The sequence below is a fragment of the Podarcis muralis genome, chromosome 3 (assembly GCF_964188315.1).
Source record: "Podarcis muralis chromosome 3, rPodMur119.hap1.1, whole genome shotgun sequence".
Taxonomy (NCBI): domain Eukaryota; kingdom Metazoa; phylum Chordata; class Lepidosauria; order Squamata; family Lacertidae; genus Podarcis; species Podarcis muralis.
Window position 1 is genome coordinate 45,463,530 of NC_135657.1, and position 1,105,305 is coordinate 46,568,834.

Consider the following 1,105,305-nt stretch of genomic DNA (forward strand, 5'->3'; position numbering starts at 1 on the left):
GCAGGGCTGGTAAGTGGTGTGGAAAGTCCCAAGGACAAGATATCTCACATCCCTGGTTTAAACTAATGTGCAAAGCGGGCCTAATTCAGTTTCATGTCCTGTGCATATCTACTGTAAGATGCATGACAACTCAAGCAGGCCTCTTGTTTGTATTTTATATTTAAGTCAACACAATCTCTTAATAAATTAAGTAAGTTTGCTGGAAGGCTGTCATTGGATGAGTAGCAAATTGATAGAGTCATTAGCTCTAAGAGAAGGACAATGAGCCAGTGTGGTGCAGTGGTTAAGAGCGGTAGTCTCATAATCTGGGGAACCTGGTTCGCGTCTCCGCTCCTCCACATGCAGCTGCTGGGTGACCTTGGGCCAGTCACACTTCTTTGAAGTCTCTCAGCCCCACTCACCTCACAGAGTGTTTGTTGTGGGGGAGGAAGGGAAAGGAGAATGTTAGCCGCTTTGAGACTCCTTAAAGGGAGTGAAAGGCGGGATATCAAATCCAAACTCTTCTTCTCTTCTTCTCTCCCATGTAAAATCTTGGCTTCTTGCATTCACTGTGAACTTGTATCATGGTTCTGGTTAACCTATCTGTTAATTATGAAAGTATCAAGTTGTTATTTACTCTGAAGAGCAATATCTTTCTTGGCACACACCCCCAGACCTCACTCCAGATCACTGAGGCACAACCTACCATATGGGCAGTTTTTGAGAATAAGGGGTAACTGTTCCACAGAAACTCATTTTGTATGTGAATCTCATGTTACTGAGTAATCAGCTACTTGGCAGTGGCTTACAGCTTAAGTAAAGCTTCACAGGTTTCATGACCTGATCTTTGTCACTGATAAGGGTGCATATATTTGAAGCTATTTGAAATACTTCTTGATCAATGGGTGGGAGTTTTCACTTACTGGGAGCAAGTCAAACTAAAATTATTACAGGTAGGTAGCTGTGTTGGTCTGACGCAGTCAATATATATATATATATAAATAACAAAATTGTCCAGTAGCACCTTAGAGACCAATTAAGTTTGTTCTTGGTATAAGCTTTCATGTGCATGCACACTTCTTCAGATACGAAGGGGAGATACGGGGAGAGGTATCTGAATAAGTGTACATGCACACGAAAGCTTATACCATATATATATATATATATATATATATATATATATATATATATATTTGCTTTCGTAGATTTTCACGGGTACAGGAATGCAGGTTTTGGTGTCCTCGGGTATCTTCCCGTGTAAAAGTTGGGGTGTCTAGGCGACGTTTCGACGAGGTCTCACTCGTCATCTTCAGGCTGGTGCTTTCGGCTTCTTGTTACTGGAACAGAGCTCTGTTCCAGTAACAAGAAGCCGAAAGCACCAGCCTGAAGATGACTAGTGAGACCTCGTCGAAACGTCGCCTAGACACCCCAACTTTTACACGGGAAGATACCCGAGGACACCAAAACCTGCATATATATATATATATATATATATATATATATATATATATATATAAAATTACATTTATATCTGTTATAATGATTCCATATTCTAATGATATACACACAACACACACACATGTATTTGCAAGTTTGGGCCTTTGATGATACAGAAAATAACAATATATTAAAACACTTTGCTAAGTTTAAATACTAAGGAACTCTCCCTAAATAGTATTGGTATTTGATAACCAAAGATTATTCACCTACAAAACCATTTATATCTGTTATGAGTTTTGGGGAGAGGGATCCAGCAAGTGTTAAAATGTAAGCCAAGCTAACTTTCTGTGTTGAGGTGATAGCCTGGGTGATGAGGCATTAAGGGAACAAAGGAAGTGGATATGTGTAAGATGACTGTCTACTGGCTGGTAGTTAGAAAAAGGCAAAGGCAAAGGTTGCGAGGTAATGGTATGACCTAGAAGTAGAGCAGCAAGCTTGGGGGAGAGAGTCCGAGCAATGCTTGAGAGCAATGTTTTATTCCTGTTGGATCCAAGGCTGTGGCTATGACAGAAACAAGACTGTTTTCTGATGTCCATGCTGGGAGCCCCTCCATCGCAGACTCAGATTGCATATATGTAAATAAACCATATATCATAAAGACACCACAATCTCTGCTGTGACTAATTAACCCAGAGTAAGGATTTGGGAATAAATACCTACAAAACTGACATGGACTGGAGATGGATGACTCTGTCCATCCCTAGATATAACCCTTAGGCAGGTAATATTTTATGATGCTCTAGAGATCATAGGGACGCGGGTGGCGCTGTGGGTAAAACCTCAGCGCCTAGGACTTGCCGATCGCATGGTCGGCGGTTCGAATCCCCGCTGCGGGGTGCGCTCCCGTTGCTCGGTCCCAGCGCCTGCCAACCTAGCAGTTCGAAAGCACCCCCGGGTGCAAGTAGATAAATAGGGACCGCTTACTAGCGGGAAGGTAAACGGCGTTTCCGTGTGCGGCTCTGGCTCGCCAGAGTAGCTTCGTCACGCTGGCCACGTGACCCGGAAGTGTCTGTAGACAGCGCTGGCTCCCGGCCTATAGAGTGAGATGAGCGCACAACCCTAGAGTCTGTCAAGACTGGCCCGTACGGGCAGGGGTACCTTTACCTTTACCTTTTAAGTGCCTGGAACCCCCAGAATTTCACACTGTTCAGAGACTGGGGTGGCATGCAACATATCTAAATAAGAGAAGGACAAACAACAGGAGACCTTGGAGTAGATAAATATTCTCTTTCAATAAAGGCTCGAGGTTTTCCATTTATTTAGATTCCAAAAGAAATTGTATTAAAGAAAGCACTCAAATCTAATTTATTTCTCTGACTGTGATTTTTAAATATAGTAAACTTACAATCTCCAAAACATAAAAACAAGGCCAGAAAGATTAAAAATATGGGAGGGGCTCTTTGATTTTTCTCTGCCCCTTAATTTACCACCGCATCTCCTTCCCCTTGCCTTTTATTCTCAGCTGTCTCAGAAGCTGAACATAAGTCTAGGTGAAAGAGAAAAAGGCCTAGAGGAGAGAAAGAATCAGCGTGTGGCAGACTGGTTGAGCATTCTTCTCCTGTCTTCTCATTCGCCTTTGCAGACGTCCTCCCCAGGCAAGTTGAAAGTTATGTCAAAGGAAATATGTGTGTTCGCTGGCATCCTATGTAGTTTTACAGTAAAAAATATGCAAGACACAGCAAGACGATGAGCATCCCATTGCAGGAGAGAGCGCAGCATTAAATCTCTGCTTGTGTTTTTAGTGTAGAACACCAGCTGTCATTTGCCCTGCAGTCTTCTTTGGGGATTAGAAATCTCCTTCATGGATCAGAAATCACATGTCAAAGGCCATTTTCTGTTGGTGTTGGCAGGCTTGTTACTGTTGGGTGAGGATGCTGGATGGCTCAATCACCCTGTGGGAATAATTCCAGAAGAGGGAGGCAGGGAGGCAAAGATCACCTCAGGGCTTGCTCTCTGGCCAGACTTTTATCTCCCCACCCTGAGTGATCTACCATCAACTGCTCTGGGGAAAGGATTTTTAGTATGTTAAAATTGCTTATTGTGTTTTTAAAATATGCAACTTAATTATAATCTGCCTTGGAAGAATTTGTATCCTGAAAGATGGGATAGAAATAATTGTAACAAATGAATAGAAAATGGAAGATCAGTTTGGCAATGCATTCTTCAGGGGGGTAGTTTTTAAAACAAGACAAAACTATCATGGTTTCTGGAGCAATCCTTAGCTCTGAGTAGCTCGCTAGAGTGATGTGGAATGGACAATTTTCCAGTGCTTTATTTTTCCGTGGAAACTCTTCCTTAAGTTCATCAGGAAAGACGACTGGATGCCAATTGCATATACAGTATTAGACAAGTTTCAACATTTTTAGCTTCATTAACTAAATACAAGTAAAATAAACTTGCTATATTAGATAACTGTCTAGAGCAGGGGAGTCACACCCAAGGGCCACACACGACCCTCAATGCCTCTTTTGGCGGCCCTCAGCAACATTTGACACCCCTCCAGCCCTTGCAATGCCTTCTGAAAGCTGAGTAAGCAAGGCGCTAGCCTTTGGGAAGGAGGAAGGAGGGCTCTGACAGGATCCTAGAGTCCTTCCACCTTTCCAAAGCCTGGTTAGCACTTTCCCAACTTTGGGGAGGAGGTGGGAGGGTTCTAGGACCCTGCCAGGGCCTCACAACACCTTCTCAAAACCCGGCGCCTCCCTTAGCCAGCTTTGGGAAGGCAACCCTATTCCAGAAAAACCACAACACTAACTCATTATTATGTTATGAGGTTGAACTGTCTTTGTGATAACACACCCAAGCATTTATGCTTATATGCAGTTGGACAATTCAATTTTTATGGGCTTAAAAGTTACCAGTTATACACCTGCAAAATGGGAGCCAAATTGATCTTTGTGTCAAGGCTGGGCTGTTATATGCAAATAGTTCATTCTGTAGAGCTCCACATATTCCTTTGCAATGGAGGCTGGTGACACTAAATGCAGGTGGTGTGGACAGGGCCCAAAACCTTTTCAAGGGCTGTTGTAATGACCAACCTGTGTCTGCAGGAGGTCTTAAAGGGGAGCTCAAATCCATCCACTCTATGGTGATAATTTTGATTGACTAAGGGCTGGCTCTCACAAAGTAATTGCCACCATGTAATGGATAGTGGTGGACCTGCCACTATGCCATTCTCTGATGGAGACTCTGTGTGTGTAAACTGGCACCTCTGTGTGGTGATCTTTCAAGCAGTGCCAGTTTATACAGAACCAACTTTACCTCACAGGTATTTATGTGGGAACATTTGTCAAATGTGAATAAGTCATCAATATAGTGTGGTTAAAGAGCATATAGTATTTGCCATTGACTGCATATTCAACATGATTCCAAAGATATAGCCTGAACAGAATAATAATAGGCATAGCGTGGTTGAACTTGATGTATTTTAACAAATATACTGTCTTCCCAGTAGCTACAAATAAAAAAACCCTACCCCACGGCATTCTTTATAGATGGAGTATTGAGGATGAACTGGAGGCATTTTATTCTAAGCTGAGTGTGAAGAATTTCCTTCTGATAACTGCAGACACCTGTACACTTAGATTGTGTTTGAAACGCAAACAGGTGCACCATATCATGTGTGTAACAGATGCTAGACTTGGGGTCCTCAGATACCTCTCTTGGCACCCTCCACCCTGCCCTTTTAAACATTTTTAATATGTCAATGAGAGTTTTTTCCAAATGTGCCCCAACTTCCCAAAACGCAGGAGACCATGTGCTGCTTCATGCTAAAAACAATGTGTAGGGTCTACCCAACTCTCCTGAGTCAACACCTTTGTTGAGAAGGAGTTTGCCACCACTCCTTATGGTCAAATTATTACTTATAAGCATAGTTAACATTTTCTATGTAAAAGAAATAAAAGGTGGTCAAGTGGCTTGCTAAGTAGAGTTCTCCAAAGGAAATCAACTAAATTGGGAGAAAAATTGGGGAAAGACACCAAGTATATCTAGTTGTGCATTGTTTTGAAGGTATACTGAATGAATCTCCACAACTAAATCCATTTTAAGGTTTGAAAAGCAGGCTTTATTTAACAGGCACATTTTAAGAATACAGGGCTGTATGGTGTTCTTTGCCATTTGCTGATACTTCTAAGTGCTTGCATTGCATCCCCCCCATGACTGCTTCAAGTAAAAAAGTTTATTGCTCTATATAGGCTTCTAAGATGACAAATGGTTACTAATAACCTGCCATACAATTGCTGTACTAAGGTAAAAAAAAAAAACTGACATTGAGCATTAATCAAGAACAAATGCAGCAGAACAATGAACACAGCATAAAGCAAAACAGTTTAACACAAACATGTTGAGCTTCTTTATATTATCCTGTTAATTTTGTGCCCTTTCAGCTGCCCAGGTAAAAGCCAGGTATTAGGTGATAACCAATATTAGTCATACTCAAGAGCAGAGCCATTGAAATAAACGGACTTCCGTAGCTTGTCTGCTGATTTTAATGGCTGTGCTCTGAATATGACTTCGCTGAATATACGTAATCTATTGCTTTTAAGGTTAAGGCTATAACTTATCATCCATCTATTGACATAGAACTCCTGAGGCTCTGTGACTTTTATGCCAACAGAAAGCCAAACCAAAATTAAAAACAGAGTTACACATTAAAATAAATTAATTAATGAGAGTTCCGTATGATATTAGGTAGTATGTTCTTGGTTTGATTCATTTCCCTGTTTCTCTCGTATATGCAACTCTCCCTGCAGAAGCGTGCCAAATCTGGTCTCCACAGATGAGAGCACTACTTCAGCATGAAAGTAAAAAAACAGGAACCTGGAGGGAGACTGTGAAAGACTCGCATAAAACGTGGATAATTCTTAAGGAAAACATTTCATGAATTTTAATGGGTTAAACTTTCAAAAGGTTTCGATATTTTATCTTTTTCCTGAGGCTTCCTAACTTGACACTGAGAGAAATACTTCCTACAGGCTTTGTTTTTTTACTTTAAATTACAACCAAGTAGGGCGTTAGGCAGTGGGTAACTATATAAGGCTGACAAACTACATATGAACGATGTAAAAAACTATCAATGCTGCACACTTTATTTGATATACTGGTTACTCACTGAATGTACCTGCTAAACTTATTTTGAAGTCAGCTTGCCACACTTTTCAATGGGCAAACTGGAGGGTAATACATATATATTCACTTAACATGCCTAAGGTGACCGCTGCTCGTTACAGGTCACTTTCGCCATACAATGCTGATGAAAATGAGGTATAATCCAGAGCTCCAGGAACACCACCTGGACCTTTGTAGGCTGGCATTCTCTTGATGCAGTACTGAGCTTGTTCGGGTGGCAGCTCTCGAAGCAGCTCCTCAGCAAGAATATAAGGCTGCAAAGATTTATAAAAGGGAATTTCTTCAGAGGTTTTCCTGTAACTTCTCAACATCAGAAAAAAAAAATATATGAAATATTTATTGTTTGTACCCTACAGTGGCAATTCTATAAGGGCTGGTCAGAAGCCCAGGGCAACTGTGGTATGCCATAAATATATCATACTGCATTCTCATAGCTTTTCCTACCAGTTACGCTAGGGCATTTCTACATATTTTACAGGCCTCTGATACAATTGATTCACACAAGCCACATGACACCCATGTGTAGCTCCTCTGATCCTTGGCATTTTTCACTGCAAGCTAGGATTGTGCAGCAACCTGCCTGGCCAAAGTGTCCTTTCCTCATTAGAAAATTTGAGCTTGCGTGTACTTTTTAATTTCAGCTGCAGAATTTGGGGCCTGTAGAATTTGTAAAATTTAGGTCAAGTTTCTTTAGAATTGCCACGAGGACTTGTCACTCTGGTTTGCCAAAACCATACTGCTGCTATCCTTTATTTAAGCCATGTGAATATTATTTAACCTGCTGTTTTTAACCTAGGTTATAGAACGTTTTGTTCAGCTTTTCTAGCATTTGGATATCCTGCATGAGCTGAGGGAAATGGAAAATCCCACCATCTGCAGACAAAAACACTGACCTTATCTGAAGCCAGGATCTTGAAAGAAGCAATAACTTGTTCAGCAGTGTCAGTGTCTGCAGTCTCTCTGGTCATGAAGTCAATAAAAGATTGGAAGGAGACTGTTCCCTGACCGTTGGGATCAACTAAGGACATGATTCGGGCAAACTCAGCTTCACCCTTGGATAGGATTCAAAATCAGTCATGGTAGAGGGAAAAATCAGAAAGAATTATATAAGCAAATATATACAACCTCACAGTTTTGCTTTTTAAAATACAAAATTCACTTGTGTGTCCAAATTGTCATTATTTTTATGTACGCAAAAAATTATTTTAAGTATTTTCAGATAGGAAGGGGTTATTTCATAGCAATGGGTCACAAAGAGAGGTAAGCAGGCTTAAGCCCACTGAAATCTGGTGCTTTATTCAACTGTGGTCTTGAAGCATAGCACAAATACCAAAGCTAAGCATAATAAACCAGATGTGGAATCAAAAATTGTGCTATTACGATAGTTTGGTCAGCACAAGCGTTTCTGCTTGCCATATGGAACAATCTCCCCTCTTCTGGGGGTTCTCCTGACCACCCAAAGCAGGTGGGGGCATGTAGAGGAGGAGACCGGGGAAGTCTCATTGCAACTCACTGTGCTGGCTCCTGTTCACACAAATGTTCAGTTGAATCAGGTCTCATGAAATTTTAAACAATCAGTTTATGGAGCTGCTTGGTTTTATTAAAAAAATTAATTAAAGGATTTACTTTATCCAGAAAAGAAATAGAATATATTCTGGTGTATTTGTATGCCTCTGTGAACATAAAATTTATCTGTGGATAAATAATGTTTAAGTTAATGTCTATGTCCACAAAGGCATACAGATACATTTGTACATGGCTATAGGGGTGAAGAAACAAGTTTCGTAAACTAAGATTTTGAGTAACTTGAGTTTGGCTGTGGGTGTTCTATGAAAGCATCCATAATTCTGCTAGGGCACCTGTAGTGTAAAATGCTGTATCTGTAGCACATGGAACACTTTAACAAATCAACTATATCTTAAAATTCATACCAGATCATAGCCCATGGAAATTAAGCAGGCTCTGAAGTCATCATGGTCCATAAGCCCATTCTTCTTCTGTTGATGGGAAGAAGTACATAGAACATAGCAAGAAAGGTGTCACAAATCACAAGCAAAAAGTTCATCAGGATCCCCATGAAGTTAAAATAACCCCACCATCAATTGCATGATACACAGCGTGTTTTTTTGACGGACCAGTCCAACCATCAGTTGAAGGGAGGAAGAAGTAGATTACATGAAAGCAAACATCACCAAAAATGTCAGAAAAAGGCCAATGAAATGCAGCAAACAGAATAAAAGAAGACAAAGTGGCAATGGGAAAGGAAAGTTTAACACTGGAGTGGTATACATTTAATTGTTTTTAACATTAGTGCTGTAACATCTGTCAAGAATTACAGTGCTTTTAAAGAATGTAATATAGGCATTGTTGGCATGTTCCCCCAAAACTGATTTTTTGAGCAGAAAGTACTTATTTGTGGGACTTGGAATTATTTTATAGTTTTATTTGTTGGAGTGATGGTTTGCTTTGCATCCAATTATTGGATTCCTTTGCCTGGGATCAGGATAAGTGGAATTAAAAGGTTGCATGTTTTACCCTGTGGTGGTTTTTTTAAGCTCCACTGGAAGGCAATTAGATTAATTAAAGTAAGACTATTAACTGCCGAGATCTAACTTTTAAATGAGACATTGATGTGGAGGTTACTTGAACTGATTGCCATAGTTTATTTTACTATTTAGTTTGTTTTCCTGTATTCTTTCCACCTTTCCTAAACTGCAGAAGCAAGCTTTATTCCATGGGAGGGGTAGTAGTAGTAGTAGTAGTAATATTTACATCCCACCCATCTGGCTGGGTTTCCCCAGCCACTTTGGGCAGCTTCCAACAAAATATTAAAATACAGCAATCATCAAAGCTTCCCTAAACAGGGTACCTATGACCTCCAGGTCTTGTTGGACTACAGCTTCTAACATCCCTGACCGTTGGCCAAGTTAGCTGGGGCTGAGTTCAACAACATCTGGAAAGACCCAAATCTCTCATATTTGCTTTAACTGCACTGGTACCCAAACTGCCAGATTGTCACGTCATGCAGAGGAACCACAGAAGAGAAGAAGGTACACAAAAAATTAATTTGGGTTATTAAATCAGACCACTGATCTATCTAGCTCAGTACTATCAACACTGACTTTCAACAGTGTTTCAGATGCGACATTCCCAGCCCTATCTGAAGATGCCAGGGATTGAACCTGGGACGTTCTGCATGCAAAATGATCCCCTGCCACTGAACTACAGGCCTTCCTTTACTGACCCAGAGAGCAGTGAGAGCGGTTAACGTTTTCTGCTTTACCAACAGAAATCACTTGCCTCCCCCATCACTTGTCCTCCAGAAGGACAAACCTGGGTACCATATAGATAGATGACGATAGGGGAAGAGGTGTTCCTTGAATTGGTAGTTATGCTAAGGGCCAGATGGAACACCTGCGGAAGTTCCATCAGGGAAGGACTGAGGTCTCTGACCACTAGTTGCTTATCCCTATCAAATATAAACATGTAACAAAAATGAACTCATAACAACTCTACTCTCCAATAGTAGGGTCCAATGGCATCTAGGGAATGGGGAGTTCTGATGCTCATTGCTTCGTGTTACAAGCAATCTATTCCAAAGGGGCTCAAAAAACACAAACAACTTTCCACAAGGTAATTTCAGTTGTAATGGCTGTTGTATGTGGGGAAGAATTAGATTTCTATCCAAATTAGATAGAACTTATTTAACAATCATTAAATTATACACCAATGTCAAAATTGTTGCCATAAGAAAAGGTATTTGGACAAATTACTAGCTAACAAAAGCACATTTATTGTCTGGATAAACAATGGTGTGAAAAGGTCTGTTCTCTCTGACATACACACATGCATCCCTTCCAGCTATTACCACCTAATTTAAATGGAATAATCCCTAGAAAATCAGATCAAAGACATTAATAATTGGATCCAATATGCACAAGCGTTTAAACCATATTTATCAGGCAGGATCTTAATTTTATGGATCTTTACTGATTGTTCTTCACTGAATTAAACACAGCATTTCCTTTTATTTTTCTGCTTAAGTACATCATCCAATCAAAAGCACTTTTAGAAACAACAGAATTAATTAGCTCGAAAGCAATTTTCTTTTGCAGCTGTTTCTAAACAGGAAGAGTAATACATTCTAGGAGCTGCTTTTTTTTTTTTGCCAGGCATGAATAAGCACATGCATAAGAATGTCATAGAACTATGTCTGAGAGATGTGAGCCAGCTAGCCAAACACCACTTAATAATCTAACCCAGTGGTTTTCAACCAGTTTGTCATGGCACCCTGGGGTGCCTTGAAGGATGGTCAGGGGTGTGCAAGCAACACTGGCCTCTGTTCCTCTTCCCTCCCTCTTCTGATGCCCTCTCATGTCTCTGCCTCCCAAAGGCTTGTGTGGCTGTTTGTTGCAGCAGCCCTGGCTACAAGCTCCCCAGGTGAATGGTGCCTCTGGGGATGGCCAGGGAGTGCTGGTTGCCAGGAGCTGAGGTGGCCTCAGAGTAAGCAAGCAAGGAGGCAAGGGAGCCCAGCCAGCCAGTCCACCAGCCCTTCCTGTTGGGAATGGATAGACAAGTGGGAGGCTGGGCAGGCAGGCAGATGCTGCACTGGCCTTTCTTGTGCTTGCTGTGTGCAAGGCCTGCTCCACTGAAGGGGAGCCTTTCCACCATGCACGCCCGACAGTGCTCCTTGCTGACACTGCTGCCTCCTAAGGTAAGGACTCACGTTGACCTTTGGCCACTCTCCGTTGGAGGCCACTCTCCTCTTCCCAGGCCCTTGTGGGGCAATGTGAGGAGGCACCTCTTTTGGGGGCAGTGGGTGGGAGTTCAGAGAACAGGGGCAGTGGCAGTGGCTGCCTGGAGGACTCCCAAGAAGAGCAGCTGTTGGAACACTCCACAAGAAAGGGTGTTCAAGAAAGGGTGAGAGGCTGCTAGCTATGCAGGCAAGGGGTGACATAACTGGGTTCCTGAGCCCCACAGGCGTGTTGCAGAAAGAATGGTGGTCGGTCAAGGGAGCCATGGACTCAAAAAGGTTGAAAACCTCTGATCTAACCTATTAATCTGTGCTATTTCTGCTTGATTGGCCTTAGAAACAGGTGTCAACTACTTCAACCATCAATCAATCCCTTGGCGTATTTCACATTATGCTTTGTGCACCACCTAAACACATGGTTGGTGGAAAATACAAATGAAGTCGTCGAAAAAGTAATAGGGTGCTGTCTGAGATTATGGATGAGTTCTGGGGGTAGTTGTTGGTGAGTTGTTGGAAGGTATTTAGCAGTTCAGGAAGCTGGTATGGAACACTAGAACAGGAAGTACAGGAAATCGATACAGAGAAGATGACCTTTAATTCAACTGGATTACAGACCCAGACTGAGCACTTCAGGGATGGGAATGGATGCTTAGATTATGTCAGACAGATGTCTAATATCTGGAAATACCTGCTAACCTCTGCAGCTGAAATCTAAACAGTCTATATTATTGAGGTCACTAGTATTTAGATTAGTTGGAAACTTGGAGTGAAAGTTACTTCCAGTTTCAAAGCCTGCAGAGGACTGGGGCTCTTTTTCAAATACCAATACCAACATCGTTGTTCCCTGCACTTTTCCTCTGCCTCCCTGACTCAATTTGTATACATCTTACCAATTTATGCTTCAACATTTCAGCCTTCACTTCTTGATAAGGGAGTATAGGATCACACACACAGAGTATTTATCCTCATCCCAAAATACTGAGATATAAAGTGGATTTCTTCAATGATCCTGACTAAACCACATCATACACACCCCTCATGCTTTGGAAGTATGTTTGAAGGTTTTGTGGGGTTATGCTGCATAGACCTGCCCCTGCAGCCACCACATTCTCCAGCCATGTTCTGGCCAAGATCATGTGGAAGAACACTATGTACATACATATGTTGGTCTGCATATAGAACCCAGGCCCACCCAAAATACACCTGGAGGGATCCCTTCCAGTCGGGATTCAGGCCTCATCATGGGACTGAAACTGCCTTGGTCGCACTGGTTGATGATCTCCGGCGGGCTAGGGACAAAGGTGAGAGCTGTTTCCTAGTTCTGCTGGATCTCTCAGCAGCGTTTGATACCATCGACCATAACATCCTTCTGGACCGTCTTGAGGGGCTGGGAGCTGGGGGCACTATCATACAGTGGTTCTGCTCCTTCCTCCTGGGCCGTATTCAGAAAGTGGTGGTGGGGGATGAGTGTTCAGACCCCTGGGCTTTCACTTGTGGGGTGCCTCAGGGTTCTGTCCTCTCCCCCATGCTTTTCAACATTTACATGCAGCCACTGGGAGAGATCATCAGGAGGTTTGGGCTGGGTGTTCATCAGTATGCGGATGATACCCAGCTCTACCTCTCTTTTAAGTCAGAACCAGTGAAGGCAGTGAAGGTCCTGTGTGAGTGTCTGGAGGCGGTTGGAGGATGGATGGCGGCTAACAGATTGAGGGTGAATCCTGACAAGTACTGTTTTTGGGGGACAGGAGGCGGGCAGGTGTGGAGGATTCCCTGGTCCTGAATGGGGTAACTGTGCCCCTGAAGGACCAGGTGCGCAGCCTGGGAGTCATTTTGGACTCACAGCTGTCCATGGAGGCACAGGTCAAATCTGTATCCAGGGCAGCTGTTTACCAGCTCCATCTGGTACGTAGGCTGAGACCCTATCTGCCTGCAGACTGTTTCGCCAGAGTGGTGCATGCTTTGGTTATCTCCCGCTTGGACTACTGCAATGCGCTCTACGTGGGGCTACCTTTGAAGGTGACTGGAAACTACAACTAATCCAGAATGCGGCCGCCGAGACCATATAACACCGGTCTTGAAAGACCTACATTGGCTCCCAGTACGTTTCCGAGCACAATTCAAAGTGTTGGTGCTGGCCTTTAAAGCCCTAAATGGCCTTGGTCCAGTATATCTGAAGAAGCGTCTCCTCCCCCATTGTTCTGCCCGGACACTGAGGTCCAGTTCCGAGGGCCTTCTGGCGGTTCCCTCACTGCGAGAGGCCAAGTTACAGGGAACCAGGCAGAGGGCCTTCTCGGTAGTGGCGCCCGCCCTGTGGAACGCCCTCCCATCAGATGTCAAAGCGATAAACAATTATCTGACATTCAGAAGACATCTGAAGGCAGCCCTGTTCAGGGAAGTTTTTAATATGTGACATTTTTGTGTATTTTTCATCTTTGTTGGAAGCCGCCCAGAGTGGCTGGGGAAACCCAGCCAGATGGGCAGGGTACAAATAAATTATGATTATTATTATGATGATGATTATTATGATTATTATTATTATTATTATTATTATTATGACTGGCATGAGCAGAGCAGTCCCACTCACACATTATTTTGATGCACACAGGGGATTTGAATTAAGCTTTTTTCACAGAAATGGGGATGAGTGGGGTGGAGAAAGAAGACAGTGACTTGAGTACAAGGACAGGAATACTGCCAGGAAATAGGAGAGACGAGAACTATATCAAGGCTGTGTGGAGACATTTCTGGAATGTTTATGCTTCTCTGGATGAGAAGCTCTGGTTGGCCAGGAGTAAGGTAAAGGTAAAGGGACCCCTGACCATTAGGTCCAGTTGTGACCGACTCTAGGGTTGCGGCACTCATCTCGCTTTATTGGCCGAGGGAGCTGGCGTACAGCTTCCGGGTCATGTGGCCAGGAGTAAGACATTCCAAATAGATTTGGGGTTGCCCTGAGTGGGCACTTCTTGGGTAGAAAAGATTTGAATTGCAGGTAGGGGCTTAGGGGAGGACTAAAGGAAGGCTTAATAAACAAACATTAAGACAGTAGCAGAGAAGCACACACATGCTTTCTGGCACACCAGTTTCAGGTTAAAAAAAGAAAGGAAATGGGCTACTGTACCCTGTCAAAGTGATTAAACGATGCTCTGAATTCATTCATTTGTTGCTGGGTGATTCCTTTGGCATCTCTTGTAAGAATCTGATTCTCAACTTCATTGATCGTTCGGGCAATGGTGGTCAGTAACAGCTCCCATCCAACACGAATATGCTGTGGCAGAGAAACCGGGATGCTTTAAAGACAGCCCAAGAGAAAACCGACTGGCAGATTGATTGAAACTATTGATAAGTAGAACTGCTACCAAATACATAAAAGAATGATAGGTCAGAGGAAACCTACTCACTTAAACCAATTTGTGTTCTGGTTTTCTATTTAGCTGCATTGTTCAATTAGCAACTGAATTTCAGACGATGTTTTGACAAGCTTATTTATAAACACCAGTTACTGGCTAATAAATATTGTAGAAATATTGCCGTAAACAACATTTCAGGATGAGGACTAACCTGGCAGATTCAGAAAGGCTATGATGGGTGACTGCTGGAGAGATCCACTGCTAGGAATATTTGGGTTTGACTGTGAATAGACCCGCCTACTATTGTGGTCTAGCAAAAGTGACACAATCCCTAGATTATATGATCAGAGGTGGAGTCAACAGCGGGGCTGGGGCACTACAACAGTAACACAGTGACCAAGGCTAATCATGGGGGTATATAAAGTGAGATTCAGCATTTTATAGTACAGGGTGTGCCTCAGGTAAGCAAATTCTCAGCTACTACAAGCCTATCCCCGACTTTATTATCGGTGAAATACAAGCCAGGTGTGCTCTTCCTATGTCTTATTTTCAGATGTAAGATGGAGGTTGAGGACAGGAGGGTGGGGACAAAGAGGAGGGTGGGAGTCAGAAGTGAAAACAGGCTTGTGTGTGTGTTAAGTGTATGTGTGTTTCTGGTGTGTGCACTGAGGGTGTGTGAGGGTGTGCTGTGGGTGTTCATGTGATGTGTGTGTGCGCACAAGAGAGTATGGGTTACCACAATCATTTGTTTTGGCCACACCCACTTTTGCTTTGGCCACACATCCCACAAACACGTGGAGGACTGGCCAAGGGACAATGTAGCCCTCAAGCCCTAGTCTAGAAGGAATGGGGCACCATCCCTGCATTTTTCCAGATCATGGGCAATGCTAGGGACTACTTTTCACAACTTCATTTGGTAAGGAAGCTATGCCTCAGGTTTGGATATAGCAAATGCCATTCCTCCCATCGCAACTTTTGATATTCAGTCTTGCAGTGTGCCTGAGGTTTTCTAGAAGATGGGATATGGTACCCAGCTTGGTGCTCATCTACATGATGGAGAAGAGTCTCTGGAAGCAAGTATAGCAGTACTCTAGCATCTGCACTGGTTTCATGCAGCTTTTAGGGAACAATTTAAGAGAACTGGGCGTCCTCCAAATGACTGCTAAGGGGAGAAAGAAAGTATTCTTGATGGCTGCCTATTTCTCAGCTCTGCTACTGCCTTCCTCTGGGAGTCTGACAAAACAGTAGCATCTTCTGAAGGCAGCTAAGCCTATTCTATTTTGCAAGCATTTAGTGGAGATAAATAGAGGGTTATTTTAGTTGTTATTTTTCTACAAGACACAATCTTTTACAATCCCATTTCATAAATCCTGTTTTATTGTTGTTGTTTCCCGACGTGAGCCCTGAGGGATATTGGGTGAGATATAAATCAAATAAACAAATGATTTGTTGGGCTGTCTTTCTATTGTGAAATGCAAGAGCAAGTTCATGGTTCATTTTTTAAAATGCCACCCATTTAAAGAGTGAAGGGGTGAATGCATTCCATTGCTATTTTTCCTGTGCAACTATCTACATTTAAGATCAGAAGCTGCCAAGGTACACAGCAACTTAATCTTCTTAAGCGGCTTGCAATAGGACAGATGTCTTATAGCAGAATTTAAAAAACGTAAGGGGCTTTCTATAGCAGAAAGCATTCCATAGCTGAACCAGCTTTAGAACTGAGGCAGCAAAAAAGCTTCATGTTAAAGCTATGAGACAGGCATTTGCCATGAACTGACAAGATGGGCTTAGGCTAGGCACACTTCAGTCTCAGGTGTGCAGGATGGTGACAGAGTTGAGCATTTAAATGTAGATCTGCCTCAATTACCAAAAGAGCGGCAGGTGCCTGTTTTTAATAGGGACATGAGTTTGAGAAAAAGGACTGGGGAATAGTAAAGAGGCTGAGAGTTCTTCTCTGGGAGCCCGCTCTGGGCTTAGTATGCTGTGTGAACCAAGCCACTATCTGTGAAGCTCATTGAACAGTCTAAAACATTATATAAACACTAAGTATTGTTATATTGCAATGCACATTTTCCTGTTCTAGAACTGAATGAAAACACCCTTGATTTCTCATTTGAATTCACACAAGAATGCGCCATAAAGTTGTGACTATCACCTTGAAAATCATGCCAACAGCAGCGGTGCTGCAGATAGGATACATAACTAAAGAATGTGCTATATAACTAAATGACATAGAAAGAACTCAGTGGCTACCTCCATTGTATAATTGGTGTGCTTATTATCGAACACCAGGGCTTCTTGAATCAGTTGATGGTCTCCTTCTAGTTTGTCAATATTAAGTTTGTAATTTATGATATTGTGCTCAAACTGCTTTAATTGGTTCATCTGGTCCTCTAATGGCCCTGCTATGTCAACAGAGCTCCGGGCAATTTCCTGCCAAAGGGGGAGAGTGAGAGAGAGAGGAAAAAATGTTAGTTTGCAAAATATATTTCTTAATGGTAAATACATTTTAAAGCAGCAGTAAACTTAATTTGCAAAATTCGCAAAGGGAGGTAGGAACACTCATATTTGTGCATTGGCATAGATAGGTATCTGTATATAATAATCAGATGTGTGGGGAAATTTTGGTCCTCCAGATGTCATTGGGCGATAGGCCATGCTAGGTGGGCTGATGGGAGTTGGAGTCCAACAACATCTGGAGAGCCACAGGTGCCCCACCCTTGATCGTGACGCTTATGGTTGTTACAGAAGATGGCTTACTGCCTAGTTCCTATTAGCTGAAAACCATACTGTCCAACTCAAAGAGTGGAAAGGAGTGCCTCCAGGAAGGATTTGACACTGTGGTCATGGTCCTGCTCACCCACTCTAGTAGCAATCAGCATGGAGATCACCCACAGATCTGGAACACAGAACACTTGCAAAACCCTCCATCTGGAAACACCCCAAATTGTGCGTGCTCTACTTAGAAAGCAATTCCAAAACGTTTCTCCGCCTGCACCACCTTCTTTGATGGTATGAAAGTGTTCACTTTTTTTTTACTGTGAGGATGAGTCGTAACACTGTTATGACCTCAAGCGGCGTGTAAAACATATATAGACCTTTCTGCCTCTGTTTGCGCTCCACATCTTCTCTTATGTATCTTGTCATTGTCTCTGTTCTGCATGTCACATCCCCCTTGGTCTCCTTCTTTCACTCCTGTCTCCATGGTCACATCCACACCATGCATTTAAAGCACTCTAAAACCATTTAAACAGGCATGGTTTCCCTCAAAGAATCCTGAATAGGGTGATTGTAATTGTAGCTCTACAAAGGGTTGCCTAACAACTTTCAGGACCCTAAACAAACTACAGTTCCCAGAATTCTTTGAGGGAAGCCACAACTATGTTTGGAACTGTATCCCCACCATTCAGTTGGGCTATGTACCTTTCCTTATGGAGGCGCTCCTCAGTAGCAAAATTGCTCTGCATCAACCACACTAGTATCTTCTTCGGTGGACCTCCAGTACAACAAGATTCTCCCCATAATGCCATTGTCAAATTCCCAGTTTTCTTGCTTTACCCCTCTGACTTACATTGCCAGACTCACCCACCCCTGACAAGGAGTGTCCATTTTCTGTTGTGTATTTTCTGGCACTTAAAAAAAGATAGTAAGATATAACTGATAGCGAGATAAAGTAACTGTTCGTTAGTTTAGCACCTGTGGAGTGATGGAGCCTTTGACATTCTGCACACACCTCTAAGGAAACAGTAAAAGCTGCACATCTTAGTCAGAATTACCTCCATCTTGGTTTGGATCCAGGGTCCAATGACATTGGCCTGAGCAGCAAACTGGCGACGCAGGCGTTCATTTGCGTGCTGGCGGGCCAGCTCCTCTTGCAGTGATTGATCCCTTACTGGGACAAGCTGTTTTACCTGCCAATGTGCAAAATTGAGTTGGTATGTAGGAAGTCAGATGCTGAAACATAAGAGGATTGGGGGCAGCAGGAGGCTACAAATGCATGTGGCTGATCGTATTGAAATCGCTGACCTCGCTAAAACCGTATCAATGTCAACCCTGAAATCCTCTTGGTGCTACCCTTTGATCAGTGGTTCCCAACCTGTTTTTGGCCATGCCCCACCCAAGCGTCTCTAAAATCCTGATGCCCCCCACCCCCCGTGACATATAATTCTTATTTTTCAAAAAGTGAACTCCTGTTCACGGGGAGGAAGCCTAAAAGGCCATTAACTGTTAACAACTCACAATCGAATTGCCCCCCCCCCCGTGGGGCGTGTGCCCCACATTGGGAACCACAGCCTTAGATATTTTCACACATGAAGAAAGTAGTTTTAAGAAAGAACGGCCCTTTCCACCCTTTCTTTCTTTTTTTTAATGTCATACAGAGAAAAAGGGAAATGGGATTTCTGGAATCTGCTGCCTAAACTGACAGGCTTCACCTTGTCTTATCACTTTCACTCCTCCCACTGAATGCTTTGCACCAACTGCAGCCATAGTAGGTGTGGTGGCAGCAGCCTATCGTTGAGGACCATTTAGCACAGTCGGTTTTTAATTAAATAAATGCTTCTAGCATCTGTTATCCAAGTCCAGAAGTCTGGCTTTCACATTTTGCTACAGTAGCCCAAATGTAATATTTTACTTCAAGGAAAAAATTTCTACCGTGAGCATATTGCCATTACCATGTGAAATGCAGGTGCAAACAAATATTGGCTTGCATCTAGGATATTTTTGGTGACAGCAGTACAACCTCTCTCACTATCACTGCTGTTTTGTGAATTCTTACTTTTAATTCCCCCCCCCCCCCATTAAATTTCCTTAGTGTGTTATTCTCTCAGTATTAGGGGTTTTTTTAAGTTTTGAAAAGCAGCAAGAGCAGTCTTTGCTCCGATACTTCCCTGCCATTTCAAGCCCTTTTCTTGAAATGTTCTTAAAACCAATATCAGAAACACTAATCGTAATCTGGCTGTGGGTCTCACTGCTGTCCCTCCTTACCTGAAAAGCCATCCCCACAACAGACACCCACAATTATTTAAAAGAGCAAACAGCTTCATACATAGCTATAACAACCAACTCCAATCCTTTTTACTAGCTTCAGACCAACACTAAAAGTACAATATTCCATTTTCAGGGTGGAATATAACCCCACCTGTATGGAACCGTTTGTAAAGTGTTAAGAATAATGTCAAATTCTGGAAAGGACGCATTTTCACTACACTTCCATTAACTATAAACTAAATTATTTTTCTGCTTACAGTACCTTATCCCATTTGGTACGGATCTCATCCAGAGTGACAGTGGAGTAAGGGTTGTTAGGACTTATCCTGAGGCTGTAACTGTTAATCACTTTTTCCACTTCATTATGGATTGATACAATAGCTTGCCTTTCACCATCTGCCTCAGGCAAAGTGGCCTTAAACTGTTCGTGGGCAGTGATCAAACTCTGAAATCAGAAACAGAGGAGTAAATGAAAGGATACATACAGTTGCATTGCCAGCTATATGGCCCTGTGTCACATTCCCTCTCCCATCTTAGTATGTATGCAAATATAAGCAAGGTTGCATAGCTGACAAATTCCACAGACTCAATGTAAAGCCACCACTTCATCATTATTGGTAGACAGACAAGAGGCCCAGAGCTGAACACTGAGGGGTTAACTACATGTTACACAGAAATGCATGTAACAGAGTCCTGATTTCTCCCTTGTAAGAGGAAAAGCAGCTTGGAGGAGATTCTGGGTAGAGTTGTTTAAAACACATGTTCTGAACCTTCCAATGTGAAAATAATTATTGGGAAACTACCTGAAGTAAAAACAAACAACAACAACAAAACAGCAGGCAGGGAAAGTGTTAAGAATCCCTGAAATTGGGAGCACTTGTGTTGAATAGGGTTGTCATATTTCAAACAGTAAAAATCCATACAGAAAAGTTGAGCTTTTCTTAGTTTTGCCCAAATTTGGCAAATTGGCATGTTGTTGAGCTATTTTTAAAGAAAACCACCAAAGACATTGCGATACATCTGGATTTTCCCATATTCTGGCTATGTCTGGGAAACACGTTTGTGCATAACATTTAATTAGCACATCAGTACACTGGTGTATGGAAACTACTGTATGGGCATGAATTTAAGAGAGTTACTTGTGGCCATGATGGTTTGTTCTAAGCTGTTCATCTCAAACTAAGTTCTGCAGAAAATATTTTCAAGGGAAGGTTAACTGACCTACCCAGAGCTCTCATAAAGATAGACCTAGTAATTATTAAAAAAAAAAAAAATCACATGATGTGGTGTTTGCCCATTCTTTGGGGATATGTTTGTATTGGAGGAGAGAAAGGGTTAATAGGCTGACCAATAAGAAAGCCCGTAGGCGGAGCCTCCCTGATTTTGAGGCTCAGCTCAGAGGTTTTGACAGTTGGTTCGGGTGGTTCTTTTTTGGGGGGGGGGGAGAGATAGAGGAGTCAGAGTGAGTTAGAGACAGGGACAAGACTGAGAGGGATTAGAGTGACGGCATTTCGAATATATTTTAAAACTTGTTTGTGTTTGAAATAAACTTTAATCTTCATTTTTAACTCTACCTGACTGAGACTCAATACTTCACCAGGGAACCCAGGTTTTTTTTGACAAAATTGGTGGCAGCGGAAGAATAAAGTAGTGGTATACAGGTCAATAGAGGGACGCGGGTGGCGCTGTGGGTAAAACCTCAGCGCCTAGGACTTGCCGATCGCATGGTCGGCGGTTCGAATCCCCGCGGCGGGGTGCGCTCCCGTCGTTCGGTCCCAGCGCCTGCCAACCTAGCAGTTCGAAAGCACCTCCAGGTGCAAGTAGATAAATAGGGACCGCTTACCAGCGGGAAGGTAAACGGCATTTCCGTGTGCGGCTCTGGCTCGCCAGAGTAGCGATGTCACGCTGGCCACGTGACCCGGAAGTGTCTCCGGACAGCGCTGGCCCCTGGCCTCTTGAGTGAGATGGGCGCACAACCCTAGAGTCTGTCAAGACTGGCCCGTATGGGCAGGGGTACCTTTACCTTTACCTTTATACAGGTCAATAGTCCGTGAAACGACTGGGGGCTCTGTACGAACGCCACACATATCCATTACTGGTAATGGGGGTGGCCTTGTCAGGAAGCTGTAACACCCCACACCCCAGCAGAGGGACCACTGAGCCCCAAGAGCCTCTTTCTCCTTGCATGCTGCTTGTGAGCATGCAAGCGGTGGCAAGAATGAGGAGATGGAGCAGTGTCCCACACTGTTCCTCTGAGCATTTGTGTGGATTAGGCCAAAGGGAGAGGGTCAAAAAATGTACAGTGGATGCAGTTTCATTCAGAGAGGGAGGCCGGCTGACGCCCAAAAATCTGGAGCTGGTGTTAGACGGAGTTCTCTCCCAAACGCCGAAAGGCCAGCCAAATGGCACACTTAGCTGATGATTAGGTCTGTGCTGATCTCACAGTCTGTGCTGGCTCCATGCACAGAAGAAAAGAGGACGTCCTGTACTAAACATTATACTGAGGCTTGCCTGATTGCAGAAGCGCTGCATTTACAAATTTGGAAATGGTCCCTCCACTCAGTTACAATGTCCTCCCCCTGGGCAGAGAAGGATGGGGATATATCTGTGCAACATGGGAAATAATGAAATGAGCAGGACTGAATTCAAGTCTCCCTGATCCAAGTCTGGCAGTCTAGCCATTACAAAATAGTAGCTCTTGCCTCTCTGCATCCCATCACCACCATAAGATCCTGAAGATACACGTGTCAGGATGAATGTGCCTAGTCTTTGCACATTTATAAAATTCATGACTCAGGATTTTTTTCTTCTTCTAACACACAAATAAGGACAAGCAATATTTGAAGCGTCTTTTAATACGGCTGCAATAGTATAGGCGCTTTCTTCACAGTGAAAAAGAGGAAGAGTTTGGATTTGATATCCTGCTTTATCACTACCCTATGGCGTCTCAAAGCGGCTAACATTCTCCTTTCCCTTCCTCCCCCACAACAAACACTCTGTGAGGTGAGTGGGGCTGAGAGACTTCAAAGAAGTGTGACTAGCCCAAGAAGCTGCATGTGGAGGAGCGCAGACGCGAACCCGGTTCCCCAGATCACGAATCTACTGCTCTTAACCACTACACCACACTGGCTCTCAGGGAACATCTTCACTTCTCTAGGCTCACAATGAAAAATAAGAATAATATTATTACCTGGATCTCCTCTATGCTATGAACAATAAACATGTCTTGCAAGTCTTCCATTGCACCTTCCATCCAGTTGTTGAACGGAGCAGCTCTCTTAGCAAACTCCAGGTGAAGCTGGTCAATTGTTTCCAACAATTTCTCTGTCCTCTGTGAAGTAAACATACAGAAACGGACAAAGTGAGCCTTGCTTTTAGAAGCGTACACTCACTTTGGCTTAGGTTCTGCAACCCTTTAAAAAACGCTACCAAAGTTAAAGGAAGTTCCGAGTGTACACAGGTAAAGGAAAGCAAAAGGGATTCCGGGGGACAGGCACTTGGGAGGACATTGCTGGCTGTGTCACCACCAGTGCTACTGGATTTGGCTGCGCTGTGTGCTGTGATTCAGACTTTTGCACTGGAAGCATGTTCACATCATTCTGAGTTCACTGACTCCTTCCACGTATCAGCATTGCCACTTGCCCTTCTCCTCACTGGTGACCTTGGCTATGTTCCCAGAGATGCTGGAGGCATGTCTCTTTCTTTTTAAGGTTTTCTTTTTGTTTGTGTGTTGTGTGCTTTCTCCTCCGTTCCCATGCTGAGTAGGCATGGATGTGGCAGCCATTCCCCCACTCCCCCAGCCCAAGGGGCATATAGGATTGGGAAAAGCCATAGCTCAGCGGCAGAATACATGTTCTGCTTTGCATGCAAACGGATCCAGTTTCAATCCCCAGCATCTCCTGGTCGGACTGGAAATGGCCCTCTTCTGAAAACCCAGAGAACCACTGTGAGTCAGTGCAGAGAATACAGAGCAAGATGCACCAATTGTCTGACTCGATATATTGAATCACTGAATTTTAGTGTTGGAAGGTACCATATGGGTCATGTAGTCCAACCCCCTGAAATATGGGGATCTTTTGCCCAACGTGGGGTTCAAACCTACAACCCTGATGTTAATGTTCTCAGGCTCTATCAACTGAGTGGTGACAGCTGCCTGCATTCCTGTACTAATATGCAGTTGATTTTTGAGGCGTGTTGATTCTATGTTTTCATTGTACTCTGAAAATTATCATTAGCAGCTTTGTGATCCAGAAATGGCGGGGGAAAGGATACAGATTAGTTAAACTAACTCAGTCGTGAATTGTAAAAAGAAATTCGCACCATGCCATGCACCAGCTTTCCAAAGGGTGGTGCTAGAAGCATCCCCTCAACTCTAACATCCACTTGCGTAATTTCTTTTGGCAGTAATGCGGGGACAAGTCTTTTATAAGCAAGTCAGCCTTTTTTTTTTTTTACACACACACACATACACAACCAAAGAAGAAGAAGTTAAGGGTAATGCATCACCATAGAAAGTGTTCACTCCGCATCACTCAGCAGTCTACCACAATCTGTTAAAAACCCTCAGCCAGCCTGAGAAATTCGAGCTGCTCCTTGATGTCAGGTTTACCTCCAATGCTTCTCTCCTCTTCTGAGTGAGTGTTCCCAGCCTGTCCCACTGATCACATATCTTCTGGCACCGATCGTTGACACTTGCAGCATCATGGTAGTCCAGTTCACTAAAAGAAAAGGACCGCCGTCATTAAGAACCAACAAAAGGAGGGAATGTGATGGTGGTGACCACGCACCAAGACATGACCACACATTCTTCTTCTTATTCTTACTACTACTACTACAGTGATACCTTGGTTTACAACCATAATCCATTCCAGAGGTCTGGTTGTAAACCAAAACAGGTTGTAACCCAAGGTGCGCTATCACCAATGGGGCCTCCTAAAAAAAATTGGTTGTAATCCAAAAAAAGGGACACACACTTCAGGGTTTGACGTGGTTGTAATCCAAAACGGTTGCAAACCAAGGAACCACTGTACTAATGACTAGATTGATACCCTGCACTTTCCTCCAAAGAAACCCTTGGTGCCATGACATACCACCTGCCACAAGCTTCCACAGAAGCAGTGGCCGCAGATGTATAACATGTTACATTTACTTTTCTGGTTTTTCACAGTACGGAAAACTGGATCAAAGGGGGGGGGGAACCTGGCATGGGTTGACACTGTAATGATGACATTAACGTCCAGCGGACGTTGCAAAAAACTTGTGAGCATGAGCAGCACCAGTTCCACCATCATCTCCCATCTAGAATAGTGCTTTGAAACCCGTTTGCCTTGGAGGTCTGTCGTTTGAGAAAGTGGGGGAAGAGTCTAAAGCCCCTGGAGCTCATGGAATGAGTTTCATGGTTCCTTGGATCCGACCCCTGATTTCTGAAGTTTGAGACAAGACTTTATCTAGACCAGTTTTCTGCCAGATTAGCTGAGCGATTCTAGTGAGAGCCAAGACATGCACTTTATCCTCAAGCTAGTTGACTTTTATGACTGGCTCCTCATATGCTGCATTTAGCTTTTGGCTGCTACCAGCATGCTCTCTGCATGCCATTATCTAACACAGACATTGTTATGGTGTGAGTACATCCATACCAATTTGAAATTTAATCTAACAGGAGAACACCCTTTAAAATCCAGACAAGGAAAGGGGTGTTTGATTTCCTACACCTGAAAGGGGGAATTCTTAAGCTATATTACAATGAGCTTTAAGTCAGGGCAAAGAGTTTCATGTGAATAAACAATAAAAACAAGAACGGGCTGGACTTCTGTTTGTGCAATGGGACTTCACCTTCCTCTCCTACCTCTGTCAGCTCCCCCAAAACTGTGAACCCAAAAAACTTTCTCTGGAAGGTTCCTCAGCCACTTGGATCATATTTTGACGGTGCACAGAGGGCTGCAGAAGGGGGGAGGGTATAAAGTCCATTGCATGAGCAGAAGTCTAGTCTGCTCATATAAACATAGCATTTGAAACAACCCATTGTGCCTTGCATTGATTATTACTGGCATCTTAAAGGGACAGAACTTGTTAAAATAGGTCACTGATTCCCAGTATCATTAATCAAATGAAAGAAGCCACTATTTCATCTGTGTTAAACACACTAATGGAAGACACTACTAGTAGGGGTCAAAGCAAACATTTACCTTCTCTATATGAGAACATTGGACCAGTATAATTTTATTTCTATGTGAGTGGAAAGAGATGTCCTAGTAGTATTCAGAATATGATAAATGTGTAAGCAAGTACTATATGAGATAAATTCCAAAGGGAGCATATGCAAACCCTTACAACAAATAAGCAGTGCTTAGGACTATGAGTCAATTGGCTATTAGTATTCAATGTATGAGTATTCAATTGGTTTAGGTTATAAATGGGGAATCCATTGCTTCATCCCTTCACGATTTTGAATGGCTTTGCATCTGAAGTCTTGTCACTCACACACTGTCTACTATTTCTGGGACTATACACTCTGGCAGTCAATAGCGGTTGTGAGTTGAAGCAGTCTTGCTCACATACACATGCATGCAGGATGTAGCCAGACACCCATCGGTCAACAAGCCTTTAAGAACTTTAACCTTTATGCTCTTAGCAGCTCTCAGCTGCTAAGAGAAAATGGTCGAGCTGACACTGAACTGCAACCAGTGTAGCTCAAGGTCACACACTCCAATTGTTCTCCAAAAATAGCAACCCTGCACTGCCAAGAGATGAAGACCAGAAAATATGGAGCTATGCCGACCCAGAAAGCAGAAAGGGAATAATTATCTCTCCAAAGGCCTGATTCAGTAACCAGCAGAGCTAACTGAAAAGCTATAATCAACATCATGTCCCAAGTTTCTTAGACAACCCATCTTTCTAAGGACCATTTCCAGAGAGGAAGACTTACTTTTTACAGTATATCTCTAATCTGCTATTCTGTGGAAACTGTTTTGGGAAATGATAAAAAGGCTAGTTTAAGTGGAACTAAATTCTTGTAGCAATGACTGATTTGCCACTGATATTTAGTACTGTTCAACTTACCATCACATGGGGAAAGAAGCGCTAATTCAGGTTGCAATATCATATTCACTTACTTGAAATTAAGACCCACTGAAATCAGCAGCAATGATTAACTCTGATGAATTGTGCTATTCTTCCCAAGTACTATTTGTCTGTTTGTCTATATGCAGATGAATGAATAAACGATTGAATGGTAACAGGAACCATGGCACAATTCAAAACAACTGTAATGAAACATCCTTGAAAAGCATTCAGAATCTTCAATTAGTGCAAAATGCCGGAGCTAGGAGCTTGATGTTTTGAATTCATCGTGATGATTCTACTTGATTTGCACTGGCTGCCAATTAGTTTCCAGGCTCAATTCAAGGTGTTGGTCTTAAGCTTTAAAACCCTTACTGGTTTAGGACCTGGCTATGTTAGGATCTGTCTTTTCCTATATTTTTCTCCCCACACCATCTTATAATCTTGGGCCCTGCCCCAAATCCTCTGACCATCTTCAGTTTCCTTGGAGAAATAGTTGATGCAGACATTTTTAAAATAAAAAAGTGAATTCAACCTTTCTAAGTCCCAGTGACCTTTGAAATCAGAATGTGTTAAAAAATGTTTCTTGTTGAAATCAATGGGGCATAACACAAGTGTAACAAGCGATGAAAAAGAGCAAACGAACACAAAAATAAAAATTAATATGCACAACCTGTATTAATGATCAACAAGACCAAAAAAAAATAAAAAAAAAATACATGTCCTAATCAGAGAACTCCATTATTCATGTACATAGGTTTGCAGATTGACATTGTAGGTGGAATTCAACTTAGATTTGCTCACAATAGACCACTTTAATTTAATGGACCTCCTGTAGTCATGGTCATTATTTTAAATAGGTGTACTCTGAGTAAAATTAAGTTGAATACTTCTCCGTGCTTTTCTGATGACCTTATGTATTTACAACTCCCTATATCACATCCAAAGTGGCATTTTATATTTGTGCAAGCTTGACTATGACATAGGAGAGAGAAATTTGGGAATGCCAGGGCCATGGCATTAAAAAGGGCATTGATTATGTCGACAAACCTATCTGACAGCAAGGGATCTCTTTGCAAACAAGACATTATTTTTAAATGTGTATATCTATATTTAACATTGCTACACGCACATAAAGCAACGAACCTCTTTCAAACTTCTGTATGGCTCTTTCTCCCCTTGGCATCCCTCAAGCAAAACATGTAAAATCAGAAATGACATCTCACATGTCAGAATTACTGATGAGGAAGAGGACAGAAAAGAAGGTTTGTTATTAGCCTTTGCCCTGCAAAGGCTCTTTTATTTTTAGTTTGGGAAGAAATAAGAAAGGTTTTCAACGAGGAGGCCAAGATAATAACACTTACAAAGCTATCTGTGGAATTCATACATTGTACCTATGACACTATCGAATTTATTGGAAAGAGTTTATCGGGTAAATGTCAGCAGCTGCGTGCCTCTAAATGGAACATACTTCAGCTCTTGGGCTATGGCAGCGATCTGTTCCACTCTGTCCTGGTGAGCAGCCAAGTCACTCTCAAAAGCCTCATGTTTCCTCAACAAAGCACGGATCTCTGTCAGAGTCGCAGCTTCATAATCCTTTTGCTGCAGAATCTGCTCTTTGCCTGGCAGGAGGAGAGAAAATCCAAAACCATTTATGTTTCTCATTAGGAAAGCTGATTGCTAATGGCTCAAGTACACAGAGAAGCAGACCTTTGAAATCTGCTCTACTTTGAATTTTGCAATGCAGTTTTCCAACCAAATAAAGTGTAAATAATGTATACATTATGGGGAAGCTTGCATAAAAATGCATAGATTGCTGAAAATAGCATTAAAAATACATTATATGGTTTGTAAAAATGTGTAATTTAGGGAAAATTGTACATAAATCTTCATGAGGGCCTTTTCGTTAAAAAATAAATAAATCACAGGCTGATGCAGAAATGTGGAAAACCTAAGAGAAGGAGGAATGAGAAATTTAAGAGAATCCCAAACTGATAGATTTCTCCATCTCTCTATGTCTTGTGAATGATCCAACTGAACACATCTCATCAGTCATGTTTGAATAGGTGCTTGATAAACCTTCTGTTTCTCTGCCTTCTACAAAAATCAGGAGGAGTATCAAACCAAATACATGCCTAGCAGGCTGCACCCCACCCCCCTTGACAGGTCAAAGTTTTCACAGGCCACACACACATGGAAATGTTGCCTCACCAGCACTTTTAACATCTTCCATCCTTAGTTTGGTAGTAACAACTTGCAAAAGTGGGTACTTTCTGCAGACTTGTAAAAGAGCTCTTGCTCTCTACGACTGCTTTGAACATGCAGTATACGGAAAAACTGGGGGCTTTGGATAATGTCACTGTCTGTCTAGGGAAAGGTGGGAACAGGTAAAAATGCCTGAATTTCAAAGCACACTATTCCAGGATAAGAACATTCACAGTATGAAATTTTCCTGTCCTCTCCCCCACGTCATACAGAAAAGCCTCTCCAAAGGGTTAGCTGAACAATGTGTAAAGGGACACTAGGAACCTGTTGAGTGAGGAGGAAATCAGGCAAAACCAGGAGATCTGTCTAATTCTGGGTGTTTCTTAGCTCCCCAGGTTCCAGGTATTCCACACAGGATAAAAATGAGAATAATAGCATAATAACATTTTTTTAAAAACTGGATTTCTTCTTGTTGCACTTACAAATTATATTTAATTGAAAGGTTTCTTTCAGTGCCTATGGGGGCCATATAAATCTCTCTGGCTCATTTAACCATGTTTTTGACACCTCCTACCAAAAAAAGTTTTAAAACGTTGTAAAACTTATTCCTTCTCAGCAGGGCTATATATATATATATAGGCCAGTGTGGTGTAGTGGTTAGAGTGTTGGACTAGGACCTGGAAGACCAGGGTTCTAATCTCCACTTGGCCATAAAACTCACTGGGTGTCCTTGGGCCAGTCACTACCTCTCAGCCTAACCTACCTCACAGGGTTGTTGTGTGGCTTTATTGGGAGAGAAGGGAGAAAACCACGTATGCCACCTTGAGCTCCTTGGAGAAAAAGGTGGTATATAAATGCAATGAAGAAACAAACAAATGAGAAGAGGAGGAGGAGGAGGAGTTTGGATTTGATATCCTGCTTTATCACTACCCTAAGGAGACTCAAAGCGGCTAACATTCCCCTTTCCCTTCCTCCCCCACAATAAACACTCTTTGAGGTGAGTGAGGCTGAGAGACTTCAAAGAAGTGTGACTAGCCTAGGGTCACCCAGCAGCTGCATGTGGAGGAGCGGGGAAGTGAACCCAGTTCACCAGATTACGAGACTACAGCTCTTAACCACTACACCGCACTGGCTCTCAGCAGGCGGCCTACTTTAGACCAGCAATCCATCTAGTCCAGCATCCTTTTCCCCACAGTGGGCAAGCAGCTGCTTCTACAAAACCCACCAACCAGAGCCTGAAGGCAGCCACCCCCCTCCCTTCTCTAGGAAACAATTCAGAAGCATAAAAGCTTTCAAAACCAGAAATTCCATACAGCCATCGTAACAAGAGGATGTGAAATTGGGTGGATATTGTAGCTAACAACAGGCTTCAAGCTTACCATAAGCCCAGGTTTCATGCGAAGAAGCCTTTTGCCTAAATTTGGCAGCCAAATGTTCAAGTCGCTCAAGCCTTCGAATTTCATTCAGCAACCATTCCTCGTAGCCCTTCTCTGCCTGCTCAAGTCTTTGCCAAGCGCTAGCAATGTCCTAGGAGAGGAATGCAAACAGAACATCTTTAATTGTTTAAATTGTGTGTCTCAAGATTTCCGGGTCTTCTGTGCATATAATCAGCATCTCTCTTGACTCTACTATAATTCCCAGTGTAAAAATTTGGATTGTGATATGCTTGGGTCAATCACCTATCTTGTTTGCTATCTTAACTCTGTAAATCACCATGCATATGCTGTTTCCAGGCTTAATGAACCATTCTAGAACCAACAAGGAAGATTCATAGGCCCCTTTACTTACTGAAACCATCTTCCCTTCTGATGGCATGAAAGCTGGCCTATTGCTGATCCTCAGTTTTGTCTGCAATGTATTGAAATTGATCTCCAGCTGACATTTTTCTTGGACTTTGGGAGGCTTGTGTTTACGGCGATAATCTCTGAAGTCCTCTAACTTCTTCTGCATAGCTGCCATAGTATTCTCTGGGGTCCTGTTTTCCAGCCAAGGAGTTGTGCGACGAATCCATTCTAAAAGCTGTTTTGCACGTACATAAAATTACAAACAAACGATAAAAAAGATAATTAGAAGTGGCTTCTTCTTCTTTGCGTGCTATAGAGAAACATACTGTACTCCCATAGCTTCTGAAATTAGTGCTATTGGAACCCAACAGACAAAGAAGAGTGATTTCTTGATGCCTGAAACAGAATGAAATATTGTTAGCAGGGCTGAGGCTACCTTTAGCTGCAGTTGAGCCAATCTTGGCTTCCACCTATAGTCTGCATGGAGAGGAACAAACCCCATGCCAGGTTCATGCAATACAACAAGTCAGAGTCTAGCTCATTTCTGACTTGTTTCCTCCATGTATGGAACAGTTGGGAGCAGGAGAAGAGCAAAGCACTTGTGTGTGTTTATCCATAGATTACTTTAAACCAGACTTCCTCAACCTCGGCCCTCCAGATGTTTTGAGACTACAATTCCCATCATCCCTGACCACTGGTCCTTCAAGCTAGGGTTCATGGGAGTTGTAGGCCAGAAATATCTGGAGGGCTGAGGTTGAGGAAGCCTGCTTTAAACTATGTTTTATCATGCTGTCATGAATCCTATTGAGGTGTCTCAGAGGAACCAGCAGGCTCATGAGGAGGAATGGGAGGAACTCAGGTAGTTCCTAGCAAAATGTGGGTGAGTGGAACTGGGATCCCAGAGAGGAGACCAGTAGTCTAGGGACTGGAGAGCTGGATCCAGAGGAAGGACCAAGCAAATTGGCAGAGCAGTATTCTGCTCCTGTGACACAGGACACGCCTAGGGACACCTCCTGCTGTGGAACCACCCAGCGCCATCTCCTGCCAGTGTGAAGCCTTCTCTGAAGCAGGTAAAGGTAATGGAAAGTAATGTATATGCTGACCCAGCACCAACCTCACCTCCAACTCCAGGCACACAGAGACGTCAGTGTGAACAAACATCACAAGCCCAACACACTTGAAAGAGTGCCCATTTGCTTGCCCAGTCCCAAGACTTGCTAGGTGAAGTGCTATGGCCACCCTGTCCTTCAAAAGGATGGTGAAAGAGATAGGTCACATACTGAATCAGCATTTGAGCTTATACTTAGCTACGAATCTATACCTCCTATGAATCTGATGTACCTTGTAAGCTGCAGCTTGCCTTTGTACTGCTCTGAATTATGGGTATTAAAAACCAGCGGAAACCAAACTGGGAATTCAAGTTCTTCATCCAGCAGCGAGGGGCAGAACAGCTGCAGACAAACCAGGCCATTATCTCCTAGTGGTCTTGATCCTCGAACAGTGTGATGCTGGCTGGCCAGTGGACAGGACATGCTGGAGCAGACTAAATACTGCTTCATTTTGGCCTGCCTCTCAGCCCCTCCACAGATCTAGCTGTGGCCTCTCAGAAGTGATGCCCAAGAGCTATCACTTCCCCAAGAACTCTGAAGTTGTGCTTGGTGGTTTTCCATATGTGAGTGGGATTGCTTGGGATCCCATCACTACCTCAGGCAAGAAATAAAGGCTGTCTTGCCTATATCACTTCCCTATGACTGCAAGAACTCCCTCTCTGTTTGGCCTAGAAACCAAAGCCAAGCCTAGCCTCGTAGTCTGTATCTGCAAATTATTATAATTTAGGAATCATCAGTGTGAGTGACTGAAATCCTAAAGTTCATTCACGATGCGGTAGCAATTGTATATGGAAGCTGCAATCAAGGAAGAACTTCTAGTCCAAATTAAGCTGCAAGCATAGGAAATCTCCACTGCATTTAACATCAAGAACATGCACTTTACAACACTGGATAAAAAGGCAGCAAATATATTTTCAATTAAAATACAGATCATGTTAAATGAAATGGAGCTTTCCTCTCCTCATTTAATGACTATGTTTGAATAAAAAGAGCCTCAGCTGTAGATAACAGCTTTGGGTAAATATTCTTATTAAATTGCTTATTCAAGCCATCCATGCTTTATTATCAGAATAATTATTTCACTATTGTGTCGGTTTCCTTTACCTCACTTGCTAGCCTTTCATATTCTTCCATCAACTTTTCATTTTCTTGGTTCACAGCAAGTACCTTACAAATCCGATTAGCTGCTGTTTCCGCCTGAAAAACACAGGACATAAACAGTGTGGATATATCAATGCATTCTTAGACTGACGCAAACTAAAGAATGACCATATATTGGCTTCTGAAAAGTAAAGAGTGGGCATGCCCACTGAAAGGGCTTCAGCCAGAATTGTCATACTGGTTTCAATAAGGGTTAACATAAGGCAAGCTCTGCTGGATCAGGTCCAGTGGGCAACCAGATGCCTGTGATTACTTACTCTCTAGTAGGTGTATTTACTATTGTAACCTTCAGCTTATACACACTTTCCTTGGAATAAGATCATATAACTCATTGGGACTCACTTCTTACATAGGCTTGCACTGTGAATTTATTAATCTTAAAGGTGCCTTAGGACTCTCCACACTCCCACCCCCTTTATATTAACTTGCTTTTTAACTAATTTATCTTAAACATTAGCAAAAGACTTGTGGGGAACTTGTGGAGTCATTACCCACAACGACACTGCAATATATTTGATGAATTACTCATTTTCTGTAAGGGCTATTTTGGTTTTCATCTGTGTCAAAGTCAATATAGATGATATGTTGGCTCAGCATGCTGTGATAGTCCGACAAGATGATGCTAACTCAAGGTAACTCTAATGATGCTACCATCTGGGCACTGTCAGAAAAACAGTGAAAGGTAAGGGAGGGGGATGCAAAAAATAACATATTTTATTTAAAAAAGCAAAACGATAGCACAGCGCCAAATTTTTACCTAGGAAAATTTCAGAATAGAAGGGACATAGTGGGGGGGGGGGTTAATGACGGCCCACTTTTAAACTTTTTTGTGCAGTTTTAAGCTGCTCTCTCCCAGTTCCAATCTGCAACTTTAGTGTTGTGACTTGTTTTGTTTTTTAAAAAACAGCTTCTTCCTGAGGAAACCCTAGTCAGGAATCACTTAGGCAGCCTGACGATATGATGTCATCAAATGTCAGTCTGATTTGGCTGCCTAATGATATCAGAAGCCGAATCAGGATGCCCTTCATCTGGTCAGACTTCATGTTGATACCACATAACCAATTAGATGGGACAATGCGATGCCATCGCGAAGCCAAAATACAGTGAGGCTAACATTTCTTACCATCTTATCTTCACCAGTCAGGGTCAACTGTCCTGTTTCACAGTTCCCCATACATTTACTGAAATAGAGGTTTATTTCATGCAGAGCAAAGTTCTTCCTAAATGCCCACCATTTCAATCCAACCCTTCAAAAGAGATTTCATTGCTATAGTGTTGTTACCTTCCATCTTTCCACAAATAGACACATCGTTCAATACCATACAGAACAATAATTTAAGTAGCTACATTTAAGTTTATTCCTTCAGTTGTCCCTACCATTTAAGGGAGAGGGGGATCAACCTGTTTCTCTGCCATTTAATAGACGTTTGCAGGCAAAATATGAGATTTTTCCTGGTATAAAGTGGTATAAGAACTTCACCTACTTACTTTCTAGGTGTCAACTTGCTTTTAAGAATATTAAGACTGGGATAGCGTCAATCTGACAACCTCAGTCCATACTGATTTCAATAGTGCAGTATCCTTTAAACCCAAGTGGTCTCTTAATCAGTTTTTCAAAATGTTTATGTTCAGGGAATTCATTTCCTGTCTAAATTGCCTGCCAATTAACTCCTGTACATATGCCAGGGAACCGCTGCACATTTCAGAGGATCCTGGATGTCAGTCACTGCCATAGCTACAGGGGAGATAGCCAAGGTTTTTGCCCTGGGTGAAGCCTCCAGAGGGAGGCCATTGAGGCTCCCAACCTGTGTGTGTGGTTGTACGCAAATGTGTGTAGGGGTGGTGCCAAACTGGGTCTTTGACACAGGTAAAATTCACCCCTGCAGTCGGTTCACACAAGGTGCTGGACACAAGCCTGCTAGGCTCCCATGAACACCCTGTACAACACCACAAACACTCCCTTATTGCTACACATTTGCAAGACATTTTGCAGCAAGGGGACATTTTGCAGTCTTTCAGGGAAGCTTGTTTGCCATCACAGCTTTTATCATTTAAGAAGCCCTGGTAAGCTTCGAAAGGGACCCCAAGGTTTCCTGGAACATAGTAGTGGCTGTTGTCCATTGGGCCTGGTGGGGTGGAACAGAGAGAAGCCAGCAGTAGGTAGAGCTAGAGCCAATGAGAGCAGAGCCAATGAATTCTAGTTTTTGTCTCCATCCTCATCCCTGCTGAGTTGTACACAGGCAGTGCTTTTTTCCTGGGGGTACGCAGACCCCTAAACATTTTGTGAATCTAAGTTTGGCCTCTTTGAGGGGCAGTATATCAACATGAGTAGGAAAATGACAGTTACAGATAGGTAGCCGTGTTGGTCTGCCATAGTCAAAACAAAAAAAATTCCTTCCAATAGCACCTTAAAGACCAACTAAGTTAGTTCTTGGTATGAGCTTTCGTGTGCATGCACACTTCTTCAGATACCAGATATCTGAAGAAGTGTGCATGCACACGAAAGCTCATACCAAGAACTAACTTAGTTGGTCTTTAAGGTGCTACTGGAAGGAAAATGACAGTACCCCTAAACATTTTTTTAAAGAAAAAAAGCACTGTACACAGGTAAGGCCGAGAAGGAAGAAGCTGACAGCCAGTGTCATTCTCTGGACTGGTTGTAAAAAAGAAGGCAGGCAGGTGGGAGATATCAGAGAGGAAATGGAGGATGATGAGGCAGAGCCCCATCTGCTCTTATGGAGCAGGCTTGACCACAGTTTGAAAAATACTGCCATACACAACATCTGTATGGAGCCTGACCCTCTCATAAGACCCTATTAGAGCAGGTGGAATAATATTTTGTTCACTTCCCTGAAAACTATCATTTTAGGTCAGATAATGTTGCTTCTCATTATAAAGGGTTGTGGTGAGGAAATGCAGCCTTTCTAAAATGGATTGAATGCTCAGTGCAGTTATATTTATTTACGTAATAGGAACTAAAGATTACTGCAGTGCCTGTAATGCCAACAGAGTCAAAAGCAGATTCTGATTAAAACACACAGACCGAGCACGCTCACTTAACATATATTTGTCCATGTTAATTAAAGAACAAAGAAACTGCAGGGCAAATGATAAACCCAATGGGAACCTGAAACACACAGAGCAACATTCAGAACTGCAGTCCGAAGGGGACAGATGATGAATACCTGCTCTGCTCCAGCAAAAGCATGGTAGAAGCAGGAAACATAAGTCATGATAGCTCTCTCATCAGGCTTGGGGGTGTTCACAATATCTGCAAGGGAAGAAGAAACAAAACAAACACAAGGAGTGGGAAACTGCTGCCACCCTGCTTTGCTTTCTGTACGCAAGGCAGGTGCTGGTCTGCCAGGCTTCAAGAAGCTGAAATTAATCATCTGCTATGTTAATACATGCCGGCTGGAAAGGCAAAATATTGAAACTCAAACTGAGATCCTGGGGCACAGAGGGGACTTGGAACAATTCCACTGCTTTTATGAATAATGTTTGCAAGGAAACATAATCACTGCTCATTGGAGCAATCCCTGATTCAAGGCAAGCCATCTTTACCTATACAGTAAGATGGCTTAAATGAGTAATGTTTGCATGAGTGATCCATCATGCATGAGGTTCAAATGAAGCACATCTCAAAATGTGTATGTGTAACTTTCCATCTGACAAAGGTCTTCCCTGAAAAAGGCTGTGCTTAATATCTTCACAGTGTTGTGTAATTTTAAAAAACGAGATAGCACATTTTGAAGTGCTCTCTTAGTAGCACTTGTATTGTTCTTTTTCTTTTATTATAAAATCATCTTCCTGGAATACATATCCAAATGTCAATGCTATTATGTTTTATTACCACATCATGGAGGTTTCTCAGTATTGACACAACTACAAATAGCAATTAAAATGTAGGTTTTTTATATATATATAGGAGATCTATACTATATACTATGAAACTAAACAGAACATGCTGTTGCATTTTTAAGGAAGTATTGAAAACTACTGGTGCATGTTCTCCAGGAGAAAATTCAATCCTCTAAAATGTTCCCAAAATAGTCATATAAGATCAGACTGGGAGGAAAGCTACAAAATATCATGGAAAGTAAAGAGCAAAAATTAAGCTCAGAACTTTACCTTCTGAGCACCAGCTAATACATGGTAATAAGAGGAAGCATAAATCATAAAAACTATTGAATTGGATCTGGCAGCTTGAAGCTGCTATTTAAATCAAGCAACTTGGAGCTGCTATTTAAATTTCTTACAATTTCCCAGAACAATTCCCTATGGTGGGGGAGCATTGTGGGAAATGAAAATGGTGGCTCCCAGATCCAGCTGCCTAATACGGGACTTCAGAGCAGGATCCAATACAGTAGTCAGTCATGTCAGGCTGTTGTGTTGCCAACAGCGGAGGAGACTGAAGGACAAAGTTCAGAATGACTGCTCCCCACATCAAGGGGGGGCACCTTTTGCGTGGTCACGCGCAGCCCCCCGGGTCCCAGTGCAGCTCCCGGTAGTACGGGCTGGCTTCGCCCTCCCCAGCTCCCCAGGCTGGTTACCTGAAGGTCTCCACCTACCTCAGCCAATCGCCCAATCCTGCCTGGCTAGGTGTTGCCAGGGGATCGGCCAGGTAGGGGGAGGGACCGCCCTGCCCACACAACAGAAGGTGAATCCTACCTGCGAAGCATCAATTGGCTCCAGAGCTTCTCCCACCCTGCCCTCCCTCAGTTAGGCCTTCTTTTGCAGGTTAACCTCTTTTCCACAGGTACGCGAGCGCTGCTACGTCATGGTCGCTGTTGAAGGGCCGGAAAGGAATTTTCCTGCATTGGCAGGTTTTGCCTTTCCTGTAGCAAAATGTCACAACTTTGGCAGTTTCAGGCCTTGGGCGGAATCCTTTAGTCTACCTTCCCTAAATGGGTGGGAAGGGGCGTGAAGTGGTGACCCACGCCCCACTTGCGGAGGTGATCCCAGGGTTCTCCATTAAAGGGGTCTTGAGGGGAGGCATTGACCATACGCCAAAAGGTTGTCATTGCTCTCCGCTGTGACAGTCGTGGCAGGCTCTTTGCTTGAACATATGTTCTCCAGAGCCAGCCGAATCCCCACACATTCTGGATAACCCTGATGTCCCCCAGATCCCCGTCTGGGGACTGGGAAGGATAAACGCCCAATGGCTGAGCCAAGGTCTCCCTACATCTGAAACTTAATAAAGTTGTGGCCAATTTTAATCCCATACCACATTATTAAAGTTGTGGCCAGTTTTAATCCCATAGCACATTGTCTTGAGTCATTATTCCACTTGGGAGTCAACTGGGGTTGGGGGGACTCCGCCTGTCCACGCAAATGCCTGGCTCAGGACTTCCCAAACTATGTGCTGAGGCAAACCACTCATAGCCTGTGATGTGAATATTAGTTAAATCAAAATATATTTTGCATATGCCAGTATATATAGGACCTGACAACTGAAGTACTGTTTCATAGACAACTATGTGAAAAGCTATCCTTTTGAATTCATGTATGGAAACAAAAGATGTTGAAAGGTTACTCAGTCCACTGCTTCTTAAAAAGATGTTAGCTCCCACCTTCTGCGTCCAACATCTTTGGGATATCCAAATGCTTTTCAGCAACTTCCATGGCAAGATTTATATTCCGCAGTGGGTCATCCTGCATGAAAGAAGAGCACAAATTATAATTAATCATGAATAAATCTATGAAGCATTATACAATCAGAACCAAAGGACAGGATATTTGAGATTGTTGGGGTTTTTTTTACTGAAAGGTAGCAAATAAGTTTTTTAAAGTTGCCACAAACTTCCAACTGTAGTTTCAAAGCAAATCCTACATAAATATCAACAGCCTGCCACTTTTTTTTTACTCACAAGAAAGTGACACATGGTTCAATGGAACTTAATCCAAAATAAGTGCATCGCAGGATTGAAACTCTAGCATTACTAGGGAACTATTTCAAATTACTGATGATGATTTTGCAGTTATCATTTGACATAATAAAGGCACCATGAGATTTACTTACCACGTGAGCAGATTTATGGTCAGACAAATGCCAGAAGCCATCACACGGAGGCATATTCACCATAAATATTCAACTTATTACTACAGCACAGAAAAATCATCATGTGATGACCATACCATATTTAAATCAGACCTCATAGAACAGCAATGGAAATCGCCATAGGAGGTACAGAATATAAAATAAACTGACCACATTGATTATAGTCCAATTCCTAGACTATTCAAATTTGATTTAGTGCCACTGAATTCAGGGGGATTAAATCAACTTAAATCCTATGGCTGCAATCCTATGCACACATTTTGCTTTAATGATCGTATGGTTTACCGTTTCAGACCAAACCAGTTCAAAACCATTTTGAGGGTCCCTTTTGATGAAAAGGTTGTGTGTGTGCGCGCATATACATTTATATTCATATTCATTCATTCATACCATTGAAGTCAATGTGATTTACTTCTGAATAAACATGTATAGAATTGCACAGTATTCAGTTTAACTGGGCTTTGAATTGGATTGTTATTCAGAGCTTTGCTTGTTAAAGTCACAATGACCCATTCACACATCACATTAGACCATAGTTTAAAACAAATAAGGTAAGTCAAGAACAAACTTTGGTTACTCCTTGAGATTTGTTTGGCAAAAACAAACCACAAGCCTTGGTTCAGGTGGCACAACAACACAGACTCTAGCTTGTTTTATTCATGGCGCAGAAGGAGCAAAGGAACTTCTGAGCAGCGTGCACAAGCACACAGCTTGTTCAAATTCATCCACAGTTTTAAACTATGGTTCAGTGTAAAGTTTGAATCAGGTCAGTGTTTCCAACATAGAATATTCAAAGCTGCAGATCTCCTGCAGAGATACACAGTTAAAGTGTCGTAAGGAAAACCGGCCATGCCAACTGGTGTTGAAGAATTTTAATGGCAAGGCTATTATTCCTGGTGCAACACAAAAGCCAGGAAAGGCATGCAGGAAGTAAAACCACACAACACACTCAAAAAGGACACAACAAAACGTTTGTCAAGAGATTCAAAAAACAAAAGAGGAAAACAGAAAGAAAGCATCTGTTGTGTTCAACGCATGGTTAATATGTTAACCACCCTGGGATCTTCGGATACAGGATGGTATATAGATTGATTGATTGATTGATTGATTGATTGATTGAATAAATAAAGAAATATGTTGTTATTGATCATCAGAAGTGGTATGTCCTATTTCACTGCTGGAGGCAAAATGGGAAGTGCTGCCCCACCCTGCCGCTGCTGCCGCCGCCATCACCACCACCACCACACCTTTCACTGCTGCTCCTGCACTACCACCTCTGGCATCAGTACTGATTTTGGGAAAGATCTCGCCAATTTTCCAAAGCCAGCAGAAGGCAGTGGCTTTGGAACGCCTGTTGATTCCTGCAGCTCCTTACAAAGCTCTCAGGTAGCTTTAAACATGTTTCACACACACAGCCCAGCAAATTTTCAGCTGTGACTAAAGCCCCCTGAAATCAGTGGGACTTTAAGAGGGTGGAGAAAGAGTTTGCACTGGGCTTTCCTGTGAAAAGAGCGGTATAAACTGGCAGATGCCTCCAAATGGTGGTATATTTTCGTGGCACACTTCGGCTCCCATCATGGCGCACATTTGGGAATCATTGGTGTGATGAGACTATATATACATAAGCAGCCTGAAACACAGCAAGGTTCCCTCATCCTGCCCTACATTTCAAGTCACGCTTGCTGTATACAACTGAGGGAGGAGCAGACGTCTTCATCCGAAGCACATTACCTGATTTTATTTCCCGTGCCTGCAACCCTTTCCCACAAAAACCTATTCAAAGAAGTTGTCATCTGTGCATGCACAATGGTTGTCTGAACTGTACAAACCTCATCTTAACTACAACTTGCATTTTCAAAACGGATGGAAGTTAGTTTGAAAGAAAACGATAAAACAGCAGTATTTCTTTAAAAACTACAGGATGCACATGGATTGTGGCTGACGTAATGTGTACAGTGGTACCTCTAGTTACGAACTTAATTCGTTCCGGAGGTCCGTTCTTAACCTGAAACTGTTCTTAACTAGAGGCGTGCTTTTGCTAATGGGGCGTCTTGCTGCCGCCGGCACATGATTTCTGTTCTCATCCGGGGGCAAAGTTCTCAACTTGAGGTAACTCTTCCAGGTTAGCGGAGTTTGTAACCTGAAGCATTTGTAACCTGAGGCATTTGTAACTCGAGGTACCACTGTATTCAGCTTCCAACACCAGCAGTGGGAACACATTGGGGCCGGAGTAAATGGTGTACACAGCCTAACTTAGGATCATGTATTGCCTCATCTATATTTGTTGGGCAGGAGCCAGGAAGGAAAGCCACTTCGTATTACTAAACATACCCCAGTTTACCATTAAGGAGACATGCTTAGCATGCAGGAAGTGAGCCAAATCACTACAAATCACCATGCTCTTTCACGCAGATGGATGACCTTAGATAGCTTGGAGTAGTCAATAAGATCAGGTCGATGTCTATGGATAAGCGCACAGAGGGCAAGGCCGTCTTTCCAGCTTCACAACAAGCAACCAAAAATAAAATGAAAAGATGTTAATGAAATAATGACAACTGATCCTAGCAGCTCAAGGTCTGAAAACATGCAGAAGCTACACAATGTACCCAGTAATTATGTCATCGTCAAATTTGCTACAATTCCAGCGCTTGCTGTGTTTTGTTTTGCAAAACCTCATTTAATGCTCAAAAGCACATTGAGAAGATCAAAGCATGAATTTGTGAATCTGGTAATCAAATGGGGTTTATTCTGCTTTTGGCGCATAGTGAAAATGCCCAAATATTTTGAATATTTCAGATCTACTTTGGGACTCTGGGATGTATCAGACTAAGTCATACTCAGCGCAGACCCATTGTAATTAATAGATATGGCTAACCTAGGTCCATTCATTTCAATGGGTAGAGTAGAACTTAGTTAGGTACACTCCATTGATTTTAATGGGTCTACTCGAAATATGACTTAGTACAACCTCATATTATAGAAGACCAGTTTCCTAAACAGTGGCCACTTCTGTGTAGGAAGGAACCTAGATAAATTGCATGCATTACGAATGATGAATGGATATGTGTTTAACTTTGGCAAGAAGCTCTAATTGGTAGTAGTAAGACACTTGGCTGAATGGACTGTTGCCTTTACCCTGCAATTTGTCTGTCTTTAGATGTATGTGGTACTCTTAAGGTGGCTCAGAAAACTATACCAATGCTAAAAGATTAAACCAGCAATAAGAGAACAGAATACTGACACTTCTTCTTGGTATGTACCAGTAACTTGAAGAATTGGAGTGAATCGTGTATACAAGCATTCATTGCTTTTGAAACACAATACAGTGTTTAAAATCAACACTGAAAACTATTCATTACAACTGTCTGTAAAAACCTAACTAAAAATGCTAGATATTTGATAAAATGAAAATATTTTCAGTCACCTGAAATCCACTTTGTAAATAGTTTGTTATCCATAATGCATATGTTTTCTGCTCTGTTAATGGTCTATTACTAGCAATGCAGATTTTTCAGTCCCTTGAATCTTAATTTGCTATCTCTATATCCAGAATTCTGCTGCATTTCCATTCTATCTCATCAAGAGTTCTGTGAAGTTTGAAAGCTTGCGTACTCAACCTAATTAAATAACCTACTGTATTAAAGTACAACAAAAAAATCTAAGTTGCCTATCCTATGGACATTTACCAGGGAGAAAACCTCACTGAACACACTAGGTCTTGCTTCTGGGTAAACATACATAGGATTGTACAACACAGCAAGCACTGGAGGGGGGGGATCATTAATTGTTCCACAAATGCTCCCATTTTATCCTGTTTATGCTATGGTACCTCTGCAACTGTAATGAGCCTCTGCAGCGAATCTTAGTTCCAGTGTTTATGGGAGCGTTGCCATGAAGTTCATGCTGGCAATGCTAATTAATTTACGAGAATCCACATACTGTATATTCATTTCATGCAGACTGGGGCCATGATAAGAAAGAAATATGAAGAGAGCCTTGGGGTTGATTCTTACATTGTAAGAGCAGTGCGGCTGCCAGTTCCCTTTGGCTCCGCCCTATGTTACAATATGGAGTGCTGGCATGTGAGTGAACACATAGTTGGCCCCTCCCAACAATGGTCTTGCTGTCTTAATGGCCAGAGTAATGTGGGAAGTATGGAGAGGAATAACAATCATGCCACCCCTGAAAGTTAAGAACCAGCCCTTTCATCAAACTGCAAGGACCAAGGGATGCTCTCCATTCCATCGTTGAAATGGATGGCATAACTCAGGCACAAAATGGCTGTTACCTCAGATGGAAGTTCTGAATGTTCACATTTCTGTACGGTGCTGTTTTCCTCTGGCACCACAGCAGTAGTCCTTCTTTGGCAGATGTCTCTGGAAAGGAGATGTATGAGATAATGCAGAGATAATGCAGCTTCGGGTCAAGATCACTTTATGGTGGTTTTTAAGTGAGTTTTGTTGAAACTGTTTAGAAGCCTCTCCAAGACTGGGAATCTTGTGCTTAGAAGTCCCCTTCTGACCTTGCCATTCCATGCAGGAAGGTCAGGGTGGGGTGGAGCCAGAACATTCACAGATATGGACTTGCACTCTTAAATCACCCCTGCATGAGTTGTTTGAACACAGAATAACACCTGACTGTTTTGTGTTTGATATAACTGAATCTCTGTTTCAAAACATTGTGGTGTATTTCTATGAATGGGGGGATGACTGAGAGATTCTGATCACGTAAATTCAGGGAGACTTCCCTCATCATGTAAGTATCCATGATTTATTCTTCTAATATTTATATTTGTCTTCATTAGCTCAACACAGGTTTCTAGGGCTGAATATATACTGGATGCACAGACATCCCCCTTCTATGCTGCTTTGGGAATGAGATTTTAGTGGAACTGTGACTTTAAGCACCAAACCGTCAAGCCTCTAGGTTTGTGCCTTCTAATATTTACTGATCAATGTTCTCTCTTGGAAACCTGCAAAAGCATAATTCATATTCAGAGAGGATAGATCAGAAATGCTTGATAGATTTCTTTTCCACTGTATGGTTTAATTGCTACAGTACAATCAAGGTAAAATAAATTTGTCAAGAATAATTATTCTCTAAATCAACAAATGAGGTGGAGGAAACAGTTAATTTGTTACATATTGTACTGCATAATGAAGGACATCTGCTTGCTCAAGCAAACAGTGCATAGCTGGAAATGAATCTACAACTGCCCGAGTTCTTCATTTAAATATTTTATAAGTTGTTCTTTTTTATATATATAAAAAACACTTGTTGCTAAGAGGCAAAAAAAAATCTTTAAAATGTAATAGAGTCTGCAACAGAAATCGTTCAAGAAATAACTTTCTGATTTCAACACCTAATGCTTACATATCCTATTTTTTCCAAACAATTGACAGTTTTAAATTGTTTAATTTGATCAAAACAGGTACTTGCAAGGCTCGACAGCCCAACAGCAAGTGCTTTTCTGTTTCAGTGAATGTAAATCTCAACCAAATGCAAAAGGTTTCTTAGGATTTTATCAGTGTCCCTTCTGAACATTCCTTTTCATGTGCACCTGATGCTTCCTATTATGCTTACAAGATGGCTGGTCATCCATTAGGAAATAGAAAGCCCATTCCAGGCATTGTCAAACTATCTGACTGGCTGAGCTACATACCAAATTCTTAAGTTTCAGAGGTGCCTTAGAACTGTTAACGCTTCTAATTTGTCTGAATGGAGATTTTAATCTATCTATCTATCTATCTATCTATCTATCTATCTACCTATCTATCTATAGCTATCATCTATCTATATCATTTATTTTTATACTGCCCTTCATTCATCGATCTCAGGGCAGTTCACAACATAAAAATGTTTGTAGGTATAGAAACCTCTAATTTTTGTACAGCTGGAATGTAGTCAGCTGTAGAAAGGTATGAGAAAATGTATCTATTGAGGAGGTATTCCATCATGAAATCCCCTGTCTTCGTTCTGAAGTGAAACTGTTCCAGGAGGGTTGTATCACACAAGTCTTCTTAATGTTTTTGAATGGGTGGTGATATTGAATATAAAGAGAACACAGATCTGAGGCTTCAGAGTAGTTAGTTCCTTTACCCTTCCCATCAATAAACAGTTGCCATTTAAGTTCACATTTTTTAAAAAAATATATCCTCTGTCTGTTTCTGATGAGAGCTTCCCCTTGCCACAGGGCAGTACTGTGGAGCATAGTCTTACCTTCTACTGAAATATCTTGAATTGCAAAACGAAGGATGATTGTCCAGATCATGCCCAGGGTCATTTTCACATTGCCATCTACAATTTCTGGTGTGAAACAGAATTGAAATTTTAAGCGATATGCTGTGATCAAAGAGTACATGCCTGCTATGATTTAAGTTTTGTGATTTTATTCATTCAGTACGTGTTTATTTCCCAGCAGTTGCTTCCAAATTGTTCCTTCTGAAGATGTCTTAAACCAGTCTCACCTAACATGTTATTAAAGGACACAGCAGCAAAGAATTGCTTTTGATGGTTCCGTAGTCTTGTTCACTCCTTGAAATGCCCATAATTCATTTTTATTAATGCTGTTGTCTCACAACTTTCACAGAATTCTGCAAATAGTTATACCTAAGGTATAGAAACTAATCATAACTGTATTGAATGAACTGAACATGAATATGAACTGAACATCCAAAGATGTTGTTGATAAAAGAAACAAATTTGGAACACACAAATGCACGCACGCGCACGTGCACACACACAGTATTGGTCCTGATTTCCTAGTTGAGTTTATATGGCGGTTCCATATAAACCTTTATTTCCACCTTCATTGCTCTTTCCCATCCACAGCAGACAATCTCCCCTTTAGGTTTGTTTCCCAATTTTTATTAAAATTGTTGAACTGATTCATGTTCCCTAAATGACCAAACTCCAAGACCTGAATTAAACATGGTTCCAGGCTTGTTTAAAAATACTACAACCAATCCCAAATTTATTCACAGAGTGTTCTATGCAGCTGCCTGTTGTTTAAACCAGAGCTCTTTGCCTATGTATGAAACATTAATAAGCACACAACTGAACCGTGAGCTGATGGCCCAGTTCACAAAATGCCTCACAGGTAAAGTCCTTGTTGTTACATGATCTGCATCACATTTAAAGCTAACTTAAGCCCAAACTCTGTGTTTTCCTACCTTTTTCTTTCCAACATCAAGTTTTATGCAGCTGATCACAGAGAGGAAATTATAACTAGTGCAGAGGCTATGCTGTGAGTTTTCTTTTAGGTGAAACGTATTAAATTCACAACCGTGGCTGATAAGGTGTAAAATAGTCAGTCTGACATGGAGTGGTGACAGTTTGAGAGAAGACAGAAATGAATGTTCCAAAATGCCCTTTGCCATATACTGAATCAAACCAGCTCTCAGAACTGTAATACATCATGGCTGAAAGCCAAGCCTTGTTGTTGCTATCTTCTACATACCTTCTGCACCAATTGAGACAAGTTTGACACCTTTGCTAGCTATAAAATCCAGGGCTTTGTTGACATTTGCAATTTTATGGAAACGCATCTTTCCTCTGTCTGGCTTTGGAAGTCTTTCTCCTGCAGGGAAGCAAATCAGATATATTTATTGACATTGACATGTGGCTCCAGGCACAGGCTAGCGACTAGACTGGTGAAGGGAGCATGCTGTCGCTGTAAACTATCTAAAACCATACACCAACCCACATTACAGGTCTGTCTTATCTCCCAAGCCCATTCTCCCCTCCCTAAAGGCAAGTATAAAAGCGACTCAGTTTGGAGATTTTTTTGTGTGTAACAGCAAAAATCCCCAGGCCAAATTGTTTTATCTGTCCAAAATATGTCAAATAAACTGTGTGCTCCCTTTTCAGCTTATTTTTTGAGTTACAGATAGGTAGCCGTGTTGGTCTGCCATGGTCAAAACAAAAAAAATTCCTTCCAGTAGCACCTTAAAGACCAACTAAGTTAGTTCTTGGTATGAGCTTTCGTGTGCATGCACACTTCGTTAAGAGTCGTCAACAGGCTCATCACAGCTATCTGCCAATCACCCATTCCCACCACCCTTCTGAGTAATACCCCTCCCCACCTTCTCACTATATAGAAGGATCTGGCAACTTCTGTTTCAGTGTATCTGAAGAAGTGTGCATGCACACGAAAGCTCATACCAAGAACTAACTTACGGTAGTTGGTCTTTAAGGTGCTACTGGAAGGAATTTTTTTAGCTTATTTTTTGTTAGCACTTCAGCGTTTGGACGTGTTTTACTATTAATAATAAAGCACTGAAGTCCTAATTCACAGCTCATCCTATCATTGTGCTCTAAGGATCCAGAAGGGCATCAAGCCCATCCTGGCTACACCATTCTAAGGAATAAGAACAGAGCTATGCTGGATCATGCCCAAGCCCCATCGAGTTCAGCATTCTGTTCCCATGGTAGCCAACCAGATGGCTATTTGAAACCCACAAGCCAAGGCTCACTGGCAACTGATATTCACAGTTATATTGCCTCTGTCCTGTAGGTTAGATATACCCAAAACGCGTAGTAACCTTTGATAGCCTTATTCTCCATTAATTTATCCTGCCCCTTTTTAAAAATCCAGGTATGCAGCTTTTAAAGCCATTTTTTGTCTTGCAATTTTTGTCATTACATGAAATGGTTCAATAAAAAGTGGGCCAACTCTTTGCCTGTCTATCTCTCTACACACACAATAGACATATGCAAATAAACAAAACAAAGTTAAAAAATAGGAACAAAACTCAACAGCGTCTTTAGTTTAAATTACTCTTTCAGTTCATAGTATCAGTATAGTATCAGACAGACCCTTTAAAAAATGTATTCTTCTCCAGCCAAGTAACATGTACAAAAATGCATATACTAATGTACAGCCAGCACAAAACACATATATTGGTGAAAATAACATAACAATGCATGACATTAGGGAAAGTTGCTTTGTGTCACAACTCACAGGCTAACTGCCTAGTGAAATCAGAGATGTAGAGAGCTTCTTCCAGTTACTTTATTTAAATTAACAGAATACACAGAGAGACCATGAATTATGCTCCCCACATCCTCAAGATGTGGCTCATAGTACCTGCTCTACCCACCTCCTTGTGATACTTCCTAGCTTCCAAACCCCTCCTTGCTGCCTACAGTAGCAGGCAATGGAATCTTTCTGTCTCTGTTCAGCCTTCTGCTCTAAGGTGCAAAGGAATCACTTGATCCTCAGAGAAGGAGGAGGTTCTACCAGGCTTTCAAGTGACGTAGTGTCCACTGGCTGCTGTACTGTTTCTCCCATTTCTGAGTCCTGTCTCTGTTCAGGTCTAGAGCATCTGCTAGCTTTCTCCTGCTCCTCATCCTCCATTATTTCCCAGCTCTTTGCTTCTTCTTCTAGAGCGTGTCCTGTTCGCCACCACCAAGAACTTGGGTCCATACTATCATCATCTTCCTCCTGCCTAGAAGTCTCTTGGGGTGGAAGTCTCCACCAATGCTCCTCATCTGCCCAGACACTTTGCTAAAATGTGTGTCTTGGGCAAAAGTGCATTAAGCAATGGGCATATGATGAGAAATTCACAGTAAAATACTGGTGAATTTTCATGACAACTTTTAAGAACACACATGCACATGCCATAAACTGATGTGGAAATGTGAAGAACTGAATTTAATACTGGGAAACATGGGAAAATGGGAGAAACTAAAAGGAATAGATTCACCTGCCTCTAAAGCGATGGCGAAATACGTTTTGACAAGACACATATCATTTGCTGCCTTCTAAAACGAACCTGAAATGACCTCCAAGAGCAACATCAGTTTAAGGCCATTCCTGAAATCCTCTTCAATGTTCTCGATCTGCGTGCCCGCTTTCCGTAGGTGGGAATTGCACCATGCTGTAAATGTCTGCAATCACAGATTAAGTGTGTTAGGAAAAGATGGTAAACAGCTATTAACAGGAAATGTTAGAGCCTTCGATAAATTTTTTTAGGAAACTTAAGTTTCAAAGCAATGCTACAGCTTAAGTGAAGATGCTAACATCCCTGAATGTTTAGCTTTGCTGTTGACAAATGCATGAAAGATATGTTTTGTGCATTTATCAATAGCAAGGCCATTTATGGTATTTTACCATTCTTATGTGCATATTAAGCATCACGACACACATTATGCTGTGTGTCTCCATTGGATACCTTGTATTGCCCTCATAGCACACATATGAAATCAACACACATTATCTGCCTCACCTGTTACGGTACATCCTATAGATTACATGTGGTGTACACACTAGTGGCACAACAATGTCTAGTTGGAATTAAGTCCCATGGATTTCGTTGGGGCTTACAGCAAAGAAAGCATGTATAGAATTGCACCCTAAATTTGTGACATGTGAAGTGGCCTTAAAGCGGGCCAACAGAGGCCTGGTGATGTGGTGAGATGCTTATAATGGGAAGGGTCTCCTTCCACTGAGAGACCTCAAAAACCACAACAGGGTGGAACAGAAGTGGTTTGCATGGTGGGGCAGAGCCGCTATGGTAGCTTCCTGGGAGGAGGGTCACTATTGCTTACCAGGAGGGACAGTGGGAGGGGCAATGCAGTGCAAGCCAATTCTGTGATGGGAGTTTGAAAAGAGTAGGCTATCAAGTGATACTTTTAGTCACCTAGTGCCATAAGAATCAGTGCTGCTATTAAAAGCAGGGCAGACCCCAAATACTGTGCATGTATTAGCAAAAATGATGAACACAAATGTATTACATTTGGAGAAATTGCCTGGCAGGGATGTGTAATTAGGGGGAGGGAACACACTAAAATGCTGAGGAGTTTACATGAGGACTTAAAAAAAAATTCTGGAAACATGGGAAATGAAGTTCGTAAAAGGCCCAACAAGCCAAATGTGCAGAACTGAGGAAATTCCATTGCCTTTTGTGCTATGTAGTCCTCTTTCTTGAGCCTTTCATAGAATCATAGAGTTGTAGAGTTGGAAGCGACCACAAGAGTCATCTAGTTCAACCCCCTGCAATGCAGGAATCTTTTGTCCAACATGGGGCTCAAACCCACAACCCTGAGATTAAGACCTTCATACTCTACCAACTGAGCTATCTCTTTATTCTGTTTCCATGTGCTGGGACTGGGAGCATGAGCTGCTGTCTCTGACTAATCTATTCTATTAATAGTCATTGCACAACTATTCAAAATATGCTCAGGTCTTAGCGATCAAGCTGTGGCCAACATCTAGCACTGTGCCTTGCACATTTTTAATCCTTTAGGATTTGAAAAGGTATTGCATTAATTAGACAGAACAAATGCCCCTCCCTCACTGCTCAACACATAGAAGCAGAGCAGGGTATCAGATGGAAGTGAAACACCAGGTGGAACTTGGAAGTGGATGTAGCAACCATGCTGCAAGCAAATACAAGCAAATATAAGGAAAACTCAATTTTTGCGCTTAGTCTCACAAAGATCCCCTCCATTCAAGCTAAACACACCTGAGCACATCTTTAAAAGTGTGGCACCAACGGAAGGCACAGGAAAAGCCAAAGCCTTTCTAGGATATCAGGATACACCACAACAGTTTTAAGTTTCTTTTCTTTTCTTTTTTCAGTCTAAGGGCCACATCCCTTGTGAGAAACCTTTTAGGGGCCGCATACATGCCAGAACAAAAGGTACAGCTCTTACGTTCTAGAGTAAGATATGATGCAGTCATACAAATGTCAGAGCTGTCCAAAGGCATACACATCTCTCCAATCAGGCAAGCGAAATTCATTATCATAGCATATATTCCACCAAGGAGGGGGGACACCCCAAGAGGGTTTGGAGCAGGGCCAGAAAGGTGTGTGGCTTGGTGAGGGGATGTGGCCTATTAAATACCCGGAGGGCCAGATAAAGAAGATTGCAGGGCCACATTCAGCCCTGGGCCTGAGGTCTCGCACCTTTGACTTGGGGGCTAAGATCCCCTCTTTTTCACCACCAAACAATGAGTATGGCTTATGACCCTCCAATACAAGCCAGCACAACCAGTAACACAGCCCAAATAACCAAGTGTTATTCCTCCCAGGGGCTTGTCAAGCCATCTCTTTTAGCACCCAGGCAGCAAAAAAAGAGGCTTATCTAACCCCTAGCAGGCAACAACACATGCCTGGATCACAAGTTGTGCAGGGCTGTTCTGTTAGAAACACAGTGTCTGGTCTAATACTGACTTTTTTAACAGGTTCGATTGTAAAGGAAAAGTGCCAGCAAAATACAAACAATCCACAGAGAAGTAAAGTAAAATGAAATACAATATTGACTTGACATATCAGGAATGGTTTGCTTATTCTGTCCCCCCCCCCCCATACTACAGAATCCACAGGTGTGATGCTTTATTAGAATTTAGAGAGCAAAAATAAAAGAAAAAACTTGATTTCTTTTCTCATCTGCAAACAGACTACTTGTATACAGATGAGGACACTTCACACAGAATCTAGTAACGTTTGTGCCCAATTTCTACTTTCTATTTTTAATCTGTCACAAAGATTCACCCTTCATTTAGTATCATGAACTTCCTGGGTTGTTTTTTAGTGTCTTTGTTTTGCTGTCTGTTTTGGGGTGTATGCAGGTGTTTTGCTTGTGGCTTGGGGGTTCTAAGCATTGTCACTTTTCCTTCTGTGAAATGAGTACAGAGGTACCTCTACTTAAGAACTTAATTCATTCTGGAGGTCCGTTCTTAACCTGAAACTGTTCTTAACCTGAGGTACCACTTTAGTTAATGGGGCCTCCCACTGCCGCCACGCGATTTCTGTTCTCATCCTGAGGTAAAGTTCTTAACCCGAGGTACTACTTCCGGGTTAGTGGAGTCTGTAACCTGAAGCATTTGTAACCCAAAGCATTTGTAACCCGAAGTACCACTGTATTTTGAGATGCCCACACCACTTTTTTAGATTTCCGAATGTGTTTGAAGGCCTAAAAAAGTATGGGACCCCTGCACTAGAAAGCAGTCTGTGGCTCCATTTATGCAAAAAAGTGGTCCAAACACGTAAACTCTCAGTGTGTTTGTAAACTATTAATAGACTATTCTATACATTCCCAATGCTCAGAAGCCATAGCACTGCAAGCACAACTGGAATTCCCTGGAAAAGGATCAGATTCAGGCAGCTGCTGCTGACAGAAGCTTTGCAGAAGGGATAGTGATCTTGTAACCAAGGGGACCCGGCCTAAACCCTTACTGGTGGATGTACCAGGGCAAGAGTGCCTGCTTGAAAAGAGAACTGCTTAAAAAAAGAGGATGAAAAACTACCGCTCAGTTGCAGATACACCCTTTGGGCAGACTTCTTCTTGCACACTAGAACTTCCCCTTCCTCTCCTTCCCCTGGCAGCCTCTTCTGCTCACTGAATCTACTCTGGACCAGATTCTGCAGGTGGTTGCAAGCTGCAGGGAGGAGGCGGAGGAGGCCTGTTGTGCAAACAAAAGTTCAACCCACTCACATACAGGCACTATTGGATTTCACCCATATAAATTAGTACATGCAATATTGTGCAAATCTGCATCCTTTGCAAAAAATAAAATAAAATTGCAATGTCTAAGTGGCCACACTAGCATCTTTAGTGCAGCTGAATGCACATTTGGAGCTGTGTTGATTTGCACTTGCAGTTCCCAGTAAACATATTCTGACACATGATAAGCTGGTGGTGTGAATCAACCCTATGGATGAATTAAAATAAATCACTGTATTAAAGAGTGGCTGAATCTAACTTTAATTGATCTGATTTTCATTAACTTGTTTTATACATTAAACAATGTCTTTCATATACAGGGACGGTTTTATTAAATCTGCCATCATTCTTAACTTTAGTTTCTTTCTGTTTCCCACCCATTCCCCTGACACCCTATGCAGTGCCCTACATGCACACCACATTTATAGAAACACCACATTTATAGAAAACTTTGAAACTGAGAATTCCCCACCACAGGGTCTGAATTATTGCAGACCATGAGACCCTATGAGATGGAGTTATAATTAGGCGTCACGTCCATTGTAATCCTAAGGACGTCATCATGTGTAACCAGCAACTGTTGACAGATCTCATACCATGCATATCCTGAAATGGCAAGTCTGGAGAGTGCAGCCCACAATAGAAACAATGGCATTTATTTTTGTCCTGTTCCAAGATTGTCTCATAGAACATGTATGCTAGCCAACTGCCAGGCTTGCTTGAAGATCCCCGTTCAATATTATATTACTCGTTTGAACAAAGCTCAACAACCAGGCAGCTACAGTCTTCTCGTCGTATATACGGACACCAGGAATGTACTTTGTGGAGCTTATTTTAGCACTATGGAGAAGAGTCTGACACCCTCAGAACTTTTCAAATCCATCAATCCTACTGAGAGAGGATGTTGTTCAGACTGATCTCCAAACCATGGAAAAAAGAATGCCTTCTATCAGATACTATTTATAGACATGTGCATCCATTTAACATTTGTTTCAAAGGTTCAGGACAATAGAAAGTAATAATGGTTGCAATCCACTAGCACTACTGCTGCACAGCCTCCATTCACATCTGTGGGACTTGCCAAGATAGGGTTGCCATATTTAAAAAATCAGGACAGAAAAGTTGTTGAGGGTTTGTTTTTTTTTTGCAAAATCACAAAGAAATTGGGCATTTTAAAGCTTTTTTTTAAAAGGAAAATCAGCAAAAATGACACTGCTGACATCAGTTGCTATACGTCCGAATTTTCCCAGACATTTAACTGATTTCTCCCAGGACACTGCTTTCGGATACAGTATTCCATGTATGTCCAGGATATTCCAGACATATGGCAAACCTAGAATATGTTCCCTTGAAATTAATGGGTGGCTTCTTCAACTGCATCCTGAAATATTGTCTAATTATTGGTGTTAAAACCACAATGTTTTCACAAAATGTTAGGATTATAAAAGCAAATGACATGTTCCCTTGGGCCAATAGCATCTTTTCATGCTATTGAATTTTTTTTGGATCACGCAAGTAGGTTGTGTGTGTTTTTTTAAAAAAATCCTTGCTTCATTTTCAGAAAATCAAAATAATAAATAAGTGTAAATTATTCTGCTGGGAATTCAGGTAGATAAGTCTGCAATCCAAAGAAAATCAGCCATGCTTTACACTACTGAAACAAATGGGAAATTTATTTAGGCATGACAAACTTTATTGTGGGCCAATAAATGTTTGTATTCAAAGTCTGAAGCAAAAGTTTCAGAAAAACTTGCCATTTGTTTTCTTTTATGGGGCCACACAACCTTCAGTTTCAGGTGAGAAGACCATTTGTTTAAGAAGTTTTATTGTTGCAAATCAACTGTATGATCAGAACCAACCCTTGATTAGTCCAGATTATAATAATTTCTCATTCCTATAAGAGGGAACCAATAGATTTCACAACAAATTTGTCACACTGCTTTTGAAAATATTTTATATCCTATCAGCTTGCTAGCCTTATACAGATTAAGATATTTTTAGTCTTTGACTGGAAGCATGTAAATTCAAATATTGTCTCTTGAAAGATCAATGGGGCAGGTAGGAACCGGGCTTTGGAATGCCCTCCCTAAAATGATATGCCTAGTGCTGGCTTAGCCATCCTTTAGCATCAGGTTAAGAGACTTTTATTTACTCAGGAATTTTAATGTGTATAGTTCCTGCATCTGCCTAGTACTTTTTAATTATTATTTTTCTTTCTTTGATGGTGGTAGCCTTTTGCTAGCATTTCACTGCATTTTGTATTACCTTTGAATCAATTTGTTATCTATCTATATTGTTGTTTTGATGAAGGGAGCAGGGGTGTAGAGAAACATTTCAAAAATAAAAATAAAATCTGGCTCAAATTCATGTTAGGAAATGGTCAACACCATGGAAGGCAACGGATGAGTTCAAAAATGCTGAAAGTATTTTTTGTAGCTGAAAGCATTTTCAAACAAAATTGGGGTAAGGATGAATTATGCACGAGTAAATTATTCCATGGAAATCCAGTGAAAATGAAAAGGTAGCTAAACAAGAGCTACTTCTTTGCTCTTGTGATGTTTTCATTTATTTCCATGGGGTTTTTGCAAGAGAACTTCCTTGGGAAATTATAGTCAAGTGTGTTGTGCAATAGATTACAAGGCTAGGACTGAAAGACCCAGGTTCAAATTTCAATTCAGCCATGAAGTTCACTGGGTGACTATGGACCAGTCACTATCTCACATCCTAACCTACCTCACAGGGTTTTTATGAGGATAAAAAGGGGCTGGTGAGAACCATGTATTCTGCTTTGATCTCCTTGTATGAAAGAAAATATATAAATTAAATTAAAAACAAACACACAAAACCCCCCACTACATCAACCTTCCCCAACATGGCACTGACCAAATGTTTGGACTACAACTCCCATCAGGTGCTAATGGGAGCTGTAGCCCAAAGCATTTGAAGGGTGCCAGGTTGGAAATGCCGGTAGAGTGGTACCTCGGGTTACAGACGCTTCAGGTTACAGACTCTGCTAACCCAGAAATAGTACCTCGGGTTAAGAACTTTGCTTCAGGATGAGAACAGAAATCGCACGGCGGCAGCAGGAAGCCCCATTAGCTAAAGTGGTACCTCAGGTTAAGAACAGTTTCAGGTTAAGAATGGACGTCCAGAATGAATTAAGTTCTTAACCCGAAGTACCACTCTACTACTTTTTACATTAAAAATGTAATTGTGTTTAATAAGACTCTTTTGTTCTATTTGGTTGGCATCCAACTCATGAGTTTCATCAGAGGAAGCCTGCACAAGGAATTCTGCTTGTACAATAGAACTTCCCCCCTTTTCTCCTCCTGTGTGCCCCCTGAAACTGGCTTGGGGACAGGGAGGGACCACGAACCCCTCCCCAAACAGCACACACGCAGGGGGAATCATTCCATCAGGCAAGCCAAAATGCTTGCCCTGGTGGAACGATCACCTTAGCATGACATTGAATTCCTCCCTTTATTTCATTTCATTTAAACAATGCTACAGTAGGCATTCTCAAGTTTGTGATTTTGCTGTTATCGACACCAATTGTAACTTCCCTCCCACAGCAAATTGTTCTCCAGGCACCATCCACAGTGCCAATCCTGAGCACTCCTTCCTCACGGCTGCCATTTAAAACAACACAATGGAATAGAATCATATACGGTAATCAAAGTGTAGAGTTGGAAGGGACTACAAGGATCATCTAGTCCAACCCCCTGCAAAGCAGGAATATTTTGCCCAACATGGGGCTCAAACCCACAACCCTGAGATTAAGAGTCTCATGCTCTACCAACTGAGCTATCCCTCATCACCCATTGAACAAAACATGCACAAAAGTGTACAGGCTCCTTGAACAAGTGAAGATGGAACTTCACCCGTTTGGTGTCTCTGGGGACCAGTTTACATTTCTCAGTTTAACCTACCTCACAGGGTTGTTGTGAGTATATAATTAGGAAGGGGAAGAATCACCACACTTAGTTCCTTGGAAGAAAGATGGGATATACTGTAAATCCAGTGAATAAGTAAAGAATCTTTCCTGACCTTTCTTTGCTGTTTCTCCCATGCAGGGTCCAGGAGCAGGTCCCTGTCCCATTCTTCCTCTTGGTTCATATACTCGTCCTCTTCATACTCATAGTTATAATGTATGCTTGTGTCTATTTGGGTTGTCATGTTGTTTTAAGAATCAGATGGCTTTTCACACTTGCAGAGGTTTCTTGGCTCTTAATAAGAAGTTCTCAAAAATAAATTGATCTGGCAGGCAATTCTGTCTTCTTTTATTTTCTTTCTTCTGCAGGAAAGTCTTGCTGGTGTGTGAGAGAGGGAAGTTTTCAGGTTGCAGGTTAAGAGCTTGCCTTCACTTTCTTCCTGTCTTTCTTTCTTTCTGCCCCTGGACTGCTGCTGTGATTCTCCGAAAGGAAGCCTGGCTCGTGCCGAAGGCTGATTCCGATTCTGCCTCTTATCCCCTTCCCTTGTCACGTGTCTCTGCACTGCCTCCCACATCCATCCCCCTCCCCTCTTTTCCCAAGTCCCTCCTTAGATGCTCGCAAGCCGGATTTCAACAGGCTGAACAACACACACACACACCCCGCGCCTTAAAAAGTGGATAAAATAGACGTGTGTACTTTCAATCTTAGAAAAAGGACGATAGGCCTGCCATGCCCTATTGTCCTTTTTCTAAGGATCTTCAGGAGAGAGAGTTGCAAGAGGAGAGAGGATGCTTTAGAGATAAAGTCTCTGAACCTCTGGGTTTCTCCACTCAAGAGCGCTGGATTTAGGAAGGCAGTTTCCCTTGGATTCTACCTTCTAGCTCACACACCTCAACTCTGGCCTTTGTCTTTCTAACAGACAGTTGAGAGAGGGGTGCCACCCATTTGCTTTCTAGCACAGAACCACTTCCTTAGTTACCTTAATGACTCATACATAGGCCGTTACAAAGAAACTTGCCTGGCTATTCCAGCAATCAAATCCTTGTCGGATCCAGGCATACAGTCTACTGCCCACCCCCCAAACTCACAGCAATACAGATGCTAAGTATCAGGAAAAGGCTTAGTTGGAAAATATGGGAAGTTCAAAAAACAACACGCCTCTACAATGAAATTAGATTTATCCATAATTAGTACAGTAATGTATTTTGAAATGTTAATTTCTACATAGAAAAGCTTGGAAATAAACATGTGATTTGTACCAAAAAAAAACAAAAAACAAACAAACACGTGGGGGAATTATTCACAGGTGACCAACACCCTAAATTGTAAACATACTCTTTGAAATAATCATTTTCATTTCAATGGAGCTAATTTTCATGCAAGCACATTTAGCATTGCTGCCTTATTCTGGCAGTCTTATTAAATTTTTAAAAGGTTACCCCAAAATGATCTGTGAATCAATCTTTCTCCCTGTCTGTTAAGGCACTAGAACTGAAGAAACACCATCCAGGCTTACAATGTAATACACACGGTGACAGGTGGAAAACTACAAATAGTGCTGGCATAAGGTTGGAAAAAATGGTGCGACACATCCAGGATTTTAAAAATGGTTCTACAAAGGGAATGCAAGGGGAGGGAGTGTGGAGCAGAGAGGGAGAGAAAGGGAGGGCAGGACTTGGGGTTTAGAATAACCTATGACAGGCTTTTAGACAGTCATGTGCACTCAGCTGCATTTCTTATTTCACATTAGCTCGTGAAATTCCCAGAATAATAAGCAAAGGGCCAAAAAACTGGATTTCTAGTGCCAGTCTGAAGTCTAAAATATATACAGTAGTTAGTAAAATCTCTCCCCCCCCCCCCCCCGCAGTGCTTTCACTATTTTGAAATATGTGCCACACTCTTCAACACTGCTTTAGACTCAATCTCTACAGTACAAATTTAGCAGACTGGATAGTTGCTGACTCCATCACATTGACATCCCTACTGAACCCATCCTGCCCAACCCCACCTAGACTTCACACTACCTGTTCCAAAAGATGCTGTGCCCTTACCTGGCATCTTTATCAGAAGCACCAGCTGGCCACAAAAGGGTTCTCGCCCTCAGCCCTGGTATCCTTGTCCAGAAGAGGGGTTGGCTCAAGACAGCAGCCAGGAATCTTGAAGCCAACCATGATGCTGACATGAATCACAATCTGCTTCAGTATTTTAACTTCCTGTGTGTTTTAACGTATTGTAATTGTAGTTATTGCCTTATTTTACAGTTTTATCTTTTTGTAAAGTGATGGCTATAATTTTCATGAAATATAAATAAGTAAATAAATAAATGTCCCCCTACCCCTAGGAAAACAAGCTGGTTAGGCCTCATCTGGATCTAAAACAAGGGTGAGGAACTTTTATCTTTCCCCCATCCTGACAGACCTGCTTTGAGAGGTCGGCAGAACCATCCAAGCAGAACTGAATGATCTGCACTTTGGCTGGGCTTAGATGTCCCTCAGGGTCCCTTCCCACTCTATAAATCTGTGATTCTATTAGTTCCAGCCTGCTTCCTGCAGTCACATCTCTACCTGCCCCACAGCTTACAATAAATAAGTCGTCAGGTGTGTGTGGTTCGGGGAAACGGCTCCACAGGCCAAATGAGGAGGTGTGGTGTGCCAAGTTTGGCCCAAGGACTATAGGTTCCCAACCCCTGATCTAGTGAGTCCAATCAGGGCCTAGTCAGTCTGAGAAGTTGATGCCAGTAAATTACACCACCGTTTGACCATGTGGCCAAAACTGGAATCCATTTGTTGGCTTTGTTTATAGCAATCTCTCATTTAAATACAGTACATTCAAATAATTTATGCAGGATAGTATCCCAAAGGTTGTTCACTGAGGACTGTATTCAGCTAAATAATGGTGCCAAGTGAGAAGACTTCTACTTACCCAATGGGACTTTCTCCCCTCCTTGAGTCATCCCTAGATCTGCTTCAGAGGATGGGGGGATCCCTAGAGCATATTTAAGGGACACAGGACAGGAGGAGAGGGGCAGGATGTTTCACTGTGCAAGGAGAAAATGGAACTTTGCACTATGTTGAATTCTATCCTGAAGCATTTTCAGGGCTTACTTTCCAATGCAGCCCCACATGTGCTCAAAGGAGGGACCTTTGAGGACTGTGAGCCCCTCTGAAGTAATATTCACTGTATCACTGGGATGCAGCTAGAAGGGGAAATCTGTGGAGGTAGAAAACAGATCTGACCCACAGGCGCCTAGATTCGCCAGCGGGAGAACTTAGCAGAGTTAAAAACACTTTCAGGATTAACTAGTAGTATAGCATGGAATATATGTTGTTAAACCCAGTGCTTTTTTCTGGGGACGACGACGCAGGAGTACACATACCCCTAAACATTTTGTGAATCTAAGTTTGGCCTCATTGAGGGGCAGTATTTCAATGTGAGTAGGAAAATGAGAGGACCCCTAAACATTTTTTTGGGGGGGGGAAGCACTGGTTAAACCTTTTTGCATATCCCATTTAGTCTATCTTAAAAGCACTTGCCCCTCTCTAGTGATGAACAGACCACACACAGCAGTATTTTTAGGAGCACCAGTGAAGTGGTCTGTGATCCTAGGATTCTGTATCCTAGGATTTGGAGAGGAACCACAGCTCAGTGGCAGAGTACATGCTTTGCATACAGGTTTAATCCGTGCTATCTCTAGTTAAAAGGAGCAAGCGTCTGGTAATGAGAAAAGATATCTGCCTGAAATGGTAGCTGCTGCCAGTCAGAGTGGGCCATAATGAACTAAAGGAAAAAAATTTGGCACAGGGCAGTTTCTTATGTTTCCATTATCATTAGCAATGTTGCAGAGAATGCTGGAATGTCACTCATGGACACATGATACAACCACTTAATGTGGGCAGAATGATGTGGGCTCGTCTCCTTGTCTTCTGTGCACTGCAGTATCCTGCCTTCCATTACAGCTTCATTCTGGTGAAATCCTCACCTAGGAATCTCTGCTCTCTCATTTATCACTTTTTCCTATTATCCAGCGCTCACCGTTCCCTTCATCTAGAATTTCTTCACGGAACACAGAAAATGTGTCACCTCTGTCTCTTAAATTTACAAGCCATGCATTTTCACAGTAAATTACATTTAAAATGATCAGGCGGCAGCCTTGTTCTATTCAGAAAAAGATGCACAATAATATAGATGTGTTGTTAGGAAGTGTGTTGATGTGCTGTGTTGTTGGCGTCACAGCATGCAAAATGATTTATGGGGTAATCCCAAGGTTAAAACAAGTGGGAGGCACAGTGTGAATTACCCTCTAAATCATCGCAGCAATACAAGCCAACATCTCTGCCTGGGGATTCAATGCTTCTCATTCTTCCTGTGAAAGATGGCACATAAGTTTAATTTGTATTTTAATAATGCCTCCTTCCTTGCAGTACTGTGCAAACATAAGATCCAATCCTTCCCTAGGTGGGTTGAGTGAATGTGATGGAAGAATCTCCGTAAGGTGTAAAGAGCCCTTTTTCCTTCTCTCCCCCAGTTCAAGCATGCATGAGTTCACATGGGAAATGGGAGGCATCTGATTCCCATATCCATCCCCCCTTATTCCACTTGGTTAGGGAGCACATGCTGAGTGCGAGAGATTGGATGTGGATGCAAGAAGTGTGCATAGGACTGCCATTTTCTATAATTGCCTAATGAAGTGACCTGCATGTGTGCTCATGGCAAGGAGGAGAGCAAGTAGCTGTTATGGGGATCTCTCTCTATGAGTGGAGAAAACCAAATTGCGCAGTTTTCCCGTTTCTTTGAGTTTAATCTGGCAATCCTGCAATCCTATGGGTTTTTACTAAACTATGTCCTACAGTTCAGTGGAGCTTATTCCCTAGTTCAGAGATGGCTAGTCCCTTGTTCCGGGGCCTAATCCGGCCCCTCAAGTAGTTTTTTAACCCTTCCTCAAAAAAAACCCACCCTTTTTTGGCAGCAAAAAGAATAAAAATGACAGTAGGCAAAGCACGGTGGTGGGCTAAGCCCAGCAACTCTGATAGGTTTTACCGACTGAAGCAAATGAGCTGTTTCAAAAACACACACATACAAAAAAAAGTTCCTCTGCCAAATGAAAACGGTATACTGTACCAATGTTGTCTTTCAGATTTCACGTTAACTATGGATAATAAATAAATAAGCAAGCGGAGTCCCCAAACAAAGCTGAATTTATTGCGCATCCCCTTGATTAATTCCTCCCTTCTCAGTAGCGTCAGTCGGCCACGTGGCGGCCGGACGCCTCGCGGGGGCAGCAGAGAGCAAAGACCGGGTGGGAGGAAGGGAAAGACGCCGGCTCCGTTACCCTTGCCATTACCCTCTAACGACGGAAGCGGAAGCACGCTTCCCCCGCTCTCGCTTCCGGGTCATAGGTGAAACACCTGGTGGACCTTCCCACGTGGAGGGAAAAGAAAAAGAAGCACCGTGGGAACCGGCAGCATCCCAGGTTAGTCCTTTCCGCTCGAGATCTTGCCTTCTCTCAGCGCGAAGCTCTGTCGGAACAGGCAGCGGCTTCAGAAACCGTGAAGAGTTGAGCTCCTTTCTTCCCGGGTCTCTTATTGCCTTTCGAGGCTCAGCTGCTCGTGCAGCACTGCAACATTTGATCAGTTGCTGAAGAGTTACGACTGAGTCTTGATTCATTATGTTAACTGCAGGCCCACTTTCATTATTGACTATGGAATATTTGTCATTCATTTGCATTTTGCTGTGCTCTTAGTATCTGCCATTTTTCACGGCCAGTTTTTTCTTTGCAGTCCATCTTTCTCAAGCCCCAACTCTGGCTTCATAGCATAGGAAGAAGGGGTTGGGGAGAAGGTTGCAATACATATGGACAGAGAGCGTGTCCTTTTAGTGGTTATAGGTCATGTAAGGGGCATGGGTGGCGCTGTGGTCTAAGTCACTGAGCCTCTTGGGCTTGCTGATCAGAAGGTCGGTGGTTCAAATCACCGAGATGGGGGGAGCTCCTGTTGCTCTGTCCCAGCTCCTGCCAAGCTAGCAGTTCAAAAGCACGCCAGTGCAAGTAGATAAATAGGTACTGCTGCGGTGGGAAGATAAATGGTGTTTCTGTGTGCTCTGGTTTCCGTCACAGTGTTCTGTTGCACCAGAAGTGGTTTAGTCATGCTGGCCGCATGACCCAGAAAGCTGTCTGTGGACAAACGCCAGCTCCCTCAGCCTGAAAGCGAGATGAGCGCTGCAACCCCACAGTCGCCTTTGATTGGACTTAACCGTCCAGGGGTCCTTTACCTTATAGGTCATGTACAGAGCGTAGCCGATGGTTGTAGGTCTGGAAAGGTGTGAACACCGCAGACTGTGGTGGAAGGTATAGCCTGGTCCTATGCTTGTTTAGCTTGAATTAAGAGCTGAAGGTGGTGTTCAATAGGGCTTGATTCCTTGTAAGTGCAGGATGGGGAGGTTCACAAACACAATTTGTGCATGACTACCCATCAAGTGATGTTTCCTCACTCAGGAAGGAAGCTAGACTTGTAAGCTGTCCCCATTTTAAAGTATTGTACAGTAATTGTGTTCCTATATCACATATCCCCGTGATGACAATCTCGTGTGCGTATAACCGATGAACATGTATGTATGAGTTCATACTTAGTGGCAATGTGCATGGCAATAAGGATAGAGAATCTCTTGTTGGGAGGCCTCGTGCCATCAGCTGTAGCCAGCATGGCTGATGATCAGGGATGATGGATGCTGTAGTCCAAGAAACATCAGAAGAGCCACAATTTCCATGTACCTGGTTTAGCTAACCTTGACCATTATCTCAGTAATATTTGCAATAATGCTGCAAGGTAAGTTGGAAGTGCCTTTATTACAAATATGGAAACAGAGTGAGGTGACGGAAATGGAGAGTTAGTGTCTTGCTGAAATCACCCAGTGAGTTAATGACTGAGCCAAGGTTTGAATATTTTGACAACTTCAATTCATGACAGGTGTTCTTAACTCCTATGCTGCTTCACTGTTGTTGTTGTTTAGCAGGCTCCTATGCCCTTCTGTAGCTAGCTATTAATGTAGATTTCATGGTGGCTTTTAGCATCGGCCAAAATTGGTGCAACCTACTTATGATTTTGCTAGGAGGCAAATTGGTACAAAACTATAGATTCTTTTGATAGATTTTGGTTTATCTAATACTTCCTAGATCTGTTAAAACCTTTGATTTCCCTCCCCACAGGGTTAAAAAATGACATCCCTCGCTCACCAGCTGAAGCGCCTTGCGCTCCCTCAGAATGATCCCAGTCTCTTGTCTCGAAGTGAAGTAGCATCACTACTGTTTGACTGTAAGGAAGCTGCCAATATTGACAGGGATACATTTTTTGCAATAGGTAAGTGAGGGGCTTAAGAACACAGTCTTGTATGATGCCTGAGGGGTCAATAAATTTGGCTGGCCTATGCAACCAGCCAAAATTTGTGGTTACTGCTAACTGTCTTCACTTACGGAGAAAGAAGATATTGTCTCTCATGCTGGCTTAAGTTTTGGAGTTATCAGAAACAGGGGTCAGGCATCGTTTCTCCAAAATAGAGCATGAAATCAGAAATGCACCTTTCAGTTTGGACTCAGTGAAAGACCATATGTCTGCTTAGCACAGAATATGCTCACCACTGGTGAATGCATTTGTGGACTCTGAACAAGGTTAATTGCTTGCAGTTGTGAGAAGAAAATAAACATTATTTCGATAGCTGTTTAATTCAGGTTGTATGTTTAATAACAAATTAGGGGCATTCTGTATTACACTCCTGTTATATCTGACACTCCTGCCAACCTAGCAGTTTGAAAGGACGTCAAAGTGCAAGTAGATAAATAGGTACCACTCCGGCGGGAAGGTAAATGGCGTTTCCATGCACTGCCCTGGTTTGCCAGAAGTGGCTTAGTCATGCTGGCCACATGACCCGGAAGCTGTACGCCGGCTCCCTTGGCCAGTAAAGCGAGATGAGCGCTGCAACCCCAGAGTTGTCTGCGACTGGACCTAATGGTCAGGGGTCCCTTTACCTTTATATCTGACACAATAGTGAAAGCCCATCCCCAGCACACCCCCCCCCATATAAGCAACAGCCTTACGGTCCTTGCTAATTCTAGCCAGTATCATTACCCATTTTTGCACTGTGTAAGGAGAAACCTACAAGAAACTTGTGTTGCATAAATCTTGTGAGAGATTGCAATTTAGTTGGTTCTGGGGTGATAAAAAGAACAATGCAATGTAGTAGAAACCAAGTTCACTTATAAAGAAGAATGTAAATATAATAAATACAATTGTGTTGCTTGTACCTTGAGCCTGTGCAGATATCAGTAAATTGCTCCATGGCTCTACACTGCATCTGTGTGGAGAAAGTAACACCCGGTTTATGATTCTGGCCAATGTGAATTAGCTGTATGTGTGCATTTGCTGGATCAAGCATTATTTGCCCCATGTGGCTTCATCGCCAGGGATCCTTTGCATAGAATGATTTGTCACTGACTGGACAGGTTCGTAAAACTGTGTGATGTACTGAAAGTATTCCAATATCTTTCCTAGGGTGCACTGGGCTAGATGAGCTGATGGGGATTGATCCTTCCTTTGAGATTTTTCAGCCGACACTTTTCAGTCAAAAGTCCAAAGGTTTGGAACGCAGTGTCCAAACAAAGGCAGTAAACCAGCAGCTGGATGAAAATATTTCATTGTTCCTGATTCACTTGTCTCCTTACTTCATGCTCAAACCAGCGCAGAAGTGCCTGGAGTGGCTGATTCACAGGTAATCCATTCATGCACCTCTAAACCTTGTTTATAGTAAACTGCCCACATCTTCGGGACAGTTACAACAAGCATTGTCCCAAGAGGGCAATATTCCAGGGGATTCAGGGAACAGAGGTTATAGCATTTAGTCGAGATGTGTAATCAACTTTCACTTTATATTGTGTGAGGCTGGAACTTGTGTTCTGCAATTTGCAAATCAGTCTCAAGCACTGCCCCATGCTAGACGGGCAATACTGTGATTGGTAGGAGGTATTGTGAAATAAATTTATTTGACACAGAAACTCCTATGTCTCATCATGTGGTTGTGTTATGTCTGTTTGTTAGGTTTCATATCCATCTGTACAACCAGGACAGTTTGATTGGCTGTGTATTGCCCTATCATGAGACGAAGTTGTTTGTGCGAGTTATCCAGCTTCTGAAAATTAGTGACCCAACTCAAAGGTGGCATTGGCTGTATCCGATTCAGGTGAAGTAGCAAAAGATAAATATATGTGGTTGTATTTCTAATACTGTTACAGTGGAAACTCTACACATGACCACAATCCGTTCTGGAGACCCATCCTTATGGTGAAACGGGTCGCTGGGAGAGGCGCCATTGTGCACAGGTGGCAATTGCCCACTTCTTCACATGTGCAAATGGCGATCGCCACTTCTGCACAGGTGTGAATGGCGATCGCCGCTCCAGCACAAACCTGCTGATTACTTCCGGGTTTGCCGTGGTTGCAACTTGGAACGTCTGCGAGTGGAGGCGTTTGTAAGTAGAGGTTCTACTGTATTATCCCTGGTTGTCTGCAGCATAACCTCATCAGTGGTTTTGACACTTGGAACTTCATGGGGAGCTCATACCTTTGTTTATCTGTCTTCTTTGCTTGTTGGTTGTGGGCCTGGTCAGAGTCGACTTACTAAATTGAATGGCTTGCTTTTTTGGCCCCATACTTACAGTTCCCTTTTGACTATGTTCATTTTTCTCTGTATGCCACGGACTGGGAAGCTGTGGCCTGCAGATATTATTGGACTCAAAATCCAATCAAGCCTAGCCAGCATGGGTAATGGACGAAATATGATATCTGATGTCCCAGCCAGCGTGTTTGGTGGTCTGGGATTATGGGAGTTGTAGTCCAACAACACCCCTAGTGCCACAGATTACCTATTTCTGCTGTATACTTTCACTGCTTTTTAAGTTTTGCTTTTTTCATATTGTTGACTATACCTTTCAAGACATTAAACAGAATAAACCAGGATTTTTATTATGCCTGTTCAGTCTTCCACTGATTTACGTATTTGTCACTAGCAACACAATTTCATGTATGTCTACAGGGAAGTGTAGGCTGCAGTCTTGTACAAAATTACTTGAAAATAATTCCTATTGAATTGCATGGAGTAAACATCGTATTAATTTATAATATATTTCCCCATCTTTCCTCCAAGGAGCTCAGAACAGCTTACATAATCACTCACCTTCCGCCCTGCCCCCCCCCCCAATTTATAATCACAACAAACTTTTGTGGTAGTTTAGAATGAAAGGGATTGGTCCAGCAACACTGCTGGGAGTTCCCTGATGCATAGCCATCCAGCGTGCTGGGGCAATCCAGTCAAATGAGTGGCATATAAATAATAAAATTATTATTATAGGTTTAACCCCATGGCTGCACACATATAACTAGTGGCATGTTCACAAAATACCATGGGCATCAGTGGTCCATAGATTCATGTAACTAGATACAGGATTATTCTCTATGATGTAGAGTGCCTTGAATTTATGATAATGGGAACTCCTTATTGTTTTCTATATTTTCTGTCTGAATTTTAATTAACAATTTTTTGTCTTTTTCTTCTGATCCTTTCTTTTTTGCCTCAATTGCAGAAACCAGGAGTCCCTCTTGCAAGGGGAACTTTGATCACACACTGCTACAAAGACCTGGGTTTCATGGATTTCATATGCAGTCTAGTGACAAAATCTTTAAAGGTTGGTGTGCTGTTCCAGGGCAGTGTCAATTTGATGTTCTCCACATTTGTTTAAATACCACTTCAGTGAAACACTGAAAGGAAAGGAAAATTGTTTAGAAATGCTAAATAGCAGTTATTGTGTTGCAGCCCACTAATGCTGGGCAGACCTGAACAATGGCTGTGTCTACCAAATATCACACTATAAAATTATTGGATCTATTTAGTTGATCCTTCATGATTTATTTATTTTTCTTCTAATGAAGGATATTTCCCTGGCAAATGCGTTCTTTTAAATAGGAGTTTAACATTCCTCAATGGGAAATAACTATTATCTTGCTAGGCAATTGGAATTTCCTGGGATCCATTTGCATGCTTACCAACTGGGGATCTGGTACATGTGCTTGAGGGTGGTGAGCTTCTCCCTGTTTGGAAGGAATCCCAGGGGTCATCTAGTCCACCCCCGGCAATCCTGGAATGTCGGCTAAAACATGTGTGACTTGTATAGGATCTCTGTCTGGCAAGTACGTGAGCTAGCCCAACCTTTCTTAATATGGTATGGAAAGCAAATGATGCCATACAAGTGTTGTTTTTGCCTTTGTTTTATCATCATCCTAAATACACTTCTCACTTCTCTCTCTAGGCTTTTTCACTATATCCAGGGAACTTATCACAATTGAGAGTCCTGTTTACTTTTTATGCCTCTACAATTGTGTCTGCTCTTGGGGCTGCAGCAAATATAACAGACTCTCTAGTTTCCAGGCTGCTTCCTTATATCCAAAAGGTACAGTTTTCCAGAAGTGATTAATTTTGCTCTATCAATTTACAGTTTTGGTTTGTGGGCATGTATTTTGCAGTAGATAAACAGAGACTTCCTTTTTTTAACTAGCCGCATTTTGAATGCTGGCTTTGAAGGGAAAGCCTGTTGATGTTGCACCAGCATTATATGAAAATGATACTTAATGATTCTCGTTCTCTCAGCTATTACTTTTTCCACCTGCATTTGAATTGTACAGTATTATAAATTGGGGTGGGTGTATTGTTATCACCTGAGAGCACAAGGCTGTTTATAATCCTCGTCCCTGGTGTTTCCAGGTCACCAATGGGACTTCAGTGTTAAATCAATTTCAGTGTTGTAGCCCCTGGTAGTGAGAAATTTTACTGTATGTATTGGCAATAGCCCAGTTCTGGGATTGCTTTTCAGAAGCAGCAGCTGCCTTGCTTGTGAAGTGGATATTATTTAATTTATGGAGTAAGGCATTAAAGTTTTTGTAGATGTGTGTCTTCCAAAATACTTTGTTAAATACTCCTCCCAAAGACCTGCCCTGTTTCTCTGTCAAATTGTCAAAAATATTTTGGATTGCTTTTCTCACCCTAGGGTTTGAAGTCGACCTTGGTGGATTACAGAGCAGCAACTTACATGATCATAAGCCAGTTGGCTGTGAAGATGACAATGGAAGTGTCTCTGGTTCGTTCCTTGGCGTTGCAAATCAGCAAGACTTTGACCAAAACGCCCTCTCTTATCAAAGAGGGTTTAGGCTGCGTCATCATCCTGCTACAGAGTCAGAAGGAGGAAGGGCTTGGGAAAAAGTAAGTTGAGCTCTCTGTTTCCAGGAGGCCCCAACATACAAGATGCACTGATCAAATAGTTAAGAGGAGTGGCTAGAATAGCATTGCCCAGCTGGTAAGCGAAGTTGTAAGAATTGGACAGAGCAGGACAGTCAAATGGGACTGCCTACCAGCAAGCGGCCAGGCTGCTTGCATGCTGTTGCGTATCTCCCAGGATTTTGCAAATAAGTGGCAACTGCAAGCTGATCAGAGCAATCCAGTTTAACTACTTGGCCTGAGTGAATGCTTCCTACCGTGTGCAGAAGAACAAGAGCAGCTAATTTCCTGGCTCATCAAAGATAACCAGCTGCCCTGAGTCCACAGCTTAGTCACCTTAATAACAAGTGACTGACAGATGAAACCTCTTCAAACTGTTCAGAGCGCACACATGTTTATGGTTGCTTTTGGTGTTTTCTCTTTTGTGCAGGCCGTTTACCTATCTGTGTAATGTTCCCAATGTGATTGCCATCCTTCATGAGATTTCAGCAGCTCACGATGTCAGTCCAATTTTGCATTACCTCTTGCCACACCTAGTTCAATCGGTTATTTATGGAAAAACAGGTATGTAAATGGATTCCTGGTGGTTGCTTTTGTGAATGAGATACAGGAACTCAGGTGTTTGATTTCCCCTTAGAAGCATAATTATTTTGGGGTCAGCCAGCCTCGCAGTGATGGCCAAACTTGGCCCTTCAGCTGTTTTGGGACTACAATTCCCATCACCCCTGACCACTGGTCCTGTTAGCTAGGGATGATGGGAGTTGTAGTCCCAAAAAAGCTGGAGAGCCAAGTTTGGCCATCATTGCAAAACAAGATATTTCTTACAGGGGCATGAAACCAACATAGGACAGAAAATACTGCATTCTGCTGTACTGCAGAATTTTATTTGTGCTCCAGTACAGTTTAAGCATAGGGAACTTTTCAATGTAAATGTATTTCTTTCTAAAAAAAATAGTTACAATGTATTTATCCTATCTACCTTTTTCAGAAATGGAAGAGAAATCTGACTTGGTTGGTTATGAAACCTCCATAAAACATCTAGAAGCTATAGTTACAAGTATACCTTTAGAAAAAGATTTGGATCGTTTATTGGCCTGGTAAGCTAGCCTCTGTTGAGTGAGTTTATTTCTTGTCCTTGGTGATCTGGAGAGCATCAGGTGGATTTTGACTCATTTTCATCTTTCAGTGTGGCTTTCTAGAATAGATTGCCTATTCTAGACACAAGCAGAGATCCATAACTTGGAAAATGAAAACATTCATATTTTAAGTTCCATTGCATTTATGTGAATAAAAATAACTGTATAATGCATTCAGGTTTGGCACTGAGAGAGAAAAGTCCCTTTGCATGTAGGCTTGCTATTAAAACGAAGAAGCTCACAAGGGAAATAAAATCTAATTACTAGCTTTTGAAATGAATTGAGAACTGTCAAAATGTAAATGGCTTGTTATATTTCTGTAAGGTGATAATTTATTCATTTTCTTACCGCTTCAGTAAATTTCTGGAAGGGTATATTTCATATGGTGTAGAGAGTGACTCTGATCCTGGCAAAATGGCTGAGATGAATAAGCAGCTGCTTCCTCTAATCAGGCTTTTTGAAAGAAAGTAAGTGGAGAGAGATGTGTTACCTGTTAAAATCAATATGTCTGTTGTCAGTATTCTGGGGTCATAGGGCAGTGAAGGTCAATGTGCTCCCCTCCAGATGTTCTTGGACTTTACAACTCCCATCATCCCTAGCCAGTGTGGCCAACAGCCAGGAATGATTGGTCCAATATCTGGAGGGGACACCAGATTGGTTGCTGCTGTCATGGGGCATGGAAAGTATACATGAGCCTTGAATTTGTAACCTAAATGTGTGGGTACTTTACATTTTATGCCCTTGTGCACTCTCACAAATGTTAGGGGGAGGTTCATTGTCCCAAATCTCTCCTCAACAGGAAGGTTTTAGCTACCCTATGTATAAGGCTTCAAGGTGGATGCAAAACAATGCTCCTTTGGGAGAGAATTTAAAAGCCTAGGTGCGGCCACTGAGTACATTCTAATGCTCTAAAAGTATTAGGGACTTAATAGCTCGATAACAGATTAGTTTCTGATTTACAGTAAGCATCTCTTCGGTGTTTTAGATGTATATAACTTATTGCCCTAAATTAAGTGTTTAATACAGGATAATAGATGGTATCCAATGCACCCGTTCCATTAGCACAAGGATTTTCCCCCCTCCACGCATCCCACAGCATTCCCCAATTTGCTTTGGGTGACTGGGGGAACCCCTGGAGCAGAGGAGAGGGAGAGGAAGTTCTGTTGGCAGCCAAAAGTCCTTACGCTGAGGGATCAAGTTTGTTGAATACTGCTCGGTGTCTTTATAATAGCTTGAAAATAATTTTTACCTTCCCTGAAACTCAGGAGAATAGACTGCCCTAAAATGCTCTCTGGAAAACTTTTTCTTCTTTTTCTTCTTCTGCCTGTGGCAGATATTCTGCAACACTAGATTTGGTACTGGAGGAATATCTGAAAGATGTTAGAAATCAGAAGGAGCAGGATCTCTTCCACCAGTTTATTTCTCTTTCCATGAGTGGTGGTAAATACCAGGTAAGTCAAAGATCCTCGAGATTTCTTCTTTTTAAATGTGTTTCCATACCAGCATTATAATCAGTGAGTGTGGTAAAAAAAAATCCTTGTAAAATGAAAGATGACTGCATTGTTATGGCATCTTATCAGTATTGATGAAATCAAGGCATTTTCAGAATTATTATGAATAATATATACATTGTTAACACAGTAACCACTCAATCCTTTGTATGTCTACACAGAAGTAGATCCCATTGAGTTCAGTGGGCCTTACTTGTTGTTAAGTGGGTACAGGATTGCAGCTCAAGTAACCTTCATTTGTATCTCTAGTTTCTAGAAGATTCCGATACGTCTCTGCTGCTTAGCCTGAATCATCCGCAGCCAGCGGTCAGAGTTCTGGCTGTTCAGCAATTGAAAGAAATCATTCAAGCATCAAAGGTTTGTTTGCCTTTTGGGTCCCCCCCCCCCTTTGTTGCACTTTTAAAAATTAGGATGTGAACAGATTTAGCAAGCAGTGTGCCGGTGGCAACAGAAAAATGTACCTTTACAGTAACCAAAGGTAAATTCCCAGTATTTATATCTCATTGACTCTTCATTTTATCTGTTAACATTAAGGGACAGTCAAATCTCTGTTTTCTTCATGTCAGTAAAAAGGTGAAACTGGCTTAATTGGATCCAGAGTGTCCATTTCACAAACAAAAGGGCTCTATTCCTTCACAGAAGGGACTATGATGCAAGGGGAGCTTGAGGAAATTCATAGACTCATAGAATTGTAGATGACCTGAAGGGTCATCTAGTCCAACCCCCTGCAATGCAGGAATCTCCATGACAGATGGCCATCCAACCTCTGCTTAAAAACCTCCAGTTCTGTGGGAGGCAATTTTCACTGATCTCTTTCTCCTGAAGCCACCTGTGCCACCTGTCCTACTGCTCCATATGGTTCCCCAACCCCTGAAGCAAATCTTCATGGCACTGCATTAGGAAGGAGGGGTCATTGACATTCATTCTCCCATCCTACCTTCCTCTTCTGAGTGCAAGCCTGGATCCAACCTATCATTGTCAACAACTACTGGGATGGGTGATTAGAACATAAGAAGCTGCTTTATGCTGTGTCAGACTATTGGTCCATCCAGCTCAGTATTGTCTATGCTGACCAGAAACAGCCCTCCCAGGTTTCAGGCAGCATCCTCTGAAGACATACCTGGAGATTTCAGGGATTGAACCTGCATGTTTGCAATCCACACTGCGGGCTGCGATTCGGCGCTTATGCGCAAAGCGTGATTTAGTGCTTCTGCGCATGCGCAACCACCGAAACCCCGAAGTATCCGGTTCCGGTACTTCCGTGTTTCGGCGGTCCGTAACCTGAAAAAACACAACCTGAAGCAGCTGTAACCCAAGGTATGACTGTATAGCTCTTCCCCAATCAGACTTCTTCCTTCTTTTGTTATTGTTTTACAAGCTACTTCCTAATTTAGCCTCTGAACATGAGCAGTCAACTGTTCTCTCACCACTCCTCCTGGGCCTAGTATTTTGGAGAGGGGCAGAGTTTCTATTATGATTTACTCTTTCCGATTATTGTGTGTTGAGCATGATGTACAGTCAACACTGCGAGGCTGATCATGGGAATACAGAAAAGCCTTTGGCTAATTATAGTTTGTGATTATGTCATTAGACACAGTCTGTTGCCATATGAATTCTACAACTGTGATTCTATAGACCATCTGTCTTGCAGCTTACTGTCATAAGTAATGTGTAATTATCTAAATAATATTGTGTCTGCTTCTGAACTGGAATTGGCGTTTTACTGAAAGTATTAGTCCACGTCTTTTGAATGTAATTGAATTGTATGATGATTTCTCGCCCTTCCTCTCTTTTCAGGAAGGCTTTGACGACTCCTTTATAGAAGAAGCAATTTTAGCACGCCTTAAGGATGATAATCTAGATGTGATTATGTCATCTCTTGGTACATTGGAGGTAAGCCTTCATCTCTTCAAGGGCCCAGAAATTCTTGGTATTTATTATCATTTGTGATTGCCTGGCTTACGATGGCATGCGTTTCTGGAAAAGCATTCTTTTTTCGGTATCGGCCATGCAGTAAGATAAATATCATACTAAAGTATGTTTGATAGTTCTCAGTTTCATCGCTTATTCTTAGGTTGCAGTCCTATCACAATGCATTTGAGAGAGAACGTAGGCAGTTCTTACGCTCAGGAGTTAAAGTCTTTAGATAATTATTCCAGGTTGTGGGTGTAGATATCCTCTTAATATGTTATGGCTTTGTTCACTTAGTTTTAGTGGAGACCCATGTTCTGTCTTGCCACTAAATTAACATGAAAATTCAAGAGATTTCCTTTTCTCTCCCTTGAAAGAGAGGAGTTTAATAACAATATTCACAGAGCAATCTAGAAAATCCCTAGGTTTTTTCTTCAAAAGCAGTTTCCCGTGAATATAAAATGCACTTCTTGAAAAATATTTTTAGTAAATCTGAAATTTTGCTTTAGACCGACACAATTGCTTCTAGTTTTTGTCCATGCATATGTGGGGGTTTTTATACTGGTTCCTTTTTTCTAGACCTGGTTGCTTAATTCAAAGACTTTTGATGAACAAATTGGCTTCAGTCTGTTGTGTCTTTTTGAAAGAGCTGACCTCTCAAAGGATGAAAAATGGTAAGTGTTTATTTCTACAGCTCCCTTTTGGATTCTTTAAAGGCAACCTTTGCTAAGGGTCTCTTCATGCCTTCTCAGAATTTTAGTTATTTTACAAATTTCATTTAATTTCTTGTCTGCGGATCAAGTTATACAATACACTTTGCTGATTTAGTGGCATATTGTTACTTCCTTATTCTGGAATCATTGTGTGTTGAAGGAATATGAATTAACTGGTTCCCATCCGACAGAGACTTCTTCTGGCATTTGCTGATTTCCCCCTTCCCTCTGCAGCATCTGCTTCAGAGGGAAAGTCCAGAATAGTGTGGCAGGTGGCACTGGGGAATTGACAAATACCTCCTCCCCCTTTCTTCCACTGGATTGGAGCCAAGGATTCAGTCACTCAAAAAGAGGCAGTGGCAGGTTTCCTAGCAATAAACAAAGGGTTAAATATATAGCATCTTCCATATCTTCAAGCATATAATACAAGAAACTGGGATTTGTGTTTTAGAGCATAACGTTTCTCCAAACAATACAAAACTTGTGTTAATAAGCTCTGCTAGTAGATGCTCTTCAGCAATGCAGTCATCAGCTTCCATCATATTAAATAACATGCCAATATGAAAATATTTTAGGAAGGGGAACTGTGTTGCAAAAGTTGATTTTGGAGATGTGATCTAAAAATACCCATTGTTCTTCCTTCCATGTGTGTGCTAGGTGCAAGATCCTGGAGGCTGCAATACACCTTTTAATCAAAGAAGAGATTCTTAAAGAGAATAAAGAGCTCTTAAACCAATTAGTCCTAAAGGCGCTGCCATTTATAGTCATAACCAGCAGTAATTCTAACTCTGCCAAATGGAAAGTGGCACGTTGTGTAGCAGATTCTGGTCTTTGCTCCCTACATCCTTTGCTGAAAGGCTGGCCAGAAGGTAAGCCGTTAAAAATAAAAAGATGGGTTCCTAAAATAAGTGACACAGTTTTTTTGGTAGCATTATTCACAGTGGTAGCATTATTCACAAGATAACAAACTTACATTTTTCTTTTAAAAATGCCCGAAAAATGTGGCTCCAAAAGAAGCAAGATGTTTTCGTTTTAGTTATTTTTTTATTGTTCAGAAACATTTTATCGGTAAAAACTTAGGTTATAGTCAAACAAAATTTACAATAGCATTTTCTGCATTCAGGGAATATAAAATTTTATTTTTAAAGTGTGCATGATACAAAGAAGAAAGGCTTTGGCAATGTGGAATAACTTCCTACAGTAAGAAAAAGGCAGGGATAAATGTACAGTTGATATGACTTTAGAAAAACATCAATGACATTGCATTTTTGAACATGAAGTGACGAAGACTATGCAAAAGGCAAAGGTTTTGCAGAATTTAGGCAGTCTGCCATTGTCTTTAACCATATTGTTTTTGATGTTGTGTCTAATATATTAATGCTATTTTTTGCTTTTTGGTGAAATAGCTTTCAAAAAGGTGGTTAAAGATTCTAAGTTAGGAGACGTGATAGCTGCATCTAATGCAAAACTGATCAGCCTCTTGTCAGAGAACCTAAATTCAGAGGATTCTTCCTTCACTTTACAAATGGTATGTGTGTAATTGACAATATTCTTTTAAATAAAAAGCTGTTATTTAAGTTGTATGACCAGTAGATATAAAAGATGCTTGATTACAGGCATTATCACAATGAAGCAACTCATAGATCGGGAAGATGCAAACTGTAGTTTTTGAAACCCAGATTAAATGATGGACACAGAATGCTTACTTTGCACAATTTGCACTGCCTCACATTGAAGGAAATATGCAGAATGAGCATATACGAAGCTCCCTTGAGCAAAATTATTGTCCCTGATATGGTCTGTTCTGACCAGCAGCAACACCCCATGGTCCCTCGGGCCATTTATTTATTTTAAAAAATTATACCAGCTCCTATTTTAAAAGCTCTAAGCAGTTTCTGCAAAAACAAAAGCAACAAAAATCCAACAATGTTCAGTAACATTTCCTTAAGAAAGCAAAATGCCAGTTGTATCTCACAAATAAAATTGAGCAGTGTACAAAGACATGTTAAAAATTAAAGAGTTACATTCCAGGGAAACTTTGTAAACAGATACCTTTTTAAGAGAGCTTATCACTGTTTGCCTCATGAATTACCCAAGAGAGCATGTTCCGGAGATTGGTTACTAATGGTATGAGCGATGGCCACCAACTTGGAGGACTTTAAAAGAGAATTAGACAAATTGATGGAGGGGAAAGGATACTAGCCATCATAGCTGTGCTCTGCGTCCGTAGTCAGAGACAGTAACACTTCTGAGCACCAGTAGCTGAGAACCTCAAGAGAGGAGAGTGATTAGGTCCTGCTTGCCACAGGCATCTGTGAGAACAGGATGCTGGGACACTGGCCTGATCCAGCAGGCTATTCTTTATGCTCTTAAAACACCTTCCTATCTGTAGCTCAGTTTATATGTTAAAACCAGGTTCTGTATATGGCATGTGGGTAGGGGAAATACACAGAGAAGCCAAAACGCAGATATCGGCCAACCTTCTTTCTACAGAACTAATGTTTCTCTCTCTCTCTCTCTCTCTCTCTCTATATATATATATATATGAATGAAAATGTACCTGTGTTTTCATTCCCTTTCAAGGTGGAAGGTCTCATCAGTATTGCTGAGGAGTCTCATTCAGGGCTACAGAAGATAACCGCTCACATTATCAGCTCTGTTCTTGTCCAGACCTGCTGCAGTTGTTCGCAAGCAGAAGAGCATCGTTTGCCACTGGCTTTGAAGGTCTTCTATCTTTTGAGGAGAAAAGTACAAAAATTTGAAGATACTTACCATGCGGAGGTGAGGACTCCTGAGTTTGTAAGCTTGACTGAAAGAAACTGAGAATTAGGCAGGAAACAGAAGGGATGTTAGTTCTGTGGTAGATACTTCTAAAATCTGTTGTATAGTACAGTGGTACCTCGCAAGACGAATGCCTCACAAGACAAAAAACTCGCTAGACAAAAGGGTTTTTTGTTTTTTGAGCTGCTTCGCAAGACGAATTTCCCTATGGGCTTGCTTCGCAAGACGGAAACGTCTTGCAAGTTTGTTTCCTTTTTCTTAACACCGTTAATACAGTTGCGACTTGACTTCGAGGAGCAACTCATTGAATGCGGTGTGGTAGCCTTTTTTGAGGTTTTTAAAGACTTTGGTGATTTTTGAAGCTTTTCCAAAACTTTCCCGACACCATGCTTCGCAAGACGAAAAAAATCGCAAGACGACAAAACTCGCGGAACGAATTAATTTCGTCTTGCGAGGCACCACTGTAGTAGGCAGCTTCATTAAGACTTACCTGTATCACTTCAGCTTGCAATCAGAAGTGTTTTTGCTTTCTTTCCAGTACAAACTTGCACCTGGTGTATGGTTATGATGCTTGAAACTAATCTAAAACAACCAGGTTTTGGCCAGGTGCTCCTTGGGCAGTGAGAAGGAAGACCTGTGCCTAGCAAAAAGGGGAAGGGGAAATTGTAGGGTTAGAGGAGCATACCGAGGTCCTTTCCTGAAAGTCAGATGTTGCATGTTCAGGGAGAGAAGCACACAGTGGAATTGGAACCAGGCTGCCAGACAGGAATAGAAATGGATAAAGCAAATGGAAGGCATTGGTGAGCTTCACATGCTTTCCATAAAGCCAGGTAAGGCAGTGACCAGTCATAGTGGGAATGGGTGGAGCAAAGCATAGATCAAGTGAAGCTATTAGCACCCCAGGAAGCCTATGGTTTTTTTCAGATGCAGTCGCTCGGGGACTAGTATTCCAGCCCATCCCCTCCTTCACTAGGCATTGCAATCCCCAGACATGCATTAAATTTTTAGGAGAACTAACTCGAGGTTTATTTTGAATAGCAACATTCATTTGGGGCTTCTGAATTTAAAGACAGGTGTTTGTGGTATGCATTGGTCTTTAAAAAAAATGAAGGCAGAGGGAGAACTGCTACATATAAAGAGTGGTGTTTTCATTTTCAGGCATTTCTCTGCGATTTCACGTCTCACAGTGACCTGCTCTTAGAGGCATTAACAACATATATACAAAAGTTAAATGCTGGAGAAGCTGTGGCTGTAGAAGATTCTGTCTTGCTCATCGTTTGGCTCAGAAGCTTTATTCAAGGCCTGCTGCCTCCAGATTCCTTTTTGAAAGGTGACTTTTCGGTTGCAAAATGATACTTTCTTAAAAGTCCTGTTGTAATTACTATGCTCATTGCAGCACTGCACATCGTTTTCTAAAGAATGTGGATCGTGGAATGGTGACCAGTGCTAGATTTGTGGCCTGCAGAAAGCCTTGTTCTGTTCTGATCAGTCTTTGCTCTCTTTTTCTGTGCATTCATACAGAGTTGTGGTGGAACCCTGAAACTTTAAGTGAAGCGAGCAAAAACTACTTACACCTGCTGTTGGAGCTCTTTGACATTCTGGTCCGTGGAGCCAGTGAGGGAATCTATGCTGATCATTTTCGTGCAATGATGAAACTTCTGTTTGAGGTACCTTGTCCCTTCCTCCACCACCCACACCCTCCCAGCTGATTTAAATCCATATATCTTAGAACTTTTTCCTGGTTTTAATCTAATTCATGCACTTTTAAAACATTTATTTAAAATGCTCATTTGGTCGAAGTTTTACTGTAAGTTCGTTCCAGTAAAATGAAATGTAGGTGTTTGCCCGGTCAAAACCAGAAGAAAGCAACAAACGACTGATGGGTTTCTGTGTGCGCACACACACCTGCGCACATTCAGGACTTTCTTTTTTTAATTTGAAGGTACATTTGAAAAATCGAGATCATGAATTCAGATTCCTCTCAGTCTTATGGACGTACAGTTACAACCTTTCAAATCAGCTGAACGTTGTGATGGATGCAGTGCAACAGACTCGGGCTTTGTACATCGGGCACGCCATGCTTGCATCGCAGTCTGTGCAGAGGAAAAGACAACTGACATCAGCAGACTCCCCAGGTACTGCGCGCTGGTCTTTTTGTCATATTTTGCAAGACTTCCTTCCCTGTTAGGTGGGTGGTTTAGGGGGACAAACATGGCACATAGAAACAGAGGGAACCTGGAAGGTGGGCATTGACAAGGAGATGTAAATTAGTCTGTGGAGGACAATTATCTGCAAGGACCTTCATGCAAACCTAGCTTGCGCACTTAATTCAGTAAATGTGCTGACTCTAAAATCCTGAACAAAGGCAACACCCTTGTGTTACTTGCCTATTTACAACTGTTCATCAGGATGCTCACAGAAAGATGGGGGTAGAATGTTTCTGAAATGCAGCAAATGGCTAGACAAATGAGATTTCTAATGGAAAGTTTGTTAGCAAGTTGTTGTTGTTGTTTTAACAATTGTTAACCATCATTTTTTAAACTGTTTCCTTTTCTCCCTTTCCAGTGGTCATAGCTTTGCTGATCAATTTGGGAAGTCCTGTGAGAGAAGTACGAAGAGCTGCTGTAAACTGCCTTCATTCCTTAAGTGGAGTAAAAGAATCTGTATTTCATCAAATCATTCATAATTTAGTGCAGAAAGCTGAGGAGATAATATCTGACCAAAATTACATAAACCAGGTAAGCCTTGGTGGCAAAATACTGTGTTACCTGTTTTGAATCGGACTTTCACCATACTTGTTTGTCTCCCAGTGATTCTGGCACTGGATGATATTGCCATCTTCAGGAGACAAGTTTTTCAAGAAAACTTCGGACAAGGGTTTGACTAGGAGGCACCACCCAACTTCCTCTCTAGAGCCATCCTTTTTCCTGTGTTGGTTAGAGAAGGTTATAGATGACAGTAGCCACATTTGAATGATCAAATGTCAGCTTAATAAGATGAGACATGTGTGAGGTTTTTTGCATCCACATTTGGGCCTCTTGCTTCTGCTATGAGAGTCAAGCCAGGAAGCTGCAGCTAGCCATAGGTGACAGTTGCATCCAAAATAGGAAACTACAGTTATTGGCTTTCAAACAGCTAGAATAAGAAGTGATGGTCTAAAGTTGGCTACCACTTTGTGCTTAAGAAGTGGAAACAATGGTTAACAGGAGCTTCCTCACTTCCTCACATGAAGGGAGGAGTGAAGTGGGAGTAACGGGATTGCATTGAGGGTTCATAAAGATGGTACATGTCTCAGCTTATTAAGCTAAGATTTGATTGTCCAAGTAATGTGAGTAGTGTCTGACTTTCTCATTGGGGAGTTTAATGCTTTTATCCAGCATTCCTACAGAGGCACTGGTCTCTGAGCCCCCAATGAGCTCCATCTAGTTGCTGACCCAGATCAGCTCACTGGTATCCTGAGGAACTGAGGATGATGAAATGGCAAAGTAGGCATCTAGGGTTCAGATGGCAGAAAACACATAATGACTCACTGAACGCTGGTGTGAGCCCATTTGCAGTCTTATTCTGTGGCAGCATTGTCAGCTACAACAATATACTTCTCTATCACCATTCCATCTGCTCAGTCGCATCTGACGGTGAAGGGGTCTTGGGAAAAGTGCTTCCCGGTCTCATACATTCCATTTGGGGGCAAGGGGGTGGTGTCCAGACTACTCAGAACTGTGTTGGATGATACTGATTATACAGCTATTGTGCTGAATAGCTCCTGAATGCCTCCCCCCCCTTTTTGTTTTATAATTTAGTGCCTTCATAATTTTTTTGAAGTACAACAAACTCAACACAAGCAAAAGACGCAGCAGCAGAAGTTATCAGGAGCACTGGAAGCATTACTTAAGTGTGTGCAAACCACCAAATGTCCTTCATACGTTGCAAGGAACCTGATGAAAATTCTTCATGAAGTCAACGGCCAGGTGTGTGGAACGCATTATGTCAAGCTTTTGAAAATGTGCTTGCCCATCTGGAAGCATTTTGTTGTGGAGTGGGACCTTGCTGTTCCTAAACTAAATCATGCCTTAGATTATTTTGTTCCACAAAGCCAATTTAGATGTGCACATTTCAGCTACAGTCAAACCTTGGTTCCCAAATGGCTCCATTTTCGAACGTTTCGGCTCCCTAACGCCGAAAACCCGGAAGTAAATGCTCCAGTTTTCGAATGTTTTTCGGGAGCCAAATGTCCAACATGGCTTCCGCTTGAGTGCAGGAAGCTCTTGCAACCAATCGGAAGCTGCACCTCGGTTGTGGAACGTTTTGGGAGCTGAACAGACTTCCGGAACGGATTGTGTTCAACAACCAGGGTTTGACTGTAAATGCAAATTTTGCATTCTAAACTAAGATGTAGAAATATGGGGAGGCGGGGAGCTAAGATTTGTTCTGTCTGTTCCTGCAACTGCTGTATTACTACCTTAAATCACTGTGTGGCAAATTGTGATGCTTCTTTGGAGGTGCCCTTTACATTGCAAATTAAAATCCAAAGTATGGAAATTAGGCTCTGTGTGTGTGCTTCTAATTTTTCCAACAGTTTGCCAGATATGCCAAACTGAAGCATATGTAGCAAGGGAACAACACATGTGTGACTCCTTTGGGATCAGCCAACCTTGACCCTCTTCTGAACTTTTCTCTTAGGAGTCTACATTTGGGGTCACCAGCATGGCACCCCTGGACCCATATGTGAACTCAGATACTTCTCTTATGCCCACAGGGTCCCCTCCACCTGCTGAAATAAGCCTTGAAAGAAACATTATTTTGTTGCCAATATAATAGGTTGAGTGGGGTGGGTGAAAAGGTGTCCATGGCAGTTTCTTAATTTTGAAGATGTTTCCATGGGCCCCAAAGGGTTGGTGACCCATAAATATTTTGAATATTTTGCCTTTCGGGTACTTCTGTTGCATGACTCTATGCCCTTCGAATGTAAAATATATATTTCTGGATGCTTGTTAAAGAGAGAGTTGATCTTGAACACCTTTTCTACTTTCAGGTGGTGCTTTCTCACCTGCTGCCTGTCCTGGATCGATTATTGGAGAAAGCTCTTAAGGGGTCGGAGGGGATGTTAAAAGATGAAGCTCTTCTTCTGCATCTCATCCTTGGGAAGTACAATGAGCATTCTGCTGCCCTCCTTTGCACAAATCAGCGCTGTCTGGATTTGTTCATCAAAGCTCTGCACGTCTCACAGGAAGTCTACAAAGGATTGACTTTCCAGATTAGAGCTCTTGGGCAGGTGAGAGAGGGGCCGATTGAGGGTCCCTGTAGTTCTTCCCAGTGGAATTCAGTATGTTGAACCTTTAAAAAAGGGAAAGTTCCTCTTCACCCACCCCCATTTACCAGCAAAAGGTACCCGCATCTGTAAAGCGGGAATAGCACTGATCCTTTTCTTTCAGGATGTGAATACAAAGGAATTTTTACACAAATTATGCTCTTTTTGTCATTTCTAGATTACAAAACCATTCTTTGCCGCGTTGCCAGATGGGAAGGTTCAGCAAAAGATATTGGGAATTTTGTTTGATTTACTGCTAAATTGCAAAAATCCACTTTGTGCACAGACCATCGGCAGTGTTTTTAAAGGGGTAAGGTGGTCTTAATCTCTTGGGATGATGAGAGTATCCTCTTGCTATTTGGAATTAGTCTATATACAGTCATGATAGGATGGTTGTGTTTACACTGTATAAATTGCATATTGCGTTGCTCTCAACTTGGTGCTCCATGAAAACTAACTAATGCATGAGTGCTAAATTATGAGATTAAAAGCATGGAACAGTTATTAGAACGATAGTCCATAGAATCATAGAATCATAGAGTTGGAATAGACCACAAGGGCCATCGAGTCCAACCCCCTGCCAAGCAGGAAACACCATCAGAGCACTCCTGACATATGGTTATCAAGCCTCTGCTTAAAGACCTCCAAAGAAGGAGACTCCACCACACTCCTTGGCAGCAAATTCCACTGTCGAACAGCTCTTACTGTCAGGAAATTCTTCCTAATGTTTAGGTGGAATCTTCTTTCTTGTAGTTTGGATCCATTGCTCCGTGTCTGCTTCTCTGGAGCAGAAATAGTCTTGCATATTTGAGTGTGTCATTGTAAAGCAAAAAATAATATTGCGGGGAAGTTTTTCATAGCAGTTTCTCCTTTCAAAGCAAATGAATATAAATGTATTGAACAAAGTTGCTGTTTCCATATAAATATGGCGTTCTTTGGTTGTCTTTGAGTTGTGCTCAAAGAGCAAATCTTTTTTCCTTTTTTTAAAAAAAACATGCTTTTAACAAATTTTCAAAAAGAACATAAAAATATATTCCCCACCTCTATAACAAGTGCCTTCCTCCCTGCCTCCCTCCCCCAAAATGCAAAGTCTTACAGGGGAAGATTATTCTAAAGTTGTAAGTTTGAGTCCAGTGGATGCCACTGTACTTTGTGTTCTGTTGAGTATGTGATGAAGGGATACCATGTCTCTATAAAATCATCCAAATATTTCTTTTTTGTATAATATTTAGATTTCAGTTGATGCTGAGCAAGTTAGTGTGGAATTGGAACCTTTACCGAAAATTAAGAATGTGGCTACTGTTCACCAGACAAGAAGGCAGAAGATGCAGCAGCAGAGGTACAAGGCAATAGAACACGTAAAAGACATTTGCAAATCTGTGTGGATTCATGAATTAACATGATTAATATTAAGAATAATTTATTAATCACCTTCTACACAGTTATCTCAAGGCAGTGTGCGATACAAGCAGCAAAAAAAAGCTAAACTAAAACAAAATAGACCCTCATGGCAATGATCCATTTATCTAGCAAGGAAAGCCCATTGGAACAAAAATGTCTTCTCTTGTTTCTGGAAACAGGCAGTAGGTGCCTCCCAAATCTCAGCAGGATTGGGGACATTGGGCCAAGATTGATAGAAATCCTACTCATTGAGGTGGTCCTTGTATTGATTCTGAGGCTGCTCTGTGTCTTGCCTCTCCTATCGAAATAGCCCCATCAAAACAGCTGCTGCTAACTCCATGCAAGCGGGACAGTCCTAAAACTGAAAAATAGCACATATATCCAGGGATATTTATGCAGCCAATCGGAAGCCACGCTTTGGTTTCCAAATGTTTTGGAAGTCAAACGGACTTCCAGAACGTATTCTGTTTGAGAATCAAGTAACGACTGTACATTTAACCGGCAATATTGTCCAGTTGCCTTTCTTCCCATTTGTGACCCATCTACTTTTTGAGATTATTGACATTGCTCACTGTAGTGTCCCCAACCTAATAGGACCGATTAACAATTTTAAGATACTGTGAACACTTTTGTATCATGCAGGCATCCAGTCCAGTCTCGATTACAAAGAAGTTTCGCTTTGGTGTGCTAGTTCTTCATAGACCATTATTGTATTTTATGTGGGTTTTTATTCAGAGAAACAGTTTCTTTTAGAATTGATGGGCTAAGCTTCTATAAATGGAATTAAATCTCTTCTTTTTCTCCATCCTTCAGAAAAGTTCAGGACCAGGAATGTGGACAAGAAGAAAGCAGTCTGAACTGGCACAGAGTCACACTTATCCTGGAATTGCTGCAACACAAGAAGAAGCTCAAACACCCACAAGCACTGATACCTACTCTCTTCAGCTTGCTGGCTAGGTAATGATGTTTTACTTTAGAGGGTGGCAGAACCATAATGGGGGACCATCCAGCCCTTACATGTGAGGGCCTCATAGCACCAGAGCATCCCTGTGGAGACTGGTCAGAAAAATAAAGGGACCTGATGGAGATTCTCTACCTCGCCCCCCCTGTCATGGATGTGTCCCAAACCCGTATATATGTACCTGGTGACTCAGCAGTTGCCAAATAGCCACCTTCTGATCACTACCCTACAAAGACTGTTTTTCTCCAGCATTGCTTTTTAACTGTCTTTCTGAATTACCAGATGCCTGGAACCTTCTGCAGAACATGAAAATCTGGAATACACAAAGCAACTAGTACTTGGTGGTCTGTTGAACATTTGCCAGAAACTGTCCCCAGATGGTACCAGGATAAAAGCAGGTAAAGAAAAAAAAATGTTTAGTTTTGGATCCCATGTATGAAAGCTTGCCCCAGGCTTTATGCCTTTAAAAAATAAAAAAGGTGGTTAGTATGAAAACAGCATATATTGGCATGCGAATATAACAAGGCTTGTTTCTAATATTGAATTAAGCCTGGTTGTGCTTTCAGTCTTTGCTTTGCTTTTCGAGGTATCCTTGATGAAGAGAAGTTCAATGTCGAGCTGGTAGTCCAGTGCATCCGGGTTTCAGAGATGCCTCAGACCCATCACCACGCTTTGCTCTTGCTGGGTGCAGCTGCAGGGATGTTTCCCGTGAGTACAGGCTCTGCCTTTTCCCTCCTCCTCCTCATGGCTGTTATCAGGGAATGGAATTGAAACTGGTTTCTAAGAAGAAGCAAGACTCTCACCCCTCCACTCCCCTTTTTTTTTTTTAAAAAGATAGTCTTCTGGTGTTCCTTTGTGCATTGATTCTAAATCTGATCTCTTTCCTGAGCCATTCCTACGCTTGAAACAGCTTCCCATTTTTGCTTTTCAAGTTGCCTCCTTCAAATCCGATGATGTCACTGTCACAGCCTTCTTTGGACCACTCTGACCCCCCCCCCCCAAACCTCACTCTCCTCTACCCCCGTACTCCATCAATCCCTGAATTCTCCCAGAACCATTGTTTTTGTTTCTGGACACAGACTTGTCACTTCTCTGTTCTGAATGGCACTTGCCTCCTAACGATGCAGTGTTGAAGAGCTACTTTTGCTTTCTTCTGCTTCATAAGAAATGCTGTCCTCCTCTCACAGCAGCAAGAAACTCAGCAAGCCTTGTATTGGTAGATGGGAGGGCCTATCTCTATGCCACATATTTCTGTGTTTACCCAGCAGGACCTATGGTGTTTTTAAAAAAAAGAAATGCAGAGACTTTTGCTGCCAAGATAGGTTCACTGTCTTGCTATGGGGTTAGAGTGTGATGGATTGTAGGAAAAGATGGCTAGTTCTCATAAAGCCATTTGGAACCACTCACTTAATTTTTCAGTAGAAAGGAAGGAGTATCGGGTCATGTAAAGATAAAGGTAAAAGTACCCCTGCCCGTACGGGCCAGTCTTGACAGACTCTGGGGTTGTGCGCCCATCTCACTTAAGAGGCCAGGGTCCAGCGCTGTCAGGAGACACTTCCGGGTCACGTGGCCAGCGTGACAAAGCTGCATCTGGTGAGCCAGCGCAGCACACGGAAACGGCGTTTACCTTCCCGCCAGTACTTGCACCTGGGGGTGCTTTCGAACTGCTAGGTTGGCAGGCGCTAGGACCAAACGACGGAAACGCACCCCGCCGCGGGGATTCGAACCGCCAACCTTTAGATCGGCAAGCCCTAGGCGCTGAGGCTTTTACCCACAGCGCCACCCGCGTCCCTTTTATCGGGTCAAGAGAAGGGGTTAATTTCCTTCATGAGCATAAATCACCCATGGATGAGCTAATCGCAGGTGCAAGGTCAGTTGGTCTAGTTGCTATGGTAAATAGCCTAGTGCCCTGACTTTATCTGTGATTAATGTATGTCAGCTCAGTAGTGTTCGTTGCTGTGAGTTGGAGTCTGTTTCTTGTTATGTCTTGAGTTGCTGGGGTTTATTTGGAGCAAGTGATACTTTGTACTTGTATATATCTGCATCTGTGAAAGCCCACAAACTGTATATGGCTACATCCATAACTGGTTTACTTAGCCTTATCTTCCTCAACAGTAAACTATCTCAACCTTTCTCTCCTTTCATGTGCTGACTGGTACCGGGAGCAACTTCCACTGCCTGTCTCTCTCACCTAAGATTCCCACAAAAGTGCATTGCAGGATTGAATACTTGAAAAAACAACACCAAATTCTAATGTGTTGTGTGAGTGACTGATTTCTCTTCTCCAGGGTAAAGTGCTGCACAACATCATGCCCATTTTCACCTTCATGGGGGCAAATGTCATGCGACTGGATGATGCTTACAGTTTCCAAGTGATTAATAAGACAGTGAAGATGGTCATTCCTGCTCTTATACAGGTGAGCTAATTCAAATCTGGGAATGGGTCACTGAAAAATACCTTAAGAAATACCTTGCTGGCTAACTTTCCATTAAAAATTATTTAGTGCAGTTTTCCATATTTGATAGAGACCCCCCCAACCCATTTTTGATAGAATCAGTAAAAAAATATATGGTGCTGAATGGACTTTTCGTGTTTAAGTTTTCTATGGTAGTCAACCCAGAATAAAATTTTACATGGTACAATTATTGTACATGGTACAAGAATGGAGGAGGGTAGAGGGTAGATTATTCTTGATAAAAAGGATAGTGGTGGTTAAGTAGCACAGGGCAAGTAACTTCAGGAAAACAATACATTGCAGTGTTCATATTAGAACTTTCTTTCCAGTGATTCTTTCTATGTCTTTAAGTGACTACCTAGTCTAACTTAATCCAAACATCTTGCAAAAGTGGAACTCAAAAAATAACTGTTACTAGAAAACCATCTTCTGGCTTGAAATTGTACTGAGCCTTATGCCCTGCAAGTCCTCTCTGAAGGTTCTGTATTTTCCCAGTGCAAGATAAACATTAGGGGGAGTCAATGTGGTGCCCTGTGGGTGTTGTGAGTGGTCAGGGATGATGGGAATTGTAGACCAACTGATCTGGAGGGCAAGACCAAGTTGGCTAGGCCTGTACAGTCAAGTGCACCTGGGTATTCAACAAGTTACGCTGTTCTCTCGAGTCTTGGATCAGGCCTGACTTTCCTTCTCCTACGGGCTTCTTGCCTCCGGGACTCACCATTAGCACACACAAGCACACTGATGCCTTTTTAAAATGGATAATCCCTACTCCAGGTCTTTTTGAACATGATCATATATTGACGTATTCCTGCTGCAATTGCAACTTGGGGTTTTCCTTTGTGTTTGGGGAAGGCCTGTTTTTTCTATGGCCTACAGCAAAATGCTGTTCAGGTTGCAGTTTGTACGTACAACATGTTAATTCTTTAAATGTTTCCTTTGTAGGCCGAGGAGGATGGCGGTTCTTCAGAAACTCCAGGGAATGTGGAAGGGGTGGTGGTTAAAATAATCCGCGTGTTTGTGGATGCTTTGCCTCATGTGCCTGAGCATCGGCGCCTCCCAATCCTAGAGCAGCTGATAAGCACTTTGGGAGGGGAGCGCTTTCTCTGGATTCTTCTCGTGTTGCTGTTCGAACAGCATGTGACAAAATCTGTGGCTGCAGTAGCCAATGGGGAGAAGGTAAGAGGTGTCTTCTGTTGCACATTCCTTGTTTAAAACCTTGATCGTCTGAAGGGGTGGTACTGGTGGCCCCTTGTGCTGAGCCTTTAGTGTGACAGTCTCTTCCCTGTGGAACTCCTTGCCAGTAGAAATCTGGCAGCAGGTCATCCCTGCTTTCTTTTAGACATTGTGCAATTCTGCTGTTCCGAACAGGCCTTCAGAACTTAGGGGGGGGGGGAATATAAGCCAGTTTTGTTGATATGCTATTGATGCTTTTGCTGATATGATTATTGTAGAAGGGTTATGTTTTTGTGCTGTATATACTGTGTGGGGGTTTTTTTAGTGAAAGTGTGGTGTGGGTGGCTAATTCCTTCTTTGAAATAATGCAAGTTTCTCCCTTACTAATCATCTCCTACCCAAAATTTTCTTACTTACACAGGACGCTGTTTTGGAGACTGATACGGAATTCTGGATTTCCGTATGCTGCGAATTTAGCGTAATCCAACAGTTACAGAGTTTGATGAAAGTCCTGGGCTATTTAACAAAGCTGCCAGAGAACAAAGAAGGTAATTGCGGGGGTGGGGCACCTTCCACGCCTCTTGCCTAAATACAATCCCGTTGGGCAGAACCATTGGATTGAAACCAGATGCAAGTATTCCTACTGACACTGTTCATAATCATAAACTCACAGTGCAGTCTTATGGAGTGGTGAGATTGACTCTGTTGTCCACCACATCCAAAGCCCTGTCTGCTCATACTGCTGCCGCCACCCTGTACTTTACAAAGAACCCTCACCGTTCCAGTGTACACCCAGATAAGAGTTAAGCAAATAAAACATACGTACCTCAATTTTCAGAATTAATTCATTTTACAAAACAGCTTTTCAAGTTGCGCATCTCCCCCCGCCCCCAAAAGTGTAAGACTCTATGCCCTGCCTCCTAGTGAGATCTTTTAATCTAGAATTTATAGGGATATTAAAACTCATTGTCTTGTTTTGGAAAATCAATGCTATTTGCTGGATACTTTCACAGAGGACCCTGGGCAAAAGAAATCAAGGCTCCCCAAGAAAAAACCACAGAGGCAGGAAACGGAGCTCTTTGATGTGGAGTCTCACTCTGGCAAACAGCTGAGGCACTTCAAATTCCTGTCCATCTCCTTCATGTCACAGCTCCTGGCTTCACACAGTTTTGTGAAAATGGTAAGGCATGCAGATCTTTCGAAGGGCTTTCTTTGGTTCCTTTTCCAGTTGTGGATTTGCATGTAATCAATATCATTTTCTGTGAAACGCACAGAAATGTTTTCCCCCTCTTGACTGCAGCTTCAAATTCAGCGTTTGCTGGTAGGAACTGGAAGTGTACCTTGGACATTGTGCACAAAATAAATTCAGTAGTTATGCCTTACTTGGCTGTAAGCAAGGACAGCCAACCTAGCAGTTCAAAAGCACGTCAAAATACAAGTAGATAAATAGGTACCACTCCGGCGGGAAGGTAAACGGCGTTTCCGTGCACTGCTCTGGTTTGCCAGAAGCGGCTTAGTCATGCTGGCCACATGACACGGAAAGCTGTATGCTGGCTCCCTCAGCCAATAAAGCGAGATGAGCGCCGCAACCCCAGAGTCGGTCGCAACCGGACCTAATGGTCAGGGGTCCCTTTACCTTTACCTAAGGACTGCTTACATAAACAGAAAACTACAATAATAGGGGGGTTTCTGGCTGGGTGTCTTGGGAAGGGAGGTCAGGAACCCAAGCAAGGCATATACAGAGGGGAAGAATTCAATGTAGCACTATGGCAGTTGTTCCATTGCATTTCAGCTTGCTAGATGAAACAATCCCCCTTCTTCCCCACTCCCAACAAGCTGTTCTAGAGGTTCTGCAGACACACATCCTGACCAATTTGGGGAGCGTGCAGAGAGGAGACATCCTTGCACAGGTTTCTGCTAGCAGGACTCATTTATTGATTCTGGCCCAGTGGTCTTCCCCTCTGATTTTATATTGTGAAATAGCTCAAAGGGAACCTCATTATAATGGCTTGCGCAGCAGATCTGTTTTATTTCCACTAGCATGTTGATAATTTTCCTCCCTTCTTTATCACCTAGGTGGTTGAATGTGAAGACGCTGAGGAGTTAAAGGTCTTTGAGCAAAGGTACATTTTGTTTTCCCTTTGGGTGCAAATATAACCCCAGATGTATAAAAGTAGGCAACTCTTAAGTGAGTTTTTGACTGTGATACGGTTAACATTACTATCTCTAGGCCTACTCCTTTCCCAGGCCCATATATGCATCTACTAAATGACCTGAAACTATAGTTGGTTGGGTAATGGAACATGGAATGACTCTTGTGCCACAGTTAGGAGAATAATAAATATGGAAATTTTATTTTTAATGTTGTGTAATGAGTACATTTTAAAAAAACTGTTAGCATGGTATTCAACTTTTTCTCTTCGGCCATGAAGGACTGGAAGCTTAAAAAAAATATGCTGTGATTGTCCTTTGGTTTTCATAGTATATATAATAAACCACCATAATTCAGTTCTGCTGCCTTTCTCCTATAAGGGGAGCTGAAACAGCAAAAGCCCCAGCTGAATTTCCTTCCTCCAAATGAAGAGATTGCATTTGCTCATGGTGGTCACTGTTGTTGTTTATCCAGATTGTTGGAAGAAGTTCTTTGCTACATCAATGCTGTGGCACAATCAGTGGAAAAAAATGCCGACACGCAAACAGCAAAATTCTGGAGGGCTCTGCTCAATAAGTCCTATGATGTACTGGATAAGGTAAGTTTCTTTGGTTGACAATGATGCTGATGTGAGCTGTCATGCAGACCAAGCAAACATCATCACACTGCGTGCCTATCTGATTCCTCTGTCTGTTGATCTCAGGGTGGCTGGTTCTGCAGCACTTAAAAAGTAAGGAGGAACCCTGTTTTTCCTAGTTTTTTTCCATAAGGAAAGCAGTCCCGACACCTGTGGGAACCTCTCTTTTTTGGGCATGGTACATTTCACTGCTACTTTCTTTCCAGGTCAATGCCTTGATGCCAACGGAAACCTTCATCCCCGTCATCCAAGGCCTGATGGCCAACCCGCTGCCTTCTGTGAGACGTAAAGCCATGGACCTCTTGAACAATAAGCTGCAACAACGCACACAGTGGCAGCAATCACAAGTAACCCCATTCTTCTCACTGATTCTTTTCCCGCTTACCATAGGAATTTGCTGTCTCAAATAACCAAATCCGCTCCCTACCCCTGTGCTTTTAAAAATGGCACAAAGGGGAAGAGGGTCAAGGATTCTGAGAAAAGCATTTCACAGGCCTTGTAAGGGAAAGAAAATACGTTTATGCATAGCGTGACTTTGTGTTCGGCTTTGAAAATGGGATGTTTACATTGCCAGTCCACCCTTTATTTGTTCCTTTGGAGCAATGATACATTACGTGGCACTGAAATCCTAGTCAATATTGATTTGCCTGCCTAATTCTGTTTTTCAGGTTGAGTTGCTGTTAGAATTGGTTCCCCATCTCCTCGCAGTTGTGTGCCATGATACAAGTGAGGCCAGCGGGGAGCCAGAGCAGGCCATCAACAGGCAGACGGCATTGTTCAGCCTGAAGCTGCTCTGCAAGTGTTTTGGCCCAGAAAGGCATGAGCCATTTGTGCCTGTGCTGAAAACTGCCATTGATGTGATTTCTTCAGAAAGGAAAGAAAGAAACCTTGCAGGAAGTGCTTTGCTCTGCGCAGCTGAGGTCACCTGTGTGCTTAAAGCACAGGCCATACCTCACCTACCAAGGTAGCACTTTGAACTTGTACAGTAAATAATGCATCTAGTGTTTACATAGGACTTTAGAATATTCAAAGGGACGCGGGTGGCGCTGTGGGTTAAACCACAGAGCCTAGGACTTGCCGATCAGAAGGTCGCCGGTTCGAATCCCCGTGACGGGGTGAGCTCCCGTTGCTCGGTCCCTGCTCCTGCCAACTTAGCAGTTCGAAAGCACGTCAAAGTGCAAGTAGATAAATAGGTACCGCTCCGGCGGGAAGGTAAACGGCGTTTCCATGCGCTGCTCTGGTTCGCCAGAAGTGGCTTAGTCATGCTGGCCACATGACCCGGAAACTGTATGATGGCTCCCTCGGCCAATAAAGCGAGATGAGCGCCGCAACCCCAGAGTCAGTCATGACTGGACCTAATGGTCAGGGGTCCCTTTACCTTTACCTTTACCTTAGAATATTCAAAGCATATTATGTCCATTGTTTCAGTAATATTTGAAGGAGCCCTGCAAGGTAGGCCATGGAATAACTCTGCTTTTAAAACAGCCTGTGGAGAAATATATTTGAGCTGAAAACTGTAGAAAGATAGTAAACATTTTTCAGGAGAGCGACCTGTTTGGAAATGAGTGAATTAATCTTCTCTATATGTTACTTACAGGCTAATGCCAGCATTGCTGAAAATACTAAAACACAAAAAGGAGTTGGTTGCCAGTGAAATTTACTTGCTTAGCTCAGTGACAGCTCTATTGAAGGTTGTAGAAACCTTGCCATGCTTTCTCAGTCCGTATCTCCAGGATATTTTGCTGCAGGTGGGTCTTATGTCTTTCTTCAGTTTATGATTAATTATGAACTGCTCAAGCAACATCATCTGTGCTGCTTCTCTGGCAGCTAATTAGATCTGCACCTTTGCTGCCTTTTAGGTGGTTCGTTTGGAAAGAATTGCCGTTGAAATGGGCCCTTCATCTCCTGTTAATCTACGTGTGACGTCTCTGAAAAACACCCTGGCAACGACCCTTCCACCGAGAGTTCTTCTGCCAGCAGTTACGAAATGCTATGATGAAATTGCAATTGTTTCTAAGGTTAGATGTGTTCTGCTTCTTCACTTAAGTAAATGGTGGTGGTGGTGATTTATTAAATTTGTATGCCCCTTCATCCGTAGATCTCAGGGCAGTTCACAACATAAAACTTACAAACGTAGACATATTTTATATTAAACCAAAAAACTGTTTTATAGTGGTTTTGAAACCAAGTGACTTCATGTTTAAGGAGGGGAAATTCTATCTGCGAAGATCTGGTTTTACTTTCCAGAGGCTCTAGCTGTAATTTATATATTTCACTTGTGCTCTAACACTCTCTCATATTTGGCAAGTGGTTCCTGGTTGTTGCTTTTAAATGCCAACTTAAAGGACTATGAAAGCAGATGGACCACCATTCTCTTGAATAAGGGCAAACATTTCATAATTGCTAGCCGCCTAAGAAGCCTCTGGTTCTAACATTTTCATACTGAATGCTTCTATACTGATGAAACCATGTTCCAGAAAGAAAATGCCTTTTCCATGTTTGTTTATTTCTATTATCTTAGAAAATAGGTTTTGTCCTGATTTAAATATTTGTCTATCATATACTTGTTTTGTTTTGTTTTCTAGAACAATCTAGGTGCACTTATGGATATTCTGAAGGAGCATATCGTAATTCTAGAAAAAGACTCACTAGCTGCCCATCAGTCTGAGCTAACAGCGTTTTTCTTGAAGGCCTTGGACTTCAGAGCTGAGCATTCTCAGGTGGTGTATGGAAGGTCTTTGGAGAACATGCAAAACTATAATAATTGCCCGTTACATGATGTATTCAGCTTATTTTTTTATTGCTCTGGCCACAGTTCTGCACCCAGGCTGAGTAACTGACTAATTTAAGAAGCCAAACTGTGTGCAGGATTGCACCCACTGATTCTCCATTTTTAGAGATGGTCACATATTGGCCAATTATTGCTATTGGTTGTTTTTTTTTAAAGTGTGTACTTAATATTAAGTATAGTAAAGACACAAGATGAGATCCAGTTGTAGCAGTCTGCTTGCACAATGGAAATTCATTTAAGCAACAGGCCTTGTTGTCCCTTCCAGCCTCCTGAGCTGATCCAGAGGGTCCTGCAACTCTCTGGTAAAGATTTGGTAATTTTTTGGAGGTGGGGAGCAGAGAAAAGATAAGCCCTGTTGCATGATTGGTAGCCCACACTCACTATGTTGTATCTCACCAATAGACTATTAAGTGAGTATTGTAGTGTTGATTGGTACTGTCGGTTTTCATCTAGGACGACCTGGAGAACATTGGGAAGACGGAGGCTCATATTATTAAGTGCTTAATCAGCATGGTTATGAAGCTTTCTGAAATGTCTTTTAGACCATTCTTCTTCAAGGTGGGTGTTCTGTCCTATTTCTATCTTAGCCATTTACAAGCTGCCCAGGCTATTATTATTTTTATTATTATACAGAAACTAAAATTCCTCTCTCTGTTTCAGCTCTTTGACTGGGCCAAAACGGAGGGTGCCTCCCGGGAGAGGCAGCTGACTTTCTGCCGACTGGCAGATTGCATTGCAGAGCAGCTAAAAGGACTCTTCACTCTCTTTGCTGGCCATTTAGTGAAGCCATTTGCTGACACACTGAACCAGATCAATACTTCCCAAACAGGTAGGAAGAAGACACTCTGGAATGCAGTAAATAAAAAACCGCTCATTTTAATTCGTTTTTGCATTTCTCTCTTCTTCTTTTTTGCTGCGCTCACACTCAGTAGTTTTTTGCAAGTTGAAAACCAGGATTTCTCAGCCTGGAAAGTCAAAATTATTGAAGCAGAATACATCACAGGAATTACAAAAGCTATGCAAGTGTTAGATGATCGGCCTTGTATTTGGCAGTGCCACTTCTACTATTTTAAACACCTTGTCATAATTTTCATATATATCACTGGAATGAAACTCACAAGATATTGCCAAATGGTCTAGAAAGATATTACTTAGGACTAGGATCTGTAGGGATGGATAGGAAGCTGTGGAGAATTGAATATTCCTTTCCTAGCCGTTCCCCAACCTACTCAGTCTTTAGGAGACCTTGCTCTCTAAAGCCAGCCTTAAGCACTAGAAACGTGTGCATTTTCGAAAGTAATGCTTATGCTCAAAAGGAAGAGAAGACCACATCTGCTTTGAGCAAAGGCAGAAAGAACTAGAAGAGAGAGAGCACATTTAAATCATATCTACCTGCCGTGGTTGAATCAGAGGATACAGTCCCTCTAAGTAGATGTCTCCTGTCCCATGGCAACCTGAGAAGTGTGCTTTTTCTAAGTTACTGTTGTAATTTCCAGGAACTTGATGCACTGGATAATATACTAGAAGCTAGCTACAACACTGGCACGCTGTATCACGCACTGTGGGTCACAGTATTTTTGCCATAACAAGTCATCAGCTAATGTCATGTGATGTTCTCCTAATGTGGCTTGTGCAAATTGTAGCCCCTGCAAGCGTTACTTTGGTAGTTAAGCAATGCCAATGGTGCCTCATTTCGGTCTCTTGTTATTTTTTGCAGATGCAGAGGAAGCTTTCTTTGACTCTGAGAACAACACTGAAAAGAGCTGTTTATTGCTACAGTTTATCCTTGATTGTCTCCACAAAATCTTCCTCTTTGATTCCCATCATTTTGTGAGCAAAGAGAGAGCAGAAACATTGATGATGCCTTTGGTCAATCAGGTATTGATAAACGTATTTTCGCTTAACTGTTGGGTACTGCAGACATTTTTGTTGGGTACCTTTAAATGTCTTCCCTTTTATACATCATACATTTCATTATTGTTCAACTAACAGACGTATGGACATGAAGGAGGGGGGGGACCTTGGCTGCTTCATAATTTTCCATTGTTGTCAAAGCACTATACCAAGTTTAAGCCATGCCCATAGCATCCATCACAAGAATTTGCCGGTCAGTAATCACAGAGGGACGTGGATGGCTCTGTGGGGTGAGCTCCCATTGCTCGATCCCAGCTCCTGCCAACCTAGCAGTTCGAAAGCACGTCAAAGTGCAAGTAGGTAAATAGGTACCGCTCCGGCGGGAAGGTAAACGGCGTTTCCTTGCACTGCTCTGGTTCACCAGAAGCGGCTTAGTCATGCTGGCCACATGACCCGGAAGCTGTACACCGGCTCCCTCGGCCAATAAAGCGAGATGAGCGCCGCAACCCCAGAGTCGGTCACGACTGGACCTAATGGTCAGGGGTCCCTTTACCTTTACCTAATCACACAGTTCAGAGATGGCGTTAACTCTTTATTATCAAAAACACAACCTCCACAGACTTGGTTGTGTCATGCCTAATGAGCAGAGCAACTCATTCCCGGTAGTCTTCCTCCATGAAGATAAGTTGCTGAGACTGAAAGTCCCCACCTCCTCACCAGAGCTTTCCCTAAGCAATCAGAGACTGTGCCTGCGTGTAGCCAAACTTTTCTGCACCCTTTTCATGCCTCCTCTGGTTCTGGTTACAGCAGCGGTCTGTGCCTCTTCACCAACTGGACTCATCTCTGCCTCTTAGCCTCCCCCATCCCACTCTCCCACTTCAGCTTCTGCCTCCAATTCGGGACTTCTCTCTGCCACAAACTCCCAGCTCACTAAGCCATTACCCCGTCAGTTTCTGACACCTCCTCTTCCCAGTCCTCTCCCTCTGTCCACTCATTGTTGTCCAACCACCACTCCCCCCCCCCCGCCTCTGAGCCCTCTTCCCTTGGGGGTTCCCCAGCTGGTTCCTCCCACCATTCCTCTGCGTTCAACCAATCCATGACAGCGTTCTTGCTTAGTCCCCTTTTTTTCTTCCTATTAAATGCAGCCAGGGGTGGTGCATTAGTGGACACAGATTTCAAGGAAGAGGTTTCAAAGGATTCTAGAAACTGTCTGTGACTGGCAAGGAATCTAGGGAAGCTAGCGATCACAATATTGTTACTGTCTGAAACAAAAAAGGAAATATATTTCACTTTCATGTGCATGTGATTTGTTTTCTCTAAATAGCTGGAAAATATGCTTGGGGGAGAAGAGAGGTTCCAGGAGAGAGTGACAACTCACTTGATCCCGTGCATAGCTCAGTTTGCAGTTGCAATGGCAGATGACTCTCTGTGGAAGCCACTGAACTACCAGATTTTGCTGAAGATGAGGCATGCATCACCCAAGGTATGTGGCGGAGTTGGGTCATAAAATAATATCCCATTTAAGTCACCCTGATGTGACTAAGGTGGCAGATGACTGTCAGTGGTATGCAACTGTTATGTAACCTGATTTCGGACAGTTCCCTGCTTGCACTGCAGCGCCATGCAACAGTTTACACAGTCTGTAGATGCCTTTCATGTGGCAAGACTTAAGGGCATGTAGAGGGAAGTATTGCTATTGCAAACTGCTTTCTGCTGCATCTTGCACAACCATTAAGATACAACTTTGTAGGTTTAACTTGAACTGCCAGTGGGACACATTTACTAAAACATGTGACTAAAGTAAGGAAGCAGACTGGTGGATGATAACTTCAGCAAAGCTGTGATTCTGAGTTTGTGCACAGAAACTTGTTATGCTTAGCATTTCCTCTTGAGAAGTTTAGTGTCTGAATGCAGTAACATGTCCCACTGTGATACTACAGGCTGCTCTCTTTTTCCTTTAGGTTCGATTTGCTGCCTTGTTAACTTTGCTAGAACTTGCACAAAAAATAAGAGAGAACTACATGGTGCTACTTCCCGAGTCTATTCCTTTCTTGGCAGAGCTTATGGAAGGTAACGTAGCATATATTATTGTTACTGTGAGAATTTCTACTTGGGAGTCTACTTTAAATGAAGCCGTTGCTGCACTTTTCACACCCTTCCTCAGTAGGGTTCCAGATAGTCCATATGCCCTAATAGAAAATGCTCAAGTCTTTTACACACTGAGGTTCCACAAGCACTTCCACAGTGGTTTGTGCCATGACTTGGTGGCCTGTTTTCCTTCACCTCACTAATGCTAGGAATAAATGAACCGCAATCCCTGGCTTAGCATTCGTCAACTTGTGCACATCTAACTTGCCAAGCGCATGAAGTTTTCATTGTGTAACTGGCCAGCTGCAGTTGCATAAATTAAACACACCCTTAACAGGCTTCCAGAACCTCTTTCATTGGGGAGGGAAGTTAATGGCTCCCAATTCCCATCTGCCCCAACCAACATGGCCAATGGTCAGGAATGATAGAAGTAGCAGTCCAACAGCACTTGGGAGGGCCAGAGATAGCTGCTCACTCCTGTTTTAATGTTTCATAGTGGATGAAACTACTGAGTTCCTTTTTGCCAGTGACTTCATAGTTACCATGTTGTTGTTTGTCCCCCCTCCTCCCCAGATGAATGTGAAGAAGTGGAACACCAGTGCCAGAAGACAATTCAGCAGCTTGAGGTCATTCTTGGAGAACCATTGCAGAGTTACTTCTAAGACTATCCATGGTCTTTTTCTTTTCATCATTCTCAATAATATTTAAACATAAACGGTGAACTTTTTTTAATGTTAAACAAGAATTTTAATTGTATACATTTTTTCCACTCTGAATTGTGATATTAAAAAACACTCATTTATAAACGGTTGGGACACTTGGCATTTATCCTTTCTCTGGCTTGCGTAAACTGGATGCGTTCTTCACATTAGGAAAGTGTGAGGTAAAAACACATCACCCAACTTTGTGCCTGAAGCAAAAACTCTTCTGTATCAGCTGATACTTCATCTAAATTCTGCAGTAAATCTAGTTCTTGCCTCAACCCCCATGAGGAAACTAACACTGTCCTGGCCTAGCTGTTTAAATAAAATCTTCTGCCAACTTGGTGGAGCTGAAGAGGAAACTTCATTCACTACTTGGACTTCTCTCTCAGTGACGTAATCTCTGCTGGTGGAATTGTTAAATAAAAGGTTTCAGGTAGACCAGGGAAGGGGCACCCATGGGCCTCCACTTGCTTGACTATACCTCCTCATTCCTATTGGCCATGCTGCCTTGAGATGAAGTCCAAGAACAGCTGGGAGGGCCCCAGTTTCCCTGCTACTGCAGCAGGTCATTATTGTTCATTTTTTAAAAAGATAAAGAATTTTGGAAGTCATTGCATCTAATTTTCTCTACATAGCTTCACAGAAGTAAAATTTTAATTCTGCGCCCTTCAGAGCTATTCAGCTTAGAGAGAGAAAATGGACCCTTTGTCTCTAATGACTAGCCCTAAACCCCAAACACTTATCTGGTACAAGAAAATAGGAACTTCTCCATTTTAGTCATGTTTTTGTGAAGAAAGACACCTCTAACAATTGAGACTACTAATGGTGCCCTCCATGAGAATATGTATTTTCCAGTACAGTGCAACCAGTTGAGAGAATATACTGGTTATAATTTCTAGAAATGTTCTAAAAGCATGAGAAAGGTAAGAACATAAGAGTTCTTTTGAATCTGCCGTACCTTCCATTACCAGCAGCAGAGTTAGCTTAACAATATAGTCTTCAAATTCACTAGTTGAATTTAGCATACACAATTTTAGTAACAGCAGCTGGTAACTATTTATAACTTAATATTACACTGTGGATCAACAGTATGTTTATTCTGCAAGCTATGGTTAGTTTTTAGATATTATGTCAGTTGATTTCCATGGACAAATACAGAAAGGTTTTTGTAAGCAATCTGCATCCAGTATATATGCATTTTTTGCTGCGGTAGATGGATCAAGTTTAATGCTGCTCAGTGTCCTCAAGATTAGAGGAAGGGATTCAAGGAGACCTTTCTAAAATCACTTTGAGAGTAACACACAAGTACTGCATCACAGTTACCAGCTCCTCACATCCAGCAGTCGAAGGTCCCCATGGATTTCCAGGATGCTGATCTTTCCAAGTTGTTTGAACCGGTGTTTGTACTCTATGGCATGCACACCGTTGATCGCAACGTTGTAGTGATGGGCCTTGCAGAGTATTATCAACTGAAAGTTAAAGACATTTGACATCCTTAGTTAAATTAAAACCATTCAAAGTTATGGGGTGCGTAAGATAGGAGCATCTGCAAGGGGAAGACTACAACCTACCCAACAACTAAGGATGGCCATGTTTGAGGAATCGTTTACAAGGTAGGATAGTTCGCAACCGTAATATTCAAATAGTTTTGGAACATGTTTAGAAATAGAAACTTTTAAGATTAACTTTATAGGATGCTGTGTGCTGAAGCTACAACCTCTCCTTGTGCTGCACCTGTGAGCTACCTAGCAGCCTTGCAGGCAAGAGGAAGGGAATATGTGACAAAGGTCCTATCTACCACACTGCTTCAACTGCTGTGACGTAAACAGCTGTTTGTGCTGTATGAAGTTGATGCATAGACTGAGGCTGGCAGAAATCGGTGGTGAGAGTCTAGTCATCCCATCATAGGTCCTTACAAAAATATTCCATGATCCAGGCAAAGGAGGTATAGATTCCAAAACATCACCATTCTTGCCTGAGCCACTGGGCATAGTGTATTTCTACTTAAATCATCCTGCAACGTCAAACATGTCCCTGCCATCTATGATAATCAGCTACCAAAATCTGCATGTCCATGGTACATGCTCCAGAGAAATAAATATGGCAGAAAGTACTCATAACTGTCTAGAACTGTTGGGATTCCAGCTCCCATCAGCCGCCACCAACAGGATGGTCACTGATGATGGGAGTTTAAATCCAAAAACATTTTGGAGGGCCACAGTTTAGTCTCTGTAGGAGAACTAATGTTACACCATATTCTCCTCTACCCAGTCCAACACTATTTTTTCATCCCCTGCAAACATCTGCATTGCACATATTGCGGCAGATCACTACTGGTCTCCAATTTGTTTAATTAGTTACCTCAAAGTACATTCCTGGAGAGAAAGGGAAATGAGGGATCTGCTTTTCTTCTTCTCCCCAGCTGCCTTCCAGGTAGGAATTTCTCACAAAAGCTTTATCTCTTATTCGGGGATTCAGATGCAGAGCAATGTCATCTGAGTCACTGGCTTTAAGGTTAATGGCAAAGCTGCGAAAAAATAGTAATGTTAAACTACTGCATTATCGCTATCATACTGGACAGTGGTGGGAATTACTGAAAGAAGTCAGAAAGTACCACTATTATGGTTTACAACAATTGGTGACAACAAAGGTTCTGATTAGAACTTGCAATTTTTTTTAATGACTTCTTTTATTTACACACACCAACAAAAACATTTTCGAAAGCAAAATAAATCAGAAATACAGTGGAAGGGTTCCAAGGCGGTTGCTATGTTTTATCCAGAGCACGTAGGTTTCTGATTGTTAATACTTCCGAGAAGAACTTAGTCACGATACTTTGGATTATGCGATTAATGTATTCTAAATACACACAGAGAAAGAGACTAAAAACAGCAGCATGTTAAAACAGCCTAAGAAAAATGACAAATGCCACTCTGATTTTACTAACCCATTTGCTTTTTCGTTAATTTCTCCTTTTACGACAATTGTTCGCCCAGGCTCAAGAGGAGAATGAAGTCGTGCAATGTAAGGAACTACCTGAAAATGTAACCACACTTAGAATTATTATTCCAAAATTAATGGACTGAAACGTTTCTCTCGAAACATGAATCCTGTGATCAGTTAGTTTTTACACCTGCCTCACTGTTCATTCCTTTTTTGGATGACAAGCAAACATAAAACAGGTATAGAAATCATTTGGACTTCCCCTCTTTATTTTGACAATACATTTATCCTTTTACTAATTCCTCAGCTTTCCCTCTCATTACCTGTTATATACTGCTTAGTATACAAAACCCTCCAACTGGTTTACACCAAACCTTACGTTCACTGGTGTTTTTAATGAGGTACTCTCCTACAAGATTTATTCAAACTTTAAGTGGCAATCACAATTCCATCAGGTGCAACTGTAGCTCCCACAGTAAACATGGGAAGAGGAATGTAGAGTGGGAAATTGCAGCCAAACAGTGCTTCCCATCACAGTGAGAAAGACACACATATTGCATGTTTACTGCAGGAAATCAACTGGGGTAGCCATGGAAAAACACAGTTGCATAACATGGCTTGAAGAATAAGGATAAATTTATCAAGTGTACACTCTCTCATTAATACCCTAGCAAATAGTGAAGGGATGAAGAGACAAGACTTTACCTTACAAAAATTATTTCAAAATGAATGGCCACTTAAGCAAGAATGAGGCTACACAATTCTGCATCAAGGGGTCATGTGAAAAAGCTCATCCGTGCCCACTCCCTAATAACTCTTGCATTGTGTTTCAAATGTGGTTTACATGCCAACTGATACTTACAAACTGTGACGCATCAGGGACTTCTTCCTGCTGGAAAGAGAAAGAGAGACTTTGCTATAACCTAAGAAGAACAAAGCTGTGAACCTAGCCAGATAAGAAGAATACCTACATTTCCTGCGTTTGTCTTTGTTGCCCCTAGCAAGGATGGCTGAGAGCCTTGCAAAGACTGCAGAGAAAAGACAGGTTGAGAGATCAACACTCACAGGTCACAGAAAACTCACATAATGAACTGCCATCTCTGAATATCTTTCTAACTGCGAATGTTTCATCAGCAAGCTGTTGAAGAAGGGATGGTTTTCCATTGCTGTAAAACCAGGGTGGGAACCTGCGACCCTCTAGAAGTTGTTGGATTAAACCTCCTACATCCCTGACCACCGGCCATGCTGGCTGGGGCTGACGGGAGCTGGAGTTCAGCAATATCTAGATCAGGCAGAGGCAAACTCGGCCCTCCAGATGTTTTTTCAGACTACAACTCCCATCATCCCTGACCACTCGTCCTGTTAGCTAGGGATTATGGGAGTTGTAGTCCCAAAACATCTGGAGGGCCGAGTTTGCCTATGCCTGACCTATAGGGTCACAGATTTCCCACCCCTGCTTTATTAAGATGGTCCTCAAACACATTAGCAAGGCAGTGATGATCCAGCAGGGGCAGATCGCACAACTTCTTCTATAGAAGGTCACCACAGAGGCACAAAGTCAAATGAGGTAGACTGACTAATGCATTGCAAGGATATCTGCCACTTCAGTGATACACCAATTTGTGTGGAGAGAATGTGGAATCACTTCCTTAAAAGCAAAACAGGCTCTTCATTATTTCTGTACTCTCCATAGACAATATGAGGACATCATGCCGACACATTAGGCCCCAAACTGTTCATGTTAGTTATATAAATACTGTGCTCAGGGTACAATATTTCTCACTGCCCAAGTCACTGGGCAATTCTTCTGTCAAAAATCACACGCTGCTGCTGCAGGCAATATTTTCTCCCCTTCCTAGCTGGGAGTGAAGCACACCATCAGATCTATTCTGACCTATCCATAGCTGCTCTTTATGTGTTCCACCGCAGCATGAAATTGTAAGCAGCAGAAAAATGTCTGTAATATAGACCGGCAATGTGGAGCCACTTTGATGCAGTGGTTAGAGTATTGGAGTGAATTTGGGGAGACTCATTTTCAGATGCACACTTGGCCATGAAGCTCACCAAATAACATTAGGCCAATCACTAGCTTTCAATCCAACCTACTTAACAGAGTTGTGACGAGGAAAAATGGGGGTGGTAAATAAATAATATATATCACCTTGGAGGAAGGATAAGATAAGCTTAATACTATCTATCTATCTATCTATCTATCTATCTATCTATCTATGCATGCAATCCCTAAATAAGTTGCTGCGTTATTTAATAACTTACCGCATTTGACACAAATCCTATCATACTGACTTGCACATTTCCATATATTCCAATTGTATCTATTTTTTCAAGGTTAAGCCTATGCTTGTAGATCAACAAGTGCTTTCCATTTACAGATACCTAGGAAAAAATAGAAACAAAAACACACAGCTATTTCTCACAGTTGTGGTGAAAATATGCTATCATCCAAACTTTATATTTATTCATGCAAATGCATCTTAGTTTGAAGTTCTGTGTTGGCAGTTTCTCATTTTTACATTTCTGAAAACAAATAAGGTGCCTAGATGCAACTTTTCACAATATTCTCTGATTCAACTGTCTCAAAATGCTTGGTCTGCGTGCTCTGGAAGCCCAGCATGTAAGTTATTGAGCTGTCAGCAGTGAGTCCCAAGGACAACACAAACCCAAAAGCTGGAAGGACAATCTGTCTTCTAAAACTGTGTCCGCACACAACTAGTATCTTTCCATATACTAACTGCACAAGGTGGAAGCGCAATAAATCAGCACTGTATCCCCGGTTTTGAGCTTCGCGTCCTGGTTTTGTCATGGAATGACATCTATCTTACTGCAGCTCTGCAAAGGTTTGCTATTATTTTCAGCTAACAAAAATTGTCCATTGCTCTTTTTGGCTGCTTCCTTTGCTATTGGCATTTTTCTCTTTCTTTGTAATCCCCACTCCAGCTTGAGAATATCACCACTGCTCCCATTCACCCAAACAGCTTATGAATTACAGCTGCCAGCAAAAGCTAAAATCCTGGTTACTTTAAGAAACTCAGACAATACAGACACTTTATCATCTTCACATTTTCTCCCTCTCTTTTGGCAGCATACTGCATCCAATTTATCAGGCAGATGTATGGGCGCCATTGCAGCATTTGTTAATGTTAAAAAACAAAACAAAAAAACCCCTGATCATTCAGTTTTTAAGAGAAGGAATTATGTGTTCATGAAAAATGCGTGAACAATTTCTTCAACACTGCCTTTAAAATAAAAAAGTGACAGGTGTGCTGGTAAGAAGACAGCTAATGGCAAATTGTGAGAATAGGAGACACATTCTGAGCAGAAATATTTGTCATTAGTTGTATTCAGCTCCAAATGTAGTTTTTTGATGCCTGAATACAATCTTACTAGCAAGTGTTGGTTCATTAACCATTGCTGCCTCCCACTTCTTGTCTCTCTGGTTTACTGGAACCTATGCACTACTATTAAACCAGTAGTTTTCTACATGTAAGACGGGAAAGAGTGGATCCTTGCAGGAAATGGAAAACCTCTTCCTCCTAGCTGCATGCTTCTTAGACCAACAGGTAAGAGTGTCATCCTGACCTATTCTGTACCATGCAACTAGTCTGCATGGCTTACCCCTTGTCAAGAAACAATGATACCATCCTCTTTTTCTATTATGTTTTACAACTCTATAATTCACCATGACAGTATGTTTTATTCACATCAACACAACTTCATCCAGAAGCAAAACAAAAACAAAAATTAAACCCTGAAGTGGCTATAAAGAACACTGATCCACTCAAGTTGTTTGAAATGGAGCAATTCAGGCAAAATTAAGCACTTCTTAAGTTCTACTAATTTCAGTGGGAGAATTAAGCTCTTAAATCCTGTTGAAACCAGTGTGACGTCAATGCCTGATTTTGGCTGGATTGCACCCTCTGTGCTTTTGGGCATGACAGATTGGCTAAGTAAGTAAGTAAGTAATCAGCTTCTAATAACTCACCTGGAATTTATCATGCAGAACCATAAAAACAATCTCAAATGGCTTTCCTTTTCCAAAAGGCATTGCGTGAGTTATCTCTTCCCAGCCCCATCTTTCATTCTGTAGGGTATTGCAAACGATGCAACCAGATTTTTTGAAGCGGGGGTTGAAATGAAAGGCTACATCAGCCCGAGGTTTTGTGCTATTGCCACACTGGAAGTCTATCTGGAACCTAGCAGTAAATTGAAACACACCGGTCAATTCAACCCTCCCATAAGCAACATGCAGCAACTCTCTAAGGCAGGAGAGGTCAACTGCATAATTGCTACCTGTGAGAATAGGATGCTTGCTCTATATTCCATGTCTGCTATATGAATCCAGAAAATTGCGCTGGATAATAGGAGCACCTAACTCTTAGTTTGGCTCATGCTCATGGCAACACAGTCACATTGGCAGAGGGCTTAGCCATAGCTTGGTCACTGGACGCACAGCTGAAGATACCAAACTACTCTCAGCAAGATGAGACCACAAGCATCAGTTCCACTTTTCAACTTCTGATACTAAAGATGGTGTATGAAACACAGAAAGGCTCTTCGTAGTCTATATATGTCCATGCCATAGATGTAATGAAAGCCACTATTATTATTATTTTTTAAGTGGGTATGTTCATGGCTATGGCACAGGTCACTAGCAATTCCAGTGGTACCTCTAGATACGAACGGGATCCGTTCCGGAGCCCCGTTCGCACCTAGAATTAAACGTAACTAGTGATGGTGCTAGTTAAACTGATTGGTTCAAAATTGGGAAAGGAGTACGACAAGGCTGTATATTGTCCCCCTGCTTATTTAACTTATATGCAGAATTCATCATGCGAAAGGCTGGGCTGGATGAATCCCAAGCCAGAATTAAGATCGCTGGAAGAAATATCAACAACCTCAGATATGCAGATGACACAACCTTGATGGCAGAAAGTGAGGAGGAATTAAAGAACCTTTTAATGAGGGTGAAAGAGGAGAGCGCAAAATATGGTCTGAAGCTCAACATCAAAAAAACGAAGATCATGGCCACTGGTCCCATCACCTGATCTCCATGATCACTGCAGATGGTGACAGCAGTCACGAAATTAAAAGACGCCTGCTCCTTGGGAGAAAGGCGATGGCAAATCTAGACAACATCTTAAAAAGTAGAGACATCACCTTACCAACAAAGGTCCGTATAGTTAAAGCCATGGTTTTCCCAGTAGTGATGTGTGGAAGTGAGAGCTGGACCATAAAGAAGGCTGATCGCCGAAGAATTGATGCTTTTGAATTATGGTGCTGGAGGAGACTCTTGAGAGTCCCATGGACTGCAAGAAGATCAAACGCATCCATTCTTAAGGAAATCAGCCCTGAGTGCTCACTGAAAGGACAGATCGTGAAGTTGAGGCTCCAATACTTTGGCCACCTCATGAGAAGAGAAGACTCCCTGGAAAAGACCCTGATGTTGGGAAAGATGGAGGGCACAAGGAGAAGGGGACGACAGAGGACGAGATGGTTGGATAGTGTTCTCGAAGCTACAAACATGAGCCTGACCAAACTGCGGGAGGCGGTGGAAGACAGGAGTGCCTGGCGCGCTCTGGTCCATGGGGTCACGAAGAGTCGGACACGACTAAACGACTAAACAACAACAACAGTGATGGTGCGTCTGCGCACACGCGCGTCGCTTTTCGCCGCTTCTGCGCATGCGCGTGGCGTCATTTTGAGCGTCTGCACATGCGCAAACGGCGAAACCCAGAAGTAACGCGCTCCGTTACTTCCGGGTTGCTGAGGAGCACAACTTGAACGTGCTCAACTCGAAGCGTATTCAACCAGAGGTATGACTGTACCAGAAATACTCCCCCCATGCCCCCAAAATCTAGTGAACATTTTAAAACATTATTTAATATACGCATACATTTCAGTCATTGCATAAGCCAGACTTCTTGCATATTCACTTTATCATGACCTTCATTTAATGTTCAGATCTTAGGAGCAGAAGCCAATTACTTTCCCAAGCCGTGCATTATTTGAAATTATTTCTGGGGAGTAATTTCACAACACTATCGCTTCCACCAGAAAACCTATGATGCGGAAGCAGCAAGTGCTTCCAGCAATTTGTAACACTTCTCAAAAGCTTTAATTTCATACGGATTTGCTGCAACCATTTCAATATGTGAGGGAACGTGTTCTGCTGTCATCTCTTTGTGTGCTTGCCTTCAACCATCACCTACCAGAGGACTATTTATAAATATCTTATTTGAACACTTACCTTTCTGCACCTTCTGGGACAGACCCACGTATGACCACAAGCTCTCCAGGCAAAAGACCCCCAATAATAGTCCCAGCATATGGAATACTCTATAAAAAGAAGAGGGAAATGGAATTATTATGCTTCAGGCTTGAGAAGAATAAAAATGAAATTTATACATAGTTTATTTACATTATTAACCTTTCCTGTATTTCACTAACTAGGACTCAACAAAAGCAAGTTTTGAACAGTTTTTATTTGGAGGGGGGGACGGGGATGGGGGTCAAAATTAGCAAGATCTACTAGTTTTGCCAGCCGGGATGCGGGTGGCACTGTGGGTAAAACCTCAGCGCCTAGGACTTGCCGATCACATGGTCGGCGGTTCGAATCCCCGTGGCAGGGTGCGCTCCCATTGCTCGGTCCCAGCGCCTGCCAACCTAGCAGTTCGAAAACACCCCTGGGTGCAAGTAGATAAATAGGGACCGCTTAACAGCGGAAAGGTAAACGGTGTTTCCGTGTGCTGCTCTTGCTCGCCAGAGCAGCTTCGTCACGCTGGCCACGTGACCCGGAAGTGTCTGCGGACAGCGCTGGCTCCCGGCCTCTAGAGTGAGATGAGCGCACAACCCTAGAGTCTGTCAAGACTGGCCCGTACGGGCAGGGGTACCTTTACCTTTACTAGCTCTGCCAATTCAGAGAAACTCTTTGCTGGGACACAGTCTAAGGCGGCTGGCATACTTATTTATTTGAACTGACCGGTGTAAAACAAGAAATCACTTCTAGGAACTGGTGGGTGCATTATCCATATACAACAGGGGAGGCCAACTCCCAAGAGTCTGTGATCTGCTCACAGTATTAAAATCTGGCAGTGATCAACCCCCTTTTTGGGAGTTCAGCTACAACTTGTTGAGCTTTTTTTAGGTAGGAAGAAAGCACAGATTTTTGTGAATTCAATCCTAAATTCATGGGAGAAAGAGTTTACTTGCTGAGTAATCTCCGTCTTCCGTTCTGCAGATCATGCAACAATAGAGGGTGGGACCGGATTCTATTTTACCAACACTAGGGAAAGGGAAGGGACCCAGTGATTGACCAAGATCTACCAAGACCTCCCAGGGATCTACCAATAGATCACAATCGACCTGTTGGACATCTCTGATATACAACATGGGCTTGGGACCTACAGCAGCCCCAGGACAAAGAGGTGCCATCAAATTAATTTGGACTAGATTCCTAATCCTCACCTATGTGCCTTTATTCTCCAAAAAGATAGATGTACACACAGAGCTCCGAGTACTACTTGTCCACACTCCTCCAGCTGCTTCTCTCAGGCTGCAAGCCTAAATACTAGGAAGTAACTTTGAACCCATGGGGCTTCCTTCTAATTAAACTCACTGCTATCAGACTTCCCCCACACCCTGGCCATTAGCTTCTCCTCTCAGCCCACAATCACATGGGACACTATACTTCTGCCAGCCCTTCTTTCTCTTCATCCACTTTGTCTTTGGCCTAGTTCTCTAAATTTTCGCTTCACTTTTACTGTAAAACAAGCTTTCTTTAAGGTGAAATGACAAAATCTACAGGCATCAAAAGGAAGGAAGATGAACAGGAGATAGTTACCGGGTTCTGGATTGTCTTTTGAAAATTGTCCAGGGACATCATTTTTTCGTCCTCTAATCGAAGGAAGTCTTCAGGCTCTGTAGGACCCACTGTGTGGGTCTTGAATGGCAATAAACAGCTCCTGAAACTAAAACCATAGAGCTTTGGTATAACTGAACACAAGTTAAGAGAAAAATGGGTGCAAAAAGAATATTTTTGGAGATAGCATTTCATAATTGGAGCACCATAACAGAAAAGGCCCTGTACTCTCTTGAACATGGGAGGTACGAGGATAAGGTCTCAGCTGTCAATCTCAGTATGTGCACAGGTTATAGGGTAGTAGGCCATCCTTCAGAGGCCTGAAATGCCCAGTAACCAGGGGTATCTTATTGATCCAGCACAAGGATTCAGATGTGTTCAGGAGAAATCCCATGCCTATTTAAATCAACAAGCTTCTGAATGGCTACCATGGTCAACTGTCTAAATAGAGGAATGACCAACATTCCATTGTGTACGTATATTGCACAATGTCCTATGTGCACCATATTACCCTTTTATATATGTTCCTTAAATACAATATAGTACAGTGGTACCTCGGGTTACATATGCTTCAGGTTACATACGCTTCAGGTTACAGACTCCGCTAACCCAGAAATAGTGCTTCAGGTTAAGAAGTTTGCTTCAGGATGAGAACAGAAATCATGCTCCGGGGAGGGTGGAACACCCATTAGCTAAAGTGGTGCTTCAGGTTAAGAACAGTTTCAGGTCAAGAACGGACCTCCAGAATGAATTAAATACTTAACCCGAGGTACCACTGTACTTTTCATACTTTGGGTCTTTCTGATGTCTATATAGGGACCGTCACTGAAGTCTGTACTCTCCCTAATGGCCATTTCACACATTACATAGAGAATGTTTGGCTATGAAACAGCGAAGCAGTATATATCATTCCAGTGGAAACAGCAGAAGCCGTTTTAGGAAGTAATGGTAGGAAGTAACATATCACAAGGCATGCACATCATTCTCAGGGAAAGCAGATGAAAGGTCAAAGTCCAACTCGCGAATATTGAGAAGGGGAGTTCAGGGCAGAGCCATTCCAACCTTTAGCGGGGCAAGTGAGGTGGCCTAATCATCCTTTGCTAATTGCAGCCTCCAGTTGTGGGTGTCTTTGGCTACATAGTATATAGTACAACAAACTGCATCCAATAATAGCTTTCTGACAAGTATGCCTGTATAATGCACATTTGCAAATCCTTATTTATCTTATTCACACCATCAGTTTTAAGCAAACACTCTGAAATGCAGAGGTAGCCCAAACACAAATATATCTTTATTGTACTTCTGCATCTTTTCTGGAAGAGGATTACCAGGATGGGAAAACATAATGTAGCTCAAGTCATGGATGAGCAGTCTAATACTGTATCTTGTTACCAGCAAAAGTTCTCCTTTAGCTTGAACAGATCAAATCAGCACAGTTACACAGAAAAACATTTATTCAGAATTAGGCTTCACTGAAATCAATAATTGTAATGAGGATACTAAAATAGTGTAAAGTCAACCATCCAATGGCAGAAATTCTACCACAGCATTTATGAGTGGCTTTTGAATTGCACCCTATCAACTCTATCCTGAATCTCCTCGGAAGAAAGTTCAACATATTTCAATGGAGCTTTTATCAACAAATGTGTATTTAAAATCTAGAAGCTTCAGATAAAACAACAGGGTTTCGGCTTGAGAAATATATTGGAGAGTAACTGCAAAAGTAATGTGTAACTGAACTCCTTAGAAGAAAAAAGTAAATAAATTGCAGCACTTCCTAGAGACACGGATTTAACTTTTGCTGGATTTTAGGTACTCTTTTAAAGCACGCACTCATGTTGATAGAAACACACAAAACTCTCCCACCAAAAAATATAATAATATCTCGTTTCCACAACACTACGCGCAGCTCTATAATGTTTGGATGGAATACTCTCAGTTTCCTCACTTTACTTGGGATTATGTGCATCTTCCTCTTACCTTTATAAACCCGTATCCATCGGAAGCGCCCGGCTCTTGATGTTGTTCACGCCATTGAAACTCCTCGCACTGTTTAAAATGGTTCCTCGGGATTCTTCTATTTCCTGGATCACATACACCAGCATAATGACGTCAGCCACTTAGCTCCTCCTTCCCTTAAAGGACCATCGCCTCATTAAACTTCGGGGGGGGGGGGGGCAGTGGGCTTCTCTGTTTTGACCCGGAGTGGTCGAATGATTAGAGAGGGTCTTTAACTAAATCCCCAAGACTCCCGACTCTCACCCGCTTTTAGCCAATCGTGTCATCCCTTATATTCAGGCATGGCCAAACTTGGCCCTCCAGCTGTTTTCTAATCTTCTACTACGACTAGTTATAGGGACTGTTAGAAAAGTGTGGCTGCACCTCTCCGCCTTCCCCAAATTCCCCCCCCCCCCGACAGCAATTCCAGCACGGTTGATTTCCTTCAGTTGACTACCATCAGGCTAATATTTGTGTATTATTGACTTTGTTTTCATGCCTGTCTGTGTCGTATTAATGACGGTGCGACGGGAGAAGGGGGAGGGTGGAACACGCCCTAAACTGCATCTACTAGATTTCAGTTCTTGGAGGAAAAAATATTATAACTTCTTATATGACTGTATTTTCATCCCATTCAAGCTCCTGTTCCGTTTTAATGGGATTATGTAGGAAAAGTCACTCGTGGGTTGTTTCCAACAGTACTACGATCTCTCTCTCTCCATTTCTACAAAGAGGAGCATTGCCAATCTCCAGTTCTGTCTATTGACCTAGAATAAGTCTTCACTTTTTTTGGTCCCTTCCTCTCTCTGGCAAACCACTGTTTAGCTTTTTGGAGAAAATTTTGCGTTTTGCTTTTTTTGCAGGCAATGCAAACAGGTGCACTTCGCATCCCCTCAATTACCTACCCAGTTAGTAAACATTGCTGAATGTGTTTGAGTTACGGTTATTACGATCGGCTCCACTGAGGTTAAAGTGCGTTATGGTCTTTTGGGGGTCCGGTTAAGACTTTTCCCACCACCACCGCCCCACCACCACCTCCCCGCCCCAGTCCGTCCTCTCGAACAGCACAGGCAGGTTCACTAGGGCAAAAGGGACACTGGCCCTCACCTCAGTCTGCAAACCCCCCCCCCCCCACAACGCTTCATCAAAAGATCACAAGGTGATTCACCAAAATACACACCATAAGGAAACGAAAACAATAACACTCCCCCCGACCCATACAGTTTAAAAGGTAATACTGTATATTGTTTAAATAACCAAAGTCCTGGGAGAAGAGGAATGCTGCATTTTATAATTTTATTTTTGGGGACCTACCCAGAGAATATATTTTAACTACAAATGTAATCAATCAATAAAATACATAATATTATATATACCGTATATACTTACTTTGTTTTTAAGGCAATAAAGCCGGTCTGGCTACTGAAGAACATTCGATATGCAATGGGTGGAGGCAGGGTAGAGGTCACATCCTCAGGCCATGATCTTTGGTGTGAGAGTTGTCTGAAATGTTGGACGGGTTTAGTATTCAGAGGTTATAACTGGAACCTGCAGTTTCTGATGTGGAAGCTTTGCACTCAGTCCTTCAGGGTGGCAGGGATGGTTTTTACTATTATATACAGTGACTGCCTCAGGTAGCAAATGTGGGGGGGCTAGAATAGCCTATAAGCTGCCCCTCTCCTCATCCTACCACAGACACATACCCCCATCCATCTACACACACATTTCCCCCTTCTATTTACACTCTCCAGCCCTATACACACCGTCCACAAGCATGCACAAAATCCCCTCTGATCCATATACAAACTACATAGCCACCTGCGAGCACCACTGTGATGGAGGCTATGATGAACGGCTGGGTCTTCCCTTCAGTCCAGCTACTAATGGCAAGGCCATGTGCTAGAAACATGATGTTAAAAAACAAAAATGGAACACAAATTAGGCTTTTCAGATCAGGGAATTCTGCTTCCCCTACTATGGATTACTACTGTTTCCTCTGCAACCAGTGCACTCCTATTGCTGGTTAAGGAAGCAGTAAGCATACATCATTAGCCACAAATCTAGTTCTATCCTTTATTGGGACCGACCCCGAGAATATATGTTAACTACATTCAACAATATACAATGGGTGGGGCTGGAGAGAGGTCACATCCTCAGGCATGTATTATAGAATGCTGTGTTTTCATGCATTTCCCCCCCAAGCCAGCTTTGACCTGAATTGAGAAAAAGAATGGCCTAGCTGTGTTTTAAACCATTACTGTGTTTAAAGACAATATTTACAATGCATTGAGGTTGTTCTTTGGATCAAAAAAATTGGATCAAAGTTTGTTGGAGGCGGGGAACACATCTAATCACAGTCTATGTACATATTACTTCTAACTCTGACTACAGTGCGCTCCCACCATTGATTATTCAAGACATGTACACATGTTATTTGCCACAGTCCATCTCAGTCCTGTATCTTGAGAAATACGCTGCTTCCCTCGAACCAGCTTCCCTCTGATTTGACAGATATGGATTGCGAACACCACATCATCATGTGTATATCATGTGTACACCACTTCCCAAACCAGCAGATGCAGAGTAAATAGGAGTACGCAGCCTAAATGTCACTCTTGAAACCTGGAATCAGAAAACACACAAGGCCTTGACTTTAATCTAGAATTGTGTGTATGAGTACAAGAGTACCAACCAAACAATTGTCACCCCACATTTTCCTATCTCATTATATTTCCAAACACCAAAGATTAAATTATTGCAATACTACAGTTCATCAGTAGATGGGGTGAGTCTTCTTCATTTTGAGGCTTCTCGCCCAAGCCGATGCTTGTTTACTTTGAAGTACAGTATATCTAATTGAGTTCAGTGGGTTTTGCCACCAAGTAAACATTCTTAGCATGGCAACTCTATTAGAAAACACATCACTTGAGACAGAATAAAATTTTCTTAGAACACATAAGCCAATACCTAAAACAGGCATAATTATTTTGTTTTACATTTTAAAGCATAAAAACATATATATTAAAGCAACTCATTTACCACTAAATCAGAACACTAGGTAAGCTCCTTCTGCCAGTATAGACTCTTCACCTCTTTAATTTCCCACCAGCCATTCTGATTTCATAGATACAGTACTGTTTGTTTGTTTGTTTGTTTAGAATAATATTTAAATACCGCTGTATCATAAAAATATATCACTGTGGTTAACAAGGTAAAAATATAAAACTAAGCAATAAAATCACAAAAAGCTAAAAGCAAAAAGGAAATTAAAATTTTGAGGAGCACATGATAGGGTGAAATAGAAGCCACTAAAAAGTGTTGTATTTTTGTTGCTTTCTACTAAACGATGGAAGACATTATACGTTTTATTGGATTAGCTTGTTCTTCACACTAAACTGGGACTTCAGTGGGAGAGGAAGGAGATTAAAATAGTCACCCCTGTGCAAACAGCCAACCTGCCTACATGCACGACAGACCACAGAATACGGTGTGACTCAGTGCTCAATCACAACACACTAACGGTAGTAGATTAACCCAACAGGGAGACCATATTTCAGATAACAGGGTGTGCTGGCCCTGTGTCTTGTACACTTAGTGATTGCAAGGGGGATTTCAGTGAGGAGAAGGGCACTGTGCACTTCCTGCGAGAGCCCACCTGTGTAGTTTGGTGCTCGGTTTATCTGAAATGTGGGTGCCATCACTTGCACAGTCCCTGACATGCATGTTGTGGAGGTGTTTTAGGGACACAGTGTGCATGCCTGACGTTTTCCCACCATTTTTGTCTTGTTTTAGCTGGGTCATTTTCTTCTCTCCAGCTGGGATGAGCACAGTGTAGTGACTGTTCCCCCAGCATAGCACTAACATATCTCTAGCCCCCACATAATGTGGGTATAGGATTGCTGCGTCTGTGCTTCAAACCTTCGTGCTCAACAATTAAGCAGATGTTCCCTCATATTATTGCTTGGATTTTTAGCTTAGTGTGAAGCTGGCTCAGTTAAATTTAAAGTTATCAACCTACCCTACAGTCCCAATCACATCGGTCCAACATGGCAGAAGTGAATGAAACGGCAGTACATATAACAGCTTAAACGTATAATACAAAGTGCCTTAAAAAATGTAAGAAAGGATGAGAGAAACCCATGTTGCATTGCACTTCACATATAAGATAACTAAGCAATGCTCTTGTGGGATGGGCTTGTGGGTTTGTGCCAAGAACCTAATTAGAGCTTGAATTGCTTGTCGGAGATAAAAATAGGCCTCACAGCTGAACTTTTGTATGTAATCTTAGCACAAATTAAGCCCAAGACAAAAAGGAGAGTAGGGGGAAGAGGAACATAAATAGGTTGGCATTTGATAGCTATAATTTTATCCTCTCAGAGTAGCTGTATGTTCCATACAAACACATAGGTAGGCAAATGGAAGGAGAGTCAGTGGTGTGATGCAAAGAAGACTCTTTCTTCCTACCATGGTGCTCAGTGGCATCTTATAATGCCTTTTGACATTTTTCCTTTCCTTTCCTTTCCTTTCGCTGTGAACAATCTCAATTCAGTGTCCCTAAATCTGAAACATCCAGAACATATATTCAGAAAATATTAAAATTTGAAGCATGGATTCCATCTAACGTTTGATAAATGTTGAAGATGCAAGAAACTGCATGAAGACTCCTTGTATAGTTTTTGAAAATGCTCCTCCGGGAAACCCTTTAGTTGGTTTATCTTTTGGGACAGACTACAGTTATTACTCAAGACCTGAACGTGTCTGCTGCTTGGTTGTTTACAGAATATAGGGAATAATAGAGATCTAGAAATTGTTTGTTAATTTTTAATAATCTTTTTATAAAACGAGATCAATTCTCCACTCTATCAGTCTCATTTTACAATATATTGGATATCACTGGACTGATAAAACAAGGACATTCTGTGAGCGTTCTTGGAGATAAACAAATGCACAGTCAATTCATAAGAGGCCATGATCAATGGTTGCAATTAATTGGAATTATAAATTTCACAAAAATGGCTCGGTTCACAGCTCAATCTAAGCCAAAGGCGGGGAACCTGTGGCCTGCAGGCCAGACTTGGAGCACCAACAGGCCTCCCCATTTAGCCCACACTCTTATTGTTGACAATTACAGGAAGGGCAAGATTTCCGAGACTGATGAAATCCTTTCCTCTAATGGGAGGCCTGTGCACACATGGTGCTCTCATCATTGGCTTTCTAGGGTGGCATCTAATGAATCACCCCCCAAAAAAGTCAAAACACAGATCTGAAAAAAGAACAAAAAATGCACATGTTGATTTAAGAAAAATAGTAACTGTAATTTAAATGGAAATACAATGTACCTCACCTTAGTGGGGAAGAATGTGACCAGGCGAGCTGTGTACCTGCTGTCTAGGTGGTAGTTGTTGATGGGAAACTTCTGGGCTCCTGCTCTCCCTTTTAATGGTTGTTGGGGTTTTTTACCAGACTTCGGCCAGATAGTCCTTCAAGTACAGGACAGCCCTTTAAATGGAGAACTCTCTCTGTGTAAAGTAGGACACATGGCCACGCCAAGGTATTCACCCATTGTCTTCTAAATTAAGGCTGTTGAGTTTACACATCTTCCATTCATTTGATGGAAATGTTTGCCTTAAATAATTACAGCAACAGTAGTTTAGGGGGGGAAACCAGCAGTGCACTCAGTCAAAATCTAATAAACAGGATTGATTTCTTCTACTAATGTTAGAAACCAAGGTATAACACAAACATGTAACAGAGACTGGTTATATATACAGTAGAGACTATGTAAACACAGATCCATTACAGTAAAAAAAAATACTTAGCAATTCTTAAAAATTCAGCATATTATTATGTGAGCAAAAGGAGTAAACACACTGCGGCTGAGGTTTCACTCAACATTCAAAGCTAACTTGCCTCATCTGTTCTTGAAGGCAGCAGCTCCGAAAGCTATTCAGAAGAATTTTCAAGAGCTTAGCATGTCTGAAAAAGGCTTCAGTCAGAAGCATACCTACTTGGAAGTAAGTCCCATTCAATTTAAACGAATTGCTGCTAAGCATGCATGCTTAGGGCTATAGCTCAACATTTTATTTTATATTAAAATAAAATGGTTTAGCCCTTCATTCTTTAAATACAGATCTTGATCCTATGGTTTCTCATTATCTCTGTTCCGATTCATATGTGTAACAAATGATCCCTTTTTCTATTCACATATGTAGCAAATGATTCATTTTTTCTACAGCATACCCTTCACATTTGTAATGTATTCAAAGTGTCTGACTTTTACCTCTGAATTGGCCCTCTGCCCACCATTGTGTCATGCTATGTAAGATATAAACCAATGCATATTCAAGTGACTGTAATTAATCTGAAAGTTAATTTCTGAGACTATTTCTTTCAATAGTTTACTAATAGATCTCTCTATAATTGTTATGATAATATTGTAGAGATAAATGCTTTGTAACAGCCTCTAATACTAGTTCTCAAACTGTCTCTGAAAACATGTTGGAACAAATCTACTAACCACAGGGAATGAGCAATTCCAATTAATGGAATCACTCCAAAAATATTTCAATATATTGCCACATTTGAGATTTAACCACTTTAATTCAAAGAAGCTAAAAGATCTAAAACTACAGAGACACTACAGTGAACTTGAATAATCTGAAACAAGCTAGAGCTACTGGCTCTTGACAATTCTCTGTGAACTAAATACTGTATGCAATTTATTTTACTTGCAATACAGGATTGCACACCCTAAAGGTATTGCTTTATTTAAACACAAATTTATATAATGACTATGTTGTTTATAATACTTGCCCAAAATTAATTTATTAAAGCAGAGTATCTAAACAGCACACGATTCCAAATACAAAGCTGTTCCAAACATAAAATGTTCAGAGTTTATTTTCGTTATGCAGGTTAGAACTTGAAAGATCTGGATGACATCTAATACTCAAGAATACAGATGGGGGGCGGGGAAGAGAAACCAACCTTAAGTCAAGGGAATGCAATTGCTGATCATAGCTTTCAGAAGCAACAGCAAAGGGAAGCGGCCACAATTTTCTATGTCACCCACTCATAGTCCAGGACCTTTAATTGTAGCAGTAAAACTGTATTGAAACAAACATAAGGCAAAGAGGACTACATACTCCCACTGTCAGCTCCAGGTTTTGGAAGACCCTCAGCTAGATGCCTTCAGGAACCCCACTTCAAATAGTCCCACGTCCTTCTTATTACTGTTGACATTGCCCATCCATTTGTCCTGTCCTTTAGGCCTAATCCACACCCTAAGGAGAGGGTGAGTGCTGGTCCATTTCTTCCTTGCTCCTTTCACTGCCAGCTCACTCAGGGCTGCTAGATGGGTAGCGGCAGGATGAGGGGGCTCTGGAGGTTGTCAGGGCCCAAGGAAGCCAACCTTGGGTGCCCCTAGACTGCTTTCTTCAGAAGCACATGCCTTACTTCTGTACAGTTCACATATATCTTTAGAAGTACAAAAATATATCCCCACAGGAATTAGCGGGCTAGGTTAAATAAATGAGGATATTCCAGTGCTGGTATGGTCTGCTTTCTTCTCTCTATGGCTGAGGCAACTACGGTGGGGTGGAACAGGCCCCAGCAGTACAGGTATGGGCCCTTTAAAGAGGAGTCCAGACCCTTTTCCTTCTTCACTTTCATTATTTTCTCCGTGAAAATGGGAATTAATTATAGTTCAGTTTGTTTGAAGGAAGTAACTGTGAAGTCAGCCCAAATAGTGTATTGTGGTTGTCATTCTTCTTTTGCTGCATTGAGCTGATGCATATTTAAAGATCACCCGTGTCTTGTTGCAAAGGCTAGGTACACAGATACAGTAAACATTTTATGTTGCAAAAATGAATGTGGTTCCTTTCACTAACAAAGGAAAGCTACACATGCACACTTAGCAAACTGAACAGAGTTACGTTACTCTTTCAATTTTACACCATGGAAGTAATGTGGACTGGACATTTTCTTTCACTTAGTAGTTGTTCTGATAGGTTCCATGCCGTCTCTTTGGCCATTCTTTTTCCACCCACTTCAGCAGCATTTTCTCAATATCAACTCTTTGATATAATTTACAGAGATCAATCAGCTGCTCCACAGTTCTGTCACTATTGCGTAGCAAAAACTCCAAGGTGGGACTCTGTGGTTTCTGTTCCAGGAAACACAATTCATCGTAGGTCATTCCCCATTTGCTTGCAAAGTTTCTCCAGTTTTTCACTGTAGGGTGGGCAGGATCCAACTTTATCCTCATCATATACAGCAAGTCCTCATCATTGAGCAGGTCACTGATGGTTGGCTGGCGAGACAAACATAAGGAGCAGGTGCCATTTTCTGTACATGACTTCTTCAGAGCTAGAAGTACAATTATATTGGAGTTATTATATTGGAGTTATTCCTTAGCTTTGTGGCACATAAAACTCAATGGCCTCATTCAGCTGTACTGATCAATGAATTGTAGTTTATCAAACTGGGAATGAGCCATTTACCTATGTGCTCCCTCCTTCCCCTCTCCCCTCCACTGTGCGGATTCAACAAAACTTTATTGGTTTCTTAAGCCAAAGTTTCATGACACCAGAGCCAGGAAACTGAGATTTAAGAGTTTTCTTCAAGATATAGAGCTGTATTCTGGATACAAAGCCATGGCTTATCAAACCCATCTGAATTGGGCCAATACTTGCAATTCTGAAAAATAATATGCTTCACAAACTAGGGTTGACATATCTTGAAGAGCAAATAAGGGTGCCCGCTTGCTTCTTTCCCCAGCTCAGGCTAGCAGTGGCTGCGGTGTGCAGAGCAGCCCGAGCCGCCCAAGCCCTCAAAACTCAGACATTTCCTTTAAAATGTAAAAATCTGCCCGGATGGGCATGTTGGCCCCCCCAAAAGAGGACATGTCTGGGGTTTCCCAGACATATGGGAACCCTACACAAACTGTTTCTGAAATAAATGAGCATATCTATGGTTTTCTTATGCACTACACAGAGAACATAGAAAGCATACAGACACAGAAAGCAGCCGTCTACTGAGATCATTAACCCATCTAGATTGGCATTGTCCATTCTCACTGGCAGTGGCTTCCCAAAATCTCAGACTACTTCTGTGAGATCTTATTAACTGGAGACAGCAGAAGCATCATGTGTGCAACCCATGTGCTCTACTGCTGAGCTCTGACTAGCTAAATCCAACAGAGCTGATTATGCTACCATACTACCATGATACCCGATGAAGTGGCCTGGACATGCTGCTACTCATGCAAGTTATCTGGACAAACAAGTTCAATATTAATATTAATTTTCTGCATGTCTCCACCTTACAGGATCACTTTTAAAAGACACCTTGAGCAACCACTAAACATTTTGTTAAAGTCTGATCTAAGTAACTATGCTATAATAGAGCACAGTTGTGTAAGATAAAAGTGTTTGGTTTTTTTTTAACAATCAACGTAATAAAGATAATTCCCTTTGTTTGCTGGCGGTTCTAAATTCAATCCAGGCACTAAGTTCATTTGGCTAGGGGCACTGCATTACCTGTAGGTGATTCACCAGTACTACTTTGGCTGTCATCATCTTCTTCTGGCTGCAAAAAAAAGTAATGTTGATTTAAAATCTTGTTCCAGGGAAAGGAACTTTAATTTATCAACCTATGAGGCCTGAATCTAGAGAAATACGTAAGTAGCTATTGCTTTGGGGGGGGGGGGGAGATGAGCGGGTGAGATTAACCATTTTATGCAAGGCTTTAAATGATTTGGACAAACATTTCTCAGCAGTAAGGTTAGGCCAAGAAGGACCCTGGCGATGGCAACAGATCAGCAGCAACAGCTTGTACTATTACGAAAAGGCTATAAACCCAGATGAAGAAAACCCTTTCCCTGTTTATTTTAGGTTTTAAAGATTAGAGCAACGAGGGGCTTTCCCTTTGAGGTATCTTCAGGAAAATACAGTTGCCTTTTGTATAGCTTCATTCACCCAAGAGTATCAGAAAACACTCTGGATCAGATCGTAAGTTGTGCATGCAAATACAGGTAAACTATGTAGTTATATAAGACACTGTAACCAGACACCTTGCCCACCTACGCTTAACTGCATCAGTAAATCCATTCCAAATAAGCTACATAGATAATGTATGTGCTACGGCCATGGCAACTATGCACACAATGCCTAATGTGTCTTCTGGGGATAATCAGAATCCGCAGAAGGGGCAGGCAGAATCCTACACATTTTTATCTCCGTTGAAAGTCAGTGTTCCCTGCACCATTCTCTCTGGTGAAATGTTACATGCTAATGAGAGAGTTGTAGTCATAATCAAGAGGCTTCTCCCTCACTGGATTTCTCTTTTCCAGTACTAAATAACTTTTATTTATATTGTCAGATTTGCATAAACCCTAGACACCAGTCGACTAAGGATTTCTCACTGAAATCTTTGGAAATGTTGCTCAGCTGATATCTGTATCCCAGGGCTGGGGCAGGGCAGGGGGAAAATTTACTACAGTCGTACCTCGGAAGTCAAATGGAATATGTTCCAGAAGTCCGTTTGACTTCCAAAATGTTCAGAAACCAAGGTGCGGCTGTCGATTGGCTGCAGGAAGCTCCTGCAGCCAATCGGAGGCCACAGAAGCCATGTTGAGCATCCGGGTTCCAAAGAATGTTCGCAAACTGGAACACTCCCTTCCAGGTTTGTGGTGTTTGGGAGCCAAAATGTTCAACTCGCAAGGTGTTCAGGATCCAAAGTATGACTGTACTGCCATTACTGTGGTTTTTCCCAGCTCTCCTAAAGTTTTGGCATAGAACTGTAGAGCTGGAAGGGACCACGAGGGTCATCTAGTCCAAGTCCCTGCAATGCAGAAATATTTTGGGAATATTAAGAGTCCCATGCTTTACCGGCTGAGCTATTAAGAGCTATTTAAAACGAAGAAAACAAGACAGGATATGATAGTGTGTGTTGCTTCTGGTTGCTGAGACGCTGGTGGACTTTCTCCAGAATAGAGATAGCAGGAACTGATAGAAACATGACCAGAACTGTAACTTTGTAGGGAGAAATACTGGCAATCGATTTAAGGGAATGGACAGAGAGAAAAGACAATGCCATGTGTTAAGAGAGTCAGAACTTCGGTGGAGAGTCAGCACTGCAATATCAATCCTTCTATTTCCAATGTCCAGGCATGAGTGCTACTGCTCATTGTACCCAAAATGGCAGCACCCGTGCACAAAAGGGAGGTGTCAGCAGACTTGGGGAAACTCCAAGCACAAAAAGTATTTAGGAAGAATCCTAAGTAGGGGACCCTGCCCCACCACCCCAAAATAGCCCAATGGGAACTCAGCGTGCCTGGTAGTCACAGAATGCTAACTGACCATTGTAGGTAGGAGAATGGAATAGAATATCCTGGAGGCAGGGCATGGCTGACTGTGAATGGCAACCCTGCAACAGTTTGCTGCTGGTCCCAGTTGTAGTCTAGAATGCTGTCTGGAACGTTTAAGAGGATTGTGTCCTGAGGATTGTCTGATAATCCCAGAGGCCTGGAGGCATGCCCTACAGCCATCGGTTCTTTACTAAGGACATAAGGACCACCCTTCTGGTTCAGAACAAGGATCCATCTAGTCCAGCAGTATGTTTTCCAACACCAGTCAGATGCCTTTGGAAAGAGCTAGACACTAAATATCAAGTATCTCCCACGGTGACCAAGGAAGACAACTAGATATCAATCCTGTAGCAGATGAATAAATCCAAGATGAAACTCTAAATGGGTAATCTAATGTGAAAGGGGATGGCAACACCTAGTAGAGCATAGTGGGATGTACCCCTCTGTTTTCCAAAGTCAAGTGAATCATTGGCTCATGCTGTTCAACCCTGCTGAAAACTATGGCACCCCAAATTAACCTCTTTGTGTTCAAATGGAATTGACCTACCAGAGTCTTTGAATCGTATCAACAAGAACACTTTACAGGAAGAATGAAGCTAAAGCAGGATAAAATTAGTATACTGTGTGCCAGATTGGCATTTCAGAGCAAACTGCAAAAGCAGGATAAAATATTGCTTTGTTTGGATTTATATTAAAACACCCAATTTTGCATAATATCTAAGAATTCTCGCTAAACCCAAGGTGGCCCCCCACCTTGACAACAAGACAACAACATGAGATCCTCCCATTACAGTGTGTGCTGCCATACATATACAGCCCCCTGTCCCTTGTGGTAGTTTAGCTTTGTGTCTTGTGAGCCAGACAAGCAGGCTGCAGTTCAATGCCAGAGTGGTAGGTAGGAGCTCAGCTGTTCCTGTCAAGACATGCCACAAACTCCACCAATTCAATAAAAGATTAATTCACATGCAATTACTTCTAAATCAACTTCAAATACAGTTGTGTCCATTTTGGTGCATGTTAGTCAGTGTATGTTTATACTGTAAGAGAAGTAACCAGCTATTAAAACATTGCCATTTAACAAGATCATTTTTATTGCCTATTAATAAATTGCAAGACCAGACAGAACTACAAATTTGCCTTCCATGAGTTGGAAGATGAGAAAAACCAGTACACCCTAAAGGCAAAATGTAGCTTCTGCAAATACACTGAGACATTTGTAAAGGGAAATCAGTTTCACTGCTTTAAAACACACACACACATACACACTTCAACTGAAGTCAGAAGCCAGTTTAATATGATGTGTTGCTTTTGACGAAGACCTTTTGTTCCCTAAGGGTACAATCCTGTACTCAAGTTCAGCCAGCTGAGGGGCTATAGGATTTGGTGGAAGCACTACTGCATTGAAGAACTTGAGACACATTAGCACAAAAAGTACATCAGTGAAACCACACAGAATATGCTAATAGAACATTCTACTGGTGAAAGTACAGGAGCAAAACAGCCAAAATGGGATGTAGTCATGGGGGTGGGGCACAGAGGAGGAGCACACTTGCATCAAATCCTCCAAACCACGACCACATCCCCACGGAGAGCACCACTTCACACCAGTCCCAAACCTAACACCAAAAAATGGCCTCTGGTTTACTTCCATGAGAAGTGGGTGAGGTTATGCATTAATGAGCGCCTCACCCACACTGCCATAACAGAGCCCAGAATAGGGTGTGACCCAGCACCTAATCGGACCAGTAGCTAGACCTCAGCATACAGGCTTCATAGTGACATCTAGTGATGCTTTCCTTTGAAGCCTTGATGGTTGGGACTTCAAAGAAAACTGGGGTTTTCAAACAGCCCCTTGCAAACATCTTCTCATGAAGATGTTTACAAAGGAGCTTTCAGACCCCCTTTCCCTCATGCATTTCTTCTTCAAATGAGGGGATTGAAGGCATGCTCCCCTCCACCCATTAACTAAATAATTGGTGGGAGCACACCTCGTCGGATCAAAGGAACAACTGGAAACTTTACACTTATGTACACCTTTGAGGACCCACCATTACCCAGACCATACCTGACATCATATAGGTAAGGCAAAGATAAAGGGCCCCTGGACGGTTAAGTCCAGTCAAAGGCGACTATGGGGTGTGGTGCTCATCTCACTTTTCAGGCTGAGGAAGCTGGTGTTCGTCCACAGACAGCTTTCCGGGCGACATGGCCAGCATGACTAAACTGCTTCTGGTGCAACGGGACACTGTGATGGAAGCCAGAGTGCACAGAAATGCTGTTTACCTTCCCACCACAGGGGTACTTATTTATCTACTTGCACTGGTATGTTTTCGGACTGCTAGGCTGGCAGAAGCTGGGACAGAGTATGTCAGGGGTGGGGCAGATGGGCATGGCTTCCTGAAAAGGGCCTTGTGGGCCAAATGGGCAGGCCTGGAGGACCATGTTTGGTCCACAGGCCAGGAGTTCCCTACCCCTGCTACAGAGCCTCCAACAGTGTGGGAGTTTCTTTGAGAGCTGCTTGCTGCCATATGATCCTGACCACCTGTTAAGATCTTAACTGGAGACCCAAGGTGCCCATGCTTCAAATATGAGATAGATGTTGACCTGGGATTGCCTGGGGGTTGAGGGCTTTTCCATGGCTTTGTGTCATCTCTTTCCCCTTTTTATCTTTTGAACACCAGACTAAAACAAGACTTCTGTTGAACTAGTAGTAAGCTGTTGGGACACAAAAAATGTTAATTAAGCTTTATGTATCAGCAAAACATGCTAGATTAACATCTTACCTGTTGTATGAGACCCGAATCAGATGTCAGGCTCCTAATGTTAACAGATGCTATTTCCAACGTCACTTTTTCTGTTTGGTATTCATCGTCTAAAAAGGCAAATTCTGAAGTGTTAGACACATTCAGCTCTCACCATCTTTGCTTACTAAAATTCAGCTAGATTATGACGACAATTTATATATCAGGGCAAGAAGCCAGCTGTGCAGTTCCACACATACTAGCAAAACCAGCAATGGCTTGCCAAGAGCTCTACATATTGCAAAAGAGGCAATTTATACCAGGGGGCACAACATCCGGTTCACTGGCTCCCCACAACATGGAGGCCATGGATTAAAAACAACAATAACAGCATCCCACTCTGTGCATGTGCATTATGAGTGAAGAATCACCACCATTCGTTATGCTAAACACCTCTCCCAAAACACCTGTCTTACTCTTATTGCATTTAAAGTTGCATTTAAATACCCAGTCCCATTTGATTTGCAAAAAAATGCTCTATCTATCAATCTTGTCCAACTTTACACAGGATTTGGCAGGGAACGGGACTTTGTACTATTAATGCTATTAACTCCAGTCTTGTCTACTCAATTTTAAGATGCTGGGCTTGACACGATGAGAGACAGAGGAGAAACAGAAGGCACAGGCCACAACTGCAATAGAATAATAAAATGTTCTATGGTGTTGCTGAGGCACAGCACTCATTCTGCAGCAATTAATCTGATGGGCCAGCTAACAGGCACTTTGAACTATGTAAATCACAGTTGCCAGGGAGCAGGATTGTGCCTCTGCAGGTGGGCAGTTTAACTACCAACAGAAGCTTTCTTCTCAATTCAAACAGGAGCATGGTGGGGACATTTTTTGGTCTGCACCACTGCATGTCCTGCTGTGGCCACAATCCTGCTCCCCATGCCTACTATTTGCACTAGAAAAAAACTCAAGCATTTTCATTGAATTCCTGTACCTAATGTTACACTTGGTTAAAGTTACAGCAAAAGTGACACCAATGTTGCAATTCTAATCACATTTACTAGGAAGTAATGAAGCTCTTTTGGCATGCATTTAGAATGTGTCAAACCCACCTTTCAGGGCATAACCCTTCCAAGACAGTTTACATGGTTTTTCTAAAACAAAATCACATAAAACAAAATTTCCAAACAACCCTCTAATTAATGATAACTTTTATTGGATATCAAATTAAACATTCTTGAATGAGGTCTCTTGACGCCCCAGGCTGTCTGGAGTGGTGGGAGGCCTGGTTGGGACTTGCCTGTATTGTGAGCTGTTAATGGTGCTGTTCCCACCGAAGTTCCAGACTCTCTACTGCTCAATGGGATTCACCTCTGAATACTTAAGACATGCTTAAGCCTAAACTGTCTATTGCCCTTAAAATATAATGCTGCTCCCTTCTGCTGGTGATGGGGAGAGGGCAAAAAATTGATGTACATGTGTTGCAAAAGGCAAACAGGAGCGAGCCATGCATGCATGATTATTTTTTTAAAAAAAGATGTTCACAATGTCTGGTGGCACAGAAGAAGGTTGGGGCCGCTGGAGTGAAGAACAGGAGAAAAGGCAGGGCAGGGCAGGTCACCTAGCAGCAGGGTGACTGGGGAAAAGGTGCAGTCAGAGATCATAATAGGCATAACACACTTTACACAGAGGCAAACTTTTTGCACAAACACGCAAGAGTTTAGGTGGTGCAATAGCTGTGGGGGAGAGCATGGTGAGGAGCTGGGGGTGGAGGGAACAGAGTGATTAGAGCAGGGGTAGGCAACCTAAGGCCCGGGGGCCGGATGCGGACAAATCGCCTTCTCAATCTGGCCTGTGGACGGTCCAGGAACCAGTGTGTTTTTACATGAGTAGAATGTGTCCTTTTATACCTCTGGGTTATTTGCGGGGCATAGGAATTCATTCATCCCCCCCCCCCAAATATAGTCTGGCCCGCCACATGGTCTAAGGGACAGTGGACCAGTCCACGGCTGAAAAAGGTTGCTGACCCCTGGATTAGAGGGTGGAAGGGAAAGAAAGGGAGGCATGGGGAAGGGGAGAAAGAGCTTAAGGGCTGGGAGCACAAGAAATATCGAGCTCAGAGTGGGAGGTGGAAGGAAAGCAAGGGTAGCAATGGGGATGGGGCAGAAATAGCAAGGCTAAGGGGTGGAGAGAGATATTTTAGGTGCTGCAAGAAAGGAAGCCATCTTTCTCCCAAGTGCAGCAAACGAGAAGAGAGGTCACTCCCTGGTTCCTGCTTTAAACCAAGGCAACCTGCCTGCTCCTTCTGCTGCTTTCATCCAAAAGTCCAAAGTGATGTGTTGTCTAAGCTCCTCTCAAACATTCCCAGCTCTACTGGGGATGGAAGCTGGGACCTTCTGCATTCAAAGCAGTTGCTCCACTGCCGAGCTACAGTCCATTCCTCTGTGTGAAGGCACTTTTGCACACAGATTGAGGGACTGCCAATTTCACTTCCAACAATATCCCCATAGATTTCCCTGAGTTCCACTCCCGCTCCCAAGCAGCATCTTGGGCAGGACTGCAATGAGAAGGGATAACCTGAATAACCCCATGTGATGTTCCATGTGTGGTCACTTGGTATGCAGACAGTAATTAAGTGTTTTAAAAACAAACTTTTCTACATTGGCTTTAGAGACATTTCAATGTATATTTTCCACATCAAGTGACAACCACACTTATTTTGCATAGTTTAGGAAAGTTTTAGATAATTACAAATATATAGCTACTACAATTTTCTGCACTTACCTTTTGGTAGTGCTGTGTCTTGAACAGGGTACTTGTTTGTCTGTTCAAAAGATGGGGAGACAAAATATGCCATCAGATATATTTTGACAAACTTAATTGTTGTTGCCTTGTAAAACTGTCTTTTTCCATTCCTCTACATCAGGCCTACCAAACTGAACAGAGTGTGAATTGCCATGTATGGCAGCTTGCTAGGTACTCCACAATCCTCCTGTTTCTGCAGTCCAAGACAGGAAGGAACACGGAAGAAACAAACGGAGCTTTGTTAAACCCTTTAGTGGGCTTCAGAAGCTAGGAAGCTATCTTACACCAAGTCAGACAATTGGTCCATCCAGCTCAGTATTGTCTACACTGACTGGCAGTGGCTCTCCAGGGTTTTAGACAAAAGGGGGCTTGGCTTGGACCTTCTGAATGCAAGGCAGATGCTCTACCACTGACCCACCATCCTTTTCTCCATGGTGGTGGTCTGAAAGCTTCGATAACAGATATAGAAATTGTAGAATCACAGATGTCATGGAGCTGCCACTGAAAACAGCATCCCTCTCTCCTTTTGATACTTGTAATGCAACTTGCCCCATACCTTGGCTTAATTATTCTAAGTGTTTCCCTCTCTGTCCCATTTCACATCATATGAGAAGGTATCATACATAGGAAGGTAATAGAATTAGCTGAGTTATGCATTGTGGTGGGAGAAGGGAGGATCTCAGTGGCCTGGTTCACATGTCACAGTAAGCCAAACTATGGCTTCTGAGAACAATGTGAATGTGTAGGTTCCCCAAACCCAGGAATAAGGTTCAAGTCTGTCCACCTTAATCATGACCGGTAACCGTAGATCAGACCTCAGTTATGGCTCAAGGTTTAAGAGGAGAGACCTTAAGCACAGTATCAGGTCCAGATTACACGCCTTGGCTTAGCTGCCATGCTTCACTGTGCTGAAAGTGGGTATGAACAGCAACTTCAAACTTCCAGACCCAACAACGTTCCCATGGTCCCAGTAAGCTATAATATGTGAACTGGGCTTCTGTGTGGTGCTTGGTTTTGGTGGCAGCCCCCTATATTTTAGGATGTCTGGTTCTATTCTGAATTAATCCATTGCATAGTTGGTACAGAAACATTTCACCAAATGTCCTGAAATACCAGGGACTTATGAACCTGTTCTGCCAGTATTAAAAACTATAAAATGGTAACCAACATTTACAATAATTGAATTAACGGTTACATTTCATTACAATACATTCAGGAAATTACATACTTCTTCTGAGGATAAAGTGCTAGGGTCTGTATCTTCTACTGGCTCTTTCATTGCCTGATCTGCTGGAAACAAATAAAGGAAAGTTTTAATTTGTGTTTCTCAACATCTCCAGTCTACTTTAATTGCCTCCATTGTATATATAGGCAAGTGTTAGTTTGTAACACAAAGGAATGTTTCACATTCTGGTTTTAAAATTGTTATTCTAGCAGAATAAATAATCATAAATCATAAGCACTTTCATTTTTCTATAACTTTAATGAAAAATTATCATCTGCCACAAGCAGTTTTTGCCAAGAGTAACACAAGTGCATTTTAGATAGAATAAACCTATTCTGATAAGCCACATTTACCATGTTTGTCAGATGAGAAAGATGACATGTACCTGCACACTTCCTCCTTGCACCTCCCATTCTCTTCTCCTATTTTTTTAAAACCAGAGTTTCCTGTGACATCTGAACTGCCAAACTTTGCTTATGATATTTCTTATATCATTTTGAATCATCTATGTATTTTTTGTGTTGTCATTTTTATTTATCAGCTAAGCAATCTTATATTCTAGTTAAACCAAGAGTGCGAACAAGCCGCTGCTATGCCATGAATAGGGCCAGGGCGCAGCCAGAAGGGAACAACAGACCACATTCTATCTAGGGTAGTTCCAGACCACAGGCTGAATTTCCAAACAAATAGGTCACTGGCAATGCTTTAAAAAACAACAACAAAACATCGTATTTCCCCTGGAAAGGGTAAATCTGGATTAAATGGGGAGCGGGGATATGGGCTGCAATTTTAATGACAACATGTGAATGCTGCAAAATACCTGCACGCATGAGGAGCACCAATGTCACTTGCCACTATCAGAAAAGCTGCAGCTCAAACGGAGCGGCAGAAAAAAGAGTAAGGAGGGGTGGCTGGAAAGAAAGTCTCCCCCTTCCACTTCCTGGCCATCAAATTTCTTGGGCCTGTCACTTTCTCTCAGCCTGCCTCAAAGGATTGTTATGATGACAAAAGATTATATGTACTGTACTTTCCTGTGAGGACCGTACTGTGTGCCTTGTTTGCTATTTAAATTGGATCCAAGACCAGGCCTAAGTGCCAAGGGAAGTAAGGAAGAGTCAGGTATTACTTTGGCAAACAGCCCAATCCTGTGCATATGAACTTCAAATGAAGTCCCCTGAGGTTTGAGATGTTTTATTCCCGCATAGATTATCTGGAACACCAGAATCTTTAGAAATGGATTTCTGCTATATGTTGTGATTTAGTTTCTGTTCATTAGCAACATCCCTTTGTACTGTATAACCGTTTTGAAGTTGAAGCAATTGAGAGCTTGGATCAAAGAAATTCCATGCTCATCATCCTATCAAACTAATTATAAAGTTCTGAAAGCCAGCCTGAAAAAGATAAGCAAGAATAGATAAGTATCACTCAAAGCTAGAAGTACTGGATACTTTTCCAGTCCTCAGTTCACCTCTAATTTCCTGGTGCACTACTAAGCTTAAATATGGCTCCAGCTCAGCCGTATCAAAACAAGCAGCGGAGCAAGAATTATCTTTACTCTGATACTTTCGGATGAGGTTCTCAAACAGGGGAAGAAGCATCCAGGAGGTGGGCTGTTCTGAATGGTGGGGTTGCACTCCTAGAAGAAGCAGGTTTTGTAGCTTGAGTGTGGCTTTAGTAGCTTATTTAGTAGCCTTATTTCCTGCTCTGCTTGGTTCCCCAGCTTCTGGCCTCTTCTGGACACAGATGACTAGGCCACAGTACTCCATGCTCTGTTAACTTCTAGATTGGATTACTGCAATGCAATCTATGTGGGGCTGCCCTTGAGGATGACTCCAAAACTTCAGCTAGTCAGATTATTATTGGCTGTGGTTTCCATTCAAACTCATATACTGTAAACCCTGTTCTAAAACAGCTGCGTTGGTTGCCAGTCTGTTTACAGAATTAATGAAAGGTGCCCTAAACAAGTTAGGCCCCAGATATCTGAGAGACTACCCTTCCCTACAAACCCTTTTGAGTGTTTGGATCAGAGCCCTCTTGGTAGCTTCACTGCCCTTCGTGGTTTTGTTTTTTTGCAGGGCGGGTATCTGCAGTAGCCCTTAAATTGTAGATTTCCCACCGCAGAGCATGGCTCTGGCACCTTCTGAAGAGATTTTGGCAAATGCTGGACACACTTCTTTTAGGCCCTATGTTGTCCAACAGCATACAGTGGCACCTCAGGTTAAGTACTTAATTTGTTCCGGAGGTCCGTACTTCACCTGAAACTGTTCTTAACCTGAAGCACCACTTTAGCTAATGGGGCCTCCTGCTGCTGCCGCGCCGCCGGAGCACGATTTCTGTTCTTATCCTGAAGCAAAGTTCTTAACCTGAAGCACTATTTCTGGGTTAGCGGAGTCTGTAACCTGAAGCGTCACTGTATTCTTAAAATAAAGTTCCCCGTTAAAAAAAAGTGTGTGTGTGTGTGTGCTGGTCACTTGTGCCTCAAGTGTGTGACCTGTACAACTGCATTCTCTTTCTCACTTAACTTGAAAAGCGTTTATAAACTAAATTACGCTCGGGACAGGTAGAAATTTGTTCTTGCTGAAGGATATAGGGAGCAATTCTCAAAAGTTACAGGATAAGGCAATTTTTTGCAACAATTTTGTGCACTTCAGAGGGATGCTGCAGGGCTTAATTTCGTTCGTGCATGAGTGAATGATTCATCAAGTCCTTTGAGGGTGAGGTGCTACAGAAAGGGCTTTTTAAGCATTGCTCCCGGTGCACGAAAAGTACAGGAGGAAGGAAAGCCTCGGACACACGCTCTCTTTCTCTCCACGCAGCACTGCGCGTGCAATGATTTCTGCAATGGGTTTGCGGGAGTCGGGGCTACCAAGACCTGTCGGCGATCTGCGGCATGAATAAGACCAAAGTGAGGCCAGAGGCGGAGAAGGGCTCGAGCTATGGCTGCCTCCGCCTCTCGCCTCGGAGCTGCAAGCGGAGTGGCTTCGCAGCGGGGCGAGGGGAGGAGGATCAGTGTCCACCCAGCGAGTCCGCCCTCCGGCCCGCCCCAGCGGCCACTCCAGGACCCCGCCTCCCTCCCCTTGCCCAGCCCAGCCCCACTTCTCGGCGGCAGAGCCCGCAGGCTCCCGGCCACAAAAGACGCCCAGCCCCTAGCCCCTTTCCCACCAGACGCAGCAGGCAGATCCCAAAGCAGGCGCCCTTTACCTTCGGGCAGAGGAGGGTCCCCGGGAGAAGCCATTGAGGAAGGGGAGGGAGAAGCTCCAGGGGAACGTGGGCCCTTGCGACCGGGCAAGCCCCTCGATCCAGGCTCCCTCGCGGTGCTTCCTTCCCCACTTCCTGGTCTGGTCCTGATCGAAGCCCTCGCTGGCTTGCTCGCTCTCCCTGCTGTACGCGAGGAGTCTCCGAAGGGAGCGGAAGCTGCAGGTAAAAGCCCAAACTTAGCAGGGGAAGAGCCATGTGCGGGGCGGGGGGAGAGGTGCTCTCCCCACCCCCAAGCTGCACTTCATGCTAAACAGTCCTCTCTCCGGATTCACCTTCGTCTGCCTTTTTTTTCCCTTTTAAAAAGCACCTCCTGGCTAGATGGGGATGCGGATTATAATAATAACTTTGGGGAAAGTGTGTTGCACCTTAAGAACTGAGACGCCTTCGCATCCGCTGAGAGAGGCAGCGGGAGGAGTCATCAATTAACTTTAAATCTCCGCTTGAGGAAACATGTTGATGCCTTAGTAGTAAACTTTACTTCCATAAACTACTCCGCTAATGAGGAACAACCCCAGATGTGATATTAGTACATAGAAAGGTAGTACCGATCAGTGGCGTAGCTTGGGGGGTGCAGGGGGGCCCGGCTGCACCGGGCGCAACATCTGGGGTTAGGGCAAATCCACAGGTTAGGGGGCGCAAATCCACGGGTTAGGGGGCGCAAATCCATGGGTTAGGGGGCGCAAATTACTTGCCTTGCCCCGGGTGCTGACAACCCACGCTACGCCACTGGTACCGATTTCCGTAAAGATGGCTTCAGGTAAATTTAGTTACGGTATTTGAAGCTGGGGGGGGGGAGCGGAATCAAAGGGTTCCATAAGCACCCTATTAGGTTACACAAATATTGACCAACTTGCATTTATTTTTGGCACAAATCCCATCCTACAAGCACATGAGTGGTCAGATTTTATTTTCAAGTCAGTTATATTAGAAAATGGGTTCTTTAATTCTACTCCAGTGACCTGGGGGCAGTAATTGGAAGGAAACCAAAGTGTGGGTGAGTGAGTGTTTTGTAGGCACTGTCACTTTCCTGTGACTGCTTTTTATGTTACCCAGGATCCTTGCTATGCAAGTCCTGCCTTTCTTTCATGCTACCCCACTCATTATAATGAAGTGTTCTTGTAAAACCCAAGTTCCTATCAGGAGTTTTACACTGAATAGTTGAGGACTGAACTTGAATGTTATGCTCTGAAGTTCCCTTCCAGTCCCCCTAACTATTCTTTATTCTTCTCCCTCAGAATTTGCCTTACACTTAGATGGAAATGGAAGATTCTGAAGATGAAGAGGTTTTCACAAAGAAAAACTTTCTCGTCTTGGGGAGGATAACCTTGATGATACTCTACTAGATTATGATTTTTTTAGGCCCTCCCTTGACAGCAGGAAAGTTTGAATAATTGCAAACAAAGGATAGTAGTTTACTGGCCAGCCAGGATGCTGCCCCTGATGTTTAAGCAAAAGCTGAGGAGGCATCAGACCCACTGCTAATGAAAGAGTTTGTCCCTCTGACTCCTGTCCCAGGGATTCAGGGAAGTGTTCTGCATCACAACTCTCCCATTCACTGTTTATTTACATTGCATTTACACCCCACCTTTTTCCTCCAAGGAACTTAACTTACCGTACATGGTGCTGCCTCATTTCATCCCTGCAACAACCCTGTGAGGTAGGTTAGGCTGAGAGGCAGCAACAGGCCCAAGGGTACACAATGAGCTTGAACCCTGGTCTTCCAAATCCTAGTCTGACATTCTAACCACTACACCACATTGCCTCTCCTAATTCCACAGTTGTTAAGTAGAATGATGCTATGATTCCAGTACTGAAGTTCAGTGTTGAAGGCTCAGAAGATAAAGCAAAAGGAGAACTCCCACATCATTTCAGGGGAGTTTTTAGATTTAACTCGTGCTGAAATGATGACAATATGTTGTTGGCATCCATCTGTCTCAAGAGACAGTGGAGTGAGTCTCTGGGGGTCAAGTCAAACTGCTGTGTTAGCAGCACCAAAGTGACTTCCCTGGGTTGCAAGCCTTGGCAGTGTTTATGAAAGGTCTTTGGGATAAGACAGGCTTCCTCAACCTTGGCCCTCCAGATGTTTTGAGACTACAGTCCCCATCATCCCTGACCACTGGTCCTGCTAGCTAGGGATCTTGGGAGTTGTAGGCCAAAAACATCTGGAGAGCCAAGGTTGAGGAAGCCTGGGATAAGGCCTCCCTCTCGGCCTTGCTGATGTGGTCCAAAGGAAAACGGAGCAATACATTTGGCACTAGCTTGGCTGCAGGAGTTGTTAGAAGGGGGCGTGCAAGGTTCCATCCAACCATATTACGGACTCCAGATTTGTGTAGGGTTTACTCCTTAGCCTTTTCTTCACCCGAAGATATCCCATACAGATCATATACAAACCAATTAACCTAACATCTACTGATAAAACACAAATATTTCTAAGCCCTAACTTGCATCCTCCTAAAACTTCCAGCAATCCAAACTAGTTAAAAGCTTAGTGTTTATTTTTTTTGGCCATATAGCAATCTAATCCAAAATTGCCTTATAGCTAACAAGTGCTTTATAGCTAACAATCCAAGCAGGAATTTTGAAACTGCCTTCTGTAGGCTCTGAGGAGAAGCTGCCGAACATGAATCCAGCGTATAGGATCCAGAATGGTACTAATGGGAAATAAGTTCACGTAAAAATAGGGGGAAATGTTTTAAATTGGAATAGTAAAGTCTGAGCTTCACAAGGGAATAAACAGAATAAACTAAAATTAAAAGGATTTTTGGAAGGAACAAAATGATATAAAAACTGCATATAGTCAAAACCATGCACGCACCAGACGTCTAGACCCCAAAAGACTAGCTCAGAATTAATTGCTAAAGTAGCTTCTAAAGCTAGAGGAAGGACATGCTCAAAACAAGAAACCCCTTCTCTCCGAGAGAAGGCAAAAAGGCAAGCTGGGCTCCAAAGACCTCAACAAGCAGAAATGTATTAGAAAGCAAAAATAAAATCAAGCAATGTGAGCTCTAGCATGGAGGTAATCTCTTTCTGATCTCTCTGCACCTCTTCATTTTCCTGTCTTCTGATTCACTCTTTTCTTACTAAATTTCAGTTCTGTATTAGTAAATGACACCAGAAGCAAACTCCTGTAGAACAAGTGTTTTGTTTTTATTTAATTGTTTGGTTGGACTAACATATTCTTGAACCTTACTGGGGTACAAGGAACCTCATGAAGGCCGTTCAAAACTGCCAACAAGTCGTCTTCATCCTGGGGCATGATCTCAGCTTGACTAAAGCCTTGCCAGCCTAGTGCTGCTGGCTGTGGGGAGTAGAACACCTTATATCTTCTTTGTGATCTCAGCTTGTCTAAAGCATTGCCAAGCTTTCCATTTCTCATGATCCAGCAGGGTCCAGGCAGACACAGACATTTCTGCCTTTAAAGCAGATGTTCAGGCATGCTTAAACGATGAGCCAGAGTCTTCTTGACCAAGGTTTACTTCAATTCCATTCCACAGCTTCTGAAAATATCGCCTTCACCAGACACGTAGATTGGCCCACCAAACTGAGAAGAGCAACAATATTCAATACATTTGCGGCCTGCATAGATGACCAAGCAACTCTTGGGTGCAACTGCGTAGCAAATTATGTGCTAAAATGATCATCAGTATCTGCCTGTAGGTTTGCAGCCTCTTGGAAGTTGTAGCCCAATAACATCTAGAGGGCCACAGCTTCCCAATTCATTGGTCTAGGCAGATGTTGGGCTGCCTCTTCTAGTTCCCTGTTGCCTTCTGGATACAATTCAGTATCTTGCCTTCAGCATTAAAAAGCCGCTCGTGTCTTGGTACTACCATAAACATTAAGATCAACTGTCAGCATCTTATTGCTTGCATCATCCTGTACCAATGGTATGCTCTTGGTGGTTGCCCCATATTTGTAGAACTACTGTTCTGTAGTAGAGATCTGTCAAAATCTGAGCTTTTCTGAATATTTCCTGGAATAACTATTTTGACTGGTATTCTAGCTGCCAGAGTTAATATAGCAAATGATTAGTTTAATTTACTTTAATAAAAAAAATACACTCACTTGAAACAACACAATTTTGTTCTAAGACATGGTGTTTGTATATTTGATTTTTATTACATGTATTTATTTTATTTTAGAAAAGGTGGGCTAAAAATGAACCGGAATGATCCAGTCAGTGTTAAAAATAAAAAATCCTATGATTTTAATGGGAGAGTTTAAGCACATGTTTAAGCATTCCCCACTGGAATAACTGTGATGAAGAACTGCATCACTCTGATTCCTGCTCTAATTAAGCAAATTGTTTTTGCTTGTCTTTAACCTTCACTGTAGAGACTTTTTACTGTTTGAATGTTCCCAACCCTCTGGCTAGGCATCCTCTGCATAGGATGCATGGTTGGGAGAGCTTTCCTTCTGAAAACCTCTTTCTGTTCACACTTCTTAGGATCCAAGACACAGACTCCTTCTTCAATGAATGGTCAATCCTGTTTGGCTGATGGTGCAACTCTAAGCATGTATACTCAGAAGTTCAATGGGACTTATTCCCATGAAACTATGGACAGGATTGCAGCCTAAATGAACTTGCTTGAAAGATCAATGTAGAAAAAAACCTTATTGTAGAATGATATAAAGAGACCTTTGTATCATTGTGCAACAACATTGTTTGCCCTTGGCCTCAGGGCTTGATGGATGACAAGTAAAAGGAATAAATAAACTACAGATTCCTATCACAAATCCTACATTTTATAAATTTCTTGATGTTCCCTTAGAACTACCAAGCTGCTCGTTGATCCTTGTAATATCCACTTGATGTTTGAAGTACATATCCATAAAACACAGACTTTCATGATCAAATCCTTCAGGGTTTAACCAGAAATAAGTTGGCTCTACATTCAGTTTATTTAGAATGATGACTTGTGCCTACTGAGCTGTGAAAACTTGATTTAGAAAAATCACATGCTAGAGGCCTCTTGGGACTCAACCATTTCTGAATACACATAGGGAATGATGCCACTGGGAATAGTTACCCCTCAAAAAATAAAATATATCTCTGTTGACAAAAACCCAACTTCTCTGAAGCTGTCAGTTGCTCAAGAAATATTGTATTTCTGGCAGCCCCCGTTTTTAATGTTGGCATTCTGTGTCTTGTGGCTTTCACTACAGCTAATTGTTGATAACGAGTTTATGTTTCAATATGACAATTCTTAGACAATAATTTAATACACCCACCTGTAAGCTTCTATTGACTATCCAGAACAGAAATCTGAGGTATACATTTGACTCCCAAGGTGACCCATCTGCTGAACAGGTATATCTGGAGGGACAGGAAAGTACCTTGAGTAGCTGAAGAGACATGGTAAAATTTTAATAGAAATGAGCAAAATAATTAAAGATGAAGGAAACCCCGGGCAGTATGCAGAAGACAAAGCAACTGACAGCAAGAAGAACATAAGAGCCCTGCTGGATCAGATTTAGGCCAACACACAGCCTCTGAACCTGGATGTAGGATATAATTGCCTAACTAGTAGCAAGTCATAGCCTTAGCCTCCATAAATTTGTTTAATCTGCCTTTTAAAATGGAAATGTGGATGGCAACCACTACAGATTGTGGCACTGAATTTTTGAGAATGTGCTCTGTGAAGAAGTACAGTCTGATGTTCTCTGAAAAATTAATGAACCTTACCTATAATTCCAGATGCACTAAATACTTACATGAGCATTTTCTCAGGTACCAGTTATGACTGAAATGACATACAGAATTATGTTGATTTGTAACTATGCATCTCATTTCTTTTTTTCCATTTTTCATACTAGTTATTAAATGTGGCTTATATGCTGGCCACAAATGGCATCTTTCAGAAGATATCCCAGTTTCCAGATAGATTCAGTGTACTGTACTTGATAGTCAAACAGTCCTGCATAGTATAAATATACCACAAAACTAATAATAAAGCAATTCCCCCACCTCTGCCTGCCCATAGGTTCCTTTTACAGCTGTTCAGAAAAAGAAACAGTGCCCTCTGGTGATTCCCACCCTAATAATGTTGCTGCCAAATATAAAATGTAAATGGGAACATTTTGCTTTGCTCTCAAAATGTCCCTTTCATGATTGACTATTAAAAATAAAATTGATCAAGCCACTATTAACACTATGTGATTTTGTTTCTTTTCTATATAGCATTTTGTATTGTTAATAATTAATAATAGTAAGGGAGGTAATTAAGATAATTAAAAGAAAAAAGCAAAATTCCAAAGAATTCCTAAACTCAATTGTAGCTTTGTGAGAACTCTATTTAAAATGAATGTGGTTTTCTAAAAAACAATTGAGTAAACTCAAATAAAAGTTAAGCCCCATTTGTTCTAATGGGAGAAAGTTGAGCACCTGCTTTACTTTCTTACTGAAATGACACAAAAAAATGCAGGTTGCTTTGTTGGTCCACTAGGAAAAGAAATGGAAAGGTTACACCAGATAATATCTTTATTAGGGCCAACTAAAATGTCACTTTAAGGCTTGGTCACTGCAGTGTGACCTTTTAGTTGGATAGTCTACTGTTCCTGACCTCAGTAAAAGTTTTAAAATGGTTACTTTGGCTAGATTGTGCCTACTGTGGAAAGGAAAAGGAGTATTGTAGGACTAAAAAAACATTTTCAAACACAGCATATATTGGCAGCCACAACCCCGCCCTACGTTTCAAAACACCAAACTGGCAAAAATGCGTGTAATTTTCAGCTCCTAGTCATCTATATAGATCACAGTGACTATAAAAGCTGCCTCAAAAATAGCATTCAAAATATTAACTGTCACTTGCTACTATGTTAATTAACAAGTCAACAAAACCAGCAATTAGAGGGCAGAACTCTAAATCTGATAGTATCTTACAAAGTAAACACTGGAAGGTAGTTTCACTGTGTAATACATCCTTAAACAATGCAGCAATTTGTCTACTCTCATCATTACAGCTTAGTATATAGTAGTTCTAGTTCTGCATTACTAAAACTGCAATATTAAAAACCTACTGGAGGCCGTCCTACTGAACTCAATTAAACTTCGGAATAAGTATCTTTCTGATTATGCACTATTTATGGGACAAAGTGGCAACTCTAGGCTTCTTTGATAGCTAGTGTCTGGGGATAATTTAATAAAGATAGATTGAATAAATACTGTATGTACAAATCAGAAAGGCCAAAATATTGAATGATAACCCTGTGAGTGGAAGAAAAACACTATTATTTGCACCCAGAATTTAGTTTCTCTCCATCAGGACTTGGAATTGGCTGGCTTGCTATAACCAGAAACAACATTTATCTTTCCAGTGCCATCTTCAGGAAGGTTGTGGCTGCATACACATTATATTTTTAAGCACCTTTCCCCTCTCAAAGAATTGTAGGCATTGTAGCTTACTCCTCAGAGAGTCACAATTCCAAGCAACCTTTAAAGAATGACAGTGCCCAGAATTGTTTGAGAGGGCAATGTGCTTCAAATGTGCTTTGAAGGTATGGCGTATACATAAGACAGCAGTCCAAAGCTGGCCAATACATTTGCTAGGGGCAGCCAGAAATGTCACAAAGAGTTGCAAACTTTTCAGTACTTCAGAACACTTCATCAGGCAAGATGTTATACAGGGAAGTGGGGTAGTGGAGGAGGAGGATTTAAGAAAAAATACAAAAAGATTGAATGGGAGTAGCCATAAAGTCAGCTTGTAGGTTACACAGGGAGCTACCTTGTACTGAGTCAGACCATTGGGTCCATCTAGCTCAATATACACTAGGGATGGCCCACCCATGAGGCAAGGTGAGGTGACCGCCTCAGGTGGCAGGAGCCACAGGGACAGCCGATCCAGCCTCCAAGGAACACACTGACCACTACCGCAGCTGCAATGCCAGCCGCAACTACAGCACCCACTCTCATGCTGCCTTGATAGCATCTCCCACCCTTGTTCCTGATGTAGATATTCCTCCCTTGTTCCTGATGTAAATCTTCACTCCCCTCTTCTTCCCTGGCAGAGAGGTGGGTGTCATTTTGTGGTTCATCTCAGATGCTAAAATATCTTGAGCCAGCCCTGGTCTACCCTGACTGGCAGTTGCTCTCCAAAATTTCAGGTAGTGTTTTATCCCACCTTTACTTGGGGAAGCCAGGGATTGAACCTGGGAACTTCTGCAAACAAAGCAGATGCTCTCCACTGTACAATGGCCCTTCCTGCAAAGATGGGGATTGTAGGCTGAATAAATCTCTGCTAGGTGCAATAAGTAATATGATTTACAGTGAGTTATAGCCATTCAAAACTCGGAGGTCTGTACACCCACACATCTGTCCATCCTCCAACCAGACAAGCAAGAGGTATCCCATTTCAACGACACATTCCAGCCATGGAACTCAAGTACACCTGTATAGGACTGCACTGTAATAATTGTGTCAACACATAGCTGTTTCTGTTTTGTGAATTGTATTCTTTGGGATTATTTTTAGTTGCCATTTTAATTGAACTTGCGTAAGGTGACTTTTTATATATGATCATAAGGAATGTATTGATAACCAAATAAATGCATTCATCACCCTGGGGTTGGAACTCTCTTGCTAATGTTAGTTTGGAAGAAGAGGTAGATCTCAAAATTTATTTTCTTATGGTCCAAAGGCCTGTTATGGGGCAGGGGAGTAGCAGAAGCACAGGACAGTGCTCTGAGAACAGCTGCATGTCTCTGATCCAGAGGTGTCCCAGGAATATTGAACCTGGGAGTAGGCTCCTGACTGGGCCCTTTGCCTTTGAAAATGTTGAGAGGGTATACTAGTTGTGGAAGCAGAAACAGTGAGTAGAACAGCAGAAACAGCTGTTAACTGAAGGCAGCCATTCCAATAACTCAGATGTTCAGAGATGCACGTAGTAAGATTTCCCCAGCTTGGCCTTTTGCTGTGTTCCAATCTGGCACTACAAACTGTACTAATAAAGAAGCCTGTGTATTCTCCATATGGTAAAATTTGGAGATAATCTGTTTATATCCATAGACCTAACTATTGTCTCAGAACCATTATGAATGCTTCTAAAAAAATAAAGTTAATTTTTAGTGCATGATTATTCATTTGAGATATTAATAGCTCTTTGTACTTTTTTTAAAAGCTTTACTTTCTCTCTTCCCTCCTCTTCTAAATCTGATCTTATCTCTTCCATTAACTGCATGACTTCTTGTTTCCTGCTCAATATCTTTTTCTCTTTCAGAATATATTTGTGTGTGGTATATATTTTGTTAAGTTGTGGGTGAACATATCAGACGACACAGCGATTCTTCAAACAGCTCTTGTTTATTCACAGGCCAGAACAGAACTGAACTGAAGGGTTCAGCCAGCCTGCTTATATGTTGTAGAGCTCCACTACAACACAACTGTAACAACTTTCTGTAACTATCCAATCACTAAACGTCACTTTCAATCCCTTATTTGCATATGTGGACCTGAGTGAAAACTATCTACAATATCCCCCTGCTGGCCCAGGGTGAGAACTTCAGTACATAACATATTTTTAAGCTCCTCCTTCATCAGGCGGTTAAAAATCATAATTGAAGACAGCAGGACGTCTTCAAATAGTACATATTATTGCTTAATACTTAACAATCGTCATACTCCCACTAACGATTTATTAGCCTGAAAGTAACATACTTCTTCCCATTGTTTACTACTAACTTTAAAGCTAAAGAATTCAAATACTGATTTTAAACCTCTTTTAAAGTTTAAGGAGCGAAAGTTTTCAAAGCTGGCAAACTTTTCAAAGCGTCCAACAACAATTACCAGAATCTGGCAAAACTTAACTTTTTTTGAAAGTGAAATTGATATGATTTAAAAAATACTAGTTTACACATAATAATTCAGGGCCAGGTATATCTGGGAATGAAAACAATTAACTCATTAACAGTTTCAACTAAAGTGTAGATGCAATATTGAGACATTATCACCCCAAACCTGGAATGTTTTTGGGAGTGGGGAGCAAGAAAAGGCCATGCCCAATAAAATCCTTATCCATTGACAAGGTGTAAAGAATTGGTAGAGAAGTGGCTTAACATACACAACCATTCACACTTTTTCAGGTTTCATTGCACTTCAATCTCATGCTTCTCACAAGTGCAGCTGTGAATTCAGATAGAATGTGCACTGTTCAAATTCTCCGGCATAGTGGAACTAAATGAGTGCAGTTACACTTGGAGACTTTCATACCCAGAAAGAATAAAAGCATAGGACACTACTATATTTTGCACATACTGCACTGATTATGAGTAAATTAGGATTGTTCTGTTCCAAGGAAAATAGATACCGGTATGTCTGCATCTCTGTACTAATTCACTTTAATTTTTCCTATTAAAATTTAATTATTTAGTTATGTAAACTGCACCCCTCAAACAGCATTAAACATATACAGTGGTACCTTGGGTTAAGAACTTAATTCGTTCTGGAGGTCCGTTCTTAACCTGAAACTGTTCTTAACCTGAGGTACCACTTTAGCTAATGGGGCCTCCTGCTGCTGTCGCCGCATGATTTCTGTTCTCATCCTGAAGCAAAGTTCTTAACCTGAGGTACTATTTCTGGGTTAGCGGAGTCTGTAACCTGAAGTGTCTGTAACCTGAAGCATCTGTAACCCGAGGTACCACTGTATATTCTAAAATTATCCAGGAAAAATGCAGTTATCTGTGTGTATTTAGCTTTATTGTTTTGCTTCTGTAACTTGCATCATGTGACAGTGCTTGTGTCCTCAAAGACATAAAACAGGAAATCAAACCATCCTAAGGATTTATTTTAATATATTTTCTATTATTACCAAAATAGTTTGTATTACATGAATTAGAGGCAAGTGATTCTTGGAAATATTGTTTTATTTTTATTTTTTTAAACACCATAACTAGTTTGACAACTTGTACTTTGTGTTTGTACCTTAGAAAAGTTGAATCCTGATCTCACTATAATTAACAGACAGTTTTCTATTGAGCTGGCAGCAACAGCAGCACCTGAAACTGTTCCCAGCTAATTAGTATAAAGCTCTGCTGAGTTTCAGTCCTGGGCATAATGCAATTATATAGCAATTTAAACAGTTGCATGATTCAAGAGTTATTAAAAATATTCTAGTCATTTGTCATAAAGGCACTCTAGAGCCTTCACTTGGAAAAAGCACCAAATCCTTTATAACAGAAATATATCAACCCCCACCCTATCCTCCACATTTGATTGCAATGCAATTCAGAGCCAAATATATTAAAAATATCCACATGGGAGAGCTCCTGGAATTGTACCACTTGATTGTTGGTGCATAATTATTCAGTCTGACTAATACTCACAGACTAGCAGCACAATCCTGTGCATACTGTTGTGAGTTTTTGCAAGGAGAGGTGGGAAGCTGTATGCCTGAGTCCCTTCTAATTCCTGGATCCAAAAGAATTCCTTTGCTGGAACAGTTAGTTAGAAAGACAAAGGCCAGAGTTGAGCTAGAAGCTGAAAGCAGGCTGGGTAGCTGAGAGACAGAGTCATGCTTGATTTTTACTTGAATCCAAGGCTGCGACTATGGGATAAACAATACCTTTTTGGGGTGTTAATGGTAGATATGTGTAATTAAACCATATATCATAAAGACACCACAGTCTCCACTGTCTTTCATTCTGAGGAAGCAAACCCTGGGTAAGCAGCTGGACTCTTGCACTGCTCAGATTGGGGTGGCATGCAGCAGTATATATACAGAAGGCGCTTCAGTAGGGTTCCACAGCAAGAGCTACAAGAAGATTCAGCAACTGTCAGACTCCAAGCATACACAGAGACTGCACAATACAAAGGAAAGGGAGGGCATATATTTCAATATAGCACCTAAAGAGTAGACGAGTGAACATGGATTCAAGATTACCCCAGATAGGGAAAGGGAAGAACTAGGACAGGCAATAAGGGAAACCACATATAACTTCTTACAGGAGCACCTAGATACAGGACATCAGTTTAAGCCCCACCACGGGAAATAACAAGGCACAACTACCTTATTGTAAGATAAAGGTAAAGGACCCCTGGATGGTTAAGTCCAGTCAAAGGCAACTATGGGGTGTAGTGCTCATCTCGCTTTTCAGGTGGGGAGGTGGTGTTTGTCCACAGACAGCTTTCTGGGTCATGTGGCCAGCATGACTTAACCGCTTCTGGCACAACAGGACACCATGACGAATACCAGAGTGCATGGAAATGCCGTTTACCTTCTTCCCACAGCGGTCCCTATTTATCTACTTGCACTGGTATGCTTTCAAACTGTTAGGTTGGCAGAAGCTGGGACAGAGCAACAGGAGCTCACCCTGTCGCACAGATTCAAACTGCCGGCCTTCCAATCAGCAAACCCAAGAGGCTCAGTAGTTCAGACCACAGAGCCACCCATGTCCCCTACAACTTGCTTTTTGTATGCCTAGACAGCAGGCAAAAGAGAGTGCTGTCATGGCACAAATCTACACTGTATACTCCACAGAGTAGCTCCCTAGACAGCCAACCAGCCATTTTAAATCATTGTAATTTAATCAGATTTTTAAATAATAAAGCTTTATAATTTTTCTTCAGTATTTCATATCTGTAAGTCAGAAATAGTGGTTTAGCCTCACATGTCTATGATGTTTTAGATCTAAACTCTCAAAGGGCTTAAACAAACAGTCATTATTTGGACCACACCTGTGAAGTGTGTAATTGAGATTGTTCTATAGTTATAGAAGTAACACAGGGAAGGAACATTGAACAAAACTGCATACTTGAGGGAATTTTCAATGTAATGAGTTAGGCATCAGGGACTACAACTGTTTTGGATAACAAGGAGATGCAGGTAACTGAAGCTTATATACAGATGGTATCCCAGAATATACTGCTTCATAATGAAAGCTTCAGGTCCAAAGCAACTGACCACCACCATAAAGATTAGAGAAAGAATGTAGTATTGCAAACAGGTAAGGATCAGTCCCACCACCAGTCCCAGACCCTTACAGATGCATCACAGGAAAACATCCAAGTCTGAACAAAGCTATAATTTCTCCCAGATCTTTAATCTGTTAGAATAATTCTCATCATATACCCACAAATGGAACCTTAACATTATTTTTCAGTTTTGCAACTATTGGACCCCTGTGCCATTTAGATGAAGCTACAGGTGCATGCCTGCATGCCATGTAGGCACCAGAATCAGAAATGGGCAAAAACAACAGAAGTGGAACACCACCACAAATAGAGAAACACAGCAGTATTCTTTATTTCTTCCTGCTGTGTAAAAATGAAGGAACAACATATTACTAATAAGGACAGTACAATGGAGATGTGTGCTTTTTTTTGTATGGCTGCAAAATGAGGTATTCCATCATAAAGTTAATCTTTAGAAGAAGGAAACATAGTGACCTATCAGTTCAAGCAGCACAAAAGCTACGATTTCTATTTGCTTCAGGCAAAGCTAAGAAAGGTTTCTAAACAGATCAGAGCCACAGTTTGTTTCATTCTTGTCAGCCTTTAGCAAAACACTAAAATTAAGTATATGATCCCATTTTTCTCTGTGACAGATGATCAATCATCATCAACAATTTCAGCATGTTTTACTGCAAATAAATTTTGAATCCTCTTGTTGTAAGTTGAATCTTGAAATAAACTTGCATTTTGGCTCCCAGTGATCTATAGGACACACCAATATATACAGTACATCAGTATTCACGGAGAGCTTTCCAGGAGCCTTAGAATCATAGAATCATAGAGTTGGAAGAGACCACAAGGGCCATCGAGTCCAACCCCCTGCCAAGCAGGAAACACCATCAGAGCACTCCTGACATATGGTTGTCAAGCCTCTGCTTAAAGACCTCCAAAGACGGAGACTCCACCACACTCCTTGGCAGCAAATTCCACTGTCGAACAGCTCTTACTGTCAGGAAGTTCTTCCTAATGTTTAGGTGGAATCTTCTTTCTTGTAGTTTGGATCCATTGCTCCGTGTCCACTTCTCTGGAGCAGCAGAAAACAACCTTTCTCCCTCCTCTATATGACATCCTTTTATATATTTGAACATGGCTATCATATCACCCCTTAACCTCCTCTTCTCCAGGCTAAACATGCCCAGCTCCCTTAGCCGTTCCTCATAAGGCATCGTTTCCAGGCCTTTGACCATTTTGGTTGCCCTCCTCTGGACACGTTCCAGTTTGTCAGTGTCCTTCTTGAACTGTGGTGCCCAGAACTGGACACAGTACTCCAGGTGAGGTCTGACCAGAGCAGAATACAGTGGCACTATTACTTCCCTTGATGCTATACTCCTATTGATGCAGCCCAGAATTGCACTGGCTTTTTTAGCTGCCGCGTCACACTGTTGGCTCATGTCAAGTTTGTGGTCAACCAAGACTCCTAGATCCTTTTCACATGTACTGCTCTCAAGCCAGGTGTCCCCCATCTTGTATTTGTGCCTCTCCTTTTTTTTTGCCCAAGTGCAATACTTTACATTTCTCCCTGTTAAAGTTCATCTTGTTTGTTTTGGCCCAGTTCTCTAATCTGTCAAGGTTGTTTTGAAGTGTGATCCTGTCCTCTGGGGTGTTAGCCACCCCTCCCAGTTTGGTGTCATCTGCAAATTTGATCAGGATGCCCTTGAGTCCATCATCCAAGTCGTTATCATACCTAAAGTGCCTGGTTATGCTTTTGTGAAGATTTTAGTAATAACTATTATGCTTTTCCAGTCAAAATGTGATTTAGTAGTCTGTACCCAGCAGATATAACTTATATCCTTTCCAAGTCTCATCCTGATAAAAAAGGAACATTACTGAAAGAACCTACTGCAGACAAATGGGTTAAAATTAAAAAAAAACAAGCTGCCATCTGCTCTATGATAAAGCATTTAGCCTGGTTACATGAGTAGAGCCAATAATCTCCACATAGCAATATATTATTTATCAAGTGCACACATGGCAAATTCCTCTGAAATATAATATGGCAGGTGAACTTTTTCCCTATAACCTATTCAGGGAGGCAAAACTAAGAAACTGATTCCTAAGTAGCTCATTTATTTGGGAGAGCAGTCACTCACATACCTTTTCTCATATGGAACCCTGCACAAGTCACCTCCACTAGGATACCATAAATTAATCCACCAAAGGCCAAATTATACTTCTGATACCAGTGCTGTGTACCAGCATTCAAGTCCAGCTTGCAGGCTTCCCATAGACATTGCTTCCCATGGGCCACTGGGAGAACAGGATGCAGGACTAAGTGGGCCTTCGGACTGATCCAGCAAGTCTTATTACGAGAACTATATGCAATTATGGTTGATCTGAGTGTCGAGGTGCATAACTGCCTCTGTCACAGTGCAGAAATCCAATTTTAAAAGCGAAGGGGTAAGTTGATGAAGCCTCCAGAGCAACTGACTTCACTGAAATCGGTGGGCACTGGTTTCAGAAATTTGGCTGAGAAAATGGCTTGAGCTTCCATGGGTCTCTCACACACAAACACATACAATGCAAGGCAGCAAGGAAGATTACGGTAATGATATTGTGACTGGAACGGTTTCCTTAAGCACAATGAGGAAGGAAGCAGGAACACCCTTGTCACAGCCCCCACAAAACCCTGAACATTGCCTCAGTATATTTACAAGAAATGTACTGATTTCATGATTACATTCCTTCGACAGAAAATCAGATTCCTAAAAAAACTGTGGCGTTCCTTTTTTTTTTTTGAGTGCTACAATTTCCTTTAATTATTATCTTATAAAAAATAATATTCCTCTTCCCCAACATGACACATCAGCTCATTGTCAAGGGCCTGGGTTCTTAAGGCTACAAAGTGAAAGACATCCCTCCTCCCGCTTATTCAGGAGGCGGATATGTGCACAGAGACAAAAATATATACATTAAATGCTGCTTCAGGGAATTTGAGCGTGACGGGTTTGCAACGCAGGAGGGGGCGAGCAACACACCTCTACATATTAACACTAAGTGCAATTGTGCGAGCAAAATGGAGTTACGAAGCCTTTCTCAAGTGATGCTGTTGCATCACTTTTTTTTTAACGCCTTGCCCCTTCCTCCCCTCACTGCGCGCGGGCGCCACACATCAGCCCCTCGAGCGCCAACCCCCGCCCCGCGGGACCTTCCCCTCCTCGTGACAGTTACAAACTGCCTCCTCTTGTTTTGAAGGGGCGCGTGGTCCTTCCTCATTGGCTGCGGCCTTCGTCCCTCCCCTTTCGCCGCCCGCCTCTGAGGCAAGAGAAATGCAAGAGCGAAGGGTGACGGCCTCGCACTACACTTCCCGAAACGCTTTGCGCGGCAGCCGAGAGGGCAGCCTCCGCTGTCGCCCCTGCTCCTGTGGTAAAAGGGAAAGTGTCTCGCTGGGGCGTGCGCTCTCCCTCACTCCTTCCCCGTGCACAACAAGAGCGGCGTGGGGGCTGCGAGGAATAGGAGGAGGAAGAGCAGCAGCAGAGCGAGCGCTGAGGAGGTTGAGGTGAGCGCGGCGCATCCGGCCGGCCGCCTATCCGCTCGCCCGCCCGCCCGGCAGGCTCCTCTTTCCCAGCGTCGGTGGCAACCTCGGGGAGAAGGGAGGCATCCTCCGGTGCTCGGGGCTGCCCTGAGGCGGCGGCGAGGGGCGCCCTCCGCCCCGGGGCGAGCGGGGAGAGGGTTCTGCAGCATGAGCATCAGCAGAGTTGCCCGGAGAACTGCAGCGGAGGCGGCGGCGCAGCTCCTGCTGGCGGCGGCCACCGTGGGCTGCCTCTGGTGCGCGGCAGAGGCCCAGGTGAGAAGGGCTGGCATCATGGGGAGCGAGAGGCGGCGACGGCTGGGTGGCTCGGTGGGAATCTGCCCGTGGGCTTGTCAGCTAACACTTTCCATGCCTCCATAGCAGGGGTTGCCACCGTCTTGCCCTCCAGATGTGGCCGGACTATAACTCCCATCGTCCCTCCTGACGGTTGGCCATGCTGGCCAGAGCCGACGGGCATTGCAGCCCCACGTTCGGAGGGCACCGTGTTGGCTACCCCTGATGGACCGCATCTGGGACGGCAGAGCTGAAGGGATGCTCTCTCTGGCCTCCGAAACATAGGGCCACTCGAGGGCTGCACCCTTTCCCCACCTCTCAGGAAGATTGCCAGGGCAAGGGGGAGGTCAACTTGGCCCCATCCTTAGGGATTCCAGGGCTTGATTTTCTCTTCCCTCCTTCCTGTTTAGTAGACTGTGACCCTGGACGCAAGGATTGTGCTTTTTTTACAGCGCTGAGAAAATTTCGGGCGCTTTATGAAGCGTTTATTAATATGTCCAGTTCTCTGGATGGCCTTCCAGCAGGTGTGGGCCTGATCCTGCCTGTTCAGTGGCTCCTCTTTTTAGCTGTGAGAGTAGAGATGCAAGCAGCTTTAGTGAATCAGAGACAACAGCAGCATCTTTAATAAGGGTTTCCAAATCCTTCCTTTCCTCCATAAGATACAGTTGAGGTCTTCCTTGGGGAGATGCAATCAGTTGTGTTTGCTCTGCCTTGGCTTGGCAGATGTTTGATGCTAATTTGTAATTGAGCCAAGAGTGTGTCAAATGGGATTATATTATATCAGGGGAAAGAACATGTGTATAGAGATGCTTTTTGCTAGTAGGAAGAAGCTATGTGGTCTTTATAGTGTATTTCAAGGTAAATAAGATGGAAATTTTTCCTAGCATGAGAAGGAATGCTTTGCATAACGGGCATATTTCCCCCCCCTTACTGTTAAGAGTTACATGCAAGCTCTAGGTTGATTTGTCATGGGAAACAATATTTCAGTTTGGTTTTCTTTGAAATTATACAAAAGGTTGAATGGTATCAATTGTGTAGAGTACACCTGCACTAGAAGATCAGAAGCAAACAACTGTTAAAATAATTGTGGATTTGGTCTACTCTTCAGATTTGGGTATGAAAGTAATACTTGCTTTTTGCTGATTATGATGTTCGTTGTTATTGTAGCTTTTGACGTTTCATAACCATACTCTGTAGTATTTCAGACCACAATGTTTAACTTAAATGTTTCCAGCCCATTTTCTCTCCACCCCCTCCCTGTGAAACAACATTCTGTAGCTGAAGTGTCCTTTTGGTTTTCCTTGTAATAGTTAAGTGCCACTTCTGGTTTTGAAGATGTGCACTGCTCCTTATCGGTTGCCCTTCTAGATGATCCTTAAATTGTACCTCAGATTGTCCACAAAATGAGCAGGTCTAGGAAAAAGAAATATTCCAGGAGCCAATTTCAAGTTGTTATGTGCTGTCTGTTCACAAAGTGGCATGGATTTAAAGTTCTTGGGCAGTGACACGTACTCCTAAATTCTAGGTGTCCAGTCATTCAGCCTCCTGATACGGATCCCAAAGGCAGTTGCACTGGAAATGGAAAACCTTTATTACAGAGCATAGTCTCACTTTCCTTCCAAATGTTATTCATGTGATTAGTGGAGATGGTGGTAATTCTTTTTAAATGTTCCCATTCTTATGGGAGATACAGTGGTGCCTTGGGTTAAGTACTTAATTCGTTCCGGAGGTCTGTTCTTAACCTGAAACTGTTCTTAACCTGAAGCACCACTTTAGCTAATGGGGCCTCCCGCTGCTGCTGCGCCGGCCGGAGCACGATTTCGGTTCTCAACCTGAAGCAAAGTTCTTAACCTGAAGCACTATTTCTGGGTTAGCAGAGTCTGTAACCTGAAGTGTATGTAACCTGAAGCATATGTAACCCGAGGTACCACTGTACTATTTTCGTGTAACTTGCTCACCTCCTGGGATTTCCAAATAACTACTGACTATTTTGCATGCCTACATACAAGAACAGGAGAAAATTTCCAAGCGACTTTGTCATTTTGCTGTTTACCTGATATAATATTTGATTGAATTATTTTATTACACTTTGTATTATAATCTTACTAATAAGGATAACCAGTGTTAGATCACCAGTATTTTAAATGTGCTTGATTTATTTTTTAAAAATACAAAACTTAAAACTGGACTTCATTCCATGTACAGTATCTCTAATATAGTTCTTTTAGGGGGAAAAGTAAAGTGGATTTTTAATGCATAATTAAAACAAAGTTTTATTTTGAAAGACTTATTCTCATCTTAAAAGCATTATAAAAAGCATGAATAATTGTTGGCCTCCTTATAGAATCCTCTTTTATAGATTTAAGCTTTATAGTCTAGGAGTTAAATGAGGCTTAATCGTAAGTGTATATGTGTTTGTAGCCTACAAGTTACAATATATACTGTTCTGACCTCCTTGAAAAATGCACTGCTGCTTTTTAGTATTGGCAGCTATAGAAATAAAATGAATAGTTCTAAAGCCTAGACTGAAATTCTGAATATAAACCTATCCATCAGATTTAATGAAAAGAATTCCCAAAGTGAATATAATTCAAGTACACTTCCAATCTCAGCAGTCTTATATGATGGGAGGAAGCTCCTTTCAGTTTCACAATGCTTTGAATTTTTTTCACTTTCATAATAAATAAATATTGCAGTGTTTTTGGTCGCCCTCTAAGGAAATGCAGTGCATTCTTAAAATATAGTGTTGAATACTCACAATGATAACCTGTTTATACAATGACCTGGTTTTCACATAATGCTAAGCCAAACTATGGGTAATTGCAAATTTTCAGGTGTCCAGAGAAGCTTGGCTGCTTTTCTCCTCCTCCAGTCCTGCTGCTGTGAGCTAAAATGTGAGATGTAAGCCATAGAACAAACATTGACTACAGCTCATGGTGTGCCTAAACTAGAGCAAGATAAACCAGAAGCTTGGGTTCATACATAACACAACACGACACAACATGCCAAACCATCACATGGCTCACAGCAGCATGACCAAAGCAGCCATTGTCTTATCTTGGAGCTTGCATGTTTGCTCCCATAGTTTGACTTGGCATTATGTGCAAACTGGGCAACTGAAAATGATTGCTGAATTCCAATGGCACACTGCAAACAAAACAAAACATAGGGGTGTGCTTATTGTCTAATTTAACATTCTGCTAAAGAGTGATAAAGGATTCCCTGCACAGAATTTAATTAAAATCTAAGTTAATAAAAGCAAATTCTATCAATATTTTTCTTGGGCTCCATGATCACTGCAGATGGTGACAGCAGCCACGAAATTAAAAGACGCCTCCTTCTTGGGAGAAGGGCAATGACAGGCCTAGACAGCATCTTGAGAAGTAGAGACGTCACCTTGCCAACAAAGGTCCGTATAGTTAAAGCCATGGTTTTCCCAGTAGTGATGTATGGAAGTGAGAGCTGGACCATAAAGAAGGCTGATCGCCGAAGAATTGATGCTTTTGAATTATGGTGCTGGAGAAGACTCTTGAGAGTCCCATGGACTGCAAGAAGATCAAACGCATCCATTCTTAAGGAAATCAGCCCTGAGTGCTCACTGGAAGGACAGATCGTGAAGCTGAGGCTCCAGTACTTTGGCCACCTCATGAGAAGAGAAGACTCCCTGGAGAAGACACTGATGCTGGGAAAGATGGAGGGCACAAGGAGAAGGGGGCGACAGAGGACGAGATGGTTGGATAGTGTTTTCGAGGTTACCAGCATGAGTCTGACCAAACTGCGGGAAGTAGTGGAGGACAGAGGTGCCTGGCGTGCTCTGGTCCATGGGGTCACGAAGAGTCGGACACGACTAAACGACTAAACAACAACAACAACAACAACATCAATATTTTAGATAGATTAAGGAAGGATGGTAAATGTACTCTGCATACTATTAATAAGTCTGCCAGCTTTGTCCCACTGCATTCAAGAATAAGCTACTGAAGACTTACCCCACACACCACCCCACTACTGCACAGGTGACATTTCCACATAGAGAGTCACATGAAATGTGCATAGATTGTGTATCACAAATGCGAATGCTTGTTTTGCTATAAGTTAAAAAAAAGTGTTACCTTGCCCATATGTGTGTGGGTTTCATGTAAATTCCTGCAAGCAAATGCCATTTGCATTGCTCTTTATGATGATTTCTCTCTAATTGTCTTCTTTCTCAATCAAAAACTTTTAGCTACTGTATAAGTAGTATTGCCATTCAGTCTTTTTGTTTTGTTTTTGTAGTTATCAGGACTGCTTGATGACTGCTTATGCGACATAGAAAGCATTGATGACTTCAACAATGTTAAGATCTTTCCCCAAATACAGAAACTTCTAGAACGCGACTATTTCAGATACTACAAGGTAGAGTAAAAAATGGCCTATTACTATATACTTTAGTGCAGACATTCTCAGACTCTCTGCTCCTTGGTCCATGTGAGTGAGCTGAAAAAAACTACTGAGGCCCACCATTTACAAACTGGTGCTGATATTTTCTGTTGATACCTAACCTCTCTTTGGAAATTACTAAATTCTATGCCATAGTAGTTTTCTTGTGGAAAGGAGTTCCATCATTCAGACTTTTATCTGGGGGTTATTTGCCAATACAAGGCTCTAAATGGAGAAGGCTTTTTATTTTATATCCACCCCAGCATTTCTCTTTAATGTCTGTTTACTCTATCTGCTGTCACTTTTTCTCTTTTCCTTCTTAACCTAGCCCGAAAGTGTTAGTTTCTTTCATCCCTGCTCTTTTACGTTTACTTCTCCCTCCTTTAACAACTTTCTTCTCGTAACTCTTTCCCCTCTCTTACCACTTTGTTCTATTTTTTAAAATAATGTTTTATCTCTTTTTAAATTCCTATGGGAAGCAAGACCTCTCATCTCTCTCTTTCTGTTTCCCTCCTTCTGCTCCCAGCTTCTGTCCCACAGTCACCTTTACTTAGTATGCAGGGAATTGGCATCCATCCAACCAAAAGGCTACAGTATGATCAGGGATAGGGTGGGCAAGGGAGGATGCACTGCATTGGCAGTGGAAAGAGGATTAAGTCCCACTGGTGGTCCTGGCTTATCGCTTGAGAAACACTGGCTTAGTGAAATCGATTTTTCTTTCTCTGTTCTCCTACGAAGTAAAAGAAATACAGGGGTTGTAGTAAAACTGTACTAAAAATGAAACCTACTTCAAAGCTTCAAGTTAGTGTGAAAAGGAAATACACTGTGGGTTGGAAGAGCAGCACTGTACTCTGAAACACTATATACCGTTGTTGGATTTCTTACCTGCCCATTACCATAAGGTCCCAGAATAGGTCACGACAGTATAAAAATACAAAATTGAAATTAGTTAAAACCTTTTACAACTACAAAACATAAACTCAATATGTTCTGGTAGTTTTTTTGGGAAAAACACCCTCATTTTGATGTAACTGCTGTCTTTAGAACCTGGAATTGGCTTCAAATAAGTTGGTTAGCCTTTTCATTCTTAATGGAATTGGTTAAAAACAGTACCTGAAGAATTAAATGAAAACCTTATCAGGTACTTGAGCAAACAATGATGACCAAATATAGCTAACGTCCTTCGGCATTGTTTGATCCAAGGTGTACTATAGTGAAAGTAAACTAATGTTAGATAAAAGCTGTCTTCTGTGAATGTGAAGCAGATACAGTCTACACCTGATGGTTTTGGAATTTGCTCTTGATAAGCTGTATAACTGAAGGTTATAACATTTAATGTGGTCATTTTTGTTTCATACAGTGCTGTATCAAAATAGTTGTAAATTTATCATCCACCCTCTCCCCTCTAATCTCTCCCCCTCTCTCCGGATACCATATTGTCTTACATTGAACCTAAACAAAAGACTTTATAATCTGAAAAATAATAACAACAAAAGATATTGTATGTTCTTTTGTAGTTCATGAATATCTGTAATATTTTTTTAAAAAAGAAAAGAAAAAATGTTACCCTTTGTAAAGTATTTTGTAGTCTAGCTACCAACTTCATTGGAAATTGTGCTAGAAACTTTGTTAACACTTAGGATTTTCTGTTTTATTGTTCACTGCATCTTCATATATAATCTTTTGTTCCACCTGTCCTCTTCCCACTTACAGAATGGCCAAAGATAAGCATTTTTATTTATTTTATTTTTGCAACCATGTTGCAAAAAAAAAAAAAAAGTGTTTTAAAAAGGGACTTCCTCTTGTGCAGGGCAAGTTCCCTGAATTCTATCCATCTTTCACCATCCCTTGTAGGCCTCTGAGTCCCATCTCATTTTATTACAAGGATCATTGGTGGGATCCAGAAAGCCCTAGCACACAAGTAGGGGTCATGCCTCGCTGGATCCAACCCTGTATTTTTAATAGTAGCTGTGTAGTCATTATGAACAACTGGCTTAGTCAGAAGGTGCCTATTAGAAAATGTAATGTTTCTCCCCAGTTGCCTCTTTGACTCCATCCCACCCCAAAAAGTGTGATATGAATTACTTCAATTCGACTAAAAAGATTTTAACTTCTTTATCTTGCTTATGACATTTTTTGTATCCAGCAGCAGTTGATAAAAATGTTGCATAAGCTATATGAGTCATTTGTTGGATTACTGTGTGAACTCTACACATTTAAAAGTAGTTTAGGTTTAATTGGGAAGGATTTGTTCTAATTAAAAATTTGAAACAATATTCTAAACTTTCTGAAATTGCATGTGGGATACGTGTACTGTAGCAGCTGTAGCTCACTTTTTTGCAAAATTTGAGGCCTGTGTATATTAAAGGAAACTGAAACTTTTCAGATTATCAAAGTGTGGAATAGAAATGAACTATTTTAAATGTAAGATGCCAACAGACCAGGTTTGATTTAAGTTATGCTGTAATCTTTTAAAGAATATCTAAGTGGTGCATATCAGCTGTGGCTGCAATTGTATGTTAGATAAGTCCTTGTCCTATGGTTGAAAGAGGATTAAGAATATTTGATCTTGGAAACTGTCTTCCTTTGCACTGATACCATTAATACTGTTGATGTAACTTGAAGTGGGGGCTTGCATTTTAAAGCTTAAGCTTCCTGGAAGACGTGTGATTCCTGTTTAATCTGGATGTGCTGGATCTGCTTGATTGCAAACAACACTTGTGAGGTTATTCTGTGGAAATCTTTGGCTGGATCTTTTTTATATTAAATATATTACAATAAAATTGCACAAACAAATCTCTTGCACATCAATAAAACAAAACAAAACACAAGCAATAAGGAACATTTTCAACATAGGTTCATGCAACTATATTCACTGCAAGACATCAACATTTGACAAGTAAATTATTCGATTATGGGTGTCCCTATTTTCATTACCTTGAAAAAATTAGAAGATTTAGCTGTGTTAAAAAGTATAATATTAGTTCTTTCTTAGCAATAGGTACATAAGAATTTTCAAAAGACAATGGATAGGATTGTTTTGTTCTTTCAGCCCATTTTATTTAACTGTTTGTAAAGCTTTATTGGCACATCACTGCGGCTTCCCACTTCCCCCTTTGATGAATTGAGTAACTGGCAGTATTCAGGTTCAGCAACTTCTCTGATCAAGAACTTTTACAAAATAGGTCAAGTAACATCAATCACATTTTGTACTGATCATTCATGTGAGGCCAGAGGAGAAGGCACAAAAAAGCACTGGACTGTATTTTGTGCTGTGGTATTGAGTTGTTGTTAATGCAATAAAAGCAAATCAGATCAAATTATTCCCAGAAGAAAACTTCAGAAATTGCTTGTGTGGGCACCCCCACCCCATGCTTGTACCTGGCTCATATTTTTAAGTCAGCCAAATAAATGAAAACTCTAGATATTTGTTTGCAGCGCCCTAATCTTTCACTTTTTTTAATAAGAAAGCTTATTCTATTGAAGGGAAGTTTCCCTATTTCGTTCAAAATTAATTGACTGACAGCATGTATATGTTTCTTGGTTTTAAGGTTAATCTGAAGAGACCATGTCCTTTTTGGGCTGACGATGGCCATTGTTCTATCAGAGATTGCCATGTAGAGCCTTGTCCTGAGGTAAGTTTGCAAATAAAGGAAGAAACCAGAATAGTATTGCCATTGTTGAACAGAATAATATGGAACTTTACTTACTGCCATTTTTGCAAGAGTTTGCATAACACTGATATGACTCTGTGTTGATGGGAGTGGGGTTAACATACTTTAGAGTTGCAGGAAGTTTGACAGCTTTTACTGGCACCGCATTGACTGCTGTTGGAAAGCTACTTTGCTAGTGAAATTTTAGTTTTGTGTAAAGATAGGCAACTGTAGTTAAGTTTAAATAGCAGATAAGATAACTTTGGAGCTCAAAGGGTACTATCTTTCAGTGCTATTAATGACAGTAATACGACAGGGGCTTAAAGAGTGTTTAGATTTTTGGCCATCATATTATATAGGGACGCGGGTGGCGCTGTGGGTAAAACCTCAGCGCCTAGGACTTGCCGATCGCATGGTCGGCGGTTCGAATCCCCGCGGCGGGGTGAGCTCCCGTCGTTCGGTCCCAGCTCCTGCCCACCTAGCAGTTCGAAAGCACCCTTAAGTGCAAGTAGATAAATAGGTACCGCTTTATAGCGGGAAGGTAAACGGCGTTTCTGTGTGCTGCTCTGGTGCCGGTTCGCTAGAGCAGCTTCGTCATGCTGGCCACGTGACCCGGAAGTGTCTACGGACAGCGCTGGCTCCCGGCCTCTAGAGTGAGATGAGTGCACAACCCTAGAGTCTGTGAAGACTGGCCCGTACGGGCAGGGGTACCTTTACCTTTACCTTTACCTATTATGAACAGTTCTGATTGAAATGCTAACTCATCCTAAGCTTTTCATAGAGAAGTCCCACTCAACTTTTTTCAATGAGCTTGCTTACTAGTAAATGTGCATAGGGTACCCATATTAAAAATGGTCAAATCATAAATGAAATGGAACTGTATCCCAGCGTGGAGCATTGATGCTCAAACAGTTTCTTGCTGGCGTGGCTCATTGATTTAGCAATCTTTAGTTAGTTAGTGTTGAGAATGAGTGGGTTGTGAATGCAAAGGTTGAATAATCATGTAACTTATTTGCTTCTTCTAGAGTAAAGTACCAGTTGGAATTAAAGCTGGGAGTGCTAACAAAGTGAGTAAGCTCTTCTGAAATAAAAAAGATGGACTTTTCTGCCCCCCACTGCACTGGGAAAACATCTGACTGGCATGTTGCATTTGCCTCAGATGCAAGAGATAGCTATCCACTCCTGCTGCTTTAGCAGCTAACATAGCATTGTGCTATGTTTACCCAGTGGTGAAGCATGATGGTGCATTCTAGGTGCTGTTTGTATAGGAGTGCATTTCCCCTCCTCCTATGAGAGAGAATTGAAGCTGGCAACAGTGCTAGGAAGTCCCACTGTGTTTCCTTGCCATGGATACAGTTGATGAGGCTCTCTGGGCTCCCCCCTCCCAACCTTGTTTTCCAAGGTGAGCAGAAGCTAAGTGGGCCAAACCTGGTAGCATGGGCAGCTGGTCAGGAGGCTTTTATAATGTAGCTTCCTGTTAAACAATCACTTGTGAAATTGCCTCTGGGGGAAAATGTTAAGCAAACACTGAAAATGCTTCTCCTTAATGCATACTTAAATCCCAGATATGCATATATAAATAAAAATTAGTGATAGTAGAATTTATGGCCTGCAGTACCAGAAATGTGCATAAGAATAGAAGCTTCTGTCTCTGGTCCAGAGAATGGTAATACTTGGAAATATTAAGTGCATTTAATGCTTGTGAGGTGTTACCTCACTTGTCAGTCATGGCTGCATTGGATAAGTGACAGGCAAATGCCCTAAAGATTTAAAACGAAAAATATATTCGTTGGTGATACTAAATATCATATACTCTGCCTTGCAGTATTCAAAGAAAGCAAACCATACCAAAGAACTCGAAGACTGTGAACAAGCTAACAAACTAGGAGCAATTAATAGTACATTAAGGTAAGCCCTTTTTTCATTGTTAACTGGAGTGGCAAGGCTTGATATATTTAGCTCTTTTTGGACTTTTCTCCATACATACTATTCTTGTAAGTTCTGTGGTAAAGAGAACATGCCAGTGTTAGATTTCACTTACACAAAACAATATTTATTTGTAGCTGTTGGTCCAAACATACTTTTAGCAGTTGAACTAAAAAGACTAACATGATGAATACAAAAGGAGGAAGCAAGCTGTTCCAGATATTGATGCCTAGTTTTCAGAACTGTTTCTCTGCTGGTAGTACTGTACGTAGGCATTAATTTTGAAATTCACTTGCAGACTGTGCTGAACTTTTCCTCCGTTTTCTTTCAACCAAGTTCTGTGTGCTAATACTGGATAAGGAGTAAGGATTAAAAAGTGATACAGCAGCATATAAACATGTTTGTTAGTATGATGGTCTCAAGGATAGCTATCTAAATAAACTAGTGCTATGTATCTGGGCTGGATATACAATTCTAGTGTTAATTATAAACTAGTGCTGTATGAAAGCATGGCAGTTGATTACTTGTCGTGTTACTTTATGAGAAATTAGTTGCACTTTATGCTCTTACGACAGTTTCATGTAGTCAATGTTAGTTTCATAAGATTACTTTTATCTAAAAAAAACCTTTTCATTTTTATGAGCTTCCTTGAAGGTCCTTTTGGGATGATGTTGGTAGCAATCTCTGTTTTTAAAAGTGATGGGAAAACATAAAAATGAGAAATGAGACTATATTATGTCCATTTACCACTAGTCTATTTTTTCTCCTTTCCACAGCAACCAAAGTAAAGAGGCTTTCATTGACTGGGCCAGATATGATGATTCACAGGACCATTTTTGTGAACTGGATGGTAAATTTGTTCATTCTTTTGAACTATATTTTATAAGGCAATGTGTAGCTAAGTCAATTGAAAATCATCTTCATGTGCTTCACAAAAGAGAAAGTGTGCCAAAATATTTATACTTTGCTCTTAAAAAACAGCCTCAATTCTGATCTTCCAAACCAAAAGGAACCATGGGCTCATGCAATCCCCGTCTCTTAGTTTTAGCACTAAACATAGTTTGCTGTGAAGAGTAACCCTATTAAAGATCAACACCTCCAATTGTGGATCCTGATATAGCCAAGACAGTAGCACCTGTGAACAAGAGGAAGGGTATCAGCAGGATCCAAAGAACCTAACTCTTTTCAGAAGCAGAAATATTTCTGGGAGAAGAAAAAAGATAGTCCACTGAGGAGTGAGCACATTCGGTGGCAATGAAATGCTGACTTAAGGGTGGTGGAAATGATGACACAAATCCAGATGTGAGGGACAAGCATATGGAGTATCCTCGAAGATGGCTTGGCTGGCTGGAATCCTGAATAGGCATCCTCTACATTGCCACATTTGGTTGCAGGTCCCACTTGTACAGTCCAAATCTTCAAATACTGTTAATAATTTTAAACCAGAATAAGCTTAATTTAAAGAAGAAAACTAAGCCAGGATAAGAAACCCTCTTCAAGGCGTACTTCTGATTGTGATTTGGAGTGCAAACACTGATAATTATTTACCAATCTGGACATAATTGCAAGTTACTGTGAACATTTTATGGGAAACGGAGAATGGGGCACTTATTCAATAATTTTTTCTAAAGGCGAGAAAGAGCTAAATCTCTTCTTGTTCATAATCTACCAACCTATGATTTGCAAGATCATCTGACCTGTACCCTAGTTTTGTGCTTGGAAAGTTTTGGATCAGCTAGTGTCCAAAGGCCTCAAGTTGCAAAAGCAAAAGCCCTAATAAAATGTTGCATTCAAAGTTAAAGAGAGGATGAAGGACACACAACATCAAAAATGCTGAAAACAGCTCTTACAATAAATATTCATTCCAGTTATAAGCCCATGTATACAGCTGCCTTGTCTCCTATATCTGGGTTTTCTCCTTTTTATGTGGTTATAATTAGTATTAGATAAACAAGTTAAATTAAGAAAGTTAAAATGTGTTCCCCATAACTGGAAATTAGGCTCCTTTAATAAAATACGCTACTCACATGTGCAATTGTGCATGTTTGTAGTGTAAGTAATGAGTAACTTGGTACTCCTGTTCTATCTAGTTTCCCAGCATTTTGCAAATAATGAAGAGGGAAGTAGCAGTAGGCTACCTGCTGAAGCATTTTACTTTGTCTAAATAAGTCTCCTGTTCCAAGTGTAGATAATAAAGGGCAAGATGTAAATAAGGTGGGGGAATTTGCCATCTGTACAAGCATCTATGTAATGTGATCAGTAGTAATAATGCATTTGACTTTTTACATTAGCCAAACTGTTTTGTCTTCCTGTATATATGTGTGTGTGTGTAAATGCACACACAATTGTACAATTAATGCATAATTAACATCTCTATTTCTTCTTTAGATGAGAGATCTCCTGATGCTCAGTATGTGGATTTGCTGCTGAATCCAGAGCGTTACACTGGATACAAAGGGCCCTCTGCATGGAGAGTATGGAACAGTATCTATGAAGAAAATTGCTTCAAGTAACTGGGAAGGGCGGGCAGAATTTATTTTGAAACATTTGAGATTGTTTGGATTACAAAAACATATTTCTAATCTCTTTTCCTTTAGGCCACGATCAGTGTATCGTCCACTAAACCCTCTGGCACCCAGCAAGGGTGGGTCACTAAATACTTTGTAATTATAAGAATGGTTTTGAAGGTTCAATATAGCCATGCCATTTAGGAAACCAGCAAGGATTTAATGAATGGAGATGGCCCACTTAATTAGACTTGCTAATGTTCCCTCCCCAAGCATTAGTGTTTATTTATATATTCATAAGATGCATATCTTGCATTTTGATAAGTGCCCTCAAGGTGGCTTGCAAAACAAATCATCATCATTAATGCTACGTTTACTAGTTAAATGTATTAGTTGTCTACAGCCACTGCCTCTAGGCTACATACAATAAAATGTTAATGGGCCAATATTCAATACAACTATTACTCCACTATTGCTAATATAACTATTACTCTCCTGACTGAATTGAGCTTCTGATTCAGCACACTCACTGCCCCTCCTGCTTGAGTGGACAAGGGGAAATAGAGTTGTGTGTCATCCGCATATTGGTAATAATGCCCTCTAAAATGTAATAATATATGAAATAAAGACACCAGCAAAAACTTGCAAATAACATGCAAGCAGCAAGAGAAAAACAGTAAAGACTCAATGCCGTTCAGAGCCTGTCTAAAAGATAGCAGTGAAAAAAACAGGCCAAATGTCTGTCACAATCTCTTTGGTAGCCACCTACCTAATATCTGCAGATGAGGGGGCGCACAGAAGGACTAAAGAGGTCAGGTCAGCACTTTGAATTGGGTCCTGAAACGTTGCAACAATATACTTACAGTATTCCATACCAGTTAACAATCTGGCCACTTCATTCTGCATCACATGAAGTTACCAGGACTGACATACAACTCATAAAAGTAAATTAGTGTTGATGGTACCACAGCATTGATAATTATGGCTATCTCTCCAAGACGGGATGCTGCTAGCACCTTAACTATACTTTTCAAAAGGCACCATGAGTTATGTATGCCACTTGTGCATCCATCAGCAACGCTGGTTCCAAAAAATAATTTGTTCTGGTTGTAATTACATTTCCCCTTAAATAACTGATCAAATGCAACTTACGTTTTATTTGAAACTATTTGCCAGGAATAAGAAAGCAAAGTTACAATTTGAAAAGAAAAAAAAAGGTGTATGAAACTGAGAGCCCTGTACAACTCAGAAAAGTAGAATTGCTTTTCAAAATATCAGTAAAATTAGCAAATGCTGCAATGTTATTTGAGTTTGTTGATTCTCTATATTGCATTTAAATATTTATCCGTATTGTACAGTGTAAGATCATTATTTTAGTACATAGATATTTGTGCCTGAACTAAATAACTGATGGGGTGAATCACAAATCAAAAAGTTTATATATTTTAAAAATAACAGACGTGTGTTTGATTTTTGGTAGAGACATAAGAGGGGGGAAATTGTTCTCATCTTCTGCAACTTTCTTTTTTTTTTCAGGAGAGGATGATGGTGAGTCTTAATAATATTCTTTACAAGTTCACTTTTACCCTTAATGTCAACTAAATACATTCAGTATGCTGGATATACAGTATTTTTCCGTGTATAAAACTAGGTTTCCCCCCCTTAAAAAGAATGTCAAAAATTTGGAAAAATATGGTACATCTTTAAAATACCTCAATACTGAATACTTTTGCTGAATTACAATAGAGGGTGAGGGAGCAAAAAGTGGGCAGGGAGGGAGAAAGAGAATAAAAACATACAGAACAAGACTTAGTTAGGATTTGGAACACAAATACTTGTCCATCCTTTTTTGTGGGGGGGCGGTACTTGCAAAAATGGTGCTACTCTGATGTGTGATGTTGAAACTTGCCCCTCAAAATAGAAAAACCAATGCTTCACAATTTAAATTGTGTGAAGGTGACAGATGGAGAATCAAGTCTTTAACAGATTCAGGTTTTCCTTAAATCATATGCCCTGTGTTTTGGTTTCTGTCTAGTGTGTTTTAAAAATCTGGAATTTTGTTGAAGCTACTAATGTGAATTTATTTCTGTGCTTGCAGGAGAATCTTTCTATACATGGCTAGAAGGTGAGCAAAATACATTGTTCATTAGCATTTCTATACCTCCAAAATAGAGGATAGCTATGTTAGTCCAGCTATGCAGCTATGAAAGTTCATTTCACAGTACCTCCATTAGTCTCCAAAGGTACTACAGGACTAGAGAGTCCTGTAGTACCTTTGGAGACTAATGAACTTACTGTGAAATGAACTTTCATAGGCTAGAGATAAAAATGCTGTAGCCCATGAAAGTTCATGCTACAGTTAGCTTGTTAATCTTTAAGGTTCCACATTACTTTCTGATTTTTACCTCCAGATAGACTGTAATGCATCTGTACAGCTAACACTGCAGTCTCATTAAAATAAAGTGTTTATAAAAGTATTTGGAACAGATTATTTCCCCAAGTTTACCTCTCATCCCATAATATGCTCAAATATGCTCTCCATTAGTGCCTTTCACCAGTCTATCCTTTCCCACACCCTCCTTGCCACTTCTGCAGATTCAGATCCTACCTAGTTCAGACACAGTGAGAAATTGTGGGTTTCTACTACACAAATGAATCACAATGAGCCTCAAGTTTGGCTTCTGCCCTCTTCTTCTGGTACACAGTGAAAAGGAGAGAACCACTTCCCATTTTAAACAAATCACACTTTGATGTCCAAACTTGTGGGCCTGGTTATTGAGGAATAGTTGAGTTTGGAAATCATGCCTTTATTATGGCCATAGGCAACTGTGGTTTGTTTACAATCCAACTCGAAAGCTTCAGATTTCCTTATGAGCTGGAAGAGTGGGGGGATGTTAGCCCAAGCCTCACTGTAGCCCATTACTTAGCAGAAATGCTTTCATGAGTTCGCTTTTTAACAATGCTTATTCTACCTAGGTCTCTGTCTTGAGAAACGTGTATTCTATAAGCTCATTTCTGGACTTCATGCTAGTATCAACATACATCTTTGTGCAAATTATCTACTTGAAGGTATTTTATATTTTTCAGTTTAAGTTAATTGTTAACTCTGTGCAAGCATAATTCAGTTTGTCTAAAATTGTTTTTCTCTGATTAGAAACTTGGGGGAGACCTCGTTGGGGATCCAATGTGAAAGAATTTATCCATCGCTTTGACTCCAGTGAAACAAAAAGCGAAGGTCCAAGAAGGCTAAAAAATTTATATTTCTTATATTTGGTGGAACTGCGCGCATTGTCAAAAGTCGCATCGTACTTCGAGCGTTCAATTGTAGATCTTTACACTGGAAATTCCCAAGAGGATACAGAGACAAAGTCCCTCTTGTTAGAAATCTTCAGGGACACAAAGTAAGTGTGCCTTCCCATCCCCAAATTTAATGTGCAACTAGATACAGCTGCTTGAACAATATTGGATTAAAAGAAACTACAAGAAATTGCATCAAAGGGATATCTGGAGTGTAAAATATAACAGGAACATTTCTTAACCTTTCCGAAAAGAAAAGCAAGCACTGGAAAATGGAAAAGCCTCCTCCACTTAGCTTTTGTCACAGTTATTGTGGACAAGAGGAAGTTTCCCTTGTTTGTACAAATGGGGGGGGGGCACGTAGCCTTTTGAATTTGGCCTATTTCCTGTCCTACTTCTTTCTTCAGTCTCTTAGCCAATAATTTTGCACTCATGAGATCTAAGCAGACAAAATTCCTTGCAGAATTGCTGGAACATAAATATAAGTCACCTATTATGTATAAAGTCATTTAATGAAACATGAATAAAATGAAATTCTAAACTTTTTTATACAGTTTAAAAATAAAGGGTCTCGTGTTTGTCGATTATTCCAGTGCCTTTGTATCCATTGACCCAACACTGGAAGACGTGAGCAAGTTCACTGCATAGTGAACAATTGAATAGAATCCTGCCCATACCCATCTTTTATAGCTCTACAAGTAAAAGCTTGAAAATTCAGGAAGGGAACCAGGACTATTGCAGGAGGTGGGGCAGAGAGGTCTTTGCCAAGCCTGCCTTTGGATGTATCCTTGTCTCCTCCTGCTGTTTCTGTTTCTTCTTTAAACTCTTTGTCAATTGGGACTCCCTGATTCCCTTGCTGCAAGTTGTCTTCTCTCTCAAAGCACCTCCTTTCCCAGACCACTCTCTTCACCAGTCCTGTTCCATGCCCTCCTTAAGTGCTTTTGCTTGGCTGGAATGTGTTTTTGAACGGCGCTGAAATGTATTTTGTTTGTCTGGATAGAGGGAGATTTGTATGTAAAAAGGCCTGACTGAGTCCTATGCATTTCCATGGCCCCTGGGAGGTTCTCCATGAGGGAATGTGCCTTTCAGGCTCCTCCCCCCTGCTGTGGAGGGCATGTAAAGGAAGATCTGACTCAGTCTCAGATCACAGGGAGAATGCCTTAAGTCAAGTGTTCTGCCATCCTGTGCTGTGACTTACGATTTGCCACTGAGATATTATTGAGAAATTGTACAACGTAGATCCCTTTCACTTCATTCTAAGCAGTAGACTGAGAGTTTTTAGATTATTTTTGATCATTGACATATTTCATTCACTTAGGTCGTTCCCTATGCACTTTGATGAAAAATCCATGTTTGCTGGAGACAAAAAAGGGGCAAAATCTTTAAAGGTAAATACAATAATGCCAGTGAAATGTTTACATAAGCTATGCGAACAAGGCAAAAAGTCTTACTTAAAAACTAGGAGTTAATCTTGGGGTGGGGGAGTCTATAGGTGTTTTGGGGACAGATGAAATTGGTTTGGTTAGAATATGATTCAGAATAGAGAACTGCTTAGTCTTGACTGTGGCTTCAGCATGAGTACTTCTCTAATTTCATTTGAGTAAGACTCTTCACCAAACCATAACCTACTTCTAAATTCTCACACATTTATGAAGCACTTAAGCAAATTACTAGAAACATATTCCACTGACCATAAAACTCTGGTACATTGTTGCTAATGGGCTGCATCACTGAACGCGCCCTGTTGGTTTTTTGTTTTAGACGTGGGACGCGGGTGGCGCTGTGGGTAAAAGCCTCAGCGCCTAGGGCTTGCCGATTGAAAGGTCGGCGGTTCGAATCCCCGCGGCGGGGTGCGCTCCCATTGCTCGGTCCCAGCGCCTGCCAACCTAGCAGTTCGAAAGCACTCCCGGGTGCAAGTAGATAAATAGGGACCGCTTACTAGCGGGAAGGTAAATGGCGTTCCGTGTGTGGCTCTGGCTCGCCAGAGCAGCGATGTCACGCTGGCCACGTGACCCGGAAGTGTCTCCAGACAGCGCTGGCCCCCGGCCTCTTGAGTGAGATGGGCGCACAACCCTAGAGTCTGTCAAGACTGGCCCGTACGGGCAGGGGTACCTTTACCTTTACCTTTACCTTTAGTCATGGTATTCACTTGCCTAATTTTAGCACCATCACATTACATTTGGAGGTCACATACAATGGTTCTTTCATTTACCTTAATATGTTGCTGTTTTGCAAAACAGTACAGTGGTACCTCGGTTTACGAACTTAATCCGTTCCGGAAGTCCGTTCTTAAACCAAAACCGTTCTTAAACCGAGGTGCGCTTTCCCTAATGAGGCCTCCCGCCACTGGTGCCCTTCCACCGTTTGGATTCCGTTCTTAGACCAAGGTAAAGTTCTCAAACCAAGACACTATTTCTGGTTTTGCGGAGTTTGTAAACCAAATCGTTCTTAAACCAAGGTACCACTGTATTAAACATGGTTTATTATTAAAGCAAATCAGAATATTTCCTATAATAACTGTATGGTTATGTAATACTGCCCTATCCTAGCCATGATTAGAGGGTTTGGAGTTCCCAGCTGGCTTTATAGTCTCCTAACCTTTCATGTGCAAATTAACCTTTTCCTTTTCAGAGCTGACAGTGGTTAGTGTAGAAAGTACAGTAACCAGTTTGCAGGCCTTGGTTAGAAGGGGGTTTGTGAACTGCAGTTTGAGCTAGTGAGAGCACCGGTGTAGATTTAACACCACCTGGTGGTTAGTACTGAAAAGAGAAGATGAATTCATACACATGGATGGGGGTTGAGGGGCGAATCCACACTTTTTATTGTATCTTTAAAAATTATGTTTTGTTTTTATTGGTAGGAAGAATTCAGGTTACATTTCAAGAACATATCCCGCATAATGGACTGTGTTGGATGTGATAAGTGCAGGTTATGGGGCAAATTGCAGGTATGTGATCTTTTTTGTGAGTTAACATGCTCTGGGGCTGTGAAATGGTCTCCCATGCAAAACCTTCTAGCACATTCTTCTGATGCCAGGAGTTTGGGGATCTTGCCTTGCAACAGGCCCAGAACCCTAGGGTTGGGACTCTGCCTTTTGTGGCTGGTTCATATCAGCACAGTGGTGCATGTTACTACAAAGCCCATATTTATTAGCCTTAGTATGCACTCACATAATTTCAGTCTTTGTTTATACAAAGACTTGTGCCTTGAATTCCAGCTGCATAAACTGTACTTTGTTGTTGCTTTGAGTACAGTACATAGTCTTACAATGATAGGAATATTTTTAGTAATTATAAAATATAAATCATACCTTGTTGAGACTTTTATTCTTTGCACTGCAGTTATATATTCAACAAGAATAATGGAAAAAAGCTGGAAAAAAAGGGTTTTATTATTTTATTGAGAATTGTTTTATTAATATGAACTGAAAATAAAATGGTGAAGGACTAGGAGACTGCATGTATTACTTTGTGTAAGGTTGGTGGCAGAAAGGCTTTAATTGCTGCATGATAGCTATATAAAACCTTTCTGTTATCAGTTGGGGGTTTGGGACTAGGAGGTCTGTATTCTTGCTGTTTTACTGTGTTCTTTTAGACTCAAGGTTTAGGAACTGCTTTGAAGATCTTATTCTCGGAAAAGGAAATAAAAAATCTTCCTGAAAACAGCCCATCAAAAGGTTTTCAACTGACACGACAAGAAATAGTTGCTCTTCTAAATGCATTTGGAAGGCAAGTTATATTTTTACACTTAATTCTTTTATAGCTATGTAGTTATAGGCTATGTATTTTAATTCTTCTGCACGCCCCCCCATATCAGTTTGCTACTGGGATCCAACAGAAACCCTTAAAATCCTAGCTTAAAATAAAGCTGTAATTTGATTTCAGAATAACTCCAGTTCAACATTAAATATTGGGCTTATAACAGAAGAGAAAACATTAACAAATGAAAGATCTAGGTGAAATACTAGGCTCATAGTGAATGATGGAAGGGGTCCAATGTATTCCAATAGCTGAATGCAGTGGCAGCGGGGGGGGGGGGGGGGAATCTGTTTACCAAAGGACAGTAAGTTTACATTGTGAAAGTGTCAACATAAAGATAATTTGGAGCAGAATTAACCCCCTAAAGTCAAATTACTCCTGGAGTCCAATGGACCTCTTCAGTGCTTTGTAATTACGTTTTCCCCCCTACACACAAGAATATAAGGGGGGAGTTATAAAAAACACCAGTGCTCTAAGTGCTACAACCTAAAAAATAAGCAAAAAATATGTGATACAGGCCAGATACCAATGAGGTTGCGCAACATTTAAGCAATCAGAATTCTTACTTCCCTTCCTAAACCAGCTATAGCATATTTGAGGGAGAACAGGAACTACTGTTGCACAAGCAGAAGTCCACTCTGATTGCAGATGGGTATATTTGAATATTGCCCTCATTTTTTCTTCTCTATTTAGAGCAGTTACTGGGACCCCAGTTATAGTGGGGTCGCAATTTCACTTTCCCATTCATTTTAAGAGTAGTATTTTAGATTCCTGATAGCTTCATTAAGTTACATGAAGCAGCACATGTTGATCGTTGACCCGATGATTGCTGAAGAGTACATGGAATAGGAAATGGTTCAGGTTTGCCTTTAAAAATCTACACATATTTCAAACAGCTGCTACGGTTGAATCCACAGCAACCACACTGTTACAAAGGTCTCTCCTAATACATTATCAAAAAGCACATTTTTATTTTGATCAAGATACTAAATATATACTAGCCACGTACATGAGACCTGCAGTTTCCGCACTGAGAATAGAAGTTCCAGTGTTCTGGATTTCATCTTCAGTTGCACAGGACACTAATCCTGTTTTATAGCAAAGTATTGATTAACACAAACATTTCAGGCGAAAAAGTAATAATGAAGTTACTTTTTTTCTTCAGCATTTTTGGTGAAATGAACTTTTTTGAAAGAACATTGTGCTGTAATATTGGCAGTCATTGTGTCATGAAAAAGGTACTGGATTGTGAGGAATGAATTAATTTCCAGTGCCCTCAAGGCAGAGACTCTCAAACTAGGGAGTTTAGTGTTTCTAACTTGAGATTGATTACAATGTGCAATCTTTTTATTCTCAATCTTCTTTTTTCCTGCTGCATCACAGGCTTTCCACAAGTATACGAGAACTTCAGAATTTCAAAGCTTTATTACAACAGAGAAGTTAACGAAGGCTTTTCTACTTAGTGGTGGAAGCATCCATTAATTTGACATTGGGAAAAACAAAATCAATCTTTATACAAACTGTTCTAAGGGGGGGGGAATATAATACCAACTTGAATATTTAAGGTAGGAAAGGTTAGTCATTGGACAAAATATTTAAGTATGAAGTACCTAACTTTAAACATGTAAATTATGTTCATCCTTCCACTGTTCAGTGTGTTTATCTTTGTACATCTCTTGAACCATCATTTGTTATGAACTTTTATTATTTTGTCTATTCAGAGACTCTTGTTTTACATCAAACTGCACTTACTAAGTCAGGTGATATGGAAACCTTGCAGTGTTGCTCAAAAATAGCTGGTGGTCATATTTTTAACGTTTCTTTGTATCTGAAGGACCAGGTGCTGTTAAAAGATTTTCTGTGTTTTGATGTCTGTTAACAGTAGCTGAAATGGCCAGTAAATTTTTACTAAAATAAGCCCCTTGGCACCCAGGGGAGACCAGCATTCTTTAATCACATTTTGTTTTATTTTTGTACTTGCTTCCTTTCCTCCTCCTTAATTTTCTGTTTCTCCATATCACTGTTGCCTTCTCTGTGAGGAGACAAGACTGGGTTAACTGTACTCCAGAGTCCCTCAATTCCTGTTATGCGTGTCCACTGAAGGGGCCTTTAGAGTGAAGTGCTGCTAGCTTGAAATGCTTTGCTCAAGCCTGCTGTTGGCTCTTTACCTTGTAGCCAAAACTTCTCTCTCAAATTCTAGAGAGCTAAGGAAATTTTAATTATACCACTTTCAATCTTTCAAGATTGACACCCATTCTCCCTGTTCTGGTAAGCCCTGTAATATTTTTGTGAGACTAAGAGCAAAATCCTCCTAAACAAACACTTTAAAAGTAGTGTCAGTTCTCGGAATTCAGTACTGCATATCCTGCCTATGCAATCTCCCATTTGTACCTTACAAAAAGATACACAATGTCTGTACTAAAACGGGTATGCTCTGGAGAAATTTGATTCTCAATCATTACTTGCAAAGGGGACTTTCATTTAGTCACTGCAGAACAATAGCAGAAAACAAGTAATTTTTAAAATTTTAAATACAAAGGAAGAGAAGTTCTGTAACATGCGATGGAGCAGCTGACTTAGAAGCTGTCTGTGATGTAATATTTGTATTTAGTGAGGGATGTTTGAGTACAGCATGAATGTCAATGTTGGTACAGTATATAGATTTGTACATAAGTTTTGCTTTGATAAGTAAAATAATCTGAATTAAAATGAATTAAAAGTGCTCTTAAATACTTCTAAGTAATCTTTACTGTGGTTTGCGTTTATACAGTTATGTTGCTAGCTTTGTTTTACACCACTCCATAACTTTGCAGTTGAAAATGTGGGAAGGAACATGAGAGTGGATGGTTATAGCACTATTTTTGCTCAAAACATTTATATTTTGCTTATAATGAAAGTGCTTTCACAGGAGGCTTTTAATATATAGTTGCTGTGCCTCATTCGTGCATTTTATAGGGTCCCAGACAATGTCACAAGCCAATGGTAATCCTCTCATATTTTCCCATTGCTTTATCCATCTTTTTTTCTTATAGCAGAAAATCCCTATACCCACAGGTCTCAGGACTTTTCACAGAATAAAATCAGAATATAAAACCACAAAATATATAATGAAAAGAAAAACAACAACCCAATAGCACCCCCCCAAAAAAACCCCCTCACATTTTAAAAGGGCATAGGAGGTCAATCAAATCAACCAAAGGCCTGGTTAAAAAGGAACGTTTTAACAAGAGTATCAAGCAGAGTAGGTCACACCAGCAAGTTTTCTAACCAGGTTGTGAAACTGACCCGATCACCTTGTCTGATTAGATCTTGTTGTAGACATGTGTGTGGTTTGAGGTCCCCCCCCCTAGCTTTTGAAGCAGCACAACTCCAAAATCAAAAATAAACTCAAAGGCAAGTGAGTTTCAAATATTCAGGATTGTAGAAGAATCTTGAAAATGTTTGTGATCATGGAAACCAGTAGTGAGGCTTCATTTTTCTGGTTAAGACTAGTGAAATACTGACCTGCTAGTAATAAGGTTTGCTGCATTTTGTTTGAGGTGCACCCAGAAATTCTGAAGCCAACCTTCAAGTTGCATAATTTCTGCATCCTAATTTACAATGTTACTGTGCTGTCATGGAATACATACTGGTCTGCCCACAATCCTTGTATCTTCAGCTCTTTCTTCGTGCATGTTTGTTGGAACCTAACCTATCATGGGCATGAAAATACTTAAATGCTTGATTGCAAACAGTTCCTTGCAAAACAAGGTCAAATAAAATGGTGCTCTGTTGGCAGGAGTGGCTTAAATAGACAAGGGTCAAATGTAAGTTCTCCAAATTCAAGTTCAAATAAATGTCACTTCTTCCCACTTATGCTACTTTGACTATGGAAAAAGTTGGGGGGTTACATCGGGTAATTTATTGTCTTTTTGCAAGGAGGTATAATGCTGAATCCAAAAAATGATTGTAGTCATTATAAGGCTGAATTGGAAAGTCACTTATGTACTGCTAAGATCACAAAGGCTTCTATTGGATTAACTGGTGGTGAACATAGGAAGTATGAGTAGCGAACAGGTTTAAGGGTCATGTAGGGAGAAGAGATGAGCAAGGAGAACTCCTCGTGCTGATGGAACAATTTGCTTAGTGCTATGTTGAACACTACCCCATTGTCCACCACCCAAAATTGGGAGTGGATATAGAATCAGTTGGGTGCATATAAGCAATTGCTGAATGAAGGTTACACAGCTGCATCAATACACAAGTTGCTGGGCCCCAAAGAGCTAAAACACAGGTTAATATTTTCATTGCAAGCTTGTAGTGTGATAAGCTGGCAAAAATAGGACCTGGAGGACACTGTGCTGTCTGACACTCATATTTTCACTTTGCATATGTAATCACCCAGAAGGGTTTTTAATATCTGCACAGGCTTAGCAGAGAGGCAAAACTGACAAGTGCCTTTGGTGCACTTGAAAAAATAGCTGTTGCGCTGCAACCGTAAGAGGGAGAATCTGAAAACTGTTTTAACTGCATCAGCAGGACAAAGTACTCTGACCCTCCTTTGTCTGCTTTACATTGTTTGAGAACGGTGGGGGGGGGGGGAAGAAATTTTAGACTGGCTCATAAACTATTCAAAATGCCCCACCATCACATTTAGCCCTACATTTAGCTATAGATCTAACATCAGTTTGGCCATTGTATCATAATGGCAGGGTGAGGAATTCAACCTCAGATCTCCCCCTCCGATATCAGAGTTCTACCTTTAGGCTGGAGAGGGAGAAATGATTTAGGCTTTGTACACATTACAGACTTTAACTGCAGGTAGGTCATTCTTTGTCTCAGTTCTGATCAAATTTACTTTGGTGGGAAATGCAGCATTTCATAAGAAACGACAGGATAGATATGGCTTGAGGCTTATGTGATGGGAACCAGTGATGGAAATGCACTGGATGCAGTCTCAATGGGAGTGTGTACACAGCCTTCTATGTGCCCCTGGGACTGCTTTTCTAGGGCCATAGGATTACAGTCTTAATTTAATGAATGTGAGGGGAAGAAAGGGCTGTTGTAAAAAAACACCAAGTTAGTGGTTTTTATTTGTAGGGCAAATGAGAAGTTTATACAAAAATTGTACTGAATAGTATGGCACACTTGATTGATAAATGCAATGAGAGTCAGGCTTTTATAGCTTCTAGCCCAGGAAGGCCTCTAAGCTTCCTAGTTTTACTGTCTGCCTTGTAGGCTATCATTGGTGACTTTTGGCACCATGTTTGTTTGCCTGTTGCAAGTCCTGCAGGCATGGTCTAGATGGAGGCGAAGGCAAAGTGAGAGAACAGGCACTTCATGTGACTGTTCTGAGTGGGCTGCAAACATACTGTTCTTTCTTTGCTAATGAATGTCTCAAGTAATTGACTTCAAAAATGAAGTTCCAAATATGCGTGGGCAGCAATTCAGCAATTCGATGCACACTTAACTGGAAAATAAACTCATTAAATAGTAGCTAGGTTTGGAAACTCAGTAAACACCAGATTCTGCCAGATATACCCCAGTCTACCTGGTTTGGTTCTGGTCTTATTGTGGGGCCCCGTGTGACTGAAATCAGAACTTGACAGTCCTACTGGGCTAAAGCAGGTCTTTCAATAGTTCCCGACTATTGCCTGAAGCAAAACAAATTCTGCAAAAAGAGCAAATTTGTATAATTTAGATCATAAGAATCATCTTTCCTTGGTGCAGCTTCTTTTGTATGTGAGGATAGCGTAGCTATAACCTTGATATTCTTATTTATAGCTGGGCAAAAGCAGGCTCCTATATTGTACCTATTGAGCTTAGTCAACCAGGCCATTTTCACCCACTTGCTTCATTTTTTTCAGTTGCTGTGGTATACAGGCTACCTATTTGGTCTGCATTCTACTCACTAGATCAAATGAGTAATACTTGAAGTAGATATTAATGAACGAAGTGGTAACATTTTCTTTAAGACTGCATCCTGCTAGGAACAATAATTCCCTTGTTAATACATCTGTTTACTCATTTACAAAACATTCTCCCAAATGAGGCACAAAGATTACCCCACCCCATTTGCCCTCTCTTCTCAAAAATGGGCCTTGCACTTTTCATATGCTGTCTAAAAGTGTCATTGTACAGATATACAATGTAGTTTGCACCAATGTACCTGCAACTTTGAACAGAAAATGTAAATGAAGCCTGGATTACCAATAAAAGGCAAAGAACTGAATTTGGCACCTGATCTTTAGATGATCACTTGGTGTTCAGCTGACTCATGAAAAATATTGTCAGAGCCATGGCTAGTAATTGGAAATGACAAACACAAGTAATAATGTTGGACAGATATCTTATACTGGTAAAAAATGGACTCTGGACTATATACAGTGATAAATACTAATAAAACTTTTGGTTTTCTATTAAGACTTGGACAGTGTTTATTCTTAAGCTTACGTACAGATCTATTGTTTGCTTATATCAAATGATGAACTCCTATCAAATGCTGAGCTCACAGGTATCGTGGAAGCTTTTTATTTTATGTCTATTCTTTCCTCATGGTAGGATCCCAAGAAACTGAATATAAAATTAGCAGTTTCTCATTAATCACAATTGGCAATACTTATTTGTCATCCATTCCATACATGCATCAAGTAATATTAGACTTTTTATAATGAACGTTTTGTTGGAACTAGGAGTGTTTTAAAAATGTTTTTATATCAACATTGCCAAAATAGTTTGTATGATGGTCACAACTCATCATCATCATCATCATATCCTACTGAATGCATTACAACATGAGACACAAAACTATTTCTGTACATATAAACAGTGACAATATAAGAAAAGGGCTATAAATTTATAGCAGTAGTTTTCCAACATAAAAATAGATAATACAGAATACAAATATTTTCTCTTAAGCTGCAGTCTTGTAATAACACCTCTGTATTTTGTCTTCATTATAAAAGGAGACACAGTGACTTCAGTAGGAGTGCTCCTATGTATAATTAAAGTACATGTGCAAATCTTTGCAAGATCACATCCTAAGCAAGGCATATTGGAATGAAAATATAACTGGTAAACCTGTATGGTTTAACTAAGCAAACCTATAGCTTGTTTTTACTCCTATGTTTTTCCATGGGCCATGCTATGCCCCTGTAACTTGTGCCTTATTACTGATGTTGATTTTTTAAAATCAACATTGGTTTGGTGCTACATAGGGCTTGGTCGTTCTATCACTGTTGTATAATCCTGCTGCACGGATCCAATGTGAGGTATAAAGCTGTTGGTTTGATGTCCCCAGTCATAGTAATCGGGGGAGAAACTAGAAAACAAAATTAAAGAGAAATTAACTTGGTAAAATATAGGCGATAAAACAATACTTCAGGTCATGTGTTCCTGTGAAGTTCTAAGCAGGCACTAGACAGCCTTTGATTCAAGGAATTGTGCAGACATGTTTGCTGCAATCCTGTGGTTCCTGGAATGAATTCCTGCTGCAGCTGGAAAGGAATTTGCTAGAGGGACATAGGATCACACAAGAACAGAACACTGTGGCTTGGCTTAAATTTTATACTTAGCTGTTAATCCAGGTCATCAAGAGTTCTATGCTGACAATCCCCATTTGTACTGGAAACTAAATCTGAGTACAACTTTCATTTACACGCAACATATTTTGATGAGACACATTAATAAAGATTCCAACAATAACTTATCTGCATGTTTGTGGCATTTATAACCTGTTTAGCTGGTTGTCTTCCCAGCTTTGTGTAGAATAATGAATTGTAGGAAGTAATTCCTGTTCTTCTGGTGTCTCCCAGTCCTGTACAATTTAATAATGCGGGGCATTGGGGAATGAAACTCAAATTTTCATGGAGTGTACAGAAAGAGGTTGGAATCACACATAAACCTGAGTGATAGAAGCTAGGCGTCACAGAAGCGTGGCAGAATACTGTAAAGAATAAATTGTTACTGTGGCAAAATACTGGGCATAATACAGCCAAGTAGAACATTTGAAATTAATAGGTCCCCCTTGAAATTAATGGGTGTTGTACAATTGTGTTTCTCTGCTGACAGAAGGCTCTTTAAAGTAGCCTAGGCTAATTACTCCTTCCCTCTGTAAGTCCTTGGGCCCCTCCTCTCTGTTCTAGGAGGACCCTAGGAGGGACTGCAGGAGAAAGGGGGAAATTCTGAAAATTACCTCTGCTCCAGTCACAGAAGCTACCAAAGCTAGAATTCTGCCACAACTGGGCACAATTCCCTTTGGCTCTGTTCATCAGTTTGCCTCACCTGCCATGTATACTGTGCGGTGATATACTCCATGCCAGATCATCATCGCTGTCGTATCTGCGAGGATTGTCAAAGAAATAAGATCTTGGACTGAACGCATGAGTTGGTACTATTCCTGGGTTTGTCTAGGGATGAAAGAGAAGTTATTTCGCATTGCACCAATTTCCCGTTGCTGTGTTTTGTGATTTGGCATCTGTCTTTAAAGAGAAATGCAGAGAATTCTAATCACTTTTCTCCTATCCTGTCTCACATTTCTGTGCACTCATTTACATGCTGGCCTTCTGGTAAACGTTTCTGAATATAGCCTCTGTTCCTTCTCCTTTTGCTTGGAGGGAAATGATGGGAGTGAACAGGAACAGACAATATAAAGTTAAGTCTTGCAAGGTTTCCAAAGCATAATGAGAGTATCATTAGTAAGCAAATGATCTGGCTTATCTGTTCTAATTTACACTCTGATTTAACAAGCCACCCATTCTACATTGAGACAAACCCAAATTACCTCGTCTTTTGTTATCAGATTTGACATTGAATCTTTGCAATTTCTTTTTGAACTCTAATGTCCCTAACTAAATACAGGGGCCCAAATTAATAGAATCAGAGAATTGTAGGGTTGGAAGAGACCACAAGAGTCATCTAGTCCAACCACCTGAAATGCAGGAATCTTTTGCTCAATGTTGCACAATCCCAAGATTAACAGTTGCATGCTCTACCAACTGAACTATCTTCTAGTCAACAGCTATTATTAGGTTGCTCACGATACCAGTAAGGTCATTTTTTTTATTAAAAAAAAGGCATACTAAAATGGCCACAAAATTATATTTGCTCATTGTTATCGTGAAGAAACTGGCTTAGCTTGGCATTATTTTGTCATCTTAGATTTGAGAGGAAACTTTTTCACCCAGTGTCTCACATTGTGAAACGTATAGTGTCATGAGAGAAAAAATAATTAAATTATGAGGATCGTCTTTAAATAAGATATAAAGTACAGTAATACAAACTTAGTCAAAGGAGTCTCTATTGCAATTTAAACTGTCATTTAATTCCCTGTTAACAAAGCTCTGCTATGTACTTATATACATACCGGTATATAGTACAGTGTACTGTATTACTATTTTTTTGGCTATTACTCCCCTCTAGTGGCTAATTTCCAGAATATCCAATTCCAAAATCCATATTTGGGAGATACTGTGGTTGGCCCAAAAAGTATCACAAAACAGTATGCAAGCTTTAGAATTCTCCATAATGCTTCATCAGGCTCAATGATAAACAAAGCAAGGGGTGCATCTTGTAAGAGCCTTAAGGTGGAAGGAGGTAGCTGGCATTCTAATATGGTTATGCAGGCTAATCTTTAGGATTTGAATTGAAGATGAGAAAATGATCCCCCCCCCCGCCCAGTTTTATCTTAATTTTTAAAGAACCTTTGATTTTAAAGACAAATGTTTTTGTGTATTTCTCTAATTTTCCAGCCTGGGGAAATACCAAAAAGTAAAAATAATAATAATATGCTACATCAGTTACATACAAAGATTTTGGAACACAAGTATGCAAAACAAGAATCTGGTTTAAATAAAGTGAAGCACTATACACTGATCTGTCCCCTCTCCTTTATAACATTTTGCAAACTTCTGCTTTAAATGTAACTTTAAAAAGATGAATTCTTAAGTGATTTCATAGTGAGTCACAATAAATCGAGAATGAGGCAAGCAAATCCTTCCTTATCATAAATATTTGCAATCCAGATATTTTGAGCCAACAACCCTGTGCCACCTTCCCCCCAAGCTCAGAGTCCCTAACATCAGGAAATAATTGCCTTTAATGACTCTAGAGCAGAATGGGCTGAGCAGAAGACTAATTATGCAAAAACAAAGGGTGGTGTCTGTATTGATCAATAAATGTGTGCACTCAGATTTTAGAAGGGACATGTGACATTGCTAGGACATGAGAGGAATTTCCTTTAAAAATATATATATATCAAGAAGTGGGCATATGTTGAATGTGGGGAAAATATAACTTACTAGGTCTTTTGTAGGGTTTCGGACACGGAAGAAGAACACCACTAAGGATGTGGGCAGAAGTTCCCATACAAACAGGATTACTCCAAATACAACATATCCAGCATCACCCAACTGACATTTCAAATCTGCCTGTTGCAAAATTAAAGTTCAATATGTATTAGATGTACAACTAGATTCAGCATTTGCTAGCAACCCCACAACCTCCGTCAATTGCAGAATGCATAAGGAAAACACTTCTGCATGCAGAAATGCAACTCTTTCACCACTCTCTGTGAAAATCAACTGCATAAAATACATCTCTGGGCATCAGAGATTGCCTAGATGCATCTACAATTTTCTTGGCCTAAATAAAATGAGAACCAGCATCTATGAAAGGCAGGCAGGTTTCAGAAGGATTTTCTGACCAGCAGATCCCACTAGTCAGGATGCCATGACAAGCTGTTTTGGGGATGTACTTATAACATGAGAGACACAGTGTGCAATTTTGGCCTAGTTCTTAGTCACGCTGGAAGGGTTATACCCATGAGTCACTCGTGGATAAACTGACCTGGTTCTGGAGTTCTCGGAATGAATCACAATTGGGGCTACATGTGATACTAAATGTGTCACTTGAAAGCCTGCCAGTTGTTTTGTTAAAAAAAAAAGTGCAAGGGGCATACAAGTGCAGCTCTTCCTTTTCTGCCTATGAGCCAAATGAACCTTGCACCATGCTGCTGCTGCTACTACTTGGTTGTGCATCCTGTGATGATTTAATTACAAGAGTAGCTTCAGTGAAATCTGTAAAATCCAAAGCCCAATTGGACTTAAGACTTGCTGGCAGATAAAGCTTCTTATAACCTAAAAGGAATGCTTTCTTAAGGCTTTTCCATGGGCTATTTTTAATAATAATAATAATAATAATAATAATAATAATAATAATAATAATAATTTATTTGTACCCCGCCCATCTGGCTGGGTTTCCCCAGCCACTCTGGGTGGCTTCCACAAAGACCAAAAATACACTAATACACTAATATGTCATACATTAAAAACTTCCCTGAATAGGGCTGCCTTAAGATGTCTTCTGAATGTCAGGAAGTTGTTTGTCTCTTTGGCATCTGATGGGAGGGCATTCCATAGGGTGGGCGCCACTACCGAGAAGGCCCTCTGCCTGGTTCCCTGTAGCTTTGCTTCTTGCAATGAGGGAACCGCCAGAAGGCCCTTGGCCATCATGCCAAAACCAGGCAGATGCACATGGTAGGTTTCCTCAAGATAAGTTCATTATTTTTCTGCAGGACAAAGTGGTTATACTGCCTTACTCTCCTCCTTATATCACATTCCTCGACTACAAAATGCATATAAATGAGTCCTACATATAAATGGCTCTCCAGCTAAGCTTCTGTAGCCTCTTTTTTTTTTAAGGCTAAAAACTTGGATATCTAAAAGCTTACATATAGCTCTGCACAAAAATTTCTTGCCTTGCAGACTGAGCAGAACCTTTTGTGGCAAATTATTATTAATTGCAATGCATGTCGGATAAATGGGTGGAGAGGGTCGTTCCTTTTATGCAGTCAAATATCAGTGCAAGAATGATTTAATCTTGATATCACAGGAAAGTACTGTACTTGCCTGATCAGATACATTGTACCAGTCGTAATCAAAAGAATTCTTGTTTTGAGAAAACGATAAAATGAACAAGTTGTAACAGGCTCTTGATGTATAAAGCAGTATAACAATCACTCCTACAGTAGTTAACTGGCATACAGATGAACCCTAAAGGAGAGATTAAATACACACATCTTAGTATACTTGAATTTGGGCTTGGAAAGTGAGCACTGAAATGCCATGATTCTAGGAGAATAGCATAGCTGGACATCAAGTTACCGGTACTTAGGACCATCCCAGATGATGTTTTGTTTAAATCTACAGTTTCTTTTAGCACTGTCAGATGAACAGTGCTCATACTTACCCACATTCTGCAGCTGAGTTCTCGTAATATTTCAGTGCCATACTATGCATTGTTATTAAGTAAGAAGTCCTATCATGTTCAGTGGAATTCAGTCCCAAGAAAGTGTGCACAGGATCACAGCCTCTCTTATAGACCAACTTTTCTTGTTTGTTTATATGTTGGGTTGGATCTAAGATGATATATCTTTCTAGTATTTGAGATTTTATTCCCATCTAGTCTAATTTCCAAGATTTAAGCACATTTTTAAAAGCTGTCTGTCTGAACCAAGAACATTTAAAAATAGGCACATGACACTTTGCTGATCCAAGGGCTTGTGGCATTATTAAAGGAACTGAAATCAAGAAGTGTAGGAAAAAGGATCACGAAAGCTGTGGTGGGACAGTTTACACACAGCAGACGACACTTAAAAGAGGAAATCATTGCTATGTACATATTTGCATTAGAGATAAAACGTTGCTATGGTAGTCTGGGAGGAACAAGCTGAAATAAAACTTCCCATCCTATTACAACCAAGTCTAAAAATGGAACTATATAGCTGGCGTTTTCAGTATGGTATTCCCCCAAATTAACCAATTGAGACAGAGCAGTTTTATGTGGCCTTTTACACTGCAGTTTCTCTAACCTAATAAACACCCATGCTTCCCAAGATTTGGATTTGGATTTGAGTCCTCGTTCAGCTCATGAAGCTCTCTGGACAGCCGTGGCCCAGACATGCACAGCCTTACCTACCTCACTCACAATGTTGTTGGGAAGGGTGTAGCCCTCACCCATGAACCCAGCCCTAAGCCCCATGGAGGAAAGGTGTATGTGTCAGTCCCTGTGCAGCCAGTTCATTGATTGCTGTAGATTTCTGTGTCATAACTGAAGGAATAAAACCAAACAGAAATCCCGTAAAAAAAGGATCATTGCTCTGTTGTGCTTCTGCTGAAGTAATATCCAAAATATCACTTTCCAAACTGCATGTGTGCAAGAGCGAACACTGTATATTCGAAATATCCGACAGATTTACCACTTGTGGTGTTATGACCAAAAATCCCTGATTTGTTACTTTTTGTGCTGAAATGCATTGATGTGATACCAGGACATTTGAGTATGGTGGTGGATTATTTCAACCAGCTGCAGTGCCACTCTGAATTATTTATACAGGAGTGCTGACAAATAATATGTATGCAAAATAGAACCCAATAAAGCAGTGAACCTATTTAAATGTGGCAGTAATTGTTTAAAGAAAAGATATACATTGTAATATCACTAAACATATATTTCTTATCCTTAACTACCCAACCATAACTCACTCATGCTAAGGCATGAGTAGGCAAGCTAAGGCCCGGGGGCCGGATCCAGCCCAATTGCCTTCTAAATCCGGCCTGCGGACGGTCCGGGAATCAACATGTTTTTACATGAGTCGAATGTGTCCTTTTATTTAAAATGCATCTCTGGGTTATTTGTGGGGCATAGGAATTCGTTCATTTTTTTTCTTCAAAATATAGTCCGGCCCCCCCAGAAGGTCTGAGGGACAGTGGACCAGGCCCCTGCTGAAAAAGTTTGCTGACCCCTGGGCTAAGGTTTTTGGAAGAGGAAATTAACTATCTGTGAATCTGTTTTTCACTTTGATTATTCATATTTTTTTCTTTTCGAATTATATCCTGCCTTTCTTCCATCATGGAACCCAAGATACTCTCCTGATCAGGCACTTAACATACCCAAACTTGTTTAGCTTCTGCAAGATGCAGGCCTTATGCACCTCAAAACATGTCCTGGGACCGTACTGTTTGTCCTTATAAAAACAGGCAGAAGCAATGAGAGGAGGGAATGGAAATGTGCATTGGAAAAGAGTGTGCTGTGCCCAAGTCACCACAGGGTGGTTTCATGAGGTAATTCATTTTCACAGACAAGCCCCACCCTTATTTCCCAGAAGTCACAGCAAAGCAGTAACATCTATGCTGAAGATTTGCAATCCAGTGCACACTTTCCTAGGAAAAAACCGATAGTACTTATTCCTGATCAAAAATGTATAGGATTGCACAGTATCAAATCAATCCTAGCAAGCAATGTTTACTTCAAAGGAAGCCCCACTGTGATCAATTGGGGTTATTAAAGGGAGACTAAGCACATTAAATAATTACATAAAATTCTTTAAAATAACCAAATTACCATAGGAAACTAAATCGGCATGAAGGACTAGCACCAACATAGAACAAGAAGTCAGCTTGTGGCATTTGTCTGGCAGAACAAGAGACATTTTTCTAAAAGTTCCCAAATATGAGTCTTGGTGGGTCTTGATCAGGAAGGAAAGCAGGTATGCTCATCAGACTATTAAATACCCGTGGGATGGAATGCCGACATCTGAATAAAAAGAGACAAGTGGGAACACTGAAAGAAGAGAGGGGAAATGAAGAGAAGGAAGGAAGGGAGACAGCTGCCCATAACCTTTGCTACGGCAATGAACTGAGAAGAATTATATTATGAATTTTGTTTTTCTGAATCCCTATCACTTTCCCCAACTAACGGGGGAAAGGGCAAGAATTGAGGTAAAAACATAAGCACTCAAGGACAATGTCGTTTCTGAGCCTAATTCCGCTGTTGCAAAAGGGAAAGCAAGTAGCCTTCTTCTACCATTAGGCAATGAGGGGAGTGGCATCAGAGAGAAGTAAGGCCCCCTGCATTCAATGGCACTTACTCCCTGGTATGTGTGCAAAGGACTGCAGCCTAAAGCTAATAAAATGAACATAAATTCATATTGACTTAATAGAAACAAACAGTGGGTGGGCCACCTTTTTCTCTCATGAGTCACATACTGTGGGGACAGAACTAGAGATACTTCCTTGGGGAAAACCATGTCTGTTTGAAGTGATAGGATACTGCTTTAAATGTATGGGGCCTTGTTCTTCAACATATACCACTCACTTTTCCTCACAGAGATACAATTCCCCCAGAAGTTGTACAAATGTCTGAAGTTGTACTTTACCTTGGATTCCAAGTAAATATTTGCTAAGGACATCTTGGAAATCTTGTAGAGACAAATGGAGAGCGAGATGGCACACAGCACAAACAACGAGTCGTTTATAGCAACCCGGATCAATACAATGATCTTCCTTTCTGAATTCTCTATTCTCACAAGTATGGCACACGTTAGATTCACCAGGAGGAAAAGTAGACTGACAACAAATGACACGAGGTAAAGAGGCAACCTAAATGGGGAGAAGAAAACCATTGCTTTTTAAATGATTACCTTTTTAGCAAGTGTTAATAAAATGCACAGGGTTATCCAAGAATATATACCCTCCACTACAATTTCTAGAGGAGTAGCCGTGTTATTCTGTCACACATAAGCAATGAAGAGTTTTATGGCACCTATCAAATGTCATTTTATAGGATTGGGGTGGTGGTGGTGTAGATGGCATCTGGGACAGGGTCTCCTCAGTGGTGGTTCCTCATTTATACACTGCTGTCCCTCCTAAGTTGAGAAAGGTGTATCTCTCTCATTGACTTTCAGAGGTTGTTTGTTTGGTATACCACCCTATACTGAATGTATACTTAAATACATTCCTCTTTACCCAGGCATTTGATAGCTGAGTAAAACTGGCCATAGCAAGCTTGAAATTAGTAACTGGGAGGTACGTTCTAAATGATTTTACATGTTTTTAGATGGTTTTTCTTTTTCTTTTTTAAATTAATTGTATTTTATTTTAATTGCATAGTTTTAACTTTTTGATGTTTGCTGCCCCGGGTTTTTTGAGAGGGGCAGGACAGACATAATAATAAATGATATTTGGGTCCTCACCAAGCCTGCGGTTCTGTATCTGTAAGATGGGATTCTGTAGAAGTGGTCAAACCAGTTTCTTTGTTAATGGCCACAGGCAAGTCTGTTAAGCATCTTTTTGCTCGACTAAAAAGAGTTGGCCAAATACAGGTGTGCTGCCATAGAAATGACTAGGTAATGATGTTTCCAAAAGTAGGGAACAGGCCTCCCACCCTCACTTGGCAGGTGGCGATATCATCCTGGGTGTAGTTGAAGAGTAGGCCAGGAGCCAGTCTGTTCTAGTCACCTTTGGAGCTGGAAACACACAGAGACTTCACTGTGTGAAGATCTGTTGGAGAGTTAAGGCTGTGAGCTCTCCCATCTTATGCTCAGTGTAAATAAAAGACATGTTAGTCTCCAATGATCTTCGTTCCAAGGAAACCCAACTCAAAGGATGATCTGCACCCTTGAAATCTCTCTCCGCTCAGAGATTGGGCTGTACATAACAGTGTAAATGGCAAGCTTTTGTGGACTACAGTCTACTTCATCAGATGCATGAAATTTTATCCCGAGTTATAGGAATACTGTATAGGCACATAGCTTAGTGGGATGGGGATTGTAAACATTGAGGCCAGAAGGAAATTAAATGCAGAAAGTACAGGTGGTGATAGTTATGTTATTAACAGCTACCAGTGACAAAGCAATTGTTAAAAACACAGACATCCTGGCATTGGTAAACTAATTAATTCATGCTGTGTGATTTTCTTTTTTAAAATTCAGGCCACAAGTGATAGCAATGAATCTTTTGGTAGATTCATTGTAATTCAATGGTTTCATGATGTAATCTTGCTTTGAAGCTCCCTTTTTCAACAATTATTTTCCTTCTGATCTTACAATCTGTAACTCTCCTCTTCTCCACCCCCCACGTATACCCCTGTAACTCAAGATAAAACTTGTCATGTCTGATGAAGGGAACCGGAGACCTGAAAGCTATGCCATAAATAAATTTGCTAGTCTTTAAGGTGCTATGAAACTCTTCATTGTTTCTCCATGACAAAATAGTTCCTTAGCTTAAGGCAAACACCATACCTTTGAAGCACACTCTTTCTCACAAATAATTCTGGGCACTGTAGCTTACACCTCACAGAGTTTCAATTCTCAGCAACCCTTAACAAGTTACAATACTCAGAATTATTTGAGGAGGCAAATGTGCTTTAAAGGTTTGAATACAACTTGGTTTAATACATTTTGCTGCCTGAGGCAAAGGAGAAGATTGCCCACCCCCCCCCACCAAAACACACAATTCCATGTACAGAAGCTAACCAAATTGGCAGTGGAATCCCACTGCAACACTGGTGATGGGACCAAGTTCTCCATTTTACTTGAGGACAGCAGTCTAGAAGTACAGGCCACGCAGCACACAGGACTCTTGTGTTCAACATCTCACTGTCATTCACCCACCAGGTGCCTGCTCACTCCCCACTGCAAATGCTGCCATGTGTCCAGTACATGATCAGCCATTATTAAAGTTTCTGCACAACGACGTTTGGTAAAGTAGTAGTATTTAGCAACTGACATTATTGCCATTTATAAATGTCACTTGATCACCACAGATTCAAATTACCCACAGAGAGCCAAAGGTTGTTGGAGTGGGAAGTTACCTTGAAGGCAATCCAGTCCAACACCCTACAGAACCAGTGTGGTGGTGTGCTTATAGCTGTGCCAAATTTAGGGTGTTGCAGGAGGTTTCCCTGCACAGGATGCTGAGCCAAGGGGGCACATAGTAACAACAACAACAACAACAACAACAACAACAACAACAACAACAACAACAATATGGGTAGCTAATTAAAGTACTCAAAAGTAATTATTGTGAAAATAATAAATATTTGGAGCGGGGCGCACCAAATTTTGACCTCACTCAGGGTGCCATATTACCAAAGTCTACCCCTGGTTAGTGTGTTGGACTGGGACCCAGGAGACCAGGGTTCAAAGCTCCACTCAGCCATGAAGCTTATGAATCGCAAGCCTATCACTTACTCTCAGCCTTACCTACCTCACAGGGTTGCTGTGAAGATAAATTTGGTGGTGGGGAGACCTACCTATGCCACCTTGCACTCATCAGAAGGTGAGATATAGAAATAAAAACAGCAATCTGTTTTAAATGTACTAAAAAAGTGGCATCCTTTGCTGAAACTGATACCGAACAGACTGCAGCATTTGTACTTCGGAAAGTAAGTAGTTAAATTGTTGCAAATTAACCACAGCCTGTGAACTTGTTCCATGGAAATCTGATTAAGCATCGCACACTTTCAAAACTCTGGTAGGGAGAGGCAGAGTGTACAACATGTGTTTGTGAACACATCCAAACAATATGCTTAAGCCATGAATTAAAAACACTCCTGTCAAATACAGAAACGGAAGGTTTTCTTACTTTACCATGTTTGCTCAGAGAAATAGAACCACAGTTGCCTCTCATGAAGGAAAGTCAAGGCAACCTCTACCCGTTGATATTTTCAAGTTGGAAAACACTTTACACCTTTCATGTTTCATACCTATGTAACCTATGTTTAACAAATGCACACATATCTATTTTGCTACATGCATGCACTGTAGTCCAACAACAAATCAAGGGCTACAGGTACCCTATCCCACCTCCAAGGGGGTTGTTCACTTGGAGAGGTAAACTTGGAGGGCGTTAACTGCAGCTTCAATGCAAGCAACTTCTTGGTTCCCTCCTGTCTTTCTTGAGTCTTAATAACTGCATATGACCAGATGATATGTGTAAAAGCTCTCCTCCCCAGGCTCTCAGCTTCTACTAGGATCCTCCCTAATGAATCCTGGCACAGGGTGAGAAAACTGGCATGACATGGAAAAGCAAGGCATCCTGATTCTGAGGCAAGGCTTGTGGTAGCCTAAAAATTCCTTAGGGTGGGCATTTCAGGGCCTTCAAGACTTAACTCCAGTCCTCTCATGTTCATTGCGGTTCCTTGCACATACTATGCATAAAGAAAACCCCAACACTTATTTCAAAGCACGGTAGGCTAAAGTGTTACCTGCTGCGTTGCAGGATCCCTTCGGGAGAAGAGAAGGCTAAGAAACAAACCCTACACAATTCAGGAGTGGAGTCCCTAAGATGGAGGGATGGCGTCTTGCACACCTTCTTCCAGCAACTCCTGCATTTAAGCTGGTGCCAAACGTATTGCTCTGCTTTCCTTTGGACCACATCAGTGAGGCCAAGATGGAGGTCTTGTCATCTGGGCAAAACAGGACCTCCATACACACTGCCCAGGCTTGTGCTACCTTGGTGCGACTAACACAGCAAAAACAGTGCAGGAGAAAGCAGTTACAAGTTACCATTCTCTGGAGCCACAACAGGCACTGTGAATCTCTAGTGCTTTAACTTCATCCCCAGAGGTGCACTCCATGGTCTCTCGAGACAGATGAATGCCAACAATAAACAGACTAAAGTGTGCCTCAGAATCACTAAAACTCTCAAGAAAATATTGCAATGTAATTATTACTTCTTTTAGCAGGTGAATACAGTTCCTATGGAGATGTATTACAATATGGCCCAGCCAGCAATGAACGGTTGTTTTTCCTTTTATTCCTTACAGGAAAGGTGTTTCTTACCTGTATTTAAGTAGTTCTGGTGAGTATTTTGATTTAGCTTTGAAAATCACCTGTAATAAAAATGAAAGTGCATATTATACTTACACAATTAAAGGTTCAAATATTGTGAGCACTCTCTTGTCCCTTTAATAGAGATGGGCCCTTGCTGAGCAGGCTTGGCTTATTCATTGAAGTTTGCTGGGCTGTGGGACTGAGAACACTGTCGTTTAATGTGGATACTAAGCTTCCTGTATCTCCATTGTCTATATCATGTTCTCCAAATCACTGCTTTCCCACACTTTCCAGTCCCTTTGTCTGGATTTTCCAATACCTGAGATCCCCCAAAAAGGAGAACAAAGAGCAGAATGTCATATGGAAGCACATGAAGCTCACTTGACACATTAAATGATGGTATGGATGAGCCCTCTATCACATCCCAAGTAAGTTGATTTCCCATTGCTCAGCTGCTTTTACAGAACATAGGTATTTCCTGATGACCAATTTCAGCCTGCTTGGCTGAAACCCAGTTGCTTATTGTCCTTTTTCTAGGCTGTTTTACACATAAAAGTAGAAAAAGCAAGTGCCTGATATATATTTCAGAAGTGGAAATAAGTCGTTGTACAGCTTAGCTAGAGCGGATCTAAAGAGAGGTATCCGTGTAGCAAAGGAGGCGTATAGACAGCGGCTGGAGAATCATCTACAAAGTAACAACACCAGGCAGGTGTGGCAAGGTGTACAAGAATTAACAGGGTATAAATCCAAGGATTCCCTGGCAGACGAGGGAGGGGCATCCCTCGCAGAGGATTTGAATGCCTTTTTTGCCCGTTTTGAAGTAACATCTGCAGCAACACCTGCTGAGGCTTTACCACCACCACCACCACCACTCCCTGTGAAGGCTTTGCCATCATCACCACCATCACCATCATCAGTACAAAGGAATGTGGTAGTCTCTGTGGAAAAAGAAGAGATGAGGAAGGTGTTGAAGGGAATCAACCCAAGGAAGGCCACAGGGCCAGATGGGGTAGCTGGAAGGGTATTGAGAGACTGTGCAGATCAACTAGCAGGAGTTTTCACTGGGATCTTAAATCGATCCCTAGCCCAGGCTATTGTTCCATCCTGCCTAAAGTCCTCTACTATCGTTCCAATAGCAAAAAAATCTAACCCGGAAGATCTGAATGACTTTCGTCCAGTAGCACTCACACCTATAATCATGAAGTGCTTTGAAAAGCTGGTACGAAATTATGTCATTGCCTGCCTACCAGAGGGACTGGACACATTCCAATTTGCTTATAAAACGAAAAGATTGACAGAGGACGCTGTGGCGATTGCCCTCCATGCCGTTCTTGCACATTTGGAGCAGCGGGGGGGGGGGGGGGTTATGCCAGACTGCTTTTTTTAGATTTCAGCTCGGCATTTAATACCATTCTACCACAACGTCTGATGTCCAAACTGGAAGATCTGGGGCTTCCGTTATCACTTTGTGGGTGGATATTGGACTTTTTGTCAGACTGCCCCCAGAGGGTTTGGTTGGGCCCTTATACCTCTAGTATGCTTAAGACTAACACAGGAACACCACAGGGATGCGTACTCAGTCCGCTCCTTTATATTCTCTACACGTACGATTGTGTCGCTGCTCACCCTAGTAATAGGGTTGTCAAATTTGCAGATGACACAACCGTGATTGGGCTCATCTCTGAAAGGGAGGGTGAAACGGACTATAGAGAGGAGGTGGAGCGTCTGACAGAGTGGTGCAGAGCTAACAACTTGCTCATAAATACAAGGAAGACAAAGGAGCTTGTGGTGGACTTCAGGAGACAGAAGAGCAATGTCCAGCCACTTTTGATTGATGGGGTCTGTGTGGAGAGGGTAACAACGTTCAGATTTTTGGGCATTGAATTACAAGAGGATCTGTCCTGGAGTGTCAACACAAGGGGGCTTGTGAAGAAGGCGCAGCAGAGACTGTACTTTTTGAGAATTCTAAGGAAAAACCATCTTCCGCAGAAACTGCTGCTTGCCTTCTATCACTGTGCCATTGAGAGCGTGCTCACTTATGGCTTATGTGTGTGGTATGGAAGCTGTACTACCCAGGACAGGATGGGGTTGTGCAGAGTTGTTAAGGCAGCAGAGAGCATTGTTGGCTGCCCACTCTCCACCTTAGAGCAGATTTATGCCACAAGGTGCCATAGGAAGGCACTGGACATAGTAAAAGATCCATCGCATCCTGGTCACTGTCTCTTCGAGCTCCTGCCGTCGGGACGGAGATACAGGACGATGAAGACAAGAACGAGCCGTCTTAAGAACAGCTTCTTCTCCAGAGCGATCTCGGCCCTGAATGGGAAGCCTGGACTTTGAAAGTCATCTAATCTTCCTTGCTGTATTATACTGTATTGTTTTAATTAGTGTTTTTATAGTTGTTTTGATTTTGTGTGGAGTGCCCTACCTGGGTGGATGGAGCAGCCAAGTAATTTCGTTGTCCCCGAGAGGGGGCAATGACAATAAATATATTATTATTATTATTATTATTATTATTATTATTATTATTATTATTATTATTATTATTTAGCATGTGCCCACTTTCACACTGTAACAGGTGAAATGATTAAACATCTTTCTTGTTAACTTTGTGTAAACTGCAGATATGAAGAAGCAGCTGAGATCACTGTGGTTCCCCTCAGTCTGTGTCTCCACACCAGGTGGACACATGGTAGAAAATAGTGGAGTCAGGGTTAAAGTAAGATAAAGGTAAAGGGACCCATGACCATTAGGTCCAGTCGTGACCGACTCTGGGGTTGTGGCACTCATCTCGCTGTATTGACCGAGGGAGCCAGCCTACAGCTTCTGGGTCATGTGGCCAGCATGACTAAGCCGCTTCTGGCGAACCAGAGCAGCGCACGGAAACGCCGTTTACCTTCCCGCCGGAGCGGTACCTATTTATCTACTTGCACTTGGACGTGCTTTCGAACTGCAAGGTTGGCAGGAGCAGGGTCTGAGCAACAGGAGCTCACCCCATCGCAGGGATTCGAACCGCCGACCTTCTGATCAGCAACTCATAGGCTCTGTGGTTTAACCCATAGTGCCACCCGCGTCCCTGTGATCGCCACCCGATCACTGTGGTTCCCCTCAGTCTGTGTTCTCCACACCAGGTGGACACATGGTAGAAAATAGTGGAGTCAGGGTTAAAGTAGGTACCTACTAAATACTTAACACAGCAGGAGTAGCCAATGTGGTATCCATCAGGCAATGGTTAGGAGTGATGGGGACAGGAGTCAAACAACTGTATTGGAATTATATAGTACATATCTATCCTCTTCTATTGTAATGTGTGAACATCCCTAAGGAGCCCTAGTAGAAAAGCACTTAATATAAACCAGGGGTGGGGAACCTCCAGATGTTGTTGGATCCCATCTCCCATCAGTCTACCATAGTCCAATGATCAGAGATTATGGGAGCTGCAGTCCAGGAGACGGGTTCCCTTCCGCTGTTCGAAATAGAAGCCTTTAACAGTGCAGTTCTATGCAAGTCAGAAGCAAGTCCCAGCTTATTCACTAGGGCTTACTCCCCAGAAAGTGTGTTTAAAGACCTGGATGCATAAAGACCTGAGAACTGGCACATTCCCCATTTTTTTTCTGATCTAAATATATTCTGTGCCACTTCCTCTTAACCTTTCCACATGCTTCAAACTTGCTAATACGTTCCAAACTTGTTACTCATATTCATCACTATCCTCTAATTCATCTCCATTTTGTTTTCATCCTTGTAAAAATGTGGTGCTCACAGCTAATCTCAATAGTCCATGCCTAAGCACACCTGCAAAAAGAGCGTGGCTCTCCAATGTTAAACCGGGAGGCAGGAAGGAGAATAAGCAAACACTTGGAAAAGTACGTATGTCTTCTCTTGCACTCATATGGTGATGTAAACACCAAACAATGGGCATTGATACTTATAACTGCCCCATTTTGTGTAGATACACAATATGCTATTTGCTTAGGCTCCAAAACATAAAGGGTGTCTTTCCCCTATTTTATCCCTGTGAGGCAGGCCAGGCTGAGAAATAGTGGGTGGCAGGATGGCACAAGCCTGATGTGAAAGACAAGATGGTGGTTCCTCTATTCCACATATAAAAGCTGACCAGACTGACAGCTGAATCTGATTTTAAAACACTGGTGACAGGATAGCACCCTCCACCATATCCTAGGGCAGCAAACTAGCCTTCAGTTTCTTCGTACCAAAATGAAAAGCAGGGTTTGCAGTCCCATAAAGTACGCTTAAATATGGCTGGCACAAACAATCAAATTGCTTAAAGTTGTAAAGATTTTCAGCTCCATCTGGTAGATTACATCTTAACAATGAGTCTTTTCAGCATCAAATACCAGTATGTGTTGCCCATGGTATAAACATGTGTTAGGAATACTTACAGAAAGAATTTTCCTGAACCAATTTGCATTCTTATTTCTTGTTTCTAGGCATGTCTTTGAAATACCTTTGCTAACTTCTCTTTGAGGATAAGCATTGAAAAGTCAAAGATGTGATTACCCTGATGGAATCATCATAATTCCAAGTGTTGCAAACACAACTGATAAGAATACACAGACGGCTTGTTTACTCTATTCAACGTTTTTTTCTTTCCCCCTGTGAAGATCACTGAACTAATCAGGATGTGGAAACAACACTTCACATACCTATGTCACAAGAACACAACTGACAATAAAATGAAAGTGATCAGTGAATGTAAACCTGTGCAAGGAAAGGTGCATACAATACAGAATTACAAAACACAACTTAAACAAACTGTGGCCACTGTATATACAAATAATACAGATAGAATTGACAAGATATCCAGGATTGTATCTTGTTTCATATTCCTTCTGAAATGAATTGGAGAATTATTCATGGGTGGGAATCATTAATCCCCTTATAGCTTCAAACTTTTCTCTCAAAAGGGTGTTTTGATACACAAGGCTTAACATAAATGATATATAATCCGAATGTAAAAACAACATAGACGAGAATGTTCATTTACATTACAAATGTCTCTCTTTCACTCTTGCTTCTGCATTGACTTTCCAATGGCATTTGCATGTGAGGGAGCTACAGAGGCCATTCATACTTCATATATGAAAGCACCCTTTGTGCTGAGTATCGGCCACATTCCGTATTAACTACGTGTAAAACACAGCCTGAAAGCAGATACATTTTGAGAGCCAAGAGGAAAAGCTACACATGACAAGAGAAGACAGAGAAATCTCAGGATCACTAAAGGTAAAGGGACCCCTGACCATTAGGTTCAGTCGTGGACAACTCTGGGGTTGTGGCGCTCATCTCGCTTTATTGGCCTAGGGAGCCGGCGTACAGCTTCCGGGTCATGTGGCCAGCATGACTAAGCAAGCCGCTTCTTTTTTTTTTTAATATTTTTTATTGAGTTTCTTTTCTTAGAGTCATAGACACAAAGTTAAAGTAAGAAAATACAAGAAACAAAAACAAACAAAAAAAATGATAAAAAGATTGTTACAATCCAACTTTCAATAGTTTTTCCAATATTCCAAATGGACTTCCCCACATCCTCACGACTCTGCGTTCTTTGCAATAAAAGTTTCAGCAATTTGTTACCTTGTTTCTTAACTTGCTGTATCTTTCAGTTATTATGTTTCTAATTTCACACTATTGTATCCCAACTTTGTACATTTAAAGTTAAGCAAGCTGCTTCTGGCGAACCAGAGCAGCGCACGGAAACACCGTTTACCTTCCCGCCGGAGCGGTACCTATTTATCTACTTGCACTTGACGTGCTTTCGAACTGCTAGGTGGGCAGGAGCTGGGACTGAACAACGGGAGCTCATCCCGTCGTGGGGATTCGAACCGCTGACCTTCTAATCATGTCCCTGGCCTCACGATCACTAGCCAAGCTGAAAGAGACTAAACGCTGAGCAGGAAACAAAAACCATTCACTTCGAAATCAGCAGCCTTTAGTGCACTGCTCCAGTTAGGGTACCCTTTATTGCATATCTAAGACCCAATAAAATGTACACTGGGTGAACAGGAAGAATGTAACTCAAGCATTATTGCATACACCCGGTGTTGCATTTAAACTGGGCTCTGACCCATTAGCATGGCAACATAGGACCTGCCTACACTACAGAGCCCTCTGTTGCATGTGTAGTGGGTGAGGAGGATCAGATTAAAAGGAATTGCCTGGCATGTGCTGCACCACGTGGGCAAGTTCCTCCTCTCCAGGTGTATAATATTTAAATCAGGCCTAGTTGTGGCAATTCTGGATATCACAAAGATAGGTTAACAAACACACACACACACACTTCTCTCTCTCTCTCTCTCTCTCTCTCTCTCTCTCTCTCTCTCTCTCTCTCCATGTGTGAGACAGACAGACAGACAATTTCCTTACGCTAGTAGACCAAAACAAAGCCATGGGGGGATGAATCAAAAGGCCTCCCTATGCCCCATACTTTGCTCCTTCATCTTAGACTATTTAAGGATAAAATCCTTAGACGGGTTATGCAATTTTGTTTTGTTCTTAATTAGAAAGATGTATTATGCAGTGAATCTCGCCCAATGGATCAAGATAACTGTTCCTTTGATAATAAATCCAGTGTTTTGTATGGGAGTGACTTGTTGAAGCACTATGACTCAGAGTGGAAAGGCATATTACGCAGCAAAAATGGAGTTCCATTCCATTTGTAAACCTAATATGGGGGTGAAACAGGGAATTTACAGGAGAGAAGTAGCAGGCAGGAGTGAGTTTTCATCTCTTCCAGCTTTTCTCTCTCACCCCCCCCCAGCACCCCCCAAGCTCTTAACCCAGCCCAATGGCTCCAAAACTATAAATATAATTATTTGGGGAGGGGGAGCCATGGAGGCTGGGGTTGCAAGGAAAAATGAGAAGGACAGAAAGTTCCAAACCCTCCCTACCAACAAAGACACATAATTGGAAAACATCTGGTTCCATCCTGAAAAGTTTGCAAGAAGAGACTCTGAAGGATTTGCACTAGAGCCGTGTTTCCCAGCTTGTGGACCCACAAGTAAAGTAAAACCAAAATAATTATTACTTTAATCCTTAACTGGTATGATGAATTCCTCTTACAACTTTTTGTTTTGTTGGCATATCACTGTTGCCACCCTGATCTCTGAGCAGTGCAAGATTCCAGGGGTTCGAGGCGCTTAAGCAGGGTCTGTGTTTCCTTTTGGAAATGAGGCACAGTGGAGACTGTGGTGTCTTTATAGAATCACAGAGTTGGAAGGGACCAGGAGGGTCATCTAGTCTAACCCCCTGCAATGCTGGAATGTTAGCTAGATCATACATAACAGGTGTACATTCCACCTCTGCTTTAAAACCTCCAGGGAAGGAGAGCCTACCACCTCTTGTGGGAGCACATCCAGTTCCTCCTGCTGCACCCCTTCTTCCCCCTTGCCTTCAGCTATTGACTGCTTGCAGTCCTGCCCATCCACACTCTGGATCTCTTTGGCCACCCCTTCCATCTGTGTGCTCCTGGGTCACTTTCAACCCCATGTAGAGTCTCATCTGGCAGGGCCCTCACCTCGCATGGAGTCACACTTTCCTTTCCACAGAGCCTTCTCACCCACTCTGCTTGCCGCTGCCCCATCCTGGTCTCGCTGCTGGATAATTTGCTCAAGCTGCTGGCTCTGCTGCTCCACCTGTTGCTAGATTTGCTGCCAGAGCATCAACCTGAACAGCTCCAGGAATGCTGCTGTTCCTCCATCCATCTTGACTCAAGACACCTCCTCCAGAAAACACGTATCCAGACTTTTGACACCAGTGTTGCACGCCACCCCAACCTCTGAATGTTGCGAGATTCCAGGGGGTCCAAGCACTTACCCAGGGTTCATGTTTCTTTTTGGAAATGAAGTGCAGTAGATACTTTGTGATATATGGTTCATTTACACATATACACAACCTGAGCCTATGATGGAGAGGTCCACAGCATCAACACCCAAAAAGGCTATTATTTCTCCCATAGCTGCAGCCTTGGATTGCAGCAGAAATCCGGCATGGCTCTCTTTCTCTGCTTGCTTCTGGTCCACATCACTGCTAACTCTCAACTCTGGCTTTTGTCCTTCCCACTATCTGTGATTGTTAGGAGAGCCTTAGTCCTCTCACAGGGTTTCCTGTTAAACCACTCTGGGAACTGTTGCTCTGCAAGGGACACAGGGGTCTCGTAATAACTCTCAATGCCCTTAACAAACGGCACACTTACGTCATCATATGTGTTCAGAATGATTTTTTTATAGCTTGTGAAGCAATATCCTTTAATCAGATGGTTGTTATTCTTACATTCCCATAAGCACAACAGTGAATAACTATGTAAGCACTATAAACATTCTAACAAATTCCACATTAATAGGGATTTATGGTAAAATTCTTCTTGGATGGCTTAAGTAATGGTTATGAAATCGGCAAACTTTAAAATGCACAAAACGAATGGCTGCCAAAAACCTACGGTCCAAAATTCATGTGATAATAAATCTATGGCTAATCATACCAAGTAAATTTGGACTAGTGGGCTGCTGTACCAAAAAGGTAAAGGTAAAGGACTTCTGACACTTAAGTCCAGTCGCAGACGACTCTGGGGTTGCAGCGCTCATCTTGACTTACAGGCTGAGGGTGCTGACGTTTGACTGCTCCGCAGACAGTTTTTCTGGGTCAAGTGGCCAGCATGACTAAGCTGCTTCTGGCACAAAGGAACACTGAAACCAGAGCAGCACATGGAAACACCGTTTATCTTCCCACAGGAGTGGTACCTATGAATCTACTTGCACTTTTGGGTGTGCTTTCGAACTGCTAGGTTGGCAGGAGCTGGGACCGAGCAACGGGAGCTCACCCCGTTGTGGGGATTTGAACAGCCGACCTTCTGATTGGCAAGCCCAAGAGGCTCAGTGATTTAGACCACAGCACTACCTGTGTACTAAAGGAGCTCATAATTACAACCCCCATAACAGAGCCACACCCACAAGAGAGCCCCAAAATGCAGGCAAGTATGCGAATCCATTTTTTTTATTGCAATGTCTCAAAGAGCAGAAATACCCATTGGATTAGAATCCTATGAACATGAAAAGCCCTGTTGGAGCACACCAAAGATGTAATTTGTCCAGCATCCTTTTTTCACAGTAGCCAAAAAGATGCCTCTGGAAGCCTTGAGCACAACAATACTAGCCCCACCTATGATTTCCCAGCGCCTGATATTAGGAGGCATACTACTCCAACATACCGTAGAACAGTGTTCCCCAACCTTGGGCCTCCAGCTGTTTTTGGACTACAACTCCCATCATCCCTCGCTAGCAAGACCAGTGGTCAAGGATGATGGGAATTGTAGTCCAAAAACAGCTGGAAGCCCAAGGTTGGGGAACACTGCCGTAGAAAATAGTATGTAACCTTTCTGGCTAGTAGCTGCTGACAGCCTTAACCCTCCATGAAATCATCCAAACACTTGAAAAAATCATCCTAGATTACGTCTTGTGGCATCAAATTCCATAGTTGGACTTTGGCTGGAGAGACCTTGGTTCAAGTCCATAAAGTTAACCAGGTAACCTTGGGCCAGTCACTGTTTGAACCCAGCCCAGCTATCCAAGCAATTATGTGACAGACCAGACCTGTCCTCCATTTCCCCAAGTTTACAATGCTGGCAAATACTGATAAAACAGATGGCACCATCTCTCCTACTTTGAAAAAAGCACCAAAAAGTGGAGGAGGTTTCAGCTCCTCAGCTTGCGGTTGCTGTTAACATGCTACTAACATGCCAACCTGCTGCCCTCCACCTGTTGTGGACATTGGCATCAACCCCAGCCAGCCTGGATGGGAGTTGTAGCCCAAAACAACTGGCAGGCTGGCAAAAGCTGTACTATGAGGTCCAAGATAGCCTCTTGTTTTGCCGATGCTTTGTACATGTTAGTTTACTGGCATAATTTCAACCTAATGTATTTCTCCTGCTCAGCTATCCTAATTAATATTATGGGCTTTCTCTTTACAACATGTCCAACTACAAACTTATATTTTTTTGCTAGTATTCAGTAACTTTCCTTCACACCCAAGAGGCTGGGTGTTATGCGTGGTGAGGCATAACCAATCTGAAGCCTTTCTTATTTTTATTTGGGTGAAAGTTGCCTCTGGACAGAGTGATCTCTTCTCCTCCCTTTCCACACTTGCCCTTGCTTGTCTTCTGTGACAACGTAGATGTGATTTTAACAGGGCACCCTTTGACAACATGCTGAATTACAAGCCAAACTTGCCACCTCCTGTATAGAATCTGAAGCATCCACTCAAATAGGGTATTGTTTCCTCAGAATCAACCCCTATTGTATTTAGTGGAGATTACTTTCAATTAAGTGTGTGCACAGGATTGCAGCCTGTGTGTGATTTATTATCATGGATCTTGCAATTCTTTTATGTAGTTCTTCTTCAAAGGTTGACCTGTTTTCTCAACTCTTCTTTTATGAGTATTATTGGGGGCTTTTCTGTACAAGCAAAATCTGCCACAAATTTATTGTTATGATATTGGGGTGCTAAGCTGTAGGCCAGACTCCTCAGATTCCTGCATCTAGCAAGTGTTAAAAGCTAATCAAACAGTCTAAATTCTGGAGATAGCAAAGCTAGCTTCCTGGTGAGCTGATGGGAGATTAAGGGGATCAGGCTGCAAATGGGTGGGAGCCCCTCCCTCAACAGGCAAAGGCAGAGTTATGGCAGAGTGTTGCAGAAGAAAAGCAACAAGCTGGAGAAAGAGCCATGCCTGATTTCTGCTGGAATCCAAGGCTGCGGTTATGGCAGAAACAATGCCCTTTCAGGGCATGAATCCTATGAACCCCTCCATCATAGGCTCAGGTTGTATATACCATATGTGTTATATACCACAGTCTCTACTGTTCTTCATTCCTAAAGGAAACACAGACCCTTGATAAGTGCCTGGAACCCCTGGAAACTCGCACTGCTCAGAGATTGGGGTGGTGTGCAACAGTGTTTTAGCTTTTGTGTGCTACTTTCTTTAAGTTTGTCGGTATAATACCTCATCTGCATTTAACAAAAGACTTGCAGGCTTATTCTGTTTTTCAAAAATGTACTTTTATTTTACTTATAATCTTCTTTGGAAGGATTTGCTTCCTGGAAGGAGGTATTTAAATAACTGCAATTAAAAAATAAGTAATGCTACATTATATTATACATAACATATAATATAAAGTTTTGGTCCTATGCACATATGTTGGAAATAAGCTCCACTGAAGTCAGCGGGGTTTTGTTCTAAGCAAGCATGTAAAGGAGCACTGCACAAGCCATTCAGTGAGTTCCTCAGTCCTGTATACCTGAAGGAGCGTCTCCACCCCCATCATTCAGCCCGGACACTGAGATCCAGCACCGAGGGCCTTCTGGCGGTTCCATCTTTGCAAGGAGTGAGGTTACAGGGAAGCATGCAGAGGGCCTTCTCGGTAGTGGCGCCCACCCTGTGGAATGCCCTCCCATCAGATGTCAAGGAAATAAGCAGCTATCCTATTTTTAAAAGACATCTGAAGGCAGCCCTGTTTAGGGAAGTTTTTAATATTTAATGCTGTATTGTTTTTAACGCTTGATTGGGAACCACACAGAGTGGCTGGGGAAACTCAGCCAGATGGGCGGGGTATAAATAATAAACAAACAAACAAACAAACAAACAAATAATATCCCAAATGAGTTGAGATTTCAAAGCCTGTAGAAACTTTGCATTGTATGGCATTTTTAATAAAATATTGCAACTGCTCTGCCCAGTTTCTTTAAAAGGCTGATAATTTTATATTTCCTGCTTGTGTTTGTATATAAAGAAAAAAGAAAAAAAGGAAGTAAAATATTGTTTAGTACTAAATATTTGGTCCAAATTATCAAATTGCTCAATGGTATTAAGTAATGATGCTTAGCATCAGTGCATTTCAAGTATTTAAAGCTCACTTCACATGCATTTCTTTCACTAGCCCTAAACAACAGTCCTGCAAAATAGGCCAGAAGGTGAAGTGAGGTTGAGAAAACAGTGAGAGGTTTGCCTAAGGCCATCTAGCAAGTTCCTGGCTGAGGTAAAAAAAGAGCAGGCTTATTGCTTCCATTCTTAACCCTTGCGCCACACCAGTTCTCTGAAAGAATTTTCCTGAACATACTTTTGCATAACTTTTTGCTTGACAGGACTGAAATCAAAACAAAAATAACTCTTGCAATCAATATAAATGGCCAGAGAGATTTGGATCTCTTGATAGCTAGCTTTATTAATACTAACCCATCTCTTTGGCAGTGAGATCACAGAACTGAGATCCAGACGCTTTGCTGAACAGACAACATGAGTGAGTTGCAAAACCTTACTTTGTTTTGTTGGTAAAAATCAGATGACCTGCTTAGTTTGATGAGGAAGCAGTTTCCCTCCCTCCTTTTTCGTTTCCTTATCAGTATCTATTTGAGGATGGGCTTAAGCATTTCATGTTGGGTTTTTAAAGTATCCCCCACCTCTCCAATACAAGGACAACTTCTACTGACTACTACAAGTGTGCAACAAAGGTTTGTGTAAAAGTAACATGGTTCTTGGTGAATGAAAAAGCACGACAAGTTGAACTATAGTTTATACTAACCAAACAAGGATGTCTTATGGTATTTCATTCAGTGCTAAGCTCTTATGCATGAGGAATGCTATCTTTGCTTGTCCCCCTCCCTGAGATTCAGAGACAACAGAGAAACTCTCTTTTTGTGCTCTGGTGGGATTCGACTACCTTTTACTCAGAGTAGGCCCACTTAAATTAATAACTTAGTCATGTCCATCCATTTCAAAGCGAAGACTTTCTGAATGATTTCTGCATGTACAACTTAGCTGAATGCCACCCTCAAAAAAACAACAATCCTGGCACAATCCAGACCTGGCCATTTCCTTACCTGAGTGAAGTAAAGATTCATCAGTGTCAGTGTAAAAAACTGGAGGCACACGGGGAAGCAGTAAAGCAGCCAGAAGGCGAAAGGGCTGAGAGAATTGGCCATGACAAAGTCTCTGAAGTAAAAGGAAAAGAGCACCGTCCGAAGCGACGCCCAGAGCAGGCAGAGGAAGAGAAAGACCGTCTGGTAGCTGAGCCTCTTGTGCCGGTAGTGGAGGACCAGCCAGAGCTGGATGTAGATGAAGACGAAGAGGAGGGAATAAAAGACCGTGTAGGCAATGGTCAGCCCCAGCTTCACATAGGGAGGCACGGCGGGGCTCAGAGTGGAGGGGAAGGTGTCGTTGCCCAGGGAGCTCCTCCACTCGAGGGCCTCCATCCCCGGCTAACTTGGCCTCCTGCTTCGCCTGCCTCCTCCTCCTCCTCTCATCTTCCTACAGCAGAGGAACTCCCAGCAAGAAAACAAGCCGCACTTCCTCTTTGGCGGCTCACCGAGGGCTTGCAGCACATGATCGCAATCCGGAGTGATTCATGAGGACTGCCTCTGTCAGCATTTGACAAGCAGCCACTCAGAAAAGCAGATCTCGGCGGGCCCTCAATTGAAACCGCCTCCTGCCCATTCGCCGGCGTTCCGCCCGGAGTTGCTCTTTAAACGACGCTCTCTCTTTAAAAAATAAAGAACAAATGCTTAAAACAAACCGGGCTCTAAATTTTGATTTGTGCAACTCCCCTCCCTAGTTGTTGTTTTTTTGTCCTGAAGTTACAGGCATCTGTGTTGTGTTGTCTGCTTTGGCCCAAGCTAAGTTAGGGAAAGCTGGGAGTTTTAGCATCCTTGTGTATGGCAAAAAGGAGAGTTTCTGGGGTGGGAGAACGGAGGGCAAAACAGCAGTCTGCCCTCTAGTTTCGTCAACAGAATCTGATCCTTATGGCAGCTGCCTGGATGATCATACTCCCCTTGTGACCAGCTTGGTTGCAATTGCTGGCCATGACAACTGGAAGCTATGAAAATGCATTCCAATATATTCAGTATACATATATCCTAAGTATTTGCATACAGAATGGGAAAATAATGAGATCTAGTGCTGACATTTCCTAAGTCTTAAAGTCTAATAGTCTAATGCATGGCTACTTAGAAGTAATCACATGAAATATAAAATTGCACTCCTTCATTCCTCAATTTATGACCAGTTCTCAGCTCCTCTGGTGGTCTGCAGGGAGGCGAGGATGTGGGGAGTGCTTCAAAGAGCAGATAGCAGGTTGGGATGTTGGGAGAAAACTCAAAGGCTGCTCCACATACAACTCAATGTAACATGGTTTAGAGGCAATTGGGAGTGTTATGCTGCAAAATGACAGGGTTAGGGTGTATGAGATGCATATTTCAGGGTGCAAACTCAGCCTATTCTACCTCCCAGGGTTTATGCCTTTTTGTTGTATCATTGTAGTTGCAGGATTTTTCTTCTTGGTTTTTGGTGTCTGTAAAAGCTTGCAGATAAACATTCAGAAGTGCCCATGAGGTTACGTTATGTATGTCTTTGCATTTTGTTTGTCTGTGCATGCTTAAGTAGAAGAGAGATGAAAAGTGAAACCTAATAGTGGTTTTAACTCCAACTATGAAAGCTGCAAAACTGTTTTCATATCCCCATTTCCTGTGTAAATCCAAGTCACAGAAGATACACTGTGGACACTTATGAGAACTACAAAGCTGAGAGCTAATGTGCTCTGTGGGATTTCTTTCCTATTGTAACATGAAGATTACATAAGCATGTCCCCCAAATGACATGGCTGCCAATGCAAAACAAGTCACTAGTAGGTGCGATTCCAGGAGGCACTGTTTCTCTGAGACCTCCATTCATTTCAGTATTTGGTAGATGACTCCTTACGTTTCAGCTTCCCATTCTTGAACGAGATCTTACATGTAGACCAGAAGGGGCTGTTCTAATAACTACAGTTAGTTTACTGCAATGCCATTAGCTGACGACAGGAGAAAAGTAACACACAAGCAAGAATCATTATAAAATTACACATTTATTATTTGTTTGTTATTTCATTTACTATATTTATTAGTTGCACTATAATGCCCCAAACCACAGAAATTCAGCAAAAACTGAACAGCACACTATACAACTCAGCCATAAATAATAATGCAGATATTAAAACAAATTCAGCCATAATCATAAAATCAAAACAAGGGAGAGACACAAAATAGCTTATGGAGCTAAAATATATCATGATGACACCATTGTACATAGAAGCGCAGGAAGCTGCTCCTGAGTATTGCCCACACTGACTGGCAGCAGTTCTTTAGGATCTCTCCCAGCCCTACCTGGAGAAGCTGGAGATTGAGCCCTGGGACCTTTACATGCAAAGTAGGAACCTGGTGGGTCCACAACCGGGAGGCAACTGCTGAAAAGACTTCTTCTATCAATGGAAATGATAAGGTATTGGTGTGATGTGCTTGTACAGTGGTACCTCAGGTTACATATGCTTCAGGTTACATACGCTTCAGGTTACAGACTCCACTAACCCAGAAATAGTGCTTCAGGTTAAGAACTTTGATTCAGGATGAGAACAGAAATCGTGCTCCGGCGGCGCAGTAGCAGTGGGAGGCCCCATTAGCTAAAGTGGTGTTTCAGGTTAAGAACCGTTTCAGGTTAAGTACGGACCTCCAGAACGAATTAAGTACTTAACCTGAGGTACCACTGTAATGTCTAAGTTAGAATTATTAGCTTCATATTACGTTGCAGAACTGTCTTCAATGGCAGCCCATTTGGCACCACAGAAATTATTTGTGTTTGTAAGGACAATTATGGATCCAAGAGCACCCCTGGGTTATGAACTTGATCCTTGTTTAAGGGGAGTTCAATCCCCTCCAGAACAGGTTGAACAATGGAAATCGGAAAAGAGCCATCCACTAAAATGGTCTCTGTCTTTCCTGGACTGAGGCTCAATGGGCGGGCCTTTACTCAGTGCATTTCTCCAATGAAAATAGGGACATCCCATTCTTTAATGATAATTTTACTATTTCTTTCCCACACATCTTTCTGGGTTGCCCCAGCCACTCTGGGCAGCTTCCAACATATTAAAAAATCATAATAAAACATTAAACATTAAAAAAACCTTCCCTATACAGGATTGCCTTCAGACGGCTCCGGGGTTGAATAACTCCATACCCTCCAACACTTCTCCAATGAAAATAGGGACATCCTAAGCAAAAGTGGGATCTGGGATCAAATCGTGAAACTTGCCTAGAACAATGGGAGTTTCAAATGCTGGTGGCTACTTACACGCCATACATCTGAAGCACCAAAGGGGGGGGGAGGAATCATGGGAACTATAGTTTGCCCCCCACAGGGCTATAATTTCTAGCACCTTTCACACATTACAGTTCCCAGGATTATTGGAGGATGAGCGGAGGTAACTGTGCTTTATTTATTATTATTATTTATGCATTTTCCAGTTTCTATTTAGATATCATATTTTTTTTATCATACATTGTTTCTGTACAGACTTCCCAACCCATCACTCCATGGCATTCTAAGTATACCTTGTTTTGCTGCATATCCGTTAGTTTTCCCACCCTATTTTCCTCCCATCCATTTCCTTGTTTTGTCAGTTGTTGCTCAAAGTATTACCCCCCTACTTGTAGAAAAGATTTAGTGTTATATCTTTTTACGTATTCTCTGAAATATTCCCACTCGCCACTTTTTTGTTTCTCATCCTGAATCCTTATTTTGGCTGTCGTATTTGCTAGTTCTGCAAAGGGGGTAACTGTGCTTTAAATGTATGATGTGTATGCAGCAACAGACTCTGTTTAAACTGCTGCATTTGTTGCCCCTCTGATTTTTTAAATTTTTGTCTCTGTTGCATTTTTTATTCCTGTCAAGTCAGCCCAAAGAATATCTGGGCCTGCCCTGAAGGTGCTTTTACACCCCACACAACATTTCCTAAATTAATCATACCATCTTCACTCATACCCTCTGCATGGAAAGTGTAATGCTGGTGGTAAACAAAAAGGGTTTAAAGACTCTCTCAGTGCAAATCTTAAAAAATGTAGTATAAACACCGACAATTGGGAAACACTGGCCTGCAACCACTCCAGCTGGAGAACAGCCTATACCAAAGGTTCCATGGACTTTGAAGATGCTTGAACTCAGGACAAAAGGGATAAATGTGCTAAGAGGGAGGCACGCTTGGCAAATCCACACCGTGATCAACTCCTGCCTGGGAACCAATGTCCCCACTGTGGAAGGGCGTGTGGATCCAAAATTGGCCTCCACAGTCACTTACGGACTCACTGCTAAGACCATATTCAGGGAATCTCACTAGGCTACAAGTGATTGCCAAAGAAGAAGAAGAAGAACATTGTCCAGTAGATGTCGCCATAGTTTCTTTTTATGCACTGAAACATGGGGGAGGAGAATCCCTCATGTTTAGGGACTGTGTGCATTTGCAATAAATAGTTTTTATGCTGAACAGAAATTAACAAATGAATAGCATTTATTTCCTGAAAATTCTTTTTAAAGTTGCTGACCCTGGGAAAAATTGTGTAGCGATAGCACAATTGAGTTGATGCAGCAGGTCTCAGTGAAGTATCAGATGTTACCTAGCTGCAAAATAACAGGATGAGTCCATCTTCCCTATGCTTCTGCAACAACATGCCACCTTGGAAATCTGCAAGCTTATGAGTCCTTGATAAGACTAATTCAAATATATACTACAGTGTAGTAATTACACGGTTGGTCAGCAAAAGTGAAAATATGGGAACCTTTTAGTAAACAGGTTTTTCCTCAATGAAATACAACAGATTAAACTGTTATTGTTGGGAAAAGGGACTTAATTGGTTTCCTTGTCTCGAGGTAGACATGCTGAATTTGATGAGTTTGCCCCTGTTCTCCAACCTGTGGCAATCTGATCTGCAATAGGACTCATTCTGATAATCAGTTGACCCTGCTTTTGACTTACCTAACAGCCCAGCAGCTGGAACACGAATAAGGAACTTGTGGCCCTTTAAATGTTGTTGGACTCCAACTCCCATCAACTCCAGCTACTGTGGCCAATTGCCAAGGAACTGTAGTCTTGTAATTTGAAGCCATTGGCTTGAGTCCTACCCGCCAGAGCAGGAGAGAACAAGCTTGTTCCATCTTCCATGTGACAGCCCTTAAGAAAGTATGGAAGATGCTTTCTTGACAAGACTATACAACCAAGTGGTTTCTGCTTGGAAAGGGGAGACAGAAGCAAATATTATCTGCTCTTCAAATGTCCAATGGAAACTTTCTCCCCCTAAGCCTCATAGTTACATAGAATGTGTGTGTGTGTGTGGGGGGGTTGTCTGGATCACAACCTGCCCCCTCCCTCTGCTCCAAACAGTCGCAGTTGAAATTGGAGGTCCTATTGTCTGCAAAAAGCCACAATAAATGCATCCCTTCTGCTCACTACATATTTAGTGCAATGTGTAGATTGGCCCTTAAAAGCTTGTGTTTTGCAAAGTTTTCATTTTGTCTCCGTTTCAGCTTCTCTCATCATTCAGATAAGGAACAGAAAACATAAGGGACATTGTAGCGTCAGAGTCACTCCCTGCAAAACCTTGTGTTTCCTAGGAGTCGGTTACTGAGTAACTGTTGTATGGAGCTGGCAGATTTTCATGTTTGACTATTGCCTTATGACAAATGCACAGTGTGTATAGTCTATGGGAGAATGCTAATCCAAATTTTGGAAGACATGCGTGGGTGTTTATGTTGATTTGTGGCTTCTAAAAGGAATGAACTGCTTTATATCTGAGAAGAAGACTGGGGTCAGGAAGGATAAATAGATGTAATTCATGGAATTATTGGCTCATTTTTTAGGTCTGGACAACATCATGCTAAAGGAAATACCACAAGCTTTTTTTTGTTTTAAAGCAAGCTCTAATTGAAGGGCCATTGTTAAAATCAGCGTAGTCAATGACACTGTCTCGACTAAATTGTATATGACAGATGGCCATCCAATCTCTGCTTAAAAACCTCCATGACCTGTAAACTCTCTAGGCAGGAATTATGCCTCTTTTGTTATGTATACCATCTAACATATTACAATAACTATATTATTATAAATTAATAGCAGATGTAGCAGAAGGCACTACTGAATAACTAACATGGGAGGTTCAGACCATGGCCACAAATTTAGCTTTATATATATTTGGCAATAATTATATCATTGTCAATCTGTACTGTGCATCCTTGAAATGAAAACAGCATCTTTTCCAAGTTCTAAACCCAATTCCAGACCTGATGTTATGACTCAGCTGAAGGGTTCCTCAGCAGAAGGTGACCTGGAGCCCCTGGTATTTAGTGAAGCCTGTGAGCTGTCTAGATCGGGGGGGGGGGGGCACAGGTGAATCAGGACAAGGCTGCCAGAGGACTGCACACATTGCAGAAGAGTGTGACTTTGGAGGCCAATACTGAACAGATCCTGAGCCTGCAAGACCGACCACACCTTAAACATCCTTTTGACAACAGCCAGTGGAATTCCATTGTATCTTGGATGTGGTTCCAGCAGCTCCAACCCTAAAGCTTCCAAACCAGGCCAGAAGACCTGCTGGAAGAGAACAATACCTTCCCATACCCTTGATAGCTCTGATATCTGGAAGTTCTCTGTGACCCAGGGCCCAGGAGGGACAGGAAAGCTTACCTGCTTCCAATACTGTATTAAATCAATTCACTCTTTGCTGGTGCCAGCCATATGCTACATTCCTTCAAGGGGGGTGTTGGTTCCCTTACTGCATCACCACCCATGACGGAAAACTGTGAGTGATCAAGATTATCTCCCCCTTTTCCTTCTCCATTTGACACTTCCTTGTGCAAACAGTAGAGTTAGTTTACCATAAAGGAAATGCACGTCAGAGGAAACCTGGAACTCTGGAAGCAAAATCCAAACAAGTTAATGGTAAAGCTATCTAGACCAGAGACCAACATGAGGCATACAGATAACCATACTGCAAGATATTATTACTGTACTACTCTTAGCCTTCCCAACAACGACAAACAATGACAAACAATTGGAGATGTTTGCTTCAATTAAGCTTTAAAGAGTGGGTTTTGTGGGGAAAGCTCTGGAGCAAACAAAAAGGGGGGGGGGAGCATTCAGACACAGAGCTTTAAAGTGCAGACTGTGCCTGGAAAGAGCAGAAGACAGGTAAGTGTGGATAAGGCCAAAGAGTTAAAACCCATTCTTAAAGCTGCAAATAATAGCCGTAGAGGGAAAGAGTTCAGATTTCTGAACTTCTGTGGTGCTAAAGCTTCTAGCATTCAACTCAGTGGATGTGCTCACATGTAATGGGAAGCTATGGTTTAGTGTTATTATGACATGGCATAGTGACTTGGGCTCATGTATTCTTCTCAGTCTCCTCTTCCAGAATGCTCAGAAGCTTTCACTTGACTAGCCACAGTAGAGTGTTGCATCAGAACCCTAAACTGTGGTTCACTTTATCTATGGTTTATTGAAAGAAGTCACCTTTAACCCACGGTTTGAAGTTGGCCTGTTTTGATCAAGCATAAATCAGATTAATCATAGTTTCCTAGGTCTGGATGACCTAGGAATCTGTGGTTAATCTAAAACAGAAGCGACTCCTGTGTCAGAGGAGGCGGTGGCTCCAAGACTCACCTTATCTTGTTCTCATAATACTATGGTTTAGTATTACATCCAATCAGTCCAATGTATTTATTATTAATCTGACTCTAGATACATGATAATCTGATGATAGCACTATTCCAGTGGACATATCCAGTAGCACATAATTAACATACCTGTGCTTGAGAGCTTTGTTGAATCATGTTAAAAACTATTATGTCGGTATAAACCGGAGAACAGAATTATGTATTGCAGCCGACCTGTGTAATTTGTGACTTACCAAGTGGAACGCAGTTTGAGAAGTTGGAACTAGATGGCCCAAGGGAGCGTCTGGGTGGGATGTGGGAGGTGAAATCAGGACCCCAATAAGTGTTTCCCCCCGCAGCCCAGTTAGGGGGTTTATCAAGCCCCTCAATGAGCTGCTGTACGCAGTTAGTTGGTAGGTTTCACTCAGCTTGTTGGGTCAGCAAATTGTGCAGGTTTATGCACAAGTGCCTCTTTTCAAAATCTGGCAGTCAAACATGACTTTTTAAAAAACCTGCCACTGTCTACATATTTTACTTTAAATCGAACGGCTTCTTGATCTTTATGCAAAAAGTTTTAAGTGTTGAGTTGATGCATACTTCAGATAACAAAAGTAACCAGTCCAAGACACAGCAGGAAACACATGTATCCTCTTGGTCTTGTAATCTTTTTGAGTGTAGCCAACACTCAAGTGCAGACCCAGGCAAACAAGCTGCAGAAAATACCCTCTTCCCCACCCTCCACTAACATAGCGTTAGATGTATATTTTTCTGTTGATACAAGCTGATACAGTGGTACCTCGGGTTACATATGCTTCAAGTTACATACGCTTCAAATTACAGACTCTGCTAACCCAGAAATAGTGCTTCAGGTCAAGAACTTTGCTTCAGGATGAGAACAGAAATCGTTCTCCGGAGGCACGGCAGCAGCAGGAGGCCCCATTAGCTAAAGTGGTGCTTCAGGTTAAGAACAGTTTCAGGTTGAGAACGGACCTCCGGAACAAATTAAGTACTTAACCCAAGGTACCACTGTACTTGTTTTCAGTTCTACATACTCCAAACCTCATTGCAGATTCCAATAAAATCTAAACCTGATTTCCACTTGTGGGTTAAATTGTAACCCAATTGAAAAGATATGTCAGGAAAGCATTTTACACCATCTTTACATCTTTGGAGAAATTCTATGGCATGTTCTATTCCTCCCTCGCTCTCTTCCTTGCTTTAACTGTATTTCCCAATACAGTGGTACCTCGGGTTACAACCGCTTCAGGTTACAGATGCTTCAGGTTACAGACTCTGCTAACCCAGAAATAGAACCTCGGGTTAAAAACTTTGCTTCAGGATGAGAACAGAAATCGCACAGCGGCGGCACAGCAGCAGCAGCAGCGGGAGGCCCCATTAGCTAAAGTGGTGCTTCAGGTTAAGAACAGTTTCAGGTTAAGAATGGACCTCCGGAATGAATTAAGTTCTTAACCCGAGGTACCACTGTACTCTTTTATTAAGAGTGTGATCTACTGATTGCTGCTTTGCTACAGATAGAGGGGCTTGTGTTCCTCCCAGGCCATCTGGATGCTTCAAGGGTTTGAAAGTGCAGAGACACGACAAAATTATTACAGAAGCGGATCCTGTCTGGAAACCATATATATTTATTGGGATTGGTGATAGAGACGGATGGAATCAATTGTGAAGCACTTAATTCGGTGCTTAATTATCTGTTCTGTTTCATAACTAATTCAGAAAATAATATGAACTTCAAATTAATTACAAATGCCTTCTAATGCATGTTAATGATGTCATTGGCATAGCCCAGCAAGTAAAGGACAAGATGGGGCCTCATTGCATCTGTGTACAGAAGCAAACCAGCCTGGTAGTTGTGGCACTGGTGATGTGGCAGGATTCTCTACTGTACTCTAGGACAGCAAGCTAGCTTTCGGGAGAGAGCAGGGCAGGTTGCAAGATGGCACACATATCTTTGCCTGCTCACTACCCCTCAATATCTGCTGCCTGCGGGGTCTGGCACATTTTGCCTAATAGTAAAGCTGGTCCTGTACCAGAGACCTTTTTTAATGGAATCAGAGGAGCGGTCTGCATTTATGAAGTGGTTTGATTTGTGTCTTCATTGTCAAAAGGGGGCTGTAGAAGTAGTTACAGAGTCTGGGTGAGATCAGGAGAATATCTAATCCTGGGTATTCTCAGCATCCACACAAATCCCAGGATAAAATATTCAGACTATAAAGAAGTGAAATAGAATGCGTTGTTCTCTGGCTAAACTTGTATTTTAAAAAACAACAACAATTGGCTTGCTCATAAACTCCCCACAAAACCATGCAGTAGTAGAGTGGGAGCAGTTTCCAAAGGAATTTGCCATCCTAAAGGAATATTGCCCCAAGAGACCTGCAGTTTTTCCCATTCTGCTCAGTTTTTCCAGTAATCAGTTACTGGATATATTTGCAACCCTACTCCAAAGGCAAAGAAAAATTAGCATGTAATAGTGTGCTTGTCCCCACCCCTTCTACTCAGAGCATCATATGATAAAAGGTCATTAATCTGAGGCTTCCATAGACAGGCAGGTGTGAGCTTCTCAGGTCTTGGTCTTCTAGCAATGCCTCTTTAATGGTTTCCTGCTTGGAATATGGTCCAGGCTTGTAACCACTGAACTCATAAGAGCAAATGGAATGCTGCCATTGTTCCTGTGGCTGTGTGTTATGAGCAGGAAGATCCTTGCATCAAATCACCAGTCAGCTGGTGCCCAGTTGGTCACAGGGGCTCTTTATAGTTGGCAAAGCAGCCACATTTTATTCAAGTAAATTAGAGCCAAGGCCCATTTTTGTCTGTAACAAGATACATTTTTGTAGCATTTCTTACATATTTTCAACCAGCTGAGAAATAAGTGCATTTCTATCCTCAGAATAACTGTAAATAATAAAGCTTCCGTTGTTGAGCAGCAGAGACCACTTGATGAGAATTGCAGATGTACTTAGCCATTCTTAAGTGATACAGTATAGTCTGGTTGTTTATTCTTTTTAAAACAAATTGATCCTTAAAAAAAAGAAGAAGCCAAAAATATGAATTTTACTTGAAAAGATCTCCCACCAATGTTGGAGGCAGATTAAAGGTAGGATAACCCAGAAGCAGTGTAATTTATTCAGAGCAGCTTTTAAAAAGAAAACTCCACTACAAAGTTTGAGAGCTGTGCGTATGGAGGGAGGGAGGGAGGGTCATCTGGCTAAATTTAAAAGCCATGAGTAGTTAGGAGACAGAATCCTTTCCTAATCACCCACCCACCACAGAATTCCCAGAATTTCCCTGTGATTATCTGATAAAGAGGAAACTGGAGTCAAAGGAGAATACAAAAGTAAGTAGATAAGAATTAACCCTTAACTGGAAGAGCATATTTGGATGCAAAATCTCCCAGATCAAAGTTACGTCTAATGATGTAATCAGTGACAAAACTGTGTGTATATACCCATATACCTTGTTCACTATAGAATTAACATTGGATCTTACAGTCTTATAGCACACTATTTATTTATTTATTACCGCGATGTACTCTGCTCTCGGCATTTCTCCTGAAGCTGCTGCAGTGAGAAAATCATGTAAACTGTTGGCCTCTGAGCTCTAAAGCCCTGTCAGTGAGTAACTTTAAACAATCTGTTCAGGAACTACAGGCACTAAGGCTTTCTCCACAGTACTGAGCAGGGAGATTCCACAGTAGTTGTTACAGTCATGGCGGTCAGCTACATTCTTGTAGAGGGTCACAATGCTGTAGTCCTGCATGTCTTGTGGCAAGAGGCAGGACGGGGTCTCAAACAAAGCTGGGTGCTCCCAAGCCCACAAGCCCAGCATGTTCACACCATGTCCCAGTGACTTCTACGCTATCTTGGTCATGTCCACAGAATGGAAGATATCAGGGTCCCCAAGGATGTGCTCTACGGGGAGCTGGCTTCAGTCACTAGACCCGTCGACAGACTAATTCTACATTATAAAGATGTCTGCAAACGTGACATGAAGGCTGGCACCATTAACTCAGCAGTATGGGAATCCATTGCAAATGATCACAGTGCCTGGAGACAGACAGCTTGGTTTTGTGTCCACAGCAGTGACCAGAGGAGGAATGGCTGCTGGGAGGAGAAGAAACGCTGTTGTGCATCTGCAGCAGCACAACCGGACCCCTTCTTCTGCCCCAGTTGCACGTATTGGTCTCTATAGCCACAGCAGGCGTGGCAACTCTCCAGCGGTTTGACTTCACCTTCAAAGGTGCACTCCTGCAGTGTCTACCAAGACAGACAGATGCCAACAATATGTCACCTTTTCCTCCAAGGAGTTCAAGGTGATGAACAATTGTACATGGTTCTCCGCTTCCTATTTTATCCTCACAACCTCGCCAGGTAGGTTAGGCTGAGATACATGACTGGCCTTAGGTTAACGTTACCAGATTTTTTTCAATGAATCCAGGGACACTTTTCAACTTCCTAGGAATGCTGTGGGTTGAACCACAGAGCCTAGGACTTGCCGATCAGAAGGTCGGCGGTTCGAATCCCCACAACAGGGTGAGCTCAGTTGCCCGGTCCCTGCTCCTGCCAACCTAGCAGTTCGAAAGCACCTCAAAGTGCAAGTAGATAAATAGGTACTACTCTGGCGGGAAGGTAAACGGCATTTCCATGCGCTGCTCTGGTTTGCCAGAAGCAGCTTAGTCATGCTGGCCACATGACCCAGAAGCTGTACGCCGGCTCCCTTGGCCAATAAAGCAAGATGAGCGCCGCAACCCCAGAGTCGGCCACGACTGGACCTAATGGTCAGGGGTCCCTTTACCTTTACTAAATAGATGGATTTTGTCAGGGGGTTGATTTGTAAATCTGGGGACTGTCCCTGGGAAACAGGGACGTCTGGTAACCTTACCTTAGGTCACCCAGTGAGCTTCATGCTCGAGTGGGGATTTTAACCCTGGCCTCCAGTTACTTTAACCAGGGCACCAGTACTTAACTCTCTAGTCTATGTAGCTAAAGGGGTGTATCAATGAATACCCCCCCACACACTTTCCCACTTTACTGGGTATATTTTCTTTATTTGTACTTGCAAACGCTAATGAGTATGAGGGGGGTAGAGCCAAGCTTTCACAGAATGCAATTGTGGGTAACTGTACTGCGAAGGGCGGGAAACGCCTCTGGCTCCTGGTGGCTTGAGATTGGGTAAGCAAAGCTCAAGTTTTCTCTGCTGGGATTTTTGGATGGCTTTGCAAAGGATGCAAAAGGAGGAAGGTGGGGGGGGGGGGACAGAAGCCCGTCCTCTGATGGTGATAGGGCGTCTTTCTTTGAACTCTCCGCGGATTGGTTGGCTTCAAACCCTCTCCTCGCTTTCCCTCGGCCTCCCCCTCCCCTCTTTTCCACCGCAGCCCCGGCGGGGTTTAAAACTTGAGGGCTCGCCGCTCTCAAGGCTCGTCTGCGCCGCTCGGACGTCGACGAGGAGAGAGAGCATGGCCAGCCTGCGGGGCTTGAGCTTGTGGGCGCTGCTGGCGGCGCTGGCGGCACCCGGGAGTGGCTTCCCTCACGGGGGGCTCCTCTTCCCTTTCGGCTCGGAGCGAGGCGACGCCGAGCTGGAGGCTGGGGACGACGAGCATTCCCCGCCTCTGGAGCTCAGCACCGCGCTGCGCTTCTACGGCTCCAGCGTCGACTCCCTCTATGTGAGTGCGGGTGGGGGCCGGGCAGCGGGGAGAGGGGACCCCCAGGGGCGGGCGAATGAGTGAGTCCGGGGGAGAGGGGGCAGTGGCCTGGGAAAGGGCTGAGGCGAAGGCCCCCTCAGCTGAGGCGAGGTTGCTGTCACTGCTGTGGGGCAATGGCGGGGGCGGAGGGTCTGCTGCCCAGGCTATTGGCCAAGTGGGGCCAAAGGCGGTGCGGGGTAAAGGGCTTCCTGTGGCGGGAGGTTGCTTAATTCCTAAGAGGGGGAATTGCTGGGTCTGAAGACTTCGAGCCCTTTCCTCTCCTTTCCCAATGTGGCTACTGTGCCTTCCCCGACAAGAGGGGCGCCTTCTGCCTATGCTCAGAGGCGCCGCCGCCCCTCCGCGTGACTCCTTTGTAATTCAGACCTCTCCGGGTTGAGCCTCATGACTGCAAAAGCGACGCCAGGGGGAAAGACCAAGCGCAGATTAAGCCTGGCATGTAGGTTTCCCCATAAAAGTTCTTAAGACAAAAGGCATTTCCCTCCACTCATGCCTATAAATTCTCTTGCAGCGGGGCGCTTTTCAAGCCCAGGAATTCCCCGCGTGGTGTTGCCGCCGGAGGGATGTTGAGATCGATCTAAGCCGAGTTGAGCCCCTATTGAAAACGGGGGGCAGCTGGCTACTCCTGACAAACGGTTTATTTCAGGAGGAGGAGGAGCAGTTGTGCAGGAGCAGGTCACGGAGAGGGTTGCTGGGTGGGAAGGGGAGGAACTGTCCAGAACCATTTTGGCAACTCGACTAGATTTTTGCTAATTCCAAACAAAATAGAAAGCAGATGGGATTTGTCCTTTCCAGGACTTGCCGTCCCTGCTCAATGAGGGGTTGTTGCCTGGTTTCAGCAGTTTATTCCACTGAACTATAGGTCATGCAAATAAAATTGTGGCCCTATAGCTGAGTACAAAGGGTCAGATTCTGTTCTAAGTAAACTGGCATTCTTTCTGTCAGCCAAGGATTTAGTGCATGGTGGTTCTGTTCTGCTGAATTCTGAAATGGTTTGTTTTCTTACTCCTTACTTTACTCTTTTTCAGTCAGTAGAGGCTGCTTTCCTTATATTCTTCCAGAATTGTGAGGTATTTCAGTATGTTTTCATCTTAATTTGGCTTATTTAAAAGGCCAAACACACTGAAATGCTTTGAATAGTGTGGCTGTGGTGAAGTACAATGCCAAACCAGAGTTGACACAAGAACAGTTAGGCACAAATTTCCTCCTCTTACATGTAGCAGTTAGTAAATTCTGGTCCTTGTTTGCTAGTTAGTCTGAACAGGCAGACCATTATTTGTGTTTGCCTGCAAACCAGACTGACTGTAATCGAGTTTGCTGGAAAGTGCAAGCCATAGTTTTTTTGCCTGGTCTGACAATCTGGCAATGTAGTGGAACTGTTGGAAATGAACATTAACAGAAAAGCGGTTTTGATTTTTGTGGACGCGGAGAAAGCCTTTGACAATATTTGTTGGAGTTTTATGAAAAAGAATCTCCAAGGGATGGGGGTAGGCTAAGGTTTTGAAAATGGTATAGGTGCAATTTATTCTGAGCAGAAGGCAAAGTTAATTGTGAATAATGTGGTAACGGAAGAGATAGCTATAGAGAAAGGAACACGACAGGGATGCCCTATTTCCCCCCTACTTTTTATACTGGTTCTGGAGGTTTTGTTAAATATGATTAGAAAGGACCAGTTGGTTAAAGGAATTCAGGTCGGAGTGAGAGAGTATAAATTAAGGGCATTTGCAGATGACCTAGTTTTGACTTTGCAACAGCCAATCACTAGCACAAAAAGAGTTTTAGAACTGATCGAGATATTTGGTCAAGTTGCAGGATTTAAGTTGAACAAACAAAAAACTAAAGTCTTGGAAAAAAACCTAACAAATGAAGAAAAAGAGACATTCCAGAATGAAACAGGTTTGGAGATAGCAAAAAAAGTGAAGTACCTGGGGGTGAATTTGACATCGAAAAATGTGAATCTTTTTAAAGACAATTATGATAAATGTTGGACAGAAGTTAAGAAAGATTTAGACATATGGTCAAGGCTGAAACTTTCCTTGTTAGGCAGAATTGCTGTTATCAAAATGAATGTATTGCCTAGAATGTTATTTCTGTTTCAGACATTACAAATAATAGACAAGATGGACTGTTTCAAGAGGTGGCAGAAAGACATATCGAAATTTGTTTGGCAGGGCAAAAAGCCAAGAATAAAATTTAAGACATTAACAGATGCGAAAGATAGAGGGGGTTTTGCCCTGCCGGACTTAAGACTTTACTATGAATCAGCAGCGTTTTGCTGGTTGAAAGATTGGCTGCTCCTCGAGAATACAGACATTTTGGATCTTGAAGGATTTGACAACAGATTTGGTTGGCATGCATATATATGGTATGACAAGGTAAAATTGCATAAAGGTTTTAAGAACCATATGGTGAGGAAAGCTCTGTATAATGTTTGGATTAAGTATAAAGACCTGTTTGAAAGTAGAACCCCCAGGTGGTTGTCACCAATGGAAGCAAAAGAGGTGAAAAAATTGAATATGGGTTCTAATTGGCCTAAATATTGTGAAATTATAGAACAAGATGGTGAAAATGTAAAATTGCAGAGTTTTGAGAAACTGAAGTTTAAGGTGAGAGATTGGTTACATTATCGACAGATAAATGAAGTATTCAAACAGGACAGAAAGAAAGGCTTCCAAGTGGAGAAGTCAAAATTAGAAACAGAACTGTTAGAACCCAATACTAAAAATTTGTCAAGAATGTACAACTTGCTGTTGAAATGGAATACTCAAGATGAAATGGTGAAATCTAATATGATTAAATGGGCACAGGATATTGGGCATGACATTGAACTTGCTGACTGGGAGCAGTTATGGACCACTGGTGTTAAATTTACGGCATGCAATGCCTTAAAAGAAAACATTATGAAAATGATCTACAGGTGGTACATGACTCCTGCTAAGTTAGCAAAGATCTATCATTTGCCCAACAACAAGTGTTGGAAGTGTAGTGAAACGGAGGGAACCTTCTATCACCTTTGGTGGACCTGCCCGAAGATTAAGGCTTTCTGGGAAATGATCTATAATGAAATAAAAAAAGTTCTGAAGAGAACGTTTGTTAAAAAACCAGAGGCCTTTCTCTTGGGTATGGTGGGCCAAATGGTGCCAAAGAAGGATAGGACATTTTTTATGTATGCCACTACAGCAGCAAGAATTCTTCTAGCAAAGTATTGGAAGACGCAAGATTTACCCACGTTGGAAGAATGGCAGACGAAGGTGATCGACTATATGGGACTGGCAGAGATGACTGGCAGAATTCGAGACCGGGGGAAAGAGGCGGTGGATGAAGATTGGAACAAATTTAAAGTTTATCTTAAAAACTGTTGTAATTTGGAAAATTAGGGGCTCAGAGTTACAAGAGATAAAGAACTACAGTTGTATTAATAACTAACTGAAGTTAAATACATGAAATATATTTAAGTTATGTTCAGAGGGTTGCTGAAAAATCTTGAAACAAGAATGCAGAAAAGGGGTGGTATGGGGAAGTCGTGTTTTTGTTTGTTTATGTTTATGTTTTTGTTTTGTCTCTTCTTTATTCATGGAAAACTAATAAAAATTTATTATAAAAAAAAAAGACAATCTGGCAATGTATCATTTGTTGAAAATAAGATCAGCACTTAACTGTGCAAGGGAAGAAGATGGGGGAAAGTAGAAATGCATGAGCATAAAATTCATGTCTGTACATCCTTGAAATGCTGTGCCATCTGAATGCACATTATTTTTTATTGGTACACTATAGGCTGGTGCTTACCTTTTAAAGCTCTGTGTGGTTTAGGATCCAGGTACTTGAAAAACCATCTTCCCCATATCAACATGCCTGATATTAAGGTCAGTGTCACAGGTCCTTCTCTGAGTCTGGATATCCCTGCCAAGTGAAGTGAGCCAGGGGTGACTGGACCCAGGGCTTTTTTGGTTGTGTCACCCTGCTTGAAGAATTCCCACCCCACAGTGGCTTGCCTAGCGCCTGCACTGCTATCTGTTGGGTGATGCCACGTGAATACACTTCTGTTTTACATCACAGCTCTAAAGTTTGATGGTGCCCTTAAGCATTGCTTTATTGTTCGTTATTTTACTCATTATTGTGTACAGATTCAATTTCATGAACTGCCCTGAAAAATTCAAATTGTAGGGCAGTATATCAGTCTATTAGATAAAGAAGAATTGTATTCTAAGAACTGGAATACAAAATCATACTATGCAGCACCATGCCAGTATAGCTACCAATATTTCTATCATAGTAGCAAGCAGCTTTGGAAATAACCCCATAAATTTTATTAGCTTGTTTTTTTACACATGAGATGCATTGGTGTAGGAAGGATCAGGGCAGGCCCACCCATGAAGTGGAATGAAGCAGCTGCCACCACCTCTGCCACTGGTGGAGAAGCAGCGCTATCATTGGCACCAATTTGAGGTCTTACTGGAAATCAGCTCCAATGTCGGTGGCAGGTGGGGCAGCGGCGGTGCCAGTATATGGCATGGTGATGGTGTCAGCAGAGTTGAGTGGCACAGGTGGAGGTGGCATGGCAGGCAGCATGGCAGAGTGGGGTGGCACATCCCATTTTGCCTCAAGCCACAAAATGGGACTGGGAGGAATGACATGTTCCGTCCCTCTTTTGCCACTTCTTCCTATAAGTAAGAACCAAAGTGGTCTGGCAGAAGAGAAACAGAACATTTGGTGTCCCCTCTGGCAGCCTGTTCACTTCACTGGATGCAGTTCCTTGTTGCTTGTGGTGACCAGGCAATAGTTTAACTGCAAGGATGCTATCAGATATAATACATTGCAGTATGTGGGATAATAATATTTAGTATGGCTTTCTGCTACTTTCAGTGAAATTAACTCTACACCAATCTGATTTGAGAAGAAGGCTTGTGAAACATGTTCTTCTCCTGAGGCTGTCTTATTTAGAAAATGGTTTCAAGGAAATTGTAATCTGCTCTGTGCTTTTGGGATTGGGTGGGACAAAATAAAAACCCAAGCAAATGAACACAAACTATAATTTTATTTATTTATTTATTTATTTATTTATTTAGCATGTATATATACTGTCTTCTTGCAAAATTTCAGGGCGGTGTACTACAATGTTAAAACATTTAAAAGCAACAGAGGTCAATCATTAAAATGACAAGTTACTCCAGGGGCATTTTTAAACAACTGTCGTTGTCTTTGGCGATCACTTGTAGCTGAGTAAGATTGTCTTCCATAAATATGGTGTTAACAGTGTGTCCGTAAGTGACTGTAGAGGCCAATTCTGGATCCGCACATCCATTCACAGTGGGGACATAGGTTTCTGGGTGGGAGTTGATCATGGTGAGGATTTGCCAAACATGCCTTCCTCTTAGCTTATAGGTCTCTAAAAGTCTTTGTGGGCTATGCAAGTCTCTGAAATAAGCAATGGGTCAGATTCTTATCTGGTGAAAACAAGCCATAAAGCTTTGTTTTATGACGTCCAACGCTGCCGAAGTGGTCTGCAAACAGACGTAGTGAACAGTGATTTCGGATATACCCACTGTTGTGGAATTCTTCTAAAGCACAGCAGAAGGATACAGAAATGCTTCAAAAACCCATCTATATAGTGAATGGAATTGTATAACAACAATTGCTATGGAGCAGTGGTCATAAAGACTTTCAGAGACCTGTAAGACTTGTTTATTTGGTTCTATGTTTTTAAGAGAATCCATGAAGAGTGCATAATTTGTGACTTTCAGAGATTTAGAAGATTTCTGTTTATTTGGTTTTGAAGAGAGTGCATATTTCATATTGTTCAATGTTCTGTATAGATTATATAAAGAGTTTATATTGACATTGCATTGTTGGACTTGGTCATTGTGTTGCATTTGGATATTATTGATATTTGTTTGCAACACAGGGGTTTAATTGTTTGGTTACTTCTTCCAGTACACTGACATTTGTTCACCAGTCTTCCCCAAGTGATATTATTATTATTATTATTAGTAGTAGTAGTAGCAGTAGTAGTAGTAAAAATTTTTGGAGACCCCGTTGGTGGAATCTTTTGAGGAGTTGGTGTTTATAAGTGGTCCATGTTGGCATTTTAAAAAAAGGTTTTCAAGAGGCACCTGAAAGTCAAATGTAAGCATGCCTGCTGAATCTCTGTTGAAAGAGTGTTCCACAGCATGGGACTAGGGATACTATATGCTCAACATAGTATTATGCCATGTATGCCTCATATAGTATGAGGCTATTTGAGGCCAGTCCAGTCTCAATTAAAATGAATTGTCAGGGTACGGAAAATTCCTATTAAATTAAAAACCATTTGCCTAGGTATGTCAATAGTACTGATTCTCAATGATATTTCATAAGGTGGGGACAGTAATAACATTTAAATGCCTCTTTAAAATGTGTAGGCTTACCCAAGCTTTCTTTGATGCTTGACTCTTAATTTTTAACTTTGTTTTGCACACTGTTCTGTTTTATTTGTGATTTACAGTTCTGTTTTGTCATAATCTTGTTATTTGTAAAAATTATTGAATAAGGTTGTATTTTTATGTAAACAACTTAGAGATTTCTATGATAACTGAGCTGTGTAACAATTCTATGGCCTCCAGATATTAATTACATGCATCTCAAGCATGCATTAGTTAATCATAGAATTATAGAATTGGAAGGGATCTGGAGGTTATCTATTCCTACCCCCTGAAATGCAGAAATCCTCATCCAATTTGAAACCATACCAAACCTTACTTAGCTTTGCAAATGTGTTTGTGGTTTTATTGCTGAGCCACTATGTGAAGTGACAAGAATTCTCAACGTTGGACTGCTTTCTCTCAAACCACAGAATTGTTTAGCTGCGTTCCCTTCCTTCCTGTTTCCTGCTCCTCCTTCTGTCTTTCATAAATTTCCTTAGCTGATAGAGGCAGAACTATGTATAAAGTGTGTGGCATGTTTTCTTAACATCCCATAAATGTAACTTAGCCATCTATGCAATTCAGAGGTACTGAATCCTAAAAATATATCGCAAGGTTGTGTGTCCTGTCAGATTAAATGGTGTAATACCTTAAAAGGAAATGGTGCATTCTACAGCTGTTATTGTCTCCAGACAATTAGTGATGTTCCGTTTCCCCCTTCATATAAATATGCTTCTCTAATAATATGCAGTCTGACTATAATGTGAATATCTAGGTTTGGGCTGGCAGTTTTATTTGTATTTAAATTCATGTTCACTCATACTACTTGAAAAGATGCATGCACACTTAACCAGACCTTAAATTCATTTCCTTACTTGGGCTAAGCTGGTAGAGTAATTATTCTTCTCCTACTGGGGTGCTTTCAGATGTGAGTTTATTATGGAATTAGTGCTGCTCATGCAAACAAGCCCTCCACCAGTAGCCACATAATGTTATCACCATCAAAATATCAGCCAATGCTTGTTTTACATTTAATCTGTATTTTCCTTTACTGTGGGAAATCTGATAGCTAAAAGTAATTCATTATACATTTGCAGAACTGCTGGTGTGGAAGCTTGCTAGTGCATTTCTTTCCCCTTTTTTTGGTGCGCAGTTTGTCACATGCGTGGTGACGTGGTGGTGAATGGTTTCTGTTGCCATATTCCCCACTTCCATTTGCCTCACCTGGACACAACCAATACATTCTGTTTGTGGCAGCCTCCTTTGTTGGCATCTGTCTACAGAGACAATGGAGTGTGCCTCCAGGGGTGAACTCAAACCTCCGAGTTAGCAGCACTGAAATGACTTCCCTGGGGCGCAAACCTGGGAAGTGTATATGGAGCTCCTGGACTGCCCAGATGCAAAGACCCCACCCTCTCTGCCTTATTGTTGCTGGAAGGAGGCATACAAAGTGCCACCCAACTATCTTAGGGATTTGTGTAGTGTTTACCCACAAGGTAGCTGAGGTTTATGGTCTGAGTTTTCCTTCTCCTAGATGGGCTACCTTCTCAGGTTGATGAGTCCCACCTGCCCCTTACTTCCCTCTACAGCACATCCAGAAACTGCCTTCTTGACAGTTGGCCCCACTATTGGTTTCATTTGCTCAATCCACTGCAACCTGTCTTCACATGCAGAGGAAATCCCTTACTCACCAAGAGTTTGAGACCCATCGGCTACCCTCCTCTGATTTAGCTGGCCAGTCAAAGGCATTCCTGGGGTGTAACAGGTGTCCCATGCCACAGGTGAGCGCTAAGTGCTGGGTAGGGACCAAAGGTGGACCAACTACCCCAGAAGGAGCATGATGTGTTCCTCACCAGAGGTACTACCCCTCCCCTAGACCCCATACACCTCTGGCAGCCTCAAATACCAAAGAAAACACATCTATTCCTACTTATTGTTGTGTGCTGAAGGCTTGCCTAGTTCAGTTCAAAACTAAAGCAGCCCAGCTATGGCAAGGGGAGATGCCTGATGTTCTTTTTACATGCTTCCCTCCTGGATTCTTTCATATTGAGCACTGGTAGATGGCCTTGTTGCATCTGGGTTTTGCTTGCTTACCTTTCTCTCTTGGTTGATGCTGCTGCTATGTGCTAATGACATTGACCTGAAAGCAATTCACTGTATTCCAGGGGTGCCAACTTTAATAAGATATTGGGAGAGGGCCAGGTAAGCCCCGCATAATCGATCACATGATGTGGTGCACACACACACACACACACACACACACACACACACCATTTGAATAGCAATGCCCATCAACTTTGGGGGGGCCTGTCCCCTCAAACCCCTCGGCCCCTAGGAGGTGACTGCTATGTTGTATTCTGCCCAACATCACATTGATAGACTTAAAGAAGTATATCAATGGAAGTGCAGAAAACAAAGATTCCCTCATGGTTGAACTGCATATTCATTTATTAGAATAAGAAAGGAGTTTTATTATTTGCTGTCCCTTAGAATGCTAAATGAAATAGGTCTCTTAAGAGAGCAGCTGCTTCACGTTTTAGTCTGGATGCATGTCATATGTACCCAAGATTTCATAAATTGTAAGAAACAATGGTTTATTTTGCAAATTTAATTTATAATAAGAAGATTCTGATTCTGTTCACTAATGAATATATAACTTTTCATTTAAGTTGCAAAAAGTTCAACTTACTGGTTATTTTCTTCCTTGGGCTTGTTCTTCACAGCACAATCATAGCCATGTCTACTTAGAAGTAAGCTGTGCTAAATTCAAGGGGGCTTACTCCTAGGTAGGTAAGTGTGGTTAGGATTATAGCTGTAGCCACTCATTATTCTAGTGTCCCATTGTTTCAAAAACAAGTCCTTTTTGGCAGGCTCTTTCACTCATTCTCAGAACATATTGAAATACTCTAATAGAACCAATCATGCTGAAAATGTAACTTACTTATTTCATTTATATCCCATTGATCCTCCCATGTGTTTGGCATCATACATGAGGGTTATCCCATTATATTCTCACAATAAGTTAGGCTGAGAAAGATTTATTGTTTTATTTTGATCAAATATCATCTTAAAGCAGTTTGGAAAAGATTATAGCAGAACAATACAATATGTGGGCAGTCTCTGCTCAAGCCATTGAAGTGGGTGAATAAATGGTTAGTGGTTTGGAATAAGGCTTCAGCATTCTTCCTAGACCTTCCTGTGACTAGCAAAGCCAAAAGAAGTTGTACAAATATAGAAAAATGCAGAACAGGTAATGCAAACAAGAGAAATGTTGTGAATTTGCTTGATTTACATTTTAAAAAATTGTTTTTATTAAAGATTAGCTTGGGTTGCATATTTATACAAGTACAGAATTTGGCTGTTTGTTGGCACATAACTTGGTTTGCTGCTTCAGTGCTACTTGAAACTGATTTTTTGGGTGATAACAACAACAACAACAACAACAACAACAACAACAACAACAACAACAACAATTTATTCCCCGCCCATCTGGCTGGGTTTCCCCAGCCACTCTGGGTGGCTTCCCCCCCCCCCCAAGATTAAAATACAATAATTCATCAAACATTAAAAACTTCCATAAACAGGGCTGCCTTCAGCTGTCTTCTAAAAGTCAGATAGTTGTTTATTTCTTTGACATCTGATGGGAGGGTGTTCCACATGGTAGGTGCCACTACCAGGTCAGATGCTAGTGTAACTTTTAATCTGTAACAGTTCGGACAGCATGGGTCCAATTTCAGGCCCAATGGCTGTGCCAGCTCCTTGCTGATGCAGCTGCCTGCCTGCCTCTGCTCCATGCCGGGTGCCACACATAGAATGTACATGCAGCAGTGTCCTTGCTGCTCCATAAAGCCTCAGCCAGGCTTGGGGAAGAGGATTAGGCTGACTCTCTTAGACAACTTTATTAGGTATCATGAAAGGATTCATTTAAAACTTGGAGACAATGATAGGAATTCAAATGATGTGTTTGTGTATGCACACCCACACCCACCCCATTTGAATTCCTATTATTGTCTACTACTCTAACCTTAACTTACAAACTACACTCTAGAGTAAGTCCTGAATATTCAGTGTTCGCAAAATGTATGAAAATTGTATTTGGAGGCATGGTGCTCTGTTGAACTGTAAATGGCTGAAGCAGCTACTCCAAGGCTGGAAGAATTTGCCGTGTGTCATATCTCCAGTCTATACTAGGAAAGTCATGATCAATGCTCTATATCTTATGTACGAGTCATTTCCTATCACAGATTTACATGCCAGCTACCTGCAATGTCAGATATTCCTATTTGCCAAAGTTCTCCACTCATTGATACAAAAGTTTCCTATGCCATTTTTGCAAACGTCTTTGCATCAGAGCTTTGGGCAGCTTGGATTTTTTAGTAATGTTTATCTCACCAGAAAGTGTGTCTGTTGTATCTGTCGTTTTGGCATCCTGTAGATATTCTGGAGAACAGCACAGCTGTCTCTGTTTGAGAAGAGCCTGGAATGACTACACTGGTGATCTTATTTTGATAAGGAAATGCCAAGGATGCAATAATGTAATCAGCGAAAGATGCAAAGTATAGAGTTTTTTCTTCTTGACATCTTAAGTGGTCTATGTAACATTGCAACATAGCAGAGACCACAGGCCGTGGCAGATAAGGAGGCTCCGTAACCTGGTCTAATTGTGAAGCAGGAAGTCGCTGCTGGTAGGAATCGGGGATAAATTAGGTTTGGTTAGCATTTTTAATACAAAACTACCTAGTTCCCGAGGGACGCAGGTGCTGCTGTGGTCTAAACCAGTGTTCCCAAACCTTGGGCCTCCAGCTGTTTTTGGACTACAATTCCCATCATCCTTCACCACTGGTCTTGCTAGCGAGGGATGATGGGAGTTGTAGTCCAAAAACAGCTGGAGGCCCAAGGTTGGGGAACACTGGTCTAAACCACAGAGCCTAGGGCTTGCTGATCAGAAGGTTGGCCGTTCAAATCCCCGCCACGGGGTGAGCTCCCATTGCTCGGTCCCTGCTCCTGCTAACCTAGAATGGCGATCACACAGGGTCCCCGGACATTACACCGTCTATTGATCCCTGTGCCACCACTTTATTTCTCGCTGCCACCATCCAGGCCCTACCTGGTACAATACTGAGTCCAGTCAGGGCTAAATTGGAACATAAACTTCTGTTTATTTATTGCAGTTTAACAAGCGTGTGGTTTCATAAACGGTATTGGTCAATTACAATCATAGGGTGCCTATCCAGACCTATAACTTCCGCTACCTGCTCTCGCTCACTAAACCACCTCTCAGATATTTACTTGTCTTCCTAGCTCCTAACTATTCCTGACTCAGCTTATTTCTCTACACTAACTCAACCTACCCACAGACTCTATCCCAATTCACTCCCACTCCAACCAACCACCCAACTCCCAACAAACTCCTCCCTTCGCCCCTCCCAGAGCTGGTTTTATAGTCCCTCTGACTCCACCCCCCCGGGTTCTGATTGGGTATGAGCAGGTCCCGGGGGGAGGTTACTGTGAGGCGTGGTCAGAGTCCGGTCCTGGGTCGAGGGTCTGGAGACTGTCCAGCAAGGGTGAAGCGGGGTCCAAAGCAAGAAGCCGGGCGTGGACGGGAACTCTGGAAGAACAGGTCTGGGTGCTGGCAGAAACAGGTTTCCAACGACGTTGCTCCCACCACCTGGGACTGGGCTGACTGGCCTTTATTTCCTCTGAGGCCAGGGGCGGTCCCGGCCCACAGGTGACCCGCCTCTCCTGGCCTTAAGGCGAGCACTCCTCCTCAGAGAACTTAGTTCCCTCCGCCTCTCTGCCCTGAGCCTCTGCAGCTCAGGAGAGGCTGGAGGGTTATTGGACCCAGGGGCAGCTTCACCTTCCCCTGACAGAGCTGGGAGAGGCGGACCTGCAGGCAATGGGCCCTCAATCACCTCCGGAGCCAGAGTGGATACATCTGGTGTCTGCTCCTGAGGATCCGGCACAGGTGCAGGCCCTTCAGATTCAAGCCCCTGCCCCGGCTCAGCCGGCCCTGGAGGCGGGGACTCCTGTGCAGGCTGGGACTCCTCAGGTTCAGATTCTGAATCAGATTCCCAGGCCATCACAGGGTAACTTGTTTAACTATTTCACCTCCAGCACTCTCATATGTTAACGTCATACATACCTAGCAGTTCGAAAGCACGTCAAAGTGCAAGTAGATAAATAGGTACCGCTCCGGCAGGAAGGTAAACTGCGTTTCCGTGCACTTCTCTGGTTCGCCAGAAGTGGCTTAGTCATGCTGGCCACATGACCCAGAAGCTGTACGCCGGCTCCCTCGGCCAATAAAGCAAGATGAGCACCACAACCCCAGAGTCGGCCACGACTGGACCTAACAGGGGTCCCTCTACCTTTTTACCTAGTTCCCGCTTCCTGAAACAATGCACAAATAGAAATGCACTTGAAGTCTGCACTTCCCTGAATTTTGTGATACAGTTTTCCAACCCCAAATGCTGCGTTTGTGAAAATTGAATGTGTTATGCTAGGGGAAATTGCTGGCAAAAATGCATATGAGAAACGTACACTAAAATGTTGACAAATCGTTGTGAGGACTCCCCCCCCCCCCCTTTTCAAGAAGTTTGAAAACTGATGGGAAATGTGAAGAACTGAGCTTAAAACTGGGGGGGGGGGTGTGAGAAGGTGAAAGAAACCAAATAGACAGATTTGTCCATCCATCCCTGCCTGCCTATATCTAGCATGTATTCACTGTTTGTAACATTTTCCTAATTGTTTTTCTAGGTTCTTACTAATGGCATCATTGCTGTAAGTGAGCCATCAAGGGACGAAGATAACCCTGGTCAGCTTCCAGTCAGTTTTGGAGGTATCGCTCCCTTTTATGCTGATTTGGATACTACAGGCGGACATGGGAAAGTGTACTACAGGGAAGATTCATCCCCAGATGTCCTCCAGCTTGCTGCTCATTATATTAAAAGGGGCTTTCCAGAGTCTGCCTTTGATCCAAGCAATGTTGTCATTGTTACCTGGGATTCTGTGGCTCCTTATGCAGGACCTGGAGAAGATGTCGCTCTACAAGTGAAGGTGAGCTTACGACAGCATAGCAATAGACAAATGAGAAGTACCTGGACGATATGCAAACTAAGTGAAACTGCAGTCTTATGTATCTTTGCTAGGAGCTTACCCCCTAGTAAATGGATGTAGCTTGCAGCCTAGGAATGGCAAAGGCTTTTTGGAAAAGAGAGCTGCAGGTTGTAAATTTATCTTGGTTATGCAGATTCAGAACTTCAGATTTAATATGTCAAATGAATGCTTTGGATCCGCAGTCGGACTTCTTCCTTTTATGAATTACAAAGTTCTGTGATGTTTAGTGTTCAAAACAATATCTGTTTTTGGAAGAATAGTTTTGAGGATACTCCTAAAGATAATAAATCCTTGATTCCATATTCTGTTATCACTGAATCAACTCAGCTTGTATTTGAAGGGCTTGTCCACATATGAGTCCACATATTTAGCTTTTAATCAACATTCTTCCCCATTCAAATTACATCAAAGTAGTCCACACCCATACTTTGAATCTGTATTTGTATATTAAGAGCAAATGTCTTCTTTCCCCCTCATACCAGTAGGTACTGTATTCACATTTGTGTTTGTCCCTGCCTTCTTTTATTCTAATGTGTCAATTAAGTAGTGACAGGACATGCACACAGCTGTCTGCATGCACACACTTTGTTTTTTAAAAAAAATCCCTGCCCAGGAAGTGTGCAAAAGCACACAGTGAAGCAATTGTAAATTTTTAATGGGGTTTGCTTGTGCAGTTTTCTGGCTTTGTGCGAATCTGAGGGATCAAATGTATATATGGCTATGTTACGAGAATAGCTGAAAAAGAAATAGAAGCAACAAGAAAGTAGGGAATATGGGATGGGGAGTTGCACAAAGTGATAACTGACCCACCCAAAAACAATAAAGCCAATTTTCTATGACCCCAAGTGGAGCAGTTTGGAGCCTAATTTCCACCAATTTACTGGATTATCCTTGTATCAGATAAACTTGAATTTACAAGGGGAAAGCATTACGATTGGTGTTGGGTGATGTCATGTGTTCTGTGCAAATTGATTGGGAATGCAAACAGCTGAAAGCAGACAGTGAACTCCAGTGTGCACAAACCCAGAGTCTCGTCTTTATGTCTAATCTTGCAATTTTTTTCTACAAATAAATAAAATTTAAATCTTCTCCACAGAGAAACACATTCCAGGCTGTTTTAGCGTCTTCTGATTCGAGTTCCTATGCTGTTTTCCTTTATCCAGAGGATGGTGTGCAGTTCCATAGTACACATACTAAAAACAATAAGGAAATTATCCCTGCTGTTGTTGGCTTCAGTCAACCCTCTACAAATTACTTCTTATGGGTAAAACCTGGAATATACAATATAATTGCTAATGAAGAAGAGTTCATTGGAAATCTGCACAAGTATGCTTTTTAATTTTTTTAAAAAAAACCTGTATTTCCTATAAGTCTTTTTGATACGTAAATGATGTTAGTAATCTTCTATATCACAAAATGCAATTAATCTTCATAAACTTGAAAAGGGTTTTTCATATTCATTTCTAAATCAGCATTCTTATTTTATTTGCGGATAAGGGATCAGAAATGTTAAAAGTTTTCTCCACCTGTGTACCTGTTATATGTACCTGTTATAGTCACTGATGAAGCACCATCGGTGTGCATGTCACTTTACATTTTCATATTCTAAAAGTCAGTTTCAAGTTTGACATTCTAAATAGACAACAAAGATCTAAAATGCAATTTGGCCCCCAAATCAAACAAATTTTGAAACAAATATACTCTGAAGCTTTCATCACAGTAAGAATAAACAATATAAATTCATCACTGGTGGGGATTTGATGGGGAACAAAGTAAGGCTGTCCACTCTCTCCTTTTTTGTTCATTAGCTATCAGTGGGGATGTGATTTTGGTGATAAACTCGACCCAAGTCAGTGGAACAGACTTTGGTCAAAATACCTTTCAAGTCTATTTGGCAATCAACAGAGAATTAACTCTAAAACTCACCTATAGATGGTACCTAACTGCTAGGAAGCTGGCAGTAATCCACCCTGGTGCCTCACCATGTTGCAGGAGGGGCTGCCCCACACTTGGTACATATCTCCACATGTGCTGGGAATGTACAAAAATCCAGGCTTTCTGAAATTCAGTATTCCAAGGAATTAATAAATAACAAAACAACAATTGCAAGTAAGACTAGAATTAGCTTTATTAAATATTCCAAGACAACAATCTGGATTTACATAATAAAGAATTAATAAGCCATTTATTAGAAGCAGCGAGAGACAACATAACCAGATACGTACTGGAAAGACCTTTCTAGCACAATCATATACCGGTACATGTAGTAAGAAAATAGTTTGGGAAACAGCCCTCCTTGAGAGATTAACAAATAAACTACAAATGACATGTGAACAAATCAAGAAAGATGGCTTTACCACAGTGTGGTTAATTTCATAGCATATGCCAGCAGTGGCGGAGCTTCATGCTCTGGCACCGGGGGGGTGGAGAGCAGGTGGGGGCATGGCTGATGCGTGTCCTGGGGGTGCGTCGTGCATCCTGGGGGCGTGGCACGCTGCCCGCAGGGGCGTGGCGTCGAGCGTGGGCAGGGGGCAGCTGCGATGGCTCCCTATCGGGATTGTGCTGCAGGGGGCGGTACACTCCCCCTGCGCCCCTCTTCCTCCGCCACTGTATGCCAGTATTGCAGAAATTGAATACACACACCCCTAATCAGCATTTGGCTCCATCTGCTTGATATAAATTTAAATTTAAACATATTTTTTTATATTTGACTTTGAACCCCTCTCCCACATTCATCAATATACCACCACATTATATTGTTTCATTGAGCAAAAATGACCATTACTCATACTTAATCTAAACACAACCACAAGGGCTTCCGATTAGGCATTTAGCTATGCAGCGTTGAATGTTATCTGTTAACTCTGTTCTATCCTGTTTCCTCTTTGTTTTTGTTTAAACCAGTTCATGAACTAAGAACTTATACATTAACCACTAAAAATGAACCATATGTTGCAGATATTACTGCAAATCTATTATGCTATTTTTGTGATAAACAAATTACATGAGACTAGGTCTATTTATTTGTATGATTTTTTTATTTCTATTATCCTTGTTTATGAAACCCAATAATTTTTTTTTACAAATAAATAAAAACAGACAATAAAGGAAGAAGGTGGTGGTGGTGGTGGTGGAAGAGCCATTACAGTGTGAATGTATGTTCATGATAGGCTGAACAAATGAGTTGCTCACACATTAAGGCCCAACTTAGGTGGCATGAAAGCTACTGAAAAATCAATACAATGTGGGTACCAATTTCCTTGGGAAGTGGTTTGCATGGAGTGGTGTGCAACTTAAGTCTGATTTTGAGCAAATGTGTTAGCATCGTGGTTGTGGCAATCAAATCATAGATAAAATTAACTTAAAAAAATTTAAAGTGTACAGTTCTTGCTTTAATATACAGTTGGAGATTTCTTTTATTTTAGGAGCAGCAATATGGGAAAACAAGGAGTCTGGGCATTTGAGATTGGTGGCTCAGATAGTATCCTGCCAGCCAAAGTCACTGAGACTGCTACCAGTGCAGAGTATAGTGATTATGACCAGTTTCAGGAAGTGGCTACAGAACCGTCCATATCAGAGCAAGGTTCCATTGAAATAAACCAGCCGGAAGTATCCGAAGATATTTCTAGCAGAGGAGATCAGCTGCACATTAGCTACAACTTACCTCAGCCAGCAGAAGCAGATGGCTTTCAGCCTCCTTATCAAGCTTTAACAGAGCATCCTCCAGCTGTGAATCCGTTCCCAACAGGGAAAAGCCCGCCTCTCCAGTTTCCAAACCAGCAATTTCCCAGGCACCACACTCAGATTATTGATGTAGAAGAAGATGATGAAACTGGAATTGGTAAGGTCATTCGGTATTTGAATGGTCATTTCAGGAACCACAGAATTGACTAGCATCATGATCTGATCAAAACCCAGTAGCCTGTTTGAATAATGTGTACATATACCATCTATGAGTCCTGTTTCTCTTTCCCAGAGAGGCCAGATTCTCTCAGAGCTTATATATCAAGAGAGAGAGAGAAAGAGGGGGGGGGGGGAGAGAGAGGGGGAGAGAATTGGACACAGATCCTCCAGAGCCTATTTCCTTCACCACTATGCCATTGAGAGCTAAGGGCACAAGTCTGCAGTAGGAAACCCAGCCAGATGGGCGGGGGTATAAATAATAAATTGTTGTTGTTGTTGTTCTCTGCAGCCAATATTCACTGGCATCATGAGAACAGTGTGTGTGCAGCCCTCAAATTCAGCCAGTTGGTAGGGGTTAACAGGATTTTCTTGCATGCCCTGGGAGTCCCTGCTAGGCTATAAAGATCTATACTGTACTATCACTCCTCAGATGTGATATCTCAGTTGCCACATCCATTACTTCAGAGGGAGGGAAGTGAAGTACAGCCACTCCTATCTGGCTGCAGCCAGGCTATAGCAAAGGAAGAAAAGGAAGCAAGGCCACTTGGATGGCTCTGCTGAGAGACCTATTCCTTTTGGCTCTTCCTGTCCCTGAACTGTTTCCAGTCTAGCTGGACAGTATAAGAACTTCATTACTTAAAAATGGATGCCTGAGTTTGCTTGTTGTCCTCCTTCCTCCTCATATTGTTACCCTTTTCCTTATAACTTTTAGAGTGTAAGTCTGAGGTCAGGTTTCCTGTTTTTATTGATCTGTAAGCCACTGGGAATATTTGTGTGAATGTATGTGGGAGGGCCTTTTAGACTGAACACTGAGGTAAAATAGTTATTTAAAGAAAGGCAATACTTTGTCAAGTCAAGAACAGCCCTTTGAAATGAGCAAACCGTAATGCTTACAGTGGTACCTCAGGTTGCATATGCTTCAGGTTACATACACTTCAGGTTACAGACCCTGCTAACCCAGAAATATTACCTCGGGTTAAGAACTTTGCTTCAGGATGAGAACAAAAATCGTGCTCTGGCGGCGCGGCGGCAGCTGGAGACCCAATTAGCTAAAGCGGTGCTTCAGGTTAAGAACAGTTTCAGGTTAAGTACGGACCTCCGGAACGAATTAAGTACTTAACCCGAGGTACTACTGTACATGTAGCACAATAAGTGCTCTTATGTTAATTTGTGTTCCCTAATATAATTGTTCAAAAGCAAAATATAAATACCTGTGATAGAAATCCTGTTTCACAACTATCTTAGAATTGTAGAGTTGGAAGGGACCCTGAGGATCATCTAGTCCAACTCCCTGCAGTGGAGGAATATGCAGCTGTCCCATACGGGGGTCGAACCTGCAACCTTGGTGTTAATCCGCACCACACTCTAATCTACTGAGCTAGGAAGGAGAGTGCTGTGAATCAAAACGTTGGTTGACTCGTTGTGACTGTGTTGGAAATCAGCATAGTCCTGCTTGTACAGTCTATAGGGACCCATAGATTTGTCCCCTGTGTAAGCTGTAATTACTTCCCCATGGACCAAATGCCTGCTAATGGCCAATGCCATTCTGAAGGCTGCTTTATATGTCACAAAGCAGGCATTTACAGCATGTCCGTTACATGTCCCTGCAGTGGACAATGTATTTTAAGGTGCTTCTCATGTTTCAAAATACAGGCCAGCAAATCCATGCCCAGGAACACTTGGCAAAGTCCTCCTGTATGTCTGTTGTGTACATGCAGGCATGTATCTTCCCTTCAGATTATTTTTTTAATTTATTACCTTCCACACACATCTCAAGCTTCAAACAGCTTTTAAAAAAAGCAAAAGCAAAACAGAAAATAACTAGAATTCTGTTTCATAAATCTAGATTTCTGTTACATAACCAGAGGGCTATGCATCAGTGCTAGTGCAGGAGGCAACACTCCTGCAGCAGGAATAGGATCTCCTGTTGTCTCCCAGTGGTGGTATATTTTGCTGTCCTGCCAGATGACTATTTATTTCACAGCTGCCAAGCAAAGTGCCCGGGAAAATAAAACTCACCATGTGTGGGTTAAGATGCTTTATGGCTAGGACAGGGGCAACATTTCTGACCCCTCTCTGAAATGCATTATGCTGAGAACTTTCCTTTTTTACTCTCTCTGCAGTGTTTCGTTACAGTACAGATGTCCAGCAAAGCTGTGCAAACAACCGTCGTCAGTGTTCAGTTCATGCTGTTTGCACAGACTATCCAAATGGCTTTTGTTGCAGTTGTAGTGCTGGCTACAAAGGAAATGGCAGGCAGTGTGTAGCAGAAGGTAATTTAAAAATTGTTTCAAAAATCATTACTCTAATATATACTACACATATGCATTTTAATGATCAATTTTTTTCCTACTGAATGCAATTATTTCCATCATATCTCCAGCAATGCAAAGCATAGGGATTGAACATGCTGCAGCGATAAAAGGAAGGTGCTGTCACCTACCACCCTTTTAGATTAATAAAGGTAAAGGTAAAGGTACCCCTGCCCGTACGGGCCAGTCTTGACAGACTCTAGGGTTGTGCGCCCATCTCACTCAAGAGGCCGGGGGCCAGCGCTGTCCGCAGACACTTCCGGGTCACGTGGCCAGCGTGACATCGCTGCTCTGGCGAGCCAGAGCCGCACACGGAAACGCCGTTTACCTTCCCGCTAGTAAGCGGTCCCTATTTATCTACTTGCACCCGGGAGTGCTTTCAAACTGCTAGGTTGGCAGGCGCTGGGACCGAGCAGCGGGAGCGCACCCCGCCGCGGGGATTCGAACCGCCGACCTTTCGATCGGCAAGCCCTAGGCGCTGAGGCTTTTACCCACAGCGCCACCGCGTCCCTAGCTTTAGATTAATACTTGGATACCCAAGTATTTAGATTAATACTTGGAGATAAAAGACTTGGTTAACCAAACTGATAAATGGGTTACATTTTATGCTTGTGTTTAAACCTCTTACTGAAGAAAGGTTCAGGAAAACTAGAGATCTGCAACACTAGAGGAGCTTGGTTTGTGAAACTCATTAAATTGTCAGAAGAAACTACATTATGTAATATTACATTGGATGATCAAATTATGCAGTTCAATTTTTTATTGAACTTTAGAAGCAAATAAACAGATAGTGCACTTTTATTCCAAATTAGGAAACTAGTTGAAATTAGAACTGATTCTCAGCATATAAAGGAGTTCAGAAGTTTACAAACAGAGATTAAAGATGTATGGATGAACATAGCAAATATATTCTATGTAAATATCAACATATATATGTAAGTGGTTCATTTGTCTAAAGTGAAGTGCCTAGTCTCTGATTATTGTGATCTGTTATTCTTTTACACTGTTATAAACAAACAAAAGTTTACAACACAGACCAGTGTTTTTAAGTGTGGTGCTTCAAAGCTTTTAATATATAATGGCTATGCTATATAACCTGGCTACTTTGGTTTTGTTATAATAAGGTTCTCCTCAGCGAGTCAATGGAAAAGTAAAAGGGCGGATCTTCGTGGGAAACAATCCAGTCCCAATTGTATTTGAAAACACTGACCTCCACTCTTACGTCGTGATGAACCATGGACGGGCGTACACTGCCATCAGCACAATTCCAGAAGCTTTGGGTTTCTCCTTGCTTCCTCTTGCCTCTATCGGAGGTATCATTGGGTGGATGTTTGCTGTGGAGCAACAAGGATATAAAAATGGATTCAGCATTACTGGTAAATTTTTACCTTTGCTTTTTAAAAGTTGCATGCATCTGTTTTGTAGACAATTCACAGGGACTCTGTTGTAAAATAAAGAAGTTCGTTGTTTCCAATCTGCTTCAAAGGACATGACTCAGAAACATATTATATTCCTCCACAGACCATTTTTGTAACGTTACACAAACCTCTCTTAATTTCTGTAAGACGGGGACACTTAATTTAGAGAAACAAGTGGCAGCAAAGAGTCATCAGGCACAGGTATAAAAGTCCATATTGTTTGCTGCCCATCCCAGTAGTGACCTTACTTCTGGGCTGCTAGCAAGTGGTGAGAGGTAAAGAATTGGTGGTTTGGTCCAGGGTGTTGCGGACTGCCTAGACCAAGGAAAGGAAATGAGATGGAGGGAGAGTTGGGTCACAGAAGAAGCTAGTAACAAGAGCCGTCTGCAGCAATACATATTTTTAAATGTAGTTTTGGATTTTATTAGTTATTGTGTTGTATGTTGTTGTTGTTAAAATTTCTATGCTGTCCTTCATCTGAGGATCACTGGGTGGTTTACAATATAAAAATACATACAATAGTAACAATCAAAAACAACAACACCTCCACACACTGTGTAGCCCCAGTTTTCCTACAGTGAAACCAGAGAAAAATCGGAAGCTTCAAGGACAACTAATCAGAGAGGAGCAAGAAAAGTGTTCAATATGTGGTTTTGATACTTAAGGAGAGAAACAAAAAGGACAGTTGGGGGGGGGGGGAGCTTGAATACTGGAACAGTAATAACTCAGACTGCAGGGAAGAGGGGGATACAGGTGTATCTGTTTTCTGAACTGCCCTGTGATCTAAAGTTACATCTGGGTGGCTGTGTAAATTCAGTAAGTATAATAAAATTAATGGCACAGCAATTTGTGCAGGTGGAAAAGGTGCTGTAAACCGAGCTCCCACTGAAATCTCTTCCTTTTGACTGGTTGAATAATAAATGTAGGCAAAGGACATTCATCAGAACACAACCACCAGTTTATCATACTACCTGCCTATGGGGGAGTGAAACAACCTCCTTTCCCCTTTATGTAGTTTTGGTATTGCTCCAAAGCTTAAAAAGTGATCAGTAGAAAGCAAGCAGACAGGAAACTCTCTTGAGCAAAGGGCAACTTCAGGCTTTTCTTGAATTTCATTGTTTACATTTTTTGCTTCAAAACAGCTGCTCCCCACTGATATTACTTCAAATATGTCTTTTGTTTGAAAGGTCATAGGGGAGAAAGTTCACTCGTTTCAAAAATTACATTTAGCTGATACCTATGAAGATAACAGCATTTACCATGCTGTTTTAGGAAAATTAAGCTGGGAGAAATTATTCTGAAATCTGTACTATTCCCCCCACCCCATTGAAACCAGTACTGTTAGTCAGCTTATGTGTGTGAAAGCATGTTTTGTTGTTGTTAGTATTGAATTAGTAGGATCTGAATATAGTGCTAACGACACAGCCTGTAGTTCCAATGCAATGCATAACCAGAAGGAATAACTGTACAGTGGTACCTTGGGTTACAAACACTTCGGGTTACAGACTCCGCTAACCCGGAAGTAGTACCTCGGGTTAAGAACTTTACCTCAGGATGAGAACAGAAATTGTGTGGTGACGGCACTGCAGAAGCGGGAGGCCCCATTAGCTAAAGTGGTACATCAGGTTTACCTAAAGTGGTACCTCAGGCTAAGAACAGTTTCAGGTTAAGAACAGACCTCCAGAATGAATTAAGTTTGTAACCAGAGGTACCACTGTACCTCTGCTCAGAAATTAAGCCTTTAAAAACTGGACACCCATGTAAAAATCACTCATCCTACTATTGCTGCTCCACTTGGGAAGGGGAAATTGTTCTTCTCTCAATTGGAGTTCCCACCTGCTGCTGTTTGGGGAACTTCATCAACCCGCTCGATTCCCCAATAAAGCTCCTGTGCTACTCTTGCCACTGTTCTATGGATGGAGAAGGCAAACGTAGGTGAAATGGATAAGGGGGTTGTTAATTTCAACTCATTTTTAGAGAGTTTAAGGGGCTGGTGCCTTGTCCATTTCACTTATTTACCCTTCAAAAATAGGATGCAAATACCAGCACTTGGGCATACAACATATTTTAATGTTAAAAATTTAAATCAAAGTTTCCGTCTTCATCTCTGCAATCACAGTATAGATCACACTTGAAAATGACACATACATTGACAATTCCATCTCAGATTTTGCTGGTATCAGTTCTGGAAGCTCCCATCACCTAGGGATGCCTTTTTTAGAGTAGGCTGTGGTCAAGTTGTGTCCAGGAAATGGAGAGAAGTGAGTTTACACACTGTCACCAAATGAATCACAAGCCAGTCTGCAAGCCAGGTGAGAATAGTGCTTTGTCAGTCCACATCTGAAAAGACTGTCCCACATTCTCCTCAAGGTTGTTCAAATTCTGTAAAGGATGATTGCAAAAACGTAGATAGAATTGAGACAAATACTGGGATATTAATCCATTCCTTATCAGAAGTAATGCTGGAGAACCCTTCAGTCATTTCAGTCTTTGGTAATGTATATATTTCTCTTTAACTAGGAAAAAGAAGGCCATCAATTATAACCAGATCCCATAGTGTAGTTTTGACAGCACGTGCAGTTTAAGGAGACTGTGGTCTCAACTATATATGCGTTTCAGCACATGGTGAATGTTTATTTAAAAACAGAAATAAAAAGTTTCATTAATCTTCTAGGTGGTGAGTTTACAAGACAAGCTGAAGTTACATTCCTCAACAACAATGAAAGGGTGACCATTAAACAGAAATTCAGTGGAATTGATGAACATGGACATCTTACAATCAGCACAGAACTTGAAGGCAAAGTGCCTGAGATCCCATTTGGTTCTTCAGTTCATATAGAGCCCTACACTGAGCTCTATCATTCTTCTAGCTCAGGTGAGTTGAATAGCTGTGAAACCTTGCTACTTCCATTTCATTTTAACAAGTTGTCTAAGCCTGTGACAAGAATGAGCACTGCAAGAGGAATCTTCCGTTTTGTCTTACATTTGTCAAGAAGCTTTTCACTGTAACATCTGAAGAACTTTTAGAGTAATATTTTCATCGAATTTGGCTCCTATACAAATTTTTAATACACAAATTAAAATTTCTAGCTGTATATAAAGTAACAATCATAGCTTTGGGTTTTTTTAATACACTCATATGTGAGTACCAAAGATTGAATGAATTTACTCAATATTTTAATTCCCTTCTTATTTATATAAGATTCTTTCCTTGTTTCAGTTATCACATCGTCATCTACTAGAGAGTATACAGTGACAGAACCAGAAAGGGATGGAGTGTCTCCATCTTACACAGTTCCATACCAATGGCGGCAGACAATCACGTTTGAGGAGTGCATTCACGATGACTCTCACCATCCAGTTTCAGCAACTCAGCAGCTATCAGTGGACAGTGTCTTTGTCTTGTATAACAGAGATGAACAAATTTTACGATATGCCATGAGCAATTCGATTGGTCCAATTGGTATGTTCAGTGAATTTTTTTTCTGGTTTGTTTCCATTGTACTGTTTTAAGGTTCATTAGATTCCTGTCTCTTTTACCCTGTGGGCTGTCAAACGGAAGAGATTATTTGTAAGAATGGTCCCAAAGGATCTGACTAAAGGTAGATCTATTCCAACTCTTGCTTCCCACAGAAGCCAGCCAGGTATCTCTGAGAAGAGCACAAACAGAAGTTGTCCACCTTTGCTCCCAATTGATTGGCATACAGCTTGCAGAAGAGTGCACAAAAGTATATGGAATGTTCCACATTCATAGCAGATGCAAAGCCACAGCCATTATTCTGGGACATGTGGCATGTGATGAACTTTTTGTGTCATGATTCAGGAATGGGGAACCATGCAGGGGCAATTTTTTTTCTTGGGGCAGGAGAGAGAAGGGGTAGGTCTGCCCACTACTGGCTCTGGCCTCACCCTCTTTTTGGCTTTTCTCCTACCCACAGCCCTGGCCAACCCCAGTATGTGACTCCTGAGAAACTACCAAAGAGGGATTGCATCCCTTAAACATAGAAATTGTTCTCTTCCCCTTCCATAGCTACTACTGATTGAGAGTTCCTCTCTGTATATAATGAATAAACTTAGAAATGTTTAAGATAATGGCTTTGGACTATTAGTGACACATCTTTAGCATTCATTACTGTTATAGCCATGGTATTTGAAGGTTGTGTTTGTTTGTTTGTTTGTTTGTTTGTTTGTTTGTTTGAAGGAATCAGTTCTAGTGTCAAACTAGAGAAGTGTGTTTGAAAGCAATTGACCATGGAGAGTCTAAGCTTTATGAGAAATGTTCTCCCAAGCCCATGTATTACGTGTCTGAAGGCCAGTCCTTGTAAATGTATAGTAGTATAGTAGAATAGCAGTAGCAGTATTGAGATTCTCATTTTAGTATCTTCTGTGGCTTCTTGACAGATGGTACAGGTGATAAAAGTCGCAATCCCTGCTACACAGGGACCCACCAATGTGACACAAATGCAGTTTGTCGTCCAGGAACAGGCAATCAGTTCACCTGTGAATGTTCTGTGGGCTTCCGAGGAAACGGACGTACATGTTATGGTATGAAAATATATCTCTTTAGGAAAAAATAAACTGACTTCCATAGAGTTTTCAAACAGCTGAACTCAAAGATGCTACAAGTGAATTCAGTTGGATATTTTCTTGGAACTTTGAGTTCAGCTGCTTGATACCAACATCACTATGGATCCACTAAAACATATCCATAGGACATCTTCCTAAGTGACTTATTATCTTTCCCTGAAACAGCGTCTAGCACTCTGTAGCTTTCCTAACTGTGTGTCGCGACACGTTAGTATGTTGGCTGCAGTGTGTAGGTGTGTCACATGAACGCTCCCTGCACTCCTCCTGGGGCTGGAAAGGGGTTAGTTTAACCTCTGGTTGCTAGTAAAACTGAATTACTGCATTGCGAAATGATGCAAAACTGAATTATTGTGTCGTGAAATGATGCATGTCCCAAAAGTTACCAACTTGAAAAGTTTGGAAAGCTCTGGTCTAGCAGAAAGACACACAAATTAATGAGAGCGCCTGAGCCCCACTTCAACAGACTTAAAGGAGGACTTGCCCATCTTTGAGGGAAAAGGAGGTGGGAGTGGTTTTGAGCAGAAAAATAGCTAGAGAGGAAATAATATGGTAAAGGTAAAGGTACCCCTGACCGTTAAGTCCAGTCACGGAAGACTATGGGGTTGCGCGCTCATCTCACTCTGTAGGCCAAGGGAGCTGGCGTTTGTCCGCAGGCAGCTTCCGGGTCATGTGGCCAGCATGACTAAGCCGCTTCTGGCGAACCAGAGCAGTGCACGGAAATGTTGTTTACCTTTCCGCCAGAGTGGTACCTGTTTATCTACTTGCACTTGATGTGCTTTCGAACTGCTAGGTGGGCAGGAGCTGGGACCGAACAACGGGAGCTCACCCCATCGTGGGGATTCGAACTGCTGACCTTCTGATCGGCAAGCCCTAGGCTTTGTGGTTTAGACCACAGCGCCACCCACGTCCCTCAATAAAGTATTCCTCCACAGTTCCTCCCCTCAAGTTCACAGCATCCTGAGGCTACTTTATTAGAAATCAATTCAAATCAGGGGAATTTTTATCTACAACTGTGCATTGAATCTAGGTTGGACCATGTTGTTTCAATTCTAAATTACTGTACCAAGCTCTTAGGAATCAGGCAGGTACAAATGAATCAACATACCAAATGGCAGAGTAAGACACTGTGCACTTTATCACTTGTGCCTTGACATGTTACTTGTCAAATACTTTGAATCCTGCAATCAGAGGAGATTCAGTTATTTTTATCTAGGCATTGGACTGCAGTCACATACAATAGCTTTTTAAACAGGCTTTCAATATATAACTTTACTTCAGCTAAAATAGATGCCTAAGTTATACATATGTCATGGCCTGCCCTTCAGGAATTATATTAGTGACCTCTGTATAATAACATTGCCTCTTTTTGTAGATATAGATGAATGCCAGGAGCAACCAACAGTGTGCGGTGACAATGCAGACTGTATTAATCAGCCAGGGACTTTCCGATGTGAGTGTCTAGAGGGATATCAATTCTCAGCTGATGGGCGAACGTGTGTGGGTGAGTTTTAATTTTGGAAACTTTCTGTTATTGTTACTAGGAAACTGAGATCTGATGGAGAACATATCAAACAGAGATTATTTTTTAATACCTCCCTTAATTTGTTGGTTGTTTTTGTAAAAAAAAAAAGTTTGTTTATTTTATTTGAAAAATATCAGAAATGTAAAGAATGCTGTTCCTTGATTTGGGGAAGGCAATATTTAGGTTTTGTAAAGGATTATTACGGATAGGCACTGCAGGCTTGGTCTGCTTTGGACATCATCCAAAGCATGCATCTGGTTTAAGCTAAGCCAGGGCCCTTTTTAACTCATGCAAAGTACTTGTTCTCCCCCTCAGTAGGGATGCCAGGTCCTGACCTAAAGACTGCATGCTGTTCCAGGTCAGAAAGTTAGCATCCTGGAACGGGCTCTCCCACTTTTGATCTGCATCACTGCAGCAGTCCATTCTCTCATCCACAACTTGCTATGGGTCAGAGATGTATCCTGCTTGCAATAGCAAACTGTAGAGGAGGATGGGATGATTAGGGTCTAGTTGTACAGAAATTGAAGATACCATTCCTAAATGCTTTTTCTGAATGTTATTCAGAAGCATTAAAGCAAGAGTCAACAGACTAGAGTCAGGAGCAGGCTACCCCACTTCTCCCTTGAATCACCAGGCAACTTTAAAAAAGTGAGCAATGAAGTACCATATTTTTCACCCCATAGGACGCACCAGCCCATAGGACGCACCTAGTTTTTTTGGGGGGGAAATAAAGAAAAAAAATTATTTCCCCCCCAGGTGCAGGGCTGGGGCGGGGGAAGCCCAAGCTTCCCCCAACCCCAGCCCCCAGAACAGGCTGCTACCCGCAAGCCGTGGGAGAGCTGCGCGAAGTCGCACAGCTCTCCCACGGCTAGTGTAGAGCTGCGCGAAGCCCAAAGCTTGGGGCGTGCTGAGCTCAGCGCGCCCCAAGCTTCTGGGTGCCGGCAAGCTCTCTGCTAGCCGTGGGAGAGCTGCGCGACTTTGTGCGGCTCTCTCACGGCTAGCGGAGGACTGCGCGAAGCCCGAAGCTTGGGGCGTGCTGAGCTCAGCGCACCCCAAGCTTCTGGGTGCCGGCAAGCTCTCCGCTAGCCTTGGGAGCGCTGCGCGAAGCCCGAAGCTTGGGGCATGCTGAGCTCAGCACGCCCCAAGCTTCTGGGTGCCGACAAGCTCTCCGCTAGCTGTGGGAGAGCTGCGCGACTTTGCGCGGCTCTCCCACGGCTAGCGGAGGGCTGCGCGAAGCCCGAAGCTTGGGGCATGCTGAGCTCAGCACGCCCCAAGCTTCTGGGTGCCGGCAAGCTCTCCGCTAGCTGTGGGAGAGCTGCGTGACTTTGCGCGGCTCTCCCACGGCTAGCGGAGGGCTGCGCGAAGCCCGAAGCTTGGGGCGTGCTGAGCTCAGCGCGCCCCAAGCTTCTGGGTGCAGGCAAGCTCTCCGCTAGCCATGGGAGAGCTGCGTCTCCCACGGCTAGCGGACAGCTTCCTGAAGCCTGGAGAGCGAGAGGGGTCGGTGAGCACTGACCCCCCTCGCTCTCCAGGCTTCAGCGAAAGCCTGCATTCGCCCCATAGGATGCACACAAATTTCCCCTTCATTTTTGGAGGGGGAAAAGTGTGTCCTATAGGGTGAAAAATGCGGTATATGTAAACAAAACAAAACAACTCCCCCATGTGTGACATCACTTATAGTCAGGGCTGTCTTGCCCATAGGTGCTAGGGGTGTGGGGCACCTGGGCGCCAGGCTCTCAGGGATGCCTGAGAGTTGAGTCCGGGGAGGAGCCCGCCCATCGGTCGGAGTGCTGTGATGGGCTCTTCTGCTGCAGGCGGCTCTGCGCCATTAGTTCGGGGGCAACTGAGCCAGCGAGACACTGAGGTGGCTGGCCGGCTCTGCCCTCCTCTGGGACTGGGCAACCTGGGGGGGGGGGCGTGCTGGGTGAATCTTTGCACCCCGGCTCCGCATTTGCTTAAGACAGCCCTCCTTATAGTTCATATTTGAATACTGTGTTCTTTGCAACTGAGATTTCAAACATACATATTTGTATATATAAATGTATATTCATTTAAATCCGAAACCTGATTAAATCAATACCATTAAGATTTTTTTAAAAAAAACTTTTGGGCTGAGGGGAATATGTTCTACAAGCCTGAGATAGCTATGCTGTCTTTTCCATTAATAGCATCCATTAATAGCATCCTATGTAAATAGTTTTGGTAAGGAGTACTGAGGGGAAGATGAAAGACTTGTAAGTGCAGCTGATCCAATAATAAATGTCTTTAATATATGAAGACTGATGAAATACATGGCAAAGTTATGTAACGTGAGAGGATTTGTGGAAGCTTTACACAGACAGCTTTGTAGGATGTGCCAAACAACTGTATCAAATCTTTCCTTTCTTGCATTTAGTTGTTTAAACATCTGTTTGAAGGAAATTTGAGCTTGAGACTACAGCAAAGCATTTCCTGAATGGTTTACTTTCTTTCTCTTTCCCCCAGAAGTAATTGGTTAGCTCACTCTTTTGCCAAAGATAGTGGATAACCGTCTAATAGTCTGATTCTGTGCATGGAAGAAAATTCACTTCTGCCTCTATGGTTAGGCAAAGTGAGGTGAGTGCCTCAGGCAGCAGATGTTGGGAGCAGAAGTAGCAAACTCTCTGCCTGTTCCCCCTAAGCCCCATGACCATTTATCTCTTTTGGAGGACAGAGCTATACATGCGGGATGGCATGTCTTGCCCCCTATTAAACTAGCCTGCAGCTTTACGGTGTGGTGGAGAGGACACTTACTTCACCTTTAGTGTTGAAGTAAGATTTAGCTGCCAATTCTAGGACTGGCTTTACTATTAGACAGAATGAAGCAGCTGCCTCGAGCAGCACATAAAGCAAGGTGCAGAGCAGCAGTGAGGTGTAAAACAGAGCTGTGTGTGCCTTAAAGGCAGATACTCTGAGGGTTTAGTCCTCAGAAGAACAGCTTTCATGGTAGAAACAGTGAGGACAGGCTATGTGTTCTGTAGGATGCTCCATGGAGCAAGCTGTGAAGGCTACTTTAGGCATTATTAGCAATTTTTAAAAAATCAGAATCAAACAAGGCTCCCCTTTTCAGTAAAAATGAAATTTTAATTTAAAAATTTACATGAATTTTAGATTTAAGAATGGTAGAAATATTTTTATTTCTAACATGTTTTGAATACAGAGTATAGAGTTATCTTAAATCCCAGATGTCAAAACCTAGCAGTGACTTGTTCAGTTTGGTATTGTTTTGTATTTGTTTAGAACTCATGCATCTGCCAATGTTTTTATATCTTACTGAGCTCCTGATGCGATTGCCAAATTACAATCTTTGGTCATCTTTGGCTTAGTTTTTAGTAAGATAGTAAATCATTCTCTGTGTGAGCAGCATTTGCGAGAGGCCTCCAGTGTTTTATTATCCTTGCAAATGTTGTCATTGTAGATCATTTCATTTCACAGCCCCAGGCTCGGTTTGAGGGGAGAGGGAGGGAGGGAAGTGCTGATATTAAGGTATTCAAACCTCTTGATTAGATACCTCGCCAGCCTGCCAGCCAGAATGAGGAGATGACAGTGCTTATCCCAGTAGCTTTTGAGATCATCGACCTTCTGGCTGTTCCATTGGGATTTGGAGGAATTGTGTTGCAGTGACTTCAGTCTTTCCTGGAGGTTCAGGTTCAGATGGTGGTGCTTGGTCGTTTGTTTCATCCCTTAGCCATTGGCCTATGGGGCGCCTTAGAGTGTTATCTTGTCCCTCATGCTGTTAAACTGGGGAGGAACTTGTTTCATTTAAATTACTCCCTAGTCCTTAAATGTATTTTAGAGGAAGGCTTGGCAGGCTCTGGCTTTCCGCATTCTACTCAGGGTGGCCACAGTAAGAAAGGTAGCCCTGCCCAGAATCTTGTTTCTCTTTCAGGTCCTTCCCCTTTCAGTTTTGTGTAATATCCTTACCTCTTGGTAATGCCTTCTTAATAGGTTTATGTTTTTGCTCTAAATGGCCCAGGTTAACCTCCTTGTTGTAATATAAAGCCAGCTTGGATTTATAGTGGTCCCTCACTTACCTACATATTTTGATGCCTTTCAGCTTCAGCAAATGTCAGTAGGCTCTTCTGGTTTGCATGAGGCTAAACAATCTGAAGCTTAATCCAGATAAGATGGAAGCATTGTGGATAGGGAAACCCAACAATCTTGGATAGTAGAATTCAACCAATCATTGATGGGGAGGTCAGACCTTACTATGGTCATTCAGGCATTAACAACTTCCAAAAGTGACTACTGCAATTTTCTCTCTTTGGGATGCCTTTGAAGGCAGCTCAGAAACCACAGTTGGTGCAGAATACATCTGGCTTGTTTTTGGCCTGGCCAATTAGATTATATCATGCTGATACTTCAGCAGTTGCCAGTACAATTCGAAGACAAGTTAAAGTACTAGTGAAAACCTTTAAAGCTCTAAATGGTTTGGGATCAGGTTAGAGTCCACTTGCACCCATACCAGCCCTACTCATATCCTAAGACCTATAAAAGAAGGCATGTTGAGATGCCCAACAGTAAAAGCTATTTGGCTGGTGGGCATAAGGAACAGGGCCTTTCCTGCAGAGGCCTCCCATTTATAAAACTCAATTCCACAAGAAATCAGGAAGGCCCCCATCACTGAACTCTTTTTTAAAAAAGAGCTCTAAAGACATACTTCTTTAGAATGGTCTTTGGGAATGAAAATGTCAAGTTGGCACCTCAGTTAGACTGGCTGGACCAGGTGTACAATGCTGGCTTTATGATACTTTAGTCTATGTTTGTAACCAGTCTCTTATTGTAATCAGAACCAGTAGTCTTACTACTGTATTTTAATTATCGTTGTTGATGTATTTTAGTGATTGTAAAATGCTTTGTGAGATGATGGTTCTGAAGAGCAGTATATAATAAAATCAATTGCCCACCCTGGGCCCCTTTGGGAGAAAGCATGGGATATAAATTAAACTAAATAATTTAAAATAATAATAGCAACTATAACAGTAATAATAATAATACAGTATTGCACTATGAAAATGTATGCTCTATTTCTGGATTTGATTATTTTTTCTACTGAACCATATGGAGTAGATTAAACTTCCAGAATCTAAATTTTGCGCACAATGGGCAATACTTGTAGTATTCATTTTCTTCCTGAGAAATTCTGAAGCATTGCTGTCTAGTTCAAACAATGGAGGGAAGTAAAAAAAACTAATAAGGGTTTGAAGAAGTGGGGTTGGTGGAGGGATTGTGGGGAAAATTTGACTCAAGAGAAAGCACAATGGAAGAAAACACAGATTTAATAATGAGAGAATGGTTAGCTGATAAGCTCATGTAGAGTGAGGGGAAAACATAAAAAATGAATAAGGGGAGCTGAGTGAAGAGATCAGCTGAAGAACAGGACTTGCATCTTGAAGGTTGTGTAATTAACAAACTGAAGGGGCTATGAGGAAGAAAGGCCAGCAATTAGAAGTTTATTCATGTCCCCATACATCAAGGAAAGTGCAATTTTTGTTGCCACTGAAGAGCAAAAAAACAAGAGAAAGGAGTAATCTTCCCTGTCTCCTAGGCATGTAGTTTGGAGAACAGGCCTTTTCCTTTGTGTATAATGATCTGTTCCTCACCGCATGCCCAGGAGACAGGGAGGATAACTTGTACCGTTAACAAGGATGGATGGAAGAGAGCTGTTAGGTGAAAATAATAATATTTATGGCTTTGCAACAGAAGTATTAGTGGGGAAGACATTAAGGAGGAATGATTATATATAGGATAGCACAGAAGTGTAACCTTATGTAGAATTGAGAGCAAGCCTTATAAAAAGGTGGTCACTGAACAGCTGCATGTGACTGAACACACTAAAAGAAAGTTTGAGAAATCCATGGCTTAAGGGGAGTGAAAGAAATGACAAGGAAAAGTAACTGGCGGAGTAGGACCGCCAGATGACTAACAAACCCAAAGACCCAAGTGAGAAAGCGTTGAAACTGTAATAGATTTGAAGGACAAAATGCAATTTAACTACTGGTGGCAATAGGATTGTCTGGGAAAACCCCAAACAGCTTTCAAGTAATGCTTGGGCTGTTCACAATTAGTGTGATTTCCACACCCAGTTTTCAGTGTGCTGTAATGTAAAATGTTATCTCTTCTTAGTGTAGTGTTAGTTTTTATGCTAGAACTAACTGAAAATGTTAGTTCTAGTTTTATTTTTGTTTCATTCGCGTTTCCCTCTGTTAAAAATTATTAAAGTGAGTGTTCCTACCTTGCAGCTATTGAACGTGTCGTCAATCATTGTGTGACGGGAACACACACTTGTGACATCCCTCAGCGTGCCCGCTGCATATACTCTGGTGGCTCTTCTTATATCTGTGCATGTCTACCAGGCTTCTCTGGGGATGGACGTTCCTGCGAGGGTAAGTGGCACCATGAACCCCCCCCCCTTCTGTCTTGTCCTTTGAGGCCTTTGTAGCGCTTGGTTATCTGATCCTCAATAATTTGTTTTGGCTTTTTTGCTTTCTGTAACAATTTTTTGAGTTGGGAATCTAAAACCAGAATAAAGCAGAGTTTCCACACTGTCTTCGCTACACACATTTTCTCCACATTTTAATCTTTTCTAAAAACCTCTTTTTACTAGTGTTGTTTGCTGGCATTCATATGGAAGTGTTGTTATTGCGTGTCGAGGTCCCCAAGCCACCCCCCAGATAACTCACAACGCACACTTAATTTTTGTTTAAGGTTTTTGGCATAATTTTGGCCACAACTTTATTTAAATACAAAACCGTGAGTGGTTGTTTAGGCATTGGTTAAGCCTATCTGTCCCCCCGCCTGGGGACAGAACTGACTTCCGGGCACCACCGAAAGACAGTGCGGGAAAACAAGTCGGGGAGAAATGGAGCTGAGTCACAGACCCTCAATTCTCATCCGCATGCTCCCCGAAGGCTTGCCAGCCCTAGTCCCATTCCAGGGATTGGACGTAAAGATGGCAAGCCCCAGGATTCCTTTAACGGAATTCCCTTTCCGCAGCAATGGTGGAGGGGCAGGTCCAGCCTATCCTAACCCCTCCTCCACTAATTTATAACCAATGCCTAACCGCAACCTTACAAGTTGTGACGATTTGCTACGCAGTAGGCAAAAACCAAATGGCCCAGCCAATCAGCCAGATGGACAAAATTCCTACCAGGCCCCTGCCCCAACGGCAGATGACCCCATGACAGGCATAGCAAGGTCAATGCAACAACCCCTTACTCAAGGGTGGGTGGGTGGGTGATCCGTTACACGCAGCAAAGAGAAAGCTCCAGGCTGTGTGCAGAGTATTTAAACATTTTACCCCTCCCACCAAAATTGCAACATAACTTTTACCCCAGCAACCCAGTGAACCAATCACTGCCCCAGGCCATCTTTAGAGACCCTGCCTGGTAACAGAGGGGTGGCTCAGCAGACCCCACCGCAACACGTGCTCTCCATGAAGGAGAACACGCTTTCCCAAATGCATGTGACTATCCTAAATCACAGAAATAAACAAATCGATAGCGATAATATCCATGTTTACGAGATGCATCTTAAATTGTCAGCATCCTCATTTGCATATCAACAGTTAAAAGATTTCTGATCTTTAGTGTACCATTTATAAAGCTCATCTGACTGCACATATCATAAAGTAATCTTTTAGTGGAAATGCACCGCAATGCACAGTGTTGTTTTCCCAAGCTACCCATGTCACATTGAGTCCTTTCCTCTCATAACATGGTTGTCCTAGTTTAGGTTACCCTAGTTTAGTACATGGTATGCTATGTCCAATAGATTATCTCCTTGTCTTTTTGGCAGTCTGGTTGGCTTGCTGTGATTCTATGCTTTGGAACCAACTGCCCAAGCTACAATCTGTTCATGTATAAAACATTGCTTATGTAACTCAAAACATCAGTTATTTGAATGGTGTGTCAATGGACACTTAAACTCGTTAGATCATTAAACATTGACCAATGTGCGTGGTCATAGCTGCCCAACATCTTGGCTGAATGAGATGTTTGTCTCATGGTAGCGTATGAAAAAGGATGCAGGTCCAGATCCTTGTAACAGAGGACCTAAGGCTGGCCTACATGCATATTTTTCAGTTCCTTAAAAGGAGTGCAGCTTATAATATGGTCTTTCTTTTCTTTTATAGATGAAGATGAATGTAAGCTGAGCCGCTGTCATCCGGATGCTTACTGCTATAACACACAAGGGTCCTTCAGCTGCCAGTGTAAGGCAGGTTATCGTGGGGATGGTTTCCAGTGTGTGACAGGAGGTAAATAAATGTTATTTTCTAAAAATCCTAGCAGAAGCAAACTGTTGACAGACAGCATGGTGGAATGCCCTTAAATGAACAGAAGTTGTTTAACAACTGTGTACTCTGATTTTAAAAAAACCTGAATTATTTGATCAAGCAGTGATTCTTTAATATGGCGCTTTCCATAGTTTATCAAGATTCCCTTTTTACTTTAAGACTTTTTACAGTTAAATCCTTTATATGTCAACTCAGAAATAAGGCCTATTGAATTTAATGAGATATATTCTGAAGTGAGTATAGGATTTCAGTTGGGAATCACATGTTTTTGAAAATTAAGCCTTGCATAAATTCTGGCTTTTTTCCTGAGTTAAATATCTCCTTTGTCAGCTTATGATTTTAGCTAATACATACTGAAATTTTGTGTAAGGAGCACTAAGAGCTATGTAATCTAATCTGATCAGTTGGTGCTATAGAAAATATTCCATGCTACTTATAAGACTATCACATTCACTCCAGAAAGATTCTCTCTTCCATTTTGCTATTTGTTTTGCTGAAAAATGCTATCTTTCCTCTACTGTGAACCTGTTTGGAAGTAATGCTGTAATTTTGCTTTGCATTGTTTTGCTAATTATGTTAGATTTCCTTTTGGGTTATAATTTCATTATTTTGAATTAAGATTGTGTTATCATATGGATTTCCTTTTCTGAATGAGGAACCATGGGCATAAATCAGAATAGGGCATTAGGTTTTGGTTTTGTTTGCATTGTGTTGTGCATATTTATAATTGGTCTGCAAATCAATAAATCAATAAATAAAGCACATCACTGCTCGAAGGATCATGCCTGGAACATGGGGTGCTGGATGTTGAATTTTGGAGAAAGAGACAATGTCCTTTTTCATGTGAGAGGTAAGTACAGATAGAAAGGAAGGAGGTGATTTCAAGGGAAGAGAGAGGATGCTTTCCCCCCTAATTCCTATCCCTTTCTGACAGATGAAAGTTGTGATATGTAGTGGTAGACAAATAGCCTGCAGCATGTGTGTAATAATAATCTAGCAGAGCAATCCATACACCCATAATAGGTATGTTATTTCTTGGTCCAATAGAAGGATACAAAGTTGGCCATAAGTAATTAGGTTTGAGGGATTCAGATAAAATTAGGTTCTATTCTTAGTTACGCAAATTTTCACTTCTTTGCAATGTCAACAGCAGTCTTATAAACAGACAGTCCTATACTAGAGTACCTAGGATCAGATATAAGTTGATTTCTACAGGTGGAATGCAACAGCTGGTATGTTGCCAGTGCCCAAATTAAGCTTGAACATGGCACTGTCACAGAATCAGTCCTATGGAGTACTCCGTTGGTAAGAATTTCTGTCAGCTGCTCATTGATGCTCTGGACGCTGAGGATGGGAAAGAGAGAGGCCCTGTATGGCCCTATTTTCACAGCAGCCTAACAGCTTTTCTGTCCCAGTAGAAGAAAGAAAACCTGTTCCTGTCTCTTTCAACATGTTTGGGTTTTGTAGTTAAGGAATAGAACATAGTGTTTCATCTGGGAAGAGCCATCCAACTTCGCCTTGCTAACTATTTACTACAGTGTTACCTCTGGTTAAAAACTTAATTCGTTCCGGAGGTCCATTCTTAACCTGAAACTGTTCTTAACCTGAGGTACCACTTTAGCTAATGGGGCCTCCCACCACTGCTGCACTGCCACCGTGCAATTTCTGTTCTCATCCTGAAGCATAGTTCTTAACCCGAGGGACTATTTCTGGGTTAGTGCAGTCTGTAACCTAAAGCGTCTGTAACCTGAAGCATCTGTAACCCGAGGTACCACTGTATTTTGCTACAGTCATAAATGTCACTGAAGCTATTGTGGGCCTATGAGACTATATGTTCTACAGCGTCTGTGTTGTCAACACACACACACACACACACACACACACACACACACACACACCATATATTCAGGTACCACTTTCAGCATCTCTAAATTTAAGCTAGGGAATTTTATTCTGCAAATACAGTACTGCAATAGTTTTTACACAGCAAATCTGCTCCTTAAAGTAGCTGTGGAAGTTGCCTGCAATTTTACATACGTTCATCACATAGCCGGCTTGTTAGCAATAGAGTTCCTGGTGTAAGCAGCGGCATTCCAGCAGCTATGAAGAATGTCTGTACTTCATTATTCCCTCACGCTCCATTGTTTCATTACAAAAAGAAACAGATGTCCAAAACTTGTCACCCCTTCATCTCCCGTAGATTGTGTTTACCAAACAGAAACAAACCCAGACTCTCTGGCTAGGGACCATGACCAATAAAAATAATTCACCGAAATTGTTAATGTGGGTAATCTAGTTCACATGGGAAATGTACTGGTGGCAAACGTCCGTATCCTGTTTGTAGCACTCCATGACCGAAGCAGCATTAAATGGATTTCACTAACAGCCTCATAATGGTGAGGTGTTAATCTGCCTTTCTTTGAAACCACATAGGAGCATCACCTAAAACACAAAAGACTTTTTGGGGTAACCTTCAGCTACCTGATCACAGGTGGTGGTGGGGAATAGACTGGATTGGTGCACACATTGTGGACATTGTGTGTAGCATATGGTGGCTGAACTTGGGAGTTGTGCCCATACCATAGCAAAATATAAACAGTAAAATCCCGTGGTAGCATTAAAGTTGTCCTGTATACATGGCAAGTCACTTCAGAGAACCTGCTCACCATGTGATGACAGCTAGAGAATGGAGTGTTTTTTAAATGCCATCTGTGTAGTGGTTGTTGCATGTCCCTGTCCCACTGTTTGTTTAAAACATTTGCTACAACCTTAGTAAATGCATTGTGGCTTAGATTTTGGCTTGCTTAAACAATGGGATTAATCCTGCCCCTCCAGCTCCAGCAGCTTCTAAGATCAGTCCTCTGACGGTTTACTTTCTAGCACCATTTCAACTGCTACTGATTATTCGATAACAAAGCTGGAGCTTTTCCAGTTCACAAGGCCTGCAGTAACCCAAGAAACCACATTAACGGATACAGCACATTTTAGGAGCCCTTTCTACGGCTCTGAAGTGCTTCTGGGCTGCCCTTGTGCTTGCTCTAACATTCTACAGAGGGTCACACCAGGCTCATTTCTGCTAAACCATTGGCGGTACAAAGGGCAAGAATTGAAAATGTCATTGGGTGTGCAACTTGTCTTACTGACACTTAGGATTTGATGCAAGGGGACAGAGAGGGTATACGCTGTGCTGGTGCAGGTTAGCTGCACATTTGCAAATGTCTGCATAACTGTGGTTGCAGAAAAGCAGCATTTGCAGCTGAGTCTTCATTGCCTGACTTTGTTATCCAGACAGCTGTGTTATGTAAAGTTTCTGTGCGCCTACAGTGCTTGCACAGTATTAAGTGAGAAACCACCTCCCACAACTTATTGAAAATGGATAGGAGTTCATCTCCCTGCACCTGATCACTTCAAAGTTCTGGCCAGCTGTTGGCGAACCATCTTAACTGCCATTTCTAATGCAACCTGTATGAGCTTCACTCCACCTTTCAGAACTCAGGGGCAGCAAATTTGGCTAATATATGTTGGCTAGAAGAATCACTTGTATGTAGAACATCATAGAAATGAGATGTAAGATTCACCTTTTTTTCTTTTTGTTTTGTTTCTTATTTACAGAACAAGAAAAGACAAAATGTCAGCGTGAACAAGAACAAAGTGTGGCTTTTGGTCCAAGAGGAGCCAGGCCAGTTGGCTTCTTTGTTCCTCAGTGTGATGTCTATGGGAATTATTTGCCAACTCAATGCCACTCCAGCACTGGATATTGCTGGTGTGTAGACCGAGATGGGAATGAGATTGATGGTACCAGAAGTGGTCCAGGGATTCGACCTCCATGTAAGTTACGCTGCACCTAAGCCATTAAGCTACTGCAACAATTTTCCTCATTCAGATGCTGTTTTATTGGGCTCATAATTCAGACATATGCCTCTCATACAGTTGTGTTCCATTGTTTCATATGTGCTTATGCTGATATGCTGTTCTTGCTATTAAGCCATGTTCAAAGTGGTGACATAATGAAGCAAGCAATAGCTCTTATAGCCTTCTAAATAAATAAAAAAAATGTTTCTAGCCTGCTTGCCCACAGTATGACTCTGTTAGTCATGTTGGTTCCCCCCTGCCCCCCCCCAAAAAAGGGCAGCAAGCCAGAGCTATCGGCAGTGACTTGCAAATTATATGGTGATATTCATAAGCAGAAAGGATGTTTATACAATTAATAGTGTGGCATTCCTGTAATGTGTTCCATATGGAGGCACCTTTTAGAGAGTACCCAAACTACAACTGATCCACTGTACAGTTGTACAATATTATCACTGGCTTCCAGGCCCAGTGGTCCTCAAATTATGCTGACACTGGGCCTGTCCTTTCGGGTTTTATTAATATGTAAGTTAGAACCATGGACAATAAGGGAAATAATTTCAATATTTGGTGGTGTAACATGAGCAGCAGGAAGGAGACGCAGCCCTAAAGGAAAGTAATATAGAAGTCTCTGCCTTATAATTGGTTGTTCTTTATACCCATAAAACATGATCCTGGTAAGGCTAAGCACTTCTAAAACCTCATTTGTTTCATTGAAAGAGAAGTGCGGTATAATTCTGTGCACCTTTATTCATAAGCAAGTGCATAGATGTCAGTGCGTTTCAGGGCTGGCCCAATATATTTTGGCACCTGAGGCAAACCATAAAATGACACCTCCCCACGAGAGATGCATCCCTTGGAGGCCAGATCTGATGCCCCTTTGGATCCTGCAGCCTGAGGCAGCTGCCTTGCCTTGCCTCATGAGTGGGCTGGCCCTGGTGAGTCCTAAGCAATGTTGCATAGGATTGCCATCTCAAGCATGTGCTTAACATCATTTGAAATATGTAGCACTTAAATGTGCTAAGCGTTGGCTGGATTGTATCCAGTTTATATTAGCGTAATCTTGCCTTGCAGATGCAGTTTGACCTTATTGTGTTTGCGCAATCTTGACTGCCTGTGTTTTCTATCATTTGTCAACAAGGTCTGGGCACAGTTGCTCCTCCTGTTACAGTTGGACCCTCTGTAAAACCAGATACCATTCCTCTGCCTCCAGGAACACACTTACTCATTGCTCAGAGTGGAAAGATTGACCATGTCCCCCTGGATGGGAATGACATGAGGAAATCAGATGCAAAAGCTTTGCTGTATGTGCCAGTAAGTATCCCCTGAAGTTGATGTAATAATTTGCATTAGTGAAAACTGAGGATTTTAGCTGAAGAGTTATACTACAGAAAAAAATAACACTTCAAATCAATATCAGGAACAGGCACATGGCTTAGTATCCTTTGGGTTTTGCTGCTGATTTTCCTTTCTTACTGATGCTTTGTTTTTATTTTTTAGATTAGGCTGCAGCTGCTGAGAAAGGTGGGGGGGGGGAATAAAGATTCTTGAAGCTGGGGTCACAATTCTTTTCGTATTAACAAGGAGAGGTCCCCAAAGAAATGTGTGTTCCTGTTGCACAATATTTTTACAGCCTTCCCCGCTTCAGTGATAGCGTCTCAGGACTATTATAAACAAACTTGTACTGTATTTATAGCAAATTTTATTGGCTTTCTAAGCAAGTCAAAACTCCCATCAAACTTTCCAGTGTTTTAAACATTGTTCGGCATTCTTAAATTTTAGTTGCTCATCCTGGCTGGCTATAATAGTTTATGTGGGTTTTAAACATTCTCCACTGAGCTCCCCCTTCCTGTCCTTGATATTCTCTTCTTCCTTCTGCTGTAGATTTTATAATATATCCTAATAACTCCCTGTGCTCTGGTCAGGCTTCTATACTCTTCCATCTGTTTCTTTTCCAGCTGTTTCCTTATGCCTGACACCAGTGGGCAAGTAAGTCTCTTTCCCACTTTCCACCTTCTCTTACTGTTGAATGAAGCCCTTTGCTATGCAGTGTCTAATTTTGCCACTTGTCTTTTGATTCTTGCACTTTTTTTATCCATAGTGATTTCAGACTGCACACGTCCCCTGTTCATTCTCAGTATTCTAATTAGATATTCTAGTTGTATTTGTGGGTATTTCTCCCATCCTGTTGTGGGAGTTGCATATGAGAGTAGCCAAAAGATGCAAGGAAACATAGTGGAGGTTGGTGTGGTTGAATGATGCAAAGTTGTAACAGTGACAAGTTTGGATATGTAAGGACAGGAAATGACAACTGTAATCACAATGAAATCTGGGGAGGGGGAAAATCTCTATAACATTAGAATTCCTACAAGCAAAACTGAGGATAGTGAAACTAAAATAAGTTTATGCCATTATAAACATGTGCACATGATTCTGTTTGACGTTTGTGGATGCTTTAAAAGTAAACCTGTCAGTGTCTGCCTACCGCTTGTAATTTGTGCTTATAAATCACTCAAGGTATTGACCCATCTATCCCTTATGGCAGTGGTGCCGTGGCACCCTGGAGTGCCTTGGATGATGGTCAGGGGTGCCGTGGGCAACACTGGTCCCTCTCTCCTTCCCTCCCTCCTCTGATGCCCTCTTGTGTCTCTGCCTCCCAAAGGCTTGGACAGCTGCTCGTTGCAACAGCCCTGGCTACAAGCTCCCCAAGCAAATGATGCCTCTGGGGCTGGCCAGGGGGTGCTTCCCAGGCCCCTGTGGGGGCACCTCTCTTTGGGGCAAGGGTGGCAGCTGCAGCTGCCCAGAGGACTCTCAAGGAGAGTGAAGAGGAGAGGAGGCTGAGGGAACACTCCACAAGGGAGGGTGTTTGAAAAAGGGTGAGAGGCTGCCAGCTCTGCAAGCAAGGAGTGTGGTCCTGAGTCCCACAGGGGTGCTGCAGAAAGAAGGGAGCCGTGGACTCAAAAAGTTTGAAAACCTCTGCCTTATGGTATACAGTGGACACTCGGGTTGCGAACGTGATCCATGCAGGATGCATGTTCGCAACCTGCAGTGTTTGCAAACCACAACTGCGCGTCTGCGCACGCGCGAATTGCACTTTGGCACATGCGCAAAGCGTGATTTAGCGCTTCTGCACATGCACGACCCCCGAAACCTAGAAGTAACCTGTTCTGGTACTTCCGGGGTTCGGCGGGTCCGTAACCTGAAAAAATGCAACCTGAAGTGTCCGTAACCCAAGATACGACTATACTCTTAACCAGCAGCTGCTCTTGAAAGCCTCAGTCAGAGGCAACTTTCCCATCCCCGTGACCTGAGATCCTTTTTAACTAGAGACTGAACCATGAAAAGCGTGCATTCTGTCACTGAATCACAGTCCTTCCTGTACCACTTGAAAAAATACCAATATTCATAACATGCTAGGTGAAAACACATTATTTTGGATCCAAAGTATAGAGCTTGATCCAAGGAACTGAGTAGAAGGGAAATAGTTTTTAGTGCTGTTCTGCAGATGCTTGCAAGAGATTTCACCCAGTGCTGTAACAGGCTAGTTCTGTACCAATTCTCTTGTTTCTGCTTGTTTAAGACCTTGCACAAGTTGTGGCATAAACCTTCCAATGTCTTTGGATTTAGCTTTCCTTTTCCAGTGCAGCACCCTGGCGCAGCAGCAGCTAACTTGGGGCCGTGGACATTCTGTTGGACTCAAACTCTCAACCAGAATGGCCAGTGGTCACAGATGTTGGGGAGTTGTAATCCAATGTCTGGAGGGTTGCAGATTGTTCATCACTGCTGTGCTGTGTCCATGAGCAGAAGGCTACACTTGGCTCCAGTACACAGATTATTATTTGAAGCAATCATTCTCTGTTGCTGCTTCAGATTATTTGCTACCTGCACTGAAGGTGTGCCTGAACCATTAAATGAGATGCCCTCCCCTTTTCCATCTGCTATGATGCTCTTAGCTTTTGCTGCTTTTCTGATACCTTCTTATACTGTACCTTGAGTTTTGCCATCTTACGTTGAATCCTTTAGGTTTGTTTTATCACTAGGATTTAACATGCACCCTTTCCCTAAATACAATGTGCTATAATCTAGGTGTTTTGACTGATCTAATGCCTAACCATTTCTTCTAAAGAATTGGAAACATGATATATTTTGAGACTTGTAATAGTTTCACCAACTTGCAGGATAAAGTTGTTATTGGAGTCGCTTACGACTGCTTGGAGAAGATGGTTTATTGGACAGACATAAGCAGCCCATCTATCAGCAGAGCAAGCCTGGGTGGAGGAGAGCCAGTATCCATTATAAAAACAGGTAGGAGGGTTGTGCAGATTTCTTCTTCACAATATTTTTTCCCCCAGCAGCGGGGCTCCCACAGAGAATCTTCATGGATATACTTTCTATTGCTCTCAAGTGTTGAAAGGTATATGGGGGGGGGGGGGAGTGTCTGAGAGTGGAGTCCTAACCCTCCCTGTTGATGGCTGAGGCACATTTAGGATGGTTCACAGATTCCTCCCCACCAGTGCAGAGCAGCTTTGCTGGTGAGGTTGTGCCATGGCGGAGGCAGTGAACTTGTGCTGGTCGTAGGGCATGGGAATTTCCAAAGTGTCAGGGTGTGGACAGGGCATCAGTTGCTTTAGATCCACAGGATCCATGATTCCTCCAAGGTGACCAATGCCTGTGCCTCCCTTGCCTATGGGATCACAAAAACAATGAAAAGATTCCTTCATACAGTTTCTGCATTGAGCAGAATAAGGCAGCCCTTCAGCTGTGCATTGACTGTAGTTGTGGATCCGCTGCTCTGCTTAAAAACAAAAACCACTGCCACTTCATTTCTCATATAAGCAACCAAACCCAGGAAGTATCTTGTGCCTAGGAGCTTGCCTAGCTCTGAAACTTCAGTTGTCAATTTGGAATTACAACTCTATTAGCTGAGCTTATGGACTCTTCTTCACTGTTGCAAGTGAATTATTCATTAAATTACTCATTCATTTTGCTTACTTAAGCAGAGCATAATAATAGCACAGGCACTGATTATTTTATTAACATTGTCTCAGAAATAAACAATGCCCCTTACACTGCAGTTCTGTACATGTCTCCTTAAATATAAATCCTACTGAATTTAAAGGTACTTACTTTCGGGTATGTATAGGGTCTGTAGGATTGCAGTCTCAATGGTAAAACTGCCCCTAATGTCTGTTGGTAGGTTCGTTAGGTAACTTGTTTGGTAGGTTACTTAAAAATAATAATCTATAAGTACAAGTATGTTTTATTTAATGATGGGTTATTACAAGCAAGTATATAATATATATAGCAAAAATGCATGAACCAAATTGTTTTATTGTCACAACAGGCACTGAAACTTTAAGCTACATTTTTATTCTTTGTTGCTACAATTTGTGGTGTGTTTGTGCTGATGATTTTATTTTTAATGTTAAAGTTCTGATAGTTCATAGTTGGATTGTTCTGCAAGACCATGTTTTGTCTTACGGCCCTTCCAGCTCTCATTTGGCTCTCCAGCTGTGTTGCCTGTTGAATTGTAGGAGCTTTCCACAGGGAGAAATGCTCCTCCATCGTGCAACCAAATAAATTGGATCTGTGTATATCTTCATAAGCCTGCCTCTTGCCAGGCTCTGAGCCTCCCAATTCCTCTCAGGCAGGCTTGTGTATTGTTATTATTAACAACAGCAGCAGCAGCAGCAGCAGCAGCAGCAGCAATAATCAACTGCAGAAAATTAGTGTTGAGCTGGGAGAAGGGATTCTAACAGCCAGTCATGTAAATTCCATATCCACATAATGTAGATTAGATGTACTTGTGGTTGATTTTCTTCCCAGGCTGGTTGACATTTTACTCTAGGCCACACAGCAACGTTAAATCTCTTAGCAGACAGCACCAGTCAAATATGGATCTGGACTGTTCATGATGCCATTTTTATTGACAACCTCTAGTACACTGTTGGATAGACAGACAGATAGAACAGAGTTTGTGTAGTAGTCACCTCAAATGTAATTATAATTCACCATTTTGGCCTTAGTTATGAACAGTCTGTTATTTAAAAAAGAAAGAGAAAGCTTTGATCTTCTGAATGCATCAGAGCACTTTCCCCCCAAAGCAGAAGAAACCGTAACATTTTGAAACTATATGTTTTAATCATTCATTCATCAATCTGTGTTTGAGCTTAGCAGCCCCTGGGGCCAGGATAGTAGATCATTATCTGCTATTTCCTGTTGCTTTAGACCTGGTCATTGTCCAAGGAAAACTATGCACTTACATTTCTCAGAATTGTTCCAAACTTAAATCTACTCTCCCAACATTATTAGCCACTCAAAGTCCAAATTTCTTTTTTCTGTTCGCTAAGATCAACTGTTAGTTTTTAAAGTCTGATTACTTTAAAAAAAATGTTTTCTTTTGGCAGATCTACAGATTAACACATTTTCCCCCCTTAGTAAACTTTTCTTTTCATAAACTTGGGCAGTTTCATTTTATTTTAAACACCCTCATGCCAAGAAGCCCTAAAACTGTGTTACGGTTCTGTGGTTCTACCTTGAGAGGCATTAGGAGAGCCAAGGAAGGCTAGTGGATAAAGAAGCCTGGTAATAAAAACCCGTTTTCTGGTAGCAGCAACTTCATACACAGGGAGAGGAGTGCAATCTTTTGTGGCTGGATCTCCCAAGGCAGCACAGGACAAACAACAGAGCTTTGCATACAACATTTGTAAGCAGTTTTTGTGGCACCTTCTTGGTAAATTTTGACTTAACATAAGACTAGAGTAGTGCAGAAAAATGAAATGAAATATAGCTGTTTTTATAAAATGGAGATGCCTGGAAGGTGGGCTTTATCCTGGGAAAGGGCACCGAGTGTTACAGTTTCAGCTAAATAATGACAGGTGGAGGACGAAGCATTCCAAAACTGTTTCGTTGGCATTTTTGATATTTTTATACTTCCATACTGCAAGAATGGCTGTTCCCATCATCCTTAGAGCATCTCACTCCCGTCACCTCAAGGTTTTCTCAAGATGACACCATGAGAGCTTTAAGCCCCTAGTATTTATCCTGCCACTGTTGCTGAGCTCCAACTTCTTTGCTCCATATCCACTGTCTGGTCTGCTTTCCTGTCACCATCTTTGCACATCACAAAATGTCAGAATGCCTTGACTCAGGACAGAGCAGCGCTTGGTGTGGTCATTGCATGATGGCGTTACTGTAAGCTGCATCTTTTTTGCAAGCAATCATCATGCAAAAAAAAAAAAATGAAAGCAGGGTCACAGTAGATTTTGGTTTTAGCAAGGTTCCTATCCAGCTCACCAAATGTAGAATTTCTCCTAAATTTCAAATCTATAAAACGTTTAGATTCTTAAAACTATTAGATATCTGTCATATATACACCAATGGATTTGGCATCCATGAGCTATTTTTATGCAATTTTCTCCTGTCCTCAGTGGACAGTTTTCCGCTAGTTACAAAGAACTGTGGAGCAGAACACTACTGCTTTTCTGTATTAACAGAGCAATCTGAATATATATATATATTTTTAATTATAAAATTATTTTCAGCTTGAAAACTGTGACCCATTGTTTTAGGAAAGCAAGCTTAATCAAAGGAAACCACACAATAAGTGCCTTATTGGCTGGTCTCCATACTCTAAATTAGCATCCATTTGCTTTTACAAATTTAGGATGGCCATTCATGATATATTGTGAGACATTTTTTTACTTCCCACTGCTTTGACCTATTGATAGAATCAATATTTTATGGGGTATTTAAGGATGAGGGTGGGGATATAATGTTTCCCATCTGTACTTGCTCTACTTTACTTTATAAGAAAGGTGCTTTGTCTTCATATTATTTATATGACTCTTTCTAAACTTACAGCATAAAAATAATGGTAGCGTACAATAAAATAAAACACCATAAAATCATAAGATGCAGAATAAGTTACCAACAAATTGCAGAACAGATTACCAAGCGCAGAACAAATTACAATCACATTAAATGTCTATAAATGCTTGATGAAGCAAACTTTTTCAGCAGTTGATGAAATGTAAAAAATTGTCTGTCTGATTTCAGTAGGAAAAGTGAAAACACTGGTCCCACTGAAAGCCATGATCTGCATGGAAACTAAATGTATATGTGAAAGCTGTAAGACAGACAGTCCTTTCCAGATGATAATAGTGATCTGCCTGGTGTGTAAATAGCAACATGGCCCTTAGGTGACCTGGTCTTGGACTGTTTGGGGCTATATGCACTAACAGTAATTCTCTGCACTTATCTCAGAAAGTGTACTGGCAACCAGACCAGAGCTTTCAGGACCAGTATTGCAGGGGGTTGGACTAAGTGAGCCTTGTTGTTCCTTCCAACCCCACAATTCTATGCTGATACAGAGCTACTCCAGCCGAAAGCCAGTCTGTAGCATTCTGCAATAGCTGCAGTTTCCAAATCAGTATCAAGGGTAAACCCACATAGAGCGCTTTGCAATAGTTCAGTGTAGAGGTTACCAAGGCCTGCACAACTATGGCCAAAGTTATTTCTCTCCAGGAACAGCCACAGCTGCTGCACCTGCCCAAGCTAAACTTTAATTGGGAATTGGCTGAAACTGCATAACATGGGGTGCTGACATAAGGCAGGGCCTTCTGGACAGAGATGTGGTTGTTTTATTCAGGCCTTTGGCTGGAGGAGGGGAGTTTTACATCCCAACCCCTGGTTGGCTGCTGCATTGCATTTTATTGCAATATTTTATTGCCATATTGATGTTATTATTATGTACTGTATTGATTTTGACCATTCTTTCAATTATTCTTAGCCACCCTGGGCTCCTGTTGGAGAAAAGGCAGATGGGTGAGGGTGATAATAATAACTTTGATGGTGGACTTGTTTCCACAAATGAGAACAGTGATTGAGATGTTTTAGATGAATTGCAGTATATTTCAGGATTCTCTTTTCCCTTTTCACCCAGATTTGGAAAGCCCTGAAGGAATAGCACTGGATCACCTTGGGCGCACCATCTTCTGGACAGATTCTCAGCTCGATAGGATAGAGGTAGCGAAGTTAGATGGTAGCCAGCGCCGAGTGCTGTTTGACACTGACCTTGTGAACCCCAGAGCCATCGTAGCAGATCCTATGAGAGGGTAGGTAAACTACCTAGGAACATGCTGACGTTCTTAGAACATACCTGCTGATAGCTCAGTTAATTTCAGTGTCCTTTGTCCGATTCTTTCCACATGCTGCTATTAAAATATTTTAAGGCTAATTTCCTGGAGAGAAATGCCCATTTAAAGTGGTTTACAATCAAAAACAAGAAAAGTTGGAGAAGAAACCAACAAAATTTAGAACTTAAAACTGCAACTCAGTAACTTTCAATTTATTTTTTTAACAGAGCTGCCTTGCACAATTTATTATACTTCTCCCCTCCCCCTTGTTAACCAGGGTTCTTTTTTTCTTGACACCCTACTTGCATCAGCGGCATGTTTCTGTTTATTTGTATATGCAGAAATCTTTATTGGACAGACTGGAACAGAGAGGCTCCGAAAATCGAAGCCTCATACATGGATGGCACAAACAGAAGGATTCTTGTTAAAGAAGATTTGGGGCTACCAAATGGGCTGACATTTGACACTTACTCTTCATTGCTGTGCTGGGTAGATGCAGGTAAAGGCTTATCCATAATGCACTATGAACTATAAATTTATGAACCACTGACTCTCAAACCTTCTTCTAACAGATGCATACAAAAGGAATGCATAATTGCTTCAACTTTCTGTTAGTCACAGACATCAAAATGGTTGTTGACTGATTACTATTTTTTTGCATATTGTCCTTCTGGAGGCCATAGGCATATTGAGTAGGAAGGATGGCAGTAAGAACTTTGTTGGGTTAAGTAAACGCTTTGTAGAGCATGTGCTTTGAAGGCACGAGGCTCCAGGTTCAATCCTTGGCATGTCCACCTAAGGCTGGGAAATAATCCTATCTGAAGCCCTGGAGACAAAGTGTAGACAAAACTGAGCTACATGACCAACAATCTGATTCTGTATAAGGAAGTCTTTTTTGTACTGAAGAATGTATGAGGCTACTTTTTGCATCAAGCATGAGAAGGCTGCGATTGAGACAAAAAACCAAGATTTTTATTGTGGACATTGTGTGACCCATATCAAATACCAGTAAAGGGGAAGAAAGACTATACTTAACCCAAATGATTGCTGGGAAGAGATGTCAACAAATTCTTGGATGGATGAGCTTAGAAGGAACCATAATTCTGAACATACTGGTTTTCTTGCGTCATTGTGCTTTTTCTCTTACAAAAGAACTATTTTTGTCACAGACAAAGACCAAATTGTTTTGTTGTATGCAGGCACCAAAAGGGTTGAATGTATGGATCCCAATCAACTCGGTCGGCGAAAAATCCTCGAAGGAATCCAGTATCCGTTCAGCATTACAAGCTATGGGAAGAATTTGTTTTACACAGACTGGAGAAGGTATGATAGTCTTGTGTGAAAATTATTCACTTGTATTTTATATTCCACACACACATACGCCCACTTTGGTCTCACAGAAACTGTATTTGTCATTTTGGCAATCTGTGAGTTTTTTCTCCAAGTGAACAACTGAAGCAGGTTTTCTAAGGAGGATGGCTTTTGTGTTAAGTGTTTATTCTGAACATGGTGAATGGGATTTGGAAGGTAATGTTCCTGCCTTATGGCAGTACTTTCTCTAATGTGTAAAGCAGAAGCTGGTTATTTGAAGCCTTTTTCCTTCCTGCTCAATATGCAGATGTTGAAACTTAATATAAAGCTTCTAAATATTAGCTATGGTATGTGGAGGGTTGAAGATTTAGATCTTTGAGCGTCAGTCTGTGCAAAAACATGTTTGAAAGCAAAAGCTGGGAGCGAACACTTCAAAACTTTAGCAAGAGATTGGCTTCAATGCAGCAGTGTGTGTGTGTGTGTGTGTGTGTGTGTGTGTGTGTGTGTGTGTGTAGTGGTAGCATCTGTGCAAGTGTTCACCCTAAGGCTGAAAGTTTCATCCAGTAGCTAGGCGTGTGTGGGAACAGCCCCAGTCAGAATTGTTGGCAATAGCACCCATCATCTGTGTGCGGGGAGAGAGGGAAGCAGAAGGCTGGACCGAGCCCTACTTTGTACTCTTCAAAACAGATTATTGAACTTTTCACCTTGGGAAAATTCATGCATGTAGCACCTATTTGTGTGCAGGATCTTGCTTGGGATACTTTCATGTGCACACGTCTGTGACTTGATTTAGATAACAGTCCACATGTTTTTCACAGTTTTGAGAATAATCCAGAGGATCCTTTAGTTCAGAGGATCTGGTTTCTGCTGTAAGTCCGGGTTCCCATACTCTCCCATATTGTCAAGGGTGTGCTTCTACATTAGGAGACATTGAATATAGCCATACAAACATAGATTTGGATTTAAATACTTCTTTCATGAATTGAAACTCCTTCTGTGCACAGAATAGAACCCTTGGATCTCAGCTGCTGTATCCTCAAAACTAACATGGTTACAGGGTCCCCCCTCCTAAATGGAGAAAGGACTTTAATGTTCTGTATCCGAAGGCTCCTCCCCCCCTTTTTTTGTTGCTGTGGAGCTTTCACTGTAAAAACCCACTCTTTAGCACTCAGTCGGAGCAAACAGCAATTTGGGTTTTCTGCGGATTTGCTTTAAAGATTCAGCTTTAAAGTGTGGGTTTTTTTCTGGAGAAAGCTTCCAAGCAACAAAAAAGGTCACCCTGAGATGGAGCTTTAAAGCGCAAACCATATCTGGAAGGACTGGAGGAAAGGTAAGTGTGGACAAGTCCTAACCCAGGCATAGGCAAACTTGGCCCTCCAGATGTTTTGGGATTACAACTCCCATCATCCCTAGCTAACAGGACCAGTGGTAAGGGATGATGGGAATTGTAGTACCAAAACATCTGGAGGGCCGAGTTTGCCTATGCCTGCCCTAACCCTTGATGGTAACAGCAGTTTCTTCCTAGCAGCCTCATCATTTCTTCTCACTATTTAAAAAAATGTTTCACTTTTTTTCTGTTCCTTAGAGATGCTGTGGTAACAGTTGACCGTACCACCTCACAGGAGACTGATAACTTCCAGCCTCATAAACGCACTCGTCTTTATGGAATAACTACAGCCTTGGCTCAGTGTCCGCAAGGTAATTGCAGGATTAATTTTTTTCATTTATAAGTTACTATGGAATCTGGGACGCGGGTGGCGCTGTGGGTTAAACCACAGAGCCTAGGACTTGCCGATCAGAAGGTTGGCGGTTCGAATCTCCATGATGGGGTGAGCTCCCGTTGCTCAGTCCGTGCTCCTGCCCACCTAGCAATTTGAAAGCACGTCAAAGTGCAAGTAGATAAATAGGTACCAATCCAGCGGGAAGATAAACGGCATTACCATGCGCTGCTCTGGTTCACCAGAAGTAGATTAGTCATGCTGGCCACATAACCTGGAAGCTCCCTCGGCCAATAAAGCGAGATGAGCGCCACAACCGGCTCCCTCGGCCAATAAAGCGAGATGAGCGCCACAACCCCAGTCGGTCACGACTGGACCTAATGGTCAGGGGTCCCTTTACCTTTACCTTATGGAATCTGAATATAATACTCCAATAAAATATTAAGCTGATCAAGCATATATTCAACAATAGATCAAGGGATTGCTTTTGCCTTTCCCCCCTTTCTTTTAATTGAATAATTTAGAAAAGCTTAATACTAGCAGAGCTCTATTTGTTTCCTTGACACTTGAATTTGCAGCAGAGGAGAGTGAAAAATCCCTTGTACTAAGGTGCTTTTCCTGATGTACAAAAACATTTTAATTGTTGTTGACTGTATTAGTTAGGCTTTGTTTTGTAATTGGATCTTGAGAAACACTGCGACTGTCTCCAGTTGCCCATCTTGTCATTTCGCTTGTTTAACTAAGATGTTAGAATTTTTTTCAGATCCATGTGCAAAGCTTTCAGTTAAATAAACAAACAGTTGCATGTCCCAAATGTGCTCTGTGGAGCTGAAAAACATTGCAGAGATGGTATTTTTGTTCAAAGGAAAACTCCTGGCTTTGTTAGGTTCACAAGCATATTGTGTTCAAGAGCGGAGTCCTAGCTGCTTAGTTTATTGTTTCTGGACAAGCAGAATTGGTTAGTGCTTGAAGTTAAGTTTCAAGCTTTGTGCCAAGTGTAGAATTTTAAGATGCAAAGTGGAACTGACACCTTTCTAAGAAAATGCAGCCTGTGCATAACATCACAGGATCATCAAAGGGCTAATCTCTAGCTGTGGGCATACTTCAGGGGAGTGCATCATAAGCATTTTATTATTCTCTCTCTCTTTTTTTGAGGGGGGGAATACTTAAGTGTTTTGCACAAACAATTTTGACTGTTTTCACTGCCCTTGATATTTCTGTCCCTTCTGCTACTTTGATGATTTCCTTTCTTCCTGGGCTACACTTCTGAGATTTATTATCCAAGAGCAGTTGTTGTGTAATCAGTTTTTTTTATTTTTGCAAACCAACTTGAAATTGTTGATGAAAGGCAGTGTTTTAAACAAATACTGTATTAAGCAAATTCAGCTCTGTTACAGTGATGCCACTTCACTGCTAACATCCTTATGGCCCCTATTCCCCAAGTTTGCTGAGAAGAATTCTTGGACACTGTAAAAGTTGAGAGATCCCCACTGTCTGTGAGGAAGAGTCCAAGGTATACATGTTTTCTAATCCCGCTTTAGTGAAAAGTCTGACCTGTACCTTCATGGTCCTCCTTTTTGGCATATTTCTCATGTTTAAAGGATGTTTAAAGGATGTTCAGCACTGATGCTAATCAGCAGCCAATGAACTGAAACAGAAAAATAGAGCTGTATCATCTTTAAAACAATGGGCTAATTTACATGTTATGCTAAACCATAGTTTAGTATTGTATGCATGAACTATGCCAAACTTGGGTTTCTGTGTGGCCCTGTCCCTCTCTTTGCAAACCTGAGGAGGGAATCAGAATTCTGCTCTGTTTCTGAGCACAATTCAAAGTGTTGGTCCTGACCTTCAACAGCCTCTGCCCAGTATACCTGAAGGCGTGTCTCCACCCCTGTCATTCAGCCCAGACACTGAGGTCCAGCTCTGAGGGCCTTCTGGCGGTTCCCTCACTGCGAGAAGTGAAGCTACAGGGAACCAGACAGAGGGCCTTCTTGGTAGTGGTTCTCGCCCTGTGGAACGCCCTTCCATCAAATGTCAAGGAAATAAACAACTATAGGACTTTTAGAAGAGATCTGAAGGCATCCCTGTTTAGGGCAGCTTTTAATATTTGATATTTTATCACTTTGTTGTTGTTGTTATCCAACTTTAGGATTTCTGATTACTTCAAACTCTTTGGGGAAAAAAATCCAAAATCCAAAAAAATAGTATTTGATCCTGGCTTTTTCTCTGGCATACACCAAGGCAATGGTGGGGTGGGTGGGTAGAAGCATACAGTCCAGGCTTTTCGTAGTTTGTGGATATTAACTAGCTCATAGCTGAGGGTGATCAAACCAGGTCAGTGTTTGCTTTCCTCTAATGCTATTTTCTTCTGCTGTGTTTTCATTCCTTTGCTATAGGACATAACTATTGTTCGGTGAACAATGGCGGTTGTACTCATTTATGCCTGGCTACTCCCGGGGGTCGTTCTTGCCGGTGTCCAGACAATACCATTGGAGTGGATTGCATAGAAAGAAACTGAGAGATGCAGCCTGAAATGCATCGAGGCAGCTGCCACCTTTTGGAAATATACTGTCAACAACTAGTTAAAAGGCCAGTTGCATTGAAGTAAAGATCCTAAAGATACAATCTCCATGCTGCCTGCAACTAGAAACTACAAAGCACACATGTTATAACAACAGTGGCTACATTATGGAATGCTGGCATATCTTTGCAACCTCCCCCCCCTTCTTTTTTTTTAAGACAAGCCTAGTGATCAGCACTTGTTAGGTAGAATCTCTTAGTCACATTGTTGTAAAGCTGTAGTATGGGGTGTTCAAAAGCACAAGAGGTCAGGATCTCAAACACCCATGATCACTTGGCATGCAAGAGTATTCTGACCATATATCTACAAATTAGCTTTCAATAGGTTGCCCTTAGTGCATCTGACTTGTAAGCACCTAAATATTGGGGCAGAAAAGCCCAGCAATGAGTAGGTTGAAGTGGTTGAAATAAGGGAGATATTTGCAATAAGAACCAACAACTTAAGTGAAGGGGATCCCATATTAAGTAGGCTCTTATTCCTCCTCCCCTACTGATTTTAAGCGCTGTCAATACAGTGTGCGGGATTCACCTAATGCCTCCCCATCAGTGGAAGCCCTTCACAAGGGCTTCTGCATGTGCAACAGGGGTCCACCCTGCTTCGTCTGTGAACACTACACATGTCCCTGAAATAGGGTTTTTGAGGGATTTGGGAGAACCCCCATAACAACACCCTGAGGGTGGGTAGGGTGGGTTGTACAGATGAAACGCTTGCTATGCAACATTGAATTCCACCCAGTATTATCATTATGCTTCACAAAATAGAAACAAAGCAATTTAGTACTAGAAATTGTTTGCTAGTCTGTCTCAATATCACTTTAGTGGTTATTCAGCTTTTCACTGTATATGTGACTTATTGACCACTTATACTGGCCATGTTCCTCTGATTTCAAGAGGACAGCATTAGGGTAAAATGCCACTGAATGCCTCTGCCCATTTTGAATGGGCTTCTACAAAACAGCATGAATTTAAACTAAGGAATGTGATGTTTCAGATAGATCCTGTCAAATATTTTTCATTTGCTTTTTTTAAAAAATCCATTTCTTTTTGACACTTCCTTATTTCATAAGTCTGATAGTGGTCCATTTCTAAATGTTTTTGTTGTAGTTTCAGATGTACCTTACTTTAACACATGCCATGAACAATGAGGGTGGTGAAGCAAGCAGATAGCCAAAATATTGTCAGTAACATTGACTTTCCTGGCTATACAGGAGAAAAATAGGGCCAAGGTACATGTTTGTTGCTTGCAAGCAAAATCATTAGCAATGGAATTTGCAAAGCAGGGTATAGGCTAAAGGCTGATAAGCATTTCCTAATTCTTCTGCTAAGGCATTTTTCAGAAGCCTTGTTTTTGCTGGTAAAGACATCCGCAGTACATCCAGCAAACAAAATGCATAGTGATCACAACTTCTAAATATCTATCTTTAGAATGCCGCAATTCAATTTTAAAAAAGAATTTTTAGATCCCAGGCGACTTTACTTGCCAGGCTACACCATTATTAAAGCAGAGCTAATTTTGAGCCTTCAGCTCTCTGACAACTTTCTTCATTTTATATTTATCATTAAAATATCAAATGCTACATTAATTTTTTTGTATAACTCTTATATATATCTATAATGTGTTTAATTCTAACCTCTATTAGACATGTCTGCAAACTGTAAATACCAAAAAATTGAGCTCAACCAAACCAAAGGTGCTGTTAATAACTTTTCTTCCAGTTATTTCATTTTCAGGTGACAACGGAAAAAGTTTACATGCTGTACAGCTAAGCACATCACTGCCAATAAAAAAGTATGTGGTTTTTTGTAAAAAAGAAAAAAAGTTTTTATCCTTGCAGTACAACACAGTGCTTTAATATTTTTATATAAAAAGTTTTTAGACATACTTTGCCACCCTATCTGTATCTGTGTTTGCATGCAGATTTGCTTTCTGACTTAATAATACTTTTATTACACATCCTGCACAAGGAAGTTGCATACATTACTACCAATCTAGCAAATTATTTATATGCAGAGCTCCTGATAAAGTCCATGAGCTGCTCACTGAGCATGCAGAATCTATTCGCATAAAATATTTCTCTGTGTATGTAAGCAGAAGAACTATTTGCAGCAGTCTCTGGGTCTGTTCAGGGACACGGGTGGCGCTGTAGTCTAAACCACTGAGCCTCTTGGGCTTCCCAATCAGAAGGTCGGCGGTTTGAATCCCTGCGACGGGGTGAGCTCCCGTTGCTCAGTCGCAGCTCCTGTCAACCTAGCAGTTCGAAAGCATGCCCGTGCAAGTAGATAAATAGGTACCACTCCGGCAGGAAGGTAAATGGCGTTTCCGTGCGCTGCTCTGGTTTCGGTGTTCCATTGCGCCAGAAGCACAGAAGTTTAGTCATGCTGGCCACATGACCCAGAAAGCTGTCTATGGACAAACGCCAGCTCCCTCGGCCTGTAAAGCGAGATGAGCACCACAACCCCAGAGTCATCTGCAACTGGACTTAATTGTCAGGGGCCCTTTCCTTTTTTTTTTAACCTTGGTCTGTTCAAGGTAATGTACATGCTATGTCAAAGAGAATTCTGTATCACCCTAGTTCTGCAGTGGACTATAAAATTATGGAGCCCCCTATAGAAACAAAGTTGTTGAGATCCATGTGCCAGTCCTGACAAAAGCTTTCCCCTATTAGATGACAGCTGAGAGAGAGATTTATAAGAGAGGGAGGGAGCAGAAAATGTGATGGTGTCATGAAGGCACAATAGGTGGTTACAAAAGTTGTTTACCTAGTACTAGTTCCAGCATAGTGTCTTTTTTAAGCGCACCCAGGAAGAGGAAATTCCTGTGCCATTTGTGGACTATGCAGACCTTCATACATGTGCTCTGTACAGTCTTGAGGCCCCTTTGTCTGCTGCCCCTTGGGTGTAAATCCATTAGGTAAGGTCACTACCGTCTAATGGTGATCGCAACACTTACCCATTTTTATAAGCCAGTGGAAGGTAGAGTACACTTGACTTGCAGTGTAGTTTGCAAAGACTAGTTGCTTGTATTAAGCCTCATGAGATAAGAGGTCATAGACCTCAATCACTAATGTGACAGAGAAGGCTAGTTCATTACTACCATGTCTTAGGGGATCATTCTAAGTGAGGAGTGACTTGTGCCTGATGGCTTACGTTACTGTAGTAGTGTAGAAACAATTTCTACTAGAAACATTCAATATTCTTGCAATATCTAAGAAGGAACTATGAGAGTTGACCAAATGACATGCCATTGGTGCTAGACCCCAGGATAGGTACAGTGCTGGAACTGTGACATTTGGGTAATTCATGTACTGTTTTATAGGCTTATAGAAATGACACAGGACAGGATCGTGGTGTTGTAACACTTGCATCCTTTGACGATGTATGAATTAGGCCTAAGAGCTTTAGACTGGTGTTCAGGACAGCTCACAATTTTACACTTCTAAGTCCCAGCAATCCAGGGCTTGAACATCTTCTGAAAAGCCTCCTTCCAGGCAAGTTCCTCCTTGCTTACACAGATCTGCAAGATAGATGTTGTTCCATGGCCTGCCCTTAACAGCTGTGAAGAATACGAGGTCATGGGTGTGTACCTTTCCTGCACAAGCATCAATATCTGTGCTTACAATATCAGCTGTTGTTTCCAAAACTAATCAAAGCATAGCTGTTCAGGGAAGTGAAGGTATTTAGATTTGAGCTTTTGCCATTTGCTGTTGTCTATGAGAATATTCTTCTGCCTGTATTTCATGTGTATTTACATTTTTTTTTAAAAAAAACCCACAACATTTCTTGCCATTTTTTATACTTTGTTTTTAGTATGTTGCATGGTGCTTCATCTGTCATGTAGGCAACTGAGAGTGCAGCATTGAACTGTATGAATAAATAAATGCTGGTATTTGTGCAGCCTGCTACAGGCAACTATGACATTGCAAATGCTCAGCACCAAAGCCTCCTCAAATCCCACAAGCAAAGCAAATGATAGCCTGCAGTAAGATCCATGTTGATATTTGGTATGCCTCGGATTTCAGAATGATTGAAAATTACCCCCAGAAGAAACGGAATAATCTAAATTGCTGTGAAACTGTTTGGACTGGCACTCTCCCATGCACTGGGGAAATACTAAGCAATAAATGTTAACGGTGCTGTATTAGGTTTTTCGGCTTGTGATTTATTATCTTCGTGGAATGCATTCCTCGGATACTACTGCCACATCAAGGGAGCCTGGAAAGTCACAACATCCTCTAGGGGAGTATTCCAAGTTGGAAAGCTGCTTGTTCGACATTTCTCTGATTACACAATTTTGTTACAATACATTGAATGTTAACTCAGTGGAATATAATTAAGAATGACAGGAGATTATTAGAGGATAAGAGGATAAATGGCCCCTCAATGACAGTGTCACACTTCATCAATTTGATCTAGGGTTCGACATGGCCTAATTCTGAGTGCAGCACTTCATAGTATATTTCTCTGGCCTAGATCTTGTAGCAGTAGAGAAACATGTCAAATGTTTAAAGAGGAGCTTGCTAAATTCCAGGCTTATAATGCAGTAATGATGACATTGCCTCTTTATATGGGTATACCCATTTGAACTAATACTTTACTCTTCCCAATCAAATAACTCAGGCCGTGCCAAAGCAACAACATCTAAAGCCAGTTTTAAGCAAGGCTGTCCGTTGTGGGCTGGCTTTCTCAATGGATTCTGCGAGTTCTGGTTTGCTAGGATTTTAGGAGTTCATGTGTTTTAGAGTGGGTTTGGTGGTGATTATTAATAGTTTCTTAAGAATTTCAGTTCTGAACTGTTAAGGTAGCTTATTTGTGTAAAGTAGCATGCCTTCTCGTACAGTAATTAAACTGCAATACTATGCTAGAGATGGGGTACTGGTGGCAGTCCAGCTGCTGTTAGACTAAAACTCCCAGCATTCTCCCAGCATTCCCCACCAGAGGGCAGGGGCAGCTGGGTACACTTGACCTGGGCCTTGGGGGGCAGGGCTGTGCTGGCCAGGGGGCCATCCAATAATGGGGGGTTTAATGGGCAAAATAATCGTGGGTGAAATGATTGCACTGCAAGGTTTTGATAGTAAAATCTGGACTTGTGTTACTGTGTGCTAGCATGTAGCATCAAAGCAGATGAGGCGCCGGCACTTCTCATGGACAAAACTCCCACCCCGGGCCTCAGACCATCTGTGCATGGGCCTGTTCCCCATCATTGGCCATGCTAGATGAGGCTGGTGGGAGCTGGAGTCTAATAACACCTGATACATCCCCCTCCCCAGCTTGCCCAGTTCCCCATCCCTGTTCTACACAGTTACCTGGAAGTAAGCCCCATTGGACCCATCTGAGTAGACATGCAGGCTTGTACTTTAACTTGATCACTCTTATGTCTATGACTCCAGTGCAAGGCCAAAAGGTTTTGGGGTGAACTTTGATATTCAGATCATTTAGTCTCTGCAAGCTGCTATTCATATGAAATAGAAAAATCATTTAAGTACAATTTAAGCAAAAATTCAGCCAGAATTTGCTTTATTGCTTTGTGTTACAATTTTCCGTCTGAGTCCTTTCCAACTTGAATGCTAGAGGCTGGTAGCAATGCATTAGAAATAGATTTAAAATAAGCTGTAACCCATTAAAGCCAATTAAATATCTACCGAACTTCTACTTTTCTGCTCACTCTCCCTCAAGGGCCCCTCAAGGCTGGTTTTCTCCCCCAGCGGGTGCATTCGGCAGCATGCCATTGATGCAATGATACTGTATTAGTGGTGTGTCTATACTGGAACATTCACCCATTCATTGATTCTGTGATGCCTCCCCAATGTTGCCACACTATGGCTATCTGGAGAGCAGATACTGGATTTCGGTAGGAAGGCAGGACAGGCAATGATTGGAAACAAAGCCGTATGTCTGCCCCATAAACTTTGTAGGCACAAACAGTACTGAAAGTAGGAATGCATATGTTGTGTTGGTGTTAGGGATCAAAAGCTTCTCTTCTGCCTCCTGGAATCATACGCTTGGCCATATTGGTTGGGACTGATAAGAGTTTTAATCAAAAATGTCTGGAGGGGTCCAGGCCAGTGAAGGCTGCTTGACTTCATCACCCACACATTTAATTTAGTTACCGTAATATTGTGGCTTAAAGCCGGGGTAGCAACCTGGCAGCTCTCAGGTAAGAAGAGCCAGTTCCCAATGCAACTTGGACCTGGCCCCTTATGACACCAGCAGAGTTTATAGTTAAAAGGTTGCCCACAATTTCATTGGTAAAGGTGGGGGAGCTATTTTCCAATTGTAAGATCTGGAAATATTTTGCACTTTAATGCTATCTGTTTTGGATTCTGCAGGCAACATGTAAGTAATATGATGACTGAGCATGAGGCGCATAATAATGGAAGATGTCTCCAATACTGCTAGATGTCACCAGTTTTGTGATGGGCCCTGGCTAGTCATGACTGTGTGTGACAAGATAAACTCTGGCCCTCAGATCACTGTCCGGAGAATAAAATATCTGCCTAAACTACAAAACTCGGTGACCAGACATTTCAGCACGGTGTTTCTAATTCTGTTTCTTAAATGGGATCTATTTTAGCATGATTGGTAAACTAGGCTTTTCAGATTTCAGTTGTTTTGTTATCTGAAGTTATGTGCCCAGGGCCTCAGGACTGAGAAATTCTGAAGATGAAAAAGTAAGTGTGTATATTCTGTTCTGGTGCATTTCTGTAGCCATGTTATCTATTTGACCTATGACATTTACTGTTACCTGAAAATTATTTGCCGGGTGTTTTTTGTTTTTTTGCAGGGGGTGGGGCGGATGGTTGTTATTCTACAATTCCTCACACCCTTCTGTAAGAAAGCCAACATCAAAGTTACTTGAATTCCCCTGTAAACTAATAGAAGGATCAAACACAGTACTTCAAAGGCTGTAGCTCTCTTGGATAAGAGTGAAAGGGGTGGGAAGGAGGAAAGGAAGGAAGGAATAAAAGGTAGCAAATTAGCCCCCCAATGATTCACAATGTGACAACTGAAAATTTCCAAAGCAAAAGGAGAAAGACAATAGTGACACTTCCTCAAGCCCTCATGCTTTTCAGGGTAGTCAGCCATTGAAATAATTAAAAAATCACATGTCTGACATTTAACAAATAATAAATAATAATAATTTTTTATTTGTACCCTGCCCTGCCCGGCTGGAGCAGGGCTCAGGGTGGCTAACATCATGAAACTAAGACAGTATACAAAGAACATAAAAACAGGCAATCAATTAGTTAAAATACATCTTAAAATTAGTTCAGAGCAAATTAAAATCTGGACAGATGGCAGTCCACAGGTAAAATTGAGAGTGGTTAATATTCTCCAGGGCCGACTGTTACCACTGATCTTATAAAGGACCTGTGAGCAGGCTATGAGGCCACTTTAATGCTTGTTCTTGTACAGAAAGAAAAGAATCAGACTGAACCCTGACCAAAGGCCAGGCGGAACAGCTCCGTCTTGCAGGCCCTGCGGAAAGATGTCAAATCCCGCAGGGCCCTAGTCTCTTGTTAGAGAGCGTTCCACCAGGCCTGCTAAAGTAATGAATCCATGTTAAACAGACTTAGGTGCTTTAAAACATCAGTAACAATATATTTTGGAAGCCATGTTAAATGTTATATGGAAAAGCAATATATAAATAAAAAGTAAAAGAATAAAACAATAAAACTGAAGTATCTTGAGGGAAATGAGCCAATTCACTTAACTGTACTGTAAACTATTTTGCATATGAATAAACAAAAGCAAACAAGTCACTGTTGGAAGGAAGGACTCTCCATCAGAAAACATGAAGTATCCTAAGTTATGGTAACACACCAGAGTCCAAATGTCTTCAAAAACTATAGAAGTTCAAGAGCAATTAGTATTATGGATGCTATAATGATTATCATTTTTCGATTAGCCATGTCACAGTTACCTCTTTGCCATTCTTCATGTCGGAAGGCAACCTGTCTGCTAGCTTTGAATATAAATTGGACAAAAGTCAAAAACATTTTGAATTTTGAGTATATGCCAATTTAGCCAGGGTATGAAAGAGAACTACGTTTATTTTTTATGTCTATGTTTTGCAGCAAAAGGGTTGCATAAGTGAGGGGATCTGATTGCCACCACCCTCCCTGCCAACTTCCCCATGCTCTGAAGCTGCAAGCACTTCTTCAATATAAAATCTGATATGTGCTGAGATAAAAGTGCTTGAAGCCCTGAAACACAGACATGGCCCTTTCAATGCTAAAACCTAACCCCTTGCTTTATACGTGAATAGAGTTGACAGCTCTTGAAAGGCAACATTCTGGAACTTCATGGACCCCCAGCATGGAGACTGGCGAGAAAAAGGCCTGGGATCTGGTAGGTGTCAATAAACTGGGTCTAGGGACAGGGTCTGGTGGTAAAAGGATGGAGTGCCATGCCCCTGGGGGCAAAGGCCACAGCGAAGGGTGGTTCCTGCAGGTAAAGAAGTACAGTGGTACCTCGGGTTAAGTACTTAATTCGTTCCGGAGGTCCATTCTTAACCTGAAACTGTTCTTAACCTGAAGCACCACTTTAGCTAATGGGGCCTCCTGCTGCTGCTGCGCCGCCGGAGCCAGATTTCTGTTCTTATCCTGAAGCAAAGTTCTTAACCTGAAGCACTATTTCTGGGTTAGCGGAGTGTGTAACCTGAAGTGTATGTAACCTGAAGCGTATGTAACCTGAGGTACCACTGTACAGTCCATGGGAATGATCTCTTCATCTAAGGTGGGCCAGTATTGCATGTGCTTGGAAGCCCCTGCCATCTAACAATACCATCCAAGCCACCAAAAATCATCTCAAGAAAACTCAGGCTACAATTACATTACCCTCCCTGCTCTCTTGCCTGGAAAGGAAGCTGCCAGAATCACAAAGCCAGCTAAGCCACCAGTTTATTTAACATCTATCTGAAGCCAGCTGGAATCACGGACCGAACAGTCAGAATGGTGGCAGCGGGAATTATTGTAACATGAAGGAACAGCCACTAGAGGGAGGTTGTATTCTGAAGACACAGGAATGGGTGTTCTGAAGAGTGAGAGTGAGTGTGACAACGGTTGCAGATGTAGCCTTGTATGTCTTTATCTCTGGGTGATGAATAATGCTTCCTTTGTTGCTACAAACCCAATTGCTGTCATTTCTGAGGAGATAATCTGGCTGGCTGGTGCATGCATCTGGCCTCGGGACTAAAGAGCACTGTTATTACTTTGATAAGGGACAATCAGTGCCAGGAAATGCTGTTAATATAGACAACAGCAGCAACTCATCCTTTCCCAGTCCCCTCAGTCCAGACTGCACAAATAAGCTTGCACAAGCGTTCCCGTTTTCTCCTACATTGCTATTTCCCAAAAAAGTTTGTAAAGAGAGCCGTCCTCAGGCCTCTGATTTCCCTTCAAATCTGTCTTTTTTTAATTATTGTGAATAAAGAACTGCTGTAGTACCTAAAGGACGACATCATCTTAAGGTGGAGGTTGGGGATGCTGTTTTTCACTGGTTCTGCTCCTACCCCCAGGACCATTTCCAGGAAATTAGTTATGAGGTACCACCATGGGAGTTGACCTGTGGAGCCCCACAGGGTTCCATTTTGTCCGCCGTGCTATTTAACATCTATCTGAATCTCTGGGAGCTGCCACCTGGTTTCTAGACCCTTGATCATGTTTCAGATTGTCAAGCAAGATTGTGGTCTGACCAAGGTACAATAGAATGGTCCTACTACAGTGGTACTTCTACTTATGTTCACCTCCAGTTACGTATCCTTCGGGATACATACGCAGCAAACCCAGAGTATTTTTCCGGGTTTCATTGTGCGTGCATGCGCAGAAGTGCTCTACCACGCCGTGTGCATGCACAGAAGTGGTCCCTCCAGTTGCGGAAACCTCGGGATCCAACCGGAGCTCCGGAACGGATCCTGTCCGCAACCAGAGGTACCACTGTAGTTCCTTTGCCTGGGACACTATATTTCTGTTGGTGCTGCCTAAAATAGCATTAGCTTTCTTTGCTGCTGCAGCATCACACAGTTGACTCAAGTTAAACTTGTGGTCTACTAAGACCCCTAGATCCTTTTCACATGTGCTACAGGCAAGCCAGGCGTCCCCCATCTTATATTTGTGCAGCTGGAAGGGGACTCTGGAATCAGGTGGGGTCCTGCCATGTCTCTCCACTAAATTCTGAGGGACACTAAAGCAAGGCCTCCCCCATCCCCACCAAATCTACATGATAAAGGAGCTTAAGGGTTGCCTCAAGGACACACCCTGAAAATCCTTCTCAATTCTATCTATCTATCTATCATCTATCTATCTATCTATCTATCTATCTATCTATCTATCTATCTATCTATCTATCTATCTATGCAGTTGCTGCATCCTCAGCTGAGGCTCTCGGGCCACACTCCCAACCTGCTTTTAACTCCAGGGTCCTCCCCAAGAAATATCAAGCCTAATGATACAGGTTTGAAAAGAAGGAAGCCAACCAGCAACCGCCACCCCCAGTCAGCCCTACAATTACACTATCCAGCTGGTGCCTGCACCTTGAAATATTTTACAGACATCAACCTAAAGGGAAGGTTATTTCATCTCTCCCCCACCCCATATTTTCAGTTAAGAAGAAAGCTAGAGAGCTTTGCACCTGTAATTATTAGAGGGCCCTCAATAAAACCACAATATCCAGTGAATATCCTCTTCCTTTGATCAAGGAGCTGTGGAGTGGTGTCATTGTAATAGGCATAACAGGGATTATGATATGATGGAAACATCCTTCATAGAAACATAGAATTGTAGAGTTGGAAGGGACTACGAGGGTAATCTAGTCCAACCTCCAACATGGGGTTGAAACCCACAACCCTGAGATTAAGAGTTTCATACTTTACCAACTGAGCTATCCCAGCTTCCTTTCAGAGAATGTTATTACACGGTGTTATGTAAAACCCTTGTTGCTGACCCCCACATATTAAAAACCTCTTGCTGTCCTAGTTGCTTCCTTAGGGCAAAAGGATTGCTGGTCTCCCATACTACACAGCTGTTCTTCCTTTTTTTTAGTTAGCCTCTCTTACTTTTGTCCTAATACAGTGGTACCTCAGGTTATATACGCTTCAGGTTACATACGCTTCAGGTCACAGCCTCCTCTAACCCAGAAATAGTGCTTCAGGTTAAGAACTTTGCTTCAGGATGAGAACAAAAATCGTGCTCCGGTGACACGGTGGCAGCAGGAGGCCCTATTAGCTAAAGTGGTGCTTCAGGTTAAGAACAGTTTCAGGTTAAGTACGGACCTCTGGAACGAATTAAGTACTTAACCTGAGGTACCACTGTACCTGTCAATATTAATGTCTTTTTTAAAAAAATACCATACGACATCCTTCTTTCTTGCTTGGATGCATCTCATTTCATTCTTGTCTAATTCATCTTCTAGATACTCCTCTGGCCTGTAGAAAGCCTTCTTCCTAACATACAGTATTTAACACCATCAATTTACTGAATTCCTGGGCAGCCCTCTATGTCTTCGACCATTAGAGGGCTCTCTAGTTCCACAAATTCAATTTCCCTCTACAATATGGCATTTTGAGGCACAATGTTTTACATTTTTATTGCAATTTCACCTACTTCTGCAATAATCTCCAGAGAGTCAGTGCTCTGTGCTGAAGAGCCAGATGGATGCATGAAGTTGGTGGCAGGGTCATAAGACATGATCCCAACCCCTTGCTCTGTGGGAAGATTATGTCCTGTTTTGATTGACTAAATAGGGCTGTTCTTCTCCAAACACAACAGCGACCACACGTGGATATGAGGAGGCCATAACATTTTAAATCCATTTATCTCAGTGGTTCCAATCATGTGGAAAGGCTCCATGCTCGTGGTTGCAAAAAAATATATCAGGAATGTACTGTGAAAGGAAAATGTGTGTGTGCGTGCGCGAATTGCCGTATAATAAAAGAATATAATAAAAACATCTAAAAATAGCTTTAAAAACAATACCAAAGTAACTGGAGATATATTTAAAAACAATAGAAAATGAGCATTTATGGCAGAGGCCTTTTCATTCAGCTGGAAGAGCTTCAGTTGTTTTCAGAAAGTACAATTAGCGGGCACCTGCCGTGTCTCGGTATGTATGTATCTCAGATATGTGAGCACTTTATGCTTAAGAATTCATGTGCTTCTACCATCTTTTTCCAAAGAAAAACACTTGCTGTTCAGCAGTCTAAGAAAAAAATGAAACCCTTGCAGGTCTTGCTGGCCCTGAGCTATAGCAAGAGAATCCTTCCTTCCTTAAGTGTGTCCATTAAGTATGAGCTCTGTTCTTCCTCATCTTTCGCTTTACATAGCTCTTTGTAACTGTGCAAACCTTTGTGTGAAAATGGCATATAAAGTGGTAGCTACTATCAATGTTGTCTGTACACACATGGGCATGTTTTCAAACAGTGCAGCAGTGTTGTCTATTCCCCACCCCCTTTTTGACCCACAGACCTGATGTCTTGGACTGGCTGGATGCAGAAGAGTGGTGAGAAGCACCCACTGGGGAACCCCCAAGGGAACCCCCAGGGGAAGAAAGCTCAGAGCCAGGGGACTGGTGATGGGACAGCAATGGGTGGTCAGAGGGAGAAGAGGAAGGATACTGGGAGAAAGAGCTGTCAGAAACTGAAGAGGTAACCGGGCTTTGGGAGTGGGGAGAGGCTGTGGCAGAGAAAATCCAGAATCACACAATACTAATGGCACTCCCGCCAACTAAAATGGCACTCCCGCCAAAACAAGATGGCGCTCCTGCTAAAACTAATAGGGGGCCAAACTTCTCCCCGCAGAAGGGAACCCAAAATGGCAGCCAGACTTAGAGGGGAGGGGAGATTTACACCCTCTGAAAATTCCCAACCACCCCCTACGCAAAACGGGCACACAGAAATCGCTGTTTTTCCCGCTAGGAAAAGGGAAGGGGAAGGAAGGAGAAGGGGCCAACTTAAAAAGGGGGGGGGGCAATAAAGAATGAAATAAATAATAAAAAGATAAAGAAAGAAAGATAACGGAAAGATATCACCAAGACGATCCGTCGAGGGTAAGTCTCTCTCTCTCTCTGTTGCACAGAGGACACGCCGTTTGGCTGTTCCGAATGCATGAGCCGAAAGAGGAAGCTCTGGGTCACGTGTATGGGTATATATAGGTCCCTTGATCCATTTGGACTGTGCCCCTTTGGCCAGATTGAACCCAGCATTGAGGGACCTACCAAATTGGGTGTTGTGGCTGTCCAATCTTACTCACCCACAATACAGGAGTTCGGTCTCCAGGTCTCACCGCAACACGTGCCCTCTTTTAGGCAGGACACGATTTATTTTTTGACCTATACCCAATCCAGCTCCTGACACCTTTTTTAAAAAAAGTTTTTTGGCAGTTTTTTTAAAACAGACTGGCCGGAAAATGGTGTCTTGATATACTGATAAACAGCAGATATTTATGTTGGTATACAGAGACCGCTAAGTTACTGTACTGCTTCCTGTTTTTGCCCATTTCATTCACAGTCAAGCTGAAGATGGTGAAGGGGAGTGGCACATCTCTATGACGTCTGCCTCCTTAGGAGAAGGCACTCACTGTGTGCACATGTATGCAGCAAGTACCATACATTAGGTGCATTCCCAACAACAACAACATTGATTATAACCATTTCAACAAAATATGCTTTAGATTGACAAATAGTGGAGGACAGAGAGAACATGGGGATGCAGTTGTATGTACAGCAGCGCCTAAAAGGTGCCTGCATCCAACACTTCGGAAGCTCTGCACATGGTCATGCAGTGTGTACATTCCCTAGGGTTCAGCTGCCAGTGTGGTCATCACATGTGTGGGGGGAGGGCGCCATCTTGTCCTTCCCCTTCCAAGACTCTGATGATAGTAACCTCCCAACAGCACCCCCTAAAACTGTTACATGCATTTACTTTGTTCTGCTAAGTATGGGTCAGGAAAACAACGTTTCCTCCAGTTGTGAATGAGCCATTTAATAATTCATGGTTATTCTACATCATGTAATGGAAGAAATGTATCTTAGTTAGGCAGCAAAATGGCCATCACATGAAGGCTGCCTCTGCTGCATTTAAGTCCTCTTCCTTTATGTGACTTCTAGTCATTCCATTTATATCCCTGCCTGGAACCAATTCTAATGCCCTTTGTTTTGTTATTATTTCGTTGCCATGTAAAAAATCAACCAAGTGTTAAAAGGAGAAGATAAAACCACCCAGATAATGAAACCCAGCTAAATAGGGCATCCTTTAAAAAGAAAAATGAAAAGAAAATAGGTATTGTGCCAGCCCATCTGTTATGCTGTCTTGCTCTGCTGAGTGAACACTGTCTCTGCGTGCGTCATTCAGAGGCTCCACTGCCCAAAGGAAAGCTGGAAGGGGAGTTTGTAAAGTACATTCTCCTGTGCATCTTCTCTTCTTTTTCCCAGCATACTTGCATGCATATTGATGTTAATGCACTCACACAGCACGCACACACCATGTACATTTAGAGGCAATTCTGGATAAATGCCTCTTCCTAGATCATATCAATTCCACATTACTTTTCCTTCCCCCCCCCCAAATACATCTGAGATTATTCCATGCTTCTTGTCTAATTGATCTCAGCATGAATGTGAGTAGTACTTTTGCTTGTGTTCCATTAAGCTTTTTATTGATTTTATTGCATACCCCCCATGGTGTTATAGAGCATATTCTTTACTTCATCGTTGTGTTGCTTTTAACGTTTTATTGGAAGCCACCTTGTGAACGATTGCCCCGAAAGGTGGAATAGAAATACGTACAATTTCTTTTTATTCCAGTCAGTGCCAAAGAAACGAGGACAGAGTGTTATGCAAAGTCTCCCCCTCACACCTCCCTGAATGTCTCAAGGAAGTCACACAGGAAATGTGAACCAATGATAATAATTTATTCTATTTCTGATGCTCAGGCTTTTGAGTGCTTTCATTTATGTAAACAAAAGACACCACCCACACACAAGAGCATTTGCGGCAGACAAACAAAAGCCCTAAATGGGGATGGAGTTTGTACCCCAAAAATAACAACAGACCAATCAGGAACAAGCATACTCAGTGGCCATAGAATACTGACTGACTTTTCGGGGGGAGATAATGGGAACAAGGGGGGTGGAATAGATTTTTAGGAATCCTCATCAGCAACACTCCCCCCCCTGCAACATTTCGTTGCGGGTCCCACTTGTTGGAATGGCTACCAATTCAGTCCAATTCATGAGTTAAGGATTGATGGAAATTAGATGGAATATGTTGGTTGTGGTTCTGCACCTTATAAGTCTTATTCCTTTGTCTCACATTTGCTTCAGTAATATAAACATCTCCTGTGATAACAAAAAAGAGGCCTGGTCTTGAATTACTTCCAGCGCACTGGTTTGCCTCAGCAACACTTCCAGCGTTACTTTCTGAAGTTGCACAGGCAAACATAATGCAAGGAAAGTATTGGTGGTGGTATTCCTCAATTTCTCCATGAAGCTGAACCAAGCTGAATGTGGGTGGACTTAAACTTGAGCTTTGTGGATCCAAGCTGAACATTTTGGTTGTCTGGTTTTTGGTTTGGCTCCAATGAACACCCTTTCTCATTTACCAATTCACTGCACTGACAAATACCCAAATGTCTACCTCAGAGGGGGCAGCCCTGCCATTAGGCAGAATGACACAGCTTCCTCGGGCAGCTGATTTTGAATCGATTGAAAGGATAGAAAAATATCAGTTCTTAATTTGTTACCTCTGTGAGGTTCTCCTGACTCCTGGGGGGCATGGGTGAGAAGAAGAGGGGAAAGCCCCATTGCGCAAGCAAGCATCCTTGCCCAGGCTGATGGAGCTCATTAATTGAATCCAGCAATAAATATTGTGTATATAGACAGAGACAGAGAGTTGCTGGGAATTGTAACTCTGGGAAGGCTAAACTGCAGTGCACATTTGAATGTTCTTCAAATGTGCTTTATAGGTAGTGTGTACATGATCTCATAATACAGGACACCAACCAGGCCTTCTGGGGCTGACCACTGCCTCATGTGAACCGAGCACATGCCAAACACATCCCTAGGCAAAGCATTACACACAAAGGTGTAGGGTGCTAAGCAAGCTGCCTTTTAGGGAAGCCTATTAGCCATTTACTGATCTTCATAGTGAAGATCCTGTGATAAGTTTTCAGTCACCCCAGAACACAATATAAAGACCACTGCTCCCACACCAGTAGGGCAGATACCTTCTCCAATGAAGTTTCCTGGGGAAAGGGATTGATTACTAAACCATTCTAAGAACTGGAACTCTGTGAGCAGAACAGTGGTCCCTGTCAACTTAGATGAATGAATGAATGAATGAATGAATGAATGAATGAATGAATGTGTTGGAGAATATTCAGCAGAAATTCTGCAATTTCAGCTAGGCTTTACAATAAGCATACATTTCTGCTCCCACATTCATGCACACTGATTTATGTTTTGTTCCGGTACATGTCAGTGCAGTGGAAATAAGAGCTATGCTTACTAGCTAGAACATTTCTGCTTTTTAAAAGGGGACTGGGGGAATGTAAATCAAATAAAAGGCATCACTTAAGAAAGAGATGAGAACTTAATATCTCTTATTCTTCTTTTGCTTTGGTGCAGCTGTTTCAGAGTTGCTGTCTGTGAAAGGAGGATGTCCCATTGGCTAGCAGTTTGTTCATTTAATCCTCGGCAATAAATCAAGCCGACGTTATTCCCAAGAGTCTGATGCATTACATAGTTTGCACCGCTCCTTCTGACTCAACAGGTGAGTCACCAGCAGCCATTGTTTCTGTGAGCTCAATCCTTTTAACTATTGATGAGTAATTCCTTAGGGCAGCTAATGGAAGTTAAGTAGGTTTGTGGGAGAACTCTATATGCGCGTGCTTGGCATGCGAAAGCGCAGGGAAGAACATTATACTTTACCGGCAGATCTTCCTGTCACAACATTCGGCGTCGAGCCTAACATGGAATTTCCAGTTTCTCAGAAAACGACGTCTATTTATTGACACTCTTAGGCCTAAGCTAGCTGAGCTGTCTTAATATGCCTAATTATTTTTATTACACCGCTTATAAAGAGTCTGTTTCTAATCTAGTGAAGTCTCCCAGAACTCTTCCAGTAACTTCAGTGGGGTTTAGGTAAGGCCAATATACATGACATCCCCTGGGAGTAAAGCAGATGGTTGACAAGCAAACAGATGGCATGGCTAAGCTCACTCTGACAGGCCTCACTTCACTGACAGGGATACGGATTTTGCTTGTGTTTGCATGTGACTGCATATCTGTATTTTACCTTCCCATAGTCTGTCTCCAGGCAGACAGGGCTTTTTTTCAGCCAGAACTCGCTGGTGTTCATGGTGAGTTCTGGCACTTCTTTTTATAGGAAAATAGCACTGCAGATGGACATATTTTTCCCCCTGAAGTTGAGCTCTGATACCAGAAGTGACCTAGGCTTGGAGAAATGGACTCAGAGGGTGAGGTGGTGGGAAAGTGCAGGCTCAGTTCTCTTTATCTGTGCAGCCCTTTGGCTTTAAATGAGGTCCCTCCTCATCCCTCTTGATGTGTCATCAGGACAGACATAGTCCCCCAAATGGGTCTGCTACCACCATCATACCCAGTTGTGTCTTTCTTCAGATGGTGCTTTTGATAAGCACATGTATATGCATATACATAGTCACATGCTATGAAAGCAGGAGACAGGATAAGTTTCCACTCATGATCATGACATATGATTCCCCTCCCTCCCAGATGATGGGAACAAGCAGAGCACTAAGGAAGCCAACTGGCCAATGGATACCCTGACATCACTTATTTCTGGTCATCCCCGACACCTCCAAACTGCCTCAGTAAAAGTGCTCAATTCCAAAAAGAAGCTCCCTGCTCCCCAAAACACCATCTCAAAGGAATGGCCAGACTACCAGGAAAGGCAATCAGATAAGGCATTATGAGATAACCTGGCAGACAGGAAAAACAACAACATTCAAATTTCTGTTGTAGACCGCCTTTTCTGTGATGTAGGCATGATGTTTGTGGGGGGTGGTCTTGGGTTACACCCCTTCTGTGATGTATGGAGGGGTGATCTTGAGCTCCAGGGCAGGGAATTCTTTGTTTAGGGTCCTCCTCCATCCTCCTGCGTGTGAGGGGATCACCCTGTTGCAACAGCTTTAATAAAGATCAGGCTTACTAGCTGCTTTGCTTCTCAATATTCTCTGGTTGGCCTCTGTTATTTTCTCCTACCAATAGGAAACCCACTTAAGGACACTATAAGGACTCTGGGATACCCCATAAGGGAAGAAGGGCAGATTTTGTTTACAACAGTGGAGGACAAAAACAATGTAAATAAGAATGGGGTTGCTCACTTACCATAGAATACAAACGGGGAGGGGCGGGAACTGAGTGGGAGAGGGAATGGAATGGAATGGTGTATCATGGCTAAGCACACATGTACAAGAGACAATTGCCTAAGGTTGGTTGTGTTTCTTCATTTTTGTTTGTTTTGTCTTCTAATAATTCATAAAAGCTGATTGGCATAGTATGAAAAATAAAATGTGCCAGTAAACTCCCATCTGTCTGGTTCCCCTGTTTAACCCTATCAATAATGACATATATATATATATATATATATATATATATATATATATATATGCACATATGTATGTTTGTAGGAACTAAAGCAAGAATGTGCATGCAAAATATTACACCACAGAACAGATGGTTCGTAAAGTTGGCATCCAAATAGAATATTTTGCTGTAAAGCTTCAACTGTTTGCAAGCAGTGCTATGATTTCCCTTATATATGGGGCCCTGGAGAACTGGCTTCTTGCCGAAGGTCAGCTGCATGGCAGAAGAGAGTTGCTCAGGTCAGTGGTGGAGCTTCAAGCAGCACCACTTGGTATATTTATGGTATGAAATATTGCAGAATTTCATCAGGATGTCACAGGAGGATATGCACTGATTGGAAGCGAAGCTGCGTGATCACCCCACAGTGTTTGTGGGTCAAAATATAGCACTGAAAGCAGGATTGCAGATGACTGCCCCAATAGCTTCATAAGCAGAAACTATCATGGCACAAGCAACCACTCGCCTTTTCTAGAAGTTGAGCAATAATTTTGTGCTGTGGTTTGGATTCCACTGTCTAATTTATCTCTCAGTTGTTTGCTGCTTATGACTCTAAGATTTAATTAGAAAGAAACAAGATAAGAACTGCGACCTGTGTGTGGTGAACAGTATGTCCAATCTTTGATGGAGGGCAATGCTTGGATTGCTGCAGCAGATGATTAATGCCTCATGCTAAAGAGAAAACACATACTTTGGTGAGTTCATTTTACTCTTTTAAGAAAATGTTGTGTTTTTATTCCTTTGTGATACGGATTATATTTAATAGTGACTATAGAAATGGCTGATTGAAAGCAAGTATTTCTCCATGCCCCTGCCCCAGAAAAGAATCTGTAAGATGATGAAAAGTAGCTAATAGGAAAGAAGAACATGATAGAAGGTCTGATTATCAGCTGATGAAACAGAGCTTGAGATAAAATCTTTGCGTATCTCCAAAATCAGTTACTGCTGTAAAATGTGAATGGATGGCAACAGATTTAATACTTTTTAATTGCCCTTGCATTCACATGGAATATATTTTGCATGCCTTGAGATGATCACATGCAGCCTTGGATCACGAAGCTTTCTGTCTGAGTAAATTCATTTTATGGTCTATGAGAACGATGACAACTGAGCTGCCTTGCATAAATGATTTACAAGGACAATCTTGACATCGTTGTTAACATACAAGCAGGCATGCTGAACAGTAGTAAGACTTCAAACACAATCATATGCTACATCCAGTCTTACTTCCATTAGGCTTCACTGGAACTACCTGTTTGTGCTACCAAATCCAGATGCAGTTAAAATATGGATATTATTTTAAAGCACATAAAGTGAAATGAAATATTTCTGGATTTTTGCAAAACCCCAGAATAATGAGAAAAGTGTGATTTGCCTTCCTTTATTTACAAGGTTCAGCAAAGCCACTTTTTCATCATCATTGCTTATCTGTATGCTGCTTTTGCATGGTGACCCATGCTTAAAGTGGCTCACAGCATCAGAAAAATGCACATAGTAAAATATAACATTTCAAGATATAACAAGAACAACAGTCATAGATTAATTAAAACATCTCATACTAAAAAACTGTACACTTTGATTAAACAATCCACTTAACAATTCATAATGAGGCCTTAAAAAAGGAACACAAGAACATAGTCCAAAGAGTAGCAAAAATAACATTTCCCCCCAAGCTGAAATGTCGGCCCCAGCAACTCCTAAATACCACCCCATTCTAATGACTTCTAAGCACCTTGAACATGATAAGCAGCATTTTTAGCTGAAGGTAGTCAGGACCCTGCCTTGCTGGGTCTGGTGGCAATGAACCAGAGCCAGAGCTACCATTGAGCCTTTCTGAGCCAGTTGCCTCAAGCAACACTCTGGAGCATGGGTAGGCAAACTAAGGCCTGGGGGCTGGATCCAGACCAATCGCCTTCTCAATCCAGCCCGCGGACAGTCCGGGAATCAGCGTGTTTTTACATGCGTAGAATGTGTCCTTTTATTTAAAATGCATCTCTGGGTTATTTGAAATTCATTCATTCCCCCCCCCCCAAAAAAAAAATAGTCCGACCCCCACAAGGTCTGAGGGACAGTGGACAGGTCCCCTGCTGAGAAATTTTGCTGACCCCTGCTCTGGAGGGATGGCAGGTTTGGATCTGGATGCCATGCCCCGCCTCCTGCCTGCTTGCTTGCGGTGGCAGATACTTCCTTCTCTCTGGGGCAGTTTCCTTATATTCACACATATCTTTCTATCCTCCCTCCAAATAAACACACTTCCTCTTTCCTTACCACTGAGCCAGCTCTCTCTTGCCTTTGCACCATGGCTTCCTATCTGGAGGCTGAAGCTGCTCTCTTGTCAAGATGGGAGTCTGCTTGTCAGGACGCAACTGGGCACGCAGCGTAATGCTTGAGTGGGACTTTGTGGGTTAGTGGTTTGATAGGAAGACATTATGAAATGGGGAGGGGAAATGCTGTTGTGAAGAAATGGGGATGAAATGAAGAAGGAAAATGTAGGTGGCGAGGGAAAGCACTCCATGCTCCTCCCTCCCCACCTGTGTTTTCCTTCTCCATTTCATTCACCGTGCTTCACTACAGTGAAAAGTGTGTTTGCTCAATGGAATTTGCTTTCTCCTTTTTGCTATCTAACATTTTTCGGTAGTAGAAAGATGTAATACTTGTGACATCTGATGCAGAGACAGTACTGGAAAGTTCAGAAACTGAATCCAGATGATTAAAGTGAAGCCTGGTTAATAGATATACTTGTCAGTCTTTGTTACTGCTTTGGAGTTCAAATTACAACTCGGAGATATAAGAGAGCAGCACAGGCATCAGGAAACTGACAACAACACTCAATGCAAGTTAAATGCCTATGTTTACATCAGGCATGAGGGTTAGCAGATGATTTTGTTTGTCTTTCTGGCTCACTCACAAGTTGGAGCCTGACTACACACTTCAAGCAAATACATGTGACAAAGCCCTTGATATACACGATATCATTTTCAAGAAGAATAGCAGCTTAAAAGGGGCAATATTAAATAAAAAGAAACCAGGGGAAAGGCGTGCTTTATCCTTCCACCTCTCACTGTTTCTCTTGCAAAAGCTACTTCCCACTTATGGATTCAAAATTTTGTTCATTCATGTTTTTAACTGTGGAAGGGCAGGAGCTGCTTATTTGGAGTGGAGAACCATCAGAAAGGGAAAGGTGACCTAAGCCCCTTTCCCACCCCTTCCATTCAAAATCATCCTTCATGACACCTATGAATATTGATACATGTAGCCCAGTGTTGTCTGCTTTGACTAGAAATGGGCTTGGATGTCTCACCAAGAGTCCACTTTCAGGAATTGAGAGTCTTTAATTGGAGATGGGACTGAAGCTAACTTGGGACTTAGGCTGCACAGTGCTGTAGTGGAACAGGGACTCATTCCCCACCACACCCCAGCAGATAATAACATCTGCTGGAGCAGTATTTGGTAATTGTTGTCAGTTTGGAGGGTGGTGTGTCTAGGTGCTTGATGCCTTCATGAAGTAGCCTAGTCTGATTGGCCTAAGGCACGTCACCCCACAGATTTCATGGCTAATCAGGGGTGACAACCCAGGCCTCCTCAGCCAAAGTCTGAAATGCTGATTGCCAGCTGATCCTAATAAATTGGTTATTATGCTATTTATTATGCTAGGTAAAAGTTGGGGATATAAATATATGCTTTTTTAAAAGTGTGTGTGTATGTGTGTGTGTGTGTACGAGTTCCTTAAGCCGACATTTTTGCTGCAATATCTTCTTTAATGAATTCTATTGCTATCAGATTTGCAGAGTTTAACAGCCAGTTTTAGAAGCATTCAAAATGACAAAGTGGAGGGTGTTTCTAGCTCAGCCTAGGAACCACATGCCTGGCACTTTGGATTCCATGACAAAAGAAAGGAAGGGTAATAAACACAATAAAATAAAGAAATGAAATACGGAGCAACACAGCTGCCTGCATTTTTTAATTCCTCTTGGGGCATGGCTAGGGACTCTCATGTGGTATTGCTATAGGGGCAGCCATGATGAGCTCCTGCTCTTCACGATCTATCATGACAACACTGTTCTTGTACAGCTCAGTACCAGTATCCAGAGTATAGCTTCAGCCCTGAAGCTGTTTCTTTTTTTAAAAAAAGAGTTCCACTACCCATGTCTGCATGCCCTGTGTCATCTCCTCAAAAGGTAGTATAGCCAGGGCTTAGTTAAACTGGTATTTATACTCTGCTTTTCTTTGAAGAGAACAATCACAGTGTTCCACAATAAAAATAATGAAATATAATGCATGCTCCTGCTGGATGCAGTGTCAACTGGGCCCAATATGGTCAAAGATTGACCAGGACTGGTGCCATCCTCTCCACCTTCCTCTTCCTGCTTACCTCTGCTGGTGGGAAGCTAACATCACTGCCAGTGTGACTCTTCTGCCCAAAAACATTAAAGTGGGCAGAAATGCATCCAGCAGAAAACCCCAAAATGAGGTGTTCTGCGGTGGAACTGAACTAACTCCATTGCCATCATGTGACTGCATTGACCCCAATCCAGGCCAAATTCCAGGCACAGCTATCTGCTTGCCCCCAACCTTCCACCTACATATGTGGCAGTGGCCCCACCATCCTGTTAAAGCCTGCCAGGCAGAGGCCAAGTTTGGATTATGCCCTAATTATGTGAAGGTAAAGGGATGCAGGTGGTGCTGTGGTCTCAACCACTGAACCTCTTGGGATTGCTGATCGGAAGGTTGTGTTTCCAATCCACACAACAGGGTGAGCTCCTGTTGCTCTGTCCCAGCTCCTGCCAACCTAGCAGTTCAAAAGTGCAAGTAGGTAAATAGGAACTGCTGTGGTGAGAAGGTAAACGGCATTTCTGTGTGCTCTGGCACTTGTCACAGTCCTCCGTGCGCCAGAAGTGGTTTAGTCATGCTGGCTACATGACCCGGAAAGCTGTCTGTGGACAAACACTGATTCCCTTGGCCTGAAAAGTGAGATGAGCGCCACACCCCATAGTCGCCTTTGACTGGACTTAACCGTCATGGGGTTCTTACCTAATTATGCAAAATACACTCAAGCATTAAATAATGTCAGTAGAAGAAGAAAACCAGAGGTTTGTGTCAATTGCCTACAGCAGCCATCTGGCATTTTGTACGATGTTTTCTGAGTCGAAGTAACATTCTCTGAGCAGGGAGAAATGGAGATTTCAGAAGCTGTTAGGAACATAGGAAGCTGCCTTATACTGAGCCAGACCACTGGTCCATTTAACTTAGTATTGTGCATGGGCTCGTCAGGGTTTAAGGCAACTTTCTCTTCCTCTCCTACCTGGAGATGCTGGGGACTGAACCTGGGACCTTCTGCATGTATAGGAGATGTTCTTCCACTGAGCTATAGCCATTGTATTGTATTAAGATAAATGGCTGTTCCTAACTCACCATCTGGCTAGTCCATGGGGGCATGCAATTGGAAGACTCCCCACACATGAAATTATCTAGCTACAAGCACAGCACATCTAGAGGGAGGGGAAGTGAAATGACCAGGAGGAAGAGGGGGAAGTAGCAGTGCATGTTCTTTTTAAAGGCAAGGGAGCCTATCTTCCAAGTGTTCTGCATTTCATCCAAGTGTTCAATATTTTGACAAGCCCTGTCACTATGGGAAGAAATTTTCCGAGCTCCCATATGGTAACTACCACATTATTTTAAGATAACAGCTGTTATATTCTATCACATACAAACACTTTCAGCAACTAGTCAACAACCCTATTTTCAAGTTGTAAACGAATAAATCTTATAAACATTATTTTCATATTGTTTGCCAGCAAGCCCCCGTGTTCTGAAATTCCATATTGATAAAATATGGCCAAAATGCCATTGAGAAAATCCTACCCTTTGTTGTTATTAATGTTTTGCTCATGTATACTGATCACTGTTAGAAGTTTCTCTCAAAGTGGGGATTATGGAGCATGAATGGCTCATACTTATTTCTAATTAATTTCCTTGTACTATGCCCCATGTCCCCTTCATGGATCACTGCCTTGCCATGGCGAAGGGGCTTGAATAGCTCAGAGAAGCTATGAGCTATGCCGTGCAGGGCCACCCAAGATGGACAGGTCATAGTGGAGAGTTTTGACCAAATGTGATCCACCTGGAGCAGGAACCGGCAAGCCACCCAAGTATCCCTGCCAAGAAAACTCCATGGACAAAGGCAACAGGCATATAAAAGTTATGACGCTGGAAGATGAGCCCCTCAGGTCGGAAGGTATCCAACATGCTACTGAGGAAGAGCGGAGGACAAGTACAAGTAGATTCAGAGCTGATGAAGCGACTGGGCCAAAGCCGAAAGGACGCTCAGTTGCGGATATGCCTGGAAGCGAAAGGAAAGTCCAATGCTGTAAAGAGAAATATTGCATAGGAACCTGGAATGTAAGAACCATGAACCTTGGTAAGTTGGATGTGGTCAAAAATGAGATGGCAAGAATAAATATTGACATCCTGGGCATCAGTGAACTAAAATGGACGGGAATGGGCGAATTCAGTTTGGATGACCATCATATCTACTACTGTGGGCAAGAATCCCATAAAAGAAATGGAGTGGCCCTCATAGTCAACAAAAGAGTGGCAAAAGCTGTACTGGGATGCAATCTCAAAAATGATAGAATGATCTCGATACGAATCCAAGGCAGACCTTTTAACATCACAGTAATCCAAGTTTATGCACCAACCACTGGTGCTGAAGAAATTGAAATTGACCAATTCTATGAAGACTTACAACACCTTATAGAAATGACACCAAAGAAGGATGTTCTTCTCATTATAGGGGATTGGAATGCTAAAGTAGGGAATCAAGAGATAAAAGGAACAACTGGCAAATTTGGCCTTGGAGTTCAAAATGAAGCAGGGCAAAGGCTAATAGAGTTCTGCCAAGAGAACAAGCTGGTCATCACAAACACTCTTTTCCAACAACACAAGAGACGACTCTACACATGGACATCACCAGATGGGCAGCATCAAAATCAGATTGATTATATTCTCTGCAGCCAAAGATGGAGAAGCTCTATACAGTCAGCAAAAACAAGACCTGGAGCTGACTGTGGCTCAGATCATCAGCTTCTTATAGCAAAATTCAAGCTTAAACTGAAGAAAGTAGGAAAAACCACTGGGCCGGTAAAATACAATCTAAATCAAATCCCTTGTGGGGAAGTAAGGAACAGGTTTAAGGATTTAGATTTGGTGGACAGAGTGCCTGAAGAACTATGGATGGAGGCTTGTAACATTATACAGGAGGCAGCAACTAAAACCATCCCAATGAAAAGGAAATGCAAGAAAGCAAAGTGGCTGTCCAACGAGGCCTTACAAATAGCGGCGGAGAGAAGGCAAGCAAAATGCGAGGGAGATAGTGAAAGATACAGGAAATTGAATGCAGATTTCCAAAGAATAGCATTTCCAAAGAATAGCAAGGAGAGACAAGAAGGCCTTCTTAAACGAGCAATGCAAAGAAATAGAATGTGAAAAACCAGAGATCTGTTCAAGAAAATTGGAGATATGAAAGGAACATTTCGTACAAAGATTACCATAATAAAAGACAAAAGTGGAAAGGACCTAACAGAAGCAGAAGACATCAAGAAGAGGTGGCAAGAATACACAGAGGAACTATACCAGAAAGAAATGGATGGCTCATACACCCCAGGTAGTGTGGTTGCTGACCTTGAGCCAGACATCCTGGAGAGTGAAGTCAAATGGGCATTAGAAAGCACTGCAAATAACAAGGCCAGTGGAAGTGATGATATTCCAGCTGAACTATTTAAAATTTTAAACGATGATGCTGTTAAGGTGCTACACTCAATATGCCAGCAAGTTTGGAAAACTCAGCAGTGGCCAGAGGATTGGAGAAGATCAGTCTACATCCCAATCCCAAAGAAGGGCAGTGCCAAAGAATGCTCCAACTACCGCACAATTTCACTCATTTCACACGCTAGCAAGGTTATGCTTAAAATTCTACAAGGAAGGCTCAAGCAGTATGTGGACCGAGAACTCCCAGAAGTGCAAGCTGGATTTAGAAGAGGCAGAGGAACCAGAGACCAAATTGCAAACATGCGCTGGATTATGGAGAAAGCTAGAGAGTTCCAGAAAGACATCTACTTCTGCTTCATTGACTATGCAAAAGCCTTTGACTGTGTTGACCACAGCAAACTATGGCAAGTTCTTAAAGAAATGGGAGTGCCTGATCACCTCATCTGTCTCCTGAGAAATCTCTATGTGGGACAAGAAGCTACAGTTAGAACTGGATATGGAACAACTGATTGGTTCAAAATTGGGAAAGGAGTACGACAAGGCTGTATATTGTCCCCCTGCTTATTTAACTTATATCCAGAATTCATCATGCGAAAGGCTGGGCTGGATGAATCCCTAGCCAGAATTAAGATTGCTGGAAGAAATATCAACAAAGTCAAAGCCCTATAAGGTACTTTGTTTTCTTTTAAAAACAACAACAACAACGAAACTCAGTGGTTGTAGCATTTATGGATAAGAAACCATTGAAGTTGTGCCCTATTATTTATTAGTTTTTCCGAAGTCGGTGGAAATCAGGTCTATGTTGTTAAACCTAATATTGATTTGCCATCATGACTGATTCTTAGCAAAACCAGTTAGACATCAAGCCTCTGAAGTGATGGAAGGTTGATTGCAAAGAACAACCGATCGATCACAAACACAGGAGTCTGTGCAAACAAGATTAAAGGGTGTCACCCATCTTTAGTATAGTTCCACTTATATTAGTTAGTTGTGTTAAATTATTTTTCGCTGCAAAATAAAACCATTTGGCCAATGACCTTGGATGACGGGAGCGGCAGTTGTTGTTAGTGGTGGTGGTTTTTTATTAGACATATACTGCCCTTCATCATAAGATAGCAGAGCAATTCAGTGACACCTGAAGGTTCAAAGGTTCCCCAACGTTCCCTGGGTCTAGAGGGCCAAACAGTTTGCATTAGGCAGCTTCCTTTTCTACACTTTCAACATTTAGTTAGGCATTGAAACCTTGGAGTGTCACAGCCAGAGTGAGTAAATAATAATAATGGACTATATGGACCTGTGTTCAGGTTCAGTAAGCAGCTTCAGATATTCCCCACATCTCCCCCCCCACCAAATTTTTCATATGCATTAATATTCAAGTGAATATATGCCACTAACCAAAGTTTTTGTTCACATTGTGTCGTTTTATTTCCCTACTGGAAATGTACAGACAAATGGGAACTAAGGAAAAGTGGGGGAGAGATGGATTCTTTTTAAAACAGGAAAGCTTCAGTCTTTTGTTTATTCAAGTATTCATTACAGCGGTACCTCAGGTTAAGTACTTAATTTGTTCTGGAGGTCAGTACTTAACCTGAAACGGTTCTTAACCTGAAGCACCACTGGGCCTCCTGCTGCTGCCGCACCGCCGGAGCACGATTTGTGTTCTCATCCTGAAGCAAAGTTCTTAACCTGAAGCACTATTTCTGGGTTAGTGGAGTCTGTAACCTGAAGCGTGTGTAACCTGAAGCGTATGTAACCTGAGGTACCACTGTACATTTATATGCTACCCCATTCTGCAGAGATCAGATCAAGTAGTACAGGTGAGAGCTGAGAGCAGAGTGGAGACCAAAGGTGGACAAACCCTAGAAGGAGCATGACATGTTCCCCACCAGAGGTACTACCCCCACCCTAACACCCCATACACCCCATTTCACATAGTAAAAGCTGCCTTATAAATAGGTTTCAATAAAGCTGCTTACTGTATCAGCAGGTTCAGGCTTTTGCATGAAGATCTTCCATCCTTGGAGAAGGAACAGACTCCACACCTTATGCCTGACTGGCTGCACAGGTTGTGAGCTGTGTATCACCCCCCTCTCTGGAAGCACTTGTTCCACAAATCTGATCTGAGAGCAGAGCAGATAGCAATGCCTAGTCTAGGAGCAATACAGGATCATTCCTGGCACACAGGTTGTTTCTTGGGCAGGAAAGATTTTACTCTGGTTCAGGGATATTCAGAAAAGGGGATGTGATTATGATATACACTGTTACATACACATTAAAATCAAAACAAAACAGGAGGTCGCCATTGAAACCATTCCTATACTGTATTCTTCTGATTGTTGGACATTCCATTTATAATTGACTCAGTTCATTTTTTGCGCTTAATAGTAGTTGTAATCCTGCTCATGACTCCCATCTGTCTGTTCAAATTTCTCATGTACCAAATAATGTCTGAGGGACCGGAGCTTAGAGTTTTAGCTATCACATGATACAGAGTCCCATGCCTCTTAATCAGAGCATCAAGTGATTAATTCAGCGTGCTTCTCATTTCCTGCCTCAGCCTGCTCCCTACAACTTGGGGCGGCAGCCTGGGTTCACTTCAAAGCTTGCCGTCAACATCTCTGCAGCTAGTGTGGTTTTGTTGCCCTTTTCAGCTTGCCTCAGTCCCAATAAAGTTTTCTCTTGAGGGTTTTCACAGAAGAGCTGCAGAACAACATGGCCATACATTCATTCAGGATGGAGAGGAAACTGAACAGGTTTCCCTCTGAGCTTGAAACCAGGAGAGTCACCTCAAAGGTCTACAGTTTAATTTGTTACAAACCGCAGTGTCACAAGATCCTAATAATTAAAGTTTGGGGAGTGCTTTAATTATTCTGGAATCCATGCTCTAGGGTACACTGTAGCTGGGTCTGAAAGCAACTACAGTGGTACCTTGGAAGCCAAATGGAATCCGTTCCGGAAGCCCATTCGATTTCCAAAACATTCAGAAGCCGTGCAAACCGAACACTCACTTCCGGGTTTGCGGCATTCAGGAGCCAAAACATTTGACTCGCAAGGCATTCAGGATCCAAAGTATGACTGTATAATCTTTCCCCAACCTGGTGTGTTCCAACTGTTTTGGACTATAATTCCCATGAGCCTCAGCTGTCAGGGCCATGCTGTCAGGGGCTGATGTAAGTTGTATTCCAAAACAACTGGAGGGCACCAGGTTGGTGAAGCCTGCTCTATACTATTCTTTGTGCTGGCTTCCTCTGCTACAAGGATAAGGAATCTGTGGCCTTGCAGATGCTGCTGGACTCCAACTTTCATCCAGGCAGCATGGCCAATGGTCATGGGTGATGGGAGTTGTAGTCCAGCAACATTTGAAGGCCGCAGACTCTCAATGCCTACTTTACTATGTTCAGTTCAAGCTCCCTCTATTTACCTTTTGGCAGTTCAGTTCCTTCCTTTCTCTGCTTGTTCACTTCTCTTGAATACCACAAACCTTTTTTTAAGCCCAAGATTTCCACCTCTGGTTCTCACATACATGCCATTTCCTATGTTGTCAATTTTTCTCTATCTGTTACCGCAGGATGATAAGAAGAGCCCTGCCGGAACAGACCCAGGGCCTTTCTATTAGTCCAGCATCATGTTTTCCACAGTGTTCCGCCAGATGTGTAGGAGAAGCCCACAGGCTTCTCACACACCTATTTCACTTGAGCGAAATACTGTATCACAATCAAGAGAGCAAGTGTAGTGCTCTCTGGGTGACAGTATTATCTTTCCCCACACACTGGCAGGAGAGCAGTTAGGGCCATGCACTGGGTGCTGAGCTGTGGTGCTGAGCTGTGGGGCTGCAGTCTCAAAGCTTGGTAAGTGAGACTTTGGGAAGGAGGCGTGAGGCTCTGACAGGGTCCCAGAGTCTGCCCTACTCCTTCCCAAAGCCTAGTTAGCACTCTCCCAGGTGGTTCATTTGCATATTTGTATGCCTTCTAAGACTATAAGACTGTTTTAATCTTAGTAAGACGCCCAGTTTCTTTTTGGGGTGCATAATATTGTTTTGCAAGGCATTGTTGCCTTCTGTAGTCCTCCCTGCCATCTCAGTTTTAAGGGTGTTTTCTGTGTCCTTTTTTTCTTTTTTACTGAAATTTGATCTGTGATCAACTTGATATTTTCAGATTTAATAATTTCAGTGGTGCGGTGACCACCTAGTGGGGCTCCTTTTCCAGAGATGAGCGCCTAGTTCCTTCACGTGCAATTCTTTGAGAGGTAAATACATGTGAAACATTTTTTATTTTTTTAGAAATCTTTCTTTACAATACAAAAATGTTTTAAACTTCAGGCAGAATATTGCTTTAATAGCTGTTCTGTTCTGGGTACTGTTTGATTGCTTTTATCTTAGGATATTTCATCCTGTTTGGCTTGTCTTACATACTTCCTGTACATGGTAGAGAAGCAACTAACTAATCAATTTATGAATATTGCATTACAAAAGACTCACATTGACTTTAATGGGCTATAGCTAAACATCCTTTAGCTATGCCTCTTCTCTTGAACGAACTGGAGTCTGGCAATGTATTCATAAACGTCTGCCAACATTCATCTTGGAAATAAAATCACATGGATAATATTTTCATAGATTCTGGATTCTGGAACACCAGACTTTGAGTAAATAGACACACTCTTTCCCGTGTGTGTGTGTGTGTGTGTGTGTGTGTGTGTGTGTACATGTGGCCTTTTGTAGTTTGCTTTCTTGCACAGGATTCTTCCCTCTATTTATACACCAAGTATTTAATTGTGAAATCCTTGCTGTGAATCAAGATCAGCTTTAGGATTTGTGGGGCCCATTGCAGGAAGAAGGGAAGCTGCTGCTTTTCAGTAGAAAGAACAAGAAGCAGTTAGAGTTGCCTGAAGCCATTACAGGGCATTTCCAGTCAGATGACCTCCTTATTCAGCATTTGTCCTAATTTGGTTGCAGAAAGCTTAGGCAGTGGTTATACTATCTCCGGTCATTATTGATGGTCATTCTTGAATATTTGTTCTGATTTGTTTACAGAGCGGTTATACAACAAAAAGCCTTCATTGTGATCTGTTTGTAGATATTTATATGACTTCCTGTTAATCTATCGTTTATTCCAGTTTTCAGTGCATTTCTCCATCGCTTTCCTAAATGAAAAAGCATTTTTAAAAAGCGGATTTGTTGCACTGGGGCAGTACAGTGTTTTGGTTCACTTTAGTTGCACAAACTTAAATTCCCAGTGTATGGTTGAACCCCTTCCTCAAACTATCAGTATACTAAATGAGTACATTGATGTTGAGGGTGAGCTGAACAGGGTTGCTAGAGCCTGATGCTACTGGGGACAGCTAAATGCAGAAAGAGCTAACAAGTAAAATTAAAACTGAGAGTGAGAAAAGAGTATAAGATATGATCATGAAATAGCCCTGCTAAGTTTGCAAAACCAAGATCAATGTATCTGTGTGATGTGATTAATTTTGACCTCTGCTAAGGCTATATCCAAAGCAATGCTTAGAAGAGGACAGAAAGGAAGATACACAGGGAATAGGAGTGCATTTGGGTACCTGTGTTGCATATGATGGATGCCTAAACGAAAGGAATAGAACACAGCAGCGGAGTAGGGCTGGATAAAGACAGCTATAACTTCAATGCAAACAATTAGATTGTCATGTGTTAATGCTATACAATCTGCCAAACTGCTTGCTTAAGTAAGCTTCTGTACCCATTCTCGCTAAGGGCTTTGTTTTGTGTTTAAGGTGTATTTGCTCAGTTGAGCATGAAAAAAAAAAAACAACCAGCCAGCATCACCAGAAAAACTGAAGAGGCTGTGCAGCTGGCAGCTTTTATGACATCAGTCATAATCTGAGAGAACTGCAGCTGAAATCAGTCAGCACAAATAGGAGGTGCTGAAGGCAGCTGGTATTAACAAAGCATGCACTGGAAAGCAAAGCCTCCTCACCCCACCCCCACTCAGCAAAAAAAAGAAAAGGAAAAGAAAAATCCTTGCTGCAGACGACTCATATACAGAAAACAGAATAAATGTTTCTCTGTCAGCCTTCCCTTTCCTGCAGTAGTGTCCCAGAACGTTTTTATACAGGATGGGGTTAGCCATGGGCCCAGTACAGGCAACCAGGCTATCTACAGTGGAGTTGCCATATCTGTATTAAAGAGAATGATATGTGATTATTTCCCCTCGCCTGCATTCTAATATGTGCAAAATAAGTGCTGAAAGATTCTAAAAAATTAATTTCTAATGGTATGTACAGTATTTATAATCAAGGCAAAAGAATGCTTACGGGGACTAGTCATGGAAGTTCTAGATTATTGACTACAATTGAGACTAGGGTTCCATAGTGAAGATATCTCAGTTCCTGCTTGTTTTTCACTTAACTGAAACATATATTTTTTTCCTTTCCTGTTCTTTGTCCAATCACCCTGCAGGAGAAAAGGGGAACAGTTTTGATCTTCCAAATGTAATATTGATATTGCTGCATGCGACCCCAATCTCCAAACAGTGCAGGACTCCAGGAGTTCCAGGTGCTTATCCAAGGTCCGGTTTCCTTGGAATGAGGGACAGTGGAGGCTGTGGTGCCCTTATGATATACGGTTTATTTACACATATATACAACCTGATGGTGGGACTCACAGCATGAACACCCCAAGAGTCTTGGTTCGCCCATAGTCAAAGCCTTGACTTCAAGCAGAAATCAAGCATGGCTCTGCCTTTCTGGCTTGCTTCTAGCCCAGCTTTCACAAAAACTCACTGGCTTTTGTCTTTCTCATTACCAATCAGGTGAGGGAGCCACCCCACCCCACCCATTTTCCCTATGGCACAGAGCTACTTCCTTTGTTAAACTAAGCACCATACAGTGGCACCTCTGGTTACAGACGCTTCAGGTTACAGACTCCGCTAACCCAGAAATATTACCTCGGGTTAAGAACTTTGCTTCAGGATAAGAACAGAAATCGGGCTCCGGTGGCGCGGCGGCAGCAGGAGGCCCCATTAGCTAAAGTGGTGCTTCAGGTTAAGTACAGTTTCAGGTTAAGAACGGACCTCCGGAATGAATTAAGTACTTAACCCGAGGTACCACTGTACTTAAGTGGCAACTATGACCCTTGCCTAATTCAACATTGATATCCTCCTTTAGATTTTAACCCTTGCAGGATCCAGGACCCTGGGAATCAGAAGGGAATCAGGCACCATGCCAATTAATCCCCTGCCTAACATACAACAATATCAATGGATAAAACTGATGGAGTCAGCCTCTATAGCTGTCAACTCAGTACTTGCAGCAAATACTAAATATGTTGTGTGTGTGTGTGTGTGTGTGTGTGTGAAATGACCAGCAGATAATTTTTTCCAACTTCCATTTCAGCTCGAATTTGATAAGTCTGTCGTATTCCTATCGAAATTTACTCCTAAAATTCCAGGGCCCAGCTTATTCAGTGAAATAATGAGGACTGGTTTTGCCTTGCATGGCATCATGCAATATTCCTAGCCATCTTTATTGTACCTGGCTCCCTTTTTGGGGGAAAAATTCTCCTCCATCCTTCTATCGGCAGTGCTATGAATTGCTCTGCATGTTAACCTATCCTGTGAAACTGAAAAGAAGCCAGATGTTATTGACAAAGAACTCTGATCTCAGTTGCCAGAAAGAAAGGCAGAAAATTTGCCGCAGTATATGTCACTGATGCAGCACTGATGTTAAATGGTCTGTATCAAATACTGTGTAGGACAAACTGATGGAGAAGGCTAAATTTCAGGTTTCTGTGACAGGAACTCAGAAGTCTTCTAACTGGCAGTCAAATACGTCATTCTATACGGCGCCTGAAACATAGGCAGGTGTGGTAGTACAGCGTGAAATACTCACAGACAGGCAGTTATTTCTGAGGTGAAGCATGAAGGAGGCGCCACTGGCTAGAGAGTGTGCACATTGCTATTATCTCTTCATGAGTTTTGCCAGTTTATTATTGCAGCACTTCCCAAGCTTTCAAAACCTGTTTAACTAGAGACAGCAATGAGGCTTGTGAAGTGACAACAGGAAATTATGCCCCAATCGTGCCACTTTCAGCTCTCTTAAAAACAATGGAGGAGGACCCAGCTTTAGTCCCCAGCACTTCAGCTAGAGCTGTGGAAGACCCTTGAAAAGCTGTCAGTCAACGTGGGTAAGCTAAGCCAATACTGAGCTAGGCTAACTCGGTGTAAGGCAGCTTCCTGGATTCCTAATCATTTGTCTTCAGACATGGAGGCTTTAGTTATTTAAAATTTGGACTGGTGTACATAAAGCAAAATGGTTCCCTGACAAAACGACTTACAGTCTAATTTGACATTACAAGAGGTGCATGGTGTAATGTAATGACATTCAACATTTCCCTGCCACCTGTAAGCAGCAGATAATGAATCTGGGCAAGTAAGTGTTGTATGCACTGACATCACACCTTTCTTTTACTGGGGTAGAGATATAGGTCAGTGGCAGCAAGCAGCACACACTAGGTTCTAGTTAGGCCCTAACAGATATAACAGGAAAACAACAAAAAGAACAGAGTTCAGGCACATTAATAGATGCTTCCTATTAGCTGCATTAAAACAAAAAATATCCTCTTTTTCCTCAAGCTATGCGCCTTTACAAGATAATTCAATCATTATTAAATCAGTAGAACAGCAGAGAAACAAACCTTGCAAAAACCAGCCTGTTATGTACTGAGTTGAATAGGATCCAAACTGCAGCAGTCTGATTGGTCCTAGAACAATAGGATCCAAAATGCAGCAGTCTGATTGGTCCTAGAACAATAGGATTCAGAATGCAGCAGTCTGATTAGTCCTAGAACAATGCAGCAGTATGATTGGTCGGCAGGAACCACCCAATCATGCTGCAGATAGAAGTGAATCCACAACCTGATTGGCCTACAGGAGAATTCCGGAATTAGCCAATCATGTGCAGCCCATTGTGTAAATAATGTATATAAGCAGATACTTTGAGGGGACTTTCATTCTTCCTCCTCACCACTATGAGCTGAATAAAGAGCATGAAATCACTTTGCGACTCTGAGTATATTTCACAGCCTTAAGGGAAACGTAAGACTGCTTGGATATTGAGACTAGACAGAGAAATAGCATTGTTCTTTTTCATGACTGTAAAGCTGGCAATCCTCCAGTACAGCTGATTTTGTTATAGGTTCAAGAGAGAGATAAGAAAATCCTTCTTTAGACTACAAGCACTGCCACAAGATGTGGGTCATTCTAGATTATTCTGGAAAAGGATTGGGCAGATGTATTTATCAAGGGGTACGAATGATGGTGATAACTAGAAGGTTTGGGTTCAGGATATTTGAATGATTGCCTTCAGATAACAGTGGAGCTGGTGCAGGCATCAAGAAATCAGGTGTTTTTAATTCATGTGCTAGAGGTGGCAGAGGGATGGGGGACAGCAGGTAGATGGCACTTTGCCAGGGCCCCCTCAAACCTTGCAGCAACACTGTTTCTGTGATGGAAAAATGGTCAGGTAAAAAATCACCCTTGGTCGCTCTCTAGTGTTCTCCAGCCCTCTTCCAATTATATAAACTTCATTGAAAGAGAAGACACTATTTAAACAAAAATTATCCTTAAGAGCTATCTATCTGAATCTTGTCTGAAACTCCTGAGTCACAAAAGTCTACAATTCCAGAGGTAACGTTTGTGTAATATGCAGGGAGTTATTCCCACTAAAAAGTAAACAAGATTGCTTATCATGCACTATCACAGATAATCACAAGATTACGAGTAAACTTGCTCAGTCATGCAAGACAGAGCAGGTAAATGGTCTGCTATTGCAAAGGAAGAAAAATTACGTTCTTGAGAAAGATTGAAGAAGACAAGGCTACGCTTAAAAAAGCCCCAACAGAAATGAGTGATCTGACTGACATAGGACTGACTGACATAAATTTAAAAAATAAAACACAAAATAGTATAATTTCCACAGATTTACCTGAATTAATAATGCAGGTGGTGATGGTTGTTACTCCTCCTCCCCCTCTCTCCTCAGAACATGACCTTTTATGCAGTTTCATAAATAAAGAGCAAGTTCCTTTCCCCACAGCAGCTTAAATTCTAAAACTGGCAATGGGGAAATCTACAGAGGGAGACATAGGTAGCAAATGCAAATAAGGCCGCTATCCTATACAGTGGTACCTCGGGTTGCATATGCTTCAGGTTACAGATTCCGCTAACCCATAAATATTACCTCGGGTTAAGAACTTTGCTTCAGGATGAGAACAGAAATTGTCCTCCGGCGGTGCAGCAGCAGCAGGAGGCCTCATTAGCTAAAGTGGTGCTTCAGGTTAAGAACAGTTTCAGGTTAAGAATGGACCTCCAGAACGAATTAAGTTCTTAACCCGAGGTACCACTATACACATGGACCTACTTAGTTGGGAATAAGCTCAGTGGAGCCTAGAACTGTGCTCCATATTGATTGAAATACTTTGTTTAGAGTCATCCATTATACTGGAAATCTGGCTTAAACACAGTGCAAGAAACACACATTTGGGATAGTCTGGACTATGTGGACAATATTTTTTCTAATTATGTGTGGATGCAAAAGTGGTTCAGTTAGGCCACAAACCCAGAGTCCCACTCCACTGAATGATCACGGCTCTCACAGTAAAAGCCGGTTTTACCACATTTTGAAGTAAGTGAAATCATGCACATTTCCATCTAAAGGGGTGAGTATAAGACTATTAGGCCCCATGTACACTATACATTTGAAGAATTGTAGCTCTGTGAGGGGAGCAGGAGTCTAAGGCAGCACTGCAAACTCCACTTAATGGGAACAAGCCCCACTGAATTCAATATGATTTACTTCTGAGTAAACATGGTTAGGCTTGCAAAATTATGTAGCTGTACTACTAATACAAAAATACAACTTTTGATGCAACGACATTAAAGCATTTTAGAAAATAGACAAGTTATTGTCTTTTCCTTTGTTAATAGCCTTGCCAATTGTGTTAAATAGATCAATAAACTTACAGAACAATTCTGCGTATGTTTACTCATAAATAAGTTCCATTGCATTCAGAGGGCCTTACTCCCTACAAAGTGTGCTCAGGTTTGCAGTCCTAGACTGCAGCCTAAAATAAGTGTTTTTATTAACTATTTAGAGAGGATTTGCAGTGTGTGGGGTTGGATCTGTATAGCATAGTTAAGAAATGTCCAGGTTCCAGTTGAGCCTGTCAGTAATGTAAGTCAGAATAGAACTTCAGTCCTTTTTCAACAACTGCAAATTTGCAAAATGATGCACATCTTCCTAAAGCTATTTAATTGTTTGTTACCTTATCTGTAGAGATTCTATAGGTGGATACTTTGTTTGCAATCCAGTTCCCATTGAAGTCAGAGTTAAAACTCTATTAATGTTAAAGGGACTAGTTTGCGTCATTTGACCTTCATAAGATCATGTCTATCTGTTTAAAGAGAGCTTTATCTGTATTCCGTGGAGTGACAAAACCTACTCGTTTTTACACACAGTGAAGAAACTGCTAGTACAAATGCTATCCTTTGCAGGACTATATTGCTTTCCAAGGCAGTTGGTGACACAAGTTTGCATTTGTGACCCATTTATCATGCACATTTAATGATAAGCAATTTTCATTTCATTTCATCTCACTGATTTAATTATTCATTTAATACATTTTTATTCTATCTTTTTATGAAAATAATTTCCAATATAGCTTACAAATTAGAAATACTAACTATATCAAGTATAGTAAAACAAAGGGAATAAATAGCAATAAATACACACACAAAAAGCAGTCAGCAGAGAAGAACAAAACAATATGCTGCATGAAAAGATCTGGGCAAATAAACCTCTTTTCAGTTGATGCCACAACTCATATAAGAGTAGGCAACAAATGCTGAGACCGGGGAAGAATGTCCCACACTTGGGGCAGCACTACCAAGGTCACATCCTTGGTCATTCCTCACTCCATCTAATCAAAAGGATGTACTTTCCAGAATTTCTTTTGTCCTGTCACCTGGTTAGATGCCGAGCAAGCTAAGCATAAAATGTCATGGGAATTACCAAAACCTCATTGAAGAAAAGCAAGGTTTGGGGGCTCTGAGAAAAAAAATGCACAACATGTCTGGTAGATTTACAAACAGGAAATAAATGCAAAAATATATAATATAAACAAATAATTTTTTGTGCAACAAGGCAACCTTCTTTTTAGTTCAAACGTGATTTCTAAACTCTGCTGCTTCACCATTACACACATGTATGTAAATGAATGCTTGTGGATAGGCAACATGACAGACAAAGGCAAAAACACGGCTCATTCTAATATGTAGTCACATGATGAAACCTGTAAGAGTTGCTACTGAATCATCCTTGAATTTATACTACAGTAATACAAATTGAGCTCATTAATTTGCCTCTTTTGGGGCAAAAAGTGTATTGTTTACACTACAATAATAAAACATTAACAAATTAATAAGAAAGTGCAATCCTATATAGATCAATTTAGAAGTAAGTTTCATTGTTTTCAGTAGGATTGCTAAGTTAAATGTGCATAAAGGTAAAGGTAAAAAAGGCAAAGGACCCCTGGATGGTTAAGTCCAGTCAAAAGTGACTGGGGTTGCAGTGCTCATCTTGCTTTCAGGCCAAGGGAGCCGGTGTTTGTCCACAGACAGCTTTCCAGGTAATGTGACCAGCATGACTAAACCGCTACTGGCGCATGGAGGACCATGATGAGTGCCAGAGTGTGTGGAAACGCTATTTACCTTCCCACCGCAGCAGTACCTATTTATCTACTCGCACTTTTTGGCGGGCTTTCGAACTGCTAGGCTGGCAGAAGCTGGGAGTGAGCAACAGGAGCTCACCCTGTCGCAGGGATTCGAACCACCAACCTTCCATGCTATGTTCATCAACAGGATTCACACACACATTATGACATGTTTCCCACTGTTTAGTAGCAGTTGATGTGAGACCCATGTGAGCTTCTCCACATGTCAATGAACCTTACTCCTGGTAGGGTAGCAGAAGTTTTTGTGTGATGCCCCAACCCACATGATCAGTTTACCACATGAGTCAGCTAGCTGCTTAAGAGCATAGGAAACTCACAATGGGATATAAATTCTTATGACAAGTGCACTGTACAGACCTGTTCTTTACCACACCTGCCACCATGTGAATCTTGGTCATTCCTTACCTTGCTGGTGCCCAATAATAAAGCACTATGAGATTGTTTCTGGGGATGAACAGCTACCCGTTTATTGCTGTTAGGTTTCCCAGGTTTCCTAAAGGGAAGTGCTGACACTCCTGTCTGTACACCATCACCAGTCACTAAGTAAGGCCTCCCAACTAGCTGCCTTCACAATGTGAATGCAGTACACATTAGTGACTGGTTAGACCCTGTATAATCAAAACAAGTCCTAATTTAGATTCTAAAGCATTCTAGAGGATGCTAGTTCATTTGCAAACAAGAACTGCCAATAAGGAACGGGGGCTTTCAGGCAGGTCCAGGGAAATGCAACTCTAATGGGACTAGAGATGTAAAAGACGGGAAGTAGCAGAGGAAAGGAGTGGAACGAACGAATGAATATTGAACGGTCACTATTTGTTCACGGTAATCGGTTGTTCTGGTCAAAAACAAGGAAACAACTTCCAGAGAGGTACAGCCGTGTTATTGTGTGTAGCAAGAACAACAAAGAGCCATGTGGTGCCTAACACACTAATAATAATAATAATATAAAAAAATGAAACAAGTTCTTCTGAACTAGAGTCCACTTCATCCCTCTTCAGGAGGGGAAAGAAAGACATAGACGAACAGTGCTGAAGTTAAGCGAGAAGGATGCAGGTATATAATGGCTTGTAAGGGGAGAAAGCCAGGCCGGTGCAATTGGGTCAGAAGAAGAAAAGACACCAGGAACGCAGAAGTCAAAAGCTGGAACCCGGAGATTAGTGCTCGGAGCAGCGCGAGATGACACAACGCAGATTTCCAGCTACTGCTGCATAATAAAAGGGTTTCCCTTCACACAGGTCAAGGTTCGGAGCTGCTGTTCCCATTGGTCCTTGGGTTGCACGTGATAAAAAAAAAATCCCAGGGGCAGGTTTGCGGAGTGAGCCTGCGCGGCTTAATCGGTGGTTTTGGGTTCGTGTTGCTTCTTCTGCAGCAGCAGCGGCTGGAGGGGGCGGGCTCTCGGGTTTCCTTGGCGACTTGAAGTGCCAAGGAAGGGAGGGCTGGAGGCGGCAGGATTGCTCTCTTGCCATGGGCAGCAGTGCTCGGCCGCCGCCGCCGCCAACGGGCTAAGAGCGGGGCTGGCGGAAGGCCGGGCTGGGCGAGGCGGCAAGAACAGGTAAGGCTTGAGAAGGAAGTGCAGGTGCTCCGAAGCAGCTGCGGCGGCTGTGCGGGGCCCAGCGAGGAGGGGAAGGGGAGGCACCCGCGAATGTCGCTGGTGGCACGGGCAGGGGTGGCTGCTCCGCCGCCGCCACGCTTCCTTCTCCTTCCCTGCCCGCTCTCCGATCGCTTTGTTTCAAGGCAGCCCTTTACTCTCTACCCACACCCTTCACCCTCTCCACTGGTGCGCTTACTGCGGGGGGGGGCACAGCCCATGACTTGGTGGGGGGATGCCAATTCCCCCCCAAACACACACACACACACACACACACACACACACACACACACACACACATGCACCCTTCCTCCATTGCAGGGATACTCCAGTCTGGCTGTTGCAATGGACGGGGCGGGGGGAGCGGTGCAAGGTTGCCAAATGTTTCTTATCTTAGTCAAGAGCTTCTCTTTTTCCTTCCTTAAAAAAAGTCCTGCCCGCCAGGTATCTGATGGGTTCCCTTCTATTTTAATGCATCTCTTCGGAAAATAGGTTTCCTTTGTGGCTGAGTGCATGTTTCGATGTGGCCAGTGGTAACTTTCGTTTTGGGGCTTTTGAATTTTTGCATGGACGACGTACCGCATCGATCGCGTTTGCATTTACGTGGAAGGAGTTTCTCTCCCGCCCCAACCCTCCACCTCTTGATCCTGTGGTCGCTGCTGTCTCTCTGGTACATTACTAGCCTTGAGATACAGGGTCCTTGCTAGGCGGCTGATACTCTAGGCTGGCATCAACTCCCCCGCGTCTGTCTCTCGGCATCAGACGGCAGGAGCTGGAGGGACGGCACTGATAGTAATTAGCCTTAGCAGCGCCCAAGTTGCGTGCAGAGGGGAAACAGTGCGTGAGTCTCATTAACCAGGCAGCAGAATCCAGCTACCAAGTGTGGGAGAGGACTTCATGATAGTAAACAAGCTTCACTGGAAGCCTTTTGTCAGAAATGCAGCTGTTTCTTGAACTTTTATTTTTGGACAACTGCTCAAAAATGTTTTGTTTTTTTATTGTCACTGTCAGTTTTCTTAGCCTCCATGCTACATTTTTACTTTGGTCTCCTCAGGCACTTAGGAAAACACACACCCCACCCCAGTTCAGTGTGAACTAGTGGTTCCTACTGGGTAAATTTTTCTTTGGCTTTCTGCCACAGATAGGTCAAAGAAAATAGTAAGGATTAGGACCATGGGAGCCTCATATTCAGCTTCGAGGTCTAGTCTTCAGCACTACAGAATTGTCTGTCAGCACTGTCAGTCCAATATGAGCAGGGGCCAGTTGCCTGCAATGAATTGGTGTGGGCTGACACTTGCCTCCTCAGACCCAAGTTTGATTCAGTCTGCTGCAGGTTAAGGTGGTGCTTGCTGAAGGAAACCGATGGGACCTTAATCTTACAAAACTTGTATGCTGAGCTCTGGGGCCAGACTCAACACATCTGAACTACGAGGGTGTCTTTTATTTTTATCATAACTTCGTGAGGTAGGTTAGGTTGAAAGGTAGTGACTTGTGTAAGGCTAAGTAGGGATTCTAAGCTATTTTCTTAGGCCGAAGCCCAACATTTTATCTCCTGCATCATGCTGCCTCAGACATTAGAGTTTGTTTTTAACCTGGATTTTGAATAATTAAGGCATATGATCAGCTTGATTATATCTGGTGTTGTATAAGAGACACATCCAGTATTTTGAGATTATTTGAACTGATAAAGCATCACACTGACAAGCCCTGTTGTTTAATTTTCCCCTGTGTTGTGCAGTAATTTACAAGCTATTGACAAGCTGTTTTAAATTGCAGTCTTTTCCATCATACAAATTTAATGTGTTCTTCTGCACCTATTACCTACTGCTGTCTCTTCTAGAAACCACATTCTCATAATGTATTATTTGTTATAGAGGTGTTATGCATATGAAAAAGTATACATGTCCCTACTCACAGGCTATAATAAAGTGTTGAAATCACATTAGCAGCTTTCTGCAGTAAAATTTTTCTTGGATAACTTTAATGGGATTGTTCAAAAGATGAGCTGTAAGTTTAAGACTACTCAAAGTCCTGTAATGATAGTTCTGTTATATTCATAATTTTTATCTTAATGAGTTCTAGCACATGTACCCAGTACCTTTATAGTTCTAGCACATGTAAAAGGTAAAGGACCCCTGGTTGGTTAAGCCCCATCAAAGGCAACTAGCTTCTCAGTGATGGTGGATGAGAAAGATGAGAATTCTGCTTTATTAATTGTACTGCAGACAAGCTAAGCTGGAAAAAAAGAGAAGCCTCCTAATGTTTGCGTTATAAACTGTTAATGGATTTCCCCTCCTATTAAGCTGAAGTTAGTGTTTCTAGTTTATTCTTCCCATCACAATGTTTTTGCAGAATCTTGGGTAGAGATCTTTGAACAACCAGTTCAAAGGCTACTTTTAAGCTAACCTCAGGAGTTTCCATTACATCCTAGTCTATTTAAATCTTGAAAGATCTTTAAATCTAGATTCTGACTTGGAAGTTAAAGTTGTTGCAGAATGCAGTTTAACAGAAAAGGTCAAAATACACTTTAAATAGCATGTGTAGAAAGGCAATGCGCAGTACTGTGTAGCATTTTATTTATAGAATCATAGGCTTGGAAGGTACACCAGGGGTCATCTAGTCCAACCCCTTGCAATGCAGGAATCTCAGCTAAAGCATCCGTGACAGATGGCCACCCAACCTCTGCTTAAAAGCCTCCAAAGGAGAGTCCACAACCTCCTGAGGGAATCTGTTCCGTTGTTGAACAGCTCTTACTGTCAGAAAGTTTTATTTGAGTCTGTTTTGCCTAGTAGGAATTATGAAATGGAAGTACATTTCATTATGTAGCGAACAATTAAGTAAAACACGCTGAAGTAGCCCCACCATACAGTAAATGATAAAAAGAAGATATTTAAATGGGGTGGGGGGAGGAATGCTAGTGTTTCAAGTCAAATAACTTTTGCTGTAGGTGCTGGAAGTCAGGTATCAAAATAAGCAACTACTGATGTTGAATGTACAAGGGAGAAACACAAATGTGCAACTGAAAGTTGTATATAGTTTGTTTGGTACATGCAAACTCCCAATTTCCTCTTGCAGAAGGTAGGTGAGCTACATAAGGATATGAAAGAAGTAACCTCTCACCTCATCACTTATAGCAAGTACATTGTATGTGCTTTTACCCGAGGTCAAAATGTGTGGCTGGCCAGATGCACTTTGCAGGAGAGAGCAATCCACAATATGGGGACCATCACAGAAAATGCCTTCTCATGCACTGGAACCCCATGAACTTGCCAGCAGGTCTTCCCCCTGCGGTTCTCACCTGGCCAGGTTTATATGGGAAGAGGCATTCAGTCACATATTTGGATGTCAACATAAGCAGTAAACCAGGGATGGGGAACCTGTGGTTGCTGGACTACAACTCCCACCATCCCTGACCATTGGCCATCCTGGCAGGGGCTGTGGTGGATGTCCAGCTCCATCTGGAGGGCCACAGGTTTCCCATCCCTCCACTTAACCACAATATAACTTGAGGTACAAATAGGGCTATGTCCATCTCTGAGGCTAATATAGGAGTTTTGTCATAACTGTATTAGGACATCATTTTCTAATGAAAGGCTACACTGAGATTATTTTTAGGAGTGTGAAAACTAAACTTGAGATTTCCGTGGCGTTGGTATGATGGCTTTGTATTCTGAAGCTGATGAATGTTCATTCAGAGCTGTTTCTATCTTGTTCAACGCTATTAAATTTTGTTTTAAAAAGCATACTGAGGATTATACAAAATTGAATTCATTTTTTAGCATATAATTATATATATATGCCCAATACAGATCTATAGTATCCAGTGCTAATAAACACGTCATGTGGCAATGAATGAAGGTGCCACCTATTCAGAACATCTCAGAGCTGCCCTATACTGACTCAAACCATTGGTCCATTTAGCCCAGTATTGCTGCCCTAACTGCAGCAGCTCTCTAGATCCCCCCCCCCCATTCTTGCTACCTGCAGCTCTTTAACTGAAAATTCCAGGGATTAGAGTGGGACCTCATGCATACAAAGCCTGAGTTCTACATGATAGCTTGCAAGCCTTTTTGGTTAAGCCTGGGTTATCTGTATTCACATATAAAGAGGACTAGTGGCCCAAGCAAAAGGGGCACATGGGTAGATATTTAGCCTCACCACAGTCTCTTTTACAAAGTCACTCTCCTCTGCCAGTCCAAGCTGGGTTCTGATCTTGGATGTCTTTCCTTCCTGAAGGAAAAAGCTGCAGCAAAGTCTCAACTTCCACTTTCTATATACTTCTCTTATTCTAAGAACCAAACTCCAAATTCCCCTGGGAAAATGTGATTGGGGCAAACCCAATTTAAGATTGTTCCTAGTTGCATGTAGTTAGGACCCACTATAGTTGAGTTGCATTGAATGATTTGGTTTGCTGCTTTTTGTTCCGGTTATTGAAAGGAACATAGCCAAACCGTTCTCTGTACTATTTTGATACATTTTGGAGGACTTGCTTGCACACTTATTTGGGTCGCAAGAAAAAGTGGCAAATGCTATTACAAGTTTTACACTGTTGCAAGTTTCTCCTGGTGAGATACAAGAGGTTATAGATGTGATTCAAGTCTCTCATTTCATTGGGGTTATGGGGAACATATTAGTTACCTTTGATAATCTCAGGGGTGTTATACTTGGTACAGAGGAAGTGACTGTAATTGGGTATATTATGAATTGTTATAGAGTTAAATCCTATATAGGTTTCACATGTCTCGGAGGACTGATATGTTGCATCCTTAAGGGTTCTTTTTTCGGCTGAGACCCAATCTTGTGAAACTAATAATAATCCTAATAAAACAAGTGTGTTGTCTGTGTGAGAGCCCTTGAAGCAGGGGAGATGGGGGCTGTAAGAATTGTACAGCTCTGTTAAGGGTTGTTTTGAGCAATAATAGAAGTTGCAATAATTATGCTCCAAACTACAAGAAAGCAATGGATCCAAACTACAAGAAAGAAGATTCCACCTAAACATTAGGAAGAACTTCCTGACAGTAAGAGCTGTTCAACAGTGGAATTTGCTGCCAAGGAGTGTGGTGGAGTCTCCTTCTTTGGAGGTCTTTAAGCAGAGGCTTGACAACCATATGTCAGGAGTGCTCTGATGGTGTTTCCTGCTTGGCAGGGGGTTGGACTTGATGGCCCTTGTGGTCTATTCCAACTCTATGATTCTATGATTCTATTCTATGCTGGTAGATTTCCTTTTATTGATTTTTAGTACAGGGTAGCCTTTTTCTGTCCAGAATGGGCTAAGAAATGGACTGTAACTGGCTGGTGTCCAGATGAGCTGCCTTAATATCTTCCTGTGCCTTTAATCATGTTTAGATTACTTCAGTGTGACTTATTTAGAAAATGTTCACTGATGCAGAACACATTTGGCTGCATGTACTGTATTGGTCTGAATAGAAGCCTCACTTTTTTTTCCAAATTTTGACCGTAAAAAGTTAAAGTGCTGTTTAAATTCACGACCTTACAAAAATTGACTTTTATGATATCGCTGCTGAAACAGACATACAGTAAAACGGAATGGGTGTGAGTGCGTGTGGAATTTTAAGGGAGCGGCTTATATTCGGGTATATTCCCCCCCCCCTCCCCATGGCTTATATTCAGGTGCGACTTATATTCGGGCCAATACTGTATTGAAGGAGATCTTTGCTTTGAAATCTGTTGGTGGCACTCTGCTAATATTCTGATGGAGCCTAAAGTAATGTGTTTGACATATGCTATATAAGTTTAACTGGATAGACATCTGACTGCTTAATAGGCTGGCTGTCTTCAAGTGGCATAAGTCCACAAATTAGATCAGAGGTGGGCTGAAAGGTATTTGAAAGGATGCTACTGGGCAAGAAGAGTCATGAAAATGTTATAGTTCTGTTTGATCTAAAGCTTTGTTTTATTATATTTTCCCCCTTCAAAGGACTTTGGGGAGGAAGCAATGTTGCTTTATGGGTTCTGCTTTGAAATGTTGGAGTAGATGGGAAAAAACTTGCCGAAGGCTGCTGTATTTTTAAACCTGTGTAAAATACAAATAAACACTTTCCTTTTATTATCTTCAGGTATTGGATAGTAGTAGTATAATGTTGGATAGCAGTAGTCATGTATATTTTTGAGTTGTGAGCCACCTCGCCTAGTCTGTCTTGTCTCTCTCTCCCACCCTCCCTCCTTCATAGGGCATAACTTAATTTCATGTTGCTCTTGTGGTCTGTTAATGCACAGCTCCATGGGCAGGCCCTCTTTCTCTCTCTCCACAGTCTGGTTCAAATGTTACTTGACTTGAAAAGTTAAAATTATAGACTAAAGTATATTTTAAACCTATGGTTTAAAGTTTAAAATAACCTATGGTTTATGGTTATTTATGCCTCACTCTTCCCCTAAGCTATCCTTTATGTGGCAATAAACGGCTCCCTGCACTGAAAGGCAAGTGAAAACTGTGAGGAATTGTAGATGCAGTTCAATGAATGAATAAATTTGCAGAAGGTTCCAATTTGGGAAAAACTTTCCCTCAAAAAAGGTTGATCCTTGTATTTTCCCAAGAGGTTGCTGTAAGAAGTAACTGAATGGAAGTCGAGTGGGCCTTCCGCTGCCATGGGCTAATGTGATTTGATTAACTTTGGGTGTGTAAACTGTGTAATGCTGGATATTAGCAGTTTGTTTATATTTCTGACTTGTGAGCCACCAGCCTGGAGATCTTAGAATAGACTTCTTTCCCCTTCAAAAGAATGCTGAGCATAAACCAGCTATTGAAATCCTTGTTGGAGCCAGACTCTGTATCCCATCATATTTTTAAAATGACAGTAAGGCAAGCAGAGCCAGCTGAAGGATCACTCTGTGTTAAATAAATAAAGCATAAACCTTTATAGCTTCCTTTTAAAATACAGTAATGCTTTAGTGTGGAGAAGACAGTGTTTACATTGTCTTAGGATTTCTTGGCAGACCAGAATCGGGGAATATGCACTCCTGGTATTTACTAAGCAACCCGCTGCCATCTATTCTTATACCCATCCCCAAACTTGTATTTTGGCCTCTGTATGGTGATAGCACTAGGTCTGAGTATAATCAGCCATATGTGTTGCATTGTTCTCATACTTCTCAGTCAGACTTGGGTGCATTAAAGTGTTTGTGTGTGGCTTGAAATGTGTTCTTCTGCTGAAACGCTTCCCGGCAGATGAACTCACCATATAGTTGAGCCCCTTCGAAGATTAGCAGTTGGTCATGCAAGCACTCCTGTCATCCTAGAAATCCACTTAAACACCTACGCACACCCACCCACCAGGGCCTCTTCTGATTTGGAAAGCTAAGGAGACATGCATTGAAAAGCGTGGGATGAACAAATGACTAATGGGAAGATGTGCAAACATCCTGCAAGCAAATCAGGATGGATGTTCATTTTCTTACAACCACCCTAGAAAGAAATCTGAACTAATGCTCAGTGAAGTCCATATGTAATCTAATCTTGATGTAATCATTGTGCAGAGAAATCAGGGTGAATATTCAGTAACGCTCCTGTACTTTGTTTTCCCAGAATGTAGGAAAGGGTTGTGGGGGGGGGGGGGGGAGAAAGAGCCATTCTTCTTCTGTAAGCAAGTATCTGTGAGGTGTGTGCTTGGTTTAACTTATAAAGATGCAGAAGAAAAAAACATGTTAAAACATGTTAAAATGGTAAATCTGTACTCCTTTGGGAGTCAAGCAATCATTAATGTTTTATGGTTAGGAAAAAGCATTTCCGGTGGATCGTTGTTTTGCTATGGTGTCTTCCTTTGCTGTTGTTGCAATTATGTATGGCGGTCTAGAGTGCAGCAAATAGGTTTGTTTCTTCCTTCTCGATTGCCCGCCTCTCCCAGATTAGTCGTTATTTGGTAGGAAGAATCGATGTGATTGGCCCCATGCACAGGTTTCCATGCTTCTCATGCCATAATAGTAATATCTTGGAGCTGGGGAGAAGTAGCTCTCATGTTGTTTTAGTAATACGTACTTCCAAGACTTATTGAGTTCAGCAGGGGACAGTTAAGCATTTGCCTAACTTGCCTATTGTTGATGGATCTGAAAAGTGCTTGGCTTTGGGTGTTATGATGTAGAGCTTCAAACACATTAGCCTGTTTCAGGTAATCATCTAAAGTCCAGGTGGTTGCAAAAGAACTGTGGCTAACCTCAGGGTTGCATGTTTCCTGCCAAACTGTAGCCTATTCTTACTCGAGCTACTTAAAATAAACCAGGGTATCAAACTTTATTTGTGATAATCTAAATTATGGTTTAGATATACTGGCTCAGCCAGGCCACTAGCTATCAATCTCATGAATTTTCTGAGTATTTTCTGAGTTAAGCTTTCAGCCACATCCATAGGCATTTGGAGGGGGGGGGGGAGGTGTCCAGGCACAGCCTAATGTTTAAAAAGACAGTAAAGGTGGTGGTGGGGATCTAGGGAAGCAGACAGAGAGGCAAAGGCAGAATAAAAAGGCTGGAGTGGCTCTGGAATGGATCAACTTCTGCCTGTGTCTCTGAAAGTAGTGGTAGGGTGATTGGCTCCAGCTATGGCAGTAAGTGAGGAGGGACTCCCTCTTCAGCTGGCAGAAGCTCCAGATCCATTCCAGACTTTTCCTTCTGCCCACATCTGTCTCTGTCTCAAGGCTCTGTCTCCATCTGAAGCCTGCTGGCCACCTTTGGTGGAGGGAGATCTGTGGGGATGAGGAGCTTCTCTTGTGATGTGCAAGTGAGGAGATGGAGTCACCCCACCCCTGGCCCTCCAGATTTGCAGTGCCATGCCTCGTTAGCTTGGCATGGGTCTTTTCTCTGTTGGAAAAGTTACTTGTTTGGACTCCTTGGCCACTCTTGTGATTGTTTTCTTTTTAATCATTTTGCATCTTTACCTCTTCCTTATTTGTTTGTTTTATTTCCCCCTTCTTCCTTCATTGAAATGCACACTCTAATGAAATGTGCTGTGCACGCCTATGACCACAACCGTAACACTTTGCAAGAGATGGAAGGGGAAGAAATATGACAAGGAGGAGTTGCACTGGGAAAGTTAAGAACTCCTCCTCACTGGTCTAAGATCCCATTTAACTTTTCTTTCTTTTAACATTGCATTGCTTTCTGATGAACTTTCTGTCTAACTCTGAGCATTCTTGCTATCACTGGGTGCTGCTTGCTACTGTACACAGATGCAGGTGGTAGAAAGATGGAAGCAGGAGAGCGAACTATATGGCTGAAGTGGGATTTAGAGCTTAGGCATTTTGTTTTAACTTCTGGATTTTTGCTTTGTTTTGTTTTGCAGGTTTGCTGCAGGAGGGCATACCAATAATTGACCTATTTAACACTTCACAAAATATCATAAATGAGAGAGGAAGTTTAATCTCTGGTGAGTCTTGGATTTTGGGAGCATTCATTTCTACAACTGCATATCAATGGCAGATCACATTGTTAGAAAATTTCAGAGAACAAGGCAGTGTATCAGTAGCAAATAAATTGTAATTTCTTGGAAATTAAGTATGGAGTCATCCAGTAAAACTGGGTTGATTTAAGTGGCCTCAAAAAGTAGTAATTGTGTTGTTTCAGCTCCTGCAAGCTAGTTGTTTCTTTAACGTTCTCTCTCTTTCTTTCTCTCTCTCTCTTAAATATATAGCTCAGACATGAGCAGTGATAGTAACTCACTGGCACGTGAATTTTTGTCAGATGTCAGCCAGCTTTGCAATGCAGTGGACCAAAGGGTGGAGGCCAGGGAGGAGGAAGAGGAAAAAACACACATAGCCGCACTGGGGCAATACCTTATCCAAGGTCGTGGATTCATTTTGCTTACTAAACTTAATTCCATACTTGATCAGGTAATACTTTCTTTTTCATAACACCTGTAATAGATTTGGCTCGATACCCATCTTGCATTTCAAAGTGGCAAAGTAGCTGTTTTTTAAAAAATGTCAGACCTTCAGTTACAACGTTGGTTTTGGCATGTGTGTAGATTAAATGCTAGTTTAACTTTCTAAATGAATTTATCTTACCAAGGGCAGTTAAGTTATAAAAACCAGCATTCTAATTGTTCTTGCCTCATGCCATGCTTCTCCAAACCAGCAGAAGTGATTTGTTTTTTCCGTTGAATAATACTCTTCTAGGAGCGAGGAATTATTTCAGCTTGGAAAGTTTTATTACAAGGATATGCTAAATACCTACATGCCCTTAGATTAGTTTGCAGCCTTTTAAGCCTGACTCTCACTTGGCTGAATTTAAAACTTAAATAATGCTGTTGGTGTGTCACACTACAGAAATAAATGTTGGAGGCTTTGGAAAAGGTATTAAAATGAAAGCAAAGAAGCTTTAAACCAAATGTTTTGAATCTGTGGTGGATAACAGTTTCTATCTTTCCGTAAAGATAAGCAAGCCTTTGTTTCCTAAACAGGAACTGACCTGTCGCGAAGACCTCCTTACTCTCCTCCTCTCACTTCTGCCACTAGTATGGAAAATACCTGTACAAGAAGAAAAGGCATTAGGTACATGTTCTTTACACTCATGAAGAAATGCCTCTTCATTCTTTAAGATATATACTTGGATATTTGTTCTGAATTTTGGTCGTGTCTTTTAGGGTTGTAGCCAACATGGCGCTACATGAACATTCTGTGAGTGCAAGGATTTCCTTCCCCTCTCCTCCGCCTGCACACTCCCTAAATATGTTTTGCAGGTTCTCCCAACCCCCTGGAGCCAGGTTTGTGGAAGGCACAGTAGGAGGAGAGGGGGTGGGAAATGCCCCATTGTGCAAGCAAAAATCCCTGCACTAACAGGATGCTTAAATGGGAAACTGCCCTGAATTTCCCATATCTCATATGCAAAGTGGTAAAATCTTAGTTGTTTATTTTTCTATGCACATAAATAGCATTATTTTTCTGCAGATTATGTATGTATAATTGCAGACTCTTATGAGCAATGTCACAGAATAGATCAGTTGAAATCAATGGGTTGTATCCAGTGATGTCCATGTAAGAGCAGAACAGAGCAGCGGGTCTTCTCCTTCCCTCTGCATTGCCCTGAATCTGTTCTGGAGGGTTTGGATATCCCCTCCAAAGCAGATCTGAATAGGAGTATAGGGTGCTGCATAGGAGAGGAAGGATAATTCTGCTGCACAAGTGGAATTCTGCTTACAATACATTGGAATCGATTAAGTGGACTTAAGTCACTTGGCTAGGATTGGATATTGCCCTAAAGCTTCCTGTATGCACTTTTTAAAGTGCATGAATAACCTGCACTGCAGCTAGGGCACTGATTCAGAGAACATAGAACATTCAAGGACCTGAAAATATTTGCAAGTATACGTATCAAATGTGAGAGTACAACTGTATAATGGTGTATTGGGAGTGAGTTCCGTACATCCTCTCCACTTTGTGTAGGACCTAGGTGATGGTGCACAAACATAACTGGGACCTGCTTATCTATGTAGGCCTCAGTTCATCTTAAAGATTCTTGGTGTAGTTGCTGAGGCCGTATGAGCCCAAGACTTGCATGTATAACTTTATACTCCTGGATCATGTTTAGACTGGCTCCGAGGCTCCATAGTTGAAATCATCTAACTGTAATTTTTGACTCCCGACAGATTTTAATCTGCCCTTCTGTGTTGATATATGCTTGACCAAAGAGGCAACTCCAGGTTCTCTCAAATCTACTCAGGAAAAAGAAGATCTAGAAGAAAATCCTCATCTGTCTGCCCAGGTGTCTGTAAAATTAAGCTCCCGGAAAAGTAGACGACAGCGCAAAACTACTCATCGCTATTCTGTGAGGGATGCAAGGAAATCCCAGCTATCCACCTCTGATTCAGAAGGCAATTCAGATGAGAAGACGGCCGTGATTATGAAGCACAGGAGGTCCCAAATCCTGCAGCCTTTTCTAACAAACCCACCTAAGGAACAATACATTACAGGGAAAGGCAGCTTTCTAGAAGCTGGAGAAGTCCAGAGTTGTAATCTCAGTAGGGAGCATCTAGGTGACTCTGAACAGGTTATTCCAGTGAAAAAAATCAGTTCTGAGACTTCAGAGGAGCCAGCTTCACCACCTGTCAGCTGCCAGGACAATTCTCCCTTTGACTTGTGTCATGTCTTACTATCGTTGCTCGAAAAAATATGCAAGTTTGATATTTCTGTGAATCACAAGTCGGCGCTGGCAGCAAATGTGGTGTGCACACTAACGGAACTTTTGTCCAAACTTGGAGACTGCTACAGTGCAAGCAGTACTGCCGAAAATGAAGCCGTTTCCTCAAGCTGGGCAGAGGAATCAGTTGCCCTGGCTCAGAGGATGCTCTTTAGGACAGTCTTGCACCTGATGGCTGTGGATGTCAACAACGCTGAGACCATGCCTGGCAACTTAAGGAAAAATCTAATTGATTTGCTTAGAGCAGCTTTAAAAACTAAATGTTTGCTGGAAAAAACATACGAGCCTTTTGCTTCTGGGCAAAAGGGAGCTTTACAGAAGGGAATTCATGGCAGCCTCGCCATCTCAAGATACCGCCACAGAGCCCTTCTTTTGCCGGAGTTTATAGAAGGAGTTCTGCAGATCCTGATCTGCTGCCTTCAGAGTGCTGCCTCCAATCCAATTTATTTCAGTCAGGCAATGGATCTCGCTCACGAGTTCATACAGCATCAGGGATTCAGACTGTTTGAAACCACTGTGCTGCAGATGGAATGGCTGGTGGCCAGGGAAACCGAGATAAAATCAGAAGCATCGGAATACCTCTCAGCCCTCATTAACAGCATCATGAAAATAATCAGCACCATCAAAAAAGTGAAGTCGGAGCAACTTCATCAGTCTGTGTGCACCAGAAAGCGGCACAGGCGATGTGAGTACTCTCACTTCATGCATCACCACAGAGACCTCTCAGGGCTCCCGGTTTCTACTTTTAAGAACCAAGTCTCCAAGAACCCATTTGAAGAAACGCTGGATGGGGAAGTTCATTATCCTGACCGGTGCTGTTGCGTTGCTGTCTGTGCTCACCAGTGTTTGCGGCTGCTGGAACTGGTTTCACTTAACAGCACATGTTTTCAGATCTTGTCCGGTGTCCATAATGTGGGTATATGTTGTTGCATGGACCCCAGGTCTGTAATCACCCCCTTGCTTCATTCTTTCAGATCACAAGTATTGAAAAACTTTCAGCCACATATATTAAGCATCCTTAATAAATTTATATTGGACCAACTGGGAGGAGCGCAGGTCTCTCAAAAACTCACGCAGGCCTCCTGCAACATTTGTACCATTGACTGTGATCAGCTTGCTGAACTGGATGATGTCTTGCATGGGAATGCCACTGACGTTTCCCCATCAAGTTCTTCAACTCCCTATAGGTTTCAAGGAATTTTGCCTAGCAGAGGGTCTGAAGACATGTTGTTGAAGTGGGATGCCTTGGAGGCCTACCAAAGCCTTGTTTTTGAAGAGGACGACAAACTGCGCTGCATGCAGATAGCCAGCCATGTTTGCAATTTGATTCAGAAAGGCAACGAAGTCATTCAGTGGAAACTGTACAATTATATATTCAGCCCAGTGCTCCAGAGAGGTGTTGAATTGGCTCATAACTCTCAACAACTAGGCGTTACTACAGCCATCAGCCAGGCAGGCAGCTACCACAAATGGAGTTTGCCTCAGGAAGTGCTTCAAATCTATTTGCAGACTCTGCCTGCGCTGTTTAAATCCAGGTATGTTAATTTTCTTAATTGTTGGGGAATTGGGCTTGATCAGAGACTCACAGACAAGGCAGGGCAGCAGGGAATTTGGTGAAGGAACAGTGGTGGGACTGCTGGATTGGCACTTACCTCCCTACACTTTCTTCCCTGACACCCTCCTTCTCAGTAAGCACAATAATCATAGAATCATGTTCGCTGACAGGAGGTCAGGTGTGTGGAACTGACCCTCAGTACCAGCTGCCCCTGGCAGAGGTACACAATCGGATACAACCCACAGTATGCTAATTTTTTGGGTTCCTTTTCTATCTAATTGGTTTTCTGCTTTTCTCCACAGAATAGTAAGAGAGTTGTTCATAAGCTGCAATGGAATAAATCAAATGACTGAACTGCATTACTTGGACTCTGTAAGAAGTTATTCTTTGAAAGTGTTCGAAACATTAATATTTTGCCTTGGAGACCAGCAGACGGACCAAGTGATTCCAGACTTAGATATCTTAGACAATGAGCAAAAGAAGTCTGCGTTAGAATTAGGTGCTTTGGTTCATGGGCAGCAAGTAGCTTCAGATGTACCTCAAAGCCTGACCAAATTTTATGCTGGGCTCAAAGAAGTCTATCCAAAGAAGAAGAAATCAGTCAGTCAAGATGTTCACGTCAACATGATAAACATATTTCTCTGTGTTGCTTTCTTATGTGTGAGTAAGGAAGCAGAGGCTGATCGAGATTCCACTAATGATTCTGAGGATACTTCAGGTTATGACAGCACAGCTAGTGAACCTTTGAGCCACAGGCTCCCATGTCTGTCACCAGAAAGTCTCTCTTTGCCTTCTTTGGAACATATCCATAGGGCAGCAGACGTTTGGTCGATGTGCCGCTGGATCTATCTGTGCAGCTCAGTTTTCCAAAGACAATTCCATAGACTTGGTGGCTTTGAAGTATGTCATAAATTGATAGCCATGATTATTCAGAAACTTGCCAAAAAAGGAGCCAAGGAACAAGGCGAGCAGGAGAAGCCTGTTGAAATGAGTAATGAGAGAGGGCAGTCAGATCAGGATAGTCTTGATGAAAATCTTGACGGTGTAGGACAACCTGAATGCCCTTCCTGTGACCATTTAAGAGTGGAACAAAATTCAGCTGATGGCACTGCAACGTTGAAAAGAGCTTTCATGCAGGAAAACGAGTGGTCACTCCAGGGTATAAGACTCTTGGAAGCTCTGCTAGCTATTTGTTTACACAGTGCAAATAATTTCCAGCAGAAGTCAGAAATGGAGTCTCTTCCCCAGGTAACCTGCCATGAAATAATTACATTCATATTGTCATTTAAAAACCATTTTAGAGGTAGGAAGGAAAACAACTACTGTTCTGGATTTTAAAGTTGCATCTTACTTTCTAGATGGCAAGCTGAACTTCCAATGCAGCATTTTAAATGGTACACAGTGGATGGTTCCATTGAAGGAAAACAAGCTGTTGCAGGAATAAGAATAAAGTAATTGGGCATAAAGTGTGAAACGCATCTCCATAGAGAGATCTGGATGCAGTGTTCAGCCTGAGGAAATTTAGTGAAAGTAACCTAAAGATTAGGTGCATTGAGACTTATTCACATGACACATTTCTTCTTGTTTTGTATTATCTTGCCGCTTTTAAGCCTTGAGTGTTGTAATTGGGTGTGTTTTTCATTTACCATATTTTTCGCCCTATAGGGCACACCGGCCCATAGGGCGAACTTATATATATATTTTTTTTGGGGGGGGGGAATAAAGAAAAAGTCCCAAAGAGCAAAGAAGCCATGACAGCGAGCGGGATGGATCCCGCTAGCTGTCCTGGCTTCGTTTTTAGCCTCGGGGCTGGGGGTCCGGGAGCAATGGTGAGGTTGCACAACCTCGCCATTGCTCCCAGAGCTTGCGGGGCTGGGGGCAGGGGGAGCCCAAGCTTCCCCCGACCCCAGCCCCCAGAACGGGTTCCCGCCGGGCTCCCAAGGCTTGCGGATAGCTTCAGCGAAAGCCTGCATTCACCCCATAGGACGCACACACATTTCCCCTTCATTTTTAGAGGGGAAAAAGTGTGTCCTATGGGGCGAAAAATATGGTAGGTTTTCGAACCATGTATAATGTTTTACTATGTATTTATACAGAGTCCTTTAAAAGAGGCCCCATGGATACAGAATACACATGTTCCACTGGGCCTCTTTTACTCACCCTGTATATGCTGGAAGCTACCCAGAGTGACTGGGGCAACCCAGTCAGATGGGCAGGGTAGAAATAATAAATTTATTGCTATTATTATTATTAACCAAATATATATTGTGTGAAATCTACTGAGAAATTAGAACTGTTCAGAGGAAATCATAGTGATCTATATACCACGTATAACATGCAAAAAAAGCACATTATTTATTAATTTCATAAAATTTGTATACTGCTTGGTTGTAAAAACAAAACAAAGACGACCCTCAAAGCAAATATGCTTAGTTCTTGATGTTGTGATGTTGGCAATTGTGAGAAGGCCAGGAATTTAAATAGTGAAGAAACTATAATTGCTTTTAGTACCATTTTATTTAACCAGGACAAGCTTGTAAGCATATTTCCCCCCTACTTGAATGTAGAACGTGTGTGCAGAAGATATATTACTTGAAATGCGGGACCATCTTACAAAATCTAGAATAATGGAGACTGACTTGGTGAAGCCTTTATTTGATTCTTTGCTTCGAGTTGCTTTGGGAACCTATTTTGCTGATCTTGATCATTCTGAAGAGAAGAAAGAAAAGGTATAATGAGATAAAAATGCATGTTTCGTATTGCCTGCTTGCTTGTCTGATAGCCTAATTTATGTTCTCATTATATGTTACGGAACATTAATAAGTGTTATATTTGTACCATCAGTCCTCAGAAACAGTAGGCTCTTTACAAACAGTTCAGATAGCAGATGGGTCAGAATTAGAAAAATCTCTCATAGGGCATAGCGAAGGAGTGACTTGACGGGCATAAGAATAAAGGAGTTGCCTTCTTCTGTATCAAACCTCTGGGCATGGAAAATATAGGGACTAACATAAGAACAGCCCTGCTCAATCAGGACAAAGGCCTATCGAGTCCAGCATTTTGCTTTCCCACAATGATTAAGAAGGCGGCAATAGGAAGCTCACATGCAGGAGACAAGGGCTATTGCTGTTGTCTCCCACCATTGGCATTCTGATACTGGAGGTGGCCCATAGCCATCATGGCTTGGAGCCTTATCTTCTGTGAATTTTACAAATCCCCCTTTAAAGTAATCTAAGATGGTAACCATCACTACATAATTCCGTAGTTTAGGTAAGGGGTAAAGGGACCCCTGACCATTAGGTCCAGTCGCGGATGACTCTGGGGTTGCGGCACTCATCTCGCTTTATTGGCTGAGGGAGCCGGCGTACAGCTTCTGGGTCATGTGGCCAGCATGACTAAGTCGCTTCTGGGGAACCAGAGCAGTGCACGGAAACGCCGTTTACCTTCCCGCTGGAGCGGTACCTATTTATCTACTTGCACTTTGACATACTTTCGAACTGCTAGGTTGGCAGGAGCAGGGACTGAGCAACGGGAGCTCATGCCATCGTGGGGATTCGAACCACTGACCTTCTGATCAGCAAGTCCTAGGCTCTGTGGTTTAACCCACAGCGCCACCTGCATCCCATAATTCCGTAGTTTAGCTATGTGCTATTTATCTTGAATCTTCCAACCTTCATCTTCATTTGATGGCCCTGGGTATGATGAGTGAGGAAGTAAAATATCTCTTTATCCGCTTTCTCTACAACATGCGTTATTATAGACACCTTCACCATGTCCCCCCTTACTCACCTTTTTTTGTAAATAGAAAAGCCGCAAATATTGTAATCTTTACTCAAAGGGAAGTTACTCCAGTCACCTTTTTTGTGCAAGTTTCTTTTCCTTTTTCTTCTGTTCCTTTTCTCATTTGAGCACAAGGCATCCATTTTCTGAAGGAAGCCTCATTGTCTTAAATAGATTCCTTGTCTCTGCTCATTAGCCATGCTGACATCTTCTTGAACTTGGTGCTATCTTTCCTAATCTGTGGTGTGCATTATAGCTGAGCTTCTATTGTTGTGGTTTTAAATTGCCCTGAAGCTGTCTGGAGAGATTCAGCTCTCAACAACGACAGCAACAACTTCTTCTTCTTCTTCTTCTTCTTCTTCTTCTTCTTCTTCTTCTTCTTCTTCTTCTTCCCACTCCCCTAATTTTTTTTTTGGAAGTTCTGAAAAGCAGAACTTGAGGACAGCTGGAAGGTCTGCCTTCTGTTGACTTCAAGAAAGTGGGCAAGTGAGGGAGCTTCATAAGTTGTGGGCCAGGATGTCTATGTGGACTTGAACATGAAGACATTTGGGTTTTGTGTATCTAGTTTATTTGCTGAGTGCAGTTTTCTTGGAACTTCTTTGGATAACTTCATGGTCCGTCTTGTTCTTTCTGCTCTTGTATGTAACTTCTGCACTCTGCACAACAGTTAAACAGTATTCCAAGTGCCAAAATGACAGAACAGCTAGAATCCATAACAATGAAGTAATGGATGTGTCAAATCTTGTCTATTTGAAAATACTTGACTGTGGTCAAATATTCTATGAAGCCCAGAATCTTCTGCAGGTTTTTAACGGATGAGCTTAAACATATAAAATATGCATGTCACAGATCCAGCAGTCTGAAAAGGAACCTGCACCTCAGGCTGGTGATATATCTGAAGAAGCTGAAGAATCCCAGTGCTGTGGCTTTACATTTTTTGCTGAAGAAGAAGGCTATGATGCAGACAGTGAAAGCAATCCTGATGACAGTGAAAGCAAGGATGAAGGTAAGTCTGAACTTAATTTCATGTGATGCACCCATGGTTTTCTCAGATACATCTTGGTTTACGTTCCAGCAGCATTCACATGTGTGCATAGTAGTTTTCCAGCTCTGGTGGTTGAATCATGATTTGATGGTGAATCTTTAAATACAGTGGTCCAGTTCACATGTCATGGTCAAACATAGTTAACATAGTTAACCATGATTGTTCTGATCTCTGCTCCTCCACTTCAGTGCATGGGAAAATGGACCACAATTCCTGTACAGTATTAGCATTATGTCTGTACTGGGCATTGTGGTTTGTTTCACTCCAAACCACTATCAGCAAGCCAAGTACAAACCTTGGCTATTGATCATCATCTCCAGTTCAAGCCAGTGATCGTGTTTCTTTCTCCAGTATAGTAGCAGGAAAGAACAAAGCGGGTGAGATTGTCACACTCATGGTAAACCATTAAATATGGTTACCATGATGTAAGAATACTGGAACCCTGTAGGCTTATTTGTTCTGACAACTTGTACAGATGAATCTGTACTGGTTTTTGGCTGGCTGTCATCTTAAAGTCACATTTGCTGCTTATTTTCACTCATGTTTTGTAGTCTGCTTGCCTGAGTCAGGAGAGAAGGAGCGTGTTGGCAGCATTGCCTATGATCTGCAAAATTAAAAAATATTACTACTGAATCACAGCAGTTGCTGCTGCTGTATTCCTCTGGTTCCAGATTTCTTATAAACTTGTGAAATGAGTAGACAAGTTATAACTCTTGTTTTATTTTGCTCACGGGACCTGTAATTTATTATTATTATTTAATTGATAGTGGTACTGTATTTGAAGCTTTCAGTGTACAGCTCAACCTTTTATAAAGCAGGCGCTTTGTAGGTTATGATTTTCCTTAAGCAGGATGGCACAAAAGTGTCTGCATGCAATAGTGGTGGTGAGGCATAAGCACATCAGTAAATAGAAAGATTAAAAAAATGGATTATTGTAGTGTATATGCTTGTCAATCTGCAACCCACTGCCCGATGAGTCCCTTAGTATATGAACATGCATGGCTTACTTTGTGCATTTCTGCATGATAATTGTATGCTTAAAAAGACCCCGGTTGTCTGAAAGCCACACCAGATCCTTGTTAATTAAAAGTTGGGCAGTAGGGGCAAAGCTCCACAAAATAGGTAGGTAGATAGGGCAGAGAGTAGCTGAATTTCAGCAGATAACCATGTTCCTTCCTTTCTAGGAACAGACATTAAGAAAGATAAAGGATGTTTCGGCTATTCCAGTTTTGCCAGTGACACAGCAGAAACCCTCATTCAAGGGGAATTAATATATCCTGAAATCTGTATGTTGGAATTGCATTTACTCTCTGCTAGCAACCCAAGCCTAGATGTCCTTACACATGTTTTCCAGAGCTTCTTGAAAGCAATCAGGCTGAAGGGAAAAAATGCAATGTTACTTATGCAGCAGGTAAGTGACGCCAATTCTATGACCTTGCACATATATAGTATACATATCTGCTATACAGTAGTTCTACAACAGGGTCCCACACATTCACAAGTCTCTGCTCATCTGTCCCTGAATTACTTGGCCAGTGTAGGTGGGATAGAAAGTTGGGAAGGTCATAGACAATTCAAGGAACCTTTCAAGCGCGTGATCCCTATTTTCTTACCTGCTCCCCCCATTGCTTTCCTCTGTTTTAGGAGAGCCATCAGTGTTCCAATGGCAGTAATCATTTCACCAAATCACATCCCAGCTCAGACCTATTTGCATGCGCATGAATCAGCTTGCCTCACACTAGCAAAAGAGGCAGAGAATACCATTCTCAGTTGGCCTAGAACAGGCATGTCCAAAGTCCGTTTCAGGGGCCTAATCCGGCCTGCCTGTTGATTTAATCTGGCCCCTGTGGCAGTATATGTCCTGGGGTAAAATCCTTTAAAAAAAGCTCAACAACTTTGGGGTAAAATTGTATGTTCACTTCATCAAATCTGGCCCTCTTTGAAAAAAAGTTGGGGCACCCCTAGCCTAGAAGCATAGGGTTTAGAGTAAGTATGGGCGAGAACAACAGCAGAAGTGAGCAACAACCAGAATGTCTCTTTTCTGGAAATGCTGTAAGAGTGCTGGACTTAAGGACGCAGACACAATCTCCAAGGCTTGAAGAAAACAAAAACAAGATCTGTTCATTGTGCAGTTCATTAAGCACTAGTGCATCTGTAGGCCACATTCCCATATATCTGTTCTCTATTTGGTAGTCATCTTAATGTCGTTAGGATGGTCTTGAGGTAATCAACTGGGAGAGGAAGTCTGAGGGGACAGGACAAGGTCAGGCAAAGCCAGCTTAGAAGGAGGTTGGGACTAGTACTCAGCCAGCCACTAAGCTGAAGCCCGTTTTCTAAGGACACACTTCCCTATCACTTGGCAGGCATTTTGCTAATTCAAGATGATTGTTCAGTATATAATTTTTTATTTTATTTCTAGGGAGCTGTAAAGAGTCTCTTGGTAGGGTTCCTCCACATATTGACACAGACAGATTCCGATTTTCATGGTGAGTTATAAATAAAAGCAGTCTTTACCTTTTTGGGTACTTCTCACTTGGGCAGGTACTCTTAACTATAAATTTACAGGTCTCACTGAGCCATGAGTTTAGCATTACGTTCATACTGGCCCCAATGAGTATCACAGAGTGTTTGTTGTGAGGGAGGAAGGGAAAGGAGAATGTTAGCCGCTTTGAGACTCCTTAAAGGGAGTGAAAGGCGGGATATCAAATCCAAACTCCTCTTCTTCTTCAAATGAATTCCAGAAAATTGTAAGATTGAATGCTTCTCGGTTTAAAGAAAGAAGTATAGCCACGGTGGGGCAATAGCCCTAAGTCAATTTATGTTTTGGGTCTCAAGATTTTTGGTTGACAATGTCTTCTGCCAGAAATGTCTACTTCTTAGGACATAGATTGAAACTAAGAATAATGGAGTAAGTGACTATTACATCATTAGAATCTTGACTTCATAGTATGTATCCACTAAACAATGGTATGAAGAGTTTGGTGACAGCCTGTCTTGAGTCACAGGGGCAATTGTTAAGTATCATGTTATGTACCTAAATAATGTGACTTAGAATTTTAGTAGCTCTTCATACTATTGGAAAGTTTCTATTTTTCTTCCTAGGAATTTTTGTTGTTGCTTTAATTCCACTGTGGAAATGTTTTGATTCTAGTTTGCTTTGAGAGGTGGTCTGATAGTATATACAGTGCTACCTCGGGTTACATACGCTTCAGGTTACATATGCTTCAGGTTACAGACTCTGCTAACCCAGAAATATTACCTCGGGTTAAGAACTTTGCTTCAGGATGAGAACAGAAATCGTGCTCTGGCGGCGCAGCAGCAGCAGCAGCAGGAGGCCCCATTAGCTAAAGTGGTGCTTCAGGTTAAGAACAGTTTCAGGTTAAGAACGGACCTCTGGAATGAATTAAGTACTTAACCCGAGGTACCATTGTAGTGCTGTTGCATTGTTTAACCTAGATAAGTATTAATCAGGCTATCATCTACCTCAGAGACCCTCCTGCTCCTGGGGACAAGGCACTTTGAGATTTTCCCAGTATACAATGGGATAGAAATGTTAGTAGCAAAACTATTTTATGTTGTTGAAATGCTTATGTACCAGCCTGTAAGAGCTGCATGTCAGGATTTTTCAGTCTTTTTCTGGTGACAATTCTGTGCAGGATCAGTGGTTGTTCTTGATGTTTTCCTGTGTTTTAGGAGAAATATTACCCAGCAATGCAAGAACTGCTATCAGGATGGGGAGAGGGGTTGACCGGGTGACTTCTTGGATTCTAGCTGCTTATTTTAATAACTTTGGTAGTTTTGATAACATTTTAAAATGAATGATGCTGTTGCTTTTCAGCATGTCAGCAGGTGCTGGTGGATCTGCTGGTGTCTCTGATGAGCTCAAAAACCTGTTCAGAAGAGCTGGCTCTTCTTTTAAGAATCTTTTTGGAAAAAACGCCATCTACGGTAAATTTTTTAGAATGAAATGAAGTACTTTGAAGTACGCTGCCCATGTTGATATAGTAGCTATTTTGTTTTTATTTAGCATTTTCAGAGTGAAGTGGTATGTCAGCCTCCTAATCACATAGTGTGGGTGAAGCAAGTGCCAGCTACACATGGCTGGCAGGCAGCAAGCGAGCAAACAAGCAGGATAGGCCAATAGCCGAGAGGGAAAGCCATTCCTGCCACATCTCTCCTTCTCTCCAACAGCCTTCCAAACAAATAAGAATGCTATGGGATGGGCCTTTCCGGGTCCAGCAACCCTCTGCCCTGCTCTTAGATCCCTCCCCCTCAATTCCAAAAAATTATTAAGAGCCACAATTGAAGGCCCTGCCCCCCATGGGCAGGGGGTTGGCAATCCTTGCTGCAACTAGACACATTGTCATTACAGGTAACTAGTGTCTTGCACAGGGGTGGCACATATACACAAAAACACATATACTCAAACTAATTCCTATTAGCTGCTGCCACCCAAACAATTTTACCTTCTGGAGCCGGCACACTAAACAGGTCTTACCACCCCTACCCACAAGCAAGTCAGAGCTTAAAAGTTATTTCTGCACTGGGGAAAACCTGGGCGAAAAGAGGCTTTCTTTTAGGCTTCCATGGATTTAATTCATGTAATTTCAACCAGGTGACCTTCAACTGTGTAAAGTTGAAGCAGCACATGTTCAAGGTGCATCAGTTACAGGTTACTTGTAGAAGGATATTGTAGAGTTGGGAAAGGTCAGAAAAGGGTCAACCAAAATGATCAAGGGGATGGAGAAATTCACCTTTGAGGAAACTGAATATTAGTTGTCTCAAAACAACTTTTTGAGCTGCATCAGTTTCTTTAAAGTCAGCTAATTGAAACTGTTCATTCTTGCAGTTTAGGGTATATAGCAATGAACAGTTACGTAGTTCCTGTCTTATTTTCTTTTCTTTTAGAGCACGTTGCTCAAAGGAATTCTGAAGATTTTGGAGACAAATACCGAGATGAGGCCCTTACAGCATATTTCATTTCCTTTGCATCAAATACCAAATTCAGGAAGTAGCCCTTCGCAAAAACCAACTCCTAGTTTTGGCAGCAAAACCATAGGACTACTAAGACGAGCAAAGTTTGCACAGACCAAGAAGGAAGCAGAGGGGGAGAGCTTGCCTCACCATCTACTTTCTTCTTGGCATGTTGCTCCAATCCATTTGCCTCTGGTTGGGCAAAACTGTTGGCCGCATATGTCTGAAGGTTTCAGCATCTCGTTGTGGTTTTGTACGGAACGCATTCATGAAGTAGATATTTCTTTAGAGAAAGCAAAAAGAATTAAAAGGAGGAGCAAATCACTGATTTCACACGACAGCAGTTTTGATGATATGGGTAAGTCATATTCTGTAATACAATAAAACTGAATCTGTAAAGATATATATAGAGAGAGAGGGAGAGTGTGTGTGTGTATAAAAATCAGGTCATTCTTCTAGCTGCATATAGTGCCACACATTCAGATGAAAGAACATTGATTCCAAAGAGAGCTTTTTTGAGTTGAAAGATTCCAGCTATAGATAAACATTACACGTTGCTGTTCTGTAAGGAGCTCCAAATCACAGTATTGTGTATTTTTAAAAATACTTTTATTTATTTATTTTTAAATATAATAGGATAAAAAAAAACACTTTTCAACAAAGCAAGAATCAATGGAGTACAAGAATATGACAATTCGAGTAAAGAGAATTATTGCAAAAGCCAACATACCCTGAATATTTTTATTCCACTGAAACATAGGAGTTTGGAATTTCATAGAATCATAGAATTGTAGAGTTGGAAGGGATCCTGGGGGTTTGCTTACCCCTGCTATAAATAGTTGGCTCTTGAAGTTTTCTTAGCATGCGTGAATCATAAGTCACACAATAAGCCATTTGCTTACAACTGTATTATTTGCTTGATACTTTCCAGATCCTAGTTCAAGTTGAAGGTTTTAACATATTTCCATGTCTTAGTACCACAGATCAGCAGGCTCTTTAGTCAATTTCACCAGAGGCTTGAGGCTTAAATCGGCTTCCCTCTCCCTGCTTTCTAAATGGATTTCTAATATGCATGCAAATCTACCTTGGCTGGGATGCATGCTTCTGTTTTTCCATTCTCAATTGTCTCCTGCATTAATAGTGTTGTTGTTGTTGTTTAGTCGTGTCCGACTCTTCGTGACCCCATGGACCAGAGCACACCAGGCACTTCTGTCCTCCACTGCCTCCCGCAGTTTGCTCAAACTCATGCTGGTAGCTTCAAGAACACCATCCAACCATCCTCTGTCGTCCCCTTCTCCTTGTGCCCTCCATCTTTCACAGCATCAGGGTCTTTTCCAGGGAGTCTTCTCTTCTCATGAGGTGGCCAAAGTATTGGAGCCTCAGCTTCACGATCTGTCCTTCCAGTGAGCACTCAGGGCTGATTTCCTTCAGAATGGAGAGGTTTGTTCTTCTTGCAGTCCATGGGACTCTCAAGAGTCTCCTCCAGCACCATAATTCAAAAGCATCAATTCTTCGGCAATCAGCCTTCTTTATGGTCCAGCTCTCACTTCCATACATCACTCCTGGGAAAACCATAGCTTTTACTATATGGACCTTTGTTGGCAAGGTGATGTCTCTACTTTTTAAGATGCTGTCTAGGTTTGTCATTGCTTTTCTCCCAAGAAGCAGGTGTCTCTTAATTTCGTGACTGCTGTCACCATCTGCAGTGATCATGGAGCCCAAGAAAGTAAAATCTCTTACTGCCTCCATTTCTTCCCCTTCTATTTGCCAGGAGATGATGGGACCAGTGGCCATGATCTTCGTTTTTTTGATGTTGAGCTTCAGATCATATTTTGCGCTCTCCTCTTTCACCCTCAATAAAAGGTTCTTTAACTCCTCCTCACTTTCTGCCATCAAGGTTCTGTCATCTGCATATCTGAGGTTGTTGATATTTCTTCCAGCAATCTTAATTCCGGCTTCGGATTCATCCAGCCCAGCCTTTCGCATGATGAATTCTGCATATAAGTTAAATAAGCAGGGAGACAATATACAGCTTTGCCGTACTCCTTTCCCAATTTTGAACCGATCAGTTGTTCCATATCCAGTTCTAACTGTAGCTTCTTGTCCCACATAGAGATTTCTCAGGAGACAGGTGAGGTGATCAGGCACTCCCATTTCTTTAAGAACTTGCCATAGTTTGCCGTGGTCGACACAGTCAAAGGCTTTTGCATAGTAAATGAAGCAGAAGTAGATGTCTTTTTGGAACTCTCTAGCTTTCTCCATAATCCAGCGCATGTTTGCAACTTGGTCTCTGGTTCCTCTGCCTCTTCTAAATCCAGCTTGCACTTCTGGGAGTTCTCGGTCCACATACTGCTTGAGCCTTCCTTGTAGAATTTTAAGCATAACCTTGCTAGCGTGTGAAATGAGTGAAATTGTGCGGTAGTTGGAGCATTCTTTGGCACTGCCCTTCTTTGGGATTGGGATGTAGACTGATCTTCTCCAATCCTCTGGCCACTGCTGAGTTTTCCAAACTTGCTGGCATATTGTGTGTAGCACCTTAACAGCATCATCTTTTAAAATATTAAATAGTTCAGCTGGAATACCACCACTTCCACTGGCCTTGTTATTTGCAGTGCTTTCTAAGGCCCATTTGACTTCACTCTCCAGGATGTCTGGCTCAAGGTCAGCAACCACACTACCTGGGGTGTACGAGACATCCATATCTTTCTGGTATAATTCCTCTGTGTATTCTTGCCACCTCTTCTTGATGTCTTCTGCTTCTGTTAGGTCCCTACCACTTTTGTCCTTTATTGTGGTAATCTTTGTACGAAATGTTCCTTTCATATTTCCGATTTTCTTGAACAGATCTCTGGTTTTTCCCATTCTGTTGTTTTCCTCTATTTCTTTGCATTGCTCGTTTAAAAAGGCCTTCTTGTCTCTCCTTGCTATTCTTTGGAAATCTGCATTCAATTTCCTGTATCTTTCACTATCTCCTTCACATTTTGCTTGCCTTCTCTCCCCCGCTATTTGTAAGGCCTCGTTGGACAGCCACTTTGCTTTCTTGCATTTCCTTTTCATTGGGATGGTTTTAGTTGCTGCCTCCTGTATAATGTTACTAGCCTCCATCCATAGTTCTTCAGGCACTCTGTCCAGCAAATCTAAATCCTTAAACCTGTTCCATTAATAGTGTTAATGACATACAATTTGCGAGAAAAGCTCAAGGGTGTTTTGCATATGAAAAACTGCAGGCAATTCACCATTCTTAGCTAGCTATAAATTTATCAGTGGTTTTTCCTCACTCTAGGAAATGCAAAAAGGAAACAAAATGGACAGGAAATTTGGGCATGCCTGCGATGTATATTTCAAATCCAGCTAGGACTCTAGTTTCAACCATGTTATGGAATGCTAGCTACATATTTATACTTTATAGAATGCAAAGCAGTTGCGCTTGTCAGCATCCATTGTTTTAACTATGTACCTGATTTAACCGTTTTTCTAGAAGAAAGCAAAGCTGGAATTGATCACCTCAATTTAGGAGACAAACTTCTTGAAGATGGTTGCCTTCATATATTTTCACTGGGGTCCAAAGCATTGATGATCCAAGTGTGGGCGAATGTGAACACTGGAAGTTTCACATTTCGGTACGGTAAACTTGTTTGTACACACTGACAAATGCATTATTTCTTCTTCTGTTCTAGTAGGTTTAATGTAGGGTCCCGTTCAGGAAATTTTAAGCACAATACAGGCAACCACCCATTTTCACGGGGGTTATGTTCTGAGTTACCACACCCGTCAATTAAATAATGTATATTTGAATCCCCATTGAAGAAGCCTGCAAACACCCCATTCCACCCCTTTTTGTGATGTTTTGGGGTTCAGTGCGATTCATGTGTGCACAGTCATGTACATATTGAACTGCATAAATGGTGGGTTGCCTGTGCTATGTTATCAGGAGATCATAGAATTCTTAGCAATGATTCTTATTTATTTTTAACTAACTGCAGTCAGTCTTGTTGCTGCTTGGAGCTCAGGGAATGAGATGCATAAAATGGGTCAGATGATTTTTACCCATCGTCTGTTTTAGATCAGTTTTAATTGGTAATATCATGCTGGCAATTGTATTTCCCGGAGCCTAGTTGGAGAAGAAATCTGTACAGTGTGATAAATAAGATTTTCAAGACTTACAAAAGTGAACATTAGGGAAAAAAGGATTAATTTACCTTATTACTGAAGGCACAGTTGGGCCATGTAGTATCCTGATAAAGAGGAATGAAACAGAAAAAAAGTGCTCTGAGTTGCTTTGAATATTTTCTTGTGTTTTTTTTAAAAAGCAGGATAGACAATAAACTGACTGAAAAATTACACTGCAGCAGAGGGATAAAACAATAGCTGTGAACAGTTTCAAGCATCCATAATAATGCAGGTGGAGAGGATGTGGCAACAGTTCTTGTTCTTGAAGTGAAAAGCAAACCAGGAGAACATTTAGGTCATCTCTGATCATCCGGTCACAGTGTAATGATGAGGAGATGGCCATGAACTGGAGCACTGTTGTTTAAACAGTAATAACTGAGGGGGGGGTATAGTGGAGAAGGAGAGGATCCAAGCTTCAAAGAACTATTACAGAAAAAGGGGGGAAATGCCCCAGTTAGTTGTAGGCAGAAACCTAGAAAATGAGCGGCAGATAGTATTTTTGTCACTAACAAACTGACATCTCTTGGTTCAGTCTATAAAAGCAATGAAAAACATGGCAAAGTCTGTATGTATTGGAAACCCAACAGACATAGTGTTCCAGAGTAGTATTTTATGCATAAATTTTAAAAAAACATACCGCAATTTAAAAGGATGACAGACTGGCATATTCTCCTATTTTCATAGTATGTGTATGGACCCAAACGATGAAATGAAAGCTGGGCTATTAGCACAAGCGGAAACACCTGAGAACACATTCCTTGTAGGCACGTGGCAGCATATGGCACTGACATACCTGCAACAGCCAGAAAGCAAGAAAAACATCCATGGAACACTGTCCTTATGGATTTCTGGTCAGAGGTAATTCCCCAATGTGGTAAATGATAGAACTATTATCATTAAAGAAGCTCTAGAGGCATTTGCCTTCTCTCTAAATTGGAACGTGATGAAATATGGAGGAGGAGGAGGAGGAGGACAAGGAAATGCTCACAGCTGAAATAATGGAGTGGTTGCTTACCCTTCTGTTTCTGTTAAACTGTTGCTGCTGAAATCCTTCAGTATCCTTAAATGAGCTCTTTGTACGACTTGCCATCCTAATTAAAGCTCCACTTGCAACCATAAATGCCAATGAAATTGTTGTGATTGTTTTTATTAATTTTATTAAATATTTATAAGTGGCACTTTCATATAAACAAGGCGGTGTTAAAAAGCACCAAGATTCGTACTCGGCTAATACTGTATGAAAGAGCTAACGGCACGCAGACCTGGAAGGTGGAGGTGGCAGTGAGAACTGGCAGTGAGAATCTGTTCTAGGGCAAGTGGGAAGGAAATGGTGAAGTCAGAATACAGGTGCACTTGCTTGCTTGCAGCTGCAGCAGAGAGCAGGCTTGACTGTTGACAAGGCCTTACCAGTAAAGTTGCATGGGGAAGAAGAGGATGTTAAATAACCTTCTTCAAGCACCTGCCCTAAAGATCTTGCATCTCTCTAGTCTCACTGTTAAGTGGATTTATATATTATTGTTTCCCCCTTGAAGTATGCATTATAGTCTTTATTCTTAATATATCAGACACATGACTGATACATATATGTCCATTTGCTTTTCTGTGGTTCTTTGGTCTGCTTCAGTGAGAGATGTTCCTGTTGGTCTACCAAAGAACATCCTCAGTATTTGCTGGGCCTGGTGTGAGGAAGCTCTATATTAATTGGTTGCTTGAACCAGGGTAGGGTAGCAGCAGGAATGGTTACTGCAGAGATTGAGGCTGTGGGCCCAGATGAGTGCCCTTTGTGCTATCAGCCATCTGGTGATCTAGGAATGATAGGTGCAGCAGGTATATTTGAAGCATTGTCAGGGTATCTGAAGCACCCTGTAGGGGTGTGGAGCCAATTGTAGGAGATGGCTTCAATTTTATTTTACACAGCTTTCAATTTAATTATCACAGAAGAAGTGAAATTACCTATTATAAGCCCTTTAATCACTCTCGCTATTTCAATTGAAATTGTTCAGGATATACTAAAGCTTTCTTCTTTTTCTTAGAAAACCCGAAATTAGTTTAGATTATACCCTCCCGAGGAAAACAAGCTTATCTTCTGACAGCAACAAGACCTTCTGTATGACTGGCCATTATACATCATCCCAAGATGAGTATTTGCAGTTGGCTGGAAGATGGGACCTGGGAAATCTGCTGCTCTTCAATGGTAAGTTTGTTTGTTTTTGCCCTTATGTGTGGCTGGTTATCTTGTACTAAACTGGTACCAGATATGAAAGAGGTTTTTAAAACTTTATTAGTGCCGTGCCATAGTTCTTATACCTAAAAAAAAGACAATTAAAACAAAAGAAGAGCCTGCTAGATCAATGGCCCATCTAATCCAGCAACCTGTTCTCACAGTTGCCAGCCAGAGGCCTGTAGGAAACCTGCAAGCACAACAAACACTCTCCTTCCTGTAGTTTCCAGCGACTAGAATTCTGTATTTCTGTGACACTTTAGCTGCAATCCTGGTCTCCTTTTGTTTCCTTTTTTCATATGTTTTGCTCCTTTAAACATTGTTTTTTTTAATAAGAGCTGCCTTGAAGGCAGGATATAAGTCTTCCTACTAAAATAAATAACACTGCTGCTTTCTGGAAGGTGGCTGCCAAAAGGTGACTCAAAGAGCGTAGCTGGGGGAAGATCGCGTGTGAGGGCATGAGCACTGTCTGAGTCATTGTGGTGCCACATGGAAACCACATTGTTTCAGTTCCTGATATTATGGAAGACTTTTTATTAAGCCACTTTGAAAGATTCTTGGGGCTGTGAACTGGAATAGGCCTGTTTTTAACTTTAGCACCATCGTTGAAGTAGTGTGCAACTTAGACTGTGTTGTTCGGCTTGTTCTTGCCTTGTGACAGATACCACACATTCAGGTCTTGTTCCATAGAAGTAATAAAGTATATTAGCCGGTGGCTCATGAATTTTGGCCACTGCAAATCCAGTGATCCGTGAAGATACATATTTGCACATTGCATGCCATGGGATTTCCTGTGGCTTCACATCTCGCTTTGCTTCTTTGAACGCAGATGCAGGCATGTCATCCACATGTGCAGTGTAATATGAGAATCAAACCTATGGGGACCTGTCTATCACTTATGAACTAAGATGTTGGTGAGCTACAATAGAAGTATTATTTATTGTACGTGAGGCAGCATATATTGAAACACATGTTTTTGTTTTTGTAGGTGCAAAAATTGGGCCAGAAGAAGCATTTTATCTTTATTCTTGTGGACCAGACTTTACCTCTGTAATGCCTTGCAAATATGGCAAAACAATAAGTGATTATACCAAATACATAGATAAAGAAATTCTGCAATGTGAACAAATCAAAGAACTCCTAATGACAAAGAGAGAAGTGGACACTGGACCTTTAACGGTAAGTTTGTAATCCTAGTACAGTACTAAATCTCTCTCTCTCTCTTTTTCCCATTACAGCATGAAAAATGAATGAGAAATTGTAAGCCACAATGCTCAGTGGTGACATTTATTTTAGAAGCATAGCCTAATTTGTCTCAAGTATTCAGGGCAGGTAACAAATACCAAGAGTGTTTCTCTCCTACCCAAAGTCTTATTGTCTCAGGCCTGTGTGGGGAACCAGTGACCCCTCCAGATGTTGCTGGACCACAATTCCAATCATCCATGGCCATTCTTGCTTGGGCAGATAGGAGTTATAGTTCAGCAACATTTGGCTACCAGAGGCTCCCAAGCCCTGGTGTATCTGTGATGTTCCCTTGGTCACTTGACTTGCATTTGGTTTTAACCGCACTTTCTGTGACCACATTTTATTGGGAATAGCATTTGTGCCCAGGCCATCTCAGGCCACATCCTGATCAACGCGTATGGCAGTCTTTGCTGCCACATTAGTTCTGTTAATGCTGCTATTGCAAAAAAAACCCCCAAAAACAAGTTCCAAAGACCATAAATGGAATAGGTGGAGAAGAGGGGATATGACAAAATGAAATGCAGCGAGATGTTAATCTAACTTATGGTACAAATATCTCAAACACACTCCTCAACTTATTCAGATGCATTTTGTCTCCCTGAGAAACCTTTATTTATTCCTAACTTATCTCCTGTAGGTTGTCTCCTTTCTACCCTATAACTTAACTTTGTTTTCCATGTATCTCAACTCATAGTTACATTTCTGAAAGGCTACTATTATTTCATTAAATGCGTAGGGATGAACTGCTATGCTAACTATGACAGTGGAAGCTCAAAAGAAAAGTGGTGATTTGGGTAAAAGCTGCAAGCTCCTTTAATGTTGCCTTGTATTTCAGGAAAGCCTTGCTACTGTTTACACCACTTGCTGCCCTGGCCACTATACAATCTATGAGCCAGTAATCAGGCTTAAAGGTCAAGCGAAAACCATTCCTTCCCAACGACCTTTCAGCTCAAAAGAAGTACAAAGCAATTTGCCAGATCCTTATTACCTGAAAATGCTACAGCCGGCAGAATACAAAGGTCTTCAGGGCATACTGCACGAGATTGGTGGAACTGGGTCCTTTGTCTTCCTTTTTGCCAGGGTAAGATGCTGAAAAATTGCTTTACCTCTTAGTGCATTTGTCATGGCAGACTTTCAGGTCTTTTGATTGCTAGTATGTGGGGAAGCAAATAAAGTGAACTGGTGCATGAAACCTAGGCTGCTCCCAAACAGGCACCTCATAGGGCTACTAATAAGGAGCATTGTTGTTAATGGAGGTATAAGGAAAATGCTGTCAGTAAAAAATATTATTTTTCTGCTGTAAGCTGTAAGCAGAACTACAATCAGGGATATTGCACTTTTTTGTGTGTATAACCTGCTACGTTTCATCTACAGCAGCGTATGTGACACATCAGGTATGGGTGGGGCAGCTGCAGTTTACGTACAGTGATTCCCCCCACCAAAGGCCCAGCAATTCTTTTAGCATTAATTAAATAATTAAAACCTACGTTCTTACTCATTTACTGATTGCCCAATACTGCCCATAATGAAATCCTAACCTACCACTTCTTGCAAAGTGTTTCAAAATTTGTTTTGGTTTGGATGTGCAGGTTGGAAGTCTTTTAATTAGGAAGAAAAGCAACATAGCAGGGTCCCGTCCCCAGTCCCCCCGCCCCATTGCCATGCCAACTCCAGGATGGTGAAGCAATTTGTCTGTATGTATGGCAAGGCTGTGGATGTGGCAGAGGCCCCACCCTTACATTCCCCCCCCCCCCCGGGTTTGGATTTTGCCCTTCAGAGACTATGCTATTCATAGATTCAGGAGTACTGGATTAAAATCACTTTAATTATTAATGGGTGACATCCAGTGGACCACTGTGAAGTCCAGGGGACAGCATGGGTGAGGAAGGGTAGTTCCAGCATGGCCATTTCCCAATTTGCTTGAGGCACTCTTGAAGCACTTGAAATACACTACAAGGGTGGCCTAAATAGGCATTAAAGATAAAGGTAAAGGGACCCCTGACCGTTAGGTCCAGTCGCGAACGACTCTGGGGTTGCAGCGCTCATATCGCGTTACTGGCTGAGGGAGCCGGCGTACAGCTTCCGGGTCATGTGGTCAGCATGACTAAGCCGCTTCTGGCGAACCAGAGCAGTGCACGGAAACGCCATTTACCTTCCCTCTGGAGCAGTACCTATTTATCTACTTGCATGCTTTTGAACTGCTAGGTTGGCAGGAGCAGGGACCAAGCAACGGGCGCTCACCCCGTCGCGGGGATTCGAACCGTCGACCTTCTGATCGGCAAGCCCTAGCTCTGCGGTTTAGACCACCATGCCACCCGCGTCCCTTAAGTAATAGGCATTACTTAGTTGTTATTCTGTCCAGTGCCTTGTTTGGTGATAGGATTGCACATGGTCTAGTCTCCCTTTACAAATCAACCCCTGCAATAAAGGCCTAAAATGTGCCACCAGTAGAGACCAAGAGCTTGCAGATGAAATAGCTCCTCCATGATACCTGTAACAAGATAATCCATGTGGGGCAGGACAAGTAACACTGAAGTAACACTCTGTCAGACATGCTTTATTACTTAAGCGGCATATTGGCTTATTTTTAGGTTGTGGAAATCAGCGACTGTGAAGAAACCCAAGCTTTAGCTCTGAAAGTTATCCTTGCCTTAACCAAACACAATCAGCAGAGAATACATGAGTTAGAAAACTGCAATGGTTATTCCATGATTCATCAGGTGTTGATAAAGCCCAAATGTATTGTTGGATTTCATATTTTGCAGGTAAGGTGCTCTGCTGAAACCTTCTCTTTGCATTGACTGATCTTGGCAAAATCGTTGGTCTACTTTTCACATTCTCTTCTGGTTCATAACTTCACAAAACTGAATCTTTTTGCTATCCCTCTGCAAGACTCTCCTTGCAGGATGCTGCAGTGAGAAGATGATTCATCTGAATGAAAATGGGCAGTTCATACTAGATGTAGAGTCTAGAGCGGTGATTCAAGATGTCAAGCTGTTGGAAGAGCTGCTACTTGATTGGAAGATATGGTCTAAAGCCCAGGTGATTTGCACAGATCAGAACATGACTGCTCCACAACAAAATCAAAGTTAAAATATGGTTGTTACCAGAATTTGATATCTCTTTATTCCCCCTAGAAAATGTGACGTGGTTTCCAAGGTCCCTTGGACCTCTAATGACCTAGATATATCCAAGAATACCCCCCAAGCTATGCATTTTCTCCTTTAGAGGGTGTGCAGCCCTGTCCAGAACAAGCAGTTGGCCTGTCTTCTGAATGTGCACTTATATAGAAAGGTTTTGCTTTTTAATTCACGTAGGGGATCTCAACCTTTTAGGGACCCAAGGGTACATTTGAATTGATACTCAGGAGCACCACAAAATACCCATTTTACAGTAGAAAAAAATGGCAGTGCTCAGAGCCCTCCTGCAAAGTGGGCACCTCCAAACACCCCAAAATACTGTTCCAGCTCAACTTCAGGGTCCTCTCAATTTTAAGAAAAAAATGTAGAGGGGTTTTGGGGCTTGGGAAGTGCCATCATGCTCAAAGGTGCCTTGCTGGGAATGGATGCCTGTATAGGCAGGTCAGTTACCTATTGTCTTCATGGTTCCCCCGGCAAACTTTTTCCTTGGTGAAATTTCTCCAGTGGTGTTAAAACAAATCTGTATTCATTGTGTAAATGCTTTCATTGGTATACCAGTATCAATATATCTATAACCAAGGATTTTAAGAGCACGTTGGAGAAGGTAAACATTCTGCAATCTATCCTCCCTGCTTTGTGAAGAGAACTGGGGCAGGAGGCAGAAGATGCAGTTGTCACCTGTACCTGTGTTTAGGAAATAGTTAAAAGTGCAGAAAAGCCCCATCCTCCTGAATAATCTTCATAATTCTTAATGGTTATTACACAAGTTTGACCACAAAAAACAGCCTCAGCAGAAGCATATGCAAACTTCTGATTCACAATCATTTTCAGGTCTGAATTCAGGTTCAAATGTTGGACTGGTGCTAATAGTACTTTAGACGGAAGCCTAACAAATATTTTGCTGGTGTCTAGATGTAAAATGTAAGTCCTGCATTCATTTGTGACCGCTGTTATGCTAAGCGCACAGGATATTTTTCATTGACATCCCACTAACAATCTAGATTTCTGAAGTTTTGGGTTGCCTTGCTGGCTACAGTATTTTTTATTCTCCCAGCATTGCCAATACACTTTTGATGGCAACTTGCTTCTAACTTCATTTTGATTTTTTGTGTGTGCCTAAGACTACTTCTCTTTTTGCAGCCAGGTGTTTGGGAAACACTCTTATCAGCTCTGGAAGTCCTTATCCATGATGATCATTGGCAGCAGACATTTAACATTAAGCAGCTCCTCAAAGCTCAAGTTGTGCATCACTTCCTTCTCACATGCCAGGTTCTGCAGGTAAGGCACCACAACCTTTGTTTTGAATGTTTCAGGTTCTTGTCTGTAGGAGTGAACATGTGCATGATGGTTCACAGCATCTGACTCACACTCCCCCTCTTTCTCCAGCCCTATTAATAAAGATATTACAGATAGTGATGATTTTGAACAGAAACTGTTGAATAGTGAAAGCCGTCCGGCTTTCCCAACTTCCACTGATGCCACTAACTGATTTATGATGTGACTTTTAGTTAGATCTGCAAATGCCACAAGCCCTATAATAATTTATAATAATAATAATTTATTATTTATATCCCCCCCCCCCCCATCCTGGCTGGATTTCCCCAGCCACTCTGGGCAGCTTCCAACAGAATATTAAAATACAACAACCTATTAAACATTAAAAGCTTCCCTAAACAGGGCTGCCTTCAGATGTCTTCTAAAAGTCTGGTAGTTGTTTTTGTCTTTGACATCTGGTGGGAGGGCATTCCACAGGGTGGGTGCCACTACCGAAAAGGCCCTCTGCCTGGTTCCCTGTAACTTGGCTTCTCACAGTGAGGGAACCGCCAGAAGGCCCTCGGCACTGGACCTCAGTGCCTGGGCAGAACAATGGGGGTGGAGACGCTCCTTCAAGTATACTGGACCGAGGCCGTTTAGGGCTTTAAAGGTCAGCACCAACACTTTGAATTGTGCTCAGAAACCTACTGGGAGCCAGTGTAGGTCTTTCAGGTAGGTCTTTTAACTGTTACAGCTCCACCCCTGATATCAGGCAGCTTTTGCTGGTGTTCTAGTGTAACATTTGCAACAGATAGCCCTTTCTACCAGTGAAGTCTTCCTGTGCTACTTAGAACCCCAGTACTCCAGAGTGCTTAATCAAATGGGGAACCTTCATAATTAGAAAAGGCTCTCCTGCTGTAGAAGTTACACTAGAACATGTAGAAGCCTGCAGAGCTATGTGATGATTGGGGGAGGGGGGTACAGGTACATAGCTCCACAGCCTTTTTCTACTCATGTTGCTCCTTTAAAGTTTATCTGAACAGGACTTGAGATTACCTTGCACCACAAAAAGTATGCGCTTCTAACTTTCCTGGTCTGTAGGTCCCTCATGCCTCATTGGAATATTCTCCAAAGATGCCAGTTAATGCAGATGATAGCTATATCTGAGATAGTATATATGCATTACATTAGGTTTCAAAATTGCTTGATAACAAGTTTCCATTGGATCACACATGTGCACAAGTTAGGGTGGACCTTAGTGCTGCAAGCTATAATGCCAGTGTTTACAGGACCATGCTTGTAAAATTGTCAATTGATCCTAAACCTTAAGTGTTGAGAATTGGCATCCCAGAGTAATTACCTTTCATATACTTCTAAAAATTCTAGATTTTGAAGGGGCCAATGGATCTGATTCAATCACCTGTTTTGAAAGAGATAAACCATTGCCAGCAGGGAGTTTTCTGACCATTCCTCGGAAAAGGTTATAAATAGCAGCTGTATATAATACTGTAACATGCCTTCTGCTATACATGCATGTATCCTAGAAGTGTGAGTACAGGTAAAACAAAGGAATACAGTTTCGTCAGATATATATCCTTGAACAGTACACAGAAGGAAATTGTGGTTTTGTAGGACTCTGTTTGTTTTCCTCTTTGTTTTTCTCTTAGGAGCAAGAAGAAGAAAACTTCACATCTATGCCTACAGAAGTTTGCACATCATTTGTGAAAATAATTGAAGAAGTACTTGGTTCTCCCCCAGATCTGGAATTGCTGGCACTGATCTTCAATTTCCTCTTAGCAGTTCACCCTCCTACTAATACATATGTATGTCACAATCCCAGAGACTTCTACTTTTCCCTGCACATAGGTAAAGTATTGTTTTGACCTGAATCAGAAAAAAAGAAACAAACTATATTAATACCACAGAAACATAGCAGCTTACCTTTTTTCAATCCCTGCCCTCTTAGTTTTATAGCATCTACTCTTGATTTGTTTCCCCAGATTATATTCATACTTGCATTCTGATTGGTTTATGGTAGCAGATTTTTAGTCTCTCAGCCCTATTGTATTGAATTCAGAGCTTGATGTTCAACATATTTGACATATTTGTAAAAAGCTAATATAGTTGTACCTTGGATCCCGAACACCTTGAGAGTCAAACATTTTGGCTCCTGAACACTGCAAACCTGGAAGTGAGTGTTCCAAACATTCTTCGGAACCCGAACGTCCGTCGTGGCTTCTTATTGGTTGCAGGATGCTGCACCTTGGTTTCCGAACATTTTGGAAGTCAAATGGACTTCCAGAACGGATTCCGTTCGACTTCCGAGGTACCACTGTACCTGCAAAATAAATCTTCTGATTTTAGGAATAAAGGATTTGAGGCCTTAAAAAGTGACTTATTCAAAGTTGCTCTGTGCATTCGAACCTTGGATACTAGCTGTTTCACAAACAAGGTTGTACTTTATCAGTATCTTGCTCATAAACGTTCATGTCATCTTGGTCCTTGTTGCATGTACAGACACTGAAGAGTCAATTCTGTAGGTTTGTAGAGTGTGTTGTTGAGCTTGGTAAGATGCACTTATGAATAAATACACACAGGATTACACTGTCAACACTGTCAACACTGTTTGTTCAGAGTGGCTCCGGTGAATCACATTACTGGTCAAGACTTATCATAGTTCAATGTCTCCACTTAAATTCTGTGCAAGGAATGAAATCTTCTGAGATGTTAAATTCCCTTGTTTGCTTTTTCTAGATGGCAACATTTTCCAAGAGAAGGTCCAATCCATTATGTATTTGAGGAATTCCAGCAGTGGCGGAAAATCTATTGACAGCCCAGCACTGGCAATTACAAGTCCAACTGGATTTTCAGCTGTTTGTCAAGAAAGTAAGTAATTGCCACAAGACCTGAGCTTCCCAAGTTACAGTGAAGTGAGAAGTGCAGCATAGAAGCTTAAAGGGACTGATTCAGGCTGGTGTAGGCAGCTGTGGTGTGAAGTAGAGACACTGTTCCTGCCTTGCCAAGGCTGGAGCAGGGTGCCCATTGCAAACTTTCTAGTGGTGCAGCTGACCTGCCTAATGGTATGTGAATCCAGCCTTGGCAGAATTGGTGGCAAAGCTCTTGCTAATGTTTGGTGCCTGATGGACATGAGAATAGTTTACAGGAGATTATTAGAGGTTATCGCCAACACACTTCCGCTGCACTTTACTGCTTGTGTGGTAGCACCTCAATAAAACCACTTCTTACTGTATGTAGCAGAGTTTTCCCCAGAGGCAGAGGACAAGAACAGGAGTCATACTTAAATTCACAGTCAAGAGCTTCTTTATTGCTTGACTGGTTGCACAAGCATTTCTGTTACTATTACATACAAGCTGTTTACATTCCTTTATCTCTCCAGCACGGTATAATCTCAGTCCAGTAATTAACAATCCTGACACAGCAAAACTCACCGTATCAGCAGCACACATTGTCTTACTTCCAACCTTGTTGTCAGCGTGCGTGCTGACAGCGTGTGTGTGTGTGCTTTCCTCGTGTGGAAATTGCAGCCTGCAATTTCCTCCCTTTATTTGCACATCCAGCTGACACCAATCAATCCATCGTTCTGCCCGGACACTGAGGTCCAGCGCCGAGGGCCTTCTGGCGGTTCCCTCGCTGCGAGAAGCCAAGTTACAGGTTGGCAGAGGGCCTTTTCGGTAGTGGCACCCGCCCTGTGGAACGCCCTCCCACCAGATGTCAAAGAGAAAAATAACTACCAAACTTTTAGAAGACATCTAAAGGCAGCCCTGTTTAGGGAAGCTTTTAATGTTTAATAGGTTATTGTATTTTAGTGTTTTGTTGGAAGCCGCCCAGAGTGGCTGGGGAAACCCAGCCAGATGGGCGGGGTATAAATAATATATTATTATTATTATTATTATTATTATTATTATTATTATTATTATTATTATATAAGCCTAGAGTGCCACTCCTACACACTAAAGAAAATTCCGGAACCCTCTTTAAAGCTTCCAGGAATTTTTTATCTGTTTCTTAAAGAATGTTTTCCTAACAGAGATGTAGGAACTTCTAACATTAATATAAGGGTGTCTGATATTTAACGCTTTGAAAAAAATAGATTAAATTGAAAGCAAGGGGCGATATTCAGCTACATTTTACTTAGAGTGGACCCACTGAAATTAATCAACACAAATTAGGGCCATTAATTTCAGTAGATCTACTCTCAGGTAAAACTTAGTTGCATACCACCCATGGCGATTAACGAAGCGTGTGCATTTCCAAAAGTGTAGTGAGTGTGCATGTCCAATTTGGAAGATATTGGGATAAGATCTTCCACTTCCATTTCTCTCTTCAGTGCGGAAATTGTTTGGGGGTATTGGTCATTCATTTTCAGAAAGCTGTCTCTGTGAGTTTCTGTATGTAATGCGAAGCTCTGGCTGTGAAGCTGGATTGTTTACACAGCTGCAAGATAAGAAAGTGAAATCATGCACATGCACATGGCATTATGTGAGCAACTGAGAGTTTTGGTTTTGGTCTACTGAGAGGATGCAAGCAGATCTGCTGCTGTGGGGACCCACAGTGGTCTCTGTATACAGCAACCTACACTTAATCTACCTAGAACAATCTTGTGTTGCTGATCAATCAAGACTCAGGGCCAATTCCGCTTGCTTCACTGCCGACTGTGTTTCAGCTCTGCTGACGTCTGGTGGGAAGTTTGCTGGGCAAATCTGTTTATGGCAGTCTTCACACCATAAACAGCCACAGAAATGTCAAATTACACAGATATTCTATGCCCAAGACCAGTGTAGTCCTGGAACATTCTGTATTTAGGACTTCTGAAGTATTTCCTACAAGTCCTGGTGCTCTGCTTGCCTTGTGTACTGAAGCATGACTCAGAAGACATGTGTGACATCCGTTTTACTTTGGAGGCATGATATAAAATGCTGTATGAACACTTTGTGTGCGAAACCAATTAACAGCCTATATTTAGCTGACATTAATTATAATGCAGCAGGAAACTTTTTCAAGAAATGGATGTTCTCCAGTAGCTTGCTGTAGGTAACTGTTATGAAATATAGTCCTTTCTACATAAAGGTCCTGACTTATTATGCTTTAGAGCCTCTGCTTTAGGGACACAATACATGTTAACAAACAAATGTTTGGAACAGAGCTGTGGTCTCTCACCCCCAGTGTAGATGTCCCCACCCAAAGTTCAAAATCCCTGATTACTTGTGTTCCAGACCATGCTAGTGAAAAAATGTGTGTTTCGACTGGAGAAACAGTGGCAAGGAAAACTTAAGCACTCCCTTTTAGTCCCTTTGGCATTGATGCAAATACATAGCAATGTGAAAACATATTTATAAGATGCCAAATAAGTTTCCACCTTCAGTTTATCAGCAGCAAGTAATAATACATTACCAACCTTCAAAACAGTGGCATACTGCTTATATTATACAAAAATAATATTTAATTTACAAAGTAGTAGCTGGAGGTAGCAAAGTTTCCAAACACCAGAACAGGCAAAACATGTAACTACTACTAACAAGGCAGGCCACTTTTGTTCAGTGGGCATGTTAATTTCAGTTAAATTAGGTGGGAAAGTGCTGGTGAAATTTCTTCCCTAGAGTAGCATTAAGAGAGGAGTTGGTTGTTGACAAGGAAGACAGTAAAGATGAATGAGTGTGAGTGAACTTAAATAATGGGCGAAGAACAGTATTAGGTTTTCTCCAGAAGCACTTTGTGGACCTTAGGAACATAAGAAGAACCTGGTGGACCAAGCCAGTGGTCCATCTAGTCCAGCATCCTGTTCTCACAGTGGCCAACCAGATACATGTGGGAAACCAGGGACCAGTCCATGAACACAAGAGCTCTCTCCTCTCCCATGATTTTCAGCAACTGGTGTTCGGAAGCTTTGCTACCTCCAGCTTCTAGTAGCCATTGACCCTGAAACCTTTTTTGGAAGCCAAATGCCCAGCATGGCTTCCGCGGCTTCTGATTGGCTGTAGGAGCTTTCTGCAGCCAATTGGAAGCTGCACTTTGGTTCTCAAACCATTTTGGGAGTTGAATGGACTCCCAGAACAGATTAAGTTGGAGAACCAAGGTTCCACTGTAATATTTTCATTAAGGACTGATGTAAAAAAAAAATTGAGAATAGCACTTGCCATATTTGTTTTCTCAGGAAATGATTCTTCTGAAATCAGTGAACTACAGACAGCGCTTCCTCAGGCACCTGACCGGCGGTGTAAAAGCCTACCAACATCTCTTACTTCCTCTCCACAAATGCACCGAAAAGAGTTCTGTGGGAACATGGGCAGCAGTGCTGAGAACTTGAATATACTTCGAAAGACTGACGTAGATGAGCTACTGCATAAAAATAATTTGGTAAAGAGCTTGGAGGTCTTTAAAATGATGCAGGAGGCGCATTTACTCAGTAGCTGCGAGTCTGCAAAAACAGTTGTAAATGTGGGAGAGTTGACTTCTGCTGAGACGTTTGATATTTCAAAGGAAGAGGTGGAAATGTTGGACAAGCCTTCAGAGAACCAAGAAGCAGACACAGGAATGAAATCTAGTGAAGATGGCGCTGGACCCTCATTGTCCCTGAGGCGTCCTGACAATCTGAAAGGGTTGTCTACCTTTCAGAAAAGTCATGGCAACTTTGCAGGTTTGGGATTAGCCTTTTCAGCTCATAGTGGATCCACCATTGCTCGTTGGCCAAGCCTGGCTGATAAGAGTGTAGCTTCGGAAGACTGGGAACATCTCGCCTTTTCCTCGACTAGCAAACAGGCTCCTCTGAAATCCGAAAGCACTGCTGATAGGTACGTGGATGTGAAAGTTTATAATTCTCACGTTCATGCAGTTTTCACTTGGCAAGAACTGAACTTTGCTTGGCTGATTTTGTGGACAAAAGTAGCCCCAAAATATTAGGTGAATCATCCCTCAGAACAGAGGTGGGCAACCTCAGGTCCTCCAGATGTTGCTGAACTACAGCTCCCATTATCCCTGGCCATTGACCATGCTTGCTGGGGCTGATGGGAGTTGTAGTTCAGCAGCTGCTGGAGAGCCAAACTGTTCCCCACAACTGCCTTAGAACAAGAGTGGTTAACCTTTTTGGAACTGAGGGCTGCATGGATCCATGATCAACCCTTGGGTTCATGGCAAGTAGGCATGGGCAAAGTGTAGAAATTGCTATGGCCTCTTTTTTTTAAAAGGGCAAGTTTGAGAAGGTCACAAAAGCCGTTTGGGATCACAGAATTTCAGCAGGGGGCGTATAAGAATGGCCTTTTTTATATATATGTGTGAAATGGACCTATTTTGCAGGGCCTTAGGGGCACAATAAACCACTTAATATGCAGTAACACAGAGAAAAATACTATTTATTTATATGTATGCATGCATGTGACCTGGATTATTTTATTCTACTGTAGTGGTGTTTTCAGCAACCACAGTTTGCCTGGTAACTTGTGCCCCTTCACAAGACACAATTCTCTATGTGATTGTGTTCATGAATTACATATTGGAACTTTCCTTTTGGATAGGACTCATGCTGTAGAGTTTTATATAAAGAGTGGAGCTATTAAGATAACTTTCTATTAAAGAGATTCATTCTCTTCTACTGGGTGTAAGACATGGTGCAGTTGAGGCAGAAGCAAGCGGATTACCATTCTTCTTGTTACATTCCAGCCCCCACTCATTCTGGCAATGGCTGCAACCTTCTACTACTGTGCAACAATAAATACAAAGGGCATCTTAGTAATAAACTCTCTTCTTCCGATCAGATCAACAGAAGACTGTCTCGTACTCGTATGCTGTGGTTTTTATCAGCTCTTGAGGAGAGTACTTTTGATCTTGCCAGATGTCATGCTTCAAGATGTGATGGACAAGCTTATTCAGCCAGATGTTCTCATAGTTCTTGTGAACCATCCGTCTCCTCTCATACAACAAGGAGTTATTAAAGTAGGAAAAATACGTGTTTGTTTGTGTTTGTGTAAAAGTGTAATATACACATTTGCAGCCTTATTAAACTGCTTAAGCAATCTCATGGGTCACAATCAAAGCTGTAACTAGGGACCTTTCCTGAACATCTTCTCTCACTCCCACTACCATAATACTAAAAATAGGGGACACCCAATGAAGTTGACTAGCTGTAGGTTTAGAATACGGTATAAAAAAGTAGTTTATTTAATGAATGAATGCCAGTGAATGGCCTAGAAGCACACGATCATACAGCATTGTCCGTGCCAGATTTATGCATAAGCTAAACAAGCTATAGCTTAGGGCCCCACTCTCTTGGGCCCCCCCAAAAAATTTAAAGGGAAAAAAAAACCACTGGAAGTACATTTCCAAAATATAAGATAAAAAACAAATAATATCTACATACAGCAACAGTGTTTTGTGTTGTGTAGGCTCCTATTTGTTATGTGCAAATGGCTTTAGATGCCTATTAGGTCTATAAATTACCATATATTCAACACAAGAAACAGTGACAATTTGTTGTTGACAAAGGACAGCTGGACATATAAAGGGCCCCATTACCTTCAGTAGCTTAGGGCCTCATTAAACCTAAATCCGGCCCTGAGCATTGTTTTATATACGGTATATATCTTCTATTCTCTGAATGGGAAACCACCAGAATTAACATGCAAGAGTAGGAAATAAGTACAATATATATTAAGTATAATTATATTAAATGTGTATATGGACTTCACTGCCACAAGCAATGGCATGATTGCTACATTAAATAGTTTTAGAAAAAGAATTTCATAATGAATAACTTAAAATCATTCTTCTGTTCCCTCAGCTTTTGGACACGTATTTCAGCAGAGCAACCAGGGAACAAAAGGAGAAGTTCCTGAAGAATCGTGGTTTCTCTTTGTTAGCTAACCAGTTATATCTTCACCAAGGCACTCAAGAACTTATGGAATGCTTCATGGAAATGCTGTTTGGTCGATCAGTCGGTCTTGATGAAGAGTAACTAATACTTTTTTATCCTCTATAGATTAACTTATTTTTAGCTGAGCTAAAAATTGGGCAGTATGCTGTAGGCAAATATAAATTGCTTGCCAAGTGCCTTCATTTCCCTGCAAAGGCCTACTCAGAATAAATCAATTTATGCTATAAACAGTTCATAAGAACTCCAGTTCCATTAGTGCACCTCAAAGAAAACCATTTCATCAATCCTTATTTTGTTTTGTGAAATATACACTCCTTCTTTTGTACTGTGTGTTGTATTTGGCCGGATTAGGCTCATTTGGTTGTATCCAAAGCAGCACTAATAGTGTTCCATTGGTGAAACAGCTCTTTAATTTCCTCTTCTCCCCCTTTACATGCGCAAAATCTTCTCCAGGGTTTCTCCCAATTTTAAAGATACCCTGGGCAAGACGTGTGTGTGTGTGTGTGTGTGTGTGTGTGTGTGTGTGTGTAGGCAGGCTCCAGGAGAATCACAGAATTGTAGAGTTGGAAGGGACCCCGAGGGTTTAGTTCTACTAGTGAGAGTCTACTGGTGTTGGAAAGAAAAAGAAAGGAAAGGAAAGGAGAGGAGAGCAGGTTTTTCACCCCTGATCTAATTGTTTCACTGCTAATCCCTGCAGTGTATCAAAGTCTCTGTTTGTGGCCAAGTTATTTTATTTATAGCAAAGATTTTCCTGCCTTTGTGTTCATGATGGTGCCAGCAGCAGAATGATTTATCACAGCCAGCAGGGTTTATCATAGCCAATAAGATTTTTAGTTTTTCTACTAATGTGATTTTTCTCTGTCCTGTAATACAGAAGCTGAATTGAATTTGTTATCTCTTATTATTAAATCCCAGGACTTGTTAGGCTAGCGAATTAAGTACTTAGGATAGTGCTGTGTGTCAAATCATGATGCTATTCAGTGACAGAGGTTTGATTTCATCCACATACCTTATTATGACTGAATTAACCGCATACGAATTTGTAAATCCAAGTTCCATCTTGCTTCTAATAGCCTAACACAGAAAGGTCAATAAGATGTGGGTTGATTGTTATTTTTGTTGCATATTTAAAGCTGCATTACAGATTGCCTTTTCCTCCCTTTAACAGCTTTGATTTAGAAGATGTGAAAGGTGCTGGACTTTTTCAAAAGTGGTGTGTGATACCTGTTCTGGGGCTTATAGAGAACTCCCTCTACGATAGCATCCTGCTGCATAACTCCCTCTGTTTCCTGATGCAAATCATAAACTCCTGTTCTAAAATGGCAGACATGCTGCTAGATAATGGCTTGCTATATGCACTGTGCAATACTTTGGCAGCTCTCAACGGGTTAGAAGCCAAGTAAGTGATGGATTAGTCCCTGCTATTTTAGAATTCCTACACTGTATAGATTGCTCTAGTTTTTGTTCAAGTAGCAGGCAGTCTTGTCCCAAGAAGCAGTAAGCAAGTGACAGGAGAGCACATTTCCATTCTTAAATTAGTAATGGGTCTAATAAATTCTGTTGCCAAAGAGAGTGCTTATTATCTTAGCATAACAAGTCCTTCTTATAGGGCATGAGTAGGCAAGCTAAGGCCCGGGGGCCGGTTCCGGCCCAATCGCCTTCTAAATCCAGCCTGCGGACGGTCTGGGAATCAGCGTGTTTTTACATGAGCAGAATGTGTCCTTTTATTTAAAATGCATCTCTGGGTTATTTGTGGGGCATAGGAATTTGTTCATATTCTTTTTTCCAGAATATAGTCTGCCCCCCCACAAGGTCTGAGGGACAGTTGACTGGCCTCCTGTTGAAAAAGTTTGCTGACCCCTGATATAGGGTTTCCTGTATTCAACTTTTTAAGCTTTGCATGCTGTTATAAACATTTGTTTAGAATGTGCTGGTCATTGTACAGGATGAACATCTTTCGATGGACATTTCCTAGAAAGCTTACGGTTCTTAGTTAGATGTATAAATTAAGTATTGGATGGGAAGGTCAGGAATTGCCAAGCAAATAATGGGATTAGGGTAGATACAGGTTAGTTGGAACTGAATATGTGTGTCGTTCTTATAAAAATAATGGAATTCAAGTGAACGATTTAACTTCCTTTGCAGCAGCATCTCAAACGACTACAGGTTACTTGTGTGTGATATACAGCAGTTACTTGTAGCGGTGACAATCCATGCCTGCAGCTCTTCAGGTTCCCAGTATTTTCGGATTATTGAAGATCTCATGGTGTTACTTGGACATCTTCAGAACAGCAAGAACGAAAGAACACAGAGTATGTCACAAGTTCCTTTGTGTGAATGTACTGAAAAGTAACTTTTTTATTTATTTTAACAATTTCACAGTTTGAAGAAATGCTTGTTCCTTTGATCTCTTCCTTTCAGATATGGCCATTGCTTTGCAGTTCAGAGTCCTACAAGCAGGCATTGAGTTCATAAAAACCGCAGCAAATCAAGACTCAGAAGATCTAAGCAATTCGTCCCAATTAATTCCTTCACATCAGCAGGCTATATTGCAAAAACGTCAGAGCATCGCTGGTGAGTAATGAAATTCAGCACAAGTTGTTTCTTTTTCTTTTTTCTTTGAAATTAGAAATCCCTGATCATAATTTGCTGTGAAACCTATCCCATTGTGGAGATGTTCTTTTAAAATGTTAAAGTTTCCCATGAGTGAATTTTGTTATCGGGGACTTTGCAAAGCAGGATTGGACATACAATTTTAAACCAGTTCAGTTAAATGACAACATTGCATGTGTGCACAGATAATTGGGTGCCCTTTCATATAGAGGAGGACCAGCAGGACACTGGCTAGGGAGAGGCAGACTTTTTGGGACTGCATAAAAACAGCACAAACTGGAAGAGGAGCATTGATCAAAGACAGGAATCAGGATGGGGTACCGACTAAAGATAGTGGAGAAATCCTGTTCAGTTCTCATGAAAGTGTACCAAATTTCCCCTTCCTGAAACAATACGCAAGCCTTCCTTTTGTGCGTCTCTAAATTTTGTAATGCAGTTGTACAGCAAAAAATGTGTACAAAGATGCATGTATTAGGGGAAAGTGTGCATTAAAATGCACCCGAGTGCAAAAACGACTTAACAAAAGTGCATTATATTAGGGAAGGTTGTTTGCAAAAATATGTATGCTAGGAAAAATGAGCACCCAGATGATAACAGTTTTTCACGAGGACTTGATTCGAATGCTAAGGTTAGAAAAATGGAAAGCTGTGAGAATCCAAAATGGACATACTCTCCATCCCTAGACTGCACCTGGTCATCATTATTTAGTTATGAGTTCAGAAAACAGCTAGTGTAGACATATCCTTGGGCACATTTGATCTCCATCAATTCACCCAGTTGGGAAATTAGCCGAATAGCCTACTGCCATTTTTAGAACTGGAGTGCCAGTTTAACTTTTCCTGTTTCTAGACTCTCTTTGAACTCTGATTTTATTTTATTTTATTTTGTTGTAAAAGGACTTTGCAGTATGTATATACTTCAGATTAGTCACATAAAACTGATATTTTTTGTTTAAAACAAAGGTTCAATTGCAATGAAAGACTCCACTATTCCTCATCTACCAAGACAACATTTCCTTTCTTATGGTCAACTTGAGATGCCTTCCTCCTTCAGTCTGTTAAATTTGGAGTCGTCCCTCCTGTCCCCTTTTGGAACTGCTTTCTGTTCGTTCCCTACAGATACAGGTGCAGTAATGGTAGCTGTGCCTACCAGCTCATTCTGAAAAAACATTTCTCAGGAAATGCTTTTGCAGAATTAGATTTAGAGCATCGTGTCATCAAAAATGTTTTGATGATATGTAAATCAGTTAGATTTCTTGAAGCTGTTTTGACACTTAGCCTGGCTGATTCCCCCCACCCCCCTTTTAGTTCACATTGATGAATCGTCTAACATTTGTGCTCCTTTCCTAAGAAAATCGAAAGTTTCCCTCCTTTTGATCACCACTAGAGTCTTTATCAGTAGCGCTGGGGCTCTTAATCAATAGCTGTTTTATTGATATTTCTTTTTTCTGTTGATATTTCTTTTTCATTTTGAAGCAGCTAGAAAATTTTCTCTTGCTCAGTCAGACACATTGCTAATGAGAATGCGCACAATTGCAAGCGATGAACTCAATTTGATGATGCAGCGAAGAATGAGTCATGACAACCCTGTTTGTGCCACCGAAGCAGAGCTTACACAGAGGTTACAGAGAATTACTGTTCTGTCAACCAACAGGTTCATGTATCAAGGTAATAATACTCCTTCAAAAATTATCAGGTTGTTTTTAATGTTAAATGGGTGGGGTAGCAGTAACAACAACAACCTTAAAGCTCATCCCATTTACCAATAGCTATATTATCAACTTCCCTAATTGAATCTTTGCAATCCACTAGGACATAGCATTGGTTTTGCCAAACTGAAAAGGGCATTTCCATTTCTGGCTTGCTTGGCTTACATGAGAAGCATTAACATTTGTTTTTAGACAGAAGTAAGATTGGAATTGTTGCACGGAGTTTTACGAAATGGCCACACTTTCAGGATGTAAAATTAAACAAATTAGCTAATAAGAATGTGAGGAAATATATGAAGTCAGTATGAAGTAGACCCATTGAAATCAATGTTGATGAAATCCATTGATTTCAGTGGATCTACTTTGACATTGTTGGATACAACTCAAGATCATTTGCTGCAGTATTATTTAAAAGAGTTCTTAAGCCACCTCTCTGAGCGCACTATCCTAGTAAGGTGACTTACAAAACTCTAAAATTCATGAAAAATGCAATAGCCCACATTGAGAGATCCAGTAACAAGATTTTCCCCAACTTACAGCACAATTCAGCCGAATACAGGTTTGAATAAATTTATTTTTATACACATTATAGTGGATATTACTTGTGTCGCTTAAAAAAGGGTGAACGTGGCTCCGGATTGGAATCATCTGATTTTTAACACTGACCTAACAATGTTTTTTTAAAATTACAGAGTTTTCTGAAAACTGCCTTGATATGCTGGACATAATGGAGGACCCAGTGCAGAGCAGACTTTCAGTTTCACAGATGGAAGAGGCAGAAAAGGAGGATCAACCAGAGCAACCTAGCCTTAAATTTGCTTTCTTGAAAGAAATTTTGAAGATAATGATCGAAGGAATTGGATTATCTGTTGTAAGTTACCATGCTTGGTGTTATCTCCTGCAGCCTGTTGTCTCCACTACCTCAATCCCCCTTCATGTATTCTGGATATACAAGTCTTACAGTTTGTTTTCCCCCTTTATTTTCTCAGTCCTCTTTTAACCTGTAAGCCAAAATTATCTCTTAGGGTGCATGTGTATTTCGGTTTGGGGTCAGAATATGTTTCATATTGGAACTTGCATAAAGTTTCTAAATAATTACATTTTATTTAGTAACTGTTGAATGTGGATTTGATATGCAGCTTGAACAGTATTAAAACATTCCAAAGTTTTTGAACCCAATCCTGTAAAAATTTGTTCTTGCTGATTGAAGCCATTTTTATTAAAGCTTTTGGCTTTTACCTCCATTTGTGTATGGGATATATACAGTGCTTTTTTTCTGGGGGGTACGCAAGGGTACACATACCCCTAAACATTTTGTGAATCTAAGTCTGGCCTCATTGAGGGGCAGTATTTCAATATGAGTAGGAAAATGAGAGGACCCCTAAATATTTTTTTTAAGAAAAAAAGCACAGGATATATATCTGAAACATTATTCATGGCAGGAGGGGGTGGAATCTTCAGTGACAGTGCATTATGTTACTTGCATTTTGTTTTATATACAAAATCAAACAGAGGCTTTATTTGTCAGATTAGGAAAAAGCATCTGGTTAAGTTCTCTAAACTTTTTTTTATTTCTTTAGGGCACAAGTAGATCTAGTACCCCGAAGCAACAGTGGAAGAGAATTCTCTTGTCATGTAAGGATACATTTCGCGTGCAGCTTGGAAGATTGCTTGTGCATGCTCTGTCTCCAGCACGCCCTTTACAGGAGAGAAAGCAAACTCTGGAGATCCTATCTGAAATCAGCCACCAGGAAATTTTGCGAGACTGTCTAAGTCCAACTTTGCAAGTAAGCATGGTGGTGCTTCTTAACACTGAGCGAGAAATCCATTGACCTTAAAACCAATTACTTACAATTCTTGTTTTGCTTTTCAGCATGGGCCCAAACTGTCTCTCTACTTATTTGAGTTAATGCACGATCACAAGGAGCAGCTGTCCAATGAAGATCAGTTAGCAGTGGGAGTGTTTATGAATGCATTAAAACTTTGTGGTTACAAATATATTCCTCTCAACGCACCACCAAAGCCAGACCTTATAAAAGCTATGAGAGAGGTGCGTAAGTCTATACAATCACTTTTCTTCTTGATCTTCATTTGACTAATTGTCATTGAAATGGTCTTTAGGGGACAAAGTCACATTTTTGCCTTGTTTAGGAGATGTATAGATCAGTTGAGAGGAAACAGTTGAGAGAGCTAGCTTTTGTGCCACAAAAGATTGCTTTCTAGAGATTTCTGTAACATTTTTCTGAAGATAATAAAAAAGGAGAAGCTTATAAAATGCTTTAAAATGAATCATTGATACAAGAAATAAGAAAATACTGGTAAGTAACTGAAAAGAAAAGAGCCCCTAAATCTTTTTTCTAACAATTTTTTGTCAGGATCAAAAAAAATATAAGGCAGAGGAAGATGTAAACAAAGCTGCTTGGGAGAAGACTATGGCTAATAATAGGAAAACGTAAGTTGTTCCTGTTTTCATTAAGAATGGCATTAGGTGTGAAGTTGTCACCAAAAGCAGCACCATTACCAATCTTGTTTCTACCAAATTCCAACACTGCCATCAAATGAGATACATATGGGATCGCATCATACCATGTGTTTCTCCACTTCTAACCACCTCTATAGTGAAACAAAGGGAAATGCATGGCATAGTGTCACGTCATATTTTATTTAATGACACATCACATAGGAGGAGGTGGCAAACTCAACAGAAGCTTACAATTTCCAGTAGCAACAGTCCCATGTGTTTGGCCATGTCAAGTTCCACTCCCTGTCTTCTGCTTGAATGGCCTTAGTGCTTGCATGGTCTCTCAGTGCCCCAGCAGAAGCCAACTTGAAACAGAAGTATTTCAAGCTAACTTTTTAAAGCTACACTGTACTGTGTCTCGGATTCCGAAACATGAAATAGTTACTGTTGTGCTGACAGATAATCTGTTCCTACCAAGTTTAGTAGTTTAGTATTCCTGTCATATAAGTGAATAAGACTTGAATGCCTGGATCCACCATAAATTGGGCATGTTCCTAGCCGTATTTGGACTTATTTTATTCTTACTAAACAGAGACAGCTGATAATCCTTTTAAGTTGATTTGCTTATTCAGCCTCTTTCAGCGCCTGGATGCAAAGTCGAAGGACATTTCTAAAGCAGCTGGAGATATCACCCAGGCTGTGTCTCTGTCCCAAGGAATAGAAAGAAAGAAGGTGATTCATCACATCAGAGGAATGTATAAAACAGACTTAAGTGCTAGCAGGCACTGGCAGGAACTTATTCAGCAACTAACACATGACAGGTAAGCAACTTCACTGTGGCAATCTCCCTTTCAGGATATGAGAGGCTGTTCTTGTGTTCGTCTCTTATCTCAAAGGAAAATGATCTGAAATACATATAGAAAATATTTGCTCGTTTATAAAGGACTTAATGCCTTTTAACTTCTAAAGAAGGTGTCTTGAGCTATAAGATTTCATTCTTGACTGTGCTAAAGTAATCTCGGCATCTCTCCTGGTTGTGCAGGAATAAGTGGAAATAGAGAGCACATCTTGGACACTTCACTTGGACTTGCAAAGGCTTTTCTGCATAGTTCAAAACCATGGTTTGGGGTTGCATGTGAACTGTGCCATTCTGTGTGTACAAAACTGATGAATGAATTAGTAGCAAAGTGTTTAGGAATATATGAGTGTCTGCCTTGTTCCCCACCACCATCTTCAAGGAAAGAGTGATACAAACCAAATTCCTATTCTTATAGAGAATACATGCAAGACGTAAACTTAGTAAACTTAGACTTCTTCTAACATGCTCTCAAAAATCAGGATGGGTTAATGGAATAAAAACACATTTTACTGCAGGTCACTGAAAGCTGAACCAAATTGATTTCCTAGTTTCTCAAAATTATACCCATCCTCCATTTTCAGTACCTTAAGAGATTGTGTATTTTTATCTATGAGTAGCTTAACTGTACTTTTTGAATGTGTGGTAATATTTTGAGGCTCTTCAGAACTGAGTTTTTGGGCATAAGGTGACACTGGGAAGATCTTGACTTCCTGAAATTTGCACCACTGTTTTAAGACAGAGATGGCCCCTAATCCCTGATGAAATGCTTCTTCTTTCAGAGCACTCTGGTATGATCCAAGCTCCTACCCAACGTCTTGGCAATTAGATCCGACAGAGGGCCCCAACAGAGAGAGGCGGCGTTTGCAGAGGTGCTACTTAACTATTCCAAATAAGTATCTTCTCAAAGACAGGCAGAAATTTGAAGGTATGCTTTAATATCCTCTGGGGTTCCTGTTACCGTTTCTTAAATGTTGCAAAAAATAATTTTTTGTTTTGTGTGTTTTTTTTAATAGAGGTTATTAAACCCCCTCTGTCATATCTCTTTGAAGACAAAACACATTCTTCTCACTCTTCTACTGTAAAAGATAAAGCTGCCAGTGAGCATATAAGGTTAGTTTGAATTGGGGAGAAAAAGCTTTTGCATAGCTAGACCATCTGCGTAAAAAGTGACAAAGAAACTTTGGACGGTATCCAAGAAAGCAGTTCCAGTAGCACAAGGGTTTTCGTTAGCACAAGGGAACTTCTGATCCCTTTCCTCTCCCTGGGTGCTTCCTGTGCCTTCCCCAGATATGCTCCAGAGGGTTGGGAGAACCTCAAGAACAGAATTAGGGGGCATTTGGGGGAGAGGGGGCGAAATTCTGTTGTGCAGCTAGAAGTGATTGCCATGCTTCATTAGATGCTGCCCTTCATCTAAGGAAAATTGGCATAATTCAGGATTTCCTGTTCAAAGTGAGAATTGGTTCCTGGTGATCAGGAACCATTTTCCCTCCCCCCCCCCCATCAAATTAGGCAGTCCGTGACTGATGAAGGTGTACAGTATAGTTACACCTTATGCGGGGATTCGGCTCCAAGGGTTTTGTATACACACAAAAATGTGTACACTCATACTGCCCCTCCTGTGAGCATCCCAAGCCTTCTGAAGTTGGAGTGCTGGGAGGACCTTGCACAGCAAGCAAGGCAGAGAGCTTTAAAGTTCTTTTTGTACCAGGGAAACTTTGCATTTAATTTGCGGAATTTCAACTAGCCAGCTTTCAGCCGCGTATAGTTGGAATCATGCAAGTGACCTTGACTGGTAATCCAGCTGACAGAACACATTGACCATGTTGCTAAAGTATTGTATTTGAGAATGGTAGTTTTGACATGCTTTGGAGAGGTTCGTAACAGCAAACCAGTGAATTCCCTGTATCTCGCTGCAGAGTAAATCGAAGATGCATCAACGTGGCACCATCTAGAGAGACTCCTGGTGAATTGCTACTAGGTAACAGATATTATTTCTCTAACCTCACACTTAAGCAGTTGAGTTGCTTTATTTAAAGTGAATGTTTTGCAAACAGCACCTTTTTTTAATAATTTGGGAAAACTTGCAGGAGAAAGCTATTATTCCTCAGGCCAAGCTAGACATCATGTTAAATGCATGGTTCTTATAAATAACTGCTTTTCCCTTGCGTGTCTGTCGGGATTTGGACAACAGTGCACAAGGTGAGGGATTTAACCTATCTCCTGCTGTGGTTCCAATGAAAACTGCTGTTAGCCCCCAGAGAACCTGCTAACTCATCAACACTGCTGCTATGAGCCCAAGGAGGGGAAGCTTCCATTGATGTTAATAGACGTTTTACTCCAAGGCTAAATAGATGGTTTTTTGTGGGTATGGGGTATTTGCATCAGGACCATGATGGAAGTGAATGCAGATGGGAGTGCTGCCCCCTCCTCCTTACGTGCTGTGGTCCTAATTCTGAGGCCAATGGGTCTACTCTGACCAACATTGGAGCTCACTCCATGTTTATTTTTAGAAACTGTTCAATAGCTGAGGATCTAGGGTCGACTTATTTTCATGTCAATTCGTTGATATCAGTAGTATACTTCCAGTGAAATAAGGTTATATATTACAAAGTGGGTGAATAAATAATCCATATAAATGTTCTTCATGGTGCAGGTAAATGTGGAATGTATTTTGTGGAAGACAATGCTTCTGATACAATTGAAAGCTTGGTAAGTAAAAAAGTGAATTGACTTGTTTTTAAAGTTGATTTTATCATTAGCATAATTTTAGCCGTAACCTGTGATTGTGTTAAATCCCAGGACTTCAGATATATGCATTTTTAATGTGTTTTGTGAGCAATTTACTTTGTAAATATTTCAGAAGCATTCCTCCCAACTTAAGAAAACAAAACTTATACAGTATTGAAAACCTTGAAAGTGTTTTAGGATATTTGTTTTTCCTTTCAGGGGTTGGAAATTCTATCCAAGGCTTTATAGTACCAGAACTGATTTATCAATAGATCATTTATCGTTCTTTACAATCATTATGTAAAGTCTGTCGGATCTGCTCAGGGTCAGCTTAAGATTTTGAGGACCCTTGAGCCCTTGGCCCCTCCAGTGTTTTTTTCTGGGGGGATGCAGGGGTACACATACCGCTAAACATTTTGTGCATCTAAGTTTGGCCTCATTGAGGGGCAGTATTTCAATATGAGTAGGAAAATGAGAATACTGCTAAACATTTTTTTTAGGAAAAAAAAGCATTGGCCCCCTTCCTTCCCTCCTCAAATCACACACCTCCCTCTTGGCCCCAGTCCTATAAACTAAAACAAGTTTTGACCAACATGGGAAAACTCTATTGTCAAAGAAAAACATTTTTTTAAAAATTGTAGACAGTGTAATTTAGAAATGTAACTTAATCTGCAGTCCTATACAGTGGTACCTCTGGATATGAACGGGATCTGTTCTGGATCCCTGTTCGCATCCTGAAACGAACATAATCCGCGCCTGTGCGTCTGTGCGGGTCACAATTCGCCACTTCCGTGCATGCGCGTGACATCATTTTGACCGTCTGCGCATGTGTGAGCGGCGAAACCCGGAAGTAATGCATTCCGTTACTTCTGGGTTGCCGCGGAGCGCAACCCAAAAGCATTCAACCTGAAGCATATTTAACCTGAAGTACATACTCAGGTCCCATTAAACTAATTGGGTCTGAGCAGGCATGTATATCGGACTTTCAAGCATCTAACTTAAATAAAACTTGTAAGTACTTGGTCCTTTGGAATTCTCATCAAGGGATTACAGGCCAGAGGCTGGGACTGCAGGCCAGGAACAGTTAATGGGAGTTATTTGGTTCCCATCTGCAGTGACTCCCCACAAAGTGCTTGCACTGGTGAAAACACCGTAAGGGGAACTGGTAATGGACCACGACACAAAATCTTGCACTGAAGACTCTCTAGAGTTCAGCTTGTTTCCTGCCCAGCAGGTTTTGTTTTGGGGAGGCCAGAATGTGCAGCCAAGAGGATCTTCTCCAGAATCATTGGGATTCCTAATGAGAATCTCAAGAGGATGCAGGCACACAGCAACCAACCAACCTATGGTTGTTTATGCATGACACACAGGCATCCTCTTATCCCCTGCCAAGGGAAGTGTAGTGCTAGCTTGCCTTAACACCAGAGAGGCCCCATCAAGAAGATTCCCTGTCTTCTGGGCATCTATTGCCCATAGGGCACAACCAGCCACTTCCAAGCTCTTCTGGTTCTTCCTCGTTGCTCCTGGCTCTCTTCTTCTCTCGTGCAACATCTCATAACTCCGCTTGAGTGCTTTATACAGGAATTAGTTTGCATGTGACCTGGTGGGAAGGAGGGCAGCTCATGAGTGGTGGTGGCACAGGGCGGTAGGTTCAGGCCCATAGCAGTGGGCCCTTGCTTGGAGCCTGACCAGGTCAATTGCTCCTGCTGGCCATGAATTTGTTGAATGCTTATTGGGTCAAATATAATATGAAATCAAGAATGATAGATTTAGATAATGTAGTATGTATTAACAGTGTTCATATGCCACTCAATTGCAAAGTTTATTACTCAGTATCTGAAAGATTACAAAATATCAGCGTGGCAAATAAATGCATTTTAAATGAACACGGTTTTTAAAAGGCTAATAACTTTAATATGCTGTGCTTTGTTCAGAGCTTTCATGGTGAAACCGAACCAGCATCGTTTTCTTGGACATTTGAAGAAATCAAAGAAGTGCACAAGCGTTGGTGGCAATTAAGGGACAACGCTGTAGAAATATTTTTAACAAATGGCAGAACTTTGCTATTAGCTTTTGACAACACAAAGGTAAATATTTTCCATGACAGCATAGCAATGTTGAGCAACAGTTAGCCTAATTATATTTTTTTGTATATACCAAAATAAGCTTATTAATAGAATAATAAGGCAGATTTTTCATCACTTCGTTAAAGCGGTGAAATAACTTGGTGTTCAGCAAGGAGAGAATAGTGACCTGAGAATGTTGGTTTTTTTTAGATTGTATCTGATAGGATGTCAATCACAATGCTATCTATTACTGTAATCTGTTTTATTAGTAAGAGGGGAAATAATTTTAGTTTTGAATTTTCCAAATCTCATTAAAAATGCTTAGTGAGTTGTTAGCTGGAATTTGATAGAAATGGTATTCATTTAAATTAGCTTTCAGCAATGGTTACTTTGGTAGATTCTCAGTAGTCAAGGCATGGGCAACCAACCATGGCAGGAATAATGTGTGTGTGTGTGTGTGTGTGTGTGTGTGTGTGTGTGTGTGTGTAAAAATATTTATATACTGCTGTATCATAAAACAAACCAAAGTAGTTTTTTATATGAATTGGATTAGTCTTTGGGCAATCTTGACATTATTTCTGCAGAGTTCCATATTTTAACACGTATTAAAATGTTATATCACTTTCTCTAAAAGTTCATAACAGTGTTCAACCAACCAAAAATATTTAGCACTATTAAATTACCATCCAAGAAACAAAGTACATCAGAAAACCCACAGTGCCATTCAAAGACCTGATAATTTTTATTTTTATTTTTAAAAATCACAACCCTGAGAGGAAACCTGTCTTAGAACTTCTGTCCACATTTTGGACAGGCGTCACTGAAAAGTCTCCAGCCCTAGCAGTCACTGACTAAACTTCTTAGTAGTGATCATTCATATAATAGCATGCATAGTTTGTGTATGTGAGTGTGACTTGCATTTGAAATGGAGGATACCTACTCATTTATGCTTGTATGATTGTCCTAAATACTGTCGAAACTAATACATATCCAAGAACTGGAGCCTGAGAACTGCCTGCAGGAGGGCTGGCTAGAAAGTGCTTTTCCCCAACATTACCTCCTTCCCTGAGCAGCCCCTGACCCCTCTGAAAAGAGCGCTAAACGGCCTCAGCCCAGTATACCTGAAGGAGTGTCTCAACCCCCAACATTCAGCTCGGACACTGAGGTCCATCTCTGAGGGCCTTCTGGTGGTTCCCTCACTGCGAGAAGTGGGGTTACAGGGAACCAGGCAGAGGGCCTTCTTGGTAGTGGTTCCCGCCCTGTGGAACGCTCTCCCATCAGATGTCAAATAAATAAACAACTATCTGACGTTTAGAAGACATCTGAAGGCAGCCCTGTTTAGTGGCGTTTTTAATGTTTGATGTTTTATCGTGTTTTTAATATTCTGTTGGGAGCCGCCCAGAGTGGCTGGGAAAACCCAGCCAGATGGGCAGGGTATAAATAATAAAATATTATCTATTTATCTATCTATCTGTCTATCTATCTATCATCTATCTATCTATCTATCTATCTATCTATCTATCTATCTATCATCATCATCATCTATCTATCATCTATCTATCTATCTATCTATCTATCTATCTATCTATCATCTATCTATCTATCTATCTATCTATCTATCTATCTATCTATCATCTATCCATCCCATAACTGCCGGACACTGCTGACTAGGATGTGCTGTAGTGGTGGAGAGATGTGGAGAAGTTGTGAGGAGATTGTATAGAGGCAGTGTCTGTGAGCAGGACATAAGGTGCCTCCACAAAATCTGGCAATTGTTCTATTCAGCAGGGTCCCAGAATCCTTTTGGGGAGAGGGTTCTTTTCAGAGGGTCTGAGAGAAGAGGAGAAGGTAGGAAAGTCCCCTTCTGCCAGCTGCCTTCCATGGGCAGATCTCTCCCATTGCAATGCTTGATTAATGCATGTAGGTATTTGCATGTGTTAATTCAGCTAAAGTACTGAAATAAACGTATGAATATGTTATAAAACTGAAATCTGCACGTTTCAAGAGACTAGATCATTTGTGGTTTGGTAAAAGCTTGATGTTTTGGTTCTTTTTAGGTACGTGATGATGTGTACCACCACATCCTAACAAACAACCTCCCTAACATCTTGAAGTATGGCAACATTACAGCATTAACCCAACTGTGGTACACAGGACAGATCACTAATTTTGAATACCTCACTCATTTAAACAAACATGCAGGCCGTTCCTTCAATGATCTTATGCAGTATCCAGTATTTCCCTTTATACTTTCCGACTATACTAGTGAAACACTGGACCTCAATGATCCATCCATTTATAGGTAATAAGAAATATCATGAATTGTTTCTTTTAAAGTAATTTACTAAATATGCCATCTGCTGTAGAATTAATATATTTTTGTTAATAAACACCCATTGTATTCATTGTTGTGTTTCTTAACTACAGCAAGTATCAGTAATTTATGGAACTGACAAGCTGCTAATATTTGTATAATTTCAGAAATTTGGTCAAACCCATAGCTGTACAATCAAAAGAAAAGGAAGATCGTTATGTGGACACTTACAAGGTATTGAGATATCTAATGCATTATTGCTTAGTGCCATAAAAGGAAAACTTTATGTAACACTATTGACTTTGCTTTCCATTCTGCAAACATATGCATACATTTCCAGTTCAACTGAGTGAAAGAAAATAAAACATTCATAACCCAATATTCCTCCCCATACTGGCCTTTGTGAAAAGATTAGCAAGTGTCTCATCTGCTAAACAAGGGCTGAGGTACCTCTGGGCTGTGGGCCGATCTACCAGGTGGCCCAATTTGGCCCGCAAGACCATATTCCCCAAACCACGCTCATCTGTCAATCAGCTGACATCACTGCATGACTTCAGCTGATGAACAAGATGGCAGAGTTTAGTCCTAGGGGAACACACTGCAGATCCCTGTAGAGAGCAAGATTGAATTCTTAATTCATCAGCTGCTGAGTGGAAAGTTCAGTCTTGCTGCATGCTGCAACAACAGCACACTTTCTGTAGGGAATGTGCTGGCGAAATATACCTTTCGCCCATGCTTGTCATGTTATCGTGTCACCGGCAAGGTGGATAGTCCCAACCACCTGTCAGATTTGGGCCTTTCACTTGATCCAGCAGGATTCTTCTCATTTTCCTGTGTACTTCTACTATAAGCTTGCCCAAAGTTTGTTTTTTTTTAACTGGATAGGGGCGTATTCCAGATAGTTAAAATATCAGAAGCCTAATGGCATGATTAGGGGACGCGGGTGGCGCTGTGGGTTAAACTACAGAGCCTAGGACTTGCCGATCAGAAGGTCAGCGGTTTGAATCCCCGTGACAGGGTGAGCTCCCGTTGCCCTGTCCCTGCTCCTGCCAACCTAGCAGTTCGAAAGCACGTCAAAGTGCAAGTAGATAAATAGGTACCGCTCCGGTGGGAAGGTAAACGGCGTTTTCATGCGCTCCTCTGGTTCGCCAGAAGCGGCTTTGTCATGCTAGCCACATGACCCGGAAACTGTATGACGGCTCCCTCAGCCAATAAAGCGAGATGAGCGCTGCAACAACCAGAGTTGGCCACGACTGGACCTAATAGTCAGGGCTCCCTTTACCTTTACCTAATGGCATGATACCTCTGAATTGGTTGTAGATAAAGCCTTTGCCCACCACCCAAAGGGAGCCTTCATGATACAGGTGGATGGATTGATTATAGTTTGGTGTAGTTTACATAGGGACAGGACTGCGTGTCCATTTCCATGTGGATTTTGGAGAAGCATACCTATGTCCATATGTTCTCCCTTTTGCAGTATTTAGAAGAGGAATACCGTAAAGGAGCAAGAGAAGATGACCCGATGCCCCCTGTGCAACCTTATCACTATGGATCTCATTACTCCAATAGTGGAACTGTACTTCATTTCTTGGTTAGGATGCCTCCTTTCACAAAGATGTTCTTAGCTTATCAAGGTAAGAATTGCTTTAGGTTTTCATATATACATTTAATTCATCATTTATATGGAAGCTGTTTGTATTTATCGCTGTTTCGTTAGCCAAATGTGGCTATTATGATAATATCTGTTATGAATTTGGTATGTGTAGTACATTTATATAGCTTTGGAAATTTTTATACTGGTGCTTTGATAGTATTGTATGACCAAAAAAATAATCCATTTTGGTTCTGTTTTGCCCTATTACAGGGTTCTATAAATGTATAGTTCATGCAATGTGTTCTTTTCTGTAGTATAATCAGTTTAATTTGGCTTCATTTTACAGACCAGAGTTTTGACATTCCAGACAGAACCTTCCACTCCACCAACACAACCTGGCGCCTTTCCTCATACGAATCCATGACTGATGTAAAGGAGCTTATTCCAGAATTTTTTTATCTTCCTGAGTTTTTGGTTAACAGAGAAGGTGTGTTGGGGTTTCGTTGAGTATAAAATTGGGAGGAGAGGAACATTGTGTAGGCAGCTCTGAGCTGCTTGAAGGGAAGAGTGGGTTGCGAACATTTACTTGCATTGGGAACTCAAATCCAAGCCAACTACTATAAACAAGGCTTTATATTTATAGGATTTGATTTTGGGGTGCGTCAGAATGGGGAAAGAGTGAACCACGTGAATCTCCCACCTTGGGCTCGAAATGATCCCCGACTTTTTATCCTGATCCACCGTCAAGCTTTGGAGTCTGACCATGTTTCTCAGACAATCTGCCATTGGATTGATTTAGTGTTTGGGTATAAGCAAAAGGGCAAGGCTTCAGTTCAAGCTATCAATGTCTTTCACCCTGCTGTGAGTACCTTTCCCCCCGTAAATCGATTTTTATTTATTGTACAGAATCACTGGATGTTGTATTTGTAGAACGTGTTACAGGACACTCCCCGACTTCCTCTTGTGAAAGTTAGTTCAGGCATTGGGAATTGTCCTATATTTTCCTCTGTGAGGATAGATGCAAAGAATTCCTTGAGCTTCTTGGCAATCTACTTGACCATTTATTAGTGCTTCTTCGACTCCTATTAGGCAGCACCAGGTCCTCAGGGGAAGACCCTGCACCCTAAAGACCTTCCTGTATTCAGCTAACTCTCAGTTTACTCTGCCAAGGTGTGAATTCAGCTCCCACTAAAGAAACATCCACCAACCATTTGGGGTCATTAATAGGCAGTGTGCCTGACAAAGGAGTAGCTGGCCTGCAGCCATAGTGCATTTGTCTTGTTAGTTTAAAATTATGATCTTGTGTAAGAACATTACTTGTCAGTCTGCAGATTTGGTATGCTTTACCTAAGCTTAGTATTGTGCTTCATTACTCGAGAGTTTTGTCTAATCCATGTCTCAAACACATGCAGATGTTAAATGCATCAGGCTGTGCAGCAAGAACCCCCATTTTTTTGTCTTTTCAATAGAACATTATATTCTTGTATTTGGCTCGCATTTTAGACATACTTTGGAATGGACGTGTCAGCTGTAGAAGATCCAGTTCAACGAAGAGCCCTGGAGACTATGATAAAAACATATGGACAAACCCCTCGCCAGCTGTTCCACACCGCACATGTCAGCAGACCTGGATCCAAACTCATTATGGAAGGAGAGCTCCTTGCTCCCATGGGGCTATTGGTGCAGCTTGCATTCAGAGACACAAAGGAGCAAACTAAAGAGATCACATATCCGGTATGTCAGAGTGATTCATAAGGCTGCTTAATATTAATTAATATGTGGCAGCTAGTGTGTGGGGTCTTTTTGTAGGGGAGTATCTGGAAGATTCCCCTTCTTTCTAACCAGGGAAGAGAATCCTGTGGCCTTTCAGATGTTCTTGGACTCATGTTCCCAACAGCCTCAGCAGCATAGTCAGTGTTTGGGAATGGTGGGAGTTGTAGTTCATCACTAACTGTGGGGGGGGGCACACATTCACTACCCTAATTCTAAAGTTTCTATCTGTCTGAAAATCACCCTTTTATATTTCACGCTGTTTTCCTTTGACAATGAGATATTTCAGTTGGGCTGCAAAGCATCAAGTAATCTTTCATGTTCCTGATTACTTGTTCATTTTATTTTCTCAAGTATTATTATACAGGAATCCATGTCAGTGTTGACCAGAGAGGTCCACAGATTTTCCTTTAAAAGAAAAGAAGAAACTCATGTTTAAAGAAAGCGTTCACTGATACTGATCTCCAAATGTTGTCACTAAGTTTCTTCACAGAAATGCGTTATTAAAACCTGAGATGATTACATCACACACTTTATTTCCCCCAGGAATGTATTTTACTTACTCTAAAAACATTTAGCATACCTAATTCTCAAAGAAACTCCATGTGGCTTAAAACTCACAACACAAAAATCTAAAATAACTATAAAATCCACATTAAAACCACAAATTTTAACAAACCACAGATATTAACATCAAATCCAAGCCCCCATTAACACACACACACACACCGGCAAAACAGCTATCAGGCTACCAAAGATAAACCAGCAAAAAGGGAAGAATATTGTAAAAGCCTTTTAGGGCAGGTAGGTTTTTAGCAGCACTGATAAGGTCTGGTATACCTCACTTGGCACAGGGAGCCTCAGCAGAAGAGGCTCTAGCTCTGGGTATTGCCTGCTGTGCTTTTGGAGATGAGGGATATGAGTTAGGGCTTCAGAGGATGATTGGGATGTGGGGAGGAAAATTCAGAAGAGGGGGTGGGCCTTAAGATACTCAGGCCCCAAGCCATTTAGGGCTTTAAAGGTTAAGATCAGTATCAGGAAGCCTGTTATCTATGGAAAAAATTGGGAAAAAATTAAAGATTTGATATAATCTACCTTTAGCAAACTCTTAGGCCTGGCTCAGATGTAATGATTCAAGTCTAGTGGTTTATCAGCCTGGAAACAAGTCCTGTGCTTTCATGCTCCTTCTTCATGCCTCTCTTTCCAGCCTTCATTTGCACCCTGCTTCAGAAACACTTTCCTAGTTTCTTGAACCACAGTATCTTTTGATTCTGAATTGCGAGGCTGATTTAAGGGTTTACTCCCAAACCAGGGTATGAGCCAGGATTGGCCATTCCAACACAATAAACCATGGTTTAGCTTAGCGGTTTGGAATTGTTGCATCTGAATTTTGCCCTTTTGTCTTACACTATTCCGTGCTTCTATTTTTCCTTAGGTATTTGTTCTAAGACCTTACATATCATTGAAGTTACCTTTGGATAAATACCTGTTTAACATTAATGTATGTTAAAGAAAATTGCACTCAGCTTGAGATTTAAAACGCTTAGCTCCAATGACTGTTTAAAATGTGTTAGCTGACAGCTGTTCTATTTCATTATCTTTTAGAGTCCTTTACCTTGGATTAAAGGCTTGAAGTGGGGAGAATATGTAGGTTCCCCAAGTGCCCCTGATCCCCTTGTCTGCTTCAGCCAACCACATGGAGAAAGGTTTGGCTCCCTGCAGGCTCTGCCAACAAGAGCAATTTGTGGTTTATCCCGGAAGTTCTGTCTTCTGATGATCTATAGCAAAGAGCAAGGTAAGGGTGCTCAGTGGTCTCTGCAGTAGCATTGCAAAAAAGATTTCATGCTGCCAGCCTAATTGTCTCAACTGCTCTGTTGTCCAGTCTCTCACTTGTTCACAGATTGCAGCTAATATAATGCTGAGGCCTGACTCATATGTTACCTGGGTGGAATAATTGCTGCTGAGATCTCAAAGTGCATGGGAGCAGAACTGTGTGGGAAGCAGTTTGTGAAGTGGCTCCCATGTGAGTTGGAGCAATTTTAGCCACATCTACAGAACCATCCAGAAATAAGTGGTTCTGCAGATGTACTAAGAATCTGCTCCAAAGTCAGTTCATGCAGCCAGTTTCCTAGTGGTTTGAGATCTCTCTAGCAATTGTACTGCTCTGATCACATGTGAATTGGTCCCAGTAAACTTGTTAAACAAGGATTCTTCACTGGGGGAAGTGTTTTTTATGTTTAGGAAACTGAAGAATTTCAAGTGTGTCTGTTCTCTATCAAGTTCAGGGTTTGATATTTGGATATACAGCACAGACAAAATTAAAAATGACCACATTATTGAAGAAAGAGGTGGAGAAACTCGGGTCCAGGGGCCAAATATGCCTTCCCAGGCTGTTTTGTAAGGCCTACAGTACTCTCCCTTGGCCACAGCCCACACTGGCTTCACCTCCACCCTCAGGATTTTTGCCTTGCTGGAATTTGACCTTCAACTCTGTTAATGCAAAGATAACACCCACCTTTGCCTGTGTCCCACATGCCACTAGCATGTGGCCCTCAAACGGTTTCTTAGCAGGGGATGTGTCCCTCCGATTTGAAAAGGACTCCCCACCCCCTGAATTTAAGACTTTATTGGGAAGTGTCCATATGTTGCTCAGACATTTGAACACTGGAATTTAAAATCCAAAAATAGATACATAATATGTGTCTTTTTGTTGTAGACTAACACACTGTGAATTTTCTACTTAATGTAAATGTCCTGACTGCTGTTACAGGTGTAAGAAGCATGCACAGCACAGATATCCAGTGGTCAGCCATTCTGAGTTGGGGATATGCCGACAATATACTGAGACTGAAGAGCAAGCAAAGTGAACCTCCAGTTAACTTTATACAGAGCTCACAGTTTCATCAGGTAAAAGCCATTTTTATTTCCCCTCTTTTCACCTATAGAATGCCGTGTTTGAAAAACAGTGTTCATCTGTGGCAGCGAAACCAGACCCATAGCATCTTAGATGATATGCTGGTTCAAAGATAATCTCAGCCTAATGATTTATGTCCAAGAAATCAGTCTAATGATTTTTTCCAGATGCTCACCGTTCTTGCCCCTCTCCTCCCATTGCTTGTCTCACTTTGGCACTTTGTGCCAAATGACTTATTAAAATATCAATTTCCTATCCTATTAAGAACAGGAAACTGGTTTAATCTCTGTTTGCTAACCACAAACTGATCCCTGACACCATATCCTTGTTTTTTAACAGAGATTAAACCACAATTTCTTGGTTTTGATGTTATGAGAAACTGTGGTTTATTAAACCCAAGATGGAGGCCAATCAACCATGTGTTATGGTGTGAAAGGGATGAGGGAGCATGTGGGCACAGTGTTATGACTAAATTAGGCCAAGACCTAATACACATATTATTATAACATGAGCTTTTATGGACTGCACCCCACTTTAGACAGTGTTCATCCTCAGGTGGCAGCTATATATTTGTTAGTGGGGCCAAAAGCCCACTTACTGGAAATCCAGCCTTTCTTATTGCTGTTTCTTATGAATGTGTGTGAGCAGGTCTGCAACTGAAGAAATGACTTCTCATCCATGAGGGCTTATACCACTATAAATTTATTAGTCTTATGTTCATGTCCCTGATTTTCCTGGACTTTTGCTTCCTCTGGATTATAGAGATGTAGATAAACCTGCTAATTCTGTGAGCATTTCTCTGCTAGTAGTATTTGTTTACTACATTTCTGCCCTCCCTTCTTCCTCAAGGTAGCCCAGGGCAGCAAACAAGCAATAAAACAATGCAACTAAAACAAAACATACTTATCACATTAAAACTTTAAGAACATCTAAAAGCATTTTTTAAATGGTCACATGCCCTCATAGTTAATAATTTCAAGGTTGCCAAGAACAGTCTTTTTCAGCCATCAAATGCCCGGGCGAATAGGAATGATTTTACTTTCCTCCTGAATGTGCATAATGAGAAAGGCCAAGACTAAGAGAGACCTCATTAGGGAGGGCATTCCACAAACAGGGAACTGCCACCGAGAAGGCCCAGTCATAGGTTAGCACCAGCCAGGCCATACCCAGTGGTAGCACCTTGAACAGGGCTTCCCTACCAGTCATCACTTGACTTGTTCACTTCAGCAAGACTATAGGAAAACGATTGTTCATAAATCTATGGCCTTTTAAATTGTGTTTGTTTGTGTGTGTGCATCATTGTTTTTGTCTGTTACTATGTTATGCTTTATTGTGTTTTTATATTGTAAACTGCCCTGTGAGCCCTGAATGAAGGGAAGTACAGGAATTTAATAAATAATGAAGGCAGCTATTTACCTCTGTTAATATGAATGAATATGAAATCCGGAAAAGGTAAAGTAATTGAGCCCAGTTAGGCTCATGTGCCGGCCGGCCTGCAATAAGATTTTCTGTTTTTTGAGGCGCAGCTTCCTCTGCACAGCTCTAGAAACTACTTCTGTGCTCCCCCCACAAGGTTTGGATTCAGCTTCCTTTGTGGTGTAGAATAACTGCTTTCAGATTATGAAAGCAAGGAGCCCTGCTGTGCTGGGTGGCTTTGCACCCTCATTAACCAGCTGTAGGTTTCTCTGTGATTAAGAGAGCTTTAGCCATTGCACTGCCAAGAAACAGCTAAAGAACTGAAAAGTGTGGGGTGTCTGTTCTGCAGTTATAAGCCACCTTGAAGGGTCTTTGAGATGGAACAGCAGGGCATAAACTTAATAAAAGCTAAAGTAGTGTGGGATACTATTTAAATGTCTCTCACTTTTTCTTTTATGCAAGGTAACAAGCTGCGCTTGGGTGCCTGACAGCTGTCAGCTTTTTACTGGCAGCAAATGCGGGGTCATCACAGCATATATGAACAGATTCACTAGCAGCACAGTAAGTAAATGAAAGAGAAATAGTGACTAGTTAAAAGCCTGGCTACAGTAAATCATATTTATTTCTCTCTCTCTCTGATTATAAAAACAATAATACAAAGAGAAAGCATCTTAGCAAGAACTGATTCCCCCCCTGGCCTTTTTTGTTGTTGTACCAAATCAGTTTTCTGATTGGGCTGCATCTTCTAGCAAAATGTTTTATCATTGCTTAAATGCTTCCTTTTTTTGTGGGTTTGCTAGATAATTGCTTAAATTGCAAAATGCTTCCTCTCTTTTGTGGGTTTGCTAGATAAATGAAGGTTTGGAGCCTAGTTCCATGTGATGCAGGAGATCCATGATTAGATCTTCATTTTTATTTTACATCAATTGCAGAAGTTACAATTTGAAAATATTGTTTGTGGTAAACGAGAGTGGTGCTTTAAAGACCAGAAAATAAACTGATACAGCATGGACTTATATTTGGTCTATAAATGCTCTCAACCTAAATGTGGGCATTTCTCCCATTCCCTTCTGCTCAGGTGTGACCATCTTTATGGGAGTCCCATAGCTCTGGCATTTCTACACACAACAGACAGCATGCAAAGGAAACTTCTGTGTCTAGTCTGCTTCTCAAAATATGGCCATATGGTGTGACAGCATGTTCACTGGCATCTGTTTTGGTTTCTGCTCCCAGCTGACTAATTTAGGTGGACAACTTGATTCGGTGCAGGGCAGGAAATAATTATTATGCATTTTATTTGTTAGTCACTTTTGTCACAGAGTGACCCAGAGCGACTTGCATTAAAATCGGTTAAGAACAACAACAGAGTCCTGGAATTGTAGAGTTGGAAGTGACCATGAGGGTCATCTGGCCCAACTCCTAGCAATGCAGAAATCTTTTGCCCAATGTGGGGAGCAAACTCACAACCCTGAGATTAAGAGTCTCATGCTCTACCAACCTAAAAAACTAAAAAAGCACAGCTATACAAACAAAAGGCAGGGCCTCAGATCCCACCCCACTAAAAAAGGCCACAATGCCAATCATGTGCCAATCAAGTAACTCATACTTAAGAATGAAAGACATACAGTGTGGTTCTAAACTATTTGCCTTGCTGTTTCTACTTGAAATACCAGCGTGAGATGGCAACACAGTGCTATGATTTCTAACATAGTGCAGATGTAGATGACAGGCCCTATACCTTTATCCTGGCACAAGAAATCTTAGGCTTGGTACAGGAGAGAGACAGGTCTGTTTTTTAATGGGCTGTTGGAGTCTAGCACCACATTGATGCGGCTAGCGTATCTAGGAAAAGTGTTGGTTCTTGTCTGTCGCCTCTTCCTTCTGTTCTTACCAGCTTCTTTTATTATGACGACGATTCTGCACCTCAGTTAGTTTTTTGGCTCTTCAGAGAGGAAAGGGTGGAATTAAACAGTAGTAAAGTTGGGCAAGGTTTTATTTCCTTCTCGCTGCAGTTTGTTCTTAACAATGGCAATGTGAAAGACACATCTAGATATAAATTAGTCAAGCGACAATGTGTCTTGACAAATAAGGCAGCTGTATAGAGCTTTTCTCTGTGCTAATAACTATGTGAGACATCTGAAGATGCTACCTTTCAGCACTAATACCATACTACCATTTGTTTGTCAGCCAAGTATTCAGGTTGTGTGTGTGTTTTAAGTGGTATGGATGCTTTTGACTTGAGCAACCCTCACTTACATGTTGTTGTTTTGAATAGCTGAAATGGAAAAACACAACTGTATAGAATAGGAGCTATCAGTGATGCAAGTGCAAATCGTTATTTAAAACATCTATACCCCACCCGCTAGCTTAGCATCAGACCTCGTTTTGCAATATAGTTTTGTGCCATCCTCATCCCCCCACATCCCAATTCAACCAAAGTTGGAACTTAGAGTGTCTTGGTTCCTTTTCAGCCATCTGAGATTGAGATGGAATCTCAAGTGCATCTGTATGGCCATACTGCAGAGATCACCAGCTTGTTTGTCTGCAAGCCTTACAGTATAATGATAAGCGTGAGCAAAGATGGAACTTGCATCATTTGGGATTTGAACAGGTACGAATATGCTTCAATATATCCTCATGCTGGCTTGACTGCATCCGACTTCTATATTTTAAATATTGAAATATAATGTAGGATTGACTTCTGTTTCATTTATCATAAAATGGATGGTGATAATTAAGTACTATCCCACCCATACTATATAAAAATATTGTAGTCAGATATTCATAATTGATATTGGAGGCAGGCACATCAAATAAAACGTTGATTGAAAGATACTGATACTTTCAACAGCAGTGAAAGCTGCTTCTTTCATCACTGAACTCTGATTCTTACAGGCTCTGCTACGTGCAAAGTCTTGCTGGGCACAAGAGTCCTGTAACAGCAGTGTCTGCTAGTGAAACAACAGGTGACATTGCAACAGTTTGTGACTCAGGTAGGTACCTTCTCAAAAACAGTGCTGTGGTTTGTTTCCTTCCTATTGGGCAAAGGCAGACATAATTTGAGCAGTGTGCACAAGGTTGCTGCTGGTTCAAGGGAGGCTATCATTTATTTCAGACTAGCTTACCTTGGTGTGCAAACCAGACCATTAAATCAGACCCTGTAGTTCAGTCTAAGCTGATGGGCAATGGCTCTCTGACTTCAGACAGGAGCCTTTACCACCCCTCCCTGAAGATACTAGGGACTAGATGTGGGACCTGCTGCATCAAAAGTTATGCTCTTCCACTGAGCTGTGTGCCCCTAAAGGCAAGATGCCGGGGTTCTTAATGGCACATACTAGCAAAGACTGACTCACTAAACAGGGCTGAGGAACCAGAACTGGCCAGTGGGCCAGATCCTTATCTCATCCACTGGCAAACTACGGCAGGTAGGTAGAACCCTCCATAATGACACCAGCCAAAGTTCAAAGGAGGTCTCTGTAATGGCTGGTCATTGCTTAGAGCAACCTTCTTTGAAGACGAGCTTTCAGTGCCAATCAGCTGAAAGAGGCTTCTTTTAAATGGTGATCAGCTGATTGCCTTTTGAAGTTTCTACAGAGAAAGCAGATCATATTCTAAGCGCTGGGGAAAGCGCTTTGAATACAAACTACTTCCTTTGCAAAGAAACAAAATGCTCCCTTTAAAAACAAATGTGCTGCTTCCCAAGCACCCAAAGGGGCTTAGCAAGCCCTGTCTTTGGGGCTTGACAGGTAGGTGTGGGGCTTGACTGTCTTTGGGGCTTGACAGGTAGGTGTGGGGCTTGACTGTCTTTGGGGCTTGACAGGTAGGTGTAGTGGCCTGTGTGGCTCAAGTGGCCTGGTCACCTAAAGGGGAGCTTCATTTCCCTTCTGCCAGATGCCCTTTGTTCACCATTGAATGCTGTTCTAGAGGGTGATCCCAACATTCAGTGATGGGTTTGAAGGGCTGTGGGGTAGGAAGGTGGGACCAAACACTCTGCATACCTGTGATTCCTGGACATCATGTTTACTATGCATTTTCCTGGGTGAAATGATGCTACATTGTAAAAACTGTATGTGTGCGAACACAAGCAGATGAATCTCAATCTCTCAAAGGTTTAATGGTTCAGCTAGCTCTTAAAGAGTTTCCATTATCTGAAGTTAAGGCCCAAACATCAGATTTGTTATCCAAGATACTGTATCAGAAAAATTCCTGTGGGGGATATACAAGCCGAAATTGCTTTTCTTAAAATTATATCTTCTCCTTGCTTCCTGATATTAAATAACTGGTAGCATGGGGACTGTATTAAAATGTTCATTAAGTATACATGCAAAAGCAAGACAAATATTGGTGATATTCCCATTGGCTCTGCAATAGAATTAAAACAAGCAGCGTAGGTGTTCCAAAATAGGAGATTCCGGAAGAGAATGTGGATTATCTGTAGCTATTTGTAGGTTACTGCACATCTCTAGAGACTGAATTGATTTATCAGCAACTCTCTAAAATCCTAGAGAGATTAATGGCCAGTTTACACCTTCATTTGTTTCCGCTCCTCAGCTTGAGCTAAAGGTAATAATGACTCTAGTCACTGGAGTACTTAAAGGTAAAGAGGGGTTGGAGTAGGGATGGGAAATGTTGTGTTATTTATCTAGATATTACTTTTAACCTGTTCCTTTTCTTTAGTGATTTAAAGCTAATCAATTTTTAAAGCTACCTCCTTGCCACCTGCCTCTTTATAAATTCATGTTGGAGTTAGATTTTCTTGCTGTTCTGATACCTTTCTTATTTGGTTGATTGGCTGGTAAAGTTCAATCAAAAGTCATGACCCAGAGGTGTGTTGACTTCATTTTTTTAAAAAAATGAAACATCAAATGCTTGTGTTCCTTTTTATATATTTTATTCTTCTTCCTTTATGTATGGGAAAGGGCATGGAACTATGTGAGTCACCAAAGCGCATTCCCCTTATCAGTGGAAATAGATGTCATTTTTACCTCCCTCCATGAGGAATTCAGCACAGCCTTTCATGCCTATTGTCTGAGCGATAGCTGCAGAGTCACAAAATGCAGCCTGCTACTTCTCATCATGTCTACCTGGCCCCTGAACAATGTTCAAGGCTAAATTAACAAACACCCCTTGCTCTTTCAAGGGTGGGCACCACATTACCTTCCACAAGGACCCCATCTGAAGATCTCAGACAAATTACTTGGGGGGTGGGGTGTCTCTTGCTATCCAAGCAGAAGCTGGATAACTACCGTATGTTTTGCTCCATAAGACGCACTTTTTTCTTCCTGAAAAGGAGAAATGTCTGTGCATCTTGTGGAGTGAATGTGTGGTCCCTGGAGCCAAATTGCCCAGGGGCAAAAAGCAGATCATGCTTTTTTTTTTGAAAGAGGGAAGTGGGTGTTGAAACAAAGCCGCTGATCGGCAAGCAATCGGAAGGGAGATAAGGCTGCTGGTAAAGGAGGCTGCCGGGGAGCGGGGGGGAGGTAAAGACAGCAAACTTGCAAAGAGAGGAGACAGGAATACTCAAACAAGCAATGAGGAGAGAAATTATAAGAAAAGGAGGAGCAAAAAACTGTTCCAGCTAAGGAAAAGACACTAAGGCAAACAAGAGGGAAGGGAGTGTTGAAACAAAGCTGCTGAGCAGCTGATTGGCAAGCGATCGGGAGGGAGATAAAGGAGGCTGCCTGGGAGGGGGCAGGTAAAAGCACATGGATCCTCAGGATTTTTGCATTGGGTCACCCCAAATTCACCATCAGATCACATAGCATGTCCATGGCTATAGTCTGCACAAAAAAAATCATGTGTCCACTGTTTCATGGGGCCGCAATGGCGCGAAAACATGGTTACAAAGCACGGATCCACATGGATTCTCCAAACTCACCATCAAATCACATGTCTGTGGCCACAGCATGAACCACAAAAATCATACACCCACTATTTCGTTCAGAATATTTTTTTTCTTGTTTTCCTCCTCTAAAAACTAGTTGCGTCTTATGGTCAGGTGTGTCTTGTGGAGCAAAAAATATGATGTTTGGGGTGCTTTAGTTCATGCACAGAGCAAGGCTAGATCACCTACAAGACCCTCTTTGACTCTGTGATTCTATTAATCTGGCATTTCAGTTCTGTTCATTAATTAGGTGAAGTAATGGTCAAATTATCCATTATGTCAGTCTGCACACCAGGAAGTGGCTTCACATAACTTACATTTTCTTCCAGATGTTGGATGCTCTCATCACACTGATGTAATACAATTGTAAAAGTAGCTGAAGGCACATTTCAGAAGGCAATCTTTCTGCATTCCTGTTTAGGCCATATGATATCTCCTGGGGGAAGAAATATACTTTTCTCCAGTACGTCCCTAAGCATAGCCTGGTAGGAAGCCAGAATATGCATTGGTTCTGTGCTGACCTTTCCATCAGTTGGGCCATTACATCTTGCATGTCTTTACTTGGACTACTGGAAATAGAAGTTTTATCTGTTGCCAGTCCTTATTGTATCCATTGATACTGCATTTTAATCGTTCTTCAAACCACTTTGAGAAGTAGTTTGTATCTAAGAAGCTGTATGTGAATGTTTGAAATAAAAGAAATGGGAAAATATTTGAGATCCCCCCGATTAGAGCAATTTAGGGGTGCCCCTTATATTGACAAAGATGTCCCCCTGCAGTCCAGTAACACCTTCAGTTTGTTAGTGGTTGTTAGGTGTGATTGGTATTAAAGGTAAAGGTACCCGTGCCCATACGGGCCAGTCTTGACAGACTCTAGGGTTGTGCGCTCATCTCACTCTATAGGCCGGGAGCCCGCGCTGTCTGCAGACGCTTCCGGGTCACGTGGCCAGCGTGACAAGCTGATTGGTATTACCTATTGATAATGCGTGATTGGTATTACCTATTGATAATGCTATTGCTTCTGTGTAATTAATTTGGCTTTTATGTTTTTGAGAAATAAAAGGTAAAGGTACCCCTGCCCGTACGGGCCAGTCTTGACATACTCTAGGGATGTGCGCTCATCTCACTCAAGAGGCCGGGGGCCAGCGCTGTCTGGAGACACTTCTGGGTCACGTGGCCAGCGTGACATCGCTGCTCTGGCGAGCCAGCGCAGCACACGGAAACGCCGTTTACCTTCCCGCCAGTAAGCGGTCCCTATTTATCTACTTGCACCCGGGGGTGCTTTCGAACTGCTAGGTTGGCAGGCACTGGGACCGAGCAACGGGAGCGCACCCCGCCGCGGGGATTCGAACCACCGACCTGACGATCGGCAAGCCCTAGGCGCTGAGGCTTTTACCCACAGCGCCACCCGCGCCCCCCATTTTGAGAAATAGTCAGTACCAAAAAATGTAATGTCAGTGCTTGCATATGATTGGATACTAGTCCTTCATTCTTTTGAGTGGTCTTTTGGGTAGTATATTGTTTCATCTAGATCATGTTCTGGATTTTATTTTGCTAATGCAGCTGTTCTATTGCGTTTCAGTTGGTGGTGGCAGTGATCTGAGACTTTGGACCGTGAACGGTGATCTTGTGGGACATGTGCACTGCAGGGAAATTATATGCTCTGTTGCTTTCTCTAACCAGCCTGAAGGAGTCTCTATCAATGTGATTGCTGGAGGGCTGGAAAATGGAGTTGTACGGTGAGTGGTTACGAGAGACAATTTTCCTTTTTGATTGCAAGTGCTCCTTATAAAAGCTATTCTTTGGGAAACTCTGTGCCGTACTTCTTTTTCCATGCATCCGTTCTGAAGATGTTATTTCTGTGGCGCAAAGGGGACAGCTTCCTCCATACAGTAACCCTAGTTTCACAGCTTTACAACAAGGTTGTGAAGGAGGGAGGGAGCTCTTGCTTCAGAAGGGACCCATTTGAAACAGATGAAAAGGGCTTTTAAAATCTTTTTTCTAAAAAAACCCCCAGTTTGTCCATGACACTTGCACTAAAAAGGTATACATATGCATTAGTGCAGCAAGGTCATGGGTGCGTCTGAAAAATGCCAAAAATCTGCAACACAGGTTTAAGCAGAGACTCTGGCAGGACACAAAAAGAGATGAAAGTGCTAGTCTTAAAATACTGCAGCCAAATCTCTGAAAAGCTGTTTTTGGATTGTATCCGGTAGCAGTCATTCTGTCTTTGTCTTTTCCTTAGGCTGTGGAGCACGTGGGATTTGAAACCTGTGCGGGAAATTACATTCTCTAAATCAAATAAACCTATTGTAAGGTAATAAACAAACAAACAAGGAAACAAACAAATGGCTTCATTTTGGAACACAGCAATTTACTGTTACGCTTTGAGAACATGGTTTTCTGTGTAAATTGATGCCTTTGAAATATGTCTTGCTTACCTTTTTGAAGTTACTATTACAGATAATTTTGAGAATTCTGCATTACTGTCTGTTACTGAATTTACTGTCCATTTGCATCTATTTGTGTTCCCATTTAGCTTGTGTAGTCCACATATTACCCTCAAACAACACCAATATCAATTTCCCCTGTAAATTTGGGTTTGTCTGATATGGGGATAATCCAATAAATTGGGGAAAATTGGGCTCACAACTGCTCTACTGAGGGCCGCAGTTGATCAGTTTTTGTGTTCAGTTGCCGGTATAGTGGTACCTCGGGTTACAAACGCTTCAGGTTATAGACTCCGCCAACCTGGAAGTAGTACCTATGGTTAAGAACTTTACCTCAGGATGAGAACAAAAATCGTGCGGCGGCAGCGGGAGGCCCCATTAGCTAAAGTGGTACCTCAGGTTAAGAACAGTTTCAGGTTAAGAACAGACCTCCAGAACGAATTAAGTTCTTAACCAGAGGTACCACTGTATCTGCTACTCCCCTTCCCATGCCCACGACTTCCTCAGTGCTTTCTTTCTTCTTTTTCCTGGCAGTACTCATAATTATTTCTGGCGCGTTCCTGAATGGAGGAATAAATATTCTTTCTTTTCATCTGTCAGATTACATAAAACGAGAAACTTCAGAAACAAGCCACATAAAAACAAATTTTAGCGCCAAATAAATTGGGCAGCAAACTGAAAGGTGTATGTCGAGAATTTATTTTCAAAAGCCATTTCTTCCGCAGTGGGCTAGTAAAGGCACGTCAGGAGCTCAGCCATATATATTTCTTTCCATAGATATTTCACATACATTTTCTTTCAACCCCTAAGATTTGCAGGAAACCAGAAAACTGCACAAGGAAATTTATGGTTGCCTGACTCTGCACTCCAGCACAAGAGGCAGCCGGGGGGAGAGAAAGCACACAAATTCCAAAGAATTAGAATAAAATAAGCGTGAGTGTAGACTTGATGTGCGGCAGTTTTCTTGGGACCTATTCAGGGGTGAGGGTGGAGGAGCTGTTGCAAACATTCCTAACGTTTTTCAGAATTGAGTGAATGTACAACGTGCTGTTTTGTACGAGACTTTTTTTATTTAGAAAGGCAGGGTGTGGGTGTCAGTGTTGAAAATAAATGTATGTATTAGCACAGGTATATTAAAACTGTGTCTCCCCCCCCCCTCCCACCCCCTTTGAGGAGCATCCTTAGTGTTAGGGTTTAAAATTCTCAATAACCCGTGAGATGTGACAGATTTTTGTTTTGTTTTTCTTTACAGCCTTACATTTTCCTGTGATGGCCATCATCTCTACACAGCAAATAATGAAGGAACTGTTATTGCTTGGTGTCGCAAGGACCAAAAGCCCTTGAAACTCCCCATGTTTTACTCATTCCTGAGCAGCTATGCAGCTGGCTGATGGCTGTTCTTCCTCCTTGGCCTTGGTTATTTTGAAGCGCTTTCAGTCCAGGGTAGATTATAGAACTTCTTCTGTTCACCTGGATCTTGAAATACTCTTTAACATCTTCATGATAACTGAGAGTAGATTAGCAATATATCAGTGAAAGGCTGCTACGAATGCTCACGCACCAGACCATATCACTGGTTATAGGAAACTTCTGGTGTGCTTTTTTTCAGGAGAGAGTAGAAGCGCTAACCCAGAAGTTTAAATGCTGCAATGTATAATGTAAAAATATTTTTACAAATCATTTCGTGGACCTGTATATTCTAAATCCTGAAGCGCTAATGGTGACTTCTGCCCCTTTGTGTTGTAAAAAAATAAAATAGAATTAAAATACTTCAAAGGTTTATTAAAAAAAAAACAACAAGGTCGGTTTGTGTGTATAACTTATTAGTTGACTGTAGTACACCTTTCTCTAGAATGGACACACCCAGTTACCAGTGTTTTAAAATTCAAGAACTCAGATTTGCTTTATAGAGAAGCAAATTAACTCTGTAGGTGTCTCTACACCAATGTTGTTGAAATACCTGAAGTACAATTCTATGAAATGTGATTCTATTTATTCACTGTCTTAATTTATAACAGACCATAAGTCTATAGCAGTTTAAGTATATATGCTACCTGTAGTTTAATAGGCAAAACTGTTGTGACAACATGAAGCAATACAGAGATCTTTCAAAATAATTTCAAATTGTATAAATCCCAAAGACTGGAACATCTTGTGGTTTATTCTCTGGACATCAAGAATGGGGAAGCAGAAGCAGAAATATGCTTCTATTTGTCATGTAAGAATTGTAAAAACTCTGTAATGGCAGATGGGGAGGGGAGCAGAATTATGACAATCTGGCTAACTGAGCAATTCTGTTAATTCAGATATTTAAACTCCACCAAAACTATTTTTTTCCAATTCAGTTTTAGCAATGGTAGGGGGTTGAAAAAGTATAAATATTATAATTGTGTTAAAATCATTTTGATTTGTTTAAAAACTGCTTGAATTACATTTTTAAAATATATCTGTATAATACTAATGAAGAGTTACATGCACAGAACATGAACTCACGGAATAGGAACTCATACGTTTTCTTTTAAAATTATGCACTTAAACATAATTATGACATTTTCAGCATGACTCCCCCCCCCCTTGTTAAAAGCAAATTGTAACAATATTTACAATTAGCAGTTAAATATGTAAAGCCTTTAACATTCAGTTTATAAAATTCTGAATCTTAATGGCTTTCTCATGTGACTAGTTCAATAAATAAGTTTATTTAAATTTCTGAGATACATGTAGTATAAATGCATCTACTCTCTTTCTCGGGGAAAAGCAAATAAGCCCAGAATTCCTTAGTGATGTATTAACTTATACATTTTTCCATAATCTACATCTTTCATTTTGTTCTTCCCTTTGATGTTTCTTCTGCATGTGCCTCTTTTAAAAGCATCATGAAAACTGTAACTGGTCACTTCATAAATATGCAATCAACACCCTTTTTCTGCTCATTCAAATATAAGACTGTAGGAGTCTTGAAGCTTTCAGAATTGTTTCAGAAAATTCTTTTGGAAAAAAAGTGGGGGTTTTTTTGAAAAATATTTCTGATGAATCCAGAATCTAAAAAAGCACACTAGGCATTGTGTGTGAATATATGTATGTCTCTTCCTAGTCTTTTCCCAACTTGATGCTGACATTACATTAACACCTATGGATTTCCACATTTAAAATTGCAAAAGGAAAATGCATTTTGGTTCACATATCAATCATGTTTACCATCTAAAAACAAGGATTTATACTGCAATGGTGTGCTTGAGGTAACATCTTTTTTCATTGTTCTTGAGGCATTTTTAATTGCTTCTACATTAGGATACAAAATGTCACTTATGAAGTCTTACTTTTCGGACATTATTATAAATCTTAAATATGCAAAACAACTGACCTTGTGAGATGCAGTATTTTTATGCAGAGCTATAAGGTTTTTGGATAGAATGATATTTATTCAGCATGGCAGCTTTGTTCTGGAAATCTTAATAACACCTCATGAGGTTTATGCATACATTGAATACCCCTGTAAATAATAATATAATTACAGTATATTTATGTTCACTGCACCTATACTGCTGAGTAATAAAGTATTTCATACAAATATACATAAGGCATTAATATTATACAGATGAAAACTAGAGTCTACAAACCTCCACAGGGATTCTAGGTATGTTTTCTTCTTCTTAACTCACATTACTTATTTCAGTTGTTATTTTACAGATAGGTAGCCGTGTTGGTCTGCCATAGTCAAAACAAAAAAAATTCCTTCCAGTAGCACCTTAAAGACCAACTAAGTTAGTTCTTGGTATGAGCTTTCGTGTGCATGCACATCGTATCTGAAGAAGTGTGCATGCACACGAAAGCTCATACCAAGAACTAACTTAGTTGGTCTTTAAGGTGCTACTGGAAGGAATTTTTTTCAGTTGTTATTTTGTTTACATTTGCTGCAGTGCAATCTCCTTCTTAGGACCAGTTAAATGCAAAAAATAAATTACTGTACAGATCTTCAGTATTGTAAGATAATTCTACTTTGCCCAGAAACTAAGACAAGTGAGCCCTGTTCTTAGCAGCCAATTGTTCCCAGATGATTGTTAAAGAGGATTGATCAGGGAATTCTCAACTCCCCCTTTCCCCAAACAGCATACCCGCCACTTCAACTCACTCTTACGCTGTTTTGACCTGATGTTGGCCATATGTTTCCCAGATTGCACCTTTTTTGGCCAAATTACATTGTGAAAATAAAGGTGTGCATTAGATTTGATGGCGCATTAGACTCGAGTACATATGGTATATCAGTTAAAGAACTGAAACTACCAGACACAGAACTGCATTCAAGAAGTTCTATTTGACAGTTAAAACAAGATAGGTGTGAATTTAGCTAATTTGAATTAAAATGTGTGTTAAATGGAATTAAATGGTCATGAATCTGAAACACTTTAGACTTTTTACGGTTGTGTCATATAGCTAGCTCCAGATTTGACAACAGCAAATGATCTCACTCCACAGATAATTCAACCCCAACATATATAAAAATGTTTTCTCCTTGGAAAGAGCGCTTGACAAAGATATTTTCATTTTTCTGGCTTTATAAAATTTTATTTTCAGAAGTGCAATACATGTTGGGTGCCTGAGGTAGAAAATCCAAGTTGCACTGCTCCCTAAACCCATCAAAACCAGGCTTGTGAGCAATTCCATTCACTTCAGAACTTCCTATTGGACTGTGCCCTGAAAATCGGATCTATCTCCCACCCATTATGCTAGTCCTTTGGCCTACAACTCCCTGCAGCTCCAGCCACCACAGACACAAGGTTGGCAAAGGCTTCACTGTACCATTCTTAACAAAAGTCGGTGTGCTACCTGAGGCGGCCGCCTAATTTTGCTTCATTGTGGGGGTTGCATCTTTTGGGCTGCATCATCTCTGTGAGCTCTGTTGTTGCAATACTACAGTTTTTGGGATATTTTACCTCACAGACCCCTTTCAACCAGTCAGTCACAGCTGTGTTTTCCTCTGTTCTACTCCTGCCTCCCGCACCAGCACAGTTATAATAAATAGGGCTTTCATGTATGTCCTACATAGGGCTGGCCAAAGACATAAGTGTTGCTTCAGGTGAAGAACACTGTTCCATATACAGTGGTACCTCGGGTTGCATACGCTTCAGGTTACATACGCTTGAAGTTACAGACTCTGCTAACCCAGAAATATTACCTCGGGTTAAGAACTTTGCTTCAGGATGAGAACAGAAATCATGCTCTGGTGGTGCGGCGGCAGCAGGAGGCCCCATTAGCTAAAGTGGTGCTTCAGGTTAAGAACGGACCTCCGGAACAAATTAAGTTCTTAACCCGAGGTACCACTGTATCCAAATACAGAAGCTGCTTGGGCTGGCAGTTGAAATCCGTTCCAGACAACCTCAGTGCCTGGAGACAGGTTGTGCATCCATAGCAGAGAAGGAATGACTGCTAGAAGGAATGCAGGCAGAAGAAATGCCATGGTGCATCTTCAGCAGCACAACCAGACGCCTTCATCTGCCCCAGCTGCAACAAAACATGTCTCCCACATCGGTCTCTACAGCCATAGCAGGAGCTCTAAATTTCCAACAGTTTGACGTCATCTTCCATTGTCTCCCGAGGCAGACTGATGCCAACAAGAAGTGAGGAGAGAGCATCTTCCACACCTAACAGTAGGCTGGATTTGGGAACCCAGGCATGGTTATAGTGGGGAATGGCTGGGGCTCAGGAGGAATAGCCAGAGGCTGCTACTCTTGGCCCTAATGTCACATCCTCACCATCCATTTGGGCTTTCCCCAAAGAACTTTGGGAACTGTAGTTCCCCCCTTACATAGCTGTAATTCCCAACTCCCCATTAGTTAAGAGCGTTTTAACATTTTCTGGTTAACACCATTATTTTGCGGAGCCTCCATCAGCGTTCCCTGTAGTAGTATGAAGAGTAGAGGCACCTTAATAACACATGGTGTTAAAACCGTTGCCAAGGTCCTCTGTGCTTGGAGCGTGGCTAACAAAATGTTTTAGGAACGCTTCTTTGTCCTTCACACTTTCTCGTGTTCGCTATGGGAACCATCTGTATATCACTGGCAAACACGATTCCTTCTCAAAATGTGAAGTAGCTCTTACTCACCCCTCACACTTGTCATGTTAAATTACAGATTGAGATTGGATGACCTTTCCCTATTAATCAAATCCAAATCCGTTTGTGACACTGTTACTATGAGCAATATTCTTTTGCTGGTCCCCAGTTAACCCACAAGTGTGTCATCCCGAATCCGCCCTCCCCCCCATGTGCAAAAGTGAACCCGTGAACACCTCTTTCAGGGCCCACTCCATGTGACGGGATACAGCTTTATTTGGCTATTTAAACATTGGGATTGGTTTAGTGCCTCTTTCTTTCTGCCAGTTCATACCAATATAACATGGCGGCCTATATAAACAGTAAACTCTATGTTAGCTTTCATGGGTTGGAAGGAATTCCTAGCGGTACTTCCCTATTTCTAGGGAAATTTCTGCGTTGCTTAAGAGGCAGAAACGTTGCTGGATGGGCAGAGAGAGAAAGAGAGACTCTGATCACTTTAATTTGCGCGATGGAAATTCACACACGTTTCTCTCTTCCTACAACACGCGACACCCCGCAGACGGGCTGCCCTCATTAAATTTTATTTAAATTTTATATATATATATATAGTGTGTGTGTGTGTGTACACACACACACGAGAAGCTAGCAGGTATGAAGCGCGCTCTTTCTTGCTCTCCCACCCAACTCCATTGACGTCACGAGCTGGAATTCCTTTCCGTCGGGTGTGCGCGCGCGCCCCCGCCTGCCTTGCTCAAAGCCTGCGAAGAGCTTGACTGGGCTCTCCCGTCGCAGGAGGGCAGGCGGCTGAGCAGCCTCGCGGGTCCCGCCGGGCCCCTTTCCGGGAGGGAGGCGCGTCTAGCAGGGCGTGGTGGGCCGGCCGTGCTCCTTCAAACCCCCCGCGCCGGACAGGCATGTGGCGCCTGGACGCGAGCCTGGTTGTAGCCGGGGCGTGAGGTGGCCGCTTCGCGCTGCTCCGCCGTCGAGTCCCTCGGACTGTCCCAAGCCTCCGTCGTCGTCTGCAAGGGGTGAGTCAAGGAAGGAATGGAAATGGGAAAGTAGGCAAGCAAAGGAAAGCAGCAGACCGCTGGGCTGGGTCGGTGTCTCGCCCAATCTGGGGCGGGATTCGGAGACTTCCCAGGGGCGCAAGCTTCAGGGATCCCTTCGCGTGGGTTGGTTCCAGCGTTTGTCGATCTCGTGTTCTCTGTGATGGGCGAGGGAGCAACATACTGCGAGGTGTATAAGTGCCTGTTAGTCCTTATAGACAGATACGCGTGTGAGACTCGGGTCCTGCGTGCATGTAAGAAAATCATATTTTAATCCCTCGCACATCTTACAGGGTTGACTTCAAGGATACCCTGCTTATCCGCAAATGTGGTAACTTGGGAAGGAACTACTGAATAACGGGATAGTCTTTCCAGGTGAGAGTAGTGTTCTACCTAATCCTAAAGGTAATGGCTCCCTGGGAGCAGGGAGATGGATTGACAAGGAAAAATAGTGGGATGCAAGCTGCCCAATCTTGAAAACATGTATTTCCTGGCATCAGAAATGGGTGGTTGGGCTATGCACTCTGTACTTGCTCTGAAACATACTTTTCCATTGTGCACATGTTTCTATGTTTGAGCTTGTAGGTCCAAGGAATGAGTTCTAGACAACCTGATGCAAATGAAGCTTGGTGTTTTCTAGGTTAGACAAGATGGGGGTTTCTATACCATTTGCAGGAAGTGTGCCAGTTTTGTATTTTAATGGCTCACATGTGATTTGTTGGCCAGAATCATCACAACCCTAATGGCTCTGGTACCTCTCACTTGGGTCAATCTACTAGTAAGAAATAATGGGTACTGTGAGTTTCCATAAAGGGAACCTGCAACCTAGCCTCTGTCATCAGAAGAGCCTTCATGTCTGCCTAGATCACCCGGAAAATCCTGGATTCCAGTGGCCATTGTAATACTGATTGGAGAGGGGTTATTATGTAAAAAGTGATGCTTGTTCAAAACAATTTGAACATTGTGAACATGGAGAGATGGTAGACGAAGGAGATGGTAGCCAAGAAAGGCAATAAGCCAATTTTGGCACGTATTTCCCAGAATTCTGCAGACCTGTGTAAGCTGTGTGAGAACGCTTATCAAGATGACCTCCTGCTGAAAGCAGATATCTCTTGCTTGATGTGCATTTGAAAATCTTGTTCAAATAAATCTGAATATTTGTAAGACAGGCAGACTCCTAGTGCATGCTCCCCCCCTCCCCCCAGTTTCGTAGCTTCCCGAGTGCAAATAGAAGCTTGCGCTGCAGAAGGCATCACAGTGTCCCGAGTGAGATGAGCAGGGCACAACTGGCACAGCATAAGCAGAATCATGAGGAGAAGGAAGGACAAAAGACGAGTAAGAATGCATCGCGATACGGCTCCATAAAATTATGCATGTGGTGGAGAAAATGGATTGAGAGGTTTTCCTCCCTCTCTTGTGACTGGGGGGGGGGGTCTTCCAATGAAGCCAAGTGGTGGGAGATTTGGGACAGACAAACGGAAGCACTTCCTCACATAGTGCATACTTTGATAGCTTTAAAGTGGATTAGATAAATTCATGGGAAACATCAGCAGGAGAGGACTGTCCTTGTGGGCTTCCCATAAGCATCTGGTTGGTCAGTGGAGAAAGAGGTGATAAGACTAGATAACCCTTTGGCTTCATTTCAGAGGGTTTTTATGTTATGGCAAACTTGTCAAAATGCAAAACTAGGATTTGTAATGCTTTTTGTGCTTAGTGCTTTTCTCCCGTTACTGTAAAAATAGATCCATGTGCACATCCAATGCTGAATTGTTGGCATCCATCTGGCTTGAGAGAAAAACTGCTGAGGTAGTATCAGGAAGTGACTTCCCCAGGGCATAAGTCCAGGCAGTGTGTGTGGAGGTTCTGGGCTGCCCATACAACAAGACCCGTCCCCCCCTTGCCCTCACTGATGTAGTCCGAAGGAAAGCAGAGCAATATGTTTGGCACCAGCTTGGCTGCAGGAATTGCCAGAAGGAGGCGTACAAGGTGCCATCCTACCATCTTTGGGACCTCACTCTGAATTTGTGCAAGGTTTACTCCTTAGCCTTTTCTTCTCCTGAAGATAGCCTGCAAGGCAGCGGAGGTTTAGGATCAGAGTTTTCCTTCTCCTAAATGGGATTCCTTCCCAGGTTGATGAGCCCCATCTGCTCCTACATTCAGTGTTGAGTGCATTCATTAAAAAGGAAAAAACAACAACCCCAAAACATTAGACTACCTGGGACCGATCAAAATTCACAGGGGATATCATGCCTCATAGTCCTTTATATAGACAATGGGTGCTGAACTCAATCTTCACTCAGTCTGTGTCCAGTTCTCCACCATCAGGATCTTTTTAGGGGCCGAAGAACAGTCCCTGATTTGGTGCTGAAAACCTCTGAGGTGGGTGGGTGCCCCCTTCTGTTGCAGAAAGAGGGAATATGCATAGGGACTGTGCAGATAGAGAGACCCTCTCCTGCTGTACTTCCTACCCCCACCACACACAGATATAGTTTTCCAAAGCCAGACTCTGTTCAGGTTTTGACTTTGGAAATAGATAGATGGATATGCTTGTATTGGCCTCAGTTGTTCAAAACAAAAAAAAAGTTGTCAGCTGAACTGCAAGGCAGTGGTTGTGTAATAAGAACCTCTATCTGCTATCAACTTTCCACCACTTTCTGCGTTTAACAGAAGTGTCTCAAAATCAATGCTTCCATCTTCCAGCAACAAAGAAACATTGGTTTCCTGGGGGGCTATCCAGTGTTTTGTTTAGCACCACATCCATGACTCTCAGTTTACAGAGTGAAAGTGTGTGTGTGCAGAAGTAAAACCGGAAGCACCAGCGCTGTTTAGCCACACACATTCTTAGGCTATATAGAACAAAAAAATGAACTTTGGGCCAATGCAGATATTATGGCTTCAATACTGAGGCAATATTCCTTACCGCCCCCCCCCCCCGATACCCCTTCCCACATGTTTTGTTTAACATCCTGCCTGATTAAAAGTTTGGGTGGACTTGAATTTTTTTCCACATTTTGTTTGGTGATAATAAAGAGGCTCTGGAATTTTTCCAACTAAAAATGGTAGTTTAACTCATAGCTGTGCATGCTGATGTAAACTGCCTCTTCTATGGCTTAGCTTATTTGGTGGGTTTTCCCTATGAGAAAAATGTTTTTGGCATGCAGAGTTGGAAAATGGGGCTCCAGGAGATGACATCACTGTTCCTGCTGTGAAATAAATGACAGTCATTTATGGGGGCCCTTAAAGATGTGAAAGCAAGTCAGGCATAAAATTTCACTCAGTTCTATACAGTCGTACCTTGGATCCCGAACGCCTTGCTACTCGAATGTTTTGGCTCTTGAACGAACGCCGCAAACCCGGAAGTGATTTGTGGTTTGTGAACATTATTTGGAAGCCAAACATACAATGTGGCTTTTGCATGCAGGAAGCTTCTGCAGCCAATCGGAAGCCCCGCCTTGGTTGTCAAACATTTCTGGAAGTTGAATGGACTTCTGGAACGGATTGTGTATGACAACCAAGGTACGACTGTACATGAAGCTTCAATGAAAGTATGGATAAAAGTATCATAATGCATATCAACACTACAACGCAAATATATGACTACAAGTTGTTGCCTCCACATGTGATGGAGAAACAGAGAAAGCCTACCCCCTTAAAAAGCATGTTGTATGGCATCATCATGGGAGGGACATATGGTGAATTGGTGATGGCCATTTCACTGATAAATAATGGTACAGTGATTAATTATTTAAGAGGCAATTCCCTAGTACCCTATTGAAATGAACTTTTTGAGCCTTCTTGGAAGCAAAGTTCTCAATCAGATCACTGTAATGCAAACCTCTCCCAACATTCATCTGAATTCAGTGCTAATTCTAATAGGTATTCTGGAGGCATAGAAGAGTGTGGGTAATTTTATCAATTTCAGCTTTGAAAATTACATCTCACCAGATGCAATGAGAATAAGTACTACACATGAATTGGGGTAAATATATTGACTATTAGGTACGCGGGTGGCGCTGTGGGTAAAAACCTCAGCACCTAGGACTTGCCGATCGTATGGTCGGCGGTTCGAATCCCCGCGGCGGGGGTGCGCTCCCGTCGTTCGGTCCCAGTGCCTGCCAACCTAGCAGTTCGAAAGCACCCCTGGTTGCAAGTAGATAAATAGGGACCGCTTACCAGCAGGAAGGTAAACGGCGTTCCGTGTGCTGCACTGGCTCGCCAGATGCAGCCTTGTCACGCTGGCCACGTGACCCGGAAGTGTCTGCGGACAGCGCTGGCTCCCGGCCTCTAGAGTGAGATGAGCGCACAACCCTAGAGTCTGGCAAGACTGGCCCGTACGGGCAGGGGTACCTTTACCTTTACCTTTATATTGACTATTATGTTTATGGATAAATTGAAGGGCTGACAGACCTGCATTATTATTATTTTGAGGTTGATTATATAACTTAAAAATTCTCTTGATCTCAGTCAATAACTCCGTTGAATCAATTCCCACTTGGGAGGCAGTGTCCTAGTGCCCACTGGAGAAACATCTTTTCAGCCCTTTTCAAAGGCATCATCTTCCAATTTAGCCAACGATTTAACATCAAGTGTGAATCCACACTTGCCTTTAAGCAGCACCATTTGCTTACACTTGTCATCTAGGTTATTTCATCAGCCTTCAGTTGAAAGACAAATGCATGATTCAGGGACTTAGCAGGCCCTTGAGACAAATGCTAAGAGAAACCAAGTCATGAGATAGCTTTCTCCATTCTAAAAAGCTAGGGAGTGATTTGATCATAAAATTTAAAATAGTCTTGTGTGGGGTCTTTTGGTGAGAGTAGTCCATGTATGGTATAGGCTACCAGCCTTTTTGGACCCATAGGCATATTCGGCAATACACCCAAACCAGAGAAAAAGTAGGCGAGTCAAACACCAAATGGGAAAAGCATGTACCAGAAGCATTCTGTGGAAATGGAGATAAGAGGGTGGGGTGACTGGATGTCTTCACCTTTATTTCTAGCCAGCCCAGTGCCATCCATTGGGGGGGGGGACACACCGGGGGGGGGCAACGGTGGTGTCTGAAAGCACAGCATATTGCCCATGGGACCCCAGAAGTATGGGCTGTTTCATAAATGAACCTCCTCCCCCTGAAATTTATACTGCAAATTTAGCTAGTAGGCTGCCATGATCACTAGTGTTGGTCACACTATCCACTGCTTAGGGGCTATCCAGAGATCTGAGTCTTTACTATCCCTGCTTAGATATATAACCTGTTTCATGGCTCCTTCTATGGCATAGAAATGTGGCCTGACCTGATTGGTATAACTGTAATCTGTTGCTAGTAAAGAAAACTAGAAATAGTGGTACCTCGGGTTACATACGCTTCAGGTTACATACGCTTCAGGTTACAGACTCCACTAACCCAGAAATAGTATCTCGGGTTAAGAACTTTGCTTCAGGATGAGTACAGAAATCGTGCAGAAGTGGCACAGCGGCAGCAGGAGGCCCCATTAGCTAAAGTGGTGCTTCAGGTTAAGAACAGTTTCAGGTTAAGAACGGACCTCCAGAACGAATTAAGTACGTAACCAGAGGTACCAGTGTATTGGATATACTGGAAAATTTCTGAGAAAAGAGAGTTTGTGGAGGTAAATTGTGACACTTTTCCATGCCATGATGGATGAAATGAGAGAATGATCTCAGGATGAAAACATGGCTAGAAAGGAATATATGCTTTGATTTGTTTACATTTGGAATTTGAGCATTTCCCCCATGCTGCAATTTTTATTGTTCTAGAAAAAGGAGGATGAAGGAGGTAATGGCTAATAACAGTACAACAAATATATCTCAAGCAAGAAAAGCAGTGGAGCAGCTGAAAATGGAGGCATATCTGGACAGGATAAAGGTAAATTTCAAACTGTTACTATGTCTACATATATTACATCATATTATAATGTTTATTCTTGGGGTGCATAAATATTTGGTCAGCTTGTGCTGAAACAAAGGACACATTTCCAACATTGGCAGGATGTACATCTCATGCCTGAAAATCAGTTGGCTGTTGACTTGAGGATCAGATTACACCAAAATGATTTCTTGACGAGCTTTGTAGCCACCTCTCACTGTAGATACCGTATTTTTCGGACTATTGGACGCACCGGTCCATAGGACGCACCTAGATTTGGGGGGGGAAATAAAGGCAAAAAAATTTATTCCCCCCCCCCGCCAGGCGCGGGGCTGGGGCGGGGAAGCCCGAGCTTCCCCCTCCCCCAGAACGGGACCCAGAGCCATGCCGAAGCTGCGCGCAGCTTTGGCATCGCTCTGGGAGCTTGCGGGGCTGGGGGAGGAGGAAGCCTTCCGCCAGCCTCCAAACCATGTCGGGAGACAGCGGGATGGCGCGCTGCGCCTCTCCCGCTGTCCCCCGAGTTTGCGGGGCTGGGCCAGCCTTCTAACCAAGTCGGGGGACAACGGGAAGGGCGCGCTGCGCCCCTGCCGCTGTCTCCCGAGTTTGCGGGGCTGGCGACGGGGAGGAGCAGGCTTCTCCCCCCGCCAGCCTTCTAGACAAGTCGGGGGACAGCGGGAAAGGCGCGCTGCGCCTCTCCCGCTGTCCCCCGAGTTTGCGGGGCTGGCAACGGGGAGGAGCAGGCTTCTCCCCCCGCCAGCCTTCTAGACAAGTCGGGGGACAGCGGGAAAGGCGCGCTGCGCCTCTCCCGCTGTCCCCCGAGTTTGCGGGGCTGGCAACGGGGAGGAGCAGGCTTCTCCCCCCGCCAGCCTTCTAGCCAAGTCGGGGGACAGCGGGAAGGGCGCGCTGCGCCTCTCCCGCTGTCCCCCGAGCTTGTGGGGCTGGCGGTGGGGCTCTCCTGAGGCTTGCTTCTCTCACCCCCAGCCTCCAGATCAGGTCGGGGAATAGCGGGATGGCGGAGCGCCGCCATCCCGCTATTTCCCGACCTGATCTGGAGGTTGTGGGGCTGGGGGGGGGAGAAGCAGGCTTGCTTCTCCCACCCCCAGCCTCCAGATCAGGTCGGGGAATAGCGGGATGGCGGAGCGCCGCCATCCCGCTATTCCCCGACCTGATCTGGAGGTTGTGGGGCTGGGGGGGGGGAAGAAGCAGGCTTGCTCCTCCCACCCCCAGCCTCCAGATCAGGTCGGGGAATAGCGGGATGGCGGAGCGCCGCCATCCCGCTATTCCCCGACCTGATCTGGAGGTTGTGGGGCTGGGGGGGGGGAGAAGCAGGCTTGCTTCTCCCACCCCCAGCCTCCAGATCAGGTCGGGGAATAGCGGGATGGCGGAGCGCCGCCATCCCGTTATTCCCCGACCTGATCTGGAAGTTGTGGGGCTGGGGGGGGGGAGAAGCAGGCTTGCTCCTCCCACCCCCAGCCTCCAGATCAGGTCGGGGAATAGCGGGATGGCGGAGTGCCGCCATCCCGCTATTCCCCGACCTGATCTGGAGGTTGTGGGGCTGGGGGGGGGGGAGAAGCAGGCTTGCTCCTCCCACCCCCAGCCTCCAGATCAGGTCGGGGAATAGCGGGATGGCGGAGCGCCGCCATCCCGCTATTCCCCGACCTGATCTGGAGGTTGTGGGGCTGGGGGGGGGGAGAAGCAGGCTTGCTTCTCCCACCCCCAGCCTCCAGATCAGGTCGGGGAATAGCGGGATGGCGGAGCGCCGCCATCCCGCTATTCCCCGACCTGATCTGGAAGTTGTGGGGCTGGGGGGGGGGGGAGAAGCAGGCTTGCTCCTCCCACCCCCAGCCTCCAGATCAGGTCGGGGAATAGCGGGATGGCGGAGCGCCGCCATCCCGCTATTCCCCGACCTGATCTGGAGGTTGTGGGGCTGGGGGGGGGGGGAGAAGCAGGCTTGCTCCTCCCACCCCCAGCCTCCAGATCAGGTCGGGGAATAGCGGGATGGCGGCGCTTCGCCATCCCCCTATCCCCCGAGCTTGTGGGGCTGGGGGGGGAGAAGCAGGCTTGCTTCTCCCCCCGCCAGCCTCCAGATCAGGTCGGGGAATAGCGGGGTGGCGGCTCTGCGCCTCCCCGCTGTCCCCAGCTTTTGGGTGCAGGCTGCTGCCCGCAAGCCTTGCGAGCCCGCGGGACATCCCGCCGGGCTTGCAAGACTTGGGATAGCTTCCTGAAGCCTGGAGAGCGAGAGGGGTCGGTGCGCACGGACCCCTCTCGCTCTCCAGGCTTCAGCAAAAGCCTGCATTCGCACCATAGGACGCACACACATTTCCCCTTCATTTTTGGAGGGGAAAAAGTGCGTCCTATAGTGCGAAAAATACGGTAAATCTCGCTCTCTCTTGATAAGGGCCATCTCTCCTCTTAATTCAGGAAAAGGTACATTATTTCCTTTCCCAAAGGAGTCAGTGTACTTATTAAATGTCAGGCTTGATGCATTCTTTTCAGAGTACAATTTACTTTTGCTACATTGAACAAAATAGGATTCAGAGGCATTCTAAAGCCTTGATGGTCTTTACATTTTCCGCTTGCTGTACAAAGGGCCCACTTTCTACAGTAATAAATTAAATGGTGGTACAAGTTGAATTCACAATCATGCAATGGCATTAAAAGCAAAACACAAATGGCAAATCTGCTGTTTTTTCCATGTCAGAAACTGAAACTGGATGCCTTCAGCTACAAAGCAAAAGTAGCTTCTGAAAGCACCTCCATAAGCACATGTGTATTGAAAGTGTTAAGACTGTGCCAAAGCAGATTTTGCTTGAAGATTTTGCTTGAAGTTATAAAAGCAAGTGACTCTGCTTCTAAGGATAAACGGGTCTAATCCTGTATGGTGCTTGAGTAGTAGAGGCCTAGGAACCATTTGTAAGCCACTGTGCCTTCATCAGAGGAAAAGTGAGGTATAAGTGTAAATACATTATTAGTCCACAAGATGCATCTTTGTGTTGTTTTTTGTGGGGTTTGTGTGTGTGCATGTGTGTGTGTGTGTGTGTGTGTGTATATATATATATATATATATATATATATATATGCAGGTTTTGGTGTCCTCGGGTATCTTCCCGTGTAAAAGTTGGGGTGTCTAGGCGACGTTTCGACGAGGTCTCACTCGTCATCTTCAGGCTGGTGCTTTCGGCTTCTTGTTACTGGAACAGAGCAGGATCTCAGTGTTTGAGTTCCTATAAATACTGTTGAGGAGGTGTGGCCTCCTATGTTCTGGGCAGAGAGGAAGTTCCCAGGCTAGTGTGCCTTTTCTTCTTTTGTTCCTTAATTGCTTGAGGGATATCTTGAGTGATTTCTTGAGTGATATCCTGAGTACCACTTAGGTGGGTCATTAGGTGTGGATTAGTTGTTAAAGCCTTTGTGTCTTGACCTCTTGAACTTTGTGAAGAGTTTTTCTGAGAAGATGGGTGTACTACATTTAGTTGTGCTCTGGCTTGGCTTCGTGTATAGGGGCGAGCTGTGGTTTTGTGGCCTGTGCCAGCCAGATCTGTGTAGGGATTGCAGGGGGGTGCAGCATCCGGAGGTGCCACCATGGTTTGGCTACTGGATGGTGTCTGTAATTTATCTGTGGAGAGGGTCTGGGTTTGGGTCTGGTGTGGTTGATTGGTGATGGCGTTCTGTGTGCCTCTGGATCTGGTGTCAGTTTTTGTGGGGAGGGCTAATTTCCAGATGTCTGGCAAGCGGGATGTGTCGTCACGCTTGTTCATGTTGTGAGGGTGTTTCTCTATCTCGATGGCTTCCATGATTATTCTCTTGTGGTGATGTTCCATGTTAGAGAGCAATTTGGAATCTGCAAAATTAATTTCGTGTCCTGTTTCTTTCATGTGTTGGAAGAGAGAGGAAGTTTTTTCTTCTTTTTTGACGGCATTCTTGTGTTCTGCGATACGTGCATTTATTCGTCTGTTTGTTTGTCCAATGTACGTGGCTGGGCAGACTTTGCAGGGTATTTCATAGACCCCTTGGTTTTCCAACTGGATTTTATCCTTGGGGTTTCTGAGGATGTTGGCTATTTTTTGGTTGGCGCAAAAGGCTGTTTTGATATTGTGTTTATGGAGGATTTTGCTAATTTTATCTGTAGTGCCCTTGATATAAGGAAGGAGGGCCATGCCATTGTTTTCTTCTGTGTCTTGGTTTTTGGGGGTGTTTCTTTTTGGATTAGCTTCGTAACCCTGTTTTGCTGGTATCCATTGGCAATTAACACATTTGAGAGATTCTGTAACTCAGTTGTCAAGTGGTCTTTGTCAGCCAGGCGTTTGGTTCTGGAGATGAGAGTCTTGGCTACGGAGTTTATTTGTGCAGGGTGGTGGTGTGATTGTGCATGTAAGTAGCGGTTGGTGTGTGTTTTTTTCCGGTAGATAGTGTGTCCTAGGGAGCCATCAGGTTTTTTGTAGATTAGGACGTCAAGAAAGGGAAGTTGGTTGTTGGCTTCTATTTCCATAGTGAATTGTATTTTGGGGTGTAGGCTGTTGAGATGTGTGAGGAAGCTGTCCAGTTTTTCCTTCCCGTGTGGCCAAATTACAAAGGTGTCGTCAACATATCTGAGCCAAAGTTTGGGTTTGTGTTCTGACTTGTCTAAAGCATTGGTTTCAAAGTGTTCCATGTACAGGTTTGCGATGACCGGTGAGAGGGGTGATCCCATAGGTGCTCCTTCTATCTGTTTGTATCTTTGTCCATTGTGGATGAAGTACGTGTTGGTTAGGCAGTGGTTGGTCAGGTCCAAGATGTATTCGGGGGGATTGTATTTGTTTTGAATGGCTGTCAAGGCTTCATTAATGGGCACTTGTGTGAAGAGAGATACAACATCGAAGCTCACAAGTAGGTCATTGGGATGTAGGTTTTGCTTCTTTATTGTTTCTATGAACTGGAAGGAGTTTGGAACGTGTGAAGAGATGGATTCTGCATAGGGCTGGAGTTGCTTGGCGAGAAATTTAGCGAGATTTTGTAGAGGTGAGCCTATGGAGCTGACTATTGGTCTGAGTGGTGTTCCTTCTTTGTGTATCTTGGGGAGGCCGTAGAGTTTGGGGCATCTGGATGATTTTTCTCTGGGGATGATTCTTAGCTCCATAGGCTCACCTCTACAAAATCTCGCTAAATTTCTCGCCAAGCAACTCCAGCCCTATGCAGAATCCATCTCTTCACACGTTCCAAACTCCTTCCAGTTCATAGAAACAATAAAGAAGCAAAACCTACATCCCAATGACCTACTTGTGAGCTTCGATGTTGTATCTCTCTTCACACAAGTGCCCATTAATGAAGCCTTGACAGCCATTCAAAACAAATACAATCCCCCCGAATACATCTTGGACCTGACCAACCACTGCCTAACCAACACGTACTTCATCCACAATGGACAAAGATACAAACAGATAGAAGGAGCACCTATGGGATCACCCCTCTCACCGGTCATCGCAAACCTGTACATGGAACACTTTGAAACCAATGCTTTAGACAAGTCAGAACACAAACCCAAACTTTGGCTCAGATATGTTGACGACACCTTTGTAATTTGGCCACACGGGAAGGAAAAACTGGACAGCTTCCTCACACATCTCAACAGCCTACACCCCAAAATACAATTCACTATGGAAATAGAAGCCAACAACCAACTTCCCTTTCTTGACGTCCTAATCTACAAAAAACCTGATGGCTCCCTAGGACACACTATCTACCGGAAAAAAACACACACCAACCGCTACTTACATGCACAATCACACCACCACCCTGCACAAATAAACTCCGTAGCCAAGACTCTCATCTCCAGAACCAAACGCCTGGCTGACAAAGACCACTTGACAACTGAGTTACAGAATCTCTCAAATGTGTTAATTGCCAATGGATACCAGCAAAACAGGGTTACGAAGCTAATCCAAAAAGAAACACCCCCCAAAAACCAAGACACAGAAGAAAACAATGGCATGGCCCTCCTTCCTTATATCAAGGGCACTACAGATAAAATTAGCAAAATCCTCCATAAACACAATATCAAAACAGCCTTTTGCGCCAACCAAAAAATAGCCAACATCCTCAGAAACCCCAAGGATAAAATCCAGTTGGAAAACCAAGGGGTCTATGAAATACCCTGCAAAGTCTGCCCAGCCACGTACATTGGACAAACAAACAGACGAATAAATGCACGTATCGCAGAACACAAGAATGCCGTCAAAAAAGAAGAAAAAACTTCCTCTCTCTTCCAACACATGAAAGAAACAGGACACGAAATTAATTTTGCAGATTCCAAATTGCTCTCTAACATGGAACATCACCACAAGAGAATAATCATGGAAGCCATCGAGATAGAGAAACACCCTCACAACATGAACAAGCGTGACGACACATCCCGCTTGCCAGACATCTGGAAATTAGCCCTCCCCACAAAAACTGACACCAGATCCAGAGGCACACAGAACGCCATCACCAATCAACCACACCAGACCCAAACCCAGACCCTCTCCACAGATAAATTACAGACACCATCCAGTAGCCAAACCATGGTGGCACCTCCGGATGCTGCACCCCCCTGCAATCCCTACACAGATCTGGCTGGCACAGGCCACAAAACCACAGCTCGCCCCTATACACGAAGCCAAGCCAGAGCACAACTAAATGTAGTACACCCATCTTCTCAGAAAAACTCTTCACAAAGTTCAAGAGGTCAAGACACAAAGGCTTTAACAACTAATCCACACCTAATGACCCACCTAAGTGGTACTCAGGATATCACTCAAGAAATCACTCAAGATATCCCTCAAGCAATTAAGGAACAAAAGAAGAAAAGGCACACTAGCCTGGGAACTTCCTCTCTGCCCAGAACATAGGAGGCCACACCTCCTCAACAGTATTTATAGGAACTCAAACACTGAGATCCTGCTCTGTTCCAGTAACAAGAAGCCGAAAGCACCAGCCTGAAGATGACGAGTGAGACCTCGTCGAAACGTCGCCTAGACACCCCAACTTTTACACGGGAAGATACCCGAGGACACCAAAACCTGCATTCCTGTACCCGTGAAAATCTACGAAAGCATATATATATATATATATATATATATATATATATATATATATATATATATATATATATAGTGGTACCTCGTGTTAAGTACTTAATTCGTTCTGGAGGTATATGTAACCTGAGGTACCACTGTATATATATATCTTAAAGGAGAAGAGCAATAGCTATGATCCAGAACTCATACGCCACTGTTATTGTGAGAGGATTTTTTTAAGGAAGAAGGTTAGTGAAATTTTAATGAATTAGACAAGAGTGATATAAATCATTTGTGTAACTAAATGTCTGTGGATATCCAGTGGGTTGATCTTGCTGCCTTCCAATCAAGAAACACTGTAGTAGTTTTTTATTACAAGTGACAGATCACACACAGTTATATACAATAGCTATTGTGTTTTCTCTCTTCCCTTTTTTAAAAAGAGGCTGAGCAAATATCTCTAAAATAAGTGTTGCGAGATCAACAGTGGCGTTACGGAGATGTTTGTGGATGTGCTCATTTTAGACAAAGCAAAAGCAGAGTGGGCGTTGTCACAAGAATAGCAATTATGTCTGTCTTGTCATGGAAGGTGACTGTAGTAATTGCAGCATTTTCTCTTGTCACTGAATCTTATAATTATAGTGTATCTAACAGGATTATGTTCTAACTTGGGCTGCTTCTAATCACCTCCTTTGCTCTGAAATGTAATGGTAAAATTCCACAGTTTTCCTCAAGGCTGTTAACTCACGCTAAAATCTCAAATGTTTGATAACTTGAGCCCCTGAGTAGTCATTTTATCTTGAGGAGGAGGTAGAGGATGTGGTAATATATATGTAGTATATAAAAGAGGGCAGGAGAAGGAAGGAGTATTACTTTCAGTTAATGGAGAAGCATGGAACTGGGAGGTGTCAAAGATAATTTTGCCCATCCATCTCCTTTAACTTTGAGACATTCATCACACGAAACTACTATCTCTCAAAAGATGAATCTATAAAACAGAATAACTCAGTCTTTGATTATTTCAGATTTTACTGGAATAAATGGAAGTTGTTAGAACCAATGAGCAAGTATTGGAAGGCTCAGTTAAGGAAGATTTAGTGGTAGTTATATGCAGATGTGATTTCTGATTTTAAAGTTTTACATAGTTTTTGTTTATATGTATGGTTTTTAATTTCATTTATGGATAGTAGTACATTTTTTTTTATAAATAAAATAATACTTATCCTCATGTCTTGGACAAGGAAGCTCATTGCAATATACACTGAGCAAAAAGTGGAAGTTGCTTTGAGGGTTCTGTACTACTACTTATTAATAAGTAGGTTTAGCCCACAATTGCTCTTCTGCATTCACTGTGTAGTGAGGCAGGGAGGCCAGGAAACCAGCAGAAGCTGTGTCTGAGTGGTTCCAAGTTCTACTGATACATGAAGGAAATGTTTCCCAAATGAAATTCAACTTTCTCTGGTGTTGTAGAGGATTAGCTAGTTTCTTCCCACCCTGCTGCCTTTGTCCATTTTCCTATTGCACTAGGTCATACCCAGAAGAGCTTTTTGGGACTTGGTGCAGTTCTGCTAGTTGCTAACTGGGTGTTATAGCTGTGATAAGGAACAATGTGGATAATCTCAGAGCCACCAACCCACTACAAAGATATCACTGTCTAAATCTAACCCAAGTCTAACAAGCCATTTAAACAAAGATAATGATAGTCTTTATATATTGTCCTCTTTCATTTTGTTTCGTTTTAACCAGTTGAGAGTTCAGTGGAGCTCTTCTGATTCTCCAGTCAACACTATAAAACATCTGATAAAAGATGCAGCAAGACAGCAAATGAGCTGAACATGTTCTTCACATTAAAAAATACACTTTCTACCGGTTCAGCCTGTGTGGGCACCATTTTCAGGCACTGCCACAATCATGGAGAAGGCAAATGAATTATCATAATGAACTACAGAAGATGTAGGATTGCTTTATACATTTACCAAAAGCAACATATTTGTGGGTTTGCGATGGCATGCTGTGCCCCCAGGGCATTCCTCATTTGCCTATTAAGAGGACCCTTCTTGCTGCCCAGTGCCCAGGTTTGAGAATAAAGACTATGTGCTCTGAGGTGTGTTTTTGCTTTTATTAGTGCAAATCAGTACTCTGTGGAAATATTTCAACTGATTCCGTTGGCCCTGTGGCAGCTGTCATGATGCTGAGGTTTCTGTCTCCCCCCTCCCTCCTTTTTTTTTTGTTCTAAACCTCTCTAGGTATCCAAGGCTGCGGCTGATTTATTGGCATACTGTGATGCTCACATGGGAGAAGATCCCCTTATTATTCCAGTGCCCACATCTGAAAATCCCTTCCGGGAGAAGAAGCTCTTGTGTACTATTCTCTGAATCACCTTGCAATTAAAAATGACCTTTGGGAGAAAACATTACTGATGGTGCATGCTTTTCCTCAAGACATCTTCTGTACAATAATTTAGTCCAAAACTGACTTGCTAAGAACACAGTATGTTCTTAAGTTAATATAAGTATTCTACATGGAAGGCTAGTCTAATGCCTATTTTTAAAAACCAGTCCTTTGTACTAAACATTTCTGTCGACTTATTTTTTTAACGAAGGAGCCTTATTTGGTTTCAGTTATATGCATAGCTGTCAACTTTTCCCTTTTCTTGCGAGGAATAAGGGAATTTCCCTTAAAAAAGGGGAACAGTTGACAGCTATGGTTATATGATAGTTCGATTTTGCTAGTTAGAGTGTGCGTGTCTATTCATGAGAGATTCTGATACCAAGATGAGCAATATCTACTCTCAACTTTTAAAAATCCTTTGTGTTTTTATTTAGGAGTTCAGCAAATTGTTGTGCTTAGTGACATCTCAAAACACTGGACCTTTTAGAAATCTAACTTTCCCCTACCTTATAGACAACCGTTAAAACTTTTGCCCCTTAGAAACATAGGAAAATGCCTTTTACCAAGTCATAGTGGATAAACATTGATGACGATATCAGAATTTTTAATATTTTAAAAATGTAAATATTAAGTTTTTCAAAGGATAAATAGGTTAATGTTAAATAATCTGGCTATGAAAATGTTAGCCCTACCAGGCTACCAGGCATATTGCATTAAAGCAGACTTTTCAAGTGTAAATGACAAACCCGTTTGATCATTTCTCAGATAGGAATATTTATACTCTACCAACTAAATAAACATAGGCAATTCATTTTTGCTTGATGAAAACAAATCGTTTTAGCCTGCCCAGTAACGATATCAGATCTTGCGTCAGCCAATTGGTCATGGCTATTTCATTTTATTTGCTACTTTGTTTTTGTGAGGGTGAATCAAGCAGTGAAGCAAAATGGAGCAGCACAAGGGAAGAGGGAAGAGAAGACAAAATTTGTCTAGTGTGCAGGTTTCCATATCCCAAACTTGCAGCACATGTGTACTCAGATGTCCCACTAAGTTGAATGGGACTTATTCCCAGGTAAAAAAGGGTATAGGATTGCATTCTAAACCTCAAAAACTATCATAGTTGCTGATGGTAAGAAGCACCCTCCATTGGAATATTTTTTCTTAATACGTAAAAAAAGGGAAACATGCAAAAATGCATACAGCAAAGAAAGGCAATGCTGAAATGAGAATGCAAGGGTAAAAAACTGTAAATACTCTATTTACTTGCAAGTTAACATGGTTAGGGATCAGATTTGCACCACTTAGGAAATATATATGAAGTATCAGTGGAAAACTTAAGTCAGTGATTTAAATTGCTATTTTCTTCTTGCTTATTTAAATTGTTTTACCCTGATGGAGGCTCGTACAGGAATATTCTCTAGCCCTATGAGGAGGTGCCATAGTCTGAGCCTGGGAGCTTCTGCATACACACACACACACAAAAGTTCTGTACCACTGAACAATGACCCTTCCTGTTCCTACTCAAGGGAATTTGGAGATGGAGGGTTTTTGTTTTTGTTTAAATAATTCAGTACATTCAGAACTTTCAAGTTAAAATGAGACCATGGTGATCTCATCTCACTGGTCAAAATGGCACACTGAAGTTTAGGAGGACCAGTTCAGTTTAAATGAAGAATTGTTGCTCAGAAGTTTATACAAATTTTGCAGATACAGTGGTGCCTCACAAGACGAAAATAATCCGTTCCGCGAGTCTCTTCGTCTAGCGGTTTTTTCGTCTTGCAAAGCAACCCTATTAGCGGATTAGCACTATTAGCGGTTTAGCGGCTTAGCGGCTATTAAAGGCTTAGCGGCTAAAAGGCTATTAGCGGCTTAGAAAAAAGGGGGGGGGAGCAAAAAAAATTTGCAAGACTCACAAGTCGTTTTCGTCTTGAGAAGCAAGCCCATAGGGAAAATCGTTTTGCGAAGCAACTCAAAAACGGAAAACCCTTTCGTCTAGCGGGTTTTTCATCTTGCGAGGCATTCGTCTTGCGGGGCACCACTGTATTGATTTCCACACTTCGCACTGTAAACCATGAATCGCCATTACAGGATGGAATCATAGGCTATTTAGCATTTGCTTTTATCCCAGGCTCAACACCAAAATGCCACCACCAGTCTTGGTCATCTGCATGTTCTTAGTATAGTTCAGCACACATTAAGCAACTGTATTTTCTATGTTTGTTTTGTACGTTAGCTCTTACTCTTAAGTATATCTTCAGGCCCTTGAAATTGTGGCACAAGGATGAACAGGGTGTTTCCTTCGAGATAAACAGGTAGTACCTCTAAATTATACAGTTAATGTGCTCCTTGCTATGTGATCAACAGTGTTACTGTGGAACCTCAGTCCTTTTCTCCTCATTTTTTTATGCTTTCAATATTAATTTTAATAAAGGTTATTTTGATTTGTGATCGTTGTCTCTGTAATAGTTTGTCTGCTTGTTTGAGAAGAGTATAAATGTTTTACAAGTTGTGTGTCATTATCACACACCTGGGATTAAGTCCCTCTGGTACTGTGGATTCATTTCAACTTTGGACAAACCACACCTTCTTCGCCTCAATTCCCCCTCATAGATTTTGAGTACTGATTTTAGAACTGAATTCTACTGCTGGATTGCTGTTGTATGATGATCATTGGTTTTTATAATTTTTATGTGATATTGCTGTGTTACATTTTAGTGATCTTTATTCTGCGCTGGGAACCTTCTGGTTAAAGGGTAGGTTTTAAATAAAAGTAATAATATTCAAGTTTCATGTATCTTGCCAGCCTAATTTGTGTATTATACATTAAAATGCTTTGTTTAAAAAGTAAAAATCAAAAAAAAAAAACTTATTAAATGCTCAATCTGTTAACAAAATAAGACAATGTTCGAGTTTTGAAATTTTGTTTGAAGGGCCATGCTGTCCAAGATGAGGTATGCAAATAACCTATATTTCTCTGTTGCTTACTATGGGTGTCTCACCTCTTCAGGGAAGGTAAAAAATAAAATACAAAATGAACCAAGAAGTTCCATAATCCCAGACAGTTGAATTGTGACTCTACATTTTTATCTCTGTTCCTTCCCTTCCGTGCCAATTCTAGCTGTAACTTCCCATAGTGGGGGAGAAAGCTTTTTTCCCTCACGAAATGATTGGGCAGAATACTCCCTGCACATCTTGCCTTAAATATCTGATTTTATAAGTGCTAGAGCCTTTTTAAAGAAAGGAAAGTTGGGAATCCAGGAATGTAAATAGGCAAGGGGTGGCATGGCCTGAATCCAGGAAAAACTGGGCCATATGTCAACCTGGGTCATTGTGGAATACTGTAATACGGCTTGCCCTGCTGGGCAGTTGTAACTATGAACCCATTAAGGATTGTCAGTGACATCACCTTAAAGGTGATGACCAGTGCACAGGGCAAATTGAAGGTTAGGCTAGCACATGTGTGCCTGGCTCACTACGTGTGTTTACCCTTGTGTGTTCAGGACTTTTGAGCATTCTCACTGTTGTCTAAAATCAATGGTACTTTCACATTCTCATGCTATTGCCCTGTGTCTACAAGACAGTATCCCTCCCCCCGCAAGAAATCTCCAAAGGCTTCTCCACTTGCATACACCCTCAGCATCTTTTGGTAGGTCAAGTGTGTGTTTGGAGGGAAGATGAAGCTTAGCCTGTCTGTCTGTAAGCAGCTGTAAGTGTGGGGTGCTAGCTGACACTGAAATTCTTCATGGTGTGCCATTTCCATCTCCACCCACCCTGGACACTGTAGAAGCTGCCTCTTAATTAAATGTAAATTTATGTCTCTAGCTTTGAATCCTAAATATGAAATTCAAGACAAAAGCTGACACATGTAATGGTTTTCATTCCTAGAGTTTTATGAAGATAAAAACCTATTCCATTCCTTATCTATCATCATACTGTAATATATCTGTGCTCAATAAAACCGGACTCTCATTTTAAAAGAGATTTAGCAGATATGGCAATTTGTTTATAAATGCCTTTAGAAAGCAAGAAAAACAATTAGTTGCTTTCTTCATAATAAGCTCCACTTGGGAACCCTTTCTACATCATAATTGATTTAATTTTAACAAGGCTGCGCAAGTTACCATGGCAACATGTTTACTTATCCTTTTCCAACTGAAAAGGCCTAAACCGGCACAGTGAACCTAGAAGATGTAGGCCATAGCATGTGTTGTATTCTCTCTCTTTTTTAAAGATTTCTAAGACATTAGAAACTAAGTTAAATGCAGATGTAAACTATTTCATAGTATCTCTAAATAAATATATTTTTAGAAGGGGGGGGGGAGGAAGGAAAACACTGCATTCCAAATGACCTCACCCAGAGATTTCACATAAATGTTGAACAGACTGGGGGACAAAATGGAGTCCTCCCAGCATAGTATAGTACAATTGTCAGGGGGCACAAAAAACTGCTGATGTCATGAACGAAACTAGCATTAGGGAGAATATATTAACCTATATTGCTAATGTTAGACACAAGGGCCAGTAAAAAAGCTGGTAACTGTAAGGCTGTATTGTGAGTTAGTAGATGCTGCTTGAACCAGGAACCAGCACTTACAGCTCATCCTCCTAGCCATTTCATTATACTATTTATATATTTGCTATTTTACTGAACCTTAAACAGCTGCTCACCAGCAACAAAAGGCAAAAGCACAGGGACCAACATGCTGCAGTGACCCAGAAGTCAACTCTACCCCCATCTGTACACAGGCAACAGGACCTAATATTGTTGGCCAGCTTCAAAGGTTTATTCACCTGTTCATCTTCCAATATGATATATACAACCATCTGTACACAGGCAACACCCGTGTTCTACATAGGACAGGAAGACTAGCCTCTGCAAAAGAATAAATGGATGCAAAACGGACATCGGAAAGGAAAATTTTCAGAAACTACTTGGAGAACATGTCAGCCTCACAGAACACTCTGTTAGTGACCTTGAGGAAGCCATCCTTAAACAAAGGAACTTTGAAGGGAAACTCCAGTGTGATGCTGCTGAATGACAGCTCATCAAAAAGTCAAATTCTACCATCAGTTCTGAATTGAGACAGCGGGTTTTATTTTGACTACAGGTGTTTGTGTTGTTAACACTGTTGTGCAAACAGCACTTACTTTACATTAAGTTTACTTTCATCATAACAGCCTGCATTTCTTGCATGCCATTTCCCTCTGACCTTGCTGCCAACGTTGTTCTCTCTACTCCTGTGATTATAGCTGCCTGGTCTCTGTAGGTACAGCAAAATAACTACTGTACAGTATTTTGTTTCTAGCAAAAGTGTGCAGTGTATGTTACACTGTATGCATTACATGCTCTTTTCCACTTGGCGATCGTTTTTTTGGGGAAAATACTTATGAAATAACTTTTTTACAGCTGTTCTATTCCTCCTTCAACCTCCTTTCCAAATGGTTTGTAGGTTGATTTATTGCTGCCACCTGCTGGATGAATAAATAAAATTATGCATGTTGTAAGTGAAAGGGAAGGCTTGATCATGCAATTATATTGTGAGAGACTGGCAATGGACTGAAGCATGCAATGAAATAGCACCTAAAGAAAGAATTATCATTTACCTTAACTATTTGCAGTACATTACTCTTACTGTAATTTTCCTATACAAATATCAGCTGAAAAGAGATATGTGGTTCAGAGGAAACCAGAAATGGTAAACTACGACACCTAGGACTTGTGTCACTGCTGGGAATGGTAGCTTGTTTCAAAATGCAGATGTCTAGAGAAATCAGATTTCAGTCTCTCTCTCTCTCCCCCCCCCCCATTTGCAACCCAGGCAAGAGCTTTTTCTGTGGTAGCCCCAAAATCGTGGAACTAACTCCTTACAGAGATGTACCCTTAGCATTATCAGTATTTGCTGAAAATGCACCTCATTACCTATGACAGCTGAAAAGTATTTTATAAGCTACCTGAAAACTATAAAGAAACCTGATGGATAAGAAGTCAGGGTACATATATAAATGAATTATAAAATTTGCAGCATGTGGGTAATGTGGAATAAATTGCAATGGATAATGCAAGTGCACTCTAGAAAATTAAGGTGTAAATCTCATTGCAGAAGGTGTGGACACACAAAAAAATATTTTTTTGGTCTCGCATATAGGGTTTGCCAGCATTTTAATGGTCCTACTCCTGCGTCTTTGCCATGCAAAAATTAAGCAGAAGCAGCCTCCCACAATCATTTTATCTCCATATTAGTAAGAGCTTCACCTGCTAGATTTCTGCATGCCAGGCTGCTGTTAAAATCATAGGGGCAGTACCGCAGTACCAGTAAAGCAATTAGCAGCAGTAGGTGCAGGGTGGTAGGGTTAGGAGACTAAATGACTGGATCAGGCCAACTTAAGCGAGAGAGTCAATAGCTGTAACAGGTGGACCATTCCCTACACATACACGAAAAAAATATTACATGTTTTATTTCTGTACTGCCCTTCTTCCCAATCAGGAGCCAGGACAGTACAGTACACAGCATCATTAAAAAACAGTCAATTTAAACATCAGAACCACCCGCTTTTTCAATTTAACCTCATTTCAACAGTTGGTGAAGAAGCCCTTTGGACTAACGACTCACGATATCAACAATGACACTGGAATTTACATTTATCTATATTTGCTTTTTCAGCAACAGAGGTGGATCGTTGTAAACTTTGGTTTCTATTATGGGAAGTTTTATCGATTTTCAGTGTATAAACACAATTACGAAGAGTCCCTCCTCTCCCCTCGTACAGGTAATTTTATTAAGTCCCGTTTGTGATTCTGGTGGATTCTTCAGAGTTATCAGTGAATAACCCTGTACCGCAAGCAGGCGTGCTGCCAGCAGAAGAAGGAACGTACATTCCCACGTACCACTCCCCCCGCCTGCAAATATAGCGAGATTTAACCCTGCATGTCAGGAAACAGCCGGTCCTGGGGCATCTGCTTGTTTCCCTTGAGAGGCGCAGGACGTTGCTGCTGGGGAAGAGCCAGGTCTAGTTCTCGCCTCCCACCCGCAAGTTCTTCGCAGGCGTGGGCGTTTACTAAATGCTTGCTTCCCACGTTCAAACGCTGGTAAAGCGCTTCAGTCCAGAGAGGGGAGCTCAAGCTGAAATGACAGAAAGCCTCCCATGTGAAAGGCTATATAAAGGTTATATAAAGCAGAAAAGAGAGAGAGCCACTGAAATGAAATTCATTGTTATGTTATTCGCGCAGCGCTGGCTCTCATTTATTTCTGCCGATCCGCAGCTTGCTGCGGGGCATCCCCAGGGGAGGAGCTGGAGGCCCCCGGCGACCACCTCTTCGCCGCCAGGCATTGTGGGGATTGTAGTCAGGAGCTCCGGCTGTGCGCACACGCGTTTCCCCGTTGGGGGCGGGGCTCTGGCTCTGGGCCGGCCGCGGGAGGGGCTGGAGAAGAGGCGGCCGGCAGAGCCCCGCCGCCGCCGCTCGCGCTGCCTCCGAGAGAGCCGGGGGAGGAAGCGAGGCGCCTCCTCTTGTCCCTCCGGGTCACCCCCCTCCCCAGCCCCTTCTTCCTGGTCCCCGCTAAGAGGTCCGTAACGGCTGCGAAGGGGCCGGCGGCGGCCAATGCGAAATTGGTTGGTCCTTCTGTGCCCGTGTGTGGTCGGGGTCGTGCTGCACCTCTGGCTGCTCCTCCTCAGCTGCCCGGCGAGTGGCCCCGGGAAGCAGCACCCGGCAGGTAGGTCGGGGAGGGAGGGAGGGAGGAAGCAAGCAAGCGGGGAGCGGCGCCCTCTTGCCCGCCTCCCTGAGGGAAGGAGGGAGGGGTGGGCGGCATTTCACCCTGCTCTTCCCCCGCGCGTGAGGTGAGGTAGGAGAGAAGCCTGCATGGGGGGTGAAGGTGGGTGGGCGGGCGCCTTTCTCGCCCTGTGTGGAGGGAAGGGAAGGGCAACGGGTAGAGGCAGGCCCGGCTCCAGCTTTGGGGGGGGGGGCGCTCTGGGCAGGCTGCCCTTGACGGAGCCCTGCCAAGCGCCTGTTGAGCCCCCTTTCCCCGCTCTCAGGAGGGCTCACCTGGCGTCGCCCGTAGTGGGCTGCTGCCTCCTGAGGGCGAGGGAGAAGGGCAACGGGCGAAGGTAGTGCGCGCCTCCCCCCCCAAAAAAAAAACTTAGGTATTGGGGATGGCGACGTGCTGCCTCCCCCCCCCCCAAGGCAAGCAAGGTTACTGGCGAAAGCAACCGGGAGACGGTGGGGTGCAAAAACCGCCCCCTCAGAGGGTGGTTTGCCTCCTTCGTTTCGGAGGGAGTTTAGGAGATGGGGCACCCGCGGGAGAAGTGTAGAGCAGGGGATTGTGGATCAGGAGGCATGAGGGAGGCAGGCGTCAACCAGAAGCGGGGCGGAAGGGGGGGGGAGGTTGAGGGAATGAAGGGCATAATTCACCCAGGCACTTGGAGAGAAGTTGGGACAGAGGTAGGAGGGAAGTGCTGTAAAAATAAGGCACACAGAAAAAGCTGAGAGCAAATGAGAAAGGAGGTCGGCTTCGTCCCCACTTGGTTTGTAGGAGAATTGAAAAGATTCCTCATAAAGCATAAATAAGATATGGAAAAGGTGGCTTAGAGTCTCGCCTTATGTACAGTACTGTATTCTTATTGAGAAGTGAATGAGTTCAATGAGCCTTCCTCTCAAGAAAGTCATTTTTGCCTTGTAATGCTCATCTAGACTAGGGGGGGAAAGTGAGAGGTGAGCTAAGAACTAACATGCCTGAGTGTAGCAGAGGAAATCCTGTGTATGTGTTGTGGGCAGGAGGAACCCTCAACCTGGCTATTGACTCCTATCCAGTCATCCATTATTATTGAAACAACTAAAGAAAGATGAGGAGGAGGCCTCCAGGCATTCCTTTCCTAAAATTTAATTTTTGGGGATCTCTGTTGGTTCAAGACAGATTGGAAAAGAATATATGCTAGCAAAACTATTTAAATAAAGGAATAAGTTGGCACTAAGAAACTCGGGAAGAAAACTGCTGGGGGAAAAGAATTGCAAACTAAATTATTGACAGAATACTGTATGATTTGGCCATCTACTGGGCTGATCATACGAAACAGATTTAATGAAACCAAATGCTGGAGTACTTTGGAGTAAATTGTCATCAATCAGTGAACTAGTATCTATTTGTCTATCACATGCTGAAGAAAAAAAATGCCCCAATAAATTAGACCCCAGTCCCTTTGTTCTCTTGAGAATTTATGACAAACATGCTGCCTTCAAGATCATCAAATCTCTTTTGAAATTAGGATAGGGGCAAAATTGCAAATGTTCCTCTCAGAGTGTGGTGAAACTTAAACTTTGGTTGCACCTACTCTCAGACCTTTTGCTTAGTCACTGTTTACAAAGTTTACCTGTTTGCTTCTACCAAGAGGGTTCAAGACACACCACTGTGCTCTTTGTCCAACTAGTTAATTAGTTAGTTTTTTTATTCCATTTATATATTGTTCCATAAAATATCCCAGAGCAATATTACAGTAAAACCATCCTCAGCTCCTTCCAACAAGCCTTTTTAGTAGAGATACTTCTCAGCCTATATCCATGTTCAGATTGTTATGAGGTGTTTTGCGAGTGTGTTTGTTGCTGGGGGCTCCTTTGAGAGAAAGGACAGGGCAAGACATAGATTTAACAACAACAATTCCATAGTTAGAAACAATTTCATATGTAACAGATTTCCACTGAAAAGCCATGTTGAAAAATGAAGATCTTTAATAGGCACAGAAAAGACAATGAGATAGCACCTGTTGTCTCTAGCACCTGCCTAATGTTTAATGGAAAGGAGTTTCAAAGGGTAGGTGCCACCAAACTAAAAGTCAGTTTCCTGTATCATGTGGAATGAACCTCCTTGTAAGATGGTGTCTGCAGGAGGCCCTCTCCTGCACAGTGCAGTGAACTGTTGGGTGTATAGTTGGGATCTCAAGTTCCTGCTTTCCCCTATTCTCATTAATAAATTTATAGACTGCTTCACAGCATAAAACCATCAGAGTGGTTTCATTCAGACTTGTAGTCTGCCTCCATTCTTTATCCTTCTCTGGGGTCCAGGTGATCCCACTTCTGTGGGATCCTGCTTTGTAGCAGTTTAGCTTTCAAAAGTATCTAGAACTGGGAGCTAATTATGTGTTAGACCTGCTCCTTAAGTAGCTTTACGAATCGGATTCTAATTCCCTTGTGTTTCTATTTAGTTACATGTAGTGGCAAACACCAGTGTTTTCATCCTGTTGCTGTACCTCTGATTAGTTACCTGCCTTTTACTGTGGATGTGGAATTAGGGCTATGACACAAAAAGTGCATTGAGCTTTGTGCATGGAGGCTTACTGCTCCATAGTGGTCCAGAGACCATGTGATGACTGAAGGTGGCTTTTTGTTAGGTTTAGGAACAAATCAGTTAGTGTTTTGGGGAGCAAAACTGTGTTTGAATTGAATTAGGACAAAGTTAGATTCATACTAGTTTTTCTTTCCAACTTGTAGAGTTGGAGTTGTAGAATAGTCCCTGAATCTAAGGACTATGAGGTCTGTACCAGCTAAAGCTCCTAGACCAGCTTCAAGGGAAGCCCTCCACAAAGTACACTGCAGTAATCCAATTTTGGAGTTGCTGATGTATGGACCAATGTGGCACGGCTATTCTTGTCCATGAATGGTCTTAGCTGGTGAAAGGTACTCCTAGGCTGCTTGAGCCTCCAGTGACGAAAGTAGCTCAATGAGAACCTCAAGACCAGGTACTTGTTCCTTTAGGAGAAGTGCAATCTGCCTAATTTCTACACCCAAGAACCACACACCCAGAGAACTTTAATCTTGCCAGGTTCAGACTGGACCTCATCCAGCCCACCACTGCTTCCAGGCACTGGTCCAGGACTTCCACAGCCACACCTGACTTAGATGTAACTGAGAAGTAGAGCTGGGTATTATCAGCATACTGATGACACAGTGTTCCAAATCCCCTGATAACCACTTCCAACAGCTTCATATCTAGCAGGGACAAATACACATTATAGCTTCAGAAGCAACCCAGATATTCCAAGAAATTCTAGTAAAATGTACAAAGAAAAGTCTCTCCGACCAGAAACTCCTTAGATTCCTTGAGACATTATCAGGATATATTTGATGGGTTTTACTTTGTCCTAATACTGGCTTTCAAATACTTGCATAATCTCTCCACAGAAATAATAACAAGCATGCTTTCCACAGATCAAAAAACAGCCTGGAGACAAGAGTACAAAAACACATTTGCAGACTTTTTTTTAGGTTGGCATCACTTTCTTCAAAAGCTTAGGTCAAGTGTATAACACATCTAAAACCAGCAACAGTGAAAACATGGTTCACAGATTTTGACTGGTATTGATAGCTAAGATCTTTTCCCTCTCTTTGTCCCTGTTCCCCCACAGAGGTGGACCACAATAATCTTCTGTTTCCTCTTCAGCTCTAAATTGGACAGCCTTTGGGGCAGGGGAACAGGGGATTTGAATGGTGCTGGACTGCTGAGCAGCTCAGCCCAGGCCAAGCCCCACTTTGGAATGTGGGGCCAGGGATCTTCCCCTCAGTTGCAGAATCTTTCTGTGTAGACTACAGAGTGAAACTGCAGGAATAATTCCTGTCTCTTCCTCAGTTCCATGTTGGAGAGGAAGCCTGGAGTTCTGGGGCAGCAAGAGGTGGACAGATATATTTAAACAGTCACAACTTTTATTGTACCACTGCATAGCTGGTGACCAGGACTAGATTAAAATTGGGGTGTGAAATTGGAGAGGGTGCCCACTCCCCTGTTCTTACAGGGAGATGTGGGTGGAACTGTGGAATCATGGCAATGAGATCAGGAGTGTAAAGTGACTTCCACTCACTTAATCGACTCGGAGGGGAATTTTCCTTGGCTGTATAACACCACCTCACTCTCTCCATACGTGTGCTACTTGTGCTCAGCTATTTTTTAGTGTGAATGGTAATATACCGGAGAGAGCATTTCCTCCTCAGATTGAACCTATTGTGTAAACCAGGCATAGACAGACTTGGCCCTCCAGATGTTTTGGGACTACAACTCCCATCATCCCTAGCTAACAGGACCAGGGGTGATGGGAATTGTAGTCGCAAAACATCTGGAAGGCCAAGTTTGCCTATGCCTGGTGTAAACCTTTTGTAATTCAAATTTATAATCTTGTGACTACAGTGGTGCCCCGCAAGACGAACGCCTCGCAAGACTGAAAACCCGCTAGACGAAAGGGTTTTCCGTTTTGGAGGCGCTTCGCAAAACGAATTTCCCTATGGGCTTCCTTCGCAAGACGAAAGCCCATAGGGAAATCTCCGGGACAGCGGGGAAGCGCAGCGCGTCTTCCCCACTGTCCTCGGACCTCCTCCGAAGGCTGGCGGCGGGGCGGAGAGACCTCCTCCCGCCGCCAGCCTTCGTTTCTCCGCTATCCCGGACGGCTTTTGAAGGCAGGCGGGGGGGGGGGGAGCAAAGAAAGGGTTTTCCGTTTTGGAGGCGCTTCGCAAAACGAATTTCCCTATGGGCTTCCTTCGCAAGACGAAAGCCCATAGGGAAATCTCCGGGACAGCGGGGAAGCGCAGCACGTCTTCCCCACTGTCCTCGGACCTCCTCCAAAGGCTGGCGGCGGGGCGGAGAGACCTCCTCCCGCCGCCAGCCTTCGTTTCTCCGCTATCCCGGACGGCTTTTGAAGGCAGGCGGGGGGGGGGGGGAGCAAAGACTTTCGCCCCCCGCCGGCCTTCAGAAGAGGTCCAGGACCTCTTCTGAAGGCCGGCGGGGGGCAAAAGTCTTTGCTCCCCCCTGCCTGCCTTCCCGGGGGCTTTTAAGATCGCCCCGGACAGCGGAGAAGTCCTCCGCTGTCCGGGGTTTTTTTAAAATGCTGGGGGTGGGAAGAAAAGCCCTTGTTCCCCCCCCCCCCAGCCTTCAGAAGAGGTCGGGGGACAGACTGTCCCCGGACCTGGTCTGAAGTCGGTTTCCATAGGAACGCATTGATTGATTTTCAATGCATTCCTATGGGAAACCGTGCATCGCAAGACGAAAAAACCGCAAGAAGAAAAAACTTGCGGAACGAATTAATTTCGTCTTGCGAGGCACCACTGTACAGGATTCCATTCTTGAAACTATGTGCCAGCAACAATATATTATATAAGATACTCATAGAAGACAGTGATATTATGAAATGTAACCGTGCTGTTAAATCTTGAACATGCAATGTAAATTTGAAAATCTTTTGGGATATGCTAAAATTAGACTTCTGAAATTACCTCTTCCTGCCTTACGTGCAGTAGTTGTTCTAAACTGTCCAGGCACTTAGTTGATTTGTCATCTTAATTTTTTTGGATGCAATCTCAAATTAAGCAGAGTGAGATGAAACTGATCTCTTGCCAGTGCTAAATATACATCTGAGCATTTCCATTATAGAATAACTGAAGATACAAGCCTATCTTTCTCAATTGACTAGGATTATGCCATGTTTAGGGACGTGGGTGGCGCTGTGGGTAAAAGCCTCAGCGCCTAGGGCTTGCCAATCGAAAGGTCGGCGGTTCGAATCCCCGCGGTGGGGTGCGCTCCCATTGCTCGGTCCCAGCGCCTGCCAACCTAGCAGTTCGAAAGCACCCCCAGGTGCAAGTAGATAAATAGGGACCGCTTACTGGCGGGAAGGTAAACGGCGTTTCCGTGTGCTGCGCTGGCTCGCCAGATGCAGCTTTGTCACGCTGGCCACGTGACCCGGAAATGTCTTCGGACAGCGCTGGCCCCCGGCCTCTTAAATGAGATGGGCGCACAACCCTAGAGTCTGTCAAGACTGGTCCGTACGGGCAGGGGTACCTTTACCTTTTTATGCCATGTTTATTTAGTCTCAGTTTAGGAAAATGCCTTAGTGTAAAGGAAAATTTGTTTATTGTAAGTTTTTGTGTGAAGCTTTTCGCCATAGCGGTTGGATATGCATATGATTAGCTGAGAATGCAGTTTAAGACATATAACCTTCCTTTTCTCCCTCATGAAAATTTCAGAGTATTGGCTCATTTCCAATGCAGTGCTAAGTAAGCGTCCCTTTAGCACAAGGATTCTTGCTTGCTTAATAAACTTTTCTTTTCCCCCACCGCCCACGTGCTCCCTAAATCTATTTTGTGAGTTTTCCCCAACCCTCTGAAGCAGATTTGGGAGGGTGTGGGACACACGTTGGGGATGGGAGGGGTAAGTTCTAGTGGGAATCCTTGAGTTTATGGGACTGCATTGTATACAAACCACTGAGACTCCCCAAATTCTGCCTTGGTTTATATTAATGTTAACTATACAATAATAACTTTATCTTCTCAGTATTTCAGGCTTCAAATTATATGCAATCCATTCATTTTAGTGTGTAAAGTGCTCTTGTGCCAAAGCCTCAAACTCCTCAAATACGTGAAATTGCATTTCTAAATCCCTTGTGTTCTTTACCTATTAATCTAAGAAATAGCTTATTATTTTTTAAGATTTCTTCTCTTGTTACACAGGTTTGGCTTGTTTAGCTTGTATTTAGTTAATTCTGGTTGAAGTGTTAGCAAGTTAATGCAAAGTGAAATCAGCTTCCAGTGTTGAGTGATTTTTTTAAAGTTACTGCCCCAGTATTGTTTACCATTTCACCACCATTTGAATGATCTGCCTATAGCTCTCGCCACCCTACTTGTGCACTTGCTTTTCTAGTAAGGCATTGTTAATTTCTACTTCCTAGGTCTACTGGCTTTCTTTCCTCATTGGAAACCGAAACATTATGATGTCATCGTAGGGGTACTGTCTGCACGACATAATGATGGGTTGCGGAATGCTATAAGGAACACTTGGTTCAGGCATTTGAAGCAGCACCCAGGACTGAGCCAACGGTAATTCCAAAGGTTGCTTGTTCCTTCTCTTATGAACCTCAAATCCTAGTATCCAAGCTCATTTATGAGAATCTGCAATAAGTGGAATTAGTTCAAAATATTCTTTAAATAACGTAAAACCCCCCGCTAAGTTATAGTGAGTTCTGTTCCCTGCTTCTGAATTCTCCAACAAGAAGTGTCCTGACCTAAATTAAAATGCTCATCTGCTTGACAGTGCTTTTCTTTATTCTTTTAATGAACATGTCATAATACTGTCCTATGTAGCTGGAATATTCCAGGATGACACTTCATTACATATTAAGATATGCATTACTGTTGAAAAAAGATGGCAGCAAAACAAGGCAAGTGGATGTAATAGGTTCCCGTGCTAATTTTACTGGCTTTTAATAAATCATTTCTGTGATTATTAATCCTTTATGGGGGAAAACATTTAGAAGATCATTAATCTCATTTTAATTAATCTGGAATGAATACCAGTGTCTAGTTTTCTCTTTCAAATAACTGAGGGAACTTAGAATTGCTACTCCACAGAAACAAGTAAACAAGTTGCACAGGGAAGTCCTTCCTTTTTATACTTTGAGCCCTGAAACTCTGTGGTTTCTTGGGCAGCATCCCATGAAGCATCTGAAACACCAGAGCTCTCCCTCCAAGAGTAGGAGGATTGCTCCACCTTGGAGAGGGAGCTCTGATGTTGAATGCCCATATTAGATGCCCTTCACTACTGCAGAAACTTCAGCTGCCTTTAATTGTTTTTTTAGTTATTGTTTCTGTTTCTATGTTTTAGCTGTTCTTAGTTTATCTGTAAGCTGCCTTGAGTCTCTGTCAGGGAGAAAGGTGGGGTATAAAACAAGAACATCACTAGGGCTGAATTGGGGATGTGACAGGGAAGATTAGCCCGACTAGCAGATGGCTTGGATCCAAAGGATCAAATATCTCCCCACCTCCACTGCATGCCCCCAAACCACAGAAAACACTACAGCCCAGGAGCTTAAAAAAAAGAGAAAGAAATCCTGGAAAAGGATGGCAAAGTGTGGTGGACGGAGCAGTTAATCTGTCTTCAGTTCTCCTGTCCCCACCTGCCCCCGCTTTAGGGTTGCAGCCTTAATCTTTTGTAAAGGGCAAAAGTGGGTGAAGTGTGTTGTGGTTTTCTTGTGTGAAGCAGTCTTCATAATTCTGGAAATTATGGAACAGAAATCAGTAAATGTTGTTAATGACAATATTTTAGTGTCCTTGTGAAGTTTATAATTGGTGCACATGGATGTGATGTGCCAGTAGAAGATAGAGAAGATCCTTATTCATGCAGACTTCTGAACATCACTAACCCAGGTAAAAACTTTTAGAAATCTTTTGGATGGATTGCTTATTATGTAGCATATGCTTATAGCTAATTAGCTCTGCGAACATTGCAACTGCTGCAGTTTATTGCCCATTGAGCTATTTTTACACTAAAAATCTCTCATACTAAGCCAAACATTTTTAGGCTGTTATGACAGTTTTAGCAAGGACCCCTTCTTTGTTTTACATCAAGCCCACCCACTCTTCTTAATTAATGCAGTTGGATATACTTTTAAGTAAATGTCTTAGGGATTAAAGTGTAAGCTGTTTCTAAGTACATTATCCACTGCACTTGCCAGTGATTGTAATTAATATGGAAAAAATCCATGTATTCTGTAATAAGAGTGTTCAAGAGTTGCTTTCTCTCAATCACCTTTTTAAAATTGACTTCTGTTGTGCTCTTTGTTGTCTCCCCGCCCCCCTTCCAATAGTTCTGAATCAAGAAGTTGAAGCATTCAATTTGCCAGAGGATGACACTTCAGCGCTCTTGGAAGATAGAGTTGTCAGTGTGCATTTCAAAGTCCTTTACCCGATTGTCATCACCAGTCTTGGGGTGTTCTACGATGCTGAGGGTGTAGGATTCCAGAGAAACATAACAGTGAAACTATACCAGGCAGAGCAGGAGGTATGCTGCTGTAGTTGTCCTAATAGAATGAACAAAACCCACAGCCTTTTTCTAAGTGTAGAATAAAGGAGAGGTAACAGGTATCTATGATAAACAAATGCATAGCGTGGACTGTAATGCCATAACCCGCAATTGTCATACAATTTGTTCCTTGAAAGTTCTTTGACATTTGTGAATCAGTAAGAATAGGATTCATGGGGTGGGTATATGGGAGGAGAAATAAATAGAAAAGGGCAAAAAGTCAGATATTTCTATGCCCTCTCTATGTTTTGTGCCAAAACATTGAAGAAGATGGTTTAACCATGATTTCTGATAGTCTTCTGTCTGCTCTAAAATAATTAGGCACAGGGAAAGGGAACACAGATTCATTTTTCTTCATTAGGCCATTAAATTAATTTTTGTCTAGATTTTAATGGCTGATGAATCTAGGTGAGTCTCCTTCTGCCGTAGGATATGGCTTGGCTCCTTTGCTTGCTTGCATGGGTTGTGTTTTTGGTGATTTTATAAGATGCAATGAAAGGGGTTGCAGCCTAAAAGATGGGATATTAAATAAATAAATGATTCTACCTTGCAGTGGGTGTTAAAACTAGATATTAATTTGCTTCCTGCCAGCCCTGATGCTTTGAATCCATTGTGATGGAAGGCATATTCTGTATAATGGCTTTCCAGAGGCTCATGGTAAATGAGAGTTATGTTAGGTAGAATTCTTTCAGTGGATTTTAAAGTAGCTATTTACGTAGGGTAGCTGAAAGTCCAGGCTTAAGTCACAGGACTGCTTTGCAACTTGAGTCAGAGGACTGCTTTGCAATGTACTTTAGAGTTTAAATTAGCAGCTGGGGAATGTTTTATATGTGGGATTACATTTGGCTTTACTTATGCAGTAATAGTAATAATAATAAAGGAAGTATGCAAAAACCCTTGTATTTAACAACTCGCCTGGTAGCCACAGGAGACCAGAAATTCCAAGCAGGCTTGTGGAGGAGGAACAGGTCACTGTATTCCTCCTGCGCCAGACTGCTTGGTTTTTATGTTAGCAACAGAAGGAGGAAAGCCCCATCTATGATCAGCATGGAAACACAGAGGGGATAGTTTGCTTTGGCCCTCACATGAGAGAAGAGTCTTGCATGTGCCAGATCACCCAGGAGTGGTTTCTGATAATTTCTACTAATATATGGGTAGTAAACAAGCACAACCATTTTCCTTACTCATCCCACAGCCAGTTCCAAAAATTCTATAAAGGCTTGCATGAGATTGGATTAAAATAGGTAACTCTTGAATGCAAATGTGGGTTGTTCTGCTATTAGGACTGCATTTGAGATATCCTGAAATGGAGGTTTGCATATTATTGATGTGAACCTGGAATATATCGTTTTGGACTCAGTGGACATTTCAAATGTAATCTGTGGTATTTTTATTCTGACATGGGTACCTTTAAGTGTGCAAGATGTTGGCTAAGGCCCTGAAGTCTTGATATAGGGACTTGAAAGCTTCCCCCCTCCATTATTTAGCAATGCATATTTGCATTTTAGGTGCAGAGTCTTTGAAGCTTACACTTTTTATAGGATTTTTTCAAGAGTGGGCAGGCCATGTAAAAAGCATGCAGGTGATTGCATGTTCTCCTGTATCTACAACTATATTTGGATGTTGTAAACTGGTCAAGAGTGTGTGAATATTAATTAACCTTAATGGCATTAATGGCTTACAAATGTGTTGCTTTTTGTTTTCATAGGAGGCTCTCTTCAGTGCTCGCTTTAGTCCAGCTAGCTGTGGAGTGCAAGTAAACAGACTCTGGTATAAACCTGTAGAACAGTTCATTCTGCCTGAGGTATGTGTGGAGTGTATCTAAACTGGTTCTTTACAATGGCATTTGGTTTTTTCATCTATTAAGAATTCTTCAGCTTTTTTTCTGTCATTATTAAATTATTAATGGATTTGAGACTGTGAAATGTCACACATACTCGGTGCTAGCAACCATATCTTTTTGTAGCTCAGTGCACTCTCATTCTGCTCATCTGTAAGTAACTGAAATCTTCTTAACATCCCAATAACTTAATGGGGAGGCGGCATTATAAGCTTTCAAGAGAATTGTCTCCAAGCCCTGGTGAGTAGAGGCAGTGGATTTTAGGCAGCTTTTATTCATGGGGTAAAAAAGAAGAGGCATTATATTGCATTCTGAAATTCTGTTTCATACTTAATATGGAAGAGAATGAATAGATCTGGCCAGAGAATGGAGCTCTACATTTAGACTTGGGTCCAAATCGTAATGTAGATTAAAGTATAGAGAGAGCCCTAGAGCACAGTTCTATTTCTTATCCTGTTTTCCACCTATAAAGTTGGAATATTAGATATTTCCATCATGGGCCTATTCTGAAAATGAATGAGATAAAAAAAATATTATCCCCCCTGCATGTTCCTCCAGTGAAGAGAGAAGTATGGAAGAAAAATGTAATGAGTTTTAAAATGGACAGATCATTTCAGTACAGGCAACTCCCCATTTACGCAAGCTCTATTTGCATGCAACTGTGCACATGTGTGGTGCCAGAAATGGGTAGCACCCTGGAGAGTCCTTCTGGCTTGTGAGGAGATCCTCCTTGGAGCCCAAAAAGGAGGGTCTCCTGAACTGAAGGCCCAGTGTGGCTTTGTTGAGGCCTCTCCACCTAACAGTTGACATGCGGGGTAGCGCAGCAGCTGCTGCTTTCCCACACATCAGCTGAGCAAGCCCTGCTGCCCTCCGGCTCACGTACCTAATAAATAATAATAATAATAATAATAATAATAATAATAATAATAATAATAATTTATTATTACTATTTATACCCCGCCTCCCTGGCCAGAGCCAGGCTAAGGGCGGCTAACACCAATAAAATTCACAGTAAAAACAATGGGCGGGGGGGGGGGGAACAAACCAATTTAAAATACAGGTTACAATGCAATTTAAAATGCAGTCTCATTTTGAAGTCGCTGATAAATCAAGACCATAAGGGGAGGGAAACATAGGGGTCAGATCGAGTCCAAACCAAACGCCAGGCGGAACAGCTCTGTCTTGCAGGCCCTGTGGAAAGCTGTCAGGTCCCGCACAGCCATAGTCTCTTGTGACAGAGTGTTCCACCATGTGGGGGCCAGTGCTGAAAAGGCCAATCTAACCTCCTTGAGGCTCGGGACCTCCAAAGTGTTGTTCTTTGTGGACCTTAAGGTCCTCCGTGGGGCATACCAGGAGAGGTGGTCCCATAGGTACGTGGGTCCTAGGACCCATAGGTCTTTAGAGGTCAAAACGAAAACCAGCACCTTAAACCTGACCCTGTACTCCACCGGGAGCCAATGCAGTTGGTAAAGCAATGGATGAATGTGATCCCGCGGCAAGGACCCCGTAAGGAGCCTCACCGCGGCATTCTGCACCCGCTAGAGTTTCTGGGTCAGCTTCAAGGGCAGCCCCGCGTAGAGCAAGTTACAATAATCAAGCCTGGAGGTGACAGTTGCATGGATCACTGTGGCCAGATCAGGGCGAGAAAGGTAAAGGACCAACTGCATAATACGGCTATGGAAAAATTCCACCTTTGCTGTGGCTGCAACCTGCACCTTCATGGAAAGGGAGGCATCGAAGGTTACACCCAAGCTCTTGACAGAAGGTGCTGGCACTAATTGAGCCCCTGCAAGAGATGGGAGTTGCCCCCCCCAACTCCGTATAGTCCCAACCCAGCCAGAGGACCTCTGTCTTCGAAGGATTCAACCGGCTCCCACGCAGCCATCCAGCCACAGCTTCCAAGCGTCTGGTCAGTGTGTCCGGGGCCGAGTCAAGGCGGCCGTCCATCAACAGAACAGGTGCCATCAGCATCAGAGGGACAGTGGGCCTTCTTGATCAGCTCAGCTGATGTGCAGGGAAGAAGCTTCCCTGTGTGTCAGCTGTGCAAGCCCTGCTGCCCCTCCAGGGTGCTCCCAATATACGGTATGTTGTTTTCGTTACAAACAGGGAGGCCCGGAAAATAACCCCCTCATGAATTGAGAGTTGTCTGTAATACAAACTTCTTCTAAAATACATATGTCCTGATTTTAGTAAACCATAGATTTAATGCTTCTGTGGAGAGCATGTTTTTAACATTTGTTCGTTGTTTTATTGCTGGTTTGAGCTTCTTTGGGAGGAAGGGTGGGATAGAAATTCAAGAAATGCACAATAAACAAACAAAACAATACTTTTCCTGTTAAAATGAAAGATGTTACTTATAACTAAATGTCAACATAGTTTGACCATCCCTCCTCATCTTCTAAGAGCAGAATATGAAGGTCTTGCTTAAGCAGCAGCTTTTTTGTTACTCCCCTGGAATTAGCTTTGTGTGAGAACTATCTCAGCCCATCATTCCAGATATTTAGATGACATAAAACATTTTTATTTAGATGATTATGCGGTAAAAAGTGTTGTTGGCTTTAAATTATTGATATTTTGATGTGTCTTATCTTTATTCAATTTAATTTTAGCAGACTTTTTTATTGTGTGCCAGGGACAATACACTGGAAGAGGAATTGCAAAATAAATGTATTGATAAAACTGGATAAAGTCTATCCCTCTTTGGGGTTAAACTGCATCTGTATTATTGTAGGAAGGAAATCTCTGAACACTTGTTTTTCAGGCCACAATTATTCTGTTTCTTAAAGCTTTAGGCTCAGGGAGCCCACAGCCAAAATAAATAGCGAAAGAAGAAGAGTTTGTAAGACCCTAGTTTAAAGCAGCGTTTATTCATCCCTGACACAGTTATGTCTTTTATGCATTTATTAATGAGCAGCAATCTGAACAACAACAGACACCATAGTGCCTCAGTTTTTACTGTGGTTAATGTTCACTGTGGTTTAACACATTAATAAAAGCAGCAGAATTGACCTTAGTGCACTGGGGGAAATTGCATATAGTCTGTGTTTTATTCTTTGATTATTCAACTGTAGTAGGCAGCCTTCAACGAAAGTTAGCAAGGTTGATAATTGATTTTGCTACTTTCTCATAGAGACCTCTACCAATTTTAAGCCCCAGCCATTTATTTTTCACTGTAAAAATGTTGTTTGAATGTCTACACTGCCCCCTTCATAAAGCAAACCAACATACATTAATTCCTTAAGGAGACAAGATGCCTTTGTAAACTGGATGCAGATACACACACAGTGCTTTGAAGGTGTCCCAGTAAAGGGGAAAACAGGATCGGGAAATAGCAGTGCTTGTGGAAAATCACTACTGTTGTAACATGCCATTCCAACCAGTCACAAACATAACCATGATAACATACTGCAATGGAAGATGAGAGATGGATACTTACCTCTGTAGTCTCCCCAGATAGGCTTGGGAGAAGTCTTTGGGGGTTTGCCTGTAAAGGAGAATAAGTTTCTGTTCTTCTTTCATAGCCAGTGAATAAATTGGGGTACGAGCTAAATGTGAGTCACTAAAAATGAGAAGGGCCATCAGAAATATGCCAGAAGCTATTGAACTGCCTCTTTCATAAGCAACTATTAAACAGGAAAATGTTTATGTGAAATGAAGTAGAACCATGTTTTAATATACGCTTCAACGTGCTCACTCTTTTAGGGTGGAAAGAAAATATCTTGGCACGTATGAAATCCCTTCCTTAAGCATCTGAAGATAATGGGGAATGTTGGGATAGGAAAAATTCCTTAGAACTACTGGGTAGGCACTAACTAGGAAAATGAGTGCCCAGGGAAAGGATTAGGCATTTTTGAGGCGAGGCGACCAGAAACATACACAGTATTCCAACAACAGTTACGCCATAGATTTGTATAATGGCATTAGGATAAAGGCAGCTTTATTTTTGATTCCTTTCCTAATGATCTCTAGCATGGATTTTGCCTTTTTCATGGCTTCGGCGCACTGGGTCGACATCTTCATTGAGCTATCTACTAAGACCCCAAGTTCTTGTTCCTGGTACGTCACCTCTAGTTCAGACCCCCATGAGCATATATGTGAAATTGAGATATTTTGCTCCAACACGCATCACTTTTGACTTGTCTCTATTGAATTATATTTGCCATTTTACCACCCATTCACTCAACTTGGAGCAGTGTTAGAAACTAAGATATGGAGGCTAGGAGCAAAATGGCACCTTAAACCTAGGCGCAACAATGGAATGTCTAGGCACACTTTTTTATAACAATACAAAGGTGAAAATGAATGAACTTCAGCTAAAATCTTATGTTCATTTTTCACATGGTCTAGTCCTCACCTGAAGCTTTCAAAAAACAAAGCCATCTTCCCCTGCCCCGCCCCCTAATATTCTTAAAGAGGGTCCCTCCTACAGTCTTCAGAGAGTAGTTGGAAGTGGGGAGGCAGAAAAAGGTCATCCTTTCCTTCTCCTCTGCAAACAAGCCCTGGATTCTCCCCCCACCCCCTTTCCTTCATATAAATATCTCTTTTTGGCACCACAATTAACACATATTAAAGGCCTATACAACTGATGGCAGAGACCCCCCTTGAGTGTCCAGTTCGCAAACCTAAGACTTAAGGGTCCTTCAATGATCCCACTCCAAAATTTGTTTTGATTTTAAGCATCACTGTGAGAATCTGAGGTAGATAACACTTTAACATGCACTACTTCCTCAAACTCAGCCCTCCAGATATTTTTGGCCTACAACTCCCTTGATCCCTAGCTAGCAGGACCAGTGGTCAGGGAAGATGGGAACTGTAGTCTCAAAACATCTGGAGGGCCGAGTTTGAGGAAGCCTGACTTAAACCATCATAACTAACTGGCTAGTATATTTCAAATTAAAAGTACATTAAACAAGGCTACTAAAACCTAAACAAAACATGTTGGGTTTAAAATACCGTATTTTTCGCCCTATAGGACGCACCGGCCCATAGGACGCACCTAGATTTGGGGGGGGGGGGCATAAAGGAAAAAAAATTATTCCCCCCCCCCCAGGCACAGGGCTGGGGCGGGGGAAGCTCGGGCTTCCCCCGACGCCAGCCCCCAGAACAGGACCCAGAGCGCGCTGCGCCTCCCGCTGTCCCCCGAGTTTGTGGGGCTGGCGACGGGGAGGAGCAGGCTTCTCCCCCCCGCCAGCCTTCTAACCAAGTCGGGGGACAGCGGGGAGGCGCAGCGGGGAGAGCTTGTGGGGCTGGCGGTGGGGCTCTCCTGAAGCCTGGAGAGCGAGAGGGGTCTGTGCGCACCGACCCCTCTCACTCTCCAGGCTTCAGCGAAAGCCTGCATTCGCCCCATAGGACGCACACACATTTCCCCTTCATTTTTGGAGGGGGATAAGTGCGTCCTATAGAGCGAAAAATACGGTAAATGAAAATTTTCAGGTCCCCAATGCATGCATGTTTTACTTGGGAGAAAGCACCCTTGAACTTGGTTGGAATTTACTTCTGAGTAAAAGTGGCAATTTTAATCTGAAATCTTAGGCACAGTGCTGCACCCAGAGCTCAAAACGCACCTAGAACAATGGGAGTTTCAAACGCTGATATGGAGAGGTCCTTTGGGAGCACTTCACAATCTCTTTTTCCTTTAATGACCTCAAACAATTTAGTATCCTCAGCAGACTTGGTCACATCGCTGCTAGTATTCTTGGCCCTGTTGATATTTGGTGGTGTTTCATGATTAGTAGATATGTGGCCTTAGCCATATACATAAAAAACTCTCAAGTACTTCACTGTTTTTTATCTCAGATGTAAGAGGATTTTAAAAAACACCACTGTTAAACTACAGCTTTTACAATTTGGAGAGTTGTGTTAAAATGTCTGGTGAGGAACAATATAAGGCTGAAAATTATTAAAGATTTGTCTTATCCTTCATTTTCTGTACTCCTCTCCAAATCCAGTATTTAAGGATTTGTACATGAAAATTAAACTTCAGTTCTTCAAGTTTATTCTGTTCTGCAAAGAGTCTAAAAGATCTGTACAAAAATTCATTTGTCTAGTTTGTTAACAGAAGTGGTGACTTTTTTGACAGAGTTTTGAAGGCACTATTGTGTGGGAAAGCCAGGATCTACAAGGTCTAGTTTCTAGAAATCTTCACAAAGTGATGGTGAATGATGGCGGAGGTGTCTTCAGAATCACTACGGTCTGTCCTTTTATTCCTCCATATAATGATTATAATAGGGCAGCATTTTGGTAAACATTTTAAGCAGGTCAAATTCTCAAGTAACCTCTTAAATATGTTTTTGTTTTACTTGAAATCAAAATGGTGCATTTGGATCATTTTATCATCTTATAATAGTTTTGAGTATTTCTAGTTTATACATTTGTATAAATTCATAATCTTAAATAGAATCACCAGAGGGGAAATGCTAATGCTTCTAACTCTTTATGACTACTTCCATCTTGAAAGCCATCATGGAGGGCATTTGCCGTATTAGCTAATGACCTATGAGTTGCATTTTAGCCTAGAACAAATTGCTCTGAATTGTTATAACTATATTGATATAACAAGCATGTTGGGCATGTTGAGTATAAAATAACAAAATATCACAATTCCTCTTTATATATTGGTATCATACCATCTTCTAGTATATGTTTTTTGAACTGCAGGTCTACTTTGGATAACCATAAGATTGACTTATCTTAGGAATCTCTATTTCTAATACTAGATGCAGTGGGGATCTAGTATTCCTGCTAGGAATAAAGGTGAACTCATTGCAGCTCTGCCATATTTTGCCACTTTATGGCATCAGAGTAATGGTTTACTAGCTGCTCTGAACACTTGCATTTGATTAGGGCTGCAACATTTAATCAATTCTTTGGACAAAATGTTGGAGGAAACCTTGCCAGTAACTAGTTTCAAACCATATTAGTTTTGTAGAAGTGATATTTCTGTAGCAAAAAGTTTAACTAATTCTCTTCTGTTTAATCATTGTGCACAATAGGCAGGGGAAGGGTCATTGCCACATGAATTTACACAAGGCGTGGAAGGGATTGCTGGAGGCTTTATTTACACAATTCAAGGTAAGCATCAAAACATATACTCTTATTAAGGCGCTGCTGTTTGATGCTTGCTCCCTCTGGTGTTTTAAAGTTAGCTACCCCTGACAGATCTGCCTGAGATTACTGTATGGCTCTGGGGTTGTGCACCTTGTAGTCAGCTACCGCAATCCTGGAACACCCCATCTGATGGGAACTGTTGCAACTTCTTTGATTGCTTACAAATAGCTCTGGCAGAAAGCGCAAAGCCGCCTGGCCATACTGTATCGTAGCTCTCAGGTGTGATTTGGACTTTTCCTGTGTTCTATGGGACAGAGAAGCTTCAGCACAGCCCTTGGGGGGTCATTTTCCAATATGTGAAGATAATCATTTCTTTCAGTATTTAGCAAGGTGAAGTAGAAGTACATTGGATGTTAAATATTCTTGAGAATCTCAGAATTCTCATCTTGCAGAGACCTTTTTTTAATACCCTTTACTTAGGAATAGAATATTTCTGTTGCAAAGTAAAGTGTATTTTTTAAAAATCTAGGCAAGATAATTATTTTTCCAATCCATCCTTGGCCGCAACCTAATTTTCACTTACCATATTTTTCGCACCATAGGACGCACTTTTTCCCTCCTAAAAAGCAAGGGAAAATGTGTGTGCGTCCTATGGAGCGAATGCAGGGGGGAGGCAGGCGGGAAAAGCCCCGTGCGCTTTTGCGGGCTTTTCCACAGGAGGGAAAAGGGACTGACTGGCCGCATCAGTCCCTTCTCCCACCTCCCAGAAAAGCCAGGAGAAGCCGCGATCTCTTTAAAGGGGTTGCGCGGCTTCTGCAGGCTTTTGCGAGAGGTGAGGGAATCCCCCCCACCTCCCAGTAAAGCCAGGAAAGCCCTGCGCAGCATCTCCCGGCAAGGAGAGCCTGCACGGGGCTAAAGGGGAAGCCAAAACAGCGAGCGGGATCCATCCTGCTCACTGCCTTGGCTTGTGCCATAGCCGCGCGCAACCCCTCCGGGGCTGGGGAGGGGGAAATATTTTTTTTCTTGATTCCCCCCCCCTAAAAACTGGGTGCGCCCTATGGTCCGGTGCGCCCTATGATGCGAAAAATACGGTATGAGTCTTTGTCTTAAGAAGTTGTTAATTTTCAATCTAGTTACGCTTTTGCTGATATTTTAAATATCTGAGAAAACCTATAGAGAATAAATTCTACAGAGTGATCATTTCAATGTTGGACACATGTGATTTTTGAAAGCTTACCATTTTCCTATCTCATTTTCAGAGGGAGAGGCACTCCTAAAAAGCCTACAGAGTCGCCCTGAAAGATTCACGCATCATATAAATAAACTTGAAGAGGAAGATGCCTTATTGAAAGTAGAAAGCAACACTTATGATGATATTGTTTTTGTTGATGTAATTGATACATACAGAAATGTTCCAGCCAAATTACTGAACTTCTATCGATGGTAAGTTGGGAGAAATGTTTGAGGGTTTTGCCTGGTTTATCTGGTGCAGAATTATAAATGCCTTGATGTTGTGGATTATTTGCAGGTGTGAATGAACTGTAACTTGAAATGACTGTGGGCCTTTTTAAAGATTCCAATACAATTAAAGTGTGCACATTTCCCCACTGTATGTGTATGTCTGTTCCCTGATTGCTCTCCTCCTTGTGGGGCCACATTTTCCCAGTAACAGGTGTATGTTATATTAAAATAAAATTGATTCCCCAAATTACTATGTCCTTTGCTGCTATGCTTGCTACATGAAGTATGACAGCATGGTATATTCTTGACAATTATATTAAAGACAAAGTCCAGCAACTGGAGGAACGTGTAGCTACGCTCCAAAGAATTAGAGAGCTGGAACTCTTCTTGGAAACAACAAAGCACACCGTCTCCACCAAGGAAGAGACAGGGGACTCCCCTGAGAAGGTGGCTAGTTCACCAACACAGGAGCCAGATATATGGAGAAACGTGACTCAAAGAAGTAGGAGGCCCAGGGTTCGCTCTGATTGTTTAGAAATACGCAATCGCTTTGAGGTCCTTTCCCCTAGCATGGAAGACGAAGAGCAGACTCCATTTGAGGATCTCTCCCTCATTACAGTCGATCAGGTATATGAAGACGAGCAGCAAAGGCAGTCCTCAGGGAATGTCCAGGCAACCTTGGAACGGACAGCTCACAGAAGAACCCCGACCAGACCTAAGAGGAGGCGTGTAGTGGTGATAGGGGATTCCCTACTGAGGGGAACAGAAGCAGTGATCTGTGGGCCTGACAAGATGTCTCGGGAAGTGTGCTGTCTCCCCGGGGCTAAGATCCAAGATGTAACTGAACGACTGCAAGGAATCATAAAACCCACTGACAAATACCCCTTCCTCTTGGTTCATGTGGGAACCAATGACACTGCAAGCAATAGCCTCCAGAAGATCAAAAGAGATTACGAGGCTCTGGGCAGGAAATTGAAGCAATTAAATGCACAAATTGTCATCTCATCTGTCCTCCCAGTTGAACGACGTGGCCCAGGGAGAGAGGGAAAAATTGTGGAAGTGAACAACTGGCTTCGCAAATGGTGTAAACAGGAACGGTTTGGATTCTTAGATCACGGAATGCAGTTTCTTGAAGATGGACTTCTGGCAAGCGATGGGCTGCACCTCACAACGGTTGGGAGGAATGTTTTTGCAAAAAATCTCAGAAACCTCATCAGGAGGGCTTTAAACTGACTAATGTGGGGGAGGGAGACAGTGCTCCTGAAGGTAGGAGTCTATCAATTGATGAAGATGATCATCCAAATGTCATAGACCGAATGGAGCAAAGAGCATGCAGACCTAGTGGTGTGAGGAAAAAATCCTTAAATAAGAGACACGGGGGAATGATTAATGGACTTCAATGTCTGTACACTAATGCGCAAAGCATGGGAAATAAACAAGAAGAGCTTGAGCTCCTGGTACAGCAAACTAAATATGACATAATAGGAATCACTGAAACCTGGTGGGATAAATCCCACGATTGGAATGTAATAATGGAGGGATACAATCTATTTCAAAGAAACAGACCAGACAAGAAAGGAGGAGGAGTGGCGTTGTATGTCAGGGATGTGTATACCTGTGAAGAGATCCAAGATTTAGAACCTCAAAGCCAAAGTGAGAGCATTTGGGTCAAAATTAAGGGAGAGAAGAATAACAGTGACCTCATTGTGGGAGTTTACTATAGATCCCCAAGCCAAACGGAGGACATAGATGATGCCTTCCTGGAACAGATGGCCAAGCATGCAAAAGGAAGGGAGATAGTAGTGATGGGGGACTTCAATTACCCGGATATTTGTTGGATGTCAAACTCAGCCAAGAGCATAAGGTCAAACAGATTCCTCACTGCCCTTGCAGACAACTTCATTGTCCAGAAAGTGGGAGAAGCAACAAGAGGAACAGCCATTTTAGATCTGGTCCTAACCAATGTTGATGACCTGGTTAGTGGGGTAGAAGTGGAAGGATCATTAGGCGCGAGTGATCATGCTCTTCTGAAGTTTACTGTACAGCGGAAAGGAGCAGCCAAGCATACTAGGACTCAATTTCTCGATTTTAAGAAAGCCGACTTCATAAAGCTTAGGGAAGTGCTGGGTGAGATCCCATGGACAGTAATACTAAAAGGAAAGGGAGTTCAAGATGGCTGGGAGTTTGTTAAGAGGGAGATAGTAAAAGCACAACTTCAGGCAATACCAATGAGACGGAAACATGGAAGGTGCCTAAAGAAGCCAGGGTGGCTATCTAAAGAACTTTTAACTGAGTTAAGATTAAAAAAGGATGTGTACAAAAAATGGAAAAGGGGGGAAACCACCAAAGAGGAATTCAAACAAATAGCCAGCACGTGTAGGCACAAAGTCAGAAAAGCTAAAGCACAAAATGAACTCAGGCTTGCTAGAGAGGTTAAAAGCAACAAAAAAGGCTTTTATGGGTATGTTCGTAGCAAAAGGAAGAACAAAGAAACTGTGGGGTCAGTCAGAGGAGAAGATGGTGAAATGCAAACAGGGGACACAGAAAGGGCTGAACTCCTCAATGCTTTCTTTGCCTCAGTCTTCTCCGATAAAGAAAACAATGCCCGACCTGAAGAATTTGGAGCAAATGATTCAGCAGAGGAAACACAACCCAGAATAACTAAGGAGATAGTACAAGAATACTTGGCTAGTCTAGATGTATTCAAGTCTCCAGGGCCAGATGAACTGCATCCAAGAGTATTAAAAGAACTGGCAGATGTGATCTCAGAACCACTGGCAGTCATCTTTGAGAATTCCTGGAGAACAGGCGAAGTCCCGGCAGACTGGAGGAGGGCAAATGTTGTCCCTATTTTCAAAAAGGGGAAAAGAGAGGACCCAAATAATTACCGCCCAGTCAGTCTGACATCAATATCAGGGAAGATTCTGGAGCAGATAATTAAGCAAACAGTCTATGAGCACCTAGAAAGGAATGCTGTGATCACCAATAGTCAGCATGGATTTCTGAAAAATAAGTCATGTCAGACTAACCTGATCTCGTTTTTTGACAGAATTACAAGCCTGGTAGATGAAGGGAACGCAGTGGATGTAGTCTACCTTGATTTCAGCAAGGCATTTGACAAGGTGCCCCATGATATTCTTGTAAAGAAGCTGGTAAAATGCGGTCTTGACTATGCTACCACTCAGTGGATTTGTAACTGGCTGACTGACCGAACCCAAAGGGTGCTCATCAATGGTTCCTCTTCATCCTGGAGAAGAGTGACTAGTGGGGTGCCACAGGGTTCTGTCTTGGGCCCGGTCTTATTCAACATCTTTATTAACGACTTGGATGATGGACTCAAGGGCATCCTGATCAAATTTGCAGATGACACCAAACTGGGAGGGGTGGCTAACACCCCAGAGGACAGGATCACACTTCAAAACGACCTTGACAGATTAGAGAACTGGGCCAAAACAAACAAGATGAATTTTAACAGGGAGAAATGTAAAGTATTGCACTTGGGCAAAAAAAATGAGAGGCACAAATACAAGATGGGGGACACCTGGCTTGAGAGCAGTACATGTGAAAAGGATCTAGGAGTCTTGGTTGACCACAAACTTGACATGAGCCAACAATGTGACGCGGCAGCTAAAAAAGCCAATGCAATTCTGGGCCTCATCAATAGGAGTATAGCATCTAGATCAAGGGAAGTAATAGTGCCACTGTATTCTGCTCTGGTCAGACCTCACCTGGAGTACTGTGTCCAGTTCTGGGCACCACAGTTCAGGAAGGACAGTGACAAACTGGAACGTGTCCAGAGGAGGGCAACCAAAATGGTCAAAGGCCTGGAAACGATGCCTTATGAGGAACGGCTAAGGGAGCTGGGCATGTTTAGCCTGGAGAAGAGGAGGTTAAGGGGTGATATGATAGCCATGTACAAATATATAAAAGGATGTCACATAGAGGAGGGAGAAAGGCTGATTTCTGCTGCTCCAGAGAAGCGGACACGGAGCAATGGATCCAAACTACAAGAAAGAAGATTCCACCTAAACATTAGGAAGAACTTCCTGACAGTAAGAGCTGTTCGACAGTGGAATTTGCTGCCAAGGAGTGTGGTGGAGTCTCCTTCTTTGGAGGTCTTTAAGCAGAGGCTTGACAACCATATGTCAGGAGTGCTCTGATGGTGTTTCCTGCTTGGCAGGGGGTTGGACTCGATGGCCCTTGTGGTCTCTTCCAACTCTATGATTCTATGATTCTATGATTCTATATTACATACATACAACAAACTTCTCCCCTCCCCAATTCTTCATATTTACATTGCTGCATTATTGCTTTTCCTCCTATTTTTGAGTTTTTAAAGTATCATAATAGTTGTCCATTGCTTCCTACACAGTGCATATGTAGGGTCATTAAAAGCATTGAGAAGTCTCCCTACCCTCTACTCTCTATCATATTTAATGTGTCCTTTGGGGATTTTTTAAAATTAAAAAAACAGCCTGCATTCCTCCTCTCCAGTGCTAAAGTATACTTCTGTTCAATTACAAGGGTAAACAGGAGCCTGGCTTTCCCTTTTCCAGAAGGCTACCACCTTTACTTTCCTAATGTAAGGGTGGGATATTGCACTATTTGTCCTCTATCACAGCTTACAGGAGTATCCTACTACTAATAAAATATTATTGGAGCCCCCCCCCTTTTCTTTTTCTTATATGGGTTTCAGTGAGTCTTAATTAGAACAAACAGTTGCCTCCCAGTGCCAGAAGAGGAATATGAAAGATGACAGCATTTCTTATTAGGCTGAAGATGACAAACATTTCAGAATTAGAGCTCTTTATTTTTAACTGCTGTCGGAGAGGGAATTTCAGCTCTTGTGGATTATCATGCAATGGTGCTGGGCAGCTGAAAACTTGCATTCCTTCCTCGATGCAGCCATTAAAGCAAGGGGCCAGAACCTTTGGGGCCAATGGGATGTTGAGTGTGTCCTCCTGCCATGGTGGGGGGCATGCCCAGTGGCAAAACACCCATTGCAAAGAAGGCAAACTGGCGAGACTAAAAGGCAAGTTCCTTCCCAAGAACCAGAATACAAGGGTGACGTCTTTTTCCCTTACCCTTGCCTTCTCCTCCCCTTCCGCTGTCCTACCCCTTGTCACTCCCCTGGTACTGGCAGGAAGGTGCTCCTTTTTTCTCTTATTGCACCTTCTTCAGGTTGACTGGATATGTGCAGCTGTCTGCTGTCTTTATTTTTCTGGAGTACCTCTAGGCTTTAGGGTTGGATGTGGGAAGGGTAAGAGTGCTGCATGGGTGCTGCACTGGGAAAACCTGTATTAAAGGTATAGAAGCCAAAATGTTGAAACACTGATCATCCTATTGCATCAGACCTGTTTCAGTGTAGTTATTACAGCAGTTTCAATGCATTTTAAGGGACGTTTCTAGTATTTACTTATTTTATTTATTTATTGGATTTGCATTACGCCCTATACCCATAGGTCTCACGGCAGTTCACAGAGTAAAATCAGAATATTAAACCTCAAAATGCATAATCAAAATAAAAACAACAACCCAATAATAGTCTCATTGTTTTTTATTTGGCTACAGGACGGTAGAAGCAGCCAGTTTCAACGTATTGCTGAAGACAGATGATGACTGCTACATAGATTTGGAGGCTGTGTTCAACAGAATAAAGCTTAAAAACTTAGGCAGACCAAATACTTGGTGGGGAAAGTATGTTTGTTTGCATTTAAATAAATTGTTTACACCAGTAGTGTTTCTGCTGCTGTACAGTTTCATAGGCAATAGGTATCCTTGCACTGAAGGAGCTTATGGTTGAAGAATAATGGGGAGTATAGGGGATATTTTAAAGCCAAAAAACAAATATTGTTTTTAAATGTTTGTTTTATTTTCATCTTGTTGCAGAGTATAAGTGACCAAGCATGAACACACTAATCACAGAAAGTATGTTTAAGGAAATTTGCAACTCTGGTTGCAATTTAAGGGTCCAAGCCATGCTTGAACCAATATTTTGATTTGCATTCTATATAAACCTCTAACTGCTGAATCAAAGACAATATTTCTAGATAGCATAAATGATGGATGATTTTCCATTTGTGGCATCTGCTTGTACAAAGATTTCTGCTTGTGCTACCAGACCTCCCCCTTATCTACAACATCTGCTCTGGGCAAGGGAAGGAAGGAAAGTCCCATTGCATCTACTGGTGCTTGCCCTATGAGTTTCCTTATGGGTTCATTCAGATATGAAGTATATTTAATAAGCAGCTGAACTGCAGAATCAATACTGCCTACATTCTCCAGAGATTGATTTGCATGATAATGTATTGGTTTGTTTTGGGGGCTGGTTTCTGGTATCAGTCTTCTCTTGCAACTTCTTTGGATTTCCTCATGATGCCTTTGCTTAGATTGGCAAAAATGCTGGGTGGGAGTGAAGGTGGATGTCAAAGCTTCTTCTAGAGGTATCAATAATTCCCTTGATACTGTAAAGGAGGCAAATATAAGCAGGGAGATGGGGAAAGAAGAGAGGTTAACTAGCCTTCGTTGTTTTTTCATGAATCCTGTGATTAAAAAAAAAATTCTGCACTAAAAGGTGAATGATTTCACTATTTCACAGTGCCGACAAACCCTCACAAAAATAGAAAAATAAAATTGTAAAGAACTTTAAAAGCCAAAAAGTGGGGCACATAGGGGCTACTTTTATAGTTGTATATTGAAAAAAAGGAACAGGTGGCAGCACAAAAATTGCAAGTTGCTGCCTGAAAGATTAAAGGGGTCAGACATGAGAGTGAGCTGCTTCTCTGCAGGGACTAGTCCTGATGATTAAATTGTCTAGTTGCCAGTCCTAGAGAAAGGGTTTCCTCCCCCTTAGTCAGAATTAAAGAGCTATTAATATTCTGTCAAAATAACTTGATTTTGGTCTCAAGTTTCAGATTAAATTGGGCCGTCGACCGCACTGGGAAGTGGCAAGAGCTAGAGTATCCAAGTCCTGCATACCCAGCCTTTGCTTGTGGATCTGGTTATGTAATTTCCAAAGACATTGTAGAATGGCTTGCAAGAAACTCAGAGAGATTAAAGATATATCAGGCAAGTATTTTCACAGGAGGAATGGAGATAGGTTTGTGTATATGTAATCCTATTTATTTTATAAACAGACATTCCATTTCCCCCCAGCCTAACATTCTAATATTGGGATTGAGAGTTGTTGTTGTTTTGGAGGAGTCCATTCCAAGAGCTTCTATATGGATATGTGAACTCTGCAGTGGCTACACAATCCCCAGGTTGGCAAGGGCTTCCCTCATTCCCTTGTTCAGGAATAAGTCCATTGTTAGACTTGTGAGGTTTTAGATCAAAGCCAAAAGTTACACAGCATTACACTTGGCTTGGGGGTTTCTGGTTGCATGGAAGTGCTCCATTACCTCAAATATGGATGTGATGACATCTATATGCTTCAAACACAACAACACACCTATACATCATAGTTTTCTGGTAAATATTTACTTACGAAACTCGGCACAAGCTTAAATGATGAAGTGTGTGCCATCTTGAGTCTTTGTTGAAACTGAACTCATTTCTTCATTTTGGCTTTTATTTTGATTTAAATGTGTGCATTTAGGGTGAAGATGTGAGTATGGGTATTTGGATGGCAGCCATTGGGCCAAAACGCTATCAGGTATGTTTTTACTTGATTTGTTAAGTAACTGAGAATCCTACATACATGTACTTGGGAATCAGCGCCATTTCACTCAGTGCAAATCTGCTTAGATTGAGCTGTAAAAAGACTGCTAAGGAACAGATGATTGTTCTTATGTCCTCATCTGTAAAACCACAGAGTTCAAAGAGGGTGTACTTCCTTTTTCCCATGGCTGTGTTTTCCTGGCACGGCATGCTATGTGCGTGCTTTGCTCCTACAGCAGTGGTGGCGAATCTACGGCACGCGTGGCAGAGGCCACTCAAAGCCCTCTCTGTGGGCATGTGCGCCATCGCCCCAGCATGGCCGTAGCTTCTGTGCTAGGGGTGGCAGGGGAGGAGAGGAGGGCTCTTGCACGCCATCCAAAGCCTGCGGCACCACGGCTTGGTGATCATTATTCTCATATATTAAAAATTGGGAGTGGGTGGCTCTTGGTGCAGCCCTCCAGTGTACACTAGTGGCCCAAATTGTGGAACCTTCTGGAAAAAATGTATTTCCGAGGTTTGATGGCTCATAACACAACTTTGTTTTGGAGTAATAGCAGTGCTTTTTCCTGTGGGGACACATACCCCTAAACATTTTGTGAATTTAATGGGAGAAGAAATTCACTGTATTTATTTTTCCCGATTTGAACTGTATTTGTTTTTCCCCGGTGGTGATTTTCTTGAGTCAAAATGAGAGTACCCCTAAACATTTTTTTTTAAGAGAAAAAGCACTGAGTTATACCATAAAATTATGTATCAACGGAAAGACAAAGAAGAATGTAATGCAACAACTTTTTTGAAGGATTATTTATTACAACTGCAGTCATAAAGAAGAAACGTGAAACACACAGAAAACATGAGATATACAGGTTAAATTGCCGTTTTGGCACTTTAGGTTGAATAAGTGGGTTTTGGGTTGCAGTTTGGGCACTCGGTCTCTAAAAGGTTCGCCATCGGTGTCCTAGTTTCTTGGCTCAGGGTAGCAAAACACTGCATCCATTCCAGTGGTCTGAGAATTGGTTGTATTTAGCCAAACAGAGAGTATGGGATGGGGAATCTGTGGCCTTGCAGAGGTTGCTTGACTACAGTTCCAGTCATCCCTACCCACTGGCCATGAGAGCTGCAATGCCACAACTCCTGCTTGCTGCGTGGCATCTAACCTGGTGACTTGCTGGATGAAGCAATCCAGTAACTTAAGATTCAGTCTTAAGCGTTTGGTTCCTGTTGCCAGCAATATATTTCTAGTTGAGGAAATCTTTGACTTCTGCTCATCTTTAGTTTCTCACTACCCCTTTATCTGCCTACCCCTGCTGTCTGTATTTTAAAATCTTGTTACAAGAGGATACTTGTATAACTAATATGAACTGCCTTTGGAACTATCACTGACCTCTTCTTATCAATGTTTGCCATGTTTTGTTTCCTATTAAAGAGTCTCTGAAATAATTCTCTCAAACAGGACAATCTCTGGTTGTGTGAGAAGACATGTGAGAGTGGTATGTTGTCCTCTCCGCAGTATTCTCCAGAGGAACTTGCAGAGCTCTGGAAAGTCAAGGAACGTTGTGGAGATCCCTGCAAATGTGATGAAAGATGAACACTGGCCAACAGAATGAGGAAACTGTAGTTTTCAGTGATAACAGGAAAGGCTCTCAGTGGTTTCTGAAAAGAATTTCCTTTCATAAGTCATAAGACACAACATCAGTCTCCTGTGTAGTTTGTCACTTGTGACAAATATTAAGTGTGGGTAAGTGGCAGTTGTGTGTATGTCCCCCCCCCCCGCCCCCAGGTTACATGGAAAAAGAGGAAATATGTTTGCTGTGGGTGCCAAACTATACATGGAATTCACTTATTCTCACAGGCGGATTTGTTTTGTGTCAAATGGCCCTTTAACAATGCTTTTTGTACATCTTTTCTTTTGTAAAGGGAGCCTTTCGATTTCCATATTCCCTCTAGGAGTTTTACAAAGCTAAATGTGAAGTAAAGCAATTTTCTTTATTAGCAAATGACAGATGTAGATAAGCTTGACCTCTCATGCATTAATATGCAAAAAGAACAAGGATTTAAGTCTAGCCTTAGGAATGTAAGTGTACTACTGTAAAAATAAGTATGTAATGAGGCCCACACTACTGTGCCAATGCAGGAGGGAAGCATAAGTTAGTGTGTCAGTATTCCACTTATGGGCACTATATATTCTACCACTTGCTAAAGAACGATGGTGAATGCTGCAGTAATTCTGCATTTCTTCATTCCTTGCACCGGTGGATGAAGGAATCAGGGTAGCAGGTCCTTTCTCCCATGTGGTGGTGTGACTATGGAGCACTCAGGCAGCGATCCTATACCCCACTGAGCGGGTGGGGGGCAGGCATGGTGTAGGATTGTGCTGTAAGTAGCTGTGTTTACTTAGTTGTGTTATGCTTGCTAGTAATGCAGTGCCCTCAGGCCAGGTGGACAATGAGAATACCTCAGTTTTTAATTCTCTAGATCTTATGATTATATCTATAATAATGAGAGTAGCATTTATTATAGTCCCATCCACTTCTAAAAGTTAGCAGCGTAGCACAAACCATGGGTTAAATGCATTTCCATTAAGTTGGCTAAAGCTTACCTTTTCTCAATGAGGCATGGCACTGTTTTTAAAGAGAAATTTATTAACAAAGTACACCTGGTAATTTGTCTAGTAAATAAGCGTTCCATTTTTCATATCAAGGTTCTTCCAGAAAATAGTTTTTAAAAAATCAACATATGACGTGTTAGAGGCTTTGCTAGCAGCATACAACTGTTTATTGAAAGATGTGAAGGCAGCAGTTACCATCGGACTAGAATGGAGTCTTCATTTTCAATAGAGTAAAACTGCAATGGCTTTAGGTCATTGTCTAGTTCAAATTCCTTGCCTTTCATCTAGGATAAGAAAAGATCCAGATATTAGACTATTTTATTCTTGCATAACTTTTTTAAAAAGGCAAAAGATGTGAGATCAAGCAGCTGCTACCTCTCAAAAGAAAGCTGAACAAGGTCTAAAATTATGGTTACGGTTACTGTCCTTTACAGGAATCAAATAATTCAATAGTGTTAGAGTGCAGTGTTGACAGTAGCAGTGGGACAAATTGTATTCTGTATTGTATGAACATGAGCTTACTTTAGAACTTTCGTAGGATAGCTTCAGTTCTGAACCTGGGATTTTAAGTAGCCGATACAGCAATCCTTTAACCTTCTGGATAGTCATAGACTCTGTATAGGGAAAAGAAATTTGATCAACTTCAAATAATTACCTTTCAATGCATTTAAGTAGATTTCCTGAAGTTGCTCTCTTGAAGCAATTAGCAGAAGCACTTCAGTTTGACATAAAGGTAATAATATAAAAACCATAAACCAAATTGGAGTTTCTATAGTATATGTATACAACACACTGACTGACCTAAGTGACCTTCAGGACTTAGTTTATGGCATTTGCTCTTTTGTACTTTGACTGAAGCTCTTCCCTCTGCAAAAAATGATTGTCATTCTAGGAACTTACGACAAGGTCCAAAATCGTGTATATTAATTAGTTCTAGTTTACCACTAGCTTTATGTGCTTGCATTGCAAACCAATACATATGAACATGGAGGTGTATTTTTGTAATGAGACTTGAAGGAGTAAGTTAGTTTTTAAAAACTATCTTCTAAATTTGAGCAATGCAAGATATCGGCTATTGTGGGTAATCCCCTTCCCCTTTCATTTAAAGCTTTATCTGAAGGCACAGCAATAGTGAGTTACTCTATTGTCACAAATGTACTTAGAAAAATATTTTTCTATTAACTTTTTGGAAAAGCTGTATATTTTATGCAACTTGTGATAAATGTGATTTTTATTTTAGAATAAATACTTTTCAAAATACAGTGTTCAAATTCATTAAGACCATTTGATCACATGGGTCATACAAGTGTGATAAACTGTATTCCTACTACCCCCACTGAGAAATTCCCATGGAGAATGATGGGATTTGTATCCATGGAATATATGCTATTTCTTCTTCCACAAGATAGATTCAAAAGTCAGGTCAGTTTTGCCTACATTGGGATATTACACAAGAATGGATATGGGTCTTGGCTTTGTGTGTCCCCCATCCACCAGAAAAATACTTCCACTTTGTTACACTGGCATTTTTTACTTGGGACCTGTATGTAATTCTGTAAGCTGCTGCTTAAATGCTTTACTCCAGTGTAACAATTAAGTCAGCAGAGATTACTCTATGCTGTTTCATCAAGTAAGTACTAAAGGTGTAAAATTTTGAAACAGGGCAGAGAACTGGGCTTTTTAAGGGAAAACAGGACATGGTATTGAAATATGCAATTCTCCTTTCAAACTTATTTTACTGCTTTAACAAAAAGCTAGCATATAAATTGGTATTATTTGTCATGCTTACTCATAAGTAAAGCCCACGTAAGCATGCAAAAGCTTGCAGACCCAAAAGTATAAATACTTTACGCTGCAGTTCTATACGTGTCTCTCAGAAGCAAGTCCAATTAAAGTTCGATCATATTTAAGTGAGTATAGAATTGCAGCCTTAAGTTTTATATAAGCTAAAGGACTGAAGACATGGGATACTTGCTCCTAATGCCTCCAAACAAGATCACCAGACAGCCGGCATAAGGCAAGAAAATGATGGCCCTGTATGTTCTTAAGAAGGCAGCACCCTCTAGGTGCAGAAATTAATCTTGAATCTGAATGTTGTATTCTAATAACGACAGGAATTATCACCCTCTAATGTTGCCGATTATCTTACACAAAAGATAATCTTGCATATATTCCTCATCTATTTAGCTTTCCCACAAATACTCCCCGTTAAGCAGATGCTGCTTTAAGAGGATTCACCATTTAATCAAAATACATACTTGAACAACTAGACTGAAGTTTTGAATGTATTAAGCAGTCATCCAACCTAACGGGGTGGGGGGAATCCTAATTAGGGTACGCTGTAAAAATTTTACAATAGCCTAATTTCTCCTTTTCTGCTTCAAAGGAATACTCTTTTAAAGATGCTTCTTACATCAGTGTGCAGGCTGAGGATGATTCTGCTGCCTTCAAAAAGGCAGAATGAGGCTAGTTTCTCAATGCGTTTTTACAATAGAAGGAAAACTGGGTGGTATCCAATGAAATAGTTCTGTTAATGCAAGGACTTTTGGCTGTGCAATAGAACTTACAGGTCAGGTCCTCTCCCTGAGCATCTCCTAAATCTGTTCTGGGTTTCCCCTCAATCTTCTGGGGCAGATTTGGGAAGGGAGATGGGGATGCACAGGGAGAAGTTCTGTTAAATCAACAAAAATCCTTGCTGTAATCCAACTAACTTTGTTGGATAGTGCTTTATGTACCCTTGAAGAACTTAATCCGCTTTATGTGAAAACACTTAAATATGAGGTAGCCAAGAAGCACAAAATAATTCTGACACGCAGAAACAACAGGCTATGTCAAATGATGAAATCCTGGCTTAATATGCCATGATATAAATGTAGTAAATAATAATGATATACCTAAGTTCTGTGCACCAGCATACAGTCGCTTTATGCAAGCTGAGAAACAAGTCAGGGAGCCACAGTTAACTAAATTACCCATTACATGCCAAATTGGACCTATGGTTTATGACTTTCAAAGAAGCTTGGACTCTTAAGCTAACTTTAAACCATAGCTGGCTTGTGTAGAATCCATTAACCCTGGTTCCCATGTAATGGGAAGTTACAGTTAACTGGATTCCTGGGTTTCCCTAGTCACCTGAATGAGTTGTATGTTGGTGCACAGAACTCATGAAAATCTTCGCTTATTAAGCCAGGATTTGATCATGCCTGAAATCAACACTGATTCTTGTCCTTACCTGGCAGTTTCTTCTCTATGGGCTTCTGATCAGGTCTGTCAGGACACTTAAAGGTCAAAGCTTAGAAGATAAAGAACAGTGAGAAGCTGATGTAATACTAACGTTTTATACAATGTTATAGTTATAGGCAATGGGAAAAACCTTATGCATATTTCCAATTAACCCCTAATGCACTGCTGGGTGTAAGAATTCTTGACACTGAAAAACATATGGCAAGTCCAAAGGCAATAGATTAATACTGATAAGTTACAATACCTGGGCATGACTATATCCTAAGAAACAATTTCAGGGTGCCAAGAAACTGAGAAACTTTGCTTGACATAACTGGGTCACACCACAATGGTACAAGCAGAGTTTAAAATGTCTTTGGGTCAGGGGAAAGTGGATGTTACCATGCCTACTTGTTACCAAATACACTAAGAGTATTCCTTCCCCTCTAAAATAAGCACATCCATCTGAAAGCATTTTAAAAAAACCTCTGGCCTCACCAGGAATCCTGAGCGTGCTGAGGAATATTAAACTTAGATTCAAGTAATAGTTGTAATATCACATGCTGCTTGTCACATATAGCAGGGATGCGGAACATGCAACCTTCCCAGTGTTGCTGGACAACACACATCATCCTCAGTCTCCAGCCATGCCGGCTGGAGCTGATGGAAGTTCAGAGGCCAACATCCTCTGGAGAGAGACAGGTCCCATACCCCTGATGTGTAGTAATAGGAATCATGATCTCAACACCCCACATCCTTGTTGGTTTAAGGCTGCAGAAGCTATACGGCGAGGAGGGGGGGAGTCATCAGTTAAATAGTCTGTTGGGGATGTGTACAACATCATAACTGAGACATCCTTTTAAAAAGTCACCTGCTCTGCAAATACTGCACTGTAGCCTTACACACTTCTTTAAATACTTTTTTTTAGTTTGGCCTTATATCTTACCCAACAGCTGACTTTTTAGTGAGAAGGGCTGTTCTCTTTTCAGCTCTCCATCTTCAGGGGCACCATATTCTGTTACGGAAAAATGACAAGAATGGCAATTCACTTAATGCTTAAAACAAAATATTAGTCTTGTGGGTAGGTTCGCTCATGCTGGCAGGTAAAAGAGGGGCTGCAACTTCTCAAAGGTTCAGACATTTCTGATGGGCATTAATGGCTACACAAGGGGAGCAATGAAGAAAAAGATCTGATGTAGAAAGGTCTGAAAGAGCTCATAAGCACATTCATCTGAAAGGAATTAAAAGCTTCCACGCACCCAGGAATCCCTCATTACCAGAAAGAACATACTTATTTATAAGCCCTGATCAAACCTTTGCTCAAATCAAAAAGCTCATGTGCACAGCAGGTGTGTCCTACACTGACTGACCTTGCAAACACATATCACATGAGGATCAGAAAAGCCAATGTTTTATTATTCTACATTATGAATTCTGCCAGGGTGCAAGAGAGAAGCAGTTGCTGGGAGAGCATCTCCTCTTGGCTACAGACAGGTTACACTGCAAGGATACTGAGAGGAAGATGTAGTCACTCGGCATTCCAGATAATGCTGGCAACTGGGTTTTGCCCCACCAAAAATAAAGACTATTGAGTTTTATTCTCTGTGCTGTAGTTCCAAGGGACCACGAGGGCCACATTGCTTCCTGGACAACCTTCTGAGAGCTGCGTGCCAGTGCTGCGTTGAGCCAGAGGCAAAAGTGGGTGCAAGAATGGACGTTACGTTACCTTTTTCAGCAGGCTACATTCCAGCTACAGCAAAAGCCAGCAGTCTCTACTTAGCTTCACCTCCAAAATCTCCCCCAGGCAACAAAAAGGTATTACTGCAGTTCAAGGACATGTACCAGCCAAGCAAAAGCAACCAAAGAGGGCACAGCAGGGCTGGTGAAGGATATGGCCTGTGGATGGGCATGGTCTGTAGAGTCTTGAGAGCCAAACAGAGATGACCGGAGGGCCACATTTATTTGAAGCTGCTTTCTCCTCCCTCTCCCATGGCAGGAAACAAGTCAAGTTTCAGGTTGGTGGCAGACAGGCTACACTTCTCCATCCTTGAAATATGTGGGCTAGATACTACTGAGCTCAAAGATGCTGGAAAGTGGTGGAAGTGTTGGGCCGGATTCAACTAACCCAGGGGAATAGTGAAAGGGATAGTCACTCTACTTTTTGCCTAGAAACCTGACCCTGCTTGGAGCAAGAGGTGATGATATTCCCAGACTGATTATTGCTTTCCCCTGCCATCTCCAAGAATGTCCAAGAAAGTAAAATGCACTTCCTTACTGATCTGTGAAAGGATTATACCAAGGCAGGCAGCCATCTTAAAACAAGTAAAAAAGCTAGACGAAAAACCCTTCTACTGACACCATACTTACTGTCACAGAGTAACTGGAACCTGGGGTGAGCAGCAAGGAATTCCTCACTTGGATTGTTTTTGTTTGGATCCTGATTACCACCAGCCTTTAACCAATCGAGGCCATATTTTTTCCTGTAGTCAAGTTCTGCTCCTTTCCTTTCCTCAGGGGTGATCTGTGACAAAACAAGGACATATTTCTGCAACATATCACCAGAACAGCCGTTACCAGTTTATATAAAGAAAAGTGTGTAAGATCAGAAGGCTATTTGTTGTTGTTGTTTAGTCATTTAGTCGTGTCCGACTCTTTGTGACCCCATGGACCAGAGCACGCCAGGCACTCCTGTCTTCCACTGCCTCCCGCAGTTTGGTCAAACTCATGCTGGTAGCTTCGAGAACACTGTCCAACCATCTCGTCCTCTGTCGTCCCCTTCTCCTTGTGCCCTCCATCTTTCCCAACATCAGGGTCTTTTCCAGGGAGTCTTCTCTTCTCATGAGGTGGCCAAAGTATTGGAGCCTCAGCTTCACGATCTGTCCTTCCAGTGAGCACTCGGCTGATTTCCTGAAGAATGGATGCGTTTGATCTTCTTGCAGTCCATGGGACTCTCAAGAGTCCCCTCCAGCACCATAATTCAAAAGAATCAATTCTTCGGCGATCAGAAGGCTATAGTTTATGTCATTTCTGTTTGTAACGTGGACCATGAAAACTGCCGGGTCTTTTCATGTAAGCAACTGGGAATGGCTTCAACTCCAGAAGGGTTTTCAAATTAGCAAACGTTACAACTTAACACAGCTCCAGCTCCTTTTCTACTATAGATGGCTTTTGGGCTTTGGATTTCTCAAGCAGCCCTCACCCCTGCTACATTACAAACTGCTGCTGTACACTAAAAGGACTTCTGAAAACAGTCTGTAATGTGGCAAAGAGAAAATAAGGCAAAATTTCTCAAGCCCTGGGGGTGCCTGAAGCCAGAAGTTTCTGTAATGAGACTATTAGCCCACCATCTCACAGAAAGAAAGGTAAGCGAATTTCATTTGAGGTTCCTATAAACATCATTTGGTTACCATAGAAAGAAGGGGTCTTAAGTCCCAGCCCTAAGCATCAACCCCAAAGGAAACAGCCAGCATTGGGTATAACAACTGCTGACCCTGAGCAATAGAATATCCTGGGTGGTTTACTGCTGCTTCACCCAGTTTAGTAAAAGGTACAGTACCAAAAGGTACAGAACTACTACTACTACTACTACTACTACTACTACTAATTTATTTATACCCCACCCATCTGGCTGAGTTTCCCCAGCCACTCTGCGCGGCTTCCAATCAAGTGTTAAAAACAATACATGAATCAGAAATACAGAGAGCCAGCATGGTTCAAATGATACTAGAATTTAAAACGTAAGCCCACATTTAACTAGTCCACATTCAGCTTTATATGCTTGTCAAATGATTTTTTTTTTAAGTGGTAAGGGGACAGGCACCTGGGACAAAAAAAAAGGCTTTGGCAATTTCACCCACCACTGAACCTGTGCTTTGACTTCATGCCATTTTGGCTTTGGGTGCGATCCCCAGAATGCAACCCATGTGTAAATTCTGGTTTACTGCATATAATTTCAACATTGCAGTAGGCGTATGCTACCCTTGCCTTGTTTCTGCTACACTGGTGCAAGCTGTTCTGTGTGCTGTCAAAAGTTAAACAGTCGTCAGCAATGGGATGCTTTTCCAGCATCCAAGTTCAAATAACCCAAATTCACAAAAAATCAACACAATCAAAAGTTGAAGCTTATTTTTACAGTCTCTTCTTTGGGATCATATTTTTGGTCATCTGAGAAAACTGATCACACCAAGAACAATTAATTCCATGTTATGGTTTGTGTCTAAAGTTCTCAGGCACAAGAAACACTTTTCACACTCCTCAACACTGCTAATTGAAAAGAAACGACATACCTCAGACTTGTTCAAAAAACGTAATTGGCCTATTTTGGCAATAATAAGCTGCTTCACAGTCGCTGCGTTTTTTTCTATATCCATTAAAGGGTTATTCCGGCAATCTAGAGATTGAAGCTTTTGTAGTTTATCAAGTTCATTGATAACGGACCACTGAAACAAGAAAATGGAAAAATATGCCAACATTGAAACAAAAATTTCCTCTGCTGCATATTAAATGCTACACGAGGCTCTCATAATGGCCACTATTGGAATGACAATGTATTACATTAAACAGAAGTAAGTCATGTTATTTCACTTAATTATCTACATAATGCTTAGAAACTGAGGGCAAACCCTAACAGAGTCTAATGCTGGGGAAACAAATCTTGCCTGGTCTCACACTAGTATATTTCAACTTCTACAGCTAAAGAGTCATAATTCTGAAGTAGTTTTAACTCTATTCTTCTGTTTCAGGCAAAGGGAACTAAAATGAGGAAATTGCTCAGATTTTTCGTAAAAATAACCCAGAAATCAGCTTGAAACAATCAGGGGCTCAAAATCTCAATAGGCTATGTAGAGGCAGTGACTTAATGTGTTAACTCTTGCTGTTATTGTGGTACTTGCTCCATAGCAAAAGCTTAATGAAAACAAGAATAGTGTGCACACACCCACATACCATATTCATACCCAGAGAAACTCACTGAAATCAACAGACATGGCTAATTTCAGTCCATTAGTTTCTATGGCTCTGCTCTAGATAAATCCATTACATTTTATTTTGTACAGTTCATATTGCTAAGAAAAAACAGCTAGCAACTTATTCAACAAAAGCAAAGTTCTTGATTTTGAAGGTGCTCTATTATTATTTCAATCTAGGGTGCAGATTATGGGATGGATACAATACATAGTGCATAGTCCCTACATCAACCCCTTGCATAGTATATGCCACAAATATCATACCAGCCAAATACCCTGGCCTGACATTGTAACATTTTCACTGTGTACTCTCAATTGACTGAAAGTCTGTTTTGAAAGTTTAAAAGATAAAAGGCAGTGTTAAGTTATAAGACACCAGTGTCCACCTTTCTATACACAATTCAATGCATTACATCAATATTTTACTTACTTCTGCTATTCTGTTGTCCTTTATAATAAGATGTGTTAAAGAAGGGAACATTTTGGTCTTGCAACCTTCAAAGGAAAAAAAAATAAAAATGAATAAACCGATGATAGTAAAGAAAAATGAATACGCACAAAAATGTTAACAGTGCTCAGTTTACTTCAGTTTACTTACCAAATTCTACATCAGGAAAATGTATGGAAGAAATTCCATTGTTTGAAAATATTAGTGTTTCTAATCTGAAATTTAAAGTCAGAGTAAGGGAGTTAAAATATAAGCTAATAATATACAACATATTATAAGCAGGCATTAAAGCAGGCATTATGCTCTGATTAATAAAATCCTAAGAGAGAGAGAGAGAGAGAGAAAGAAAGAAAGAAAGAAAGAAAGAAAGAAAGAAAGAAAGAAAGATTCCTCAATGGAAATAAAATTATGGAAAGGAATATATTGCTTGAGAAAACTGAAGGTAAAAAAAGCAAATCCAGATCTAGAGAAAAGGACACCAGGAAGCCAGCAGCAACAAGTGCTTCAAGGCACAGATTCAAACTCATTTTGATGGTATAAGTTGTATTTAAAGCAGTTTGTTGCATTCACTAGAGCAGACCTCTGCTTGCACCACAGGAATTTCACCTTCCTCCAATCCCAATGCACCCTCAAAATATGCTCCAGAGGCAGGTCAGGGGACTGGAACAGATTTAGGGGCATCTAGAGGAGACAACAGGAAGGTGAAATCCAGCTGAATGAGTAGAATGATGCCCACAGTGCATAAGCTGCAGCCAATATTCATGGAGTTTTTGTCTGGTATAAACAAAACATGGTTTAAGCTCATTGCACAACATCTTACTTGGCATCCCATTAAGTTACTTTAAAAAAAAGAAAGATGGACAGAAATTGTTTATAGACTACAGACACTCTGTCTTCAAAATGGGAATGTGGTAGAAATGAAATGGCTATGTGGTAGAGCAATGTAGAAGAACCACATCTGTTCTTTGGAAGAATCGCCAATACATTCTGCAAAAAAATATAACTCTTGATCATTCTATATGGCTGGTGCACCACAGGTGTTAAAGCTTCCATGACCCAAAAATCAGGAGGGGGACACAAGATTGTGAATTGCCCCCCTCAGATCTTTGGCTCTAGCATGTCTTCACCCAGCTGGCCTTAACCCATGGTTAAGTTTTACACAAACGGTGAAATTAGCAGTAGTACAGTGTAACATTTACCTTGGGAGATCTGCAAGTAGAAGAAGCTGATTTTCATCTGTTAACAGGTTGTCTGAAAGGTTTAACCATTTCAAGTTATGTAGGCCATCAATAGGTCTGAGGGAAGATATCATATTTAAGAGTACAATAAAAACATTAAGAAATGTAACTGATTTCTTGTCCCTTTGCCACATTATACAACGTGGGAATTATTTTCTGCTTTGAAGATTTTGTGAACTGTTCGCTTTAGCCCCTGTAATACTGGAATGCTATATAAAGCTCAATGATCACAGAGAACAATTTATCCAGGACTGGTTCCACGAATTTGTGCTTGATGAAGAACTCCAAAGTTGCCAGCTCTCACCAGCTTTTCGAGGTATTTACCAACAAGATGCAAGGAATGGAGTATTAGCAGATTCCCAAATCAGACCACTGGGTCATCCTAGCTCAGTGCCCTTCATTCTAACTAGTATGGCTGGTCAGTCTCATATTTCCCCCCAAACCTGGTACCCAAGGTCCACAACTTGAGGAACTCAAAACTGAAAACTCCCCATTGTACGAAGTACCAAGCTGAAAACATTTATGTTCTCTCAACAGGAAAATCCTCTAGAGAGCATTCAGGAATCAATTGGATTCAGCACCATCATTCAAAATGATTAGCATGCCATAATACTAAATGTTCAACCAACATTCTAATAAGGAATATCACAATTCAAGAAGACTGCTTATGGCATTTACTCTCATACCTTTTTAAAAGTGAAATGTCATTGGCAGCAAGATGTAGTTCTTCAAGAGCTGGCCACCCGGTAGCACATAAAAGAACCTAATGGGAAAACTTCACTTAGCACAAAAATACCATTTTGTATATCTTATATACATTGTATACTGGTATACTGTAACAGGCATACATTAGAACAAAACAGCACCAGATTTATTTATTTCATGACCACTCAAAACTGGCTTAGATCTTATTTCCAAGATTGGGGAGTTCTTCTCTAGTATGAATGCCCTTGTTCAGATTCTACTGCAAGCCACTTTCAGGTGTCTCACAACAGGTAACATAAGGCAATATCTTTTTTTCCTTTAGAGGTATTAAGAAACCTTCCTTTTTATGCTTCACATAAAAAATGCCAATATGTTTTGCTATATTTTTTAGTAATATATATGTTTAAAGTGTCTAAAAGCAATTCCCAAACGTAACTGGAAGTGTTTCATCACAATGAAGTATTTTCAGCTTTAATATTCGCAGCATACAACTCAACCCTAAATATCTTTGCTGACAGGTTCCAGTGGCTTCAGTAGAACATCAAAGTTAAATGTGATTAGAAAGGCAAACACACATGATTTGTCTAGGTGAAAGTTAATAAAATTATTTTATTAGGATTTTGTACTTTACATGGTGCGGTATTGTTGACACCAATTATTTATGTGCAACAATATTGCTGTATTGAAAAAAGTGAAGGTCTTAAATGGTGTCATCCTTAATAACTTTTATCAGGTATCTTGTTTGTATGGCTTTCTTAGGGTATATTTCAGCCAGATACTGCCTGGGTACAATCAAATTTTCCACTGGAGTTTTGATAGGGATAATTTTTCAGGATCTCACAGGAGGATTAGTTTTGTATTTGTGAATTGAAGGCAATTGAAGATCTCCTTCCTTATTTGTGCTCTTGCTATGAACAGAAGTATTGATGAACTCATGTCGCATATAAGCTACAATGACCCATAACAATCTTTAAATATTTTGTGACAAAAACAAAGCCATATGATTACGGTCATGCCAAGCAATTCCAATGCAATATTAAATTACATTACCTCTGTCCATGTCACTCCTGTTTGATTAAGTGCTATAGTCTTGAGATTACAAAATGTTGTTGAAGCAGGTGGTGGAGTAGATGGAAATTTCATTTTGTTCTGACTATGTAAAAATAGAAAAAAGTGTCTTGCTTTTAGTGAATGGAACAAGTTCAACTCAATTATCTTTGTTGGTTAATGCACATTTTAAATCGTGTGCTTAAGGCAAAGTAAATTTACAACCCTTCTATTAAATTCCTGTAAATTACTATCATGTTTAAGATAATACAGGTAACTCACAATTTATGCACATTTAACTTGTGCACATTCAGCTTTACACACTTAGCAATAAAAAATGGGGCAGGCATCCAGGAAAAAAACTTCAGCAATCCCACCTGTCATTGTACCGAATGCATTTTGATTACACACAACTTTGATTTAATGCAAAACCCTGTAAAGTAACCCTCATGTAACTGAGAGTTGCTCATATTTTAAGTATCAACTGGAAGTAGTCAGATTACAGTGGTACCTCGGGTTACATATGCTTCAGGTTACAGACGCTTCAGGTTACAGACTCCGTTAACCCAGAAATAGTACCTTGGGATAAGAACTTTGCTTCAGGATGAGAACAGAAATCACGCAGTGGCGGCGCAGTGGCAGCGGGAGGCCCCATTAGCTAAAGTGGTACCTTAGGTTAAGAACAGTTTCAGGTTAAGAACGGACCTCCAGAACAAATTAAGATCTTAACCCGAGGTACCACTGTATATTTTAAACAAATTGTGCAAATGTTGTATTTCAGCGATAGATTAAGCCAAACTATTTTTTATGTATGTGCAAATATTAATAAGTTGTCAGTGAAGTAAGCCACAGCAAAATGCCAACCAACTGGCAAATCTTTCAACCAAGGGCCAGTAATCTGATTCATGATCAACTCTCCCAATATTTCTATTTTTTAGTGTAAAGCAGTTGAAGGGGTCTCAGATTTGATGGGAACAGTGGTGCATGCACGTGAAGGGATTAATCCCTTCCCTTCTGCCATTTCCCCATGTTTTCCCCAGAAGAGCATATGGCAGCTGGGACGTGTGTAGGTTTAAGATCAGGAAAACAGCACAGGGAAAGTGTTGGAAAAACATCGCCTGCTGCTACAAATAAGAGCCTCTTGCTGATGCTTAACTAAAAATAGAAACTCTGGGAGATCCGATCCTGGATTTCTCATGTTATGTGGATACCCCCCGTTTGGAATCTCAGCTCCCTGATTCTTAGATTTTCCAGAAAGCAACAGACTGTCACTCTTCCTTGCCCAATTCACATTAAGTTCTTTATGCTGCTCCACATTACTGTCAGCTTGGAATGGGTAAGTATGAAACACTTTTAAGATTCTTAGTTCTTATATATCAGACATGTCCAAGGTGTCAATTGTGATCGACCAGTCGATCCTGGGATGAATTCTGGCTGATCGCCATGCCCCCTCCGCTGGAGACGTGCCTGAGCAGCCACCACCACCTCAGGGGAAGCAGGCTGTTTTGACGCTGTGTGCGCACCCACACCTTCCATGGGCGCCCGCCCACCCATCTTGTGTTAGGATTTTTATCTATCCGAGCTGCTCCAGCGAGTGGTATTATTGTACTATGTTTTGTATACATCACGTGAGTGTCTGAGTGAGAATGAGACAGGAAGTCTGAGTACTGTTGGAAGTTAGTTTCACTTCTGTATGTGATGCAGTTCTGTACTGGTGTTCAGAACGTGCTGACGGAATCTCTGTATTATAAGACTGTGAATGAAGAAGTTCAGAGCTACTGATTGAGTCTTTCTTCTGCTATGGTAAAAGCCAGAAGACTAGTGTGCTTTTCTCAGGAGAGAGGGGTCGCTTATTATCGGTCTCCCTGGACTGAGAGAGATTTACGACCAGAGAGGACCACTGGAGAGACGTCCCAAAGACTTGAGAAGTTGGCAGCCTTCCTGGGTGTGTTTCCAGCACCTTGCACCCACCCCAGCCATGGTGGGGAGACACAGCTGGCAGTGGGGGCAGCCGGCGGCGTGCACATTCCTCCCCGCACCCACCGCTGCTGCCAACTCTGCACCCATCTCGGGGGACGCAGCCACCTGCCCACATCCCTGCCCTCTCAGGGGAAGCAGTCGGCGGTGCACGCCCACCCACCCTGCACCCATCCCTGGGTGGTATATCACTGCCAGTTTTTATACTGGATCGTATATCACAGGCAACTTCAAGTTGGACATGCCTGTTATATATCAACATTACAAAGCCTTTAAAGGATTTCAGTTTCTTTGTTGCTAGTATGTTAATGAATAAACTTTCCTTTGCCAGCATCTAGATTCGAAACATACTAACCTCAACATTATTTTCTAATTTGAAAATCAAATAATTAATAGTTTAAAAACACATAATTGTACGTCAGCAACAAGTTATTTGCAAAGCACTGACAGTTCAGCTGAGCCTACAAGGGGATCCTCGTGCCCATTTTAATCCAATCATCATTCAAGGGTAGGACTTTTAAATGGTTATTTTCATGGGTTTTGACAAAATTAGAATATACCACATAAAATAAAGCAAGGCAAAGATAAATACATTCAGTGATATCTGTCTTAATCAGTCAGAGAAGACCCACTGAAATTAGAGGACTCAAGTTGGTCCTACTTAAGTCAATTGATTTCAATGGAACTACTCTGATAACCACTTACATACTATGAAATATGAAGTACCTCATAAGTACCTGAGATTAAGTATTTCTAGATTTTCAACTTGGCTTGCAATGGCTATCACTTCCTTCCAAGAAGACAAAAGATTTTTCGATAGACTTATTTGCTTGACATCTGGGCATGAACATTAAAGAAAAATGTAACTGAATTGTGAGGTTCAAGTAGTAGGACCTTGCATCTTGTTACTTCTACAGTCAATGTTTCTAGAACAGGTCATTAGTAAAACACCTTGAAAAGAGGTACTGCTTACAGGTATCGCTCTCACCCAGCACCTTGGTCAGTGAAGTCAAGAACAAAGAGTTAATTCAGATCATCTGCATTCCTTCTATCATTCCTAAGTAGAACACCCAATTCTTTGACATTTTGATATGCTTCTCACTTTAAGTGATCCTAGCTGCAAAAATAAGAATGTTTTATTTAGTTGATTTTAAGTATGCTACCTCTTCCTCTGCTGTAAAGTTAAGAAGTGCTGCCTTCTGAACCTGTGTTTCCAAACCAATTCAGACCTACCGCTAACCATGACTGTTTTTCCAGGTGAATAAAGGGAGACTTTATTCTGAGTAACACCTTTTGCAATTGGGTTCTGTCCATATGCAAGCTAATAATCTTTCCCCTCCTCCCCGGACTAGTAATTTTTGCACACTTATCTCCAAGTCTGAAATTCTGAGCTACATGGACGAAGAGACTGACTTGCCGTAAGACAATTTACTGTTTCTCTAAACCTCTGCACAGCTTGCAGTCAATACTGTGCAACAGATAAACCTTTCACATTTTTTTTTTTAAAAACTACTTGCAGGAATTGATAGCCACTAATTTAGGGACGCGGGTGGCGCTGTGGGTTAAACCACAGAGCCTAGGGCTTGCCGATCAGAAGGTCGGCGGTTCAAATCCCCGCGACGGGGTGAGCTCCCGTTGTTCGGTCCCTGCGCCAGCCCACCTAGCAGTTCGAAAGCACATCCAAGTGCAAGTAGATAAATAGGTACCGCTCCAGCGGGAAGGTAAACGGCGTTTCCGTGCGCTGCTCTGGTTTGCCAGAAGCGGCTTAGTCATGCTGGCCACATGACCTAGAAGTTGTGCACCGGCTCCCTCGGCCAATAAAGCGAGATGAGCGGCGCAACCCCAGAGTCGGCCACGATTGGACCTAATGGTCAGGGATCCCCTTTACCTTTACCTAATTCAGCGGTTTTCTTTTTTTTAAAAAGGATACTGGGGCATGCTCTTCTGATTTCTTCTTTTGGACCAGCAAGGCTTACTGCACATTCGTCTACTGAGATGTCAGTTAACGTATTCAATTGCCTGCAAGAAAAGAGTGTCTCAGCATAAAGCACTTTAGTGAAAAGCAGGAGTGAGGAACCTTCAGCCTATGGACCAAACACAGCCTGACAAGTCTCTCCCAAGGTCATGCTGCCCCCACCCCAGCCCACCCTGCTCTGTACCCTCCTTAAAAGCCAGAAACACATTAAATGACATTCTTATATACTGTTCATTTGCCAGAGAAAGCATACTTGCATTTGTTTTTCTTTAATGGAATCAAACCCAACAGTTTCTACGATCTTGCTTCCAAACGCTAATGATGATTGTGTCCCACCCTCGGCATCTTTTTCATCTTCATTCAATCCATACTGCTTCTTGACAGCAGAAAGGAAATCTACTCCAAAATTTGCCTTGCTTGGACGGATAAAGGATCCACCTGTGGGATGCCTGGAAGGAAAATATAGAAAATTACAGAATTATAAACCACTTTTCTGTCAAAAAAATAAGCTTCTGCTGTTGACATTTTAGTAAGACTTTTCTTTCAGAACTGTAAGCCTCTTAATATAATAATAATAATTTTTTATTTATACCCCACCCTCCCCTGCCAGAGCTGGGCTCAGGGCAGCTAACACCAATAAAATTACAATAAAACATATGGGGGGGGGGACAAAAAAACCACCAGTTTATTAAAATGCAATGTAAAATGCAGCTTCATTTTAATAGTAGCCCATAAATCAAGACCATAAAGGGAGGGAAACATAAGGGTCAGACTGAGTCCAAACCAAAGGCCAGGCGGAACAGCTGTCTTGCAGGCCCTGCGAAAAGATGTCAAGTCCTGCAGGGCCCTAGTCTCTTGTAACAGAGCGTTCCACCAAGTCGGGGCCAGTGCTGAGAAGGCCTAGTTGAGACCAATCTAACCTCCTTGAGGCTCGGGACCTCCAAAGTGTTGTTATTTGTGGACCTTAAGGTCCTCCGCGGGACACACCAGGAGAGGTGGTCCCATAGGTACGAGGGTCCTAGGCCGCATAGGGCTTTAAACCTCTTGGAGGCGGGTATGATAATAATGTAATAAACACACTTACCAGCACTGTAGAGCTTCACATACACTCTCAGCAATCCTTACAGTAGCTCTGCAAGGTGTCAATATTATTGTATCTACAGAGCTGTGCTAAATTAATAAATGTACACTTGTTCAGGGGCACTGAGACACTTGACTCTAACTGATTCATAGGCCAATTGCTTAGTCTTCGCCCCTCCAAACCTAATAAGTATTGCAAACAGCCTAAAACAAGAGAGCTTTTAGGAAAAAGACAAAGGCTGCTGATGGAAACTCTTCTTTCATTCATTTCTCAAACAGTTTAGTAACATTTGCCACAAAAATACTATGCAGATATTCAGAATTCTTGTATGCAACATGGCATTATATTAAATGTCTATTTTCTTTGCTAAAAATGCACTCTGTGTGGGGCTTCCCTCACGCTTGATCTGGAAGCTACAGTTAGTGCATAATGGTGCAGCATGATTACTGACAGGCCTTGTCAGTATATAACACCTGTGCTCTGGAGATCTGCTCTGGTTGCTGATTTGCTACCAGGCCAGGTTTAAGGTGTTTCTATCAGATATAAATCCCTTAAGAATTTGGGACCAGTTTACCCAGGAGAGCGCCTTACCCCACATTTGCCCACTCAACCGCCTTGCTCAGATGCTCAGAGAGCTGAGGTAATTTTAATCTGTCCCAGTATCTTAACTTTGTATATTCTAGTGTACTATTGTAAACTTTTCTTCACTTTATTGTTTTTTCTTTTTGACAGCTGCTTTGAGGTTTGTTTGCTTTTTTACAATTTATTTTATGAAATAAATACACACAATCTTGTCCCCATATCCTCTGGTTCATCTGTTTGCTAAAAAAAAGTACTGCAAATGTCCATATTAACTCACCTGCATCTGAAATATTGTATTCCTTCATGACTACCATTATGTTTTCCTTTTTCAGGGTTGTCCCATTCCACTCCAAGCCAAAATCCTAAAGTAATTATAAACTTTGCTTTTACAAATGCAAAACTCAACATGAAAAGAAATCTGCCCATAATATATTTCGCATATACTGGCAGAGTCCGCATGACATGCTAAAGCATGGTTTAATGTGACATGAGTGAGCAAAATTACACCACACACTCTGCTCTGGGCTTAATAGGCCAAAACCCTTGAAGGTTCAGGAATGAACAAAAAGCCATCTGATGAGTTTTTTGCTTTTTGCCTCAAAGCTGACACCAGTTTAGTATAAATACTACTTCTAATCCCAATACTAATTTACCCTGGACATCAGAACTAATTAATGAACATTGTGTAAAACATCAGTTAACAACAATTTCAGCTTGATAGTCTTCCATTTTATCAGTACTTGCCATTCTTGGATATTATTTGTATAATAATATGAGTAACTAGCATTTTCCAAATAAATAATGTTTTTAAAAAAAATTCCAGTAGTACCTTAGAGACCAACTAAGTTTGTTCTGGGTATAAGCTTTTGTGTGCATGCACACTTCTTCAGATGCATGCATACAAAAGCTTATACCCAGAACAAACTTAGATGGTCTCTAAGGTGCTACTGGACAATCTTTTAAATTTTTTATTTATTTTGACTGTGTCAGACCAACACGGATACCTACCTGTATCTAGCATTTTCCAATATGTTTTTGCTAAAATTAGAAATCATGCTGCAGAATGGTTGTAAAAACAGAAATTGACAAATCAGGCCTGAACATTTTAAGTTTTCCTTCGCAGTGCATTCTCCCTAAAGCACTGGAAGCAACTGTCTACTACGGAGAGCAATCATAGTCACAGTCAGTGGCAGCCACAGCCATATCCAAGGCCCAGCCAACTCCTGCCAGTCAATGTGAAAGGGGTAGTTTGACACTCATTTTTGCTGTGTCAGCACCACTAAAATAAATGTTTGTATATCATTTTGAATTCAATCAACTTTCTTTCCAGCTAGGACTTTAAAGGGCTCCATTGAACCCCTATATAAGATTGATACTATCCAAAACATAGTGTGATAACCTTCCGAAGCAACATACCAAAAGGAATGTTTTATTACTTTGTTTGCCTTGCCATCCAGTGATAGTATATGATGGGGGGGGGGGGAATTCCTACCTGTTGTAGGAGGAACTTTGCCAGCATAGAGCACAGTTCCATATTCACCATTACGGATGATTCTTCGACCAACTGCATCAGAAGGAATGCTGCAGGTCATCATGAGAAACTGGAGTTCAAGATACTTCTTTAAAGATCTGTGGAATATGACATCTATGTGTGAGCCAGGAAAACATAATCTAGATACCCTATTTGTTTGCAAGTCTTCTATCCCATTTTTCCTAAGAAGCATGCCTAGGGGAAGACTTTAATGTTGGCAGGGAGCAGCGGTACTTTGGACAGCCCCTACATCTGAAGAATCGAAGATGTCAGCTGCTAGTGCATACTAGAACTGAGCAATAGTTCAGCTGCCATCCAAAGCACCACTGTTGCCTGATGAGTAACTCTAGTCGGAAGGGTGAGGAAGTGACTAGTGGCGACATATGTCTGGTGCTGACCAGAGGCCCAATGGGGTTGTGGGTTCTACTGCAGAATGTGGCCTCCAGCAGTTGCCCCAATATATCAGGAACTCGTGCTATGTTGATATCCAACTTCAGGGCCTATTGAGAGTATTATTTATTTATTTATTACATTTGTATACCGCCCTATACCCGCAGAGTATGAAACCACAAAATACATAAACAAAATAAGAACAAGAGCCACCCAATAACAGCCCCAGACACTTTAAAAGGGCATAGGGTGTCAATCAACCAAAGGCTTGGTTAAAAAGGAACATTTTTGCATGGGGCCTAAAGGTGTATAATGAAGGCACCAGGTGAACTTCCCTAGGGAGAGCATTCCACAGATGGGGAGCCACTGCAGAAAAGCCTCGTTCTCGTGTTGCCACCCTCCAGACCTCTTGTAGAGGAGGCACATGAACAACATAAAGAATATGACATAGCTGGCTATCACCCAAGATCAGTAGACACCCTGGCTATCACTAGACATGGTTTCATTGATTTATTATTATTAATAAAAATAAAAGCAGCTGCAATAATTCAAACTAATACCAAAGTATTAGTATAGCTTCAGTCTAGGAAAAAAGATGAGGGCAATAACTACACACAGTATATTTAACAACAGTTATTATACAAGCTTTTGGCTTCAAGTTCTGTTACACTTATAAGGCAACTGTCAAACATTAACAGTTTTGACACTTAGAAGTATCTACATGAAGTACTAGGGCAACATTCTGTAGCAACATGAGTCTGAAAAACTTGCATAACCCAATTCTTTTCATCCATGAAGTCAACACCTCCATTTCCAGTTATAGGTGTTGTGAGGGGGCATCTTATCTCTCTGGATCTGAAAGGATTGTTTCACACAATATTGATAAAGACATTGGCAGAGTGTTTTCTGAGGCAATCCAAGTCATGCTAGTGAAGTGTCATGCCATAGGGCTACAGCACAGCCAAGATGTATCCACCTTTCCCTGGTGACAATAATGCTGTCATTGCTCAGAGCAAGCCCAAATCACATGCAGTGCCTTAGGGCATGTACAGAGTTCCAGTTGAGCTCAGCTCCTTGAGAACACACTCTTCAGTCTAAAATAGTTAAGCAAGTTTGGGGAGGAGGATGACAGCAATAGTTTCTTTAATGAGTGTCAAAGGCCACAACCAAGGTATGTTAAAGAAATATAAAAAGGCAGGTAAAGAGGCAGTGTAGACAAAACTCAAAAGAACTAGTTCCAAGAAGGCTTTATACTGTATTTTCTCAGTCTTTCCTCCACCAAATGATGAACTACTAAAGGAACTCTCAAGAGCACTCTATATTATGATAGCTCTAAGGGTGTCAATCCCCCATATGTGCCCACACAACCATAAGGGCAAATAAGACGTAGGGTTAGAGAGCACCCCCACTACATACAGCTTCACAAAAATGTTGAAGAGTGCAAAATCCACCAGTAGACTTTTGTACAGCTCAACTCCTGCAAACTAGCCACATTTCAATACCACACTACATGGGCATAGCCAGGATTTATGTTAGCGGGGCAGAACCACAGTTAGTTAAATATTTTTATTCATTCCCTTGATTTAGGGAAGGGGCAGTGCCCCCCACACCCCAGGCTACACCCATGCCACACTATGAGCATCGCTGAAGCTCAATAAAAACACACTTCTTGTTGTTGTTGCAGTGCTAAGAGTTTAGGATGTCTTACAACACTTTAAAGGGAAGCGGGTGGTGCTGCGGGTTAAACCACAGAGCCTAGGACTTGCCGATCAGAAGGTCGGCGGTTCGAATCCCCACGACTGGGTGAGCTCCCGTTGCTCGGTCCCTGCTCCTGCCCACCTAGCAGTTCGAAAGCACGTCAAAGTGCAAGTAGATAAATAGGTACCGCTCTGGCGGGAAGGTAAACGGATTTCCATGCGCTGCTCTGGTTCACCAGATGTGGCTTAGTCATGCTGGCCACATGACCCAGAAGCTGTACGCCGGCTCCCTTGGCCAATAAAGTGAGATGAGCGCCGCAACCCCAGAGTCGGCCACGACTGGACCTAATGGCCAGCGGTCCTTTACAACACTTTAAATCAGTGGTTTTCAACCAGTGTGCCACGGCATCCTGGGGTGTCTTGAAGGATGGTCTGGGGTACTACAGGCAACACTGGCATCTATCCCTCTTTTATCCAATGCCCTCTTGCATCTCTGCCTCTCAAAGGCTTGCACAGTTGTTTGTTGAAGCAGCGCTGGCTGCAAGCTCCCCAGGCAAATGGTGCCACTGGGGCTGGGCCAGGAGGTGCTGGTTGCCAGAGCTGAGGCATGCTCGGAGTAAGCAAGCAAGTGGGTGAGGGATCCCGCCAGCCCTTGATTGTTGGGAATGCACAGGCAAGTGGGAGGCCAGGCAAGCAGGCAGATGCTACACTGGCCTTTCTTGGGCTTGCTGTGTGCAAGGCCTGCCTGGGGCTGAAGGGGAGCCTTTCCACCATGCACGCCCGGCAGCGCTCCTTGCTGACACTGCTGCCTACTAAGGTAAGGTGCCAGCCTCACTTTCACCTTTGGCCAGTCTCCGTTGGGCCACTAAGGCTGGAGGCATCCTCTTCCCAGGCCCTTGTGGGGCAATGTGAGGAGGCACCTCTCTTTGGAGCAAGGGTGGCAGCTGCAGCTCTCAAGGAGAGGGAAGAGGAGAGGAGATTGAGGGTACAGGCCACACGGCAGGGTGTTCGATAAAAGGGTGAGAGGCTGCCAGCTCTGCAGGCAAGGGGTGACATAACTTGTTTCCGGAGTCCCACAGGGGTACCGCAGAAAGAATGTTGTTGGTCAAAGGAACCGTAGACTCGAAAAGGTTGGAAACCTCTGCTTTAAATCAACAAAGATTATTTTTAAAACCCTATATATAGAGAGAGAGCGCGCGCGCTTGATTGTAACAAAGTCACTAATCGGTTTAGAAAAATATAAACAAAACATCGATCATTATCAATATAAACAGTTTAAAATAGTTACTTAAAAATATTCAAAAGAGAATGAAAGCCAATAGCAACTTTAAATAAATGCCACCCTCCCACAGGTACATTCCAGGGGGAGAGACGCCGAGGCAAGAGGACGGGCAGCTCCTGCTTCTCCCGCCACCGCCAAGGCGCAGCTGCTCGTCCTCCCCGGCGGCCCCGCGGCCTCCGCTTTATAGCAGCCGGCGAGGGAGGAGCCTCCTGTGAGGAGCGAGCGGGGCGGGGGCCGGAGACAGGAAGAGCCGGGAAACCCGACACCCCTTTTCTGCCGCCCCGGGGGGAGAGGGAGGAGGCGGAGGCAAGCCCCCCCCCCCGCCCGTTAAGCAGCGCCGCCTCTCACCTTCCGAGGTCTCCGCCGCTTCCTTGCCAGCCCGAAGCGAGCCCCTTCTCTCCGCCCAGTGTGGCGGTGGGCACAGAGCCCCACCCCCTTCCGCCTCAACACCACCTTCGCCTGATGGGGGGGAAAATGCGCCACCGGGGCCTGTCGGCGCAGGCGCGAGCTCCTCCTACCCCCGCTTCCATAATCCACGCTACCCAGAAGCCCGCGCGCCGCCCGAGTCTCCGTTTCCATAGAACTGGCGAGAGAATTACATCAGTGTTTCGGAGAGCGGGGCTAATGGCGCTGAGAAGTAGGCGGGCCTTGCTGGTTTGAAGCCAATGGCGGAGAGGCAAGACGGGGAGAGGGCGGGCTTGGAACTGTCACTCACGCTTCGGGTTTTGGGGGAGGGTAGTGAACAGCTTAGAGAGGAGCCGCTAATGTCGCCGTCGCCACCGGGGTTCGGACGGGCGGGATTGGCCCCCGGTGTCGCCGGGCTTTTAAACACTTTAAAGTTGTTAAAGGGTTTGTTTGTTTGTTTGTTTGTTTGTTTCTTTTTTTTAAAGCAGACGCCTGCATTGCAGGGGGTTGGACTAGATGGCCCTTGGGTCTCTCCCAACTCTATCATTCTGTGATTAATGACAAACTTCCCACACTTCCATTAGAGACAGACCTTTCCTAAAATTTTCACATCTCCCGCATGAAATTCTTTTTCTGAAGTCACCAACATGAAAGGTCTTTATAACAAGTCTGGACTCCTAAAGAACTACTGTGTATTTCTTAAGCGCACCCACATACTGTACCAATACTGTATCTGGGAGAGCTCAGATATTCACAACAATACTGCTTAAAAGCAGGTGGGAGAGATCAGTGGTTTTCAGTCAACGGGATGTGTGAGAGTGGCCTAATGGATACAGAGGACAGACCTACTTATTTCTTGGGCCTTACAGGTCAGAGGGCAGCTGCATGCTATTTACATTCCATTCCTGCATCAGTCTAGTAATACAATATGGGATGTGTTAGTCATCAGGGAACAACAGGCTCTCTACACTTGTTAAGTAAACAAAGTTATAAGTAAACAAAGCTAAACTTCCGTTCTCTCCTAGAAAGCAGGTTTGTGCACTGAAGAGCATTTTTTACTTTTTTTACATTTTTGATTTACAGTACTACACACAGGTCTGGCTGTTTGGATATCTGAATCTGTGGTGTGTATATACAAATGTAATATATAAGTAAATAAATAAAACCGGTTTCAGATACTCATTCCTCATGTTTGGATAGTGTGACCTGTGTGTACACATTTGCAGTCCCCTGAAATGCTACCCCAAAAACTACTATGAAATCTTGGGACCTCACACAGCCACTTTTTAGAAGACTGCAGATGAGGTCAAAAATGGCTTAAACATAGGTGAACATGGGAAGAGTTGGCTAGTGAAACTGCATGGCTACCAAGTCTATTCTCTCACACATTCTATCTCAGTGGTCCCTATGCTTCAACAAAACCAGTCACTGGCTCAATTGAGATGGGTGGCTATTACCCATTATAGTTAGGCTCTGGATTGCTTTACTTGCCTTCTTCAGCCTTTTGACAACACAATTCCATTTTAAAGCATACATGAAACCAGTGCTTTTTTCTGGGGAGACACAGGGACGCATACCCCTAAACATTTTGTGAATCTTTGTACTTTTGTCCACTTACTGTATTTATTTTTCCCTATTTGAACTATAAAATGGTGATTTTCTTGAGTCAAAATGAGAACCCCTAAACATTTTAAAGAAAAACAGCACTGCATTAATCCATTGCACAAAGGCTAAGTGAAAGGAAAGGTTAAAGTGATTAAGAATACATGTTAGGACAAATCAGAACAAGATAAAAACCAACATTAATAAACCAATAAAGTAAGAACTTCATTTTCTTCTGTAGTCATTTTTGGAAATGTGCCTTGTAGTCAGAATTAAAATAAACTCACAATCAAAAAGGATTATAGATGAAAGTTGTAGTTGGCAGCTTTATTTTAATGGAAATGTGCAGCAATATTGCATACACAGCTGAAAGTAGAAGTCCAAAGTTCACTTAGGGCACATATAAACCCCATAACCCCTTAATACATGCTTGAGAGCATTTCCTATGAAGCAGTGATAGAAATATTGTAGTTTAAGTTTCCTTGATTATTTCAAAATTGTTTCCTGCAAATATAATCAGCAATTGTATCAGTTCTCGTCGTCCTTGAACATTTTGCTTAAATATTCAAGTAGTGCTGTAAGCTCAGGGTTCTCTCCAAGAGATTCAATTTGTTTGTAAGCTTCAGCCTCAAGTTCTTTTAATGTTTTCCGGGTATATTCAAAAGAACCCACATCCTCAAGGTAATGTACACAATATTTTTTTATGTCCACATTTTCAGTCCTTTGTCGCAGAATATTCTGCACCTGAGTGCTTTCTGGCCTAGACCATATGGCATGGATAGTTGGGAAACTGAACTTCCCTTCAGTTAGGTCTTCACAAAAACTTTTGTTCTCACTATATTCTTTGGAGTGCAAGTTTGCATAGTCATCTCTAATTTGAAAGAAGAGCCCAAGGGTGTTAAGGAGTGGTTTTAAATCTTTCTTATAGCTAGAGAACAATTGCATGAGGCCAACAGCTAGTCCAAAAAGGCCACCTGTTTTTTGCAGAACCATGGTTTTATACTCTGCTTCTGTAGGACAGGTATAGGTGTCTCTCCAGTAAATATCCAAGCCTTGGCCCTTATGAAGTTCTAGCAGTTGGCGGGTGAACACTTTTACAGCATCTGGATGATCAAGTGTTAAAACTTTTTCTAAGCCAAGGAAATACACAAAGTTGGCACAATTTATTACAGATGGTATCCCATAGATACTATGGGCCACTGGAAAACCTCGCCGTAGTTTTGAATTGTCTTCTATGTCATCTATAAGCAAACTTGCATTGTGCAACATTTCTGTCACTTCAATGATAACCTAATAAAAAAAGAGAACAGTAATCAATTCTTGCATTCTACTTGTTTCTTCTACAACAATTCAATAGCTTTTGACTTTCCCTTAGCCTGGTTGCAGATCTCAACTTCTGATCCCAATGCATCAATTTTATTCTCGACTCTTTGCTTTATGGCTTTGGTACTTGTGGGTCCCAGTGTACCCAAAGGGCAAGCAGAGTGCACACCAGGCTCTCTACTTCTTTGTGTGCCCACTAAATATAATGGTGGTGCTCACTCTCACATTCTTCTCTCTCCCTTGTGCTGCCCACACTTCCCCTCCAACCAGACACAGAAAAGAAGAGAATGAACCATTCTGACTGCATTGTTCTAGCAAGTGAGTAACTCAACTCTGAGGGAATAGCGAGTGAGTGGATGAAAAATGAAACAGCCAGGGGCAGAGCAAGAAAGAAAAAGCAGAGCAACTAGGACCTGCTTAAGAGGAAAAATGTGTAAGAAGGAAGAGACAAGAGATTGGAAGCAGAGTTAATTGGCTGACCAGGCCTGGGTGATATATTGCCCAGGACCAGTAAGAAGAGCAGACCGCAATGCTGGTTTCACTCAGCGATATAATGCTGGTGAAACCTGCCACTGTGCCAGCATCTGCTGGAGGGAGTCAAGAGTTCCTTTCTCCAGTGGGCACTGCTAGCAGAGGGATTTGGGAGCGGTAGCAGTTTCACTAGCGGCGGGGGCGGGGGGAGAACGATGCTCTTGCCACTTGTGCACAAGCAGCGAGAGCACCAGGGTGGCGCAAACAAGCTGCATTGTTCCATCCTGCGAGCCTGGGTGAAACCACCTCAGCTCTCAAGGTGAGAGCTGGGCAGTTTCACCTGTGTCTCGTGGGCAGAGGCCAATGCATCTTGTTTTTTCAACATCACGGTATATCGCCAAACTGTGATGTTTGGCAGGCGATACACCGCGATGTTGAATAGCTGGTATCGCCCAGCCCTGTGTCTGACTAAGGAAATTAAGAGTCAACAGGAATAGGTTTGGCTAATGAATTCAGAGTACCGTATTTTTTGCTCTATAAGATGTACTTTTCCCCTCCTAAAAAGTAAGGGGAAATGTGTGTGCGCCTTATGGAGCAAATGCAGGCTGCGCGACTAAGCCAGAACAGCAAGAGGGGCCGCTGCGCACTGCTCCCTCTTGCTGTTCTAGCTTCGCCGTGTGAAGCCTGTTCAGGGCACGGGAGCATTCATCCCGATCCCGCTGCCCTGAGGCTTCAAGCGGCTATCCCAGAAGCCAGAACAGCGAGAGGGATCGCTGCGCTCCCTTTAAAGAATATTTTTTTTCTTGCATTCCCCCTCTAAAACCTAGGTGCATCTTATGGTCAGGTGCATCTTATGGAGTGAAAAATACAGTAAATTATTTTGAAGTGATCTTTCTATTAATTTGGAGTACATCTAGATTTACTGAGAGGTACATTAAGCGGGTGGCGCTGTGGGTAAAAGCCTCAGCGCCTAGGGCTTGCCGATCGAAAGGTCGGCAGTTCGAATCCCCACGGCGGGGTGCGCTCCCATTGTTCGGTCCCAGCGCCTGCCAACCTAGCAGTTTGAAAGCACCCCCGGGTGCAAGTAGATAAATAGGGACCGCTTACTAGCGGGAAGGTAAACGGCGTTTCCGTGTGCGGCTCTGGCTCGCCAGAGCAGCGATGTCACGCTGGCCATGTGACCCGGAAGTGTCTCCAGACAGCGCTGGCCCCCGGCCTCTTGAGTGAGATGGGCGCACAACCCTAGAGTCTGTCAAGACTGGCCCGTACGGGCAGGGGTACCTTTACATTAAGAAAATTAGTTTGCATGAAATGGGTTTTCTACTGGAGCAGGAAACATGGTTTAAAGGAGTGGTTTGATTTTGGGGGGCTAAGACCCCATCATTGACATACTCATGTTCTTGGGAATGTCTTTCAACCTCACCAGTTTGCCTTCTGTGAAAAGCGTGTTTTGTGATTGGCTACGCCCACCGTGTCAGTCATTTTGTGTCTCCCTCCACTCAAGACTCCAGATGTACTCACCATCCCAAAAAGGTTTGCAATCCCATAATATATATGGGCCTACGGTGGTCACAGCATGCATGATTGTGGATCACTGCATAGTTACAGTACCTCGCCTTAGAAACGAACCAGATTTGGTATACAAAAAGCACAAACCTCCTATCAAGTGTGAAAACCATGTACATGTAAAATTCAGTATTGTGATCATTTAAATACTTGGTAGTTCAGTCTGGAAAGGATAAATTTACAGGTAAATCAATTTAAGAATGCAACTTACTTGTAGCTTATCTTCAGGAACATTCAGCCAGTGATTAAAAGCTTGGGAGAGTTTGGTTCTGACTTGCTTTCCTGTAATTTAAAAAAAAAGTTAAAGGTATTATTACCTGGAGAAATCATTAAAGTCTGTGGAATTTCCTAGCCACTACTCTTCTCATAGTAATTATACTTCACTAGGTCAAGTGGAACATGTAGCTCACCAATGAATACTTCTGAAGTTTAGGAAAAGTTATTTTCATAGTATGGGGTAGAGTGGATGATACATGCTGTGTGGCCTAGCTGGATTAGAGTCTTTACTTACTTCAGGGTCCTGCTAGGACACATATACAGTATTGGGATTTGAGAAGTCCAGGACAGACACACCTGCATGTTGCTTAACAATTTCATTACCTACTGAACACTACCACAGGTAATCCTAAACTTATTACACTTATACAATACGTTGATTATAGCATTAAGGTATCAAGGTGTGGTTTTTATTGTGTACTTTCAGAACTAAGGCTGTAGGCAGAGAACATAAATTGTGAAAAAACCACTCCCAGTTGTAGCCACAATCTACTACTTCTGGGCAGCCATTTGTTCAAATCTGTATATAAGGCAGCTGCATCTGTTAAAACAAGCCAGAGGAATGTAGATAATTCAAATATTTTGTTGACATGTTATTATAGATAATCTGGACACCATTTCTGAGGATCATGATTGCCCCCAAAGCACTGCTGGCTGACATGCCAATTTTATCTTACCAGATATTTCAATAAATTTAGGATTAATTTTAAATCCACTCAGAAGCTTTTTGCTAGGTTCCAAAATGTGGTATGGGAACTCTTTATGCATGCAGGAGAGCATTTGAGGCTCCCACTTCTTCCTGCAACATGCGCTCCCGTCCCACTTGAACAACTGACTGGATGTTAGGGAATCCCTATGTGGTATCAAACAGTACTGAGAATTGTGGTTGCAAGACGAAAAGGATAAAACAGCACCTAAGCATGCACACTGGGCTCCAGATCCCATCGCTTAAGCATTCCAAACTAAGGAAATTTAAAGGTGGGGGGGGGGGAGATGGGCTTTTTACTAATTCCAGGGTAGACCAATACAGATTACCAAGAAAGAGGCCAATTTTAATAGCATTTCCCATGATTAAAATATTCAGTTAACAAAAAAATTGAATCTGGGGCTTAAGTTCACCATTCTGCCCCTGACAGCTGTCCAGCTCCAAAGTAGTAGAGAAGCTGGAACTAATCACAGGATAGGATTCCATACAATATTGCTTAAATAACACATTTGCCAATGGTGTGGCCCTTAACAGCCAGTTTTCCAAAATTTTGGAACATGAGTTAACATGGAAATCCCTTATCCCAGCATGCTAACATCAGAAGTGCACAGCTCACTGTGGAAAGGTGACATATAAGCTAAATCAAAAGGTTTTTGTCAATTGAATTTGATTATGCCTTGCGTCTATGCTTAAAAGGCTTCAACTTGAAATCAAAAATGAGAAAGGAAGAAATAATAAATTATACCATTTAGAAGGGAAATAATTCACATGCAACTTATTTAGGGTTGCCATTTTTCAAACAGTGAAAATCCGGACCAATTCTCTACCTCCAACAACTGGCTCATTATGGAGGTCATGTTTGTTCCCATGCCCTACAATCACCCTGGCTGATTTCTGCCTGTTGCACAGTTGTTACAAGGTATAGGAGCATGCCAAACAGGGCTTCAGGTTAACTGGCAAGCCTAGCCTTTAAAGAATGGAATGGAAATATAAGAGATTCGGCACACACATATCCCCTTCCCCTTTTCTGTGCCTTAAAAAGCTGTGCATCAATGCTGTGCATTCACCCCTCACCTCCCAAACTTTTAAACTCCTCTCTTGCAATTTCTCCTACCTGTCACACGTAACCTCTACCCTTTTGGCCTTTTTCAATTGTAAACTCTTCAAGGGCTTGGTATGGGAGAATCTTACCTAGCAACAACAACAACAACCTTCTATACATCTGGAGGCTGACTGACCAGAAACCATTGCCTAGCAACAGCAGAATAATGAACCAGATAGAATTCACTAACATTAGCCAAAAAATGCCTTTTTAATACAAACTACAAACATGTTGCATGGCCATCTGTCATGGATACTTTAGTTGAGGTACCTACATTGCAGGGGGTTGGATTAGATGACCCTCAGGGTCCCTGCCAACTCTACAATTCTATGATACACAAATCATGGCTAAAAGCACATACTAGAAATTCTCCTAACCCAAAACAACATTTCCTAAAACACATAGTACTAATTATAGATTAACTGTTGGTTGGAACCCAAGGTCTACTCCAACCCCCTGCAATGCAGGGGGTTGGCTAATGCATCCATGACGGCCATCCAACCTCTATTAAAAAACCTCTAAGGAAGGAGCGTCCACCACCTCTCATAGGAGTCTGTTCCACTGCTGAACAGCCCTTACTGTCAGAAAGTTGTTCTACATGTAACTTTTTCTTGTAACTTGAAGCCATTGCCTTGAGTCCTACCCTCCACAGCAGGAGAAAACAAGCATGCTCCCTCTTCCATGTGGAAGCCCTTAGGATAGTTGAGGATGGCTCCCTCTTCTATGTGGCAGCCCTTAAGATAGTTGAAGATGGCCATCATATCTCTTCTCAGTCTCTTCTTTTCCAGGCTAAACATACCCAGCCCCGCAACCTCCACTTTATAGCAGCCGGGGAGGGAGGAGCCTCCTTCAACCCTTAATCATCTTGGTTGCCCTCTGCACATGTTCCAGCTTGTCAACATCCTTATTAAATTGTGGTGCCCAGAACTGGACACAGTATTCTACATGTGGTGTGACTAATGTGGAATAGAGTGGTACTATTACTTTCCTTGACCTGGGTGTGGACACTATACTTCTGTTGATGCAACCTAGAATAGCATTAGCTTTTTTGCTGCTGCATCACACTGTTGACTCATGTTAAGCTTGTGGTCCACCAAGATCTCTAGATCCTTCTCACATTTACTGCTAGTAAGCCAGGTGTCCCCCATCCTATATCTGTGCACCTGGTTCTTCCTGCCCAAGTGCAGAACCTTACATTTGTCCCTATTGAAATCCATGTTGTTAGCTTGCGCCCAGTTCTCCAATCTGTAAATGGCATTTTGAATTCTAATTCTGTCTTCTGTGGCATTAGCTACCCCTCCCAATTTGGTGTCATCTGCAAATTTGATGAGTATCCTCGCAATTCCTTCATCCAAGTCATTTATAAAGAGGTTGAACAACAATGGGCCCAGGACCCTACGGTATGCCACTTATCACTTTTTTCCAGGATAACGAGGAACCATTAATGAGTACTCTTTGGGCTCAGTTAGTCAACCAGCTACAAATCCACCTATTAGTTACCTCATTCAATCCATATTTTACCAGCTTCCTTGTGGGAATATCATGGGGGACTTTGTCAAAAGCCTTACTGAAATAAAGATACACTATGTCCACAGCATTTCCCTGATCCACCAAGTTTGTAATTCCATAAAAAAAAAGAGAAAGAAATCAGATTGGTCTGGCATAACATATTTTTGAGAAATTCCTGCTGGGTCTTAATAATCACAGCATCCTTTTCTAAATGCTCACAGACCGACTGTTGAATTATCTGTTCTAGGACCTTCCCTGGTATTGATCAGTCGGTAGTTACCTGGGTCTCCCCCCCCCTTTTGAAGATGGGGACAACATTCCAGTCAGTAGACCCCTCACCTGTTCTCCAGGAATTCTCAAAGATAATAGACAAAGGCTCTGAAACTACATCTACAAGTTCCCTTAGTACTCTTGGATTCAGGCCCTGGAGATTTGAATTCATTTAGGACTTGTTCTTCCTCTCCTCCCCTGCTGCTCCCCAATCTGCTCTATAGGGTTAGTGGACCTCCTGGGCCGGATTTGTGGGGGCATGGAAGAGGAAGGTGAAGTTTCATTTTTCAAGATGACGACTGTTATTTGAGGATGGACTCAACAGGGTTTCAGCCAAAGCCTCTAGAACATTTCAGAAATAAGCACTGGTAATTATAAGCAAAAAATATTCTTATCTTCAAGAAGGGAAATAAATATTTATGATTTTTTTATCAAGTCATAAATATTCTTTACAGCTGGGTTCAGACATAATACCAAAACATAGTTTGGCACAATGCAAAGGACCCTGGAATGAGCACAAAGCCTGCAGCTTTCTTCTTCCCTTGTAAGTGTGATTCTCTCCCTCTCTGGTATGTGGCAAACCATAATGTGCCAGTACATCTACTGTAAATGGTCAAACTATAATACTGTTCCACACAAGGTTAAGCACCTATAATCCCATATTTTAAACAGGCAATTTCAGCACATATTTGATCTCCCCCACAGAAGGCAAATGTGACTTAATGATTTTAACGTTGGATAGATTACACCTATTGCATACTGTATGACCTCTTCTTGCTTTGAATTAAATCTTTATTTGAAAGAATTTAAATTAACATAGACATTACGTTTTACCACCTCAAATGTATAGTGAGTTGGAGGTGCATATCTGATATGACTTTAAAATTGAAAAATGGTCCAAAGAAAAAGCCAATGTCCAATAAAGAGGGTGCAAGAATCATAACAACTGATTACTTTTGTTTCAAGTAGGCAACTACAATTTCATATCAGTTTACTAGATATATTCAGGCATAGATAATACTGTGTTCTTGCGTTTTTTATAAAAGACATTCCTCTCTAGAGTTACATGAAGATGGCAACCTTAATCTAACAGCCAGTGATTTCACCAAAGCATCTTGGAACTATGAGTAACATACAGGAATGCATTGCTTAGGAGTTACTACTTCTTGCATAAAAAGAGAATGAGAGCAATTTAGTATTTATCCTGCTGCCGTGTGCTAAACAAGTTAGCATTATGAAAGCTTATGTTGAGATTTATTTAGGCTTCCAAGCTTACACAAGCACTTGAGAGGGAGGGAGGTATTTTGAAGCTTGTGGCACACTAGCAGCCAAATGTTTTCCCACATATACTACCTTTATTGAAAATACCAGAGAATTATTTTGTCTACAACTTATTTCTCATAATTCAAACAATCTTAAAAACAGAAACGAGCCAGCAGGGCTCAGAAACCTGAATATAGCTTGTAGATCAATAACCACCCTCAACTGAGGTGATATTAAGTAGGAAACTGAGCATGCACACCCAAGACACCCCATTGTAAAAAAAAAGTGTAGGTGGAATGGCAGCAGTGTAGGTGGAATGGCATGAGTAAACCTTCCCTGTAATTTAACGTTTGGTTATGAAATAGAAACATGCATCACACCATGTGATGATTCCACAGGATCTCTACTTATCTTTTGGAAATGAACAAAGTATTATTGCATGAAGCTTAAGTTGAGTACTGGCAGTGAAAACATGTTTCAACACCAAGTCTATTAAGACATAGTGATCTGGTTTTGACACAACCCTAATCCATATTTAGTGGTACATGAATGAGCAAACTTGAACCTCAGGCTTTTATTCTCCCTTTTCCTCTTCTAGTATAGTCACATAGTTTCTGCTTTAAATTACCGGAACTGCAGTTTGTCATTAAAGTGAAGTTGTTGGTTTGGATGTAACATTAAATGTTATTGAAGCAAGCGAGAATCAGTGAGGTGTTAATGGGTGTTATCCATGTACTAAATGTACTATGTACGTTTATCTATGTACTACACAGTTTTAATTGCCCTGATGTGCATCAGAAAATATATGATCAGACACAGGGAGTGAGCAGTCTGGAAATTTCAAGAGGTTACAGTATTGCTTAAGCTAATCACATTTCAAGAGGTTACAGTATTGCTTAAGCTAATCACATGTAGAGCTGGTCAGAAATTTAGATGGAGAAATTTAGATAACACTAATGTTAAGAACAGGATATGAGTATAATTTAAAAAGAGAAAGCACAGGGTATGTGATGGTTGAATAGCACTGGTCAGAAATTAAAGGGTGGTTTGAAAGATATGTGACACCAACCCTAGGCTTTAAGCTGAAAACATGCAGTAGACAAAACAAAGTGATTGTTACGGGCATCAGTTTAGATACTAGTTTTAGACATTACTAGAACTTAAAGCTCCTCCATGGATTACTGCCTTGTCGTGAAGCCAAAGATGGAGAAGTTCTATATGGTCAGCAAAAACAAGACCTGGAGCTGACTGTGGCACAGATCATCAGTTTCTTACAGCAAAATTCAAGCTTAAACCGAAGAAAGTAGGAAAAACCACTGGGCCAGTAAGACACAATCTAAATCCCATATGAATACACAGTGGAAGTGAGGAACAGGTTTAAGGATTTAGATTTGGTGGACAGAGTGCCTGGATGGAGGCTCGTAACATTATACAGGAGGCAGCAACGAAAACCATCCCAATGAAAAGGAAATGCAAGAAAGCAAAGTGGCTGTCCAATGAGGGGGGAGAGAAGGCAAGCAAAATGCGAGGGAGATAGTGAAAGATACAGGAAATTGAATGCAGATTTCCAAAAAATAGCAAGGAGAGACAAGAGGGCCTTCTTAAACGAGCAATGCAAAGAAATAGAGGAAAACAACAGAATGGGGAAAACCAGAGATTTGTTCAAGAAAATTGGAGATATGAAAGGAACATTTTGTACAAAGATTACCATAATAAAGGACAAAAGTGGTAAGGACCTAACAGAAGCAGAAGACATCAAGAAGAGGTGGTAAGAATACACAGAGGAATTATACCAGAAAGATATGAATGGCTCGTACACCCCAGGTGGTGTGGTTGCTGACCTTGAGCCAGACATCCTGGAGAGTAAAGTCAAATGGGCCTTAGAAAGCACTGCAAATAACAAGGCCAGTGGAAGTGATGGTATTCCAGCTGAACTATTTAAAATTTTAAAAGATGATGCTGTTAAGGTGCTACCCTCAATATGCCAGCAAGTTTGGAAAACTCAGCAGTGGCCAGAGGATTGGAGAAGATCAGTCTACATCCCAATCCCAAAGGAGGGCAGGGCCAAAGAATGCTCCAACTACCGCACAATTGCACTCATTTCACACGCTAGCAAGGTTATGCTTAAAATTCTACAAGGCAGGCTCAAGCAGTATGTGGACCGAGAACTCCCAGAAGTGCAAGCTGGATTTAGAAGAGGCAGAGGAACCAGAGACCAAATTGCAAACATGCGCTGGATTATGGAGAAAGCTAGAGAGTTCCAGAAAGACATCTACTTCTGCTTCATTGACTATGCAAAAGCCTTTGACTGTGTCGACCCCAGCAAACTATGGCAAGTTCTTAAAGAAATGGGAGTGCCTGATCACCTCATCTGTCTCCTGAGAAATCTCTATGTGGGACAAGAAGCTACAGTTAGAACTGGATATGGAACAACTGATTGGTTCAAAATTGGGAAAGGAGTACGACAAGGCTGTATTTTGTCTCCCTGCTTATTTAACTTATATGCAGAATTCATCATGCGAAAGGCTGGGCTGGATGAATCCCTAGCCGGAATTAAGATTGCTGGAAGAAATATCAACAACCTCAGATATGCAGATGACACAACCTTGATGGCAGAAAGTGAGGAGGAATTAAAGAACCTTTTAATGAGGGTGAAAGAGAAGAGCGCAAAATATGGTCTGAAGCTCAACATCAAAAAAACGAAGATCATGGCCACTGGTCCCATCACCTCCTGGCAAATAGAAGGGGAAGAAATGGAGGCAGTGAGGGATTTTACTTTCTTGGGCTCCATGATCACTGCAGATGGTGACAGCAGTCATGAAATTAAAAGATGCCTGCTCCTTGGGAGAAAGGCGATGGGAAACCTAGACAGCATCTTAAAAAGTAGAGACATCACCTTGCCAACAAAGGTCCGTATAGTTAAAGCTATGGTTTTCCCAGTAGTGATGTATGGAAGTGAGAGCTGGACCATAAAGAAGGCTGATCGCCGAAGAATTGATGCTTTTGAATTATGGTGCTGGAGGAGACTCTTGAGAGTCCCATGGACTGCAAGAAGATCAAATGCATCCATTCTTAAGGAAATTAGCCCTGAGTGCTCACTGGAAGGACAGATCGTGAAGCTGAGGCTCCAATACTTTGGCCACCTCATGAGAAGAGAAGACTCCCTGGAAAAGACCCTGATGTTGGGAAAGATTGAGGGCACAAGGAGAAGGGGACAACAGAGGGCAAGATGGTTGGACAGTGTTAGAAGCTACCAACATGAGTCTGACCAAACTGTAGGAGGTAGTGGAAGACAGGAGTTCCTGGCGTGCTCTAGTCCATGGAGTCACGAAGAGTCGGACATGACTAAATGACTAAACAACAACAACAAAGAACTTAAAAGAGTGAAATGTTACCTGGTAACTGAAGTAGGTAGTTGTATGGCTCCAACAGAATTCTCTTAGATGACTCTTCTACTTGTTCCATTTTAAAAAAAATTCTGGAGTAGTTCAATCTGTTTAAGAAAAATCCTTATTAATGACCAGGGGTCTGAAAATTAGGTCCTACTAACCACCAAGACTATAGTAAGAGTTTTCATAGTAATTGTACCCTACCCCTTCCATAGAATTAAGGAGAAGACCTAATAAAGTAGATGACATTGTTCTTCCATAAGCCTGAGTCCCCTGCATGTCCTTTCTGGAAACTACCTAATGCAAGTTCATTACAGCCACACCTTTGCTAGGGTAGTGCCTAGGGGGTACACAATCCCAAAATATTTAGTCATGGTTTTCCAAACATCCATAAAAAACTGTACAGTTAAAATGCTCCTTGTGCCAATTCTCTTAACTCCTTTAGGCAGGCTTTCTGTTCTTTGCACCCACCCTGACAAAGGTCTTAATTTGTGCCAAAGCAGAATCCAGCAAGCATAATCAGGGTTTAAAAGGCTAGGAAATAGCCCTTCCTTCTCTCACAGAAACACAGTCCAGATTTTCCTTCACTCCCTGCAGCAGCTTCCTCTGCTTCCCAGTCATCATTTTTTTAAAATATAGAAACCTTTCACTGAGGAATATGGCAAGGAGAAAACAGAACACGGATGCTAATTCAATACAAGCAGTGGGCCAATATACAGGATGTACAAGTGAAAAATCCAAGCAGGTAGTCACTGCAGGCTTTACTCTAAAATACTCAAGTATTTTTTACATGTCATTCCAAGTAGTACGTAGAATTTAGTGCAAAGTACCCAAGATTAGTAGCATGTCACTTTAAGTAGGAAGCATCACTAAAAGAACTTCTTGAACACACATATTTATACACAACTCTAACAAAAATGATATTAAATGATATTAAAATTTCAAAGTACAGTGGTACCTCGGGTTACATACGCTTCAGGTTACAGACTCCGCTAACCCAGAAAGAGTGCTTCAGGTTAAGAACTTTGCTTCAGGATGAGAACAGAAATCATGCTCCGGCAGCGCGGCAGCAGCAGGAGGCCCCATTAGCTAAAGTGGTGCTTCAGGTTAAGAACAGTTTCAGGTTAAGTATGGACCTCCGGAACGAATTAAGTACTTAACCTGAGGTACCACTGTAACATTGTCATATCATTTTAAAATCTACTGTTGTGAGTTTGCGGGTGTGTGCCTTGGCTCCCCTTCTAACTTCTGGGTGCCAGATGCTGGATTTAGCATATTGATATACAAAACATGAGCCAGTCTGGTAATGACCCACTAAAGTATAGTAGGTGGGGGAGTGGCTCAGTGCCAGAGGGCAAATGGGAGGGCCCCCTCCCTCAACTCAGAGTTAGTTAGAAAAACAAAGGCCTTTGAAGTAGAATTTTTAGAGTTGGAAGGGGAGCGGTTGAGTTTAGGATTGCAGCAGTGGTGATGTGAGCTAGTTGGGAAGGGTTACGATCTGCTAAACATAGCAAACTGGACAAAGTGACAGAGAACCATGGCCGATTTCTGCTGGCATTCAAAACTGTGGCCATGGGAGAAGAAAAAACCTCTTGGAGTGTAATGTTGCGAGCCCCTCCATCATCATCATCATCACAGGTTGTATATATGTGTAAATAAACTATAGGTCATATACCAGGGGTAGGCAACCTAAGTAAGGCCCATGGGCCGGATGCGGCCCAATCACCGTCTCAATCCGGCCCGCCGACGGTCTGGGAATCAGCAGGTTTTTACATGAGTGGAATGTCTCCTTTTATTTAAAATGCATCTCTGGGTTATTTGTGGGACATAGGAATTCGTTCATTCCCTCCCCCTCCCCCAAATACAGTATAGTCTGGCCCACCACGTGGTCTGAGGGACGGTGGACCAGCCCAGGGCTGAAAAAGGTTGCTGACCCCTGTCATACACCTACTGCTGTGCCTCATTTCTAAAAGAAACACAAGCCCTGGGTAAGCACCTGGACCCCTGGTATCTTGCACTGCTTGGAGATCGGGGTGGTGTGTAATACTACATTCTTAGTTGTCCTATACAGCTTTCCTTATCTAGCTCTTCCTAAATTTAGGAAACCTATAATCTCATGTTTTGTAGGCCCGTTTTTCTGTAGACTTTACTGAAATCTCTTTTCTTCCCTCTCATTTGTAATGTTTCTTGCTGCACTGCAGATGCAACTGCTTCAAACTGAAACAATCTGTCTCGTGCAGTTTAAATACAGACACTACAGTAGTATCATCGTCCCAAATTAATTCTGCAGCCATTGTTGATTAGCATGCAGATAACAAGTTGTGGCCCAACATATAATTTCCTGAAAGCTTCACCAATGTTCTGTCTAACAGAAATAGTGAAACACTTAAGCGGCAAAAAACAAATATACAGTGGTACCTCGCATTAAGTACTTAATTTGTTCCAGAGGTCTGTTCTTAACCTGAAACTGTTCTTAACCTGAAGCACCACTTTAGCTAATGGGGCCTCTGACTGCCGCCATGCTGCCGGAGCACGATTCTTAACCCAAGGTACTATTTCTGGGTTAGCGGAGTCTGTAACCTGAAGCGTCAGTAACCCGAGGTACCACTGTAAAATCATTATCTATCATTGTATGATAAATGCTGACTTTCCAGTTTAAAATCCACAAAGCACTTTCACAGACTATGTGGAAAGTGCAAATTTACAGAAGACTAATACTGATGTATATTCTACATAGCAAAGCCCAAATGAAGTTTTATATATCAATTATTATTAATTACCCACCCTTCACCCTAAAGTCCCAGGATGGGTAACAAGTACAACAATTAAAACATGGTTTTAAGGAGAGTTTAAAACAGCTTTCAATCACAGAAATAAGGTGGGTCCTATAAATATAGATCTCAAGTGTCAAAAGCCAGGGTAAAGAGGTTCATATTCAGCATTTGGTGAAAGCTGTATGATAAAAGATGCCAGATACACATCTGTGGGGAGTTCCACAAGTTTGCAGCTACCACACAGAATGCCCTCTCCTGGGCTACCTGTCCCCAAACTTCTGAATGCTGTGAAAAAATGAAGAGGGTTTCTACTGCCAATTTTAATACTCTCCTTCCAGGGGAGTGCAAACCTGTGCATGACATACCACCAGAATGTTAGCCCTTGAGGTATGTAACACCCATGTTTTCAGGATTCAGCTTCCGTTTACTGGCCCACATCCAGCCCATCACCACCTCCAAGCACTGATCTAACACTTCAACCACCTCTCCTGATTCAGATGGGTAGACAGAGCTGGGTGTCCTGAACATATTGATGACACTTCACTCCAAATCCCCTAATGACAGCAGCCAGGGGCTTTTTATACATGTTAAATAGCATGAGGGACAAGAAGGATCTCTCCAGGACACCACAGGACAACTTCCATGGTGCCAAAGAGTAACCTTCCATGGCTACTTTCTGAACACAGTGGTACCTTGGTTCTCAAACGCCTTGGTACTCGAACAACTTGGAACCCAAACACTGCAAACCCAGAAGTGTTCCGGTTTGCGAACTTTTTTTGGAAGCTGAACGTGCTCTGTTTTGAGTGTTATGCTGCTTCAAATTTGAGTGTTATGCTGAGGTCTGTCTGTTTTTGCTATTTATTTTGTGTTTTTGTTTTTGCGGCTCTTTTTGTTTTGTTTTTGTGACTGTGTGGAACCCAGTTCAGCTACTGATTGATTGATTGTGTGACTGCAGTACGTACATTGTTTATTGCTTTCATTTTATAGATCAATGGTCTCATTAGATAGTAAAATTCATGTTACATAAAATTCATGTTTTAGGGGTTGTTTTTAAAAGTCTGGAAGGGATTAATCCATTTTGCATTACTTTCTATGGGAAAGCGTGCTTTGGTTTTGGAGTGGACTTCCGGAACAGATTAAGTTTGAGAACCAAGGTACCACTGTACAGGCCTGGAGGTAGGAGTGAAAACAGTGAAGCACTGAGGGGCTTGAGAATTATAACTGTGATCAACAGTATTGAAATGAAAGTCTCCAAGAGGCATCCCTTGATCTCCCTCCAAACAAATTTCATCAACAACCAGGGTGTGACCAGGACACTTTCAGTGCCACAATCAGACTTGAAACCAGACTGGAACGGAGCCAAGTAATCCGCTTCCTCCAAGCATGCCTTAACATGTCAATAAAATTTTAATTGTGTTTCAATGCTGACCTAGAATTTCAGAGAAGGGTTTAAACATCTTTGGTAATGAACATGCCACTGTTTAATAGTTTGAACTGGCAGGCCACTTAATGCCTAAATCACGTTGGGCCAGCATCCTAATAATGACCTCATTTTTAAATCCGGAATCTTTCAGTAAGAAGAGGTTCACAATCCTTATTTCATTTATTATATTTGCTATGGTTATATTAATAAAGGAGAAAAGAGCATATATATGCAAATATTTCTCCATTATTGAATTGTAACAGGTGCCCAGAGCAACATATATGTACACATTTCAATGGTTGCCATTATAACTTAGATTATTCCAAAAAACCGCCAGCTAAAGCGTCAAGAGTCAAGACCACATCACATGACATTTTTACATCGAAGCTGCTACATATTATCCTTCAGACCTAATCAATTTAGCAATTTTCTGTTATTTTGCTGCAGTAACAAAGAAAAGACTGTGCAGAATATATGAGATTGCTAACTTGTCCTCTTATGGAAACATTTTTGTAGCGCACCTACATAAAGTAGCACTAATATTTAGGTAATTGATTTTGTTCTGTTCAAGGCAGCTATTTCAGCCCTCCTTTGTTCAGAAATAATTAACATATGCTTTTAAATAGTAGAAACTATTAGGGTTCCATCTTTTGCTTACATGGTTAACAAATAAACTGAGTTTTATATCAAAACATAGCTACGTGTTACATTACAGTATTGTACATTACACATAGTGAAAAAACATAAATCACTTATTTCAGGAAAAACAGAGCAGCCCTCCCTCATATCTTTGAACAGATCAACTTCTCCAAAGCAGGCACTTCTAAATACTGTACAGCCCTACAACAAGCACCCCTACAGCCAAGTGATAATAGACACAATTGTTTAAACAAAAGCTTGAGTTCCTATTTTACCCTGTGTCAAAAGTTCAAGACGGCTTACCAAGAACACTGCAAGGCGAACAAAACTAAACTTCAAAGCAAATAGCAACGTAAAGTCACCTGTACCCGTCTCCTGCCCTCTCAATCAGCACCCAGGAGGCACTTACCACGGAGAGAGACAGGTAACCCGCTTCAGAGGACAGCAGCCTCCCTCAAGCGCGAACACCGGTAGAGAAAAAGGCCGAGGAGGGAAAGGCGAGCTCTGAGGCGGGTAGCTCCTGCTTCTCCCGCCACCGCCAAGGCGCAGCTGCTCGTCCTGCCCGGCGGCCCCGCGGCCTCCGCTTTATAGCAGCCGGGGAAGGAGGAGCCTCCTGTGAGGAGCGAACGGGGCGGGGGCCGGAGACAGGAAGAGCCGGGAAACCCGACACCCCTTTTCTGCCGCCCCGGGGGGAGGGGGGAGGCGGCGGAGGCAACCCCCCCGCCCGTTAAGCAGAGCCGCCTCTCACCTTCCGAGGTCTCCGCCGCTTCTCCGCCAGCCCGGAGCGAGCCCCTTCTCTCCGCCCGTCTCAGCCCAGTGTGGCGGTGGGCACAGAGCCCCACCCCCTTCCGCCTCAACCGCCACCTTCGCCTGATGGGGGGGAAAATGCGCCACCGGGGCCTGTCGGCGCAGGCGCGAGCTCCTCCTACCCCCGCTTCCATAATCTCCCTTCGGCTCCCTCCACCGCCCCCGCCCCGCACCATTTTCTCATTTTCCTCGCTGCTTCCCGATGCACATCGGGAATTGTAGTACAGAGGAGGAGCATGTCCCCTCTCGGGCTGCGGCAAGGGGGGCTGGTGGAAAACCACGCTACCCAGAAGCCCGCGCGCCGCCCGAGTCTCCGTTTCCATAGAACTGGCGAGAGAATTACATCAGTGTTTCGGAGAGCGGGGCTAATGGCGCTGAGAAGTAGGCGGGCCTTGCTGGTTTGAAGCCAATGGCGAAGAGGCAAGGCGGGGAGAGGGCGGGCTTGGAACTGTCACTCACGCTTCGGGTTTTGGGGGAGGGTAGTGAACAGCTTGGAGAGGAGCCGCTGCTGTCGCCGTCGCCACCGGGGTTCGGACGGGCGGGATTGGCCCCCGGTGTCGCCGGGCGGGAGGCCTCGCCTGCCTTCGGAGCCAAGCCAGCGATTGCTCGGTAGAAGCGTGGTATTCGGCCAGGGGATCAGGTCCAGCGTTGGGAGGAGGCTCCATCCTCCTCGCCCCCCCTCTCCGCAGGTTAGGGGGGACCAGCGAGCAAGCGGGCGACAGCCGAGGAACAAAGGTAACGTAGCCCCGGGGAAGATCTCCCTGGCCCCGGTGGCCTCGGGTGGCCGGCGGGGTCGCTCCGTGCAGGCGAGAGCCTTTTGCAGGGGCCATGGGGGGAAAGAGAGAAAGGGGGGAAAGAGCGCTCCTGGTTTGTTGTTTTTCTCCTTGTTGAGGCTGCGGCGGGACTCGCCGATCGCCCCCCTCCCTCCTCTCCCGAATCCGAAATCTTTGGGTCCCTCGGAGGACGGAGCCGGGCAAGCGGGGTGGTCCGGGAGCCGCCTTTGGAGGAGGCGAGATGGAGGCAAGGCGTCCCTTGTTTCTCCTTCGCTGACCGTCGCTTTCCTGGATTCCTCGATCGCTGACCAGCTCTGAGCAGGGGAGCTGCGGCTGTTGCCGAAACTCCTGCCGCGGAGTCAGCATTTGGGGGGGGGGGGACACACGGAGAGAGAGAGAGAGAGAGAGAGGCATCGAGACAGGTTGCTGGGAGATCTTTTGGGGAGCCGCTTTTCTTTAAGCGGCATGGGGAGGAGCCCCCCCCCCCATTCCACTCTTCGCTCCTTGTCCTAGTACAATGGAGAAGCCTCCCCTCCCGCAGGGAAGAGAGTGAGTGTGTGTGTGTGTGTGTGTCTGCATGGACGAGAAAGCGCCTCTCCGTCCTGGCTGGACACCCCGCAACCTGCCTCTCTCGTCTCCCTTATTCAGCGGCACCCCCTCCCCACTTTTTTGTTTGTGGGGGGGATACTGCTATGGGTGTAGGAGCCGCTCCCAGAGAGCCGAAGGCGAAGGGCTCGTTCCCCCTCAGGCGGTACCCGGAGAGGGGGAGCGGACGTAGAGGAGGAGGGACGGGGACGGAGCGGGGGGGGGGGGTTAAGAAGCGGTTGTTGTTGTGGCAAGTTTCTCCTCTGACAGAAATGGCGTCAAAGGCAGCGAGTGAGGGGGAAGCCGAGCCGCCGTGTGTGAGGCTCCGAGAGGAAGCGGGAGCTGGAGCGGCGAGGTCGTGGTTTGTGGCGGTGGAGAAAAGAGGGGCCTGCGTAGAGGGAATAGGAGAGGCAGGGGGTGAGGGAGGGGGGAGTATTTGGGGGGGGGGGAGAAGCTCGTGCAGAAATGCTTCCCTCGCGGACCGCGGAAAAGGGGTGGTGCGGTGGCTTAGTGCTTTGTTTTAAATTTCAGGTCCAGCCTCGGCAGCTCAACCTCTTTCGGGTTTTTCTACTGCAGCCTGAGTTCATCATGAAGGTAAAAGCACTAATGGGGCGGGCGGGGGGGCGGGGGTGAGGAACCGGCGGAGGGTTATGTCTGCCTCGGTGCGAGGACTGACTGGAGCCGATTCCAGACCTCGACTGCAGGCTGTTTTCTGCCCTCCGGCTAATGTGTGTTGGTTCGGTTTTGGTAAACCCTCCGTGAACTGTGCTGAGAGCATAATATAAATCTGGTATGCTGGAGTTTTTCTGCAACACCCTTTCCGTGGGGATTGAGGGCATGTCTGCCTGGGCCAGCCCTTGGTAGTTTGGTGGAGGAATAGGGGGCATTTGCTCTCCATCGTAAAGTATGAAGTGGGGCGGGAAGCTCCACTAAGCAGTTGTATTTAATCAGTTGGGGTTAAACAATAGATTCAGTTTACTTTTATCGTACGAGCCCCGTTGAATTTATATTTGTGGGCTGCTTGAAGGGGTATGTTTGGGAGGGAATAGCTGCAGCAAAAAAATTGCTGCAAGATGCAGAAAGAAATTTAAAACAGCCTTTCACTGTTGGATGCAGTAAGTGTTTGCATGACATGTGCCCGTTAACTGAAAGGCGCTGACAGCTGGTGGTCAGTGTCTTAAAGAGAATGTGATGGAAAAAATATTAATAATGGTTTCCTTATTTTTAAATCTGTACTGTCCATGAACACAGAACCTGGTGTAGCATATTATCTAAACATCCAGGACAAGCCCCTTATCAAAGGCCAAATCTGGTTTTCAAGGCTTTACAAACCTGTTAGAGGCACTTACTGAATAACTGAAAATGGAATATTGCACAGTACTTGAATAATAAGTACTGCCTACCATCTTTGTTATTAAATATTGTAAGCTACTTCCTCTGTTGAGTAAGGCCTTTCTTGAGGGATGTGGAAAGCTACATCAGCTGTGCCAGAAACACTAACTTAAAATCAAATGTTTCAAACAATTTAAATTGGAAATAAGCTCCATGGCTGTCTTCTCTTGATAAAATAGTTGTTTTTCAGAGAATTGGTGAGTTGATTCCAAATCTGTTTTTTTACATTAAGATTTTTTTTTATAATGAAAGTGAAAGAATAGTCTTTTTCATCTAAAGACTATTTGTTTTAAAAATATGCAGCACTCATTCTTCTTTATATATGCAAGTCTTATGTCAGATGAAAGATTCATGATCAGATATTGTGATTATAGCAAGCCATGGAGTTCTGAAGTATGGAACTATGCAGTTCACATGTTGTTGAAAATGTAAGAAATGTAGTGCAGTCTTCACTCTGTAACAACTTAAAACCCTGTCAGTGTTAAATATAAACACTTTCGAAAGTGCTGAGTGCTTTTTTTCAGTTTCTTAGGATATGTGTGTAAAATGAAAGTTACAGTGTATTTCATACTTCAGAATGGATATAGTCAGGCATTTAGCATTTTAGTACCATAACATTATAGTTTTGGTCATATCAATCTTGGCACAGCCTGATTCTGTACATGCTTACTCTCTCTGTATTGGCCAATGCTTTTAGCATCTGAAAACTTGTCTGGAATATAATATGTTTACTCAGAAGTGTTTCACTGTGTTCAGCAGAGCTTAATCCCAAATAAATGTTCATAGGATTGGTTTGAAAGAGTTGAAATAAAATAGATCATTCTGTTATAAAGAGGTTCAGATGTTATTTAAAAAAATCATGACGGAAACCTACTTTTTGGGAAATGCCCACTTTGCTTTCTCCCAGATTCTCATATGAGTTACTTAAGAGGTTGAAGTGACTTCTGCCCTTTTGTGAAAGTATAGTTTGGCTAAAACAAAAAGCTGCAAACTTTTGCCACTCCATTGAGAGGACTAGCTGCCGTATGGCTTTGGTCGCTGACAGCTGTAGTATAAGAGAGAGAATAGTTTGTTCATTCAGTATGCTGTGGCAGCATTGAATTCTGAATATCCTGCTTCAGACCTCATTCTGTTGCATGTCAGAGCTTTGATTCATAGTTGTGATACATGTGCACAGAAGGAAAAATAAAGAGCTGGCTAGTCAGGAGCTCACCCCGTAGCATGTTTGGTGCTGTGACTCATCTCCTTTTTGCCCTGTACTGTGGAAGAAGTTGCCAGGCTCTGTGGTATATATCCTCTAGTACCTTTTCTTCTGTTTCACTGTGTCACAATTTAACTGCCTGCCTTTTTGCAAATGGCTAGCATATTGTTTAAAATTTCAGCTCTAAACTTTTAGAAAAGAACTCATTGTTTCCCTTAATATCATGTTTAAAGAATGTTTTATAGTATACCTTTACTACTGTAAGGGTAACACTAACTAGAATAATAGGTCAGTAAGCAAGGGTGGTTGTTTTTCTGCTTCTGTTAATTCAGTGTTTTCCTAGAATGAATGTGATCTGTAAAGTGATGTTGAAGGTAGTGCTTCAGTGGATAAAAGTAAGCAGTGAAATTTTTAATTGTGTGATAGAGCTCTACAGAGGTACTTCTGAGGAACTGAAATTATTTTTAGAACAAATGCCACAAGCTCTGACTGATGGGGCTACTGGCTGTTCCCTTAAGTGAAGGAGGCAGTGTTGTCTTTTTTGGTTCATGTTCTAGGGTATCAGTCTGGAAACTCCCATTTCTGTTCCCAGCTTGCTGTTTTGCTATTGCTTGAAGTTGCACAAGTGCTGCAGCCCTTATTGGCAACCTGATGATAAATATAATTTGAGTTGAACACGCTTGAATCTAGGCATCGTAAAGTAGGTAAAAATATAGTTTCACATTCCTGCTTATGGCTTAGTAAGTTGCCTTTATTATTAAGATTTATTGATACTCCCTAGGAGCATCTGTATGAATTCCAAGACAATTAGTCCCTTTGTGTGAATGAATGCATGGTATCAAAACTCATATATTATAGGTTTGTGATCAACTGAAAATCCTGAAACAGTGGATGTGCAAATAAGTGTTAAATATATCTTACCCCATTTTAATCACATAGTGCTCTTAATAACTACATATTGATTAGCACAGTATGCCAGTGGTCAGCATGAAAAACTGTAGTAATTTATTTGTTATGGGAATTATTATATATTTCCTTTGGCCTTCACAGTATGTATGATGGGAATTATTACACATTTCCCTCGACTTCACAAATAGCCACTCATGCTAAATTATAAGTGTACTTCAATAGAACAACTCTTATTGATGAATATATTAACTATCTAATATCAGAGGCAGTGCTTGCAACATATATTCCACTATAGGAGGCATTTGATAGAAGCAGCAGTCTTCAGTCTTTGAGTCAAATTTTTATAAGGTTTGGTTCAGTATATGCAGCTTTCCAGTATAAAAACTAATACAGTATAAATGGATTGTTGGGTTTCTGATTCCTCCATAAATGTCTGTTGATAGCCACTTGTGCCCCATCTTCTTTTAGAAAATGTTAGGAAATTTCATATGTCTGGCATGTGGAAGAGGATGTGTGGCGATGGGAACATTTTTTCATATCTGGTGGCAGTGTATATTCATTCAGACATTATGGGTTGGAGTCGTCATAGAGACAGATAAAGCCACCAATCAGATAATTAATCTAGATCCATATATAGACAATCAGTCTATACATTTTAAAAATAAAATAAAAATTGGTTACTAACATGGAACATGGATGTGATCTGCTACTGACATATGAGTCAGCTGTATCAGGAAGCTTTTAATGTGTGATCTTTTGTTGTGTTCTCGTATATTCTGTTGAGAGTAGCTGGGGCAACCCAGTCAGATGGGCGGGGTACAATTTTTTTTGTAGTAGTAGTAGTAGAAAACAACTTTGGATAATCTGCAAATCTGATGGATAGTACAGTGAATGAATGGATGAATGCTTTATGCTCTTGATCCTATTATTGCTGCTTTCTTTTTTATATCTGAAAGACACATAATAGACACATAAAAATAAAACATAAAGTACTAAGGACAAATGGACATGTGCTGTTGCTCTTGTCTTAAAATTTAGTCATTAAAGGTGTATACACTGGCTATGTGGCACAGGTTGTGTGAAATATCTTTAATCCTGCTTTTGAAGAGTGTATGCTAACATTTATTTAGTTTATATATACACTCCTTCTCTTTACCAACTCCCTGCTCAATTATTTTTTATTATTATAAAAAATGACCTCTGCCACCATGCAAATCACTGATGTAATGAATAAGAGAGGCTGTAAATGTTTTCAGTGCTGTCTTTTTGTAATATAATACTATGAAGGAATATCAGCCATTTGTGGTGGTGTTTCTACACAAACAGCCTGAAGACAAATACTGTAGTACTATCATGCATTGGTTGAGAGCTCAATTGTTCTTGCAGACAATGTGCTGTAACCTAGTTAAGAATGTAGTAATGTTTTACTTTTCTTGCCAACTGTGTAGAAGCAAACACAGGATTAGAATAGGAATGCTTTTAAGAGTACATGCACTACAAGTAAGTTAAAGCAGGAAGGAAGGAAATACTTATGGGATGTTTATCTCTAGAACTGATTGTTAGGGTATGTAAACAAGCATTTCTTTAAAGAAATGCTACTTTCATAACCTATCTAACCTGCCATTGCCCTATTTTTTTCTCTCCACCCCCTTCCATCTTCTTACATAACTCTAATGCAATAACAGAAACAAAATACTTACACAAAGCTATTGTGTGCTATTTTATAAGGTCTGTTGCTTTACAAAGAATAATCCAAGAGATCTGCTTTAATTGAAAAACACTGTGATGAAGAAATGTTTGAAATAATTTTGTTTAGTTTGTTTGCTACTAGGAGTTCACAAATCTGTTTGTGGTTGCCACCACCACATGCTTTCTTGAGACTAGTGGCAATTGCAGAGAACTCATAGAAGTGAAAGTTGTTTGCCCTTGCAGTAGACTTCAGTGGATGGTACGAACAGTATCTTGACTGCTGTTACCTTATACAGTGATCCAGTGGAATGCGAGAGAAACTATTCCTTTCCTTCCTCCTTTGTGGAGAAAGGGAGGTGAGCTTCTCTTCTGTATGCTGGGATTATTTAGGAGAGGTCATTAGCAGCATAGCTTCCGGAGAGATCGCAAGTCCCCCAAGTTATCTATACAGTAGACAAAAACTCTTTTCCTCCATGCTGACTTTGGGTGAGAAAATTGCTGGAAGTGTAGATTTCTGTACTAGAGAGGCAGACAAGACAATGTCTGGAACCTTGTTGACTTATGTACATTAGGAAAGGGATCCCCAGTTAGAATTATTCTGCCTTAAATGGTTAAAAAATAGTGGCTGGCCCAAGGTCACCTAGTGAGCTTCATGACTGAGTGGGGATTTGAACCCTGAATTCCCATGTCCTAGTCCAGGGGTCTGCAACCCGCGGCTCCGGAGCCGCATGTGGCTCTTTTACACCTTTGCCGCGGCTCCGGGGCAGATACTAGCGAGGGGAGGAGGCGCATTGTGCGCCCCGACACTCCCCACTGTGGCGGGCGCTGTACTGGTTGTGACGTCGCATGGGGATGGTGCATGTGTTAGTCACGCACCGTCCCGACGTCACCTGCTACATTGTAAGGGGCATGTACGCTGGTCACTGCATTGAAAGGGGGCATGTACGCTGGTCACTGTTTTGAAGGGGAGTGAAGAACACACACACAAAAAGGTAACTTGTTAATTTAACGTTTATTTCTATGAGGAGGAGTAATTCTGAGGGGTCAAACAAAGAAATAATAAAAAAGTGACAAAAAAGTTATTTTTATAATGACGAGTTTTGCAGCTCCCAGTTTTTTTTTCTTCGGAAACGGGTCCAAGTGGCTCTTTTTGTCTTAAAGGTTGCAGACCCCTGTCCTAGTCCAACACACTGTACCACACTATACCACTCTGGCCTCCTAGAGTACTTCTGCTGTGGGGCAGCTATATAAATTAAGCAGGTAAATAAATATGGGGAAAGCAAAATATCACTTAGAGAAGGATATGAAATATTTTCTTGGAAGCTTGATTTTATTTTATTCTGGATTGTTTTATTTGATGTTTTAATGTGTTGGAACCTGCTTTGAGATTTTTTTCTTTAAAACATAGAGTGGTGTAGAAATTAACAACAACAACAACAACAACAACAACAACAACAACAACAACAATAATTTCATTGCAAAAAAAAAGGTGCCTGGACAAATGTTGTAGCACCATAACCTAGGTTTAAGGTGTGCCATTTGGAGATTAGCTTATACAGTCATACCTTGGTTTAAAGTTGCTTCAGGTTAAATCTTTTCAAGTTGTGTCCCGCGGCAAACCGGAAGTAACGGAACGGGTTACTTTCGGGTTTCGCTGCTTGCGCAGACGCGCAGAATGAATTCACACGCATGCACAGACCCGGCGAATCGCGACACGCAGACGCGGGTTGCGTTCTGCTCATGATGCAAACGGGGCTCCAGAACGGATCCCGTTCGTATCCAGAGGTACCACTGTATATCTGAGTTTCTAACACTGCAGATGGCTGCAGAGGGGAGGAAGAATTGGTGAAAATTGCATCCCTGCCCTCTTCCTCTTGTGTGAGTGGAACTCCCATGAGGGCAATTCTGGAGTCAACTGAGTAAGTTTAGTTTATAGGAAAGTGAATCATTAAACGTCTTTTAAAATTCCAAATTGTTAAAGGGTTGAGTAGAGAAGTTGTTACCGTATTTCTGATTTTTTATTCTACAGAAGAAACTAACAAGAAATAGACAAATACCTGGAAGAAAATGTGGGGTTTATCCCAGTTAAATAAGAGACATTGTTTTGATGTTGTGTGGGTTTATAGATATATATATATATATATAGAGAGAGAGAGAGAGAGAGAGAGAGAGAGAGATGTAATACAATAAAATAGAGATGGGGAAACTGCAGTCCTTCAGGAAGTGTTGGACCCCAGCTCTCATCATTTCTATCTTCTGGTCAGAAGGGGAAAATGTCTTAGTAATGTTTGGAACTTAGCAAGAGAATCCAGAGTGACAGATGTAGCAGGTATCTTGTCTGTGAATTTAAACAAAATGATAGATTGTCATAAAATACAAAACCAGGAAAATGTTTTTGTGCCTTATTTTCCCTTTATATTTGGACAATGATATGCTAACACTTTCTTCTTGGAAGTATCATTTTCCCTAGGAGAAAAACAACTGAATTTGAATATGGATGCAGTTATTTTGCATATTCATGGTTCCTTGAAACATATTTTGTCCCAGCATAGTTCAGACTAGGGCTTCCATTGGGATACCACAAATAATACTTGTATAGTGTGAGACTACTTTGTTTGAAAACATACATGTGTAATGCAGCCTGTGCAATGTTAGCAGTTTACTAGCACTGTCTTGTTACATGCTGAAGCATGTAAGGATTTTGCAGAACAAATCTGACAAACTTTAAGTTTAAATTTAGATGCAGATATTTCAAATTCATACACCATATAACTGCTTCTTATGAACCCAGATAGTGTGTAGAATTACCAGGTCATAACTTTTAAAGAAAAGGCTGGTGCCATGCTGTTTTTATTGTAATTATCTGTACGTTTTAAAATAGATCATATAGATAGTTTCAATTTTATTAATGTTTATTTTTTTAAATTAATGCTTTTCCCTAGGTTTTTAGCTATTTTTATCCTGTCTGTAAGCCGCCTTGAGTCCATGTCTCCTGCCTTTTCCCCTGACATGGACTCAAGGTGGCTTACACATAAGATAAAAATAACTAAAAACCTTGGGGGAAAGCAATCATTTAAATAACCACCTGTAATAACAACAACCTGGAGAACGTCCTTTTCAGAGGCCCATAAATTACCTTACTACATTGAACATTCCTCTCCCCTCTGGCAACCTCTCAAACTTGTAGCTGGGGAGGCGGGTGAGAGATTAGCTCTGCAGCTACACAGTACTTCAGAAGTGCTTCAAGTGGCTCTGAAGCACAGTATGACAAAGATGAGCTACCACTTCCATTCTGAGCTGGAGAGTGGAGTGGTTCCTGACCTATAATGTCCGCAGAGTCTTGTTGGCTTCTAAGGCCAGCATGACCAGTATTCTAGCAGTCTCACTCTGTAAATCATCAGTAACAAAGAAAGAACTACCGTATTTTTCGTCCCATAGGACGCTCCATCCCATAGGACGCACCTAGTTTTTTGGGGGGGAAATAAAGGGGAGAAAAAATTCCTTTATTCCCCCCCCCCCAAAAGCAGGTCGGGGAAACCGAACCAGGTCGAGGAACAGCGGGATGGCGGCGCTGCGCCTCCCTGCTGTCCCTCGAGCTTGTGGGGCTGACCGATGTCTGCCCGGCGCGAGAGGCGCTCTGCTTCTGGGCGCCCTGCCCGCCGGGCGGCAGGCTGCTATCTGCAGCGTGGGGAGCCCTGCGGGGAACTCCTGCAGGGCTCCCCACGCTGCAGATGTCTGTCCGGCGCGCGGGGCGCTCTGCTTCAGGACGCCCCGCTCGCCGGGCGGCAGGCTGCTATCCGCAGCGTGGGGAGCCCTGCGGGGAACCTAGGGCTGCCTAGGCTGTGAATGTGTTCCCGAAGCGCCGGGCGCTCTGCTTTCAGGGCGCCCGACACTCCGGGAAGCAGGCTGCTATCCGCAGCCTAGACAGCCCTGCGGGAACTCCCGCAGGGCTGCCTAGGCTGCGGATGTCTTCCTGAAGCCTGGAGAGGCAGAGGGGTCGGTGCGCACCGACCCCTCTCGCTCTCCAAGCTTCAGCGAAAGCCAGCATTCGCCCCATAGGACGCACCCAGATTTCCCCTTCATTTTTGGAGGGGGAAAAGTGCGTCCTATAGGGCGAAAAATACGGTAATAGGGAGTAATCCATTCAAACCCCACTTCTGGCAGTAAATGTCTTCAATTAATGAGGAAACAAAGGGACACCCCAAGGGTCTCATTCAAAGTTAGTCCCTAACATGTTCACAATTAATTAACAGTTGAGCAGTATAGTTTAGTAAATGGTATACGGTTATTAGTGATAAGTTAGCGTTAAACCTACTGCTATGAAAATATGGCAAATGTTTTCCTAACAATTCACAGGTTTGCAACTCTGGGGATACTGAAAAACGAATAAAATTGCAAGTTGCTGGGTAATATCCAATTGTGTCTGTGTTCTAGTGAAACTGACATCTACTTTTCCTTCATCTCTTCTACCTGCAACCCACCAAATCTACTTTGAAGAGTTGAAGGACTTTAGAGCAGATTTGGTGGGATGTGGGGGTAGGGAGGTAGGGAAAATCCACTTGTGCAACATTAAATATCACCCTCAGAAATATCAACCCTACAGGTTATCTCAGAAGAGGCTGACATGCATGTCTAAGAATTAATGGGCCTAGAATTTTGTGTCAGATTTAAAAGGTGCTAAATCTAAGCCCTTATTGCAGAGGAACCATCAGGAGCACATCCTAAGGCTCCTGGTAGTTCCTTTGCAGCCATAGTTTTACCTGCTGCATCAGATGCCAGGCAGGTGGGCATGGTTGGGGGGAAAACAGCCTCACTGTGGCAGAGGTTCCCCATCTGTTCTGTACTTTGCTTGCAGGTACGATGGGTTCATCCTATAGTTTTCTCTTTTGACCTGTTCAGTATTGTCTCACAAGCTTAAAACCCACTGCTGGCGTTGGTCTTAGGATTTTGCTCTGTAATGGCTCTCTGTAAATTAGATCTTTCTCTATCAGAACATGGACTTGTTTTCTCAGCAGTGAAACATATTACATTATCCTTTGATGGCAATAATAAATAACAGTCACTTTGCTTGTAGGCAAGTAGTGCACTTAAGTTGTAGTAGTGGTCTCTGGTACGTGTTTCTTCTCTCTGGTGTGGCAACTGCTATCTTTAACCTTTCTCTTGTCACCTTTTATATACTGAATTCTCTCCCTTGGGGCATTTGTAGTCCTTATATTTGCCCCTCTTTTAATAAATTGTTTAGAGTTCCTCTTGAATTTCCCTCTTGATCTATTCTATTCCTTTGATTCTTTTCCCTTTTGTTTAGCTTCTCTTCTTTTTGATTCTGTGTAAAATTACTCAACAAGTGCAAGGTTTTATCCCTCCAATCATGTCCCTCTTTTCTCACGTTCTCTAGATCATGAGCAGGAACCTGTGCATTGAAATCATGTACAGTGCCTAGTTAACTTAAAATCATGACTTAAAATGATGAAGAAGCTGTCTAGTGTAAATTATATACTATTGCAATTAGGAGAAGTGGAACTCAATTTTTCTTTGAATGTTTGTTCCTTTCTTCCTCGCAAAGATGGAGACCAAAGCCAGCTGCTACAGTGTCTGTCCTTTATGCATTGGCCTGGCTTCTAAATCTAGGCTATACAGTTCCAGAAACAGAAAAGATCTAAGCAGGGTTCACCCATGCTTTTCTTTAAAAGCAATTATGCCAAAACCCTGTCACCAGGGTTGTATTAGACTGATTTGGCATGATAAGTGTCTAGGCCCAAAGAAAAAAAGTAGGGATACTAATACATGCTTGAAAGTATCATACTTCACATTTGATATGGTCTTAAACATCTGTATGTTAATAAAATAGTAGAGTTACCCTGCCCCCCCCAAAGAAGAATAACATCGGAAGATTATTCTTTTTTCTTGAATTTGTATGATTAATTCAGTTAATTTGTAAATAATTGTTCAGATCAGTTTTTTAAAAAGCATGAACTAACCCAGACCCTGTGTTTGTCCTCTGAGTCTCTTTTCAATGTGTCCTCTCTGAGAAAGGAGTAGAGGGTGGGGGAATGAGAACAGGCCTTTTCAGTGGTGGCTCCGCACTTGTGGAATGCTCTTATCAATGGAGGCATGCCTGGCACCATCACTATCTATTTTTAGGTGCCAGGCAAAAACATTTCCTATTATCCAGATTGTTAGCCCTTAGTCTAGAGTGGTTCAGGTATTTATGGCCTCTCTTATGTATGTATAGTGGTTCTTACTTTGCTTCATTTTAATGAATGTACCAGGTTTTTAAGTTACTTTGGGTTACTTTTGTGAAAAAGCAACTAAAATTCAATCCAATAATGAGAAATAATAATAATACTGATAATATAAAATTAACTGATTTTACCATTCTCAGAGCACCTTATGCACTACTTACTCATTTTCCAGCTTTTCTATACCCATTGTCGGTACATCATGGGATTCTTGCTAGCATATTCATATCCCAAATGAATTTAAACACTTGCTGGAGCGTGCACACATAAATAGTGATTGTCTTGTTGTACAAAGAATGTAACAGCTTTTCAGGTTATATAACTTTTCTACAAAGATTTCATGTTTGGTTAACTGTCTTGCATGATTTGCTTTAGCCAGGAAGTGCAGTGTCTGTAGGTATTCAAAACTAACTTACCTTGCAGTTTCCTCTTTAATCTCCACCTAAGATAGTACAGTTTATCAAGATTTTGTATCTACCAGGGCCACTTAGTTCTCATATGATAAACATACATGCACAAAAAGGTAGAATCATATCACATGTGAACATCCTGGATTCAAATAACTTTTGTTTTATCTAAGATACATAGTAATATTTCAGATAAAATATGTTGTAAGGGAAATATACTCCATCTTCTCTGTAGGAAATATTTTATGAAGGTACATTCCTGTTCTAACTTCCTGGATTGTGGACCTGGTACTTTAAACCAGAATGTAATGAAACATAAATTGCAAGCATGAGGACCTAATGTTAAATACAAGACACTGTATTTCAATTAAGTTTCAATTAAATAGAATAATTCAGTGTTTCCCAACCTTTTTTGGGCAAAGGCACACTTGTTTCATGAAAAAAATCTCGAGGCACACCACCATGCCAGATGGGGAAAGGTCACTTTTTACTTATGTAAAAAAAAATAAAAAAATAGTAACAGCATAGAAGGTAATGGTTAGGCTAGCATCCCTCTTCCAAATATGCTAGGTTTTTATTTGCAGGGACTGTTCTACATGGGAAAGCATTCAGCACTGTCATTCTCCCATCTGCCATCTGAATTGGTACTATTCTGGGTCAACTTACTCTGCTGCATGTGTAGATGAAAATGGCACCAAGTGTGGGGGAGGGGGCAGAACAGGTTTCAGATACATAGACAGAAGCTGGCTCTAAGATCTGCCTGCCATTGCACTCTGAGGTGTGAATCCTATGGAACGAAGCAAACCCACTTATATTCTTACATACGGTCCTTTTAATGCACAAGGTAACAAAATATGTTAACTTGCTCCAGCAGTTTTATGTTGTAACATACTGAAAAGACTGTCGAAGTCTCGTGCTCCCCCAGCCTTCGCCAGCCCTGCGCCCTCCGGATGTTTCGGGCTACCAGCCACGCTCCCCTCAGTCTCAACCTAATATCCCCAAGTGTTTCATATTTACTAGGAAATAACTCCCGCTGGTACAACGGAACTTCCTCCCAAGCAAGTCCATCTCTCGGTTTACATCCACGAGCTCGGGGCTGCGGCGTCCAGGAGGCGACTGCCCCGCCCAATGGCCCTGAGGGGACCCCGGAAGGGAGGCTTCGGCGCGGCGGCGGCCCCTGCGCGTTTCGCCTCAGGCTCCGCGGGGGCGGCAGCGACAGGCTGCGCGGCTCCTCCTCGGGCCGCTAGGCGGAGCCAGAGCAGCGCGGGAGGGCAGCGGAAAGGGCGGGTCCATCGCTATAGAGACGCCCGCTTGGGTGGCGCTCGAGGTGGCTCCGCCTGGCCCGCGAGTCCTGCGAAGCGCTCTTCCCCGGGGCCTGTGGCGCAGGCGCAGAGCGGCGCGGCGGAGGGCCGCTTCCCTCCCCCGCCCGGAGCGGCATTTAAAGGGGAAGTGGCCCCTTTCCCGCGGCCGGCCTCCTCCGTCGTCGGCGCCCGGCTCTCCTATGGGCTGGCCCGGGGCGCGGAGGGCGCGGAGAGTGGCAGTCGGGGCCGGGGGGCCATGGCTGCTCCCGGGGCGTCGCGCTTCCTCTACGAGCTGCCCGCCGCCCCGCCTCTCGCCGCCCGACTCGCCCGACTCCCTCCAGGCAACATCTCGTGGCACACCAGGCAACGTCTGGCGGCACACTAGTGTGCCGCGGAACACCGGTTGGGAAACACTGGAATAATTCACAGTTTCTAGGGGTATTTTTCTAACCCTAGAGAAAAATTAATAGCATTATGTTCCATAGTGTTTGGAAGCTAACTTAATTCTGTGTTATACTAATTTAAAAACTAGTAGATTATTTTAAAGCATAACTACAATAGTTAGACTTGTATATCCCTAAATTGTTCAAAGCAATGTCTAGTTTCAATTTTTTGTTATTGTAAATGTTTTATGTGACCATATTGTTGGCAGTGCTTATGCTATCTACACAACTTCAGATTCTGTCATTTGGTCTGTTAAACTACTGGAGGTCCAATATGTAATATGTAAGTAACAGCCTTGGCACATGCCTCTGCACAGTTTAAATGGTCTGTAATGATTGAAACAGGTTTCCTCTCGCCCATCTTGCACTTGTCATCCAGTTATGTATTTCTTCCTCCCCCCGCCCCTCACATCAGATTATTCCATTCAGATAAACCCTCATACCCATTAAGTGCCTGTAACAAATTACACTTCAAAAGAAGTGTACAATTTCAAGAGCTTTCACCCATACCTTCAGTTAGTAGCACAAATTTAGATACTCCTGTTTCATAAACCAGATAATTTGCTAATCACAAGTAATTAAAAGAATCTTCAAATTCTCCCAGTTATTAACAGGTATACTACATGGCATGTTTAATAGGGAGCTGAAAAAAAATACTCTGGGAGAATTTGCAAATATAAAATACACACAAGAAACAAGTATTCACATTGTTTCCAAAATACCCTTATCTAATGAAGAATTTATCCAATCACACTGAAAAGTTCTTGAAACAACTTACAGCTAAAAGCAGCAAAATATTAATATCATCGGGAGGAGAAAAGCACATTTAATAGGAGTACTTCTAGTCATACAGCAACACAATATGGATTAATTTAAATTTGATCCTTCCACAAAGGGAAAAGGAAGGAGCCCTTTTGCAAGATGATTACTTTCCTGGGACAAACCTAAGATCTGCTTGCAATAGCCTGGGTGCCAGGATAGTGCCTGACATCTCCACCACCTGGGGATCATTGGATTTGGACTGTTTTCAAACACGTCCTATGGAATTATATCAGTTACATTTTATCTGTTCAATTGGAATGATTTTTTGTAATCAAATTGCTTTTTCTGTAGCCTGAGCAGGAGCAGTCAGCATTAAAAAAAGAGGTCAGAATAGGTCAAAATATATATGGACTGTCCCTGGATCAAGTGACTTTTCTTCTTTAAGTTCTCAAAGCTCTTTATCTAGCTCAAAGTTGTCGTCTGAACTAGCCAGATGCTTAACTGAGAATCAATCACAGTCAGACTTTAGAGCATGGGTAGGCAAACTAAGGCCCGGGGGCCGGACCCAGCCCAATCTCCTTCTAAATCCGGCCCGTGGATGGTCCGGGAATCAGCGTGTTTTTACATAAGTAGAATGTGTCCTTTTATTTAAAATGCATCTCTGGGTTATTTGTGGGGCATAGGAATTCGTTAATCCCCCCCCCAAAAAAAATTTATAGTTTGCCCCCCCCCAAAGGTCTGAGGGACAACCCCCTGCTGAAAAAGTTTGCTGACCCCTGCTTTAGAGCCTTCTTGCCCCAAAATGGCAACTAGATACTCCATTTTGTTGAACCCATTTGGTGCCTAGCTTATATATCTGAGTTTCTAACATTAGGTGCATTAATGTTGAGTAATAAACAGTCCTAGTGAGGAGGAGGAAAAGGAACTCCTCTCTGTAAGGTCAATCATGGGAAAAGAAAGGGTCTGATGGGCCAGTTGCAAGAATTATCCACTGGCCACTTGGGCTGATAATATCCACTGTTGCTGTTCCTTCTTATAAGATTAGGTGTAGTAAAATCTGACTTTATTTATTTATTAAAATATATATTGCTATTCATTTTTTTAAAAAATAGTAGTTTACAACAACTATATGATGTAATTGTGGCTTTTGGGTATTCTAATGTAAGCTGGTTCTGCTGTAAGGTTTTAGTCTACTGTATTAGGTGCCTTGAGCATCTCTGGGTAGGAAAGCAGAATATAAACTACCCTATTTTTTGCTCTATAAGACTCACTTTTCCCCTCCTAAAAAGTAGGGGAAATGTGTGTGCGTCTTATGGAGTGAATGCAGGCTGCGCAGCTATCACAGAAGCCAGAGCAGCAAGAGGGATTGCTGTTTTCGCTGTGCATCGATCCCTCTTGCTGTTCTGGCTTCTGAGATTCAGAATATATTTTTTTCTTGTTTTCCTCCTCCAAAAACTAGGTGCGTCTTATGGTCTGGTGCGTCTTATAGAGCAAAAAATACGGTAACTAACAAAGTTTATGCAGTGAAGAGAACTTTTATGGGCTTTATATTAGTGGCCCATAGTGAAGCAAATACTTCTGAGAGATTATTTCTAGTACATACCTTCTTTCCTTGTTCATAGTAGACAGGTTTTTTTTTCCTTTTCAGAGGAAGAACTGAACAAGGTGGAAAGCTAGGCTACAGTCATTTAATATTACTAGGGAGGGACAAGTGGTGCAAAGATTACAATGGTATAGAAATTTTAGTAGGGGACAGTTCTGCTCATCTGAAATCTCTAGCAGTATTGTAATATTACCACTACATAAATTTACAGGAAGACCAATTTGTACAACTCTAATAATCCCGTTTCCACTGTGCAGCTAAAACTCATTAAGAACTTGAGTGAACTGCCTAGCTTGATATCATCCATAGTATTTTAAGTTCGCAAGTAATGCAGTTAACACTGCAGATGCTTGCAGAGGTTAAGCGATGCACACACTTGAGACACTATGGGGATTCAGTTTGTGTGTCATTCTGTCACGTTTTTGTGGAACAATGTATTTATTCCTTCATATTTCAAGCATTTTAAAGTGTTTTAATGCTGTCTTTTATACTGCTGTAACCCAGTCTGGAAGCTTCTCATGAAGGGATGGTAATAAACCTAAAAATAATAATACTGCCATGTTTGTCGTCTTGGGATCTTTCATGAGGAAGGATAGGGAATAAATTTAATTAATAAATAGGTTTTTAATAGGGCAGAGGAAGAAAAAGACATTGTTTTATGTACTTTCCTTGTTTGAAACTCTTTAGTCTTTCATGATATGACCCAGCTAGTAGAATCAAGATGAAATGTTTAATGGTGTCGCATCTTGCAGCTTCTCCCAGCTGCTTAGCTACAAATGGTAAAAATGTTGGCTAGGTGTGTTAACAAGCAAGATATGAGAGGAAAGAATGGGATTGTTTGTTAGTGCTTGTGTGTGAGATATGGGATGCTGAGAAGGCACAAATATCTGTTTTTCTTGCTTTTATATGTTTTTATACTGTTTTATTGGTTTTTGGTTGTATTTTTGTTTTGATGGATATTGTTCTTATGTACTACATAGTGTGCACTGCTTAGAGATTTTTGAAATATTAAGTGGTTTAGAAATGCATTCAAATAAAATAAATATTAAGAGCCAAGATCAAGGGGGAGGGACTGGGAGTTAGATAAATAATGTGCTTACTATCTATTCTTCCACGAAGGTTTTTACATAGGAAACACCTGTGTAAGGAGGGAACCCATGAGAATTTGTTCCTCGACCCACTCAGACATAATTACTGATGGTAAAGCAAGCCTGCTCCTCTATTCTGTTGAAGACAGCTGTGGCTTCATAGCAGCTGGCCCATCTCCATGTTACTTTTGATTTGTTCTGGAAGCTGGAAATGTCTGGTACAGTTTCTCAGAATGCTTTGGGAAGTTGAAAGGAGTTGGAGTGTGGTACATGTGGGAGCAGGAGTGTAGCTTGGGAAAGTTGGAAAGCCAAACCTCTGGAAAGGCCCTAGAAAGCTGATTGTTAGGCTAAATAGAATGCCAGCATACTGGCAGATTATTGGAGAGCCATTCTGTAATGTACGGAGGCTAGACACTGCAGTGGCCCTGAGCAGAAACCATAGCACACACAACAATAAATTCATGTAGGCCTAAAGTGAATAAACTTGCATCAGTTGTAATAATCCTAAATGTTACTTGATAACGGCATATACCATTTTTACAAACAGGATGATTAAAACTGTTCATTTACTGTGTGTGTGTGTGTGTGGGTGGGTGGGTGGTCCCCCCCCCCCCGCCAATGGAGAGCTGTGAGATTTAAGAACTATGGGGCACTTTATTACATTATTTATTACTGATACTGTAGGTTTGAAGCAAAATACTTTTGGGGGGGGGGTTCAATTTCTATAGCTTATTATCAGTATATTTATTTAATCCGCACCCTCCCATGTCAGGTTTGGGGAACCTTGGCACTCTAGTTGTTGCTGAACTACAACTCCCAGCAGCCCCAAGCTTGGAAAGCAATTTGGGTCCAATGCAGATTTACCAAGCCATGAGCCAGCTTCAGAAATGTGTGCATATTCTCCTTCTTCCCTTATCTTTCTGGAGTGAATTCCCCCCTTCCCTCCTTTGTTTGCTCCAAACATGGTTTAGATTCATCAGCTGGTGACAACCATAGTTAAGGCTAATCAACTTTGATATAGAACAAGGGTTACAAACAAATTTTGGTTTAGAGAATCCTAGTTATCATGGCCATGGCTAATAGTGATAGAGATGTGCTAAATCATGGTTGAGGCAACTACAGGAAGAGAGGGCTGTATTTGCTCCAAAGTAGGCAAGTAGGTCTTATAAGCATGCCTTCGACTGGTTTCCTGTTTGTAGGGAGCCATCATTACATCTACATTGAACTATAACCATGTGCTAAACTTTTTTCTTGAGTGGAACATGGGGTGGGGCTTGGTGGCTTTGTGTTGAGTAAGTGCTACCATTTCAGTCACAACAGACAACTCTTAATCTCAGTGGTCAATAAGCCCCTCTATATAACACATCAGCCATAGACCCATCAGAAGGATCTGAGTCCCACTGTGATACCAGAAATTCTACATAGACAGTGCTGAGGACACTATCTCCAACATGTTTTGATTGGTGCCTTTGTGAAGGAATTGAAAAAACTGAAAATGTATCAGGCAGCATTCCTACAACCTAGGCCTCCTTCTCCAAAGCACAACACCATAACCACACAACCACAGCAATAGAGGAAAGAGAGATACACAGTGAGTTCTTTGGAGTCTCCAAGAGCCCAGTCAATTTCATGCTCCTTTCATCTCCCCACCCTGTGTGCATCACCCTGAGGAATACCAGCCATAGAAACCTGAAAAGGGACCATATGGGGAAGCTATTGCCCCATGAAAAAGTGCAGGCTTCACATACAAGAGGAGGCAGGTGTGGTAGCCAGTTACAGTGACTGATGAATAGCCCATTAGACTTTCTCAGGTAACTGCAGGCATACCCATGCCCCAAGGTGTCTTGGCAGTGCTAGTTTCCACAATAATAGCACATTCACCATGCTGGCAGTAGCTGTGAGTTATTTTCATGACATGGAGCTATTTCTATATACCTGATGAGTCCACTTGGCTACTTAGGCCGTTTACCCATTGAAGGAGATAATGTAGTAATTAACTCACCTATATAGTCTAGCGAATTGTAATGAACTCTATCCAGTTTGTCTGTTCTGTTCCACATTCTATAGCTCTTATCTTGCAAAGAAAAGGAGCCATTAGTTCTTGGCTAGAAGTAGTAGTAGATGAAAGTGTTCACCAGTAAAAGTACTTGGGCTCCCCACAGTGTTCCCTGGCGCAGTGTGAAAGAGTGGGTTGGTTGGCTCTCCTTCAGCACATGTGTCACATATTTTATCCCTTGTTTGAGTGATACACTGTGGTTTAAACCACTGAGCCTATTGGGCTTGCCAATCAGAAGGTCAGCAGTTTGAATCCGTGTGACCGAGTGAGCTCCCGTTGCTCTGTCTCAGCTTCTGCCAACCTAGCAGTTCGAAAGCATACTAGTGCAAGTAGAGAAATAGGTACAGCTGTGGTAGGAAGGTAAACGGCATTTCCATGTGCTCTGGCCTCTGGCACGATGTTCCGTTGCACCAGAAGCAGTTTAGTTATGCTGGCCACATGACCTGGAAAGCTGTCTGTGGACAAACGGCTCCCTCAGCCTGAAGTGAGATGAGCACTGCACCCCATAGTCGCCTTTGACTGGACTTAACTGTCCACAGGTCCTTTACCTTTACAATCTGTTGAGTTTCATTTGTTAAGCAAGTACACAATAGTGGAAGGAGAAGCAATGTGTGTCCATGAATATTTGATTTTTTTGCATACCTATCTCCCTTCTGGGGAACAGGACAGGAGAGTGTGCAGGAATACTCATTTGAGCAGGGCTGGCCTGAAACCTTTGGGCGCCTCAAGCAAGATGTGCTACTGATGCCTCCTCATCCATGCCCCATGGGGTGGGAGGAGATCAGTGGCAAAGCAGCTGCTCTGGGGGAACACCCCCTTTTCTCCAAGAGTCTTGATGAAAGGGAGTGTTCCTCAAGGTATTGCTGCTGTTCTCCTTATCTTTGGCTTTTGGCTGTTTCTTTGGCTTACCTGTATTGGAAGCCACTGTCGCCAGGGCCAGATTGGGATCTTCCACCTCCTATGCCACCTGAGCGGGTTGTCTCAGGTCACTTCATTGATGCGCCCACGTGGCACACATTTCTAACCACTTTCCACACCTCAGAATTTGCTGCCTGAGGCAGCCGACTCATGGTATGGTCCAACGTCCTCTCTAAGCCACCCTCCCTTGCTTACCTTTTGTAGGGTTCCTTGCACTTGTAGCCCTGGTACAACAGCAGAGTTCTCATAGTTGTTTGTATTGTATCTGGAATCCTTTGGCAGGGTACCCATAACAGGTTTTCAGAAGACCGTTCTTCATCCACTCATTACCTTTTTTATCGTTGCTGTTGTTTCTCCTAGGCTGCTAGATGTTTGTTGGTTGTACACAGTTATCACTCTCTGCTTTTTCTAAAGACAATTATATAGTCCTATGCTACATTTTGATATCTGAGTTGTTCCCTTTGTGAAGCCTACACTTGATGCAGTGTGTCAGTTGCTACTGAGTTAGGCTGTAACCCTAACCTGTGACTGACAACAACAGGGCTTTAGGAGTAGAGCAGTCAACACTACATCCACAACCCAACCATTTGTGCTGGCCAAGGTAAAAGAGTGAGGGGACAGGAAAGTATAATATTTGTGCTATTTTTAAAGTAGAAAAAGGTCATTAGGCATGTCCATGGTTCTTTCAATTACTGTAATTTTTTTATAGAGATGTGTTGTGTTTTTGCCTGCTCCTTTAATGATGTTGGAATTGTTTCATATTTTTAACTGTATAGAATCATGTCCTGGGAACATATGGTTAAAATATTCATTTGTTCAAAAAAGGACCATATTCTGAATTGTGTGTGAGTATACACATATGAAGTAACAAATCACAGTTTTGTAATTCATACTTTTTTCATTTGCTTGAACTTATTTTATACTCATGATTTTCTCATTCTAGCACATAGAATAACATGTGTGTAATTCATAGCAGTAATTATATATTATTTCATAAATGCTAAGCATTGCAAAAAAATTGGCAAAACTGCTGAAAACAGTAGTACAAAATGCAGTGATACTGACGGTCCTATTTTAAGCTGCTTCCCATTCTGCAGAGGAATAAACACCCACGCAGTGGTGTCCAAACTTTTTTCAAAGAGGGCCAGATTTGATGAAGTGAAGGGCCGTGGGGGCCGACCAAAGGGCCTATCAAAGTTGTTGACTTTTTTTAGGGTTAGATTAGAGTTGTTAAGGTTTAGGATTGGAGTTGTTAAGGTTTTCTGTTGTTGTTGTTTTTAGGATTTTACCCCAGGTAATAAACTGCCACAGATTAAACCGACCAACGGGCTGGATTAGGCCCCTGAAACAGACTTTGGACATGTCTGCTTTAGGGAAAGAAACCATGTGTGTGAATACATTTGGTTATGAATGGCTTTCTCTTGCTTCTTGACCAATTTTTAGAATACATGGAGTGGCAGTTGTATTGAAGTAAACAGTAACTTTTGTAGATATTTATTGTTACATGCTTGTTTTTTGTTAGAAAAGGTAATGTGAAGTTGTTCTTAGTCTGGAATTATTTCTGTTGTATCTTCGTAATTTGTTTTGATCACACTAAAGTCTACTCAACATATAGATAGGATTATGCAATCCACAATTAGTTCATGCTGGCAACTTCCCTTGCTCTTGCCATGGACCTTGGAGCCAGGAGGACAAAGGGAGGGAGAGGTCCAGGAGCACAATTGCGGTTGTGTGGGGAAAGAACTTAGAAGTGGCTGGCTTTGTTGGAATCCTCCCTCCCTTTGCATAAAGTTAATGGCAACAAAATAAATGTCAATTTGAGTTAATTGAGAATCCAAGAAGGCTATCTCCACCCAACCTTCTTTACCCACCTGAAGCCACAGTAGAGCTTCGCATAACAACTAATAGTGGCCAGGGACCATCCAGGACCAGGAGTACACTAATCCAAGTTTAGATAGCAACAGTCACCTCTTTGGGCTCTGCTCCTATATTTTTGTGAACAAAGACCACAAGAGGTTGTGCATAGTCCAGTGGGCCTGTTGCTGAGATTCTTGGTTCAACTAGAACTCTCCAAGATGAAGTGAAGGAGGCTTACAGGGGTGGAAAGGGAAAGCTGGTGATAATCAAAACACATGCTACTCACTGGCATATTGATAGCATACCCCATCCTAACCCAAATAAAATAATCTTGTTGACTTTCAGAAGAAACCCAAACCCCATACCCTTATACAAGGACAAAGGCACATTACTCATAGTCTCTGTTAATGAAGTGAAAAAAGAAGCCTGTTTGCATTTTCTAAAGACTTTCAAGCTTGACCTCTTTTATCGGCAAAGCAAGATTATTTTGCTGAAAACAGTTTGAATGGGCAGAAACATCCTGTGGCTTGGATTTCTTCCTTGTGGCATGACATTGAATTAATTACACTCAGGATGTCCCAGGAATTCTCTACCCTTGTCTTTGTCATGAAAAAACAAAAAAAATTCCTTCCAGTAGCACCTTAAAGACCAAAATAAGAAGAAAAGAAAAAACCAGTAGCACTTTAAAGACATTTGTCATGAAAGTTACTCAGGTACCTGAGTGGACCCTCTCTGAAAACATCTTTTAACATTGTTGTTTTTTCTGTAGCTGGGGGCATGAGTCATCCCCACTGGATTCAGTCTTCCCCACTCAGACTGATCCTTGCTCCTCTACATGCCAGTCTCTTACTCAGGAGGCTGCCACACAAGTTTAGCTGTCTTGGAGCACTCCTGGAAAGTCTTTTCCAATCTCTCTTTTACTCCCCTTGCCTCAATGGACCACAGAAGCTTGCTCCTTTTTGTCCCTCTTTCATTTAGACTTTAGCTAGATTCCTTACCTCTTACACCCTTGCCAACTGCCTCCAAACCATGTTTGTTATTTTGTTTCACTGCTATTAATGAACCTCTGTACAAAGGCACCAGCCAGTGTCTTTATGAAAGAAGGTGAGTGAGCTGGGCTCATGGGCTACATTATTCACCACTCCATCACAGCCTGAGCCTTATCAGAGAGAGGGAGAATTTCCCACAACATGCATAAAGCAATCATGAAGGAAGTGCCCTTTTGTGGAAGGATTCCCTCCCATCACAAAGAAAACTCAGTAAATTTCAGATTAGCATTACCTTCTCATCTCTTCCTCACCAGGACAGGTAACCCCTGCATCTCAGCTTTCCTACTCTTCTCTGTTCTTTACATTTCTCTGATCTCAAGAGAGAGGACAGCTACTAACCTTTTTTGTTGTTGTTATTGTTCCTGGTTCTTTCTCTTTCCCCGTAGTAAAGTTCAGCTTCACTTTTACTCTTTCCCCTTCATCTTGTTGGGTGGGCAAACTAAGGCCCGGGGGCCGGATGCGGCCCAATCACCTTCTCAATCCATCCCGCAGACAGTCTGGGAATCAGCGTGTTTTTACATGAGTAGAATGTATGCTTTTATTTAAAATGCATCTCTGGGTTATTTGTGGGGCATAGGAATTCGTTCATTCCCCCACCCCCAATATTGTTTGCCCCACCCCACAATGTCTGAGGGACAGTGGACAAGCCCTCTGATGAAAAAGTTTGTTGACCCCTGGATTAAGTGAATGGCCCAAGCATAGTTATTAACTCAAGCTTTTCTGTGTTTTTCTATACAAGAATTTTAAGCCAAAAAACTGTTTTGTTGTTTATAATCATATTTGTTTTTATTGGCATATGATCTTTACATTTATTTATATTAATTTATAAATAAATATTGTATTTGCAGCTGCATCATGTTAAGAATACTCCATACTAAAGCCCCCAAATTTAAGTCAGTACAATTCTGTTTGTGTAAGCACACTATAGTCACCAGTAAGAAAGATGGAGTTGAAGTACGAGAACTGGGGGAGAAGAGGGTAAGAGGGTGACTAGAGCAAACCTATCTGGACTGAGCTCAACTGAACACAGAGGGTTGTATTCAATATATTGCTAAAGTGAATGTTCTATCAGCACAAAAGTTTCTGCTTGTGGGACGGAACACTGTCCCCTGCCTTGCCCCTTAAATCTGTTCTGGATGTTTCCCCAACCCTCCAGAGCAGATTTGCAGACTGCACAGGCGGAGAAGAGGGGAGAATCCCTTTGTGCTCGTGCTAATCCTTGAGCTTGCACAAAAAGTTGAATACTTCCCAGAGTTCTAGTTGTTTACTTTTCATGCAGGTTCAGATACATGTGGGATGGGTTTTTCTGCATCAAAAAGGGGAGAAGGGGACCTGGAGTCCTAGGAGGACCAAGTTTTCCCACCATGGGAAATAAGTGCAAAGCACTTAGAATGAAAGAGAGGTTTAATGTGCAAGATTTTGGTTGACATTCCTCACTTTGATGAATGCTAATTAGTAGTGATATGTTTACTGGTGCTCAGAGTGCCTCAGGCATCAAGTTTCCTTCCCCAAAGCTGTAAGATGGCCAGTTAGTAGATTCACCTTGTATGGTTTGATTGCCACAGGAATCAGGCAGTGAGGAAGACCCCTGCATATTCCAGTTGTCACCTCTCTCTGCATAACTTGTGAGAGTCACTCCTGCTGCAGATGCTAAGGGATGAGCTTGCTCTGGTTCCCCTAATTTCACCTGTTTAGTTCATCTTTCCAGACAAAATGGGATTTCATTGAGTCAGATACTGTACTGGCGCAGACTTAAATTGGCAGCAAGAATGAACTCCTTGGTATAACATCATATTAAAATTACATTTTTGAGGTGCATCTCCAATTGTATTCCTGTTGTGTAGCCTTAATCAAAGAGTAGCGACTTTCCCCCCATTAACACCTAATGTGAATGCATGTGTGAAACATAATGTATTACTAAGCCATGACAGGAGGATATGTTGCCTGTTTCACCTTGTCTCTCTTATGTCTTCTGAAATGTTATACCGTGTCAGGTCTTTGAATGCTTTGGAGATGATGATATGTTTATACATGTCTTAGTTTGCATTCTTAGTTTTGTTGGCAAGTGTGTATACGGTGCCAAAAAGAAGTTTTTGACACACATTGTAACCCACATGAAATTCATTTGAAATTATTCAAAGACTGATTGGACTTCAATGAAATGTATAGTTGCTGTGTCTAGCAGCATTTGTTTTTCCTCCATAAGCCACATATTTTTATCTGTGTCTTTTTGTGGGATTTCTTTGGCAGAAACAATTCCTGGCATGTTAGAATGTGAAGGGTTCCTTCTCACCAGCTGAGTCTTTCAGCTGGCTGGGATCACCAAGTACTGTAGTGGTAATAACCCTTAGTATTCTAAATCACACCTTTTAGTTAAGATTTTGAAAAATATTTCTTTTAGATGCTACATTGGGGGGTGCGCGGGAAGACAAATTGTCTTATATTTATTATGTATCAAATGTTTCTGTTGCTGTTTCTTAATCTTTTGCATGATCATGGAACTCAAAGTACTTTCCTAAAAAGCCAATAATTTTCATTAAACTAGAAGAATCTTTTTTTGGTAGTTAAAGCAGAACACTGTTAACAAAGAATATTGTTGAAACAAAATAAAAAAAAAAATCCTTCCAGTACCACCTTAGAGACCAACTAAGTTTGTTATTGGTATGAGCTTTTGTGTGCATGCAACTTTAGTTTTCATTTCCCTCTACTCCCAAATATATCTAGTAGGTGGAATCCAGGCTTGCCCTCTATGAATAGAAGAACTCAGTGTTAGAAACTGGGGAATGCTAGGAGCCCCGTGGCTCCTGGGACCTAGGTTGTGGGTGGCAAAACAAAATGTCTAGGCATCTTGGGGGGGGGGGGCTGCCCCGCTACCAGACCAGGCAGCCTCACAGTGCAAAAAAACAAAACAAAAAACCAGGGTAGTGCAGCAGCAAAAGACACGTGTTGTGCTTTGCTGTGACATCCCACCTCCCTTGTGCAGGTGAGATAGTCTCTAGCTATAGCAGCGCTGCTATTCAGTCATGTCAGGTCTTACACTTTACAGTGTAAATGCTTGTGGATGTCAGTTGAGCTACAGCAGCCCAGCTGGTATAAATTGATGGTGGATTGGATTGGAACCTCATATAACAACTTTCATAAGTCTGAAACATCTATGATGGTTACAGTGTAATTTTGTATCACAAGGCTAGGCAAAGTTGGCATGGTTTTTATTTGGGCAAAAATTTTAACCCACCCAGAAAAACCATGCACGTCTTAGTTCTTGCTTTTCTGGGGTTTTGTTGTTCCATTTGGATCTGTTGGGTGTTAGCCAGTGATGTTGTTCCGCTAACTCAAGAACTTTTGACTGTGCAGAGGAACTTACCCTTGCTCTCCTCTTGCACCTCCCCCCCAAATCTGTTCTGGGGTGTTCCTTCAGTGTTTGATCCCTGTATGGGACAGCTGCGTATTCCTGCATTGCAGGGGGTGGACTAGATGATCCTCAGGATCCCTTCCAACTCTATGATTCTATGTCTATGTCTGAACCCTCCAGAGCAGATTTAGGGAGGATGTGTGGGATATGGAAGGAGAGGAGATTTCCATTCTGGTGTGGGGTGTGTGTGTGTGGGGTGTTTGCTGTCTTTTTATAAACTGCTCATAGACTGTTCTGGTATGAAGCAGTATATAAATGTATTTCATTGATAGGTTGAGAGTTAAATTATCTTCTTTGATCAGAACTGTTTACACAGAAGGCTGTAGTGTGCTAGCAACTGGTCTTGGGGAAACTGCTCAGTAGCAAAGCAGCACTTTTCTTTCCCCCTCTCTATAGCTTTGTGCACTTACACTACAGCTGCATAATTCTTAGAAACGCCTGGTTCTTCAGAGCCAGGATTGCCAGCAGCCACAGCTGAGCACTATGATGAGTGAACTCCTAGCTCTTTTAAGCTAACAGGCAGATAACAAAAATATTCCGCCATAGGTATGCTAATTAACACATCTAATGTGATTTTTGTTGGAAAAAACAATGTAATCACAAGGCAAGCCACAAGTGACAGAATGTAATTGTCTGATAAATAACACTGTGCTATATTTCCCAACAGTTGTATGCAGCTACCATTTTCTGCACACAACTGGCCCTTTTATTTCCTGTTTCAAGGAAGGCTATATTTTATACAACACAATGTACATCATTAATTCTATAAAGGATTATGTTGCACTGTGTTTCATTTTCATGTACAAAAGCTTGGATAAAAAATTCATGTTCAAACTGAGCCCTCACCTTGTAAACAGCCTAAGCTTGGTTGGTTTCCTTGCCAAATCTATAGAAATCTTAAAAGTGGTTTTAAGAAATGGGATCAAATTCTGTTTGTTGGACAGTGTGACTTCAATATTTTATAGAATACTTCAAGCTCAAAAGCTTTAAAAAGGATATTGGCCCAAACAAAGATATCAAAACCTGGGTTTTTACACACCAAATTAATATTTCCATCTGAAACAGATCTATTCATCTTACAGTTTATTAGGGGAAGCACGTTGATAGCAGAATTAGTGCCTGTTGAAATATTTCTGTGCTCTTGATAAGTGTAAGAGCCCGATGCAAAAAAAAAGAGCAAATAGTTTTTGAGAAAAATAATTTTACAGCTTATTCACCAAGTTGATTCTCACAGTTCCTTGGGAAAAAAATAGGAGAGGTAGGGAATGATTGGTGCATTTAAAAAGTGCACTGATATTTCTAGATTCCTAGGTAATGGAAACAAACAACTTTTTAGATTTACACCATGTCTTACTGCTTTTCCGATTTAAAAAAAAAATCTAAAAGATTGTGTGAGCTTTGAATTAGCAATAAGCTTATACAGGAAGCAAAAGTTATTTGTGATGAGAGGCCTGCACTTTTACTGTTTGGGAAAGAGGTGACCCATGTTGCCTAAAGCATCTGTCCCTCAGCAGTCTGTGCCTGAATGTCTAGCCCCTTGCCCAGCAAAGAAGGGGCTTGCTTTGCAGTTTAGATTTGGAAACTGGCTCCCTGAGGAGTTCCCTGAAGAATCTGCTGCACCAACAGAAGTTAGGCAGAGACTGCAGAGCAGGCTGCTCCACCTCTTCCTTGTTGGGTCCTGATCTAATTTCCGTCCTCCTGAGTTTAACTTCAGGAGGGGATACCACAAGCAGACAGGCAAGTGTCTGGCTCACTGCTGGTTCAGGGCTTCGAGCCTGGTTTATTCATGCCTGAGAGCCAGCTGTATATTTATGCTGTCTCCCGCATCTGGGCAGAAGAAGACAGGAGCGCTTGCAGTTCAGCCCATAAAGTACAGCCTAAGAGCCTGGGAGCACCTTCCTCTTTGTTCTTCCTTGTGTGCTTGTGCATGTTTTGCCACCTCCCTCTCCCTCTCCAGCAGCTGTGTGAGCTCTGAGTGCTGTCCCTGTCATTGCTGCCCTTGGATCCCTGCACTAATGTTAGTTAGGGGCTTGGAGACACACAGGAAGCAGCCATAGACACCACCTCACCAGCCCTCATTATTGACACCTCATATGATCACACACTGTCCCATTAGATCCATTTCTGTTGAAAAATATTGCGGCTTGGGGCAAGACAGGTGCACAGCTACTGTAGGTGTGGGAGTGGGGAGAAAAGGGCAAGGAAAGGCAGGGGAAATGGGGGAGCAGCTCTGATTCGCTCTAGGAAAAGCAGCTTCCCTGAGCTGTCAAGTTGAAAGGATACATTCAGGCATAATATTTGTAACATTTAACAACTTTAAAGATGTGCCCCCCTGTAATTTTTGTAACAATATTCTATACCATCTCTATGGAAGTTTCCTTGGTCTCAGGGTCAGGGTCTAGATTAATATTGACTGGCTTAGCTATTTTTGATGTGATCAATGTCTAGCCAAGGTCTAAGCAGGTTAGGTTTCTAGTTGCTTAAACAGGTCCTGTTTGACAAGGATAGAAGGAGATGAAATTTGCCAGGCATAATGCTTGGGAACTGAATGAATGGAGAACTATCATGAGCATGATTCATAATTTACTTAGAACAATATGAGGACTCTTTTTTCAAGAGTTCCATATAGAATCATAGAATTGTAGAATTGGAAGGGACCCTGAGAGCCATCTAGTCCAAACCCCGTGATGCAGGAATCTCAACTAAATCATACATGAAAAATGGCTATCCAGCCTCTGCATAAAAAGTAGAGTACATCACCTCCCCAGGGCATCTATTTCACTGGCAAACAACTCTTATCAATGGAAAAGGCTTCCTGATATTTAGCCGGAATCTCCTTTTTTGTAACTTAAAGCCATTGGTTTGGGTCCTACCCTCCAGAGCAGACTAAAACAAGCTTGTTCCATCTTCCATGTGTCAGCCCTTTAGATATTTGAAGATGGCTATCAATTTCAATATTCCCATTGAAAAGTTTTCACTGAAATTTAGTAGTGGATTCCTTATTCTTATAAGTGTAATAATTTTGCCTCTTTTGAAATACCAGGGGAGTGATTAAAAGCCAGTTGTTTTCCTTTTTCTTCTCTTCTAGGCCCTTGATGAGCCTCCATATTTGACAGTGGGCACTGATGTGAGTGCAAAATATAGAGGGGCCTTCTGTGAGGCCAAAATCAAGACAACAAAAAGACTGGTCAAAGTCAAGGTATGTATGTGTGTCATTTTTCATTTAAAAAATAGCATATATTCAGAGCACTCCACAATGTATGGGTCTTGAAGTGAGGCATTTTAAGAGGGATGAGTTAGTGAAGTACTTCACTAGGACTGAGTGCCCAGTTGTTCTCCCTCTCCAGTAGATTAACTTCCTAACAGTTTCTAAGATCACTTTGAGGGAGGGACACAAACGATAAGCAGCACCAAAATGTCATTCGTGTTGTTTTAAAAGCAACACCAAAATGTAGACGTTGCATAATCATTTAATAATCCTGCTAAATTTCATTATGCCACCAATATATCTGAAAATAAAGAAAAACTATAGCCCTCTTCAGCTGTTCTAATTAGGATTTGGGGAGGCTACAGGGATAAGCACACTACATCTGTTTGTTTCCCTTCTTGTTTTGTCACCCTTCACAAGTTGGAAGGCAAAGTTTTGAAGCAGGAAGCCTCATGTGGTGGATGTTCCCTGTGTATTTCAAAACCCTGCTTTTATAAAATAATCATTTGTATTAATGTAAAGTGCTGTTTGTTTTTAAGCAGTTTAGTTAATCAGTTAAATCCAAATCTCCTGCTCAAAACACTCACGTTCTATGGGATTCAATTTTCTATAAATAGACAGTATAAATGTATGTATCTTCTATTGTTTGTGTGTAATACTTCAGTCATAAGCTAATGATGTTATTACTGATTACTTTTCTGTGCCACCCTTCCTTCAAGGAGTTAGGGAAGCATGCATGTGGTAATCTCACAACAACTGATGCTGCTTCATGGCTGAGCAGGAATATGAACAAAGGTTTTCTTAGTCCAACTCCAGCACTGTGTCCTTTGCATTACGTCTCGTTTTCCTTTATAAGGGAAAAAAAGCAAAATAAATTAATGGAGATTATAAAATGGGTGGCGCTTCTAATATTTTAGATTTTAGTGGCAAATAGGGCCATAAATAGGGGAGACATGCTATATATAGTTATTTGTCTGCTAGTGGCGTAATTTGCAGCTACTGTAGAATTATCTGTACACCATGTGGGGATGTTGAAAACGGATGTGCCCTAGTTGTGGAATGCCCTTCTGTTAGATGTATATTTAGTGCCTATTATTTTTTCATTTTGTTGCCAAGTGAAAAAACTATTCACTTGCCCAGGCAATTGTAGGATATTAGCTTTATTTATTGCTGGAGGTTGCAGGCCCACTCTGTCCTTGAATAAAGGCCTGTATTTTAATGATTTGGGCTTTAATCATATTTGCACTTATTATGAAGTGGATTTTTAAAATTGCAATTTGGATGAGTTTTAATTGTATTGTTCACCACCACAAGATTGGTTATAATGAAGGGTGGCCTAGAAACATCCTAAATAAATAAATAGTAAAGATAGCTATACATACACTTGCTCTGTTTTAACAATCCTTTAAATTGTGCTTTGCAGGTAACATTTAGGCATGATTCATCAACTGTGGAAGTTCAGGATGATCACATAAAAGGCCCTTTAAAGGTAATATATTTGAATGACTAACCATGAAAAATATTTCCTAACAAATCAATATATTTACAGTGATGTATATATAGATATAAAGTTAGGTGTAATTATTGAATAATCCTACTACATTGCACCACAATTACCTTGTGAAGAATGAACAGTTATTATTTAAGCAGGATATAATATAGTTTGCATAGTATTAAAATCTGAGCTGTTCTGATCGATAGAATTTAAGTAGAGTAGCTTGTTTCTGGCATGGTACATACAGTGATAGAACAGATTCTGCAAATAAATGGGTTGGGATCCAAAGGATAACACACAGTGTTCTGGCCTCTCCTTTTCACTGCAGCTTCCTGGGCTTCCCTTCCCCAGCCCAGAAAAGCCACTCCTGAGGGTCAGGGGAAAGTACAGAATGGTGTGCAATATGTGTGCCAGGAATTGACAACACACATTGCTATGCACATGTGGAAGTGTCTTCTGTTCACTTATTGGCCTCTTTGGATCTCGGATCAAGTGTTCTGTACGGTGTCTTGGCGTAGCTTATGTCATTTCTTCTGATGAAAAATTTAGGCCAGGTCTAGCATGCTGTGCGGAGAGTCATGCAAGGGACCTGTGTTAGTCTTTTTGAATTTAAGTCTCCCGCACCCCCTTTGAACCGCTGGACCACATCCCTATCCCCTATCACAAACTGCTTTTGGTACACCCCTCAGTTTGAAAAGTGCTTATCATGTGGTTCAGGGGCTGCTGTACAAGGACTAAAGTCTTGAGCCCCCATTAATAGCTATTAGATTTTTGACTGAGCATGTTAAGGAAAGTGCCTGGCTGGGTAATTTTTTAGAGTCCAGGACAATTCTGGTCTGTGGGGGTTGGACTAGATAATCCATGTGGTCCCTTCCAACTCTACAATTCTGTGATTCTATGATTCTTTATTTACGTAAATTTCTTGAAATTATTGTAGTGAATGAATAAGTGTAGGAAAATGTGTTGGGAATGGATAATCTTGTGAATTTTGCCATGAAGACAAATGAGCAGGATACTTAAATTCCTGTCAGTTTCTCCTCACAGATCTTTCATTAAAATCCATGTATTTTTTCTGTTTTCCAGTTGTTTGGCACATCTAAAACACATAGTTTGCAATTAACTACATTCAGAACTGCATGCCTGCAAATATTACTTTTTATGGAATATATAGTGTTGGCTTTGAGATTAACAATGAATTTATTATTTTAAGCAGTATCAAAATTTTAGTTTTAATGGGACAGACAGTGACTGCTACCCACAGTGGCCTTGACTGTATTGATGCAGCTGCATACTTTGCTCACTCCCACAGTTGTTGGAAAGGTTTCCTTAAATCCAGTAGCTGCCAGCAAAGCTGTTTGTTAGTTGGAATTGTTGGTTGCTGCTGCAGAGCAGTGAAGAGAGAAGGGAATTCCTGTTGTTATCTGCATGTGCTAGGAGGGAGGGGAGCATTGTGATCAGCACTGTGGAAGTACACTGTGTGGCAGTCAGCAACCACACACACACACACACACACACACACACACACACACACACACTTTCACAGTGCAGACTGTGAGACCCCTTGCTTCAGCACCAGCTCCTAATGTTTATGACAAGAACTATCCTATCTCCCCGTCAGCAGCTTCTAGCAGTGCTGCTCAGCTCATTGATTCACTGGCTGGTGCTGCGTAAACAAGACCATATGCCTGGTTGCAACCAGAAGAATGAATAGTTTAGAGACTTCTCATAAACTTAAATGCTTTTATTTATATGCTGCCTTTCCATAGTTAAAGCTATGCTCAAGGCACCTTACAACATAAGAAAAATACATATGTAGTCATCAACAATAAAGAAAACGCCAAAAAGTACAAAACAAAACTGAAAAAAGATCCACTTTAATAATAGTATCTAAAAAAAAGATGCAAAATAAATAATATCAATAAGAGCAACAACCCCCCTCCCCAACAACCCCCCTAGGCAACACCCCAGCGTAAGCAGCCTCAGCTATTGTAGCAGGAGTCAGTCAACACCCTGCCCTCCCAGGACAGGTGGGGAAAAGGCCAGCAAGGCAGGGAGCAGGTCTTCCAGGATTCAATGGAGTTCTCATAAGCACATCCTGCTTCAGCCAGAGATGACCTGCTATCCCTTTTTTTGCAACATGTTTCACTTTTCGTGGTGTGACGCAAAGAATGTTTGGGAGTTAAATCCTGCTGCTTTGGGTGTGCTTCCCTGTTTCCTCCTGGAAACAAGCCAATGCAGGATTTAACTCTGCCCTCCTACCCATCAGGTGATATAAAAAATGATGTCAGCTTATGGACAGATGGACGTGATTTGGGGGAAATGGCTTGGTGGGCCAAGCGTGCCAACAGGCTGGAGGTTTCTCATTCCTACCCTAAAATAAGCAAGTGTAACCATTAGACTTTGCTGAAATGGTGTGTGTTTTACTTGCTGATTCCTTAAGTTGTTGAATAAAGCTCCGCAGTCACTCGTCTAATAGTGAAAACAGCACACGGCAGAAAAATATTGTTCCTTCTAGAGAACAATGAATGGTAACTGCCATTAAAATGTAAAACAAGTGGTAGTATGATGGAGGAAATGTAGTTTCCTTTTTGTTTTCTATAATATTAATTGCTCCTTTCATAAGAACTCTCCAGGTAGCATAAGACAGGAGACAGAAAGGAAATAATGGTGGTTAATTTAAAGAGGCATGCAGCTTTTTTTTAATATAGGAATATTTAAAATACTACTTTAGAGAGAAAATGGGTGACTTTCTCAGTCCGTCATCCTCAAAAATCTAATAGCTATAATGATTAGAGATTTTCTTTCTTTAATCTTTGAGATTCAGAGAAATTGAAGCATCAGTGCCTACTTATTTAGACTTTAAATACATGGTAGAAAGAAGTTTGTTTTTTGTTTTAGGCAACTATTCTAGGGAATAACTTTGACCATTAGCTCTTGTTCACCATCTGCTGGCAGTAAGGAAGTAGTAATAGGCAGATCAGCATTTCTGAAAAGTGTCTTTTGGGAGCATTTTGGGGTAAAAGTTGGGAAAGCTGTCTTTTAAAAATAATTTAGGCATACCGACTCATAAAAAACACTTGTTTCTAAGCATAATTTTTGTCTACTCCAGGGTAGCAGTTCTATGCTAATTAATTGATTTTCTTTGGCTTATAGTTCTATATACTGAGTTGAATCCAGATTTTTCATGAGTGGAGCTCCACTCATAGGACATTTCTGAAGGGGGATACAGTTTTCACTGATTTATCTTTCCCCTTTCAGCCTCATATCCGCCCTGCCACCAACCCCCAACCCCCCGCTCTGGTGGGTTGAAGGACCCTTCAGAATAGGTAGCACAGGGGACTCCCAAGAGGAAATGGTGATAATTATCTCCTTTCCTTCCTCCAGTGGTGGCTTCCACTAGATCATAGTCCCAAAAAGCCCTTTTCACTGGATCCAACCGAAGGTGGTGTGTCCCGTAAATAATGACTTCACTGAATGTTTGGGCAGGTTTGTTATACATTCCAGCCATGTCTGAGCAGTCATGTTACTATGTGTTCACTTTGGTGGAAGTCAGTAATGTATGTCTCTGTTTTTTTCATGAACTTGTGCCATATGTACTAGTGTTTTTTTAAAATCTGAGTTCCGGATTATTGGTTATAATAGTTATATTTAAAGGTGTAAGATAACATCTGGAGGAGAATTTCAAAACTGCAACTTCTGTAGGCCAGGATCCAAAGTGTATTGTGAGTGCACCATGGCTGTTCATCTCCCCTGCCCAGGTACTCCTGAAGGTCAGGAGATCATCACCCTCCATAGCAGGTGTGGGCAACCTTTGGTCCTCCCATTTCCCCCCCCCTGAAGTCCAACTTCCATCATCCCTGGCCAGTGTAACAGGAAGGGCTGCAGCCAGAAAAGAAAACTGACCATCTGCCCCATTTGCCCATCTCTTTGCACACAGTTCTCTTTGAATCTTCATCATAGAACATATTTTGTCATTTTTTTAAAAGATGCCTTCATATAATTTTATACATTGCATGTTCTGATATTTATAGCTTTCTTGGTTTGAGTGAAACAAAATTCACTTGTGGAATAATCCTATTAAGTAGTTCTAAAAGGCACCCTCTTGGTACAAATAGATATATAGTTTGAAGTCTGAAAAGTAAAACCTGATATACAGTAGATTGCCTCAGAGGCATGTTACAAAGCCTTGTGTGAAGATGGTATGTTTTTCAGATTTCTCCTTCCCCCGAAATGCAGCCACACACACTTTATCTGTAGATTGGTTTTTGAGAGCAGAAACTGAATTTAAAAGAATGAAAAATGAAATGTTCAATATTTTCTAATTATTGCCTTGGAGATTACCTAAGTGGCTTTTATGTTTTAGGTAGGAACTGTGGTGGAAGTAAGGAATCCAGATGGAACATATCAGGAGGCTGTCATCAACAAATTAACAGATGCTAGTTGGTACACTGTAGGTAAGGAAAAGCAACTCCATTTTTCACCAATTCAAAAATTACAGGTCAGGAAAAATATGTTTTTATATTTAGTGAGTGTTTTCTTTAATTGAAATCTATATATGGCTTCTTAAGAATATTCTTGGACTTGCTGCTTGACAACAACAGGCAGTAGGCATGGAGATGGGAATGGGCAAAATGAAGAAAATATGGCAGAAGAAAATAGAATAGTGCAGATTTATGCAAATTGGTGGGGGGGGTTAGTTTTAGTTTCAGATTGTTCAACAACGTTTGAAAGGGTTTCCCCCACCTGTTGAAATTTTAAGAGTGTTCCCTGCCATACAAAAATAGTTTTATTCAAATTTATAATATTGAATAGTATTTATACTGCTGTTTTCTGTTACAACCACAACATGTGGGGAAAGTGTAGAATTCATAGCTGTCAACTTTTCCCTTTTCTTGCGAGGAATCCTATTTGGAATAAGGGAATTTCCCTTAAAAAAAAGGGGAAACATTGACAGCTATGAGAATTTGACTAATAACATGTTCATATTAATTTACTGTCTAAGAAAGAGGGGGCAAGAAAAAGGGACATTTAATTTTCGATGAGTCCTGTGGTATCTAGAAAAAGACTAAAGACTTAACATATGAGAAATCACAGTGCGCCTACTTCTTAGATGCAGGTTTTTCCAAGCTACATTTTTGGAGTTGATTTAAAATTAGAATTAATGATGAAACTATAGTTCTAGTTGGTAAGCCAATTCAGGGCCTTCAGAATGATGATTTGTTTCCTCTTCCAACAGCCTTCATGACAAATATGTATCACTTTAATATTGATGCCTACTAAGAAAAGATAACATTTCTCAAGATGCAAAACTTATATGCATGCATTTCCAGAGTTAATTAATATTTCCATAAGCCTTGTTCCTTTATTTATTTTTTATGAGTAAAGTTTTCAGATTCATGGAGGGCTGGATAGGAAAAAACCAGTAGATCTTTCTCTTGTAAAACACTGCCTAGCTTCCAGCTTACAAATTTGATTTTAAGACTGCAATGCAAAGTGTACTTATTTGAGAATGAGCTCCACTTGAACTTACTTCTTAGTTTTGAGTAAACATGCATACATTCAACATTTGTTTAACGAAGACTTTTCAATAAGTTCAAGCCTTTTGCTTTTAATTAAAAATGCAAACAATATTACAAAGGCTGCTTTTGCACACAAATCAGGCATGAGCTGTGTGCTAGTGCACACATCCCTAGTGTTCCCATTTCACTCCTTCTTTCTACAGTAGAAAAACAAAGCACAAACAGCCAAGCTTAGAGGTACATACAAACCTGGGATTCTGGTTTGTTTCACTCAGCAAACCATCATTGCTATGCCAACAACAAAGCATGACCTTCAAGTTAATTGTTTTGTCTGGCTGAAACGCACCATGATCCCAGGTATAGATTTTACACTGACCAAGGTGTAGATTTTACACTGCTTTTACACATATCTGCAAAAAGATAATGCAACACACAAACAAACTCTTGAGTATTTTATTGATAAATTGGAATATTGTCCCTTACTGAGCCATCTCCAGACTCTGCTTTGCAAAACTCTCAAGAAGAAAAACACCTACACAGCCTAATTCCCTAGAGTACAAAATTGCAAAAAACATTAAGATTGCAAGAGTTTCATATGGAATGTTTCCCATTATTAACATTTTGTCCTTTTATGAAATATTGAATGCCAAAGTACATCTTAATGCTTTGACTGACTAATATGGGGAATTATTATTAGTGATGGACATTGAAAAGAGAATTTTTATTTTTCTTCTTCTCAAAATCTGATTTTGTCTAGGCTGCTATTATTCAAGGATAGGTTATGAAATATCTGTTCAGTGTGTTATACATGTCAACCTTGTAAACAGAATGCATTGACAGTAGAAAATGCAGAAACATATTGTTAATGCATTTATTTAAATTAGTGGTATTTTGTGTCATCTACACTTTACTCTTCAGTAACTCCCTTTAAGGATGTATTAAAAATAGAGAAGTATTTAGACACCAGTTATGGATTATGGATTATGGGCTCCATGGAGCATTGGCTTGATTTTGGATGCTGTAATCTTATAAATTGGAATTGCAGTTTCAAGTTGACAAGTCGTTTAGAAGAATGTGCTCTTAGAGTACTGTCTAAGTGCATGATATAAATATTGGTTGGGAATTTGTTGAATGAGCAGAAAGTGCTTTTGTCCACAAATAGGCAGGTTGCTGATCTTCCCTGGATGCATCCACTTGTCAAATTGTGCTCCAGGGGATCCCTTGACCTTTCATGAGTTGTTTTTGGGGAAAGGAGGAGGATTGTAGTAAGGGAGCAGAAAAGCCTGTGAATCGTAGTCCTTTGGATCCTGGTCACTTAATTTGAATTCTATAAAAGATATTGCCAGATGACACAAAAATATAGGCTAATAATTCTTTTAAGCTCTACTACTACAATTGGTTATACAAATAACTAATGGTTGAGTCCTTAGAAAGTTCATAAATTATGCCTGATAGGTTGCAATGAATTTATAGTAATGGGCAAAACCTCTTTAAAAGTGAAAGAGAATGCCTTGAGTTCTTTGTTGATTTACTTTAATAAATAGCTTGGCCTTCATCAGTTTATCACTGATCAAGCCTCTTAAGAGTATTATGCCTTGCATAGGGGTTGGTTTCATTAAACATACAATTAAAAATTATATATACACCTGCACAGACACATTTTTTAAATTTGTACACTCTGTTCAATATATTCCTGTCATACTTTGGGTAGATGCCAAAGCACATTTAGGAATAGTTAATTCTTAGTTACTGTTTAAGTGAATAGGACTTAAATTGTACTTGGGTCTATACTGAATCAACTTTAAGTCATAAGACAATATTTGCTTGTTTTTAATTGTAATTGGACAAATAGATTAATAATTTGTGTTTCATTTTTATGTTTGGTAACAGTATTTGATGATGGAGATGAAAAAACTCTTAGACGTTCTTCGCTATGCCTGAAAGGAGAGAGACATTTTGCTGAAAGTGAAGTAAGTATTTCTGATTAAATGAGAATTAGCTTCTTTTTGTAGATCCATTCTATTCTGAATTTTATTTAGTTATGTTGAAGGAATCTGGCATGTTATGGCTTTCTGAAAATAATGGATCATGATGTGAGTCTAAGAAATCATTACTGCTTATTGAGGAGACCTTGCTGTTGAAGTCATAAGCTCATGCTACCATGTCTTAAGCCAAAATACCGTTTACTCCCAGATTAGTTTTTTGTTGACTGGAAAGTGGAGCAGAGAAGATGCGCCATACAAATTTTAACACAAAATATGCTTAAATATGTTTGCTTTCAGTGATGATAATGTGTATGTTAAATGTATACAAGCATGCTTATGTAAATCAGACTAAAAACAAATAGCTAACATCAGCATGTCCACAGGACAAATAAATTCTATAACAGGGAACCCAAGCATTTAATTAGCTGTGAAAACGTATATAATATTTACTGCTCTATCAAGAGAGAAGTTAATTTCTGGTTAACTTCTTAAGCTATAGTCTCTCTACACTTTGATGTGTTTGTGTAAACCATTCTACACCATGGTAACCTGGTAAGTAACTCCAGAGTCTATGAATTCGCAACTGAAAATTGCTAACATGTGTGGCTGCCTCTCCAGAAAAACAAAAAATGCATAAGCAACTGAGAACTGTTGCTATTCACAGTGCAAACTTATGCATGTGTACTCAAGAGTAAGTCCCATTGAGTTCAATGAGCCTTACTTCCAGGTGAGTGGATATGAGTGTAGCCCTTAATCTATTCCCAGACTCTAATTCAATGCTGTTTATGCCATATTTTGGAATTTCTGCTGCAAGAGTGATTTAAAAAAAGGATGTTGCTGCTATTTAGCATAGTGAGAAGCAGATACTTTAAAATTTCTCCAAGATGGATCCCTAGGTGCATTGTATCCCTACAACCCTGCTCTTATTTGCTCTCTAATTATTTCCTCTTGATGGTTCTTCATCCTGCTGCAGAGGGCAGCTGTTGCCATTGAGAGTACTATATCTTGGTGCTGTAGAATCAAAAGTTAAATAGAGGGTGTGGGGGAGAGAAAACAGGAATGACTATACTTACACATTTGTGTCCAAATGTTAGGTATTTTGATAGGCAGATTATATTGTTCAGTGCTGCTCCTTCCAATCTCTGGCATGCTCTTCCTAGAGAGCCTCACCTGATACCTACATTAATGTCCTTTTGACTCCAGGCAAAAACTTTTCTGTTCTCCCAGGCCTTCTAGCAGCATTTATTATTTGTTATTTATCATTTCTTCCAATCACTGCAGAGAGATGATAGTTTGGTCAGTTTTAGCTTTTGTTGGGGATGAATCTTGTCAATATGCTAATTGAATTAGTTGCTGGTGGCTGGTTTACATCTGTTTTATGCTGAGTTGGATTTTATGACTGGATCTTATTGCTGAGGTATTACTGGGCTGGTTTTATTGTTTTATAATTGAATTGCTTTGTTTATAATTTTGTTTCTTTTGCTGTTGTATGTTGCCTAGCGACTCAAATGAAAATTTACTTTAAAAAATAAACCTTGTAAAAGGCTAGTGCTATGGAAAGCACTTCCAAAATTTTGTTGGAATTGCCTAACATCCAAATGCTCCGTTTAGTCTTCTTGTGTGCTCGTCTCTTCTTCTGCTGCATGTGGACTTTTGCCAAGTGTAGTTTCACTTTCAAAGAATCTTGGCTTAGCATTATGTCTGGGCCTGGAATCTTGGGTTACAACAAATTCTGGTCAGTATCAATAAATCCATGGTTTGAAGTTGGCTTGTTGGGCAGTTAGTTAGTTACTGTTTGTTCTAAACTAGAATTCATGATTTTGCATATTATGCTAAACCAGAATTGGTTGCGGGGGGAGAGGGGACACCCATACTCTGCAGAAGTCCTCCTCCTGACTGTGCAGGAGGAAAATAAGGAAGCATTTCTCTCAAGCTATTGGAGTCCTGTCCATATAGCACTAAACTGTGGTTTAGCATTACGTATAATCCGAGCCATTGGCTACTCCAGAAGATCACTTTTCAATTTAATTTAATTGCAGTTTTCAGTGCTATGTAATGCATTCATTAATATTCAGACATACTTTGTTGATGAAAATTCCTGAGTCAGTTCAAATGGTGATAAATGTAATGTATTTTTCAACAGACACTAGATCAGCTCCCACTTACCAACCCTGAACATTTTGGGACTCCTGTCATAGGAAAGAAAACAAATAGAGGAAGGAGATCAAATCACATGTAAGTTGTTTTTGTTTGTAGATTTGTTATTATCTAAATTTTCAGCAGGTAGTTTGAAGTTGGTAGAAATGTACCACATAATTTAAACTGAAAGTGCTGTTATGTGGCCCAATGTGTATTGGAAGCAGGACATAAGGGCTATTAAAAAAACCCAGACAAATTTGTTAATGGCCACAGCTGGCCCAGTGTATCTTAGAGTGACATAAGAAAAATCCTACTGGGTTAGAGTAAAGGCCTATTTTGTCCAGCATCCTCTTTCCCACAGCGGACAATAAGGTGCTTCAGCGTAACACACAAAAAGGGCATAAACACAACAAAACTATTTTTCTGTTTCCTAGCGACTAGTTCTCAGAGGCATACTGCTTCTGAACCTAGAAGTTTGGCCATTTGTAAAAAGATCTTGCATGAGTTCCTCATTTTAAAATTATATCTAAGCCAGTGGCCATCATTAGATACTGTGGCAGTGAATGCCCGGTCATAAGTAAGATATGTCTATATAAGGAGGTACTTTTTAGACAGTCCTGAATCGACTGTTTGTTATTTTTGGAGGTTGGCTTCACGTGCTGGTAGTTGTAAGGTAGAATCAGCCTTGAACTCCTAGTGTAAGTACAACTTTCCCCTTGTATTTAGTAGTGGGCTGAAGAGAGGCTACTCAAGTCTGCCATGCTTACTTGTACTACTGGATATGGGTATTGGATCTTGCTGCTGTTCTTTATTTAAATATTTTTTGTTGTATACTATATGGTGGGCGTTGCACACATTCAGAAAAAAGTGGGGGTAGTCATTGGTACCATGTTATGGATATAGGTTATGGGGGGCACAGGTGACAGAGATGCTGTTCTCTGAATTTTAACTCAGCAGATCAAACATTGAAATAGAGACATAAATGCAAATGTAATGAAGCACCTATATCAGAATATATATTTCTTTTTGTGTGTGTTTGCATACGGCAAAACACTCTTTGTATCTTTTTTCAAAAAGTTGCAAAGATGTATCAGAAACCTTTCCACTGAAGAATCCTTGCCAAGTGCACCATGAATACAAGCACTTCGACAATGGCTTATTCTTGACTAATCTTGGTTTTTGTTAATAGTACTGCTAAAGTTTTGTTTCGTCTGTACTCTCCTCTCATTTGCAGACACAATGTATTTGTAGTTGGTTTTAATAAAGCTTGAAATCAACAGGTTTTTCTTTCACTTGCTACTTTGTTTGTATCAGGATTCTTAGTGAGACTTGCATAGCTTTGGGAACAAGACTGATTCCTTTATTTCCAATAATTATGACATACGTATTTTGTCCAGTTACTTGCCTCAAATGGTTATCCAGTTAAACTGTCAGGTTCTGACTGTTAACTGATTGGATGACAATCCACCCAGCCCTGATTGGTTTCTGAGTCACTAGAATTCGTCCTTCACCTGGGGATTTAAAAACTGGTGGCTACCATTTGTTACTTGCTCGCAATTCCCCTCAGAATAATACTATGTGATGTAGTGTCATTCCAAGGGCATTATGAGGAACATGGTGGCTACCAGCATGGAAGACTACTTTCACGCCCCTGGGAGACTGCTATCACTGTACCACCACTGTTGGGGGTTGGGAAAGAATGAAAAGTGAGAGTGAAAGGGATGGACCCTATAGCAGTCCCCACTTCCCAAAATCCAAGCTAAAGTTCATTTGTAGTTTGACCCTAATCAAAATTCTGAACTATATAGCACAATTTAAGTTGGAGCTCTTTTCCTTATAGCCCAGAAGAAGAGTCTTCCTCATCCTCAAGTGATGAAGATGAAGATGACAGAAAACAAACTGATGAACTGTTAGGAAAAGTTGTTTGTGTAGACTACGTTAGTGCGGATAAAAAGAAAAACCTCTGGTTCCCAGCTTTGGTAAGTGTTTCAATTTTATATTCTTTAATAGCTTTATTTTGAAGAGAGAGAAAAGTACCTAGAAATTATATTTTGCGCTTTGAGATATTCCTCTTTCATAATTTAAAACCACCACGTTAAACAAGGTCAGAATAGTCTTACTATCTACAATTCTAGGGTAGTAACTTCATAAAGTGCATATATTGTAAAAACTGTGCAGTTTAATAACACGTAAGTGCCAAGTCAGTCTGTATACAATAAAGCAGAATTTTTAAAAAAATGTAAAACAGAGCACTGCTTCTTTTCTTTTTACCTATTTTATGGTCCCTTTTATTTTCCATGCTATTAGTCCAGCTTCCAATTGCATAAGAAGGTCAAAGGCAAAAGCTGCTGTATTGTTCTTATTTTATGCTGCAAAACATGCTGGATCTGTATTCTGAAGTGGTGTACCCAGTTGCTAGGGAGAAACAGCAGCTGTGGGCTACTTTTTTCATTCCCTCCCTGTGGGCTTCCTGAAAGCATCTGGCTAGCCAAGGTTAGGAAAACAGGCTAGACTAGATTGACCCTGAGTCAGGAATGTTTTTATCAATCCTTTTGCTGCATGGAATTCTTTTTACACTTACTTACTTGAGAATTTTAACATTTTTAAAATAAAATGCCCCCTCCCCCCAAAATTGTGTAAATCTTGCCACATTAATTACAAGCATATAAGTGGTCGCAGGTAGAAAACTTGTTCATAAATTTTAATGAATATTTGCAGAACTGTAAATGAGATCCTAAACTGTACAGTTGACATTAAATAAATCATCAATATTTTTAATTTATTGTTTTGGCTTTCAGAAGCAATGCACATGTCACATTCATTATAAAAGAATGGCTGAAGCATGAAATATTACTTGATAATGTTCTAGAAGAAGGTTGCATTAGGTTCGTGCTTCTAATGGAAGATTGTGACTTAGCCAAAAGCACCATAAGGTCGCATTTTTAGAAACTGAAATAAGGCAAATCAAAGATCTTAGAAGCAATGTGCCAGTTTTAAATAGGGAAGGTAATTTAACAAGTGGCTTAATTCATATGATGTAGGTGATTATATTTGGCTGAAGTTGCTGAGCAATTTAAACTCTTTGTGAAATCAGTAGTGAAAAGGGGTACACAAATTTCTTCCTAGCTTACTAACCCACCGTCCCCTAGAAGACTCTGAAGAGAGGAAAGATTGGTATCTCAATTGCTGCTGGGCTTTTCAGAAGCATAGGCAGCAAGGGGCTTCTGCCTTCCCTCACTTCTGCACCAGACACTGAGGAAGCAGTGTAAAGGAGCATCGCTTCTTTCTCTGAAGCGCTGTGGGAAATGAGATGAAAGGGCTCTCCCCCAAGTCCTCTGTGTATACAGAGGACTCAGGCAAATGTGTGTGTGCCTTTTATCTCACTCAGTGCTGGACTTAAGGAGAAGGTAGAATGCAAGTCCTGTCCTCCTTGTTGCTTCTGTTTCTTCAAAGCCCACTGCAAAATAAGACCACATCGTCTCCCCTCCCCTGAATTCTCTGCATAGGTTAGAACACTTGGAGAGGAGCAAAGCCTTGTTTTTCATGCATGGCACAATGGAAGGCAGCCTTCACACAAGTTCCCTGAAGTTTTCAGAGAACTCTGGGCAGGATTTTTGTGTGTGCTGAGCATCCATGACAGGGGCAGTCAGTCACCTCTGTGACCAATTTTTTGAACTCTAGAATATGAACAAAAAGTATCTTCGTTGAAATATCTCAGAATGGTACCAAATACTGATATAAAATATTTTAAGTATTTCCTTTCTTTTTATGCAGGTGGTTTGTCCAGACTGCAGTGATGAAATTGCAGTCAAAAAGGATAACATTCTGGTTCGTTCTTTCAAGGATGGCAAATTGTGAGTAGAAATATTTCCAGTGTCATTATTTATACCAACTAGCTAATACAATCTGTCATTTCTACTCACTGACATGACATATATAGGGCTTTATTTTTAAATGCCAGTAAGAGGGAGGGACAGGAAGCACAAACCAACTGTTCATTCTACCTTCCACCCCACTCATGCCACTTACATGGAGTGCCTAGCATATGTGTTAGGAATCAGGTTGCAATTTTGTGCAGCTGTATAAGTCAAAGGGTGGCCACTTTACATACTTGTTCTATATGTCAAAGTTTGTTTTTGTGATGGACAATTTCTAAATAGTCTGTTCTTGATTTGGTTAACATGCCTGTGTATCAGTGTAAATCACAGTAACACAGTATTATTTCAGCTGGCTTCAAAATAGTGTAAATGGCGGGCCCATTTCTAACCTGATTCATGCCACTTTTTCACTTGAGAAGAATTTCTTTTCTTTAAGAAAGTATCAACAAGGAAATGTCAGTCTTGACTCCTTTTATAAAGCCATTTTTCTCCCTTCACTGAGAGGCAGACATTCCTAGGTGGGTTAGGTTCTGCCTCTGGAAGGCAGGACTGAGGAGAGGTGTGAATTACTCACCCATCTCCTGTTTGTCTTCTTGCTTGACACAAGAAGGCAGGGTTTTTGTAAGGATTGCACTGTTAAGCAGCTGCCATGGATACAATTGTCTGTTCCCACTGCTTTCCTCTCACAGAAAGCTTGGATTGAAAGCTCTTGCACAGAATTAAATCTGCTCTGGTAATGGACCCAGGAATCAGTACCTTCTTGATACTCTTGCTAAATGAACATAATAACAGCAGACAAGGTTTATCTTAATTATAATGGTTATGGACCTGGTTTTTTTGAAAATACCAGGATGGTATGTTTGATCCATGGATGGAAAGAATGATTTGTTATTAAAGTGTTTTACATTTTTTGTTTTAAAAGTTTTGTAATACTGTATTATTATTATTATTATTAGCTCTTCCGTACCAAGGAAAGATGTTCGAGAGATTAGTGATTCTTCACCAAAGCCTGATGCTGCATTAAAGCAAGGTAAAGACAATATAGAATTAAGAAAAGATAGCATTTTTCAGCTGAATTTGGCTAGAAATCTGGCACACACTATGACGGGCAGCTATGCTACCAAAACATGAGGGTGCTACATGTCCCACCAACTGCTAAACAATTCCTACCATATTTTCCTGCAGTTCGGCCCACTCAAAGTTCCTCTTTCCTGTTCCCTACCCTAGAAAGCTCCTCTTATTAGCCATGATAGCTAAATGGAACCTTCATGTTCTCAAGTAGTATACTTCTGAATTTTATACTCACTGAGTACACTCAGTGAATACTGGGTGCTGGGGACAAACAGCAGGGGAATTTGTTCCTTTCACGACCTGTTTATAAGCTTCGCACTGGGATTTGACTGACCAATGTTTGCAACAAGAGTGCTAGACCAAATGGAGATCAGTGATTTGCCCAAGGCTTGAAAGAAAATATCAGGCAGAAAGTTTGTCTTAAACACCAGACTACTTCTGTGATCTCACATTTGTTGCTGCACAAACCATTTTAAAGAAGGTGAATGACTGAAGCTGATAGATGAGTGACTTACCCAAAACCAGAACCTAAGTATAAAGAAGAACAGGAGTTGCCTTCCTTTTTGGACCAAGAAACACATTTTGAATTTTGAAAGGGTTCTGTCATAAGATGGCTGCCTTAGGGGTGTGAGCAAAGCACAAAATGGCTGCCATGGGGAGCATGGCCTCACACAAAATTAGAGAGAGTGCTTAACCTGTTGAATTTCTGCATAGAAAATGAGGTAGGCTGGAAAAAGTGTATTAAAGGGGAGTGGAAGCAGCAGCTCTTTAGGACCTCAGGATTCCTACTGCCTGGTATCAATCACTTCACACATTGACTAAAAACACTTGACCAGGTGGGAGAGCCAGGCTTGCTCATTTTACAGACATTCCTTGGAAGAGTGTCCCTGTGTGTTTTGCTTCATAACTATGTTTCTAGCAGGGCTGGAGACTTGCCTAAAAAGAAAGTAAGTTCAGTCTGGGGCCCCTGCATGGGAGCACAAATGAAGACTTGTGGGCACCATGGCACTCACAGGCTCCAGGCTGGTGTCCCCTGAGGTGAGCCAAGTAAGTTCACCTCCAAACTTCCCAGTTAAATTTTCCTTTAATTAGGTTACCTCCCAAATCTGTTCCTCTTCAGCTAATTTACACCACATACATTCATCCCTTGGGCATTCACACAAAGAAAGAAAAACTCAATGTATTTTTCACCTGTGCTTTCCCAAAGCTCCTGTACAGGAGGGGTGGGGAATCTGTAGCCCTTCAGATGTTACTGGACTCCAACTCCCATCAGCCCCAGCCATTATGGTCAGTGGACAGGGATGATGGTTGTAGTAGTCCAGCACCATCTAGAGTGCCACAGGTTGCCCACCTCTGTGAACTATTAGCAGTCCTCTATTCCAGCCTGCAGTTCAGCTCAAGAACGACGACAAAAAGCATGAAATTTCAGACTGGCAGCTGTTCTCCAGTCAGCAGCCACCTGATATGCTGGTCCTGTCTGGCTCCATTACATCTCTCCCACGCAGCTCCTTCACATTATAACCATACAGGCAGTCTCTGGCTTTTGCTATAGGGACAGCCAGGAGATGAATCCTGCAGACACCTTCTGAGCCCAGCTGGGATCTTTAAAAAAAAAAAGAGAAAAAAAAGAGCAACCCCCAAATTGTAATATCAGAGAAGGGGTAAATAGGGGTCAGCTAAATTTTCATTACTTATTCTTTTAATGCATTTGAAATATGTACGCATTGCCTCTCAGTTATAATTTCTGAGGGTGCTAATAATCTAATTGAACTAGGAAGAACAAAAGCCAACACCATACAAGACAAGCATCATTAAATACCATCAAGACCATGTTAAATACTATCTTAAATAGCCAGAATAAATCAGCTGAGTGATGCCTCACTTGTAAAAAACAACCCCTGAGAGCTATCAGAATTTGCTAGGCTAATGGACAGGGAGTGAGTTCCATAAATGAAGTGCCACAACTGAAAAGGTCCTGTCCTTCACTGCCACCCACCATATTTCTGGAGATGGGACATTGTGAACAGGGCGTCTGATCCTAATACTCAGACATGTTTTGATGGGAATTTGTGGTTTTTCATTTACCCTGATTCCAAGCCATTTAAGGCTTAATAAGTCAAAGCCAGCACCTTTAATTATGTACAGAAATAAATAGGCAGATAGGACAGAGGGCACTTTTAATTTTGTATATTTATAAAACTATACCATTTTATCATAGAAGATAGTGAGAGGTGAGCTGTGATTAAATGAGACCATGGCACTACTTTGATGCACAAAAGTTATGAACTTATACCAGGGGTTTGTCCATGGCTGATGGACTTGTGGCTCCAAGCAAGTCTGCTAAAGGTTTCTTGAAAGTGATAAAATAGTATCTAGCTATAGCAGATAGTTTTGTAATGCCAAAAGCATAGATTGGTGAATGTGCTTACTGTGAGATGTTAGCCAAACCCCTTTGGAACAAAGGTGGGGTTTTTATCTCTTAGGGTGAGGGAAATCCAAGTAGGATCACTTCACACACTTACCATCTTTTCCTCACAAGGAAAAGGCATATGGCCTGCAGCAGTACGTTCCCAAGGAGAAAACTTGAACAAGTCCCATTTCTCTCTTTTTTTGTGTTTTACCAAACTGGCCTATTTTTTAAAATTTGTTTTACATGCAAGAGCAAAGTTGACATTCAGTGCTAATTCTATTTACAGCTTTTGATCAAGCCTTAGAATTCCGTAAAAACAAAACTGTTCCCAGTAACTGGAAGACTGAGTTGAAAGAGGAAAGCTCCAGTAGCGAAGCAGAAGAGGAGGAGGAAGATGAAAAAGAAAAGGAAGATAACAGCAGCGAAGAAGAGGCAAGTACAGCACCGTAATTTGGTTGAGCCATGGAATATTTCCTGTTTGGAGTATATTGATTGTTGAATTACAGTAGTGGCACAGACAATATCAACCCTTTTATTACATTGTCTTTATCATACCTCTTCCTTGTATATTGTCCATATTTGTGAACCCTGATTAGTCTAGGAAACCAGTTTTCTTTATGCAACAAAGAAAACTAGTGTGTGATCAGCGGTAAATTCTGCAAGAGGGGCAGGGAAACTACCAACAGGGGTGGTATATGACCTATATGTTGCAGTTTTATTTAAGTTCAAGAAATAGGCAGAATAATTGTGGTAATGAGCGTGTTTGACTGGAATAAAGAAGGGACATTATCTCTTATTTGGGTTTGTAAAAAAAAAGAATGTTCTGCTGATACCATAGCCTTTAGGGATAAGACATTGAACTAGCAGCATATAAGAGTAGGGGAAAAGTCAGTCACACACACCATGATCTGCAAACAGGCCTGCATTGAATGACTAAGAATCCTCCTTAATATTAACTTGGTGTTTTGCTAAATCCCGCATCTAACAAACATGATTAACTGTAACATCAGCAACATCTGCTTTTCTAATTTTTTACTGGAGTTGTTTTGTTGGTTTACAAAGAAGAAGGAAACTTTAAAAAGTGCAACCCAAAAACCCACCTCCCTCAAAATGGTGCTAAAATATATGTGGAACATCCCTGGAAATAAGTTGGTTTATCTTTCTGCAAAAGTTGCCATCTCCATAATGAAATATTTTTGTCTTGGAGAGGAAAATGGAATTTCAGTTTGACTGCTATAATTAAATAACAGATAACAAATTTCAATTAATTTGTTATTTCAGATTTACTTTATGTTTTTATTATGGCACTTTAAGACTGCAGTCCTCTATACACTTATTTGGAAGCAAGTCCCATTCAATTTTCTTCTTAGTAGACATGCAGAAGATTATGCTATAAATATGCATTTATTTGTATTTTGATGGCTCCCCATAGTGAAACTAAACGTTTTGCAATTAAAATACACTTAAAACAGTTATTAGTGTAAGATACAGAGAAATGACATTTGCCTTCAAAGCCAAAGTACTGAAGCATTATGTAATGGTTCCTGAACTTTTAAAATATAAATGTAATTCCCTGCAATACTTTTTAAAGAAAATTGTGGCGATTAACAGGGCAATCTAACATGTGCTTTTGTTACCATATTGTTTAAATTAGGAAGAAATCGAACCCTTTCCAGAGGAAAGAGAAAACTTCTTACAACAACTCTATAAATTCATGGAAGACAGGGGTAAGCATGTCATTATATTTAACATATAGTTTGTTTTACACTATAGGGCAGTGTTTCCCAACCGGTGTTCCGCGGCACACTAGTGTGCCGTGAGACGTTGCCTAGTGTGCCGTGGGAGGGAGGCGGGCGAGTCGGGCGGCGAGAGGCGGGGCGGCGGCGGCGAGCACACGCGGGGCGGCGAGCGAGCTCCCTCCCACATCCCATCGCCGCGAATGCAGGCTTTCGCTGAAGCCTGGAGAGCGAGAGGGGTCGGTGCGCACCGACCCCTCTTGCTCTCCAGGCTTAAGGAAGCTATCCCCCCAGCCGCGCAAGCTCCCAGAGCGATGCCAAAGCTGCGAGCACCTTCGCCATCGCTCTCCGACCTGCTCTGGGGGCTGGGGACGGGAGAAGCTTCGGCTTCCCCCGCCCCCAGCCCGCGCAAGGTCCCAGAGCGATGCCGAAGGTGCGCGCACCTTCGCCATCGCTCTCTGACCTGCTCTGGCGGCTGGGGGCGGGGGAAGCTCGGGCTTCCACCACCCCCAGCTCCTGCAAGCTCCGGGAGCAATGGCAAAGGTGCGCTCACCTTCGCCATCGCTCTCGGACCCTTTCTGGGGGCTGGGGGTGGGGGAAGCTCTGGCTTCCCCCACCTCCAGCCCCGCAAGCTCTGGGAGTGATGGCGAAGGTGCGCTCACCTTTGCCATCGCTCTCGGACCCTTTCTGGGGGCTGGGGGCGGGGGAAGCTCGGGCTTCCCCCACCCCCAGTCCCGCAAGCTCCGGGAGCCACTCTGGCTCCCATTCTGGGGGCTGGGGTCGGGGGAAGCTCGGGCTTCTCCCGCCCCAGCCCCGCGTCTGGGGGGGGGGAATAATTTTCCCCCCTTTATTCCCCCCCCCCCAAATCTAGGTGCGTCCTATAGGGCGAAAAATACGGTAGTCAATATAGGCACAGAGTTAATTTTTTAAACATTTTCTAATGGTGGTGTGCCTCGAGATTTTTTTCATGAAACAAGTGTGCCTTTGCCCAAAAAAGGTTGGGAAACACTGCTATAGGGGATGTAGTACAGTACGAGAATGTAGTACACCCCTGAAAACTTCTCTTGTTGCTTTTCATAAAGTGAGTTTCAAAGCTCTGTTGTTCCTGTTCAAAAGTAGCACTATCTTTTTGGAAATAAAAATGAATATTTTGCTGGTATAGTACAGCAAAATATTTCATTTATATATTAAACCTGTTATTTGTTTATTTTTCTAAAACATGTATCCTGTTACATGTACATCCAGTTAGTGTTCCCTGGACAGGTTATATCAAAGTAAAAATATAATAACAGCACACCAATTTTAAAATGGAAGGAAAATGCAGCAAGTAAAGAAACAACAGAGTAACTAAGAACTAATGCAGTGTGTGTCTGTATTATATACGAGCCTGCACAACTTGTAACCCACCAAAACCAAACACAGCTCACCAGCCAAGTTTTGTGGCCTGCCAGGTGCTTTTGCAATCCTTTGCAGGCAGCTAAAATTGGAAGTTTATCAAGCTCTTCATGGCTACCATATGTTGCTGGTGTGGTGTTTTCAACTTTGTGGGTTACAAGTTGCACAGGCCTGAATAGAAGAATGATTGCAGGGCAAATATTATTTCATTATATTTTGATTTTGAACTGTATCATAATGCCAGTTGTCCAACTGCCTTTTAGTAATCATAGGGCAGAATGAATGGATTTGACCAGAAAGCTGAATTAAATTAATTCATCTCAGCTTTGCAAAGAAGTTCCTTTTGTACCATTTAGCAACTTTTGGAGCCCACACATATTTGATAATGGCTTTTCCAATTACTTGGAAAAACTGTGTAATATGAGTTCTGTTACATGATTGTTAACTAGGAAGATAAGGCCACAACTGCAATCACATGCACATTTCCCTGGAGTAAGCCTCATTGGAATTACCTCTGAGTAAATATTCAGAGTATTGAGCTGCACAGTATATATATGTGGTATAGTCTGAGATTGAAACACTGAACTGATTTATGTGCATTAACACCAATATGAGTTGCTCTTTACAAGCTAAAAAGCCTTGAAACACTTCAAAATACTTTCTTTCACAGGGACTCCTATTAATAAACGACCTGTTCTTGGATACAGAAACTTGAATCTCTTCAAATTATTCAGACTTGTACATAAGCTTGGAGGATTTGATAATGTAAGTACTATTAATCAGAGTAGAAATAATTTTGCAATTTGAAGAAAAGTTAATAGTGCAGCTTCAAAACCACTAGGAGAAGAGCTTTGTAGATGATGAGGTGGACATCACACTAAGGACTTTTTATGCATTAATTTTTCTATCACTAAGACTTTTCTAGGTTAAAAAAGAAAGCAGCTTGTAATAGTAGTTTAGTATGAAGTCTGCAGTCATTACATATACCCAATTATCTGAGTGTTAACCCCATAGAAGACAGACTTACTTCAAAATACATATGTATTATCTGTGCACAGGAGATGGAAGTGAATTTGAATACTCTTAAAGTATTCTAATCTAATTTTTGTGTGTGCTATTTTAGACCCTTAAAGTTCAGAAGAAATTACTTATTTAGACACCTGTGCAGAATTATTCATTTAAACATGGACATAATGCTTTTTTATTGAGATAACAACTTTCATTCTGCTTTATAGATTGAAAGTGGAGCAGTCTGGAAGCAAGTGTATCAGGATCTTGGGATCCCTGTCTTGAACTCTGCCGCTGGATATAATGTTAAATGTGCATACAAAAAGTAAGTAGATCTATATATATAAAATTGCGTGCCTCGCTTTGATACTCAACGTTAAATGCTTCATCTCAGCGAAAATAAACATTGCATAGGTATTCTGTTTTAAAGCTGTCATCATTTAAATGAAGAAAAGAAAAAAAGATAATGGGCTATATTCAGTTGTGTTTCTTCAGTCATGAACAGCTTGGTTTCAGTGGAGCCTTCCATGAACAAAACAATGGGGAAAGTAGTTTTCACCGAGTCCCCCTTCTGTCTGCAACCCTTGCTCTGAAGGGTTGGACAATCTCTGGAACAGCATGGGAGGTGGTATAAGGGGCTTCAGGAGAAAGGCGGGATTTGTAAAAATCATATATTTCCTGCATTTCCAGAAACATCCACAGATCGAAGAACCCAGTACTCTCACAGTGCAATCCTAATACGGTACTCATGTGTATTCATTCAGAAATAAGTCACATCAACAGGGCTTACTCCCAGATAGGAGGATACAGTTCTAATTAAGGTGTCTTTATCTATTTTGGCTGTATCATGCCATGTGTAGTAGTAACTACCCAAATCAAGTCTGCTGTTCTGGCAGCTAACCGTAAGCCCTGTTTCAAATTTGTTTGGAAGCTTATTAAATTTTATTCCTGAGCTTCCTGTTGCTAGACTAACCAGACTCAACATAACTTTCTTTCAGGTATTTCTTTCAAAAACAAGTTGACATTTGGGGCAGTTAAAACAACAACACAATTTTGAGCTGGTACCATGTTGTTGGTTTCTTTTAAAAAACAAAGCAATCTTAAACCATTATTTAGCAAATTAATTTACATCCTTAAAAGTGCAGTTGTCTCATAAACCAAACTATGGTGAACTAATCATTATGTTATTGCCATCTTTTAGATACCTCTATGGCTTTGAAGAGTACTGTACATCAGCTAATGTTGAATTTAAAATGGCATTACCAGAGAAAATAGTGAGCCAACCCTGTAAGGACTTTGAAAAAGATATGAAGAAGCATGAAGAAACTGAGCAAAATATAAAAGAAATAAAGGTGGAAACTGAAGAAAGAGATGATGAAGTAATGAGGAAACAACAAGACACACAAGCTGAGAATGAGAGTGAAAGAAAAGAAAATGATACGTCCTCCTTGGTAAGAGCTGTTCCATTATTTTTCGTAGATTTTGTAAAATATATCATTCTGTTCTGTTAAAGTAAGCTGAAATATCATTTGAGTGGCTATTGTGCCTATAAAGCAATGCGTTTTATTCTAGCATTAATATACTGTTTGCTAGTCTTGCTACATTTCTCAAAGTATTAATGTCATTTTCAGAGCTAATGAGAACCTGTTGCAGTCCAGGTTCACTTTGACAGAAGAAATACCTTTGTGGGTGTCTTGCAGAGTTCTAAAGAAGGCCCTAAAAACTCTGCTTAGGCAGAAATCAAACACTGTTGTGTTTGCTATATCTAGACCACATTTGGAGATTGTGTCCCAAAATCCGAACCAGACTTTTGTCCTCAAACCCTTTGCTCCTCCTTTTGCTAAGCTTTGTTAAGCTACGAAGTCTCAAGCTACGGAACTGATAACACAGTTTGAAAGTTCCTTACATTCACATGACCTTACAAATTCCTTGCAGCTGCCAATTGATCTGCCAATTTGCCCCATGTGGAAAATCAGAGCTCCATGTTCCTGATGTTCTCCTGGTCAAAAATAATCTGGAAAGTTACGGGTGAACAATGTTTCCTACAATATTTATGTTCCTTTTTCCTTTGAGCAGAGATGTTGTAAGGTGGGATGAGAGCTCCCTCTAGCACAGCTAAATTAGAGGTTTCTGCTCTTCAGCTCCCAGCAGTTTTTACTGCTTTTACGTTCTGAGGTTGTATCTCACATTCTCCATTCAGCTTTGCTCAGAGTTGTGTTTTGTCTACAGTTTTCGGAGCTAATCTTTATGACATTGTTGCTTATCATTTGTTGTTAGTGTTTCTGTGCTTATTTGGGGGAAGGTTGCGTTGATGCTGTTTCTCTCTTAGGGAGTCCCGTGAATTTTTGTCTTGATGTACAGTGCTTGATTGCGTGCGAGTTTTTGGGTTTCTTATGTGCCTTACCACTTTCCACTCTTTCTGCTCTGTATCTTCCCTTCACCACCTCCCCTGTTGCTTGTCCCTGGTTTAAAGTGAACTACCCACCACCCCCAGTGTCCAAATTTTGTTTTTGGTCAATGGAGGGGATATTTCCTCCCCTCTGGAACTCCGACATTTTTTCACAGTTCTCCTCCAGCAGCTCTGTAGCTTTTTTAAATGTAATATTTTTGCTGATCACCCATTTGGTTTCAGTACTCAGCTACAGCTACTCTGGGGCTATGGACAAGATAAAGCAGTTGAAGGCTAAAGCCCTTAAGGCAGCATATAAATCAGCTCATAAACACCATGCTCCTGGATGGCATTGACCTTTACTGTCATGGGCACAAAACCTGGTTCTGTCTCTGTTGGCATGGATACCATGGCTGAGAGGACTGATACTGCTAAAGCACTCATGCATAAGGTGGGCCACCCAAGGATGTCTGATTCAGTTTCCCACTCTTTTCAGATTGATTGTGATAAGGAAGCTCTGTGTAAAGAATGGGTGCACCTTAGAACCCTATGAAAACTTCCTCTGAAGAGGATTTTTTTGGGGATTTGAGGTGGCATTGTCTGTGAATAAAAATATTACTCACTTTTCAGATATGCAAACATATCAAAAGAAAGAGGTGCCCTAAGTCATGGAGTATTACAGTCAGACCAATAGTGCATACATAACGCGGGTAGCGCTGTGGTCTAAACCATTGAGCCTCTTGGACTTGCCGATCAGAAGGTCGGCGGTTCGAATCCCCGCAACTGGGTGAGCTCCTGTTACTCTGTCCCAGCTCCTGCCAACCTAGAAGTTCAAAAGCATGCCAGTCCAAGTAGATAAATAGGTACTGCTGTGGCAGGAAGGTAAACGGTGTTTCCGTGCGCTCTGGTTTCAGTCACGGTGTTCTGTTGCGCCAGAAGCTGTTTAGTCATGTTGGCCACATGACCTAGAAAGCTGTCTGTGGACAAACACCAGCTCCCTCAGCCTGGAAGCGAGTTGAGCGTCTAAACCCATAGTTGCCTTTGACTGGACTTAACTGTCCAGGGGTCGTTTACCTTTTACCTTAGTGCATACATGAGACTGCAGCATTATCTTTAAATGCTTTGTGCTATGCTCCGGCATGGGTGAGCCCTTATTCATTTACAAGAGATTACCATATTGATACTTAACATCTCTGCAGGGGCACTTTTGAGAGGCACGTGCTTCACCATGTGTTTCCAGGCATATAGGCAGCCAGGACCCACCTTATTTTGGGTAACTTGGACACATGAATAGTACTTTTCTTTGAGTGAAAAGATGTTTTCATAGCCTTACCCTACCATTCACTATTTGTTTTTTTCTTATCGGATTGAATCTGTATCTGGATTGCCTTGTGTTTTGGAGCAGGGAACTGCTCAATGTGCGTTGTTGTTGTTGCTACATGTTGTTGGTATGTTTTCTTACTAGTGTGTTGAGTGCAGGGTGTTGCAGCTTGGGGGCCAGCTGAGAGGATAAATCTCTAATTTAGCTGCAGTGGTGCTTGCAAGTGCTTGAGGGAGCTCTCATTCTACCTAAGAACATCCTTTCACTAAAAAATACCCTTCACAGGTAACCAATGGTTCTGTTTCAGCAGCCTGGACATGGATCAAGGGACAACATTCATGATCCAATGTAAATTGCAGCAGTACTTCCTTAGAGATGTGTTATTATTTCATGAAAGTGATTTACAATATATTAAAACATATATAATACAGCAACATATATAAAAACAGTTAAACAATTGCATATATAAAAACAATTTTTAAAAAGTTTACACACACAGAGAGAGAGAGAGACAGACAGACAGACAGACAGAGAGTTTAAAACAACAGCAGCACATACATAAAATCAATTCAAATCCAGTGTAGATACCAGTAGAGAAAATGGCTGGTGCAGATTCTCCCTAATTGAAAACTAAGAGTTTTGTTGTTGTTTTTTAATTGTGAGCTATATCAATGTTTTTTATTTTTCCTAGGGAAGCAAAAAAGGTTTTCAGGAATCGCACACTGACCAGGAAAAGGAATTAAGAATACTGAAAACAGATGAAGCCAATGTGGAACATAAAGAGGATGAAAAGAGTAAGGACTTGGAAAATCAGAATACCAGTCTTGAAACGGAAGAGAGGGAGAAAAAGTAAGAATCTTTTATTTTCAGCTAAAACCTATGTATGAGGGGAGCAATACTGGGCTTCAAATCAGAGTTGCCTTTGATCTCTAAAAGATCAAAGAGGAACTAGAATTTAAGAGGAACTAGATAATTTAGGCTGTAATCCTACCTCATTTACCTCAGAGTAAGTCTTACTGAATTCATTGAGACTTACTTTTGTCAACTTGTTTAGGAATGCAGCCTTTATGTCAGAAAGCTCAATAAATACCATCTTATTTTGGTGCTTCTTTTTGTCGGAGATGTCCAGTTAAATTGCTTCATTATTCTGAATACTATAGAGGTGGTGTAAGAGAAGTCATCTGCTGTCTTCTGATAAAAAGATAATTAAGAGTGATGGGGAAGCAGCCATAGGCCCCTCCGGTCCAGCATTCTGTTCTCACAGTGGTCATCCAGATACCCATGGTAGGCCTGCAAGCAGGGCCGGGTTGCGGCAGCACTCTCCACACTGGTAATCATGGACTTCAATACTGAAAGATATGCGTGGAGTAGGATTGAAAGCTGGAAGAATTGTGTAGGATAATTTAAAAGAAAAAGGTGTGGGGAAAGCTAAACAATAAATTGTGGGCAAAAAAAAAAGTTACAGTAGGGGTTCTCAAACTTTCTGCCCGCGAGGCTCAGTTAAATTTCTTGAGGCCCACCAGTCACAAAATGATGCAGTGGCAGAGCCAGTCACTAAACGGTGACAGATGGAAACAGTTTGGCATAATCAGCTGACAGTTGCTGACATCATTTTCTACTGTTATCGAATCCATCTTTGGAAATTGCTGACATATTTGTCACAGCATTTTCCTTGTGGCAAGGAGTTCCATAGCTCAGTTTCCCTCAGGTTACGTACAGACATTTGCTCTGTAGGTAATGTGACTCAGCCTCCCTATTTTTGGCAGAATTTGCTTCTTCAGAGGCTCTTTAAGTGGAGAAGACTTTTTCTTTTATATTTCCCCCTTTACACTCCCACATGCCTCTAAAGTATTTTTACTGTCTCATCTTACCACAGTTACTGATCTTCTCCCATTTTCCTTTCACACTTAACTTGTACCTTATTCACACATACCCAGCCGACTGCTGTTTCTTTCAGCCCTTCCTCCTTAATCCTTTTGCATTAATTTCTTCCTCCTACAACAGTTTTCCTCTCATTCTCTTACTTTCTATTTCTAGCTTATAAAAATATTAACCTATAAGCTCACCTTTAATACCTCCCCTTACCCTTCCCCCTCAGAGGAGGGAGACCTTCCTTCCATTTCCAGCTTTTCCCAGTCTTTACTCAACATGCAATGAATTTTTGACACTAGCCAACTGTCTGAGAAACACTGAGTTATAGGTTGGAGTTTTTAAAGATTTGGCTCATCTGGTGCGCCACCAAAAGGAAAGAGACTATTTCTTATCCAGAATTCAACTGAATATAGATCAGCACTCCATAAATTTATTCTACTGGAAGGCGACAACATCAGTAGAACTGATGGTACCGCTACTTTGTTGAAGCACCTGATCAAGTAATTGTCTTGATCTGCCAAGACTTCCCTAATTTTGCTGCTATGGTGTGACGACTATGTTGAACATCCGAATGAAATTATTTTATTGCCATTCTGCTTCTGAAATAAATATAGGAGTATCTATTATCAGCGTGTCATGCATGCGACTAGATTCAGGTCGACAGCCTATCTGAGTAGTTGACCCTCAGACATGCATAAAGGTGTGGTATGCTTTTCAGGCAAAATGATAATCGACTGATCATTTTTATGTATATAAAAATAATGCTCCCCCTTTTTTGAAATACAGATTGACATGTATGGTATGTTGGAATTGACCCATTGTGTTCTCATATTTTGGTATCATGTAGAGTTCACTGCTTATTGATATTGAAGTGTATGGATTTCTTTATTGTGAATTAATCTTTCAGGCACTTTTTTTTTCTTTTGGAAAATATAGCTTTTTCCAGTTCAGGTTTCAGACATTATTAGTGGGACTAAGTAGTTCATTTACAATTCTCACTTTTATACTTGTAGTTTGTACCTATCTTAAGTTTGTATATTTGACTACAGTAAGAATTGTGTCTGCTGTTACCAGTTCAGTGCATTACATGATTTCAGTGTTGGGGGCTGCTTATTACGAGGACCTGTGAGGAATGTGGTGAAATAATGTAAAAAGGAGCTAGTCAGGAAAGTCACTGAAGGGGAAGCATTGTGAGGGAAGAGTATTTCTTGTGGAGCTGTTTGTAAGAGGTTTGTAGCAATGAAGGGAGGAATATACATGCCCTTTTCTTGCGCATGCTCTAGGCTTAGATAAGTAACAATGTGCCTCCTTGTATACATGTTTTTACAGAAGATGCAAATGTAACTGTGCACTGTATTGTCTCATAAAAAGTAGCACTCACATTCCTGTTTACTACTACTAATATTAGTACTTCGTTCTGCTATGTTGGGGATCTACAAGCCGTGGCCTGATGTGGCCCCTGTTGTGTTTTTGTGTAGTATACTATTGTTTTTCAAAATATACATTTCTAGTTATCTTTATCTCAGACACGCTTCTTGATTTGACAAACAAGTATAATATCACTGTATATCTAGTATATGTTAATAATGTGATTAAAACTTTGGTTGTTAGTATCTTGATTTGGGGCTTAGAAACACTTCACTAGAGCACTTCACTGTGTAAGTTTTGTATATCAGAGTTACTGTATCTGAACATATTTTTTTGCTACATAGAGCTTTATTTCCTTCCTTCCTTCCTTCCTTCCTTCCTTCCTTCCTTCCACACTTGATAATCTTTAGCAATTCCGTTTCACTAGTGATTTGCCTTAGAATAGGCAGTCTTGTGCTGTTAGCCCCTTTTTTTGTTCAGGAGCATGCTAGCCATTGCATTGCCTCAATTCTGTGGTGGCTTTCAGTCAGGATTGCAGTGGGCTGTTTAGTCTCACATATAAAAATACTTATCAAGACAACCCTCAGCTTTGTACACTCTTTCATATCTGCAAACACTGTTATCTGATTTCTTGCAAGTTACACATGTAATTGAAGAATCTCGGGTACAACTACATACAAAGATTGTATCTGCGGCCTGTAATGACCATACTGTTAAGATGCATAGATCGGACACGAGTCTTTTGTGTGGTTTTACTTTCATCAAAACCTTATGGAAGTATAGTTTGTTTTGTTTTTAACCCCCCACCCCTAATCCTGAGGTTAGCAACTTTTAGCTAAATAGCTTCATTGAAACAAAACAGCTATTGTGGGATAAGGTAGTAAAGAGAACCATGGCTGTTTGGATTTAATTGAAATGAAGAGCATTTTAGCATATTGGGATACAAAAGGAGGCTTTTGTTCAAGTTGTTCTGTTGTCTTTGCTCTTCCCAGAACATACATTAATTTATGTGGTTGTTACAAATGGGTTTAAAATAATGTGTAGAACATGTATCCAGTGCTTGTGTTTTGCACATTTTGCCTCTTGTATTCTGGTCACAAATATATAAATTCTAACATTTTGAAAGCTCTGATTCCTCAGGCCCTGGTTCTTTAGTCTATAAATTTATTAGTGTTTTGTCTGGGACATTTACAATTGTGAGTTGCAATAGTGATGGGCGTCATATTTTTTCTAGAGAACAGATTTCTTATGCTTTGCTATATTTGTGTTTTGCTTCTGTGACTCATGATATAGTAATGCTTGGACACAGATTTACAAGTTACGGGGGCGGGGGGGGCAATCTGCTAAAGCTAATGATAGATACGACTTCGTGAATCAGTGATTGAAATCTATGGAATGTGTAATGATAATGATAATAAATTAAGCAATATAGCTGTGCTTCTTTCATAGTCTTTGAGATTAGCTATGGTGTGCTTCCATCAGGAAATTAGTTAATTGTTGCAAATTCAAAATTGCCACAATCTGTCCCCACTATCACCTTTTAAGGATAGTCCAAAAGACTGACAGAATTTGTGTAGCTATGCAGACATTGCCTCTCTCTTACTTTTCATGGAATACATTTTAAAGTGCCGAAAACTTCTGAATGCTATTTGGTTAGCCTGTGAAACTGTGATAACAGTTCCTTGTCATCCTGGAAAAAAGTGACAAGTGGGATGCCTCGAGGTTCTGTCCTGGGCCCATTGTAATATGGATGAAAGTGCTCATAAATCTGCAGATGACACCAAACTGGGAGGGATAGCCAATGCCGCTGAGTAACAGAATCGGGATTCACGATGAGCTTAACAGATTGGGGAACTGGGCCCAAACTAACAAAATGAATTTCAATAGGGACAAACGTCGGGTTCTGCACTTAGGCAGGAAGAACCAGCTGTACAAATTAAAATGGGGGACACCTGGCTTGCCAAAAGTACATGTGGAAAGAAGTTACAAGAAAGGAGAATCCAACTAAACATCAAGAAGAACTTACTGATGCTCGGCAAGGGAACAATATACAATTCTATGAGTTCAAGGACACATTCCAGCAAGGCAATGAAGTAAGGTTGGTGAGGGTGTGCGCCCTGGGCCAAGTCCCAAGGACCAGATAGAGAGGTGAGGAGGTTTATATTCAGATGCTGGGCCTGAGGTCCCCATCTGAGATATAAAACCTAGGGGAAACAAGCAGAAAATGTGCAACTTAAACAAATATATAGTGTCTGCCCACTTACATGGGAGTTATGTTCCGGGCCCTCGCACTCATTAGCGAAAATTGTGTAGATAGGGAGCACTCTCTAAATATCTTCTCTGAAGCTCTGTCTCCAATCCAGACCCCCAAAAAATTACTGTATCCAAAAATATCCACAACTAGAATTGAAGCTCTGGGGTCAGCTGGAGGATGCATGGAAAAGCGGTGGGGGAGGCTGAGCAGCCTAAACAAAGCCCCATTGCGCCTCCAGACTCTTTGAGGCTCCCTCTGCTCTCATTGACGTCCTCTTCCAGCTCCGGTGAGGCTCTCCTCATGAGCCACGTGAATTGAATTATTTATTTCCTGGCGACATGCATATGCGTGGTCGTGCACGTATGTGGGGATGCCTGCATAGTGAAAACAGATCTTTTCTGAAAAATTATCTTGCTTTTCCTAAAAATGCAAAGAGCAAAATGGACTTCATCTTCCATGATGGGACTTGCCCTTCCTCCCCTTCCCTCTGCAGCCTTCCCCCCCCCCCCATTCCCCAAATGTTAGAGCAGATTTTGGGGGCATGGGGTGTACTGAATGGGTGAAGAGGGGAAAGGGAAATCCCATTGTGCAAGTAGAAGCCTGTGCCGTTCACACAGATGATATCATTGGTTAATTATTTTGTACAATCACATTTATAGGACCACTATGATGAGTATCGTAAGGGGCAATAGAAAATGACTTTACGCTGATCGAGCCTCATTGATTTCTACCAGATACTGTTGTTGAGTGTACTTGGTTTGAAATGAGGAAACTTCACAGGATTCAAGTTAGTTAGGCATATCAAAGTGCTGCTTGATACACTTATTTCAGTTGAATTGCATTATTGATTATATAGGAGTGAAGTGTTCGGTTCCTTAGATTGTGTTTCTGGAGATTTGCAAAAGATGTTTCTCAAGAGAGCAATTATCAGAGTAAATGATGTATACTATGCAAAATGGCCACTAATGCAGAAGTAACAGAGTAGTTTGAAATTTGGAAGAGGGGTTTACCCTAAGCAGACTCTAGATACAATTAATATTTTTCCTCTTTCAAATATGATCAGAATGATTACTGCATTGTGATAGTAAATCCTTTATACACTAACTAATATTCAGGCTCGTCTTTTAACAGTATTTACTTTGATGATTATCAAGTGTGTCTGTTCCCTATAAACCTTTTAACGTAGTTGCAGTCTTCTGTTGTTGCTGGCTGGTTTCTTTCACTTTCCTTTTCTGAAGGTTGAAGCTCCTGTTCTTTGGGACAGTTTTTACTTGAACTGCTTGAGGCAGCTTACATATGGGAACTGCTTACATCATCATCTTGCTGTGTTATCTTATTGATGTACTTTGGGATCCATCGTTCTAATGAACTGACCTTTCAGTTGTCTGCTTTACAACACTACCATTTAGCCAAAATCTTCACTTTACTGGAGTTTTTAAAATCCTATTTAAAAGCTTATAGACATCACCATCTGCTATGCAAATGCTTTTTATATTAGGTTTACCAAAGTCTGAAATACAAGAAATCTAGCTTCTGTCTGTATGCAGATACGTAAAGTAAGGTTTCCTGAAGGCATACTGGCCTATCCTGGCAACATTTTCCCTCAGGACTTCTGCTTCATGGTATTCAGTGCTTTGCTTCTTTTCTGTATGGCAAGATTTTCAATCTGGGAATAGAATGCTGTGGTCTTCATAGTACAGAGCTATTTTTAAAAATCTATTGAAAAACTTGGAGGCATGTATTCTTGACAGTTCTGCTGTTCCCTGACGTGAATATTCTTGACATTGGTTGCATCTTTGTATCTTCCATCTGTGATTGCAAATCACTCTTCACCCCTTTTAAACATATATTTTAAAAAATGATCTCCGCTTTAACTTTATTGTGCATCCTGGTATTTGGTTCCAGAAGATGTTATAACTTGCTCTGAGGATTTGAGGATTATTTAATTTGCTGAGATTTTCACGCTTCCATAATTTTTTCAAGCTTTTAAATATTTATTTTTTTTTTTGCTGCATTGAAGGTTAGATACTTACTTTAAAAGCAAAAGAGTGAGAACTAAAGGGCACCAATGGCTGTGTTTTGCCTTTTCCTGATTTATATAATTAAGATTTCATAATAACTTAATACGAAAAATGCACATAATATTAAAAAAATAGAATTTTCTGTTTAACAGGAACTTATTCATTAGTGTGCTGCCTAATATTTAATAGATTTGTGTGTTTTTTAAAGAATTGAAAGCACTGATGGTGTAAAACTGATGTTGGAAAGCAGGGGACAGATGAGAGAGAAATGCTGAAATCTATGCAAGTGTTTCTAGATCCCTTTTAGATGAGAAACTGAAAATCAGTTACTAACCCCGCACACCCAATAGTGCTTTTTTGTTAGCTTTTTAAATTACAGAATGGCTTTATGCTCCCACCCCTAGTGCTGCAAAACAAAATCAATACATTTTGAGATGATCATTCCTCAGGGTCCCTTCCAATTCTTTGAAAAGGTGTGGCTGAATGTGCTGCATTGGGGGGGGGGGAGCGGAGAGACTGTTGTATGACAAACAACAATTGAAATGGGGGAGAACATGCTTGTTGAGCTCAAAATCCCTACAGTTGTTTCATTGATATTCCCGTTGAAGACACATGTGCAAATTAAGGTTTATCTTGTTCTTTCTGGGAGATTGATCCCTTTTTATATGGGAAAAGCATCTGAATTACAATGAATTTTGTATCCTTGGAACACTGGGAGAGGAAACCATATTACATTCATTTATATGAGAAATGGCTTTTTCTATATGAAATACTAAAAATTAAAATTTAGATTATAAATTTCTTGCAAAGCCTCTTTCTCTAGCTGTAACTTGTTCAAAAACATTTTACAATGGTTTTGAAATTTTCTCCAAGAAGTGCTTACTTATTAAGCATAATGAAGTAAGCACATTGCCAAATCCAGTTTAGTATTGGAGACAAATTAGAATGGATGTGTGTAACATAGGAGAGAAAACATGCATAACTTAAACTATCTGTTCTGGTCACAGCACTTGCCGCTGGGTATGAGAAAAGCTGCTTTTTATACTAAACAAAGGCTTGGTTCTTCAGCAGCAGAAACGGCTATGGCAAAAACAGCTAGGGAGAGCTTCAGCTGCGCATGTGGTTCTCTCTCATCCAACTTCACCCTCTTTGGATTTTTGTCAAGGCTTATGAAAAATAGCCGCCAATTTTGGATGCTTGCCTCTTCAAAAGTCATGATTAAATTCAGTGCCCATGACTTCTAGGGAGAGGACCTGAAAAAAAATCTGTTATTTAAAATTCATAAATATTGGGTTGAGTTTTTAAGTTTGAAAACTTAGACCACTACTTTCTGTGTCATGACCAGGATCCAAAGAGCTATTTTATACGTACCCAAGGGTGTGGCTGTGCCCATTGAGATTTTAAATAGATACACACCTGCCTCCTTCTTCACAAGCTACTTTTGAAATTCATCCTAATGTCAAAAGAGTTTTAACCATGAGGCTTGGGTTGCTACTGCTTTCAGTATGCGGAATTAATTGCACAATTTTTTGAATTGAAGCCTTAGCAACGAAAGCATACCTGTGCTTTTAAAGCAGTCCTTTGCCAACTAATGTTATATTCCAAAACAAAAAAAAAAAGACCTCAGTGTATACTCAGTTGGTAGAGCATGGGACTCTTAATCTCAGGGTCCTGGGTTCAAGCCCCACATTGGGCAAAAGATTTCTGCATTGCAAGGGGTTGGATTAGATGACCTTTGTGGTCCCTTCCAACTCTAGAACTCTAGGATTCTATGTTCTAAAAACTAGTTATGTATGAAGCACAGTGAAAAATTCAAATACATTCTATAGGGAGAGACAGAGAAATATGGGCCCAAGAAGCGGGGGGAAGAGGTCTCAGCTAGGGATAGACAGCTTCAGTAGCATCTTGGCTTATGACTGCATCTTTAATCTTCATAGATGGTGGTAAACGTTTTTTTTCATTAAAACAAGTCATCTTTTTTAAATCTTCTGTAAGTTTTAAAGCTTCTTTCTGTCACTATTCTGATTGCTAAATTCTTGTCTATATTCTTGTCAGTTGACAATATAAATTAAAAATTCTCATCTTTTAAGGGATTTCATATATATTTACATATATATATGGAGCCTGCTGTTCTTCACCCTCTATGCATCCGCAGTATTAATCAATATACGCCATTTGGCACAGAACATTTTTCCCAATCTTTTTATTAACTGACATTTTTTAAACCTTTCAAGCAATGGCACCATTAAGGAGGAGGAAGAAGAAGATGAAGAAGAAGCAGAAGAGGAGGAGGAAGAAGAGGAAGATGACAACAATGACAACAATGAGGAAGAAGAAGAATTTGAGTGTTATCCACCAGGCATGAAAGTCCAAGTGCGGTATGGACGAGGGAAAAATCAAAAAATGTATGAAGCTAGTATTAAAGATTCTGATATTGAAGGTGGAGAAGTCCTTTACTTGGTGCACTACTGCGGATGGAATGTGAGGTAATTGAGATTTAGCTAGTGATTACTTCCTTAAAAATACTTCTAAAATACACTTGTGTATTTTAAAACACACTGAATATTGAATTTTTTTTCAATATTGCTGCTCTTTGGAGATCATTGTACTGTATAAAATTATTTATATTATAGGATATAGCCACAGCAACTGAATAGCATATAGATCAAGAAAAATAATCTTGTTTGGACTCCTTTCTCAGCATTATTTTAAGTAGTACATAACAGAGAAATAGCTTATGGCTCTGCTCATCATGTAGTATTGGGCAACACACAGCTAGATCTTTACACATTTCTCAAAGTCTAGCATGGAAAAGCAAAGCATACATTTTACCATGAAGTAGAGGTGAGGTTTCATTTGGAGTAACTGGATTTCTATCTGGATGATTGCATGCATGCAAGAATCTTATCGTTCATTTTCAGCACTTGAACCAGATGACCAGCTTCTTTGAGCACCTAGGATTCTTATGTGCATCTTTGTGGACAGTAAATAGCTGACTTTCACTTGGCCAGACCTGGTTTCTTGTTACCATACACTTCTAAAGAAGATTCATCTTGCCATAGTTACTTGTGTCACTGATTTTATGTCTGAGCATCTTCCTCTTATTATGGCTTGCTGCTGTAATTTAGTGCTTTGGGGAAATGGTGGCTTTAATTTTTGCCAAAAATGTTCTTGACTTCTTTTATGCCATTAATTGAATTTTCTACTCCGTGCAGTTCTCAAATTGCTGCATCCTCAGGCTCTTTCAAAAGTTTGTTTTATGGATATGTGTTTTGCAAGGGCTTTTGTAACAGGCCCCATATTTCTCATTTAATACTCATGTAGACCTTCTTATCATCTTTGCTTGCCATTTGGATCTTCATTGCTTTTAGAGTTATCTTTGTCTCGGAAGGTTGGAGAGATGCCATATTAGACTTCTCTGATGTTGGCAAAGTCAGCCATCATGAGTCATAGTTGGAAACTCTTGTCATGCTACCTTCTCTATTTTCATAATGGAGCTGTGTTCAATGAAGCCATTGCTTATCAGACAAATAAGAGACTGCTAGTAAAGATTTTGAATTGTAGGATTTTCTTTTTCTTTTTCTTGCAGTATTTAGTTTCCTTAACTGTTGACTTGCTCACATGTGTCTTCAAACCAAGTTGAGCATGTATTGCAAAATAATAAGAGTTTTGCCTTCTATGTTCAAGTGTAAATAGTGAATACACAACATATGACTTGCAAACTGATGTAATGAACTTGTATAAAGCCTTTGATTTTTTTTGTATTTCATTTCCTTTGAAAAGGATGTATATTTTATATACAACACTACTCAAGCAACACTCTTTTTCTCCCTAGCATTAGAAAGAAGTTGAAAGTTGAGCTCAGGCTTTACTTGCTTCATTGTGAAAGAACTTATTTATTTATAGGCTTTAAACTATTTTTATTTATAAGAGATCCAAGAGCAGCTATAGTTAAGTTTTGAAATGATATTGGTGTTAGTATGTAGAAATGATAGATTTGTGAGCGGTTGACTATAAACTCTTAATTGTGGCTTGGGTGATTTGTATTGAATGTATTCCAGTTTGAAACTCTAGCTTTTGAGGGAAAGATTTAGATAATACTTATAAGGGCTAGAGAATCCTGTTAATTCATGTGATTGTTTAGTTACTGAAGGGTTTCTATTATGTATATTTAACTTTGAGTGTGACCCTTAGAAACGTTGTACTCAATAGACCATCAACATAAAGCCACTAGTTTAAATTTCCCCTGAGGGCTCTTGCTAATTCCCTACAAGAAATGCAAACCCTAAATCTGTAGCTTGGACTTTTCAGCCTCAGTAGAAAACAGAGTAGAACTTTTTGTCCTGAAATCTAGGCATACAAAAGCATCTCTGTGTGTGTGTGTGTGTGTGTGAGAGAGAGAGAGAGAGAGAGAGAGAAGAGAGAGTGATCTTTGGTGGTTATATTTAGGGTGTGCGCGCCTAATAAGTTGTTTTCTCATTGCTTTTGTGGCCTCTTGTTCTTCAAAGCAATTTAATAATAAAAACGTACCTTTGTGGTTCTCTGTATCCTTCCTCCACGCTCCAACTCAAAAAAAGCAATAGCAAATTGAGATGCCTTTCACATCTGTCTTTCAACTAATAATATATCATGTATCCCTCACATCATAATTGTAGACCCTTCACTGTTGGTTTGTAATTCTATAACCCTTGGACAGACTACATATGTTTACTGTACATCAATATTTACACAGATGATTTAGGCTAGGGATCCCATGTGAATTTAAGGAAATCAAGGAATTGTCAGTTTTGCATAATCAGAATTAAATTGCTACAGGACCTGAGACAGAATGGGTGGAGGGTCTACATACATTTGTGCATTAAGAGAGTCAGAATGCTTAGGTGAGTAGATAGTTATTTTTAGGAGGTGCCAGCAATAGGTGAAGGTTTGTTATTTGGCGATTGGAGTTAGTGGAAGGAAAGAGAGAGCTAGGAGTTTCGGTTCTGTCAATCAAATGTAGACCCTGCAGTCGTCTTTTGTGGAAGAAAATAGCATTGATTCATAGCCTGACTCATACAATTTCTGTTTAGACACTTCTTTGAAGTAGGGAAATGTGGCCTTCAGCTTGAAACAGCTGTTAACTATGTGTTCAACAGTGCTAGTGCTAATAAGGTGGCGACTCATTCATACTCTTTCTGCTGAATTTTAAATGTTAAGCCACTTTCATTCTGTCTCCTGAGTTGGATGAATATGACTGTCAGAATTCTGTATGATATGCTGTCAGTAAGTTAAAATAATGTACTTATGGTTCTTCTTGCTTTGAATATTTTATTTTTCATTTTGTAAGAGTTAGTCAAAGCATAAGCTACATTTAATTGCCATGAAAAGTTTCTGAGTTATTTCAGAGTGATTACTGGAGATAACCAAGTATGTGCTGCCTCCAGTAATGGTGTTGGTATGCCTCTGAACACCCATTCCTAGGAAGTACAACTGCAGAGAATGCTGTTGCTCTCATGTCCTGTCTGCAGGCTTCCCATGTGCTGTGGGACCTACTACTGTGAGAACAGAATACTGGACTAGGTGGGACTTTGGTCTGATCCAGCAGGGCTCTTCTTATGTGCTTAAAAAGTTATTATCTGTATTTCTACTTGTTGTTCCTGTAGACTTGGGGAAACTAATCTGGACCCTCCAGGTACTATTGGACTCCGATTCCCATCATCTCTGACCATCTGCCATGTTGGCTGGGATTGATGGGAGTTGGTGTCCAACAAGATCTGGAAGCACCATATTGGCTACCCCTGCTGAAGACCATGCTTTGAATATCTCCCAAAATGTAACATTATGTATTTTATTTCCTTGTAGGTATGATGAATGGATCAAAGCAGACAAGATAGTGAGACCAGCTGACAAAAATGTGCCAAAAATAAAGCATCGGAAGAAAATAAAGGTTGTTGACTTTGGACTACTGCTGAATATATTCATATGAATAAGTGGAGGAGAAAAGACCACATACTCATTTATGATAGCAGCTGTTCTAGTTGGAGGGAATTTCAGTGCCACAAGAATGTTGTTTCATATTTACTTGTCATTTTGTACCTGAGTTAACATAATACCGTTGACTGTGAAGGACAAAGCCAGTCATCCTATATCAGACCCATATTATGTGTTTGGCAACTTATTCATCAAAACACAACAGTAGGCAGTGTGGTGTTGTTTTTTTATGGGCTCAGTGTTGCTTAGTTAGATAACTGTTTGTTGGTTTGGGCAGATTTACATACTGCCCTTTATCCAGTATGGAACATTCACAGTTTCCAATATAGAGTTTTTTTCCTAGCAAATATGAGAAATCCATGATAGAGAAAGTGCAATTTAATAATGCAAACCCCCAGATTCCATTTAGGACTACACTGAGACTATCTCCAGTGTCATACATATAATGAAGCTCTTCACTTACTTATAGTTTTCACCCTGTTTTGAGATATCCCTTGACGGGACCTAGAATCAATCACCTGGTTAGACCATCACCCAGAGAGTGAGCAGGACTCAGCATGGGTCCTAATAATGCTCTTTCTTGGCAGGCTTGTATCCAATGATGTAATTCAGTAGACAAAGGGTTCAATCAGTGGAACAAGGAGGAAAGCCATTTTTGGTTATTTCCCTTTTACACTGCAGCGCCCCTTCCTCTAAATCTGCTCTGAAGGATCCCCAAAACCTCTGGAACAGATTTAGAGGGTCTGGGGGAGGGAGTTGTTGCCAAAGAACGCTTCCCTCTCCATTCCACTGATGGAAGCTTTAGTCAGCTGAGTGACACCATTGTATGCAACCCTCACATTCTTGGCATTCTGGAGGTTCAACATCAGGTTCATTTATGAGGAGGGACGTGAAAAGCTTCTGCGCAGCAGCAGAACTGTTTCCAAATTTCAGAAGGTACACCCTCACCAGTTTCACTGGAAAGTGTGTATAAGTGTCTATGCACATATTTGGGATTTGTATTTTTCTTGTTTGTTTGTTGGCAGAAATTCATTATCTAACAAAGATAAAATTCCACTTATGGAATTCTTGTAGAAAGCTTAATATCTGCTCCATTAGGCTTCCTTCTCCTCAGCATGTGTGATACCTTTCCAGAGTTTTATGCTCAAAACTCTTAAGATAAATAGTATGGCTTAATTAACTGAATATATTTTTCTTATACACTAGAATAAAGCAGACAAAGAGAAAGATGAAAAATATTCTCCTAAAACGTTTAAATTGCGACGCTCATCAAAACCACCTTTTCATGCCAGTATATCACCTGAGATGGCATCCAAATCAGACTGCGCTGAAGCCAAAACTTCTGAAACTGCTCCAAATAAATCTTCAGAGATTATTTCTATCCTTAATGGACTGCAAGGTAATAGACACGTTCCAGTTTATTGTGCAAACATTTTTCTAGTACTAGGGACAGGCTTTAAACAGACCCTAGTCGCCTTTAGTGAATAAGAACCATGTTCAGACAAGGAGACAAGAAAGCCTTGGTGAGCCTTGTCAAACTGCCATTAATAACTAACACATGCACTCATCTCTAAATGTTTTCATGTAGTGATATGTATCAGTGTCAAGGGTAACATTTATGCAAACACATGTGTTTGAGAATACGTGTTAATAATTATTTAATTTTTCCATTGGTGGACTAGTAAATTCTGTGGACACATTTGTGAGGTTGATGCTAAGAAACAATCCAACACTAAATGGAAAATTGCACAGAAAATAGCTATTTCTTATTAAGTTTTTGGAATTAGTTTGTAACTTTTGTGTACTGTGTGCATATGCTGCATGCATTGTGCAATGAAGTAACCTTTTGTATAAGGATTATCTGCAGTGGAGATGCAGTCTTTATTTCTTGGAGCAAATACTTTTCTCTAAATTTTCTGTTTTATTTCTTTACATTTCATGGGTCGAACCCAAAGGTAAAATGGAGCAAATGTTGCTTATTTTGCTGCAGTGATCAAGGCAATACTGACATGTTTACTCCTACCACATTAGCATGAATGTTTAGAATTACAATACTTGAGGAAATTATCTCTACTGATGTAATCTGATTAAATATAGGGATCTAGAAATTATTTCTCCATCATGGAAGTATTGTTCTTAGCTTAGCACAAAAGCCAAATTCAATTAGTATTTATTGTGTGTAAGATGTAGTGCAACACCTAGCACCACTGCTATTATTATTATTATTAGTCTCTGTGACACATAAGCTTGTGTGTTGTGATTCACATGACAATGTCAACTCTCAAACATCTTGTGTTAACATTATGTTGGATCTCACCCAAGGAGAGAACAGAAGGCAAAGATAAGAGCTGATAAAGAAGAAAGAGGGAAGCACATTCATGTATTTTGAAATCAATAGTACTGGTGACTAGCTTAAGCATGACCATTCATTTACTTAGTACAAAGTATGGATAAGAATCTAGGCTCATTAAGAAACAGGAAAACTATAGCAGGCCGGAGTAAGTAATCATGTAATCTCCTAGCAGAATGTCTTTGTGTGAGTGAGTTGCCCCCTCTTCTTTTTTGTTCTTTAGTTTCCTACCATCTACATTCATCTGTTCCTAGTTTGTCCTAACATTTCCCTTTTTTATGGACATCAACACATTTTTGCTTTTCTGTCTGTTACTAGATATTGCAACTCACATTTTATTTCATTTCACCCACATCCTGGTAGTTCCATTCCTCCTTAAACAAAATTGTGGCTTCTAGTCTTGGGTCAGAATCCAACGAACTACTTTAGCTGAGCCCAAAGGCTTGTGTTTGCTGAATGGAATTATTGGCTGATTTTTCTGAACAGCCGCTCTCCATGAAAATCTTCGAAGTTTTAAAAGCCATCTTGATCAACAAGCTGCTGATCAAGAAGATAAATATAAAGTCCCCTTGGGCTCATGAAATTGATCGCTCAGTTGTTTGAATGTTGGACCTGGTCCCATACAATATGGTATCAATCTGTCATTTCTCACAATGGAACCATACTCTCTATGTTGCTCCTTTAGGGAGTCTTCGTTCTCCTTTCCTTTCTAATTCTACAGTCTTAGAACATGTGGGATTGATTCACTTTTATCCTCCAAAGAATATTGCACTTCCTTTTTAAAGCCATTTCTCTGATAAAGCCTTTTGAAACCATCCTCATTTCCTTTTCGTCTCGTGCACTTTCCTTTGAGTCTGTTTCATCATTTGTATTGCAAGTTACAAGCTATCTTAGATTGTTTGAGAAAAGAATATTTATTTTTGTGGTGTTTGCGTAAAGGTTTTTATTAATTGTATCTAAAGGTCCAGTTTGCATTAATAAACATAAAAAGTATGGTTTTTGATGCAAAAACTTGTGGAGAAGCAGGAATAATATTACTTTTTTAAAAAACAAACCCAACAACAACAATCCATTGAAGTGTTCTCATTCATTGGTAAAACACAAGTTTTGTGTGCAGGAATACCTGGGTTCAATCTTCAGCATCTTCAGTTAGGGCTGAGGAAGAGACCCCTGCTTGTAAACTTGGAGAAGTGTGTAAATCAGTTTAGACAATAATTAGTCAGGTGGACCAATATTCCAACTCTATTACAGCTTCCAGTGTCCACTTAAATGACTTTTTTTAATAAGAGAGGCTGATGTTACACAACTGGATTGAGGACTGGTAAGGCATTTTAGCCCAGGCCCGCACAGAGCATGGAACAGCTGGGTACACTTGTCCAGGACCTCAGAGGGCTAAGCCAGCTGGGTGGGGGGTGGCGGACCTGCCAGGGGCTGGCTGTACTTATCATGTTTGAGTTTATAACTTTATTCTAACAAGACTCCTGCCCTGGGTCCCCAGACAATATCTGCATGGGCCTGTTTCAGCAAGCGCCGAAACCTGGAAATAACCTGTTCCGGTACTTCCGGGTTTCAGTGCGTCCGTAACCTGAAAACGCGTAACCCGAAGCGTCTGTAACCCGAGGTACCACTGTACTGCCCTTCATCCATAGATCTCGGGGCAGTTCACAACATAAAAATACAAGATATAAAAAAACAGAATACACAATAAAGACAAGAGTAAAAAAAACCCCATAACCCACCCTCTCTCAAAAGAATGCCACATGAGAGGAAACCCCATGTATTTCATGCACATTGCCAAACACGTGATTAGCACTCTTACTTATATGTGATTGCATATTAGGAGTAAAACCTAGGCATCCCATTCTCTCCATCAGGTTATCAGTGCTATAAGAGATGAGCATGTAATTTGTATGCTTAACTGGGAAGATTTTTGCATGCATCCATATGTGCATCATGCTCCTATGAGTGAAGATGTATTTATCAGGGCCTCAATCACTTAATAGAGTTCCAGAATACTATACAAGTTCCTTGGTATAATTACCCAGCAGCATTGTGAGAATTGCAAAACAAGAACTGCCACCAGTATAGCTCTAGCATTTTTAAAAAATCATGTTTGATTTGCTTTTTAAGATTATTGAATGCCTAATTTTAATAGATATAAAGATTCTGAAGCATAAAACAAATGTTTTTGTATCAATATAATTGTAATATATCCAGAAATATAGTTAGGATGATGGTTTTTGCAGTTGATTTTCTTGGTTCCTCCCCCAGCTTCTGAAAGCTCTGATGACAGCGAGCAAGATGATGACCAAAGTCCTCCAAGTGTTTATAATAATGGTAAGGAAGAACCACAAGATGAGGCTTTGAGCCAAGGTAACAATGAACTCTGTCCAAAAGAGCAGAACAGCTTGCCCTTTCCAGAAGAGGTCAAATCCCTTTCAGATGCCACAGCATCCAAACCAGCATCCAAATCTCCGGAAAGACTACGAAAAGAATTGGCAGAACTATCTGATGATACTGATTATGAGGGAGAGAACGAAGCCACCAAGAAGAAGAAAGATGTCAAGAAAGAGGCAGTGGATAAAACAAAGCCCCCAGTGAAACGTGGAAAACGAAGATACTGTGTCCCAGAGGAATGTGTAAAAACTGGGTCACCTAATATCAAGGATGAAAAATCAAATGGCAAAGACATGTTAAGTTTGGAAAACAGTAGCAACAGTTCCTCAGATGAAGATGAGGGGAAAACTAAATTAAAAATAACACCAACCAAGAAGTACAATGGTTTGGATGAGAAGAGGAAATCCTTACGGACAAATGCTTTTTATTCAGGTTTCTCTGAAGTGGCAGAGAAGAGAGTAAAGCTTCTAACTAACTCTGACGAAAGGCTTCAAAACACCAGAGCTAAAGATCGAAAAGATGTCTGGTCGAGTATTCAGGGGCAGTGGCCTAAAAAAACTCTCAAGGAGCTTTTTTCAGACTCTGACACAGAGGCAGCAGCTTCTCCGCCACATGTGTCTTCCGAGGATGCTACACCGGAGCAACACCTGCAAACTCTCGTAGAAGAGACTTCTTTTCCCAGTTCTAAATCTGAAAGACCTTTGCCACTCAGCACAGAAATGAAACCTGTCGAGGAGAAGCCAGCTGAAACGAATGACAAAAAAGTTGAATTCCCAAGCAGTGGCAGTAATTCCGTACTAAACACCCCTCCCACAACACCTGAATCGCCCCCGTCTGTAACAGTAGCAGAATCCAGCAGACATCAGTCCAGCGCGTCTGTGTCTGAACCACTGGCACCAAATCAAGAAGAGGTACGAAGCATCAAGAGTGAAACGGATAGCACAATTGAGGTGGACAGTGTAGTAGGGGAACTGCAGGACCTGCAGTCTGAAGGAAATATATCTCCTACAGGCTTTGATGCCAGTGTCAGCTCCAGCAGCAGCAATCAACCAGAACACGCTGAGAAAGGTATAAACATTGTGCCGTTTGACTTTTATCACTTTTCCAAATTCGTTATTAATGTGTTGAGTTCCAAGGTTTCTGTCTGTCTTCAAGATGTCTTAAATCTCTGTGAAAACTGTACTGTTCAGAAAATGGAATATAATTATCAGTGGGTTGGACCCAAGGCTTCCCTTCTGGGAACAGATTCAGCCCCATATATTTTAGAGTTGAAAGAATGCGTCTTATTATTTAAAATGAGAGATGTTAGGAATCTGATATTAATACTGAACTATGTGAATGTGCCACTATTCTTTGCACAAGTTTATCTCACAAATGAGAATGAAAATATTTTGTTATCTCAAAAGTTATCCGGAAAATGTAATTGAATGGCTACAGTCTAATAGATTATATGGTCTAGTAGATTATAGTTAACCATGGGATCTAACAAAATTGTTTTGAATTTCAGTACAGTATTAACTACAGTACAATATTTATATATTTTGCTAAAGAATGGTGCAGCTGACTGAAGAGGACATCAGACTGCACATTTGATCTTCTTTATCCGCTTGTCACTGCCAACCAATCCTGGTTTGCTCTACAGCATTCTTCCATTTCTGCTCTGTTCATGTTATCTGTTGTTCAGCATAGTAGTTTTACATGTCCTGTGAAATGTAGATTACTGTCTTTAGAAACTATGATGAAATTGTCTCAGACTTAGTTAAATTAATAGACAGCTGAAAACAACAAAATCTTTCAAAAACATACAAGCATGATTAAGTGTTCCTATTCTATTAAATTTCATCCCTAGTATGGTAGGCTTTTTATTACAGGAGTATTGCATATTTTTTCACATTTTCTAAATGGATTTCTAAACTAAGAGTGGCCATTACTTTATCATTCTATTAAAATGATAAAAAATAGTTGCTTGAAAGTTTATTTTAATAACATGTGTCTTGTTTTTTCTTCTCTCAGTTTTAAGGAATCATCTAACAAAATCCTTGCTTTGAATAAATCAGAGTATCTAGCATTCATATTTTCTATGGCTGGACCCAAAAAAGGGATATGGCTATGCAGGAAAGGACCACACACACAGCTGCAACTTCACATCCTGCTTTTGCCACATTAGTTTCCACTGCCTTAGAGGCAAGATGCTTTCTAAACTGAACAGTGGTTTGCCTCTTCAGTAGTAACTGCTGAGACAAAAGCAGCAAGCAAAGCTCAGGTTGTGCGTGCGGTTTTCCCCCACATGGGTATGTCTCTTCTTTGGTCTAGGCCTACTTACCGGTACTTTAGAGAATTTGCATTGAAGCAGGAAGCAGATATTTTAAGTTAATTCCACTTCATTGTTTAAAAAGTAAACATTGGTGTCTCTGGTATGTAAAATACATTGTCTAATATCTTGTTCTTGCTATTATTTTACTAAAGCTTGTCCAGGCCAAAAAAGGCTCAAAGATGTCCAGGGAGGTGGTTCCTCAAAAAAGCAAAAAAGAAGTCACAAAGCATCTGTGGTGAACAACAAAAAGAAAAGCAAACGTAAGTATAGCAAACTTCAGCTTCAAACTTTAGAAAATGTCTTTGCAACAGAGATGCGTCTTATAATTGGAAACAATCATTCAAAGGGGTGCTGAGATTTTTAGAAATAGGCTAAACCTGTATTTCCTATGTGTTTCTTCAGCAAACAGCAGTGATAGTGAAGAACTTTCTGCTGGAGAAAGTATCATCAAATCTCAGCCAGCAAAATCAGTTCCTGCAGCAATGAAGTCTCAGAATACCAAATCTCCAGCAAGAACACAGTCTCCAGGAAAGTGTGGCAAAAATGGAGAGAAGGATTCTGATCTCAAGGAACAGAACAATCGCTTGCCAAAACTTTACAAATGGAGTTTTCAGATGTGTAAGTATGGATTTCTTGTTGCTGTGCCTGCACTTTTGAATGTGTACCTTCTGCAACCCCAAGGTTCTTGGAGGGGCAAGGGAATGACCCATGTTAGCCTGTTTTGCAACAAAGGCAAAGACGTTTGTAGTATTTTAAAGACTTAAGAGATTTATTATAGCATAAACTTTCACGTTGCATCTAATGAAGCAGACTCTTTGCCTTGAAATCTTATGGCAAAATAAATATACATAGGTGGTTGGTTGGTTGGTTTTTGTGAGTGGTGATTATTTGATTCCTAGTGGCAGTAGCTACTGATACAAGAATAACCTTGATAAGTAGACTCATCCAGTCTTCCCAGTTTTCTATAAAGAATCATTTATTTCTTAACACTGCCCGATTTTTATTTAATTAAATCTAGAATTTGTATAATGCTATAAATTTGTTGCATCTCCTTCAGTTTTGGTCTATCCCTCATTTTGTGTTATTTTTCATAAGGTGGAAGAATTAAGATTTTGCATTGAGCTAATGAATGTTGCTTTCTATGCAGCTGAGCTAGAAAATATGAGCAGCACAGAGCGCATAGCAATCCTACAAGAAAAGCTACAAGAAATCAGGAAACATTACTCGTCTTTAAAATCTGAAGTAGCTTCCATTGACAGAAGAAGAAAACGTTTGAAGAAAAAAGAGCGGGAAAGTAAGTAATTAGGTCTTGAACATGTTGACGAAGTTAGAATTTGACTCTTGGGTGTCTCTTAAAATATTAGGTATTATTTTGTGAGTATTAAGGGACCGTTTCAGTCTTATCCTAATCTGAGCCTGAATGCTGTCCTTTGCTTCTCACATTGTTATTTTTCACATGCTCAGTGGCTGCCTCTTTGATTCTGTACTTGAGCAAAGTTAAAAAACCAAACCAAACCAGTGCAGAATAAAAAGCGGAGGCATTAATAAAGCTCATGCTCATCCCTTCTCTATGGGCAGGCATTGTAAAAGAAGAGTGCAGGAATTGCTCCATGTAGACCTATTTCCCATCCAGTGTACATTAAAATAATCACAAGGAAGCAAACACGTTTGTGAGAAAGTTAGGATTATCTCATTGCAACCGCTCAATCCACAAGTGCTACCTGATTGTACTGTTTATTAGGCCAGGAGGAGGAGCTGGCAAACTGATCTATATAATGATAATGCACAAAAAGGTCTTATTACAAAGCAACAGTGTGAGCCTATGTATAGTGTGTGATGGGAAGTGGATCTTTAGATCATATTTTCCTTTCCCTTGCTGCTCCTTCAAATGTAATGTCTAAACTGGGAGATAATGCAGTTATTGGAACACGGGACATGCCTCACCCAGCAGTCTTAAACTCATCTGGAAAATTAACTCTGAAGCAAGTAAAACTACTATGTTTCAGACAAATACCCCAAACCTAAGTGCACTAAAATGGAAGCAAGTTCCTTTCATCTCAGTGACATTTACTATTTCACTTAAGATCAAAGGCAAAATCCTTCCAAAATACAAGATGGACAAATTGGTAATCCTGGTTGGGCTTCTGTTGCAAGACTGGGCTTCATAAAGCTCTTTTTCAATGCAAAAATGAACTTGGTAACAGAAGTGAATCCATTAAAATGAAGTATACCTTCTTAAATTGTGGCAATCTGTGTGCACCAAAGTGAACTGAGGCTATAGTCTTACCCACTTACCTGTGACTAAGCCCCACTGAAATCCAGGGGACTTCAGTATAAACTTTTATATGATTGTGCTGTAAATGCCCTTAAGATTGCTTAATAAAGCAACACATATCACTGAAGAGACGACCACAACTATAAAAGCACTCAGGAGGTAGTTACAAAATGCCGATATATGCCCTAAATGTTATTTGATTTCTGTAACTATTCTTTTCAGGGAGTATTTAATTTTTTGCTCTTCATTACAGGTGCTGCTACCACGTCGTCATCCTCTTCCTCGCCTTCTTCCAGTTCCATTACAGCAGCAGTTATGTTAAGTTTAGCAGATCCACCGATGTCGAGTTCATCACAGAATGGAATGTCAGTTGAGTGCAGGTGACAGCAAGACTTGCCTAAGCACTTTGCACTTAATGGCTGCTGAGGGCCACTTTTTATACTGCACAGTGGCACAAAATTCAGACAAGCACTATTTTGTATTTAAATTTTTTCTTGACAAGCTAACTTTGCACTTAAGTGCACTTTTTTTGAAGAAAAAGTACAACAAACTGCTTTTCCTCAAGCAATAATTGTTTCCAACTTGTCTGGGAATTGTGTGGTGAGTTGAAGGCCTTCCACTGTGGCAAATGAAGGCTGTTCACTGCCAGTAGAATGGATACGGTAAGCATACAGTTGTTGGGTAGGCCTGATTAATGTGTTAAAAGTGGCTTACTGTTCACCTATTCCCTGGTATTTTGTTAAAGCTGGAGCATTTGATATTTTTCCATTATTTAGGAAAAATGAACCTATTTTCATTTTTACAAGACAATTGTTTTTTAACTAAGTCACCTTACGGTGGCTATAACTGTACAAGTCAAGCACATGTAATTTAATTCCAAACCTGCCATCAATAGGATGTTTCTCATCAGACCTGATAACCAAATATAAGGATTCTGTTTAAAAGGCTGACTAATGTTTACAGGTTTGAATTAGGCTAAATAGGTTACTGTGGGTTTTTAAATAACCCAGGAATTGGAATGAAACTACTGTACTTTGCCATTTTTCTATGAATCAGTATTTTTTTTAATTTTGATAAAAATACATTGTGAAAAAAAGAAGAAAATGGCTAACAAACTGTATTAAATCTTAATGTATAAAGATTGTATTTAGCCAGTTTAAAGTGTATATTTATTCATAATGAATTATAACACTTATATTTTTGTGTTTTCTTGTAAAAGTTTCTTTTCAGTTAAAGCAACAAAAATTTCATTTGTAATGCTTATTTTATTATGAGCTACAACTGAGAGGTCTTCAAGAAGGAGTAAACTGTGTTAATATTATACATGGGTGTCGAGAAGAACATTGCCACAGAAGGGATAGTTGTTTATAATATAAATAGCTAACTGAGTGGTAGATACTTTTTTTTTTTAATTGCCTTGTACAAAACCCCAAATCAACTCAACTGTTTTCACTTCTATTGACTTTATGTTGTATGGATCCCAAGCCCTCTCTCGGTTGGCACTTGTATTTAATTACACAACTTTGTAAGACATTTGTATATTGCGGAGTGTTCATTCAAGCTATTTAATACCTGGCACTGTTAATACACAGTACTTTATTGTACAGATTGTTTTACTGTTTTAATTGTAGTTCTGTGTACTTTTTTTGGCTGGGCTTATGGGGGCTGGCATGTTTTTCTTTTTTCGTTTTATTTCTTTTTCTGGCAATACAACATGTAAGAATTTCAAACCTTCTGTTTGTAGATGCTAGAGTGTCAGAATCTTTACATTCGACTTTTCTAAGAAAAGCATTTTCAGTCTTAGTAGTGTGTGCTTAAAAGGTAACTGATTTTATTGAAAATGGTTTCAAGCTATTCAGATATGTACAGGACTGTAAAAAATTGTTGACAAACATTGAAGGAAAGACATATAAAGAAAAGCTATAAAATATATATTAGGTTCTGCAGACAATGGAATTATGTAATATATTGTATAAATGTAAGCAAAGGCCTCCGAAATAAAATGCCATAGTTTGTGAATATTGGATTCTGTTTCTAACAGTTTAATTAAGACATTTCAGTGTCTTCAGGATTACCAACTATAAATTCAGTTTAGCTAATATATTGGTGGTTACCTGGGGGTTTTTTTTGGTAAACATTTCTATCATTTCCCTTTTGATTCCATACAGTATAGAGAAAACAAATGAAATATAAAACCAGAGCAATAAAAAAAACCATAGATAACAAAAGTATTTTAGGCACGCATCTTCTGCCAGAGAGTCAGTTATACCAAGTGTAAGTTGGGAGCAGTTGTTTGGGAGCAAATCATCATACAAATGTACCTCTGAGCCAAATTTCAAGTTAATCTAATCTACAATGTTGGTACCATTGTCATTGATGATGCATTAGATTCCACAGATCTTGTTGAGGCTTGCTAGGCAGCCACTATTTGTGCTTGCAATCAAACCCGCTTTCCCAATTCCTTTGGCATATGCAGAAGGCTTGGAGGAGAAACAAGAATTTCTCCCATGTGCACTGTGGCTAGGAGAAGGTAAAAAAACAGCAGGGTCCTTCTCACTGTTTATCCTCTTTGCAAAGCAGAAGTGAGAAGACCTACACCTCTCTTCCAGGCCCTCTGGCACATGCAGAGACATTTTTGCTGGGGCAGTTTAACTTTTAAGTATCTGATGGGCTCTAATATTTACTGTTTTGGTTATGAGTTGGTAACATTGGATTCCATTGCAGACACTGATGTTGCACTCACTCACACCAGCACCTAACAGGATCTTTAACTCTGTAAAAATGTCTAACACACTACAAAATGCTGTTTCATGTGCAGTACACCTAGGAATGTCCCCTCGCCCAGCACACCATTGATCAGAACATAGTATGGTTAAAATAGGCTGACACCTTCTTTACCTCAGTGGACTGATAATGTTCCAGAACAGTTGTTGGTTATGGTTTTGTTCAGAGAGGCTACTTGCTGTAGGTTCTCCTATGGCTGGGCCCAGTCCTTAGAGCTCCCAAGAACGGAAGCACAGCAAGCGTTCTTGACTTGTAGAATTTGTCTCACACCCTTCATCATAGATCATTTTGAGGCAGGTGACAACTTTTAAAGTTACGTTTTACATTAACCCAGCAGAAGCATCAAACAAGCAAGAACATAAAACAAAATACAGTACTGCATAGTCTTGAGATTTTAAATGAATATATATTTTAATAAATAAGCAGTTCAGTACCAGAAAACAATCAATCCATCTGTCATCATGTTAATCCACAGGTCCATACATCTAAGATACTCGAAAGGCCTGGAAGAACGAGGAAGATTTTACAGCCGGCACCGAAAGTGTAACTTAAACTGTTACTTGTGAATTGCATCTGTTTACAATTGTGGTATATAAAGAGCTGTCATTTAATTAATTATTACAGATCCTCTTGATGTCACCTTTGCTTTTCTTGGCACCCTTCTGTTTAAAGCCAGATACAAGAGTATCTGGATGAGAGTGTTGGGTCAGAAGGTTATGAAGATAGGTCTACAGTAGGTGTCCCGCCTTGCCGTGTGCCGCCCTCAAGTACTACAGTGGCTACAAAGTCATGTGGTGTGACTCACCAGGCTCTTACTGCCCCCACCCCCGAACCGGCACTGGCAGCAATCCTGTGTAGGTGCCACTCTGTTCTCATTCTGCTTGGGTGGCAGCAGATTAGAATGCCCAAAATGCATTGCCTAATGTGAACTTAATCATATTATCTGGTAGCCTAAAATGGTATCCACTCAAATGGGGATCTCGGGGGAAGGGGAGAAATGAAGCGACTAGAGGGGAAGAAAGGAAAGCTAGGAGGAAGAGGAAGAGGAGATAAAGCAGAGCAACAGGGGTAGGGGGACGGAGCAATAGGAGGGTGGCACAATGATCAGAAAAGAGGAGCAACAAGACACCCACCCACAGGTAGAAATGGAATCCCATAATATAGAGTCACTTGAACTTGTACAGTTTTTATATGGGATGTGCCCTGCCATCAAATCACATCTCCATGAACTGAAACATAAAAGTTGCAGACCACCACTTTCAGCACCACTATTATCAAAAACATGAGAAACAAGTCTTGATCAATCCTCATGATTTTTACACCATCCAATCATATTACTCTGTTTCCATATGTGTTCTGTGATTTAATGGTGGTGATGTTGGCATCCTATGTAATGCTCATAAAGATCTACAAAGATCCACATTTCTGTGCCATAGTAGCACTAGCATGTACTGGATATGTGATTTTACAGTTCAGTATAAGTTTTAATTTGATGGTCAATTGGGGGGACACCTCTTGTAAAAGACATGACAACTGAAGATAATCAATTTTTAATCTACTTTATCCAACTTTTGCCTAGACTTCACAAAAAACGCTGTGTCTCCTCCGTCTGTGAGGGCATGGGATCAGTCACCCACAGTTGACTAGCTGAGCAACAAAGCCACTTCTCCCTCTTGCTCTCTTCCTTCTCCCTGCCTGCCTGCCTGCCCACAAAGCAGAGGCAGCCCTGTTGCTCCATTCCTCACTTGGTGGAAGGGGTCCTTCCTCAGAGTGAGGCATTGTGGGTGAGGTCACCCAGTGACTGCCTGTGCTGCCACCACTTAGTCACTATGACTATGTCAAAAGATTGGTTTTTAAACTTCAGGTTCTGTCAAAAACTTGATTTGTTGTCATCACAACAAAGCAACATCAGGGGGTATCTCTCGTTTCCACCAGCTCCCCTACCACATCACAGCCTGGGCCTGCAGGTCCCCCAGTTCCCATGGGTGGCTTTTCTGGAGCTGCGGCAGGAAGGAGGAAGCAGAAATGCCCTATTCTGTGAAAAGTTAAATTGAGGATCAAGCACTCAAATTTTCCCCCCAGCCTAACTTCACAGGAGATTTCAAGTCTTAAGCCTATTACTGCAGACATGGCTATATATCACTCCTTATGCTAAGAAGTTTACATCAAGTGGATGGTGCTCTTGCATCTTGCACTGGCCTAATTACAGCCCATGGCGTAAGAGATAAACCACCGCCACCCCAATGCTTTTGTAGCTTAATAACAGTTTAACCCAGTGATTTCTATTATGCTACAATTAAAGACAAGAGCCAGCTTGAGGGTGATGTGCTGGAGCTACTGGCAGCCCTTGCAGACTCTGAGTGAGTTCCAGATACCGGTAATTGTTTCTTTGCAACACAAGGAATCAGGAGCAGCCTGTTTTTACCTAAGTGTCCTCTCCAGCTTCCAGTTTTAATGCTGCAGCTAAGTCCCTATTATGACCAGAGCTTAGACAGCCTGCCTCATTGGTGGTGGGAGGTGTGCTACCTATTACAAGATTCAAAAGCATGAATGGGAAAATCTGTGCTTTCCTCTTAAACAACAAAACTTCTATAATCCTACCACCGCAAGTGTATATGTACCGTACTTCACAGAGTATATGACTTACTAGCATCAGAAACTGAATTTATTTTGGTGGGAGGAAAATGTATCTGATTTATGTGTGGAATCAGCTGGGCGCCTAGATTCAAAATGTGAGGCTTTGCATGTCTGCTTACAGTTCTTGGCTACTCTGCCTATCCCTCTTGCAATGAACAAATCATACACTGTTAAGTTTAAAAGCTTTACTTAACTATATCCAAAGGTCTGGTTCATGCATTATTCTGTGCAGCAGAAAGTAGAACACTGGTAGATTACTCTTGGATGCAAAATACCGTATATACTGTAGTCTGAACTACATACTCCCAAGTTCAGACACATCCATCCATGGCAAGAAGAGATTGATGAAAGGAACAGAAGCAGCTTCACTCCCTCATGGAGAAGAGGGGGCGTGGCCTAGCTCAGTCTGGGAACAGAACTCTCTGGTCTTAATCCCTTGATGCACTACTTAGCACTCCTGCATAGCTGTTTGACCACTTGCTTACCTTAAATAACTTTCTTAAGTTACTTCTTACCTTCACTTTTAAGCACCTCACCATGCTCACAGCCACACAGAGAGTTTTTGCTTATTTATTCAAATGATTTAAGGACTCCTGGACAGTTAAGTGATTACCTACAAGATCGCCTTACCCACACCTGCCCACTTGACTGTTTCAATTGGTGGAATTGGCACTGCTACAGGTGCCAAATAATATGTGTCTCTCTTTGGTGCCTCCTAAAATATTTTTATTTAGACAAGTCTACTCAGATGCTTAGAAAGTTGAGGTAATTTTAATGTTTTAATATTTTAATGTTCTGTATGTTGTAAAGTAGGGTTGTGATTTTTTCCTCAATTTTATTGTATTGTCCTTTTGTAAACCACTTCGAGGGTTTTTTGGTTTTGTTTTACAATCAAGCAATGTATAAATTTTATGAAATAACTAACCAGATGTAACAGCGTCCTTTAAAAATCGAGCCTGAGGAAGGAAGTTGTGGGAAGACCAAGATGGGCTGGGCCAGCTGGGTGGGGTTTGGAGTGCTTCCACTTTCGCAGGACAAGAGCTGACACAGGCTTCTGTCGACTTTTAACCATCGGATTTGTACTGTTCTGAAAGTCAAACAGGGACTGTGCCAGCGCACAGCTAAAGAAACTATTTGCATCATGGACTGCAGGGGACGTGCGAACAAGAGAAAACCTCCAACCCAGAGATGAGGAGACTCTGCTTATCCCTGAGATTTTTCCTCCCGTTTATGTCCAGAGGGCGCAAGTGTGGTACTGCTTTGAATTAAACTACGGAGGAAAAGCAGACGAAATAAAAGTAACATGGGTGCTGGAGGTTGCCGGTCAGAAGCATGCTGTAGGCACAAGAAATTATGAAGAAAACCATCTTATTAATTGGATAGAGAATTTCCGGGTTTACCCTGGAAACCGTATGTTTGTCTATCCATTCGGATTTTGTGACTGGACAACACTGCCTCTACACAGAAACAGCGGCAAGTAGTGACAAAGGTGGCAGCTCCTTCTAATTCGTATACTGTATTAAATTGTCCTGCTAGTGTCAGAACCAATGCAGTTCTTCATTGCACCCATCTTGCACTTTAGGACTGACGAAACCGTGGCTGGGAAAAAGCGGCTTACAATGCCAGCGCACAGCTAAAGAAACTTTATTTGCATCATGGACTGCAGGGGACGTCCATGCAGGGTCCAATCTTAGTATAATACTAATAATTTATTATTTATACCCCACCTCTCCCAGCAGATCATTAAAAACACGACAAAAAATCAAACATTCAAAATAGTACAGGTTAGAGCCTGGTTTGGATTTCCCGTCAAAGCTCCCTCCTCCGAACGCGCCTCAAGTTGCAGCAAAGGCCAACCTCCTGAAATCACACCTTCCCGGCCCAAATCCAACACCCAAAGTTACATGCTCGTGCCCCATTGGTTTCCGTACAGACTCACTCTTCTTTTCACAGTTCAATCCAATGCAAGTTTACTCGAAAGCTAGTCCCAGGCTGGGGAAACCTTTGGCCCTCCAGATCCTGTTGAACTCCCATCAGCCCCCAGTGCACATGGCCAATGACCAGGAGTGATGGGACTTGTAGTTCAGCAGCATTTGCAGAGCCCATTGTTCCGTGCTTGGGAGTCAGAAGCGGGGGAGAGGGCTGTCGTGCTCCTGCTCTGCTTGCGGGCTTCCCAGAGTGAGAAGAACAGGGCGCCGGGCCTGTTTTGCTTTAATTCAGCAACATAGTAATGTTTCCTTATGTTCTTACAACACACACTTAAATGATGTCCTCTTTATACAGTGGTACCTCGGGTTAAGTACTTAATTCGTTCTGGAAGTCCGTTCTTAACCTGAAACTGTTCTTAACCTGAAGCACCACTTCAGCTAATGGGGCCTCCCGTTGCTGCTGCGCCGCCGGAGCACGATTTCTGTTTTCATCCTGAAGCAAAGTGCTTAACCTGAAGCACTATTTCTAGGTTAACAGAGTCTGTAACCTGAAGCGTATGTAACCCGAGGTACCACTGTATTTTGACTCCTATCCCGCCCCCCCCCCCCGCAAACTGGCTGGGTTTGACGGAAGTCGAGAACAGCTGGAGGGCCCCACGTTACTGGGAGGCTGAAGTAAAATGGCGTAAAAGAACCGGAAGTTTACGTCCGAGTGTTCCTCTGAGCTTCACGCGGCGCGGCGGGGGCGGAAGCGGCTCGAGCGGCGGCGATCGTGGGAGCGTGTCCGAAGGGGAAGATGAAGCAGTCCAAGGCGGCCAAGCTCCGCCCCGGTACCGGGTGAGGAACGCGGCCCGCGCTATGCCCTCTCTCCCCTCCGCCCCGCGGCTCCCATGCCCCCCCCGCTCACCTCGGGTGCTAGAGGAGTCCTGGGCGCCGGCCGTCGCGGTCCCTTCTGATCCCCTCTTGCCGCTGCGTTTGCCTGCAGACCCTGCGAGACTTCTGCGCACGTGTAGCTTCTGATACCTAGAGGTGCCGGGGCTCAAGTCACGCCCTTCGCCTTGGGATTTCTCCACATGTGGGAATGTCGGTTGCAAGAAGCGCGAAGGTGCTCTGCGGATGCTCAGAGTTGCCCTCTTCTTTGTAACGGCTCCTCACGTCTTGTGGCCGGCGCTGAAAAACATGCCCTTTCCTAACTTGGCACTATAGGCATGATTCGTGGCCCCAGTCGCCTGCAGAGCCTGTGTCACAGAATGGTATAAGCTGAACAATAGCTTAGGACCCCACTCTTGGGGCCCCCAAAAAAAATTAAAGGAAAAAAACCTGGATATACATTTCCAAAATATAAGATAAACAACAAATAAAATAAAGCCTACATACAGCAACAGTGTTTTGTGTTCTGTAGGCTCCTATGATGTAAGTAACCAGGCCTACTAGCCTGCTCCCTAAAATATCACTGTTTTGCTCATTTCTGTACATATGGTGCCTACATCCTGCATGTGCAAGTGGCTTTAGATACCTATTAGCTCCATAAATTACCATATAGCATAGATTCAACAAAAAAAGCGACAATTTGTTGTTGACAAAGGACAGCTGGACATATAAAGGGCCCCATGAGCTTAGAGCCTCATCAAACCTAAATCCAGCCCTGGAAGGCACCCTGAGGGTCCTTTAGTCCAATCCCCTGCAACGCAGGATTCCTGTCCCAGGATTGGCTCAAACCACCAACGCACCCATTGCACCACAGAGGGTCGATTATGGGAGCAGTCTTGTATCTGTGCAGTAGCTTGCCCCCAAAGTTCTCATAGAAGCAAGATTGGGCTCCAAGATTGACTAAAAGAAACACACACATACACAACAGGAGTGTCTCAAAATGAACACCACCTATAGCATCTGCATGGTTAGCTTGCTTCTTATCAACAAAACATAATATTGCTGTAGCATTTAAGAAAATAAGATGAGCCTGATGGATCAGGCCAGGCCAGTGGGCCATCTAAGTCCTGCATCCTGTTCTGGCAGTGGCTAGCCAGATACTTATGGGAAACCTACATGCAGGCCTTGGGCGTGGGGGCCTAACCCATTGTACAAGCTTCTAATTGTGTGTGGTGGGAGATTTAAATTGTGGTATTGTATTACAGCAAGCCCACAGCTTATGAGGGGGTTATATTCCTGGGGATTGTGCCTAAAGCTAAAATCGTGTATAATCATAAACTCATTGGGTTCAGTCGAAGGTGGGATTGACAAAATAATTTTCCCTGGATTCCCCACCACGTTTTTTATTTTTTAAAAATCTTTCTGACATGCGTGTAAAGCTGAATGCGCACAAGTTAAATGTGCATAAGTTGTGGACTTACTGTACTTCATTTCTGCCTTTGTTTTGATTTTTCTGATTTCTATAAATTACCTAAATATAGTTAAATGAAGGAATTTGCCATACTTACTCAGGTTAGTGTGTAGTTTAGAAGGCTTTTAGCACTTTAAGCTAGAGGAAGTAAAATGCTAAATCTACACATTAATCTGAGTATGTATGGCGGATATATTGCAAGTGGTTTGACTTGCTATTTTTTAAATAACAAAACTGTAAAAAGTTATTTTGTTATGTGATGTGACAAAGCTTTAAGTTCAAGGGGTACCAAACTTGGTACACTAGGGAAGATTTATGCACTTCTGTAGCCTTTCACTCGTGGCAAATATTTTTCTAACATTTATTTATTTCATTTATTAGATTTATATACCACCCTTCATCATAAGATTTCAGGGCAGTTCAGAGAATAAAATAAAGAATAAAAGCAAGTAACTAAGTAAAACAAAACAGCAAAACAATACCCCCTTCCCACAGACATCTGCAGGACCTGCCTGTACCTGCAGATGAGCGGCAGTGGTGCATGAATCTTTCCTAATATACCAAGACTGGTACCCCTTAAATTTAATACGGTATTTGTCACATCACACAACAAAATAACTTAATAAAGTTTTGTTATAAAAATAATTTTGAGACAAACCACTTGCAGTATTTTTGGAAAGACAGTATACGGTAATTGCTTCTTCTCTCAAATGCATACCTGAAATTGATTTCTGGCAATGTAAAAGTAATCATACAAGAATCAGAACTGTCTCCTGTTTGTTTTTCTCCTCCTACATAGTGATTATCTCCTGGCAGTCAATGATTTTTGCATTATAGTTTCCTTTAATTGGAAAACTGCTGCGGAAATTATCTTGTAAGATTGAAAGGCAAGGTAGAAACATCTAAGCAAAAGTAGGAAAAACTGCAGGCTGTTGCTTGTGAAGTGCCATGTGTTTATTTTTCCAGAAGTCCATGGCCCATTGGCTCAGGAAGCAGACATATGTGCAGAGACTTCTCCATCTGTATACTTACAGCAAGTGTAACACTCATATAGTACTAATTCTTCAAAAGTAATGACATGCACAATCTGCTTTTTTTTTTTTTTCCATGATTATTGGTTTGTTTTACCTGTAGTTTATGCTTTATAGGACAGTACTAAATGGGATCTGATGACCAACTTTATCTCTTTAATAGCAAAGCATGTGAGAAAGATGCTGCCACTGTATCAAAGGAAGATTATGTTGTGGGTCAAGTGGCCAACAGTCTGTTTCAAAATAAACCCACCACACGTGGCACAGGTTCCCTGGTCCAGCTCTTCAGTGCTCCTGAGGCTGAAATACAGCCAGTGTATGTTGCTGTGCCAAGAGTAAGCACATTTCTTTACCTATGTAATTCCCAAAATGTGAGTTTGGTTCCCAGTATTGAAGTATGCCAGCATTTGGAATGCTTGACATCCCTTAAATAAGACTGCAAACTGTAGATGCTAACAGTTCCATATTTCAACTCCTTAACCAGGCTGTGAAACTGTTGTTTGCATTTATGTTACAGACACTGAAGATGACAGATCATTTTGTTAACATAAGGATGGTCATAGCACCCTTATTTTTCACACTATGTTCTTGTTTGAAACTGTTTATACATCCTTTTTGGTGTTGCGGGTGGAGGAACAAGCAGCTGATATGTTTTAGATTCTCAAAAACAGCAGCTGTGCCATCATGATAGGTCTTGGGTGCCATAAAATATTTTAATGATTGTTCTTTCATTGAAAGCTTATGAAACTTAAAGGTGCTCTTAAAATATATTTGTCAGCTGTCCATGGTAATGCTTCATGTTTTTTCTGACAGAAGAATCAACAGAGTGCTTTGCCACCAACAAGTATTATAGACCGAGCCTCTAAGTGACATTGGGCTTCTGAAAGCAGAATTTTATCCAGATGTTCACCCCCCCCCCCAATTACCGGATGAAAATCCCCCACCCACCCAATACAGTCTTGTTGGTTGTGTGATTACCGATCAAAACAACATAGGATTTTCTTTTAAAAATAACTCTGTTTTTCAGTTTTGGTAGAGGCCTGATTAATACTTCACCGTTGTTGCATGAGATCTGTTTTCACTAAGGCTGGTCCAGTGCTGCACAGTTCATGTTTGTAGAAACTGCATTATAAACCCAACTCACCTGCTTCTTGTGGGGCTTCTGTAGTATGGGACTAGCCGATGTAGTATCGACTCTGATTATACAGATGCAACTTATGAAATGACCCTTGTGTGAAGTAAAAAACCTTAAAAAGAGAGTCAATAAGCCCTTTACACCTGATTCAGTTTAATTTTAATCATCAGTATCTTTTTAAAATTACTGTTTAAAAATACCTTTCAACATAACAAAACAAGGTATTATGCTTGAGTGCCCTGAGCAATTATCTCCCATTCTAAAATTGCAAAGTATTACAAAAACCATCTCAAAAGTGTGAGATCCTCAAGATTATTTTATACAGTGGTAACTTGGTACTTGAACGGCTTGGCTTCTGAATGCCACAAACCTGGAAGTGAGTGTTCCGGTTTGCAAACGTTTTTTGGAAGCCGAACATCCACCGTGGCTTCTGATTGAGTGCAGGAAGCTCCTGCAGCCAATCAAAAGCTGCGCCTTGGTTTTCGAACAGTTTTGGGAGTTGAGCCGACTCCCGGAACAGATTAAGTTCGAGAACCAAGGTACCACTGTATCTGAAATCACATGTGAGAAGTTGCTTAAGGTATATTTTCACATAAAAATAACATGAATAAAGGAGTGGGATGGGGGCATCATAAAACTTAAGTTGTCCCCAAAGTACATATTATCTTATTGCTGTCCGGTGACCTTGTATTTCCCCAACCCCTTGTATGACCACGTTCTAACTAATTCTTTAAAATCCCTTTTCTAAAAGGAATGTAAGAAACGGAAGCTTATGGAAGAAGAAACTGCCACAGAAGTTCAGAGTTCGTCTAGTAAAGGAGAGCCTTTTAAAAAAAAGCTAAAAGCTAAAAAGAAGGATATCTCTCTTGCAGAGGAAAGAGTAGCAAGCAGGTAAGTGAAACACTTTAAAACTGATTAAGTTCAGAATAATCAATAAAGGCAACCACCTGTCCTCACTCCCCCATGGTCTGACTTGAAGACCATTAGTAAGTCTTATCAAATTCAATAGCACTTACTCCCAGGTAGGTAGGGTTAGGATCAGTCTAAACTGTTTGTTTTAGTTTGCAGCACTTAATATAAACAAAATTTTATCATACTTGTCATTTCTGTTGATTGGTTATCTTCTCCGGGTCAGAATTTAGAAATATAGAGCGAATTAAGGCACATAATAAATTTTTGGTTTTTTCATTGAGCAGTGTACATTTTATAGAATGGCACTGTTGTAGAAGTAAAGGTACTCTGTCTTTGATTAAAACAATTTGAAGGCCAGCAATGATTAATAGAACAAAACTATGCATGTTCCTTCAGAATTAAACCCAACTGAGTTCAGTTGGGCTTACTCTCAGGTAAATATGCACAGAATTACAGCATAAGCATGTGAAATATGCACTTCCTCTTAGAGTATAAATTGTATGCATATCTACTCAGAAGCAAGTTTCATTTATTTCATGCTCAGCCCCACTAAGGTTTGTTGACTGCTTGTTGCTTAAGTGACATTGTTTTCAATATTGTTGTTGTCCGTCTCTCTAGCAATGTTGTCCATTCCCCCCACCCCTCCTGCCGCTTCCCCAGACAGTGGTTAAGTAGAGTTAAAATATAGATTTTTTGTGACTATTAAAAAAAACCTGCTAACAAAATTGTTGTACTTTTTCATGGTTTATCAAGGGAATGTGCTTTGGATGTAGCAGATGAAGAGGAGGAGAAAAAAGAAATACAAATTAAACAAAAACTGAAAAATAGACGTTCTAAATTGGTTTCCCAAAAGCTTTCAGATGAAGATGCTGGACTGAAACAAAAGAAAACACAAGTTAACCTGGCTGAGGAAATGCTAAAGAATAAAAGAACTATTTTTGTGGGCAATTTACCTGTTAGTTGTAAGGCACAGGTAAGTTTGTAGTATGTGGGCAGAGGAATTATGGTCCCCAGTATAGCAAGTGTTCAGGAGTTTGTTGTCACATATGGTATCTCCATGCCCCCATTTTTTATCCTTATAGAAGTTTTAGCACCATATATTTTTCTGTGCTTCTTTGACCTAACTGAAGATTATATAATTCAGTTACAGATAAACCAGATTTCCCAGTTCTGTGTTTTACTACCCCCCCCCATTTTTTAAAGAAGATGTTGTACTTCTTGTCCTCAGTACCTTGAGCCAGATAAAAGTTGCAGTGCTTATTATTTTTGCTCACATTTGCTCTGACAAATTACACCGTATGCTTGTTTCAATCTAGATGCTGAAGACGTTTTTCAAAGAATATGGGCAAATTGAATCAGTTCGTTTCCGCTCTTTGGTATGTTTTGTTTGGTTGTTGATTTTTATAACATTAACTGCATGTATCTTCATGGGGAGAGAGTCTCTGGGCAAGAGCAAAATTGTGCTGTATGTGGGGAAAGTAGTGGCTCCTTCTACTTTTACCCATGAGCTATTGCTACTTCGTTCTCATACAGCTTCCGTAGCAAAAGGGTTAGTTTGGTGGCTGGCAATTTGTCACAGTAGAAAAGATGCTGGTTTTTCCTTGTTACCTACCTACTGTTTGTTCCAGTATTAAAGGGCCACAACAGGCAGCTGCGATGGTGCTGCCATTTGGAAGAAGTAAAGCTGGAGAAGCAAAGGAGGTGAGGGGGGATATGGCAGGATAGGAGCAGAAAAGCATTTTGCCCAGTGTAAACCAGTTTTGGCTTGGCTTAGCCAAGGAATAATTTCTTGTTAGCACACATCCTCCCAAGTTCTCTATCTACACTCTTCCAAATGGTGCTGGGCTTTGTAGCTAGCAGGAAGTGCATCAACATGACCTCAGAAACCCATGTCCTTCCTCCAGCAAGAGATTAGGGAAGGATCTAGTGTGGTGTTGAGTTCATAATGTGATATGATAACGGAACAACACCTACCAACTAATGCACCACTTTCCCCCTTCCCTTTCCAGATTCCAGCTGAGGCTACTGTATCCAAAAAAATGGCAGCCATAAAGTAAGTTATAATTTTTAAATAATTTTTTATAAAATGTGTTTAATTTTTAGAATGGGGAAACTCTACACATTTTCATTTGATCTTTTTTTTCTTTTTAGCAGTTAAATTTTGTTAATTGTTGTTATTTTCAAAATAAATACATTCAGTAGGTTTGCTAAAGACCAGGGGTTCTTTCTACTGTTCTGGAACAAATTGGGAACTGATGTTATTCTGTCATTCATTGAGTTGATTGGTATAAATGGTAGAGCAGTGAGTAGTACTTTGTGCTATAGGTGTGGCATAATAAAGCCACGTCCAACTTCCTACCTGGAAAAGGTGGAAATTATTTTTCTACCCAATTTCTTGCTATTGCTGATTGATTTCAACATCCATTGTGCCAAACTAGTGCATTTTTTAGTCAAATGAAGACTCATTAAGATGCTTCCCAACAGGGCAGGAAGTCTCTCATTCCAGCAAAATTATCTTACAGTTTTGTACTGATGAAGAAATATCAGGAGAGACTGATCCTGTGTATTTTGGATCAAGAACGTATACAACTAGGCAGTTCCTTAAAATGTTTGCTAAGTGCCATTGAATTCAGTGGAATTTGTGTCTTAGCAAATATGCTGAGGATTGTGCAATATATTCTAAAGCAGGGGTAGAGAACCTTTGGCTCTCCAAATGTTGTTGGACTCAAATTCAAAAGAGGATGGGAGTTGTAGTTCAACAACAACTGGAGGGCTACAGTTTCCCCACCCCTGTTCTAAAGCCATCCATTCAGCTTTCAAATGTATATATGTAATTTGTAATTAAATGTATAGTAAACTCAATTTTTTTTCCTTCAGGCGAATGGTGCATCCTAATATGAAGTACATTAATGCTTATGTCGTTTTCAAGGAGGAATGTGCAGCCAATAACGCCTTAAAATGGTATTTTTAAAAAAGAATACTTGATGCTGGATTTTATAAAGTATTATGACATGCATTTAATCAAATAAACCTTAACAAAAACATATCCTAAATTGTAAATACCTTTTCTGAAGTAACACACTGTGCAAACTAGGAAGGTAGCTGACTGTTTTTTTTCTGATTATTTTTTCCTGTTGTGGCTTTAATAGTAATGGAACAGAATTTACCAGTGGATTCCACATAAGAGTTGACCTTGCTTCAAAATCTGCATGTGTAAGTAATTCAGTTGCTGTAGGAAGAAACTCTCTGCCCCTAGCTGCTTCCTTAGACTGTTGATTCAATTCTTCTTGTTCACTTGTTTTACAGCACGATAACAAGAGATCTATTTTTGTGGGAAATCTCCCTTATGGTAAGTGTTAGGTGAAATTTTGCACTCTTCTTTTCAAATCTATGTAGAATTCTCTTGCAGAAAAATGACAGTTTCAGACATCCTTATGAAATACATTCTTTTTGTAGCTTTTGCAGACTATAAAAGATTTAGACTGCATCTAGAAAGCTTTTAATATGAATGTATACTCATTTTTAAAAGCTGCTTTCAGATATATCAATAATAATTTGTTTTGTCACAAACAGATGGTGCACGTGATGTATTGTTACAGCTTAACAGAAATAGATGTACTGCAACAGTTCACATTAAAGTAGTTGTTGCTGGTAGTAAAAAGTCCTACATTTAAATCTTAAATGAAAATATTTTGAATTTTTGGCACATACCTAAAACTATTACGTTTTAACACCATACTTTTTTAAAAAAATGTTTGCTTACAGAAATTGATGATGATACAGTAAGAGACCATTTCTCTGAATGTGGAAATGTAATCAGTGTACGAATTGTGAGAGATCGGAGCACAGGCATTGGCAAAGGTTTTGGTTACGTTCTGTTTGAGGTACGTCGATAGCTATTCAGAATCTGTGATGGAAGAAACTTAACATTGTATTAACACTGACTGAAGGGTATCTGGTGTCATACGCCCAGCTGTTAGCAACATTAAAACTGTTATGGCAGTTACAATGATGCACCTTCTAAAGAGTTGATAGAAATTGCTGCCAATTCCACTGAGGGTGACATCATAGCTAGACACCTCTACAACTGAATGGTGCAGCGTTGGGGACCTGTCATCTGTGACAACTGACTGTGCTGACTGGAGATTTTGGGAGTTGGAGTCCAAAGCCCCACAGGTTCCCAATCCCTGGCGTAGGAAAGGCGCCAGTTATCATGCATTAACTTCTACAGAATTGAAAACACAGTTCAAAGCAAGCAGTCTCATGCAACTTGATTCCTGAGTTTTGCCGAGTATCACCTCTCTGCTCTGAAATATCTATAACTGAATTTGTAGCCAAGCAAATAGAATTGTTCTCATAAGAACTAAAAGCTCAGTCCTCATCTGTCTTATTCAGAAGCAAGTCCTACTGAATTGGGGTTAAGATTGCAGAGGGAGACAACAACATTCAAATCCTGCTGCTAGCATATGGTGTCTTTACTCTGTCTCACTTCTAACACCTTCACAGAGTCAGTATTTTTCAACACACTCCCAAGCTGATATGCCGGGCCATCTATATTTAATTTTTCAGTGACATGTTCATGGGGGTGGGGGAGGATTAAAGGAAGAAACTTGAAGTAGGAAACCTTGTTTGCAGCACAGACTTGCTCATACTTGATGTGTTTGCAAGCAGGAAAATTTGCATCCATTTCATGCTCCAAATAATAGTTTAATGCGAAAGAAGAAAATTGTAGGCAATTGGATAGCTTTCCAGTGGCTATGTTGCTTCTGTTTACTGTGCATTTGGGGTAGACCTGTATTTCCTTGTTTTAAAGTAGATGTGCTGGCATGATTTTTTTAAAAAAACCAACCCCCCCTTTTAATTTAGCTGCTTTAAATATTTTTGTTTTATTGTTTATTGATTATGTTGCAAATTGGCTTTTTATTTTTGTGAATTTTTCTGAAAGGAAAATAAATATTAGTTACTAAGATGTAAGATGAATGCCTAATTTTAGATGTTGCCCTTTATTTTCCTTAAAGACTACAGATTCTGTACACCTTGCACTGAAGCTAAACAACTCTGAACTGAAAGGAAGAAAGCTACGAGTGCAACACTGTGTGCAAAAAGAAAAAGCTCCACAGAAGAGTTTAGTCAAGAATGTAAAGAGCCCTGATGGACTGAAGTATTCAAAGTCTTCTTCACTGAAAAATGCAAAAGGATTATTGAGTCACTCTTTTGCTGGTGAAAAAGCAACCCCAATGACAAAGAGCAAAAAAACCAAGTCAAAACACATAATGAAGAAGAAACCGAGAAAATCCATTTGAAATAGTTATGCTGCAAGTTTTGAATTGTATTTTTAAATAAATTTTATTTCCTAGTCATTTGGGAGTTCTGCATATTCTGTCTCCAGAGTTTGAGTTTAGAAATTAGGCTGGATTAATTCATAATATTAACAAGAGAAGTCACACTAAGAAAGTTCAACACATAACAATTCTACTAGCCCGTCTCCACTCACTATGTAGTGATTTGGGGTCTAAAAGGGAAAGAGACAGTCTACTCCAGTAAAGTTTACTTAAAGAAGATTTGCTAACCACAAGCATTTGATCATTTACAAACCTGTTTTTACTAGTGATTGTCCTTCCTACTGTTACATTATATTTGTTTCCAAACCTTCAGCAGTATACTGTTGCACACCACCCCAATCTCCGAGCAGTGTAAGATTTCAGGGGTTCGTGTTTCCATTGGAAAGATTTACAGTGGAGACTAAGGTGTATTCATGATATATGGTCTGTTTACACATATATACCACGAGCCTACAATGGAGGGGTTCACAGCATTAACACTCCAAGAGAGTCTTCCAGCTTCTAGCTCAAGGTAATCCGCTGTCCTCAAGGCCTTTTTGGGTGGCCTTTGGCAACATTTGATGCCTCCCACCCCTGCAGGAGGAAGGTAAAGGTAAAGGGACCCCTGACCATTAGGTCCAGTCATGACCGACTCTGGGGTTGCGGCGCTCATCTCGCTTTATTGGCCAAGGGAGCCGGCGTTTGTCCGCAGACAGCTTCCGGGTCATGTGGCCAGCATGACTAAGCCGCTTCTGGCAAACCAGAGCAGCGCACAGAAACGCCGTTTACCTTCCCGCTGTAGCGATACTTATTTATCTACTTGCACTTTGTGCTTTTGAACTGCTGGGTTGACGGGAGCTCACCCCATCGCAGGGATTCGAATTGCCGACCTTCTGATCGGCAAGTCCTAGGCTCTGTGGTTTAACCCACAGCGCCACCTGGGTCCCTGCAGGAGGAAGAAGACCCACCTATTTGTCCTCTGGTGCTGAGCCACTTATTTAGAGGGCCATTATCAAACCAGGAAGCTAGCCTGGCTATTCCAGGAATTTAAATCCTTCCTTAGATTTTAGCCCTTGCTGGATCCAAGAATTATAAGGGTCTCTGCATCTAGCCTACTTCCACCCCCCCAAAACTCAACAATACTTTTAAGCTGAAAATCACCACATTATCAAATTGCATCTCCATGTCCAAGTTTAAATGTTCCTGCTTCTGGAGATTTTTTTTAAAAAAAGATTTCCCGTATTTGAACCAATTGATGAAAATACTTTTAAAGAGAATGCATATTACTTCATTCCTGTATTTCAAACTTGCAACTGTTCCTGTTGTATTGTTGTTGTTATAAGAATTTTAAGGTCATATATATATGACCTTAAAACTATTTTTTTATTATTTATTTATTTATTTATTTATAAATAACTAACTATATATATAAACCACATCTGAAACCCGCACAAAAAAGGTCCTGAACAAATTGACCTCATATTTCTCTGCAAGGTCAAAGTGGAAAACCTCCCCATTGTCTCTTTCCTCACAAATCCTGTCTTAAGGGCACATTCAAGATAAGAACAGGGTGTGAGCCTGTGTGAATCTATTATAACTAGATTCTGGAATTAAGTAGTTATAATAACAAAAGAGTGACCAAAACCCAGATAATGAAATCAGGTAACTTGCCAGACAGGAGAAACAATGCACTCAGGTTTCTGATGTATCTGGGGGTGATCTTGGACTCCAGGGTGGCAAATTAAAAACATCTATATAAGGGCTTGCGTGTATGGCTTGGGGTCCTCCTCTCTCCTGTGTGTGGGGGAGCACCCTGTTGCAACAGTTAATAAAGATCAGGCTTACTAGCTGCTTTGCTTCTCAATATTCTCTGGTTGCGTTGGTATTTTCTCCTACCGATAGAGAACCTACAAAAGGACTTTATATGGGCTCTTGGGTACCCCACAAGGGAAAAGGATCAGTTTTTATTTATTTATATCATTATCTTTGCAGCGGGTATCCCAAAAAAGTCCATGTAGCATCTAGTCAGGAGAAACTTGGCCATGCTAATCATGGATTTTTGTGGGTTGTGTAACAGAACAGACTTCTTTGATAGACTTGGTTTATGAACCCAAACTGACACCCAGGTTGCCACCTGAGCTGGCTGATACATGTAAACAATTTATTTGTGATTTTGGTCAGTTCAGTGACAGGTTATAGGGGAAATGAGTGTTGATTAACAAAATTTAAGAGGCATTTGTCGAATATAAGTAAACTTTGATTAAGCCATCTGTTTCTTTGAAGACGACCTGCTTGCCTTCTTTGAAGACGATCTAGCACAGGAAACTACTGGGGAATTCTCTGTACCAACCATCAAACATATTGCATGGAAACTGCAGCAGTGCTGATCCCACAAGATTTGCTAGTACTGTATCCTAGCAGTTTTATGCCTGCAACGTAAGAGCCTCTGCGGCGGGTTAAACGCAGCGAGCTCGCGACACCCTTACGCAGAGGTTAGCCTGGGACACGCTTAGAGTAAACGGACTCCCGGTGACACTAAAACAGACGTGACTCCTTCCACATAGTTTAAGGGGGCGGGGGGAGGAAGAGTCCCGCGCGAACCCACCACGCATGCGCCGCCCTCCCGCAGAAAGCGATGGGCGCGTGCGCAGTGCCGCTGGGAAACGGCTCGCTTTCCTGCCCATGCGCTCGGCTCGCGGTCGCTGGCTGATGACGCAATCCGCCCGCCGAAGGTAGCGTGTGTGTAAGTGAGCGAGAGGAGCCGCGGTGGGCGGGGTCTTCCTCTTCTGCTGGCTCCAAGGTGGCTGTGAAGTACGAGGCGGGCTGGGCAGGCAGGATGATGGGGGGAAAGAGCAGCGCCATCGCCGCGGGCCTCTGCGGGGCTCTCTTCATCGGCTACTGCATCTACTTCGACCGCAAGAGGAGGAGCGACCCCAACTTCAAGAACCGGCTGCGGGAACGTGAGTCGCTCTCGGCCGCCCGCCTCCTCGTGCAGCCGCTTCCCCACCCCGCGCGGAGCCGGCCCTGGGTCGCCCCTCCGACCGGCCCCCCTCTCCGCCCCCCGCTCCATTGGCGGCCGGGCCTGGGAGGGTGGCCCTCCGGGGAAGCCCCGCTGCTTCCGAGGCTGCGGTTCCTTCGCCATGAGCGGGCGCGGGGATTTTGCGGTGGCCCCGAGGACAAAGCAAAACCAGGCCTCCCAACTTAGGCATGCCTCTGGCGTGGGCGACCTTCTTCCCCTTGCTCCCTTGCATCGCCATGCTCGCCTTCATTTCAAAGGTCACAAGCTGCAGGTGTTTGGATGAGGATCGCTTCACACGCTGTTAGGACCCATCTAGTGTGTGTCTTTTACTGGATGCACGCAGAAACCGTGTGTGTGTGTGTGTGTGTGTGTGCAGCAAACACATGCTCACTGCTGCATGAATCCTCCTGGAATTTGGGATTGGCATTCTGCGGTGGAAATGCATGGTGATGTATATCGAGTTTCCTGCCACGTGTTTTGAGAAGGGTCCCTGGGAGTGCAGAAGCTTGTTACATTTTTGATACTTTGTTTTGCACAGGTTTCAAAAAACTTAACTATCTTAATCAAGCTGTTGAGATTTTTCCTCCTGCATGGAGCCCACCTAGGTTATTTTGTCCCATGTTCATCCCTCTCACACTGTGATTGGGTTTGTCACCTTTCAGGTGTTGCAAAGTGAACATATGCAGCCTTTTCTACTCATGTAGACTTCCCGTGTGATTTAGAATCCTAGAGAGTTCAAAGTCCCCTATTACACAAGTACCCCCTGAAAGGTGATGAAGCCTCCAACGAGCCCAGATGGAGGAAGTGGACTTACAGGGAGTGGGGGAACGAATTTTGTAAAGTTAACTTGACTTCTTAGGTACTTACTATACTGTTACGCATTCTCAAACCCTCCTGGTACTGTTGCTGTTATAACTTCCAGGATAAGGATGGATGCAAGAGAAAAATGTAGAGTTATCCAAAATGCAGAACGTTCTCTCGTACTTCTGCATTATTTCACCTCTTCAATAAAAAACTCACATTTTTTAACATGATCATTCTTCCTTAAAACACACGCTCACAGAAACTGTTTTAAGTGTCAAATTGTGAAACATGTTCTCAGAATTGAGGTGGTAGCTTTTCTGTGCTGAAATTTTTCAGGGATTTATACAAACAATATAAATATTTTGTGCTTTGTCTTCACTTCTTGATAACATTTTCTTCCAGTACGGTTTGCAGTAGAGCATGATAATGCAATAGGAAGCAGTTAACTAGTCTCTGGGTGATGGGGCAGTCAAGTGATGTTGGGACATGTGGTATGTTAACTGTTTCTCTGTAGCTGTTCAGTATTCCTGCCATTCATGTGACAAATTGAGGCAGAATAGCTCCCCCACCCCAGAAGTGTCCTTCAAGGCAACATTGTATTTAATTATGCCACTAGGACGGTAGGGCTTCTCACAGTTATTAAAATGTTACCTCCACTCTTGGTCGCAGTGGTCCTCCTACTGTATAGAGCCTGCAGTGAGCTCAGGGGGAAATAGTTTTATCCTAGGAAGTGTGTTTCCAGGAAGTATAAGATGTAATTTTGCATAAGTTCTTATAAATAATTCTCTATATACAGGCCTTTGTAGATGGTTGCTTATCCAAATATGGACCCCTAGCTATATTATGTTTTATTTTTATATATTTCGAAATGTCCAAGTGTTGTTCTTCCCCCCACGTCAGTTTGGAGTGCAAATAGTATTGTGATTCAAAGATCAATATATCCTTTTTTCAGTAGATTACCAAAATATAGAAACTGAAAATGCGTGGTGTGTTTAATTCATAGGACGGAAGAAGCAGAAACTCGCCAAAGAAAGAGCAGGACTTTCAAAGGTATTGATACCTTGTTGTCTTGAGTTCAGTTTTAGTTGTGGTACATTATACATGGTGTACAGAATTCATTTCAAACTGGATTTTGGCTTAAAATTATCATACAGGCAGTGACCATTTTGCCCAGGGGTTCTGTTCCTGACCCCCACACGCATCAACAAAGCACACATAAGCCTGCCCCATTCCACGCCATTTTGGGGCCACTGCTGGGTTGGCAGCAATTGTGCGTGATTGTGTGATAATTGGACATGTAAAATGGTTGCTGTCTGTACTAACAGTTTTTTTTTATCTATGTTAGTCAACTTGAATCCAGATAATTTCCTGCACCACTCACCGAAAATGTATTTCATGTTTTCTAGCAGTCGCCCTTGCTCCCCAAATCATAGGCAATTCAGGAGAATTACTGACCCTCAGAAGACTGCTTTTTTGAGGGGGGAGTGTTGAGGGGCTGGGGACAGCACTTTCCATAGCCCCCCTTCCATGGATATATGTCTAAATTAATTATTTCCATGGAAAGAAGTTTCACAGAGTGTGGCTCAGTTCTGTAGCAAATGCTCATATGGAGGTCATCTCAGGAGTTCAGGCATCTTGCCAATGCTTAAAAACCTAACTTTAAAAAAACCACACTAGAATGCTCTTAAGTACTGTATTTAAAAGCATATTTGAGGAACGGGTTGTTGTGACATAAACGGCTGATTGCATAAATGTCATTGTTACAGCTGCCTGATCTAAAAGATGCTGAAGCTGTTCAAAAGTTCTTCCTTGAAGAGATACAGCTGGGCGAGGAACTACTAGCACAAGGTTCTTGAAATTTTTACAAATGTGGGGGAATGGGGGAGTAAAAGATCTTACAGTTCAAATAATGTTAATTTTTGAAATGGAACATAATGGGAAACAATAGTTAACTGAGGGCTTCCTGGTTTGTATGCATGTGAAGTGGCTATGTGCAAGGCAGTGAGATTTGTTTATATCTCAGCTTAATAAGCCTAGATATCATCATCCAGATATAGCCATTGTTTAACAAGATAGCACATCTGAACTGTCATGTCATATACATCTAATACAGTGGAACCTCTACTTATATTCACCTCCGGTTACGTATCCTTCGGGATACATATGTGGCAAACCCAGAAGTATTTTTCCGGGTTTCACCACATGCACAGAAGTGGCCTACCGTGCCGCCCACATGTGCAGAAGTGGCCCCTCCGGTTGCAGAAACCTCAGGATCCACTGGAGCTCCGGAATGGATCCCGTCCGCAACCAGAGATACCACTGTACAGATTTAATACCCTATCCAGACTGGGAATCACCAATGTACTGGCCAGATGTGTGGACTGCAACTCTTGTAAGCCCCAGCCAGCACAGCCAGTGGTCAGGGATGATGGGCATTGGAGTCAGTATCATCTGGAGCTACATTGCCATATTGGCTACCCTGATCCAGGCTGCCAAAGACCAGTCATATTTAAAATTGCTTTGTTAAAAGTCAGAAATTTCCTACCATGATTACATTATCATCACAACCACCCTATCTTAAAAGGATGACATAATAAATGATAAAAATCTACCTGGGAATTTTCTGGTTGTAGTGTCCATTCCAGTACTCCGTGAAATGGTGTCAAATTGGGCATTTCTGCCTTTCTCAAAGTCTCAAGTCAATAATGTATTTTGTTATCAGTCGGCAAATTGAGGTTTACTGTCCTTCATTTACTTGAAAAAATTATTGTAGTTTTAATGAGTACCTTGACCAGAAATCCTTCTCGGTTCTGGAATACTAAGCCATCCAAACAACCCAAATATCGTCTAAAGGGTAGTTAGGAATTATTTCTATTTTATTTTCTATTTAAAAAATGGCATCTGGGAATAAAATGTTGGTAAATTAACTTAAATTCCCTTGGATATACAGTAAGATTTTCTATTAACTGAAGATGAGTGACAAATGAAGCCTGAAAGTGCAAAGCTAATGATTGCCAATTTTAACATGCTTTATATTTTACAGGAGAATATGAAAAGGGTGTTGATCACTTGACGAATGCCATTGCTGTGTGTGGACAACCGCAGCAGTTACTACAAGTTCTGCAGCAGACGCTTCCGCCACCAGTGTTCCAGATGCTTCTCACTAAACTCCCCACAATTAGCCAGGTATGGAAAGCTGTTTTTTGCCCTCCTTTTTGTGCTTTGAAATAGGAGTAGTCACAATCAACATTGTTTGCCTGCTCCTGTGCATGTTTGTTCCCACTGATATTTAACAGCGTTGCTGCTCCCAAGAAAGTGTGCTCAGGGTTGCAACTTTACAAATAGTTTTTGGTGGTTTTGCTGATACTGAGACAATTGCCTAATTCATCACATTGGTAGACTTGGCTTTAAAATCAGGGAGGTATTCTAACTGGAATTGAGCAAGTGGTGGCTCTGTTTTGTTTCATTTAGTGCAAATACATCCCATTTTCAGCTCTAGTCCTCAAAGCAGCTCAGAAGATACAATGGGCACTTGAAACAAAACAGCTCCACTTGAGCAGGAACTAGCATCCCACAAGGCAATTGGTGTTAAAAGGCCCTGGGGATCAGTCCAGTGGGAACAGAAGCAGGCACCTGGTGGTGTTTTTGCCTGACTCATATTATGGCGCGATTCTGATTTCTCAAGCAGCTCATGCAAGCAGCGTTTCTGGCAATTGTGCCTACTGCCTGCTTGCTTGCTGTCCTTGAGACCAAGGACTGCTTGTCAGAACAACTGTAGCTCTCAAACCCTGTAACATTCATTCCTACTATATGCAGCTACGCTGGGTTATATCCAGAAGTGTGATTCTGTTAACTCTTTTGATGCCTCTGTGAATGGAAGCAGGGGGCAATGTGGTTCCCAGGCAGTCTCCTATCCAGCCACTGACCAGGCCCAGACCTGCTTAGCTTCAGCAAGTTATCGGCCTCGTTTTGCCTTCAGGCCATCTCCTGGGCAGCGTGGAAGGGAGAGGGAGGCAGAGGGAGGCGGGGGAATTAGTTACCTCCTGCTTTCCATTCACAGAAGCTTTCATTGAATCAGCGAGCCTTCTGTGAGTGGAACAACACAGTTTGATGCAACCCTGTTGAAAGGGTTGAAGCAGATTTCCAATGTGCAAGAGCAATTGTTTGCTTCCCTTTAATAAGAAGCGTTTACTGTGTCTGAACAAACTCACATATAACTCAGAACTAAAGGGAAAAGATGATCTAGTAGTTTTATACATTCCTAGCTCCCGGGATGTCCTCTGATAATGTGTTCTGTGAAAGGCCACTTTTGAGGATTGTCTGTAAACTTCAATTGGTTCGTGATGCAGCTGTCCTCCCAGCTCCCAGATCCTAAATGACTGGGGTTCAGAGCTTGCCCTTAACTTCATGTCCCATCATATCTGACCATTTGCTATTCTGGTTGCAGCTGATGACATTTTTAGTCCAATTTCCTGGAGGCCACCATGTTTGTTAGCCCTGTTCTGTGGTACAGTTTTGCTTAAATTGTCAGTGCCACTTGATACTAGTGCTGACAACGGGTGGTATAAAGGGCAGGGTGGCATTTGTGATGGATTCCTCACTATAGAACTTTCCCTATACCATTTTGACAGCCCCATCTGTTCAGGAGGTTAGTTCAAACCATATTGTTCAGGGGAGCATATCTGGAAGTATGAATTGGACAAGATATTCCTGAAAGAGAGGAGTTCCAAAAGTGGTTGCGGCACCATGAGGAGCAGTAAAAACCCTTATTTGCGCATGAGTTCCTTTTTTGGAAACCACTGGGTAACATTAGATGCCATGCAAGCAGGTTTCCTCTTTCTTACCCATGACCCCAACCTACTCTGGAGGGTCCCCCAACATTCTTGAGCATATTTTAGGCAGCACTCGGTTGCAGAGGACAGGAAGTGGACTCCCATAGCATGGCTAGATGTTGCTTCCACTGGCAAATGGACACCTCTGGATTTCACCCACATTTCACCCACATTTCTGACAGATCTAAAACTTGAGTTAAAAACAAACAAAAACAAATCAGACCTGGGGTTCTTAAGAGCTTGCAACTGCAATCAGAATTTGGAAAATGGGCCACACTATAACTGCTAAAGGGCTTTTTCAGTGTTTTCATTCTGGCTTAACATAAGAGACCTGCATAACCAAGATTTCTTGGTATTTGTTTCATTTAGTTAATTTCAAGCTAACTAAATCAAGTGGAGTAAAATATTAACAGCAGCAATAGATGCAAGTTTAATTACTGGATCCCAGGTGCATCAAGTTTGGTTGATGTTTGCTTGGCCAAATATTGCACAATTTCATTTTAATAAATACTGTATTTTGATTAGGAAGCTTATTAGATCCTTGCTGCACTTGCTGTTTACCTGCTGTTTTCTTACTAATGTTGATTTTCACAGAAGAGGGAGAATCTAAATTTAATTTTGCAGGTTCATTCTGTAATTCACCTGATGAGAGAGAGAGTCTTATTACTCTTAAGATGATTCAAATATTTTCTTTTACAGAGAATTGTAAGTGCACAGTGCTTGGCTGAAGATGATGTGGAATGAGAAATTTCAGCTGGAAAAACAAGTGTTTCCTTAGCCCAAAATATGAGCATCACTGGGGGGGGGGGGGGGGGGGAAGAGCAGGGTAAAGGAGTAAGCATAGAACTCATGAACTGTATACCACATTTGAACCGACCAAAGTTAATTTTAACTTTGAGTGGGTTGGTTTGGCTGGACTTTATTTATTATCTAGTGCAAAGTGTATTTTGATAAATTCATTTTATAAATACACCATGTTGAGTTATAAAAAGTATCATTAATGTCATTTATTTCCGATACAGTTGCAGCATTGTACATATAAAAGATGTATTACTACAACATAAAAAAAACCTGTGCTCATTTTTGAAAAACCCAAAGCTAAGGCATTAAAAGACGTACCTGCCCTCCCATGTGTATGTGTGCTCATTCAAATGTCAAAGGGATAGTGACAAATTTCAGAATGTTCTGTACAGCACCCAGGACTATTATTTTTCAGATAGCTCTTATTAACTTTATATTGTCTTTGGTTCTTTGGATCTAATGGACCTACAAGGCATCTTACACCAAGTAAAATAACAAAGCAAAACAATCATTTTGAAATCCTAAATAATTTTAAATGCAGTTTTACTGTAATCAATCTCGAAAAATATAACTAAGAAGAAAAATGTGTTATGGGGGGCACAACTCAGAGATTCATAGAATCATTTTCATATTAACTCATTAGGACCTCACTACTAAATATAAAGCAGTATAGAAATTAAATGAATATATTATATTCTATACCATTTATATTTTTAAGAAAAAATCTCAAAGCTTTTTACAGCTAAAGAAATATAAAGTATGCATTCAAAGCAACATACTTAACAGGAAACTAAATATTATCTTAAAGATTTCAAAATAAAATGTTACAAAAGAGGTCAACTACAGAATGTACATATAACACAGCATATTATATATACCTTATACAACATATATATATATATATATACCTTTAAACATTTCAAAAGAAAACATTGCAAGGAAACAAACAAGGAAGTCAAATATAAAATTTATCATACAGAAGTGTTTTACTTACAATTTTAAGTTGTTTTGAAGCCACTCCTGGTTCTTTTTAATATAGGCAGAAATGTCAGGCAGTCTAATTTTTTTCTTTTTAAGAGAATGGAAATATAAGAGAAAATATTTATGGTGGTCTTTTCCAGCTTGACTATTTCTTTACAAGTAACAGGGCTTTGTATTCCAAAGCTTATAGGAAGCCATGGCTGAATTTTTTTATATTGTTTGCCAAGCACCTTGTCCAAATTTTACAGGATGCACAACTTTGCTGTATTTTTTTAAAGTGACAGAATTACATACTGAACAACCTTGTTCTCCAGGAAATATTCAGACCATGCAGTCAACATTATGTACTTGTTTCCCTTCAGAATTCTTTATCATTGATTTGACCCAGCTGTGTCCATACATATTTCCTTTATGAAATATTTTTCTGCTTATTTAACATTAGCCAGCCAAATAAAATACACACACTGGGTTGCATCCAAAGCAGCAGTTGCCCAAGGGAAAATTTTCCATCCCCTCTCCACTGCCACCTTCATTGCCCCTCATCCCGCAAAAAAGGACATCTCCTGAAGGTTGGGGGAGTCTCGAAAAAGGCTTGGAATGTGGTGCTGGTTGGAGGAGGAGATGGTGAATGAAAGGTAATCTTAAACTCACTGCTTGAAGGGAGGGGTGAATACAGACTGCAGTGCAGCTGATGTAAGTCAAGTTTAACTATAATTCAGATTACTGGTTAGATGTGCTGGGTGAGGAAAGGATCGCTACTAAATCCCTTAATGCTTTGCGGGCGTTGTAAATGCTGACCTAGTTTTGTTACAGTTGCAGGTAGGTAGCCGTGTTGGTCTGCCGTAGTCGAAACAAAATAAAAAAATTTCCTTCCAGTAGCACTTTAGAGTCCAACCAAGTTTGTTATTGGTATGAGCTTTCGTGTGCATGCACACTTCTTCAGATACACTGAAACAGAAGTCGCCAGATCTTTATATATAGTGAGAGGGTTGGGAGGGGTATTATTCAGAAGAGTGGTGGGAATGGGTGATTGGCTGATAGTTGTGGTAAATCAGCACATCTAACCAGTAATTTGAATTATAGTTAAAAATCGTAACATCAGCAAAAATTCATTACTTGCTTGTTACCTAGAAAGGTCTCCAAATGACATGCATTTATAAACATAAAGAAAAATACATTATACCATGAAAGGAACTTTTTAATAAATTTATAGCAATCCCTCCCAACAACAGAAAGCTTTGATTCTACACTAACAATAAAACATAACTCAGCCCAGCAAAGGCCTGGGGGGAAAAGGTAAGTTTATGCCTGGTTCCAAAAAGATGTCGGTGAAGGTGCCAGGCAGACCCCACTGGGAAGAGCATCCTCAGAGGCCTGGGATGAAGATCTGAGGGTTCAGGTAGGTTCCTATCAACAATTGCTGCAGTTCAGTATAAACAATACTATTTTGGATTCTTCCATCACAAATTGTTGCTGAGTGCCAGCTCATATAATTCCTTGGGCTTCCTCACCAGGTGACTGGTTCTGGTGGTGGTTTTAGCTGCAAGGGATGTAGGGCTGGCCAACCAATCTTACTATGTCCTAGCTAGTGCACACACCAACCCCCAATGAAATCCTGGTCATTACGGTATATGTTACCATGACCCACTATAACAGGGGACTTGTGGCACAAATACATGGGAGGGACAAGGGTATCAATGGCTATATATTGCCTCTAGTATTAGTGGTAGCAGGCCACTAAATGCCAGTTATCGTTATCCCCACCTCTTCTTTCCCTGATTCTCTCCCCCACAACTTCACAATGTCTATGACAGCAGTATCTAAAACGGAATATACCTGACCTGTAGAAAGGACTCTATGGTTGAAAACAGTCTTATGTGCCCTTGTTATCCATGAAAATATTTCAATAAAAACAAATTAAAAAAAATAAATGCCAGCTGCTGGGGAACAGGAGTGGGAAAAGGCTATTGTACACATGTCCTGCCTCCTGTAGTTTGTGGAGTTATGTCATGCTCTCAGCTCATGTTAATAGAAATCTTATTTAAAAGACCAGTAATGTTAGGCACTGTGGAAAGCAGGATGTTGGATTGCACAGGCTTCTTGGATTTTTATGTCTGACAGTAATGTAACAGGCCCAGCAGAACTGGGTGTGGAGACCCTTTGGCCTTCCAGATGTCGCTGAACTACAACTGTCATCAGCCCCAGCAACCATGGCCAATGGCCAGGGATGATAGGAGTCCAGCAACATCTGGAGTGCCAAAGGATCCTCACAACTGCCCTACATGGAGAGACAGTGTTATGGGCTGTAACTTTTTCTCAACTAGCAGTCTGGACAGACCAGTCATGCAGGGTGAATAGGCTCCCACCGCAGGCCCCTTACATTCCCTCAGCCTCAGGGAAAGTGAAGCCCTAGGGTGCAAGGCAAATTTTTACAAAGTAAGAGCATCCAGCTTTCCCCTGTCTCTTACCTGAGCACAAGGTAGCTTGCTTTTCTCTGTCTGACCCTACTGATAGACACACATAGTGTGAAGCCAAATAGCCTAGCCACATGAGGAGGAAATAATCCCTTTGTGTCCAGTCAAAATGCACACAAGAGCCCCCCACTATCCACTTTTAGGATAATTTATTAAGAATAAGGTTTTGGTGGGGGCATAATGGTGCTTTAAGAAAATAAAGAGAACTAGTTTGTTTTGGAGAACTAGCTACGTCAGGTCTTGAAGCTGCATACTCATGCAAAGGGTCTTTCTTCACAAGTTATGCAGCTTCAATGGTCAGAGGGGAGGGTGAAGGACCATGAGGGACAAAGGGATGTTAGCAACATTCCTCTTTTAAGAATCTGAGCCAGTTCACTGCATTTGACAGCTGTGGTGACTGAGCTGGCTGTAAGGTCACTTAGCAGACAGGAAGTGTATACACAAAACCTGGTCTGCATCCTTTGTGTAGGTCATGGTGGAACAAGAAATCATAGCTATCCAAGGCACCATATGCCAATCACCATCCTGATCTCTTCCAGCTGTTTTGGACTATAATTCCCATCAGCCCAAGCCGAAGCTGGAGAGGAACAGTTTGGTGATGGTTGGATTTCCTCCTGAAATCAAAAGTGATGATTTGGCGTGGGTGGGTGTGGAATGTATATGACAGTACTTGAAGAGTAGAAATCACTAGAATGGAACGAAAGTTTTGGTTCACCACAGAATTTTTTAATTCAGACTTTGGAAGGGGCTCCAGATATCCATTAGCTTTCGTTCACTTTGCATTATGTGCTACAGGCTGACTGTAAACATTATGTAACAGGGTTAAAACAAAATTAAAAATGGGTAGCCATGGCTGCTACCACTCCTGAAAGGAAAAAACCTAAATCAAGAAGCCCAGAATTTAAAAGGAGTCCCCGCTAGTGAGGCAGTCTTGATAAAACTAGTAGTGGTGAAAGTGTTGGACTACAGATGTAACAACATTCAGATCCAGTAGTTACTTCTCTCCCATTCTGGAGATGTAAGAATATGTGACAATACCCAATTTTTCTGGAAATATAAACCTTGATATATCAGGGCCTGAGACCACTCCACAGGGAGGTTGAAGCAGGAGTTCTACACCTCCACCACTAGATGGCAATGTGGCACTCTTGCAGTTATATAAATTATTTCCCCTCTTTCCTGTAAAACTCTTCCCACCCCCCTCACTTTATCTCTCACGAATTGATAATTTCATCCACCACCTTATGAAGACAGAGGGGGAAATTGTTTGATGATCCATTACAAATGTTGTAGTTTTGGACCCGTTCCCAGCGTTGTGTCTCATTGTAGGAAACAATGGTTCAAAATCCATCCTTGCTCCCTCTCCCAAAACAGGTAAATGCAACCCCCTTAGGAGCAATTAGTTCTGAGAAAAGCTTTTCTCAAACAATTGCCAGGAAATATTGTCCTGACCGATATTTCTGATGCAATGTCGGCTTTCTCAGCATTGTTACTCCGAGTGCTTCCAAAGCACAGGGGTTCAAATCCGCCTGCTGCCTTGGGCCCGAGGTCTCGGACCCCTGGACTAGAATCCTAATGGAGGGTTTTGGGCACCTCAGCCCACTTCGCTGGGGTACCTTAAAACATTAGACAATAATTAGTTTGAGCAAAGGTGGCTTTATCTTTGGAAACAATAATATATATCTCCACAAAAACTGACTGCTTCCCACCCTCTCTCCTTCCTCACCACTCTCCCAGCCTACTGGGGACAAAATCCGATGGAATCTGCTCTGGGTTTGCTGTTCTTTGACAAGAACATTTTAGGTATCTAAACTTAAAAGAAAACGTCTGCTGTAAGGACTCTTGTTCTGACATCACCTTCTGCCGTGTACAGCAGCCATACTGTACTTCTTCTGGCCAGGAATCAGGATAGATGTTTTAAATTGCACTCCAAGTGAAATATGGAAAATAAACCCCAAAGGATTCTTGGCACAGCCTGAGGCCTATAGCAGACGTTTGCAGTGTGCAGTACAAACAAAGGGAGGGAAACTGCAGAAACTTTACTAAAAACAGGACAGAGTAATCCAGTCCCAAGTTCAGTATTAAAGTCATGATCCTGTAAGTCCATTCATTCTGTCTTAAATGTCCTGGATCAAAACGTGGGCTTAGCAACACAGTGAGAAGGTAAGGAACAGTGACTTGTTTATCTTTGACTATGCAGGGCACACTCTGTTCAGCGCAGAATATCATTTCATAGTTGGCACAGTGCTTGTATTTACTGTAGTTTTCCCCTTGCTTTATTAGGTTGCTTCCAGATGACCTGTTTACTGAGCAGCCATCCTGATTTCTTTGCACAAAGTTCAGTGGGGAGGTTATACAATGCCAACTGTTTATTGATTGCCGAAAGGTTATATGATGCCGCATCAAGCCATCGTCATCCCATGCTTCCAAGCGCATTTCCCCACCCCTTTGCTTATTGCAAAATGGCCAGTTTTATTGAAGCAGGTGTGGCCAGCAGGACCGTCACATCTTCTTTAGTTGTGCAACCTGAATTGGCTGGCGAGTGATTGAATCCCACATGCAACACAGAGACACTGTGGAAGTGTCCTTACATCATGTTTCCAGACCTCATGATACACGTTTGAAACCATGCTGTTTCTGATGTTTGGCGCAGAGTTGTTAAGCAAGCCTGTGTGCATTTGATTAATCTGCTAACTTCCTATTGGAAACATTTCCCAGCGTGGAATTAAAGCCATGGTGGAATGCTTCGTCTGCGTAATTTCTGTGCATCGTACTGGTGCTGAAGGCATTGGAGCAGGGCTTTGTAAAAAACCAAAAAAACTTGACAACCCTTTTAATATGTATATTTGGATGAGTTTTCTTCTATAGGAACAGTTCTTGGGCTTCTCCAGACATCCTTTTTGCTGTGTTTTCCTGATGATTTGTGCTCATGATGCTATTGGGGTGGCCACACACAATCACACTTGCCAAAGAGCTTGTGCCTGCAAAGGTTTTGGCGTTGTCACGCTGCTTCACTGCCCATCAGTGCAGCTCTTGTAACCTCCTGCTGAAATCCTGTAAGTTTTTATTCTACAAAGGTTCTTGTTTATTTCTGTCCTGCTTTTGTTGTGCTCAAGTCCCTCTGGACAGCAATAATGGGGAAGCACTGGGGATGCATAGGATACCAAACCAAACCTGATTAAATCTACCACTAAGGCACTATTATTGTGTTAAGAACTTGTTGCAGAATACGTTTCCAATAAAGGACCTGTCTGCAGGGGCCTTCACAATCTCAATCTCCCTCCCCCCCCCTCTCTCTCACACACATTTTGAGCATCCAAACATGTGTATACACAAATTTACGGAGGTTTGAGAAATCAGCTTTGCTCTCTGGGACAGGGTGTGAACCAAAGCACATTCTGGAAGGCAGACAGCAGTGTAACCCTTCCATTCAGTCCCGTCTGCAGCTGCTTTTTATAAACTTGGCATAAATAAGTACTTCGTGAGGCCAGGCCTGTGTATCTGGAAAATATTTTCCACAATCCCCCCACCCCACCCCCTCACCCTCGCCCTCCAAAAAAAAAACTTGGACAAAGAGCCTAGGAATTGTGCATAGCGTGGAATGGCCTTGCTTGTGGTTATTTTCCATTACTTCCTCTCCTCATTTTTCTGCTGCCAATTGTAGAAGCCCATAAGTCATCGCTGTTAAACTTTCTCAGTTAAAATGTAACTCTAAGAACAAAGTAATCTGATACATTAGAGCCAAGTAATCGTCCTTTTAGAGGCTCTGACTTGGGAAAGGCTCCAGTGTGCTGGAAAGCTCAGCGAGCAGCAGGGGCTGTGATCCTGGGTCAAATGAGTCATGTGTGGGCCCCTGGTGTGTGGCTCTGACAGGCAAAGCGTTCCCATTGGACTGAATGGGGTTTTTTATTTTTATTTTTTTGCCTCCTGCAGCACAGCCAGCCCGATACTGGGAGGAGGCTCCCTGGCAGCTTCCAAGCATTCTCATTTTTTTTCAGTCATGGATATTTGTTGCTATTCTGCTGCTTGCCATCCACACTGGGGGACGGAGTCTGACAGGATGTCTCTGGGTTGTGTTTTACTTTGTTCCTCAAACAGACCTTCTCTGCTCTACACTTCCTCTTCTCCATTACAGACACGCATGCACAGCACACTTAAAAATAATAATAATTATAAAATCATAGGAAGCGTGCAAGAGCAAATGTTACCAGCTATAGCGAACATGTTTCTCGCTGTCATGGTTAATCCCCACAGCAGGTTAGGCTCAGAGGCAGCGATCAGCCCAAGGTCACCCCAGTGAACGTCAATGCCAAGTGGGATTCGAACCCTGATCTCCCAGATCCTAGTTAACACTAAGCACTACACCACATTACCTCTCATTTGGCTCCTGGGCCCAAGGCTTGCACAAGAGTGAATAAGAGGTCTTGCACAAGACCTCTGTATTTGTTTTTTGTGGGTTTTTTTAAGTTCGATGTATGTTCTGCAGTTACAGTCTCCATGCGCGTCGTGTGGAGATTTGGGGAGAATAGCTCTGCCCAACCGGCTTGTTGAAGTTTTGAATGTGCCTTCCAGCCTGCAGTAGTTGGTGGAAATAGGCACCCTTGTATCATTTGGGCCACTGGAAACAAAATGGCTGGGTTGTGCTCAGCTAAGGAGCAAACACAGGTAGGGGTGTGGCGATAGATGGCAGCCAGCAAAACATCACCACAGAGACATCTTGCCTGCCAAAAATGTTCTGCTAATGAGCTTCCACCCCAGCTGTGATTGCAGCTGTATAACAAATTAGTTTCTGTGGTAAGAGGAAATCCGGATTAAATGCGAAAGGTTCTGCTCTATTCCCCCCCTTTCTTTTATTTTACTTGCGTTGACCACTGAAAATCTTTGCTATTGTGTTGTTTTGATTGATTGTGTTAGTTGTATTAATTGCACTGTATTCTTGTTGCATATTTCCTGTATATTGATATTGTTGTATGCCACCCCAATCTCTGAGGGATGTGAGATTCCAGGCTCTTATCCAGGATTCAGTGTCCTCAGAATGAGGGACAGCAGAGACTGTGGCATCTCTATGATAGTATGGTTTATTTACACACATATATACAACCTGAGCCAATGGCAGAGGGGCTCACAGCATTAATACCCCAAGGCAGTCTTGTTTTTCCCCATAGCCACAGCCTTAGATTCAAACAGAAATCAAGCATGGCTCTGTCTCTCCAGTTGCTGCTGCTTCTAGCCCAGTTCACAGACATAACTCTGCTTTAGTCATTTTAACTACCAGCCAATTGAGGGAGGCGGCCCTCCCCATCTGTCCTCTTCCTTTGTTACCTTAAAGACCCATACTTAGGGGGCCATTGTCAAGAAGGTGGCCTGGTTATTTCAACAATCAAGTCCTTGCTGGATCCAGGAATTAGAATAGACTCAGGTATACAGCCTACCCACCACTGCCTGCGCCCCAAATCCTGCTCTCAACACTATGTACTTGTATTGTTCACCGCATGGGAGCCTTTGCACTAAAAATGGTATACAAATAAAGCATGTTTTTAAAAAGAGTAAGTTTGGGCTGGCATTCTGGTGCTGTGGATGGGGCAAAACCCTCACATCCATGAGCAGCATTGATTCTGCAACAAACTCTCCCAGAAGCATCCTTACGGTAAGGCAACTGCATGCTGCTGCTACTTGTGGGACCATACATATGGAATATTGAGCCCAAGATCCTTTTGAACAATAAGAAGAGTCTCTTGCCTTCGTGAAGAAGACCCTCACCTAGAGGAGAAGTGAGTTTCATAAACATCATAAATAATTGTATCACACCAGACTGCTACCTTTTGGTAGTAATTTGAACAACCCCTGCCCTTTGAAAAGGCCAGTCCTTGAGGCACCATCTTCTATGAAAGACTCCTCCTCCTCATGGGCACCCCAGAGCAGCCATTACAGATCTTGAAATTGCCCCCCCAAAAGCACCCAGTTTTTGCTATTAACTCCATCTCTAATGACCACAGTCTTTGGTTTCTTTAGATTTTCTTGGTATCGGTCACTATGTGCCACATGATGGCCACGTTAAAAAATCATTCTGTGGAAGATCAAATCACTGCTATTAAAGTGGGGTGGGAGTGGTCAAGTATAGGACTGATGAAACATCATGGGGGAGGGGTGGCATTCCTCCCTGGCTTATTTCCTGAACATAGGACACCAACATGGTGGTAAAACCTAGGAAGCTACCTTATAGAGCATTGGCTCTCAGTACGTTTCCGAGCACAATTCAAAGTGTTGGTGCTGACCTTTAAAGCCCTAAATGGCCTCAGTCCTGTATACATGAAGGAGCGTCTCCACCCCCATCGTTCAGCCCGGACACTGAGATCCAGCGCCGAGGGCCTTCTGGCGGTTCCCTCATTGCAAGAAGTAAGGTTACAGGGAACCAGGCAGAGGGCCTTCTCGGTAGTGGCACCTGCCCTGTGGAACGCCCTCCCAGCAGATGTCAAGGCAATAAACAACTATTTTACTTTTAAAAGACAACTGAAGGCAGCCCTCTTTAGGGAAGTTTTTAAGGTCTAATGCTGTATTGTTTTTAATATTCAGTTGGAAGCCGCCCAGTGTGGCTGGGGAAACCCAGGCAGATGGCGGGGTATAAATAATAAATTATTATTATTATTATTATTATTATTATTATTATTATTATTATTGCAATTTAAACTACTGATCTATCTAGCTCAGCATTGTCAATACTGACTGACAGTGGCACTCCAGGGTTTTTGAAAAGAATTTTGGCCAGTCCTACATGAAAATTCTGGGATTGAACGTGGGATCTTTTCCATACACTCCCCGTTGGTGTGGTGGTTGTGCTCTTGGGCCTATCATCGTCCCTGGCAGTACAAGTGCCCGTGGTGTTAGAGCCTGTCACATGCTTAGGCAGGTATCCCAGCTACATCCTTATCCAGATTCAGTTTCTGGTGTTCGTGCTGTGAGAGCCTCCTGTTTGGATTACATTACTGTGTTGCCTGTGGAACTGCCTTTGAAAGTGGTCCAGAAATTTCAGCTGGTGCAGAACATGGTGGGGGAGACAGTTAACAGGGACTAGGGAATATGGACACATTACTTGAGTGTTTTCTCACCTTTGTTGGATTTCAGTTTGTTCCAGGCCCAATTCAAAGTGCTACAAAGCCCTACACAACTTTGGACCTCAGTACCAAAAGGAACACCTCTTCCTATCATTGTGAGGTGTGTTGGGGCTCCCTAAACCCAATGAATTAATAAATGGTAGGATTTTGATTATTTGAAGAGGGAAATGCAGGCCAGTGGAAAAATACGAGCTAAGCTTCCTTTCTAAGCCAGTTCCACACTTGGAATAGAGGCCTTAACATGGCAAAAGGTGTTGATGGCCCATCCTTAGAATCTTGGGCCTTGGCAGACAGAGGTTGCCAAGGTGATGGGGAGTGTGAGAGAGACGGGAAGGGGGAATAATGTTTTTAGCAAGGTATGCTGGGAAGAAGATGGGAGAGAAGCAAGATAGAGATCCTTTTTAATTTTTGTTTTGTATTGGTATTGGGCATCACCTAGAGACTTCTTGCAAGAGCTGACTAAGAAATATAACAAATAAATAAAATAAATGCCACCTAGCTCTGGCTTTTGTCATAAAACGCACAAATAATTTTCATCACTGACCACTGGTCACCTGAATGGTGACCACTACCAATTTGCTGCAACCACTTGGAAATTCAAGGAAGGAACAGGGTGTAGGTTTTTGGCTGGCAAGCCTGCCTCTGTCCTCATTGTTTTGGACCTGGGATAGCTAAGTTGGCCCAGAGTTCTGGCAGATGCAAATGTTGGTCTCCAACTACTAGGGATGACTCAAATTGGCAGAATCCTAGCATCAATCTGTTCCCAGTTCTCCGTGTTTCATTTGCAGAATAGAGAGGCTTGGTGGGGAGGCAACCAAAGCTACTCTACCACACAGTGATCTGCACATAGAATTACCTTTTTAAAGCTAAATGGTCCTGGAGTTGGTTCTGTCTGGCATGTCCCAGAATAGTGAGGCAGGCAATAACAAAGGGCAGAAGGCCCACTTACAAAATAGTTTTGAATTCTTAGCTGTGGGGTGGGGTTGACTCCTGCTAGTTCTCTGTCAAAAGTGCAGAAGATTAAATTCATTGCACCCAGGCTAAATTGGGAATAAATACAGCGAAATCAATGGGTGTTGTTTAGCTTTTAACCGATATAGTAAAAGAATCCAACACCGTGTAATTGCTGGAGATGAGGCTCCCTTTTCCAGCCAAAATGAAATCTCTTTTCAAAATTAGTCTAGTCTCCCCTGATAGTGAGGAAACAAACAAAGCCAATGAATATTGGCTGTGTGACATATTTTTCCAAAGTTAATTTTCAGGATCTTTCCTGATGTCAGTTCCTGGACCATGACATCGTACACGGGAGGTGGTGGTGATTGATGCCTCCTGGTTTGGATAGGGTCACTTGCTCAACAAAGCAGGCAGGCAGCCAAAAAAGGGAGGGAGGGAGAGAGAGAGAGAGAGAGAGAGAGAGAGAGAGAGAGAGGAGCTAAGGCAGGACCTGCCCCCCCCATCATTCTATATAATACGTGTTCTTCAATTTCCAGGTGATTTAATATGAAAGCAAAGCAGAAATTACCGCTTGCATTTTCCTCTCCCTTTCCCTTTCCACAAAAAGTGTATTAATTTACCTATTTGCTCATCTGACATCATTGCCTGTCAGCCAAGTTTTGTTTTTCTGCAGCAATATTGTAAATAAATGCATTGTCTGTTTATTTAAACTATCTGTTCTTCACATTTGAGGTGGGCTGGAGAAGATTAGGAGGGCAGTGGGAGAATACTGCCCAATTCTATTCACATATTCCGCCTTCATCTTCCTGAGCCCACCCACTCCAAATCACATGACAAATAAATTGCGTAAAATGGCAGCATTAATAGCATTTTTTTTTTGCTGAAGAGTTGCTTGACAGATTTTTCAAAGATCTTTTTGCATGAGCCATGCTCAGTAGGTCTCTTGGAAACTGACTTTGAAAAGAGACTTGCTTTTATACTCACTGTAATTTTGTACTCAATGATGCTGTATAAATCTGAGCCAGAAGCAAGATCATTAGATATTTGGGAAGGATGCAGGGCTCAGCAGTAAGGCTTTCCATTGTCATGTGTTACAGATACCCTCAGGAGACATCCATCTGCACCTTGCACAACAAAGGACTCTCCTATTCTTCCTGAATGATCTGCATCTTTTAAAAAGCTAGTGAAAAAGAACTGTGCTATTCATAATTTTATCAATTGGCTATGGGGGCGGGGGGGGGGACTACGACCATTGATATGCCAGCTACCTGGAGCTTTTTAACATGCGCCTGATGTTTCAACATTTCCCCCCAAATCATTGATTCCTTCTCCTCCCCTTTGAACAGAACAAAATTGTGCATTAGTACTGTCAAATGAAGTAGGCAAATTTATTTTCTTCTTTTCACACAGATTTTTTTTTTTAAAAAAATAAGGAATATCTTACACCAGGAATTGTCTTCCAATGAAAATGTGGGCTACTCAGACAAGTCCATAATTCAATGGTCATGAGAGTTGGTACAAAGCAGTGAATAAAATGTTGGACTTGGAGCTGGAATATTTGAGTTCAAATCCCATCTTAACTTGGAAGCTCCCTTCGTGATCTTAGGCCAGTCAATATCTCTCAGCCTAATCTGTCTCAGGGGGTGCTTGTTTCATTTGTTTGTTTTATGAATTTGTATGCTGCTCAGTTGTCAGAACCTCTAAGCAGTTTATGTGGAATGGAAAATATACATTGAAGTCTGGAGTTCAAAACAAACTGCCCAAAATAAAATCAGTAAAACTATACCTGTAAAAATACATATCAACTTTACATATCTGGGTAGGCTTTTCTAAACAAAAGGATTCTTGGCAAGTACCAAAAACAATATGAGAGTGTAGGTATTTCCACAGATAAAATGTTATTATTTTATTGTTATTTGTACCCACCCATCTGACTGACTGGGTTGTCCCAGCCACTCTGGGTGGCTTCCAGCGTATATAAAAACATCATAAAACATTACGTATTACACCTTGTGTAAGCTGGTATTTACACTTAGAGGGCAGGTGGGAATGTGATACGTAAGCATTTGACATCATACTTCTTGGATGCCTGAGGTTCAAATAAAATGTTAGATCTATTATTTGATCGAAGGGTACTTCTCCATGACTGAGCTTGGCAATTTCTCTTCTAGTGACCATGAGCTCAAATGCCCTCATCTCTAATCCCAAACATGTTACTCAGTGGTGATATGCACCATTCTCCTGTCCTTTACTCAGCTGAAAGCAAACTGCCTGTTGCTTCCCCTTCAGATTCCTTAGAACCAATTGGCACAGGAATGTGTGGTCCATCCCACTGAATCTGAGCCTGAATTATCTCCAAACAACCTGGCATCTTTTCAGCAGAGCAAAGTGTGCATTTCTGTGGAAAAGCTCCTCCCATTAAATAGGACATGAGTGGGAGGGAAGAGAGAGAGAGAGAGAATGACTTTAAGCATATTAACACAGAGGCGTACCAAGTATTGCAGCAAGGAAACTGTGATGCTGTAGGTGTGGTGAGGTTGAAATTCCTTCTGGCTGGGATCCCGAGAGGCCCATGCATCTGTCCAAACAAAAAAGGTAGTAGTTGGCTTGTTGCATTTTATTGGCTGCTGTGTCTGAGGGTGGTGACCTTCAGGGAAACTTTTCATTGGGATGTAGCTGGAAAGGTTAGTTAAAAAACCCACATGTACCTGCAAGGTATTTTCTGTAATGCTTTTGGGTCTCAATGACAGTTGGGATAGTTAGAAGGACAAAGGCTAAATTTACAGAGTGTGAAGTTATAAGACCTAGAAGTAAAGCAACGAGCTGGCGAGAGAGTCAGAGCAATGTTTGAGAGCAATGTATGATTTCTGTTTGAATCCAAGGCTGTGGCTATGAGAGAAACAAGATCCTTTTGGGGTGATAATAATAATAATAATAATAATAATAATTATTTATACACCGCCCATCTGGCTGGGTTTCCCCAGCCACTCTGGATGGCTTCCAACAGAATATTAAAATACAATAGTCTGTCAAACATTAAAAGCTTCCCTAAACAGGGCTGTCTTCAGAGCTTCATCACAGGCTCAGGTTGTATATATGTGTAAATAAACCATATACAGTGCTACCTCGGTTTCAGAACAGCCCTGTTTACGAACTATTCGGTTTACGAACTCCACAAAACCGGAATTAATGTGCCGGTTTGTGAACTTTACCTCAGTCTAAGAACGGAATCCGAACGGTGGAAGGGCACCGGTGGCAGGAGGCCTCATTAGGGAAAGCACGCCTTGGTTTAAGAATGGTTTCGGTTTAAGAACGGACTTCCCGAATGGATTAAGTTCGTAAACTGAGGTATTACTGTATTATGAAAACACCACAGTCTCCACTGTGCCTCATTCCAAAAAGGAAACATGAATCCTGGGTAAACGCCTGGAACCCTGCAATCTCACACTGCTCATAGACTGCACTGCACAGTAGATATCGTCTTCCTTAACTAGCTGCTTTAATCTTACCAACTCATCTTAAAAAACAACAACACATTACCATTATTTTCATACAGAATGACTCCACTATGGACTCAATTTCTCTTTCAGATCTGACCATTATGTTTACTGCACAAGGGTGAGATCATGTCACTGATCTATATCATGGCATTGCTGGTCTAGTGTCATCCTGTGCTAAAGCTATTTTTTTTTTAAGGGGGTTCGTTTTTTAAAAAAGAATGAGGAGGTCACTGATGCTACTTTGCATATTTTCCATTCTCCAAACACCCTTTCACTCTTACAGATGCACAGATAACATCACTCAGAAAGCAGGGTGAATTATGAGACACGCAGACAGCTATAATCCTTCCTCCAGGGTTGTTCAGAGATATTTTTTTTTTTTGCTGAGTCCAAACCTGTACCACCAGCCTCTTTTGCAATGTGGCTGAAGGGCGAACGAAAGCTCTTTCTGCATTCCAAGGTGCAGGCAACATTTGTGTTACATTTTATACCAGGAAGCCTACATGATGTGGGGGAAATCCCACAGCTCATGTGCTGTTTTTCAGTGGTGGTGGTTTTTCTCCATTTGTCTAGATTATTTGATGTGTTGGGATTAAGGTATTTAGCTGACAGAGCTACAAATGAAATGCCTGCAGGTTTACTGCATGCCATTTGTGTGGTGCTGTGTTACACTATGACCAAGTAGCTCGGAGGTAGGCTAGTGGGACTAGGTAACAACTTACCTAACCTGATCCAATATGTCATTGCAAGCAAAATCAGCAGATGTAATGAAGCTGGTCTTCAAGAAATAATGAAAAAAGTGTTCTTATTTGGAGGCAGAAGTTAATTATCTTGAGATGCAGCACAGGACCATTTGAAGATGATACAGGTTACCATGTCCAGCATGACATAAATGATTGGTCTTGGGTGAGCATGTGGTCAGGATTTGGTTCTGGTTGTGATCATTTTGTATGTGACCATATAGTTTTAAGCAGGGAAGGAATAATAAGGAAAAGGAGTATTAGAGTGCAGTTAAGAATGGAGATGTATTCTTACTTTTGCTTTCATTGTTCTAGGACAATAATCTTCAACTTTCCCCATGTTGATTAATTCCAAAATAACTGCAGTGTCCGCCATGGAAATCACGTGTTGCAGAAGATTCTAGGGCATGTTCTTGAAAAGACTTCCCCAACCTAGTGCTCTCCAGATATTCTGGACTACAACTTCCATCAGATCCAACCAGCATGGCCAACATCTGAACAGCATCAGGTGGAAAGGCTATTCTAGGGTGTAGGTAAACTTACGAGTGCAGTCTATTATGCTCATCAGGGAAGATGAATGGCAAGTGGAAGGTTGCCTGCTATTGCTGATCTTCAGTTCTCAGTTATTTTCTCTCTCTCTGGAAGCCACTGTTTCAGGACATGTCATGAGGCAGTTTGCCTATGGGTAGAATATTTTTAAGTTACAATGCCGTCAACACAGATCCTTGCTCACTGCATTAAATCAATATTGCCTTTTTCTCAATAAGGTGTGTGCCTTCCAAGATACCTGAGATACTGAAGTAATTGGACAACTCATTCAAAAATAAAAAGGCAGCAATTACTTTTTATAGAGATCTATTAACAATACACAAGTTCAATATGCAGACTGTAAGAGATGATTGGAATAAAGAACTGGAATTTCCTTATACCCAGACAGTGGGAAAATGTATTAGCTTCAATACCTAAAGTTTCATTAGATTTAAAATTAAGACTAATACAACAGAAAATAATATTTAGAGTTTATTGGACTCGTTTAAGGTTGTATAAAAAAAGGCTTAGCTAGGATAGCTCAGTGTTGGAGATGTGGCAATGACAATGCCTCTCTGAAACACATGTTTGTACAGTGTTCTTTGCTTAACAAGTTTTGGGAGAAAGTGCTGGACTGTGTAAGTATGACTGTGCAGAAAAAATTAAAATTTTCAGCGGAGACTATTTTATTGAACTATATACCTGCAGTATGGAAATTATCAATGGGACAATGGAAATGGATTTTCTGTGCCATAATGGTAGCCAATAAATTGATATTGAGGAATTGGAAAAATAAAGAGATGATACTGGACTGACACTATGACATCACTGACGCAGACTCTGTATGGATAAATATGATAACATTTGCAATGAGTTTGTATAAAATGTAGTATTTGCATAAGCACTAGGACAATAACACTATACCAATTTATACAAGAGTGTATGGGAATATCATATATACTGGTATATATATTTCTTTTTTTGCGTATTTTTGCTTTATATGTATGTTTGTTTGTTGTTGTTGTTTTTCTCCCTCTCACTTTTCCTCCCTCCCCCGTATCTCTTTATTTCTTTCAACTGAAATCACCTTAATAAAATATAAATATTAAAAAAGTAAGTCCAAATGGGCTGTCACTGTCCCATATCCATGCCTTTTTGCTAGTAGCGCCCTGCTGATGGAATGCCTTCATCGGTGATGTGCGTGTGTCCCTCTCATTACTAACATTTGGAGTGGATTTTAAAATATTTCTGTTCACCCAGGTTATCTGTTGGCTGAAAGACATTGTTTTGGGCAACTTTGACATTATTAGTTGTGAGATTATTTGGTTTGTTTGAAAAATGTTGTTTTTAATGTGTTGTTTGTATTACTTTGCTGTTTGTTCCTCTGGGCTCCTTCGGGAGGAAGAGTGGCTAAGAATCCAGTGAGTGGGTATGGACTGCAACCTAAGTGATGAACAAGTTTTGGCTGCTTCGCAATTTACAGCCTTGTCTTGGTTGCATCCAAAGCCTGTGAAAAACAAATGCCTATGAAATCCACAGTAAAAAAAACAAAATAGCCAGCTTCTCCAAGCATCAGATTTCCCCAGGTTTCATCCCAAAGTAGAGAATTCACTTGATTCATGCAGGAAATAACTGTTTAGAAGTTTGAGGAAATGTTACACATTTTACATACCTGCTGTTTGAACCTTCTGAGTTTCTACGCGACAAGCAATTGGCTTTGTCAACATGCAGCCAACGTGCTGTTTTAACTTTGGACTTGCTGCAAGATCCTACTTCCATTTTTATTAGAATGTATAAGGCGTCTTTCACAGAGGAAAAATGATGATAGGTAAAGGAGAAACTGTGCTTCATTTAGACATTTTACACTTTGGAATTGTCTTTGGCTATATTCTGTAATTTGCTCTCTGCAGGCCCAAAGTGCATCATGGCTTTCAGACTTCAGCTCAGTGTGGCATCAATTACTTCAGTCTTCCAGGAAGGGCAGTCACACTCACTCCATTTGTCCTCCCCATGTCTCCCAGGTTTCCTGCTATGAGAACACTGCAAATTATTGAAGCGCAAAGGCTAACCTTGCCAGAAAATAAAAATGTAACCTGTTCCATTTACTTCAGCTGCAAAAACCAGCCACAAAAAATAAAATAAAAAATGCCTAGCTTAGCTCTTTTTCTCAGACCATTGGGCAAATAGCATTAAAACCATAGGAACATCAGAGCCCAAAGGCCCATCTAGTTCTGCATCTTGTTCTCACAGTGGCCAACCAAATGCCTATGGGAAACCCACAAGCGGGACATTAATGCAACAACACTCTCTCTACTTCCTGAGTCCCAGCATTCAGAAGCATACTGCCCTTGATAGTGTAGGCAGAACGCAGCCACTATGGCAAGAAGTATCCACAACAAATATCTAAAGCTCATGGCTTCCTGCATATAATCTCAAGAACTATAGTTTGTTAAGAGTACTGGAAATTGGAGCTCTATGACAGGTAGAATGGTCACCCCAAGTGCCCTCAGCACCAATCCATTTTAGAGGAGAGCTCAGAGAACACATCAATCAATCAATCAATCAGTCAGTCAGTCAATCAATCAATCAATCAATCAATCAATCAATCAATCATCTATCTATCTACACCTCCTTTGACTTTTTAGTCCAAATGTGTCACAATAACCACTGAGCAAAAAACATGGTCAGGAAATTTGGTGTTCCATATTATGTTCAGAGAACTACACAGCACTTGTAGTGTTATTGAAAGGGGAAGTGATAAATGTTTTTCCATCCAAATGCATCATTCCCTGATGTATTGTTAAAAAAAACCTTTTATAGCATTTAATTATTGGATTCAGAAAAATTGCATCGACACTATTTTCTCTAGTATTTGACCCTTATTCTCTTTCTTGATAAATCAGATGTTGTTTGTCTCATTGCAGTCACATTCTGTCCCACACGTTTAAGGGACTGGTTTGTGTTGATTTTTGAAGCCTCTGTCACAGTGATAGCACAAACTTTCTGGTAGGAACTGACATAGTGCTATTACCTCACCTCTTTGGAGGTGTGGCTTTTGATGAGCTGTGTGATAAGAGTGGAACGCTGTCACTCTTTATTACTTGTTTGCCTTTTGACAATTAACCTGCCCTAATATGACATCCTACTGCTGCAGAGTTCTTGCGACTGAACCTGCAGTGAGTTTCAGAACATGTTTCAGGATAAAATGAGGTGCAATTGACCAATATCTTGCCAACATTTTTTTCCTACCTCACAGTTGTACCTGGACTTCAGAGATAAATAAATAGTTCATTAATTTCATGTGGCAGATGGAACCCAAGCTGAGGAATGGCTTGGGATGGATGAAGTTTCCCAGTGTGGCTCTCCCCTTGGAGAAGGGGGATCCATTGCAAAGGAGATGCACTTTGAAGGACTAGCACTGAACTGGGCTAAGGCTTGAAGAGCATTAGAAAAGAATAGCTTTTTGTTGCTGTCTAGATGGACCCATTATTTCATAATTACACAAAGAAGCTAGAACTGGCTATAGGGAGATGCTCTTAAAGCTTCCTTTGAACACAGCAATGTTTTTTATCCACTCCTTCCATCTTACGAGGCCATGTTTGCTTCAGTTTTATGGCAACATCTTGGCAGGGTGCCACTTGGACTCATGGTAGGGAAGGTATGAAAAAATGGCAAAATGAGTGAGAGGGGTAAATGGAATCCACAGCTGTTTAACCACAAGAAAAGAAAGTCTGGCCAAGACACACACACCACCAGATGAGATAACGTGCCCACAGAGCTATACATGTGTGGAACCAGTCACAGAAAGGCTCCTATGCGCCAAACTTGGTGTGTGGCAAATTCTTATCTGTCATCATCGCTTGTATAATTAGTCATGTGCTTCACTGACATAAACCACAATTAGTGCCAGCTCCACCAAATATCAACTGGGTTAAAAAGAAAGAAAGACGTCACAGATTCAGGCCTAGACTGCAACATGGATAGGACTTTTCTTTGATTTAGCAGTGTGGAGCACCTCTTCAGCAAGGGTACACCAAGGCAGTTGACTTGCAGCTTGCTGAGGACACAGAGTGTAGCCTCTGTCCATTAGCAAAGCAGGCTGTTCACTTATGGAAGCCTTGTAAGCCCAATTGAGGCACTGAAGTTGTGATGGGAAAATATCAACAGAAAAGGGCTTTGGTGCCATGCCTCTAAGGGTGGGCAACCTGTGGCCCTCCAGATGTTGAACTACAGCTTCCAACATCCCTGACCATTGAACATGCTAACTAGGGCTGATGGGAATTGGAGTCCAACAGCATCTCGAAAGCCACAGGTTCCCTACTCCTGCCTAGGTGGAAGCTACTATCTATTAAAAACACCACCACCAAAATCCCCCTAGGGCGATTCTGCTTCTGTTCATCATATCTGGCAATGATACGTTTCTCATCTTCTTCTACTGACCAATGAGGAATCTTAATTATAAATACTAGCTTGGAAACAACTGAGAAACCATTGTTCAAGAACAGGTAGGCAGAGATTCTCACACCTCCACAGGACGCTTGCTGCTTGATTTTAAAATAATGTAGTAGCCTGTGGGAGGGCAAGTTAGGGATTATGCTATAATTGGCATTATGTTATCTGGAAGAACTTGCTCTGCCCATGCAAGTCGAAGAGTCTGCTTCTTCAAACATGTGCTGCTTGTTGTGCATGTCTGGCTGTAGCGATTAGAGAGATAAATGATGAAAAGGCATGGGAGGTTTTTCCCCTCTTCCTTTTTTATTTTTGCACGTATGGATGGATGTTAAAATCCCAGCCCCCATGGACACCTCAGCTCCTCAGGGTAGCTCACAATGATACTACTGAGAGAATCTGCAACAATGAAAACGTAAATAAAACAGAAATCAGGAAGGGAAAAAAGCAAGCGAGTAGTGGGAAGCTTTGCAAGTCTCCCAAAAATGCCCCCCAAAATCATGCAAATAGGCTACTGGATTGTAACACCAACTGCCAGCTAAAATACAAAGCCAGATCAATTGCTGACCCTGTAAGACTGCAAGAACAGAAGGTTTTATGATCCTCTTATTGCACATTAGTAGAAGTGCTGGGACTGGGAATTATAGAATAGGTTCACAGCTGAGAAGAATGGGCTCCTTGTGCCAGCTGCCCTAGCCTCAGACAAAGTTGGCACACAGAGCTGAGCCTCACCTGGCAACCCCAGTCTACTGGGAGCTCGTATGGAAGAAAAAAACTTTGGCCTAGTCTTTTAGGGCTTTAATGGTCAGCACCTTTTGATTGAGTCTGACAGGAAAGTAACAGGGCGCCAATGCAGGACTTTCAGAACAATGTTATTATATGTATTCTGGCTCACTTCTGTCAGCAGTTAGACGGATTAATTTATAAACAGAGTCTTTGCATAGTCTTCAAAGGCAGTCCTATGTAGAGCACATTGCAGCAGTCCATGCCAAACATTTCTAAGACGTATATCATGGAGGCGAGCTCCTCCTTTCCTAAAAGCAGCTGCAGTTGACAAGTCAGTTTAAGACTACAATCCCATGCACACTTACCTAGGGTGCATAGGAAACCCCACTGAGCACAGTAGGACTTACTTTTAAGTAAACGTTGATAGGATTAGACTGCATGCATGAGGAACTCCTAGCCGCAGATGCTACCTGAGTATCCAGAACTGGAAACCTGGATTTTTATTGGGAAATCAGTGTAGATGAGGATCACAAATTGGATCTAGATATTTCCCTTTCATCCAAACCTGGGATTGGTTACTGGAACTTTAAATATAAGCTTAGCCATGCCATCTACATGGACTCAATACATTATATCAATAATAAACACTGTTATTGATATAACAACATAAAAATGACTCTGCTGGATCAGCTCAAAACCCAATCTAGCCCAGTATCCTGTTCTCGCAGTGGCAAACCAGATGTATATGGGAAGAAGCTTTAGAAGAAGACCTGGACCAAAAGCACAGCAGAGTCTCTCTTCTGCAGAAATCCTATACAGATGTGTGAGCACAGGTATGTTTTTCCTGCCAGAGAAAAAAGTGCCTTACTAGGAGCTTAGCTCACCTTCTTTGTTCCTCTGCCAGCAGACTCCTTAACAATGCTTTTAATTATCCTGCTCAGTAAATTTCAGTGAAATGTATCCAGTCAGAAGTAAGTTCTGCTGAATTCAGTGGGGATTTCACCCACTGTGAGCCTTTGTTTCCTTAATGCCATGTTCATCCTTGCCATTAGGCAGTGTACAAACTCCCATTTACTCTGCACCTAGTGCTCTCTCACACTGGTTTGAGCCACAATCCATATCTATCCTGTAGTTCATATGCACCAACTCCCTGGGGTCGTGGGTACCCAGGCTACAAAATTTTAAATGAAGCCCCCCCCCATCATTTCCAAAGCTTTCTTCGACTGCACATAAGCCAAACCCCACTTCATTTTAATACCCCTGCTTATTCCTGGCCATCATTTGATAAAACCCAAAGCTAAGTCTGTGGAGAAAAGATGGAAGTCCTCAGAAACTTCTGGTAAATAACTCTGCAGATCCTGGTTTTGACAGGGCTGGCAACTCTTTGCTGGAGGCACTAGTAAGATCTGGGACACACGAAAACATAACACACCCATTTGGGAGCAGATCATGAACACTATTCAAATTTCACTTTCCCTGCAGCTACCTTGTGTAACAACATTAGTTGGCAAGTTACTCATTACGCGTATCTCATGAATCTTTCGTTGGTCCATGATGAAGTTGCCAACACTGTTATTTTCCATATAGATTCATATTTGGAAAAATTAAATTCCCAAATGGAAGAAACTGTCTTGTAGTTATCTACAATTCTTTTGACAAGTCTTGTTTCCTCATGGGTTGGTGTCTGTAAAAATGCTGCATTTTTCATTAACTTGCATCTTACACTGCAGTTTCAAATTGCTTGGTCTATCTGGTTGTAACAACCCACATTTGTAAAGACCGGAGGGTAATGCATTACACATGAAGATCTTTATCATGAAGCTGGCATAATGGTTACTTTAAGAATGTAATTTAAAAGGAAAGTTAAAGCCCCCATCCTTCATTTGGCGCATACCCAACATTCCTACAGAAATTCTACTTATATTTCCTCCCCACCCCCTTCAATGTAAGGTAATGATATTTTTGTTGAACCAATACAGTATGTGTCAGAGTTTTTAGGCCAGAATTCTAATCATGCTTATGTGGGAACTGGTTCTACTGGGTTCAACCTTTGTAAATTTGCTTAGAATGGCAGCCCTGTGTCTATATTAAATGTGCATTTGCTGGTAGATTAGGGTTCTAATATCGCAGTCAATACTCTGCTACTAACTATGCAAAATGGTGTCCAGCCATTTACAATTGCAGCTATGACCTAATTCTTAGGTACCATGCTTGCTGCCAAGAAACCAATCTGTGTGGGCTCCTATCAATGCAATAGGTTCATTATGGGAAATGGTTCCAGCAATTTCCCACCACGCAAGGGAACCTCCTCTCTATTGATAAGTAGGTGTTTCCTTGGCGTAGTTGAAAATGGCCCAACCAGTGTGGGTGTTCACATGGATAGCCTACTATGTAGATTAGAATCCATAAAGTTTGACTTCCTGGTGACAATCACACAGTTGGAGTAGCACGTAGGAGTCCTACAGTTCCCAGAGTTCCCTGGGAAGAGAGACTGGCTCTTAAACTGCCCTGAGAATTGTAGCTCTGGCCTCCTAACAATGCTAATCATCCTTAACAAACTACAGTTCCCAGGATTCTTTGGGGGAAGCCACAACTGTTTAAATGGTGTGATACTGAATACTGAGGGGGCTCAAGTTAACATTTTGAAAAGCTTGGGCAAATAAAAAATGTCTAAACACCTGCAACAAATAGAAAGGGAATTTAATTATTTGAGTGAAGTAAAACAACAACAACAACCATCTCCTCCTGTTAAAAGTATCAGAAAAAATGGCCTCACCTTAATCAGTCCCTGGTGTTTTGGTTTTTTGTTTGACCTATCATATGACTCATCAAGTGTGTGTGTTCCTCAGACAGCCTCAGATTTAGCTGGTGAGCACTAGGCAAGCTACATCCTTGCATGGCATATTGCAGTGTTGCCATAGCAACAGGCACAGGATGAGTTAGCAAGCGCAAGGAGCCGCAGTTGGGCTAAGTAGGTTAGAATGAAATGGAGGCCAAGGATTCTCTTTTATCCTCTGTGAGACCCTGCCAGCAACCCCCACTCCTGCCTGGAGTATCAGAAATATGATTACATTAACAGCACTGGCGTTCAGGCAGAACCCACCACAATATTATGCTATGTCTGGATATATAAGCTGGACACACACACACACACACACACACACACACACACACACACACACACACACACTGTAATACTTCTGTGAAGGTTTGTTGAGGAATTTAATCACATAACTGGTAACAAGGATGAACATTCAACATATAGAAGCAGAAAAGGGCTGTATTTTCCTTGGAATGGGGAGAGGTGCATTCAGGACACATTGCGAATAATATGCAAAGGATTCCTGGCAGGAGATACTCTGCACAGCGCCAACAGCTGGGGAGTCAGGAAGGAACAAGGTCCAACACACAGACCTCCTTGCTGTCTAGAAGGCTGCTGATCTGCCTAACAAAGATAGGAAAGGTTCTAACTGCAGAAATGCTCCGTATCCTAAGGCCTAAGGAGTGGTACCAATGCCACACAGTTAAAGCTCTTTTTTTGTGTGTGTGCTTCCCAGACACTCAGACCACCTTTGACTGGTGACAGGTCTGTTTTACGGCTGCACAGAAAACACAGCCACTCAGCTGTCATCCCAAAGAATGCTGGGATTTATAGCTTTGTGAGGGTATGGAGAAGTCTTAATTAAAAATGGCGACCTACTTCCATAGAAGCTTAAGCCTAGGAGGCACAGCTAAAGCAGGTGTGGTCAGCATGCATGTCAGTGGTGAGGGGTGGGGCCTGCAAGGGTTTGAACTTTCCAAATGGAAAGGTTGGCATGACCTCAGTCAGAGATAGGGAACCCCAGGCCCAGTTCCAGATGTGGCCCTCCAATTCTCTCTATCTGGATCTTGGCATTCTCCTCAAGACACTTGCCCTCCACAGCAACAACGCCCCTCACTAGTCCTGCTTTGTCACCTCCTTGAGTGCTTTTGCCTGACTGGAATGTGTCCTTGAGCGCTGATAATGCTTCTGGCTTACTTGGATGGAGCAGAGAGGGAATGTGTGTGAAGAAATTAGCCTATTGAACAGAGGTAGCGTTCACGTTGAATGCCCCACCCACTTTTGCCTCTGGCCCCACACACCACTGTCATGTGGCCCCCGGAAATTTGCTCAGAAGGGCTTGTGGCCCTTGGTTTGAGAGTCTCAAGACACCTGAGTCAGAAAGGGCCAACAATCTTGGCTGAAGAAAAGCAGGTTGCTGTTTTGGAGCATTGCTTTCCACATTCTGTACTTTTTTTTTCAAATAGTTTGCATCCATGGCTGAGAACCTGAATTATCTTTTTCCAAAGCTGTAATACATTTCTTGGAAGGAGCTACCATTCATATTTTACACGAAGCTTTCTTTCCATTCTGTTAGTGTCATAATAATAAATATCGGCTTTCTCATGCATATCAATGTTTTCACCCCTTAGGATCTCAAACTGCTTTCCAAATGATTGTATAATAACAACATTAGTGACTTCATCATAGCAGTTGTATATTGCCTTCCATTAAGGCTCGGTTCTGGGAAACATAGAAGCACTTATTTCCAGCTGAAACTGATTTGGCTGCCTTGCCAGCAAGCAGAGGCAATCCCCATGCTGCTCAATTTAACTGCACAACTCCTCCCAGGGTTATTGAAAGTTTTATAAAGGAGAGTTCCTCTATGCACTGCATGACTCTTGGTGGGAAATTCAGTGTTTAGGGTGTGTTATAACTCTCCCAAACAACTTGGTTAGGAATCTCCATGTTTAATTAATTTGTCCCTCTCTCATTTTATGAGTAGCAAATGCCAAATCTAATTTCTGTGTCAATATATGTCATCTGAATATTTAGCCAACATCTGGATTGTGTGGGGACAGCAACAAGAATCTGAATGGGTGATTATTGCATCAATATGTCATGTAGGTGTCTTCTACTAGTCTCAACAGCATTTCAGCAGTTCATATACATTAAGGAATGTAGCCAATGCACCCCCTTTTTTAGAGGTAGAGATATACTAAATTATATCTGCATCTGACGCACAGCTGCATAATGTTGATAATTGTTCATCTTTTTAACAAAGCCCCTGAGAGGCCTCTGCAGTATCAGAGTGCCAGGCTTTGGGGCTTTCTGCACAACATCAGGGTTAGTTTACAATGTCATTATTATGTAATAATAATAATTAATAATCTAAAGATATCCAAATGTTGTCATCATGCGATAAATTATCATGGATCATTGCCACAATTGCATGAAGGCTTTCTCACTGATTATGTTGTGGGCAGTGGGAAAAGGGATCCCTGCTGTTGATTTTACCTCACCAGAGATTGTCTGCCTCTCTGATTGGGTGAGCTCTGCTGAAGGCAGAAGTGGTCTTAGAAATTGTATGGCCCAGGGCAATGGATCATGGGGAAACAAGGGAAATAGACTGTGTTGCATATGTAGTAGTTTTCAAGGAACTCAGGGTTGGTCAGAGAGGAGTTCCTTTGGCTTCTGGTAGAACTTTGCATTTTGTTTTATTTCTATTTGGTCTTGAATCATAGGGTATATACACATTATGGGCTTAACGCACAACAAGGCTGCTTTTTCTTGCTGTGTTTCAGTTCAGTGTTTTGTTTTTTTCAAATCCTGGTACGCATCACCATGGTTTGATGTGTTTACTTTCCCGCCATTGTCTACCTCCACTTCCCCCTCACTTCCTGACCCATGGCCAGCCCTACTTTCCTCAGTCCTCTTCTGTTCCAGCTGTGTTGCTTGTCCTTCTGTTTCTCTTCTTCGGTTTCCTTACCTTTCACACTGCTGCCATCAACAGGCTTCACCTGTGGCTCAGCTGGCTACTTTGCTTGACATGCTGGTGGAGAGGGCAAGCTAAGAAATGTCAGAATGCACTTATGTTCTCCCAGGAAGTGACGTGAAGGTGGCTAACCAATGTGTGTCCAGTGGCCATTGAATAAATGCAACTTAGCTTGCTGTGAAGTAGGAAGGAACACAGTAGCTGACTGGGCTTGGTCCCTCTTTTTATGCTCCTGCTTGCTTCAGTGACTGCCTCTGTTTCTTCTCCAGGGCAAGATAAACCACTGCTGGATACATTCATCAACCGATTCCAGGTCACTTCTAAAGGTGGTTTTCGGTGTGTTTGTGTGTCCCTGCCTAGATATATGGAGCAAATGACCCACTCATGAAACAGCTGGCCCAGCTGTTTTTCTAAGTTCTTCCAGCTTTAGGAATAAGTGTGTGTGTGTGTGTGTGTGTGTGTGTGTGTGTGTGTGATCATTTTGGGAAGGAAGCCCTTTTTATTCCATATTCTGTTGATATCACTTTGCATCTTGACCTTTTTTAAATTGTTGTTGTTGTAAAAATGCACTCCTATCCCCTTGCCAGCAAATTGCTACTATTTGCATGCATATTTTCAAGTTATATAAGCTGTTTGGCAAATGAAGCAAGCTGCATCATGAATCAGCACTCATTGTTTATCTCAGTCACTGTGCATAAGCGCCAACCCAGCATTTCTGAAAGGTTTTTATGTTTCATTTATTATTGATCAAAGGTTGGTACCCATGAATAAAAGCTTGATAAAAAAATCTCTTTGTTCCACTCTTGTCTCCATCAACAAGAGATTAGAGATATTGGCAGTGGAGTCTACAAGGCAAGCCTAATCTCTGCATTTTACATGGGTTCCCTCACCTGCAGGAGGGTTTAAAAGTGGTTAGATCATGGGATGCATTGGACCCACAGGATCCAAGACCACCAGCCCCATTTCCCCAGTATGCTCCCAAGCAGAACACGAAACTGTGCCAGCCTTAGAGCTGGTGTAGTGATTTTCTTTCACTTGGATGCCGATGGGATCCAAGCGTTGGCCCTACCATTAGGCAGAGTGAGGTGGCTGCCTCAGAAAGCAGATGACGAGGTTCATGTAGTAGACTCAGCTGTGAAGCCTTCTCTGTGTCCCCTAACCTAACCTCCTGGAGGACAGTTGTTGTTTTCAATTTTAATATTAGAAAGTCAAATAATGCAAGAAGGAAGCTCAAACCATCATAAATCTGTATGATCTACTGCCCTAGAAGCTGATATATCTATGATTCATCCTATTTCACCTACCCAGGATTTTGTACAGGTCTTAGTTAAGTGATATTAAAGCAAATCTGTTTTCACCCTTCCTAATGAATCTAACTTCCCAGAATAGAAAAACAGGGAAAAAATAAAGAAAGGTGCTTCTGCTTTTATTGTCTGCTACCAGCTTCTGGGTGTTTTTTTTCCTGTTTCAGATTTCCTGATGATAATGGCTGATTGATTTACATAACACTTTACATAAAAACAGAAGCAAACAATGAAAAGTCTGTACCCAAAGAGTTTATAATTTTATTTATATTTAGAAGCTCAGGAGAGTTGCTGGTGCAAGTGAAAGCTATTCCTTTCTGATGTTAGTGTGTTCTCAGACAACTGGTTTTTTAAAAAAATCAAATAAATTTATATTTATCAAATAAAATACTGCCCCTTCCAATTGTTATAAAAATAATTAGAAAGAAGCAATGAAAAAGAGCAATGACGAATAAGGAGCAAATGAACAGGAAGAAACCCTAAAGTGGTAGCAGAAAAGGTGATGGGAACATCATAAAGTGAGGTCAGGGGTCACATGTAGGTCCCCAGCTACAGGTTGCCCACCCATTGCTTAACCTCAAAGGAAGGAAACAACAATATTTTTCTGGAATAGAGACCCTGTGTCTTAGAATGGTTTTGTTGTTGTTGTTTAGTCGTTTAGTCGTGTCCGACTCTTCATGACCCCATGGACCAGAGCACGCCAGGCACTCCTGTCTTCCACTGCCTCCCGCATTTTGGTCAAACTCATGTTAGTAGCTTCAAGAACACTGTCCAACCATCTCGTCCTCTGTCGTCCCCTTCTCCTTGTGCCCTCCATCTTTCCCAACATCAGGGTCTTTCCCAGAGAGTCTTCTCTTCTCATGAGGTGGCCAAAGTATTCAGCTTCAGGATCTGTCCTTCCAGTGAGCACTCAGGGCTGATTTCATCTTCCAGCGTCATAACTTTTATATGCCTGTTGTCTTTGTCCATGGAGTTTTCTTGGCAGGGATACTGAAGTGGCTTGCCTGTTCCTACTCCAAGTGGATCACATTTAGTCAAAACTCTCCACTATGACCTGTCCATCTTGGGTGGCCCTGCACGGCATAGCTCATAGCTTCTCTGAGTTGTTCAAGCCTCTTCACCATGACAAGGCAGTGATCCATGAATAAGAGAATGGTTTTACACTGCTTCAATGAGCGCTGGAAACATTATCTGATAGGATGAGGTTCAATAAAAAGGATTGCTTAGCTCGGAAGCTGCCTTTCCCTCCATTTTTATATACAAGCCCATCACAATGTTGGTTTTATACCTTCCTCAAAGTTCCCCGCAGTGTGGAGGAAGCAGACCCTACAAATCTGATCTCCTGTCAACAATAACGTCAAGTATAACATCAAGTTTGGTTCCTTTATTCCAAGCAATCTGAGCTTCCTCCTGGCTTGCTAGCAAAGTAGAAATGTGTGTGTGTGTGTGTGAGTGAGAGTGTGTGTGTGTGTGTGTGTGAGAGAGAGAGAGAGAGAGAGAGAGGAAGAAAGAAAGAAAGAAAGAAAGAAAGAAAGAAAGAAAGAAAGAAAGAAAGAAAGAAGTGCACATGTGTGGAAGTGCCTTTTGGGCACATAATGATTTAGCATCTCAGCTGAAGATGGCAATTTAAATGCAAGCCAGCTAGACAGGCAAATGTGACTAGAAACGGGTATATTGCAGGATGTAACTAATGTGGTGAGTTTATTGTAACTTTACTCTGAATGGTTAAGTCTTTAAAACAGAATGCAAAATCACAGTCTTGAAGGGGCTGCTGCTTCATTAATTCCTGCTGCCTGAGTTAAAAACAGATCCAGGCTTGCCACAAACCCAAGTGAAGCACTGCTTTAAGATACAGATTCCCAGTGGACATTTTCTTGCACCCAACTTTCCAGGCATTTTCTCCATCTTTTTTTATTTACTTCCCTGATGTCTTCATGGTTAGCACTGGTTCAGATAAAGAAATGAAGACAAATATTTCCATGAAGAGAAGAAGATTATTTGTTTCTGGTGCTATAAACCTCTTACATCAATGGAAAACCACCCCTGCACCCCGAATACTTCATACGGAAAAGAAATGGCAAGTGTTGGTGAAATAGGATGTGTATACCTGCCCATAGATGCTGCATTGATGTACACTCAATTGGTCACCATCTTAGTGGTATCACAATGATGAAATGTTTGATTTAGATTACTGGAGAGAAGAGTTTGGATCCTCACTCATCACAGCCTAGAAACATATTCTACAGATGAACCATACCACACTTGTATTCCATGTGAATCATTCACAAAAGAGGCATGTAATTTGCATTCCATTATGGAGGTTTGCTGACTATCCTTTGTTAGGTTGATCACTTGCCAATGGTTAGAATGAATTGGATCATGTATCAAATTTGTAAATGTGGTGATGATGCAACTGTCACAGGGATTTCAATGAGCTGTTTAGCATGATTGATTGTGGAATCTACTTCACTGAAGCATCTTATTTTTTATTTTTTTTTGGAGGTGCTATTAGATGCTTTCAGAATTAAACTTTGCTTTCTACTGTTGGCTGTTAGGTGTTTTGCTTTGTTTTCGCTTTGGGTGAAAGAGTGTCTGTTTTAGTTCCGGCAGTGATATGCCAATAGAGGGCTGTCGTAGCTAAGGCTAAGTCTCATCTAGTTACTAATGATGTGCTGGTAAGTACAAGAGCGCCTCATGGTGGCCCCCACAACCACATCCCCCAAACTGCAGCCCCAACACATTCTCTGATTTCCTCCATGCCAGGTGTGGGGAAAATTTGGCCCTCCAGACATTGCTGAACTACAGCTCACATAATCCCTGGCCATAATGGCTGAGCTTGATGAGAGTTGCAGTTCAGCAACATTTGGAGGGCCAAATGTTCCTCTGGAGGACCAAAATGCATTCTTCTGAAATGACTCATGACAAGTGAACATGGACTCTATTTGCCCATCACTCCAGTTGCTAACCCATTGACAAAGGACCAGTCCAAGCCTTCAGGCCACAGACTGTCTGCTAGTGAGTCTGACTGCTGTAGACTTACCTGTCAGGAAGGCTTTAGCAGGGGTTGGGCTGGGTGACCCATGGATCACTTCCAGCTTTAAGATCCTACTGTTCTGTGCAAGTCTGTAGACGAGTTTACGCTGGTGTTATAAAACCAGCAGATGAAAAACATCATTGTCCAGAGACCAAGTGGGAACTACAGGCCCATAATTTAGACCATGCTTTTAAAACATAATAATAGTTATTCCATTCCACGGCAATCTGAAATGGAGCATCTGTCTTTCCCACCAGCAGCCTTTCCAAGAAAAGTGGCCTCTGATATCTCAGCAACAACTTTTAGGACACACACCCAGATGTCCAGCCTTTTCAGAAGCCCCCCACTCCCTTCTCACAACAACTCTTGCACAAATATGTCAGCATCCAGATGTTTGTTTTGTTGCTCAGAAGATGTGTTGGCTGCCTCCCAGATTTCCTAATTCTGTAATGTTGCATCAGTGTGACTCACAAGTGATTTTCTGTATGTGCCCTGTCCAAGCTAGATTTTAAATTAACCATTTAATAGGACCTTTTACTCAAAATCTCCGGGACTATTATTTTTTAAAATCATTATGATACTAGAATAGAAACAGACCGTTAGAGAAAAGTAATTCAGACCAGCTTTTCCCAATGTTTTGGATTCCATGCTAGCTGAGGCTGATGGGAGTTATAGTCCAAAATATCTGGAGGGTACCTGATGGGCCGTTTTAGATTTTAATGCTAAGTCAAACTTTGCTTAGTGGGACCACTAGGGAGGAGCTTGCAGCCTCCCCAGTCCTATTTCCTGAGCTAAACCAAGGTTTGGCTTGGCATGCCATATGGCTTGGGGCTTGTGGTTAAGATCTCTCTTCACTAACCATGAATTGTAACCACAAACAACCCTGGTTACCTGCTCGAGGGTTCCATCTTCCCAGAGTCTCCTGGGTATCACATTTCAAAAGCTAGGGAGAGATCTCCCGTGATTCACTTCCATTGATGAACCACCAGCCAGTTATCTGGTTGTCATGCCTACAATTACGTATTGCAATTAACCCGCCAAAGGAGGACCTCTGAGCACCAGCAGGCCTGGACCTACCATTAGGCAGAATGAGGCAGCTACCACTGATTTCGGCTTTCATGAAAGGGCAGGAAATTGTTAGTTAATTACTGTAGTTTTGCTGTCAGGGAGGGAGAGTGATGCTGGTGGGCTTTTCTGGCTGAAGTGCCAGAATAACTCGGATGGCCTTAGATATATGCACCCTGACTTGGGCTGGGGTGCCATTCGCCGTTCTGGGCCAACCCTGAGCATCTGTGACACTATCTAATAAAATCAATTCACTAATACAATCAAGTCTACCATCTTTGTACTGGCAAATTATATAAATGGTACTTTATAAAGTAACATAAAAGAAATTCCTGCCCTGAGAAGCTGATAGCCTACATTTAGATCATGGGGCAGACAACAGAACAATGAAAAGGGAGGGTATGGCTGGGTACATTTTTTCTATGTACACACTTCTGTTTACACCCACTGCAAGCCCAATACTGTTTTGGGATGTGCTATACAGTAGGGCTGTGCACTAGTTCCAGTCAAATCCCATCTGAATTGGGCTGATTTGTGCCCTGTTGGATCAGGCTGCAGCAGCTACAGATCACTTCAGATCACTAATCAATTTGCAGAGATTTGTGCCGATATTATTATTTTTACTTATTAAATTTGTATACCACCCTTCATCTGAAGACGACTGGGCAGTCTACAACATAAAAATACAAAAATGAAACCACAAAATACTGAATAAAACAAAATCAGACCAACAACCCCTTTCCTACATACATATTTAAAAGGCCATATAATTTTTAATCAGCAAAAGGCCTGGTTATGAAGAAACGTTTTTGCCTCGCACCTAAAGATACGTAATGAAAGTCGCCAGGGGAACCTCCCTGCAGTGGCGTAGCGTGGGTTGTCAGCACCCGGGGCAAGGCAAGTAATTTGCGCCCCCTAACCTGTGGATTTGCCCTAACCCCAGATGTTGCGCCCGGTGCGGCCGGCCCCCCCTGCACCCCCCACGCTACGCCACTGCCTCCCTGGGAAGAGCATTCTACAGACGAGGAGCCCCTGCAGAAAGCGCCATTCTCGTGCTGCCACCCTCCAGACCTCTAGTGGAAGAGGCACAGAAAGAAGAGCCTCAGATGACAACCACAGGGTGGTTCACATGGGGAGAGGCAGTCCTAGAGGTATATGCAGTGAAAAGAGTCTCTCAGAAAGTCTGACAGACTGTCCCCAAACTGTTGCATGTCTTCATGCTGCTGCCTGCCAGTATCTGCATGCTACCTGTGTCTAGTATCGCAAGCCAAATTTTAAAAGCCCTAGTTACAGATGGGTAGCCGTGTTGGTCTGCCATAGTCAAAACAAAAAAAATTCCTTCCAGTAGCACCTTAAAGACCAACTAAGTTAGTTCTAGGTATGAGCTTTCGTGTGCATGCACACTTCTTCTGAAGAAGTGTGCATGCACACGAAAGCTCATACCTAGAACTAACTTAGTTGGTCTTTAAGGTGCTACTGGAAGGAATTTTTTTTGTTTTAAAAGCCCTATTTTTCTTCAAAAAATACTGATGGAAGGAATAGAGCAAGCACAGGCGCATGAGTATTGGCATAACAAAGCACTCAGTCTTCTTAAAAATTTTTTTTGAAAGAGCAAAATGCTTAGCATGAAATCCCCAGGAATTACCCAACTGAAATTTGGATGGGTTATTTCCCTTTATAGTGGCAACTGTATCTCCAGATATTGTGTCCCTGTGTGAAATAACAAGGAATTTGTGGCCATTTTGGTTTTGCAGTGCAAGCCAGCGTGGTTTCTGGAAATTTGTAATTTCTAGATCACAAGCCGGATTCCAATTGGGTTCAGAGTATATCGTGTCTGATCTGGATTGACAAATTACCGGTAGATTAGGAGGGCAGGTGTGCGTGTGTCAACAATCCATACGTATATTGTATCTATTTTGTCATTTGTGGTGGAATACTGCGTTTTCATGTGTTTATCTGCAAACCAAGCTTCATCGGAATTGAAAAAAGGGTGACCTAGCTGTGTTCTAAACTGGTAATATTTATATCTCCTTTAACTACTTTTTAATTCATAAAATCAGGAAGGTTCAAAAGTTAAAATGTGAAGGTTTCCCAATATGCTTTAAATGCATTTATGGGTGAGCTAGGGCTTCTACAATTCTGGTCCACGTTTGTCCTCCAGGTGTGCAGCCGGGGCTGATGGGAGTTGTAGTCCAAAACATCTGGAAGTCCCCAGCAGCTTGGGGAAGGTTAGTATACAAAGCGTATGTCATTTCAGCCAGTTGATGTAAGTCAGCTCCGCTTGCTTTGGAGAATGCTCCACTCCTATCACAGAAGCGCAAGGCAGAATCAAAGAGCACTCAGTAACACACAGCTGAGCATCTCCTCATAAAAGTTACAGATGACTAACCACTTTAAGATCATTTTCGCATTGTCTCAATGGGTTGCACATTGAGACTTCATCTGTACCACAGGCCATTACCTCACTGATCGTGCTTGCAGCAAGAACAGCCACGCCTGCTTAAGGGGGGGGGGGGCTGGAACCTGAAAGCAAGCCAAGTCCTTTTTCAGCTTGAGAAGTAATCGAGTTAATTCTAAGTATCTGCACAGGAGGCCTTCAAGGAAATCCCTGAGTATTACAGGAAGAAGTATTGATTATGCAATAAATGTTACTCTCCCCTTGCCTCTCAGTCAATTCTGGAGTGGAACGAAATAGGCTGATAAGATAGCCACTGGGCCAGTTTCAGGCTAGTCAGAGAATGCTGCTCACCAGCTTTCCATTTTCTTTTCTTGCTCATCAGCTTAAGGCCCAGTTTTCATTACCGCCCCTCCCCCACAACTTCTTGATGGTGCTGCACAAAACCTCCACATGGTGGCGCTTAAGCAATGTGTGTAACGTTTGAAGGCTCCCCCTCGGCACTTATTGATCTGCTTGGGTGCAGTGGGGTGGGGTCATGGAACTTGCATATTGGAATTTGTGATCCTAGGTCTATGTCTGTAGGGATCACGGGAATGTGACCTAGCAGGCGGAAGAGGTGCCTGCTGGTTCTCTCCTGCCAATGATGTTTCCCCCTTAGCTGGGCTCAATTTTGGTTTCAGAGCCTGGCTGGAGAAAAGACCTATTTAAAATTGCCTGGTAGGGGCACTGGCACTAGCTGGGACAAGGATTAAGCAGGCTCTCTGCTTCCATCTGCTAAATTTAATCTGTAAAGGTGAGAAAATGTGTGTATGTTAGCATATAAAAAATGAGCAACAAAATGAGGTTTTGTTTGCTAATTCTTCCTATTTAGATTTGGCAAATATAAACATATATAACAGTCTTATTATTACTAGTTCAACAATGCCTTTTTCTTTTTTTAATGCAAGAACCTTATTTATTTAGTGTTAAGGACATCTATGTGTGAAAGAGCAGGCTGTTAATTGAGATGTCATGTCAATAGTTAGCATAAACTATGACTTGCAATTTTGCTTCAGACCACACTTTCTAATTCTGGTTTGCTGATCATTGGCAAACCATGGTTTGCCAGTCTGGGTGTCACTCAGCACAACAAACCATGGATAAGCTTCCTGCTTTGGCACAGCAACTGTATGCAGCCAGAGATGGAATCCCTCGATTTAAAAGAAGTATTGTATTATGTGAACTGTTACATCAAAATGTTTCTGTCATATGTGCAAAATAACACCCTTGTACTCCATATTAGTTGATCAAAGCTCCATTCTGACAGTCACTTGATGCCAATTAGAAACATCAAAGGCATGTTTTGGAAAAGGGAGCAAATCCCAGACATTTGCCTCCTGACGGACAGAGTCATCTTGCTACAGTAGAGTTAATGCTACTGCCACCTCAGCATAATGGAAGTTACAGTCCTATGCGCTTCTGGCAGCAAAATGGAAAGCAAAGCAATACCAGTAAGACAAGAAATAATGTAGCAACACTGACACTCCTACAGAGTCCATGGCAACTTGGCTGCCGCTCACCATTCCGTATCAACACCCCCTCAATACCCATGCACTGTGAAAGACACCGATCAATACACCATGCCTGGTATGCACCTCTTTCACATACATCACAAAGCAGCCAGGGAGACACCACCGTGCCTCTCGCCACACGAGCCCTCTGTGTAGCAGATACGGGGAAAACAACAGGCAGCTGTATTCAGAAGCTCCAGAACTCAGACAGGAACTTGGAATCACCTGGTAGCATGCAGAGCAGCCACCTAAAAAAGAGCGAGGACATTTTGTCCGGTAGCGAAGGAAAGATGGACTTTCCAACACCATAGTCATTTAATAAAAGGCCTGGATGGGAAACCAATGTGTCCTCCTGCCCAGAAGGAAGGTACAAGGATCCTTGCAGGAATAGTCACTCTGCAGAGCACATTCATATGAAGGGGGAAAGCATTTTGCAAGAGAGAGAGAGTCACATGCATAAGGAAGAATGGAAGTTCCCATTAGTCCTAAAAGGTTGGCAACCTCTGGCCTATCGATCCTTGTTTTTGCTTTGTGTCCGTTTTCGTTTGCTTTGTTTGCCTTAATTACAAATCTAAGGTGTATGTATAGGGAGAAAAGGACAATTTATATTAATAGATAAACTGGGAAGAGGGCATGTCTTGCATATTTCACGCTTGATATGGCTTATGATTGTGCATATTTTATTTTTATTTTATTAGTTTCTATACCGCTTTATATTTTTAAGATAAATCTCTACGCGGTTTACAGCATATTAAAACAATAAAACATAAATAAAACAATTCGAAGAAAGTCAAATATGGAGTATACAGTAAAAGCAATATAACAGAAAACTAAAATATTATCTTAAAGATTTCAAAATAAAACATTACAAAGGTGGTCAACTACAGAATACACATTTAACATAACAGGGCTGGGCGAGTGTGGGCCCTGCCCCCTAGGCCAGGTGGAAAGGGCCTTGCAGGGAGCAGCCTTCATGCCTCACAGCCGGGCAATGTTCCTCCTGCCTCATGTGGAGCCTCTTCAGTGAGTCTGGGTCCCACCCCCTAGGCCCATATACATTCTCCACCCTAAACCCAGTCTGTGCTTCGATAGAAGCCAAATTCCCTGATCAGAATGCAGAATAGAAATCAGACAGATCTGCAGGGGTTTGAATCAGCCAATCTGAATGACTGAGTCAAGGCGAGAAAGAAGGAACTATCAGTGTACGAAAGCTTACATTTTCTAACTGTTGGAAGTCCCCCACTGCCTTCTGAGAGTTCATCAAGCATTGTCCTACTTTTTCTAGCATTCCTCCATAAGTGTAAAGGACTGAACAAGAGATTTCCATTTTAAATTTGATGTTAAAGATGAGATTCTTCGGGTGATGAACACTACTATAGAGCTATCAGATTTTGCACTTTCAAGGGTGATCACAAACGTGAAAGTCTCACCTCCCAGCCATGGAGGGAGAAAAAGGAAGTGATGCAAGAGGTGTTAGTTTTATGCTAGCATACAAGGCCTGAAGTAATTTAGTGATGAAGTTTTTTACAAGGTGATGTGGCTGAACAGCAAGCAGCGTGGCATGATGGAAAGCCTTCATCCCCACCTGACTACAGCAGAAGCTCTACCCAAGATCCCCAGGGATTGTTGGGCATTCAGCTCATAGCGGATGTGCATGTTTTCATGCTTTTGGTGCTAACATTTTTCTTTGCTAAATGCCAAAGCTTTTGAACAAGCCACCAGATTCTAGCGGTACACTCTCAATACATGCTGTGACTTCAGCCATTTCAAGATCTATACTCACCTTCCTACTAATCCAACTGGAATTCGTCTATCTTTTCTATACGCTTATACCCAGTGCTACTTTTTTTCTAGAAAAGGAGGTACGGGAGCTCACTTCTCCTTTGTTCTCTTACAATGGCAATTGCACCCACCTGAGAGGTGCCAGAACTGAGCTCCAGTTGAAAAAAAGTCCCTGCTTATACTAAAGGCAGGCAATTTATAATCTTAAAACTTCTTAAGTTTGAAAACAACAACAGTCGCCCAGATATAAAAAGGCCCTTGAAAGAAAATGAACTAACAGTGCTGATGGAAAACATGGTTTCTTTAATCTGCTAGTGGCATTAGGGGTTGGCTTTCCTAAGCATCAGCTGTGAAATGCTCAAAGTGTTTCATTGACATTCTATCAAAGCCAGGGTGGTTGTCAGCCACTGGAATGCGTGTGCGTATATGTAAGTGTGTGTTAGTAGTTTGCATTTTGCTCTGCCTTTGAAACTCATGGCTGATCTTGTTCTAAATGGGCCCAAGTGTGAGCTGAAGAATTCAGCAGTATATTTAAAAAAAGCATAATTATTTGCTCTGATGAATGGAAGATTGCTATGGAAAATCCACCTCCAAATCTTGTCTTAGTGGGGAATATGTGAAACACATTACTTTGAAACCTTCTGAAGAGTAATCTTAGAATGTTTATATTAATAGGAGTTATATTTGAGCTGTTTGCACCCAGAGATTGCAGTGATTGCCATGGCAATGACGCAGCTCCTCTGTTTGTTCTAAGAAAGACAGTTGCAAGCTGTGCACTTTGACCTTTAAAAACAGACTCTATTTTGATTAACTGGTCAATCCAACCTGTACTTCTTGTGGGGGGAGGGGAAAGGAAGGACAAAGCTGCGCAGTCAAATGAAAAAATATTGGAAAGACCAAAGCAGTATAGCCCTTTGCAGCAGGGAAATGATTTTTACCAGGGTAAGATTAGGAATCATTCACACCTCCATTTCCCCCTCCGCTTTCCCCCAGTTCACCACTGAATCAGAGCAAGTGGCAATTGGGTTTTCTGTGGATAGTCATTTCCCCCCAATTCATTTGTATGGAGTGTGTTTTCCAAGGGAAAACTGCAGGGCAAACACAAAACCGCCTGCATGCTTGCTTAGAAAGCATGAGACAAATGGAAAACGGCTTGGACCTGTGCCTTCTAGGCAGGACAAACGTTAAGTGTGGATGAGCCCTTAGAAAAATGGTAGCAAGAAGAGGACACACACCTAATCTGAAATGTGTTCCTTTGCTCCCGGTTGCTGACATGTACAAGGCATATTTCCAGACCTGCACTTCTGTAACTAAGGTCGCTTTGTTCCCAACAGCCCATGTGTAACTTATTTTCACCTGCAGTCTGTCTAATAGCACTTCCTCCTCTTGGACTTTTAAAATAGCATTGTTATTCTTAAATAGCATTGACTTTGCACTGTAGCTCTTATGTGCTTATATGAGTCTGATACATCTGATGATTTTGTGCCAGGAAATGGCAAATGCGAGGTGTTCAGACCAAGAACAGAAAAGCTTATGGCTCTTTTATGAGCAGCTTCCATGAGAAAACTTAAAGTCAGAATGCTGTAAATGAACCGAAAGGCGAGTCGCAGGATGCAAGAAGGGACTGGGATCTAAGGATCGCATGAAGACTACAGTTTCAAAGGAGCCAACTCCTAGGGGCTGAGGTCCCTTCATCCCCCAATAAAGTCTTTGAGTGCCGCCCCCCGTTGATGGGCATTGCCATTCAAATGGCGTGTGCGCGCGCTGTGTCTTGTATTGATTATGAGGGGCGGGGCTTACCTGCCCCCCCATATTTTATTCAAGTTGTCACCCTTGTACAGTATTCATGCATAACAGCTGGTGGCTCTGGATGGGCCACACATTTCAATTCACAGCAAAGGATCCTGTCAGCCAGTTCAGTGGGGCTTGATGAGCAATTCAGTGCAGATGGCGATGTGCTCCCAGATGCACATCTGCACCCACATCTTTGAAGGTTTGCGCATGAATGTTTCTTGCTGGATTGCAAACTGCATGCAAAAAATGCTGGTTTGAGAGGAAAGCGGATTACATGCTTTCTTCAGAGCTTCAGTGGTGTAACATCAATGCCAACTGTGCAAAAAAATGTTTTGTTTGGGATTTGTCTTGTGTTGCTGGTACTCTGTAAGTTTGTGTTCCTGCCTGATTTTGCTTGTGGCCTGGATGAACCCTAATCTCCACCAGTGTTCTTGGGTCCCCAGGTTTTGTTGGACTACAACCCACATCAACCCTGACCATAGGCTAGGCTGGCTGGGGATGATGGGAACTGTAGTCCAACAACACCTAGGAACCCAAGGTTGAAAAACACTGGCCTGCGATGAACACCCACTTAGGAGTGGACAGCTTTGTAACATGTTGATTCTAAATTTGGCATGCCATAGTTTCCTGGTTCATTGGATGGCCATGTAGACACACAGTGAAAGGATGATTCAGCTGGCTTTGAAAAGGACATCATATCCTCTGCAGAGAAATTCAAAATAAGTCAGCAGAGGCTAAATGGAGATGGATGACAGAGTAAGGTTGCTTGGCGTGTGCAGGGTGGAGTGGGGCATCAGCTAGACATAATTGCTAGTTAGGTGAGTCTTAAATGTGAGACTTGCAATGAAATGTTGCAGGAAGTGGTCCCAGGGTTTCAGCAATGCAGTATTTCCTAATGAGTCACTGTTGGCACAAAGCCCCAGTAAAATGGAGCTCATGGGACTGTGTTGTTGTGTGTGACACATACTTGTGAATAAAATAGTGGGAACTAACTAGCTGAGTGTGGTGAAAGGCAAGGGGAGAGTTTCCACAATGGCCAGATGCATTTTTGCATTGTGATAAATTGCAGATAACCCTTCATCAAAGTGGCACAACTTGAGTCATATTTACTGGCTCCCAAATTTCCTCTTTTTGTGATTCTGCTGTAACATTTGAAAGTTTCACTTGCTCATCACTCCTGTGCTGATATGTGCAAACTCCTCTTAGAGGAACATTGCACACTGTTGTACAAGTTCCCCCTCTGCACATTAAATCAGATGCATGAAAAGAGGAAGTATTAATATGTCAAAGAGTCCCAAAGGGGTTTTTTGGGTGGGTGGGTGAGGGCATGAGCACATTTCTTTCTTTCTTTATGACAAACATTTTGTATGAAGGCTCAAGGGAGAAGTGAAAGGAAAGAATATAAAGTAATATTAAGCCCAGTTAAATCAGCCATAACATGATGCATGATAAAACTAGTTTATAGTCTTCTAGTCTTGAAGAAGGCTGAGAGTGAGTGGCAAAGCATCTGCCTTGCATGAGGAAGGTCGCTATTTGGCTGGGAGACGCCCCTCTCTAAAAACCTGCAGAGATGCTGGCAGTCTGTGCAGACAGTGGTTCTAGTTGGACCAATGGCCTGACTTGGTGTAAAGCAGATTCCTATGGTCCTAGGAAATACAAGTACAAAGGTGTTACAGAAATAACACTATTCTCACACACCAAATAAATCTGTTACAGTGTGGTGAGGAAAGGGTGGGCAGTAGCCATGTTCTAGGATCACAAAGTAACCAGGTTCAGCTTCCGATAAAATTAATCCATTGACTGGCCACAAAATTATGGGTAAAAACACTGGATATCTGCAATGGTATAAATTCCGCACCAACACTTTTAAAGGAGTGCAACAGCAATGGAGGAAGGCTAGGACAATGGTTGGGAAAAGGAACAACATAAGACTGCTTCCCAGATTGATTGTGGGTGTGGGGGAATTGTACCTAATTACCCTTCTAACATGCACAAAAAGCAAGGAGCAGAGTACTAATAACTGCTAGATAATTGGCAGCTTGCGTGAATTGTGATGCTTCCCTTACACACATATCATTGTCCGATCTTAGAAACAGAAAGAAAGGCAGCGTGTCTAGATGCAGCCTTAGAGAGCCCAGTGACAGATTTGCTGGAATGTATGTATCGAACAATTCTGCTCAAGCACGGGGGGGGGGGGGGTTGGTTGGCAAGGGGGAAGCATATTGTAGTACTGGATCCAAAATTTAAATCCTTAGCACAAAATCAGGGTTATGCAGGCACAGGTTTTTCATTTTTTACAGTACACACAACCTTGTGCATAAGGGAGTAGTAAGTTGAAATTACATTTTAGTCTTTGCACCAAAGCTTCCAGCTGCTCTTAGTGATTCAGTTGAGTTTAATTAGGTTTGAAGTTGACACAAATTTTGGAAAACAATCTAAGCTCAGCAGGGCAGGGTCTGTCCACTGATGCAAGTGCACTGTAACTTAGGAACTAACAGATGTCTGGGCTTCATGCTTAACTTGAAAGAGATACAAGGAAGGGGGGGGGGACTAGTTCAAATTTGGTACACAGCTGCACAGATCAGATGACTCTTGTCAGCTGAATTTCCCTCCTTGCTGGCTCTTGATGATTTATCGCAGGCAAAACTCTGACCTTTGTTTGGTCGCAAAAGATTCCATCTTAGGAACTTTTTATGAAGGCTGACAGAGTAAACGCTGACAATGATGGCGGTAATAATTCACAAACCAGGGAAGCACGCAATGACCGTACATCACTGCGATAGCTGCAGAAATGAAACACAGACAGCTTAACTGTTAATGATTTGCTCTCATTTTAGATGCAGAAGCATGCAGGATAAGAGAGAGAGAGAGAGAGAGAGAGAGAGAGAGAGAGAGAGAGGGCAACATCATGGCACATGTGGTATGCTTTCAAGTCCAAGGATGAAAGGCTTGAGAAAGCAAAGCCCACCCCTCACCCCGCCCTCAGTAAAAAAAAATTAGAGGCATCCCTCAGGCATTCAGCATCATCAGTCAGCGCTGAAGTAATTGGAAGAGCACCCACCACCATGAAGTCATCGCAAACAATACACTGAGGAAGGAAGGGGAGGGAGATCAGCAAGGCGTTTCTACCTAGAACCTCCTGGGAAGGGCTGCCTCATAACTGTACGAGGCTTAAAGTGACCACATGCTTGCCACACACAGTGTTGATGCTTTTCTGGGTATGTAAGTGAAGTTTGTAGAAGGTGGGGTGGTTAAGTCCTCAGCCTAATTTCATATGGATGGCAGAGAAGGTGAAAGGGGTGGCAGAAACAAGAGAAGGGGGGGGAAAGAGGTGACCCTCCCCACTGTTGACTCTGGCCGCATCCATTGATGGTATGCTGGCTCAAGTCTTGACATGCCCAAAGGGGCTCATAATAACACCAACTTGCAGGAACGATAAAAAATATCAAAACACAGCATCACATTTCAAAATCATTCAAATAACAATTCATTTCCAGAACATGTCAACAAACGTACAAAAAATACAGAGTCAGCAACTGAGAGGCACTGTGCTTGTTGTAAATATCCTCTTCCCAGGCCTCTCTTATTACTGCTGTTGCTGAAACTGGCCCTACGATATGTAGCAGAAGGAGTCCATGTGCCTTGGAGGTGTACGGGGCTTAGCTATTTGTGTCTTTATGGCTCTCTCTATGCCTGCATGTGCTCAGGGTGGGGGCTGTGTTGGCATCCCCTGAGGTTGATGCAGTCTTCTTCCTCCTCACATATATGTGACCTACAGAACCAATAACATTACTTCATTCCTACTCTTCTTCCAAGTTGACCTTGAAGTTGCTGAAGAAATGCATCCTACCATTGCCAAGGAATTACAATATAGCCTTCTCCAGACCTGGCAAAACATCTGGGCAGGCTGAGCTGATGGATGACCAGAGGTATCAAGAGGATGAGCTAACCCTCTTTATCTTGTCTCTGAGAGATTTAGAAATCCCTGGCTCAGGCTGCAGAATTGTTGATGCATGTCCACTTAAATATAATACTTTATTTGGATTATAATTTTGCTGTGCAGGACTTCCATTTATCTCCTAAATGCCATGCTATATAACTCTCATATTCTGTACATTATTGTAAATGCAATTATCTTCTGCAGGGGCATTATGGGACATGATGAATTATAGGCATCATCTTAATGATATATTGAAAAATAAGCGGTACAAACATTGCACTAGAATTACACTTAGAGTGGAGTCTTGCCATGGAGTAAGTCCCATTGATCACAATAGGACTTACTTCTCAGCTGACGTGCACAGGATTGCACACTTAACCTTTGCTGCTTTCCTCATTGACCAGTAGGTAAAGAGCTTTGAGGCTTGCCTACAGACTTGCACAAGCCCAGTGGAATTTCTGACCTTTCAGTTTTGAAGGGCAGATCCCCATGCTGTATCTTACAAAATGTTTTTTAAATGTATCTCAGTTTCAAATGCAGCTTGCCATGCTGCTTGGGGAAAACAACAAGTGTAACGATCTATTGGACTCCTGGGACTAGCTCTATGGTTTGTTGGATCCAGTATTCCATACTGATGATCAGAGCAATTATAGCAGGGACTGGGGAGGTGTAACTGAGCCTGGGGAGGTGTGAAACAGCAGTTTCTCCACTGTGTCCACAGTCCTGCTGGCTCCTGCCAGGAAGGACAGAAGACACGTGTGTGTGTGTGTGTGTGTGTGTGTGTGTGTGTGTGTGTGTGTGTGTTTTGCTGCACCAACTCTGGATTGGGTCCCCCATCTGGCAATGGGCAGGTTTTGGATCCAGCCAGGCTATAGCTGGCCCTGCTCTTATTAATGTCCCATTTGGGGGCATTGTGCTAGCTACCAAAGGTGGGAACACTGCCAACAAGTTGCTTTCCCAGCCAGATGGGCATGGTATAAATAAATAAATAATAATTATTATTATTTCCAGCTGCCTATGTTTGGGTTAGGGGGACGCGGGTGGCGCTGTGGGTAAAAGCCTCAGCGCCTAGGGCTTGCCGATTGAAAGGTTGGCGGTTCGAATCCCTGCGGCGGGGTGCGCTCCCGTTGTTCGGTCCCAGCGCCTGCCAACCTAGCAGTTCGAAAGCACTCCCGGGTGCAAGTAGATAAATAGGGACCGCTTACTAGCGGGAAGGTAAACGGCGTTTCCGTGTGCGGCTCTGGCTCGCCAGAGCAGCGATGTCACGCTGGCCACGTGACCCGGAAGTGTCTCCGGACAGCGCTGGCCCCCGGCCTCTTGAGTGAGATGGGCGCACAACCCTAGAGTCTGTCAAGACTGGCCCGTACGGGCAGGGGTACCTTTACCTTTATGTTTGGGTTGGGGGCCTCCACAGCATCAGAACACCCTCTGCCAGCAGAGGGCCGCCTCCACCCAATCCTGACCTCCAGGAGCCCTGGTTTGGGGTTTAAAATGGCAGCATAAGCTTCTACAGAAGGTTGCTGTCACCAGAGGAAACCAATGATCTCTCTAGCAGGCTAAGAGAACCTCATCCTTATGCCAGAGTAGAAATAGTGAGGGAGGCGTCACCTGCAAGCCAACTGTTTCTAGCTAAATCTGAGAATGCGGATGTGTTCTTAACCACAGGGAAATGGTTTCCTTAGTCACAGCAGTTAATCATACCAGTTGGGAGAAATGTGTTCAGTTGGTTCCAAAGGTCCTGTTTCCAGATGATTTCCACCCTCTCCCATTCAAAATGACTCACATTGTGTGTGTGTGTGTGTGTCTAACTCACATTATGGCAAAGTAAACAGTAGCTGTGTTATTGGAGAAGTAGAGGGCCTCTTAAGTGTCTGAGGCATAGCCTGTCACTGACTAAACCATGCTCTCAGAGCCTCTGGTTGATGGGAGAGACAAGAGGAAGGGTGACCTATTGACGTCAATGAGGCCCACGCTGCACTGCTTTCACATTACTCTGTGTCTTGGTCTCCCAGTCCCTCCAGTATGCTAAAATTCCATGGGAGGTGCTTGAAATTTCATGTTTGTGCTGCTCTCCCTTCAACCAAAGAGGCTATTAATTGCCAGGAGCTTGAAAGCTACTTGATTCCTTCTTCAAAGGTCTGAAACAGAAGGGGGATTTCCATGAGTAATTATTCAGGCCGTGCCTGTGCAGTGCACTGTAGGCAAGAGTAAATTGATCCAGCTGCTTGCAAGGCTGGATGGAAAAGTGCCCAGGGGCCCCCAGGAATACATCAACAGATGGAACAGGATTGTGTTGTCATCACGTGCTCAGCCTGGTCTGCTGAGCATGCTCTGGCTTGATTTTCACCGTTAAGCTTGGAGGGTGGTTTTTTTTTTATATTATTTTTTGCTTCCCTGTCAGTGCTGACTTGCAGTGTGAAGCAAAATTTCCAGCCGATGTTGCAACCTCTTCTCGCGAAGTAAAATGGATAATTTTAGACGAGCTGAAACTGCCTTGACATTTCCCTTCCCCTTCGTTGCCTCCATCCCCTCCCCAAACATCCTGGCTTTACTACTCCACAGAAATCCTCCCAGTGACAAAGTCTACAAAAATCGCTGAGAGCGCCCAGCTATCTACGCAAATAACCCAATTTGGCAAGGTTAACCTGTAACTTGAGGCTATGAAAACACAGATTCTACTCTCCAGATGGCAGAGTTCAAAGTTCCAGCTACTTCCTGACTGAATGTGCACAACTTATTGTGATTTCAGTTAAAATGGGGGTCAAAAGTAGTAATCTAGCAACAAACGATTTAATGAGTTATGTTCTCCTAGCTCCAGTCGAATTTACTTTACTCATGTATATTTTATTATCAGTATCTGGAATTTGTTTTTATTTTATGAAAATAATGTGAATTTGTTCAAATATATTATCGTGTTATCTGTCATTTTGAGGATTTAAAGCCTTGTGTCATTGGCCATAGTCTACCTGCATCAGTAGCAACACAATTATTTTATCTAACAAAATTGGTTTGCTTTCTGTCTCATTTAAATTTCCAACACCCTTGTCAGAAAGTAGGGATGTGAATTTTTGGGATAAATAATAATAATAATCTAGTATTTGGGTGGCATCTGCTGGGGTAGAGCCCAGAGGAAAATCTGTGGGTGGAGCCAGGAACAGGATCTAACAGATTTTTAGTGAATGTCTAAAAGAGATTTGTTTATTTAGTCAAACTGGCTGATTTTTGTTCCATTCCTTGTAAGGTTGGTTCTGGAGGCAAAGCTTAGAGACAACAGGTTGCCCCCCCCCCACCTTTTCCCACATAGTCTTTCATGCAACTTATGACTTCTTTGGTCATCTCATATAGAATCCTGGAAACCGTAGTTTGTACTGGGAATTGTGACTTTGGGGCTGCCAATCAATTCTCAGCACTCCAAACCAACTACAGTTCCCAGGGTTATTATTTTTTGTGGGGGAGGATTGGTGACTGTTAAAGTGGTATAAGAGTGTTTTTAATGTGTGGGATAGATAGATGTGACCTTTCCACCCCTTCCCACCATTTTCCTATATCTTCCTTGCTGTCAGGCCCTTCTAGGGAGCAACCCCTTAAAAAACAAACCTGGAAGGGCTAGAGCTATAAGGATAAAACACTGAGGGAACAACATGGCCATGCTTCATGCTTTTTTGATAAATGATCCTGAAGCCAAGCCAAGCAAAACAGATCTGCCCCCCCTTAAACCCAGTGAGGCTACTCTCTGGTCCCAGTTCCCTGGCTGGTTAGCAACTGTTTCAGGAAGGTTTGACCAAGAGTGATTTGCTCACAACCAGTCAAGGCAGCTTTGCACAGGACACAGACAGAGCAATGGTGGAAGTGCAAGTGAATGACTGCTTATGTGTTCCGAATAATTCACGTGTTTCCCTCAGGATTTACATCTGTGAATGTTAAAAAAGCCTTACACCTCAATTTGCTTGGAAGGAAATAGGCCCTTTTCATTTGGAATCCACATACTTATTTATAAAACAGTCCAATTTCAGTCAACGTTTCCAGCATGTCATAAAAATACATTCAAAGCACAAGAAGCACCGACAGCTTTAAGATGCATCGGTAATAAGTTTGTCTGGTAGGCAAAGAACGAAACACTTTTAACAACAATTCTTTTTAAAGAACACATGTTCTTTGCTTCCTGAGCTAAGTGTTAATTCTGCCAAAAAAGAATGTGGAAGTGTGAAATTTCGCTATCTGCTGCCTTAACTCTTGCCATGTGTAATTCTGGGGAGTGTTTGCCCCTCAAAAGTTTCCCTTTCCTTTTTCTTTTTGAAAATGCAAAGCAGAAGAGCAAGAATAAAGTTCATCCAGTTGGTTCTGTTTTGCCCTCACAGACAGGGTCATTAAAGAAAACAGCATCTGAAAACTGCTGGCAGGACTCCTGGCTGGACTGAGGTACACTCCAGGAAATCGGCACTCTGAGTTCCAAGCAGAGAGCTTATGATTAATTTTGCAGGCATTTATTGTGCAATGTCAAATGGCTACTGGCCAGCTCAGGAGTTAAGCCAGGAGATGACTATCAAACAAAGCTGTTATATCTGGCAGCTTTTCTCAAAGCTGCTGTGCAAAACAGACATATTGAAGCTAATTTCTGGATTTACTAGACGCATACTTTTATCCTTGGGATTTCCCCCCCTCTCCTCTCCCTCTCCTTCCCTTCTGAAATGGAAAAACATGTCCTGACTTGCAGAGTGTATATCTATATATTTAAGGTCAAGATTCATACAGTGGACAGTTTCATGTCTTCTTTGAATGTTTACTAGAGACAGTTTCTGCTCCCCCCCCCCCACTCAGCCCTTCCCTGGTGACCTTAGAAGGAACTGCTTGCATGTTATTTCACTTTCTAAAAATGAAACTCCACATCTCTGCGAATGACTTGACTGCCTCTGTTTAGCCAAAAAGAGATGAGGGGCGTTTTTGAACAAGCAATCAGAAATAATAGTTTTAGATTGCCTTTGGAAATTGTGTCCTTCTCAGGTTTACCTTGGTTTAAGGTCAGACAGAAAACTCTGTTTAGACAGTACCTGGCACAATAAAGCTTAATGTGTAACCGGGTTTTGTCTTTCTTCTGTGTCAGCAGTTGGCAAGGGGGTACTGTAAATACGGATCCCTGTGAGTAAACAGATATGTGCGTGGAAAGGGGAGGGGGCAACTGGTGTAAGCAGTTTTGAAATTCATGCCCGTGTTATTTTAAGTGATAAGATTATTTGAGTAACCTGCCAGCCATGCAGATGCCTGGGTTTCAAAAACAGGAAAGAGCCTTGTTTTAAGAAGAAAAATCAGCTTCTGAGGCAACACTAAGAGCTTGAAAAAAAGGGAAAAAAGAAACTGCCTTTGTGGTTATATGATTCTACTTTCTTACTAGCATAATGATTTAGGTGGTGCAAAGCATCATGGGACAGCAGTGTTGCTAACCACAAACCCCAACAGTTACTTACGATGACAAAGTTCTGAAACGGGCCATGGAACTTTTGGAAGAGATGAGAAATCAAAAGTTACCCTTTGAATCCCGTCCGCCCTTCAACTCTTTTGTTGTCGTGGTTTAAATGGATTAATGCAGAAGTTCTTGGAAACTGTCATTAAAAAGGAAACTTTTACAAATTCTTGCCCAAGTTTTCCAAGAATCTCCAATGTCCATCGTCTTTTTTGCTTATTCTATTGTAAACTAAAGGAACCTAAAAAACTTCAAGTCGGTCACTGAAAATGTTGGTTCCTTCCTTGAGAAATGGGGCATCTTTAAGACAGAACTAATTACCGTAATCCTTATTCTTCCCCACTGCCGGTCTGGATTTTTAAAATTATTATTAAAAAGAATGTCCTTCTCTACTATGATTGACAGAGCATTTGAGATTAAACAAATTATCAGGCTGGTGGAAGACCTTCCTGAAATGGGGTGTTTTTAAAGAATTAATGCACACAAGATACTTGATTAAAATAATACCAGCTTAGATCATCACTTGAGAATCTTTTCCTTCACTCAAGGTGCATTGTCACCACTGACAGATTATTATTTTCCCGCTTAAAGCTTTAGTTTAGTTTATTTATATGCCACTTTCCCACAGCAATAATGCAAACAATTGGAAAATACAAAACATATCAATAAAGCAAATTAAGACAAAATCAATTCAACAAACAGGATAAATTCAATATTACAGAGACATAATTTAAAGTAGAGAGCAAAATCAAATGTAAGAACCTATGGCCTATGTCGTTATCGTGTTAATCACAGTGGCCAACCAGATGTCTATGGGAAGGTCCATGAGCACAATAACACCCTCTCCACTTCTGCTCACCAGCGACTGATGTTCAGAGGCATATCACCTTTGAGACTGGTGAAAGTACTTGAGAGATTTTTAAAAAAATAAAATTGATTGGCTTATGGTTCATATGTTTATTTGGCAGAGTAAAAATAGCTTGGAAGATAAAGCTACCCTAGAGCTGTTCCCATCCCCCACTGTCTGCTTGACCTGTCACTAGCATTAATGAAAAAAAGGTAAAAACAAACAAACAAGCAAGCAAGCAAAAACATCAGGAGACCCATTGGTAAAGGGGAAAGGGGGTTCTTTACTTACAGTTACTTAATATTCACAAAGGCAGCCTTGAGTTCATAGATTCATGAGATTTCATAGATGCCTCATGCAGGAGGAGAGGGAAGAAAGAGAATGAGCAGGAGGAAGGGGCGGAACTTAGATGTTTAGTGGGACACCACCAAATGTATTTTCCCTGACTACCCATTAGTCTCAACGCTGCCCTCTGTCGACTGGGGGCAGGTTGCTTATACCCAACGGTACTGAGTCAATGGGGTGGGGAGTATTCTTATTAGGCTAGAAGGTTCATAGCCGCCTCCCTCACCACAGCTTTAGGGGAAGTTGACACCAGGAAAAGGGAAGTGCTGGGGAGGACAATGATGGTGGGTCTGCTGACTCAACACTCCAGATGGTCCAGCTGCTGGTGTGAGTCTTATTGCACTCTGGGGGTGGGGTGGGGGAAGCACAGTAGCCAGCCTGGCTCCTCTCTTACGTTTGTACAGTTTAGATTTCAAAGAACCTCATATTTCCCCATGATACGATGACTTCTGCAATCATTGCATGATTGAAACCCAGGGGAAGCAGATTGTGTGAAGAGAATCACCTCACAAATGACTGTCGCCATGCTTCCAACAAGCTCAGTTTTTTTTTAAACTTTGTCCAAAGAATAGTGACTGCAGAACCTTTTAGGCAACCTGTTCTGTTGTGTCCTAAATGATTGGAGAGTAGTAAAGGATAAAATGGGTGTCTTAGATCATATCCAAAATTAGTTCCCATCTGTATTGCTGTTATTTTCATCCTTCAGTTGGTAATCAAGATGGCAAGTCATTATTAAAGAGGATCAGAAGTGTATGCAGGGTGCCATTCAGCGCAGTGAGAATCGCCATTTAATAGTGCAAAACATGCCACAAACAATTAATCCTCAGAAGTGCCTCTATCTCTGTCCATCTTACTGGTTCTACACTTTGACTGATAGTCAGTCAGATTTTTATTGTTTGTAGCCAATGCCTGTTACCACGTAATTTAGAAAAGCAAAGTAAAAAACCTAAAGGTAAGTTAAAGGTATACTTTTTTGGAAAATGCATGTTGTTGAAACTTAAGATTGTAAATCTCAACAAGTTATATTATTTTGACATTCAACACTGTTTTGGGTCAGAAAAGTGGCCCGGTATTCTGTAATTTTTTGTCCCAGAGCTTTCCCCACAAAAACCCACTCTTTAGCACTCGACCGCAGCAAATGTCAGTCTGGGTTTTCTACAGATTGATGTTTGCTCCAGTTGAGCTTTAAAGAGTGGGTTTTCACAGAGAAAGCTTCAGAGCAAAAAAAGTACACTTGGACACATGAGCTTTAAATCATTGACAATGCCTGTAAAGAGTGGAGGAAAGCTAAGTGTATGTAAGCTAAGTGTGTATAAGCTCCTAGTCTTGGAAAAGTAGACATTTGAACCTTGCTGAAAATTGACTTCTTCCATACCTATCTACCTACCTACCTACCTCCTCAAATTGTGTCCTTAAGTGATTGCAGTATTGTAGTTTGGGCAAAGTACTACACTATGACCTTTCATGTGTACGAAGCAGAGTGCACAGTTTTAGCTAAAGAATATACAGGGTGACAATAAGTCTCTTGAATTCCTGCATCATTTTGCTCCACTGATATAGCAAATAATTAGACTGTTCAAAATTTGCCAGGTTAAAAGGTAATGATAACACAAGCCAATGGTATTTCAAAGGTAGCGTTGGCTGTTTCCAGATGTTTGACACTTCAATCTTGGCCACCATAAAAAACAGTAGTGCAAACTCAGTGTGGGCTGCACGAAGCAGTCGTATACTGAACTTATTTCACCCAAGAGTGAATATTTGGATACATCTGCTTCAATTTGACCGTTGTTGTCCAGTACTAAATCCCAGAATGCTTATAATTCAGGACATTTTGAAGAAGTAGAACTCTGAGGGTGTTCCAGGCAGGTCTACAGAGTTTACTTTCCATTATATTCTTGGCTGCTATGCTTCTGCTGGTAAATGACTGATTACTGAAATTACCGGTAGTTGTAACACCTACATGTACAAATAATATTACCAAGTGTGCAGAGTGTTTAAATGCTACTTAATATTACCTGTGTCCAAGTTAATATATAGACACATCACAATAGAATGGAAAGTATTTTAGAAAACTGAGCAGTCATTTCCAGAAATTAAAAATAAAGTTTGCATCACATTGTTATGAGCCAGTTACTTTGTCTTCTAAAGTGTTCTTCAGAAGAGCCCAGATGAGGTCATGAGTCATTCAAGGCTTAAACATCCAAATGTCTTGTGGCTGTTCCAAAATTCTTTCATCAGCATCCCACATGACATTAAGAGACAGTTATAGTATTTTGTTTTGCTTCCAAGTTTGTATCCATTTGTTGGGAAAGCCTGGAAAAAAACCTGTTTTTCAGATTGTTGGAAAGCTATCGGCTGTTTTGCATAAATCAGTTCTGTGTTCTTCTTTCCAAAGTGAGCAGCTTTACGTGGCGTAGAGTATAGCTGGATTATTCATGGCTTTCAGATGGTTCTTCTGTGCCTGTTAGTCATCCTTCTAATAGGAAAATTGGCCATGCTATGATGGAAGTGTCACAAGGCTGGCAGCTCAGCGATGGACAAAAGATGCATCCTCTTCGCAATGATACCACATTCCTGCTGTTATTCCATCCAAAGCCATCTGTCATGGCATTGCACTCTGCTTCTTCTCCCAAGCTCTGAATCATGTAGTTGGAAGAGACCTTGGAGGTCATGCAGTCCTGCCCCCACTCAGTGCAGGATCTGCAATGCAGAATACAACCACAGTGGCCAAGGGGGTAAATACTGCTCAGTGGGGATCAACACAGTTTTTCTTTTACCTTTAAGAATCTGGAATGCTGCACTAAAAAACCTTAACAGCGGAATTCTATGCAAGCCTATAAAAATGTTTAGGGGTACTCTCATTATCCTACTCATATTGAAATACCGCCCCTCAATGAGGCCAAACTTAGATTCACAAAATGTTTAGGGGTATACGTATCCCTGCCCCCCCCCCCCCGAAAAATGCACTGTCTATAAGTTCAGTGTGATTATTTCCACATAATATTGGATTGCAGGCTAAATGTGGCAACCAGCTTGCGCAAACATATCCTAATCTTTGAATAATGTATGCAAAATAGGAAACGATGCAATGAAGTCCTTAATTTTCTGGATCCATTTCAGTCAAGGCTTTGGGCTGGTTTTGATCTAGAGTGGTTGCCTGAGTTTGGCTGGGTGGTAATGTTTTGCAGCAGTGCCCTTTCTACTTGCATGGCTGAATCCGGAAGGTGGTGCTGGGAAAGTATTGTTTGGCTCCTTGCAAGCCCTGGGGCCTGATGTTATCTTTCATGCTGTTTAACATCTACATGAAACTGGTGTGTGATGTCATCTAGAGTACACTATGCTGATGACATACAACTCTCTTTCTCCTTTTCGGGTGTGGTGGGATATCTGGCTGTGGTAATGGACTGAACAAGGGCCAGTAAACTGAAACTCATTCTAGACATGACAGAGATACTGGCAGTAGATGGTTCTGTCGTCTGGGTAAACAGAGTTTCACCTGCTCCCCCAAAGAATCCCAGGAACTGTAGCTTGCCCTTCACTGAGCTACCATTCCCAGCACCTGTAATAAACTACAGTTCCCAGGATTCTTTGGGTGAAACCATGTCCTTCAAAGCTATGGTGTGTATGCTGCAAAGTTTTCACTGAGGCATCACATAGCAAGTCAGCATTGCCTTGATATGTGCTTACTGCTTGGCTGGAGAGCTTATAGGGAACTTCTAGGTGGAATAATTTGCGCTCTTAATAGGTCAAACCATATGAAGGCATGGAAGCTCTTCAGATTCTAGGTTTTACAAGTCAGACAACGTTGTGCTGAATATGGGCTGGAGATGTAGTTTAAACTGTCTTTTCTTCAGGGTCCTCCCCCCCCCCCAAAGAAACTGGTAATCTCCAGCCATGACCTTTTTTACACTGGAACATTTTAATGAAGAATATTCCACATGCATATCTTTTGTTTGCCTTTTAAATGGCAAATTTGTCACTTGATAAGTGGGTGGGTTGCATAGTCATACATTTTGGTGTACGAAGCCAATCGTGTTCACTGTCCTTGAAGTAGAAAAGTTCACTCCAGGTGGCAGCCCTACATTTTGTGGGCCTGTAGGCCCAATGTTAAAATGCCTTGTTTCCACCCACTCTTTAGTATGTTGGACTGCATCTTGTCATCTTCCTAGAATCTTCTGGTAAATTAGCTGGAGGACATTTGATGAACATGCTCCAGTACTAAGGATGTCATATGTTCCTTCGAGTTCTCCCTAGACAGTTTAAGCTTCTTTGAGATGCAAAGTAGTGGAGGGAAAGTCATGTTTCCCACAAAAAAACAAAAAACAAAACCCACAATTAAAAGTTCCATGAACTTGGAGTGGTAAAGAGTCACATGTAATCCTTTACAACAGCAACAACAAAATCAAGCTGTTTATAGTTCTCATTAACTGCAGAGGTTTGGGGAGGAAATGATGAAATAAGAACTAAGGGCTGGAAAGTATTGTGACACAGAAAATGAACACCAGGCTAGGTCCATCTAAAGCCAGCCAAAACCCTATCCCCAGTCAAAGAAAATACCTCAAACAAACAAAAAGCCCTCCAAAACAAAAGGAAAAGGAAAATAAAAACTTGCCTGCTGGATGAATAATCTGTCTATGAATCAGAGAAGAAGTGGAAACATTGTCTCCTTCAGTGCATGATTTGGAGCAGAATTATAATATATGTATATCACTGCTGCAATTGAGTTTTAGGCTGTGTACACATTCTTGGCTTAAAATGCAGCAGGGGTGTTTTTTTCCTCCGTTTGGTTTGAAGCTTCCAGTGGCTTTGTGAAGATCTGTAGGGGATTGCCCCAGGCAGAATGGTTTCTACTGGAACTGCCTCTTTAAGGAGGCCCCCAATCCACCCTACAGGAGCCAGGCTGCTGGAACTCAGCTGGCCCAGGCACAAGAACGACAAGTGCACCCCCATGACTCTTGGAGATCATGACCTTATTTCGCCAAGATGGAAAGAGAGGGGCAGATGGGGATAGGTGAAGCTGACCATTTCAGTTCCTCATTTTTCAAACGTTAAGCTGAGCTCTCCACATCTACACATCAGTTAGCGATTACCCCCAGCAAAATTCTCATGAAAATCCATCAGTATTTTTGTGTGAAATTCATCCTAGATCAGGGGTAGGCAACCTAAGGCCCATGGGCGGGATGTGGCCCAATCGCCTTCTCAATCCGGCCTGCGTATAGTCTGGGAATCAGCGTGTTTTTATATGAGTAGAATGTGTCCTTTTATTTAAAATGCATCTCTGGGTTATTTGTGGGGCCTGCCTGGTGTTTTTACATGAGTAGAATGTGTGCTTTTATTGAAATTGCATCTCTGGGTTATTTGTGGGGCATAGGAATTTGTTCATCCCCCCCCCCCCAAAAAAAAATATAGTCCGGCCCACCACATGGTCTGAGGGACGGTGGACCGGCCCATGGCTGAAAAAGGTTGCTCACCCATGTCCTAGATGCACATTTTTGTATGCAATTTTCCCTAAACTAGTGATTCCCCCCTAATATAATGAATGATTGCATGTTATTTTCACTAGTATGACCATTTATATGTCCATCTTACATTACAAGTGCAAGCTTGTAATGTAAAGGTAAAAGGTAAAGGACCCCCTGGACGGTTAAGTCCAGTCAAAGGCGACTCTGGGGTTGTGGCACTCATCTCGCCTCAGGCCGAGGGAGTTGGCGTTTGTCCACAGACAGCTTTCTGGGTCATGAGCCAGCATGACTAAACCGGTTCTGGCACAATGGAACACTGTGAGAGAAGCCAGAGTGCATGGAAATGCTGTTTACCTTCCCGCCGCAGCGGTACCTATTTATCTACTTGCACTGTCATGCTTTCAAACTGCTAGGTTGGCAGAAGGTGGGACAGAGCAATGGGAGCTCACCCTGTTGTGCAGATTCGAACGGCCAACCTTCCAATCAGTAAACCTAAGAGGTTTAGACCACTGAATAACTGCATAGCAAAATTCGGGGAAGTGCAAATTTCAAAGGATGTATGGGTTTCAGTTCACATACAGTTCACTCCCCCACTTATACGTATTCCACTCTTGTGCAACGACATTTACACTGGTTGCTGGGAAATAAATTTATTGGCCTTCCCTCACTTGGGGCTGTTGCCTAGAAGTGAGCGAGGGAAGGCACACCGTTCCATTCCCCAGTGAGGGTTTCCCAGTGTAGCCGCCAGGCAGCGGCGTGAGCGAGGGAAGGCTTGGGACAGGACAGGCAGTGGCCCTAAGTGAATTCCAGGCAGCAACCCTAGCAGTGCATATGAGTCTCTCTCTCTCTCTCTCTCTCTCTCTCTCTCTCTCTCTCTCTCTCCACCCTGTGCACCCTCCCTGTTACATTGGGGTGCTCCCCACTTTACACAATTTCACTTATGCATGTGGGGGCCAAGAATGTAAGCCCTGCATAAGTGGGGTGGGTGCCTGTTTTGTTTTGGAAAGTGTGAATTAGGTAAGTTGGCTGAAAAGTGTGTACTGAATCGAATTTCCTTCCCATCTCTAAGAGCACAGGCCTGAAAGACTGCCATCTTTTGTTGGCACGTCCCCAATCAGCAGAGAGGGGGACTTCCTGAATACCCTAACTCTCTTGTTAGAGCAAATTGGGGGACCTGGTAACTGAGTGTAGCCACAGGATATGCTAGTAAGGGGCCACCAACAGAACTCCTGGACCTATCGATCTCCAAGTCCCATGGCTTTAGGAAAGGGGCCATTGGGGTGCCTCAGGCTCCACTAGTTGGGAGACCCTATCACAGACCAAGCAAGATTACCAGGACTGGACTGAATTTCTGGTGTCTACACTAAGGTTAACTGAGAGGACCTAGGCACAGAGAAAGGTGAGGTATAATTCACTGAGAAGGAGCTGTTGTTGTTCTAATAGCTTGTGGGTATTTGGGACTGTACTGATTGGGGAAACAAGTCCTGAGTCTGTAAGTCCAGTCGCGGGCGATTCTGGGGTTGTGCACTCATCTCGCTCTATAGGCCGAGGGAGCTGGTGTTTGTCCACAGACAGCTTCCGGGTCATGTGGCCAGCATGACTAAGCTGCTTTTGGAGAACCAGAACAGCACATGGAAACGCTGTTTACCTTCCTGCCGGAGCGGTACTTATTTATCTACTTGCACTTGACGTGCTTTCGAACTGCTTAGTCTGTACTAAGGGCCAAAACTCAATAAATCTGGAGTTGCCATTTTGCTGGTATTATCTTTAATTTGGGTTCACATTGAGCATATTCCCCCATGGAACCCAAAATAAAGCAGTGAGTATTCAATGTGCCCCTCCTCCCCAGGACAGCCCCACAGACCTCATGCTAAGGAAGTGAAACCCAGGAAATTCCCTGGGCCTCTCACTGCTTGGAGAAATGGAGCAGATATAACAATATGTATAAAATATGTTTGCATACAGATGCTTTGGCCACACAACCTGTCCACGTGCTTTAAAGTTTAATTTACTAAAATTTAATTTTTCAGAATATACTTTAAACAGGTGTTCATCCCACATGTAGTGTGCAAATGAGCCTAAGTGTTCCTTTTAATGACTAACACTGGCATTTTTAAAAAGGTGCACAATGATGCTAAAATGCATGACACTAAAAAAAATTATTCCCAAGGTAGCAATATTTATTTATTTATTTTAGGATACTTCTAGATGTGTGCTTAATACTGCAGGTTATTCAGATGTCACAAATGGGCGGTTGGAAACAGATTTATTTTTTAAACTGCTCAATTCCCTTCAGAAAGGGAAGGGATGTGTGCTTGTATTTTGATGCCAACCATGTTGTGTGGACGCTGCACAAAACTTGAATGTTGTAGGATTGGTGTGTCCCATGCAAACACCCTTCCAGAAAACCCTTACTCATTATTCTCCTGCACTTCAGGGCCAAACTCTGGTAACAAGGCATCTTACAAGAGAAAACAAAATAAGTAAATCACACCATTTATCTTTGTACATTTAATGTGCACGGAACAAAATTTAGAAAACAAGGTTGTGCTTGAGGTTTTGTTTCACTGCAGTACAGTTATGCTTGAGCTTGGCCAATCTGAGAAGCAAGTGAAAAAACTGCTGGTAAAAATGAAACACTATTGTAAAGTGTTGTTAAAACTGCTGCTAAGTCTCTTTTCAATTTCTGTTTTCTCTTCCCTCAATTTTACTTTTGTTTTTAATTGTATTTTATTTTGATGCTATCTTAAGATTCTCAAACACTCTGAAGAAGACCCACAAGTGGAAAGGAAGTGTGTGTGTGTGTGTGTGTGTGTGTGTGTGTAATGCTTAAAAGAGCTAACAAAAATAACACATTTTTGACAGTCACACACCATAACTCACAGCATCAGCATTGGTTCTAACATTTATGGTTTTATTTTCCAACAAGCCTGTCAAACAGGTTGAAAGCCTATAATACTATCGCTAACACACGGCTGATAAAAAAACAGTTATAAAACCACTTCTTACTACTAACCACAAATAAAAATATCAAAAGCTATGCATGCGTACCGAAAATATAAATACAAATTATGTGTGACAAATGGTGTTGCTAGCTTAAAACCAACGTCTCGCTGGTTTGGGGTTTGTTTCATTTTCATTCTTGTTTCTTTTTTTAGATCATCATCAGCTTTTAATTGTTTGGGCAATTGGTGATATTAAACAACTTAGCAAACTCAAGCCTCTAGAGATTCCTATTAGAAAATTATACTTATTTACCAAAATTAATTTTGTCTCTATCTGTATAGGGTTTAACATCATCCTGTGGTTGAGATGGCTCACAGCAATGCTAAGAACACCATGAAAAGCAGTAAAAAGAACATTTCAACATCAACAAACAAGGAAGCATCTCAAATCACCTGACCTCAACTCTTAAATGGAGCTCCTTTCCGCTTCTTTCCAAAGGCCATCAGTGATGTGTTCCAGAAAATCTCCCCTGGGAAGCCATGCTACAGACTCAGGGCCACTAGCAAAAAAGCCCTGCTACTTCTTGAGGTCAACTTGACTTCTCACATTAATGGAGTACAGAGAAGGGCACTCAGTGTAGATCTCAATTTGGTTGAAAAAGATTTATGGGAAGAGGCAGTCCTGTGGATATGTAGGGCAAAGGAAATGAAGAGCTTTTAAGGCTAATGCCAGAACGCTGAATATTCCTCAGAAAGCTAACTGGGTGTGTGTACAGTGGTACCTCTGGTTAAGAACATAATTCATTCTGGAGGTCCGTTCTTAACTTGAAACTGTTCTTAACCTGAGGTACCACTTTAGCTAATGGGGCTTCCTGCTGCAGCCGCCGTGCCACCACCACACGATTTCCGTTCTCATCCTGAGGTAAAGTTTTTAACCCGAGGTACTACTTCTGGGTTAGTGGAGTCTGTAACCCGAAGCGTTTGTAACCCAAAGCGTTTGTAACCCGAGGTACCACTGTATAGTGACTGAAAAATTGGTTGGTTCTCATCTCCCTACAGCTCCTTTCAGGCCCTTAGTGTGGCGAGGGTATGCCTGGTACAAGCAGCAATGATGGAGGCTGGCTGTTATGTGTGTGTGTGTGTCTACCTGCTCCCCCTCACCAGTTTAAGCCCTTGCGTATTCTTTGGAACCATGACACACTTCCTCATCTATAACGCAGAATCATAGAATTGTACAACTGGAAGGGACCACGAGGGTCATCTAGTCCAACCCCCTGCAATGCAGGAATCTTTTGCCTAATGTGGGACTTGAACCCATGAACCTGAGATGAAGAGTTTCATGCTCTACTGACTCAGGTACCCCTGCTATGTTTCATGTTTATTCATCAAATCACCTTATTCAAATCAAAATTATTATTCTGGTGGGAAGTAATGCTGCCTTTTCACTCAAGACTGAGGAAAATTGGGGTGGAATTTAGATATAATAATAATAATAATAATAATAATAATAATAATGTCTTATACCATGGATTCATTCCCAGGTTATGTCACTTTTTATATGCCTTGACTGCCTATACACAAAACCTTGGTGGAATTGGTTTAGGGACTGCAAATTCAAATCCATTCAGACGCTGTTAAGTGTCATGTGACAAATAAAGCAAATAAAGCAATTACTATGTTGTCATAAGCGGCTTGGTAAGAAGGTGACTTTTCTGGATTAGATAACCAAAAGCTATATACTGTTAAACACAAAACAAGATGTGATGACGTGTGTCTGATATTGCTCAACCTGAAGCATGAATAATGCTTAGAGTGGAAGCTCCAACTATTGCAAGCATGCTCATGTGTCATTCTGTATGTCAGTGCGAAGGAAGTTTAGACTCTGAACACAGATGTGCTCTGAGCATCTCAGTTAATTGTAATTTTTTAAATAGAGAAAGTTCCTTGCCCTAATCAAAAAAGACATATGGGCAGGGTCACGTTAAGGATCAAAAGCAAATGGACAGTTTCCAATAACCCAAGTTATGTTCTGGGTAACTCCCTGCACCACCCATGGCTTCCTGACCCTCTGCTCCTATTTCCTCCATTCTTCTCCAACGTGGTCAACCTCCCACCCCGACCCTTTGTCCTCCTTTATCTCTGGCCTTGCCAAAATGTCTAGGATAACCAAATGTTGCATTTGGAATCACTTTCATGACTCAGAGGTACATTTACGAAGTGTTTTCTGGGCACAAAATGTCATGTCTCTGTGCTGATTTTGGATGTGTTTTTCATGTATATAGAGAGTACAGCCTGTCCTATTTACAACTTAAGCTGCAACTATGCAAAGAAGCCACAAAGATGTAGCTACTTTGAGTTACTTCCCCTGGTTTCCTAGAACTGATCTAAGCTCTAAGAACTAGGGCACCAGAGACACTGTCACCAGTGCCTGGGCCTGAACACTTCTTAAATGCAGAGAACTGGCATCAGCACCCAGCATAGGATTCCTTAGACTGCATTTACTACAAAATTGGCTGCCCAAATAAATTTGTGAACATCTTTCAGCTCCTCCACGATAACATGACGGCAACTATCACGGATAACAATGGCTCTCAAAGTGAACCATTCACAGTGGAATCAGGCATTAAACAGGGATGTGTTATCGCCCCAACTCTATTTATTATTTTCATTGCCATGATCCTACACTCTGTTGAAGGGAAACTACCCACCAGGGTAGAAATTTATTTAACAGATGGAAAGCTTTTTAATCTGAGTAGGCGGAAAGCAAAGAGTAAGGTTACCATAACTTCCGTCATAGAACTTCAGTATGCTGATTACAATGTAGTGTGTGCACACTCAGAGGATGAGCTCCAAATCATCCTAAATATCTTCGCAGAAGCTTATGGAAAACTTGGCCTATCGCTCAATATCCAAAAAACCAAAGTGCTGCACCAACAAGCACAAAACAACCCCACTACAATGCCACAAATCCAACTTAATGGTGTAATGTTGGAAAGTGTTGATCACTTTTCTTACCTGGGCAGTTATCTTTCTACAAGGGCCGACACTGATGCGGAAATCCAGCATCTGTGAGCTCAGTTTTCCCCCGATTGGAGCATAGAGTGTTTGAGGACCGGGACATTCGTAAGGAAACCAAAATGCTCATTTGAAAACCTATTGTACTACCAACTTTACTGTATGCTTGTGAAACATGAACCTCTTATAAATGCCATCTCTAACTCCTTGAAATATTCCATCAACAGTGCCTCCAATTTTTTTTTTACTTCATTTGGAAAGACAGGGGAACTAATGTCAGTGTACTGGAAGAAGCAAACATCACCAGTGTTGAAGCAATGATTCTTCAACATCAACTTCATTGGACTGGACATGTTGTTTGGATGCCTGATGATCGTCTTCCAAAGCAACTACTCTATTCTCAACTCAATAATGGAAAGTGAAATACCAGTGGACAACAAAAGAGGTTTAAAGACGCTCTTAAGGCAAATCTAAAAAATTGTAACATAAGCACTGATAACTGGGAAATACTGGCCTGCGAGAGCTCCAGCCTTTACCAAGACTTTGAAAAAGCACAAACTTGGGGCAAAAAGGAGAAATGTGCTAAGAGGAAGACACGTTTGGCAAACCCTCACTGTGATCAACTCCCACCCAGAAACCTATGTCCCCACTGTGGAAGGACATGTGGATCCAGAATTGGTCTCCACAGTCACTTACAGACTTAACAGTGAGTCCGTGTTAAGACCGTGTTTGTGGAAGGCAATCTTACTTGGCTACAAGTGATCACCAAAGAAGAAAGAAGACTACAAATGCCTCTCTTGTGCATCTCTTTTAACGCTGCCCCCCAACCCATCACTCTGAGGAAGTGTCAGTCAGCTGGATCTAGCCATACTTTTAATTTCCCATAATTCCCCTGGTCTAGTGTTGCTCTGGGAATTGTGGGAAATTTAAAGGGTGGCCAGGCCCAGTTACCAAGTATTGCTTAGAGTGCTGGTAAGCCCACCATCGCCCACCAACAGAGGAACAGACCCATCAGAGGACATTTTGTTCAGGGCTCCCTCAGATCTGAATCTGGCCTCACACAGACTGTGTCACTCCTTCAAACAATAACCATTCGGTAGCTGGCTACGTGAACAAATGTCAACATTGCTTTGAAGGACATACAGACCCTGGGACCATGATTACTTGAATGACTGTGAACCTCACAGTTCCAATGGGCTTCAGAACATTTCCAGTGTGCAACTGTCCTTGACCCAGGAATTCAGATTGCCTATGTGCAGGTGAGAGAGAAGCCTTGTCCCTTTCTCCAACACTGTGATGCCTCCTAAAAGGCAAGGAAGAAGCAATCTCCCTGTTCCTTTTCAAGAAGGAGTAATACTGAAAGACACTGAGAAAAGGGTGTAGAGACTAGGGTGTGGAGACTATGATAGCCTGGGAAGGATTTGGCCTGATCTACCGTATTTTTCGCTCTATAAGACGCACCAGACCACAAGACGCACCTAGTTTTTGAAGGAGGAAAACAAGAAAAAAAATATTCTGAATCTTAGAAGCCAGAACAGCAAGAGGGATCGCTGTGCAGTGAAAGCAGCAATCCCTCTTGCTGTTCTGGCTTCTGGGATAGCTGCGCAGCCTGCATTTGCTCCACAAGACGCACACACATTCCCCCTTACTTTTTAGGAGGGGGAAAGTGAGTCTTGTAGAGCAAAAAATACGGTACTTTGCTTCCCCTTGCCTTGATATTCTCACAGAAGGCAGTGCAGTTCATGCCATTAAAGTGGAATACTTTGGTGCAGGATATGTACACTGCCAAAGTTCAACTGATCACAGAATCATGGAATTGTAGATTTGGAAAGGACCACGAGGGTCATCTAGTCCAACCCCTGGCAATTCAGGGATCTTTTTGCCCAACGTGGGATTCAAACCCACGACCCTGAGTCTCATGTTCTGTCGACTGAGCGATCCTTCTTAATGATCAGTACAACAACACTGCAGAGGATGTGCCTTGTGGTCTCTCACCAGCCCACACACATTTCCCCTCCCAAATTGCGGGGCAGAGAATAGGATATATCTGTTGCTAGCTCAGTGAAATGCTGGCTCGTCCATCTGGCAGAAATTACACATGTAACAGTAAGCCCTGAAACATTTGAGACCAAGAACATTTGTCAGTTGTCGAAGAGGGCAGCCTGCATTTGCTTCCTTCACTTACAGGGCATGTTTTACTGCTTAGTCAGCTGTTAGGGAGGCATACAAACTTTTTTTCAGTAGAGTTGTGGTAGAAAATAACTGATCAGTAAGTCAAAAGTGTCAAAGCTGTCTGGGTAGGTGGAGGCACTAACAGGAAAGCAGGAAACCTTGTCTGCAAGTTTAGAGCTTGTGGAAAGGAAATAGTTTCCATCCGACACAGAGATTGTAGACTAACTTTGACAGGAGGGCTCAGACAAAGCCAAGAGTCATTTCTCCCCCTCATCCCACTTTAATGATTTCTGCTTGCTGCAGTTTAGCACTCGAGGGAGGAAGTGTGGCTTAGACTACATTTAATGCTTTGGATTGTTCTTACTATCGACATTGCAGACATGGAGAGAAGGAGGACATGTGTGTAGAATAGAACACCCATTAATGGGTATGCATAAAACAAACACTGCATCTCGGCTAAACCAGACCATAAATCTTATCTTGAATTTAAGCATGTTTGCTCTGTTTTTTAAAAAACCTAGCACCTTTGCACATTGCACAAACAGTCCAGCTGTACTGCTGCATAGACTGATTTTTTATCCCAAGCCTGTGATTTCCTATTAATATATTTTTAGTAAAGTGATTAAAAATCTGTAGCCACACCCAATGACACAAACTTTAAAAAATAAACACCAATAATTAGAATATGCAATAAAACAACCTCAGTAAAACAACTTAGTTATCAGTAGCGAAACCATAGTTAAACTATGGTTTATCATGGCATCTAAACCAGGCTGTAAGGAAAGCTTTTCAGACAGCTTGAGCTTTTAATTAGAAATGCAACCATCTTGCAAAGAAGTGCTATCAATAAAACTGCGTATGAAGCAGGAACCTTATATAAAAAAGAGGGGACCTGAAAGCTGCTATCACTTCATTTACTTGTCAGGACAAGGAGGGTGCCTCAAATACCCTTGTACTCCAGAAAATGATGTCATTAATTTTGCTCTGGAAGAATCCCCCTAGAGGTTCCTTCTGCACCCCTGTTCTACTGCACTGCTGTTTAAAACTACCTGTTAAACAATATGCCTGGAGTCCTGTTCACAACAACAAATGTACTAATAGTGTGGACAAAGGGATGTGTGCAAGAGAAATGGGTAGGAGAAATCCCAGCTACTATGTCTCCTGCTTAAAAGGAAAGTCTAAAAAGATGGAGTGAATCTCTTGAATTGCACTCTGGCAACTGTGAAGTTTTTCCAGGGCTGTTCTGGGCAGATGAGAGGGGACTGTGGTCTCTGTGTTGTTGCATTCTTGCCAACAGAAAGTAGGCCTGAGTCAGACGAGTCCCTTGGAGTCCATGCAACAAATACGTTCAGGGCCAAGGGCTAAGTATGCAAACAGTTCTCTGCCCTTTCGTGTCTGACGGGAAGGAGCGTCAGCCTGACCGGGCTGTAACTGAGACGCACGAATAAGCCTCATGCTCTGGAGTACATGGTTAATGTCACTGTACTAGAGTAATCTAAATGCTACTGCTGGGTATCTCAGTGCGTGCCAAGTTATTTGAGTGTCTGGTGCACTGACAAGTTCCTGTGAAAGCTACTTGGCCAACGTCTTCTGAAAGGCATGGAAAAATGGATCATTGTGACATGGATGGCAGCTCAAAGCACACAGCGTTGCTATGAACAAACAATGCCGTGACAAGCTGGATATTCCTCTTTGTCAGTCAACTTACCGTACTCTCTTCACTCTGCTTTTCAGGGTACAGAACAGGTACACGACAACATCCATACAAATTACTGAAGCAGTCCAGGACTAACAGACTGTCCTTTATCTTTTAATTACCCTTGACAGAAACATTCCTCGTGGTGCAAAACATCCAGGAGAGATTTCAAAGAAGTACTTCTTTTCACACAACACATAAGTGGTGATGGCCTTCAGCATAGATGGCTTTAAGGATTAGATAAATGTATGCAAGACAGGCCTGTTGATACCTATTATGAATTAGGTTCTAGTATGACTCAAATTGATTATTTTTTGTTGTTGTGTATATTTCAACAGTCCCAAACTTTGAGAGTCAGTAGCACAGATGTTGTAAAGTGGTGTGTTGCAGTAAGTTGGCTGCTTTGCTGTGGCTAATGTTATTTCCCCCCCTTATAACAAAGTGAGTTCATGAAAATACTTAAGTGGATACTGAAAAATGCAAACTCGCGGAAAATTTGTGGTGATATCTATTGTAGAGCAGCCCCACGGAAGGAGAGAACACTGGTTACTCAGACCTCATTGCTGGTTGTGAAGGGGCCCTCCTAACATTTCAAGCTTCAGGGACACCAAAATGTAGGTCCATCACTGAGATGCAGTATATCCCTGGTTACAAGAAGCTGGAGAGAAATAACAGAAGATGCCTTCACCTGTTTGTGAACTTAAATGGCTACCTCCTGTTGGAGAGAGAATGCCAGATCTTTCTCAAATTTCACAAGGCTATTGTTATGTTGTTAATAAAACAGCAAGTTGCCTGACAAATCTGTTTTCCTTCTTCCTGAAGCAAGCAGAGTTTTTCCATAGTTTTCCATTGAACTGACTCACCATGTAGTAAATCTCAAGTTCAATTGTTTACTTCAGTGCTTCTCTCATATATATATATGAATTTCTATATCACCCTTCATCTGAGGTTCACTGGGCAATTTAGAATATAAAAACTCAAAAATACATACCATAGTAACAAACAAAAACAATGTGTGTGTATTTGAATGTGGCAGACACTGCAGAGACAGTGGCCAAGCCCATCTGTTTGGATAGCTGACAGGCAGAGGAAAACCATCCCAGACAAAACAGAAGTGTATGCTATCAACTTCAGCTCTGTGTTATTTATGGACATGTCAAGCAGTAAGGGCATTTCTTTCATACATGAAGCTTAAATATTGTAGTGTGGATGTAAAACCTACACTAGTCCTACCTTTTTTTGCTACATGTGCATGCTTGGTGTAGAAATTGCTTTTCAGCCTGCGCTTTCTTTCCCGCCTTAACAACATCCACATGTTTAGCCCAAGTAGCTAAAGAGGCTTAAAGGCATTATCAGGGCCATATGTTAAAATATCGTAACTCTTCCATGGGAAGAAAACTTTCTCCTTTAGTATGCACTTCAACTTTGACTGTTATGTACTAAGCTTGGGTCCTAAAACAATAGGCAGGTAGGATCCTAGAATGCAACAACCTGATTGGCCTGCAGCAGCAGCCCAATCAGAACCCAGGAGGAAATTAATCAGCCTGTTAGGCCAGTAGGATCCTAGAATGCAACAACTGATTGGCCTGCAGGAGAAGCCCAATCAGGCTCCAAGAGGGAAGCAGAATCAGACAATCAGATGGGACTTATTGTGTAAATAATGTATATAAAGCCTGAGGTTTTGGGGGAAATTCACTCACTGTTTTACAAGCTGCAACAAAGAGCATGGAATCACTATGTGACTCCGAGTATATTTCATTGATGCTACTGTGGGAGGTTTGTGCATGTGCACATGCATGTGTGTGTAAGAAAGAGAAAGAGAGAGTTTTGTATGCATTTTCTTGCACATCTATAATCAGTAAAGGATCTGAATTCCAATCACTGTAAAAGGAAGGGAACAGTGGTAATCACAGAATGAGATCCTACCTGCCTACGTACTGTCTCGCCAGAGTGGTGCATGCTCTGGTTATCTCCCGCTTCGGCTACTGCAATACGCCCCACATAGGGCTACCTTTGAAGGTAGCTTGGACACTGCAATTAATCCAGCATGTGGTTGCTAGACTAGTGACTGGGAGCGGCCACTGCATGTATAATTGGCACTAATTGGCTTCCACACATTGCTTTCTTCAACCATTGCCATTGCTATTTTACCACTTGTCGTCCATACCAGTGGGTATGTTTATCTGGGATGTGTTTATTTGTCCCTCTTCGACATCACTTGCCCCCTACCCTTTTTGTTCTGTCCATGTATGCAGTGGTGCAGCAAGGTCCAGACTGCCAGGAGCCCTATCGAAAATAGAAGAAAGACATGATTTAATTGTTGTGAGGATGAGGCACATGTGGGCATATTATGCATAAATGTGTACAATGAAGCTCTGACAGGGTTTGGGTTTTTAATGGAAAAGCAGCCTCACTAGGCTATGATTTTGAGCAAAGAAGTATACAGTAAGTGGAAATGTGAGATTTCACTGTCAGCTATATAGTGTACCACATCATCCCTACCTACCTTCTTTCTTGCAAAATGTGAAACCACAAGAGAGGGAAAGTAGTTTTGGAGGAAATGACATAGCGGTTATGTACCTCTCCCGCCTCCTCTGCTCAAAATGACAGGGGTCAGAGTCTAAGAGTGTGGTCCCAACAGCCTGGAGACCAGGTTCTAGCAGACAGGCCAATCGGAACCATCCTTATAGACTTGTTGCTCAGACTGAGGAGAGCAGAAACCTTAGAAAGTTCTTAAATAAGGCCAGCATGGCGCCAATTGGTTCCTCAAGTCCCCTGATTCCTCCTGAACTGGCGGGCTTCCATTTCCCTTCTTGCCATTTTTAGGGAAGGAGAATTGTGGGAACAAGTTCAGGCCAGGCATTTTCTCCACCTGTATGCTGTCCTGCTGTAATTTTATTTTACAGCTAGTTTGGGGGTTCCAATCCAGATTAAGACCCTGGGGGGGGGGGATAGGGGAACTTTAACCCTTTGCCCTCCTGAGAATGTGATCAAGATTCATATTGGAGGTCTACACCATCAACTGTGATTCCCCAAACAAGGTCCCATTTATTAGGGATTGGGGGGGGGGTGTAATGCAAATTTCAGGCTTCTTAGCTCCCACACCAGGGTCCTGATTTGGATTTTCTCCCACTCCACCCTCTCTGCAACATTATCTGTTTGAACACATACCCCAGCCATGCACATAAAGGCAGAGCTATGTGACTAGCATCAGATGTAGTTTGATCCTGGCTGCCAAATTTCCTGGGTATGAGTCTGAACAAGTTACTTTATTTTTAAAGTCACAGCTTTGTTACACGCATTTGCATATGACCCCTTTGCCCCTTAGAAAACAAGGAAGTTGTGTCTAATTTAACAGTGTCTAGAGACCCGGAGGGTGGAAGACCTTGAACATTTACACCACGTTAATGTCTTAAGTTGGGGGAAGTGCTTAAGGAAAAGCAAAAGGAACCATTTGTTTTATTTCTGTAAAGCAAAACAACAATGACCCTTAGAATGAATTATTGTAGGCATTATTTTAGGCTGATGGGAAGCTCTTGAGGTGGATTTTCCTAAGGAAAAGACAGAGGAAAAGGAGAAATCCCTAGATGACTCCAAAAATAATGGAGTCATACAATAGCTAGGGAGGCAATGCTATGACTTACTTTGCTTATTCGTTGTCTGCTTTCATATTCTGCAAAAGTAACAGAATAGTTTTAACAGCTTGAGTAAAACCAAATATGATGCAGAGATAAGTAAGGGAGCTTGCCAAAGGATTTCCCTTTCTCTAAGGTGGTACATACCTGATGTTTGTTGTTTCAGTGGTACAACAGGAACCAGCAGACTCCACAGAGGCCACCAACCTTTTAAAGCCTGTGGTTATGTTTGGATTTTTGAGTGAGTGTCGTGGGCAGTGGCGTAGCGTGGGGGTGCAGGGGGGGCCGGCCGCACCGGGCGCAACATCTGTGGTTAGGGCAAATCCACGGGTTAGGGGGCGCAAATCCACGGGTTAGGGGGCACAAATCCACGGGTTAGGGGGCGCAAATTACTTGCCTTGCCCCGGGTGCTGACAACCCACGCTACGCCACTGGTCATGGGCACCACACCCTCTGTCCATTCTGCACCAGACTTTTCCCCACAATCCTTTGGAGCAGCACCAATCTCCTCCTTCAAAGCTGCCACCATGAAAGAGCCCACACCTCAGAGATGGAAAGAGAGATTGTGTACACAAGGACACTTGGCTTTCCCAAGGGATCAGGGTAAGGGTTGAATTCAGTAAAATTAATTGGTGCCTTGAAAAGCACAGAGAACTCAAAGAGTAAGTAGGAAGGTGTGTCAGGAGGAAAAAGGTAACCATGTTCACCATCTCATGGCCAAGAGGGCAGTGAGTAAACATGTTCAGAGGCTACATGATTGCTGGAGGATGACCACTCGTGGGTGCAACGTTAGCAATCTTCACTGTAGAACAAGGATGGGAAGCCTGTTGCATTCCTAGTGTTGGAATAACATTTCCACCTGCCCCAGTGACCCTGGCCAATAGCTAGGGATGGGGTTGTAGTATGGCAACACCAGTAGGACCATGGCTTAGCTACCCCTGTGGGGGTAGTAGCATTTTCAAATTTTGTATTTTAATCATTGCTTTTAGTGGGATAATTAAAGCATGTGCTTAAAACCCACACAGTGAAATCAGTATGATAGAAAAGTGCTTCATTGGGCTGAGTTGTCCTTTGGAAATTTCAAGAAAAAAATCCCACAAAATAGAGTTGCCAACTGATCAGCACTGGGGCATACACTGCATTTCAGAGCACCTAGGATCACTGGAAATTTATGATGAACTTTTAAATCTGTGTGAGTGGATTCTGAAGTAACAGATGTAGAAAATCGTTTCAAGTTAATCAGCCCTTTTTGAGAATCGATCCCACCCTGTGGCCTGTGTTTGCATGGATAGTGGTCATGCACGCTGCATGCAACAATAGCTCTGTGTCTGTCTTCAGGGGCTGCTTAGCTCTGAGTCTGATACACATACAAAAAGATATCCAGTGAAAATAAGCGAAAGCAGCCAACATAATCAGCTTTGATATAATTCTCATTAAAAATGAAAGGGGGGGACTTCTCTCCAAGATAATCAAAAGTATCCTGTAAAATAACACTCATTATGGAGGAAGTGCAATGTGGGATAGGATTGCGTGTGAAATCCAAGAAAAATAGTCACCATTGTTTTCCTGCTGACAGTGAACTAAACCAATGTAAACAAGACTCTGATCATGATCATATATGCTAAAAAATAAAGCTTAAAATACATTGTTACTCATAAGTAGCATGCCAGATTGGTGTAAAGGAGGATTATATGCTTGTCTGAAAATTATTTGCAGATCTGATTAACACCACCAACCCATTTCATTATTATTACACACACACACACACACACACACACACACACACACACATATATATAGTCTGAGTAGAACAAATAATGGGGTGGAACTCAATGTGGTAAAGTGCATGAATGGAACAAGGTATGCTTGCACAATGGGGCTCCCCCTTCCTCCCTGTGTCCCCTAAATCTGTTCTGGGAGTTCCCACAACCCTCCCAAGTAGATTTGGGGAGTGCAGGGGACTCAACAACTTAGTTGAATCCTGCCCAATAGTTTGTTCCTGCTTTGCTCCCAATATTTGGAAGTTTTAAATAAATAATCTCAGCTCATAATTTTCTACCCAAGAAAGAATTTGCAGAAGTCCATGGTGTGTTCATCTAAAATAGAAATGGTCTCCTTCAATTCAAACACCTAGAGGATGAATTGTGTGCTAGGGCTGCCATCCCATTATGTTTGAAGAGGGGTTGTGGGATAGACAAGTTTATTTCTTTGAATCACAAACAAAATCTGCACAAATGCGAATCCTGCAGCATATATTAAAGTTTTCTGCCTTGTTCTTAAGCAGGAAACTTTGGTGACAGACTGCAACTCACCTTGAAACTCCCATGATCTGTGTTGCTGGTCATCTAAATAAAGAAATTAAAAATATTGGGTTGCAAGGGTTAAGATGGGAAATAAGAGAATAAAAAGGGATTGCAATAGCAGTCTTGAACATATGGTTTTGCTTGAGTAAGGAAAGATGAGGGTATGTGGCATGAGTCCAAAATGAGACATTATACTCCTATATACTCCTATATGGTTTCCTTTAGCTACATCAGTTCTCTTCTGCTCTCAGCTGGTATCCCAATAACACTCCAGATCAATGAACTCAACTCATCAAGGCACTCAATGGCATGAACCATTTCATATTTCATGACAGTTTAGACAGTTTATATTGTTATTTAATATTTTATTGTAAACCATCTTGAAAGTTATTTTTTTAATGGAAAGCTGAGAGAGAAATATCCTATCTAGCCAAGTAAACAAACAAACAAACAAACAAACAAACAAACAAACAAACAAACAAACAAAAGCCTTGAGCAAGTATTGTAATTATTTGCCTACAGCTTTCGGACCTTAGCTGTGACAGAATGGGAAGTGTTTGCAGTTCTTTGGTGTAACAGAATCAGGAAGATTTTTCTCTCTGCATAGTACACTGGTCTTTTTAAGAGTGCAGAATAATGGAAGAAACCCCACAGCAGCCTCCAGAGCTGTTGTCTGAAGGCCTCTGCAGAAGCTAATTGAGCTAATAGACCAAGTGGATGGAAGACTAATTGGGAACCATATGCTACACAAGCCAATCTTCAAAGAAAGGAGCACATTTATCATTAATAAAATGTTCCGTAGGGTTAAATGGGAGTGCCACAATTTGCAATTGCACCGGTTCTATCTAGGCTCTGAACCCCCCCCCCCGCAGATGTCCATGTGTATAAAAGTCATGTGATACGACCCATGTCATTATTGGCATTAAATAAATACTTTGTGTCCTTAAAATAGCCTGAGGCCCTGCTTCAAGTACAGAATCAGGCAGTTGTTTATAATGCTTTAAATATACCAACAAGAATGGCTGCCAAGCATGTAATGAATGAAGCACAAGTGTACAGAAGTGCAGTAGGCAGTCAGGGGCCTGAGGTGGGTAGGCCTGTAAGATAATACCTCGGACTTATTTTGCAAAGTAGGCTGTAAAAAGAGTCTGTGTGTATAATTGGTGCCAAATCCTACTCTGGTATACTGATGCAACTCCACTGAAATCTCAAGACCATCTGCTATATATAGCCTTCAGTCAGTGGTTTTCCAAAGGTTGGGGATTCAATGGAATTTTAGAAGCTTTGACACGCTAACAGGATTCTGTGGGGATCTTCCAGGCTTTTGCAAATGATTGCAGGCCACTTTCTTGAAACAGTGTTTACTGAGCCGATACATTTTAAGAAAGGATGTTTTTGTGGCTACATGCACAGATACATAGGGACGCGGGTGGCGCTGTGGTCTAAACCACTGAGCCTAGGGTTTGCCAATCAGAAGGTTGGCATTTTGAATCCCCGCGATGGGGTGAGCTCCCGTTGCTCGGTCCCTGCTCCTGCCAACCTAGCAGTTCAAAAGCACGCCAAGTGCAAGTAGATAAACCGGTACTGCTCCGACGGGAAGGTAAATGGTGTTTCCATGCGCTGCTCTGGTTTCGCCAGAAGCGACTTAGTCGTGCTGGCCACATGACCCAGAAATACTGCAGACAAACGCTGGCTCCCTTGGCCAGTAAAGTGAGATGAGTGCCGCAACCCCAGAGTCGTTTGCTCCTGGACTTAACTGTCAGGGGTCCTTTACCTTTACACACATACATAAAAGGAAAGAGAAGAAACAAGGGTACTAAGTGAAGTTGATATATGTTGAAAACATGGCATTTATATCTATTCCACATCTCATTTTTTTCTCACTTTTATCATGCAATATCCTGGAACAAATATCTTTTTTTGTTTTGTTTTTTGTTTTGCCACAACACCCAGGTAATAATGCTACAGAACATGGACCCACCTAACTGTGCATAGATGCACTTGGAGCCCTCTTCAAAAAATGGCAATTGTGTTGACCAGGCATCTGATGGAGAGGGAGGGTTCAGGAGAAGGAAATTAAGGTCAGAACATCTATTCATTTCCAGAACATGTGACAGACACTGTTGATAGACCAGTGTGGTCTAGTGATTAGACAAAGGTTGGGGAGAGCCAGGTTCAAGCCCCCAATCGGTCCTAAAGTTCAGTGGTGGTCCTTGGACCAGGTATTCTTTCTCAGCCTGAGTTACCTCACAGGGTGGTTGTGAGGATAAAATGGGGAGGGTGGAGAAAGCTGTGTGTGCTGTCTTGAACAGCTTAGTTTCCTCCTCCTTAAGGGAAAAATGAGCTATAAATATAATTAAGGTTGAATCAACGCTATAACTTTAAGGCACATTTGAAGCACATTTAAAGAATCATGGGAGCTGTAGTTTGCCCCTCACAAAGCTACAATTCCTAGCACCCTTAACAAAAAAAGTCTTTGGTGGAAGCCATGTGCTTTAAATTTGCATTAAATGTGTTTTAGATGCATGGTGTGGATGCAACCAGAGTTCTCCATGTGCAGCCTCAACATTTGGATCAAGCTGAAATACCCTGTGAATATAGTGTACGCTGCACCCATCTGTGGATGCTTATGCAACTAGGCCAGGATATGCCTGGAACCCTCCTACATGGATTTGGCTGCATAGTTAGAGAAATAGAAAACTCCCATTTAGTAAAAAGTACACCCACATTTTATCTAATAATTATTTTGTGCTATACGGTACTTCTCAGTTTCAGTATTAATCCCTTCTTGGTGACTTCATAATAATTTCTGTGGGGAGGGGGGATGATAGTGACTCAAGGGATTATTACCCAAGGTGGGAAATGAACAGCAGTAATAGTTGAATGCTTAATAAACAAAGCCTCTGTTTTCATGCAAATGGCCTTAGCTATAGCTGTGAGGAATATAGAAATGTATTATATAGAAGCAGGAGTGTTTATGAAATTGACTTTTTATTCGTCATTCCATGAGGCGCCAGTTGCTTTTCAGTGTTTTCATTTTGGATTTTTATGTGTGAAAGATTTAGCCTGTGTAAACAGAAAGTCTGCTAATGAAGAGTGAACCTCAGATTGGTAGGGCTGCCATATTTTGAAGAGCAAAATAGAGGACACATTTGCCAAATTCTACTTTTAACTATAGATCTCTATGATGACTCTCATTTTACATACCCATGAAAAAGAGGTCATGTCCTGGAAAAAGAGGACATATGGTAACCCTAAGATTGAGGAGAAATATTACCGAATTTTTTTTTTTAAAGTGTAGACATTCAGGATGCTTTCTGACTGTCACTGTTTTCTGGTGGGATTCAATCACATGCAGACAAATTCAGGTTGCACAACTGATCAGTGCCCTTGCACAAAAGTGCCAAAGGTGTGATAAGAAAAGAGATTTGTTCTGAGAATTTCTAGGACCTCTGCACAGAACTACAATTCCTAGAGTTGCACGGGAAGAGGGCTTGAATGTCAAAGCAGTTTAAACCTGTGGTGTGGCTGTAATCATACTTTCCTTCAGAGTACATGTCAGACAGAAGGAGGAAACCTTGCCCTCAGTGTACAAATTCCCCACTTTGTAAAGATTCCTCCCCCCTCTGGATTCCACTATATTGCTTGGTTTGCTTAAAACAGCCTGCAGCTGAAACCCCATGGGGACTTCCCTATGAGTCAGGGAACACACACAATCTATGACAGCCTTTTTAAGTTCAGAAGGGCTGTGTGAGCAAAAGATAACAGACTGTGGGTTGAGAACCAGCTCATGCTCAGTCCTGAAAGGAAAATAAATTGGGTATCTTGCATTCCTCCTTCATCCCATCGCATGGAAGGCAAGCAGTGTTAACATGATGAGGGGAACGAGAGAAAAGACACCCATATCATCATCATCATTATGATATCACAAATAAAAATAAAAATAATGATGATGATGATAATGCTACAGTGGTACCTCGGTTTAAGAACAGTCCTGTTTACGAATGATTCAGTTTACGAACTCTGCAAAACCAGAAGTAGTGTCCCGGTTTGCAAACTTTACCTCAGTCTAAGAACAGAATCCGAATAGTGGAAGGGCACCAGCAGCAGGAGGTCTCATTAGGGAAAGCGTGCCTTGGTTTAAGAATGCTTTCAGTTTAAGAATGGACTTCTGGAACAGATTTGGTTTGTAAACAGCTTGGTAGGTTTCTGGAGGAAACATCGGCTTTAGATCCATTTCAGTCTGGTTTCCATCCTGGTTTTGGGACCGAGACGGCTCTGGTTGCCCTAACAGACGATCTCCGTAGACAGCTGGATCGAGGCGGGTCAGGACTGGTGATCCTTTTAGATTTGTTAGCAGCCTTTGACATGGTTGATCATGATCTTCTGGACCACCGCCTCGCAGACGTGGGGATACAGGGCATAGCCCTTAACTGGCTGTGCTCTTTTATCTCTGGTCGGTGACAGAGGGTGGCACTAGGGAGGGAAATGTCGTCGCGCCACTCCTTGGTGTGTGGAGTGCCGCAGGGCGCAATCCTCTCCCCAATGCTTTTTAACATCTTTATGCACCCCCTTGCCCAGATTATCTGGAACTTTGGGCTGGGCTGTCACCAATATGCTGATGACACTCAGCTCTATCTGCTGATGGATGGTCACACCGACTCGGCCCCGAACACACTGACCAGATGCTTGGAAGCTGTGTCTGGATGGTTTCGTGGGAGCCAATTGAAACTAAATCCTTCGAAGACAGAGGTCCTATGGCTGGGTCGGGATGGCATGGGGATGAGGGAGCAACTCCCTTCTCTTGCGGGGGCCCAATTAGTGCCATTGCCTTCCGTTAAGAGTTTGGGTGTAATCCTTCACGCCTCCCTTTCCATGGAGGCGCAAGTTACAGCAACAGCCAAGGCGACATTTTCCCACCTTCACCGCATCAAGCAGTTGGTCCCTTACCTTTCCCGCCCCGACCTGGCCACAGTGATCCATGCAACGGTCATCTCCAGGCTTGACTACTGTAATTCGCTCTACACGGGGCTGCCCTTGAAGCTGTCCCAGAAACTCCAGCGTGTGCAGAATGCTGCAGCGAGACTCCTCACGGGGTCTCTGCCATGGGAGCCTATTCACTCAGTGCTTTTCAAGCTGCACTGGCTCCCGATGGAGTACAGGATCAGATTTAAGGTGCTGCTTTTGACCTTTAAAGCCCTTCATGGCCTAGGACCCTCGTACCTACGGGACCGCCTCTCCCGGTATGCCCCACAGAGAGCCTCAAGGTCCATAAATAGCAACACCCTTGTGGTCCCGGGCCCTAAGGAAGTTGGATTGGCTTCAACCAGAGCCAGGGCCTTTTCAACTCTGGCTCCGGTCTGGTGGAACTCTCTGCCTCACGAGACCAGGGCCCTGCAGGATCTGATTTCTTTCCGCAGTGCCTGTAAGACAGAGTTGTTCCGCCTGGCCTTTGGCTTGGAGCCAATTTGATTCCCTCCCTCCCTCTCTTTCTTTTTTCTTTTCCTTCTCCTTCTGCGACGAGGCTACATTTTAATATTTTAATGTTTCAATATTTTAATGTTGTATTTTTTAATTTTGTTTTTAAGCTGTAATCATTTAACTTGTTTTTATTATTGCTTGTAAGCCGCTCTGAGCCCGGCCTTGGCTGGGGAGGGCGGGGTATAAATAAAAATTATTATTATTATTATTATTATTATTATTATTAAACCAAGGTACCACTGTAATAATAATAATACATTGTCTCCAGGACAACCATGGGCATATCCCAAATTATAACTGATTGCACATAGTTATCTTGTTATGGAATCTAGTACAAATTCCGGGTGGGAGAAGCTTATAGCAACTTCCACTGTCTGCAAAAATACAAGATCATTTAGGATGGTCCAGCCCAGAAGCTGATTGATCTAAGTGGTTTTCTAATGGGGATCCTATGGTCTATTATCCAGTTGAAGCCTAGTCAAATTCTGAAATGGGGAGATGTCTTATGTGGTTGACATTATTGTTTTGATACCCTTTCCCACTGGCAAGTGTCCGTTCAGCACCTTGTAATATAAGGACTTGGGGCAAAGAAATGGCTAGATTCACAGAATGTTTATGGAAAGACTCAAGATAATTCCAACCCAATCCAGGCCAGATCACATTTTAGAGGCTATCTTGTGGCAAAGATAGTGGGAAGGAGAGTCTACTTTTCCACCAACATTGTGTCTGCATAATGCTGTCCAGAAGATCTCTTCCAAGTAATGAAGGGCTTATTATAGTCTAGCCTCCATGAGGAGTTGCAGAAACCCTCAGGAGCTCTTTGCAAAGTACATTGCATACAAAATCACTCACATCAATGTCAAAATGGATTCCACTTATCATGTTTACTTGGATACTTTTTATGGGGTTTGTTTCCAGCCTGAGGGTGGAGAACAGAATGCTTGGAGTAGGGATGAAGAAGGAATGGATTCTCCTCTTGAACTAAAGAACTCAAAGGGAACGGAACTTGCAGGTGGGTTACACTCTTCTCCAAATTTTAGGCAAATAGCACCTGTGCTAAAGTTATCTCAAAACACAAGTTTGAGAAATTTTGCAAACACAGGATGTGTAAAAGGATAAAGACTTTGGGCTGTATTCAGCTAAAATTCTGCAATCATGCAAAGGAATTCCCCTTACCCTCTGCCATCCTCAAAACTGCTCCAGAGTGTTGGGCAACCCTCCCCAATCAGATTTAGGAGATGTGGGGAGAGGAGAGGGGGAGAACATTCCATCATCAAAGGAGAAATACTTGCACTGATGGGATGTTCAGTTTTGCTCTACTTTGAATACAGTCCATGGATTCCATTGCAATAGATTTTACTGTAGAATAAAATTAGCGTTGCAATAGAATTTAGTGTTGTCAGGGCTGGATTGTTTCCTATTGTGAATTAAATGTCCTGAGATCCATTTCACTTTTTCTTTTAGCTGGTTGCTTGACAGCAAGGCCTGTAAAGTGCTTCCAAATTGCCTTCCTGAAAGGTGGTAGAAAAGTGTAAATGATTGATAGGTAGGTTTGTAGTGCGATATTGTAATGCATAAGGAGGAGTGAGCCTCCTCTATCTGCATTATTTATTGACCCAATGAGTTTTCCTTGACAGAATAGATTGAAGTGGTTCCAGAAGGCTTCTATGGCAAGATTTGCTGATCACTTCAAAAGGCATTGCTTTTGACTTAGGCCTCAATCAGCAGAGCTCGTTTTGTTAGCCGTTCAAATGAACCCCCTTGCATGTTCAGTGGAGATGGTATGGTATGGTATGGTATGGTATGGTATGGTATGGTGGGAATGTGCCTACCAGCCCTGTCCTTCCTGAATGGAGATGCTCACTTGTCATGCGTTCAGTGTTAGTGAGAAAGGGGCCCTACATGTCTATGGGATCTACACCTCCAGAGATGATATGAGTCTACCATTCTTTCTGAAGACAGGAGTGCCTGGCGTGCTCTGGTCCATGGGGTCACGAAGAGTCGGACACGACTGAATGACTAAACAACAACAACCATTCTTTCTCAAAGAGGTAGATTTTCTGCAGTCTGAAAAGAGGTAATAAAGAGGAATATAGGAAACAACGATTTGATGCTGATGCTAACAGATGCCATGGCTGCTTCACCCACCTTGAAACTAGCTGTTTTGTTTCAGCAATATATATATATATATATATATATATATATGCTTTCGTAGATTTTCACGGGTACAGGAATGCAGGTTTTGGTGTCCTCGGGTGTCTTCCCGTGTAAAAGTTGGGGTGTCTAGGCGACGTTTCGACGAGGTCTCACTCGTCATCTTCAGGCTGGTGCTTTCGGCTTCTTGTTACTGGAACAGAGCAGGATCTCAGTGTTTGAGTTCCTATAAATACTGTTGAGGAGGTGTGGCCTCTAATGTTCTGGGCAGAGAGGAAGTTCCCAGGCTAGTGTGCCTTTTCTTCTTTTGTTTCTTAATTACTTGAGGGATATCTTGAGTGATTTCTTGAGTTGTATCCTGAGTACCACTTAGGTGGGTCATTTGGTGTGGATTACACGAAGCCAAGCCAGAGCACAACAAAATGCAGTACAACCATCTTCTCAGAAAAACTCTTCACAAAGTTCAAGAGGTCAAGACACAAAGGCTTTAGCAACTAATCCACACCAAATGACCCACCTAAGTGGTACTCAGGATACAACTCAAGAAATCACTCAAGATATCCCTCAAGTAATTAAGAAACAAAAGAAGAAAAGGCACACTAGCCTGGGAACTTCCTCTCTGCCCAGAACATTAGAGGCCACACCTCCTCAACAGTATTTATAGGAACTCAAACACTGAGATCCTGCTCTGTTCCAGTAACAAGAAGCCGAAAGCACCAGCCTGAAGATGACGAGTGAGACCTCGTCGAAACGTCGCCTAGACACCCCAACTTTTACACGGGAAGACACCCGAGGACACCAAAACCTGCATATATATATATATATATATATATATATATGGGGGGGGAGGCAGGGGGAGGTGAATTTCTTTTGGCAGGGGAGAAGAATAGGAGTGGCTGCCATGTTGTTTTTCTCAGCAACACCTGCTCCAAGATTCTTTTTTAAATTTTGGGAAATTCAAAATGGCTGCTGCGAAAGAAAATGGCCAACTCCTTTGCCACTCACTGGAGGCCACCATTATAGTGGACAGCAGACATGGGTTGCCATATCTTGAAGAGCAAAAAAGAGGATGGCCCTCCCGCTGCCAGCCCAAGCCAGGGAAAGAGGTGCCTGGGCATGGGTGTGAGGGGCCACCACCTGGCAGCTGTGGCATGCAGAGCACCCCGTGCCTGAGCCTGATCCCCCAAAATTGATTGGCTGAGGGAGCCAGCGTACAGCTTCCGGGTCATGTGGCCAGCATGACTAAGCCGCAGCGCCATTTACCCTCCCGCTGGAGGGTATTTATCTACCTATTTATTTTACTCGCACTTATTTTACTCGCACTATTTATCTACTCACACTTTGACGTGCTTTCGAACTGTTAGGTTGGCAGGACCAGGGACCGAGCAACGGGAGCTCACCCTGTCACAGGGATTTGAACCGCGACCTTCGAACCTTCGAACCGCAGACTCTGCGGTTTAACCCACAGCGCCGCCCGCATCCCTCCTAACCTTGTTGTTGTTTAGTCGTTTAGTCGTGTCCGACTCTTCGTGACCCCATGGACCAGAGCATGCCAGGCACTCCTGTCTTCCACTGCCTCCCGCAGTTTGGTCAAACTCATGCTGGTAACCTCGAAAACACTATCCAACCATCTTGTCCTCTGTCGCCCCCTTCTCCTTGTGCCCTCCATCTTTCCCAGCATCAGTGTCTTCTCCAGGGAGTCTTTTCTTCTCATGAGGTGGCCAAAGTACTGGAGCCTCAGCTTCACGATCTGTCCTTCCAGTGAGCACTCAGGGCTGATTTCCTGGTAGTAAAGGTAAAAAAGGTAAAGGTAAAGGACCCCTGGACAGTTAAGTCCAGTCAAAGGCAGCTATGGGGTGTGGCACTCATCTCACTTCAGGCCGAGGGAGCCGGTGTTTGTCCACAGACAGCTTTCCGGGTCATGTGGCCAGTATGACTAAACTGTTTCTGACACAACAGGATACTGTGATGAGTGCCAAAGCACATGGAAACGCTGTTTACCTCCCTGCCACAGTAAGAACCTGACTGCTCTTGACAGCTAAGGTACAAAAGTTTATTCTTCATAGAAATAACTCCAGCTCTATCCCAAGAGTCTTCAAATTGACTGGTACCTTTCTGAGAATTCCTGTCATCCTGTCACAAATTCAGAACAGGCAGGAAGGGCAGTTGTGGGTGTGTGGTGTGGCAGAACAGGGTCAGATCTAGAAAGGCCTTATAAAAAATTAAATGAATAGTCTGTATCTGCCTGACAGGTCCTTAAGTGGCAGAGCCACAGTTTTGCTTGAGACTGGTTGACAAAATAAGTGTCACTTTATGACAAAACCAAATGCCAGAAATAATCATGTTGGGTTTTGTGATCAACTGGAAAGCATTTTTGACGGTCCATTTCTTTTCTAGTGATGTTGGATTCGTGAACACCTGAAACATGCAATGGTTTGTTTTTTTAAATAGCACAAATGGGTGGGGTGACCTGGTTCTATACTTTCCAAATTTACTTTTTTTAAAATTAAAAAAACAACAACTGGCCTTGACTTCATTCAGTTGATTTTTCCATAAACAAAGTAATGCAGTGCTCTGCTCTCCCATACTCACAGTAGTCTATTGAGAAAATGCATTGATTCCTCAATTCATATATATTAAATATTCACACGGTTGCAAGAAATGGATTGATTGCGCTAGTGGCATGTTCCTAGTCACAGCCACAACATACATTTAAAGCACATTTCAAGTAGCTTCGTGATATGTAAACTACAGTTCCCAGGATGCTTGGGGGGAACTCATGTGCTTTAAATGTATGGTGTTGAGTTTTGTCTCTACTGTGTACCATTCTGATGCAGAGATTATGGGACAACACAGCACAATGCTCAGCTGGGGCAGAGCAGCCAAAAAACAGGAGCCATAGACCAAGCTAGTTAGGACTGAAAAGCGAGTCTATTATTAGTGGACACCCAGGATCAAGAAGCAAGCCTGGACTGAAGGACAACCAAAGGATGCAACCCCACACCAGAGCTTAGGAATACTTTGTTATCCGAGCAAAACTTAACTAGAACAGGAACTCTCATATTCCTTCCTATCAGCCTAGGAGGATCCAGTGGACAGTTTGGTTTGGTACAGTCAGTCCAGAATTTGAGATTATTTTGCTGAGAAGCTGCCACCTGCAACTCAGTGGATTCAGTGATCTGCTGCCCCCAGATCCCAGCAGCTCTTGATAGTACAGCTGCCCATGACTGTAGAAAATTCATGCAAAATCCCATCAGTGAGATTCATAGCCTGACCTGAAAAAGGTTAGACCAGGGGTAGTCAACCTTTTCATACCTACTGCCCACTAATGCATCTTTCTTGATGGTAAAATTTCCTTACCGCCCACCAGTGCTGCAGCAACATGTGCCGTAGAAACCCCCCCCGCCCACCTGGAATCCTGAAACGCCCACTAGTGGGCGGTAGGGACCAGGTTGACTACCCCTGGGTTAGACTTAGAGAATGGCCAATGGATTTAGCTCAGTCTGAAGGCCACTTGACCTTTTCACCACTTCTCTGAGATTGTCACAAAGTTTCCTAATTGGGATAGATTTCTCTTTCTTTATCATACATTCACCTGTCAGCTAGGACAGCTTGGGGCTCTTTTCATGCATGTTAATAATGCCAGGCAGGGGAGGAGCCTGCTGTTGTCATGCAGCTCTCCCCCCCCCCACTTCACATGTTTATGAAAGCCTTCTAATGTCCGAAAAGGACAAAGGATGTGCTTCTAATGTGACAGCTGTCATTACCATTAGGGTTGCTGTGCCCATTACAACCAAAATAGTATTAATAAAAATGCAGAACATAAAACACCATTAAAAAGGAATGTACTTCATTATACAGTATAGATTAAAGCTCTTCAAACACATCACTTTGGCCTAATATTTGGGTTTAAACAGTAAGTGAGAATTTAGCTCTTGTTTTTAATGGGAATTTGACCATGTTTAAAACACATTCTCAGATAAACAGAATGCCCCAAAAAGTATATCCTTTAAATATCTTCATTTGGTTATGTCTTCTTCTATACTATGAGATAGTGGTGGTGAGGAGATCAATCTTTCTGTACACACTTTTCTTGGGTTCTCTCCCCCCCCCCCCAAGGAAGCACAAACAGAATTTTGTTCCAGGCTTTCCCCCGCCCCCATATTCTGTTTTTTATTTGTGATTTCGTTTCTCTCTCCTCCCCTCTCCCTCTTCATATGGAGCAAAGTGAAATTAAGGAGCGGGGGGGGGGGGACACATTTGAAAGAAGAAAGGCTTGGAAAGAGCTCATGTTTTCCAAGAGTCTGCTACAGCTGTTAATTTGTGGAAAACCTCAGTGGAAAGTAAGCAAGATGGCAGCATCATTTTACATGAGAATTCGGAAATGGCCAAATTCCAGACCTTGGCTGACTCTGGGACTTGGGTTTCATTGCCAAAGCTTCAACTGGTGTCATGCCATTTTACAGATAATGTTGATGCAGCTGTAAAGGACTCTGATGTTCTTCTTCAGTGTGGATTTTTTTGCTATACACTCAAATTGAAGTCTCATTGAATTGTGGTGTTTGTCTTTGCTCAATAGATTATGGTGAACATGTTTGAGAGAGAAAATGAAAATAGGGTTTATTTTTGTTGTTTACAGAGACTGGCTCTATCCAGACCTCAAGTGTCATGAACTTTGGCAAAGTTCTGAGGCAGATTTGAACTTTGTGGCTTGGGTAATTTTCAGCATCTCTCTAACATACACGTACTAAAAAATGTTTTCTGCACCCTGTATATGACTTGTGTGTTCTGACGTGCTAATGTTTGCTTTTCAGATGAGATTTTTCTTAAGGACTCAGCTTTAGCCAGGGAGTGAGGGGAAGACAACAATTAGCAATTTGCTGCCTTTTCATGACACTCAGAATCAGCAGCTTCACTCCATAGAGAGCCAGTGTGGTGTAGTGGTTAAGAGTGGTGGACTCGTAATCTGGTGAACTGGGTTTGCTTCCCCGCTCCTCCACATGCAGCTGCTGGGTGAACTTGGGCTAGTCACACTTCTCTGAAGTCTCTCAGCCTCACTCACCTCACAGAGTGTTTTTTGTGGGGGAGGAAGGGAAAAGGAGATTGTTAGCCGCTTTGAGACTCCTTAGGGTAGTGATAAAGCAGGATATCAAATCCAAACTCTTCTTCTTCTTCTTCCATAGGACCAGCCTGATGGAACAGTTTTGCTGAGCCACTTCCAACCAAATATGTGGGGAACAGGATAATAAGTATAATTATTTCTTATTTATTAAAAATACTATATCCCATTGTATAGCTTTGAGCAACTCTCAGGGTGGCTTGCAAAAGCTTCTCAAAATAAAATCACATTCACCTACTACAGGAACAGAAATTACATGGCGTCCATATAAAACCAACATTGAAGAATGCATTTGCAAACAGACATAGTCTCTTCCCACTCATTCATACCAGTGGTTCAAAAGAATCTGGACATCAATCTGCCCACTTTCCCCAATACAGTCTTCAAGTCTGACAGTGCCTCAGGCTTGTTTCCCATTGCTTCACCAACATTTGTATCCCTGTATCACCACCACCTTTGTCTCAAGCAGCGGCTCAGTTGGGAAAAGGCAGCCCATGTCATCCCGGGTACCAAGGAAGGCCGGGTACCAGTCTTGCTCATTAAAGTAGTCTGGATATGGGCAACCTACAGCACAGAATTTGCAGTGTCAGGCTGCACAATTGACTGCTTGTTGGCAGCCTACAGCCAGGTGTGCTGTCCAACTGCTCTGCCGTCGAACATGTGCTAGGGATGACAATATGGCCAAAGTCAACCAAAGGCAAAACAAGAACCTGCTCTTTCTTTTGTGATATCAGTGGTTGACCATTGTGGGATCTTCACAGGGAAGGCAAATAACACATCATGGATGCCCGCTGATCTTTGCCATATATGGGAAAAAATTCATATTTTTTTTTATACTGCTTGATTTTAAAAATAATGAGGTGTGAGAGTAGCGATGTCAGAGGTGATCCATACACACCCTATGATTTTATTATTTAGTTACTGCTGGAGCAGCATGAGACTCAGCCACAGAGGAGCGTAAGAATGAAATCATAAGAGGAACACATACAAATATTGTTCCCCACCCTAATTGTTTACTTGCCTTATGAAGTTAAGCCAAACGCTGGTTAATCTTGTGTAACTGGCACATTTCCACATTTCCACTCACCTAGCCTCAAAAGAGCGAATTTCAACCCAAGGTGAAACACTCTGCTTTATTTTTTACTTAACGTGTTCTAGAGCTGAGCTCTGGCATCCAAAATAGGCTCTGCTGCTCAGCCTGAGGCCCTTTCAAGATGAGAACCCCTTCTTCTTCCTAGATTCTTTTGATGGTAAAGATCAGGCTAAGATAGAAATAGGCCACCACTTGCTAGCAGCACAATTTAGGATGTGGTTGCCAATGTGTTCTCAGAAATAGTGTTATTAAAAATATTTTTGTTTTGCCTTTCCATCAAAGAGACTGAAAGCTGCTTGGAACACCATTAAAGCAATAAAAATAATCTTGGATTAGGGCTGCCGACTTGTGAAATACGTCCCTGGGTAGGCCCTGGAGCCGAGTTTCTTTGGGTCCAGGGACAGAGCCTCAAACAGATCTAAAGGCGGAGATAGAAGAAAGGAGGCCAGCACAAAAGGATCTACAGCATACAGCTTTCTTTCTTTTTAAGAAAAGCTGGCCAAAGAGAAGGAAATGGCCTCAGACCTTTCTTTTCTGGCAACTGGCACAAAAGGAGGGGGAGGAAGCTGGACATACCCTCTTTTTCCTGATTCATTGGCAACCTAACGATGGACTATCCAATTCACGTTTCATCAACACCTGCTGCCTATCCACCATCGCAGCCATAATAAGGAAAGAGTGTGAACTGACTCTAGTCGCTCATAACCATACCTATAGTTGCGTCTACATAAAGTCGAGTACACAAATGGAAACAATGCACAAAGCAGAAGCAACAAATAGTCAGTAGGAAGACCATATTGCTGTCAGTTGGTGCACAACACCAATGTATTTGTACAGTGAGAGACAATGTGATGTCTCCTTGACCACCTGTTTGTGTATTGTGGATATGCATACATATACCCTGGGTGTGTTATGCCATCAATGTGCATTGACTGGTCCCTTCTATGCACAGGTATTGTTGGTGCAATGTTGTGATTCATGGATGTTGTTGTGGGAATGTTGCTTGGGAGTGTCATGTTACTTACCAGTTTTATTCTGCTATATATTTTGCTGCTGAGACGACATAGGGTTTTGGACTACGACACAGATGCAAGACCAGCCTAACTGTGGTCTTGCAGATGCCAGCACAGCAAGCAGGAACACAGGATAGGGCTGGTTGGGCAGTAGAGAATGCAAGGAATGTAGTCTCATCAACACAGAGAGTCTTCTAGCCTCATTCCGAACAACAGCAGAGATCAGGAGGGCACCAGCATGTCAAAAGCAGTCCCTCATCAAAACAATGGGTGGAGGAGAGAAAATTAGGCACCATGTTGGTGGGTTTTTTGCACAGATAAAGATCTCACCATGGTTATTGTAAGTCTTGTTACAATTAATGTTACAAGCAGAATCCCATTGTGAGCAGGAAGATGCTGGGGTCATGCAATTACCATAAATCACGCTTAGTCCCCCCACCCCAAGAATGCTTGATCTGTATTCTGGCATGTAAGAGTGAAGCAGCCCCATATTACATCACACACAGATGCAGTTATAATTTAATCATTTGTTGTTGTGAACTTAGAGGATGAGGGTGGGCGACACACACTATCCAATGCCCTTTCTCCCACCCCTTATTACTGTTGTGTGCAGTCGCTTCAGTCAGCCGCAGATATCAGGATAAATACACAGTTTAGTTTACAAGATTAATGTTCTGTGTTCAGATCTCAGTATTGCTGTTTGGCAACACTGATTGCTATTGGCACTGGGCTGCTTAGCAGAGCACAGGATCAAAATGTCATTCCTGTCTGTATCTCAATGCATTATGTCATCCCCTGTGGATGTACTCGTATCCTTTCCAATAGTTCTCCTAGGGAATAACCTAATCTACAATGTTACACATCTGGTGGTGAGACTACATGATGCTCACAGATCTAAACTTGGATCCCGTCTTTGGTTCCCACATCTGAGTATAACTTGTTCATGTATTTTAGGAAATTATGGCTAATAAAATATTGGAAAACAATCATCTTCCCATCCTGCACAAATCAGTGAGTGATAAACTTAAGACGCATGGCTGAAATATGCATGCCATGGCACCATCTCCTTTGCGAGCTGAAATCTTAATGGCTGAATGTAAAACCAGAGGCTTCCTGTTCTGATACTGCATGGTGTGTTTTTTTTGTGGGGTGGGTGTGCTGTTGTTTTGAGGGATGTGATGCCTTCTCTGTTATTGTCATCAGTGTTTATGGCAGAGAAAGAAATGGATCATGCAACAAAACATTCCATGCAAAGTATTAAGTCTTGTTGTCTATCTGATTGCAAAGCCTTTTCTGACTTGTGTGGGAAGTCTGTGCACTGAATAATAGCAGGACGTTTTCCAGGTTATGAATCAATGGAAACCAGCACCCCAATGGATCTTCAAAGTGAAATGAATATACCACGAGTGCATATACTAAATGTGGGTTTCTTTACCCACAGATGTGGTGTGGTTATTGGTCTCATTTTTTAAAAAAGGTAAAGGACCCCTGACAGTTAAGTCCAGTCGTGAAAGACTCTGGGGCTGCAGCGCTCATCTCACTTTACTGGCTGAGGGAGCTGGCGTTTGTCCGCAGACAGTTTTTCTGGGTCATGTGGCCAGCATGACTAAGCCGCTTCTGGCGAAACCAGAGCAGCGCACGGAAACGCTGTTTACCTTCCCGCTGGAGCAGTACTTATTTATCTACTTGCACTTGACGTGCTTTCGAACTGCTAGGTTGGCAGGAGCTGGGACCAAGCAATGGGAGCTCACCCCGTCACGGGGATTCGAACCGCTGTCCTACTGATAGGCAAGCCCAAGAGGCTCCGTGGTTTAGAACACAGTGCCACCCATGTCCCTTATTGGTCTTATTTAGCTTATGGCTAATACATTCCCATAAAGACTTCACAAATGGAAATATTTGAGTAGCTCAAGAACAAATGATGGCAGCAATAGGGTTCATTTCATTGGTCAGAGTCTTACAACTTCAAAGAGCAGCCAGAGCTCAGCATCTGATTTGCACGCAGAAGGTTCCAGGTTCAATTCCTGGCATCTCCAGGTTGGGCTAAGGGAGAACACTGAGCTAGAGGGGCTGTTGTTCTGACTCAGTATTTGTCAGCTCCCATGGTTCCTAATCTCATTCCCACCTTGTTGCAAATGCCTTGTGGAAAGGATCTGCCAAGAGCCCAAATCCATCCCTTGATCCAGGCTTGCTGGTGACCAATCTTTATCTTGACTGTGACTGTGTCTTAAATGATGGAGCTAAATGCATAAGGATTAGTTGGGCTATCTTTCTTACTATTATATTATTTAACAGTATTTTTTCTTTCTTCTTAATGATATACGTATATGTAGAGGTAAAAAGGAAACACTTCTCTTCAACCCCAAAATAAGCTTTATTTAAAGGAACAAAATGAATGAACACTCAAAAGATTTTCATACAATATTTATTAAATTCATGTGATTTCTTCAATATTTTCTTTAAGAAAATCATTGACTAACCTGTCATAGTACCATCCTGCAGTACAGGACTTTCAGTCACTGAAACTGTTGAACTTGTTAAATGCTCTTGAAACAAAGTGCAAAACATTTAATTTTTGACTCATTGCATCAATATGGGAAACGTTAAAAACAGTTTAAGAATTGTCTCAGCAACTGGAAACATGGCAATTTAAATCACCAACTATGAGGGAGACTTTGATGATATAAAGTCCTTGTTGTTGTTGTTTAGTCGTTTAGTCGTGTCCGACTCTTCGTGACCCCATGGACCAGAGCACGCCAGGCACCTCTGTCCTCCACTACCTCCCGCAGTTTGGTCAAACTCATGCTGGTAACCTCGAAAACACTATCCAACCATCTCTTCCTCTGTCGCCCCCTTCTCCTTGTGCCCTCCATCTTTCCCAGCATCAGTGTCTTCTCCAGGGAGTCTTCTCTTCTCATGAGGTGGCCAAAGTACTGGAGCCTCAGCTTCACGATCTGTCCTTCCAGTGAGCACTCAGGGCTGATTTCCTTAAGAATGGATGCGTTTGATCTTCTTGCAGTCCATGGGACTCTCAAGAGTCTTCTCCAGCACCATAATTCAAAAGCATCAATTCGACAAAAAAAATACAGGACGTGTCACAATACATCTTCAAAAACAAGAGAATCAATGTCCTCTGAGTACATATCCAGTAATTTTTGGATGCTGTTGCCTGTTTTCACCCCGTCAGTGTTGTTTCCAAAAAGCACCTGGAATAAGTCCAAAATTGAATTTGAAGCATCTTTTCTTTTTTCCAGCTGTACAACTAAGGCCACATTCACACCATACATTTAAAGCACTAAGACACCACTTCAAACAGCTGATGTTTGATGTATCACAGTATTTTAATATTCTTTTGGAAGCCGACCAGAGTGGCTGGGGAAACCCAGCCAGATGAGTGGGGTATAAATAATAATAAATTATTATTATTATTATTATTATTATTATTATTATTATTATTCCCACAGGGAATTATGGGGACTGTAGTTTGTTGAGGGTGCTGAGAGTTTTTAAGAGACTACAATTCCCAGAGTGATTTAACAATCAGTTCATCTTCACGGGGAACTCTACACCCATACACAAACACACACCTACCTCAGTTCTCCATTCATGCTAGCAGAATTAATTACAGTGGTACCTCGGGTTACAAACACTTTGGGTTACAGACTCCGCTAGCCCGGAAGTAGTACCTCGGGTTAAGAACCTTACCTCAGGATGAGAACAGAAATCGCGCAGCGGGAGGCCCGATTAGCTAAAGTGGTACCTTAGGTTAAGAACGGTTTCAGGTTAAGAACGGACCTCCAAAACAAATTAAGTTCATAACCAGAGGTACCACTGTGTATCACAAGGCAATAACACATTCTCACCAAGCAAGAGCCCTCAAGAGAAGTGCAAAGCAGGTCAGTGAGGGGTGGGTTCTGATAGAGAGCCTGGGAATAACTAGGAGCTACCTCACAGGATTGTTGTGAAGACAAGAGCAACATAAAAATCCCAAAGCATTCCAATGCTTTCATGTTTAAAGATGTCTCTATCAATGGGACAGCCCACACTCCGAAAACTCAAAGGGGGGAAAAAGCAATTTCTCTTTGTTGCTTAAAGAAACAAAACAAAAAACAAAACACCCTCCATTATAGAAAGAGTTTGGGATAAAGAAATATGTCTGTCCCTCTTATATAGTTTCTGGCAACTTAAAATAAAATAATAATAATAATAATAATAATAATAATAATAATAATAATATTCATTCATTTGTTTGTTTTAAAGAAAAGGAAACACAAACGATTACCCAGAGTTAACTTGTCTCTGGCCTCTTGTCTGGAGAATCTCTTTTATGAAGTAAATATTTATGTGTTTGGATTCCCTGCAGGCCTGAATAATTATTTAGCACATGGCAAGTCAGGCCTGCAGGATAAATCTGCTCCAGCCGCCAGCAATGGAGGAAATGCATTTTCCAAAATCCTCTGCTAAACCACCAGAATCAGAGAGACACCAAGCCAAAAAACATTCTTTTCAACGAGAGCCTGCTAAAGCTGTTGGGAAACAGGATCTTTTGGAAAGAAATTGGCTTTTCTCCCTTTGCTGGTCTCATTTCTCCTTTAAGTCTGCAGTAGTGGAATGAGTGAATTATTTCCTGGGGCAGCTGCTGTGAAGCATCACATATTTTATTCTCTGGACTTGTAAAATAAGCAAATCAAAGAGAGAAAGTGGCAGGTTTTTAAGCATTTCTGGAAACTGGGCCACACTTGGTATTTCTTACTCCTTTTGTTGACATGTGCCAGACATGTCCATCTCATTTGTCAGTTTCTGGGGGTCTCCTACCTGCCCAATACCCCATCCTTCTTAATAAAAATAATAACAGACAATATAAACCTGTGATGCAGGACCTCCAGACAGTCTGGAGAAAGGAGATAAATTGAGGACAGAAGAGTGGTGGTGCTGGTGGCACTCCTGGGAGGGATGGAGGAAAATTGAATTTGAAGCATCTTTTCTTTTTTCCAGCTGTACAACTAAGGCCACATTCACACCATACATTTAAAGCACTAAGACACCACTTCAAACAGCTGAGGCTTCCCACAGGGAATTATGGGAACGGTAGTTTGTTGAGGGCGCTGAGAGTTTTTAAGAGACTACAATTCCCAGAGTGATTTAACAATCAGTTCATCTTCACCCCTCACTAACCTGCTTTGCACTTCTCTTGAGTGCTCTTGCTTGGTGAGAATGTGTTATTGCCTTGTGATACACAGTGGTACCTCTGGTTATGAACTTAATTTGTTTTGGAGGTCCGTTCTTAACCTGAAACCGTTCTTAACCTAAGTTACCACTTTAGCTAATGGGGCCTCCCACTTAGCACTCCTGGGAGGGATGGAGGAAATAGATAAAAACTGCACGCCTGTGTTAAGGGCCCTGCAAAAGGAACCTGGTAGACTTCTAACCATGCCAGAACATGCTTTCTACAGCTTACAGAGTAGTTCATAAAAGTGGTGGGAGGGTTTTGCTTTCAGTTCTGTTTCTCTGAAAAACCCATTAATACACAAATATGCCATATTGCTTTGTCAGACTCATATCTAAACAATTACCTTGCTACTTACATGCTGATAGGAGGCCCTCTTCTGCAGATACCACCACATCAGGAGGTATGTTCTACACAATGTCAACATCGGGCCTTTGGTGTGGTGACACCTCCCTTTTAGAACTCCCTCCCATTACATATCCGATAGGCAGCCATCTCTGTGGTCTTTTTGGCGCCTACTAAAGAGCCTTTTAAAGTGGAGACTTTTATCCCAATCTTGGAATTTGTTTTTACGTAGTTTTCACTGTTGATATTTGCATTGTTAAATGATCCTCGGGGTGTTTCCCAACTCTACAGTTCTATGATTCTAACTCAGGTAACCAGAAATGAAAGGAGCTGAAACAAAAGAAGCTAAGCGTTCTCTAATTTTTCGTAACAGGCATTACCTTTTCGTATAGGAAAGGTATCCATTTTAGAAGTTAGTACCAGGCCCAGAGGAATTACGCTTGCTTGTTAGTCAGTTATCACACTTGGTTGCTTCTTTCTGCCTCAGCACAGGAAATGCCTGCAGGAACTAAGGAGATCAGGGACTTGCCATTCTTGAGGGACTTGGTAAATTTGGGTTTCACTCAGGCTTCTCATATTTCTGTTCTTAAATTCCGTTCTCCACATTTCCACACCAGTTTGTGAATTTCTTTTGGAAGTCCTCATGAAAATTCATCAGCAGTTTAGTGCGAAATCCTTCTAACACACACAGTTTTGTAAGCAATGTTGCCTACTATAATGCATTTTTTAAATCTTATTTTCACTAATGTATGCATTTATATGCATACGTCCCCCTCACATATACATGTTTGTAAACATTACTTGGCTGGAGAACTGTATTGCAAAATTCAGAGGAGCATGAATTTTGAAGGATGGCTGTAATTTGGTTGGTCTATTGTTTGGGAAGGTGTTAATTAGGTAAGCCTGTATTTAAACATGAACTGAATTGAATTTCTCCCCATCCCTACTTGTCACATAAGGAAGCACACATCTGTAAGTGCTGCGCTCATTCTCTCCTCCGTATAGATACAGGAAAATAAGTTGCCATAAATATATAAACCCACAATTTAGTTTCAATTTCCCCTGAACAAGTCTCTTTCCCCCACCCCGATCCTCAGGCTTTGGTAATGTGTACATGTTGTCTTCCACATGTTTGTGCCCTTGGTCAAAGCTCCAAATTGTACTGGATATTTTATTCTCTTTTATTCAGCTTGCTTCCATTCTATGTGTAAAAAACAAATAAGGGATTTGGAGTGAGTTTGTTATTTGGTTGTGAAAATGGGTCCAGACAGAGCCACTTTTTTAAAAAAACTGCAACAGCCTTATAGTCTTTCCTACGTGATTAATTGTTACCTAAAGTTCTCTAGTTAACAAGATCCTAGTGGGGGCAATTATATGGAAAGATCCAGCAGAGTGCATTAATTTCTTTTTAAAAAAATGCAACAGAACAATGAGGTAGGGGGAATAATGTAAGAAACAGTATGAGAGGTTGCATACAGGAAATTAAAAGGCTCATGCTGTTTCAAGAGGAGTGTATTCCTCCTTATATTGTGGTCCTTAAGGAAGTTGGAATTCTCAGGGGCCACCATTATACAGATCAAATGACTTGTAAAATGAGTTGGATAATGTTTTCAGTGTTGAATTAAAATCCCATTGAATTAATCAATGGCTTCATTCTTCCGTTTTACAACGTATTTATTAAAGCAATGGGTTGTCCTAAATTCTGTGCCCACACGGAGAGTTAACAGCACTGACTGAGGGCCCATTCAGTTTCCTGTGGTTCAGTGCATCGCCCCCAGGAAAATATCGAAGGCATGATTCAATGTGTGGCCTCTGAAATCACAGTGACATGTTTACAATCGAGCTCCTCACCAAGGTAAACTGGCATTCTTCCTGTCCTGTCAGTGGAGTGACATGATTTATGACCTACTATCTTAATCTTTCCAACTGAACTCTGAAGTTAAATTTGTCAGGAGGACTTTGGACATCTGTTAGTCATCAGTTGATATGTGGTACAGACAGCTAATTTCCATTCAGACAATATTCAGAATGAAACATATTACAGTGACCTGAAAGAGGAAATCCCAGTTGGACAAGTGGGGAGGGAGAAGGAGGAAGAACAGCTCTGCAATTTATGTATTTTAGAATTGCAAGTCTTCTGGAAAAACTGTGCTCCTTAAATACATATTTAGGAGATGAATCCAAAGGCCTAGCAAATGCTAGTTAATGACAACATGGGTTGGCGAAGAAAGTCCTGAGGAGAGACATTCACTAAGAGTACACAAAAATGTCTCCCACCCTTGGTCGCTGCACTGAGTATTTGCGTGGACAGGCGGAGTCCCCAGATCCCGAGTGGTTCCCCCCCCCGTCATGTGGAATAATGACTCTAGACAACGTGCTATGGGATTAAATTGGCCACAACTTTATTAAATTTCAAATGTGGGTAGACCTTGGCTCAGGCATTGGGCGTTCTCCCTCCCCCGTCCCCAGCCGGGGACCTAGGGAGCTTCAGGGTTATCCAGTGTGTGTGTGGGGGATGGGCTGGCTCTGGAGAACATATGTTCAAGCAGAGACAGCCGCCCCCGTTACGCCGCCGCTGCAGGGGAGAGCAATGACGACCTTTCGGCGTACGGTCAAAGCCTCCCTTCAGAAACCCCTTTAACGGGGAACCCTGGTATCGCCGCCGCAAAGAGGAAGATGGACTAAAGGATTCCGCCCAAGGCCTGATACCACCAAAGTTGTGACGTTTTGCTACGGGAAAGGCGAAACCTGCCAATGCAGGGAAATTCCTTTCCGGCCCTTTAACAGCGACCTTATCATAGCAGCGCCCGCATACCTGTGGAGAAAGGTCAACCTGCAAAACCTATGAAGAAAAGTTAACCTGCAAAAGAAGATATTAACTGAGGGTGGGTAGGGTGGGAGAAGCTCTGGAGCCAAGTGAGGATTACCAGGTAAGATCCTCCCTCTATTGTGTGGGCAGGTAATCCCTCCCCCTACCTGGCCTGGTTTCCCTGGCAACGCTTCCCCCAGGTGGGATTGGACAACTCACTGAGGTAGGCGGGGACCTCCAGGTATCCCACCTGAGGGAAGGCAAAGCCTATGCTGATGGGGCCACTCCAGATCCAGGGCTGCACACGTCCACGCAAAGGGCGCCCCCCATTTTAAGCGGGGAGCGGTCATTGTATCTGATATAATTTCCATCGTACCTACTTTCCCTTATATAACCAGCATGCTTAGCTCTAGTTAATGCATGAAGGGGTTACAACCATATTGTAAACTGTTTTGTCAGACTCGACTAGGTCACGCCCCTTCTTGATGAGTGATGAAGGGTCAGCAATTTCTCTTTGTCCACTCTCTTCCACCATGTGAATCTGACCAGAGAAAATGTCTGGACTGATCACTACAAGCCCAGACCACTTGTTTAGAAATATTTTACCAAGTTTTGTAACTAAGCTTTTCTGCCTGTGTTTTCTTGCTGCTGTATGGAAAAGCACATGAATCTGACCTTTGAAAAGTTTGTAAGTAAACCATTTTTTTTAAACTTACCAAGCTGTGTGGTCTTCTCTGTGCTATAGGGAAAGCTTTGAAAGCAACTTTAAAAGGGTATATTTTAAAGGTCTAACAGCCCATATTTCCACATGCTGCATGTTTTGTAATTTTAAACCTCTGCTGGGGCTCACTTACCAGAGAGCGCTTGCTAGAGACTGCATCTAGGGATCAAGGGAAATCAATAATAACTGACACTTTTGAATAAAAGTAGAAGTGTTAGATAAGAATACCTCAAACTGCATGTTTTAAGTTTAAAGAGGTTCTTTCTGTTGTGGTGAAATATGAGCTGAATCTTATGTTTACCAGGCACTGATAGCCATGGTGTGAGGAATAGTCTTGTCATAAAGCTTCTCTCAAGATTTCCCAGTTGTGTAAGCTGTTGGAACAGTATGCAAAGCAGCATTTGGAAACTGCTAAACCACTAAGCTAATAAAATAACCAGCCTTTATGTTTCTGAGAACAAGGAGGAATGGATGGGGGGAATGCTCAAAGCAAACGAGGCTGCTGAAAAGGAGAAGAAGCTGTTTTTCTGTGTAGACATGTGCTTGGGAAGCTGGAAGTCAATCATGTTGAAGATCACACTGACTGATGATCCTGACTCTCCTACCTGTATTGCTCATTTGTAGAGGGCCACTTTCTTAGACTCATACCACCGTCTCCTATAGGCGGAATAATAACACTGGCCTACTTTACAAGGTTGTTGTAGAAATTATAAACTGTGAGCAATCCCTGTGAGCTCTTTGAATACTGTACTTTGAAATGCTAAGAATTACTATTAACTGTTTTAGGATGCCTTTCTGTCAAGAAATGCCCTGCAATAGCATTAATGAAGGGAAACCACCAGGAAGTGACCCTAAGCTTATACATTTCCCTCTAGAATTTAAGTCTGCTTTCCCCCCTGTGGCCCATTTCTATCAATATTTCCTGACGTTTCATTCCATGCTGGAATTCAGCACAATGTGCCAGCAATAACTGCATTCTGTGTTTATTCACACTTCAAATGCTTGACTGTGATAGCTCAGCAGAAAAAAAAGTTGCATGTTTATATCCATGGCTTTATGACAAACAAATATTTTTACTGCTAACTCAGACATTTCAGGACGTAGTACTTAGCTGTAGTCCTACAGAGGAGCAGCACTCCCCCCTAACAGCAAGAATGGTGATAAACAGTCATACAGTGGTACCTCTGTTTACGAACGCTTCAGGTTATGAACTCTGCTAACCCGGAAGTGGCTGCTCCTGGTTGCAAACTTTGCCCCAGGATGCGAATGGAAATCGCGTGCCAGACGCCCCATTAGTGAAAGCGTGCCTCAGGATAAGAACAGTTTCAGCTTAAGAGCAGACCTCTGGAATGAATTAAGTTCGTAACCAGAGGTACCACTGTACTTGTAAAGAGAGTGTGTGGGTATTCCGCATCTTGGGCCCACCATTATTGCCAAGTTGCAGGCAAAGGGGAAAGTGTGAATACCTCTGAATGGCGCCTGATAAATTGGCGCATGAGAAAGGTAATTGGTGTCCTGTGTCTGCCTGCATCAAGAGGGTTGATACCTAGGCGGTTTACACACCAGGATGCTAATGCCCACATGGGTCACACAGCTTCCATTTTTCCATATGTGCTTTTGTGCACTTTTATCCACACACGAGCACTTTCAATATAAATCTCCCTCCAAGTTTTCCATTCATACTAGTGGACGGTGCTTGATGGGTTGTATCCACAGCCTGTGCATTGTCCCCTCCCCTAAATTACTACTTACCTGCACTCTGCAAGTTCTGGAAACTGAGGTCCATTGTTCCCATGCACATAGGTGTTTGTTTAGCTGTGTGCATACACTTAAGGAAAATGTTTTGTCCATGGATTCAAGCAATAATGAACATTCACTAAAACATAGATGATGATGATGATGATGATGATGATGATGATAGAGAGATATAGATAGATGATAGATAGATAGATGATAGATAGATAGATAGATAGACAGATAGAGATAGATGATAGATAGATAGATAGATAGATAGATAGATAGATAGATAGACATAGATAGATAGATGATAGAACAAAACAGCAGGTAAAGAGCCAGGTGGTGTCAGGATGCTGTCAGTGGCCCCAGCTGATTGCCCAGGAAAGTATAAAGACAAAGAAAAGTTTCTTACAGTCCTTTTTTATTTCAATCTTTACCAAGAGAGGCTATAGAACCCAGCCTCTTGGATAATGATGTTGTCCCGAGTGAATCTCCACCCTCCCATTTCTCCCACTTCCTCATTCGTCAATCTCATCGTCTCTCCTATGGATGCTGCTACATGCCCTCTGTCTTTGAGCTCTTTGCTCTCCTACTTTTAAGGCTTGCCAGGTTCTGGGAGATGGAGGGTCTGGAATGCTTTCTAATGACAACGTGTCAGCTGGTTGTTGTTCTGGGTCTCCCATTATTTTCCAACTTTTCCCCTCATCTGCCTCTGAGCTGCCACCTCCCTCAAACCCCTGTTGTAAATCTATACTGTCTTCCTCTTCCTCCTCCCTGGAAGGGTCAGGCTGGAGAGGCGGTCTCTACCATTCCTCCTCCTCTGTCCAGCCCCTGACAGGTAGACAACAGCATCCCTAGATTTTTGGGTGCTGTGTGTGTGTGTGTGTGTGTGTGTGCGCGCGCGCAGGGACCTTGTCCCATTTAGAGAATGGAAGCTAGGATTCAAACCATTGTACAGTGGTACCTCAGGTTAAGTACTTAATTCGTTCCGGAGGTCCGTACTTAACCTGAAACTGTTCGTAACCTGAAGCACCACTTTAGCTAATGGAACCTCCTGCTGCTGCCACGCCGCCGGAGCCCGATTTCTGTTCTTATCCTGAAGCAAAGTTCTTAATCTGAAGCACTATTTCTGGGTTAGCGGAGTCTGTAACCTGAAGCATATGTAACCTGAAGCGTATGTAACCCAAGGTACCACTGTATTTTGTTGCATGAAATATACCCTTTGGGATTCCTTTCCAGCCCCCTCCCCACGTTTTGCTGGGTTGGCTGGGTTGAGGTTCTCCAAGTTTAAAATCTACCTCTATTTTATCTACTCAGCACTGAACACATCATCGCCTCACCTCAGCTTGGGCTCCAATTGAAACGCTAGAAAATTGGATAGTTGCTTTAAAGTACAAGCTTCATTTCACTTTGTTAATAAGTACCCACTTAATTATCTCTCTGTGTGTGAGTGTGTGAGTGTGTGCAATACTTGTCCTTGGCAAGGATTGGTTTTTGAGGGATTATACCTAGAGGAAAAGGGTGTAGGGCAATCCTGCACTATCACTTTCTTTGACGTGTCTGTTCTCGATAGATTAAAAAAACAAAACTGCACTGTTAAACAGACATCCTTATTTGCATTGCTGAGAACTTTGTGATTGCTCTATTATTACTAAAGAAAGAGTACCTTGCACTTCTGACAGCCAGGTGGTTGTGTTGCTTCATCTACTTCCATTATTTACTTGGCAGCATTTCAGGGGCATGTTTTCTTTGAAAATTGTGCAACACCTTAAGTCCCTTTAAGCTGAAAGCTATGTTGAAAGTTCTTGGTGCCTCTTGAAAGTTAACCCATGAGACTTGGGAGGCTTGAGTTTTTGATGCACTAGATTCTTGTTATGGGCTGGCTTGGCCAATCTCTCCCTCTATGCCAATTGGTCCTCTATGGCTGCCTCTGTAATCATGGCGACAACATGAAAAAAGGTGCTAAAACAGCCTCTTTAGCTGGCCAGGTGAGTGTATAGTTCTGTTCAGTTTACCCAAACTTAGCATGATAGAACATATTTTAGGGCCTCAAGCACTTCTTTCTGAGGGTCAAAAGATTCATTATGCCAAAGGGTTTATAATTCATATCCCAAAGGATCTCTCCCCTTCACCCGGAAGTAGCTTCTAATTTGATCAGGGAACTGGGATGGTGGTGGTGTTTAACCTTTTTCCCCCACATTCCCTCCAAAGCCCTATTATTTCCGAAGGGTGGGGAGACACACTGAAGGCCACAGTTAGTATTATTTAAAATGCCCATGAATAGATTCCAATATATTTTGTATATGCCTTGACATACTGTTTGTAAGATAATATGACTGACTGACTGACTGACTGTTTGTTTGTTTGTTTATTTGTTTGTTTGTTACAAAGAAGAGAATAGGCTTATCTAGATCTTGCTCAGCTGCATGTGATAGTGAAAAAGGCATACTTTGCCTTAACTGAGTCTCTTGCTAGTAGTCGTCGTAGTAGTAGTAGTAATTTTATTATATATACACCATCCATCTGGCTGGGTTTCCCAGCCGCTCTGGGCAGCTTACAGCAGCATATATAAAACATAGTAAAATATCAAACATTAAAAACTTCATAATACAGGTGTGTTTCCTCTCCTCTGGGGGCTTGAGAGCATTGCATTGCCTGGCATGATCTGAATGAAGATGTTTCTGGTATTTATAAAGCCACAATGAATTCTATCATTAATATTATTGCCTGTTCCCATGAGGTGTCTTCATGATTCCTCATAAACATTGTTTCATTAATGAAGACAAAGCATAAAAAGCAGGAAGTCAAACCCTAGTGCTTTCATTTTCTTGCTTCTGCATACCAAATGAATACCTAATAGCAAAACATAGCCTCCCAATGTATCCATCTGCCTGCTAAAATACCAACTTTCCTGACCTGTTACTGTGTTGAACAAATTTGCTTGTATACACTGAGGACTGGAAACAGTAGCATTTGGGGCTAGGCCCTCTGAAAAGAATATTTTATTGTAAATTGGATGGAAAAACACATTTTTAATCCAAATCCCACAAGGGGAATTAATATATGAAGGTGGCTTCTACTTTAGACTCTGCGTTGTAAGCATTTGTGTGTTCACACTAACGCAGAGAGAGAATAATGCAGAAAAAAGAAAAACTGTGTGGGTTTGTTTGCACCACGAACCTTCTGAATTAACTCTACACACTCATTCTGCAAGGCCTGTTCAGCTTGCATCTCAGGCCACCTTTCCCCTCTGCATTCACCAAGTGTTCTGAATGTGCTGTCCAAATGTTTGCTAGGGGGCACACACAGATCCTCGCACACAGGAGCATTCACATAGATATAACTGGGGGTGGGAATTATGTTTCAGTTCCTATTTTAATGCGAAGCTACCTAATTTATACTTCCTGAAATAATATATGAACCAAGAAGCACCTATCTTTTGAAATTTGCAGTTTTCTGAATTTTGCAGTGGAGTTCTCCAACCAAACAATGTGTCCAAAAGTGCCCATGTTGAGGAAAATAGCACGCAAAATACACAATATGGGGAAATTGCTTCCAAAATACTGATATTTGCATGTATGCACAAAATTGCACAGAAATGTGCAGAATTGCATTAAAGTTGTATAATATGAGAAATGCACACTAAAATGCTGATGAATTTTCTAGACGCCTTTTTAAAAAAAGTTTTCAAACTGATACAGAAAATTGTAGAATTGAATTTAAGACTGGAAACAAAAATTACAGATTTTTCCATCTCTGACCATAGCATACAGCATCTGCTTTGCAAGGAAAGTTCAATCTTCAGCTGGGGCTGGGACAGATCCCTGTAGGAAACTCTGAAGAGCTGCTGTCAGTCAGTGTGAACAGTGCTGGGTAGATGGTTCAGTGGTCAAACCCAGTATAAGGCTTGTTCCTATAGCCTGCTTCTGAACATGAGCATCTGTGGATCAGGGCCAGTGAAGCTAAGATTTCCAATATTTCAAGAATATTTTTTTATTAACTGACCAATCACATCAAATCAAACCAAATTACATAAATTCCAAATTACACAGCCGAATTTTAAATTTTTGTTGGGGGTACCCATATTTTAAGTTCCGAAGGGGATCCAAACAACTTCTTGCTTCTTGCTGCTGTTTTAATGTCCACAAATCTAACCTTATGATGTTCACAGTACTTTCCAGTCCTTTCTTATTGTTTTTCCACATCTCTTGTTGTTATTTTCATATATTTTTCCTTTCTCTTTGTGACCTCTGATAGTCTCCACAAGCTGGTTAGAACAGTTTGTAATCCTGCGTGGATATTATTATTTTTTATCCAGTAGCCATATCCAGATGCTTTCCATATAACATCACTTCCATACATCAAAACAGACTTAGCGTCATTAATCTTCACCAATCTGCCTCCTTTCTCAAAACCTCTGAGGAGATTCACTAGGAATGCAGTCTGAAAACAAGTCCATTCTTCCTGTTTCTCCAATTCATCGTCTTCTTTCGCAGAGGTCACTTAAATTAGCAGACTTCACTCCCCTTCTTCACTTGAAATATGTGCATTTGCTTCTTTTGTAATTAATTATTCCAAATTGCTGCAGCTAGTGCGCGATCAGAGACAGCTTCCAGGAGAGCCGAGGTCCACACGGGGGCATTCTGCCTAGTGCCCTCACCCCCTTCTTTCGAATTAGGGGGTGATTTATGGGCACAGCAGGCAAGGGCAGTGTTCCCCATTTCCTTGGGGCAACAAAGGAGGCTGCCTACTCCCATAACAGCCTCTTAATTACCCCGTATGGGTCGGAGAGATGGTATTGTCAGCCATCTTCCAATGCGCCCCTAGTGGCCCCAAGATTTCCAATATTTCAAGATTTCCCATTGAACTAGTGCAGTGTCGCAGTTAGAGTTTTCGTCAGACAGGGTTCAAATTCAAACTCAGCCACAGTTTGGTGGGTAACTTGGAGTATTCATGATCTCTCAGCACAACCAGTCTAACAGGGTTGTTGTGAGGATTTAAGGGAGAGGGGAAGAACAATGTATGTTGCCCTAAGCTCCTCAGAGGAAAGGCAAGATATAAACGTTCTACATAAATACCATTCTTGGATGGGGCTCTGCCAAGTCACAGGGGCTGCAACATCTTGCTTGCAGAATGGTTCACTGCCCCACCATGAAAATCTACTATTTATAAACTCACTGTTTATTTGTTGCTGGTCCAATTAATGTCAAAGAATATGCTATTCTCATGCCTCTCTCTGAGGACAGTTGGCTTCTGCCAATTTATTTTGTTTAAGATTGGGGCAGTTTACAAACACATGGTGAAATGTTCGGTTTGCAGAACGTTGACCTGCCAATGCAATAAAAAAAAAAAGAGTATGAAGAAGATAGCTTCCCAAAACTTCAGCAAAATATGCAGAATCTCTTCTTCATGAAGAAAATAAATCTAATTGTGCTGAACAGCATTTCCCTTAGATATCAATTTATAATGATTTTGAACATGGGAAAAATCCATCATATCCCTAGGCAGGTTATTACCCTGACTGTTAATTGTTAGACACCTCATGCCTCGCATGCATTTGTTTATTTTGGCTTCTGTCCACTGCATCTAGTTACATATTTGTCAGCTAAATTGAAGAGCCATCTGCTACCAGAAATCTCCTTTCCACAAGGGGAATTCATCACCTCTCAATAAACCAGCCCCTTAACTTTCTTTGGGGGGAAAGTGAAATAATATTTTCTACTTGCCATTACAGGGAAGGTTTTCCAGAACTCAATTCTTGTGTGGGGTGGGGGTGGAGCACCTTAAATTATCTAATTGTTTCATTTAATAATGCCTACATAGGAAATGGTAAAGATAATAATGATAATAATTATTATTGTGGGCAAAATTCAAGTAATGACACCCATCAACAGAAGCCCTGTTCAAGGGGTTCTGCTTGCAATGAGGTTTACCCCCTCTCCTCCCCTGTGCACCCCATGTCCCCCAAATGTCTGGGGGGTGGGAGAACCCCCAGAAATGCATGTGGGGGATGGAGAGGGGGGCTAGTAGGTCTTAAACCAAAGCACATACCGATGTTTACATGTCCTGTTGATATTATTATTGCAGTGAGATCAGTCTTCATGGCATTATAAGCAAAAATGACTGCCCCAAGTAGATTACGATCTAAATGACATCTGAGGGTGTGGGGAGAAGAGAGGGAAGGAAGGGGCAAATGGAAGAAAAGGTGAGAGGGAGTAAACGTGCCGATTTCTAACCTATGCTCAGTGGTAGCCAAAGCATGGATCAGTGGTTCACACATTCCACCTTGTGGGCCCAACTAGATGTCAGGGCAACAGGAATGACTAACCTGTTGTTGAATTGCATTACCCACCTGTGCAAGAAACATAGCCAATGGTTGTGAAGGTCTGTGGGTGTTCTTGAGCACATGTCTCCAGGAGATTAGAAGGTCATGTGAATGCTCTTTGGGCATTCCAAATAAAGGTCTTTCTGTTTCCTGCTATTTCCATATTTCATATGTATCTGAACAGGTAAACAATATGGAATGCAGCCTGTAGGTGTGAGGCCACTCTCATCGGCTGTGTTCAGTCATTTTCCATAACTCCCATGCCATTTTCATATGCAGAAGCTACTCTCTACACCATCCAAATCCATTGCTCAATAACAAGGGGGGAAGAGGTGGCCAGGGAGAAGGAATAACAACTCCAACTGGCCTATCCCTTACCCTTCACTCTTGCACCTCGGCTGCCCCTAATCTGCAGCTTTCCCATCCTCAGATCCCGGAGCCTTGGTGCCCTTTCCTACAGGCCCAGAAGGGGCTGGATCAGAGTTATTGCTCTTGATAAACAGCACAAAATCTTGAAAGGTGTTGAGATTTGCAGAAAACGAGGTGTTGAGACTTGGTGGCTTTGATAAAGCTGTTATATACACACCCACACGCAGGCACACACTATTTGGAATTTTGTTCTTGCAGGTGATAAATTTGGATTACCTACTTGGCTTATCTCCTTCCTCTGGGTTTTCCAGCGTCCCGGCCCCCCATCACAGGGACTTGTGCCTTTAACAAGAGCGTGACAGTATCCTTTTATCCAGAGAAGCTATCACTGTATCAGTGTGGTACACAAAGTTTTACTTGCTGGGTTTCTGTTAAAAGCACAAGACCCTTGATGGATATTTTGCTTGTCGTTGGCAGCCTTGCCCTACTGAACACACACTGTAGTCGGAATTAAGTCTTGCTGAGTTCAGTGGGAATAACTTCCCAGATAAATGGGAATAAGGAATGCAGCCCCCACGTATCAAAGAAAACGAGGAGCTGGGGTGTGAAAGAGGAGGAGCGGCTAACAGAGAGATGTCAGACATCAAGTGTGTGTGTGAAGGAAGAAGAGTGAGGCTGAGAAAAACATATTGCTTAATTGTGATTTTGCATTTCTCTCTCTAACGGATCCACAAACAAAGGGCTCATGCCGTGTTCTGCACCTGGATTAGCAGATGCTGCACAAAGGTGTTGGATATCTTATTTGCCAATTCACCAGTTCACTGACAAGCCCAGGTTTTGTGTTTGCAGGCATAAAAACAGGGCTGTACCTATGAAGACAATAGCTGGCTGACATTACTCACTTTTTTTTCTTAATTCTGTATTCTTTTGATGGAGCCGTAATGAAGGCAAACATTTCAACGATTGTGTTGAGGCAGACAAATGCACTGTTAAAGGCTCATGCTTTTTCGGCACATTGGATCAAGACAATCTTCCATGGAAAACAGCCAGTGGCGTAGCGTGGGGGGTGCAGGGGGGGCCGGCCGCACCGGGCGCAACATCTGGGGTTAGGGCAAATCCACGGGTTAGGGGGCGCAAATTACTTGCCTTGCCCCGGGTGCTGACAACCCACGCTACGCCGCTGAAAACAGCTGTTGGCAGACCTTTATTAGCGTTGCCATTAGCGAGAGGTTTCAAGATCCTCCCTCCCCTCTTCAACCTGGTGAACCAGCTCCCCTTCCTTCTTCAGAAAAGCTTGTGCTGTGTCTTGCTGTTTTCCAGTCTTGTGTTTATGACTTTCAGAATGCTGATTTGCTTTGTCTGTGAAATATAATTTTGGTAAATTGAGTTTTGAACTGGACATTTTAAGCTGCTTTTGGAACTTCTTTTGTCGAGCTGGGGAGGAAGAAGGATATGAGAGAATGAATAAAGAAATAATTATTCTGAGACATTCCAAATACGATGATCAAAACAGAATTCATATAAGTGAAATATTAGGCTACAATCCCACCCTGTGGTGTCAATGGCTTTTAGGAGGCAGCACAGGGTGTGTGGCTGGAGAGGGGATTTGCCATGGGGAGGGTCCAGAGGGCTAGAGCAGGAGAGGATTGGAGGGTCACAATTGCCCTCCCCCCACCCCAGCCTTAGGTTTACCATTCCTGCTACGAAAGTTACCATCTGCTTCATTAGAAAGTTTTTTCCATGGATATGTTTACACTGGCTGCCTTGCTTTCATTCCTGCTAGAGCACCTTGTTTGTCATAGTGAACATTTGGGATATTTTCACACTGACACTAAAACTGCTTCTTTGCATTTCCTAAGCCTGTACTGAAAAGATAAAACTTATACTGAGCCAAACGTGCATATGATTTTTGAACTGTCTCTCTTCTAGTTTCTGTTCCACAGGAACATCTATGCATGCACACAAATGTTATGAAACAATATCACAGGTGAAGTGTTGGGAAGGTTTTATTGAACACAATAGCTCACCAGGGCTCATATTTCTCCCGTGTTAGTATATATTTTCGGACCTGCACCCTGTAGGCACCCAAACTGCTGCCCAATTCACAAGACTGTGTGTTGATTTGTTCCATGAGCTGCCACAGGCAAAGTCTAAAATATCCCACCAATTAGTTATTCTAGAGTAATTTCCTGCATCTGGGCATCAAGTGAAGTCACTCACAGCTTGGCTCATGAAATGGGTCACGTGATTTGGTTATGAGTAAGCACTATGTTTATGCAACAGTTATTGCACAGGTTATTTTTTGCCCCCCCCCCAATGTCCCTGAGCTTTCCCTCAATGTTTTTATTCCTCTCCCCCCATTGCCACCCCCACAGATACTTCCCAAATAATTTCAAACACAAATGTACAATTACAGGAAAACAGTCCATTGAACAACAGCAATAGGTAAATGCTATAAGTTGGGCTTGCTGCCTTTTGGTCAACTACAGCCAGTCACTTTCCTCATGTTATCCCAGTAGATAACTGGGGTTTCCAGAGCTGACAGGCTGACAGATTTCTTAGCACTTGACCTTGCATTAGGCTTACCTGATATATTATACTGTTTTGTTCAGGTAGAAAGATGACCAGGTAGAAAGATGACCAGCAGGGCCAGGCCAAGATATTTCACTCCCCAGGACAGAATAGGTAGTGGTGCCATGCTTCCCTGGACAAAGAGCCTAGGTCTGAAATTATTTTGGCCAAGTTATTTTGGCACCTGAGTCAGCAAAATTCCACGGGCATCTCTCCCTGGGAGATAGAAATGCAACAATAAATCAAACAGTTAACAGTTTCCACCACTCAGAATCAGCTACCTAAGGTGGTTGCCTCATTCCGCCTAATTCTAGGGCTGTGCCAGCTCAGCAACCATGATGGTCAAGAATGGTGCGTTCCAGAAGTTGCTGGATTATAACTCCCATCATCCTTGACCACTGACCATGCTGCCTGAGGCTGATGGGAGTTGGGAGTTCAACAACATCTGGAGGACCACCAATTCCCTATCCCTGTTTCCACTGCCAGTCTGTAATCTAAACCACACAAACATAGTATCTCCAAGAGTGCAAAGATTTTCATTGTAGTCACTGCAAAGAAAGTCATAGCCTGTGACTTTGGTTGTCGAGTTTACCTTTTTTTTTTTAATATTCCACAATAACATGCAGGTAAGATTGATTTTAGAGAAACATTCAAATGACAAAGGCCCATTCTCACTTCAGTTTGTCAACTATGGGTGTTGTAGTAGTAGTGCTTTTTAGAAAGAAAGCATATAGACAGCCCTGTTATACCAAAATGACCTCACACATTTTTATTTCTTTCAAAACATAATTGATTGCCTTTTCATATCATATGCATTTGAATTTCTCATACATCATTCACAATGGGTGTTTAATAAACATTTCTCTCTGCCTCCACTCCTATCCTAACAGGGTGCTTTGAATAAGTATTAACTGTGCAGTTAAAAAAACAACCCTGTTAATCATCAACAAGCTGTGTTGCATAAAAACTATTCTCTGTAGCCTTCTCCTAATTGTGGGAGAGCCCATTTTTCCATAACAGTGACCTTCAGTAACACCTGGTACCTGCAGCTTGCAAAACACTGGGCTTGAAATCGTATCGTATTGGCTTATCAGCTATCCAAGGTCATAAACTATGTGAACAAGTGGAGTGTATCTTATGTTTCAGAAGGCTGGTGTTATTCCAACATCTAGCTCCCTTTCCAACAAAGATATGGTCTCTGGATCTTTAAAAACAGGACTAATACGCATGCTCCCCCCTTCCCCAAAAGCTTTGCAAGATAGAGCTAATTTACCATGTGTTCTGTGTTGCTGGGAAACGTGTTGTGGCAGCACAGCGAGTTCTCCTTTAAGCAGCTAGTTGAAATGTGCTCAGAACAAAGCTTATGTGCACTGCAGGTTGGCTGCAAGATTATATTTCTTGTGTTTACTGGTTGGCTGCTGTGGGGTGGGGGTGGAACTCTAAACGTGGACAAAGTGGAACCTCAAAAACCTGATCCAAAGACATACTATGGACAGGCCCCATAACAGACATATTATGGACAAAAACACATCTTAAAGGGGCTTTCACATACCCAAACAACCCCATATAAATTGCTTCAAAGCCCGGTTCTTTTGCAAATGAGATATTTTGTTTCTTAAGCTGTAATTCTAAACCAGGGTGGTCCAGAATGTGCCCTGAGGGCCACACATGGACATTGAGCCCCCGCCAGTCCTTGGCAACATTTGACAACCCGCCCCCCAGCTCTAACACTGCCTTCCTAAAGCCAGGTAAATGGGGCACTGTGCTTTGTGAAGGAGGTGTGAGGGCTCTGATAGAGTCCTAGAGTCCTCCTTCTTCCTTCCCAAAGTTTCGTTAGCACTTTCCCAGCTTTGGGAAGGAGTAAGGAGGGCCCCAGGACCCTTCCAGAGCCTCGTGCCTCCTTCTCAAAAGCTGGAGCATCACCTGGCTGAATTTGGGAAGGCAGTGTGAGGGCTGGGGGTGGAGAGCGTCAAATTTTGGCTTCACTCCCCATGTGTGGCCCATGGATTCCATGTCAAAGTACTCTTGAGGCCCACTTAGTATGAAAAACTGGAGTGCCCTGTCCTAAACACATATTCATTACTGGAGAAATAATAATAATAATTTATTTCTACCCCTGGCTGGGTTTCCCCAGCCACTCTGGGCAGCTTCCAACAGAAGGTTAAAATACATTAAAACATCAGTCGTTAAAAACTTCCCTAAACAGAAAGGCTAATTGAAATAAACAAGAGTTACTTCCAAGTAAACATGTATAGGATTCACCTGCATAGTAGGATCTGGTAGCATGACAGTCGTATTGGGTTACATCCAGCATTAGTTTTACTCAGAGTAGACCCATTGACACTAATGTTTGTTTACTTAATTTCAGTGGGTCTACTCTGAATAAAATGTAGTTAGATGCAACCCATTGACTTAATTACAGGAAATTATAACCCATTGCATTCGGGATCTGCCTCCCCTCGTGCATAATTATAGAATGAAAAAAATGTTTTTCTTTAATTGACTGATCCACAAAACCAGAGATGTATTGTGTTTTTGCATTCCTGGGAAGTAATGAAGGCATTTCCAAAAGTTTCTAAATTTAGAAAATATATATGGGAGGAAATGTACCTTCAATATTTCTGTTTCATAGACTAGCTCTATTAATATTAATATTAATATTGACAGGATCTTATACATGTTTACTTGGAAGTAACCTTGGGCTAGTCACGCTTCTCTGAAGTCTCTCAGCCCCACTCACCTCACAGAGTGTTTGTTGTGGTGGAGGAAGGGAAAGGAGAATGTTAGCCGCTTTGGGACTCCTTCGGGTAGTGATAAAGCGGGATATCAAATCCAAACTCTCTTTACTGATTTCAATAGCAGTTACTCCCAATAAGGGATAGATGAGAATTTTTATTACGTTCACATATAAAGGCGAACACACCTAATTCTCACTTTGCAAAACAATACGAAAACTGAAATGCAGCAATCCTTCAAAATTTGCAATTCTCTGAATTTTGCAACGCATTTCTCCAGCCAACTACTGTATACAAAAATTCATATATCAGAGTAACATTTGCATAAAATGCCTATATTAACTAATAACAAAGCACATTATATTAGAGAAATGTGCTTTGCAAAAGTGTGTATATTAGACAAAGCTGCATACAAAAATGTGTATGTCAGTAGGAATTCACACTAAAATGCCGATCACTTTTCATAAGGACTTTAAAAAGTAAATAAATTCGCAAACTGGTGTGGAAATGTGGAGAACCCAACATAAAATTGGAACTATGAGAAACCAAAATTGACAGAGTCACCCGTCCCTGTTCCAGAATAAATGAGAATTAGAACAGCAGCTCAAGCTGTACTTACCGTATTAGGAAAGGTATTGTTGGTCCTTGGCATACATTCAGCAGATGTCTCTTGGAGAATCTGGTCACTGTCAAGAGTTAAGGACTTCAGGATTCTGTGTTAATAAACAACCCCTTCTAGAAGCCAAACGTAACTTCATGGGGTCCTAAATACCAGTATGCTTTTGTTAGACATTCTCTAACAAAGCCCTGCGAAGACCTTCTGTCATTGACTTCAGGAGCTTCCAAGGGTGCCTGCAGGTGGAATTCTGGCTTGATATTGTGAGACCACTTGCATCATGCCAATTGCCTTCCTTTTCGCTGCTGTTGGTGAACTTTATCACTGAGGGAGAAACAATGCACATGATATATGACCCAAGTACAGTGGACGCTTGGGTTGCGAACGTGATCTGTGTGGGAGGCACATTTGCAACCCACAGCGTTTGCAACCCGCAGCGTTCGCAACCCACAGCACCGCATCTGCGCATGTGTGGGCCATGATTTAGCGCTTCTGCGCATGCGCAAAGTGCAATTTAGTGCTTGTGCGCATGTGTGAGTGCCAAAACCCGGAAGTAACCCATTCCGGTACTTTTGGGTTTTGGCGTACCTGTAACCCGAAAATGTGCAACCTGAAGAGTCTGTAACCCGAGGTATGACTGTAGTAGGCATGCTAACCTAAGTGGATCCGTGTGGGCAGCGCAGGTCCAGCCAGCAACCCAGCCTAGTCTAATGTTAGCTGTCACATTTTTACAGAAAATGACTGATAGAAACATTGTTCGCTTCAATGGGTCAGGAACTGAAACCCGTTCCAAGTCTATTAGAATAAAACTGTCCCTTTCCAAGTCATCTATACAGAGCAACCACCGTCACAATCCCAGTCAATATCTATTTAAAAATACTGGCAACTCAACAATATGTATTTGCATATATAAACATATTTAGCCATATGTTTGTGTGCCTCAGCTCTTGATGCATGAATCTGATATTTTGGAAGCCATCATTCGAAGACCACCTTGAAAGAAGCTCTGTTTTTTAACAGATGGCTACTGTGCCCTCTAGGAAAACATGTCTTTTCCCCCCACCATCAAACTGGCACAGGTCCACTGTTCAATCAGTACATATCCCTTAGGAATATATGGCATGTGGTCTTGGCAGTGGGGGTGCTTACTTAATGCAAGAACCAACTGCGCCAAAGAAAAATCATATAGCCCCCTCCCCGTCCCAATTTTCTCCATCAAAAGAGAAACCATGGCAAGAATCCATCCCTGATTCTGAAATTCAAGTCACAGCAGCAGCAAATACAGGGTCCAACTAAATGTATCCCAATGAATTATGTGTTAGTCTGTTTGGATAAGCTCTCCAGCCTGTTGGTCTTCCAAACTGCTTTTTGCTGCTGTTGCTGCAAAAAAGAAAAACAAAATCCCACAACCTGATTTTGCAGGTTGGCAGATTTCAGGCTGGATCAGCTGGCTGGTTGTGCAGCCAATTTCCTAAGCTACTTTGAAGCTGGAAAGAATTTTAGAAATAATAGAGTCCTTAGCCCTCGTAAAAGTCATATATTTTTTCAGATGAAAAAGTGCCAGCAGTGCGTGGGGCGTGTCTAAATCCTGGGCTAAGAAAGGCTCCTTTCCCGATTGCTGTGCATATTTGCAGCTGCTAAGCTCACAGCTCCCGGTAGAATCACATGACCATTTACTGTGTGGTGCTTTTAAGCTGCATAGAGAGATGGTAATCTGTAGCATCTGGCCATGTAGCCAACTAAACATCACCACATCTTTGCTTCTCGAGCCATCAAATTTGCTGCAGGAGCATGGCAGGGCTGCATCCGCATGCCAGCTCAGAAGCTATCATGCAAAAATGCCAGTGGCGGTGGCTGCTGCCCAATCCACATTGCTGATGAATAACCAGGATCCTGGTTTTCTCCCCCACATCCCACACTAGTAGCATTCAGTGGTTAAATATGCTAGACTTTATTAGGTTGCCCACAGAGAGCCAGTGAGAAGCTGCAGTGCAGAAGCTTTGCTTTGCTACCTTCACTAATCTTCAGGTGAAGGTAATATATGACTTTGGAAGCGTGGCCAAGTATTCATTGCAAACAGTGCACATTGTCTAACATGACTTTAGTTCCTGGCAATGTATATGAATTTTGATTCCCATTATGCAGCTTGGCCAGGTTGGGCTTGACCACAGCAGGTCCTCTTGTTGTCCCATCCTAATTAAACTAGTAGAGCAGGAATGGGAAACCGGTGGCCTTCCTGATGCTGCTGACTCCAACTCCCATCAGCTTCACCCAGCATGGCCAATAGGCATAGTCAGGCATGATGAATGTTGTATTCTAGCAACATCACCATGACACTAGAGTGTGGGAACAAGGAGCTAGAGAGACTACAGGTAACTGGGTCGCCATATAGTTACAACTACCATGGAGTAAAGCTGTTGTACAATTCCATCCTTGGACATTCTCCTTTACAAGGGTTGGATAAGATGGTTGCAGAGATTCCCATGGGAAAACTGTGGCTGGTCATATGAGACTGTTAAAAATGAATAGTCTAATGTTGGTTCAAATAATATTTTGTTGTAAATAAGGCTATAAAGAGGTTCTTTGCAAGGAATATTTGCCTCAGGTGCCCATGCAGACTTGGTGTCAGCACCTGGCGGCTGCTGCACCTCCCCAATATCTGCCTATGGTGTTCCCATGATGTCCTAGAGCACATGATGTAACATTGCTGTGAGGCATTGCAGGAAATTAAAATGGTGCACGTGTACACACACACACACACACACACACACACACACACACACACAGTCAGTAACCTGGGACATTCTGGGCAATTTCTAAAGTGGCACATATCTATCCACCACTATGGGTAAGTTCAAGGTCAAGGGTCACACCGCAGAGGAAACTTTGCTGAGGGCTCTTTTCAACCTGGTGCTGTCTATCCCAATGCTGTCTCCTCTGAGTAGCAGCTGTTTCCCAGCGTTAGGCAGAGCCTAATGAAGCCATAGTACTCAGGATCCTTTGAGTGGAGATGCCAGGCTAAATGTAATGGTAAAGGACCCCTGGATGGTTAAATCCAGTCAAAGGTGGCTATGGGATGCGGTGCTCATCTCGCTTTCAGGCTAAGGGAGCTGGCATTTGTCCACAGACAGCTTTCTGGGTCATGTGACCAGCATGACGAAACTGCTTCTGGCGCAACAGGACACCCTGATGGTAGCCAGAGTGCACAGAAACGCTGTTTACCTTCCCACCACAGCAGTACCTATTTATTTACTTGCATTGGTATGCTTTTGAACTGCTAGGATGGCAGAAGCTGGGACAGAGCAACAGGAGTGCACCTTGTCACAGGGATTCAAACCACCAACCTGGACTGAAACCTGGATTACATGTTTTACATTGAAGATTCCAGGTTCCATCTGGGATGTTTGATGCAAACCATGTGCTTTGTAGCTGACCTGTAAGTTTTAAGATAGCAATAGTTTTGTTTACTTTAAAGAGATGTCCAGTAGAAATGATCATCTGTATTTCTTCTATGTGCAGTAGCTGACCCTTGCTTTCCTTACTGAGTTTTGTTGGACTTTTTCACCAATACAGAGTGTGCACAGTGACTGAAGCATATAAATAAAAGCCTGTCTGCAATATCTTTGCTTAGTTTTAGTTTCAAAAACTTAACAGCCAAAAGCTGCAAGCCATCACTACCCCTTACCAGCAGCTTACAAAATATTTGATTAACTTAAATACAGTTTCAAATAATCAATTATCCTATCACATCCCTTCCTGCATCCAGTGCCCTTTCTAATTAGGCAAAAAGTCAAGAGACCACAGGTGTGCAGCTAAGTAGGTCAAACTGCAAACATATACCTGTGAGCTTCAATTAACCAACACTGTTCCTGTGTAGCATCACTGACCACTTTAAGATAAAGAAAAACCAACAAGCTTAACTTCCTTTTTTCAATATAAAATCAAACTGTTGCTCCTAACCGATTCAATACAGCCTTAAGGGTGTTCATTTATTGCAAGGCCCTTGCTGCCCACCTTTATTTTACTTGGGGAAGGGAAGTAATCTTAAAATGAATGAAAAGAGAAGCTATATTAGGTGACACATTTACTGAAGCAACTGTGTTGACCCCCTTTTTTAAATGCACAGTAGCCTCAGTCTTGTAACCGGCATAAATATTGGCCTTGGATTTGTTATTGGAACTGCTACTGGTGATTTGCCATAAATAGAACCCAAGCAAACCCTCTCTGTTTGTTGTTCTTGACTTGGTATCGAGTGGTGCTTTCCAAGAAACAAGGAAAAAACGGGATTTACAGTGCTGACTTTGACTCCATTTGGCAAGAGCAAAAGATGGCCCACAAAACAAGAAAAGTATAGGCATGAAGCAAGTAAATGGGTCATTCCGAGAAGCAGTGTTTTCCTTTGTGGCCCACTGCTCTGCAAATAATGAAACCTCACAGAAACAGCTGGGAAGGCCAGCCATTTAGGGTTCTCCTCCCTACGGCACCCCATCTTCCATTCATACTCTAAGCACTTTCAATATAAATAACAATGGCATGCCAAGTTTCCTCTAATAAATACTAACACTTAGGTTGCAATCCTACCCATACTTAACATGGATTAAGTCCCATTGTGAGCAGACATAGAATCATAGAATTGTAGAGTTGGAAGGGACATCAAGGGTCATCTAGACCAACCCCCTGCAATGCAGGAATCTCAGCTAAAGCATCCAGTATAGATAGCAATCCAACCTTCACTTAAAAACCTACAATGAAGGTGAGCCCACCACCTCCTGAGGGAGTCTGTTCCATTGCTGAACAGCTCTTACTGTCAGAAAGATCTTCCTGATGTTTAGGCAGCATCAGCTTCCTGATGTTTAGGCAGAATCTACCTTCCAGAGCAGGAGAAAATAAGCTTGCTCCATCTTCCATGTGAAAGTCATTTAGTTATTAGCTTGTCAATAGCCTTCTTAAATTGTGGCACTCAGAAATGGACACGGTACTCCAGGTGTGGTCTGACCAAGGCAGAATAGAATGGTCCTAGTACTTCCCTTGATCTGGACACTATACTTCTGTCGATGCATCCTTAAATAGCATTGTCAGAAGCCTGACTGAAATCAAGATACACTATGTCTACCTGACCCACCAAGCTTGTAACTCTATTAAAAAAGAAGAAATGAGGTTCGTCTGGCATGACTTATTTTTGAGAAACCCATGCTGAGTCTTAGTAATCACAACATCCTTTTCTAAGTGCTCACAGACTGTTTAATTATCCATTTGAGGACTGTTCCTGGTATCAACGTCGTCTTTTTAAAGATGGGGACAACATTTGCACAGGATTGCCCTGCTGATATTTATATAGCACTTATATATACAAGTGCTAAAAGCGCTTCATGGCCATTTTCTCAGGGATACTTAACAATATCTCGGTTAAGATTGACCACTGTTATTACCCCCATTTTAGAGATGGAAGACTCAAGCTGAAATATCGCAGCTTGCCTAAAACTGTTATATCTCAGCCTCTTGCAATATTGTGGCTAAAGTATAATTTAAACTGTCCAAATTATAGATCATTCTCTTAAGCATTAGGTAATGCTCGCCTCAGAGAAGTCACCAGGAAACTTCCAGAGCAAGAGCTGTTTCACATATTGCAAAACAGCAAATTCAAGTTTACCACTAACGGCAGACTTCAAATGTGTGAGAATTGTGATGAGGGTTTTTCCCCTTCCAAACTAGTACTCTGCTACTTCATTATGCTGCACTTTTCTAAAACAGGATTTAGAACCATAGAACACTCAAATATTTCATTCCATCCATGAGAACTCATCGAGGGTAGCTCTTATCTAAGAGTACTATATACAAGCAAAGTAAATGTGGTGGGTGAAGGTAGAATCTGGCATTTTTCCACGAGTGCATAATATTTGACCATTAGTTGTCTTAGTATTTATTCATTTATTTGGATTTCCAGCTTACCAGAAGTTATATGGTCACTCTCCCACTCCCAGGAATCATCACACTGATGTTTTCTACAGCAGTTCGCTTGCGCTGGCCTGCAGGGCAGGCTGAACCTGTTGAATTTCTGTCTGCCACATAGCTTTTAAAGATACAGCAGCCTTGTAAGGAAGAGAGTTGGTAGCCCCTAGCATAGCTTACTCTATCCCTCAAATTCCTAGCAGGTTATGATATAATTTTAAAAACATAATAAAAATAAATAAAGCCTAGACTGAAACAGACTCAAAGTTTAAAAACTTCAACCCAAATGCCAAAGACAGGCAGGGATGGGGCGGGGGGAGAGGCATTTTATAACACTCAGAAGAGGTTCAAAGTTTGGACTTTTTGTGAGTTTCCAAATCTAGACTTTGGACTAGATTTTAGTGTAGGACATATACTTCTAGTCTGAGTTACAGTGGTACCTCAGGTTACATACACTTCAGGTTACATACGCTTCAGGTTACAGACTCCGCTAACCCAGAAATAGTGCTTCAGATTAAGAACTTTGCTTCAGGATGAGAACAGAAATCGTGCTCCGGCGTGGCGGCAGCAGCAGGAGGCCCCATTAGCTAAAGTGGTGCTTCAGGTTAAGAACAGTTTCAGGTTAAGTACGGCCCTCCGGAACGAATTAAGTACTTAACCTGAGGTACCACTGTATCAGCCAAACATTCCTATGCTACATATCAGACACAAATGTATCTTACAGAGGTAGAATTGTATTCGGGCCCACTTTCACATGGAGCACTGTTGCTTATCTGGCCCTAATTTTGTATTCTTTTTGTTGACGTCGAAAAGCTTTCAGATAGCAAAAGAAGCAAAAAAATCTGAGGCATCCTCTTTTTTTGTATCCCATATCTTGTTTGAAACAAAACATGGGATATAATAAAATGAAAGCCCTTGCATGTGTTCTGTGCAGCTATGCTGTGATTCCACTTCAGTTATTATCTGAGAGTCTGTCTGGGTCACTCGGCTGGGCTGAAAGACAATCATTATTTGCAGGCATAGAGAAGTCTTGTAACATTTATGCCAATGGCAGGAACCTCTGGAAAAATCCATAAAGGGCCTGTTTCAGTACTCTGCAAGCTGTCAGTCTTTTTCATTACTGCAATATTGAAAATGTTTCCAGTGTTTCAGAGCTGAGGTAAAATGACTATCAGAATTGAGTCTTTGTTATATGGCCAAGGTAGAAAGAGAGAACATTTAAAGTAACTGCCTATTTCATTCTCTCAAGAACACGTCCAAAATGGATAATGTTCGGAGATCTTGCTTGCCGATCTTAACAGGAAATGGACTCAAGTCAGAAAATACCAACCATGGTATCATACCTCTTAGGCAAAAGCCTGAAGATTATTTAGTTTTAAAAGTGTGCTGTTGATTTTTCATTCTAAGCTTAGAAAAGCATAATAAAAACAGTAAACAAATAATAAATCAGAGTAGACCAAAGCATTCTTTTGTGTGTGGGGGGGTGTGTGTGGTAGAGTGGAGGTGGTGGTTTTTCTGGTGAATATTCACAACTGCCTGTGGAGAAACCTTCAGTATTTGCTAGTTTTTACTGACATTCCCTAATTTCAGATGTTCTCAGTTATGTGTATATGCACTGTGCCATAGTTTAGTTGCACTTCAAGTGCCTATTTCTCAAATTTTGTGAGTTGGACGAAGGAAGACCCAGCAGATTTGCCATGAATCATATCTCTGTTTAGTATTAATATGCTATTGTTCATTCTCATGCCCAAGTACCACCCTGCACTGGAATACTGGGTCAACTTCCTATCCTGGTGCTATCATGAAACATTATAAATAGTATTTGGATACCTCAAATATACCTGAGCATGGATACTTAGCTAGTGCTTTGAATTTCACAGGTGAACCTGTAATTACAGAAGGGCTGTAGCTCAGTGACAGAGCATCTGCTTTGCATGCAGAAGGTCTCAGGTTCTATCCCTGGAGACCCCTGTCTGAAACCCTGGAGCCTTGCTGCCAGTCAGAGCAGACAGTATTGAACTAGATGGCCCAGCTGGATGACTGCGTATTAGGTAGCTTCACTTGTTCCTAACCATCCTGTTTCAATTAGACTCACTGTGGCTTTCTTCTTCTGGATTGCAACATGGTGTCCACATTATGTCAAGAGGAGCTTGGTCCTGGGTTGTCCTCTACAACTTTGCTCTTTAAACTGATCAGCTCTGTCATGGGACTGGGGTGATGAAGCCACAGGTGCCAAAACAATTCATGTCTGTAGTCGTCTGTTTTTCCCTAAGGAGGACCAAATCAAACAGTGTTTGAAAAAGAGGAACAATGAGACGAGAAAGGAAGAGAGAGAGAGAAAGGCACAAAGAAAGAAAACAGACCATAAGGGGAAAGGCCTAATACTCTGCATGTATTGTTGTGGCGGGATCATGTTAAGGGAGATAAGCTCTTCCGCAGACATGTCCCAGTGCTGATCGTGGTGTAAAGGAGAGAGGGGATCTAGGCCAGTTCTTCCATTTCACTCTTGTCAATTGTGTAGCATGGTGTCTTTCGTTTACTAGGGCAGATTCCCACCCACCCCATCCTGTTCCTTGGCATGAACTTCAGACACAGTGACTACAATAGAGCATTCCTCCTTCAGATTATAACCAAACAAGGTTAGGGGAATTTATGAACTCCTTTGCTGATGATATCTGGTTTGCTTCACAAAATTCCCTTTATTCCCCCCCCCCTTTTTGTTGAAATCTCTTTGAGTTCCAGGGTTCCCCGCTATTCGCCCAGTATCAGCAAAAGGCTCTGACGGTATCCATCTCCCTCCAGATACTGAATAACCACCTTGAAAACAGAAAGCTCCCAGCATCCACATGGCTCCTCCAGATCCGTGGGCTTCTGCTGTTACTGGGCTCCAAGCAAACATCTTGCCCATTCCACTGACTGCATCAGGCTGTCACCCTGTGCTTTTAGAGGCATGCTTCTTTGTATTCAAGGAAAACCCGAGCAACTAGGAAAAACAAAAGATATTTTTGCTGTGAGCCAGCCAAATAGTTCTTAGGCACGTAATTCGGGACTTGCAGATGCACTATAAACCATAATTAGAATGGGATGTGGTATGTTGGTGGGGGGGGGGGGGAGATGGGGAGTGCCATTTGAGCATACTTGAAAACTTGTTGCCTGAGGGTTTTATATATACAACACATGCCTACACTTCCTGCTGTTGTGAAGCAGGCAGGGGAGTGAGGGGGGGGGATATGCACAAAATTTGTGACTCATTCAGGGTGTTTTGTTGTTTCTGCTTTTTAAAAAATCCTGTCTGTGTCACACATAGGTAGCATCAAAGCTTATCCTGTTTCAGATGTTATTTCCCTCCCCCTCCACCCCCCCTCCCGCCCTGTTAGCAATGCACTTCTTAGAATAGTACTGTTCTTAATCCGGCTGTTTGCTTTCACGACAGAAAGTGAAGGGCAAATTAATTCTCTTCCTGCAAGTAAAAACAGAATGGCTTCTTCCCCAAGTGCAAATAGTGTGATTGAGTTTCCAAAGCTTTGTTTTTGAGAAGTTTAATTATACTTCTACTGAAGCCAAACTGTCAAAACATGGTAGCCAACCATTTCTTTTGAAAATGCATTACCTTTCTTATATAAAAGCCTGTAATTGAGATTGGAAGTGAAACTATAGCTTTGAGCGGAAAGAACAAGGGCTGCATTTTGTTGCCAGAAGGGAAACAAACCAAATCCTTATGTTCAAACTTCTGAACTGGAGTAACAGAAGCTAGTAAAAAGAAAGTAAAATGGGGACATGAAATGAACAGCCTTATTTACTAATTTAATCAGCAACCGGGGTTTTTGAAGGGTATAATTCTGACTTCACCACCTTTAGTTTAGAGTAGCCCACATGAAGATAGTTGAAACCTCTGGTGTTGAGTCCCTTGCATTAAAAATTACTCAGGTAGAGGTGATGGAGGGAAACTTCTAACTGAGTTAGGGGGGCTGTTGTGAATCAGGGCCATTGATTTCTTACATTTATGGACCAGTCCAGATTTGCCACAAGAACCCTTTTAAGTCACTCTGGTCACATCTACACCATGCATTTAAAGCAATGTAATAGCACTTTAAGGGATGCGGGTGGAGCTGTGGGTAAAAGCCTCAGCGCCTAGGGCTTGCCGATCGAAAGGTTGGCGGTTCGAATCCCCGCTGCGGGGTGCGCTCCCGTTGTTCGGTCCCAGCGCCTGCCAACCTAGCAGTTCGAAAGCACCCCCGGGTGCAAGTAGATAAATAGGGACCGCTTACTAGCGGGAAGGTAAACGGCATTTCCGTGTGCGGCTCTGGCTTGCCAGAGCAGCGATGTCACGCTGGCCACGTGACCCGGAAGTGTCTCCGGACAGCACTGGCCCCCAGCCTCTTGAGTGAGATGGGCGCACAACCCTAGAGTCTGTCAAGACTGGCCCATACGGGCAGGGGTACCTTTACCTTTACCTTTAATAGCACTTTAAAAGTTATGGCTGCTTCCAAATAATCCTAACAAATGTAGGTTTTTTATTTTACTGGTATTTTATTTATTGAATTTAGATACCGCCCTAAACCCGGAGGTCACAGGGCAGTTCACATAAAAAGAACACAGTATTTTTAAATGGTTCTGACTTCATAAACCTAAAATCCCCAGCAACATTAACAAACTACAGTTCCCAGAATTCCTTGAGGGAAAGAATGTGTTCTGAGTGTGTCTCAAAGGCATATCACAGGGGGTCACCAAATGAGTCCCATCAGCACAAACCCTGGAAGAGGGTTTCCTTTTGCACAACAGGAATTTTCCCTCTCTGCTCTCCCTGCCTTGCTTGCTACCCTCCCAATTGGTTTTGGGGTGTAGAGAGAACCCCCCCAGAACAGTGTGAATAGGTCACTCCATCTGGGAAGCTTCAATGCTTGTGTTGATGGGAAGTTTGCCACAGGGTGTTGAATTCTACCCATAGTGTGTACACAGTCCAAATAGGCACACCATACACGATGCACTCAGCTCTCCCCTAGCTCCTAGAAGCTGTCAGCACATGACAGCTTGCGTATCCACAGCAGTGACCGGTGGAGGGATGACAGCTGGGAGGAGTGCAGAAAGAAGAAACGCCGTGGTACACCTGCAGCTGCATGACCAGACACCTTCATCTGCCCCAGCTGCAACAAAACATGTCTCTCCCATATCAGCCTCTACAGTCAAATCAGGCACTATAACTCTCCAGTCGTTCAACTTCACCCCCAAAGGTGTACTCTCCAATTTTCTCCCAAGAGAGATGGATGCCAATCTATTTGGTCCTACTGAGACAAACTCAGAAAGTGGCTATACATTATTGTACTTTGGAGCTACACAGACAGTCTTGCTTGTTTCTGCTTTGGCCTAATTCTCCCACTGCAGGCTGTTGCCAAACTTTCCCGGTCCAGGAATGGTTGTAGCTGACATACCAACTGCAGTTAGCAAAAGGCACATCTAGCCACAGAGGCTACCCAAACAAAGCCGTCGCCCTAAGCACCCCGAAACTGCGAACCTGCTCCTTCGGGGGAGTGCCACCCCATGCAGGGTAGGCAATTGACCCATTTTTCAGACATGGGAACTAATCACTCACAGTGCCTCCATCTTGCCAGGATACAAGTTCAGCTTGTTTTTCCTCACCCATCACACCACTGCATCCGAACCCTGTCCCAGGGACTGCCTGGCCTCTCCCAATTCAGATATTATGGAGAAACAGAACTGAGTGTCATCAACATACTGATGGTACCTTACTCCCAAACTCCTAATGACCGTTCCCAGAGGCTTCATATAGATATCCAATAGCACTGGAGATAAAATAATCACTAGGAGTTAAGTAGAAATGTGGGTGAGGGTGGTTCAGGAACAAACATGTTAGCTATTCCCCCTCTTAGTACTGTTCTAGTCACTTCTGAAGCAGGCTTTCTGTACACATCAAGGCTCTCTACATGTCTTAGAATGCTATAAAATCAAGTCTCTAAAGCATGTAAAATCATGATTGCCCCCCCCCCCCCAAATTGGAAAGCGATGGAAACAGCAAGGTCTGGTGTTGCTGGTAGTCGCTTATCCCTTCTGCTTTCCCTTACGTTTGCTTAATTCCTAATTGTAACACCTGGAGAGAGCTTGAACATTTCCCCCAAATAATTAAGTTAATTCTAGACCACCCAGAAAATTGAATTTTGTTACAGGCGCACGCACACACACACACACACAGCCAGAGCCAGAGCCAGTGATAACAAGAAAAATTATGAATATGGAAGATATTTGCACCTAACATTCAATGCTTGGGGCATGATGTTTACCTCATGATAGAGGCCCACATTTCAGGGCTGAGCAAGCCAGGCTGTACATGCGTCAGAACGTTGGTCTGTGTGAGTTCCCTTGACACTTCCTGCATACACTTCAATCAAGATCTGATTTCAGAAGGGGGACTTCCAGTAGCAGTTAGGAGCTTGTCTCTGTGCTGTATAGCCTGTGGGGATTCAGAAGAGTGCAACAGCTCTGTGCAGGCAAGCATTAAGGATACGGTTATACTGCGGGTCAAGTCTCTGCTATTTTGTGCAACGTTGATTCCTTTTTATTATTTACTCTCTGTTGCTTCCATATTAAAACTGCATTGTTGTTGTTGTTGTTGTTTAGCTGTGTCCGACTCTTCGTGAACCCATGGACCAGAGCACGCCAGGCACTCCTGTCTTCCACTGCCTCCCACAGTTTGGTCAAACTCATGCTGGTAGCTTAAATATATATACCGCCCTATACCTGGAGGTCTCAGGGTGGTTCACAGAACAAGATCAACACAAAACACCACAATATATATAATCAAAATAATAACAACTCAATAACACCCCCCCCCCCGAAAAAAGAGCCACGTTTTAAAAGGGATTTGTAGCCTCTGTTGGGGATAACTGGGCTATTTTTCACATGGGGCGTGGCCACAGTTACCCATTCTTGTCAAATTTTTAGGACCTTTTAAAAAAAACCAACAACAACACTCTCCTCAAAATTGCCGTATTCTTTTTCCAGTTTTTGCAACTGGAAGTAGCACCATAACAAACATTTTAAAACATATCCACAAACCTGGATCTATACAGAACCAGAGACAGTAGGAGAAGAACAAAAGTCATAATATGCCTTTGTGTAGCATGATATGATATATGCTCTACTTCAAACCAATACAGTCCCTTTCCATGGAATGGGATCTCCCTGGCACTTTGAAGTCCATTGGCTTTTAGTGCCAATGTAGGCCAGATATGTGTTATTGATACCTAGGGCCAGGATTGGCTTGACATGGCCAGACTCCTTCTGCCATGGCTCATGCTCCAACTGTTGTCCTTGGCCACTGCTGATGTCTGACCTCCTTGCTCACTCTTTTACTTTCCTTCTCCCTTTGGATTTCTCCCACTGGCTCAAGGGGTAAAGAAGCAGCTGTCTAGTTCTGTTGTAGAGGAAGAGGGTAAGCAAGTGGGGGTTGTGGTGGCAGTGATGAGGTGGCCCCACTGAATGTGTCTTGCTTGGGGGCCTCCAAAAATTCTGTGGGTGCTTCAAATCAGAACCATGAATCGTCAGTCAGTAGTGCGGACAAGTCAAATAACTGTTGACTGCATCGGGAATTGTGGGGAAACAGGTCAAGTCATTCCACACATATCAAAATATATATTTAATCCAAGCATATATTGTTTATTAAATGGATGTTCTACATTGTGTTTTTCCGCTGTAAAGGCAAAATATACATTTATTAAACAAAATTGTTTCCTGTGTAGGGTGTCCCTGGGACCCTTTCAGAGCGTTTTTAGCCTTTTCCTTACCCTGACACCTGAGGGCCCAAGGCCACTTGTACGGTAATTTTGATTAGATGGGGGTGTAGTTCCTTTAGCTTTACCCTAAATTCACCTTAAAACACACTATTAACTATTAGCTGCCACCATCAATTGAGTAAGCAGCAGAAAGTGCCATGGAGGAGTACTGTTTGGAGATCTACAGTACAGAATTATAACTCTGCCAGCTTCTAGTCTCCAGCTGCCTACTCTTCAAAGTGTTATCATAATTCTTCGTAGTGACTTGGTTGAAAGAACAAATTCAGTAAGATTGGGTGAGATAAGCTTGGTAGAATCCCCTGAGATCAGACCACATGGAGTCCAATCCTACGTGAACGTACAAGGACAGCCTTTCCCCACCTGATGCCCTCCACATGTTTGGACCAACAACTCCCATCAGATCCAGCTAGTGTGGTAAGGGATGATGGGAGTTGTAGTCCAGTCACATCTGAAGGCACCAGCTTGGGAAACACTGTGCCGTACAGCAAGCCCCATTAAACACAGGGAGACTTACTACTGAGTAAGCATGCATCAGAGAAGAAGAAGAAGAAGAGGAGGAGGAGGAGGAGGAGGAGGAGTTTGGATTTGATATCCCGCTTTATCACTACCCGAAGGAGTCTCAAAGTGGCTAACATTCTCCTTTCCCTTCCTCCCCCACAACAAACACTCTGTGAGGTGAGTGGGGCTGAGAGACTTCAGAGAAGTGTGACTAGCCCAAGGTCACCCAGCAGCTGCATGTGGAGGAGCGGAGACACGAACCCGGTTCACCAGATTACAAGACTACTGCTCTTAACCACTACACCACACTGAATGTGTACATTAACCCTGAATGAAAATGAAATCGTAGTGAAACAAAAAGTAAAATGTCATTAATGCTTGTCCTTGGGTGATATAGCAGGCAGGCATTTATAACTTACTTTGCTACTAGTAGACCATAGCAGATTGCACTGCTTCTTGCTTAGCAGGGTGGTGCCATGGAAAATCCAGTGGGCCTACGTTTTGCCACTGCTGACTGATTACACCTTAGTAGCACCCTTGGTTATTTCCTTATAGGAAATCTGAATTAGGAAGACAGCCTCAGGGCCAAATGTGATCAGGGAAGATGGAACAATAGATCCAGTAAATTCAGGCTTGTCCTGGCAAGCTGTACACATCTGGCTGATTTGCCAGTGTCTGGGGTTGTCAGAAACAAAAGGCAGGAAGAGGCAGCTCACCCTCCAATTGTAAAGTGAGGAGCAATGTGGCATGTGGCTGTCAGTCATGCAGGCAGCTGGCCAGAAGAGATACAAACTTCACTGGGGGTTACATTTAACTCAAACAACTTAATGCAGTACAGTGGTACCTCCGGTTATGGACGGGATCCGTTCCAGAGTCCCGGCTGTATCCCGTAAAGTCCATAACCGGAGGTGTCCTTCTGCGCATGCATGCGGTGTGATTGAGTACTTGTGCACATGCATGCTGCATGCAGAGCATTTCTGAACATGCGTGTGTGGCGAAACCTGGAAGTGTACACTTCTGGATTAGCCACGTTCGCAACCCGAAGTTTACGTATCCAAAGGGATACTTAAGCAGAGGTACGACTGTACAGTGGTACCTCTGGTTGCGAACGGGATCCGTTCCAGAGGCCTGTTCGCAACATGAAAAGCCCCCAACCTGAAGTGCTGTATCTGCACAGGTGCACAGCGCGATTTGGAGCTTGTGCGCATGCACGAAGCGCAATTTAGCATTTGTGCGAATGCACGAGTGGCGAAACCTGGAAGTAACTCTTTCCGGTACTTCCGGGTCACCGCGGGACACAACCTAAAAGAACGTAACATGAAGCAAACGTAACGAGGTATGACTGTATATTCCTAACTGTATATGCCATTGGCTTTCTCCTTTGACTGGGGGCGGCCTTGCTATCAGGTGGAGTGAGGCAACTGTTTCAGGCAGCAGGTGTCAGGGAGTCCCAGCAAGCCACTCACCATTATGTTTGGATCCTAAGCTAGGTCGTTGTCTCCGATCCTGTCTATAACCCTGGAAAGCTGTCGCCAGTCAGTGTAGACAATACCAAGATAGATGGACCAGTGGTCTGGACTCGATATAAGCCAGTTTCCAAATAATAATACTGGTTTAACCTTGCAGTATAGACATGCTAAAAAGGTGTAGCTGGACACAGCTTCCACGGTGGTAATTGAAAGCAGGACACGGCACAGAAAGTACCTGGGTGACAAACCAGCTAATTGCAAGGCAGTTTGGCACTTCCACCACTGGTTTCGCACCACACTTGCTTTGTTGTTTGTGTTTATTCTGCTGGTTTGGCTAGCAGAAGTCAGTGTAAGGATCTGCACAGTCTTTGCAATGAGTGCATATGCAATATGCAAAATTCAGAGCTTGTGCACGAGCTTCTCTGGAAGCATCCTAAAAGAAAAGTCTTCAACAAGAGTTTCACCCCAGGGAGGGTTTATCAAATCACAGAATTCAGGCGCCCTCCTTGTTTGAACGAGTTACATATGTGATCTCTTTTACTAACATAATATTTCTTTTTTTGAGTTACCCAAGTTTCCAAGAAAGATCAAATCCTAACAAAGACTACGAAGCTGATTCCCCCTCAAGCAACGCCTCAGCTAAGCAAAGTCGCTTGGCTCAGGCCACCCACATAGTCATTTCTGTAACCCAGGAGTGGCTCCTCCTGATCCACATTGTAGGAATCATGGGACCAAACAAATAACAATAAAACCATAGGAGATTATTGTTTTGCAACTTTTTGTGGTTCACTTTGCTGAAGAGCTGGTTCACAAAATCTAGGCCTTAAGTCACACCTGAGGCCAGCCCAAACATGCAGAATGAATGTGCTACTAGCTTTGAAGTGATTCTATGTATGTGTTGAGGCACAGTTTCCCTACAGTAAATGTTATTAGTTCAGTGTTGCTTTCCTTTACACTGGTAAAAGAGTGGCTTCTTCTATAATGTTTTCTTAGCCTGCAGTCCCAGACATACTGACCCGGAAGAAAGTCCCATTGAACTGCATTGGACGTATTCATTTATTAAAGCAAATTTTCTGAGTAGGCATACACAAGAGTGAAATGTTGAATGCTATAGGGCCTTAAAAATATGCAGTTATGTTGAGTCAGAGAATGATTACTCTGGCTGGAATTTATTCTCTTAGGATAAATGGGGTTTGTTTGTTTGTTTGTTTGTTTGTTTATTAAGGACTGTGCCATTGCAGTGGTACCTTGGTTTAAGAACAGCTTAGTTTATGAACAACTTGGATTAAGAACGCTGCAAACCCGAAGTAGGTGTTTTGGTTTGTGAACTTTGCCTTGAAAGCAGAACATGTTCCGCTTCCTGTTTAGTGTGTGTTCCATTTGTAAATTGAGTCCTCCGCCACTATGGGAAAGCACGCCTTGGTTTAAGAATGCTTTGGTTTAAGAACGGACTTCTGGAACGGATTAAGTTCATAAACCAAGGTACTATTGTACTTTGCATCCAGAATGAATCAGGGGTGCTTCATAGTCATGAAGTAGAAGTGAAGTGCCTGGAATAAAAACACTTGGAAAATGAAACTATCCTTGCATTTTAGAAGGTGGTTGTTTTTGGGGGTTTTTTGCCTAATTTTGTAACAATTTATGGCAAACTCTGGAGCCTTTTCCTTGTGCCGAAGACACCAAATTTAAGGCAAAGAAGAGGACTGATGACAGGGAGCAAGTTAGCACTGTGATTGGCGGGTCAAGCTGTCAATGGAATAACGTCTGACTTGGCCTGTAGGCACCTGGTTCTAAAGGCTTCGGTTAATAGGTTCTGCTCCTTCATGTCCTGTTCCTCTTGCAGCCAAGCACTTTGGGAGGGACTTGGAGGCAACTTCTGAGCCTCTTAATCCCTTCTCCTTTGTGTTAGTGAGAGAGAAGCTTTATGTCAGTGTGACCTGATGTCAACTGAACATAAATATTATTATTAAAAGAAGCTTCAAACACTGTTTGATGGATATTGGATAACTCATGAACTCTTGCACATATCCATGTAAACATTTGCATGAAACTTACCAAAGGGCATATCTACATTTCCTGTGTGTGTTCCTGAAAATACTCCGGGGGGGGGGGGGGAGCTGACAGGGCAATAGAAACTTTTTAAAATTAAAGGTGGCCAGCACATAACAGCCTGGACCTGCTTGTCTGAAATTCCGAGGGGAGGAAGCTTGCCATCCCTGCAAATTTCACCCAGTTATATTTTAAGAATGTAAAAGTTTAGGCACAATGGGAAATACAATCAAAGCTTTGTTTAAGAAACAAAGCAGCCCTTCCAACTGGGAATGAAGAGAAGGAGCCTATGCCCACGAAAGAGCGAAAGAAAGTGGCTCCCAAACAAAGCAACAAATCCGAATATGGACAACCCTTTGCAACAAAAGAATCAGACCTGTACATAGGGATCAGCAAATCTGTCAATATTCAGTCCTCCCCATTTCTCATTTTTCCAGTCTCAGATTCAATCCTCCACATTTCTGTGGCAATTTGCATATTTTTTTTAATGAGGCATTTTAGTGTGAATTTATCCTAATGAACACATTTTTATACTGTTTGTACATAATGTCTGCAAGCAGTTTAGCTAATACAACGCATTCTTGTATGTTATATTCCCCCATATATGCATTTATATGCACACTTCACTGTAATATATCTATTTTTGTACATATTGCTTGGCTGGAGAACTGGACTGCAAAATCTGGAAATGTGCAAATTTTGAAGGATGGTTGTGTTTTGAGTTTGCATATTGTCTCTGAAAGTGCAAATTCACTAGGTTCATTGCAAATGTGATCTGAATTGAATTTCTTTCCCCATCCCTGTCTGAATTGAATTTCTTTCCCCATTCCTGTCTGCATGTTGGTAGCTGTGACAGTTCCAGTGTTTCTATTATACTTCAAATACATTTTCTTTTTAAGTATTTGCTCTTAATTTTTATTGGCATTTTACAACTTACAAATTCATTTTATGAGGCCGAAAGTAACGTTGGATCTCTGTGTTTTACTACTGTTCCTGGATAGTCAACTGCTATGAGAATATTTAGATTGCGGTTCATTCATCCCCACCAGGGTGGGGTGTGTGGAATCCAACTAAAGGACAATAAGTTAAGAAATTGGAGACATTAAAAACATTTGATAATACACCCAGATATGATTCCAGGTGGCATGAAGCCAAAACCACTGCAGAACAAATTCATTTTACTTTTATCTTGCTTCCTCATTCCCCTTATTTATTCATCTGTCACTTGTTGGAATTGGCAGGACAGGCAAAGCAGGCAAAATGACGCTCAAGAAACCTTATAGCAGGAAAACACGGCAGCTCATAATTTATGGAGCCTTTTCTACTCAGAGGAAGTATCCCTTCATGCTTTCAAATCCTGGAAGAGCAGAAGCCAGCACAAACTGTGGGACAATGTGGGTATAGCTGAAGTCATGGTCCCACAGCCCCCTCATAATCCTATTGGCCCTTCACAGGAGCAACACCTGAATAAGCCTAAAGACAGGAACAGGTGGGAAGGCCACATAAATCACTGGACATACAGTGGTACCTTGGTTCTCAAACTTAATCTGTTCCGGAAGTCTGTTCCTAAACCAAAGCGTTCCAAAACCAAGGCGCACTTTCCCATAGATGTTTGGGAACCAAGGCGTTTGAGAACCAAGGTACCACTGTTTCCAGTTAGTTGGATTTGAATGCATCATTTGGGGTGGAATCCTATACACACTTAACTGGAAGTAGGCCCAATTGAACTCGAGGAAGTTTATTTCTAAGTAGGCCTGTACTGTTAAAAAAAACTCCAGAAACCTTGAGGTTAGAGATGTCATAGTATGGAAATACTTTCTCCCCCAAGAGTAATAAGGTATAAAATAGAGTGCCAGAGTGCTAAATGGCTAGCCCCTGGCCTCTGAAGTTAAAATGCCTGAATGGATTTTGAACATTAAATTTTAAGCAAAGTAAGTTTAGGCTGGCAAGAAATATTCATGATTTTCAGAAGCTCGTTTTCATAATTTACGAGTTGCAAGGTATTCCGGCATTTGTCACAGGGAGCCAGAGAGCCACACAAAATGTTAATAACTCCCCTCCCCTCATATTCTGGGCATCTGGCAGGCATGGGGGCCTCCTGAGTATTCCTGCTCTGCAGTGTCATGGTGTATGTGCGGCATACAAGATAGGGATAGCTCTGCGAACATTTCACATTGAGAGAGAAAGGGCTCAGCCTTCTCATGTCTCATTTACACTTTAGAAGGCCAACTTTTTGCCTTTGAAATGCTAACTCTCCCAGCCCTGAACAGGCTTAAACCACAAGAAAGCAAACATGCTTCAGCAGAGCAAGGGACAAAGGTCACCGCCTTATTTTCATTTAGGAGCAACCATGATTACACAATGCTCCATCACCTGCTCCTGGGATCTGAGAGATCTGTTACATCCCTGTATACTTCTTTTTTTTGCTTCAAAATAATCAAAGGGAGACAAAGAACAGGAGTGTTTATAGCTGCTTTGATTAAATGGCTATGAAAGCACAGGGAGCCCAAAGCTGCCTTTGTTCTGCCTACTGCTGCTCTTTCTCCAGGCTGAGGAATGTCGGCACTTGATGTTCTCTCTGACCAGCAGCCTGGGAATGAATGGCAATTCTGATTCTGCAGGACTGTCATTCATGTAATCATGAGGGGAGCCAATGAAACCTTCACATAATACCTTTCTGTGAGCATCCAGTCATGGGAAATGCTTGCAATGAGGATAATTGCGTTTCTCAAAATCCCTGCCCTGTGAACTGTCCCTTCATTCCATCGGGTGCAGATGTTAATCTACAGACTTCAAATGATTTTAGGAGAATAAAGGCGGTTTCCCCAAACTGTGGGTATGGGTGTGTTGTAGAGGATGCTATTGCAAGTTACTCGTATGGCTAGGGGAATATTCATATTTTATGCCAATCTAGTGAAGGCCACTAGAACCCGCTTCCATATGGCAGCTCTGCAATTAGGAAACCACAATGTTTACATGCCTCTTACCAAGTAGTTTCGACAACGCATGGAGTGCCTCTTGGGAGGAGCATCTTGGGAAATATTTAATAAGCAATTCAAGTCGAATGGATACTTTTCCTCCTTTTCCAAGTGCAGTTGCAGATTTCACTGTAGCTCACATGCACTGAAGCCTTTTGAAACCGTGAGTCAGACGAAGTGCAGTTTTTACCTTGTGCCTTGAGAAGCATAAATTACTGCTGCTTAATGACTTGTTTTATGGTTCCTGTGCATGCAGCAATGTACCCCCCGCTTGTCTTTTTCTCTTTGCCTCCGGCTCTCTAGACAAGCAAGCTCATCAGGTGGTAAAAGTGTTCCTGGACTACAGGCTACAGGTGGTGGGGGTGAGTGAGGGTGCATGACTGAATGCACCCCAATGAAAGTACATTCCTCTATGGAGAAAACCAACAGGTCAGGGAGAAAGCTACAACCCTTCCCCTTTATGTCTCCTCTTCTATAGGTGGGGAGGTTTTTCTGATGGAGGAATGTTCAGTCAGGCTATTGCCTCACCTGCAGTCCAGAAAGGTTTTCCAACTGCATGATTAGCTGTGTGTCTAGAGAGCCTCTCATGCCCGTACATGTACAGAAAAGCAGCAGAGCTCTAGAAAGTTAACATAAATATTTTTTTTTGGGGGGGGGGTTAAATGTGGACTTCAGCAGAGAATACAAGGAGTTAAGATCATTTTAATAGCATAAAATGAGGGTGTTTTAAAAATAGGCAATTGACCTTTGAGGGATGGGAACCACTGGAGATGAAACAGCTGGCTGCCTTAATAACTCTTCTCTTACTCCTCCTCATGTGGCTTTTGAGAAACCTACGTAAATAGCCTCTCCGAGTGGGATAGCTTTAGAAAAATGTCCTTGGTCTGGACATGTGCTGCGTGGCATCATACACTAAATCTTCATTCTGCTTCCAGAAGGCTGGTAACACAATGTTCTATGCACAGCCACACATGGAATCTGAAATCAGAATTTAGGAAGTGCTACTTCCTAATAAACTTAAATGAAGAGAAGGAAATTTAATAAAGGGAAGTGACATCAAAAAGTGAACCACAGAATGCAGTTGGGTGGGTTCCAATCCAATCATAGAGATGTGTAGTTGGAAGGGACCGTGAGGGTCGTGTAGTCGAACCTCCTGCAGTGCAGGAACCTTTCACCCAACATGGGACTCAAACCCACAACCCTGAGATTAACAATCTCATGTTTTACTGACTGAGCTATCCAGCTCATACTACATCCATGGTAGCCAATAAATAAAGTAATAATCTTTATCATCATCACTGCCTTACATCCTATCTTGTTTCCATGTCTTTATCAACTAGGGCCTACTGATCTTCAGTGATCTTGTCAGGCAATAATGATATAGCTGCTTGCTTCTCATTCGATGCTGGAGGTCTTTGCTCACATTTCACTAGCAACCAATAATATTCAGTAACAATCCCTCCCAGTCTGGCTACCACATCCATTCTGACTGCAAAGTGATGTGGGGAATGTGGGTGCATGAGCGCCATGGGCACGTATTCAATAGTGCCTGTGCATCACTAGTAACACAGCAGAACTTTTCACCCAAGTCCAACTTTTACGATGGTCATTGGTGCCCCTTTGCTTATTCACAGTGTAGCGAAAACCCCAGGAGGCTCCCTGCTTCCCTCCCTTGCATAGCCAATGCCAGAAAAGCATGGGAACCCTTAACAAATCAGTTATTTCAAGGCCACTGGCCTACTCTCATAAATGATAAAGCACATTTCCCCTGATTTCTTCTTAAGTTTGCATAAAGGGCAATGAGTTCATTCTATGGCAAAGCTTACGCAATCACGGTCTGGATTTTTTGTTACTTTTATGATCTGGAAAGGCCCCAAGAACTTCAGGCTGATCGTTCAGCTGTATGCGGTGAAGAAGTTCAGCGAGGCATTTCTGCATTCTAGTTTCTATATTATTCATAATCATCAGAAAGTGGATTCATACAAGAATCTGAAGAGGAAATCCCTCTGCATTACGTGCCTGCCTGTGACATCACTTCGTGCTAATCGCTTACCCGTCTTCACCACAGGCCACAACTGTTGTATCAGCCAGGGCCTTGCACTGTATAGAACGATTCAATTTCTGCACTTCCTGCTTAGCACACACAGACGCATGCATAAAGAACAACACTAATATGTGCAGAAAGTTAAAACAGCCTGAGGCTGCTTCTGGATGGGCAGCATAATGGCTATCTGCTAGCCAATGTGAATTAGGGTTGCCAGGCCTTCAGGACTCACCTGGAGTCTCCATGTTTGCCTTTGCAGGTGGCAGGTGGAGGGCTTGAATTGCCCAGGTGGGCAAGAGTGCCTTTAACTCTAATTTTTGTTGTTATTATTAAGAGGACTGTGCATGCAGCCTGCAAGCTCCAGCCTAGTAGGAGCTGGCTGCAAATTATTGTGCAGACACTCTGTGGGGGTCAGAAGCCAATTGAATGCATACAGTACTGACTGGCCATTGTTTCTGGACATCTTCACATCTGTGTAATACTTTCTGTGTGAGGTGAGCACCGAAGATGTTCCCGAGACTTCAGCTAGTGTGAAATGCATCTGCTTGGACTCTGTCTGGTGTTACAAGAAGATAGACAAAAATTATGCAGGGTAGTTTTTCTGGCTCCCTACATATTGATTGGTGCTGTTCAAGATGCTGATGTTAACATATAAACCCCGAACAACTTGGGACCCAAATCCTTGAAAGGGGGCCTCTCTCTGTACCAGCCAACCAAGGCTTTGAGACTGACAGGGGAGGCCCTTCTCACTGCTGAAGAGACAGGAATAGCTTGTTATGTAGGGACACTGGGCAGGGTCTTCTCTGTGGTGGCACTTGGCCATGGAATTCCTTCTCTCTGTCATGTAAGTTTCTGAAGTCATGTTTATCCAGACTTTTGCTGTTGCCTAAATTGTTGGCTGTCTTTTTGGTGTTTTAACTAAAACTGCCCGGGATTCTGATCATATGGATGGCAGTTTGGAAGTCAAAGAAACAGATAAATAAACAATCCTGAATCCCATGGAATGCCCTTCCAGGGACCAAAGGATTGCACTCTGTAGAAGACAGAATATTTTGTCAGTTTGTGCAGGCAGAAAAAAAAGTGAGTACTTCCCTTCCTCCCCCAAGATGCGAAAGTAACATTCAGAACCACCCTGCCTGCTGTTCTCGTTCTCCATTTACCCATGAGTATAAAAAGCAAACAGCCTAGGTAAACAGGAACTTGGGGCTTCAGTGATGAAAACCTTCAAGCCCTGCCCACATGCACACAGAACCGTTTGCCTAGGGCCCTGAAACTGCTCTCAGAGGATTATGATTCATGCCAAGCTCACCTCCTTCTCAAAAACTATGTGTGCTGCTTAGTTACATCCGTCACTGAGTTCCTCTGTTATGCAATTGCTTCCACATCACTTTTTTTTTTTTAAGAAACCCAACACACACAAAACACCCTACCACCACTCGATTGGCACTTCTCCTGGCAGCTTCGGCAGAGCTGCCAACACGCTGAATGAGCGTGGATGATGAACTCGCTCTGAGATAGTCCCTCTGGGTTACACTGGAGGCGCATTGGCAGAAGCTACATAGAAACATGCAGAGTTCTTTTTCTTTTTTTCTTTTGGCCTGGGCTAGACCTGCTTGCTGAATAGCTGAAGAACTTCTTTCTTAATAAGGCTTTCCCCCCCACTCCAGCCATTCACAAGCACTTGATTCACCCATCTATTTTTAGATCATCTGTGATGTGGGATATTATTGCAAGCAGAGTAAGGAGAGAGCCATTCATGCCCCCAGAGTTCTAAAGTGGGACCGAACAATGGCACAGTGTTGGGGGCAGGGAGAGGGACAAACAAACAGAAAAGTTAAAGAAAATAAAACTGAACGGTTTGTTCATAAGGGTTTAATTACATCAAACAAAAGAGTGGGTTAGTGGAGTAGAGAGGCCTTGGTGCCGTGAATACTATGACTCCAGCCCTGATTGGGATGCTAGCTTCCTACGTTCTTCAATAAGGAACTGCCAGCCAACTCCTTCTAAAGTAACCTTTTGTGATGTCATCCAAGGCGGCACAGCATGAGTATCACATCAACACTTTCCCACAGAAAGAACAATGTGGATATAAAGTGGCCTAGTGGGTATAGTTTTTGGATTTGGCTTGGGGATGACCCCGTTTCAGATTTTGACAGAAGGGCAGAAGCCACTGCGGGCTGACTGGAGCAGGCGATGGCACAGAGGCTCTGAACTACGGTGGCTGCTAGAATTACAGAACTGATGAGTTGGAAGGGACCCCGAGGGTCATCTGGTCCAACTCCCTGCAGTGCAGGAATCTTTTGCCCAATGTGGGTCAAATCCACGACCCTGAGATTAAGAGCCTCATGCTCTACCAGCTGAGCTATCCTACTTGTTTTGAATCTGGGGTGGCCTGTAGCAATACCTTTTCTCTGGGGCAATGTCAGGATCCCAAAGAAACCTGGCTCCAAGGTGAGAACATTTGTGAACTCAAGTAGGTGAATGAAAAGGAGAAGCCGCCAAGAGCAACAGATAACAGGGTTGGAGTCTGTCTCCTCAGAGGCCTTACCGTGGTGCTCATATTATAGAGGTGGAATGGCAGAGACAGCCCAGCCCTTCATAACAGACTCCCTAGCTACTGCTTTGAGAAGACTATGGGGAAGTCATGGTTGACTAAAATAGGGAGAGTTACAGGAGGACATGTGGGTTTTCATTACCACGGCCTTACCTTTTCCCATATAATGCAAGCACTGCAGACAATGGATTGATTTAATATAGTACACATAGTTTTTTCCTAGGAAGCACTGATAGCTAAATATTTTGGTGAAAAAGTGGTCCTTAAAGTCAGACATACTGCCAACAATTTGTTAGGCTTTAATTGAGTCACAGATAATGTTGCTGCTGTTTTAAATCTGAAAATCAGTTACAAATATTCTTGTGGTTATTTTGAATTCCATCGGACGATTCATAATGGTTCTCTTTAGTATTTCCCATCAACTCGTTTCTCCACTGTATTGAAAGAATCACCCAAGGCTGACCTTGTCTCTGCTTGTAGCACCAGGGTGTTTGCAGCCTAGGATGCTTCTGGGCTGCTTATTCATTTTCTTTTGTTTATTTTAATACCAGAGGAGGATATTCACCTGGATTATTTGCACCCGTTTGAAATCCAATGAAAACAGATCTAGGCTTCTGGACGAATATTTTTGGGTACTGAGGTTTATATGTGCTGTGCTCTGCCTCCACTGTCAGAGGCATTATGCCTCTGAATGCCAATTGGTGGGAATTGCAGGAGGGGAGGATGCCGTACTCAGGTCCAGGGTCCAGGCTTTCCACAGGCATCTGGTTGAGAAGGCGGTGCCGGACTAGATGGGCCATTGGCCTCATCCAGCAAGCTTGTCCTGTGTTCTCATGCTTGCCCCTCTCCAGTGTGGAGAGCCAGTGTGGTGTAGTGGTTAAGAGTGGTAGACTCCTAATCTGGTGAACCGGGTTCGCGTCTCCGCTCCTCCACATGCAGTTGCGGGGTGACCTTGGGCTAGTCACACTTCTCTGAAGTCTTTCAGCCCCACTCACCCCACAGAGTGTTTGTTGTGGGGGAGGAAGGGAAAGGAGAATGTTAGCTGCTTGAGACTCCTTCGGGTAGTGATAAAGTGGAAGTGATAAAGTTGGAAGTGACCCAAGGGTCCTATAGTCCAAGCCCCTGCAATGCAGGAATCTCAGCTAAAGCATCCATGACAGATGGCCACCCAACTTCTGCTTAAAAACCTCCAAGGAAGAAGAGACCACCACCTCTCGTGGGAGGTGCCGAACAACTCTTACTGTCAGAAAGTTTTTCTGAATGTTTAGTCGGAATCTCCTTTCTTGCAACTTGAAGCCATTGGTTCAAGTCCTACCCTCCAGAGCAGGAGAAAACAAGCATGATGTCTCCTCCATGTGACAGCCCTTAAGATATTTGAAGGTGGCTATCATATCTCTTCTCAGTCTCCTCTTTTCCAGGCTATACATTCAAGCGCTCCTTGTAAGGCGGAGTTTCCAGACCCTTGATCATCTTGGTTGCCCTCCTCTGCACACATTCCAGCTTGTCAACATCCTTCTTAAATTGTGGTGCCCAGAATTGGACACAGTATTCCAGAGTAAGGCAGACTAGAGTGTGGTACTATTACTTCTCTTGATCTGGACACTATATGTCTGTTGATGCAGCCTAGAATAGCATTACCTTTTTTTGGCTGCTGCATCACACTGTTGACTCATGTTAAGCTTGTGGTCCACCAAGAACCCTAGATCCTTTTCACATGTACTCCTAGTAAGCCAGGTGTCCCCCTTCCTATATTTGTGCATCTGGTTCTTCCTGCCCAAGTGCAGAATCTTACATTTGTCCCTATTGAAATTCTTTTGGTTAGCTTGCGCCCAGTTCTCCAATCTGTTAAGGTCATTTTGAATTCTGATTCTGTCTTCTGTGGCATTAGCTACCTCTCCCAGTTTGATGTCATCTGCAAATTTGATGATCATCCCCTCAATCCTTCAGCCAAGTCATTCAGTTTTTAAAAAACCCTTCCACAAATGCTGCTGAGGAGGATCTCTTCTACGTGCAATAAGACACAGAGACTGGTCAGAAAATAAACAGTACTATACACGTCTCACAAGCAAGACTTGGAAGCTGCCAGCATACTCAATATCCTTAGGCAGTATTCCAACAACTGGTGCCAATGCATTGGCTAGCAGGATCTTCTTTCATCCACTGCAACTACTTTTCCTGCAGAAACAACTCTGATGTTTGCCTAAGATGGGGTTTGGAAGACGAACAGACCTCAGATCAACAGTGGTTTCTCTTTCTGGAGGTGACTAAGGGCCACTTCCAGAGATGACTAAGGGCATATTCATACCACAGACTTGTACTAGTACAGCAGTCATTTCCACTCCTCAGGGAACCCTTGGAATTGAGGGGCTACAGATCTGTAAATTGTAAAATGCAATGCTACACCAGGCTACAATTCCCAGTATTTATTGGGGCAGCGGTGACAAACTGGTACAAAATTAATATATGGCACATCCCCATTAATTCATTTTGTTTTCATTCAGCTTCTCATTCTTCCATTCTTCAGTTCTCCATAGTTCCACATCAGTTTGCATTTATTTTTTTAAAAAGAAATTATTAGCATTTTGTGGCAGATTTCTCCTAATATACACATCTATATGCAATTTTGCCCAAAACTCACATTTTTGCAAAGGCATTTTCTCTAATGTAATGCATTTCGTGTGTGTTTCCCCCCACTAATATATTCATTTTTCTGAGCACTTTACCCCATTGTATACATTTTTGTACATATAATTTGGCACTGCTAACTTTGAGAAGTACGAATTCTAAAGCATGGCTTTGTTTCAATTTGTGGATTGTTTCAGAAAGTTCAGTTAGGTAGTCTTGTTTTAAATGTGAATTGAATCAAGTTTCCCCCTCATCCCTAATAGTGCAGTTATACAGGTGAGACTATTAGTATTGGACATTATACATATAGTCCTACATCTGAGTCTAAATTCTATGGAAACATGTATGGACCTATGGGCAGGGGGTGCATCCCCCCCCCCGTATTTTGTTCCTACTTTTGTTTTGCTGCATCTTTTTTATTGTATGCCTCAGTTACAAATGGAAAATTAAAAACAACATTTTTAATTTTCCATTTGTAAAAGATCCAGGGACTCTCTGGCTACTTGCTCTCCTAAACCCTATTCTGACTTCTGTATGCTGAGTCTCCCATTGCTAACAGAGTGAAAACCTTCTGTACTCCTGCTGCCAGGCAAGGGGCAGATCTGGGGCAGGGGGAACTGAGCAACAACAAAAAGAATTTTTGTTCATCTACAGAATGAAGAAAACGGGAAAGTGAGGGATGGGCTGCAGAGGAAAAGGGATGATAGAGGTAGAGGTTGCAGAGAGACCTGCAGAACACAGAGAGAAAGATAGCTGAGATATAGGGGTGAGGATCTGTGAAGTACTGGGGGAAAAGGGAGAGCTACAAAGCACCGTGCAATGGGCTGCAGAGAGAAAAAGAAGGAGAGGCTGAGGAATGGGAAGGAGCAAGACTGGAATGGGAGAGAGGGAGTAACTGAAAGAGGATGCAGACCTATGGAGCAGAGAGAGAAAGTGAGCCTATTATAGGGTGCAGAGAGAGAGAGAGAGAGAGAGAGAGAGAGAGAGAGAGAGAGAGAGAACACAATGGAACAGAGAGAGAAGAGAAGGGAAATGTAATTGAGTAAGGAGTTAACAGGCTTTATTAGACTAAGGAAGGCTGACAGTCACACCGCAAGTTTCCTCAAAAAATGGTGTGTTTTCATAATGTTCTAGAAGTCAAGATTTAGCACCCCCTTTTACTATGTTGGGAGTAATTTTAAACTGCTGTGATCATTTACAATATATTAATTGTTTTCCTTTCTGTTGATGTGCTTACAAACTGATTTTGGAATAAAATTAATTAATATATTAACAATTTTTTAATAAGCAAAGAAAAAGTATGTATTTTCTGACACACAGACAGGAGAAGTGAGCTTAATGCAAAACGGTTTTAAAAGCCTTGTGGGTTGAAATAGTCACAAAAATACTTTTGTGAAGCTAATATTGCAGCACTTTCTTCTTAAATGAATAAAGAAATATAAACGGCCCTCAAAGTGATTTGAGTTGTGCACCCTTTGCCCTCAGGGAACACTGTGTTCATGACACTGAAACAGATGTAAAAATAACAGCACTATTATTATTATAACCATTCTTTTCTCCCACTCAACAGAATGAGGACAAGCTACAAAGAAATACAAAATAAGTCAAGCTATAATGTGCTCATCATTTAAAACAAACAAGCAAACAACAGAATGGTTGCAGATATCAGCTTCTTGGGTAATGTGCCATAAACTTAAAATGGCTATCTTGGCTCATAGTGGGAACCAGCATGGATCTCAGGCCCCAATCGGGCCTTAACCGTTCAGCTCATGTTGGCCAAGAAGAACTGGCCAAGAAGGCCTCTTATGTGTTTCTGTCTCATTGTGGAAATCTTTTTACCCCAACATGATGTCCTCCAGATCTTGGACTGCATCCCCCATCATTCCTGACCATTGGCCACAGCTATGGCTGATGGGAATTGTAGCCCCAAACATCTCAGAGGCACCAGGCTGTTGACGGCTCTTCTAGAACATAGACAGGATGATAGTTCCTCACTGCTAATCTTCACTTACTTGCATCTTGGGGCTGTGTTGCCTCTGCTTTGGTACATAAAAGCGTTACTTTTAGGTGCCAAGAACTCCTGGGGCCTGGGCCATGTTATTAATTAAATGTATTGTTGATTATAATAATAAGTCCTGTAAACTGCAGCCGGCCCCTTTTTTCTCCACAGACCACCTCCAGTCACAGCAAGCAAAAGACAATATGGCAGACAGCATGATTCCAGGTCTAGCATATTAAGACAGTGGCGATGCACTCAAAGGGTACATGAGGATAAGTGCCTTCCTGGCACTCTTATTGGTTTCTCACCATCTGTGAGTGCACAGAACTCATGACTTTTGTTCTGTGTCCAAATTCAGAACCAACCAAGCTGAAAGGTTTAGCCAGTCGCTGTGTTCTCTCAGTCTGAACTGAAATGTGTCCAAAACATCTCATGTGAAACTGGCAAAGGAAATATTGGACTAAGAACATTTTAGAAAAACCTCTCGAAGGGCAAAGGAGGAATTAAGTGCTAATATTTTATTTTCCAAATTTCCCACAAACTGGCTGCCTTTTCAAAAAGGCCCGGCCGCACTGAAGGTTTTTAGCCCCTTTAGAAGTCAAGTTTTTAAATTTTACATAATGGAGCCTGATACATATGGAAGCCTAGTAAATCGTACTTCTTTGTATTTAGGACTATGGGAGAGCGGGGAGGACATATGGCATGTCCATCTGACAATCTGAGTCTTGTTGGAATCCTGACCATACTGAATTCCATTGAACTCTTCCCCCCTGGTACATACACATGTTAAACACATGAAATAGCTTTGTACTAAGTCAGTTCATTGAGTCCAATACTGTCTGTTCTGGGTAGCAGTGGCTGTATAACGTCCAGGGAGGTGTCTTTCAAGCCCTGTTCCTTGAGGCCCTTTGAAGTGAAAATGCCAAGCATTGAACTTGAGACCTTCTACATTCTTTGCTTATTTGTAGAAATGCTCTGTGCTGCTCAACATACACTATACCAGAGCAGGTGTACATTCTAAGACTTGAAATACCTGTTCTATGACTAAGCCGTAACCCCTCTCCTAAATTTCTACTTCTAGTTCCATAACTGCAGAGGTACATGTGAGAAGTCACAGTAATATTGACTGGTATTTGAAGAAGCTCCCTCTGTCAACCTGTGGAGACGATTAGGTGATGCTGTGATACAGGAGCAAAGCAGCCTGGTCCAATGTGTTCTATGTTTGTTCAGTATCTTACATATTTGTGGGAAAAATGATCTACCAGTATAGGCAGGCTCTGCCTCAGATCAACACAGCCATGTGTTCTGTCTGTACTGCAACGGTTGGAATCTTAAGCACAAATACTTACGGGATTCAGGAAAAATCAGTTGGACTCGCTTCCAAATAAGCATGTTTAGGGTAGGTGAAAAAGCATGTCCTTTTTATTCCTTTAAAAATTTCTGGCCCAATCTTTTGACCGAAACCAGACCTTCTGGGCATCTTACAATCAGATGGAAACATTTGTATATTGAGATGGTTGACTCCAAAGATCCTGTGACCAAAGTTCCATTCAGGGAAGGCACTTGCAGGAATTGTCTTCTGATAGAAAGGGGAGGTGATTTTCACCAGGGCTCACTATTTTGCAGAAGGAGTTCAACTGCATACCAACAAATTTAGGTTTGCACAATTAACATGCATTAAAGTGCAAACTAAAAATTAAAATTAAAATATCAGATTTTTTTTTTGCAGTAAGGAAAGTGATGGGAAAATGCACTATATAGTTTGGGGGTAACAACTGATTTATGGGAAGTCATATAACCACCATGCAAACACATCAGAATGAATGATCTATAAAGAGCAGACATCTGACACATAACCTCCATGCAAGCTTTATGCAAACAAATCAGGATGAATGCTCAATAAACACCCTAGTTCTCCATTCAGTCCCCTATGCTCCCCCATCAAAATTGCCTCCCGCCTTCCATCAGCAGGAGACTTTGCTGGGTCAAAGGTGCTTCATACTGTGCTCTGGATTCATGTCAGGCTGTTTTAGAGGATTCAGTTTCTTGCCATGAAAATTAAAGAATGCAAAAACTCACAGCCTCTGAGGGCTTCCATTTGTTTGCTACTGTATTCCAGATTTTTGGTAACATTTGACAAAGGGGGAGAGTTTGCATCACATACTTATCAACATTTTAAACCTTCCAGTCTGACTTGCATAGTATTATCTTATTTCTCTTCACTGTCTATAAGCTGCTACCTCTTTAGGGTGTTGGAAAAGATCAAATGGTCCTGTCTCATCCCAGTGTGGGTGGAGACTTGTCTGAATATTTGAAATGTTTTTGTTAGGGGCAGATCTCGGATACATTCAAGCTCTGGCCAATGGAACACAGAAAAAACCCTCCAAGGGCCTTAATGTTATCATTCTGGAGAGCCGAAGCCTTGGGAATAAGGATTGTCAATGTTACCTTGAAATGTATTTTTGTGTCTTGCCAGAGTGTTATCATTCTGAGAAGCTACAAAACGCCTCAGGGTCTGGGCACTGGGCCAGACTCCGTCCTTGAACAATTCTGTGAAGCTCCTCCCGACTCCCACATATCTGAAGGACAAGATGGGCGCACAGACATTTGCGAAGCTGCACCGATAACACCACCTGCAAGCCTGAGAAAGCAGAGGCAAGATCAGCACTAGCAGCTTACAAAATGGCAAAAATGCCATTTAACAGGCATGGAGCAGACTTCATGAAGTGGTAGAAAGTGATACCATAGAATCATAGAATCATAGAATCATAGAGTTGGAAGAGACCACAAGGGCCATCGAGTCCAACCCCCTGCCAAGCAGGAAACACCATCAGAGCACTCCTGACATATGGTTGTCAAGCCTCTGCTTAAAGACCTCCAAAGAAGGAGACTCCACCACACTCCTTGGCAGCAAATTCCACTGTCGAACAGCTCTTACTGTCAGGAAGTTCTTCCTAATGTTTAGGTGGAATCTTCTTTCTTGTAGTTTGGATCCATTGCTCCGTGTCCGCTTCTCTGGAGCAGCAGAAAACAACCTTTCTCCCTCCTCTATGTGACATCCTTTTATATATTTGTACATGGCTATCATATCACCCCTTAACCTCCTCTTCTCCAGGCTAAACATGCCCAGCTCCCTTAGCCGTTCCTCATAAACGGTACCACCCAGTGACCTTTGAAAGAGAACTCTTTGAAACTTTCCCTTCTTCTGCCTTCAGGTATTTTTAATCCACGCATCTGCCCTCTTTTGAAAAATCATGCCTGGTTCCTCTGTGAATTAGTTATATTGGTAGCTTCTGTTATGCAGTTCAGTGACAAACTTGTTCCATATCGCAGCCTCTTCTCTCCTTAAAAGCATTCTGATCCAGGCCCCTCTGTGCTTTCTGCTATAGACATGGAGTTCTTGTGCCTGCAAACCTCTCTAATTAAATCAGCACATGCAAAAAAGGGACATAAATGCATCCTCCATGGAAATGAATAGCCCTGGCAGGTAGGGAGATCTGTTGTGCATGGAATTCTCTTCATATGCAATAACAACAACAATAGCAGCATGTGGCTATAAACCACATTACGCAACACCACACATGCACAGAGGGTATTTGTTCTGTTATGTACTAAGCTTGGATCCTAGAACAGTAGGCAGGTAAGATCATAGAATGCATTGGCTTGCACTGATTGGCTTGCAGGAGAGGACCAATCAGTCTCCAGGAGGAAGTTAATCAGCCTATTAGGCTGGTAGGATCATAGAATCCAACAACTGATTGGCCTGCAGGAGAAGACCAATCAGGCTCCAGGAGGGAAGCAGAATCAGCCAATCAGACGGGACTCATTGTGTAAATAATGTATATAAAGGCCTGAGGTTTTGGGGGGAATTCAATTACTGTTTTACAAGCTGCAATAAAGAGCATGAAATCACTACAGGACTCCGAGTATATTTAATGTTCCTAAGTACCAAATGTATCCTCTGATATGCAAAGTAACATTGCATGGATCGCATTGCCTCAATGCCTGCCAGATACGCTGTGCCTTTAACATCTATACTGCAGGCAGGCAGAAATGCAGCTTCCTCAATCATTGTTGCCCCATGCTGAGACAGATTACCTGGGATTGCTCCCTGGGATGTTGTTGTAAAAGGCACAGTGCTCCTGTCAAAAAGAGAAAGGTGGGGGAAGAAAGGAAGTAGTAGTCTTAGGCTTGGCAGAAGATTTTCCTGTTGGGTGTGCAGATGAACAGGGCAGATGTGCTCAAAGAGGTGTGAGAGGAACCAGCATGAGATGAGGACAAATGTGGCTTATGGGGGCTGGATATATTGAAGGAGTACATTTGATCCCACCCAATTGGCCTAGGCAGACATACTGTATATTACGCAGTACATTCGCCTCTTCGTAAAGCCCTGTTGGCAAATGAAATTAGGCAAAGCACGTATGTCTTCATCTTTGCACTCACTGAAGTAAAGCTAGTTTTCACTTTCCTAATGTGGTTGGTTCTATTCCCCCACCCCCCACCCCGTAAGCAACTGCTAGGCTGCTGTTCTTTTAAAAAGAGTGGGGGCGGGGCAGGGAACCAGGCCACATTGTTCAAAGCAAACACTCTTCAGTATCTGGTGGAACAAATATACAATTGCACGCCCAGACCTCAATCTCTAAACCCAGCTGGACAAAGACGGAGTGAAAATGCATGCAACAGCGAGAGGAAAAACACCTTTATCTCATCTCAAAAGGGCTCCATCAAGACCAATTCTATAGCTATGCTCTCTCTTTTTTGTTAGCAATACCCTTTCAAAAAGCTGAAAATAGCATTTATTTTCCTACTGATTTGTGTCTACCCATTGACTTTTCCCATCCCCCTCTGCTTTTCTCTCTCGAAAAATAGCTGAAATTAAATAGCTCTTTTCCTTAACTTGTTTAAACACCTGCACCACCAGCCACAAAAAGTGTACATTATCTCTGGAAACCGTCACTCAAGTGCTCCTGCTTAACAGCAGAGGGCACTCAAAGGTCTTGCTGTTTTGAGGGGACACACACCCAAAATTAGAAGCAGGGCCAGAAGTGCTGCCCTAATCCAGAATCAGCTAGTGATAAATCAAGACTATTCACCAATAGCTACTTAGTGTTTGCAGATCTGGGACCTACAAGAAGAACAAGTATTCAGAACGATAGGAAAGATTCTGTGCCCCTTCGCAGGCAGCATTCACACTGAAGACCAAAGGTTTAGTAAGATCTTTAAGAACATGGCACACTCTTATTATGAATTAAGAATCAGGTTCAGCGCATGCACTATACTTGCCCTGGCACTGCAGCCAGAAATATCCTCCTCAGCTGCAACCATAATGATTGAAATTGCTCATCAGGGATTGCCACCAGCACATTCTCCATACATAAACATGCAGTAGCATCAAAAATCGCAGCCGGTTGAACTCAGTCCAGAGCAATCTATTAGTTTAATCAAAAGCCAAATACTTGTTTGAATAGATGTCTTTTTACTGTCTGCAGAAAGCAAACAGCAATGGCAAAACTCCTCTGGAAGGACACCCCATAGTCTACATAAAACTACTGACAAAAACTCATCTATTGTGTCCATGTTTTTAACATGTAATGGCAATGAAACACAGAGTGATCTGTCATCATCACATACACATCAGAAGGGAGATTGAGACAGTGGCGTAGCGTGGGTTGTCAGCACCCGGGGCAAGGCAAGTAATTTGCGCCCCCTAACCCGTGGATTTGCGCCCCCTAACCTGTGGATTTGCTCTAACCCCAGATGTTGCGCCCGGTGCGGCCGGCCCCCCCCTGCACCCCCCACGCTACGCCACTGGATTGAGGAATGGGAGAAAGTCTTGACTGGGGGTGGCGGCATGAAAAACTGTTTGGAAAAGGTGGAAGAAAAAATTGAAAATGTTCATAGAAATTTATGTTTTACACATATGTTTAACAATCATTAATGACAATCTACTCACTTGGTTCAGTTCAGATGCAATGGCAAACCATGGCTTGTTGTATCCTTTAAGGTTCCTGGTTTGATATCCTCATTTGTGACTACACTATGGTTTGGTTCGTGCAAAGTTTGGCATACTCAGATAAAACAGAAGACATTAGTTCATTGCAAACCATGAATAGGAGCGTCTAATCTCCTCTCATAAACAGTGGGAAGGGGGTCATGTGACCACAAGGTTCACTGTTGCTCAAGAATGTAATAAAAACCATAGTTTCTTGCTGCATCTGAATTGGGCTACTGTTTTTAAATGGCTTCCTACACAGAACTGAACGACCGTACTTACATTTGACATGGTTCTCACACATTAATCACTGAGAGACACTGAGTTAATATTTAGATAATGGCCTCTATAAATAAGCTGTGCTTTAAAATCTACTGAAAACATCTGAATCTTGTCTTAGTAGAGGGTACAGTACTGGGATAGCTGGGCATACTGACGCAGTATGGCTTTGCTCACAAGAGTCTAGATCTTTTCATGAAAATGCTTCCATGTACTCATTTTCTCAGCCTACTTTAGGTCTAGAAAAATTAGCCATGTGGAGATATATTTGGAGCTGACATATATTTCTGGACCTACCATATAAAGACTAATACATTTATTCCAGATTTACAGAGACATGAATGGGGCCTTAATTGGGCCCAGTAAAATGAGATGTTTCCAAGAGGAAATAGCTCAGCAGTAGGGAGTCCTGGAATGTATTAAAGAGACTGCCTCTTTGTAATGAGATTAAGGAAAAAATGCTTTAACACGTCCAAATGGATCTGTCCTCAGTAAGCAGAAGGTGCCAAAGCAAACAAAAATACTGTTCTGGAAAGCAAAAGGTTAATAGGCATGCATATATATATATATATATATCCCCTTCACGTTTTTTCTATAGAAAAGAAAGCTGGGTAAGAGGCTGATTTCAAAATGCTTTAAAAACAGGGGGAGGGAACCCAGTCGAAGAATGTTGCCTTTGTTCATGACCGATTTGTGAGTTCAAACCACTTACCTGTATAGCTTTACTTTTAACTCTTTAGACTGCAAAAATGCTAATGCTCATTGCCAAATTGCTGAGTATTTAGGAGTCCTCTGCAACAACAAGGTTCCTGTATCCAAGGATGTTTAACCCTCTGTACCAGAGGTTTTCAACCATTTTGTGTCCACAGCTCCCTTGACCAACTACATTCTATCTGTGGAGCCCCTGTGGGGCTCAGGAGCCCCTGCCTGCAGAGCTGGCAGCCTCTCACCCTTTTTTCAAACAGCTGCCCTTGTGAAGTGTTCCCTCAACCTCTTCTCCTCTCCCCTCTCCCTGGGAGTCTTCTGGGCAGCCACTGCTGCCGCCCCTGGTCTCTGAGCTGCCCCCTCCCTGCTCCAAAGAGAGATACCTCCTCCCACTGCCCCACAGGGGCCTGGGACTTGTCTGTCCATTCCCAACAGTGAGGGCTGGGGGACTGGCTGGCAGGGCTCCCTTGCCTGCCTGCTTGCTTACTCCGAAGGCGCCTCAGCTCCTGGCAACCAGCACCCCCTGGCCATCCCCAGAGGCACCATTTGCCTGGGGAGCTTGTAGCCAGGGCTGCTGCAGCAAACAGCTGTGCAAGCCTTTGGGAGGCAGAGACACGAGAGGGCATCAGAGGAAGGAGGGAAGGAAAGAGGGACAGAGAAGTGTTGCCTGTGGAATCCTTGACGCAGCACACTGGTTGAAAACCACAGCTCTATACTAACACTATGCTCAAGTCCTCAAATGCCAATTCTTATGAAGCCACAAGAGAAGAATATCCTAAAGAGGACCCCCCAAATGATTCAATGAGGCAGGGATACTGGCTCCTAGGGGGCAAGCCCTTTTGGCCTTCCCTATTTTTTGGGGGTAGAGGCCAGCCCCCCCTCAATGTCCCAAAAGTGTGGAGCCAAGCATGGCATGCTTCCAACGGCTGGCTCCTTCTCCTCTTCCTCCTGCCGTGGAGGGAAAGGAGGGTCAAAGCAGCCTCCTGCTGGTAGCGGTGGCAAGAGGAGGAGGAGCCATTGAGTTGTACTGCTGCTGTGTTTGGCTCTACCCTCAGCTCTTCCCGACATCATGTGCATGACATCGCCCCCTTCCCCATCGCTCTCACAAGCTGGCACCTCTTAAATGAGGTCTGAGCATGCTCGAGGCACAGAATGCTGATTGGCTATTGAGGGGAAATAAAAAGCAGGGTTCGGAAGTGGATCGAGGGGCGGGATGGAGTGGAAGCCTGTAAGCATGTGATTGTCTCATTTCCAATGGGCTTAGATACCTTAGAGCCAATTGCTTTCCACCAAACATAAACAGTTAATTAGAAAGCAAAGATTAGAGCGGCTTCTGAACTTTTGAGCTTCAGGAAACCCTTCTCAAGCCTAAGATATAGAGTGGGTTAGAAAGCCCTATTTGGGGAGCCACTGGCATTGCTCATTGGACCTCTATACCAGTAGCCTCCCTTCAATGCAAAGCACATATTCATATAACTTTGGACATGGTATCCACAGTTATGAGGCAAAGCAATTTTAGAGAGCAACAAATATATAGTATGTCAAAACTAGGGTTGAACCAGGAGTGCTGGCTAACAGAAGACTTTCTCCAAGCTATTTCTATTTTTTCAACCATCGAGGGAAACTCTTTGGGTTTACTTGTATGTTTTGCCCTAAGGGCTGTGGATAAGGCTGGAACAGAACATGTGGAAAGAAAACACACACACAGCCAGCTCTTGTAGTTTTGCCTGCTTGGCAAGAAGTACTGGGGCATTGTGTCACACTGCTGGTTCCTGTGAATACTAGAGAAAGGCATGGAGGAACTAGTGAGAAACAAGAACTCCCTGTCACTCATCTGCTTTTCTGTCCTTTGACAGGGAAGCTAATCCTCAGCTTTGGGGATCATGACAGATTTATATTATCAACACTGGACAGTTAAACTGGACACCAAAACAGACTCCAACTCTTAGAGATTTGCACGTATGGCACTAACTATACTTATAGTGAAATAATTTTCATGCAGTAGCTGCTATGGCACTGCATTGCTGACCCAATGGTGTAAGTTGCTGCCGGTTATTCCAGCTGAGCTCCCTGCTGCCCTGTCTCTCCCCCTTTGGGTAGCCAACCGTGCCTTGAGCAAAGCAGCCCTCCCCAGGCTACCCCTCCAGAAGTTACTGCTGCCATCAGGACTGGCCCACCCATTAGCCTCACTCAAGCAGTCACCTCAGGTGGCAGTCTGGGGACAGCTGAGAGGGGCTGAATAAAGAGTGAGGGGTCTGCTCTTTCCAAATGTGTCCTCTACGTTTCATGGTACACCATCAGCCATAGGAGCCAAGTCCTAAGGATCGAGGGGTCTTTGCCTCCCCCCAATAAAATATTTGAGGGGGCCAGCCACCATTTGCCATTAAAATGGTGTCTGTGCACCACATCACGTGATCGATTATGCAGAGCAGGGCTTACCCCCACTATTTCATTCAAGTTGGCACCCCTGCCACCAGCCAAGACTTGAGCAGTGGGAAGGAGATAGTTCTTATCTTTAGTGATATGATTCTTCAGGTATTTTATTGGTACTCTGAGAAGCTGAAGCCAAGGAAATGTCTACATCGATTTTTAGAGCATAAATAGCTGAAGAGTCAGGTGGGAACACATTTGCAGGTGGTGATGGCAGCAAATAAATTGTACTCCTCTGCTACTATTGGATCTGTTCAATGTTATCCAGCAGAACTCTTCCGTTTGGTGACAAAACATCCTGGGTATAAACCTGTGCAGGCAGCTTTGAGACCCTCAAATGCCCGCTGTCCAGAATTAGGTATGTATTTTGCAAATAAAGTCACTTGCACCTGTGCCAACTTCAGTTGGGCTACCCCAATCTAAAAGAAATTTCATTTGTAGAGGACCAAGCTGCCATGACTAAGGCTATTCTATCCACCCTTACTAGGGATGGAAGTGCCTTTGAGATCAACAGAACATAATTCTGCATAGGTATAGGTTATGAGTCAAATAAAGTATTAAGCTTGGTGCTGATTTTTAAGCCCAGCACTTCCATTTTAATTTGATTAGAAGCAATTCATAATGGGAACATCTGCTTTGGGATGAGTGGGGATGGTTGCACCACAAAAATAGATCAAATACATTTGCAATGCATTCAGAAGTATATGCATCTTTTTATCCTTTTCTTTTAAAATGCATTGCCATTATACATATAAATTCAGCATCTCAAAAATCAGCTAACAAGGACAAAACCCATACACAAAAATAACATATCTTTCCCAAACCAGCTGAACTAAAAGCCAAATTAAATAAAGGCTTGCACAGTATAGCTGAACTCAAGAAGAAGCCCTTTCTCTCAGCCACAGCAAGCTGAATCTGAGATGGCGCTTAAATTATGGTTGTATCTTCAAATGGCAGAGACTGTACTTTCCTGCTTTTATGAATTAATAACAAATGCATGTATTATTACAGGATCCAGATGTTACATGAAGAATGTTTTTCTTTGATGGATCAACATTGAGTGGCTTGGAGGAGGAAATACACATTTGCTAGGCACTCTGAAGTTCATATTCTGCAACTCCTTAGTGCAATGATTCAATCTGTCACAATTTTAGAAGGGTAAGATTTTTTCATTGGCTTAAACATGAAAACGAATGAAGCAATCTCTACAGAAACCCGCTAGTTGGACATGTATTTAATTCAGTCAGACCCTATGTTTTACAATTTTGCATATTAAAAACTTCTAGGTTGGTGTGCTTGTTGCTTTAGCTAAAGTTCTAGCTGCATTTTGGACATGATGAGGAAAAATATATGGCCTGGAGACTTTGCATAGAGTTGGGCTGAAGTTGCTCCCATCTGCTCCCTCCCAAACTTTTTTGCAGTTTTTGTTTATCTGCTTTAGATTATGCAGTATGTGATGTGGAATGCCATGGACTCTCCAGTGCACACATGAAGCTTTGTGTAAGCAGCAACATGTGTACAATGATAGAGCATGAACTTGGCATGTCCCATTTTGCTGCTTGAGGGGAAGGCATGTTCCATTTCCTACTGGCTGCAGATTCGCACACTCCCAGACAAATTGCACCAAAGTGCTTGCTGCAAAACATATCAGGCAGCCCAAAGGATCTTGTTGCAATAGCTAAAGTCTGTGACAAGATCTTGTGTCAGTGAATATTTATAGTTGTGGTGAACTTTCAGAATTTACAAGACAATAAAAGTAAAGCCAAAAAATTCTGAATGACTTTGTTAAAAAAAGTTTAACTCAATTCTTCTACAAAATGGGGACCCTGCAGGGGAGATCTTTAGCTTGCCTATGCCCAATGGAACTTCAAGAAAGCAATGTCAAAGGATTCACATAGATTCCCCTCTAAGTGCTCTTGCAATGTCTGAAGGAGAAATTCCTCCTTCTTCAGCAATATATTTATTATTGAGTTTAGGGTGTAATGTCAAAGAGGCATGACTGAGAGTGTAGAAAAAAGCAGGGCAAAAATACCCAGAGCCATAAAACACAATAAATATAATCTTTTGGGGATTCCCCCGCCCCTCTTTTCCCTGTTTGCCTGAAACTTCAGCAATGCAGCACAGAACAGTATTTTCTTGAATGGTTTTCCTGAACCTCTGCAGTGCTTCTCAAACCCTTGTGTAGCCAATGAATATTCCCATGGCAACAGAATCGTGAAAGCTCAACAGGAGCCCTCTTTGAAAATATCTAGCATATCTGTCTGTGTCTTCGCATCTCATTGCAATAAAGCAGGTACCATCTGTAAACGATACTGCGTAGTCATCATCAGGATGCACAAACACCGGGGTGCAATTTCATCATGGTTTCATTTTGCTTTGGCTTCTTGTTGTGCAGCAGGATCATGGTCACATTGCGAAATAAAAGCTAAAGGCCCATGATGACAGGATGGAGAAAAGCCTCTGCTTTAAAGCACACCTGATCCTTTTAACTGGAAATTCCACAGACTGAACCTGAGACCTTGTACTTTGCCACTGAGGCTCCATCTAGCACTATACATTTAAAGGAGTAACACACTGCTTTAAACAGTGATGGTTTTCCCTGAAGCATCCTGGAAAATATAGTTCTTTTTAGGATTCCATAGGGAGAGAGATCAACTGTTAAGTCACTTTGGCAGGCCCACTGGCTTGGCTCCAGAACTGTGAGTGCCCAGGGTTGCGGACACCGTAGGCACACAGCCTATTTCCTCCCCCCCCAATCTCATAACACTATTCTGAGTACAGTGGTACCTTGGGTTAAGAACTTAATTCGTTCTGGAGGTCCGTTCTTAACCTGAAATTGTTCTTAACCTGAAGCACTACTTTAGCTAATGGGGGCCTCCTGCTGCTGCCGCGCTGCCAAAGCACGATTTCTGTTCTCATCCTGAAGCAAAGTTCTTAACCCGAGGTACTACTTCCAGGTTAGTGGAGTCTGTAACCTGAACCGTCTGTAACCTGAAGTGTCTGTAACCTGAGGCACCACTGTATAAGAGTGTACCCTTGTAAGAGGAATGACACACACAGAAATGAAAATGGGATACGCAATCCCTCCTTACCTAAGACTACTGCTGTTTCCACTAAAGAGTGGGAATGTGTAGGGAAATATGGCCATAATAATCATGGATTACAGCTGAGTCAGCAGGCAGTTGCCAGCCCTAGAGAATCATTTCCCAGCTGGCTTTGCTTCATCTGACCTTCCTGTGTTTCCCTGCTGCCTTTATTGCTCAATCCCTGAGCTGTCTTTGCCTCCATCCGTTTTGCTCTCTGCCTCTTTCCTTCTATCCCCCAGTGGCAGACTTGGGGCTTTCAAATTTCAGCTGCTGCCTCTGCAAAGCCCAAATTTAGCGCACCCGCCTCTTGTCTTCCATTCTGCGTCTTTGTTGCAGTGCCCCCTGCAACGCCCTCTCAACTCGGCATCCAGTGTGGGCAAACCTGTCGTGATCCTCTACATTTGCCTCTGTATCCCCTGTTTCCACCACCTCACTCTCATTGCCAACATCCCTGCTTCCTTCTCCTTGGGTACTAGCATGGCTTTTTTTTACTTCACACTGGGTGCCTAGGTCCACAAGTGCTGCAGAAATGACCCAAAGTTTGGCAAGTACGTGAGGAAGCGTCGCTGGGAAGCTCAGCTGATTATGCAGGGAAGAGAGTATAATATCTAGCCTTTGTTTCCTTTGCGACTTTCTCAGAGAAATTTCCCCCCAAATGTCTCTTCCCTCTCGGCACATGTGAGTAGTCCCTGAATGGTTGCTAGGCAACCTTTTGATTTAACCGCACAGAAATTCTTGTCTGTGCTGGGAGATGGAATGACACAAACAGTTGTGAGAAGTGGTAGTTCTTTGGTGTTATCGCCTGGTGATTTGTGTCTCGAAAAGCCTGAATACCAGCCAGTCATTTTATAGCTTTCCTCAAGGGAACGGCCATTTGGAAGGATTTCACAAAGTGTGAGAGCCAGTGAAGTGCTGGACTAGGACCAGCAAGACCAGGATTACATTCTCACTTGGGCATGGAGCACCCTGGGTGACCTTGAGACAGTCACTATCTCTCAGCCTAACCTACAGGGTTACTGTGAAAGTAAAATAGATTCGGGGGAGCGCCATGGATGCTGCCTTGAGCTCCTTGGCAGAAAGGCAGGTTATAAATGCAATAATAATAATAATAATAATAATAATAATAATAATAATAATAATACCCTGCCCATCTGACTGAGTTGCCCCAGTTTATTTAGTAAATAAACTAAAACCATAAATATCTGATAGTCTATGATTATACTGAATTGCATTAATTGTTTTGATGAATTGATGTTTGCTTTAGTTATATGCTACTGTATTTGATGTGATAGCATTTACAATATCCCCTCCCCAGTGCCACTGTGATTATTATGAGCCTCTTTGAGATCAACATTCATTGTTGGAAAAGTGGAATGCAAATATTATCTTAATCAAATAAATGGCAACTCACAGGGAGACCTGAACCCAGCCTTTGCTTCCCTTTGAGCTCTCTGTGGGTACTTCTCCCGCCAGTGCAAAGTGCCTCACCACTGTTCAGAAGCATGTGCAGGATTATATACAGGTGGACATTTCTCAATTCAGAGATGGGTGATAAAGGCATCATATCTGTGACAGCACTTTAAAAATAGATTTATCCATACCCGTCAGCAGCGTGTGAGGGATCTGCAGGCGTGAATACCATACCAAGCAGAGGCTAATCTTTTGTGGGTATTTGCTTTTTAGGTTCCTGGCTCAGCACATGGGGCCGAACACAGGCAGTTTTCTAGCATATTCCAAGCTCTTGCTTCCACCAATTCTACAACCCTGTGCTTTAGGTTTTCTGGACACACAGCGGGCAGGCGTCCTCTTCCTCCTCCTCCTCCTCCTCCGGCAATTCCCGGTAGGCAGCTCAGACCCTGCGACTTTCATCTCTGCTCTTTATGACTGCTTTCGCTTGCTGGAAGATTCCATGCATTAAACCTGGGGAAATTTATAACTTGCCTCTTTCTCACTGCCAAGAGGAGCTGCATGCATTTGGCAGCGACAGAACATAACCCCAGCAGCCACCTCCGTCCTTTCGCTGCTAAGTCTGGCTACTTCACAGCTTGCACAGCCCTAATTTGTTTAAGGATTTTTACTAGGCCGAGAGGATGATGCCAAGCGTCGGACTGTAGGAGTTTTATTCCATTTACTCGGGGCTGCTTGGCTTGCAGTTTTACATTATCTTTCACTGCTTCAAAGCACTGTAGGTAATAAAAGCCTTTAGTTTTCATTGATTATTCATGGCAGTTCGTTATGCTCCGCATTCTCAGAGGCCACACAGAGATAGCCTACCAGAACATTTAAAGAGACATTCAACGCTTTCACAATAATAAAGGATGCCAAATTTCCTCGCTTAGTTAACATTATACTCCATAGATTGCTAACAATGAAATGCTTTTAGGCTGCCCCTTCCGTTCCTTCATGCCGATTGCTTGGGTGTATTTTAGGGGTATCGCAGAGATGGGAAAAGGGGAGTAGCCATCCACTTGGCTTGGCCCGAGAAAGCAGCTTTGTCTGTTTCTGTTTGATTGTTCCCAGTTCTGGTGATCTAAACAGTGGGAATTTATATAAGCAACAGAAAATATGAACACCAATGGAAAATGAAATTTAGGAACTTTAGCAGAGCCCTGCTCTGTCTTTATAGATGAGATGAAACAGCTAATATAATACTTCCGTCAAGTTAATAAAAGTTAACACACTGCAGGGCACCCCATAAAGCACATATACTTTCAGATCCTTCTCACAACAGAAAGAATGGATGGTATGACATAGAGAACTAAGGACCAAAGCAGGCGTAAAGTTAATTTCACAAACGCAATTAACATGCACTTTTTTATGTTATGCAAATAGCAGCCAAGGGAAAACCTAGCAGCTTCAGAACCAGAACTCTTTCTTTCCGTTACATCATCCAGACAAAATTCCTTCTCCACAGTGGCTCTTTGCATTTATTCCATTGGCTCCAATGAAAGATGCCCTTGAAATGCAAGTAACAGCTTCACCAAAGGGATTTGGGGGACAAAGTAGGAAAGAAATAGTTTAGCAGAGCCCCATCAACTGCCTAGAGGTGCTGGACATCTATCCGTAGGTAGTTACTTCCTTCTCTGTCCAAGTCGGCGGCCATTTTACATGGCATACCTCTGTCTTGTTGGCATTAAGCTTAAATTTATTAGCACCCCCTCTCCAGCCCATTACCACCCCCAGGCACTGAAATGAAGCTTGCACAGACGTACTTTCCAGTGGACTGTCTCTTAAATTGCTACATAGCAGCCTAATCTACTGAAGAGAATGGCTGCATGGATAAGAATGGTAAAGCACTTTCTACACTGACTGTGAAAGCCTGTATGTGTCTACTCAGAAGTAATCTCCATTGAGTTCAATGGAATGTAGTCCCAGGTGACCATCTAGGATTGAAGCCTAGATACTGCAATAAAAATGTTAAATCAACCTTACGGTTGCATGCGCTTTTTTCAGAGACCTGATTTGTTGATTTCTGAAGCATTTGGGACTGGCAGTGCTACGAGTCTATTCCCAAAGGCTGTAGTATTTTCCCTCTCTTCTTCTCTTCTTCTAAGTCTTGCATCAGCAGAATCTCAAATCCTGGCTGAGCTTCCAGGTTCCCATGACATATTATTGAAAAGATAATGAAATTGCCCACTCTTCCTCTGTTGTAACACACTCTCCCGTAACACTAATGTGCAGCTAAGTGCTTACTCCATAATAAACCACCCATGCTAATTTCCTATGCTGTAACAGCCCTTCATAACACACGAAATGCTTGGCTTCTGAGAAGGTTATTATAAAGAAGGACGCTGTAATTTAGTGGCTCATTTAATAGGAACCAAGAGAAATATGAGGCCTGCCAATGCCGTACCAATGGTCTATTTATATCCAGTTTGGAGTATAGCAAGGTTTATAATGAGGGATAATTTTTATATATTATTCAGGTGGTAATGGGACTTACCAGGTTACCTTGCCTAAAGTTAGAAAACATTCTTTTATAATAGGTCTTGTTCATATGGTGTAAGAAGATTCTTTTCTCTGATATTAAAGAAGTCTACATTCTTTAAAATAAAGAACACTGCATTTTATTTACCGAAGAAGCCCAGCTTTTATTGGCAAAACAAGATGGAAGTACATTTCTTCACTAAATAATAATAAGAAAACATTTTTAACTGTACATCATCAAAGCTGAGATACCAAAATTCATTTAATAATATACATATAATGTACATTCAAAGGGCTGCATAAATATTGCCGCTTGCAAAACACTCATGAGGAAGGGAACTGGATTTGCCAACTTGTGTTACTGCACTTTGACTAGCAGCTTCATGTGGTGGTGATGCTCATCTCTCTCTATGCTGCAGAAAACTTCACTGGCTGATTCCCATATACTAAACTGCTGTTAAAGCAGCAGTGGGGAACTTTGCAGGTGGAATGAGGCCCCATAGGCCTCCCCAATTGTCCTGCCAAGCCAAACCCACCATATATAACTTTAGGTGTGCAGCAGGTAAAAATGTAACTTGGCCAAAAGGGCGTTTGCAATGTCCCACATGCAACACTGACAAACAGTTAAAGGAACTAAAGCAAGCCAGGTTATTCTCCCTCCACCTCCAGCCAACTGACATCTTGAGGGGAAACCATTTTTACAGCTTTCCAAATGCCCATCATGTTTCTAGCTTGCCACAGAATTTGCTAGCCTGCTTAGAAGCTAGTAGCTCAGGTCTCAGTGCTAGCCCTGGAGAAGGGGAAGCCTGGAAACACAGCCCTTTAGCAGGCTGGTACGGACTTTTTTTAAAAAAGACCTTCTACCAAGTGGACTGGCAGGAAAATGATGGATCACTCCATCCCTCCTCTATCTGCCCACTACATTTCCATGCTGTTCATGGCTTTTCTATATTTTGTGGCTAGCAGAAATCAGGCAGACAAAGGATGAAACAATTTGCCCGTCATCTACAAGCCTGTTTGCATGCAAGGGCAGACAGATGTGAAAGAGGTCAGGGCTTGGGCCCTGTCCTCTTTTTCACCTGGTCACCTGATTGCCCATGTGCATGGAATTTTTGGTCACCTTATGGCTACCAGATGGACTGGTAAGTACAATGCTGGAGTAATTCAACATCACACTAAGGTGATATGTAGTTCCAGCAGGTTAAGCATTTTACCTTGCTAGATGGAACACCACCCATTCTTCTTCTCCTGCCTTCTGTGCAGGTGGAGGAGAGGGGGAAATCCCCACTGTGTATGCAGAAGTCCTACGGCTGGCAGGACTCATTGAATCTCACCCTGCACCTATGTTTCATTCTTAAAAGTATATAAAGTAGGGCAGAAAACTAAACAGTCAAATTTCTATTTGGCATTGAACTACATGACCTCATGCATGTTTACTCAGAAGTAGGGAGGAGGCAAATCTGCCATTTTCAATATCTCTCTGTTTATCTCCCTGCCCGCCCCCCGTCTTACATCCAGTTCTTTGCATTTCCGCAATTTTTCCTGTCCCCATGAAAATTCATCAGCATTTTGGTATGAATTTCTCCCAATATACACATTTTTGTATGGAATTTTGCCCAATATCATAGCTGTCAACGTTTCCATTTTTTAAAGGGAAATTCCCTTATTCCGAATAGGATTCCTCACAAGAAAAGGGAAAAGTTGACAGCTATGCCAATATACACATTTCTGCAAAGCAATTTTGCCTAACAGAATGAAACTTTGTAGGTTATTTTCTCTAATATGAGCATTTTAAGGCACACTTTACCCCAGTATGTACATTCTTGTGAACAATGTTTGACTGTGTAACTACACTGCAAAATTTGGAGAAGTGCAAATTTTGAAGGATTTCTTTGTTAAGGTTCTCATAGTTGGTTGTTGTTGTTTTTTAATTGTGAGTTAGGTAGATCCACCTTTAAATACCAACTGAATTGAATTCCTCCCCCACCCCTTCTCCAAAGTTCCACTGAGTTCAATGACAATTACTCCTTTTCTCAAGTAAATGTTAATAGGACTGCAGCCCTAAACAAATAATCTCAGTGGAGGCACAGCGCAGCTTAAATATATACCTTCAGGCACTGACACCACCAATTACTCTGTGGTTTATCTCCAGCTGCATCTCAGACACCATCAATATTGGTTCCAATTAAAAGACCGGTTATTGGTCATTGGTACCACCACATTCCCCACAGCACTTCCCTAGCCTAGTGAAGGCAAGAGAGAGAGAGAGAGAGGGAGAATTGCCATACTGACCATGACAGGCACTAACAATTGTGTTATGTTAATGCCCTCCCAGATGTTTGGAGAGGCTTCAGGTGAAGTTTCATATGCCACATAAACATTTGAGCCTGCCTATGGCTTCTTGTGTTGCTGTCACTATGGAAGAAAATTCAGAGGACAAACCAAACATCAGTGGGATGCCAGAGTAGCTCTTCCTTTGGAACTCACTTGAAATAAAGTGTGTCTTATACTAACACACTTACCTCAGAGTGAGTCTTGTCGAATTCAGTGGGACTTGCTTCTGAGTAGACTTGTAAACAATTGCACTGTGAGCCCGCCACGACATATATTTTAACAGGAAAGTTTATTTTATAACTTCTTTTAAAATGCTATTTTTTTTTATTTTTGACATATTTAAACTAGTTTTTAACATCTGGTTTTATTGGTTTTAATGTAAATTTTCCACCATGTTTAAACTGCTTAGAGGTGTTGATGACTGAGAGGTATATAAATCATGTTAAATAAATAATATGTCTCAAAGGGATTTCTGGACCAGTGGTTTTTTTTGTTTGTTCCACTTCCCCAAGGGGAGGGATCCTTGAGCTGGGATTGCATAGTGTATTGGTTTAGCTTTTGTGAATTTGCAAAATAAATTAATGGGGTATTGATAGTCACCAGCTGCCATGTTACCAATTCCACATATTTTCCAAAATGAAATAGAAATATCCCCCCCCCCCGATAACCACGGTAGAGAGGCAGGACAACAACTGAGGGAGGTGTTGTTCTTGTTTCAATTTTTGTTTCCTGTATTTTTTGTGTGATGCAAATCTGAAAGGAATTAAATAAAGAGGGTTGTGGGTTTTTTTTTTTAGGTGGAAGGGCAGGGCAATAGCTGAGGAAGGAAACATCACAAGGGTTTGGTCCAAATTGGGCAGGGGTAGGGAGAGCTGGAGGGACGTGGGTGGCGCTGTGGGTTAAACCACAGAGCCTAGGACTTGCCGATCAGAAGGTCGGTGGTTCGAATCCCCGTGACGGGGTGATCTCCCGTTGCTCGGTCCCTGCTCCTGCCAACCTAGCAGTTCGAAAGCACGTCAAAATGCAAGTAGATAAATGGGTACCGCTCCGGCGGGAAGGTAAACGGTGTTTCTGTGCGCTGCTTTGGTTCACCAGAAGCGGCTTAGTCATGCTGGCCACATGACCCGGAAGCTGTACGCCGGCTCCCTCGGCCAATAAAGCGAGATGAGCGCCACAACCCCAGAGTCGGTCACGACTGGACCTAATGGTCAGGGGTCCCTTTACCTTTACCTAGGGAGAGCTGTGCCTTCAGAAGCTGTTGGGCCTACAACTTCCCTCATCCCCAACCATTGACCATTGGCCATGCTGGTTGGGGCTGATGGGAACTGTGGACCAGCAACATGTGGAGGGCCAGACAGGTTCTCCACCCTGAGGCCAAGAGAACCAATCATGGGAAGATGTGTACCTGCTGAATGGCCCAGGAAGCAAGAGTGTGAGATCACAGGATGTCACCTGGACCTTCCCACGTCCTCATGGGACTGTTTGTGGTAGAATGTGTGAAAAACTACAGAGCTAGAAAGAAGCAACAAATGTTATACTTCGCCTTTCAGCTCCAGAGTCCAATGATTTAGCCTACAAACAGCAATTTGCCTGTACACTGGTTTTTAATGCTCGTTTCGTGTCTGCATATTATTCAGTTTCATCATGCTGGTGAATATAGGAATTAACTTGGGCTTGGGGATTGCAGTCCAGCTGGAAATCTTGTAATTACTATTCCTTTGTTAGGGAGTGGGACACTGTGCTGCTTCTGTATCGGCTACCATAACACCTTGGCAGCAGACACAGGGCAGCAGATTCAGCCACTGCTTTTGGAGATTTAAATTTCATTGCAGTGCTATGACCAGCCAAGCACAGAGTACAGGTATGATGATGAATGCTGTGTGCTGATTACTAATTTAGCAAATTGTGAATGATATTCATTTCAGCTCCTGGGTTGTCCACCTAACATTGCCAACTGGCCAGGAAAACACAGACGCATCAACTGGCCTTCTGCTCCTGTTCCTTGAACTGCAGCATGTTATGCAGGAATCAGCATCTGAAGCTCCTCACAGCATGGAGGTGAGCATTATCCTTGGCTAATGCCTGTGTGCCAAACGCCTGTTAAAGGCACAGGACAGAAACAGGTAAAATAAGCACTGAACACAGGTAGACTGGGACCTTAGGGCTGAAGACCAGGGTTTGGCAGGGCAGTTCAGCCCCCAGTGACCACCCAGAGAACAGCAGGTGATGGCAACAAATATGCCCAGCATCAGTACCAGGGACAGCATGGGCATGCCAGGACTCACTGAGACTAACCTTAGTTTCTGCAGCACCCTTCCTTCCTTCCTTCCTTCCTTCCTTCCTTCCTTCCTTCCTTCCTTCCTTCCTTCCTTCCTTGTATTAGTTTTACTTTAAAACAGACATACAACAAAATGGTGCTTATTCACACATGAGTAGAGCAACAGAAGCAAGCTTTGTTTTGTTCCTGTATTCATGATAGAGCTATAATTTAAGTGAGTTTTAAATGCAAAACATGCTCAGAGTGTTTTCAATTTTTTAAATCGGGGTTGGCAAACTGGTTTTTGTTTATTTTTTTGCTGTAAGATGCCAGGAATGTAGCAGCAGCTGCAAAGTGTGGAATGGTATAAAAGGGAGAAGAGAAATGTTAAATACTGTTCTTCATGCCTGAAATAATACATGTGGCCCTCTAAAGAGGCTTCCCTGTAGGACCGCTAGATCCAGGGTTTAAAAATTATATATTGCACCACTGAAAATGAGTTGGCAGCCCTATTTTCATCTAAGAATCCGAAATATTGCAACTGTTACCTCACCAAGTTCTTTTTTGCGGGTAAAGCAACCCTTGCGTAACATCCCATTTGACAAAAGGGGAAGCTGAGTTACAAAGTCCTTTGGTGACCTACCCCAGAATATTTGAGAATGTGGCCTGATGAAATAAAAGAAAGTGACCCTGCATTGCATAGAACAGGGAATGTTGGCAGATGCAGCTTCCCTTACCCATGCAGTATTGTGACATGAAATATAGTACCTGTCAAAAAAATGTCTTCTGTGCCACAGTTAAAGGCACAAGAGCTCCGTCCTCTGCTGCATCTGGCCAGCCTGTGTACAGCAGAGCTGAGTGTGTAGAGGAGGAGATTTCAATTTCCACCCTTGGGCCTCTTCTTCTCCTTCTTCTTCTTCTTCTTCTTCTTCTTCTTCTTCTTCTTCTTCTTCTTCTTCTTCTTCTTCTTCTTCTTCTTCCCATGATTTCTGTTCAAGGGCTTTGGTTTTTCATTACCTTCTGGTACCTGAAGTAATCTTATTATCTGTGAAACTTCTGTAGCTCACTTAATCCTGCTTCCTTTACTGACCTGATGCTCCGATTCCTTCTAACACTTCCCTTCCTTAAAAGAACATCAACATCTCTTTGAGTCTCCCTCAGAATGCTCTCATTCTGTCATGTTTTTGGTTCCTTAGAAGTGGCTGGTCAGTGGGTCAGGGAAATGTTTCCAATTACTGTCTCTGTACTGTCAGGAGCAAATAGCAGCACAGGACTGAGGGGAAGAGGGTTTAGTAGTGAATCAAGAACATTTGTGGGATTGGGGCCCTTGTCTTCAGCTGCTTTTGAAGAGAAAAGGGACACTAAGGTAATTCCTCTGCTGCATGTCATCATCATCATAATAATAACAAAAACAATAACAGGGCTAAACAGGGCTGTCTTCAGATGTCTTCTAAACATCAGATAGTTGTTTATTTCCATGACATCTGATGGGAGGGTGTTCCACGGGGCAGGTGCCACTACCGAGAAGGCTCTCTGCCTGGTTCCCTGTAACTTGACTTCTTGCAGTGAGGGAACCGCCAGAAAGCCCTTGGAGCTGGACCTCAGTGTCCAGATTGAACGATGGGGGTGGAGACGCTCCTTCAGATATACTGGGCCGAGACCATTTAGGGCTTTAAAGGTCAGCACCAACACTTTGAATTGTGCTCAGAAACGTACTGGGAGCCAATGTAGGTCTTTCAAGACCAGTGTTATGTGGTCTTAGCAGCGGCTCCCAGTCTTAAATGGACTTGTCAATGCATCTATCTATATCTATCTATCTATAATCTATCTATCATCTATCCACACACAAACATATATACACTTTTCTTCAGTAATTTCAAGACCATGATCACTTGAAATTTTATTCAGGACTGGTCACTTTCACAGAACCATCTACTATAGTAGATATAGCCATATGGCTTCTTCTTTTTTGCCATTGTATGATGATCTTGGGAAGTGGTGATTGTGAGTAAACTTTTTGACAGCCTTATAAACCAACTTTCCAACCTGGTGCCCTCCGGATATTTTGGACTGCAACTCCTATCGGCCCCAGTCTGAGTAATGGTGATGGCTGCCATAAATCAATCTCTGCTGATTGGGAGCCAAGAGTCCGAAAGTCCTGAAACTGATCTTCCAGCTCAACGGAGAGTGACCCAAGTACTAGGTCAGGAGAGGGGGCTTGCTTTCTGTAGCTTGCCTTCCATTTTCACAACCATTAACTCTGAGGCAGGCTTTGGACGATCCAGCCAGAGTAAAATGCCCTTAGGGTGGCAATCCTATGCACACTTATTCAGTCCCATTGAACTCCAGCTGACTGCTTGCACAGAGTTAAGCTGCACACTTCCCAGTGATTTCAAGGGAAGAGATGTAAGCACTTCCTTAATTCTCTATCTGAATTCAGTGGGATTTAAGAATGTTTCATTTAAGCTGGGTTATGTCTATTGTAACTTACTGTTTGTGTATCCTTCTCTTCCTCAGAAATATATCTTCTTTATACTGTGGATAGAGAGGGGGGGGAGAGAGAGAACACACAACTCATGCTGCAAAAATAACACCAATAATTCCAAGGCAAGTCAGAAGGGGGATCCCATTGCATTGTTACTGGATTTCAGGGAAGGCTATTCTGAGGAGATCACCATGCGGCCAAGTGTCAGATTTTGCAACAGGGGAAGAGAGGATGCTAGCAACCCTATCCCTGTTTCTCTGTAACCTTGACTGCAGAAATATGCTGGCTGTATGTGCTTTGAGAGATGGTTTTGATAGATTCTTGCCACCTCCCAGGAGATGATCTACTTTCTAACCAGGTGAAAAATGAAGCTGGTTAAAAATAGCATCCGGCTGAACTTGAAATCCCTGAGCAAAGAACTTTTCCTATTTGTAAACTGAAACTGCTGGATGCTTCTCTGAGTAAGAGAAGGAAGCAAAGTTGAACCACACCTCTCCCATTGTATGCACAGTGAAATCAGGTTCTGACAGCCCTTTCCTACTTAATCAAAATACGATTAAAATTAATATATGATTAAATGCGGGGAATCCTGGTGCACCTTGAAATAGTGTACCATTTCCTCATACTACTTCACTGGCACTCAGTATCCTTTCCACCAGTCATATCAATTAGCTTCCTTTTGCTAAGCAGCCTGTAACTACAGACCCCTTTTCACCTTTTAACTGTTTTGGAAAATCTGGATGTTTTAATCAGGAACCCAGTTATTTCAACTGAATATAGCTAAGGAGGAAAACGTTTCTGTTACAGATGCTTTTGATGAGGCTAGAACATGGTGTGTGTGTGTGTGTGTGTGTGTGTGTGTGTGTGTGTGTGTACATCTCTCCTCCAGTCACCTCTTCTGCTTTAATGCTATGGATACATTCATTACTGGGGGGGGGGGAAACCCTTTTAAAAAAAGCATGTGTGTGTGTGTGTGTGTGTGTGTGTGTATGCCACATCTGGATAAAAGCATGCCTCAACTTTGTTGTTATTTTCAAAAAATGTGTGAAAATTATATATCTATAATTTTAAACTTTCCTTTCCACTGCCATGGTAACTGCAGTGTGTTTGGCAGAAAGCTTCCTGAGAAGAAAAGAGGCTCAGAGAGCTCATCTGGCAAGCGTCCAGTGTAATCATGCTGCAGAGCTGAAATGAGGCCTTTGGCAGCCTTCCAAATTACAAAGAACAAAGATGTCAGTTCCTAATGTTGGCGGCAAAGCTTGTTTGGCACCCTTATATGGTTTCCCAGAACTCCTTGCCTTGGCTGCTTTCCATTCCCTTTAGGGCAGCAAACAGGATTAGCACACACAGACTTGTTTTTCTCTTTTCTCCACCAACTGTTCCAATGACATCATCCCTGCTGCATTCATTTGCCAGCAGGGTGACTTTCCCCCTTCCTTGCTCTCCCTGACACCCTCCCCCTCTAACCCCTTCAGTATTTTAGGTTATTGCCCACAGCTTTTTGATAAATTAGAAAGCACTGTGGGGCAATAAGTTTAGCCAAATACAGGGAGGAACTGGTGTGTGTGCCTGTGCCTCTGTGTGTCTCTGCTGAGGAGTGTGTGTGTGTACACACACACAATAGGAAGTTCATTTTCCTCAGCAGGCTGTAATCAGCACCAACAGAGCTGTGGTTTCCAACTGCCCTCGTCACGTGCTTCCTTATGAAACTTCTCGGAGAAATGAACTTGGCTTTTGTACAGATTTAAAGGGCCTCTAAGTAGTGACCTCTCTGAGTCCAAGGCAAATGCTTGGCGCTATGTATCATAGCTTTGGTTTTTCTTTGTAGGGGCATGCATGCACCCCACATCAGTTGCATGGAGCAGCTGGCACATTTTATCCATCAAACGCCCTTGTGTGATTTCTGCATACTAGTAACATGGCAAATTTATGAGAGCTCTGTGAGCGCTTCATAGTTTTAACTGCTATTTGTGTCTCTGTGTGTGTCTCTGTGTGTGTGTGTGTGTGTGTGTGTGTGTGTGTGTGCGCGCGCGTGTGTGCTTGCTTGCTTGGCACCAATATATGGCTTCTCAGAACACCTTGTGTGAGGCGTCCTTGCTATATGTCTAGCATTGGCTCACTTGTGGTTGCTTCATGAAATGGAACTGATTTCTTGTACATCTGTGGGTGTGTGCATGAAATGGAAAAGAGAAAAGTGTTACCTTAATTTGTTCTAGGTTCAAACCTTTAAAGAAGAGCACCTCAAATGTTGGCTTCAGCTACTAAGCGTCCGAATCCAACATTAACCCTGATAAACAATAGTTTGAAGCAAACCATGGTTTAGTGTGAATGAGCAGTGTGGTTGGTGCATGCTACTCAACTGCACACACCCCTCACTTCTTGTCACCAAGCCAGGAGGGGGGAAACCACAGAACTGCCCCAAGCAAACCACGACCAGTAAGCCAAAAGCAAACCATGGCTTCCTCCTGTGGTTTGTCTGGAGAGAAACAAACCACAAGGGCGCATCTGCACCTAGCACTAAGCCAGCACTGTTGTTTGTTTTCTCCCAGCTTGGCAAAGGAAGGTAGTGTAGGCGCAGTTTGAGCAGAATGCACCAGTATGCTGCTGATTCACAGAAAGCCATAGTTTGCTTCATGCAAACCTGGCTCCTGTTTAACTAATGCCTGAATTTATGACGGAAGCCTGAAAACTGCTGACTGCAGATATTCTACCTTCTTCATCCTCTGTCTCTTCTCCCAATCCTCTTCAGATTCATGAACTAGTTCTGAGATTCATGAATCACTTGGGAGCCTGGGCAGCGAATGAGTATAGTATTGATCTAATTTTCAGTAGAAATCTGTGCAATGTGATTTTGCTGCTTGCAGAGAGGTCAGGAAATGGGTTGGATTGCCGAAAGAGACATAACAATACTTCAGGGCTGAAGATGGAGCACCCCTAGCTGAATCCCCTGAGCAAAATGTTAAGGGCACTATGCAGGGTTGCCAACTGTTTGCAAGCCATCGCTACTGTGCCTTTAATGGTCATTTGATCTGCAGCAATTAGCAGGTTGGGGACACAGGTGGCGCTGTGGTCTAAACCACAGAGTCTAGGACTTGCTGATCAGAAGGTCGGCGGTTTGAATCCCCGCAATGGGGTGAGCTCCCGTTGCTCAGTCCCTGCTCCTGCCAACCTAGCAGTTCAAAAGCACATCAAAGTTCAAGTAGATAAATAGGAACCACTCTAGCGGAAGGTAAATGGCATTTCCATGCGCTGCTCTGGTTCGCCAGAAGCAGCTTAGTCATGCTGGCCACATGACCTGGAAGCTGTACGCCGGTTCCCTCGGCCAATAAAGCGAGATGAGCACCGCAACCCCAGAGTCGGTCACGACTGGACCTAATGGTCAGGGGTCCCTTAACCTTACTTCTTTCCATTCTGTGAAAAGTTTAACCTGCTGATATTTGCATATTGAGCTCATGTTGTATTTACAAAAGCAAAACAAGCAGCTAGGTCTATGCAGTCATGTAGTTAGCTAATTTTAATACTCTGGGTTTAATAGTTTTGCAGGGGAAATGGGTTCTCTTTAGATGCATATGCATTGCTTTGTTTACTTCAAAATATGGGGAGCAAGCTCTGCAAACTTTGGGAACTCTCCTGCTCAGAGTGGGGTCCTGGACTGCTCCAACCACGGCATGTCTCCGCAGCACTACTGAAGCTACTAAGAAAGAAAATGCTACCCCTGCCTCGGGGAGGGGGCACAGCTTGAAAGAGTCAGGTACCAGCTGCAGTCCATTTGGAAGTGAACCACTTTTCCTGCTCTGGGGCCTACCTAGACAGGAATCAAGGCATGCTGCAAACTGGATCCTACTTAGGGTGGTTTATGAGCAGCTAATCAAAGGCTGAGAGCCATACTCAGACTTATGGCTGCCAGATGCTCAGATGCACCATGAAGCACGTCTCCCATGATTCTTCCCATGCACCTTTGCTTGCCAACAAATGTTGCGTAGATGGCCAAACAGGGTAGAAATGTGGGCTCTCTCTGTGTGTCACACCTGCTTGCCCCATCCTTGACCTCTTGCATTGACTGTACTTAGTGCCTATGGCTGAAGGTCCTGAATGTACAATTTTCATCTATGCCCTGGGGAGCCAGCTTGGTGTAGTGGTTAAGAGCGGTAGACTCGTAATCTGGTGAACCGGGTTCGCGTCTCCGCTCCTCCACATGCAGCTGCTGGGTGACCTTGGGCCAGTCACACTTCTCTGAAGTCTCTCAGCCCCACTCACCTCACAGAGTGTTTGTTGTGGGGGAGGAAGGGAAAGGAGAATGTTAGCCGCTTTGAGATTCCTTCGGGTAGTGATAAAGCGGGATATCAAATCTAAACTCTTCTTCTTCTCTTCTGCAAAAACGGAGTTTACAGACACAGCATACGTGCATTGCGGTGAACAGGTATAGATTCCATTCATAAGTTGTGGTCCAGGCTAAAGGTTGGGATCAGGGCTAGCTGGAGTGATATCGTCCCCCTATACATTAATTTCTGCACTGCTTGTCCATCTGGAAAGGGCAAAAGTGTTCCTTCTCTGGCATCCTTTGCTAATTGCCTGAAGGAAGGAATACACCCTTCCTGCAGTGTTCAGCAGATAATTGCTCTTTTTCTTTATGTAGCACATTTTTCTTTGTTTTATTCCATTTGGGGCCTGGTCCAATGTCTGCTGAAATTAATTAGCTCCATCCTTCAGGAGGTTGCAGGTCTTCTTTCTCATTGATTTTCTTTTGATTTGTGTACTTACGATGGCACTGCAAATTTGAAAGAGAAAACAAAGCAGTGCCAATGTTCTTTCTCTCCAAACCTACACATTGCTGCTGCTGCTGCTCTGGTTTGAGATGCCCTTATTTTGCCTCATTTATCATCCTTTATTTACCTTTAGTGTAATCAAACCTCATTTTGCCTCCTATGTAAATTCATTGGCTGGCTTTGTATTTTGATTTCATCAGCTCCCTAACAATAAGAAATCAGAGACTGAATGCAGGCGCTAACATGCTGAGGCCATTTTTGCAAATTGCCCCACCCTCATCGCTCTGTTCATCAGAAAGGATTCATGGGGAAAACTGGTTGGCACATATACAGTTTTTAATAAAACTCGGTTCAGCGATTCTCCCTCCTTCCCCTGGGTACTTTCAGGTTTTGGAGGCGCATTACTGGGGTTTGAATGTCATTTTTGTTAATGAAAAAAATGGCAGTGCTCGAAAAATCACCTCAGAAGAGATTTGGCTCCACAGATGGAAATGTATCAAGTCATCTAGACCTTAAGCAGTCTATTGATCAAACAGTTTTATTTAGAAGGATTTCACTCTCTGCAAGGCCTGGTGGGTCTCGGTGGGAGGAGAATAACAAGGCTTTTCCCTGACTGTCAGAACCCTTTCTTCTGGCAATAAATATTCATTTCTTCCCATCTAGGAAAAAAACAGCTTCACTTACTTCTATCTATAGAGAAAAATTGAATGCAAGTTATGTACATCAAAATGCTCATATATATGTCTGTGCATATATCTTGCATCCACTTTTATTATATTGGCAGCATCCAAGTGTGCTGGGCTGCTTTGTTTTGCCGTTTCATGTTTGTTTCACTTGGCACGTATTTGCTGCTGCGATGTTTACTTCCTTTTATCGCTGCACTACAAGAGGCAGAGGGAGAGGCCAGAAGAAGGGGGGATATATTTTATGCGCTAGAAATAAACTGCTGGTCAGGGACGTTTGAAACTGCTTCTCTGTAATGTGTGCATCGACGTCCATATTTATCTGAGTGCATCAGCATTTGTTTCTAGGTTCACTGTGAGCACATAGGTAGGACACAGTATACCAAAACGTAGCATTTTGCTTTCTTCCTTCTCGTTGGCTATTGTTTTTTTGGGTCGAGAGGGCTGTTTCACAATTGTTGTTCCTTGGAAACAGGAATATAATTTGTGCTGGGTCTCTTTAATTTTGTTACCCTTGCTTTTCATATCTCTCTCTCTCTCTCTCTCTCTCTCTCTCTCTCTCTCTGTGTGTGTGTGTGTGTGTGTGTGTGTGAGAGAGAGAGAGAGAGAGAGAGAGAGAGAGAGGAATCTGAGTTGCTAGGAAAGCTTTATGTAACTAGTGGCTCAGCTTTTACAGCACAGCCATGGCTCAGCTTCCAGAGCGCCATGTGAAAAATTGGCAGCACATCAAAACCTCTCTTTCATAACAGACTGGAAGAAGGATTTTCTAACAACAAACTTAAGAAGTCGCTGTTTGTTACGCAGGGATCTGAAATTTTATGAATTGCTCATGGCTAGTTAAACAAGGACACCCAAACTTAACTTGTTTCAAAATGGCTGAGCAGCATGTAGGAGCTCCTCCAGATTGCAATTTGCCTGCCAGCCTGCAGTTAATCCAGAAAAGCATTTTGCCTGTTCAAGAATTAAAGGGCTCTTTTCAAAGAATTAAGATCATTAAATAATTAATTACAGCTAAATAACTATAAGAAAACAAGGTGGTAAGCATTAACATGAAGACATGTCTCCTCCAGGCTGGGCGTTGTCTGATGTGATTCGGAATGTACAAGAGGGGAATTTGATACTGGGCAGAGTGTTTGGCATATGGAGTTTTCTTTTCTTTTTTCTTTTTTCAAAAAAAGTTTCTGTCCCTTAGGGCTATGAAGAAAGAGTTCACAGTGTGTTGGCAATAGCTAGCAAAATCTCGAAAAACAAAGGGGATATGGGCTGAGCAGCCTTTTAGATTTAGATTAGTAGTAAATCTTACTACCATATTCCTTATACTGTTTGCTTTTATACTTGACTTTTGATCATTTCTATGGGGTAAAAACTACATGTTTCGTGCTAACATGCTAAGCAATGCTCCAGCAGAGGGCTATTTGGTTTGTTAAGAAAAGTAGCATGGGGAGGCTGCAATTTTGAGGATTGGCAGCGGAGAAAGGGGCAGCTATATTTTTCCAGCAGGCTGCTTTTCTCCTCCAGAGCACCCCATCCAAGCCGCTCTTCCTGCTATGGGGTTCCAGATTCATTTTATTCTTCCAGTCATGCCTCAGGAGGAGCCCAAAGTGGACAAAAGCAGCGGGAGGTGGGATTTGGAGCAGAAAAAGAGCTCTTGGAGGAAAGTGAATAGCAGTCCTTTACGCACTTTCCTTGTCAAATTCTGACACTTTACATGGTTCAGAGGGCAATGTTTTGGAGATGTATTTGTCCTCTTCATGGGAGAGAGTTATGAAAATTCCAACCATAATAAATGCACACAAAATAGGGAAATGTCTGATTTGCACAATACTGTACAAGCAGGCTGCAAAAACCAAGTTTTCTTGGCATAGTATTATTGGAGGGGTGGGTGGGTGTAGAGGTGTATACCGAATGCCGATTATATAGACTTGGATGAGAGGTAGATCATTTATTCCATGTTCAGACATGAAGGCAGACTCTTTTTTCCTTTTCCTTTTACATTACACACCAGCCATCACTAACTTGGTGCTCTCCAAGTGTTTTTGCCTACAACCCCCAGCAGAAACATCTGGAAGGTACCAGGTTGGAGAAGAGCAGATTACACAACTTTAAAGGGGCTGTTTGCATGTCTGACTAAGTACTGTATCTGGAAAGGAAACTTTATTCTTCTTTCCTATAGTTTTTTGCTGTTGTTTTTTTAGGAGCTTATTGGTTAGAAACAAAGGAAGTTAACTGGAATGAGATGACTAGTTTGTTTCCCAAAGGGACCCTGTTTCCTTCCAGCCATTGAGAAGGCAGGGAGATTAAGCAGGCAAAAGTTTTAATAGTGAAGGGTAGAGGGAGCTCAGGGGTAAATAATCCTCACGCTTGGAAAAAGTAACATTTCCCCCCATTAAAGCATTCATTATTCTTACAATGAATGTGAAACACAAGCAGTAGAAGATTTACCACGTAACTTACTGCATTGTTGCAAGTTATTTTTAGTTGTCCTTTAGACACTACCTCAGATCTCACCAATGCTCTATAAAGGCATAAAAGGTAAAGGACCCCTGACACTTAAGTCCAGTCACGAACTACTCTGGGGTTGCAGCACTCATCTCGCTCTATAGGCCGAGGGAGCTGGCGTTTGTCTGCAGACAGTTTTTCCAGGTCATGTGGCCAGCATGACTAAGCCGCTTCTGGCGAAACCAGAGCAGTGCGCGGAAACGCTGTTTACCTTCCTACCGGAGCAGTACCTATTTATCTACTTGCACTTTGACATGCTTTCAAACTGCTAGGTTGGCAGGAGCAGTGACCAAGCAAAGGGAGCTCACCCTGTCGCGGGGATTCGAACCGCCAACCTTCCGATCAGCAAGCCCAAGGTTCAGTAGTTTACACCACAGCGCCACCCGCATCCCACCTATAAAGGCATGGTCCTGTGCTAATAACCTTCCAAAAGTTTCACCAGCATTTCTCAGAAGGCTGGTTGTATCTGCTGCAGCTGACTGCTCATTCCATCCTCTTGATTTATGTTTTCATACTAGTACAAACACAGTTAATAAACTGTTTGATAATGCACATGTCAATAAACCAGGAAGGAGGCAATGTAGGATCCATAAATACAGACACTTCAGAGGCTCTTTTTAAGATATTCCCTCATTTTGAATAATTGATGGCTTTCTATGATAGATATGAATGATAAATTTCCACCTTATTTAACATGTTTACCAATGTCATGTCATTTAAGTCAGGAAAGAAAATGCTGCATCAACTGATGAATCCGTAGGGGCTGTCTGTGGGAGAGTTGACATTAAAGAGCAAGAGAGACACAAAACCACAAGTCCTGTCCAGACGCCTCATACAGAGCTCCAAACCCCATTGTTCAAGCCAGGCTTTAAAGAGAGCAAGACAGAACACAGTTTGGAATTGCTGGAAAGCCATATGGCAGCGGGGGTGGGGGGGGAGGACTTTCTAGAAGATCAGACGATAAGATAGCAAAAGCAACAAAAACAGTCTGTTACATAACATCCAGACCACACATCTTTATTGAAGGTGGCACCTCTGCGGTGGAGATATTGTAATACCTTAGCCTGACAACTGCATCATTGTATGTGGTTTCTGGGACAATGCAGTGACTCCAGTTAAGTTATGCCGTCACAATGTGAAATAATTGCTGGAGTTTCACCGTGACTGTGACATCACTGACGAGGAGTGAGACAATCTCCCTGTTTCTATCACTTAACGGAACTGCTATTACTGTTCTAGTTAATATGTCTATTATTATTATTATTATTATTATTATTATTATTATTAGCAGCACAATTGTAATCTGAAACGGTCATTAGAGTCATATTTTCTCAACCTCAAATAGCATTTTGGTAAATATGCAATGGAAACGCTTCCTTGGAATGATATCCAAATAAGTTTTACTCAGGTAGACTCATCTAAAGGTAGACTCATCTAAATTTTAATGGACATAACTTAGGTTTATTAACTTCAGTGAGTCAGTTCTGAGTACAGTCTAGTTCTTCTTCAACAACAACTTTATTATTTGTATCCCACCCATCTTACTGGGTTGCCCCAACCACTACCCGTAATGTCTTAGAGCAGATGTGGGGGACCATTGGTCCTCCAGATGTTGCTGAACTACAACCCATACCATCCCTGAGCATTAACAATGCTTGCAAGGGCTCATGGGAGTTGTAGTTCAACAAAATCTGGAGAGTCAAAGCTTTTCCTCTTCTTTCTTAGAGGAAAGGTCTGCAGCTTAATGGTAGAGCATATGCTTTGTATGCAGAAGGTCCCAGGTTCAATTTTGGGCGTCTCTGGGTAGGGCTGGAAAAATATTCTATCTGAAATCTGAAGAATTGCTGCTGGAGGGATATACTTCCCATGAAACAGTAACCTGTTTTGCTGCTCTGCACTTTTTTATTCCCATGCTGTGCTGATCTAAACCAAGGTTAGCTGTATTTTTTTTTTAAGGGATGAGGTTTCAGGGCAGGGGACCTTGCCAAGGTCCTGGATCCCAAGGATACCACATGCAAATGCCCAGTATTTTGAAACATATAAAGTTGTGTTTGACTGATGAGTTCCAAATTACTATTCAGTAATAAAAGTCCAATATACAGAGTGCAGAAACTTCAAAGATTGCAATCAGGATCTATACCTGAATTTTCCATAAATTCCATTTTGCTTGGAAAACTAATGGTGTGACAGCCACATCTTCTTCAAATTTAATATATTTCTTAAACTTTGCTCAGGCTTCATATTGTCTAGTTCTTCAGTTATATTACTTCCCCATCTTTAGTTTTTTAACGATCATACTGGACACAATTAATTAAAACTCACTGAATCTGCTGATCTCATTTCACATAAATACAACTCAAGTGTAGCTCTAAAATGTAATTACATTTGAGTGCGCTACAATATTTCACAGCTGAAGTTGCCCCTTCCATCCATCTCTCCCTTTAACTTCATAATCAGTCTGCTTGTAGAAAATCAGATAAGATAAATGCGGAATCAATGAAAGGACATTAAAAGGTGTAATTGCACTACAGTGTGGCAAAAATAATTTAAAGCCAGAGTAAGAAATAGGAAAACACATTTCCACCCTAAAAAGCTAAAAGACTCCATCAACATCTACAGGGAAGGTCATCCGTATCTCTGAAATAAAATTGCTAAGTCACAATAATGACCAGGCAGTTCAGCTCATCCTTTGCACTTTATTTTCTGAGCAATTGATATATTTGCCAGTCTTGTCCTGTATCTTAATTGGTGATTAAACATTTTGTTACCCTCCTATATACTATAGACAAAACTGCATGACAATGCCTTTTGTGGGGTGGGGGATCTTTTCAATGCCATCATATGTTGGCTTTCCCCATGTAAGCGTTTTCAGTATATTCACTTGTGGCCATGGTTAATGCTCTTCATCTAGGCATTCACGAGACTGCGTGTAGCCTATTGATAGTCTTAGGTTTAAAAAAACCCTTTGACATCATTGACAATGTGGTGTTAGTATGAGACTGTGTAACTGGGAAACTAGACATGAGAAGTTGCATAGTGTTGTGATGGGTATTTATTTTTTAATTTCAGGTTCTGCTTGTGGCAGAGATAAATGAGACAACCTGTTTGCAAAGGCCAGTGAGCAGTTAACATAGATACAAGAAAATAAGCTGCCATCTAGATGAGATGACAGAGTTTTGTGGCTGGAACGTCCAACTCAATTGGCAGATAACAGAGTGGGACTACAGAGCTCAGAAAAGAGGATATAACTCTTTTATACTGCATGATTTCCCTGATTAAAATTACATTCCCCAGTTGATTCTAGCTTCATTAAGGAGAGTTTGTATATACAGGCCCCTAACTGTGCAAATAGCAATCTTGAGGGGGGAGTGATATGATTTTCTTAAGGAAAATGGATTACTTCCTCTCCCCCAGCACCATCCAGGTAGTTTCACCTGGTATTTTTACCATATTGTTTACTTGCTGCCAAAATTTAAAAGAGATGAAAGATCTGGTGACAGATCTCTATCACCTCAGCAACTTTGGCCCTAAGTTACTTAGTTACTCAAAGCTCTGGCTTGAATAGCCTTCTTTTGTTACCAAGTGACTGGTTTTCAAAGGCGTGCTACTTCTGATTCTGAACATAGGATACTGTATAACTATCATGACTACTAGTCATTGCATTTTGTGAAAGTGAATTCCATAGTTTAACTCTGCACTGTGTGAAGAAGTACTTCATTTTGTATGTCCTGAACCTTCTGCCACTCAGCTTCAGTGGGTGACCAGAGGTTTCATTATTTTGAGAGAGAGAGAGAGAGAGAGAGAGAGAGAGAGAGAGAGAGAAACCTATCTCTATACAGTTTCTTCACACCATACATAATTTTGTACACCTCTATCATGCCTCCCGCCTTTTTATCTAAACTAAAAATATCCAGAAGTTTTATTTCCAATCCCTTTTCTAAGGATCCTTAACATGGAATTTACCTTTATCAGAGCTACTTCATACTGAGTCAACGTTTTCATTACGCTATTCACCATAACATCAAGATCCATTTCCTTGTTGGTTACTGACATTTCAGACCCCATTGATGTATATGTGTATGGAATTTTTTCTTTCATTGCATCATGTTTTGTTCCACTGAACCATATTTATTCCAACTCCTGTTTTTATTCCTGTTCCTGTTCTTTAGCCAGTTACAGATCCATAAGAGAACTTTTCCTCTTATCCCATGACTGCTGTGTTTCCTTAGGAGCCTTTGGTGGTGAACTTTCTCAAAAGCTTTTTGAAAGTCGAAGTACATAAGTACACAATGTCTACCACGGGATGGGGAACCTCTTATACAGAGTTGTTGCCTTTTTTTGGTCCCCAAAAAGAGGATAGACTGAGAGAGGGGCTTCTCCAAGGCCACCCAGCCGGGTTCATGACTGAACAGGAACGAATCCTTTATCCCTACAGATGAATTTCTGACCATCTATAAATAGAGTGTGCTCATACACACAAATCCCTAGGAGAAGTTTTAAAATCTTGTCTGTAATCTTGTGGGCTCCGTGAGCTAGCCCAAGATTTTCATTTGCTTGATTGCCTAACTGATAGCTTCTTCCTTCTGGTATTACAACGGACAACAAAACCATGCTTTTTACCTTCTTTGGTCATAATCACTCCCCAGAGCTGCAGTTGCTTAGGGCAGTGTTATTATTTGTATATATTAGTCTATACTCAGGGTTGTCTAAGGAGGAAGTGTGGATGGTTGCTAGGGAGGGCATGAACTTCACAGTGACCCTCCTACCCTGAGCCTCACTTTAATTTATGTACACCTTGGCCAGTGCATCAGCAGGCAAAGCAAGTTGCTTCAGCACCCCTAGTCCCACATTTCTAGTAGAGACAGGGACCAGTGGAGCAACACTCTGTTTGCAGGTTTGAAACAGCTTTTCTCGGGGTATATGCCTTGAGGGCGATCTTGTTGTTGTTTAGTCATTTAGTCGTGACCCCATGGACCAGAGCACGCCAGGCACTTCTGTCTTCCACTGCCTCCCGCAGTTTGGTCACGCTCATGCTGGTAGCTTCAAGAACACTGTCCAACTATCTCATCCTCTGTCGTCCCCTTCTCCTTGTGCCCTCCATCTTTCCCAACATCAGGGTCTTTTCCAGGGAGTCTTCTCTTCTCAAGAGGTGGCCAAAGTATTGGAGCCTCAGCTTCACGATCTGTCCTTCCAGTGCGCACTCAGGGCTGATTTCCTTAAGGTTTCCTTAGGTTTGATCTTCTTGCAGTCCATTGGACTTTCAAGAGTCTCCTCCAGCACCATAATTCAAAAGCATCAATTCTTCGGCGGCCTTCTTTATGGCTTGAGGGCGATACAGTAAAACAAAGGATCTACCTGTTCCTGTACATTTCTTGTGACTATCAGCCCAACAGTCAGGTCCTCTGTCTTAGTGAAGTGACCACTGGAACTGTTATTTTGGGAACAAGGGATCAAAACAAGTCTCCCCTTCCCCCTGCTTGCCACTCTGTTAGCACCCTTGCCTTGCCCCTTTAGAAAGGTTCTTGGTTAAAATGTTGGCACTCTTTAAAAATATGCTAGTACTCAGCTTACTACCACTCCAGACAGGCTTTCCTTTTATTATTCTAGGCATTAGCAGATGCCTCAGTTCCCAGTATAAAATCAAAGTATCTATTTTACGATAGCTTATAGTACAAGCATCCCTGTTAGACGGCTGTCATACACTTGGATGGTTTGGAAGTTACAGCTAGTAAGGAATGCTGCCAAGGGCTGCCGTAATCATACTGAACACAGCTGAAGCAGCTACGTTGGCTATCAATATATTTCCAGGCTCAACTCAACATGCTGGTTTCAACCTATGATACCCTAACCTGAGTCCCTGGGTATTTCAGGGGAAACCTACTCCCATATGAACAGACAAATTTAGATATATCTTTCTGCCACTTCTTGAAACAGTCCATCTTGTCCATTATTTGCAATGTCTGAAACAAAAACAACATTCTAGGCAATACATTCATCTTGATAACAGCAATTCTACCTAACAAGGAGAGTTTCAGCCTTGACCATATGTCTAGATCTTTCTTAATTTCTGACCAACATTTATCATAATTGTCTTTAAATAGGTTCACATTTTTTGATGTCAGGTTCACCCCCAGGGGACTTCCGGTCGGCGCCAGCGTTTAATGGCGGTCCTCCCTCCGAGCTCCGGAGGAGGACTGCTCCACGAGTTCGGGTCTGACCCGCTACGGCGAGCGGGGGACCCCTAAAATCTCAGGAGCTGAAGCCTGAGAGCAAGGAGACTCGGTGGGCACCTTTGCGCCCCCCGATACTGTGAAAGAGCCTTTTTAAAGGCTCCGGAGCGGCATCGGGAGTGAGCGCGGTGCTGAGAGTCGCTACCCAGCCCGTGGAGTGAAGCCGCGTCGCCATAGACGGAGAGCGCCGATTCCTTCCTGAAAGACAAATTAGACTGAAGCACCCATGAGTAAGAACGAAAAAAGAAACAGGATTTTGAAAATTAAATTAAAAATTTGGCTGAAAGCGGGAGGGCATAAAATAAGGAAGTCTGCCCCCCCCCCCCCGGACTGCAGAGAATTAAAGCAACGAAAGACCCTGCTGCAGTTGCAAGAAACATAGTTGCGAACTGTCAAACTCTGACAGCTGAACGTATCTCCCCCCCGATCGGTAGGAGAAGGGGGAAAAAAGACAGTCTTGCGAAGATACTTTTAACTAAGAAGGATACAAAGTTTTCCACTGCCCTGATCCCCCGGGACGACCTGCCAGGATTAAACACCGGGAGTGATCTGTCCTTTAAAAGTGGATACAGAGTGGATACAGAGTGTACTTTGACTGGCGTCAAAGTTTCAGGACTTGGAGGGGACTTTTTTTTTATCGAAGCTTGGACAGTAAAAGTAGTTGGGAAAAAGACTTGTAAACAATTTTAATGGCGGACTTTAGACCCTTTGCATCCGGTTTCATGCTTCTTTGTTTTCCCTAATTTGGACATTACTAACTGCTCCCTCTGGAGGGCTAAGAGGGAAAGAACTGCAAAGGGACTGGCTAACAGTGGGATTTTCCATTTGCAAGTTTTCCTGTGGGAACGTCCTTGGGACATGAGCGGCCAGGGAGATGAGATAAAAACTAGATCCAAAACTAAAGCACCACAAAAGAAAAGAGGCTCAATCTCCGGCATTACACAAGCTGCACCGGAAAAAGTGACTATGGCATCAATGGATTCCATGACACAGGCATTGCTTAAAATAAATCAATCCCTAGAAGCTTTAACAAAGCAATCTACAGAAAACTCAAAGAAATTGACAGAACTCACTGCAAGATTGGACCTGAACACCATGAGTGTGACGTCTAACACAGAATCTATAAATAGATTGATACAGGAAAGTACAGAAACTAGGAAAATTGCAGAAAGTGCAAAATCCATCGCAGATGAGACACAGGGAAAACTTGCACCGATAGAGAAAAAAGTGACTGAGCACGAGGCAGCCCTCTCCTTACTGGAACTTCAAAAAAAAAGAAAGGAATTTGAAATTGAGGCAGGTCCCAGAGAACGAAGGGGACAGTCTGGCGGAATTTCTCACACGGGCAATCTTGGAAAATTGGCAAGAAGATCTGGAGGACGATGAAATTGAGATAACAACTGCTTTCAGGCTTGGCAGAAGGCAAAGTAAGAAGTTAAGGGATTGTCTGATTACTTTAAGAACTAAAGAGGAAAGAGACAAAATATTAAACCTGCATTACCAAAAAGCTTTGGTAATTGGAAATATTCAAATACAAATTTTTAAAGACATCCCAAAATACATCCTGGAAGTGAGAACTTTTTATAGAGACCTTGCCAATCTGCTGAAGAAGAATCTTATACCTTTCAGGTGGGAATTTCCACAGGGACTGTCCTTCACTTATAAACAAAAGAAGGTGAGAATAAGAACAGTGCAAGATAAAGAATACTTTTTGGAGAGAAACCAAGAGGACCTACAGAAAGGTACAGTTGACTTAGCAAGAGAAAGAGAAGGACTAACACCAGAAGGAGGAGGACTAACGGACATCGCAAACCTATCATTTGGACTACCACAACTGCCGACTGAAGAGGAGGAAAAACTTGGAGCAGTCGGAGGGACAAGTACCCACTAAACAAAATGTCTCTGCAACTTCTTAGTTGGAATTGTAATGGCCTTAACCTTCCCAGAAGAAGACGCCAAGTCTTCCATATCTTGAAAAGGGAGCAGTTGGACCTGATATGCTTACAAGAAACCCACATAACTAGAATACACAGAAAATTGCTGGTCAACAAAAGATTAGGACAAGAATTTATTTCTTCGGACAAAGTTAAAAAAAGAGGAGTTGTGATTTATGCAAAGGAAAAATTGGACCCTAAAATGAAATTCAAGGATGAAGAAGGAAGATACCTGGCAATTGAAATTCAAATTCAAGGAGAAAAATATCTGATAATCGGTATATACGCACCAAACGACGGGAAGGCCGAATTCTTCAAGAAGCTGCATGAGACTTTAATGGACTATCTTGATTATAAAGTAATAATGATGGGAGACATGAATGGAGTGGTCTCTACAAATATGGATAAGGCACAAAGACAAGTAATTTCTGAGGAAGGAAGGTTACCAAAGACCTTTTTTGAAATGACTGAAAACATGGACCTAATTGACATATGGAGAACTAAGAACCCTCTCGAGAGAGAGGGAACTTTTTTCTCTGAAGTAAAAATGACATGGACAAGAATCGACCAAATTTGGGTAACTAGTGTGATGGCGCCAAAGATAAAAAAAGTTGAAATCTGCCCAAAAACTTGCTCTGACCATAACGCGGTAAAGATGGAAATGAAATTGACAACAACTGGATCCTTCAGATGGAGAATGAATGACTCCTTATTTAGAGATGAAGAAATTTATAAAAAGGCCCAAAAGACATTGAAAGATTACTTCGAGATAAATTTAAGAACAAAAGTGGAAAAAAGAACAATTTGGGACGCAAGTAAAGCTGTGATGCGAGGCTTCCTGATACAACAGAATTCGATTAAGAGGAAAAAACAAAATGAAAAGAAAGAAAGAATTTTAGAAAAAATGAAGGAAGGAGAAAAGAAATTGAGGTCAAAACCAAAGTCTCATGAGATTTTGAGAGAAATAAAGTATTATCAGATGCAATATATGGAGTTGACAAATCAAGAAATAGAATGGAAAATTAAGCAAATGAGACAAAGGACATTCGAATCAGCAGACAAATGTGGGAAGCTTCTTGCATGGCAACTGAAAAAGAGACAAAAATTGAATACAGTGACCAGCTTGGAGGTGGATGGGAAAAATATTTACAAGCCAAACGAGATAAGTAATTGTTTCCAAAGTTTTTTTAGGAAATTATATACACAAGGGCCAGTGAATGAACAAGAGATAAAGGAATTTCTTAAAGAATATGGACTGCCTAAAATTTCAGAACAGAGTAAATTGATCCTGAATGGAAAAATAACAGAACAAGAAATAGAGGATGCCATTCAAAAAACACAACTGGGAAAATCTCCAGGACCAGATGGTTTGTCGGCCAGATACTATAAAGCTTTGAAAGAATGGTTAGTGCAACCACTGAAAGAAGTCTGCAATGAAATACTGGAGGGGAAAAAGGCACCGGAATCGTGGAAAGAAGCTTTTATTTCACTTATACCAAAAACTGAGACTGAGAAGAACCAGGTTAAGAACTACCGCCCTATATCACTATTAAATGTGGATTACAAAATATTTGCAGACATTTTAGCAAAAAGACTGAAGAAAGTATTAGTAGATGAGATTCATAAGGACCAAGCTGGCTTTCTCCCGGGAAGGCACATGTCAGTCAATTTGAGGAATATAATAGACATTTTGGAACTGCTGGAAGTGAACATTAATAGAAAAGCGGTTTTGATTTTTGTAGACGCGGAGAAAGCCTTTGACAACATTTGCTGGAGTTTTATGAAGAAGAATCTCCAAGGGATGGGGGTAGGCCAAGGTTTTGAAAATGGTATAGGTGCAATATACTCTGAACAGAAAGCAAAACTAATTGTAAACAATGTGGTAACGGAAGAAATATCTATAGAGAAAGGAACACGACAGGGATGCCCTATCTCCCCTCTACTTTTTATTTCGGTTCTGGAGGTTTTGTTAAATATGATTAGAAAGGACCAGTTGGTTAAAGGAATTCAGGTCGGAGTTAAAGAGTATAAATTAAGGGCATTTGCAGATGATCTGGTATTGACCTTACAACAGCCAAACACTAGTACTAAAAGGGTTTTAGAACTGATTGAGACATTTGGTCAGGTTGCAGGATTCAAACTGAACAAACAAAAAACTAAAGTGTTAGAGAAAAATCTAACAAATGAGGAAAAAGAGAGATTTCAGAGTGAAACAGGCTTGGGGATAGCACACCATCACTCTAGAATCCATAGAAATGTTGAACACTTCTTTCCATGGCGGTGTGTGTCTTCGTCCACTGACCTTTCTCATAGTGAACAAACAGGTCTTGCACAGGTCAGGGCATTTTGTTTCAGCATGCTTTTCGTTATTAGTTCTTAGGTTTTAACTTGCTGGCGTTGTCTTCTATCAATTTAGCTTTTACACAAGATTGCTTTTATTGTTGTTTAGTTTCGGAAGGGTGTTAGTAAGAATCATGACTGATCCAGATAATGTGTTTTTTCCAGGAATACAGTGCAGCCACCTAGACAAATTGCTGGACTTGCTAGGCAAGCACTCCTCTTGTCTTCCTTTTGCCACCACTTCTCAGTACTCAAGCTGTGGTTACTTGGAAGCAAGAGTTTTCCCTCTAGCAAGGACCCCTAGTGACACATTCTCATTGTGGTATTGTAATCTGTTCTCAGCTGCCATGAGGGCCGTTTTTTAAGGCAGGGCATAAGCTCCTTCAGGCAGGGTCTGCCTTCTTATTCATGTTCTGTAAAGTGTTATGATGTACATCAATGATGCTATATAAAGAATAAGAAAATGATTATTTCTTCTGGCCATAGCCTTTCCTGTTCCCCCATTGCAGTTAATCTGACCACATCCACGCTATATAGTGGTACCTCGGGTTAAGAACTTAATTTGTTCTGGAGGTCTGTTCTTAACCTTAAACTGTTCTTAACCTGAGGTACCACTTTAGCTAATGGGGCCTCCCGCTGCCGCCGCGCTGCCAGAGCACGATTTCTGTTCTCATCCTGAGGTAAAGTTCTTAACCTGAAGTACTATTTCTGGGTTAGTGTGACCTGTAACCTGAAGCGTCTGTAACCCGAGGTACCACTGTACATTTAAAGCATATCTACATGTCTACAATAAATGCATGCAGCTCTATATTTTGAAAAGAAGCAAAACTGTGCTTGAAATCATATTAAATTTATTTATTTATTTAAACAGCCACAACCCAAACACTCACCTGTACTCTGCTTATTCTTTTAGAATGGAACTGCATGTCACCTGAGTAAAAGCAAGTATATGGAGAAGGGAGGGGAAATTGGCAGATGGGAGGGGGGATGCTCTCAATTTCTGAAGCACAGTCATTATTGCCCTGGATCTTCCACCACCATCAACAGGCCTGGCATATTTCCAGTGTTAAAACTAGTTGAAGGGAAAATTGGGGAAATGGAGGGGTTGTGAGAAATTCTCACATTCTCCCCTGCTAATGTCTCCCACTCACTACATCTCTGTTACAAGGTAAAGAGGGAGTTGAAAACCCTGTGCTTATATCTCAATGTAGTTTTCCACCCTTATACTCTAAAATAAAAATGGGTCTGTACATCTATATACAGTATATACCCACGGAGTAGACATGTTTTCTGATTTATGTATCTCATCAAAGGACTGAACAAAATCCACTTTGGACAGTCGCATGCCACGTTCCTGTGGTGACCTGTGTCCTTGTGACTCTCACAACTTTATCATTTACATCAAAACATTTCACTGGCAAGGTCACAGATGGCCTGTTTGATCTGAGACACTTCATGTTCAGAAGCCAATCTCATCTAGGAAATTTCCCCAAACATTGCACAGCTTCTGTTACCTTCTAGGCTATTAAGAAAATTCTAGCTGTGGTAGAAGTGGTGGGGAAGTTTTATGTTTTGGATGTCTCATAAGATACTGGGACACCGAGAGTTTTCTACTCCATTTTCCATAAAGAGGAGACATACCTGACTTGCTACCAAGAACAAACCAATTCCTCTGTGTCCATCTACAGCATATCTCCAACTATGAGGTAAAGGGTGGAGGTAAAGGCTGTCACCATTTTCAGGTGGGATTCAGTTACATGTGTGCAAATTCAGGTTGGGCATTTAAAATGGATTTGGTGGTCTGGGGCAACAAATTCTCTCCCTCAAATTACCAGACTTTTTAGGAAAAGTGACGGGGAAGTGTGCCAGGAAGTGTGGGATAACGCTTGAATGCAACGTCATCAGACCTTCCTGTGAATAAGTCAAACTGAATGTTCATTAAATAGGAACATCATTTAATCTCCTTGCAAATAAATCAGGATGAATGCTCAATAAACAGGTCATCTGGAAGCACCCTGAGTTTTTTGAATTGCATTCCGCCATTACAATGAGAAATGCAAGAGGGAGGAGGGAGTAGGCTCTATAGCTTATTGTTAGAAAATGGTTGGTCAGATAGACTAATTATATGAGTTATAGTCTACTGATTAAATTTGCATATGGGTTAAACAATATTTCTAGAGCGAGAAGTATACACGCTTTGTTTTGAAATAATGCACACATCATTTTAGAATAGGCATCCCTTCCCAGGTGAGAAAGAATAGTGGGGAGGGATGCCTATCTTGGGATGGTGCTATCATCTATCTATCTATCTATCTATCTATCTATCTATCTATCTATCATCTATCTATCATCTATCTATCTATCTATCTATCTATCATCTATCTATCTATCTATCTATCTATCTATCTATCTATCTATCTATCTATATCTATCATCTATCATCTATCATCTATCATCTATCATCTATCATCTATCTATCTATCTATCATCTATCTCTATCTATCTATCATCTATCTATCAATCAATCAATCAATCAATCAATCAATCAATCATCTATCTATCTATCTGTCTGTCTGTCTATCGATCTAGCTATCTAATTGACAAATTAACAATATCATCTTTTTAGTAAATTAAATGTTTTGATTGATTAATCAACTGCTTGAGCCCTCAGCATGGATACATATTTGCAATTTTAGCTACTCAACTTAGTAAGACACGTTGCACAGCCTGGTTTACCCTATGGGAACAATCTGCTGCAGTTAAGATACTGTGTTGGACTTCAGCTTAAGAAACATTTCTTCGTCCTGAACTGAAGATGCATAAATATATTAGGATTTTTTTGCGTCAAAATGGTGAGTTGTGAAACCTTATGACAAAATCATAAGTCTGGGTCATATAGCTTAGTTCCATAGGATTCCATATAGAGCTATAGGCTCAGTAGGAAAAGATAAGCAGAGCACATAATAAGTCACTGATTTGAGCTTTCGCTATGGGTTCCTGGGGGAAAGGAGCAAGGAAGAGGCAGATATGCACACACTTCTGCAAGTGCAGCCTGTATCCAATCAGAGGGACTAGTCACAAGGACCAGTAGCCTCACCCAGGTAACTGTCTCACCTATCCATGCCCTGAGATCTCTCCTATGCTTCTATTCCACCATCCCTGCATTATTTCCTAAGAACAACAGGAAACATTCTCTTTTGACATTCAGGTGGTTCACTGTCCCCGAGTGATTCAGCTGAAACCTTCAATAGGCAAGGGCAAAGGCTGGCACAGCATCAAAAAAAGGTGGTGGTAGCTGTAGGATGGATGGCGTGGCCCAACTGAGGGGACACTGATGATAGAGTTAAGTCTGAGGGGGAAACGACAAACCGACACACGGGTATCCCAAAAGTTCCAATGAAAAAGGCAGGAAAGTCTGCCAGGCAGGCTGCAATTTTATGACCCCTGGGAGTCAGCCCAAATGTACCCATTGGCTGGTTGGGCCGGCTGCCCGGGGAACTCCCATCGAAGGGCTGCCACCATTGGCCAATAGCCGGCAGCTGGGCGATCCAGCCTGCCATTTGTCAGATTACTTGTGGGCCCAGGACTTGGTTGCAACCCTGCCCCCACCAGTGAGGGTGAGCAGACTTCCTAAGAACAACAGGAAACATTCTCTTTTGCTTTCTCCGCCTCAGTATATCACTTTGTAATAGCCTTACTCCAGAAATCTCTATTCACCTCACTCACTATTGCCATGACTAGCTTATCAATATTTAATATTCTCATTTACTGCTCTATGTTTTATGATTTTCCCATCAGTTTTTACAGTGCAATCCTATATCTGTCTAGTCACAAGTAAATCCCCTTGAATTCAATGTGACTTACTTTCAGGTATATTGCAGCCCACATATTTTTAATAGCGAAACTGCACTTTGCTGATAAAGGTGAGGTACAATGGGGACATGAGGAGCCTTGCTACACTCCTTTTTTTAATTCCTGTGTAACAAAAACAGGCAAGTACAGGGCAAGCCACATAGAATCAGTAGCACACTCTCCCTTCCCCCTATTGTGGTAATTGGGCTGTGCGACCTATTTGGCCAAATCCTGAACCAAATCAGGGCTGGGCTGGAGCAAGTCAAGGCAGCTCTGGAAGGACACTGCTGACTCAAACAGATCCAGAGTTCAAAACACTTTCTAAGAAAGCCAGACAACCTGTTTCCAAAGTGTTACAATTAATTACAATGACATATAAGGAGAACCCTAGTGTGGAGAGAGAAGGCAAGGGAACATGGGAGCTGGGCTTTGCTCATTGATAGCTCTAGCTTCTAGTCCAGGGCTAGAATATCCCCCAGTGCTCTCCAGTCACCATGCTTGAGGGTAGGGATGGTGAAGTCTTAAGAGGAATTCCCACTGCCTTTTTTTTGCAAGTAGAGTGGTACCTTTGTTCTTGAACTTAAACCATTCCAGGAGTCCGTTCGACTCCTGAAACCGTTTGAAAACCAAGGCATGGTTTCTGATTGGCTGCAGGAGCTTCAGGCACTCAAGCGGAAGCTGCGTCGGACGTTTGGCTTCCGAAAAACGTTCACAAACCGGCACACTTGCTTCCGGGTTTGCGGCATTTGGGAGCCAATTTGTTCAACAACTAAGAAGAAGAGAAGAAGAAGAGTTTGGATTTGATATCCCGCCTTTCACTCCCTTTAAGGAGTCTCAAAGCGGCTAACATTCTCCTTTTCCCTTCCTCCCCCACAACAAACACTCTGTGAGGTGAGTGTGGCTGAGAGACTTCAAAGAAGTGTGACTGGCCCAAGGTCACCCAGCAGCTGCATGTGGAGGAGCGGAGACACGAACCCGGTTCCCCAGATTATGAGACTACCGCTCTTAACCACTGCACCACACTGGCTCTTAACCACTGCACCACACTAAGCCGTTCGAGAACCAAGGTACCACTGTATTCTGAATGTTAGAAAGAGTTGAGTGGCATTTTTTCAACTTGTCCTTTGCTTATCCTTCAGTACCCACCCCAGCCTTTATACCTGTTTGTTTTTCATTCCTACAAAAGCAATCCCAACCTTTTAAAAATAAAAAGTAAAAATGTTTCCTGTCTGTGTCTTCTGAGTTACGTAGGTAGTGTCTGTCAGGGGTTCAGGGAGAGAGGCACAGATGAGGGAGGAGACTGAGAGCGAGGGGGAAGGATCCCGGAGCGAGAAGGAGGAGGATGACAATGACTTGAGGTTTTCCATGAGTCTTTCAAGTGACTCGGAGGATTCCCAAAAGGGAGCACCTCTGGTCAGGCCAAGGGGAGCCACAGGGGGGACCAGTCAGGAGCAGGGGAGCAGTAGGGGAACCCCGAGTGGGAGTTGGAGATCGGGGCCGGCTTCCCCGCCAGAACGGAGTGAAGAGGGTGGAGTTCCCAGTGGGACAGACGGAGCAGAGCAGGAAGCAGAGAGGGGAAGGAGATCGGGACAAGCCGTCCTGCCGGAGGGGGCGGAGAGTAGCACAGAGAGCAGTGTAACTGTCAAGAGGAAGGTCAGGGGTAGCGAACGCGCGCCAAGTTCAAATGTGGAGGCACGCGGAAATGAGGAGAGCCCGGAGGAGGAGCCTGGTCCCAAAGCACGAAGGAGGGGAGAGCAGGCGTCTGGGGATTCAGCGTCAGGGGAATCCAGGAGGGAAGGAACCCAGGGGGGCAGGAAGACCCTGTGGAAAAGGAAGGACAGGAAGAGGTGGACCAGCACAAGCCTCTTAAACTGGTGTAGAGGCGGGACTGATTCAGAGGGGACTTCGGCGGTCTAAGCGTAACAGATGTGGGGCTGCGCGCCTCGGCTGTGGAGCAAGCAATGTACTTCAATAAAGACTTTTGTAAATAAAGTGGACTTGGCGTTGGTCTCTTGTGAGCTGGGACCTGAGGCGGCCCTGACAGTGTCTATTAACAATTCAGTAAATACTTAGACCTGGTTTGCAAAGCAATGCTAAACCCTGGTTTAGATTATGAGAATGAGCTGCACTAGTTGAGCCTGCATACTCCAACATGGTCACACCAACCATAGTCAAGATTAACCGGTTTACCAGGGTAGGATGGCGTACAAAACTGTGGTAATGTAAAACTTAGCAAAAGTTTCCAAACTCCTCCAGGCAGCTGCATCAACGGTGGAGGGGAGAGCACATGAGCCTGGGGCTCACTTAGGCCTCTTCTTGTGAGCCAGTGCAATAGGAAAAGAACCCCTACCCCCAAATGTTTAACAAATGGTTCCAGAAAATGAATACAAATTTGAATGGGGACGCTAACAATCCTCAATCAAACACAGCAGGTGTTCTCAGACTTCATTGACTCCATCGTGATATTATTTTCTCTTGCATGTAGGTGATGCTTGTCTATGCAAATTTCCCTTCATCGCTTACAATTAATCACTTTCCATCTTGTTTATTTTCCCTAGGTATGATAAAATTTTGATAGATTGTCCACTGTATGGTTATATTAACATATGGTTGGCTTGTTCTGTCACTATAGAAGTGATATAATTATTGTTTTTATTTTTAAAAAATACATTTTAATAATACAAAGATCAGGACACAAATGGGTATTGCACAGGGTCACAAATCAAAATGAACTGTAAGGTAAAGGAGACAATTGAGAAAGAAGCTAAGATTCAAGTGGTCACCACCCGAAAAAATCAGCATTGGTCCAGTTGAAATATTAGTTATGGATTTTCAGGACACAAAAGGATGATCAGCTGTATGCATGTAGAAAGTTAGTCTTCCTGAAAAGAGTAAATACATTTTACAAATGGGAAAGACACTCCCCCATCCCATATTGCAGACTTGTAAGGTTTATATGGTCATGTTTATCCTATATAATTTTTATTGAGTTTTCAGTTTTTTACATTTCAGAATAATCATTTGCAATGAGCTTTTCCAGCTGTGTGAAAAGGGCTTTGCCTTAGGTTTTAAAACAGTGTAAAATGAACATCTCTCTTCAGGTTTTTTGTGCTATTTTAAAAATTATCTTTAGCTGTATTTTTCTGGTATGTCTGAGACCCATGTAAAAGAAAAGGCTTGCTCAATGCCACTGTTGTTGTTGTTACTTAATTACAGTCACTGAATTAGTCCCCCATTTGTACAATGTGGAAATATGAGAAAACAGTTCCTCTGAAACAGGTTATTGAAAATCAGATGTGTCTTCAGCAGACAACAATGAGTAGAAAGAGGCACATTTGTATGTTTGGGTCAGCAGAATCAAAATGGCTAACTCGTAGAAACAAAAGTAGGGACTTGGCATTAGTGGCTTCTGAAGCTGGAAGGATCTGTCAATTTCACTTCTCTCAATTTCTAATTTTCCCAATTTTAAATTAAGTTATTCACATTTATGCAGGATTTTTTTTTAACCCAGTTAAACTCTTGATAATTCGCCAGCATGTTAGTGTGAGGTAAAGGACCCCTGACAGTTAAGTCCAGTCTCAGACAACTCTGGGGTTGCGGCACTCATCTCGCTTTACAGATCGAGGAAGCCGGCGTTTGTCCACAGAGAGTTTTTCTGGGTCATGTGGCCAGCATGACTAAGCCGCTTCTGGTGAAACCAGAGCAGCGCATGGAAACGCCATTTACCTTCCCACCGGAGCGGTACCTATTTATCTACTTGCACTTTTTGGCGTGCTTTTGAACTGCTAAGGTTGACAGCAGCTGGGACTGAGCAACGGGAGCTCACCCACCCCGTCGCAAGGATTCAAACCGCCGACCTTCTGATCGGCAAGCCCATGAGGCTCAGTGGTTTAAACCACAGTGCCACCCACGTCCTTGGTTGGAGAGCTACATTGCAAAAGTAAGATAAGTGTGAATTTTTAAGATAGCTGTATTTTGGTTCTCATGTCATTTTGGAAAATGCCAGTTTGATGGATTCACCAAATCAAATTGCTTCCCCATCCCTAGAGCTCACCCACCAAAACATTAGCACACATATGACAAACTGCCCAACCCTCCAAAAATGAGCTTCCATAGCAGCTGTGACTGAATCTATATCAGGCAGAAGCAAACTCAGTCCTCCAGATGTTTTGGGACTACAACTCCCATCATCCCTAGCTAACAGGACCAGTGGTCAGGGATGATGGGAGCTGTAGTCCCAAAACATCTGGAGGGCCAAGTTTGCCTATGCCTGATCTATATAATTGATTATTTTTATTTACCAGTTTTTCCGGGTTAAGACCAAATCTGCATTAAATGTAAAAAAATGTACAGGGTGATACTTTGATGCCAATGGCATCGGATGGGCCCTGTGAAAATCATGGGTGCACAAGGAGCACCAATTCCCCAACAAAATCCCTCATGGAAGCACTCATAGATATCATCACATAGGCATATCTTTTCCTCACAAAGTTAATAGCAGCTTTTTAAAGAGGGGACAATTTAGATCAGGGGAAACAGCACGGAAGGAAAAGCTCGCCTGCTCTAGTGCCACTTCCCTGGTTTTCAATGCATCCACATGCGGTTCCTAATTTGTAAACAAAACCCAAAGCATGAGGGATTCTAGTTTGCCAAGAGTCGATGGGCCACTTCAGTCCCCAAGTCAAAGTCTACCACCCAGGCAGTAGTATTGGTTGAAACTACAGGAAGAGATGGCTTTAAATTGGATCAGGAGGCCTTTAGAGTTGCGGAAAGTGTATCATGAAAGTTACTTTCAAAGGTACAGGTGCACAACTTTGAAGTATTGTTGACTGGAATGCTTTTCCCTTGATGATTTTAATCACATCATGAAATCAGCCATTCATGCTTTTGTAAAACACTTGATTTATAGGACATTTTAATTTATTACTCAGTGCTCAAGAGCCAACTGTTCGCTCTGCTGCTCCCCTGAACAGAACACCAGAATTGCCTTAAAGGTACATTTACCCCATGCAAACATTTCCAAACATCTTATTAACACTCATTATCTTAGATGCATGACTTACTTTGAAGCAAATTTCCTTGGAACATAACTTCTTAATAGCTTTTTGGCAATCTGGTAACCCTTTTTCTGTTTTGTCTTAAGCTCTTCTTCTTCTTCTTCTTCTTCTTCTTCTTCTTCTTCTCCTCCTCCTCCACCACCACCACCACCACCACCACCACCTCCTCTTTTGAAATTGTAATTGCTTTGGTTATGTGATGTTCTTAATTGATGATGTGAGCCATGATAGTTTATAATGATATATGCATTTATAAAATGAACAAATCAACAACTCCATGTTCATGGCCTTAGAATGCAGGTTCTGATGTCTGTTCCTTCTCTCCCAGAGTGTTTTCTCCTGTACTTCAAATTAACATAGACCCGAAAGAGACCAATTCATCCCTCCTGGTCTACAGTGACAGTACATGTAGGCAGGGGTCAAAAGCATTCAGCCTCCCCCAGCTGTCTGTCCCTCTTGCTATTAAAATTGGACACCCCACTCCCTCTTTAAACATGAGTGGGCCATTTCATGTTTAAATATCTGGACATGATGAGTATCTTGCTAGTTCCTGCGTGCTTGCCTTTGTGTGGAGTGTGTGTAAATAATCTGCACATACCCCTTGTTTTCCAAAAGAACAGCAGATTCTGGGGGACTATTGGGCTGGAAACTGAGCATGGAATGGTGTCCATTCACAGCCGTACTTTGTGGGCAGCTTCTTGGAGAGTGCCTCAACTGTGTGGTTCTTCCAGAGCTCCTTCTGTGCCACCACACTTGAATGAATGGCCTGGTTTCATCCTTAAGTTAGGCAGAAACACTGTGGCAGTGAATAGATGTGCCAACCATGGGTCTTGAAACGCTTCCCAAAGCAAATATTGTGATTGTGGTTCTATAACAACAAGGAAGCTGAACAGAATAATAAATTTAAACCCATGGCACTGTACTTTTAAACCATTCACTAGTATTTAGCATTGAATACAGAGGTTGGGGAGGAGTGACCATCACACAGCCTTACATCAGTATTACCGATCCTTAGAATGAATACAGTGGAGATGGACAGATCAGCAAGTTGTAGCCTAAACAAGCTTTCAAGGAACTGCCCAGCAAAACATCACAAACACCAAAGAGTACAGTGGTACCCCAGGTTAATAACTTAATTTGTTCTGGAGGTCCATTCTTAACCTGAAACCTCTCTTAACCTGAGGTACCACTTTAGCTAATGGAGCCTCCTGCTGCCACCGCCACACAATTTCTGTTCTCATCCTGAAGCAAAGTTCTTAACCTGAGGTACTATTTCTGGGTTAACGGAGTCTGTAACCTGAAGCGTCTATAACCTGAGGTACCACTGTGTTGTGAATATACAGCATTCAGTATAAATTCATGTTACTAGAAATGACAGTGACAACAGACTGTGCTAGAGATACAGGTTCTGTCGGCATCTTGAAGCCAACAATTATCAAACATCACTCAGCTAACCTTGATGACATGGCTGAAACCCCAAGACCAATTATGCCAGTTTCCTCCAATTTGAATGGAGTACTGAAGAGTCATCTTCCTCATCCTAGAGGTTACCTTTTTACTGTACCTCTAATTTTCAGTTCTGAAAGTACTTGAGATCCTATTTTTGTACAGATGCCATAATTTATTATTCCCAAAAACCACTGTTTAGCAAACAAACTGTGCTCTGTGTGGCCCTGTAAAAGTGCAAGGTCACCCTGTTCTATGACTGTAAAGTGTCTGTTGAATAGACAAGTTCCCCTTTGTGAAGCAGAACGCTCCATGCCTACCTTCTGCAACCAGGTGCCCTCCAGATGTTGTGGGTTGCAACTCCCATCAGCCCCAGCCAGCATGGCCAATGATTGGGGATTATGGGAGTTGTAATCCAAAGCTTCTGGAGGTCTCCACACTATGGAAACCCACATTCTGTTCCACAGACATAGCTTGAGAAAATGTAGGGGGTGGGGACTTTACCCAGGAAAGAAAATACAACACTGGCACAGCAGTGTGGAGGATAACAGGAATATCATTGGGGAGACTGGGAAAACTGCAAGTAGATTGCCCTGTAAATTACTTAGAAGCCCAGTGCTCCTGCTACATTTGGGAAGCTATATTGGCAGTTGTAAAAGCCACTTTGGGAGGGTTTTGCCCCGAAAGATGACATATAAGTACTTTAAACTAAATCAGTCATAAAGTAATGTGGGCCAGACACAGTTTACCAGGTGGAGCCGAGGCATGACACTAGCTTTCCAGCAAGTGAGCTACTGTTGCTTACTGGGAGAGAGAGAAGGAGAGGGACAGGGACTGAGGGGCTGAGGTGGTGGAAATACACTGGTAGAGCCAATTTGGTGTTCCTCCTCAGAGACTTCCTGCTGCCTTGCTCCTTCTCTTCTCCCTCCCAGTAACCAACATCAACCCACTTCTCTGGAAGTTGTGTAACAACTCTGCCCCACCTGGCGAGCTCTTTCTGGTGGGGGCTGAGCCTTAGAGTGCCTTCACAAAAACCAGTCAGTAAGTTTACAGTTTGGAATTTGAACCAGGGATATCCTACCTCATACGCTTAGCAGGGGTGCCAACTTGATTGAAATATTGTGGGGGCCCAAGTAAGCCCCACCCTGCATAATTGATCACATGATGCAGTGCACACACACCATTCAAATGGGAATGCCCATCAACTTTGTGGGGGCACTGGCCCCCTCAAATATTTTATTGTGGGGGCTGAAGCCCCCATAGCCCTTAGGAGTTTGCTCCTATGATGCGTAGCCTGCAGTACAAGCAGAAATTTGATTCATTCATTGCATTTATATCCCAGCTTTCCGCCAAGGAGCTCAAGGTGGCATATGCGGTATCTGCTGCACTCTGTCCCAGTCCCAGTATCACCCTTTAAGCCAATCGCAGTTTCCAAAGGCAGCCCCACCCTCATGTGCCACCCATGGTAAGTAGTCCAAACATGATGATGCTGGAGGATAAATTACCAGGTAGACTGTCTCTAGCCAGGAAGGGCCATAGTTGGCATACCGGCCTAAGCTAATGAGAGGTGCTGAGTGCCACAGAAGATTTAATAGCACTCCCCTAGCATGTCAGATTTAATAGTGCCAGCCAAACTGAGGACCTGGACCTTCAGAGGATGTGCAATGTTGCCCAGGACAGGTTTAAAGCCACCACTCTCAGTGAAGCCAGATTGAAATTGATCTAGATGATCTTTGTCAGCCATGTGGACTGGCAAATCAAGACTTTTGCGGGCTGCAGCATGTTGCCGGTGATATTCAGATGAGCTGAATTAGAAACCATGTAGATTGCACTACTTTAAGTATACATTTTTCATTATCTCAAGCCTGTCTTCCAGTCTGGCTTATTTTGGGGCAGGGGGTGTTATTACAAGAACAGGCAAAGCTGACAGCATTATTGCTACACTTAATAAGGAGAAACCTGGGCTTCATACTGACTCACTGCCAAAAAAGAAAAAGAAATGTTCAGCACTGCAGGTTCTTCTTCACCTGCAGCCTCAGCTTACAAAACCACATTGAACTTCCAGTAATATTGTGTTGGCTTCAGTGTGACTACCTGGATGAGTCAGGACTATTACCATAAATCCCAGTTGTAAGATTTTTCTGTGAAGCATATTCCTTTGGAAGTAACGACACCCTTCATGGCAAAGTTGGCTTCATTAAAAAAGAGATTCATTCATAGGGGGCCATCCCTGCATTTCTGCTCTGGCTGAGCTGGTCCTAAGCATGAATCACGCTTTCCTTCCAGATGACTTTTTATTGCTTCTATTTTCTCCATCAGAGGCATTGAATTTTGACACTTTTTGTGTAAATGAATCATAGACCGCCTTACATAAGAACCTTACATAAGTTGCGAGTTCCCAACTATCGTGCCTTTCCGTCAGAACTTACTTCTGTTAATAGCATCTTATCATCTGGCTGGCTTCAATCAGAAATTACTTCTCTTCCATTTAAAGGCCGTTTATCCTTTGTTCTCACTCATCTTCTCACATAGCCTCTTGAGATGGCAGATCCAGTGCTTGTGTGTATAGGAAACCAGACTGTGACAACCACTTTCAAACAAGTGCCATCATGTCTCTCCCCAATTTAATGCTTTTTATTTGGGGAGGGGCATCCATGAACAAAGCCACCCCCCTCCTTTGAGCCATACTTTCTTCTTCTCTTGCTAGTCTTTCAGAAGCCAAGGTCACATCAGCACCATATATCTAAAGCCATGGCATCCTCAAAGAATCTTGGGAACTGCGGTTTGTTAAAGGAGCAGGAAATCATTGTTCTGTGGGGGGCGGGGTCAACAACAACAACAATTTGTATACCACCCTATACCCACAGGTCTCAGGTATAGTTCCCAGGATTCTTTTGGAGGAAGCCATGTGCCCCAGATGTGTTTTAGATGTATATGGCGTGGTTGTGACCTCTCAGTAAGTAATGGCAGTATCCTTGCTTTTTTATTCACCCAGAATATTAGTTCTCACAAATCTGCCTATGGACTGTAAGTCTTCAGACTATAGGAAAGTGCTCCCATGGCTGAGTGCTCCTCTGCACAATCAAACCAAATAAAATCCCTCTGCAAAGAAAGCTGGCGTTTTAAGTAGGAGGCCAATCTGAAACTTTGTCATCTTGACATCCAGTTTTCCAAAATGTATTCAGCCTTGTTAAGCCATTACAAAACATTTTGTGCAATCTATTGCTCTGGCTCCATTAAAGTTTCTTGGGTGGGTTAAGGTTACTTGCATAAATTCAAGTGGAAATGCTTCTACAAAGCACAAGAGTCCCATATACTGTGCTCTTTCAGAGGCGAACCCAGTGCTTTGGTGCTATAGTGCTAAACAGAAAGTATGAAATAATATATTTTAAAGTAGTAACAAAATATGCCATTGAAAAATCCATCACTGGCACCACTGTTGCCAGTAGCACTTTTCAATTGTTCCTTTGTAGCCTCCTGTTGACAGGAATAAGGGGCTGAAGCTAAATTCTGGGCATCGTTTGACTTGAATTGGGGGGAGGATAGGTCAGTTGAATGAATGCCCTGATTCCCCTTCCCCTAAAAGTGCCATGAAGATACAGCTTCCTCTTGGCAGGTCAGTCCAAGACATTTTGCTGCCTGAGGTGAATGACAAGATGGTACCCCTGTCCCACATGCCCAGTGATGGAATTTTGCCAATTGTTCCTTACGTTGCATTTGGACACATGTTACTAACCCCATCCCCAGCCACAACATTGTCAAGCTTGATAGCTTTCACCCCACCTCCACCCCTTGACATTGAAAGCTGAGACCCAGATATATTTTGATGTGTCGTCTGTAATCCAGCTCTTATAGTCAGACTTGTCCATGCAAGTTCAAGTTCTCAGATAACTTGGAGAAAGGCTCGTGGGAATTGGGTTATATATGAAGAGAGCCAGCAGCCCTTTCCATGGCCACTTTTACCAGTAGCCCCAATCTGAGCTGGGGTTGGCAGTTCCGTGCCCAGTTCATGATAGTCCTTCTCCATGCATTCTACTGTGGCGTTTCTCCTAATAATTATGATTGTTTGCACCAACCCTCACTCTGTTGTTTATAAAATCCCTCTGGAATTGTTAGCAGAGCATCAAGGTACTTCAAGCAGAAGAAAGATGGGACTTCGCCCGCGTTGTGGTGGAATGCATGCTGCACTCCGCAGAGATGTCTCATGGATTCTACTGCAACACAAAATCAGGAGAAATGTTATGCCTAAGCTCAGTCAGAATCCTTCCTGGAGTTCATTCTGCCAATGCCCTTTTCTGAACCCCTTTCACTATAGGACCTTTAAAGGCACCCAGTCTAGCTTTTTAATCAGAATTAGCTATGCACTATTAACTGTCAACAGTTCCTTTGTTCCTCTAATGGGTGTCTGCTGTTGCAACACTTGCGCTTATTAACCTTTGCCGGTGACTCAGCATGTGTGTCCTTCCGCTAAATAATGGAGTTTTAAAGAGGAGGAGTAAGTGAGCTGGGGATGTCAAAGGCACACATGCCTGCTTAAGAATGGAGTTCCCCTCCTCCTCCTGGTTAACTCTTGGTTCTCCCCTCCTCTCATCTTAAACACAAACCGAACTCCTCAAGGAAAACAATAAAGCAGCATTTCCTAACTATAAACCATGAATACTTTTTATATTACAAGAAAAGCAGTTGATGAACAATCCCAGCCGGTCATGAAGATGGCCTTTTGTTATATACATAAAGTCAAACAGGATGGTCTAGAGCAGTGTTTCCCAAACTTGAGTCTCCAGCTGTTTTTGGACTACAATTCCTGTCATCCCTGACCACTTGTCTTGCTATCAAGGAATGATGGGAGTTGTAGTCCAAAAACAGCTGGGGACCCAAATTTGGGAAACACTGGTCTAGAGCAGTGTTTCCCAACCTTGTGCCTCCAGCTGTTTTTGGACTACAATTCCCATCATCCCTTGCCACTGGTCTTGCTAGTCAGGGATGATGGGAGTTGTAGTTCAAAAACAGCTGGAGGCACAAGGTTGGGAAACACTGGTCTAGAGTATAAAAAAAGGCAAGAACAAAAAATCTCACTTCAGGAGCCTTAAAGCCTGGTGGCAAATTATGGTATAGTCACTCAGCCGCATTGAGTGGTACCTTGGTTTACGAACTTAGTCTGTTCTGGAAATCCATTCTTAAACCAAATCCGTTCTTAAACCAAGGTGCATTTTCCCTAATGAGGCCTCCTGCCACTGGTGCCCTTCCACTGTTGGCTTCCGTTCTTAGACCGAGGTAAAGTTTGCAAACCGGGACACTATTTTCGGTTTTGCGGAGTTTGTTAACCGAATTGTTCTTAAACCGGACAGTTCTTAAACCCATGAACCACTGTCAGGGCTAGCTCAAGACTCGAATGTTAGAGGCAGGAAGCCACTGAATACCAATTGTTGGGGGTCACAAGTGAGAAGAGTGCTGTTGCACTTAGGTTTTTCTTCACAAGTGAGAAGAGTGCTGTTGCACTTAGGTTTTTCTTCACAAGTGAGAAGAGTGCTGTTGCACTTAGGTTTTTCTTGCAGGCTTCCCATAGGCATCTGGTTGGCCAGGGGATCTATGGCACCATTCACATAACAAAAATTGCATAGAGATATCAAAATTTTCAAAAGTAAGGGGTCTATGGCTTGGCTTTTGAAAAACAGAGAATCCGCAACACTTAGCTAATTGGGAACCACTGGTTTGTATCATATAGCTGACATTATTCCACAGGGGTGCATTTGGTGTGGCTAAAGTTTGCAACTATATTTCCCATGAGGAGTGTATTGCCTCCTCTCCTGTTGAGCATTGTGCTGGGCCTGGGGGTTAACCCGAGCAACGCGGTCCAGGTCCGGTCCCGAATCCAAGGATTCCGCGAGGAGTCAGTCCAACAGGGCCAAGGCAGGTCACAAAGGCAGGAAACCAGGCTAGGTCAGGCACAGGGTCTCAGGCAGGTACTAGCAAACAGCAATGTTGCTCCCATAACCTGGGGTGGGGCCCAACAGCCTTTTATCTCTGTTGGGGTAACGGCCGGTCCTTATCCCCTGGTGACTCACCTCCCTTTCTCGCCCAAAGGCGAGCACTCCTCCTGCAGGTACTCAGGTCTCTCCTTCTCTCAGACCTTAGTCTCTGCAGCTCGGGAGATGTCGGTGGGTTACTAGACCCAGAGGCTGCCTCAGCCTCTCCTGACCCAACTGGTAGTGGAACAGCTGTAAGTGATTGCCTAGCTGAAGGCAATGAGGTAATCCCCGCATCTGGAGCCAGGGCAGGCTCAGGCCCCTGACTCAGCCCAGCTGCTGCTTGTTGCAGGGGAACCTGTGCAGACTGGGGCTCTTCAGAATCAGGCCCCAGATCTGGTTCAGATGCTGCCTGAGGCAAAGGATCCGGTGTGGACTGAGACTCCTCTGGTTCCGAGTCTGAGCCCAAGTCCCAGGCCATCACAAGCATGTTCATATTGTTCAGGGCCCTTTCAGAGTTTTATTTTGGGTTGGGTGGCTCGATGACAAGTTCGGCAGTGCTTGACATGGTCATGTGGTGGCTTCCCTCCCATGCCAGCTTGCCACAATGCTGCAAAACAGGTGGAAACAGGTACACTGGCATTGCAGTTTTGAAAAGTTGCTTGAGTTGGGAGCCAAGCACTTGGTAGAACAGCCATTTGGCCACATGCCAAACTTGCCAGTTGCAATTCAGCTGCTGTCAACTGATTCTCATTGACAAGAACCTTAGAACAAGAGACAGTTAGGTAAACATTATCTGCTCTCACATTGGCTTCTATGTGGGAAAAGGGAAAAAAGGAAAAATAGCATGAAAGCTACAAAAAGATAGATATTTTTTATTATTATTTCTGGAGTTTGGTTTCAGTTCCATCCCTCTGCCCTGAAGTATTTCTGTGCAGAGTATTTCAAACCCACAAATGAGATTCATAATTTAGTTTATTCTTCCTCAGATGTACAATATAGGATTGATTTATCACATACTGTATACAGGTTGATATATAGCTAATGTTTCATTTTCAAAAGCACCAGCTCCTTGATGCACACTTGCAATTCTTTGTTGTTTTTAAATTTGCTATCCTCTGCACAAGGAAGGATGGGAAATGCCATCTTTTTTTGTAATATATTTAGGATGCATGGTTCAGTTATCACACGTCACGTTACTTTGGAAGGCTAGTAAGATGTCTGCTGGCTCCCCCCTCCCCGTTTGGGCCAAATAGATTTGGTAAAAAAGAGTCACTGTGTCTCTAGTCCAAGTCAAGTATTAATGCTCCTGTGCTAGTCAGCGTTGCTCTGACAAGGGCTGGAAGTGAACCAAGGTCTTTTTGAGCCTCTGTAGTCAGTCCACCTCTCCTATGCACCCCACATCACTTTCTGGATATCTAAAGTCTCTTAAAGACCTTCTTGGTAGTGGCACCCACCCTGTGTAACAGCCTCCCATCAGATGTCAAGGAAATAAACAACTATCTGACTTAGAAGACAACCGAAGGCAACTCTGTTTAGGGAAGTTTTTAATGTTTGGTATTTTATTGTGTTTTTAATATTCTGTTGGGAGCCACCCAGAGTGGCCTAGGAAACCCAGCCAGATGGGCAGGGTATAAATTATTTATTATTATTATTATTATTATTATTATTATTATTATTATTATTAGGTCAGCCCTCTGGTCTGTGGATGGGCACTGATCCTGGCCCTCATGGTCTCCCTCCCAGAAACTTTAGATTGTTAAAGGCACTGTGAGTTGTTACGGGACCCCATTCGCCTCAGTAAGCTACAATTCCCAAAGTTCCCTCAGAACAGGGACTGACTGTTACAACATCTCGGGGAATTGTAGCTCTGTAAGGAAAAGAGGAGTCTCCCAATAACTCTCAGCACTCTTCACAAACTACAGTTCCCAGGATAGTTTGGGAGACGCCAACAGCATGATATAGCTTTACATGAATAGTGAAGATGTGTCCATAGTGGTTAACCCAGCCCTGCACATTCCAGATTGAATAAGATTTGCTGTTTCTTAGTGACAGCTTTCCTCCTAAATCCATTGCAGCTATAACACTCTCCTAATGAACCACTGCATATAAAATGGGCTATCATTTTCTTCATTTCTCCCTTCCAAAGATATTATTAACAATTTCCGTGATGCATCTCCTTAGAATATGTTCAAACAGGATGTTATTTTGGTAGAGTCAGGATAAAAATGTACATTTGTGCATTTTCATCTCCCTTATACTTTTCTTCTACAAATGTATAAATAGGTGGTTGTCTAAAATTTCTGACTCTGTACAAGAATCATAGACTTTACCAGTTTAAGCATTGCATTAGTCACACCCGAGAAATTATGCACTTGCTGCTTAAAGAGAAACAAGACAAGCCACAGTCATTCAGTTTCAGCCCTGCATGAAATTCAAGGATTTGCATACTTGCATATTTTGCAGGGTGGTTGTAAGAAAGGCCCAGTTTGTATGCAACACTAAGTCAAACCATGGTTTAGTGTGAATGAGTGAATATGTAGGTTCCTGGAGTGAACATCACAACTGCTTCTTCCCTGGTCCTGCCACCGCCACACTATTCACAGCTAAGCCAGAATTTACAGGCTTGTGGTTTGTCTCCTTCTAAGACACAAGATCAAGTATGGACAAATGCACAAAATGGAAGCATGTTTTTGAAGTGGGAAAACTACTTTTAGGTGATTGCTATTTGCAATCAGGAGGAGGGGGAATGGCAGGTGGGCAACGGGTTAAGAACAGGACCAGGATCAACACCTGGCATCCTTGGGCAGCTTTCGTGGCCACAGTGTCTTGTCAGGGCCCATTGAGCATTGCTGATGCCTGTCATGGACCACTGGGTAGCCCCCACAAAGCCCCCAATGCCCCATTGCTCTGGGGAATTGTGGGAAATGTAAATGGCAGCTATAACCAGACACTTGGAGAGTTTTTGCTGCTGCTTCTGCTTACTGCCACTGTCAAGTATCATTTTCAAGACCCATCAACAAAGGAGGGAGTCCACCAGCCCAGGACTCTTTCAAATCTGGGGCTGGCCCTGCTCTCCCTGCTTCTCTGTTCCAAATCACAACCACTGGAAGGGACTTTTTCTGGTTCAAAAAGGTGTCACTTCTGTTATGGTGTTGGCATGCAACATGTAGTTTGGGTCTGCATATTTGGATTTAGACACCAGTCCATTATGAAACTGGTGGCATTGTGAAAATAATGACATTATGTTATTATAAGCATTTTGTTTTCATTTCTATGGACAACGCAATGTAAAAATAGATCCTTCTTGCTGTGAAATTTGGGTGGCTGCCTGTTTGTGATAGTTGCCTTTTTCACCTTCTCTTCTATGCTTCCCGAGATACTCTGGACAAAGTGGGTGAGTGTTTCCTGTTCTTAATGGTGCTGGCTAATTGAAGCCTATTGCCTCAGACGGGAATAATTTCCTGTCCCTGTCTGGGTACCACTCAAGGTGTTTTGTTTTTTGTTTTTAAGATAAGACTCTTAAGGTCATTTCAAATGACCGGCTCTTTCCAGTACAGCTATTTGTATAAGGTTTTAGTCTCTAGTCCCAGGTTCACAGATTCCAGTGATCTTGTCTGCCATTTCAAGTGTATTTGGACAATTCTGTGCTCTGCTTCTTGAACAGGTTGGATGGGGAGTTCACCTAAGCTTTTGTAAATGTCTGCATCTCATAGTGAGATGTTTGGCTGTCATGATTGACATGAAGGGTTTTATCACTCTAGTTTTGCCTGACAAAGTAATGGTGGTCGAGGTCTAACAAAAGACTTGATGATTAATGGGCTGGAAAGCTCTCTTCCAACCTTTGGAATATAACACCCATCCAAGCTGGCAAAAGGACAAAGACAGCTTATCCACAGCATAGGTGTAAAGTTTACAGAGCTACAATTCCCAGCACTGTTAACAAATGGCAGAATTCTTTGTGGCGGGGAATGTGCTTTAAATGTATTGTGTGGATGTGACTATCTGTAGACTGGCATTCTGAAAGCTGAGAGAAAGCTGAGAGGGTCATTTTTTTGCCGCTGCTGCTTGAATTATCCGGGCTTGGAGCAGTCTTTGGGGGACTTTGTTTAGTCGTGTCCGACTCTTCGTGACCCCATGGACCAGAGCACGCCAGGCCCTCCTGTCTTTCACTGCCTCCCGCAGTTTAGTCAAACTCATGTTGGGAGCTTTGAGAACACTGTCCAACCATCTCGTCCTCTGTCATCCCCTTCTCCTTGTGCCCTCCATCTTTCCCAACATCAGGGTCTTTTCCAGGGAGTCTTCTCTTCTCATGAGGTGGCCAAAGTATTGGAGCCTCAGCTTCACGATCTGTCCTTCCAGTGAGCACTCAGGGCTGGTTTCCTTAAGAATGGATAGGTTTGATCTTCTTGCAGTCCATGGGACTCTCAAGAGTCTCCTCCAGCACCATAATTCTCAGAAGCTGATGCAGCAGAATCGTCACCCTGTTGCCTACTTACAGATGCCCTCAGAATGTCAGTATTTTGCAGGAGGGATTCAAGTCTATCAGTGGCTAGTAGCCATAGTGGTAATGTTCTATCTCTGCTGTCAGAGCCAGCATGCCTCTGAATACGTGTCGCTGGGAATCAGAGGGGGGCAGAGTGCTGTTGCACTTATGTGCCACTTGCAGGCTTCCTATAGGCATCAGGTTCGTTTATTTATTTATTATTTAATTTATATACCGCCCTCTACCCGCAGGTCTCAGGGCAGTTTACAAAACAAAATAAAAATATAAAACCACAAAAGCCATAATCAAAACAACAACAACAACAACCCAATAACCCACCTGCTCCCATTATGGCCACTGTGAGAACAGGATGCTGAACTAGATGGGCCATTGGCCTGATCCAGCAGGCTCTTCTTATGTCCTTAGGATAAGGAGTGTTTGTGAACAATTGAGACCCTTGGAGATTTCAAGCCGACTGATGTGGCCATCAAGGTGACACGAATATAACGGAACAAGGGCAAATCGATCTGACCAGAAGGGGTGAATCATTGAAAGATGAAAGGGCCTTCTCGGTAGTGGCGCCAGCCCTGTGGAATGCCCTCCCATAAGATGTCAAAGAAATAAACAACTATCTGACGTTTAGAAGACATCTGAAGGCAGCCATGTTTAGGGCAGTTTTTAATGACTGATGTTTTAATGTATTTTTAATCTTTTGTTGGAAGCCGTCCATTATTATCTTACGAATATTTATAATGTTATCACCCGATCACCTTTTTCTTCCTATTGACAGCTTCTGAATATCAGTGAAAGGAACTCTTGGCACTACATAGGCACATTCCAAGTTAGACCATTAGTGCACCTAGCTCTGGCTGGCAGCAGCTCTCCAGGGTGTCAGGCAAGAGTTCCTCTCAGTCCTATCTGGTGGTGCTGGGGATTGAACATGGAACCTTGTGCATGCAAAGCAGATACTCTACCACTGAGCCACAGCCCTTCTGCATAGCTCAAGTGGGATAGCACAGTTGGTAGAGCAGGGGATGCTTAATCTCAGGGTCGTGGGTTTGAGTCCCAAATTGGGCAAAAAGATTCCTGCATTGCAGAGGGTTGGACTAGATGCCCCTTGTGGTCGCTTCCAACTCTACAGTTCTTTAATTTCTGTTTACCATCAGCAGAACTGATGACCAATGAAAGTGGCCAGTGTATGTCCATCAGTTTCCCTGGAAAAAAGGCTGTCGTCTGATGTCCTTCAAGGAAGATCCTATCATGGAGGAGAAAACAGAAGTGGAAATGCAAGAAGTTGTAACAGTAATGCGGTGAGCTGTATGCTTCTCCGGTGAAAGCTGTTCTGCAACTGCGTTGGTTTTACAAAATTGCACAAGCACCCACAAAATTTTGCAATGGGGGCATAGTCTACAAACCGAAAAAACTGAATTGCCTGCTCATCTTTGTGGCATCTCTACGGTTCTAACACATAGCACAATGGAAGAGGGGAGAAACTGGAGTTACATGGGTGAGGAATTTGACTTCTGTGTGTGCTGTATGGTTCAGTTCTCATGGCTACCTTTGCTTTTTATAAGTAGAGTGTTTAAATGCCCAAAGAACACCCAAGTTCATAGAGCCCTTAATGCCAGAGTTGTGCTAAGGATTAGGAGAGATGGACCGAGCCACTAGTGGCTCTATATCTTCCAATACTAGGAGTTATAGCTCAAATGGCACATTTGTGGCACAGCATCTCCTTTGAATGCAGAAGGTCCCAGCTTCAGTCATCAGCATCTCCAGGCAGGGCTGGGACTGAAACCCTTCCTGAAACCCTGGTGAGCCATTGCCAGTCAGTGTAGATGAGTTGGATGGGCCAAATGGTTCAACTCAATTTAAGGCAGCTTTCTATGTTCCTAATGCAGAATAAAGATGCAGTGCCCTCACATTCTGTTTGATAAATTCTGTCACTCAAGAGTATTTACATTTGGACCACAGCCATACACTTATGTTGATGACACGGAACAGTTGATTACACAGAAGATTTGCGAGGTTCTTCCTTTGCAGACGCTGGTTCATAATAAGAGCAGGGCAATTTCTGATTATAGATGGCTCTTTGATTTAGCATACCATATTATAATTGGATAGAACTGAAGGTCAGCTCCACACACACCCACACACTCACCCCAAACACACCATTTTTTCATGGAAATTAAGGACAAATTAAGAGAGAGTACATATGTCCAGATTCCACAAATTTGTTGGCTTCTGGTGAATCATATTATGGTATTAATTTGACCAAGTCACCATGTAATTTTGTCCGCTTCTCCACCCTATCCCCATACAAGGAAGTGGCTGTTCTTGTTCCACTTGTTCCCATCTGTAAATAAACTGTTTCCTTATCTATATAATAATTCTCCTACAATGAAGCCACACTTTTGCTGGGGGCCCTATTCTACACCATAGTTCTTTAAGGCAAATTAATGGCTAACCTGGCCCATGTTAACTAGGTTCTCTTCCCCTCCAGTTTAGCCCATGATAACAAAACCTCTTGAAAGTTTATGCATTTGCAGTTACTGGAAATGTCACAGCATGCATGGAAGGCCTAACTACAGCAATAAGCCTCACTCCTTCATGGGTTTAAAATGCATCAGTTTAGGTAGGCTTAAGGTACATTTCCAAAATGCAAAATTACCTTTGTTACTGGACATGTGGCCTACTAGGAGTGTGGTAGGGCTCCTTTGCTGTTGGAAAACCATTCCACATGCAAGAGAGCTCTGCTTGACACTCCAGCAAGATACCTTCCATTGCAAAATCTAGCAGAGCAGGTAGTGTACAGCAGCCTATAATAAAACTGTACACATATCACAGACAAGCACAGATCATTCCCTTCCCTCTTTATCAGATCAACCCAATTGTGGGTCTAGGTGGATAATAATAATAATAATAATAATAATAATAATAATAATAATAATAATAATAATAATAAGTGTATACCATGCTTCATCCCAGGGTGGTTCACAACAGAACACACAAAATGAGAATACAAAACACAAAACAAAACAAAAACAAACAAATAACCCCCCTCCCACAAACACATTTAAAATGCCATAGAATGTTCAACAGCCAAAAGCCTGGTTGAAAAGTAATATTTTTTACCAGGCGCCTAAAGGTATGTAATGAAGATGCCAAGCAAGCCTCCCTGGGGAGAGCATTCCACAAGTGGGGAGCCACCTCAGAAAAGGCCCGTTCTCATGTTGACACCCTCTGGGCCTCTTGTGAGGAAGCTACACAAATAAGGGCCTCAGATGGTGAACAAAAGGTCCAGGTTGGTTCATATGGGGAGAGGCGGTCCTTCAGGTATTGCAGTCCTGAGCCACTTAAGGCTTTATAGGTCAAAATCAGCACTTTGAATTGGGCCCAGAAACTAATTGGCAGACAGTGCAGTCGGGCTAGGATTGGTGTAATATGCTCAAACCGTCTTGTCCCCGTGAGCAACCTGACCACCAAATTCTGCACCACTTGAAGTTTCCAAACCATCTTGAGAGGCAGCCGTATGTATAATGCATTGCAGTAATCACTGTTGTCTCTAAGTGGTGTACAGGAGATCCTGCACAATAAGACTAAAAATGAGTTAAAAATAGAAAATCGGAATTCAATTAAAAAGCCTGCTGAAATAAGAGCCAGCTTCGCTCACAGCTGAACCCAAAGAGAAGTCAAACTAAACAAATGTTTGAGCCCTTGATTCACTCACATAAATCTTCAACTGATCCCTAAAATGCAGTTGCATACCCATGCAACCACAGCTGATAGTTAAACACACACACACACACACACACACACACACACACACACACACACGAAGTGTGAACTATAGGAAGGCATATGAGGAAAGAAGCAGCCTTTGCCTTCAATGAGGTTTTGTTTGCTGGCTCCAGATTCTTCCAGTAATAACCCTTCTGATAATAAACTATAGCTGGAGCAATTTGCCCAGGAGTACTGCGGCAACGTTGCAGTGCCTGAAGCCACCATACATCTCCCTGAGGAAAGAAAGATGTGGAGTTACCAGACTCTGAATCTGGAACTCGCAGCCCCTTTAAAAGTTCCCTAATTGAGACATTGGGCTTTGGGAGTCATCGCTAGGCCCTACATGGCTTGTTAAACCACCTTGTTAAACCACCCCCTGCTGTCCCTGGGAACTCTTTCTCCTATGTCCTCTGGTGTCAGAATCTGGCCAGTCGCCTGCAAATTGGCTGTGCTAACTGAGATCTGCTCTCTGCTCCTAAGGACCACACGCTGCCAGGGGCGAACGAAGGCGTTGTGACACCCGGGGCAGGGCAGGGCGTCGCTACGTAGGGCACATGTGCGGCATCTCTATGTACAACACATGCGCTGTATGTAGCGACGCCACACATGTGCTGTACATAGCAGTTTGCCAGCACCACCCCTCCAGCGCCATATGGACGGTGCTGGGATCCTCTGCTTGTGGCTGCAGCTGCGAACAGAGGATCCCCCACATGCTGCTGCAGCGGTGCGATGGCTACTCACACCACTGTGGCAGGGTGAGCCCAGCAGGGTGCCTTCTTGTCACCCCCCCAGACATGGCACCTGGGGCGCCCCGCCCCCTCCTGTCCCCCTGTTGCAACACCACTGCACCCTGCTACCTGTTGCTGGTCACCTTCTGCTCCAAGTTGGTTCCTGCCCATCTCAGCCCAGTCAGAACATGCCAGGATGATAGTACTGTCAATGGGTTGTTAGTGATATATCTCATTTTCTACTTTTCTCCCATAACAGAGGAATAGAGAAAAGCAGGGCAATTTGTGTTTACCTTTTGGATACTGCAAGTGCTGGGCTTGGGTCTAAGATGCGCCACCAATACGGCACGGTTTTAAACTGCTTTCAGTGTGTACTGCAGACATGCCTTTAGGATATACTGTAAAGTGAATCAAGAATAAGTTTTATATGAAATTGCTTTGAAAGCTTCTGTTAACTGCAGTGAGAATAACTGAAAACGAAGATTAAAGCTCAGATGTTCTGAAACGCTCTGCCACAAGTCGTTGCATGCCTCTCTTGTGAAAAGAAAAAGATCTGAGCTATTTCCTCTTCTCCTCACAACGATCTTGTCCTTCACTCCTCCTGGAGGCTCTTTGGCAATCCAGGCGTGGAGATAAAAAGACATGACATTGCAGTATCTTTGGCGGCTCCCTTTACCAAGCAACAGATCCTCAGCGGGAGGGCAGCTCACTTGTCATTGCACAGCTAACCATACCAAGCACAGAACACTTGGACTGAAACAAAGACACTAAATAGCAGCAATGAATTTGTATGCAGGAGAGTAACAATGTTATTTCGAAAACAGTTTTACAGCATTGGGGGAAGTCGAGCGGTTTCCAAAGAGCTACTTACTCGTGTGTTGTGTCTCCAGTGACTTTGATAAGATTCAGAATACAATAATAGTGATCCGGAGTGTAGCTACAGAATGCAGTGCACTAGAGAAAATACAGCAAAGGGAATCTGTGTCAGAGGATTTCTTTCTGAGAAGGGCAAGCCCTTCCTCCTTGTCCTGAGATTCTTTGTGCAGCTCTTTGAACTAGCAAAGACCCACAGATTGGGTGCATGTTGCTTATATGCTGTTAAAGAGACAGCCTTCACAAGACACTAATTCACGTTCTGCATTCAACATGCAAGCCATCTGTATATGGCACACACAAATATGTACTGTGCATTGGTGCCATTTAAGTGCAGCTGCCATGTGGGTGCCTGCCTGCTCTGTGCATCACACTATTCCTTATTTGGTGGTACCGTCTGTCTGGCAACATCTCCTATGTCAGGCCCACACAATCATTCACAGCAACCATGAATCCTTAAGCCATGCACTGCAGCAGCTTTCTTAAACCACTATATGCTTCCAGCAGTTTCCGCCAGGGCATCTGGTAGTCAATGGTCAATGAAAAGGTGTGTTGCAATCTTCTCTGCTTTTATTAGAACTGGACATGCAAATGGAAATGTTAAGACTCTGCAGTAATAATAAGCTAATTGCTCTCAATAGACAATCTCCTCAAACTCTCAATCCACAGAGCCCATTCTTGAATTCTTCAATGCTTACATTGCCTCTGTCTTAAAAGGGGGATTTGTGATCAGATTATCATCAAAACTGAGACAAATAGGGGAAAGAATGAGCACCGGAAGCTGCCTTGCACCAAGCCAGACCACTGCTCCATATTGCTAAATGCTGCCTACATTTTCTGGCAGCTGCTCCTGTCTGGAGAATTGAACCTGAGACGTGCTCTCCTACTGAGCTAGGCGGATAAGAAGCAGGTGAAAAATTATTGGCGTAATCTGTGCTAATGCCTTCTTCTTGTGTGTGCTAATGGCCTTGAAATGGCAGAATAGCATGATGTATGTCAGGACATAGCAGAATTCCCCCAGCAGGGGCCTGGGAATCTAGGAAGCAGGTTGATATGGTCCCATAACAGCTTCATTCAGGTTGCAGCCAGGTGAGCGGATCAAACTCCAGGAACACAGCTCACCAAAAAGTGGGCAAGGAAGGCTATGAGTCAGGGGGCCCTTGAGACATCCTTTTTATTGTGCATTCATCATTATATCGTGCTCATGATGATATTGGAGCAGTTATATGCAACTGCACTTTCAATACAACTAGCAGCTGGAAAAGTTTTGGGGTAGTTATACCGCTTCTATTGCAATAAGTGCCTGTCCTGTTGTTTCTTGTTAAAATCTCATAACTTTTTATACGGAAAATGATGTCCCCCCCCCCCATTTTTAATGCATTTTTAATGTACAAGAGCACCTTAGCAATGTACCAGATTGTAACTGCTTTTTGTGATGTAGCCGCTTCCATATACTTCCTATTGATGGTGGATACTGGCATTCCTTTGGTTTTTGTGTCTGGAGATGAGTGATGATTTAGCACAGCCATCATATAACCTGTACAGGGAAAACTTAAAAAACGCCAAAAGTAGCATGGCATCTTAGCACAACTAACTTGCACTCAGAAAAAAGGGGTGATGGGGTGGGGAGTTCACATGTGGATGCAATAATGCAGAAACATCAGAGAGCATCACAGAACAACTGATAAAGTGGGGTGGTGTCTCCAGTATGAATTCAAGTGCACTACTAATGCATCAACAACATGTTGCTGCATACTTCCAAAATAAAATAGCCATCTGAATAGGCCCAGAGCTGAAGAAAGGTTAGGCAGATTATGACAGAGAAGTCTAACTTGCTGGCTGCAGCCAGGTCTGAGAGCAGCGTACCTTGGAAGGACTTATAAAGGATTCTCAGGCAGCCAGAAGGTACCGTATTTTTCGCACCATAACACTCACTTTTTTCCTCCTAGAAAGTAAGGGGAAATGTCTGTGCGTGTTATGGAGCGAATGCCTATGGATGGCGGGGGGACCTGCTGCAGTCGTGAGCAGAGGATCCATGGTTCCCCTTCCTTCCCTCCTCCGTGGCTCGCTTTGAAACAGCAAAGCGGGAGAAGAGCCGCTGAGTGAGGAGGAGAGAGAGACAGAGAACCTGCTTGCTTTAAAGGAGCAAAGCGGGAGAGGAGAGGAGAGGAGCCGCTTACACTCGTGGGTAAGCGGCTCCTGCCTGGTTGGCTCCTTTAAAGCAAGCAGGCTCTCTGTCCCTCTCTCCTCCCCACTCGCTAAATAGCAGCAACGTTTTTCGCAAGCAGGCTCTCTGTCTCTCTCTCCTCCCCACTTGCTAAATAGCAGCAAAGATTTTTCAAGCAGGCTCTTTGTCTCTCTCTCCTCCCCACTCCTCTTATAAGAGCCTTCTCCTCTTATACCCCTCTTCTGCATTATTAACAGCACCCACCCCATGCGTGTTCCCTGTCCCTTGAGTGCTTTTCCTTCCCTCCCCACTTAAAACATGGTTACAAAGCACGGATCCACATGGATCCTCAGGATTTTTGCACTGGGTCACCCCAAATTCACCATCTGATCACATAGAATGTCCATGGCTACAGCTTGCACCAAAAAAATCACGCACCCACTGTTGCCTGGGGCCGCAGTGGTGCAAAAACATGGTTACAAAGCATAGATCCACATGGATCCTCAGGATTTTTGCACTGGGCTACCCCAAACTCACCGTCAGATCACATGTCTGTGGACACAGCATGAACCACAAAAATCATACATCCACTGTTTCGTTTAGAATATTTTTTTTCTTGTTTTCCTCCTCTAGTATTTTGCTCTAGTATGTAATTGACATGCACTGGCTGAAAGTACTGAGCATCCTTTGGGAGGGGGGGGCGGAAAGAGGGGGAATGTGAGAACAGAAATTGCCTGCTGTTGGTGAGCGTACATTCAAATGGTAGAGTTGTCTATCAAAAGTCACACAAGAAAACATCTGCTCATGCAGAGGGGTTTCCAAAGCATTTTATGGGGATGGAGGGGCACATAGAAGTCTGGGATGAGGTGCAGAAGGATGCAGCAGGAGTGGGTGAAAATCAGAGACAGAGGCAGCTAATAGCAGGGAGGAGGGGGCAGGAAAGCCCTATTGCCAGAATAGCCTTCTGCTCACATAACTTGGGATACAACCCATAACCATCATAATTTACACCACTTAGAGAATACTACTGCAGACAGTGCAATACAGACACAACTAAAAATCACCAAGCCCTTCCTATAGACTTACAATCTCAAATCACAACAAACCATTCCACTTTATGGAATTAAAAATGGTATGTAAGCAAGTATGGCATTGTGCTTGGAGCCCTAAGCACAAACTGATGGTTATTTGGAAGTAACCCTCTTTGAAATCAATGAGATCTACTTTCAAATGAATATGTTCAGGACTTTGGTCACAAACCATTTGTCTGACTGACAACAATGTTTGTTTCATCTCGCCTCTCTAATGGATGCAGTTTTTTGTTTTGTTTTTTAATTCGTATTGCTTCACGGGAATCCTTACTCTGAAACAGGCTGATTCATACTATCCTTTGAAGGTTTCTTTGTTATGCTTTACTGTATTGTTGCATTTAGGGCTGCTTTCTTGGCCAGCACTAATAATGGTCATTAAGGATAAAGCCAGAGCTTTTTTCTCAAAAAAAAGTAAAATAAGGCCATGCTTTCTTGACAGGTATCAAATACATTGATATTTTGGGGAAATCTTGTGCCTTATCCAAAACCTCTATCTCAAAATTATGTTTGTGTCTACTGCACAGGGTCAATAGATGAAGCGTGACTGTAGACCTTAATTATTCAAGGGAGGCGATGGCATTGATTGTTGTTGCAGGTGTACAAAGAGGTCTTTGGCATCAAAAAGAACCACCTACAGTAAATGGAAATTATCTATAGATGTAAAGGGCACTGTTAATTTTTTCTTAAGGAGGAAAAAATAGTAGAGTAAATCAATGCCTGACAAATGAAGAAGAAGAAGAAGAAGAAGAAGAAGAAGAAGAAGAAGAAGAAGAAGAAGAAGAAGAAGACGAAGAAGACAAGTGAGCTGCTGGCAGTGAGAGCCAATAGGAGTTCTACGATAATATCTGACCAAGTTCTTCTTTGGTAGGTCATTCAGTCTCCTGCTGATTAAACCTTTCCATTACACTCCCCCCTCATGGCTTCTGTGTTTTGTGTATCTCTGCTATAAACATGAGCCAGCATTTACTGAAGAGGCAACATAAAGGTAATATAGATAAGTGATCCCCAGACTATGATTAAACGAGTTTGTTCATTTTCTGTGGGAGAACCGCTGCAGCTCAGAGGCAGAGAAACTGTTTTGAACGCAAAAGGTTCCCGGTTCAATTCTCCCCTCCCCAAAAATGTATTTGTTAAACATTTCTAAACAATAAATCAATTCCAACCCGACACAATTGCTGTGTGATTTAACGGCAGTGTACACACAAACGCGAAATCTATTTTCCTGTTGCAATGCAACTATCACTAAGCAACACAATCCGCAGGCAAACTCACAGGCAGGTAACCATTATCCTGTGGTGTGCTGCAGGCAGGTGAGGATCTATGAAGTTATTCCTGTAACTGGATCTTATCAAATCTGTCATGTTTTGCAGTGCCTGGTGATACACCAAATGCTCAGAGATGGGCGATGGTCCAAATAGTACTTATCTACCCCTCCCAAGAAGGCCCACTAGCTGACCTCCAACATTTAGCAATTTTTATTCTAACCACTGCCAGAAGTACCACAACCAGTTCTGCATGTTCAGGTTCAGTTCTTAGCATCTTGAGGCAAGGTTGGGAAAGACTCATGCCTGAAGCCCTGAGTTGTAGCTGTCAGTCAGTGTAGACCAGGAGTTCCCAAACTGTGGTTCACAAGTTCCATTCCAGTGGTCTGTGATGTACCAGTATTAAACATACATATTGATTTTTAATTGTATTTTTATCGCTTCTTTTATTTCTTACATTGCATTTGATTGTATTATCAGTTGCATCCTATGGAATTCAAATTGTAACGCAAGGAAATAATATATAAGAAATAAAAGGAGCAATAAAAATACAGTTAAAAAGAACACAGCATCTAGCACAGCACATTACAGCTGCATTAAATGGTCTACCAAGACCCTCAGCAATCTTCAAGGCAACCAGGAGAGAGAGAAAAATTGGGAACTACTGGTGTAAACAATACTGAGCTAGATGCATCAATCATCTGACCTGGGCCACAGTCACATACATTAAAAGTGGTATCATACTACTATAAACAGTCATGGTTTCTACAAAGAATTCTGGGAGCCATTGTTTGTTATGGGTGCTGAAACTTGTTAGGAGACCTCTATTCCCCTCCCAGAGCTACAATTCCCATATGGTTTAAGTGCTGAGAGAGGTTAAAGGTAAAGGTACCCCTGCCCGTACGGGCCAGACTTGACAGACTCTAGGGTTGTGCGCCCATCTCACTTAAGAGGCCGGGGGCCAGCGCTGTCCAGAGACACTTCCAGGTCACGTGACCAGCGTGACAAAGCTGCATCTGGTAAGCCAGAGCCGCACACGGAAACACCGTTTACCTTCCCGCCAGTAAGCGGTCCCTATTTATCTACTTGCACCCGGGGGTGCTTTCGAACTGCTAGGTTGGCAGGCGCTGGGACCGAGCAACGGGAGTGCACCCCGCCGTGGGGATTCGAACCGCTGACCTTTCGATCGGCAAGCCCTAGGCACTGAGGCTTTTACCCACAGCGCCACCCGCGTCCCCATTCCCCAGACCTATAGTTCTGAGATTGATTTAACATAGGGAACTATGGGAACTGTAGCTCTGGAAGGGGGAAATTTTCTTCTAAGAAGTCTCAGCAGCCATAACAAACCATGGCTCCCAGAGTTTTATGAGTTGCTTCAAGTGATATCATGGTGCTTTAAATGTATGGTGTGAATGTGGCCTTGGTATAAGTAAGGCAGCTTCTAATGCTCCTATATTCTCTTCACCATTCCCTTCGGCGCTGACACCTTCCAGCCAAACAAAAGTGCTCAGCAAGGACATAGGCCGGGGCACAGCCTAAGAAAAGTCCCTGGCATTTGTCCCCCTGCATGTGAGGTTCCCCAGTCCTTTGATAAGAGATAATATATCCTGTTAATTTCTTAGACACTATGACCTCAGACTTTGCCCAGGTATTTAACAGCCACATCTGCTGTCTAGAAACCAGAGTTTCAAATTACACTACTGGAGCAAGCCTTGTTATTTTTCCAGGGCTAAGGCAATTTGTGGATGGGGCTGTGTGACAGCAATACGGTTCCTTTAATCATGTGGGTTGTCCGTTTAGCTTTGTAAACAAAACTGTAATAAGAGTAATAAAAAAAGGTTACAGCACAACAGTATTTCAGAGTTTACTGCCAGGTAGAAACGGAAAGAGATAGAAGATCATAAGAACATTTTCTGTTGGTGTTTTTTTTTATTATTGTCTTAAAACCAACAGAACTTTCTTTTTTAACTGAAACGTTGCAGATCTTGCAGACCTTTCTGTGCAAACACTAGCTTCTATTAAATTAAATTAAATGGCAAAATGTAGCTTTCTTTTGTGTCTTAGTATCACTTCCGAGAGCAGTAAGGGAAGGGGGTGGGGGAGAGGAACTGGCAACAAAACAGAATAAATAAAAATCCCTGTGCAAAGAGTGGGCATGATCCATGCACAGCTAAACATGATTGAATCCCACCCCATTGCTATCAGGGGGACAGATTTAAACATATGCTGAAATCCAATTATACTTAAAAGTATTTCAAGTAGACTGGATCATTTCACGCTCTGCCAGTTCAAACTCCATGGTAAATCCAGCATCTACATTGCTCCTGAAAATGGACCTTTGGCCATGCAATGAAAACAAATGTTTTGAAAGTCACACCCTTTCTGTTTCCCTTTATTTTAACTGCCTTCTTCTGTTTTATCTTTTTTTCTCAATTGCCTTCCTCTTTGATTTCCTTACTGATTTCAGTGGAAACTCGTCCTGCCTCCTGCTGCTGTTGCTGCAAACTGGTGTTTTTCACCCAGGTGGCATTAAATCTGCAGGGAACGTACCACTCCCACTGCCAAATTTCTGAGTCCCCGTGTAAAATAAAGGCAAAGAACAAAAGAAGAAATGCGTCCACATTCATTTTTATTTTAATGTTAAAATGAATTGTTTCAATGTTAAAACGAACATGGGTGCATTGTTAACATGATTCTACACCCTAGCCACTGTGTCAAGATTTGATGCCTTACTTGCTTCTCATCCAAAACCCACCCATAAATCAAGAGGCAATAAATTGCAAATAACCTCCAGTCAATGTTTTCCTGTAAAACCCTGACTGTATTTTGTATTGCAATATATTTCTTCTGCTCTTAACTAAACAAAGAGATCAAGGCAGGTGGAAATTTGCCATTAGCTTCAAAGAGCAGAGTAAGGTGAAAAAGAAGTATCCGTGTTTACCTGTTATCTTCTCTACTACCTTGGCATTTGTTATCTCAGTGTGAGTCTGTGTGTTTATGCTGTAATTATGACTCATAAAAAGTCCCTCTGGGTTTATTTAGATGTGGAATCTACAAGAGTGTAGTAATGTGTGGGAAGGAAAGCCTGGCAGCCATGTTCAAAGCAGAAAACCGACCTGCCTCTCCCCAAGGAGATAGCCCCACCCTGTTTAAACACCACCTTTTCTTTCTATTCCACTTTTAACCCATGAAGAACCACAGAGAGAATATATAAATGGGCTTTCTACCTTCCTTCTCTATACTGAATTTATAAGGATGGTGTCTTGGTCAGACACAGTTGGCAAAACAGCTTAAGGTACTCCTATCACCTGTGCATTCAATGGCCGAATCCAAGCATGCCCCCAAACTGCAAACATTCTGCAAAGAGTATCCTAACAGGAGCTATTATTCCAGGGCCCATCACCTTTTTTTACCAGGAGCACCTCCACTCAATCAGTTGCCTTGATCAAGCTAGTGGTGCAGCAATGAAACTGCTAGCACATTTGCAAAGCTAAGCAGGGTCCAGTATGGTTTCAAACTGGATGGGGGACCATGTGTTGAGATTCATGCATTGCAGGGGGTTGGGCTAGATGACCCTCCAGATCACTTCCAACTCTACGATTCTATGTATTGATTAGCTTATTTGCCCATTTATAGCACATCAGCACCACCAGATACCAACTGAGAATAATAGTAATAATAATAAAATTTTATTTATATCCCGCCCTCCCCAGCCGAAGCCGGGCTCAGGGCGGCTAACAACAATAAAACAGTACAAAAGTACAGCATAAACAACACTCTAAAATCATTCATTATAAAATTAATTAATTCAAGCCACTGGCAACCATTGGGCCAGAGCTCCACAAAGATTGCCGAGGGAGAGAGTCAGGCTGTGCCCTGGCCAAAGGCCTGGTGGAACAGCTCTGTCTTGCAGGCCCTGCGGAAAGATGTCAAGTCCCACAGGGCCCTGGTCTCTTGTGACAGAGTGTTCCACCAGATCATCTAAAGCTGTACCTCTGAGAAGTAACACTACATAGAGTGGAGCTTTTCGCCAGCACCTATACAAGACTACGCTGCCTTTGTTGATCCAGGTAGACATCTCCCCAATTGGCTATTTGGCCTTGCAGTGACCAACACAGTCCCCATTGCACATGTGGGTGTTGAGTATGCTGCAGCAGGGTTCCTGCTTCTCAAACTTTGTCTGGATTTGCCCTTTGGAATTATGCATCCCTGTACGAAGAGGCCTTGTGTGTAGTGTGGGCTTGCATAAATCTCACATGAATCTCTGCTCTTTTTTCTTGGAGTTTCAAGAAGATCAGAAAGATCAACTTACGCAGAAGTTTAGCCTTGAACCAAAATTCAAATCAAAGAGAATTTTTAAGGATATGCATATTATGGAAGAACAAGAGGGAAAATCCATAAGTAGCTTTAATATTTCAAGAGATGCGTTAGCCATAATTTTATAACTTCTGCGAGACAGCTTTTTAAGTATAAGCAAAGAAAATATTCTCGTTCATTCTCTAGAAATTGGGGTTCTGCATCAAGGAAAAATATCAATTGAAACACATCAAAAAGCCCTACAACATGCACAAACAGCCTAAAGCAGGGGCTGGCAATCTCAGGCCCAGGGGCCAGATAGGGCCATCTAAATAGCTTTATACAGCCCTTGGCACTCTTCCCTCAAGCTCCACCCCTTCTCCAGGCCACATCCCTCACCATCACCAGTCTGGAGTGTGTCCTCAACATGAGATGGTACTGCTTGCTTGTGTAGAACCTCTGGCTTTTGGATGGATGGAATGTAGCCTACTGATTAAACGGAAGAGTCACCTCTGTTGGTCCACCCACTTTTGCCTCTGGCTCTGCCCATTAGTAACAGGAGCTCCTCCTCCAGGAATGTTGATTAGAACAGGATGTGACTAAAAAAGGTTCCTCACTGGATATAAAGGAGTTTTGGGGAATCCCCAGCCTGCAGGTGTAATTGGGTGCTCTGAGCCTCAGAGGTTGGCCCACCCAGACACTTTTGGTGAGACATGCCCAAATTTGCCACTCTTGATGTCAAGGTGCAGGAAAGTTCATGGTGTGGTGGCTGCAAAGGAATTGTTTGGGTGTTCCTCTTCAACCAAGCCTTGGGCTGATTAGTATTCTATAGCCTTTTAAATGTGTTTGTGGGAGAGGGGGCTATTATTTTTTGTTTTGTTTGAACTATTTATTTTTGTTTGTATCTTTTGATGAAGGGCAGTATATAAATCATCTATCTCTATCATCAGATAGATAGATGACAATCTATCTGTCTATCTATCTATCATCTATCTATCATCTGTCTATCATCTATCATCTATCTATCTATCTATCTATCTATCTATCTATCTATCTATCATCTATCTATCTATCTATCTATCTATCTATCTATCATCTATATCTATCTATCTATCTATCTATCATCTATCTATCTATCTATCTATCATCTATCTATCATCTATCTATCATCTATCTATCTATCATCTATCTATTTATCTATCTATCTATCTATCTATCTATCTATCTATCTATCTATCATCATCTATCATCTATCTATCTATCTATCTATCTATCTATCATCTATCTATCTATCTATCTATCTATCTATCTATCTCTATCTATCATCTATCTATATCTATCTATCATCTATCTATCATCTGTCTATATCTATCTATCATCTATCTATCTTTCTTCCCATGGACTGCAAGAAGATCAAACCTATCCATTCTTAAGGAAATCAGCCCTGAGTGCTCACTGGAAGGACAGATCGTGAAGCTGAGGCTCCAATACTTTGGCCACCTCATGAAAAGAGAAGAATCCCTGGAAAAAACCCTGATGTTGGGAAAGATCACAAGGAGAAGGGGATGACATAGGATGAGATGGTTGGATAGTGTTCTCGAAGCTACCAGCATGAGTTTGACTAAACTGTGGGAGGCAGTGGAAGACAGAAGTGCCTGGCGTGCTCTGGTCCATGGGGTCACGAAGAGTCGGACACGACTAAACGACTAAACAACAACAACAACATCTATCATCTATCATCTATATCTATCTATCTATCTATCTATCTATCATCTATCATCTATCTATCTATCTATCATCTATCTATCATCTATCATCTCTATCTATCATCTATCTATCTATCTATCTGTCTGTCTGTCTATCTATCTATCTATCTATCTATCTATCTATCATCTATCTATCTATCTATCTATCTATCTATCTATCTATCTATCATCTATCTATCTATCTATCATCTGTCTGTCTGTTTGCCTATCTATCTATATCTATCTATCTATCTATCTATCTATCTATCTATCATCTATCTATCTATCTATCTATCTATCTATCTATCATCTATCTATCTATCTATCTATCTATCTATCTATCTATCATCTATCTATCATCTATCTATCATCTATCTATCTATCATCTATCTATCTATATCTATCTATCATCTATCTATCTATCTATCTATCTATCTATCTATCTATCTATCTATCATCTATCTATCATCTATCTACTTTATATAAATTCTATAAAACTACAAAGCATTCACAGCATAGATCCAAGGTTTGAAGTATATGAGAGGCCAGAATATTACCCTTGTTATGCATGAGGACCATGGTTGGCTTGTGGGCCAAAACCATTAATTCCACTTCACTAAGAGCCCAAGTTAACCTCACATGCAGAGGGAAACACATGCCTAGAAATCTGCAGGAAAGAGGGTGTGTGACTTGAGGAGAGAATTATAGCGGGAAAGTGGGTGGTGTGCAAACGGTTACTCACCTGCTCCCCACACCACTTCTCTGCTTCATTTTGCCCTCTTCCTAAGCAGATTTTCTATAACAAATGTGGCTGTCAGAGTTATGCTCCACACGGTTCTGTGTAATGTTTCATTATTCCCCAAATATATTCCTAGAAAAGCTAGCTGTCCAGTAATATAATGCCTCCAGCCTTCCTTGGCAGTCTGGGCGCTGATTCATTTCTGAATTGAATTTGTTCCAATTCAGCAGGAGTGAATTTTTTACCCTGTTTGTCTCTATGAAAGTACATATGTAATGTAATCCAACCATCTCTATTATTATCATACACATAACTTTATTCACAATTAAACACCCTACTTTGCACTTACAATTGTTGCAAAGGGCCAGTGAAATTATAGGTTTGTTTACAAATGTGTTTGATTTGTCTTTCATCTTTCATTTGATTCTCTTAATGGAATTTTAAATTCTAATCCTATTCTTTTAATTTTGCGAAAGCTGTAGCAATATTCTCCACACCTGCATCCAGGTCATCTGAAGGTGAATACAGTAGTGGTCCCTATGAAATAGCACTTGTGTACGCGGGTGGTGCTGTGGGTTAAACCACAGAGCCTAGGACTTGCCGATCAGAAGGTCGGCGGTTCGAATCCCCGCGACGGGGTGAGCTCCCATTGCTCAGTCCCTGCTCCTGCCAAAGTAGCAGTTCAAAAGCATGTCAAAGTGCAAGTAGACAAATAGGTACCGCTCCAGCGGGAAGGTAAACGGCATTTCTGTGAACTGCTCTGGTTCGCCAGAAGTGGCTTAGTCATGCTGGCCACATGACCCGGAAGCTGTACGCCAGCTCCCTCGGCCAATAAAGCGAGATGAGCGCTGCAACCCCAGTCGGCCACGACTGGACCTAATAGTCAGTGGTCCCTTTACCTTTTTACCTGAACCCAAACTGTGGAAACCTTATGGGTAGGTTAGAAACCAACTGAGTTTCTGGATGATGGGAAACCTCCTGTTTGAAACCTATTTTTAAAGGCTAAACCCTACACAAATCTAGAGTCGAGACTTGTACGCCTCCTTCCAGCAACTCCTGTAGCCAAGCTGATGCCAAACATATTGTTCTGCTTTCTGTTCAACCACACCAGTGAGGCTGAGAGTGGGGTCTTGTCGTCTGGGCAGCTCAGGACTGCCATATACACTGCCCAGGCTTGTGCCCCAGGGAGGTCACTTTGGTGCTGCTAACACAGCAGTTTGATTTCATTCCCGGAGGCGCACTCTGTTGTCTCTCAAGACAGACGGATGCCAACAAATTATTTTCATACAAAGATGTCTATATTGATTTTCACTCAGTATAGCCAAGTGGTGTACAACATCATTTAAACAATCAAATATGATTAAAACTACATAAAATATACAACATCATATAGTGGAGAGAAATGAGTGGGCAGGTGATCAATAGTCTGTAAATGCTCGGGTGAATTAAAAAGAAGTCTTCAGTTGCTGGCAGAAACGCACCAATAAAGGTTCCTGCTGGATCAGCCAGAGAACGTCAGATCATCAAGGAGAGACTGTCCTATAAAACGCTACAAAGAACAACCTTCTCCTGGTTTTGCACCTATTTATTGTATCCCACATTTTTATCCAAGGAGATGAAGGTGGTGTACATGGTTCTCCTTATTTAATCCCCACAATAACCCTGCGAGGTAGGTTAGGGTGAGAGGCAGTAATTGGCTCAAGATCAACCAGTAAGCTACATGGCTAAGTGGGGATTTGAACTATGGTCTGCCAAGTCCTGGTCCGGCACTCTATCCACTACACCATAAGAGCCCAGTAAAATTAAGGGGGGGATTAGGGATGTTAAAATCCCTTCTCTAAATCTGGCGTCAGCTGGAAACTTTTTACTGCATCAACTTCCATGCTTGATGCATGGAAGTGAAGTAACTTCCATGCTTTGGATATAATGCTCAATCAAACAGTGTCATACAGTGAGCCCGCCATAGAGCAGGGGTTTCGTTCTTTTTTGGGGGGGAAATATTAAAAAGTTTATTGGCATAAACACATACAAAATACAATGAAAATGATGGATATGGTGAATAAAAATAGAAGTAAAAGTTCAAAAATAAAACACAGATACAGAGGAGGGGTAAAAATGTAAAGGTACCCCTGCCCGTACGGGCCAGTCTTGACAGACTCTAGGGTTGTGCGCTCATCTCACTCTATAGGTCGGGAGCCAGCGCTGTCCGGAGACACTTACGGGTCACGTGGCCAGCGTGACAAGCTGCATCTGGCGAGCCAGCGCAGCACACGGAATGCCGTTTACCTTCCCGCTAGTAAGCGGTCCCTATTTATCTACTTGCACCCGAGGGTGCTTTCGAACTGCTAGGTTGGCAGGCGCTGGGACCGAGCAACGGGAGTGCACCCCGCTGCGGGGATTTGAACTGCCGACCTTTCGATCGGCAAGTCCTAGCCGCTGAGGCTTTAACCCACAGCGCCACCCGCGTCCCCAGAGGAGGGGTAACCCCTCCATAAACTACTGAAAGTACAACATCACTTTCAGTTGTTGCACGAGGAGAAAAAGGTGGGACAATTCAGTTCTCAATAAAACCTCTCCACATACTTGTCTGTAAAGCTGGGGGTTTAGTGGACTGTTCAGTTGAATTAGCATAGGAGAAAAAACTTATGGCCTCTCCATTTATATGTCAGGTGTCCTGACAATGCAATGCCCCATACTCTCTTTAGCCACTCCTCCTGAGAAGGACATGATTTGGTCTTCCAATGGGAAGCCACTATCAATCTGCAAGAAGCAGTTAGATCATTCCAGGGATTGAGCCTAAAGCCAAAATCATTTATAGTTAAAACACATTGGGTTCAATGGTGGGTGGGATGGCCAAAGCGTTTTTTCCCTGAAACTCTGCCCTCTTTCCACCCCTTTTAAAATAATAATAATAATAATAATAATAATAATAATAATAATAATAATAATAATAATTGCCATGCCTGTAAAGCTGAATTAGCACAAGTTAACTGTGCGTAAATTGCTGGCTTGCTGTAATTCTTTGCAGATCATTCAAATTTAATTTGTGTTCAGAAGGAAAGCCCAGATTCTTTTCAACTGAGCTATTCTGAACTAATTACCCTCAATCTTAATTCTTATGCATTTGGCTTTTCACTCTTATGACACCTTGTTCTTTTGTTGTTGTTGTTGTTTGGATTGACTTCGGTCCAGTTCATTCATTTGTGATTTTTGTATACTGAGATTTGTGTAAGCTGCAAATGTCATGGTGATATTCTCCAAACCTTGTATCCAGGTATGCAACAGTCCCTGTGCCATGGCACTTGATACGCAAGCATAAGACACTGAGAAGCCTTAAGGGTGGGTTGCTAGCAATGGATTTAGGGTATGGCAAAATGTACAGAAGGGAAAGGAGGAGGTGGGGATCATAAAGAAAATGATTAAATAAAATCTGCCTGTAGCGCATCCACAGTGCGATCGTAGAAAGCCAAGTTCTCAACAGTTTGCTTACGTTTACTTGATTTCAAGATGTCTATGTCCTCCTTTAAGCTTGTAAAGCACTACACTGCTTACTACTGTACCTCTGCATCTGATCCACAGGGACACCAGTAGTTTCGACACCGTTCATCTGAAACTGGCCTATCCTTATTTTTGCTGCAGTTAGGGAAACAAATTAGTAATGGAGGAACTCTTATACTGGAAAAAGCTCAACACTTCTGGCAAAGGCCCTGAGAAAGTTTTGTCTTTGGCTTGGAATATTCAAAACTATTTGATAGAAATGTGACCCTTTCTCCAAACTTTCTAAGATCCAGAACAACAGACTTCTAAGTTTGGGTCCTCCAAAGTAGAAAATCTCTCATGATTACAGAAGCTTTAAACATGACTGTTCTAAACTTTTAAAAAAATTAAATGCAATACTGCTGTTATTTTCGTTACGCTCTGAGAAAATAAAAACTTATTTGTTTAATAAAAACTTAATTGAAGAGCTTTGCAAAATGAATGCATCTGCCAAGTGATATTCTTAGCTCCCTGTTTTCCCCTTATTTTGTAATGTGTTTCCTGATAAATTCTTGGCTTGTTCCCATTTTCTGTGAGGCTTTTCTTTTTTGGCCTATTGAACTAACGCGTTTAAAGTCATGAATAGAGCCAGAACTATGTCACATGAGGGTCACAGATTCCATAGCTTCCTGTTTATTTGTAAAAGGGTTGTGGAGGTTATTCCCAGAAACTTAATTAGAAAAAAGAGGCAGCTGGGGGTAAACTTAACTTATTTTCAGAAGAAGAAATCTAAAACATGAACATGCAGCCCCCTTGTATCCCAAAGTCACAAACGCCATTCAGAATAAAGGAATCAGGTTAGATGTGGTTGTGGAACTTGCTTCTCATGAATGGTGTAGAATCTCCTTCCTTTATGATTGCCAAAGAAAACTTGGATTGGCATCTATTGGATATATGTTATCCTATGAATTGAACAGATGACTATGGGAAAACCACTGTGAAGATCTTTTGCACAGGTCTCATTTCAAAAGAAATAGGAACTATGCAAGTGTATGCCGCTCCCATTCATTTAAATGAGGATTTTTGCAGGAGAACGTCCAGCTGGACTGTTCCCAAGAGGATCCTTTGCAATCCAGTGACTTCAATTGGTTGACTTAATCAAGTAGTCTAAGCAAGACAGATGGTGTAATCATTACATCTGAATTAGCAATTTCCCCCCACAATCCTTTTGTTCCCTAGCCAAAGCAGCATACCAGATCCTAAAGCCATTTGATAGATTTGTAAAAGGCTATCTTTCCTCAAGAAGTTGGTGTGTGTGTGTAAAAATACTAAACACAATATTAATTGAATTCAAGTATTTGAAAGAGATTCTGTTGATTTACTGAAGGGACCTGTAAATCCTTGTTCCCCATCATTCTCCCTTCCTAAACTAGCTGGGGGATGGGGTCCCTCAGCAGTGATGAGGGAGCCTCCCAGGCTGCTGGGATTAGATTAGATTCATTCAGTTTATGTACTGCTTCACAAAAAAGGGTCCCCAAAGAGATTTACAGGATAAAAACCATTGGGACACAATAAAAATTCATTGGGAAACTTTTAATATTCATGATGTGAGTGCTCTGTCAGAAATTCCTGAGGAATTCATGGCTTCCATTGGTCTCTCCCAAGAAGATGCCCTTAACACTACTCTTTCATCCTTTTATAGGGCCAGTGTGATGTGGACAATGACCTATCAGGCAGGTGAACCTATCACAGCTGAGCACCCTTGCACCATCCTTTTGCGCTAGGCACCATGTTATCACCCTGTTTATTTTTAATCGGTCTTTTAATTAGCAGTAAAACACTTTTCTTGCTCTCTCTCTATCCCTAATATTAGTGGAACACCACTTAAATGAGTGTTATAGCAGTATAACAGTAAAATGCTAATTTAGAAAATGTTTTTTAAAAAATATCATTTCACACACACATGTATATGCTTCCATACTACCTACCAATCTATCTATCTATCTGTCCGTGTGTGTGTGTGTGTGTGTGTGTGAGAGAGAGAGAGAGAGAGAGAGAGAGAGAGAGAGAGAGCGAAGTGGCGAAAGTGTTTTGGTGTTAATAAAAAGATCAATGTATACTTCTTGATGCTTCGGTTGAAGACGATGACCTCACTGAAGAGGTCACTGAAGACCACATATTATTAGTGCTAGGAGCCACCTATCTGGAAGCAACATCAATCTGTTATATATATATATATCCAGTAGCACCTTAGAGACCAACCAAGTTTGTTCTTGGTATGAGCTTTCGTGTGTATCTGAAGAAGTGTTCATACACACAAAAGCTCATACCAAGAACAAACTTAGTTGGTCTCTAAGGTGCTACTGAACATTATACACACACACACACACACACACACACACACACACACTGTGTCAGACCAACATGGCTACCTACCTCAATCTGCTATTATTTTTAATTTTGGTGCTCAATAAAACAAAAGTGATCTGGGTGTGGCGGAACTTTCAGTAATTTTGTTGTCATGAAATGGTCACTATCAGGTTCATTTTAGGCTTTTGGAGCACTAAGCCTCTCCAGGGATAGAGTACCGACTAGGATGGTCCCTCCTAATGGACTTATGTATCCAAATGGTTTCCTGACAAATCTTAGGGATTTCCCTGTCACTTAGCAGGCAATTTTGTTCAAGGCCTTTAGAACACAGAAATAGACTGAGGAGTTGGCACAATTTCTCCTGACCACCCACTCGTATGTAGGAGGGCCAAGTAAATCCCCTGGTTCCATGAGGAACTTGGAGTGATGAAACAAATGGGACAACATATAGAGTGATATTGGTGGAAAACTCAGGATGAGCCTGATCGAACATGGCCGAGAGCCCATTTAGGGCTCATTCTGTGGCACTGGGAGTGATGAAGACATTTTTGTTCTCCACCACCATTGTATCTGCACAGAATTGGGTGGTCAGGGGCCTATTGCACCCAGGCCCACAAGATGGTAGTGAGGTCTATTCAACAGCCTGCTATATAAGGTTATGGGACGTGGGTGGCGCTGCGGGTAAAAGCCTCAGCGCCTAGGGCTTGCCGATCGAAAGGTCGGCGGTTCGAATCCCCGCGGCGGGGTGCGCTCCCGTTGTTCGGTCCCAGCGCCTGCCAACCTAGCAGTTCGAAAGCACTCCCGGGTGCAAGTTGATAAATAGGGACCGCTTACTGGCGGGAAGGTAAACGGCGTTTCCGTGTGCGGCTCTGGCTCGCCAGAGCAGCGATGTCACGCTGGCCACGTGACCCGGAAGTGTCTCCGGACAGCGCTGGCCCCTGGCCTATAGAGTGAGATGGGCGCACAACCCCAGAGTCTGTCAAGACTGGCCTGTACGGGCAGGGGTACCTTTACCTTTTATATAAGGTTACCATATTTTTTTTCAAAGAATCCAGGGGCACTTTTTAAAAAGAAAAAGAAAAAAAGTTATTTTTTAAAAAAGAAAGAAGTAATATCTTCTCTTCTGTGGTCTCCTCTGTCAGCAGCCTTCCTCTGGGCTCTGGTCTGATCTCTTGGAGCTCTAGCCGCCGTGGAGTAGGCTCGGGTTGGGCCTGGGCTTGGCCACGTGTCCTTGCCCACCCAGTGCTCTCCTACCTCTCCTCCTCAGCGGCAGCGGCCCAGCAAGATCAGGGCTTCCCCCTTTTTTCTCCTTCCTCTTTCTCTCTCTTCCTTCTCCTTCTCCTCTCCTCCTTCTCCCTGAGTCGGCTCCCGGGTTTTTACTGGCCCCGGAGCACCGCTGGGCAATTGGCCAGGCGCTCTTGCTCCTGGCTCGATTTGGGTCATGGGGGGTGTCAGCAGTTCCTCCTGTTGACGCACCGGGCGTCCCCGGTTCCCTCTCGGCAGTGGCAGCGGCAGTTTCAGCAGCCCGGAGCCAGCCTGGTAGCGCGGTTGGCTCTGGCTGGCTTCAGGAGCTGCTCACTGCCATGGCGCCCAACATTTTGCCTTGCTGGAAGTCCCCATATGATGTGTCTTATGCCGTTGAACCAATCACGCAACATTCATTCCCTACTAATAAATCTACAACACTCAAAATACAAATCCAGGGACATTAAATGAAACCCGGGGACATTCCAGGGACAGATTTTGTCCGGGGACAGATTTGTAAATCCGGGGACTGTCCCCGGGAAACGGGGACATCTGGTAACCACATGCTGTGACCAATGTGCAAGAAGCCTTTCAGCCAAAATGATCATAGCCATTCTGACTTGGATGCCATAAGAACACAAACCACGGTTATTGCAGAGCTAGGTTTTGCAGCTTGCTCTTAACTTATCCAGTTGTTATGGATACATTTCAGTTTGTGGATCTTGAGGACGTGCACAGAACTGTTGGAGAAGTGAGACAGATCCCATGATGTGTATGCCCTTGCCCTTCATGGTATATAAAAGCCATCAAGGGGCAACTGGCTGAGCAGGTAGGGGGGATGGTGAATACCTTTCTGCAAGAAGCAGCTGTTCCACTGGGCCTAAAAGATATGGTAATAAGGCCTTGTTTTAAAAGCCCGTCCCAAACCCCAACATGTTGGATCCAGTTACAATAAAGGAAGAAGTCAGGTATAGATTGCCCCTCTACAAAATGACGAGGGAGAGGGAGAGATTATTTTTCCAATTCCAGCTTGAAGCTACAGAATCCTCTGTATTGCAGCCAAATCTTGATCAACTGCTTTGCTAACTGTTCCAACTGCTTGAGCAAATTATATCCATTATTTCAGGGGCTATCTTGTTATTTTATTAAAAGGGTTGTTTCATTTCTGTAGAACATCATTAAGCGATTCCATAGTCCCCTACAGAAATCATCCTGCCATTTTATATTTCAGCCAAAAGCAAAATCTGAGTTGTTTAGTATGTTTGTCTTTTTCAAGCAGTTGTGCAAGGTCTTTCTTTTTTCATTTTTAACAGGCGGATGGTATTACAGCCAACTACCATTAGGTGTCCTCTAGCAATAACAATTCCTAAAGACAGTGGATGCTCGAGTTGCGAACAGATCTGTGCGGGAGGCATGTTCGCAACCTGTAGTGTTCGCAATCTGCAGCGCCGCGTCTGCGCACAAGCGGATCACGATTTGGTGCTTCTGCGCATGCGCAAAGAGAGATTTAGCGCTTCTGCGCATGCATGAGCGCCAAAACCCGGAAGTAACCCGTTCCAGTACTTCCGCGTTCAGCGCAGTGCGCAACCCGAAAACGCACAACCTGAAGCGTCTGTAACCCGAGGTATGACTGTACTGTATAGAACTCCCATGTAACAATGGAAGCCCTGCACGGGTTAAGCTCAAAGGACTTTGATTCAGCTCAGTTTTACAGAGCAAACTCCCCAAACAAAAAAGGACCTTTGTTTGATTCTAGGAATGCATTCGACGTCTGGAAAAGAACAACAATAGTCAGGCTTTGAGGTGAAGAGGAGGACAAGAAGTGTGGAAGCATTTTTGCTGATGTGGACTATATATTTTTCTACCTTTTCCGTCAAAGCCTACAAGCGTTGTGTCTGATGTTTGTCAATACACTATATTAAAGGAACCCGATGCGTGCCTCCCCGTACACATCTGAAAAGGGTGCCTCTCCCTCCCTGTTTTCGCTAGCAGTTCAGAACCGTCACAGTTTTCTCTCCGTGCTCAAACACGCTAGTTCTTGGCTCCTCGCCAGTATAGGCAAACTACACATGCAATTTTCCTTTTACAGAACCTGGAGGCTGAGCAAGAGGGCACAGAGGTACGTGACTAAAACATCCGAACTTCCTCTTTCATAAGCCCATCACATGATGGAAGCAATTACAATTCCAGCCTTGTCTCTGTGAATTGCAGACGCATTGCCTCACCCTAGAAACCCGTCTCCCTCTCCCCTCTGCCTCCCTCTCCCCTCCTCTCTATGTGTAGGCAGCAGTTGCTGCAGCCGGCTTGGAAAGGATCCAATTTCACTCAGGAGAAAGAACGAGGGCAGAGGGTGGAAGACAAAAACAAAGATCTGTTTACTAAAAGTATACAGCTTCTTCGGGGGGGGGGAGGAGGAAGGCAGAGAACGCAGCTGACAAAGAATTCGGCAGAACAGAACATAAAAGGCATGGCGGCTTTGGAACTGAAAACAAGCCGCGTTAACTCTTGCCTGTCCAAACACAAAAAATGAAGCGGAGGTGGGGAGGGAGGCGGTGCCGCAGTTGCCATTTCTTTTCAGAGAAATTCCAGACGTTACTGATGGCCGTCCATTGTGAAAAGAAATACATTTCTCAGGGAGATCCCGGCTTCCCTGGTTAAACAGCGCCCGCACAAATGTAAATATTATATAGATGTGCCGATTTCATTTCGTGCGCGCGCACACACACACACACACACACACTGATCCTGCAAGGCTGTTTTATGAGGTTGGACAACGATCGCATTGTTTGACGGGGCCACGGAGGGGAAGGAGAGGGAGTGGGCGTAGATGACTGGCTCAGAGCTGTGCGGGGAAGCATAACCAGGCGAAGAAGGAAGGGCAATGTTTACGTTTCATCTAGCCTCGCTGGGGAGGCATCAGAGGGCAGGAAACCATTAACCCCTCATTGCACGGGCGGGGCGGGGGATCGAATTTCTCTTAACGTATCACCGGTTGCAGTCTCCTTCAGTTTAACGGGGAAGAGAATTGCTTGTGGGAAGGGGGGGGGCTTTGCACCATCTCTTTTGCACAAGGCTTGGGTAGCCTTCAGCAACCCCACTGCACTGGTTTGTGTGCTGATGGGATTGGCTGGCAGCCCTTGAAAACGCATCGACAGCATCGACTCTGGAAATCCCCACGGGAGTCCTGCCATATATAAATGATTGTGAAAAACAACACGGAACGTGTTGACTCGGGATTAAATGCCTTCCACGATATTTCGGAACAGGTTTATTAATGTGATCTAACGAGGTCAATAAAACCGAGGGTGGTTTGCTAGGGGTGGGGGTGGGGAAGCCAAACAAACCCTTCCGCTTCATTAGGAAAAGCTGTTCAAACAGTAACTGCATTTTCAATAGCAACACAGCAGAAGCGTCAGCAAGATTCCTCTCCCCCTCGCTTTGCCAATCCAGTTGTAAAGATAATAATCTACACTCTGGTCTTCCAACTCACAACCAGCTCATTCCAGTTCAAATGAGTTTGGTTTTTAAAAAAATAATCTGCCCGGGGCGTTTGCAAAAAAAGAAAAAGAAAGGAGGTCGGAAAGTTGACAGCTCATATAACTGAGTTTGAGGATGGCGGAAGAGTTAATAGCGAAATACTGCAAATTGAGCCTGAAGGCCAGCGCGGGCTGAACTGCAGTTGCTAATCGGCTCACGCGCCAGGAGGGTCTGTAACTGTAAGGCAGGCTTAGGGTACGAAGAACTGCTGTTGCTGTTGCTGCTGCTACTGCAGCAGCAGCAGGGAGAAATCGGTCTTATGGCGGCGGTGGCAGCAACAGCAACAAAAATGTGCAAGCTGGCCAGGTTGTAGCACTTGGATTTGCAATGCCAAATCGTTCTCACATTCAGCAAAGTCTGAATGGAAGACGAGCGCTACGCCTCGATTAAAAAGCGGCGGCAGGACTGCAGCAAAGGCGTGCAAGACCTAGGGGAGAAAGGCGCAGCACATTTCGCCATTTTGCACCCGTCCTCCACGGTAGCCTACAAGGAGGTTTTCGTACTACCTTAAGTAAAAGTTAAGCCTGGGAGGAAGGGAGCGCTCATCACCCAGAAATAGCAGCAGAGAGGGCGGCGCTTAGCGCTGTGACGGCGCAGCGGCGGTGCTGCCTGTAAGTCTTTCTCCGTCCCTGGAATGTGCATTTCGTTAACAAGGCATCAAGTGCCAATGGCATAGAGTCACGTCTCCCGACTGCGGCTGCGCACGCCGAGTGTAGCAGAAGCCCTTGAACAAAATGCGAACGTCAGAGCTCCCTTCTCCCTCCCTTCCCCTTTGTAACCTACATAACTCAGCAACAGCAATACTGTGGGAATGGTGACCTAGACGCAAGAGTTTTAGGGAAACGCTTCCACTTTGTTTACTCGGCACAATCTCATGCGCGCACACAGTGGCACTAATATATACACACACAGTAGGATCACGCCTTTCCTGCAGGGGAAACGGGGTTTCGTTTGGGGTTTTTAATTTTTGGTTATTATTCGTATGCAAATACCGGATGAGCTGTCCGTGGAAGAAGGAAGAAGAATATCTGAAGGTTGCGCGGGGAGGGAAGGAAGCAATTGTTTGGAAAATGTTACACGGAGATGTGCGGGTGCACGCGCTCTACCTCTACCATCTGCGCAGCACACACTGCTCCTGTTTCATGGTTAAAAATACCAGGAAAGAAAACGGGATGTCCCCATTTCGGAAAGAAATTGCTTTTTTATTTTTTTAACAGATGAATTCATAATGAACTTTGCTACCAGCAAGCGTAGCCAAAGCAGTGATGAAGCATAATAGATTTATGAGCTTTGAGAATATTGCCCGCGTTGCAATACTAGAAACCGTCGCCCCCTCGCAGGTTTCTCGTGCCTCCCCCCCCCCCGTGGGGTTTCTCTGGCGCAAGGGATTTATTCCTATGCCTCGTTTTGTTACGAAATATAAATATTCCACTTGCTGCTAATTCCAAATAGAACACATGTCTCGATCCTCTGCACTTACTTGGGAACAAGACTCGTTGAAATCAGTGGGACTTTACTTCCGAGTAAACACATAGGGTTGCGCTGGCAAATTGTACATGGATGACTAGGTCAGGTTGCAGAATTTAAATAACATTTATATGGCAAGTGAATCAAATTATTTCAATGGTTCTCACTGTCAAGTTAGTATACTTGGGATCGTAGCCTCAGGTTGTCTGATTCTATGCGTTCTTAGTGGTACTCTGCAGGCATGCGGGAGCCTACCCTTCTTGGAATTTAGTAGGACTTACTCCCAGGTAAGGCTACCATCTTATTCACAATTGCCAGAGATGGTGAATGCAGTGGCGTTTACTTCTGAGTAGACATTTCTAGGATTGCAGTGTAAATATGTTTGTGATCTGAGTGGTGTTGGGAAAAAAAATCCCCTCGGATTTACTTCCCAGTAAATCTGCACAAGGCTTTAAAAAAATAAATAAATCCTGATGCAACTGAAGGGAGTGGCTGCTCTCCGAAAGATTCACTCATAATCCTCTCACAATATCCCTTCCTGTAGCTCGTGTACTATAATTAAGCCTTTTTACAGGGGGCGGGAGGAGGCAAGAGAAGATCAGGGGTTTGAGCTAAAGGGAGAGCTTTCCAATCTAGAGAATCAGACCCCGAGCGATTTGCCGAAGGTCACACGATGAGAGTCAACGTCGAAGCTCGAATTAGACCAAAGGATCAAATGGTAACCTAGATTCCCAAACGCGGCCATTGCAGTATGCAAAAAAACCGTTTGAAACAACAAGTAGTGCCATAATAATGCGAAGCAAAATGTGCATTGGGGGAGGGGGGAGTCCAGCCAACATTACTATCATGGAAGCCTTGCCTAGATGAAGGCAGGAGAAGAGGAAGGCCCCCAGCTCCCCATTTTGCATCCATTCACATGCGAAAGCCTTGCCGCTCCCTCCTCCTCCCCCCTCCCTTCCTCCCGTGTGCTGACTAGAAGAGAGCTGGTTATTCTTGCAGCTCTTGTTGTCTTGGCAGAAGTTCAATGAGCAGCAGGAGGAGGAAGGGGGAGAGCCGAGCACGCAGGCGCTCCTGGGCACTGTCGAAGAATCGAGTCACTGGAGCAGAGCGCACCAGCGGCGGCGGCGGCGGCGGCGGCGGCTTCTGGAGTCCCCGCCCCAATGCGAGTGTCTGGGCGGCCGGCAGCCGGCGGGCAGCGCTGTAGTAGCGAGAGCGCGGCGCGGGCAGAGCGAGCAGCGCGCTGTACTGGGGGGGTCGGAGAGCGCCTGGTTTGGGCGATGCGTCTCGCCGCGTCCCGGTGAGCGACTGCAGCCTGCGGGACTAGGAGAGCGGGGCCCGGGAAGAAGCTTTTCGCCCTCGCCCCGTCTTGGAGCTGCACTTGTCGGCGGCAGGAGGCGGCCGTCGGTGCAAGAGGCTGCAGCGGCTGCAGAGCGCAGAGCCTCCCCGGTGGCTCGCAGAGCAGCAGTGGGAAGAGGAGGCAGGGGAGGAGACGCGGGGCGCTCGCTGCCCCTGGACTCGGCCATGTCGTCGGCGGCGGTGGCGGTGGCGGCTGCCTCGCGCAGGCAGTCGTGCTACTTGTGCGACCTGCCCCGCATGCCCTGGGCCATGATCTGGGATTTCACCGAGCCCGTCTGCAGGGGCTGCGTCAACTACGAAGGCGCCGACCGGGTGGAGTTCGTCATCGACACGGCTCGGCAGCTGAAGCGGGCGCACAGCTTCCAGGAAGGCCGGGCTGCGCCGCCGCCGCCGCACGCCAAGCAGCAGCCGCCGCCGCTCAGCGCCAAGGAGATGCACTCGGCCGCCGTGGCTGCAGCCGAGGCGGCCGCCCGCGCTCCGCCGCAGCCCCACGAGCGCTACTCTCTGGCGGCCGCCGCGTCTTCCGAGCGGCCGCCGCGCCTGGGACCCGAGTACGGAGCGGGCAGCCGGCAGGTCAACGGCATCCTGGTGCCCAACGGCTTCTCCAAGCCGGAGGAGCCGCCGGAGCTCAACCGCCAGAGCCCCAACCCGCGGCGGACGCACGCCGTGGCGCCCACCCTGGTGCCCCTCATGAACGGAGCTTCCCTGCCCGCCGCCATCAACATCAACAGCCGCGCGGCGGCGGCCGCGGCGGCCTCCTTGGCCGCCATCTCCGGAGCGCCCACCCCGCTGCAGGTGTCGGTCTCGCAAGCGCAGCAGAGCCAGCAGCAGCCCGGGGAAGTGGGGGGGCACAAGCGGCCCGGCTCGGTGTCCTCGTCGTCGTCCAGTAGCGGCGGCGGCGGCAGCGGAGCCAGCGACTTGGAGGGCAAGGACAAGGGCCAGCAGCAGCAGCAGCAGCAGCAGGCGCGGGGCTCGGCGGACAACTTGGAGCAGCTCGGCGCGGAGAGCAAAAGCCGCGCGGCGGCGGCGGCAGCAGCAGCGGGCGCCGAGCAGGAGTGGATGGGCAAGCCCAAGACCGTGCGAGACACCCTGCTGGCCTTGCAGCACGGCGGCCACGCGGTGCCCTACGAGAGCAAGTTCAAGAAGGAGCCCGGCATGGCGGGCGGGAGGCTGCTGGGCTACGACAGCAACGGCGCGGTGGCGAAGTCAGGTGAGCTGCGCTGAGGGGGAACTGGGGGGCGCGGGCGGGCGGGCGGGGGCGCGCTCTTGGCCTGAGCAGGGGGAGGCGGGGCTGGCGGTGGGTTTCTGAGGGAGAAGGAAGGGAAGCACTCTCCCCCCCCCCCCCGTCCCCTCATGGAAAAGACGAGCCAGGGTCGCCATTTCGGCCCAACTTCCTGGTGCTGAAACCCCAGCGGCGTGCTTGGTGTAACATGGATGAGTCAGGGCGCTTTGCTGACAGACACTGACAGAGGGTTTCCCCTCCCTTGCCCTGGCCGCATTCTTTCGCGAAGGGAGCTGAGGCGCGCAGGGCTGCTCTGAGCAACAGCAGACATTTTCCTGAGCCAGGCGCCATATGTTCCGCATATGCTCGGAGGCGCTCGCTTTGGGCGTGCAAATAAGGAGGATGCGGGAGTTATCTGGGCTCGGCAGATCCCGCGCGCCCCTCACGGCTGCAGCTCGGCTGGGGCATAGATTTGCCTTGAGCCTGAATGGGCTCGGAGCGAGTGGAAGATTACCAAGCTGCGAGCGGCTCTCTTGGCCGGCAGCCAGCGTGGGAGGGTGGTACAGTGTGGGCACATTTGAATGCATGCAGCATGTACTGTAGTGTAAGCGCTGGCACGGCGTGTTCACATGCCGATCCACAGCCCCAGATAAGCTGAATTTACTGGGGGTTTAAGCTGGTTTGATCCGTTAGAATTCAGTGAGCAACTTGGCCCGAATCCCAAGTGCTTGGCTTGACCGGGCTTTGTGGCATCCTGACCCTGCCGCTTTGCACACGTTTTCTGTGGCTGTGCTTCTGCGACACTATATCTCCTCTCCTGATTTGCTCCATAGGGGCCCGGGCTGCGAGGAAGAGAAAGCCTTCTCCAGAGCCTGAAGGTGAAGCCGGACCTCCCAAAATCAATGGCGAGGCGCAGTCATGGCTACCAACCTCATCAGAAGGGATGAAGATCTCCATGGCAGCTGCGTCCTTCATGTCCCCGCCGCCGCCAACCGCTTCGCCTCATTCCAACCGGACCACGCCACCCGAGGCAGTCCAGAACGGCCAGTCCCCGATGGCGGCACTCATCTTAGTTGCAGACAATGCTGGGGGGAACCATGCCTCCAAAGATGCCAACCAGGTCCACTCCACCACCCGGAGGAATAGCAGTAGCCCGCCCTCGCCATCCCCTATGAACCAAAGAAGGCCAACCCGGGAGGTGCAGAGCCAAGGGGCAAATGCCGGAGGGATGGAGCCAGTGCACCCCGCCAGCCTCCCAGACTCTTCGCTGGCAGCTAGCGTCCCCCTGTGCTGCACCCTGTGTCACGAGCGCCTGGAAGACACCCACTTTGTGCAGTGCCCCTCCGTCCCATCCCACAAATTTTGCTTCCCTTGCTCCAGACAGAGCATCAAACAGCAAGGAGCTAGTGGGGAGGTCTATTGTCCCAGTGGGGAGAAGTGCCCTCTGGTGGGCTCCAATGTCCCTTGGGCCTTTATGCAGGGCGAGATTGCAACCATTCTTGCAGGAGATGTGAAAGTGAAAAAAGAGAGGGACTCTTGACTTTCCCAGTTTCTCAATGCAACGTCAACCTTAACATAAAACTGCTTGAATTGTATATATCTATAAATACCTATAAATATCTATATATATATTATATATATATATATATATATCTCCAAGACAAGGGAAATGTAGACTTCATAAAACATGGCTGTATAATTTTGATTTCTTTTTTTGAATACATTGTGTTTCTATATTTTTTTGAAGACGAAAGGTATGTACTTAATGTACTTTTTCCCCTTCTTCTTTTTTGTTATAGCAATTATTTGTTGTGCTTCCTTGGTGAGTTACTGTTTTCAGTGTAGGCTGTGACTTGCGCTGCTTTTTTTAGAGAGCACTTGGCAAACCAGAAATGCTTCTAGCTGTGTTTGTATGCACTTGTTTTTTCTTCTTCTTCTTCCTCTCCTTTTTTTTTTTTTTTGTTCTTTTTTTAAATGCCAAATACATCTGACATTGTAAAGAACGCCTTACTGTTGGTGGTTCCTTATTTTTTGCCCTCACTAATACATGCTGGAGGCATGCAGGTTTTAGAGATAACGTGGCATTAAAGGTGTTCATAGGATTAAAGTGGGAATGCCACTCAGTCCAGTCCAAAGACAGGGGAGAAAGCACAAGGGGTTTCATTTGGAAACATCATTCCCTTGCTGCTGCTGCTTCTGCTGCTGCTGCTGCAAAAATGGCCAGATTCTTCAAGTAGTTTTGTTTCCATAAGGAAGTTGCCTTCAGAGCATTATGCTAAGTGAGGCGCTGTTGCATTAGGAATTGGGGAGTTTGTTTTTTTCTTAAAGGCAGAGTTGACCACAGTTCAAGAGGTTGGTTGTAAGATTGCAAAACTGCATTTATTCAATTACGTAATGTTCCTGCAGAATTTTTGTGATAAGTTAGTTTATTGTCTAACTGTGCATTGGTGCAGACAGAATAGCACTGCCATTTTTTTAAAAAAACAAATCCATACCTTTTCAGCACCATTTAACATCACCACTTCCTCCATGTTCATGTGGAAAACTCTGAAGCAGATTTCTTTCTTTTTTATTTACTTAATATAGTGCAGGTGGGCTTTGATCTTGCTTATCAAGTATGATAATGTTGTGATTGTTACTATTGCTGACATGTTGCCAGGTTGTGGCAGATAACAGTATGGTAATAACAGCAGCATATGAGGCTTTTACCTGGCTTGCCTGTTACGGCAGCATAGAGATCAGTGAAAAATTCTACCTGAAATTTCATAATACTTGTGTTGGAGAGAACTAATTCTCATCTAAATGGAACAGCTTGGGATTTAAATCAACTCCAGTTTCTTGCCTTTTAGACTACTTTCAAGAATTCTTTTGTAAAATTATTATTTTGATCACACTTTTTTTTTTGCATCAGACAGCAACATTTTTAATCAATAAATCATCAGTTACTAGAAATAGTTAAGCCTTACTGTAGTGATTCTGTGCTGTTTACAGTTGTGTTAGCAACACTGCTGTGCAAGCCCTTGTGCTAAGTGTTTATAATATGTCACATAGACTTGTTTGAAGCAGAAAGATGGTTATACGGTCCCCATCTCTGTGGCAAATAACACTATACATTTTGATGTTGAGAGAATCTGTTCAACTAGGTTTAACAGTTTTTGATGCTGTTGGGTCAGACTGTTCTTATGTGTTAATGTTCAGACTGCTTTTGAATGCAGAATAGATTTTGGTAGGCTTCTTTTTTTTTAATGGTCATGACATTTGGAAATCCAAACTGCACATGCACAGTAACCTTTCTTTTTTGAAGTGTTTTAAGTACACCCACTAGCATTGTGTTCCATATTACAGGTCAGTGTAAATTAAATAACAAGATTTGCATGATAAACCAATTCAATGCTCTTTAAAATGATAGAAATACATATAGTGCAGACTGGTGTCTTATGTAAACACATGTTTAGACAGTTCGAGAGGAAAAAAAACGCACATATATACAACTGTAAAGGATTCTTTGGAACCACTATAGTCTGTGGAAATATGTATTTAGGCACTTTATTAAAAATTGGATTTTGAATTGATAGATGGTAACAAGTTCTTAAGAATCTCTTTGACATGATACCTCATGTATTATACCAATTTGTATGGAGAAACTGCATTCTAGGTAAGAGAATATCCATACCAAAATTTTCCTGGAAAGTTCGTTGTGATGTCTTGGCATGTAGTTCAGATTTGAGCTTCTTAACTTGAAGTGGGGGTGATAGTAACTTTTTTCTTGCTAAGACTATTCAGGCATGTCAAGGTATTGAAAGGCATTTGATCTAGATCTCCAACAAAAGCTCTTTTACTACACTTATATCCTGAATAAGTGTCTTCATATATTGTAGCCCAGTAATATCACTGTATGTTCTTTAAAGTAGTTTAAATAGTGGGAAAGTTTAGGCCTCGTCATACCACATGATGACAGCTGGAACACATTTCAAAGCTCTCCACCTGTTCAGTCAACTCCTTCCAAACCTGTTAAGGTGACCGGTTCTAACATGCATTATAAATTCATAATACAGAAACGTCATAAACTAGTACATGATTTTTGGATCAATTGGGCCTATTGTAATTTTAGTTTGTTTCCTTACAAGTTTATGACATCACCACAGTGGAACACATTATATTTACTATATGTTTTCTTGGCTACAACGTTTTTTTTAAAGTGCTTTAGCTGCAACAGTACTACCATTAATCTCTGATAATAATGCAAACCTTGATTCCATTGCAGCTAATGTGAACCAAGTCATTAATTTCAATGGAGTCAGGCTTTGCACCCTTACTTTTTTGAAGTTTTTAATGGTGATAATTTGTATAGCAATAAAGCAAAATGTTGTTTTAATGGAGAGTGTGATTGTCAAAATCTCACCTTCATTTACACTTTTAAGTTACTTTTATTGAAATATCACCTGCACTATGCTTTCATTGTTTATAGTTACTAAACTAACACATTACTATTTTTTCCTATTATTTTTTATCTTTTGCATTGAATAAAATGAAACTAGGAGCTTTAAACACTTTCTGCGAGTTTTTGTTACCCTTTTCATTTTTTTAAAAAATACTGCAGCTACTGAGCCAATTCAACTGGATTTTTAAGAGATTGCTGTCTTTTGCTAGACATAAAAACAGAACCTAGGCTAAGAGCAGAACAGCAGCTTAACTGTAAGTGTACTATTTTTTTTCTCAGGAGGGCTGACCATCCTCCTGACATAAAAGTAGAAAGAAGCTCAGCAATTGTATGGTGGTCTATGAAACCTTGAGCTATGTATCTTGCGAAATCACATTTAGGAAGAGGTTTATTTGGAAGGGTTCTCCCAATGGCTTTTTATGGTAACAGGATCCTGGGAAATTTTCTCTGTACTAGGGCCAAAGCCTTCTCACCTTACTACCAAGAAGAACAGACACAGTGTTCTGCTGACATGAGAGAGTCATTGAGGGCAGGTGATTTCACTGTCTACCTAGCAGCTTTGCAAAAGGTTCTTTTAGCTGGAGGTGTTAAACCCTAATATAAATAACAAACAAGGCTGCTGGCAAACAACTATCCTAAGTATATGCAAGTGGAAGAATCCTTGAATTCAGTCCAAATAAATAAGTTTAGGACTGAAATGCTGGCTAAATATATATAGCGTTGGGGTACTTGACTTTCTCCTTGCAATAATGTGGTGTGGAGAAACATGAACTACTATGCACAGATGCAGCCTAGATGCTCCCAATCAAAACAAGTACCAAGCAGAAAAACTATTATTTGAAACATTACTGGTTTTCCGCAATATTTGGAAAGGCTAAGGTATGAATATGATATATTCTTAGTTTTATAAGAACTGGATATTTTAATATATAATTTAATTATTTAAATAGGAGTTCTGCATGAGCACCAAATACAATACTCTACAGAGGTATAAGGGGTTGCAAGTTGCTTAACACTAAAAGTTGCACTGTTAAAGTGGGGAAATGAGTTCAGCTAAAGATAGTTTATACAAATAGCCCAGTCAAAATGTGTTTTTAAGCCAATGACTTCAGTGGGACTAAATTTGTTTTAAAAATTCAAGGGCTCCTGCACTTCAGACTGAACTGAAAAGTTCCAGTTTACAGTTACATGATATTCTTTGGCTGATGGTGTATATGCAATGCTATAAATAATTAAATGGTAAAAAGTGATACAGGTATAAGCCGATGATTTTTTTTTTTTTAACTTTAACCAATTGCATTTATGTGGAAAGGATGGCCCATTAATTTCAATGGGATTGCTTCTGTGGTGCGACTATTTAGGACTGCCTGCATGGAAAGATTTGAAAAGTAGTTTATTTAAAGCTTGCTCCTGCCAAAGACTGCAACTCTAGTTTTTGTTAGTTTTTTTAAAAGACATTAGCAGATGAGAGTTCTAATAAATAGCTAGGAGGTGTATGAAAGCAGTGGGGTGAATTGAATGGGCCAATTATTACCCACTCTTAGTAGACCTACCTGTATCTGAGATTACAAAATAAAGGCGGCTGTAAAAGAAACTCTTCTTACCGTTACATATAAAAGTGCCCTTGATTTTTATCAAATCTACTGTTACAGGTTACTGACCAGGCAAGTCAGATGTTTTTCAAACTCCTCTTGCTAATGGACAAGGTTATTTAGAGATAGAGGAAAAAATCCTGCAGACAGCTTATAAAATAGTTTTACTTGCTAAAGGGTAATAGGTTTCTCTTCCTAATTCTTGAGTGTAGATGTGTAATCATTCAGAAAACGCTCGCTGCATCTAGGCCACACGAAATCCTGAGTCACCCTCATTTGCTTGCCTTTGTTCAAGAACTGCAGATTGAGAGGACACGCCTTTCCTCAGTCATAGACCAAGGTCAGGCTATTCTAACAGATGAATGGAATACATATTTATCCGTTTCATCATTCCAGACTGGAGCTGGGACACTTGGATTATTAACTCATTGACTGCCTTTGGTTAAGCTGTTGTCATCAGAAATCCTGAGAAAGCATTTGTTTTTATCATGATATTTTTTATCTTGAACAAATTCCTAACCTATAAGTGACACTTTAATATCATGCAACAAGTTGAACGAGTAATATGTTTTAAAATATATATATTTCTCCTCGTTTTAAATTACCACAATGCTTATACAGTTTTACTGCACTTGGGGGGGAACCATAAATAATCAGTGTCACATTTATAAATTTATAAATACTTTTCTAAGGCTTTCACACAATTTAAAATCCAGTCCTTCACCCACTTAAAGTTCTATCTTATGCACATTTCTGTAGAAGCAAGTCTTGCCGGATTCAGTGCAGCTATTACTATAGAAACTGGAACTGGTTTGGGACCTGCAGCATGGCACCCCAATCCTGAAAACAATTTGTCAGAAAAAAAGTCCTCTATCCAATTGAATTTACAAGCTCATATGGCAGATTTGATAGTGGTGCAGATCACTTCAGAAAGGCATATTCCTACCTCTCCCACCCATGTGGTGATATGCTAATTGGAGTGTAAAGCAAATGTATGCTAAGCATATTCTTGGCTTAACAATTTCAGTTGCGCACCTTCTGACTGCAAATCCAATTTATCTTAGAATGCCTGGGCTGCAAAATATACATAGAAATACATCCTTTTGAAAACTGGAATTTACTTGTGTACATTTAGGGTAAGATTGTCAACACAAAGAGAATCTGGGCTTCCCCAACCACCCAGTCCTAGACACATTTATGCAGCCTGAAGTTCAAATGAATTCAATTAAAAATACTTCAAGGACTGCAATCTGCTTGTGCCATGGAAAGTTAAGAGTGTGGCATAAAACTGAAGATTTGTCTTGTCTCTTCCTTAAGCACAGTGGTGGGGGAAGCCATCCTCCTTTAAGGAGATGCATCTGAAATAAAGACAAGAAACAAGAGGGAAGTTTTCCTCATCCCACAGTGCTGCTGACAATCAGCAATTATGAATTTCGCAGGTTGGGAGGTAGTGGGAATAACAGGGTGTAGGGACTCTGCCTAGTAATTCAACAACAACCAGCTATGTTTTTTGTTTAAAAAATAAGCAACTCAGATGAATCCGCCTTAGAGTGAGTCAGATCATTAGTACATCTAACTCAGCATTATTTACTCTCTGCTGGCTGCAGCTCTCCAGGGTCTCAGGCAGGAGATGGGGAAGCCATTGTCTGCTACTTGACCATTTAACTGGAGCCGCAAGACATCGAATCTGGAACTTTTTATAGCAGGGATGGGGAATCCTTTTAATCTCAAGGGCAGCATCCCTGTGGCAAGGAGAGCCATAGGCCAAAGCTGATGGGGCAACCAATTTCACCTTTGTACAGCAGGCTAGATTCTACACACTTTCCACACTGCCCTCTGTATCCTTCATCATGACAAGCAAAGAAGAATTATCAGATGCCAAAGATGTATTCCGGCTGGGCAAAAGCATATAAGGAGGATGCAGAGCAGGGCCAGTAAGAGTGTGGCCTGGGGAGAGACCTCAGGTTCTCCATCCCCATTTTATAGGGGTAAATTGCACTTTTACCACTAAGCTACGGTCTCTTACCCATCTGAGGTTTCTGCCACATTTCCTAAAACAAATAAACAAACACACCTCCCCAAACAGTTATGGCTATGTACTGGAATTTTTAAAAAGGATCTATGATTACTATTAGTCCCATTACATGGATTAAGATCTGAGGCTGAAAAATTACACATGTATGAGTCAACAGACTGATCTAAAACAAAAATACTTGGATTTCTGTTCTAAGTGAAGACAATGGGCTTGATGCCACAATCTTAACCATATTACAAGCCACGCTGAAAATGAATGGGATTTACTTACATCTGACATGATTAGGACTGGGGTATGATCTAGGACTGGGGTATGATCTAGTGTAAATACAAGTACTTCAGTTTAAATGGGTTGTAGACTGAGGTGCAAGGGCTACTCTGCCTATTACTTGTGTGGGGAAGACTTCGTGTTTGGAAAAATGGGTGTGCCATACAGGGGCACAATTGGGGAGCCATGATTGGCTGCCATTCCTCACACTTTTACACATCTTAAAAACCTATCCCTTTTAATGTGTGAAGCTCTTAGTTAATGAAAAATAGATGTTAAAATCTTGGCAGTTCCAAAAGCCAGAGCTCCAGTCACTGGAAAACATGCTAACATTGCATTAGCGTTCCTAGAACCAACCCCCAGCATCAGAGGTGCTTTACCCAACTGCAGTCTTGTGATTTTTAAAGGTTTTTAAACCCTTACTTTGAAAATAAAAAGATTGTGTAGGTTAGTAAATGATTAATTTCCTTAGCAAGCACCTGAGCTGTAATCTAGCCATGTGTTCTCTGTGATTAAGGTTTGTTCAAGGTGCTCACTGTGCCAGACAAAGTCCTAAGTTCAAACAGTAATGTTTACACAACCAAGTTCACCTTCTCCTTACAGGTCTGCCATCCCAAGCGTTATTCCACACAGCTGCTGGTTTCCCTCTCTGCCCTGCAACCACAGTACTCCACAATGGGGTAGTTAAATCTGCCTCTACGAAGAACAACCTGTCCAATTGCGAGGTGAAAAAAACATACAGATTCTATTGGGACAAACCAGGCCAAATAGTCTAGATGACTGTATCTGATCAAAATTCTGAAAACAGGCTGCGAACTCAGATTGTGTAGGACTCATCTAGCATGTTTTATACTTTATGTGCCACAGTGACGTCTGCTGAGTCATCATAGAATTGCTGAGTTGGGAGAGATCAAGGGTCATCTAGTCCAACCCCCTGCAATGCCCAATGTGGAGCTGAAACCCACAACCCTGAGAGTCTCATGCTCTACCGACAGAGCTATCCAGCTGTGCCTCTGATCACTTGCAACTGTTTCAGCATGCACAGAGATCAGAACTTGTGGTTTTAATTCACCATTTTGATACTTTCTGCCAAGTGCTTTACAAATTTGCTAGATAATAATAATAACTCAGCTAACTAATAACTTCAGAATGCAAGTGTTGCATTACAGGTAAAAAGGCAGTGAATATCCATGTCAGTTAAAGCCGAATTTTATTAGATTTCTGCCTGATAAACAGTAACCAGAAAAAAAATAGTAGCTCAAATCACTGGAAAGCTACCAGTCAGCTTACGTGAGCTGATCGATATGCTTCTGCGTGAGGTGCCTGCAGCAATGCCCAAGTGAGACTGCAATTCTGAACACGATGAAGAAGCTTGACTTCCAACAGCTTGACCTCACCCCCAAAGGCACACTCATCCATTGTTTCCCCTAGACAGAGAGATGCCAACTACTAGGAAGCCAGTCCAGTGAATGCAGTAAGACTTACTTCTGAGTAACATGCCTGGGATTTGCTGCAATTATGTGCCATATGCCGTATAGATCCACACATAAGGCCTTCTGATTTTGTAAGCCCTGTTGTAGTTACAGGGGTACCTCGGGTTACAGACGCTTCAGGTTACAGACTCCGCTAACCCATAAATATTACCTTGGGTTAAGAACTTTGCTTCAGGATGAGAACAGAAATCGTGCTCCGGCGGCGCGGCAGCAGCAGGAGACCCCATTAGCTAAAGTGGTCTTCAGGTTAAGAATAGTTTCAGGTTGAGAACGGACCTCCGGAACGAATTAAGTACTTAACCCGAGGTACCACTGTACTTGTAAGTGTATGCCTAAGCCTATTCGTTTTTTGAGTTGTGCAACTTTCTTCTTTACATCACATACTGACCTTTTTGTTTCAAAATAAAATGTTTTTTCCCCATTTCATTTTTAAAAGGTAGTTCTGGGAATACATTTGGGGGGGGGGGAGCCAAAGCACATAACCTTCAGAAGAGGCCCAGGTACACACCCACTCCAAGCAACTTTTTGTACTTATGTCACAACAACAGAGGGTTGGATCAGATGACCCCCGTGATCCCTTCCCACTCTCAGTTGGGTTAGACGAGCGTGGTGCCAGCCCCTCCCGGGCCGGGAAACTGCACCAGCTGCGCCCGCTATAATTAGAGCGAGGGAGTGAGCGGCGCAGGCGTGGCGGCGGCGGCCCCTCCTCCTCCGAGGCCCCGGCGGGAGAGCAGCTCCCTCGCTCGGCCCCTCGGGCCTGCCGGAGAAGGACCAAGAAAGGAATCGGCTCCGCTCTTGATCTGGACGGGTCACCTGGTGGTGAACCAAATATAGCCAAGTGGCCCAAGCAGCTCCTGGCAAGCAGCCGCTTTGCAAAAGGGAGAGTCGCGCGGCCTTGCGCAACCCGGGGGAAAGGGCGGAGGCGTGACGTGGCGCGCCGCCACAGGCTAGGCCTGCAAAGGGCCAAGGGGTGGATTTGGGGCTTTGGGGTGTCTCCCCCCCCCCCCCCGCGCGCGCTTTTGCCTGCCTGACTCATCGCAGTAAGAGAGCCGCAGGCGTCAGCAAGGGTTACCCGGGAAGGACTGGTTTGGAGATTGCTACACCAGCAAGCTTGGCCTGGGAAGAAGCATGCAAGTGACTGCACTCTTCGGAGAGTCCGGGAAACAGCCTGGTTCCCAAACTCCCAGGATCACTTAGTAATGTTTGTGCCCCTTGTAGCAATCGTAAAGTGCTGTGCTAGACGCTGCCTGCTTTTGGATTCTATTTTTACAGGCGAAGCACTTGAATGAAGCTCCCCGGACCAGAGTTTGGGAACACCTGCCCTATATTTATTTATAGTTATTCATTTCGGAGCAGGACTGTAAACTGATATTCTCACATGCTTTTGCGCGTCCTGCTCTCTAGAGCAGAGAATAATCCTGGGTGTCATAGACTGGTGTTGCCAACCTAACTGTAGAATTTCCTTTTAAAGGTTCAGTGGCAGTTCCTACTGTAGCTATTAACTTTTTGAAAGCGGGTGTTAAAATATCCTCTCTGCTTAAAAGAAGTAGAATTAAAACTTATACAATGCTAATATTTCTTGTTGGCACTGTTGGTTACCTACTTTTCACCACTGGCTCTGCAAAGCAATTAACAAATGTTCAGCTTAATAAACTTCCAGCTTAACCATCAAATAGAACGTTTACATACAAGAACATATGAAAGGTTCGACTGCAGCTTTTTTAAAAAAATGGAATTCATATCAGGGTCTGTTTTAGCAGGGAGTTCTAGACATTTTGCAAGCATATGATAAGAAACTATTTAATAAAATGTCGCTCTTTAATTTCATCAAATGAAGCCTATGGGGCAATTTCCCGTTTCCAACAATTACCTTATTGATCAAAGGAAGATATGCTGTGCCAGGGCACCCAGTCTTCCTACTTCCATCACCCTTTTCTTATCTGAATTCAACTTCAACATGTTTTAACTCAGCTACAGCCTCCAGACACTTGAATCAGCACTGAGGCAGCAGCTCCCAGCTGCTTAGTTACCAAAACAGAGAGCTGTGTGTCATAGGCATATGGATGGCATGCAACTGCAAAGCTCTGGAGGCTCTCATCCAGCAGCTTCGTAGAGATATTAGTGCTGTTGCCAATACTGACCCCTAAATGACAGACCTTGAGGGGCTGATCTTCCTCTCATCATCCTGTCAGGCATCTTTCATTATACAGCCTCCGGCATATGCTGAAAACACACCTCTTTACCCTGGCTTGCGGTGTCTATTTTTAGGACCCACCTTATTTTTTTGGGGGGGGATTATATGTTGTTTTGAACAGTTTTCAATTGTTGTGTTTTAATATTGTAACCAGTCCTAGGACCTTAGGCAGGTAATTATTAATAAGAATCCCTCTTTGAGTGAGTCTCTCTAAATAAAGTTATTCTAATAACCCTCCAGTAAATTCTAGCCCATGGGTATGCAAACTAAGGCCCGGGGGCTGGATCCAGCCCAGTCGCCTTCGACAGTCCGGGAATCACCTGCGTAGAATATGCGCTTTTATTTAAAATGCATCTCTGGGTTATATGTGGGGCATAGGAATTTGTTCATATTTTTTCTTCAAAATATAGTCCAGCCCTCCCAAGGTCTGAGGGGCAGTGGACTGGCCCCCTGCTGAAAAAGTTTGCTGACCCCTGTTCTAGCCATTGTAAACAAGAAGTCCACCATGTTGGATGCAACTTAGGAGGTCTAGAAGTGCCATCAGAGAATTATTCCTTTTATGGATCTCAAGAAATACACCTAATAGGCCTCCTTTGAATGTCTGCTGTCTCCTCCCACATTCCACTTTAAGTTTAACTTCTGACTCCATCCGTGGCATCAGCATCGGCCAACTTTTTATAACCTGTCAATTTAGATGGTTTTGGTTACTGTCTAGACTGATGAAGAGTTCTGGAGAACTCAAAAGCTCGCACACTGTTTCGTAATATTTTGGCTGACCTAATAAAGGTATTGCCCCAATGTGGATATTGGAATGTTTCTTATGGGATAACATGGTTACCTTGGCTTGCTTTCTTTCTTTCTTTCTTTCTTTCTTTCTTTCTTTCTTTCTTTCTTTCTTTCTTTCTTTCTTTCTTATACAGAACCAATGCCTACTAAAGCTGTCTCATTACCATACCCAGGAAAGAAGCCTAACTGAAAGGGGTTCTGGGCCCTAGACTTTCACTAGTCCACAAGTACTTAGCTCACAAGTAACTTGTAACTTAGCTGACAAGTACCGGTAATTCCCTTCAAGGTAAGCAGGCTAAAGTCATCCAAGCACTGGAGATTGTGGATGCTTCTGATACTCCTCTGGTGGCACCTGAGATGGATCAGAGCTGAGCAGTTTCATCAACCATGAAAATTATCACCATGAGTTCTGTATACCAAGAGACTTTGAGCCAGGAGAGGGAGTAATAAAGTGCAGTTCCTTCAATTTCTGTCGTTTCTTCTTTTTCTATTAGAATGTTTTGAAAATTGACAATATTGCTTTACATTATGTTACTTTAAAACACCATGGCCATACTACAGAAAGGCAGGATATAAATACTTTAATAAATAAACGATCTTATTTTGTCAGCTATCCATCCTGCTCATCCACAAGATCTTTGCCATAATTGCCTCTTGTCCTGAAGGGATGGGGAACCTGTGGCCCTCCAGATGTTGTTGGATTATAATTCCCATCATCTCTGCCATCTACCATTTTGACTTGGGCTGATGGGAGTTGTGGTCCAGCAACACATGGAGATCCACAGGTTCCCCATCGCTGTTGGGCAATCTTCCTCAGAACATTCCAGAACCCAACTGATCCTTAAGTCTCTGTAAACAAGTCATCCTGATGCCCTCCCCTCCCAAATCTGGGGATTTCCTACAGTTTCTGTCTAATCTGACAATGCTGCTAGTGATCATAACCAAAGCCTAATCTTGAAACCTTGTCTCCAAATAATCATGGAGTATCATTCGCTGATACAAAACAGTCATTACAAAGTGTCTCTTGCTACGGTTGTAAGCACCATTACAGTACAACATTCCATCTGCATCAGACCCAGAGTTGCCATGGAAAGTTTGTAACCAGTGGAGCCAAAAAGGTATGTGAAAGCGGCGTAAGCACAAGATACTATTTTGTACTTAATGGCTATGCATGCTTTCAGTAAAATAATACTGTGCACATGTGTGCCATTTTTTAAGCACAGAATCTTCTTGTGATTCACAAGCATTTAATTAATCCTCATACCACCCACATAAAGCAGGCATATGTCATCAGGGCCTTTTTCCAGATGCGGAAACAGAAACGCAGAAAGGTCTTGTAAACTGACTGAGGTCAAAGAGCAAGTCATTGGCAGGGCCAAACAGAAAATGGAAGACTTTTTCTCTTAGCGTCTTACTAGTGCACTGCTAGCCATGCAAGGAAGGGGGCTGGGATACATCTGCTAGCAGAAAGTCTTGCTGCGTTGAGAGGAATATACCACTCGGAAAAGATGAGTGCACAGTTTCTGGGGGTGGAAAAGGGAGGAGAAGTTTATAATATCAATAATAAAAATCAAATTAAACGTAATAATCAAAATCCCACCAGTCTAATGACCTTGAAGTGATGTGACATGCACAAACCAATAGTTTGCGCATGGGAAAATATTTGCAGTTTTTCTTCAACAGGACTTGCTCCCAGATAGGCGTGAATAGAATTGCTGCATTGCATTTCCTTTTTATTCCTTTTTGGTATTATTTGGACAACCTGCAAAATCTGTTTGCAGCACAGAACAGGTGACTGACAGTGAGTCCAAAGAAGTGTGTGAACACATCTCACTTGCACCCATCTCTTGCCATAAAGTAACAACTGTGTCATTTGCTAATTATTTCTCCTGTTGGCAGTTGAAGGGGTTATTTTAAATATCACCATCACTATAAACTTATTTGGATTACAGTGGATTTACCATATTGAACACAAAGTTGTCTGGCTGCCACTCACTGTTGTCAAGCCAATATAAATAATAACTAATCCAGCAGACGGCTCTCGCTTTGATCTTGTCTTTCTTCTTTATGGAAAAAAAGGACATGTCATAATAGCAACAAGATCTTCCAGGCAGAGTATTTCTGGGAATTATTGCACTTGAATTGGTGGTTAGTACTTTGGCCTTCCGCCACTTCTCTGAAAGTACGAAGAGTAATGGATTTGGGGTTTTAAAAACATTTTGTGTGTGATCTCAGTGCATGTGAAAGGTGCCAGAGAGGCAGTTCAGAAGACAGAAGTTCTCTGTTTGGCTACAGGCTAAGACAGGATTAACCGGCATTGTTTTCTTCACTTCCACAGATACACCTTGACCTTAAATGTGATGAAACCCGCAGGCCTATTCAGTTTGTCTGAGGACATTATGAAAAATGGAGGGCTTCCCCTCCCTTTCTCCTGAGGCAGTGGTTTTTGAGCACAAGGCTAGTCTGAGACATTTTGGCACATGATGTGGTACCCCACATATGGCAAAAATTTTAAAAATGTAATAATAAATGTAAATATATGTTTACATTATTATATTACATTTACATTGAGAGTCCCATGGACTGCAAGAAGATCAAACCCATGCATTCTTAAGGAAATCAAACCTGAGTGCTCACTGGAAGGACAGATTGTGAAGCTGAGGCTCCAATACTTTGGGCACCTCATGAGAAGAGAAGACACCCTGGAAAAGACCCTGATGTTGGGAAAGATTGAGGGCACAAGGAGAAGGGGATGACAGAGGAGGAGATGGTTGGATAGTGTTCTCGAAGCTACCAGCATGAGTTTGACCAAACTGTGGGAGGCAGTGGAAGACAGGAGTGCCTGATGCGCTCTGGTCCATGGGGTCACGAAGAGTCAGACACAACTAAATGACTAAACAACAACAATAACATATTTACTACCCTTCAATAGCACCCAAAATTTGTTGCCACAGGAGAAAGCTTGTATAGTTTAAGTGTTTTACTGAAACCTTCTGCAGATGACTCCCCAAGTTGGCATGCAATTGCTGTTGTGTGAGGGAGAGAGCAGGGATGTAGTCCCACCTGCTCCATCATATTCTTGTCACTGGCCTGCAGCGGGGAGCTGCCAGTGTGATTTGGAAACCTGGAAGGTCACAAGTGGGGAACAACGACTGCCCAAGGAGGATAGGCTCCCCATGGCAGCTGTTCAGCCTCCAACATAGGCAGAAGGGAAGGTGGCCCTCAGGATGAAAAAGGTTCTCCACCCTGACTTCTGTCAATGCCAAGAGTAGTTACAGCAGCGAAAACTTCTGAATGTCAAGCCAGCTAAAGACACAGAAGCAAGCAGGGCTAGTGAAAAGATGGCAACCTTTACAATGAGGGAGAAAATGCTTCTTACAGGCAGAGAAAATAATAATAATAATAATAATAATAATAATAATAATAATAATAATACTCCACCCACTCTGGGCGACTCCCAATAGAATATTAAAAACACAATAAAACATCAAACATTAAAAACTTCCCTAAACAGGGTTGCCTTCAGAAGGCTAATAAGTATCTGCAGGCTGGAAATCCTCACATTTGTATTTGCAGGATTGGGACCTAGAGGAGCGGCACCAATCGTATTTTCTATTCCTCAGACTGTCCTTTCCCAATCATCTTTTTTTTAATGGAAAATGTTATTATATGTAATAATTTTTTGAGATAGGAATTATAGTTTATTTCAAGGAGCATTATTATCATTTATTCATCATTTAAATTAGAGCAGATTTATATTTCAGCATTTTCATTAATATGTAATGTAAATTATTTAGAGTAAATTGTGTCACTTGTAGTGCTTGGGAAATGACAATTAAAGTTTCTTGTTGTTTTGATAGAGAAGGATGAGGTGGCAGGAGTTGCCATCGGCTAACTTCATATCCTAATGAGTATCTGAGTAATAGACAAAATACTGAAAGAAGAAGAAGAAATATTATGGATGTGTTTGACTGCAGAAGGATAATAAATGGCAGAGGGGAATGATTTGAATTTACCAGTTGAGAACTGATTAATGATTCCTATTAACTTGCTAAGGGGGACTTCACATGATAGTGCAAAAATTCTTATCTGTATCCCAGAAGACTGCTAATATCCCAGAAGACTGTATTCCTTCAGACTCTGGTTAGAACCAAAGCAGTTTATATTCTAAAAGACAATGTAACAGTGGTCTACTCACATCTTGTATTGCAACACCTCACATCCAGGTACAACTATAATTCAAATTTCCCTCAATTTCTGCTTTTATTCTATCCTCTAAATCAGTGGTGCAGCTAGGGTACGCTTAGACCCTGGATGCAATGATCTTAGTCCACGCCTCTTCTGCAGCCATGTGAAAAGATTCTGTGCATGTGCAGTTTCATATTTTAAAGTCACTGACATCTTAGCACCATAATGACTGCTGGGGTTCTGATTGCCCAACGAACCTCAACTTGTTCACCTTTGTATTAGAAATCACCCCAGAATTGGCCCTACTAAACATCTTCCAAGACAACAATGCCCATTTACATCACAAAGAACTCATAACCCACCTACTTTCAGCAGCCAGAAACACCATAACCAGACACTGGAGAGACCTGTCAGGAGTAAGCATGGACCAGTGGTACCAAATAGTATGGGAAACAGCCTTACTAGAAAAATTAACCAATAAACTGAAACTGACACAGGGACAAACAGAAGAAGACGCCTTTACACCGGTATGGCTCCCCTTTATCACATACACAGCCCAACAAGACAATGACAGTAATCCACCAACAGCATACAAATCAATATGGCTAACCTGATCCAAAACACCCACCCACCCCACTCACACACGAAAACAAAGATCACCACAGCCAATCACAAACAAACAAGGCCAACCCCAACCTCTCTCACCCGACCCCACCCCCACCCATCTTCCCTCCCTCCACCCCTTTTCTTCCTAATGTCTCAACAAATGAAACTGATTTGTAAAAATGTTACATGGAAAAATACGAGAGAGAGACATTACACATACTTCTGTAAATCAAGAAAATCTTTAATAAAAATAACTTGTTCACCTTTGCTGTAGTAGACCTTTTTGTCCTAGCTGCTCTTGAGAAAGGATGAAGAATTTAAAATGAAACTTTCCTATCCTCTTCCACAGTACACATCAACACAGCATATGTTGTATATGTCACCATCATATATAACAACAGGGCTGCATGTTAATTCATATACCAAAGTGTTTCTTGTGCAGCAGTTCTGTTAAGTTTGAAGCACCCCGGTTTATTTTGACTCATTTCTACAGAAGATGTGCATTTTTATCCAAGATGTGTTCTTGTTTACAATCATTTTAGCTGCAAAAAAAATGTCTACATAGCATAGTAGGGTCTCCCAGTGTGACACTTAGACTCTCTTAATATCCTCTCTCAGTGGTAGGCTCTTAGCTTAGATTCTGTGTGGCAAGTAATGGTGATATGCTTATACAGCACAGCACAGGAGTACCAGTGATGAATTACCATTGCAATTGCTCAAGAGTAAATCTGATGTAGCCAGTCACTTCTCTCTTGACATCAGCAAAAAATAGAAAAAGGACAGCCCATTTTTGTGCAAAGCTGGGGAAACTTGACGTCAATGGCTTTGGATGCACCACACAGTACAACCCTGTTCTTGTTTATTTGGGAAGAAGCCCTACTGTGCTCAATGGGGCTTACTTCCTGGAAAGCGTGTTTAGAATGGCAGCCTTTGGGTTTATGAAATAGGCTTTTGCCTATGGGATCCAGGATCCTTTGTTTCTAGCATAGCTCCGACCCCAAAGAAGCATAATTGAGCAATGATTCTGAGGTCTTCTTCAAGCTTTTATCATTCCACAGAGAAAAGGGAAATAGGTTGTTAAACAACACAATCTGTTTAATCAGTCCAGTGCACAGCACTAAAAAGATGCTGTTCTTTTTCTGGAGAGTTCCCCAGTGGTGCTGAATATAGAAACACTAGATAAGTATCAGCTACATGATGGCTCTCAAGTACAGCCTGCGAGGGTAAAAAGCAGGCAGCAGCAGTTGTGGCCATTAACACACTCTCTCTCTCTCTCTCTCTCTCTCTCTCTCTCTCTCTCTCTCTCTCTCTCTCTCATCTGCTTTTCTTTTGTTAGGCCTGAATCTGCTGGAGTTTATTCCAGATGAAGGGCTGGTGCTAGTATTGTTTTATTTACTTACTTGTTGAAAAGATGAGATTTCACCATGATGTAAAACATGGAGGGAAACTGAAATATACTACGGTGATTTCATGCTCTTTATTGCAGCTTGTAAAACAGTGATTGCATTTCCCCCCAAACCTCAGGCTTTTATATACATTATTTACACAATGAGTCCCGTCTGATTGGCTGATTCTGCTTCCCTCCTGGAGCCTGATTGGTCTTCCCCTGCAGACCAATCAGTTGTTGCATTCTACGGTCCTACCTGCCTATTGTTCTAGGAGCCAAGTTTAGTACATAACAGAAACCATTTGAAAAGTCAAAGAGGATCACACATTTATTTTCTAATGTCAGGTAATTACAACTGATGGCACCTGACTCTTGAGAAGCTTTGTCAGAGCAAGAAGCAGCAGCCATTGTGCCTGCTACCAACCCACTGCTCCCCAGGTCCCTTTGCCCCTCCTCCTCCCTAGATCACGGGACAAGGAGTGGAGGGGGAGCCCTACTGAAGCAGCTGGCTGGCTGGGAGGTGCAGGGGGGGGTGCCTCTTGTGAAAGGAACATGCTCATTTCATTTAAGGATGGAAGCAGAACTGAATAGCAGTTCTTGTGGCTGTTGCGTTTTCAGAAAGGAATCACGGGGGAATCATCCATTATGTCTTTTCTCCTCCCCAGGATGCCTGGGTGCAACCCAAAACCCGCAAAGCACCTGAAAGGGTCACATCTGAATTGCCCTCATGTGAACTACCCTAAGACCTCTAGATATAGGGCGGTATATAAATTCAATAAGTAAAAAATAAATCTCTCCTTCTACCTTCTCCACTCTGCCTAAAGATGCCTATCAGATGCACGATCTGATGTTTATCAGATCAGATTCTGGGAATTGAATCTTGCTGGAAATTTGTGACTTACTATTGCACAAACCATATCTGAGATCGCTAATAGATGCAAGGTTCCCTTGGAATGTGAGAGAACTGCCCAGTCATTATACTAGAGCTACTGGTATAATTTGTAACACGAGCATTTGGACTTTGATTACAGATTCTAATTTTGTCAGAGCAATTAGAGTATGCACACACACATGCTCTTAGCGGTTCTATTACTGAGTCCTTCATTCGGCACTGATAGCAGAATAACTGGTTAGATGAAATGGATAGGATGGGAGCCCTACTGAATTGGAGAGGGTCTAGCATGGAGAGACTGTTTGCCTGTGTGTGGTGTGTGTGTGTGTGTGAATAGGTCTGTGTAGACAGGGATGCCATTAGTTAAAAAGGCAAGGCAATTGCTGCAAGGGAAAGGATGGCTTTTATTCTGTTTTAAAGGACTACATGTGCAATCAGGCAAACCAGCAGGGGAAGTGCTCTGCCTGAAAAGAATGAAAACCAAAAACCAAAAACAAAACCTTTGAAATACAGAAGATTGCACAGGGCAGGGCAAGGGATCATGTGCCTTTTTTTCCATTAGTGATATCATAGGCACTAGTAGTCAATAGGAGTCTATGACAGCTGCTGCATCATCATCTCACTCACAGCAATCTCATCTTGCGCACAGCACATGCTGGCGGAGAGATGATTGTTGCCAGGACAATTTTCATCCAATGGTGGGAGCAGCGTTCAAATTCTGCCTTTGGTTGCCTTGGTTCTGCTCTGCATGTCCTGGCTGTGAACCTGGAAGTGGGGGGGGGGGGAGTCAGAAGAGTTTGCCCAGCAGTCTGGGCAAAGGCAGAGGTTACTCATGTGGCGCACTGGCACACTTGAGGTCAGGAGTGCCCGCTTGGCCCCATGACTGTGGGTGCCCGGGCCGTAGGTGCCATGCAGTGTGCATGGCCTTGGCACTGAAATCTGTGGGTGCCTGGCCCCTTCATGGGGAATTTTGTGGCTGCTCAGGCACCCAGGGCCCCAGGGAGTTGGCACCTATGCTTGAGATCTTCCTCTGGTGGTGGTATCCACGAATCCTCTGATACAGTGGTTCCCAAACTTTGCCCCTCAGCGACTACTTGAAAATTGCGGAGGGTGTTGGTGCATGACTTACCGTATTTTTTGCTTTATTAGATGCACCGGACCATAAGACGCACCTAGTTTTTAGGGGAGGAAAATAAGAAATTTTCTTCGCTCAGGAGGCTTTGCGGGGCTATCCCTGAAGCCAGGAGAGCAAGTGGGATCAGTGCACACCAATCTCACTTGCTCTCCTGGCTTCAGCGAAAGCAAGCCTCCTGACTTCCCCCCCACCTCGTGCAAGAGCCGTGCGCTCTTTAAAGGGAGCGTGGCTCTTGGGGGCTTTTTTGGGAGGTGGGGGAAGGGACAGAGCCACACGTTCTGTCCCCTCCTGCAAAAGCCAGGGATAGCCATGTGAAGCCTCCGCAGGGCAGCGGGATGAAGGCTCCCCGCTGCCCTGCGGAGGCTTCGCGCGGCTAAGGCAGAAGCTAGAGCAGTGAGAGGGAGCGCTGTGCAGCGCTCTCTCTAGCTGTTCTGGCTTCTGGGGTAGCCTCACAGCCTGTATTTACTCCATAACACGCACACACATTTGCCCTTACTTTTTAGGAGGGGAAAAGTGCTTCTTTTCTGCCTGTTGTAACAGTTGTAAGCTGCTGCATGGTTTTTAATTCAACTTATTGCTTCTTTTATTTCTTATATTGTGTTTTATTGTATTACAATTTGAATTCCATACAATGCTATACAATTCAAATTGTGAAGTGTTTTTCACAGGTGCCCTGTAGATCCCCTGAATGGTGCTGGGGAGGGGAATAATTCACTCTTGACACCACAATAATGATCTCGATGCGGGGTGGGGTGGAAGCTCCTGCAACAATATTATTATTATTATTATTATTATTATTATTATTATTATTATTGGGAAAGCAATAATGCATTTCCCATCTTGTCTAGTTTGATGCACAGCATAAAGAAACAGCATTCGAGGAATAAGACTGCTGCCAAATAGGAAAGCACCCACATTTCCTAATACAGATTGGCTTGTACATAGAGGACACCAAGGTAGCCTACACAGTGTGTAGGATGTTTAAAATGTCTCTCTACTTTTGGGCTATAGCATGAAAGTTCCCACAAGTGTCAAAGAGAATTTTTAAGGTACTGGAGAGAAGAGGTTTATGCTGAAGGAAGGGGATATGACCTGTCAAGCTGATGATGGATCTAGGCAGCTTTGGAAGATCTTATCTGCAGGATTTGGGATAGACTGAAGTTGACTGATTTAATAGGAAGCTTGACAAGACTATACGTGGAAGATTTTTGTTGATGAAGTGTGGGCTTGTTTCATAAGGCAAGCTCAACCTAGAGTGAACATATCTTTTTGCCTTTAAAATGGGAAGCTCTAAAATGAGTATGATATTTTGTTCCTGTTGTTAGAGAGAGCCCTGCTCCCAGGAACATTTCAGGTGGGTTGTCTACCGGTTTACTGAGATGGAGATATTTGCATGGATTTCCTGAGACTTAGCCATGATGGAGTCCAGCTGATTTTAACAGGAGTCATAGTGTCATCCTGTGTCTGATGGGGCTTATTTCCTAGTCAGCGTACAATGTCAGTGACATTGGCCAAATTAGGCTCAAAGCACCTAAATTACAAAAAGTCAGCAATGATCATAGCCTAATAGAGGTGACTCTTTGGCCTTATTCAGTTAAGCATTAGGGTTTCTCGGCTCTCCCATCCCTTTCCAGCCAAGCTGCATGGAGGATATCCTCCTTTTTTTGAACTAACCATTGTTTACTGTTACTTCAGAATCTGGAAAAGCTGGATTAGGGAAACAAATAAACCGCAGCTTATGATTCCCTGCACCGTAGTTAAGATTAACCAGTTTCGGATGAAACAATAAGCCACGCCTAATTGAAAATGGAAGCGAAAGCACCCACCTCCCTGTCCTCTGGACTGTTTTCCAGACATACTTGAGTGGAAATGCTGTAAGCTGAGTGGTAGAGGACATGCTTTCATCCATTCCTAGCACCTCCAAGGCAGGCTAGGAAATATCGCTGCCTGAGACTCCAGAAAGACACCACCAGTCAGTGTAGGCAATAATGACCTAGATGGCCAAGGGTCTGATTCAGTTCAGTAGCATCAGCTTTCTATATTTCTATCCCGGAAAGTATTTTTTGTCCCCTATGGGCTGAAGGCACACACACAAACACACACACATCTGAGAGAGATAAGCAGGTCTGGATCAGGTAAGTGCCTGGATGGGAGGCTTCCTGAGAACCACACACATGCCACCTTGCATTCCGATGTTAGAATTCCTGCTCTGTGATTGAAGTCATGGGATGTTTGTCTATCACATGACGGTATATGTTTTGACTCCACAGAGTGGGAAGTGACGGGGACAGGATGTTTGTGTTAGTGTGTTCCGTGAAGTGGCACTATTGTCCTTTGTTCTTTTTCTCTTTGCTGTCTGATGCTAGAGAGAGAGGGAGCCATGTTGCTGTACTCTGTGTGTGTTTATATGTAAATAAAGGAGATTAGCCAAAATGCCGAGTTGCTGAGGTCTGTCACGCAAGTTGTGAAGACTCTGTGGATCCCTAAGTGTGCCGATGTCTGTTGGCATCGGTCACTGTGATGTTCGGGCAGAAGAAAGCTTTTGAAGCTCCCGAATGATTGACCAGGAGGGAGAGAACATTCCAGTTGGGCATGTGTCTCTGCCTGAGTCCTACTCGAGTATAGGCTGCGCTCCTGACATCCATGATGGAAAAAAGGTGTGCTATAAATGAATGAAAATGAAATTAAACTAAAAATATCCAAGGCAATGCATTGGGGATATCAGGGTCCCTGAAACACTTCTAGAAGATACGAGGAGACATAGCTGTGTTATGGTGTTGCCTTTTTTTTTTTAGACTTGGCAATGCTAATGCTGCAGGGTTTAGAAAAGCACCATTAGCAAACTGTGCCAAAGGACTCAAATATTGTTTCCTCTTAGTGCCAAAAGCAAGGGCAGTTGCTGCCTCTTAGGGACAACAAATGGGAAGCAACAGCAGATGCTGTTGTACAGGCATGGTGCTCTGGCTGCAGTGACAATAGGAACTGGTTTTGTGGGGTATAGGTGTTTGGGTTTGTTAAAAACAAAATGTGGGAGCCCGTTTAGAATGGAAATTAAGTTTTACATTTTTAGTATAGACTCAGCGGTGATCCAGATAAAATTAAAAATGTTGGCAAATGGAACATGGAGATTCAGTGGCAAACCATACATTACCTGCCACAGATCAGGTAATTCTTTCAGTCTTGAGCAGGCTCTTTCCCTCCTTCAATATACATGAGATCAGGAGTTAATGGCTCTGTTTTTATGGAAAGCCGTGTTGAAACCTAGTAAACTCAATAATGAAATGGAAATAACAGGCCTGAATTCTGTCCTACACTTAGCTACTGTGGTGTTATTTTAAGGTATTATTTAAGACATTTCAACCTTTTAAAAAATAATGACTAGCTATTGATGAATCCTAGCACCAGTTCAACATGTTCCATGGGTTGTTTCTACCTGCAGAGTCCCCTGGGCAGTTTTTAGGCATCTGGAAAGTGCAACCTACCTCTGATCGAGGATGGTAAAGAAAGAAAAAGTTTGTGTGAGAACCAGTAGCATTGGAAGGGGGGGGGGATTGGACTTGGTTAAAGTTTTGGCTGGGTCATAAATTTCAGATTTTGGTCATGGAGGGCAGTGAGATCAGGGTTGGGCAGAATTATATTGCATTATAAACAACTGATTGAAAAAAATATTATATTAATCAAAATGGCATGCAAAAATGTGTTTATTAGAAGAAATTCACACTAAAATTGTTGATGCGTTTTCATCCATCAAATAGAATTTGAAAACTGATGTGGAAACGATGTGAAGAATTGAGCAACTCTGGGTGCATTCAGATGTAGGGATTATTGTGTTAGTTTTCCTGATTATAATTTTAGTGCTTCTGTCCTGAATCCTATCATTCTTTTTCCCTGTTGTGTTATGGTGGAGATAACTGTATGCCAGAATATTGACTCAAGTTTTGTCAAATGAAATTACAATGCAAAAGTCTTTCGATTTTCCAGCATAGCAGGGTTGCAAACAGATTTTTTTTTTTTCTGGAAGCAAATAACATGGAAACGAGCACTAATCCTCTGCTAGATTTTGCTAGTTTTTCTGGTTATATCAGGCAAGGAAACATTGTGAAAACTGAATAAATTGCTGTCTGACTGCAGTTGAAGAGAACCCAAAAGTGACCTATTTACCGCATCCCTAGTTGTAGCCAATGAAATTGTCTTGCCCATGCAAGGACCTTCCACTCCCTCTCCTCGCCCTGTGCACCTTGATGCACCCCCCCCAAAAAAAAACCTGTGCTGAGGAACAAATCTTCCAGAGAAGAAGTAGAATTCCTTGCACAAAGAGGACAGCGCAATATAACCTCCACATGAGCTTTGTTCAAGGAAAAAATCAGGATGAGTGCTCAATAAATCAGTCATCTGGAGGAGCCCATATTTAACTTTCCATGGATATATGTGTCATTGCCCAAAAGGAGACTTCATCCATTGTCTGATCCCTTAACTCCATTCCTAGCCCAGCTTGGAAATGAGATCTTCTTACAGCTATCAATCTGCTAGCATCAGGGCTCTGGCAGAAGCTATATAGGATATTTCTTTTTCCTTTTTATTTTATTTAAAACATTATTAATCTAGCCTTTATCACAATGTGATATCCAGGGCAGGGGTACAATGATATAAATTTAAAAACAAACCCATACAATCGTAAACATAAAAAAAATAAGAGGAGGAGATAAAAATCACAGCAAGGGCAGCAATAACAAGAATAATCAAAATGGAAGAGATGAGAGAGATGAAAGATGGGCAAATGGAAACAAAAGCAAAAATGTTTTTTTTTAGAAGTATGAAGAAGGCAGAGGGAGAGGAATACAAAAGTAGCACTAAAATAATTTGTTCTGCTGATTATTTCATGGAGCTTGGAGATTAAACAATTTCTCATTTGTAATGAACTGTATTTGTCCTGGGTGGCAATAAAAATATCAAAAGTAATATTTAGAACTTGTATGCATCATAAATACTAACTCATTAATACTATTTCCACATAGCTACTATATCTAAAGTATGAACTTATTTTTCTTAGCTCTTCAACATCTAATATTAATCAAATACTTAGCAAACAAATATGACAAATACAGGCCCAACATGATAAAAATGAATTCCTGTGGAATTTTAATTTGCAAAATAAATGCCACTACATTAATAAGGCTTAATTATGTCATCAAATATTTAACAATTGATTTTGGAATCAGTTGTGTTTTTGTTTCCCAGTTTTCTTAAATTATCCACATAAAATAACCCATAGGACCTGATCCTGCTGCCTGCAGAGAATTCATATTGCCATCTGTTAGCTGCAAGGATTAGGCTTAGTGCAGCCAGTTTTTGTGTGAAGATCTATTAAAAGAGTCACATTACTTTAAAAAAATGCTCTTCTGATAACACTAACACACATCTCTTAGTCCGATGCAGTAACCTTGCTGTTAATTACCGGATAATTTCTTCCAGTAACACTTTGGCTTTTTAATTGTCATGCAAGAAATTTAAAAAGCTTTAGACGGCTTATTGCAACATACCGTATATTATTGCAATGTACATGTTCTCTGAGGATTAAGTTCAATGCCATCAGTTATAAATTTACTGGAAGACTGTGTCTCTAATTTATAGTCTAGTGCAATGCTAACCTGCTGGTTATAATTGTTTCACTGGCACAGTGGACTGATTATTAATCAGCACATCAGCAACATAAACTCTGCACACAAGCAAAAATAGGAGGAGGAAGCATCCTTTCCTGTTTCTGGCACTTCCAAACCATTGTGCACATTATATGGTCTTTCTGTTCTGAATGCTGAGGAAGCTTTCACTATTTTACTATTTCCCAAAAAGAGAAACGTTACTACTGCTCTCTAGTTTTGGGAGCCCGGCACAGACAGCAATACAGATTTATCTGCTACAGTATATGGCAGTTCTCTCTATGACACGGTTGCCTCTCTGCACCCAGACTTAAGCGGCTTATAAACAGTACACATGAACCTTCACTTGTTCCCTCTCTGAGGCATCGGCAGCAGTGCTGACTCCAGACACTCCAACCTGGATGCAGTTCCCCTAAGGCAGCGGTAGGCTACCAACCTAAGGCCCAGGGGCCGGATGCGGCCCAATCACCTTCTCAATCCGGCCCATGGACAGTCCGGGAATTAGCGTGTTTTTACATGTGTAGAATGTTTCCTTTTATTTAAAATGCATCTTCACAAGAATTACCAACTGTGGAAGAATGGCAGGTGAAGGTGATGGACTTTATGGAGCTGGCTGATCTCACTGGGAGAATTCGTGACCAGAAAGAAGAGGAATATCAAGAAGATTAGAAGAAATTTAAAGATTATTTGAATAAATATTGTAATATTAAAGATTAGTAGTTACTTGACAGTACTAAATAGGCCTAGGATTAAATTAGGATAAATTAAATAAATGAGATATAGAATGTTAAGAAAAGTTAAGAAATTTGATTATAATCGGAATTTTGTTTTTTGAATAATGATATTGGAAAACTGCTACATTCAGTTACAAGGAAATTCAGAGGGAAGAGATTAGAGGAAATCAAGTAATATGTTTATGAAGTTGGAAGTTTAATTAATTAATTGATTTTTACTGTTTATCTGTTTGTGGTTATATTGTTGGTTATTATTTGTTATATTTCTTTTTTCTTTTCTTTTTGTTTTATTGGTTTCACAGTATGTGTTGTATTTGTTTAAAACTTAATAAATATTATTGGAAATAAAAAATAAAAAATAAAAATAAAATGCATCTCTGGGTTATTTGTGGAGCATAGGAATCCGTTCATTCCCCGCCCCCTCCCAATATAGTCTGGCCCACCACATGGTCTGAGGGAAGGTGGACCGGCCCACGGCTGAAAAGGTTGCTGACCCTGCTCTAAGGCTACCACCATCCCTATACCTCACTTTCCCAAACAACAGAGAGCGCACTCCATGCTTCAGAACAGGGAGAATCTGCCACAACTGGTATGGATTTGCCAGCTCCAAGAATCACAGAGTATATTGTCTCAGCCTGCACTCTGTAAAGCTGACAAAACATGCAAGGACAATGTTAGAAACGATAAGGGACTGGAGATGAGCAAAGATATTTGCACAACAAGGCTGTGCATTTTCTAACATAAATCCAAGTTTAATTATATATTATGGTCTAGCTAGAAGCCTGAGTCTGTTTCCAATCAGTTTCCAGAACAAAAGACTGAAAAGTTATTTTTTTAGCATCATGTATACAATTTGTGCCATCGGCTAATTAATGTGACATAGGCCCCCTCCAAACAACCTGCTTACTGAGAAATCCAAATTACCTAGCTTGCACAAAGCTTATGTGGAGGTTAGATTATATCTCATCTTTATTGAGCATTCATTCTGATTTTTTCCCCTTGGAGCCATTATATGACAATGAAGCATTCATCCTGCACTCAGTCTGATTTGCTTGTGGGTTGTTTACATGTCTTCCTGTCAGTCATTAGTTCATCTCACACTTTTCAGTGCATTGCCCCATCACCTTACAAAAGGTGTTGTTGCTTCCTTTTTTCAAAAAAAAAAAAAAGAAAAGAAAAGAAAAGAAAAGAAAGAAAAAGGATTTGTTGTGCTAGAGCAACAGATTTCTTTAATCCACTTCAAATTTGGAAAGCTATGCCCTCAAATCTCTCCTGCAAAATAGTGACGGTCTGAAGGCACCCACTGAAGAGAAAAAGGATGCCGTGAAAGCAGTTTTTACATTTGTGTTAAAGATTTCTTTAATGAATATTGTTTACTTCACGTGTGTGAAAACATGAAAAAAATTCTACTACTGAACTAAGATATATAAGCTACTTGTTTGTATTTATTTTATTCATTTAGGGAAAAATATAGTCTGCTTAATCAGAAATTTTTATTACAAATTCAGCACAACTTTAAAAAACGAGCACACATTAAATATGTCTGGGTTGGCTTGCTGAAATAAGACAAGTTTCAGCAGGTGTCTAATAGTGAAGGCACCTTCTTAATGACAATAGGCAGGGAGTTCCAACACACGTGCTGTCCCACTAATAGACTCCCCCAAGTGCAGAATGAACATAATATGGATGGCACTAGTATAAGTGTATCAGTGTATTCCTCACCCGCTGCCAAGAGCATCTCTCTTTCTCCAGGAAAGCTTTATCCCTTTGCTTTCTTGACTGATACATTCCTTTTTGCTCTGTACTCTGTCAAATACCTGATCTGCTATCCTTTCTCCAGACAACGTGACTTGCACAGCAAGAACCAAAAACTGACTGGAAGGTCTCTGGTAGGGGAGAAGCAGCAAAACGTGTTACATGACAAAAGTGATGGAATAATCCCTTGGATTTGTGTGAGGTACTTGCCAGGCCCTTTTTGTAGTTATAGGAGGAAATGTCTGCATGACAACCAAGGAGATGCTTTTGGGTGAATAGTCTATAGCAGTGGCCCCCAGTTTTTCAGGAACCTTGTTTCCCGTGGCTGGGCCATGTCATTTGTCCAGCCTGACTTTCCTCTACTGATTCTGTGCCATATGCACTGAGGCCTTCTTGTGTGCTAGTCACCAACAGTGGGTGAAGTATTTAATGCTGGCTGCTGTTTTCCTTGCGACCATTGCTCATTCTGTTGTTGTTTTCAAATGGCTTCTTTTCCTCATCAAAGCATGTATTGCTATGATTTCCTTGGCAATGCTCAGTTATGAAGCACTCTTTCTCTCTCTTGGGCTGAGAGCCTCCAAGAGTCTGCCTTGCTCTCTAATTCAGAGATGGAGCCCCTTGTGTATTTTATGCTGTTTTTGTTCATCAATTAAGTGTTTTAAATCTGTTGTTAGCCGCCCTGAGCCTGGTTTTCTGAACCGGGAAGGGTGGGGTCTAAATAAAAATTTATTATTATTAATTATTATTATTATTGTGGACCAGGTTTGAAAGGTAGTCAGGGCTGCTCACCTATCAGTCACCTGATGTGACAATGATGTCAGGTAAGGATTTTCAGGACTTCAAAGCACCACACAGGGCTTGCAGTGTGTGTTCTTTTATCATTAAGGGGCTGAAGCACATCATCCCCAGGAAACATTCTCAGTGGAGCAGAAGCAGCCTGCACCTTCATATGCGCATGTGAAAATGACAGGGCCATCTTTACCCAGGGGTGCAAGGCACCTGGGCGCCGAATTCTGGGGGGTGTCAGGCGGCCGCCGCTGGGAGGAGCAAATGCGAAAACTGCAAAGGCAACCCTTGGAGGGCAGCACAAGAGAATGCAATGTTGCTGCCATGGGGTCTCAACAAGACAAACCCCGCCAGGTTCCTGACACAACGAAATTTGGCCTCTCCCTTGAAGGGGAAATGCAGGAGGTCACTGCCTATCACTGGTGGGGATGGATCAGGAAGGCACTTCCCTCAGGCCCGGGGCCCGGCGGTGGAGTACAGTGACCTCGGGGCCACCGGCGCATGGTGGGGGGGGGCGCTGGGCGGATATTTGCACCCTGGTGGCGCATATGCTAAAGACGGCCCTGGAAAATGACATTGATCCATATAGCAGCAACCTTGCAATAGGGTCTCCAATGTTACGTTCAGCTAGCTCTGCTATTGGAAGTAAAGAAAAAGGAGGCCAAATATTACTACTTAATCTTAAACTGGGAGGCTTGATAGCAGAGTCTTCAAAAGTGAAAGAGTTTATATGCAGTGCAGAGAATCCCATGCACACCCCTTTCCGATCATTGTGTGTATACGTGTGTGTGTGTGTGTGTGTGTGTGTGTGTGTTCAGAAAGGTGATCTTTGTGCTCACCGTTCATGAATAACAGAATACAGCAGAACAAAGCTTTGCACCGATTCAGGAAAAAAGGTGTTTGCCATCTTATATGCAACGAGGAATTTTTGCCAATATGTCTTTTGGAGGAGACAAACATGATTCTACTCCAACTTGATTGCAAGTCTTTGGAAGCTATTTTTCAGGAAGCTAATTATTTATGGTAATTTGAATCCTCTGTGAATTGGGGGTTTCAGCTCTTGCTTGGCTCTGGAGAAGGGCTTCAACAACAGTGACAGTTACTGTATTCTCTAGCTGAGCATGACATGCACTAATCATTATTCTGGTGCGGTGAGCAGACTCAAAGTTTCTCAGTCACAAGAAACATGTTCCTTTGGGCTTCATCCTTCTAACTTTTATTGCTGGCGCTGTGACTTGAATAGCAATTCAGGTCTCTCAAGTGCAGCAGCGGACGCTACGTGCCGGCACTGCAATGCAACGCAAACAAGACCAAACCATTTTCTCTACACCGCTCACTTAGAAGGTGCTCCCCTCTGTACCCTCCCTTTATAGAGCGTAGTGGGACGTCTCATAGATTATTTAGTTTCTTGTTAATCTTCCTTCACCTATATCTGTAAGAGCAAAGGATTGATCTGAGCACATTTGTAAGGACAAATTCCCCTTTGTTTACGCAGTGCTCTATGCACCTAAGTCTTTTCAAAATGTCCTTAATAGCCTTGCTTACTATTCACAGTGAGCTTTCCTTTCTTGCAGCATCATAGACCAGCCCACTGTGGGCAGAGCTGTGGCCAAGCTGCCATGGCACATCCTCAGTTGTGGACCGATCCACCTTTCTACTCCCCTCCCCCAGCTGCTTAATAGTGGGGAGGTGTTATGTTTCCTTGGCTTACTTACCTCTCCAATTTGTTGTTGACATGCTGACAGGTTGCCTAGAATGATGGCTTCATTTCATCCATAGCGGCGTCCAGGACATGTCTTGAAAGGCAGGCCTATGTAAAATGCTAGTCGTTGAGAGTGTACTTAAGCATGTGCACATTAACCATCACTGTTCCCAAACATCTGGGATTAGGGGGCAGAGATTGTATGCGAAAGGAAGCAGAGTACAAGCTAAGTGCTAATTAGAAGTAAACAGCCTGCATTGAAGGTCAACAAGCATGCATCTCATCCATAAGAGATGAATGCGGTCTATTTCTAAGCGTTAGGGCATATCTATTTAATACTGCAGCTAAATCAGTTTTGATCTCCCTCCCGTTCCTAAAGATGTAGAAAATTATTCACATCTCATAGTAGCAGGAAAATAAATCATTGTTACTTCCTGACAGCATTATGATCATTGGCATTGCATAGCATTTCTCGTTCTGGATGACGAATTCTGATTAGCATAGTTGTAGTAAACATCCCTTAGCTGCTGATTGCAGAAAACGTCCAATATTCTGCTAAATTCACTTTACTGCGGACTTTATAATTCACCAATATAACTTGCACATCCTCATTTAACTCCCCGTAGCATAAATCACAAGGTGTTATACCCTGGGTGCAAATGATGAATGCAGCTAATCTCTTTCTTTATCATTCCTTATAAGTGGCCTTAAAAATATTATGTTCCCTTTCATTTCTAGCCTTTGCCTGCTTGCCTGTGTGGGTGCTTTTACGGCTGTTTCCATAGCAACCGGCTCTATTGTATTTAAGACAGTAGAAGAAAAGGATTCATGCAGATCTGACACCTTGCGGCAGCTCGTATGGTGCATTGTCCTCTTATTTCCTGCTCTAATTTCTCCCATCCCTGCCTGCTCTGAAGCCGTCCCTCCTGCACAGTGTCTTAAATCTGGGTAGGTTGGGGGTGGGTGGAGGATCATGAATTTAATTATAATTCCTAATCTTTCTTTAGCTTCTTCATGGGTGGAAAATAATGCCACAAAGCCAATTAAAGTGCGTGTTAAAGACGGGTGCCCTTAAATAATTATATCTGAGGACTTAAAAGTGATTAACAGTGTGTGGCATCCATTTAAAAGCCAGCTAGGAATTTAGAAAGTAAACTTTTTACAGGAAAACATCCCACATTAATAGATGCTGCTGTCTTACCATTGGCCTGATTCAACGGTAGCTTTTAGACACCCACACACAGCAAGCGGCCACATGTTGTGTGTCATCTTCATCCTTTGAACCTTTCCTTTAGGAGAAGGTAGAGACAAAGATCCCATGTCAGAAGGAGCACTGTGGACTACCTTGTGATGCAGTGACGTTTGGGTATGTGTATTTGTGCCCTGAAAAATGAATGAAAAAGGAAGCCAGTTGGGGTGAAATCCACCAGAAGGTATTCCTGCATGAGACTTGAGAAAATGAATAAGAGTTGCACACAGACTAGAAACATAAGACACTTCCTTATACAGTGGTACCTCGGGTTACAGATGCTTCAGGTCATAGACGCTTCAGGTTACAGACTCCGCTAACCCAGAAATAGTACCTCAGGTTAAGAACTTTGCTTCAGGATGAGAACAGAAATTGCATGGTGGCGGCACGGCAGCAGCAGGAGGCCCCATTAGCTAAAGTGGTACCTCAGGTTAAGAACAGTTTCAGGTTAAGAATGGACCTCCGGAACGAATTAAGTACTTAACCCGAGGTACCACTGTACATAATTTTTAAAGGAAATAAGCTTCTTGATTTATTCACTATTTTGGAATGTAAAGCTTCCCAGTTCAGATGGTTAACTTTTGTATGATGATAGACCTTTGAAATAATATAAGGATTGTTTAGCTGGTCTTCTTCAGTTGTACATGAGCACAGAAAACAACCAAATCTCTACATCCCAGGAAGTAAAGTATTTTTGAAAGCTACTGAGGCAAGAGTGCTTTCATTCAGGAAGGAGAAGTCCAGCAACAGAAGGCGGCTCCGGGTTGGGGAAGTTCTTAACCGAGGTACTACTGTACCATGTCAGACCATCTAGTTCAACATCATCTGCACAGACTGACAGCAACTCTCCAGATTTTCAGACAGAGCAACATCCCTAGCCTTACCTGCAGATGCTGGAGATTGACCCAGGAACCTTCTTCAAGCAAAGCAGAGACTCTGCCACTGAGCTATGGCCCTCAACTATTCCCAAGCTCATGTGTTGTTGCCATGCATTTCAATGAAGCTTGTGCTGGAGGACTTCCTAGGAGATTGTGCCAGTTCTTTATGGCTCTCTGCAGTTCCTCATACGAGTCCTGTATCTGCAGAGAACCAACTCATGGCACATGCTAGGGAAGAATGTTGGGCAGGCTGGTGCTGCTGCCTCTCCCCTCGAGAGACCTGGGATTCTCTATGCATGCCTGAGTGTGATCTTGCTCAGTTCTCTTTCGACCACCATGACAGCAATCAAGGAAGCAACTCAAAGGAATTGCTCCTGTGTTTAAAAAACAAACAAACAGGACCCGCATGAAGCTTTACGCTGCCATTAGACTCTGCTGTTTTCACTGCAGCAGACTAGCACGGATACTACTAAGGGTAACAGACTTACAAGCTTCCTTGCTTGTTTTCATTTAACATGGCTGTCTTTTGGGAAATTGAATTGAAACCTGAGTATAGGCCGTAATCAGATGTGATGAAGCCTGTGTTTGTTTTGCAGTTGTCAACAGGTTCTTGCTGTATGCAGTGCTTTTTTTCTTAAAAAAATATGTTTGAGGGTACTCTCATTTTGACTCAAGAAAACCACCATTTTATAGTTCAAATCAGGAAAAATAAATACAGTAAATACAACGAAACTGACCAATCACCATGCTAGATTCCAACTTCTACTTCACACATTAAATGCTCGCTTTCCACTGAGACTCAGGAAACATTGTGACAGGAAATGAGGCTGCCATCGGGGGTAGCAACAGACAGTGGCGTCGCAACGGGAGGTGGGGGTGGTGTGCCCTGGGTGCCTTGTCTGAGGGGGGGGGGTGACAAGAAGGCACCCTGTGGGGGCTCGTGGCAACACGAGCAGCCACCGCACTGCCGCAGCTGCATGTGGAGGATCCTCCATTCGAGGCTGCAGCCGCGAGCAGAGGATCACTGCGCCGGCGGCAAACCGCTATGTACAGCGCATGTGCGACATTGCATGCATGCGCTGTACATAACAACGCCGCACATGCACTGTACATTGCGGTTTGCCGCCAGCACCGCTCAAGTGCCGTACGGACGGCAGTGGGATCCCTCCATCGCTGCTACAGCTGTGTGTAGAGGATCCTCTGTTTGCAGCTGTAGCGGCAACAGAGGGATCCCAGCACCATCCATATGGTGTTGGAACAGTGGTGGCGGCAAACCACTATGTACAGTGCATGTGCAGCATCGCTACGTACTGCGCATGCATCGTACGTAGCGACACTGCACATGCGCCCTACATAGCAACGCCCTGCCCCGGGTGTCATAACGTCTTCATTTACCCCTGGCAACAGAACTGACAATTCACCATGCTAGAGAAGAAACTAAAATTTTTAGTTTCTTCTCCCGCTAGATTCACAAAATGTTTAAGGGTCTGTGTACCCCTACATCCCCCCAGAAAAAAGCACTGGCTTTATGTAAGCAGTCAAACTCATAAGCCATGTGCCATGCACAGAACCAACAAGGGTCTGGGACATGTTGGCACAGCTGCCCCTCCCTGAGAGATCTGTGATTCTCTGCAGCATAAAGTAACACAGCTGCAGTGTTACAGGTACTTTGGCCCTTAACATTTCCCATCTACAAGAAACTACTGATATTTCAGTAATTATGCACGATACAGTCTCTTATCCACTTTTGCTTTGATAGGTCTGCAGTAGCACTGGAGTAAATGTACTCAGTCCAGTTGCACAACTAATAGCAGCAGTAAAGAATTTTACTGAAAATTTATGAGACTAAAAAAAAATGAATGAATGAACGGTTCCAGTTCTGCAACTCTCCCCAATGTATCATTCTTACAAAAATGACCAATCTCAGTCCATCCGTCTCACTTGCCTGTTTTTAAGGCCTATGCATTAGATCTCTTCCCCACCCTTGAGTTTAAAATGCCTCATGCCTCATTTACCATGCTGCAACTCATCCCATCAGCACAAACAGTATGTTCTTGCCATGGAGCGTTATATGTGGGAAAAACCATGTTATTAATTTGTACAGGTAACATTTAAAATGACAAAACAAAACAAAGACAAATACAGCACAGAAGCATTATTCATAGGACTTGCTGATAACATGCTGCTACTCTAACCAAAGTTGTGGCTTTTGTACAAATCCACTCACAGAAAGCCATGATCAATGAGGGAACAGAGACTTTTTTGGAGGCACTCATTTCCCTCTCGCTCATTATTATAGCAAATGGCCTTACTGATGTGGATGCATTTAAAGTGCCAGACTGTGAAGTTGTAGTTTTATAAATGTATATTTTAATTTGGGTATAAAAGAGCTTGATAAATCAACTCAGTTGCCTTCGGTGGAATTGTGCCATCTTCCAACAGGGCAGAGTCTGGCCTAGGCGAAACAGTATTCCTTTGTCAAAAGCCCTTTATTCTTATTTTCACAGACATGGCAGCCAATGGCCTCTTATAGAAGCTTCTCTGTATATGTGTTCAACATAACATTGTCTAGCTAAACCCAGGCATGGGAGGAGTCTGATTTTTGTTACTGATTCTAATTGACTTGGCAATAATGCCTCTCTCTTTTTTATAGCAAAGGAATTGCTCTTGAATGTCACTCCTGCATATCAGTTTTATATTTCTTTCTTTTTTTAAAAAAAAAGCAGCCCAAAAACAATAAAAATGAAGCCGCATACCAGAAATTCAGAATCCCTACAAAGCCTCTGCTGTACCAATTCTCTTTTTTGTCTGACTCAGTAGGGCTTTGGCAGCACTCCAAGATTTAGGAGATTGGCCAGGAGGGGGGGCGGGGGGCGGGGGGGAGGGACAGCATCCTGAGCATACCAAATGCCTAATTTTGATCTGTGATTCTGAGCACTCATTTCCACTTCACAGACTCGACTGAGCCATGCCACAGAGAGACAAATCCCAGAAGTGGTGGGAGGAAAGATGAAAGCCGAAAAGAGCTGCATTTATTAAGCTGTTTTTCTTTCGCTGAAAAGAAGCATTTATCAGTGATTTCATATATCATGTGAGAGGTGGCTCCCTGCCAGTTTCCAGGGTTCCAAACAATCCGCTGACATCACATACTAACTATAGAGTGGCAGCAACAGTAGCAGCAGAAGCAGCTTTTGCTTAGGTGAATAAATAATGCAGCTGTGGTGACACACACACAGGACTTCCGTGACATGGTCTTTATTTAGGCTGCGCACACACCATACATTTAAAGAACATGGCTTTCCTCAAAGAATCCTGGGAACTTTCATTTTCTTCCCAGAGCAACAATTCCTGGCACCCTTAACTACATTTCCCATAACTGTTGGGGGAAAGTCACACACTTTAAATGTTTTGGGTGTAGACAACCTACGACTGGACCTTGAAGAATCTGAAGAATCTCGCCTAATTGCAACAGTGAATGACAGTTTCAAAGGATGCCGATATAATAATCTACCAGGAAGTTCTCCTACTACAACAAGCCTCTTTGCAATGAGCGTTAGCAACGGATTAACATGGCAGCAGTATTCTAGAAGTTCACATCTCCTTTACTTGCCTTGTCCAGAAGAAAAGCCAGTTGCTTCTCTGTAAATGATGTTGCCACAGTGGTCACGCAGTTGACCTGGTTACTCTGCATCCAGGGAGCTCCCTCTCCTGGTTTGGGGAGAGGTAGTTTATGTATTGTTGGTACCTAACACCAAGTAAAATTGCGAAAATGTACAAAACAAGTTCAAATCTGTGTTGGAAATGTAAAGGGAAGGAGGGTACTTTTTACCATATGTGGTGGACATGTACACTGGTAAAAGCTTTCTGGGAAATGATATATAATTAATTAAAGAAACTGAGTTGTATCTTTTTAGGACCCGCCTTATTTCTGTGATTGTAAGTTGTTTTAAACTGTTTGTAACATTGTGTTTTGATGCTGTAACCTACCCTGGAACTTTAGGGTGAAGGGCAGTTACTAAATAAATATTCACAAATCGCATTTTGTACCATTTTCATTGTTTTGAGAAGTCCTGTGATTTTTGTCTGCTGTTTGTTATGCTCACATAATAATTATTCTTTTCCGTAAAAGCCAACTAGGAGGCCTTGTCGATAGCCACAGCCTGGGAGACCCTGTGGTACAGACTCTGGATTGCATTGTCCCAGTTCTTAGATCCCCCAGAGAGGTGGTTTTTGATCAAGGTTTCCCTGGCTATCTGATCTGACTCAAGGGTTCTGACTCAGTAGCTTGAACATTATACAAGCTACTTATACAGAGCCCTCTTTGGATTACGCTTAAAGTGTTTCTGAAGTTGTTTAAAGACTGGAACAGGTAGAATATGTCCTTGGCAGTGTGATTCACTTCAAACAAGGGCTATGGCTGTGTGATGAGCTCCATAATTAGTTCCCATGTAATATGTTGTGTTAAAAATCAAGGTGTGTGTGTGCACTCAGAAAGTGTATTTTGCCTATATTGCTGCAGCTTTATGTGGCATTTTGCGTAGCAAGTTCTATAGCATGGAGCCTATGCAACTTCTTCCTAAGTCAATGTGGACAGAGTTTCACTGGAAATATGTAAGTGATCCGCCTCTTTGTTGCCGTGTCTTTTGTCTGGCAAAGAAACCCGACACACCCAGTTGACCTCTCCTCTGCTTTCTGGGTAATCTTCCAGGCCAGAGCCTGAGCATCTTTCATCACTTGTGAAACTAAAACCATTGCTACTGGTCAGAATAATGGAGTGCTTCTAGTTTAGCCTATTCAGACTTCTGTAATATTGTATTCAAATCCAGAGCATCTCAGGCTGCAGTCCTGTAGTCAGTTACGTGCACAAACTTGTCAGCTGTGGCTTTGCGGGGGGTGGGAGGTCAAACGGAGTACTAGAGAATTGACTGGGCTTATGTAAGAGCATCACATATCAAGGCCGTAGCTTGTTTCGTTTTGGACTTGTGTTCATGTATTTACGGTGTAGGGTTGATATGACGTATTAAGCAATAGTCTCATTTCCAATTGTAATTTAAAAAATTGACCACAATGAATATATGATGATACATTCATCCATACTTTCCTTGCAGCTTCATTTATGGAATTAAGTGAATTTTTATGCCTGACATGCTTTCACACTCTCAAGGGGCCCTGGGCTTCTCTCTTTCTGAGGGTCCCCCAAACCATAAGGGCCAGCACCGGACTTAGCTGTGTTCTCTGTAATGCCAGCAGGTTGCAGATCAGTGTGCCACTTCACACACAAAAATGTGGCCTTTTTTGTAGCAGTATGCACTGTGCACAGCAATAAGGAGAAGAGGGGAGGGATCCTGCTGCAACAAAGCAGATTGCTTTCCTGCTACAGAAAATTCAGCGTGACCCTTTAAACCATGGGTGGGGAATCCTTTCCAGCCCAAGGGCGGCATTCCCTTGTGCCTAATCTTTGATAGCCAGGCAGGAGGAGATAGAACAGTCGTGGGTGGGGCCAATGCAAAAAAATGAATGGGGAAATGGAAAAAGTGGATGAAGTCACCTCTCATTCTTAAACACCCATTTGGATACATCTACACACAGAGAGATGCATTCATATACATCCACACTTTATATTCACACACATCCATATTCACACGCAATCCTTCCTTCCTTCCCTCCCTCCCTCCTTCCTTCCTTCCTCTCTCTCTCTCTCTCTCTCTCTCTCTCTCACTCACACACACACACACACACACACACTTTTTAACCCCTCCACAACAGCAACTAGGCTTGGAAAAAGCACTGGAGCTTTTTTCAAGAGTAATTTGCTAGAGGAGGACAATCTTCGTGGAGATTGCAGCACAGAGGAAGGGAAAGAAGGCTTAAACCTTCCCTCTCTAGCTTGAAAGTTCAAAGAAACAAACACAAAATGGGAGGTGTGCACTCTATGCTGGAGTCGAAGGGAGGCACAAATTCTCCAAAGGAATAAAGAAGGATGTCTGCTGAAATGTAGGACATTGCTGCAGAGAGCACAGCTGTCAGTTCTCCACTCCCCCAGCTTTGAAGAGCCATACGGGCACTTGTGCAATAGATCAGAGAGATACGCTCCTCCTGGAAAGTTCCAACACTCACAAAAAAAAGAACATTTAAGCCATTTTAAAGTACAGAAAATTATGTGCATGTGTGTGTCAGCGTTCTCATTGACAATGTCATAGGCACAATCCAATAGTGACCACTTAAGTTGTACAAGCATATTATATACAAGATTTCCCTCTGTGTTGAGGTGTCAATAAAAGCAGCCACAATGATCAGCATAATTTCTGAATGCAAACCCAGGTATGCACGCACACACACACACACACACACACACACACACACACTGCAGTTTGCTGGGAGGAGTGGGGTTGTTGTACTGCTTCTCACTTTGCCGCAGTTTGCCTGCAAAAACAGGAATCTAGAGATGAGCACACCATTCCCAAACGGCAATCATGAATCAGTTCGCTGGGACATAAAATTCCTCTTTCGGCATTCAGTATTCTTGTTAACATACAAGGTGTGAGGGAGCTGCCTGCCCCGCTATCACCATTCTAATCACCCTCCATGACAGGTGGGGAATTGAGAGCAGAATGAGGCCCTCCACGTCTTTGTATCTGGCCCTTACAGCCATCTCTTGGCCATGCGCCTTCCCCACCATCCCACCCTCCTACCCAGTGACCTGATTCACACCCTTCTGGAATGTTTTTACCTGGCTGAAATGTGTCCTTGAACTCTGATAATGCCTCTTGCTTAACTGGATGAAGGATAGATTATTGGGTGTGTTTAGAAACTAGAAACTAACAACAACAACATTTATACTCTGCCGATCTGGCTGGGTTGCACCAACCACTCTGGACGGCTTCCAACACATATAAAAACATAATCAAACACAAAAAACTTTGTACTGTACAAAGGTGATATTTATGTTCATTGCCCCAGCCAACACTGGCATGTGGCCCCCAGAAGCTTGCACAAAAAGAATGTGGACCTCAGGCTGAAGAAGGGTCCTCAACTCTTCTCCATGAGACGGAGGACAATCTTCAGAAGCGGGGAGCTCCCTGTACTTGTATTTTCAACTGTGTAGGGATCCTCCAATTCTATAGGAGGCGCCCTACTTCAGAAGGCCTCCCTCCAACTCATGAATTGTGATCAAAATGGTGATGAGGGGAGCAGAGGGAACGTGCTCATCCCTCTGCCACCAGCCCCCAAATTAAGAGGGTTCTAGCATGAAGAGGCCCTAAGCCTTCCAAGGAAAGCACACTGCTTCCACCCGGACTTGTGTCTCCATGAAGAAACCTTTATTGCATTCTTGAATGCTTGGCTGGCATCCTATTATGCAACTGTGAGAACAAGTCAAGGAGTTGACTCTGCTCCCTCTGGGCTGCGATGACTCAACCCTATCAAAACTGGTTCACCTGCTGTGATTCATTTTCATCACCAGCCTTGCGTTTGTCATGCAGCAACACTTGTATGCTTTGTAGGAGCTTCTCCTGGCTTTCATTTTGAGCGCAAATATTCACACCTTCCTTTCCCCCAAACATAGCATAGCCTTGTCATTCATCATATGTAAGAGATCACTTTTCTACAATGAAAAACTAAACACATTTTTCCTTTATGCTATAATTAAGATTCTTGACGAGTTTCAGATCTGTGCAATTTTGCCAGTCTGGATAATAACTGTAATAAAACGACTTAGATAAACATAGATATTTCTTTGTCTTTTTCTTTCCCTGCTTATTTTGTTTAAAATGGTTAACTGTAACCACAAACCCTTTCATTGGGAGAAAATGGCCATTTCCTTCTGACATACATTTTATATCCAAAGGAGTCCTTTAAAAAAAGAAGAAGTGATTTGTGTATTTTCTGGTACTCCTGTTACATTAGAGGAAATTTATGTGTTTTTTAAAGGGGGCCTATAAAAACATTGTTCTTGGATTGCTTTCTCCCTACTAAAGCAGAGGCTAGTACCTTACTTGTTTGCAGAGCAGTCTTGCAGTTACATTGTACCACGAGTGGAGATATACTGCTGCTGCAGAACAGCCATTAGATCCAAGGCAAGGGCAGGAGGGAAAACATACAGTACAAAGACACGAAAATACAGTCTACCCATCACAGCCCAGTCATTGGAGTGGGGTTTTGTGTTGGCTCTTTGTGCCTGGAGTTCTGAGGCAGTGCATCTGTTGGGGTTCTAGGCAGAGAAGCATTAGCAGTAGGCTCAAATAAATGTGCTGTAAGGCCAGGGTGCAACGAAGAAGGCCCCAGCTTCAGTCTCCAGGTAGGGCTCGGAAAGATCCGCAGCTTGAAACCCTGGAGAGCTGCTGCCAGCCAGTGTACACAAAACTGAACTAGACAGACCAATGGCCTGACTCAGCGTAAAGCTGCGTTCTACGGTCCCCTACTCCCAAGGGGCAGGAGATGTTCTGTGGGTTGGGGAATATATCAGCAGGGACCTTGTGGGGACCAAGTTGTATTTCTTCATGTAAAGCCTATTGAAGCAGACAGGTGGTTAAATGATGAGGCAGGCAGGATGGACTTCCTAACTGTGTAAGAGCAGAAGTAACCCAGGTCCCCCATATTAATTGGTGGTGAGGCCTAGGCTCCTGCAAAGAGAGACATGGGGCTTCTGCTGATTACTCAAGCTGCTTAGCTAGCAGATCTACAGTACAGGATTGCACCCTTAATTGTTATTCCTGAAACTGGGGTCATCTGAAGAGATATACACATGCAACACCCTTTTAAAGTGGATGGGAGGCATTCGTGCGTGTCTGCAGCTGCCTTCGTGACTGGATGCCTGGCCTGTACAAGCCAGATCTTCAGCTGGCTGGGCAGATTTGATTGTCCTCAAACTTCATCTAACAAGGTCTATTTGCCCATGAGTGAGTTATGGATGTCCAAGGGACAGAGAATGAAGCTAGTGTTGTTGTTTTGTTTTGTTCTGTTCTGTTCCTCTCCATGGGATAAGGAAACATGACTCCCTAGCACTTCATGTTTCTTCTTCTCTTTCTTTCTTTCTTTCGTTCCTTTCCTTTTGTGCAGACTTCTTCCTGCAGCCTTTTCCCCAGCCCCTCCCTTTCGGTCCTCGTGCTGATCACAAAGGAAATCTGCTTAGCCTTTGCTTTTCTCACACATGTTTCAGATGTGCAGGGGTGTGATTGTAAACAATGTTGTCAAATGCTCCAGAACTGTCTACTCCTACCGTGTCTTGTTCCCATCACCCTAGGGGGGTTCCAACAACAGGGCGTAAAGCAAACAAAGCAAAACAGTAATCTGGCGTTCCGATTGCATATTTATTTTTTTGTTTTGTTTTTAGAAAATGTTAATGATAGGTTATGTGATTGCCCTAGGTTTGGCTTCACTTACTCTTTATTAAGCACATCTGGTATTTTGTAACAATATAAGTAGCAGGAGATTTTGGCATGCAAAATTACCCAGTGTTGCCATGCAGGATGGAAACTCATCAGGGAAGCCAGCGAACTGCGCAGCTCCACAACCTTCTTGTACTCTGGGCATCCGGCCAGAATAGCTAAAATATGTGGATTGGCACAGAGTTCTTGCCACGCAAACACTTCTGGAAATTTCTGTGTTTGGGCCTGCCAGGTCCTTTATGCGTAACATGAGTTTCTCTCTTCCTGAGCAAGTCGGCTCTTAAGTCCTCGCTCGCCTGTACAGTTAAAAAGAAATACAATATCTCTGAGTCAAATTTCCATGTCTCTATTGCCAAGGTCACCATTTCAATGAATTAGTAGGAATTTCCTAAAACATTTGTTTGAGTTACATTAAATGTAACATGTGGAAGAGAACTCCTGTTTCCTGGAAAAATTTGAAAGGAAAACTGTCTCATTTCTTGGATACTGCCCAGCGTCTGGGAAGGAATACATATATATAAACACACACACAGACACACACACACACACACACACACACACACACACACACACACACACGTATATTTAAGATAATACCATAAAGTGATTTAATTTTAAGAAAAAGTGCTCCTACCAATAATTTGACATCCTTAAAACATCAGCATTTGAAAAGCAGAGTTCTAGCTTATAAAGCAGGGGTCGTTGTGACCCTTCAGTTGTTGGTGGACTGTAACTCCTTTCATCCCTGACCATGGACCATGCTTGTTGGGGCTGATGGGAGTTGAGTTCCACAACATCTCCAGCCCTGCTCTAAGGATTAAAATTATGCAAACAATGGCTGGTGAAATCATGGAAGCTGACAAGAGGGAAGTCTCTTTTCTCCCCCAGTGTTCAGTGGATAGGATATTGTGGGCACAGCAACCCTTGTTTGGTTTTGATTCATGGCAAGATTATGATTCATGACAAGATTTCAGAATTTCCCTCTTCATCAGCAATTCATAGAAAAGGGATTTGCTGGCTTTGATCCAGAGCTATTCAAGCTAGGCATGTGCAGAGTCAGACAACTTTGTTGGAATGAGGAACGCAGAGCAAGCTACTGTTCAGTATATGGGGAACTAGATTTCAAATTGCACAAAACTGCTCTTCAGGTATAGGTGGCCACAATGTACAGTAAAAATAAAAGATTGTTACCTGCCAGACTGGTTAATCTAATAAAATATTGGGTAAATACTATTTTACGGTGTTGATAGTATGAAGTTGTTTCCAGAAGACCTCTTCATTTGGCATCTATCACGACTTGTTTGCACAAAGCAGGTTAGACAATGTCGACTGTTTAATGAGCATCCATTTTGACTTGTTTATGGAGAGGTTATGAGACGTCACAGAAACAATTGTTACTCCACCATTTCTGGTGCATTGCTCCATGACTTTCTTTAATGAGAAAGGTCCAGCTTCTTTTTTCAGGTTTGTTGCACAAGAGTGCCAAATGCACTTGGATTGTGCAACTTGATTTTACCGGTAGTCGCTGAATCCTGTTTGCGAAATAGTGGCAGGCGGGAAGCTGTCTTAGTCAAAGGCAGTGAGATATTTGCCACTATGACGCGGCTGGGGCCAGCCCTGGTACAGGGTAGCCCCCCTCCTCTCAGCAGGAAATTCATGAATGAGACTTGTACAGGATGAGCAAGCAGCTTATGAAGTGGAAAGAAGTGGGAAAGTTTTAATCAAAATTGCAACAGTGCATGGTGCAGCAATGAGGCGGCTTTGTTGTGCACCCAGCAATGATGTCACAGGCATTATCACATGACCATCCCCACAGAAAAACACCCACGACAAGATTTACAGCTTGCCAGCAACTCCAATTATTGAATTGCATACACAGCAGTTGCCCCACTCATAAGCTCCTGTGCCCTAAAGCTCTTCTTAGGTTAACCACAACATGTGGGAAAGCCATAGAGGTTGTGTTTTTTTTGTTTGCTTAACATACAGGACATAAATGTACCTTTGGAGCCTGCCATCTTGGTCTACTGGGTTATATCCACTTACGTACTCAGAGTAGACCCATTAAAATTAATGGGCTTAAGTTACTCATGATTAATGCCAGTGGGTCTACTCTAAGTAGGAGCAGCTTTGGATACAACCCACTGATTCCACATAAGAACATTGTTAATGCGGGTTAGAACATACAAGGGGGGGAAAGTGAACATTTATTTAGGCCAACTACTTTTGCATTCATGTTACAAATCAGCTTAAAACCAAGGAGAATTCAAACCTTAGATGTGAAAATGACCTAAGGGATCCTGCAGGACTGAGCTAGGAGATGTTGATCTGTAAGAAGGCAGGAATAGTAGCTAGCTGTTGGTCGTCTGATGCCTTATTCTAGCCTTTGCCAACCTGGTGCCTTCCACATGTTTTGGACTATAAATTGTAGGCCAAGACCTCTGGAGGGACCAGGCTGGTGAAGGATAATGCTATCAATGGCTACCAGCCATGATGGCTGTACCTTGCCTCCACAGTCAGAGGCAGTAATGCTTCTGAACACCATAGGAAGTGAGAATGCTGTTTCACTCAGGTCCTGCCTATGAGCTTCTCATGGACATCTAATTGACACTGTAAGAACAGAATGCTGGACTAGATGGGCAGGTATCTTCTTTTGTTCTAATGAAGGCTGTCTTATTTATCTGCAAGGAACTCTTCATTAAAAAGAAGAGAAAGAAACAGAAAATAACATTCAGGAACATCTGGCAGACATTTTTACTTCTTCAAAACTGTGTTTGCTTGATACATGTAAAATACAGACCATATTTAACAATGAACAACAGAGGCAAGGACAATAACAACACAATTCTGTGCATGCCTACTCAGTAGTATGTCCCTTCGTGCTCGGTGTGTCTTACTTCCAGGTAAGCATGTAAAGGATTGCTACCTGAGTCATTTAAAATGAATTAATGACTTTAATTGCAGGCTCAATTATTTTTTCATTCCCAGGAAAACAACCAGTTCTGTCTCCTGCAATTTTTATAATGAGCAAAAAATTGTGGCAACCATCTCAAGAATTGCCCTGAACAGATCTGCTTTGCACACTGGATTCTTAACTGCCAATGAGGATTATCAAGTTGCAAACCCTGTACAAATGTTGCCTGAAGATTACCAAAGTTGGCAGCAAAGCATAGCTTTCCTTCTCCCAACGCCTTCCTCCTCCTCCTCCTCCTCCTCCTCCTCCTCCTCCTCCTCCTCCTCCTCCTCCTTTCTTTGGCAATCACTCGTAGCCAAGTAAGATTGTCTTCCATAAACACAGTTTTAACAATGAGTCCGTAAGTGGCTGTGGAGGCCAATTCTGGATCCACACATCCTTCCACAGTGGGGACATTGGTTTCCGGGTGGGAGTTGATCACGGTGTGGATTTGCCAAGTGTGCCTTCCTCCTAGCACATTTCTCCCTTGCGTCCTGAGTTCGAGTGTCTTCAAAGCCCATGACACCTTTGGTAAAGGCTGTTTTCCAACTGGAGCGCTGCAGGCCAATGTTTCCCAGTTGTCAGTGTTTATACTACATTTTTTTAGATTTGCCTTGGGACAGTCTTTAAACCTCTTTTGTTGACCACCAGCATTACGCTTTCCATTTTTAAGTTCGGAATAGAGTAGTTGCTTTGGAAGACGAACATCAGGCATCCACACAACATGACCAGTCCAACGAAGTTGATGTTGAAGAATCATTGCTTCAACACTGGTGATCTTTGCTTCTTCCAGTACACTGATATTAGTTCACCTGTCTTCCCAAGTGACGTGTACAATTTTCTGGAGACACCATTGATGGAATCTTTTGAGGAGTTGGAGATGGCGTTTATAAGTGGTCCATGTTTCACAAGCATACAGTAAGGTTGATAGTACAATAGCTTTGTAAACAAGCATTTGGGTTTCCCTGCGAATGTCCCGGTCCTCAAACACTCTGCACTTCAATCGGGAGAAAGCCGCACTCACAGAGCTGAGGCGATGCTGGATTTCGGCATCAATGTTGGCCCTTGTGGAAAGATAACTGCCTAGGTAGGAGAAGTGATTGACATTTTCCAACGTTACACCATTGAGTTGGATTTGTGGCGCCGCAAAGGGGTTATTTTGTACTTGTTGATGCAGCACTTTGGTTTTTTGGATGTTGAGTGATAAGCCAATGCCTTCCAGGGTTACCCTTACATATAAGATTTGTTTTCTAACTTTTAATTTAGTATATTTTAAAGTTTTTCAATAACGTTTGTTCTTTTAGTGCCTTTGTCTGGGATCAGCATCTGACTTTCCATTTACTTTTAAGTGATTGCTGATCCATTGCTATTAGATGTACCTGTGGGGGCAATCTATTTGCTGATGGAGAATCATCTTTGAAACAGTTCATCCAGGAAAAACTCTTCTGTTTGCTGCTGTCTTTTGCTGTGCTCAGAATACCTTATTTCTTCGTTTGGAGCACCTATCACCGCATATTTGCAGGATATTGACTGTTGAAAGGCATTTTGCCTCCATCTTAGTGTTCTTTGATAGTGACTGGCCACGCCTACTTTTTCTATTCATGGAACATTTATTTGACTCCTATTATTTGTGACTTTATGCACGTGTTACATGTTTGCTGTTTATGAACTGTGAAACAATATAATGTTATAAATTTATTGTCAGTACATTATTAGCCGCATGTTGCTTGTTCAGAGTTTCCATTTTCTGAAGCATTCGCTTCCCTTTGTCCAAGCAAGTTGAAAGCACTTGTATATTGAAATAAAAAAACAAAAGCTTAAAAATTAATTGGCCAATTGTTCATTGCATCTAGATTTACATTGTCCAAACAATGGAGATACTTATAATGTGTGCCGTTGGACTACAAGTGCGATATTTAGCCCTCATGGAAATAGTGACTCAAAATGATATTTCTTCATGGTATTAAAAAAATCACATAAATTTGTTTTGACTTTGCACTCACGTATTTTTTATGTTAGCCATAAGGGCCACAGTAAAAATCCACCATCCTATTGTACTAGAATTTGGAATGCATGGCACTGTATTTTTTTTTTTTACACACACACAACTTTATTGCGGTCCATAGACCCAAAATACACAGTACTTTTTATTGTTGCTGTTGTTTTAATTTCGTTTTTGCATTATTCCCTTGTATTCATGGATGCATATTTGTACTTACATTCACACTGATTTGAAGTCACTTTGTGTCCTTCCTGAAAGAGGCTCCTGGGAGGTCGGAGGGACATTGCTGGAACAACTCTGGGGTTGGGACAACTGGGTAAATGTTTTAAAAGGATCCAATTTTGCTTTTGTTTTCAGGTTGATGTGGATTAAATGTTTAATTGGGGTTGGCGGTTATTTTAATTTGGGTATAAGTGTAAACTGTTTATTATTGCTATTATTGTTCTTATTGGTTTGTTTGTTGTTTGCAAAGCAAAGGTGGAGAACCGAACTTAAGACAGGAAAAATGAGAAATGGAAAGAAACCATCCCAGAGTCGTCTATCCCTAAATGGCAGTGTACTTCCCACCAACATGGTTGTATGAATCAGACCCTTCTAGCTAAGACTCTGCCCCCCCCCCTCTCTCTCTCTCTGTGTGTGTGTGTGTGTGTGTGTGTGTCGGAAGGGGGCTCTCTGGGCGTCTTGCTAAGATTCCACCACCAAACCGAAGGGAAGCTGGAGGTGATTTCATTGCCTCTGATGGAGTCAAGCAACTTGCTTCTCTTTCTGCCTAATCATCCCTGCCAGACATGACTGATCCCCAGAACTCATGAAAGTACTTTTGAAGAGTAAAATCTTTGCCTTGGGAATTAATCAGATTCTACAGTGAGTGTCAGATATTTTCAAAACAAATTTCCTCAGGGGCACATAGTAAATGAGCCTGGGTGAGAGACCATGTTTTCTTTCCCTTTCCTCCCGCTTTTCTTGTTCCCCTCCTGCCCCCCCCCCCACCAGCCCCCTTCTCTTGGAAATACCACACAGGATATCAGAGGCGCGCATAAGGCAAAAGGAATTTGTCTCCTTAATCAGTGGGACAGTTTCTCCAGAAAGGATAATGATGGATAGCTAACAATGGTTTGTGCTCAGTTTAAATGCAGAACTTGCTACTGAGTCAGAAATCTTTGGATCGTTCAAATGGAGGTGGTTTTATTAGCTGATTCATTTTATTCGGGGGGGGGGGGAATTTGGGGCAAACTCTGCTATATTTTATTTCAGGGCTTGGAATTTGGCAGGGGGGGTAGTGGAGAAGGAGCTCTTTAATGAAATCCACAAATCCTGCTTCTCCACCCACCCACCCCCAGCAAAAGCAAAAGCATAGTACCTATGCCCCCCCTCTATAATCTGTATTATCTAAAGTAGTTTTATCCTATTCTTTAGCTGAAAAGGGTGTCCACAGCAGCTTCTAATATCAAAGATATGGCAGTTCCTTCCTTCCGATTAATAATCTAAGAGATATGACACAAAAGGAAAAGGTACTGGGAGGGAGGAAGAAAAAAGCAAAGTTTAAGAACTAGTTTAAGTTACAAAGTTCTCTCAGTGAATAGCTGGAATGGAGCAATTTGGAGCCAAAAGGTGCTGGTCTTTCAGCAGAGCCAACAGAGCGGACCTGTAGTCCCATCTTTCCCAGAGCAGATTCAATGGACGATACGGCCACAGGTGCGATCTCCTCTCTCACTTTCCTATAGCCTGATGGAATGGCCTGTGCTAGATGACAACTGAAGCAGAAGCATGACGAAGCTGGCCTTTTGGAGGCGATTCCCAGCAAGGTTCAAAGACTCGCTCAGGGTTAAATTGCGAAACTGAACTGCAGTATGTTCAAAAGCATTTGCTGCGGTTACTTTTTATACCACAGAGTCACCAGCAATGCAGAGGTGCTCCTGAGGAATAATGGTGTGTGGTCTGAAGCACAATGGGGTGAGGAGGGGGGGTGGGGAGGCAACTGTCCCCACCCTCTTTAAATGGTGCTCCCTGTCTGATGTACACAACCCAGAGCCTCAAACCAGCACTTCCAGAAAGTGAGCAGCTAGTTTGGACAAGTTCTGACTCAGGGTGTTCCCAGACAGAGGCTTTTCGGTTTTGTTGATGTCAGGTATGATCAGGATGTCTTGCACCTAAAAGTCACATGACGCTTGTGAGGATTCCCATGCTGCTGTCCGCTGCAAGGACAATGGCCTGGGTGAATTCTTCCCCACTGACTGTAGCACTCAGCTTCCCAGCTTATCTTCAAACTGCAAATCATCCTCTAGAGCAGGGGTCAGCAACCTTTTTCAGCTGTGGGCTATGTGGGGGGCTGGACTATATTTTGGAAAGAAAAAAAAAATGAACGAATTCCTATGCCCCACAAATAACCCAGAGATGCATTTTAAATAAAAGGAGACATTCTACTCATGTAAAAACATGCTGATTCCTGGACTGTCCATGGGCTGGATTGAGGAAAGCGATTGGGCCGCATCCAGCCCCTGGGCCTTAGGTTGCCTACCCCTGTTCTAGAGACACCTTTTCTCCCACTTTCAGTTCAGCACTCAGAAGAGGAAGCAGCCCCCCAGATGTTACCTGAAACTGTAGCATTGTTGCATAGGTTTACGTCAATTCTGATTTAATTTTGGCATCTCTTTCTGCCTGAAGACGTCCTGTGGCACCATCTAGACCGACACCTGTATTATTTGCCATCTGATGACGCTGGATGTGGGGAGATCCAAAACAGACACAAGGAAGCACATTGTCACTCAGCACATCATTAAACTGCAGGATTTGCTACCATGAGATGTAGTGATGGCCACCATCTTGGCTGGCATTAAAGGGGGTTTAGAGTAGACAATTTCATGAAGGTTAAGACTCTCAGTCGCTACTTGTCATGATGGCTGCATATTGCCTCTGGACTGCAGTTGCTGTTGCCCTCATACATTCCTTTGCAGACTTCCCATAGGCATTGGATCGGCCACTGTGAAAAAAGGATGTTTTGGTCTGATCCACTTGGGCTCTTATGTTCTTTCATGGACTAAGCTTTTGTAGACTCAAAACCCATTTTTCATCAGCTGCAACAGACATACATGGTGATACCACCACCCCCCCAATTTTGGGCGCAACTCAGCACCTCTGCCAACACCCTTCAGCCCTAAGGCATGGGCAATGAGGAGATGATGGGATCTGCAGTCTGAAGGCTATAGATCCCTGTCTTGGTTTACTGTGGCATGCTGATGCTGCCATTAGGTCAGCAATCCTCACAGTATCCATGTATGGTAGGCAAGTGTCATCATTCATATAGTACAGGTGGTAATTGAGGCTGTGAGATCACATCGCATCTGTTTCGGCACTAAGGCTGTAATTTTATACCTATTTACCTGAGAGCAATTGTACTCAGTGACTAAGTAGATATGCATAAGACAGTTCTGGAAAGAGAGGGTCATTCTGTCAGAATTGCATTTAATGTGCCTGTTTAATGACAGCAGCCATGGGGGAGGGGGAGGATTGGAAGAGTGACATTCAGGAGAGGGATGATAACCCTTCTTTTGCTAAAGTGCCCTCACCTCACAAGCTTTTATTTGCTCTGGAAGAGAAACTGCCGTTGACACCAGTGGAATCTTCCTGGAAGTTTCTTGGGATGAACTTTAAGACTCTTGTACGCTTCCTCTTGTTCCACCCACCACTTCCCCTCAGGAAAACCTGCTGTTTAGCGCTGAATTGGAGCAAACACCAGTCGGGTTTTCTGTTTATTTACGTTTGTTCTGATTCAGCAGCAAACAGCAGGGTTTCCCAGGGAAAGAGGGTCTGTGCCTAGAAATCATGGGGCGTATGGATGAGCCCTTTGTGTGCTCATGGCAGAGGGGAGGCTGAAGCCTTGGCTGCCCTAATTAAAGGGGGGGAAACAGGTGCATTTCATTTAGACCAGGGTTTCCCAAACTTGGACCTGCAGCTGGTTTTGGATTACAGTGGTACCTTGGTTTGCAAACTTAATCTGTTCTGGAAGTCCGTTCCAAAACGAAAGCGTTTCAAAACCAAGGCGTGCTTTCCCATAGAAAGTAATCTAATGAGACCATTGATCCATAAAATGAAAGCAATAAACAATGTACTGCAGTCACACAATCAATCCGTCAGTAGCTGAACCGGGTTCCACACAGTCACAAAAACAAAACAAGAAACGAGGCACAAAAACGCAAAATAAATGGCAAAAACAGACAGACCTCAATGTAACACTCAAAACAGAAGTGTAACACTCAAAACGGAGCACGTTCAGCTTCCAAAAAAAGGTTCACAAACCGGAACACTTACTTCCAGGTTTGCAGTGTTTGGGCTCCAAGTTGTTTGACTACCAAGGCGTTCGAGAACCAAGGTACCACTGTACAATTCCCATCATCCCTAAGCACTGGTCCTGCAAGCTAGGGATGATGGGAGCTGTAGTCCAAAAACAGCTAGAGACCCAAGTTTGGGAAACCCTGATTTAGAACCTGGTAGCGGCTTGCCTCAAGCCACCCATGAAGGTCATGGCTGAGGTGAGATTTGATCCAAGGGACCTTACAGCTCCTTCTCTTAATCCCTACTGCTACACAGTCTCTTCCTTTATTTACCATAAAAGTTCCTTAATTGTACCAAACTTAAACGATCAGCAAGACAAGGTGCTGTCACACCTCAAAGTATGAGAGCTGACTTGTATTTAACAACCAGCTCTCAGCCGGGATTTGTGGGTGTAAGAAGACATACCCTAAAGGGAGTGTCCATTTAATGTTCTCAGTTGGCAGCATTGACCTTCCTATTAGCATGGACGTTTCACATGTCCACCCAACTTCCCATTGAGTCAGCTTTTGTCACAACACTGCAGTTATTCTAATTTTGGAGGTGGAATATTACAGGGCTTCACCTGACACGGTAGTAGTAGAAGTTTCTGTCGCGCGGGAGAGCAAACCACACCCTGGTTTGTTTTGCTTGTGCATGAGAAAGACATGTGTTTAGTCTGCAATTGAAGGAAGATGACATCAAACAAAAAGGGTAAGTGTGTGTGTGTGTGTGTGTGTGTGTGTGTGTGTGTGTGTGTTATAGTCAGAGGACACTGCAAACAGTTGCCACATCCTCCTTCCCTGTAGATGACATTCCTGTCTTGATTGTGGCCTTGCCAGGAATGAAATGCAAATCAGGATTTGCATGGTAATTTTATACAATTATAGGTCTTTTGGTGAGGTTGTCACTGGGGAGGTGGAAGGGGCTCACGTGGCATGAAAATACCCCAACAGGTGAAGATTTCTTCATCACTGCATCGACAGTAGGAGAAACCGCTCCTGTTGAATTTATGTCTGCCACAGACTTTTAATGGTACAGGAACCATGCCTGGGTGACATTGCTATTCAGGAGGTACAAGATCCTTATCCAATCCACCTCCTGCACAGAATACTCCACTGGACGTAGGTTACAGAGAACCAAAGTAAGCGATGCACATTAGCAGGCTGTGTGTAGGAAAAATAATACAGTGGAGCGCCGCAACCCCAGAGCCGGCCATGACTGGACCTAATGGTCAGGGGTCCCTTTACCTTTACCTTAGGTTACAGATGCTTCAGGTTACAGACTCCACTAACCCAGAAATAGTACCTCGGGTTAAGAACTCTGCTTCAGGATGAGAACAGAAATTGCGCAGCAGCAGCAGGAGGCCCCATTAGCTAAAGTGGTACCTCAGGTTAAGAACAGTTTCAGGTTAAGAACGGACCTCCAGAACGAATTAAGTTCTTAACCTGAGGTACCACTGTATTTAACGCCGTGCACCCAGATCAGATGACTTGTCTAAAATTACCACTTGTTATTTGACATCATCGTCTTTCTCAAATAGTTTCTCTCCGAGGCATGCCGTAATATCAGAATGACACCAGCGAGGTGGGGTGTTATGAGTAAGAAGCATTGCATGATAACACCTGAGTCATACTAATTGGAGCATTCTCTGTGTGTGAGAGACTAAGAAGGCAACACACCCTTCAGGGCACTGAGACTGATATGTATCTTGTTTTTAATATTCTGAGCACACCCTTACCTGGAGTCAACTACGTGCCTACTCAGAAACCTAGGCAGACTCGTTCAGAGTCTTCAAGTTTTCCCTCTGAATTGCAACCTCACTGTGCCAGCATCACAACCACTGGATTTGTGTGAGTTGCAAGATGAAGTGTCCTTGGGATTTGTGCATCTGCTAGAAAGCAGGATTCTGTCATGCTGGGAGGCTGGGGACTTCCAGCATGACGGACCTCCAAGCTGTGAAGCAAAGAAGGCAGGCAGGGCTCTGTGGTGCCTGTAATGCCCAATATATCCAGCTGTGGAAACGGGACATGAATGATGTGCAGGCTAAGTGTTTTGGTGGATGGGCAACGGGCTGGGTGACCAGGCGTCACTTTGACAGAGTGACTTTTGGAGAGGCTTCCTTTGATGCAGAAGCTTAAAAGCTGGGTATGGGAAGGTCAAGTTCAAATCTCTACTCAGCCATGACACTTGAGTTGCTAAGAGGCCTTGAGCAAGTTCAGCTGCCATCTCTCAGCTTCACTTACCTCAGAGGGCTGTAGGAAAGGCAACATGGGTTAATGGTTGCATATGCTCTCCTGAGCTCCTTGAGTAAAGAGTGGGCCAAAAATCCAAATTTGCTGTTTCTATATGCCCTCAAGCTTGGTTCAGAAGCTGCAGCTGGTGCAGAATTTGGTGGCTAGAATACTGTACAGAGGACTGCACAATGCACACAAATCTTCAGAGAAGTTCTAGCTGATGGAGCCGCAAGCTGTATAATGTCATCTGGCAGCAACCTCAAGCAAAGGTCCTTCTCTGTAGTGGTACCTACGTTATGGAATGCCTGCTCTCCTGTCATTCTGAGGCAATGACTGTTTATGTGCTTCCAACGTTTATTAAAAACTCATTTGTTTGCTTGGGCTTCCCATAGCAGGGGTGGGGAACCTTTTTGGCTCAGCAGACCAGATCTTTATCCCTCCCCCTGCAATAAACAGGCACTCTGACAGGTGAGCAAGACCAGGCACATCTCCACTTGCCCCACACATGAGGTCACATGTATCAGGTGTGGGGCAGGTGGGTCTTGGAAAACATCCTCATGGGCCAAATGGGCAGGCCAAATTTAACTTGTGGGTCAGAGCTTCTCCACCCCTTGCCTATACTATTGTTGAAATTGTTTTAATGCAGTTTTTATTCCTATCTTTGAAAACCACTTCATTTATTTGCGATGATTGGTGTGTGTGTGTGTGTGTGTGTGTGTGTGTGTGTACACACACACATTTCACACAACTCAGTTGCTTCATTTATCTGAACGGAGAAAAACTGGGAGAAGTCCCGCTACAACACAGGTGATGACAAAGAGAGAAGCAACTGAATGAAATAATTTTTACACCATTAGATGAGCAGATCCAGGTTTCAGCTGAAGAAACCCTTTTCCATGGACCACATTAAATAGGTGTAATGGAAGCACAGTTTAGCACAATGACTGTGATCAAGAGTTCTGTGTGTATTGCAAATGAATGGAATAAGCTTGTGCAGGGTCACTGAGTAACTTGGGCTACTCAGCATGTGGTTTGTGGTTACCTGTCATCTCTAATGGAATTTGAATCTTGTTTCTTAATTTGCTACCTGTCAAGACATGGTTTAGTAAAACTGTGGTGATGCACAGTCAGGTAATGTGGGAAAATCCAGCTACTTCCTGGCCAGTCCCTGTGTTAGCTGCGAAAGTATTCATACAGGCCTGGGCTTCTCTTTAAGGATGCAGATGTAATTTCTCTGGGAATGAACAAATGTGGACATGTAATATGGTTCCCCCAGAGTACTTACCTGGTCAGTGGTACCCCAGGTTATGTTTAATTGACACTGGGATTTTCAGTTTGGACAAAATGCTTCCAAGGTGTCTCAAGGATCAAGAAGGTCAGCTGCTATTCCATTGACCAGGATATAACTTGAGTAGAAACACACTGAGACTCTACAGAAAGGATAAAGCCGAGAGCGCAATATTGAATAAACTCTAATCTTCGTGTGCCCTAGATTTCTTACTGCATCCAAGGAATTTAAAATTGCATGGTGTTAGATAAGCACAGTGTACAATGAAACATATATTCTTATGTGCTTCCCCTAATATTTGTTTCTATAAAAAGCATAAATTAGCTTTTAGTTCTGGGTGGTTTATTTGCACTTCTATGTTAGGGAAAGACTGCCAGCCTGCTCAGTTAATATTCTGTTTCTGTTTGAGGTTTGGTACCGAGATAATTTTTTATTTTGCAGACTTTCATTATTCTTACAGTACATCCAATGTCTGTCAGAGGGCTGAAGATGCTTTCAGTGTTATAAACAGCTGGACAATGTTTAATATTGAAGCATCACACTCCTATTTCTGCAAAATTTCAAACATAGCAAACTATATTTGCTATGTTCTGCCATTCTCTGCTTGCATAGAAACAAAGCATAATGAGAACACAGCATAGGTAATTCAGAGAAAAGGGAGATGCCTAGTGACTTATTTCTATCATTCGCAATAAGCCAATGATTCCCAGATGCTAATTTGAGGCCAACCAATGGAATGTAGAACAGAGTCTGGTCAGTTAATTAGTAAGCGAGCATTAACACTATCAACTTGACCAAAAGGGCAAATTGCAGCTATTGTAGCTTGCAGTTTGATTTAAGGTGGACAAGCTGGTAACCCAACAAGATTGTGTATTAACTATTCTTTCATCATGGGACTGCAAACATTTATACAAAACAAACCAACTCTAAATTAAAACTCTTAGCTATTGCAATCCCCACTGCCCTCTGTGACCTCAAGGAGATGCTTTGCTACATTTCCAAAATAGTTATAGAGAAAAGCTACCGTATCATTAGCTGAAGTACTCTCCTTTATCTTCTCACCTCTCATTTACACCAAAAAAATTAAATACAGAGAGATTTGAGTGTTCACAATACACACTTTCCTCCGTATGCAAGACAACATCCCAACTCAAGGAGATTTTGACAAAACCAGAAGTAGGCAGCACTGGGCACTCCATGGGGCAACAGCCGCCGAGTGAAATAATTCTCATTATATCCTTTTCCTTTCAGTCCAAATTTTAATCACCCAGCTCCACAGGCATTCTGGTATGTCTTGGCTTTTACAAAGCATAATTAACGTTTATCACTTTGAGGTATGGAGTTAGAACAGGAAAACGATTACATTAGAACCCTCCTTTCCCACGCTTTAAGTACAAAACAAATATTATTTTTTCCAGATTCACGCTGCTTGTTTTCTCCTCTTTCTGTGCTTTCTAGCACAAGCACTCTATTCTTCCTGGTTGAGAGTCGGCTGAAGTCAATGAAATGGCTTCCATTCATTTTTTATTTTCATTTTTTGCAGGGCGGGGAGGTTGTGAACTAGCCTCCACATCTTTCTATGCAGAGATTTATGAACCCATGGCCACATATGCAAAAGCACCAATAATGTTTCACTTTGATCATTACAGACTTTCTTATCATGTTTTTCATGTGTTTGGAGGCATTCCATTTTTTAAAGAAACCTGCTTTGCTTCTTGCTTCTCTTGTGAAAAAGAGCCCTACAGAATATTGATTGCAGCAGAGAGCTGCTGTGGTTGATAGCTAAGCACTAACCCAGATAGGGCTTAGCATTACATCAGACATCAGGCGAGAGAATCTGGCAGCATGCCAGCCTGTAAAAATGGAATGCATTTGCGTCACTGTTCCCTTGGTAATGCTTCTTGGAGCCTTGTCAGCTGTCCCCCGAGGTTGTTTCCTTAATATGTCAACAGACATTCCTAAATCTTTAATGCTGAATAGCTCTTTTCCTTCACCCAAAACAGTTAGGTGACAGATTTTGCAGTGTGTTCCACAGAACACAAGTCCAGTTAAAAGAATATAAACGTTTAAAGTCATTATGGTCTTTTAAGGTTTATATTTATGCTGGAGGAAAGCAAATCCTCTGTTTGAAGATTGGCTCGCTGGGTACATTAAGGAGAAACACAAGGCATCTTGACAAAACAGCGCTCTCTCTCTCTCTCTCTCTCTCTCTCTCTCTCTCTCTCACTTGCTCGCTTTCCCCCCATTTCGACTCTATGTTTTAGAGAATGAAAGAATGTCCATTCGGTATTTCTTATTATTTAAACGGTGCTCTCTGACTCTGCTTCAGAAATGGATGCTAAATAAGATGCCTGGAAAAAGAAAGCTCTCTGGTTTTTAAAATTGTGACAGCAGTGACCTCTAGCTTCCATAAATAATTTGCTGAAATGTTAAGGATGGTTTGACATTGCTTTAAATGTAGCTTCCCCAAAGTGCACTTTGAATATATTCTCTCTCTTCATATAAAATAGCCACCCATATTAATATGTCATTCCTTGCAGAGCACACCAACTTTAGAATAAAATCACAATTCCCTCTGAGAAAAAAACTAACAAAGAATAAGGCAAGTAAATAGATTCTGCACCAGCATGAACATGCTTGTGTTAGTCTAATTTACATGCCTTTTCCTCCACCCAGTGCTTTTTTCGGGGGGGGGGGTGCACAGGGGTACGCATACCCCCAAATGTTTTGTGAATCTAAGTTTGGCCTCATAGAGGGGTAGAATTTCAATATGAGTAGGAAAATGAGAGTACCCCTAAACATGTTTTTTTAGGGGGGAAAGCACTGCCTCCACCCATTAAATAACCCCCCGTCCTCCCACCCACCCCCATTCTATTAAGATGCTCACTGGTTGTTTCTCCACGCACCTTCCAAGAAACATGGCAGCTGGTGGGCTTGGAGGTATACAGTGCACTAGTTTTGAAAGTGATTGGTCGTCTTCTCCCCTCATCTATCCCCTCTACAACAAGGGGTTGCAGCAGGTTAGGAAAGTGGTGGGAGAATAATACCCCATTTGAGGTGAGAGAATACTACCCCAGTTGTGTTATTCAATGGACAGGCAAGCACAAAGTGACCAGCACTGTTTGAGAGAGTTGAATGGAATTATTCAGGTGTTGAGAAAGACTCTCTGTCCCTCTCTCTATGTCTAGTTCCTTTTGTCACGTCATGGTGGTTACAATCTGCCATGACATCTTTTCTGAACAATACCTAGATTTGAACACTGATACCCTAGAGGCAGTTTGCAGAGAAAGGTTCTTGACACAGGGATTTGCTTCACAGGCTGTTGACTTTCTGTACATGAGTCTGTTAGAACTGTTGGCTTAGGTTCTCCTGAGAAGGGAGTGGGAAGGAAGCTTCATGGGGGTTTTTTAACCCTGTCGTACAACCTTAGACACTAGTTCTTTAGTTACAAAGTTCTTATAATGACCAGCCACAGTGGAAAGAGTTAAAGGAATGGAGGAGCAAAATATTTTCTCTACATTGGGTTCTTTAGATCCAAGCACCTGTGCTGTAGGAAGTAAAAATGATGTCATTGGAAAGTAAAGATCTGTGGACATTTTCATTTCACCGCAAAAGAAAACGTATTAAAATGAAGACATGTAATTCGGATAAATGACACTTGCATTATAACAGACTTTTCAGCTTGTTTCATCAGAGTTAGGGAAATGCTGACCCAGTTTGTTAAGTGCTGTTTGATGTAACAGGTGATTTTGATGACCGAAGCTAGATTTCAGGTGTACATATTGCGAGGAAAACATAGCCCTATATTGCTAATATGATAAGGACTATTGAAGCACCCATCACTTGCATGGACTGGTGCAAGGCCAGTTGGGGATAAAGAGCCCTGTCTCTGAGGTGCAGGGTTGAATTAGAATCTGCTAAATCATGGCATCTGGTCCCCTAAATTAAAGCCATGTGGAATGCCTTCTGTTCCCAACCCTTAGGCTTTAAAACCTGGTAATTAGTAGCTCTTGTTTCATCTTTCTGACTGGTTACAACCTGCTACAGTATCAGGAATAGACTCTGACAAAACAACAAACCAAACAGATGAAACTAAGACCCCCTTGACAGAGTGGTATGGCTCAGACCCTTCCCTTCATAATTTGATAATCTAATGCCCATTTGAACCGCACATTAAATGAAAATGAACTGATTGGATCATTTGATAGTCGTATACAAATGAACTATCTCTGTTGTTAAAAGCTAGCATAATACATGAACAGAAATATGACGACGCAGGCACTGGTGGCCCACAGTAAACAGGTTTCACAGGCAGAGTGTCTGATGCATCAGATAATAAAAAGGAAGGGGCATTTGCCTTCAGGCATCCAGTGTGAAGAGAGTGGTGCTTGCTTGGGCTATGGCTTTTTTTGCAGAGATTTAAAGGGGCCAATGTAACTGTGTTACACTCAGGCAACTTTAGGAGTTGATCCTCAAGCAGAGTTGTAGCTACGGAGGGGGCAGGAGCTAGCCAGGTGCTTTGCCCCAGGTGAAGCCTCCAGAGGGGAGCCACTGAGTCTCCCAACTTGTGTGTGTGTGTCTACACAAATGCGCCTGGGTTGGTGTGCCAAACTGGGTCTTCGACCCGGGGGAAACAAAGCCTAGTTTCGCCCCCGCCTCAAGTATCCGCCATATTTTAACAGAATTTCTATTTTTTCACCATTTTCAAGGGTTGCATAAAGACCATTCCAGGCTTCGGGTCTGGAAGAAACTGAAAAGCCATCTAATGCAGCCCATTCTCATCTACAGCATATATTTAAAGCATATCACTTTCCCCAAATAATCCTGGGGAGCTACAATTCCCAGCCCCCTTAACAAACTCCAGTGTCTAAGCTTCTCTGGGGTGAAAGTATGGTGAAAGTAAATAGTCAAGGCATAGCCAAACCACACCCCAATTAATGCGCTACTTGACCATGCCTGTATTATTTATATTTTTTTCTTGTTTCACTTGCTGACCTCATATTTTGAAGCAGTTGTTTAATTTCCCTGGTGGTTCGCCAGTTGCCCTTAGTACCTGTGTCACACAGTACAACAGCTCTCATTCTTCAGCAGCATGATTAATTCAGTTAAGCCCATTCAGCCAAGAGGCAGAACTTTGTAAACTCTTGAGGGTGGTAACATCACAGAAAATATTTAGGCATCTGTTTTCTCCATCAAGCATCTATTGCTTGGAATTCCCCTGGGCTGACCTGGCGAATATAGGGCTGCAGCACCTTTTACCAGTGGGAAAGAGGGGATTTCAGCAGGTACAGCTTTCCATCACCCCTGTCTAGAAACCTCTTTGACATAACTTAAAGGTATGGGAAGCCTTTCCCCTTTTAAAGTGTTTACCCCAAAGCTCCTATACCTTCAAAATACATTTGCTTTCCGGGAGCAACTAAAAGTATTTGATATGACTAATAACTTTGGCTTGCTTAGTTTTCTTCAACTCCAGACACAAGACCTTTTAAGATTTAGAAGACCATTTCCCTTATGAACTGGCTAAAATAAGAGTTTGAGGTCCTTTCCAAACAATAAAGACCAGAATAGCAAACAAACAGTTGCTCATAATTTGTCACACAGGATCTGACTTATATGGGAAGTATGCAATCCTATACCCACTTACCTGGGAATAAGGTCTATTCAATTGACCTTTCTTCTGACAGTAGACATGCAGTATTGCACTGTTAAAGACAGAACGTTTTCCCTGCAATGATTTGTAACCATAAATGGCATTTATTGGATAGTGCCTGCGTCAATACTTTTTTCAGTGACACAGACCCCTTCCCCCTTGCCTTGCATGTTCTTCCCCCCTATCACTGGGAACCAGAACTTAGGTGCTGGAACTCCCATAACTTTAAGGGAGTTATGGTAGCCAGATTCAAGAAACTACAGAATTTTTGCACCTTTAATAGTTGTGTTGAGCAGCATGTCAAAATGAAGTTATTTCACATCTATTAAAGGGTAGGAGTCTTACCACCCCCCCCCCTTTTCACCTAGCCTCCCTAAAAGGAGGTGGGCAGCTGCATATCCACCCTACAACCATTATGTTTACTGAATAATATGATATCATGTTTGTATTAAAACTTAACTAAAAATCTAATCAAATGTATTTCATTTTTACAAATGGCTCCTCTTTACTTGGGTGTCTTTATGCACTGCCCCATATCTCAAACAGTTCGGTTCTTGCTACAATACTTTTTGATTTCTTCCACCCTATCCAAAAGTCGCTTTAAAATGGAATGAGATCAGTACTGTACTGAACTTCTTTACATCCAGTGGAAACCTCTTTGATTATGGTTTTTCTGTCACCTGCTGGATTTTAGCTGTAATTGCAACAGCAGTCCAAATTGCTAGAGTGCTCCAACTTTTCTTCAAAGTCTATACGTATACTAATTCATTTCACTCAAGTGTCTTTGGCTCCTTCCCACTTATTGGGTCATAAGTGGGAGTAGCTGGGGAATAAAATAATTGCCCTTCCTTCTTGGGGAAACTGCAGTTAGCATGTTGCGTAAATTGCACAGGAAAGCTGTTGAGGCCAAAGTCTGCCCTAAAGACATGTTTCCCAATCTCAGCTACGCAAGGCTTGCTTGGGTTACCCAATACGCGGGGAAGATAGCTTCATCCACCTTACATCTACAAAGCAAGACATTCCCAGATAATGTGATACAGGGTTTGCATTCCAGAGCCTGATGTTGGCTTTCGAAGCAGATTCTGGTCCCTGACATTGGTGCACCGCTGCCAAAATTCAGCATGATGCTGGTTAATTGTGATGCTTCTTTATTTTAATCTTCCATTGAATCCAAATGATCAGGAGGCTGTATCCTTCTACGCCCAACAACACCAAGCGCAAACTGACAGTGACAGCAAGTCTTAAGGCAAACTTTGCAGAAATCCCATCAAATCCACTGGATCTGAAACAATTGTGGGGACACACGCTAAACCCTGTCTGTGGTGCCTACCCCTTCCCCCCAAAGAATGAGACAAGAGACCAGAGTATGGGTTCAAATTGGCCACAACTTTATTGAGCCTCAGAAGTGGGAAACTTAGCATAGGCCTTGGCAGATAACCCTCTCGGCCCATCTGGCTGAGGGTACGCAGGCTGATGAGGTGCAGTGGGAGGGGACTGTAAAGCACAAACTTACACAGCATGCCCTTCCACTAACCTCGGCCTGGGAGTTTGACCTACATACCGCCACTCTAGGGCCAGGGACTCCCGGTTTTTGACCTTTAACAGGCCCTGCAAGCATCGTCGCATGGGAAGGGAGCATGAATGCATCCCCCCAACTTGATGATAGACTAAAGGATACCTTAGTAAAGGTAAAGGGACCCCTGACCATTAGGTCCAGTCGTGACCGACTCTGGGGTTGTGGCGCTCATCTCGCTCTATGGGCCGAGGGAGCCGGCGTTTGTCCGCAGACAGCTTCCGGGTCATGTGGCCAGCATGACTAAGCCGCTTCTGGCGAACCAGAGCAGCGCACGGAAACGCCGTTTACCTTCCCGCTGGAGCGGTTCCTATTTATCTACTTGCACTTTTGACGTGCTTTCGAACTGCTAGGTTGGCAGGAGCAGGGACCGAGCAACGGGAGCTCACCCCATCACAGGGATTTGAACCGCCGACCTTCTGATCGGCAAGTCCTAGGCTCTGTGGTTTAACCCACAGCGCCACCTGTGTCCCCAAAAGGATACCTTGCCAAGGCCTAAAACTACCACCCAAGGCCCCCTAAGGGCCTTGCCATCAAGTGTCCCACAACCGAGGAACAATCACCCATGCTCTGCCATCAAACCCTGCTGTCTACCCAGTCCCTGAGGACTTGTTGCAAGTCATGCAGCCAGAGGTCATTACCAAGTGGGGTCAGATGCACTTCATCTGCTCTGAATAGGCCAGCCGTATCTGCTCTGTGGAATAGAGACTCTGCCAATTAGCCGCATGGTATTGTACATGGCCCTGTTGGTTTTTTCCACCATATAATTGATGCGAGAGGGATTGGAAACCCCTCTCCAGCGCAGGTGGGGGAGGAGATTGGACCAGCCGGTGGTCATTGTTGGGTACAAGGCATGCAAGCTTTCTTTATCTGGCCTTGCAGCAAGGGTCAATGCCTTTTTGTTCAACTAGGTCATTCTCTCCCAGGTGCAAAATCAAGACTTTTGGAGGGCCATGCACCGCCGCGGCCTTACTCAGCATGGGCATCAAGCCCAACGCATGCCCCACATTGGGGTGGATTTTAAGGTTATGGCCCCCATTGTGCGACCAGGCATAATCCACTGCCCAATGGACAATGCTGTGCCCCATAACCCAGATCTTTGTGGTGGGCAAACCTGTAAGAAAATTAAATTGCAAACTTTAAGGAGGAGGAGCCGGGAAGGGAGGGTGGAAAATGTCTGATGGGGCACTTGCTAAATAAATAAATAGAGAAGCCTTGAGTCATACCAGTTCCTGTGGAATTTGAAGGCTGAGCGTTCCCTGCTCCAGCATTGGAATATGCATCATCCAGCATGTCTTTACATGTAACATGATGACTATCCACTCCTGACCTTTCCCCCAAATCATTGCACTTGGGAGAGCTACCAGGCTGCTGGGACTTGCAGGAGCATCCCCATTGTATAGGATATAAAGCGGCTGAGGAGGCTTTGCTCCTTGATCATGTGGGAAAGCTCCGAGTTGCATTTAATTTACATTTAATTTTCAAATATGCTTTATAAAGATGCCTGCTATGTGCAAAGATACCAGTTGTACAGACATTATCTCCCTTTATTTGATTTATTTATGGATAAAATGAAAGTGTTTGTTAATAGAAACAACTCAAATGCAGAATGAGTTTAGTTTTTTTTTAAAAAAAATATTGTCTTAACTCTTGGTTGGTTGGTTTAGCCTAGGCCAAAATTAAAGTAGCAGCAATGCCATCCTGATGCCTTTTAAACTCTATTGGAGTCATTGGGTCTTACACCCAAGTAACTGGGTTTGGGATTACAGCCTAAAGTTCCTTATATAAACTATGCAAAACCCCATGCTAACTAGCAAAGGCTTAGCCAAGCTCTCCTGCCTAGCTCCTCTGGTCCTGCTCCTACCATAGAGCCTTCAACCTGTTCTTGCTATGTCCTCTACTCTGAATTGAGCTATTTCGTTACAAGATTGCTCCACTACCAGCTATTCAGTTGCTCCCCCCTCTGGTTAATTTTCACAGCACAATCTCAGTATCTGTGGTGCATTCAAATGTAAGAAGGAGATAGAACATGTGTTATAAAGCACTCGGTTGTTAACAGCTTTCAGTAGACTATGTTATGCCCATAGGCATTCCACAGATTCAATCCTTAACATATCAGATTTGTTTCTGTTGTCAACTCCTGCACTCCCAACTTCCCCGAGCGGTGAGAAATTTCTGGGGCAGATGCACTACCTGAGTTTGGTTTCTTTCTGCTGAAAGAGCAATGGAGATTTATCCAAAACTTATGGTGAGGCAAGAACTATTTTTTGTTGTTGTTTAGTCATGTCCGACTCTTCATGACCCCATGGACCAGAGCACACCAGGCACTCCTGTCTTCCACAGCCTCCCACGGCTTGGTCAGACTCATGTTGGTAGCTTCGAGAACACTGTCCAACCATCTTGTCCTCTGTCGTCCCCTTCTCCTTGTGCCCTCAATCTTTCCCAACAAATTTCACAGAAAAGCAAGTGAGCGAATTCTCCAAAACCTGATTCAGACTGGTTCTTAAAGAAAACAAGGGTTTTGTAGCAGTGGGGAAGGAACCCTGACATGTTGAAGTTGTGGAATCCACATTTAGTCACAGTCTTCAGACGGAATGTGGGAGAGCATAAAAGATCTGAACAGATACGGGGCTTTACAGGTTTCAGGTTGTTGCACCTAGGGCTGCCCCTAGGACAAAAACTATAGTGATATTTGCTTTATTTACAAATATTTTAGAAGCAAACAGCAAGTAGACCTGCAAGATATTACCCCACATTAACTCCAGAGAGAGGTGCTGCACCCACAATGTCAACAGACCACTTTCTCGCCAATCCTCTTTCAAACTGTGGAATTGCTGCTGTTTCCTAACTACTCAAGGTCATTCTCTTTTCCTTTCACACATACCTGCCCTTTCCCCTCAGAGAACAGGACAACCCTCAAGCTAAGTTCTGATGGCTCTCTCATTATCAGGAAACCCTCTCCTCACCCATTGTTGAACCATCAGCCAACCATCCAAGGCTATTAACCAGTAACCTACCTAACAAAGGGAATGGTTGGCCAAAGGGCCATAAAACCATTTAGTTTAAAGTGCCAGTCAGAAAAATGTCATTGATGACAGTCTTCCTTTCATCCAATAAACAATGATACAGTGAAAACATGACACAAAAAATCCATTGCTTAGGGGATGCACAGCAGGGCATGTGTGTGCCCCCCTCAAACATGCCTTGTTCTCTGTCTCACAGCTACCTCACTCTGCCAAACAGCAGCTGCAAATGCTTTACCTCTGTAGGACCAGCTACACTTGACAAAATGTAATTTTCTGCACATTTACAAAAGATGCTAGAAGCCATATTTCTCGGCACTTGGTCATCCCAGCAGGAGAATGTAATGGCGGCTTCTTCTTTGGCGATCACTCATAGCCGAGTAAGATTGTCTTCCATAAACACAGTTTTAACAATGAGTTTGTAAGTGACTGTGTAGGCCAATTCTGAATCCACACGTCCTTCCACAGTGGCAGGCACTGTTTGGCCATACCTCTAACAGTGATGAAACTCATCCGTGAAGAGTGCTATCTATCCAGGCTATCTGCAGAACTGTCAACAGCAAGTTTTTCTGTGGGACTTTGCTACCCCAATGCACTTAACAGACTACAGTTAATACTAGCATTTTAGTAATAGTTTAGTAAATGGGGTAAGCATGCTCTTAAATATGTAAGTATAAAATGTGGGTCAAGAAAAAGTAGAACTTGTACACAGAATTTAAAAATAGACAGTAAATGCATTTACTAGTAGGGTGAACATTCCTTAAAAATACAACTGCCACTCTTGGATCCCGGAATTTTTCTGATCTTGGTGCCTTTGAGGGTGGGACATCACAGGCCCTGGAACCAAATGTGATCACCACTCTGTCTTGTCCTTGGGACTCTCCTCACACCACACCTCCTCTCCAACCCTCCCCATTTTTGCCTTAGCTCACCACTGCTAGTGGTACTCAGTCTGAACAAGGTTCCCCACCCCTATTCTGAGTTAAAATGCTAGAAGGAAGAGAGGAGGCTCAAAGAAAGCCTTTTTATAGCATCCATCAAGGGTCCGCCTCTGATGCTCAATTAAGGAGACTCTAAGTGATTTGGGAGTGAGTCAGGAGTTTTCAAAGCAATTGGCAAGGATCAGCTGGGCCCAGGCTGCTGGGTATATGAGCCAACTGGGAGGATTAGCCACTTATTAAAGGGAAAGTGCTGCATTAGGATCTGTTTTCTAATGCTTTTGCATTTGTTAGCAGGTGGGGGGGGGGGTTCCTTTCTTTTGCAGGCCATCATCCCCAACCAAACAAATGAGACACTTGTATGTTTACCCTGGGAAAAAAAACTTTCAAAGGGATCAGAGGAAGTGCAAGGAACTCTTTGAAGTTTGGTGTTTGAAGCACAAGCCAAACTAATGTGATATTGACACAAAAATCCTTACTCATTCATCCATTTGTTTTGATTCCTGCCATCAGAAGGTTTTCAGGGTGGCTTTCAGAAAAATAACAACATATAATTTACTCTAGGGCTGTTTCTACACCCACTGGCATATAGCATTGCTTTGTGGGTAGCATATCCCCATCCCTTGTTTTTGTTTTTGTTCTGTGGTCACTTTAATGGCAATGACTTCTTTCTCTCTCTCTCTCTCTCTCTCTCTCTCTCTCTCTCTCTCTCTATCTCTCTCTCATCCATGGCTTACATTTTTGTTTGCTGCTACTGCTGCCTTAGCTGTCCAAGCTCTCCTCCTGGTGGCTAGCACTTAGGTGTGCCCTGCATTAAAGTACAAAGATCAGGGCTGCCACCCCTTGCTCCTGCCCCCAGATGGCCCTGATGGTTAGGCCCTAGTTATACTGTGTTTTGCTTTATTGAGTCAAGATGTGAAGAGTCAAGATGTGAAGTAGCATGTCTATTTGATACCTTTCTAAAAATAGGCAACTTTAAAAAAAATGATGGGAGTTGCATGAGCTTGTGAAATGCAGAAAATGCATTATACAGAGCATTTCTAAAAAGAAATGGGACTTGATGGTTTGTATAGAAAAGCTACAGTCCGCAGGTCGTTCATAAGCAGATGTCTGAAAAGTATGTTTTTATCTTTGTAACTTCCATAAAAGGCATTTCAGTATTAGCTATTTTCCACACAGTACAGTGGTACCTCGGGTTAAGTACTTAATTAGTTCCGGAGGTCCGTTCTTAATCTGAAACTGTTCTTAACCTGAAGCACTACTTTAGCTAATGGGGCCTCTTGCTGCCGTGCCACTACACAATTTCTGTTCCCATCCTGAAGCAAAGTTATTAACTCAAGGTAATATTCCTGAGTTAGCAGAGTCTGTAACCTGAGGTACCACTTTACAAAGAAGCATGTGGTATAATATCAAGGCTTGTGCTGTCTCGGTTCAATGAGCCAATGAGAACATGTGGGATCTAAAGCACCTTTGGAAGAGTAAGTTCCCAAGGGTAGAATTCCACTCCCAGTTGTTCCATTGCAGCTTCCCGCCACTCTTCTGCCCCCTTCACACTGTTCTGGGGGCTCTCCTGACCAACACCAGAGACAATTCTATTGTCTAAAGAGAGACGAGGGGATAAAGCCCTCTTGCACAAGTGGAAGTCCAAGCATTCAGGTTCTGCTGAATGTTCATGAATGTTCATGTTCTGCTGACACGGCTAGTTAGGTGAATCCTGCTCCAAATGTGTAATAAAACACCCCTCAAACACTAAATCAATGTTGAATAGCCTTTGTCTAAATTTTGTCTCCATTTTGCTACACGTTCATGGCACAAAATTCTTGGTCCTGGACCAGTTTTATGAGGCTCTTTAAAAAGGTTGATACAGATCAAAATTATCTCTTTTTTATTTTAAGGATTATAAATTTCTGAAAGGCTATTAAACTTTTATTTCCATTCACCTGTTCTTTTACGGGGTGTGTGTGTGTGTACATGTGCGCAAAATAGTAGGAAGTCTTGACGATAGCACCATCTGGTGTTCTGAGAGAAACACAGCAAGCTGTTTCTAATGCAGTCATGGGCTTGTAACGAATTCCAAAGAACAGACTTCAAAGATAAAAAGAATAACAGAGAACAAAATGGGACAGATGCCATGCTCTTGAATTTCTCGTTGAGAGGCTACTGATTGCTATGAGAGTCACATGCTCATTTAAAAGCTTGTTATGGTAAAATGCCTTCTCCATGTTGAAGGATAAGAATGACTAATCTAACAAGGTCATATAAACAAATCCTATGTGTATGTGTTTTCACGGGAAAATATATTTGTGTTGGCCCCTAAATGCCATTTGGTATCATGTTCCTTTTGTGCTATGTTAATTCAATTTTAATCACTCTACTTCATATAAATACGGTTATCTCTGGGGCAATTTATTTTAGTCACTATGTCAGTTTGCCATATCAGCATTTATAGTAATGTTGCTATCATGTGAGACACAGAGAAAGTGAAATCATATCTTTTACTGTAAATTACTATGTTACAAAAATCTGAGTGAACACCTTCTTTATGCACAGAACAAAACAAAAATAAAATACATATTCTGTATCAAGGCCAACATACCCAGTTGTTTGCCTTTCAGTGAAGCAAGTGAAAACAATTACCTTGCTCCAGCATGAATAATCCAGCACAGCCTTTCACTAGTTGCACATACAAACACATGTTTGGGTGCAAATGAACTAGTATGATCCAGTTCATGAGTTGCTCTGCTCCTCTAAGGGTGGGAAGAACCTCACAAGGATGCTGTGGACAATTCTTATAGGAATTAGGTTCTTCCCACTAATATCCCCTTACACCCACTTGTGTCAGCATTTTGATTTAGCCAGAACACCGAGTGCAAACCTACTCTCAAAATTACAGCACAGAATCAGAGAATTGTAGTGATGGAAGGGACCCAAGGATCATCTAATCCAACTCCAGGAAGCACACAAACACGAAGAGGGCAAAAGCCACCTCCTGCTGCTGCTGTCATTCCCCAGCAACAGGTCTTGTTTCAGCATTATAGCATCAATTTAGAGAATGGTTCTGGCAGGTGCAGCCTACTGATCAATTCAAAGCTGTCACTGGCTGGCAACCACAGGACTTACAATCACAACTTTGGAAAACGTTTTTCTATAAGACTCTGTAGTCTGGGGAAGACTGGGGTACAGAGGAGAGGTATTTGTTATGTGTGTGTTATTTTTGAAAATCAATGAAAACAACTTTTTTTTAACTGTCACTGGCTGCAGTGCACAAACCCTATACTTTGGTGCAGCTCTTTGGCATGTGCAATCACCAAATAAGAGTTTTGAAGACTGGCCTGCGAAACCCACATGACACATACGCCGCCTTCCCAGGCAAGCTGTCCTTTAGTTTACACTCCGCAGCCTTAACGTTCAAATTTTTGACCCAGTCCTGGTCGCAAGCGGTTCCAAGGACATTAGAAACCCATTCATTACCCGGCACGGTGACGGGGTGGCGAGACGACAAATGCGGGCAGGGGAAACTTGTGTGGTTTCACCTGCTGAATTTCTGCCTGTCATGGGTACCGAAAAGGCAACCCGTGCGAAAGGCGCAGCAGCGACTGCTAGGCAGGCCTCTCATCAAGCTAGCCCTCGCTTTCCCCGCAGCCACCTTAAACGCAAGGGCTGCTGGGAGAAGAAAGAGCGACGAAAGGCGTCGGACAGGCCTGCTAGGCCGCGCGCGCTCCCCGCCATGGACGCGGTCTTAGCCGACACGCTGCTCTCGCAATGCCCGGACTGGGGCGCGCTGCTGCGGGCCGTGTGCGGCGGTGGCGCCGAAGGCGGGCCGCTCTCCGTCGAGCAAGCGGAGACGCTGCGCTTCCTTCTCGAGCGGGTGGCGGCGGGCGGGCGGAACGACGAGCGGGACGCGGCGGCTCGGCGCGTGGCCTGGGAGGCGGCGCTGGGCCGCTGCCTGCCGGTGCTGCTCGGCGGCGCCTCCTTGCCGGGGGAGTCCCCGGAGGAGCGGCTACGCCTGGCCAGAGCCGCGTGCGGGGCGCTGCGCTGCTGCGCCTCGCTTGGCGGAGCCCCTTTGGCGGAGCGGCTGGCGCGGGAGTCGCTGGAGGCCCTGGAAGGCAGCGCGGGGAGCGGGCGGTTGCAGGTGGAAGCGGCCGTCGAGGTCCTGGCCGCCGTGGCCCCTTGGCTGGAGGAGCCGGCGCTGCTCGGGCGAGCCGTGGCGGCAGCCCTGAAGCTGCTGAGGGGAGATGGAGAGGACGACGAGGAGGAGAAAGCCTTGCTGGCGGCCGGGAGGCTGCTGCCGGCGCTGGGGCGGAATAGCGCCGCATTGGGGCTCGTGTGGGAAGGGCTGGTGGTGCTGCCACCGCCGCTCAAGGGTGCCCCGCAGCGGGTGAGCCGGACCCTGCTGGTCTTGAGCGCCCTCTCGGACGCGCTGTTTCCTGCGAGCGCGCAGGTGGAGGCGGCTGCTCAGCTACTCGACGCCAGGCAGTGCAGCAGTTTCTGGGAAGTGGTGCAAAAGGGGCTGACGGAGAGCGATGCCCTGTGCAGGAAAAGAGCCCGGTATTTGCTGAAGCGAGCAGTGGATGTCTCTGATAAACTACACCTGGAGTGCAGGTGCAACCGGCACAGTGGAAATGGTACAGCCCTGGTGATGTAGCATCCTTGCTTAACTTGCTTCCACAAATGCCATGCCACACACACACACACCAATCTCTTTTCTCTTGGCCACTTCAGCGTGTGGTAGGTTATGGAGGAAAGCCTTGCCTTGGTTGGCTGTGTGACCCGTGGCAGGCTGGACATGTGTATTATTCGCCACGTATAATGTCCGACCTGCGGCTTGGCTCCACAGAGCTTTCTAAATATGGGTTAGCACTGACTTTGAATTTTTCATATGGTAGAGGATAGCCGTTACCAGCAAGTCATAGGCTGCAAGTGAATGACAGGCCTTTTCTCCATGATCCTCACACTCTGAAATGAATTACATTGCCAGTTATCTTGTCTGCATCTGTACATGATTACAATCAGTGCATAACATTTGTGTGCTTTAGCTGGGATGTAATAAAAGAACATTGGGACGCGGGTGGCGCTGTGGGTAAAAGCCTTAGCGCCTAGGGCTTGCCGATCGAAAGGTCGGCGGTTCAAATCCCCGTGGCGGGGTGCGCTCCCGTTGTTCGGTCCCAGCACCTGCCAACCTAGCAGTTCGAAAGCACTCCCGGGTGCAAGTAGATAAATAGGGACCGCTTACTAGCGGGAAGGTAAACGGCGTTTCCGTGTGCGGCTCTGGCTCGCCAGAGCAGCGATGTCACGCTGGCCACGTGACCCGGAAGTGTCTCCGGACAGCGCTGGCCCCCGGCCTCTTGAGTGAGATGAGCGCACAACCCTAGAGTCTGTCAAGACTGGCCCGTACGGGCAGGGGTACCTTTACCTTTACCTTTAATAAAAGAACAGGTCTCCTTCAAGCGTTTGTCAAAGAGAGAACTTGGGCACACGTACACACGTCTTGCCACAATGCTGTATCTTGTAAAAATGTCCCTTGTATCCACTGCTAAGGCACAAGAAGTGTCATCTTCACTTGTGCTTTAGTTTTAAGTAGCCCCAGATTGTTGTGTCATACTTAAAAGGTGCAGCCCCCAAACCTCTTAAATGGCACATTGGTGAGATGCTCTGAGTAGCGTTAAATTTAAGAGACTGGTAGAAAGTGAGCAAGTCTCTTTGGTTCTGCTTTAGCGAAAACGGGAGTTTGTCTATCATAGCAAATGTGGATAGCAAAACCACAGTGGTGTGCCTCTAAAGGTGTCTATAAACTTATTTAGATGAGCAATCAAAATGAGAGGACCTTCACTATGGAATTATAGTGTTCTAGAGCCACACAGGAAGCTAGCTGCCTTTTACTGAATCGTACCATCAGTCCATCTAGTTCAGTACAGTCATACCTTGGGATAAATACGCTTCAGGACAAGTATTTTCGGGTTGCGCTTTGCGGTGACCCGGAAGTAACGGAGCGCGTTACTTCCGGGTTTTGCCGCATGTGCAGGCGGTCAAAATGACGTCACGTGCATGCACGGAAGCGGTGAAACATGACCCACACATGCGCAGACGTGCAGTTGCATCTTACGTTCTGTTCAGGATGCGAACGGGGCTCCGGAACAGATCCCGTTCGCATCCCGAGGTACCACTGTATTGTCTACAGCAGGGGTCAGTAAACTTTTTCAGCAGGGGGCTGGTCCACTGTCCCTCAGACCTTGTGAGGGGCCGGACTATATTTTGGAAAAAAATAATGAACAAATTCCTGTGCCCCACAATTAACTCAGCGATGCATTTAAATAAAAGCACACGTCGTTCTTGTGTAAAAACACGCTGATTTCCCGGACCATCCGTGGGCCAGATTTAGAAGGCAATTGGGCTGGATCTGGCCCCTGGACCTTAGTTTGCCTACCCATGGACTACAGTGACTGGCAGCAGCTCAGGTTTTCAGCCAAGGGTCTCCCCCAGCCCTACCTGGAAATACAAGGGAATGGACACTCAGATCTTCTGCATGCAAAGCAGACATGCTATCACTGAGCTACAGTTCTATCCCCAACCACCCTTTCTTGTCAATTGTCTATTCTTGCAAATACTGCTTAGGGAGATAACAACCTTTTAAAAATGTTTTGACTGTGAAGGAGGATGGGCGAAACAGTAACCAAAGTGAAGGCCGTTGCTTAATTGTTCATGCAATACCTCATTAAGCATGAATTTACCTTTTCACTGAGAATGGAAGAGAAATGCTAATGAGGTTAGAAATAAACATTAATGATAGAAGAAAAACAGTTAAAAATCTGGTGGCACAATCCTCCTATCACAGTCTTTCCTGGTAACATAATGTTGTTCCACACTTCAGATATACTTATGGGGAGGAGCCTTTTTCAAAACAAAACCATGGGATGTGGTGTACTTGTGATATACATGAGTGGCCTGTTTGAAGGCAGGTGGTGGAGCTGCTGGATGGTAAGATGTGAGTTGCAATAGTATCACATCTGCATTGCATTCCCTGTTATATTATGCTTGACACAATGATAGTGCATCAAGATAGGAGGAGGCTTCCATGAGAATAGGTTGCATTCCCCTCTGCATGGGAAGGAAAGGGTCATGTTCTTGACCTACATTAATACTTTTTGCTGTCCATATAAAGGTTTGTCCACTAATGCTGAACGATTGCAGCCTGTGCTTTCAGTGCATACTGTTCTCACGGAGATATTTTTATTGCCACTTATACTAGGCTTGGTATAATAGCCTTTTCATGCTAGTGACATTAAACTGGGTGTAGTATCATTCATATGTTCCCTTTGATTAGAGGGAAGAGAAGAAATGCCTCTAATTTGCTTGTATTGTATTGCAGAACCATGTCTGTTCTGGTGGTGTGCAGAAAAAAATGATCAACTTATTCAATTTTGGGAAAATTACATCTTAATTATGGAGACTTTGGAAGGAAATCAGGTAAATATGTAACATTTTTACAAAATGCTGCTGAGAGTCGCTGTTCTTCATTGTTGCTATGAATACGCAAAATAACAGAGGGCTGTTCTATACAGTGAACAAATGCTGAATGCTGAAGTCAGGAAGTGTAGAGACTATTTTTTTCTTAAACAAAAATCTTCCATGCATTTTGAATGTATCAATTTCCCTTTGCATGCTTATGGGGAAATGAGTTAAAAAATGAAAACGACATCTCAGTCTTAAGTTAAACTCTTCCAAGTTCCACTGAAGTAGATCACAGCATCAGAATGTATAGATTTGCTGTTCACAAGGGGCTGAATCTTGCTTACACAGAGACACTGTGTTATAATTTCTATTATCGTAAAGTCACTATGTTATATGATTTCATGCCAGAGGTCAGTATCTAGCTCTTAACTGTAGTTATGATACTTTTCAGTTACAGAGTAAATCAAATTAATGTAATAATGTCTGTTTTTCAATTTTAGATACATGTTATAAAGCCAGTATTGCCAAAGTTAAATAGTTTATATGAACATGCAGTATCAGAGCAAAATGGTAAGGCTATTTTTTTTTAAGAAAAGTGCCAATAACTTTGACAGGAATCAAAGGATTGGTTTATATGTTGCAAAAATTCCTGGCACTTGATTGCTCAACAGCCTAAATAATGCCTTTTTCAGGTCATAGGCTGTAACATTTATAATTTCTAAATGGATGCAGTTTAAAGGCCAGTTCATACAATATCAGTTTAGAAATTCAGTACAGAACAATGGGACATCAGAATTGTACCCCACATTGAACATTCAACATAATGTGTGTAGCCTGAGAGTAATCTTTCTGCAATGCCTTCCCATAAAAACCATGTTGGAGGAAAAAAACCACAGTGGCGGGAGGGTTGCAAGCTAATATTTTCTTACTCACATATTCATGGGATGAGAGGTGTGTGAGAGGCCCTTCCACATTTACATAATGTAGAAAAAATTTGGCAGTTAATTGCATGAATTATCCCTCAGTTGTATAGGGCATATTAGGACAAAAGTCAACATGAAAGGTGAGAGACATGGAGATAACAGGGGTCTTCCCAGCCAGATTCAGGTGGATGTGCTACACAATGAAATGACAGTTTCTTAAAACTCTTTTTAAAATGTGATTAGATGTAAATATATTGTGAAAACCTATAAAGGTACATATGAATAATATGTGTCCCTCCCTCCTTACTTCCTGCATACAGATAAAATATATGTTGAGATTACTGTCATTGTGTACCCTTGTAAAAATTCTGTTTTTTGCAACAGATAGTTGGGTGTTTCACCCATCGTGGCATATGTGCATTTACAAAAGAATGTTTGAGAGTGAAAACAAAACATTGACAAAGGAAGGTGTAATTCACTTTCTTGACATCTGGCAAACGAAACATATCCCTATGTCACCAGGATTTTCAGAGGTAAAGTTTTCTTCCCTTTCTCCTCCTAAGATTTCCTGTATTGTACCTCCTGAAGTTTGCTCCTTTGTCTGCATTATCCTGGGGGGTGGGGGGAATGTTGAAAGTTGGCTGCTCTTGAAGGGAACATAAGGAAAACATAATTCTCTTCTTAAACTCCCCAGCTTGTCCACCAGTGTCTAGGGCATACACTGCCTGGTTTGCTCTGATTATAAGGGCAGAGAGCAACAATTGTTCCCATTACCCTAATAAGGTTCATCTCATTTTTGAGTTGCAGGAAAAGTGGTAGTAAGTAGAATCTTTCTAGGCATAGCATTTTTGGTGATTAATTGTAATGGTAACAGATCTGCACTTTTATTTTTATTTTTAGGGGAATAGCCTCATTACATAATACAGTTCAGGAAATACTTTCGTTTCTCTTACTCCCTGCTGTCATATATATAAATCTTTTGGAGTATTTTTTTCTTTAGCATGTTTATAAGGCTGATTCATAATTTCTTTACCCATTTTGTATATTGAATGTGTTGTAAAGCCAGATCCACAGTTTTTCTGTAGCAGAAATAAATTTTACAGTTTCATACTGACTTTTCTACTAATACAGGTCTGATTAAACATACATACACGTTTTGCAGGACAAATACCATTTTTGTCTGTGCTACAGCTTTTAATACAAGCACACTTTCTTTCTTTTTTTAGTTTATTATTGGCCCTTTAATGGATGCTCTTTCGGAAAGTTCTCTCTATAGCAGGTAATAAATTATTCATTGACAACTTGTTGAATTTCTATAGATACTAAAAGGCAACAGATTTTTAAATGCCACTTACATAGGGCTGAATATTTGCAGGTATTTATGGATTTTCCTCCATTGAGGACAGGGATTGAAAAAAATCCCACCAGGTTTCATTGCCATAGAATTATGTAAATATATAGTGCACCTACATTTACAGTACTGCAGGCAGTTCTAAGTGTCCTATCCCACAAAAGATGAGAGAGAACTGAAGCAAGTACAGAAAACATTTCTCTCAGATAGATTTTTAGTGTTAAATGATGAGGATTATAATTATATAAAAAAAACCTTCCTAGGTGTGTTAGGAGGATGTTCTTTGTTGGGATGGAAGCTTTTCTAAGTAGAGCAATTCTAAGTTCTGGAGTGGAAGTGGGAATCTGGAGCAGAACCACTGCCACATCCGGAGGCTCGATGTGACCAGGGCTCCAGCATTTTTCTGCCTTTTTATTTCTGTATTCGTTACCCTTAAATTGTCCCACCCACTGAAACCAATGGGAGGGGAAATTAACTACACCAGCTTCAGACTAGTGTAGTTATGGGGTCTGCAGGGGGTACAGGGGACACATTCCCAACTTATTCCATTTTGGCCCTTGCTATGGCAGTAGCAGCTGGTGCTGCTCGTACACTTACACAGCTTTCTGTGGATGTACTGTGAGGTTTCTGGGATGGACATACCTTCCTTTGACAGGGGTTAGAATTGCTCTGTTAATGAGTGGTTTACTAGCTCAGAATATTTTTGCTTATGAAAGAGGCTAGCTTTGTTCCGATATATTGGTCTGATATTAAAGGTGGCCTTCCTTTTTAACAAAATGAAAACTTCTGTCAATTAACCTGTAAGTTATTTTATACTTCAGTGTAACAAATATCTGTATAGAGGTTCTACTAGCATGTAAACTGTATTTGTTTAATTGATAAAGTTCACAGTTTTGTCTTTGAATTTCTTCCACCATATTTCTCTGTTTTTAATTTAACAGGTTATCAGGTCAGATTATCGGAACCTGTCCTCCTTTAGGAATGAAATTGCAAATGTTCTTGGCTACCTTTTTCACAAGCCTCCCTGAAAAAGAAAAAAGTATGTTTATTTAAATTTTTTTAGAACAACACTTTTTAATGGCATTTAAGGCTAGATTTGGGTTCTCTTTTACACCTCCAACATTGGATCGACCCCCCCCTTTTAAAAATCCATACCAGTTACCTAATTATTGGAAGGAACTTGTTTCCCTTAGCTCAGCTAGGGCCAAGCACCTGGCTTGACTATCTTACAGGCAAAACCTGTAACAAAAGAGCAAGTATAATTGGTACAATCACATTAATACAGAGGAGCTTCTACCTGAAGAGCAGGAATTTGAGCTGTGCATGCAGCAGCATAGGCACAGCGGTTGCAAAGGAAAGAGGAGGAACAAGGAAACACACTCCTGTGCCTCCAGAGACCAGCTGCCCCCCCCCCCCCGGAAGTTCACAAGATTTGCAACAAGCACATCAATGCAGTCAGCCCCAGCACAGGCAACAAGCATAAAAATCTGCTCAGGAAATGGCCAAACTTACAACAAAGAAGAAAGCCAGCAAGTGACTATTTCTTGTCCATTAGGCATCCCTCCCCACCCCTTCATAAGACACAATGGTTCCGGGGGGAGAAAGACAGCACAGCTCCCAATGCCCCCTATTTAAAATATTTTGATTTGGAATTGCATAGAAGTCCCCTGTCCGCTTCATTCATGCCAAGTGGCCAAAGTAGGGAGGTGGTTGGAAAGAGAGGAAGTGGCTGTGTATGCCCAGCATATAAAGCCATCTCACTTAGACTTCCACCCTGCTTATGCCACGAGTCTAGCACAGTTAATGCAAAAAGTGCCTAGCCTTCATTCTCATAGCTTTGTTTACATGAATTCCCCTTGAGTATGGGTGGAAAGACTGGAGAAGCTGGTAACTACTGTGCAAGGGCACAGAGCCACCTCTGTTCTTGAATTCCTTCCTTCCTTCCTTCCTTCCTTCCTTCCTTCCTTCCTTCCTTCCTTCCTTCCATTCTTCCTAACCTGACTGGAGAGAGGAGGTCCTGAAGGGACCTTTACTTTTTTTCTCATTTATTATATTGTTATCTCTTTGTCCAAAATATAGGGTGCCGTGTGTCTTTTCCCAGGCCTCATCTTACACTCCTAACAAGCCCATGAGAAACATTCGGCTGAGAGAGACTGATTGGCTCAAGGTCACCCAATGAGCTTTATTGCTGAGCTAGGATCCTTGATCCTAGTCATACACTCTAAGCACTGCCCTACATTGACTTTCCTTTAGTTATGCTTTCCATGGTGGTTGGGGTCAGAATCTGAGGGAGATGGTAAAAGCGTTTACACTCAGGAATCATTCACAGTGCACAGTAGGTTTGTGGTGTTCTTCTGCCCATGTAAGTCAGCATGTGTACAGTGTCATAATGCTGCTCTGTCCTGCACCTGCTATGTGTCGTACAGACAGCAACAATTTTGTGTGAGGGTTGCATTCCTGGCCCCTGTGCATGTTGGGGGAGCCTGTCCTACCCCGTTTCACTCTTTCCCCATTCCGCCCTTCTTCTGGGTCCAAAAGGACCTGCACGTTGGCAGTCATGCAGCAATTGGACGTGTGCAAAACGGTTACCGCCTGTACTACCATGTTTTTCTCTGCTGTCACGTACCTCTGAACCCGCAGTCAAACAAGCTGTTGAGGCTGGAATTAATGAAGAGATCATTTGGATTTAGGGAATGTAATTTATTTTCCCCCTTGGAAAAATGGCTTTCTGCTGCTGGGCTTACTTTTGGGGTTAGCATTGTTTTATGTTAGAATTTTAAAGCGTTAAAATCTAGATGTGGAAAATATGGAAACAATGAGGAGAGGCAGGACTGAGATGTGGAGATATGCTTCAGGGGTCCAGACTGTGGGGAGCTCTGAAAAATTAATAATTATAATTTGGTCTTTTTTATTTTAGTTTTTTATTTTTAACTGGATTATGATTGGATATATTAATTGGATGCTTTTTATTGGAAAATTAATAAAAATGTTTTTTTTTTAAAAAAAGCATTGTTTTATGTTAGATGATTTAACAAAAATCTTATTTTCCTTCCATTTTTTAAAGGTAGTTTTTTGTTAAAGTTTATACGGAAGATGAGCAATAGGCACTGGTGTGCTGTTCCAATTTTGTTTCTGTCCATGGCACTGGCAAATATTCCAGCATATAGAGTACTAGATACCGAAGGACTCCTAGCTCTGAGGTACCATTTTGAGTGTTGTTTGTGTGACTAGTCCTCAGTTCATTGTTTTAACTTTTCAAAGCATGTATCTTATCCATTTGCAGAGATGTCCTGCAGTGCACCATGATCACCCATCAGATTCTCCTACGGGGAGCTGCTCAGTGCTATCTTCTTAAAGCAGCTATACTCTTGACAGATGTAGTAAGTCTTCCTATTCTGAAATATAGTTGCACTGGAAAGGCATAAAATATAGCTGAGTACTTTTATAAAGCCTTAGTGGATAAAGCTTTTTGCTACTTCTTTGGATTAAAAGATACAGAATTTTAGAATCATTTGATTACCATTCTTAAATCTCAGGTGAAATGTTTTCCTCCTTTGCTTCATTTTTCTAGATGCCAAGTTTTCAGAAAACAAAGGCCATTGGCTTGGGCATTCTTAAACACACCATTGTGGCATTAAAATGCATGACTATCCTAAGTACTATATTAGACTTGCAATGACATCTTTGCATAGTGCACCTTGCACTTTGTTCTATTGGAACTGCTCTGCGTAGAACACTTGCATTGTGGTGCTTTGCTATTAAGCTTGAAGGAGTTTGGAGTAGGGAGAGATGTGTAACATTGCAAAATGATTAACACAACTCTGAACCTAAATATTGTTTTTCTTGGTTTCAAATGAATGTTACTTACATTTCTTTCCTTAGGAGAAAGTGTCCCTTTCAGATATTGCAAACTTCATTGTGTCTCTGAAACCAGAGGAGTCATTAGGCAGAGGGACTGTTTTGTGGACAATGGTGAGAGAAGTGAAAGCAAACTATTGTGAAATTGGTTAGTCATTATGGCATTTTAGATGTGTATTATTATGATTACGATTAAGCCTTTTGTGTTTCTATGCTATAAACTGCCCTGTGATCTTTGAATGCAGAGATGTATATAAATTTAACAAATAAAACAAAAATAAATAAAAAAATCATTTTGTTTTTCTTAGCTTTGTAATTGGTGGCATGTAAATGACAAGCACTTTCGAAAGCCTTTAAACTGCAATGTGCCTCAAGACAAAACTGCATTAAGTGTTTATGCACAATCCCTTGTGGAGGATTATCTGAAAACACCTATAGCCAATTGTAAGTAGTTTTATAAATATTATAAATAATACTGTTTATGTAAGCAATGAGCACATTTGCTAAATAGTTCCGTTCCTAAGGATTAAGGATTATTTAGTTCTGCATAAAAGTGTTTGGAACACTTGCTGGTTTATACATGATGTTGTTTTGAAGGTGGTGCTTTTTGAGGAGGGGTCGAAGATCAGAGATAGATTGCAATGTAATATATTTCTGCACACCTTACCAGTATCCCCAATATGCTGAAATCCTTTGTTTGTGGGTTTCACTGCCCTACTGCTGGGACAATGCCACCAAGTTTGCTTTTGTATAAAAGCTCTTTGCAAATATTTATAAAGACTCAGATTTGATGAAGTATATGCATCAAGAAAAGTAGCCGCTCATGCCTCCTAGCAAACCACTTTTGAATCCTAGAGGTGTTTGAAAAGCACTGGTGTGACATGCTGTTCAAAGCAAAAATGTCAAAAATCCCACTGTGTGTGCACAAGCCCTTCAGCATATATAAAGTAGCTCTTTTTTTCCTAGTCATTTTGTATTCATTTCCTGGGGTTTATCCCTCATTAAAATCACTAGGCATATTGTTCACTAATTTAACTGGTAATAGGATTTCCAAAGTCCTGGTAAATTATTAAAACGACTGAAGTTCACAAGCGCAATTCTTATCTCAGTTGCTTCTATGTTCTATTAACTAAAGAGTCTACTTCAAAGCATATCGTACAACAGCATTCATAAAAACAATCGGCTTCATTACTTATTTCATTTTATTTCTGTGCGTGACACTTCTGTCAGAGACTTTTGCTACAGAATGCATTATCTCAGCATGTGTTCTCTAGCAAAGCCCCTTACCATCGTTGATCCTTCTCCCTTTCCCTCCAGAATGACTTTGCTGGCACAGGAGAAGCCAGCGGTGCTGACTCGGGCCCCCAGACTGTGGGTGCTCTGCAACATTGTAAAAACTAGTATTATTTTTTTACAGCTGCAGAAGACTGCCTTATGCCTGACTGGTTTGAAGCTAAACTTGTTGCTACGATGATTCTGCTGACTGCAGATGTGGAAGAGATGAAACATGTATACAGGTAGATACCCTGTTTTTTTTGCATTTGCTTTGGATGTGGACCACAAGTCACTTGAGCAGGCTTTGTCCTATTAGCTTTAGTATATTACATCCAAGGAAAGGTTAGAGCTAAGTGGCATAATGTAAAGATTGTATATATATGAAATAGCACCAAAAAAATCTTTGGGTTCTTAAAACACTTTCTTAACAATGACATTTTAGTTCGTTGTAAATGAGCTGTTGGTCAGATTTGGTGTAAGGCAGCTCACAAATTGGCTTTAAGCACAGAGGTGTTTGCTTGAATGTTTTGTGGATTACCTTGCCTACATCTTGCATAGAAATTTATTGTTTCTTTTCAGCGTGTGTGGACAAAGTGATTTGTACAGATAATAACAAACTTTTGTGACACAGCCAGTGTATTCAGAGGTATTTCAGGAGCTTTGAGTTCAGAATTCCTATGAGCAACTGTGGATTGGTGAAGTGTTGACTTACTGTCTATTCATTGATTACTACTTAGAGGCTGGCACCATAAGGAAAAAAAATGACTTGATTGGGCATTTGTTTTTTAAGAGAATTGAAAGTGGTTTGGGAGACCACATTGCATGTGTTTCTTCTGTTCCGCTGTTGTCTATGGCCAAACAGGCTTTACAGATTTTCTAAATAATACAAGAGAGAATGAGAGAGACGGAGAGGGAGCCAAAAGTTGGTTATGTGTCCCCAGTACAAGCAGCTTTCTGTCTTTCAAACTGCCTTCAGCTATCAAAAAAAACCTCCTGTCATCTGTTACTAACCACTGTTGTGTTTTCCCAGAGTATAAACAAATGTTGGAACATTTTGTGTATTAAGTTTGGTTTATCCACTCTTTAAAAATAACTAAATAAACAGTGCCAGCACTGGGTGTTCAAATGTGACACCATTCCTGCTTGATAGCATACAATGTAGGCTGAGGTATGTTCTCCTGCTTTTTGCTCAGTTGGAAGGTGAATGCAGTTTATCTACCCAGAAGTCAGCAACACAGACAGTGGAATATGTTTCTCTTTTTAATGTTTGTTTCCTGTAGTGTCAATGGCAGCACAGAACGGATTGAGCTGAAGGCTCTCCTAAACCCTCTACTAGATGTCTTGATGAAACTTGGCACTAATCCCTACATCTCATCACTGAAAACCGATAAAAGCCTACAGCTGCTATTGAAGCTACTGCAGACTTGTTCAATCAAATGTTCCAGTCCACGAGTTGGTTAGTGGTATATTCAGTATGTTGCTCTTATGAATCTTGCCCCTCTAACTGGTGTAACAAAATTAGGCTAATAGACTCATCAATACAAATTGTAGTAAGTCGCTTTGAAACAGGAATTCACATTAAAAGCAAATGGCCGTATTAAAAATGTCCAGAATGCATCTAATAAGGAATTACTATAGTCTTAACAAACACCTAAATTCAGAGATAACTTGGATACCACAGGAAAAAAATAGGCATATTAAGCTACCGTGTGGTATACAGTTAGTGCTGATAGACCTGGTAATCTTTGTCCTGTTTTGCCTTATAAGTAGGGGTTCTATTTTTCTTCAGAATGAGGCATACAGAATGAAAAGTACTTCTAAAATTTAATTGTTGTTCTAAACATCTTTGTGGGTTTGATCAAGAGGTTTGGTAAAGGTGAAGGGGGCTGGTGGAAGTGCTTTGCTGCCCCATCCTCCCATCAGCAGGCCCCCAACATCCCCACCCCCACCCCAAAGTCCTTACTGAAGGTCCTGGGACCCTGCTGAATGGGCTGCCCTGTGGCACAGGAGGGTGGGGAGAAAGGGAGAAGTTACCTCTACTTTTCAGGGATCTCTCCCTACACCCGGCATCCCAGCCTCTGCCCCACATTCCGCCTCATTCAACAGGGACTCTTGTCCACAGGGAGAGGCTTTTCAGGGCAGCGGAGGAAGGGAGAGGGTGGAAAAGCTTGATTCTACCAGCCCCTTTCAGTATGCTTTATCTCTGGATTAATTCTTTTCAATTGCCATTAAAAATGGCCCCAAGAGCTGCCTTTAGAATGCCAGACATTTGGAAACTGGAGTGATCCATAATGCAGTCTACTTTTTTTTTAAGTAAAAGCATGCAATTTAGGGACTGTGAACTGTCATTTGGGGGGGGGGGCTGTCGTTTTGAATGATATATCCTATTATATGCTTTACCGTGGTAATTTCATTGTGTACTACATCACATGTGTATGATACTGTAAGCCTGCAACATTTAACTTGTGTGCATTCAGCTTTTACGCACATGGCAAAAACCCTAAACCCTAAATAAAAAGGGGCAGAAAGCAGGCAGGGTTCCTGGACTTTGGCAATCCTACTTGCCCTTGAACCCAGTGAGTTTTGGCTAGACACAATTTTGGTTTTAGGGGCAATCCCAGGAATTCAACCCCTGTGTAAGTTGCAGGATTACTGTTCAGCTTTGGGAATAATGGTACTACCAGTATTTTAATTAAATGTATCTTCATACAGATGGGATAATAGCATTTCTCCAGAATTCATTTATGACTGCCACAGAAAGTATTTTGGATTTTCTCCTCAGAAGACTTACAGCAAATGAATTAAATACCGTAAGTACTTAGTGTAAATATTGGCTTGGAATTATTATTATTTTAATTCAGAAGGGTAGCAATATTGTGAAAGTGTATTCATTTGGAATGTTCAGAAAAATATTTAAAAGAGAAATGCTTTGTCAACAAACATTGTGAAAAGCATTTACCAAAACAGATGTTTTAAAATGTCTCTCTAGCCATGTAAAAATATTTGAAACCAAATGCAAAAGTGCAGATCCGTCACACAGTTAAAATGAGTATGTTGGTTGACAAGTTATTGTGATGGAGGAGCTGGTGTAGTATTCACACTGGTTTTTAACTAAGGTTTAGTGTGTGGTGTGCAAACCAGGCCATTGAGGCTGTTAGATTAATGTGAAGCAGTTGCCTGTCATAACTCGAGCAGAATATGGGAATGGACATGGAGACCTTTTATTCTGTGACCTGCTTTCATGCTGCCTGCCCACACATTCGTGCATTCATGCCAGGCAGGGGGACGGAAGGACATTAGGGCTGTGTTAATGCTTTGAAGAGCTCTCTGCAGAACTAGAATGATTAGATCTGGATCTAATTAACCATTAACATAGTTTTGCATGCCCAAATGTATCTTATATCAGCAGGCTTCTGTGTCACATGGCAATCTGCTTTTGAAAAAGAGATTTGTTTGTTTGTTGGTTTGTCCATGGTGTGGCCTGGTGGCAAAATGCCAGTTAAAGAAAAGTCAAAAATTATACAGTGGTGCCTCGCAAGACGAAAATAATCTGTTCCGCGAGTCTCTTCGTCTAGCGGTTTTTTCGTCTTGCGAAGCAACCCTATTAGCGGCTTAGCGGATTAGCGCTATTAGCGGTTTAGCGGCTTAGCGGCTATTAAAGGCTTAGCGGCTAAAAGGCTCTTAGCGGCTTAGAAAAAGGGGGGAAAGCAAAAAAAATCGCAAGACTCGCAAGACGTTTCCGTCTTGTGAAGCAAGCCCATAGGGAAAATCGTCTTGTGAAGCGCATCGAAAAACGGAAAATCCTTTCGTCTAGCGGGTTTTTCATCTTGCAAGGCATTCGTCTTGCGGGGCACCACTGTACTGAGCATGTCTAAAGTAGCTACTTTGGAACTTGGCATTAATATTAAAGTAACTAATTGTGGAGACTGTATCTCCTAGGTATTATTTTAATTGACACCTGTAATAACATATCCCTTCAGATTTCAGATCTGCAGCGCTGTAATTTATATCTAGAAGTGTTGTCAGAGCTGATGAACATTTGCTCAGTCAATGGCTGGAAAAAAGGACCATCGATCTGCAGCTTCATCTCCTCTCTGATAAATACCTCTCTCTGCAGTGTTCAAGAGGAAAATAGTGAAAAGGTAATTTTGTCTTAAGTTGAGTCATAATGCTTAGGCACAGTGCACATATTTTCACAAAATACTCCTTTGTACTACTTTTGAAGGGAGAGGAGAGCAGCTTGGATTTAAAAATGTTGTGGCACTCTTCTGTTTACAGTAGAAAACCAGATACTCTAGATATGCCATAATAGATACAGATACATTTACCAGCTAATGTTTTCCAGTTTTCTGATGTGTAGTCTAAAAGTAATGAAAACAGACTGTGGTCAGATATCACAATTTTTAGTGCTGTATTGAAATAAGACCAGATCAGTTTATTAGGGCCAGGGTCCAAAGAGCCGTGAAACTGATTATGTGAGCCAAGTGCCCTTCATGTCTAATGGCAAATTGCTTTTGAAAGTGGGTGGGAAGTTTCAAAAAGAATTTGTGATGTCGCTTTGGCTCCAAACCAGTACAAAATACCTCAGTGTAGCTAGTGAAAAGGAATGTAAAGTGAGACTCACACACTTCTCTATTTGTGCTTTGATATCAAGAGTTTGGGCAATAGGTATAAAAAGAAGAAAACCTTGAAATAACAAGTGGCCATGTTTTCTGATAATCATCTTGTGTTAGATGGCTCACGTGGCAATTATACAAGTCCTTACAATTTGACATTAGAAGGAAATAGAGTCCCTGCCTAATTCCATACCCAGCCTGCTGCTTTCCTCCAACCCAAAGGCAACACCTTCCTTCAGGCCCAGTCTTCATATCCTACTTTCGCTGTACAGACCCTGTTCACATCCCTTTGTCTCAATCTTGTGTCTCCTCACAACATTAATCTATTCAAACCACCTGGCAGCTGAATATATGCTGGGGGAGGAAAAGGGGCTTCTCTTCATCTACCTCATTTGCTGAACAGCTACATATAAAATGTGTCACTTATTTGAGTTTTTTAAATTAAACTCTTTAATATATTTAAGAGTCAAAGGGTAATGCTCCTATATGGAACAGACCTTCAGGCTGGTATAATTACTTTTATTAATTTTTTAATGTTTATTTTTTCCATACTTTATAAGAACACATTGTAAGAGATTGAAAATTACCTGTGTAACTTCGCTTTCAGGAGGTAAAACTTGGGGAACAGATTCAGAAGGTAGTGAGTATGGCATCGCTAAGTGTGATTTGTGAAATTATTGATCAGAAGCCAGATCTTCAGCTTGAATCTCTCCCAGCTGTTGAAACCCTAAAAACAACTATTTCCTGTGCTCAACTTAACCATGTATTAAAGAAGCCTTGCAGTATGGAAAAAGATAGGTATTTGTGTTTTAAAATTTAACAAATTTTAATTGGAGAGAAATCTACTATTCTAACTTCTATCTGTTTTCTTAAATCCTACCTTTATATATATATATAAAAGCAGAATACCTTAAAGGCTTCTTTAGTCTTCTGCCATTCCTGTTCTAGATGTGTTCCTATTATCCCATTTCCTAATATGTAAGCATTTTACTCTTAGGATGTAGACTGCAATCCTAACCATGTCTATTCAGGAGTAAGTCCCATTGATTTATATGAAGTTTAATCCCAGGTAAGTGAGGTTAGGATTGCAGCCTTAGTTAAATTCTATGTGATCGTGAGCTTGGAAGTATGTTCCCAGTTATGTCTGTGGGGTTGTGCTGTTAATTAATTTTATTGGGTCTTGAGCTGTTGCTAGACATTAAATTTAGTCTATTCCTTTCCTTGGAGTACAATACAGCACATTTCTCTTTTTTAAAAAAAGCAAAGGTGAACTGAAATATTTTTCAACTTTTATTACAGTTATCTTGAAGAGCCAGCATCTCATCAAGGATGGGGAAAAATTGTAGCGTGTTATATACATGATCAGTGGGTTTGTCTTCATTTTGTTCTAAATAATTATCAAAAGCTTTCTAAGGACAAATATATAGAACACTTTTTGCCAGATGTTCAAAAATGCACAAGAATTTTACAGTCTGCGCTGGAAGCAGTGACAATTCTTCCTTCTGATCATATCTTACCTGTCTTTCATTCCATGAAAATAGTCGTTTCCAAGGTAAAGGGTTTAAAACAATGTATGAATTTATTACATGGCTTTATATTTTATGAAAAACTAAATGCTACTTCTTTTGTCTTTAGCTTATGGAATCCTCTGAATCTCTGTGCATAGAGGCTTTTGACTTAGCATGGAAAATTATATTTGCTCTTAGTAACACACAGCTGATCTTTTGGCCCAATCTAAAAGCTTTTGTTCAGTTTGTGTTTGATCCTGAAATTCTTGCTGCCGCAGCAAAGAACAAAAGTCAGGCATACACCAGGATAAAAGAGGTAAATGTTTTACATTTCTTGTTCTTCCTGCAATCTCTATTCTTGGCAGTTGTGTTCAGATTATCGTATCTCAGTTTGTTAACCTGAGGTGTGCACAAGTGTTCTGCTTCTGCACATAGCAGAATGGTTAAACTTGGAATCCCCTGGTTAACTGGGAAACTATTGTTACTAACACCGGAAGAAGCCTGAATCAAATCATTGTTTTAATTTGGTTTAATATCCTAGGTTGTTCTGGAGCTGGTAACCTAGTTTCCCAGTTCAGAGATTCTTCGATCAATTAGAGACTTTCTGATATAATGGCAGCTCATGTGAAAGGGCCCCGTGCCCAGGCAAAATCTTATGCTATCTTGTTTAAGAACTATGATTTTCAAAACTTGCTCATAATCTTTAATTGAGCTTTCCCCCAGGTCAGCTTGAAGCAAGTATATGGAAGCTTGGTTGCTGTTATTAACCACTAAATCTAGGGATGTAGCTCAGTAGTAAAGTATATGCTTTGCATGCAGAAGGTCATAGGTTCAATCCCTGGTATGGTTGGGAGAAACTCCTCCCTGAAACTACAAAAGCTGCTGCCACTCAGTGTAGACAGTATTGAGGAAGATGGACCAATGGTCTCACTTGGTAAAAGGCCACCTCCTAGGTACCTGTCAGGGAACTGCCATCAGCTCACAGGTGAGAGGTGGAAGGGCAGTTGTGTTACAGGAAGCCTCCGAAGATCTTGCAAAGCAGTTCTTCCTCTGGCGAGGAGGGACGCCCCGCCTCCAGTGGGGAAGGGGCGCAGGGATCAGAAGATGCTAGGGAGAGCCTCAACACCGAGCCTGAGCAAAGCGGAGGGGAGACAAGTCCCCCTTTGCCAGCGCCCACTCTGCGCGGTAGGTTTGGGCAAAGAGAGGGGAGGAGAAGGACAGGGGTCACATGACTGTTATGCTGGGGAAGGTACAAGGACTGCCCACTCCCAGATTCTGCTAGCGACTGAGCAGACATGGACTTGCTACACTCTGCACTGAAAATAGTTTTGTACAGATAATAAAGCCTGGAAAAGACAGGTTGGAGTCTTGCCTGTTTGCTCTCGAGCAACCACACCAGCACCTGACAGTACCTATGCAGAATATAAGCTGCCTCCCATCAGACTTGTGTAAAATGACAGCTAAGGATATAAACTATGTACGCTATACAGTCAAACCTCGGGTCCCGAACGCCGAAAACCAGGAAGTAAATCCTCCAGTTTTTGAACATTTTTCAGAAGCCAAACGTCCAGCGCGGCTTCCACTGAGTGCAGGAAGCTCCTGCAACCATTCGGAAGCTGCTCCTTGGTTGTCGAACATTTCGGAAGCCGAACACGCTTCTGGAACAGATTATGTTCAGTAACCGAGGTTTAACTGTATAACTACATAAACTATATATGCTTTTGTTTTACTTCAAATCCATGTTTCTTATACTTCTTAAAATGCAAGACAGTATATGAAAAAAATGTTACTTAAACAGTAGTATGCAAAATGTGAACTTTTAATGCTAACTTGCTTTTACAGAAGTACTCATTTGTACCCACTGAAACAAGACTTGCTTATTTTAAAATATGCTAAAACCGTTAAATGATTTCCCCCTTTAAGATCATATTTCAGATGATTGAAATGTCTTCAACAAGGACTGGCGTCTTTAATATGTTGTTGACTTACTGCTGTCAGTCTTGGCTATTTCCTACTTCCGATGACCTGAATGCTGTTGAAAAGGCTTTTTCAAATGCTAGCCATTACAGTGAACTTGTAGTAGAGGCCTGTTTATTTGGAACTGTTTTCAGGCGTGATCAAAGGTAAATACAAAAGCAATGTTACTTTTGTGTTGCACTTGGGAAATGTATTGCTGATTTATGTAATAATTTCCAGGGTTGGTTTTTGTTGTAGCAAAAATAACAAAGGGTTGTATCCAATGGTGTCTATACAGAAGGGGAGCAAAGTTTCACTTGAGCAATGGAGCGTCCCTTTCCTCTTCTACTGCCTCCAGCTCTCTGCATAACCCCAATACAGGCATACCTTGGTTTTCGAACAGCCTAATTCTTGAACATTTTGGCACCCGAAGAATTGAAACCTGGAAGTGATTGTTCCAGTTTTCGAACATTCTTTTGGAAGCTGAACATCTGATGGGGCTTCCACAGCTTCCGATTGGCTGCAGGAGCTTCCTGCAGCCAATCAGAAGCCGCGCTTTGGTTTTCGAACACGTTGGAAGTCAAACGGACTTCCGGAATGGATTCCATTCAACTTCTAAGGTATGACTGTATTGGCTCGAGGGTTTAGGGATCCTCCTCAGGAGATCTTGAGCCTAGAGGGAGAAGAGGAAGAGGATATCCTGTTGTGCAAGCAGGACTTCAAAGTGTCTTGTGTTATCTTAAAGATTACTACATTTATTATATATTATTTTGCATAGATCTGTACCACAAGACTTTTTGTTGTCCTTATGAATTTATCTATTTTTTAATTATTTTATTAAATGCAAAATGAAGCATAAACAAAATCCTCACAGGAAACAGGTTAGAAATATTGAAGCAGAGACAAAATGGGGGTCAGAGATATTAACAATACATACCAGACTTTTAATATAATAGAAATTATAACAAGTCTATAAAAATAAAAACATGGAGATGTTAACATGGAGAAATTAAGGAAATTTCTCAGGGTAGAGAACTACATTTCCAGCAAACCTTAGTTTCTGAAGCTCTGCACAAATTTCCTGCTTTATTGTATCATCCATGTATAGGCTGGGGGTGAAGGAGATTGTTATGATTATGATGTTTATGTTAATAATGCAGAACAAAGAAATTTCTCCCTTTTATGTGGATTTCTGATGGCTGGGAACCTTAAACTATAATAAGTAAATATTGAAAAAAAAATCTTTTTTCTTCTCCTTTTAAATACATCAAGACTCGTTCAGGAAGTATGTGCTTTTATAGAAAATCTTGGAGATGAATGTGCAGCAAATGTTGTTACAGAAAGGTCGGTATTTTGTCACCTGGTTTTATAATAGTTATAATCCACTGTATCTGTTCCATTCATAACATTCATCTCCCCACTTCTGTTTCTTCTGAATCATTGTTTCCTGAATTGTGCTTCAGAAAAAATTATCGAAACAGTAGGGTGCTAGGAAGTCATCATGAAAAAGAAAATAACAAGGAAACTGTGCTCTTACAAACATTATAGAGAACTGCACAACTAGTTTTGTTCATCCAATGGGATTCTGGGCTTGTGTGTTTTGAACAGCAGTCTTCCATGCTTTTGAAACTGAGGAGAGTTTCAAAAGTTGTTTGCCATTTGAAGATGGGAAGTGAAAAATCCTCCTAGGCATGTCCCAAGCCTTTTGTCACATGTGTAAAATAGCTCTTTAGATTTTGTTTCCATGATATGGTCAAACAGAGACAGCATGTTGAGCTAGGTAAATTCTTAATCTTGCTTTAAGAGCCACATTTGGCTCCCTAGCCTCAGATTCCTCATTCAATATATATGGCATAAATCATGCTGGATAGCTTCAACAAGATTAATTCCACAGTTTCAAACTTGATCCTGGTAGGGCATCTGCCTGTAAAAATGCAAGTGTTTGATTTATCCTAGCAGCCCAGCCAAATTAGAAGGGGGGGGGGCGGTCAATTATTGTGTCTCCCTTAAGTATATGTTTGCACCACTGAAATATAAAGCTGAAATGGGGAGTGACTCATGCAAAAAAAGGGAGCACACGGTCTGAGGAATAAAAAAGTAATATATTGTATTACAGTACGAACAGGGATGACCATTATGTGAGAGTTTGCGCCATCAAATTTCTGTGCTTGCTGGATGAGACAAATACATTGCACAAGAAGTTTATAGAAGACTTTGTGATGAAACTACTTGATAGGGTAGGTATCTGTTTATGGTGCTTTGTGCATATGTCTTGGCTTTGACAATTGGACTGCTCTGGTTGCTGGGGACATAGCAGCCCCCTACCCTCACAGAGGTTATTTCCATACTGCTACTATTTTGTGGCAATCGTGCCCTTCATTTCTTTGCTTGCTTTGCTGTCATTGTAGCTTGTAATAAAGATAAGATGGAAAATGATGGAAAATAATGGATGGAAAATGTGAAAGCCTGGGATGTGTGAGTGAAGCAGCTTATCCAAAAGTTGCTGCTTATATGACACCTATTACCGTATTTTTCGCCCTATAGGACGCACTTTTTCCCCTTCAAAAATGAAGGGGAAATGTGTGTGCGTCCTATGGAGCGAAGACGCCATAGCCCCGCGACCCTCTCCCGGCTGGAGAGGTGACACGTGGCTATGGCAGGAGCCTCTTTAGCCGCGCGCCACCTCTCCAGCCGGGAGAGCGCATGCGGGGCTAAAGAAGCCATAGCTCCGTGACCCTCTCCCAGCTGGAGAGGTGATGCACGACTATGGCAGCAGCCTCTCCGCTGCGTGCCTTTCCGCTGCTCCCCGACCTGGTGGGCTTCCCCCCACCAGCCCCAAAAAGCAGGTCAAAAGGAACCTGAAGCCTGGAGAGCGAGAGGGGTCGGTGCGCACTGACCCCTCTCGCTCTCCAGGCTTCCAAGGTAGCCGCCTGAAGGCGACTGAACGCACTTTAAATGGCACCTTGTTTTAGAAGGGGAAAACAAGAGGGGGGGGGAATTCTCCCCCTCTCTGTGCAGCGCCTCCTGCCGCTTCGCTGAAGGGGCACTGGGCAGAGAGGGGGAGATTTTTTTTTCTTGTTCTCCCCCCTCTAAAACAAGGTGCGTCCTATTGTCCGGTGCGTCCTATAGAGCGAAAAATACGGTAATCATGGGGCAAGATATACAGCAGCATTGTGTTAGCTGCTTCAGAATATGTAAGATTGCTCCTGAAGAAGGAACCAGTTCCAAAACTAGATTGAGCTACCCTAAACTTGAATAGTTGTCGCTTTTGAGAACCAAAACTCCTTTTTGCATTCTGTGTATACTGTAGGTATCTACAGCATTCAAATCCAGGATCTATTTCTGCAGCTAGAGTACTGTCATCTTTATGAGAGTTGTGTACAGGGTCTTCCTTACTTGTGAATCGCTGCATTCAGTGATCTTTCATCCAGCTTGGAGGTGCTAGGAAGAAGTATCCTGCATCTGCTGTCCCTTTGACCTAGACTCTCCCTTGTGATTAACCTTTTCAACCAGAACTGAAAGAAACTAAAGTACCAAAGCATTCAGCTTGAGCAAATTTATATTCTCTGCAGGGTGAACTCATGTCCAAATCAAAAAACCGCTATTATGTGAACTCCTTACAACACAGAATTAAAAATCGACTGTGGCAGACATTGCTAGTTCTGTTTCCAAAACTTCATGAGGTACTGTTTTTCACAGCATTTGTTTTTATTACTTATTTTATTACTTATGAAGGGAAAGTTAATTAATAAAACAGCTTTTTTATTTATAAAATGGGGTGCATAGTACCACAAGTATGTAAGACTTCCTTCCAGCATATAATTCCCCTAAGAAGAATTGCTTAGATTTAAGACGGTAGGTTGCTTTTGTGGCGGTACTATTAGTTTTCTTAATTGACTGGCTAAATTGAAATGATTAATTTGCTCTTTTACTGCTTTTTACTTTTTTTGTTTGTTGTCTGTTTTGAAAGAAAACCCTTTTAAAACCCTAGGAAGGAAAGAGTTTTGTGTGTGTGTGATTGATGAAGTAGCTTTACAATATAATTGATTTCATACCTGTTATTTTATCTAGGATATTTTAACAAGAACTATTGACAGGATTCTACAAGCTGGACATAGTAATAATCAAGCATCAGTAAAGTACTTAATAGAATGGAATATCATATTGATTCTACATAAGTTTCCTCATTTTCTTCAAAAGTTCTGGGATTGTTTTAACTATGTGAGTAGTAAGGTATTTAGTTGTTCAATTGTGAATAAATCATATATGTTTTTATTGAGTCCTCAAGTACTTTTCAAGTATAATTTTGTTTTTCTTAAATGGATTCCAGGGACAGGGGTAACATTTACCATTGAATATATTGATGTTGATAATATATGTAATAATTTGTTAAAGCAGTTAAGCCGCTGTAATATGCAGGCATGAATGACTGTTTCTGGGTTCAAATTTGGTTGATAAGCTGTAATTAAACTATAAGGAACTACATGCATTGGGAAACCTTGATACTAACACATGGCTTATTTTTCCAGGGTGAAGACCAGCTTAAAACGAGCATTTGCACATTTTTAGCAGTGATGTCACATTTTGACGTAATTCTCCAAAATATATCTGAGAAGGTACATTTTTTTGGTTGAAACTAAGAAATGGGGTGTAGGGAACAAATAATAATAATCCGCTAACTATATCTTGTTGAGGTTACTGCAATGTGTTTTACGGGGCTGCCTTTCAAGACCACTCAGAAACTTTAAAGACCAAGGCCTATCTACTTCAAACCAGTGGCAAACCACTGTATAGCAATTACAAGCCAACTAGCAGGGTATGAGTGCAGTAGCTGTCTCTCCTGCTGTTAATCCCTTAGCACAGGCATAGGCAAAGTCAGCCCTCCAGATGTTTTGGGACTACAACTCCCATCATCCCCAGCTAATAGGACCAGTGGTCAGGGATGATGGGAATTGTAGTTTCAAAACATCTGGAGGGCCGAGTTTGCCTATGCCTGCCCTAGCAGCTGGTATTCAGAGATATGCTGCCCCTGATTCTGGAGGTAGAATATGGTTATCATGACTAGTAGCTGCTGATAGCTCTGTCCTCCATTAATTCGTCTAATCCCCTTTTAAAGCCATCTATATTGGTGACCATCACATCTTGTGGTAGCAAATCCCATAGTTCAGCTATATGCTGTGAAGTAGTACTTCATTTTGTCCATTCAACTTAATTAGATGACCTGGGTTCAGGTATTTTGAGAAAAGGAGAAAAACCTTTCTGTATCCATTTCCTCCACACCTTACTCATCTTACCCCTCCTGGCATAATAATAATATTTTTTATTGTTTATTTAAATTAATTTACATTTGCAGAGTTATATGTTGGTTTATAATGCTGCAAGTTAGCTAAGAGTTGAAGGCTATGCATAGAAGAATAATTTTATATGGACTAAAAGCTGGAGTAAATCTTATGTTTTGATGTAGTTCTTGATAAAACTTTAGTTGAACTTCCTGCTCATTGCCGTGTCAATTTAAAATTGTTTCACATTAGGAATTAGATGAGTTATAGTTATATGACTTCTTACATATAGTTGTATTACTTCTTACAAAAAATGTATGAACTACTAAAGGAATGCCTTTCTCCCTCTAGACACCAGCCTTAAAGAAAGCCCTCGTCGTTGTTCTACAGTGGTGCTTCCATCACAATTTCAGTGTTCGACTGTATGCTTTAATTGCCCTTAAGAAAATTTGGGGAATGTGCAAAGCATTGTGTGTGGAAGATTTTGAAGCTTTAGCTCCAGTTATTGAATGTAGTCTCAATCAAGCAGAAAGCATGCATGGAACAGGGTTAGTAGCACATAATTCTTTTAAAATACTGCTATGAAACTAGTGATGCTCCAAAGTGAAAACACTTTCTAGACCACTTACGGATGAATCTAATTTTCTCAAGGAGCACTTTGTTATACCCATAGTTGTGTTGTCTCATCTGAACAAGGTAGAACATTTTAAAATAAACCAAATTCAGCAGGAAAAGATAAAGTGAAATTATGAAAAATGTATGGGGATTTCTTTTTCATCAGAAGCATACCTGGCCTGTGAAACAGAAAACTAGACTGCTTGTCTCTTGAATTTTAATAAACTGACTTGCACTCCACTTATTTGAATATAGGTCAATCACTTCCATATTATTATTGATGGATTAGATAGAAGATACTGGTGGTTTGTGGAGTAAAAGGGAGAGACCAATAGTGTGGCAATTTGTTTATTCTTTGGGAGACTGTGAGGTTAAATTGATCTGAAAGTGCTGCATTAATATATGACTTAATGTCTGGAAGAATGTTGAGTGGTGAACCAAATAAGGCAGGTAATAACAGTGTAGGTGTATAAAGTAGGATTGCTCTTGTATAGTTCATTGTATAAAAACACAAATCATAATGAAATCCTAAGCAGTTTTACTCAGAAGAAAGTCCCATAGAGTTCAGTGGATCTTACTCTTGAGGTGATTATGCTTAGAATTGCAACTTTGAACTATGCCCGGTCTGGGGAAGAAGGTTTAATCCTTTGAATATAGTTCATTATTATTATTATAACCTGGCCAGAGCCTCTGAAATGGGACAAGTTAAAGATCTAAATTTGATAACTAATATATATATATTATATATATATATGCTGTGATTCACAGACCCACAAATGAGTTTTCCCAGCTGTTTGTTCTGTAGCCGCTTCCACTGCCAAATCGTGGAACTACTGTTTAAATTCCATAAAAAGCAGCTGCAATATGTAATTTGCCCCAAGTGTTCAGCACAGAAAAGGGCTGGAAGAATTGTGATGCGTATTGCTTAAAACAATGAGTTTTAACAATAAATCAATGAGTCGCAGCCATAGAATCTAACTCACAGATATGTGTATGCTCAAATGTGATTTATTCAGTGGAGAGACCTCAGCTTAGTGTGAAAGGAAACCATGTGGAGCTCTTTTAGTGCTTCTGCACCACAAAGAAATTCCCTTGATCGAGGCGATGTTGCGTAATACCTCATAATTACCCTTGTGTGCTTACTAGTTGGAAAGTGACCAAATCGTAATAGAAAAGAAGAATTATGCTGCAGTCCTTACCCAACTTATCTGGGAGTAAGCCCCATTGAATTAAATAGGACTTACTTCTGAATATACATGGTTAGGATTGCCTTTTGGTAACCTTCTAAAAAGAGGCTTATTGAGACATTTTCTTGTCGTACATCATAATATTATCCTTACAATGCAGGAATGCTAAAAAGAATTGGCAGCGCATCCAAAAACACTTTTTCTTTGAAAACTTTCATCCACTTAAGGATTACTGTGTTGAGGTAAGTATATAAATATTCAGTGGTTTGTTTATTTGTTTTTTAAAAAAAACAATCTTAGATCTGTCTAATTGATGACACTGCTAGTGTGATCAAGGAGACATGGCTTCAAATTTCCACTCATTCAAGAAACTAACTGGATGACCTGGGGTCATTAAGCAAAGGCATTTGTGTGTGTGTGTGTGCTGAAAACATCAAACTCACTGCCAAAGTCATCCTAATTCTGCACCATATTGTTTTTATATGTGTGCTTACTTTGCCTAATGTACAGTTCAGTCCTGTGCATGTCTTCACAGGCATGAGCCCCATTGTTCTCAACAGGACCTACTTCCAGATAATACATGATTGCTTCCTTATTCAGCTTTTGCTACAGGACCCTTAAATCACACACCCCAGATATTTGGAAATTCACTAAACCCCTTCTGTTTCTTGAAATTTTATCCAATATTGTACACATTCATAAAAGCTAGAAACAGACATTAAATAAGAAAATGAAAGTCCAGGGTCTGAATTTCACAGATGCAACCTCAGGATGTATGCAACCCTGAACCTCATATAGAAGCGTGTGCTTTGAGAAATGACTACTTACTTGGAACATGTCTTATTTTATGGATTGCCATTATGCAGTTAGAGAAGGTGGGCAGAGCAGTTCAATTAGGGTGGAGAATTTATGGTGGAAGAACCACCAAATCCAGAGTCCTCCTGACCAGGGTGGAAAGGCACGAAGTACACCGACTCCTGGTATTTTCCCTCCAATGTCAGGGGAGTGGGAAGGTTTTGGATACGGCAGATCTTCTTAATATACCCATAGGATGTCCATTTTATCTCCCTACTGTCATTGCAGGTGGGGTTGTACTCTAAATATGCTTGCCTTCCATTAAAGTCAATGAGATTTAAGCCCAGTCATACCTTGGAAGTTGAACGGAATCCATTCCGGAAGTCTGTTCAACTTCCCAAACGTTGGAAAACCAAAGCGCTGCTTCTGATTGGCTGCAGGAAGCTCCTGCAGCCAATCAGAAGCCGCGGAAGCCCTGTTGAACGTTCGACTTCCGAAAGAACATTCACAAACCGGAACACTCACTTCCGGGTTTCGATCGTTTGGAAGCTGATTTGTTCGGGAGCCAAGGCATTCAAGATCCAAGGTACGACTGTACACTGAAATATCAGTAGGACAGACCGAACCATCATTTCCCCCCCTCTTATTATAATGGGGCACTAATGCTTCACTTTGACTGGTTCATGACTAATATACTTCGGCATTTTCAGTGCTAGTTCAATTTTCCAAATATTATTTTTCAGACAATATTTTACACCTTGCCACAGCTTTCAGAAATTGCAGAAGAGGAATTGATTTCTCTATCTAAATTTAAAGCATTCACAGACATCCCACTGAGCTCAACATTTCCATTCTCTCATTCTCGAACTTCACTTCTTGATCTGAAGCAGTGTGACTGGTCTCAGCAAGATTTGGGTAAATAACTAGTGCTGGCTTAAATAGTCACGTATATTTTATATACTTCTTTTAAAATTAATTGTGCAGTATTTTAACAACACAAAATGTTAAATGGTTATGAAGAATATTGTCTGCCCTCAGTATTTAATTTCTAATATGCTAGGATTCTCAGCAGAGTTTGTTGCATTCAGGTAACTAAATATTCAATCTTAGGTTTGAGTTCAGCTGAATCAAGCAGTCAAAGGCAATGGACAGATGTTCAAAAAAAGATAATTCCTTGGAAGGACAGTACTCCTGATCTGGAGCTTGTGTTTCAAGATCGGGCTACTAAACTTGGAAAAGCAAACAATAAACTGATTGTAGTGGCTTCGCTCATTGATAAACCTACCAATTTAGGAGGTAAGATCTTACCCACTTGAAACTACTAGTACTTGAAAGTATGTTGTGTGACTTACATTTTTTTTAAAGCAAACTTTATATATTCAACCTCTATATATAAAGGATTTCCAATAGAAATTGCATTTAATCATCAAACTACAGCACAAAAGAGAAGTGTCTTTCACTTTTTTTCCTGACTTTCCCCCCTGACATTACCATAAATTAGTGTACTTTAGCTACTTGTAGTAATTAGTTGTTTGCGGGGCCATGTTATAGGCCGATGAGGATGCTTAGTTTAAGATCTTTAAGGGAAGGGTGAGTCATGCTATTGTATTTTTGTATAGCCTGATAGACTCACCATGAATGCCCTTCTTCAGCATCTAAGTGCGCCATTCAGTTAATGAAATGTGACTCATATTAAATGAAAGTGTTCTGCTTCTATGTAGGCTTGTGTCGTACATGTGAAATATTTGGGGTGTCGGCCCTCATTGTTGGCAGCCTTCATTATATAAATGACAAGCAATTTCAGTACCTCAGTGTTTCTGCTGAACAATGGCTTTCCCTTATTGAGGTGAGTAAAGAGTATATTACTTGTAAACTACTTAAACGTAACTTAACTTGCCTCAGTTTTTCATGAATGGGCTTGCCTAACACTGTATGGGATTAAAATTCTTTATGCTAGTGTTGAAGTGTTATGCATTAGTCTGCTACCTTTACAACTCTTTCCTGTGATTGACTGGGTTAAGCCTCTGGCTGTTTTACTACAGTTACTTTGACATTTCTTTGATTTCAATGGGAACGTTAAGCATGTGTGTTCCTGAATATATCTCTGGCTAGCATTGCTGGAGTGTGGGCTATTGTCTTCATTGCTTGTTTGTGGCATTTCTGGAGGCATCTGGCTGTCAGTTGGAAACGAATTGCTGCACTAGATGGATTCCCAACCTGATCCCTGCTTTTTTTGTTTGGCTTTATGAATCTTATAAAGATACTATATCGGTCCACATGATGTTAGCCTTTCAGCTGATCAAAATCTGACATGTTTTGACTGATACAGCTATTTTGTACTGTATATTAATAGAGGTCTGCATTCAAACATTTCTATACTAATCTCATTTTTAAAAAAATAAATAAATGTGCAGGTAAAGCCATTCCAGCTTGCTGATTATTTGGAGCAGAAGAAAATGGAAGGCTACACTATAATAGGTGTAGAGCAAACGGCTAAAAGTTGTGATCTGACAGAATATTGTTTTCCAGAGAAATCCCTCTTGCTGCTGGGGTAAATAAAAAAAAAAAAACTTTTTAAATATAACATGATTCTAAATAATTTTTTGGTAGTGGAAGCTGAGAATTGTAGAGTTTGAGGGAAATGAAAAGATCAGCTATAATTGTTGTTCCCATTTACTGTAGTGGCTGAATAGGACTAGAATAGAAATATATGAAGGCCTCAACCACCCAACTGTCCATCATTGTAGTTTTATTTCTGATGGTCCCCTGGTGTAGAACTCACTCATTCCAGAGATTTTTGTCCTCCCCATTCAACAGGGCTGTAGGCTTATTTTTCATGTGCTTGAAATGGATGTAAAACAGTGACACATCAGCTAATTACACCATATAATAGCACTGAGCACTATTTTTAGGGAATGAGGCAGGAGTCTCACTCCCTAAAAACTGCACTTGATCTGTCTTAAAAGCAATATTAGTTATGAAAGGGGACTGAGGAAATGTTATCACTGTATCACAGTGCTGTCTTCTCTACTAAATATATGATTAACATTATCTGACCCAGTAGCAGCAGTGGCTCCTCAGGCAGGGTCTTGTTACCCAGTATCATCTTATTTTGATACTTATTTTGATTAAACCTGGGTCTTTTTGCATGCTGAGTAGATGTTCTCGGACTGAACTGCATCCCCTCTGCTAACTGTGGTACATGTTTGTGTGCTTTTCTGGTCAGAAATGAGCATGAGGGAATCCCCGCAAATCTGATTCAGCAGTTGGACACCTGTGTAGAAATTCCTCAGCAAGGAGTTATCCGGTCACTTAATGTCCATGTAAGTGGAGCTCTGCTCATTTGGGAATATATAAGGCAACAGATCGTCAAGGGAAAAGAATGAAGATAAATACATGAATCTTGTCAAAGCTGTTGCTGACGGTGCTAAGAAATTCATGGAGTAGAGATACTGCACAAAAGATTAAGTTTTGTATTTTGCATGCCTTCATTTTTTAAAAGAACTCAAATGCCTTAAACCATGACTGTATTGAAATATTCATTGATGATAAATATTCTTTCAGTATGCAAGTTTCTTGGTGTAGATTATGTTGCTGAAAAAATCTCTTTATATTCTTCTTAGGTGGGTTCCAAATGACCATTTTGTAGCAGGGTGGCAACTCAAGTTTGTGGGTTCCCTTCAACCATACACAGAGCTGCTGGGGCAATGCTTCTATTTTATCAAATTAATATGCAAACAGACTCAATGTGTACACTGGCATGACTGCACAATAACTAGCATTTGGCTAATTTGATTTATTCACTTGTGAAGATCGTCTATCAAAATGGATGTAAGCGTTCTATTAATACAAAGGAAAGTACTTGAAAGAAGAAACTGGTAATGAACTCACAATGTAACATTTGAGTAGATACAGTGCACCACTTTGCCCTTTATTGGTAGTAGCAACTTCAGTGAGGTGCGGTTGGGAGCCTCTTCTCTTCACCATGCACTTCAAAGTACATAGGGGCTAGGAGCCTTCACACCGATGCCAGATAAACAAGTATAGCTTTTGAAATTATTCATAGGCCATCACTGTCCTTTACTGATACTGACACTTTTAAGTATCACTCAAGTGCTCTTCTTCTGCAAGCTCCTTTGTCGTGGCTGTATTTATAAAAGCTGATGAGTAGCTATGACTTCTCAGTTGTCTCTGAAGGCTGAAATTCTCCTGCTTCCAACTTTGCTTTATATTTTAGATAATCTCTTCTTCTATCAAAATATTTAACCTGTTTTGAACAAGATCGCTGTTAGAAAATGAGATTGACACAGTAAAATTCTAGTGTAATGAAAACAGGAAGGACCTCTTTTCGATTGCAGCATTTCAGATCTGGATATGTAACCATGTTAATCTACTCTGAACATTTCAGGGTCCTCAACTCCCTTAAGGGAGAATTCTCCCCTAGTTCTATTACCAAACAGTTCTAATGTCTTCTTACAGTGAAATGTGGGGTGCCACAATCAACCCTACCTAATTGGTCAGGCAGATATCTCTGAGATGCTCACACAACCCTTGAGGTATTTGATACAGAACACTACAATTTACATCCCTATCAGTGCTATGCCAGTTTATAGGGTTTATCTCATTGCTGGCAAAGACAAGTACATACTGGAAACCTAGGAAGCCACCTTACAAGAGTCAGACATAGCCTAATATTGTCTACAGTGACTGGAAGCAGCTCTTCAGGGTTTCAGACAGGAAGTCTTTCTCAGTCCTATCAGAACTATTGGGGGGGGGGGAATTTGTGCTGCTTACCCACTGTTGTGGACACACATTTTCAAAAGAGCACCTAAGTTTCTCACACTTTGATGCCTCTTCCATATTATCATCTAAGCACTTCCAATACTCATCCCGAGCTCCCCAGCAAGCCTTCCTTTCCTTCATTGATGGAGCTGTCATTTCTGTCACAAGAAACAAAAGATCACTGTTATTCTTGAACTACTTGGCATAACTTAACAAGTCACCATCCAATCCTACACTTTATTGAACCTAAACTGTTTTTACTTGAGTCTAACATTGAATGTAAAATGTTTTAAGTGGTTTTTTTTAAGTATTTTGAAAGGCACTGTATTTATAAAGGCACTGTATTCATAAGGGGGCAATCATAGCTGGGAAGCCTGATGCTTTGTATGTAGCCTGTCAACACTGTTACAGTTACAAGAAAGTAGTTAAAGGCCCATGTCAGCTATCTGAAGTATAACTGTGAACAGCTAAAATAGGGGTGGTTAACCAGCAGCCCCCCAGGGGTTGTTGGACTGCCAACTCCCATCATCCTTGACCATGGTGGGGGCTGATAGGAGCAGTAATCTATCAAAAATTAGCTGCCCCGCCCTGTAGCATATAGCAGATGATCCTGACAGTAATTGCCCGAAAGCACTGTCACAGCCTTGTCCAGTCAATGTGGTCTGGTGGTCAGTGGAGACAGAAGAACCTAGAAAGAGTTTGAAGAGCTGAAATCTCTTTGCCATATCCAGCAATAAGTGTCTTCATATTTTAAGAGAGCAATTCTTGACCAGGATTCAGGTGATTTAAATTCAGGCACAGCCTGCTTTATTGAGCTTTGCTTTACCATACTTTGCATATATTGCCCTTATATATAAGGACATTGGTGCAACTGCTGGCAGCCCTTACCTGCCACCACCTCTTCTGGTCACAGGAGTGGAGCTCACTAGGGTTAGAGTTGGCTTTTTTCTAGCATGTAAAGCATTGTTCGACTCATGTCCTGCTTTTGGGCCAATGAGAAATCAAGACACGGGACTAGATGGGCCATCTGTCTGATCCAGCAGGCGCTTATGTTTTGGGAACCTTTGGAGAGGGTGCAATTGTGTGGGCCACAATCTGCCTTACTATTACATAAATATACTGAGATTCCAGGGTTGGCATTGTTTGGTTCACAGCAGAGTCTAAAGCCCAGAGATTTTAACTGTAGTAAAACAAACTGCCACACCTTATGTTTAAGGGGGCACCATTTCATAAGCTCTCCGGAACGAGATCTTCTTAAAAGCAGACAACAATGTCTACAGTGCACTGTTACTTAGCATTTCAAGAACACTAACACCATGTAAGACTGGTTCATCGTACAAAACTGTACTGAACACTAGAAACCCTACAGTTTGCCACCTGCATTGGGCACATAAAATAATCCCAGGTTGTCAGATGAAGAGTTTTAAGAAGCCCCCAAAAACATTGTATTGCTGGGCCACATTGCACGCGACCAACCTGAGCTGCTGAACTCGGGGCTAAAGAACGGGGCTCCCCAGGACACCTATCCCGAAAGTCCAGTTTCTGCCGTGAGTCGCCGAAAGGAGAGCGCGCGGTCTCTCCCGCCGTTTCCCTCCCCGCAGAGCCGCCTGCAGGGAAGGCGCCGCGTGACCGAGTCCCGCGCCCTCGCCGCGGCTGGAGAGCGGTGCCAAGTGGGCACAAGGCAGGGGAAGCGCGCGGAGGAGGCTCTTGGGAGTCACCTCCTACTCTCCACCCGCAGAAGGGCTGAGAAGGGTCTCCCCGCCTTCTCGCGCTCAGAAGGCTCTCTCCGCCCGACAGAAGCGGCCGCTCCTCTGCGGGAAGCCAGGCTCCCGACCTCCAGACAAGGTGAGGATTCTACACCCGCCGCCCTCACTTACCCGCCGCACTTCCGGCTGAGCTTGAAAAGCCCGGATGTTCATCCAGGTGACGAACGCACACACACCGGAAGCGCATGCGCAGTTAACATGGAGCGCCTGAGCTGATTATGACAACGCGGAGGCGGAGAAGAGAGGGTCTCTCTCTCCGCCTGCTGCGTTATTGGCTGCGCGTGCGCACTTACGCAGCTTGCTTGGCGGCTTTGTTGCTAGGCTACTGCCCGGCCCCCTTCAGTGCTGCTCTGCGGGCGGGAAAACAAATGGGCTCAGAATGAAGCCCTGGCACAGAGCAGTGACCTAAGAGTCATGAATTGCAGTTGCGTTTCGTGCGCCCGCCCCACAGGTTTGGAAGTTCTAATTTAGCCGTTAATATTCTGGTGCTTTCGAATAAATGACAAGAATATAATTCGGCAATCGAAAATCTTCAAAATTGCCACCATGTATTTTTTTAAGTTTCAGTGTTAAAGCAGCGGCGTCTGCATTAGCAGGTGGGGCTTTTTTGAGGATGGAAGCGGACCAATTAAATTGACATTTGCAGCTGATTTTGATAGCAAACGGACGGGACTGTCCTTACGCCACTTTGGCACCCGCCGTGCTCGCAATTGTGCTGCCCGTGAAATTCCAGTTAAAAAAAAAAACCCTTCCTGGTGTGTGGTGAACTATACGCGCTTTTCGAAGTCACGACAGGTCAGAATTTGTTAAGAGACGAGGAACAGAAGCGGAGACTTCGGGAGGCTCCGAAGGGTCAGCCTCCCTTTGTCGCGCAAGGGCTGCCTGCCGCCACCATCCGAGCAGGGATTCTGTAGGAGGTTTTTGCTTTGTAGTTGTCAGGTCACCTCAGAGACGAGGCCCCAAACGGCTGCAAAACGGAACAACTTTATTAATTCCTCCTGATTTAGCAGCAGCGCTGGCGGCTTCAGTTTGGACGCAGCGCCGCCTATGGTTGATCTAGCAACACAGGAGCCCAGACTTCCCATATTCTGACAGTTTAAGGAGGGCAAAGTGTCCAGCTTGGTGGCTTGAGAGTTGCATTTCATCTCTGAGAAAAGCATTCTTGGACCTCAGGAACCGAGGAGTTCCGGGCTACACCTTGAAGGACCAATGATGGGGAAGTTCCTCTCAGAAAAACAGCTACTTCCCCAGGTCTGAGTAGATTTTCTCAATTCAGTCACAGCCTATTTCTAAAGGCTAGGAGTTACAAAAATCTTCCCTTTGTGTGTGAGTGAACTCTCTCCTCCCAAGCAGCAAAATGCTGAAGCAGATGGGTCCTTAAGCCTAAAGTCTGATCTAAATGATCACAATATGGGGTTTGGGACCAATTCTGCCCGCCTCCCCAAGTCAGATTAAATAATGATTGTAGGGTGACCAATGCATCTGAACTGGATCTATCTGCTCTGCGGGTATCTTGGTGGTGAAGCTTGATTCCTGCTCTTTACTTCTAGTACTGTGAATGGGATTGTGGCATTTGAGGGAGGGGGAGCTTCTGACATAGGAGCCAACTCCTAGGGGCCAAAGTCCCTTCAACACCCCCAAATAAAATATTTGAGGGGGGCTGGCTCCCCCAAAGTTGATGGGTAAAGGTAAAGGTACCCCTGCCCATTTGGGCCAGTCTTGCCAGACTCTAGGGTGGTGCGCTCATCTCACTCTATAGGTCGGGAGCCAGCGCTGTCCGCAGACACTTCCGGGTCACGTGGCCAGCGTGACAAGCTGCATCTGGCAAGCCAGTGCAGCACACGGAACGCCGTTTACCTTCCCGCTGGTAAGCGGTCCCTATTTATCTACTTGCACCCAGAGGTGCTTTCGAACTGCTAGGTTGGCAGGCGCTGGGACCGAACAACGGGAGCGCACCCCGCCGCGGGGATTCGAACCGCCAACCATGTGATCGGCAAGTCCTAGGCGCTGAGGTTTTACCCACAGCGCCACCCGCGTCCCCATAAGTTGATGGGTATTGCCATTCAAATAGTGTTGAGTGTGTGTGCTGCATCATGTGATTATCTCCCCCCTCCCATGTTTTATTCAAGTTTTCACCCTTGGCTGCTGCTGACCCTGTTCTGAGGCAGGTGCTGGACAGAATGGTCTTTAGGTCTAGTGACTGAAACCAAAGCAACCAGTGTTTTAATAATTTATCAGTTTCCTAAACTGATTGTAAACCCCACACACCTTCACATTCTACTAGTGGAACAGTAAGAAGTGCTGGCTCGTTTCCATGGGAACCAAGGAGCTGCACTTCTGAACTGTGTGGCTTTTTCACAGCATTGAGGTAAGGGTTGATCTTGAAAAGTATTGAATGATTATAATTCTTAAAATTATATGTGGTCTATGCCACTTTTGAACTCCCAGGATAGTATCTTTTTAGTTGGCATAGATGTAGTTGCTTTGTTTAGGTTCTTCTTCTTTTTATTTTGCTGTATGATTTTCTGTAGAAAATTGGTGGCTTGTTGATAATTTGCTGTCTGTGGGGCATAAATCTAAAGCAATATTGTTGATACTTAGTGGCTGGAGAAAATGCAGAGTGGGTAACTCTATAGACAAGCTCCCCTGTCTGGAAGAGGATGCCCTTCTGATCTTTTTTTCCTCATTGTCTTATAGAATGAGTTGCTCTGTCATGGTTTACATGAAAATAGCATCTCTCTGTTGCAATGAGTCCTATGTATTCCCATATAAATAACTCCTAGTGGTCAGAATAGACCCAATTAATGTTTTACATTAAATCCTATAGCAATGATGAAGCTACCAAATTATATACCTTTTCATTTGATGGATTGGAGACCACTGGATGCCTCATGTAAGCTCCTCTGAGCTTTCTAAAGGAAGAATGAGACCTGTGCATTATTAAAAATTAGCTTCAACTTTTATATAGGTAATTAAATAAATAAATATCCCAGGCTTATTTCATTTCCTTATTTAGGGAAGTGACCATAATTCATTGGCAGAGCACATGCACTGCAAACAGAAGATCCCATCTTCATTCCCCACACCCCCAGTTTAAAGGGTTAGGAATCAGGTGAGGGAAACAATTTCTGCTCAAGACCCTGAAGAGTGGCTTCTACTCATAACTGATAGTATGGGTGATAATACTCTGTCAGGATGTAAGGCATCTTCCTATGAATAGTAGTCATTTTCAGAGGAACCATGTTAAATTTATACAAGGAACAAAAACCTCAGGATAGATATGCTAGAATCTGGCCAGGTTTGGTGTTCTTCCCCCATTACCTTAGTGAAGACGGCAGATCCCTCTTCCAGTGTACAAAGTCATTGATTAAATCCTGACCAGCAAGAATATAGTGTAACCCAGGGGGTAATTTCTACCACTGATAACCCTCTTTTACTGCCCCCAGGAGCTGCCTACCATCTCCCCTAATTCCTGAAACTACCACTTGTCACTAAAATCTAAACCCTTAAAAAGGGGTCTGTGGCCATTCAGCCTTTGCCCCTCTTGATTTCCCCAACGTGCAGCTCATGCCTGAAGCTGCCAGTGCCAGAGGTGACCAGTGAGAGTAAGTTTGCAGTGTTAGTTTGGATTAAGTGTAGGGTTAGTTAAACCAATATTCTAGTATTTTGAGCTGCACACTTGCAATTTCTCCCCCTTCTGCCTTTTTTTTAATACATACTCCATTTGAATAAACTGCTTAATTAGAGCTGAACACACTCAAGGCCTATGCTACTGATTGTTAATGTGCCTAGGAAAGTGGAGGGGAGACGGGCTGAAGTTGCCAAGCCAGAAATCTTGAGGAGACCACGGTAAGACCTTGATGATGCATAAGCAAGCAGTGGCAGCAGAGAGAAAGGACTAGGACAGATCCCTCAAGACTATTAGCCTACACTACAGGGTTGTTACTGGAGCAGGGACTTCCCTCTCATTACATAATCTACCTGGAATATAACACTAACTTAATGCTTCTTGTTCATGTGAATTCAAGAGAAGTTCCTTGGCAATGGTGGATGATGACATTTTTAAAGAAAGAAAACTCCTAGTCAAACTATACTTATACTTATATTCCCTGAGCCAAGCTATGTATCATGGGGGGTGCTGTCTGGCAATGAATAGTCTGACATCACAAAGCAACTTCATCTATCTAGGTGAGTACTTCTTCTTGTGGCTGACAGCCTACCCCATAAGCAAGTCTACTGATTCATATTTGTTGTTGTTGTTGTTTAGTCGTTTAGTCCTGTCCGACTCTTCATGACCCCATGAACCAGAGCACGCCAGGCACTCCTGTCTTCCACTGCCTCCCGCAGTTTGGTCAAACTCATGCTGGTAGCTTCGAGAACACTGTCCAACCATCTGTTGTCCCCTTCTCCTTGTGCCCTCCATCTTTCCCAACATCAGGGTCTTTTCCAGGGAGTCTTCTCTTCTCATGAGGTGGCCAAAGTATTGGAGCCTCAGCTTCACGATCTGTCCTTCCAGTGAGCACTCAGGGCTGATTTCCTTAAGAATGGATGCGTTTGATCTTCTTGCAGTCCATGGGACTCTCAAGAGTCTCCTCCAGCACCATAATTATACTATGCCTACTGTGAATGTGACAGCTAAAAAGGTTGCCAAGTACTGCTTTCAACAAAAAAAGGTATATTTTAATTTACATAAATTTGAATTTCAGATTCACTTTAGGGTTTTCAATTAAGAGTTTTTAAACTTCTGTTAATTTTTCAATAGTTATCATGCTCTGCTCCGCTCTGCTTAGCATTAAAACTTCCCAGCAGAGTGCAGCCTCATTTTTTGTGTGCCTATTGTATTGCCCTGAAAACTATTTTGGTAAGGGATCATGCTGAGCGGCAGTCTTCATGCTGAGAATGGCTTTTAGATAATGGAAGCTCCTTATATCCAAGTCATTGTATAACATTTCTCAGATAGTAATAAGAATCTGAAGACGGCTAAGTAGCTAAATAAACTAGCCATTTCAAGTGCAGGTCTGTTGTGCTTTAACAATGCAGTATCAGTATGTGAAAAGATGCGCGGGTCTTTGAATTAATGCCATTGCTTTCACTGAAAATTCCTTGTTGCCATAGGAAACTACCTATACACCATGGAGTACCACCGACTACAGTATCTTTCAGTACTAGTTTAGTTGTAGTTGTGGTAGTTGTAGTGGCTCAAAGAAAGCCTTGTTTTACTGCAGTTAAGTGGCATTTTGCTATGCATGCAGCATAACATCTAGGAGCCTCATGCCCTCAGATTTCCCTCTTCTCCCAGCAAGTACTAATTTGATGGCACAAGGTTGTGCTAGGAGCTGGACTGCTGCTCTTAGCTGAAGCTCTCACCTGTGTCTGTCTCCATCTCGATCCTTCTCCAGGGCACAGGCACAGTAGCAACCACCAATTCTCTTGTATAAGCAAAGAAGGTAGGCAGGCTGGCCCACAGTTCCAAAGTCAAGGGCTGAGGTGTTCCATAGCATCATACCATAACTCTTGCACTGGATGCTGGACTGGGCTGCTGGGCCAAACTACTACAGCTCTCAAGTTCCTTGGGAGTAAGTAGCACTGTTTTCAGGAAGATCTACTTATTGTGTGTGTTCAGGACTTGAGCAGAGTTTCTAAATCGAATAAAACAATCCATGAGCCTGGTGAATTGTTGTAGAAAAGAGTTTAACTACTGCACACATTTTCCTGTTCTGTTTTAGAAACCTAATTTTCATTAGTGCATGCAAGAACAAAATAAATGCCCTATTCTGTTGACATTTGAACAGAGGACTGTTCTGTTTTGAGTGAGTCAGAATATTAACACTCTTGCTTTGATCTTAGTTGCACATACTCCATATGAATTAATGCACACTTGAATAAGCAAATGGCTCACATTTTTCATTTGAACTGTGCAGATTAATTCTGGCAACTATCTTTATTTTTTGGTGGGCAGGGGAGGGGGAATTACAGATATGTAAAATCTCTAGACAGTATGTATACATAGTGCACTTGCTTAGAATAATTTCTAAAAGGTTTTGAAATATTAACAAATAGAACAACCACATTCAGGCTTTTTTCCTATCACCTAAATCTTGCCGACTAACAGGGTGTTACATAACTCATTGCTCACATGGCTGGCTGGGCTGCATGTCCTGGATAACATTTTCAACCTAGCTTTTAATTTAAGAAATGTACAAGACAAAGGGAGGAAATAATAAACTGCGTAGATAAATTTGTATTACTATTTGGTATCTAGATCTTTGGGGAGGTCCTTCTTATCTGCATGCTACATCTACCACTAGTACAATGTTGCCTATGCATAGTGTTTCGGGTCAGTGATGCACTGGTAGGTCTCGAAAACTAGAAAAATATGGGTGCACTCTAGCAAAAATTAGGTACACCTCACTCCCTTAACTATGCCCAAGTGAATTTTAAATATTGAGGCTGCAGTTCTAACTCCCAACCATACTGCTGGTGTATGTGTGTGTAGGATTCAGTGAATAGCCCTGCCCACTAGCCTCTGCCCACCACAGAGCTCCCCACTGTGGCCTCAGCAAGTATAGTGGAAGAGACATTGGTCCAGGGGGTGGCTCCCAAGTGGGGTGTTACAGGGTCTGGGTTGGGGTTGGAGCTCGGCTGGACCATGGATCCATTTTGTTGTAAGCCAGTCCAGCTCCTGGGCCCCATCTACTACTCTGGACTGCAGCTGATGCAGTTTTGAAAAGAAAAGAAAAGAAAATGCCCACTCCATCTTCTGCCTTATACAGAAAGAGCTGACAGGGCTATGGTTGTGCCTGCAGATCTGTGGCTCTGCTTCTCCATGGCTCCCTTGAAGTACTGCTCTTCCCACTTAAGTCTTTTTTGATATAAACAAAATCAGTGTAGCTGAAACAACCTGGAGAAAGTATTTTTCAGGGTGACAGCACTGGGCTTGTTATCCCTTTCTTTTCTTTTGTCACTTCCACACAAGTAAAATATTTCTTAGTAAAAATAACACGGTATCTCACCAGAAGATGGGAAACAGAAGCAGAAGCCATTGACTTGGTATGAACTTTCAGTAGTTTTATTAGTTTTGTCAAGCAAATAATTGAATCTGAAATTGATTCAATAAAAATTTGAGAAGTGAACACCACCTCCATTTGACATGTAAAAATGCCACAGAGACAGCATGTACCATTGGGTTATGGCAACATTTCAAAATAACATTTTTAATTTGTATGTAGCAATGTAAACTTCAAAAATAGTAAACTATAACCTTTGCCTCTTTCTTTGTACATATCACATAGTCTATCACAGATAGAAATTTAATGGCGAACCTAAATTGTAGAAGTAAACAGCTTGGTGCTTACAAGTTTTGTAAAAAGTGTTAGGTTTGATGTTAATATCTTGTGTGTTCTTTAAAAAAAACCACCCTCAAAGCAATGTAATAAAAGCAAGTGGCGATTCACCTCTTAGTCCCCTTTTGTATACATCATAAACTGTGTTCCCTGTAAGTGGCTGCTAGCTTTATTGTTGGTTTTTAAGCAAGGTTCTTACATGCAGGGCTTGATTCTTTTCACACTCACAGAAATACAGATCAGGAGGAGAGTCCCACCTCAAGACCCATGTAAGTGGGAAGCAAATCTGACCTAGCAAGAGACCTTGAAGCCCCCAAGTGTTCAGCACTCCCATTAATCAGTGGCTTGAAGCAGGCACTCATTGATTTCTTTGGGAGTTTCAAGAGCACTGTGTCTGCAGAACAAACTTTTCATGTTGTAAAGACCAATGCAGAAGCAACTTGCAGTGTGACCTAATTCTACACAGACAATGGACTAGATTTCTGTAGAAGGCACTGTATTTTCCCTTGCATGAGAAAAAGCATGGATTGCAGTCATCATGCACAGTTATAAAGATTGGATGCACTACCCCAGAGAACTTTTCCTGCACAAACTCTATTGAGATGGATGGGAGTCATGCAAGACACCACGCAGGAAGAAGCCTGCCATGTTCTTGCACACCTGCTATTCACTTCAATGCGGCTTTCACAGGAAAAATTCCTGGCTAATGGTGCCCTGATACTCTTGACTGCTTTCACCTTCATGCTTTTGTGCAAAACTTAACATTTTATCCGGCCTCTGCTCTGGCACCAAGGGCACTAATCTTCACACAGCAATTCCCCCCTCCCCATTTTCTCCCCCCCCCCCACTAAAAGATTTTCTTTTGGTTTATATGAAAACATTTATAGAGTACAGCTCTGTTTAAAAAATAAGCTTATGACATAGTATAGCATCTGTTTTTCTATATATATATATATATATTATATTTGTAAATCACAGTGTGCGATGTGTCATTCAGTACTTAATGTTCAAATTATATGCCCTGCTTTTCATGATGATTGATCATTAAAACAATATACACAATATAATTCATTTATACATTACATTCATTTAAAAAGAATTCTGTTTTTGCCTTTTTAAATGAGTTCTCTCAAGTGAAATATCTGATGTGAAACAGTGCAAGCAATTTGGACATGCTGAAACGTGATGCCTCAGACTATTATTATCAAAACTGTACATCTATGTACACTGTATTGAACATATGTGCTTTGCAAGAAAAGATCTGTGAATTATAGCATATAACATTAAAGACTTTCCATAAAAAAACAACATTAATGTGAGAATGATGACATGGATGGGCGTGTTCTCCTGCTTTTATTTTGTAATCCTGAAACAATGTCTCCATTTCCTTCCGGTATCTCTTCCTTCTTTCGTACTTTGAGGCGAGTGAGGAGCTTTATCAACCACTCATCCCATTCCTCTGGTAAAAGCAGCAGCAGGAAGCCCAGGCCAATGATGACAATGGCAATTACGCGGACACTGTTGAATTCAATGTCACTCAGGTAGTGATCAACAACTGCATGAAACATTGAACTAATATCATTAAAGGGTACAAAGCACCACATACTCAACAGAATATCACATAACTAATAGCAAATAGCCTGCATTTCAATTCAGTTTCACAACTTTAAGGCCCCAAACATGCAACCAAACAACACTGATGAAACTAGACATTATCAGTGGTATTAAATATTGTATAGGCCTGGATACAAAGAACTAGTTCATGCATGCTCAAGGGCATGTATTCTTGTAGGTACTCTTGTTGGTATAAAGCATTTCTCATTCATTAGCTTCTTGCATTTGGGTTAGATTATGCAAGCAGCGGCAGTTAATTTTTCCTCAAATCAAGTTCATACACGATACAGGATGAAATATAAATCCTAAAGAAATAAGTTGCCTAGAAGCCTGTTTGGTCTTCTCCTGTTGCATGTGGTTTCAAAACATTTGAGAGGATTGCTTTATGGGTATAGTGCTCCTGTTCTCTGTTTGGAGCACACTGGGGTTATGGAGGCTAATTTGTGACAGGGCCTAATTGGTGACAGAAGGGTTTTCTGATAGAGATGATCACACTTCCAGAAACCTCAATCAATTAAGCTTGAATGTCATTAGGTGCTAAAGAATATTGCAGAAATAGCACGGTCATAAGCTCCTGCCAACCTAGCAGTTCGAAAGCATGTCAAGTGCAAGTAGATAAATAGGTACCGCTCCTGCAGGAAAGTAAATGGTGTTTCCGTGCGCTGCTCTAGTTCACCAAAAGTGGCTTTGTCATGCTGGCCACATAACCCGGAAGCTGTCTGCGGACAAACACCAGCTCCCTCGGCCAGTAAAGTGAGATGAGCACCGCAACCCCAGAGTCGTTCGCGACTGGACCTAATGGTCAGGGGTCCCTTTACCTTTTAAGATCCAGCCAAAAGTACCTATCAGATACTGCTTTTTATCTCACTGAGGAGTCACCTTCTGCTTGTCCCACTGCTTTCCCCCAGTAAACCTGCTGTTTACTGTTGAATCAGAGCAAACATCAATCAGTTTTCCTTTCTGGGTATGGGACAAGCTGAAGTGTGGATGAACCCTGAGTTTGATCTTACAGCTACTAGTAGTTTAGGATGGGTATTTTAAACTGCTTATTCCTTACAGATTCCCCCACTCAAAACTTGCATTCATACTCTCAAGGCTCATATTGTCTACTGAAATGGCTATCTTTTTGCATTTTCTTGAATATGATTAATGATTAATATATAATTAGGAATCAGTTTACTTTTTCAAACCATCACTTTCACACCTGGCACTGAAATAAATGGGACATGCATAAAACCTCATTATTGTGCCAGTAGAAAATTAGAGATAAATGCTTGAAATCAATTAATTTTGACATTCTTAATTTGTTAATCTAAAGACCAATACTATAAAATTATATTACTTGCATATAGGAAGAATAAGAACTCTGTAGTTCTTTAGGTATAAACCAAGTATATGCTATACATACATGTGCATATAATTTAAATTCTTAAAAAGCATTCTTACCGACATTTACAGGTACACTTAGTACAATTCCAAGAGATATCAAGGTAGGATATGTAATAGCAATCCCAAAATTTAATAAAATATTGAATGCTGAAATAAGAAACAAAATTATTTCATTTTTGAGAGAGCAGTTGTAAAACAAATCCTCTTTAGTCATGCAGGTTTAATTAGTTCACTTTAAGCAGTCTCATTTCAACCAGTGTGAACATTTGCTAGTAAAAAGTGTAAAGATTAAAATCTATTGAAATTCTCTGGATTTTGCCCTTATAAAGAGGTTCCTCATGTCTAACTTATTGTATAAAAGGAAAAGTTCCAGCAGATATGCAATTTGATTTGGGGTGTTGAAAAAGATGACTGAAGGTGGAGATTCAAGATAGGCAATAGGAAGTATTTCACATAGCACATTGTTACATTACAGAATTTACAGAATCAAGGTGTTGTGATGGCCATAAACTTAGATGTCTTTAAAAAGGGATTAGACACATTCCTGGAGGATAAGGTTCTCAATAGCTATATGGTACCTCAAGAATCAGAGCAGCATGCCTCAAAATATCAGTTGCTGAGGAACAACAGCAAGCCTCCTGTGGGGCTTCTCTTAGGTGCATGGTTGGCCACTATGGGACACAGGATGCTAGACTATAAGGACCTTTGGCCTGATTCAGCAGGGCTCAATCCAACCCAGTTGGCTATGCCGGTCTGGCAGGGCGCCAGAGGCACTGCTATTATTGGAAGATTATCAGAAACGCAGCATTCACTTACTCAATAATAGGACTGAAAATCCGCAAATGCTTCCCCAAGGAATGTCATCAAAAGAACTCCAGTATTCTACTTTGGTAAAGTAAAGGATGATAGGAATACAGGTAACAAAAAGTACATTGAAGACCGCTAACACTGACAAAAATAAGGCAGCTTCCCCAAATTTAGCACTCCCCAGGAGAAGCTTAAACAAAACCTGTAACACAGAAAGATAAACAGATTGAAAACCAGGTGTCTTTATCTATATTTGGTTTTAAAACCTTAACTCAAAGCATATAATTTCCCATTAAAATAATGTTTTCCCTGTGCTAACATTGTAGTGGATAGAGAATATACAGGTTGTGCCATCATGCAAAGGCAGCATAGTGCTTTCTGTATTCTGTGAACGAGCAAGAAATAGCTATGGATGCTGGAGCTTTCTGCCACCATGGTTACAATGTCATCAGTGCTTCACTGGAGATGGGGCTGAAAACAGCTCAGTTTGGGATGGTGTTGGGATCATTAAGGATCTATATGATCTTATGCCAGCCTGAGAACAGGGATTTAATTACCTGCTATTGGCAGCAATGTTAGGGAATGTTAGGGAACTGGTGGCAATCCTAATGGACTGGATCAATATTAAAATGCCCTTATTTCCCACTAACACCTATGGGATGTAAGTCATGTTTAATTGATTTTAATTCGATCTAAATGCAACTAACATAAGACTGCATCCAACCTGATGAGTTTAAGACTTAGGGGTAACGAATACAAATTGTTTTTAGGTTCTTCCAAGGAACTTGCAAATTATCTTACATGGTTTTGTGTATGTGTCTGCACCACTGTAACTAACATGTAGCAACTTTCTAACTAGGATGCTAATTTCACTAAATTCTGATGCAGTTTAATGCAAACTGCCTATATTCCACTGAACCTTTACCTCATATTTATTACTCAGGAACTCTAAAGCCCATTGCCAATGATAGGCCTTCAGTTGCAAATGCCAATCCTTAGTAGCTTCAGGCTTTGTCAGCTTTGTGTTTTTACCACAGGGCACCGTTAAAAATGGGGAGTTGCTTCACCCAAAGGTAACATGCAGGTTAGATAAAGTGTTGTTGCCAGTGGAAAGAGATATACATAATTCATTCTGCACTGCTTTGAAGAGCAGCAGATATTATTGTTATGATTTCCACAATAATATTATTGCTCCAACCTCAGCTGATTTAATACTGGAATGTAGAAACAGAAATTGGAGCAAAGGTCCCTCAAGGAAGAAAGCTGACTAATGTGAGGGTATTGTGCTATAGACCCTGTTTTGGATTGTGCCACTCATGCTATCTGTGGATCTGCTGTTCGGCCTAGCATATGCATAAGCCATAGATTCCCGTATTGCTTGTGAGTGACAGATTTGCTGATTCAGTGCACTTGGCACTCAGAAGACTACTGAGTTAGCAGTGTGCTGCTGCTGCTGCTGCTGCTCTTACCTTCATGACATGTATCATACAAAGTGGCACAAGGCATTGAATAGCTCAAGGCTATGCTAGGACACCTTCCACTGTTCTTGATACTGAAACCATTATTCTCTAAATGGCATATTTTGATTGCTGCCTGTGATAAATATCCACCACCCCCAGAACCTGCCAGGTATAATTGGCATTACACTGTGGCTATTTCTTCACTATACACTGTAAGAAGAATGAGTGCAAGCCTTCAGATGAACAGCAGATACACAGAAAATTAATTTTGACAACTTTGCTTAGGAGTGATATGCTAACATGACATTGGAAGACTTGCTTCAGGTCATGAAGGGAACACTGTATAAAGTTTCTGTTCTGGAGTCCTGCAAAAATCAACCCCCCCCCCCACCTCTACTAAGAAGCTCGTATGGCTATTTATCCCCAATCATGTAGCTAACGTACTAAAGAGCCCTGCTTATTCTGGTGCCTACTAACTTATTTTTATACAATCAGTATTAATGGTGTTTACCTCCCTCTTTCCAACCCTCTTCTTTTTTGTTATCCTGACAGCATTCTGATTTTACATGAAGGAGTGTTATAGACAGAATAGCAGAAGTGCTTCTGCAAACAGAGCTGGCTACTATAGCCATATTTTCTGCTCCTTATGCTGACTCAATTATGGACCAGAAGGTTCTATATTTAAATTTCAGCTGCTGTTCTCCTAACACCCACAGGCAACCTGCCTGATAGCTGTTTCACCGAAATAAGACAGCAATGGAAAGAAGGCAATGGAAAGAGCTCGTCTCGATCAAATGCAGAAAAAATGACAGCAAAGGATTTAAACCACCAGCTGGTGGCAGACATTTCTCTTCCATGCACTATTCTTATGTCTGCCTTTCACTATGCGCAGTAGGGAAACAACCCTGATCTGTCTAAAACATGACTGAATAGATTCTCAAAAATCTGAACAAATAACACTGTAAGATTCTTAAGAGGCATAAACAAGCACAGCTTACCAAATTACATACTAGATCCTCATGTCACAGAGAGATATAAAATGGGAAGATAACCCATTTATTACCTTCTCGCCATCAGAAGACTGAAGCATACTCACCTTATAGAGGGCTGATGTTGATGCAGATCCCACAACAAGTGCTATTCCAATAACTGAATGACTGTGGAATCCATCAGCATAAGTCATCATGACTATCCCTGCAATAGCAAGTATAGCAGCCACAATCTGTTTGGATACATAGAAGCAACATGTTAATGTTCTCTCAAGCCCAGGAAAAAGGACTACCTTAACAAAGAAGACATCTAATTTGTATCTTTTGTAAGACTGTGACCAGTATTAGAACTTTTAAACAGTGATTGCTTGTATTAAAAAAGCAAAAGAAGTGAAAAAACAGTCACAGTGGGGCTCTATGAAATCCCAACATAGCAAGCAAGAGTATTGTTCTTCGAAGTACAATCTCCCTGTACAATATTCCTTGGGTAACTTTACGGTCACTAGAGCATGTTGATTCACAGTCTGCAGTTGGAAGTACCATGCTCCATGACAAAGAAATTACAGGGTATTGCAATCATTAGTACTACTGCAAGTATCAAAATCTCAATTGTTTGGTTAGTCTTCTCTAAACTTTTGTGTGTACTATAGGGGAACATAAACATTTGCAGCAAGGGCATGTGAAATAGGATTTAAAACAGCCAAACAAAACACACAGAATGATAAATGTATTGAAAAATGGTATCTATTCATAAATTATTGGAATAATAGAAAACAGGATACAACCTTTTGACTTTTCCGTTCTACTTTATGACCCAGTCCTTAATATTTTTAGAATTCTCAGTATACTTACTATTCTTCAATATTTTCAGTATCTCTAACATTCTAGAATTTCTAATACTTACTTGATTCCTATCTTCCCATAAATTATTGCTCTCATAACTTTTTTCTATGACTACATGCCTAATTTAAACTTAATTCATGTCTTTATTTCTGCACATTTAGTAACTTGATCTTAGAAATATCTTTTTTTTCCAAAAACAGGTGACTAACCTTTTTGAGCCATGCTCAATCCTCTAGGCGCTACATCTCAAAGTGGTTGTGGTTGAAATGTAAAGGTTGGTGCGGCCAAAGTGTAAAAGTGGGTGTGGTGAGGGAAAAAATGCCTTTTGATATGAAAATATCACAGTGGGGTACTTGTGGGTGCAGTCAGAAAGAGAGAGAGAGAGAGAGAGAAGGATCAATTGATCAAATGAAAAAAAAAATTAAATGGGAAAATTGGAGGGTCCTTGTGGTTTTTTACATGGCATCACAGCCAATAACTTTTAAAAAACACACACACCTTGTTATTTTTAAGCAACATATTTTGGGGAGTCAGAGGGCCACAACTACTTATGCCATCCCTGCTTTAAAAGAAAGCCATAGGAAGAGTATTGTCTTTCACATGTTTAGAAAAGAAGTGAAAATACTGTAAATTTAAAACTATTCATTGTGTGTAAGCTACAGTCAGTTATTAACTGAGTTGCCTCAAAATCAATAAGATTTTTTTCTAATAGAACTAATAGCTTAGTGTCTTTCAGTCTGGAAGCAAAGGGGGAGTGAATTGGCCTGATCAAGCCCCTAATGGGGGGGGATTAATTAGGATTGAGTGGGATCTGTACCATGGGCTTACAAAACTCCCCTTCCTCAGCCAGATGGGTGGGGTATAAATAAATAAATAAATAAATAAATTATTATTATTATTATTATTATATAGTACTGAACTAGATGGACCAATAGTTGATTGATTCTAAGGTACTATTAGAGATATAGGCATTGTTTCACAGGAAGAATATTGAAATGCTACTGTTAAGCTCCCGTTGCTTGGTGCCTGCTCCTACCAACCTAGCAGTTCGAAATCACGTCAAAGTGCAAGTAGATAAGTATGTACCGCTCCGGCGGGAAGGTAAATGTTGTTTCTGTGCTCTGCTCTGGTTCGCCAGAAGCGGCTTAGTCATGCTGGCCACATGACCCAGAAGCTGTCTGCAGACAAACGCCGGCTCCCTCGGCCTATAGAGCGAAATGAGCACCACAACCCCAGAGTCATCCCGACTGGACTTAACAGTCAAGGGTCCCTTTACCTTTAATTTACCATTTATCATTTACTCAAGGGAAAGCTGGCAATGTTCCAGGAGAAGGAAGTAATGTTAATTCAGCTTTACCAAGAACATTACAGCTTTCAATCAATCACCTTTGGCACGATGATCCCCATTGATGTCTGTGAGACATATTCCAAGAAGTGTGGATCACAACTAAAATATCCTCCCACTCAAGAAAGAAGAATGTGCCTTCTTTGCTTTCATTCAGTTGCTTTGGAGGCAGCTTGACCTAAGTGGGTGGGTGATTATGTATGACTAAACTCTCAACTGAGCATAGAGCAGTCCTCCACTCCCCATCCCCCTGTATCTGAGGCCTGTGTTTACTACTAATTTTCTGGCAACTCAGGTTCTGTCACATCATTAGTAGAAAATAAGTGGGAAAAGATGCAAACTAAAATTCTAGATTCATCATAGTCACCAAGACCATATGCTCAAAAAGAGTATTTGGTTCCACTGTTTAGGAACAACTTCACCCAGCAGCCTTTGAGGTTTCCTGAAATTATTTGTCAAGATGTATTTAAAGGCACTAAAACCCATTTTGACAGCTTTCTGGTTTTCAATGTTTGGATTAAAATGTTCATTCATTTTGTCTAATTTGGGTGGAAGGTGGCCCAAAATAATGGGAAAGGTGCAGAATGTATTGAAATAATGATTGGACTCGTCATGCAAAAAATGCAGAAGTTCAAAATATGTGCAACGTACGGTACCTTGATTCAGATTTTGCCCATGGATGTGGTTTATGGAGTCTAGAGTTTTCACTCATCTTCTGCATGTTTAACACCCATTTACCCCTATTTAGCCTGCTATATTAGTACTATATAGTACAATAAAAGCTGTACCTTTTTGCCCCCCCCCTTGCTGCTATTGATTTGCTATAGTTTTTTTAAAAAACCTGCTGTCTCCTCTGTGTTGATTGTCGTAGCGTGCATATTTTGAAATAATTTATGATTGTGATGTAAGCTGTCTTGAGCTTCTCTTCCGAGGCAGAAAGTCTAAATATATATGTTTTAAATAAACAACAATGCATGTATATTCACAATAACATATTTTTAAAACAATGATGAATGTTTTTCATGGGAAATAGTGTAACTGGCATAGAGGCAACATTACAGAAGAAAATAACATCCACCAACAGGTGCAAAAGGAATAGTTAACTTGACCACAGCAGTGTTGTAACACTCTGCTACATAAAAAGATAGCATAGCCAACAGGCCAAAATTTAATTTAATTGCAAATATATATACTGTATCCATATGTATGTACTTTATGTTGTTTCTTTATCAGTGCAATTTATAATTTTTTTATTCAAAAGCAAAATCTATCAAACACATTATGTACCATGTATTATAAATTTTGCATGATTGTTTTTGCTACTTATGTTAAGGACCTCTTGCAATACTTTTAGAGCTCTCTTACCTACAAATTAGAAAAAGAAAGTTTGAAAGTTTTAGCCTCAAACTCTTGAACTGATTTCATAATGCTATACACAGTTGAGCTTCTTTCCTATGTTGCTCTGCATGTGGAAAGAGAGAATATCTGGCTTTAAACATGCTTGCATTAGGTTTTAAAATCAATTGATGGCCATGAAAGAAGGCGAATTTATAATCACATTTCCGCTTACTCTTTTTTTGGGGAGGGGGTATGCATGTTATGAGTGTACATGGGTAATTATTTATTCATTTAAAACAGAAATGGCAAACCTTTGCCCCCTACATATTGCTTGACCACACTGCCCTTCATCCCTGACTACTGGTCATGCTGGTTGAGCTAGATGGGAATTGGAGGCACTAACCTGGACCCCTGTGAGCATGTACATTTGTATACTCAAAGACCATCTGAAAAGCACTTTAGTGAAGGCCAGTAGTCCAGGAAGGGTTGAGATTTATACTTGTAGGAGATAAATCTGCTTTACAACAGAACTGACTAAGCATGAAATCCTCTTAAAATATGCAAATCATTAGTAAGGCCGGCAAAGCACAAAGTCTAAATTTTGGCTGTAGGAGGCTTCACTTTATTTTTAATATATATTTTTCAACTAGAATAGAAAAGCAATAAATTTAACATCATATAGTCATATATCAGGTAGTGATAAATTAAAGTAGGAGGTTAAAATGATTATGTTCACCAGTAACTTTGTTTTGGAATGAACATTCAAAATCTTAGGAAATAACAGAGGAAGAACCACTTTAAAGAGTAAAATGCAATCTGTTATAGTGATGTTTTCCCAGTAGGGAAACTCCTGAAAAGTTGAGTGGTGGAAAAACAGGTCAATAATCACTTACCCTCACTCCCATGAATCTGTCCCTGAGAACGATCCACGAAAGCAAAAACACAAAAGCTTTGTTGCAGCAGAACAACACGGAGACGTCCGTGGTGTTTATTTTTTTTATTGCATGTAAGTACAGGTAGTTTGTGAGTGTCCAAAGAACACCAAAGGGTGCTGCCTTGGTAAAAAATGCCTTCAGTGTCAAGCCATTATCTCCAAAAAATTGACAGCACTCCCTAAAACAAGAAAAGAAATTGATCAGACCCTCTATGTTTCATATTCTGTAGCAGCTGTAGAATCAAACCAAAGACTTGGTTAAACTTTTGTTTTTCAAACCTGAAAAACCTTAATTTTTATTTGTAAGTTTCTGCAGAGCCTCAACTGGGACTGAAAAACAAAACATTCAGGTTACGAGATGAGAGAAGAGTTGGAATTAAAGGAGATACTGTATCCTTCCAAATTCTCTCTATTGCCAGTTCCATTATAGAACAACCAGAAATTAATTAAGACATATTTGGGAAAATTAATACATGTGTGGCGTTTATTTAGTTCTTTCTGCCCTATTCTGGGAGCGACATATTCTCCTGGGCTGACCTGGTGGCTTAGGAGAGGGAGGCACAGTAATATAATGGTTCCACTCTTAGCTGAGAAGCAAGTTCCAGTGACTGGTGTAGGGGACTTTTGCTTGGCCCCAAGGGAGTTGTGTTGTGGCATCCTGCAAAGTTCCAACTTATTTCCCATGCCTTTTAACCTCCATGTGAAGCTGTGCAGTGAGTGGTTATTCGGGAATTGAAGGAACAGTGCCATCAATATGTGAATGACACCCAACTCTTATTTCTCCCTGTCACTTGAATCAGGTGAGACTGGGCAGATGTTAGAGCACTGCCTGAAGGAACTATTGTAATGCCCTTGAAAACAATTTAGAAGCTTTAACTAGTGCAGAATGTGGCTGTCAGAGTCTTGACTGACTCAGTTGCTCACAATAATTTAAGAATATTTGAAGAACCTACTTTAAAGAACCTATAGATACATGCCTACTGTGCATAGGGAATCCCTTTCTACTTTCCCTCCAAAAGGGGTGAGGGCATTGTTTGGAAATAAAGGGCAGTAAAAGCTTTTCTAAGAGCAACAAAAGTTAGGTCTTAAAAGTAGTTTATAAGCATATGCTGTCCATTTGTCCCAAAACAATCTCTGAAATTTTTCAACCAACCCACAAGGTATCATTAACAAACAATGAACACAAACAATAATTCTGTAGTTTATTATGACAAAAGTATCTCAGAGACCTTGCAGATGGGGCTGTAAGAATGCAGAGAAGGTTCAGTGACACACTTGGACTGATGGCTCCTAAGCTAACTTACATTAAAAACCCTTTTGGTTCACCATGAATATTAAGCAAGCTTTTTTTTTTTTTTAAAAAAAAGGGAGTTAAAGTTTCCAAGGAAATTCCAAGATGTAACAAAAATGAAACACGGCTCTTAACTTCCCTTTTCCCCTTTGCATGCAGTAAATTGTATTAGACATCTTTATGTGAATGTAGTCAAATTTGATCTGTGTGCTAAGGAACCAACGAGCCTTCTTGAAATGCAAATTACACAATATCACTTCATTGCAACGTAGGTTCAAAAGAATGGCAGGAAAATTAATTTTATAACACAGCAGAACAGAAAGAATAACACTGCTTAAATTATTGCATGAACAAAAGGTCTCAAGGTTCCAATATTACAGAGCACATGTCAGATTCTGTTTGTGATGAAGTTCTTGACGGTATAGCAAGGTCATCAAAGGGATGAGGCCCACTTATTTCTGCTAACAAAGCATATTTGGTGCAGTAATACTCACATTTAGCTGGGGGGAAATGAACAGGAAGGTGGATCAAACACTATAATGTAAATGCAAATGCTTACAGAATTGCATAAGGGAGTCAAATGCACCATCACTCAATACTCAGTAATGAGGGCTTTTCACTGTATTTATCCAAGTGCAAAGCATTTGTGTGGTGGGTGGGGGGAGCGATGGAATGCAGTCTGCCAGTGGCACTTTGTGGGAGTCAGAATTTCTTAAATATTAGTTTTCCCCCCCACCTTTCCTCCAAGTTGCTCAAGGTGGTATGCATGGTTCTTATCCCAAAAGCAAAAGAAATGCCCTGTCTTCAGCAGTGCCATTGTGTCCCTCAAGGGATCAACATAAAAGTTGCTAAAGTGATCCAAATGAAAAAGAGAAAAGCGAAATCTTCCTTGCTGAGAAGTATGAGGAATTTGCTGCAGTGTAGGCAAGGTGCCAGCACCAGAGTACTAAGATGCAGTAACAATTCCAGACATTAAAACAGCAGAGCATTCAAGTAAATGCCTAACCAACTACCGTATATCTTTCTAAAGAGTTCCATTCCTTTAGGGGAGTTCATTAAAGATCTTCCCAGAAGATTAAAAAAATCTAGCTCTTCCCTTTAGCATGCCGATATCCTGTCCCGCACCTAAGTAATTGATGAGGGAATGGTAACAGTGCTGCAGGGAAGAGAGCCTTGCTATGGGTATAGCTTCATGATTATTTGAAAGTTTGAAAAACATGGAACTGAGAGGCACGACACACAACAGTTTAAAGCGGATTTGATGCATCCCATGTCTGCATGTTTTAGTACTGTCCACACAACATTGGACTCATTCAAGGGGCAGCCTGCACTCTTGCCCTGTCCCCAATTCAATTTGGATTTTTCTGATTCATGGGTAACGTGATAAAGGAGGGGGGAAACAAACACAAAATGGTATGTTATCCAAATATGGCAACACTGAAACACATTGCGTGGATGGATTTGTGTGTGTGTGTGTGTGTGTGTGTGTGTGTGTGTGTGTGTGTGTAAGATGTTTTGCTGGGTGCTGTCTAATTACCTCACCCACTATTTTTGCTTTATTGCCTGAGCACAACTTAGACATTTTGTTTCCATCAGCCCCAAGGAAAGGATGAGAGGGTGGAAAGCAGCGATTTAAAACAATGGCAGAAAGTTGAGTAAATCAGGAGCGGGGAAGCACTGAGAGGAAAATGGCGCAGAACAGCAGAAGATGTTTTAATAAAGCAGGGATGGAGCAACACTGAGGATTTTTCTTTCTTTTAAAAACAGTTTTAACAAGGAGATATAGCAGAGATGAGTACAACACAGAAGGTAACACAAAAATATTTTCCCTGCTCTCTTTACAATATATTCAAAGTTTGTTTTAAACTGCCATTTCAACCACTCAGTGACCTCTAGTATCAAGTAAAACCTCTGTCATTGTTTAAAACCACCACTTCCCCCCACAATCATGCTAATGAAATTTATTTATTTTCTTACATTTCTGTTTCGCCTTTCTTCCACCATGGAAACCAAGGCATAACATGGGATTCCCAGGTGGTCTCCCATTCAAGCACAGACTAGACTCAAACATGCTCAGCTTCACTGACATGGTGGTCACATGAGTCTTCAGACTATATACACTGGGACCTGAATCTTTTCTGCAACTCTGCTTATCTATATTACTGATATACCCGCTGTGCTTCTCTAATAATTGCTGAGGCCCTTTTCACACATTATGTTAAACAGAACTATGAAGGTGAGGGGAATGTACCCTGTGTACTCTGCCCTGGCTTCTGCTTTCTACCCACACTTGGGTAAAGGTGTGAGGAAAAACTTAAACACATACAAACTGTGTTTGTAAGCTATGTGAAACTTTCATGTGGATGGATCCTATAGTCTGTATATGTATAGGCCCTTTTTGCATCCTCAGCCACCCAAATATTGTTCAAGAATTGCTCTCTTTAAATGTAGAGTCTATTATTATTATTATTATTATTATTATTATTATTATTACTCTCACAAATTCCATTTTTAAGAGATTTTGGCTCTTCTTCAGACTCTTCCTAGGTTTGTCTGCTGTCTCTGCTGACCACCAGACCACACTGACTGGCTGTCCTTTTGTCCAATTTCTGTCAGGATCACCTGCTGTATGCCTTAGAGTGGCAAAGGGTGGCTAACCTATGAATCCTATTGTTGGATTACTGCTCCTGTCAGCCCCCACAAAGTGGTCAGGCAGTCCAACAACACTTGGGGGACTGCTGGTTATCAAAACAGTAAACAGTTTCATAAGCAGTTTGTATTTCTGTTGTATTTCAACTACCAGAGATGTTTTGTACGTTAACATGAGACGTTTGCAACTTCAATGGGAAAACACATTTTACTTTCATTGATGCTGTGGAACTACATCGATTTAAATATGCTGTGCAGTTGTGGTTGAAATTAAATCCTTCCATCTTCAGAGGAAGGAGGAATAGAAATTATTTAGCTGATCACAAGCAGAATTTAGATCTATCTATCTGTCACAAGGGCTTTTAGGACTTGCAGCAGCCACTGGAACTGTCTGTCTTCCTTAAGATGTTTAGGCTGAAAAACAGAGCCATCAACTTTATTTTACTAAACTAATAACATGTTACCAAAATAGCCTAACAGTGCCTTTAAATCAGAATTAAGTGAATTAAATGAAAACTTAAAAATGCTATGATTATACTATGATAATAAGCTTGCATGAAAACATACCAGTCTAATCTATAGATTAGAGCTTTATTTTGCTCCAGTTACAATTTAGGCATTAAGTAAGGTGGGCCTCTCAGGCAGAGAGACATGAAACCCCAAGAACAGGACTTGACTTTTGAACTTGCTGCAGGTTTAAAGCTTCCAATAAAGTTCCTTATAAAAATCCAATTATTTTTAGGTTTTATTTTAGGCAGTCTTTCTCCCTCATGTATACATGTGTGCACACACAATGACCAGACTAGATGCAAGTTACAAGAAAGGAGGTTCCAACCAGTGCTTTTTTTCCTAGAAAAATAGGTGCTGGTACTCACCACGAAGTTGTTACAGTAAGTGCCACATGTTTTAACAACAACAACAAAAAGAGGTGCTGGTACTGCATACCCTTGAGTACCCCTTGGGGAAAAACCACTGGTTCCAACTAAAAATCAGGAAAAACTTTCTGACAATAAGAACTGTTTCACAATGGAACAGACTCCCACAAGAGGTAGTGTACTCTCCATCCTTGGAGGTTTTTAAGCAGAAGTTAGATGACCCTCTTTCATGTATGATTTAGTTGAGATTCGTACATTGCAGGGGGCTGGACCTGGTTAGAGAAGGCTGAACTGGAATACCACTGAAGACCAAAACTAGAGAAATAAAAATGACAAAGCTTTAACATCCTAATACTAGAATATAAACAACAAAATGGAAGGTAAAACCTGCAAGAACTGGAAACAGAACTTTACAATAGGATGTCTGGAAGCCACAATTGTACAATTGCTGATAAGAGTCTAAGCACTTGACAACTTAATAATTGAATAATCAGCTCCAAAGTGCCTGGTATTCTTGTGTTGACGCCTAACACTTAGAACCATTACAAAGAGAAGTTCAATGAGAACTAAGTTAAGTGAGGAGCAGGACAGAGAACCTCTGACATTTCTAAGTTTAGACAATTATATAGTCACTCTATCACCTGTAAAAATTCAATACTCATGCAAGTCAAAATTCAAGTAGTCAATAAAGTAATTGATAACCTTGAACATATCCATAAAGCCAAGGCCTCTATAAAACCAACAATACTATAAAATATTATATGAGTGAATCATTTTGGTAAACCTCATAGGCCATAGACAGGAGTGCCTGGCGTGCTCTGGTCCATGGGGTCACGAAGAGTCGGACACGACTAAACGACTAAACAACAACAACATAGGCCATTTATTCTAAGCATCAAGTAACTCTTCAATAACATTTTAAACAGCCCTAAGACAGCATGGCTGTTCTCAAAACAGAGTTCAGAGTACAAAACAGATGACCAAAAACAAACAAAGCAAATGACCATTATGTAACAGAAAACTTTGGGACAACCCTTGCTTAAGCTGTTAAAAATGTATCAGAAATTAATGTATTTTTTGCCTTATTAATTCATTTAGTTATGCTATCATCTATTTCAACCTGGCAGAATCAGAAATATCAATCCAGTATAGTATACTGTCAGTTGAAAACCAGGTTCTGGCATAATAATGTACTGACTCACGTACTTGGACATATAAATCAATAAAACTGCTACAAAGCTATCCCTTCCCAGCTATGACCTCAACAGATCCCATAATCTAATCATAGTCGACTAGAACTAGTAGATGACTTTGAGATTTCTTGAAAAGCAGGAAGAAATGGTGAAGAATGTAATTATGTGTAGTTAATTCTCAGCCTGTTTCCTGTAGGAGGTTTTTGGCAAGAACTGAGGATCACTGTCACAGTTGTGTTATGATTTGATTTTGCCTGTAAATCTGTTTATGAATTTGGCATACTTAGGCATTCTGGAGATAATGTAAAGCTTTACGGCTGAAGTGAGATTTAAATCAGGGATTTCCCAGATTAGTGTAGTGCCCCATGACTGCAAAAATAATTAAGTTTTCAGCTCTAAAGGCTAAACCAATCTATCCAACCTAGTCCTTTCCAGATGTTTTGGCCTATAACTGCTCAACTGTCCATGTCAGCATGGCACCATGTCTGGAGGGCACCAGATGGGGATGGGCTAAATAAATAACATGTATGCAACTTACTGAGAAACACTCTTAGTAATATTTTTAAATAGTTTGGAGGTGCTTGCCTGGCTTGAAGGCAAGAAGACTAGCCTGCAATATTTCAGATACATATATAAAAACAAGAATCAAAACAATCTACTCTCTAAATGGCCTACTGGAGGTAAACATAACGAAGAATCTCATGCATGTAGGAGTAAGAATTGCCCATGATATTCAATAGATGATAAATTTTTATAGGAAATAATGCCCATTTTATTTAACCCAGTGCAATCAGAGGAGGGACTTCAATGGAGCAGGTGGATTTGTCAACCAAGCTTTAGCATGTGGGCTGCGGCACACTTTTAGGGGCAAAGTTTGACACTTTGGATATGACATGTCCAACACACAAAAAATAAGCACCTTGGGGAGTTGGGCCATTGGCATGCTTCAGTAATTAGGAAGGTGAGACCAAGTAAAAGGTGAGACCAAGAGAAATTTCCAGTCTACTCTTGGTAGGTAAGATTTATAAGAAGTGAGTTCTGTCTTACGGACACGGATAATGCTTGAAATGTGCTAAGTAGGTTGCTATGCAATGGGGAAGCTAGACCATTGTGCCAGGTCTGTTGACTCCCAGGGTACATTCTGAAGGAACATGAGGCTGCCAATCTTGCTGCAGCTAAAGATGTTTGGGTCTAGTCAGTGCCTGGGAACCAAATTTATATTGCAATGGGTTCCATGATAGGTGAAAAGCTGGATATAAATGCTAGAAAGTAAATAGAATAGAGACATTTTAGAATAGAAGAGAATCGTAGTTAGAAGGGACACTGAGGATCATCTAGTCCACCCCCTTGCAATGCAGGAATATGCAGCTGTCAGGGATCTAACCTGCAACCTTGGCGTTATCAGCAGGACGCTCTAACCAGCTGAGCTATTCAGCTGATTTTAGACACAGGCATTTTGTTCTCTAGCATTGTTCCACAATCAAGACTGGAATGCCATCTTCAAAACTCTACCAGCTGTTTCTCCACACGTTGTCTACCTTTCATAGACAATCATGTGGTCAATTTATTGGCGTTTGGATTTCTAAGAACCTGACTGTAAACATAATCTTGGTTTTCTTCACAACCGCAAACTAAGCTTGAGGAAATGTGAGACTTCTGAGTCAATGTTCTAAGAAGAGCTTGGTATACATCTTGCTCAGTTCTACTACAATGTACTTTTGTTTTACTTTTCTCTAAGCAGTGCAATATTTTTAGATGAGGCAATAGAAGAAAAGGTACTACTCTCTGGATAAAATGCAAAAACAAAGACTGTCCTGGTGAGAAAAATCAGCAGCCAAGTAGCATTTGATTTTTGTTAGACAACATATTAGTAATATGGACATAATGGATGTAATGTATCTGACTAACAATCAGTAAGAAAGTATATACAGAATTTGTCCTAAATTAGGTTAGTTCTTCTGGCTGCTTCCTAGCACTGTTATGCATGTGTTCGGGTAGATCAAGGAAACAGGGATCTCTCACCTATTGAAATCTTTCTAATCTTTGCAGAGCACCTTATTTATATACTGCAGTTCAGGGCTACACAACCTTCCCAAGAAGACTTCACACAATAAGAATAATAAAACCAATAAAAAAGGATAAATTTGCAGTCTCAAAACAATTCAATCCAGGGCCAGAAGTAAAGCAGTAAAACAGCAGCTGTGGTTGAAATTACAACATAAACCTGAGGTTAACCTCAAATTAATTAAAAGTGGATGTAACCAGCCAGGTCTTTAGTCCTTTTTTAAAACCAATTTTTAAAAATTGATTTTCCATAATTTTTAACAAATTGTCACCAAGTCAATACAAATTCAATCCAAATTTAAAAAGCTGACTCCCCCCTGATGTCCCCTCTATTTTCCTCCTTCCTTTGCTGTTCCCAATAAAATAACTTTTCCAACTATCATTTCAAAATACATTCATCCCTTCTCCCTACACCTGTTCAATTACCAATTTCTATGGCTTTTATACATTGTTACAACCTGTCCTCAAAATAGTCGAGTAGAGTAAATACTCTTTTATCTATCTATAATAGTCATTCATCAATTTTGATGGAAATGTTTCAATGTTTTAGAGTCCATTTTAAATCAGTGGGGGAGCTTGGTGCACTTCCCACAGGAGAGTGTTTCATGGTTATGGGGCCACTACTGAGAAGGTCCTGTATCTTGTATCAATCCACCTGATGGACCTTGCTGGCAGGTCCACAAGTAATGTCTCCATGATCAAATAGAGAGAGAGAAATCTGGACTACAAAATATATTGTAGAAACTCAAATCTTATAAAAATGTATAGATCAAATAGGAAAAGGATAAAATATGAAAAAAGTCTCAGCAGATTCTATGCTTTATAAAATGGGAATCCTCTCAGCTGTGTAAGAAAATAATTACTACTACATCACATTCAGATATGTAAATTATTGCTTTAGTTTTCTGTTCTGGTTTATAACACTTTACACTTTATTTATTCCCTTTACACTTTATTTCTGGTTGCACTATGGAACTGTGGCTTTCTGATAGATATACTACCATGTCACACTAATTTTCATACCCACCAGGGGATGTGGTGTGGCATAACAGCAGACATCATTGGACATGGCACCATTGCTCCCCCTTTATGTACATGTGCACTTCTGCTCCCCCAAGAAAATGTCTGGAAAGAACGGCATCCTGGCAAACTGCATCAAATGTCAACAAGCAATTTTTTTTGAGGGGGTGGGGGTGGGGAATAACAGGGTTGCAAATAATATTTTCCTGGAAGCAATTAAAATGTGCGCTAAACTCCCACTAGATTCCACAACTTTTTCAGATGAAGCTTTTACATTGTGTGAAATATCACATAAAACACAAATCTAATCAGGTAAGGAAATGTCAGGGGGGGGGGGAATGGAATAAAATTCTGTCTAAATGCAGGCTGCACTTCTTGAAGACCACTAGAAATATCAAGGGAAGGATACATTGGTGTTATCTGTGTTTGTAGCATGATGTTTTGAAGCAGCAGTAATACTGTCACACTTAAAGACATCTCATTTACATGGACTGTTTCCCCACTGCCAAACCTTTGCTATTTCCCTTTTTATTTCTGTCTCCTTTGACTCATACCCCTCCATTCCTTCTTCTTGTTTATCAAACAATTCCTAATCATATCTTGTAAATATGAAGGAGAATGTAATACAATACCAATGCAGATAACATAAGGCAGCACAAGTAAAGCCATGAATCTGCCTTACCTGTATTTTTGTTGTGGAGACTGTTTTTCAGCTGACTTACAAACATGTCCAATGTAATACAAAGGAAAGAATAAAAAGTTCCAGTTTGTTGCAAACCATGTCAAAGTGAAGGGCGCATCAAATTTCTTAAAGGTCAGTTTTGCTAGCTGGGTTGAACCTGACCAGGAGGAGCAGACGCCAAGCACCACCAATACACCCCAGAAAATTTTCTTAAGCTGGGTCACAGAGCATGTCCAGCAACATCGGCTCCCTCTTCCACCAGCTTCCATCCCAGCTTGTGCCTGGGCTTCTGCTGGGGCTGGGGAATCATGGGAACGCTCATCCCCTGCGGAAAAAGGGAGAAGAGAAGACAAGATATGGATGTTGGAATCAGCAAATAATATTCTGCACAGTTTTATTTTACAAGCAGCAAATCCTGAGCTATTTCATGCATGGTTCTCTACCCAAGTAGAGAATGTGCATGCTATACTTCTAAAGCACACCTGAAGCACTTTTTCTCCTTCAAAGAATTCTAGGCACTGCAGTTTTTTATGGGTTGGTGGGAATGGCCAAACATACAACTATTTAGTTCTAACAGAGAAAGAAAGAAAGAGCCTGAAAAAATAAGAATGAAGGCTAGAATACAATGAGTAAGGATATTACTGCCAAACCAGCCAGCAATCACAATAAATGCAAGTAGGTATTAAAAGAAGACTTATAGACAGTCCAAATGTAATATTTACTATGTGTTTGATTGATTTTATCATTGGAGTACAACCAAAAAACACAACAAAAGAGGAAGGCACCACTATGAGATGTATAAAAAGGTAAAGGTACCCCTGCCCATACGGGCCAGTCGTGACCGACTCTAGGGTTGTGCGCTCATCTCACTCAAGAGGCCGGGAGCCGGCGCCGTCCGAAGACACTTCCGGGTCACATGGGCAGCGTGACGAAGCTGCACTGGTGAGCCAGCACCAGTGCCACACACGGAAACCCCTATAAAGCGGTACCTATTTATCTACTTGCACTTAGAGGTGCTTTCAAACTGCTAGGTGGGCAGGAGCTGGGACCGAACGACGGGAGCTCACCCCGCCGCGGGGATTCAAACCGCCGACCATACGATCAGCAAGTCCTAGGCACTGAGGTTTTACCCACAGCGCCACCCGCTGAGATGTATATCACACCATTAATATACATATTTGAAGAAAAGGAATCCTAGAATTACTAGCAGCAGGTCTTACTGAGCTTTACCTGTAACTCAGACTTTATTGGCTTTGCTCTAGCTGAGTCACTTTTTAAATAATATTTTGAAAGCACCCAGTGAAGTCATGGCCATTTAGGAGCAGAAGGAAATACAATTTCTCTTGAAATTTGCTATACCAATCACAAATCATATATATGCAAACTTTACTTGTCCAAGTGTTACATACAACTCTTCTATGTGCACTTTTCAGCCATGTGTTAAATACACTAGCAAAGTTGTTTACACTGCAGAAATACTGTGACACACAATACTTCAAGTATCACTTTACTGTGAAAATGATCTCACACATCAGGAGTTGAATTCCAAGGATGCTCTTCTGATCTCTTACTGGAAGGAGTAAAGCACATGCCAGACAAAACACACAGCACCATTTTGGGAAGTAGTACCTGGGCTCCCCAAAATGTCTTTCTGTTTGAAGTGAGTGTCATTAAAACTTCCTTACCTACTCAGTAATGGGGGGGGGGGAGTGTTGCCTGTTTCTGATGATATGCTTTCATACCATGGCATAAATACACTTCAGTATCAAATGGATCATCCATCATCCCTATACAGCCTACTGTTTAGCCCCTGGTGTGTAAGACCATCTATGTCAGAGCAGCACAGCCAATGACAGGAATGGAAACTGTGATATCTGGGATTTCTATCAGTACAAGCTTTTGACTCTCTTGCAAGAGTAAAGCATGTCCAACTGTGATACCAGATTAAGTAAGCCAATAGAATCAAGAGAAGTAAACAAGTAGAGGGGATAGAAGCAAGGAAGAAAGAAGAAAGATTCAACCATCTTAGCAAGTATTGCTTGAACTCACTGAACACTAGCCCCTATACAATGAGATAAGAATGGAAGTAGCCTACAAAACCATGGCTTACTCAAATCCAAATCTGACCTCCTACTGTGAATTATTCCTACTATCTTCACCTGATTTGGCATCATAACTGCACTCCAATACAGTTCTCTCTCCTATCTGAAACCTAATTCTTGCCTTCATAAATACATTTTATCACACTGTGGAGGTGTTCATGTAAGCAGATCAGTGCCTTCTGAAGCTTTGTTCTTGGGTTTGCAACTTGTGGTTTGTCTCAAGCAAGACAAACCACGAGATTGGCTTTTGGATGACATGGCTAAAATCACAGCAGTGCAGCAACTGCAGGACTGTGAGAGGAGCACAGCAGCTGTGATCTCCTCTCAGAGAAGCCTCACACTTGTGCACTTGTGCCAAGGCATGGTTTGACTTAGTATTATATGTGAACCTGTCCCCCTCCCTTGTTTTTTGTTCTCCCCTGCCCAATTTCATATTCTTGGGTCATATTAAGCATCTGCCCAATTACCTGATGCTATGGCACATTGCATATTATATTTCTCCCTCTTTGCAATGCCATAGATTTTGATGCAGCCCCTGTAGCACAGGCATGGGAGACCGGCTGTCCTCCAGCTGTTGGATTTCAATATCCAGCAGCAGCAGCCAGCTTGGTCAGGGGTGATGGGAATTGTGGTGCAGCAACTTCTGGAGGGCCACAGATTCCTGCTGCATGTAGTGACGGCAATCAGCACTACTGGTTCTGTGTCATCCTATGCCATCAAAAGACACTATAACTAACAGTAGTAGAAAGAGGATGTGAGCCATGTGTCTGTCTATCCAGATATTTCCAGACATAACATAGGAAAGCTAGCAAAACTATGTTATGCATCCTTTTCTGGCAGTACACTACTGGGCAGGAACATTACTTGCAAAAATAAACATGCTGCCATTGGACTAAACACACTAACCAAAGTGGGAATGGGTGTTTTGAATTATTGTTTCATGTACCCTTGTCTTTGTTTAACAGAGACTTAACAAATGGCCAGCTTTGAGAGTCCTGACTATCTGACTGATTGTATACACACATTGTGGAAGGATTAAGTGCACACGGCAAAAGGAGGGTCCTTTGCCCTTGAATTGTAAGAATCACCAGTAGATGATGTATTTTAACAAAACTGATGAACAGCTTATCCCACAATAAATGTTGAAGAATTCCAGATCCAATGTTGTTTTTAATCAGAGAGGCTAACAGCATCATGAGAGTTGCTTCAGTCAAGTCTATGCGATTAATATTAGATAAACATGAAGTAAGGAGCTTGAAAAGGATCACAGCTAGAGGCTGAGATTCCTGTGCAGAGTTATACAAGAATAAATCCCAGTTAGTAAGCCAGATTTAATAGCAACATAATTAATTTTGTTATTTAGTAACTAGAAGAAAAATCTTAACTACAAAGACAGGATGATGAACACAGAGAGGAGTCTGACATATCTGCGCAAACTTTAAAAAATATATTCTTTTGCCTTAAGAGCTGGATTGGAACTCTCTTAAGTATTCTTGTATATTTAGTGGACACAGGTAAACTGAATGGATAGAACTGAGACTGGGCTTTGCATAGAACTGCAAGCAGGAGAATGAGAAGAGAATGAAAGAGAAAGGAGGATGCCTGGGTTTGTTTGCTTTCTGGGAGGGGTGGGATCAATACTGAATTTATTGTATTGTTTAAAATGCTTGTTTTATTATTAACTGAATTGTATGATTAATGTTTGTTATCAGTAACATCATATTTTTGTTATTAATGTAAGACACAGTCCCATATTAGAAATATTTGAAACAAGATTCCCTAACAGTGAGCCTTTAATTTGAGAATGCCTTAAAAACCCCCACAAATGGAATCTCAGATAAGTTATGTCCATTAATACAACTATTAATGAGAGAGCCAGTGTGGTGTAGTGGTTAAGAGTGGTGGACTCGTAATCTGGGGAACCGGGTTCGTGTCTCCATTCCTCCACATGCAGCTGCTGGGTGACCTTGGGCTAGTCACACTTCTCTGAAGTCTCTCAGCCCCACTCACCTCACAGAGTGTTTGTTGTGGGGGAGGAAGGTAAAGGAGATTGTTGGCCACTTTGAGACTCCTTTGGGTAGTGATAAAGCGGGATATCAAATCCAAACTCTAACTATTTCTGAAGAACATTCCACACAGTATGCAAGTACACTTTTTACATTTCATTTGACATATAGCATCACTTACTAGGGAGACCATTAAAACTGCATCAAAAACTTTCAGTATTTGTCATTATACTTTCTAAAATCACCACTATTACTATTCTTTAATTGGTGCCACATAGCAGTCAGAAGATCTATTTGACTGAATCTTTATTTATCATGGAAAGCAAAAATTTCAAACACTCTACAGGTGGCATCTTTAACAGAACAGACAACAGGAAGTACTAGGACTGCCATATTTTGAAGAGCAAAAAAAGAGGACACTGTGATGGCCATTCAAAGCAAATAAATGCAATTTGTCTCAAATTTTACCCCTGAAAAAGAGGATGTGTCCTGGAAAAAGAGAACACATGGCAACATAGTACAAACTCAGCAAGATACATATGGATGGCCAGTAATAGATTCTCTACCTAATTTAAGGAAAACCATTAGTTGCATTGATGCAACTAATTTCGAAGGGCAGCTTAGGAAGGTCTATTTGGAACAAAGAAATGGCAGACAAAAACGGTTTGTATACACCAGCCACCTCTCATTCTCTTTACAGGTTTCCCAGAAAGAAAGGAAGAGTCATTGGTTACAATATGTATGTGTGTAACATGTACAACACAAGAATTTAATTGAGTTGTTCTCTTGTTCCGAGTTTCGTTTGTAAACAGTGTTTGAAGTACTAGCTCTTGATAAATCAAACAGTGGTTACTTGATCAGCCCCATGGGAGATTGTATAAATCTGCACTTATTATCCAGGATTAATTAAATAGCTGCTGTGTGTTTATGAAGAAGCAAAGTTGATTTAAATATCACTAATGCTCTCCAGCTTAGAATAAAGAACACTGAAGACAAAGAGTAGAGCTTCTTGTTTTGGCTGAGATAAACAAAATCTGGGACCTATTGCCCTCATTTTAGATTGGGGGAAAATACAAAAAGTTTACAGTTGTAGACGATACAATGGGTGAGAAGTACTCGGGTAGATATCTCAGAATAATAAAATAAGGCTTTGTCAATATGCTATTGGGAAATAAAATGGGAATCTTTGTGGAAAGATTGATGAAATAAAGATGCACAGTGAATTGGGAGCTTCAGGATGAGGATGAAAAACAGCTATAAAACTGAACTAATAATGAAACTTGGATGATGATAAAGGGATATATTTGGCATGAAGCTCAAATGCACAACAACAAAAATAATAAGAGACTGTGTGTCAGGAAGGAAAATCAGAACTAATTTCTTTTTCATTTACGGTAATATGTTTCAACTGCTTGTGGAAGTTATGTGTGTTACCAAAGTTTACACACACTCTCTCTTATGTGTGAACACTCACTGATGCTAAGCCTCAGGGGACAACAGTTAGTCTTCTTATTTCACACAGTGTAAGGATGCCGAGTCTCTCAAGCCAGGTGACCCAGCAGTGAGGCTCCAGTGTCTTGTTGTCTGTCTCACCAAGACAGTATGTCTTCTGAAAAGAGTGCAGGCTGACCTGTGTTGTTTAAAGGTGACACCTGGATAGCATTACAAGCCCTAGCAGTTGACTCAGCACCTTATCAGGAGACCCAGGCAACCAATGTATAAAACCTCAGCTTGATCTTTTAGCATCTTGGTTCCTAGTGAGATCAATGTGCCAGACTAAGCGCCTGCTCAGCACCCTTTCCTATATTCTGCCTTTGCAACTTGACCACCTGCCTTCTTTTTACTACTCTGCTTGCTCTGGCACATCTGCTTGTTGGCTGCTGTCTCTGTAACCTAACCTTTGCCAGTCTTGGCGGCTTGCCTTTGGCCTCCACCTAGCTGATGGTTGGTTCCTTTCTAACTTTGGCTTCTGATCCTGTTAACAGTCAGGATGCAATTCCCCAGTGAATCCTGACACAGAACCCCATTTCAAGACCTTAAAAGTATCTGTTTAAGGGAAAGAAGTACAAACAGAGTTCTGGATTTATAAATAAGCAACAACTTTCGACAAAGGTGCTTTCCTAAGCACTATAAGTCTCACTGCAATTTATTTTACAATACACTGCTGATAACGGTATAGTAATGCAAAATGCAAAGCTAGGCATGCTATTCGAACCCTGTGGGAGGGTAAGTGGCTTAGAGTTGGAAAATGATGGTGGTGGGGAACCATATTACCCCTCTCCCCATATTTAACCCACTCTAAAAATCTCCTTTCTTGAAAGTTTTTTTAAAGGTGTTGAGGTCTCTTACATGCATTCACATGTAACTCACTGCTAGTCCCACATAAACTACTTTGATGATGTCAAAAGACACAGAGTTAATTTATAACAGTTCTTTTTTCCCTTCCAATGCAGCATCTGACCATTATGGGCTTACATACAGAACCCCAAGCATTAGTAAACTCAGACTGTTTTACAGTCATCAAGTTCTTAACAAGAATCAAGCCCAATGTGAAAAAGTGAATCGCATAGAAAATCTAGCTGTATTTTAGGCACAAAGAGATAGTAGGAGCACAACCAAACCATTTGCCATGTGAGAAAGAGCTACTATATATTGCCCTCACCCCAAAGGTAAAAATATTTAAAGTATTACTACATGTCACCCCAATTTCCATGAGCGGTGAGAGATTCCATGATTTGCAGGCACACTTTCCAGAGTCTGTGTTCCCTTTTGGGAAAATAGGGCACAGCAGAGACGATGGTGTCTTTTTGATATATGGTTTTATTTACACATATGTACAACCTGCATCTAGATGGAGGGAGTGCAGAGCATTCACATCCTATGAGGGTCTGGCTTTCCCCATAAGGGCAGCATCAGATTCCAAGGACAGCAAAAAGCCATATTCTGTGTCTCTTTGTTCCAGCCTGTCATCCCCAGTTCAGTTGGAGTTCTGCCCCTCCTTCTCCCTGCTAACAGACTCCAAGGACTTCCCCCACGGCCTATGTCATTCAAAGGTGAAGCCCTAAACCTGGCCTCTCTGCCTGTGCCCATTAGCATGCAGCAAAGGGCCCCCTCAAATATTCATAAGAGTGTGAAGCACTGATTTACCGGCACTTAATTATTCATAGAGATAACCCCAACTAACAACAGGCAGAACCAAGAGCAGGTAGTAAACTTCTACACTTTGTTTTCTCCTTGTTATTCTCTATCAGTGACATTTTAAACACAGCAACACTTGAAAGTGGTGAGTAATCTCACAAACCAGGTGGTTTCCTGGGTCAATGCTGATCTGATTCCCATAGTCAGATGGGTAGTAAAGCTAAATTTCCCAGGAGCTAAATATCTAATATCTAATCTAATGTCAGGTAATGACAACTGGAAGGAGTGCAGAGAGAAGAAATGCCATTGTGCATCTCCAGCAGCACAACCAGATGCCTTCATCAGCCCCAGGTGCGACAAAACATGTCTCTCCCATATTAGTCTCTACAGTCACAGCAAGCGCTGTAACCTACTAACAATTTGACTTCTCCCCCCTCCATTATCTCCCAAGACATATGGATGCCAACCAACCAAAGATGTCAGATAAAGAGAATCTCCCAACTAAAGTTCCTATAGCTAGACTTCATTAATACTTCAAGGTACCAGATGAGCCATAGAGAAGTGGAGGGTAATTGTTCAGTACTAGAAGTACTAGGAGAGCCAGTGTGGAGTAATGATTAGGGTGTTGGACAATGACCTAGGAGACTAGGGTTCAAATCTCCACTCAGGCATGAAGCTCACAGGGTGACCTTGGGGCAGTCACCATCTCTTAGCCTAACCTGCCTCACAGGGCTGATGAGAGGATGAAGTGGGGGGTGGGGGAGAGAACCATGTATGCCACCTTGGGCTCCTTGGAAGATAAAGATGGTCTATAAATTTAATAAATAAATAAAATAAACAAAGTTCATTTAAACTTTTTTTTTTAACATTTAGAAAATCCTTAAAGAAGCAATATCCCAAGCAAAAGGAAGATTGATAATTTATTTCAAGCCACGTTCCCCAGGACTTGTCACTGATAAGAAGAATGATAGAAAAGGAATGGCTTTTTGATAAATCAAGGAGGGCAAACCTCCTTAATAATAAATATATATTTTTAATTAAAGTTCGGATGTCTTCATATGCCACATTTTAATGCTACTGCATGATGGCAGGTGCTGTAGGACAGCAATTCTTCACCAAGAACTTGAAACCTCTTTTAAATCAGTTCTGTTGTTGTCTGCTGATGCTGTTTTTAATCTTTGTAAACTATTTTAAGAAAAAATATCCCAAGCTAAATAAATAAAGGTATTTCAAATCAATGTGCAGAAATCCTACAATAGGAGCATTATTTTTGGCAGACATAGCCGGAAACTGAGTTGTGATAGTAAGGGAGACAATATGAATTGCAGGTTGTATATTGCTCACATTTTTCTAGTGACTGCACCTGAGACTGCAATTCTATCTATGCACAATTATCTGGGAGTAAGCACCATTTAACTCAATGGGGCTTACTTCCAAGTAGACATGCATGACATTATGCTGTACAAAAATGATTTCCAGCCTGTGTTATGGGAAACCCCAGGGTTTCTCAATTAGAATATCAATAATGGTGGGGAGTTTCTCTGAAGGACAGTTTGTCCACAACTACTGCAATGTGAAAGCACCACAGAAGACATTGGGCCTGTTTTAGGATATACCTGAAAAAAATGAATATAAATTCTGTGGTGGACAAACTAATCTTGAAAATGTTTCCACCAAGACAGAAATATTGATGGCCATTGGAAGAAATTGGAAGAAATCACTAAAGACTGAGGAGCTTTAGAATTTCCGCCTACTGTGATCTAGGGGCAAATATTCATTGTGGAGTAAGTAGAAATCTGAAAATAATGAGCAGGAAAATGTAAGAGAGCACAAAGCTTTTAGACAGTTGTTTCATCCCCCTTCCCATGTGGTGTCCCACATGAAGGGACACCAAGCCTAAATTTTGAAGCAGCTTCAATATATATAATGTGCTACAGAGGTAGACACACACACACAAAGACTACACTTGCTGCCTTGAAGAATAATGCACAGGTATGTGAAGTGGTGGTTTTACAGGCTCAGTGGGTATTGAGGAATAATTTGAAATGGCAGTTGTGTACTGGAAAGAGCAGGACATTCTCATCTCCCTTTGGGGACACAGAAGGTACTGTACAAGCAAAGAGAGGGAAATGCTTGAAGGCATTAAAGGCATGCATATCAATGAAAGATTCCTCCAGGCAGTCCATCTGGTAGGTGCCACATCCATTCAGGTTCCAGTTCCTCTGTCTAGAACTGGATCAATCTTACAATGGCCATGGGAGGGGCAACCAGTGAAGCAGCTGCTGACTTCCTGATAAGTTCCTACTGCAGAATCCTAAGCATTTCCATTCTAGCACCATTCTAGTGAGAAAAACTACCACCATAATAGCTTCATGCTTTTGCTGAGGTGAAATAGGACAGAGTACATGAACCTTCTTCCCTCTTGAAGCAAATCATCCCTCAAGCAACCTCTTCACTCATATTTGACATGGGTGGCACTGTGGTCTAAACCACAGAGCCTAGGGCTTGCCGATCGAAAGGTCAGCAGTTCAAATCCCCACGACGGGGTGAGCTCTTGTTGTTCGGTCCCAGGTCCTGCCCACCTAGCAGTTCGAAAGCATGTCAAAGTGCAAGTAGATAAATAGGTACCGCTCCAGCGGGAAGGTAAATGGCGGCTTAGTCATGCTGGCCACATGACCTGGAAGCTGTATGCTGGCTCCCTCGGCCAATAAAGCAAGATGAGCGCCGCAACCCCAGAGTTGTTTGCGACTGGACCTAAGGTCAGGGGTCCCTTTACCTTTACACGAACCTTCTTCCCTCTTGAAGCAAATCATCCCTCAAGCAACCTCTTCACTCATATTTTCCAGGAAGAAAAATATACTGTTGATAAAATTTTGTACACTGTGTGAAATAACAAGAGTAGCACATTGATTGATAGAAGAAATTGTCAAAAAGCTTTTAAATTCTGCATATTAAGCAGTAATTAAATGTGCCTGAAGTAATTAAATGTGCCTAAATTCCACAGATCCTGAAGTTATTCATTACTGAGTTTCTATTTTTAGCTTTGGAACCTGGGGGGTGGGCAGCTTACTCATGATTACAGTGTCACCCATGATTACAATGGCAGCAGGATTTGGACTTACAACAACTAAAGATGTCAGGTACTTACTAGCTCAGTTCAGTGCCTGGAGGATGTTGAAACAGTACTAGACAAATTCATGGATGTCTATATTACCTTCTGTATCAGAGGTAGTACATCTCTGAATACCAGTTGCTGGGGACCACAAGCAAGAGAGTGTTATTGTCCTGCTTTTGGCCTTTTCATTGGTATCTGGCTGGCATGTTGGACTACACAGGCCTTTGGTTTGATCTAGCAGAACTCTTCCTATGTTTGGTATTGGAAAGTTAGCCACTAACCAATGCCAACACACACAAATGCCACGTGAATACAATTCAAGTTGCAGAACACAGAGAAAAACCACAACGTTCTGACATAACTATGAAGCTGACCATTCAAAAAGTGACAATACGACTCTTCCCATTTTTCTTACCTTTAATCTCTATGGCCATGGAAGAGTTCTTAGTATTGTGATGAGACAAAAAAGAACACTTGTTTCCAGCCCAGTGAAGCTTAAAAATTCTCTTTCTTACAACACTGTCCTGTACCTGTCTACTCAGAAATAATAATCTCCACTGAATACAATGGGAATTATTCCCAGTTATATTTACTGTATTTTTTGCTCTATAAGACTCACTTTTCCCCTCCTAAAAAGTAAGGGGGAATGTGTGTGCGTCTTGTGGAGCGAATGCAGGCTGCGCAGCTATCCCAGAAGCCAGAACAGCAAGAGGGATTGCTGCTTTCACTGCACAGCAATCCCTCTTGCTGTTTTGGCTTCTGAGATTCAGAATATTTTTTTTCTTGTTTTCCTCCTCCAAAAACTAGGTGCGTCTTGTGGTCTGGTGCGTCTTATAGAGCGAAAAATACGGTATATGATTGCATCTGGGAATAATCCCTGTTGAACTCAAAAGGACTTGCTTCTGAATAGACAAATGTTAACAAATGTTCCTTATTTGTTTTCAGCAATGACTTACTTTCTACGTGCTAATCTAGTTTTGCTTCTTTAAACACTCAAAGATAAATTATCGTGGTTTCTATTCCACCCTCTAGCCGTGCAGTACAAGACCTACATATAAGCTACCTCTGTCCTTGTTTCTGTACATTCCAGTTTTTTCCTTCGAGAAGTTATCCTTTCTTGAATTCTCTCACTTCGTCATTGTCTCTTTTACCAACCATTTCTTAACTACAAAAGCACTTCATCAATAAATAACTTGTATAGAAAGGCTGCAAAATACTCTTCAGAGATTTTCAGGAAATGATGGGAAAGACATTGGGGAGGGGAATACTGTAGTTACATGAGGTTTTTTGTTGTTGTTGTTTAAATACAATGGAGTGAGTCAGACTAAAGGGTCCATCAAGTCCCTGGCAACTCAAATTACATTTACAGCCCTACGTACCTTTTCACGCTAGGAGTAAGTCACAGTGAAATAAATAAAACTTACTTCTGACTCAAGACATGTAGAGTTAGGGTTGCAAGGCTCAAACCTTTTCTTACTCTCTCCCGAGTCATGTCCCTGCCTCCCCCAACATTATAATCTGACCCATTCTTTTTTTCTGATTTCCTTACTCTTAAAGTCTACTATTACTAGTTTCAATTATTCATCGCTTTATACCAAAGAAAAATGAAGACTCTAAGCAATTTAGAACATGGAAAAAAATACAAAACAGTTAAAGCAGTTAAAAGCCAGGTAACAACAACGAATAAACAAAAACACAGTAAACAAGATTTCTTGAAGTGCTCCTCCAGCCACAGGGGTGCCAGCTTCGTGCACACAGTTGATCACATGATGCAGTGCAGGCACACCATTTGAATGGCAATGCTCATCAACTTTGGAGGGGCCCAGCGCCCTCAAATATTTTATGGGGGGGGCGGGGTGGGAGAAGGGACCTCGGCCCCTAGGAGTTGGCTCCTATGTCTAGCCATATAGTAAAAAGGTCAAACCTCACCCCACCCTATGCTTCTAGCGGCAGAATCAGCACTTTCCACCACAGTTGCAACAGTTAACTTTTCCCCTTGGCCCCTCTATCTTCTTCTTCGCCTTTCATAATGTCCATCTTTCTCTTTCCCTTCGCCATCCCTGATTCACCCATGCACCCCTCCCCCCCCCCTTCACAGGCGCCCTTCAGCTTCTTCCTCCTGCCCGAGGCTTGAGAGCATCTCCTTCTCCCCGCCCGGGCTTTTCACGGGCTGTTCTCGCGACGCCCCTCTTCTCCCAGCTCCCTGTATCCACGGCACAGGCCGGCCAGCCTCTGAAAGCCAACTTCCAAGTTCAGCCGTGCGGTTGCCTCAGCTCAGCAGAGCATCTCTCGGAACTGCTGCTGCCGCTGCTGCTGCAGCCCAACTTGAAATACGGCAAGGCTCCCCTGCCAACGACTGGCACCATCCATCTGCCTGGCTCGAACGGGTCCTTTTTACCTGGCATCACAGCTGCTTCACAGACTTCGGTGAGCCCAGGCGACCCGACGCCTTCTCATAAAATTGCGGGCAGAGTTTGGGCTTCGCCTATATCCAGACCCGCATCCTCCGCCCGGAAGCGTTTCCAGAAAGCTCTCCCCTCTCCCCAAAAGGACCAGGACACCGGAGGAGACAGTGCTTAAAGGAAGGCGAGAGCGCAGCAGCCCGAGGGCAGCATCTTTGGCTGGCGGCGAAACGCAACAGAAGGACGCGGAGTTTCTTCCTCGGAATGGATGCCCGCCAAAATTACCTCACATCTTCTCTCCACCCAAACCCCGAAGCGGAGCGTTATGATGCTCCATCTCCCACCGGTGACGCCGGGCGACGTGGGCTGCGCCCCTGCCAATGCACCAAGTTCCCTCAGGCGCCCCCGGGTCCTTCCCGTCCGGAGGAAACGCCTCGTACCTGACGAGAGAACTTATTGCGGCGAGGGGGCTCCCGCTCCGCTCACTTTTCTCCCGAGGGAGAGAAGAGCCGGAGGAGACGGGCATCCCCAAAGCCCGCATTGGCGAAAGCTCCCTTCTGAGGGAGTCCAGCGCCCCCTCCTCCCTCTCCCGCGCCCTTCGCCGGCACAGCGGCGGAGACTGCAGCAGGCGAAGCAGCCCGCCGCTCAGCCCCGCGTCCCCTCAGCCCCGCCACGCCCGCCGCCGTCCAGCCGCCGCAGAGCAGGTGTTCAGCTTCCCAGCGCAACCCTCCCCGAAGGAGCTCGGCGCGGCCCGGCGCCGGCGGGAATGCCGCGTTCCCAAGGCTCGTCTCGCCCTCGAGGAAGCCCGCTCGGAGCACTAGTTTTGCTGCAGAGGCTGGCGCGCCGAAATTACCTTCCACTTTGGTGAGAGTCAGCACGGGGCTGTTGCAGGCGCTGAGAGGGGCGACCCTGGCCGAGTGTTTCTTCATGATGAGCCCTTCCGCCAGTAAGAGCCCGTCAGCCGAGCGCCTACATCCTGACGCCGGCTGGAGCTGAGCGCTCGGCTCCCCGGCCCGCTATCAGCCCGCCTCGGCGGCAGCCTGCCTGCCTGCCTGCCTGGCTCGCCCGGCCTCGCGTACCTTCTGCTGCTACTGCAGCAGCTTCTCGCCGCCTCCTCGCCCGCACGCTCTCCTTTACTTGCAGCAAACAAAACGTCACCAGCCCAGCCATCCCCTCCGCCCACCCTCCCTCCACCGGCGGCGGGGCTGGAGCGCCGGGCTCTTCCACAACACGCTCAGGGAAAGGCTGTCCCCGTTAACAGCCGCAGTTTAGCCTTGGCTGGGTATTCCCGCAAGCGCCCAGAAGGACCGACGAGTTCCTTCCAGGCCCAGCAGAAGAGAACGAGTCCTCAGAGGCAGCTGCGAGGCTTAGAGTTTGTCTCGCCTGTTAATCTCTGCAGTAGGTTAGCCCTTGCTATCAGGCTGATCCAGAAACTGTAAGGTTCGCCTGAGAAGCTGAGTTCCACGAGGGCAGGGATACTTTGCAATCCATTAGAATGCCTCAATGTAACACTATCCAAGGTACATAGTTGGTGTTCTTCCAATTCACGTATGTATGGTAGGCGTAGTCTTCGCTGAGATATTCGGTAGCTGCTTAAGTGTGTGGCCTTATCTCTGAACGCAATAAAAATGGAACCTTTTACTGTATTTGCACAACCAGTTTCTAAGTAGACCACTCTCATTCCAAAATGAAATCATCTTTAAGCAATTCAATATGTTCATAAAGGCGGTTTTTCTGTAACTAGCTGTTTAATTAACACTTTAGTGGAGCCAACACACTTACTGCACTTAGATCCAACTCTGAAGCAATTATGCTTGCAAAAAAAAAAAAAAAGGTTTCCCATAGCTGCCTCTGCTTCTTCCATGTATTTACAAGCACACAGTTTTACTCGCGCCTTGTTTCCATGCACACCTGTTGCAAGATGGGCATATGAGCCCCATTGTGAGATTTCCCCACAGCTTCAGTGTGCCTCTGTTTATACAGTACTAGCATCATGTGAGAAGATGAACTGTGTGGGATCCCTGACTCCACATGATCAACAGCCCACTGGGATGAAAAAAAGATTTCTTAGCAGAAATCTGAAATTTATTTGAAATTGTATATCTTTTCTTATTGGGAATTTTTATTTTTGCAATCCAGTCTTTTTTAATATATATATAATTACAAAATAGAAAGCAAAAACTACAGCATTGCTCCGTTCTTCAAACCTAACAGTTTCAAAGATACCATAGGAATTTTTTTGTTTTTGTGGGGTGGGGGGATCCATGTTGTTGTTTTTACATAAAATCCAGCAACAGTTTTTTCCACTGGGCTCCAATTAACAAGGCGCCTGCTGGTTGCATTCCTCTGTGCTGCTGTTCCTACTTCAGACAGTTGTCTGTCCCCCTTGTGGTTGGAGTTTCCAAATAGCAGCTGAAAAACTAAAGTAAACAAATGCAAGAAAATGAAGTAAAGCCACAGCCAGCAGCATGTCAGAAAGGTTGTGGCCAGCAAATGAAATGCTGGTATGTGAGGAGATCAGTCCTTTATACATGCAGCAACTAAATTTTAAAGCCAATGTGTTCACACTATAGAGCAAGAATAGTGGCACAGATCCATTTACAGATATTCATGAAGTATGTAAGGTTCAAAATCCTTTCTTGGAGATCTTTCAGGGAGGACTATTTTTCCTACTGGTACTGCAAAGATCAGTATTTCCTAACACACATAGCTGTCAACTTACAGATTTGAAAATAAGGGACCAGCAGCCTTGAAAATAAGGGATCAGCAGCCAAAATAAGGGACCTGCAGCCTCACCTGTTCCAGGCACTCCAGTCTTCCTGTCCTCCTGCAGTCTGGTCAAACTCATGCTGGTAGCTCGAGAACACTGTCCAACCAACTTTGTAACCAGAGGTTCAACTGAATACAATCTGAATCACATGCACCACAAGGCCTATGCAGCCTCAATTTAAGATGGCTCCCCGGCCTGGCTTTGCACTGCAAAGTTTGCAGCAGCACGTGCAACAAAATGGCGTCCAGCATTCAAAAAACCCCTCAGCTTGCATTAACTAGCCACACACAAGGCATGCAAGCTCCACCCCCCAGTCATTCTTAGACTTCTTATTGGGTGAGCAACACAGCCAAGCAACACAGCTGGAGCCTCCCTGGCCGGCAGGGAGGGAGGGAGAGGAGCTGCTTCCTTTGAAATTTAAGGGACATTTAAGGGACATCCATCAATAAGGGACAGCATCGGGACATGGCGCTGGAATAAGGGACTGTCCCTTCAAATAAGGGACACTTGACAGCTATGCTAACACATCATAACTGGTATTGAGGTAGCAACAGCAGCAGCAGCATGCTTAAACTATTCTTATTTAATCACCTTCCACATATATGTCTCAATACAATGTACAAAGGAACAAGGGCACTCTATGGAATGTGAGCACCAGCATCCAAGCCACCTGTTGCCACCTATTCCACTAGTAGTTTAGACCATATTATAAGGAGTGGGTGTCTAATATCAGCAACTAACTTATCACCATTGCCAATTTTTATCTGTACTTCATAATTCTTGACATGTCAGATTAATTTTTTTGAAGTTAGTTGTAATGATAGGACTAGTCGCTGATCACAGGGCAGAGATGCATATGGTGAGATAAATGTATGCTGTGCAGAATTTCTGGATCCCCTCTTTGCAAAACCAGCCCCATTCCCTGTGCTAGCCAGTAAGCCACCTTTGTGGCTCTGCTTGTCTTCCATTGCTTTACAGGGAGCTGCTATGGGTCTTGGGAGTGTGCAGCACATAACCCACTTCCCCATCTTTGAAGAACAAGATGCAGTGAAGTACAGTGGTGCCCCGCAAGACGAATGCCTCGCAAGACAAAAAACTCGCTAGACGAAAGGTTTTTTCATTCGCGATTTGCCTCGCAAGACGAATTCCCCTATGGGCTTGCTTCGCAAGACGAAAACGTCTCGCGAGTTTGTTAAGCCGTTTAAACCGTGCTTCGCAAGAAGAAAAATTCGCTAGACAGCAAAAATTGCGGAACGAATTAATTTCGTCTTGCGGGGCACCACTGTAATTAACAATGAGCTTAAACTAAGTTAAATCACTTTAATGGGACTGTGGCTCAGGCTGTTCGCCAATGTAGACGTAACAGTAGGAAACTGCTTGCAAAAATAGTAAACTACTCAGGAAGTAGTCACCATTTTCTAAATAAGATCATCATACATAAAATATTGATATCACACACTTCTCCATTGTCTTCTGAGACAGTTGGTTGCCAACATATTTGATAATTATCTTATGGTCATAATCTTTCTTTCTTTTAAAAATGAGTGTACTTTTTATTTAACGCCTCTTCTGATTATGAGACCACATATATTATGATTTCAAATATTCATTCAGCTAACTAGTGCTGTCCCTGTGTTGTATATTAATTTATAAAAGGAAGGAGACAAAGGAAGGGTTAGCACACAAACTTTACAATACAAAAGGTCTTATATTTTACCAGTGGCATCTCCAATTAAAAGGATCAGGCATGATGATTTGCATTCTTGACACTGGTCTTATTTAAAAAATGACTGGACATAAGAAAGTAAAGAGATTTTTCCCCTCCATGTGCTGTCCATACATATCCTTATTCTTCCCAAATAATGTTGTAGTACCACAGTGATTCATGATTTCTGCAGTCTCACAACCTCTCTAACTCTAGCAGTCACTTCAATTTTACTTTTTGATTATGACAATTACTGAATCATTAGTTCTTCAGAATTGCATTATATACCAGGATAAATTGCATGCAAGCATCACTGTCATCAAGAAAGGGTATGCTGCATTATTTAAGTGAAAAAATACTGAGGTGGGTGGATGGGTGGGTGGGTGGGTGGGTGGGTGGGTGGGTGGGTGGGTGGGATAGAGGGACAGACAGACAGATGATAGGAATTATCATTCATTTTTTGGGAAAGGATAATGAAATTGTATTATTTTCTGTATCAAAGTATGCAATGGAGAAAGCATGTGCCAATCAATAAGTGAAGCGCAGCTACTATTCAACATCAATACAGCAATTCTTCTACAGTATATTATAACGCAAGTCGTGACAAAAGGGATCCTGAGAAAGCTTTTAACAACTCACATTGAATGAACACAGTGCTATCATTTTTTAAAAATAACAACAACCTTAAGATCTTTTCATATTCCAACTATCATATTTGTTACACAAACATTCTTCTGTATACAAGACTAACATTCAGTGTGATGGATACACAGTTGAAGCCAGCCACACACAGGACCATCCCAAGACATTTTGTCTCAGGTGAAGGACAAGAGGACACTCTCTCCTAATTCAGAAGCTGACCAGACTGGCAATTGAATCTAATGCCAACACTGATTATGGGATGGGACAGCATCCCTCAGCCCACCTGATGCAGCATGCTAAGCTAGGAGGCCACGTGGCAACAGAACAGAATTACCAGGGGCTCAGGAGACATAACCACGGGCTGTTCCTAAGCATCTACCACCTGAGGTGGCTGCCTCACTCTGCCTAATCATAGGGTTATGATCAAGATGGCCTGATCAGTAACAAAAGGTTCACATTTTGCCTGTAATACTACAAAGCTGGCACCGTCAGTCACTGATTGGTTGTATATCCTTGTTCCCGCAGTAAGCTGTATACATGGGAGGAGAAGGAAACAATATTCCAGATGTATAGGAAAAATGTGTTTCACACTTGGGAACATAATGGTGGTTTTAGACATGCAGAAGTTGCAGCAGAATCCAAAGACCAAATCGACCACCAGGCTCCAACAGCTAGCACACTTCCCTGGCTATCTCTAAGTTTATATTTTCTCTCCATCCTGCTACTAGGAGTCCTGTCTTCTTCAAGCATCCACCTCCCACTCCTTCTCCAACCTATTGCTCCATTTAATGCCACCTTCCTGTGCTTCTCCTCAATCTCCTTTCTCTTTATACACTGGAATATAAAAATACATTTGAACTATCAAAATCTTGTCACTCTGAAAACCTGCTTTATATACCAGAATGATGGCATAAAAACTGTGGGAAAATATGAATCACACAGACAGCATGATTGTTGCTTTGCCTGCTTGGTGCATGACTCAGTAAGAAGCATTGTAACGTATTAACAGCTGCCTTAGTGCTGCTTGAATGCTGGCAGAGAAGCTTAACAACACAGAGTTTTAAAATACTAACTTAAAGATTTATGCATGACCTCCTTAAAAACTTGCATCAGCAAAGCAGTCAACATAATGCATGTATTGTTTAAGGACCAGACTCAGTTGTGCTCAGTGAATTATCATGTTAGACACCAGCAGAATTAGGCATTCTAGATTCAACAATAATAAACCTGAATACTGCATTCATCTGAAATTTCAGCTTAGCTTTTTTCCAGCATGGAAGCTGCCCTTAGGTGCTAAGCATATGGTAAATTACACTGTTCCCAACACTGACAGAATGGATGAGGTTTCCATACCATTAGCCAAATATTCAAAAGGATTGGAGATGGGTTATAATATCCATAAAATGAAGGCAGGATATACAGGCAATAAGTCCTGCTACATTTACAACAAATACTTCATAGTACAACCTTTTGCTGTCAAAACTTAGGTTTTCACTAAATACTAAAGAGCCAGTAACTTCTTACCATCAGACTCAACTGAAATTAATTATTACTTAGATAAGTCTAATTTTTATTTTGATTAAATATTCTATATTATATTATTTTGATTATATATTCTATTTATATTTTAATTATATATATTGTGGTGTTTTATGTTGAACTTGTTCTGTGAACCACCCTGAGACCTCTGGTATATAAATTTAATAAATAATAATAATAAAAAATGCACAGTAGTTTTTGCTCAGCCATCTGTGACCAGGAAGTTGCTTTGTGGATTCAAATACATATTTTGGATACATAAAACTAGCAAGAGCTAGGGAGCCATCCACACCAGTTTAGTATTCATTCCATATTTTTGTCAGTTCTACAACTCTATGTCATGTGCAAATGCAACTCACAACATAGGAAGCTGCTTTGGCCCATCTTGCTGTGTATTGTCCACACTGAGTGGCAGCAGCTCTCCAGGGTTCCAGATGGGGGACATTGCCAACTCTACCTGGAGAAGCTGGGGATTAAACTAGGGACCTTCTGCAAAGCAGATGCTCTACAGCCTTTCCTCATGAGCTGATTTGGAAGCCAACTGTTGTGGTTGCCCACAAAGGACTCTGGCCCAGCAGGTCTCAGTATAATAAGAAAAGTGAATGAATCTTGTACTGCTTTGTCATTTTATTATAAATTTGCATAAGATACTATAACTTTGCATAAGATATCTATTAATATATTATGCAAATAGCTCTGGGAAATTGTTCTGACTACACATAAAAAGTTGTATAGCAATCTTTATTTTTTAAAAACCAGGTATAGCTTGAACTTTTAATACTGGTATTGATAACTGAAATGGGCTGCAGACAGAACTGTATAACCCCACTTTTTTTTAACTGCACTGAACCTGAGGAAAGCATTCCATGTCACTCAGAAGCTCACATACCACATTATGAACTGTCATCCTGATGAAGGTGTTGTTTTATTATCCTTGAACTTTCTTGTTCTTCAACATGTGATCTTAAAAGTTCTACTTTAGCTAGGTATTTACCACTTAACACACCTTTTTTCAGAATTTTGCACAGGTTTAGAGTTTGAAATTCCCATATAAAACTATCTCTCTCTCTGTTCTTCTCCTCAGATTATTTGGTTGATTTATCTCTGAGAAAATCTTACTCATTTTGCATGCAGAGGATTGAAAAAAAGGTCTAAATAGTTGTTGCTTTAAAAATTTAGCCTGTTGACATTTTCAGCTTGGTGTACGGAACCTCAGTCAGAATGTAGTCCTCCAGGGATATCTGTCTGGCTCTCAGGACTCTGCCTGAGCCATGTCCCTTCTACAGGCCACACCTCTCACTGGACATGGGACTACATAATAACACCTACGCTTTTTCAGCTGCACTGGCCATGAGTTCATTTCCAAGCTCAGTTCAAATGCTAGTTTTGACCTTTAAAGCCCTTCACTGCTTGGGACATAAAACCTCAAGGACCACTTGCTTGCGCACAGGGGCATCGTGTGAGTAGGTGCCAGGAGGCTGTGGCCCATGGCACAAATTTTTGTGGGAGTGTGAACCAGGCACCCCCCATAGGGGTCCCCAGTGCAGCATGGTGCTCCTCTCCACCTGCCAAGGGCTGCGTTGGCCTGCTTGGCTCCCTGCTGTGTCGCCCTGCTTTGTTCCAGTGGAGGTGGGGTCGCTCTGCCAGCATTGGCAGCGAGGGTTGGGATGCTGCCTCCCCCACCAGGTACACACACACCCCCTGGGCACCAACAACTGATGCTACGCTGCTGCCTCCATATGTGTCTACCTGTAACACCAAGGCCCTTCTTTGGGTGCTCCCATTATGGCAGCTATCTACAGGGGAAAGGGCCCACTCAGTGGTGGCACCCTGACACTGGATCCCTCTCCCTGAGGAGGTTCACCTTAATGTAAATTGGATGACCTTTTTATTTCCCCAGCCTTTAAAATCCTCTCTATGCTGCTTAGGTTTTTTTTTTTTTAAATTCCATTTACTCTTTTCATGCGTTTCTTTTATATTTAAATGTTTTCATGTTTTCGTTTCATTTGCTTTATCATAATTTCATACCCTCCAACTTTCTCTGATGAAAATAGGGACATCCTATTCAATAATAATAATAATAATGATAATGGCAATAATTTTATTATTTATACCCCACCCACCTGACTGGGTTGCCCCAGCCACTGTGGGTGGCTTTCAACATATATAAGAACATAATAAAACATTTAAAAAATTTTTTTAAAAAAACTTCCCTATACAGGGTTACCTTCAGGTGTCTTCTAAAGGCTATATACTTATCTCCTTGGCTTGGAGGTCACATAATTCCATAACCTCCAACATTTCTCTGATGAAAATAGAGACGTCCTAAGGAAAAGTGGGACATTCCAGGATCAAATTAGAAACCGGGATGGCTTCTGTAAATCCGGTACTGTCCCTGGAATATAGATATACATGGAGGGTCTGTAATTTAACTTATTGAGTTAGCCATTCTGGGAACTTTTTGGAGGGTGGGCTATAAAATAAATAAATAAAACAAACCAGGTATATAGGTGTCCACAAACAAAACACAATGACCTGAAGAACTAAGTACTGTACTCCTGTTGCAAAGGTTGCTAAGATTCAGTGTAACAGCCCATACTTTCTCTACAATTTAAAGCCTTGACAAATCAAGGATGGACACATCATATTAAAAACAACCATGAAAGCAGTTTCAGGTATGTTCTCATTTCCTCTCTGCTGAACAGCAAGCATTAGTACTGTGCTTTCATTATTTTTTACCTTGGACCTCTAGCCTTTAGGGAAACCCTACAGTGCAAATCCAGAACACCTCTTTTATTTTGGAGACAGTTTCTGCTATATTATTTGTAAGAGCAGCTGCTGAGAAATGAAATTTATGCAGAGAAGCTTTATTGCATTATGTCTAAGTTTAATATTGAATTCTGAAGACTGGCCTGATTAGAAAAGAACAAGACGTCATTTTTAATTTCCAACTGCTCATTCCACAGAAGCCACAGTGGGAGACCGGAATTAATATATTTTTTACTACCGAAATGCAGTCAGACTGCAGAACATAGCCTATTTCAGGACTGTGCTGGTTGTTACAGTTTAGTTTTCAAATAAGATTTTTGTCCAATGCATGACAAACTGAAAATCTATTTTAGAGACAGCCAGGTACCTTTAAGGACATGTTGTATTATAATCATGTACACATACCTTCCCAACTGGATGTCAAGGTAGTTATAAAATCTGTGTGTATACATTCCCAAACTGTGTATTTTGTTTGATCAATTAATTTGTATACATCATAGAACTCCAAATTAGCTTTAATTGTACAACCTGAATTCGCTGGTAATTGAATCCCACCTGGGAAGGCTACTCATGATGAGTAGATTCAAGAGATGACTGCAGGCTGCTACATGCAGCAAATCCTTTATCAGCTATTAGATACATCCTTTATGGTAAACTGATCCAATGTTCCTTGCAATGTCGATTCAGACGTTACACTGAATATTGTGGGGAAATAGGTACTTCTTTAATCAGAGACTTACTTTTCCTGTAACAAAACAACTCCACCCACAATGTGAAGGAAAGTATACTAGCATAAGACATTTGATTTCATGACTATACCTTCAATTAACTCCCTGTTATACATTAATTTGACTGCAAAACACAACCAAGTTATTCCAGAAAAATGACTTATCAGCAATTCTTAACTTTTTTTGCGACATCATTGCTTTAACTACCAAACAAATGAAAAAAAGAGAAAAAGCTATCTACAGATTAGCAAGTGCAAAAGCACTAAACATGAGGGCATATCATTGGATGAAGGGCAGTATAGGAATTTAATAAATAAAAATGTATTAAAATGTTCAGGTGATAACTCTAAAATTATAGCACATGATCAGTGTTATATATTACATATATTCATCCCTTAATCCATGCTCCCTCTGCAACTGCTTTCCTAGTATTGAAGACCTTCAGAGAAGTTCATTAGATATCTCACTGATCGTCTTAAAATGAACTTCAGAGTAATTAAAGGATCCATTATTTGACTAGTAGCCTAATTATAAAGTCCCATTGACTAACTACAGTGTACATTTATAAAAGTCTTTCTAAAGAGAAGTTAACAAAGCTGCTGCCTATATATACCGTTTGCAACACCTGAATCACCTGCAAGTGCTAATCTCATAATAATCATTGCATCAGTTAATGGGAGCCTTGCAGCATGTAGCTGCCTTAGACCTTAAGTGCTGCTGATACTCTAATTCTACTTATTAATGGAGGCTGCAGAACGAGCTCTTTAACACTTGACAACCTACCCAGCTTTGAAATTGCATTAGTGCAGCAGAACGCCTAGGGTTCAGGCAACTTGGGATGCAGCAATTGCCATGGGGCATCTTGCCAGATACAAGGTCTTGCACAAGTTAAATGTGGGCACAGAGGATAAATCAGTCAGGAATAATGCAGAACACAATCTTATTCATTTCAACAGGATCAGCACCCCCCCCCCTTTATGCTATGTTGAAATGCAATGCTCTTTAACCTCGTTAAGGCTTAGGTACATTAAAACCAATTAACTCAGAGTGTACCAAGCCTGGTCAGGTTAAGAAACAGAAAGCAGTGGTGCACTGCTGGTGGGAGTGCCACAACTGACCCAGTGCATCTATGCAACCTCACCACCACTCTGCTATTGGTAGAAAGCCTGTACTCAGTTGTGCACTAGACCAGTAGACGTATGCTCCTCCTGTGCATATGATGGAAGCTGAACTATGGAGCAAATACAGTGGTACCTCGGGTTACCTACGCTTCAGATTACATACGCTTCAGGTTACACACTCCACTAACCCAGAAATAGTGCTTCAGGTTAAGAACTTTGTTTCAGGATAAGAACAGAAATCGGGCTCTGGTGGCGCGGCGGCAGCAGGAGGCCCTATTAGCTAAAGTGGTGCTTCAGGTTAAGAACAGTTTCAGGTTAAGAATGGACCTCCAGAACGAATTAAGTACTTAACCCGAGGTACCACTGTATGTGTATGCTTGATTCCCATGATCCTTTCATCCTAAAGGGATCATGGGACTGAATCTACATGCAAATAGATGTATGCAAATATGTGCCATGTCATACATTCTGTGTGGTTGGGGGCATGGCGCACACATGTCCACTGCTCTGCCACTTGTGTATACAGGATTCTTGCCTCACCTGTGTGAACCAGCCCCTGGTTTAATAAAAGTGCTTTCATTATATCGGATTTACTTTTATTGCTGCAGCATATTTTGAGAAGGCCAAGGGCATGTAGTTAAGATGCATTTTTGACAGCTCTAATTAAAAATGTGACTGAGCTCTTTTTATTACCTAAATAGTGTGTCTCATTATATAAGAGACAGCACAGTTGTACTCTGCAGCAGATGTAATTTGGAATATTTAGCAAGAGTGCTTAAGAGCAGAATTCCCTGAATAGCAGTAAACCAGCATTCCTGGCAACTATGCATCATATAGTAAATTCACTATACAATTACAATACTGGGCTAGAAGAACAAAAAGAATGCTTAACCTTTGGCATTCCGTATAATAATAATAATAATAATAATAATAATAATAATTTATTATTTACACCCCACCCATCTGGCTGGGTTTCCTTTTGTTTTCAGATACTGTGATAATCACTCCCTATGTGACACTCCCCCCCCCCCCCAGCTTCACAACTACCACCTTAGCTTGTCCCATCCCAATAAGCATAGTGTCATCAAGAGGACACTACTGCCTCTGCCCACCCCAGTATGGACCATTGCTGTGTGAAGGCAATCAACCAAGGTAGATGATGTTGCCAAGCATGGTGCCCCACTGGAAGGAGCTCATCGGCTGCATTGTTGCTTGCAAAAGACACACTATGATAGCAAAGTGTATTACCATAATACTACCTTGCTGCTTGTTGGGACGCGGGTGGCACTGTGGTCTAAACCACTGAGCCTCTTGGGCTTGCCGATCGGAAGGTCGGTGGTTCGAATCCCTGCAATGGAGTGAGCTCATGTTGCTCTGTCCCAGCTCCTGCCTACCTAGCAGTTTGAAAGCATGCCAGTGCAAGTAGATAAATAGGTATTGCTGTGGCAAGAAGGTAAACAGTGTTTCCGTGCAGGCCTGAAAGCGAGATGAGCACCGCAACCCCATAGTCGCCTTTGACTGGACTTAACCATCCATGGGTCCTTTACTTTTACCTTTTTTTACTTTGCTGCTCCATAAAAAGAAATAGAGTGAGGTACACAGAGTATCTAGAGTTGTCAGGCTACATGAGTTTTGGTGTACTAGGGTTCCTCTTTATGAAGGAACATATATACTAACAGACAGCAGTTAACTACTGATTCCTAGATCATCTTGATCCTGCAGCTCCTTCTTACTACTATTGTCAGTTACCTGCTCTGCCTGCTCTGAGCTGGTGAGCAATGAGAGAGAAGTTACCTCTGCAAACACCTTGTCCTTTTCCTAGTTAGCAGATACAAAACTCAGTATGGTATTGAATATGTTGATTTGGTAAAAATGATATAAATGTATTTATGTAAAGAATGAAGAAATGTTTCCTGCACTTTGTTAAAGAGAGACAAGCCTTCTTATGATGCCTATGAAGAGAAATGGCTCTTTTCAAGCCACTGTCCCATAGCATTCTCCATTTTTGCTGAAATTCTATTCATTCAGAAATGCTGCTAATGCAACATCACAGTCAATGAGTCTGAGCCATCCTATATAAAATTTAATTTCTTTTTTCGATTTGTTTAATAGGCACCAAATACCCAGCCACTTAACAATCTCACTTCAAGAGCACCCACTTGTATACATTTGTGAAAGAGGGAATAAGTAATGAAAAGCACACATGAAAGGGAAATAAAGTTCGGCACAAGGAGGAAAGCAAAATGAAATCCAAAAAGGGTGCTGGCTGGTACCACACATCTGTACCCAGTAAAACCTGGAAGGATCTGATGCACATTGTACTACTTAATGCAGCTACATTAAGTAATATAATAGTCTTAAGTACTGAAGTACCATCATAATTGGTACTTGTACTGAAAATTATGTGATTAAAAGAGCACTGGGAATAATTAAAATACGATCAAGTTTCATGCAGACCTATTATGCAGAGACTTCCTTTAGGCATTCTGTAGCTTGGCCACCAAGGAGAGCACCAAGGAACCATTAAGCTGACATAACAAATCAATCCACTTGCAAGAGAAACCAGTTTGAGAGGGAGAAGGAGATTGTGCTTGCAAGGAAAATTGCTATAATTTTGAATTTTGTTTCTGGTTGACAGGGGTGCTATGTGGTTTCTTAACTTTATAATCCTGGTGGAACTGAACAAATGCGTTAATCTAATACTGCTTGCATGTTTATTATGGCACCCTCATATTACTTACCTGGCATGCATGTTCCTAGATTTAAAATACCATTAAGTCACCACTGGCCACTTCTTAATGTGTAGACTACATTAAGGATGCTGTATTTCTTTCTTTCTTTGGAAAGGGGACAAGTAAACCCCATCCTGCATAATCAATCACATGACAAGGAACACACACACACACACACACACACACACACACACACACACACACCATATGAATGGTAATGCCCATCAACTTTGGGGAGGCTATTTTAGGGGACCTCGGAATTTTCTCCTATGGCTGACCTATGGCTCCTATGACAGTAGATGGCAAGCATCTACTGGCTTGGATCCAAAGAATCTTTAGTGCAAGTTCTTCTAAATGCCACTAAACGGCCTCGGTCCTGTATACCTGAAGGAGTGTCTCCACCCCCATCACTCAGCCCGGTTCCCTCATTGCGAGAAGTGAGGTTACAGGGAACCAGACAGAGGGCCTTCTCGGTAGCGGCGCCCACCCTTCAGATGTGAAGGGAAAAGGCAGCTATCCTATCTTTAAAAGACAACTGAAGGCAGCCCTGTTCAGGGAAGTTTTTAATATTTAATGCTGTACTGTTTTTAACAATTGATTGGGAGCCGCCCAGAGTGGCTGGGGAAACTCAGCCAGATGGGCGGGGTATAAATAATAAATTATTATTATTATTATTATTATTATTATTATTATTATTATTATTATTGCCTCCGTTTTGGGTCTTGTGTCTCCTATCACCGTGTGAGATCTCTTCCATCTGAACATTTCCCCTCAAGACAAAACTTAAGCTTCCAATTTGTTTTGTTCGGTTTTGAATGACTGCATTTATAAAATGACTTATTGAAACCACTTTGGATGAATGCTTGTTCACCCATTTGTTATTTTCGGATCCAGCACCTAGAACAGTATATAAATACTAAATAGCATTGGAGACTCTATTCTAGATTTTCTAACATTAATGTTTCTCCACTTTGGGTAATGCATTTATTATTATATTGTACCCACAGTGTCTACTTTTATTATTGAAATATACATGCAATAAGGTGGACCACATATCCCAACCTATATAAGCTGGATGCAATATAGGGCTAACTTGTGTATAGTGCTACTGAAATGCCACGTTGTGTAACATTACTTGCATATTAGTGTGTGTTAAAATCACAGCTAAGTGGTGCTACTTTAAGATAGTCATATCTGTAACTCTAAGCAGCCACTGTGTGAAATATATATATAACACCATGTGTCTATTTTTACAGTTTCAGTGTTGCCGCTGTTGATTTTCTTGACTTTTAGAATATGTTTGTATATAGTGCTTTTCTTCTTGAAAAAAAGAGTGCCTGTATTCACCATGAAGTTGGTACAGTAAGTATCACATTTTTAACCAGTGCTTTTCTTCTGGGGTGTGTGCCGGTACTGCGTACCCTTGAGTACCCCCAGGGGAAAAGAGCACTGCTTATATGCCATATTCCATAAAATATGATTGCCCTGTGTCAAAGTTCCACTAAAGAGCATGCACATGGCACACAAAAAACAAACCTTTCAAAAATTTTATAATGTACAAAAATAAAACAAACAAAAAAGCCCCAAACCAATAATACATTAGAACACACAGTAGGAGAAAAAGCACACTGTCAAGAAAGCCTAGTCTTCTGGTGCCATCTTGTGTTCAAAAGTCATGTGCTGATTTTCTGAGCACAGACTAGGTATCTTTCTGGCAGCAATGCTATCCAGCATTTCAAACTTAGACTGAAATCCACTGCACAATTACTATCACTTAAGATAAGGTTACCAGATTTTTTTTTAATGAATCCAGAGACACTTTCCAACTTCCTACTAAACAGATGGATTGTGTCAGGGGACTGATTTGTAAATCCGGGGACTGTCCCCGGGAAACGGGGATGTCTGGTAACCTTAACTTAGGAGCCTTTGAGGAAAGGGATTTTTCAGTGTCTGGGACTTATTATGCCTTTTGTATTCTCAGCATCTCTCCCAAATTTACCTGGATGGTGTAAGGTATGGCAGTTAAACCGTTAAAAATTGATATATGCTCATAAAACAGAGATCTCCATTTGCTTAGAGCAGAAAGTCACACACAGGCTGTGCCGATTCCTCAAGTCCAAATGGCATTAGAGAATTATCACCAGAATCAACATTGGTAAACTTTTACAATGAAGTGTTTCCCTAGGGTAGGGACGGACTACATGCATCCCTCCAGATGTTTTTGGATGAGAACTCCCATCATTCCCATAACTATTGGCCATGTTGGCTGGGGCTGATGGGAGTTGGAGTCCAATGACATTTAGAGGGCCACAGACTGTAGGATCACAATTATCAATGTATTTGTGTGAGAGGCAGATCTCCCTTTTGAAAGAAGAGGGTAAAAAGAGAGAGACCTAAGATCCCTATTGAAAGCAGAGGGTAAACAGTCAACGGAGAACTATTGGCTTAGGTAACAGAAGCAAGAAGCAGAGTGAAATCATGCACATGTGAAATTAGACTGCCCCAGCATCTTCCCCTCTTGATTTTACTGACTTGGGCCAATTTGGATTCAAGTTAAAATGATTGGGTTTCTACTTCTGTAATTTAGGGAATTTTTTGAAAAACAATTTATTTATCCTTTGGCATTTTAGTAAAAGGGCAGAATTAAAATCTGATGTTTAAACTAAACTTCTACTGCACTTGACAAGCATATTTTGGTGTTTTAGTTATAATATCACAAGCTATTATTTGTACCACGGCAGGAAAACCATGCAGTGTTCACATCCCTTTAACTGGCTTTTCAGAAGACTTTAAAGCCATTAAGGGAAAATGCTTGCTGCTGTTAAAAGGCTGAAAAACTAAGCAAGAATACTGGTGTCCAGACTTAGTAGTCTGCTGGATAAGGGTCAACTAACTGCATCTTGGTTAGATGGAGGTGCTGTGGATGGTTGGTTCCTGAATCCAGATACAGTGGTGCCTCAGGTTAAGTACTTAATTCGTTCTGGAGGTCTGTTCTTAACTTGAAACTGTTCTTAACCTGAAGCACCACTTTAGCTAATGGGGCCTCCTGCTGCTGCCGCGCCGCCGGAACACAATTTCTGTTCTCATCCTGAAGCAAAGTTTTTAACCCGAGGTACTATTTCTCCGTTAGCAGTCTGTAACCTGAAGTGTATGTAACCTAAGGTACCACTGTAATTAGTCAACTGCCTGATTTGGATGGGGTTGTACATACCCGAAAGAGCAATGTCATAGATCCATCTTTGTTGTTAGATGTCAGGGAACTGACATCAGAGACTAGCGGCGAGGGAAGTCGTCCCAATGATGCAGGGGAGGGAACTAGCAAGGAGAGAGAGAGAGCTTCCGCTGGGGAAGGAAATCAAGGTGACACCAGGAAGAAAGGGGAGGCTGAGAGTACTTCGGAGGGAAGGCTCCGGGACTCTTCCAGTGAGATCAGCGGGGAGAGTGCAGGACCTCCGCTTGGCACGCCCACTCTGCGCAGAAGGCTTCCGCGCAGAGAAGCTAGGCGGAGACTTGCTGTCAAGGAATTCTTATGTTGGAAGAAGTTCAGGAAACGCCCACTGACGGATTCTGCCAGTGATTGAGACAGTCGCGTTGTGAGGGCTGTCAAACCAGGGAAAGGTTTAGCTATACAACCAGCGTGGAACGGTTGGGGAGTTTACGCACAAGCAACCCCAATTCCCATTACATTAGAGACCCATGTGACCTCAGTGGCTAAGAGTACCTTCTGCCAGCTTTGGCTGGTAAGACATCTATGGATGCTTCTTGACTGGGATAGCCTGACCACTGTCAACCATGCACTGGAAACCTCTGGGTTTAATTACTACAATATGCTTTTTTGTGGGCTCCCCTGGAGGTTGGTCTGGAATATGTAACTAGTCAAAATGAATCAGCTCAACTGCTCACTGGGGAAAACACCACCATGTTATAGTGCTGCTGAAAGAGTTGCACAGGTTGCCTGTTAGCTGCTAAAGGTGCTGGTTTTGGTGCATAAAGCCCAATGCAGCTTTAAGACCAGACAAATTGAAATATTGTCTCACCCCTTATATAAACACTGTGCTCTGCATGTGAGAGCCTCCTGGAGATATGACCTTATATATTCTGCAGAATATAGGCCTAGCAACCTGTGCCTTTCGTGTTGTAGTACTTCCCTATGGAATTCCCTCCCATTGAATATTAGGCAGTTTACATCTCTATTGGCACTTTCCTCTTCCAAAAAGTATTTTAAGTAGAGATATTTTGCAGCCTGTACGTGTATTTGAATTATTTTTGGAAATTTTACTGTTTGTGTGCTTGCTGGCCTTATACTTTTCTGGGAGGAAGGGAAGGATATACATATAAACGATAATACAGTGGTACCTCGGGTTAAGAACATAATTCGTTCTGGAGGTCAATTCTTAACCTGAAACTGTTCTTAACCTGAGGTACTATTTTAGCTAATGGGGCCTCCCGCTGCCGCTGCTGTGCGATTTCTCTTTTCATCCTGAAGCAAAGTTCTTAACCCGAGGTAGTATTTCTGAGTTAGCGGGGTCTGTAACCTGAAGCGTCTGTAACCCAAGGTACCACTGTAATGATATTTAACATAACAATGCCAGGATGTTTGTGTTATCACCAATGCTTTCGGAATGGTCACTCTGCCTATTTTACAGATATTAAAGTTGTCAGAGTCTGTACTTTTTGCATTTCATTTTCACTCACTCTTATGCATACCTGCTAACTTAGGATGACACTTCAGAAATCTGATAAAATGGATTTTAAAGTGCTTAGCCAATAATTAATTTGTCACTTTTTAAGGTGCCACAAGACTCTGTTGTTTTTGCAGCAAAGAATATGCGTAGATAAGCAGAGCTGTCAAGTTGCACCAGAAAGCAAGGTATGTTATCTGAAGAAAAAAGCCACTTGTGACTGACAGATATACAATGAATCCTTCCTATAAAAGGAAACTCTTTTGACAATAACAGAAATGGAAGAAATCTGAATTTCTGATAAACGTGGCACTGCAGATCTCTGGGTAATCCCATCCGCATCTGTGGAGCTGTGCATTTCCTTTCTGGTTATTCGAAGGCAGAGAGAATACATAATGCACAAGCTTTACTAAAATTACAGATAAAATCTGATCAGTCACTAAAATATGAGGCAAAAGCTTGCACGAAAGTTCTGCATGTTCCCAGGAGCTTCTTATACAGCAGGAAGTGTCAGGACAGATTAAAGAAAGTGCATTCCCCCTTTAACCTGGACATTCATGGAAAGAAGCAGAGTATCCTTATACTTTTTTCTATTAAAAAAAAATTCCTGTTAGCGTCACAAGTGCAGGAGGCTTGTGAAGAACCTTCAGGGCTAGTTCACTGAAGTTAGAGCAATTACCCAGAGAACCACAGATGTGACCTCATTTTATCTCCAAAATAGAGAGAATTGCCTTTTGCACACATTGTTCTTATTGCAACACAATATACAGATCAGACTGAAGTAGTTTGTAATAATAATAATAATAATAATAATAATAATAATAATAATAATAATAATAATAATAATCGTCTTTTCCTTGAAAACAGCTCTCATTGGGCTACTTGAAAGATTTAAAAAGGGCATTGCCAGATCAATAGATAATAAAATTTAACATTTCAGAGATAGGGCATTTTTTCTTTGTTTACAATATTGAGGTTGAGTTACTTTAGATGGGAAGAAGGGAAGAAGACACAAGTGAGAGGACTGTAAAGGGTGGAGAGCTATGGATACTGGAGAAAAGGGAATTCTGTTGCTTATTTAAAGTTCTAGGTTCAATGTCTTACACTTAAAAAAATTGTTGATGTTTTTAAAACTGAAAACATAACAAAAATAAAGAAAATAAAATTTGTGAACCACAACACGTCACAGCCTGCAAGGACTAAAGTACAAAGATGCAGAACAGCTGCAAAGGGATAATAAAGAATTTACAAAAAATCACTTTGCAAACAATATGTCTAAAAATAAAAGCATTCTTCACTTGTGAGTTCCTCCATTACTGCAAATAAAGGTTCTGTAAAGTCTTAGGTCAGCCATATATTTGCATATGCTGGTGGCACTGAGCAACTGTGTGCCTCAATATTCATATAAGAAATAAAATCATGCCATATAGGAAAAGAATGGTCATTCAATCTCAGTGTCTTATATTTCCAGAGAAAAGGATTTCAGAAAAGCAGGGCGGGGAAATATCTCTTCCTTAAAGAGCCTCTGCCAGTCACAATGGGCACTATGGGACAGAGAAACATATGGTGTAAGTCAAGAGTTTTATATCGCAGTATTTAATTGAACGGTCTCCTGTGAGTCCCAGTGCCTGGTTGTGACAATATTTCATAATCCATCAAGATCTTTTACTAATTCTGAACTCAAACATATGTTCAGTAGTACTTTGTGGCTCATTTATCATGTGGCAAATGCACATTACATTAGTTGTTTTATCCCTGTTATATAAACTATGTGTCTGCATTTCTGTTTCATTGCAAAGAAGAGCTGGTCTCAAATCCAGCACAGTCACTAATGTCCTTTCACTCCATAAATCTGTGGGATCTAATGTTCGGCTTCTAAAATTAATCAGCTGTTGTTGTGAGGTGTCATTGGCCCTGCTGCAGTGTCAGGATCAGGCCTGGATCGGAAGGCTCAGACCCAGCAGGAGGAAGTAACTGGGGTGTGTGTGTGTGTGTGTGTGTGTGTGTGTCCCTTTTTTGCCCTGACTTTAGCCTCTTTGTAGGGGAGAGCAGGGGTGTTGGCTTTCCCCTCTGACCTTCTTACTGAAGTGAGAGCCTCGGAGCAGGCTGGGGAGGGCTATGAACAGCTGAGTAGCGTGGCTGACCAGGAGGTGGTAGTGACCAAGCAGGAGAGTGCAATGTTGCCACTTAGAACCAGGTGCTGCCTTTGCAGATCTGGAAGTATCAGACCAAGAAAAACAAGGGGGGGAAAAATAATTTTGTAAGGGATAGCACTTGGGTAAACTCAACCATAGGTGTCAGTAATACTCCATCTGTGATGTATAAAGTCCTTGATCGTTCTTTGTTTATCAAGGAGCCTCAAACAAAACACAATAAGTAGAAAGGATATGTACCTATGTGTGTGTGTACATGTACACACACACACACACACACACACACACAGAGAGAGAGAGAGAGAGAGAGAGAGAGAGAGAGAGAGAGATAATGTTAAGCAGCCTCTCTCTGAGTAGGATCATCCTTCAACACTCACACACACACACACACACACACACACGACAAATATGTTACCTTTTTATTCAAAGTGGACCTTGAAGGCTTGCTAATTTATTCCACTGCTTTCTTACACACTGAGAAAACAATTCAGATTTACTAAGGATTAAATCATTGTTTCAATTTGTTCTGAATAAATATCACTTGGAGAAGCCAAACCAAAGAGGGCAGGAGAGGGTGAACCTGAAACTGATGAACTGCCAAGTCCAAAGCCTTGCTGGTGGAAGCTGCATTTTTCATTCCCCTCTTTCTGCAGTGTTTTATTTTTTTAAAAAAAGAAAATGATTTTCCTCCCCCAAAGAGGAAAACAAAAATTTTGTGCTTGAGGCAAACCACAAAATGGTGCCCTCTCCCTCTTGCCAGGGAAGAAGGGGTGAATGATGATCTACACTGGGAACAAAGTGTTGGGGAGGGGTAGATAAAATCAACATTCCCCAGTGGCTGAAGTGGGAATCATAGTCTATCACAGGGGATGGTGTGGTGTGGTGTGGTGTGTTGTGGTGAAGGGACTCTGAATCAAGTTGGCCAAATGTAGACTCCAGGAGACCCCAGAGGGCAGCCCCTGCCATTTCCTCCCCAGGGGTGGGAGGAAACAGAGACCTTTTTGCCAGGAGGCAGCTGTATTGGTAGCATTGGGTGGGAAGGGCTGCCAGGAGGATGCAGATGTAGCCGGCAGCAACAGCAACATCGTGGAATGCATTCCTTGGAAGCCAGATCTGCTGCCCCCCATGGATCCTGCCACCCAAGGCAGTCACCTCACCTTGCCTCATGGGTGGGCTGACTCTGTCTACCACTTGTGGAGAGGGAGAGGTACACAGTCCTAGGGTCCCTAGGATGCTCTTCCAGTAACCACTGAATTGTACCCTTATTTAGGTTTCTAATGCAAGCTCTTTAACTTTAAACAAGGCTGCTTGCATCCAGATCAGGTTGGATTGGTTATATCATCATGCATATGGTTTAGTATTTTTCTTATCCACAACTATCCTGTTCTATACTTTGGTGGAGCCTCCCTGTCTCCAGGGATCAATCTGAAAATAACTAGTAAGTGTGAACATTATTTACCGTGTCATGGGATACAACCTTAATGTCATTACATTCAGTGGATATTTTTGCTACTGGAGTGTAATTTGTTAGGACTGCTCCCAAAGACTCTAGAAAAAAATATTATGCCAAATCTGCACAGAAAACACTGCAGGAATATCATCTAAAATACTTGTTAAAGCTCCACTAACATCTCTGATGAAGAACAGGAATGACAAAGGTTTCTAAAATATCTTTTCAGATTTGTAAGTTAGAGCATCACTCACAGCCAATTGAAAAGGGCATTAAATTTTTGACACATATAAAGCATGTCATGTAAAACAGCCTAGTTATACTCTAGTCAGAATTTACTTTTTCTCTTGTGATGCTACAGTTCAACAGAGCCAGCAATAGAGAATAGGGAGTAGGCTACTTAAAATTTCATTGCATGTCTCAGGAAACTTTAATTTTCTGTTAGGTTAAAACTAGAATGCCACCATTTATCTGAAGTTAAATTAAAATTGGAAAAGTGGATTATTAAAATAAAATTATTTTAACATTATGTATTGAAGAAAGCAACCTGAGAGGCGCAACCTTGCATTTCAAGAGATAATTACTAAGACTGTTGCCCATTCAGGAGTTAGCTGAAATCAGACATTTGTTCAACTAAGTATTTTCCAGAACAATTAATTCTAAGTCTCAAGCTGACTCCTAGAGATTTCCTAGGGCCAATTCAGACATATAGGAGTTCTAACAAGAAATGGGAGAAAAAATAATCTCTGTCACTGTTTCTCTAATGTAAAAAAATGAGCCAGTCCTTTTTATGTCTTATGTTTTATTGTATTTCTATATACTTTTGTATATCATCTTATTTTTATGAGTGGGCTGTATATAAATATTTAAGAATATTTGAAACACTAAAGGCACAACTAGATATGAGGAATGAGATCCATGAGCAATACCTTCTGCAGTTGTTTTCAAAGTTAACAGCAAACACAAACACCCTTGTACACATACATCCACATGCAAGTCAGATTGGGACCATAGCACCAGGAAAAGGTATGGCCTAAGCCTTTCCCCAGTATGGTTTTCTAAGTTAATACCTTCCCTTTTGGAGGGAAAGAAGACGTTTAGTGAAAATACTTCACTGGGTTTCCTTTTTCCTTGAAGAACAGACATAGCATAGTAGCACAGTACATGCCTTGCATACGTAAGAACTTTATCCAGATCAGTATCAGACTCTGTTGGTTGAAAGAACCTCAGGGAGCTATTCGCAGCACATAGCACTGTGCTAGATGGACAAGTGGTCTCTGACTCTGTGTACAGCAGATTTCTAAGTTAAAAACTGAAAAGTACAAAGTGTGTACATAATCATTCAGCAAGGATTTCAGGCCATCATATCCTAGTTAAATTAAACCACACTGCAGTATCTAAGAAGATATTTGTCTTAACATGTGCATAGCCAGTATACATGATTTTACCTCTCAGGCTTAACGCTTTGCTAATAGGAAGTGAATATATATACACGCATGCACACTGTCCATCGTAGTTTCTCAATTGCACAGATCTAACTGCTTCCAATTTTCAGAATAGTTAAGGCGGCTGCTTCATTGTCATAAGAAAACATAAGTGCTTTGACTGTTGAAGAAAATGCTATATAAAAAGTTGCTATTTATATTATACAAAAAGAGTCCACAGCCCAAAGAGCAGGAGCAGCAGCAGAGTGACAGTGAGAAACAACAAGGGGTGACTTAAAGCAGTCAGAAGAAGTGCAACAGAAGGCTCCTTGTTAGACAGGAGTGGAAGTAAATGGTTCTGAACAGCAGGTACCCCGTTTGCCTTTTCATCTCTTCCTGCCAGCACTGGTGAATCACGAACTTGGCTCCATAATGGGATGATCTTTACTGAGTCAAAAGGGTTCACCTCTACTACTGTGGATGAGGTCATGAGCACCAACAGCCAAAGAGAGCATTATTTAAAGCAGAATGCAACTGAGATTTGCAGAACCAATAGCAAAGATTGATATGCTATCCAACATACTGCAGCTGGTTGAAGTATACTTCAGTTCATGCTTCAAGCCATCCAAAATGTAGCAAATGAAAATACAGTGTATGTTATGAATGGCTAATTCTGACTATGGGTTATTCTGGGACACAACAGGGCATGTAGTGGGTGAAGTAAAGGAATTACCATACTCATTTATGTTAGATAGGCATACTGGCTATGAGATAGCCTTCATGGTTAAATTGGACCCCCAGCTGCATTTGAATGCTAACCTATTGACCTTCTTTGCTAGACAACATTGCATACGCAGGTGAGGCAACCTGGTTTGAACAAAATGCTAGCTACATGGAATATTGCCTGCTGAAGTTTTTATATGTTCCTGCCATCATAACTAAACCAGGCTGCTCAGATGCACAAAAGTATGGGATGACAGGTCTTATGGATCGTCAGTCACAACAAATTATGGGGTTAGCAAGGGTCCCCCTCCCCCAAATCCTGGTCACTCAAGTAAAGTGAAAAAGTTGTTCTGAGTCAAAAAAAATCAGCCACAAGTTCAAAACAAGAAAGCACTTGGACTCAGCAAAGTCAAGGTGACAAATCAAAAGGGCAGCTAATATTCTGAGTTAATGTTGCATATAAATGATAAAAATATGCCAGAGCCAGAGCTGATGAGGCATGCAATGAATGAGTCTGCAACTCCAGGTACAGAAGTCAAAGAACACCAGACACAGTGGAAGAGACCCAGAGTGCATGCGAATCCAAAAGACAGAAAGCATCTGAGGCAACAACTTGCAAGTAGTGCTTCACCGTGCAAAGAAAAGCTTGAGGAGGAAAAGGGGAGGAAAGAGGATATGTTTAACTAACATGGAGCTGGTGAGTACAGTATTTTCAAGTTTCCATTTACTTTTATTTGGTTACATTTGTTGCTGCTGGAGAAACTTTGAGTGAAGTAGTTATTTCATTCTACTTAGCATTGCTAAAATAAATTGGGAAAATGTGTAAGATGCTGGTGGCAATATATATATAAATATGAGAGCAATTAAATACTAAAGTAGGAGAAGTGGAAGGTAATTTTTGGCAAAATATTTTGAAGATGGGAATGTCCCATCTTGAGAGAGGCACAGTTAAGAGCAGCATCTAAATGGCTGCTGATACCATCAGTATTTTAAAAATGGCAGGTGTAGATTTGTCTTGGATAGGCAGCAATAATAAAGGTACATAGATCCATGTCTGGTGTGGATGTTGAATGTTGGAAAGAAATTATTTAGGTATCAGCTGAATAATGACCCACCCTAAACTAGAAGCCCCTGAAGTGTTATTATTAGGTTATACCCACATTTACATAATGCACGATCTAAGAGAGCTAATGTTAAATTTTTTTTTGGGGGGGGGGAGAATCTGTAGAACGAGAAATGAGTTCTAACCATAAAAAATTGTTGATTAAAATTTGGCAAATAATTTTCAATTAAAACATCACACCTACTCTGCTAGTATGCCCAGTATTTAATCAAATAAGTTTAAAACAATAAATGTAGAGCATCTAACTCCGCTAACCCAGAAATAGTGCTTCAGGTTAAGAACTTTGCTTCAGGTCGGAGTGAAACAATATAAACTTAAAGCTTTTGCAGATGATCTAGTTTTGACTTTGCAGGAGCCAGAATCTAGTACGAAAAGAGTATTACAAATAATTCAAGATTTTGGTCGGGTGGCGGGATTTAAATTAAACAAGCAGAAAACTAAGGTAGTGGGAAAAAATCTGACAGATGCAGAGTCAGAACGGTTTCAGAGAGAGACAGAGTTAAATGTGGTCAAGAAAGTTAAATACCTAGGGGTGAACATAACAGCAAAAAATCTGAGTTTATTTAAGGACAACTATGAGAAATGTTGGTCAGAAATTAAGAGAGATTTAGACAGCTGGACAAGACTGAAACTTTCCTTGTTAGGCCGAATTGCTGCTATCAAGATGAATGTATTGCCAAAAATGTTGTTTTTGTTCCAAACATTACAGATTGTGGATAAGACAGAGTGCTTTCGGAAGTGGCAGAGAGATATTTCTAAATTTGTCTGGCAGGGCAAAAAGCCCAGAATTAAGTTTAAGATACTAACAGATGCGAAAGAAAGAGGGGGCTTTGCCCTGCCAGACTTAAGGCTTTACTATGAATCAGCAGCCTTCTGCTGGTTAAAAGACTGACTACTTCTCGAGGACACTGATGTGCTGGATCTGGAAGGTTTTAACAATGCTTTTGGTTGGCATGCATATTTATGGTATGACAAGGTTAAGATTAACAAGGTTTTCAAGAATCATATTGTCAGAAAAGCAGTGTTTAATGTCTGGACAAAATATAAAGACTTACTGGAAAATAAAACACCAAGGTGGCTTTCACCATTGGAAGCTAAGGCCCGAAAAAGATCCAATATGGAGGCCAACTGGCCAAAGTATTGGGAAATACTAGAAAAAGATGGAGATAACTGGAAATTGCAGAGTATGGAGAAAATGAGAGATAAAGTGCGAGATTGGTTACATTACGCTCAGATTAAGGAAGTTTTTAAACTTGACAAAAAGTTAGGGTTCCAGGTGGAGAAATCGAAGTTGGAAACGGAATTGTTAGAGCCTAAGACTAAGGTACTTTCAAGAATGTATAACTTGCTGTTAAAATGGAACACACAAGATGAAACGGTAAAATCAGCCATGATAAAGTGGGCACAGGACATTGGTCATAATATCATGTTTGAGGACTGGGAAAGGCTGTGGACTACTGGGTTGAATTTCACTGCTTGTAACGCTTTAAAAGAAAATGTAATGAAAATGATATATAGATGGTACATGACCCCAGTCAAACTTGCAAAAATATACCACTTGTCTGATAATAAGTGTTGGAAATGTAAAGAAAATGAAGGAACATTCTTTCACCTCTGGTGGACCTGCCCTAAAGTGAAGGCTTTCTGGGAAAAGATATACAATGAACTGAAAAAGGTATTTAAGTATACCTTCTCTAAGAAACCAGAGGCCTTTCTTCTGGGTATGGTGGGCCAAGGGGTGGTAAAGAAGGACCGAACATTCTTTATGTATGCAACAACAGCAGCAAGGATACTTCTCGCGAAGCACTGGAAAACACAAGATCTACCCACACTGGAAGAATGGCAGATGCAACTGATGGACTATATGCAACTGGCCGAGATGACCGGCAGAATCCGAGATCTGGGAGAGGAGACGGTAGAAGAAGATTGGAAAAAATTTAAGATTTACTTGCAAAAACATTGTAAACTGTATGAATGCTAAGCAGGATGCTTCATTATAAACAATTTGACACCATTAAAATAGATGAAGCGAAGTAGGAAGATAGGTTAAAATGTAAGAAAAAACAATCTTTATTTTGGATAAACATTTGGTTAAATTTAATTGATAGTTAGACGGTAAGGATGGAAGTAAGGTGATAATTTGCTGGACTAAATTTTCTTTAACATGGAAGGTAGGGGCGGGAGATGTGAGGAGGTCACAAGAAGATAAGAAAGTATGTTACGTTTTGTTATAACTTGGTTTGTTTATTATATTGTAACTTAAAAACTTCAATAAAATATTTATTAAAAAAAAAAGAACTTTGCTTCAGGATGAGAACAGAAATCGTGCTCCGGCGGTGCGGCAGCAGCAGGAGGCCCCATTAGCTAAAGTGGTGCTTCAGGTTAAGAACAGTTTCAGGTTAAGTACAGACCTCCGGAACGAATTAAGTACTTAACCTGAGGTACCACTGTATTCAACATCAGTTATGTGTGAAGAGGACTTCCGGGTATTTGCTCCTCAGCCTACAATACTTGTTTTCTGCCTATACCCTGATATGTAGCACTCAGGCATGACAGCCGAATGAAGACCAGCACTACTGCTTAAATTAATCAAAACACATGCACAAGATAAATACGGGATCCATGGTTCCACCCAGTTCTACCAGCAACACATGGTGCACAAGCTGTTGTGAGCGACCTTCAGCACAAAGGAGATTGTGTAGAAAGTATTTTAAACAAATAACCACAAATCCCCAGGGTTTGCCTCACTTGTCAAAAGCTCAGGCATTAGATTTGAATCACATCTTAAATTCAGAGATTACAAAGGTCAGTTTGGATGAAGGAATTAGCAGCAGCAAACTGTTGCCTTTTACTTCTCTGACTTGGTCTGAATGCTTTCCTAAAGGCATAAAAGCACAAATCCCTTCTATAAATCTTTATTTTGCTTTCTGAACATTAAATTCCCTGCTAGCAATTTTCGCGGATTTGGGGTGGGGTGGGGGGTTGTTTTTTATTTAAAAAAGGTCTGAATTAATTCCTTCTGTGTTTTGTACTATTGACATTTTTAGGAACAATATTGCTGCCTTTGCATCAGAATTCTGAATACATCTGTTGCCTATTAAAATAATGTGATCAACGCTATTATTTGGCAAGACCATTAAGTCCAAAGTCAGGCTTTTACAGCAGCATAACATTGAAAACATTAATATTAATAACATCATTAATAAAAAAAGCTCATACCAGCTGGAAGGACGAAATGAAATAAATCACAATTGTTTTTAGTTAATATTTATAATCCAATCATCCATTGTTCCTTCCTACAACTCCCTCTTTCCTATGACATCAAAGTCATAGGTAAGAGTTTGAAGGACCCAGGACCTCTAGTCGAAGTCCCTGTCTAAAAGACTGGATGATGATGATGATTACACCCTAAGGCCCCAGGGTGGATTACAGCTATTAAAACATAACATTAATATTAAAACGCAATAGTAAAAACAGTTTAAAGCAACTTACAAAAAATAAGGTGGGTCCTAAACATATAGACCTCAAGAGTCAAAAGAGGGGCATCTTCAGCATTCTCTGAAGTATAATGAAGGTGCTGGGGGGCGGGGCAGGCAAAAATTATGCCTCTAAATCTGGCTAGGAGTGGCTAGGAGCCCACCTTCCCATGTGCTCCCCAGGCTGCTCCTCTGCTGTTCTGGAAGGGATGGGGGAACTAAAACATCTCCTTGTTTTAGGGCACAAGGGAGCCTAGGTATGCCTCTGGATGCACCTCTGTGGGAGTTTGGTGCCGCCATAGAGAATGACCTCTCCTGGGCCTCCACCCCCCAAAGCTTCTGAGTAAAACAATTATGAGGGCACCCTCCACCGATCTTGGCACCTAAGAGGGTCTTTACAGAAGGAAGTAGCCTTTCAGATATTTGGGGCATGAATTTGGGGCCTGGAAACAAACTAGCAACTATTTCACAAACCAACCCATAACAGATTAACATATGCAATCCAGAAAACTAATAAAAAGGATATGCAAAGGAGACAGGTGATGTCGGAGCAAACAGATCCAGATGGCTCCAACAACTGAGCCAGGCCACCACTACAAGGAAATAAAAAGGATGTTGGGATTATGGATCTGTCTGACTCAAATACACACCACTACTGGTTTCAAGATATCGCTCCCATCAGAGCCAATGGCAAACTTTAATATCAATTTTTATGTTTCCTCCTTTTAATGAAGCTATTGAAGAGGTGAACAATATGCACTTTTGGAAGAAAGCAGCACTTCTAAAGATGATTACACCTTCAAGCAGAAATTATATGAAGGATCAAAGCTTCATTGCTGATATCCAAGGCTGGAAAGTAATCCCAACATAAGTAGGTTCAGGTGCATCTGACATGAAAGGGTCTATTTTTAGCTCATGCTTTTAAAAAAAATCTATTTTTTTCTTTCATGTAACCAACTATTTCATGTAACCAATTACTTGAAATCCAAATTGAAGATAATCGATCATTTAAGCTCTGTGAGGCTAATCATCGATTTTAAATGCCGCACAGATCAAATAAATGAATCAGATATTATCTTTTCAAATTGATAACCCAGAGGCAGTAGATGGTAGACTGAGATCTACTGGTAGCTGTCTAGGTGATCTGAAGTAGAAAGGCAAGATTTCTTCAGATGCTTTTGAATTTATTTGTGTTGTTCCTGTGACAAGGACAGCTCCATTTATAACAGTAACGCAGAGCCTTACTGATGGCAAACCCTACACACACTTACTGACCAAAGGAGGAGCTATAAGCAGTAGTGCTGATAAAAACATATTTAGAATGGAGTGCAGTGGATGTTGCACAAACACAACATAATCATTTGTGGCATTGTTCTGGTGTCGTGAAATGGTATGCTGATTATTCTAGGGAAGTAACAGCCACATCCTCTAAGTGTAGTAGTGCTATGCTACTCAAAGGTGCCATGGAACACAGAATTGAGTAGAGAAGATATGTGATTTTACTGAGAGTAGACGGGGTATCACTTCCCTTATGTAGCATCCTAGACATTTTGTCAACCACAGGATCCTTGAGGATTTAGCTGTCCCAATGGCAGGGATTAGAAGCAGCCATTGATGCTGTGGTTCAGCAGTGCCTATAAGCAAAATTAGATAAAAGATGGGTAGGACAGTTTGAAACTGCAGATAGCAGCATATAAAAAGACCATTTTCTATACTAAGATGTTGCTACAGTTACGTCAATATGAGCTACTCTATGCACCATCCCAGCTTTGCACACACAATATTAATTTACCATATTTGCCTATTGCTGAGATTTATTTATTTTTGTCTTTGGATATAGGTTTGCATTAACAGAGCTCTAAAGCAAATAATCCAGATGAAAGAATCAGGGAATCAAATAAAATTTCATGTGAAACTCTTAACATTTTAAGTGCCATTTCCACAATTAAAAGCATTTTCATGCTTGCATTTTCCTCTGTAGTTGCCAGGCAACTATAGGACTTTGAAACCTTGAAATGTAGAAATAATTTGGATTGAGTTATTATAATCTTCAACATGTTAAAGGTCTGACTCATCTGCACCTGTTCTTGAGATGAGTATAATTAAAGATTATTGTAACTGAATACAATTACTGTATTGCTGAGGTTGGCTTTAGACTGAAATCATTGTTGAGCACATAGCAGCAGCAAAACTGTAAGTAGCCTGGTTTTAAAACCAAGATGGTTATATCTTGGCTTAATAAGCAGAGATATGGACAAGCCTTGGGCCTGTGTGCCTTCCTTCCAAGTGCTAAAATTGTGGCTTCTTTAATGGAGAAATTGTGGTTTATTCCTTGTTTATTATTATTGATATGAAATCTTACTGTTGTTCAGGACTGCAGTATGCCAAGGAACGTGGTCTGGGGCTTGTTCATTGCGACAAAGGGCTTCCCAACGATGAAGGGACATAAAATCTGCTTTGCTGTTCTTTGTTGTTCTACTGGTAATAAAACTGCTAATAAAACTTCTTGGCTAACTCAAATCCTGAACACCAACTCTAGCAGTTGTACAACACTATGTTTGGAACAAGCCATAATCTTAAAGCATAGTTTAGAGCATCTCTGATTTCCCCTTCTGAACTGCCTCTAAAACAGCACTCCTCCCCAGTCTTGTTACTGCCACACTAGATAAACCAAAGCTTGTAAATAAGGTGTGTTACTGGGCTTCTGTGTTGCAGTATAAAATGTCCTTCTGCATTTGCACAATCAGCAAATGTAAGTTTGCATTGTAAATGATTTTACAGCAGAATTTTAGTAGTATTTTTTCTCTCCCCTTGCCTTCTCTCACTCCTTTTCTTCTCAGTGCTGAGGTAACTTCTTGTAACCTTGGCAAGACACAACATGAAGTAATAAATCAGTCTCATCAGCAGGACAGAGGATAGGCACAGCGGTACACCTTCATTCTCTTATTAAGGGTAAGGCATCATTGTTCATTAAATTTAATGGAAAGTGGATGGTGGAAGCAACTAATGTTTGGGAACCTGAGCCTTACCTGATGTCTGCATCGCTTAAGCCTTCAGCCCCCTTAGCTTATTTGTTTTATGTTAGCTCATACAACTTGTGCTTTTAAAAATATATTTTTGTTTCAATTCCACTCATTTAAACACCTGCCTACAAACTACCTACAATCTATGATCAGTTAAGAATTATATTTTAAAAGTATGGTTTTATACATGCACAGTAACAACGACAAAACACAGTGGATTCAACAGTTGCACTGCAGTGAATGTATCTGTTTTGTGTAGTGCAAAGACTGAATGTGCTCCTCAGAGGCTCTGGATACTTCTGCCTCATCCCTCAGCTTACTTATATAAACAGTTATGCTGAGATGTTGATTTCAGTCAGTCCTTGCAAGGTTTGCTTTAAAACGGAGGGGAAGCGAAGCACAAGAATTTAGAATATGCATCATGGCAAAACTTTGGCTTTGGTGAAATTGCTGTAACTTGCCCTAACCAGGCTATACATATAATAAAAAATGAATTTCAAATGAAAATATCCTAAAAATTAATTTCTAAAATGGATTGCTGCCAAAGATTCAGAAGCTGCCTTTCCAAAAGTTTTTTCTCATTTGGGAGTACACAGATCAGCTTCCCTCCTCCTCCTCCTCCTTGTAACATAGTTTTTTTATTAATTTTCATGCATGAAGTATATCAAGAATTTAACACTACTGTCCCTTCATTAACCTGGATATGTAGAGTCAGTGCCTGAAGTGCAGGGGGTGGAGAGGAAGGAAGCAGTATGACTTCAAAGTGTTGGGGTGGGGAGAGATGTGGGAGCGTAAGGGCAGACTCTGTTATGCCCACCTGAAAAGAAGAGGCATCTCAACTCCAAATACATACAAAGAAAGGAAGCTTAATGCATTCCCTGAAGTAATCAGTTTTACCGCATGACCTAAGAGGTGAAGGATCTATTTACTTAGATTTTAAGCCCATATAATCCCAGGGTCTTTGGGTAAGATAAAGAGCCAAATGGAAATTAGTCTTCTTACTCATAAAATCAAGTGTCACAAAACAGTTCGTTATCAAACACAAACTTCAAATAATAATTTATTTATTTTTAAAAACAAAACAAAACCTGGAGTGGAGCTCTCACATCTTGGTCCTCAAGCTAAGGGCCTGTCATGATCAGAGTTCTTGGCATGCAAGTAAAATTGCTTGGAGCTATTTTGATTGGTACTGAGTAACAAATGCTTCTGCAAGCAATGACTTGGTACCTTATATATTGAAAGAGTCAATGATGTGGCCTCTATCAAGTATTATATACATTTTGTTACATACATAATATTTGGGGGTCCATATTTGGACTCCTCTGATTTGGATAACTATAACCTAATATTGATGGGATGCGGGTGGCACTGTGGTCTAAACCACTGAGCCTCTTGGGCTTGCCAATCAGAAGGTTGGCGGTTCGAATCCCTGCGACGGGTTGAGCTCCCGTTGCTCGGTCCCAGCTCCTGCCAACCTAGCAGTTCAAAAGCACACCATAAAGTGCAAGTAGATAAATAGGTACCGCTCTAGCGGGAAGGTAAATGGCGTTTCCATGCGCTGCTCTGGTTTCAGTGTTCCGTTGCACCAGAAGCGGCTTAGTCATGCTGGCCACATGACGCAGAAAAACTGTCTGCAGACAAATGCTGGCTCCCTCAGCCTGCAAAGCGAGATGAGACCACAACCTCAGAGTCGTCCGCAACTGGACCTAACAGTCAGGGGTCCCTTTACCTTACCTAATATTGAATGTCCCTTTTGGGGTAAGGTATGAGAGTGAGTTTGGGTGGCACAGCTCCAAGCATTTTTCAGTCTGCGTTTGGCATGGAAATTCTCTTGGTTGCCATAGTGGATAATCTGTCTCCATTCATTCCTAAGAGACAGGACTTAGAAGGTGGTGTTGGAGGACTGACTCCACACCCCAGATTTCCATATGATCTCTCCCAGTGTATTTTCATGGCAATGATTAAGATTTGGAAAAAAATATATGTATTACTGCTGATTTTGTGTTGTTAACTGCCTTGAATTTCTTCTTAAAAGTTGGTGGGATATAAGATTTTAAAATAAAATAAATATACTTTCTTCAAAGCTGCAGTTCTCAACATTTTCATGCATCACCCTATTCTAAGCAACAACATGTAGTTTAAGAAAAGCCTTGTAAACTTTTTATTCCTCAATGGAAGCTTATTTCTTCCAAAAGTAGTTTGTTAAAGGCAAATCAAGTTTGGGAAGACAGAAAAACAAGAAATCCGAATAAATCAGTAAACATTATTTGTCTACTCAAATATGTTCCAATTTTATTGCAAGAATAACCCATATAGGATTGTTCCATACAAAATCTTCAAGGATTAAAAAAAGCAACAAAAAGATACAGAGCCTGATAAACCTAGAATGAGTTTAACTGTAGTAACCAAGGCAACCAAAAGAAAAATAATGAAGACGTGAAGTAGTCTGGTGGCAGAAGCCCTAGCTCCTTCAAAACGCTCTACACTGCAGAGCTGCTTGTGATGGTATTGCCAATATGGGGCAGACACAATCTTTACTTCTCAGAAAATTGTTCCTAATTTTCTGTTCCTAACGTTGCCACAGAAAAATACAAAGGACTCATCCTGGCTAGAGCTCTCTAAACTGGCACTAGTTGTTACTGTGCAGAGCTCTTATTGCAGAGATGGTCCTTGTAGTGCATTGGCTGCAATCCTAAACATATTCACTAGGAAGTAAGCTCTGTTGCACTCAGTAGGGTGTGATCATTTTTCAGACTGCATTTTTTTTTGCCAAGATACTTGTTGCTTGTGTTGCAGAACATCATTAGAGTATGTGCAATTTATGTGAAGACTGAGATAATTCCCCACTTCCAGTAACATTTCCAGCTGATGCTGAACTTCAGCTTAACGCACCCAGGGATCCAATTGTATTGCTGAGGTGGTGGTGGTGGACTCAAATCGGTACTGAGCATTTTCTCACCCAAACAAACCACAAGGGGTAAGTCATAGGACAAACCTTGGCCACCTCTCATGGTTTGTCTGGAGATAAGCCCAGACTCAGATGTAATATAGGTTATTTTACAGCCGCATGGCAGTGACACTGAAGAAAGAGCAAATCAGTAATGATCTTTTCTCTGGGAACCTGCTTGTTTGCCTGTTTATGCTAAGCCATGGCATGGCTTAGTGTTACATGTGGATCGTATTGTTTACTATCCCACTGCATCACTGGGGAGACTTATTTCTACTGTGCTATTCATTGGGTTTTAATGTATGTTATGGACAAAAGAGTGGTCATAGCCAAGTAGACCTTTCATTAGCCTATAAGCCTCAGTGATCTAAAACAATGTTTTTCATGCAAGCATTCCTACAACATGGGAGCGGGGAGTGCTGTTTATATTCAATGCTATGCCAGATTGTGCTTGACACCATGGAAAATAAGAATCAAAATGCAGATAATACTGTATTTTCCCTCACTAAAGAAACTAGATAAATAGAAACATTCTGCCTTTTTTAAAAAGACAGGCAAACATTCTTTATTGCTGTCCTTATTGAAAACAGATCCCTTTTGATTCCCGTATTGCATCTCCCTATCTCTGTTGCATCTATAGTCCAACCTTTTAATCTGATAATTAAAAGAGCACAAACTACAATAAAAATGAAAGGGCTTATAGATCAAGATTCAGGTAGGTGGCCGTGTTGGTCTGACGCAGTTGAAACAGAAATAGAAATAAATAAATAATTGTCCAGTAGCACCTACCATTTTACCATACCCATTGAGCCAATCACCCATCTCCTACTACCCTTCTGATAAATACCCCACCCCACTCTCCCACTATATATAAGGGTCTGGTGACTTCTGCTTCAGTGTATCTGAAGAAGTGTGCATGCACACGAAAGCTTATACCAGAACAAACTTATAGATCAAGCTATTGTTTATACAACACAGTTCTGACCAACTACCATTGAGTTGTATATGGTGGTGGCTTTATGCTAGCACAAAGCACAAAGCACTTCCACTTACACAAGCTAAGCTACCTAATTTTCAGTGATTTGCCTCCACACTTCCAAAGTGGCCACCTGTGTCATATCTCATGCTGTTTCCTCAGGAGCTGCTGGGAGAATAAGTTAAATTAGAAAAACTGCACCTTTTACAAACAGAAGTGCTTTCTACTAGTGCAAAGCCACCATTGGCTAGAACCCAGTGAAATGTCCATTGCTGACCATTTGAAAATGTAGTGGAAATATTTGCATTTACCCTCATCTTACTGTCCTGAGTGAAAACGCTGTTTCATTTAGCTGAGAAGTTATGATGTGCCTGTCATTTATTTCTCCCTCAAAGCTGATTCCTGGCCACAACTTCCTATAGGGCTGATTTAATGCTGAAGCACTAAACTGCAAATGAAGAGAATTGTTCCTCAAAAGAAAGATACCAGCTGGAAGCAGGACACTACAGAACTGAACCACAGCCTCCGTTTTGGACTGGACTACTATGCTGATCAAGCTATATCTCATGTACTCTTTGGACTAGCAGAAACCTGTTCAGTGCTCAGCATACATCCAAAGGACCTTGCAGGCATTAAACATTTGCTGCACCTAAGCCCTCCATTTGTTTAATACTAACTCAACCACCAAGAAGTGGAAATTGTATGTGAAGAATTCACACAAACAAGTCCATTGTTGCAAGTGCTTAGCATATTCAGTGAACCATTGTAGGTTACTGCTATGCACACAGACAGAAATTACATCAGATTCAGTGAAGAATCATACTAACTTTGCCACAAAGCCTTTTATTAAGAGTAGTTGCTCTTTAGTATATGTTTTAGTACAACTTAATGTGAATATTTTTAGGCCATTTGTAAAAAACCCCCAAAAAACCTGAAGAAGACTGGTTGTCACTGCAATAATTCACTCTTCCTTTTTGCTACACAGCTTTTCAGGCCCCATGATGGAAATAAGAATGCTATTCTTATTTGTTAACTGAGTAATTTAATGTAAGCTATCAACGATCCAGAGAGGCAACAAGAACTTAGGGTTTAAATATCTCTTCTACCTCAAATAAGAGCATAGAAGTTCAGTACAGTCACTGTTTTTCTGCTCTCACAACCCGCTTTTTGTGCAACCAAAAGAATTTCCTTTGTCCTTGACCTGACCTTAGATTCACATAAGCACAGGCATGTTTGTTCATCAAGGAGACCACCTTGATTTTAACCCAGGAATTTAGACATTTCTGGTTCTACTACTACAACTCAAGTGAACAGGTGGCACCCCTGCCCTGTCAAACCTACAAGTTTTTAACACTTGTGAAGTGGCCTTGTATAACTTGAAGAGCTGACTCTAGAGATACAGAGCAGGTCTATGATTGTCCAGTCCTACTGAAGATGAATCTAACATGAGGTTTGAAGGAGGAAAAGTCTGTCAGTGGATAGAGAACAGTCTGAGGCCAATGAGCTAGAACTGTCTGCTCACTTTAAAGCTGAAGTATGACATCGGGGAAACAAGAGTAATCAAAGACAGCTCCTTCAGAACCCTGGACAGGTCCAAGGGAGCAAATTACTTCTTCCCTGAGTGCTTGGTGCTAACACAGTTCTTACATATTCCTCCTAGGTTACATTCTTTTGCTGGACACAGGGATGGACAGATCACTGTATTTCCATTTCATGTCAGTTTTGCATGTGCTCATTTGTAAGTCTTGTTCCTATATTAATCTGCAATTTTTAAAATAAAAAAAATTCCACGGAACTCTGTATTTTGATTCATATTCAAATATATTTAAAACTCATTTTTTTATTATTAAAAATTAACTTAAAAATACGTATTTTATCTCAGCCTTCCTGAGCTGGCATCTCTCCCTTGGAGTCACTGCCTAAGTCACTGCTAATGGTTTGCATCATGACAATGATTGTCCATCTCCATTCTACAGAGCTGATGAACACAGAAAATGCAAGAAGGTGTCTTAACCCAGGTTATTTGATTTCTCCATTGGCTGCAACATCTTCTACTCTGACTGCTAGCAGCCCTTCAGGGTTCCAGAAACAGGGTATTTCCCATCACTTGTAGGTGAGCCTTAAAAACAAACAAACAAACTGGAAGTGGCGGGCACTGAACCTGGAACCTCATGCATGCAAAGCAGGCAAATTCTACCACTGTCCTATAGCCCCTCCATGAAAAAAGGTGGGAGAAGAAAGGTTGTTTTAAAAACACAGTGCATGGGCTTTTCCACCACAGCTCCTAGTCTGTTTTTATTTCCCCATAAAAACTGCAGTCAAAAATTAAAATGTGTTTTGAAATAACTTCACGCTGAAGTTGTCTTGTTCACTGCTGAGACTAGAGGAAAAGGCTAATTTAAAAGCAACTATACAAGGAAAGGAAACTTTATGTACCATGTAGAGAAGTAGTTGTTCTGCACAGTTACTTGATTTTTCTTCCACCTTGGAAAGAAAGTAGCAATTAGGATGGGGAAAAGAAATCAGCCAGTTCTTCAGTTGGGACTGTGATTACAAAATGCTCTCATTGAAGGCAGAGCAATTCTGCCAATAAAGACTCAAGCCACAGGCAATGTGGGAAATCCATGAATGGGTCTCCTAATGTGTTAAAAATTGGTTTAAATTTCCCATGATGGTATTTAACCCTTTTGCCTATGCCATTTTCCAGAACGAGAACACTTTCCCAAGCTGCTATTAGTCATCTAGCAGAAAATATTTAGGTATTTCTATCTTAACTATGTCCCTTTCCAGTAGCAATCAGTGGGGCAGCACTGCTTACCTGCCTTCTAAATACCAAGTGTCACTGCTGGTTTCTGAGAGGGAGAGGAGTGGTGCATGGGGAGCTCAGCACAGTGCAGGTGTGGTGGTAGAAGTGCCAGGATGGCTCTGCTGCTGCAACAGCGTCACACTGAGCTTCCTGCACCTTCCCCTTTCAGGAATGGGAAGAGACACTAGTTCCTGTCAATTCAGTGTTCAGAAAGCAGGTCTATGCCACTCCACCAACCACAACTGGCCCCAGCAGGGCTAATAGCAGCTTCAAAGGGTGAGCTTTAGATCAGGAAAATGCTGCAGGAAGAAAAGGTTAAACATACATCCCCTTCAGTGCTGTGACGGCAAGAAAATTTAAAGCAGTTACGAGAGAAGGAGGATTTTTGTTGTAGTTATTTTAAGGACACACACACTCATGGATCTCCTGACTCAGATACGGTTTGGCCCTGCGTGACAAAGCTTTGCCAGTGCCACTGAACTGCCCTGATAACTTTCTTAAAGGAAGTTATATACATGCATAATAAATACATAAGAAATGCATATTGTAGGATGATAATCTAATGAGTTAAACCATTTTTTTACTTTAGATTGCAAATTTTAAAAAAATTAAAGACCCTTGTGATATTTGTTTCTTAACAATGTGGTACAGTGGTAACTGTGTCCATCGAACCACGTCCCAAACCCTGCTCAAGACATTAAGCTCGCTAGGTGACTATGAGTCATTTATGTCTCAGCCGAACCTACCTCAAAGAATTGTTGTAGAAATAAAAGGGGTTAATCCCATGTATGCTGCCATACGTTTCTTGGAGGGATCAGGCTGGTAATCTGTCTGTCCAAAGGGAACAGGGGACTTTGGAGTGTTCCTCATGGTTCCAAGCCTATGCAGATGCACATGTGGTCATGTGCTGTTGCACACATGCTGTTGCAGCTTCCATACCTCTAACATATTTATACTGAGCCCAAGTCATTGTTTCATTTGCTTCTACAAAATCTCAGTGTAAATTTTGACTGATTAGGGAGATTAAGATCAGGACCTAAAATCATTAACTCAATGTTACTGTTTAGTAATGTGAACTCTGCAGAGACCTGTACTGCACTTTATATAATAGATAAAATAAAACAGAGGCAGAAGAACTGTATACGAAACTATTTTCCCCTGCTTTAGTCTAGATTTTATCCTACATCTGTCTTTTTCATTCATTTCCTCTGTTTACCCTTTTGCCTCTTTATTTCCCAACAGACATTCATGGCCTTTTCAGTGAGTAACATGAGCTTACTTAATATGAAATGCTTTTTTCTAGTTTATTCATTAAATGTAGCTTACCTCCTCTATTTAGTATAAGTAGATAATAGTAAAAATAATCCATTATTCAAAAATTGAAACCAGATTCTCACTGTGAGTATGCCAACTGGTAGACTTAATAGTGGTCTGAGATTTCAGAATGATTAGCTATGGTTCTATAAATAGTTCCCACTATGTATTATACATGCATCTGTAAGAGTGCATATAACACCTGTTCTGAAGTAGCCACACTGATTGCATAATAGCTTCCAAGTCCAATTCAAGGTGTTCACATTAGTGCTTATGGATTTTAAAAAAATGGGTCCCAAGTATCTGAAAGAGTGCCTCTTTCTCTATAGGGAATTAAGATCAATGGAGGAGTCACTTCTGGTAATTCCACCAAGCCCGCAGAGGTTTGTGTGTGTGACTTGTGAAAGAGCCTTCTTGGTGATGAACCAAAATAATGGAGAACTCCCCACAGAGCTACATCTGTTTCTATTAGCCGCTGAAGATGCCCTACTTTATCCCCTGTCCTTTGAAAATTGAAAAATTGGTTTTGTTGTCCTCCTTGTAATGTGTTGTATTGGAGTATTCTTTTGGGGTCATGGGTGGCATTGTTGTTGCTTATTGTTTCATTGCATTGTGTTTTTATAAGCTGTAATCCTCCCCAGGACTCTCTGGTGAAGGGCAGGTAAAAGAATACAAATAATAATAATATTGATAAATTGAGCTTAAATACCTTCCCAATCATTGGCACAAAGACCGAAGAGAAACCCAGTCTAACCATCCTTGCCAGGAATAGGAGGGAAGCATTTTTATTTTCTTTTGCATAAACTATTGTTCACTACTGCTCTTTACAAGTAGAAATGATTGTTTGATGAATGCAGGAAGATAAGTCTGCTTTTATCTTGCACATCCATTAAAAGATGCTATTCCACATTCAGAAGACTGATCTGCAACACAGTTCAAGACATTTTAAAGGTACTTTGGGTAGGAATAATTGGCTGCAGTTGCCTTAGGAACAAGCACTCAATGGCTAGCACAGGCAGAAAGGCAGCCAGAACATATAAACTGCTGAGGGATATAGACCTGGAAATTCTAGTACACCTACATTTATTCATAATATTTTCCCTTTGGTGGAAATGTGTTGAAGAGGAATATTCTAATAGCACAATCATATGCATGTTTACCAAGAAAAGTAAGCTCTGCTGTGTTCAGCGGGGCTAACTCCAGGGTATGTGTGCCAAGGTTTGTATCCTCCTAAGTTACTTTTGAATTTTGAAGTCCATAAAAAATAGATTAGCAGAAATCAGAGAGGCATGCCCATTGAAGTATTCAGCTTACTGAATTTCCATTATTTAGAGACTTCCATATCACTTTAAGTTTTATTTCTTTATTAAATTTATCTTTCCCTTGCCACCTAACATGTCTCCAAGCAACTTACAATGAATAATATATACATAAATTAATTAATTATAAAATAGAACAGAAAAAACAAACCCTACCCCTAACAGCAATAACAATGCTGGCAGCACAACAGCAAAAAAACAAAACTATACTTTCACCCACCAACCAGCAGAGAAAATTAAAAAACTCAAACACCAGCTTCCTGCTCCAGGTCCCAGAAGGCTGCCACATCAACCCAGCTTTTTTCTGTTTGGTTTCATTTGTTTGTCTTTAAAGTTGATCCTGGCATTCTACTATTCACTAAAGAACTTGTGATTTTAAGCTGGATTTAGAATGGGGCCTCATGCACAGCTAAAGTCCTCAAGAGGAGGTTTTTGATTTTTATTTATTTTAGAAAAAGCATTTGTATATATGCACTCTGAAGAGAAAAAAACTTCCCTTTGCACCTTTAAAAGAATTGGTTACAATGTGCACTAGGATCCACACTAAATGAATATTCCACTAATGAAAGTCATATTAAGGAAATAGTGCAGTGTTTCTCAAACAGTAGACCAGGACGCACCAGTGGACCTGTGGAACTTTCAGGTGGGTCTCAGTGCCACTGTCTGCCCAGAAAGAGTTAAAAGCCCCCTTCCATTCTGCTGATCGCCTCCTTTAAACAAGCCATATTTTGTAAAAGCAAAAAACTTTCCTGGAAATAAAAGTTTCTTATAGAGCTGGAAAAGGTGTGGAAAATGACAACCAACATGCTCAAGGAGCTGGAATAACTCCACTATGAGAAAGGTCACAGCATTTGGGAATATATAGGGGGTTTTTTTGGGGGGGGGAAGGACAGGACAGGAATATATAAAATTATACATGGTTTGGAGAAATTAATATAGTACTCAGGATCATCCAATGAAACTGAGGGTGGCAGATTCATGACAGACAAAAAAAGGGAGAACTTCATTACACAATGCATACCTACAGAATTGGCTAAAGCAAGATATAGCAATGGCATAGACTCAGTAAAGGTGGCTTTACAATGGGATTCGACTAATTATGGTGATTAAGATTGTCAATGGCTAACTAATAATCATAGCTATGTACAGCCTCTATTATTAGATGTGAATACTGAACTCTCATGTTGTGATCACAAGATTTTATTTTTGTGGCTTAACCTTCATTGAAGTCTCCTTTTAAAAAAATCATTTTTTTAAAAACTGATTACTTTTTTAAAAATTTAAAATAATCCACATACAACAAAACAAGCAGAGATCCTGCAATCCATCAGCAATAAGAATAATGGTGTGCAGGTGCACTTTTAATACTTTTGCAGCCGACTATGGACAATAAATCAGCTTTACAGATCAGAGTTATACCAGCGAGTATCTCCAGAATGAATTATCTGCAGAGTACTGCCTATTTCTAGAAACACTGGGTGGAATTCTGTGTTGCATCATGATGAATGCTCCAGCTGCACAAGAATCCAGATCCACTGAAACCCCTCTCTCCTTCCCCCATGTGCTGTTCTCCTGACCTTCCCCCCAGCCAATTGGGGACATAGGGGCACATGGGGGGGGGGGGAGAGCTTCATTGAATAACTGGAAGTCTTTGCATAGGACTTGGGGGAGATTTAGGGATAAAAGGAGGAACCAACCTGCCCTGTATTTTTCTCTGATTCCCCCACCATCAAATATTTTGTGGTGAAGGCTGATCTTCTTCCTACAGCTACTGGCTGGTAGCTGCCAAGCTTATGTCACAGAATGCCCCTTCGAAAGACACTGGGTCATCTTTCTGGGACATAAATATGTCAGCTGCCAGCCAGGGCTGCTGAGAGGAGCACCAGCAAATTTCACAAATATTTCATTTTGCTTATTATCATGAAAGCTCTGTGTTTCTGCCAGTAGGAGATTTTCTCTGAACACAAATACTAGCTCCAAAGCTTTGTCAGGACCATGGTAACAGAGAAAAGGAGGTTGACACACTGCAATGTCAGAAATTAATAGCCCGCCTCTAGCAGCTGCTTGCATATTAAACTCAAATATATGTTTAATGCCACATCTTGTTTGGCCCTCTGACAAACCATCACTGCACTTCATGCCCCATCCTATGATATGTTCCTGTGTTAATCCAGCTGCTTATAGATTTGGGTCACTAGATTCGCTACAGCAGTTTGTCACAATGTTTTTTAGCAAAAAAGAAACAAAGGAAAGTTAAATGTTCAACCATATACTATTAATAGAACAAGTTAGACTCCCACCCTCCAAAAAGGGCAAAGTTCTAGTATCACTTGGTGGACTCATTTTATGTGTAAAAAGCACTGAGCACATTTACTTTCCCCTTTTTTAACAGCAAGCACGTCTGAGGCCATTATAATAAGCAAAACAAAATAATAAACAAGAAACAGCATCATCTAAAACTATCATTATTTTACATACTGTATTTGTTACAAGAAAGAAATAGAGGTGTTTATTGAGCTGAGGCAAATTACAGTAATTATTCCAATAAGTCGCCAAAGCATCCCATTGCTACAACAGTTCATTATTCGCAAAATCATTCCAGAATCATAACAATACAGTTAGCTTGTCCATTGCTACTACCAAGAGTGCTTTTTTCAATCACTGAGTTTTGATACAGACCATTAGATTTCCAGTGTTTTGCATTAACAGCATTTTTGGCAAGTAACTTTAAAAAACCCAACAAGACTCCTATGCCTGCACACCCCAGAATCTTCCAAGCAGTTAAACAAAACCATTAAGCAATCAAATATTGATTTGTTTGTTTTTGTGTTGCTGTTTTTAGTGTAAAGTGTTTTGAGTTTGTGGGGAAATTGTTTAAACATGTTTTAATAAACTTATTTCCGATTACTAACCTAACACTCTTCTCCAAAGTAATCAACTGATTGACCTGATCAGAAATTGCAAAAGGCCACAGAAATAACGTAATTCTTTAGTGGTTTTAATTCACCACAAGGGTAATTTTGATGGGACTAAAGAGCTTATACAGCTCTTGGTACACTGATAGGCTGCCACTAGCTCAATCAAGTTCCCTTTCCCCCTTTCTCATCCTGAGATTGCACCCTCAATCCAAAACAAAACAAAACTGAATTAAATTATATTAGTTCAAACAAAAAAGTGGAAGAGAATTGTAGAAACAGCACACCAACATTTTCTTCTAGGACACATTAAACGAGGCATGTACCACTAAACAAACATTTGAGGCTCTGCCCTACATTATTTCACAATTCTCTTGTTGAGGGTGGAAAGTGAAGAAGTTTTTAACAAGTCAGTGAATCCCGTCTCATGGGAAATTTGAAGGTGATGCAAGGAAAGCATATATATTAAAGGTAGCAATATGAACAACAGGAATTCAGAAATGATGGGGATCAAGATGCCTCTTTTGCATATTTGAGTCATTACAATGGAGCTTGCATATCCTTGATCATTTATTTCTGTTGCTTTATGGATACAATATTCCGTGGCATGGTTTTTTAACCTTCGGTACCATATTCTATCTACCCTGTTGACTTATAGCTGCTATGAGTTATTGTAGAGAAATCAAATGTAGGTGGACAAATCACAGCTGGATAAATACTTGAAATCCATTCTGATAGTAAACTAAACTCCACTAAAGACCCTGGGCTAATAGCGAGGTCTTTAACTGAAACAGAAAACCCAACCAAATCAGCACTATTCATCCCTCAGAAGGGAGCAAGTTCCAAACTTGGGGTGCCACTACTGAGCTGGAATCAGGACTGCGGTAATACAAAATGACTAACACTGCAACCCTACTCCTCTCTACTTAGAGGTCACACCAGGGGTGGAGGAAGGGGTGTGTGGTGGGGGTAAATCGCCCCAGGTGTCTTCGCTGAGGGGGGTGACATTTGGTGTGCCGCCCGCCCGCGACTCCCAAGTCTATCCCAAGCCGTCGGGGGAAGGGGGGAGCCACACCACTTTGCTGGTGACATTCCCCCCCTTCCCCCTTCGTTTTGACAGCTGAGGGAGAGGCTTGGGAGTTGCGGGCGGGCGGTGCGCTGAATGTCCGCCATCGGTGGTTCACTCCATCCCCAGCTGCAGGGCGTGTGCACCTGAGTGTCTATCTTGCGCCTGGGAGGGCACCCTCCGTGCCCCAGCCCCCTTGGGAGCACGCCTGCCCTAGGCAGCGCGGGCATATGCTCCGCCACTGAGTCCCACCCACACTGTTCCATGAGGACTCCTTCTTACTGTTAAGGAGCCTAAATAAGCCACTGAGTTAGTTTATAAGGAAAATGGATAGTTTGGGAATGATTATCTGTTTTGCAGTTCCTAGTTTTAGAAAATGAATGGGCTTTGAGCACTTACGAACTTAATCCGTTCTGGAGGTCCGTTTGTAACTGGAAACTGCTTATAACATGAGGCGCGGTTTCGCTAATGGCGCCTCCCGCTGCTGCTGCACCGACGGAGCGCGATTTCTGCTTGCATCCCAGGGCAAAGTTCGCAGCAAGGGGCATCTACTTCTGGGTTAGTGGAGAACGTAACCCGAAGCATTTGTAAGGGGGATGGTACGTAACACAAGGTACCACTGTATATCTGAGAATTTCATTATTGATTGCTTTCAAGCATTTCTCTTTCACTGAGGAAAAGGAACTGCAACCCATACCATTATTATTTTTAAAAGTTTTACCATTTTTAATATAGTAACAATAAAAACATCAACAATAAAACACATATAAAAACAATTTAAAATTCAGCAAAGAGACTGTCTGGGATAAGAATCCGCACTTAAAAGGCTTGTTGAAAAGGAAAGCCTTCAGTAGGTGCCAAAGAGACAACAGAGAAGATACTTCTCAGGTAGTAAGAGATTTCCAAAGGGTAGGTACCATGACTCTAAAAGACCCAAGTCCTACATCATGCAGATTTCCTGATGAGAAGATACCTGCAGAAGGCTCTCTCTTGAAGAATGAAGTGATCAGATTGGTGTATAAGAGATGATATGATCATTTAGGTGTCCTGGTCCTAAGCTATGTAGGGCTTTATACAACAGTACCAGCACCTTGAACTAAGCTCAGTAGCTAACTGGCAGCCAGTACAATTCTTTCAGCAGTATTGTGACATGGTGGCAACACTCTGCCCCAGTGAGTATTCAAGCCATTGAATTTTGCACTAGCTTCAGCTTCTTGGCCAATCTTAGGGCAGCCCTACATACAGTGCATTACAGCAATCAAATCTGGGGGTTATGAAAGCCTAGATAAAATAATAGAATTGTAGAGTTGGAAGGGACCCTGAGAGTCATTTAGTCGAACATCCTGCAATGCAGGAATCTCAGCTAAAGCATCCATGACTGATGACTATCTAACCTTTGCAGGAGAGTCCAGCACCTTCTAAGAGAGTCCGTTCCACTGTCAAACAGCTCTTACTGTCAGAAAGTTTTCCCTGGTGTTTATTTGGAATCTTCTTTCTTGTAACTTAAAATCATTGGTCCGGCTTGTATTCTTCCATGTGACAGCCCTTTAGAAATTTGAAGATGGCTATCCTATCTCCCCTCAGTTTCCTCTTTTGTAGGCTAAACATATCCAGCTCCATCAACCATACCTTATAAGGCTTGGGATATCAAAGGCTATGATCTGGCACTCTGAGTGTGGACTGCAGCATCCCAAGGCCTCTCATATATTCCACCAATGATGCTATGATTGGCAACACAACACTCCCAAGTTACTGCATGCCAATCCAAAGCTCTCTGCTTTTCCTTCTGGGCCATCCTGTATCCTGCCCTTCACAACACCTGTACAATTAGAAACAAGTATAGGTGTGACCTGCAAGAAAATGTTGCAATATGAAGCGGTACTATTCAAGCGCCTATCCATGCTCTCTTCCAGGATTTCAGAACTCTTCCCTTGGTTTTCTGTTCCTTCATCCAGTGTCCCATAGCTTAAAGGTCTAATTTGGCTGTTTTGGGTTCTCCATCCTTACGCTCCCCTCTCAAAGTGTTTTTGTTTTTTTTTTACTTCTGCCAAGTTACTTCATACTTCCTGATACCTCCCCTCTTGTGCATGGATGGTGCCATTTTGGCAATATAAGAAGCCTTACATGCGGAGGCTCACACTGCTCATGAAGAAGAGTGGAACCCCCAAGTGAAAAAATATAGCCCATGCGTGCCCATTATCTTCAAGCAGCAAGCAAAGGTATGCAGAAGAGGAACAGATGGTTCAAAGCTCTTCCCTGCCCCCTTGCTTACTCTAAACAGCTGCATCATTTTCCAGCCTCTGCATCCTTATTTTATTGTGTCTATAATCTGAGCCATAATACTGACATAGCGAAAGGCATACCTCACCTAAAATACTTATTCGCATGAACAATATTTAGGATTGAACCTATAATAAAAGTGAGTAATATCTTTATGACAACTCCCAATACGTACACTAAAGAACCCTTAAGTTTAGTATAAGCTAACACAGTTGAGCTATATGCAGGAAAAACATATATGGCAGAACATTACTAGAAAGGGAGGTAGCTACATTTTTCTGCTATCTGAAGAGGTCCTCAATGTATTCAAAAGCACACAAAGTGTATTCAAAAGCACACAAAAGCACAGTGCTTGAATTTCTGCATTCCCTACAACTATCAGATTCCCAGATAGATCAGCAACAGCCTGCAGGCTACTTTCCAACAGGTGGCAGATGGAGAAGCCGTTTGCTTCTCAGGCCCAGGCGGCAGAAGACCAGTGTAGATTACTTCCATCCCTGCATGACCTACAGTTTAAAAACAATCTAATAGGGAATCTCCAGAATTATGAATTATGCTGCTGGAGGAGACTCTTGAGAGTCCCATGAACTGTATGAAGATCAAACATGTCCATTCTTAAGGAAATCAGCCCTGAGTGCTCACTGGAAGGACAGATCCTGAAGCTGAGACTCCAATACTTTGGCCACCTCATGAGAAGAGAAGACTCCCTGGAAAAGACTCTGATGTTGGGAAAGATGGAGGGCACAAGGAGAAGGGGACAACAGAGGACGAGATGGCTGGATAGTGTTCTCGAAGCTACCAGCATTAGTTTGACTAAACTGCGGGAGGCAGTGGAAGACAGGAGTGCCTGGCGTGCTCTGGACCATGGGGTCACGAAGAGTCGGACACAACTAAATGACTAAACAACAACAATCTCCAGAATTCAATGCACACTGTAAAAACTTTTTCATAAAGAAATTTCTAATTGCCTTCAAAGTTTTAACGTGGAATCATATTATGAGGCTTCATGCCATTTTCATGTTTTCTTGCTTAGATAGCAATCAGATTAATGTTCTACTACATGCAAAATAGTGGGCACAGTACATGCCAGGAATGTGACAGAAAGTAGTTAAGGAACACAAATTGAACCATGATTGTTCTGTGCTTATTAAATACTATTAGTTTAATACCATTTTAACTTGGAAGTCTCATTGATTTGGTGGATCCCAATCAATCTTTCAATCTATCTTTATTGTGGTCAAAAACCAGGCAGGTGGGATCCTAAGAAGTATGATATAACATGCCAATTCCTTTATAAAACTTGACTGAATTTATTCCATTTTTTTTAAAAAAAATTACCTTCCCTCCATGTATATTACACTAAGCCAGTGGTTTCTTAGAGAAAATTTGCATTCTTTGAGTTATAGTCTGAATGACCACTAGCATGATAAAACATTTTTCAAACCCAGCAGAAGACTGACCAGTTTTGGAAGCACATGGCTCAGACCCATATGAAAAACAATCACATATGTTGCCACTTATTTATGCCCAACTCACAAACGGAATTCATTACAGCCCAAGCTAATGTAAAAAAACAACAACTGATACTTGAGCACGCCACATATACCCTTTCTAGTCTACAGTTCATCCAATTCCCAACAACTCAAAACAGACAAGTTAGTGGTCACTTGCAGAACTGCACCACAATGCCAGCTGTTCCCAGCCATGTTCCTTCCTCTGTGCTCCCCTCCTCTGATTTCCACTCTATATTCTCTGTACAATATAGCTGTGTAATCACAGAAAGGTGAACATTGCTTTTCCCACAGCTGATTTCTGCATAGTAATTCTGATGGTTGTGGTTAAGTGCAGGTGATTCTTAAAAGGCGAAAGATTTATACGATCTGAAGAGAAACCACAGAGTCCGCGACCAGAAGGAGGAGGAATATCAGGAAGAATGGAATAAATTTAATGATTATTTAGTTAAATTTGTTAAGTTAAACTAACCGGAAATAGCTTGCAGATACTTAATGGGCTTAGGATTTTATTTATGTTAAGTGATAAATTAATATGTTTAACTCTATAAGGAGAAGATTTAAGGATGTTAATGTTTAAGTTAAATTTCAAAAAAAAAAGGGATTTGGAAAACCGTTACAAGGACATGCAATGAAATTCAACCAAGGGGAAGCGAGGAAGTCATTTAACAAAGTTAATAACTAATTTTCAATAGGGCTATGATTTATGTTTGTTATGTTTGTTTGTCTTGTTTGTTTGTTTATAATATTGTAAAAACCAATAAAAAAAATTTGGGAAAAAGTGCAGGTGATTCTTTGTTTTTCTCAGAACACACAGCACTTTTCAGGTGTAATATGCAAAACATATCTCAACAATATGATGAAACATTTGCATAGCTTTGAATTCAAAGCTATGTAAATTCAAAAGCATTGCTACCTCTTCTTTAGTCATAACTTCTGCCAAATTAAACAGATTCCAAGAAACAGATGCCATTAAAATATTGCTGTGGAGAATTAACATTGCACATTAAGCTTTGGTTACAATTAGCATTCAAAGACAAATTTTAAATCCCAGAAAGCAGGTTATAATTGAGCCACGGATGTGATCTTTCTTACTTCAGCAAGTCTACCCACAGTTGCTCAACATGAAGTCAATTGGACTATTAGTCATCATGTCAGAAAGGAGCATTAACAACTAGCTCAGAAGCTGGCCCTCCCATAAGGTCCAATCTGGCAGAAACACCAATAAAGATATTTCTCTTAATGGGCAATAGGGCCATTCATGAGACAAGGTACCACTCATTTTAAGACTGAAAGAACAAAGCCCGCAAGGCAGTAATTACTGCAGAGGTACAAGTAGCAAGCCAGTTTTTGCCAACAAAGCAAACAACACTTTATCCAAGAAGTTATAAGTTCTTACGTATCTTTCAGCAACATTTTTAATAAACTGTAACTCTTTATGAACAATTATAAAATCCTGCACAGCACACTTTCAACACCTCCTCCTTCACGATAATGGGTCAAAACCAGTATATCAGCTGCATCAAGCTACAGCTACATATCAAGGCACTCGGTAAAAACAACCACTCACAATCCTTTAGAATATCCCTCCCTTCCAGTGCAAAATTCTAAAACTGTGAATGATATTAGGATAAGATAGATTTCAATTGTAAACAATTGATCCCCCTTTTACTATATTTTTATTAAGTTTCAAAACAGCCTGGATAGCTCTGTTGGTTGCAGCATGCTGCTGTTGCAGAGAGATGTGGAATGCAGGGAACATGGCACATTTTCAGGTGGACATTATCCAGTATTTTCCTTCCTGCATCTCCTGGGTTGGCATTTCTGTCAAGCTGGTTCTCAGCTGTCATTCAAAGTCTCACTATCATCTACTTTCACCATATTTTTGTTTGAAGGGCCCGTTTAAGTGGGGTGGTGGATGATATTAATCTCCAATAATCCCAAGAGATCTCTAGCACCTTTAACATTGGAGGTGGAAAGCACTGTATTCCCTTGCATGACAATCATCCAAATTGGGAATCCCCAGTGGTATTTTACACACCCTCGTGGAGGCAGCACGTACATGGGCATAGCTCCCAACGTTCTGAGGTTTTCTCCAGGGAGGACTTGAAGGATCGTGATGGGCTGCTTGTCATGGGAGATGTCTTTCAGAGGCCTCTAGACTTCTTCCTTTTTTGAGAACCATGCAAAACAAATGGCCACATCTCAGGGGAGTGAGTACTCTCTTGGTTTAGGGACTATTGCACAATAGGCACAAAGCCACGCACAGAAAATTCAAGCTCTGAAAGGAGCATTTTGAAACAACCCACTAAAAATTCCTCAAGACTTTAATTCTACCACCTCTCAAAAAGTGAAAATTAACCCGGCAAGGGAAGCCTCTTTTGAAGATCATAGTCAACCAGTAGGGCACAGGTTTTATATGTCTACTGAGGCCAAGGTGAACCCCCCCTTTAATTATGGCTCAAAGAAAAATATTCCAATGACATTGCAATGGTCAAGATCCAGATTACCAAAAGTGATTTGGGCACTGACTTTGAGGGCTAGAGATCAGATGAGTCAGGAATATCACCCACACAAACACCAGATTTGGGAACTGAAACTCAAGCTGAGTCCAGCAACCATAGGAATCTGACACTTTGAACCTAAAACCATGGGTAGGCAAACTAAGGCCCGGGGGCCAAATCCGGCCCAATCGCCTTCTAAATCTGGCCCGCGGATGGTCAGCATGTTTTTACATGAGTAGAATGTGTCCTTTTATTTAAAATGCATCTCTGGGCTATGTGTGGGGCCTGCCTGCTGTTTTTAGATGAATAGAATGTGTGCTTTTGTTTAAAATGCATCTCTGGGTTATTTGTGGGGCATAGAAATTCATTCAGAGATGCACCCCCCCAAAAAAAAAATAGTCCGGCCCCCAACAAGGTCTGAGGGACAGTGGATTGGCCCCCCCTGCTGAAAAAGTTTGCTGACCCCTGTCTAAAACCCTTCAGCCAGGATGCCCAGAGACTATTGTCCAGGATCCAGGAACCATCACAGAACCAGCACCCTTGCTCCTCACCCACACACAAAAGGCCTTGTGTGCCATCTGTTCGCCACCACAGGCAATGTGCTTGGCAACAGAGACACAACAAAATGTTAGGCTCCGGGCCAGAGATTTGCTCCTTAAAGGATCTCCATTTTCCAGTAAGGGGGCAGAGCCTGGTGAGGTGGTAGTCAAGCTGAAAAACTACATGAAGAAGAATTTGGATTTGATATCCCGCCTTTCACTCCCCTTCAGGAGTCTCAAAGCGGCTAACAATCTCCTTTCCCTTCCTCCCCCACAACAAACACTCTGTGAGGTGAGTGGGGCTGAGAGACTTCAAAGAAGTGTGACTGGCCCAAGGTCACCCAGCAGCTGCATGTGGAGGAGCGGAGACGCGAACCCGGTTCCCCAGATTACGTGACTACCGCTCTTAACCACTACACCACATGAGCTCAGCAGCTAGTCCTTCTAAGAAGTTGTCCCCACCAGAGTTTCTTCCCTGAGGCCTGTCCAAGGTACTGAAAGACTTGTTTCTGACTACTTTTGTTTTCTGACCTATGGCTTTCAAGTGGGTACAAACTCCTTGCTGGTCAGTCCCCTGCTCTAAACTCATTCTAGCTAGCTTCAGACTCTCCTATGGACTCATCTTTACCAGGAGTGTACAGCAATTACACAGATCTTATCTGTTTCCATTGCCCTACTCCCTCAAATAAGTGAAGTGCTGCATTAGCAAGACGTCAGCCCCACAGGACGCATTATAGTGGTCCATTCATATTACAAATAGTGTGTAAGATACTGGGCAGGTCCCTGTACATCAGGAAAGGGTGCAGTAAAAATGATAGGTAGAAGCAGTAACCAAGAATTCTTAGAATCCAAGCTAAGAAAGGGTTGAAAAGATCCCCTATAATGCACAACTACTCAATTAAAAGAAGGCAAATCCCATCACTGGGTTTTTTCTCTCCAAGGACCCCCAACTGTCATCACTTATGCCTCATCTGCATTCAGTTGCAACCTATACATCCTCATCTAGTCCATTGCAGTTGCCAGACACTGGCTCACGGGAGAGCTTTAGCTCCTGGATCTTGATAGAAAAACAGAGCTGGGTATCATCAGCATGTTAATGACATCCAACTCCAAAACATTAAACAGTTTCAGCCACTGACTCCATGCAGATATCAAAACAGAAACTTGCGACACTCCACAAGGCATTTTCCAAGGGATTGAGTGGTTATTTAATTTGAATAAAGCCCTGTTTCCATATTTCAGAGCTGAGAGGACGGGCTCTTGAACAACCAAGCTGCACCATTATTGAATGCAGAGATTCCAGACTTACCTCCTGGTAACATGGCGTCTTCTGAACCAACATGTTTGGAGAAAGGAAAATGAGAAGAATGAATATGTTTCCTCCTGGACAACTCAGGAGGCATGTTATTGTGATGTCACCATGCAAATGCAGAAAATTCATAACATGGAATTTGGCACCCCTTACAGATGATTCGTAAAATGGAGCAGAAGGGGGAACCTTCCTGTCTTTTTGTATGATAAACACACAAAATAGGCACACTGTAACAACCATCAGTGCCCTGAGATATTAGAGAAATATTTTGTCAGACTTTGGAAATATGAAAACATGAATCATGATCAGTGTAGTGTAATACATTGTATTGATTATTGTACACATTTATAGCACAATCCAATACAACTCTTCTCAGAAGTCCCATTAAATTCAATGGGGCATACTTCCTCGTAAGTGGGTATAGGACTGCAACCTGATAGGAACTCCGGCATTAACTAGTGGTGGTGGTTGTTAAAAGAATCCTATAAGAATTTGTTATTATAATAATTTATTATTTATTCCCCACCCATCTGGTTGGGTTTCCCCAGCCACTGTTCAATATATTCTTTAATATATTCTCACAAGTACAGATTTAACCCCATCCATCACGAGTAAGCCTAATCACTTTATTACATTAATGGTACTAAGAAATAAAGAACTATACCTTAGCACCAAAATTAACATACTGTATTGGCCTGAATATAAGCCTCAGTTTTTTCTCAAATTCTGACCATGAAAAGTTAAAGTGTGGCATATATTCTTGACATTACGGTATGCAGCCAGGAGCACAGGGCAAACAGTGCCAGGAACGAAGCAAAGCGGTGCCTGCCCCTCACATAGTCCAGTCCCCCATCCTCTCCTCCCAAGGTCAGGAAGAAAGGGAGAGAGCGAGGAAGGGGAAAGGCCACTGGAAATGCAGCGTGCCCCCCCCCAGCACCCAGTATGCAGCCAGGAGCAGTGAGGAGTGGAGCGGCTTATACTCCAGATTTTTTTCTCCCCCCCCCTCCAATTTTAAAGGTGTGGCTTATATTCGGGTGTGGCTTATATTCAAGCCAATACAGTAAGTAGCATTATGGCTGCATCCTAACCATGTCTATTCAGGAGTAACTTCAATAGTGTTTACTCCCAGGTGAGTGAGGTTAGGATTCTGGCATGAAAGTCCACTTTGCTTTGATGAATACTGCTACATGCCACCCCAATCTCAGACCAGTGAAAGATTCCAGGGGTCCAGGAACCTACCCAGGGTCTGTGTTTCCTTTTGGAAATGAGGCACAGCGGAGACTGTGGTGTCTTTATGATATATGATTTATTTACACATATATACCACCTGAGCCTACAACTGAGGGGTTCACAGCATTAACACACCAAAAAGGTCTTGTATTTCTCATGGTTGCAGCCTTGGATCCAAACAGAAATCAGCCATGACTCTCTGACCCTCTGCTCTAGCTTGCTGCCTTTCACAGCCTGCAACCATTTCCCTCCTAGGTTACATCACCACCAATTGCAATCCTAAACTCTCCACCCTGCTTTGTCTCTGCTAATTATCTCAGAGCTCAGGGAGGGGGAGAGTCTGACACAGAGTCTTCACTTTGTTACCAGCCCATTTCCTTTGCTCTCCCTTTAATGGCCCGTCTCTCCTAAGGAAGCTGGCCTGACTTATATTTTAATCATTGCTTGATTCATGGTTTTAGGGAAGTCTAGCACCCTAAACTCATAATAATACAATATGTGCAAATCTGTTTAGAAGTTGAAAGCAATTCATTAAATCATCCAGCTGTATGACATTTTCCTGATCAGTTCCTTGTATTGAAGACAAAAGCTTCTTTTGCCATTTAATCTAACAATTTTTATTTGTAAAGAAGCCCTTTATGCCACAGTGACCTTTCATAAAATTCGCATTTGATCCAAGCTTGAGCACTAAGCTGAAATCCTTTCCTAAATCTGAAGAATTATATGTTTTATATAATAATCACCACAGTGCCCCCCCAAGACAACCGGAAAGTTCAGTTGATCTGCATTTAAATCCTCATGTCCCCACATCCTTTGAAACAACACACACACAGAAAGAGGGCAAGTTCACCCCCACCCACCCATCTGTTACCTGTCTTGCTATACTGACACAAAAATATAAAATGCATGGCATATACACAAGCGTGCAATGGGTCAGTGCATCTGACTGTTAACCGAAAGTTTGGTAGTTCGAGCCCACCCAAGGACAGCTGTGGGCAGGATTGCAGGGAGCTGAAATCCCAACTCTACAATTCTATTATTCTAAGACAGCTGTGGAAAAGAAGGAGCAATAAACTAGCCAAATAACAAAGGCCATCTCTCATCTACTTTGATAATACAACCCACTGATTCCTAGAAAAGGAAACAAGGGGTTAATTCCAGAGTACAACCTGAATCCTCCCCAGGCAGTTTGAGAAGGTTCCTTGTGACAGAAAGTTGAGGACTGTGTGTGTGTATGTGCAATATAGAGAGAATGGTGACTGCTGCTGTGAAGGAGGCAGGGAATAAACAAGGGACTTACTTTTGTAGCTGGCAGCCCAGGGCTGATAGCCGTAGTAGCCAGTAATCCGTAGAATCCTTTCCTCAATGGAGGTGAGCCCCACACTGGTGAGGTCTTCCACAGATCGGGACCATTTCAAATCCTCTTTGATCGCCTCATCCACCACTAGGTATTTCAGCTGCCGGAGTTGAGGGCTGATGTCTGACAGCCTCCTGGGGCTGACGTCTGGAGATCTCCTCATGCCACTAGAGGCAGAGACAAGAGAGGTGGGTGAGGAGAAGGTACGGCAAAGGCGAATGTAATAAATGCAAACCCTCCCAGGAACAAGGTGTTAAGAATGCAACAAAGAGGAGTAGAGGCAGCTGCCTTAGCATCCCAGAATTGTAGAGTTGGAAGGGACCCCCAAGGGTCATCTAGTCCAACCCCCTGCAATGCCTTATGTCAAGCCCCACCACCAGTCCACCTAGCTCAGTATTGCCTACACGGACTGGCAGCGACTCTCCAAGGTTTCAAGCAGGCGTCCTTGCCACCCCTACCTGGAGATGATAGGGATTAAACCCGGGACCTTCTGCATGCCAGGGCTGCGGTCCTTCCCCGCTGAGGGCACTGGGCACAAAGCGCAAACCTCAGCCGAGTTCTACTACTATTTCGCTTAGTACAACGATTTGTAGAGGGGTTTTTTCCCCCCCTCAGAAAACGTGGTCTACTTTGGTCTTCTGTCAATAGGCGCCGAGCCCCTCCTCCTGCGAGCCCGCCCGGACTGAGAACCCAGCGCGACGCCGCTCTCCGCGCACCCCGAGGGGCTCGAAGCTGCCGCGAGGGAGCGCGCCTTCCTCCTCCGCTCCCCGCCGAGCTGGCCAGGAAAGGCTCCGGGCGAACTTTCCACCTTTCCGCGCCAAAACCACCACCTCCCTTCTCCACACAAACACGCCGCTTCCTCCGCTTCTCAGACCCAGCGAGGAGGAGAAAAGACGAGCGCGGCCGGGAGAAAGTGAGCAGCAAGCAGGAGGAGAGGCTGAAAACTTTGCTCCCGGTGTCCCTCGTCCTCCCTCACCGGGTCGGCGCCAAGGCGCGGCGGCGGCGGCCCCCCGGGAGAAGGGGCATGGCTGCGTGAGGGAACCTTTGCTGCGCGCGACGCCCCCCTCGCCCCCCACTCACATGGCGACGGTCTTGCCCCTGGCCGTGCCGTTGGGGAACTCGCGAATCCCCATAGGGAAGAGCAGCGGGGGAGTGGGGGCTCCCAGGCTTCAAGGAAGGTGCAGCCGCCCCGGGCTGGCGGGCTGGAGAGACGGGGCGGCGGCCCCCGCGCGGGTCGCCAAGGCGGGAAGAGGAAGGAGGACGGAGCCGGAGCTAGCGCTTGCCGCCGCCGCCACCGCCGCGCAGGCACGGAGTTTGGAGCGGCCGGCGAAGAGCTGCTGCTGCCGCCGCCGCCGCATGAGAGTCCGCCTGCCTGAGTCCCCAGCGCGGGCGAGGCGTCGGCTCCCGGCTGCAACCTGCTGTCGGTGTCTATTGCTGCTGCTTGCTGCTGCTGCTCGCCGCCGCCGCCGCCGCCGCCACCTCTCCAGCAGTGAAGCGAAGGAGGAAAGCAGCGCTCGTCGTCGCCCCCCTCGCAGGCAAGCGCCGCTCGCTCGCCTCTTCTCGGGGGGAAATGCCGCGCGCCCCTCAGGGGGAGCCCGCTCGCCCTTCTCCTCCCGCTTTCCCTCCGCGCGGTGAATGTGGGGCGGCGGCCGACAGGGGGAGCCCGTGCGCACTTCGTGGGGAGGGGGAGGGAGCGAGGCCGCCATAGAGAGCGGCGCCCCTCCTCCTGGCTAGGGAAGAAGGCAGCGGCTGGGAGGCAGGCGCCCTCTGCGAAGGCTCGAAACACACTTCTCAGATTAGTTTCTATTTGATCTCAGCGTGGAGCGGGTTGTATATTCTTGAAGAGAGAAAGGGGGTTTTATGCGTTTATTTCCAAAGGGGTAGGAGAATTAGCTCGCGCAGCAATAGCAGTCAGTCCTTACATTTGTTATTGGTGATGAGGATGATTTTGGAAGAGGAAAAAAAGGGGGGGGGGAGGAAGAAGAAGGGAAATATTACGGATTCAGCTCCTTCATAAGTAGTGGCGGCCCTGAGTGAGGTAGCCGCATTTTGGGTGTCAGGAAAGGGCACCAAGTGGTTAGTCATTTAGTTAGCTGTAATTGTGTTTTTTACGACCCAGGAGCGGAGAGGTGCTTGTGGGATTTTCGGCCTCAGGTGCCAAATTGACTTGGCTGGCCTTGGGTACTGTGCATCTTGTCTTGGAGGTGCAGAGAGAGGAGATTTGCTGTCCTGCTGCAAGCAGCAAAATGTCTTGGGCCAACCTGCTCTGTGATTCAGCCATTTGTCATAGCAAAGAGCACCCAAGGTGGCAGAACACCTTTATTGCATGCAAAATGGCCCAGGTGCAATACCTGGAAACTCCAGGTAAGGTAGGGCTCCTGTCTGAAACCCTGGAGAGCGACTGCCACTTGTACTGGGCTATTGAAGGGTCAATGGCAGGTTCCTATGTTCCTGTCCCCCCTGCCTCTTGAGAAGGAGGGAGGATGAGAATGATCTTCAAAATGAGGGTCAATTGAAATCAGCCCAGGAATGCTTACTCAATCAGCCAGTTTTTGTGAAAATCCAAATGGGAGCTGAGAGCTCCTTCCTTTGACCTTGGGATCTTTCTACTGCTTCTTCTATTACATGACAAATAATGACAGCAAAGCCAAAAGCAGAAGCCCCATCAAGAGGCAAGGTGAGGCAGCTGCCTAAGCTCCCGATTGTGCCATTAAAGGAGGCAGAATGAACCCGATATAGGCAAGTCTGACCCAGAATGTTTTGTGATGTTCTCCTGCCCAGTCTCCACTGAAATTAGTGTGAGCTGCTCAAGAACATGGTGGTGCTATATTCACAACTAGGAACATAGAAAGCTAACTTCTACTGCATCTAGCTCAGTACTCACTGGCTGGGAGGAGCTCTCCAGGGTTTCAGCCAGGGATCTTTTCCCAGCCCTAACTGGAGATGCTGAGGATTGAAGCTGAGACATTTGGCATGCAAAGCAGATGGTCTACAATTTTCGGGTCTTCATCAACTTTTGGGGTGTTCTGGTTTTTACTTTTTGAAATATGGCAGCCCTAGCTGTGGATAATTTCAATGGGGATGCCTTGCAGCAGGCGTAGGCAAAAGACAGATTGGAACCTACTGGCAGATCTCTGAGCGATTTGCAGTAAATTGGTAAGGGTTTCTGAATCCCAGCTGTTTTACAACAAAATGGCTTTTCCCACCTAAAGTAAGATGCTGAAATGAAGAAAGCTGGATAGGATAAGGGCTGTAGGCTGGTGGTGCAGAGCACATGTTTGCATGCAGAACGCCCCACCTTCAATCCCTGGCATCTCCAGTTAGGGTTGTGTGATCTTCCTGCCTTAAATCCTGGAGAAACACTGCCAGTCAGTTTGGGCATTGCTAGGCTAGATGGAGCAATGGTGTGACTCAGTATAAGGCAACTTCCTATGTTAACTCTTGTGTGTAAGGACTATAAGTGGAAACCAAATGGTTCTCCTTCAACTCCCCCCCCCCCCGAGGTACCTTCCAAAAGAATAGGAGGGGAGGGTGCAAATTCACTCTTCCCTCCCATAATGCCCACACCATCTATTCCGGGGAGTCCCAGCCATCCAGAACAGATTGGGACACAGCAGTGTGGGGGTGCGGGTGGGCAGAGAATCAGCAAACATTCCCTCCTTCCTCTTCCATTAATAGTCACTTCAGCTGGAGCAACTGGATACAACTCTGTGAACTCAGTACAGTTATAATACTGTGGGGAGGGTGTTATATATTCAGAATGCATTCAGAGACATCCTGTTTTGTTTTTAAACTATGGCTGTGGTAGAATGAGCTTGGGGTTCTAGAAAAAACAAAGAAGATCAGACAAGCCTGAAGTCTGCACCCATGCAGGTATGGCCATTTTAAATCCCAATTCACAAGCTTGTATGCAAAGGGCCATTCCAAATATTTGCTGCAAAAAGCTGCAGGCAATGGTGGATCCCTGTCTACTAATGTGTTGCCTGCATGGTATACATTTGCCATAGCAATGCATTACTGTTTTAAGCATTCTAGGTGTACACTTAGAACATTACAGGCTTACACCAAAAACGGGGTGTGTGAGGTGGACACCCTTGCAAAACAAGTGCAGCTAATCCAGGTAGTATCTTTTAACATGGCTTGTCTCTCATAAGCATTCTGTTTTCCTGATAACGGTGCAGTCTCCCGGGTCCTGTGTGATTTACATCCCTTGCTGCTATGGGATCAATAACACCAGAAAGATTAAAAAGCTGGTGAAAGCAAGAAAGCCTATATAGCAACTTCTTGATATGCTGCTCATGGAGGAAAGTGAGAATGACCCTAAAGTGTCATTCTGCAGCCCGTTTGTCTCTGATAGCCATCAAATACAGCAGCCTCTCGAATTCACTTTCAGCAGCAGCCTGGAACTTGGTCTGAAGCAGAGGCAAGCATCTCAGTGGAGATGGGGCTGAGCTTGAGACAGGGTTGTGCCTCTTCATTCCTGATACTTGGTTGCCAAAACAACATTGCTGGGGGGGGGGCAGCACTCACCCAATTTCTTCCCTCTCCAAAATTATGAAAGGCATTTGAGTCCTCGTCTGCTTCTTTTGCTTTTGTTCCTCTATAATGCACCATGTGTATTGGTGATGCATTATAGAGGAACAAAATATATATTCATCTGACAGTTCCTTATTAACGGAGGAAATTTTTTAACTGTCCAGCAAACGGCAAACAAAATCCATCCAAACATGACCTTAGCACTAGGAAAATGAGACAAGATTCATGCATGTATCATATCTAGTGGTCAGACTTCATGTTACATTAAATGTGCAATTTCATTTAATGTACAGTGGTACCTCGGATTACAGACGCTCCAGCTTACAGACTCCGCTAACCAAGAAATAGTACCTTGGGTTAAGAACTTTGCTTCAGGATGAGAACAGAAATTGCGCGGCGGCAGCGGGAGGCCCCATTAGCTAAAGTGGTACCTCAGGTTAAGAACAGTTTCAGGTTAAGAACGGACCTCCAGAACAAATTAAGTTCTTAACCAGGGGTACCACTGTATATCCATTTTGGGTTTTGCCTGTAAATCTTTGCTGAAACAGTAAACTTGTCTAGTAGGGCCCACTGGGAGTTGTCCAAGGTCCTGATATTCCTGGCCGGACCCATTGGAGCCTCCAATAGTCATTCCCACATTCCCTGTAGGCCTCATGACCCAGCAGAACAGAATAATACCCCTTTCTCCATATACCACCATCCTGATCCCCCTCCCATACTATGACACCAGCCAAACCCATAAGCAAACAGTTACATTGAACATGATCATATATTTAACATAACATGTAGTTTGGCCCTCAAATGGGAGATGTGATATAAAGGAGCCTAGCTGATCTAGCTGATCAACAAGGTACTTGTGTGTACCAAGAGATCAGGAAGGCGAAGAGGATAATTTTTTTATTATTTTTACTTGTAATGAGATACGTCATGTGGCGCCATCCCTTCCTTTTTCCTGGCTGTGTGAGTCCTCTACTAAAGTGTAAGTTATTTCCACCGGCAGTGTATAGTTTCTCCTGGTTCAGCATTCTTATGAACAGAGGTATATACAACTAATTGACGCAGTGAAGTGAGACACTGGTTCAGCTCACATCTCCGTCATATTCTGTTCATCTTGTTCCTCTGACATGGAGAAAAACAACAAAACTTGTCATCGTCATGCAGGATAGAGTTCTACATTTTAACTCTGGAAAGATTCATTTACCTGATTTCAAGGGGATGAAGTTGTAGAACACATTAACTGTGATCTGCTTGCAGGGCGGGAGTAACTGATGGGCAACAAAAATGCCCAGTTCAGAAGGAAAATTAAAAGGATCCTATAAACATAGAGTTGGCAGGGGAGTCTGAAAGACCGTCTATTCCAACCCCCTTGCCAATGCAGGAAATCTGCTCCAGCATCCATGGCAGGTAGCCACTCAGCTTCTGTTTAAAAACCTCTAATGATAAGTCTATTTTATTTGATTGTTAGAGGTTTCTTGTAACATGTAAGTAAGTATGGGGCATGGGGTAATGTCTCGATCATCTTGCTTGTGAAAACAGAGGGCGGATCAATCTGTAGTTATTGGTCTGTTAATAAACATGGTGGGGATGACACAGATCTAAATTGGTATGCTTAGACCTGGATGGATCTCTACCTAGTACTTTATTCTGATGGTTGCAAAATAAGTATTTCAAAGAAACAGCAGAAGAACTATTCAATACGCTTCGTATCACTATTTTCTCTGGAGCCCAGAATCATCTGGCTATCCTCCTTCAGGATCTTTAAGGAGACATTTCTTTGAAAATGGCATTGTTAATGTTCATCTTTATGACTACACTACCTGTTCTACAATACATTCACCTTCATTCACTTTGGCTTGTCAGTGTTTTCCCCAGGAAGCAAACATTTTTTCACCAAATAAATGTATCAACCTAGGGGCGGATAGTATGACTGGCATGACAAAAATGACAATTTAGATGTGCTTAGACTAGTGTCAGAAGATGCATTATGTCATCTTACCTACGTTCAGCAGTACATATGCAGAGTAAAGACAATGGACTAAGTATATTCCTTTTAGTCTGCACTGCGCATGCCATTAATGTAGGACAGGACAAAGGAAGCTACTTTAAAACAGAAGATATACTATGCCCAATGTATTTTTTACATGTGAAATACAAAATAGTTAATGTAAAAGTCAAGGAGTTTCATATCCAACACTCCTGATTCCCAATTAACATACAGGCTACAGCAACACAGTCCAAAGCAAACTGCTATGAACGTCCTATTGAAACCAATACTACTTATTTCCAAGACAGGCTTCTTTTAAAATATTTATATTCAGAATTGCAGCCTGATCTTTTCAGAGAGGTCTCACTGAGTTCAATGGGACCTATTCCAAGTAAATGTGCACAGGATTGCAGGCTTCAAGTCCAACACCTCCAGTTCTTTAGATAAGTGAGCCATATGTGGTTTCTTTGCTGAGGCATGCCACAATACTACACGTAATATAAAAGTTATTTCTGCTAAAGGGACAGAGAGCTTTTGGCTCTCCAGATGTTGCTGGATTCCAGCTCTTAGAGATTTTAAATTATTAATGGTTTATAAATGTTTTTAAATAAATAAGGACATATGACAAGCCTGCTGCATCAGGCCAATGGCCCATCTAGTCCAGCATCCCATTCTCTGGCTAACCAGATGCCTTTAGGAAGCCTGCAAGCTGGACATGAGCGCAGCTGCCGTCTGCTCACTGGTGCTTCCCAGCAACTGTTACTCAGAGGCATAATTTCAGATGACATAGTCATAGTTGTAATCCAGCAGTATCTGGTGGGTCACAGACTCCCCATCCATTTTCAATTCGTTCACTTGGATGAGTATTTCCTGCTATCACTCCAAGATACCAGGCAGCCCCCCCCCCCAACCTTCTACCCAAGAGCCTTTATCAGGAATTGATGGTTATTGAACCTTGTACCTCGGGCATGCAAAGCATGTGTTTTGATAGTTTATTGCCAAGTTCTAGATTTGAAAAGTATTATTAAATAATTTCATCAACAGTTTAATCCAACACTATTTATTGAGAATCAGTTGAATTCCCATTTTTTATGGATAGAGGCTTTAAAGTAATAAATAGTATTGATTACTGGCAATGATCATTTTTGTGCCAATGTGAGTCATAATATTTGTGAGCGTGGGGCTAATTGAATAACCCAGCAGCACTGGCTTGCTGCTATTGCTCTGACTTCAGACATGGCTAAACTAAAGCAACTATGTATGAGTTTCATTCAAATATATATATAATGTGAACCTTCCCAACCGTTTGTTCAAAAGAACCCTCCTTGCTGTCCCGTGGCACTTTAATAGGAATGGCATGCTCCTCTCTGCCATTCTTTTCTCCTGTCATAAAGACTCTACACCAGTGTTTCCCAAGCTTGGGTCTCCAGCTGTTTTTGGACTACAACCTCCATCATCCCTAGCTAGCAGGGATGATGGTAATTGTAGTCAGAAAACAGCTGGAGACCCAAGTTTGGGAAAACTGCTCTACACCCAGGACCCTCTTGCTTGAGGTTAAGGGAAAGATGTTTCTCAAGATCTCAAATAAAAAGTGATAATGCTTCAGCTACTATGAACCCTTAGAACAAAAGGGAGAACCTACATCCCTCCAGAATATTTGGACTCCCAAAACTCCCATCAGCCCCAGCCAGTATGGCCAATAGGAACCATGGGAGTTGCAGTCCAACAACATTTGGAGGGCCACAGATGCCGCACTGTTCTCAGAAGAAGGATAAATAGATATATGCTAGAGGTGTGCTAGATGAATCCTAAACCTAGAACAGGAGCACAGCCAGTTCAAACAGACATGGGGTTAGGGCCGAAACAGGATCTCTCCAATGCTGCCTGTACCAAAGTTCACTTCGTGGTGCTTCAGATGTCCAGGTTAACACACCCACCCACCCACACCTAAAAGCAGTGTGTCTTCAAAAACTCAAACATTTCTTCCCAAGCTTGCCATATAAAGAAAGTGCCAGGGTGGGTATAAAGAGATGATTTCTGCAGCAGACAGGTCTAGCTGTGAATAAGAGGGCATTATTGTGCCAAGGCTCTCCAGTCAGAGTGCTGGGGTATCGCCTTTCTCTTGTCTATCCTGTGCTCTTTGCTAGTTCTGCTAGTGATGCTAGCTTGGGATGCTGGATCTTCAAGTCCTTTTTTTGTCAGCGCTGCATGTCAAAACACTCCTGTCAAATCAGCTTTCCACTTATTAGTTGTTACGACCTTTGGCGCCAATTGAACGGAACACAAGCTTAAAGTGGTTCTCCTCCCCCATCCATCATAATTCCCTAGCTCCCACGCCTAACCTTCTGAAACTGTGCAGGTTACCTTTCTCAGGGCACCTCTATGATATATGTCATTTTAATAATAAAATAGTTGTGCCAAAAAACGCAGGGAGGGAAGGAAACCCCTTTTAATTTTTCACACACACACCCAATTAACTTAAAAGTGTGTAGCACACAGACACAGAAACACAACACCAACCCCTGAACCTAATTTTAATTTGGCAGGTTTCTAACCTTGGGTGAGAATCTTGCTCTTGATGCATCAAAGTGGGACCTGAACTTGCTTGCTGTGATGGAATAATAATAATAATAATAATAATAATAATAATAATAATAATAATAATAATAATTTATTTTTACCCCGCCCATCTGGGTGGCTTACAGCATATCTAAAAACACAATAAAAACATCCAGTATTAAAAACTTCCTGATACACAGCTGCTTTCAGATGTCTTCTAAAAGTTGTGTCATTCTTAATCTCCTGGACATCTGAACAGAGGGTGCCACTACTGAGAAGGCCCTCTGCCTGGTTCCCTGTAACGTTGCTTCTCGCAGTGAAGGAAATACCAGAAGACCCTCGGAGGAGGAACTCAGTGTCCAGGCTGAGTGATGTTGGGTGGAATGATTGCCTTAGTATGATGCTGAATTCCTCCCTGTGTCTTGAGGACGGTGTACACTCCTGGTAGTGGCATTGCTGCCATTTTCCTAGATGGGCAGGCTGGAGGCAAGGTCAAAGCTACATGAGCACACCCAGAATTTGGCATAAATCCAATATTTATGAAGTGTGAAAACACTCAGAAACAAGCTTTTTTAAAAACAAGGAAGAGGTCTCTCTGTTTCTGACATTTTTCTATCTTCCAATGTGTTCACATTAAAGGGACAATAGGAAATTAATTAAGTGTAAATATTTGTTGACTGGGAGATGTTTGCTATATAAGAAGGCAGGCTTATGCAATGTAAACTTGTGAAGATGTTCCAGAAGGCCTGAAAACTCCATCTTGGTCGTCAAGGTTACCCCGGGACCAATTGGTAGCTGTGGCAAGAATGAGCTCGTATATGTTTATTCACTTGCTTTGATATGTGCTAATTGGTTTGCTTTGATGCTGTGCATATCTGTTGGCCTGGGATGCTGGGCTCTGACCATAAAAATTGGATGTTTGCTACCTATACAAACTAAGTTGCTGAATTACAACTTATTACTAAACTGAAAACTATGGAGAGACTTGGTCTGTACAGAAATACTGGATTCTTGTCTCATTACATATGCTAAAGCTATTTTTGGTCTTCTGCATACTATCCCTTGCTTTTTCCTATAGGACTAATTACAGTCATTAACAGTAATCAACAGGTTTACCATACCCATTGAGTCAATCATCCATCTCCTACTACCCCTTTTGAGTAATACCCCTCCCCACCCTCCCACTATATATAAGGGTCTGGTGACTTCTGTTTCAGTGTATCTGAAGAAGTGTGCATGCACACAGAAGATTTTACCCAGAACAAACTTAATTGGTCTCTAAGGTGCTACTAGACAATTTTTTATTTCTTTTTTTTATTTCGATTGCATTAGACCAACACGGCTACCTACCTGAATCTGCCACCTATGCAAGTGGACTAATAGGAGGTTCTGACCAAACTGATATATACTTTTTTTTTTGTATAAGTAATGTATAAACATTTGCTTAGGCACAGACGAGTCATGACGGCGGCTTTCTGTTTCACTGTCCGACCTGAATCTGTAATGGCAGCACAGGTTACGATAAAGCACTAGAATTGATCACTCTAGCATTTTTGACATCATTCTTTGGTATCCCTGCACCAAACCACTCCCAGCCCCCCCTTTAGCAAAATATAATTATACTGCAACCATACTGAAGCAAGTTCTTGGTTCTCTGAGAAAATCCTTCCAGGAACATTGTGATGGAGTCCAAAGAAGTTATGTTTTAGGTGCATTGAATCTGTTGCTTGGCAGTTCTTGTGGATTCTGAGCACAGACACCAATGAGCAAGATACACATGCTGCAACTCCCTTTTCTGCACAGCTACTAAGGGAACGGGAAGCAGGACCTCTTTCCCACCATAATCTCCATTTGTGGGGTCCACCACCACCATTTAGTTTTGATAAACAGATTTCCACTGATTTGATCTTTTTGCCTGTCGAACAAAAAAATAAAAAATAAAATGCAAAGATGCTTCATTAACATGCTTGGCACTGAGCTGCATTGGCAGCAGCCTGCTCTTGTTCTGCCAAAGGGCACAGGCTGTGGAAATTCAGGAAGCTTCAAATCATGTTTGTTAAAGTTAAGTCAGGAGCAGGTGACCTTCTGAGAGGACCTTGATTCTAAGGTATCCTGATGTATTTTCCCTCCCCTACCACTACAGAAGGTGCTTAACAGGCAGAACAAAAGCAGCAAATAGCAGCAGAGTTTATTATTTTGGTTACTACAAGTATCTTACTGAAATTCACATCTGGTGTATTTTCTTTGCCCATTAAGATCAAAATGCAAATTCAAAACCTCCCACCAGTAATCCTCTCATGATTAGTAATGTGTTTGGCGTCCATTGAAGCCAATAATATTATAATCTTCACATCCCAACTCTTAACTGCTACACTTAAACGTATAAAAATAAAAGTTAAGCTGATCCTCCAGTTTCATGCCCATATGTCTAAAGGATATTTCCTTCTGAAAGACCATTAAGCCTGATTCACATATCCATGTACATCACTTGATTTAAGAAGGATATCAGGAAACTGGAACAGGTCCAGAGGAGGGTGACATCTTTGGAGACCAACTACTCCTATGAGGGAAGGTTGAAGGAACTTATTTAGCTTGGAGAAGAGGCAATTAAGAAGAACAGGCAGCCTCAGTTTCTCCTTCATTAGTGAATTTTAAGCAGAGGCTAGATGGTCATGGAAGCTGTATAAGTGAGTTTTCTGCATTGTCAGGAAACGTTGGAGTAGATTAAATCTGAGATCCTTTCAAACTCTATGATTCTACACTCAACATTTTGACCAGGTTCAGATACAGACATTCTCAAATGCTTCATGCAAGCTCAGGTGATTAGAATGTTTCCTACCCACTGCAAGTCACGTTTTAAAATCTTTAAAAATAATAATGAAAAGTCAGTTTCCAGGCAGAAAGTGTTGGTTTTGACCTATAAAGCTTTAAATGGCTCAGGACCGCAATACCTCAAGCACCGACTCTCCCCATATGAACTGGCCCGGACCGTGCAAACATTATCTGAGGCACCTGAGATCCCATGTGCTCTTGCCACGACTTGGCAGAGACAGGGATAGACACCGGGCTTTTGTAACATTATGTTTAGGCACCAGGCAATGAAACATTCCAGGCCTTTTAAACTGGGATGTGTGTGTATTATTTTGGTTTGTTATTATGGTATGTATTTTTCTGTTTTTATATTGTAAACTGCCCTGTGATCTTTGGATGAAGGGCAGAATATAAATTTAATTAAAAATAAATATAAGTATAAATGGTATCCAGCTTACCTTTTACAGCTTATGACTTTACTTTTTATCATCATTATTTTATTATCATTTAGATAGTGTTTATGTTATTTGAAGTGCTACGTTATTGCTAACATTGCCGCAAAGTAAAGCTTCATTACACTGATTTTTACCTAGCACAGAAGACATTGAAATTGAAATTGAAAAAGAAAGATAATTTAGAACTACTTGAAGGAAGGTCGTTTCCATAGCTAGTACCCCAACAACTTTAGGCAAAGGTACCCCTGACCGTTAGGTCTAGTCATGGATGACTCTGGGGTTGCGGCGCTCATCTCGCTTTATTGGCCGAGGGAGCCAGCGTACAGCTTCCGGGTTATGTGGCCAGCATGACTAAGCTGCTTCTGGCGAACCAGAGCAGCGCATGGAAATGCCGTTTACCTTCCCAAGAGAGTGGTACCTATTTATCTACTTGCACTTTGATGTGCTTTCGAACTGCTAGGTTGGCAGGAGCAGGGACCGAGCAACGGGAGCTCACCACGTCGCGGGGATTCGAACTGCCGACCTTCTGATCGGCAAGTCCTAGGCTCTGTGGTTTAACCTACAGCACCACCTGTGTCCCTACCCTAACAAGGTTTAAAAGGTTTTAAAAACCTTTTTAAAAATGTTACAGATGCTTTTTGCTACCCTAGCTCACTGCAGACAGTACATTAATCCAGAGAACTCAGTTCAACCACCCCTGGCTGCAGTTATGAAGAATGAACATACATATCAAAGGCAGAACTGCTGCTGGGATATCCTAGGGCTGTGTCATATTTCACTGAGGGATTGGACCTTTGCTGTGTGTGCTCCTCAGCGTGGAATTCATTTCCTCCCAACATGCACTTCTTCTCCTCCTGTCTCCTAATGAGAAAGAAAGTGGCTTCTTAGATGATATGCAGATTCCTTTCCAACTCTGTGGTCCTGTGTTTGTGCTAGAAAACTATGGTGGTTTACAAATGCATGGCAGAAAAGTATTTTGTCTTAACTCACACCTTTTCACTGATCTCAGCAATTCCGTTCCAGACAAAAATGTGCCTCTTGATGAGATTGTGGGATCGGAGTCTTCAATCAACATTGCACTCATAATAAATCATACATAACAGGCCTCCCAGACTCTCTCTACTATCAACACTGAATTCATAAATTATGTAGGAAGAGCAGAGGAAGAATAAAGCTCTGGATCCCAGCAGGCCAAAAAGAGAAGAATGACCTGTGGCTAGAATGAGAATGTCGTGCCTGATTCTGTCACCGGTTTGTAAACACAGCTGGCTCTGCATTCCAGCAACAGCTCTTTAGCACTGATTCTCAGTTCATGGAGCAAATGCATCTGCTTCCTTTTTATCACATAATGCCGTGGCTAAACACCTTCATCTCCTTTAAAGTATAACTGGGAGTGGCATCTCTGTAACCATTTGGTGGAATTTACATGCAAGCCACTGCCAATTGTATGATCCCACTATTTGTACCCATATGTCTGCCATATTTTGATGAGCAAAAAGGAGGACACATTGGCCAGTTTCTGCTTTTAACTATGGATCGCTATGACAACTCTCATTTTACATACCCATGAAAAAGAGGACATATCCTGGAAAAACAGGACATATGGCAACCCTACTTTGCAACTGCAAAAAAAATATTCATACAGCAAATGTGTTTTCTGTGTGAAGCGTGAATCAGCTGTGATAATTATGAGTGTGGGAAGCCCAGGTTTAGACCCCTGCTTATCTATGCAACACACAGCTTAGTCTCATAGCAATCGTATGATGTCAGTTAATGGCCAGACAGGGCATTAAATGTATCTTTGCATTGGCTGTGCACTTTTCCAAAATGCAAATAGCAGCTGCCAACAACATTCAGTGCCAACTTGCACTTATAGTCATGTTCAGTTTGGCCTTAACTTGATCCAATCTGAGGTGGAGTGCAGATATAGTGTCTGTTTTCCATCCTTTCCTACTGTTCACTTTAAAAAAAACTTTTTATACATGTAGTTTTATAATCACTTCATGGAAGTAAATAGGTTCCTTGGGATTTTTTAAAAAATCCCCAGTGTTGCTTTCTCTTTCAAGTTCAGTCCTTCAGATCTTGAGGGCTGATAAAGCTCAGACTTGTGTTGCTGTTTGTTGATGGTATGCCATCGCTGGGTGTTCTAAAGTCAGGAGTTTTTGATGGCTCCTTTTCATCTGCAGAGTGCTTTTCACAGACGCTGAGCTCCTACAGATCCCAACCAATTCTGAAAAGAGCTTTAAATATTTGGCACCTATGAAAACCAGTTTGGTGGAGGCACTATGTGGCAATCATGATATGTCTTTTAAACAGGGCAAAAGAACTCTTAATTAATTGATCAAACCTTCAGAAATCTGTATACAAATTAAATAATAGGTTAAAAAAACACCCCCCATGGTGATTATTATGCTTTTATTGTGGTATGCTATTATTTCCTTATCATTACTGCCTAATAGTTGGAGTATGAATCAGTTAATGATAATACTCAAGGGGAAAAGTATATTTATTTCCCTTTTTGAGACTGCATGCATGTGTTACAGCAAGCACCATCTGAGAAGAAGCATTTGCTGCTGTCTTTATGAAAGATGGAGGAATGCTTGTTATAAGCAGTTACTTGCCACCAAAGTTTTTCTAAGTACCCATATTTATTATTATTTTAAAAACTGTTAGCATTTTTAAAAAAATCAAACAAGCTGCTTGATTAATTTTTAACAGATCAAATTATTCTAAGTGAGTATTCCAACCATTGAATATTTGTTAAAAATCTAAGACACCTGGGGCTGAATATTCTTTTCTGAATTGGAGTTATTATTTGTCAACATTGATGTGCTCCCTCTCATTGATCTATGAGGCCCCAAGTTTTAGACTCCACTGTTTCCCCCTCAAATATATGCCCCGTTGAGGTTAATGGGGTTTATACCAGCATTAGACAGCATGCTGGGGTGCTGCCAGTCACTTGACCTGCCGGTTGTGTTGCTGCTTTTTACCTGGGAGGTAGAAGGGGAGGGGCAAGTTGGCAGTGAAGTCAGTGCAGTGCAAGCAAACTAGCGGAGCCAATGTGCTCTCCCGGCCAACACATTTGCACCCTACCAACCTTGATACTGCCTTGTCCTTCCCCCTCTACTGCCCAGTAAGCAGCAGTAATGCAACCAGCCAGAGGCCATCATGTCTTCTCCTACAGGCTTATTCCCAGATAAGGGTTTATAGGACTGCATCCTAAATGTTACAGTCCTGCTGCAACTTTGAAATATGCCATTTGCTATTACTCTCTAAAGTGCAATACAATAAAACAGTAAAATACAGTGGTACCTTGGTTTACGAACTTAATCCATTCCGGAAGTCCATTCTTAAACCAAAGCATTCTTTAACCAAGGCGTGCTTTCCCATAGCAGCGGGGGACTCAATTTACAGATGAAACACACTCAACAGGAAGTGGAACATGTTCTGCTTCCAAGGCAAAGTTCACAAACCAAAACACCTACTTCCAGGTTTGCAGCATTCTTAATCCAAGTTGTTCATAAACTAAGCTGTTCTGAAACCAAGGTACCACTGTACCAAACTTTTAGTGTTTTGGATCTACCAGACAGCTCATAGTTCTAAAGAGGTAGACTCTATCGGATGTCAGGTTAAAATTATCCAGATATAAAGGCTTCCTTCTGAGATATATGGTCAAGATCCAACATAGCGTTAGCATAAGAAGCAGGAGAGTTAGCACTTTTGTGCAAGCTAGTTTTCTTGCACAAGCAGTAGCAGTGTAACAGGACAAAACATGGCACAATACTTACAGTGCCCTAAGCCCAGAGGCGGTTTTATGGTAGGCTGACCGGTTTGGCCGCACTAGGTGTCACGCTGCAGGGGGCGCCACAAGAATGCTGTAGAATGGAGTGCAAGAAGTACGGGAGGGGGTGTGCGACTGGATTTTAGCATTTGCATAGGGATCCGCTGAAATTTGAGAGCCCAAAGTCCCCCACTGCTAAGCCAACTGCTGGATTCAACTACTGCTCTATGTTAAGAACAGGGCTCTCACTGAAGGACAGCATCAGGCCCAGTTGCTGCATTTCCTTCTACCCTTGCAGCCATGTGTTGCAGGGCTGTGGATGTAATGACTCCATCACTCTTAAAGGCTGAGGGATGGAGAGTAAGAATTGCTCCCTTAAGTCTGGTCATGGAGTGCATAAAGAAGAAGAGTTTGGATTTGATATCCCGGTTTATCACTACCCGAAGGAGTCTCAAAGCGGCTAACATTCTCCTTTTCCCTTCCTCCCCCACAACAAACACTCTGTGAGTTGAGTGAGGCTGAGAGAGTTCAGAGAAGTGTGACTGGCCCAAGGTCACCCAGCAGCTGCATGTGGAGGAGCAGGGACGCGAACCCGGTTCACCAGATTATGAGTCTACCGCTCTTAACCACTACACCACACTGGCTCTCCACAACTGTGGGGTTTTTTGTAGTCCCCTAGGTCTTGCACCTCCTTTAGTAAGGGGGAACCAAACAGCACTTTCCTACAAACTGTTAAGTAAAGTTAAGTAAAATGGCTATTTAAAAGTGATTGTTAGGGAATTGGTCAAAAATGGTTGTGCTATTGAATACTAAGCAGCTCTCGACAGAGTAAATAAAATTATTCTCCTAGTGGAAATGAAAGGATTGAGCAAGCCTTATTCTAAAATATTCAAGAAAAGCAAAAACAACACATAGCTCCAGAGCAGCTTATTGTTGTTCTTTCTTCGCAGACAAAGCAAGATGCCAGAGATCTTCTCTCCCACAGGCTTCTTTCAAATTAGTGGTTAGTGCTCAGGAAAGAGAAGAGGAGTGAGAGCTCTCCAGCTGGTTGTGTGTCACATGAACACTTTGCAGTTTGGGGAGATGTTCCAAGAGGGTGAAACAAAGGCCTACATCTACAAATGAAAATGGGCCGTCTGCTAAGTCTAATCTAATAATTATTATGTTTTGGCTAATTTTTTATTTTATGATGCTAACATGTTACTGGTGTCAGGCTTGTTTTACTGCTGGTTCTTAAATTTCCCAAGGCCATACTGTATATATTTCTCATTTACCTCTTTGTCTTGGGATGATTTTTATTTTTTGCAATGACCTAGCAAAAACCAACTGTTTGTGATTTTCATGGTATAGTTAGTGTCATCTCTGTATCTGGACTTCTAGCTCTGAAAACAGACATCACTAAGTAGCAATGCCACACTGAAGGTTGGGGAAGAGATATAGCTATCTATCATCTATCTTTCATCTATCTATCATCTATCTATCTATCTATCTATCTATCTATCTATCTATCTATCTATCATCTATCTATCATCTATCTATCTATCATCTATCTATCTATCTATCTCTATCTATCTATCTATCTATCTATCTATCTATCTATCATCTATCTATCTAATCTATATCTATCTATCATCTATCTATCTATCATCTATCTATCTATCTATCTATCTATCTATCTATCTATCTATCATCTATCTATCTATCTATCTATCAATCATCTATATCTATATCTATCATCTATCTATCTATCTATCTAACTATCTAACTATCTATCTATCTATCTATCTATCTATCTATCTATCATCTATCTATCTATCTATCTATCTATCATCTATCTATCTATCAATCATCTATCTATCTATCATCTATCTATCTATCTATCTATCTATCATCTATCTATCTATCTATCTATCTATCTATCTATCTAATCTCTATCTATCATCTATCTAGCTATGCATTTTAATGAAAAAACACCTAATTCTCACTTTGTGCGAACCAAAACAGAGCTATCCTTCCAGATTTGCACTACTCCCAATTTTGTGACGCAGTTTTCCAACCAAGCAATGTATACAAAAATGCCTATATTAGGTAAATTATTTCCATAAAAATTCATGAATTAGTGAAAATCACATACAAAAAAGCACCATATTAGAGGAGATTGCTTGCAAAAATGTGTATATTAGACAAAAATATGAACTTTTGGATAAATTCACATATTTTTTTTAATGACAATTTAAAAAATAATCACAAATTGACCTGGAAATGTGGAGAACAGTATTTAAGATTGAAAAACTGAGAGCAACTGAAATGGACAGATTCATCCATTCCTAGGCACATCTTTTATGGCTTATATGACTTCCAGTCTAAATTAAAAGCTACATTTGATTGCAAGCTAGTTTCCAGAGTTTATGAAAATAGGATCTGCAGCAGTGGGACTGGTTCAAGCAAGCCTTTGCAGCTCAGCAAGAATCCTGAACATAATTTGTGGCAGATTAGAGGACATGATGGGTTCAGAGAATCTTCCTTTTATTCTGATTCATAGAGGAGTGAGGCAGCCAATATGTCTAAACCAGTGTTCGTTAACCTAGTGCCCTCCAGATGTTTAGAAGCACGACTCCCTTCAGCCTCAACATGGAGTTGATGGGATATTATCCAAAACATCTGGATAGCACCATGTCTGAAGAGAGGCATATTTCTAACACATCACCTGCTTGCAGCTTCCTGCAATACTACGACACATTGCAATGTGCTCCTATTGTTGGTGTCCACTCTTGCTAGACCAAAAACACAAGAGTTTAGAGTCAAAGGTTAGCACTTATTAATCTCCTTTATTTCCATACTACATTGTTAGGCACATACATAATTCCCCCACTGAAATCAGTGTGGCTTAAAAATGTTTATTTTAGTTGGATTGTGCCCTTGACTCTTGCTTGTGAGAGCTCAGTGGAACACATGTATTTTCTATGAGGGGCACATTGTGTTCCATGACAAGACCATAGAGAATTGTTAAGAATATAGAGGATATATGTTAATTGGGACACACAATTCCTTATATCTTTAGAGGAGATTTTGAAAAGACTAGATCATCTGAAATAAATGCATTTTCTGATATCTATACACCAATGAATAATCTAATTACAGCATGCTAATATATGGTTCACAAAAGAATGTAAGTATTGTAGCTGTCAATCTGCCTTTTATAGCCACACCGTGTAGATAATAGATTCTTAAATAAACAATGAAAAATGATAGACTTAGCAGTGCATTTTGGAAACTGTGGAGCAGTACAATATTAAATCATCCTTCAGCATAAGACCTGGAGACATGTAGTTTTATAAAAGTTATGAGTAGATACTGCCCCTGGACTTCTTTATATATGAATTTTTGAGATTTGCACTCTGGCAAATTAAGAATCTAACTTCATATATGCTTTTCTGTCTTATTCCCAATATGAACAATAACTCAGAGCCCAGCTCTTTCATTTTCTTTAGGCGGCTGCTGCAATACTTAACACCCTTATTTTGGAGGAAGCATAACTGAAAATAATGAGATGCACTTCCAGTACACAGGTTTGTTCAGCAAAACAGTGTCTCATACAGCACTTATCAACAGTGCCCATTCCCACTACCAAGATCTATTTAAATTGTTTACTGAGAAATCCCATTTAACAAAGCTCTCCTGCAACTTTAATTAGAAGCTTCCTCCTTACTGCTTCTGTTCCATAATTGCTTATAATATACAACAGTATATTCATTTTTCATGCTTCCCAGAGCAATTCTATGCATGTTGACTCACAAGGCCCTGTGAGGGCTTGGTTCCAGGTAAGAGGCACAGAGGATGAATGGAGTCTTAATGTTTTAAATCATAATCTCATTAAATGTGCAGCACTTCCAAAAATAACACTTGATTTATTAGAGTCATCGAAACCACCTGGCAGCCTGACACCTCAAGCCCAACTAGGACAATTTCATTTGGTACCATGAAGGACTTCTGCGTTTAACTTCTAGCAAGCAGCCCTGTTTACCCTGCATAATTTGCTTCTCTTGTCAAGCGATCTAAAATTAGTTCTCAGGTTTGAGAATTGATTCTCAAGTCATCCTGGTGGAGATTGGTGAGCGTTGTCCTTTACCTGCGGGGATTCTATATCTCTTAGAACTTTACTGAAAGCACTAACTCAAGGGTGGCTAACCCTGTCGCCCTCCAGATGTTGTTGGACTACAGCTCTCACCATCCCTGACCATTGGCCATGCTTGCTAGGGCTGATGGGGATTGGAGTCCAGCAATAACTGGAAGGCATTGGCTGTCCTTGTGCTAACCACGAGGTACCAGCATCTCCACAGAATGGAAAATAGCAGGGCTAGCCTTGTTGCTGGGAGATAATGAGGTTACTACCCCACTTTAAACTGTAGCAGGGAGGCTATGCACAATATTGCTGGAGATGGTGAGTGAGCACACAAGCTTCACTTTTAGAAGTCTTCAGTTGTCAAAGGAAACAGCAGAAAAGTAGTTGGAAACAGGTAGCTCCTTCAAAGTGGTGCAGGTGAGTGGCAGAGAGACTTGTGAATCACCAGGGAGTGATATTCAGGGTACCACCAACAGGTGTCCCTGGTGCAGAAAAACTGGCAACTGTTTTGCTTGTTGTTGTTGTTGTTGTTGTTGTTGTTATAATGTTGTGAGATTGCAGAGTTTAAACAGGAAAGGTTTAATGGAGCCAGACAGAGGTATTATTAGGGGGTCACCCAGGCAGCCCAGGCTTTACATCCTTCCCATTTATAAACTTTTTTTGTTTTACTTTGCTGTCAGTTAGGCATGCTGCAAAGCAAAGGGCTGGTGGAGACCCCAACCACCTCCTTCTTACTTTGTGGAAGGTCCAATTTACATACAGTGGTACCTTGGGTTACAGACACTTCAGGTTACAGACTCTTCTAACCCAGAAATAGTACCTCGGGTTAAGAACTTTGCTTCAGGATGAGAACAGAAATCACATGGCGGCAGCGGGAGGCCCCATTAGCTAAAGTGGTACCTCAGGTTAAGAACAGTTTCAGGGTAAGAACGGACCTCCAGAATGAATTAAGTTCTTAACCTGAGGTACCACTGTACTGTGTTTGTAGCATATGCAAATTGAGCGTGTGCCCCATGTCTTTTAAGTACCTACCAATCCTCCTAGGGCCAGCAAGACTACTTAAAAGTTCGTCAAACCTACTGGCCAGATTTGGTCTACAGACTTCCTATCTGTTAAAGAGATTGCTAGCTAAATAGCCAGTGGATGCTAGCTAAATGGCTAAGAAATATCTGTAATCAGAACTCGTTAAAAGCCCAGTAAACTATATTGGTATTCAGTTGCTGATTTTATCCTTGGAAGGTTACAGATGAAGCAGAAATAACCAAAGCAAAAGCCAGCCCAACTTTGCTCATTCAGCCTTTACTGAACCAAGTAAATTAGCTGTCAGAATTTTCTGACCTGGCACCAAGAAACTCCTGGCCTAAAAATATCTTAGTCCATCATCTTTAACCCATGGCAGATATCAATAATCTTTTGTCATGAGGTCTAAACATTGTTAGAGGCCTTTAAATGGGATTTCTATATGTCAGAAACACTACAATATTTTCATAATTTGTGGAAGACACTGGAGTGCAAAAAAATTGTGCACAATAGTAAATAATAGTGCAAAATAAGAGAGAGATAACTGGCATACTGTCCTCTGTTAGAGGAGAAGAAGAAGAAGGAGAAGGAGATTTTTTGTTAATCATAACTTTCAGCTTTTACTGAGTTGTGCTGAAGTTTCAGAAAGTGAATCAGCAAGGATTTCATTGATTCTCACAGTGGCTATTAATGTGGTCTGAGACATACTGTAGTTGTCTCAGTGCCATTATATTGCACAGAAGTCAGTGGAGGTAAACAGCACCTTGGGGAACAAATCCTTTGTGGCTGCCTTTGAGAAACCACAGATTAGCCTGTTAGCTGTGGCATTTTTCACTTGCCAAACATTGTACCTCAACAGCTTGCTTCATGCAAATTTCATAATCCTTCAAAAAGAAGTAATGTTGCTAGGTGAATGGTAAGGCATTTGCCAATTAAATAAAGTGCACAGAATTGTGCTTTCTTGTTAACAACTTTGGCTCTGCAGTGGAAGCAAATTTTAAACAATACACATTGAAAGAAACAATTTCCCCTCCTCCTAGTTAGAGAACTGCAGAGCCTGTACCTACATGTCAAAGTGAGTTTCCTTTATATTCCTGTTAGTTACAAATCAGTTTTTCAGCAGCCAATAATCAACCAACTGTTACTTTTTGCTGCAATTCATTAGGTGACAAAGCAGTGATTTAACAAACTCCTACAACATTTAGGGAGAATAGGCTCCATATTTCTTAGTCTTTGAAGACATGTTGATGCTTAGATTTCTCTCTCCCCTCTCTCTTGGCTTTGGTCTTCACATTATGTATGAGTTTTTAAATGATGTAGGATTGTGTAGGGTGGTGGACGGGTGTGGGCAGGCAGGTATATTGACAGCCAAGAAACAGTTTGTGAGTTGCATGGAGTCCATGAAATGCACTTAGGCAATCAGCAGTCAGAATCCCTAGCAACATCAGCCAGAAGAATGAACAACAATAAACAAACAATAAGAGGAAACTTGAGTGACACCACCCAGCCTTGCTGTCCTTGAAACTGGCCTGGCTATTTTGCATATGGTACCTTTACCTAGTCACTGAGGAGACATCAACTGGCTGGTTCATCATTGTAGTGCTCAGCCAGAACAATGGGAAATGGCTCAGGGAAAGCACACAGGGACTCCCCTGAACTGTAAGCCAGGCTGCCGAGGCTCCTTAGAGTGCAACAAGACCAGTGTCAGCAGTTGAAACCTTCAGGAGGCTGAAGAAGAAGAAGACACCACCGCAGTCCTCTCTAGCCTTTTCCTTTTGCTGCTATCAGCCTCCTCTAGAGGAGAGATGAAGAAGACTGCTGAAAGGCATCTAGCCTGGTGAGAAGACCCCTCCTCTATAAACTGTATTTAGACCAGGATGCTGAGGTTTCTTGGACTACAGCAAGACCAGCATCAGCCGCTGGAGGTTTATTGGCTGTTAACTTTTTTCTTTTCACTCTTTTTATATTTATTGTTTCTTTTGTAATATTGAAGTTACCCTATGGTGGTTTTTCTCCTCTTTGAATTTATTGATGTGTTTTTCTCCTCCCTCCCCCGCTTAATATTTTGATAAGTGCCCTTTGGGCACATTTCAATATGTGAAGGTGGCATATAAATCAATCAGATCAATGAGTGGGGTACTCACTGTGCAGACTGTATATTCCATTTCAGTTTTGCAATCAGCTGCAGCCTAGATGGGCCGAGAAGGGAGAAGGGGAATTTAAATGTGTGAAATATGGAAATCTGGTGAATTCCTCTGTTCCTTGAAATAAACAACATGAAGATGTGGCTCAGGAGAAGAACTTTTCTTTGACACCTGATTCTTCTTCTGTGGTGATCACTCTTAGCCGAGTAAGATTGTCTAACATGAATAGTAAGTGACTGTGTAGGCCAATTCTGAATCCACAAATCCTTCCACAGTGGGGACATAGGTTTCCGGGTGGGAGTTGATCATGGTGTGGGTTTGCCAAACATGCCTTTCTCTTAGCATGTTTCTCCCTTTTGTCCGAGTTCCAGCATCTTCAAAGTCCATGGCACCTTTGGTAAATGCTGTTCTCCAGTTGGAGCGCTCACAGGCCAGTGCTTCCCAGTTGTCGGTGTTTATAGTTTTCTTTGACACCTGTTGTCCACTTACTGCCTGATTGCTTGTTTTATGCAGCAACATCTGCTACCATGAAATTCCCTGCCTCGCCTCACATCATCTGCTTAGGAACTGCCATTTATTCCTCGTGGTTTGTGTTTTTCCAGACTTTCCAGACTTTCCACTCTGTAATCGACCAACCAACCAATATTCCTTTGAGAAATGCCAGCACATTTCTTTGAAAAAGACTGAAGTTTATTTTTGGTAGATGGCAAGAGCTGTGGCTTAATTCTTTATTTTAAACACATTTATTGCATATAATACACCTTTCCTCTACAAGTATATAGCCTTCATTGAGGGAAATGAGCAAGGCATCAAACTAACCATTGCCCTTAATAACAGGGCAAAGAAATACAGACTTTTACACCCAAACGTTTCTTCTGAACATTGTATAAAACAGGGTTTGGTATGCCTGTTCAGGTGTCACAGAACTGGAAGTAATATGGGTGAGTTCCAATTGCTGAGGAATTTGTGTGTAAAGGAAAAGATGCCAGGTTTTTAAGTAGACTTACCTTGAACTTACCTCCATGTAATTGTCCTGTTGTGGTGGTTCCTTATATACAGGTTAGCTCCAGTGTGCCAAAGCACACTCTCTGTATGAACACCTGTCCTCTCCATGGAAGTGGATGTAGAAGCTTGCAAGAGAAGCATGGGACTCTTAATCTCAAGATCACGGGTTTGAGCCCCACATTGGGCAAAAGATTCCTACATTTCAGGGGGTTGGACTAGATGACTCTCCCTTCCAACTCTACAATTCTACGATTCTATCATTCTAAGACATCTGCATTCACACTGCAACATTGTGGACCTCTTTGCATGGGAGCGTATTGCAGCCTTCCCCAAACTGGTGTCTTCCAGATGTTTTAGACTATAAAAGGTAAAGGGACCCCTGACCATTAGGTCCAGTCGTGGCCAACTCTGGGGTTGTGGTGCTCATCTTGCTTTATGGCCGAGGGAACCGGAGTACAGCTTCTGGGTCATGTGGCTAGCATGACTAAGCCACTTCTGGCAAACCAGAGCAGCGCACGGAAACGCTGTTTACCTTCCTGCCGGAATGGTACCTATTTATCTACTTGCACTTTGACGTGCTATCGAACTGCTCGGTTGGCAGGAGCAGGGATCGAGCAACGGGAGCTCACCCCATCGCGGGGATTCGAACCACTGACCTTCTGATCAGCAAGTCCTAGGCTCTGTGGTTTAACCCACAGTGCCACCCACGTCCCTGTTTTGGACTATAACTTCCTCCAATTTTTAACAGTTCTGGAAAACTGCAAAATTCAAATGGCAGAATTGCTTGTGAGAACGTGAGTCATTTTGCTACTATTATTAAATGCATTGACATGAAATTGTCATAAATATGTAAGAGATATTTCTCCCCTTTCTTAGACATAGAGAAACCCAGTCCCTGTGGGATACAATGTAAAAGTTTTAATTAATTGAGGGAAAGAAAACCAGAAAGAATACGCATTGACTATCAATGGGGTGGCTCAATGTAACTGTGGTGGAAATGAGGCAAAAATGAATGGTGAAATCGGCAGCTTCTCTGCATACCCCACTAGTATCGTAGCCTGCTTTCCAAATGCTAATTGGTTCTCTTCAGAGAAAAGAAATTATCCCATCGATGCAGTCATCTCCCAGGGAATAGCCACCCAGACCACAAAAGCATCTATACTTGCATAGTTCACTCAGGTGGGATATGAGCAGGGCCGGATTTAGGTTTGTTGGGGCCCTAAGCTACTGAAGGTAATGGGGCCCTTCATATGTCCAGCTGTCTTTTGTCAACAACAAATTGTCACTGTTTTTTGTGTTGAATATGTGCTATATTGTAATTTATGGACCTAATAGGTATCTAAAGCCATTTGAACATAACAAAATATGTATTTTATCGAAGTAATTGTTGAACTGAAATACAATTCAGAAGAAGCATATTAATATTAATATTTGTTTTTCCTTTACATTTTTGGGGGGCCCCCCAAGAGAGTGGGGCCCTAAGCTATAGCTTGTTTAGCTTATACGTAAATCCGGCACTGGATATGAACTGCTCAGGAACCGCAAGGCCCCCCAACAGCCAAGAACTTTAGTAGGCTGCCACCTAGTGCTCATGGTTATTACTACAAGTGTAGTAACAGTTGAATACTTTTAAGGAGCTGTTTCAGGTATTGGTCTTTGGGACCTACAGATACAGAGAAACCTTCCTCGTGCCTTGCTATTCTCCTCTTGCCACCTTGTCCACAGAGATCCTTAAGCAAATCCCAACATCACATTATACAAGAGGAAGGATGCAAGTAGCAAATGGAGAGTCTGAAGAAATAACATGTCGTACTTTCACACCTTATGGACAATTTCAGCCAGTATGAGCATCTACTAAACAAGACAATGGGTGTTAGGATTGCTAACTGATAGCATCACTTCTCTCAAAGTGACTGTAGCAGATGCCTCCCATTTTCAGATTAGGGATGCTTGAAGACAACAACAATATAAATCTGCATTGTTCTAACAACTGCGCCATTGATACGATTAGGGGCCATTTTCATCGAGATGATGGTAGTTTGGCAGATGATTACTGTGCAAGTTAGGAATACAAATGACTTGACAGAATAGGACAGAAGGCTCAATTCTTATTGATCGCATACATGTGCAAGATGTATGAGAACTGTAATTAACAGCAGAGCCATAATTAACATTTGAATCAGGTATGTACCAAATTGAATTCTATAGTTATCACATACAGATAAGAAACAGCACCCTCATTATTTTAATGGTGTGGTGTTTTTTTTAAAGAGATTTCAGTGGATTATGAACCATATGTAGAATAAAAGGGCAGGATTTGAGGTGGGAAAACAAGAAAGGTATTAAGAATTTAAGCCTGATTTCTAAGACATAGACCTGGCTCTCAAACTAAGTATATCTACTTTACCACAGCAGGTGTCGGGGGGGGGGGGGGGGAGATGATTGCACAAGATGACAGGACTGCAAAGAGCATGGGTAGAAGGAGCCACAACTATATCTTCTCCCACTTTATCATGGCATTTTAAAGGCAAGGTGTGATATTATTGTTGTTATTAAAATTTATATACCACCCCTCATCCAAATATCTCGGGGCAGTTCACAAGATAAAAATACTGGATAAAAACACAAAATAAATAGTTAAAACAGAAACAAAACAATAACCCCTATCCCACAAACACATTTAGAGGTATGTAGAATATTAATCAGTCCGAGGCCTGGGTGAAGAGAAATGTTTTTGCCTGGTGCCTAAAGATGTATAATGAAGGTTCCAGACAAACCTCCCTGGGGAGAGCATTCCACAGACGGGGAGCCACTGCAGAAAAGGCATGTTCTCATGTTGCCACCCTCCAGACCTCTCATGGAGGAGGCACACGAAGAAGGGCCTTGGTTTAAGATTGCAGAGTCCAGGTCAGTTTATATGGGGAGAGGTGGTTCTTGAAGTATTGCAGTCCTGGCACTAAGAGATGGCAACTGAAGGCCATACAGTGGTACCTTGGGTTACATACGCTTCAGGTTACATACCCTTCAGGTTACAGACTCCGCTAATCCGGAAATATTACATCGGGTTAAGAACTTTGCTTCAGGATGAGAACAGAAATCGTGCTCCGGCGGCGCGGCAGCAGCGGGAGACCACATTAGCTAAAGTGGTGCTTCAGGTTAAGAACAGTTTCAGGTTAAGAACAAACCGTCAGAATGAATTAAGTCCTTAACCCGAGGTACCACTGTACATGTATATCTATCTCTGCCATCATGAATATTCAGGATGAAGTCCAATGTGGCTACCAGAGATATTATTACAGATTTTTCATAAGCCCCAGCCAAGAAACCAGCAGCTATTTAGAAACATAGCCATGCTGATTTTACTAAGATTCAGCTTGATAACGAAAGTTGCTGTTCTCTTTGTTCCATTTGCATAACAATGGAACTTGTTAATGAGGGCCTGCTTTAACTTCAGCCTACAAGAGCCATTAGCCACATAATTAACGAACCTGTCTTCTAAGCTACAAAGTGTCATGTATGGCTCTGAAAAACTTTTGAACCCGAGGCTAATCCTTCTTATTGAAAGCACGTTTTTTAAAAAAGAGAATGATTATGTGGTACAGTTTTTAATGAGTTATCTACTCGTGCTGCATGACACGAACAGATCTTCTTCCCACGATTCCTATTAAAAACTAATTAGATATATCAAAGGGGGAGGGAAGCCTCCCACATAAACTCTTATGAACTCATGTTCAAAGCACACCCACATACGTACTGATTTACTGCTAAAAATATTTCAAAACTGGAGCTGGTTGTGAAATATTTTATTTATTACATTGATGTCTTGCCTTTCATCTGTGCAATGCAAGGGATTTACAGCCCACCAGCCAAGCACAGCTCAGAACTGGACCTGCTTAGCTTGCTGTGGTTTGGGGCAAAGGCCTCTGTTCCTGGGGCAACCGAAAAGCCTTTGTCTCTTCCTACCTAGGCCCCGATTCCTGACCTGTGCTACTCAGCAGCTCATACACATCAAATGCAGCAGGCAAACAAGGATTCAGGTATACTCTCCTGTCCGTTCCCGTACATTTCTCTTACTCTGATTCTGTTCATTAAGTGGCAGCCATGGGAAGAGAGTGATCCCCTTATGTTTTAATGTGGGGGTCGGTCGAGTCTGACCTAGCTTGATAATGGGTTTCCAGGTTCAGAATATGCTCCAAAATTGGGCTGAGAGTAGCTTTTTCACATGTGTCCAAGAGGTTGTCTCTAAAAGCATGTCTTCACGCAGCTGCTGAGGCATCTCGTCTTATCTCCAGCACTACAGGGCAAATATTGCAGAATAATGTTCACGTAGCGTTGAGCTTCAGTCAAAAGAGCTGGAGATTCCAGGCTCAGTTGAAACACATTTAATATAATGCATTTAATAATACGTTGTTACAAAAATGGATCCAAAATGTTAATCATGTTGCAGCGTCTGATCTCTTCACAGGTATGAAAAGTGAACCTAGCCAGTTCCTATTTTCACCCATCTGAATGCCACACAGAGTCACAGTGTGTAGCCCACTACAGAAAAAAAAGGGGCGATCTTACCACATCAAGGTACTAGCTGCTAGCTTTATGTTTGCGTCCTGAGGCTAATGTGAAATTGCACAAAAAGATCCATACTGTACATCTCTTTCTTAATCTTGTCCTTTTCGTAGCACAATGTCCCCAGTTTCCAGTGAGTAAGATAGCAGAGCGTGAGAAGGAAAGATAAATTGTGGCGCCGACAAATGGAGAGGAAGGACTTGCAAAGAGAGTTCTAACTGCTTGCAGAGGGAACAGAGCATATTGTCCAAAGCAGAGCTGGGATGAAAGAAGGGCAGACAAACTATCAAATATAGCTAAACTGTGAATCAAACACTGAACACTCAGTTATGTCTTGTTTAATATGTCACACCAGCCATGTAGCTCCTGCTGAGAATGTGAACCATATGGGTGACACTCACTGTGGCGAGCCATATAAACTCTTTTTTTATAAAAAAAAACCCCAACTATGCTTAAAAAAAATACAAAGAAAATGAGCATCCAATTATTTGCCCTTACACCATTTCCTTAATAGGTCTGGGCTTTGGATGATATCAATATCTCATCCAAAGATGGTTTGAAGTCTATATTGTGATATTGGTTTCATAATTTTTGACCTGGCAATATATTGTGGATCATGCTGTGTGTGTGTGTGCGCGCGCGCAAAAATCACAATGCAGGGGAAACCGTGAAGCCAGCCAATGCCTCTGCATAGTTCCATCCTTATTCCAGACATCTTGATATATCAGTATACAGTAACATGATGCTTAGATGGTGATATAGCACGATGTGGAAAACCAGATATTGCTCAGCCCTAGTCCTCAGTTCAAATCACATGCACATTTATAGCTTAAGCCCAAAAAGATTCCCCTTAAAAAATTCTTATTTTATTTCATGTATACACCAACCCACACTGTTTTGTCTTGTTATTAAATTGTTCATTTAAAAAATAAATAAGGGAAGTGGGATGTGGTAGGAGGAGGGGGAAGATCGGGATTCCAGAAAGGAAGAGGGAGGTAACTTCAGAGAACATGATGCTTCTGCAGTTTCTCTTTTCTGTAGTTCATGCAAAAGTTTTTCAAAATCTGTTGACAATGTTAATAAGATAGAAACAAAAACATGTGCAGACCACACATGCACATTTCATCGCCGGGCTTCCATCAGACCCCTCATACACATGCAAGGCAGAAAAACTGGGAAAAGCTAAATAAAAAAGGTAGTTATGTCAAACAACTGTGGCTGGGGACAAGTCTTTTGCCTGGCAACAGTAGTCTGAAAGGGTTGGGACATTTATTTTCCCCTCCCTTTGGTTCAGAATCTTCCTTCTATGCCTGTTTATATTTATTTCATGCCTGTAATTAAAAAACTTTAGATTCTATGTTTTTTTGTGTGTGGTAAGACTTCTAAACACTATGAGCCCTAGAATTAAGGACCCCTGGGGACTGTAATAGTTGTCAAAGATCAGAAGCTACATTATATGGTTTGCATAATAAGCTGCAGTCCCACCCCCTCAACTCATGACATATTAGATCATCCTTTGTCAGACTCACATCCTTGGATACCACAGACAGGGATTCTGAGATGAAAGGAACTCAAACTCATACAGCTACAGTGGTACCTTGGGTTAAGAACTTAATTTGTTCTGGAGCTCTGTTCTTAACCTCAAACTGTTCTTAACCTGAGGTACCGCTTTAGCTAATGGGGCCTCCCGCCGCTGCTGTGCTGCTGCCATGTGATTTCTGTTCTGATCCTGAAGCAAAGTTCTTAACCCGAGGTACTATTTCTGGGTTAGTGGAGTCTGTAACCTGAAGCATCTGTAACCTGAAGCGTCTGTAACCCGAGTCACCACTGTATTAGGAGGATGAGCCTGCCTCAGGGAATATTCCAGATCCTAGCCTGTCCCAGAAGACTGGGCAAACCCCAAACCTCAGCAAGGGGGGGCACTTCAGGGAAAGACAGCTCAGGGTTGACTCAGCCCTATGAAGAAGGAGCTTGAAATCATCACCCAGTCAAACCACCAGCTGCTCCAAGGCTCTCAATACCTGCATGTGTTACATGATAAGAATTTATTTTGAGGTATTAACAATATTAATACATCGGTGAATGACAACATTCAAACTGCAAATGGCAAAGCCACAAAAGTGTTTGGAACAGGCTCAGGAATTCTAAGCGGCTAGCTAAGTAACAAAGTGAAACAGAACCCCTTGCAGCAATTTTGTACGTTCTAGAATTGAACTGCAACATGCTAAGTGTGTCTGCTTTGGACAGAAAAGGTGTCAGTGTGTTGTTTGAAAATGGCCAGTGTCAAGTATCCAGAGATGGGAAAATATTTCCTGAAGCACATCTAATCAATGGTGTATATGAGACTAATCTTTAAGAACCCCAGTCTGCATGTGCCTCAAAACCCACCAGAAGGATGAGATGGACCCAGACTTATGGCACAGAAGACTTGACCACAGAGACACCAAAGCCGTCATAGAACTGTGATGCAAAGACCTTGCAAGAGGAATAAAGGTAACCCAAGATGCCTCAACCACAGCAAAGTGAATAAGCTGTGTTTCAGAGAAAAACATTAAACCTTTTCTTCATGTACTGAGCCAAGAAGCATTAGAGTGCTTGATGTGGTCTATAGTGATGTATGTGGTCCACTGAATATTCTCTCAATAGGGAAAAACAAGTGCATTTTAATATATTTAATGGTTCATACCAAAATGCAAACCATTAAATGGACCTATGAACTAGGGGGTGTATCTAACAAAGTCATTGTGTGAGTGGAAGAAATTCTGCTTATGCAATGGAACTTCCCCTCCCTCTGCTCCCCTCTCCTGGAATCCATCCATTTAAAAAACCATCAAGTTTTGCCATTATAGGAAGAGGGAGATGCTATATGGAAACACCAGCTTGTGTTCTATGAAAGTGAATGCTATGGAAATGAAGAAAGAAAATCTTATTGCATGAGCTGCGTGTTAACGAGAAGGCAGAAAAGACTGGGTTGTGGTGTGTAGCATGTGACACAAAGTCCTAAGTGAAGAGCAAAAAGAATGGAATCATTAACTGGAATCAGAGCAGAGATGAAATGCAAACTGACAGTGGAATAAAGGCTGATTGGCAAACCACTGGCTAATTATATAGCACTTAAAATCTTTTTTTTTTTTTGCGACAAACTTAACAGCAGACAGCAGAACAGAGCAGGCAAGCAGGGAAGAGTCCAAGAAAGAAAGACAAATATTTTTAAAGTTTGGAATAAGGAATATGAAATTCATGCTAGGAAACACAGGCACTATTTTGAGTATATGACTGTGGCAAAATGAAAAGACTTGAAAAAGAGCTTCCTGTTAATCAGCATATAGTTAACCTTTCATTGAAAGGTAACATGGAACTTGGCAGTAACTGGAAGGATGTCAAGTTTTCCTGAGCCCCTACCTGTCAAGCAGCTATCTAAGATAACACCAGCTACCACTGAAACAGATTTAAGAGTGATAATACTAAGGGCTATGTTGTGCTTTGATATTTCAGAAAACTGGGGGAAAGACGCTTTTCTCAGCTCTTGGATAAAGAACAATAGGCTGTAATTTATTGCTGGAAATGTTGCCTCTGTCTTCTCTTCCATGATGTTACCAGTGTTTGTGGGACAAACAAAGCATTTGGGCACGGCTAATGTTTGCTAGCCTTATTTCCGTTTGCTAGCCGTTTGCTAGACCGTTTGCTAGCCTTATTTCCATAATTCTAGATTCAGGTAGGTAGCCGTATTGGTCTGACACAGTTGAAATAAAGAAAATAAATAAAAAATTGTCCAAAAAATTTGTTCTGGGTATAAGCTGGGTATCTGAAGAAGTGTGCATGTACATGAAAGCTTATACCCAGAACAAACTTAGTTGGTCTCTAAGGTGCTACTGGACAATTTTTAATTTATTTTTACTTATTTCCATAGTCACTAAACTAGGATTGGTTTTACTGAAGTCAGTGGCATCCAATGTGCTTCCCTCCAGATGCTGTGAGCTACAACTACCACAATCTCTGGCCATTGGTCATGCTGGCTGGGGTTGGCTACCCCGACTTGAGTAGAACAGTTGCCTTGCGAAGCTCAAGCAATGTGGAGGTTCCACAACTGGGCAAGACTTGGGGGTCATTTCAAACACTGTTGCTCTCACATAGGTATGATATCAATGAAAAGCTCTTTCCTGTGGAAAAAACATACTGCAGAAGTGGCAATCTGTAAGCGGTATATGTCTGTGGCAACATATATAGCCTTTGTATACCAGAAAATGATGTCTGGATGTGTCTGGATGGATGTCTGCAGCTGAGAATAATTGTGGTCATGTGGGGCATTATCTTGAGCAAGAGTCTGGCATAGAAACTTGTATGGTACTCTCGCCTTATCATTTCCATAACAAGAATAATCATTTCCTGCAAATGACTCCTGATCACCCTCCTCATTAACCCAGACTTCAGATATCCCTTGTATTGCTGGGGTATGTGCAGTACAGTAGAGGATAATGAAAGCCATGCCTGAGTGCCTATATGATGGGGAATGAATGGGAGTTGGATCAATCAGAAATTGGGATGGCGTCTGTAAATTTGGGGCTGTTCTTGGAAAAAAGGGACACTTGGAGGGTCTGCAATCAGAAGAATAATGTGGATCCTAATATCTATATCTAGCTATTTCTTAGGTGTTGAATGTCAGGGTGAAGAAGTGGTAAATTTATAGCAGTGTACATTTATGTATTTTTTTAGAGAGAGAGCAGAGCAGTGCACATTTATTTGAGAGCTTTAAAAGTTCTGATTTTAATTACAGTCAATCAGTGGACAATTTTAAATTTGCTGCATTTAATGTGCATGCAGAGAGCTGAGACTGTTTTAACACTGAAAAGGTGGGAACTGGCTGTGGTACAAATGGTAAAAACATTCACGTGAGTGTGGAGTGGCAGCTGGAAAGGTACAGCACGCTTGCTTTCATACTATTGAAATAATATTTGTCCTGAACATATAATAAAATATGTCAGATCTGAACAATAGAAAGATGGAGCAGCATCACTGGGCAGCAGATAGTGAGCTGTGTGTCTGTTGCCTGCCAAGAGTTACTTTCTCTGCTGCTTTTAATGCTTTCAGGTGGCGTATCAATCAAGGCAACAGCAGTGATTACTCAAGATTTACAGCGGTATCAGTTCAAATCAATCTTTAAAGAGGTTTGTGGAATATGGGTTTGATAGAGTACGAATGACAGTGAGACTACATTAGTATTTCTTTCTTACAATTTTTGCCTCATAGCAAGTGCCTGGAGAAAAGAATTGTAGATCTTGCCACTAGCAGGGTTTCACCACTCTCCTGGTTTCTGCTGCTAAACACAGAGAGTCCACGGCAAGAATTCTTCATGAAATAACAGTGCAACACTCTGTTTTTGCCTCTTCCTTCCCAAATCAATGAGGAGAGCAATGTGTTACTGTCTGGGTGACAGGTAAAAAAGCCAGTCACCTGAGGCCCCCTGGGCCTTGCTTCTTTCAACCATCCATCTTCCTTGAAGTGTCAAGTCCACTACTGTGAAAGAATTCTTAACTTTCTTAAACCCCGAGGAGTTACTTCTTTTTTACTTCCTCAACTTTTATGAGAGAAGAATGGGAAGACCTGATGTACACAGCTGGGCTCAGCCATCGTATTTGCTTTTGGTGGGGAATATCTCCTGAGAACAAGGACAGCCTCCTGTTTCAATTCTGAGAGAAACTGACAGGCCTTGAGTTACCTGACAAGGGCAATGCACTGGGGTCTTTTTGAGGCAGGCCTTGGGCCTTTACAGCAGGCTCATTTCTATCACCTTGTCACTCCTGGTGGCCACCTTTAGCCCTCCATTTGTTGCCCATTGAGCTGTTGTGACCCTCACCCCACCCCAGGTTGGCCTTTTGCTTCATATTTTGCAGAAAATACCAATTGCTCCTCATTCACAGCTGGTATTTAGGGCCAAATCAGATGAGACATTATAAGATGTGATACACAATCACTCAGGGGCGCCGACTTATAAAAAATATTGGGGGGGCCCATACCGACTTATAAAAAATATTGGGGGGCCCCAAGACCTCCAAACCGCTGCTGCTGCCCCGACCTTAAGTGAACCTGTGAGGGCCCGCCCTTTGCGGCAGCCGATTGGCTGCCGCCGTGGGCGGTGAATATTAATGAGCTAGGGGGAATCCCCGCTTCTCGCGGGGCTGACCCCAGCCCCGCGAGATTGTTGATGGGTCGAGAGCCCGCAACCCCACCCCCTCTCTAGATCGGGAGTAGCTTTGTTTTAACTCATTACTGAATGTATTTTAAAAGGTAAGTATAATATAACTAATAATTTTCTTAAATTATTGGGGGGGCGGAGCCCCCCCAAACGAATTTTTGAGGGGGCTCGGGCCCCCTCAGGCCCCATGGAGTCGGCGCCTATGCAATCACTTAATGTAAAGATCAGTCCCATGGGGTGGGGATTTTTTGTCAGGACCATGGCAGAGAGGGCAAATGGGTTAAACTCTCCCTTCCCAGCCCCTACAGTTCTGATGCTGCTTATGTTCCCTCACACACACCACAGCTGCTATTTACATCTTTTAAATGCGCAAATTAATTACATTCATGATATCACATCTAGTTTGAGCCTGAGGCATCTTGCTGGTAGATAAACTGGATTAAGAGGCTCCAGGCTATTACTGCTTCACATTTTATATGAAAGCAGAATAGGAAATTCCAGTGGCTCATACATATTCTGTTTCATGTTTCCTGTGAACTATTCAGGATGGGAATTTATATTTCACAGTGTGATGTGAGAGGATATAAGAGGAACAACAAGATGTGACTTGAATTGGGCTAATGCAATTAAACACACCTGTTTTTTAAAATCTGTAAACTGGAACTACTAGGAAGAGGGAAGTTTAACTCTTTCTCTCCTTGCCACAGCCCCCCCCCCCATACTTCTCTAAAGGTGATATTTGAATTTCAACAGACGCTCTGGTTGATGCCAAAGGAGTGACTTGCACTTTCTTTCCATCTTTCTGTTAGATAATGAGCAAAATTGCCCAAGTGGATGATTACCTAGACAACTAATGGGTGACTTGGATATGAGGATTTATATTCTCTGCAAATTAAATATAGCATCAGATGGCAAGCTTGGTTTTAGGATCCAGCACCACATTTCTTAGATGAGCCAAAGGAAAATGAAAACCCAATCCTGTGTTAGAGTTGTTCAGCAGAATCCTTTTTCTGGACCTCGTGTAGAAATCAATTCTCTCCACCACAAGAATGCATGTCAAGGCTTTACTGCAGAACAGTCTGAAACAGTGCTATTTTTCTAGAAATAGGATGCCGGAACTCATCATGAACACCTCCCTCATTCTCTTATAATGGCAATGGCGCCCACCTGAGAGGTGCCCAGAACTGAGTTTTGGCAAGTTCTGGCTGAAAAGAAGTCCTGGTCTTAAATACTAATTACAATAAGATAAATGTAAAAAAAAAAAATTATGGTAAACAGTCTTACTTGAAAAGCTAACCGTCAGACTGAAACTGACATGGGGACAAATAAAAGAGGACACATTCACCCCAGCAGCCATTCCCTGCCCTTCCCCCACTCTCACTGCCAAGGAAAAATAATAAATGAATAGAAAGAGAACCTACCCAAGTGACGCTGACACAAAAGCTCCACACATACAAAGAATATAAGCTTTACCACCCCACCCTTCTCCCCTTCTCTTCTTCCCCAACCTTATACTGTATGCAACACTAATGTCTCACATCCAATGTAAGTGATCTGTAGAAAAGACTCTACAACCTGAAAAAAAGAGTCAATGCACACACTTTTGTAAGCCAAGACAATCTTTAATAGTTTTTTCTTTAGTTAAAAAATAATGAAGCCCACACAATACAAGCAAGCAATGGGGTTCAGTCCTTTCTGAAGTTCAGTAAACTTTCCTCTCTGTGGTCCCAGAGGGAGAGCCCAAGCTTGTTCACCATCACAGAACTTTTCTATCTGCCAAACTTTGTGGAAGCAATTACAGTGCAGCCATTACATACTGTATGATTGTAGACTTCTACCATATTATTGTTGTTTAGTCATTTAGTCGTATCTGACTCTTTGTGACCCCATGGACCAGAGCACGCCAGGCACTCCTGTCTTCCACCGCCTCCCGCAGTTTGGTCAAACTCAAGCTGGTAGCTTTGAGAACACTATCCAACCATCTCGTCCTCTGTTGTCCCCTTCTCCTTGTGCCCTCAGTCTTTCCCAACATCAGGGTCTTTTCCAGGGAGTCTTCTCTTCTCATGAGGTGGCCAAAGTATTGGAGCCTCAGCTTCACGATCTGTTCTACTATATAAAATTCCCTAATTTGTCAACCAGCAGTCTCTAAAGGCCAATATCTGTGTAAAAAGTTAACCTGTTTTAAACACACAAAGCTGCAAAAGCCAAATTAAAGACCCCATCCTTTTATTCTTGTTATCCTGATTAGGTGGCAGCCTTAAAACTTGTCCCAAATACTTTTTGTGCAATTCCCTTGACAAGGATTTTACAGGCCTGTGCATACTGTGTTAAGGACTGAATACAAATTAGACCAAGTTTTATGTTTACGCTGCCGAATACACACAGGACTGGAAAGCGTGCCAGCTGTGCATCTGGCCTGCAAAATTAACCACATCTAAACAAGGGAGGAATTTAAAGGAGGGACCTTGTAAAATGGTTTGCTTAAAGTGCAATACATAGGAAACACATTGGAAATTCGCCCCTTCCCTTGATTATGTTGGAGATCACACAATATATTGCCTCATTTTACTCACCCTCATTCCTCATTGCCCCCCACTTTCTTCTTGCTTAGAAAGGGCTATATACGAAACAATCCCTTTTCAGATGCCCAACCCATTTCCAGTATGCACCTGAATACCAGTTGCTGGAAACCACAGGAGGGGAGAGCAGCTGTTGCACCTGAGTCCTGCTTTTGGGCTTCCACAGGCATCTGGCCATTGTGAGAACTGGATGCTCAATTATATGGGCCACTGGCCTGATCCAGTAGGCTTTTCTTACATTCTCATTCTTTTCACCTTTCTACTGTAGAAAGGTCTATACAGCTATATTAAGTTCTCAAACTTAATCCGTTCTGGAAGTCTGTTCCAAAACCAAGGCACGCTTTCCCATAGAAAGTAATGCAAAATGGATTAATCCGTTCCAGACTTTTAAAAACAACCCCTAAAACAGCAATTTGACATGAATTTTACTATCTAACGAGACCATTGAGCCATAAAACGAAAGCAATAATTAAAGTAGTGTACTATAAAATAAATCATTGTAGATGATAAAAATTAAAATTACATTTTTTTCTTACCTGCACTGATGATAGTCATTGTTTGGATGGGGTCTTTTATCCATTTATGCAGTCACACAATCAATCAATCAATCAATCAATCAGTAGCTGACCTGGGTTCCATGCAGTCACAAAAACAAATTAAACGAAAAAGCCTCAAAAACAAAAATGCAAAATAGGTAAATAGCAAAAACAAAAGCGCCAAACTTAATCCATTCTGGAAGTCCGTTTGACTTCCAAAATGTTCGAAAACCAAGGCACAGCTTCTGATTGGTGCAGGCGCCCCAGAAACAATAGCCAACAGCCGCATAGGATGTTCGGCTTCTGAAAAACGTTCAAAAACCAGAACACTTATTTCCGGGTTTTCAGCATTTGGGAACCAAAGCGTTTGAGTACCAAGGTACCACTGTATAAGAAACAAGCAGATAAATAAATAAAGGTTTTGGTATTAAGTACAAATTCCACAGCATATTTTGGAACTGAGTGTATTTGATTATTCCAGCTCAACTTTCTTACCCTCCTAGACTGTTTCCCCAAGCTTTTATAAATGGTGCTCTGGACCTTTATTTGGAGTTGAGTATCTGATATATTGTCCTGGTGTGGACCAAAGACAAGGTGTCTCCTCTAGGCTCTGAGCAGACCTGCCTCACCATTTCCCATGTTCCCTCTCCCCATCAAGTTGGGCACAAAAAGGAACTCTTGCTAAAGGGCAGGGGATGGATATACCCATATTAACAATGGACCTGTTGCATATTTGGGGACTCACAGGGCTATAGCCAACCACCTTCTATGCAGAGTCAGTGAAATTAATGGACCTGTTAGTCATGTTCATTAATTTCAATGGATCACTCTTAGCAGAACTAATGTTGGGTGTAACCCGTAGTATTTTCCCATTCTGACATCATTCTCCGAAGCAGCACCTTTGAGTTCACTGGTCCTTTCATCTTGGCTTTCTAAAGTCTGCCATAGATAGTGTTTCACTGGCAATGCATCTGCCACCAGCATGTTTACTCTCTGATGTGGAGCAAACATCTTGTTCCTGCCTCAGGCACTCACTAGGTCTAGGGAGGATAGAGCAGATAAAAGGTGCCTTATCGCTGCCGTCAGAAGTTACTGCCTTTTGGTAGGCTTGCCTGTGTTCTTTATCAGCACCAAGAATTTTGAAAACGTTAATACAAATATATTCTGCTAAGCAGATCTGTCACCCACAGAACTCACGACTTGCCACCACAAACTTCCTTTCCCTTCTCACTTCAGCAGAATAGTCTCGCAGCCGTGGCTGAGATCGCTTGCAACTCTTAAATGAAATGTCAGCAAGTCTTCACCAAGACATTCATTATCATCCTGACTTACAATCTCATCCCAGGAAGCCTTCACATCGTGCCACTCAACCGGACTGACTGTCAGCTTTCCCCTATGTTTTCATCCATATTTGCCGCCTTCATTATCGAATCTGTCACTTCACCAACATCTGTACAGTGCAAGGTAGTTTAATTTTGTCGCTCATGCAATGGCTCTAGTGCATCTGTCTGATAAGCTGAAAAATGATATTATACAACAATGTGGCATTTCAACCCTGCGGACACAAACACTGGTAAATCAGTGTCTTGCTGTGCCTACATGAGCTTTCTTTGCTATGTACGGTGAAACAGCCATATGAAGTCAGTGATGAAACCCAAGCAGCTGGATAACACAGAGGGAGAATGGAAACTATGCATAGCTGTATATGTGTTAAGGGGGATGCAAGTTGTGCGGTTAATGTGCAAAACAACCAGCCATGAGTCACATTCACCCAGCCTTCTGGGGGGTGCAGACTGTACATTTCTGAACAAAAGATAGAAAAAAGGAATGTTTCTTGGAGACTCTGCATACTGACCAGAGAATGTGCACATTGCCTAGAGAATGTACAAACTGCAGTTAAGATCTGCACAATCAATCTGTTGGGGATTATGCATAATGACCAGAAAATGGAGAAAATTCATGTCTGATTTACACATTCCCCAAAGTCTATTTGGGATTGTACATAATGGCTACAGAAAGTACAAAATTCAGTTGATATAGGCAGATTTTCCAAGGTCTGTTGAAGATTTTACACACCCACACACCCACACACATACATATATAAATGTGCACAATTCCTTTTTAATTTATGTTTTATATGCACATTCTCCTAGAGACCTGCTGAAGGTGACCAAGGCTGGTTGTTACATACATTACCGGTAATTGCTCAGCTTACATATCACCTTAACATATACATTACATGGTATAGGAACAGAGGACGCTGCATTACACTAAGCCCTTTCAAACCATGCCCATCATAGCTTATAAAAACTAGCTATAGTGATAGTCAAGGTACTCGAAAGAATGGAGGTGATGCAATTACAGATACTGTGACCCATTTTAATTTGGCTTTAGCCCTGCCTTAAACTGCCTTGGTCAACCATGTTGATTACCTTTCTTCAGAGAGGGATGGTGGAGACAATCAGTAATCACTAGGGGGGCACTGAGCTTAGCTGTAAGTCAGAAGTTTCCATTATCTTTTCTGTTCTTTGAGAGAGAGAAATTAAGTTTTGTGCAGCTTCTTGGCTGGTGTGTCCACTAATTCTTCCAAGTCATCAGGACATACGTTATGTTCTGCAAGCAAATAGGTTCCAAATTTTTGTTTGTATATGACTGAAAAGCATAATAACCTATTAACAATAATATTAAAAATGGGGTGCGTTGAAATTGGGATGCATTGTGTATACTCTCAGAAGCTGTTCAGTGTCATGTTGCTTCAGAATATATCCTCATCAACTCAGTTTGTAATCCCCCTCCGCCCCAAGGCATTCTGTGGGTTTATTCTGGCGCCGTCTCGACAATTTTTTATTTTTACTTTTTGTAAAAGACTTTTACATTTTGGATGCCTAGGCACTGATTGGACCAAAATTTTGATTCCATGCACAAACACCCATGTACAATATATAAAACAATTTAAGAACAACTCTCAGAATAACTGTTGAGAAGTATAAAGGATACAGAATGCTAAAACACGGATAATAAAGCAAAATGAAGCCACTGCAGATGAAAGCTTAGGAATACATGACTTCAAAAAGAATCCAAAGTAAATGTAATGCAGATAAAGGCTAGGACAATAGATTGCAATTGAAAGCAAAGATATTACGGCAGTTCTTTTTGGTTGTCAAAGTGATTGGAAAGAAGACTATGTCAAATTAGAATATTTCCATAGGGAAAGTAACACTCATTAAAGTAGGTGGTCAAAAACGCTGGGCTCTGCAAGCAAATCTGCTCCTATTATAATCTGTTGAATAATATATTTTACAGAAATTTCAAAAAATGCCCTAAATAATTCATTTCATTTCACTACCAGTGAACAAATCACACCTAGCTTATAATGTTCCAAACAAATGATCTACTCATTGCATGGATTATTTCAGCCTACAGTCAGACACTTAATATTAACCACATCCCACTTGCATCTCACATGTGCCCACCTGGTCTCCAGAGCTTCAGCATTTTGACAGAGCATTTGAATTATGAGTTTAGAAATCTTCTCATACGAATGTTCATAGAAAAAGGGGTTAAATAAGTCAAATAACTACCACTACTGTTAATGCTGTGGCCACAATCCAGTAAGGTTCGGGTGCACTTAAGCCATTGCCATTACAATCTCTGGGCAGGACAAAAAATATTTTGTGATCTTTATGTAATATTGACCATTTCAAGAAAAACAAGGTTACAAAGAATATGGCATCTATCCCTGAAATGACCGCCACACTGTCTACAGCAGATAAGGTTAAACATTAAGATAAGCTCCCTAACTTTTAGAGTAGCTTCACCATGTAACAAATTGTTTTGGAACACAAGGGCCGTCCCTTCTTTGGAAGTTCAAAAGGACGCATGAGACAGCCATCAGACAAACACGCAATATTCTTTAAGGACAGGTTGGATATTGTGAAGGTGATGAAGCTGGGTAAAGATACAGCTTGCAGTTCTCCGTCATATGCCTGAACTGACAGAGCTCAATTTTGTCCACCTGCCTTTGCCCTCCATTTCAATTTACACCTGTCAGCTTGGCTTCTGATTAGTTTCAGCAACACACAATACAATTCCCATTTATACGGGCAATTTTTCCGCAGAGTAATCTCCTCTCTTTCCTTTAATCTTCAGACTAGCATCAACATGTTGATGCCTTATGTTATTGCACTTTTGGCTTCAAAAGTGGATTTTTTACACTGGCAGGAGCTAGAACTTATTACCATAAGCTGCAACGATGCTTGAAAATAAGAATTTCAGCATTACACTCCCTAACGCTGTTCTGATGAAACAATCTCCATGTTATTTCACTGCCTTGAAGTTATTACTAGCATCACAAACATTGGTTTTTGCCAGAACATAGACAAGATAAACTGCTTAGCACCATGGGGTACAGCTGCCAATAGTACTAAGCATATTAGAAGTGTGCACTGACTTGTGATCTTTGGATAGCTATTTTTTCTTTTTTCTTTTTTCTCCAAAATCCAGTGAGGATGTATTGTGAACAGAAACTTTGTCTTGCGCAATCAAATGAGGTGGTCAGCGCTGCCAGTTCTGGTGATCTATTTGGCAGGAAATGGGCGAGGGATTCTTGAGCACAGCAGTGAGTGTGCAGTCCTTCGAAGCCCTTAGATACGTCTGGTCAGTTATGAAAACAAGCAGCTAAGACATCACACGAAAAGACAACTGGAGCCACACTTTTATTTATTCAACTTTGAAATGCTGATTAGCTAATATATAACACAGTATGGTATTCAGCCTGTCCTTTATTAGTTCTGTGCTTTAGTATTAATAATCATTGCAAATGAGCATACTCTTGAAAAAAGAAAGTCTGAAATTAATACAACTTGTCCCTGTTTCCCAGAATCGACTGTCATTAGAATTTCACTGAAAAATAGGATTCCATGATACAGCATACTATGAAGGCCGCAGCAGACAAGCTACTTACCAGCAGCCTCAGCGAGATGGGTGGGCTGGGCCTATTTAAAAAATATGATCTTTAAAATTGCAGCCCTACAGACTTACCCTTCCACATTCATTTGGTCAGGAGTTAAGTCATTGTTTTCAGCGCCACAGTTCTGAGTTTTACTTCTCTAGAAAGAGAAATCTGTGGATGAAGATACCTTTAAAATTTCACAGCCAAGTCAGTTAAATTCTGGTGATCTACAACATATGTACAGTATATAAATATATGCATTTATGTACACAAACGAAGGTTAAAACATTATAAACAGAACCAACTTAGGCTGTACAAAAATATCCGCTTGGATGAGAACATGCAAATACACTACGCTTCAAATCAAATTTAAAAAGCATCTCTGAGTTGTGTTTTCTCAAATATAAACTTCAGCTCGCATAGATTTTAAAGCAGATTTATCAAGAGAGTCAACTTTCCTAGTAAAGGTATAAAATCTATTAATAAACACTAGGTATTAACTAAACTCATATACAGTGCTTTTAGGTGATCAAGTTTCAAGTATTTTTCTTTTCTCACAGAAGTCTAGATACTTCAGCGCTCAGCTTGACTACTACTTTGAACAGATAGGAAAATATCTCTGAAACCACTTGACAATAAATGGTTTGAGACTCACAGCCTATGGGGTAAAATTAGAGCGAAAGGGGTGTCTGAGAGTGCTAAGGAAGATGGCTTTCCCCTAAGCTGTGCCTACAAGTGCTGTATATGCTGGTGCTCATGGGTCCCTGATCCTATATCCACTGAAATCAGTTGCAAAAACACCCCTTTTGCTATTTATTTTTTAAGGCCAGGAGGAAAGCACCCAGTTTGATTTCTGACAGGAAGCAGGATATAGAATTCTTGCTCAGTACTGATGACTGTAGTACACTTGAGGGTGAAATCAGATACATTCGAAGTGTGATTGGCATACAACAAATAATGAGTTCAAACCACTTCCTACCACACTTTAGAATATCTGTCTGCCTTTATCCTTACTGAGCCAGGCTTCGAAGGTAAGCAGCTGAGCTTTAAAATAGCTGCAGGACTGATACAATGCACTTGCTCTGGATCTTTCCACTTTGGGGGGGGGGTGTATGTGTGTGTCTAAGTACAGAGATAGCCCAGCGCACATGAACCCAGTCCTTTGGTAATCTCACTGAAGGAGACATGGCAAGAGACTCTTCCTGTTTTCTGGGCTACAACAACAAACCCTTCCAACTCAATGCTTCAGTCCCCCATTCATGTTTCAAAACCAGAAGTTGCAAATGGCATCAGAAAGCTCCTATTTTGTCAATGAACCACAGCATGATTTTCAGGGGGGCGGAAGGGGACTTAGGGCAGCAGGCTGGGGAAATGAGAACTGAATTGTTGATCAAATCTAGAGTCCCCAATGTATGCTCCGTGTACGCACCATTAATCCAGGGGTTCCCAAACGCACATTTTCCCCCCAGCCAACATTCCCATAATGTTGTTCCAGCTAAAGAGAGCTTTATTTGGCTCATACACTTTAAAAATATTCCCAGCAATGAGTACTTGATAATATAGCATAGCCTTCTGCCTCTATAGTTTCATTAATGGTACTAGTTCTAACTGAAGGGATGTAAGTGCACGGTTGATATTGAAACGGAAGCCCTTGGTTAATTGTTTATGCAGCCGTCACAGTTAACTGCAGACTGTGGGGTCACAAAAGGTTCATTTATTTTCTGATCTTCCTTCAAAGAGGCCGCCTGGTCTGAAATTGAAGAGAAGGAGAGCTGGTCATGTTCTACTATGTGCACTCGGTCCTCTTCCTTGTCCTTCTTCACATAGAACATTTTCCTAAATTTTTTGAGCTCGTGAAGTTCACAGAAAGTCTCTAAAACCACCAGCATTGCAATGAGGCCCAGCATCAGGTAACCTAGGAAGACATTTAAACAGTGTTTAAAATGTGAACTGGTAGTACAGGTATGTCTGCTATAGGTATGTCTCCAAGTCAGAGAGGTCCCCAAAATGGAAGGGGCTCCATCTCTCCAGCTAGAACTATATTTCCACACAGGCTTTCGAGTATAAGAACTCTCAATGCAATTTACAAATAAAACTGTAAAACAATAAAAGTATAAAATACAGCTAATGAAACAGCAGTATAAAAAAATTCGTCACCCACAATTAAAACCACGGCTTATAAAATATAAACCAGAAATGTTATTCAGTTATGAGCAGACTGGAATCTTTAGGTCTTTAAAGCTCTTTTGAAAACAATGTGTGGCCTTCCTTTAAATAGTTGCGCATGTGCAAGGATTACTGCCAATGCAACAGGATTTTCCTCCCTCTATGCACCCCATGCCACTCCCAAATCTGCTCAGATTTAGGGGGAGGGCGGGGGGGGGGGAGGAGAATGTTTCATTGCACAAGGAAAAATCCGTCTGCTGGTGGAACCAGCAACTTAGCGCTATGTTGAATACAGCCTAGTAAGTCATTCTGCACCAGCTGAAGCTTCCAAAAACTATTTATCTACAGTGTCATATGAATGCTACCAGGTAGGAATGGCTTGTGCTTGAGTCACAAGCTATTACTAATTCCACATAGAGAGGTGCATCTTTAAATATCTATATGGTAGACACTTTGTAGCCCACTATGTCCTTACATGTGGCCCACAACATTGATTTTTGTTTATAATGTAGTATATTTGCATCTTATTCTTTCTCCAAACCATACAGAATGGTGTTTTGGATAAGAGTTCCATAGCAACTAGGATTTGGGAGCACCTCTGAAACATGTGATTCCACACCTTAATAAAAAACATACTTAACAGGGTTTTGATACACATTTCAAAAATCCAATCTGGATTTTTCCATTTACTTTTGCTATATGAATGGCTGGACTCAATGGGACTGCTTTGCAAAAGTCACAAAAGAAACACAGCTCTAAAAACTATTCACCCTCTTACTTGTACCAGTAATTTGCTACTCACATGTAATTCCTATTTTATACAGCTCTCTGAATTTTTGGTTGTAACCTTCTCCTGGAACATAGTCACCAAGGCCAATGGTGCTCAGTGAAATAAAGCAAAAGTAAAAAGATTCCAGGAAGTTCCAGTCATCTTCAAGGACAGAAAATATCGCTGCCGGGATGAAGAAAAAGCACGAGACAGTAACGAAGCCCAGAATCACCGCATGAATGATGGCAACTATCTGCTTAGAGAAACCCCAGCGGACATGGAAATACAGCACAGGCCGCCTTGTTACATAGACAATAATGCGCTGCACCACTGCTGTCAGGAAAAGCAGTGTAAAGGGGATTCCAATGACCGAATAGATGATGCAGAAGGCTTTCCCTCCATCTGACAAAGGCACGGTGTGTCCATAACCTGTTAACAGAAAAAGAGAGACAGGAGTGAGATTTGGAAAAACAGTCTGACCTGTGAACTGCTCGTTTTTCAGGAGTGGACTGATCAGAGTGGAAGAGAATGATTTGCACCTGGAGCTCCTGACTGAGTGTGCTTTGTTCCACTCATGTACCAGAAAGGCTTGTGGATGTTTCTTCTTTTCATTCATTCACTAAACCTGCTCTAAAACCCTGCAATTTATCCTGCTCAGTATAAATTGGCAATAAAAATGTTGATGACCTTTTGCCTAATTCAAAGAAAATGCAAAAATGGCAGAGGTTCCAGTCCAAGGTAGAATCTAGACACATATTAAAAACACTGTGAAAATGTTTTTTTTAAAAAAAATGTTTTAAAAAATATATTGAATTTGCCATAACCTCACCATCTAGTGCAGGCTTCCTCAACCTCGGCCCTCCAGATGTTTTTGGCCTACAACTCCCATGATCCCTAGCTAGCAGGGCCAGTGTTCAGGGATGATGGGAATTGTAGTCTCAAAACATCTGGAGGGTTGAGGAAGCCTGATCTAGTGTCACATTTGTATAATGTACTTAAAACGCACTTAAAACGTAATATTTGCTCACGAGATGGTGTTCCTCCATTTCACTTAGAAGCACTAACCAGAAAGGCAACAGGCTTCAGGGCTGAAGGGCAGGTGTCATGAAACCCAGCTTTGCACCCTGGCATCTGTCACCTCAGGCAAATACCTCACTTTGCTTAATGACAGAGCTGCCAAACACAATTTCCTCTTCCTTTCTCTTTCATTATTTACCCCACCCCTTTTTCCTCACACTATTTTTCTGCATGTCAGGCATGAAGCTGTATAAGAAGCAACTTCTTATACACCAGCATCAAATTATTCCTGTGTGTTTGGGGTCTCAGGTTGAGATTTTGACCCAATATATATTTGCAAAGGCAGAAATAATTGGAGCATTAGCTTGCAAAGACCTCTTAAGACATATACAGAAACACACAAGCACCCCCCCAATTCCTTGACTATCTGAAGGATGCAAGTTCCCACACTATGTTCTGAATGCTAAGGCCAAAACATTTGCTATCCCTATAGACTCAGCAGACTAATAGACTGCAATTCGTGTCCCATTTAAGTGACTTGTAATCTTCATGTGAGTTGTAAGAAGTTATTACAATGCTTGGTGATATCTGGCTTTGAAGTTCAACACGAATCAAAGCTATCATTCTCCTTGTATCAATGAAATTTCAAGGATTATTCTTCTTTGAAGTTGAATTAATTTGCAAAAAAAGAAAGAACAAAGTTTCACCTGTATTGTTATAGATCCCTCAGGTATCACAAGCTCTGGAGAGCACAGGCAAGATTGTGCTTGCTCTCACCAGGGTGGCAAGACTCTGACCCAGGAGCAAGTTACTTCAGGCGTTAGTCTGTTCTTCTGTCTTGTTACATTAGATCAATCTAACAAAATCCCCTCTCAAATGTGACTCATTTCAACACGCATTTAAAGATTGCTTTTCAGTCCAGTTTCTATCTCACCAATAAGCATGCTAAACCTAATTTATGGCATTATTCCTCGGAGAGCCCATTAAATCAGCGTTCAGGATAACTTTATATAGACCTTTTTGTTGGCGTTTAGATAATCCATTAGCCAGATAATTTAACATCCCCTAGGACTGATAAGTTTATTTTCAGCCTCTTTGATTGTTTGGGCTCATTTTGCAAAGATTACAAATAGAAGATTTTTTTAAAAGCAACACTGTAATAAGTCATGAAGCCTGGAGAGGACTTAAACTACTTGTTGTCCCTCACTCTAGGCCTATCTCTCAGCAGATAAAATATTCCATGGATGAAATAAATTGCCAAAATGCATCCATCCTGCAATATTGACACAACTGCTGTTTTGATGAACCGTACAGGAGCAAAAGTTTTTCTCTCATAGAAGTGTGTAGTTTGTCACTGCTCTAAGGTGGATGCACATGAGATATACAAAATCATAAAATAGGGAGGAAATGAGTGTAATCTGTGAATAACACAAGAAGAAACCTGTTGCATCAGATCAAGAGTCCTCCTAGTTCATCTGTTTCGAATACTGGCCAGACAGATACTCCAGGGAAAATTACATACAGGGCTTGAAAGCAACAGTTCTCTCCCATTCCATATCATATTCAGAGCAGAGATGGACATCAATCTGTTTCTGATCTGTGTTGTATCTGCATATGTTAATTCAGTGTCTTTCCACACTGAACTCCACTGATATTGTCATCTATGCATGCTTAACTGCACCTTCCATTATCTAACTGGATAGAAGCTGATTTGAGGGAAAGTGCATAAAACAGGGGTATTTATCAAGAACCTACAGGATACAGATGGATTGTGTATACACAACTTTGATTGCCAGCTGTGGGAGCACACTGAACTGGAGTAAATGGCAATGTGTGCACCTGGGAAGTGTATGGAGTTTGCAGGATTGCTATCCCATTTCTGTCTCTCTCTGTGCTTCTGTTGCTCCATCCCTCTGTGCATATTGCAGATTGTCTGCCCCCATTTCTAACTCCTCCCTAGAAAGATGGATTAGAAGGTACCAAGATTATGAGCAACATGAAATTACTCAGGATGGTGAAACCCAAAGAGAGCCTTGATTGACCATAAAAAGATCTCTCCATAGCAAGTGAACTGGCAAGAAAATGACAAATGTGTTTCAATGTAATTGATTCAATTAAATGAGTTATTCAATTAAGTGATATTTTCTGATCACATGTAGAGGGCTTCCTGCCCCTCCTCGCATAGATCCATTAGGTTCACAACTGCATCCATTCCTATGGTTTTGTTTTGTTTTTCAGCTTCTGCCATCTGAGCTCTCCCCCGCCCCCCTATTTCCATAGCTCAGCACAAGGATTTTCCCAAGGTTTTCTGAATGGGACACACACACACACACACACACACACACAGAGAGAGAGAGAGAGAGAGAGAGAGAGAGAGAGAGAGAGAGAGAGAGAAATGCAGCATCTGGAGAATTACATGAAATTAGGCCAGGGGCAAACGTCCTCCCCCCCCCCCCCGCCATTTTACATAGTAATTTTGATAAATGCAGTGTTAAACTTCTGGCATATACATGTGTAAATGCCAGCTATAGCAGCAAAGGAAAATATATGTTCGTTTTTGTCTAATATAGGACAAAATGACTAAGTGGAATAAAGGAATACTAGCTGAATCGTGATAAGAGTATGGTCCTTGCTTGCTTAATCTGCTCAGCTTGTACTATATACTGGTACACAAGCTCAGCATGCAATGTCAACTCAAGCTGAACCATTAAACCACTGCAATTTGGGTGTAATTAACAAGCTCATAGGGACAACATGTGCTCCACTCACGAATAAGAAACTGAGGAAGGGAAGAAGCCACAAAATCACTCTGACCACAACAATTTCTTTAAGCAGTATATATATACTGTATATATACTGCTTAAAGAATATATATATATATATATATATATATATATATATATATATATACTATATATATAGCAGTATATATATACAGTATATATATATTGACTATGTCAGACCAACACGGCTACCTACCTGAATCTAGATACCCCCCACCCCAACAAAGTCAACTTGACCATCTACCAAATCTAGGGCAAAGTAATGCATTTCTACTTAATAAATGCCAACAAAGGTCCGTATAGTTAAAGCTATGCTTTTCCCAGTAGTGATGTATGGAAGTGAGAGCTGGACCATAAAGAAGGCTGATCGCCAAAGAATTGATGCTTTTGAATTATGGTGTTGGAAGAGACCCTTGAGAGTCCCATGGACTGCAAGAAGAACAAACCTCTCCATTCTTAAGGAAATCAGCCTTGGGTGCTCACTGGAAGGACAGATCGTGAAGCTGAGGCTCCAATACTTTGGCCACCTCATGAGAAGAGAAGACTCCCTGGAAAAGACCCTGATGTTGGGAAAGATTGAGGGCACAAGGGGAAGGGGACGACAGAGGACGAGATGGTTGGACAGTGTTCTCGAAGCTACCAACTTGAGTTTGACCAAACTGTGGGAGGCATTGGAAGACAGGAGTGCCTGGCGTGCTCTGTTCCATGGGGTCACGAAGAGTCGGACACGACTAAATGACTAAACAACAACAACAACAACAACTTAATAAAACCTAATAGCTAGGATGAAAGAAGCCAGAAAGTTAAACTTTGGGAAGTTTCTTTGAGTATTCTAACTAGAAAACTATCAATTTACTCAGCTGTCTGTTTACCCACTTGCTAGGCAACAGACAATCAAGAGCAGTTATTAGGGTGAGGCTCCAGCTAGTAATCTCTGGATGCTGCCAGGCACAGCTAAATTGATAAACAGCTGCTAACTATCACCATATCTGGAAAGAGTGGTATCCAATGGCATCTGTCCACTGATGGAGAGAATCCATCAGAGGGAGGCATTCAGGCGCATACCTGCAACCCCTGCACTCTGGTGCAGATTTAAAGGGATGGAGGGGGGTTGCGGGGGGAGAAGTAATTGCTAGAGGTTTCCTCTTTCCCTTCTATGCTAACAAATATATTCCAGCAGCAGATGGACACTGCTGGATACCACCCAAGGAGCATAAATGTGCTCTGGTGTGGGCTGGATGGGTAGTACTTCCAGTTTTCAGATGAACTGTTTATTTCAACCTGCAGTGTGCTTACCCAAAGGGGTCTGGGTGTGCAACAATATTTTATCCTAAAAATATTACAAGGAATCTTAATAAAAGTTACTAAACTGTACTCCAAAACCGGATTTAAAAAGAAAACTGCAAATAATTGTGGACTATGTTTCCACTGTGACTGATTAAATCTTAGTTGTGCCTCCTACAAAAATGTGAATGTGTTAATATTAAGCTATTAATTAGCAGCATTTATCTTGTCTGCAGAACAGAACATAAAAAGGAATATGGTAAGTCAAGTGTCTCTCTGAGACAGAAAGATGCATTCAGTGCTGTGCTTTTTCATTTTCTGTAGCAGCATTTACAAATGGGCACCAATTTTTAATACTCATCCTAATTAATCCAAGCTCTTGAAAAACACTGTTTATTCCTAGTGCACTGTGGCGATTGCCAGCTGTGGAGATAGCTACTGCTGAGTAAAGCACCTGTGCAGGATGGTGACTCAGCCTGAAAACAAATGTCAGTCGCAATTAAACCAGAACAGGCTTCTAAACACTGGTGGGTGGCATCTGTCACTAGCATGCCAGCAGTATGATTTGGTCAACAGCAATTCATTGCCATCTACTAATCTCTCTCTCTCTCCCCCCCCCCCCAATCTACCAAGTAAGGAATAGGTTATGTATCTTGGGAAATTTATTTCTTCCTGTTAGATAAGCAGCCAAAATCCTGGAACACAGGAATATAGGAAGCTGCTTTGTATCAGATCAGACCATTAGTTCAGCTAGGTCATTAATATCAACACTGACCATCAGCAGGACGCCCTGCCTGGAGACACCAGGAATTGAACTTGGGAACCTTTTGCATGCAAAGCATGTGTTTGGCCACTGAGCTATGGCTCTTTCCTATGATCTGCAGAAAATAAGCCTCATAAAAGTAGGGAGCGGGAAGAGGAACACAATTTTCTATTCTTCCTTTAATAAACCAGGAATACTTTGACTTTGGTGTCACAGAGAAGAAACATGCAAAACAAAAGCTGCTGCATTGACCAATATCGGCAAGCAACTTCCAACCAGGAATGGCAAATGAAAGACAATAAAGGTCAGAATCCTGCTCCATCTTTACACTCCTGTTGGACCAGGCCTTTGTAGGTTTCTCTGCTTGGGACAACTAGGTCTCATGTACAAAGGCTGCAGATATAGGCAGGGGTTGGGTTTTCAATACAAAATGGATAGGAATGGATGCCCAGGAGCAGGATGAAAGGTGGCTACAAATGTGGGTACCTATTACAGTACATGAAGAATTAAGAAGCAGTGAATTGGCACCCTACAGTTCATGGGAGATAAACTCAGTGAAGTATCCATGGCTGAAAAAATTCCAAATGTTAAGAATGCACCATAGCAGAGAAAGGGAGATGCAGAAACTCGAGCACGTAGGTTTCAGAATAGACAGACTGCTTCAGCATTTTGCAGATGTCAAGTAGTACATCTTTTCAAAGATACTGCCTCATTTAAGAAGTATTAACTCCAAAACTTGGTTGCAAAAATCCTTGTGCAATGACTGCGGTTTTTGGAATCTGACACCTAGCCAGCTAGGAAGTAGGAAGATCTATCTGCACTAATAGGAGGTTATACTACCTCCAAAGGCTCACAAAATGTTGCTCCATGCTTAAAATAATGTATTTTTTGAAATATAAAATTACATTTCCAGCAATCTACATACAACTGCATGCTTTAGGAATAAATTTATATTGGATATAATTCATGTGTAGTTTCTCAGCGCAAGTGCTTAAGGACTTTGGCTTCTTATCTGCTGTGTTTAGAAAGTAGGTGTAAGGAAACAGAACCTCATCCAATTTCACAGAGCTTCCCATTTGATCCCAAGGTCTTCATTCTACTATTAGACATTACCTCATTTTTTTTGTCCTCTTGGGGTGTTTCCAGATGAGGTTTTATACTCTGTAACTACCACTCTTTGTTCACTCACCTTTACGGGGCCACATGGCACCATCACCAGCAACTTTTTGCCCTTCTGTGTTTTCCTCATGTCCCCCCACCATTTCTTAAGCTCATGGAAAACCCATTCACTTCTTTTTATGGAAACATAGAGGAATTTCTTTGATGTAGGGTTGAGAAATAGTATAAATGAGGGACAAGGAGTGAGCTAATGATTACATGGTTGCCGATATCCCACTGTTCCTGTTTGCATTGTCACTTTGCAATGATCCTTCCTCCTTTATTTTTCAGTAGGGAATGGAAAAATCTGAGGTGCTTCTGGGGGAAGAGCAGCTGGGAGTCCCACGCCACCAACTCTCCCTTATGCCTCAAAATGCACCTCTGAATGAAAAACTGACATACCTTTTAATGTACAGAAATATTACAATACGTACATCAATCACAACTTACTGCTGGCAAGGGTTGTAGAAACAGAACAGAAAAATGCTCTAAACTGCACCCAAGATGTAATGCAGGCAGTGTATGTGTTTGAGTTAACTATCAGAGGTCATGATACCAGGTCATGATACTGTACTTACTAATTTGAATATTTTAACAAATGTTTGATAGTTTTAATTTCAAGAAAAAGAGTCACTATTGCACATGACGTTGGCTTCCTAGCTTCAGTTTTAGCTACTTGCTAACAGTCTGCACCTCTCCAGGCCTTTGAGGGGGCCTGGTTTCATTTGTACTGGGAATCAAGGTTTACATTAGCTGTAGCCAATTTAAATAAGCCAGCTTCTAGATAGATAGCTGAGCGCTGGGAGAAATATTCAATAGGTAGAAAAGAAAACACACACCTACCACTCATGGCCGCCTTGCAACGAAAAAATAAGCTCAACCTTATGTTTACTAAAATTCTAAAGAAATTTGAAAGCTCCCTGAAAATGGAGGAGAAAAACAGAAGCCTCTTTCACCACTTGTCTTATTATGCAACCCTGTGCATGTCTACTGAATCCCAAGTGTGTTGTTTGTTTGTTTATTTATTTAAACAGTTTATATACCACTTAACAACAATTGTCTCCCAGTAATATACTGAAAATACAATACAGAAAAAGGTAAACATTGGTTAAAATGATAAAACTAGATTTTAATTAAAATGCCTGTTGGAAGAAAAAAAGTATTCAGTAGGTACTGGAAGAACAACAGGGAAGGGTCCTTTCTGACTTCAACTGGAAGGAAGTTCTGTAAAGTGAAGCTCACAATACTGAGCCTACAGCTCTTGATGGAAATGAACCATGCACCGAAGCCATGGGGGATCACTGACAGTGACTCCTTTGAAGCTCTCAGTGATCCAACAGGAATATAAGGGATTAAGCAGTTCTTGAGGTATTCTGGACCAAAATTGTTAAAGGCATAGTAAATTAATACAAGAATATAGAGCATTGTAGCCTAGGGGCAAGTGAACTCAGTGGGGCTTACTTCTAAGTAGACATACATAGAATTATACTGTAAAATACAGTGGTGCCTATAATTAACATTTTACAGAAATAAACGAAGTGCTTACATGTGAAATAGTTTGCTGTTAATTCTCTATTAATAGGCACCATCTATAAATGCATCTCCAATGAATATTTCATGTTGTTGTATAAAAATGCAAGCAGTGAAGAGAAGAAACCCACAGACCTAGGGCTGTGAAAGTCTGGGCTACAAAAACTTTGTTAGTCATAACAAAAATTGAAGCTTTTATTGTTTTGAACCAGGAGAAGTATTAGTAAAGCTATCTAAGAAGTGTCCCCAAGATATCATGTAGGGAAGCTTATGAAAGCTGATTTCTTTATGACACAAATTCCTGCCATTGGTACATTTAGGCAGGCGAACTAGAATAGTAACTTTGGTGAACCTATCTGCAAGACTGTATCAGTCAACCTCAAGGGAGAAGATTATTGCAAAGGGTTGGATTAGATGTCCCTTGTGGTCCCTTCCAAATGTACAATTCTATGTGTCTATGGTGTGTTTCAGCTCCTTCTCTTTCAAGGAGATAGAAAGGAACGAAATCCACAGATTTTAACACAGCAGGTTTCCACTCCCATGTTTTAAAACACCACTGCTGTTATGAGATGTGGTGCAATGGAAATATGAAATGCTTTCTAAGAAGTTGTCCCTTCATCGTCACAGACGCTTGCCAAATATCACTCTGAAAGTCAACAGTTTCACTTGGGGCACTGTGATGTGTGAGTCAGTTTTTTAAAGGCACCTCATGTTTATGAAAAGAAACCTTGTTAAAATGTTTCAATGACTCACTTTCCTGCACATTTAATTAGCACTCGAATTCCACCCATACCTAAGCTGTGTTTCTCCCTTCGCCTTTCCTTTAAAGCATTAGTGTCAATACTAATAGTCTGCACAAAGGGAGATTATTTTTTTAAATAACAAATAACTGAAGTCGGTGATATTTTTACCACCCTGATGACAATTATTCTAGTCAGTGGCCAATGCATTAGTCTGACAAATTGAAAAAGAAAAAGAAAAAAAGATGAGAAATTACCAGCTCATAATCTATCCAAGCTATAACTAAATCAGCATCCCATGTGAGACAAGATGAGGTAGAGCTATCATCCTTTCCATAGCTTGCCTGTAGAAAACACCTTCAGTTCCTCTTGCTACACTAATTTGATTCTATGCTTTGTTGTTGCCATATAAAAGAGCACAAAACTGATCTCCTATACCCTGATCCATTCTTCCCCTCCCCAATTTAAATAGTTATGGGCTTCCCAGTCTGAAAACACTTCCTTGACACTTCTATGCTGCTTAAAAGCTGTTTCCCACATCTAAAGAGGCCACCGTAAGGCTACTGCTCCTGTGCAAGATTGTTTTGCCAGCATCAGATAAAAGAGCCTTTTGCACTACCAGCGCAGAGTGTCAGAACCTGAGTTTTTCGAGCTCAGTTTCTAGTTCACTGTTTTTGGAGTACTGTACACTGTCACTGAGTCCAAAGTATTATAGCATTGTCACTGTGTATTAATTGTGACAGACCTGGGACACTCCTTAGACATGAGATCTTAAACAAGACACTCCTTGTTTAAGATTGGTTGGAATCTTGAAAATGAGCACTCCTCTTCTTAGGGGTTGGGCATACAATGCCACGTGTTATTACAGGTTCTGCTTGTTCCATATGGTTGGGATCACATATCCTGTTTTTCACAACATGTCAAAATATACATCTGTCATTGTAACTTAACCCCTTAACGGCATCCCCACATTGCATTATGATGTGGTGCTTGAACAACAACAAACTACAAACAGCAATTGAAGCTGCCTAAATTGTGAAGTGGTAACAAGCCTTTGATGTTCACTTGGAAAGAAATGGTAAAGTTGAAAAAGTTTCAAGCAATGAATAGTGCCATTTGATAACATCTACGTTGTGTGCAACCAAAAAGCCATCTTCTGAAGAGGACACATCATATTGTGGTAGTTTCCAGCAACCATAAATTAGCTTTGGGAAGAAACTGCAACTGCTTTAGCTTTATATACAGCAGGTGCAACTGATTCTTAAACTTGACCCATGCCATTCATGTTGCTCAGGTTACAGGACGTGATATGAGTCATGATGGGCAGAGCTGCGGTGACCTTATGTCACGTTAAGCAGTTTTATCTCAGTGACTTCAACAGAACTGATAAGTGATTAACAAAGAATATTTGATCTCTGGAAAGAATCTGTATTCAGAACTTTAACAAAACCTAATTAGGCTGCTTAGGATGCAGGAGAAAACCATAACAACATATATTTAGAGCACTGAAAACAGCTCACAGTAAAGTAGCTGCAGAGACAACAAGCTACCCCGATTGGGAGTGCATTGTGAATTAGTTATGCGTGTGCTTTTATCTCTTGACCGCACATGATGAGCAATCGGTTTTTCCATTGTAAGAGGAAATATAATACCCACTTCTCCCCACCAGGTCACCTTATTCAGAAAGCAAGAGAAACACAGTAGCAGACTTGCATTCTCTCAGCTATCTCAACAGCACTGTGATCTTTGAGGAGACTTGCAAAAACTTGTGTCCTCAATCTGCAGAAACAAAGCTTCTGAATTTTCCAGTTCTACCAGTTAAGAAGACTGCAAACATATAAACTAAGCATAGTAGACCCCCCTTCTCTGATGCTGGGAAACATTTATTTTTGCTAGGCTTCTCTTAGGCAGAATGTCATGAATGGCAAACTTGATACCAGGGCCATAATCTGATTTCAGAGAACCTTGAAGTTTAAGTGGAAATTAGGAACCAAAGGTAAGCAGGAAAGTTCCATCCTCATTTTGAAAACTCACATTTATGAAATAGAGAGAACTGTTTGTGCTTTTTAAGTCATTCTAGTGATACCTCAGAAACAGGCACACAAACTCTAGAGGGCTAACATGTCTTCTGCCCACATCAAGTTGTCCTGACAGAATGGAACCTGTTCTACAACTCTTTCTAACATGTCTTCGCAATTATTCCTAAATTCAGTTCAACATACAACTTTCTTCCAACCATTATTAAAATAAATACTGTGGAGTTGCAATCTGATGCACACTTATCTTGGAGTAAGCCACAATGAACACAGCAGGACTTGATTAAATGTGCACAGGATAGCACTGAATTCTTTCCTAATACTGTTTAACACCCCCCTAAACTGTTTATGTCAGTGGGAATAAGTTTCACTAAATCAGACTATGCTATACATCTTTTATAGCATTTCAAGGTTGCAACTGGTAGCTCTAGTTTATATTTGTTTATATTACATCAGAGAAGCAGATAGAAAAGGTCTAGTAACATGGTTGCCAAGTTTCATCAAGGGGGTCCTTTGTTCAAAGTCCACTTCCACCTGTGTAACAGACTGTTGAGAGGCACACATGCTACAAGATACAAGACTCGAATATTCACCCATCAATTAGCCCTAGGTTTTCCTCTCTAATTTCTGAAAGCTGTATTGACATGACACTGCAACGTGCTTATTTTTCTGATTGAACATGCAGCTCAAAGGCTTGCTTCAAAAATGTTAAACTCTGGTTAATTAGAAACCTATAACCTACGTCTTGGCCCTGTTCTGTATGGGAACCAAAGCAGCTCTGTAAAGTTACTTTCACAAATAATGCTCATTTTCCCCCTGGAATGCATCATTTGTTAATGTGGCTCAGAAAGCTGACAAGATTATAAAGTTTCAAACTGATGTACGTTCTTACCCATGCATTTTTTATTCTTGAGTTACAGATGCAGGAAGTGTACAGAGCTTTACATCATCTGAGAACTTACTGCAAGCATGTCTGCTGTGAAGTAAGCTCTCGGTGGTCACTTTCTGGTGTGTTTAGGACTGCAGCCAAAAGCAGCTTTGAGTGTTTTCAATGTACATTTTAGGCAACGTAAGCATCACATCCATATTACTGCTGAGCTTTTTTCTTTTAAGGTCATGTGCAAAAAGGCCCTTTGAGTGCTTCTTACACCATCTTCACATTTGTGTACATTGTCAGGGTTGGGTAAAACAGCCATTTTAAAATTGAACAACCAGTCTTGCCACGGTTGGTTCTACTCACCCATTTAAGTAAATATAAAATATAAACATCATAAAAGAATCCACCCTAGGACTCTGCCCGGTGCTGTTCATATATATGTATATGTATATGTTTATGTATATGTATATGTATATATCTACTGTATCTATATATATGAGGTTCTGTAGCCACATGCATGACCAATAGCCCCATAAAGTGCCAGGGACGCCTGAACTTTTAAACCACGGGAGGGGGCAGAGTGGACAGCCTGTGGTTCCTTGGTGATGGTGGTTGGGCACTTTTCATTCTCTATTATTATTCTTATCGCTTCGACGACGTCGCCCAGACATGGTCCAGAGATCGGCTTCTGGAGCTCTCGGGAGGCTTGGCGCAGACGAAGCCTCGCTCCCTTCTGCAGCGCCCTGGACCCGGCGGGAGTCCCGCACGCAGAGCGCGAAGGCAATGCGGCGGGATGGAAAGGGCGGCAAGCGGGGCTTCCGAGAGCCTCTGGAGGAGGACGCGCGCGGAGGGAGAGGAGGAGGGAGGTGTGCGGAGAGAAGGGGCTGGAAACCGGCCTCGGCCCTGGGGGGAAGCCATTGGCCCCTCAGGGTGGCCTCTCGGAGGGCGAGGGAGAGGCACTCGCTCCTCGGTTCCGGGGTTCACTGACTCCCTGTGAGGCCCCCCGACTGGAGCTGTGAGGGAGAAAGAGGAGCGGCGGCGGGGGGGGGGCGGAGGCGGGAGACGCGCGGCGAGGCCTGGTTCCGCCGGGCCCGCGTGGCGCCCGGCGCCCTCCTCCTTACCCGTGGTGGAGAGGACGGTGCTGGCGAAGAAGAGGGCCGAGGTGAAGTCCCAGTTCCAGTTGCCGGAAGCGTTGCTCAGCACCGACACGCCGTAGTTGCTGGCCTCCAGGACTCGCGCCAGGAAGCTCTCGAGCTGCTGCTCGGAGAGGCACTCGTGCTCCTCCACGAAGCGCCGCTTCAGCTTGCGCAGCTCCTGGCGCAGCAGGTCCTCGTAGGGCAGCTCCACCGACGAGAAGACCACGGCGCCGAAGACCAGGTAGAGCGCGTAGCCCAGCACCAGCAAGCCGAAGCACCAGGCCGAGCGGTGCCTCTCCACCAGCCGCACGCACGAGCTGCCGGCCAGCGACTGCAGCATCTTCCCCCGCCAGCGCCTCGCGCTCGCACCCGGCGCCAGCCCGCCGCCGCCTGCCCTCAGCACTCGCGAGGCGCCGGTCCCTGAGGGAGGGAAGGAAGGCGCGGGAAGCTCGGCGCCCTTTGGACGCGCGCGGCGGAGAGGGAGCGGGACGCCCGGGGCGGGCGACGGGGTGGGGAATGAGCACCGGCTCGGCCCCTACGCGCGTCCCCTGCCTGGAGGCTCAAGCTCCGCCACTCATTCACACGAGCCCTTCTCCGGGCGTCTGGCAGCGGGGTTTCGCTTCGTTCTTTTCCTGTTTCCTCCTTTCGGTGACTTTCCGTTTCAAAAGCCCAGATGATGTGGCGCTCACGTGGTTTCCCGGCTCAGGTAACCGGGAACGGGTCGCGCGTCAGCTGCTGAACTGGTTCCAGCTGGGCAGCTCACTAAAGTGAGTGGGGAGGAGAGGGAAAAAAGGAAACACGCATACCTATAGATTCTTTCTCTCTCTCAAAATAAATAACACATCTGGATATCTGGAATGGCCCACACTCTCGCGCACCTACCCGTATTCAATCTCTTTCTCTTTCTGCAAGCAAAGGGCACACCAGGAATGACCATGGGGAGCGGGGAGAGATGGTAAAGTTCATTTTCATTGTTATTCCACCATAAGTGTTCATTCGTTCTGCCATTTCATCCCGTGGTTTTGCTGTTCTGAATATAGACCTCATTGCTGGGCTCTGCTCAGTGCCATTTCTTTTCAGGACTGGTACTGGCAGTAGCTTCTCCATCTCTTTGCAGCAGGAAGACAGGACTGGTGGCGGCACAGTCCCTCATAGAATCATAGAACTGTTGAGTTGGAAGGGACTGTGAGCGTCATCTAGTCCAACCTCCTGCAATGTCATGGAGAAGACCTCTCTGGAACCAGAAGCTTGTGGCAGATACCACAAGGCAGTGGTGGAGCAAGGCAGGAGTGGTCCGCCCCAGGTGTCATCCTTGAGGGGGGGTGACATCACCAAAGGCAGCGCCCTCGGGAAGTGCACCCCCCTGGGATGTGCATCACCGCCCCGCCCCCCCGTGGGCGGCTAGCCCCGCCCCGGTGGGCCGCTCCATGTGCCAGAGCAGCTAGCTCCACCTTTGCAACAAGGTGCTTGAGAAGGAGGTAGTCAGCTTCAGGCATGCTTGTTGTTGTTGTTGTTTAGTCATGTCCTGACTCTTCGTGACCCCATGGACCAGATTACGCCAGGCACTCCTGTCTTCCACTGCCTCCTGCAGTCTGGTCAAACTCATGTTGGTAGCTTCGAGAACACTGTCCACATTCAGTTATTCAGACCCATTTCAATCTGACACCAGGCCTGGGGTTGGCCTTGAAACAGTTTCTTTGGTCACCCTGCTTGATTATATCTGCATTGAGAGAAAGGCAAGTGGAGTGCAACTGATGCTTGATGCCATCTAGCTCCATAGGTTGGGAGTTGGAAGCATTGTTTTACAGTAGTCCTTCTGTACCTCTCTTTCGGAATCAGGTGAAGCTGTGCAGGTCTTTGGCCAGTGCCTAGATGGCGGCAATAAACAGAAGTCGTATGCTGACAAGGTGGAGGCTGGGGGGATTCCTAGGTCCAAAAACTGGGTTCATGGCTTGTTGTGCATTCCTCCTAAAAGATCAAGTACGTAGCCTGGGTCTACTGCTTGATTCCACCCTGTCACTGGAGAGTCTGAATTTGAAGTTCGCACTGAAAACCTCTATTTTAATGGACAAAGGAGTGCCTTTACTCTCTATACAGTGGTACCTCAGGTTACATACGCTTCAGGTTACGGACTCCGCTAACCCAGAAATAGTGCTTCAGGTTAAGAACTTTGCTTCAGGATGAGAACAGAAATCATGCTCCGGCGGCGCAGCAGCAACAGGAGGCCCCATTAGCTAAAGTGGTGCTTCAGGTTAAGAACAGTTTCAGGTTAAGTACGGACCTCCAGAACAAATTAAGTACGTAACCCAAAGTACCACTGTACAGTGCAGGACTTCTGAAAATCACAAAGCCAAATCTTTATCCATGTTTAATAAAACCAAGGCAATCCTGCATTGTCCATCACAGGGGTAGCCAGCATGGTGCCATCCTGATTTTGCTAGACTACAGCTTACAGCTCTCACTGTTCCTGACCATTGGCCATGCTGTCTGGAGCTCATGGGAGTTGGAGTCCAACAACATCTGGAGGAGACCATGTCAGCTACCCTTGAGATTGTGAGTTCACTTCCCAAGAAGTACTGCAAAAGCCCACCACTTCTCTTTTGTTAGGTGGGGGGGACTTCTTTTCTTAACCTGCAAAACATCATTCTAAAACCACCCAACACTTTTGTGAGTGTTTGCAATCAAGGCTGTAGCTGACTCAGAACCCCTGAGCTACAGAAAACTCTCTAAGAATCCTGTCTTTCAAGTGTGTCATTTGTTAGTTTTGCTGACAGACCTTCTGCCTAATTAAATTGTTGGGAACTTCCAGCAGGGTCCTTGTTCTTGCACTGCCAAACCCCATTCCCTCTCCTTCTGGAGAGAGCATAAAAAAAGGAAAGATATTATAACTCCCTTTCTCCCTCTCCCTCTTTCTGCTTCTCTGCCTCACCTGCCAGTTTCCCAATTATCACTGCAACTCCTCCATCCTCTCACCTCAGAAGTTGAAGCAATTCATTGCAAACTCCACTGCAGTCAACAACACTCCTCGTGGCTCTTTCTATCTCCTCCTCCCTCCTTTGGAAAGAACCTTTACAGTTAACTTGCTCTTTCATTATGGTTTCTTAATAAAACTCCATTTCCAGAAAACCTCTGATCTTGTCAGGAGTGCCTTACATGGACACTCCGCTACCAAGATTAAAATGAACTGCATCATGTATGCTTGGCGAAGCATGCTAGTTTGGGTGCCAGCTCTGTCACACCGACAGCATCCTGTCCTCTGGCAGAATAGAGCCAGGGTTGTAGTAGGAAAGTTTCCACAGCTAAATTCTCCCCATGATTCGTTTCCTGGAATGGTTTATTTCCTGAACACGGAGAAATAATATGCAGATATGTGTTCTGAGCAATCCTCATAACGGAAGGGAGAAAAGGATGATATCCTTTTTGTTTCATAATCAAGGTTTAAGAGCATGAAGGTGTGTTGTATCCAGATGTCTTCATCAGGCAGCTTTCTTATAATGATAATCCCTAAAACAGAAAGTGTGTACGGTATATCACTCCATTCTATAAAATATTCAGAGTATTTTTACTCAAGGTTATTTAGTATTGGTTTTTTGAACTTCAAAGTATATTCCCACAACATTATTTCTTTATGCCAGATATGAAGAACACTTCACCCCACCCCCACCCCTGATATTGTTGAAATGCAACTCTCATCATTCCTGACCATTAGCCTGGTGAGAGTCAAATAATATTTTGTATTGGGGGGGGGGGGGGAGGGAAGGTATCACATGTTTCCCTTTCCTGGTTTAAACTCATTTAGTAAATAAAATAGACTTGGGTGCATATCAAAACAGAAAGCAGGTGAACAGCTGGTATTAATGCAGATACTCATTTACCTTGTTATTTTTGTCCAGGCTATATGTGGACAGGCTGGATCTGGCCATGGTTCTTAACATATATTGTTGGCACCTATCTGTCTCGAGAGACAGTGGAGTGTGCCTCTAAGGGTGAAGTCATACTACTGCATTAGCAGCACTGAAGCTACCTTCCATAGTGTGCAAGCCTGGACATTATGTGTAGAGGACCTGGGCTGCTTAGACAACAATACCTCCCTCTCAGCCTCGCTGATGTGTTCCAAAGGAAAGCAGAGCATTTGGCACCAACTTGGCTGCAGGAGTTGTCAAAAGAAGGCATACAAGGGCGCCATCCAACCATCTTATTCCTGATTTGTGTTTACTCCTTAGCCTTTTCTTTTCCCGAAGTACTTGATTGAGTGTTCAGTTCTGTCCAATATGCACATTAATAACTAAATAGTCTTTTAGGAAGAGGACAAGAAGAAGATGAACTGGTGCACATTTGAAATATTTATTGGGAATGAGGTTCTGTGGGTTAAATGTTGTCATGACATGAGATAGAAACACGGATCTTTATGGGCAATATCATGTCTTGCTGTGTTAGTATTTATACAATGGATTTATTGACAATGACTCTTGTGTCAACATAAAATACAACTTGCTTTCATTGTTGGTTTTACAAGGTTTCTGGAATAAAGGGGCCTTGTGGCTTTTCAAAGTCAGCAAGTGTGACTTGGAAAACAAACCTGCAACAAACCATTTTAGCTTAATGAGGCTTTTCTGTAGAAATAGTTGAGAAAAAATGCTGTACTTAAGTAAGCAAGTTATTAATGTGTCATTCATTTTTGACCTATTGTCTTATAACATCACCACTTTACTTTTTTTGGGTTACCACAATGACGCATGCTGAATGTGCTTCCAAATGGAAGGTAGGCTGCTTCAAGTAGGAAGCTAATGCTCACCTTACTGAAGAAATTAAAGGACAGTTCCAAAGACTCCTATATTTAGATGTTCATAAATAGTCAGGCTTGTGCTGTATCCTTCATCCAAACAAAGGGAATCCTTAGTTCCTTGCAAAGGGCACAAGTTGATTTTCCTAGGCAAATGAATGTCATGGAGGATTGCATTAGGCTCTCAGTAGTTCTTTGACCTTATAAAAATTATGAGCTATGAAGTGAGAATGGCCTAGTAAATTCAAGAGCTTATACTATAGGACGTTATTAAATTGAATGAATGCTAAACCCATGAAACTGGACTGTCAACCAGTCAAAAAACTTAAGTTGATTAAGGTCAAGGTTCAGCAATGGAGCTATAGGATTTGGAAGAAACGCCACTACCCTGGAGAAATATCAGATACACTGGTGAAACAGCTGGAGTGGGATGGAGTCATGGGTGGGAAATGAGTGGCATAGAAAAGGAGTACAGTCAACAATGATGAGTGTGCGGGGATAAATCTGTCCATGAATTTGGAGTATCAATTCTGTGAAAGTTTGTGCAACAGAGTAAGCTTCTGATCTACTTGGTAGTCCACATTTTTAGGCTATCTGATACATGTATTCACTATTTTCAGAAGAAGAAAAACTGTTAAGTACCACAATAGAAATGTTGACATCCTGTCCTTCTGCAAGGAGAATGAGTAGAATGTACTTTCTTAAATACATCTAATAATTTATAAACCACATCAGCTTAAATTTTAAAGTGTGCAGCACATTGACTCATATAACTGCCTTCTATTTCAATATCGCTCTTATTTATGTTATCAGCAAATGAAACATGCCAGTGTAGAAAATGAACTTCCAAAGATTCAATACTGGAGGAGCATTTATCTGATGTGGCAGCAGAATTTAATTTTGACCTTTATTGAAATCGCCTCTATTTAATAATGTGAAAAAGATAAACAGAGAGGTTTCAAAGCATATTCAGGATATACTGTGGAGATTAACTCATTACAACAGGATCATAGTTTACAACACAAGTTCATACATGTCTGCACAAAACTAGCTCCCACTGGCAGAATGGCAGCTGTAATCCACTGTTTCAAGAGACTGCGGCCACAGTGGCATACATGAACCTTTTTTTGACTACAACACTTTGTTATGAAAGGACTGAAGACCACAGGTCAAATATGGCATGTGCAGTTCTTTGAGTACCTGAAAGTGTTAACAAATGCTAAGTGCTTAATTGCTCAATTGCTAGAGCGTAAAACTCAGGGTCATGGGTTCAAGACCCAAATTGGGTGAAAGATTCCTGCATTGCAGGGGGTTGACTAGATGATCCTTGTGGTCCCTTCCAGCTCTACAGTTCTAAGAACTCCATGTTTGGCTCCCAACATGGTATCAGGTGTGGAGCAGACAGAAACATATCTAGATCAGAGATAGGGAACCTGCGGCCCTCCATTGTAGCCTACTTAAATTTCTATCACCTCGGACCATTAGCTGTGCTGGTTGATGCTGATGGGGGGAGGTGGAATCCAACAACTTCTGGTCCCCCCTATCCCTGACCTAGGTAGAGCAAGCTGGTACCCTTTGTTGACCATTTTCTGTCTGGCAGCAGATGGCACTAGCCTTTGGTCAAATGGGCTGGTGTTCTATGGGGGAACAGTCTCCTGCTCCAGCAAAATCCCTAGATGAGATGACAAATTTGCCTTCCAGTTCTCTGTGTGTTTAATCAGATCTCTCTCTTTTGTTGAGCTGGCCTTACTTCCTTAGTTGTAAATGTGCATTAGATTGCAGTTGGGTAGGGCAGTAGTCCTATAGTCTAGCTATGATGACTCCATTAGTTCTAGGATGCCTTTCATTTTGCCCAGCCACCCTTCTCCCTATCTTACCAAGTCCTCTCCTTTTTCACAGGCAATTAGGCCATTGCATTGTCCATTTCCCCCCTGCTCAATCACATTTCCCCCCTGCTCAATCACCTATGTGCCCCCCACATAGGAACAACTGTCTTGCTAGATGTTAGCTTCAAATGTTACTAGTTGTCTCAGTGTATTAGCTGAAACTGCCCCTCTCATATTCTAAATTGACTTTAGTTGTAAAAAAAAATACTGACTAACATGTATTAAAAGTCTGCTTGTTCTGAAGCCAGAAGTACAATTTGTATCCTCAGCCTCTGCTCAATACACTGTTATAGATAATAAATTATACAAAGAAATGGTCTCCAGTGTTTTGGGGTAGAACAGAGTTGCATTATAAATGTTTCTGTGTCATAGTCTGAAACAAGTAAAATCTATATTCATGATTTGTTTGTGCCTTTTAAATAGCAGTTATGGGATTGAAGTAAATATATTCAATGCTGGGTGGGTGGAAGAGGAGGATAATGAAATTCTTTCCAGCGGAGAAAAAGAGAACAACATTATTTAGAAAAGATCCACACAGGAAATAAATATTCAGATTTGAAATGCTGGAATTCCAGTCAAAATTATTAACTAGACTCTATGGCATAACCTTAACAGTATCAATTATAAATATTTGCAACTTCTATTTTGATGAGACTTTGTTTTCAATAAGCTAATATAATAACCCTTTTCTTCACAGATTTGTATATTGCCAGTTGTACTCATGAAAAGATATTAGAAACAAAAGCCCCATTAAAGATGCATTCCTATTCTCTTGATCTCCACTTCTAAAATATTTGAGACCCACTGCCTATGGAGCTGTAGCAGGAATGGGAAACTGAACCTGACCATCAGGCCAGATCTTTTATTTGTCACACCCACCTGTTTGGTGCCCAACTTTGTGCCCACCTGCCAAACTCAAAGAGGCTTGTTGATCAGTAGTTATAGTGAGCCCCTTTGAAGTCAACTATCAGCTGATCAGTGCTGACAGCAAGCTCAGTTTCCAATCAAGTCCTTACTTCATCTGAGTCCAGTGGAGTCACTGGAGAATCAGAGGAAGTCCTGCTACAGCAGCATAAATCAATATATAACTTCTGGAGCAGCTTTATACCAACCGGAAGAGGGTACCAGAGGAAGCGATCACTTCCTTGCCAGTGCAATGCTGCTATCATTTTGCCCACCAGTGTGGTTTTTGCTTACACACTACCAAGACCAACTTTGTTGCTGCCCCTACAGGAAGCCAAGAGAGTGTTTGGCTTCCTTGACTGGGCAGATATGGAGAAAATACCTTTCAGAATGGGAATGATTTCTGCAACAGACAGAAGCCAGTCCAGTTCTTCAAAGAGGCTAACATTGCCAAGTGTTTGGTTTGTGTGGAATGGCACAATGATTAAAGAGTGATGGTTCAGATAGTCTGGGTTATACATAGACATACATACATATTCTGGGTTATACATAGACCCAACAGAATTTTTATATGTGCTATTTTAAAATAGCAGAAGCCCCCAAGACCTGCTCCTGTTTTAGCTAGACTGTCCTCTTGCCCCACAGAGCAAGATGCCCTGTGAGAAGGACCCTGATTACTTCTTATATGTTGATTAGTGATTAAAGCGGTTTTAAAATGTATTTTAAATGTTAGCTGTAAGCTGTTTTGGAAGGATAGGTATCATGAAAGGTGGAATATCATGATCATACATTGTTGTAATCCGTTGCAAAGTGTGAAAATGACTATATCAGTATCAGAGTCATGGTCTATTATTTTGCAAATGGTAAGAGTCATATAGCACTCAAACTTCCAAAGTGTGTTGCTGCAGCAACCAGGGGACTGTTCTTCTTCAGACATAAGGAGTAAGGTACCTTTTTGTGTTCTTCTGTTTCAGTCAGGAATAATGTTAGACCAGACACCACAGTTTTCTATTCTACAACTTCAATGTGGGAGAAGTGCAACTTAGGCCTCAGATACCTTTGGCTGCTGTCTGTGCAGAAATCAAGGCCTGCAGCAACCACAGTCTCCTAATGGGGGCTTAAATAGTGCCATACGGAGATAATTTTGGGGCACGATTGGGCTTTTATGGGCATTTGGCCAGATGAACTTAGAAGCCCCCTACAGACCTTTCTAAGGGACGTGGGTGGCGCTGTGGGTTAAACCACAGAGCCTAGGACTTGCCGATCAGAAGGTCGGCAGTTCGAATCCCCGCAACGGGGTGAGTTCCCGTTGCTCAGTCCCTGCTCCTGCCAACCTAGCAGTTTGAAAGCACATCAAAGTGCAAGTAGATAAATAGGTACTGCTCTGGTGGGAAGGTAAATGGTGTTTCCGTGTGCTGCTCTGGTTCTCCAGAAGCAGCTTAGTCATGCTGGCCACATGACCCGGAAGCTGAACGCCGGCTCCCTCGGCCAATAAAGTCAGATGAGCACCACAACCCCAGAATCGGCCACAACTGGACCTAATGGTCAGGGGTCCCTTTACCTTTACCTTTACCTTTACCTTTACCTTCACCGAGTGCAAGAAGGTACGAAGGAGTGGAGTGGGAGAATCTGATCTAGGTACCCCTTCACCCTCCCCAGGTTGAGCCCTCTTTGAATGCCTGAAGTGGACTATGGAGTTTCTTGAATGAAGAGGAGCATAGCACACTGCAAGATTTTGTTGCAGCTCCTACAAATTAGCAGAGGCTTAATTTAACCACAAACCAGCCCAATTTATATATATATATTTATATATATATATATTCCAATTTATTATACTTGGTGCTGAGGCTTGTTTGTATAACCGAAGCCAAGCTGTACAGGAATTTAAACATGAATTTATCAACATCATGTCTGAAGCTGTGGGGTGGAGATGAAACCCCTACCCTGCCTCTGGCTTCTCCCTGCAGTTCATTCCCTGAGATCATTTCATTTTCATGCAAGCTTTGATACGAAAGCCTGGTTGAAAGCAAAATGTAAGGGGAAAGTGAGGGTCAGAGAGAGGTTCAGTACTCTATCCACACCTTTGCTTCTGGACTTCCCAGAAGCATTTGGTTAGCCATTGTGGGAAACAGAATGGTGGACTACATGGGCCTTTGGTCTGGTCCAGCAGGAACCACCCCTCCTCCACCCTACATGTGACTGGGGCAGCCCCGTCTTAATGACCGAGGTCTGCTATATGGCTGTTTCTCCCTCAAAAACTTCCCTCAAGGATATTTCTGTGAGTACAACATGTTTCAAGAAGCAAATCGAGGCAGTCAAAAACATGGGCTTTCGTATTTTGAATGGGAAGCCAAATTCTGACATTGATTAATAGACCGGTGCATTTATCAATCTATCAGAGAGACAGACGCTCCATAAGCTGATTCCTTTCAGCTTCAATATATACAACCATATATATTATCACTTATGGCAGCCACTTACAGAAGCCCTGAGGGACAAACTGCAGAAGGGAATAAATAAGTAGACCCAGATAATCATTCACTGAAATTCCGTTTTATTTTTTCATAATACTGCATGATTTCAGATCTTAGCAGAAAGTTCCACTGACATTGTAAGAACCACAGCTGAGAGGGAGGGTTCTTACGTATTCGAACTATTTGATCTCCTTCCCTAACATGGTTGGTAGATGTGTGCTGCAGCCCATAAATACCTAACCAACGATGATGCTTGGCACAAGGGGGGGGCATCCTGTATATACCATCCTATCAGGAGGACATTCCACAGTCTTGGAATCATGCCTTGGAACTTTCAGTGCATATCAGAGAGGCTACTTCTCTACTGCGGGTGTGTGCAGTGCTAGATTAAACCCCGTGGAGGCCCCATGGCAGTCGAAATATTGGGGGGGGGGCTCACAAATTATCTCCTCATATGTTATTTTTATTTCACCAACCAACAATTATAATAAACCAGTTTTGATCCATTGTTGTGGGACCCCTAAATGGCCTGGGGACCACAGGCCTACTCTGCCTATTTGGTAATCTGATACTGGGTGTGTGCGTTCGTTTTCTTTTGTCACCTGCTAACAACATCCCCCTTTCAACAAACCTTATAAAATCTTTAACCCGGTTGTCTTCTGCCCTGGATCAATTTTTTTGGATGTCCTGTTTTTTAAACTGTTTTTATATTGTTACATACCACCTCAATCTCTGATGAGTGGCTGTACAAGATTCTAGGGGTTGCAGGCATGCTTATCCAGAGTTTGATTTTCCTCTGGGACAATAGGCACAATGGAGGCTATAGTGCAGAGGTCAGCAAACTTTTTCAGCAGGGGGCCAGTCCCCTGTCCCTCAGACCTTGGGGGGGGGGCAGACTATATTTTTGGGGGGGAAATGAATGAATTCCTATGCTTCACAAATAACCCAGAGATGCATTTTAAACAAAAGCACACATTCTACTCATGTAAAAACACGCTGATTCCCGGACCATCTGCGGGCTGGATTTAGAAGGCGATGGGGCCGAATCCGGCCCCCAGGCCTTAGTTTGCCTACCCATGCTATAGTGTCTTTATGGCTTATTTACACACATATACAACCTGAGCCTGGAGGGACTCATAGCAGCAGCAGCAGCGCCCCAAAACACTCCAGCTTACTCCATAATAGCAGCAGCAGCAGCAGCAGCAGCAGCAGCAGCAGCAGCAGCAGCAGCAGCATCCTTCCCCTGCATCCTCTCTTGCTCTGTTGCATAGCTGTCAAGTGTCCCTTATTTGAAGGGACAGTCCCCTATTCCAGCGCCATGTCCCGCTGCTGTCCCTTATTGATGGATGTCCCTTAAATGTCCCTTAAATGATGTCCCTTAAATTTCAAATGAAGCAGCTCCTCTCCCTCCCTCCCTGCCGGCCAGGGAGGAGGGAGGCTCCAACTGTGTTGCTTGGCTGTGTTGCTCACCCAATAAGAAGTCTAAGAACGACTGGGGGGTGGAGCTTGAATGCCTTGTGTGTGGCTAGTTAATGCAAGCTGAGGGGGTTTTTGAATGCTGGATGCCATTTTGTTGCACGTGCTGCTGCAAACTTTGCAGTGCAAAGCCAGGCCGGGGAGCCATCTTAAGTTGAGGCTGCATAGGCCTTGTGGTGCATGTGATTCAGATTCTATTCAGTTAAACCTCTGGTTACAAAGTTGGTTGGACAGTGTTCTCGAAGCTACCAGCATGAGTTTGATCAGACTGCAGGAGGACAGGAAGACTGGAGTGCCTGGAACAGGTGAGGCTGCAGGTCCCTTATTTTGGCTTCTGGTCCCTTATTTTCAAGGCTGCTGGCCCCTTATTTTCAAATCTGTAAGTTGACAGCTATGCTCTGTTGGGTACATCCCAGCTCACTGTTCCTCTCTGCTTCCTGGTTATAGTGCGGGTCATCAGCACCATGCTCTTAACCAATTGAACTATCCTTATAAGTTTGCAGGTTCAATCCCCATATGGGACAGCTGCTTATTCCTGCACTGCAGAGAGTTTGACTGGATGATCCTCAGAGACCAGTTATATGTACAGGTATATGATTCCACATTATTAAAAAACGCCAGCCTACTCAAGAAGTGCTTGTTGTAAGTTTTGTGAAATCTGATTCAATTTGCATTTTTATTAAATAATGGAATACGGTACAAGAAGAGCCAGTCATTTGTGTCTATACTTTTAAAAAATAAGATAAAAGCAACATAATAAAAAACAGAGTTGTCTTGAACTCAGACCTATTCAGAGTAGGCCCACTGAAATTAAATTAGCCATGTCCATTCATTTCCATGGGTCTACTCTGAGCTAGCACTGGGTGCAACCCAGAGATAGCAACTTCACAAGCTTAAGAAAGCAGGTGTTCCTTTCACCAGCTCACTAAATAAATAATTCCCAACCAGGCCTCGCAAATCAGCAGCACTTACACTGCCAAGCTCAATAAATAAAGCAATGCTTTCCACTGCTATTCCTTTTTGGTTCCTGGGAAGCCAGCGAATAGCTAACCACAACAAGGTCTGCATGTGAAAACAGCTGAAATGTATGGGCCTATGGGCCAGTTATTGCAAATACAGTATTTTAAAAGACAGCAAAAAAGGTGGGGGGGGGGAGCAATTGCCAGAAAAAGTTGTTAAAATAACAAAAGACTCCCCAGATTCTAAAAGAAAATGCATTTACTATGTGGCCTGGCTCAGAGGTAAGCCATCAATACATTCGTGATAAAAGCACCAACTAGAACAAGAAATAAGAGCATGAAAGTAAATGTTCTTCAGTAGTGAGGTGTAACAGGAATAGAGCAGTGGAACCTCAGGGACCAGCAATGGCAGAAAGATATTGCATAGTGTGGACTTGCAGTCCTGCAATAATTTTTCCTGGATGACTTGCTAGGTAAGTTTAGCTAATGCCCGCAGTCTAACTAATCACTGTATTATGTGGAAGAAATTACAAAGTATTTAAAGCAATGACTCCAGTCTAGCTATATCAGGCATAGGCAAACTCTGGCCCTCCAGATGTTTGGGACTACAATTCCCATCATCCCTGACCACTGGCCCTGTTAGCTAGGCATGATAGGAATTGTAGTCGCAAACATCTGGAGTTTCCCTATGCCTGAGCTATATAGTCTTTTTGCTTTCCAAAATAATGTTTAAAAAGGAAGGGGGGGCACCAAGTTATTCAATCTGGACTGAGTTTGAGAGGAATGCAGATTCCACAGGATTCCCACGTAGAGTGAATTACAGTAGTCAAGCCTGGAGATGACCTTTGCATCGATCACTGTGGCCAGGTTGGGGCGGGAAGGTGGAAAAATGTCGCCTTGGCTGTTGCTGTAACTTGCACCTCCATGGAAAGGGAGGCGTCAAGGATTACACCCAAACTCTTAACGGAAGGCAATGGCACTAATTGGGCCCCCGCAAGAGAAGGGAGTTGGTCCCTCATCCCCATGCCATCCCGACCCAGCCATAGGACCTCTGTCTTCGAAGGATTTAGTTTTAATCGGCTCCCACGAAACCATCCAGCCACAGCTTCCAAGCATCTGGTCAGTGTGTTCGGGGCCGAGTCGGTGTGGCCATCCATCAGCAGATAGAGCTGAGTGTCATCAGCATATTGGTGACAGCCCAGCCCAAAGCTCCGGATAATCTGGGCAAGGGGGCGCATAAAGATGTTAAAAAGCATCGGGGAGAGAATTGCGCCCTGCAGCACTCCACACACCAAGGAATGTATAAAGATAAAGGAAAGCGTTAAGACAATGATAATGCCTTTTATGGGTTTTGCTATTAGATATCACACTTTAGAAATTCAAAGACTGTCCTTTCATGTAGGGACTGGCAGGCAGCCCACATGTAAACCATCACATCTGATGAATGCACATTACGTTTAATCAGTAAACATAATTATACATGTCATTACAAATGTAAATGTAATTACAAATACAGTGTATCTGGACTGGGAGGCCACAGTCAATTTTGACTTCCCAGTGAGAAAGCACAAGAAAGCACATGTCTGATTGATGAATGTGATGCCTTATTTACAAGAAATACCTATGTGGGGGTATGGAATTTTGTAATATAGAGTCCCCCGGAGCCATGGGGCATAGAACACACTACATATCAGTTTAATGGTCATGACTTCCTGGGAAGCAGTGTGCCATTTTGGTTTGCCATAAAGAACAACCTCCCTTCCCCCTCTGTCCACTGTTCCAGGGTTTCTCCACCCTACCAAGCCAAATTCAGGAAGCATGGTGGGGTTTCTCCCAACCCCCTGAGCTGATTTCAGGGGGGACGGGGGAGGACAGGGGGAGACTCATTGCACAAGCAGAAGTCCTTGCCTGGGCTTCCTCTGATGGGACTCATTAGTTGAATCCCATTCTTTTCTTTTTCAAGGAAACTGAAGGATTTCTAGGGACTGCAATGCTGTGGAGGAAATGCTGTGAAAATGCCACAGAGCCTTTGTATAAAAGGAGCTCCGGAGGAAGGGAGAGGAATAGCATCAGAAGGGCAATCTGGAGTCCCTTTCAAGTCTGAGAGAGAGCCAAAACTCCTGGAGGAGGAACTTGGATGCCCAGAGAGCTGTGGTCCTTGTGTGAAAGAAAGGAGCCAACTGGAGTTTCTGAAAGGGGAACATGCAAACAGGGAAGCAGGTCTCATTCATTGGACTTGCTTACCTCAAAGTTTGCTTACCTGGAAATGTGGGAAGGTCCTAGAAGGGAACTTCATCCCTGCTCCAGAAAAAAGTTGTAGTCAGAGCTGCCAGGAAAGGCATGGCTATGCTTGAACAAGTAAAGCAAGGACTGTCTGCAGAAGGCCTTTTGAGTGGGATCACTGGCATGAAGTGGGATATTTAGAGTGTGCTGTAACACCTAATGCCTAATACCAAGTGTTGAGTTGAGCATTAAGTTGAGTCAGGTCATATATCCACAGCAGTGACCAGAGGAGGGATGACTACTGGGAGGAGCACAGAGAGCAGAAACGCTGTGGTGCATCTGCAGCAGCACAACTGGACACCTTCATCTGCCCCAGCTGCAACAAAACATGTCTCCCAAAGCGGTCTCTACAGCCACAGCAGGCACTGTAACCTTCCAACAATTTGACTTCACCCCAAAAGGCACACTCCTCCATTGTGTCCCAAGACAGACTGTATCCACTTGTATAAAGGTAAAGGAGGATGGTGAGAATGGACATTGGTCCATTAGATGTGCCAAACAGAAACTTGAATATGTAGATTAACTTTAAAACAATTTCAGCATGTAATATAGTGCAAGTCCATACCTCTACTCGTGTTTGTTGTGAAGAGCAAACTGTATGTGCGGGGACCAAAGATGAGTGGGCTGCTGGATTATGAAACCTATGAAAAGTATGAGATAAAGTACCGGTCACTGGCAGTCACAGAGGAAGAGGACGCATTGTCAGAGGAGCACCCACCCCATCAAGGCTAGAGGATGTGGCCTTGCCTGACTCCTCTGGCTCAGAGGACACTTCTCCAACTCCACCCTTACTACCTCTTCAAAGCCAGAAGCTGCAGAATAGGGCAATCACCCTTTAAATGAACAAAACAGCTCTTTAAAGGTCATACTGAGTAGGATGTATTTGGCCTGCCAGCCTTCATAAGGCCTTAGATGGTTTAATATACTGTTGAGATAACAGCTCTACCGGAGAGTGTTTCAGCCAGTACTGGCTACGGGGAGCTCTCCAGGGTGCTGGCTAGGATGTTGTAGCACTTAACCTGGACCAGACCAGACCACTGGACTTGCCTTACCATGTCACTGCTCTTTGTGACATGGCAATGAGTGCCCTGGCTTCAACCCGGCCTTCTGAACCGGGAGAAGGCACTAGAGTATCCTGTTGTAGTGCTAGCCCAAGACATTTTGCTGCCTGAAGCAGAACCCAAAGCCCTCACCTCATCTGCTTGGAATGGTGGAAACTGGTGCCACTTGCAAACAGTAAGGTAGGAAGGAAGCAGAAGCAGAGAGGCCAACGGTGGGTGGAGCCAGAGAAAATGGCTGCTGGAGCCAGGGCCAATGATAGGGGAAGCTAACTAATTCTGGTTTTCACCCTTTCCTCCTCCTTTTTGAGTTCTACTAAGGAGGAGGAGGCCAGCAGCCAGTAACCCTCCCCGGACTGGCTGTAAGTAAGGAGGTAGATGGGTGAAAGGACAGCTGAAGGCAGTCTGAGCTTGAGAGCATTATAAGAGCCCTGTTGGATGAGGCTAAAGTCCCATCTCGTTTGGTCATAAATGGCCCTAAGCAAGATAAAGTGACCA

General features: G+C 42.1%; 20 protein-coding genes, 4 long non-coding RNA genes and 1 other non-coding gene across 56 annotated transcripts; 13 read left to right on the forward strand and 12 right to left on the reverse strand.

Moving 5' to 3' along the window:
• Positions 1-5,519: 5,519 nt before the first annotated feature.
• On the reverse strand, positions 5,520-56,961 carry ACTN2 (actinin alpha 2). The gene is made up of 21 exons (XM_028724094.2): positions 56,574-56,961; positions 48,851-48,965; positions 46,534-46,653; positions 45,294-45,380; positions 43,363-43,450; positions 41,496-41,574; positions 38,587-38,668; positions 36,199-36,284; positions 32,957-33,049; positions 30,748-30,978; positions 30,339-30,486; positions 28,226-28,376; positions 24,305-24,413; positions 22,886-23,026; positions 19,958-20,140; positions 18,483-18,617; positions 16,960-17,139; positions 14,478-14,624; positions 8,538-8,603; positions 7,500-7,658; positions 5,520-6,860 (listed from the first exon to the last, which is right to left on the reverse strand). Exons 1-21 carry the CDS (start codon positions 56,700-56,702, stop codon positions 6,702-6,704), a joined length of 2,688 nt encoding a protein of 895 aa, XP_028579927.2. The 5' UTR covers positions 56,703-56,961; the 3' UTR covers positions 5,520-6,701.
• Positions 56,962-61,803: 4,842 nt separating this feature from the next.
• HEATR1 (HEAT repeat containing 1) lies at positions 61,804-98,445 on the forward strand. The gene is made up of 45 exons (XM_077925772.1): positions 61,804-61,928; positions 63,660-63,810; positions 64,999-65,215; positions 65,542-65,683; positions 67,082-67,183; positions 67,805-67,945; positions 68,540-68,751; positions 69,197-69,330; positions 69,755-69,863; positions 70,259-70,369; positions 71,236-71,353; positions 71,663-71,770; positions 73,211-73,306; positions 73,904-73,998; positions 74,695-74,906; positions 75,444-75,565; positions 76,621-76,818; positions 77,977-78,148; positions 78,340-78,485; positions 78,761-78,953; positions 79,384-79,556; positions 80,619-80,786; positions 81,851-82,090; positions 82,305-82,436; positions 83,359-83,465; positions 84,341-84,484; positions 84,771-84,886; positions 85,075-85,196; positions 86,777-86,905; positions 87,887-88,120; positions 88,539-88,665; positions 89,131-89,297; positions 90,194-90,240; positions 90,744-90,867; positions 91,113-91,253; positions 91,575-91,870; positions 92,504-92,654; positions 92,766-92,924; positions 93,492-93,626; positions 94,151-94,255; positions 94,358-94,526; positions 95,415-95,575; positions 96,876-97,034; positions 97,513-97,621; positions 98,213-98,445. Exons 2-45 carry the CDS (start codon positions 63,669-63,671, stop codon positions 98,299-98,301), a joined length of 6,474 nt encoding a protein of 2,157 aa, XP_077781898.1. The 5' UTR covers positions 61,804-61,928; positions 63,660-63,668; the 3' UTR covers positions 98,302-98,445.
• On the reverse strand, positions 98,353-111,292 carry LGALS8 (galectin 8). Of its 6 annotated transcripts, none has more exons than XM_028724089.2 (10): positions 111,143-111,292; positions 109,145-109,271; positions 107,552-107,640; positions 105,287-105,497; positions 103,561-103,680; positions 102,258-102,314; positions 102,149-102,175; positions 101,291-101,379; positions 100,705-100,870; positions 98,353-99,812 (listed from the first exon to the last, which is right to left on the reverse strand). In XM_028724089.2, exons 2-10 carry the CDS (start codon positions 109,184-109,186, stop codon positions 99,663-99,665), a joined length of 951 nt encoding a protein of 316 aa, XP_028579922.2. In that variant the 5' UTR covers positions 109,187-109,271; positions 111,143-111,292; the 3' UTR covers positions 98,353-99,662. The 6 variants fall into 6 exon arrangements, with proteins under 6 accessions (XP_028579922.2, XP_028579920.2, XP_028579921.2 ...); XM_028724087.2 differs by having other exon boundaries at positions 102,149-102,178; XM_028724088.2 differs by having other exon boundaries at positions 102,149-102,178; positions 109,145-109,265; positions 111,143-111,247.
• Positions 111,293-117,740: 6,448 nt separating this feature from the next.
• Positions 117,741-132,643, reverse strand: EDARADD (EDAR associated via death domain). 2 transcript variants are annotated; one of them, XM_028724085.2, is made up of 6 exons: positions 132,510-132,643; positions 129,312-129,373; positions 128,063-128,102; positions 125,312-125,400; positions 120,700-120,748; positions 117,741-119,527 (listed from the first exon to the last, which is right to left on the reverse strand). In XM_028724085.2, the coding sequence occupies exons 1-6, from the start codon at positions 132,541-132,543 to the stop codon at positions 119,151-119,153; spliced, it is 651 nt and encodes a 216-aa protein (XP_028579918.1). In that variant the 5' UTR covers positions 132,544-132,643; the 3' UTR covers positions 117,741-119,150. The 2 variants fall into 2 exon arrangements, with proteins under 2 accessions (XP_028579918.1, XP_028579919.1); XM_028724086.2 differs by having other exon boundaries at positions 129,312-129,370; positions 132,510-132,626.
• On the forward strand, positions 132,589-136,774 carry LOC144327241 (uncharacterized). The gene is made up of 2 exons (XR_013392188.1): positions 132,589-132,728; positions 133,802-136,774. It is a non-coding gene; the product is annotated as an uncharacterized LOC144327241 (long non-coding RNA).
• On the reverse strand, positions 136,003-148,534 carry LOC114594419 (uncharacterized). 2 transcript variants are annotated; one of them, XR_003705975.2, is made up of 3 exons: positions 148,482-148,534; positions 137,796-137,880; positions 136,003-136,107 (listed from the first exon to the last, which is right to left on the reverse strand). It is a non-coding gene; the product is annotated as an uncharacterized LOC114594419 (long non-coding RNA). The 2 variants fall into 2 exon arrangements; XR_013392189.1 differs by lacking the exon at positions 148,482-148,534 and adding an exon at positions 147,601-147,911.
• A 243-nt stretch (positions 148,535-148,777) lies between these two features.
• Positions 148,778-171,607, forward strand: ERO1B (endoplasmic reticulum oxidoreductase 1 beta). 2 transcript variants are annotated; one of them, XM_028724084.2, is made up of 16 exons: positions 148,779-149,290; positions 153,584-153,703; positions 157,279-157,362; positions 158,406-158,447; positions 159,206-159,288; positions 160,083-160,156; positions 161,695-161,815; positions 161,904-161,950; positions 163,350-163,361; positions 163,912-163,938; positions 164,790-164,882; positions 164,968-165,214; positions 166,429-166,498; positions 167,971-168,057; positions 168,705-168,838; positions 170,252-171,607. In XM_028724084.2, the coding sequence occupies exons 1-16, from the start codon at positions 149,186-149,188 to the stop codon at positions 170,310-170,312; spliced, it is 1,407 nt and encodes a 468-aa protein (XP_028579917.1). In that variant the 5' UTR covers positions 148,779-149,185; the 3' UTR covers positions 170,313-171,607. The 2 variants fall into 2 exon arrangements, with proteins under 2 accessions (XP_077781900.1, XP_028579917.1); XM_077925774.1 differs by lacking the exon at positions 161,904-161,950 and having other exon boundaries at positions 148,778-149,290; positions 163,294-163,361.
• Positions 171,608-175,355: 3,748 nt separating this feature from the next.
• GPR137B (G protein-coupled receptor 137B) lies at positions 175,356-201,862 on the reverse strand. Its single transcript, XM_077925775.1, is given in 9 exon segments — positions 175,356-176,168; positions 177,131-177,255; positions 179,146-179,270; positions 180,750-180,897; positions 184,062-184,284; positions 188,469-188,518; positions 201,345-201,720; positions 201,722-201,771; positions 201,773-201,862. Coding segments are annotated over 9 exon segments (1,284 nt in total). The 5' UTR covers positions 201,848-201,862; the 3' UTR covers positions 175,356-176,056.
• Positions 201,863-214,349: 12,487 nt separating this feature from the next.
• On the forward strand, positions 214,350-272,981 carry NID1 (nidogen 1). 2 transcript variants are annotated; one of them, XM_028724081.2, is made up of 20 exons: positions 214,350-214,645; positions 227,833-228,132; positions 229,289-229,518; positions 231,618-232,033; positions 234,219-234,368; positions 235,532-235,783; positions 238,500-238,700; positions 239,046-239,288; positions 240,227-240,370; positions 241,785-241,913; positions 248,192-248,335; positions 250,084-250,206; positions 253,858-254,073; positions 255,236-255,408; positions 258,273-258,399; positions 263,039-263,210; positions 263,573-263,730; positions 264,431-264,554; positions 266,128-266,240; positions 268,660-272,981. In XM_028724081.2, the coding sequence occupies exons 1-20, from the start codon at positions 214,439-214,441 to the stop codon at positions 268,779-268,781; spliced, it is 3,744 nt and encodes a 1,247-aa protein (XP_028579914.2). In that variant the 5' UTR covers positions 214,350-214,438; the 3' UTR covers positions 268,782-272,981. The 2 variants fall into 2 exon arrangements, with proteins under 2 accessions (XP_028579914.2, XP_077781902.1); XM_077925776.1 differs by lacking the exon at positions 214,350-214,645 and adding an exon at positions 218,515-218,544.
• A 36,334-nt stretch (positions 272,982-309,315) lies between these two features.
• Positions 309,316-386,551, forward strand: LYST (lysosomal trafficking regulator). 5 transcript variants are annotated; one of them, XM_077925777.1, is made up of 54 exons: positions 309,319-309,536; positions 318,862-318,945; positions 319,210-319,408; positions 319,978-320,068; positions 321,163-323,248; positions 323,571-324,516; positions 325,836-325,997; positions 327,898-328,054; positions 329,278-329,504; positions 330,513-330,579; positions 331,932-332,041; positions 333,002-333,425; positions 336,546-336,687; positions 337,922-338,095; positions 339,271-339,431; positions 340,447-340,637; positions 341,539-341,784; positions 343,295-343,468; positions 343,596-343,745; positions 344,984-345,121; positions 346,765-346,963; positions 347,852-347,983; positions 351,270-351,906; positions 352,867-353,044; positions 353,889-354,058; positions 355,150-355,380; positions 356,130-356,293; positions 356,403-356,555; positions 357,557-357,718; positions 358,073-358,261; positions 358,995-359,173; positions 359,883-360,089; positions 360,176-360,352; positions 360,678-360,754; positions 361,396-361,584; positions 362,402-362,547; positions 362,636-362,732; positions 363,539-363,600; positions 364,276-364,331; positions 366,284-366,436; positions 368,473-368,717; positions 368,897-368,963; positions 370,207-370,363; positions 370,670-370,810; positions 370,967-371,184; positions 371,827-372,057; positions 373,699-373,888; positions 374,864-375,000; positions 376,886-376,984; positions 378,895-379,034; positions 379,319-379,416; positions 383,890-384,046; positions 384,553-384,624; positions 386,010-386,551. In XM_077925777.1, exons 3-54 carry the CDS (start codon positions 319,217-319,219, stop codon positions 386,146-386,148), a joined length of 11,487 nt encoding a protein of 3,828 aa, XP_077781903.1. In that variant the 5' UTR covers positions 309,319-309,536; positions 318,862-318,945; positions 319,210-319,216; the 3' UTR covers positions 386,149-386,551. The 5 variants fall into 5 exon arrangements, with proteins under 5 accessions (XP_077781906.1, XP_077781903.1, XP_028579912.2 ...); XM_028724079.2 differs by having other exon boundaries at positions 309,320-309,536; positions 356,127-356,293; XM_077925778.1 differs by lacking the exon at positions 357,557-357,718 and having other exon boundaries at positions 309,320-309,536; positions 356,127-356,293; positions 358,070-358,261.
• A 4,992-nt stretch (positions 386,552-391,543) lies between these two features.
• On the forward strand, positions 391,544-412,669 carry GNG4 (G protein subunit gamma 4). The gene is made up of 3 exons (XM_028724078.2): positions 391,544-391,837; positions 397,628-397,736; positions 407,014-412,669. The coding sequence occupies exons 2-3, from the start codon at positions 397,638-397,640 to the stop codon at positions 407,140-407,142; spliced, it is 228 nt and encodes a 75-aa protein (XP_028579911.1). The 5' UTR covers positions 391,544-391,837; positions 397,628-397,637; the 3' UTR covers positions 407,143-412,669.
• A 1,877-nt stretch (positions 412,670-414,546) lies between these two features.
• On the forward strand, positions 414,547-445,850 carry B3GALNT2 (beta-1,3-N-acetylgalactosaminyltransferase 2). Of its 4 annotated transcripts, none has more exons than XM_028724075.2 (12): positions 414,547-414,867; positions 421,847-421,994; positions 423,220-423,320; positions 423,761-423,954; positions 425,684-425,779; positions 431,895-432,005; positions 432,808-432,886; positions 434,122-434,305; positions 439,895-440,011; positions 441,232-441,391; positions 441,921-441,977; positions 443,436-445,850. In XM_028724075.2, exons 1-12 carry the CDS (start codon positions 414,756-414,758, stop codon positions 443,568-443,570), a joined length of 1,494 nt encoding a protein of 497 aa, XP_028579908.1. In that variant the 5' UTR covers positions 414,547-414,755; the 3' UTR covers positions 443,571-445,850. The 4 variants fall into 4 exon arrangements, with proteins under 4 accessions (XP_028579908.1, XP_028579910.1, XP_028579906.1 ...); XM_028724073.2 differs by having other exon boundaries at positions 414,548-414,867; positions 439,895-440,020; XM_028724076.2 differs by lacking the exon at positions 414,547-414,867 and adding an exon at positions 422,259-422,335 and having other exon boundaries at positions 421,855-421,994; positions 439,895-440,020.
• Positions 444,605-467,291, reverse strand: TBCE (tubulin folding cofactor E). 2 transcript variants are annotated; one of them, XM_028724070.2, is made up of 17 exons: positions 467,078-467,286; positions 463,322-463,458; positions 462,107-462,191; positions 460,424-460,615; positions 460,122-460,210; positions 458,929-459,028; positions 456,218-456,320; positions 455,149-455,225; positions 454,424-454,519; positions 453,375-453,439; positions 453,207-453,271; positions 452,099-452,251; positions 450,180-450,333; positions 448,759-448,827; positions 447,823-447,882; positions 445,113-445,204; positions 444,605-444,874 (listed from the first exon to the last, which is right to left on the reverse strand). In XM_028724070.2, the coding sequence occupies exons 2-17, from the start codon at positions 463,422-463,424 to the stop codon at positions 444,782-444,784; spliced, it is 1,596 nt and encodes a 531-aa protein (XP_028579903.2). In that variant the 5' UTR covers positions 463,425-463,458; positions 467,078-467,286; the 3' UTR covers positions 444,605-444,781. The 2 variants fall into 2 exon arrangements, with proteins under 2 accessions (XP_028579903.2, XP_028579901.2); XM_028724068.2 differs by having other exon boundaries at positions 444,605-445,204; positions 467,078-467,291.
• Positions 467,292-469,035: 1,744 nt separating this feature from the next.
• On the reverse strand, positions 469,036-486,404 carry GGPS1 (geranylgeranyl diphosphate synthase 1). 4 transcript variants are annotated; one of them, XM_028724071.2, is made up of 4 exons: positions 486,196-486,328; positions 480,618-480,715; positions 472,308-472,378; positions 469,036-470,026 (listed from the first exon to the last, which is right to left on the reverse strand). In XM_028724071.2, the coding sequence occupies exons 2-4, from the start codon at positions 480,685-480,687 to the stop codon at positions 469,265-469,267; spliced, it is 903 nt and encodes a 300-aa protein (XP_028579904.1). In that variant the 5' UTR covers positions 480,688-480,715; positions 486,196-486,328; the 3' UTR covers positions 469,036-469,264. The 4 variants fall into 4 exon arrangements, with proteins under 4 accessions (XP_028579904.1, XP_028579905.1, XP_077781912.1 ...); XM_028724072.2 differs by lacking the exon at positions 486,196-486,328 and adding an exon at positions 485,857-486,181; XM_077925786.1 differs by lacking the exon at positions 480,618-480,715 and having other exon boundaries at positions 486,196-486,404.
• Positions 486,405-486,709: 305 nt separating this feature from the next.
• On the forward strand, positions 486,710-568,332 carry ARID4B (AT-rich interaction domain 4B). Of its 5 annotated transcripts, none has more exons than XM_077925781.1 (24): positions 486,710-486,989; positions 488,144-488,206; positions 517,027-517,137; positions 518,570-518,635; positions 523,005-523,095; positions 526,051-526,130; positions 528,289-528,380; positions 530,125-530,263; positions 532,059-532,138; positions 533,119-533,192; positions 535,930-536,079; positions 537,302-537,370; positions 539,445-539,539; positions 540,010-540,107; positions 540,984-541,233; positions 544,184-544,341; positions 553,242-553,493; positions 556,849-556,933; positions 558,184-558,376; positions 561,599-562,792; positions 564,191-564,298; positions 564,441-564,656; positions 565,186-565,332; positions 566,567-568,332. In XM_077925781.1, exons 2-24 carry the CDS (start codon positions 488,201-488,203, stop codon positions 566,695-566,697), a joined length of 3,885 nt encoding a protein of 1,294 aa, XP_077781907.1. In that variant the 5' UTR covers positions 486,710-486,989; positions 488,144-488,200; the 3' UTR covers positions 566,698-568,332. The 5 variants fall into 5 exon arrangements, with proteins under 5 accessions (XP_077781907.1, XP_077781910.1, XP_077781911.1 ...); XM_077925784.1 differs by having other exon boundaries at positions 553,242-553,385; XM_077925782.1 differs by lacking the exon at positions 486,710-486,989 and adding an exon at positions 487,883-487,967.
• A 5,996-nt stretch (positions 568,333-574,328) lies between these two features.
• Positions 574,329-584,441, forward strand: RBM34 (RNA binding motif protein 34). 2 transcript variants are annotated; one of them, XM_028724061.2, is made up of 11 exons: positions 574,329-574,499; positions 577,198-577,369; positions 578,921-579,060; positions 579,835-580,054; positions 580,398-580,457; positions 581,091-581,134; positions 581,959-582,042; positions 582,231-582,294; positions 582,388-582,430; positions 582,847-582,965; positions 584,100-584,441. In XM_028724061.2, the coding sequence occupies exons 1-11, from the start codon at positions 574,459-574,461 to the stop codon at positions 584,382-584,384; spliced, it is 1,272 nt and encodes a 423-aa protein (XP_028579894.2). In that variant the 5' UTR covers positions 574,329-574,458; the 3' UTR covers positions 584,385-584,441. The 2 variants fall into 2 exon arrangements, with proteins under 2 accessions (XP_028579894.2, XP_028579895.2); XM_028724062.2 differs by lacking the exon at positions 574,329-574,499 and adding an exon at positions 574,546-575,075.
• Positions 584,442-587,128: 2,687 nt separating this feature from the next.
• Positions 587,129-798,971, forward strand: TOMM20 (translocase of outer mitochondrial membrane 20). Of its 2 annotated transcripts, XR_013392192.1 has the most exons (6): positions 587,129-587,362; positions 589,229-589,275; positions 589,992-590,073; positions 591,269-591,411; positions 593,757-593,862; positions 798,960-798,971. XR_013392192.1 is itself a non-coding variant. In XM_077925788.1 (5 exons), exons 1-5 carry the CDS (start codon positions 587,239-587,241, stop codon positions 593,799-593,801), a joined length of 441 nt encoding a protein of 146 aa, XP_077781914.1. In that variant the 5' UTR covers positions 587,129-587,238; the 3' UTR covers positions 593,802-594,181. The 2 variants fall into 2 exon arrangements, 1 of the variants encoding a protein (XP_077781914.1); XM_077925788.1 differs by lacking the exon at positions 798,960-798,971 and having other exon boundaries at positions 593,757-594,181.
• Positions 588,298-588,438, forward strand: LOC114590270 (small nucleolar RNA SNORA14). Its single transcript, XR_003706160.1, has one exon. It is a non-coding gene; the product is annotated as a small nucleolar RNA SNORA14 (small nucleolar RNA).
• On the reverse strand, positions 695,539-702,201 carry LOC114593358 (uncharacterized). Its single transcript, XR_003705650.2, has 3 exons — positions 702,100-702,201; positions 700,842-701,042; positions 695,539-699,689 (listed from the first exon to the last, which is right to left on the reverse strand). It is a non-coding gene; the product is annotated as an uncharacterized LOC114593358 (long non-coding RNA).
• On the reverse strand, positions 790,390-824,936 carry LOC144327242 (uncharacterized). Its single transcript, XR_013392193.1, has 4 exons — positions 824,721-824,936; positions 802,284-802,366; positions 801,706-801,810; positions 790,390-790,666 (listed from the first exon to the last, which is right to left on the reverse strand). It is a non-coding gene; the product is annotated as an uncharacterized LOC144327242 (long non-coding RNA).
• A 1,759-nt stretch (positions 824,937-826,695) lies between these two features.
• On the forward strand, positions 826,696-832,807 carry IRF2BP2 (interferon regulatory factor 2 binding protein 2). Its single transcript, XM_028724054.2, has 2 exons — positions 826,696-828,247; positions 829,093-832,807. The coding sequence occupies exons 1-2, from the start codon at positions 827,203-827,205 to the stop codon at positions 829,797-829,799; spliced, it is 1,752 nt and encodes a 583-aa protein (XP_028579887.2). The 5' UTR covers positions 826,696-827,202; the 3' UTR covers positions 829,800-832,807.
• A 65,606-nt stretch (positions 832,808-898,413) lies between these two features.
• TARBP1 (tRNA guanosine 2 -O-methyltransferase TARBP1) lies at positions 898,414-929,769 on the forward strand. The gene is made up of 30 exons (XM_028724045.2): positions 898,414-900,016; positions 902,758-902,855; positions 903,341-903,410; positions 904,148-904,296; positions 904,990-905,042; positions 906,056-906,153; positions 908,179-908,314; positions 908,398-908,494; positions 908,997-909,086; positions 909,281-909,416; positions 910,390-910,489; positions 911,528-911,703; positions 912,960-913,057; positions 914,228-914,389; positions 915,471-915,661; positions 916,163-916,415; positions 916,499-916,687; positions 918,295-918,494; positions 919,600-919,671; positions 920,444-920,564; positions 921,900-922,010; positions 922,399-922,548; positions 922,857-922,943; positions 923,958-924,154; positions 925,569-925,650; positions 926,947-927,118; positions 927,314-927,499; positions 927,925-928,049; positions 928,618-928,754; positions 929,430-929,769. Exons 1-30 carry the CDS (start codon positions 898,894-898,896, stop codon positions 929,587-929,589), a joined length of 5,019 nt encoding a protein of 1,672 aa, XP_028579878.2. The 5' UTR covers positions 898,414-898,893; the 3' UTR covers positions 929,590-929,769.
• A 340-nt stretch (positions 929,770-930,109) lies between these two features.
• Positions 930,110-932,949, reverse strand: COA6 (cytochrome c oxidase assembly factor 6). 2 transcript variants are annotated; one of them, XM_028724051.2, is made up of 3 exons: positions 932,863-932,949; positions 930,998-931,143; positions 930,110-930,470 (listed from the first exon to the last, which is right to left on the reverse strand). In XM_028724051.2, the coding sequence occupies exons 1-3, from the start codon at positions 932,936-932,938 to the stop codon at positions 930,375-930,377; spliced, it is 318 nt and encodes a 105-aa protein (XP_028579884.1). In that variant the 5' UTR covers positions 932,939-932,949; the 3' UTR covers positions 930,110-930,374. The 2 variants fall into 2 exon arrangements, with proteins under 2 accessions (XP_028579884.1, XP_028579885.1); XM_028724052.2 differs by lacking the exon at positions 932,863-932,949 and adding an exon at positions 932,462-932,856.
• Positions 932,950-939,798: 6,849 nt separating this feature from the next.
• On the reverse strand, positions 939,799-1,031,125 carry SLC35F3 (solute carrier family 35 member F3). Of its 5 annotated transcripts, none has more exons than XM_028724046.2 (9): positions 1,030,567-1,031,125; positions 1,029,430-1,029,653; positions 1,026,897-1,026,917; positions 960,588-960,912; positions 950,773-950,992; positions 946,461-946,586; positions 943,914-944,106; positions 943,155-943,244; positions 939,799-941,649 (listed from the first exon to the last, which is right to left on the reverse strand). In XM_028724046.2, exons 1-9 carry the CDS (start codon positions 1,030,617-1,030,619, stop codon positions 941,405-941,407), a joined length of 1,497 nt encoding a protein of 498 aa, XP_028579879.2. In that variant the 5' UTR covers positions 1,030,620-1,031,125; the 3' UTR covers positions 939,799-941,404. The 5 variants fall into 5 exon arrangements, with proteins under 5 accessions (XP_028579879.2, XP_028579880.2, XP_028579881.2 ...); XM_028724047.2 differs by lacking the exon at positions 1,030,567-1,031,125 and adding an exon at positions 1,029,945-1,030,525; XM_028724048.2 differs by lacking the exon at positions 1,026,897-1,026,917 and having other exon boundaries at positions 1,030,567-1,031,124.
• Positions 1,031,126-1,072,477: 41,352 nt separating this feature from the next.
• KCNK1 (potassium two pore domain channel subfamily K member 1) lies at positions 1,072,478-1,089,786 on the reverse strand. The gene is made up of 3 exons (XM_028724044.2): positions 1,088,971-1,089,786; positions 1,075,695-1,076,090; positions 1,072,478-1,074,641 (listed from the first exon to the last, which is right to left on the reverse strand). Exons 1-3 carry the CDS (start codon positions 1,089,323-1,089,325, stop codon positions 1,074,382-1,074,384), a joined length of 1,011 nt encoding a protein of 336 aa, XP_028579877.1. The 5' UTR covers positions 1,089,326-1,089,786; the 3' UTR covers positions 1,072,478-1,074,381.
• Positions 1,089,787-1,105,305: the final 15,519 nt, after the last annotated feature.

Bases quoted from the DNA above. Each gene is read 5' to 3' on its own strand.
- ACTN2 (XM_028724094.2), bottom strand. From the start codon at position 56,702: ATGACAACCCAAATAGACACAAGCATACATTATAACTATGAGTATGAA. The intron at 38,669-41,495 runs GTCATCCATCTG...TCTTTCATGCAG, and splicing joins ACTACTCCAAGCTATCTAAG to GATGACCCACTGCGGAATAT. The intron at 6,861-7,499 runs GTCAGTGTTTTT...AAATCTTTGCAG, and splicing joins AGATCCTGGCTTCAGATAAG to CCTTATATTCTTGCTGAGGA.
- HEATR1 (XM_077925772.1), top strand. From the start codon at position 63,669: ATGACATCCCTCGCTCACCAGCTGAAGCGCCTTGCGCTCCCTCAGAAT. The intron at 75,566-76,620 runs GTATGTGTGTAA...TTCCCTTTCAAG, and splicing joins CTTCCTTCACTTTACAAATG to GTGGAAGGTCTCATCAGTAT. The intron at 97,035-97,512 runs GTATGTGGCGGA...TTTTTCCTTTAG, and splicing joins TGAGGCATGCATCACCCAAG to GTTCGATTTGCTGCCTTGTT.
- LGALS8 (XM_028724087.2), bottom strand. From the start codon at position 109,186: ATGATGTCCCTGGACAATTTTCAAAAGACAATCCAGAACCCG. The intron at 105,498-107,551 runs GTAAGTGTTCAA...ATTTACTGCTAG, and splicing joins GTCCCAGAAGGTGCAGAAAG to GTTCCAGATAGACTTCCAGT. The intron at 99,813-100,704 runs GTAACTAATTAA...TTTAACTTTCAG, and splicing joins CTCCAGGAATGTACTTTGAG to TTGATAATACTCTGCAAGGC.
- EDARADD (XM_028724085.2), bottom strand. From the start codon at position 132,543: ATGGCTTCTCCCGGGGACCCTCCTCTGCCCGAAG. The intron at 129,374-132,509 runs GTAAAGGGCGCC...ATTTGTTTCCAG, and splicing joins GGACCCTCCTCTGCCCGAAG to CAGATCAGGCAATGAAAGAG. The intron at 120,749-125,311 runs GTAAGATGTTAA...TTTTTTTTGCAG, and splicing joins ATTCGGGTCTCATACAACAG to CCAGAAGAAGATGATGACAG.
- ERO1B (XM_077925774.1), top strand. From the start codon at position 149,186: ATGAGCATCAGCAGAGTTGCCCGGAGAACTGCAGCGGAGGCGGCGGCG. The intron at 159,289-160,082 runs GTAAGCCCTTTT...TCCTTTCCACAG, and splicing joins GCAATTAATAGTACATTAAG to CAACCAAAGTAAAGAGGCTT. The intron at 163,362-163,911 runs GTGAGTCTTAAT...CTGTGCTTGCAG, and splicing joins TTTTTCAGGAGAGGATGATG to GAGAATCTTTCTATACATGG.
- NID1 (XM_028724081.2), top strand. From the start codon at position 214,439: ATGGCCAGCCTGCGGGGCTTGAGCTTGTGGGCGCTGCTGGCGGCGCTG. The intron at 240,371-241,784 runs GTATGAAAATAT...CTCTTTTTGTAG, and splicing joins AAACGGACGTACATGTTATG to ATATAGATGAATGCCAGGAG. The intron at 263,731-264,430 runs GTAAAGGCTTAT...TGTTGTATGCAG, and splicing joins GCTGTGCTGGGTAGATGCAG to GCACCAAAAGGGTTGAATGT.
- LYST (XM_028724079.2), top strand. From the start codon at position 319,217: ATGAGCAGTGATAGTAACTCACTGGCACGTGAATTTTTGTCAGATGTC. The intron at 368,964-370,206 runs GTATTGAGATAT...TCCCTTTTGCAG, and splicing joins GTTATGTGGACACTTACAAG to TATTTAGAAGAGGAATACCG. The intron at 372,058-373,698 runs GTATGTCAGAGT...ATTATCTTTTAG, and splicing joins CTAAAGAGATCACATATCCG to AGTCCTTTACCTTGGATTAA.
- GNG4 (XM_028724078.2), top strand. From the start codon at position 397,638: ATGAAGGAGGTAATGGCTAATAACAGTACAACAAATATATCTCAAGCA. The intron at 397,737-407,013 runs GTAAATTTCAAA...AAACCTCTCTAG, and splicing joins CATATCTGGACAGGATAAAG to GTATCCAAGGCTGCGGCTGA.
- B3GALNT2 (XM_028724073.2), top strand. From the start codon at position 414,756: ATGCGAAATTGGTTGGTCCTTCTGTGCCCGTGTGTGGTCGGGGTCGTG. The intron at 423,955-425,683 runs GTATGCTGCTGT...TTGTTTTCATAG, and splicing joins TATACCAGGCAGAGCAGGAG to GAGGCTCTCTTCAGTGCTCG. The intron at 434,306-439,894 runs GTAAGTTGGGAG...ATTTGGCTACAG, and splicing joins TTACTGAACTTCTATCGATG to GACGGTAGAAGCAGCCAGTT.
- TBCE (XM_028724068.2), bottom strand. From the start codon at position 463,424: ATGATGACCTGCAGCATTCCTTCTGATGCAGTTGGTCGAAGAATCATC. The intron at 456,321-458,928 runs GTACTTATGAGG...ATTTTTACATAG, and splicing joins CTAGAAATACTTAATCTCAG to TCAGAACAAAATGAAATTTC. The intron at 453,440-454,423 runs GTAAATGTTACA...TTTAAATTTCAG, and splicing joins CTACTTGCAGATCTCCCAAG to ATTAGAAACACTAATATTTT.
- GGPS1 (XM_077925786.1), bottom strand. From the start codon at position 486,388: ATGGAAGCGGGGGTAGGAGGAGCTCGCGCCTGCGCCGACAGGCCCCGG. The intron at 472,379-486,195 runs GTGAGAGGCGGC...TTTAAATTACAG, and splicing joins AGCGGCGGAGACCTCGGAAG to GAAAGCAAGTCAGAACCAAA. The intron at 470,027-472,307 runs GTAAGTTGCATT...TTTTTTTATTAG, and splicing joins TTCCTGAAGATAAGCTACAA to GTTATCATTGAAGTGACAGA.
- ARID4B (XM_077925781.1), top strand. The intron at 536,080-537,301 runs GTACAGCACCGT...TAAATTAGGAAG, and splicing joins CAGCAGCGAAGAAGAGGCAA to AAATCGAACCCTTTCCAGAG. The intron at 544,342-553,241 runs GTAAGAATCTTT...AAACCTTTCAAG, and splicing joins ACGGAAGAGAGGGAGAAAAA to CAATGGCACCATTAAGGAGG.
- RBM34 (XM_028724061.2), top strand. From the start codon at position 574,459: ATGAAGCAGTCCAAGGCGGCCAAGCTCCGCCCCGGTACCGG. The intron at 582,043-582,230 runs GTATTTTTAAAA...TGGCTTTAATAG, and splicing joins GCCAATAACGCCTTAAAATG to TAATGGAACAGAATTTACCA. The intron at 582,295-582,387 runs GTAAGTAATTCA...CTTGTTTTACAG, and splicing joins TTGCTTCAAAATCTGCATGT to CACGATAACAAGAGATCTAT.
- TOMM20 (XM_077925788.1), top strand. From the start codon at position 587,239: ATGATGGGGGGAAAGAGCAGCGCCATCGCCGCGGGCCTCTGCGGGGCT. The intron at 587,363-589,228 runs GTGAGTCGCTCT...TTTAATTCATAG, and splicing joins CAAGAACCGGCTGCGGGAAC to GACGGAAGAAGCAGAAACTC. The intron at 590,074-591,268 runs GTTCTTGAAATT...TATATTTTACAG, and splicing joins CGAGGAACTACTAGCACAAG to GAGAATATGAAAAGGGTGTT.
- IRF2BP2 (XM_028724054.2), top strand. From the start codon at position 827,203: ATGTCGTCGGCGGCGGTGGCGGTGGCGGCTGCCTCGCGCAGGCAGTCG. The intron at 828,248-829,092 runs GTGAGCTGCGCT...TTTGCTCCATAG, and splicing joins CGGCGCGGTGGCGAAGTCAG to GGGCCCGGGCTGCGAGGAAG.
- TARBP1 (XM_028724045.2), top strand. From the start codon at position 898,894: ATGCGGGCAGGGGAAACTTGTGTGGTTTCACCTGCTGAATTTCTGCCT. The intron at 908,315-908,397 runs GTACCATTTTGA...ATCCATTTGCAG, and splicing joins GAAGGACTCCTAGCTCTGAG to AGATGTCCTGCAGTGCACCA. The intron at 919,672-920,443 runs GTCGGTATTTTG...ATTGTATTACAG, and splicing joins GCAAATGTTGTTACAGAAAG to TACGAACAGGGATGACCATT.
- COA6 (XM_028724051.2), bottom strand. From the start codon at position 932,938: ATGCGCTTCCGGTGTGTGTGCGTTCGTCACCTGGATGAACATCCGGGC. The intron at 931,144-932,862 runs GTAAGTGAGGGC...TTCTTGTGACAG, and splicing joins CTCAGCCGGAAGTGCGGCGG to AAATGACAGCTCCATCAATG. The intron at 930,471-930,997 runs GTAAGCAGCACA...TGTTCAAAACAG, and splicing joins ATGTGTGTCCACAACAGTGG to GTTAAATATTTTGATAGAAG.
- SLC35F3 (XM_028724046.2), bottom strand. From the start codon at position 1,030,619: ATGGGGATTCGCGAGTTCCCCAACGGCACGGCCAGGGGCAAGACCGTC. The intron at 944,107-946,460 runs GTGAGTATGCTT...TCTGTGTTACAG, and splicing joins CAACATCAGCCCTCTATAAG to GTTTTGTTTAAGCTTCTCCT. The intron at 943,245-943,913 runs GTAAGTGAATGC...TTCTTATTTCAG, and splicing joins ATTTTCAGTCCTATTATTGA to CATTCAATATTTTATTAAAT.
- KCNK1 (XM_028724044.2), bottom strand. From the start codon at position 1,089,325: ATGCTGCAGTCGCTGGCCGGCAGCTCGTGCGTGCGGCTGGTGGAGAGG. The intron at 1,076,091-1,088,970 runs GTAAGGAGGAGG...TTCTGTTAACAG, and splicing joins CACCGTCCTCTCCACCACGG to GTTATGGACACACCGTGCCT. The intron at 1,074,642-1,075,694 runs GTGAGTAGCAAA...ATGTCTTCCTAG, and splicing joins GTATAAAATAGGAATTACAT to GTTACCTGATGCTGGGCCTC.